The sequence below is a fragment of the Rhea pennata genome, chromosome 1 (assembly GCF_028389875.1).
Source record: "Rhea pennata isolate bPtePen1 chromosome 1, bPtePen1.pri, whole genome shotgun sequence".
Taxonomy (NCBI): Eukaryota; Metazoa; Chordata; class Aves; order Rheiformes; family Rheidae; genus Rhea; species Rhea pennata.
Window position 1 is genome coordinate 66,754,559 of NC_084663.1, and position 950,222 is coordinate 67,704,780.

A 950,222-nucleotide genomic window follows, 5' to 3' on the forward strand; every position below is an offset into this window, starting at 1 on the left:
ATCAGAAACAATTCCTCACAACATACCTAAACAGAACATAATGCTATTTGAATAGCAAATATCAGTTTTTGAGTGCACACAGGGAACACTGTGATTGATACATAGCATTAAAAACAGTACACAAGTAAAAAAAAATGGGCAAACCTCTTCAAATGGTGAATGCATATGAAGAAATTCAGATCTGCTCATGCATATTCAACTCGGGGAAAAGGGTAAATCCATTACATAAATTACCTGTTGCAGATTTTTCACTCAGTTCTACTCCTTTGCGGTGGGAGGCACAGTTAGAAAGATTCGCTGCAGAATGAAGTGGAGAGGAGATATTAGACCTGATGGAAATCGAAAACAAATTAATAGCCAGCAGTAGTATCTCACTTGTTTCGTAGCCTGCAGGAGAGTGCAATGCTTGCCCTGTGATGTTTTAATGATGGCACTGATAAGACCCATCATTATGGAGAGCGTAAGGCCACAAGGCCTCAGAGTTAAGAACCAGGCTAAGAGCTAGTCAAACTCCCTGTAAGGGAAATAGGTTATAAGGAATGTAAAATCCTGGCAAAAATTCAAAGCAGACAAAAAAAGAGATCTAGCAGAGTCTGAGCAAGGAGCATATGTGTGGGTGTCAGGACCTGTCAGAAACAAAATAGGGAAGCGGATGTAAGAAGCAACAATCCGATCTATTCTGATTCATTTTTATTTATATACTGCTGACGGAAAGCCTTTCAACTGCATTGTGAAAAATTCAAGTCAATCCATTCGTAAAATTCAAGATAAAGCAAGAGGTGATGGCAGGCTGAGGCAGCCCCCTCCTTCCATGTCCCTTTCCCACCCATCCTGAGGAAGAGGAAACAGCAGGTTTTGCAAAAGCGAACAGTAGGAGGCAAAAGGAGAGCTAACAGAACTGGACAGAGAAAAGAAAAGTAGTGAATCTTAGGCTGAGGAGGTAGAGAGATAATAAAGCAGAAGAGCAGCAGGGAGGAAATGAGTCCAGCATAAGAAGTGGTAGCAGGATAGCAGCATACCAGAAGCTGGTATGAAGGAAAAATCAGTAAGACCATGGTAGCAGATGAGACGTTGTAAGTCATAGTGAGCTCCTGTGTAACCTCATCATATATCACATATCTTTCCTGTGCAGGCAAAGCCTAACCAGTTGAGAACAAGAAGGTGTTAACAACAGCACACAGAAGGAATCTGGAGGCAAAGTAGGAAAGCAGCTGCTTTACACAGCACAGGCAAGCTGGAAGCACTAGTCTGACTGACAGCACATCTCAGCCCACACAATTGGCTGGTGGAGGCTGAGCGACACCATACCCAGCCAGTGAAATAATGAACATATTTTCTTCTCTCTTTAATACAATGATTACTGGCTATATTTCATAACATTTTGCTGGGTAATTTTCAGCGGTCCTGAGAACAGGATCCTGTTACATAAGCTAGTGCTGCACTCAGGGAGCTGCCTGACACCCACAGTCAGCTAACTCTCTTTCCTGGTACAAGTCGCAGTAAACAAAAATAAAATGAGGCACAATGCTTTTCTCCACTAACGAAAAGGAACACTATTGCCCATTATTGCCCACGTAGGGGAAGATTTATGTCCTTCTTCCCATACAGTCAATAGGACATTATTTTTTAGAGGGTGCGAAGAGAAAGGCCTAGTAGCGTGCCAAGTCACACGTGACAGCCTGTCCGCTGGTTAGGAAAACACCTGGTTTTCCCAGAGCCATTGCCCAAGTTGATACCAAGGGGAGACACTAGTCCCAGGAGCTGCAAAGAGCCCCTGTCCATGGACTATGGCAATGCCACTCTTGGTCCCTTTGTCTTGCAGTGGGGACTCAGACCCTCTCACTCTCAGTGAGGTTGCTTGAAGTCAGGATGGGCTATGGAATATGCCCTTGGCCTGTGGAATAAATGACACCAGATGTTTCCACCAGTTCTTCTGGCTGGCTGTGCAGAGACTTTGCGTGCTTTGCGTTGCTGTCAATCACAGGCAGGGTCCTCACTCTGAACAAGCGACTGATCCAGAGCAGCTCAGGGGACTTCAAATTTTCCATGTTTTTACATGCCATTCTCTGTCTAACTGTTTACAGTGTTCATACTGTCTGCCTGCTTTTCCATCACAGCAGTATTCAAGCACTTCCACTATGTCCAGGACTTCTGCACAAAGACATTTTTTCCTGTAGGCTAGACTCACTCACTGCAATTATCTATACACAGACTGATAACTCATCTATTCTTCTGTCACAGCCACAAATTCCTGTGTAAGTCTTTTAGACTCACCTTGCATTTGTACTTGTTTTCACTTTCTGAAAGTGCACTTTTCCACCAGAGTGCTTTTTCTTAAGCAAAAAAAAAAAAAAAAAAAAAAAAAAAAAAAAAAAAAAAAACCCACCTTCAAAACATTAAATTAATTTGCTCTTTCTCTTGCTGCAATATCTTTTACTGAGCAAAGTCACCTTGGGCAAGTAATTAGTGCCTCATTTTCCTCACTAGAAAAATGGAAACAATAATATTTTTCTACCTTTGATATCTTTAGGATGGAAAATGCTGCTACTTATTATAATGTTTTACACCAAAATTTAATAACATAAACCTCAGAACCTGAAGGGAAAAAGGAAAAAGGGAAAGTGAGCAGAATACAGAATGATGCTTTGATTGTGTGTTTTGAAGACACTGGAAATTTCTTGTAGTCCATTGAATAGCGTTTGTCAGACATTCAAGCAGGACTGGCTGAGTCTCTTTCACACAAGGTCAGGAGAAGGCCAGAAAACAGATCAGATCTTACGCCAGACTTCCCTGTAGTTTTGCAGTCTTTCAGATCTGAGGAATGGTTTGCTATTGCATTTGGGACAGAGAACTGAACTCGCCTAACATTTGGAAGTGTCTGGACTTCAGGTTTTGCTTCAGGCCTGACTTTTATGTTTTGCTTTCAGGATTGCCTTGGAGGAATACGTAGGATACTTCTTGGACATCTGTCCCTTATTCTGTGTCTGGTAACAACCAGCTCCCCTTCTTAGTGCAGGATAATGGGATGTTGAAACTGCACATTAGTAAACAAAGTTTTCTCAGTTTGGAAACAAAGTAATGTGCTAAGTACTACCATTTTTTTCTGGAACTTTAGATACTCTCAATATAACATTCAATATTCCTGTTACCTCTGAGGCAGTGTTACTGCAGGTGCTTACATCTGATTCAGATTTGAGGAACCCATACAGGTGGTTCCCCAACATATGGCATCCCTCTTTCCCTAGTCATGAGGCTTTGGGATAAGGTACAGCAGAGTGGAGAAAACCAGAGCCTACAGTTGACAGAAGCACCAGACCTCTCTCCCTTTTCCTCTTTCTCCTCCTTGCTTGTCGTAGTCCTCTCCTTAGCCCCTTCTGCTTCTACTTCACTTTCTTCCCGATCATCCAGCCTCCTCCTCACCCCCCGAGCTCACAACTTTAAATACTACTTGCCAGAATCACACTGCTTCTTCTTCATAGGTGCCTGAGTGCTTCCGACACCCATGTCTGCACCATCCATTAGGCTGTAAGTCCTCAGGGCACAGACTGCCACAGTGTCTGGCATAGGGCTCCGGCAGTGGGTGGTTCTCAGGCAGTAGTCAGGAACATATTTAACAACAATAATGCAACTTCTGTAATGCATGTGTGAGAATCAAATGATTGTATATTACTGTCTGAGGACAAAAATTTTTCCTGAGGAAAAATTGGTATCTTTGTGTACAACTACACAGATATGCCATTTCAGATGCAGTGTTGCACCTTGAATGGTCTGTAAGGGCAGGGTGGGTTGCAAACAGTGTCCATCTAGGATGTCACTGGGCAGACGCTTAGCCGTGAATTCCAAAAGACCATGGTTAGTGTTGCATGGACAGTTTTGCATACTCACAGTAATTGCCTGTATTCATTGAAAAGAAAAAAAAGACGCACATTTATGAAATAGTTGTATATGTGAGAAAAGCAATGTAACCAAAACTAAGCAATAACAGAGGGAAAAAGCAGAAGCTCCCTAGAGTGAAGTGTAAACAAGGAAGGAGTTTCACACACATTTTTTTTGTTATTTTGTGGTTCCTTTCCATACCCCCACTGCACTCCCCAACCATATGAGTCCTAAGCAGGATTGACCTTGCTTAACCCTTGAGATCTAACAAGAGCACAGTCCACAGCAGTATGGCTGCAGGCTAATGCTTTTATTTTTGTAACCATAAATTCCTAAGAGCATGATAACAGCAGTTAGGGATCAAACCCGTGCATCTTGCATAACAGAACAGAGTATTCCCATTAGGCTACCTGGCAAGACATCAAACATCCCGTACCAGGCTTTTAAAAATAACTTATTTAACAGAAAAGAGAGAAATACTGAGAACAGCTATGGCCAATGCAAAAGCAACAAGTATTCTGAGGTAGTCATTTAGCCATGCTGCCAACAGGCACAAACTACATATTTTATAAGTCAACACATACAAGACTTAAGGAACCTACACTTCCAAATATCCAGCTATTGGTCATACAGTCACAATTACCATTGCATATGCAAACCAAAAACTAGCTATCCAAGCCTTTTCTGCTTTATTTCAGATACAAAGTCTTTCCAATCCAGGCTTACCAAATACTGATTGTGACTACCAGGCCCTGGCAGAGCCATTCTTTCATCACTACAATGAAGTTACCAGTCATCGTGAACTAACTAATCCCCTTCTGCCACAAAAACAGGATTTTAACCCAAGAGTTATGGTCAGTTACAACTCACTATGTTAGCAAGACATTTAACATCATTCTTTTGATGCTGACCATCTCTGTTAAGTTCCTTTAGAGCTACATGGCTGCTAAATATTAGACCTTGTTTCAGAAAAATTGGAATTTATTTTTTTTTTGCCATCCTGAGACTGAAATAAATGTCAGCATTCTGATGAAAATTCACTGCACTTCTTACTCAGCTTTAGACCAGCTTTTTTTTTTTTTTTTTTTTTTTTTTCTTCTTTGTCTTCTGGCTTAATTCCTGAGGAAAAAAGATTAGATGGAATTTTCAAGAACATTTCTTCCTATTTTTTAAATAGGTCTTTAAAAGATTCATGTATTACAAAACACATATATTTAAACCAGGAACTTTTAATAGTATTTTCTCATTTTTTTACATTAGCTTCAGTGTTTTTCAATGTACGTATTAATGCTTCAAGACAAAAGTCATTGTTGGATGCAAATTAGGGAATTTCTGAATATATCTGGAAAGTTAGTAAATAGAGAAGCATGAAAAGAGATGCAAGTCCCTTCATTAAAGATTAGAGTTAAATATAGCTGGAGAAAGCTGTAATAATAAAAGCTTACTCAAAATATTAAGAATCTATGGACATATGTTTGTCCAAATAGTAACAGCAGGACACTTGATAGATTTTAGGGCAGTCTGTTTCCAAACAAAATAATTAGGGGGCAAAACATAAAGAGAAGCTTTGATGAAGCAATTCATTTTAATTATGGACAGCATCAGTTAGGGTCCTGCACCATATAATTGTACTTTTGACATTGTCTAATAGGAGCATATTTTAGAAAAGGCACTAACATAGTAAAAAACTTTGCTCCAAAAAAAAAATCCTTTCATTAAAGCTTGCTCCTGCAGAGTTAGTTTCAAGCCAAAAACAATTTTTCATCTTTTCAAATATAAAAACTAACAAAAAGAATTCAATATTCTGCGGGAATGAGCCTTGCCCCTGGGAAAAGAAGTTGATCCAAACTCTTTGTTGTCAATAGTAAGCTCCTATTTTAGGATTTAAGTGGGTGTTCACATCGCTGGGTGATGTGAATAATTGATTATTTGATTCCATTGTTAAACCAAAACATTAAGCTCTATTTTTCCCCAAGTTCAATTATTTGTGGTGTATTTGGTAAACTGAAACAAATTAAACCACATAATTTTGTGGTAAATTATTTGCTATTTGTTTGATCTGGTCCAGCATTAATACTGCCATTTTTTTTCCAGGTATATGCAATAAAATCAAAGGACTAGATTCAGAGAAGAACATAGACATTGCATTCAGAGACATTTTTGCCTTTTCTACCCAAACTGGAAATGCAGTAAAAACCTGAAATTCTTATATGAATTATTGCTTCTCTGAATGAACAGTGAAATACATGTTAAACCTTTCCAGTGATGTTATTACTCTTGCATTTCAATCTTTCAAATGCTTTCTATTGCTGTTAAGTATTTACATGAAATTATTTTATTTCAAAGCTTATATTTGGCTGTTATAATTCCTATATCCTGCAGGCCTGGTGGTCCTTAAAATTATGCCATATTAATTGCATTGTAATAACTGTATACTAAGGGGTCATGTTAATTTCAAACATTTTTTTTCTGTAGAAACATGAATTTATTTTGCATCTGCTTGATAACATTTGGTACCTATTTAATTCTGTTCTAAGACCTACAGACATAATATTCATTTTCATTTATAAATAAGTAGAATATATATTTCCCACTTCAGTCTTTAATTCTCCTCTCCAATTTAGAGAAATGTCAGTAGGCAAAACAATATTGTGTGCAACACAACATCCATTTTAAAAGTGACTATCCTTGTCATTTTCCCATAATAAAGACAATGCATTTATTTGATAAGTATACCTAATAGTACTTCTAAGTGCTAGCAAAACTATATTGCTTATTCTTAAAAAAAAAAAAAAAAAAAAAAAAAAAAAAAAAAGTTGTGTCAATAAATAACTGTTCCAGGTTCCCCTGTTCTTGGGAGAAGGCAAAAAAGTCAGGAAAAAAAGCTCAGACTTTACAAATGTGTTACAAATATGGGAAATTTCATACAACCTGAAGCATATGAAGGAGACTCACCTTATGCCCCAATGTTAAGACCTCTTTCCTGAGAAATGGGATGCGTTCAGGTACATGTGCAGGTTGTGACTCAGTTCTCTCGTTGTTCCTCTAAGCATCCTGAACAGGAGCTACTGAACAGAAGGACTGTAGCTGGTTGATGGCGTGGGGCTCCCCTCTCTCCCTACCACCTTATGAATTCATCTCAGAAATCCAAACAATTTGTTTAAAAACATACAGGAAAGAAATATTTCAACATTCCTCTAATGCTCATTGTTTTAAATGTCCAAAATCTTCAGTGGGTACCTTTCAAATCCACAAAAAAAATTTGCATTGACTAAATTTGTTTTGGCAAAGAAACAATTTATGAGAAACAATTCACTACTAATACATCAATTTCAACACGGCCTTCTGTAGGAGGTGAATACATCCATTGAAATGAGCCCAGGAACCAAATATTTGCAGCAGGAAGTTCGAACCAGAGCCAAGATGCAAACCTCTCAGCTCAGGCTCATCTTCAGTCAGCAACAAAAGATGTGATCTCAAACCTATACAGACCACGGATATTTCCTTGAAATGTTTGTTGGGTGGAGAGAATCAAGGCTGTGCCCAGAAATACAATTGGTTTGTTTGAGGAGGTCTCTCCGTCCAGTTTGGTCACGAGTATTTTGCTGCCAGGCAGAGGTGCGGAGCTGGAGTCCTAAGGACAAGGTGCACCCTGCTCTGAACGAGAAGACAGCACTGGTTTGCTCTTCCTGCAGATGCCTGGTGGCATTCTGCCTTTGCAGCGGGTAGTAAAGGATGTGTCACTGCGTTGAGGGGGACCTAGAGACTTGCCCTTTCCAGCAGACAGAGAAGTTGGCTAGGCACAGAGATGGCCATGACAGGCAAGTCACACAGCATTAGGAGCAAGAATCTGGATTGCAAGAAAGGGAGTCAGAGAAGTCAGCTGCTTCACAAGGCAGCTTCTGGGACTGGGAAGAAATACCTGAAAGGAAGAGGAGGGATTGTTGTGGGTAGTTCAAAATGTGTAACTAGGACTTACGAGAAGGCAAATGAAAATATAAACCAGCTACAAAAATATTTCTTAAAATTCAGACTGATCTGGCAGTGATGCTGTTGGCTCCAGTGGGGAGTAGGAGTGATCTCTATCTTTTTTTACATTGACTAGTATTTACAGCTGACGGCTCTTTGTTTTATTCTGTGTTTTACACCCTATTGCTATGCAAACTGTGGCATATTATCCCACCTTGTCTCTATTACTACAAACTATTTCATATTCACTGCTGCTCCTGGACCATAGGAAAACAATGTAGATGTCAGGTAGGGTAAAATCTTGGCTCCCACTGAAGTCAATGAAAGTTTTTCTCTCCGACTTTAAAAGCATGTAGTGAACTACTGTCCTTAGCTCTACTTTTTCCATAAAAGAGTTTTTTTTTGTTTTTTTTTTTTTTGTTTTTTTTTCATTTTTCAGGAGCCCATTGAACAAATGATCTAATGGCTATAGTACAGCTGTTTAAGCAGGGACAAGTTCCCATCAGCACTAATGACCAGTGCAGCTGAAACAGCAGTGACACCAGTGGAAGTGCCAGCAAGGATAAGGAGGGATAATTATCACGGTGGTAAAAATGCCAGCAGTTGCCAGAACATCACCTCAACTTGGGCACTCACCACCGTAACTCTGGGTTTAGCTGAGCTAACCGTTGCAATGATGAGATAGCTTTTGCTCCTGTTCCTCTTTGGAGACCCCACCAGGACAGGCAGATTGTAACATTACGAGTGCCTCCTTTCCCTCTTTGAACATGTGTGCACTGAGCCAGCAGCAACTTGGCCTTGAGTGTGCACCATTATCTTCACAGAAGGGAAGGAAATACAACAAATTAATGCCAAAACAACATTATTTCAGTCACACAGAGGATTTTTTTAGGTCTGTTTCATTCCGTCTGGTATAATACTGTTTATGTCCTGAAATCTGTGCTATGAAATGTACAGAATGTACATTATGGGAGAATTCCCACTGCTGCTACAACCTCAACCTTTCAATTTCCAGATGCTTGGGACTGTACATCCACCACCTGCACACTGTGTTAGTGCCAGGTTTGCATTAAGAAACAAGTGGCTCTATTTCACTACTCTTGAAATCTGATTTTAAATTGACTGGCCTTATCCTGCACCAACCAGAGTCAAAGAATACCATGTCCCATTTTTTAATGACAGCAAAAGCCATCCACATCAACAAAATGTATCTGCATCTGAAAGACTGGTGAATGCAGGTAAATAGTAAATGCAGGCAGATGCTCCAGCTAGACAGATTTCTGTGCTTGGACAGAACCCACTGATTTCAAATGAGGTCTCATGCACCTGCTTGTCTGGAGCAGCTTATAGGATTGGGGTCAGAGTTTCAGCTAGCAGGAGAAGCCTTCCTTTCACCCCTGCCTCCATTTTTTTCTTATGCTCATCATGTTTATATCATCTTAAATAGCACTAATGCAGCCTGATCCCTCTAAACTATGTCATACTGACAAAAGGAGAAAAAAATGCCTGTCTGTGCTCTCCTGCTTTCTACTTTCCTTTTCTTAATTTGCTAGGCATGATGACCTCTGTGAGAGTGCTGCATTCATTTTGGCAGATTTGGCTGCTAATTCATATATACTAGAATTGAAAGGCATGAGCTGAATTTCAAGTGTTTCTCCATTAATAATCTGTTTGTTATCTTAATAAATATTTGTGATTTTTAATCTGACATAGGTGACATGTTTATTATTACAATTATGCTTATTGTTCATGATTTACATTGGTCTCTATTATTTTGGACTGTTTTCATTTATCTGTAAACAGTTCATGCTGTTTTATATATTCTGTCACAGTTGTGTTTTGCCTTTTTGTGCTGATCTCTGTAAAAAACACAGCACATAAGAAATTAAAAAACAAAGAGAATATTTCCAAAATCATCAGTACCACATCCATCCAGCAGTAATTTAAATGTGTATGAAAGAGAATACAAAGCTAAACAGATGGGGAGCTTTTAAAGAAATCATTACTTAAGGCATCAGCATATAACTCTGGCTACTTTTTAGTATCCAGACCTGAAACTAAAGCAGAGTCAATGGAACGACTGGCACTGCCTTTTCACCAAGCTCCAGGTACATAGGGACTCTTGCACAGGTAGGTCTTTGGAGAGAGGATTGTGTCTGCGCATATGGCCTTGATCCCACATTCTGATATGTGGTGCTGTCTTTATTCCTCATTACTCCACGGTTACAGTATTAGGTACCACTGGAGCAAAGTTGTGCCACAAAGTTGTGCTACAAGATGCTGCGAATGCTAAAAATTCAGGCAGGTTCAAGGGGAGACCAGCTAAGTTGGCAGAAGAGAAACCTACTGAGGGTCACTTAATACAAGGCTATAACCTCTGGCTCTGGAAGTCAGGCTGAAGGACAACTTGGGGGAGGTATCACTTCGTGCTGGTCCCGTTCTAAGTCTCTTTCCTAGGCATCTGACTTTGGCCCTTTTGTTTATTTATATGTTTTGAAAGTCTTACATTGTGGTTTTCATACACACTTTGGAGTTTTGAGTCTTCCTTTCAGCCACACTCAGCATGTCTCTGTCATACCTATTCAGCCATTCTGCCCTGTTTGCTGAGGCGCTCCAAGTGCCTCCTCCCCTCACACCTCCTGCCTCCCCTGCCATTCCTGTTTCTTTACAACTTCCACATCTGCCCCATCTGCAGACCACATACTAGCCCTCCTCCCCTGCCTCAGTTCTGCTCACCCTGGTTACTAATGGCCATGCTCAGTCCCCTGTACCTTATCTACTCTGCACCACTCTCCCTCTGTGTCATGCTTCTCAATTCACATCAGTTTTCTCTCCTCCTTATCCACCCACTCACTGTTACTACTTCAAGCTCCTAAGCCCTCCCTCCAGGTTGAAACTCCTCATCCTTCTCTGTTTCTCTCTCCCCTTTGCCAAGATGAGCACTGCAGAGATGCAAGGAATAACTAAGCTGTCATCTATGCATGGCATGGAAAGGAGGAGCAGAGCTGCTGTGAGCTTTGGGGATTTATTGCTTCTTCCCCTCCTTTAAAAATGGGTGTTGTGTTTGAGAAGATACTTCTGTCTGTTATCTGCAAAGGCCTGAAAGATTGCTTTTACACAGAGACATGGGTAAATATAGCAGCCAGCAAATCAGAGGGGAACTTCTCTCTGGCCAAGCTAAAATGTTGAAAGAAGGTTTCAGCTGCTTGCCTGGTCACTAGATTGGCTTCAGCCATTGCCAAAATCCCATCATTTGTGAAAAAACCGGCAAGGCAGAGTCGCTTGCACCCACAGCCTGTGTGTAATCACCACACAGTTCTGCTGTTAAGCTGATGTGCACAACGCAAGAACTAGAGCTGGGGTATGCTGCTGTCTGACCCATCTCCTGCTCTCTCCATCTGGGCCTCCTGAAAGAGAGCGTGGCCTTTGGTGTCCTGTGCAGGAAAAGATCCTATTGTACAGACATGGTTGCAGGAATATGGAAGATGGTAGCTGTCAGAGCAATTCCACTAATTTCCTCAAAGAAAAATTAGGAGCAAGTTCTGATTTTGAGTCACAGGATCATTTTTGCCTATTCATTTTCCCCTTATTTTTTTTTAGACACTAAAATAAAACCCAGAATTTTCTATCAGAAATCAAACATGTCTCAGATAATCCTGTTTATAAGCAGACTTGAAAGCAAAGTTTAACTGGAGCAGAAGCTTAACCCCATAAATAATGGGCATCAAGAGACAGGAACACATTTGAGCAGTGACCTCTTCAGCATACACACATTTGGCCTGCCTCTAGTAGGACCACACCATGCATCAGCAAGTCTGAAGGATCACCTCAAAGCAAAAGCCAAAAAAATGACTCAAGTTTTGAAAAAATGGCATCATTTAAAGAGTTCAGTCTGTTTAGTTTGCTAAAAATATCATCAGGTGATCTGATCAGTCACCTTCAGGGAGGGAAAAGCTTTAGGACTAAAGAGCTCTTTAGCCTAGTGGAGAATAGCATAAATACTCCTGACTGGAAAGTAAAAAGTGATAAATTCAAATGAGAAAAATACTCCAACTTGTCAACAATTACAGGAATTAATTGTTGGTACAAAATATCAAGGAAAAGGATGAATTCTCCATCTTTTATTATCTTCATAGGGGCACAAGAGGCATTTATGGAGATAATGCTGTTCTTTTAATACAAGTTCCTGTTTCAGTAGCTCTGTGCGATTATATGGTATGTAGCATGTCAGGCCAGGTGCTTTATGGGTTTGTCCTGTCCCTGATTTCCCTGAAGAGCCAGCATCTGCATGTACCTGTTATGTAAACAGGCATGAAGACCAAACAAGCCACTTTTCCAAGGTTAAATAGGAGGCCATCGAGAGTCTGCAATCAGAAAGCATTGAAGTAGATGACATTGCTCCTCCACTTCACACAGGGATTGAATAAAGGCAGGAGGAGTCCTCTGGCATCCTTCTTCTCAGTACTTCACTGCAAAGGCAGGCAGTATAGTCCGCAACCTTACCTATGTTCTTTAAACCCAGACCTGCAACAAGGTGAACTCACTCCTGTTGGGTCTGTTGAACTGTTAATTCATACTGATACCTCAAAATCAGGAGCAAAGGGAAAATATCTTGTTCTATAAATCAAACATAAAGAGCTGAGATGTGGTAAGGACAAATACTTCAGTTTCTTTCATTGCTTTTTTTTCCTTCTGTTCAGTGAAGCACAGCTAAGCTGAGATAAATATTTTAAACAGCTCCTCATCAGAAAACTGGTATATTGTGGCCTCAGCTGAGATGTATACACTTCATGCATGTTTTTTGTTTTCTTGACGGTATTTGATCTCTGCCACTGTGGAAAAAGCTTCTAGATGTAGTGTTAGTTTAGACTTAATATTATTCCATTTCTTCATGTATTTATTTTCTCTGTATCTTATGCAAGCACAGATCACACAAACTTGTCCTATCTGAAAATCCGCTTGTATTTCACTGGGGCTGGTCAGATAAGATTTGGAGAATCAAGCTCACATTCCATTTTTTCATTTTACTGCAGTATTTACAAAAGACTGAACAACTGTCAGTTCAAACAAAAACCTGACTTGCCTGAAAAAATGTCTCTGCCTAGCTTTTGCTCACTAGAATTAATCAATTAAGTGGGCAAAGCTTCATTTCATAGAAAAGACTGGAGATAATGTAACATTCAGTGACATTAAAAAGGAAGGTGCATTCTAAAGAGAAACCTTGATCTTTTTTAACTTGCTGTAAATACTGCAAAGTTGCAATAGCACAGCAGAAATATAGGCAAGACTTTCAAATGTGTGAAAAGTACACATCTCAGCTAAGGCTACAATACAGAATTTGTACCTTTTTACTGATGAGCAGCTGTTCTAAAATATTTTTATCAGCTTAGATGTGCTTTGCCAAACAGAAGAAAAGAAGCAATGAAAGAAACTGAAGTATTTGTCCTTACCACATCTCAGCTCTTTATGTTTGATTTATAGAACAAGATATTTTCCCTTTGCTCCTGATTTTGTGGTATCAGTATGAATTAATAATTCAACAGACCCAACAGGAGTGAGTTCACCTTGTTGCAGGTCTGGGTTTAAAGAACATAGGTAAGGTTGCAGACTATACTGCCTGCCTTTGCAGTGAAGTACTGAGAAGAAGGATGCCAGAGGACTCCTCCTGCCTTTATTCAATCCCTGTGTGAAGTGGAGGAGCAATGTTGTCTACTTCAATGCTTTCTGATTGCAGACCCTCAGCAGCCTCCTGTGTGATCCTGGACCACGCACTTTATTTGGTCTTAACTTCAGTTTATCCATCTACTTAACAGGAGTAAGCAGATACTGACTTTGCTGAGATTCAAGATGGTAAAACAACTCCCAGTGATCTGAACGGTTTTGGAAGTGGCCTTAAGCGAAGAAGTCTGAGTGAAAGAAGCATTCAGGAGATGCAAATTTTTTTCCTATCCATGAATTATGCATGAGTACATTGTGATTGTCTTGAGTCTATCTTCTATTTTGAAATTATTCATCTAATTCCTGCATAAAATTTTTGGTTTGTAGGCTGTTTGAAAGCAGTTTTTGAGAATCTCTGCTCAAACAGCTGCTAACTTCCAGAATTAGGCGAAAAAGCCTCAGCTTCCCACAGAAATCAGAATGGAGGTGTACACCAGTCAGCGATCTTTTCTTCTCTTCTCTCTCTGCTATTACTCTGTCTTTTTAATATGATTTATATTACACTCCCTCGTGCATCCATCTTATGAACTGAATGAGACTGGATCCAGTGTGAAACTCTGGATGCAGTGATTTCACTAGAATTCACCATGGTTTTAAGAGGACAGGAAGAAGAGGAGAAAATGTCAGGTTAATTAAAGTTGATTGGACAACATTACATCTGCCATACTTATGCTCTAAGAATTTGGCTGTTGTCAAGTAATAATAATAAATGGATTGTTGTATTTAGGTGTGTTTGTACATGATTCTCATTCTCCTAAAAAACCCACTTGTCTCATAAAATGTAATAAACCCTTATTAAAACCTCGTAAGGTTATAATAAGATCATAAAATGAGTGATGGGAACCTAAGCTATATGCCCTTCTTCTTAAACTGGAAGCTTTTTAGGTATTGAGCTAGTAGTTGAAGGTTATTACCTTGAAAGGCCAGGAGCAGCAATGGGGAGGAGTGCTGGATCATCACAAGGGATGGAGAGGAGCCCGCCTGGATTTCTTCAGTTGTGAGGAGCTCTCCTCCAAGAGAAGGAGATGGAATGCAACTGAGAGGAAGGAAATTCCTTGGAATAGAATTCCAAAGGAAAAACATAGGAAATCTCTACTTGTCAAAAGGCTACAGAGATTTGTTGCCATCAAGTTTCAGTAAGTTGCTGCCAATTTAAAAGAGGATAGGACCTCTCAAAAAGAGATTCAAGCTCATTCTGCAGTAAAATTGTTCTGCAAATGAAATACGTGAAGATGTAACTACCTCCCTGATAGTGTATGCTTATTAATATAGGTTTATTTATGGATTCTTTCTACATTGATGGAAGGAAATAGCTAAATAAATATAAAATTCAATCATGTAGTATCAGACCTTTTTGTTAAATCCTGGGGCTTGATTCATTTGCATTTTGTTTTTTTATAATGCATACTCATTTTAATTACTACTGCTGCACTTTAATTCTAATTGTCTGTGCAATGCCCAAGCACCTTGCTAAGTGGATAAGGGAAGCACTTTATTCCATAATAACATCATTAATCCATTATTATTCATTAATATTTCTCAGGAATGGACTGAAAAGAATCAGGACTTTGAAAAATACAATACCAACAAATTATCTATGGCAAAAATAATTTCAACAGAATTCATACTTTCATCATCTTCACCATTGTTTTGCTCTAGACATCATCCCTCCTAAAGAGGGAAGCAGCAGCATTTAATGACCTGAAGATTGGGCTAAATGCCAAAGATGCTTGAAATGAGAGATCTGCCCTCTTCTACCTCTCCTTACCTCCCTCCCACCCCCCGCACCCTGCATGGCCTTCGACATATCATTTAACCATTCTGTATCCCTGTTTCCCTGTTTCTTTGGCTAGAAGAGATGTAGGATGGTTACAATCCTGACATTCACCTTCTGCAGAACAGTAAAGCTTACTTCACTAATATGCAGAGCTTTGCAAATGATATATGCTAGGTATTGTGGCAGTGTAATCAAAGGGACACAATGATGGCTGGATAAAAGAAGAGGCGTTTCCTAGCTATGCAGGATTCTTTCTTATCCAGCTAAAGAAGACATTCAATTTCTTCTGATATCCTTTCAGATTCCTCTTGAATGAATACCCTATCTTCATTGAATTTTCTTATTACTGAGGATTATACACCTCTCTTACCTCTTGAAATTTTTTAAGTAGATCCCTGCATATTCTTTTTATGCTGTGTTTTCCTTTGGTACATGCTCTCTGTAGAAACCTGGAAGGTCAGGGGATGATCTTAGCATTTTTGGCCACCAGTCACCATACTTGTATAGAAAATTGGCTGGTTTCTTTCTGATTCTTGCAGCCTGTTTGTCACCAGTCAATGGCCGTAGGTCCCTGTCTGTTTAATTTATGACAAAGATTCTACAGAAGAAACTAGGCTAACGAGACTAGTGAAGCAAATGAAAGGTGCAACAAAAGTGAATAAATACATTGGGTCCATTCTGCATGGTAAAATTCCTACATTTCAGTGGGCATTCAAGCATTACAACACAGGACTTCCAAGCTGTTTTGCCTCATCCCCAAACATCCAAAACAGGATGATTTTTCACTTTAGTTAGCATTTCCTTAAGAATACAGGCCACAGCCTGTCTTACTATTTCTAGATAGGCCAGCACAATGTTTATGACTCTTATTTCTCCATTATTTTTGTCCAGCTGAGCTGTAAAGGAACGTTATGTCCACTCTGCACAGGGCTAGCCTGAACAGTTAAAACAGTCTGGTCTATTCTGCAAGAGAAGCAATCCCTACCTTAAGTCTCTCCTAACAAGGATAAGGTAGCTCTTTTCTATAGATACATGTAAGTGTGTGTGTGTGTGTGTGTACACAAGTGTACCCACAGCTATCCCTGGTCCCTTCCTAGCATGTACTAATGCCAAATTTACATTATTTCCATTGGTCTCCCTGGATTCCATTCCTCTTAGAGCAAAATGCTGCTGCTCAGTAATGTCTCTGAAACGAGACGGCATACCAGCAGTTTCCCAAATGATCATTTCCACTCTTCCCCCCAAATATATTAGATGCTTAAGCATCTCCCCTGTTTCTGTGTGCCTTTTTTTCACATTCTCCTATAACCATTTTTCTCACTTTACTAAACAACACTTGCTTCTACTTAGTTAGTCCCCCATCACAAGGCACTAATGCCACACTAGAGAATGAGATGGTGGAAGGTCTCCTTTACAATTTTCTGAGTAAAATCATTAGTGTGTGAGACTTGAAGGCTTTTATTCCTTGGAGTTCACTCTAAGGTCTTCCCCCAACTCACAGGAGACATACAGCAATGTTTCACGATCCCCCAAAGCCATCTCTAAGTGCTTGCAAGAGAACTGTGAAAAGCAGCTCTTTTTTGGAAGAAATCTGTGAAGAGTTTCTAATCCTGGTGATCCTGTTTGCATCAGTTTACATTTCTAAGGCTATCTGTGAACAGAAAAGGCTAGAAATACACCTTTCAGCTCATCTGAAACAGAGATTCTCTTTCACATTTCTCAGTGCTTCACTTCAGGAAATCATAGAATCAGAATCATAGAATCAGTAAGGTTGGAAGGGACCTCTGGAGATCATCTAGTCCAACCTCCCTGCTCAGCAGGGTCACCTAGAGCATGTTAGACAGGGCTGAATACAGACGGGCCTTGAATATCTCCACAGAAGGATAGTGGTGCAGGTTTAGCTGATCTGAAAAGGCAAACCCTCAAAATCACCTGCTTAAAAACTTTTCATTCTGTAGACTCGCACTTTTTGTGGGGGCAGTTAAATCTACTGACATGCATGCCTGAAACCAAGCCTGACTGCTTGTTACTCCTCCCGGTTCTTCAGGGCCAACAGTGATTGGAAAGGAAGCTTTTCTTCCCTTTTCAGAAATCACCGGACTTGTTTATGGATCCATGCAGGACTTCTTGCAAGTAAGTTTATTACTCTTAGCTACGGTAATTTTTTAAATGAATATTACAGAAAGCATACACATTTCTCAGGTGGTTTCTAAGTTTGTGAGCTTTCAAAGCTGTGGATGAGTGAAAGGTATTTCTTCAGAAATGAACGTAATCTGCGTGGAACCTAAGACCAAAGGCCCTGCCTGTCTTTTCTGTGGTATTTTTCCCATAGTATTCTCCCTTCCTTTTCCCGTGTGAGGAATGCCACAGTAACTCGTTTTCTTCCTACGAAGCTGAAGGAGACCGAAGACTCAAAGAAGAGGCTTTACACAGCTTGTGGGGAAGCAGCACATTCCTCTAACACCCATTTTCCTTGGAAACTCTTTCCCTGGGGTGCATATTTAGTTCTATCTTTTGCATGTTAACAGGGTGAGCAAAACATAGGAGTGTTACCTAGACAGCAGACGAAACCAGCCAAAACTATTACAGTCACTTACAAAACAAAAAACAAAACAAAAAAAATAAGTCATCCTAGGGGAAAAGGGAGGGAAAAGGGGGGGGGAATGGTAACGTCTAGAAATACCGTTCAGAGAGGACAGGAGAAAGCGTGCGGAGGGGGCTGCAACGAGCCCTGGCGGGGGCACGGCCGGGGCGCCTGAGGCGGCGCCCGCTGCCGCCTCTCGCCGCCGCTTCCTCCCCGCCTATGCCCCGGCCGGCCGCAGCGGCGCCACCGCCTGCCCCTGAGAGGCCGCGGACAGTTTCTCTCCCAAAAGCCCCACGAGCAGCCCCGTCCCGAGTGGGGCCCAGCCACGCTCCTGCCGCAGCACCCCCGCGAGCCGCCCCTTCCCCCAGCCCCGCCCTGTGCGCCTGCGCGGCACGAGGGGGCGGGGCCTCCGCCGTAACCCCCTCCCCCCCCGCCCGGCCTCGCGCGGGGGCAGGGGCAGGCGCGCGAGTGCGTGAGTGACTGCGCGGGCGAGCGCGCGGCCGTTGGGCACGCGCGCGGCCGTTGGGAGCGCGCGCGCGCGGCCGTTGGGAGCGCGCGCGCGCGGCCGTTGGGAGCGCGCGCGCGCGCGCGTGTGTGTGCGTGCGTGCACGGGGCGGTGAGGCGCCTCCCCGCAGCCCGCGCCGCTCTCGCCGGAGCGCCGGCGGCCGGGCAGGGGGCCCCGGGCCGGGAGCCGGGGCATGGAGAGCCTGCTGGAGAACCCGGTGCGCGCCGTGCTCTACCTGAAGGAGCTCACCGCCATCGTGCAGAACCAGCAGAGCCTCATCCACACCCAGCGCCAGCGCATCGACGAGCTGGAGCGGCGCCTGGACGAGCTGAGCACCGAGAACCGCAGCCTCCGCGGGCAGCAGCCGCCCCCCGCCGAGCCCGCGGCGGCCCCCGCGCCGCCCCAGGGCCCCCCGCCCGAGCTGCCCCCGCCGGCGCCGCCGGGCCAGCCCGACCCGCTCCAGCACCACCAACAGCTCCCGGCGCAGCAGCAGCAGCAGCAGCCGCAGCCGCAGCAGCAGCAGCAGCAGCCCCCGGGCAAGCAGGCAGCGGCGGGCCCCGGCGGCGGCCGGGCGCCCGCGCACCAGCACCCCCCGCTCCAGCCCCACCAGCACCCCGCGGAGAAGGACGGCAGGGAGAAGGGCTGCTGCGCCGCGCTGCTCCAGCACAAGCCCCCCCCGGCCATCGGCAAAGGCGTCCTGAGCAGGAGACCGGAGTAAGTGAGAAGGGGGAAGGAGGCGGGCTGGGGGCGGTGGTGGGGAGAAGCAATAACGGGCTCTTTCCTGGCCACAGTCCGCGGGAGAAGGGGGTTATAACCCCCTGCAGCCTGGCACGGAGTGAGGCAGTGTGTGGGTGGGTGGGGAATCCCTCCCTCGATGCATTCTCACGGAGAGCAGGCAGAGTGCAAAGAGGAGCCAGGATGCTGCTTCCAAGAGGTATCTGCCTCCTAGTTTACCGCTTTTATTTTAATGTGCAAGTTTGAACCCACTCGGGCTGCTCACCCACGGTGCCTACACACAGCATCATGCCCTGCTTGTTTATCATAAATAAGTCTTCGATCAAAGATGAGTGTGATATAGCCCAGACAGGGAGAAGAAGCTTTACAAAGGACAGTGGCATTGTGGCAGTTGCTGTTTGCCTTAAATTGCTGGTATCTGTCAAAAAAAAAAAAAAAAAAAAAAAAAAAAAAAAAAAGTCTTCCCTAAAAGGAGCTGGGATTTTCTTACCCTTACTCATGTAAAGGTGTAGCATATGCACTATATTGCATATGATGTATGCATTTTCGTTTCATACAGATACAGATGCCACAGAGACGTTTGACATTTAGGATGCATATTGTACTTTTGTATTGGTTGTCTTTTTTTTTTCTTTTTTTCTTTTCCTTCTTTTTTTGTGAGTGGGACCTGACAATGATCTAGCTCTTAAAAGGACAAAGTATTTTTTGCTCTCCCTTCCTCTTTAGTGCAGAAAGCATGCCTACTAGTACTGGATACTGATAATGCTCTATGTGCATGTATGTATAGTAAACAACGACTAGCATTCCAGTGCTATAGGAAGTGGAAGAGGCTACTACAGAAGAGTCACATTTTCTTGGATAACTTGCCCTGTATGTGCCATCAGTACACCAGTTGGTAAATACAACTGCACTCAGTATTGTATTTGCCTTTGCTTAGACACTCTGAAAGTAAGGGAATGTTTTGTGGTTGAAAGCCAGGGTTAGTGAACTTAGGAAGGCAGGGAGCATAGTTTCTGGTCTGATCTCTTTTGTGTAAGAACAAAGCTCATATAAGTAGTAAAGCTAGATCTGAATTTCTTTCCTAGAATGAACTCTGGTTTTTTGGCTGTGGTAATGTCAAAACAAATGAAGAAGGCAGCACACACTGTATCCCAGGACATGTTCTTTGTCTGACACTTTAGATAAAAGGATCCCTTCTCTCTTATGTTTGTTTTGAATGCGGAAGCGTAGCTAGAACATAGAGCTAGATTTTCAGCTGGTGTAAGTAGAGTTATGCCACTTCGTATCAGCTAAGCATCTATCATGTGATTCTATGAAAATCAGTGGAGAAATTACTGTTGAAAGAAATACTATTAAAGGAATATGTACAGTCCAAGGCATGCTTGAATCTCAAAAGACAGATCCAAACTCCTAAAATACTGCACTGCAATGACTTAATTTTGCGAGTACAACTTAGAGGAACTGAGTGGGCTACTCAGAGTGTTAATTCAAGTAGTAAGCATTTGAAAGATTCATCATGCGATAGATGAAGTTTTAAAAAGACATAGGGCCTGATCCTGAACTCAAACCCATTGTTTTAAATCCAGAATAGGTTAGGTTAGGTCACTCAGGTCAAAACAGTAAGAAACCCATATAGAAACATATAATCAACCTCTCTGCTTTCTAAATAGTGAGTCGCTGCAGCGAAGGCACTGTTAAAAACATTGTGTCAGCAAGGGCTTTCCTGTCATCTGAACAGAGTTTCTAACATACGTCATTACAAGGATTGAAGAATCAATTTCTATGCACAAATCTAAATACCGCCTTCTTATCTGAGCCTTTTTGCAGTGAGGTTTGATTGGGGGAACAAATTTGTAGATTTTTGCTTTGTATCAAAATGCTCAAGGAGAACTGTATTAAGAACACAGCTGATATCTGATATAACATTAATCTATATATATCAGATAGATAGATAAATATATGTAGCCTTTTTGTGGAAAGTCAGGGCTGCTGCCGGGGATAACAGAGCAATCCCTGCAGTGCTCTTCACTCAGGAAGATTAAAATAGACTGCTTCTGTTTCCTTCTATAGCTTAGGCAAACCGAAATCTTTGTATAGAAAAGGAAATATGAGAAATGCAAAGCAGTCTACATTTCTCACTCCTGCAGGTTCCTGTTTTTTTCCCCATTGATTGTATATACTGGGTTTCATCCTCTCTCATGTCTGACTGTTAGAAGGAAATCAAAGAGACTATAAAATCTAACTTAAAGGCAACTTGGATGTGAAGGATATTTCACCTCCTTTTGACAGCTTGCCCAGTATCTGTTATCATCCAGCTGGCCAACCTGAGAGTTATCTTTGGCATTTCTGTGACAGCAAGGGACATATGCTTTAATACGCAGAATAGGTATCTGCACTCCCTTCCTCCCTCCTCACATCTATACTCATATTTGACACTGCCTTATAAACCCTGAAATTCAACTCTGATTTTTTTACCTCTTAGCAAAGAACTTAGGAACTGACTAGTAATCACTACAGAAAATGGCCACTCTAAGAAGAACAGAAATGAAATTTCAGCATGTCAGGATGCGGAGGCTGAAAGCAGGGGTTAAAGCAGCACCCACGCAGCACCTGGCTGTCACTGCCCAGCAATGGAATTTCCTCCATTTCTCAGAAAACAAGGGGTTCTACACAGTGTTTTTAAATGTACGTGTGATACCCTCTCTCACCTCAGACATAGCCCAGTGATTTTGTTCATTTTGAGCCAGAATTGAGGGTTTTTTTGCAGCCCAGCTCACCTCAAGCCCTGGATAGAAGTGAGGAGCTGAGCCCTTGGACACATACGACTATTCATGTCAGCTGGGGCAGTCTTCTGTAGGCAGCTTGCAGGGAAAAGCAACAAAAGTCCATTTTTAAAAGAAAAAAAAGTTTAGTCTTACTTTCTTTTATAGTTTTCATAAAACTGCTAAGTTTTTTTTTTAAGCCTACATTTTTTAAAGAGAACAAAAAAACATATCCCTAGGTTATAAGTTCTCCTCTAAAGAGGGAGGAATTCCGACATTATGCAGAGGCCCACTAATTGTTGCTACATGCCGTTGTGTGAGAAAGGTAGCACTAAGCTTACGTATGAGAGGAAAGATAGGGAAAAAGGGTATTTGAATAGATCCTCAGCAAGAATTAGGCTGATTGTTATTCCATGGCATCTGTCTCTTTCTACCTTAGGAATCTATTGCATAAGTGCCTCACAGCTTTAAAAACAAAAAATAAGGTCATTCGTCATGGAATGTTTTGCTTCAAGAATACAGGTTGCCAAATTAGCATAGCTTAGATCACCCTTATTAGGCAGCCTCTTGTCTTAGGGGACCACCCCAAAGTATCGTCAAATGCTGTGAGTATAAATTTTCCTTCCTTTCATTATCAGAAAACTACCTTCTTTGCCAATCCTCAGTACCCTTAACTGAGTATCAGAGAAATGTCACAGGGTTGAATTTAGCAGATTAAGTCCAAATGGCCAAATCCTGTGGTCATTTTATCAGTGAAATTCTTTAAATGGGAGCTCTGCCTATGGAAGATTTTCAACCGTGCATTAGCTGGAAAACTCACTTTGATAAATACAGTTAGAATAACAACTAAATTCATTGTAGTTCCTTCCATCAAAAGACATGGGTGCAATTTACCAACACTGTATGTGGTAGTAAAGTCTTTTTTCAACCATGTCACCAACAGTGAAAAAAGCATAGAAACTTTATTTATCTAGCATGACATAAAGAATCTAAGTATTTCTTTTAAATTATTACTCTGTGTTTGTTATTACAAGATCATCTCCTGCTGCAAGAACAAACTCTTAAAACTCTTGGAAGCAATTTTCTAAAATCACATTTTCCCAGAGGTCTTAAAGCTCATTTGTGTTTGCACTCGGCTGAGACCTGTTTTATTTTATTTTGTATTGGTTCTGGATAATATTTTTTGTCTTAGTAAAGAAGACATAGTTTAAAAGACTTGATGTTAGAGTCACTTAGTCTCTGTAGTGGTCTGAAGCTGTTTGGTATTTTTTGTTTAATTTCAAAAGCTCAATTACGTAACTTTAAAATGAAGATACTGCATATGCAGAGGTGCTGTTTTCCATAATTTTTCTTTTTAACTATGCATTAATGTTCTATTCTATGGATTATCTCCAGGGTAAAGGCATTAGACAAAATCCTACTGATTTCAATGGGTACTAACAATTACTGTAAATATTATGGCTTACTATTAACATATTTTGCTATATTTGCGCATTGCACCAGCATCAAAAAAAAAAAAAAAAAGAAAAAGAAAAAAGAAAGAAAAAAGAGAGACCAGAACAATTGTGAATTGTTTGTGAACCCCCAAATAACCACTTTTACTTTAGATGCACAAGGAACACTACATTTGCCCTCTGCTTTCATTCTTTTGGATTCAAAATTCCCCAAACCTATTTCAAGATTTACCTCCCTTGAGCTTTCACATACCAGGAACAGTTGCATTGGTGCTGCCCTGGGTGCTGCAAATCCCTGCTAGCAATGTACATTCAGCATTAAAAGTTATATAGAGTGCTGTAAGCTGACTTCAAATGACTGAGGTTTGCATTGGCATAGCTATACAGATGCTAAAACCCTTCTTAGATCAGATTGAAATAAAAGGCGTAAGAAAAGGAAAAAAGAAAGTAGACTGTGACAACCTCTCATTTTAAGTTATATCCATCTATACTGGTTCCATTCACATTGTATTTTGCTGAAGATATATATTGTGACATGAACACACCTGCGTCATATCTGCATTAAGGCCTGTAAAATCCCAGGCAAAGGACTATGGAATTAATGATTCATAACGATATCGTAAGAAATACCAGATGAAGCAGAGAAGGAAAAAGCCTCAGTGTAGGAAGAATTCAGGATGAAATTCTTGCTACAAAAAGACTTATAAAGCTGCCTATTAAAGATGAAACGAGGAATCCCACCTGCAGGGAGAGCACCTCAACATGATACTGTATAAAATCCTGACTAGAGCAACACAGAGTCAGCGTCTAAAAGTGGTATTGTGGGAAATCTCACTGGCTGGATGAGAACCTCAAGAAGTAATAACAAGGAAGGAGTCTATATGAAATACTGCCTAACTCTGCTTTGGACAGCTGCCATAGGGTTCTGTGTCCTGACTTCAGTTAGAGCAATACCTGTAGCAACAAAGACTCATACTAATCTTTTAAGAAGAGAAGCCAAGGCTGAAAGCAACAGCAAAAAAGGTGAAAATTTTAACATTTAAATGAAGAGGGATGCAAATAAATTGTTTTGTTTTTCTCACAAGATAGTGCAGTTCTTGTTTTTATGTCACTCAGCTGTGTGATCTGTTACAGCTAGGCTGTTCGTTGGTGGCAAGGATTCATTTCTTGCGTGTGCTTGGATTAGCCTGTTTGGTGTCACTTCCCAGGTAGATCTGAAGTTAAGGTGCACGTGCGATGACTTTAAGAGCAATGGGCTCACATGACAACACTGTTAGCAACCAAATGCATGGTTATTTGGAAATGGTAGCAAAGGAAAATGGCCCCAAATGAATGGGTATTAACACCACTTTTGCCAGTTCTTGCCAGGGACTCACTACCTCACTGTCAGGGTAAGACAGAGAAATCTAACCTTGGGATGTAGTTCTAGTCCTCGGATGATGCCAGACCAGAGCCTGCTAGCAAGCAGTTTGGTCACTTATTAATTTTGGCTTCTGTGTACTCATTCAGAAAAGCATCTGCATGATAAAATGAAGTATAGTCTTGCAAGGTGACCCTTAGGCCAGCTGTCCTGTTCTTTGCAGCATGTACAATGTGGGAGGATACCCACTGTTCTGAGATTGCAACAAGTGGCTGATACTTAAATGTCCTTCATAAAACCACATGTACACAGGAATATACAGTTTAGGCACATACACCTCAGTTTATGCATGCAGCCAGTTGCTATTTAATATGAAACAGACTGTGCATGTTCCCACCACACAATACATGATATTATTTACACTTTTGGTCAGGGTAAGACAGAGAAATCTAGCCTTGGGATGTAGTTCTAGTCCTCAGATGATGCCAGACCAGAGCCTGCTAGCAAGCAGTTTGGTCACCTATTAATTTTGGCTTCTACGTACTCATTCAAAAAAGCATCTGCATGATAAAATGAAGTACACTCTTGCAAGCACAAATATTTGTAGACACATAGATATGTTGGATTGCACTGATTTCCCTGTCTTGGCCTTTTAATAGCTTCCCTTCTCTCTTGGAATCCAAGTAGAAGGAATAAAGAAGAGCTACTCTCTCTCTGTCTTAATGTTTCTGAACCTTCAGGTTATTTGTCCTCTGCTTTTCCTGTTATTTTTCCTGTAAGTGCCTGGTTATGTTGCTTTTTCCCCCCCTTTCTTTCTTAGTTCAGCAATGGTTTATTTCCTTCTTTTTAAAATCTCTAGTATGAAACCTTCTTTTGTTTCTCCCTTGGGAAAACATTATAGAAAGACAGAAATATTCCTTTGTGCAACAGATGGAAAATACTTCATTTGTTATAAAATTACCTGTAGCCTGTGATCATTACTTAGTCTACAACCATGGAACAACGTAAGAGCAGATCAGCAAAAGAGGAAAGAGACATTTATGAAGTCAGAGCCTGAAATAGGACTTTTTAAAAATTTTTGATGCAAAATTTTAAAACTATATGTATATTCCCCCCCAAAAAAAAAGGTGCGTCCTGACACAAACTAATTTAACAATATTCTATTATTCATCTGTTTTGGAGTTTGTTATTTCAGTTAGCTAAACCCTAGATGAGAAAATGAAAGTCTCGACTATTGGATTTGTTTTGTGCAGTGACTGTGTTAAGAGGCAGTAAGATCTCTCAGCTAGAGCATTAGACTGCAGGTCTTAAGATCAAAGTTCAGTTCTCCCTAAATGTAATTTTAACAGACTTTTGATGCTGGACAGTCCCTTTTTACTCTGTGTATTTTAGGATCTATAACAAAGCAGTTGAAGATATTGTTACAGATAAGAGTGGGCAGACAGACCATGAACTATTCTTTTTATAAATTTAAACATAAGAAGCAGCATAGTGCCCCTGTCATTACTCTCAATGTGTACTACAAGACAATATGTATATTTACACATAGAAGAGAGAATGTATATGCATGTACATATGTCCACAATGCATGTCAAAGAGAAAAGTGAAACAGCACCTAGTTTCTGCACTTTTTATGTACAGAAAAGCACATCTTCAGCTTGGAAGTGTATCTTTACTGACGTCAATACAACCAAGGCAATTTACATCACCTGAGGATCTGTACCAGATTTTGTGCATCTGTCCTCACACACAAATACACAAACATCCACTGGTGTAAATGAGTGTTGACAATAGCAAAGAATAGCAGCTCATTGCAGAAATAAGAGCAATGAGAAAACCATCAAGCAACATTTTGATTCTTTGTGTTTTAGTGTTTTCTTTCAGTATTTTACTTAAGGTTGTAGGAATTTTTTTTCTGTAGGATTATAAAGATATATTTATTCTGTTTGAAAATGCTTTTCTGTTCTCTATCTTGAGCATCCACTCTTAGTCTGCTTTTTGCGTAGGTATTATTTTTATAGCTTTTCCAATCTAAGAAGCAATATTTTGGCTAAACTGAACTGATTTTGAGTATGAAATGAAAGACGGTAAATCTCCTCATCTTGCCTGCCCTCTTTAATTGAAAACAAAGGGCCCTGTGAGCTGCAGAACTAACAAAGCTTGGCTTCCGGAAGATTTGTGTTGTGGCTACATTTTCCGATGTCAGAACAAGATATGAGTTCTAATCTAAGCTTTTTCTGATATTGAGGCTTTTATAACATCTATCTCCAGTGTGGAGACTTCTGTGTGGAGTAATGGTTCAGTTCACTCTGTAGCCTTTCCCTCAGGGGAGACTCTACGAAGATCTCTCTGTTCTACCTAGCCACCTATTTCATGGAACTTATGAGAAATTAATGTATCTGAGATCACTGTTACTCTGTTAAGCTTTGTTGAAACTACACATTGGGATCCATAGTTAGAAAGTAGGAACTGACATATAGACACACACGCACACACACACATACACAGAGAAAAACAGACACATGCACATAGAAGGAAACAGAGAAATATATGGTTACAGAAAACACATTTTTCTTAGGAAATCAGGCAAAAAGATCAAACCTCAGATATGTTTTAAAATTAGCTCACCTGTACTCCACTCCTCTTCGGATATGGGAATGTTTCATAGAGTTGGCTTTCTGTGTGTAATCATCTCTTAAAAGTCTTGGAATATTAAAGTTACAAAGAGCTGGGAAATGACAGTAGGAATTCAGTGGGCAGCCAGGTAAGAGTTTAGCAGTGACAAGTGGAGTCTCTTGCTCTTCCTGGCTTTGCATATGAATTTGGTGGATCATCTTAACCCACATGCTAACAATTGCATAGGCATGAGCTGCTACTGAGTCAGTTACTACAGGAGAGGTTAATTTATATTTACACTAAAACATTATGTCATTCTTAAGAGTAGCAGAAACCTGACACTGACAATATTACAGAGGCCTGGGGTTTTCTTCAGCTTTTGCTGCATTCAGATGTTTGTTCAAATTCTGAGCTTTCTATTAAAAATCAAGACCTTCCTATCAATCTCTTTGTCTCTCTGACATACATTTCCAGGCAGTCCTGCAAAGTGGTTCACACTGCTCTAATGGGAAGGTTGCTCTCACAGGACCTTTTTCAGTGTCCAGCATCTTGGTGTCACTGTGCCCAAGTGAGGTCCTGTTCCTGAGGAACATTCTTGGATCTGTTGCTCTCACAGGACCTTTTTCAGTGTCCAGCATCTTGGTGTCACTGTGCCCAAGTGAGGTCCTGTTCCTGAGGAACATTCTTGGATCCACCTCTGGGAGAGACGTGGTTGTGGCCCTGAAATCCTTAGTCTTCTCTACACAAGATAGTATTTACTGAAAGGGAGGGTACCTGTCCAGATTTATAGAGATTATTATCTTTCTTTGTAGGTCGCTTATGGAATCAAACTCAGCCCTTGCTTTTGCCCCTCCATGAAGAATGCTGTTTCTGTCTTTGTTGGGCTGTTCCAGGAAAAGTTTTGGCTCTGCAGTCCATTCCGAATACTCACAAATGTCCTTGTCTTCCATTTGCTCATTTTTAATTTGCAAATCCATTCCCAGTAGGACCCTAGTAGATTGCCTGTGTCTGTCTTAGCACACATATGGCCCCCTTCACCATGGTAACTGAGTATCTGGATTTGTCTTAAGTATCCAAGCTGATTTCCATGTACAGTAGACCACTGACCTTCATCTGAACTTACAAAGGATCTGAGGAATCTCCTCTCTTTTCTCTGAACACTCTGAACTCCCATGCCAAAGACTTCCCTTTAAGTGGTTTTCTTCACAGTGTTCTATCACAATGTTTTGTGATAATAAATCTATATCCAGTCAAACTCCTCACGTTCATAGACTACATGGACCAGCAATATGCACTTGTTTACAGTCTATGCAGGTCTAAGAGACAGATTCTGTTATCACTTAACAGCAGATCTGAGCAACTGAATTACCATAGTTAAGTGGCTTCACATTTGAAGAGATGTGAAAATACACTTGTATACAACATCTGATGTTATGGATCTTCTTGAGCTAACTTCTATCCCACCACCGAAGCTAGTTAGTTTGAGTTAGTTATTAGTCTGTCAGATTTCCTGCATACTTGCCATGGCAGTCATTTGGGATGGCAGAGCCAATTGCTGTAATGTTTCCCTCAAGAATTCTTTATTACCCATTTGGGAAAAGACTGAGCTCCTTGGTAGCTGCAGTGACATCCACTGCTGGTTCCTCATTTCTGCCAAGAAAGGACTGAGATTCTCATCTTTGTCAAACTGAATACATAAATACTTACTTCACTAGACATATTCTGACTGGAACAATTATTCTACCTTTATCCTCTCATTTACTGTGGCTCTTACACAGCCAAGAAGAGGAGAATCCAGGAGCAGATTGTATCCTTGATGAGTGAAAAGAGTTGGCAAAGAATTCTGGTCTCAGACATTTAAAGGTATGTAGCTTCCTGAAGGTGAAAGAATGAATTCTTTCCCTTTTAAGGGGTGATTAGATTTGAGTGCTATTTGAGTGTTTTTTTTTTTTCCCTACTAAACTCCATTTGATTTCAACAAGTTATTTTACAGGCAGGCAAGAGACAGGAAATAACTAGTGATAGGGTAGGGAAGAAGAGGATGAGAGGCATCTACAGTGTCTCTCCACTTTCTGCTCATAGCAGCCTTCAGGCTGGTCTTAGTTCTGTGTTAACCTGATCTTCAGACCCCAAGCCTGAAAGCATGGCTGTAGTATTGCTTCAGGACTACATCCCAGGGGTGTGTACAACTGCATGCTCTCCCAAGCCTGTGCAGCAGTGGTAAAATAGAGTATACCATACTTCTGGGTTCTGCAGGGGTTACCTGTGCAGGGAGATACAAGTTGGTAGAGAAGTGGACTGCAGTGGGGAGGAGTTAAAAGGGGATAGTGAAAAGACCCACTGAAAGCTGAAGAATACAAGAATGCCAGGAGTCCTCGTAACCTCATCCTGCAGAAGCTGTGAAGTGCTTGAATACCTGGTTCATTTATGTATGCTACTGTAATGATATTTTAATGTAGCTGGGAGAAGGGAGGGAAGGAATGATAAGGGGCTATGTTCTATTTTTATGAGCCTTCCTACTCAGGCAAAATTACTAATAAACACTACACCCTCAACATTGCCCTTAACAGGTACTGAGTAGTTGAAGCCACCTCTCCGGTCAGCAGCTCTTGTGCTTAAGGAAGGAGCTCATTACTGCAAGCCCAGAGTGTATGTGACTAGCTCTCATCACACCAGGATGGGAGCTTATCAAATCTCTAAAGCAAATGTAATTTGGCCTGGTCAGACAGTTTGGGAGATCTTCAAGAAATACCTAGAGTGCTGGGAGAGGACACCGGGTAGGTCTGCAGATAGTATCCCTTTCAAGACGTCCCAGCCTAGCATTAGCACCTGTTTTTCAGATTACATGTCAGAGACTTAAAACACCTGTGTCCCTTCCCAGAATACACACGTAGAAAGCAAGGACATTATCCCTGTTCACATGCCTGCCTGAATTTGTTGTCATGTTGCTCTCACTGTTTGCCTAGGTCCCATTCTCTATAGCCTTCCCCTTGTCAAGTTATTTTCCCTTGTGTGACATGGGTTTGAGATGCTAGAAATTTGTCACTGAGCATTCATGTCTTGCTACCTCAAGCACAAATGATAATATGACTTACAAAACAGTAAGGAATCAGGCCCTTTCTTCTGCTGTAGTTTTATACAAGGCTTCCTTGCAGACTGCTCTGGGCAGCTGTTGTATCTAACCCCAGGAATGTCTGCATTTCAGAGATATACAAGTAATGTTACATTTTCTAAAGTGCTTTGGGGAATAATGCACTTATTCACAAGTGGGATATTTGCAGAGTACGTCTCACCAATATCTAAAAGTGCAGGCAAGTAGCAAGTATGTACACTTTTCTTTTAGCATACTTCTCACCATTGCAAGATCTTGCTGCAACATGGATGATAGGAAAAACATATAAGAAAAAATGCTATTACCACTCTCTCTTCTACATTACTGTTTGTCAGCAGACCCTTCAGTGCTTTACAAAGGAGGTCCTATGGAAGGGGATAAGAAATGAAAAATGTTCTGCTTGAGTTCATTCAACAAACCACAGCTGAGAAAAGAACCTGTGGCCCAGGGCACTTATCTGTCAAGTAAGCTACAGTGCCTCAAAAGAAGAGGACAAACAGAACAAGAAGCGTTAAATGTTACAAGGTCAACTTCTATGGCATAAATAACATTGCTCTAACTCCTAAAATCTGATTCTCTCCCTGGACGGCTTGATGTTAGGAAAAGTTTTGCCCAAATAAAGATGCTAGAACTTGCTCAAAAATCGATAATATCTGTTCATGATTAGGGTCAGTCAGATACACTAGAAAGAAGGAGTAGTAGAGGCTGGAGGTAAAGTTGAATCTTGAATTTGAGAGGGAATTGAAACACGTGGTCTCAGATAGACAGGGCCATGAATATGTGTTGCACGTAAGTCCAGCAAGGTTCACAAAGGCAGCCAGCCATTGTACTAACGAGCAGGAAAATATCACCAAATCCAAGAGTTGTCCAAGTTGATATAGCCTGTTTTGTTTCTTGCAGCAGTGAACCAATTATAGGTTGCAGAGAATGATGTGGGGAGGGAGTAGCGAGAGGAGGTAGGTTAAGAATCTACTGCCTCTGCTGTTTTGGTCTGATTTGATGAGAGTGAGCTCAACAAGCACATAGGAGGCACGAAAATCATTCCTCTTGTGGGAGCAAAAGGAAGGACCTTCCACAGATGTAGGCACTGCATGTGAGCTAGGGAAGCAGAAATTAATTATCACAGTTGTCCATATGAATAAGTTGACAGAGAGCCTTCTTCAGAAGCCATGACCTAGCAAGATGTAGTCCCTTCTTTCCACAGCTATATTATCGCTTCCCCTTCCTCCTGTCAAATATGGAGTCTGCTGCCTCCATCCCCTTCTACCCCCAACACAAACACCCTGGTACATGCAAACACTAAGGTATGCGTACAGTTTGCAGATCTTGCTCTGTGACATCCTTCCTGCCTTGGCCAAGGAGAGCTCTTGCTTGACTGGTATGCATGGCTTAATGGATTCTGAATTGAGGTTTACTTTTCCACAAAAAGAAGAGCATTCACCCTGTTCCCTCATCCTTCTTGTTTGTTGAATAGTTCCTGATGCTATGCATTTCATTAGCTAAGTCTGACTTGTTGTTATTGACCCTTTGGACAGGGACTTGTCTTGTAACCTGGCACTTTGATAGGGATCCTCCATCTTGCCCATTTTTTTCATTAAGTGTTGGGCAGATCCCACTGTTCTGCATACCTGAATCGTGCTCTTTGGCACATGGTCTCTCATGCAAGCCTGAGAGGGGGACACATTATGGGAACTCCTCTGCAATTGGAATCCATTTCGCACAGTCAAGGGGCGCATTCAATATAGACCTAGCCTGCTTTTGATAATGACAAAGATGATAAGGGAGATATGAAGCAAAGGCAAGAATGCCTTCAAGATGTGAAATGTGCCTTGGATTTTTCTCAACTTCCTTTCTCTGAGCAGGAAGGAACTATTTATGTTGGTTACTTATTCCTCTCAGCTTGTTCTCTGGGTAAATACTGATTGACCTCAAATGAAAATGACTCAGCACCTCAGAGGATCGGGACCTCACTCATCTCTCCATCTCTCAGCAGCATTTTTTATTTCTCCATTTTATTTGCTGCTGTTTTGAATTCCTTGGGGTAAAGAGTAACTGGAGACACAATTAGCTCTTCCCTTGGGATGTACTGCAGCACCAGCTGGAGATACGTTAAAAAAAAAAAAAACTAAAATATTTTTCATGACAATTTCCTGTTATTACTCCTTTTGTTAAAGTCATGAACCTGTGTAGCTCCTGAAAGCAATGGCACCATTTGCAGATACTGACCAAAATGAAATTGGCCTAAAGGAAGGGCATTTAGATCTTCTTTCCAGACTTCACTGTCTCCTTCCAGCCCTTGTTCCTTTTTCTGACTGGTAGTTGCACCCTCCTTTTCCCCTGCAACCATCATTCTACAGCTCTGCTGCCCAGACACTAGTGGTGCAGATGCAGCTGCATCATGAAGGCAGCATAGAAATACAACACTACTTAGAACAAGGCTTTGATGAAGGTTTGTGCTGCCAGATTCCACAATAGCTGTTGGTTGGTAGTAGAGCTGAGAACATGGCATGAAGAGCGAACAGGAAGGGAGAAGAGGGGTGTGAATGATTCCCCTGTATCCTCAAGAGAATACATCTCCCTTACGTACATTCCTTTGACATACATTTGTGTACAAATAGGTGAGGTCAGCTAGGAAGGAGGGGTATAAAAGTATATAAACATATATACTCACTCACTTCTGGCTAGATGAGCAGTCTAAGGGAGATATGTTTCATGTCACATATATCCAGTTTTTATACTTGATGACCTGTATAGGCTTCAGGAACCCCGTGAATTAACAAAATCAACGGTAAGGAAACACTAAAGGGGAGAGTTACCCAGTAACTTTTAAAAGAACTTATATTTAATTGTGTTGTTTAGTGATGTGGTGACAATTATAGAAAGATCAGCTCCTTTGACCTGTGGTTTGTGTTCCAAAGAATAAATGACCACATTCTGAAACGGAGACTTAGAAAGCTCCAGAGACAACTTTAGAAGAAGCTCTGAGTAAGCAGAAAGGAAGTCATACTGCCAAAAGGAGAGAACTAAGTAGAGGCTTCAAGCAAGAGGAAGTTAAGCTTGCAAAAACACAGGTGGAAGTGCTCAGGAGGTGAGCAAAATGCTGACTTGTGCACCTGTAACCCAGTTCCTGCTAGTACATGGAAACAAACAAGCAAAGGTACGTATCACAGAACTGAGACTGCTGAAATCAGGTGTAGGCTTTCTGATCTTAGTTTCAACTGTCAGACCACAAGCCATGAAGCAAAAGGATTCTATCAACATCCCTTGTCACTCCATTTCTGAGTAGCTGTAGCAAGCAGTGTGGCAGGTGCTGTGAGATCTTCAGCAGTCACAGTTTTGTTTCAATACACACTCTAGAGGTGTGTTTATGGGAATTAACACCATAGCAGGGCATGCGCCTATCTAAATGGAAACAGTACATTTTGTCTGCAAGAGGCACCATGCTATTACCACTACCCTCTGCTAGATGGGGAGAGGCTTTGGAGGCAGCAAGTTCACACCTACAAGCTGTCTTGGATCTGCCTTAAGTTGAACAGTAGTGAGTTTAGTGACTTCTGTCTACCCCTTGTGTGGGTATTTCCCCAGATGAAAATCTCAACTTTGCTTACTAGAGCCACTGTGCAAGTCCAGAACTGGATTTGCAAGGTAGGAGTTGCTGGGCAGAACTGAAATGATCACAAGAGGTCTGTATTTAGAGGAGAAGACACTGTGAAATAGAGGAAGAGATGCCATAGAATTCAAATGCAGGAGCAGTGCTATGCAAAGGACTAGGAGATGCTGCATGACCAGCAATGCTGTAAGATAGGTGAAGGATCAATACTGGTATAGCATGAGAAAGCATAAGCCAGGATTCTAATGCATCATCAGAGCTGCATAGATGGTCCACACCAGAATAGCAAGGCAGCTTTGCATCAGCACCAGAGCTGCATGAATGAATAGGTCTGGTCTAGGAAGACTCTGGTGCACTGGCAGCCGCACAGCTGCTCGGGACGAGGCTAGCAGAGGAGTTGCAGGTGAGGAGAAGCCACAGAGCTGCACAAAGGAAGTCTGCTTATGTTCTGCTTGGCACCAAGCAGTAGCTATTAATCTTTCACTTCCCCAAGCACTGATATTCATATAAATTATGAAAAAAAAGTTCCTCAAATGCAGCAGAAAAGGCTCTTTAGCTTTCATATTTATGAACTTAGACAAAAGAGAACTTGATATGAATCTGGAAAAGTGACATCTCAATTTTATCTTGCCTATCATTATGATGAGTGTGAGTGTGATCTGATTACTTGCTACTGACCCCTCCCTTTCCCTCTTCCTTGTAAAGTGCAGGCTGTGCTTTGTCATCTTAGCCTAATGATTTCCGGTAGCACCAGGCCAGAAATTGCCTCATTTACTAGCAGATATTCTAGTTAATAATACCAACTCCATCCATCCACTGAGGATATTTCTAGCCAGTTTTGCGAGATGGGAATGCTGCTTTAATGGCACAATGCTGGCACGCAAGTGGGATTGCTGGTGCCTATTTGTGTAACAGTATATTGACACACAGTCCACACAGTCCACACAGTCACCATGAGAACTTCTGATGCTCCACATGGCTCACTGAATCATGATTACCAGAGTGGAGAAGCATAGCTATTCCATAGGTAGCTGAAAATCAGGTAGATTTCTACCTGAGTAGAAAGACTTGATGCCTTTCCATAACACAGGAATTCTGAGATTGCATTCATTGACTGTCTGGGGATTAGACTTTGAAGAATCCAAATCAGTTTTCTTGATCAGGCTTTTGTTGTTAGTGTTTTAATTATTAACTACACACGAATAGGTATTCAAGAAAAAATAGATCAGATCAAGCCACCTCCCAAGCAGCATTCAAACCAGTCTCCAAAACAGATTTTCTGCAGAACTAACTAACCATAGATGCAAACATAAGTACTATTCACATATTCTGTCTGTTCCCAATGTCTTCTAGACAGTTAGTGCATAATTCCTCTTTTGTTCACCTCGGGGAACATTGAGAATAACCATTCAAGGCAATGAAACCAATCCAATGGAAGCCCGTAGCCATGAAGACGCATAAGTGAGGAGAGAACAGAGAGAACAAAGTCCCTTGGAATTCTAATGAGTCCACAGGTAACAGAGGCAGATTTAATTAAACCTTTAGTAGCTGGTTGAGCAGTTAATAGGGAAGGCTGTTTCAGCCTTAGTAGAGATATAAGCTGCACTGTTAACTAAAAAATACCTTAAATAAGCAAATAAGGAGAAGGGTAGCACTGTGGTCATCAGTGCTTGTTGTCTGTTAGAGAACAATTGGCTGTAGTGATGGATTCTATTCTTGTACTTCCATCATCCTCTGTTCCTTTTGTTTTTCTCCTGGCTCCTTGCAGGTTTTTCTTGTTATGAATCTGCCATCAGTCAAAAAGAACAGGTCGTCAGAAAGACAGAGGATTTTTATTTCAACTGAGGTCAAACAATAAATGTAAGTGCCTTTCCCTTGCTATTTGTGAGATGCTGAGGCTGCCATGGTCTTCCTGAGCCATCACAAGCAAGAGATAGGCTGAGGAAAGCGAATGAGTGCAGACGCCTCCTAATTTCATCCTGACACTTTAAGCTCTCAATACCAGCTGTTGCAAAAACATATAAACCAATAGGCTGGAAGGACCAGCTGAGTCACTGATTCTAGTTCCTTGCAAAATCAAGCAATTATGCATTAGATATCTTACAACAAAAATCCACCAAACTTTTATTCTATAAGCATTGCAAGCTGCAAAATACTTTCCAACAGACTTGGCAGCCACTAGCAAAAGACTGAAAGCCATGACTAGAAAATGTAACAGAAAGAAATCAAAGGAAATCAAGAATATCACAGAAGTATTACTGCAGAAGTATGATATGATAAATAAAACTCAATGATCCTAGAAAGCATGCCATGTTGTCCACTGGAGAGAGGGATGACTAGAGAATAATGAGAGACAGAAGAATGGAATGAAAGAATATGGCTAATGTCTTGGGTTTAGAATCTCCAAAAAAGAGAAAGTGATACAGACATACTTACACATAATTAAACTCCTTCTTCTCCAACCACAACACCTCAGGGTCCCTAAGATTCCATTAAGGATCCTGTCTGTACCTAGGTATTCATACAGTTCTGCTCAGAAAGCCTGGCACATAGAAAGACCAAGCTATTGAGTGGGACTAAGCTGGCATGCATCTGCCCTGTCTGCATAGAGACAACCAAACTATGGGTATTATATGGAAAAAAAAAAAAAAAAAAAAAAAAACCAAAAAACTACAGTGATTCAAAACACCATCTCTCCTTCTCTGGTTGCAAGTGTCTCACTAGCACCTCTTGCCCTCAGCTGCATTTTAAATTCCAAAAGCTGAGAAAGAACTAGTCCAGTTACAGAAATATTTCCAGAGGTTTAGGAGTTTGGCTCTGGATTATGGAGAGGACAGTAGTAGGGAAGGAGCCAAATTATTTGTCTTTCTCACTTTAAAGATCATGAAAGAAAATGTAAGCCTATGACAGAGAACTGTTGAGTAAGGAATATAGAGGAATATCCTGCCAAGATCTAATATCTCACCCATTCCAGCTAGCTACTGTAGGATTTCCATATTTCCAGAGTCAGTGATGTAATGTGCAGCTGTGCACACCTGTGAAAGCTTAGCTCATTCCTTAGTCTCTTTGCTATGTAATTTTTCTAAGGAATGTCTGGCATGCAGTTCCCTTGTGTGCATGGCCCTTAGCAGTGCCTAGCCTTGGAGATCTTACACAGATCAGCATCCCTTTGACATAACCATGAGGTACCTCCCATTCCTTAGCCAAAGTAGTCAAGAAATTCTCTCCTTCTGTCCACATCCTTAATAAGGCTTTTCAGGAACATTTTTCCCCTTAGACAGAAGACAGTGAATTAAAAAGTTCAGAGGATAAGTAATTGGAAACAGTTTCATCAAATAATAGTCATAGACATGGAATTTCCTTCTTGCCCTGAGGGACACTCCACTTCATTTCCAAGTCAAAAGCATATTAATTTACGTTTAAAGAACCCTTTTTTATCCTGAGCACTTACACTGATCCATTACTTGCCACTGAGGCGCAGTTGCCTATGATCAGCTTTGCCATTTCTCGCACAAAACCTGTTGGGTAGGTGTTAGGCTAGACCAACTGATACAAGGTCATTAGTTGGTGCATATGAGCATAGTGATTTCCATTAACCAAATGCAATTTGACAGAAGACTCCAGCTTTAGACATGAAAGCACAAAACAAGGGAAAAATCCTTTTTGCTTTACTAGGAGTTCAAGTGGTCAGGACTTCAGCATTACATCTTCCTGGGGGCCCTGGAAGTTGTAGCACCATGCCACAGCACTGGTCCAGTGGTGACTCAGGTGAAAGAATATCACCTTCTCTTCAGCAGCACCCCCTTCAGTTTTTGTTTGAAGTCTCCAAATCAACTGCAGGCCTAGACTGACCCACTTAGCTTATAATAGTTGACATGAGTGCAGCCTGAGGAAGCATAGCTGCAGGCCACAGCGTTGCTAAACAGACTCTCTTTCAATTCAGTGAAGAAAGTCTAGCTACTGCAATGAAAACCTGTCACAGCCTGTTTGCTTTTGAATCACCCTGAATCCAACTTTACCATGAATTTTATCCTCTTAAATACAAGGATCTCACTCCAATTCTTTTTAAAGGAGAGACGTTCACCCTCGCAAGTGGCAAGAATACAACACAGGCAATGCCTAGTTTTATTCCCAAAACATTTCCACCTGCCAGTCTTGAACCAAATAAGCCTAAACGTCTACCTGTTCTCAGTATTTTCCCCATTTTTCTTCTATAAAGGATTCTCTTGCTCCAAGTCCCTGCTGGTGACAGGAAACTAAGGTATCAAAAACAAGTGAAGGAGGAATTTCCCTCAGTGTAACCAGATCGACTTCAACAACTTAGTCTGAAGTGGAAAAAAAATGGTGGAAAGGGATAAAGAATCAAATAGAATCCTACAGAGGTAAGAAGCTAAAAGCAACAGAATGACATACTTTTCTGGGAACTCAAATAATACCAAATAATATGGCCTGTACACTTGTTCTGGGACAACAGAATTAGCTTAAAGAAATCAGTCATGTTTCCAGGAATATTGATTGCTGAAGACCTGCCACCATCATTTGTGGGACTTTCAGCATACCTGCAATTCACAGTTGAGCAGGACAGCTCTTCAGTTCCTACCCCAAATGGACTACTGATCTGAGCACTTTACTTCAAACCTGATCCAGGAGAATGGCGTTCAGTTTTAAGGCAAAGGAAACTAACTTCTCAGGAGCTCACTCTGGAGTAGCAAAGCTCTGGTTTGACATCTGAAGGGCAGTGTTCCCATCTGCTCTGAATGAAAGTGTATTAATGTAAAGACTCAGGACCTCTAAAGTTGCCAAAGATTTCACATGCTTAGTTTCTATTAACACTCATGGAAAAGAATCCTCCTAGGCAGGCTTGAAGTCCTAGATAATCTTCTAGTACGTTTTGCAAGAATAAGGGTTTGTTTATATATTCCTGGCTTAGCACTCCTCCTTACACAGCTGTGCAGCACACTGATTGCCAAATCCCACCTAAGAAATGCCTAAACATCAATGTCTCTCTCCTTTTCACACACAGACCCCCTTATGAAGTACTTAAGGGATTAACAGGAGCATTAAGAAAGTTGCTTATTGTTCCTATTCCAAGCAGCTGTTCTGCTTTAGTTGTACAAAAAATATCAGTAGTTCCATGCATGGCAAAGCATCTTCATTGTCTTCCTTGCCCAGCTATGCTCCTTACACAGACTGAGGAACCAAGATATGAGTTTAGCAGCAAGATATTAGTTTTTCTCTCTCCAACCCATTTCCAGCAATCAAATTTGTAACATTCCCTCCCCCCCAAGACAAATACAATCACATATGTATCCATGGTCACCACTGCTGCATGAGAAAGAGCATGTGACATATCCCAGATCAATGAATAGCATTGCAGTATCTTCTTCACAGTTACAGCATGAAAACAGAAATCATGTCAGCTCACAGCATGGGTGGGGGTTGTTTTCACAGATAATATTGAACTGTATTAACATCATTTTGCAGAGAGATCATTATCTTGGATGAAGTTCAGTCACCCTAAGCTGAGCTGGATCACATTACTAAATGTGGAAGGAAATACTGCATTTGGTCCATTATGATTGAATTATACTACCAAAATAATACCATCCAGTTGCTAACCTCAAAGAGGATACCTTTTCCATGTTAAGAAGTAACACAGCTTGGTTAGGATTCAAAAGCCTTTTTCATTGAGCATGAGCATAAGGAGTTCTTGTAATCCCTCTTTTGCACCATTTAAGGATATTTATGAACACTGAAACTGGCTAAGAAACCACTCACACATTTTCAGTATGAGATAAAGTCTCATGAGACTATTTTTCAATAAAATGTAACACTTAAGAATCAGCAAACAGTCTTTGGTTCCTATTTTTCCATTGAAAATGGTTTTTAAAAAGTTGATCAGCATGAAAAATCTGGAAGTTTTCCTTCTGGCCAGAAAAGCACTTGTTGTCAGGAGAATGTCTGGACTCTAACATCTGACCAGTTGTCATCTGATGAATTGTCATTCAGACAAAAACTCGATTTCTTGTGCTTCAACCGGAATTGATGTTGGTCATGGCATCTTTGGAGCAAGCTGTCAGAAAAAGACTCAGCAATTCTTACTCTAATTGTACCCATTTAGAGACTGAGGAAACTTCCTACTCATTATTCCAAGAATAGCAACAATGCATTTTGAAAGGGGATTAGCTGAAATTTCAAGTGTGCCAATCCTCCTCAGCACTGAAAGCTCTTCCATTGATGCCAAGCAACAAGATTAGAGCACAGGAGGAGGGAGTCTGCATAGCAGTGGAGTAGTATAGTGCCCACAAGATTTTCAGGATTGGTGACATTAGTGGCAGTGTGCTGAAAGCTCCTAGCTTTTCAATAGGAACAGACACAGCTATAGGAAGATGGCCTAACTACGGGTAGGCTTGGTAGAGGAACCTGTGCCTGTGGGATCTGCAATGGTTAACAACCTTCTCAAACCTAATACCAAAGCAGAGGCACAATGTTAGAACAATACAGAAGGGGGGAAAATGATTGCTTTTCCATCCTGCATGCATTATATGGCTGGTGCCTCTCATGCACTTTCCTTTAACAGGAAAATAGGCTGGGATCAGTCACAGAAAGGGATAAATCACATTATGTGGGAGCTGTGTTTTGTCTGTATTGTTTGATTAGGAGAGAATGTCTCAAATGCTTGTATGAAGCTTTGTAGATATTTGTTTCTGTTCACTGGCTGAGGCTTCCATTTTGCTGGGCCTCCATTTTATTTTTTCCTTTGCATACAGTGGCTGTTAGTGACAATCAATTAGTAAAAGAGATAATATTATTGCCTGTTAGGGCATGTTGCAACTCTTCAATCTGATTATTTTATTCTTTGTAAAATCAAACCAAATTAAATATCTTGCTTATGCTGTACTTCCCACCTCATGACATATCTTCCGCCTGAATGGAAACAACAAGATGTGAGAACCTAACTAAATTGTTAATGTGTGCCTTGGGGAAAGATGCAGTTACTATTTTTAATGATCCCATGAAATAGACCCAAGTTCTAGGCATGTCCTTTGTATTTAGTTTTCTTCTTATATATAAATGCCATCTGAAAAACAAATCTGAGCACATTCCTTCTTTGCAGTTTGGTAGGAGAGATGGAGAATGATTGGTTTAAGGAGGCCTAGAGACTGAAGGAAATAATTCCAGCAATGCTTATGCCTTCTCATGGAGATCCTTTTTCAGCTCAGGAAGGAGAGGGTTATTTTTCCAGAGGAAGACAATGGGGTCTCCAGTTCTCTATTCCCTCATACAAGCAGGTGTTTAGCCAGGTGCTGGTGTGTCCATTTGCACGCTGCTGCAAGACTTTTATAAGCTTTAGTAGTAATTTCAACAGAAAGGTGTTGCTGATTTGCTGTGTTGACAGATAACTGGAGGTTGTCGCTGTATTAGCGAGAATAGATGTTTGCATTTGAAAAGGAGGAGACTGGGTGGGATACCTGTAAAGTTAGTCTGTTAGTAATGACTGAACAGTGCAGGTCATGTTGATTACTGTTCCTTTGGTTTATCAGTGACATGAGACATTTCATTCCAGTCCATTTTGTGTTGCTTTCACTATTTGTAACTAATGGCTTGTTTTGCTCAGCCTGGAAGGGTCAGGTTTATACCACTCAGGTTCAAGGCCCCCTTTTCGGTTTTGTGAGCTCATTTGCCATTCCAATGACACATTACACAGCATCTGCAGCCCTGGTAGAGCAAAGATATTGTACTCAGTTCAGACAGACAGAGCATACTGTTTCTGAGACAGACATACTCTTTGTGACCATAGTTTAGGCTATGTAGAAGAGCAGGATTCAGGTGCCATTCTTTCCAAGGAAGAGTATTTGCTTCTGTTCCTTAGGGCTGCTATCCAATAAAGGAATTTGCAATGACTTTTGGGGGAACATCTGGCCAGGTGAGCTACTTGGCAGAAGTGAATTGCACTATGTTTTCTAGAAAATTTTGCCCTCATTTAAAGAGGTTTTTTGCTTTGCAAATTAGCACACATCAGAGGGGGAAGCAGCACAGAGGTTGGAACACCTGCGAGAGGTTGTTTCCATCTTTTAATCAGTACACACATTCCCTCCCTCTCCCCCCACACATTTGTTGAATTTGTTGTACTTGTTCCTTCCTCCCCAATGAAATTAATCCTTTTGGCTCCTGCTCAATATGGTATCAAGTGCCTACTTCACAGCACTGTCTTTGCAGCTTTTTGAGCTGGTGAGTGCAGAGGAAGCTTAGAAACCAGGACTGAGGCATAGAAAAGTAGGACCTTCTTTCTACAGACTTGCTTGCTGTGTGACATCGGGCAAATTGCCTTGCTTTACCTCCGCTTCCCCCTAAGTGAGCAGAGAAGTGTTACTCACCTCTCTCGCAGGGGGTAGCACAAGGTGTCTGCTAATGGGGTTTATAAAGAGCTTTGAGACTGCTGCCTTTGAAAGATGAGGGGTTTTGCTACAGCAAGAGCTGGATGACTGGACATGTTTGACAGCGCTTTGTGGAGCAAAGAAGTGAGTGGGACAAAGAGGGGAGAGTTTCACAGACAGCTTTTGAAGTTGAATTCTATACATCATTTTAATGCAGGAATATATTTCAATTTAGACACATAGAAGACACTACAACTTCAAAAACTAGAGCAGAAGCTGAATCAGGCAGTTGTGCTGGAACGTTCTTGAATAACTGTGACTGCCCCAGAGCCAACATTGCGTTTTGGGTCTTGAAAGCCTCTAACCGAAAGAGCCATGTGCTGTGCCTAACAATCCCTTTTCCCCTTCCAGTCAGGTTAGATGGAGTAGTTCGAGATGTAAACACTGTTTGGTGAGAGAGCTCTTGGGATGGTAGTTTTAAATTGATTAGCTACTTTCCTGTCTTTCTAGCACCTTGAAGCAAACATTGTGATTGAGGCATATAGGTAACAACACAACTTCATACCCAAACAAGTGTTCTGTTGTAGGTTAAACAAAGATCTTGAATTGAATTGCCTTGGAAAGCTCAAGGAAAACAAAAACAGAAAGAGTATTCTGCTAGTCTCTTATGGAGAAATAATAGAATTCCCAGTATATAAATATATTTTGATGATTAAATCTGTAGCTGGGTAAGATATTCCAAATGCAATAGGACAATTTTCCAGTGATAATACTAAGAAAGAAAATTGGAAGCTGAAATTCAGAGCCAGCCTAGCATTTCTGCAGGTAATTTTTTTGTATTCAGAGCTCATTTGGGAAGGGAGAGAGGTTCAAGTCTCTGCAGATTCAGATCAAAGGCTTTTCTCTCCAGACACTCTAAATTACATAGAACAGGAACACAACTCTGAGTACTCAGTCTCCCACATGCCCTATCAACAACTGGAAAAGTGTGTTTTGCAGGTCAGTCAAGACAATCAGAGGTCTCCTTTTGGCTTTCTGGCACACTCATGAGAGGGCAATGTAAGACAAGAGATGAGATAGCTAAACAGAGAGATTATTCCTGCTGCTCTTTTCCCTTCAAAGCAAATTTAGTCCTAGTGAGAAATTCAGAGTTGACATTGCTGAAGTCTGAGGTTTTCTGTTTACCTCAGAAAAGAAGTATAGCATAGTCTGTGGTAGCTCAGACTTCCACAGAATGCCTCAACAAATCATCTTCAGCCTTCACCCGAAGGGAGCGTACCTCAGGAGTATGGGGATAGTATCCTTGTAGCATGTTACCACTTTGTTCTTTCAAAGTATCTTCAGCCCAAAAATCTCAAAAGGCTTTACAAATTTCCTAAAATCATGTGCTTAGCGTCTTGAGAAGGTTCACTGGTCTCAGTGAACACATACAGGAGAGCTCTGAACTACCGCTTTTTTTCTGTAAGAGAAACACCTCTACTGAGTGCTGGGCCTGTTCGTAGCATCAGCTTAAAGGGATATAGTATGTCATATAGCAATTTGTAATACTGGCACCCAGACTCCATAGAGATAAGAGGGACAGTTCAGACCTCTCTTGCTATTACTTCAATATTTTTGTGGCTCTTGCTGGTCATACGTTGAGGATTATCTCTGAGCCACAGATTTTTCAGAACTGCATGCCTACATATGTAATCTCTCTATAGGTGCATACTCAAGTAGTATTCAACACAGAACCATCACAGCCTCTGAAAATCAGGCCATTGATTCTGCTACCTGTAGGAAAATGCTTCCATTTCACAAAATCACAGGATGGTTGAGGTTGGAAGCGACCCCTAGAGATCATCTAGTCCAACCCACCTGCTCAAGCAGGATCACCTAAAGCACATTGCACAGGATCACATCCATGCAGGTTTTGACTATCTCCAGAGAGGGAGACGCCACAACCTCTCTGGGCAACCTTTTCCAGTGCTCTGTCACTCTCACAATAAAGAAGCTTTTTCTCATATTCAGATGGAACTTCCTGTGTTTCAGTTTGTGCCCATTGCCTCTTGTCTTGTTGCTGGACAGCACTAAGAAGAGTCTGGTCCCATCCTCTTGACACCCTCCATAAAGATACTTGTATACATTGATAAGATTCCCTCTCAGTCTTCTCTTCTCCAGGCTAAACAGGCCCAGCTCTTGCAGCCTTTCCTCATAGGGGAGATGCTCCAGCCCTCTGCCCACCTTCATAGCCCTACGCTGGACTGTCTCCAGTAGGTACATGTCTCTCCTGTACTGGGGAGCCCAGAATTGGACATACGTAGTACTGGAGATGAGGCCTTGCCAGGGCTGAGTAGAGCGGCAGGATCGCTCAACCCTTGACCTGCTGATGATGTTCTTCTTAATGCAACACAGGATTCCATTGGTCTTCTTGGCCACAAGGGCATATTGCACATAGTTAACTTATTTTCCACCAGAACTCCCAGTTCCTTCTCCACAGAGCTGCTTTCCAGTAGATCAGCCCCCAGCCTATACTGGTGTTTGGGGTTATTCCTCCCTAGGTGCAGGACGCTGAAAGTGTTTAGGAACAAATGTAAAAAGATATGAGAGAGGAGACAACACAGGCATTAATAGGGGAGTTAGCTATTTGAGAAGCCATACTGTTTACTGATTTTCCTGCTTGAAATGGCAATAAGTGACATTTCTCATTCAATAGACAAGAATAAGAAGGAAGAGCCTTCCTTTGAATGTGGATAGTTAACATTTGAGTCAAGACATCCCTTGAGAGCTGAACTGGCTAAGATTCACTTCATGAGAGTTGAAATCAGATCCTATACGAAATCAGTGGAAAGACTGTTTAGCAGGAATTGGAGGAGATCCCAGCTGAATAACAGTCAGATTCCATTTCAGCCCTTACTCTTGGGCAGTTGCTTTTTTTGTATTAGCTGGGAAAGATTAAAAAGTTTAGAAACAATATTCAGGTGGCATCTTACCCCAGTTTGGGGGCATTTTCTGGCTCTGTACTAGAAGTGCTAACAGACAGTTTAAAAAGATTCAGGTTTGGGGATTTTCAAGAGTCTAATTGTGGAGAACTGCATATAGCCAGCCAAGGAGCAGTCTATTTTAATCAAACTCATTCTGCCTTGAGAAAATTTCAGCAACAAAGGATGATTAGATGTGGAATTGAGGTGTATAAGGAAGTAGGTGGTCGAAGGCATTACAAGCCTTTTTCTAGCTAGAATATTGATAAGAGTTGTGACATGTTTCTTCTGAAAAAAAGTAAGAACTATATAGATGGCTGTCTACTCTTCTGTTATATTCTAACTCTGTAAAGGTAAAGGTAAAGGTAAAGAGGTCTACCTGAGCATCATTGTATAGCTTTGGGTCTTCCAGAATCCTTCCAAGCTTTTTATTGATGGGGAATCTTCTAGAGTCATTATGTATTATGTTATTATGTATTGCTTATGTTTGACTTCTATGGAGTCTTCTAATGTGGCTACGCCCCACTGAAATCTCTCATCCTTTCTCAGAACCAAGCATATGCACATAAATAAGGAAATGCCTATGGAACAACATTATGTGGAAAATTATCATGCCCTTTTGGGAAAACAACACACTGTGATACTTGTACACTAATGCATACAGCATGGGAACCAAGCAGGAGGAATTAGAAGTCTTTGTGCAGCTACAGGGCTATAATCTAATTGGGATCATGGAGACATGGTGAGATAGTTTACACAGCTGGAGTACTGCGATGGATGGATACAGGCTCTTCAGGAAGGACAAGCCAGCATGGCAAGGAGAGAGAGTTCCCCTTTATGTGAGAAAACAGTTGGAATGCATGGAGGTTTGCCAAGGGGTAGGTGAGGAGGCAGCTGAAAGCTTATGGGTCAGATGTTGTAGTGGGCTCTGCTATAGAGCCCTGATCAGGAAGAAGAAATAGATGAGGCCTTCTTTAGACAACTGGAAGAAGGTCCCATGTTCACAGGCCCTTGTCCTTGTGGGAGGCTTTAACCACCCCAATATCTGCTGGAGGGATAACACAGCAGGGCACAAGCAATCCAGAAGGTTCTTGGAGTGCATTGATGTCAGCTTCCTAATAGAAGTGATCAAGGAGCTGACATGGAGAAGCGCTCTGCCTGACCTCATTTTTACAAATAAGGAAGAACTTGTCAGGCTTGTGAAGGCTAGGGGCAACCTTGGCTGCAGTGACCAGGAAACAGTGGAGTTCAGGATCCTGTGCGGAGGAAACAAGGCAAAAAGCAGGATCACACCCCTGAGGTTCAGGAGACTTGGCCTGTTCAGGGATCTGCTTGGAAGAATTCCACAGGATACAGCCGTATAAGGAAGAGAGTCCCAGAGAGCTGGTTGCTATTCAAGAATCACTTCTTTCAAGTTCCAGAATGGCCCATCCCAACAAGCAGGAAATCAAACAAAGACAGCAGGAGGTCTGCATGGATGAACAAGGAGATTCTGACTAAACTCAAACATAAAAAGGAAGTGTTCAAGAGGTAGAAGCAGGGGCAGGTGATCTAGGGGGAATATAGATACAGTGTCCAAGCATTCCAGGATGGAGTTAGGAAAGCTAAATCCCATATGGAGTTTCATCTAGTGAGGTAAGTGAAGGACAAGAACAAGGGCTTCTGAAAGTACATAAGCAGCAAAAGGAAGGCTACATAAAATGTGGGCCTGCTGCTAAATGGGGCAGGGGTCCTGGTGACAAAGGATACAGAAAAGGCTGAGCTACTGAATGCCTTTTTCACCTCAGTATTTTCTAGTAAGACTGGCCTTCAAAAATCCCAGGCCCCTGAGACCAGAAGGCAAGTCTGGAGCCAGGAAGACTTACCCTTGGTGGAGGAGGATCAGGTTAGGGGACATTTAAATGAACTAGACATACACAAATCCATGGGATGCATAAGTGCTGAGGGAGCTGGCCAATGTCATTGTGAAGTCACTATCTATCAATCACCTTTGAAAGGTCACAACTGGGAGAGGTGCCTGAGGACTGGAAGAGAGCAAATATCACTTCAAGGATCATCTTCAAGGAGGGCAAGAAGGAGAATCTGGGGAACTGTAGGCTGGCCAGCCTCACCTTGATCCCTGGGAAAATGATGGAGCAACTAATCCTGGAAAACAATTCCAGACATAGGATGGGCAAGAAGATGACTGGGAGCAATAATCATGGATTTATGAAGGGGATATTGTGTTTAACCAACCTGAAAGCCTTCTACAATGGCTCAGTGAATGAGGGGAGAGCAGTGGATGTTGTTTATCTTCACTTCAGCGAGGCTTTTGACATGGTCTCCCGTAACATCCTCATAGACAAGCTGATGAAGTATGGGCTAGATAGTGGATGATGAGGTGGATTGAGAACTAGCTCAGCTCCCACGCTCAGAGGGTTGTGATCAGCTGTACAAAGTCCAGCTGGGAGCCAGACACTAGTGGTGTCTCCCAGGGGTCAATACTGGATCCAAAACTGTTGAACATCTTCCTTAATGAATGACCTGGATGATGGGATCAAATGCAGCCTCAGCAAATGGATGGCTAATCCAAAGCTGGGAGGATTCTTGTATCTGGCTGATACACCAGAGGGCTGTGTGCCATTCAGAGTGACTTCAACAGGCTGCAGAAGTGGGCAGAGAGGAACCTCATGAAGTTCAATAAAGGGAAATGGAAACTCCTGCAGCTGGGATAGAATAACCCCATGTAGGAATATAGGCTGGGAGATGACCATCTGGAAAGCAGCATTGCTGAGAAGGACCTGAGGGTGCTGGTGGACATCAGGTTGACCATGAGCCAGCAACATGCCCTTGTAACAAAGAAAGCTAATGATATCCTGGGCTGCAATAGGAAGAACGTTAACAGCAGGTCTGGAGACAAGTCCTGCAATGAGTTGTGAAGATGATTAAGGGACTGGAGTGTCTGTCACACAAGAAGAGGTAGAAGGAGCTGGGACTGTTGTGCCAAGAGAAAAGAAGGCTAAGAAGGGATCTTACCAATGTGTATAAATATCTGAAGGGAGGCTATAAAGAGCCAGACACTTCTTAGTGGTGCCCAGTAACAGGACACAGAATGGTTGAGGTTGAAGGGGACCTATGGAGTTCATCTAGTCCAACTTCCCTTCTCAAGCAGGGTCACCTAGCACAGGTTGCCCAGGACTCTGTCCAAACAGCAGGACATGAGTCAATGGGTACAAATTTAAACACATGAAATTCCATGTGAACATAAGAAAAAACTCTTTCACTGTGAGAGTGATCAAATCCTCAAACAGGTTGCCAGAGAGACTGCAGAGGTTCCATACTTGGAGATATTCAAAGCCTACTCTAGCTGACCTTACTTGAGTAGAGGACTGGACTAGATGACCTCCAGAGGTCCCTTTCAACCTCAATAATTCTGTAACTGTTGATTAGTGGACTGCATGGAAACATTACCATGGCACCTAGAAAGTTTTCTAATAAATCTGGACAAACTGATTCTAGAAAAAAAATGCTGCAAAGTTCATCGAATACATTATTCATTGATTTTCATTTTTTTCAGCTACAGAGTGAACAAGAGCAAATTATAAAATGATTCAATTAATGTTTTTTGCCTAGCTACTAAATAAGAACAGAATCCTGCTTCTCTGAATATCAAAAGTTGACCTTCCCTTTAACGTGATTGATTAGATAGGAACTGCAAGTCTCCAAGCCAGATCCACCTGTGCATAAGCTGTGCAAATGCCATTGATGCCAATAAATTTACAGTAGGTTTGTATTTTGCCCTGAGTGTCCTTTTAGGTGTCTTTTCTCCACAAAATCCAGTGTCTCTTTGATATTTTGATTTCACAGTAACACAAATTCACCCCAGGTTTTACTATTGATTTTTTAAAATAGCTTTTTATCTTGAAAGCACATGAGCCAACTATTTTTATGTGTGTTAGATTGTTTATTCTAATAGGCATTTACAGCCATGTAAACAATGAAAGCTACATAACATCTACATATTCTATATAACATCTTTACAGAGGCACTTAAATCATGTAATTTGAGTCATTGCATGCAGTACCATCCAGTGGCTGAAGCAGCAAATGCCCCTACTTTTCACCCTTGGTGCCTACTATGCAATTCAGCACTGTTTTGCACAAGCTTAAGTTGTCGTATGACAAAATGTCAATGAATGCCAAAAGAGAATGGTCTATTCCAAGTGCAACCTAGCCATCAGACTCCAATCTATAATGCAGCCTGTTTTTTCAAGATAGGAAATTCTGTGTCCATTCAGCTAAGAAGGGGTCACTGCCTGGAAAATCTTATTAGTGAAGTGCAACTGTAGCAAATGGGAATGGAATCCAATCTTATTAGTGAAGTGCAACTGTAGCAAATGGGAATGGAATCCAAGTCCTACCATTAAAAAACTTGAAGAAAAAGACAGCCTCTTACATTGAAGTTATTTGAAAAGTATTACTTTGGCAAGAAATGAAAAATTATTGCTATTCTAAGACCTTGCACGTTCCAAAATAACATCTCTCTAGAGTTTTCCAACATGCTGTTCCAGTTAGCCTTTTCTGTGTTGGGTCAAAACTTTGACAATTTGATCTTCATTGAGTATTATACAATGCAGAAACAGTTGGTATACAAGGAAGACAATTGTTAATGCAGTGGTTATTCCTAGAGATTTAGAGCTCCTACTGAGTACATAGAAATAGCATTTGAGATGTCTTAGGCATTCCAGTTACTGTATTCATTTATTTTGGAAAAGAGAGATGGTGATGAGCATCTTCAATATGTCTAAAAGGATGGATGAATTCAGTTGTTCTGCACAGGCATGCAAAAACCAAACAAACACACCTTCTGACCCGCAATAACATCGGTTACAATGAGCTTGGTATTTGGAAGGTGTGCTTCAAATAATGGAGCAGAGAGAAGAGAGAAAAAATCAGACAGTGGCATATATTACCGTGTCCTTTACAGATAGACAGTCATGGAGTGAAGTAGCAAAGCAGTCCCTCCACCAGTTACTAGAAACTAATGTTACAAGGGGATGAAAAAGGTATTAGAATCTGCCCTTTTCTTTGAAGAGAAAAACCTGAAGCTTTCTATATACTTGTTGACCCCAGTTCCCCTTCCCTCCTATGCTTCCTTGAACAAGGGAGCCTGGCACCAGCAGAAGGAATTCCACAGCAGCACAATTTTAAAAATGCTATCAGTGAGAGAAGTTTATGACTTGCAAGAATCAATTTAATTTCTTTTCATCATTCAGGTTTATTCAAAGTGCTAATATCTCAGGACTCTAATGAACTGGTCCCTTCTCCCACATACAGATACACACTAGTATTTTAATAATATCTCTTTGGTCATTTCGTAAATAGTACGTAATATATCTTTACTTGCAAAAGCAAAGCCCCTCCTGGTAGAAACCACCTGCCAGAGTACGCATATTCTGAAGTGACCATTGTTAAAGTTGATCTCTTCCCAAGGTATCTTGTGCTTATGATGATTCAGATCCCAGCAAAATCCATTATATATTGAACCCTATCCCAGTTGTGGATGCCCCCACTGTGGGCATAACTGCTGCCACACAGACTAGAGAGAGAAATCTATTACCTTCAAGCTTAATTTGAAAACATGGTGAGTAGAAGGAGAAATGAGCAAATCAACTAAGTATGAGTTTATATAGTTTGAGTAAGTACAAACTAGAGTGCTTGTTGAAGCAATCAATATTCAGCTGAGAAAGTATATAAGCTGTTATGAAAGGTAAAACAAGAAGGAAAATAAAGTGCTGCACCAAGTAAGTTTAGTTTGAGCAGAGAGGTCTGTTACATGATGGAGAGGTCAGCTGAGGAACACAGAGCTATTGACAGAACCATTCTAATCTAGCTTGGACATGCTATTGGCAAGTATGTTGAAGTAGTCGAGACCAGGGAGGAGAGAGAGATGAGGAGAGTGTTGAGGAGATGCTTTTCTAGTTAAAACAGAAAGTAAGTAAGTGTATAAAAAGTGGGTTTGTTTCTCAAGTTTCTCAAGTTTGTTTTTCAAGTTTATTTACTTGTTGGGTTTGCAAGCAAGGCAGAACAACTTTTGTCTCAGATGGAAAGATGATGCCTCTTCCACACTCCATTCAGAAGTTTTTGTCAATTTATTGTGAGACTGGAGATTATTCAGTATTCTTGCCTTGCAAAATGAATCACTGCTGATGGTTTTTATCAGGTGCTTGCTGACTGTCTACCAAGAATTTCACTTTATAAATGTTCCCTGGATCTCTGTTCAAAATGGCCGTGGAGGCCCCAGCCTACTGAGATTATATAGTAGAAAGCAGCTGCAGCCCAGATTCTACCTTTCTCAAGGGCACACAGGGAGCAGCCCAGGACAGCACTGCTGCTTCTTTGTACATTTCAAGAACATTTTCGTTGTGTGAACGTGCTGGTCTCTGCCAACTATGTAGGCAATCAGGTACTAACCTTTTAGAATAATAAACAGAAGCTGTTGGAAGACAGGAATTCTGGGATTTCAGAGTTAAGACACCAGGCATGAAGGATCTTATTTCTCTGTAGGGTAAGACTGGAGTGGAGCAGTGCAGCAGCATGTAAATAGGATAGAACTAGATGACCCTGGAGACAAAGTACCCTTCCTAGCACAGGAGAAAAGGTATATAGTCTCCATGGCACATTAAACAAGTTCTGTTTCATCTCCATGAAGGAAATCCAGTAACTAATGAATCCCTGTCACAATTTGTTTGCTCTAGAGTCACCCTAAGAATGCTATGATGTGTAGCTACTCCCTGGATGTTTCAACTTTAAGTCAAAACTGACCCCTGTAGCCTGGGAGGTGTGATAATTGCTTTTCCATCTTCATACCTGTGCTTAGGGAATGGGAAGATGCCTGTCTTTTCCAATCCAGAATTCTACTTGTGTTCTTCTCCATGTTTGACACTTGTTTGACTAAAGTTTTATTTGTACTAGGCTGCTTTTCTTTTGAAAGGCTGAAGTGTCTCCTCCTGTCACCTCTTCTACAGCTCTGGGATTTCTACATTCACTATACCCCTGTTATACAGAATAACAGCTACCAAAAGTGGAATTTCCCCCACCACACAACTTCTGAGGCTAAACTAGATTCTAGGCAGAATGCATTCATAACAAGAATCAAGATTTTAACATCTCCTAGTGTTAAAGTAACTACAGATACAGATACTGTGGATAGTGCGTGCACTGCTGTTGCCTCCTCCAAAGATGGAAAAAGTATCGTCACATTCCAGCATATAGGGTCTGGAACCACCACTAATGTAGCTTCACAGCTGAAGTGTGAAAGCAGAAATAGCACTGCCAGCTTATGCTGAGCCACATGGTGTCAGCTTATGCTAAAGCCCTGTTGGCACCAGGGTACTGAAGCATACTTATTAAATCTCGGTTGTTAGAGGAGATTGCCCAGCTGTAGTACCACAAGGTTCAGATCTGCATCAGCCATCTTATTTCAGGAGCAGGAGCATAATCAGTCCCACAGTTCATGACTCTGCCAGTAATTATGGTTGCAGCTTCCCTGAAATATCTCAACAGACCTCAGGCTCCAGTAGTATAGAAAACTTCCTTATGTTTATACTTCCAGAACCCCTCCTTATCTATTTTTTTCCAAAAAGAAGAAAAGAAATAAGAGCTAAAGCACACTGATGAGAAGCTCAAAGCTTTGTTAAATAGAAAGCAATAGTGGATTTGTAAGTCAGATGCTTTAGCAAGCTAAGAATCCCCATAAGGCAGAAATTAGCTGCAATAAGGCACTACAGAACAGTCATCAGTATAGAAAGACATGAGCAACTCATTTAATTCAAGAGTAGCTCTACAGTTGGTTGTAAATACAGGCTGTAGGCTCCTTTGGTCATTACTGACTGAGGCACTGGTTTTTTGGCCAGGAATATGAGTGCAGACTGTCATTTGTATCCCAGTACTAAGATATGGATGAATAATGGATGGATGAATAATTAATGTAGGTAGAGCATCAACTTAAGAAGTGACGTCTTCTCAGTTATTGCAGTGATTTTTTTTTCTCAAAGCAACTTCATCGGACATGGAGTATAATATAGCCCAATTCCTGAGATTGAGAGCAACCTAAACTATCTGTTGTGATCTTGATAAATTTGCAGAGGGTATTGACTTGACAGTACCTTGTATGTTTCTATGATTTTAAATCTCAGGAATTATTCAGCAGTTTAGATGAAGAAAGAGAACAATTTCCATAGCTTTTCCAAATCTTAGACATCTTACTAATCCCACCTGCACTCCTGCTACCCTATGAAGGCCAGGAGTATATGAAGCCTCAAGATAATGAAGTCTTCTTTTACGCAAAACTGTGTATCCATGATGTTCAAATGTTGAACTACAGCTTTCAAATTCCATCTACAATTTCAAATTCCCCACCTGAAAGGAAGCTTTTTAGGTACAGTTCATTAATGCCAAAGGCACTAATGCTTTTCCAGGGCAACAACAGACACAAATTCAGCTGCTGTCCATCTCAGCAGGCTGCTGACAACAAGCAGTCTTGAATTCTGCATGCTTTACATATGCCAAAGCCATAGTGCAAACACATGGGTATGCATGGCATGGAAAAGAGGAAAGTAGCTTTCCCCTGAAGCAGTGGTCACTATTCCCTTCTTTTCTATCTGTCACCTGAAGCAGAAGAACTAGCTCTGGAGCTGGTTCAGCTTTTTCCTCTACTTCTCTTCCCACAGCAGAAGCAGCTCAGCTCTGATGCATCATCTGCAGAACAGCACAATTCATTTTTGCCTATGCCACAAAGCAGCCTATGTCCAATTCTATTTCTAATTCCCCTTGTCATGCTTCCCAGTTAGGCAGCCATTCCACCTTCAGCTGTAGGTGTCATTGGTGTGACATGGACAACAATACTCTCGTTGCAGAAGCTGGTAGCAATGGGGTTTCTATAGCCAAGGTTCCAGACAAAGGGACTGAAGCAGCCTTCTGCAAACCAAGCCAAATCAAGCCAAACCAGGTTAAAGTCTTTCTGACTGTACTCAGCTACACTTCTCTCTTGTTCTTTTGTTTTGTTTTTTGTCAGGCCTCAATATACAGTACAGTTCTGAGCAGCTGAATACTAGGCAGCAGGACCCCACGGAATGATCTTGATAGTCTTTGGTGGTTAGTATGCAGAATAAAACCAGTGTTTAAACATAGTATGTAAGCCCAATAGGGTAGTAATAAGCTTTTAAACACTGCATTGCTGGTGCAGTTCACTGTTGTGTTAGTCTGGTGTCGGGCAATAAAGACAGAGCTGCCTCTAAGGGCTCAGAATTGCAGCTAGAGAAGCAGAAAATCGGGCCATGCATTTCCGTACAGGCACAAATCTACAGAAGGCAGTGGTGCTAATGCACATAAAGAGTTCAGTTGTGAGCCATTTCTATATAAGTAGTTAATGTGCATTTTTATGGGATTCTGCAATATTGAACAGCACTCCTTTGTACAGCTTTGTGTCATTTTCCAGTGCTGAAGTACAGTTTGATTTCAACCTCTAGAAAGTTCCATGGCTTTCTTCCAGTGCTAAAGGGTTAAACATGAGCCACATTACTGAGCAGCCAGTAAAAAGTCTAAACCTGATTAAAAGCAGACTTAAATCAAAACAAAAATCCTAAGTCAAATTCTGACACTGATTCAAAATGTAAAAATAATTTATTCTTACTGAGGAGGATACTTATATCTCTCAGTCCCAGTAATTATGAAAAAGGTTGCCAATTCCACTAACATGAAACTTAGCTTTCTTATAGCATTAATACATATTAGTTCAAAATGGAAGAGAAAAAAAGATGTTTACCCTGCTAGCGGAGTATCCAGGCAGAGTGCTAGTGCTAGATCTCTTAGGAGGGCCACATACTCACTGGTATTAGGCTGACAAACTATAATTAATATATGAAGAACTGGAGGGGATTTGGAGAATGTTCATCAGTGTAATTAAAAGTGAGCTTTTGCCAGTTACTTTCATTCTACATAGTTATAAATCTATTATTTGAACAGAGAAGAAAGGGTCTTTATATAGGACAAAACAACAGAGATGTGAAAAGATATTTCAGTGCTACAGAAGGGCATTATCTGTATGCATTTGCAGACATGCAATTATTCCTTTACATATATAACCTTTAAAAGAAATGATGATATTGAAGACAGCGAAAGTTGAGGGAAGGAAGTACTTGTACACAAGATCAGATATTGTCTTGGAAAAGTATCATTGTATGTATATACCATCTTTTCATTAAGAAATTGATCAATACAACTTCTGTTTATGGCAGTTATTCATTGAAAGAATTTAGGAATTTACATACCAAAACCCCACTTTACATTTATAGAATAGCTTCCTATTTGTGATATTTGAAATATACACCTCCTTAACTGCCTCCTCACTGCCAGTGAGTGTTTCATGTATCACTATAGGAGCGATCCTTGTGATTGATTGGCTGTACCTCTACATATAGAATTATCAGATTGCTCATTAATACAGCAGCTGCTCATCCTGTACACTGCTGCTGACTCCAATAGCAAGGCAGAGCAAGTGGTATTGTGGCTTGTCTATCACAGCAGATCATCAACTGTGTCCACCATTGACAGAGGATCTAAACAAGACTGATGGTGCACATTGGGCTATTGCTTAGTCTCACAAACAGCATTTCCTCCCATCATGGCTGCTTTGCCTTCAACCTCTTAGTGCTAAGAAGGCACCAGTCCAGCTAGCAGGCAGCTAGGCTCTTTGTGGCCGGTGTTCCTCTGGAAGAGAGAAATCCAATTTAAATGGAGTGAATGGACTCCCCATTGACATTTGATTCAAAAACATCTGTGATGAGGCAGCCCTCCAAGCCCTATTGATGATGCTTTCATAGTCACTCCGGTTCTTTCTCCCGTCCCCACTTCTGTTCCTTTACCTCCCTTGTTTTCTTATTTCTTGCTCCTTTTACACTGCTACATTCTGTCTTCTCCTCAGAGCCCCTGGACTCTTAACTCATAGTTACAACATGCCTTCCTGTTACCAAGAATTCAAGTCATCTAGCAGCTGGTGACAGACTCTTCCACTGAGCAGGCTTATTTATGGGAACTGCAATTATTTCCCTCATTTCTGTTCCTACTATGCCTTAAGAAAGAAAATAATGGCAAAAAGAGAAGCTTCAGAGTGAATCACTGCTGCTGGGCAAATGTGAGAGCATGAGAAGCATCTCCCATAAACCTAAAAAGTATTTCCTCAGCTAGTAACTCCACAAGAGACAACAACATAGCTACCTCAGAGATACAAGTGCCCTCACTCTACAGGAGAGCTTTCAGCAATGCAAGCTTCTCTCAGGCCATCCACATGTCCCAAACCTGACAGTTTTGTTCAGTCCAATTTAAATGCTTTCTCCAAGTTTGTTCAAGCTATTGTCTTTTATTAAGACACTGCATGTATATGCAATCCATTATATTTGCTGCCTTAAGGATCAGATTTTTCGTACAGTAGACACATCATCTTAAACTTCCTCCTGTGGACAATCTAGGCTTAAGTCCAGTTATGATGAAATTAGCCTACAGATAATTGGGGTCAGTGGATCATCCTTAAGTGAGTTATTTCATTTCACTGTAGCCAAAACAGCAAGAGTCACAAAACTTGACTCCATGGCAGAGGAGAAGACTCCACTGAGCTAGAACACCAGAGACCACAGTTCGTATGTGTTATCTCTTGGGCACATTGCTGGCTCTAACCTTGAGCCTATGGATGCCAGATCCTTCCGTAGTACACATCCACACACATCAGTCCATCAGTCATGTTCTTCGTACTGATGCTGGTACAAAACCTCCCTACTTTTTTTCTCAGATCAACTTATCTGCCACCAATGCTCACCTTTGTCACCAAGAGCTTCTTCAAAGTATGAATAAGGTTGTACAGGAGGAATGTCTGCTGTAGATATGGATGAAAGTGAGCTGTTCAGCAACTGTTCAGGAAGATATGGCATTAATATCTCTATCCCTAGAAGCAGATGGTGATAAGTGAATGGCACATTTGACATATTTGTTATATTCATCCAACTGGTTAACCAAAAAAAGATCAGATCACATCAGCATTGGCTCATATTTTCTTCCTCCAACACAGGAAATTCCATTTCCTCAACACGGATGCTTTGTGCTTATCCTTCCAAGCTGTGCTGTTCTGAAGAACCCACAATAGCTGAAAGACACACATTTGCGTCAGCATGTCATATTGAATTTTCACTTTCCAAATAATAGTGTGTGCATATGGTATTTTACACTACTGAGGTGAATCTGTCTTAAGATAGTTTATAGAGCCCGTATAATCAATATACTCTGGTGCAAAGCTGGAAACGCTCTGTCAGTGGACCTCCCCTCTTCATCCCATCCTCTAGCCCCAGAAAAGTAGATTTACAGTAATGCTAGAGAAGAATAACAACACAGAATGTACTAACTTAAACTAAATTTGTACCAAGAAACAATATGATGATTAAGCAGGTGTTAAATATTTTTTTAGAAAATGAGCTCTGATCTTTTGATCTTTGAATTGCCAAAGAAACATCATGGAAGAAGACATTCTCTCCAAGAATCACAAGGCATTCAAGGCAGGCCAAGTCCCAGACAACAAAACGTATTTGATTGTTCATTTTTCAGCAAAGCAGAAAGGATAAGTGTTCCTTGTGAGCTCCACCCTCCCCCTCCCTCCTGGCTTGACTTTAAGGGAGGTGGTAGAGGAGCTGAGGAGGAAGAGCAGCTTTGAAAATGATAAAGAAAGAGTCATAGAACAGTAAGCCCACAAGTGGACTGAAAGAAGAGCTACCATGCCCCCTAGCAAGGCTGGGCGTGTATGTGCATGTTATACATTCATCCATCATGCTGAAGCACTTAGGGGATTTCATCAGCAATTTGTTGTAGACACTAGTTGCATGCTGGCATCTAGACATTACTAAGGTCCATCCTTATCTCTCTATACAATTTCTCAGATATGTAATCCTTTGAAGGATTGCAGAATTAGACAATCCTCAGACTGAAATACACAAGTTAAGAAAATCCTACATTGAGATGATATAGCTGGCACTCAGTACATAGACACATTATGAGCATCTGCCCCTGGGTGCACAGACCTGAAAGCCAATGACCAGGATGTGGAACAGGTATGAAGTGGTTTTGCATAGACTGTGTTGGTATCTGCAAGCCCTTTACAAACAAATATAGCACTGACCTTCCAGATTGCTGAGGGGCTAAGGGTGGTCACTGCCACTTGAGAGGCTGCCTCTGATGAGAGTGGAGGCAGTGATGACTTGAGGAGCAAAGGAAATCACCAGTCATGAAGAAAAATAGATATTAAGTGGAGTATTAGATGAGGCAGAGGCTAAGAATTTAGGGAAGGGAAAATACAACTGAAGTAGCCCAGAAGCGTCAGTAGGAGCTTGAATACTCAAACACAAATTCCAAATCATCTTCCTATTATCCTTTACTCAGTTCTTCCCCCTGCTTCATTCTTTGTAGTTTTATCCTCAGCCACCTACCACGTGAATCTGACTCCAAACTGCTGTAGTTTTGTTCTGCTGTTCTGGGGATTAATATTGGAAGATTTTTGGACTGACTCCAAGGGCTTTTGGCAATTTAGAGAAGAATACTAAATCAGTCCATTCCCAAGATGTATCCCTGGGACTGTTAGGTTGGGACTGCTCTTGTTACCAGGAATGTAAAACAAAGCAATGATTTCAGCTATCTTTTGTTGCACTCCCACAGTGCAAGAGCCACTGTCCATTTAGCTTCTTTGACAGCAGATTAAATCAAATACTTTTCAGAGGCAGGAGTTAAGACAAAATCTCCAAGATCGTTAATACCTTGGCTGCTAATCCCCTTGCCCTCTAACACAGGATTTCTTAGACAGTCTGATTCAGTCTGGTCTGTGTAGCTGTCTTCCAGAGATGGCCACTATCAGATGCTCAAGAGGAAGAGTAAGATGAGTAACAGTAAAGTGCCATGGGATACCCATAAAAGCCTTCTGTTAATGCTGAAAAGTTTGAGTCCTAAACATTGACTTTGGGAAGGATATAAAAACTCATCTGCACTATCTGTTTGGATAGGATAGTCTTATCATTCGTTTAAGGGTCCAGACCCTCTCTGAATCTTTCCAAACTTTTTACCATCAATAGTATCACATAACAATGAGGAGGTCATAAGACTTAAAAGGAGCTGAAGAATTTGAAGTCCAGAAATTAACTAGCATTTATTTTTAATGATACTGGTTTCTCCATAAAATAAACTCGGTCTATACTCAACCCCCCCCAAAACATCAGTCTAATGACCTATGGTTGAAACCAATAATTAGAACGGCTAGAAAGTTTTAGCCAGGGTGTTTCAGAGAAAAGAGTGAAAGGTGGTAGAGCAAAACAGCTAGTTATTTAAAGGTACTCTTCTTTTTAAAACACTGCCTCCTTCAAATCTCACCTGTGCTGTTCTAGGCAGATTGCAGTCAGAAATAGATCTAACACAGGAGGGAGATGCTAAAATGAGTAAGCCCTATAGCTAATCTTAGCTAGGTTGTATTGCAGCTCTGGTGGTAGTGGTAGCATTGAGCTGTACATTTTGGGGGAGTAAGATATAAGACTGTGCAATCACATTTTCATAAACTTTGTACTACTAAATAGATCCTGTTTGCAGTTCTCCAGCTGCCATCTTAGGAAAGATAACAGCCAGTAAAACCTAATCTAAGATGAATTCAGTTCTCCTTCCATTCTTTCTGCCTTTGTTCTTCCATTTCTAGACCATACTTCTTTGTGACTGCATTTGTTCTCATGGCAGTCATCTGAAAAAATGCAAGATAAAAACAACTAGCAAAAGGCTCTAGGAAAGCTGAGATATCCAGCACTACAGACAATGAGTTTTGGTCAAAATCTCTAGCATTTCTCCAAAAAGTGTAGCTTTTAAGAGAAACCAGAAAGATTATGAGGGCTGGCCTAGTTATTTACTAATAGAACATTGCTTGAAGAAGGAGCATTTGCCTGTCAGCATTGTCTGATTTCTAAGAATTGATGTGTGTTTGGACAAAGGGCAAAGCTACTGAGCAAGCAGGCTGGTACGGACAAGGTACCAGGCTACAGAGTTTAGTCAAGTAGTTGTATTTGGGGAATTCAGTGATCTTCACTGTCCTCCTTGCAGTGAGGGCCATTACAGCTATGCTGCATAAATAAGTGGTCAGGACCCAAATAACAGGGCAAGGCAGGGTGATGCAGCATGATAGAGAGAAGCATGATCTGTACACTAGCAGTGAGACTAATTTTCATTCTATCTTGATTTGGCATTTCTTGTAATCTAAAATCATTCAGGCAGAAAAACACAGAGCTGCTCTTTGTCTATGGGAACAGGTCATCCTGGGTATTTGTTTAATTAAAGCTGACTGCTGGAGAGCAGGGAGCATGACAGTTTTCCATATGCTGATTAGGTTGGGGGGTTGTTTTGTTTCGAGGGAGGGAGAAAAAGAAGGGGTCAGAACACATGAGCTATTTACCTCAATCCAGCTTTTAGCAGACAGGCATCTCTATTTTAGGACAGCTATGATCAGCACCAAATTTACGGACACTGATGCCCTGGAGGAACAACAACACTAAATGAACACAAAACTCCAGGTGCTTATCTTAATGAGAGATGCAGCATTAAGATAACATTAGGAAAGTCTGCACTCTTTAGGAGCTGTAGTGTGCAATTTAGATTGCTAGAGACACTAGGTTTTTGGAGCTCAAATCGCATACCTTCTACAACACCATTTTCAAGAGAAAAGATGCTCAGCGCTTTGGGATCTATAGCTGTAAAGACCAAGATAATAGTGGCAGAGGGCACTATTGCAGCCCAATCTAACTTTCTAAAAAGCCAGAAAGGTCTAAGAAGCTTTGATGCTAAATCCTAAGCCAACTAGACAGCTCATGCTAGCCACAAGGTTCAGCACAGGCCTCTCTAAAGTTCCTCACAGAACAGGAATTGGTATGGCCAAATGATTCATTCACTGATACCCCCACCGAGCCTGCAGGCAGCTGCCTTGAGGGTACCTCTTGTCAGGAGCAATGTTAAAGACAGCTGAATAGAAGTCAGTCATTTTTGCTCAGAGGAGAAGAGGCTAACATTTCAATTGACAACAGAGGTTGCTACTGGGCCAAGCACAGCTTTCCCTGCATTTAAGATAGGTCTGGACTTTCAAATCCTCACCTCTGGAGCATGCATCCCAGCTGGACAGAGCAGGGCACTGACAGGCTCAGGCTGTTTGTGGTCCTCCTTTTGGATCTGTGCTTACCCTTGTCCTCTGCTGCTCACCCAGACACAACTATCACACTGTTGGCAGCATGTACCTCAAAAGACCCTTCACCATGCTTCCTCTCTGCCTGTGAGTGTCTTCCTCATTTGTACCACCTACTTGTTCACCTCACCAAAACATCTTCTCTTCTGGCTTATTTTTTTCTTCTAGGCTTCAGTCAGGGCACATCCCAAGAGAAAACCATTTGTTTATTTTTAAAGCAGCTAATTTGAAACAGAACAGTTCAACAATATCCTGACAGACGGGAGAACTCCTCTCTCTTCCTGATTGCCTGCCTGCCCTGCCCACAACAGTGTTTGTTCAGCTGTTCTCTCCGAAACAGTTGCAAGACTGGCAAAGGCAAGCTAGAGGCAATAGAGGAAAAGACAGAAAGGCAAAAAGACAAGCCATTGACCTATCCTTTTAAGAAACCTTTACTACCCACATGAATTATTAAGAAAAAAAAAATAATCACACAACAGCACCCTAAAGTGATGAGTCTGAATTTGCCAGATTGAAAGCACCCTGCCTTCCTCCCTATTTTTCAAAGGCAAAACAAGCCTTGTGCTTTCTGATGTTTAACTCCTCAGAGGCTGCACATTCAAACTTAATGCAGCCTTTCTGACTTAAGAAGTAAGATTTATGTAAAAACAAAATAAAAAGAAAGCACAGAGAGGAAAAAAGACATCAAAAGTTTTACACTGACTTCAGAACAGACAATAAATATCCAAAGATTCTCTCCAGAGTTGCAAGGGTTGACAAACCAATACAGAAATGTAATCCAGGTAGCTATCAGCCATTACCACGCTGCCAGACTCAGCAACAAAAATAACATCTTACCTGAAAGACTCCATGCAGTTAAAAAGATAGCTGCTTTCCTAGACTATTTACTCTAGGGTCCAAAGTGGCACTACAGCCTCTTCAGGAAAGTCTGCCCTGGTTAACCCCTGTCATAGCTCTTGTCTGGTCTATGCATACCATGCTGCAAAGACCAGGGCCTTACTTTCCTATAGGTTTACAAAACATCAGACATATGAGGGATAAGGGATTGGAAAGAGAGAGGAAAATTAATAGGGATAGTCTCCAAGATGGAACCCGCTCCCTGTGGTGTATGTCTGGGAGGGACAAATGAGAAGATGTAAGTTTTAAAAGAAACAGGTAAATTGACAAAGAACTCCAAATGCGTTTAGGTATCTGGGGAACTCAGAGATATCATAGGATTTTCCCCAGTCATGGGAAGAGCTTTTGGTACAGTCTTGGAATACTCATTTACACTATATACACTTCCCTCCATCAGGCAGTGCGTGCTCCCTACCATCTCTTTGGTGACTTCTCACTGGGAATCATGGCGCTGGACTCGAGGTTCCCAAAAATTCTGGAGGCAAATTTCTGCCTGTGGACATGATCAACATCTGGTAGTGGTATGTAGGGTACACAACTGTTCTAGAGATCTTGGGCTTTCAGAGGTTCAAGAGGCACGAGCCTTTTCATACATATGCAGGCTTCCATTTCTTATTTTTTTTATCTGTTCTTGTACTCCTCTTTTTTTCTATGTGGCCCTTTCTTGTTTTTTTGACTCTATTCTTTTCAAGTGTAATTAGCATTCTTATGTGACTGGTGCATTTAATATTAGAAAAAGGCTAAAGAACAGTGGAGTTCGTGTGGGGAAGTATTGAGATTAGAACTAGCTGAAATTTGGAGGTTCCATTTTTTGGAAGATTCTTATCTGGAACTAGGTCCTTCTTTTTCCAGAAGTTCTTGGGGACAAAGAATTCTGAAAGGCCTTCAGTAGAAAATGCTAGCATATAATTCTACTGAAACAAGATATGTGCCTCAGAAAAAACATTGGCTGTAACTGGAGAAACTGAGAGCCTTCTGCATTTCCATACTGCAGCTGGCAATTTCTGATACTCCAGGGCAGCCTTGCAGAGCCACAGCCTTGGCACAGGTGCTCCACACCTCTTGATCTAGCCAGCACATAGAACTGCTTCTTCAAGTGTTGGGCAGAACAAAATCTTGGGTGAATGGAGAGACTGAAAATCCTATAGTCCCTATCAAGGCATTGTTTTATGGTATGGCTGCACTAGAGATTTGGGGTCTGGAAGCCTGGCCTTCCAGTAGCCTGGCAGGAAATTCAGATAAAACTTGGAATTGAAGAAAGTTTGTCAACACCAAGATGTTTTTGCCACACAGTTTCAGTCTGATGAATCAGCGTTTTCTGCGAAAACAAAATTTTGTCAGAAAACCCTTGATGGATTCTGTCTGGAAGCAGAATGACAAGATGTAGGAGCTTGAGTATTTGTGTGAGCCTCCTGGAATGTAGGCTCAAATGTGATCCTACCACTTGCTTTAGTAAGAAGACAGAACAGGTAAATTATGGACACACCAGACTGACAGGTACTTGCTATCAAATAAGCTTAAATTACAAACAGCATAGTGAGAACAAGCAATAATGAGGCTGGCAGGAGAGAAGGGGTGTGAGCTGGGTAGTTACCAAAATGGAAGACCAGGAGAAGAATTTGCACAAACGTGCCCCCTCTTTTCCAGTAAATTGCATGTCATGAGCAGGAACAAAGGATATGGGCAGAGGTCAGTGAGTTAAAGCTAGTGCTTTCTTTTATCCCTTTCTCTCTTGCTCCTGCTAATACTGTTGCTTCTAAGCAAAGGTTCATTTTGAGAATATGTTGGTAGCACAGGAAGCAGAAACACTAAGCAGTTTGTTAAGTTAAGCTAGCAGGGAAGGCTGAAAGAAGGTGGCCAGGAACAGGACCATTGTTGTTTGTAATTTAAATAGCTCTGTGACCATGTCTGTTAGATTTTGAGAAGGAAAAAGGGGATAAGCTTCACATTTTCAGAGTGATAGAAAGTATGGCAAGGCGTTTGGAAGAATCTGAGACCCTATGCTAAGCCAAGAGACACAGCTTTGCTGCTATCACTTGGTTAGAAGCTACAAAATATTTTTAAGAGGAGATGACCTCATTTGAGACCTGGGTCTCAGCAGTAGCACTGAGAACAGAGCTCTAAGTACTCTTCTACTGATCTGAAGACAGGGTGATTTGTGCCATCTGAGGATTCAACTTACTTTTTCTCCCTTGTTTTTTTTCCTCTTTTCTATTTTCTTTTCCATTCCCCTATTTTTTCCCTGCCCCTGTGTCTCTTTTTAGTTATTCCTTTTCATTGACAAAAGTGAATGTGTTCAAAATTGGCCATTGATTTGTGCTGCCTCTAACACCGTGAGGGCTCACATAGAAGAATTTTAAAATATCTCATTTCCAGAAGTGCAGAGCAGTTCTAACTGAGCACCAGTAGTATGATAAATGTACAACCTCCCTGATCACCAGGCTCCTTGCAAATGTTTCTAAGCAAGGCCCCCAAGAGTCAGTCACTCAAGATTAGTGAGAAGTTTTGGAAAGCTCAGCGCTGGCTTTCTTCTTCTGGATGAATTCTTTCACCTTTCACGTCTAGAAAACACCTTTTTGTCAGTTGTTTACCTGAAGTTTGTTACTTCATATGTTTTTGCCTTTTTTTGCTGTGATCATTTATTCTGTTTTCTTCTTCACCTCAGCACCTCCACTTGTGCTTTCCTCTTAGTTTTTCACTAATACTTCTGATAATACCCAGTGCTGATATACAGAGGTCATTTCTGCTCTTTCTTCAGGAAAAAGTCAGTGAAATTTATTCAGCCATTGTCATGACAAAAAGAAATCAACTTCTTTGCATTATAGTGTATAGGAGATCATATATAAGTAGATGTTACTGTCACAAACTCTATAAAAGTTAGAGACAGGCAAAACTGTTTTTTGTAAGAGGTATGGGGTCACGAGGCAGATGCTGACGAGAGAAAACTTTTCATTTCTCTCCTTTGCCTTGTTCTCTATAGCTTGGTATGGGTGATGGGGCAGGTGAGGGAGGGAGAGAACATTGCAAGCTCCCTTCTTTCCTGTTTCCCACCATCTCAGACTGCAAAGCATTCATGTAGTAATCAGATTTCTCTTTCGGCATCACTGGAGAGCCACTGTCCCCTTGTAACAGTCTTGGAAAGTGCAGCCTCCCCTGAGTTTTCTGCTGAGTGAGCTGAACACTAATCTGCTACTGTTTGTTTTTTTCTTACAGGAATGAAACTGTTTTACACCAGTTCTGTTGCCCAGCAGCTGATGCAGAGCAGAAGCCTTCCTCTCCAGACTCCTCACCAAGGTGGGAAACTGCTGCCAGCAAGGCTTTTTATTTCCCATCTTCTCCTGTTCTCTCATCACCCGCTACTGATCTTCCTACCCCAAACAAAACTCATGCATTATATTCCTCTGTCTTCCTCCATTCTCCTTTGTGTCCCATATCCCCAGTATTGCTGTCCCTCCCTTTTCTCTTGCAGAGATGTTACCCCTTCAGTGTTATTGCTCACAACCCCCCATTGGCATCCACTCACACACACTCCTGAGACTCTGAACACATCCTTTCAGCCTCTTTTCAAACATCTGCTTCCAACTCACATCCACACTTGTACCTTTTCTTACTCTTCCGTATCACTTTGAGACCGATATGTACATACTTTACTCTTCTTCTTCAAATTACTTACTCCATGTTATAGTGATGCCCGTAACCTTTAAGCTACAGCAAAAATCACCAAAGAAGCTCAAGGTTCTTCTTTCACATCAGTGTGCACACAATATCCATTTCCTCTCTCTGTTCTACAGACACCCAGGCCAAAGTGACCTCTCAGAAACTAATAGGGGTGGGGCAGCCTATGCATGTGTATTGGGGGGACACTTTAACATAACACACAACTGATCTGAGCTTAACACTGAAGGGCAATTACAGACTGGTACTATTAACTGTTACTAATGTGCATCCAATGCATTCCAGCTTGGGCACATCAGCAACAGACAGAGCTCCCCCTCATCAGTAAATGACATCAATGCCAAAGACAGGGGGTCTAAGGAGCCTCAGAAATACCTGAGTTACACGTACTGGATACAGCTCCTGTGTTCTGCCTTATCTCGCTCTTTCCCATTCTTGCCATCTCCTTCTCACTTACTGCCACTTATACCTCTGCTCCTTTTTCTCATGCCTTATCATACTGCTGTCAGCAGCAAACAGGTACCTTTGTAAAGATTTCCCTCATCACACTTCTAGACTTTTACATCTCAACTTTGCCATCAATATAAGAAGCTTGAGTTACTGGGGAGGGCTCTGAACAGGATCAAGCAGCTGAATTGCAATAATGAGGATAGACCATTTTTGAAATGCTTTTTCTCTTGTTTGTTCTGCTCACTTGAACAGTTTCTGGTTTCTGATGTCCCTGCAAGGAAAAGGAAAAGTGTGAGTGCTGGACATCTGTGAAAAGAATAGATATGTGTGCGTGCGCGCGTATGTGTGCGTGTTCAGAAGTGGAATTCAGCTGCACTTGAAGACAGGAATGGAGCAAGACCCTTCCTGCCTATTTGTGTATGAAGATGGAAGGGTTAACTCTGTGGGGTGTCAGTGCTGAAGGCTCTGAAGAATTGCTATGGTTTGTGTGATGGCCCTATAGAGTGTCCATGACTGCATCTTAGTGGTGGATGGGAAGATGCTGTCAGGAAGAGGAGGAGGCAGCAGAGGTTTCTGCAGTAGGGACAATGGCCTTTCCCTTGCATTTCTAGAGAGAGAGAGTGTAAATTCATGTGCTCTGTTTAGTCTTCACCGAAGCTCTGTTTAGCCATAGCCTTCAATCTCTGCACTCTGATCCTTGGCCCTGCCCCATTCTTGTCCCAGCCTCCATTTTATTTCTGAGAGTTTCCTTCCCTTACCTTCCAGCATTTTCTCATCCTAAAAGATTCAATCATTCACAGTATGTCTTAAAGTGTAGGATAGTATGTATCACCCTCATGCTACCGGCCTTCATTTTAGCACAGTGACTCCAAAAGGCCCTGCCCATCCCTCAAACCTGAGTGTGCCTGTACTCCTTTTAGTGGGAATGGCCAAGTTCATCATCTGGGATTTGGCAGGTAAACAGAGGGGAAAGCAGTCACTCATTCCAAAAATTTAACAACTTGGCAAGTTTTTTCCAAAGATGAGCCCGAGTCAGGAAAGTCAGAAGTGGAGATGAATGACCCTTACAGCATGTTGCATCTGGGTTTCCAATTAACGACCATCCATACTGATCTCTGCCTGTCAGTTTAATGTTACCTAGCCTGTCTTTTGTAGTTTATCCCACCATGCAGGCCACCTGCTTTCCATACTTTCTTTCCAAGACTTTCTCTTTACCTCTTCATTTCCAATCTCCCCTACCCCTCTCCAAATAGCAGTTCTAAATCTGTCTCTGTGAGACCCAATATTCTGTGAAGAGACAGAGATGGTTGAAGCCATGCTGGCTATCTGAAGGCTAGAAACAGGTACATAAACTTGCTTTTTGAAACAGAGCAGTCTTTAAATGTGTCTCAGATGAGAAGAGAATCCTTACTTCCTATACAATGCCTACAAGTCCTATACAAGGACTATTAATCTCACTGATCAGCTTTATGCTGACCAGAAAGCACTTTCCACTCTGTTCCAAGTTCTGCAGCCAATAGTGGGCATCCTTTTGTTCCTGAAGTGGCATATCCAGTGCAATGAGGAGGGCAAGCAGAATAACAGAGAGGGAAAACAACAGGGTCACCATGGGGCTGAAATCCATACCTGATAGCTGTGCTGCTCTGGAATGTCTTGATATGCTGCTGGGAGAAGTTCATCAGATCATTATGGAGCCTGCCATCCCACTCAAATCCTTATTAGGGTCCCCGTTGAACCAGTGCAGTACAAAAGCTAAGTCAACCAGGACTGAAGTACGTGGGTCAGACATCCTGAATAGGCAATTAGCTTCTGGGTGAGCCGGGCACATGACTAAACACTAAACAAGCTCATCAGGGCTCCTGGTGGAGCAGCCGGGAACATAGGGGGTCCTTGTGCAGCTCTCCTGAGTCCTGCTGAGAGGCCAGCTAGTTACAAGCAGTGCTGTAGTGAATTTGATAAACTAGCTTGGGTTTATTCTTTCTTTTCCCCCTCCATGATCAGGCATTTCCCTAAATGAGATAAATCCTGTCAGAACTGATGCCGCTAATAACTGTCAGCCGTCTAGTTTTAATTAGAGTTTGCTTCATTAATACCCCAACTCCTCTCTGTGCAGCAGATTAAATAATGTACTTGCAGCTAATTTACACAAACCCCCAAACTGCAGGGCTGAGCTGCAATCCTTTAATTAAACAGCCTGGCTGATCCCTACCACTGCCTCGGCTCATCAGTCTAAGCCGATTAAAGAGAATAGGGACTAATAAAGAGCATAAACAAGGAAGTGACTCTCATCTCTTCAAGGGACTTTGAGACTCCAGTGGCAATTGGCTGATGGCTCCTTCTCTGCCAGGAACTTTATGTCAGCCCACATCACCTCCTTGTGTGACCTGGAACAATAATTCTGCTCCCCAGAAATCCAGCCTCAATTTGTGTGAGGGGGGAAAAAAAAGACTCACCTTTGGCGACAGAGGAAACATGGGCAGCAAGGAAGGTGAAGGTAAAGAGGAGTATGCAACACGAGGAAGTCAGAACAGTGGTGCATGGGAAGACTAGTAAGAGCAGCCATGTACCTCTAGTGTGGGACAGAAGAACAAAGACACACAGAGTATAACAGTGGGAGTCTGGTAACAAGGCTCAGTCTGGGGCAAAATTTGTCTCTGCTTGTGTTTTGCAGTGGTCACTGTACATTGTCCTTGTGTGGCCTCCCCTACTCTATCTATGTCCCCTACATCCCCCTACATCTATTCTGAAAGATTTCTGGCTCCTTTCTTTGTTGCCTATCCAGCTGAAAAGGCTTCAGGTCAGTGGGTATTGATTAGGTGCGTATCAGTGTCTAACCATTAAATAGAAGCCAATTCAGTGAAGCAGTTGCGATAATTTCCACTCATCTCATTCTCACTTGCTTCAGTGACTGCAACAAACAGAGCTAACGCCCTGTCTTCTGTCTCCCTTCTCTCCTCTACCATGTGAATTCCTGAGGGATTAGAGTGTCATAAATTTAGCAATGCAAATTGCCCACCTGGCTGCCCCACTGGGGTTGTGCTAGGGATCAGCAAGACTGGTGCCACAGGGCATGAACATTAGGAGACATATAGACATATCTGTTCCCAGAGTCTTCACCTAAAAAGTCCAGAGCCAAAGTACAGTGCAAGGTGATGGCAGCAATAGGCAAATTCCTGTCATTGGGCTCTGCTTAGGGTTTCCCCATCTCAAACTACAGTGCATCATTTTCCGCATTGGACCTGTACAGCACCTGGCACAAGGGGAGGCTTACTGCATGACCATCCCCACCAGGGATGCCAAAGATCAGGTTGAGGGGAATGAGGAGGCTCCATGATGGTGGTAGTAGGAACTAACCCTGCTCTTTCATTGAGGTACTGATTAGACTCTGATTTAGCCAAACCTTGTAATTTCATATAGGAACTGCTCTTTTTCTTGCTGGCTTCTGCCTGTTAACAGCAGGGTTTCATTCTGGGAATTTGAATAGCCTAGTAATTGCATTTTCCATTTCTCCCAGTCTCACACAGTGGAGACTGGCATCCCAGAACAATGTCCTTAAAATGTGTCCAGCAGTAACCCAACTCCAACAGGATTACATACCATTTGCCTTTGTGTGAAGTAATGGGATTGAGATGAAAAAGATTTGCTTCTATTAGAGTAATGAGAGGAAATGATGGAGTCATAATCTAAGGGAACAGTATATTCATTCAATTGCCTTTCATAGGCTTTTTGGAGCCTGCCTCTGTCTTGCCTGCAGTGCTGAATAAGAAATTGGTAGAAAAATCACCTCTAGTCCAGCGTTGGGAAAAGTTCTACAAAAATTATTAAAAGCTTGGGGCAGGTCTGCTTTGGGGATGGGCATGGGGATAACACTCAAGGGCTGAGGGATCACATCATGGAGGAGACTGGATAAGATTTAGCTATCTTTGTGTAAGGGGCAGGATCAGATCCCAGACAGCAGTTTGGAAAGGGAGCATGTTCCAACTGTGTTTGTGGGAGAAAGAAGGTCCTTCCGATCTGGAAGAAGTGCAAATGAGACCTGACCTGCTTTGAGCACAAAAGAGAGTCTTCCCAGGAAGAGGAGAGGTCAGGGTTCTAAACAGCATTGCCTGGAAGGGCTTGGATATGTACTGAGTAGAAAGACTGTATTTTGAAAGGTTTAAGGAAAAGATAGGCAAGCTCTGTTCATGATATTTATACGTAATATGTCCTCATGAGGTTTAACTTTCCAGTATGTAGAATGCTTCTTAGATCCGGATTGAAACACGATCAATGCAACTGGCAAGTGTTTACTTCATGATTATAGGCCAATTAAATTGTAACTCAATATAGTTTAGACTTCAAACAGCTGTGTACTTGTTTCTAAGGCACCTTCTGGATTAGTCACTGTCACAGACTGGTTACTGCCTGGCATTACTGCACCAAATACTGGAAAAGAGACTTCTAATTTATCCTCTTACCCATTGGTTACATTTCTAAGCCAGCCTTCTCTGCTCTTCTGTTGAAATTCCCTCTTGCCCTGCTTCTGACTTATTAAATCAGTCAGATGGAATTATGTATCCTTGCTGGAAGTGGTCTTTTGTGCTTGTTACCTCATTGCTGCATGTGGGATGGTGAAAAGTGAGTGGACAGATTTTGGATAATTCTTTGAAATCAAACCATCAGTCAGTAGAAACACATTTTTCTTCATAGCTCCCTGAGCTGGATGAGAGCATGCTACACCATAAACAGCACATTGTTAAAAAAAATCTGATTTCCTTTAGTTCTGGAGGTCTTTTGTCTCTGACTCTTTGTGTGTCTTTACCTGAACAAGTTGTTTCCATTGCACATGTACTAGCTGTGTTCCCTGTGAAGTCATGCTGAAAGGCACTGGCAAGAGAGCCATGGATATTACCCACATTACCCACTGCACAGTCACAACATCATGTCCCTCTTTGGCTGTCCACTGCTGTATCCCAGGAGCACCTCTCCTCACAGTGCAGCTCTCACCTTGCCCCTAGATCATCCTAGGTCCTCCACCAGTCAGATCCTCCTGAAAGGTCTTCAAGATTTTGACTTGCTAATGCAATACTCCCTAAGGCTGGAGCCCATGAGGTTGATGGGAACTGATTCACTCTCCAAATTAATCCTTCTTTTAGCTACCACCAAAGCATTTTAACAAAAAATTTTGAGTCAGGTAGGGATTGATGATTTTTCCACCAGTATCCATCACTGTTTCAGCATTACTGAAGACAACCGAGCTACCCAACATTATGTCTGAACTTGTGAAGGTTGACCCTGCCTGACAGAAAGCAGCGTGAGTCCAATTCATGAAATGAGAAATTAGCCTTTCTAACTTAGGATTGTTGTCAGGATATTGAGTCTGTAACCTGGAGGTCATTGGTTCCTCTCAGTTTAGAGGTACTCAATGGCTCTTGGTCCAGGTGTGAAACACAATAATAATTCTAGCCTGTATCAAATCAGATGTATGACCTACCACACAAAACAGCATAGCAGCTTTGACTAATTGGCACCCAGCTGGCAGTATCAAGTGCAAGCTCCAAGAACAGGTGGACCATGAATGCTGAATTCTCCTGTGATTCTTCATTGAGAACTGTCCATGTCAGAGTTACAGCAACTGGTCATGCTAATTTAAAGGAAGTCTCCATGCCCACAGTCTATGCTTGTATAGACTGAGAACAAATGACTTTATGTACAGAGCTCTCCAGTCTGACTTCTTTCATTCTCACTAATGTCCTCCACAACACTGTTTTGGAAAAGGCACAGGAGAAGTCTCAGCAACATTTCTGCTTTGCTAGCACATACTGTTTGTGCTTCTTTTCTCATTTCTTTTCCTTATTGAGGTCACAGACGTGAAGAGAGGATTTTTTTCTGCATCTTAACAGCTCATCTGCTTCTTATTCTTTCCTCCCTGTAGATTTAATAATCCTTTGTTCAGAATATTACAATTGGAGGTTGTGGGGATGCTACAAAGAGACAGGGATGGATCAAAAAAGTTCATCTAGCTATTCTCCAGAGTCAGAGTTGTCAGAACTTTAATTTGAGTCTAACACAGAGATGTGGGCCAGGAGTAACATCTGGACCTGGATTTCAACTATTTCTAAACTTGGAGGTGAGTAGATCCTCTCCTTTTAAAGGTGTTTTCTATAGACAGGAATAGCAGCTTTAATTATTTTGCAGGAGCTTAGGTTTAGAGTCTCAAAGGTATTTTGTGCATGTAAATTTAGGGGAAGCAAGGAAGCACATGTAATTATAAGTAAAAATTAGTCTATGGTTTTAGAGAACATCCTTAACATCCTAGATGTCTGGCAACATCTAGCACTGGGAAATGGGCACAGAAGGTTGATAAGGTAATAGCAGACAGACTTCAGTGGAACTGACACCATTCACTGATCATTACTGATGTCATTGGACCATCTGAACTGCATCAGTGAATATCATCTGCAGACCCCTCCCCGCAAATTTGACCACTCCAGATTTTTTCTGCAGTAAGATGTATTCTGTTGAACTCACCAGATGGTCACAATGGACTCTCTGTCCACACGTGTTCATAGTTTCCAGGGCAGAGAGACAGAGCAAGTATGTACTGAGAAATTGGCAAAGAAGTGGAAAAAGAGTCATTGAGAAAGTGAGAAGTGGATGATTTCAGCCCAAGAAAGAAGGAAGTGCTACTGTAAGGGAAAAGGCCATCAAAAATACTATAGAGAGAAGGAGAGTGATGGGAGAGAAGGGAACAGAAAAAGTAGGAAGTTAAAGAGTAACATAAAAGAAATAAGAGATTGGAGAGAAGAACATGTAAACAAGGGTAAGTGAGCAGGTCCCTTGGCCAGAATATTCCTGTTTGTGCCAGCATACATTGGCAGTAATAGAAATGAGACTCTAGCCTATTATTATAAATTTTCCTGCAATGAGATATCAATAAAAAGGTCTTTTATCTTTTCTGTGCTCTGCAATGCCTGCTCATGCCTGTTCACATGGGAAGGTTTATCTGCAGGACCATTTTCCAGCCATTCCCATGGGGCAGGTTCTGTGTTCAAGTGCAATAAGCACTCCTTTTGGAAAATCGTGGCTATGTTTCAGAGTCACTTTCCCTGTGTGGGACACTGCTAGGCTTTCAGCTCCTCCAGGAAGAGCAGTTGAAGAGAAGCATGCTGTACAAATGCTATGAGGCCACTCTCATTGGGCTCTGCAAACAGGTGGTTAGCTGAGAAAAAGAGGATGAAAAATGTGTTGGAGACGTCACCCTGCTTGTTCAAAGATCATAGGAAAGCTGGGGACTGCTTTATCTTCTGTGAGGAAAGAGCCTTTTGAAGAAGAGCATCGAGATATAAACAGGAGCTAAGATTCAGTTAGCTATGGGTGCCTGATTCCCTCAGGCTCCATTCAGAGTCTGCAGCTGCACTTGCTGGATGAGGTCCCAAAGGTGAACTGCAGTACAAGGATGCTGCTATTGAGAAGGGTGGAATGGAGGATGTGATAAACATGGCAGCAGAAGGCAGAAAGCCCTCTCTGTGGGCAGAGAGGGATTTCTCATTTCCTGCCAGTACGTGCCCTAAAATGGAACATTTTGCAGAAATATCCATTTCCTAAAGCCCTTTTCTTGCTGCTGTACACAGTGACTTGTTATTGTAGTGGCTAGATGGAAAGTTAGTGCAGTGGGGAGACAAAGAAGAGTCACATAAACAATGGTCGTCTACCTGGCTGCAATGACAAGAGATGGAATATGTTTCTGAGACCAGAAACAAAATGTATTTTGGTTACATAAAGTTCTTCCTGAGACATGGCTCGCTCACTGCCTTCAGCAATCAGTTACACTGCTCCCTCAGGAAGGAGCCCAGAGCTGCAGTCCAACCCAGGGTCTATCACAGCATGCTGGGGAAAAAAAAAAAAAAAAAAAAGAGAGAGAGAGAAGACCACAGAAGTCGTTGCCTAGGTCTGTAAATTCCAAGAGCTGTGTCCCTGACTCAGCTCACAGGTAGCCGGAATAGGAAAGCATGAGTTCTGTTGGAGAGGGCTGAGGGAAAATACAAGGCTTCTTCCCATTGTGGAGGCTTTGCTGCCTCCCAGCCCTGAATTCATCTCATTTTAGCAGTGAAATTCTATCTTCTGCATGATTGCACCGGCAGGCTTTTGTCAGCGAATTCGGTGATGTTCAAACCTGCCTCGGGGATCAGGAGCCAAGAGATCTGAGTTGAAGTGGCAGAAAGACTGCTGCTGAGAAGCCAAGTTTCTCTTTCCTGGGGTGCTGAGCAGGCAGTTACACTAATGCAGGATGCCATCTGTTTTTTCCTCCTCTAAAAGGTCGTGTTTACCAAACATTGCAAAGGCAAGAGGGGTCTGGGGTTAAAGTAAAAGCAATTAAACCCTGCAGAACAGAGGCCTCCTGCCCCTTCCCTGTACACTCAGTCCTTCTAACACCTCGATGGTAAGTGCAGGTGCACTCTTTGATGCAGCCATATGTAACACCCTTTGCAGTGGTAGGCTATGGGACCTCCTCCTGGTTTAACCCAAAGAGACAGCACACCAACCACAGCCTGGGGCATCCAGCGCTGAGGTGCGGTGGGCAGCTGAGAAAAGGGCTGTGCTTCCTAGGCTAAGCCCTGTGCTTCTACAGCTGGTCAAATAGAAGGCATGGCTAGGAAGGAAGGAGATAAGAATATGCCTGAGAGGTGACCTGAGTGTCATCCTGAGGTATCATCCAGGCAGACGTAAGAACTATAAAAAAATCTGTCTGAAAACCATACCACCTGACACTCCCAACCTTGCACCATAGATACCACTTCTCATTCAGTGGGAGCTGCCTTTGCTATTCCAAGTCATTCTCTAGAGGAGCCTGTCTCTTTCTGTGGAAAAGTAGAGATCCTAGTCCTCAAGCGACTGAAGTCAGTCTAGGTCAACCTGTTCCTCAGACAGGCAGCCAGCCCAAACTGACATCTGGACAATCATCTTTGCACCATGAGGGCCTGGAATACATCAGAAAAGCTTAGCTCTCATGGAATGGTTCTGTAGCAGGAGAAATAATGGTGTAGCGATGTGGGAATTAAAGCAGTTCGTGGGGATTGTATTTAAACTCTGGTTCTGAAGTAGAGCCCCTGACTTTGGCATGTTGGACCCTGTGGCACCTGATGCACTTGTTATTATATTGCATACTCCATCTGCTTAATACACATCTCACCAAGACCACTTTAAGCAATGTTGAAAGATGTTGCCTGGTTCAGTCTGTTCTTAAAGGATGTTAAATTGAATTGATTTTCAGTATATTTACTGTACTGTACTGTACTGTCAAATCTATTGTACAGGTGCATGCACCAGCCTTTTTTATGAAACAAGTAATGTATGCTGGGGTGGGTAGCGAGCTTGGTTAATTATCCTTAATTCCCCTTGGGTAAAACTAGTGTGAAAAGATGGCTTGGTGCCATTGCTTTGCAAGGTGTTACGTGAATGTAGACAAAATCAGAATCTTGTTCCTATTTTTGCACATGTTGGGGGAAACTGTCTGGGAAAGCTGCAGCTCAGTTGTCAGGGCATGATTTGCCAAGATCAAGTTCCAAATTCTCTGCTTCTCTGGCAAGAGGGATTTTTGCCTGCTATCATTTTCTGCATGCTCCCAGAGAGTCATGCCTCCAAATCACTCTAAACCTCAAACTTTAAAGCAAATCAGTAACTATTCTTTTGAGCTCAGACCTCGAGCATGTCAGAAATCTCTGGACCTTGAAAGATCCTGTAGTATACTACCAAGTCTGCCCCAGCCATTTTTCATTGAATTCTGATAAATCCATTCACCGTATGTTATCAGTATCCTCACTAAACTGTCACTAAAATGAAGTAAACTGAAAAGGCACTGTGGACCCTGCTAAGTCTGCTTTTTTTTCTTCCTTTCTTTTTTGTTTTTATTTTTGTTTTGTTTGAGCAAAGAGAGAGAGGACGGGGGATGCTGAAATGTCTTAAGACAGATGGAGGACATGTTCTTGCATACTTGGAGTCTGGACTCCATATTCTTGGCTCTTGCTAGTGACCTCTTTTTCTAATTCTCCAACTGGTACTTTCTAAGGGATTTTATTCTGACCTCAGTAAAGCTTTGAAGTCTCATATGACTCTCAGAACGTGGTAATGCTAATTTCTTACAGCACTTTAGAACAGCATATAGACAATAACCAACTGATCCTTGTAAGAGGCTCTGTGAAACAGATTCATAAATTATTGTGATCCTTCACAGCTAGTCCATGTATTGCCTCAGTTAGAGGGCACCACCCTTCATCACTGTCTTCTGGAGTGACACAAAGAGGTAGTGAGCTCAGCTTGCATAGTGCTTTTATAACACCTCACACCCATAGCTTCCTCCTGTCCAATTAGCTGGATCTTTGCATTACCAGTGCACCTGCCAACAGGGTATCTGAGCCCCTTCTTCTTGAGTGACTGGTTGCTTACACCTCTACTCAAGTCCAGAGGAGTCATTACTGTTTTTGTTAGTCTGTTATTATTCTTATTTATTTGCATTATTTTTTCTTGTTGCAGGAGAACAGGGGCAAAGATACATATTTTGTACTACATGGGAGCTATGTAACTATGGAATTGTCAATGAGAAAGCTCATTTTTCATTTCTCATAGGTCTAATGTTTATTGTGAAGACCTTCTTGTCTCTGAGAAGAGTAGCTCTCCTGGCCTTAGAACCCAATTTAGTCACTCAGCCATCCTGTAAACATCTCTTCAAGAGCTCTGAAAATTACTGCTCAGAGAATGAACTGATTCTAGTATTTGACTGTGAGGGCAATGGAATGTAATGTCTGGAGCATCCAAGTTCTGTACTCCTGCCTATGGATCTAGCTTGAAATTGCTTTGAAACATTTGGGGATGGGATTGCATGCTCTTTCTCAAGCCATTCGGCATAGGAATATTCACATCTTCCAGTCAGGATCCTATAAATAACCATGGTCCAGCTCCATAGCTGGTAGTTGGAAGCAAGATACTTGCCTAGCTGCAAATGCGTGTTTCCAATAGGAAGGAAGTGGGAAGGAGGATGCTAGGCAGTATGCCATCCCAGTGGTGTGAGAACTGAGAAACAGTCAAATCTCTCCCAGGACAGAGGATGACACAACAGCTCTGTACAGATACAAGAAGCTGATGCTAGCAGAAATGGGCTGATGGGCATGGAAATCAGGTCTCACCGATTTGTATTTTAGGTTTCCAAAGTACCAGCAGGGGAGAAAAAAAAAGGAAGTCTGAAAAAAACCTCTCCACAATAACATGTTTCTTCCTTCTCTCCCTATATCCTTCCCTCGTTTTTCTCCTTATACAAAGTCTTCTTGATAAATCTGCACATAGAAGCTAAATCCTGGAAGTCTGAATAACCTGTGCTCAACATCATTGACAAAAATATGTATTGGTGCCCAGACGAATAGTCTCAGTGAGAGCTTTCTTAACATTGTGCTTTTTGGAAACAGACACTAAGATTTAAACCAGAATTCTGATATCCCTGTTTTGAAATATGCTTCATGCTAGATTAGCTGTAGTGTTTCATTTAAGCCCTGAGCCAGATTGTCTCTTGCTACCATCTTTGTTAAAAAAACCTGTTTCCTGTCTACATACAGGCATACAGGCATATAAGAGTTAACAGTGTGCAAGTAGCAGGAGGTATCTGAAACATTAGACAGATGTGTTTTCTACAGCAGATGAAATCCACTTGTAATAACAACTAATCTAGTTGCTATGGGTCATAAAAGTCATGTAGGAACATCTAGAAAAAATGAAACAGCTGAATTTGTAGTCTTCATCTTTTATCTGATTGCAAGTGATTTACATTAACACTGCAACTTTCAATCAAACAGAATTCAAAGCACATTGCCAACCTTCCCTACCTGATTGCACAACCAGCAGAAAATTGCTTCATTTATCATGCAAAGGAAGCTGTAAAAAATGTGAAAGACAGTGGCATATGATACTTTAGGACAGCAAGCAAAGAATTCTGATTACAGTTGAAACTGCAGGGGTGATGCTGGGATATAGAACTAAATTAACCTAGTTGGAGTTTGGCCAGGACATTGAGATTCTCACCTTAGACTCTGCGTGGGATTTTTAATTATTACAAATGTCTGGAAAATTTTTCTCATCCAAGAAACAGAACATGCAATATCTCCATGCTGCTTCTTCTACCAGTGGTGAGGAGATTTGATTGTACATTGGGAAGAGAATAGCAACAGTATCCACATAATTTACTTTTAACAACATCCTGAAGCACTTCAGATTTTGCCACAGAGATCTTACACGTTGTAGTTCCTATCTTGCCCTACCTATTTTTCTTCTTTTTTATTATTATTATTACCATGGTTACAATAGTCCTCAAGACTATAACTTATTAACAAAAATTTTGCTCTACCATTACAGATCAACTGTGTCACTGAGGGCAGAGGGAAAGGATCATGATGATTAATGTTTTAGCTTGTATTTCACTGCAGTATCAATTTAGATCTTTAGCAATGTGCTGGGTCTTCCATATAGGAGTTTGATCCATTACTGCTATTGGAGAACAGAGAACAGGCCTCCCTAGAAAGCTTCTTTGGAAACAGATTTAAGATGGGAGTGAACTTGGGAGGAAGAAAACACTTGTTGCTAGAACCACAAGATTGCAATGCTAACATTCAGTCTGCTAAGCAAACTCTGTTTTACTCCTTTTTCTGTTGCTTATAATTCATTGAAGTTTCCCATATCAAGCTGAAATTTCCTGGGTTCTGTCTCTGGCCCAAAGGTGAAGTAAGTTTGTTTTGTTTTGGGTCCCTTCCCCCCCCCCCCCAGTAAAAATGATTTAGCCATAAAAAAGGATGGAGATAATATTCCCACTTTAGCAAGAATATTTGTATTTCTTTCTGAACAGCTCAACAGCCAAACCAGCAGAGGGTTAAAAAGTTTATTTTTAGCATAGAAACATCTAGCTGAAAAATGCCTTTGAGTGCTTCAGTGAAATCTGATTTTGATTTGACCGAGTTTTAACCCTCAGAAAATTCCATGCTGCATAAGCATAATACAGTCTGTATGGGTGTTTTCACTGGCTCAGAAAGATGGAGGAGGAAGGCAAGGTTATATATGTATGTGTGGTTAGCTGACGTCCTTATCCTAGCAAAGTATCTTTGGTTAGCTGATGTCCTTATCCTATATCCCCTATGTCGTTAGGGGCTTCAGTTATTCAATGTGAACAGAGGCACTGAGGTTAATGGTTCTTTTCAGACATACATAACTGAAGGTGTTCACTTAGTTCTTGCAGTCTCAGGGCCTTCCTGGGAGAATATCCTGAATGTCTAATGAGGTTAAAGAGGGCTTCTGAGCATTTGGGGTTTGTTAAAGGTTCGCTTACAGAACATAGAGTTCAGGGAGCAAAGGATAAGGTCCTTCATAAGGTTGGAAGGAGGGGCTTCAAAACTGTTGTGCTTCAAATGATGCAAATTCTTAGAGAGATCTTTCTCCTCTGGATTCCTTGAAAGGAGACAGAGATGAAAGGCCAGCCATGGGAGCTCTCTGTGTACAGGGGCACTTACAGGACTGGCATCCAGTTTTCATTTTGCAGGTCATCTGAGCCCACGCTACTTACAGATCTGGTGTGCCCTCACAGTAAACTGTGACAAAGCACATCCTGGGAGGGCCTCAGGGCCATGCAAGGGAGGATGCTAGGTTGTCATTTCTACATGATGCTGTAACTGCAAGAGCAAATGGAATCTGGGAGGATGTGCAGAAAATGGGGCTTTGCTCACACTGCGGGTAAGTGTGTACTGGAGGGTGCTCTCTGTGCACTGCCTGCACATGAAGTGTCTACTGAAACACTGGAGTGCAGAACTAGGGTGGGGTTTGATGGATAAATGTGCACACACTTCATGTTCTATCATGAGCACTCTATCTGCAGTTAGTGGAGGCCCTCAGAATAGTATAGCTAAGGACGTGTGTGAGTGTTTAGAGGGCCATCATGTCAAGGAACATTATCTGGCATTTACAGTCCTTTCATGCTCTCGGGAAGTCAACTAGCTCTCTAGTCCACTGCCTCAGGTCCTGACTTGCCCTAAAGAAAATCCACACAGCATGCTATGCGTTGTAGCCTTGACTCAGCTAAGCAGTTTGGGATATGCTGAAGTGGCTTGCTGAATCAGAGTTTGAGTCCAGCTGAAATTGCTTCGTAGGGCACAGTCTATTTCCCTAATAGTTGTGAGGTTTTTGGTATGCACTTCAATGAGAACATGATCAAACCTATGTTCACCTGGTCATCCCTTTAGCTGAACATGAAAATTACTGCACTGCTGGTTAAAATGAGAATGAACAGAACAGAGGCTTCCAATAAAAGTGTTATGGTGTGAACTGTAAGGGGAAAGTCTGTTATTAATGTTGCCTGGGATGTGGATGGACATAGACCGAAAGGAGTTAAAAATGGTTTGCATGTGCATCTTTTGGTTTAGAAAAAATAGTGTACAGAACTAGAGAGGTTTTATAAGGTGTACAACATAAAACATAGTTTTATGCCTCATATTAAAGGGAGTATTTTCTGATTTGTGAGTATGCAGTTAGGTCATTTTCATATACTTTTGACAAGTTATTTATGTAGCATTTTTGCAAGAGACTAGTTTCTTCTGTGAATTTGTTTTTCTAACTCTAACTGGTGACTACATGAGTGTGTATAAAAGTAGAAGCTTTCTACCTTTAAATACCTACCTCATTCGACCCCCTTCTTTCTTATTCCTGAAGTTGGGATTTTGAGTTTGGCTTGTCAAAGTGTTCTTTCAGAAAGAATATTTATAATTTTGATTTTTAAACCTTTGAAAGGAAGAAGAAGAGCTGCCATTGGAAAGAACAAACTTCATTTTAAAGTACTAATAAATTTTCAAAGTGCTCTGAGCCTTAGGAGGTAAAGTCTATTTACAGCTATAAGACTTGGACTTTTATGTGCCTACAACACTTTTGAAGATGAAATTTAAATGCTTCCAAGTGATTTGGGCACTACTGAAAATTGTATCTAATTCCCCTGATTTTGCTCTGATACCAATACTAATTGTGAAATGGCTTTGCTATCTAAGTGACAGCAAACTGATCCTATATGGAGAAAATCCAAGAGGAAAAAATGAAATTCAGAAGTGAAGAATTAAATAATTTAACGATGCTTAAATATAGAAGGCAATACATAGCCATGGTTTCAAACGAACTAAATGCATTGATTCTGCAGTAATTATTTCTGAATCAGCTGCTACTTTCAGCTAAGCATCAAATCCCTGGCAACCAGTGGGGTATCTGATTTATGGTGTGCAGGAGAACCCAGAGTCCAGTCTGGCTGGTGTGTACACTCTCAGAAATCACAAATCTTTCCTCTGTAGCCACCATAAGGAGATGTAACATGAGAGGAAAAAACAAAAGAATGGACCAATAGGTCAGACAGTACCCCAGAATACCAAAGTCATTGAAATTGGATGATTTCACAAAGCATTTGGCAAGAGAGGTTAACAAAAGAATTCCTCACCTCTTCAGTACATCAGACATATGCTAATCATGACAGCTCTCTTAGAGTGCACTGCTAGACACTAGTTTCATGCAATTACTCCTGTGGCTGTAAGGAGGAAAAGGTACTTTCCTTTCTCCATGAGATTTCAGTGGCACACCAATCATCTGCCCTGTTGGTGAGGAAGAAATAGCTTATTTGATAGAAGCTTTTTCAGCCTGCTATGACTCCGTTGCAGACATGATTTAAAGAGTTAAGATTTCAGGGCAGTCTGGATGCTTCTGTTGCGTCTTTATTCTTGGTACTCCAAGAGTTTCTCTAGAACCTTTGCAACATTCAGCTGCCCTTGTACCATATCCCTCATGCCCTTAGAAACTGCAGGGGAAAACTGGATTGTTGGGGTCCAGGCTCCATGCCAGATGGGATCCCAGGACACACAGGGGGTTGGCAAGTGAGGCACAGAGGTGACTGCCAGCTGCCAGCTGCTTCAGGGAGCAGGGCAGAGATCCTTAGGCCATGACATCTTCTTTGGTCTCTCACCTTCTACTGCAGCACCTTAAGTGGAGGCAACTATGCGGCTCAGAGAGTTGCAAAACCAGTTAATGCAGTATGTGTAGCACAGGTGCCTGCTCTTTGCGGGGGAGGGATCAGATCTCTGACTGCATCAACGTACAGTCTTGATTCTTCTCTGAGAGAGACCCTTCCCAGCCCCAGGCTCCCTAAACATTTAAAATGCAGATCAGTGAATGAGTATAGCAAACAATAATAATCATAAATAATACAAATAATAAAAGCAAATAAAAAAGCAAAAACATTGCATTTTGTTCACAGTGATGATCCCTGCGGTTCCACAAGCAAGAGAGCCGGGTGTGAAACGGAGGATCCGAAGGAGACCAGCAGACACAGTGGCCAGGAAGGCAGGTCCGACACCCTGACGCTAAAAGCCCAGCATGCGGAGCTCCAAGAAGAGCAGGCAGCGGGGTGTTCCCCTCTGGTGCAGAAGGCGAGCCTCCACCACACGGGCTCCCCAGTGAGAGTGCAGCGCAGCAAAGGGACGGCCTCGTGTTCCCATGCGGCTGCCTCCGATTATGAGCTCTCCCTTGACCTAAAGAATAAACAGGTACAGAGGCTTCCTACTCAGGCTGTGGGAGAAGGGGATGGGGTGGGTGGGACTGCATTCACGCTGTGGTGGACCATATCTCTGCAAGTACTATAGCCTCCCATTCACCTGAAGCATTTGCCCCACCTGGACAGGCCTGATCCTTTGACTGTGTGGGGCTGATGGAGAAAATAACTTTCCCACCTCTGACTGCCACAGTCCTTCACCCAAGCCCACTGGGCCTTGCTTCTCATTGCCTGTGTTCTGTGGTCTGAAATGGACCCAGTTACTCAGGTATGATTGTAGATTTAGAGATGGGTTGTGGGCAGCCAGATGCATGGTGCCTGTAGGGCACCTGGTAACAGACTGTCTCAGGTCAGAGATCTCCTGTCTGCTCTGAGTCACTCTGGGCAGGCCCCATGCGCTCTTCCACATTAGTCTCTTCAAATCATGAACTTTCTGGGGAAGCAGGGTGTACTGCACAGCATCTACTGTGGTGTCAGTGTATCTCTATCATCACCTCCTTCAACCCATCAATGGATACTTGAGAGACAGGCAGGTTCACCAGGCTGAGAGAAAATGATTCAGTCCTTTGTACTACAAGCCCTTCCTCCTATGCCTGAGGCTGCAGTCTGGCTCTAGAGCACCATCTGCCCATCTCTAGCTGGGTCTCCTGATACAGCTTTTGTCAGGGGGATAGTTGGACTGGGGCTAATGGTAGCTGGCCTCCTCACTCAAAGGCAGTGATGGAACATGCCCCCCTATTCTGCATCTCTGCAGATTACAGCCTAGAAGAACGATTCTGCAAAGAAAAACATAAAGAATTGATTCTGACTTTTCCCCGGAATGGCAGCTCAACCAAAGAGTAATATAATACTAATATACAGGCCTTGAAGAATGGGAGAAGGAGAGTACAAACAAGTGGTAGTAACAGTATCCAGATTGTGTTCAGTGGGAGAATTCAGAAGGAGTTGTGCTATTGCAGATGAAGATGAAGAAACAATGGTCTCAGCTAACAAGGTTCCCAAAGAAGTAACTGCGATTCCTGGGAGATCTCTGCACCATTTCCCTCAAGGTATTACTGCTGTCCCAAAACAGACATGTCAGTCAGATCAACAGTCCGCTAAATTCCTGAGCAGCAAAAAGGTCTTAGTACTTTAACTCTATTTTTCTCAAGTACAACATACCCAACTTGACTTGAACAGAATTTTTGCTTCACATTAGTGAAACAAACAAGAGAGATTAATTAATTGACTTCACAATCTAATGTAACATATCCTCTGGGTGGACCAGATCTTGGCTAGTATATACAGGCTTAGTCTTCTTGATGCCCTAGAGCTGTACTGATTTGTCCTGGGGAGTGTCTGCCCTGTGATATTTTAAGGTCATGTTGTCCTATGACTGTTCTTGCAGCAGAGGCCAGACCTGCCCTGGATGCATATGAGACAGAGAGACATGTTAGCTATTTGTTCATTATATTTTGGTGCCCTGCAGTACTGTCCTTGTAGGGACCTTGCCTATCTCATAGGTTGAACTGTTTTTACAGTATGTGTGCTCCTCCAGCCTGATGGATAGCCTTAGTGAATTGCCTCCTGCTCTGGAAGGGAGGATTTTCAGGTAGGGAAGAGTATTAATTCTTCCATTTTTACACTCTATTGTATCTGCTTTCATAGATGTTCCTATTGACTTACTTGTCAAATAGGTTGTCTTGAAAGGGAACAAAGGTGGGAGGATCCTCACAGCACTGTCTCGGTATCTACTTAGTCACAGTACAAATTTACTACTTCTTGTAAGAACTATTAGTGTGTTACAAACAGGTGGAAGGAGAATTTTTAGTCTTGCAGTGCAGCTGAGTCATATTTAGCTTTGGGGGAGGGTTGAGTGCTGGTAAGAAAGGAGGGCGGCATACAGGTTCCTCTGCAGTCCTTGGGGATACAAATCACTTACCTGCCATTGCTTCTCAGTACAACACTAGAAGGCTAGTGAGTGAGTGAGGTCATGATTCTTCTTGCTGTGCATCTCATGAGACAGAGCAAGCTGACTATGCTCAGAGCAGAAGCACACCATGCTGGGAAGCTAGAAGGGTAACTCAGGTCCTGAAGGCTGTTTTCCCTGAGTTTATGTTCTGCTAGAGAGCTGGGAGAGTGGAGAGGACCACAGGATAGAGCAGCACACTTTGTACATGATCCGCACTAATGCTTGTGCTGAAAGGCTGGCAGATGTCCCTTGTATGAAGGAAAATATCCCATTAACACATGTTCATTATAATAACGTACTTCCATTGTGAGAGATTGGTGGGAGGGAGAGGAGTTAAGAAGAGGTGATAGAGTAGATGTATCTCTGTATTTTTTTTAACAGTGCATACATTGCCTTGAGCAACTCGGATTCTGTCACTGAGCCTTATTCTCCTCAGCTAACACTGAGGCATGCAGCCTCACTCACTAACAGCCTGTGCGGACAACTAGTGCTAACTTAAAGTAAGGTCAGGCCCACTGTCTCCTGGAAGACTTGTGGCTGTTCTGTGCTTATGGGCAAAAAAGTCATGGGATGTGCACCTTAGACTTATGGCCACATGCAGGTCTGGCACTTGGGCTTGCCTTGGGCTGGACTTGTTAAAAGTTCTCTCCATTTAGAAACCCTTACAACAATGGGTATTTCCCAATCATTTCTAATTCAGCCACAGGGCCTGAATTGCTTAGACTGAGTATATTTGTTGAGGCCCAGAAACTTATTAACCCCCATATTTCCCCCTCTGCTTTTCCTTTCCTTTGGCTCTGGCTGTTGGATCATTCCCTGGAGAAGAGTAGTTTTAAGTAGGCAATTACTTGTGATTCATAGGGTTTATTAGGAATAAGAGAGGGCCAATCATGTCTGGCCTTTTTCACCTCTCAGTTGGGAAGAGAAGGTTCCTTCAGCAAGTCAGACATGCATCTCCATTACCTGTGATTGCTGTGGTGTGTTAATGGGTGCCCTTCCCCCTCTTGAGAGGAGAGAAACAGGCCAACAACTGCATTAATTCCTTAATTTCTCTGAGGTGTCAGTTAGCATAGCCTGGTAGCAAATGTGAATATCTCAGGCTTCAGTAAACATTATAAATGTCTGAGCTATGCTAAGGGGAGAGAGACAGAGACCTGTTCCTGCCGAGCAAGGGTAAGGAGGGCACAGGGCTTTGGGGGTGCTGCTCCTTACTTTGCTAGTCATCTCAAACATCCTTTTGGCCAGCCTCCAAGTCCTTCCTTATCCCAGCTGCAAGACACTGTAAGACTGCCCCTGCTTTGGACAGGGCCGGATGGGAGCACACTGCGTATCAGCTGCAGAATAGACTAGGTTGAGAGTCCTCTCACTTTACATCTTGTTATGCTGCTTAATGTCTTAGCCCTTTGAGAGGACTGAGATAATGGACTGCAACAAGCTGGTGATCATACTGACAGCTTGCATCATTCCTTTAGATTCTTAAAAGAGCCTTTTCTCTTAGTAATTATTAAAGTCTGCCTTTTTGAGAACTGTCCTTGCAGGAGAGAAACTGTCCTTTTACTTCAGATCAGCAATGACATCTTGTCCTGGGCTCTAATAAGATCAAAGCATATGAATTTAAAATTTCCAGAATGGCTGTCACCTCCTTGGAAACCTCAGATAATTATAAGGCTGTTGCTTCTGCTTTATTTCGTATCTTACTATTATTCCATCCCTCGGATAGCTGTGTCTGTCCCTCCCATTTGTTCCTCTTTCCCTTCCAACACAATTAGCTCTACATTTCGATTAATCATACTGTTATATTAAGTGTGCATGGTCAGTTGCCAGTAATAACTGTCTGGATTGGATCTGTGGAGGTTATTGGCTTAATTTGCATGAATCTACATGAGCTTTTCTCCTGGAGGGAAGGGCCAAAAGGTAACTCAGATTCTTTCCAAGGAGGCTACCTTTGGAGATATGTGGCAGGAATGCTGGTTTTATGGTGGGATTTAAGATGGTCATTTTGGAAGGAAAGACAAAGAACCCGGACAAAACTCATGTGCTAGCTACCCAGAATCTCTTCCTGTCCCTGTATTCCTGCTCCTCTTTCCTGCCACATGAAACAAACAAACTGGGGACACACAGACACTTTGTTTATCCAAAAAGCCTGCTGATGAGTCTTGCAATAAATGAAGCTGAATCCACAGTCCTTGTGTGGGTGATTTCTAGCAGCAGTTTTGCAGGCCCTTTCTGGAAGGGCAAATATTAGATCAATATTTTCCAAGTCAGGAGTAAACAGGGCTCTGAGCCAGCTGCCTTTACCAGTGTAGTGATTGTCCACATTGCTAAGCAAATTACTAGTATTTGTCAGTGCTAGGCTTTGATGTTTGCTTTATATAGATATGAATTCAAGAACAAGGCAAAACGAAAATTGTACGTTATGGCTGAGTACAAGGTAAAGGGTCTCTGTTTCATTCCCAGAAGGGGAAGCACTAAAGTATGTGCTCCCCCTATGCCTTCCAAGAAATAGCAGCTTCCCGCCAAGTGCAGCAGGACCCCTGCACCTACTGCTACCTGGGAAGATGGAGCAGTAGAGGTCAAGGCTTTCAGTACCTACTCCAGCAGCTGGGATACCTGTGCAGGAGCAGAAGGACTGGGCTCATACCACTCCTCTTCTCCTGCCATCTCCCAAGGTAAATCAGCTTTCCTTACTTCTAGAGCAGTTAATATTAGAAGGATAACCGGGGTGACTTGCACAACTCTTAGCTGTCATTCTAGGCCTTCACCTGTAGCTAGATCACTTGCTGATGGTTTTCTCTGCAATTTACATATTGTTACAAAAAAGGGAAAGAAGAGGGGAGCAGATGAAAAGACATGACTCTGTGAGCTGGGGCTCATGCCTCAGTCTGGCTTTGACTATACCAAAAAATTCATATTTAACCTCAGATCTTCTGTGAGCTCACTCTTTCACTTCATCAATATTGTGCTAGCAAGGCATGGTATGAGGGGCAGGGGTATATATTTGGCAATGAGAATGCCTCAAGTAGTCAGTAAAATACATCCTTGCTTTAGATCTGCTGATTAGTTCAGACTCCCTGCATGAATGATGTTGTGATTCTTCTGTTAATTAGGCACTGAATTTCCCAGCTCTCCCTGTCTTCTACTTTATCTTTTCCGAGTTTCTACATGCAGGTATAGACCACAGTCTGTCTGCCCCTGTGCTCTGCAGCATGAGATCCAGATAATGGAGAGTGTAGCCAATTGTTCTGCCAAAATCTCAATGAAGATAATTTGAGTTTATCCTTTTTTTCCCCCTCAAACTCTCCATTCATCAATGTCCTCACACCATCTCCCTTGTCCTCTGTCAATCAGTCACTGAAGTATTAAACATCCTCTTGTAGCATGTTAGTGAAGTCCCAGTTGCACAAAGAAAACAAGGAGGTTACTAGAAAGTGTATGTATTAGACTGTGGAATAAATACCTAGTTTGCTGAAGCCCGTTAAGATATCACTTAGCTCTGTGTGTGTGTATTTGCATGTGTGTGTTGGTAGCAGCTTAGGAAGGAGTAAATCCTGCTGCCACTTTTCTTGTTATCTTCTCTCAACCTTTAAAATCAGAATGTCTTACATTTCGGAACTGAAGGTCTTTTTCTTCTTGAATTGTTTTCATTTCATTGCTGGCTAATACCTGAAAAACTTAGAGATCAGAAGTTACTTTGAAGAAGGAAAACACTTCAAATTTTAGAGTCCTTTTTAAAGGATACTGAACAAATCCAACCCACATTGGCTTCTATGGAAGTTGATATTTCTCACTAACTACTATGACCAAGCCAGCATTTTCTATGTTTGGATATTTTTTACTTACTTCTTTTGTCTTCTCCTTTCCCCTGAGAGTATTTCCTAAGGTGACTAAGAAAGGGAGGAGCATTAGTAATACTCTGGGATAACAATTCATGCTTGACATTGCCACAGCACTGCTAAGCAAGAATATATGTTACCAGAGTATTGTATTGGCAGTCATGAGGGGTGCTTTCTGTCAAAATCAAGGGCATGGCAGTGCAGCAGAAGGCTAATTCAGTGTTAGAAGTTCCTCTGACAGTCATTACAGACTAATCAGTGTAGGAACTGGGGGTCATAGAAAGCTATCAGAAGTCAATTAAGAAAAAATAAGCCTATTTGTTTGTATGTCTTTCAGATTGAAATGCTAGAGCACAAATACGGAGGTCACCTGGTGTCTCGCAGAGCAGCCTGCACCATCCAGACTGCTTTCCGGCAGTACCAACTCAGCAAGAATTTTGAGAAGATCCGCAACTCACTGCTAGAGAGCCGCATGCCACGCCGCATCTCTCTGAGAAAAGTCCGGGTCCAGAACTCAGAGAGCTTCTCTGCTGAGAAAGCCCTAGTAGAGGGATACAACTTTGTGGGCATTCCTTTGGTGAGGTCCCCATCTTTGCCAGCCACCATCAGTGGGGCACTGACGGAGCTGGAGGACTCCTTCACAGAACAAGTTCAGTCTCTGGCCAAGTCCATTGATGATGCCCTCAGCACTTGGAGCCTGAAGACAATGTGTTCTCTGCAAGATGGGAGCTCATACCAGATCAGAGAGACCTTCAGTGCCAGCTCAATGCAGCCAAGCCAAGACTTAGAAGCTGAGCTGCAGGAGAAGGAGAAGGAGGAAGGGATCCTGTCAGACACCCTGCCCAAGAGCAGCAGTACTCTCATGATGGCCTTCCGGGATGTCACTGTCCAGATCGACAACAAGAACATCTCTGTCTCATCATCTACCTCGGTGTCCATGGCAAACTGCCTCAGCAGCAATGGCCAGGCTGGGCTTTCTCAAGCCTCCAAGACTGAAGAACCCCCAGAAGAAGGGGAGGGAGAAGCCAGTGAGCCACAGACTGCCCCAGAGAGTTTACCTGAGTCCAGAGCTCTCCAGAACAGCCACACTTTCACTGAGGTGAACGTCAGCACTAATGGAATGGAGGACAGTAGTGCTGAGCCTGGACAGATGGTAGTACAGAAGCTCCAGTTTGATGCTAACAACGAGGTGGGGCAAAGCAAAGGCTCTGAGTCTGAGAATGTGGACAACTCAGAGCAGCTGAGTAGCAGCAGCACTTCCACTTCAGCCAAGTCAGCCTCTGAGGTTTCCTCAAAGGAAGCACTGCAGGCAATGATCCTCAGCCTTCCACGATACCACTGCGAGAACCCAGCTAGTTGCAAGTCCCCCACACTTTCCACAGACACCATGAGGAAGCGCCTCTACCGCATTGGGCTGAACCTCTTTAATATGTAAGTGTCTCTTTCATCTTCTGTTTTTTCCCAGACTACTTCATGCCTCACAGGAACAGGTGATGGAAGGCTCTTGGCCTAGATCCATCTCTGGGGAAATCCTTTCATATTCAGAGGTGTGACCCTCTGGGTTTGCAACACAGACTACAGGCTGGCTGTGCACAGGCTTTGCCACTAAGGTCCCCAAAGTGCTGTCTTGATCTTCTATCACAACAGAGGAACAAATCAGTGGCTCATCATCCCCTGAGTCCTGAACCTTCAATCCCAGTTGCTGTCCACTTGGCATCTACCAGCTGAGCTTGGGATATAGGCCCCCCTCCACTCTCTTGTAAAGGCACAAACATAGCTGGGCATTTTCTCCAAGGAGAAAGAGAAAGAAGGGTAGAGGTGAGCTTAGCTAGCTCAGTATGAGTGCTCTGGCTGCCATTTTCCTTTCATTATTTAGGTGGATTTTTTTTTCACCTGACAGACCAGGTTTAGTCATCTTAGTCTCTCACACATCTGAAGCTGATATTGTATGAAAATGCTGGAGGTGTAAAAGCAAAAGAAGAGCAGCCCAGAGATTACAGTCAGAAAAGGTTAGCTCAAGGGGTCACACACATTTTATTTTGAACTTGTTCAAAGCTGCTGAGCTCCTATAAGGAGCTTTAGATTTGCTCATTGCCTTTAGATGAGACTTTCCTGATCAAAGTGAGCCATGAGCAATACTGTTCCTTGCCCCATCATCACACTCTCATCTCATGCTGTTAAGTTTTCCATTTGAGTCCCCTGATGAGGATGCTGCGGTTGTGATGCTCCCATACTAGCAGAATGTTTTGCCTCATGTTTGTGTGGGCCTTTTGGCCATAGCGAGGACTGAAGATTACACAGTCCCAGATAGCAGTTTTGCACAGACAAAGTAGCAATGTGCATGACTTACGTATGTTTAGTATGGAGGCTGTAGGCTCAAGAAGGGAGGAACCTGGATAAGAGGTTTGTAGAGCTGGGCTCAGAGCACATCCAGAACTGAAATATAGTTTTAGCAGACAGATTTGTGAGTCATACAGAACTGGAAAAAACATTTTACTAGGTTTGAGATCAGGTCATGAATGAGTGGGTCCATGTCTATATACCAAAATTAGGCTGTGATTGTGCACAGATTTGCCTGATGAACACCCCCAGTTTGGAACTGAGAGGAGGTAAGTATCAGGCACAGATGGGGAGTGATTATGATAAAGATAGTTCCAGGTCCACACACAGATGTTCTGGTGTTTGTGTTGGGATAGGTATCCTTCTGGAGAGGGACATTGGGCTCACATCTTTGCAAGCGAGGTGTTTCACTATTCTCAGCCATGCTTGGCAGGAGTCTCTACACCCAAAGTGCTGTCCTTTGGTTCCCGTGGAGTTGAGACAAGCACTGATGTGGTGATAAAGCAGGAGTGAAAATGCTTTTTCACAGCCTTTCCTTCTCCCACAGTCCACCTGGCACACATTCATATGACAAATTAGTGATGCCAAGTCTGGTTTCGGGAAGCAACTTTGTTGACTTCCTTCATTCAGTAACCCAGGTTCACTGCATCTTGCAGGTCCCTGTGGAAGTGAAGTCTCGATGATGCTGCAGAACTCAGAAACATGACTTCCTGGCCAGGCCTCCCCTGCAACTAACTGCTGAAATAATGTGCCAGTAACATGCAAGCCTTAGTTTTCTTAACAGAACATTGAGGGACAGAAAGAGATCTGGCTTGTTAGCTCTAGGGAGTGAAACCTCTTTATTCGCTGAACAGGAGCTAAGGGCCACATAGCTCCCCTGTGACAGTGTAGTGCATCCCTATCCCAGAGGCTGTAGTTCAACCATTCATCTTTTTACAATTATTTGGTTGCTGGCATTCCTGCCAATTTCCAACAAGGAGCCAGTTTACCATTGTAGGGTTTGTGATGTGAGCACCAAACTGTAGGGCATGGAGCTGAGACATGGAGCTGTGTGTGTGCTTGTGCACATCTTTTTTGCTGACTGCTCCCCTGGGCCAAGAGATTAAATCCTCCAGTTGCTAGCACCGTCTGCCATAATCTGTCTTGCTGTGCACTGTGTTTTCAGGAAGCAGTGCTCTGATTTGGAGCAGGCCCCTGGAACATATTGATCCTACACTGCTGTGGCACTTTCCCCATTCCCACTCCACAGTGAGGAGGAGGAGGAATCCCTGGAACAGAGATTGCTCCATTATACAGTGCTGCTCTAATAACTCAGCATGTGTGGGGGAAGCTGGCTGCGTGGGCAGAGGGAAAGCCAGCAGGACACGAGGAATCCCGCAGCATTTGCTAGCCATTTTGAACACCTCTGCAACACTAAGAAAATAACAGGGATCAGGCTCAGAAAAAATTGAAGTGGAGTTGTGCTGCACACCTGGGTAAAAGCCACATACTGCAGTACCTGAGATATCTGCAGGTGTTCAGTAGCAGAGGTGCTGTGTCACTCTCAGGATTTTGTGGAGAACAACTGAATCCTGCGAAAAGCTGATGAAAGGCTGCTGTTAGTGAAAGAATACTGTGTGCACATATATTTGAATTTTAGTCCAGGCAGTGCAGAAGAGCTGTCAGAGATAGGCTGTTTTATCCTACATTGTCTTACTTTGTGTGTCATCCCACCTGAAATCCATATACCTATGCCAATGTGTGAGCTGCATTCTCCCCTGGAATGAATCCAAATTTAATCCAGGGGTCTTAGAGTCCTACTAGTGTAGCAGAGATCATCATCTGGCCTTGAGCACCACCCTGTCACTTGCAGGACACCAAAATATGCTCATGGAAGTGCATTTTATGAATCTCTTTATGCTGAGCTTGACTTCAGCCCAAGTGTTTGACTAGTGCCCTTGGCAGAGAAGTTTGCCTGTGCTCTTCAAAGGTGAGCCAGATTTGTGCAAGAAAACAGAAGTGCATTGTGACCCTGTTGCTTTTTCTCAAAGAAGATCTCACTAGGTTAAGTAGTCCTGTTTTTCAACAGTAGATCTTGTTGCTCTCCTGTTCATAAATTTAATGGGCTGGCTTGCTCTCCCTGTTACTCTCCCCAGGGGTACCCCATTACTCAGTATATTTTTTGTGTCATTAGAAAGTAAGCATAACTTTTCTGGCCCATTTATTTTTGGCATGTTGACAGGGGCCCCTGTACAGAGCAGGCCATTGTCCTGAACACTGATCCCCTTACAGCTAGACGTATGTTGCTCACCCATGTCCTTCACCACCTGACAGTGTTTCAATCTCTGCCCATGCATATCATGCATTTTCATGCTCTGAGATCTTGTGCTATCCTTCTCCCCCTCAGGGAACCATCTAAGCAAACTCACTCCTTGGACATTAACAAAGATCTCTGAATTCAGCTTAAGGGTGGCATCCCTTCCATTGCTCTCATTAGGAAGAGAAAGGTTCCCCAGCCAACAGAATTTGGAAATCTTCCTGGCATGCATTAGTTCACCTCAGCAAGAGGGCATCACAGCTGACACCTTTCAGTGGGGCAGACTGAGACATAGGAAGAAAGTGTCCTGCACAGCATGCACATACGTGCTCACTCCTGTATGTACCTGGAGGGACAGGGACCCACATAGACTCACAGCCACTTCTAGATACATAGAAATGTGCTTACACAAAGAGACTTGGGAAGAAAGGCAAAATGTGCACAAAGGCAGCTGCTCTTAGGAATGTGTATGGTCCGAGAAAAATCTGCATATGTGGAGGGGACACACACACACAAGAATGTGTGCACTTGTAGGCACCTCCATTACCCTCAGAGAGCTGCATACACAGGTATGTACACAGGTACACTAATGAGCAAAAAAACATTCCCAGCATCACTCAACACCAGACCTGTTTTCAGAGAGGCCCTCACAGCCATGGAGGGAGAAACACCTTCTGTCTCAGAGCCTTACGCAGTTCTGCTATGGCATCCTCCAGGTGCATTTCTCATCTGCCTGCACACAGAGATTTCTGCCTGAGGGGGTAAATCAATAGAGAAAGGAGTAACAGCATGGCTAAGGGAGGAAGAAATGCACAAATCTGAGCAGGGGATTTCTATTCAAGCAGTCAGCACCTGGCTTGAGTAAGAAAGGTAAGAAGTGGCACTCAACACTGAGCAGTAAAATGTAAGAAAAAGAGGATACTTTTTTTATAGAAAAAGGGTCCCACCTTTGGTTACCTCGCTGTCTGTCTTGATATTTATTTGGCTGTGGTCATACAGTAGAAATGCCTCCTCAGTCTCTTTTGTACCTTTGCCTTTTGTCTGCCCTACACAAAATGCATCTCAGCTTCCCCAAGACAGCTGCAAAGTGCCCAGCTCTCATCCCTGGTCCTTGTGGATGGCTCTCTGTGGGGTGCATATGGAGCAGTTGACCCTACTGATGTTGCCTGTGTTATCTCTGGGAGACACCACAACAATGGCCAGCAATGCCTTTCTTGGTGTTATGTTCTCACAGGAGCCCTAAACAAACCAAACTGGGAGATACAAGAGAATCAACCCTGCAGCAGAGGCCTAACAGAGGAGTCACTTTATGAGGCCTGAACTGTGTGGCAGGGTCCTTTGTGGCAATGGAAGCAGCAGGTGCTGCAGGTGACACAGCAGGTCCTATGGCATCCCTTTGTCCTGAAGTCAGTGGCACCTGGAGAGGAGTCCTCAAAGTCACTTATCCCTGGCCTCACCAGTCCTATTCCTGCCACACACAGGTGCATAGGAGCCCATGTATATACCAAAGGCTGCATTGCTGGAAGCCATAAGATGAGCCAGAGGCAGCAACACCTCAGAGAGATCATCCAAACTCACCATGTTTCTATCCTTTCAGCAACCCAGACAAAGGGATCCAGTTCCTGATCTCCCGAGGCTTCATCCCAGACACCCCCATTGGGGTGGCACACTTCCTGCTCCAGCGGAAGGGCCTCAGTCGCCAGATGATTGGGGAGTTCCTGGGCAACAGCAAGAAACAGTTCAACAGGGATGTCTTGGAGTAAGTATGGAAACCTCTTTTTCCTCTCCCTGCCCTATGAAGGAGCCACCAGCCCTACCTCCTCCTAGTTGTGCCAGCAAGCACCCCCTCCTCCCTGCCCCTCCATCTTCTACTCTGCAGAAGCTTCATCATTGCTCACCTCAGTCTGGCACCTTTCATTGCATTTCCCAGCAGTGTATTTGCTCCTTCGTATCAGCAACCTGTTCATTTTGGCTTCTTCCTCCTAAAGTGCCTGCAGGAGCTCAGGCAGGGGGTAGAACTAGTGATGCTGAGAGGTTTGTGGCTGTGTGGCTCCGTGGCTGATGAGCACAAGAAACAAGTCTTACCACTCATCCAGGTAAAGCACCTGTGACACTTTCTGGGAAGTACTAAGACAGACAAAGGGAAGAACTTGCTGTAATACAAGCAGGGAACAGAGAATGCTGGCTGCTCATTTGGCTCCCTCAGTGCTCAGTTCTGACATGGGTGGCCTTTTCAGTTTGTCTGGCTGTATTATGGGTATAATAAGAAGGGAGCTGGTCCTGTTGGTGCTAATGAAGTGGTCTGCTGGAAGCATGCTACTAATGGTTTACTACCTCTGTAATGCCAGAGCATTGATGAACATTCCCACTCCAAAAACTCCTATGGGCTGAGCTGTCCCTTGTCTGAACAAAGCCCAGGTTTCCTCCCCAGTTATGTTCAGTGGCTGCCCTTGTTGGATTGTTCTCTTCAGTACACTCACTGTGACCTTCTCCTGGTCCCACAAACCTCACCATCATCTCTCACTCTATATCTCTCTCCTCTATACCTCTTTCAGCCTTGCAGTTTTGGCTGCAAAATCCTGGGAACACCTGAGACCTGTACATCCTACCTCAGCATCTGCCTGTAATTCTGCTTTCCACAAAATAACTATTGCTAACCTGTCAGCATCCAACTATGGGCATTACAGGAGCAGAGCTGAGCTGCTGGGAAGAAAAGCATCTTACCTGTTCTTCTACCCATTGTCCAAGATGACGTGCTTTCTGCAAAGAGTGGCCTGGGGAACTGAGATGAGCTTTCGTTTCCTGCTTATTCTTGATCATCTGCTTGCTATTCAGATGAGAGAAAAGGAGAAGGCACAGCACTGTGTGTGATAAAAAGGGGATATCAGAGAGAGGAAACACTGCCTCTCCCACCTTGAGAAATTCCCACAGTAAAAGCAGAGGAAGTTTGTGCTGGGTTGTGAACGTGACTGCTGCCCTACATGGGCAGTAGGATCAGCAGTGTTGCTTGTGCCTCTCTGCTCACAGAGCCCTTGTGTAGTGATGTGACGTGTGGAGCTGGGGGCAACAAGAGCCCAGTTTTTGGAAATGATAAGCACTTAGCTGGGCCTTTCCTTTATTAGGCAGCAACACAGCTCTTGGTCCATGCTGCCTTTCCACTAGGATCCATTTCTACTGGATCCACTGTTATTTTCGGAGATGGGACTCATCCTCCCAAATGTTAATTTCATCTCCCTTGAATTTCACGCTGACTTCTATTGAACTGAGCAAAACTGAAACCCTAAATCCAACACACTCCCCCATTCTACTTCAGGGAAAGCGTGGAAGATGCCAGTGCAAAAGCCCAATCTAGACCCAGATTTTAAAATCCATTCCTGCTGCAATTGTTTCTGTTTATTGCTGCAGGTACCTAGCCGTCGATCCAGTCCTATTTTTAATGCACTATATGGATGTTGATCTGGCCAGCAATGAGACACATGTTCTCTCCAATCTCTTCATGCTGAGAGCTACAATTAAAAGTAATTGCTCCTTCTGCAGCAAGCGATGTGTGGGCTGCTTCTCCTGACAGATACTTTGATGAAGTCCAAACCCAGCCTCTACACAAAGAGATATTATTGCAATAGCAATAGTCTGGTACTTCCTTATCGTCCTAAATTCAGCATCATACCTAGAAATGACCATGTTCTTCTGCCTCATGCATCACTACAAACTGTGTCAGCAGCTCCTGGGAATAGTCCCTGTTGCAGAGCTTGGTTTCTGCCTCTCAGCCTCAAATCACAGGAGCTGCTGGGTCGTAACTGGCCTCTGCATGTTGCAGGAGGGCTGTTAAAGCAGGTCGCTCGATCCCATTGTTCCCATTACTCTTAATTTGCACCTCTAGTGGTAGCGCTCCAAGTATTTGATGAAAGAGTGATTCTGCCATCCTGTTTACAGATGAAGTAAGCAAGGATCAGAGATACGAAGTGATCTGTTGAGGCTGTGTCTACATGCTACAGCCTTTAAACGATGGAGTTTGAACTCAGAGCTCAAACTTGTGTCTGATTCCTCCAGGCAACAGATGAAGTTCTTGCACAAACAATCCATGCTGCCATTCCCTCTTCACAATAAATTGCTGACTCATCTTCCTTAAAGGCAAAAATAAAAGTAGACATAAAATATACATAGATGTTCCAAAACAGCAAGGGAGAAAAGACAGAAAGATTGCCAAACACACATTCAGCTGATTACAGCTCTGCTCTTTGCAGGTACTTTTGCTCTCTTCCTGTGTCAGTTTTGACTCAGGCGATAGCAATCATTGGTGTTTTTTGCAAGCAGTTTTTCATTGGCTACTTGTGAGAATTGTCTGGGCAATGGCTGCACACCCAGCGATGTGACATTTGTGGAAACAAAGCATTACTAGGAAAAGTACTGGCCCAGGATTGCCATCCTGGCTATTTTTCCCATCCATGCAGTAACACACAGAGGGTTGACAGCGAAATTTGATGTGCTGGTATTTCCAGTGTGTGTGTGACAAGGACTATTCACAGCTTCTGAGCTGTTTGTGAGCATGAGGCAGCTCAAGGATGTTTTGTCATTTTAGAGCTGGCTAAGACCTAGGCTGGTTCTTGTTCCCCATCCCTTGGTGTTTATAAGGAGAAACTCCCATGAAATTAGCAGAGGAATAGTGGCACAGTTTGGGAGAATGGGGTCTGCAAGGACTGTCCTGCAGACTGCACATCTATGCACACCTAACAAGCTAGCATTACAGTATGTTGTATTCCCCAGAGAGCATGTAGCAGTCAGGATCGCTCCTACAATAGCTTCTGCCCAGCCTGCCAGTGCCACACTCCTCATTTTTGTAACCCAAGTGGCCCTTCCTCTACCTCTCTGGTTAGCAGGAGAGCAGGGACTGCTGGTCTTGACAGACTCAAAACTGCCAGACAGAGTGGCCATGGCCATTGGGCAGGCACTGACTACGTGCAGTGAGGAGGCTGGTGTGAAGGGGGAACGCGTGCTCTTTTACATCCCAGACTAGGCCTTGGAGCCTTCCCAATCTACCCTCTCCCTTCTGAAAACAATTTCAATTATTAATGCCACTTGCTTTGTTAGTTTAGCTTTCACTCAATGTGAAAACTTGTGTTAGAAATGTGTACTGTAAGCATTGTTTTTCTCGCAGCAAGATTGAATTAACCAAACTACATGAATAAATAATAGGACAGCTTTTAAAACATCTGCAAAAGTCTCAGTCTCCACGCTTGTGCATTTAGACGTTGGGCAGAGCTTCCCAGGTTACAAACTTCAGGTTCAGCCCTAAGTCTATGCTCTGCAAACTTCTGCTGGCTTCCATGGCTGTTCACGCAGTTAGAGGGCTCTTGCCTGGAGCTGTGGTGGCTGACAAGCAAGTCGAACACTTCTCATGCCTGGAGGCAGGGAACAGAGCTTAGGAGTGCACAATGGTATTTGGCATTGTGAAGATCATCTCTCTTTACTGCTCATTTGTTGAATGCAAAACTCCAGAGTCATGACATGCTGGTTGCAAAGCCTCTGATGTGCATGGTGGACCATGAATAAGGCTAAGCACAGGATGAGGCTTGAGTACTTTGATATGCTATTTTGCCTTCCCGTACTGGAATTTCTAACTCCTAAAAGCCCTGAACTTATATTCTTCTTTCCACTTTCATCCTCTGTCTTTCAGTCTTTAACCGATTTTCTTGGAAACCAAAAATGATACCTGATTAACACACAAGCAATTATACATACTGGTCAGAAGAACAAGGAAGTATCAGGCTCAAAGTATTAACATTTATTTTTATTATGATGCATGTTGTCATTTTTAACATTCTTTCTTACCTCCTTTCTTTTGTATTAAAAACTCAGAGGTATTTATTATTTCTGTTTGTGCGCTCTTCATTCTGTGTTTAGTTTTTGCTGTTGTTCTTCTTTATTCATCCTTCCCTTCACTGTAGTTTTTTCTTCCCCTCCACCCGTTTCTGACTCAAGAATTGCTTCCATTTATAGTTCATTCATGAGCAAAATAATGTGAGTGATGCTGTGAATGAAGTCAACTGTGCTGCTAGTGTCAGATGGTTTGTGCTCAGGTCATGGGACTCTGGGAAGGGCAGAAGTGGGTGTCCTTACACATCTGCTGTGAGAGGAGAAAGGGGCAAGGATTCAAGCAGAGGTGACATTATGCAGGGTGGGGGGCTGGTTGCTGTTAGACTGTAAGTGCTGCTGTAGTTCTGACACACTCTCCATGTGAGTGAGCAGCTATCCCATCTGTCAAACATGTACTGTGTTCTTTTTCTCCAGTGGGTAGTCAGGAAGAGAAAAGCTGCTCCTGAGAGTGTAAATGCAGAGCTGGACACCCAGAAAAAAGGCTGTATCTCAAAGAAGCATTAGATTCCATTCGCTCGACAGAGCGAACTTGACAGACTAGTCCAAACTGTCCTCCCTTCCCCTTCTCACTAAGAACATTACAGAGAATCGTTAGGGAACTTGCATTGCAGGAGTGTTTGAGCAGTGCAGTGCTGCAGCTCTTGCTGTGGAGCAATAGAAAAGATGAGAAGGAGGTGAAGGAGACAGAGCAGAATGTGTTGCACAACTCTGACCTCTTGTTGGTTGGGACTCTCTGTGCCACAACCTCCCTTTACAAAGCTGAGCTGCACACAGCTCAGCCTTGTGAACTAGAGCAGCCTTACCATGCCAGGCTTGCAAGGACTCCTAATGGCTCTGGAGGAGGAAATGAAAGCTGGGCAGAACTTCTCCTGCATGGCCAACCTAATTGGAGTGGGAACAACTCTCCACCTTGTGAGACAACTCTGGCCCAAAGTATGACATTCCAAGCAATTTTTCACTTGTGAAGGAGTGGATGCCCAAGCAAGTTTCCATGTGAGCTACCAGCAAGCTTGGGAGGGCTTGTAGGCATAATTCAGCCCTAGAGAAAAACAGGCTATATATGCAGTGCACCATTCCCCAGAAGATGAGACTGGTATATGCTGTGATCTTTACTATGGAGGCTACCTTGGCAGATAGAGGGTAAAGAGAGGTACTATATGAAGTTCAGGATCGGGATGCATGGCTGTACTTGCTGGTGCAAGTGAGCCCTGCTTACTCTTCATACCATAAGCTTCAGTTCACATATGCAGGGCAGCTTCCTGTCAGGGAAATTAACCCTTCTGTAGCCCACCTTGAGCTCAGTTCTTGTGAGAGAGTGTAGGGGTAGGGATGTTGAGAAGAAGGATGTTTTTTATTAATATCTTTGTACCTTATGGTTTTAAACTTTCCACCTGGCTGCCTCCCCCCTTACCCCTCCTTAAGCATGAACTGCAGGTTCATTACAGATGCTTTTAGTTGGAGCCCAGTTTCTGCTGCATTGTCACCTGAGTGGAAAAGCTGGAAAATAGGTCATTATGCTTGGGCGAGCAGATCTCAGCCCCACACGATACAGCTGCTTCCTGCCTTCTCCAAATCCTTCTGCCACAAGGCTCTTTTGCCATACTTAGTCCTGTGCAGAATCTTTGCAGCTCTGATGCTCCAGTGTCCACTCCCTTTTTGGCAGACCCATGCCCTACAGCCCAGGAAGTAGCATGGCCACAACATACATAACTGTTGGGCAAATTGATCCAATTAGGCACCCACCCTCTAGGTCACATCACCTGGCACCTGGAGTCCAATTCATAGCAGTTGTGAGGTGTGTATCTGATAAGTGCCTCAGGACAGATCCAGCTCCCTGTGCATTCAGCTGCCACAGGAGCCTTTAAAACGCACCACTTTTTGTTTATGAAGCAAAGTGCCCGCACCTTTCCTGTTCACTTCAGCAACGTGTACCAAGCATCCAAAGTCCTGTCCCTGCAGACACTGGGCTAACTGCATGTCTGCATGTTCTGTGAGCTCAATTTACTAGACTCATAGCAAGTCCTTGGGAAGAAAGGGGCTAAAACAGGAGATTTTATAGGGCAATTACTCTGCCCCATCCTTCCTTATCCTTCAGGCCTCCTGGTGATCCTGATGCAGGCTTCTCACAGGCATGCTGCTGTTAGTGGAAAAATAAACTCACCACTAGTTTTAGCACATACCCATAAGCTGTTGACTTATTGCTTGAATGCAGAGCCATCCGCTCTCAGCTTGACCTTGATCTCTCACATCCAGTTCTGGGGAGAGAGAGCCTCCTTATGCACACTAGTATACTGTCTTTTATGTTGCAGCTCTGAAGGCTGATGAGGTGAATGTGCTCTTTGCAGTATGTTTGCCACAATATCCTATATCAGCTTCTGGAGTCACTACCTGTTTTGGAAAGAAAAGACCTCCCTGCTCTTGTTTCACAAAGAAAAGTTGCACTGAGCTCCAGGGAAGTTCTGATGTGTGCACCACAGTGTACACTTCAGAAACTTAATGGGATACTGTACAAAGCCTGACCTGATCTGAGGCCAGACAAGTCAGGAAAATTTGTAGACGTCTAGAATAGGAGTAGGAACATGGCAGCCCCATGGCACAAAGCTGGTTGCCTATTTGAAGGTACTTTGCTGTGTCAGATTTACTCACAAAAATTATCAGATAACTGTGACCCAGCATTCTTTCTACTTGTTTGCAGTCCCCTAGCAGCCTATCTGAGGACTGCTCTAGGAGCTATTCCTCAGGCCTTTGGTTCAGGTTTTGCTGGAGAGATCAAATGCAAGCTCAGGATGACTTTGCTTGAGTCAAAATTTCTGCCTAACTTGTCATTTTGCGTAGTCATCTTTTCTTGGGAAGAGGGCCACCCTTGTTTTGGCTGAGGGACAACTGGAGGGGATTTATAGGAGTTTCAGCTTGGAATTTACTAAATAAACCTGTAGTTTTAAAAGATACCGAACAGTCTACAGACATGTGAGTTAAAGAGCCAGAGCTATTGGTAAAACACTCTGCGGGTCTCACAGCCAGTTAAGCAAGGTTACCTCACCTCTTGGCTCAGTAGGGGAATGCAAGAATAGAGAGAACCCTTGAGCATATGAACCAAGTTCCTCCCTCATCTGAGATACCATAGAATAGATTTTTGTTCTAGCAGAGCTGCATGTGGTGTTCCAAATACTTCCCAACAGCCTGCGGTGAACTACAAAATTATAAAGATGACCAACAGTCACATCTCTAGTGTGTCACAGGAAGGAAGCAGGAGAAACTGATGGCAGCACATCCCTTTATTAGTAGAGGTTTATTTTATAAAGTTTCCAGATGAGCCTAGGAGATGGAAAGGTCTAGAAGAGAGGTAATCCCTTCTCCCTTTATTTTCCCTTTGCTATTCCCCATAAGGTCCTTGACAACCTATCTTGGGAAAAATTTCCTCCTAACCTTAAATTTGAGATCAGTTTGTCTTTACAACATGAAAAAGGCAAACCGATCACAATACAGAGAAAGAGAAAAAGGGAGGAAAAAATAAAACCAGCATCCAAAGAATGTAAAAACAGAAAATATGGAGTCATTGGATTTTTAATACACTTGTAATGTCCAGGTGGTGGCATGTGACAGAAGATTAGCAAACTAGTACTTTGTATTCAAGAAAGGCTTAAAGAAATCAGGATTTTGGTAACTGTGGATTTCATGGTGTGTCAGACAATATGTCAGATTTAAAAATTTATTTTAGGGGAAAGAATAACGGCAGACATGAAGGTAAGTGGTATGTACTGAAGGTCATGGAGAGTAGATTAATTCAGTGGATTTCTTTGATAAAACAACTGATTTTCTGGACAAGGGACATGCAGAAGATAATTCTGGACATCAGCAAAGCACTTGACATGGGAAATTGCCAGTTGAGACTGGAAGAGGGAGAAATTAGCAGAGGAATCATAAATGTGGAGGAGAATTGGCTAATGCAGACATTAATGCTAACCTGCTGTGCTGAAATGGGAAGTATTTGGCTTAAGGGAGGTTATAAGTAAAGTTTTCTGAGTCTGCATTTAATTAATGTTTGCAGTAATGGCCTGGGCACAAATGGTGGGAATATGCTAACAAAATGTGTTGAAGCCACAATAGGAAGGAGTTGTCATTAGAAGTGAAGACCAAACTATCATGCAGTAAGAACTAGACAATTTGACCAATACAGACAGGAAGAACTGTCACAGCAGATTTTGGAGAGTAACAGTAGGACTTTTATAAGCTGAAAATACTTTAGTGGGGGACAAAAGAGGAGGAAAAAATGTGGGGTGTATTAGAAGAGCTAAGGTGGCTGTCAACTACCAGTGTGCAATATATTACCTTAAAAAGAAAATAAATATAAATATGTCAGATGGAGGATTTCCAGTAGACAGCAGGGAAGCATGGTACTAAAATATGGTAGAAATTGAAAGGATAGTGTGGAATGGTAGAAACATACAAAATGAATAAAGATTGGGATGGAATGAATTGTTGGAGACTCCTCATATTTAAGTGTGTGGGAAGAGTTTTACCCAGTCTTGCCTTGATGTTACAATGGCATTCCTGTACAACAACTTCAATTTCCTATTTTCTTTGAGTCGACTGTGATCTCCAAAGACATAGTAAGCATTGCTGCTGCAGTGGTTGGATGTGAGTGAAGAGGGGTGAAGAAGCTGTGGCTTGTGAATGGGGATAGATACCTGACTGAATGGAGGATGGGGAGAGGATAGTACAAGAACAACTGGGTAAATTCAGATAAAAGAAGGATAGACAAGTAGTAGTGAATAAGTGCATGTGCTGGAAGGGAGGAAGGATGGACAGCGTGTGAAGGATTACCAGATGATAGGAAAGGCAGAAATAGATGTACGTTTATATCTGTACCTATATAGATATATAAAGAGATGTCTAGATATCTGTATCTGTATAGATATAAATATACATCAATACAGATATATACCATATCTATATGTAAATGCATATATGGTTAGGCATAAGAATTGCTCACCTGCTATAGAGTCCAGGAATGGGTTTTTTGAAATCATATATACTATATATATATGTAAATGTGTATATGGTTAGGCGTAAGAATTGCTCATCTGCTGTAGAGTCCAGGAATGGGTTTTTTGAAATCACTGCCCTATTGCTGTCCCATCTGGATGGCTGTAACAATATCTCAAGGCCTCTCCCATGGTAATTCCCATGGGGACTTGGCTTTGGCACTGCAGTAAAGGAGCCTGCCTGGCCTTGTCTCTGGGAGGACTACCAACAGAGGCTGTGTCCCTCTCCTACAGCTGTGTGGTGGACGAGATGGACTTCTCGGGCATGGAGCTGGACGAAGCGCTGCGGAAATTCCAGGCCCACATCCGCGTGCAGGGGGAGGCACAGAAGGTTGAGCGGCTAATTGAGGCCTTCAGGTAAGAGAGCAACCCCTACTGCCACCCTTTTTCCACTCTGCTGCAATGGGATGGGAACAAGGAGCATGCTCAAGGCAGAAAACATGCAGTAGCAGTGGATTGAATGGCGGAGGACCTCCCTTCCAAAGAGCTAAATAAGGGGGAGCAAGTGAAGCATGGAGTCGCCTATCCCACTGCTGCTGCAGAGCACGTCCTTGTTGGATGTTCAGTGACCTGAAGGGCACAAGATCCAGGCCTGCATAACTTCACAGGGCAGGGCCTGCGAGGGACTTCCTTTTCACTGATGACTCACAGGAGAAGCAGTACTGGGGCTTGTAAGGGGTCCTCGGTCTGCTCCCTTTGTGTTTTGTCCTTAACAAGGCAGTCTGGAGGAGACACCGCTTACATTAGCCTTGCGTAATGTACTACCCAGTGTAGCCTCTCTGATCTCATTTGTTCCTTTGGTTCCTGAAGACAAGAAGGCTGAAGTTTCAATGGCCTACTTCAGCCATTGGTGGGTAAATTGACCTTCAGAGAGCAGTCTGCTCCATCTCATTTTTGTGAGAGATGGAGAGATCCACTTGTGATGAAGCCATTGCCCTTCTGGAGCAGACTGGACTCCAAGGTCTCCATATTAAGTGTGTGCATCTCTCCTGCTGCAGCCAGAGATACTGCATGTGTAACCCAGATGTGGTCCAGCAGTTTCACAATCCAGACACCATCTTCATCTTGGCCTTTGCAATCATACTTCTCAATACGGACATGTACAGCCCCAACATCAAGCCTGACAGGAAGATGATGCTGGAGGACTTCATTCGCAATCTGAGAGGTGAGGGTCCCACTTTGCTTTGTTTCCTCTCTTGCTACTCTAAAACCCACATAGGTGAAAGCTGCAACCAGAAGCTAGTGGAAATGCCTTTTTCCAGGGCCCCTCTGCTCTCTGTGAGCCAGAAATGGAGGCAGGCACTTTCAGGTCTCCTCTATCTTGACAGCCAGGGCTGAGGAAGAGGGAAATCTCAGCTTTGTCCTCTGCAGAAAGCTGTCCAGCAGTCTCAGAAACAGCTCAAAATGTTAGAATTGCATTATTTTCCTTGAGAGATGGTTTCATCTTTTGATAGATCTCACTGTTTGGAAGCAGTCCATCATATTAATTTTTTCTATTTCTCAGCTCTGTTCCTCCTATACCCTGTTGGATTGCACTAAACAAGCTCTTTCCTTCCTTGCTGCTTCAAAAATATGAGCACATTTTCCTTCAATTCAGGCTAATTTTTCCCTTTCTTAATTGCTCATAATTACTTTTAGTAACTAGTGCTCTGACTGAGTTTATGCATACATTACCTCTTAGCAATTTCTGATACATCAGTTCCCCAAATCAATTTTCTTCTCTTTTCAAAGTCCTTCCCATCTTGGTAACAGTTTGCTAAAAGCACTCTTTTAGATGTAGTCATGACGTACCTATATGTAAAGCCACTGCTTCCTCCTTGTTCTCAAATCTACTACTGCAGCTTAGTATTGTTTGGCCTTTTGACATCATGTCTAGACAAATTCTGTCTAAGTTGCCAGCTATGCTCAGTCCTAGGTCAGTCATCCTCCAAATGTTTCTTATTGCACATTTGTGATTCAGATTAAGTTCCTTCAAAGTTTTCCCATTGTGAACCCCAGTCTGGATTTTAAATTTCTGTAGGTTCCTTTGTCTTGTTTCTTTGTGCTCATGGTTATTTAGACAGTATCATCTCTGCCTCCTACACATCCTCCAATCTACAGTAAACTTCAGATTGGAATAATGTGCTGCTGAGGCCCTCTTTGTGGAGATATTAAATGGTACTGATATCTGCCATCATTATCTTTGTTATTGCAGTAGATAGCCCAAACTCAAAAGCTGTTTTTTTATTTTTTTGTTAACTTGCAACCTTGCATTTAAGAGTTGCTCAAAAAACTTTCGATTCACATCACAATGAATTCAGCCACCATGAGTATCACTCACCTGCAGTTTGTAACACATCACACCTCATTAAAGGTAGGCCCCTTTATACACAAAGGGATACAGTTCATCCCAAACTTACTTTCAGCCCAAGGCCCAGGTCAAGGCTTACCTGGCCTGTGTTATAAAAATCTGAGAATAATCAGGTTACATTTGCAAGGACGTAAATCAGGAAGCCAGGAAATGACAATGCTTCTTTGTTCCTCAGCATTTCTTTACCTGCAGAACAACACAGTACGTCTCAGACTGGGGAGCTGGAAGGAAAGCACAGAAAATCAATATAAAATGATTCAAAGAATTCAGTTCAGGAGGAAAGACTAGCAGTTTAAATTTTGATGTTTGTCTAAGGGAAGGGTGAAGGAGAACTTTTCTGCCAGGCTCTGCAAGGACTGGACAGCAAAATCTGAAAAATTATCTAAGGAGACATAAAAGAAGGACAGGACAGATCCAAGACAGAGACATCATAGATAGTGTAACATGGAGATATCAGGCCAGGGAGACATCACAGAAGGAAAATGATGGAGGCCATCAAGCAAACAGGAGAGCTGAGGCTTGCATTGGCAAGCAGAGCAGCTAGATTCCAACATAGATCTCCTCCACCTTTAGCAATTATGATAATATGAGATCAGTGCTGGGGTTGTTTTTGAGTAGCCCAAGATATATGAATATGAAATCGTGGCTATAAAACTTAGGGAACATATGGAAAGGAGCCACCATGCAGAGCAATGGAATAATGAAATCTTCTTCATTTCTGCATTGGCATTAGAGGTGTCAGTCTCTCCTGGTGTATCAGCTATGTTAGAACAAGAGGGAAGATAGCCTGAAAGAAAAAAAAAAAAAGGATTGGTACAGTGCAGCTACTGCCTGTAGATGGTATCTGTCAGGGATCACCAACTCTTCCCTTTCCTTCTATCCTTGTCTAGTCTGCCCTGTATTTTCTGTGTTTGGCAGGGGTGGATGATGGTGCTGACATCCCACGGGAACTGGTGGTGGGGATCTATGAGAGGATCCAGCAAAAAGAACTAAAATCCAATGAGGACCACGTGACTTATGTCACTAAAGTGGAGAAATCCATAGTTGGAATGAAAACGGTGAGCATCCATACCCCTACTGCCACCTACTCACTTCTCTCATCTCTGCCTCCCTCACTGGGCCCTCTTTTCTGCCTTTTTCCTCTATACTTCTTCTCTTCCTCTTCCATAAAATCTTCCTTGTCTGCCATGATTCATCTAGTCCTTTTTCTCCAAACACCTTCTTCCTTGCTGTCTCTTTCTTTCTTAATTCTTGGGGTTCTCCTTGAAGACAGTTTGTCCTAGCTGGTGCATTAATTGTTTGTCCAGAATCTGCTGCTTGCTGATGCCTCAGTGATAGCCCTGTAGTGCTCCAGATTTTTCAGGTCTTGTGAGATGTAGGAAGCAGAAGGGAAAGTGAGAGAAAACAATTTCACGCATCTCTCTAATGAATTCCCCAAGACCTGCTGGGGTTAAGAGAGCTCCAAAAGCAGAGACACTTTCTTTAACAGCAATCAAAGTGTAATGCAAAAACATACTAAATACCCAAACTGAGCTGAATAATCTTTCGGGAGTCAGGAACTTCACAGTTGTCCAGAGGGTGAGAGGATGAGCATTCACCTAGCCACTGAAAGCCAGAGGTATATGAAGATGGGATCTGTGATCAGTAAGGTCGCCTAGAGCACGCTCCACTCTGATTTCTCAAAGTCACAAAAGCATCGGTCTCTCTCTGCTATTGGATCAGCAGGAAAACTGATCATGAGGAAACGATATGAGTGAGCAGAGCTGGTTTTTGCCACTGCCACTGGGCAGGTTTGTGAGGGAGATGGTGGAGACCCTCACTGTATCCTGCCCTCAACACATGCTCTTGTGTGCCTTTTGTAGGTTCTCTCTGTGCCCCATCGCCGACTGGTCTGCTGCAGCCGCTTGTATGAGGTGACTGATGTGAACAAAGTGCAGAAGCAGGCAGCTCACCAGAGGGAAGTTTTTCTCTTCAATGATCTGCTGGTGGTGAGTGTGTTCTGATGGTTGGGCACCACAATGATAAAACTAGCCCCACTATCTTTAAAGAAGTCTGAAACATATACACATCTCCCCTCTTTCCTAAGAATAGGCCATCTCTTGACCCATCAACACTGCAAGACAAGGCTCTAGATCCTTTGCTGTTAAAACAAGCCAAACCTAAAATTTCTCTGATCTTAGGAAAAAAAAAAAAAAAACAGATCCACATCCCACAGCTATCCAAGCAGCATCACTGCTCTCTCTCATCTCTTTGCAACCTGGGGAGTTTCATCTCTTTCACTGTTTATACCATGGTAGACAGAGCTGTCCCATGCACTTCAGATCTTTCCTGCTAGACACTTTAAAGCCACTCCTTTCTATCAATGTGAAGGTAATAGCTACTCTCTGTGGGAGAATAGATACTACTTACTGGAGCCAAGAATTTGTATAGCACTTTAAAAGTGTGCTTTCCAAGGGACCTTGTGATTGAGTTCAGACAAGTACAAGGGAGGGCACAGGCAGACTGGGACTGGGAGCGGGCAAAAAAAGGGGGAAAGTTCTGTATTAAGCACTCAGCGAAAAGTCCTGAGTGTTATGGCAAAAGAAGACTGTGGATTTTGCAAGTATCTCGCCAAAGCTAATCCCTTGTGTATGAGCAGTGGACAAGAGAGCTTTCCCCATCTCTTCCTCTGCACCCATTTATAGGTGTGAGCATGGGAAGATGGTCTGCTCCTTGCTACTAGTCTAGCGCATGGGGTAAATCATATTTGTGCTGGTTCTCAGCTCTAAGAGGCTATTCTAACAGGCTTCCCTTAGCCTTCCAATCTGGCCCTTGGTGAACAGAATGATCCTTGCAAAGTCAGAAATATGAGCATCAAAAAGCCAATGTCCCTAAGACAGAGAGATGAGTGGGCCCCAGGGCTGTGCAGGCAGAATTTCAGAAGTGTTGTTACAAGTGCAGCATGCCAGGCATTTATCTAGGGAAAGAGCTTCTCAGTCACCAAGTGTTACTCCCATATTACAGTAACAAACCCTACAAATAAGCTTTTTGCTTTGTGTTTTGAATAGTTTGCATTGTTCTTGCCTCCTGTTCCCCAGCGCTTGCCCAATGATACATCTCTCCCTTGAACAGATCCTGAAGCTTTGCCCCAAAAAGAAAAGTTCCTCGACCTACACATTTTGCAAGTCAGTTGGCCTGCTGGGGATGCAGTTCCATCTCTTTGAGAATGAATGTAAGTCTGTCACTCCATGCCAGCCTGGAGAGGTTTGTCAGGGAAAAAGAAAAGGAGGGAGGGGGCTGTGTCACCCAGTGTGATTTTGCACCAGACAAAGTATTCCATCAGGGTTAAAAGGGGAGGCAAGAAAAATTCATGTGGAGGAGATAGCTATGCAGGTACACTGCAATGAGAAGAGGCTCCTGGTTCCTCTCTTTAGGCCTGAACATCCACAGAAGTGGTGAACTTGAGTGGACCGACTTCTCATGGTGGCAGAAAGAGTGCCAGTGGGGAGGAATGATGGAATCAATCCCCAAATATATCTCACTTAGCTCTCAGGAACAAATTGTATGTGGACAACCTTGTTGACAAAACTGCTGCTGCTGACTTTAACCTCTCTTCCCTTGTGCCACAAGTCACAACCCCCACTTCTAACTTTGAATTAGATAAAGGCTGAAATGCTGCAGCCACTTCCTCTCACTATGCCATGCCATGCTGTGCTGAAAGCTTTCTGAAACAGATGTAGAGCCCTTGGAACAGCACCCACCAAAGCATGGCAAGAGGCCAGCCCTAGTTAGCCTGACCTTGATGGTCTGGGAATAGAGCCATGATGTATCATGGCTGAGGCTGGTTGTGTGGTAGAGGAGTGCCAGAAACATGTGGGCTCCCTGCTGGCACAAGCAGAGGCACTGCATGGCCAGTGTGGTTAATACCTGCTGGGGTTTTTGTGAGCACCTGCAAAATATACTGCAGAGAAGGGACTGTAGCAGTACTGTACCCATATTGACCTCTCACATCCTTTCTCTATCCCACTGACAACGTAAGTCATCCTCTGAACCCCACTACCTCCCACAGCAAGCAATAGGTTTCACACCCCTCTATGTATAAAAGAGGCAGTCAAAGCTGAGCATCCAACAGGCACTGTCAGAACTGAGATCACCTTTCATGGTATTGTGACTGTCTGGGGAGTTCTGAAGGAGCTACTGTCAAAGACATCCCATTCTGTATCCCCTGCACAGCTAGAAAAACAGAGGTCCCAAAGAGCTTGTGATCTGAACAAATGAGACAGATATGGTCAACACTTACCTTTCAACACTGTCTCCGATAATATCCTCATAGGTAAGCTCAGGAAGTGTGGGATACATGAGTGGATACTGAGGTGAACTGAGAACTGGCTGAAAAGCAGAGCTCAAAGGGTTGTCATCAGTTGCGGAGAATCTAGTTGGAGACCTGTAGCTAGTGGAGTTCTCCAGGACTCACTACTGGGTCCCATCCTGTTTAACTTCTTCATCAGTGACCTGGATGAGGGGACAGAGTGCCTCCTCAGCAAGTTTGCTGATGATACCAAGCTGGGAGGAGTGGCTGACACATCAGAGGGCTGTGTTGACATTCAGAGAGATCTGGAGAGACTGGAGAGTTGGATGGAGAGCAGCTTCATGAAGTTCAACAAGGGCAAGTCCTAGGGAGGAATAACCCCATGCATCAGTACATGCATGGAATGGACTGGGGGATGGCCTGCTGGATAGCAGTTCGGCAGAGAAGGAACTGGGAGTCCTGATGGACAATAAGTTGACCATGAGCCAGCAGTGTGCCCGTGTGGCCAATGGTCTTCTGGGGTGCATTGGGAAGAGTGTTGCCAGCAGGTTGAGGGAGGTGATCCTGCCCCTCTACTCAGCCCTGAGGAGGCCTCATCTCATGTCCTGTGCCCAATTCTGGGCTCCTCAGTATAAGAGAGACATGGAGCTACTGAAGAGAGTCCAGCATAGGGTTACGAAGACAATCAGAGGGCTGGAGCATCTGCCCTATGAGGAACGGCTGTGAGAGCCAGGCCTGTTTAGCCTGGGGAAGAGAAGACTGAGGGGGGATCTTATCAATGTATACAAATACCTTGGGGAGGTACCAAGGGGATGGGGCTGAACTGTTTTCAGTGGTGCCATGCAAAAGGACAAGAGGCAATGGGCACAAACTGAACCACAGGAAGTTCTGCCTGAATATGAGGGGGAATTTCTTCCCTGTGAGAGTGACAGAGCACTGGCACAGGTTGCCCAGAGAGGCTGTGGAGTCTCCTTCTCCAGAGATAGTCAAGGCCCACCTGGATGCAACCCTGTCTAACATGCTGTAGGTGACCCTGCTTGAGCAGGGAGGTTGGGCTAGATGATCTCCAGAGGTCCTTTCCAACCTCAACCATTCTGTGATTCTGTGTTTGGTGGGAGAAGGGCCCTGGGATTTAAACAGAAGGAACTGTGGGCTGGCTGCAGAGAGCAAGTTTGTCCTCTAACTTGTTTGGAAAAGACTGCTTGAGGAAGGCAGACAGTTACAGGAGAAGGAGAAAAGAAAACAAGACAGGTGAAGAAAGAAATTAAATGTAGACAAAGGTGAAGGGGGAAAAGAGTTGAAACTTCTGGCCAATAAGCAAAAGATAGAGAAAGTCCAGTCACAACTGTAGCAAGTTCTCTGCACACCCAAAAGCCTCTGGTTTTCCTGCTTCTGTTAACTGGATCTCCAGCTACCTCCTCCCTGTACCCAACCTAATCTTTAAAACACAAGACCTTTTGCTGTGATATTTTCACTGCCTGGGCGTACTCTTCCGTTTGCATTCCTACAATACCTTTTGCCTGTTGGGGAATACTGAGCATAGACCTACAAACCCACATACTTCTTACCATGTTCTCTGTACAGCACAGTGAGCTTCCCACCCATGTTGTGCTAACACCGCTGCCATGCTCCCTGCTGGTGAAAGTGGAGACCAAGGAGAGGTCCTGCCTCTGTGGATGTTAATGGCTGTTCTGTCTTTGCAGAAGCCAGCCTCTCCTGTTCCATTTCCCACAGCAGAAAAAGCTTTGCTGGCCTCTTACATATACCGTTTACTCCTCCAGATTCAGGAGGACTTTATAGTCCCATCCCTGTGCTCAGGTTCTCTGAGCCAGTGTTATACTAAGTGTAACTAAGCACAAGAGTTTTCTGGTCATGGCACTATTGTGCCTGCCCAGAGCAGAAAAGATGCAGTTTCTTGGTGGTAATGGTACTTGCCTTGCCGCTGCAACTTGGCTGCTATGTTTGCTCAACACAATGCTGCAGGTTCCCACAGTTTTCAGTGTGACAAGTTGAAGTGCATTATTCCTCTGGACTTGTGTTAGAAATTTTCTGTCCTGGAGTGGTGCCAAAGCCAGCCAGCTTCTCAAGCAAGAATGCCTAATGTCTTTTTGTTGTGTTAACACATCTTCTTTCCAGATTACCCCCATGGCATCACACTGGTGACTCCAGTTTCGGGTTCAGAGAAGAAGCAGGTACTACACTTCTGTGCTCTGGGTGCTGACGAAATGCAGAAATTTGTGGAAGATCTGAAAGAGTCAATAGCAGAGGTGACGGAGCTGGAACAGATACGAATTGAATGTAAGGGCCTCTAGTATGATTCAGACTGCAATGAAATCACACTTCATATATCTTCAGGGGGAGAAAGGGCAAACAAGGTGGATTCCTCAGGAACAGGATTAAGGAGGATGAGTAGTAGAAGTCTGCATATGATTGTCCTTGTGTTCATCAGTAGAAAAAGCATTTAGGGTCTATGACCACTCATCAGTGGGAAAACTGGAGGAATGTAGCTACTTATGATGCTATGAAACAGAGCCTACAGTACCGTGTCTTGAAACAGTGAAGCCTGAACTGGCTGACTCTTCTCCGTTCTATACTCCTTTCACTATACAAATATAATCTGCAGTAGCTGGAAAGTACAAGAAAGGTCTGATAGTTTTAGCAGAGCTGTCCTCTGCATGAGTGAGAGGACACTCATGGATGGTGATAATGTCTGGGGGACAGGCAGTCTGTATTGTGCCCCTCTCTGGAGAACATATTAGATTAGCCCCTGATGGCCTTCCCATGTATGAATTGATGAGCCGAAGTAGCTCAGCATTAATGGTCCCCTCCTGTGCAGCAATAACCTATCCTGTATGAATGGAGTTCATACACACAAATGTATGGAGATATTTAAGTGCCTTCACAAGTCAAGTCCTCTCCAGTTTCTGCTTCTTTCTTAACTGATCCTCTCTTCCTCCTTTTTTATCACTCTGTCATTGTTTTCTTGCGTTAATTCTCCTTACTGACTTCACACACTGCTCCTTCAGTATGCCTTTCCCTCCATCCCTCTCCTTATTCACTTCTACACTTCTTCCTTGCAGGGGAGTTGGAGAAACAGCAAGGGACAAAGGCTCTCTCATTAAGGACCAACGGAGCCCAGATGGAACTACAATCTAAGCAAGGATCTCCAACAAGTAAGGGGACATCCACCTACTCTTGGCCTAGTTGTGCTACTTTTCCAAATGTGTTCTCATTGATCCCTGTGGGAATAACTGCTAAAAGAAGTGATCAATTTTGCATCCTTTGGCCTTGGGTGAATAGTGGAAATATGAGAACAGTGCACATTCTTCAGATAGACTAGAAAAGCCATTAAAATCTCATTACCTATTCTGTAGCTGTAACATCCAGCAAAGAGGGATTGCTGATGGAGCAAAATGCTATGTGATAACTCCTAGAGAACTGGGCCTACTTTTTCTTCCCTAAACTGGTGCCACACAGTAACTGCACTGTTATCTGCCTTCTTAGTCTTCATCAACACTTTTGAAGGAACATCTTCTGTGTAGCTTCTGTTGTGTGTTCTGTGGCTTTGTGTCCATTCATGCCTTAGTTTGTATACCAGCAAAAGTCATGAGCAGTTGTTAGTGGCTACCAACTCACTAGAATGGCACTAAGATCAGGACCTAAAGATAAGGCTCCAAAAGGATTTCCCCCTACACCTCTAAGGAGCTATCAGGTTACAAGAGGGCCTGAATTTGATCCTTCAACTGAGAGTCCTGTTGGGTCCTACACCTCTGCTTTGAGCTTTCCAGTCCACAGTATGAGGGCCAGCCGTTAACTTGAGGTATGGATCTCGTAAGTGAGATGTTTTCTTTTATTTCAAAGGCAAGAAGGATTTGGGAGAGAATGTCTCGGACAGCACAGTGGAGGTAAGTAGAGTGCAGAGCAGCTGAGGTAAGTAATTCCCTCTCACTTCAGCTCTTCTCACATTCTCTGTTGTTTCTTTTCTCAGGTTTTAATCAATGCCTCCCCAGCCAGACTGACAATTTTACCAATTTCCAGAGATACAATAAAAAGTTACTGCTAGGACGGGTAATACAACTTTCAAATCCAAACTAAACTTCAAAGCATTTTCAATCCGTTTTTATAACTGTAACATCCCTCATGGACCAAGCTCCCAAACGCTGTAGACTAACCCACCCTACTGCTTACAGGGAGACTGAGAATCCCACTAAAAACTTCCCTGACATGCTAACTCCATGCAGCATCACATGCAAACTCCTCTGCAGCCCAGGTTCCCTGCACAGTCTCTGCAGTTCTATCTCTCCATCCCCGCCTTGAAGGGGATTAAGCATGGTCTTTGTATATCAGAGACTTGCCCTAGAGCTTCACCTTCCTAGGTAGGGAGCTTGGCTGTCCTGTGTGCATCTATTTTTGCAGGGATGTCTCACATCCACTGGGTTGCCTGTTTCTTCACAGGCACTCCTACTGCCTGTGAGGAAACAGGAAAGTGAATCTTTACACAGAAAAATCTTGTCTCCTACTTCCTACTCTTTCTTTGTCTGGAATACCCCCATTGCCCCAAATGTGCCATTTTCCATGGTAGTTCTTTCCCCGCTTGTCACAGTATATTTACTTGAAGAGTTCAGCTTCTTTGTGGGAAGTGGGTGCTTCCGATTTTCCATTTTGAGCACTCCATTTTCCTGCACACTCACCCTTTCTGGGGCAGGTGTCTCTCCCAGCCAGCTTCCAATTCCTGCTGGGATGACTGTCTCCTTTTGGGGAATTACTTCTATGTAAAGTCATTAGCGCTTTGTGGCCCAGCAGTCAGTTTTTCCCAGTGGTGATCCACTGCCTGAACAAATATTGACACAGCATTAGGCCTTGCTGTGCAGTGAGCCTGAGCAAATTCTATGCTTGAGTAGGTACAAACAGCTCATCCTTTTCCCACCCTTGTGGGAAGTTTGGCCAGTCCACAACTGCTCTTTTCCACTGACACTGCCACTCTTCCCAGTCACTGGCTCCACTGCCCAATGCATACTCTATCAGGGCACCCACAATTGTCCCATGTACGCCTGCCCAGCTGGAAGTGCCCTGCCAGCCTGCAAACACTTGTTTCTCATGTCAGATTTGTCACTTGACTGGCATTCTGTTTTGAGCCAGCAATCTTGCTCTGCTTTGCGGTCTCTGTCAGCTCATGTCCTTGACAGGAGAAACTATGACTTCATCCACCATTTTCCTGCTGCATATGCTCCCTGGGGACTGCCAGTCCAGGCCATCTCCCCTTTCACAAGCCAAACTCAGTGAGCTCCCTTATTTGGATGACTCCATTATGGCATCTCTTTGCAGGGACCCTGATGACCTGCTCCTTCCCTTCCCCCTTCCAGTTGCCCAAGTAATACTCCGCCAGCAGAAAAGCATTTCCATTTCTTTGATATTATCTAATCTGCTACCATTTCATCATTAATTTCTTTTATCATTGTATGAGCTAGATGGGCTTTTTTTCTTTTTTCTTTTTTGAAAATCATTTCCTTTCACTGACAAACCATCAAATGGATCAGAGGGAGTTGCCTTTTGCTAGAGTATGTCAGATTTCTGCCTTTTCCTGTGTAAACAGATTAGCTAGTCATGTGGTGTACCTTCCTACTCAGAAAGGCAGGAAGCTGGGAAGGGTTTGAGTCTCTCTGTCTTTCTCTATCTCAGATTCAGCTACCATCATTTTGCTGAAATGTACAGCCTCAAATATCTGAAACCTTGCTCTCCAGTTCCCTCTCCTTTCTGCTGCTGGGGACAAGGGCGTGACCTTTGAGGTCTGTTCATTAATATGAGAATTCACTCCTCCACTTGCAGATCTGATACGTGTTCCCTGTTCTGTTTGGATAATCGAAGTTGCATTGCATTTGGGACTGATGGCCTTGCTGCCTTTGATGTGATGGAAAGGACAGGGGTACTTAGGCCTGGATGGGGATGGGGGATGGTGGGGCTATTGGAAAGGGAGAGCCAGCAGGGGCTGTACCTTTTTTCCTTTTTTCTTTTTTTCTTTTTTTTCTTTTTTTTTTTTTTTTTTTTTTGAGGAGGGAGGGTTTAGTGCATATGAGGTTTACTGGTGGGAAGGGTTCAGGGCAGCCAGCAGCAGCAGATGGGAAAAATGTCTTGTAACATTTAATGCTTCTTTGACTGTTTCTAAACTAGGTGTCAATTCACAACAGGCTTCAAACGTACCAGCACAACTCCGCCCTGGGGCCCGAGAGTGGAATGCAGCCCAGCATGCGTCTTAATACGCCACGGGAACGGCTGGAGACAGCACTGGTGGCCTCGCACCCCGCCTCAGCGGGGACACTTGTACAGTGCCAGCAGATTGTCAAAGTCATTGTCTTGGACAAGCCGTGCCTCGCTCGAATGGAGCCGGCCCTCAACCAGACTCTGACACGCTATGTCACCTCCGATTCCTGCAGCTCCACCCCCTGGCGCAGCACAGGCAGTGGGCTCCCTGGGACCTCCATGAAGCTAGTCCATCAGCCTCCCCTCCCACCTCCACCTCCTCCTTACAATCACCCACACCAGTATTGCCCCCCCAGCTCCCTGCTTCAGAGGCGCAGGTACTCCAGTGGCTCACGCAGCCTTGTGTAGCCACACCACCAGCACCAAAACAGCACAGACTTCCCCCCTTTCCTTACCCACTACCTCCCTGGAACCCCTTCTACCTACAGAGATCTAGTTTGTGATTTATTTTTTAGTAAAAGAAGAGGAAAAGAAAAAAAAATGTTGATTGACCTAACTCTTACCCTGTATCCCCTCGAGATGATGCTAATTGTGAGGAGCCATTTGTAGAAACTGCTTACCTACATTCTCACACATCCTCATACCCTGCCAGCCCAACTGGCCTCCTGTGCTCATGCCATCCCCATGTAACATTTTGTTGCCCTGTTCCTGAGAGGCTTGATGACCTGCTGCTTTCTAGACACTGTGTCTTCCATTTGCTACTCCTCGACCCCTTTCCCCTGCCTTGCATTTACCTGGCCATAGGTTTGTATCTACCCCAAAACTTCAGCAGCCTCGGAAAGGGACAAACTCATCCATGCCAAGGCCCAATCTTGGGTCACTTCTGGGGCCGGAGTTCCCCCTGCCACTGCTGCTGCTGCCTGCTAAGCTGGAGCTGAGAATTTGTACCAATTGCCATGCTTTCTCTTCATCGTTCTTCGATATTATCTCCTTCCTGCAGCAGATGGTTCGGAGCGAGGGAGTGCACTGAGAGCATGAGAAGAGGAGAGACTATCCTAAGCTGCAGTACAACACAAGGAAGGCCTCACTCTGAACACCAAAACTGTTTCTGTTGTTATGTTGGAGCAATGTACCAAGAGATCTCTGCTGAGACCTAGCAGACCTCATCACATGTAAATACACCTATATGGTAGAGTATGTATGGAGCATGCTTACTAAAGGAAACACCAAGCAGTTCTGAGGGAGTAGAAGAAAGACATTAAACCTAGGGACCTTCCTGGAATGGATGGGCACTTTTCCAAAGAGATGGCACCAAGAGGTGTCCACCCACCTAAACACACACACACATACACACATACACACACACACAAGGATGTCTTCTCTAGCGTGAGAGACGCCCACCTCTGCTTTCCACCTTGTAGCTGGTTTGTGTTTCCTTCCCACTTGATTTTTTATCTTCTCAAAGAAAAGAGAAGTGTTATGTTCACCTTGTGGGATGGGTGATCCCTTCCCTTAGCCTCTTCCTCCTGTGTTAGAGAGAAGGGGCTTTTTGGACACCAATCACATGAGGTCCCAGCTGTATCCCCTACCTAGCTATATACCTTCACCCCATCAACCCTTCCTGTAGGAAAGCTCCACACACACTAGGCACCAAGGCCTCTCCTCCTCCTTCCCTCCATATTGCAGCTTCAAAGTGAGGGGAGGGGAAGATCCTAAGACAGAGATGACAGCTCCACTGCTTTATTGGGAACATTGATGTGCAGGAAGAAGGCATTAAAAATGGGCTATGGCTGTATTTTTAGAGAAAAAACTCTGAGAAATAGGGAGGGGAAGATATTAATTAGCTTAAAGGCTTTGGTCTCGCTCACTTGCTCTATCTCCCTTCAAGGCTTAAGAAGATCAACTTCAGGATTTTAAAATAGGACAGACTGCCTTTTATAGCCTTTATTCTTATTTTAGAGGGAAAGAAATAAATGCTGTTCCTTCCCATGTGAGGTTGAGACATGGGCACCAGGTGCTGATGACACAGTTGTTGGGTGAGGAGAGATAAGTTTTGCTGGCAGTGGTATGGATGTGCAAAATGTCAGGGAAAGGAGGGCAGTGAAAGATGCAGGAAAGATTTTTTTGACCTTATGGGGTAAAAGAAAGCAGCATTTTTCTTAACCAGTGCTCCACCATGCTCATCTCTGGGGCTATTACCGGTGGCCAAACCCACAGTGCATCAGGGCCTGGCCTGCCTCAGTGCTGTTCGGATGCCATCTGGCTCTGCTGAAACATTCAAAGGAAAGCTTATATATTTGTCCTGGGCCCAAGCCCAGCTGGAGTTAGGAGAGCGGAGAGGGGGTGGAGTGAAGTGTCTCCTAAGCTTGGCTAGTCCTTCAGGGCAGAAAGCTTACCTCCAGCTCCTCTTACTTCTGAGCTTGACCCATATACCCAGATGTGCCAACAGATTTGTCTTAACTGTTTGCTTACCTGTGTGGCGCAGGACATTAGGCTGCTGCTGTCATATGTAATAGCAGATGTATTGATCAGGAACCAACAAGCACAGACCCAGCGAGTGCTATGGAAGCAGGAGACTGAAAACTTGTAAAAAAGCCTTGAACAAAAGCCCAGTTTCCCTCCATACCAAAAAAACTTTCTTCTGCCAAGCCCCGAGGGCACTGAGGACATCCCACACTCAGAGCCAGACCCACAGAGAGGTCCTCACCCTCTCTGCAGCACATGGCCCTGGCCAGGGCTCAGACCCTCATCCTCCAGCTAGCTGAGAAATGTGACTCATCTGATTTGCCACTTGTTCTGTCTAAAGTGGCGATCTACCACACTTGTAGTAGCTGGGATCTCATCTGACTTGCCTATAGCTTCCTGGAAAAGCTTATGTGTGGCATCCACTGTTGTCCAGTCTGCCATTTTATTTTTACTCACTGCTGAGGTAAACGTGATGGTATCCAAGGAACATTGGCACTGCACTTCCTTCTCAGCAGTTACTTCACTCACAGCAATGAGAATAGCAGTGCTCATTTGCTTCTTTTTTCCCACAGTACAGTGAGCCATGGAAAGGGTGTATATGTGTGTGTGTGTGTATTTGTTAAAATAAATAAATTAGATTTTACTTGACATTTAACACAAAGAGACAACAACAAAAACCTTAAGATACTTGATAAAATAATTTTTTAGATAAAATATTTATAACAATATCTAAGAAGTTCCTGCAAGAGAGATGTGATGCTTTAATAAATAATTGGGAAAGCTACAAGAATGTAAGAAAGAAATGAGGAAGCTTCATTGAGATTCCTGTCTTAATGCTGGATGGAAGATGGCGACGCATTAACTAAAGTGCCAAGATACCTGAGGCACAACAGTTTCTCAGGGCAAGTTGGCTCCCTTTCCCTGACTTTGCAAAGGCTAATTTTGGCCTTGAGCTTTGGACAGAGAAGCAACCATAGCTAACCCTTGCTGTCTTCTATTCTGCTGGACATAGCATCTTCTGTCAGGGTCAGCTGGAGAGATACCAAATCATTTTATTCCAGGTTCTAGTGAAACAGTTTGCTCTAAAATCTCTTGTGTAGCTGAACCCTTCAGACTTCACTTCAAAATAAGGATTTTTTTTCCTTTGAAGGTTGGTCTAGAAGGATAACAAGCACTTTAAAGCATGTCTACACCTCATCTGATCTTTTGTATTGTCTACTCCCACAGCCCTCCCACATATACCTGTAGTGCTGTGAAGACACCCTTGCACACAAATTAATCATTGACAAGGGTGCAGGCTAGAATGAATATGTTAGTGAGAGCGTAATGAAGGGCAAAATGTACGCAGCAACTCACCATGAGCGATCAGCCCAAAGGAAAATCATCAACCATTGGCAGCAGTGATTCTGATCATGAGCTTAGCATAATTTTTCAGGTTGTGGGATCAGGTAAGAAGCTGCTGCAAAGATAAGATCAACCAGAATCAACCAGTGGCTTTTTCTTGCTGAATTCATATCCTTTTATATTAAAAAAAAGGAGAGAGAGGGAAAGAAAAGAGAAGATCAATAAAGAGAATTCTGCAGTAGGTGTCCAATACCCAGTGGCCGAATGAAAAGGTGACTCTGCTGGAAGATGGAAAAGAGCAAAGTGCTATTGAGATCTAGACAGCTATGTCACGCAAATCTTCATACTTTGTCCTTATTCTCTCTTGCTCATGCTAGTGCAAGTCCAGTGAAATTAATTTATTTACTCCAATAGCAAAGAGATGAAAAAATCTGACAGGCACATCAAGCTTAGCACTAACAAGTTGGGTTTAATGCAGTATTTGGCTGCTGCTGTAGTACTTACAATGCTGTAGTTTGGGCCACTGCTGTAGCAACATTGAGTACTTCCTGTAAGACCTTCAAAACATCCCGCCATGTATGTTTTCTCTCCTCCCTGTAGATAGAAGGTGTGGGTACGGTCTGAAAGCAGTATTTCATCAGCACTCACACTTTCTAATGGAAAAGTACCACCAGATTTGGAAGAATTTGAGAGCCTCTGAACTATAGGAGTTTGAGTTTTGCTTTGTGTTTTTCAGAAGGCTCAATCTGCAGTCATCTGAACATGTTTGTGAGGTTTCCAAAACAAATCTGAGCCCTAGATCGAGGAAGCTGCTGCTTGGGAGAGTCTCTGCTTTGAAACGGGAGTTGCTGTCTCACTCTGCTGAGTGGGCTCCCCTGCTTCCCGCTCCACCAGCCACCCACTGTGCTAGTGTAAGCTCCAGGGACTGCCGGCAGTGTTTTGTGAGCTAGAGCTGTCCTTGTCCTGCCCGCTCTTTCACAGCCATGCCTGGGACAGCATCTTTGAAATCACCCAGCTCTTCAACACTAGTCACAACCCCATCTGAATGTGTCTTTTTAAAAAGCAAAACTAACAAGTGTTACCTGTGTGTAGGCTTTTGAAAGCACTTGTCTGTCTGTCTGTACCTGTTTCCTGCTGTAAATATTACCAAGAAAAGCTTCCTCTGGGAAAAGTGGTGTGGTCACACCTAGCAAAGAATCCAAATGGCTAATATTTTGTAACAAAATAACAAAAATAGATCAGAGGTATTTTATCTGTTCAATTAATAGAGTTTTAGAAATTATATTGAGATATGTCACTTGTGCGCTAATGTCTTCTTTGCCTCAGCCCTTCTCCCTGTATCCCTGGGCTCCGTCAGTGTGTGCAGGTACACCGGGCATGCATGGAAGGGGCTCCCGAGGAATGCCAAGCGGCTTCACTTCCTGCTGGCTTCAAGGCAGCCCTCAGCAGCTACTGCTGGTTTTTCGCCAGTGCAGCAGGAGCTGACTCAGTGCTCAGGCTCTCTGAGGATCACACCCAGGGAAAAGCAGGAAGAAACAGTCTTGTGCAAGAGAAGGCAATGCAGTATAAAAGTCACACCTGCAGAGAGGAAAACAGGGGGAAGGCAAAGCCCTTCCATGCTGCAGCTGCTTCCTTTCTACCCTGCTGGCATGTGGCAAAGCCAGCCCCAAGCCCTCTGCTCATGCTTGTGTGCTCTGCACCTCTGGGGAAGGAGGTCCATGCATACATGCAAACTTCATGCTGCCCCATGTGTGCGTGCTGTGACTTCAAGAGCAACCTCACATCCTGCATGTGCCAATGCATGTGTTGTACACCAGCTGGCTGCTGAGAAACTCAGGCACCCAGAGACATTGGCACATATTGTGTGTGAATACACACACCATCTGCCAGCCTTCAATATGTAAGGCTATATGGCAGATAACATGTAGGCACCTCTACTATCCATGTGGACAAACATGCCATACAAAAATATCAGGCATATGCAGCCATACACTGCCGTAGCAGGACAGCTGTGCTGGCTACAGTTATAATCAAAGCACATCTCACAGGCTAAGCAGGCTTATGCTTGATGGGAGATGGATGGGAGACACACAAGGAAAATGACATTTCCCATGCAAATCAGAGACATGCATATTTATACAAAGCAGAACCCCACGGTTAGTGAAACTGACCTTTGCAAAATTCTGCATAGGGATGAGAGATGTGACCACAATCACATGCACACAAAGCAAGCTCTCCTCTTCAACAGATGGGCAAAAGCAACCTACTGTTTTGCAGCCAAGACTTGAACAAATGCTAGGGTGAAACTGCATCTGCTGAAAAGGCTGTGTATAGGTTGCAAATTCTTTGCTGACTTCAAAGAATCGCTTAGATGCCCAGGCCCAGTGAAAGACTTAGGAGGGCAGAAACCCCTTTGAGACACAGACAGGAATTTTCCCAGTACTGTGAAGCTTCCATCTATGTTTTTGTGTGCCACGGATATATTATAAATCAGCCCATCCCAAACACATTTATTTTCTAAGATGGTTTGAAGCAGGAGATTATCTCAACAAGTTTCTGCCTGATGTTTAGATCACACACCTGGCTGTAAAGATGAAAGCAATAAAAACAGATTGTCTATATGTGGTATACTCCTACCTTGCTCCAATGTGCATATAGTGATCGTTGCTAATGAGAAGATGGCATGTCCCTTTGTGACAGACATTATGCAGGCAGAGATAGGCAGTGCCTGTACAAAGACTTTACAGACCACAAAGCATATGCTATGCCTCTCGCACTGCATCTCTATACTGCTTTCTTTAAATAGTATAAATAATAAATAATAACATATACATAATACATTCAGAGCTGATCAAAATATGCCACTCCTTTCGGCAGAGAATTTCTAGGTACAATATTTTCTGAAACTTTAAAGATGGGCGCTAAATTCAGCACATCCCTAAAGTGACTTGCTAAACCTGGGTTCCAAGCAAGCAACCAAGCAAGATGCACAGATGTTGCTGCTAAATTCTAGGTAACCTGTTGTCTCCTGCTCTGCACAGGCATTTTCCTTAAGTCTAAACACTCTTCCCAAGGCCAACACAAACAATGCTACCCTCAGGGAGAAGCATGGTGGCAATAGGATTACCACAAACCCAAAGCTGTCATGTCATGGTCCCACATCAGGAACCACAAGGGGATAGTGCCTGCACTGTCACTATTGTGTGCAGGGTACTATGACTCGATTTCCATGTCACTTGGGGAAATCTAGAAAGGTCCTGCTGGTGCCTCAAGGATCTGCGGGGGACATCTGAAGGCAGAATCAGGCTCCATGTATTCCTTCAGGTCCAAGTTTCCCATCATCATCTGCTAATGGGGGGGAGAAATGTCCCTCAAGAAAGTCTCTGCCCAATCCTGATTAGAGCAACCAGGAGTCATACATTTACTCCTGCCTGATATGAGCAAGGTGACTGAAAATAGGTAGGTGCCTCAAGGACAAAGACAACTTGGTGAGTAGGGCTGTAGGATTTAATCAGTTTGAGAGCTCAGTCACACTTGGGAGGACATGGAGCATCTTTGCAAATGAGTGCAAATGAGGTCAAATGCTGACTGTAGAGCTGTGTTTTTTTGCCTAAATCTATACAATCCATGAGCTGGGATAGTTCCCAGCCATGTAGTGTAGGATGTCATTTTTATGCAACAGCCATACTCCAGCCTCAGGGTCTGACAGCATGGTGCAGTCAGTAGCGACTTCTTGAAAACAAGAGTCCTGGTTTCCTAAGCCTTTCTGCTCATGAAGGGTAGATGTTCCTGAACAATATCAAGTTCACATTAAAAAAAAAAAAAAAAAAAAAAAAAAAGAAGGTGGCAAAAGAGAGAGGGAAAGATCTTCCCTCCACAGGACTGTTGGGCTGAGAACGTAGAGACAAAAAGACAAGTGCCTGATAAAATGCCCGTGCTGATACTCTATATACACCTTGCTATTCCCTGATATCATAGAAGGCTTGATTTTTTTTTAAAGTACATTTCAGCACTTCATCTCAGATGTTCAGAAGCTTCACACTGAGTACTCAGAGGCTTGCTAATTAAACAGGCTTCACACAGTGCCAGCAATAGGAGAAATCATCCCTCTCATCCACCTGCCCAGCTATGTACCCACTGTACAAGGATTTCCCTGGGCTTGCTGACCACTCTCTGCTAATAACATATGTTTCCTCCTGCTAACTCAGAGAGAGTAGGGCAGCCCTTCTCCCACATCCCACTGCAAACAGGTATCCACATGTGGGGTGTTAAAGCTCTCTGTGTCTTCACAGTGCTGTCCTGTGCCATTTCCACAGATCACTTGGAAAGGGCTGGTTCAGTCTGGAGGGACGTGGACCGACAGACGACTGTGGGGCTCAGTGCTGCCAGCAGCCGCAGACGTGCTGATGCTCCTTTGCACAAAATGCAGCCTGAGGACAGTAGGAGGGATGCACTCTCCTCCCACAAAAATAGGCTCATTAATGCTATGCCTCACACAGCCTTACTTCAATTTGCTGATTGCTCTCGCAGCTGCCTCCAAACACCTCTGGGTTTCACTGCTGCCTGGGATGGGGAAAGGCTCTTTCCCCTTCCACCCCTCATCAGACTTTTGGAAAGAGCTGTTATTGCTTTTTTTTTTGCAAAAAACTTGGAGCAAAGTTACTGGGAAGTGTAGGAGAAGAAGGACAGTATGTTCCCTTGTGTGGAAATATAGATCAATGTATTCTGAACAGACAGACATCTCTCTGCTGGCTCCAGCTGAGCCCAAAGCTTGAAAAGCAACCAGGACCCAGTCCCCAGTGCTGGCCACGTTAACACAAGGGTGCAGCATGAGGTGGCAGCCAGAGGCGCTCCAACAACAGCTAGCATGACGCCAGATCTCCTGGGACACTACGAGCAGGGCTCTTTCCCTGGCCAGGACAAGAAGCTTTGGTAGCAATCGAGCAGCTGATGTTAGGGCAGTTGTAGCTATCTGAGTGAGAGATGAGACATGCTACCAAAATTCTCTTTAGCTGTCAAGGCAGGGGGAAATCGAGACTGGAGAAAACAAAACAGAGCTCTGCTGAGTGTAGATAGGATTCACTGCAATAACTTCCCAACAGCCTTCTGCAGATTCTGAGATCTTGATGGCTATTTTTTTTCCCTTTACAGAATAGCCTCTGCTGTTTCCCTTCCCCTGCAGCTAGCAGGACTGTGCTTTGCAGGGAGATGCAGCCTGCTTTGCAGCAGCCCCTGCCACGCTGGGAACCAGCCCTGTGCTGCCTCCAATGCTTGCAAAGACAGACATAGCCAAATAACTCAGGGCTAGTGCTACCAAGTCCCCAAGCTATTTGGGTTTGAAAATCCTTTAGGAGAACCAAGTGCAGAAAAAAAATCTGTGAAAGGCATAGCAAAAATGCAAGGAAAAATAGTCACTGAAGTGAGTAAGGCAGTGTCAGGGCCTGATGCTTCTGTTGCCTGGCATCTCAGTTGATGTATTGCCACAAGAGAGTTGGTGCCCAAACCCTCCTACTGGTCTCTGGCCTTCACTCACGGGCAAAGGGAAGCTCTCCATAGAGCTTGTCTTTCTTATCACAGCTCCTGGAGCAGGTCCAGAAGTAACTGCATCCTTGGGCATCGCCTTCAGATCCTGGCAGTCAGCAACAGGCGGCAACAACCCCAGCCTGAGCTTTCCAAAACAAAACTTTGTGCATCAGTAGGGGGCCAGGGCCCTGTGCAAGGAGCCGCAGAGGCAGGAGGGTACGGTGAGCCCTTCCTGTATGCCTGTGACCCTGGTGTCAGCCGCTCACCCTAATCAGCTCTCCAGCACTGAAGAGTATGGACAACGGTGTCCACCCATACTGAATCAGTGTGGGTACCATTATGGCCATCACAGCTTCAGGTTTCAGCTACGTGGCTTGCAGGGATGATGGCCCAGACAGACCAGCAAATGTCTCATGCTGCTCCACAGGGAAGTCTCATTCACTGGCTGGCCAATCTCCGCCACCATGGACTCTCCCTGTTTGCCCAGTCCCAGCCTGGCTGACCCTCTGCCTAGGAAGCCCTGTAGCATCCACTGTTTGACACAGTCCTTCTCACCTCCATATGGATCTGGTTCCCCATCACATCATTTTGTGGGGGAGGAGGGCGAGTGTTACTCAATATGGACCATATGTCTCTGAGTAGAATTATCCTCCCTTCCAAAAGAGAAACCAAAGCCCTCATCCATTTGGATCTGACCTCGGCCTTCAGCCTCCTCTTACGTCTTCCAGCCTGCCCTGAGAAAAGGACAACTCATCCAGCAGCTCAGGACATGTGGCCAGGAAAGAAATGTGCAAGGGAAAAGCAGGAGCCCTTATTAAATAGCTTGTTCAAAGGTAGAACCTGGGCCATCTGTCGAGTCGCCACTGCGCAGGCACCACTATCATAATTAGCTGAGGGAAAGGGGACAGAGATGCCGGTGGAGGAACAGCACTTCTCTACCATTTCATATCAGTCTGCAATGAACACAGAGGAAGAAAGGAGTGAGGGGAAAAAAATCCAAGGAAAGAAAGACCATGTTGTCCTGCAAGGGCAGAGGCAGCTGGCAGTTCAGGGCAGAAGCCCTTCAGGTGTTCAGGAGGCTGCAGGACACTCTGACCTGGTACAGTTTGTTGCTCACTGTCTCAGAACAGCTCCCACCGCGGGGACTGATGCTGGTGCTGCAGGTATGGGTGCTCTGCTCCTCAGTGGAGATCAGCCCAGGCTCTTGGCCCGGCAGCAGCAGCAAAAGGTAAAGCTACTCCCTCAAGAAAAGGCGATCCTTCAGCCTGAGTCGTGTTTTACGTCCAAGCCGTCCCTGGTGTCCGTGGGCTGTGGTGCCACAGGACCAGGGCAGCCTGGGGCTGGCTGTACGTGGTGCCCAGTGGTGGTTGTGGTGGCAGTGACCCAGCCACATCAACGATGCTATGGCCGACTTCTCATGGTGGCTCAGCAGCATTTAAACCGTGATCCTTAATACAAACTCTCCCTCTGTTGCCCAAGGAAAAAGCCCTTTCTTTTCAAAGCCCAAAGCATCTATGAACCCTAGAAAAGCCACCTCATGCCCTCTTCATTGCAGATTGAAGGAGAGTTTGTGCCTTTACCCGTTAGCTAACCCACCATGGAGGGAGCTTGCAGCAGACCCCCCCACCCAGGACCGTGGGATGCCCCATGGGATGTGGCTGTGGAGCTGCAGCTGCTGCCTGCATGTCGTTGGGATGCGCTCGGCGGTGCCGGAGATACCCCCACCCCAGGTGGCAGGGCCTCCCTCTGCCGACACCTTTCTCATGCTGAAATATCACTCAGAGCAGCTGCTTTCAGAGCCCGGGGAGCGCTGCTAAGCCGCGGCTGTCACTGCTGAGCACCTGCAACGGAGCGTGGTGGGAGCTATTGCAGCCGCGCCGTCGCCGTGCTCCCCGAAGACCGTCGTGCTGAAGCTTCCTGCGCAGAGCTCAAAAGCCGCTTTAAAACGTGAATCTTGGACTGTAATTCCTAATCTCCTCATTTATGGTAATACGTTGGCTTTCCTCTGGCTCCTGCCAGAACAAAATGCACTTCAAAAGCTCACCAAACTCTGTGGCAGGGACCCCCTTTCCTGCCGAGGGGTCTGGGCACCGCGGCCAGGACGGCCAGGGGTGCTCGAGAGGCCGTGCCACATGGGTGCAGACCAGCAGATGGCCGTGCCTCCCTGTGCGGGAGAGCCCAGCGCCGGTGCTGGAGGAGGGCACCTGGCCGTGGAGAAGCCAAGCTGTCACCTCTTGCAAACCGCCTCCATCCTGCCACCTGCGCAGGGATGGGCAGCCCTCCCCATAGCCTGGGTGAACTGCGGCGGGAACCGGGAACGGCACCCTGGCTCCCCGGGGATGGGCAGCAGGAGCCGGGACGGGATGGGGCCAGCACCGTGGGGGAGACATGGGCTGGGGGAGGAAGGGGACACAGGAAGGGGATGCGGGAGCACCGCTCAAGCGAACGCTGCAGTGGGGCACAGGGACCTGCCTACCTAGACCTTCTGGGCTGGCAGGCAGATGGTTACACCTGCATTTACTTTGGAGATCGTGTGTGTGACTTTTCAGCCATGGAGCAAACCAAAGTGAGGCCTCATCTGGCTGAATGCAAAGGCTGTGTTTGCATTTGAAGAGCTGTATGTATATATATATGTATATACAAAAAATAAGAGGCAGGTTTCAGCTGGAACCACGTCAGCCCAGAAGCGTCAATACAAAACATTATAGTGTTTTTCTTTACAGGGTTATTGGAGAAAGAGTGTTGTGTTTTCCCAGCCAACATGGACAAGAGTTTTCTTTGACTCAGATGCACTTCGAAGAAAGAAAAATACTCAGCCAAAAGCTGGTGCAATGCTCTTGCTGCAGCTCCTGGCCTGGCGCAGCCCTGGGCTCATGATGCAAGCAGCCACCTGTGCTGTCCCAGCCCTGTTCCAGCCCCACTGGTAGGGCTCCCCATGGGGCATCACTGCTGGGGGCCCTCTGAGACTGCCTGCCACCCCGCTGTCATTGCACCAGTGACACGGGACAGGTCCCTTCCCACTCTGTTTGCTTTGTAGACAGAAACATCAACACTCATCCTCAGGAGAGAAGTGTGCAAACAGGCACCAGGAGTAAACCTGCTCCAACATTTTGGGCCAAATCCACTTTACAACCTTTGCCCACCTGGCTGCAGCACGGCGATTTGCGCTAGCCCAGCCCCACGAGGAGCGGCAGGTTTGCACCTCCGCCTTGCTTGGTCCTCGACCCAGCCGGCCCTCAGGAGCCACGGCCAAAGGCTGGGACCGTTTTCCTTGCGGAGTGGTGCTGTCAGGCTGCATCTCCGTCAGCGTCACGGCTGTCAGGCGTCAGTGCGGGGAGCGCTAACCTCTTCTGAGCCTCACCAGATATGGATGTGTCTCAGCTCACAGCACCACGGAGCCGGTGGCGGGCACTGGGCACCCACCCTCACTGCTTGCTGCAGGTCAGGTGCTGTGACACAGAAGCAGGACCACTGTGGCCGGTCCGAGGCTGCATCCTCAGCACCCCGCGCGCTTCTGTACGGCCGGTAACCTTTTTGGCCCGATGGTGCAACATGTAACCCCTTGGCCAGCAAGTCAGCAGCAACATGCAGGGCTGAGCCTGGTGCAGCCAGCGCCACTCGGGATGTAGCAAAAACAAGCTTTAGAGCCATGGAAAAACTCAGTGCAGCCCTTCCCGAGGCATAAGCAGCATCACACAAGGACGTGGAAAAGGGTCATGCAAGTGCTGCATTCAAGATGATAGCACTCGACCTGATAGGCTGTGGAAAGAGGAAGGCGTCTGGGGGGTTACTCCTGATGGGATAAATAGACCTTGAGAGCCCAGGGTGTTATGTGACCCTGCCACTGTGTGGCATGGAGCAGCACACAGCTTTGACATAAACATTGCAGCCCACTCAGACCTCTAAGCACAAGCACCGCTTCAACGTATTATTAAAGATACAGCAAATGAAGGAAAAAAATGGTTAAAATGTTTGGAGTGCAAAGCACCATGGCTTTCACATTAATGACAGCACTCATTTCCCTTCTTCTGGCTATGGAGAGCTTTCCATAAGGGAGAAGAATCTGAGAGCCTTTGGCAACAAAACAGTATTAACTTCCCATGCGGGACGAAATACCGTTAGCAGAGGTGATCTGACAGTGCTGGCAGGAGTCGAGCCCTGCTCCCCGGGAAAGCAAGCAGCACAGGCACATGCAGAGGGAGAGGTTGGAGGAGCAGAGAGACAGGTCCCTGCCTCCACTCAGAGCCTTTCCTGGCTATCCTGGAAATGGATAATGACAAGTTGGTCATTTCACGAGCTGCTGATTTTAAGCTTGTTCCTCACTGAGGTCAGAAACTGGAATACAAGTCTTCCCATTTCCGCAGAGGACCACACTCCTCTCCCTCCGTGCCCCGCTCCTCTAGAGCAATGACGTTAATTGGGGCTATTGGTGCGGTGAGCGGGCTGCCCTGGTGCCTGCTGTGCTAGACGGGATGGGGGACCCCACCACCGATTTCCTCATGCATGTGGTGTCCCTGCACTGCCTGGCAGGGCCAGTGGATGGGGGGACTGCGTGCTGTACCCCTTTCCACCCCTTTCCCCGAGGCACAGCATGAATGCACCTGACACATCATTTAATAGAGAAGCCGAGAGACTACAAACTATGCAGAGGCCCACTAGCCAAAGCCTTGCAGAGCCACACCACGTCTGTATCATGTTGCAAACATTACAGGCATTTTTGTACAACTGGTTGCCAGCTGTTGGAGCACATCTGGGAGAGCAGCTGGAGGAACAGTGCCCCCCTCCCACGCATATCTCACGAGGAAGTGGCATTTGAGCAGCAAGAAACAGCTCTGCTTTTCACCTCTTCCCCTGCCCCCTGCTTCCCACCCTGCTCATGGGGTGGGGACGACAGCATTTATTTTATTTTTCACAGCCCTCAGGAAAAAGAGGATTTCAGAGGGATTTGAGCCCAGCTCCCTAAATAGCTCCTTAGAATTAAGTGATTTCATGGAGGATTATTTTGGCTAGCTTTGGGGAAGGGAGATGCTGTCAGGTGCTGGGGAGCTATGAGGGCGGTGGAAACTCAGCAGTGCTGTAGATGATGAGTGTAGCAAGGGCCAGGGCAGTGGGATCTTGTTCTCAGCCATGGTATGGAGGTAGAGGGGAGAAATCCCACCTAGCTAGCCATAGAAACACCTTCTCTACTGTGGGGCCAACAAAATTTGGGAGTGGAGGTGCAGTCACAAGAAATAAGCAAGAGTGGGAACTGCACTTCAGCCAAAAGCAGCTCTTCCAAAGGATTTAGTGCCACCTAATGCGGCATGTGCTCTTTGGCTGGTATCTGATGACTGAAGTTAAAAAGGTGATAAGCAGGTGTGTCTGCCTAGCTGCACTTGCACGTAAGTGGCATTTCTGAGGCATTTGTGGGGGGGGGGGGAGGACAAAAGGGGTCATCCTCATCCCTACCTGAATACTACACAGGAAATGGAGTGTGATGGAGGTGGGAAGCACTGTTCAGCATTTAGGATTAGACAAATACAAAATGCTGGAGAACGATATAAGTCAATAAGGCAGAACTCAGCTAAGAGCAAATGCCTCCCTGAAATACTATAAATGCCAGATTCCACAGATACAAACATTCATGGTTAAAAAAAAAAGAAAAAGAAAAAGAGAAAAAAAAAGAAAAAAAAAAGTACAAACCCAGGGAAGGCCACAAAATCTTTCAGAACATGCAGAGCTATATAAAAGCTGACGGAATATGGTACCTCTTTTACCAGTATCAAGAAATAGTGTTGCTTGGCACAACTCATTCTGGTGCAAAGAGGAAGAGCAGACAGCAGGAAATTCATTTTAGGTTTGATCATGGGACAGATATCAGTTCTTAGGAACCAGAGCCTGCAAAAAGCTGAGCTCCTCCATGGGGTCCTGAGCTCCTCCAGCTTCCTGTGGGCAGAAGGGCTGACCACTGTCACAGCTGGTGGCTGAGCCACAAGCAATCACAATAAGAAATAAGACTGGGAAGACAGCAGGTGAATGAAGCAGAGAAATGAAGCTGGTAATAAAATATAGAGAGAGAAATGGGGAAAGAATAGAAGGGAAAAGCATGATAAGGAGAAGGAGATAAGGAAGGAGAGCATGATAATTTGACAGTAAGGGGAGAAAAAAGGCAGGAAGAAGCTAGCTGAGGGAGATAATTTCCACTGGATGAATAATAGTGGGGCAAAAGTGAGGCAACAGAAGGAAGAGGAAGTAGGAAAAAAAGAGAGAAAGGCTGGATGGAGGAAAATGAGCAAGTGGTTGTATCTCATTGAGTATTATCACCTTGGGGAGGCCACGTGCAGGGTAGGCCCCTGCTGCCACACCTGGAGTGATGTTCCACGTGGACCAAAAGCACAAGCCAGAGAAATGCTGAGACTAAAAGCTTGGCAAAAAAGAAGTGAACACTTACGGATTTCCTTAGCCATCAGGCTTTGGTTTATGATCAGTTCACAGGCTGGAGAGTTGGGTGGAAAGAAACCTCATGAGGTTCAACAAGGGCAAGTGCAGAGTCCTGCACTTAGGGAGGAATAACCCCATGCATCAGTACAGGCTGGGGGCTGACCTACTGGAGAGCCCTTCTCCTCTGTGGAGAAGGACCTGGGAGTCCTGGTGGACAACAAGTTGACCATGAGCCAGCAATGTGTCCTTGTGGCCAAGAAGGCCAATGGTCTCCTGGGGCGCATTGGGAAGAGTGCTGCCAGCAGGTTGAGGGAGGTGATCCTGCCCCTCTACTCAGCCCTGGTGAGACCACATCTGGAGTACTGCTCCCAGTTCTGGGCTCCCCAGTAAAAGAGAGATATGGAGCTACTGGAGAGAGTCCAGCGTAGGGCTACGAAGATGATCAGAGAGCTGCAGCATCTGCCCTATGAGGAACGGCTGCGAGAGCTGGGCCTCTTCAGCCTGGGGAAGAGAAGACTGAGGGGGGGATCTTATCAATGTGTATAAGTACCTGAAGGGAGGGTATCAAGGGGATGGGGACAAACTCTTTACAGTAGTCTCATGTGAAAGAACTAGAGGCAATGGGCAGAAATTGAAGCACAGGAAGTTCTGCCTGAATATAAGGAGGAATTTCTTCACTGTGAGAGTGCCAGAGCACTGGACCAGGTTGCCCAGAGAGGTTGAATATCTCCTACTCTGGAGATACTCAAAACCCGCCTGGATGCAACCCTGTCTAACATGCTCTAGGTGACCCTGCTTGAGCAGGGAGGTTGGACTATATGATCTCCAGAGGTCCCTTCCAACCTTACCAATTCTGTGATTTTCCTCCCTCTATGGAGGAGCAACCCAGATGCTACAACTCCTTGAACACAGCTATCTCAGCATGTACCCTCTTCTGCAAAGAGTTTCAAAAATTGCTAGTGACGCTGGGTGGTTCTACCTCAGTCTTGAGCTGCCCCAAGAAAAATAGAAAAATCAGTTTTCTATTGTTTTAAGGTCTCATGTGAGAATTGAGACCTTTCCCCAACACCTACCTACAAAATAGCATAATGTAAGGGGAGGGAGGTTATGTGACCTAGGCACACAATAGAAGTCATTAATGCAAAGATCAGAGAGTAACATCTGTTTGCAATATGGATATCCCTCTCAAAGGGTACAGATATAGATATATAAGGAGTGGCTTCCTTTATTATATATTTTATCAAAACAGGTGAAAGTGGAATAGAAAATTTCAGATATACTCGTGCTTGAAATTTTAGGGTAAGGAAAGATGACATTCCTGTAACCAGCTAAGATCTAACTGTGGTGAACTGTGATTCCAGATCTCAGTGTCTGGCTTTTGGCTTTACAGGACTGAGCCTGCAAATTCAGTTTCATTGTTGCTGTTTAACACCCGTGATTCTTTGATGCAATTATACTAACAGTTGGATGTGGGATAGGGCCTGATTTCAGCTTGTATTTTTGGACCCTGCAGAAATGGCCCTTACAAGGGCCTCTGTGCTTCAGAGTGCTATTCACGTGGCCTTCCCCAGGGAGCCAGGGGCCTCCTTCTGAGGGTCACAGTATCACAGAGGCAGTGAAGGGGCTTTCAGCCATGAGCACATGTGCAACACATACATATGTAAATCACTTACACATTTAAAGGAAAATTTATCAAGATGCATTGGTGAGATGGCAGGGAAGCCACACCAAAGGTGACTGACTTCAGCTTTAATCACCAGATGACTCCTTTCCTCATTACACTACTGAGCCTTAGGCTAGAAGATCAGTGGCAGCATAGGCTGGTGCTGTGCAGTATGAGGCCAGTCTGCCTCACTGGTTTCCTTTCATAGCTCCTAACTGAGCACAGGGTATTTGCGTGAAAGTTCATCGTTCGACCGTTGCCTGCCTCAGTGCACATAACGGGGCCCTGAGGGGGCTTCAGCAGGTCACACACCAGACCAGACCCCTTGGAGGAACGAGTGTATGGCCACGTATCTTTCCCTGGACACTTATTTATTAACTAAGTGATTCAGAGCCAAACCTGGGTATGTGAGTCGGCAGGAACACTGGCTGGGGAAGCCTTGCAGTGCTTCAGAGTGCCAAGGGAGGGAAGAGACAGCCCTAATTTGCCCAGAGTTACACAGTGTGTCCACACATACAGTGGGTACTCATCAAACACTCTGAGTACAGAGATATCTCCTCATGGGGTCCTTCGGGGGCTGTCACAAACAAGAACATTACTCTCACACCTGACTGAGAGCCTTAGCTATCAGACGAGCACTTTGGAAAATTAAGGTGGGTAAAAGAGCTGTGCAATGGTGCTATTACAAGCCATATCCTTTTTCAAGGTTTCATAAACAAGAAATATACTGCTGCTTTAGGACTGCTCTGAAGTATGCTCTTGCCTCCTCCGAGATGTTATACACACCTCCAGCACCATTTACAACAACTCAGTGTCCCTGTACTGCATGCTGGAAGTCAGGACATGTCAGCATCAGGGACTGTCTACACAAGGCTTCGTAAGGGAAATCAGTGCTGGCTCACAAGGGCAAGTTTAAGCATGGTAGGTAAGTCCTACCAGCACCTCCAGGAACTCCTGCCTTCCACAGGCTGGGATTTAGGTATGGCCACTTCCTCCAAAAGGTATAAGCTAAACCACTCTCGGGCACTACCCTGCATCTTACCATTTCCTATGTAGGGACTTAGCCAAGGAAGCTGTTCAGCAAAAGTTGTTTTATTCCAGTTTGAGGGGAGCTTTGTACCATGCTGGAAAGGCTTTCAGCAACACAGCAGACCTTTTGCCTGAGCACAAAGCTGATTGCCGCAAAGCATGGTCAGAGACAGAGACAGATTAAGCCTCCAGCAAAGAGCCCTCCACTTACCCTTATAATTGCATTTTAGGGTCAGGGATTGGCTACTGCACAAAGCTACAAAGGACAAATCACTCCAGCAGAAAAGGCTGCCTCACGTGTTTGGCTCTGGCTCATAGTGGCAGCCCCAATGGATGTGATAATGGCTGGAGACTGAGCAGAGCTGAACTATGTAAGCAGCACATTACTGCCCTGGTGCCCTTCTCCAGTTTTCAGGGGCTGTGTTCTGCAGCTACCAGCCTACTGGACTCCTCACTGGAATCACTCATTGTGCCACATCCCCTCCAGTTACGCATTTACTAGTAGTGTTTTATGCTAGATCAGTTGATAACAATCTGGAGTTTGAACCTTGGTGTCAGCTGGCTTTATAAGGGACAACATGGCCGTGGGCTACAGGATACTCTGTAGAGTTTCATATGAAAAGGAAGATGAAGAGCAAAGAAATGGTCAGTAAGAAGTCTAAGCTGTCTAGGAAATATCACCTCTTGTCAGGAGAAGGAAGACTTGGGTATGGACTGTTCCTTTCTGTGAGCCCAAACCAGGATGTTGCATGATGAAGGTGGTCACCACACAATGTCTTAGTGGCAGCTCGTGCAGAGCCTTGATAAGCTGGGCTGGGAGAAAGAGGCATGGGATTGCCTCTTCCACCAGGTTCACCGAGTGAACACCACAGGGACACACGAGCCACGCCAGACGAGGTCGAGGGACAATGTGGCATGAGGAGCTACAGGACAGAGTGAGGAGGTCCAGCTCTCCTAGACAGCAGCATCTGAGGGTCTCCCATTCAACGACGTCTTTGGCTGGAGGCCATTGTTCTGCATGCTTGCGTCTGGCTTGGGCTGTGTCATCTGCTGGAAACGCTGCCCGGGAAGAAAACAAGAGTGCACGTAAGCTGCTGGGGGGGGCTTCATGAAGAAAACAGCAGTGAGACATCTGGAACATGACAGCAGCAGAGGGGTGAGACTCTTCTCCCCAGGCCTCAAAGATGGCTCTAGTTACAGCAAGAGGTGATGGAGCATACTACTAAAATTACTCCTCCAGCACCATTCAGCAATTCAATGCGAGTCTGCAAGACACCTTTACTTTGGTACTGCTCCCAACACTGCAGCTTCTCCTTTTATCTGAAATACAGCTATCACCATTAAAACATGGACAAACTGTTACCAGGCAATATCAGCAACAAACAGGAACAAGAGAGAGCTGCAATGTCACACACTTTGCAACAGACCACTCTCCCAGTTTCCATATTTTTTTTCAGCTGGAGTTATCAAACTAACTACAGCATGCTGGCAAGGTTACAGTTTTTGTCCTCTGACACAGGTCAGACCAGTCTACCTATACCGACTTTTGCACCAGCAATGATGCCTGGCTATGCTGCCCCGAAGGGATCAAACAAAAAACACAGAGCTAAGTAAAATGAAGAAGTAATCCATGAAAATACGGAGGGGCAAGTCATAACTGGAGATGTGTGGACTGAGCATCAGGAGTGATGAAGAAGGAATCACTTTAACCTGTCAGAAGGGGACTGATGCTTTTAGGTTGCAAAAGAGAAGGCAGAGGAGGATTGAGTATAACCTGAACAGACATCACGAAGTCAGGAAGAAGCATGTTCCAGCAGAGAAACAAGTTCCCACTCTCCAGCACAGCTGAAGTGGCTGTTGCTGGGTGAAGTTCCTGAAATGTTCACTGAGTTTCTTCTGCCATTTATACTTTTTTTCCCCTCACATTCACACTCAGTAGGATCAAAATGACTTATAATCTTTCCTGTCTGTCAAAACCACTTTATTCTGCATTGGCATCTAATTTCTTTCCAGCTTCAGCTCTATTACAGACTAATCCCGGATCTGTGTGTATGAGGCCAAAAATTCTCCATCTCTCTCTCTCTCTCTCTATCGCACACGTGTGCATACACACACACACAGAGGCATACTTTCTTCCTGCTGCCATCTGCTGCTCATTTCTGGATGTATGGACCATAAGGAAAAGGTCTGGGTGCCCTAAAAAAAGTGACTTGCCCAGGGTATGGAGCATGTTGAAGGGAGAGAGGGAAGAGGATGGTACACACAAGCCACTCGTGCCGTTGACTGACGCGGCCGATTTGCCCTAGATGCTGATGCATGCCCTGATCTCTAGGGTGGTGTGGAAGATCCCAGTGGAGCCACGCACTCAGCTTCTGCCACTTTTGATGTCCCGGGATTATTGTACATATTATTAGTGCAAGTGCTTTCATTCAAAGTAGGGGAATCAATCCTGGGAGGCCTCAGGCCTGCTCAGGTTAGCTCCCACGAAGGTGTGCTGTTACTGTCCTTATTGGGAACAGGATTAAGACCAAGCAAAGGGTTGAATTTACATCTCTATTTGCAGACTTTCCTTTTCCCCCCTTCCCAGCTCATATTATGAATTACATATTTATATATACATATGCATACACACACACACACACATACACACATATACACATATATTTATTTATTTATTTATAAAATCTATCACTGGAATTGCAGTTGGCCCTCAATCCAGAATCACCAAAGTGGCTTGACACAGTGCTCTGATTTGAATCTTGCAGAAACCTCTATGATGATCTCAACCTCAATGGCAAAAAATGGTAAAAACCCCAAACTGACCTAGAACTTCAGACCAGAAGTGCAAAGCAGACATGAAATATCAAACCAGTCTAGTTCCAACAGCAGAACTCCTCCAAATAGATAACTGGGAGGAAAGAAAGTCAATCCCACCTGGAACCTGAACCCAGGAGCCTGAAGCTAACCTTAGCCCAGCAAATTCAGCCAAAATATTTCTGAATAAACATCATTCAAAATAAGGCATCCATGAAGCAAACACGTGGGATTTAGATGGAGTCTATGGTAGATGCAACAAATCAGCACCCCAGTAGTAGCTTATTATGTCCATAGCTTGAAGATGATGTCATCAGGTCAAGGACATTACACACAGCATTCTCAAGATTGAATGTCAACCTTATAAATAAGATCTTAACAGTAATTACTAGGTATGATATACAGAGAAGCATGCTTCACTGCTCCATAAAGCCCTGTTTGAATCAAGGAAAAAAAAAAGAATTTAAACAAGAACAGAGAGTTGTGGATACTGAGTCCTGCAGAAAACTCTGCCTTGCTTCCTAACCCTCTCATTCATTGAGTTCCCTTTGCAAAGCACATGACAAACGGCTACTGTACATGTTTGATTCATCACTAGGTCTCAGCGCTGAGTTATTGCAAACTTCATGCTCAGCGGATGCTGATTTCTCTGCCGAGAACTGCCAGGTAACCATGCTTGTATTCAGAGCTGGCTGGAAACTGGGATGTCTTGGGGTCAAGAAATCTCAAGGATTTCTTCTCAAACAGCCACTGAGGACCTCTTTTAAGGCTCCAGTCCCCTGCATCTCGCTAGGTAAGCTACCCAGGTGAAAGGGGCTTGCTTTCTGTGATGATGACAACACAAAGTTTGATGAGGGATCACAGTGGAAGACACCAGCATCAATCTCACTCATCAAGAGTCTACCTGAAGGTCTATCTACATGGCCAGATACAGCCAGTTACACACTACCTTGTGCTGGGATAGATTTATATTCTCCTGGAGGAGAGGATACGCACAGCTGCTGCAGGTCCAACCTGACTTACGCTGACAAAATAGACTTTGTCAGAGGAGTGTAGCGCAGAGTCTGCTTGAATTTAATTTAGTTCAGCGGGAAGTTTATAGTAAGAAGAAAGCAGAAAAGGAGTGACCAAGTCAGTCATACCTGCCGAAGAGTCCCTTTTGAGGTGAAGAAGCTGAATAGCATGTATCCTGGGATCAGTACCATGGATGATAGAGCCATGAGCCAACCAATGCCTTGTCCCCACGCAGGATAGACATATTTTCCCAGTGTCAAAGGGGTCATTTCCACCACGCTGAAGAAGAATACACCCTGGGAAAAGAACCAATCATCACAAATAAAGATGTGAAGAATCAGGCACCATCCATTCACTCTTTACTTCATCATCCTCCTAGTTATCAAGAGTTTAGTAGTTTAGTACAATTTAGTAGCTCCTTAAACTAGTCTTGGATATTCTCAGCCCACCAAATGTTAATTTTATACAGTTTCTCCCCCTGAATTTCCCGTGTGGAAAGCTAGAATTGGAATATCCCAATTTACTTCTTCACCAGACTACTCAGACAAGCAGTACCCCTCACATCAGGTCCTAAGCCTGTTAACAGCTTCCGTATGGACAGTGTCAGGAGCCTTGAACTTCATATGATTGTCCTTCTTGCAGCATTCCCAGAATAACTTTTGTTAAGAGTGTGGGAACCAACAAAGGTGAAATTGCTCCAGAGTCAGCTATATCGTATTTGCTAATGTCTCTTGCTTTGACAAGCCTAGCAGCAGCTGAGGCTGGAGCTGGAGCAGCTGAGTGCCTTCTTCAGCACCAATAATGGCTTTTTAAAGTCAGTAAATTATTTGTTTACCTTTTGGCATCTCAGAAAGAAGAATAAATAACAGATAGCATCATCCAAGCTGAAACAACCATTCTGTAGCTTTCTTTTGGGTAATTTCCAGCAGACAGAGTGAAACAGAATTTTAGTGTTACTTTACCCATCTCAGGTCTGCCTAAAATCATCTTGGACAGACCTATTCTGGACTGAAAACATGGTGTTTCCGCCACATCTCATCCAAGCTAAGAAGCCCTCTGGGGATCCACTTCTGCAAATAGGATCCCCCTATTCTTACCAAGCAGACAAGAGGTGTGAAGAAGGCCCAGCAGATCTTCCACCACATGCAAGGTTTGTAGCCAATCATTTCTTCAATATTCCTGTAAAATCTGTTCACGCCTACAAGAAAAAATAAGCATTGAAAAAGACATCCCTTCTCAGCACCATGCTTGTCATCTCTTCTCATGACACAGAACAGGCCAGCCACAGCAAGAGGATGATAACGCTGTGGCACAGAGAAGTATTATCTGGGTGGGGGGAGAGGGGAGACACCAGCAGATTCATGCTAGCCGTTTCCATGTTCCTGTTGTCCTCTTGAGAAATCAGAGGAGAGGCTCCTAGATATCTGCCATTTTGTACAGAGGTCTCTGCATGTGTCCTCTGACTGGCAGCCTGCAGAAGTGAGAGGACAGCCTCCTGCTCCTGATTTTATGAAGTTATTAGCCTAAAATATTTCCAATTGCAAAGCTTTCATTGGCTTCACTGTGGGAGGCTTTTGAAAATCCCGTCATACCCACAGAGATAATGAGGGAACTGGGTCTTTTGTGCTTACCGTAACACCAAGAAATTGAGATGGTCTCAAAGAAGACAAGAAAGAGAAGACACATGCCACTGGCTGAATAATAATCAAACAGCTTGAAGACATAAATGCCACCCTGAGGAGACAAACCAGGTTCAAGGAGTTTAGTTACCGATCATTGTAGACAGTATCAGCCAGCTGTTTGAATTGGTACTATCTATGTCTGCTGGCTTTAATATTAATTTTCTTGGACAGTGGAGTTAGCATTTCAATGTTTTTACTGCAGTCTCATTCCTAGAATCAAAACTGGCGTGTCCCTGCAGACAATTAGCCAGCCTGTTTAGGCATGGCTGACAGTGAGGGGAAAAGTAGGCCTTCCTCTGTATTTCTTACTTTTCTCTGTTTTAAATGGAGTCACTTAAATTAGTCTGCTCTGCCCCTTCTTAGAGATTTGCTGCCTTACCTCCTCATTGACCTATGGTCACAAATGGTCTCCATGCCACTCAGCCCTCACCTCCACACATTAGCTTCAGCCTCATGAGCTCAGGCCCCCAAAAGACCTGTTTTCTTAGGGTTATTATTTTCTTAGGGTATTTCTAAGGGTTATTACAACCCTTTCCACCGAACAGTATATCAGTTTGGGTTTTGTTGGCCTGAGCCCTTGTTGCAAAAAACATGAGAAAATGAGAACAGGACAGACTGACTACAGCATGGTGGGGACAGTTACAAAGGAGTCTTAGGACACTTAAGACACAGTAATGATGAGCAAACCCACTTGTCCAGTCTTAGGATGGCTCCTAGGGACACTGTCACTTCGCCAAAAGCTTCCAGTACTGCTGTGATATGCAAAGGTGAATAGAAAGGTGCCACAAATGGAGGTATAAGCATGGCTAGCTGTACCTGGGTAATATTGGAGAATCCAATGATGTAAGAGATCAAACAGACTATTGCAATGAAAGTCTTCTTCCTGGCTCTCAGAAGATGAGGATACTCATCCATCAGGGCTGTAATGAATCCTTCCACTGTGCAGAACTGCAAGAAAATGTATACCTCGAGAATGTATACCTCAAGAACATATATCAGCAGCCTAGCCTGATTCCCCCCCCCAACCTAAGTTTAACTGCTGTGCTGGGAAGGTCATTATTTTAAGTGCACCCCGTAAATAGTAGAAGAGAAGAAAGCACCTCTGCACAAAGTTAGCCTGAACGATCTGCAAATGCCTCTTTCCCTCCACCGAATACAGGGGAAAAGAAAAGCTCTGAGTTTAAATGGCTAAAATTAGTGGAGATAAATCTCCACCTTCTGCCTTCCTGTGGGAAGTTTCCTCTTTTTTCTCCCAAATATCTGGGCCTCCCCACCACTCTGCTCCACACACTCACACTAGGAAAAGCACTGCCAGGCTCTCTGTCACAGCAATGTGTCTGTCTGCTGCTGGAACACGTGCAAGACCTTGCTTGCTCTTCCTTTCCCATATGTGCTCCTCTCAGTATATTACAATAGTGCTTGTCTTGTTCAATGATCTGAACATTTATTAAAGAAAGAGTTACAGTACCCAGAGTCCTGTCTCACACACATGTGAATAGCAAAATCATCACTGTCTGCCAAGTCCTTGATTTTATCTTATATTTTCAAGCACACTCCATTAGGTACACATAGCACATTAGAAGTCCATTCTCACAGCATGTGGCCTTTCTAGTGTTAAAATCACCTGGCTGGCTTGTGCAGTCTTATACCAAGCACAGTAAGTTAATGCTGTCTTCCACTATAAAGTATAAAAACATCCCCATGGATGTTACCCTCAATCAGTTTTCTTACTAGTTTTGCCCTATGGCCTGAGGACAGTTTGACTTTTTATATGTGAAGTGCATCCTTCCCTCATGTTTCTTGTTACATTGTGAGATTCACTTTTATATCTCATTCCCAGAAACCACTGGTAACACACAGCTCTCAGAGAGCACATCATGCCTCCAGCAAATATACTGAGAAGTATATCAGGGCAGCAAGATCCTAGTTTCCCTGGTCACTCTCAGCAAATGTACAAGCCAGTGCACTGAAAATGAAAGACACGCTGCTCTTGGATGTCAGGGACCTCTGTGTCCCTGGAGAGAGCACTCCAGAAGAGAATTGTACGGGCATTTCTAGATTCTGCTTTGAACAAGGAGGCAAGAATAAAAAAACCCAGAAAACTATCTGTAGAGGTGCAAGTAGAGATAGGCAGACTACAAAGAGCAGCAGAGCATTGGAAAAAACCTATATTCGCAAAGGTACACACAGTTGGTGTCTGGAGCTGACTTTCATGTAGGCATGGAGTGAGTCAGAGTGGTATTTCTGCCCAAGGTTTTCTATCCATATGATGCAGTTTGGAAAGCTGGTATTCCCAAAGAGCCAAAGGTTAATTGCTTGAACTTGAATTTTTAATGAACTAAGTCTTTCATGTTGGATACAAGTGCTATGAAAGCATCTTTTTGGCATTCGAGCATGGATTAAGCTGCCTCCATACTCATTGCCAGCAAGCTCTTCACCCCATCCCACCTGGCTTATTGCCAGGGAGAGCCAGGCCTGAAAGGTGCAGCCAGTGCCGGAGTGATAAAGAGTGAGCATGACAAAAAAAAAAAAAAAAAAAAAAAGACTTGTCACTATCTATTCCTTTCACATGGATGCAAGAGTCACTGCAGAGACAGCCAGGCACTGCAGGAATGACAGCAAGGCTGAGCTGGGTGCGCTGAACCACAGGTGTCAAGGCAGAGGACAGGAGGAGTACGGGACATGGTGGGAGAGACGGGCAGCTACAAGGATGGCATGGGCCAGGTCGCAGCAGCAAGGCAGAGAGGGAAAATGGTCATGGGTAGAGGGTATGTGTGGTGTCTTCTCCCAGCCAAGAGGAAGCAAATGAAAAGACATCTCAGATTAAGGGAGGGAGGTGACAGCCCTTTGATGTAGGAAGAGGGACAGGAAATCAAAGTGAGGGAAGCCACAAAGGAAAAGATAAGGAGAGAGGCAATGAGGAAAGGATGGTTAGAACAGTGATACAAACTGAATTCAAATCTCTTTGCCTCCCATCAAACCTAGGATGGTGCATTTAATGCAATAGGGAACGAAATGGTGGGACACTGCATTTCCTAATCATAAAACAGGCAAGGACCATCATACCAATTGCTGAAAATTGCTTGATGTCAGCTTCAAACTTTGGCACTGATGCAACCCTGAGGGGGAGGTTCACTCCCCTCACCCTGGGAACAATGATTTCTTAGGTGCTCTGGGGTCCAAATTTCCCAGTCTGCATACATAAGCTTAGACACACAGAGATATGTAGGCATTTTAAAAAATGCAGGCTGGTTTTCAGGAGTGAGGAGCACCTGGTCATTGCAATGCTCCCTGCTCTTCTCTCCTTCTCCCTATGTGTGCACTTGAGCACTGTACGGATGCACACACACATGTGTGCATGTACACTTCAGTTGGCTTTCCAAAAAGCTCCATTTTTCTCACCAACTGTCCATAGCCACAATTTTTAGCATACATTCCTTACTTCCTCCTGCCTCACCCCATGATCCTGTTTTTTCTCCTAAAGATTGTATTTCCATTCCAGTTTCTCTTCCACTCTTTTTGCCCTTTAGAGACTTAATCATTAGATGAGCTGCTTAGGTCAGATAGTCTGGGCTTGGGAACTTTTATCTAGATGGCACTTCACCCTGAATGTCTGGCAAGAGAAAGTCTTTCTCCCACTGTTTTTCAGTGCCAGGCCGTGCTGTCCTGCCCGGCCCATGCAGGCCAGAAAGAGCACCCTGGCCAGGACCACAGGGCCCAAAGGGAGTTTGACCACAGCACACAGATGTGTGGTAGAGAGCTGCAAGAGCAGGCTTTGTCACTCAGCCGAGCGCTGAGCCACCAGTCAGAAACTCTCACACATAACCTGTGTGAGGCAGCCTGACATGGGACAGATACAGGCTTGCAATCACAAGGCTTGCTGGCTCCTCTGGGGAGAAAAATCATCTGACCTGGAAACTGGTAGGTTAAAAGAAAGCATTAGCATATTATGCAAGAGGATCCAGACACAAGAGAGCTAAACCTGGTAGATCTGAGGCCGAGCGAACAGAGAGGTACATGAGTGACAAGTCGGGGCAGCAGGGAGGTGCATGCCTATCAATATAGGTCATTTATCCAGTTCAAGGAACTGCACATGCAATGAGTGGCAAATTGGGATACCTCTCCTGGTAGGAGCAGGTGGATGTAGCAGTGCCAGGTCTGCAAAAGACTCTTTATCAAAGCTAAGGGACATGGATGGACCTACTCCTACCACAATGGGGTCTCCACTTTGCCCAGGAACCTGTCCTCACCTGCTGCAATCAGCAGCACGGGATCAGCTGCTCCCTGCCACAGCCCACAGTTGTGTGGTTTGGGAGAGAAACCCTGTAGCTCCATCATGCTGCAGGACTGGGGTGCTGAATCAAATGGAAAAATAGCTTCTTCCCCCTCCAACCAATAAATACCACAGACGATATTTAGTCAGTACATGGCTAAACCGTCTTTTTAAAAGCTGGATGCTTCAAAATGCATGAACAATTTCAGCTGTTGTTAGAGCCTAAGCATGATATTTCTTTTGTATGCATAAGCTGCTATGCTCTAAATCATGTATTTGATTGAATCAGAGCTCCAGCAGGCAGACAGAAAGCCTCTTCACATGTGTTTATCTGCACTTTTTTAAAAGCTTGTTTTGCGCTTGATGCTTCATTCCCGCACTGGACTTCCTCCTCCTCCTCCTCTCCCTCCTCTTCCTCTGCCCTCTGTGATTATCATAGGGGACATGGAGAATTTTAAGCGGTATTTTAGAAGCAAATGCAGCAAATAAATAAATTCCACACAGTACTTAAGGACTTATTGTCATGTCTCAAACGATTTACCAGAGCTGAGTGAATAATCCAGGGAGAGTTTTTTTGGTTCTATTATTTTTTTTTCTGTAAATGCAGCTTCTTTTGGAGCATTTAATCATTATTTGAAATTTACTAAATAATGTCTCCAACAATGCAGACATGAGCTTCACAATCTGTTCATGGGAATGTTCCACAATTGAAAAACAGGTTTGGTTGATTAGATTTTCTTGGACACCAGGTGTGACATTTCAGGAATATGTCTGCCTCTGATTATGAATTAGACCTGGGTTTATGAACGCTGTGTGTAATCTGGGAGAGCATCCATTTTGTACTCATATTTTGAGCTCTAAGGAAAGACTATTTGTACACAGGAGAGGATGTGACAGACCAGTCGCACACTTTTGAGGGAGCCTTTGATTTTGATACACATTCCAATCAAAAGGAAGGCTTACCCTAATCAACAGCTTCACTTCCGTGCTGAATTATCAGAAAAATATCCTGCTATAGGAAAATGGTGGTTATCTTACAAGGCTGACTTGTTCTGCTGGTCCACTGGAATCTGATTATTATCTTTAATTTTAATTGGTAACAGACAGTGACTAGAACATTAGGTAGTGATCAGATTCTGTCACGCTTGCAATAGATGCCTACAGTAGGAAAAGAGAGCAGAACAGGTGACCACACAGAAAGACGTATATAGCTGGGTCTCACAGTTGAAAGCAAGAAATGACTCTGCTTAGCACTATCTCCAAAAGAGATAGTAGAAGGGGAAGGCACCAACACATTTAAAAATATGCTTGTTTCTTACCCGGCTTTGTGTCTAGGTTTTCTCACCTGACTATCCAGACCTAACATCATTAACATAGAGAAGAAGAGAATCGACCAGAGCGGGGACAAGGGCAGCTGTGTGACGACCTGCGGATAGGCAAGGAAAGCCAGTCCAGGGCCTGCAGTAACAAAAATAGAGAAAAATCTGTGTTTATAAAGCATTTGATGGGAAATCTGAACTAAGTGCAACAGTCAGAGAGAGTTAAGAATTGCAAATATTCAGTATAAGCTCTACAAAAACCTGACTTTTCACCCGTGACACACCAACTCTCTAGGGGATGCATAGAGGTTGAACAGAGAGAGAGGAATAACTGGAGAAACTCCTTGCTTTTTCTCTTCTTGCAAGTAAGAAAGTCGCGAAATTGCTGTACCCAAATGGAGCTGGAGCACTTTGCTAGAAAAACAGACTGATAGTCAGAGCTGGTTATAACTTTCCTGATTGCTTTTTTTTCCATCACAAAATGCTATTTCTTGAGATAAAAGCTTTCTCTGGAAAGACAACAATTTCAAAATACACCATTGTATAAAAAAACTCAGTTTCATCTAGGTTAAAAAATTATTCTGAAATTACAATTTCAAAATTTCCCATAGATAAGAGACTCCAAGTTTTGATCAAGTCTGCCAAAAATATATCTGGTATCTGAAGACCTACTCTCCACAGAAAGGTTTTAGAAAGCAAATAGTCTAAAGACTCCTCTTCAGCAAAAACACATGAAACTAGCACTGAAACAAGGCAACATTAAAAGCAGGCAGAGATTCCCCTAGCGGAAGGAACTGGAGTATAATGAGCATCAGTTCCAAGTACCAGAGACCCATCTCCATGGGAGGGCCTGCTCTGCTCCACAGGGGCAGCTCTGTACCGCTGCTGAGATGAGGCTATACACTTGGGTCCCATTCACAAAAGGCCTGGGAGCAGCCCACGCTCTCTGACAAATTACTCTTAAAGGCGGCTGTTGCTCTTGAACTTGGGTTTCCTATTTTAGGTACTTTGTGGTAACCTCCTGGGGAAGATCTTCAGCTGTGTGAAGTGGTACCGCTACATCACTGTGAGAAAAAAGCTCTGGCCCTCTGCATGTGCATAATGTATAAAGGTTTCCTAGGAAATATTAGATCTGATTCTTCTCCGTTTTAACACAGGAACAACCCCTAAGCAACAAAGGAGAGAGATACAAGTACAAAGAGCGGATGTCACAGAGTCAGGGTTGGGAATGAAGACTGCATCTGATTTACAGAGCTGTTCTGAATGCAACATCTGCGGCACCTGCTTACCTGAAGAGGCCAGCTCTGAGACTGACTTCTTTGTGATGTGAGACATGAAGCCAACAATAGAGAAAATAACAAATCCAGCAAATACACTTGTGGTGGAGTTTATACAGCAGACAATGATAGAGTCTCTGGAATAGAGAAAGAGAAAAGAAACCATCTGCAGGATGACCCCCACCAAAGAACTAAGAGTGTAGTAAACAAAAAATAAGGTCTTAGGAGAGTGGTTTCTAGGCTTTGGAGGGGGTCAGGAGTAGAGTGGGCAACTTGTTCAATATGCTGCAAGTCATAGGTTGCTCTGATAGAAAGACCAAAATGCATCCCATAGATTGAATGTTGACAGGATGGGAACAGCCAAAGATCATGCACTACCAACACGCCATGACCTGCACCAGTGAGCAGTCACCCACAGGACTTGTCTGAGCAATGGCAAATCAGAACTTCAGCGGCCAAGGCAATGGTGCTCACAGCACAAGGCCTTTCCTGTTCCTACCAAGAGGAGGGTTGGAAGAACTCAACAGACCTATAGACGTTGTTGTGGAAAGTGTTGTAGCTTCCTAGTGCAATTAGGGATCCCAGTCCCAGTCCGTAAGAGAAGAAGATCTGTGTGGCCGCATCCATCCAGACCTGTGGAGAAGGAACTAGTTTTGAGTCTATGGCACTGTTCAGCCAACTCGGTGGCTTCAGCCCACCAAGCATGACTGCCATCTCTCCTTTGAGCAATAGCTTGGCATGGAGGGGAGGGATGAGACCCTTTCTATACAGTGAAAAATATTTATTGTTTATACTACCTATCAGAGAAAGTGTTGCAGCTGCTCTAGCCAAAAGCTTGGTTGCTTTTCTTTGCAGAATTAGTGAACATTTAAGGCTGGCACACTCTGCAGATAAATACCAAACTCTGAATAAAGTAGCCCATCACTCCCTTCAGGTTTTGCAAAACTTTTGCCTGGGCTGAGCAGGGTGAGGAGTGCCCGCTGCAACAAGGACTTCATGTGGCACATGTATCACCTGCAATGGCTCCAGTGACAGAGTCAATGCTAGCAAGGGGTCTGGATCCAGCCACAGTGCTCCAGATTTTAACATCCAATGTACTGAGGCTGTCTGGACCCAAGGGTACTCTGTTGCTAGGGCTTGTTAACCCAAGCTAATGGGAAATGCTTGGGCCAGTGGTTTGAAGTCTCACAGGAACTGCCTTGAATCCTGTAACTGTTACTGCTAACAGGCCTGGGCACACTTGAACAGATTTTTTTTTTCTCTTTTCCCATATTTCAGAACATCTCTTTCCAGGGTAAAATAGGACTCAGAGAGGATGGCACAGGAAGAGAGGAAAGTAAAGGAGACTGTGGCTTCCTTTTGCCTTCAGGATGGCAATGACCTGTGTTTGCATAGCACAGATGTCAGCGGAGCACATAAAGGTGCTTGAACAAACAGTACATCCTACTGCTCTGCTGGGATCAGCAAGGTGTCTGCCTCTCTCTGCATGGGAAGAAGAAGCCAGCAAGGCTGGAAAGGGTGTTTAACACAGGGCACTGGGCTAGGGATATGACACTTGCCTCTCCTACCTGCAGTGTCACAAAAGAGAGCAAGACCTGTGCTCCACAGAGGAATGGGAGGAGAATGATGTCTGCCTCTTTCCCAAGTGGCAAATGCAGCAAGAATGATACATTGCCCAGCTCCAAACATACACACCCAAACCTCCCAAAAACCCAGCATGAGGGTGGTTCCAAAAACAGAGGTGGAGAAAGCACTGTGAGCTAGGTGTCCTGGGCTGCGTCCCTCAGCACCCAGTTAAGGTCAGAAAGGCTTTGTTGAATGTCTGAATCTGTGCATTTCTCACAGCTCCCCCCTCAGCAGTGGTGCTTGCCTTGGAGCAAATCCCGCATCCTGCTATGCACCCCTTCCATTAGTTTTTCATTAGTGTGCCTTTGATTTTTCAACACCAAGTTTCCTGTGCAAACAACTGCAGAGGACAGCTTGAAAAGCTGGTCCCAGGGTACCTCAAGGGTTTAAAGCCTAGAAGGCACATGAAAAAATTGCAAACTGTTCATTTCTTAATTTCGTAATATTTAAACTACTCTTACAGTTTAGAAAGCCCTATTTCCTGCTTCAGCACTGACACAGCTGGCTATATGGTTAGGGTGAGTTTCCTGCAGGAGAGATCACTGGTGCCTCACAGGAGGTTGTGGCTGTTCGGTTGCTCCTGCTCACATGTGACTGGTGACCTTCAGAGCCGCAGGAGCACAGCTGCTGGGAAAGGTAGAGACTATGTTGCCTGAGAAACTTCTCCTTTACGAGCATCCTTGCTTCTCCTAGGTTGCCTCTGTGCTTCAACTGATCAAAGCAACATTACTGGCCATCACTTCTCATTTAAGTTCTTCTAAAAAACGCTGCTGTGTGTATTGTTGAGCTTGCACTACTTCTGAGCTACCCACACCAGCGCTACTGCATCGTCCTTTCTCTGGGACTGCCAGATCTAGGCCAAATAGCCAGCCTTAAAATAATCAGTGCAATGAGGCCATCCCAACCCAGAGGGAAGGTTTCTTTGTTGGTGTAATTTCTCACCCACTCCATGGATAATAATTCTTGATTAAAACAGAGTTGCATGAATTTCTACCCACCAAGGGCCTGTCCTTCAATTTGGTCTCAAACTGTGAAGGTTGTGACTACTCAAATGGAGAACTATTTCATTTTATTTTTAATATTCTCTTCTTAAAATATTCAAGGAAAGTGTCTGGGGAACACTAATGCAGCGATAACAGAGATGTAAAAGCTTTCCTTATTAGGCTACAAACCTCAGACTCAGAGAGTTTTTTGAAGTCTGGTGTGAGGTAAAAGAGGATTCCCTCCTTGGCTCCTGGTAGAGTGACTCCACGGAAGAAAAGAATAAATAACATGAAGTAAGGGTAGGTGGCTGAGAAATACACTACCTGTGAAAGAGACAGGGAGAGAAGCCGTTAGTTGCTCGGTGCCTGGCATGCTGGGACACAGCTGTGACTGCATTTTCCTGACTTAATGATATTGCTTCCAAATTGTCCTAATGTGAGATGGGGAAACGGGCTCCAAGCACACTGCTGCTTTCTGTCGAGCCTGGCAATCAGGGAAGCAGATTAACTCCGCAGCCCTCTCACCAAGGGCTCACAAGTTAGGCAAGAGTGCTGACATCTTCCTTGTGTTTTCTGTCTTCTGTTCCTATGCAAGTAACATTTCTGACTGTTTGAAGTTTCTCTCTGCCAATGACACTAAAGGACTCACTAATTACAAAAATAGCAGGCTAAATTCTGGGTTAGTTGCCCAAAGACAAGGGAAGTGCACAGGGATAAATTTAGTCTACAGAAGTAATCCCTTCAAGTCATCACATCCTTATTTTGCAATGCAAAAGCTAGTCTTTCTCCAGTCAAATGCATTAAGCAACATTAGTTGTATTGGCTCCAGCACTCTTTTCAAAATAGTTTCCGGGAATCACAAGTACTATCATCCCACAACAGTGAATTCTTGCTAGTCAGCACTTGTTTGACTTCAGCTGTTGTAATGGCAGTCACCAGACCTGTACCACGGTCGTGTAGAAAAAAGGTAGTAGTCAGCACCACTAGGCAAGTTAATAATTTAAACGACTGACCCATGAAACACTTCTTTTTAATCTTTCCTCTAGATGATTTCTTTCATAATGATGTCACACTACCCCAATTTGTGCTCTAAATAACACATCAGCATCATTGTTTCACTAAACTAAGCAATTACTTTTCCATTGTGCTAGTCTGAAATGCTACATAGTGCATAATAATGTGCTTCTGATCCCACCAATACCTAAAGGGCAATAGAAAGGTTTTCAAAAGAGATGGTAAGTTTGTTTTTTCAGCCAGCAGCATTTTAAGAGAACCTGATTTTCAAAAGGGGAAGCTCAAAATAGGCCTCACACTCCTAAGGAACTGTCTTGAGGTAGGTATGATAAGTAATTTCTGAAAATCTCTTCCTAAATCATTCCAAAAGATAGAGCATCCAGCCCATGACTTTACGGTGAAAAGTTATTTTCTATGCGTAGAATGAAAATTACTGCAAACATGGTAGCAATTTTTACAACTGTGAAAAGTAAATGTCAAGAATTTAATAGCATCCACTGCAATTCTGCCTTGAAACACCATAACCTTAATTATAGGCACTCAAGTAAAATTGAGTCTGGAGGACATTTCAACAGCCACAATCTGCATACAGCAATAGAGCAATACTGAAATACTCGATCGTTGCTAAATACCTTCCCAGTCCACTCCACGCCTTTCCAGATGGAGAAATAGACCAGAACCCAGGCCAAGGCCAGGGTGCCAGCAAGGGGCCAGCGGACATTGCCTGGTTCCCCCAGGCCTCCAGAGAGCTGATGCATGTTCCTCCTACAGAGGGGAGAGGTTTTGTCACCAGAAAGTCTGATCCTAGGGGCAGAGTGACCGGAGTTCCTGAGGGTGGCCAGAAGGACAAAGGGCAAAGTGGGCATAGACATGCACAGGAGCCCACAAAACCTTGAGGGACCTGAGACTCAGCACAAGGGGCTAAAGGAAGATGAAATGATGGAGAGGTGGTTATCCCCTCTTTGCCCAGCATGCTACTACACAACACACCCCACAGCGGGAGAGCCCCACTGGGTGCCTGTTGGCATGAGCTGATGAACCTTCCCAGCGCCCTTCTGAGGGCTTTTTGAGGTGGTGCTTGGATGGGTATAGAAATGTTCCCGGTGAGGAGGGAGAGGGCCCCAGCAAGGGGGAAAAACCTGACGTTGCTTGCGGACGTACTCCCAGAACTCGGTGACAGCGCTGGTGAGGTTGGCAGTGTCACGCAGGGAGTAGTTGGAGAAGCAGCGCTCGGTATTCCAGGCGTTCCCACAGCTCTGCCACGGCAGGTCCTGCCAGGAGCAGCAGAGCATCAAGTCACAACGAAAAGTCCAGTCCCACCACAATTGCATCCTTTGCATACCCTCACTTGTTAACCATGGGGTTTTTTTCCTCCTTCCTGTGGCATCTCACAGGCAGAGGATATTCTGCAGGGAGCAGGGAGGAAATGCCAGGACATCCCAGGAAAGCGAGGAGGGGGATCCAGGGAGATCTCAGGGAAAGGCTGTTTGACAGGGAGGGCCTGTAGGTCAAATAACAACCAAAATGTGAGGTTCCCAGGGAGGGGAGCAGAGAAATAGGAGGAGCTCTGGCGCCATGAAGACAGGTCAGGAACCTCCCGAAGAAGTGCAAGATGTGCCGTGAGCAAGGAGAGATTGCTGCAAGGTAACAGTATAGCAGCCCAGGGAAAGTGGTGTGAAGGCCCTACAGGATGTGAGAAAAGCAGGGAAATGGCATGGCTTTCCGGGAAATTCCAGGGAATATCTAGATAGGAGTGGGGGAGATCTGCTCAGGCTGAAGCTGCAAACCCAGAAAGTATAACAGACTGGTGAAGGAAGAGAATGGGAAGTGACTGATTTTGCACTGTGGGCCAAGTCTAACCCAGACTCAGAAATTGGTGATTTTATTCTCAGCTCGTCCAGGAGCCTCTTGTGTAACTGTGAGCAAGGGTACGGTAATTTTTAGTGTAAAATATCTGATTTTACGTGATTTTACAATGTGAATTGTAAAATGCAATTTGTAAAATTTGTAAAATTTTACAATGAGAGGTGATTTGTTTTTTCTTTTAAACTGAAATCCAAATTTTTGCCAAGAGGGCAAAGGACAAGAAACCTGGATGGCTCATCCTGAGGGCCCAACAGCCAAAAGCATCCAATAATTGTTCAAAATAACAAAAAAAATGTGACACAGCTTATCCAAGAAATAATATCAAGACATGATTAGGGCAATACCATAACCTTAATATAATGATAGCAATTGCTCAGATAACCATTTCCAGATACCTGCTGGTAATTAATAGCTACTAAATACAATGGTTCTTCTCATTCTTAGATCTCACAGGTTCATTACCTGGGAGATACTGTGTTTTGGCTAGTTTCACTTAATAAGTGGTTGGAATTTACTGCACAGAGAATAAAGACTAACTTTTTAATTATCTATCACTTATATCAAACTTCAATCTTTTAAAAGCCATGTGGCATTGGGAACTAATGGTTTGTCTATATGGATAAACTATTGTGACATAAGGTCGGGCTAAATTTAAAGTGTAGTAGCTATTTCATGCTGTGCCCTCTCCCGATTATAAGCAGTGCAAAGAGATCCCCAGGGTATGCTTATGTGGCGGGTAGCAGTGTGATGGCAGCACATTGCTATAGATTTAATCCAGTCAGCTCGGGTGCTACGAGCAGTGAATTCACAGCACCACGGGCTGTACCAGCACCCAGGGTTGCTATCCCATGCCAGGTAGTGCCATGGCTGAGGCCACCAGAGAGAGTAGCTCAGAGACACCTGCACAAGCAGCAAACTCATTGCCCGAGTGCAGTGTAGACATGTCCACAGTATGCAGAATAATGCTATTCTGGATGATTTTCCTTTGCAGATAAGACTTAAGGCTCCAGTTCAATAAAGCCTGCAAAAGCATGTTTGTGTTCATTCCTATTTCTCTAAGAACACAGACTCCTTCAGAAATATTATTCGCGTTTTATGGCATCAGTGCCTCTAAAGGCAGCCTGCATCTCCCACCTGAATCAGGTCACTGCAGCAGATGCATGCTAAGGAAGAAGTTGGCCCGGCAGGATGGGGACAACTCGGTGGCTTCCCAGGCTGTTTCTATCCACCTAGTGATTTCACCATGAACTTGCTAAATGCGCTGAAGCGAATGTAACAGCTCATCACAGCAGCTCTTTGGCAAAGAGGTTTGCACGTCAGAGACAGCAGCTCTGATGGGAGGGGAGAGCGCTGGGTCGTTTTGTTGCTGCTCCAGTTCCTCTGAATTTCAGAGGACTGAAACTGCAGAACACAAGCCAGGTTCCCTATTCAGGTTCAAAACCCTGCTAATTCAAATTTAGTGGAGACTGGGGAAGGACATTTACCTAGCCCTTGGATCTGTGTGTGGGCTCCTTTCAGGAGCCATCCACGGAGACGCTGTCACTGTCATGCATCAGATCTGTGATACCTGAATGTTTAAATGACTTTGAATGAACTCCCAAAGCCTCACCTGAAGATGCACCTAGCACAGGAATGGGTTACTTTGGGGTAGACTTTTGTTTATTTGAGAATCCCCTGCAGATGTAGCTAATCCTCTACTACTGACAATTTTATCCTGCACCTAAGAGCCTGCAGTTTATATTGCTGATACAAGCAGAGCTGAGACAGAATATTTTCACAAAATATTGAAATATTTTGAACAAACAAAAAGTGAAACTGGGCTATAAATTATTTTTTGTGCTGTAACAGCACTTCAGGGTTATACCAAAATATTTAAAAAATCCCATTAGAACCATGTCATTGATATCTGTAAGGCTGTAGGTTGTTCAGAGAGTTAAGGAGCTGTTCTCAGCCACTGGTCTGACATAAGTCATTCAGCTACTGCAGAATTATTTTGGGGTGTGATTCTAATCTTGCATGGTAAAAAAACCTGCTAAGGGAAAGGAACCTACTATAAACCCCAACACCAAAGCATACACTAAGGGACAAAAATAAAGGGCACTCACAAACAGGTGTTTAAATGCTTTCTGAATCATGCCCCCAGCAGAAAAAAATTGCACTGGATTTCATTTACCGAAGCAGTGTAAATGAGAGCTAATTAAGGTCAGAAGTAAATCCTGAGTAATGAGAACATGTTGTGACAAATGTGCAGCTCTTAGACTCACATAGCTCTAGAAATACAATAGAGATACAGATGAGTTTAAAAGTTTTATGTGAAGCAGGGAATAATTCTAAGTGAAGAGAAGGACCATCCTCTCCAGAAAGGAACATCTATACCAGGCAACTCTGAACAGTTGGCTCTGGAGCTGAGGAACCTCCAAGGAGAGGACTCAACATAGTGCTGACCAAGATTCTCTGCACAAACTGCATGCCATTATTGTATGTTTCATGGCAAAAACATTTTTCCCCAGAAAAAAAGGGAGTAGGGACCTGTTACAGCCAGTGCCACACCATAGAAACATCTGACACTCACCGCAGTGAACGAGTTGAAGAGATAGTAGAGCGCCCAGGCGATGATAACAATGTAATAGATGTTCAGCCAGAAGGAGAGAACCACAGCAGCCAGCCCCACACCTGCGAAAGGGTGCAGAGAGCAGCATCAATCCAGCTCTTCCCAGACACCACTCTCTTGCAATGGGCTTTGTGGCAGGGCTAGAACAAGTGACAACCCAGCTCTTAGATGCAGCACGTTGCACAGCAATGCTGTGCCCTCGAGCTTGCTGGCCAGCAAGGGAGGTTTATTCCACCACATTTCCCATCCACCCATCTCCATGGGATGGACAGTGCTATTTTTCAGTATCCTCAGACTTGATGGACAGAACTCCATGAAAACAGGATCCAATCATTTCCCTGGCAGAAGTGCGCTTTCCTAAACACCAAGGTAGTATATACTAGCACCACTAATTTCTAGACTGCTGTTACTTCAGACACAGCAACAGGTTCACATCTTCCTTTTACAGCTTTCCTACGCAGTTTAACGGAGCCCACGTAGAGGGACTTGGGACAGGTCTTCTGCAATTAGAGCCTCTCCATCAGGTCTCTGCTGTTCATAAGGTGTTTTGTCACCATGCAAGACACTTGGACAGAGAACAATATGCTACTGTTTCCTAGCAGAAGGGTGAAAGAAAATCTCATAAATACCAAAGAGAAAATCAGATACAACTTGGTCACTGACCTACCACCCCATCCCAGTCCTCAGGGACTTATTTCCTAAACCATTTTATTTTTGTCTGAAGTTAATTATGTGCCATCAGCTTCACAAACTTACAGTACAGTACCTTTAAACATGGGTGCTAATTTCCAGACTCCTAGTCCACCTACAGAGGTATACTGGCCAAGAGCAGTTTCTAGCAGGAAGAGAGGAATCCCAGCAAACACCAGCGTCAGGAAATAGGGAATGAGGAAGGCCCCTGAAAGAAGGTGCATTGTTATCAGGGAGCCCCAGGATACATTCCTCCCCATTTTACCAACAAGTAAATGCTTCCAGCTTAGATTTCTCAACTCTCTGGTATCTACTGGATCATGACTCCCATGGACACTGGAGTTAATACGTTTATTCAGTCTCCAGCTAAGATCCCCACTGTCCTCCCCTCATGTGTTCATATCACTATGAGACATATATATGTAATCACTAGGCATATGATTTCCGCCTCAGTTAGATATTTTGGCAAAGCTAAATCCAACCTAAGAACAAACCCCAAAACCCCAAACTGACATCAGATCTCACTGGCGTTTTCTCTCTTACCCACAGCAGCACTCATTTCTTCATCTACAGGAAAAAGGATATAGGTGTATGTGGCATTAGCCATTACTTTTTTTTTCCACAGCCATTTCAATATTTTAAGGAAGCTATGGCTAAGACTGTGCATGCTTACGTAACAATCTTTTATTTAATCCCATCATCCCTCCCTTCTCCCAGGTTTATGCTTAGAAATCCCAAGAAAAGCATTGTTCTTCTGTGTGGACCACTATGGAATCCATCTCGCTGCTAGAAGTGAGGTAGAGATGTCATCCAGTACAGACATTGCTTGCACTCCATCACTATATGAAAAATATGGCACGTGAGCCTGGCTGTGTGATTTGAAGGCCATGCATGTTGATGTCATCCTGACTTCTATGACTTGGGACCGAGCTCATTTTCCAGATATCTAGGGTATATTCTGGAGCATGCCATCATCCCTGAGGAGGACAAACTGTAGTAGAAGATATTGGCTGAGTAGAGAGTGGGAACTTTCAGCTTGCTCAGCTGTCAACGTCCTGGACGGCACTGATCTCTGCATTAGCTGGAGGGGGTGGTCTGTCAGTTCGAGTTGTCTTTTTCAGGTATTAATGGGAAAGCAAGCATCAAGCCAGCAAACAAAGTGACCCAGCAGAGCTCCAGCTTGGCTCATGGCCCAGCAGGGCTGGGCTTCCCCAGCTGACCTCTGCAGCGGGAAAGCAGAGAGGTGCAGCCGGGGCCGACAGCTCGGGGGCACCCAGCTGAGTACGCCTGCATGCCAACTGGGCAGCTGAGCCCGGGTGGGAGAGGCTGGCACCCGCCAGTGGCACAGGAGTCCTCGGCAGGCACCGTGCGACAAGAGCTGGCAGCAGGCAGCAGGGAGAAAACATGCTCTAGGCCGGCAGCCTGATGACCGTGAGCCTGAATTGCAAGCTGGCATAAAAACACAGGCTCTCAGCTTCAACAGCAGCCTTGCAAGGAGGAGCAAGCAGCTTCAAGGTACGCTGCGGGAAAAAGCGCTGCCCACTCCGTGTCTATCACAGCACTCTTGCCAACAACAGCAGTCTGCAAGGCAAAGATGAGGTCCAGTGCCTCAGAATATGTTGCAGGGAGCCAGAGCCAGCTCCAGATCTCCAGGCCACGGAAACTATCGTGTTACCAATTTACCTTGTTGCCGAGTTTGGAAACTGAGCTCATGAGTGATCATAGTGCTCAGCTTGTTTCTGTGCTAGCAGCTGATGAAGACTGACCACTGTCCTGACAATCCTGCTTTTTTTTTTTTTTTTTTTTTTTTTTTTTTTTGTCTACAGCAGGCCAGGAAAGTTTGCAGGTGAAAAGTTATATTGGACTATTGAGGAAAGAAAACAAAAAAACAAACAAAAAAACCCCAAACCTTTGGACCCAGGTCATTCATCCTGGCTTGACAAAGATCCTGTAGAATAAGGGAAAAACTGCAAACCAAACCACAGCCTTGAACTCTTGCCAATGCCAAGCCACTCTAGTGGGCCAAGTCCCCGAATAGGCAGCAATAACATGCTCAGCTGCTGAACAGCAAGAGTTGAAAATAGCCTGGGAATTTGTACATAAAATTAGTATGCTAGATCTGTTTCAGTTCCTGGCCCGGTCACAAATGGTATTGTTTTTGACCTTGTTTCAGTCCAAACCGCTGTGCAAATGCCATGTGTCAAACAGATAATAGCACTTGTCCCGTCTTGTCTGCTCAGAGCACAGACTCCTGGAAGCAGGGAAAGATCATACAGCTCCTAGCAGTCGCTGTGCAGCCCCAAATCGATCTGGAGTGTCCAGCTCCTAATGCTATACAACAAGGAATAGTAATTAATCCTCGGAACAGCAAGCACTGCTCACAGATTAGAAATTGAGCATTATAGGCAGTTAGGTGTCTTTGGTCAGAGCCTCCGAGTGTAAGCATGAAGTGCATGCTGCGAAATGTTCCTCTTTCAAGCTATTCCATTTCCAGAACTCATATGCAATTTTTAGCACCTACTGAACCAATTTAGAGCCCTGTAAAATCCTGTTACCATCAAAAGGCTTGCAGGAGGTTAGAAATCTGCGTAGAGGCTGGAGCGTTAGTCATAGCCGGGCCCGTTCGGCCCCGTGCAGAGCCCCGGCGTCACTTCTGGGTAAAGCCTGCTCCGGGCAGCACGCAGCCCTCGTGCGGGGCCGCGGTACCCGGGGCGAATATCCCCTAATTGCGTGCCCACGTACAACGCAGAGCAAGTCAGCCGCGAGCTGATACGGCGTGACAGCGGTAAGCGAAACGACAATATTTCCATTCAGTTCAATTCGCCTGTGCGTAATGGAAGCAGCCCCCGCCGCGGCGCTCCGAGCCGCGCGCCGGCAGGGCGCTATAATTAGCGTCCCACCCACAGTCTGCTCCGCTCCGGAGGCGGCTCCGTCGGGGGCAGCGCCAGGACTGCGTCCACTGAATTGCGAATCGGATGCCGCCCGGTCCTTCGGATCGGCGCGGAGTGACGCTTTCGTGCGTCAGCGGCTCCCGCCCGCCGCAGACGGCAGCAGCCTCCGCTCGCGGCTCGGCATCGCGGCCGGGGCGGATGGGGGCTGGAGGAGCACGCAGACCCGCCGCGCCGTGCAGCGCAGGGCGTCTGAGCGCAGCCAGGCACAAACCCCCTTTCCTCGCCCGCCCAGTGTTTTCGCTAACAGCCCGCTGATCCCCCTACGCGCCTGCAGCGGCCAGGTCAGAGATCGCCCTGTGTTGCGTGGCTAATGCTTATAATAGCCCTCCGCACGGCTACAGCACACCCACCTTGGGATCTCGGCTAGCTTTGCAAATAGGATTTATTTTAGCTTCAAAACAGCCTTTATCTAATTATAGGTATCATCATCTCCACCTCTGTATGTGAAGAGATTGAGCTGTGAACAGAGCTGATAACGGTTTGCTTGAGATCGCACAGCAATCACAGAGCAAAGTCTACACTAAGAACTAAGCCTCTCACGCACTAGTGTTGTGACTTAGCCGTGGGGCTAGTTTGTACGAGGAGGAATGCCTCAGTGAAGGGCCACAACGTGACTCGATAGAAGCAGCAAAGCAGCGCTGGCCCCATCGCTAGCGCGGCCGGGTCCCCTACAGGACTCTGGCCGATTCCCCCAGACCTCGCTGGGCTCAGCTGCATGCTCACACCTCTGTACGAAGTGACCCACCGAAATAGAAACTGTCTTGTTAAAATAAGGATGACCGGTTAGCCTACATATTGTCCTGCCTCCAGCTGGGACTAGCTCTGCATGCTCCAATGAAGGGGCAAGATTCCCTTAAATGCCATGGAGTCACATGGACAGACAGTTGCGTAGGAGCTAGACCTGTCTCCTCCTTTCCAAGGGGGGACAAGAACAGTGAACCTACACAACCTACAGCACAGACTGCAGACAGTGGGCTGTGCATGAGGAGAAGTCATGGGAGCAGGGGATGAAGGGGTACTGAAAGAAAGACAGAAAAGGTGTCAAGGGGATGAGTGAACAGAGGCCCTATGAGCAGCGTGAATGAATGTGACCCTGGGGACAGGGACTCTGAGCAACCTGTTAGCAAGAGCTAAGAGGAAGCAAAGAGCAACACAGGAAGATTCATAGACACCACTAAAATTATATATGTAGCCTTAAAGGTGAGGAGGAGGAGTCTGGGCTCAGCGTGGGAAGTTTGAGAAACGGTCCAAGGAGATGAGCAGCATTTCATGCGGAGAGAGAAGGTCATATTAGCAACAGAGGCAAAACCAGTGAGACAGGTGGGCATGGAGGAGAAGAGAGGGCTCTCTTCCCTACTGACATGAAAGCAGGCATATGTTCCCCTTCACAAAAGCACCTCCTTGCCAAGAATGAAGAAATAGCCTACTCTACAGAGGGTAGCTGAGACACAAGGGTACATTTTTTGACCTGATCCAAGTCAGACAGACAGTCTGTAGCTGGGCAGGGAACTGATCTCCAAGATCTCTTGATTTCTAGCCCAGCACTATTTCCATCTGTTTGCCTTTCTCTAGCCTTGCAGGAGACTGGCAAGAAGTTAGCTGAAGACTGGCAAAGAAGAGATGTAGTGGGACAAAAAAGGGTCAGAAATGCTGCTACTTGTGGTACACAGAGAAGGGCACTGTTACCAATTGCATCATATAGTTACCAAAATCCTTCACCAAGTGCTTTCTCCCTCATGGCCTCAGTTTTCTAGTCTGGGACCCTTCTCACAGCACTGTAGTAAGGCAAAGCTCATTTCTGTCCCTAGGACTCGTTTAAAGTCCTCCTACGGTAAAACTATTGCTGCCCAGAAATACAAAACATTGCTACTATTTCTTCCTATCCTCATCCGGGAACCACCTCACACTAATTGTGTGTCTGACAAGAGAGTATGGATATACAGGGAGCACAGTCCAACCTCTATTATGACAGTGGAGAAAGTTAGCTACAGCTCTGCACAAAGACTGTTAATGCAGATGATGACCCTCATATATGTGTGTGTGCATTCATGATGTATGTATTTCTACATGGCCCTGCTACGGTCTATGTGAAGCTTCTAATCAGATATCCTCAAAAATACAAACTAAACTCAAAGGCAAAAGTGGTTACCGTTTGAGAACATGGTATACTGAAGAGAAATCCACTATTAGCACATATGACCTGTTTTCCTTGGGAACTTACCGGCATCCAGCAGAGCGCATATATACCTGCATATACCCTCCTTGTAAAACATGAGGTCCATAGACACTCTTTTTTGTAGCCTTGCACATTTAGATAGCAGAAGCTTTACAAAACTCAAACTTCTTTTTATATTTCTTTGTGTTGTTTCTTTCCAATCTGCACTTGCCAGTAAAGCCACAGACTAGGGGAATTAGTCTCCGCATAACTTAACTCACATCACAAGAGACCTCTCAGCCAGGAAACCAGCCACTTAGACTCACAAAGCAAACCAAAGCCCATTCAAGTGACAAGGCTGCTCAAAGGGAAAGCGAGCACAAGCATTGCACTCTCACCTCCTCCATTCTTGCCACAGAGATACGGAAAGCGCCAGACATTGCCCAGCCCAATGGCATAGCCCACGCAGGACAACAAGAAGTCAAATTTCCCCTTCCAGGAACCTCTGTCTGGGATCTCCTTCTTCTTCTTGGTGCTCACAGCCTCTGGGATGACGGACTCCGACTCCTCCAGGGCCGCTTGCTTCACTTCAGAGGGAGAGTTCAGCTCCACAGAAGTATTGTCCATCTTGCCCATCGTGACTCCTGTGCACAACTGCTCTTACTTAGAGGCCAGAGATGCAGAAATGGCAGCCTCAGTCAAGCTCAGATGAAATGGGAAGGGCTGGGCAAAGCTCCTGACAAAAAAAGTAAAGAGAGAAGTTATCCTCCATTAGTGTACTGGGTTTAGGATAGGACCTCACTGGGGATGAGGTGGACTCATCAGTTAGTCTTACGCATGTTAGGGCAGCCTCTCTGATCCCCGCTGGTTTCTCCAGGGATGAAAAGAGGATAATTTTGCTCCTTTTGAACAAGCAGCCTTCTTCACACAAAGTGCTAACAGTAGTTTCAAGCTTGATTATTACCAATGTATAGCACACCCTTCACCTCTTATCTTATTTCCCCCTTATCCCAACACCTCCTATGTAAGAAAAGCTGTAGGACAAGTATGCACACAAGGAAGTCATAGCAGTGAACTGCCTGCAGGGGAGCACCACAGGGGCACACTATATCTAGCATGTCTGAGTGACAGTTGAGAAGGGGGTGCCCAAGGTGTCACATCGCTCAGGTCCAGGGCCCAAAACAGACTGCACAGAGCATGGGCCTGCCAGAGAGACTGTGTGGCACCAGCAAGTCTATGCCTGGCTGGGGCAGCATAACTTTGCAATGGACACATCCCAGATTGGAATTCCTTGCCCTAAAAAGAGTCATTCCTGTGAGCGCTTCATGGAAATACTCCTGAGGGCAGCAGAGGTGGAGCCATCGGGGCCACACAGTGCTCTGCAAGGGGTGGGCATAGCACAACATAGGAACTGCTCTTCGGTGTGAGGAAACCTCTCATCTGCTCCATGCCTCCTTTTACACCAGGCCATGTATGATATGGTAATCACCACATGATATTCAGGTGATACTCATTACCGAATAGCCTGTGGACCACTGAAATCCCAATAAGTCAGGATCAAAGTTTTGATGATTAAGCAGAAGAATTTGACTCAAAATACAAGGAATTTTCCCTTGACTTTAGGCTGAGAAGTATATAACCAGTGCACCAAAACTGTTCAGTAAGAGAGAGATAACAGACTGCATAACCAGTTTATGCATATTGCACTCACATCTCAAAAACTATGTGCAATTCTCCCTTCCCCTCACGAAAGTTATTGGAAAGCTAGAAAAGGCACAGAGGAGAGTTAAAAGGATGCTCAAAAGTGTGGAATTTCTCCTATATGAAGAATGACTAAGGCTCAGATGCATTGTCCTGTAGAAGAGATGACTGACAGAGGTTTATAAATGTATCGGTGTCATAGAAAATGTGTTCACTGTTTCTGACATGAGAACTAGAGGGAATTAATATAGCAGATGGCAGGTACAAAAACAGCAAAAGATGATATTCCACATAATGCATAGCTATACAGTGAAGCTCCCCACCTCTGAATGTTTTGGATCCTGAGAGTTTACATGGCTTAAAAAAGAACATAATGGGAAAAAATAATGTAAAAAAAATCCATCATGGGCTATCTTTAGGAGGTATCCTTGCTTCAGGAAATCTCTGAGTTCCAAGTTGCTGGAGGTTGAGAGAATATTCTAGGGAAGTCTCACTCCATACTTTTCCTGGTTTTATTCTCTTCCCTCACTACTTGCTTTTCACCAGGGCTGAAGACAGGATTTGGGGCTGGAATGGCCTTTGATCTCACCTAGTTCTCAGCTCATTTTATGCAATGGTGAATTTAAGCCTCATTCAAGAGCTTATAATGGTGACCAGAATAACTATCTTCCAGAAAAGTCTATTAATGAAAACATTTTCATATGGATGCATATCCAAAGCATATCGTGAAATAAAACAATGCTATGAAGAAGTAGCATACTCAAGGAGTTAAAGGTAGACTTGAGTTACCTGCTCTTGTCAGTCTCATCTCATAAGCAAATAGTACCTATTTGTCCCATGAGAAGCTTGCAAGTATTCATTAACTAACTTTTCTAAAGTGTTCTGAACAGAGATGGATCTCCTAAGCTCAGGCTGAACGAGTTGATTCTTACTATAACTGACACTCTATAATTTACAACAGATGGATTTTCTTCCTCAGCAGAATTGTCACTGAGATGAGAGAAATTGTATCAACTGTAAAGAGAATGGCTGAACTAGAAAATAAGTATAATTTATTCTGATATGCCAGTGGAGATGCCACAAAACATCTTGCTGCAGGGTAAAAGCTGTAACCAAAGCCCTTACGTTCACAAAGGCAGCCCTAAGCCACACTACTCCTTTATAGCTGAAAGATGGTTACAAGTAAACCCAGAAGTGACAGTACACAGAAGACCTCAAGCAAGAAGAGCTAGTTGCAAATAGCCTACCACAGAGGTGCCAGGAAGAAAGCATTTCTGAATGCCTCAAACAAAGGCTTTAGTTAATGGATTCTCTTTCTATCCTGCAGTCTCTGAGAGCACTGTCACACCAATTCCTGCCTCTTCAGTAAGGCACATAGCAAAAAGAATGTGTAGGAGGAAAATAAAATAAAGACAATTTATAAATCAAAACAGAAGAAATAGCCCCAAAACCCCTGGGAAGAATTCAGAGCTGGGCTAAGTTAGGATAATTAGCTATGCCTGGAGACAAATTAGGCTCAGCAGAAGCCATTTTGACTCATTTTTTCTGAAGCAAAAAACAGTAGGTAAGTTGCTATCTTCAACAGAAAAAAAAATCCTGCTTTTCTTTTGCTCTTTCTTTCTTGCCTTCACAGTTCTCTAGCAATGTTGCAATGAAAGGCCATAGTCCATAATTTGGGCACTTGGGGTTCAGAGGACAGAGGAGCAGCAGATCATACTGGCAGTTTCTTCTTACTTGAGAAGAAGGTCTTTCCTTCATCTCCAGCTCTGGAAGAATATACTCTATTTTAGTGCCAAACACTAACTAGGTTTACAGAAATTTCTCCACTACCAAGAGACATAACAGAAAAACAGTGAAATGGACCCACTGATGGTCCTTCCTACCTACAGTCCTTATCTCTGACAGTGGCAGAGGGTTAGGTGGTGTTTCTCTTAGCATACTCAGCTTCCTGAGCTACAGATTGCACCTACATTTTGAGGTTTAGTAGTAGGTGGACTGGTTCCCTTTGACCAAGAACTGTGAGAATCATAGAATCAGTAAGGTTGGAAGGGACCTCTGGAGATCATCTAGTCCAACCTCCCCACTCAGCAGGGTCACCTAGAGCATGTTAGACAGGTTTGCATCCAGGCGGGTTTTGGATATCTCCAGAGGAGGAGACTCCACAGCCTCTCTGGGCAGCCTGGTCCAGTGCTCCGTCAAACAAACATTAAGCCCTGGGCATGTCCTCCTTTGCCCTTCCCTTTCCAGCACAGAGCGAGGTGATCCTTACTGAGGTGCAGAGGGACAGGAATTGTGATGCACTTTGAGAAAGAGCTGAAAAACTGCCAGACTGTGGAAGACCACCATCTCGCCATTTAGTATACATCTTCTTCCAGGTGTCTCAGTAGCTCACTAAGTACCAGCACCCAAGAGCAGACAACTTAAAATTTGACCTCAATTAGGATAGAGGATGCTGTGAAGAGCAATCAGATGGGGCTGCTCCTAGGGAGCTCCCAGGCTACTCCCTGCCCTTCGGGGAGCCCCACAGCACTCAGCATCCCTGAGAGCTGCCAAACAGCCACAGCAGCAGGGCCCATGCATATCCTCAGCTTCACTAGGACCCTACCCATTCCCTAGACACACAGGAAAAATACCAGGAAAAAGAACGGGTTTTGGTTGCTCCCAGGCTTCGTGTTTGACTCTTGTATTTAGAAATGAACACAGACACCAGATAAGTATTCCTACTGGGACAAAATGCAACAACCCTCTGCCTAGCCACATGGGTCTCCTTGAATACAAATATGGGGCTCTGCTCGGTGCTGACAGCCTAGAGAAAGTAGAGTCTATTCAACAGCTCTCTGTCATGTCACATTTGTTCTGAAAAGCACACAGCACTTCAGGCACAGCAAAAAGCCCAGAGGATTAAAAATGATAATCAATAAGAACAGAGTTACAAGCTGGAGGTGGGCTGTGTTCTGCAAGGTCCTGAAAACAAGGTCAAAGAGTTTAAACATGACACTGCAGGAGGTTTCTAATTGCAACTTCTTCCAAATACATCATAAATTGAAGCTAAAATTTTCAAAGTAATTGCCGAAAGCTAGGGGCATAAATCCATGACAGTAAAACAGTGACTTGAGTTTCAGGGAGTCATTTAGAAGGCCTGATCGTCTGCCATTTAACACCATAAAAACAATTGCACAGTTCCCAGAACTAGACTGAAACAGAGTCTGGAAAAAAAAAAAATCCTTTGCCTCCTTTTTTGAGGAACTTCACTTAAAATAAGAAAATAGCCCTGAAAATGTATTACCTCCATTTGAGATAGTGCAGACTGAAACTGTTAACAACAGTGACCTTTTTGCTTTCTTCTACTTTAGTGTGGAATATTAACAGTCTCCTCAAATTTGACAGAAACCAAAATTTCAAGGGCGTAAAATTGCCTGAAACGAAACAGCAAAATTACATGTGGAAATGCGTGTGAAAAATACTTTCACACCTCTGCACCTTTTATTTGTCAGTGCTCTAACAACCACACAAATCGCTTCTGACCCAGGCAGGTAGAGCCACAATTAGTTTAATTACATGGTGCAGACTGTTGTTCAGTCAATTAGACTTTTCCTCCCATCCACACCATTTTAATGACAGCCAAATAGCCCCGAGGCCCTTGCTTCTTGTTTAGAGCCATGACCAGCTGATCAGGCCACAACAGGCTCTACGCTGATTTTCTGCTCATGGCAGAAGCAGCATATGTTGGAGCTTCCTGCGTCTGTGAAACCCTTGACATTGCTGAGCCGTTCTCAAGACAAGCAGAGCCTTCGAAACGCAGCAGTGTGTGCGCCATAGACCAGATATGGCTCATCTGAGTGTTTTTCTGTGTTTTACGTGAGGGAAAGAAGAGTGAGCCAAACACTAGCCTGTGGCTGATAATTGTGAAGCAGCAGCGCAGGGAAGGTGCAGGTAGGTCTGGCTGAAGTATTTCTGGCAAGACTTTTACCAGGATGCTGGTGTTTTTGAATAAACGTCTTTTGTATAGAAAATATCTGCTTTCTTTAGAATAGGAAAAAAGAATACTGAATTGGGGGGAGGCAGGCGTGTGTAAATCTTAAAAACTTTGATCATACATTTTTAAAGGATTTTTTTTTTCTGAACCTGTGGGTTCATCTGTCATCCATAAAACACATTTGACAGGAAGGAGAAGAGGCAATCTCATTCAGAGGATATCCAAAAACGTCTGGGGAAAAGCCCCCTCCAGACCCAGACTTTCCCTAAGAGTACAAGCAAGGCACATACAGGACACATCTGACCATGCTCTTCAAAGTACACCCCCCTCCCCTCCATCTACCCATCTCCTTACTTGGGCAATGCCTGACACTTCTCAGGAAGATTAAAAACAGACCCAGAAGCAGACTACATCATAGGGAAAACTCCCTCTTCAGTCTCACAAGCTGCCGGCCAAACATTCGCAGCAAGGGGAAGCATTCTCAGTGTGCAGCCATGCCTCCTGCCAAAGGTCACCAAGGAGGACCACAACAGCTCCTCAGCCCATGCATGGCATCAGAGCTGGTGCTAGGGCTCAGTGCTCCTCATCCTCCTCCCAACAACAGCAGCAGCAGGGAGGGAGCTTCCTCCATGATGGGAGCTCTCCTATGAGCAACATGGGCTGCTGCCCTCAGCAGAGTCTCCATTCCCAGCTGAGTCAAACCGACAGATCTTGCATTTCACAAAGCACTCCACACACTGAGGGAGAGGCTTAGACCCACAGCTGCTTTGGTTTGATTTGGCTGCTTGGTTATAAGAGAAATTAATACTAATAAAGCACATGAGAGGAAAATAGGCTGCCTCTAAGATGAGATGCAGCTGTTGGGCTGCCTTCCACCTCCACCCTCTTTTTCCACCCTCCTGCAGGGCATTTGGATTGCTGAGGTCCCCATCTGACCCTTGGCTGTTGCCCAGCTTCCCTCCTTTGCCAGCAGCCCTGCACATCCTGAGTCTCTCCAGATAGTGCTGCAGGTTAGCTCTGGCTGACATCACACCAAAATGCCCTCCAGCTAAGGCGGGAAAGGCACAATGCAGAGATGGGCAGTGTTTTATAACTCCTTAGGCAAATGAGATGTTGAAGTGAGGCCAGAATACATCTAGAGCCAACTGGAAACCTCCCGGCTGTGAGACTCACTGGTGCTGCAGCACTCAGCCAGAAGCATCACCCTGCAACACCTGCGAGGGCTGCCATTGCTCCTCATGGCTCAGGGAAAACAGAGGAGAAAACCTGTGAGCTTTTGCTTCTGGTAACTTTGTCAAGTGACACATTAATTCCTGCATTACATAAACAGAAAGAATTGGGTCAGCTATCGCAATGTCCTCTGTAGCTTTGGAGGCCCATTTAAATCTCGTCTAGCTCTTCTTCCTGCAAGGGAAAAATCCTTCTCTCCATCGCAGCAGGGGGAAGGTAGCTCTCTTTGAAACTTGGAAAATGCAACTGGAAGCAGCTACAATGCAGGTCGGGCCCTGCTCTCTCATGTGTGAGCAGAACTAATGGCTCTCACAGACTTGAGAGAGCTGTTTGGAAACTACTATATCTGGAAGTGAAGTAAAATACTAGAGAAGACGTTGGTTCACCTGCCACTGTTACTCCCGCCTTGGGTGGCTGGTTCTGTCTCACGCTTCTGAGGAAAGCAGTGCTTTTTTTTGTGTCTTTTTTTTTTTAATCTGTAGCTGAATGACACAAATAATATAGCCTCTCTGCTTTTCCTCAGAAGCATTAAACTGTTTCAATGCCTGTATTTAAAGATCATCTTGCAGCTGTGAATGCCAAAGATGAGCAGCGTGCATGTGCCAAAGACCTTAACCTTACTGAAACTCTAATCTCCAACAGCCTTGGACAGAAAAGGCTGTGAGCAGCTCTAGGTGGGCATAGGAAGGATTTCTCAGAAAGCGGAGAGTGGGCAGAGCCCTTCATCAGCTCTTGCAGACCACCCAACCCTACTAAGCCAGCTACACCAGCACACGGCCAAACAGCAGGCCACAGGTCACATCAGCCTCCAAGCAAACCATAAGTAGCTACTAGATCCTCTGCTGGCTTCAAGACTGGAAAAGACAGACCAGTGGCTTAAAGGCATTCCTGTCTCTGTCCTCCCCTGTGAAAGGACCATGTTAGAAAGAGTAAAAAGACCTGTTTCTGACCATTTAAAAAGTGCTGATTAAATTAAGAAGCATTTCCCTTTTCATGTATAGTGCAAGCTGGCACATTGGGATGCCAGTTTCACTGTACTAGTTTCCATGCTTTTATGTATTCTCTTGCTCCACCTGAAGTAATCCTGCCATTCTTAGGGTGGTTTTCTTATCCAAAGTATCTATCCATCTGTCTCTTCCCAACCCTAGGAGCTCTTTGAGCTCATTGGCCAATTCCAGTCGTATTTGAGAAACGAGCATAGGTCTCAAAGATACAAAGTATCTTGAGAATGAGGGGCTGGAGAGAGGAGAGAGACTCAAATGAGTGCTGCTGCCCTAAAAAGACTGTGGGATGAGCCCAACAGCCCCCATGTCCATCATGTGCATGGCGACCAGGCAGCAAGTCGGCACGTGGCTGGTTGGGAAGCAGGCTGCTCCCAAGAGGGCAGCTCAGAGACATTGAGGGCCAAGCAGGAGCACTGAGGGTATGGTGGTTGGAGGGATTTGGGGGAACGAGAGAGGAAGTGAGCACTGTCATAAGGGATAGGTAATGAGAAATGGAGTGACATGAAAAACTATGAAGAGAAAAATAGGTATCTTTAGTTCTGCTGAGAAAAAAAAAATTATTATTTCTCCTTTAGGATAGCTACTGTTGTTTTGCCCATGTTTCTTCCATTTTCTTTTTTTTTTTTTTTTTTTTTTTTTTTTTTTTTTTGGCACAGCCCAGGAATAATGCTTATTGGCCTCCTCTGCCTGTCTTATTCCTTGGTGAGGGACAATCATTCTCCAGGGATGCTAATGGAAAAAACTTCCAGTGACTTCAGTGAGAACAGCACCAGGACATGAATGTCTAAAAACGAACATTAAGTGCAAATTCAACTGACTGTGACACTCAATTTTTGCACTTGCCTTATATCCTCTGTTCTATTCTTATTGCAGCCAAACATCCCGTTCAGTTGCTGCCACCACCATCTGGGCCAGCAGCCTCGCTGAGCCGCAGCGATTCCTCAGTTCTTCCCCACAAAGAAGCTGCAGGGTGGCAATTCAGCTATATATGAGGCAGTGTGATTTACAGCTCTCACTGGCCTTTTCCTTAGCCTATTCAGGGCCCCTGAGCTGAGATTTTTAGCTCAACCACTGGGCTTCAGCAATAGCCTCGGCAGGATCTGGCACTCACAGAGATGAGTTTCCCTATCAGCTGGGAATTAGAAGTGCTGTACATAAGGCACGGCTGTGCTATGAGGGAGGGAGAAGTAGTAGTTTTATTTATATGTAGAGCTAGATTTGATGCATCTCCAGAGGCATTTCAGTGGTTATTTGCTAGGTTGCTTTTTTTTTAATGAAGTCTCAGAACAGAGATCTAGGCAAAATTGGCCTTGCAAAGGAAAATGATATCCTTCACCCAAGAAAGTTACCTTGGACTTTTTGCCACGTGTTATTAATGAAAAAGTGAATAAAGGAAAAAAAAATGACAAGGAACAAAAATGGAAACAGGTGTGAGAATGATCCAGAAACTGAAGTTTTCCACGTGCCAGGGAATTGGTCTCTCCTCACCTTTCTTAGCAGAGGACTAGCCACGGCGTGCGTCCCCTGTGGCCTGGGAGCGTAGAGCTGGGGTTGGCTTTGCCCGCTACTGAGCAGAGGAAGCTGCTGAGCATCTGCCAGGGCACGGCCCGGTTGCAGAGCACAGGCAAGTCGAGACTGCTCCACGCCGGCCCTGGTATCCACTGCTGCTCAAGTGAGAGGAGCAGGTGAAATTCTTGCACTGGTTCAAAAATCTCTGCTCCTGTAGTCACCTGAAATCACAAAGAGACAAACAGGCAAAAGAGGAAGGAGGAAAAAAAAAAAAAAAAAAAAGAAGAAGTCCTTCCGGCTGCCCCTCCTAGACAAGGTTATAGCAGCCACTGAATGCATCAAGTCTCAGGGTGTCTTCAACTATCTCAGTCTAGACCAGGTGCTCTTTGAGAAGACAGCGCCTCTGAAGCTGCCTGGCATCACTCGAGCACACATATTCAGCTCCAAGAAAGACCAGAGTCTCACTGCAAAGAGGACAGCAAGGTTTTCCTGCTGTAGCACAGGCAAGGCAGAAAGAAAATGTGTCCCACTTTCAGATTCTAAACTCTTTGTTCTCCTTCTCTGTGCAAATGGAGACTTAATGACACCCCAGGGCCTTGAGGGTGCTGTGAGGCTCCATTTGTTCATGAGGGCTTTTTGGGGGTGAAAAATACAATATGCCAGAGCCAGCAACTCTGCAGGAACTACGCACAAGCGTTGTTATCTGGCAGCCCCTTGGCTCAGATGTCCCTGGAAATATTCCAGGAAATGTGCTTATTACTTAGTTAGGACAACTTCCCCCGCTGTCTAGGATCAGCCTGCAACTAACCAGGTATTATCTTTTCTACTGCTTTAGCACCTTGAGCTTCCTTCTCCTCCCCCTACTGATACTGTGATAAGTGCTATACAGTGGCACTGAAGGACGAGCTCTTCCCTCAGGGCTTGTGATATCGGTAGACAAGGCAGGCGACAGAAACACTCTTGTCTCCATGTCTCAGCTGGGGAGCTGAGCCACAATGACCTGGCGTTGAGCTGCGGGGGGTTACCAGGGCCCAGCACTGCTCCTCCTGCATGAGCATCACTGGGCTGCACAAAGCACTGCAGTGCCCCATTTGTGGACCCTATGGACACAGCTGTCACCTGTAGCCTGGGATGCTGTTTCCCCCATGAGTGGGACCCAGCACCATGATCCGTCCTAAGTACAAGAATGTCAGTCATTTGTTCCTTGTTGCCATTAAGTTGTCCAAGAAGAAAACACATTTGCAGCTAAATACCTTAGGTCTGATTCTTGTTCTCCCTGCCACACAATCCCAAATTGTAGCAGAATATCTCTTGGAAGGGGAAAGTGGAAAAGAGAAAGAGAAATAATGAAATTAAAACATACCTGAGAGCTCCACCAGACACCAGCAGAATCACAGCAAGGATTGTGACCAGCAAGATTTCCACGTTTAGGTGCATCAATACCATTTGTTGGTGCTGCTCCAGAGCCTCTCTCCTCTCCCTCTCCCTGCCTGGCAATATTGGCTTCCTGCAGGGAGCAGAAGTGGCTGCAGCACACAGGAGGGCAGGGAGCAGGGACCTTCTCAGCCACCCCTGGTGCACCAGGCACAATGTGGTGGATTGAGCCCTTTGGACTTTGAGTGACCTTGAGCCCCTCTGACTGAATGAACCCGGGGATTAGTCCTGAGCTCCTCAGGGGCTTTCTGACAGACCAGAAGGTAACAAAGGCCTTAGTAGGTTTGCTACAACCGAAACAGAGCTGAGGAAAGGCCTGCACAACTCAATAAGAAATTTAGCCTTCTCTCAGCATCTCCCCAAATCCTTTTCCCTTTCGGTCCAGCCGCACTCCTGCTGCCCAGGCTCTTCACTATGTCTTAGCCACATGTTTGCCAATGGTATAGGTTCTCCACCATGAGAGACAGCGATCCTCACCAGCCCAGGCTACTGCTTAATGTGAGGGGCATTTTGAATCAGAGGTTGATGGTTGCAGCATCCCGTTTTACACCAAGAGGCATCAAGCTTACTCTGTACAGCAGTATCAGCCCAGACAGACCCTGCCTTCTCAGATGACTGGCAAAACTTGCTCCTATGCTGGGTAACATGCCTGCTTCATATCACCCAAACCAATCACCAGGCTGGCAAGTCTGCCCACTTGATCACTCACTTCTACAACACCCGTTGAGAAGCAAAAAGTCATCCTCCTTTCTTCCTTGTCTTCTGAGGTGCTGAGTCCTACATCTCATTCAACAAGGATGGAGGAGGGCACAGGACCTATTAGCAATGGGCCCTTTCTTGTTCTGCCCCAGAGCTTCTCATGGGGGCAGGTAGCTCTTCCCCCCTCCTCATGCTCCCTTTTCCAGCCACTCGCCCAGCACTCAGGTCTCCATGGCAGGCCACCACTGCCACCAGGACCACTCACTCCCGGAGGACGCACATACCTCCTAGTGCCCGTCAAGGTCTTCCTGGTGCGTGGAGCTTCTCAAGGGGCTGCCAGCCCAGGGAGGCACACACTGAAAGGCTCCTGCGCCCAGAGGAGGTATGAGCCCCTCCTGCCACAGTCCCTGCTCCCTGCACCTCACCCCACGCAGCTCCTCATTGCCCTTATCGATGAGGCCTTAATGAGCTTTGAGCTCATGTCCAGTCAAATCAACCCTCTGCATGTTGAGGGGGATATGTGTGTGTTGGGGGTGGGGGGGTAGGTTTCCACAGCCACTGGAAAAATATGCTGCCTGTACAGGTTACTGGGAGGAAAAAAAGACTTCAAGGGCACAGAGGGAGGGCAGGAATTGAGGGCTCAGGGCCTGGCACTGCGTCATGTGGGGAGGAGGCTGCAGGTGAGCAGGCTGCAAGGGGCCGCAGCAGTGCTGCTGCAGCAGTGCCTGCAGGGCCAACTGCAGCCGAATATGAGGGGCTCTGCTAAAAGTGCTGTGCGCTCCTGCCCTCTGCATTTGCAGCTAGGCAGTGGTTTCCCTCTCCTCCGCACCCAGAGTTGGTCATATTCTCACAGAGGATGAAGAGGTCTAGTGCACCGTGCACTGGGGCAGGACAGGTCTCTGTCCACGTGCCTTTGCTGCTCTCAGACATCAGCCCTTTCTCACACAGCAATTAGACAGGCCCAGGCTTGAGACAGCTCAGCCCTGCTAAGGGCAAACCGTCTTCGGAGAACTCATCCTGAAGGACACTGTGGCGTCCCAGTCAGATGCATTATTGGCTATAGCTCAGGCTTTTGGGGTGAGAGGGGGAAGGCAGAGGCAGAGGCATATGTTTTGTTTGAAGTGCCAGGTCTTGGCCATTAGCCAAAGAAAGGAGTCAAATGTGAAAAAGCAGATATCTAATATGTAAATCCTATTCCTGGCTCTAAAAGGGGTTGTCTGGAATCTTTATTTTGCTTTTCCTGTCTTTCCAGGGCTCAGGACAATCTGCATCCACTGGGAGCTCTAAGAAGTCTTTCTCAAAGCAAGTGCAAGGAAACTGACTACTCTGCAAACACCTCCTCGTTAGCAGCAGTATTTTCAGAGGTACTAGGGAAGGAGCACAAGAGAATTAAAGAATAATTCTGCTGAGAGATCACCTGCAAAAATGACACCTTCTCACTTAACAGCTTCTCTCTTTGTGTGAATGCAGAGTTAGGTATGCCTAAATTAGTGACAAAAATACATTTGGCGGCCTTCAACGCTGCAGAGACAATACAACCAGTGACCTGGATTTTCTTCATCCACCTGCCCCCCTCAGAGAAGTGTTTACTTGCACTTGCACCAGCTCTCAGGGTGCTCAGGTGGGCTGGAAGGCACCATAGCACTCCCACACTTTTTATTACTCACAAGGGAAGACGACCTTGGGGGGAGGGTTAGCTCTGACTTGTACGTACCCCGGCAGAGATGAAAAACATGCCTGTCCTTCTTGCCTGTCCTTCTCACTGCCACAGGTTGCCACTGCCGAAGCAGTCACCGACAGGAAGGGTTGCCTCTTCCTCAACCACATCACACAGCCCCCAGGGAATGAGCAAAATGCACCCTCTTTAATGGATCCCACATGCCCCCTCGGAGCAGAGAATCACACATCGTAACCCATCACAGTTAAATCTACCACAGCTCATCTGTAGAAGCCCTTAAACCATCTGGATGGGAAGGAGAATATCCTAGCTTAAATATTTGCAGAGTTGGGCTGCTGTGCATATTCCCATCTTTCCTTGTGCTAGTATCTTTCCAATGAACTATGTTTAAAAATCATGTTTCAGGCTAAGCAGGCAATAGAGGAGTATGGATAAGAGAGTAAACCCTCATAAGATATTTTGGCCATCAGACAAAGGAAGAAGATGTTGGTGCCAGAAGGGCAAGCAAGGCTGGAGAGAGGAAGAACAGAGAGAAAAAATTCCTTCTGCCAGGTAAATTTAGGAGGGACTGAATGCAGAAAAGGAGGACCACAAACAGGCTGCAGGCATCCTGATAAGAAGGCATCTGCTCTGAGTTGGAACAAACACTGTAGGTGAGAGTCTCTTCTGAGAGCAAGCTGTGGACACTGTCAGAGACTCCCTGATCCTCTACCAGAGAACTCTGTGATCTCGAGTACCTTTTATTTAGCACTTAGTAAAGCTAAAAGAGAGTTAAACTGCATTTGTCTCAAAAATCTTTCCTTTAGACTCACGTCTGGGCTAGAAAACAGCCAGTGAGGATGCTGCACTGTCCCTGCTCCCTGCAAAAACCTATCCTGCATTTAAGTGAGTGCAGCCAGCCCCGGACAGGCCTGCGAGCACATGGAGGAGGTAGCACGGAACAGGAAAACAATTATCACCCGTCACAGCGATGGATCACTGCTGGAATTACTCCCAGCTGAGTCTCACAGAAGTGAGATTAAGTCTTTGCCCTGTGATTCAAGACTCGCAGCATTTCAGAGAGCTTCTTGACAAATCTAGGGGAAAGCAAGACTTGTGGTGGTGTGGTTGTCCCATTTCCCAGGGAATGCAAGGGTACAGCACTGAGATGTCCTAGACTTTTTAGGCAGCTTAGCTGTCTCTGCGCTGGCAGGCTTGCTTAGTAGCAGTCATGCAGGCCCCGGGCTGGAAGAGGCTTTCTTGAGTGTAACACAGTGTTACTAATTCAGATTTATTTCATCCAAACAAACCAAATTAGAAAATAACTATTTACAAACGGTAGTTTGGTATGGAGCTATAGAAAAGCCTCTGGCTTCCATTTGCAGAAAGCAATGAAAATCCAGCTATGGACATTTCACAGCTTACTGCTTTCTGACCACTTCACATTTGGTACTGGTTCATCGCTGTTCCCCCTTGGTATTTAGGTCTCTCATCAAGCCCTGTTGCTGTTGTGATACCTACTTAAAAAAAAAAAAAAAAAAAAAAAAAAAGGTGAGAGACTTGAGAGACTGTAGCAGTTTGCTTCCAGAGCAGGTGAGCCTTTAGACCCATGACTTGTCCTTCTGAAATCTGGGCAACTGGTTATACATAAACACTTAAGTTTCTTGGAGAAATCAGATTTGAAATAATAGTCAAGAACTAGCCTTTTATATGCATTTTTATAGTGCCTCACACAGTCTTAACTGAGGGAAGAACTGCAGTACTTCAAATGGAAACACCAGGCTCATTAGGCAAAGTCATCCAGTCCTTTCTTTGGAAACATCACAGAACACCTCCCTACCTCATACCCTGCTGCCCTGGACAGAGAGTAGGTCACAAGAGAGCAATTTCCACTTGAAGGAGTAAAAAAATGAGTTTAAGAGCAACAGATGTTCTTTGTAAAACACTTCTGTGAGTTAGAAACAGAACTATGCAGTGGGTACTGAAGGCACAGGGGAACAAGGATTCCTCTCAGCATTGCTCTGACACAACCCTTCACTTTTCCAGAAGAAAGAATCCAGAGAAGAACCAAGAAAAGAAGAGAGGATGGCAATGTTTCATGCTTGGCTAGAGCTAGATATGGATCAGTAAACCCAAATGAATTTGGCAATGTGCCTTAGAAGAGAAGCAGAATTTGTTTGAAAAGGTATGATTTGGAACTGTTCTGTTGGTTGTTGTCCGTAAACATTCATGAGACTGAATTTTGATTCACTGGAGTGTTCACAGAAAATGGGAGCTTGGCAGATATTCAGACAAATACATATTGGCTTGAGTATTTGCATTTGAAGCATTTGAGCTGCCACCTCCAAAGCTTTCAGTGGTTCGGGAAGTCTCCAGCAAAAGAGCCCAACCCCACCATATAATCTGGGTGAGTAAACACAAGTGCAAAGACTGTTTTCTGAATAGCAGATACTGGATGTGATGGCAGCAGAAAAAGCAGAGAAATAATCAGACTAGCCATCTCTTGGTTTAAAATTCATTTGCAAAAATCATTAGCACAATCACTGTAAAATAGGCAAATGACTCAAGGGTCATTTGCAAAGAGTAAGAGGGCTGTAGTCACTGAAAAGAGCTGCTACCGCCTCTTAGGCTGCCTGGCTCTGACTAAGATTCCCACCAGCTCCAAAGCGAAGCTAAGCTGGCTGGTGCTGTAGGTCTGGCAGGCACTGCTTTGTTGAGCTAGCGCTAAAGCATGGTCTTAGGCAACCACAGCAATCCTGCCAACCTGCCCTGTGGGCCAAGCTCACTTCCTTCCCTCCTCCCTGACTGGCTGAGCTCAGGGCTATGTCTGGTCTGAGAGGCAAAGTCAAGCCACCCAAGATACCCTCACTAAAACAGTGCTGAGTAGAGTAAATTTAGGGAGAACCTGTAAGAAAAGGGTAGGTAAAGTATGACAGTTCCTATGCTGAATCCTCCAAGCTTCAGCCCACAAGCGCAATAGAGAATTGCCAACTTAGAAGGCATAGTTAAACTCCCTTGGGGGACTGTGTCCTGCAGTTGTTTTGTCAGTAGCAGTCAGGCTGCTAATATTCAGTAAAATAATAGTCTCCCAGCCCTTGCTGACCTCTTCTCCCCATGAAAGCTACCAAGGCTCCCAGGGCACTGAGCTTCAAAACATCGCTCCTCTGGAAATCTAGCCAGTAAGTTCCACAACCAGCAGTTTGTTTACAGCTGCCTTCACCCATTGCTCTTAAAACTACATTTATGCCACTTGCCCCTGCAGCTGCTACGAGCCCTTGGGGAACAATTTCATTTGAAGTTTACTTGTTTCAAAGACTGAATGTTTTTCAAGCACTTCATTGCCAGCAACAAAAACAAAGCAGAACATGGTGGAGGAAGTAAAAACACAAAGAAATATACCAAGAACAAAACTGAAAATAAAAACAAGAAAAGAAAAGGAATTTCCTTTGTGGTAGAGATTAAATGTGACCTGCAAAAAAAAAAAAAAATAAATAAAAAAAAAAAAAATAAATAAATAAATCTGGTTGGAACACTTTCATTCAGGACTTTCCTGTTCAGTTTTTCCCCTAGAGACATGGAGAACAAGTAAGATAATGTCGCTGGAGATACGGTAAGTAAGACTTCACCAGCTGAGAAAAACAACCAAGTTTTCTGAAGCTCAGCTTTTTTTCTGCTGTTTCTCCTGTGTACATCAGCTTAACTCATGTGACTGAGAAATGTTTAGGAGAAAAGCTATATCTCTGCTAACAATTCATTATCATCATGCTCTCAGTTACCAGGTAAGACCTTTCATGGTCCATGCTGGAAGGACTAAGCACTCCAGCACAAAATAAAGATCAATCTGACAAGTCATGAGATGTGTTATGGGAGAAGGGGAGATACTAGGGATTAGAGAAAAAAAGTCCACTGAAAGAAAACACATTTATTCAAAAGTCACAATAGCACTTTTCCTACCCTTTCTCTAAATGAAGAGCCTTCACCCCTAGTTTGTTTCAGTGGGGTAATTCTAGGTATGTGATCAAATTTTGCGTGCAGTAGAAATAAACAGGAATATAAATATGGATGTTTCTGAGAAGAGAAAAACATACTGCTTCACATAGAGTAGCATACCTGTGGCTTTTGTTAGCTGGTAAGGAACACTGAAAGCTCAGACTGCTATACCATCATAATGTTCCCTTCTTCAATTGCAATAATGCTGGCAGTGGTATGTGAAGATGATTGGTGCACGTGGGTGACCCGACATATTTGTCTGGTCATGATAATAATGAAGAAGTGAGAGTTATCACAGACACCAGCCTCATGATTTTGCAGGGAAAGAGGCTTCTAACAGGCGCTGACCCAAGGGCTATGGTACCTATCTACTGACAGAAAGTGCAGGGAGCTCTGTTAGGTCTTGTCTTGCGCGCACAGAAGCCACCCACGTAGTCCATCTAAAACAGAATCAGTTAGTCTAGATTAAACCAGAACCGCCCACTTTGTAAGCCTGCTTGCCGCAGTATAAAGACCATCTAAAGTAATAGGTGGACGCTGTCACATATAGGCAAGAACTCCTGTGGTTAAAGTTTGTTTCATTAAGTGTACTTAAAAAATGGAACATCTTTCTATCAGTGAAACTGCTTCCACCAAGGAATGATGATTTAGCTCTTTTGCTTCTAATCCATCCAGAAACTGTGTGAAAAGTAGCACTGTGTTCAACTTAGCTTAAACTTGATCCTGATGGACTTAACATAAATAGAAATTAGTGTAAAAGGAACATAAATAGAAGTGTCCACGCATACTTTGGAAGATTTAACTGAAATCACATACTCAGTAAACCATCCAAACTTTAAATATAAATGTGCCCTTAGGTCTAGCCACATCATTAGTATAGCTCTGCCAGGAGAGAGTATGACTTTTTTCCCTCTTTACTAAGAGGCTTATGTAGATAAAAGCTCAAAGGTAGATGATTTAAATCAGCTGAAATTCAGTTATACTGGTATAGCTTAAGTCAATTCCCAGTACAATCACATGCCAACACCTTCCCACAGGGAGAGAAAACCGTATTGCAAAGCACTTGTGCTGCTGTGCTCAGTGCTATGCATCTCCAAAGCCCACAGGTGTGGGAAAAAAAGATGCCATAGGTATGGGGAGATACCTACCAAGCCAGGAAACAAAGTAGATGTTAACAACAGATGGTATAATCACTGTCCACTTCAGGAATCACATTCACCAGGGCAAGTGCAAAGACTTGGAGAGAAGAGGAAGAGGGGAGATGGCAGAGGATGAAGATCCATAGCCACTTCAGGATCTCAGACACAGGTCTCCCCTCTGAGGGGACAACAGGCAAGGTCTTGACCACATCAAGAAGCAGAGGACGAACGTTACAGGTATTGTGGGAGCCCTGTAGATCATCACTGGAACATTTTGATGTTAATGGATCATAAATGACTTGCAAACAAGTTGATCATCCAGAAAACAACATTTTAAAAGAAGGATGAAGAAAGGAGAAGTTTTTGTTTCAAGGCTACAGGATTGGACCTTCCAGGACTGGTTCTTTGAGCAAATTGCGAATGAATAAGCAGAGGAGAAAAGGCTAGGAATACCCCAAGCCAAAGCAAAGGCTTGAACCCTCTGCAAAGTCCCATGCAGAGAGAATCCAATTTACATCAGTGGAGTACCTAGAAAGAGACTGTGCATGCACCTCTATGCATGGGTATGGCTGCATGGGCACAAATGGGAGAAGTGGCAAAATGGGGCCTGGGTGAGAGAAAACATCTCCAGCCTGGAGCCTTGCTGCTGTTGCTCATGTGATGCACAGAAGCAAAATGAGCTCTTGTGTTCAGTAATCATACTTCATCCCCCAGGGAAGACGTGTTTCCATCAATAGAATTGGACAGTGGGAAATTGCTTTGCCGTCGCTCGATGGTCCATACGTCACCCTGTTGGTGGGACTTGGGCCAGAACAACCCAAAGTTGCTGCTGACACCTCAGCCCAGGGAGAATAAAATGCCCTTCGCTATCTTCTAGAGAGGGAAGAAATTTCAGAAAGGTTTACCAAGATTACAAAGCACCTCTATTTATAGTTGGGGTCTACAGGCTCACAAACTTAAAACACCATCAGAGATATATTTACTTACCAGGGCTCTGTCACAGTGTGTACATCAGTTTGGTGCAATTAAGACGCAGAAAATACCAAAGCAAAATTCCCCGTCAGATACCCTAACATGCATGCACGCACAGAGAGATATGCAGCTTCTCAAATCAATATCTTAAACTTTCTGAAAGGAATCCCATTTCAGCTTTTCTGTCATTACAGGAGACAGGCTCCTGTGGGAGCCCAAGGACAGACAAGCAAACATTTTGCTACTGTCTGCCACTAATTATAGGCTGTGACAGCTGGCTTGAAGAAACACCACAGAAGTAACTGAGCAGCTGCTATCAGCACCAACAGAATAGAGGTATATTCAAGTTTCCCTTCGGGAAAAGCAGCATACATCCCCAGCCACCAACCATAAAGTTTACAGCTTAGGGTCCAGTCACAGAGCATGCTGGTCTATAGGACATTCTTGTTTGGCACTGTCCCCCACTTCTAGGTTACTGTCATCCCTCTTGAGGCAGGATTAGTTGCACATAACAGGGCAACCTGGCTTACACTTAGGACTCAGATTTAAAAATATTTGAGTGACTTGGGAGATGAATGGGAGAAGGGAGGTGTTCGGAGGAGCCACCCTCGTTATTAATAAAGCCCAACTCCAACTGCCTGGAGGCCGGGAAAGCTGGAAAGTGGTCCTGAGTTCTCCCACCCCAAATACAATGGAAATGCTACTCCTGTCTTGAACTGCAGAGGAGGCCAGGGTGGAGGTCCTTTGTTTTATATAGAAAATTATGTTATGTAAAACTTTAGAAACTTTAGGCACCAAATATCTTTAAAAAGCTGGTTCTTTTAGCCACTGGTAAGGCAGCTAACTCATCAAAAAGTGAAAAAGAAAATTTAATTCTAATCTGCCATTTCCCATCTTGCTGCTGCAAAACCAACATGTTCTCAAAGTGTGAATATCTTCCACCCACAGACTCTGAAAGGAAATTGAATAGGCCTGACCTGTACTGATCTCCCAAATATAGAAACACATTCCCATTCTTGGGCTCCAGGAAGGGAAAGTTTATGAGATGGGATAACTAAAGCTGTCCATGAGCTCCAAGTTTACTTAGCCAGCAGTTTATTTTTTAGTTAAGCATCAGGTTTAAATCTGAGCTCTACAAAAGCAGCCAGGAACTGGAAAGCCCAGTGCTGGCAACAGGACAGATACTTGTGCCTGGTACTCATTGCTTTGGCACAACTAGTGAGACAGTATTGCATGAGGGGATAGGCAGGGAGGGCTCTGTGGCCATTCCCTGTTATGTAACTGACAAAACACTGCAAATAAGAGCTATAGTCCCCTTGGTCCCTCTTGAGAAAGCATACCTCATACAAAAGAGTAACCCAGAAAATAGGAATGTCTGGACACTTTTCCCTTAAGTTATGGTATTAAACCCCAGCACTGGGCCACTTCCAGTTGACAGTCTGCCTGCTGACTCTCACCGGAGAGGCTAACCCACAGTTCCCAGTTTAAGGCACTTTGCATTGCCACTGAGTGGGATTTGTGTTTAGCAGCTTTAGGAGGCAAATGTGAGTTGCTGGCAGTGTCCCAGTGCACAGCACTCCAGATCTCTGGGAGACTTGCCAAGAAACACCAGTCTCATGCTTAATGTAATTAGCTCATCCGCATTCAAAATCTAGAGATATCTGTACACAGGGAGGGAACACTCACTTTGGAAGACACAGTGTTGGTTGTTCTCCAGGATGTAGGGAAATGACGGATTGTTTCTTGATTGAGGGGGTGAGAGTGAGTTTATTTCTCCATGAGAAAAAGAACTACTGATGAAATATGAGCTTGAGAAAGCCACCAGATTGCCTCTAATCAGTCAGGCCTTTCCAATAGACCATCATCTACTCCACAGCACAACACAAACCTCACACTTGATAAATTATATTTTGGAAAAGTCTAGTGGCCACTGGCAGAGAAAGAACAAGCGTGACTACTCTTCTGATCCAGAACAGCCATCCCTGTCCTGATAAAGCTCCTTGTCCTGGCCATAACCCGAACTGGGCAGGAAAGTATTATACAGCCTGTAGAAAGCGAAGAAAACAATTGAGAGACTGCATTTTACACCATAGTCTTGGCATGTCACCAAAAGCAAGACCAATAATCATCTTTCCACAGCCTCTGAAAGCAGAGAATCCCTGAGAATCCCTTTCCTTTCTACATGACTTTCCAAACCCAGCCTTGACAAAATTGGAACAGACAGTTCTGAAAATATATGTCCTCCTTTGCAGACAGATCACTGGTCACAGATTTAAAACAGATCCAGACATATTCCAAGAGCATTCAACTCGGGTCAGGCGATTGTGAGATAAAAACAAAACAAAACAAAAACAACAAAAAACAAAAAAACACAAACCAAACCAAACCAAAAAGAGCAAGCATTGTTAGAACAGTTTCTTCTCTACCCCAGCAACAGATTCGATAATAAAGACTTTGATGCCTCATCCCTTTTCTAAAGCCTGTGGAGGGAACTGAATGTTAGTGTATACACATCTCTTCAGCCCCTCAGGTCTCAAATCCTAATCTTCAGCATCCTGTCTAGTCATCTGCATTTAGCCTCCAGAACATCCTTCTCACCCTTCCCTCCATCCTTGGTACCAATGTGGACCACAATGACCAGGTCCTCCCCTATACCTGCAAGCAACCTAAAGCTCAGCTGCCCAGCCCTACTTTGATGCCCAGAAGGCAGGTTACCACAGAGTCCCCTTGGACAGCAAAACCCAGCTATCTATATATCCAATAGCAGAATCAACTACCATCTTCCTGCCCTTGGAGATGACCTTTGCTGCAGGAGTATCCTCAGCACAAGGGGACAGTCGGATGTCAGCTGGCTGATGGCTCTTACCAAAGCCCTCCTCCCAAGCAGGACTCTTTCTCGGCTGGGGGCCCTCAGTGGGACATGGGCTGCCATGGTGGAGACTGGCAGCTCCAAAGCAGCTCCCACGGCACTCACCTATGAACACCCCCAGTCCTCTCAGTTGCTCCATTTCAGCCACTCTATTAGAGCAAACCGATTTGCTGCTTGCTCTGCGTGTACACACGCAGAGCCTATGCCCTCAGTGAGCACAGGCAACCTTTCACACTACAACCTGTTCAAAAAACTCGGAAGCTCCTGCGCTACTGTGCACCATCCTGAGTCCAGCACTTAATGATTTTTACTTTTTGCATTATTTTATCTTCTCCTTTGATTAATATTCGTCTCCTCCTACTCTGTTCAATCCCTTCTAAGCTAAGTAGTTAGAGGTGAACTATACTTAAATGCATGTAAACTACTAAAACAAAGAACAAGATGACCCAAACCTCTCGACACCTTCACGAATGCAGATTGCCCTGTTTGCTGACCCTTGGTGCACACTCAAGTCATTTGACTACTGTCTCTTATTGCTACTGGGACAAGGCCCAGCTCATTTCAAAACCAAATGCTCCTTTCACATATCTAGAATAGCAAACACTAGTGGCAGCCCCAACAAACTCCCAAACTCAAACACAAACCACACAGTGGCTGCAGACAGAGCGCTTGTAACTCACACAGCATAAACACAAGCCGAGATCACTGGCATTTGAGGGATCCTGCTCTCCCATAGGTTTTCCACAAACAAAAATGCCCCATTTACTCCAGCTCAGTCCCTACTGTCCTTTGCCCTCTGCTAGCCCTCTGCAAGGTGCAATACATTCACAGAAACAATGGAAAATCAAGAGCTTTAACCAAGACAGACCTACAGCTCCAACCCTTTGGTAACTAAGAAAAGTAACTATCCACTGTGCTATGGCTATATAGGACACAGTTTCTGTTCACCCAGAAAACCAAGAGGAGCTGAGGCTGGAGTAGGGCATAGCTGCATCCTTAGCTCACTGGGAGCTGCAGCAGGTCACTGTCCTCTGCCTTCAGGCTACAACGGTCATTAGAGGCAGGGGCAGGGATCAAGAGCTGAGCCCTTTCCATAATCATACACCAATGCATGTCTCTTCCACCCAAAAAACTGTATTGAGGGCTGAAGTCATGAAGATAACCTGCAAATGAGAACAAATATGTATTATTTTGTGCTGGGCAAAGGTAGAAATACAAGAATTTCTATAAAAACTACGAAAAATCCCCACACTGTAGACACCAGGTCTGGCTTGTAGCACCTTTGCTGGCTAATATGACCCAGCCTTGGCACCTGGCCCAAAGAGCTGAACAGGATCTCCTTCTCCAGTCAGGAAAGAAAAGGGCTTTGTTTGGTCCTCCAGGGCCTGGAGGCAGCCCTCCATGGCCTGCACAGGACAAGGAGGCTCCCCAGGAGGATCCTGGGCCAGCTCAGCCCCGGGGGTGCCTGAGGGATGCCACAACTTCTCTTTTCCTTGCCCAAGAGCAGGAGAGACTAGTCTGGCCAGGACCATGAACCACCTTAATTTTGAAAGGTTTTAAACCCTACTGATAATTAGGTGCTTGGAGAATTTCTGTCCTTTCTACTCTGGACAGTGGCTTTTGTCTGACCACCAGGAACAGCAGAGAACAGCTACCTCATAATTTCCCTTCTACTTCAGCTTTAAATGCTTTACTTTTTGGCCTGGTATCAATAATTAGAAAAATTCTCTCTGTCTTCTTTCAATACCATTGCTTCTAATAGCGCATTTGCAAGTTGGAGGTGTGTAGAAAAGAAGCACTTTCTCTTCAGATAGATTTGGAGAGCTCTAGCAATGCCCACAGAGATATTTATGCGAGTTTAGTAAACTATTATTTGGTCTCTATCTATGCCTACATGCTAGGGGTTTTGTATGAAAAAAAAATGGCCATTACTGATTTCTTTTTTTCTCTGCTCCCCAAGCTGGATGTGCTTGGTCACTGAGCTTCTCAAACTTCTCATGATTCTGTCGACCCCATCCAGAGGGGCTGGATGAATTTCCTTACCCTGGGAACTTTGTAATTGCTTTCAATGAGGACAGTAGTGCCCCTTCTGGCTTCATTCAAACAAGCTGCTTTCTAGCAGGGGTAGGACACCATTGTCAAGTTATATATATAAGCAATAGAGGAACCAGTTCATACAGTAGTTATTTTCAACAATACAACCACACATTTGCATCAAAAAGTGTGAAATGGTTTACTTTTATCTAGGATTTTCACAGTGCTATGAGATTACCTCAGAAAAAGGACTGCACACGTCTCCCCACTCACGCTGGGAGTATGGCACTACCATATACCTTAAAGGCATGGTAACAGGATCAAAGGGGTTAAATGTCCTGCTAAGAGTCGTACAGGAAATCCATGTGAAGGTCTAAGACTGACACCGGACACCAAGTCCTTATCCTGCTCCTTAACTTCTCTTTCTTGCGTGAAAAATAGAAGAGTTTTTGTTTCTCAAAACCAGCACCCTTCCTGGCCCCAGCTTTGGCAGCTACTGGCTTCTGTTCTGGCTGCGTGAGGAGCCACTCCACAGGGAGTTGCTCAGCCCACCAAATCGTGGGCAACCTCATCAAATACCCAACAGAGCAAAGCCTCTAGGAGGAAGACAGGAAAAAAAAAAAAAAACACAAAATACTTACCATGAGGCCTGACTGCAAGCCCTTGGATTTTAAGCTCTTCCTATGACTTTTGCTGAAACATGATATTTAGCTCTTTAAAAAATAAAATAAATAGTGTCTTATGTGATGCTGCAGTCCTTTGCAGGGAATTAAGAATGAGGTTTGCCAGCTATCTCTATCTTTATTGTAAATAATCTCCAATAAAATTACAACATCCCAGAGAGGTATGAACTTTGATACTTGCCTTTCAGTGTTCATTTCATCAGCAATTTTTAATTTTAATTTTTAAGGAAAAAGAAATTAAAAGTGGGAAAATTGCCCTATGTTAATTCATGAGTTAAATGCACATAAAATTTCAAAAGATAAGGTTCCCATAGCAATTGGAAAAGGTACTGCATTGCACAGAGGAGGTCTGAATTTCCCACTTATATTCAGCACTGGTGGTTTATCTCCACATAGCACAGGGACAAGTAATTACTTGGAACAAGGAACAAGGTAAAGGACAGGAACCTGTGGCATCTGTGATTCTTTTTAATGGCAATTCTCCTGCATGGTTTGATACACCATTTTTGCAACATAGCCTTCCACCGGCATGTGTTCCACAGACCACGTTAATGCTCCTGAGGAGATCCTACCATTGGCTTTTCCTGTGATTTTAACTGTGAAATTCTGATATGTGCTCAGATAGGCTTTGGCACTGCATTTTACAGCTGTGCTGTGTAAAGTCCCAGTCTCCACAGGTCGATGTTGTATAAAACTGTACCAAATGCTGCATTCAAGTGAAATACCTCCCAGCCATTGCGTCATGTTCATGACTACCCTAGCAACTAGAGACCTTTAATTTGACACAATCTGTTTCCAGTGAACCCATCTTACCTATTAATTATCCCTTTATCTTTCCTGAGCTTATGATCATTGTGCTCGATTATCTGTCTTCCTTATCCCTGGAGCAGTCAGCTGCAGCAAAGCCACGGGAGAACAATCCTTCTCCCACCCTTGTCCTAAAGCTACTCTACAGCATGAATCAGGCCCATCAACTCCTGTATTAATTCCTCTATAAAATGCCCTGGCAGTGCAGTTAAATTTGTGGGTGTGCAGTCCCTGGGGTTTCATTTCTCCCTTCTGTGCGGCAGTTCATTTTTAACTGACTGGTCTGGGACTTTTCCTGCACTCCATGATTTTTCCGAAAGAACGGTCAAAGGTTCAGCTATTTCATTCTTGGATGCATTTTCACTGGACCATGTAGATTTGAATAAAGCAAGTCACCTAGATACTTGTTCTTCATCCCTTTCCGTTCTGAGATTGTCTTGAGATCCTTCATCAATAACTATGATTACATTAAGCACTGTCACTCTCTTCCTTTTTAGTGACAACCAAAGCCGTAACTACTAATGCTGCAGTCTCCTTTTATCATTGCCTATGATATGTTCCAGGCTCCCTCTCCCTTGTATGTAGGTGACCTAGCAATGCACTTTCCTTTGTCCTCCTCCAGCTTCTTATGTACTTCTGAACCAACTCACTTATTTCCTGTGCTAACGCCCCATCGTTTTGTGCCACTGCATCCCTGACTTTACTCCTGCATACCTTTATGCTCTGCTCTTTCTTACCACTATGGTTTCCTTTCCTCCCTCCTAGCATTACCACATTTTTTTTCTTTTTGGTTAACATGCTGCTTTTTTGCTTTTCTCTTTTTCCTCAATGTGAGTGCTGGAGGACGCCTCTGACAAAATCATTTTGCTCTCTTCCCAGGGGCTGACAGGGAGATCCATCCCCAAAGTGCCAAAAGAAATGCTGACCCAGTCCATGCCACCAACCAGCCAGAAGGAAAGGGTGTCCCAGATGCTTATGTCTCTGATGTGAAGGAGAGAAGGTAAGAGTCCAGGAGAGAAAGGAAACCACTTCAGGAAGAAGAGAGAGAATCAATCCAGAATATGAAGGAGACATCCCTGGTGCTTTACAAGTGGGTTTCTCCCTCTGTGGTGCCAAGTACCTCCTTGACGGGAGGGGACAGTGCTCTGTGCTCTGCCTGAGAGCCATCCCAGGGCTCGGACTCTCCAGCCACATGCTGCTTCTTCGGCTGGGGCAGATCCTCCGCAGGGGAAATGAGCTGCTTTAGCCGCTGCAGAGATGCAGGCAGATAGAGGAAGTCTCTGTTAATTAAGCTGATAAACAAAGTGACACCCAATAGCAATCCACAACAATTGCTGGGGGCAAAGGCATCTGGAGAGCTAATGCTCCCAAATTCCTGCTCCTTTCCCACTGAATAGCTGTACCAGAGAGCAGGCTTGCTTTCCTACCTTTAGGTTTTCTCAGTAGCAATTATTTCACCTCTAGGCTCAAACTCACACCATGGACTGATGACCATTTTACAGCTGTGCTGTGTGATGACCAAACACACACGGCTTCTCACAGACATGTTTCTGGGAGGAAGGATGCTACTGGTTATGTAACATGGCCTCTAGTCCCCTGATTTCACCATAGACATTTTCTGTGGTTGTGGAAAAAGTCTGTGTAAATCCCAATTTGTTTTCTTATGCTAAGCAGTAGTGCTTCCCACTGCTTTGATGGAACTGTGGAACTTTCAAAATGGTCTGGCCCATACAAAGACCTGGATCCACTGCTCTGGCTGGAAGCAATAGAAAAGTCAAGATCTCAAACAACTCTCCCCTTCATTTCAGTTCCCATAAAACAGGTCGTATGGTGATACCTGCCTCAGCAGCCCTCCCCTGGTACAGCATTGGCTTCCCAACAGTGAGGAGCTCCTGCGCCATGACATCGGCTCAGCTCCCCTCTGACAGCCCAACAAACCATAGTGGGGCGGCCACGGCTCAGTGGCAGCCACCCATGCTTCGCTGGGGCCATCACAGAGCTCAACCCCTCACCACCTCTCCCCAGGAGGAAAAAGGATCACAGATGTTATTCTGGTGGGTTACCCACTTGTCCTGCCCCACACCGGCTCCCACCATGCCTCCTGGGCAAGGTTACATTGGACAAGGTGTTCAGAGTTGTCTCTGTCCTCTGCAATGCTGTCCTTGCTGCAGAGGGGTGCCCTGAAGGTATCCCCTAGTGTTGTCCCAGCTTTCGGGCCTTTGGGGCAGTTTATTGTTAAAAAAAAGTGCAAAAAACTTGGAGTTGTTTGGGTGAAATGTGTTAAGTTACCTTTCTCAACCAGCAGCTGTGATTTCCTGACCTTTCTGATTGTGTTTTTGAAGCCCCTTTGTTACCACAAATCTTCCCAAGATCCTGAGCTCCTTGCCACAACCCAGTAACCTGATGTGTCCTGCAGCCACCTGCCCAGCTTCATGGAAGGCATATCATTTCCCTGATAAATACTGACTTTTGCAGTTACTAATTTTTCCCTTCACAGCCTGTTAAAGCCAGTGTATTCTCCTCACTTACAGAGCACACCACAAGCAGAGCAGGCTATTCATCCCTGACTCATTTGATTACTTTCAAATACTTCCACTAATTGCAAAACACCTGCCAGAATTCAGGATTTCTCTCATTTATTCTGAAGTATTTACCTCATAATTTCTGAAATCAGTCTTGGCCTAAAGCTTCTCTGTGAGCAGTTCATTGCATGTTTTGCTCTTGAGCTGTCTTAATCAGACACATTAAGAAACAACATTTGTGTTTCTTGGTCAGCCAAGTGTAACAAGAGGAATCAGTTTGTTGCAGTGACTGATCATAACTACCAATTACAATCTTGCTTTCAGTGAATGGTTTGCAATATTCAGTTGAAATGCACTGTACCTGGAAGCACTTGTGTCAGCAAATTAACTTATTATATTTGTGAGGCATAACTGGAAAAAAGCAACAGGTAAATTTTGAGAAAAACAGTTTTCAGAACTGGAGTAAATACTCCAAAACACATTGTGTGGTTTACTTTGATTCTCCTCTGAATCAGCCCAGGTTTCTTTCTTAAAGTATGTCCATGTAAGTTTCTTAATAATAATGTAACTGAGAAATCCCTGGAAGTTACATCTAATTTCATCTAAACCAGGAAAAATAGAAAAAAATCCCAAACTGAAATTGGCCAAATCAGTCCCTTGGATATGCCATAAAATAAGCATTCACAGTAGTATTTCACTCCAAGGACTCAAAGCAATTTGCCATAGATTAAACACATTGCTTGGTTAACAGGTGGGACACTAGGACCATTACTTCACTGACAGCTCTGAGCCCTCATGAAATCTCTGAGCTGCAGAGAGTCCAACATGTTACCCACTGCATGGTCAAACTCTTCAAACTGACCATGGGAAAGGTAAGATGCATTACCACTAAATGGTCTTGAGCACAGGAGAGGGCTATAAGAGACAGGACTCTCTTTTTTTGGAGCAAATTGTATCACAGAACACAGGCAAAAAATTCACCCAGACTTTCTCATATTAGAAGGTTACATTTCCAAATTGAAAGAATCATAGAAGCAGAGGTACTTAGATTTCCTTAAAGCTATGTTCAATTGCCAAAGGAATTGTAATTTATTTTCTGGGGTGCCAATACCTTAGCACAGTCTAACACTAAGCCCTTTTTTCAAGGGATTCAATATCTCTATACGTCTTCTGCCAAAGACCCTTTTTGGCTAACACTGCTTTGTACTTGTTTGTACACCAAAGTTACTATTCCAGGGTCCTTTTAAAGTCCCATTCTGAGCTGAAATGAGTTGGTCCAAAACCTACAGCAGGCTGTAAGATCCTCTCTGTCAGCATTAAGCTAATTCAAGTGTTAGGGTGCCTTTGCTATCCACACCCTCATAGATGGCAAGCAAGGCCAAGCCACTAGCCAAGGAGGCCAGGAGTCACTGAGGAAGACACCACAGCAGAGCTCTGGCCACTCCGTGCTGCTCCCAGCAGAGGTGGCTGCATCACTCCTGGAGTGCATGGCTCTGGGCTCCTCTGCAAAGACCTAAGCCCATCAAAGACACCAGTGGTAACCAGGAGGCTGAATGGTCAAAAGGAGTTATGAGCCCATTTCACTGTGTTGTCTTTCTCCTCCGTACCCCTGTCTGCAACATTTATGCCTCTTTCACTACTTCTCTGAAGGCTTTTCCATCTCTTCTGCCTCTGTCTGGGCATTGCCTCATTACTTCTTCTGAATTCGAGATGGGCATTATCTTGCTTTTCCACAGAGCCTGTCACTCCTTGTTAAGTCACCGTTCTCAAACAGTAAATAAGAGCCCTCACTGGCACAGATTCAGCACTAACTTCCATGGGGAGGCAGAGCCGAAGAGGATGTCCCACATACAGCCCATTCCTGCCTGCATTAGCAGTGCAGGCTCCTCCTCTCCACATGTCTCCCAGTGGGACACCTTCACCATGTCCACAGAGACATTCCTGTTTCCCACTCACCTGCAGACCGTCACTCAGCTGCAATCAAGCTTGCAATCAGTGCAGGGGGAAGACGGAGGTAGAGGGAGAGAAACTGTGCTGAAAGTTATATGCGCTGCATGTAACTCCAGTCCTCCTCTATGGATCATGGGTTACTCCTCCATGACCCCATTTTTTCAGCCACAATTGTTCCTAGGATCTAGCCCAGAGCTCTGACAAGGCCAAGATGCCTACAGGTAAAGAGAGTCACAGGCCTTTTGAAAGGCACAGACTTTTGTAGATATGTGAGCATCTCCTCCTTAATAGCCATGTGCAATTTCTTCAGAGAAGGTAACACAGTCCTGATCCAAGATGAAAAGGGGAGCAGGGACAAAAGACAAGAGGTAAAGGTAAAACAGTACCTAGTTTTGCATCTAGTTTGCACTGGTACAAATCAGTAAAGGAAGAGGAAGCAAAGATGATGTTATGCCAGCTTTACTTGCGTGGCCAGTGAGACCAACCAGACTATAAGTCAAGACAATCAGCCTGTGGTCTCAAGCAGCCTTTTGGGGAGCTATAGCTGACTGGAGCTAGAAATGCCCAGCTCAAGCTCCAAATACTAGGACTTTCCCCACATTGGGGTGAGCTGAGCAGAGATAAACACAGCCATGACCTCTGTCAGCCACTCTGGCATTGCACACACTTAGGGGGTACTCTGCTACCCAGCAGAGTGAGCGTTAGAGATGTTCTGCATATATCTACATATTGCACCATATGTGGTGGTCTGATGTCTCCCAGAAGACACTGGATGTTTGATGATCTTCCTGGGAGCTGTGCTGAGACTCCCCAAACCTTCCAGATTACCAGCAAGAGCTACAGGGCATTCTAGGGAAGGGCTACGCCCATAATTTGCCTTCTCAAAGAAATGCATTATGTATATTTTCTCTGGAGCCCTTCTCACAAGTTATCTGGAAGAAGCTTAGTACACTGTACGAGTAACTTGCTTGCTGACAATGATCTCAGTACCTGCTTCAGGGGTCCCTTGGTTTTCAGGAGGATGAAGACGGCGTAGAGAGGAATACAGACCATGGAGGAGAGTGCCATCAGCCAGCCCACCACATAGCCCCAGGGTGGGTACACGTAGACATTGTTGTATTTCAAGGGTGTGTACTTGATCAGGGAAAACAGGAAGATTGCCTGAGGAGGAAAACACAGACATAGCCAGAGCAAAGCGGGCAAAAGGAGGCAGGTAGTCTGGCCATACTGGAAGCGCAGTCTAGATAGCAATGACTGTGTTGTCTTGCAAGAGCTAGCATGGGCCTTGCTAGCTGCAGCAGAGCAGGGAATGGCACACTGACTGCTCAAGGAGTTATCTCGGAGTCAGGCTGCGCAGCATGTACAGCATTCAGGTTTCCTATGGGATCAAACTAAACAAAGTTGGCAGCAACTCTGAGGGTCCAGCAACTCTGAGGCAGCAACTGAGTCATATCAAAGTCAGGACTTTGCATTGGCATTCTCAGAAGCTCTCCGGAAGTACCACCTGGGCACAGATATCCCACTCTTGGGGCCCTCTAACTACAGAGGTCTCAGACAATTTGGGATGGATCAGGCACTAGCTTTGAAAACTCCCCAGAGATTCAACTCCTGCTGAAGCCCATGGACAAAGGACCGGAAATCTTTTGTAAACTGTAGCCATAGATCCCATCTGTGTTCCCACTGAGGTCAGAGAAAACAACCATCCACACCAGACAGAAGAGCACAATTTGGCTCAGAGATCATGTAAAAATCAGTGGAGCAAGACTGAACATAAATTCAAAACACAGAAGAACTTGCCTGACTTAGGTGCACTTTCTTTAAATATAGTTGTCAGAAACATTTTCAAAGAGGCTTAACAATACATAAAGCAAATGGCCATAGCAAGATATTTCTGAGCCACAGCAGGTCACAGAAACATGAGTTGAAGCAAGTATTTCAGAAAAGGATAATTGTCACTGGTCTTCTATTCAGAAGTAATTTGACCAAACCTCTTCAGACTTTGAGGATACATTTTCCTTTGCCTTCAGAGTGAACAAGAGGGCTTTCAGGCTCAAATAATTTTCCAGAAAAGATAGAGCTTTACATAGGAAACAAATTGCAGCCTCAACTACAGACCAACTTCTGTTTCTCCATAGCAATTTGATAAAATTACAGCAGCACTTTGAAAACAAATCAACCTTTTCTACTGCAAATCCAGGAACCCAATATAAATATGCCATGCTGTTGTAATTGCATGTACTTACCAGGCACATGCCAGGGGTGAACACCAACCAGCATATCTTAATCAAGGGCCATGGCCGGAAACCAATCATATCCTCAATGTTGTCATAGAAGCGGTCCGCACCTTGGCCACCAACCAGCAAAGAGACAGAGATGAGCAGGTGAGATTTTCTTTGTTTTTTTCAACAACCACAAACATCAGATCCCAATGTTTATTATCCTTAATCTTTCTTCTCTGCAAAAAAAGTGACTGTTCTAACAATATGACAGCAGGTAATTGGCTTTTCTGACATTTAAATGTCTAAATACAGATGATGGTGTTTGACTTTATCCATAACTTTTCAAAAAGTTTGACATAAAAGAAATATCCTGTCCCTCAGACGACAGCAGCTGTAAGAGAGAGGATGTAGCTATTGTACCACTAACATCTGGAACTAAACCCTGGCACAAGGCAAGCAGGTACATCTGACGTACAGGTCAGTAAGGGAAATCTCTCACAGGCTGACCACATGGAAATGCATGAGTCCAAAATGTTGAAAGGAAGAAAGAAAGCAGAGGACACCAAATAAAATCTCCTCCTGTAACAAGACTGGCACAGCAGGGAATTTCAGGTCAAGTACTCCCACTGAATTAGACATTTTCCTTGTCATCGAGAGTTTAATTTCCGAAGACCATTTCACTTCCTGCCTAGTACAAAAGATCTGGCAATCCAAACACTCTTGGTAACCAAATGTTCTGTCTGCAAGTGTTCCTGTCTTGCCCAATGGAAGTTGTCTTGCAGGAATCTGATCTCCTCTTTCTCTTCCCATTAGCTTCACTCACTAGATTACATATGCTCCATCAACCTGAATCTCATAAGGCACCTAGGTGGGAAATACCTCTGAAGAGCACCTGAAAGACCTGCCGCTGACCAAACCCTATCTGTGCTAAGCACAAACTGTTCCCAACCCAAAGCATGAGCAGGAAATGCATGTAATGATACATAGAGGAGACAATGTAATGCAAATGGGCTGCAGCAGACCTTTAAGTAAGCTCTAGGATGTCCTCTAGGAATAAAAACCTAAGGCTGGCCAAAAGGAGACCTAAAATGACAAAGAATCAAAGATTCATTCATAAGATGGCAAAACATCTCCACTCTAACTAGAGCTAACCAGAGGTAAAAGAACAGATCACTGAGGCAAAATAGGGTAACAATTGACAAAAACCTGGAGCTACTGTGTCGAGAGAAAAAGTTACTAGCTAATTGCCTCTAGCATCAAATATTGGCATGTCTTTCCTATCACAGTTTTATCAGAGTACTTAACTGACAAATAAGAGCTCTGCCCTCGAGGGTGTTCCTCTGGTGTTGAACTCATGGTCTTGCCAAAGTTCCTACCTGCAAGTGTAATGAGATCCCTAACATCTGATAGCTGGGCAAAATATAGGCCCACCAGACTAGCCACACTTGCTAGTGTTTGGGGCTTGGTGGATTTTATTTTGTTTTCCTTCTTTACATCTTAGAATTAAGTCCCAGGATTATATTTCCTTTAAATGTGTGAATTCTATAAAAGCATATTATGTTTGCCTTTCTTTTTTGTAATTTTTTGCATTATTTTCTGGATCTCACATCTAACATTTTCAGAAAAGCTCTTTTAAAACCACTTTTTGATGTATTTAGGTTTGGAACGATAGATTTCTAGAATACTTCATGGTTTCTATCTTGAGCCTGTAAATGAACAAGTAGCCTCCAGGAAAATACAAGCTGTAGCACATCAAGTGAAATACAACCTTGTGAGAGAACTCAGCTTTTGCCAGAGAACAAAATCCTAAAACTACCAAGCTATAAATCCCATGAAGCCTCAGATAACATTTCTGAAAATATTGGTGATAAGGAGGGATGATATAAATTTATTTTGCCAAAAAGGCCAAAATATTCCGTGGGATAAAGGGGGGGAAAAAAAGAGAGGTATAAATGATATGACTTGTAGTTTAGAATATGAGCATTGCACAGTCTGTTATGCTGCACAGTGTTTCCAGAAAAAGACACTATGATGTTAAATACATGATGGAAAAATTCATTCACAATGCAATGCTGCTGAAGTCAAACATCACAAATTTTGGATTTAGGATCTAGTGGAAGAGATATAACAGTAAAGGAAAATACAAAGAGATCAAACAAAAAGGGGGACACAGCAGACATCCATCCTGCACCAAAAAAAAAAAAAAATACATTATTTGTTACAGTGTGCGGTAGCCTCCATCTGTCCTTATCCCTGCTTGCTGCAGTATAACCACCATGACCTGCTGTTCCCTCACCAGGGTTTTAGGCAGCAGATGATGTAGTGAAATACAATGGGACGTGACATAAATGGACTCAAAGAGTATACAAACAGGAAGTTTTTACATGTTCTGCATTTCACAGGCAGATGAAAAAGTAATCAAGCTTAAGAAGTCACCAGTTCAATCAGTCAGCATTGGCTTTTTGAGCAAATTAGAAACCAGAAGATTCATGTACTCCTTATTCCTTTCCCGCACAACATTAGAGGGATTAGATAAAGCTACCACAGGGAATGCCCTCCCCCAAAAGATTTCTATTGGAACAAATAAATAGGTTTGCTGTCATCTAGGGTATTCCCAAGATGCAAAAGTTGCTATAAGGGCAGTTATCCATGAATGCTAGTATCACCTCTCCTCTGCTGACCAATTCTGTACACTCTCAAAGATGTCATATCCTTCTCTAGTAAATCATTGAATTTTTGAACATAAACTCATGGGAAAAAATTTTGCACTAACCCAGCTAGGGATTTGCTTATGTCCTTATGTCTTGTCCTTACAGAGCCCTTCTCATTCTAGGCAGCTTATAATAACTGCAAGTGTTACACTGAAAGGGACCAAGACATTTCTTCTTCTTTTTTAATACACTGGAGGAAATATTTCTCCATATAATCTGTTTGAACTGTTATTTTGGAACCTAAAACTCTCTGCCTTTCAGATCATTCTTCCCAAGCTGCATTTATTTGCATTCATCTGTACTGAATTTCATCCACAGGATTTCAATAGGTAATGACCTTGGCTCTTTGCCTTAACGCTAAGCCTGTACCTGCTCCCTCACCTTCCCAAATACACAGCATCAACACCTGTGCCAAATCTGTGTAAAATGCTACCAGCAGAGGGATTATGGCATTGCAACAACCATGCACCCTTTGGGTACCAGGTGCACAGAATCGGCCCGTTATAATCCATAAATAAGGGTGTAAAATCACCTACAGTAGCTGCATCAGAAAGGATAATGCACACACAGCTTGGGCAAGCTTGACTGGAAGGATGCAGTTTGGAGACCACAGCTCCTAGAAGCCACTCTGCATGTGAGTATGAGAAAAAGATTTATACCAGCTCAACGTGGATTTGCCCTAGGGCCACCCACTGGTACCCACTGGCATCAGTTTTCTCCAGCTTTCTATACAGGCCTAATGACTTCAGCCTCAGCCCTCCTGCAGTGGTGGGGAAATCAGCTTCCTCACAGAACAGCTAGTCCTAATGTGCACGCTGTGACCACTTGGAAAACATCCTCCCCGCAGCACATCTTGGTAGTGTCGTGCTGCAGATCCTGGTGCTCAAAAAGAGTACCTGCTTATGTGAGGGCTGAGTCTTCCCAAGCGGAAGGGAAGAGGAGGGGGGAAAAATCAAAAACCGCCAGCACTTCCCTCTGGCAAACGTGATCAGCAGGTTTGATGCTGTGTGATCCTTTCGCAGGAGAGCAGTATGTGAGGATTTTGTGAGGAAATCCTCAGATCTTTATAACTGCAGCTGCCTAACAGGCAGAAGGAAGCTGCCAAGCAGTGGGTGTTTGCCGTATGTGCTGGGAGAGGGGAAACTCAGAACGTGTATTTGTGTTCGCAAAAGCACTGTAATTCTTCACAGTGTAAGCAAGAGACTCAGTCCTGCCAATTCTGAGGCTGGAGAAAACCCATTAGGTGGCACCAGGGATATTTTTTCCACTAAAATGCCCCTCCTTGACCTAGTGATGACATTTCAACCCAGCATCAGGTCAAAATGAATGCAAAGCAGAATGTCAAGATGGCAAAATCCCACTGTGCAGAGTGGGGCAAATGAGCTGGTGAGGCAATGACTCATTTCTCAGTCCCTAGTTGCTCCGTCCCCCTCCCAGGCTGCTAAGGCAGTTTATCCCTCTTGCTGCTAATTCTCTGCCTTTTTTTTTATCCATGATGGTCAGTGGAGAAGAAATGAGGTCTGTGCAACTGTAACAAGGGCAGGGCATGTTCTGTACATTAAACTATAATCCAGTGTGGTGCTACTGAAGCCCTGTCACAGAGGGAAGAGGATCTCCATCTCCCTAGAAATCCTGTGAAGAATGCACAGAAGGAGACTCTCAGTTTACATATGTCTGATATCACAAGCGCCCAGGGGAGCTCCTCTTCCAGGAGAAGCTCTCTTGGATACATCTCCTTACAGAGATGCTTCTGTTGCATTCCTTGGAGGTCACTCCAAAGCAGCTGCATCTGCATTTCAGTAAGAGGGAAGGCCATGTAGGCTAGCAATTGGTTCCTGATGTACATAAAGCATTTGGAGAACATGATACCTCCTTCATCAACAGCTGTGCTACAGCCATTGTACCCTCTTTAAAACTCTAAGTGGCAAGGAGTGCCTTCAGGAATTGATTGCTCAATATCTCTACTAATGCAAGACATAGGCAACACGAAATGAAATTAGCAGGGGCCAGGTTCAAGATAAGCAAAAGAAAAGTGACTATTCACATCCCCTATTAAAAAAAAAAAAAAAAAAAAAGCTGTGAAACTGCTTGCTGCAGGATTTTGTAGATGGCAAATGTTTATCTGAGTCAGTTGGACAAATTCACAGGAGAGAAATAAATACAAAGATCTTTCTTCTGGCTCTGGAAATCCCTGGGCCTCAAGTTGCTAGCAGCTGGAAGAATGTTCTGTAAATGTATCGCTGCTAACTTCCTCTACTCTTGCACTCTTCCCTGAGCAGCCGTTGCTCACGATTGAAAGATACCAAACATGGAGTTCTTGTCTGCAGTCTTTTTTTTTTAGGTTAGGATGGATAAACTGCCTGGCATAGCTAGGAGCCAGCAGGGGCTGGACTGGTGGATTGACAGTCTGATCTAATCTGGCAGCCACTAGAGTTTTGTACAGTCCTTACACATATGGAGCTCTTGTGGCTCCAGGAGGCCAGGGAGAGGGCAGCTACTCTGCATCAGGCAGGACGATACCTGGGACCTCACAGTCTTGATACATGCTTCAGTAAGATGAACAGCAGTCTCTTTGCCCAGGCACTGCTGAGCATGCCAGAGATCTCCCGGAGGATATCACAGGATATTCTTCTTACTACACTCTCTAATAAGCATTTGATTTTCTTCTGATAGTTCACAAAAGTCAGTTTGAACCCTTCTTCCGAACAGTTCAGTACTTTAGTTACAGTCTTCACCAAAAGCCAAAATCAGTTGCTCCTGTTTCTTTTAGGACTGTTCTCACAGCCTACGTGAACAGCAGTAATATGTAGCAAACCTGCATCTCAGCTTTTTGTGCTGAATGAACTGACAGGACTAAACTAAGGAAGCAATATAAAGAGATTGTAACAGATAGACTGAAGAACAGCAGTCACTTCTCCATAGCTTATTTTCTAATTAAAAGGCAGGATGGGAAGGGCAACAATGTAAGGCAATAGGAGGAAGCTTCAGAGAGGGAAAAACTATTCCGACTCTAAATGTGGAGTAGTGAAGAAACATCATGAGCAAACACATCAGAAACCAGACAAGAAGAAAGGTAAATACGTGCCCCCTCAGGGAGAGGATAGGTCTTTTCCATCCACCTCCTCTTTTCCAATCCCGATCTTTCCCTTAAAAAGGAGCAACAAGAAAAGGTCTTTGTGTCCCACTTACCATACACCCATCCTACACTGATGACTTCGAAAATGGCCAGGAAGAGCAGGCAGGTACCACTGGCAGCATAATAATCAAAGAGCTGGAAGATGTACATCCCTCCCTGTGGAAGAGTTAAAGAAGAGGGAATCATGGCAGGACTATTCCATATGGGAGAAAAATGACTAAGACAAGCAGGGGAATAGCAACAGGAAGATGGCGTTCAGAGCATGTGGGAGAAGAATAGCTTTCTCTTGGAGCTGACCACAGTAGCAGTAACCTTGTCCCAAAGGACAGTCAGAATGGTGCCAGGAGAATGTTTCAGACCCATTTTTTTTTGACACTGCTGGTATGGGCTGCTTTCCATGTCCACAGGAGCAGGAATCAGAGTGGTCTTTTTTAAAATCATGTAGCAAGTTTATAGCACTATTTCAAAATACCATGTGGCTGTGCTGATCTTTGCACCTCAAAAAATTGGGATCCCAAGGCACATGACAATCAGGATGTTGAGATACCTCCTTTTAGTCTGCATCTATCTTTGCATGCAAAGGGTCTAAGCTCTGTGGTGGTAGAGGCATGTGGCTCTCCTACTGTCTTTACCTTTGAGTTGACCCCTGTTTAATTTTAATCAGTTAGTGGTACAGCTTATTTGATTCTCATTCTCATATTTTCGTGTTTTTTTCTCTAAGGGAAAGCCTTTCAAACATAAGTCAAGCAAATACTTTCCAGTGGTACTCAACACTCTGGCAGAATAACGGAGCATTTACCCCTTCATCACACCACATGCAGATGTGATGTCCTACAGCAATGGGAATAGATGCCTCCATGCAAAGCAGCATAAAAAAGCCATGGAAACCTTTAATTTAGTTTCACACAGCCAAAGCTCTCTTCATCTCAGTGGGAACTGAAACAAATTCTTAGCCAGGATCTTGCTGGAGTATCATTCAAAACTGGCTAAGAGGTTTTGTGGGAATTAGCTGTCACCACACAGTCCATGGAGTCAACACAGAGAGGTGCTAGGAGCCCAGCCAAGGTGTGTGGTACACACACAGCACAGCACACTACCATGCACAAGGACATAGTTGGCTGCTGTAGGGAAAATTCCATGTGCATAGCAATGTACTGATGCACCTTGGCTACTTCTGCTCCCAGGGACCACAGTTCATCCCAGCCAACTTCCCTCCACTGCTTCGCGTGAACATGCGTAGAGACCTCCTTCTACTAACTCAAGCAAGGTTAGGGTGCACTCATCAGCCCTGGTCTTCCCTCCCTTAGCCCAGCCTCTTGTGGACAGTAGCCAGCAAACAATCACTGCCTTTACATGACCTTCTACACATGCAGCTCAGTTTGTTTTAACCATCAGGCTTGGTATTTGGATAAAACTGCATGTCACATGGCCTCTCACAGGTGTGAGACCATTCCTGTGGAAGGCTCAGTTATGCAGCTTGATCGCTTGCACACTAGCAAAGAAGCACTGGCTGTGAGAGACATCAGCTAATGCGTTAGAAATGAAGGATAATTAACAGCATCAAAGACAAGCTTGCTGTCTCTGAATGTTCTTCCAGGTTAGTCTTCCAGGATTTCTAGTGCTCATCTGCACCACAGCTATTCCTTCCTTACCTCAGTGACCAGCAATAAGCCCAGGAAGTAGCATACAACTGCAATGGCCAGGATCAGCAGCTCTCGACACCCCTTCTTCCGAAATACTTCCGGAAACATGTCAATAATAGCTGTCACCATGCTTTCCACACAGACAAACTACAGAAGAAATCAGGTCAGAAAACCCAGTGGTTCCTCAAATACACATTCTCTCATGGTCATTTTTTCCTTTAACCACCCAGTCCCCTTTTTTTTCATGACATGATCTGCTTGACAAAGAAGCAGCAACAAACAAGACTGAGAAAGGAGAAGCCAATACAGGAGGAGGGGCACAGCTGTATGTGCTGCTCTGCCCATGTGATTTTCTCCTTTCATCTTCCTTGTTTTCATCAAAGGGCAGTTGCAATGGCTGGGGACCCAAATGCTGCTTGGTATCAGTGAGGTCACTTCTGGAGTTGCAAGGCAGAAGTGTTAAAATACAGCCACATCTGGAGGAGAGGAGCTGTGAAATGCACGAGGAATTGCCTCAGACCCAACAGAGCATGTTGTTGCACAGCAGGAACACAGAGAGCATATGGAGGCAAGTGACTTACTGCACCTATTGATCATGGCAGGAGAGTGTCTGAGAAGGCACAAGAAACTGTTGTGACAGAGAGTAGATCGCCTACCACTGGGAAATTAAGTGGAGCCAGGTGACTGTGAGGGCACAACTCAGCCTTGAAATCAAGCACACAGCAAGACTGGCTGCAAAATATACCACAACTGTCTGTGACAACCTAAGTGCAGTGGGAGCCCTGGGAACCACTAGCAATCATGCTGGCTTTCAGCAGCTGACCATGGGGCAGGATGAAGCAAAGCATGCCTACCTGATTGCCAGTCCTTCAGCACCCAGCACCCACAAGGGTAAAACTAAGAACATCAGCAGCTACTGAGGTGGCCTTGCCAGCTTAAAGCAGAGCTGTCAGCAAGGTGAAACAAGAGGGAACCTTGACCCTTGGACCAAAAGAGAAACAGAAACCCATGGCTGGTTTTGCAGGATCAGAGGCTGAGTGCTGCAGAGCAGAGCCTGGAGCAGAGCATCCACCTGGCAGGTGTATAGGAGACCCTCCTCTGCCCTCATGCCGGTGTGCCAGGGCTGCTCCACTGGGTTTGGCTCCAGGTGTAATGGAAGTATGGGAGGGGAAGAGAAGGGCGCGCTGTCAAATGGAGCACACTGGAGATCACTCTGGGGGGACACAGCCAGTGGGGGACAGCACCACAATGCCAGGGAGCATTGCTTCCTTACTAGAAGGCCCCTGCCCTGTTACAGGTCTCACTCTCACACAGTGTGCAAGGTTTTGGTGCTGGCACTGAGGCGGGAGGTGATACAGCTGGGACACCCTCGTGGACATGTGCAGAGAAGGATGTCAAATGGAAGTGCTACCACCCTGACCCGAGGCCCAGGTTCTCAGCATCTGCACCCTGAAAGTGACATGGACAATGTGGGGAAAGTACTGGAGGTATCAGCAAAGCACATAACCACTCTCCTCATTCCCAGGGGCCTCAGAAGATGCTCAAAGAGGGAACAAGCACCTTTGAGCTAGACAGAGAAGGGGTATTTGCTGTACCTGGCTGTCCAGTCCCAAAAAGATCAACATGAGGAAGAAGAGGCAGGACCAGAGCTGAGACACAGGCATCATTGTTACTGCTGTTGGATATGCAATGAAAGCTAGGCCAGGACCTGCCAACAAATTGCAGCATGATCAAGGGCACCCCACACACCACTGCCTGCCACCCCACACCCAGCAACTCAGAGAGTGATTTAATGTCCTGCTTTAACACCTGTCTTGCCATGGCTCCTTGCCCATAAAAGCAGTGATCAGAGCACCAGAGCTGGGAGAGGTCATGACAGCAGGGAAGATGAGAATGGCTCTTCCTGAAAGCCCGGTCTGGGAGCATAGACCCTTCAAATCTGGCTGCAGGCACCTACAGCAACAGAGGATGTAGATAACATCCTGGGCTTTACTTCATAGATTGATTCATAAAAAATTCCTTCCACTTCAAGCTTTCTGTTGTGCTTTGGCCCTGAAGTCTCCTAAGAAAACCTACCTGATTCAGCCACTTCTGCAATGGGTACACCCTGCTCTCGAGCCATGAAGCCCAGCACAGAGAAAATGGCAAAGCCAGCAACAAAGCTGGTGGCACTGTTCAGGAGACACAGCATAATACAGTCCCTGGAAGGGAGTAAGATAAGAGTGAGAGCAGAATGAGCCCGGTTTTGGTCACATCTATACTCAGCTTCCTGAATCTGACAACATGGGTCAAGGAATGTCAATATTGCTCTTGAACTTCTGAAGTCAACAGCTCGAAACAGGACAGAGCCAAAAATCAGTCTACTACTTTGTATTCCAGTGTTAAAGAGCTATAGGATTATATGTGGCATGAAACAGGACAGAGACACCAATGGCTTGTGAGCAGGATGCCACAATGATTTTCACAGGGACGTGGCAACAAAAGAGCTGACAGGAGTCAAGAGAAATAGCAAAACAGCAGAGAAAAGTGAGGAAGACAGCAAATCAGAAAATAAAGAAGAATTTGCAAAAGTAAACATGATCAAGTAAGTCTATCGAGATAGGTACTAATGGTTTAACAAAAAATGTCACCTGACAAAGTCTGTGTCTACACTGCCTTTATTAACTATGCTCACGTGGAGACTTGAGAGTGCTATGGCACTTGTCTTGAAGTATTTGTGCACTGAGGCAAAAAAGGCACCAGTCTGGGCTGGCTGGGCTAGAAACCCCATGCCTTGGGCTCCTGCCTGGGCAGGCAGATGGCCAGACCCAGCTTACAGCATATGCTGCTATGGCAGTATGAACACCTAGCACATTTCGGTTGGAGCACCTGTCCAGAGCTAAGCTGGCAGTCAGAGGTGCCTAAAGTATTAGAGGAAGGCTTCAGCATAGCAGCCATTGGTGACAGATACATTTCAGGAAAGCCATGGAAAAGTATTAACTGCCTGACCAGCAGCCATGGCAGCATCTGTTTGTGAGTGGAAGAAAACGAGAGCTGACTTAACTCTGAAGCACCATTAAATGCTTCTAACCTTGCTGGAGTAATACATGAAAGAGTAACAAAGTCTTGTTCTTTGGGAGTCTGTAGAAGTTAGCAATAATAGTCCTGATGACTTACTTCACTGTCAGGCCATGGTAAAAATAGATCTGTAATTTAAGATTGCAGAGGGAAAAGAAATGCAGTCCAGACAGACTTGATTAATCTCCTTGATAGGATCAAAATATTGTTGAGGGCATGTTACTCTGATTTTAGGAAAGCATTGGGGTGCCACGCTCCCCTCACACACACAATAGCTGGTGTTACCTCCACAGTGCTGCTCTCCCATTTCCAAGCTGACTCATGCAGGAGAACATTACTAATATCATTTTCAGGAGCTCGCACGTTACCCTGGTGACCCTGCATCCCTATGATGAGTCCTCTGCAGCTTGGAAACTCTTAAGCAGGTCTATACTATACAAAACAGTGTGACCAAGGGCCTCCCTTGGAGACAGAGCCTGCCTCAGAAGTATCTCTGTGCTGTTCGCTTCTGAGCAAATTTGTGTAAAGGTGTGAAAAGTCCTAGCTCCTCTTACTTGTAACAGTTGTTCTTGTATTTGTTATAGCTGCCCAAAGCTGTCAGACATCCCTGGCAAATGGCATAAGAGAAGAAGATCTGAGTGCCTGCATCCATCCAGACCTGGAACAGAGAAGGACAATGGTTTCCAGAGCAGGCAACAAAATAAACAAATGACTGGGTCCTCTCCAGCAACCACCCCTCCATCAAAGCAGAATGAATTGCATGAGACAGAGAAGGCACAACTCCTACAGAAAGTAGGATACCTCTCTGGGAAAACCCAGGTAATTGGATGGGAGGTCCTCTAGAAAAAAGCTCCCAAAAGGACTGAATTTGCATGTCCCACTCAAAGTGATGCAGGCAGTGCTGGTCAGTTCCAGACACCACCCCACCACCCCATGTCACTGCACTCTGGGTAGAGAGAGCATCCTGATAACGTGGCTCCAGCTGAAGTTGTCACTACAAGCGGGTCTTATCCATGGTCCCTCCACAGCTCAGTGTTCAGCAAACACTCTCTTTAGTCATCCCAAACTAGGGACGGTGAGTCCTTTGCATGACAACTTTCTGCTCCCAAATCTGGTTTCCCATTAAAAAGAGCTCAGTCAGATGGCTCACATCTGCTGTAACCTCCCTTTCTCCATGGAAGAGTCTTTTTTGCACTCAGTATGTTATGGGCTAAACTTAATCACAGCTCTCATGCTCTTCCAGGGAATGCCTTTATCTGACAGTCAGCAGGCAGGAAGGAAAACAACACACCTTCTTGTTTGTTTGCTTGTTTCTTCTCACTCTCTTTTTCCTGCAAGCAGCCCTCAGCTGCAAATATCAAGGCAGCTGCAATTTGGCAGCCCTCAGAAAATCCCACCAGGCACTGCTGTTTTTAAATTCACATGGCTCTCTCACAGATATATGCGCACGTCGGAGCCCACCAAACGTGGGCGCACACACACACATCCTGTTATACAGAAAAGTCCCAAGCTTTGCCTAAACTCAGTAGAAGGACCTCTTAGTCCTGCTACGCAGGATTGCAGCATCCTGGAAAGTCCATGTCAGCTTTATCCAGGCTTCAAAGGATAGGGAGGTTTTCAGTGATTTAGCTATGACCATGAATAAAACACACTTGGCCTCAGTCACTCCCCTGTTATTTATTTTGATATTAAAATGTCATTTATGTTCAGCTGGCTCTGAGTTTTCAGCACACCACAGATTTTGTATTGACAACACATAATTGCATCTGAAAGCCATTTGGGGGGAGACAGATTGTTTGGCAGCTGGTTTGGGAGCAGTTTGGGCTTTGGCCATCTGGGAAGACACCGGAGGTAAGCTTAGACTGTGGGCAAAGCATATTGCTGGCTGCCTCCACAAAAACATTCAGCAGTGCAATAATTAGCAGCAGAGCCGTTTAAACACTCTTCCCTAGGGAGGTGGTCAGCACCAGCACCTCCCCGGGCAGAAGGAGGCAGCCTGCCCAGCACTGAGCAGGCATGGGAAAGGGAACAAACCCCACTGATAGATAAAGATGCCTGGAGCAGACTCATGCCAGGCTCCTTGGGGGTCCTGCCACCCAGGCGCTGGCTGCATGCCCTGTCCAAATTCTGGGGCCTGGGGTACACTGCATCTGTCACGCCAGGGTTTGTTTGAGGGAGCAGGAGGCATACGTGAGTGGGCAGACAAGGCTGGCACATACCTTCTGGCCAACCTCTGATCTGATGAGTGGGGACCAGCACCCAGGGAAGGGGAGGCAAAGCTGCTGGCTAGCTGCTAATGTGAAGCGCTATGCTCCCTGGGAGGGTCCCACTGGAGCCAAAAAAAGCTGTAACAGGGCCAGATAAAAAAGGAAAATTGCTAGATTATTCTCTCCTCACCTTTCCTTAATTATTTGCATTTAAGATGCAGCAAAACCATCTGTTACATGCTGAATATTTCATATAGTCTTCTGTTTTTGCTGAACCCGTAAGTGGAAATCAACTAATATGCCCATATGCTGCAAACACATCAGCAAAAAGGCTGTGCTACACAGTGGGACTAGACCCCTCCTAGCTATTTTTAGGTCTCACTAGTGTGCTCGTCCCTTGAGAGAAGCCAACTAAATCCTCTGCTAGGGACAGATCAAAGCACTCATCCATCCCTCACCCACCTGTGGGTCTGCAAGCCTGGTAATGTCTGGCTTCAGGTAGAAGAGGATGCCCTCAGTAGCGCCTGGTAGAGTGACTCCTCGCACTAGTAGGACCACCAGCATCACATAAGGGAAGGTGGCAGTGAAGTAAACAACCTGCAGATGCAGGAGAAACAAGAGGCAGGAGGTTAAGCAGGGAAGGGGATGCAGGCATTTTATCCACAGGCACCCACCCTGGACAAAAGTCCCGTGACTCTCCTGATGACTACCATTGCTACTGCTAGCACAGAAGTGGGATGGGAAAAAAATTAATCAAGGTTACATCTCACTGGTGATTTAGTTAATCTACTTTTTGTTCCTCACCCAGACTGTGCCACTGGTTGTTCTGCCTTATTGTTTGTTTCCAGTCATTGTCATTTCCCTGCTCTCAAGCTGTTCTCTTCATCTTTCTGGAGCTGCAAAAGAAACCCCAATCTCTTCCTGTCACTGAGTTTTAATGAGAAGTTATTAAAATGGTCCTGTTCGCAGCAGGAGTTTTCCAAATTAAATAGCAACTTTTGCTGCCCAATTTGAGACAGCTCTGAGGGGCCTCATTTCCAGAGGATGCTCATGCAGTCTCACATCTCTTCAGTGCCTCTGAAGCTCACAGATGAAAAAATGGGGCCACCAGGAATCTTAAGGCCCTTAAAGAAAATGTAGACCATTGTTTTTGTAAAAGCTTATTTTCATTTCTCTTATGTGTAATGTAAACTAATATTAGAGAAAATTAATCATTTCTAATCCATTGCTTAATTTAGCATTTTTTCTGTTTGCAAAATATCCATGAGCGAATTTCAACTTCCTTACATGTATTTATTATTAAAATCCATCCAAGTAATATGAATGCTTGTTTACTCTATGGATTCATGATGAGGAGTCTAAAATGAAGTTGTTACTGCTTAGTGATAATTGGTTGAATAAGTCACAGTATGTGGCATTTTTGCTGTTCCCTGACTGAATGAAAATATGAGCACTTTTGGCACCAGTACTGAAATTTACCTTCAGAAATCACTTCTGGGGAACATTTAAAGAGATCAACTGAATGCATAAGGAAAGGAAACATGGAAAAGGCACAAGAGTGGGCAAAATGAATAGAAGAAAAAGGCTTTTGAAGAAAATGAGTCTACACGGAGTAATCTGAAATTACTTTCCCAACATTACTATTGTTTCTTTACATTTAGACTGCTTAAATCACAGAAACATAAACACAAGGGTCTGAAAGGGCCATCTTAGCCTATCTGATTAGTTCAGGCTTTCAGTCAAGCACAATGTCCTGTTTACTCTGTAGCTGTTAAACACAATTATGTGCCTATTCAGAATTTCTGTGACACCTCCCTACTGTTTATCCTATCCTCAAATGTAGTCAGTAAGGAAAAAGAAGAAAGGATCTAGATTTTTTTGCCCTTGTAAATCTCAAAAAAAAAAAAATCTGCAGAGAAGACAGCTACTCTGTCTGGCATGTCTCAGGCCAGAAATGCCCACCTTGCACTGCTGCATCATGCTCATAACATCTAACTAGCAAAAAATAAGGTCTTTATCCTAAAAGCTGTGATGAAAAAAGCTTCTGTGGTCCTGGGAAAGCCATTCCAACCATTACCGGCACTCAACATTTCCCCTTACTTTCAGTCTGACTTTGCCTAACCAAATTGGCCCAGCTAGCCTGACTGAACTTTAGCCTTCTTCTATACATAGCAAATTCTCCATGGCTGGGAAGCACTGAGCAAAGGAGAGACTTGGTGGAAAGAGGACGAAGAGCTGAAGGGAAGCTGGGAAAGCTCAAATGTTTCCACGCAGGGCAAACAGCCTTTCAGAACAGAATGACCCTATTGTGAAGATGGCACTGTGGTGTTTGACTCAACCCATAGGGAGCTTCAGAGATTTCAATTTAAAATACAGAATATTCCCTCTCCCCATACATGTTGAATCTGGCTCTCCTTCCTTTTTCCCTGCAGTGTTTTCTCAATGCACTGCTGGCACTATGGTGGCAGCTCCTCCCTCTCTCCAAAATGTTATGTTCCCTCCCAGTCTGCCCCAGCCAGAGACGCATTGCTGGCAGTCTTGAATGAGAAGCAGCAGACAGCAGGTCAGTAACAGCAAGAGCCAGAGGCACCAGCAGAGACTGGTAAAACCTAGAGAGCAGAGTAAGACATTGTCTTGCTCTGTTAAAATGGCTGATCCACATGGTTTTAAGATGGGAAATTGGCTCTGACACCGAAACACAAGTTTTTCAGTATTACAGGGCACATCTACCAATATTAGAGAGAGTGATTTGGAGGAAGAGGACTATTGCAGAAGTTAGTTCATCTCTCTTCATTGTTGGTCAGATGTTCCCTGGAAGCACATGAGAGCCAATCATTGTGTTAAGAACCTGCCCTATCATCACAGCTTCAGGAAGGAAAAGGGTCCTGAGCAAGTCAAGGCCACAGCAGCTCCCCAAGACCCGCCCCAAGATGCAACACACTCATTCCGTCCAGAAGAATAACCAGCTCAAGCCACACATGTTGCTGGCTGGTTGACAAGGGCACTTGTGGAGTATCTGTCATCCTCTGTGGGCTTCTCCAAGGGAAAAGGTGACCTAAGACTCTCCCAAGTTCCCGGGTCTTTCCCTTTACTTCCCTAGCTATTTGAACTACTCTTTTGCTCTTTCTTTTTTGAGTTGAACTCACAACCAGTGTAAATCAGTATGGCCTCACTGGGGTTAAGGTTTTACTTTGGTGCTGTGTGTCTCCTGCCTCTTTACTTTATGAAGAAGGAAAAGAAATTGAGAAGGAAAACAAGAGGGCTATAAGGAGGTTTAGGGACCAGGAGGACAATCTCTGTTCCTACTTTGCCTGTGGACTTGACCCCTTTCCAGACGCAGAAGTAGCAGATGATCCATGCGAGCAGGAGACACAGAGCCAGCTCCCAGCGCACAGTGCCCAGTTTGTGAATACCATCCGTGAGCCCCAGCACTCGCTTCCTGCCGGTGTCCAGGGACAGGGAGAAAAACATTAACACCCCAGACTCCATTCATCCATACACCCCTGTCCCATATTACCCCATCCAAAGACCTAACAGACTATCCATAATACAACTGCCCAGGGCGCTCAGACACACAAATTACCCCAGCGCTTCCTACAAACTCGCTTCTCTTTCACTTTTGCTCATGCCACTCCACTGTGCCCTGTAGTCAGCCTAAGCCTTCCTGCTCTCAAAAAAACCCATGGCACTATGCACTCCAGACTTGCACAGTAAAAAATCATCACCAGCCCTACATTGCTCCCCTAACCCTGACAGCTGCCCAGCAAACCCTGTTCAATCCAAAGTAGGCCACCAATGTCATCATCACCCCACAATCACCATTCTTCTTCTGGCCCCCCATACACTATGAACACCCTATATACAGGCATAAACAGCTTTTTGTGATTCCCATGCCTTTCCTTCAGCCTCATTCCTTGGATCCTCCCATCACCCAAGGTGGGCCACACAAGAACTGAGCACTGCAGTTCACATGATCCCAGCAGCCCAAACCCATGCATACCATTGCTTTGGATCCTTCCTCCAAACTAAACTCCTCAAGGCCTCCTTGCCCTTGCAACCTGTGCAGAACCCCCACAAAACCATTTCAGAGGGATCACAGCCCTCACATACACTTTGTGTAAGGAATGGGGCAGGAGAGGGGCATCTGGCACGGTGCAGACTCATTCTGCACTAATGTGCACATCTCCTCATCTTCTGTGCCTTGCAGTGGCTATAAAGGATGAAGAACACTCATCATCAATAGAGACATTTCATTTTTCATGGATGAAAAAACTGTTGGTGAAGTCAAGCTCCCAGCATTCCCATCCTTTATGTAACCTTCCTCAGTTGAGTGTTGGGAGGAAGTGTGACCCCTCATCTATTTCAAACTCATTGGGCTGCAACCTAGAGCCCCTCTGGGACAATGTTTAGCCCAGCGCAGGATCTCTCCTTCACGGGTGTTAAATTACCCCCAGCTCCATGGCCAAACCTCCCACATGCCCTCTCAAGGATCTCACCTAGCTGTCCCAGGGGTGTTCCCCAGGCATCAGCCTCAGCAACCTGAATGATTAGATGGGCTGCTTCTCTTTTGCACAAAACAAGACAAGGTCAGAAAAAGGGAAATGGCAGTTTTGTACCTCTCTGTTTCACTGTAAAAGACTCTTCATGCTCTGCCCTGGTTATCTCACACCTGTCTGCCAACAGTAGCCTGTAATACCTAACATATATACCTTCTACTTACAACAAGTCCTCATTTGTCCTTTCTGTGACCACACTCACCCAAGCACCCGTGTGTAGATACTGCCATGCCAGAAAGGGAACATGCTTGTGAATGTGTGTACATGAGCACCCACATGTAGGCACGATGCAAGCAGTCCTTGGCATGTATCAAGTATTCATGCCCCTTAGCTGTGCTGCACAGACCTCTGGGCTCTGTGCTGATCTCCTCAGCAGTTCAGTGCATTGTGTTCCCCATGTTTGGGTCTGATACATAGCTGCTCGCTTGGTCTTACAGAGACACCCCCCCCAGGATATTCCTGTGGCTGTCGCCTTTGGATGAAAGAGGAGCCTGAACACAGGGAAAGTGATCACATACTCCCAAAACTCAATCACCGGGGAAGTGGCGTTCACAGGCACCGTCCTGTTGTCCAAGCTGGAGCTATTCAGAAAGTCCACACAGAGATCTACCAAAAGAAAAGGAAGCTGATGAGCCAGAGAAATTCTCGGAGGCCCCTCCGTGAGGGATACTCCTTCTCCTCTGTACCCTAAACCTCACTGTGGCTGCAGACAGACCCTTCACACTGTGCTGTAGAGCATCTCATCGTCATTAAGCAACTCTTGCATCTCATTAAACATCTCATTTAAACTCTTGTTCTCCCCAGCCCCAAATGAATTCCCATTCAAGAGCAGCCAGAGGATTGGCTTGGATCTTTGGGGGATAGGAGGGAGAGAAATGGGGAAGGGAGAGTGGGAGAGTGATTCCCTGTCACATAGAAACCAGATGGCTGCAAAATGTAGATTATTGTGAGATAGCCAATATGAGTCACCAGAATACAAAATCTCATTCTCAGCAATACACATCATTCCGTATCTACACATACATTCATGTATGTGTTTGCACGTCATAGTTGCCTTTATATTCCACACCCCCTTACCCAATCCTGTCACAAAGTGTGAAAATCCTAAAAATGGAGGAGATGCCTTGCATCCAAGAAATGCACCTCATCATTCATCTGGAAAGCAGAAGATGATCCACAGGAAAACAGATGAAGCCTAGCTACGGCTGGGATGCTTCTGCATGTTAACAGAATATCTGTGGCTTTCCTTGCAAACAAGTCCATGCTAGGAGAGCTAAAGGAATCAGAACCACTCTTTAAAAGGACAGTTACCTCTACTGGGATCAAGGGGCAAGGGAAGTTGTGCGTGTGCAAAATTAACATGTGATGGAATTGAATCACCTGACACAAGAGAGAAAGGGAAAAAACAAGCTGCTGCCAAAGCCCTTTCCAACCTGACTTTCCACTAAAAACAAAACCCATTCCAATACAGTAAAATAAGCTTGTCAGGACATCTGACCCATGAGGGTTATCTCTCATCAACTCCACCTTCCCAGACACTGCAGAAGTGCGCTGAATAAAACCAAAGCCATGCCTTTGCTGTTCAGCACAATTATGAAAACTGTGGGTGGAGGAGATGAGACCCCTGGCCAAGATATCAATATAGAGGCTTGTATAGGTGCAATTAGAGGAGAAAAGGGTGCCTTTTCTATAAGAAAATTCTTATATAGAAGAAAACTCTTCTATAAAGAAAACTCTTCTAACAAAGAAATAAAGAGAAACTCTTCTAATAAAGAAATAACAAAACTCTTCTATAAAGAGTTCTATACCACTTTTTTCTGCTATGGGAGACCTGTACTGGCAAAATCCTCCATTGCAGGCCTGGTCTATAGGCCTAGTCTTTCAGTTTAGCCAAAAGCTGAGTGTTCAAAGGAAAACATCTCAGTACTTGACAGCAGCTCTCTCATTAATTCTAAAGGAGTGGGATAGCAAACGGGAGTTGTGAGATAAATTATTGTTCCTGATCCAACAAAAATTTCCTGTTATGTGGAGAGGGGTTTGGATTCCCTTGCAAATTATGCCTACACAACTCCCCCACTTTGCAAAAAATGTAGAATTTTCTGTAAAGTCCCCAAATTTCTTCATTCAGAAGTAGTCTTACTCTGCCATGTGGCTAGGCATAGGTTCAGATCATATACCCTTCCTGACACTTGTCCATGGTAAATGAAGAAAGCTGCATTCACTGGAGTCCCTGGCCATAGAGCATCTCATGAGATCTACCCTTCTTGACATCACACTGTGACAACAACAGTACAACTGCAAAATTATGTTGGAAACCAAAGTTCATCTATAATCAAAACATTTTTCTATCAGTATGAAATATTCTCTACAAAACTAAAAGAATTTCTGTGAATTAGCAAAAGCGAAGAGGAATTAGTTTTGATAGAAATTTTTCTTCTCCCATTTCCACTTTCCAGGAGTGGGCCACATGAAGGTGTACCTGAGTTCCAGGGCTTACTGCAACTAGTCCATGGCAGCACGGCAGTGAAGGAGCTGAACAGGTAAAAGAATGCCCAGGCCAGGATGACAATGTAGTAAACAACCAGATAGGCCTCAATGACTTGTGATGCATATCCAATTCCTGTGAATGAAAACAATAGAGGTGAAGATAACACTGCCAACTTGTCAGGCATAGCCTCAGATGAAGTCCTAGGTCATATCCTGGGAAGAAGGGTGCAATGCCAACAACTTTACTCACTAGAGAATGGTGCAAGACTCACCTCAGGGAAAGAGAAAGGATTTCATAACTTTGTGCATGCAGACAGGAAACATGTTATTGGTATCTCTAGATGGGCCTATGGAAGAATTTCTGATCAGAGAGAGAAAACCTTTAGCTGACAGAAAAATATTTTTCTTAACAGAGCTGTGCCACTGTGTTGCACTACATCTCCTGTAGGAAAGCCAGCTGTAGCCAAAAAAAAAAAAAGAAATGAAGGTGAGTTTCATGTTTGTGAAAAGACTCAAGCAGAAAGATTTTTACTGCTGATATACACCATGATATATATTGCTGATATACATAAAGTATGGTGTTAGGGCAAAAGTACAAGCCTAGGAGTCAAGAGCTCTGGCCTCATGTCCTAGCTGGGCCCATCACTCACTGAGATGTCAGAAAGGCCACTGAAGGCCCAATTCAGTTGTTTAAAAACAGCTGTCAGTGTCCTCTGAGATGCCTTTCCTGTCCACCTTCCAGTGGGCACAGGTCTCCTGTGGGTCTTGCATGGATGTCCCGGACTCCCCAGGGCATTTTAAATGGCACTGAATGCTTGTGTTTAGGCAGATAGACCAGGCCTTTAATCTACATGAGCACAGATTTCCTTGTCTGTGGAAGGAACAGGAGAATTGTGAATGTTGAATTCATTAACATCTTAAAATCATTAAATAAGCTTTCTGCAGGAGAAAAGAAGGGCAATAGGAGTCCCAGTTCTTACCCCTATGCCTTAACCAAACACTACTTGTCTCTGAACTGTCGAACTAGTGCTTGCAGTGTGATTCCTGCTCAGCAGAGGTGGACATCAGCCTACAAATACCATGAGGACAGCACCTGGCATGGAAAGAGCTGTATAGAGTACTGCAAGCCAGCTAGCCTTCCTCATCGTCTCCTCTCCTCGATACCTGTCCTGGCCTATGTACAGGTATCTGTTTGTCAACACTTCACTCTTTCTCCTCCTGTTTGTTTACCACACTCATCTCTCTCAGACTTTGAGCACCGCAAAGCAGAGACTGTGGTTTGCACCACCCCAGTACAGCCCCAGCCAGCATGGCAAACCCTTAGTCACCCACATGGTGTCAGGCAATGCACGTCCCCCGCACATGCAACAGTGACCGGGGAAAATAATGTTGGGAGAGGGAGAAAGAATAAAAGAAAACAAACAAACAAAAAGTGCTTCCAAAAAGTCTCTGAATCAGTAATTAGAAGCTGCCACCAGTAATTCCCCTTTGACTCACCTTCGAGGATTGGGCAGATCTTCCTCCAGGCTGTCAGCCCTCCCTGGCTCGTGTACTGCCCCAGTGCAATCTCCAGGAAGAACACTGGGATCCCACAGGTGAAGAGGAAGATGAGGTAGGGGATGAGGAAAGCTCCTGTGGAGGGAGGGGAGATGCTACCTCAGAAACCTCTTTAAAACCTTATCCCTGCCACCCCTTTCCAGGTACACGGGGCTGCAGCTGGAATCAGCTACACAAACACTAACATTTCTCTGAACTAATTGTGCAGCCTGTGCAGAAGAACAGGGTTTTTAACTCTTTCTTTTCTTGGAAAAAATTGCTAGAGTGGTCTGTCCTGTGCTACTGCAGTGCTTCTGAGCCACAATCTAGAAGTAAGGAGTAGCCAAATGAAGGAAAGCAAAAGATACTACTGGAGAATTTGCCCCCATTGTCACAACCCTCACATTCAAGCTTCCAGCAGAAGTCAGGCAAAGCAAAAGATATTCTTGATTACACAATCACATTTGTTCTTCCTTTCCAGGAGCTACAACAAAAGTTGTAAAAGTCCTGCTTGCCCAGAAGATACAAATCTAGAGATTATTGACATTTCTTGGTAAATAATAAATTTGCTGTGAATTATATGCTTGAGATTTTATTTGCATACTGTATGTCAAATTTGCCAAGTAGTTTTCACCAAAGGAATGGATATAGAGGTTGAAAGGAATGGCATAAGAGTATCTTCCAGCATTTCCAAAATGAAAAAGTTTAACTTCTCTCTTCAAATTCCATTTTTTATTAAAACACAGAAGTCTTAAGAAAAGTCAAAATGAAACCAGGAGTTAAAATAATCCAAGAATGGAATAAATATTCAGCTAAATTTAAATAAAATAAAATATTTTAGATTAACCCTTGATGAAATGGAAGAGGACGGAGAAAGAAAGTGATTGTTTTCCCAGAAACAAAACAGAAAAAAAAATGCAGCAAAAGCAAAAAAAAAAAAAAAAAAAAAAAAAACTCACCAAGGTTTACACCCTGCTCAGCCAGGTTTGAATTTATTTTCCATCATTTTGGTTCTGCTACCAAACCAAAATACCCAGTTCTTTCCTTATTCTGCTCCAAACTGCTCCTGAGATCTCGATTTCATTCCTTGACTTCCTCCTATCATCTCATAATCTTTCTCCCCATCATAGACATAGGAATTTCATGCTTTCTATCCCCTCCAAACACAGACATCAAAAGCAAAGCACGCCAAGGCAACCTCCTTCCTAGCTGGAACAACTACTGTCAAGGTCTCATCATCATCTAGTGAGCTTTCGGTAATGAGCATCTTCTACCACCGGTGCCAGGAGAGCAGCTGGATGTTTGCAGTAGAGCTGTGGGCTCTTTCCCTCAGCAGAAACAAACCTTGTCCCCCAGGCCCACTTCTCTCGTGCCAATGCAGTCATCCACACTGAAATTCTTTCCCATGACAGAAAATTAACAATTAGGAACACTTTCTCTAGTCTTTAAGCCAACAATGTTACAATAACAAGCAACATGCAGATTTCCCCTAAACACAGCTGTGCCATAGCTGCAGGGGACCTGAGGCCACGGGAAGGGAGGGTGGATCACAGCGCCAGTCCAGGTTTGCAGAGCTGGGGACATGAGCTGTGTGTGTTAAGCCAGAGGCAGCTGCTCTGTTTCATGATAAAAGACTGCTTTAAGCAGTGTCCATAATAGAGCTTTATTATCCTATACATAGATGATTAACCTTTCAGAAGGTCCAAGATCCTGTTTTTTGATACTATTTGCCCCAGAGATCGACCCATTTTCACCACTGAGTAACAAGAGGCTTCGTTACGCCTTTACTGGTTTGTCTCTCTTAATGTTCCCAGAGCAGTTACCAACTCTAACTCCAGTTGTGATCTCCTCCTCAGTTTGCTGCTTCCCCTAAGGACATGAGGCCCTGAGAGGGGGCCCCAGCTATAGACCCTCTTTCCTCACAAGTCAATAACAGCTTCAGGATGCCGAGTAACTGGATTAAATTTGGAAGTGCAGCTACTGTTAAGTTTACACTCAGTTGCTTTACAGCAAGTCAGCATAACTGTCTTTACTACATCCACTTTTACAGCTTTACAACTGTCTTACTACATCTGGAGCTGCATAAAAGTGACAGTATAGCATTCTCCAGTTTGGGATTTGAGGAGCTTATATAGGTGGCAAATATCTTTTTTACAACAACTTCAAGGACTTTATCTTTTAGTGTCATGGGAAAGACAGTGCCTTGTTGGCCATTTGGTTCCCTATTGAGTTAGAGGGAGAAATGTACCTTCTGCAATAGCTGCATTCTTTCTGCAGTGGTAATGTGCAAGTTGTGAGGAGAGGACTCTCTCATCATAATCTTTGCCAAGCCTAGCCGTGCTGGCCTCTGAATACACCCTGAGATATTCCAGGATAGTTTAGTTAAAAAAATAAAAGTTATTCAATAAACATCTAAAATGAAAAAAGTCGCCTTTTCACTTGCACTAATTAGCATATAAATTGCAAAGACTACTGAACCGGATACCATAGGCATAAACTATTTAGAGATATCATCTGAGCTCAAGAAAGAATTTTCCATGCAAAACCCATGACATTTCTACCCCTCCTTTCAAAATGTCATTGCAGAATGGCCTATTAAATCAGCTACCCGGTCAGTGTTTTCCATCCTATGCAGTTCTGACTTGTATTTGTTACCTCATTGGATATCATCAAAATCTCAGAGGAAAACAAAAGGTCTGGTGAAAACCATCTCAAGCTCAAGAAAAACTCCTACCATTCTTTCTTAACTGTTCTTTTAACTGCCCCAAAGCCCATTTGGTTCAGATGTATTGACTCCAGCTTGGTTCAGATAAAGTCCATTATCACACAGGGACAGAACAGAGGACAAGAGTTTGGTGGTCCAGGGACAAATAACACTGAATCATTAATAGATGTGTAAGCTGCGCTGGGGAAAGGAAGGCCTTTGCGATATGGTCTGCAGAGAAAGGAATTTTAAAAATGGGGGAACATACACAGCCCAGAATGTTATCTCAAGGTGATCATATCAAATAAGAGCAAGAGAGCTTATTGCTTTAATACATGTAATGTATTATTCCTCCTTTTTCCTTATAAAAAGGTTAGACTTTGATTTACTAAGAAAAGCTAGTGACAATCAATTATTTCTTCATCTCTTCCACAGTTTCATTTTATTGTCATGAGAAAATTTAACTTTTAACCATATGATGATCTTGCTGCAGTTTTGTTGGGAAAAGAAATCCAGGGAGTTATGCTAGAAACAGAAGGGAAGGGAAACAGACCCTTCTGGGGCACAGATTTCCCCAAAACTGTTCCTGATGAAGCAGTAAAAATGTCCTCCTCCCTACCTCCTCCTTACCCTCCTCCAGGCAACTCCTTTCCCCACATACACTGAAAGATGGCCCTCCCATCTTATATTTTCCAATACAACAAGCACCTTGGCTCTTCAGCTTTGGGCATCTGGTCCCCATCCCCATTTCTAGAGCTGACCTCTGTTCCAAAAAGCATTTTTCCAGTTATACTGACATAATAAAATGCTGCACTTCTGCTAATAACCACAGGTCAGCCAGCCCTGTGAGGAGATTCAGTGGGAGATCAAGTTCCCTAGAAAAGGAAGCAGGCACCCAGATGTCAGGAAGTAGGTATCAGCCTTTGGCAAAGACAGTAGCACTATCAAAGCCTCTCCTCCTCTGTAGCAATGGCCAGAAAGAGGTAGGAGTGACAAGAAAGCTGGGAAAAGGGCATTAAGATTTCTGCTGGCCTTCTGACCCCTCATGGCTTTCTCATCATTTTGGAAGACCGTCTGTCTCTGTAAATGCCCAAGAGCCTTGAAGAATTACTGGAAGGGCTCTCCTCCTAAAAAGTTCATTTCATCATCCAGACTTAGGAGCTGCTTTGAGACATAGGACCTGCTGGGGAGCTAAATTCACTTCCCGGTGCTATTCCTTATGGTTTTGGCAGGAACTAACTTAATGGAAGGGAAAATAAAGGAGTATGAGAGAGAGAGACAGGGGTTGTAAGGGGTAGGAGTATTGGATCCAGGCATGAGGGTATCTTTTGTAGTGCCTACATGCCTAGGACAACTCATGCATACTGTGAACTTACCGCCTCCATTCTTGTAGCAGAGATATGGGAATCGCCACACATTTCCCAGACCAATGATCTCCCCAGCCACAGACAAGAAAAACTCCGCTTTGTTACTCCACTGGCCTCTTTCTTCCATTTCCTCCTCTTTTAGCTCTTCAGGCCCTGCCATGGCTCCACTGGGCTCTGCAGTTTTCCTCATGGCTCTGTAGGACAGAGGAAAAGCAGAGCACAGATTGTAGAAGGCTGCTGTAGGGCACTCTGGTGGAAGGAGGAGAAAAGGGGCCCAGGCCACCAGAACAAATGCATTCATAGTGTTACCATCAGGTCCCCCTCACCTTTTGGAAAACAGCTTCTTTAAAGTCAGTACAAAGCATTTTCCCCAGGATACATCCTGGGAGAATTTCTACCCCACCAAAAAATTTATTTGAAGGCACAGAAGGCACTGGTGAGATGGACCTGCCTGAATTACTCTGGATTCACTCCCTCATTCAACTTTCCTTCCCACAGCCCCCTACCTAAGCCCTCCTAGCCCATCTGCCATACCCCTAGCCCCAGTGGTCTGCCTTTTCCCAGCTGCTGATAACTAGGCTGTGACTTTGGAAACAACAATTCTGAGGAAGAGAAAAGGACTTGGAGCTAAAGTGGGGGCATAAGGACAGAAGAAATTCCTCTTCCCAGTATGTAGTCACTGTCTTTTTCTGAAATGGCTTCAGAAGGCAGGTGAAGATATTATGGATTATTAGTCTGAATAAGAATGGAAGACCTGTCATTTATTTTGAGGCACTGCTAGGGGTGCTGAATTACTATCTTTGACCTACTGGCCACCACGTTCTACTACAATACAGCACACCATCTGAGCAAAACGTGCACACACTGATTTGACCCAGGCTCCCCTTAACAACAGACAGTCATGAATAACAGGCCTCCACCTCATTGCCCAAAACTGCAAAGAAAAACAAAGCAAGGAAACAAAGCCCCTGAGATTAGCAAAAGGCCCTCCAATTTGTGAAGTGCTCAGGTGTTTCAGAGTTGGGCAAGGATTTGCTAAGAAAAGACAAGCTCAATTATTGCAGTGGAAACATTACTAGGAAAAAGCCCAGCCATGCAAACACAGAGGGAATTCACTGTCTGACAAAGCACATTGAATGTGACTGGGCCTGTAGAGTGGTACAAGGAAGACATTCTCCCTGTCTATACTAAATCCTGAATTGTGTTTAGTATCATCTTAATTAAGCAAAGTTAGAGGCCTCTTGTTACAAGATAAAATTTTCCATCATACGCAAACTCTTTTTAATTGGCTAGTCAGTTTAAATCTAGGCAAACTTTGCACAGACTAGACTAAGTGTTCTTGTTGACGTTTTCACATTGATTACAGGCATCTGAGAGGAAACTAAAATGTAAAGAGAAAGAGTTCTCTTTGACTTAGCTAAAAAATTCTCATCAAAAGATTGTTCCAGCAAGTTACTTGAGGTACAGCTGCATGTACGGAGAGCACAGACCTTACATGAGCAGTGTAGCTGGTGAACGGTACTGAGGAATTCCTAGCCATAGCCACCAACAGCATTACTGAACAGAAGTTTTGATGGTGTAATTGGCATCAGCAGGGGATACGCGTTCCCATGCAGGGACTGGGAAACTGAACCAGAACTAAACCTCTCTATAGCAAGGAGAGGTCCTCCCTCTATTCAAGGTTTTCATTTCCATCAGCTCTGAGTGCTAAGAAATCAGGAGTTTGTCCTTTAAAATTAACTTAGAGGTACAATTTCCTGGTGGTTTGTTAGGTTTTTTTAGTACCTCTCTCTGAGCCTCCTGAGGGAACGTCTCCATTTCTAGGGAGCAAACAGGGACAGGGATCTGCACCATCCACACTGCTCAACTCTGCCTCTGCCCCTGGATCTTTTCTGACCCCTTCAGTCAGCTCTCTCCCAGGCAAGGTCCCAGTAAAGGTCTGGATGGTGTCCAGTCCAGGGACTACTCCTAAAAAGCAGAAAGAGCAAGTTCTCACCACACTTGGCTTCCTCCCACTACAGGATCTCCAAACCTATCCAACAACTTTTGCATCCTCAGATAGGATGGAAACCATTCCCTCTCTCCTCATGCATATTTTCTCTCTAGTTGTGTCACTTCAGGCCAGCATTACGGTAGGAGCCAACACAGTAGGGACTATTAAGGGGCTCAGCCAACTGGGAATGAAAGTATGGTCTTAATATCAAACTGATCCCATAGCCTACGAACATCATGGCATTTCTTTTGGTGCAATGTTCAGCAGGGCAAGGAGGAAGTATGAGCAGGAGCAGGCTGGCCATGCTTGCACTTCTTAATATACGGAAGACAGTGTTGTTACCATGGCATCTCATTTGCTTCTGTAAATTGCCCAATGCAAATCAAATGATTTAATAAATCCTGACCCTCTAGATATATCAGGCCAAGGGATACAGAAAGGCACAGGCATATGAAAAGCCAACTTTTACTGAACATTCATAGTGAAGCAGACAGTGTTTGGCACAAGGCGTATTTCCTCCCTCTGTCATTAAAATAAAGAAATGAAAACAAACCTCCCAGTGTTATACATCAATTGCTCTGGAAATGCTCAAGGCAACAACAGTCTTTGTTTCCCCATTTGCTCTGGTGCTGAAGGGCCCATCATATTCCCTTTGAAATCAGCAACAGATTTCTAGGGATGCAGAGGACTGAATCCCACACAAAGCACTAACACTGCCTTCAGTAAGAGGGGCTGCAGTATGAGTGGGGGACCATAAAGCATGAAGAAGGGCAGGCAGAGGTCAGTGAAGGCTGCTCACCTCATAGATGCCTATTCAAAAATACTGCAGGAAAATTCTGGCCCCTTCTCAAATTTGAGTGGTTTTTAGAGTTACTTCTCATAAGGATTTATACATGGGCAATGCCTGTGACACAATCATCATAAGGGCCAAATAAAAATGCACCAGGACACTAAGAAAACAACCTCCCTCTCTTCCTTGCCCAGCCTTTGCCCTTTATGGCTCATATGCTGCAAGCATCAATTTACAGGCACTTTTCAGGTACCATTCACACAGCCCCAAACTCATCATACTCTATAGCATGTTTGGACCTGCACTCGAGTGTCATGCTGGATCAGTCCTCCAACAGGATCATACTCTAACCGCACATTTAGAGAAGGTGGTGTAATCCAGAACTCATGTCATGCACCTCAAATGCTGGCTGGTGCAGTCCTACCAGGGCACCAATGGCTCACTGGTGTGGTAATCCTCCTGGTCCCAGCTTTGCCCTCTCCACTTAGATCACCTGCTGGGTTGATTGGGAGATGGAAATATGGCCTCCTCCAGCCAGTCTTTTTGCAGCTCCTGAAACCCAGGATCAAGGCCCCTTTCCCCACTCTCTTTCTGCAACACAGCCTGCCAGCTAGCTAATCAGTTCATTCAGATGCTGCAGCACAGCCTCTTCATCTTTGAGAGGAGCAGAGCTCCATGCACAGTCAAATGGGAGAAAGAAAAAAAACCACATACTTAATGAAACATGTTTGATCTGTCACAGTCCTTGGCACATTCCAATTTGCTGCAGTCCAGGGCACATTATCAAGTACGATGGTGCTTAAGTCTGGGCTTATTGAGGATGTCATGAGAAGCTGACAAGAGAGGAATTAGCTAATTTCTTTACTTTTATTCTTTCAATGCAAGGTGGATACAAGAGCCAGTCTATTTCTACTAATGCTTGTGTTTTACATGTTTTTGTGCTATACCTGTTTTATACAGGGGCAGTGGAGGATCACAAACATAGAGCCAGCTCCTCTCACTTAGTCCCAGGGAAGGAATGCCCCAAGTTCCAGCCCATGGCTTCAGTCCTGTAACCTTAGAGATATCTGGGCCAGGACTTGGACTTTGCATTTATTCTCTGACCTATGTAGGTCAACAGAAAGCACAGAAGTTGGGGTACTGCACTGAAGAATAACCTTGGGACAAACTGATCTGCAGGGGAGAAACTGCATTCATGGCTTTATTTCCCTATTTTAAAACAGGAAAAAGCATTCTGCCTGTGGAACTGAGCCATCCTGACTGATACAAATGGTAGAGGTGAAACTAAGCCAGTGCCCTAAGTCTTAGCACTTTATGCCACGAGCTCCACCTTCTCCCTTCCCAGGCCAAGCGACACACAGCATTACACATCTCCAGTATTTCCCTCCACTGTTTGCCTGCTGTTTCTAAGAACAAACCTATTCACACACCTTCTGACTCTATTCCTAAACATCTAAGCTTACTGTGCCCCTGCCCTATATGTTCTCAGGCCAGATGGGGACTCAGATAACTTCTTGTTTCCAGCTAGGAACAATTTGACTCTCCCACAGCAGCTACAGCCACCCACTGTGTTACATCATTCCCAATCCTCAAAGACATTTTCTTCTCCCATTCTCCTGCTCTTTACATGTGAGTTTGAAGAAAAAGCTTTGCCCCTCATTGCCTGTCTGCACTTTTTCTGCTGTCTCTTCACCTAAGTTTGGAGAAAAAGACAGGGAGGGACCCCGCTCCTTTGACTCCTCCAGTCTCAGACATTTTTCCCCACTGATAAATCTGACATTGTCCTTCAGTCCTACCCCTTCTCCTGCTCCCATCCTTTGCAAGTATAAAAACTAGCCTGTTGTCTTGACACAGAGAAAATGAGAGCTTCTTTTCTGCCCAGTGTAACAGGCAACTCAGTGTGAAAGTAACTGAGTTGGTGTGGAATATGCTGTGTGGATCCAGTCACAATTTTTAACTCTTGATATTTAATGCTGAGAAACTAAGAATCCACACAGATTTTCGCAGCCACTAAAACATGAGCACATAACTTGCAGCCAGCCAGAAGCACTGTCTACACCAACAAGTTCTCTTCTTCAACACTTGAATGGACTAGTCAGGTCTTCCCTTGCTCATGATTTTTTGCTATGTCAGTTCAGCACCTGCCACTGAAGGATCCTTCAGGTAGGGCCGCAGAAGGCAAGGGAGACTGAGGATGCATCTAAAGCGCTTTGTGTACTCATAAGTTCAGTCTGATGTGCAGAAAGCACCGTGTAGAAATGCAGGAGAATAATATTTTATGGTTTTATTTGGGAACAGCTACCATTAAAGAGGGGAAGTAGGAACTAGAAAGAGAGGACCCTGAAGGAGAACGAAAGCATCCTTTGAAAGAGCAGTGGTATCCTCAACCCCTCCCCAAGTGAAAAGGGCTTATCCAGGGCTTATGGCTGGCTACTCAGGTGAGACAACGGACCAGAGAAAGAAGAGAAAGCAGCTGCCTGGGATTTTGGCACTGGAGAAAGAAGCCACTAGAGATTCACCTGCCGTGTTTCTTCCCGCGAGCCATCTGACTGCGCCTGCTGTCACACAAGAGCTCCTACTGCTGGGAAATTAACATCCTCCGTTTGACCTCTTCTGCTATTTTATCTCAAGATAATGAGAGGAGGACAAATCTCTGAAGCGAACAATGAGACAGCAATTGAGACATCGTTAAAAAGCACAAGGTAATGCTTATCACAGGAAACACAATTTAAAGCACCTTTGGACGCTTGTAGGTGCTGCAGGAACCACAAGGCAGGATTGCAGGTGATGCTGCAGACAGCTGAACTACGTTTATATGTTTTGTTTTATTTTAGAACAAGCAGCAGCCATGCATGTAACGTGATTTAAGGTGGGAAGGGAGGAATCAGAAGGAAAACAGGCTGTACTGTGTTACAAAAGAAGGAGCAGGAGGACATGAAAAATTCTCCAGTCCTCTCCACGCATGATATGAGCCAGCAGTTAGTCGGCAGCTGAAATCTTGCACTGCATTTTGATGGCATGAGGAGGGGCCGCTAAGGGAGGAGAAAGAGAAAATAAAGACTGTGTGAGGAACAGCAGTGCTGGAGAACAGCTTAAGGAATAAACCTAGTTAGATTAGTGCATGAGGGTTGCCTCCAGAACAGGTCATATCTGCAGGATGGACAGAAAAATATTAGCAGTAAGAATAAATACTTTTCAGCTAGTCTAAGAACAGCTAGGTGAATGGGGCTGGCTGCTTTAACCACAGCCATTTCCAAACCCAAACACTGCTAGCAGAACAGCTCACTCCAACTGCTAAAAGGAAAAGGGCAAAGAAACATGTTGCAAGAGAAAAACTGATCAGATCCTGGACAGCATTCAAAACTAAAATGCCTTTAATTTCAAACTGATGAAAGCTAGATGGTTTCTTTACACCTTCTAATTAACTTGCAAGTTGTGTGGGCTATAGGGCATTTTCAAAGCATCTGTTCAGCAAGGTTCATGGGGCACAGGAGGCTGTAAAAAAGGATCAGATCCTGCTTACATTTTCTCGAGAAGAAATAAGAGCAACACTCCTGCAGTCAGTCAGTTTACTGCTTACTGGCGCCAGAAAGAGTGAGATAAGGAGCAATTGTAAATATGGTAATGACATGTACATCTGTGATACAAGCTGCAAAGATTACAGAGCCTCATCCTTTAGAGCATACACAGCCAGCTGAGAAGGGGACCAAATGGCTCCTGTCTTTTGCTAACAAAGCAGGAGAGCCTCCCACATACCTAACGGAGGTTGGTCTTTTCTGATGGCCCGCACCAAATTACTCACTAAATGCAGTGCAGCTTATTCTCTGTGCTAGTTCAATCTCTGTCAGTGTCGATGGCTTGCCAGCCCTGCTGTAGGCTACAGAGATACAGAGGAGGTTTCTTACTTTAGCCTAGAAAAAAAAATCAAGACTAGCTAATGAGGTCTGTAAAGGGGAGGTAAATATGAACTGGCTCCCACTTCAGCCTTTGCATCAAACTAATAAGCTCAAATCTTCGCTCAGCCATATCCTGGCCATATCCACTATCACATAGCACTAGGTCCCATAGCATGCAATGGTAGCAAGATACATCCTTCTTTCAGAGCACCATGATGACAGGTCCCCTAGTACATGTCTTACAGATACAGAACTGCCAGCCCAGCCCTGGCAGGTCCCTGTTAGCCAGGACCCTGCTGAGACAAGACCGGATGGCCAGACGCATCTTGCTGAGGTCCTGTGGTTGTGTCTGGTGTGCTGAGATGCCCTGGCACCCAGCTGAAGCACGGGGGCCTGCACAGCCTCTTGCCAAAAGAGCAGAGCCAGGTGAATGACACAGAGGCTGAAAGTGACATTGCTCCAGTGACCCGCTGAACAAACAGGCACAGAAAGGGGCGAGGCTACCTCCAGTGACCCACACAGAAAAGCACGGGGGAGCAGTGACCCACTGGATGGCCCCGAGGCACCCCAGAGAAGGGGTAGAGTCCAGAGAAGAGGAAATGGTGGCCAATGGGGCTGCTACTGCATTGAGGTAGCAAAATCCCTGAATGCAGGCCAACAGGTGACAGGAGGGAGGATTCTGGCCCACATCAGCCCTGGCTCAGCTGCCTGCTGCTGACCCAGGCCAGCCTGAGCCTGGAGGCTGCAGGATGAAGGGAGCACGGAGAGCAAAGCAGCTACCCTGTGCAGGTGAACATGGGCCCAAAGGAAATCCCTAACCTCTGCAGTGCCTAAAAGCTGAATGTCACCCTCCCTTCACCAAAGCTGTCACTTTGGGGCAGGTGGGCAGAGGAGCCAGTGCTGTACAGAGCCAACGTCTCAGACCCAGAAGCTCGAGGGCAGCACAGAGGCTTTGGCTTCACACTGCTGTAGATGCTTCTAGCTAAACTCTCCCATGCAGGCATGCCCTATGTAACATCCTGAAACCACAGCCCGGAGGATGCACACAGAGAGACAAGAAGGGGAAAAGTACTCGAGTAAAAGTCTTCCAAAAAGCCCGCAAGGTAGTGGCACAAAAATGTGTCTTACTCCTCTCAGTATGGAGAGCTAAAGGAGCCATCTGCCTGTTTGGCAGAGCCCAGCACCTCTTAGCACACTTGCACATGCAGCCATCGCAGAGCAGCCTTCTTCTCCTCAAGCAGGGCTCCCTACAGCTCAGGACCATCAACCAGCAGCCCAAGCTGAGCCCACTGCCTGCCTCCAGGCTATCGTTCAGCCTGATTCAGGGTGCGTAGCACCATGGGATCCTGCTCAGTGCTCAGCTCTGCAACTACCTGTACTGCTGCTGAGCCCTGGGCAGACTCAGCCATCTCCTGCTATTGCACAGGGCAGATATGTCGTATAAGATTGGGACAGGCAGAGGCACATGCTGACTACGTGCCTAAGGGTTTTGTAAACCCCCAGTAAAAGTGCCTGCTGCAACACATGTGCAATCCCGTTCACTGCATGCAACAGGGACTGTGGGACAGCTTCACCCTCTGAGAGGAGCTGTACCTGCCCCTAGACATCGACATCAACGCTTTTTTTTTTTTTTTTCTTACAGCCCTTCCTGGGAGCACCAGCAGGGAGAGACAGGGCTCCTGAGCCTGCCCTCAGCAAGGACCTCGTCTGCCTCACCGAGCCCCAAAACTAGGCTGTTGCAAGGCTGGGAAGGTGAGGTCTAAAGTTCAGCCCCTCATATCAGCGGCTGTCAAAAAGGAGAAGCTGGGGTAATGGCATTTCCAATGAGATTGGATGAAAGCCCTGATTAGCAGTGATTACTTAAAAAGCGTTGTTGATTTAAGGAGACATGAATCAGGTGTTATGAAATCCCTACGTGACCTGCCTGGGATTGTACACAAGTAAGGCCTGCAGATCCCCAGAGGTTAGGACATGCACGAGCCACACTGTTTCCCTTCCCTTTACTTCGCTTCCCCAGGTCAGTCCTTCCTTCCTAACTGGAACAACTTTGAAGAAGCCACTAGGGCAAGATGAACAGAGAATTGACCCCGGACATATTTCACATTGCTGCAGCCCCCAAGCCCATACATCAGGGCTGAGCCAGCCCCTCCACAGATCAATACAGGGTTGGGGAGGTCACTGCCTATTGATCTCAGGGGATGAAATGCTGACAGCCTACTTCATGCCCTGTGTCTTTCCTTCTTCACATATTCTCATCTACCCAGTGCTGTTCTTTGTCTCCATCCCTACCTGATCCCCTCTTATCTCTCTTCCCAGTCTTTCTGCTTCCTAGACATTCCCTCTCTCAGCTGCTGCAACCTCCAGTACCAACTACCTATCTTTCGGGCATCCCTTTCCTCTTTAGCTTTTTGGCACTCCCCAGCTGTGTTGCTGCCTGACCTATCCAATAGGAACCATAATTGAAAAACCTCTTCCCTGGGCTGATCCAGACAGATAATTTGCTCCCCATCCTCTAGCTCACTCATCCTTTGCTTCACTTTGTGAAGCTTTTCCACTTGCAGATTTGGTGACTTGCTTCCCCAAGCACTGCAGGCAACTGACGTGCGGCAGCTGCCCAAGAGAGAGCCAGAGACACCAGCACTCCCAGCCTGACATGCACATCCAGCCAGACCTGCTCAACAAGCAAGCACCCAACTCACCTGAATCCAGCACAGGTACCCCTCAGGCAACCTTGTCCCACAAGAGTCCAGGCAGGGAATCTACTGAATGTGCAAAAGGCACGCTGAGGTGCCTCTAACCTCAGAAAGACAGTAAGAGATAGCATAAAGATTTGTGTCTCTCCTCCTCTGGTCCCTCCCCTTCCATCAGCTCTCCCTGCCAAATTATCATTCAGTTTACATCTGGGTGGTGGGACGGCAGACTGGGAGGTGCACTGGGAAGGGAGAACTTTCTCCCCAGCTCCCTTACAACATACACTTCACCAGAACTTGAACTGTGGCCATGACTGGAAGGCAAGAAAAGAAAGTTGCCACAGGTAGACAGGGCAAAAGTCCAAAGTTTGTAGAAAGCAGTGATGGCAGTCAGCAGAGAGACTCCAGATCTGCAGGAGATCCTGCCTTGCAGACCCCATGGCCCTGCCCAACCTACCAGCCACACATCCCATCAGCACTTCGATGAGATAGTGAAATATCCTAATGAGACAGTGGAATCCCTTAAAAGATTCTGGGAACCTACAGAACAAACAATCTCCAGCTCCTGGGACAGTTACACTAAACCTGCTTTAGTGGTCAAGCTCAAAGATCCCAGGTGCCATCAGGCAGACACAGTGAAAGGTAGTAAATAAGTGGTGAGGCTAAAGCTTGTCCTAGGCTCATGCTCCCCATCTGTACCATACACTGTAAATGCAAACCTGGTTCCTTCAAGAGCTCTGTCAGCCAGAAGAGACACTGTCTGAGTGTTTGTTTTGACAGGGTGGTCATATTTGCTAGAAAGAAGCATTCTTGTGCACCTTTACAGCCACCCCTCTGCCCCAGAGGCTTTGTTGGTATGCATGTGCCAGCCCCAGGTGCACTTTTCCAAGGCTGTTCACAACCAATACTAGCAACAGACATTCCAGTTCTGCTACTTTTCTCAAGACAGTTCAGCTCAGTAACTTTTTTTAAATAGCTGTTTCATCTACTGCCTTGTCTAATAATATGTTTGCCAAACTCCTAGTGACCTTTTCATGCACCCATATGGTTAAATCAAAGCAGCACACAAGATCAGAGTTAGGACATATCCCGTACATGCTCTGATCTGCTTGTCTATGTCCGAGCTCACCAGATGAGCACCTCCCGGTCTCCATAGTAGAAAACCTGTCAGGCAGAACCTGAGAGCTGACAAAAGCTTTCACCACCTTATAGGGGGAGGCAGCAGGTTCATGTGCCTGCACACTATATAGAGGTCATTTGTAATGTTGCTTCTCAGTAAAATCTTCCATAGGCACCAACAGTAAGCAAACCAGGTCATATTAGAGCATGCTAGTTTGTCCCAGGGACGAATGATGCCAGAGACATGTGGGAACACTGAGAGAGTCAACACTTACAGCTGGCACTTCCATCAGGATAAATCACTGAGGTAAGAATTTCAAGAAGTAGGAGAAAATATTATACTCTGGGGTGCATTTATTTACTACTTCAGCTAAAATTTTAAGGAGCCTGGTCTCCGAGCCTGTCTTGTTGGGAAGCCCAAAGAGCAGGCAGATCAGCTGAGGGCAAGTACTGGGTATTGCCTCCGGGGACCAGAGAGCTCTGAATGAACCAACCCCATCCCAGCAGCCTGAGTCTGGGAGCACAGCTGTAAGGGCAGCAGGACTGGGGTAACAGATCAGACAGACTATGACTCTTCCTTGGCAAGCCTCCTTATCTTGCATGGACCAGAGTCAATGTCCAAAGGATAATGTCTTTTGGCTTGGGGGCTTATCTTATATACTGAAAGACTAAATCATGAATATCACATGCTGGCTATGCACAAGTATCATACTGCTGCAGTCCCTACAGATGAAGGACAGGACTGCTGACCATCCTGCCAGGGATACCAGTATGAACCAGTGTAGTTGGTGAAAAGGTGCAATACAGGTTGTCCGCATATGAAACAAGGATTGAGATAAGACCAGGTAAACAGAGCTGACCTAAAAACTCAATTTATCTGAACTGAAGATGTGGGTACACCACAGTTTTTCAAAACTGTTGATGGGAAATGACCTGTCACGTTGAGGTAAAACAAGAAAGACCTAAATGAAATCTTTATCTCAGCAAAATATGCAAGGATCATTCTCAATCACAGAAAAAGGCTGCGATTTCTACTTTTCAGCCCGGAAGATACAAAATTCAAATTTTAGAGTTTCTTACCAGCCAATAATTTGCTATGGTTTTAATCCTGCTACAGGCATGAGGCACCTTTATCCTGCCATGGCAGCCTCCATTTTTGGAGGCACTAGTGTACCTGCCCAGATTTTAAAAAAAGAAATCATTTTCTGATCAGCTCAGCTGCAGGGATGTGAAGATCCTGTTTAGCCTAGTCCTGGGAAAGTACAAGAGAAGGGGTAATGCACTCCCTGATTACCAGTTGCCATGTTTGCTGACAGAGACAGCCCTTGGTCAGGTATTTGGGGATGTACTACTGTGCAGGTAGAGAAAAGGCCTGTTAAAGCAAGTGGCAATCTGACTTCTGCAGCAGAGATCCCCAAGGAAGACGAACACTCAGCAACAACAAGCAAGTTTTCCCGTGTCAGACTCCACCTCTGCCGTTGCGGTAGGCAAAAGCAGCTTCCCACAGTGGACAGCAGAGGAATCACCCAGTAGGACACAATTTGCAAGCAAACCTAAGAGAAGAGATATAGGCTCAGTCACAGGCAAGCCCAGAGGTCAGAATACAGGTAAGAAATAGCCCAAAGAGATCCCACATGGGGAATAAATGCAAATCTGGAGAAGGGCATCCTGAAATAAGGTTATCCAGGGAGCCTAGGGAAGATGTGGGCTGCAGCCCTGCTAGCAGCACGATTCAGGGAGGATGTGGGTAAGGCTATTCGTGAGTGCTCCAGAACCAAAATGGGAGAGCTGCTTATAACAAATTCAAGAAACATTCAAAACCCTCTCAGATCCCCTCAACCAGGCAGCAGTGGGCTCAGCTCTGATATTGCCTCCTCCATTGCTTGAGGGCTGGCAGACGAGCTCTGCTATCGCATAAGCAAGTCCTACAACATGAGGTTGCTTCCAGCAAGCTGCTGGACCCATCTTCTCCGGTTTCCTTCTCACACAAGCTGAGGGGTAGTCATCATGACAGCATCTAAATCACCCCTCTGGGCCTTCAGAGCTAGCCAGGTTGCAGTGGGCTCCCTGAAAGGGGGCAATGCAATAGCTCAGGAGGTGCTTAGGCCACCGGCTCCCATAATGGGCAGGTTCTGCCCTTGCTTTTGCAAGGTTTCCTTGGGACAAACCCTCGGTCTGCTCCTGTCCTAGGCTGGAGGAAAGCTAGGGTCATGGTCTTGCTGTCCCTCTGATGCTCTCTGCTGTTTCTGAACATGTTTCTTGAATGATAAAAAGCAAGATCCAGAGGGTTACAACAGGATATGTTAGCTATTTGAGCCATGGCTGCAGAGGCCAAGAAGCACAGTCAGATACACCGCTGGCATCTCCCATGGGCTACCCACACAAACCTGTCTCAGGTGGGAGCTGAAAGGCCCTCTAGGTACATAACTGATGCAGAGGCAGTGCCCAGCTCTGGGTAAACTCCTCCTGGTGCATCTCCAAGGGCTTTACGGATGGAGTGATTTCAGCGTTCCATTTTACAGTCAGGAAAACTGAGGGAAGAGTTGTGCCAAACCCAAGATCCAGCACAGTTCTAGCGAGTAGATCATACCAATAACCCTGTACACAGCCTCAAGGTATAGAGTATTTCCCTGCCTTGGCGTAAATAGACTCACCACATGGCAGATCCCAGCCTGCCCGGTGGCTAAAGTTTGGCTATGCTTGCCATTTTTAGCCGTATTAACCCCACTGCCCTGTGGATCAAATCTATTGGGACAGGTTTACTTGTGCCACTGAGCTCCCTGGAGGCCATCCCAAGAGATCAAAACAGAGCGAGCTGTTGCAGGACACTACTGATTCAGAGCAAACACAAGGTGCACAAGAACATGGCAGCATAACAAGTGGAAAAAAGCTGTTGTCCCCATTGCACAGAGGAATCTACTCCCTGCAGCTGCCCATCTAGAACATTTCCTACTGGTTTCCATCCTCTTCTATCAGCATGGGGGGGGGGGGGACTTCTCTCCCCCCAGAAATGATTTGCTTCAGCTTGTCAGCCCACAGTGTTGCTTGCAGCCCACTGACACAAACCCTGGCGCTGTTCAGAGATGGCTGCAGGCTGCAATTCAGCCAGATTACCCCAAGCTGCATTTGCTTTGACTGCTAACCCCGGTCTCAGAAAAGTCTTGCATCTCAGCAAAGACCTTCTCATCCCTGCTCTGTTCACTGCCCGACAGCTAGCAGTGCACCTTAACATCCTTTTCTTCCTTAATCTTTCTTCCCACATGCTTTTTCCATTACTTGGGTCTCCCCACCTTTTCCTCCCATTTGGCTGGCTCTGACATATCTTCCTAGAAGCTCTCCTGGAGTGGTCCTGATGGCTGCCTGCCACCACCAGCCCTCACCATGACTGTGCTGCCCACAGCCCCACAGATCACCCCTGGGTCACTGGTATGTCACAGGCTGTACAGTGCATCTCCCCTCTCTGATGATCAGTTCGGTGACTTTTGGGGGCTCAGCTAATAGAGCAGCACCACTTGGACTTGCAGTGTCGTCCCTCGGCTCCTGGCTGCATTTGCGCCTGGCATCTCAGCATCTCTAATAACCAAGAGGCAGTTGTTAAAAGGCATTTGGTCATATACTGTCATCACAGTCTCTGCAACAGACTCACCACTTTCCTCCACCCACGCATGCACGTGACACCCTTTCACACCTGCACTGCACTGCAGGAGCCCCGCAGTGACCACACAACCTCTCCCCAGCACTGCGAGCAACTAGGACCTTTCCTGGTCCCCCACACTCTGCTCATCATGGACAGCAGCTCCTGCTGCCCAAGCCAGGAAATGGCATGTACTCCAGGTGTTAGCTCTCCTTCAAGCTGCTTTTTGAGTTGCTAAGGGTGATGCTGAGAGAGTTCCCATGCAAATGAGAGTTTACAGGATTGGAAGGGTTGCCCTAACAATGGTGCCAGGGTATTTTGCTGCAAATATTTGTTATGGCTTGGTCTCTGCACCTCTACCCAGCTGTGTCCCTGCTGCATCCTAAAGACACCTACAGGCACCCTCTTTGGCCAGCGTCCAGGAGAAATAGGGAATGCTTTCCAGCAGCCCAGCTCCTAGTTGTGGGAGAAGCCACTGCTGTCCTCACTTATCTAGAATAATCCCATTTTTTGACACCTTTGTTAATGAAACTGGAGGAATGCTAATTCCCCTGTGGACACAGCACAGCTGCTTGCTTAATCGGGAATTTGCCTAGCCAACTGAATGCTATATTTTTAGAAGAACCAGAAGAGTTTCCCCTAGGCATTTTTATAATTTAATGTTTATAGCTAATTTCTGCTTAAGTAAGCCTGTGACTTTCTACAACAATTTCACCACAACTAATCACAAGCGAACACAACCAAAGTAACAAGTGCTAATTAGGCCATCTAGAACCTTAATCTGCTCCGACAGTCAACACCAGCCACCCGCAACTGGGGGTCAGCCGTGCCTCTTATTAGCATGGTGTTCATCACCTGCCTCTTGTTTGAGTGCAGAAGAGGAACCTGCCAAATGCTTCTACCTTCAGAAATATGTGGAGGTGAGACATCTCCTGTTCCACAGCATCTACGGACAGAAGGAGAGGGCAAGGCAATGACAAGTGGTCAGAGGTGGCAATACAAGTGGTCTACATGGAGAATTACAAATGTTGGAGGATGTCTGCTGTCTAACATCCTCTTTGAGTAAAACAGCAACACTCACTGCTGATCAGAGACCAAGACCAGCTCAGTAAAGTGGTAGAGAGAAGACATACAAGTACATACTCGCTTGCTTCCTCTTTTCCTCCCTGGGTTGCTGAGCCAGTTGCAGTAAGATGTGTGCTGTGACAGCAAACATCTATGATTCAGAACTCACAGGGATGCAAATAACAAGAGTGATCTGTGAGGACTGACAAGAACATGTTGCTGGTCAAATGATGCAACTCTGGACAGGGGAGATGGGAAAAGGATGGTACCAAGTCATTAGGTGACTTCTCTGAGGCAATTACTTTTTGAACCCTTCCTTGTGCTTCCCCACATATACTCCTCTTATCTGCACTATGTAGATCCCCATAGTGCAGACTGTTAACCACATTAACTCCAGATACCCTGTTCTGGATGATATGCTTATTTGCACTGGCTTGTAGGACAGATTATACGGGGATCTCTGCTTCATAAGATTAAATATCCCACATGTAGGATGTTAATCTTACCATGTTTTCTCCACTTATGTACATTCCCTGCCTTCTCCCCATGCATTCACTTTTCTTATCATCTCGACTTGCAATATTATTAACATGGCATGATTCTCAACAGCCTCAGAAAGATATTTCTTATTCCTTGTGGCAAGCAGATGTCATCCATTCAGAAGCTCTGGGAACGCCAGGGTTCAAGCTGCTTCCCAGTGGAGCAGATGTATCCTGGTCCATGGAATCATAGGTCCATTTCCAAGATCTGGTTCTACTAGCAACGAGGGCACCTCCCCCATGAAAGGCAAAGACAGTATCACCAGTGTCTCTTTGACTGGTCAGAGGGCTGAGACTCTTCCCCAAGCACCACTGATACAAATGCTGCAGTGTGGGAAAAACAGTATGGTTTTCATGAACAGATGGATAGAAAGGTCAGATATTCTTTCCAAGTACTAACAACCCAGGTTAGAATCTCAGGGACTTTTTATTCTCCATGTAAACTTCTCACTTTAAACAAACAAAAAAAATCCATAAAGAAAAAATCATCTCCATTTTCATCAAATTAATGGATTCACTTCTCAAGTTAAGTAGCAGATTTTGAATTCTGAAGGTAGGATATTTTCAAGAACTGCATTTCTCCTAGCTAAAGTGATGTCAGAGCCACCCCAGATGGAGAAGGTATGAGTAATAGTAAACTCCATAGACTGCAAAGAGAGCAGTATTACTGATGTTTCATGCAATGAAAATTCCTGACTCTAAACTGGTGAATGTTACTGCTGTGATCTAACCATAGGATCTTAAAAAATGCTATGAAAAAAAAAGTCATGTCTGAAAGCTTCCGATTCATTTTGAATATAGCACTTCAATATGCTCAGTGAATAACACAGAATATATTTGACTCATATTTCAAGCCAGGCATCAGAGGTCCAATACTTTGTCCTAAACTTCTATTACAAATAAGATACAGTTCTTTAAGAATGTCCTACAAAATCTTTAGTTGTCTTGCTTATCTGACTTGCCTATCCCATCTAAATTTTACAGTGAAATTAGGTCATTTAGGAGCAAGGCTTGAGAGTTTTCCTGTCTCATATATAGTCAGATCAACCGTGCAGACAACTGGACACAAAACTGTTCTGAAGTAAAGTAAGGCATAACTCCCATTTTGCCTAAAAGCAGTCCAGAGGACTTTCTACACCACCCATATTTTAGAGGTGACTGGGGACAATCACTGTTTTCCACTATATTTTAAGTACATTCTTGATGGTGATAACATCCTATAGATACTACTGGAAAATGAAAATATGGCTTTGTTTAAGATCAGAATTATATAGATAAAAATATCTGCTACTGAAACTTCTGATATGATGCACTCAAAAAGCCAACAGAAAAACTTCTGTTAAACTCCATTTGGGAAAAGTAAGAGCTGACACCACAGTGGAGAAAAGGGGCTTCACTAACCTTTCTTGAACCCTTTCTTACAGCAACTCATACCACCTACCAATCAGACTTAGATCTAAATATCTACGGATCCCAGCCCTGGCTACCCGGCAAGGCAGGAAGCGAGATGTTCAGCAATTCCCTGCGCCAAGATGCAGGGGGGCAGGTGGATGGCAGGCAGACTGGACCACCCTCACAGCTCACAAGTGCCCTGTGTCCCTCTGCCATCCAGCTGCAAATCCAAGGAAGGAATTTGCCTTGCACCTTGCTGCCGAGCTCCTAGCGGTAGGTGAATTCCTGAGGCCACCTTGTGGTTAATTGCATGGATTGTTTTAATTTCTTCTTTAATTTCCCTGTACTAGATGCTCTCAGCAGTCCCAGAAGATTGAGCCGCACACCAGCGTCCACCAGGGTCCATGTGTACTCTGAAAAGCCAAGCACCTTGGTTCAGTCAGTTAGCTCTTCCCAGATTTCAGCTTTCTCAAGGTTACCCAAGAGTTATCCAGCTTCCCAGGGTTACACGTCCTCTGGCTGCCCTCCTCAGATACTGAGGTTACATCATTGAAAGCATCAGGTCTTTGATTATTTTTGCCCAGATAGCCTGGAAACAAGGGGCCCTGTTTGTGGCTACATGAGTTGACTTGACATGCAGATCCCATTTCAACTGTGCAGCCTTCCTCCCATATGCAGAAAAAACAAAATAGCTGTCTCTAAAGCACCTAGAAGCCAGTCAGCACAAAAATGACGTAGACCTGTGGAGATGAGGGAGAGTTTCCCATCATTCTCCACTTGCATGAAGAAAATGCAAACCCACACACTTCTCTCAGACCCCAGGAATAGCCCAGTGACTCAGCAGCCACATGACTGTTGCTGGGAGTTGGCAATGGCTTCAGCAGAAGGTGGCATTACGCTCTCCACTTTACCTAAGTATCCCAGGCCTACTGCATACAGGGTGCCTCCTAATCAGTGTTCTCTGTTTTCCTTTCCACCCTAACCAAGCCTCCTCTTTTCTGGCCAGCTTCCCATACCTCTCTGTCAGTGCAAAAGAGCCCAGTATTGCTCCACTGATGCACATCCCACCTAACATATCATCAGGAACAGATGCAGGGGAGACAAAGCTGAGACAGAGAGATTCTAGAAGGGAAAAAACCAAGGATTTAATGGAATGAATTGAGAAGCTCCCAAAGTCCACATAGGAGCAACACCTCTGAGACTCTCTGACACTTTCCACTCCAAGATCAGTCCTTCCTTTCTGCCCATCGAAAGGCTGGGGATGCTCAGGAACACCAGTGCTTGATCTGCTTCTTTAGGCGGCTCTCCAAGGAGAGGATTAAGGTGCATTGCTAACTCCACAGCCTGGGAAGGACATCTCCATGGCAGCCTCTTCCTCAGCTTTTCAGATCTTCCAAGGAAGGGAGCTCAGCTCAGAAATCCCTCTCTCCTTGGTGAGTGAAGAATCCATGTGTTATCCAACAGGTGGTAAAGGCTGTATGAAAACCATCCTGGGGCAGGGGAGAGAGACACCCTCTCCCCTGGTCCTAGCAGTGAGATTCAAGCTCTGTCAGCATCAGGAGGCCATCTCTGGTGGAGGGAAGAGGCTGTCCCGTGCCTGGCCTGGAAGGTAAGTCCTCAAGTGGACAGGTGAGTTGGCGAAGCCTCTGGAAGATAAAGTCAGGCACTGAACATCATCTTACAAGGGCAAAAAGCAATCTGGGCTCTCCCCTTCTAGTCACTGGTATCACTCATCCAGATAGGCAGGGCTGTAAGTCCTGTCCTTTAAATGCCAGGGCATCCTGAAATACAGGCAGCCATCTCTTCAATGTCTGAGAACAAACAGATACTTGAACCAATTACTACAATCCCAAGATGCTCACTGAGCACATGGGAGATCTGAGACGCAGTGGGAAAACCTGTTCACCCTGGCCACATCTAGAAGGCAGTCCAAGTGAAGGTCTGTGCCAAAGTACCTCTAGGTCATCCCCTCCTTCCTTATGCACTGCAAAGGGAAACCCTATGCACACAGGTTCGGCTTAAACTGGGCCAACAAGTGCACGAGCGGGGCTTGCCCTGTGGCACGCAACATGGCCCTTGCATGCTCTTGTAGCCAGACCCATCTCTCTCTGGCCACACAAATCAGGGTCCCATTGCTGTCACAACCCATGCCCAAGTACTTGCAGGAGGCAGAGAATGGGCGAGACCCAGAGGATCATGGCCTTCTGCAAAACCTCCTCTTCCTCTCCAGTAAGCCATGGCAGAGACAGGTTGCTTGTCTAGAGGAAGGTCCACTTTGCTGGGTGACTGTTCTCTCAGAGCAAATCCACAGCAACCTCTGGGTGCAGGGCAGGCACCAGGCCACTGATGCTGCAACACAAATTCCAGGCTCCTAGTCATTCCTTCTACCCCAGCCCTTTGGGCTCAGCAGGGATGGGGGTGCTCCATGCCAGGACCCTGCCTAGAGCACTCATGAGATCTGGAGCTTCCTTGGAGCAAGTCCCCAAGTCCCAGTCAAGGGCAGCCTTCAAACTGAGTTGGAGCACTGGAGATCATCTTTATCCTCACCATTTAAGGAGCTGATTCCTGATGGTGCATGCAAAGAGGCAGGAGCAATAACTAAGTAGCACCAAGAGGCAACAGCTAGCTCTGAGTAGTCTTCCAGTCAGAACTTAATAAAGCCAACAACTTGTTATAGCAATGAATTCTTGATTAATTGAGTCAATTAATTCTAGTCTCCCTATTAATTAACATGCAACACACAAACAATTGCCATTCAGGACTGGACTTCAACACAGCAGCACGCTCATGGCTGCATCCCAGAGCACCAACCTCACCTCTTTGAGGGAGCCTTTGATGGTGGAGAGTTTGTAGATGATCCAAAGTGGGATGCACACCATTGAGGAGAGGGCCAGCAGCCACCCCAGGGTATCTCCCCACCATGGGTACACATACTTCTTGTTGTAGGTCAATGGGGTATATTTGATCAGAGAAAACAGGAAGGTTGCCTGGCATGGTGGAAGAAGCCAAGGGAAAAAGAGCAAGAGAATAAGCACCGTTAGTCAAAACAAGTCCTTCCTGGCAACTCTGCCCCTCCACATAGAATTTCAATGTATTGAAGAGCTCCCCAGGACAACAACACAGGCGATACTAGTCAAGCCAGTTTTGCTGGTTGCATGCTGTGCTCAGCAGTGGGCATGGCACCAAGGAGCTCACCCAAGCAGCAGACACCACTGTCATTGCTGAGCCAGGCCCTGCTCCCCATTGCTTTGCCTCATGCCAGGGCCCAAAGGTTAAGGACAAATGCAGAGCAGCAGGTTCCCAAAGTGCAGGTCATAAAAGCCTCTCTACATACAAACACATCTCTCTGTATGTGTGTATACATCTACACCTCAGAGGCACCCAGGTCTACCCATCTCCCTACCCCCACAGAAGCCCAGCCCCACACCCCCTCTTCGTGCAGGCTCTCACCATGCAAACTGCAGGTGTGATGAAAAGCCAGCAGTATTTGATGACCGCCCATGGCCGGTACCCAATCATGTCTTCAATATTATCATAGAAACGCTCAGCACCTGCAGAAGAGGGGAAACATGCCTCATTACTACCAAGCCCCAAAAGGGCAGCAGGATCTGTGTGTCATGGGGAGGCTAGTGAGCAGGGTTCACCCCTATCTGACCACTGGTCAGGAGCTCCCTGAAAGACCTGGCAGTAATCGCAGGACAGCTGGCAGCCCTGTTGGAAATGCAACCAGCTTCAGTCTGCATCCTAAAGTAACATCCACTCACTCTCGAACAGCACAGTAAGTAACCACAGCCAGCCTCTCAGCTGTTGTCACCCAGGCTAGGGCCTGAATTCAAGTTTTACCCATCCCTTGTGAATGACAAGGCTGGGAGAGGACTCTCAAAAATGTCTGAGGGTCTCAGGGCCCTCTGTGTGCCCAGCTCTAAACCCCAAGTAAGGAGAGGGCTCAAAAGCAGGGACATGTAGGAATATGCTAAGGATAAGGATATCTACCAAGTAGATCCCCCAGGGTGTTGCTGTGAGGAAGTCCCCACCAGCTGAGTCCATGGGCACCAAAACAAGGGTTCAGCAGGTTGCTTTGCACTGCAAAGTGACTGCCAAGAGGAGTTACGGACTAGCACTCTGAGGCTGAACCGAGCAAGAGTATGAGAGACCAGAGCTGGGGACCCCCCCACACACACTGGTTCACACTCACCATAGATCCAGGCGATGCAGAGGGTCTCGAAGATGGCCACAAAGAGCAGGCACATGCCACTGGCAGCATAGTAATCAAAGAGCTGGAAGACGTACATCCCCCCCTGGGAAGGGCCAAGCAGGGAGCAAGGCGGTGTGTGGAGGGAGAGAAGGGAAAGGAATCAGGGACAGGCAAAGAGCAGGAATCGCTCAAACTTTTCCCCTGAGCTAGAGGCACCTTCCTCCTCTCTGGTAAACAGCAATAGTAAAGGCTGCATCCCTTGTGCTCACAGATGGAGACATGCAGCAGCTCTAGAAACCTCCCTGCTCTCAGCAGTCTCTGCAGCTCTTCATTCCAGGGCAGAACAAAAGAAGTGAAATCATCATCAGAGGTCTTGGGGCTACTTCATGATAGGACAGAAAAAAAGCATGTCTTGTATTTGGAAGTGAATGTGGAGACTCCCTTAAGAGATGTAATGTGCTTGATTAAGTTCAGCCTTCTAATTTTCACAGGGGAAATCAATGTGCATGCAATTTTGCAAGCACCTATTGCTATGCCCTCACAGGCTAGCAGCTGGATGTTTCACCTGCCAACTACACAAGCTGGTCTACGAAACAGGTCCACAGCTAAGTCTAGACACAAAGCTGCAGACGCAACATCAAAGGCCACTTTTTCAATATCAAGCCCAAATGAATACATAAGATGGAAACAGGAAAAAGCATCATGGCAGCATCAATCACTCCCCCTTCTAAGATGAGTCAAAGATTTTAAAGCAGAACAGTTTTAACTCCAGGCAATTAATCGCTTTCACCAAGAGGGAACTAGATAGGAAGTCAGTGTAAAGGACACTCAGGCCCATCGAGTTTCCCTATATCTAGCTTCCATGCAGCTCCACCGAGCAGGAAAGAAAAGGACAAATGTGCTCCTCCCACCATGCAACAGGCTACAGCTGTAAAGCTTTGGCTAGCTGTAAAGTTAAATCTGAATCACAACATCACCTGCCTGGAGCTCTAGTTACTATTTTAGGCAGGAGAGGTGTCAGGGATGTGTTGGTACATATAAATAGCACAGGCAGTCAGGACTGGAAGGCAAAAATTCAAATGCCATCTGGAAAGGAAAGGATTTGTGCTGGCATAGCTCACAGCTACACAATATCCACTTTTCCAAAATATTCCTTGGACTCTTCCATGTCATGTAGTGGCCAAACACTTGTGCCCAAACCATAACAGCAGCAAAGAGCCACCAACATCATGCAACAACACTGGGGCAATGCTGAATGGGCAAGAGAGGACCGACTCCCAGGGCTGCCCACCACTCACAGCCTCCCTGGCCCTCTCCCACCAGGCACTGTGTAGCTGGACAAGCCAGATGGCTCCAGCCCACAGCCCTAGCACCCCCAAGTCCCTCCACACACACTGGAGGGGTGACCCAGTGAGTGCCCCATAGGTGCTTGGAGGAGGGCACAGCACCAGGCTCCTCACTCTCCCCTCAACCCAAAATACCTCTGTGAGCATCACCAATCCAACCAGGTAGGAGAGGACGGACACCAGCAAGATGAGGGTTTCCCGGCGGTTCTTCTTGCGGAAGATGGTAGGGTACATGTCAACAAGAGCTGTGACAAGGCTCTCCACACAGACAAACTGCAAAGAACAGAGTTCCAACCTCCATCAGCTGGTCCCACTGGGCTAATGCCGCAGGTTTCAGTCCAGCCTTTCACTCTCTGGACAGGGTCTCCTCAGCCAGGAAGAACCATTAAACTGATCTCAGCCATAGCTACTAGTGATGTCCTGTACCTCAGGATATGTGCAGGCCACATCCACAGAGAGTGGCCAGACCCACACACTGCCATGTGGAGACTATCTTAAGCCCTAGAAGCATCATCGCTGCCTGACTGAGCACAGTGCCCCACACGGGGCTAACCACCTGGAGATTAGTCCACATAAATGCCTCAGTGGAGGGCCACATTGAGGTAGTTACCCTGCTTCCAGGACCTCAGTTATTGCCTCTGCACTTCACTGTCCCGTGTAGAAAGACCTATGTCTGGCCTAGAAGTGTCCTCACCCCTTAACACGTGGCTGAAACATTCCAAGCTTCACGCCCCCCCCCTCCAACCTCTGGCCATTGACCCTCCATAGGTGCTTGGGCACAGTACTGTACTCTCAGCAAGAAAAGCTGCCACCAAGGACCTGGCTCCCCACATTCCCTCCTGCCTTCTCCATCAGCCAAGCAGAATCCATTTGCATCCAGTTTGAAGAGATGATATTTTTTGTCCTTCTGGGGAGCTCCCTATTCCTTTACCTGGCTGTCCAGTCCCAGCAAAACAACCATCAGGAAGAAGAAGCAGGCCCAGAGTGGGGAGAAGGGCAACATGACGACAGCCCGAGGGTAGGCGATGAATGCCAGGCCAGGCCCTGAGAGGAGAAGGGCATTTAAAGCAGGCAGCAGACAGCAGATCTGGAAGCTCCTGGATGCCTTGCATCCCACCCCAGCGATGGGGAAGCAGCATCACTGCCAGCAGCGGCACAGCAAGGCTGGCATGCAGCATAAGAGCCGTGTGCCCAGAGCTGCATGGTGCAGCCTCCTGGTGCAAGGCACAGCCCACGCAGCCTTTTGCTTCAGTTACATCCAACCACTGTCCAGGAGGCCCAGGCTCCTTGGCCACAGTCAAGGGGCTAGAAGAAGCACAGAGGGGTCAGCTGGGAGGAAGGGAAAGGAAGCACAGCAAGTGACGGCTGCACCGCTGCTGCGAGGGCTGGGAGCAGGAGCAAGCCTCTGAGTCCCAGGGAACACAGAGCAAGCCAGGACACATGTTTTGCAGGCCCATCACCCCACCAGCCAAGAGAGAAGCAAGTGCTATACTTGTATACATCTCATAGCTGGCACTCTTTTCTCTCTGCTTCTCAGAGGCAAGCAGCAGAGCTGCCCATGGAAAGGAGCCTGCTGCTGCAGCGTCCGTAGACCCAGGGCAGATTACCCCAGAGGGCACATCATGAGTAACCTGTGGGCATGCCCTTCCCCATTGTGGCCCTCACTCACCCGACTCAGCCACTTCAGCAATGGGCACGCCCTGCTCCCCTGCCATGAAGCCCAGGATGGAGAAGATGGCGAAGCCAGCCACAAAGCTGGTGCCGCTGTTCAGGAAGCAGAGAGCCACGCAGTCCCTGGGGGCAGAGAAGGGGAAGCATCACCTGGGGGAGCCAGGAGGCAAGGTGCAACCTCAAGCTGCAGACAGCCGTGCCAGCTGCAGCCCACTCTGCCACTCAGCACCATGCCTTCAGTGAACCTCACTCCTGACCACCCCGCAGGGGTGGCAAAGCCCCCCCCTGCCCTGGGCATCTGCTTGGCACTGAGTGCTGCAGAAGAACGAGCCCAAAGTGAGGAAGCAGGAGCTCCCCAAGGAAAGTCTCTGCTAATGACAGTGTAAGGTGCATTTTTTTTATTGAAGCTGCTTGCTTATGAGATAGACTCTCCACCCATCTAAATGCTTGATTTTTTTTTCCTTCTCTCTCTTTCTCCTGATTTCTCTGAAATCCTGTGGCAGAGAGTATCAGCAATTAGTTTTGGCTGAGAGGCGTTTTTTTCTTTAAAAGAGTTTTCAAACATTACAAATTTTTGGCTCCCAACACTACTAGACATCTCCTGGTTCTCATATTATGAGCAAAAGATAAACAGGGATATCCAATTTATTTTCTCTGATCTATCCATTTTTGTCTCTATTTCACCTCCTTCTTATCCAGCTACTCTTATCTCTTATCTATCTGTTTCCTTTTCACACTTCAGTCTCCCTAGGCCTCTCATGACTACAATCCTAGGGACAACAACATTTGCAGCATCTTTCCAAGAGATTCTGAACCAAATTGAACATGCAATTCTGGTGTTTAAAGGCCTACTCTGATTTCATTAAATGCTACTCTGTAAATCCAGTGTGATTTTCTGCATCACTCTTTAGGTAGCTAGCATTTTTTTGGCTTCATGCTCCTCTCCGCACATTAACTAGATCTATTCACTGTCTGTAACAACCATTTCTGGAGAGAGACTACAGCTCATGCAGAGCCCCTAAACTATACAAATAGTTCGAGCTATTCCTTTCAAAACTCAGCACTTTGCTTTGCCAGGACTGTACAGCACCTAACATCATTGCTCCACCTTTTCATTTGGTTACTAAGGCACGAGAGGCTGAAAGAGATCTCCAGAGTGAATTGTCCTGCCGATGCAGAGGATCATGCTCTGCCAGACTCAACTAATCCAATTGGAAGTCCACACCGGAAACTCATTTCTCCAACTGCTAGAAACCACCTACTCTTCACCAGTTTATACAAGTTCCAATTTACCTCAGATAGTTCCTCTTCCTTCCTGGTGTTTTTCCCTCTTTTCCCCCACACGAATTTATGAAAGGTTAAAACATTCTGGGAGAGGCATGAGCTGAGAGGTGCTCTCAAGTCACATAGAGCGTGGGAAGGGGATGTCCTGGTGGAGGGTAACATGGGGAATGGCCAAAGTGTAGTCCCCAGATTTTCACCAGAAAGGGAAAGCTCTGAGTCCAAGTGATTCTCCTTACCATTCCAGAGAAGGGGAAATAGTCCAAACCATTTGGTGCCATCTCAGACTACTGCCACATGAGCAACGGTCCCTCCTCCCCACATACCTTTCTTTCCCCAGGTCACTGGTGGCTACATCTAGCCCGTTGCAATTCAGTGTAGCACCACACTGTTACTCTTCTGTCCTGTTAAAAACTAGCCTTGTCTTCCTGTACAGACCGAAGCTGCAGACTATAGGATAGAACTGGGTCTGTACCTAGAAAACTGGATGGTTGGAGATGAAAACTCCGCTGGAACAAGAAACAAATTCCCTAGCATAGCCGAATAGCAGAAAGGGTTTGTGTGCAAACGGACATCTCTTTCCTTTCCATAGTATTTCCCAGTTGAAATTACAGAAGCATTTTACAACATTGGTGCTAGGCAGCCCTTGTCATCGTCTCCATGTTACACATCCAGACTGGAGATGCAGAGGGTTACGGCCCAAGGCAGGAGGCAGGTCAAAGCCAGATCTGTTATCACTTCTATTCCCACAGTTCTTTCTCTCAAAAAAGGGTTTGGGGGAAAGGCTATGAAAAGAAAGAGTAGTCTCAGTCCAGCTTCTGCTGGAGAAGCATCTTATAGCAAGAGTGAATTTCTAAGGTAAAGAGAGATAGATAAAGATACAAGGACTTTGTAACGTGATGGTCTGCCTGGATCTTCCACAGCAATGACAGCAAGTTAGAATTTAAAAGGCAGCAGAACACAGGGCCAAGAGCAGTAAGGCCAGTAAATGAATGGTGGGAAGAGAGGCAGGTTATTGGGCTTTTTGCTTCTGGAGATACAGCTCCAGATGCTGGCCACACCTACAGTGAAACAAGTTTGCTTTCACCTAACCAGTTCAATTCAACAGCCAGTTCCAATTTGGCAGCATGGTTACTCTTTGTTCAAAGGGCAGTGCCTCATGGGAAGGGTGCACAAGAGGCAGGGGTCATATTTGTAGGTTTATATGTGCCAGAGACGGCACATAGGAATAAACAATATCAATGACTGTGCAAGACACTAGGTCCAAACTAACAGGAGAATGATAAATTACGAGGTGAAAGATTCCAGGTCAGCTCTTACAGCTCTGCTTCCGCTACAGCTACTCATGCACCTCTTTCTTTAATAAGGGGAAGATTGTGGTGTGGCCTGGGATCACAGGTGAAGACTGGTGAAAAGGGATCTGAGTTTGCTGGCTGTCAGCTGGAGTGGAAGAGGGAATTTATCACTCGTGACATGGCCAGAAAGTTGCTTGCACTCCTTTTGGGTATATAGCTTGAAGAGTTGGATTTGGGCAACATGGCAACAGAAAAAAAGTTTCAGAGAAAACTTCTGGGGAGAGTTTTCTTATGCCTTGAGTAGAAAGGAAAAACAATGCACCTCACATGGCCAGTTGCCTCCAGCAGTTGCCCAGGCAGTTTACACTGATGTTCAGGGAAGGGAAGGCTCTAGGCGCCAGAGCTGCGTTCCAGTTACCTGTAACAGTTGTTATGGTATTTGTTGTAGCTACCCAAAGCTGTAAGGCATCCCAGACATATTGCATATGAGAAGAAGATCTGAGTGCCTGCATCCATCCAGACCTGCAAGGGAGATGCAAATACAGGTAAGAAGAAGATAAGGCCAACACAGAGTGCGGACAGTACACCGATGTGAAGAGAAAGAGAGACCTGGGGGCTTATGTAACCAGCAGAAAGGTCAGTCAGTGCTCAGGAGGTCAGCAAAACTCAATATTTAGATGAGCCTTTGATAGCACTAGATTATACAGTGCCAGGAATTACAGTCCACAGCAAAGCACACAGGGTGGTAAGAGCACCAAAAAAAGAGATGCACCAAGAGCCTTGCAAATCCACAATATGTATAACTTTTCATCATTATCTTTTTCCTCCTTGATCAAATCTACAGTACTCTGTGACTCTCCAGAGCCTTCCAGCAGTAACAGGCCAGACGAACTCTTTCCATGGGAGCTGAAAGAGTTGTCTGCTAGCAGGTGAGAGGCAGGACTTTATTTGGGCAGGCCTGGTGCTTCACCAGGTGGCACAGTTCCTGATGGTGGCCTTTGGCTCCAAGACCCAATTTAAGAGGTTCCAAAACTTGAAAGCCAATTAACTGGGGAGGAGTGAAATCTTAGAAATAAACTGAGCCGGTTGCAAAGGACAGCTCCTAAAAGAAAATGCAATAATGATGTAGTCCCACGAGGCCCCTTTGAACTCCACTCTTGTTGTCAAGATCATGTGCCAGTGCTCCAAGGCCAACATTTGTCAATGCCAAATTTGATCTGAAAGCCTAGCTGTGTGTAGTCACCGACGCAACCACAGCCACCGTCTTCTGCAGAGAACAGCAAAAGGAGGAATTAACAGTGAGGAAAGAAACAATGACAAAGATTATTAATTAAATCCTCTATTGTATAACATCTTTTTCCCTAAGGCTTCCTAGTGGATTTAAAACTGTTGATAAGACAATCATTCAACCAACGCTGACATGCAGCCACTTTCTAGAGATAAAAGGGAAGCTAGTTAGGAAAGAAAAGCATAAGAAAAGTATTACTGGGAAGTTCTCAATGAGAAGAGTTTGCATCTGGCTAAGAATTCTCAGGTCATACCCTTCTTCCCTTAGGTAGTAGTGTTGGTGAGTTTTCCCTAGTGCCAAGATCTCACCTGAGACAACTGAAAATCAATGGAAAGCATCCCAGCAGTGTCTATGGACCACGGCATCTCTCAGCAATTATGTGATTCAATCATCATCATTGTTTTTGTTTTTTTCTTTTTTTTTCTTTTCTTGCTCCTAGGTTGATGGGCTTTCTGGAGTCCATGCATGTGGAGCATGTACAGGCTGAGTGGACAACCCAATGCAAAGTGACGTGTTATGGGAATGCAGGACTTGTGTTAGCACACGTTCCCATCTGAAGCAAGGTAGCCTGTGACAGAACCAGTGCAAATAAAGCTACACCTGGGTTACAGATCTTATGGTCCCACTCAGTCAGCATGATTGCGAGCATCAGCTCAGGGTGAACGCGTTTTTGTTTCCCATTTTAAAAGGCTACTGCAGCTCTTGGGTCAAAGACCACGCCACCTTTCTGTCTTTCCCGATCCCCTGGCAGTTGTTGGACTCCGGCAAGACTGACACCAGGGCACTCCTGACCTCCTGTCATTTGCGGCAGAGCTAAGAGCAAGTAGCAGGTCACAGGACAGTAGGTTCAGGCAGGCTGGAAGGAACTTCAGCCGCTCTCTTGTCCAGGCTCCATCTCAAGTCACTCACAAGGACGGCTGCTTCCCACATGGCTCTGCAGCGTTTCACAGAGGACTACACTGACCACTACCATTCACCTCAGAAAAATCAAACCAAATCTTCCCTCTTCAAAATTCCTACGCTCATTTCTCTCTATTACAGTGACTCAGGAGAAATGGTTCTTTTTTTTTTTCAGTCCGAAGCCCCCCTTTTCCTCCTGCAATATTGATCATCAGCCTCTCATAATTTAAATATTTCCACTCTGTTTAAAGGTGCCTGATAGCGGTAATGGAGGGCTTGGTTTCCCCTGAAGAGTGCTGCTGTTCTCTGACCGCTGTTCCCAAAGAGGCTGGTAAAGTTCATCCTGTTGTTCAGATTTCACCAGCATGTTGGCAGCCTGGGTATTTCGATTGGATTGTTGTCTGCAGTTTTCTAGGCCATCCAGTTTATTTAATTCATAATTCAATTTCCTTGAATGTGTTGTTTGCTCCAGTTTGTAATAACCTCCTACTCTCTCTTTTTAACCAAAGCTTTCATACCTAAGCTGCAGTTATCTAAGATTGTTATGGCCTATAGGAGGACATTTTCCCTCCCTCCTTAATTTTCTCGGCACTATTTGCTTTATTATGTGTACTGGAATTTAATAACTCCCTCTACCAAAGCAGATCCTTCCTTCGGAAGCCCTCAAAGCACTTACGAATAACAGGAAAGACCATTTTAGAGCAAAACGTTATCAAACCCCAAGGTACGTAACGCATCACATGAAGGCGTCGCGCCGGGAAGTGCCGGCCCCGTCGGCGAGCGGCGGTGATCCAGCACCGCGCGGGAGGTCGTCACGCGTGGCGGTGCATCGCCCACCGCGGAGCAGCGACCGCCCGAGCTGAGCCTTCGCCGCCGGAGCGCCTTCGGACGCCGCCGCGAGAAAACAAACGCTGGCGAGGAGGAGGAGGACGACGACAACGACGACGAGGAGGAAAGCCACCAAGGTAAACACAGCTGCGCTCGCCCTCCGCGTGTTCGGAGGAGCCGCCCCGGCAGGAGCCAGCGGGACCTTCCACGCCGGCTGCCCCCCGGCACCCCGCACACCTCGCGGCCTCACCGGTCAAACTGGGAAAAAACAAATAAATAAGGGGAACAAAATAATATTTAGCAGGCCCGCAGCCAGCCTCGCCGCTCGCTGGGCAGCCTCAGCGCCTGCTGGCAGCGGAGCCGCAGCGGGAGAGGCCCCAGCCCAAGTGGGGACCGGCGGCTCTGACCCCTTCCCCAGCGTGGGCCCGGGGCCCTTGTTTAACCAAGCGGGTCACGGCCCTGGAAGACGCAAACACCTCGCCGTCCTCCCAGCGGCGGGCCGGGGTCTCGCCGCGGGGCGGCCGCCGCAGCCGAGGCTCGCTGCAGCGCATACCGCGAGCCGGTCCCCGAAAGCATCCCCTGCCGACTGCAGACGCGGCAGGCGGCTCCCCGAGGAGCCCGGGGGGCAGCGCCATCCCCTGCCCTCCCTTCCCGCCACGCCCGTGGCAAAGGAGGAGTCTGCGGGGTCCGCCGGGGGCAAATAAACGCTGCCCAGAAAAGCAAAGGCCGAGTTACTTTAAAGCGACGCAGATTTATAAAAGACTGAGCAAGAAGCAGAGGTTGGCTGGTCGGACGAAGGTGACGCCCAGCTGCACTACTCACGCACGGCAAGCGTCGGTGCCGCGGCACGGTGTCGCGCAGCGTTAGGCGTCCTGCATGACGGGAGCGACTGCCCGTGGCGTGGGCCGCCGGCAAAGCTGGGCTGCAGACCACGCGACAGACCTCTCCGGGTCGGGCGCCCTGGTTTCTCCCCTGGACCCAGCCTCCTTTCAACGTGGCTGGACTCTGAAGAAAGCAGGGTTTCATAGAAAGTGGTTTCTTCACATAAAAACTACCTAAAGGTATCTGGGATTTCTGGAAATTTCTGGAGCAAAACAAGAGTGGGAGGTTTTGAGCACGTTCTGAAAAAACATTTCTTGTTTTTCCAGAAAGGGATAGACTCATAGGGCGCTGAATTTTACTTCTCTTTCATTTTCACCCACTAAATCTACTAAAATGTAGCTAGAGTCCCTGGACTGACACCAGTGTGAAAAGAGACTATTATATTTCTTCTCTTTAGAGCAAGCCCAAAGCCCCAGCCAGCACTTTCTGCACCGAGCTCATCAGTTCTCTCTCAGAATCTGTCCATTAAAAAAGCATCTGGTCTTGGTAATAAAGCGTCAAGTGATGGAGAGGCTACCAGGGCCTGAGAAACGTTTTTCTAATGACATATTTCCCACCCTTAAGTCTTATCTCTAATCTGAATTCTTCTCATTTCTGCTTCACGCTACTGGATCACACTGCACATCTCTCCTTAATCACATCAGTAAATCCCCAGCATTATCTACTGAAACAAGCAGTTGATAAAGTTGCCATAAAGTTATTACGAAGAGTGGAATGATCAGAAGAAGAAGTGGTGAACATCTCTAAGACCCGCATGCTGTTAAAACATGAGCCACACTATGAAAAATGTAGTAACCTTGTGGTATACAGAAAATACGGTTTCGGAGGGGGAGAAATATAGTTCAAAATAAATTATCTGTTAAGTACTTTTTACCTTTACCTGTTTGAACAAAAATTAGACCTTTTTATTCAAAATTCTTTGCTCAGTAGCTTCCATGTACAGTCTGATCTACTGATATATCAAATGCATCGTATTTAACATTTTAATTCTAAGCATTTTATAGAATGGGAAAACAAAGGTGCAGGAATATTTAGGGAATCTGTAGACTTTATGGCCAGAAGAGACTATCATTAATCAGCTAGTCTGAGTTCTTTTATAAGGCAAACCACAGAATTTCAAGGTTCTGCCCAAGGTCACTCAGCAGGTGAAAAGCAATGATTTCCACATGCTAGTCTGATACTCTGATACTTAATCATATCTCAGCTGCATCTCCCTTGGTAGCATCTGCTAAATAATTCATCTCCTCCTTTCATGTAGGTTTTCATATACTTTTAACCATTTTTTTTGTCACCTGCTATATTGTTTTGCTTCATTTAAACCTCCCCTTGAGACTCATTCTCATAAGGCTCAGATTGGAGAGCCTTTTTAATTTCCAGAATCTTTTCCCAGGCACTAACAAGTCTTGCATTTTTCCAAGTAGCACTGGATTGCAGGTAAACAATTACTGCTCACCGTACTTTGAACGCAAACCAATTATAAGCGACTTGGCCCCTGATCGACTAGCAGGAGTCATGCTGTCCTTGCACAGAGAGAGAGAGGCGGCCACGGCTGGGCACACTCAGACTTGTGATGCTAACCCTTCCCTTCCCTTCACTCTTGTGGGACAATCTTAAAGAATTCAAGAAAAAAAAAAAAAAAAAAAAAAAAAAAAAAAAAGCAATCACTTCTACTTTTTCTTCTATTTCTGCTTTCTCCTGCTGAAGAGAAGCATTCATCAAAGAATGACAAATTCCTTGGTCTGCCAGGAAGGAGGTAACAGATTTTCCTCCCCAACACAGTGATAAGGGAGCCTCTTGCTCTGAAGGGTTATCCTGCAGTTCTACCAATGCATCAGCATTTTCCAGCCTGGGAGGAAGCCATGCTTCCAAAGCCCAGCCTTTATCGAGACAGTTTGCCAGTACAGATCCACTGAGGAACTAGTACCAGCAAAACCATGCCTGAAGTAGTTTAATTCAGTCCCCTGAGGAACATGGCAGCAGTAACAACAAGACTTTTTTTAATAACCAAGTCAACACCATTCCAAAAGAGCATTTCATTTCAGAAGTCACATCTAATCAAAATGGATGGAGCAACAAACATTGCAAACACAGACCTGTCCTCATTCTCCTAGACAGTTTTGAAAAATCATCGCAAGCCTTGGGGCACCTTCACAAAGACACAGCAGTAAATCTCTCCATCTCCATTTACAGTCAAAGAGGGCAAGAAAGAAGCTGATGTTGTAAAATTAGGCTTTTCAGTCACTACTCAGGCACATAGTTGACCAAAGACTGATTTCCGAAAAGCTGAGCAGGAACTTTGAGCACTTTACATGACAAAAACCAGACTGGCTTTACTTGGAAACCGGAAACTCATGTTTAGGTCTTCAAATTGGAAGCCATAAGTCAAACCAATTTGCACAAAACCATACTGAATCAGTGGTACAAGCAAAAACTGGGAATCCTACATGGCCCTTGAGATGCTTGTACCTCACATCTGCAAGGATCCAACTCTCATTGTATCAGAGAGCAGCTTCAGCTGTAGCCATTCCTCCCTCAGCATTCATGGCCCCATTTGCAAAATTAACAACAAAGGCAAGTCTGGGGCTGGAGCAGAAAGGGTTAATGGGGTTATGAAGGGTTTTGCTGGCCTATTTTCCAGGCAAGCACCCTTTAATCTCCTTTGGAAACACCTTTATACAAAGGCTGGTACAGCAGCTCAGCTGGAACTAGGATTTAACATGGAATAACTTGTCCTGAAGAGATTAAAAGTGGCAGTCAGGCACTGAACCTCCAGTCAAACGGGCAGGAATTTCTAATGACGGAAAGGGAGGTGAGGAGGGCAGCAGGGTATTGGAGAATGGAGCCAGCAGCAGAGTCACCTTCCTCCTCCTGGAAAAGCAGTAGGAGGGACCATGGTGGTCTCTCAGACTCCCATGGCAGCAGCTCTGCTGAAAAATTTGAAGTAGAGACTGTATGAAAATTGAAACTAGAGACTGTAGGTCTCTCAGAGCTCTGCACACTCTGGCTCAGAGAGGGCTGATATCTTACTGTGGTGTGCCCACAATGAAGAAAGGATGTTCCCAGCTGAACTGCACTCATCCCTTGTGAGCCAAGCAGAGAAACCATCTGATGCATACCTCTGCTCCATCCCTGTCCACAAACCCAGGTGCACTCACAAGGAAGCCAGAGCGTGCAGAGAGGAGAGGGCTCTTCCCGGCGTGCTGCCACAACACCACAGAGTTGTGCCTCATGGACACATGCCTGGCAAAGCACCTTGCTCTGCAGCACCACTGCAAAGGCAGAATCTCCCAAGAAACAGAGGTGATGGCTGGTGTCACTGTAGCTGCGAGGTTTAAAGCCCTACTGACAGCTTTTGTCACATCAGCCAATATCCCCAGACAATTCAGACCAACTCGAACCAGAAAATACAGTAATGACACTGATGAAATCTGAAGGCAAGTCAGCACTGGGACCACCAGAATACACACAAATATCAAAGCCCTGTCTTGTGTCCACAGAAGGGTGAGGAGTAGAGAAAGCAGAAGAAAAAGAATGAGAAAATAAAAAGTAGAAAAAAAGAAAAGCCACCTACATCCATCCAAGCACAGCTCAGGCAGCTCAACCATTCAGTCCCTCCTCCACCTTACCTGGGGGTCCCTGAGGCGACTGAGGTCTGGGTAAAGGTAAAACAAGATTCCTTGGGATGCCCCCGGCAGGGAGACTCCCCTGATCAGCAGAACTACCAGCATGAGATATGGGAACGTGGCCGTGAAATACACTACCTAGGAGAAGCACAAAGGAAGCATATGTGAGCAAACAGCAAGGGCAAGAGCCTGGAGTGCCAGGTGGGAGCAGGGCACCATCCCCCAGGAGGAAGTAAGAAGAGGGCCTAAAGGAGAAAGGCAGCTGGGCAGTGGCAAGGAATTGATCTAGCTGCCTTCCTCAGCATCTTGCTTTAGTCTGCAATAGAAAGAAACTCTCTTTAGCATGCACCCAAGAAACTCAACATGCCGTGGTGTGTCTAGAGCAAAAGAAAAACTTTCTAGTCCTAGCAGCAATCCAGACTGCAAACCTAGTTCAAGTCAGAGTCATTCCACTGAATTCAGTAGATTAACATCTATTTTCATCAGGTAACAATCTGCCCCCTGTGACCATCTGCACATCCTTACCCTAAGTAGAGGCCTGAGTCACACACCAAGGGTCATTTCTCCCTAGGATTTACTGGAAAGAGTGAAGGAGCATACAGATAAGGGATAGAGCCTGAAACATTACTGCTATCAAAGGATCACTGAAGACAATACTGATGCCACCCTATTCAGGACTGGCAACTGGCTTGTGCCTTCCACTTAAATGACTCACAGCCACTGTCTGACTGATCTATGTTCACGGAAATACCTAGCAAGGGCACTTCATGAAGAGCAGGGCAGCACATCTCAGACTCGTTACCAAAGACTCAGGCTCAAACACAGCTTTTTTAACCTGTATTTTCTTACTTTTTGCTCCACTGGACCCATGGATAACACAGACTTACTCAGATACGTTTGAAATCCCTTGCTCTAGCAAAGTAGTTGCATTCCTTTGATGAATGCTGTGGGCCAGTATCAGCTAATCCTTCCAGGGATTCCATGTCTGGTAAACATAACCTTCAATTTGGGGATTACTAGGGTTCTTTCAGAACTGTTCTGGCTAATTGCTATAGTAGTTCACAACAACAGCACACTGCTGTTGATGTTTCCTGCATAAAGAAACTAATGCCCAAGGGCTGATGTAGTGTCCTCAGCAATTCACTAGTGTCATTAATCCTTTTGTGTTGCTCCTGTACCTTCAAGACTTACTGACCACCTTGAAAAAAGTTGTTCAGTTTGTTGTATCACACTAGGACAAAGAAAAAAAAATAAGCCAATGTACCTTCAGGTTTTTCCTGTGTCAATGTGTTTAGTGAGGATTTACATCAGTACTCTTCATCTTCATGCTACCTTACAGCTCTTTTCTCAGTATTAGAAGTTACACAGCAAAGAGCTAAAGCTCATCTCTAGAGTAACTACAATGCATAATGACATGAAATGATCTATTTCTAATCTCTGTCCATTCATCCAGAATGACTCTTTTCAAAATTCACTTAATGCCCATCATCCCTTAGTGGTGGTCACAGGTTCTGTCACGTCTACAGCAGTTTCCCCATTAGAAGAAGTACTACCAAGAAGGAGTGCATGATTTCCCTGGACAATATGGTCACATTCTCTCTGCCTCTAGAGAATGCTTCTGATCTGAATAGTGATTCAAATAGATATTTCTTATGGATTGATCTTGTTATGCTCCACCTGAACAAAGCAACATCCAATGTACCTCACATTGGAATGCAATGCTCTAAGTCCAGATAAATGCTTTTCTGTTATTTAATTTTATCATAAAGAAGAATAGAGGGATTTGCAAGATGTTCCATCTTTGAAAATGAAAATACTAAGCTATCATCAATGTCTGCAGCTCCAAGTTCTTTATGCACTTTATGTGTCCTGACATATATCACAGCTCTCTCAGATAATGCTACAGAACTAGGTGAAGAATGACTACTTGCTGACACTCATGATCACCCGAGATGTCTATGCTAGCAGTTCCATCCCCATCCCTCTGAGTCATCATCATGTACACTGAAGGAATCTAAGGCTAGTGTCTTTCCACACGGGCAAACATCATCATTCATTTCAGTTCCTAAAGTTTCAAGTAGGCTTCAGGTTAAAGCTTTTCCACACCAGTTAATCAAATCTGCAGCTCCTGCCAGTTTAACAATCATCTCTGTACTTACTACACAACCAAATTTTTGTTTCAGGAAATTATAGTCTTATCTTTCTCAGTTCAGGAAAATATTGTAAGTTTAAAAAAAAATCTTTAAAAAAATATATATATATAGCCTTTGAACCTAAGTGCATATTCTTCTAGCATGCCAGATTGCAAATTCTCAACTGGATTCCTAAATAATACCAGTTTTAGAAATTCACAAAACAAACTAGTAGTTCTCTGGCATATAATTTGGATTCAACCAAATGAGCTTGGTAACCTCATACGTGTTTTACAGCCTGCAAGAACTAGTGTGTTAAGCTTTTTCAGTCAACAGTTGCTCATATCTGTGCTGAGACCAGAGGTCTGAATTTGGAGAATGTTTTCTTGGGTTAAGAGCGCCAAACATCCATCTAACAATATGAACATCTGGATCCAATGAGATATTACTCAATGATTGGCTTAGACCCAATCTTTTTATTTTTGGGGCATTGTTAGCACTAACTACATCACTAGGAACCTTGCCGGGATCAGTATGATCATTCTGTCACATGCTGGTCAACAACATTTAGGGTTTTATTTGAAGCTGATCCACATGCCTCAGCAAAGTGATTCCATCTGTGACAACCTTCTGCATCTGTGTGCTCCTCAGGGATAGGCAGTCCCTGTGTCAGAGGATGCAAAATGCTGCTGCTGCTATTAGTAAGGCAATTTTAGCTTGTTCTTTTTGCCCTTCCATAGGTAAATCCCCAGGACTGAGTTACCCCTTCACCAATGGGTTGTAACCCCAGAACCATCATTTTAGTTGGTATCCCTGAAGCCATCGTTTTAGCTGGATTGTCAAATACAAAGGGCTGATAAACTTACAGACTTCCCTCAAACACAGTTTCTTTACTGAAACAAGTTTTCTCTTTTCAAGGAGACAAGATCTCAGCTTCACTAGTCATTTTTGTTAAAAGTGCTTGCATTTGACACAGAATTAATATCTAAAATACATTGAATTTGTTCTCCACACTTCCCACACTTTACTGTGTCTAAACCTCATACTTGCTGTTATTATACTGCCTCTGCTTTCTTTTACCAGACTACCACAGCAAGTAGTTGATCTTTTCTTCTAGTTTTACTCCATGGAAACCAGCAAACATCAGTTTTGCAAGCTGCTTGATTTCCCCTTTGTGTTTCATAATCCCAGATCATTCTGGGAGCAGGAAAAACTGCTAACATCTATGCCATCACTTGATAGAAATAGATGCAGCTAAACTTTACACCCCATTACACACAGTGTCTTGTTCAAAGCATGCTGAGAAGACATCATTTAGATAACATACTAAACCTTTTCATTTCCATCTGTTCTTGCTGACTCCAGACACAGCTGGTTGGGAATGGGTCAGGAGGTGGTAGAAGAAACTAAGTAATGTGTTCAGTGCAAATGATAGTGGCACACTCTGTAACAGAGGGAGGAGACAGGGATGGGAAAGGATGGGATGGAAATAGACAGTCCCAAAGACCCCTCCTAGAAGCATTTACAGAAATACCTCTGTGGTGACCAGCACTGGGGGATGAGGGGGGAGGAGAAGGAAAAATTAAAAAAAAAATAGAGACTTTTGAGACTTTTACTATCGGGGAACATGAGCAACTGTAGGAGGAGACTTGACAGCCTCATTGGGACCAGCTGCAAGAAATAGGAAGATCCCCATCTTCATCTTGGAAGACTGTGTTCTGAGAAGCCTCCCACCTCTATCCCAGTGCTTCCAACATTTCCTACCTACAACACAGGGCCTGGTTCAAACCCTCTCTGAAAGCTGAGCCCTACAGGGTCCTGTCAGCTCAGAAAGGCATTCCCAGAGGACATCTAGAGTCTCTCTGAATATAAAAGGTGGGTGGGTTGAGTGCTCCAGCTGTGATTGAGGGAAGACACCTGAACTGAGCCAAGCACTCACCTTCCCTGTGGACTTGACTCCTTTCCAGATGCAGAAGTAGCAGATGATCCATGCGAGCAGTAGACACAGAGCCAGCTCCCAGCGCAGGCTGCCCAGGTGCTGGATGCCATCAGAAATTTTTAGTACTCTCCTCCTGTGTTGGGGGGAGACAAAACAGCACCTGAATGTCACTGATGTTGGCCACTAGCGTTCCAAATCCCACACTGGCTCTCACTACACCTCCACAATGCCTACAGCTTTGGGGAGAGGTGATATCCTATAAACAACACCCAGCTCTGGGCTGCAAGCCTCAGAGGAGTCAAGCAGTGGTCCTCAGTTGCTCTTCTCTTAGAAGAAAGTACTACCAGCCAAGACATTTCTTCTCCCACTTGTCCTGTTTGGGGTAAGAACTCAGTCTGCAAAAATGTGTGGAACCTTGTGCAAACAAGCAAGCCCAGGCTCAAGTGAGCCTTCTTTCACACAGATTACAAAGATCACCTATACCTTTCTTACATGCTTCAAACAAAGTAGATGATACATTTCATTAAGACACAGAATCAATCAGGCGGACACAAGAAGCAAGGCTCTCCAACCCCCTTCTCCACAGTGCCCTTCTATTGTCTTTGGGAGTGGATATATACATATATCCCTTCAGGACCCAGAGCAGCAGAGAATCCTATGCCATGACAAAGGCCAGGACAGGCCCACAGCAATCATCATAGCACAGACAGAAGAGACATCCTCTTTCAGACACTGTGGAGATAAGATCCTAAGCTTGATGGAACTTGATTCAATCCAGTTCTCACAGTCTCACCCTGAACATTCAGTAGCTTTCCATGCTGTGGTTGTGTCAAATCTTCCTCAGGACTTACAGAAGTCAGGACTCACCCCTCTCCTCCTGTGACTCCTACATCACACTGATAGACATGAGTATGAAACACTGTGATGCAATCCCGAAACCTCAAGCCTGAGACAGATGAAGAGGGACATGCACTAATTTGCAGCTCCAACAGCAATGCACAGAGCATGCCCACAAGCCCATCCTGCTGTAAAATACAGCAATTATTCTAAAATAAAGGTAGCACTGCTGGAGAACCACAGTTTGAGATGCACAGCCTCCTTTCCTGCTTCACAGTCTAGTGACGGATTGCAAGGATGAGAGTTCAGAGGAAATCACTCTGCCCTTTCAGACATTTTTCGTTATCTTGCAGTTTCCTTTCTTCTACAGACATGGACCCTGAAACAAGCGGGAAGCAGATGCTAACAGAGCATAACTAACTGAACACTGTACCACAGCCAGAAGAAACCTCGGAAGAACACCATCACGCTGCTGGCAGGTCAGCACCTCCCCAGGAAGCTGTTGCCTCCCTACGCCACAGCCCAAAGAAGCCAGGAACAGATGTTGCATAGAAAGCTGTGGAGAGTGGAAATTTTCAGTCCAGTGTGCTGATTCCCCAGTAATATTACCAGACTGTTCAAAGTGCTGAAATAAACATCTACTTTTCTAGCGGCCAGTCTCAGGGAGCGCAGCCTAAGAAAGCCCAGCATCTCCTCCTATGTGAGCAGCCATCTGAGGGAGAACACAGGCTCAGAGACCACAAGGGAGACAAAAAAAAGAAGTAGAAGCGGAAAAGACCAACTATGGGAGGAAATAATGCTATACGCTTATTAGCAAATAGCAACGTATTTATCCAGCACCTTCTACTCTAGTGATCCCTCTCTGTTCCTACATAGACATTAAAAAAACACTTTTCTCTGTGCTGAAGCAGGGATACCCCAAAAGACTATGTGATCTGACGGCATACAGCAGTGTTGTTGAGGACAGCAAAGGCAGAGCACTCCATCAGCCTAAATGCACAAGGGAAATATGTGGTGGCAGCAGGGAGTTTACTTGCACAGTCTATTACTCGGGATTTGGTGCTTAAAAAAAAAAACAGTGAAAATGGGGGAACAAATTTCACTGTGAAGTAAGCTGACCTCAGCATGTTATTTTGATTTTGGTGAGCTTTCCTCATCAGTATAGCTTGCATATTAATCACTGAAGTAAAAAATCACCTCTTTTTCTATTTTTAAGGTAAAGACCATTCCACATACAAAGGTCACCATCCACCAGGAGAGAACCTCCTGACAACATGGTGGTATCACACAGTAGCACTGATTGAATGGAAAGAGATCACTTACTGCATCATCAGCATGGCCTCCTGCAGAACACAACAGGTTTTTGAAGGTCCCCTTTTCAACAACTGAAGATGTTAAAGCTTGACAAAACTTGAGAACAAAAACCCACCACAGAGCTGCTTCTTTGTGGATCACCACACATCTCGCTCCACTCCCAGCTATAGCACTGGCTGTGTCCTGAGCATAGGATACAGCCACCAGGCGGATCAAGGCCTGCATGTGGCAGAATACCCCAAATGAAACAAAAGTAATCTATAATCCAGCAGATATACAATCTGCAATCCAATTTAATCCAATCCATGAACCTGACCCAAGGTTTCAGGAGGATTTAGACGCAGAACATACATACAGCCAATTCACCTATGTTGCAAGAGGTAACAACTGTATAAGGAAGATTATGGGTGGCAATGAAGAACACGGGAGGAGGCAGAGAGAGAAGCAAATGGAAAAAGGATGAGTACAATAGCAGGGAAGGAAAATAGAAGTAACAGAGGGAAGTACAGCAAACAGAATATCAAGGACTAGAAGAGCCAAAGCAAGAATGAGGTGCAGTCCATGCACAGAGGATCACCTGGTCATCACCGAGGTCAGTGAGACTGAGGAGCCAGAAAGGTCCAGAGGGCCAGGAATACGGTATGAGAGAAAGACAAAGTCAAACTCCTCTCTCAGGCAGGCCAGCCTGACAAATAGCTCCAGACAAACACCACCTGGCCTTGCAATGTTGTCCTCAACTGAGAATGCTGCACCTGAGATCAAGGCTCTTCACATTTGCTTTCACCTTGACTTGCCCAGTTTGCAATGTTATGGCCTGTTCTGACAAGGACAAACTATTAGGAAGCTCTGCTGTGGGGTTCACTCATTGCACAGGGAATGTATTTCTCAGAGGATGAGGGGATGACAGGCCTTTCTTGTACTTACTCCCAGAATTCAATGACAGGGGAGGTGACATTTTCGTTCGTCATGTTTAGCGTGGAGTTCGCCTTCTGGAATTCCATGCAGCTCCCTGCAGAGGAGGCCCAAGAAGAGAGGGAATACTGGAATACCAGAGGATCTGAAAAATAGCTCCCTTTCCATCTTTAATGTTAATAGTCAGCAAAAGACAAATTTTCTACAGTCCCATGGATGCATGAAAGAACTCCCCTCCAGGGTAAGGTTAGCAAGACACTTAGAACAACTAAGGAGACTGCATTTCATCTTTTCTTCCAGAGGGCATGGTGAGACATCCTGACCAGCACTGAGCCTACCAGTAATGCATGGCATGGGAAGATTGGATTTTTCATCCCTGCCACCTGTGTCAAAAAACAAGATGTCTTTTATGACTGGAGTCCAGAGGTGGAGCAGCCTGGAAAGGTATTTAGCAAATTATGTTGGCCAGACACAGCAAATGAGCACTCACACTGGGCGCTTTCTGGTAAAGACCTATGTTATCAAACAGAACTGCGACTCTTCTCTAAAAGCATCAGCAGAACTACTGCTACTGCACTTTGTCTAGCAATAACTAGGGTTTGCTCCTCCCAGAAACCACAGTCTTACGAATGTAGCACTAAGTTGCTTTCATGAGTTAGTCGGTTATCTGCAAGCAGCAAGTTTTCTTGTGCAGGAGCTGAGGGATGAGGAGTGAGAGGGGACTCCGCACCTACCTGTGTTCCACTCATGGTCACAGCTGCCCCAGGGAAGGTCTATGGTGAATGAACTGAAGAGATAAAACAAGGCCCAAGCCAGGACAATAATGTAGTAGAAGTTCAGAAGTACGACAATGACCTGTGAGGCATAGCCAATTCCTGCAGAAAGAAGGCCTTGAATGTGGATAAATATATCAAGGGGGAGGCACAGGCCTCATCTTAAGGTTGGCTCCTGCCCTCAGAATGGCCCACAACCCAAGTCTCCCATTATGCTCATATAACGCTTAATTCTTTACTTCTCATTTTGACCATGTTGCTGTCTAAATGGGAGCAGGACAACCACTGAAGCTGTCATTCCCCCTCCAGTGGTACCCAAACTCCACCATACTGCATCAGCACAGGTTTGGTGTGGCTTCTTTAAGAAGCTGACCTCCACGTAAGAAGGACAGAGGTGCTCTGATAGGCTGGCAGGCTCTTCCCTTCCCTTGTTTTTGGGTGACAAGGGAAACCCAGGTAAACCCTGAAAGATTGGAGACAGATGAGGAACAGACCACAGCTACCAGCCTGAACACTAAGTGAGACTGATGAGCAGCAGAGTCAGAGTAGTCACTTCAATCAAAATTGTATCAACTGATTACTTTGGAGAAAAGATGAGATTGGATCAATATGCGAAAGTACCGGCTGGCAGTCAATTCTAGGAGCACAGCCCTTGAGGCTCTGGGGCCTGGTACCTACTAGAAACTCAGCCCCACAGGGCAGCATAGGCTTCTGGGCATCAAGTTTCTTTTGAGTGGCTCTGCATTTGGCCCACCTGTTAGGGACCAGTGCAGGAGGTTGTGGTTGGGGGCCTACATGCTGCTCCATATAGCATCCTCCACAGCTGCCCCTGGGTGAGGAGTTCACCATGTGGGGTATTAAATCTGCCCACCAGGTCCAGGCTTCAGACAGTCTGTAGGAAACACTTGTCCATAGGAGCCAGCCCTAACAAGCAGTTAAGTGCATTCCCCAGGTGGCTTGACCTGAACAGAGAGGGTCTTGGATGAGGGAGAGGCTCTTGGTGAGGGAGCTGCCCAGAAAGCTGAGCAGTCCTGCGAGATGAGTCGCAAGGCCAGTCATTGCCCAGTAAACCCACCCTCCCATTATCTTTATTGCAGCATTTTCTAGCTAAAGAATAGGAAGAGGAAAGTGTCTGGACAGAGGATATGCAGATTACGGTTGGAAAGCAGGTAAGAGAGACACTCAAAGAGAGAGAAATATATGACAGTACTCCATCTGCTGAGTAGCATCTCTTTTACCAATTTTCACTTTTTTTATTTTGCTCACTCTTTTCTTTCCACTTTTCATTGTTTTAGAAGTTTCTAATATTCTAATATTCTCTGGAAGGTGACAGAGGAGTATCTAAAAGTTTTGGCAAATGAGGAGGAGGCAACTGAGACTTATCAGACCTAAGAAATCATAGAAGACTGGGGACTGGATGAGTGTGCTCAGGTAGTGCAAGGAGTAGATGTGACAGTTCATGATTTAGTAAGACAGCTGACACTTTTCACCACTAAATTTTTAAGCCCCCTGCAAACTCAGAAAAATGACATAGGATTGATTTTAAAAGAAGTAGTATATTTTAGGTTCCTCATAACTCTCAGAAGCATTTGCATCATTTAGATCTTGGAGGGCAATTTTATCAGGCAAAGCTCATGGCCAGAGTGCTGGGAATGATGTGGAAGGAAGCTGGGATGCAGTGTAATGAGTGGTACTGTTTAGTGAGAAAGGTAAACAATTTTCTAAGTTTTCTTTGGAATGAGGATGGTCAGTGACACTAGCTGGGCCGTCATCTGCAAGGGTCATCAGAGCACATGGTGAGGTACATAACGAAGACACAAAGCACTTCCTTTTCCCCATGCCTCACAGAGCTGGTGTCAAGGGAGCCTTCCTCCAGCCAGGCTGAAGCTCACGGTCCCAGCACTCTTTCCCGCCTCACCTTGCCCTTCTGGGCTCACTCACCTTCAAAGAGAGGGCAAATCCTCCTCCAGGCAGTCACCCCTCCCTGGCTTGTGTACTGCCCTAGTGCCGTTTCCAGGAAGAACACTGGAATCCCGCAGGTGAAGAGGAAGATGAGGTAGGGGATGAAGAAGGCACCTGGCGGATTCAAGCAGCGTACAGGAGAAATAAGTGACTGCATTTGGGCCATCCTAAACCTAGAACCATGCAACCCCCTCCAGGAGAGCCCTGAGGAGGACGGTGTGGGAGCAATGTGGGCTGCTGAGGGTGGGAAGGGCAGGGATGTGAGGTGCCAGGAGAAAGGGCTTTTCTTCAAGGTCTGACTTCCGGAACAATGTGACTACATGAGAAACTCAACATTTGGAAAAGGAGGAGAGAAAGGAAAGTTTCTAGGCCTGACTTTTGTGCAGAAAAGAGTAAAACAAGTTCTAATTAACTGTATAGAAATAAATGAGATCATTCTACTGCGAAACCATTGTGATTTTTAAGAAAGATGATGATTCCTTTTAATATGATTTTTCTGAATGCCTGTCATCGACACTACCATAGATGACAACACCAAGACATTGAAGAACACATTCAGAATAATATATTCATCCAGTTTTGAGGCTTGCTCAAGCATTCACTTGCTCAAAAAAGCAGGCACACAACTGAAAAGAAAATAGTGCACAAAAGTATTTCCCTCATACAAGCAACCAGGGCTCCTTCCTGGTCAAATCCTATCATGGAACCAGATGGGGATGAAATGGATCATGTTCATGATTATTCTGCACTAACATTAAATGCACTAATGGCTTTTCTCTGACAGAGCATAAGAGAGAGACCCACAAATGCTCCCTGCTTTGCAAATGCACTATTGAAGCTGCTGAAGCACCACCACACAGGACAGGGAGGGCAGATGTTGGAGTCGAGCTTGGCTGCCCGCAAGCACACCCTGGAGGGCCTTTCTATCCCTCTGACTGCACTGAGGATGCAAAGTAGGACATGGACTTCAGTCGGAAAGGGGCAACCCCAAGGGAACCGAGCACCAGCAAGGCAGTGGCAGGCTCTGAAGGGCACATAGAGCCCAAGGGGACATCTCAGCTAGCCAAAAGCCTTCTTTTCCCTGAGTAGTCCTTTTTCATGCTAGTGAGATGCTACCTGGCTCTCAGTCAGGTTCGTGGGGGTGTATGACGAACAATCCTGGTGTACAGTTAAATGAAATCTCTTGTTTTTCAAGTTAAGAAGCTTAGCTAGCATGCACAGTCTGGGGAGAGGGAAAGGGCACGTTGGGCCAGCAGTACCATCCCCACACTTGCTTCAGCAGGGCACACAGCCCCAACCCTCTCCTCCCTGCAAGAAAAACTCCAAGGAAATATGCAGAGAGAGCATCTCCACAGCTCCCTCCGGGAAGCACCAGCCAAAGGGCAGGATGCTGTTACCTGGCAACCACAGGGAAGGATGAATGTCTGGCCCATATGCTTTCTGTGCACTAGTAAATATAAATTACTTCGGGCAAAGGGTGAGGGGGAATATTTATATCAACACAATCCCCCCAAGTCCCATTTTGTGTGCAGTTATATTACCATAAAAGTGGTGCATTTTTCCAAGAGAGATTATTGTTGTGCAAAAGTTTGTACTGAACTAAACCACTGATGCAAGGTCTGAGGAAACATCTCCGAGCTGGTAGGTGGGGTTGTCCAACATGGGCTTTGTTTATTTGCAGTCTGCATTCTGGACCTTCCTCTTCCTCAGCAGCTCTGGTTACCTCAAGTCTGTCCATCTGCAGTGGTTTCTGAAAGACTTTACCCTTTAGGAGTCTACCTTGAGGGTCCAAATGTGGATTAGGAAATGAATTGAAATGACAGTGCGGGCACAGGAGAGATTCACAGGGATACATCTGGGTCCTGGCCAACTATCTCCTCTGCTCTCCACCTCTTCCCTCTCCTGCCATCTTGGACCTCATCTCCTACTACCATGGTGCTGAACACCTTATGGAGGGCGACCCCGACACCAGCACAGCTGCTCCCCGGAGGAGTGCAGGCTCCCAAGCCCAGCTGTGGAGCTGTCACTGCCAGGATCTTGGGGAGCTACACCAGGCTACGGGGCAGATGTCCCTGCACCACGAGGACTATCCAGGCATCCTGCCTCAAGGGCACTTCACAGGCAACAAAGCCATTGCAGGGCAGAGGACTGGCACTTGCCAGCAGAGGTGGGAAAATGTGGCAAGGGAGACTGCCTTCAGCCAGGGGCTGCAATGATGGAGGGGGAAAAAGAGAAAAGGTGCTATAGCACGGCTACCTTTCACAACCACATAGGCCTGGGGGCCCATCTGCACTGCAGCAGGGAAGGCAGCCCCTTACAGCAGGTTACGACATGGCTCCTTCCCGTAATGCAAGCTGGGCCATTAGACCGCGCATCCAAGCAGCCCCGAAGCGTGACCTGACTTTTCTCCACTCAGACTCCTCCCGTCCAGCCTCAGAGTGAAACCCCAGCAGAGATTTTCCTCGCTGAAGCCCGCAGCGCATCTGCACTGCACACATCATTCGTCTCAGCACTGACTTCCCCGGCCACTTCTCCTTTGCCCTCGCTGGGGAGGCCGCAGACACAGGACAAGTCGATGCCGATGCCGGGTGAGTGCGTGGGGCCAGGGTGCGGCCACCGCCAGACAGGCTTCCCCGGTATTTCCCAATCGGCAGGGCCAGCCTGACCCCGCCACAGGAGGTAAAAGCAAGAGTGAAAAAGAGCGAAAGAAGAACATCTTTTGCTCTTTGCTTCTCCTCCCATCACCACTTTTTTGTTTTTTTTAGTGTTTTGGTTTGGGGTTTTTTTTGCTACATAGGCCCTTGTTATCAAACACAGAGAGCACAAAATATGCGTGAGACTATTCTAGCTTTGTTATGTAGAAAGATCTCTAAAGAAAGGAAAAGTGACAAGCTGCCTCTATTTGCATAACTAAGATTTTGCAGAACCTTTTCTTTCTGTGAAGAGTCGAGGCTTATTTAGCCAAGCAAAGCAAAAGCTGAGAAGAGTTACCATCACGGCAGAAAGGCAATTGCGGAGGGGGCCACAGAGCTATTTAAGACTGAAGGTAACATTGGCGTAAGAGCAAATGGTTACAGACTGGCCAGGATTAATCTTAAGCTAGAAATTAAATAAAGGTCCCTAACCACCAGAGAAGTAAAAGTGCCAGCACCAGCCTTCCCAAAGGAGTACAGACCTCTGACAGCTTTTAAAATTAATCTCAATACATTACAGATGGGTGATTTGATATAGCACCAGCCAGGGCAGGGCTGGACTCCATCATGCAGGAGAAAGCCTGTGTAGCCTTATATCATTCCTTACCCCAAGAAAAGTTATCTGGGAAATGCCTTTCTCAAGCATCATTTTTTCTTTAGCCTCATGGGAAGGTGGCCAGAGAGGGCAGGAGGTGACAAATTTTGCCTGAGATTTTGAATTCCTCCTAGCCTCTCCCACTTCACAGCTTCGGTTCCCATTTCTTTGGAAATTTCTTGGGGAGAAAAGGGTCATCCTGAATCTCTCCTCTCTTCCCTAGCCAGCAGCATTTGGAAACAGCGGGGCACAGCCCCGCGCAATCGACCTTCGCAGGGCACAGCAGGGAGAGGGCTACAAAGACGCAGCTCCCAGGACCAGCTCCTCTCCCAGCCGGCAGTGCTCGTCCTGAGCTGGTTCCCCGCACACAGAGCGCACAGGGATGGTGCAGCGACTGCAGCAAGTGCCATGCAGCAAGCAGCCAAGAAACCTTCCAGATTAAAAAAGGAAAACAAGAAAAAAAATCCTCCCTTTCTGAAATAAAATTCCCAATCACCTGGTAGAAAGAAGCAAATGTCTGAGCAAAATCCAGTGTGAAAATAGCTAAATGGCAGCTAATCCTCTTTTATGCCACTGGGATGAAAGCAGTTTAGCGAGGCCCATGAGACTACCCCAAGCTAAAGCCAGGGGATTTCAACCCAGAGTCCCCAGCACTCGCTCCATGCCAGCTCCGTGCCAAGTGCCATTTCTCCTCTCCCCATCCCTTCCGGGGAGCCCAATTAGCAATTAATCACCGAATAGGGACCATAATTCCTTCTCCATGTGCCACGGAGAAAACAGACATGCGGCCAAACTTAGCAGAGCTTTGGGTTTTCATCTCTTAAATAATTTCTTTTCCCTTGAAAGAAAGTCACAAGCTAAACAAACCAGAAGTAAAAACTTGCAAAATCCTCCAGCAACCCCCTGCCCGCAAAAGCGAGCCCAGCTCCGCCGCGAAGTCGCGGTCCAGCCTAGCCCACGCACCCGCCTGGACCTGCTCGAAGTCGCTACTGCCCGCAGAGCCCCGCAGCGTCCACGCGCAGTACCCTGCACAGGTGATGGCAATGCCCTGCTCCGTCTTGCTCCCTCTTGCACGAAGATCCTGGCACCTCATCTCCCTGCTCAGAGGCACGTTTCACACCCCCTCCATGCGTGCACGGCTTCGTTTGATGCCAGGAGGCACCGCGGGAAGCAGAAGCAATGCTGCACATCTTCGCGGAGGTGAGGAAGAACCCCTTAGCTCTGCCTACCTCGGTGGCAGGACCCGGCACCCAGGGGTGCACCTCATTGCAGGCGCCCGGCCAGCCAAGGCCGTCATGAGGGACCAGGGATCAGTCTACTGACCCAGTTGTGGTGGGCAAGCAGGCTTCTCCCTCAGCGTTTTGTTTAATGAGTTTCCATCCCCGCGGCAGGCAGGGTCTTCCTTCACAGAGATTTAAAGAAATGCAAAATGGGAGCCAGATGGAAACCGCATCTCTGGCCCCTCGGCAAACACCTGGGCACCCTCACCTCTGTAATGGGCAAACTCCCAGTAAGTCAAGGCCACGCAGAAACATGCAGACTAGACAAATTTTGGGGCACACACTATCTCATCAACAGCAGATGTAGGGCCACTTGGGCACAACAGGCAGGACCTGCCGCAAACTGGAGCCTTGAAGCACACAGAGGCTCCAAAAGCCCCTAGAAAACACTCCAGCTTCTCATTGCAGCAGCAGCAGCAAGGACATCCGTGTCTCTGGGGCTTCCCGTACAGCCCCCCTACACACACCCCGCTGTGGCTCTGGGACACGCGGTCCTGTTTGCACAGGGGGCCTGGTGCTCCTCCAGGAAAAGATATCTGGGGTGAGTCACCCAGCTGGGAGAGCTGGAGCCCCCACCCTGCTCCTCCCTCCTCATGCACACAGCTGCTGGCCTCACCGCAGGACGGGGGCACCGCACGCCTCCAGGAAACGGGGCCCCGGCGGCCAGAAACCCTAGCAGCATGCCGCTTAGTTACCTACATCCTACCAGGTCAAAACAGATGCTGCTTCCTCTCAGCAAATTTATCACTCAGGCGTTACTGAGAAGCTGCTGTCAGCCAGACGTAAGCAGGGGGAGATGCAGATGTGCACGGAGGGACAGCAGAGGGACATAGCATCTGGGGTTGGCCGGGGCAGGGCTGCACTTACCTCCACCGTTCTTGTAGCAGAGGTAGGGGAACCGCCACACATTTCCCAAACCGATGATCTCCCCAGCCACCGACAGCACGTACTCCAGCTTGTTATTCCACTGGCCTCGTTCCAGAGTTTGATCCTCTTCCTTCTCCTTTTCCGTGCTTGGATGTGCAGGTATCGTTTCGCCATTGCTAACTGTACCAGGGACTCTGTAATCCATCCCGCCTTCAGAAGGAGTTTCCTTCATTACGGTTAGAACATGTCACGCAACAAGGCAGAAATTTAGGCTATGGGAGGCAGGGGAGGCAAGGACACACATACAAACACATACACACATACCAAAACGTTACTGTCTCATTCCTTCCAGCGATTCCTGCTGGAGGAAAGGTGCTAAGAGCGTGTGTGCGCTTCAAGCGCTTCGTCCAAAATCAGTCATTAAAACCCACTATCAGTTTCGTTATTTATAATTGACTCATTTGAAAACACATCAGTTTCTGGAAGCCCATCCTTCATATGCATCATTACTGAGAAGTTCTACTGCACGCAGCAGGCCCAAAAGCTCAGCCAGAACCAAATTCCTGTAGCAGCAGGCACTGTGGAAGAGACTTAGGGGTTGGTGGGAGAGGGAGTTTAAATCTTTAGTAATATATTTTATCAAAGTTTCTCTTCTCCTTATTGCTATTTACAAAAGTCTGGTTTTTACAGACCATGTAATGAAAGCCACTCAACACAGAGAACTGTTAGTTGTGGAAAGAGGACAATCTAAAACAGAAGGGAAAAGTTTTGGCTTTCAGTGGTGGCAACTGTTACTAGCAATCTACACGCACTTCTAGTTATCTAAAGATGTGAGAACACCTTCATATAAAAAGAGGTTTTTTCCAGTACGATGCAGTCCTCCTAACCGAAAGAAAGAACACATCCCGATGAAATGTCCACAAGGGATCTCTCTACTCCAAGGGTCTGCCCCTCAAAACTTATTCCTCTTTTTGCAGATATTCCCTATAATACCATATCTTGGGAAACTCTGGCACAGCAAGAGCTGGGAACTCCTGCAGTGGGGGTGCCTTGTTTTGCTCTTCTAGGCAATAAACTGCTCTCTGCTAACATAAGTGAAAGACAGGTACAGAGCAGCTGAGTGCTCCCCTTGCTTTCTCACCAGCCCCAAAAGCCTCCAAGAGGATGCATTTCTTCCCACAAAAGCCAGGGCTTAGGTTAAGCGACTATTTCTGCACGGTCAGTGCTTCGGAGCATGGCAAGGAGACGGGTACAGGGCGCACGGACTGCATCAGTTCTGCCGCAGGGATTTTGGAGGCTCGGGGATGTCCAAGGCTGTTCCTCAAGAGCAGGATCCCCTCCTGGCAGCAGAGTCTCGCGGTGCTGCGGGGTGCAGGGTGAGGACCGCGGCTCCCGCCAAAGCCTTGCGCCAAGGCTGGGATTGCCAGGGACAGCCTGCGCCAAGGAAGGCGCCATCCTTCGTGCGACGCCCACTGCCGGCCATCGCGCCAGCCGAAGCGGCACGTCGTTCCCCAGGCTGGTGCCTGCCCGTCATTCACACCGGCAACACCTTCGCCCCACGAGCGGGAAAACCCGTTGGCAGCTCTCTCCCCTCCACGAGGCAGAAAGAAAACAAGCACGGCGGAAAGGCAGCAGCGCTTTGGCCCGCTCCCCTCGCCCTCCCTGCGCTCCCCCCGCGCCCACGTACCCCGCCACGAAACGCTCCAGGAGGCGAAGAGGGACACGGAGGCGCGAGAAACGCTTGCAGGAGTTTGACAGGGGCCGCTCGGAGTTGGGAGGAACCTTCCAGCCTAGGAAATGATTAAACAAGCGGAGAGCGCACCATGACCTCTCATCCGTAGCGCGCGTGCGAGGGAGGCACCGGGGTGGGCGCCGAGGGGGAAGGGGGCGCGGAGAGCAGAAGCGGGGCGCGAGCAGAGCCGTTACCTTACGGAGCGAGCTGTCAGGGGCGCTCGCCCGCCGAGGGGAAGACGCGGAGGCAGGACTGAAAGGTGCTGCCTATTTAAAGCGCGCAAAGAAAACTTCTGCCGCCGCCGTGTAATCCTAGACTTCGCCCAACCCACATTCCTTCCCCCCACCCCCCCCCAGGGCTGGACAAAAACCTACACATGACCGACTTCACGGCCACGGCGAAGGGGCTCTTTCCCCCCCCCCGCCTGCGAGGAGGTCTTACTTGTCCTCCGCCAGCACGCGCGGGGCCGGCTGATGCCACGCGTCCCCATCCTGCCCGGAGTCCCTTCCGTGCCTCCCACTGCCCATCCCGCTCCCCTTCCCACAGACCTGCCCTCCTTCCTCCGCCTCCCCCACCCCCACGTGCCCATCACTCCTGCGATGCGCCTTGGGCTCTCTCCATTAACATTTTTCCCAAGGGAGCAATCAAGCAGCCAAAATTCACAAGCGCCCGCCTGCGAAGCCCGTGCAAGCAGGCGCGCGCGTCCCGAGCCCTGCCGGGGAGAGGTGAGACCCGGGCTGCGATTTAGCAGCCAGTTCTCACTGCAGACGTGGCGGTGCCTCCGTGGAGCATCGCTGGGAGCCCCAGTCTGCCGGGGCTGGCGGAGGAGCCCGGGAGCCCCGCACGGCGCCGGCTGCATCACAGTTCGCTATGGCAGGGAGCGCAGCACCGGGAGCAGGCCTCTGCTGCAGAAATAAACCCTATTAAATTCTGTTCCATTCCTCACCAGGGGTCCGAGGTGCGGTAACAACATCACCATCTTTATTCCCTCGCACGCCTCTCCTCATCGCAGGAAAATTTTGCTGCTAGTCTTTCCCAAGAGGGAGGAAGAAGTGCAGCGCTTCTGCCGTCCTGGGAAATTGCCACAGAGTTCGCAATACCGAGTGACTGGACAATAAAGTGGCAGATGAAAAACAACACCAATATGAGCACAGCAACTTGCAAGGGAAAAAAACAGCCCAAGTTCTGCATGGTCAATGCAGGGCTGTAAAATTAGCTATCGCTGCTTGAGAAGATCCTGGATTTATTGCGGCTGGTTATCTGAAGGCATTAGCTCAGAGGCCATAAAAGAGGCAAACAGAGCTGGGTATTGTTCATAGTAGACATGTGCTAGAGCTGTGATGGTCCAAGGATATAAGTGAGGTGAAGTCTTAAAAATATTTTTATTACACCAACTGAGGAGTATCTGGGGCAAGAGAGAACAAAATCAAGCTTTTGGCCTCAGAGTCCTTTTTATCAAGCCTGCAAAGCAGCAGCAGCAGCAAAACCCTGGCTGCATACAGGTAATTCTCAGAGTTATTGGGAAAAGAACAGGAACAAAACAGCAAACATTGCAGTGTCACCAAGCTAACCTCTGGTGTTCCCACATCCACACAACGCTGGGCTCTCTAGAAAGTAAAATTACAAAAGAAACAGAAAAGACAAGGACAAGCAGAGGTAAGGAGCAGATTCCAACCTGTGTTGGAGTGACGGCTAGAATAAAAAGAGAGAGATAGCAGAGATCTAGAAAACAAGGAAACAACAGAGAAGATGAGTACACCATTCACTACATCTCGCAATGCAGCAGCTAATGGCATCCAATGAAACATTCAGATTTAAAACGAAAGGAAATTTTTTTTCCCTCCCACTGTGCATAATTAATCAAGCACAGTATCCATTGCCATTGCCACAGAATATTCTTCAGAAAGGAACCAGACACGTTTCCAAAGGACTGCTCCACAGCAGCTATTAAACAGGATGGTCCAAACAAAACATCCAGCCTCAGTCCTTAAATTGATGGTCGTCGGAAATGAGGAAGCTGTTCCAGAGGCAGAGTTACGCTGGAGGATGAGCATCAGAGAATATCCCTGCAGGGTCACAAGGTGACAGTGACTAGCACAGCTGTTAAATAGTTAGGGCATGGATACAGGGATTAAAAATGCAAGAGAGAAGCCAAATAATAGTTCACCTTGTGCAACAGACGTAAGAAGAAAGGAAATCAAGCACGGAACCATTTCTGGAAATTCTCAAAACTATTGTATACATCAATGTTGCTACACGAATATCCCTGGATAACAACAATAACTACTCTGCGCCAATGGCAATATTCTTATCAGCCATTTAAGTAGAAGACGACAAGCTAATGGGCAGGCACTAACAGAGTATGAAAGGAAAGTGTGTAATCAATAGCAAAGTATTTATCTTCCGCCAGTCAGATAAGACCGCACTGAAAGCAACTATAAGTTAAAAATGAAAACAAAAGTTCAGTGTAAACATAACAAGCAGCAAGGAGAAATAGTGCATCTACCAGTGGGAAAGAAAGCTGGAAAATCCTGAGCAAAGCATATTTAAAGTAAAATAACACTTTTCATGTCTTCTGGGAAGAAACAGGAAAAGGCCCATATGGTTCTGGGAGATGTTACTTCAGAGATCTGAGAGCCTAAAAAACACATCTTTTTCTGAAGATGAGAAGAGAAGAGAAACAACAAATATCACAAAGGATCAGTTAAGACTATAGGAAAAAGACAAGTTCAATACACATTTTTAAAATTGCAGAAGGCAAGAAAGGGGCATTAATCAGCTCCTTAGAGACAGTGAAAATCTGTAGGGAAAAAATGAAAAGGATGAAATTAAATGTCTGAGATTGAGTTTACAATCATATTTAAGACAATGGAAGAGCTGGAACAATCAGAAACAAAATCTTAGGAATTAGATTAGCAGGAAATAAGTAAATAGATACAGAAGAAAGTGAATCTAAAAAAATGAGCAAGCCTAAACAACGTGCATCCTGTAGTAAGACAAGAATAATTTCACCCTCAGACCTACCAAGATGACACTATTTAAATATATATCTATGTAGACCTACCAAGATGACACTATTTAAATCTATATCTATGTATACACACACTCACACATGTGCATACACACATTTTATTTAAATGGATAAGGAGAACACCAGTGAAGGGCTTTTGCAGTAGCACTGTGCCACCCATGGTCACACAGCTGTAACCCTGCGAGCTGGCTGCAGAACATTTTCTCTCAGTGCCGCAGGAGCTGGAGAAAGACAGCCATCATGCTGCGCCTGTCCCAAATGCATCACTCCGGTGCCATCCCCGTGATGGCACCAGTGACCTGTCAAACGTGGGAAACGGAAGCCTGCCCACTTAATAATCCCCCAAAAGCTTCTGCCACAAGACTCAAGACAACGCCAGCTCATGCAGTTACACTCCTCCAAGTGCTGACCCATGCTCTTAAGCACTTCCCTGCTGTTACCTCTTTCTGCCCCGCACTGCAGTGGCAACTGAAGTGGTATCTCCCCAAGGAGGTTTTGTGGCTTCCAACTCTTCGCAAGCTGCTCACCTGCCCCATCTGGTGCCAGGGCAGAGCACTGCCAGGGTATCAGGCACACATGGGGCAGATCTGGCTTTGCTTGTGCTCCTGTTCTCGCTCCTTGTTTTGGAAAAAAGGCTACCGATTCTTCTCCTCAAATCTAGGTTACACTTCACTCATCTTTCTGTCTGCAACACTTACCAAGATTTCTCTCTTCAGTTTTATCCCATTCTTCCACGAGTAATTGAGGTCATGCTGCAGGGGAAGTACTCACTGCCAGTATACACAAGCCTAGAACAAGCCTTGCCTGGAAATAAGAAGGTACTTTGACATTTTATGGGTCAGATGTGCTTGCACAGGAGCTGGCCCCAGCCACATCCTGCACGGCCGACACATGTGAGCGCTGGTGCTGGACTTGCTCATTCTGGTAGGAAGCCACAGAAAGTACTCCCAGGTCTGCTCTTGCATCACATCTATATCAAGCTGAGCAGGGAAATAGCTTGCTTAGCTTTCTTTCCTCCAAAGCACTCATCCATCTCCAGCCACCCAGAGAAGTGGTTCAAACCCAGAAGAAGGAAAGATTCAAAGCCAGATGCTTAAAGGAGCAGTTAGGGGAAAAGAGGAAAAGACAGGCAGTTACTTGGAGAGGTGCACAGTCTTTACCACCATGCAAGTAGCAGTGACTTTCAAATGAATTTATGCTCCTAACCCACTGAAGTGCTTCTAGGGGAGTGGCTGGGGCACAACTGTGGCTGCTGCTTAGGAGTTCCCAAGGTGAGGAAGCTGCCAGCTGCATTTGACATTTGCTCCATGTGTGAATTGAACACTGAAAAGTAGTTACACCCCGAATTCCACCTCCCCCTTCGCAGCACGTGATAAACTGCTTCCATGCACTCAGGAGCTGCATAATCTTACGAGGCACCTCCCAGCTTCCAAGAACCCAATTTGCCGTTATATTATCTGTGAACCAAAGGCCAGAGCAAATACAATGCATTTCCTCTCTCTGATAACCACTGTGCTACTGGCCTTTTCAGCTTGAAAATGTCATTAAGCTTCAGCGAACATGGCTGTAGAAAGGAGAATTGTTGCAAACATGCACAGAAAGTGAATAAACAGAGGCTGATCTTAGCTGGCACAGTACAGGAACCTGGAGACCACTGAGCGGAGAAAGAAGCCATAACAAGCACAGAGGAGTGATTTCTGCTTGAAGCAGTAAGTTCACAAAGAGATACCTATATTTTGAAACTACTATGGCAGAAACCTAAAGTCATCGCAAGAACCTGCAAAGTACATAGAAATAGTTCCCTCTGACAGAAAATACTTTTACAAGCATTTTAACAGCTTTGTTCAACCAGACAATACAGCTTCCCAAGTGAATATTTGCTTTCAAATAACATGGGTGACCAAAATCCCAAGCCAAGAAAAGTCATTTCCACACTGGACAGCTGCAGACCCACGGCGGCCTCACTTCTGCACCCAGGATGTTTCATGCAAGATACGTAGGCCTGCAGATACCACGCTCTGCATGCAGAAGATAAACAGGAGCAGTTGAGGCTCCTGCAGTAGCCAGAGTTCACTTCCCAGCTTGTACGCAGGATCGTGTGCTCACAGTGAGTACCAGAGGTAGGGAACCCCCTCCTGAAGGTACCACTGCCGCACCCAGCGGCTCCTCTGCACGTGGAGGTGAGTGGTGATGCTTGCATGTTATTTGGTGCACAGGCTGACAGTGTGCTGGTGAGTCCCTCTCTATATACCTCTGATCACAGGTCAGAAGTAGTAAAATGCAGCTGTTAGGAAGGGTAGATTAGCTGAGGCCAAAAGGACTTTGGACCCAGGCTCCCTTCGTCTGCAGTATGAATTTCTAGTCGTGTTATAGAGGCGCAGCAATAGAGCTGCAGATTCCCATAATCACTATCTCAGCTATGTCCAGTCCCAGTGGTTTCCTCTACGGGAAAAGGATGGAGACAACAGCGGGTTTGGTGAGTGCGCTTGCATGTCTGAAACCAACAAACCCAAGATTAAGTCAGGAATGTGCAGGCATTTGTGTTGCACGTATGAGCACAAGCACAGGAGAAATACATAGGTAGGCATATTTGCAATACATCTTACCTGTTTGGACTACTGCTTAGTAGCTTGCCTCCATTATAAATGCTCTCGTCCTTAGCATATGTGAACAGGGAATAGGTTTTTTCTGTTCGGATTTCAAAAACATCTCCATTTTAATTATAGACAAAAATGAAACCACTTTAAAATTTCTGCAAGATTACATAGTTATAAGCATATATATAAATAAGTACTTATGATATATCATGTATCACACTAACATAATTTAAACAATGATTGAGTAGCAAGCAGTGGCGGTTTTACTGAAAACTCTCGTGTCTGGATTCTTCAAGCTTTTCAGCATCTCCTACTCTCCTTCCACCTCCAGCAGCTCCCTGTTCCTCAGGGATCTTTTCTAGTTCCACTTTGCCACAGTCTGGGAAGCCTGAACAAACACTTGCTGAACAAGTGCAAAGAGAGAGTTCTCAGCACATTTTGGAAGAGGAAAGGGTTCACAGCCCTTCTGAAGACTGGTTATCTATCTCATGATGCAAAAATAGATAGTTTGCATCAAGAAAATAAAACTTGCCCATCAGTTAGCTGTGGCAGCCAAGGAGTGAATTAGAGGGCATTTTTTTGCATTAAGAACTATATGCCATAGGAAATCTTCATTTCAGACTGGTAATGATAGCACTATTGCTCAAGTGGCCCAGAAAGGAGACTTAAGACCAGAATATTGATCATGTACAGTGTAGATGAAGGGGTAGAAAAGGAACTGTATAGCAGTCTGGAGATGCTGGTCTTTCCTTACGTTCTGCGCGTCTTGCTCCTCTCAGGCAAAGATTATAAAGCTAAAATAGACTCTGCACAGTAAGAATGAAACCAAAGCTGGGTTGAGGCTGGGATTTTAGATGTCAGTGCATCCTGTCTCTCTAGAAAAGGGATGTTCCGGGAGGAGAAAGGAAAAGCTTTTCTCAGAGATGAAACAGGCTTGCACATGCTCAACTGGCACTTCCACCACCACCACCACCCCTCCCTCCAAAAAAAAAAAAAAAAAAGAAAAAAAAGTAACCTCATTTTAAACAGACAGCTTGTTAGGCAATATCTCAGAGCATCTGTTCATATTTATTTACATGCTCGAGAAGAAAAAAAGATGCTTTTTAATTTAACAGATTTACTGGGCTAGTAACTATTCAGTATATAAAGCTTCTAATCTGGGAGGGAATCCAATAGCTAGATATCTATTTATTGACAAAATGTGACATAGTTAAAAAAAAAAAAAAAAAAAAGTTTCTCTGAAACAAATGATGCTCTAATTAGAGATGACAAAGAGAAAGACTTTGACATTTCATAAAGGTCAGCAAGAAGTGAAACATGGGTTCAAGTTTCCCAGTCTCCAAAAATCAGAAATTCATTAAATCGTTAAAAAGCTCTTCTTGCCAGGAGGCGTATCTCTTCGAAACATTCCAAGCAGCCCTAATCTCGGCATCAGGAATGCTGCGGCTGAGCTCTTAGGTCAGCGCCGCGCGCAGGCGGGAGCAGGCAAGCTGTGCTTGGAGACAGCCCCGCCGAGATCACAGAGCTGAGGTCCTAAACGACGCCCGGTCCGCTGGGCTCCGCGGGGAGCTCTGCTGTGGAGAGCATCAGCTGCCAGCTGCTGCTTGCCAGAAATGTTTCGTCTCTCTTGTTCCGATTCTGCAGCTGGCACCAGTTTGAGGCACAGCAGAAGGAAAGGAAGGAAATGGTTCCCTTTCCTTCTTACCTATGTTCTTACCCTTAGCCTTTCTGGACTGCCTACACCTTTGCCGCATACTATTATAGAGACACACAGAGCACCAGTACAAGCAGAGAAAAAAGATCTCCTCACATATACTGAACTAAGTCAGTGGTCAACGAGACTTTGAAACATAACGCAAGCAAAAGGTCCAGAGCCTTTAGACATCTCCAAAGATAGACGGGATTCTGCCCGAAGCAAGCTTCATACTCAGTGCGATCTCCTGACTACAAGTCATTCCTGTTCTGGTGGCCAGTTGCAACACATCATAGTAGTGAGTCTCTTTCTTTTGGGGTTAAACATTTTTTTTTCCTCAAAAATTTAGGTGAAGAGTCATTTACAAGTTTTGATAATTGAAGGTAATCATTTTTTTTATATATATATATTGGTGACTGTCAGACATGAAAATAACTGAGCTTCAAATGAGGCCCAGCTGATGCCTGGCAAAAAGCCTAGCCCTTCTAGTCGAGAGGAAGAACAGCCATGAAAGAGCGGGTCAGGTCCCAGGCAGTTCACAGGTATTAGTAAAGCCATGTGCGGCAGAGTAGGCAGCTCTCTGGCACAGCTTGAGAGTAGCCTTTTCCAGGAGAGGCAAGGGGGTGCCACTGATCATGCAGCTCAGACTGGCACTTCTAAATACCAAATTTTACCACGGCGAATTCATATATTGATGCCCATCTGAAAAAAAACATACAGCGGCTGCACCAAGAGGTCAGTCAGAAAAAATACACACATACCAGGATATTTCCACGACAGGTTAACTAATTTCCGTCAGCCACACAGGCTCGCAACATCACTGCACTTTTTAATGACTGGGACTTAATACCTGGCCACTGCAAGTTCAGGTACTGTTTGTCAATCATCTGGTGAGTACTAGAAATGTTTCATAAAGTCAGTCACCGACCACAGCCCACATGTGCAGTTTTCATGGTGATCAGAGAAAAAGACACAAGTACCCCTGGTGATGTGTCCAGACAGGGGGAACAGTCAAAAATAAGGAGTCAGCCAACCTTTCAGTCTTGGCATTCACTGTAACTGGGATCTAAGGGGAAAGAATTGGTCTTTTGATATTCTTATTTGCCTTACAGCTTTCTTACTGCAAAGCTCAAACTGCACACCAGTAGCAGCATACTCCCTACTGCTAAAACAGAAGCTGCAGATTTATGCCAGAGCAAATCAGGAAATAGACTGTTTTTGCTGTCCAAATCTGAACCTAGTAATGCTAACGGCAGGGATATAGCACACAGAGGTGGAACTACAAAAGCTAAAAGGACTTCAGAAGGAAAGAATAAGAGAGAAAGAGAATGAACAAGTTTTGTCCATGCAACTGCAATGAAGAACCTAAGTGATGTGCCACATGGCTTGCTGACCAAGACATCACAGTTAACAGCTCATAGCTACTCTCAAAGGTATTCAGAAGATGCACTCGTCCTTAATTCTGTTTCCACCTCAGCCCACTGCTGCTTGGAAGACTTCTCTGCAGAGCTTCTCTCTTCCCAGCAATCAGCTTACTGGGAGAAGCTGGAGACCAGCCAGGGCTGACTCTATAGCAAAAATACGCTAATTTGAATGGAGGATGCTTCCTGTGTGTAGGTAAGGAATGACAGCTTTCCCCACAGTGGGGGAAGGAAATACTGAGCTGGAAGGTAGCAAAAGCTTTACAGTGGCACTGTGTCTTTTTACACCTTCTCTGGAAGTAGGCAAACAGCCCTAGCAGTGTCTGAAGTTAGACTTCCCTTATTGGGAAGGGAAAATAATTGAGGAGTAGCAAAAAACAGAACTCTGTCATACTCTTTTTGATCTCATTTACCTTGGAGAAGGGATTTCCCAAGCCCAAGGCCTGAAAGAATTAAAATTAAAGAGCACATGAAGCAACTCTATCTCTTTGAGATCAAGGAAGTTGGGAGAGAAACAGGCACCTACAACAGTTGCTTCTTAGGACAAAACAGAGTAAAGGGACTTTCAGATCTTTTAGCAGAAACTGCAGGTGCTCTGCATGCAGTTTGCCACCACCAGTCTCTGCACACTTTTTGAACAGGAATTACACGAAGAAGTGCCCACTCGCTGCTTCAAATAGGAATCTGACAGCTTCCTACAATAGCCATCTACATAGCAATGGAAAGAGCCATACCACTTTCCAAATTGTGAACAACCTTACTGTTGTTGTGAAGTCTTCGTTACTTGTTCAATTTCATATATTCTATAATTTTCTAATACACTTGAATCCTGGGGGTTCAAGGTCTAAACAGATCCTCTCAAGCACATTTCTACTAGGGAAATTAGTGCTTGACTCTTCAATACCCTGCACATACATACACGTTCAGGAACAGCAAAGAATCCTTTTAGGGCATTGTACTATGTGTTTACTATCTAATTCATAAGCTGCCACCCATTCCTTTCTAACATGCAGTTTTCAAAAATACCAGATACACACTCAATCCACTGGCACATCACCTATTCACTAAAAGTAGCTGTTTTTGTCTAATGAGATTGTGATCATCTCAGGACCTGTGCATTTGGAGACAGCTGCTCCCCTCAGATTATTAACAGCCACAGCAGTTAGCTCTGGCACTTGGCCTTAAAGTTTTTTTTTTTTTTTTTTTTTTTTTTTTTTTTTGAGGGGGGGGGACATTCAGAGGCCATTTTTTGGCATTCTGTAAAACTTACAATTTAGAAACAATGACCCATCTAGGATTAAAATTATTCATTGCAGCAGGGCTTCTGTTTCAAAGGCATTCAGAGCATGTCTCCTTAGAAACATTTCTGTTTTCTAACATATCCTTACTACTTTCATTGCCATTAGCATGCAACTTAACATTCATTTGTACCACAACATCTCATTACAGAAGGCTCAATGCTCTAAATCTCATACTGCGCAGTTTTCAGCTGTCCTACACATTTATCACCCTTTCTAAAACAGCATGGCTAGAATTTCGATAAGGGCTGAATTTATTGCTTCTCCTTGATAACTATTGGTGCTCCAAGCAGTTCCTCTTCAGCTCAGGCAGGCTGACCAAACACATTCTTTGTGACTGCAGCTGGATAGGATTTGATAGAGCTTCCTGCTTTTCATTTTCAACTAGAGGAAGCCTCAGATCTTGCTTTTAGCAGATCAAAACTCTCAACTTCTTACAGAGGCACTAACGGTGACTTGGGCAAAAATGACTTTGGGAAATCTTTCCCATCCTTTTTAGTCTCATTTTCGATGTACATAATGATTGTCAATAAACAGAAGTTCTTTTAATCAGTTAGAATCACTATTGTTAGAGATATGCAACATGTACCTAGAATGATAGCAAGGCATCTTCTGTAAGCAGTTGATGAATCTTCAAATAGTTTTTGTTTTACTTTGTTACAAGTCTGTTATGCTCACTCTAATAATAATTAACACTTATTAGAACATCATTATCAATTGCCTATAAAGACGACAGCCATCCTTGGACAAGTGCCTAGTAAACAGCCTGTTGAATAAACAAGGTTACAGAATTTTTTGGTTCTTTCAGAACAAAGATCAGATGACTCTGCTCATACACATTTGTATTACGAATTTCTTTCAGTGGAAACAACCATGTACAAAAGGTCTATCCATCATTAACATAGACTTCAACTAGACCAACTTGGAACTGTAGCTAGATATATGGGCCTGACTTACTAGCTCACATTAAGTTTAGTACGAGCAGCACTCGAAGAAGCTTGGCTCTGCCATTTACCACTCTATATGCATCTTGCAGCAATTCTAGCTTGTTTGGGTTTTTTAAACTCTTACATGTTACAATGAGGAAAATCTCTGTACAGAAAATCATTTTCCTGATGGATTGTACTGAACTCTTCTGCGTATCATATCCATCTTCAAAATGAGAGGGAGGGAACAGGGGGAAGATTCATGGAACTATGAAGCAGATGGCCTCACCTTGAACCCTGAGAAAATTATGGACCAAACTCTTCTCACAGCAACATCCAGGCTCATGAAGAAAGTGACCAGTAACATCCAGCCACTGTGTTAGAACAAACTCGTTCCCTTCTGTGATGAGATGGTGAGCCTTACAGACAAAGGGAAAACAGTGGATACTTACCTTGACTTTTGCAAGGTGTTCAATGCAGTCTCCTATAGTATCTTTATAGTCAAAATGAGCAGTTACGGAGTGCATGGACAGTCTAAAAGGTGAGTGAAAATACTAGGCGGACTGTTCTGCTTGAACTTTAGTAGTCAATAGTTTGGAGTACAGCAGGCATCCAGCCACAGGTAGAGTACCTTGGGATGATTCTGAGGTCAATATTGCTTTGTTTTACTCAGCTAGCTGATGGGATACACAACCCAGCAACTTTGCAGGTAACACCAAACTGAATGGAAGGGGACAGAGGGAAAGAGAAAGACAAGCCAAAACACAGGACAGCAGGCTTTCCATTTAGAGTGTCCTTGATTTGCTACAGTGATAAGCTGACAGACAATTCATAAAGTTCATCAGTCTTGCCCTTGGGAAATAACCCCATGCAACAATACACACTGGGATCGCATTGGCTAAAAAGCACTTTTGCAGAAAAGGACTTGGGTGGGGCAGACACACCGACCATCAGTCAGCAGCACACCCTTAAGGCTGACCACTTATCTGCCTGCATAGTAAGAGCATAGCCAGCAGCCTAAAGGAGTCATCATTCCCCTCTATTCAATACTCGTAAGACTGCATCTGGAGTACCACGTCAGATTTTCAGCTCCTCAGTACAGTAACAGGTGTTAGCAAACCTGAAGCAAGTCCAGTAGAGGGCCACCAAGATTGTTAGAAAGCCACAGCACACGACATGTGACTTTATTCAGCCTGAAAGTTAAGGCTGCAGGACATCTGAACATCAACTACACAATGGATACTTACAGAGAAGAGGGATCTAGAGTCTTCTTGAACACAAAAGAGACAACAGAAAAGTTGCTACAAGGGAAACTGACTACACACCAGACAAAATATTTGCAGTGAACATAGTGCAGAACTGGAACAGGTGCCCAGGAAGGTTTTGAAATCTCCACTGCCAGAGATGCTCAAACCTGGATTGGACACAGTCCCAAAAAACTTGATCTACTTTCAAAGTAAGCCCTACTTGGATCAAGAGGTTGACCTAGATGACCTCCACAGGTCCCCCTACACATACACATCTGTTTTATTCTATGATTATAAATACTGAAAACACCTATGCAAGCTTCACAGTGTGGCTGATGAAGTGCACGCCTGCTTTTGTTAGCTTATCCTGTGTGACCTTATCCTCAAGCTTTCATGATGAGGTTGCATATGCATTCAGGTACACCTACTCTGCAAAAATCATAAATCCTAAAGGTAGCAGTACTAAAGTTCAGGAGTAAAGTTTATCTTTACGCAAATAATGCTACTTAATTTCAGGTACTGCTTAAGAAACACTAGAAATCACATGGTTTGGATAAAATATATAACTTAAGTCTTCGCCATTTTTTGCTCCTCAAAACAGCTCAGGTCATTTCTCTGATCTTGTGTCAGACATAAGAAGACAAACAACATGGACAGTGGTTAGTATCCTTTGTAGCATATAGCATTAAGACATATCTTTCTAGACACATAAAGGAAAACACACACACACGTGTGTGTGTGTGTGTGTATGTGTATATAAGATGAAATGTTGCATCCAAAGCACATGAGAATTTTTCCCACAGCTCTGGTAGACATTTAAGAAAATTATTCCTTAGCTTAACTTTGGTTTGCTTGTTTTCATTTGTTTTCATGAAATTTCAAAAACTTAAGATCTGGAGACAATATTGCACCTGTAACTTTGGGGTTTCAAACCACTAACTTCATTTCTACAGATTTTTCCAAAAGTTAACGTTTATTCATGTGTTTATACTACCATCTTTTGAAAGGAATTATGCTTTTAAAAAGAAATGTTTAAACAGTAAGATGTAAAGCTAATAATGGTTTTCAGTTTACGAACACCTTACCTGAAAGCAGATGGGACATCCATAACTAGAGAACGTGGGACAATGTACTTCTGAAAGTGTAACAAAGAGCCTTTCAACATGGACGCATGAAACAAGCTACTAAAACTGTGTCAAATTCCATTATTCGCACAATTCTTCATTTACCATCTTCTAAGCCTGCTACAAGCAAAATGATTGAATACTGCATCCTAGAGCTGTTTGTTTCCTTTTCATCGTGACTAGTGCTACTGGTAACATTCTCCACATCTACTCAGAAACAGGAACATTCATGCAGATTTACTAAAAGATCTCTTTCCAGTTGATGGTGCAATTACATATAACAATGACTTTATCAAGACAAAGTATGCAAGAATGGTTAAGAGGATATGCTCAATGGTTAACAGGATATGCTAACCATACTTTTTCTATTATGTCATGGATTCTAGGAGTCATGAAAGAATACAGAACATTGGGATTCTTTAAGAAATCTTTAACTAGTCTACTTCTGGAACTATTAAACATCTGTGACAGTCTATCCACTCCATACAGGGAAAACATTTCTGTAGTACCATCAATTTGAAGGAAAATAACACCTGTTTAAATCAGTTTACCAAAACTAAAAGTACATTGAGAAGAAAAAAAATATATAAACTAGAGGCAAAAAGAAGGTATGTCTAACTATAGGATAGACTCCTTCATAAATAAGTAAACAATAATACTCTTAAGTTTGCTAGGGCGCCCATTCAGCCACATGCCTAACCACAGTTTGCTTTTGCTTTTAATACCATATTAGTCTTTAAGGAGCAGGAATTAAGGGTCTGTGCCCAATTTGCACTCAGAAATTCCCAGGACCCTGTATCTTCTGCCCTCCATCTTAGCTCTTTTCGATATCTTCTTCTTCCCAGGTAGCAGGCACAAATGAAACAGACCGGTAAAGTTCATCTACCTGAGCTTCTTTTTTCTTTTTTTGGATGGATAATTCTGCCAGATAAATAAAATTCCAAAAACTAGAGAACAAGAGAAGGGACACAGAACAGTCAAGACAGAACACTTTTGTTTTTTGTCAATTTTTTTTTTAAATCCCAATCCAGCTCCTAGTAAGTCTGGACACTACTTACAACACTCCTAGAACTGCAGAAGAATGGAAACACAATGGGGAGCGAGTGGAGAGGGGGACAAGACAGCCTGGTGGCTGGCTTCAGACATTCACATACAGAAAGCCAGCACAGACTGGAGTCATTAAGGCCCAGATGCCCCACTAACAGGAACAAACCCAAACACAAAGGTAGCACATGAAATGTATTTACCTATTTAAACACAGGCAGCTGGTCAGGCTAGAATGGGGAAGGTAACTGCTAATTCCTTGTACTACAAGGAAGGAATGGAGTAAAAAACCCAAGCCCACGGGCAGGTTTTTGTTTTGTGAACCTCTGTCTGTGCTGCTGGTTAACAGTGGTAAGTATAAAAAAATCAAAGAAAAATAATCTATTTATAGAACAAGTCAGTAGTCTGAGACATTTAGAAAAAAGTAAAAACAAGTCCTTCTTTAAAAATGGATTTACTAAAACAACTGTCATCCAGGATGACCCCAAGCCCTCTGGTCCTCTGGCAAAGCCAGGGGCAACTTCAAACCAGAACTGTTGCTGATTGTATACTGGTACACATCCAGCAAAGCCAGCAGGGAGGGAATCTGCGCTGCGAACAGTATCTGCAGACTGCTTGCTGGTATCGCTTGAGGCCATGCCTGTAGCCTGGTGATACTGGAACTAGTTGTGAGTGAAACTTTTCACAGAAGCACATGTCAGTGTAACCTCTGAGGTAAGTGGGCTGTCTTCTTTCCTTCCCATCCCTGGGTACAGATCACAGAAGCTGGTGCCCCAGGTGCTGTACCTCCTTGCCAGCTCCATCCTGCGTGAGACAACTTTAATGTGCAGGAGTGCAGAACTCTAAGCAAAGCCCAGAACAGGAGAGGGCACCCCTTGAGGAAGGGAAGCACTCTGCTTTTCCCAAGCTCTCGTCTAGACAGACATCTTCATCAATATTTTCTTGCCTTCCTCAGGACAGGAAGATCAGTTGTGCCCCACTAAAATAGAATTTTTGCCTAGCGGAGTAGGTTTGGGTTTCTTTTTCTTTTTTTTTCCTTTTTTTTTTTTTTTTTTTTTCGGTAAACAGAACCTCTTCTGATTTCTGAGATCATGAGCTCCTCTGCCCTTTAGCTACAAAAGAGAAATTAAAAGAAATTCATCCACTTGCTCCCATCCTTACCATGTAGTGTTAGCTGCCTGGATGTGGAGGCAACTTAATTCTCCCAAGACACTGCCCTGCTTGCTGGGTTGGCATGGGGAGGCAAAAGAAAACTTCCAAAGTCACCTTCTTAGGGTAACCTGGAGGGCTAAAAGCTCCAATCTGCACCCACCAATTCCAGGCCAACTCCACTGCCAACATGTACTTCTAACACCTTGAAGTGTCTAATCTAACAGCCTCAGGTTTGCTCAGTCTCTGAGAGCAACAGCCATGCTCACAGATAGAAATACTCAAGTCAGAACATCGGCCGTAGCTCTCTACGAGGTGGTGTCTGCATAGATGAGTCGGTAACGCTGTGCCTTGACTTTCCCATTGTATGAAGGAAGCCAGCTGTACGGAAGGGACCAACTCTGCTGCAGGTCTGTACATCCTTGGAAGTGAAGCTTAGTGGCTACATTAGCTTCAAACCCTCTCTTTCTGTAGGGTTTCAGTGGTCCATTTCCCAACGAGTTCCAGACATCAAGTAGCTGCTAACTTGTCTCCTTAAGGTCTTCCATTGGTAGTTTGTAGCTTAGTAAGAAAGGGGGAGGTGGTGCATGAGCAGGGCTACTTGATCCCTGCATAGGTTTCTTTGCACAGTTTATACAGATGTAATCTTCATTCTCAGCCATTTCTGGAGAGACACCAACACAAACTTGATGAAACCACTCATCGCAGCCACCGTCACACTGTACCCAATCTACCTGCAGAAGATAAGATTAGCAACACACAACACATTAAAGGAAAGAGACAGACACAGTTTCTATACAGAAAATATCTTCTATTAAACCCACCTGACATACCTAGAACACAAAAGCTTTTAGGCACAAATTATATACCCCTGAGCCTACTTTAACCAGCCACTTAGGTTTAATTGAAATGTTACTCTTTCAATAAACCTTGCCCCATTCACATCTTTAGATTATCACAGCTGTAACAAACACTGCTACTAATAAGGAAGATGATGTTCTACTTTCCTCAAAAGACAGGTATGCTACCTCACATTTAAAAACAGAGTAACAGCATGCTCAAGGGTAACTACCTCAGTATAGCTGAAGTTCTACAAATTCACAACCTGACTTGGATATCCCCTTAGTTTGCACACTCAAGTGGTGGCTATTCTAATATCAAAATTACAGATAACATATGAGTCTGATTACTGTTTCTGACTACAAAACAACCACATGACCTCAGTGACCAGCTAGATATTGATAGATATCACTATATCTATCACTAGATAGCTAGCCATTGAATGCCAAAAATCCACACAAACTATAACTTCAAAATCAAACTATTTAAGCTAGAATAGTTCAGAGTTAAATTTGCTGTAGAAGTAGAGCAAGACACAAGTAAATTAAAATTTGAAAAGAAAAAAGATGAACCAGATTTATATAATCATCTGAGGTAAAGTACATGTTAATTTGATTGAGCAGGCAGAAATTGAAATCTACAGGATAATGAACAGATTTTTAATTTAAGTGGCATGGACTGGTAGAGCTACCAAATTTGTTACTGCTGTAGTTCAGATTTTGCCTTACAGGGCAACAAGAAAATGAAAATGTATTAGAAAAATAACTTCAGTGGCAATATAAAGCAAAGCAACACAATCAGCTCAAGACTAACTTGTACAAACTATTCCTGAAAAATTTAAAGTATGTGACTTGTAACGAACACCACTGACTGCAGTTTCAGTCATTATGTTCCCATGTCTTATTTTCTACTTGTATGGCAATTGTTAAATATACAAAACTATGCCCAATATTACAGAAAGATAGTCACTCCAAGAAAAGCTTTCATTATATGACTAAAAATTTCACTCAGATTCCATTATGAAAGCTTGACAAATTTAGTATAACCTTTCCAAAGTACAAACTTAAAAGGCACTCTTCTCCATCTTTTATTTCAATTCCTGTAGAAATATTATCTAATCATCCTTTTTAGAAAGAACGGTGGTACAGACAGTATCATCTTATGAGGGCTTTATCTTACAGTGAGTTTTCTAACCTGAGTTTTAGGAGTTCTAAACTCATCTTTTAACACTTATCTAAACATTGAACTCCATGTTCCAATTTTTGCAGAAAGATCTTTGATGTTTATGGTTATTTCTACTCTTGCACAAGCAAGTGCAGTATAGCACCAGTCCCACAGTTGTTATTGGGATTTAAAAAAAAATAGGAAAAAAAAATCTAAAAATGTGAAAATTCTAAAAATTGTGAAGTTTTATCCTGATCATCAGTTAATCTATGTTAAAAGGTGACAATCACAAAAGACAGTGCCACAGAGAAGCAAATGAAGTTTCTTTTACAGGAGTCCAATCAGCTCTAAAAACACTGATTATTTATCTCCCACAAGAAAAGTAAGGAACTGCAGTTCACAGATCCCTCAGTATGCAAAATCATAGTTCACAGATTTTATCCAAGAAATATGGAAGATCCATTTCATTTAAGAGCACTGAACATCCCACTGCTGCTTAGAAATAAACTGGAGTCAGGACCAATTCTTACTGAAGCACAGAACTAATCCTTTGAATCAGACAACTTATCTTCTACACAGCCAGAAAGAAAAATTATGAGGAAAATCACAGCTTGAAGAGGCTAAACTTCCCAATCAAAATACAATAACTTCTCCTAGATTCTAATCTTCTATCATCTTCTCATAGCCTAAACTAGCCAAGAGAATATGCACATTTTATAGTCCACTATTTACTTTATCTGCATACCTACTTAACTACTAACATTCTTCTCTCAAATCACATGCTTGCTTTGTTCCCCATATTGTTCAACCTAATTATTAAACTGCATTGGAGTTTTTGATTTCTCATGACATTGCTTATGACAGAACTAAGCCAAAACTCACTTTGTCCTTGCAGGGCCTTTGGCAGTTCTGCGCAGCACACACAGCGTTCTCATCATCAGACTCCTCAGCTCCTGACCAGTCGTACTTGGAAGGAATATCTAGGACCTTCTTCTCTCTTTTTTTCTCTGTACTTTCCTTCATTAGTTCCACCTTTGCCACAACCGTCTTTTCTCGCTTCTTCTTCCGCTCTTCTTCTTTGGCCAATTTCTTTGCCAACTTGTTCAGTTCTTTTGTCTTATCCATGCTCAGTTTTAGCTTCTTCTTCTTGGGTTTTTCCAGTTTCTTCAGCTCTTTAGATTTTTGCTTCATATCACCAAAGAACTGCTCTGCTCTCTCCAGCTTTCGTTTCCGTTTCCTCTCAGAAGAGTCTCTCCCTCTCATTTTCAGTGGTTTTTCATCCATGCTGTCATCCTTCATAGACAGAGTGAAAAAAAATGGTGTTTTTTTCCCCAAATACAAATTTCCATATACCATAAACCTGCAGTTTTGAGAGATGTACTTACCTCTATCATTCCCCTGGCATGGTATGAAGAAACTTATCCAACAACACATTTATGAATTCTAAATTAAAAAGAGCTTGACTTTATTATCACCATGTTAGAAAAAATATCATAAGTGATATTAACTACTTGAAAGTTTGCTGAATCAAAAATGGTTAATGGAAAAAATAAAGAACTGCAAACAGAAGGAAGCTTAATAAGCTCGTACTCCAACTCCCTTCTCACATCCCTTTTTATTAGAAGTTAAGAAGATCATCATTTGTTAGATGTCCTTGCTTCCTTCTCATTCTAGGTCACTCTTGCTTGTAATTATTTTTCAGAAAAAGCAATTGCTATTTTGGAGATTAAGAGAGAGCAACCAGTGAATTCTTAAAAATGAAGTCAAGCAAGAGAAGAAAGTAATAGATCCATTACATGAGTGGCTCCAAAGCTGACAAACGTTCCAAATATCCTAGCGTCATTAGATTCAAATCAGAAGTAGAATTTAAAATTGGCAAACTGTCACTGCAGGTAGCATTCACAAGGACAAATCATATTTATATCTGAAGCTCCTTGGTACAGCTCCTTGGTTCGAAACAGGACCGTTTCGATTTCAGTCAGTCCAGCTATATACATTAACCTTACTATTAATAGGTTAAGGACATACTGCAATCTAGTAAGGAAAATTTATTTTTATTTACTGTGTATTACCTTAAAAGGCTGCTCAGCCTAAAAACAAATCCACTGAAGTTTATTTTACAAAAGCCTACTTATTTTGCAAGTAAACAGAAATGTATTCAATCCAAAATGAGTATTTTTGGCCTAAGGGTTAACCAAAAATGTGTGTTCCCCCCGCTCCAAAAACTTATCTATTAATATAACAATGTGGCATGCTATTTTTTGAAGTGCTGTTTTTCAATGAATTCCAAGCCAAAACCATTGTATTAAGAGTGTTAACCTTATGAAGTGTAATGTGATGTACTTGATTCAAAACATGGTAATGTAGTCATTTTCTGGGGGCATGGTCCACCTTATACTACCATCCTATCCGATAGCACTTCAGTGATACCTCTTACAAATCCATCATATATAGCTGGCACCCTGAGAATGAGACTACTGATCAAAATGCTTGTCTAACTACACTGTTCAGCATGTAATCTCTATCTTATGTTACAATACACTACAAAAAAAGTCAAGAAGGAATCATCTTTGATATATTTCCAGTGCACTTCATTAGCGCTTTTAAAAATCATACACTCTATAACATGTATGGGCAAAAGTAATCCCTATCTTCAGCTGACAGATGATGAAGGATGAGTTCCAATGCTGCTCTTCATCATAACAGTTTACTTACTCTTTTAGCACACATCTCATTTGCACACATTACCTAGCCACTGCATCACTGAGGCGTAAGTGATTCAGACCGGACCTCAGAATCAGCATATAAGCCTGCTTCATTCTTTAGCAAGTCTCAGCTCAATGAAAAAAATCAGCACATATTCACAGTATACAAAAAAAAAGAAATTGTACTGTCTGTGCCACACTGAGGAAGAACAGAAATCTTGCTACCTGTATTCCCAAAACATTTTTCATTAGAAGGCAAAACACATTGTTTCCCCAGCAATAGCAAAAGTCTGGCAAAATGCAAATAGCAAATTATATATTATATAGGCTATAAACTTTCCATCCTCCTAAATATTTTTTTAACTCTTTTTCAGATCAGTCCCAACTCCAAGCTCAGTCAAGACCAACATCTCATTCCATAATATTAGCTTTTTAAAATAAAGCTTACATATGGGATTCCCTGCCTGAAAAAAAACCTGCTCTAAATACTGCTATTTGTAGAGGACAGTGCTATACTGCATGAATGATCAAGAGTTCTCTATAAAGCATCCAGCGTGGCAGAGTGCAATAAACTACAAGGCACCAATGTTCCACAGGATTTCCAAACTTAAAAAATAGTGAAACTTGTCATAGCAGCAAACTATACATCTGTTTATGTCAAGCTAAACTCAGGCATAGGAACAGAATTGAATTTTTGGATCTGTTATTCTCTGTAATCTGTTAAGCCTTGGCTAAAACACCAATATGAACTAAGCACACATCTATCCAAAAACCTCAACAAAATAATGTGTTAAAATTTAGTATTTTTTCCTGTATCAGAATATTTCTTCAAGTCCATACCTCCATGACATGAAGGAATCTGTCCTCAGAGGGAGGGTGAGTAGCCTGTAAAATGCGCCAGATGTGCTGAGTCTCATCCAGTGACACTTCTAGTAGATCTCCTACCATCATTAGATCTTCCAGCTGAGCCTTTGCTCCAGGTGACAGCTCCAATACAGGGGGCTCTAAACTGCGAGGTACCAGTGGGCTCTTCCGAGGCTGCTTCCTTGGGGTGCTAGAACCTTTCAGATAGGAGACAAGTCAGATAAGCATATAAGAGAACAACAAGAAGAAGAAATGGCATACTTTTTTACAACAACAATCTAAGGAGGGAGATAATCACAAACAGAAAACATTGATCCTGATTCTATATATTAGCCACCAGAAAATGGAACTGCTATGTGACTCTACTGTACCTTCTCAAGCAAACTGACCAGTGCCATCCCAACTTACAGAGAACATACCCTCTACAACTAACAGAAGTAACAAAGCAGTACCCTTTACTGACTGCTCATACCAGCTGTCTATTCAATCCTATTTCAAGGTAGAGAAAAGAAAGTACCTTGAGAGCAGCTTTTAGAAGCAGAAGAATATGCATGTTCAGCACAAAATGAAGGAGCAGTCCACATGTGTGTCACCACTTCCTCTGATTTAATGGGAATCTCCTCATCACAAAACAAGTTGGGCTCCAAGCTGCTAGAAGACTTCACACTAGCATTGTCCTGAAAGACGCAAAAAAATATTTAACACCTGGATCCAGAAAACATCAGCTTCAAATTAAATTCTACAAAAATCAACAAACTGTTTCTAAAACCCTACTTGGAACGATCACCTCATAGGTATCAAAACTACCTGCAGAAGGCGCAAGTTGCATCTGTACATAAACAATGGAAGAATGTAGCAACTATGGAGAGAGGTTAACAGAATTATAGCCAGTGTGAGAGAAACACTTGACAGGTTTCCTCACTTAAGTTCCTTGAATATGGTCTTCATAAATCCACAAAATGACACAGGTTCTGCTTAAAAATTTTGCCTATAAGACCCTGAAAGTTGATATCATTATTAGAGCAGAGGTATGCAGAGCATGGATACCACAGAGAGAAATGATTGAAGATCTTAAAGGGGAAGAAAAAATAGTTTTTGTTCAAGCTGAGCAACACAGTACCAGACAGATGACTAAATAATGGCAAAACAATCAAATGTTGCCCTGAGATCAGGATTTTCACATCAGTCTTTTGAACAGTTTTAATGTAGGATCAAAGACCAAAAGGAAAATGGCTGCAGTCCTTAAGACTGTTGTGAGTATTTTTGTGAGTAAAATAACGAAGGCATTGTCTTGTGTTCATTGCATATGACAGCTGCTTGACTTTTAAAATACCTTATAGAAAGACTGAAATATGAGGCATGTCTTAGATGCAAGTGGATCCATGAGAAGAGAGATTAGAAATCCCTTTACAGTGGAAGTAGTTTTGTTTTGACCTTGCACTATACTACACAGAGAATCCAGAGAAGGTACAAGTTGATTCCCTGATGCCTAATTACATTCATTTTCCCTCCTTCTTGCTTACCACAGCACAGGTAATCAATAAGGATAATTTCCTCAAAAAGCCATCTGCTTTCACAGTACTTTTTGAAACTTATTTACCCTGACAAATTTTTGATGAAACTGGCCAACAGGTTAAACATACTTAGCATGCAATGTAAGACTTTGATTTTTCAGAAAACAGTATTAAAAAGAAAGCTGGGCTACAAAAACAGAAAGGTAGTAGAGCCGTGACTGGTAATATTTAGCAGAAGCTAAATACTAGTTTTATGGGTCCAAAATGGCCAAGTTGTGAAAAAGCAACACCTCAACAATGCTATTCAGTGACATAAAAATAAGACTTTTAAGAATGGTAATCTCCTTCAGGGTTCCAGTTACATGTTAAAATAGAACTGAATATCGCAGAATGAGAAGTGGGATTTAAATTGGTCAGAAAATAAGTCAAATAAATATATTCAGGAAAAGGTCTTTCTCCCTGCATAGTAAAGGTAGTATCCTCTACAGCAGCTTGTTCTGGATATCATACTACCAGATTAAAGAAAGTTTGGGGGCAAATAGGAGAATTTTTTAAAAAAGATACCACTATTTGGTGGCTATAAGCAACAAGAGTGCAAAAGAACAAGTAAAATCTACATGAGACAAAAAAGCAGCAAATTAAAGGCCAGGAAAAGTTACAGTAAATTTGACCTGCTTATCAGTCCAAATTTTCGGAGCAAGTCTTAAAACAAGTCTAGCTATTGTGCTCATAAAAAAGTATTTTGTTGGAAATACCATGTTGATTAAAAGAAGCACAACATGATCAAATAGGTCTCTTCACATCTGTTTTTTCTACTAGTGATGTGTTTGAGATGTCCAAGACAATGGTTTTAATCCATAGTCTTTGGATTCTTAGGAATCCAAGGATTACTTCTACAGGCCCCACAAAAAGGTAAGAGCAAGCTCATAGATGACACATAGCAATTGATATACTTGTTCATTTGAACACATCACTCCAGTGGAAAATGTTTACAAATCATAAACTGGAAAAAAAAAAAACTGAAAGCCAGTAGTATAAAAATAATTAAACTCTGAGTAACTTTGCTATTTTCATTGAAGTTTGCTGCTTCTATTTTAGGCCTGAAGGAATTGGTCACCTGAAAAGTTATTTTTTCTCCAACTATGTTAGTTGAGCTAACAAAAGATGTTTATGGTTCCTATAAGCTTTGCTTGACTGGATTTTTACTTGTAAGTTTTTACAACTACATACAGTGATGGACATCCAAGTCAAAAGATTAAATAACAGATCCTGAAATCACAACAGAATACATTGAACAGAACACAATTTACACTACTGCAAAACTCTCAGATGCTGACAAGCATATGCCACCTATCTTGAAATATGGTTTCTTTCATCTCAGCCTCAGAAAATGTCACTTCTATCAGAAATGCCTCCTTAGGACTCCTGATGCAGAGAACAGTTTGGAAATACTTGATTTTTTTAATAACACTGATTTAATTAACCAACATCCAACTACAATGTACTCCTGTTGGCATTTCACATAGGTCTGTAAAACAATTGCATACAATTACATAAAGCTACTTAAAAACAAAATACTAAATATAGGAGATTGAGACAGACCGCACCTGAAATATTTGCAGTCCCTTTAGAAAACAGAAAATCTGTCTTAAGAGAATTTTCATGATCACATTGCCTTTTAAGTTAACATCTGTAATATCTTCATTCATCCAGCTCTAATTTATGAGACAGATGACACTCACAAAAAAACAAAAAACAAAGAACAAAAAACAAAAAAACCCCACTACATCGAAAACATGTCTTTGCTTTTCTCTCTATGTATACTGAATGGACATTTTAAAAGTTCTAAAATTAAATATATTACACCAAAATACATACTTGGCTAGCTCTACAATTGCCTCCTCTCATGACAACTCTTCTCTAGCTAAAATATCTTAAACTTAACAGCAGTTAAGAGTTTCTGAACTTAATCTAGATACCAATTTTACTATATGATTCACAGAATTAGTCCTGAGTATTTCTACACATCTGAAAAACAGTTGTACTTCCCGTATATGAAAGCTGAAAGAAAAGAAAGGGAGGAAAATGCAAAAGCCCAAGAACCTCCTTACAGGCCATGAAGTTTTCACAGACTAATTGTTTGTGTAGTAAAAAACTGATGAAGAGCTCCCCATACAATTATTTATATTTATGATTTGTAATATATTTAACAATTGCACAAAGATAATGTCCATCCTCCACAGTATTATAAACTACAATCAACTCTGGTTGCAAATCCCTTGAGAGAAGTGTAACTTTTTACATAGCACTAAAAAGCAACTTTTAAAACTCAATCACAGGACATTTGGGAATTCTGAATAAAAACGTTAAAAATCTTTACAGTATATCAGATCTAAGATGTTCAGATAAAACCAAAAAACACCTCTCTCACAACAGGAATCAGGCCAGAATGTATGTAGATAAGCCTTAAGATACAAAAAATATTCTGGAATAAACTGAATTAATAAGGAAACAGGCATTCTGGATTAACTCCATGAAGAAAAGCCATATTGAATTCCTTACCTTTATGTCATAGCCATATGTCTCCCTGATGTCTTCATCAGAATCTGTCTCTTCATCATCATAATCCAAGGTCTGTCGTGGTGATGAGGACACACTCCCTATCACCCTGTTAAAGGCCGATTGCTGGAAACTAGTCAAGTGTCCCTGAAAGAAAAATTGAATACAAGAATGAAAAAATAAAACCTCCAGACAAACATACATAAAAGCTAAAGTAAGAATTAGACAAAGAATACAATGCTACTTATCCTCAGGATAACTGCCTAGATAGTCACAGAAAAGTCCAGCCACAGCAAGATGTAAAGAAAAATTGGGAAATACCCAAGAAAAAGGTTATTTTGTACTTTATTTCCATGTTTTTGAGTAGCAGCAGCTAGAAAGACCTAAACACTGTTGTTCAATGCTATGAAATATACCCTGTGGCTGTATACATTTCTTCAACACAGCATTATCCAATTACTGATCTCAATCTCAGGATGAAGAGATCACCTGTAAAAGTAACAGTGATTGTCTTTAGTGCTTGGTGAAATTTATTAACAAGGCACCAAATGCCTTGAAAATGACAATCAATGAGGAATTACAGATATCGACACCTCTATTTGTCAGAGGGAAATGGAACTTGGACACCAAAGTAACCACTGCTTTGTAGCTCTTCAGGACATTAGCTAGCTCTTATATTTGAACCAGTGTTTCTTGATAGCACCTTGAACAGTTGTTTGACAAGTAACAGACCTCTGCCTGGAGAAATATGTAAAAGCAGGAAGCCAATCATGGACTAACGAGACTAAGAAGCACTGAGCTAGATAACTTTGATATGCCTGGTTCTCAAATTCTAACTGCTCTACCCTTTCCTTCAAGATTCTCCAGAAAGGTAAGGCATTTCCACACACACACTGAAGAAGGGCTACCATGGTAAAGAGCAAGATATTAACACTCCTACCTGTAAATCTGGATTAGCTGCTGCTTTCTGCAGCTCTGCACTGATTATTTTCTCCGTTTTCTCCCGCGCTGCCTGCTCCACCATTCGCTGGCTGAGCACAGAAAGCTTAGCCAAAGCAGAGGATAATTCATCAGTGGCCAAAGCCTGTCGTGCTCGGTCCTGCCAACTCATGGCACGTTCTGTCAAGCACTGCAATGCCTCCCCCTCTGGCAGCCGTACAGGCAGCTTCTGCAACGACACTAGCAGAGACAGTATTGTCTCGAGTCGCGGCCTTCGAGAACGCATGCAAAGCGGACACAGAAACTTTACTTCTTTGGCCTGCCAACTAGAGCCCTTCTTTTGAGAATTTGTTTTGGGAAGGGGCACACAGCCACTATGAAACCAGTCCTTGCACAGTTCACATTGTAGCATGAATCCACTGGCTGTCTTGCGGCAGATACAGAATTTGACTTCTTCAATACGATCCACCATAGTCATCTTGGCCAGATTAGCTGCCCTGAGAGCATGCATGGCTTCAATCTCCTTCTGTTCTCGTTCCTTGAATATAGCCACCTATCCAGCAAAGACAAAAACAGTTCATAACTTTCAAGAGTTCCTACACTGCTAATAAAATGTGAAAAGACAGACAGACATACCAGGACATCTTCCCTGTTAAACTAGCCCAAAATTTAGAAATTGTGTAATCTAGTTAAAACTTCAGTTAAAATACCTTCTTAATGCCCTGCTACCTCCCCCCAAGTCCTTCTGAAATAGCTACTACATAAAACATTTGGAAACTTTCAAATGTTATCTAAGTTTGTAACTAAAGCTGTTATAAGCCCACCAGAAGAGATTTCGATTCCAGGAAGAAAAGTCAGAATCACGTTCCACCATCCAGCTATCAAGACTATACAACAGAAATGGTTTCAAAGCATACTTTGCAGCAGGAGTTTCACATATCGTTCTTGAAGCAACTGAAATTTCCTTAGTGTCTCAATTTTAGTAACTATAATGAAGCATACTAATGTAAAATGGACTGTGTATAAACCAGATTGAGCCTGCATCCATTTTTTGTTGCCAAAGGGCACCAACACAACACTAAATTCATCCAAAAAGCTACGTCAACATCCCTCTAACAGAGAAGACTCATAACTTCCCTCCCTCTCTAAGTTTCTGTAACCAAACACTTCAAGACTACCCTCACCCATTTTTTAATGCAGAAAGATGAAATGACAATGTCTGACTGTCTGTAGTCAGAGAATTTGGAATACAATTTTAAGTTTGTTAACTTATGTCAATAAATGAGCAACTTTAACTCTTAAGAAACAGTCAATGGAACAACTGTTCCATTTACATAAATACATGGTTGCATGTATTAATCTGAAAGCATTAGAGTCTTTCACCTTGCCAGATACATACTAAGTACCAGCACTTATGCTCTGAACTGTGCTTCCCTCTACTTTCACTGCAGTTAAAGCTGAATTGTATTCCTGCATCACAAACATTATTGTGAGGTATTTGTTTCACTGAGATTCACTTGTCAGTTTTCTACAAAAATTAGTAGACAGATTTATTAAATCCATATATCAGGAGACACTACCTTTCACTGCTCCTTACCACAGCTGCAGTGTCTCTGGCCTCCTCCAGCCCATCCTCTAGTTCACTTAGGGATTCCAAGTCAAGATCTTTCTCCTTTTCCTTCTCCATCAACTCTTTTGCTCTCTTCCGTCTATTCTTACTGCTCCCATAAACACCAATATCAGTCCGAGGGCTCAGAACCTGTAACCACAAAGAAAATTCACACTGTCAGAGCCAAGGATGCCAGTCAATGGAAACAAAGACATTCTAACCTATGCTGTGATTTCAGGGACATACATGAGAACACATAATACTTGCATTACAATAATCATACAAGAGTAAAAAATTCTCAGCAATCTAGTATCTTTGATACTTACTAATTAGTGCTATGAGGAGAAGAAACAAACAGAAAGGGATAAAAGTATCTTGTATATGCAGAATTAGACAATAATCAGTCTAAAAGTGATTTGCCAGGTCAATTTGCAGGCCACTGCATGTTCATAATCAAACTATGAAATCCATGTAGATTAAATTATTAAACATACAGCCGACTGAGTAACTGTATACAGTAAGATATCAATTTTTCTTTCACTTTAGGTGCTTTTATCAACTGCAGGTCTCAAAGATCTGCCATGATTTGATACTTTCATCTGCAATTTGATGACTCAAACTAAACAAACCTAAAAAGTGTCCTATAAACCTCATAACATCAAACCATGACACGCAAGTGCTTTGAAGAACAAGCATTATATTTTAAGTAATCTTGATTAGTTGGAAGGTATGCTGAAATATGAAATCTAGTAAATGAAATTCAATATAAAAAAAGTGAAAACTGATACACTTAGGAAAACAGAGTCAAATGTAAAACCAGAATATAGTGAAATAAATAATTAGGCAAAAAAATACAACTGAAAATTTCAGACTTACAGTGCACCATAAACTGAACAGAAATTAATGTGATGTGGTTGCAAAAGTGGCAAATTTCATTTGGAAATATTAAAGAGTAGTATCCCTTTTGGGCACAGAAGTTAATTATTGGACTTTACCCAGCATTACAGAAGCCATAGTGGGAGGATTCTATCTGGTTTTGGACATCACATTGAAAGTGAACATAAACTGTAGAGACAAGGCAATTGTTTGAGAAATACAGCCTATGAGAATGAGTTGAAAGAGGTGGATTTGCTTTCTCTAGAAAAGGAAAGTCTGTCAAGAAGACATGATTGATTTTTAAATACATTAAAGATTGTTAAAACAGAGACACTGATTACATTCTTCCAAGTGAAATAAACAGTAACTGACTTGAATTCTAAGAAAATAATTACATATTTCATAAATTTCTTAAAGAAAAAGATAAGCAGCGGAACAAGCTAAGCATCCATCAGTAAGTCAGCCTCTTTTTCAGCCCTGTATTTCTAGGCTCGCACAACAAAAATGTCTTTTTCATTCCTCTCCAAAAGCATAGTTTTAATCTGCTTCTCCAAAATAACAGCTGAGGTTGTCCATGCATAGAACAGCACTACTCAAACACAGACTTTATGCCTGATTCATCTTCTCACCTTTTATTATATATAAATATTTATTGTATTATCAAAAGAAGCTGTATTCTATTGTAACTGCTATTCCCTCTAGACTGTAGAGGACCATGAAGAATAATTTCTGAAGCCTGATACAGAACTATCTGCTGCTCACCTGTAACAGACTGTAGCTTGAGTTCTTCTTCAGGAAAGTCCGTCCTGTGCGCTCTCTCCAAGCACGTGCTGCTGCTACCTGTGACTCTAGCTGTGGCAGGGCATCAAGACGCACTGGTATTGGGCGGCCTTTTGCAGACAAGCTCTCCAGTTGCTCCAGGTAGGCATAGTTGCTACCATTCTGAGGTAAAACAAAATTTGCTACGCCAAAGATTCCACCACTGTCTTTAATGGCCTGTTTAATTTCAAGCTATACACCATGTAGTCACTGACTAAAATAGAGATCCAGGGCATGAAAAGTAGGGCAGGGTTTCAATCTTACTGGTATTTGAAAAACTAGTTCTCTATCTCATACAGTTTCTATTTTAATAGCCATTCTGACTTGGCCAGCTGGCTCAGGGAATAAGACAACATTTCATCTCCAAACAGCTGTTTAAATCCATCTGGTTAACAGCAGGCTGATGTGAAATCAGCTAAGAGTCTCACTTCAGTTCCCAATAAATATGTAAGAGTAACAGTTGCAGTCCAGAGCTCAAGACCTACGAATATCACAGAAACCATGTCCCTTTCGGATCACATTTGAATTACTATTTGCATAGGGCATTCGAAGGAGGACTATGTAACTAATGATGTCATAACTTCAGTTATGTAGTACATGTAAGTACAGTACAACTGTAAGTGCAGTAACTAAGGTAAGCAAATTTAATAGTTATAGCAAGCTTTCCCTTCTGGTCACCATTATGGGCAGAGCTGGGAAGAGGGAGCATGTCTAATTAAAAGGATACAAGCAGTAAATCCCAGTCCCTGACGTAACTCCTACCTGAATGGCCTCCACTTTGGCTGTCCAGTCTCTAGCACGCTGCAGGGCTTCTTTCAGTGTCAGCACATTAGGCAGATAAGCTGGGATGTTCTTTGCTTCATTCACAATGCCCTCCAGAGCCATCATGCTTTGCCGTGGTCTAGAGTAAGAAAAACCTGATTCCAGCCTTCTCTCAAAACGTCAGTCAACTACAGCCATGAATCTGACAGGCTCGTGGTGCGATTACACTACAGTGTAGGATACCATGGCTCTGTTCTTGGAAGATGCTACTAGCTACCAGACAAGAGCAGAGGTGAGAAAGCTGATAGGCTTTTTGATAGGCACTATCAAATTCAAAGGGGCACAGCACCATAACTCCTTAACACAGAAGGTAGCATTGGTAGCATACTCAGTGTTTTCTGTTTGGGCTTTTTGTTTTAAACAATAGCAAAGACAGCGACAACACTCGTGCCCTCCTGCCACTGGCCAGCCCAACAGAGTACCAACTCTTCTGCAACTCATTAACAATTTCAAATCCAACTCTTGGGCAATCAATAGCACCAAGCTGCTGGGACGTAAAGAAACACATTAATGTTTCAAAGACCCTGCTTCTCACCGCACTCCTCAAAAGAGGCCGACACTCTCAAGAGTGTGACACACAGAAAAGTTTGCCAAGGAACACTCACCTTGCCTGCAGGCAGACCTTGGCCTTCTCCTCCCACCTCTCGGACACTGTAAGCAGCTCCTGGAGCTCAGCCATGGCCTTCTCTACAGCATGATGTGGTGCCAAGCCAACACCTGAGTCAATTAGTTTCTTCATCACATCTAAGGTGACCCTCTGGGGATCCAAGAGGGTGGACCTCACCTCATCCAGCCAACGTGCTTGCTGCAATTCTTGCTTCAGCCTTGGCAGTTCAGGAAGTTCTACATAAAGGCCAGAGCCCATGTCTATCAATTCCTGCAACTTGGAGGAGTCTGGAATCTCATCCATCATAGCTTCTTGAGCACGTTCATGAAATTCTTCTACATCATCAAGCAGATTCTAAAGTAATACACAGTACAAATCAATTAGGAGAAAAGCACATAGAATCAAAAAGGAAACTTGACTGGAGGATCAACTAGCAATGAATTTGTAAGTGATCACCCAGTAATGAGTCAGAGCTTCTACAATGCCAGCTGGTTTGTCATACACCATCATGTCTGACCTGTAAATAACAGACCATCTAAACTGAGCTGCTCCAGTATCTCAGACATAATGCATTTTAGTTGCATCAAACTGCAATGAAAATTATGCAGCTACAGCTGACTATGGATCCTAACAAAACACAGCACTACTCAGTCAACATTACTTTAAAAAGGTGGGGGAAACTTCTGCAAACAGATCATCCTTTCAAACTAGCGTCAGAGGCACTAATGATGATAATACACAATATATCTCAACTTTGAGGAGAAAGAACAAGTCAGAGTTGTACAAGGACATGAGCACCAGAAGACATTAAAAGAATGATGGCCAAGTTTAAAATTACTATCCCCTAAGGCATGCTCACCACTTAAACACATAAGGGCTTCAGCTTATGCAGGAAAGAAATGTAAATGTAAAATCATTTAACGAAGGAAAATAATTTTTATAGAAATGCAACTGCACTACTGCAGTTTTCCTTGTCCTTATGTTTTAGCATCACAAGGAAAGAAAAGAATCTAATAATGCAAATAGAAGGGAAAGAATCTCCACCAGAGATTTATTCAAAGACATTCAACCAGCATACTCAATTGATTCACACTCGAGTTTCTTACAAATAGAGATACTATTAATAGAAATGTGTCAGAAAAAATTTTGTGTTAGAAACTATTTATCATTCAACATGACATAAGTATTCTGCAATTCATTACAATGGATAATTACACTGAAATGCCATCCTAAAAGTTAGTGGGTGCTTAGGCATAAATGATCATTAGTTGACTTCATTCAATAAGCTAAGAGGTATAGTTTTAAACAGTAAAATTATGTATTTATCCATTTTACAGGTTAGTGATGATGTTGAAGCTTCAAAAACATGAACATGCATGGAGTACTTCAACAGACTAATTTCCTAAGGCTGAAGAAAATAAGAGACATTAGATGGGAGAAAAGTTTAGATAGAAATATGAATTACAACTGTTAAAAGAGTTTAGATGGCCAAAAAGCCTTAATAAGCTACCCAGCAAATGGATGTAAGAGTGAAAAAATAGCTAAACAAGAATCAAGAAACTATTAGCAAAATAGTAAAGATAAAGACGTTAAGAGATAATACATAGATGAAAGAGCTGAGGACATTAGAAGCAGGTGTTAAATGCATTAGAAACAAAAGAAATCCTAGCAATTTTATAGGTCCATTAATAAAAGATGATAAAATTTCATGAGGCAGAAAATGCTCAGTAAATATTTCTATTTTGTATCTGAAAAGAAGTGCAGTAAAATCTTCATATCATACGAGGATAATAATATACTTTCCACTCCATTAGCAGCTGGGGAACATGTTAAAGAACATCTTTGAAAGAAAGAGATTAGAGTCAACAGGCTTGAATAATCTGCATCTGGGACTCCTAGAGAGTTTTCTGAAGGTATCTGTTTTCAGCAACATGTTAATACCATAAAGACACAAAGAAAGCCCAGTATTAAGTCTCTGCTTGATATCAACAATAAATTGCCATGGAAAAGTTAATATAGAATTCATGGATGGAGGAGGACAGAACTAACACTTCTAAACATTGTTTTATGGAAAACAAGCTTCTCAAGTGCAGAAATTCTGTTATTTTTAAACTACATGTTTGGTTATATAAATGTAACTGCACATATGGTAATACGTTTAGGATGTTAGAGTTCAGTTAGGGCTGTAGAGCATTCTTAAGTTACCAGAGAACACGTGGTTTAATATGTGGTTAACAGTTTCTCTCAAGGTGAAAAAACATTAAGGATGTTTCTTGAAGGGTTTAGTAGGGTAAACAGTATTTAACATTTCATCAGTGACAGAGGCAAGTAAGATCACTGCTGAAAACACTTGCTACAATACAGATTGCCAGAGTGATAAATGAAAATAACAGTCAAAAGAATCAGTATGATCTGGATTATTTATTAGTATAGATTCGTTCAGAAAGAGGTGCAAAGTTACATATGAAGAAACAAGAAACACAGGCCACATATATAGATTAAGGGGGCTGTAAAATGGAAAACAAAGGCTGAGAAGTATCATTGATGTGGTGCTACCTTCTTCCCTAAAAAGTACATTAATGTAACCTTCAGAGGTTTACAGAGAAGAATAAAAAGAGTAGGATTTCACAGGGAAATTTATTTCTATAGGTAGCTTCAACAATGCTGTAACAGCACAATTGGTTCACCAAGATAAAACCAGGTGGCCTAAACAGTAGCAGGTGGAGGTGATCTCTTATTCTGGTTTAGATGGAGCAAGATCAACACATTTGACCATGCCCTTTATGACGGACACCTTTACATGAATATAACTTCATATACTTTTTAAGTGCTCTGTTCAGTTACCTGAATACTGAGTGTCATTTGCAATACCCCACATAATATGCTTTGGATTATCTCAAAGGGCATTAAATATCCATGCTTATACAACCAAAACTGACCCCTACTTATTGAGCTGCTATGGCTATACTAGCATAAATGTACAAACACCATCTTTGCTCACATAGAATCATGGTTGCAAGGCAGTAGAAAAATGCATGGGAATGCATGTTACCATTCTTTTATGGACAGACAGTAACAGGTGATCAGCAAAACTGCAATAACAACTGTAAGATTACTCAGTAAAGCAGAGAGATACTAAGCTAGATCTATCCAAAATACTTTATTTCCTTCCTTGGGGCCACAGATATCACTACAAAGCAGCTACTTTTCTTAATATTAGAAATCTGAAATGACACACCTCCATTCAATTCATCTCTGCCCATGCAGGACTGATTCTTAAAGAAAAATATCTTTCAGCTATTGCCACTAGGTCACGTTATCTGTTAAAAAAAATCCACACTATGTTCAAGGAACAGATGCAAACATACCTTTACTTGTCGGGCCTGGCTGATAACACAGGGCAAGCTGAATAACTGTTGGACAAATGCTTTCAGCTCCTCCATAGTTAGCTTGGTCCGTGTTCTTCCACTGTCTTGGCTCTGTCTGCTGCATGTATAAAAGGACACAGTGTTAGACAAGATCATGTAAAGAGAACAGACTGCTAACCTGGATTTACTCCCAGTGATAGAAAGCAATAAAGATTATGGAAAAGTTAAAAAAAAAAAAAAAAAAACACAAAAAAAAAAACACAACTCACTACTTCAGAACTCAAAAAATCCACAAAAATTTCGAAGTATTAAAAATTAAGTTTAACGTAATCTCACTAAGTACCTTCAAGAGAATTTATCCTACTCTTTACCGGTAGGACTGTCTAGGTGATTTTCAGCTGGGTTGGTTCTGAATAGGTAGATGAATATGCTAAAAGGCAGCATGGATAGAGTTCAGTTTCTGCAGCAGAAACATTAAACTTTGACTAGAGTGAAAATCCAAATCACTTCTTGGTAAAATACTGAGCGTAGCCTTAAATCACTACCAAGATGCACACATGGCAGGTCAGACTATCAGTGTTCCCTTCTGAAAGCCAGTGGGTCAGGCAATATAATACAGGTTGCAAAGGATACCAGAAAGAAACACTAGGAACAAACCACACGAGTAACATGCAGTTACATGAATCATATATGAAAGGCTCAAGGGCTTCCAAAAAAAAAAAAAAAATCAAGATGCTTGAAATGTGGAAAAAGAAAGAAACGTGGGAAAGATGGAGGCGGGGGAAAACCTCCAAAAAGTTAAGATGGATCAGATAACAGGAAAATCACAGGTATTTATGAAAACGGAAACCCAAAACAGGGCATCTCTGAAGACAAGATCTGTAACAGGATCTCCATATCAGAGTTTTTTCCCCCTATTTTCTCTTCTAAAACAAAACAAAACAAAAAATGCACACTCTTGAACAGAGAAGCCTATGTCAGAAATATTGACATGTAAACAGTCTCAGAGCAAGCAGACACTCCCTGTTACTGGAGATGAGTATCTTCAGAACTTGAGTTATGGACACCATTGACAGGAGATCGATCTAACTGTAAGTATGCTTTGTCAAATGATTATGACAAAAATTCACAGGAACCATGAGAGCCATCTCAGGAAGCAAAGGGCACGGAAAGCAAATTCTCAGTGGTGCTGACACCTAAATTTCAGCAAAACTTTTGTCATCGATAGAACTTTTGAGCAAGAGGCATACAGCAACGCTGACAACAGTATGGAGAAAACTACATGCATCAAAAATATAGCAACAAAGTATAACACTGACACAGCTTATCCAGGAGTTCATTGTAGAGCACATTCCCAAGGAGACAATTTCAACAAATATCCTCTCTTTCTGGTCAGCTTGAGGGAGAAAGTGGTTTCCAAGACCCATGTGGAGATCTGTATTGGCTTGCTCGAGGCAGCTTGAGGAACTAACTGCCATGACAGGCACCAACAAGAAGTCTCAGATGTGTAATAGGAACGAACTCTGAAAATAAATCTTATTTTCAAATGAGATGTACCTCTTGTAGCCAAAGCACTGAACAAACAGGCCTTGTAACCGCAAGAGATTGCTAACGACTAGGACATGTTCTGCAAAGAAGTTTCAATTAAAAATCATATGAAGCTAGCATAATAAGCCTGCTGAATGCTGTAAGACTTAGAAGCTGCACATTGCACAAATTAAACACTTGGTATAGATATCACTGGCAGGCACAACAACTTCATAAGCAGGTCAGATTTTGAACACTAAGGAGCTGTTTCCTGCTAATCAATCCACATTTTATTGCTGAGAAAATATTAAAGAAAAACAGAATTAAATCTTTCAGTCTTAAATATAATTTTAAAAGTAAAATTTAGATTAACTATTAAATACAATTATACAAGATCTAAAACTCAAAGAGGGAAAAAAAAGGAATACCAAAGGCTTTGACTTGTTACAAAGAGATTGAAAAGGAGCAGTTACTGAGTTAGACTTGCCATGCCTCCAACACTCCTGTAAGACTGAGGAGTCCACAAAACATGTCACTGCAGGCAGAGTGTCAGCCCACTCTGCAGAGGACCATCTCCTGCAACATCACTGCCAGTGTTGTGGCATCTAGTCACCTTAGGCAAATATATGCTGCCACAGTGCTAGATGTTGCACAAAACAATACAACTGTCCATACCTACAAAAACCTCACAACTTTCAACAATGGGGAAGAGACATGATTGAAATATTACACACATCTTCACAGTTTCGTATTATCAATTTCTCAGGTTTATGTGTTACCAGATACATGGGGGACAGACTTACTTTACATACTCTTGACCATGAATTTACTGCTTCATTAATCCCCACTAAGTTGCTGTGCTTACAGCCTCATTTTTAATTTCTGTTTTATACACCTATCTTCTGTGTAAATGTTATCCTTGTCAACATATTAAATACGAATATAAATGTTAAAGAAGCTGAAAGTGACCTCCACATTTAAGTTTCCCAACATCGTTCAAAGAGGATTCAAAGTCTTTAAGAAAGTTCTCACATCTCAATTCTGTAAAATATTGCTCTTCAGCATGTAACAGCCTTCAAACTACACAAGTCTTTCTTTGCCCCATGAAATTCCTTTTTCGAGGAATCTTGGAAACCCATCAAATAATCAACAAAAGAAAAGGCTGACACCTGTTTCCTTAGTTCAGAGTGGAGTGCTAAGTGGCCATACCTATATTCTAGTTGGATCCCACAAGCAAAAAAAAGCCACAAAAGGCCAAAAAGCAAACAAAATACCTTATTACGTGAGGTATTACACTTATATCTGGGATATAACAAATATTTCAATATTCAAATTCAAAATTCAAATGATAATGATGCATTGTGTCCCGTGTAGCAAAGTTGAGTACTACAATTTAAAATGTATTTTCTTTTTACTCTCTCCCTTGGAAACCCTGAAGTTATACACCAAAACTACAAAACATGGTCATAAAATCAATTCTTATGCTCAATATAGGAAATGCAAGCTCTTAAGTTATTCAGATAACCACAGCCACAAAAATTACGGTTATCTGATCAAATTTTTCTCTCTAGGGCCTTCTTTAGCACACAGAACACGTACAGGGAAAGGGAGAACATATCACCAAAGGCTCAGTGAGAGCTGAACAGGGGATGTATCCAGTATATTGCCGAGATAGGGCCAGCGGACAGAGCAATACCAAGAAGGCTACAGGCAAGGAAACCAACATGAAAAGCTAAGGGAGTCTACTACTGCCAGAAGTCATCAAGACAAGCCGTTATTTTTCAGCCACCCATCATTGCCTCTCATAGTCCCTGTCAAGAAATAAAAGTCTGTCTCAACAGCTCTGGGCTCTACTTTTGCTCTCTGCATCACTCTACTCCTCAGGCTCCCGTGCCTCAGTCAATTCTTGAAAGATACTACTTTTTCAGGTTCCAACTACTCCCTAGTAACATCCCCCACCTCCATCACACAATTTACATCTTACTTGGTAACAGCTGGAAAAATTATAAATATTTGAGAAATGCTTCACAATAAGACACAATTAAACTTGCATCACCAATGACAACTGGTATTTCCTAGCTTTCAAGTATTTGGCTTTGCAATCTGTTTTAACAGATTTTCTTTCCCAGAAGTTTTATAAATTATTTCAGCTATGTATTTAGCCTTGCTACTTAAAATATGACATTCATGTTAAGACTTACTTTCATAATGCTTTTTCTTTCAGTTGTCTTTCCCTGCAACCTTCTATACTATCAGACAAATCCCTGCTCAGCAACCAAACACAAGCTCTCTTAAATATTTCACATTTCAGGAGAGAAATCAGTTGAAAATGGTATGTTTAACGCAACCAAAGTTTGCATTTTGGCCCTGTGCGTCACAACATCTGCCCCCTATCTCTGTGCAAGTCTCAGCACTAAGGGTAAATATGGAAAAAATCAGTAGGCAGTGAGATCTCAGGGTTCTTATATCTCCAGGTCCAAACAAATAACAAGATAGACTGAAACAGTTTAAAAAATAATTATAAAAAAAAAAATCCCGTCATACCTGTGTTTCTGCTTTTTGCTCAAAAGCAGCTGTGCCACCGATGCACAAGTCTCTGCTTCTTTCACAGCATCTCTGAGCCTGCGGAAAAGATCATTCTCCGGATATTTCCTGTCTTCAGCATCCTCCAACATCACTCTCAACTCAATCACATCTGTAACAACAGTATATAAATAATCTGTATGCAGAAATAAAAGACATTTTAGACTTTTTCCAAAGCCTTCAATGAAGGTTCTGACAGCCTACTTCAACTTAAAAATGCACAATAATGTGCTGTATTATACTCTTTTGGATTAGCTCTTTTTTTTCCGCTAAGAACCACACACTGTCAGTCTCATTAAATGAGCATACAGACTAGAAGCAGGATGTTCTAGAACTCCTGTAACAAACAACAGAAGTCTGACCTTTTTTGTGGTTGAGGTTGGCAGACAGAGCCTCTGTAACTCTACTGACCCAGGTGTCATAGGACTGTGCTCTCACTTTCACTCCATATAGCAAAGAAGGAAGATCTTCTAGTGGATACCGATACCTGGAGATATGGAAGGAAAAAACGTAAGAGTATTAATGCTCATACAAAAACCAGGATTTTGCTTACATATTGAGATTCTCCAGCTAAAACAAGGCCAGAAAGACAGAACTCGCATAATGCCCTTTGCCCTGGGAGTAAGAAGCAAGGAAAATATTCCTCCTAGTCACAGGATGACAAAACTGTAGCTAATGTTGTATTTAGCTGTAGGTCTCCAGAAAAACATTTTATCTGGAAGAAATGAGAAAAAAATCTTAGGTACCTTAGACACTTCTTTTGCATTGGACATGGACATAAATCAGATGGATGGTACAGGCACACCAGACGCTCAGGATTGCAAGAACATGTAAGAGCTGACAAGAAGCATGTGGTTCTGCAAGCTGTACACTGACGCTCATCATCTGGAACCAGTTCAAACACCTCTTCTTCAGACATCAACACTCCCTAAAAAAAAAAGTTAAATACTTGATAAAAATCCAAGGAAGGAGGGGGAAGAACTTTCACTTTTCTTTTCCGAAGTGAAAAAGTTCTTTTACTACTTACCATCTGTACAACAGATTCCCTTAAGCGTGTTTCTTCCTCTATCATTAGAGTCATCTCCTTGCAGACCATGGCAGCAAGCCCTACATCCAAGCACTCTGGATCTGCAGCCATCTTGAAGATCAGCTCTTCGTGGGAGAAAACACAGTGACGCCCTAGCCTTCGGTAGTGACTTACACATTGACGTCCAATGGGAAGCTAAGGGAGGATAAAAAAAAAAAAAAAGAAAGAAAAACAATCGCAATGTCTATCATATTGGGAAAACATTCCAAGAGGAAATCTCCCACTTTTCCTCCCTTTACAAAACCTGGAGAAAAACTGAGGATTAGAAAGAGAGTACTATCTTATGCGCGAGAGTCACTTAAAATAGCCTTCAAATTATGTCACAGAAATAAAAAGATTTCCCAGGTTCAAAGAGGACATCCATGTTTGGTGGGAGTTATCTGCCATAAACTTACGTGCCTAACTTTCAGACATAAGTTTAAGAGTTGTCCTAAGTTGTTCTTACCATCAGTGGAGAGACACTGGCAGTGTAAAGACTACCTTGTTTAGAGTGAAATGCATTGCTCTCTGGATATTGCTAAACTTGGACTTAAGACATTTAACTGCAAGATGCGTAAAGTTCAGCAAAAGTAATTTCATTATTTTGTCCCTTTTAGAACTGAAATATATATATATATATATATAAAAATATATATAAATATATATATATATATATAAAAAAAAAGCTAATAGAATTGGCTACATAGATTTCTGGGTTATATTTTATATAAGCAAAGGAAATTTCACATGGCTAATGTGAGTTCTGCAGATTCCCCAGAGGCTATAAACAGATTACATAATGGGTACAGGAGAAAACAAGAACACTGACACTATGACAACCCTGCAGAAAACTTCTCTAATTAAGGACTAAAATTTTCTGCTTAAGGATTGAGGACTAGAAGTCCTACTTAAATACACTGAAACAGAAGTTAAATGGATAAAGTAAGGACGAAATTTTAACTTCCTATGTTAGCCCTGGACAACAGTAAGGCATACTTCTCTAGAGAACTTACTGATAAATCCACCTAAGTTATGCTTTGGTGTGGCATGGCTATTAAAGCAAGCACAAATATAGCTACGAGATGCACTGAGCTGAGACAAAAGGAGAATAAAACAGTTACACGCCTACCTCCAAAATTCAAAATACAACAAACAATTCAACACAGCATATTAACCTATACCAATCCAGAAAGATCCACTGCAGAAATGCTACCTAAAGGACTATGAAATACCACTTTTAGGTTAGAAGAATGCTTTTTAAAAAAAGACCACACTCAAAAGTTTTGGTTGGAAGCTGTTCAGAATTATGTGCTCATCAAAATAATTTTCTGTAAAGGAAATTCAGATCAGTTTATCTGTTGTACCTGGAACTATAAACATAAAACGTATGATCCAACATAAGAGATTCTTCTTCAGATAAACAAGTTACTAACATTCCCCTTGGAAAGATCACCTAGTAGAGACATAGCAAACATATACAAAAGAACAGACCCAGTCAGCAGTGCAGAAGTTCACAGCTTCAGCAAAGTTGTATCCCTGGTTAAATCCAGAGTGATAGGCACGAGGAAAAGTCACAACAAACTCGCCAGCACACTGATTGGTTCGGTATACCTAGTACAAGTGAATATAAAAAAAAAAAAAAAAAATGCAACAGAGGTTACAACCCATTACTACAACTACATTACTACTACACTACTATAGGTAAAGAAAATCACTTTCTTTACCTATAGAACACCACAGGTAACATAGCCACGCCAGAATTGGTAATGAGTGGTTCTGTCTTCTTAAAAATGAACCCTCAGTTTACAGCTTTACACAAAAAAGCCGAATATATAAGCCAGCAGTTGAAAATAAGGCACAGGGATTTCTCTTTAATGACTCCCCAAAGGGATGTTTCTGTATTATCAGCTAACAGATCATTTAATCCATCACACCACAATGTGCAAAAGCCTCTGAAAACACTTTAATTTGCTTTTTTGGGATATTTGCCAGAGAAGCAGTTTACCCTAACACAACAGCAAATGGTAATGACTGCTTTTTAAAGGGCCATTGTCAACATTTAAAAATGGTTTGCAAATATTCAGCTTTCTACAAAACATAAGACAAATGTTTTAGCATCAAAAGACATTAAAACCTTTCACAGGTTTTATGATACTACTTTCCAGTGGGAGCCCAAAAGCAAAAACTATCACAAAAGAAAATTTCACTTCTCTTCATATGCTAGATTAATTACCATGCTATTTTTAAAAAGTCATGTTTTTAAGTTTACCAGAATTACATACTGGTTTAGTCCTGATAAAAGAATAAATTTGTCTAATTACATATATAAACATATCCAGAGCTTTCACAATTAACAGTGACAATATTTTTGGAAATTACAGCCTTCTACATAGAATTAAAGCAACCCCCAAAATAAGACACAGGGTGAGAGATAGAGGCATATACTACACCAGCCTTGCTTCATTGGGATCTTACATCCTACCCAAAAATCATTTAACAGTAACCCAGAAGAAGAAAGAGCACTGGTGGTTAAGATGGACTTAAATCCTGCAAGTCAGTATTAACAGAAGAAGTGACTTCAACCAAAAGCTTGTGTTTTGATGTTTTTACCACTACCAAATGTTGATCTCTGGTCCTTTAAGAGCTGCTAAAAATAAAATTAAAAAAAAAAAAATCCAAAGGAAACAATTTAAAACTGTTCTGTATGATATTGTTTCATGTAAAGCTTCAGGTGGTTTGGGTTTTTTTTGTTTGTTTGTTTGTTTTTTTAAGTTTGGCACATTCACTTCTAGTATAAGGCAAGTTGAATTTCCTGGCAAGTCTTCAGTGACCACTTCTTTCTAGAGAAGGATTCTAGAAAATGACTTTTAAAAGCACCCTATAACTGATGAACTGCATCTGTAAATGTCCATCATAAAAATTCTTTAGTTACTCCAAATCATTCTTACACAATAAGAAAAAAAAACAGTCCATAATGCAAAAAATGCTTCTGTAACACTCACTGGTACACCATGCTCCATCAGTACATTGGGGTTCATGATAGTGACAAGCTGATGAAGGAGATCGGGCTGGGATTCAAATAGTTCGGGAGCCAGTTCTTTCATGACATCTTCCAATTGCTCTGCTGCATGAGAGGGCACGCCATACCACGTCTTTGGCTCTCCCCTAACAAAAACCACAGCCAGAGTAACAAACGCATTATTTCGAGGGAAGCGAAGATATCATCCCACTGTGAAGTACACCTAATAAATCTAATATCACTGCTCACTTAAGTCAAATATATTTAGCATATACTTTCCAGAACATCTTCAATCAAAAACACAATCTTCAGGATATATCATTCTAACCTAAGTCCATCACTCCACAATTCTCAACATATCTGCCAGCAGCTTTGCCCAATCAAGCCTAAGATGAAAGACAATTGTCATTTACCATGCTCTAAAGGAATAAAATGGGTAATTATTTTCCTTTAGGAAGTATTAAAACTTTATCAAGGTTTCTCTTGGCCAATCTTTCCACTCACTTAATTGGGCTTGGAAAAGTCCTATGTCTCAAATAAATGGACTAGTACACAATCCAAGAAGTGGAAAGAATAAAATACTGGTGTCATGAAGTGCAAGCAATCCTAACATACATATCCAACTACTGAAAACCCACGGTCCACCAGACTCTTAAAACAGAAAATGCCTAATGACATAAATTAGTTAAATGTGAGGGAAGAAAAGTACAACAGAGTAAAAAACAAGTAGAAAATTATTTGAGAACATACTACTCTAGTCCCTGCAGTCCCTCCCTACCAAAGAAAGCTGTAACGAAGTAGAACCTATGGTGCTGAGATTTATTTGTTTTAATTTTATTGCTTGTACATCTGAATAAAATGTCTGTTAAACTATCCAAAACAGTTTACATAACACTCGCTAACTGTAATAAACTTGTCACCAATTATCCCAAAAGCTAGACAAGGAATAGGGCAACATTTTTTTCGATTCTTGCAGGCTTCAGTGACATCTGCTGGTCGGACATAGCTAGTAAACCCTAGTAAAAAAGCAAACAAACAAAAACCAAAGAACCACACTCCTGAGCATCAGACTGGGCTGCTGGAATTCACCAGCTGACAAAACCCTCACATACTGATCCAGTTAATAGCATGCTGAGGACAACAACTGAATTCTAAACAAAACAAATCCCCCTCCTGAGCCTACAGATCAGATCTTTCTGGCAAACATGTTTCTCTGAAAATATGCAATCACTGCCTAAAGGCCATCAACTGATCCTTACCATATGTACAAACTTTACACTTTGAAGGGGTGCTTCCCATAGCTTCTCTTCTATTCCCCCTATCCCACACTGACTGAGCTTGATGCTTTGGGAAGACTGCACAGTCAGCCATTTACCTGCCAAGACTCTTACTTTTCAAACAAGAGTAAACACTAGAACATTTCTGGGTATGTTCTGAAAGTCAAAATTACTTTCAAATTTCTATTCTCTTATATCAACAGGAATATTTCTCTGTATACACAAATCTGCTGTTCAACTTTCAGCCCCAGTGCCTATATAAGCCTCTATGCAGCAGCCACTGTTTCCAGAACAAGGACATACCAACTTTGAATCACAAAGCACATATTAGGAATCAATAAACAGCAACTCAATTCAAAACCAGAAACTTCCTCAGAAAAGGTGTGAGCCCACAAAGGACAATTTTACACTGACATTGGATTTTTGACAACACAAATATTCAAATGGTATCAACTTTTTCATTAACCTAAGTGCTTAAACGGTATTTGTACTCTTTCAAGCAGTTTCAGTTAAGAATATGGGCTACTCATCTTTTTTAGTTTTCTGCTTATAAGATGTCATCAACACGTGCAGGTATTTTCAAGTAGAATGCAAATTTTCAGCAAACAAGGCTGTGCAAGATAGGTGTGCAAAAGGAAGAGGCCATACCAATGCAGGTAGTTGATGGAATAGCTCCAGTGGTCTTCAATGTGCCAACAAAATGATGAGAAGCACATCCCTACATACAGCCAAGGTACCTTCATACCAGAGATATCTGCATTGATGTGAGCAAGGACTGATTGGTCCAGAATCGGCATGTTATTCAAGTTCCAACCAGAAAGCGCATAATCCTGCCAAAGAAAAGGAGAAAATTCTGAACAAGTCAGTACACAATAAGAACACCAACTCTAGACTAAAGTGCAAAGGAGAAATCAGCCAGTTCATTTCTGTACTGGACGGTGGTCCATATTCTGCAAGAAGAATCAAAACTAGGAAATACTTCCATAAATACCTCAGTTAGCATTTGATCAGGCTAACATTTAAGGTCAGTCTCAGTAATTCATACTTTGGATCTTTGGATCAAAGTCTACATATTTAGGCTTGGATTTTTTTTCCCCCTCCTAGTTTGTAGCTTTCATGCTTTTCTGATGGAAAAAAAATGCCACTAGCAGAGGAAGAACAGAAGATAGAAGTCTTCAGCAAAACTAGATAGCTTAAGTTTCACTATATCCTTTATAATTTTATGTTATTTCAGCTTTTTAAAGGCCTACTTTACTGCACAGTTTATCTTGATAATCTTATCTGTATGTTAGAATTTTTTCTCAAGAGGAGAAATTCCCACTCCCTCATAAGCAATTCCACATTTACGTTAAATGCATTCTTTACAAAATCAGAGTTCAAACAAAATGCCCCAAAAGTTCACTACTATCTTCTCACATTAATCTACTTTTCACCTTGAAAAAAGGCTGTTAGTGTACAAATTCAGTTTAGGCATATTCCATAGCTGCTGAAGGAGTAGTCCCAACCTCAACTCAGAGGCATGCTCTTGCTGTTTCCTTTACACAGACACTAAAAACCAACACAGTGAACCAGATTAGTGATCTGTCTAGAAAAAATTTTGAATTATGATTGCCATATAGATAGATCAATAAGCGGTTCCGATTCATCAAGCAGTCAAGAATTATTGCACAGCCGACTGAAGTGCAGGCATGAGTGGAAGATGATAGTGAGGAGAACTACTTCTCCCAGTGAGGAGCATAAATTGATCTTGGCTGCGTAACCATGAAAACACACTCTTACTTTCCTTCTCAGACTGAATTTAAACAGGCCATCTTCATTTTATTTTCCATAATAAGATGGCATGTCTACATTATCTTATTTATCCACTATATATAGCCAGAGGAACAAGTTAAATCCAGTTATTTAAGAGTTTTATCTATTTTGAACCTCTTAAGGAGACTAGAATTATGTTTCAGTACGTAACCCAAAACAATCAGGACGCTCAATAAGAAAGAAAAATCTTATTAGTCTTCTTATACTTGGACATACTATAACATCTTCTACATCTTTACCAAAAGATAGCAAATTGTCTGCTAAGATTACATGATACAAAACAGGTGTTGACTACATCATGAAATAGCTATCAGAACCAGAACTCCCCTCCGAAAAAATCCGAAAATATTTGTTCAAAAGGAATGCTAAGAACATGCAAAAGCCTTAAGCAATTTCTGTATCAAAAAAAAAAAAACAAAAAAAAACACTGATTCCAAGTCCAAATGCTCAATGTGAAATCTTATGCAGAACAAAGAACAAGGTCAGTCTGCATATTCCTCACCTCCTCCTCCGGCATTAGCTTTCGTCGGCCATCCTTCACTGGAAAGCCACTTCCAAAGTCCTTGGATGAGATATCAGCTCCATATTCCACTATGACATCTTCTTCTATGCTGCTCACCAACCTCCAGAATTCTTTTTCCACTAGTTCAGTGGGAACCATCTGAAAGGGGGAAAGGTATTAGGGTATGTGCAGATAAACTGCAACCTAAAAAACTGTCATTTAAGTAATACACTGTTACTAACCCCTCATGGATTTTGAGGCACCAAGGCCATTCCCTCTCACCCCTCCACCTCTTTAAAGTCACTCAGTTTGGTTTGTATTCCTTAGCAGTGGCTGTAATACAACAGAAACAGGTTGCCACATTGTAAGTGGTGGTATGGACAAAAAAAGCAAATGGGGTTATTGGAAGTACAGCTTTATAAGAACTCTTGACAGCAAAGAATGGAGGAGGAGACAACCAGTAGAAGCTGAGCAGTTAACAGAACAAACAGCTTGCATATTCCAAACCATTTCAGAGGATAACAACCAAAAATTCTGAACAGCCATGAAATTCAGATGAAAAATTATGTTCAAGAGATTGTAGTCTTCATATAACTTATTACAGCTTCTAGTTTCATTATAAACTGGTGTGTTCACAAGGCGGAAGCATTGACAAGAACACCTACAAATTACCCAAGAAACCTGACGGGAGAAGGAGCTCAGTGCTGCATGCAGCCTAAAGGACAGTGATATCATGAAGGTGTGCCAGAACAGACATGCCAGTTCTGGAAGTGTTGCTGAGGTGCAGAACCAAAAAAACTGGTTATCAGACACACTCAGTCTATTGACCTGTCTAGAAGAAAAGACTACATGATGGCAAGTGGGGGGAATTTACCCTCTGAACAAACTAAACCAAAATAAATACCATAGAAAGGGCTGGAGAAACAATCCCTTGCCAAAAAGAACAATTACATACTCAGTTCAATTAATCAAGAGGAGCTTAAATGGAGTCTAGCACACAAATCTACACCCTAACAAGCAGTAAAGCTATCTATCTATCACAGAAAGAAGATGAAACGAAATTGAAATGAGACCAGATGCCAGAAAACTAAGTCATTTGTTTACATGTTTCAAGCTTATGGTGCCTTTTTAAACAAAACTAAGATGCCTCAGCAGAAATTTAGCATCAGCTGGTAACACTTCTCTTTTTCCCCTACAAGGAATCATAACAAATGTTGAAACTCACGTGGACGGGCATGTTGAAATAATCAGACTTGAAGTTATCAGCCATTTCACCAAAGCTCTGGAGAGTGTATTCCCTGACAGCTTGTTCAAATCCAAAGGCCTCACGGGGTTTGTTGCATTCCTGGAAGATGGAACATAAAAATATTGTTCCCTGCATCAGATAGTGACAAACAATCACTTTTTTTTTTCCCTGAAAATAAGTGTCCATCTGAGTCCTTATCAAAACACAGTAAGCTATAGGTTTGGACTGCTCTTCTCAGGTGAGGAAGCTCTACCAGAATGGAAACAGAACAGAATACAGGAAGTTAATTAACATGGTAAACCCCAGTGCTAGGTGCTTCTGCTTGCCTGTTCAAAACTAAGTTTTGTCATCTGCTCCTACAAGCAGCAGTGAGATAAAGCGCATGAAATAAGTTTAGACTGTCTTGGAGGATTTCTGAGACACGGTAGAATTGAGCACCTGCAGGAAAACTGCACAAGAGCAAATCCCACAAGAGCTTTAGTTTTAGCAAATCAGCAAGTTAAATGATTTGGCACTACAAAAGTATGAAGAAAGAGCAGGAAGTCTATTAGGACAAAACAGTATTTCCCCATGTGGTTGACTTAATAACATTAAACAGACATCATCCATTCAACAAAGAAAATCTTTAAAGGGTCTCCACTGTTTTATCCACAATTATCTCAGAGTGCAAAAAGCAATCAAATCGTATTTCTACTGTTCTTCCCACCTATTTCTTTCTAAAGTGTCTGTTTCAGCCCTTTCATAGCTGACAATTTTTATATACACAAGATAGATCTCAACACAAACTTCACAAAACTGACGATCAGCTTTTTAGTCATAGTGAAACAGGACTGGAAAGGAATTCAAGTCAGTAGTTTCTTTTTTTGCAGAGAACTATCATTAAACTATGCCCAGTATTTATCAAAGCAGTCCTTAAATGTAGTGTGCAACAGGGAATCTACATCTTCCATAAGCAACCTGTCAAAATGTTATTTTCCTTCTTGTCAAAAGTTTTCCTTCTTATCTAACTGTCCCTCTCTCAAATTTCAGCTGACAACATACCCTTGGCCCAAAATATTCAAGAATCTGTAACATTCTCAAAATAATACATGTCCTTTTTGCAACATCATCATCAACTCCTGTTCAGTTTATGTTCCGTAACAATCTGAAGATCCCTTTTTTCCTGTATTGCTCCCTAACCACTTACTCCCCATAATGTACACCTGCACTCAACACTTTCTTTCCATGCACAGCATTTACCTTTTATCTGAAACTATTTCTCAAATTTATCATAATCACTTAACTCTAATCCTGTTCAAGGCTATAGTAAGACTTTCTTGGCAACTGTCAATTTTTTTTTCTTCCCGTTTCAATCTTTAAATTTCTTGAAGACGTACTGAATTAATATTGACCTTAGACAGAATCTCCTCAATTTAATCTTCCACACTGACAATTGTATGTTAACAAATTCTTCAAACATGATTTCTCAAATGGTTGAATAATCAGCTCTATACTAATGTAATTCAGATTATTTGTATTTTTTTTTGTTTATGTGAACAGGTAAGACACTCAGCAATCGATTTAAAATGATGTTATATTTTCATTACTTTCCCCTTTCCTCAATCTTAGTAATGCCATAAAAAGAGAGTGAGTTTGGTTTGACATGATCTGTTCTTAAATTCAATCAGTGTTTATTACCACCAGATTTTTCTTTTGATGCTTTCATATTCTTTTGACTGTTCATTTCCTTAACCAATTTAATTTGAAATTAGAGCAATAACACCTCACCTTTGGCTGTAAATCCTCAAAGATAACCACTAATAGTTCAAAGACTGTTTTGACTAGCTCTAAGTACTCTTAAGTTTGTCAAATGCTTTTGACTTGAATGCATCTAAACAATCCTTATACTGTTACTCTTCTATTTTAGCCTGGTTTGGTATCCTGCTGTTAACGTTAAGTATCTGTGCAAAATTAATTTTTAAATTAAAACTGAGGCAAAAAAGTACTGCTGACTATTTCAAACTTTGTGTTCTTATTTGCTTACTCTCCCATCACATAATATACCTATGTTTTTTCCCTTCTTCTTACTTTCAATGTATTTATAAAATTTTTCTTCAAGTATTTTTTGTATCGTTTGCCAATAACAGCTTAACTTGTACCCTAACTTTCCTGATTTTGTCCTTACACATGTGATTTGCCCTTGGCAGCAATGAAACTGCATTTTTACTACTAATACTACTATTACTGACATTTCTTACGGGTCTCCACAGTTCACATTTTTATATTACCACCAATCTGGACTGGTGTAGCTTACTAATATTCCTTCAATATTCTCACCTAAGGGAAAGTTTAATGAGCAGCTACATCAACTGTAAGCTGCAGCCAAATGAGTTAGTCCCATCCTCTCCCTGGCCTGTGACTATGAACTTCCACCTCTCGCAACAGTGTTTGCGTGAGTTCATCTGACAACCTAATCTCTCTTAGCTGAGGGTTAGAGATCAGTGAGTTAATCCACCTCATTATGCGTTCATGCAACCATTCATACCACTATAAAGGAAACAACAGAAGCCCACAGTCAGGGTGTTGAGTGTAAGTACATGTGACTGCCTCTTTAAGGAAAAACAGTGTAGAAAGTTTAAGCTAGTCAGAAAATTGCAACCTTAGAAACAGCAAGCTTTTTTCCCCTCAGAATATTTGCCAATTTCTGGGGCTTGCTGAAATCTGTTTTAAGACAAGTATCAGGAAAATCAAATGATGTCCATAACTTCTAGGTTGTTGATCTCTTTCCTCTTGACATATGAGCTCCTGTTTCTCAAGTAATTAAATTCAAAAATGTCTCAAATAACAATTAGAGCAATGTCACAATTGTTTACCAATAAACAAAGCTCTTCGATTACCTCATGATTTAGAAAGTCTCATCCTTACACTGAACCACCTATTATAACCCTTACAACACCTTTTTGTTTCTCCCTCCCTCTACAGACTTTCAACAGCCCTACTGCTCACCCTAGTTTCCATTACCAGTTCATCATATTGTGCTTCAGCTCTTAGCATACAAAGGCTAAAGTTTTATGTTTCACATGGCAATATAATACATAAAGGTTATATCTAGGCTCTGAAAATGACATTTCAGTATCTTCTTTCATGTCTTCTTATGGTTCATGAGTCAAGAGTAGCTGGAAATTCACAGCTCACCTTTATCATATGCCAAACAAAACACAGCTTCTGCTTAGATGGAATGGCTGAACTGCTCTTAGTCCTGACCAAATGAACTGAACTGCTCTTTGATCCTGAAAAGGTCAGGACACAAATAAACATTCAAAGTCTGAATAGTTCTTGAAACCATACCTCAGCAACGCACTTTGGACACCTCCAGTCACCTTTGGGTACATCAGGTAAAGGAGGAATCAAGCAAAAAGTGTGATAGCTGTCATCACACCCATCACACAGTAGCAATTTGTCCTCATTGTTTCCTCTGCCACAGAATAAGCAAACATACAGATCAACCTGTCGAGAAACAAAACAAAACAAGTTGCAAAAAACTTCCTCATCCAGCACATGCCTTCTTTAAAGTAATAAGGGTATAATGCTGAAGTCTGATATATGGACTTCAAGTAATATCCTTTGGAGATTGAGAAGCACTGGTAGTTATCAATTATGCTTCTGTTTCCCAAAGCAGTAATGCATTTGAGGGCTAAAAATAAACAAAAAAAAAAAAAAAGCGGACATGTATTTTTCAAAGACACTCATGAGATTAAGTATTTTCAGGTGAAAATATTTAGTATTTAGTATAGTACTAAAGATCTGCAATGTTATCTGAATGATGAAATTGTGTATTACTTTATCACAACTAAAAATTATCCTATGTATAAGCATTTAACAACAATATAAATGTTATGAACAACACTTGTTCCAAATTTTCGCACTACTCTCACTCACTGAGCAACTCAGGCTATTTTCCTCATACACCTCAAAGATTCACTAGAAATAACAGGGCTCATTTTGGGGTGAGGAATATTTCCTCCCCTTCCCATCCCTCCATTTCTTATTTTAGTCCAACTGTCACCAAAAAGTGTATGCTTTCCAGCTGATTAGGTTCACATAGCTGTGTAAAGTACTTGAAGTCAATCCCACCTTACTTATACCAGCCTAGTCAAGTATGCAACTTCCTAGCTGTGCAGTAATATACTTCTCAAGTAGAAGATTGTTCAGTAAATTTCTCAAGAAACAATTTTCAAAATAATGCAGTTCTATTAAGAAATCCACTTAAAAAAAAAAAAAACACTCAACCTTCACGGAAGATTATGTCTATCTTAACCATTAAACTCATTATTTTTGTTGCAGGTATATAAAGGGAAGAAGATGTGGGCAGACACATTTCCAGATCCTCTTCCCAACATTAAAAGCATTACTTTGCAATAGTACTCTTACTGATAATGCCTTCTTCCCTCCAAATTCTTAAGAATATAAACAATCCTTTTCAGTCAGCCCATGTGATGATTTGTTGTGAAATAGATATTCACAACAAGTAGATCTGTGATTACAGAGAAACCACAAATAAGCCTTGCAGCTATGCAATTAAAAGCAATAAGACTAAGATGATACATAGACATACGTGTGTGTGTGTGTGTGTGTGTGTGTGTGTGTGTGTGTGTACACACACTTCAAGATATGGCGGGGATAAAAAGAAAAAGGTATACATTATTTCACAGCTACCATTTTATATAAGTTTTCCCTCATTATTTATTTTGTTTTTTAAAAAATGGAGCACACTTCTTCAGATAAAATGTGTAAGGCTAATATATCATGTGCACTTCAAAGACTACTTTCCTTTAAGGTCTCTCATCCAAGTATTAAAAAATGAGGACCTACATGGTACCAAGTCACAAAATTTCCTATGATTACAGTTATGGCCATAAAATTGTAAAGCAGCAGTTCTGTTGCAGTATTTTCATTTTCTCTTATGAATAGAGGTAAATAAAAATAGAAAACAATTACTGTTTTCTACAAAGAAACAGAGACTAGACAAAATATTTAAAAGAAGTATACTTTAAAAAACAAAAGGATCACAATACCTACACAGCCTTGGAATACCATATACTCTGAGGCAGTAACACAATTAAAAAAAAAAAAAGTCACACAAATTCCAACTTAGCTACAATAGTACAGTGATCTGTTTAAGTATCCAACTCCTCCCATATGTTTTTTTTTCCCCAGAAGGCATTTCTGCATATAAAAAATGTGATTACTTGAGACTTTTCAATGCCTTGGCCTTCTATGATCAAAATTTAAAATAACCACAAACTCTTTTAAGTGTTCTCAGGCTAACAGAAATAGTACATCCTAATTATTAGTCTTTGAAGAGCCTAAAACCTTGTTTCTTGAGACATCAAAAGCATGCCTCTTCATTCACAATTGTGTACATATGGTAAATTAAGGCAGTTTAAAAATCAAAGTCACATGAACTATGAAGTAATTAAGAACAACTATACACTGCTTTTCCAAGCTCAGTTATCACAGTGCTAAACTTTATTTTTCCCCTTAATAGGTCCTCTTAATTTTATCTAGAATGGGTTCATGAAACGGTTTAAACATAACACAGTAGTTTGAAACATGGATAGACAGAGTTGCTAAAAATCAAAATGAGGTAGTACTGGTGCATCTCAAAATACCTTTTTAAGTAATATTATAATTGTTCTATATAAAAGGGGAGCTGAAATGAACAGAAAGTGAGGTGCTAAATCTTTTGTTTAAAAAAAAAAAAAAAAAAAAAAAAAAAAAAAGTGTGCCAAAGCAAGCCCTTGAACTCATGGTCAGTAAGCACCTTCATGCTATAATACCCTTCCCGTCTGAAGGATCAAAACCAAAATCTTAACCTTAGGTATGTACCACTGTTCAATACTGTTCATTGTTCTCTCACTATCAGGATAATCTGCTGCATGGTACATACACATCTTTTTCCAAGAACAAAGAAAACTCATCCTAAATAATCTTAGTAAATAAATGAACTTTGTATTATCAGAAACCATCACAAAGGAAACAAACTTACAAAGTTGACAGAAAGGGTTCCTTTGCGTTGCCTCATCTGCATTCCAAATGCCTCTGATCTGGTTCCCTTCCGTCTTCGGGACACTTCATCTTGAAGTAAAATAAAGTTAAGTGTTGTTAACACCACAATGATGGATGCAATTTGCAAAACCAACACAGACGTCCACCCTGGCATCCTGATTTACTCATCAGAAACCATCTCACAGTTTAGAGAAAACCAAAATGCCTTGCCATACCTGGTCAATTATGCTAATCTAAAACAAACACAGTTTAGGAAAACATATTTTGTTGATCCTTATAGGTGATCCAATTGCCTCAGGAAACTGTGTAGATTGCATTCATGATTTAAGCATTTAGCCAGTATGAACAGTGTCAAAACTTTCAAATCTTGTTTTCATTTCCAGTCCCTCAGTACATGCAAAAGATGCTTAATCATTATGATTACTATATAATACATAAAGAGCTGAAACTATGCCAAGTTACATAAAGTATCCCGTAAAACTTTTTCATGAATTAAACTCTAAAACATTTAGTTTTCTCTTCCTACTTATAATGACTTGCTTACTTCTTACTGTAGTCTTTAGAGACACACAGAAATATTTAACAGTCTGTTCCAAGCTATTTTGCTCCATACTTTACAAAGTGATAAACTCAGGATTTATTTACCCTCTTTATCCTTTGCTCCCAATGCCAGTCCCATCATCTTGGGTCCAGCTCCAAAGATCTGCAGTTTCTTTAGTTCAGTATTTCTACTCATTTCTCCACCTTCCGTCTAAAAATAAGACCACATCAGCATATTTTACTCTCCCATAACACCCAACATCAGTTCATCAGAAAAAAAGAAACAAAACATGATTTTCTTCTTCCTAAAGCCAGCAAAGAAAAACGTGGGGGTAAGGGGCACGCAGGGATGGTTGTCTCTACTTCCAAAATCATTTCCCATGTAGTATTATGGAAACTACAGAAGATCGCCTAGACAGCAAACAAGAGAACTAGCCTGAAACCGAGCAGTAAGAATGCTACAGCATTGTTTTCCAGAATCACCAAGATACAGCAAAAGCGCTTCAATGTTAAGACTTACCCTGTTTCAGCAGGGGCTTCTATCTGCTTCCTTAAGTGGATACACACATACAACCTTAATGAGTTCCGATCTGTATGTTTCCTTAAGTTTGCCTGGGGTTGATGTGTGATGAAATGTTATGACTACATTTCTCTTGGATCACAGTTACTCATAATAGGTCCTTTCATCTCTAATTCTGACACTGTAAGGGCACTAGGTGACAAAACTCCACGGCCCTGCCAGCATTCAGTTGTTCTCTGAAGTATCCCATTCAATTCAACTTCTTCCTGTTTCCCATTACTGATCAGGCTCATTTTCCCACATCACTGACACTATCCTAACAGCAAAAAAACCCTCCATATCCTGTTTCATCTGCAGTGCAGTCATCTTGGTATTTTTCTTGCACTGCCTCCCCATGCTTTCAAAATCCTTTCTGAGCCAGTATAGGGGACCAGTTCTCTTCATTCACAATCCTGAAATTCAGTGATCTTAAAAAATGTCAGTAAGACTATCAATTTAGAAGGTAGGTGTTTAATTCTAAATCAAGAAACTTACTGATGATACTTCACCAGCTATTCTCTACAGATTTATGGCCTGATATACCACAATAAGCTCCCTTGTGGTGGACATTCAGTCATAGCTTTTACCAAAGCTTACGACAACCACATCTCACTGTTCTGTATATTAAAAAAAAAAAAAAACAACAACTTTCTGAAAAAAGTCTGAGAAAAACTTCAAATGTACTTGTGATAAGGCTAAGAAGAGATAATTCTCATGCATTCAGCTTAAATCGGTTGCTTTTCTTGCTACAAGAACACATTAAAAAAGATCTAATTTGCTAGTCATTATGACTTGCAGAAATATTTTAGTGATGTTTAAAGCCCTGCTCCCACTGAATTGTGTATAGCTACATTCACTATGCTACCTTGCATCTTTCCAAACTATCGACAATTTTCTAATTTTAAATATTTATGAATTTTATGCTACTATAAAATTATTTTCCATTTAGATGTGTATTACCAGTCTGATCTTTTTAAAAAGAGGTCAGCAATTGCACTCTAACTGGCTGGAACACGTTTTTTCTTATGAATTTTTCACTTTTTGGCAGATAAAACATGAGGAAACACTGACTTTTTTGTTGAACAGGAAAGCTTACAACATGGAAACTTTTAACTTCCAAATAATATAAAATGAAAAATAAACATCACTTATAAATACCCTTGAGCAACATGAGAAATTCAACTTTTCAACATCGCAGCCCTTCAGTTCCCATTTTCCTGCAGTACATCCATTCTCTCAACTAACAGAACTTGACACAATCACCCTAGATAACATTCCTCAACACAGTACAATTTTCCATCATTTCAGTAACATTAACCTCTGCAGTTTCTCCCTCCCACTATTCTGACCTAAGACAATCTTCTCAATGATATCTGAAAAATGACTATCATCTTTACTAAAACTAAATCATTTATGTGCAGCAACCTCTTCAGTTTCACAATTTTGTTTAGAAATGCATTGCCAAAATACAGTTTCATGAATCTATTACCAAGATTTATTCTGATTCCATTAAACCTCTCGGGCATCCTCTCAGGCCTGGAAAAACGTATATAGTTTTTAAAAGAGTAAGTTACATCTTGAATATTAAAAAAAAAAAAAAAAAAAGAATCAGATTCTTACAAAACTTCACAAACAGTACCCGTCGACTGAAAGTTTAAGTTTTGAACACTAAAACCATTCAGCACCCTCAAACCCACTGCTTTCCGCAGTGTCCCTCAAGACCACATTAAAAACACCAAACTCAAAGCTTCAAATGCATGCAAACATACATCTTGCCTTCCTTGCCTTTCTCACATTGCTAACAGCACAGAACTCAGCCATGCTTTTCCATTCTATTTTTACATGTAACAGAAAGGAAAATAAACTTGATTAAACTGAAATTCTATTCTCAGCTCCTCTTTTTCCTGAAGGATACAGACAGACAGACACAGATTTCTTCTACTTTGTCAACTGAAAGCAAAACCCAAAGGCTTTTCTTGTATATGAGAGAATCCAATAACATGATCCCATTAGACTGGATTCAAACACATTCTTAAGATGTCCTCTGCTCATCAACCTCAGAAGAATTGCTTGCCCACTCCCTCAACTATATGCGAGGCCAAAAGAATTACAACCAGGAATCCAATTTTTTTTTTCTAATGGGCATTTGTCAGCATCTCCCAGAGTTCTTTTGTTTTACACACGATTACTTCCACTGGAAAATAATCTCAAATCATAAAAAGGAAGTTTATTGCACTAATTCTGCTATTCCAAAACCATCAGAATTTGTAAAAAATTTCAAAGTAGATATTATTTAAATTACTTAAAATTGTTTTAGTTATTTCAGAAACATCTCTGGACCATTTTACAGTGATCACCTTTGAAAAGACAGTACAATTTCTTTCAGTACAGCACCTCTTTTCTAGAGCTGATCATGATTTATGTAACCTCATTAAACAAATCCTTGCCATTGAAAATATACCGTAATAGATTACCTGTGAAAATATTCTGTTCTTTTTAAGAAAGAACTCCCCTACTCCTAAATTTAACCTATCCTTAAAGGCTATTCTGAAATTCTAATGTGAATTCACTCTACTTTTTCTTGTCCTTTACAAGGCTTCAATATTTCAGTTGTCCTTTTCAATAGTTTTTCTCTCCCCTAATAGCTTTCTTCAGAGAAAGGGGAAAGAATACAACATTAAATTTAAGCAGACTCTCTCATCACCAAATTAACCTCTTCCTATTCCTTCCACTATTATTTAGAAATAACACAATCAACTGATGTTTAATCTTAGTATCCAAAGATTCCCAACTCTTCTTTCACATAGGAGAATTCTTGTTGCCTGTTTTCTTTCACTTTTTACTTACTCTAAAAATTAAAATTTTGCTTTTCTAAAATATGCCACCCTTCCACTTTGAGGATCTTTAATTCAGTAACTTCTGATTATTTCTGTTTTCTTATTCATCTCCCATTCTTAGGTAAGTTATCTGTAAAGAGAAGATGCAGAGCACAGTGCAGTTAGCCATGCCCATTACCCAGGCAGTAGTCTACTCAGCACACTACACATAACCACTCAGATGTTTCAGCTAGATCAGAACGCTAACTAGTTTTTGCATTACTTGCGTATTACTTGTGCTCTGAACGCTATCTAGACGTTCTCTGGTACACTTCCAGGCATATACCTCAAACAGTAAACAGAGTCCCATCTACAATAAGAAGCTGCACTGATATCTGGGACTCTTAGACCTTTTGGGGCTCTGAAGGACGAATCTCTTTTTCTGAATCCAGCTCCAGAGTTGACTTAACAGAATTATATACAACTTCCAACACAGCCAAAAAATATTCTGCCTGAGTGCAGTGAGTTTCCCTTGTATTGCAGATTTAGTTTCAGCTATTTTAATTATTGTAATGCATAAAATAAAGTGTGGCTACAGACCTTATAAAAAGCATTTTTTTAAATATATAGAATATCTTGCAGATAGGCAAGATCATCTCTCACTACTGAAAAGCAGGCCCTTTAAATAGAGCAGCTGTACCAGCTGTAGTGTGACAGGATCAAAACAATCATTTTTCTGAGGTGAAGTGATAAGTGCCATTATTCTATTGAAACCAGCAGAAAAGAAAGATCCTGCAGGATCTTAATGTAGTGACACTTCTCCACCATATACGATACCATCATACTAGAACACTGGTTCAAATCCAAAGCAGAATTCTACATAAAGAATGATTACAGCAGTTTCTGCAGCATTCTTCCCTCATTCTGGGTAGCTTAGTAATGATATGTGATTGCAGAGATCTGGTATGAACACAGCCTTCAACTGCTTCCGGACGCATTTTTATATGGTTACCATAAATAAAGTGAAGTCTGCTTCAGTAAGAAAACAACAAAGACTAGAAAGACGATTTACTCTAAATGAATCATGACACGAATCTCTGAATCAAGAGAAAAAGATGACAAGTTTATAAGAGCAGAGGGATACTCATAAAAGGTAAAAACAGAGAAATCTCAGGGACAAGAAACATGCACTTGAAAAAAAGACAATTTAACGGCATTTAAGAAAACTTCATGGTGTTTACAAGAAGTCTAGAACGGCATGAAGCAAGTAAGAGCTCGTTAAATATAAACCCAGCTTTCACTCGTGTTCCCTCGTATCCATCTTTTCTTCATAAAAAAATCTGTCCTGCATGAGATAGTCCCAAGTGCAATTTCACAATTAATACAGACTTATTCTCGTATTTGTACTTACATAACAAACAGGTGTATAAAAAAATCAAGTAAAAAAAATTGCTCAACTCTGCACAAGCAGAGGCTTCAACATCACTTTACAAATGGCTTTTACCTGTTCAGTTTTCACACGTACATTTACTGCCAAAGTATATAGCCCACTCGCAAATAAACAAAACACACTTAAAAGGTTTTAGCTAAACAGTGCAGAACCATGAGCAAAACAGGTCTCAGAGTGACATTTTTCTCTAAATTTTAAGTGAAGACTGCTTCCTCATAGTGCATTTGAGTGAACGCCAACAGTCAGACAAAGGCTGTTCACTTTCAACACTACTGTACTGGTACAATGATCCCTGTAACAATGATCCCTGTAATTGCCATGTAACATGGGTACCTGGGACTTGACACGTCTGGTTCTCTTCAGCACCACATTCATTCTTGTACCCTGCTTTGGGGAAGCCTGGGCATCAGAGCTGAGGTCCTCAGCCTCCACTTTTTCCTTAAGGTCCAGATTTGGCTTTTGGATGCCCTAAGTGGATCAGAGCACAGGACACCAGGTTGATTGATCAGAGAATCAAACTCTTTGGCCTGTGAATCGTCCTGCTTGCTAAAAAACAGGACAGTGAGTGAGGTCACACAACAGTACACACACCATACGGGTCAGCAGCAAATGAATCCATGCATGCATGCACACACACACACACGAAACAAGGAGACTGAATCTCAATTGTCAGCTAATCAAGTGAGATAAAGACACTTTTTCAATCAAGTACACCATCCTTTGCCCTGTTTCGCATCTCAATAGGTTTAAGTCCTACAGAAAAATGTCTAACAGAAAATTACACAAGGTCAAATTACAATTTCTAGTGCTATTCTGCCATGGTTAGGTATGAGGGAGTTTGTATGTTTGTTTACACAGCTGAAGCTTCTCAAAGTGCAGACCCTTATGTCATAGTTTCTTATACAATAACAAACATTGTTCTATGTGCAGATCAGGTCTCATTTCACATCCTGAAAGAGAACTGTCTCACCATAAGGCTGACCCCAGACTGGAAGAGCTCATAGGGGTATAAAATCCGTTCATAGTGAGACTTAAGTAATGATCCTGTGCCTTTTCCTGGCAGGTAGCCAAGCCGACTTGCCACTTTCGACCATTTCTTCTCTTTAGTGACCACCTCAAAGCCTCCTTTGCTGGCAACAATCTGAAACACATAAAAAAAATAAGGACTTGGAGTTGCTCCCATGATCGTGCATAAACCAAGAATTGATTAAACCAACCAAATGTTAAAAGGTTCTATTAAACGGTGACAGAATCCTGATTTCAGCTTTTGCTTCCTGAACAACTGGTACTTCAAGAGTGTATAACAACCTATCTAACAAGACAAATTTCCCAGTAAACGAATATAAGGTGTGTACTGTTTCAGACAAGAGGAGCCCAACAGTTAAGGTTTCTGACATGCTGGAAAGAATACAAACCAATCAGACAAACTGAAAAATTAACTCTGACCAGACTTGTACTCTGATGCAAAACACAAGTCTGGCCAGGAGTGAAGCCAGTTCTAAATAGATCCCACACAGAGGGGAATGTTGGAGTTCATGACTTCAGAGTTACAAAAACTCTCAGAAAATGTGAATGGAAGAGGGACTACTGTAAAATGTAGAGAAACTGAATTCACCTTCCAATCAGCTCAGTTGCTGTTACACTTAACTTGTTTAGAGCCTAATAATTCACATACAGAACTGTCATTGATTACATATGATTTATATTTACATAAAATAAAAAATAGACTAATTGCCACAAAGCAATGATAACAATACATATGAGTTGCTTCCCTTAAAAACACTGGTCACATTTCCACTGCCGACGTTTCCACTCCATATTTTCACTATCAAGTAGTCAAAACCCAATCAGATTGTAATTTCATTTATATTATTTTTAGTATTTGCACAGTAACATAGTTTTTCATTATGTTTCTTTACACATAAGGCACAGATTTCACACTTAACATTCCAGACTGTTGAAAACTTCCATGCAAAACACATTTTGTTACCGCAGTGAAATCTGTGGTTTACCTTTCAGGCTGAGGTAAATTCAGAAGTCTACTTCTGACAGTGATTAATAAATGAGTTAATTATGATTTTTTCTGTAACCCAAGACGGCTGCACTCTGGTCAAAAATAATTTTCTTAATTATTGTTTTTCTCATTGTTACTGCAAATTGTTAAAAAGGAGGACAGTATAAATGAAACTATTTCTAAATTTCAGTTTAGCTTTGACATGTGCACAAAAAACTGATTTCTAAAATTAACCTTACATGAACAGTGCCTAGGAAGCCACTAGGCAACCAAATATACTAAAACCCGTCTATCTGTAGTTAGGCAACTAAAATGTTCCAGCAGTGACACAAATATTCCCAATACCACTATGACATATTACTACACATACCTCAAACCACAGTAGATGTGAAATTTAAAAAACTCAAGTACCAAAAGATATTTTATTAGTTTTAGTGTGCATTTTATCAATGTTAGATTGCCCAAACAGGTTATGATTTCTTCTCTTAAACACAAAAATCTATTCAGGCATTTACGTTTTCATTTACCTAAGACAAAGAAGTCTAATAGAGGAATGAAAACTGATGCTCTAACCTAGAAGCATCTTAATTTCTCATCTTGCTTAAAGAGAGCTACCTTTATGGCTATAGTAACAAGCCTTCTTTAGCAGGCAAGTTAATACTGTCAGATGTACTTTGCCAGTATAATCACCAGTTCCAATATAGATTTTATTTGTACACAAATTTTGAAAAACAACACGTCGAACAACTATAGTAGCACAAACTTCTAAGCAGCCTTAGGGCATTCCGTATGCATTGGAAATTGTAATTAAAATAATTATTCTAGAAATATTATGGAATTATAAAACATTACATTATATATAGACATATATACATTTCATATATACATATACACACACACACAGGGTAACTAATCCATGCTGTATACAATCCAACCAAAGCTAAGTAATTATGCTTGATATATCTGCCATAGCCTTACAATCACATACTTGGAACATCTCTTTTTTTTCCTCCCTTCTTTCAACTAATCTTCATATTTTCTGGGCCATCCCTGTTCCTTGGCTTCTTGAGTTTGCATGAAAGACAACCTCAGGTCAGAGAAGTCCCTGGCTAACCAAGCCCTGCAATAGGCTACTCACCTTGCTCAAAGCATAGAGATCTAGTATTTTTCTCTCCACCACAGGGATTTTTAAATTGGATCCTTGGAGTTCCCAAAATTTTGCTAATTGATCCAAGAAGTCGAGCTTCACTCTGGTCATTGCCTGTAATCAATACAGAAAAACAAATGAGTATATCCCAAAACAAGCACAAAAATATCATAGAGTCCTGAGAAAACACATGTCAAATTCCTGTAATTGTTTATATTTTCAAAATACAACCTGGAAAGTGATGTTTTTCTTTGCTGTGTTTAAAAAAATAATAGAAAATAGATCTTTATAAATAGAACAGTACATATTCTTTTGCTCTCCACAGTCAAGATCCTATAAGCCAAATTCCTACCTAACAATTTCTGTTTTTGAAAACAAGACACACACTTAAGAAAATCAGCATTTTGCAGAGAAACACAAGAGTAATTATCAAAATAGACATATGAAGTTAAAAAAAGTTATAAACAGTCTTCTTGTATGCCTTAACACTGCACAAGGGTCTCCTCCCTTGAGTATTTTTAGAGTATTAAAATCACTCTCCATAGGAGACCGATTCACAAGTCAAATAATACATGATGTTTTGGTATATGAACAGAGCAAGGCTTTGGGAAATGTTATAGGGAAAGGAAAAAAAAGTCAGGATAGACTGGGACTTGAACTGTTTTCAAGAAAGCTCCTATGCTTTTTTGAAATTTAAAATTAATCAATTGTAAATAAACCTATTAAAAAAAACTTCGTTTTAAGGCTTAAGAGGCATTATCAAAGTAAATACACACAAGGTAACCAAAAGCTTAAGAACAGCTGTAAGCATTCTAGTAGAAAATATAAATACATACATATACATATATATATGTATACACACACACACACACAGTGCCTGTGGAGTTTTGAAGACTAGACACTGGCTGCTCTTACTACACAACATGGTACTTGGCATCCATTTTAGACATTTCCAGTTGAATGTGAAAAACTCTTGTGGTTATTTTGGGTAATAAAATAAAAACCATACTTTTCTCAAAGCCATGGAGAGTTATTTTACCCAAACTCTGCCAGTGCCAAGTATAAACACTGATGTGGTCTCCGGGTTTCTAAAGTCTCCCTATCCATAAACCTGCCAAGATACAAATCACGAGCAAGGAGATGGTTTGCACTGGTTTCAATGCAAATACAAAATTCCATCAACAGTGGAAAAGCTCACCTCCAGTTCATTCAGGCGCTGGATTCGTGGGGTGAAACGAAAACTTTGCACTTCACATGCAAATGGAGGCTGCCAGTCCTAAACAGAAAGACTTTTTAGTGCTTCTAGAAACCTCTGAAAAATATGCAAAGATGATGACCCTATTAACTTTCGAGCAAACAACTTTCCAACAGTTAATGAGTTTCTCAAACAATTTGCAATATGATTTTCCAATTTTACAACGTTATTAAGCTTTTAACATAGCATTCTTCCCACAATTTGAGTTAGCTGAAAGAAACCCTCATGAAATTAAAAATATGAAAGATATATGGTTTAAAGTATTTTGGTATATACTGTCTTATACTGTGTTTGAACAAAAGACGCCATGTAGGTTTCTGGTTGTTTCTTTAACAAAAACTTCTATACATCCTGCATATTGCAGGATCTCACTATCAACTGTGACAAGTATCAAACAAAACATATGATTCTGAATCTAACTTCAATCATGTTTGTCAATGATCGTATCTCAATAAAGATAGGAAAATCAGTCAGGAGTTTAACACTCTCACGTAAACAAGTCTCAAGTAACGACTTTCTTAACACAAACAGCAGTCATCCGACCATAACCACTTCTCAGCTCCATCTCTCAGAACTGCAGTATGACATCAAAACAAACATCAGTCAGTTCTTTACTACCTTTATTTAAGGCACCCTAAATTGTTGTAGATAGCCTATTTGGCAAAAAGTACAATAGAGTAAGGACACAACATTCTAGACAGACAAGGCACACTAAATATTTATTATCTGTATTGCTACAGCATGCAGAGACCTCAAACGTGATCATAAAATATTTACAGCTTATAGTACTGGAAAAGAATAATGAATCAGTAAGGTTAGTTTAAGGTGTCTGATACAGTTTTTATTGCAGATTGCAAATCAACCTGACCCCTGTGTCCTACAAAACACTGCAATAAAAACAGCTAACCAGTCATGGAGAAATACAAATGTTTGACTGCTAAGAAAGTTCTAGTTATTCTCAATGAACAGGATCTGGATCAGTTTCTTGTGGCCTCTCAATCTAAGCCATTCTGCTTATTTTAGAAAGAGCAGCCCCTCAGAGGTCAAGTTTTCACTAGGTCATTAAACCACCTAAACAAATTCCAGCAACCCAGACAGATCAGAAAGAAAGGAAGGGTCATGAAATCCAATCAGCAACTCCTGTATGCAGCATGTTCTCAGTTACAGTCCCCTTTTGAGGTTCTTTCTCCCTCAGCATTTTTAACTCTCTTACAGATGTATTTAAGGTTTATGTGGGCATTAAAGTGCTTCAAGAATGTTTTTCTAAGTTGCCTGATGATCTTATCCAAATGGTTTACCAGGCCACAGGGTCACCAAGTCATCATAAAATAATGATCAGTCAATCGGTCATTAAAAACATTAAGCTTCTACTTTCTAAGCTACTAGGTATAAACATAATTCCTGCACGGAAACAGGTTAGCAGCAGCTCTATAAATAGTTAGAAGATTACGTTTATAAATAAAGATCCAATAAAAAGGAAAATCCTTCACTCATCTCCTCCTAAGTAGTAAACCCTCGATTTCACCTGCAATGCATTTTTAGGTTTCAGAGTTACGTGGTTGTAGGTTTTTACTGTTTGTGTTTTGGTTTTTAAAGTAAGAAGAGCGTGAAAGCTAAGATATTACCACACACTAGTAGCGTCTCACCTGCCCCAAAGCAGCCTGTATGGTCAAAGACCATAGAGGTACGGTGTGTCTCCGGCACAGACACCAAGGCCTACCGAAGGCAACACACACAAACCCCAAGAAGCCCGGGGAACGGACAGGGAGCACTGAACCTTCCCTAGAAATATTCCAGGCGCCTTGAGTCTTGCGAACTCGGCCGAAAAGTGCCAGGAGCGGTGGGGGCGACCCCCGGATTCGCCTCAGGGGGCAGCGAGCTCCCGGGCCAGCTCTACCCTCCCCCGACACAGCCCGAGAGCCGCAGCGCATGGCGAGGGCGTGGGCGCGGACACCCCCGCTCCTCCCCCCACCCACCCAGGCGCACCGGGGCCCGGCGCAGCGCCCCCGCCCCGGGCGGGCGGTACCTTGGGGGGCCGGATCTTGCAGATGCCGGTTTTCTCGGCCAAGCCGCGGATGCGGCCGATGAAGCCGAGGGGGTCGCTGAACTCCTCCCAGCTAGGCTCGAACACGGGGCACTCGGGCGGCGGCACGAACTCGGCCGCGTAGCGCGACCCGCCGCCGCCCCCCGACATGGCGGCGGGGGGGGGAGCGCGCCGAGGGCCGCGGCGGGGGGGGCGGGGAGGTGGGCGACGCGGCCGGGCCGGGGCCGCTCAGGGACTGGGCCGGCGGCCGAGGCGCATCCTCCGGCGGCGAGGGCTGCCAGGCAGGCGGGCCGCGGGGCGGGCGGCGGTCGGGGCCGGCCGGCGGGGGCGGCTCCCGTGCGCCGTGTCGTGCCCCGTCCCCCGGGGCCGCCTTCCCCCTCGGAGCCGCTCTAGCTCTCGTTCCAGCTCCCCGGAAGTTACGCGCGTCGTATAAGCCCTCCCCCGGAAGCGTGGAAACCGTCGCCTTCCGAACGAGAAAGTAGTCCCGCGGCCAGTGCCGTTGAGTAGGCGCCCCACGGCGCGGGCAGGACGGCCGCCTTCCGGCCCTGCCGCTCCCGCTGCGACACCCCCGCTCAGACGGGGCAGCTGCGCTGCTCCATTCGCGCCTTCTCAGGGCTCCCTACAGCGCGGCCCCGGGAGGGGGAGGGGGTAGGGGTGGGGGACGGCGGCGGTGGGGTGGCGGCCTCATCGCCTTCCGGCGCGGAGGAATGTGCGACGAAACTCGAGCCATTCACTTCCCGTGCTGAAGGGCCATTTCCCCCATTGTCTGAGCGGGACGTCACGGGAAGCGCCGGGGGCGCCGCCCCCTGCCGCGCGGCGCCGCCCACGGCGGCCGTTGGGCCCCGCCCACGGCGGCCGTTGGGCCCCGCCCGCAGCGGCTCTCGGGCGGCTGATGCTGTCGTCGATCTGCGGAGGCCTCGAGTCACGGAAACGGGAAAGCGGCCCGCAGGTTAAACACCGGCCGTGCCACGCGAGGGCATTGCCTTCGGCAGCTCACCTCTCTTCGTTAGACAGTGTTTGTTTTATTTTGTTTTTCTGCGGGTTTTGTTTGTTTGTTCCTTCAGGAGAGAATTGCCGCCACGATTTTCATCTGGGCACTTTGGGTCAGTTGTGCGCGAGGTCTGTGCTGCTGCTGAAGCCAGAAGAGCGTTCTTGTGGGTGCTAGGCCACATTGCAGCACGTTCAGAAAGGATATATTGGGTTCTTCCGGCCAAGGGCGGAGTGTGTCTGTGACCATAAGGGCCAGTTGCTCTGATCCACCATGCTTCGGCCAGTCTTGAATTTAATCTCAACTGATTTTTGTACCGGTTAGTACATGCTGTTGACAGCCCCACCAGTTCGAGCCAGGGTCTCTGCCTTGCTCTTCATTGAAGATTTCAGAAGTGTAGTGGATAATAAATCGCATTGGTTGAAGAATTCCACAATCAACCCCCAAGTTTTGTATAACATATAAGACATTGGGCACTCTCCCATCCCAGTGGAAAAATGTCACTTTTCCAAAGTCAAGTACTCACAAGTTAGAACTCACTTGTATTAAGCGTAAGCTGCCTAACTGACCTATCCATTATGATACAGTCTTTAATAAAAAAAAACTTTAATCCTGGCCTCATTTACTGTTCACTACATTCCCCATTTCAATTTATTATTTTTAATACATAGTCCCAGAAAAAAGTAATTTCCTTCTCTTACCATGAGGCTTATAGTATCTGCTTCACAAAGACTAACACATCGATCAGCACTGTTTCCCTGCTAGATTGAAGAGGTGTTGTGTGTATTTTATATATGAGATATGGTTTAAGTGTGAATGTTTAATTTTGGCAAAAGTTACAGGCAACAGCAAATTGATCTCGTAAAGCTATTGAGCAAGTTTACACATAGTTGTTGAGTTGTTCCACTATTATATTTTTTCTGTGGATTCTTGACAAGGATACCCAGTATTTTTATGAGTGGAAAAGCATGTAGAATGCAGATGTTACCAGATATCTAGAAATTACCCTATATTGCTACATGTTCCTGCCAAATGTTTGTAGTCTTTCTCTTATGAAGAGCTATACCAGACACTTTTGACAAAATGCATGTGTGTAGAGAAACCACTCTCATTCCCAACAGCTGAATAACCAACATATCCAATTTCCAAGGTAAGCAGTGATTTAGCCAGGAATACTGGGGGGGAGGGGGAATCTACGCTGAAAAGGAAGTAATCCATGCAAAACTTTTGTTTTGAGAACCAATTTGTTGTTGATTTCCTGTAAGACTGTTCAAGGTTATTTAGTTTTTGTGTAAAGATGTTTGGGCTAGCAGGCAGTTGTGGAAGGCACTCCGTGGACAAGTGCATTTTTTTCCTGACAAGCTGAAGAACTAAAAATCCCAAATAAACTGGAAGGAAGCATTTGTTTCATTTTATCAGTTCTGCAAGATCTTTTTTTGCAAGAGAATTTTATGCTTCTCTCAGTTACCTGCTCCAGATTGGGGGTTGTTAGCCTCTGAAACATTGAACCATGCTCTGAGTTGTGTACGCCATGTTAATCTATTTTTTTCTTGGTCATCTGGAACTATTTATCACTTGCCTCCTGAGGGAGGGCTTCAGCCCCTTATACAATATTCTCAAGCTGCTTCATAGGAACTGAAGAAGAATATAATCAAGGATAATAACAGCTATTGTTCTGGACTTTGTCCAGAAAAATATCCACCCTTCGCTTTCTCTTTTCTGTGTTTATTGAGAAAATTGACTTGAAAAATAAGTTTTTATCTAAGCCTAGTGGTGTGGGGTGTTTTTTTTTTTTTTTTTTGGTAATGCAAAAAGTCCAATTTTTCAAGGAAAAGGCTAGGAAGAAAAGCAGTTTAAAAACTTACATTTTTTTCCCTGCACACTTTGTAACTACATTAGGAAACAGTGTGATAAATATTGTACATATTGAAAGAATACAAAGCACTGCTGGGTTTGGGAAGACATATGAGAGAGACAAGGTAAAAAAAATCTAGATAATCTAAAAACTACATTTGGATATTCAGCCATAATTTGAACCAAGCATTTCTTGTGGCTGCATCATAACTCCGGTGTTTTGTTTAGTTTATTTTCAAAGAAAAATGGCATATCTGTTTGTTTGTTTTGCCATTGCTTATGAGAAAAGTTCCCAGTAGAGGCTGTGTTTGTTTTACCCAGAGCCCTAAGCCTCACTAGCATGCAGATCAGTACGCTGTTTCTCTACCTAAGAAGTCTTCCAAGAGTCTATATCCTGAAGCGATATTCGCTAACTCAGACATTTCTCTGGAGAAATAACATTGGTATTGCTTGTCGACCAAAACTAAAAGCAGCGATTTCAGAAAACTAGCAGTGGATTATTTTAAAGGTCCAAGGGGCTCCCGAGGCGCCCTGCCCACCGCTCCGGTCCACGCCAGCCGCGCACGCGCAGTGGCCCCCTCTGAGCCCCCTCCCGAACTACAACTCCCAGACACGCCGGCGCGGATCGGTGCCGCCCGTGTCGCCAGCGCTGATTGGCGGAGGCCGTGGGGCGGCATGGAAGGCCGCCTGTGGTTGGAGGAGGCGGCGGGCGGCAGGCTGCCTCGCTGTTTAAGTTGCGAACGGTTGGCTGCGTCGGTTGTTTTGCCGTTGGGGCCGTTGCTCCGCGGAGGGCGGCGTGGTAGCGGCTGCCGCCACGCGTAGGCGGGCGCGGCGGCTCTCAGCCTCCCGCGGGTTGTCCCTGGCTTGTTTGGGGCCGCACTCCCGAGGGTTGCGACTGCAGCCGCGGGGACAAAGCGCGGTAGTTCGTGTTTCCTCCTGGCAGCGGCACCTCTGCCGGCTTCCCGGGAGCGACGGGCCCGGCCCGGCTCAGGGGCTGCCCCGGCCTCCTTCCTAGCCGCGGGCTCCTCGGCCCTTCCGCCGGGGCGCCATGAGCGCGACGGATCGCTCTCCAGGGGCCTCTCCTCCCTCCCGAAGGTAGTGTGGGAGCTGCGCCCTGCTCCGCTGATGCCGTAGTTACTCTGCTCCTAACCGCACTCGGGAATCCGGTCCCGCCGCCGAGCTCTGTGTAGTTGACCTCTTTCCTTTCTGTCTGGTAGGCAGGCTTAACATAAGGCTCTACTTTGTCCTGCTTTGTACTTGTTGTTGTTTTGTTTCTTTTGTCCTAATCTCCTTTCTATTTCTACTGTTCTTTGCCTTAGTCATAAAATAGTCAACTTGTGCTTATGTAACTTAAATTTCCTTTTTTGCTGTTATTTATTTTTGCAAGTATATTGTTTAAGGTAGTTTGGGACACAGCTGATGTGGAAGTTGCTGCGTGAAATAGTATTATTATTGTATATACAATACTTTCCTGCAGTGCTAGCAGATAAGAAGCTTGGAGGTGTAAGGTTTTCATGGCTGAAGCACACTGGGGTTCCTGTCTAAGCAGGTCTGATAAGCAGTCTATAAAGATAAGCACTGCCTCTCTGTCACCCGCCAGGTAGTTCTGTGATGCACGTCCTGGCACCAGGAGTCAGGTTGCGGAGTGTGTGTTTGTTTAGTAAAGATCTCCTTAGCTACCTTTAGAAAGCTTCTTTAAGTTCGTTACTGATGGTAACATAAAAGGTGTTTATCTAATCAATGTAAATAACTCAATTTTTTTCCAAAGAGAATCTTGGCTTTTGTGTGCAACGGCACATGCACATTTGGTGTTTGTTTCTGTAGATTAAATATTTGTGTGCAGTAAACATTGTTTATAATGACCATCAGATATGTAATTGTGCATACGTATTTTCAACTTGATTCATGTACTTCCATCTAATAGCATAGCATCAAATTCACAAACTTAGAAGTTTCTGTTTGTGCCTTGCTTTCAATGGTGGCCAAGCTGTGTGGGCAATGTCATGTACGCTGGAAAGGAAAGCATGTAAACTCCTAGACATACACTTAAAAAAAGCTGTGATAGCTGATTTGTTAGGTGACCTGAAACTGTTGTCTCAACAATCTACAGTCATTCTTTATAAAACTTTTGAGTGATGCCCAGCAATAGGACAAGAAGCAACAGGCACAAACTGAAACACAGAAGTTCCATCTGAATACAAGGAAAAACCTCTATTGTGAGTGACAGAGCACTAGAGCAGGTTTTTTGGATAGATTGTGGAGACTCCATCCTTAGAGATGTTCAAAAGCTGTCTGGAAATGGTTCTGTGAAACAAACTCTAGGTGACCCTGCTTGAGTAGGTCTCAGATCTTCTCCAACCTCAACTGTTCTGAGATAAAACATCTTTTCTGTGTTTCATTGTTGCATTGAGCATAAGACAGACGGTGACTCTTTGTCAGAGTTTGTTTTTTCTTGTTTATCTTGCAACGTCTGCTTCTTCCAATTGCCAGACAATTTTTTTTAATCCTCTTTGCTCTTTCCCTTTTTTTCTAGCTCCTTTGCTTTCAAGTTCACCCTCCTCAAGTAATCCAGGAGATTTTTTTTCCATAACTTTTTTTCTTCCCTGCTTTTTCAGCAGTAGGCCCTTTTTTCACAGTGTAGTAAGTCTGCAAACTGTTTTATATCAAAGCTTTTATCTCATAAATGCTGTGATTTCCGGTTAATACTTTGAGCCCAGACATACTATCTTGTGTTTAGAATTTACATTAAATAGATCTCTGTATTCTAATATTTTTAACTGATTTTTAAAAATTGTTATATTTTTACATGTCATTAGAAAATGTATTTGTCCAAGTTGGCAATTCCTCATTTCTTTCCTAGATATGCTAGATCCCCATCCCCAAGTCAGGGGGACTTTACTCCTCTTCCCTCAATCAATGAGCGCCTTGTCTTCCTCCGCCCTTCCCGGGAGCTGTTGGAATACTATCGCAAGAAGATTGCTGAATTTGATGAAGAACATGAAGATTTGATAAAAAGGCTGGAGAGATACAAAGAAACATATGATGAGCAGGTTAGGAAAGGAGTATTTGAGTGGTCATAGACTATATATGATTGCATAAACTTCATTGTCTGGTAAAGAATTAATATTGAATTTTTCAAGTAACATGGTAGATCCAAGCTAAGAAGAAATAGCTAAATCTTAGGTTTTAGTTGTGAATTATAGTTGTCTTTGTCATAAAGGCAAAGGGAAGTGCCTGATTATAGGATATGCTTCCATTTTTAAATTAGTGTAGTTGGGCTATATCTTTATACTAGGTTGTTTGTTGTTTATACTGAAATCTGAATTTAAATGTCAGACTTCTCCCTTATGTCTCACAGTGGAGAATGAGTGCTCTATTGGCCAAATTTAATAAACTTTTAGAGGTAGTTATAATTTGCATTTATTGCAATGGAATCTATGAATTTGGCCATATGCTGTTAAGCAGTAGTACTACACAGCAAGTAAGTGCAAAACAAAAAGTCCAAAACCTGAAAATCCTTACATTTTAAGAGGAAAATCTTAGTGTTTGCCTTCTTACATGCCTTACAGCTTCTGTTTAGCAGTCCTCTTTGCAATTGTGAATGACTCCGGAGAAAGAATATTTTAAAATTTTATTTATTTATTTTTGTGCCTCCTCAAGTACTTAGCATCTCTGAAGGAACCTGAAAGCCCTTAGTGTATTCAAGGCTTCCAAATGTTTTCACTGAATATTTGAGAAAAGAGGAGATGACTTCCCAAATAGTGCCTTTTGTCCTATTTGAATGCTCTTTTGAGGGCTGTGTTAGTTTTCCTGAACAGGGAGAAAACCATTAATGAAACTTCATAACTAGCATCATCAGCCAAATCTTACTACTGTGCCTTGCCAATGTATTAATATGTTATTCCATGCTTTTTTTTAGACTAAATGCTATCATAGGAGCTTTGCTAGATTTTTTTTGTTTAAGTCGGACTCCATGTACCTGTACCCTGCTGACTGATTATGCAGTGCAATGAATGGAAACTAGAGGCCCTATCATAAGTTACTCTATTTGATTGATACTGTATAGTTATAGTAGAAGCTCAATGCGCTGAGCTTCCTGTTAAAACTTTTTAAATAATTTTCCAATACTGCCCTTGTCTGATCTCTTTCTTTTTTTTTCTTTTTTTTTTTGTGGAAGTATAAAATAATGCACTTGAACTGGCAGTTGTTATAAAACTGATTATAGGCTCAGGATCTTCCTTGGCACATGCAGTCTGTTTGCTGTTGTTGCCTTGATGCTTTTTGTCACTTCAGTTGCTCCATTCTCTCTACATAGCACAAATTGCAGTGGGAAATACGTCAGCGAGAAGAAGAGATTGTGGAGTTGCAAAAGGCTTTGAGTGACATGCAAGTCTACCTCTTCCAGGAGAGGGAACATGTCCTTCGTCTTTACTCAGAGAATGACCGGCTGAAAATCAGGTGTGGTGTCTAGATGGTGGGCTGTGACATTGGCACTAGCTGAGTTACATGTGCTGTATTCTAGTTTTCCACAGACAGCTGGAGTCTTCAGGGAAGCAGTTACGCTGCATCTAATGCAGTTGGCTCCTATGAAATCATACCCATCTTTGATCTGGAATACAATCTGTTGGGCTGCCAAATATATTTCCACTTATTATTCCTCCCATTCCAGTGATAGAAAAGAGAGCAGAAGTCTAGCTGATGTGGAGAATATGTCTTCCTGTACTGGACTAGCTGCCAGTGCTTCCCAGGGTTTTCCCAACCTGTTTTGAAACATTTGTTGGTGATAATTCCAGACTCTTTGTTAGTTTCAAGAACTTGTGTCAAAATGTTTGTTGGTGTGCTTTGGTGTCTCAAGAGGGTGACTAAAATCTGACACAGCCCTTACTCTAGCCTTCTTTAAAAACAATGGACACTTGTAATCTGTTGAACAAAATATCTGCAAAGATTAAGTAGTTCATAATTTTGCTGGAATGTGAATTATTTGTATCAGCCTAAGTGGCATGTTTGAAAAGAGGGAAGTGCCAGCATAATGGATATAGTTCTCATTGTATAGGCAATATCAGTAGCATTTTTGGGGGTTGTTTTTGATAGTTTGGAAAAACTTGTGTATCTTATCAGGCAAACTAAAAGGACAGTGTATCACAGTGTCTTGAAGTATTTTGAAATAGCAATGTTCTGATCCCTTTCTATGAATTCCAGAGAATTGGAAGATCGAAAAAAAATTCAACATCTTCTGGCTTTAGTGGGAACAGAGAAGGGAGAAGTTACATATTTTCACAAGGAACCTCCACATAAGGTAAGATCACTGGGTAGTTTTCTTAGAGCTGTTCTTTGTGTTTTGCATCTGAATGCAAATTCAGATCCATACTCTGAAGGCTGACCATGGAGTAGATGAGGCCCACAATTAAAAACAAAAATTAAAAAATAATAAATGAGTGCAAAGCAGGAGGGATTTGTAGTGACATTAGTCTTTGGTGTAGCTGCTGACAAAAGTAAGAATAACTGCAGATCAGTCCTGTTAGCATCCGGTTTCCCATACTGCCAGAGCATATCCACAAATCACCTATTTAAATGTGATGCAGGAGTTTGGAGCCCTGTAGCAAGTGATCATTGAGAAGCTAGAGAGAAGGAAAAAAGGAGGTGGAAAAAATCAGAGAAGAGTGTTTCAAGATCAGCTTTGAGTACCACCCTAAACCAATAGCTGGGACCTCAGTAAAGAGTAAAGTAGTGCTGAGGTTTCCTGGGCAAGAGACTACAGAAGAGTCATCCGCTCTAGAACAACTGGACACCATTGTTGAGGTGTACCTCAAACAATTGCCAAGTGGCAGTATATGAAGAGCAATGTAGTTTGACCCATTTGTCAAGAAAGCAATGACTTGATTTAGGTATATAAGAGTATGATGAAATGTGTGGGTTTTTTTCCATGGCATAAGGTAAAAAACAAAGATCAAAATCTGCTCTATTCTTTTCTTTCCATGGTTGCTGTGCACTGTCCAAGTGGTATAAAAATCTGACAAGCTCTGAAATTCCCTGATGTAGGGTAGCTCTCAAATTAGATCAGCTGTGTAGTATCAGCTTAGAGATAAGGGTTGGAGTATAACCAAAAGTGTGAAAAGTTATTAGCTATTTGGTGTTGCCATTAAAACTGCAGCTGTGCTCTTGGGCATTATAACGTGTTCCTTCATAACCTCCTGGTTTTTGGGATTAAGTGGATTTTGCTTCAGCAGTTCTAATTCAACAACTGTATCAGTTATCTTTTATCCTGAATTTACTCAGCAGCTTTAGTGAATATACTGATAAATCAACCTTTCGTGCCTCTCTTACTAATGCAAGGAGGAGGGTGAAGAAAGGAAACAGCATAATCTTCATTACCTTCTCTCTTCTCCTTTCTGCCTCCAGAATGCACTATATCCTGCTGAGGACTCCCCCCCCCCCCCAATGAAGCCAGCAGGGGCAGAATTCATTCCCAGTTTCTTGGGGGAGGGGGGAGGAGGAATAGACACAAATGACAAAATTTGGCTGTTGCAAAGGGAAGTTTGTTTGGGGTTTTTTTGTTTTTTTTGTTTTTTTCCCTCAACACTGACATTACTTTTGTGAATGTCTGTCTTGTATTGTAGCAGCAGTAAGGTAATACTGGTCTTTCAGATCTTTCATTTTACTTTTTAAATTTTATTCTTCACCACTACAACTTTGAAGAAGTGCGGATGTTCAGCTGAGATATCTAATCTGTTTCTATAGGTCACTGTTCTGCAAAGGCCAGCTAAATCCAGGGATCCACATGAACGAAATGGTATTTCTAGAACAGGTACCAAACCAAACTGATCCAACAGCAGCTCAGCTATCAATACGTGTTTCTCTGGGTTCTATATCCCCAAATTCTTTACTGTGAAGACATCCAGTTTCTCCATTAAATTGTTTAGATGCATCCATGTATACATCTGTATGCATAAAGTACTCCTTGCTTCCTTTCAAAGCCTCTTACAGTAACATGAGCTGGCTCTCATGTTTCTGATTTGCTTGACTAATGAAGAGGTGACCAAGTACTGAACTGCACAGCCATCCTAACCCATATCCATTTCAAGAGGTGGCGTTCTACCTACTTTTAGTGTAGACAGTAGTTTGGGTCTCCACACCTACTTACTAATTTTGTTGTGAGAGCTTTGATATTTTAAGAACTGCCTTTTCCAAGCTAACTCAAATTGGCTGATGGACTCTTCAAAGCTCATTGAGGGGTTGATCAATAGGCACATAACACAGGCATAATTTCCTTAAATTGTTTTAAAAGTTTACTTTATATGCCAGGAAGATTAGGAGGGTACCTAGGCACTGCAGCATGAGGTAAAGGTACACATCACTGTAAGTTCTGAAACATTTTTCATCCAGTTAGCCCTCAAGTCCTTGTGACTGTAGCAGTTGCAGGATTCCTTTTCTTATAGGCCAGCAATACAGTATTTCCTGCTGAGAAAGTACTGCAGATCGGAGAACATTCTTCCATTTCTAATGTAGATTTTTGCAATAGGCATCAAGAGGAGCACTTCAAAATCAGCAACAAAAGCAGAGAAACCAGAAAGTCCTGAGAGATATCAGAGGGACAATCAAACACTCTTACTTCAGGTAAAAACATTTGCTAATTAAAGGGTATAATTCTTGGCCATCCAGGCAATTGATAAACATGCTATCTGTTTAAAATCAGTATGTCTGCATCTCTATCATCCCAATGTCTTGTTATGTCTCTCTTTGTTTAGCTGTTCTTTGCTGTGAACTTAGATTTAAGAACTTAAGCCTGAACCTGGAAGCTTTATATAAGCAGATGTGTTCCAGTAAAGCCAACTAGAATATTATGCCTTTAAATGTAGACTTTGTTGTTGATAACTTAATTTCATTGCTGTGGCACTCAATTTACACCAGACTTTCAGAAAAACTGAAGGACTGGATATGTTGTGGAAGTCTCTCAGAAAAGTATCAGAGATGAAGTTGTGTTGCCCCCAGTATGATGCACTGGTACAGTGAACTGTTCCCTTTGCTAGATCTAAGAGAATGACAGCAGATGCACAAAATCATGAATTGGGGAAGATACCAGAAGTCATATGTAAAGCATGAGGAAGGATGAATCAAGAAAATAAATTAATGATGAAATGATGAAATTTGTGGAATCAATAAAGATTCCCCCCCCCCTTTTTTTTTTTTAAGACACTGGTCAGTTAATTGTCATAATAACATCTATTGTGAAGCAAAAACATTGTGAAAGGTATTATAGAAAATAAACAGTCTAAAATCACACCAAGTGGTTTTAGATAATGTGCATCTGGCTATGTGAAAACAACAAACACTTCTCAATTATTAGTTTCAGTATTTGGTCCCCTGATGATGTGCCTTAGATAAACGTTCTTTGCATCTCTTGTTCATTATCATGTTCTGAATTCATGGTTTGTTCTGGTTCTGTAGTCTTCCTTCCAGAGTGAGGTATATAGACTTGCTGCCTTCCTAGAATTCGGATTCATTATCATTATTTTATTGGAAGGTCACATCTTAAGGACAGAAGTCAGTTCCACAGAATTTGTTGCATCCTGTGTACAACTTAAATCTTTTCAATATCTTGCATCTGTTGTTCTTGATTATAGATAACCTTGTCTTGCCTATAGCATGATTTCTGTTGAAAAATGTTATTAAAAATATTTAACATTAACATAAAATCAGAAATTAAAACTCTCCTAAAGCATTATGAGTTAACAGTCTTTTTGACTTAAATCCTGGAATTAAAAAGGGACTTGACAGGATTAGGACACTGTAGGAGCTTATTCTGCAACTTTGCACACCTATCCAGGTGGAGGCCCTGCAAGCTCAGATGGAAGAACAGACACGATTGTCCAAGGAACAGCTTGAGGCACTATTAGAGGACAGACGGATTCATATGGAGGAAGTCAAGGTTCAGCATCAGAGGGACCAGGACAAGATTAAAAATATAACAGATAAGTGAGTACAAGAGAATTACCATGATTTAATAATGAGATGGGCAGAGGGGAAATGATTTAAAAATCAGTCTTCTGGTTTTCATTGTTTGCTGCAGTAGGTAGAAAAGCAAATTATGCAGCCAGCTGCTGGGTATATGGAGGGAGATGGATGGAGTAATCTGCATATCACAAATCCTGTTTCACCTTGGAAGAATATCCCTTCTGACATCAGATGAGGAAAAGCTAAATATAGTAGGAGAGCACCTATCTTTCTCTACTTCTTCCAACTTGCAATGATAACTGAAGAAATTAAAGCAGCAACTAGGACAGAAGTGAGTTGACTCAATAGGGATGTCTTTTTACAGGCTTCATAAGACCCAAAATCTTTTGTATGAGAGTACTCGAGACTTTCTCCAATTGAAGTTTGATACCCGAGCCAATGAGAAAGCATGGATGGCAGAGAAGGACAGTCTGTTGAGGAAACTTGACAAAGGCCCAGATCAGCTCATCAGCAAGACGATAGAAAGAGAGAAAAAGCAGAGAGATGTCAAGAAGATTCTTCAGGAAGATTATGAAGTTTGGAAATTCCATAGTGGAGAAATAAAGGTAATTCAGTCCTAGGAAGAGGCTGTCTAATAGTCCTTGACTAGAAACTTGCAAGCGTCTGGATCTTGCCTAGATAGATAGTGATAGTTGTCTCAAAGCTGGACTGGGCTTGCTGCAGGTTACATTGTTGCCGGTGCTAAGGTAAAAACCTGCAACAAAATCCTCTTGCTTTCAAATTTCAGATAAAATGTTAAGTAATTTGGTAATGCCTAGAGCAAATAAACTGAGTTTTGCAGGCTAAGTACCTGGCTGACAGTTGTTAACCTGCTTGTTGCCTGTGCTGCCTTTTGTATAAAATCTGTCAGATTTAGAATGCAATGCCTACATCTTTGCTGTTGTCAGGGTGAACAAAATCCTTTCAATTACTATGTCCCTTATAGCTCTTCTGCAGTAGCTAGGATTTTTTCATCCTCTACTAACATGCTTCCAGAGAGAAGTTTGGAGACCTGAGGTGGGTAAACAGGAAGAGCTGTCATGCAGAACTGACTCTCTGATTAAAAGGCTTTGGTAATTGAAGTGGTTTTAGATACTTTTGGGGGTGGGGGTCCCTACCTAGTTATTTCATTAATTCTAACTCCATTTTTTTTTATTTGTGAGCCATGCTGTCAGACTACTATAGCAATTGTTCTGTTTCGTGTTAGTTCTTTCAGAAGAGGGGAAATTTTGTGAGCGTTGGCTGTTGAGTTAATTCTTGCATTTATTCCTGTGCCCTAGTCGCTGCAAGAGCAACTAATGCAGGAACAGCGCCTATCAAACATGTACCGAGAGCAGTGTGTCACCTTAGAAGGTGATCTGGCTAGAATTCGTGAGGAGGGAGATGTTGGCAGAGAGCTCTTTAAGGTAATTATTTTCTAGTCATTTACTGCTAGCTATCTTTACATTTCTGGATTGGTCATTTGAACCACTTCATGTTTTGTTTTTAAGTTTGCATCTTCCTCTATTCTGTGTAAACCACATTGAATTTTCCTATCCATAGGAACGCTCAGAAAAGATGGGAAAGCGCTTGCAGCTGATGACTCGGCGATATGAAGCCTTGGAAAAACGTCGTAATATGGAAGTAGAAGGTTTCAAGAATGACATCAAGCAGCTTCGGCAGAGGCTGAAGGATGTGGAGAAGCAGCTCTTCAAGGTAATAGATAACTGCTAAGACTGATGTGGGGCTCACCCTATAGAGGTGTATTCTCAGTATTAAATGGAGTGTTTCTCTAGGATCTGAGTTGTTAGGAAAATTGTACTTTCCTAAGTATTCCTTTAGATATTTGATAAAACTTGCCCTGTTTTATGTATATTTATGAAGCAAAAAATACTTGCCATTGTTAATCAAGGATCAAGTGGGTCCAGAAACTGTTCTGATCGTACAGTAGTTGATGTAGCTACACCCCTGAGAGGTTTCACCTGACACCTTGAGCTAATGTAACTTTCTTCAACTTGCAAGGTGGTTAAATACTTCATTACTGAAGTACATCTGGCAAAGAATGTAGTGAGTTTTTTTCTGGGAGCCGCATAGAACAGTGACTTGATTACTATGTAAACCTCACTTGAACTCTGAAAAAAATCATTGCAGAAACCAAAGGCTGGAAGTAGAATCTGTGTAACTTTGAAATAAGATGTGGTTTCCACACATGCAGGTAAACATCAGAACAGGAAAGGAAGCCCAAGCCTTGATGTTCCCTGGAGTTAATAATGTGATATTTAAGATATGCCTGAGAGGATCATCTAGGCATAGCTTTTGTCCAACTCTCTCCCTGCTATTTCAGGAGTCTAGCTGGCAGTGCCACTGAAACCTCCTGTGTTCTGTGATTCTGACACAGTTGTTTCCATAGACTAAAGCATTTTTCTCACTAAAGGTTTGGATTTTTTTTAATGTGGTATGAGAATAGAAACAAAATTGCCTACAATATTTCTACCATAGACTTGTATGATATGAAGGGAAGTTCAAGCTTTAAAATATCAGGAGTTAATGTACACAAGTTTTTCTGACTTTTCATGGATTAATTAGAACTTTGCACAAAAATGTGTATGGGTGAACTAAAGAATTACTGTTTTCTGGGGTAATATAAAGTTATTTAGATTACTGCAGATTTCCTCATCTCTAATAAAATATGCAAAGATGATGTTTAATCTAATCCTGAAAAGGTTTTGTTACTGTATGTAAGCTCTTAGTTGTATTCTTTTAATTTCTTCCCACATTTAACCACAAGAGGGCAGAGGAATAAATCATTAGAAATCTCCAGCATGATCTTTAAATCAGTCTCATCATTTGAGGTCAAAATGATGATAGATGACTAAATTTCCTGAATTGCATATTAAAATCTTCGACCAAGAATTATATTATAACAATGAGATACTCCAGTTGAGAGAAAAGAGGGCTTTAGGAGCAGCTTCCAAAGCTCTTCCCTGCAAGGCTCTTCCCTGTTGGGGATGGCATGGCATGCAATCCATTTCCAGAGTGGCAAGAAATACTACCCTTAGCAGGCCCTGTTAGCATGCTGCTAGGAATATCTAGCAGTTTCTGGCTCAGCACAGCATTACTATTAGCAGTAATTACTGTGGCATGGTCTGAAACCAGGAATTACATTTGGACAACTTTTGAATCTTGTGCAGTTCAAAAGGCAGCAGGTTGGCCGCAGCAGTTAGCAAGGGCAAGTTCTTGCTGTTCCAAAAAGCTGCCATGACTTCTAGTAGTAAAAGACAACAAAAAAACATACAAAGAGAAACTTAGAGAAATACCTAAGTTGTTAAACACCTTAACTTGCCTCCTTTGGATCTCTCTCAACAATTCAGGCAGTAAAAATGAGCTAGTAGTTCTGGGTGAGCTTTGGTTTGTTCTTATGCAAGTTTCTTCTCCTATGCCATAACCCCTTGATGTATCAAAGCCTTTGTTCTTTATTTTTTGTTCTGGAATATCTTTCTATTGGTGATACACCTAGTGACATTAGTTATAGCATCCTCTCAGCTAGCTACCAAGAAATTGGAGTCCTGTGCCTTGTATCCTCATTGTAATACTTTCCAAATCATTTTATGTACTATTTTTAATCATCTTTTTCTCTTATTTTCTCCAGGTGACTCTAAATATTGGACCAGACCAAGATCTTGCAATTCTGCATGAGGTCCGCCAAGGAAACAGACGAACCCATAAAATCCAAGGAGAATTGAAAATGTTAAAAGCAAAAATTTATACTTTAGAGAATGAACTACGGGTCTGCTAATGCTGAGGTATTAGCCAGTATCCTGTTTATCAGGAACAGGACCATTGCTAGGCAGGAATAGTCATCTTCAAGAGCAGCTCTTGCCTGTCTGCTTCCTGGCATCCAGTGACGGAAGGCTTGAGGAAATCTGCAGTGAATGTCATGATATCATATACCAGCCATTCCTAACATGTCCAACTATATTGCTGTTTCAGCTGAGAGATAAGTGATGATTAGTCATGTACTTTGTTGGTCTTATTAGGGTTTTGCTTAGAACTTCTACTTACCTTTCTATCTGTGGTAGGGGGCACTGCATGCCCCCTTCAGCTTTATTTGGAGCATAGTACAAACCACATGTGGAATTAATAATCATGAAAGAATCTAATTTTCAAGATCTGAATTGCTTGTCTGAGGTTTCTATATGTGGACAAGCAGCTTTTAAAGTGATTGAAATGATTGTGGTGCCTAGGCATTTGGAGTATAACTGGAAATTTTCTTTAGAAAAATCTTAAATAGAAAGTCAGTACTACATTTGAGTCCCATCTAACCTTGACAGTATAGCTGTTCTAAAATGGCTTCTCTTTCCTTGATTCCAACCTAACTGGGACAAACCCTGACTGATTTAATATGGTGGTTAAAGATAATCTATAATAGAACTCATGTGAGAACCAGCAATGTCATCTCCATTGATTTTTGATTGTTTTAGTAGGGGTAAAAAAAAATACTATCTCTTCAGTCATCTTCCCCTCCCTTTTCACTCAGGTTATCTTAAGGCATAGGAGCTCATAATAAAAGGCAGCTACTATCCTCCTCAACAGTAGTAGTATCTGCCTTTGCTTTAAACAATATGATAGTTACCTACCAACGCTAATTGTCAGCTTTTGCTGCTGTTACTCAACAGTAACAGGGACTAGAGTGAAGGAGCATGCTTCTACATAGTCTCTGGTTATATGACTATCTCCACACCAGACATCAGAATATTGCAAGTCTAGAAACCTTTGAGAGCATTAAAAAGCAATAGAACATGGCTTCAGCCCTCTCTATTGTTGCAGGGTATTCAACCTTTTACTGTATTGTCAGCAAATGTTATCTACCTTGTAGACTGAGAGCAGATCTGTATTGGTGCCTTAAGGTTTCTTACCATAGCTTTACCCTGTTAAATATGACAGAAGCAGAACAATGCCTTTCTGAAATATACATGTGTAGGTTCCAGAACTTCCTTCCCATTTGAAAAGTAATCAGGAGTGTGTTAAAGCAGGCGGTTTCTCTTGGATTTAGTAGTGGCCATGGAGAGCCTTATTCAGAGTTCGGGAGAGGCAGAGAGGCGAAAAAAAGATTTGGAAAAACAATTGTTTTCTACAGTACCAGCTGAAGCAATGGAGTGTTAATTCTTCTAAAATTCAAGGTCTACTTCATTTGTGTATCTTTGCAAAAGGCTTGCTGGCCCTTACAGTCTTCTAATGTGGCTTCAGCTGGGCATATGCACGAAGCCAAACACTTCACAAGCAGAGACTTTAGTGTGGGTGGCTGACCACTTGTGTGTGGGGATGCTCAAGTGCTTATTGCAGTCTCTAAATTCTACAAGTTACAAGAGACAGATTTAAAATCTGTAGTTGCTGATCTGTTTAGCTTAAAATGCTGAACTAGTCCAAAAGTTGATTCATGAATAGTTCATGTGCCCATGCAATGTGGACAAGCTGAGGAAAGTTATACTCTGAATAACAGCAGTACAGTTTTGCTATTTCCTTGTTGATTAGCACTTTATCAAATAAGCTCCCTCTAGCTAGCCACCTTTGTGGAATAATATGCTGCTAGTTTGAAGATGGGATATCAAAAATATTACCACCACTCCTGAAAGGCTACTTCTGAAAAATTATCACATAATGGAAGTATTAGATGCTGATTTTTTGTAGAATCCATCTACTACAGTTAACAGGAAGCTAGCAAATTGGTCTCTTGAAACTACTGTAGAAATTGGTTTGTCTGTTTTCAATTCCTCCAAGCTAAAGAGTAGCCTGAGAAAGTAACTTGTTCTTACCTGAAAGTCAAAAAATGTGTGTGAATAGTCTGTAGGCTTGGATGTTTAGGACTGTAAGTTTGGGACAGATATTGGCGAAACAAGGGTATAAATGTTTGTTTCCTGTCTTTGTTACCAATATTACTTATTGCTTGAAAGACTTAAGAGTGTAAATGGGCAGCATTCCTACTATATCTGCTGGTGCATCAAAATCAAAGTACAACTTGAACTTTATTTTTGGTTTGTTACTAGGCTGTGAACCCTTCCTGTGGGTGGGAGGGGAGAGGGGAAATTACACTAGTACTGATTTGTAAGTACATTTTATTTGGAAGCTTGAATAGTCTGTCCAAGGGCAATAAGTGCGAAGTACTGTACATGAATTTGTTTGTGACATCTTCATGTGACCATGTAAAATGTTGCTTTCATGTTGTTGCCAAAACAAATGGGGACCTTCAGGCCATAAGTTGCTTTAAATAACCAAGTTCTCACTACTAGACAGTTACCCTCTAATATCTGTCAGTGAAGAACTGACTCTTCTAAAGGGTTTCCCTGAAAAAAAGGGTCAAAGGCCCACATTAGTCCAAACTTACTTCCATGGTTTTGGAGTTGAATATAAAATAGTTCTCCTTTTCTTTTCTCTGAGAGAAAGAGAGCATGTACTCCAAAGATTCACTATCTTTTTTTTTTTTTTTTTTTTTCCTAATTTACCAGTTAGCAATGTGTAACTTATGTAACCTGGCATTAAGTTGTATTAAAGTGATATATGTAGGGCAAGGAATTTGCACTGTATCTCCAAAATGGCTGACCCTTAGAATGGGGAGACTGACAGGGATTAGAGGTCACAAATGGGCAAACATTTTTGTTGTGAAACTGGATGCCAAAATGTTTCTTGTGTAAATAAGGGAAAGTGTGCTGGAGGTGAAATTCTCTCATATATTCAATTCATGAGATCAGGATAGAGTGTATACGTTACAAAAGTTGAAATACTGAACAAGGCAGAACCACAGATGATTGAACAGAGGAGGAAGACTAAGAATTCAAGTTGTATTAAATTAAGACTGATTTTCCTTCAAGGTATTCATATATTAAAAGCACCTTAATCCCAACAGAGAATGGTTGAGGAAAACCTGATTGCCTGAAGGTGTAATTAAACACTGTATCTAGAAAATAAAGTATACCTTTTTAACAGGATTTAAGATTTTATATATATAAATATATATATATAATATTATATATTATATAATATTATATATTCACTGTAACAAACTGGTTCTGGAGGTGACAAGTTCTCCATCTTCAAACCAAAAATGATTGCATTTCTGGAAAAGTTAACTTATTTTATTAAGTTATTGGGTCTAACATAAACTCATGAAATGTCATTACATGTGAAATGCATGATATATCATTTAATGGTCCTTTCTGGCTCTAAATCTATTTTTTTATAGGCAATACTGATAAGATTTTTTTTTTAGCACTCATGTACTTGCTTTAATTATAAGCATGTATGCTGTATCAGCTCACTCTTCACAGCAAGGTTACACAAGGTCAAAAAAACTCTTTCTATGCCAGAACTTGCAGTAACTTTCAGTTTATTCTGTGACTGTATTTAGACAGGTAAATTAACTAACTTCAATTCTGACAGCTGTCAGAATAGTTCAATAGTAATACATACTTGTATGCAATAGTTGTACTTGACAATTGTTTACATTAATAGTATTTCTTCAGAAACATTTTAGTAGTATAATGGATTCTCTACAGGTGGCCTCATATTCTGGAATTGTAATATCTCTGTATGTAGGCTAGGAAGTAATCTTCAGACACTTCTGAGAATTGTAGGAGCAATATTCTGGTTCTCTTCATGTTCTCGGGTCTGCTCATATAGCATTCAGATTTTTAATTGCAGCATGTGAACACATTTAATTCTGCTACACCACAACGCATTTGTGCCTATTCAGTCAAAATCCTCACTATTCATGGGAACAAATGTGACATCTTTAAGTGGCATAATAGCTTATTTCTATAAAAAAGGGGTACTTCAAGATACTTTTTTAATAATTTTTTTTCCACAGTATTTTGCTTTTTTTAATTCCTGTTGTGCTTTGGCATTTTTTTTAATAAATCATGCCCTGAACTGTTATTCCTAAACTCTTATGTTTAGCTGTGGAAGTGCATAGACTTTTAATGCATGGACTGGGGTTATCTGCCAAAGTCTACACAAGTACAATATACAAGGTATGAGAGGTAAACGTTACAATGACTCCTTTTGACTTGCTATATCATAGGGTTTAGGCACAGAATAAAGTTTGTTTCAATTCTTACTGTATCAAAAAATCTTTTCTATTTGAAATAACCAATAATCATCAGAGGTAACTGAAATTTAACCCATGAGGGGGGAAACATTTCTGGTATAATATCTTAAATATTTTGGGGGATGGGATAAACTTGTGGTAGTTCCTGTTTAGCATCAAATGAACTTTTTGGAGAAGGGGTGTCTTTGAAAAACAAAGTGGCAGCCCTTCAAATGAGCTCCAGACGTAGCTGTAGAAACAGAGCCTTCAATCGAGATTTGATATTCACTTGTATTAAATTACACATTAATTATAATGCTGTACGATTGTGGACAGATTACAAATAGGTAAATAAGAGTTAACCCTCTATATTCAGAAAATATAGAGGCTTTATGTACAACAGTATTTCAATGCCAAGGCAGGAAGAAAAACAGACTACCTAAGGCATGGAGATTTTCGTTATTGAAAACAGTTTAGTTTGAATAAAGAGCTCTGAATTTACCCAGGGACTGTTTATCTAAGATGTGCTGAATTTTCCTTGCACGGAAAGGAAATTCAGGCATGGTTTTAGTCAGATTTGAAAGGAGACCATTTTCCAAAATGACCAAAGATTGAGATACATTTCTCATTAGGATAACATCTAAATCTTAAAGTCTTTTGGAAAAAAAATCATTTTAAACCATATAAGCTTATTCTGATGTGTAGAGCCAGAACAACTGCCAATGTGTGTGAAGTGCTGAGAAGCTGTTCTGAAGCCCAAAATGGAGCAGAGGCCTGGAAGCTGTTTGGGCCAACTCACAGAGCAGAACCTGCTAGAGATACTGGGAGAGATTTATATGAATCAGATTTTCTGTGTAGTGTTAACAGCTAAGGCTTCAGGAGACTTCTGAAAAGAGAAATGCATGAACGAGGCTTTCTACTCAGGTAAAAGTATAGGAGAATGATGGTGCAACCTTGATGCTGCACAGTGAAAGCCAGAGCTGGGGAAGAGTAGTTACCTGAGCAGTGGAAACATGAAGATCAAACCCAGGCTCAGGCCTGTAATATGAATATTGGTGGCATATTTGTGTTTTTTTTTTTTTTTTTTTTTTACAACCTTAGCATAACACAGCTGTGTGAGCAAAGCCCAGCATATCAATGCAAATTACCTTTTACCAGCTCAATTTGTTAATTGAGGGACCACAGTTTCCTTTGTGGTGATGTGAACTGCGGCTGTGATAGTGATTTTACTGGGGTAGCTACAGCAGTAATGCCTAGAGCACAGACCAGTCCTGAGAAACCAAAAAGGAAAATAAGTGGGAACTGTATTTTTGGAGACTGCTTTTTCCTGTTGGAAACACTTCTGCCTTTGAGCCTTTTAGATTATGTATACTGAGATGAAGTTGTTTGCAGTTGGAAGCACAACTAAGGTCAAGAGGAGATGTATGGAGTCAGCAGAGTTAGTGAAAGCAATGGACAGTTGAGTATCTTTGCTATGAAGCTGGTAAATTAGTGTTAAAATCAAAATTATGCAGAAAAAGAAAGAAGGAAAGGAGCAAAAGGCAGATAATTGAACCTTTGGGGAGTCTACAGAGAAAGGATGTTGGTGCAGACCTGCAAGCAATTCACAGAACAGAGAAGCAGTTGTTAGATAACTAGAAGCAAAAGCATAACAAAAAGAGGCAGGGCTGTACAGAGATGTAGCTAGAGAGGACAGCCAGAAGGAACAGGAGACATGTGTCATGAAATACTGCACTCATATCAAAGGCTGCTTTTTATCATCAGGAAATTTAGCCAAAATAGAAAACAAACAAACCCCAAAACAAAGCAAAAAATATTCCAGTTAGCTCATTTGGCAAATACACCCTTCAAAGGAATTGACTGTTATTTAGGCTAGGCTAGATACATCCTGAAACAAGCAGCAATCTGTGCGGCATTTGGGGATTGTCAGTCAAGGTAACAGCATCTGTTTCATGTCTGAACCATCTGAATATAACAAAGACCCTATTCCAGGAGCACCTACTGCTAGTTCACATACTGTTTCTTTCACAAATGAGGTTAACTCCAGGATACAGAATTATTGCAAGCAAAAGTACATAAGCAAGAATACAGGATTGGTGGTAGACTGAGGACAGAACGTTTATGTGAGGTATCTTAAAAACACCAAGCGATAATCCTGTTGGACATCAGTAATTTTCTGCTGAATAAGTACTCTAAAATAAGTTACTTTTAGTATAAAACTATTCTAATTTCCCAGTCCACTTCTTATTGCACATATTGAGATTAATTTTGTTCCTTAATACTTCTGCTGTAACTACAGTGTAGCAGATACACATCAAGATGTCACATTTATTTCCTTAATTTTCTTCTCCAGAGACAAGACCTTTTCTGTATCTTCATTATAGCATAGTTCTATCAGGAAAGTTTAAAAGTCAATCAGATTGGAGTTACCTTATCATAGCAGTACGTTCACAAGAGAAAAAAGTGCTTGCTTTTAATGTACAACAAAGATTTAATGAAGAATAGTGGTCATCATTTGAAACTAAAGATTATTCACTTAATAAATGCAGCCAACTTTTTGCTAATTATATATGTTTCCACTATCATTCCTAAAACAGTAAATTAAGCTTTAGGTCAGTATTTACTACACTTATTCTTCTAATATTTTCAGTATTTTTAATTTTTGAGCAAATACAGAAAAATATTTCTCTAGTGCATGCAAAAAAAAATGATGTGAACGTGATACCTTTATTTGAGCTTTCTGCCTTGCCATAATTAAACTGGTCTAGGGCTTTAAGGTTGAGTTGTACTGATGTGGATGGTGGCAGGGTGCTAGCAGCCCTTTCTGTTTGCACCTGCGTTGGCTCAGTTGCATTTTCATCCGTGCATTTGCAGCTTCTCTCAACACAGGAAATACATAAACGTTGAATCTTTTAAAGTTTCAGGATGGACTACGCAGAATATAGCGCATACGCATGACAGGTAATGGCAGCTTGGACCCTGGGAGCGCTGTGTTCAGCAAATGACCGCGGGGATAACGGAGACCGAGGGACTCTGCTCCTGCCCTGACTGGTGCGATGCTTGGGGTGCTGGCACCTGCCGAGGCAGCCCGTCCCTGCTGGGACACCCCCTCCACCCCCGTGCCCGTTCAAAGGCCGTTGGCACAACCACTGAGGCTAAGTAACAGCAAGTTTTGTTTTGCCCGGCTTCCCACTTAAGAAGGTGGCCGGGAGGGGAAGCTGAACCCTCCAAAAAGCTCCACAGCCGCTGCATGCACCAAGATAATTAACTTCAGTCGGAGAGTTCCCGTGCACGGCTGCATCCAGCACAGGGGCTGCTGGCGGTCACAAGGCAGCCCGGCGGGAGCAGAGCTGTGGAGGAAAACTGGTAGCGCAACAGTCTGCGATCCTCACGATTTGCGTACAGGGGGATCGCTATCCCCAGGGGTGGGGAGCGCGTTGCACGCATTGCAGAGGACACCTTCCAGTTTGGGTTCACCCAGGAGGAACCCCTGCTTTGCACCCTTTCAGGCTGCTCTGGAACGGGAGCTAAACCAAGAGCAGTGGGTGCTGGGGAGGACAGCTGGGAAAGTTACTTCAAAAGCAGCTGTGAGATGTGACCTGAAATGCTAAATGCATTTCAACAAATGCCCCCTTGGGTTGGTCTGAGCAGCGTAAAATCACACCCGGTGTCATGTGCCCTGTTCCTCCCGACCAAGCAAGGCATTTTCAAGTAAACCCAGCTGTTTGCACGAGGGCAAAACCGCTCCGGATCCCGCCGCTCGGAAGCGTGCGAGCTCCCCGCGGCCCTCCGCACGGAGGAGCTGCTGCCTCCCGTCCTGCCCCCGAGGCGCTCCGCAGAGGCGGCGCTCGAGAGGGGCCCGGGCGGCGCGCACGCAGCCGCCCCGCGGCTCAAGCAGCTTTTTCGGCCGCTTTCTTCACCCCGGGCCGGGGCCGGAGGCAGCTTCACCCCCAGGGAAGGCGGGGACGGGGGGGGGGGACACAGCCGCGGCCCGGAGCCGCCGGGGCACGGCACCGCCCCGCACCTGGGCCCGCCCCGCGGGGGCGGGGGCCGCCGTGCCGAGCCGTGGTCGGGTCGTGCCGAGCCGAGCAGCGCTGTGCCGAGCCGCGAGCATGCCCCGGGACGGCGGGGGTCCAGCGCCCTGAGCGGCGCCATGCGGAGCCGGCTGCTGGCGCGGCTGCGGCGGCGGCGGCTGCGGCGGCTGCTTCTGGCCTTGGGGCTGCTGGCCCTGGGGCTCTGGGCCGCCTACCTGGAGCTGGTGGCCGGCGGGGCCCCCTCGAGCCGCGGTGAGTTACCCCGTGGGGTGGGCGGCCAGCGGGAGGGGAGGGCTGGGGGGCGCCGGCCGCGCCGTCTGTGGCCGCCGCCGGCCCCCTCCGCGGCGGCGGCGGCGGCGCTGGGAGCCTCCTCGGCGCCTCCGCCGCCGCTCGCGCAGCAGCAGGTTCATCTGGCGCAGGCTTCCCGGGGTAGGGTAGGGCTGAGGGGAAGGGCAGGGAGTTCCTCGTTTTTCCCCTCCGAGCGGAGAGAAACCAGCTATTTCTGATAGCGTTCTTCAGGGTTTCATGTTTCTTCTCTTTATTTATTTTCTTTTTTTTCCCCCACTTGTCAGGATGTTTTGCACGGCCCAGGGTCTTGTTGGATTGTTGCCTCTCTGCTGTCGCAGTGTTCAACTGAAATCACCGATTAGTGCCGTTTAAAGGAACATTATCAACTTAGATTGGCCCTAATCGGTGGTTTCATTTGGGGAGGAGGAGGGGAAGGGGTTATGCCTAGGGGAAGTAGTTGGGACACTATGAAGCTAGATTGCACTACAAGTCTACTTCACACTACATCTTTCATGCGATCTAGCCAAACCGCTTACAGCACACCAGTCTGCTGATACCCCCTAAAATATTCAGAGGAAACTCTAAAGGTACATGGAGGACTTCTGAGGTGCAGGCAATGCAAAGGGAGAAAGGGGGAGAAAATCAGAAAAATAGGCAGAGAGAGGGAGGACAGAAAAGATACGTGGGGTAAGCAAGTTTTGTTATGAGTTGGGTTCTTCCCCTTTCTTTCTAGACGAGGATTATTTTTTACATCCTTGTTATAAAAATCATTTTGTTTTAAGACTGAAACTGGAAACAGTGACAACGCTACAGTCCCTACTGACTGGAACAGAAGATGAGAAAAATAATTACATTACATAAAAGTTCATTATATAGGAGTTCCAGATTCTGCCAAAGACAGCAGAAATGATGCCTACTGATTGCAGAAGGTATTTAAATGCTGCTGAAAGGGTGGCAGGGTAAAACTCAGCGACAGGCAGCTCCTTATGGGGTACGCAGTGTCACAGAGCAAGGGCAACCCGCTGCGAGCTGAGGCTCTGTGGGTGCGATGGGCACTCGGCATCCCGTTTTCCTGGCCTCGTGAGGAGGATCCTGGAAACCCCTAGCAGGAGGAAGGTTAATCTGTGATCCTCCACACCCTTCCTCTTACCTCAGTACCTACAAAAGGATGTTTTGTTTTAAGAGAAGTCAGAAGTTGGAATGAAAAACAAATAGTATTTGTTTTCTTTGGGCTGTTACGGCTAAGTAGTGTTTTCTTCTCTTGGGAGAGGGGCAGCTGTGTTGGTGGCTCTGCATCGCGAGGCCTTCCAGCGATCGCGGGGAGCCGGCCTAGCAGGGCCTCCGCTCTCAGAGCAATTAACGCTCCTTCCCCTCTCGTTTTGGCCTTGTTTTCCTTTGCCCTGTCCCCGGTGGGAACCCTGCAGTAACTCGTACCTGGGGACCAACCCTGAGCTACAGTCTCAGCTTGTCTGATGCAACAGCCTTCTCAGTTATTGTTCATAAAATAAAAAGGCCATTTACTCGGTAATTTTTCCAGGCCAAAAGCTACAAGACTCTCCATTGGGGGCAGAAAACTGTAGAGCTATTAGGCTTGGAAGGAGGCCTACAGGAGATCATTGTTTGCGTCTCTCATGTCTGTAACAGATCTCTTTCTTTTTGGCTCACTAGAAGGCTTTGTGGAGTAGCCTGTGTAGGGAAAGGCAAGTGCCTTTCCTCTTCCCAGAGCTGAGGCTGGTTCCTAGAGGATGTGCCTTAGAGCGCATCTCCGGTCACTGTGGTTCTTCCAGAACTTTATATTCTTCTTTTCCCCACCCGGTCAGCGTGTGAGGGAGGAAGCAATTGTCAAATGGCCTAAGTGGGCATTAAAGTAAGCGATGTTTAAAAATTGAGACCCTGACTGTCCTCCCCTTTATGCGTGTACAACTCTACTATTCAAGAAAGTTAAGCCTGTAAGTAAGCTTGTGTGAGGAGGATAAGGTCTTAACAGAATACATTGTAATAACTTGAACGCTGGTGGTATAAATCAGTGCCCTTAGCTTCTATGGAGTGTCACCAGCTTATGGTGGAAGGGGCTCTGGCCTTGAATGTTCATTTTAATGTAACCTTAAAGTCAAATATTGAGATGCTAGCTTGAGGTGCAGAACTTGTACTCAGAGTTTGTACTTTTTTTCTCTTTCAAACATACATGTGTGGCTGGCCTACTGCCCAATAGGCATTTATAGGAATCTTAAACAAACATATTTACAGCTGAGTGAAGAAAAACAAGCAGGCTGATGTGGGTGAAAGAAGGCTATAGCTCTCCTCACAGGAGATGTGGCTTGTTGTCATCCAAAACAAGTTGTAACAGGCAGGACACTGCCTCCCTGCCAAGAAACCTGAGGAGTCGGAGACTGTCCTTTTTACTCGCCGCTGCTGTCAGGAGCTGACCAGTTTGGAGTGGCATCTGTAGCAAAAATGCTTTTCTCATCTTTACTAGCTGTCACACAGCACAGGTCACTCCCCTGTGAGTGAATGTGGGGGAGAGGCAACTTCTTTTTTCCTCCAAGGGTGAATGAGGTGTGTTGGGGTGAAGTACTGAAAAAATCACAGAGCAGGCAGGTCTGGAGGTTGAGTCCTTTCTCTTCAGGATGCAAACTGCTAAGCTGTGCCCTGCCTTTGCTGTGTAAATGCTGCTGGCCTTGCAGAATGGCTCGGAGGGGAAGGAGACCAAGCCCAAGGAAAGCTCTTCATCAGAGAACAGCTGTCCCCAGGACACCACATCTTCACAGGAGCTCCCTTTGGATGAACAGGACAGCAGAGCAGGGACTCCTCCCGGTGCCCCTTCTTTCCTCCTCTTTGCCCAGCAGTGCTCCTTGTCGGCACCCACGCAGAAAGGTATTTTGAGGGAGCAAGGCTGGTGTCAGAGAGCTGTGCTCTTGGACGAGGAGGACGTGCCACAGCCGCGAGTGCTCCTTTTTGCTTTAACACCTTGTGTCAGCTCAGTAAAAGTAAATCCCAGACCCTGAAGAAATTTAGAGGTGAGGTCAGTTCCAGCCACTGCTGTGCAAACTCTGGAGTTTTTTTCCACTGCAAAGAGCACAGTATCTTGTAAGGCTATAAAAGCATTTGCACTAACTTCCTTGTTGCAGGTGTGAGTGACATACAGAGCAGGGTGTGCAGGATTAGATGAAACTGCTGGGAGGTGCAGCTTGGACAAGAAGAAAGGGATGCAGGGGCCCTGCTTTAACCTGCCCCTCCTGGCTGCTACAACTCACCCCTGTTCTTCCACATTTCTTTGTTGTGTGTAAATAGCACAGGGAGTATGTTACCTCCCTATCTGAGTTGGTGACAAGCTAAACAGCAAATGGGTTTTGTCCCAGTTTTAGTGTTTTGGACTGCTACTTTTCTAACTCAGTAGAGCACAATTCCACTGCCCAAAGAGGGGTGCAGAAGAAACAGTGGAGACATGCCAATAAAATGCCTTCTGAAAGGTCACACTTTCCTTGTGGCAAGGCTTCCATCTACCCATGTATGCAGCCTTTTCTTCCCCCGGAAAAAATGTCATTCTGCCACCCCGGCTTCACCCTGCCATGGTGGGCTCTCTGATCTTCAGGTCTTCAGACTACTATGAAATGGTGCGAGTTTCTTAAACCCTGACCTGAGTTTTGGTATGCATGGGCAGGTGCACACATTTATATGACAAAAAAAAAAAAAAAAAAACAACTGGCAGACAGCTGAAGTTGCTCATTTAGAGTAATGCATCAACTTCTTTCTCTAGCCGCTGTGCCCAGGCACCTTCAAAACACCTGTACTAAGTGTGAGTACACTTGTGTATGCAGGTTCATTCACATGCACAGGGCTGACTTTTGCAATCACTTGCGTGCAAGGTTACTTGCCTGTACATGCACAGTATTGCTATTTTGCGTAGGTAACTGCACAAAAGATTACTGTGCGCCCATGAGGAGAGATTCAACCATGTGGCCGTCAAACAGTGGCTGAAGTATCTCTGTTTCTGCTCTGTGGAAATTGTTGGCTCAGAGAAAAAGTTAAACTAAATAATGCTCCCAAAGTGTCTCACCTTGACTGGAGAGAAGTCTTGGTAGCAAGTGAATGTCCGTACTGTGAAGGCTGCATTTGATGTTTCTGTGCTTTAGAAGATAGTAGTGAGACATTCATTCACAGGGACTTGTGCTGAGCAACCCCATCCCCCAAAGCATACCTTGAGCTGCTGTTAAAGAAGCTGTAGAGAGAAGGATGCAGCAGGTGTCTGTAGTCACTTCAGATGGGACGGATTTTTCACTTCAAGGTCATCAGTTAATTCCCGCAGGAAGATGATCGGAAGTACCTTCACATCTTGTTCCACAGTGGTGTATGTAAAGTGGGTTGGTAATTCCAAGTCTGTATCCAGAGTGCATGAGTTACTAGCACAGTTGGTGCCCTCACTGGCACGTTTTGCTTTCAGGGGCCCTGGACTCTCTGCCATCTGGATCATGCAAGCGATTGCTCTAGCTCAGCTGTGAGATTTGCCCAGGTGGCAGCCAAGGAATGCCTGGACCTCATGGTGGCTATGCTTGTCCAGGACCACAGTACACTTCCACTGCTGCTGAGGCATGTACCACAAGTTGGTTGTAAGCCTAGCTCTTTCCCTTTCTTGACTTGAAGTCAGGTAAAGTTTTGACTCCAAAGTAGCCATGGACCTTTCTCTGGAGAGGCATTGAATGTTTGACCCCTCCTCCACACGCAGGAGCTCATGAGAATTATGTGTGTTTGTTGTTGGTGGGATCTGCCCATGCTGTGCAAAAAATTGAGGGGATCTTCTGGGGCCAGACAAATACTGCATGTGATCATTAGAAAGGGACTCTTGCTCAATCCCTTTAAGTACGTACGTTACCTATGATGGACTCGCATAGTGATGTGCCAACGCAGCATGTATTCCCGCGTCACACCACACCTTGTTGAGTCAGATTGGATCGAGATGAGTCAGGTATGATGGAGCTGTGCCCTCCTGTGCATCTCCTCCTCACTATAAGAGTAATGCTATTGTCTTGGCGATAGCAGAGTAATGCTATTGTGTTCTGAAGATTCATTCATGCACATAGCTTGCTTGCATGGAGCTATCTGAAATGGTAACATGAAGGCTCTGCCTTCCTTCATCTACAAGTTCAGGCAAATGCAAAGGTGGAGTGGCCCTGAGAGAGATGACTGACACTATCTTTCATCTAGTGATGTCTGTAATAAGGTAAATAGAAAGTTTTCCTAAAGACAGAGGCTGCCATGTAGGTTCTGGTAGTAAGGGATGAAGTGATGATAGGGTTGTTTCTCCAGCTGATATAATAATTTCCTCAAGAACTGGTGGAGTTGTGTTTTATTGTGGATTTCCGTTTTATGTTTGTTCCTGCTGTACGTCGATGTTCCCTTTTACAGCCATTTCCTGATTCAGTTGCTTTTTTTCAGACTTGCAGTAATAGCTGAGGAGGGCTTTCCAGAAAAGGAAATAAGCTTTTTTATTATTATTATTTAGATATGATGTGAGATGTAAGGAGGAATCCATGTAACTTCTTGGGTGGAAACAGGTGCAAACCTTGTCCTTAGATAGTTCTACTTTCTATGATCTTAGAAATTCATAATCCTTGTGTTTAATCAGCCAAAGCAAAATACACCTCCAGCTTCGGGTCTTTGCAGTCTAGATGAGCCTGAAATGAGCTCATCTCTTGTTACCATCCCAAACTTGTTTCTGAATGACTTCTGAGAGCCAAAAAAAAGGTGGAGGAGGGAGGAAAGGAAGGAGCATGAGCATCAGAAGTGCAGGTACATGCAACAGAATGGCAAAGGAAACTAGATCTGGCTCTGCTGGCCTTGGCTGGGATCTTGAGTGGGCCTCCTCTCTGCTTCTGTTCTCCTGAGGACTTTCCCATACCATTTGAGCACAAATACTTTGATATGTTTCAAACTGAGCAAAATATCAGCAGTGGACAACCAGTGCTACTCAGTAATGTAAAAGCACTAAACACAGATCAGAGACTTGGCTATGAGGTCTACAGTAACAGACATGCTTCATCTTTTTAACTTTCTTTTTCACTAGCCTACTGGATTGTAGGTAATGGGGACTAGCAGGAATATAAGTAAATGTGTGTTTCACTGAAATTGCTGAATTCATACCCACTGAATAGTGGTTCATTGTCAGATGTTGTTATATCCCATTTACCAGTAAGTGTATGACCTAGCCTGTAGAATTGCCTAGTAGACCTCTCTAAAATGAGAATAAGCTGTGTTAATGATATGTGTATTTTTCCCTGCTATTCTAAACAAAGCAGAAACAAAATGTTTCTGCTTTGCTTCAAGAGGCCTGTTGTTCTCGTGTCATTAACATGGGCTCTTTATTTGACTTGGCCTGTATGTTTGGTGTTGGCAGCTCTGACAGCTTCCTCGGTGCTGCTGTTCATTTGAGGCTAGTTAAGATCTCTCCAGCCCTTCTCATAAATATTTCACTTCCTGAATTAGCTTTATTTCTATTTTTTAATATTATTTTATGTAAAATTCCATCAGTCATGTCTGCATGCTATTCACCCCATCTAGGACACAGAGAAAAATTTGTAATGGGTTGAGAATATCTTGTCCAGACCATCAGGTACTGATGGGCTCAATTTCCTTCTACAGCACTCCACTAGCACTCTGCACTAGCACTGCCTGTCATAGTCCATATTTTGTCCTAAACAGGCCAGTTGAGTGTTTTATTTGTTTTCAGTCACACAGACAGTTACGTAACCTGCTGCTGGACTTTGTTCTCCTGTCACGTATGATGGAAAGTGTCCACAATCACCACCTCTCCCTTTTACCAAATTACCAGTGATCCCTCTTCCAATTTGTAAAGCAGGCTAGTATGGTAAAAACTAACCAAGGTGTGGATCACCTAGTTTAGAGTTTGTTACTGCTTATTCTCAAAACGCTAAGTCCTTCATTTCTTCTTCAGTTTTCTAGTTAAAACTCCAAACCTTGTGCCTAAAGGATGCTTTACTCCCATAGGTCATTTTTTTCTAGCATTAGTAAGTTTTCTTAAAATTCACTATTCAGGAATCTTTCTGTCCTTCCCTCTGCTATTGAGGACAGGCATCCTGGCTGAAGCCTCAACATTGCTATTTCCAACATCTTCATCATGTCAGCTTTTTTTTTTTTTTTTTTTTTTTTTGTCTGGGTAGACTATTATTTCATCTTTTTAGCTTTAATCCAGCAGGTCTCACTTTTTCAGGTGATGATTTGGTGGGATGGTTCCCTTGGAGTATCTATGTGGACCTAAGCTCATATGGCCCTAGAAGAAGCTACAGTGCCAAATGCAGCCTGCATGGCAGGTGGAGAAAACAATATTTGCCAAGTCCGTGCTTTATTTTTCGTGGTGTGTGGGCCAGCGTGTGCTGCTAATGCCTGAAGCACCAAAGATGGTTTGTTTTCAGCCATCGTTCTTGTCTCCTCTTGCAGGCAGAGGCAAAATTCTCTTTATAAAGGTGTTGGTTTTTTCAGCACCTACTACAGCAAAGGATTCTATGGGAGAAGAGAGCATGGGGCAAACTTTGCTTCACTGCCTCCTCCTCCTCTCCACCACAGGGTGCTGGGTGCCTGCCCCACCCTGGGCTGCTCTGGCCTGGTTGCTGATGCCCGGGGCAGTTACCTGTCCCAGGTGTTCTGTGGCTGCTTCTTAAAGGAAGAAGGAGTTCGAGGAACAGGTTGAGGGACAGTTGTACTGCACTTTCCTGGGAGCTTGCCTATCTTCCGATAGAGGTACTCCAGCACTGCCTCTGTTTAGGTCTCCTTCTTGGTCCCATTTGGTTTTGGTCCCATCTTCAGGAAATGGGACTCGCTTTGTAAGATCAGGGTTTGAGAAATTTTTAACCTTAGTATTTTTTTCCTCTCCCCTGCAGTTACTACTTGTAACTGATGCTGCCGTTACCCCGTTTGTCGTGCTGTGCCCTCACCCCAGCATGTGCAAGTTCTCCTAACACAATATATTTCCATGCTGTTCTTGTAGGGTTTCTCCAAACACATCTCAATGATGTGCATTTTTGCAGGGCAGAGGAGGATGCGCTCTGGCTTTGAACTCCAGCTGCCCTGTTGTCTCAGGTCTCGGTAGGAGTTTCGTTTGTCTGTGGCGTCTGATCGCCGTCTGCCTTCCATGAGAGTCAGCCTTGCTGGATGATTTCCTTTGGTTGGCAAATTGTAATTGCTTTGCCAGTTAATCCTGGGTCTTCCAGTACTATCTCTGAACTCTTTGTCCCAATACCTCTTGCTTCGCAAATGACTATTATCATCATTATTATTATTACGTAACCTTAGATTTTTTATAAACTATTTTCACCTTTTCCTTCTAACCCTGAGTTTTACTTAGATATCTTACATAGGCATACTGAGGGGAAAGAAATATTTTGGTGAGTCTTGCAGCTCATACAGAATTAAAGGCAGGAAGAAGGGTAAAGTGAAAAGTAAAGCAGGTGAGAAGAGGCAGAACTTGAGGAGAATAGAGAACAGGGATTATTTCACAAAGTAAGAAGTAGCCAAAAATCAGGCATGGCAAGACAAGTGTCGGAACAGAGTGATCAGAAATGCCAAGAGCCACCAGAAGTTGTAAGAGGGAAATGACTGAAGACTACATTAGAAGCAAATACTTGGGATTTCAGGGAAGCTGGAATCGACAATCTTGGTTGCAGAGATCAAAAAGAGAGGAGATGTTGAAAGGACTGGATGGCACAGAGTAAACCTCTGACTCACAGTTTTGAAGGGCAGGGAGGAAAATGCAGAAATGATAATTGCAGAAGATGGCAGGGACCGTAAACAGCTTCTGTCTGTGCTGCGGTGGATAACAAGGTATTTGGTGTCATAAGGATGTTTAGCACCTCAAAAATTAGTATGACAGTAGCCGTTTACTGCAGTCTATATCTGCCAAGACATCTGGTTTCTCTGCACAGCGTTGTGCTCAGTGTTGCAGCTGCTCTACTTGGCTCACAGAATGTGGTTACCTGTGTTGTCCTGGGTGTCTAGCAAATGTTCAGCGCTCTGCCGTTTGTTTCCGTAGGAAAAAAAAAGATTTGCTAATATAGTTGTGAGTTTATTTAATATCTGCCCCCCCTGCTTACAAAGACTGTAAAGTCTCTTTTCCCTGGGTATGGCAAAAATCGAACAGGAGATGGTTTACCTGTGCATCATCCTAAACCTCTCTTCAGGTAGCTTAATTCAGAAACTTCTTGGTTTTTTTGCTGAGGTTCAGGCTACCTGTGCGCCTATCATAAGTGTTAGGACTTTCTTTTGGCCTTTATGTCCATGCTTTGGGGATTTTTTTTTTTCGCCTGTTACACAGAGGGACGGGTATTGTTTGCAGGAGCCTCTGTGAATGTGCATTCAGGCACAGGGGAAAACTCGCCGTGCTCAGCTTCCACCCCCAGCACCACCAGCAGGTTGTGTTTCAAGGGCTGTCTCCCCCAGTGGAGGTGGAAGCAGTAGAACCGCCAGCCTCAGCAGTGCATCCCACTGCTGGGTAATTGTTTCCTAGTAGGCAGAAGGCATCAGCCTTTCCCTCCTGCCATTCCCTCTGTTTTGGTGCTACATGGCAGACAGCTGTTGACACAGCAAAAGCTCTAAGACCCTCAGCACCAAGCGAAGGCTTTTCAGTGCCCAGGAGGTTGTTGGTTAGAGATAAGGGAGGTGACCCTACCCTGGCACTTGTCCCTTCCTTCCTGCCACCCCCAGGGATGCCATGCGCCATGGGGCGTTTGTTTCGCATCCACGTGCAGCATGATGGAGAAGGATCAGGTAAGGGAAAGAACAGGACCAAGCACTCATTTGTGCTATATGAGCTGTGTTTGCAAGTTGTGTTTGCTTTTGACTGGTGCACTCAAGCTAGGGCATGAGCTTCTGATCTGTCTATAAAGATGTAAAATGCATGCAACCCTGTGAAGACCGTGAGAGTTTGCAGCCCAAATTACCAGTGATCCCTCTGGGCAGGCTGCAAGCACTGCTAGAGCTGCCCAGGCCTTAGGAGCAAATCCCCATTTGGAGCTGTGATTTCGCCTTTCTCTCTCTCTCTCTCTCTCTGCGTTGTGCAGGGAGGGACCTGCTTCAGCAGCACAGGCTCCCCTCTGCCTGCCACGGGTTTATATTTAGCTGGCAGTGTGTAGCCGTGTGGGCTGTTCGAAGACAGACTCTCCCAGTCATTCATTACCTCGGTGCTGCCCAGCTTTCCATAGCCTTTGAGCTGCTTGGGTGGAGAGCCGGATGCTAAAATTAGCAGAGAGCGCTTTTCTTGCCAAATGCAGCATCTGACCCAGCCGAGCTGGCAAGGCAGGCAGGGAAACGGTCTCAAATCTTTGTGTGGAGCATGCCCAGTGCCTACTGGCTTCTCGGACATCCCACCGAGAGGGGTGAGGATGCCCCGCTGGGGGGGGGGGACACGCCGGAGCTGTGGGGGGAATTGGGCACAGCCAGGGCAGTCTTGGGACATGATAGGAAATCCTGACTCCCTGAAACTCTATTTCCTTCTCTGTCTCCCTCCAGACGTCATATAAATGGGCAGGGTGGCCAATTTCTGCCCCTGGATGTCTTCAGAGCAGCAGGCGTAGGGAGCGGTTCTCCGGGCAGATGTGGGATTTGGCTGCTGCAAGAAAACTTGTGCGTGTTTGCCACTCCCAGCCCTGTAATAACAAGCTGCTGAAGGTTTCACTGCCCACAGGAGCTGCCCACCCTGAATGAGCACTTGTCTCTCTGTTAGCGAGCTAGTTCCCAGCAGCGCAGGCTGAGGGGGGAGCTGTGGTCTAGTGGTTACAACTCCAGTTGGTGGGGGGAGGATGCAGGCTGTCCCAGTTGCTCAACAGCTGAGGCCTTAAGAACAAGCCACTTCAGCAGGCTGTGGCCCAGTTAGCCTTGACTGCAGAGATGTGGATGGTGATAGTTACTCATCCTTGCGAAATGCGAAGGACAGTGAAGTGCAGAGGGAAAGAGGGTTGTTTCGTTACTGCCTATTACGCTGGACCCAGCCTGCCCTGCTGATACAGTCCTACTGGTTTGGCTGCCCCAGTGGATTTTGAGACCCACTTTTGTTAGTGGGTGTAACACAGGAGCAGAAACTTGTCTCGGGGCCCCTGAGGAGCAATTCTCACCTTTGACATTTCCCATTCACAGTGTTTGCCTGGGTCGCACAGCCTGGGGGAAGAAACGGGTGCAAAGGTGCAGCAGAGGAGGGGGCTCCCCTAAAAATCCCCTGAAACCCGTTCTCCCTTCTGCCTGTGCTCAGGACTGTGCCCTTCAGAAAGACCCCTCTGCAGTATGGACCAGGGCAGCACCATGGCAAATGGTACCCATCGCAGGGAGGCCTGCAGTAAGCTGTGTGCGCCGCTGGTGCCTTGCAGCTCAGGAGGAGACGGTCCGAGGGGCAGCAGGGGTGTGGTGGAGCGAGGCAAGCACCTCTGACAGCCTGAGGAAAGCCCAGAAGAAATGCAATCAAGGCTTGTATTGAGACTTATTCCAGCAATGGGTTGGAGTGCTGTAGGGCTGTGCCCTCAGGGTGTCAGGATGCAAGAGCTGAGGGAGAGTAGAGCCAGGTTTTAGGATGGAGATATTAGGAAATGTGTAGTTCACTTTGTGAAGGGCCTTGGCTGCAGGGGACTCTGTTTCCTGAGTGTCCAGACCCCAGAAGGGCAAGGAGCTTGGAAAGGATGCTGGCAGGCACTGCTCACAGGGAAAGCCAGGCCAGCTGTGGGAAGGAAGGGGGAAGAAGAAAAAACAAACAAACAAAAATCCTCAAATCCCCCTCAAAATAGAAAAGCATGTTCATGGTCTTCCCGATGACTGATTCTGCTGAAATGAGGGTGAAATGAGGATTCTGCTCTCCCTACAAACAACAGAGAAGCCAGGGCAGCCGCGTTAGCTGTGTTATCCATTTAATCAGCTAATCTGTAATGCATCCTCTCCAGCTGTGTTTGGAGGTGTGCACAGACCTCTGCTAGGTTGTGATTATGTTATGTGCATAGGAAGGGGAAAGCTCCAGAAACTGGAGGGGGTGCAGGATCCATCCTTGCTGACATGTCAGCTCCAGCTGCAGATGCCTCCATCCTGATAGCACCACTGTAATTTTCATTCCAGTGAACTATGGGAAACAAAACTTTCAAGTGGGTCTCTGGCTTTCCTTTGCTTTTCCCTGCTGACAGTAGAATGAGGAATGTCTACATGAGGGCAATCAAGATATTTTTAGCATGGATAAGGAAAGTCAAAATACACATGTTGGGGCAGCTGCAAGAGGAGTTGCACTCAGTGCCAAATCAACTCAGGGCTACTGGTTTTGCTGGCAAGAATTCACCCAAAAAACGGCAAGGTGAGGAATGCACCACCCAATGTCCAAGACTTGCTGGGAAACTGAGGAAGCAAAAGGTTTTGTCCTGCTCTTTCCCAGTAGCAGAAATCTAGCAAGTCCTCTGGTATAGGATTTCTTTCTCATGCTGGCAGCTCATGCTCCAGGCTCTCACATACTTGCAATGTGGGGTCCTTGCTGCAGCTTTATGGCAGCATGTCCGTTGTGGGAGATTAAGGACAGCTCTGGTTGCAGCTCTGTGCTAGCATCAGAACACACAAACACTGGGGCTGGAGTCACCCTGCAGGGCACTGCTGGGGATGGAGATTTAAGCCAGTTGTATCACTTTTGTTTGTAAAAGCCTGAGGATGGGATTGTGTTTTCCCAGTTGAATGCTGTTCCGTGATGGAAAAATGTATGTTTGTTGTTGTTGTTGTTGCTTTTTTTTCCCCTATACTTGCTGGTAACATGAGACCTCCTTACTCCTTAATTGTCTTTTTGGGGGGTGTGGGGAGGCATAGGGGGAAATTATTCTTCCATCTTCTCCGTCCCCTCAGTGAACTTTATTCTGGAGTTAACTGCTGGAGAGGAAATACTAATTTCTAACCAGACAGCCATTTGAAATCACTTGCCTTTGCTAACAGAGGCTATCCAGGAACAGTTGTTTTCCAGCTGCAGCATTGGGCTCGCTCCACTGACCCTGCCAGATAGGTTGTTGGCGTCTGTGCCTGAGGCTCCGAGGCGGCTGGGAAGCTGGTACTTGATGCACAAGTGCTTTGGCTACTGTGCAGCAGCATGGAGGTTTCCCTCTGCTGTGGTGGAGAAGGTGGAGAGAAGGGGCCGATGCTTCGCCTGAAGCCAGGACAACGTGATTTGCTAGAGCTTTGGCAGAGGAATGGAGGCTGGAGCATGAGGTGACCCCCCGCATCCCTGTGGTTTTTCCTCTGCTCTACCTACAGAAAAAGATACTTCTGAAAACAGTCTGATTAAAATCCACCATTGCAGTATTCTGCTGCCTGCTCTGTGCGGCTTTGGGCATTTGCATGCTCTGCTGAGGCCTCTGCTCCCAGGCAAGCTGCTAAAATCCACAGAGATTCGTTTCATGGACTCTGCAGATCTTAAGATTGCCTGTAATTCTTGGCTTAACCCTCAAAATTGGAGCAGATCAAGTTGGGTGACTGTTGTGGGCAAACCAGTCTTGAGTTGGGGAATTCGACTTAAATTATTGCCAGTTAACAAACTTTTAATTACTGATTCAGGTAAAAAAAGAAGATAGTTAAACAAACCCGTAGGTAAACACCTTTCCTCCCCCTTCCCCAGGCTCAGTCCAGCACTGTCCTTGTTTTTGCCGTGTGTTATGCTTTGGCCCTGCTTTGGTGCCAGGCGGTGTGAGAGGCCATGGTCTGTGCCCAGTGGTCTCCTGCTGCTGCTGCTTGATCTTTTCTTCCCCTGCTCTGTGCTTCTTGCCACACGTCTGCTCCAGCATGGGTCCCTCATGGCTGCGGACCCTCGGGAGGGATCCCTGCCCCGGCAGCTCGTTAGCAGGATGACCAGGAGCCCCAGTGTGCTGTGGTGATAGGTCTGGAGGAATCGGGGTGAGGGCAGCTGCTTACAGCTTTAGATCTCGGAAAGCTTTTGCCCAGAGGCGTGTGGCTTCTTGCCTTGCTTGGCTGGGTGGAGGTGGAGGCCCCTGGGAAGGACTGGGCTGGTTGCTCTGGGGGGACTCCCAGCCCAGGCATGTTCAAGGAAAAAAAAAACAAATGAGGGAGAGGGTGATGAGAAGAGCAGAGGAAAAAAACACCTCTCAGTGGTGATGCGTCCTTGTGTCACCACTTGGGCTGGTGACAGACAGTAAGGAAAGTCCCAGTCTGGCCCCGGCTGCGTCAGTAATTCCAGTGGAGCTGCTATGCTCCAAGGGCAAGGCAGGGGTGCACAGCACTGCTGTGGTCCGAGCCGCGCGGGTTTGGGCCATGGGTGCTCTTTAGCAGGAGTGTGCTGGATGATGTATCTGTACAGCTGCACATACGTGGATCCTGTTTCTTCTTTCACGTGTTTGTTTTCTTAACTAGATCTTACCAGCTATGTCCGTCAGTGCTTAGGTCTTGCTGTCTCAGTCTGTGACCTAAGTGAAAACGCACGAATCACTATGCGTTTCTTTGCATGCATTTGTCTGTAAATAAGCCATTTTTTTCATATTTGTGACAGTAATGTTTGAATTTGTAGCTTTGCAAAGAAATGGTTGTAACTTTAGTCTCTGCAGGTGTGTATATCTTTAGCTTCTAAAGGCATTTTCCACCTAGAGATGGTCTTCGTGTGCTCTAAGTACTACCAAATCAGCCAGGAGCACTGGAATTAGCAATTTAAGGTTTCAAGGGAAAGACTGTCTAACCTAGTGTTGCTCTGTGCGCTAAAACAGTCTCATTAAATAGCCTTTGATGTCTCCTACTCCAAATGCACCTGTGTTCTTTGGGTTTGCTGAGAGCATCCAGCCAAACCTGTTTGTTCCAGGTTAAGAGCTACTACTTCCCAGCAGAAGGATTGCAGCACCTGCACTTCACTTTGTGTCATTTCTAGCGACGAGGAAATTTGATGCTGTGCTCCATTGCATGGCAGATAGCAGGGCTCGTAGCAGGACAATTTTATATGCACCTCCTTGACCTGAGGTGACCTGTGTGGAGCTGATCTGTAATAGACATCTGTCTGTGGTTCTTCCCTCCTTCCTCTGAGCCTGAAGTGGCCGTGGTGTAAAGTGGAGGTGAGGTGAGGGGTTTTAGCAACTAAGCAGTGTGCTGCTACTCTTAAATTACCTGCTGGCAATGGATGGTGTGTTGTTTCATAGACCAGAGGCACCACTTCTGTGTCTGCCTGACTGTGTGTCTGATCTGCATAAGAAGCCTGCAAGCTGGGATGGTGTCCTCTGTATGGAGCCTGGGCACGAGGCTCTGTTTATTATATTCTACCCACTTTCTTAGGGTTAACATTAAAACCTAGGTTGGGATTTATGAGATCAGACTTAGATGCTGGGTCAAAATAGCATAATAGCAAAATAGCATACCTAGGGTGCAGTCTGCACCTGCAGTCAACTGGAGGAACAAGTGGTTTCAGTCACAGTTAAAAAGATCACCTCTAATGTTGGTTCCTTGTCGACATAAGGTCTCTGGTTACTTTCCCCTCATACATAGTGACAGGGCAAGGATTCTTCCCTCTGGGATGCTGACGCAGTGAAAGCACCAGAGGTGAGAGACTTTTTAGTAAATAATTACAGTTAATAGGTGTTGATGTCTCTTTAAGTGCCCTAAGGAATCACTGTACATACATAGGCACACCACAGATGTGTGGCACAATTTCTGTACCTGCTCCTCACCCATAGGAAGTCAGCAGCACCCAGATGATGCCAGTGTGTATCTCAGTACACGCAGCATGAGCTCACTCCCATCTGCCTTCACACTAGTTTTCCTTGCTTTCCTGCATCAGTAGGGAGGTGCATCCAAAGCCTCATGTTACTGCTGCTCCCTCTCCTCCTATTGACAGTCTCCATCTCTTCATCTTCTAGGCTGTCCATCTGCCTTGTTTCGCTGCTGCACGAGCCTCCATGTGCCTTCTGAGTATGCAGATGTGCTCCCCATGAATTCATGCCTCTCAGACATACCTGTCCACCATACCCCAGCAGGCATGTTTGCTCCCCTGTCTGTTTTTACGACCTTGAAAGCCTTGCTTTCTCCTGCCAAGCTCCAGGGACTGCACAGCTTGATATGTAGTACAGTGTTTTCCCTTCCTTGCTCCTTTAAGGTGGAGAGCAGTTATGAATGTGGTAGGTCAAATCCTGAAATAAATAAGGCATGACATGGCCATGGCACTTGCAAGTTTCCTTTCTAGGGTTGCAACTGTGCAGCTCCGTTTCAAATTCTTATGCTATCCCATGCCAGTTCCTTTGTCAGGAGGACTTTGTCACTGCCCTGAAGTGGTCAGTCACAGCTTCCCCCAGCACTGCTCTGCTGATGCATCAGAATGGAGACCAGCAGTCCCCTATATCATTTCAGACCTGCCCATCTTCCCCCTCTTCTCCTCCTCATCCTCCTCTGTCCAGGCTGCCCTCTGTAGTCCTTCCCTTTCCACCATGTATGATGCAGCCAGCTAACATGGCTACACATGTGCCTGTTTTGCATGTTGAAACATGCAAACTGTTTTTGCATGTTTCATAAAGTTATGATAAGCTAACTCATCTGAAGTAGCAGAGCTGGAAAAAGCAGCCTCTTTGCCCAAAAGGAGAACATAGCAAACTGCAGACAATGTATTTGCAATCTGCAAAGTCACTTGCTGTTTTCTTTCTCAGCTTGCTTGGTGCAGCTTGTCTGGGGCTTTTGTACAGTCCTAGTCCTGACCAGCAGCATTCTTTGCTGTTCCAGTCTTGGGGCTTTCTACACTAACTTATCAACCAGACTCCTAATAAGGAAGCAGCTGAGTGTAATGTATACACCTCTTCAGGCCTGGAACTATACCCGGAGACACATGTATATTTAGAGTCTGTAATTAATTAGAGGAGTGTACCCATATTCTTTTTAGCATCCTGTTTCTCGGTTGTTTAACAAAAGCTTTCTTAATCTCATTTTATTTAATTGAAGTTACAAGATCTTCCTGTTTCTTTCCCCAGCTGTTTCTGCAGCTTTCAAATGCTGGCAGGTATGCAAGTATCCAAAGATGTCAGGCACCTCCACAAAGGAAACTTAGAGAAACCATTATATATCAGCAGGCAGAGATCCTTGCTAAGAGAGTGAAGGGTTGTCACTTGTAGCTCACTAAGGTGACAAGAATGTAACTGTTTAAAAAAACAGTCTAAAATTCTGAGAAATCATCATTAATTTCTGACAGTCTTGTTTGTGTTCCCATAGCACTACACACAGTTAAGATAACAGATATTATTACCAGTTGCCTGGTCCCTGCAGGACGTTCTTAAAGCTTAGCTGGGCAAGGCAATATGCAAACAGCACAAAGGCATTCGACAGAGATTTCAAGATTTCAACTCTATGACAATTTTTCCCTATCCTTCTGCAGGATAACCGCAAAGCTAAACTGTGCCTTTCTGATGCATGTGAGGAGGCCAGATGCGCCTGTTCCACATCTGAAGAAAACTCATGCGGGAGTCAAACTCTCCTTGAAAGCCACATGCTCCGTGGTGTTTGCCAGATGTCCAGTCCAGGGACAGCCTGTTAGTGCCTGACTCGATAGTTTTCCTGCAGAAAGTCTTTGATTTGAAGGTGTATACCAAGAGTTAGTGTCAGGTATTGCATACTGCCTCTGTACTCTGTCTGTGGGAAGGACTGTACTGTTTCCCAAGAGTAGGGTGTCACAGAGAGTATTTCTACCATCTCCCAGCAATATCTCGTGGACTTTCTCTACCTCACTCTCAGAAATTTAGTTTTAGGAATTCAAAATAAAAAGAAACAGAGATGCTTATGAACCTGTCAAAATGTGCAATATCAAAACCTCTATGGCTTTCATTATGGTATTAGAGATGAATTAGAGTTATTGACATGCAGGCAGAGATGAGACTGACAGGTCACAGCCAAGGGAACTAGAAGTGAAGTGTATGAAACTGGCTAAGGAAAGATGCAAAATGGTGTGTAGGTGAAAGGAGAATCCAGACAGGCTCAGGATGAGTGACTTCCGTGTCTTTGGAGACCTTCTTAGATCTCCTAACGTGGCAGAAAGAAGTGCAAGTGAATGCTAGACTTTCTTCCCACTAGACCACTGTCTTCTGCTCTTAACTAGTCCCTGACTTGATTCTGCCACGTTCCCACATAGCCATTCCTGGATGGAGCTGGTTCTTGGGCCAGATGTGCATGGAGTTGAGCTACGTCTGTCATAGATGAGAATTGTGTGGGCTCCAGAGTAGTGCCACTGTTTAAGACGTTTCCTCATGGTTGTATACAAATAGTTACTTTTATCCACCTACTCAGTAGGAGGGAAAGTATCAGCTATATCAGATGTTCTGGGCTTTTTTGCCTTGGTCAGCTCTTAGAAACCTCTTGCAGCAACAGGCTGTTGGTTCCAGTGAGCAGCTGTAGCTCTGAGACCTCCTGCCATGTACCTGGCCTGAGCAAAGTATTACCTGTGCCCCCATGCTGCCAGGCAAAGATCTGCAGGCAATAATCTCAAGCACTTTGGGGACCTGGCAATGGTGAAGTAAGAAAATGAATAATCAAGAAATAATGAGTAAAGAGACGGTCTAAATTGTATAGTGCTGAGACAGCAGAAAATAGGTGTGAGGAAGGGTTACACCTGGAGTAGGAGTCACCACCAAGCATGATATTTATGCATTTCCAGGCACCTATAAATATCCATCAGCAAAATGGTATAAGCCAACTAGTTTCCTCTGGAGATCAATGGCAAAAATCCTACTGATCTAAAGTGGAGCAAGGTAGAGCTCACTGCAGCTGGTTCTTCAATGCCTTGAGGGAAGTGGAGGCAAAATGGAGCCCTTTCCTTCCCCCTGCATTCACTTGGCTGGGGCTGGTATGGACCACGAGACCTGAGAAGATCATACTTGTGCACCATGAAGGCCCGGTAGGACCATTATGGTGCTGGTTAGTTTGAAGGAGACCTCTATTCAGATGTTTCAGTCTGATGCTGTTGAAACTGTGTGATTTGGAGGGAAAGGCCATAGCAGATTACAGATTTCAAATAAAAGAATTGCCAGCAGCATTGTTAGGGAAGGCACTGAGGAAGAGGCTGCCATGCCTGGATTGTGCCTCCTAGATGGGGTGCAAAGGGAACAAGACACAGGGAGCCCTGGAATCAATTGGAAACAGCCAGAGCATGAGCTAGGATTAAGAGTATAGATAAGCATCCAAGGAAATAACTACAAAGCAGTCAGGATTAGTGGGTAATGGAAAAGACTAGGACTGGGGCAGCAGAGCTGAAATAGTTAGAGGCAACAGGTCAGCACTGTCCCCAAGGTGGATGAACTAACCCCTGGCACTCTTCTGGGATGGGAAGCTGATGAGGAACTGTCTGCAAGCATGTTTGTGCAAGTGTATTTCCTATATGAGTGTCCAAATGCCATCAGTTGCTTCCAAGAACCTCCTCCAGTTTCCAGACCATCAGCAGGCCCTTACCTCAGCCAGGCTATTTGTAGTGCACAAGGCTATGGTAACAGTTAAGCACTCCACAATGTTTGGATATCTGTATCAAAACTGCGCTAGAATTTCTATGGCAGGAAGGTGTCAGCGTTGCAGCAGCCGGCGTTTGACACTGATGTGTGCTAGAAGGACAAGAGGGTGCAGGGAGCACCTGGTAAGTCCTTTTAAGGCTCTGGACCAAACACAGCTCTGATTTAACCAGGTAGGCCTCTGTTAAGATCCTCATGTCTGAACTGAACTGAATTTGGGAGGAATAACGGCCCATGGCTGGGGCACCGCGTTGCTGCTCATTCCCAGCTCTCCTTTAGGTCCCTACTTGTCCCCAGGGACCCCAGCTTCTGCTGCTGGGTTAACCATCCACCTCACTCCCTGGTGGAACAACATCTGCCATCGAGTCCTCTGTGCTAGCATCAAGCTGGGCTCAAATATCTTGATTTCCTCAGGTGTTTGCACTGATTACGGCCAGAGCTCTCGACTCTGGACATCACTGTCTCATTTCCAAGAGCTAATATGGGAGGGGAATGTACGGTGGTGCCGTGAGGTACTGACTCCAGGGAAGTGCCCCTTTGGACAAGCACTTGCTGGTTTGGGCTCCTGGGTTTGCAAGCTGGGCCCTGGAAGTCTGATTTTACTGTGAGTTGCTTTGATGGCTTCTTGCTGATCAACCCTTAGAGGAGCACAAAAAAGGGCAGAACTTACTGTGGGGGTGAAATTCTGTTCTCAGAGCTCTACAACTCAGGAGAGTTGCTGCAGATTTACCACAGAGGCTCTGAGATCAAAACCAGGCCATAAGAACCTTATTAAAGTTAGGCTAATGTGATATTTGATATAGTCAGACCAATACATCTGTCATCAAAATAATTGAATCCCTTTACCTTACTGGAATTCTCTGGAAAGGTTACCAAGAAACCGGATACCATTTACCTGGATTTGAAAAATCCAAGCAAACCTCCTTCAAAAATTGTCATATCTGGAAAGGAGCAAGGGGAAGAAACAGCAGTTATGGCTGAGGGCGGAATAGATTTACTTGTGACAAGAGAAAGGAAGATTATTTTGCCACTAAAAGCGTAGAGTTAGAAGTTGGTGCTCCAGCAGGATTCAAAATGGCTCTAAAAATTAATCCATCTCTTGATTTTGTTCTGCCCTATAGTGTAAGGAGTTACTTCATTAAATTAAAAAGCATTGTTTATAAAATAACATCTATCATGTATGTGCAGAGTAATTTCAACATCGTTAATTCAGAGCTACAGGAGCCAATGATGCAAATGATGTGGCTGGATTTTTTTTCGCAAGCTGAGTAGTTTTATGACTAATAACAACACTAGCAACTATGCATGGTAAGAGGAGAATAATCAGATTTTGTGCTGCAGGGTATGAGCTGACTGTTTGCATAGGTCATGAGGACATTTTTTTCCTCTTCTGTGAAGTAATACAGCTAAAGGTACTTTTCAAGGTGGTTTTCTTCTGTCTTTTAAGAATTAAATATTGGCCACTGGTCAAAGCTAGATTATCTGATGGGATGAACAGTGATCTGATCTGATCTGTTAATTACTAAATTCCTGTGTAAGGTTTTAAATTTCATGCAGCAGGAGGTAGCGTGCATATGCTGTGCCTTTTCAGGGAGATCTTTTCATTCTGGCGTTAAAGCCCCAGCTCTGGTCCCTAATTGAAAACAGCAAAATACAGCAAGTTTGGACCACAACCGCATGCTGAACAGGCCTGGGCGGGCCTCTGTGGGTTTTGTTCCATGCGCGGTAACTCTATTTCTGGCAGAGGCTCTTAGAGTTGAGTGAAGAAATTGCAATAAATAATCTAATATATTATTTCACTTGTGCGTTTGTTCGTGGAACTTCTAGGATCAGATCAAAATCTCCTCAAATGTAGCTGTTGCTAAACAGCATCAACTTCATTACGTGGGCTTTGCTTGCTTTCTCCTGATTTGGCTAAGGCGAGCTAACGTGGGTTTGTTGTGAATGTTTGTACGACGTGAATTAAAAACTGGCCATCGCTGAGTAAACAAAAACATGGAGTTAAAATATGTCTTTTTCTTCCTTGCACTGCTCCTAGGGTAGTTCAATACCCCAGAAAACTAAGAGAAAGCTACTTTAAATCACTGGGAAGATGAACATTGAAAAAAAAAATCTTTTTAATGTTACTGTTTGTGGCAACTTACTTTTGCCCTGTTCCTTTAGCTCCTACAACTGTACAGCCCTATACAAATTGTATTCAGCTGTATACACAAGTAAGCAGCTGGTCAGTTTTTACCATTGGGCAAGACCTCTGAGTTTTTTTTTAGGGAGCAAAAAATAACCTGGCTTGTTTTCTCTGCCTGTGGTTTTAAGCACCATCAGTTAGAAAATTCTCTTTTGATTCAGAAGCCGAGAAAATTGGAGCAAGCAACTAAAAGAGACAAAATATGGGATACTGAGATGCTGTCCTGCATCCCCTCTTTGGCTGTAACTGTCTGTGTCTCGAGGGGTCTGGTTAAAGCTGGCACAAGAGGCTGCTGGGTCGGTGTGCTCTGCTGCAGCTGCTATCTTGCTGGCAGCAGTGAAGTTGTCAGGATTTCACTAGGGATTCAGCCTTCAAGCTCAGGTTCATAAGTGCCTCTTCCTCCCTGAATCGTGCTCCCAACCAATCTATTCCCCCGTGTCAGGCGGGGAAGAAATAAGAGCTTTTTCTGTGGTGATAAGCCTAACTGTGCACCATAGGTAGGCACATCAGCACTTAGGGTTGCCCCCTACCCTTGTACATCTCAGGGATCTGTAGGGCCTTTTGATGTCCATCGCATTCAGCCATTCCCACAGCTCTAGGAGTCCATTGCAACCATTTAACTTTTGTTTTTTGTTTTTTTTCCCCTCCCTTATCTTATATGGGAAAGCCCTGGGTGAGAAGAACATCTTATAAATTGTTCTTCTATGACACTTAGTTATCCTTTGCTTTATCATGTCAGGGTCTGCCACCTTTACTTTACCCAGTAGTGAGGTATGAGTCAGGTAATCTAATTGGCTTTTATGAGAAGAGACGAGACACCCAACAGGAAAGGACCAAGGAGCAGCTGCTGAGTTTGCACAGGGCTCTCGCACAGGGGGATGGATACCCCACCATCTCCAGATGAAACACGGCAGGACCTCAAGCTCTGGTGGTGCAAGAGGCTGCATGGGAGAAGAGCGCTGCCTGAGCCACTTCAGACAACTTGGTAGAAGTTACCTCCAGTGGACGCTCCACTAGGAGGGGAGATCTGGATGCTGTACTGGCTGTGAGTTGTTCATGTGTATGTGCATATGCGTGTGGCTTAGCTGCCTCCAGCAATGACACTGAGTGCTGCAGCCAGTGGGGAGGCTACACCCCCCTGGATTGATCCTGGAGATGGGGCAGGCAGCAAAGGTGACCGCTTGCGTTGTTCTGAAAACCACAGGCACCAAGAAGCAGGGCCATATGTGTGCAGCCAAGTCAGACCTCTCTGGTCATCTTCACCTGAGGTGCTGGCATGGGACTGGGAGTAGTCAAGGAAAGCCATGTCTTGGGTCGCTCACGAAGCTGCTTGGATGTCAACCTGGCTTGGAGTCAGCGCCAGGGCCCAGCACAGCAGTGCTGACCGGGCCTGGGCAGGCTCTTGCTCGCTGCCTCTGCAGCAGGCAGATCACTTACCCCCAGAGAAGATGAGATGAAAGGGAAAGGAAGGGCCTGGCTGTCCTTTATTAATACTATCAGGTTGCGTTTCTTTCCAGTGCCGTAAGACCAGGGCTGGACTTGCAGGCAGCTGATGAAAGAGGAGCTGGAGCTCACAGGGAAACATGAGAGGACTTGAAGGAGGAGCTTTGGGAGGGTTGTGGGGAGCTCAGGAGGTTTGGATGCTCCCTAAAAACTGTTGAAGGCTGGAAGAGTTCAAGAGTATAATGGAATGACAAGGAGAAATGAAATGAAAGAGCAAGCGTGGAGAGAGCAACTGAGAGGGGATAGGAGAGACTGGACAGTGAGCTTTTTATGGCAGAGTTAGTAGAAAATCCACTTTCTTTTTTCCTATCCTGTTACCTTCTTCACAATTGCTATAAATTTTATTATAATGTTATATCTAGTGTGTCTTTCTTGTCATTTATGGTGCTGTTTGGTAAGAGCTTACCTACAGAGTTTCTACTGCATTGTTACCGTAAGTGGACTCGGCCTTTGCGGAGAAAATCTGCAGGAATCACTAGGGTTAGCTATGGGACTTAAATTTAGAAGCACCCTAAAGAGTTCTGTAGAGTTCAATGGAAAATTTTACTCTTTTTAATGCTTATTGTAACTCTTCTTTAGCAGTCTGTAGCAGAGATGAAGTTACTAACTAAATTCTTCTATATGCAAGAGCCCAAAACAATTAGATGTGTTCATAAAGGGCATCCCTCTGCAAAGGTCGCTTACTTACAGCAGATGAACACTTCACAAACCTGATTTCACCAAATTTCTGTGACAGCTGTGAGTCCAATCTGGTTAGTGACAATCATACTTTTAACCATGTGCAAAGATGCGTAAGAATGTCATTTTGACATCTCCCAATTATACAGTGTTACAAACAGTTGAAGTTAAATTCATTGAGGCTTACTTTGCCAGCTTCAGAGCTGGAGAGATGCAGAGATTCCCAGATGAGAGAATTTTTGTCTCACTACAGTGTCTCTTGCTGCTAATGAGGATCGGAATGCCTAGGGGCCAGATTTTTCAGATATGAGCAGCAACAGTTCTATATCAAGACTGTGTGAACCTGAATGCGTAGACCCCATGAATTGGACTCATAGTGTTTTCATTTTCAGTGTTTTAGTGAGACAATCAAGCTTTCCAACACTCCTGGGAAGCACGCGTATTCTTAAATGTTGTTCTCACCACCATATGGTGACTGAAAAACAGTCAAGGAGAATAAGCCAGCATCTAGGACATGCCCAAATGTCACCGACTGCACTAAAATGCTCAAATACGTGGGCTAACGCATCTCTGTTGATGCAGTAATGGTTCATGCTCATTCTATGTTTACAGCTCATAGTGCTTGTCTGAATATTTCATATGTGTTGTATTTAGGATGAGTGAATTTTCATGCATCAGTATAGCAGCTTTTCAGACAGTGGAAGCTCCATCTTCAAGTGGTGAGATGGTGAAGTCAATGCTGAACTAACACCTAATGACTTCAGTCAGCATTGCAGAAAACATACAAAAAATCGTTAAGATCCCTAAGAGCAGTAAAAATCAGGTGCATGACATATGTTGTGTGATTGTCACTCGTGGTGTCAGCTGAACAAGTGAAGACTTACGAGCAGCTTGTTGGGCAGTTTTGAAACTGCCAAATCTGTTTCCTGCAGTAAACCAGATCTTTTCTGGCTTAGTCGTCAGCAAGATGCAGTGGACAGTAGTAGAGAAATGAACCTATCCATTTTGTTTTAACTTGCCAACTTACCTGCTAGCGTATTGCATCACAGTGGAACTTTTTTTGGATGGATGGATAAGCTCACGGACAATCGGCTGCTCAAAATCTAATTGTATCATTTTGGCACCAGTTATCTAAGTAGAGTCTAAGAGTGTGTCTAAGAGTGAATTATGAGCATTACACAATGCAATAGGCAAAGCCCTATACCGCAGCAAGCAGGATTTACGTTCTGCTCCAAGATTTTTGAATCCTGTGAAATGCAGATCTGGATATTATTCTGTGGTTACTTTATGTGAATGAAAAATCGGGATCTCATGAATATGCTAAGAACATGAAGAATAAAGATAGCTTAGGATATCTGTCACTATTCCTTCTACTATTCAATCAGTTCTCTTTTTTCCCCCATTCTTATTTTTCAATATCACAAAAATTCTTGTCTTGAGAGCAGATTTGAAATTTGCTGTGGAGAAGATGGAAGTTCTAATAGGGGAGAGGGAGTATTTGATTTCAGAAAGGTAGTGGAAGGTACAAAGTGATTTTGGAAGCTCTGAAATAGTTAACTGTATTGCCATCTTAAGATGGACTTCCGAAAGGCACTTTTGTTGACACAAATCCCAGTATTTTCCAGTCAGACTTCTGCTTTTGGAGTACTTAACTGCTTTTGAAATTTCTGCCTGTGAGCTGTAAACTTTTGGAGTTCAGTTGTCAATATATTGAGACAACCAGGTAACTTAAAACCACTCTCACAAATGCCCTTTGCTGGCATGGTGAACAGACCCAAATTAACTTGGAACAAGGCAAATAGCAGGTTCACAACCCTAGACTTCAGGAGAGCAGACCTTGGCCTTTTCAGGCATCTGCTTGGAAGAATCTCACAGGATACAGCCCTGTGGGGAAGAGGAGTCTAGGAGAACTGTTTGATTTTTCAAGGATCACCTCCTCCCAGCTCAAGAGCAATCTATCCCCATAGGCAGGAAGTCGAGCAACAGCAGCAGGCGTCCTGCATGTTTGAACAAGCAGCTCCTGACAAAACTCAGGCATAAAAAAGGAAGTGTACAAGAGGTGGAAACAGCATCAGATGATCCGAGAGCAATAGAGACCGAGTCGGAGCACGCAGGCGTGGGGTTAGCAAAGCCAATGTCTACCTCAAGTTGAATCTGGTGAGGAAAGTGAATGGTATTACCAGCTGTATATTAGCAGTGAAAGGAAGATGAGGGGAAATTTGGATCTGCTGTTGCATACAGCAGGAGACCTGGTGACGGGGACACAGTAAAGGCGAAGTACTCAATGCTGCCCTCATCTCAGTCTCTACTGGTAAGACTGGCTTTCAGGAATCCAAGTCTCCTGAGACCAGTGGGAAGGTCTGGCACAAGGAAGACTTACTCTTGATGGAGGGAGGTCAGGTTTGGGAACATTTAAACAATTTGGGCATATCAAGTTGATAGGACCTGATGGGATGCACCCTCAAGTGCTGAGGAAGCTAGCCAAAGTCACTATGAGGCCACTCTTGATTATCTTTGAAAGATTGTGACAACTGGGGAGGTTCCTGAGGACTGAAAGAAAGCAAATGTCGAATGGTATGGATTCCAGCTGGAGGCTAATGCTGTACCCCAGGAGTTGATACTGGGTCCAATACTGTTTAACATAGTCATTAATGACCTGGAGTGCACCTTAGGAAATTTGCAAATGATACAAAATGGGGAGGAGTGGCTGATACACCAGAGGCTTGTGCTGCCTTTCAGAGGGACCTCAATAGGCTGATAAATGGGCTGACAAAAGCCACATGAAATTCAACAAAGGAAAGCACTTCCCTGCTAGGAGGAATAACCCCATCCACGGATACATGCTGGAGGCTGACTGACTGAAAAGCAGCTTTGCAGAAAATGACTTGGGGATCCTGGCAGACAACAAGTTGAACGTGAGCCAGCTGTGTGCCCTTGCAAGAAAGGCAGCCAACAGCTCCCTGGGCTGTTAGGAAGAGAAGAGTTTGGGCTCACCAGTACAAGTGCTGTTGACCTATTGGAGCAAAGGCAGCGAAGGCCCGTAAAGATGACTGAGGGACAGAAGCATCTCTCATGAGGAAAGGCTGAGAGAGCTGGGATTGTTTAGCCTGAAGAAGAGATGGCTTGGGGGGGGGGGGGGATCTCATCAATGTGTGAATTCCTGAGGGGGTGAGTAAAGAAGATGGAGCCAGACTCTTCTCCATGGTGCCCAGTGACAGGACAAGAGGCAATGGGCAAAAACTACAATACAGGACATTTCATTTGAACATAAGAACCTCCCTTTCTTACTCGAAGGGTGGTCAAACAGTGTTACAAGTTGTCCAGAGAGGTTGTAGAGTTTCTGTCCTTTGAGAGAGTCAAAACCCAACTGGACACGGTCCTGGGCAAACTTCTCTAATTGACCTTGCTTTGAGCAGACAGGTCCAGAGGTCCCTTCTAACCTCAACAATTTTGTGCTTCTGTGTTAGCATGCTGAAAAAGCAGATTAAAAGAATAATCAAGAGTGGACTGCCCTGGGCTACCTGTGGAGACTGAAAAGTCACAGGCACACACAATCCTCATCTCCATCCCAAGAGACACAGCATTAAGAAATGTTCCTGTAGAACAATATGTAGCATGTGAAGTATACTGTGCTGTTTCAGGGTGCCAGAGCTGATGTCTGATACTCTCCCATCTCTCCCAGTTACACAACCTGGAGCTTTGTGAGTTAAGTAGGATCAGAAGCACACAAAGACATGGTTCTGGGTCCTTTGGCAAGATGTAGTGAAGAAGCCAGCTGCTTTCACTCACCTTCAGTTTTTGGCAGCACACATTAAAAAAGGGTGTTTTAACATAAGTACTTAAATTGTATAAGACGGTATACTCATACTGTCTTGGAAAGGGAATGAAGTCAAAGAGGATCAGCAAAGCTCAACAGGAATCATACCAAGAACCCATGGAAAAGATTAGTACAATTTAACAAAGAGACTAAAAGCAGAGTTTGGATGAAACCTCAGATCAAATGTAAATACCCAATGTCAGATGGCATTTTCACTGGATATTTATTCTGGAACTAGTACAGGAATTACTGAGTGAATTTCCTGTGCTGAATTATATGAGACATTGGACAGTCCTAATGGTTCATTTGTCCTTAAGTTCATTAGGCACTTGCTGGGCTAGTGTTGGGCAATAGGAATCCCTCCTCCCTGTCCTGTGGAAAATACCAACATGACTGAAAAAAAAAATTTTTGTGATCAGCCTTTGCAAGCCACCTTAAGCAGCTGGAAAGGCAGTTTTATTACTCGTGTAGAAAGCTGCAGTATGGTTAAACATTTCACTGAAATAGCATAGTTTTCTGATATGCAGTGGCCCAGCTCCAAGGTGACTAACTGGATCGTCTCCTCCAGGTGAAGGATCACACACACACACACACACACCCCGGAGAAACCTTCTGGTGTGCATGGTTGTAGAGAATATGGACACTTAGGCAACATTTGATAACAAGCAACATTTGACTGGCCCCTGAATTCTGGGCTCCTTGAAGTAGTCACATGCCAACTTGTGAATCACTCTAGGTTTGTTCTTACTGTCGCAAAGAGTTGTTTTTGTGAACTCCTCTTGATTTCCACTTTCTTAGTGATTTTGTTAAATGTGTTTTGCAGGCTGGGTTAAGACCTGGAGCAGGACATTACATGGAATTTAGTCCAGGACAAGGAGAAACAATATTTTAGAAGTTAGTATTTTGGAATTCTTATATCATTGAGTAAGACAGTTTACACAACCATGATTTTTCCCCATAGCAACCCACGCTATGTAAATAAAGAAATATTTGAGGCCAAGGAATAAATGTCATCTTTGTGGCCCTTCCCGTTAGACAGTTAATGTTCTCTCAGAGGCAGGATGCCTGAAGGGGGAGGATTGGCAGCTTCTCTTGTCCATGTATATTCTGATTATGCTTTCTGGATAAGCTTGAATGTGTACTTGCCCCTAAGTACTTGGAGGCTGATTAGGTTTTTAAGATAGAGTGCATAGGTGTATATAAGATTTGCCACAGCATATTAAACTAATAATCCATCTCACAAGTTTGCATGCCCTGACTAGCGGTCAGTATTTGATGATTCAGAGGAAGTAGGACAGTGATCCAAATTACACTTTTGCTAAATTCAGTAATGGTGTTATGGGGAAGGGTTCAGCTTTTTTTAAAAAGACTGATGAAGGCTGGCATTTAGGGTTTGAGGCCAAATGAAACTTCGAACTTGGATTTGGAGCTGTCATCATCTGACGAGAGATTTCAGACATACTTTAAGTATATCTTGAAATTCCTATTGCTTTTTACTGCCATTTTAGTTAATGTTTGATCAGATGTAAACCTAAACCAGAAACTGCAGTTTTAAATTTTTAAAGTTTTTAAATTTTAAAGTTTTTAAAATTGAAATTAGAATCAGGCAAGTACACCTATGCACAGGGATTGTATCCAAGTTCCTGAAATTTCTGGAGTAATTCTAGAGCTTCATCTAAAACCCATTAACATTAATGTAAGGGCTTCGACTGACTTCAGTTGACTCAAAATTCAAGCATCAGATAGTCTCTAATTTGATGTATCTAGAAAACAATACTAAAGCAGTATCCTAATCACTGCACTGTCAGTTCTTCTTTATTACTCAGAATGATTTGTGTTCTATTAATATGATTCTGTGATTCTTTATTTCAGAAAGAGTCACACTCTGCTACGTTTCTTAACCTTCTAATTGTATTCTCATTTTTTCCTGTTCCATTACTTTCCTGTAAAATTGTTCCCATTTTGTGTAATGGTATGTTTTCTGATCTGCTAGTGTTTGAGTGCTCTCCTGCTCTGGATGGTTACAAGGAGCATTCTTGAACACCAGTACCCAGTCTTTGTGCTGTAATGTTTGTAGCAGATGTCTCTGAGATGTCTCTGCACTCCATGTCGGCTGGGTCACTGGGTCCTCTTATTTTTATAAGTTTTTTTCCTACTCTTATGGGTTACACAGGTGCAGTTCTCTCCCTTTCACAGTCACAGAAAAGTGTCTGGTTTTAACTTATTGGATTATATTTCTCTGATATTCATCAGTATACCTGCTTTTGTTTCTTCCCTAGCTTAGTTGTCAGATAAGTGCTGTATTGTTTAGGTATGTCTCTGCCTTGAGAGCTTTGTTCTGTGTCAGGGTAGGGTGTCCTATGCTGAGCCCTGGCGATACCAGTTGTTTTATAACTCACAGTAATACAGACAAACGAAAATAGTTTAACTGCATCATAGAATATGTCTGGGATGGCCTTCAAGAGGGTCATTTCAATTGTTTCCTTGCCTTGAAGCAGGGTCAGCTCTACCTGCACCATTTCTGGCAGATGTTTGCCCAGCCTGTTCTTTATCTGAAATCTTCTCTTCCTTTCATCTTGCTCCTAGACCTCATCTAGTCATTACTGAAACTGATTGTGTAGGGTAATAGTTTTGTCACAGTGCTCACAGAGACCATGGAAACAATACATCTGAAAAGGAGTGAATTACCACCTTTGAGGCAAATTCAAGGAAACAAAATGGCTACAGCAGTTCTGAGCGAAATGGGAAATACAGATGGCAAGTAGAGAAATTAAAAAGTTTTATTTCATGAAAGCAATGGCTGGTGTTTTCCTACAGCAAAAAGTTACACAGATCTTAAGTGAAAATAAAGTTGCAGCAGGTACTTTGGGACAGCTGTATCTACATGAAAGCTGTAAGCGTCATTAAAATGAGTCTGCATTAAAATCCTCATCCAAGATACAAAAAATAATTGGTGGGCTGTGTTCTCTAAAGAAATAATAAATGCTGAGTTGGACGTTTCTTGTGCAGTTCATGTTCAAATTCACATCCTAGACAGCTCCTGTGTAAAAACTCTGCTGGAAAGCTCTTTGAACCATCTTAGTGTGCTGCAGCACTTGGTTTACTTGAGACAAATGCACTTATCAAAGCTTTCTGAGAGCTGCATGAATGACCTCCTTGAACTTTCTTGGGCACGGTCTTGTGGTAAAAAAAAAAACAGATGGCAAAGACTGCTGTCTTCCAAACAGCGTAAATTGCTATTCTCTATTTTTGCAGGTACCTCCCTGTACTCAGGGTAGGGAAGTCTCATACATAATTGTCTCTTATTCATTGCATTTATTCAGAAACCACGAATATCAAAAAAACAGTTCAGTTGATGGTAAAAAGCATTTACAAACACATTTCTTTTTGTAAGAAGTCATCACTGGAGTTGCTGATGATGCCATGCCTGTGAATAAAAGTGGGTAGGAAGTATCCCAATTCTGTTTGAGTGCAGTGCGTATGATTTTCTTCACTGAGTTGGTGATGTATAGAGACAAACATTAACTTTAATCAACTTGTTACTGTGGTAGAGCAGGCGTTTGTTGTCTGTCCTGCTTCTGAGGGCATAGTTTCACTGGTGCCTCCAGACAAAGGGAACAGTGCCAGGAATATCACTTTCACTGATCACAACCAGGTGGAACAGCTGCTTTTCATGCCAGTCACCTTAAGGGCCAGATAGGACATTTTTTTAATTATTATTTCTGCGAAAAAGCAGACTGTATGCAGAGCTGCAGGGTATGAGTCAGCAGTTGAGGATGTGGTCTCTGGGAATAAACTGGTAGAAACTCATGTAGATGTTCCAGGGATTAGAGGTGTTTTGTTCCAAAAATAATGTCAGATGTTAACAGTTACCAAAGAAAACAGAAAAAAGCTAGAAACTGGAGTCCGCAAAGTAGCAAGTGACTTTCTCTGATCTTAAAAACAGGCAGAAAAATCAAAACTTACGCACTTAATTTTGTGCCCTTCTGTCAACCTGCCACTTTTTCCAAGCCCAACATCTTGATCTCTCATCAGTAAATAGTTTTGATGAAAACACCACATTTTTTTTAAAAAAATGTCAGAAGTCTGGCTTAGTAAGTGCAACTTTGATATGAAATACTTGAACACCCTTCAATCTTGGTATGACTTGATGCAGGTCTTTTCAGCTCTGGCTGTGGCTGTTTTGAGAAGTCCATTGCTGCGCACAAGTAGTGTAAACAAGGGAGCGTTTTCTTTTGATGGCAGTAGTTTAGGAGCTGGCAGCTGTGGAATCAGCTCATGTGCAGTGTGACATCTCAGAGCTAAGCATGCTAACCCCAGCTAATTCCCTAAAAAAATGAAGTACTCCCCCTCTTTTTTCTTACCCTCCCCAAATTTAATCCTTCATGACTCCTTAGTATTGCAGCTGTAAAAGAGGGGTGGTAAGGAAGAAGGATTAAGTTGCTTGGTCAAAGAGGTGAGAACGTGCAGGACGGGATGTGCCTTGGTGGCCCGGAGCCGCTGTTGGACCTGTGCTGGGGGTTGGCCGCGCAGCTGAAGCTGTACCTGGTTGCTGCACCACCTGGGCCAGCGGCTGCATGTAGCTGCCCTGCAGACGGAAATGTCTTCCACGCTGGGGTCACTTCCTGAACCCCCTTCACCTTCAACTCAGAAAATACAGATAAACAGTAGTTGGAGTCAGTTTAATACACACTAAGTTGAAAACTAAGGCTTTTCCGGAGCTGATTTTGACATCAGCCTCACAATTTTGAAGGGTTATGCAGCTAGCAGTTAAAATCGTGACTGTGTCATTTGAATCCTGCATTGTATCTCAATGTGTTTTTCCTTGCTGAGCGCTTAGAAGGTAGGCAGTGTTTGCCAGATATTCTTGCAGTATGGAGGGATTTCATGATTGAACTAGGGCAATGGAGAATTCTTGTGGCAGAAGCAAGGCTTGAATTTTACCTTCCACAAAGTAGGTTAGTGGCCCAGCCACTGCTTATCAGTTCCTTCCTTCCCTTATAAACAAACAATTTTCCTATAGCTGGGGAGCAATAGCAGGAAGGTGTTACTTGTTGGGTGAGCCTGCAGGTGAGACTAGATGCATGCCGTGGTTTGTTATGACTCTTCATTTTCCTCTCTGATTCCTGAGAGAATCTTTGCCTTTTTCTCAGTCATACTTCATATACTTTTAGTTTGCCAAATAGTTTGTTAGAATTTTAATTTGTCAAAATTTGCAAACTCACAGACAGCAAAACCATGCAACTTCACAGGCAGGGAATAGACTTGTAATTTGAGGAATAATAGAGTAATTAGTATTTGCACAAACTCCCTCTAACTTGTGATTTGTGTGTGAATCAGGTCAGCCATCATATTTTCAAATTGATGCACAAACCAGAAATGGAATGATTTGCAGAATTCGCTCTGTAACAGCAGATTTCATAACTTCTTGAATCCTTTTAACTCTAGGAGTGTTGTTCTGATCTAGATCTGAGGGCAAGGAGTTCACTCTTTTCTGCCTATAGCTTTTATTGACTTAAATAAGTAACCAGACAGACTCTCTCTTGGCCCGCTTTTGCCTTTGAATGATTTGTTGATAGTGTCTGTGGCCTGCTGTCCTTGATTCATGTCCTGATCTAACCTTCACTTACTGCCTATGGCCAAAAACCATTGGATGTTCTTTTTCACTTTGTCCTCCCTCCACATCTCTATTTTTATGAGGTCAGTTTACAGTTAGTCTTTATGCTGTGTGTGCTTTATGCTTTATACCGTGTCACCCAGCTGCATGCATATGTGTTGCTTTTCCTACAGCATGATGCTAGCAATAGGAGTTTGTGGGTTTGTGCTGGTCAGGGTGCATGAAAGGTAAGATAAATTCCCTAAATACTCACTTCCTCAGTGCGTGATGCTGTCCTGCCTTGGCCAGGTGACAAGGAGATCTACCCTGTCAGGCTGCAGCCCTGAAGCTGCACCATGTAGCGAGGCTGCCTGGGACGCAGAGCACAGCATGGCAGCCTGCCCCCCGTGATCTCACTGGCCAGAAGTATTTGGTCGCTGGATCATAACCTCACTGCCCCGACACCTGAGGTCACAGAGTGGGTGAAAGCACTGCCAATGCACCACATGTGAATGGGCTATTACCTAAATTAAAGCAACTGAGGCAGGAGATAGCAATCAGGTTCTTATTCAGGGCAGGAGACTTGGTGCATATGCAGGTGAGGCTGCAAATAATAGCTCCCTGAGTTACGTTCCTGTGTCACGTTCAGTTTCAAGCAACCTTTCCCCAATCTCTTTGGATCTAGTTTGTTTTCAAGGTGCCTAACGGCAATACCTGGGGGTATTGGTTACTGCCCTTGCATGCCTCTTCAGCCAGGAATCTTACTGGGAAAGTCCTCAATCAGATTGCAGTCCCCTCAGAACTTGCAAAGAGAGCAAATTGAAGAAATTCAGCCAGGATAGAAGGGAAATAAGACCATCAAAGCGAGAGTTAAAACATTATACCGTGCTGGAGTGTCTGTAGTTGATGGAGGTAATGAAGAACAAAGTATGTCTTATATCTGCCAGCTTTTTTCTTATTCTGTCCCTACAAGAGAAGAGGAGGACTGCCTCGGATCAGAAGGAAATGCTTCCCGTGTGAACCTGCCTATGGACGCGTGGCTTCCTGAGGCTGTTGAGTGAAATCATTTAGCATGATTACAAAAGGGCTGGATACCATATGGACATTAATAGCATTTAGAGCTATGTAAGCACCAGTAACAGGAGCAGAGTAATCAAATCTCATCGTTCAGTGGGAAAGCTGATCACCAGAGGGGGTCTGGGATTTCCCTCTTACACAATTGGTCCAGGTACGTCCATGGACTAATTGAAACATCAAGTGCTGTCTATGGCCATGGGCAACACCGTGGCCTAATGGATCTAATCTCCAAACAGATAGAGCAGCTCTGGTCACGTTCCTAGAGCAGCTCTGGTCACGTTCCTCCCCTCAAGCCTGATAGCTCCCTGGGTACTATCACCTCTGGCTGTGGTGTTCCCTCCCCCGGCCCCGGCCCCCGAGCTAAGCTTCAGGTACGTTATTCTGGCTGAGTTAATAGCTGCTGGATGAATTTCCCCCACCCCCCTTTATGATTTACTGTCCCTGTTGATTCCTTAGCTGATTCTTAACCTGAAAGTAGTAAAAGAAAAACATAGCTCAGAAGAGGGGGAATTAAATCCTTGGGCTCTGACCAGCCCCAAGGCAAGAAACAGCTTTATCTTACTTCCTCTTGTTACAACTTTTGTGTCCCTTAATTTCTAAGCAGATAGCAGGCTACCAGTGTTTTTCAGTGGCATCATACCATATAAGTATCTCTCTTTTTGTATTCCTGCTTAGCTGAGCTTTTAAAGATCGGTGACAGTCAGCAATTAGGCTATGAGCTGTAGCTTCTTGGCAGGAAAGAAAAGTCTGCTGGGCAGCTACTGTCATTAACAGTGAAAAACTGGCTTTGATCTTGTAGTGGAGGCTCAGATAACCTCTGCAGCTATATGCCGGGTCATCCCGCCAACCTGGGTCTAGTTGCTGGTGGCAGCAGCTAGTCTGCAGCCTAAGGAACGGGTCCAGGGAATTTTCTTGAAGTCTCTGCCGACTCCGGACCTGGCCTGGTGCTACCCGATAGTCCTCATGCATGCCTGAAGTAACTGGGCAGGCGACAGCAACGGCCATGCTGCAGCTGGGTACTCCAGAGCACTGAGGCTGGCTGTTTACCCAGGGCTAAACAGACAACGTCATGAGCTGTTGCCCCAGCTCAAGACTCTCTCGCTGCTGTGCCCATGACACACTTATAATCTTTGACTTCAAACTTACACCAGATGGTTCTTCTGCTTTCTTAGGTGTCTGTGCCCTTCTGCCCCTTCCCAGTCTCTCCAACCACATCTCGCTCATCGGGGCCTCTCGCAGCACAAAACCATACAAATCCCCATCTGTCGTGCTGTGGCACCAGCCACGCATCGCTGGCTGGGCTGGTGAAGGGGGCAGTCTGATGTTACGCCAGTTGTGGTGCTCACTGGGTGACTGGGTGGCTCGATTTGTTGAGCTGGTCCGGTGAGAGACCATGCACGCTTCTTTCCCCGTGGGTCGGTTTCCTGGGGCTTGAACCTCCTCACCAAACAGATATGCAGAAGTGTGCAGTCTTGGAGAGCAACAGCAGACTTCAAGGGAAGGAGAGGGGATTGATGCCTGTGTTTTTCTGCCTTTATATTTTTTTGCCTTTTACAATCCTAGCCAAAGCCAACTTCATGGAGGGCCTGGAGCAAAGCTGTAATAGTTCTGGTGTTCGTGCTTAATGATACCTAAGCGTTTGCTGAGGTATTTTAATTCCTGCCTACTGTTTTTTTCCACATAGATTCTTGTCAACTTGAAATAGCCATCAATAAAATGCTCTGGACACCTGGCTAATGCACAGCACTCGCCAGTAGCTCAGAGACTGTCTAAACCTGGCACAGACTGCCTTGCTCTAACGCTCTTGAGCGGTGGACCTACCACAGGGCTCTGCTCTCTGGCTTTCACACTTTACTTCACTTGTGAAGTGAAGCCTTGATCCCGTGGCCTCTGCTGAGGAGAAAAAACTCACCGTGCCCTCAGCTAGCAGTTGGTCTCGCAAGTTTGGCTGAAGGATTCTGGAGGAGCTCGGTCCCTTCTCCTGTTTTCCATAGCTCCCTCCCTCTTACTACCAAGCAGTGTGTGTGGGGGGGGGGGGAGCCTGTTTCTTCCCCAGGAGTGCTCTATGGAAAGGCACAGGGAAAAGCCAGTTTTTCGGTGACTAACTGGAACACCAAGAATTTCTCCGAAGGAAAGAGTTCACCCTGTTATTTTCTGAAATTCTTTTCTTACCGTGTCAGGGAGCTAACCTGCCAGAGAAGTACAACTTAACAAGCACAGGATTTGCTACCTCCAGATTAGTTTCTAGCTGCTTTGTCTCTTCCTTGTTTGGCTGATAAAAGCATTAGGTAAATATTTGTACAATGCAGACAATTACACTCCTTTCTTCTCTTTTCCAAGGGTCAGCAAAATGTCAGCAATTGGCATTTGCATCCAGCCAGGCTTCTGTATTTGCTATGCAGTGGGCTGCATGCCAGTTGTGCTTAGAAACTTAAACACAGGCGAGCCCAGGAATCGCCACGGTGGACCAGACCTGCAGTCTGCGCTGGCCAACGTCCCTTTTCAGCAGAGACCAATTCTTGGAATTTCATTGCGAGTTTATTTCAAAGGAAGTTGTCTGAACTGAAGTTCTGAGTTTAAGAACAAAAACAAATAGTCTCTCACCTCTGCACAAAAATTAGTTTTCTTGGAGTCCTTTTCCCTCAGTGAATTTCAGGGAAGGAACTGACGGTTGAAATAACATCATCGTCTTCATGGATACCATCCCATAAGTTAATTTTTGTATTCCTGCTTTATTTACTCCCTCTCTAGTCTAGCCAGGCCTCCTCCTCTTGCTCTCTCCTCTGTAAAAAAGTTTGCTGCCTTTAACCACTGATAAGATGAGCCCTCAAAGTAGCACTGAATTTCAGATGAACCCAAAGGACTATTCCAGCCCCATTGCAAAGCAGACTGTATATCCAGCTGCAGGATGATAAGAAACAGTAGTCCATGCCTCATTGTCCTCAGTGAGGTGGGAATTCGCCAACTACATGTTATTTTATAGGGAGATACAGGAATCTCTTCTTCTTTCCTATAACATTTAATCCCTCAGGCGTGATCCTTGCTTAGGCTGTGTTAATCAGTAGATTACTCACCTGGAGTGAGTAAAAAAAAATCTTCTGCACGAGTTCAATATTGGTGTTGATATTTTTAGTCATAGACTAAACCCACAGCTTCAGATCAGAATCTGGAGGTGGGATGACGTAGATCAGAAATTCATCACTGAAGAGCATTTAATAGGATCTGAATCAAAACCACTCATCTAAACAGCCACTGGCCACAGGGGGAGCAGGACACCTCTGACCCTTATCTGTGACTATTTACTTTTACTTTTTCATTGTATTTCTTGCACTTTCTTTTCGTTAATCTTTGCAGTCCACAGCACCCAGATTTGGGACCGAGCCACACACAGTTTCACAACTCTGTCTGTAGGCGCAATGGGGCCCAGAGCTCAGCACAGCCGGGGAGAGGAATCTTTCAAGAGGCCATTTGTGGCTTCTAGTTCTTGGGGTTGTTTTGGGTTTGCCTTGGCCTCAGTGTAGCTCAGCAATGCTTTGGAGCTGATCTAAGTCACGCAGCTGATAAAGGCAGTTGATGGAGCATGCTTCCACTTTAGCTGAAATGCCTTTCCCGTGCTGCAGGGTTGGGATGGGGCAGGGTAAAGATGGATATGCCAGCTCCACGAGTGGATGTTTCCTCAGCCGTGGGCTCTGCTGCCTTCTCGGAGCATGTCCCTGTTCCTTGTTGCCACAAGAGCAGTGCAGAGGGCTCAGATCAGCTGTCTCAAGATTCAGACATGCCAGTTCCTGTGTGAAGAGGGAAGCTGGAAGCTGGTGGGATGTTTCCCTTTATATACTGAGGTGACAAACTCCTGTGGGCCTTGCAGAGTTCTGGGCATGAAAATGTTTCCCACAGATTTGCCATCATCCCTGGCACCTAAATTTCCATTCTTAAAGAAAATATGCAAAGAGCTCAACTTCAGTCGCTGGTACAAAGATACCTAGCAGGCCCACCACCAGCCTGGGAGAAGCAAGGGCTTGAGGACATTTTGGTACTTGAGCTCTTCACAGTTAAGCAAGCTGTCATATGATGTGGGCATGGCACTGAACTGCTGTCAGGTTGGGTAGTTGTTGACTCACTGCCAGTGTGTTTAGCAGACCTGAAAACCACATTGTTTACTAGGCTCTGTCTCACTAGCGAGGTGGACAATGTTACTGAGAGCTACAAGGCTATATTGTGCCTGCTTGTCTCTGTCCCTCATAAATCCAAGTTGGCCAAGGGAGTTGCAACAAGAAACTCAGAATAGCTCCTGAACAGAGCGGGTTGGGTAGGAACAGGGTGGGAAAGGAAGCTGCATTTGAACCTGGAAGCTGTCTTCACTTAAATACTGATGTCCTTAACTACGTTATTGCTAATAGTTTAGCTGTTTCAGCTCAGTGTCCCATCAGGCGCTGTCTTTGCAGTCATTCAGTATTTCCCTCAAGAAAGGAATACTGAAAGCTTTTATTTTGCAAATAAGTGCATATTCAGAATAACATTCTTTCAATGGTTAGACAAATTAGGAATTTGGCTATTATCTTAAGCTTTTCTCCTCCATATTATTAGTTAAAAAATTGTCTTTAGTGTAACCAGTAGCATCTTTGAAATGCACTTTATGATGAATCTATAATATAACAAACTAATAAAAGCAAAGGAAGTTTTTTTATTTGTTTGTTTTTTGGAGTATTTTTTAGGAAGGTAAAGGCCTTTTCTTTTTCTCTATCTGTGTCAGTCTGCCCACTGCAAATAAAGTAAACAGCTCCTAGTCTCTACTAGGCAATTCCAGAGCATTGAGGTCTCTCAGCCTCTCACAGGACCAAATTATTCTGGTAACTGCTGTGGCTTCTTTTTTTAGCATGTACTCTGACATCTCTTTCTGTTTCCTCTGTGCAGGATATGAGAGCTGGAGAGAACTGGCTAAGGCTCTGGCAGACAGGAATGTCCCAGCGGGGGACCCAAGCCTCCAGTATTACTATCTTCAGAAACTGGGACACCAGGTGAGGAGACTTGGGATGTCTTCTGAATGTTTGAAAGGGAAAACCTCCCTTTCTGATGTTGGGGCCCCAGGAGACAGCTCTCTCTTCACACAAAAAGAGAGCATGCCACAGCACAAATTCTGACCTGGGTCACAGCAATGTGAATGTACAATAACTCCACTGTAGTCGATGAAGCTGTGTTAGATGCAATCAGCCATAGTGGTGGTCTGAAGCTGGCTGCGTAGCACAGGACGGTAGCAAGATGGAGGCAGAAATAAAAGGTCAGGAGAAAGTTTGTAGCTTTCTAGTGAAGTACATCTCAGCACTGCTACCTGAAGGAAGTGTTGGAAGAGCTGCATCTTTTGGACCTTTTAAAATGAGGATAGACAAGAAATTGCAGAATAATCTAATTTTTAGCTCCATGCTGGCAAACTTATAAAGTGCTGTTGTCCTTTCCTCTTGGTGTGTCATCATGGAAATTTGTTGACACAAAGGCAGGGAGCATTTCTCCCATACTATATCTGGGATGGCTGGCCTCTCCTTTGAAAAGGGTCTGGGAACTTGCTGTTTTCTCACTTGTTCTTGTAACTGCATTTGTGCCCTCTTATGTAGCGTCAGTGTCCAGTCATTTATCAGGTTACTTTGACTTTCCTTTACTTGTGTTTCAGAATGAAGAGCAGCAAAGAGGTGGGAGGAATAAATCAAGTTATGCATCTGTGAACAACCCTGTACCATGGATACCAGAGGTTGGTACCTTTCTTGAACATTTCATATGAGGGAGTTGTAATTAGAGACCTGCGTGGTGAGATAAGAAGGGTGGACCTCTGCCTGGAAATTCATTTACTTCCCTAGAATCCATTCCCTAACATCCCATCCCAGCTTAATGATGCTTTCAGACCTAAGTAATCACCTAGGAAGACAGGAATGCGCAGGTTCCTGATATTTATGTTTCTTCTCCAGCTGGCAAGGCACCAAGCATCCACTCACAATTTCCAGAGAGCAGCCAGGCCACTAACCCTTAGAGGTGAAGTTTATTCAGGCTGGAAATGTGTTGGACCAAGAATTCAACAAGCAAATATGTGCTGTGGGATGTAAAAGTGTTGTGCTATGCTATTGCTCTGACATTTGCTTGTTATTCAACCCTTGTACATTGTACACAGAGGTTTCTTCACTTCAGTGGCACTTCTAATGAGTAGAGACCTCCTCTGATGACCCTTGAAAACTGGGGCAAATGCTCCCTTTGTTTTCTTCATGCTTCATTTATTCTTCCCTCCTCCGCTGTCCCCTTATCTCACTATTCCTCTTCAGATAAGGGAGCAATGCAGCCTGCTAATAATGTGAGGAACACCAGCCAGGGGGCATTTGGCTAATGGGGTCAGCTCACTAAATTCCTCGAGGTGATTAGGGACCTGCACAAACGAGAAAGGCTTTTCGGTTGCCCTAACAAGAGAGCAAGCTTTGGTCCCAGTGTTGAGGATATGAGACGGTCACTGGCTGGCAAATGGAAAGCAACTCCCCTCAGCCATCCTTTTGGGCAGTGCTGCTCCCCTTTGTGCGAGCTAAAGCATTCCAGGAAGCAGCCAGCACCAGTTACTGTCCAGTGCACAAAACCAGACTGGATGGACCATTAATCTGCTCTGATGCATCAGCTCTCAGAATTGCTGGTCCCAGCTTGAGCCTGACAGCCTCCTCCAGCTGCAGGGCCTTGCAGACAGCGTGCAGGCAGGGCTGCCTCTCAGACAAGCAGCTGCTGGCCAGGAGCCAGTGGGAAGTCACAGTCAAGGCTGCTGCTATGTGCAGGATGACACAGTGTATTTACTACTCTTCTGTCCCACGGCACTGAGTGTTTTGGGCTCTGTGTGGTATTTCCTTGGCTTGTCTAAGGCTTTTCCCATTGTCTCTGAACTACCTTGGTGATTTCTAAAAAGCATTTTAGTCTTGAAATCTGCCAGCTCTGGTGTTTCAAGAGCCTTTACCTGAGTTAGAAATATAGCTGGTGGGATACACTCTGTGGTTTGGGAGAAGTTGTGTATGCAGCGCAGGGCCGATCTGGCAAGCCCTCTGCTCTGGTGGTAGGGTGTCTTTGTGCTCCTGTGTGATGTGGTGCCGGGCAGGCCACAGAGCAAGTGCCTACTGTGCTGGTATAGCACTGCCAAGAGGGCAGCAAGCAGAGACGTGCACTGTGCTGAGCAAAGGGAAGGAAGCGGGACCTGGCGTGGGCTGTGCAGCTGGCCCTGAACATGGGCCCATGTTTAAAAAGGTGACATGTACCTTGTGCCTTGTCCTGCGCTGCTCCTTGTAGGGCAGGAGAGCTCTGCTAAGTGGCAGAACTCCTCCTTCAGATCACAGTTCAAGTGAAGCTCTTACCTCCTTCACTAGTTTTCTATTTGTCTCTTTAAGGCAAAATATCCTGCCCTTGATGTGGCACTGTGTCTGTACCCAGAGGGTCAGCAGAGTGACCCTGAGCGTGGTAGTGGATATACAAGGTCCATCGAGGAGATGGATCCAAGGGCACAGCTTTGCATGGAGCTGCTTGCTGTCCTCTTAACAACCTGCTGAAATTTCTTCTAACCTGAGGATTAAGTTTTTTCTGCTCAAATTAATTACCCAGGATCTATGATCCCATTGTCCCCTTCCTGCAGCGTCTGTAAGAATTTAATTGCAGTCTGATTCCTGTGGTGAGGGGAGGCAGTTTGTCCCCCACAGGTCATAAAGCTGGGCTTTGTTTGAACAAGGAGGTATACTCCTGACGAACATGAATAACTTAACAGGATTGCGGGGTGAGCCTGCAGCTAGCATGGCCAAAGAAGGACAGGTCTCAATTTTCCTCTTTCAGTTTAAGGAGGTGAAATTGGTGGTATAAATCTTCCATCTCAGAAAATGCTGTGGGAAAATGTGCATATGGGGTATCCCTAAAAATCCCAAACTCTCCATTTGGGGGAAAGCAGGATTCAGCCTCATTTCTGGGTTCTTCAAGTTGTGAATGGACGTAATATCTACCCGCACCAGCCCTTCCAGATATTAGGCCTTCTAGTTCACACAGTCACCCTCTGCATCCTCAAACTGGAGAGATGTCAGACATTTTGTTTCATTAATTCAGGAAGGTGCTTGGCTATCACCAGGAAAAATCATCACTGTGGCATGGTGAATGTGACTATGTTGTGCTGTATAAGGATAGGGGGAATTTTCAGAAATATTCCAGGTCGGTCTGATTTTTCTCATTTACCTCTGCAAAAGCCTCTGTTCAGCTCGAAGGGGAGAAAGGTTAGGGCAGCACTGGACAAATTTAAAAACTCAACTCTTCGTATACTCAGTCTCAGGACTTCTATTGGAAAAGTAAAAGAAGTCCTCTCTACTATCCTAAAATAAGACTGGGATGTGGCTAGCCCTATCTTGAGGAGCGCATCCCCTTGCAAGCAGCACCTGAGTAGGTGCTGCACTAAACCAGAGTGTTGATCCTGGATGTCATTGTCACCACAGACACATCCCAAACCTTCCCTAAAAGGGAGCATCCTTTCCTTACTGGGTTGAAAGATAAAGCTCTTTCTGCTCCTTGTCTCCCTGCCCAGGTCCCTTCTTGCCCACTCACCCACATCGGGTGTCAAGGCTCCAAGGGACAGGGGGTCTATGTTGCTAACTTGTCTTGATGGATACTCACAAGTGCTTGGCGCAGGAGACGCTGGAGCAAAGTCCAGCTGCTCACTGCTGTGTGTCACCCAGTCAGGGAAGCTGGTGAAGGCAAGAGGAGGGGCCACGACTGCTGTGCAGAAACAGAAGGGTCTTGTAAACTCAGCTTAAGGAGTTTCCAGTTTGCAGCACAATGTCACCATTCTTCGCTGGCTCAGACTCCTCTGTGATGAGTTTATCTTCCTCAGTGCTGCACATTCCTTGGGTTGTGTGCAGCTGATTTGCCTCTGAGATGCCAAGGCTGCCCAAAATTAAATTAGGAAAGACCTCTCTATTCCACCCTGCTCCGGTTACAATCCAGCGGGTCGTGTCACCAGGACTGCAGCCCTTCCACTGTGCTGCTTGCCATGGCACCAGCCTCAAGTGCTGCTTCACCTTTCTTCCGTGGGACTCCTTGATCCAGAGGAACCATTTGGATTGCGGTGTCACCGTATTGGGTGATTTTTTCGTGCTAGTGTCCAGACTAGGAAAAGCCTCATTTTCCTATACATTTCTATTTTCTTAGGAGAGGCCGATAACCTAAAATTCCTTGCCTGAAGCAAGTGGAAATACCAAAGTCTCTTAAAACAGGCTGAGGGATTCATACCGTTGTTAATTCAGTACATTCAACGGGAGAAGTCAGCAGCTGGGATAAGAACCCAACTGCAATCCCAAAGCCACAGACCCTGCTGAGTCCGCACTGAGGCAGGGACCTGTCGCAGCTCTCACCTCCCCGTACTTGTTAAGTTTTAGCTAGTTTTGCCTTCGCACAGTGCTGTCATTTTTTTTGCTTCATGCCTATGACATTATGTTCAGGAGGATATTGGCTGGCTCAATTGGCTTTGGGAAGAACTGCTCTTTCTGTCACCTGTGCAAGTGCTCCCGCGCGTACTCACGCTGCGCCACCTTTCCTGACAGTGCTCCTGGGACATAACCTGTGGCCCTTTTGAATCCAACTGGGTTTTTCTAGTATTTTTTTGTGCTACTTCAACAGGGCAGAAATGAAAAATCGGGTGGTAGGGTTGGTAAGGGAGTAACCTGAGGGGCAAAAGGAGCCCTTTAATAGGAAGGCAGAGACTGCAATAATACCAGCTCCTATTTAAGGCCAGCCACTTGATTCCTCTTCGTAGGTCTGGCCAGATAAGTCTATCCTAAATTTCCAAAGCAGATGTTTTTAAGGGGAGAAAGGAGAACTTAACTTGTTACTTACTAGGTTCTAATTTTCAGCACTTTTGAAAATCAGGACCAAGTAGTTCCACGCTGGGAAGTGAAACTCAGTAGGTACTTTTTACACAGTCCATTGACCTTTCTCAGGAGCTCTGTGCCTGAACTGGGAATGATGGTGCCACGCATCCATTGCTGCAATCAGCAACAAAAGCCCCAAGCAGGAGACTTTTCCTATATGTTCCAGGGGGGGCGCAAATAGCAAGCACAGGAATTTCTCAGCTCCCAGCAGTGGGGAGCTATAAATTGAGTGGGAGGTGATAGAGTTTCAAAACAGCTGCTGCGCCGATGACGCTTGGGCCCTAAAATTAAAGCCTAGCTCAGTTTTCACTTCCAGAGCAGCACTTTGGCTGCCAGCACATGTCTTTGGATAACATTCTTCTCCCCCTGCTTTAGAAGAAGCAGAAAGTAACCTGGGCTGCCATAGCTCAGAAGAAAATCTGTTGCTTTAGAAAAGACCCAAAACCACATGCAAGAAATGTTTGTTATTTACCAGCTAATTAGTTCTCACTGTTGTGAGCATAGGAAGAGCTTCTTTGTAATCTTGAGCCTTGGGAGCATCCTCTGGGTCTTTCTCTGCCATGATGTGACTGTAGTGCCAGCCTCTCCACAGCGTAGGAGTGTTGTGCTATGTTTGATACAGATGTGAGCCTGCTATCTGCCACAGGCAAACAAATCTCCAAGAAAAATAGCATTGCTTGTGGGTAGCAGAAACTGACAGCCAGAAGACTCAGTTTCTGGCAATGACTAGCTGTGGAAGCCTAACTTTTCTGTTCACATTGCATGAGAAATAGCAATTGTTACAACTTTATTTGGCTTAGAAAAGTGGTTTAAGACCCCTCAGTGTGAATCTGGATTTGGCCAAGGTGAATGGATTTGCCCAGTAATTACGTTACAGTTCCTCATTTGTCACCATTACAGTGATTTATTCATATCTTAGTTCCCTGCAGTGTCCCAAGTTTCTCTTGGCTAGATCTATTGCCCTGAACCTTCTGTGTAATTCCCCTCTAATTTTGTGCAGCATCAGTTTGGAGATTTATATCCATTTTGTTTTGCTTCCTTTCCTCTTCCCTGGTGGGGAGAATCTGGGTGAAGGGCTGTCAACAGAGGAGGAAAGAAGAGGATAGTGGGGGACAACATGGACATCCATACAAACAGTGGAGCCCCTGCCTGCAGTGCAGACTGTAGCGAGGGAGGGCTGAGGAGAGCCCACGCAAGAACAGCAGTGGTTGTAATTGTGTTTTGCCTGGCACACAGTGATGGTTTTCACGTGCATGACTAAAGCCCACAGCTCACAAGCAGTATTACTGCATAAGCTGGTACCAGGCCAAATCTGCTCCGTGTCCTTCCCTCAAGCCACAGTGTATTACAGAACAAAGCCCCAACCTGTTATCCAGGGAAAAATAACTCATGCAAATGGTTCCTCTGCCAGAAGTGCACTGAGGGGTTAGAGTGCTGTTGCAAACCTGCTGGAGAGACTCCCCAGCAAAAACTGAGAATTTGCTGCCACCTGTAGACATTTGGGTGCTGTCCCAACTCTTTCCGGAGCCCTGCTCACACAGCTTCAGCCAGGCCCCATAGTTCGTTATATAGGCATGACAGCCATGGCAAACCTCCCCAGTCCCAAGGCAATCTATTCCTTTCTTCAGCATTTCCCCGTCTAAGGTAGCTTCTGAAGTGCCTGGCTTATTTGTTCACCACTTTTGGAAGCTGGTTCTGTGAAGACAGTTTCAGTGTCTAGCTCCACTGGTTGCATGCAGAGAGCTTGGGTTTTCCTGAGAGGCAGACCAACTCTTGCTTTCTGAATAGCATATGACAAAAAGAGAAGAAAGTCTATTCCTTGAGCAGCGTTTATCTGTAAGTCCTCAGCAGCTAACACAGTTGCCCAGCAAAGCTGTACTCCAAGACTCCATGTCTCTGCTAGGCACAGAAAGCCTCTCCCTGCAGAGCCGGCTGGGCAATTGGGACAGTCATCGTTACTCTCTGCACAGCCTCCTCTACCATCTGACTTTGGGAGAGAACCCCCCACTCTCTTCAGCATTTCTGTGTCTCTACAGACGTGCTGAGGTGACACCATACACTGAACTGCCTGTGCTGCTGCTCCTCAACCTGCTGAGCCTGCATTTCCCAGATCATTTTCTTTTTCCCCACCATACTCTCTCAGTTGCACCATGTGGATAGGCTTCAAAAAGGTGATCTACCAACTCCCTTCCATAGGATGTCCCTTTCTCTCCTTTGGTCAGTAAAGTAGCCTTGAAATGATGGGGGAGCTCAAAATGCCTTCTTGGATGATATCAAACCTTACCCCCTCCAAGCTAGATTGTAGGGGACTGTTGCCATGCCACAAGGTGTCCCAGACCATGGCCTCAGAGAACAGTTTTCTGGTTAAACATCTCCTTGGTGGAGCAAAATGAAGTGATTTGTTCACCAGAAAGGTTTTCTAAGAATCCCAGCTATTTAACTGAACTCTCCCCAGCACTGTCACAGTTACCTAGTTTTCTTCAGACTGTCACCCGCCCCAACTCCAAACCCTCAGTGGATTAGACACAAGGTCCCTTGTCTCATGTAGACCCAGACCCTCATGGCAGTGGGATCTTCCTTCTCTCTCACCATCTGTTTGGTGCTGGGCACCAGAGAATGACAGGAGAGGGGAGAGATGCGGGGGAGGAATGCAGCAATTCATGCTGCTTTGCTTTTACACCCTCCAGTTCCAGGGCCAGGCCAACCTGCATGTGTTTGAGGACTGGTGCGGCAGCTCCACTGAGCAGCTCAGGAAAAACCTCCACTTCCCCCTCTACCCCCATGTAAGTAAGATCCAGATATCCCTTCTCCACAGTTCCCTTTCCTCCCTGCACCATTTCCTGGCTGGCTCACCCCTGCTCCCTTCACATCCTGTCCCCATCCCTCTCCATCACCACACCTCCTCTTTCCTCCTGGTCCTGGGGAAACAGTGCCCTCAGGAAGCTATTACAAGGGTTCAGATGAGCCATCTCTTCTGCTGTGGAGAGGAGGCTCATTTTAGTCCTGCTGGCCTGCCAGGCCTCAGACACTGGGTGAAGGAGACCTTTATTAGGTGCTCTCCCTCTAAGTGGCTAGCAAAGATAATGTCCCATTCCCAACATCCCTCCAAGATCCCCCATGCAGTTTTCCCCTCCCTTGTCAGTGCAGCACTACCTCCAATTTTTCCTCCCATCTCCCCTGCTCTTTCCCATTGCCCTCATCACACCATCCCCTCATCCTCCTCCTAGAGCATATACTTCCTTCCACCCACATGTTCCATTTTTTTGTCCCTCCCTCCCTGCCCCTTTCTCTCCCCTCTAGTTCCACATCTAATTATTTTTTCCTTTTTCCACTTCAGGCACGAACTACACTAAAGAAACTAGCTGTGTCCCCAAAATGGACCAACTACGGTCTCCGAATATTTGGCTACCTACATCCTTTTGCTGATGGTGAGGGCTCTGAGACTGCTGTGCTGCCTCTTATGTGTCTTCCCATCTGCTTCTCCCTCCCTTCTTGATACTGAAGAATAACACTCTCACCCAGGCAAGCCAAGCATGAGGCCTCTCACGTAGGCGGCCCTGCTAGCTATTGGTAACTGGCTGTTGTGTTGGCATGGATGAAACACATCTGCCTTTATTGTAGGGTGAAAAGGAATAGCACAGAATAAAACAGATTTGAATAGATAAAAATCAATGCTGTCCTGAATGCACAGCCTCATGACATGTACATGGGCAAGAGCAGAGCCTAAGCATTTCCTCTCTTTCTTGCATGCACGAGACTGCACATGACATCATTTATTTTCCTTCAGCTCCCCAAGTGCATGAATGCCATATGACATCTGTATCACCCAGTACATGCTTTTGCCCAAAGCAGCCCACTAATACTCACACCCATGTGCTGCTGATCCTCTGGCCCTTGACTGTCATCCCTGTAACACCGGCCAGAGCAGCGAGACCCAAACACCTCTATCGCCCTTCATGGTTCCACATATATATTCCTGGATACACAGCTTCTCATGCAAAACATTTGCTCTGGAAGAAAAAACTGGAACGAGGGAGACTCTGCATGGACTTCTTAGCTCTCTAGGTTAAATTTCAGATGAAGCCAATGCAGAAGGGACAGTGAACCAGTTGCATTTGTAATGTTTGGTTTTAAATCACAGTAGTTAGGGAGTTCAGACAGGATCAGAGGAAGGGGGCTAATATCCAAAAGACGGGTATGATTGCACCAGGAAAAAGGTTGACAGTAACAGAGGATCTGAATCCATTCTGTGCAATAGACACCTACCCCACAGCCCTACTTACTCCCTCAATTTCTTAACAGGGGAGTTTCAGTTTGCCATTGCTGCGGATGACAATGCTGAATTCTGGCTGAGTCCAGATGAAAAGATCTCTGGTCTCCAGCTGCTGGCCAGTGTAGGCAAGGTACAGTGCATGCTGCATGGCTTCTTCCATTAAGGCTTTAATGTTTCTCTGGGGATGGAAACTCTCTTATCTTATGTACTTCCTCAGCTGGCTAGAATTATCAAGCCTCTTTACCAGCCCAACTACAGGCACCACCACCACAGATGCAGGCCTGGTATGACATGATGTACCTTAAGCCAGTCACATACTGGCGCTGCTGTTGGGAATCCCAGGTTCATGATTAAGGGACTTAAATCTATCCTCAGCTTGTGGATCTTACAGAGAGTTTACTGAGAGGAATGGCTTAAGTTTCCCTCTTCTTTGCCCCATTCCTAGCTGCACAGTAACCAGGGAAGAAATGAATCTTAACTAAAGCATTTGCTATCTCTTCACAGACAGGGAAGGAGTGGACAGCACCAGGGGAGTTCGGGAAGTTTCACAGCCAGAGGTCAAAGATGGTGAGGTGAGTGAACAGACCTCCTCACTTCCAGCCACCTCTGCACAGGGCTAAAAAGTCAGAAAGAGAAGGAAAGCAGACGCAGACCTGTTCTGAAGGCTTGAAGTTAGAAATATAGAGAAAGAGGTTATTTTGGGGTATCACTGAAGTGAAAGTGATGCACCCATACCCATGCCAGCTGCCTTCTGAATTTGCTGCTGAATGCAACACTGAATGTTCTTCCCTTGAGGAAGCAACCATTAGCAAATCCAAACTCCTCTCTAGGAACTGTATCCAGAGTTTTCTGTCTTGGAACTGGCCAGGTTTCTCAGAGGCCAAAAGCCCAGCAGGCAAGACTAAAATGGAGTTATTCAGAATTAACCAAGAAGAGTCTGAAGCATTCTAGGTGCGCAGGAGAAGCTATCCATGCAGCCATCAGCATCTGAATTTTCTTGGCAGTCCGAACCCTGCCCACCCTGGGAATTAGGTTGTGCTTAGTGGGTGTGGAGCACCCACACCCGTTGTCTGCTGACAAGCTAAGAAATGTTCCTTAATGCTCTTAGTGACAGACACATTTTTCTTCACAGGTTGTCAGCTTCAGGCAGGTACTATTTTGAGGTGCTGCACAAGCAAGATGACAAAGGAACAGATCATGTGGAAGTAGCAGTAAGTCTATGCAAATAACCATGCTGTATATATGTCGTCTCAGAGCTTGGGAATGAAGTTTGTAATGATTTCCCTCCCTTCCCAGGCCCTAGCTCCTCTTTGCATGAGATGTGTCTAGCGCTTTCCTGAGCCCTTACATACCTCTGCATGGGACAATCCTGACTATGTTTGGACCATGTGTCTGCAGTTCTGCTCTCTCTTTAGTCTGTCTTGCTGTGCTCTGTCCTTTCCTGCTTTGGATGAGACTCAGTTCTTTCCCAATCTCTTGCTGCTATGTAGGCTCGATCATAGTAAGGAGAAAGAGGAAGCTATGAGCTCATCCGGTTAAAAAAACAACTTGTGCCTGCTCCTTTTGCTCAGGCTCAATTAAATCAATTAAAGAAAAAAAAAGTAACTCATACTTCATTTTAATTTATTTCTCTGTTCCAGTGGAGACTGAATGACCCAGAAGCAAAGTTCAAAGTCATTGACTCCCAATACCTCTCCCTTTATGCTAGTAAGTATCTTCACCATAGGTTTCCCCGAGCACTTTCCCATTATCACATGAATTGTAGTCCAGCCAGGCAAATTCCATGTGTACAAACTGTTAAAAGAAATACCTGGAGACAGCTCAGGAAAGAGACCTCTGGACAAGGGTGTGGCTCATTATTAAACATGAGAGAATTGGAAGTAGGATTGGAATGTTGTTTTAGGGAAATTTAGAGTTAGTGAGACTGTTCAGAGTCAGAGATAGGCTATGAAGAGAATCTGCAAGGGTGAAGGAAGCTGTTCCAGCTGTGAGAGTAATATAGGATTGAGGTTGCCTGCCCTTTGTGCAGAGCATGGAGCCCATAATGTGTGAACTGCAGGAGTGTGCTGGCAACTGGACACAACCAGGGAGAAAGGGCTACTGGAGCACTCCTGGGATCCACAGGACATTTTGCACCAGATGCTGGACAGAATGGGATGCATCCAGTGGTACCAGGGGATGTTGCCTTGTTCCATGCCACCCTCAAGTCCCTTCAAGTTGCTGTTGAGTCTGCCTTCCTAGATTTTGCAAGCACAACAGCCCAGTCCCTCCTGTTTTGTAAGCCCTTCTTATCACACCAAGTGACAGATTCATCAGGCAGGACCGAAATCCTGCCTTTCCTTCCTTAGTATTGGCAGCCTCACTTTCTTCTGCCGATAGTCCTCCTTCCCATACTGCAATCACCTTCCAATTTCCTTGGGCTTTTTAACGTGCCAATACTTTTCCCCATGGAAGGTTTCCTGATGTAATCCAGATAGTTGTCATCTTAGCCTCTGTCTTGGAGATCAACCTGCTGCTATATTTTCTGAATCCTACCACTTGATCAGGACTAGGCCTTGAGTTAGGTGTTCTGACCCCTTTCTTTTTCCTTCTGCTCTTTTATTCTGATTAAGTCTCTGTAGAAGGGTGACTCACAGCCCAGAAGATCCCTTCAGGGCTGGCATAGTGCTCCAGACTCATCTTTATCTGGCACCTTCTACCAGCTGCTATTCTGCCCATACAGTGTTTCCCTCTTCCATATCAGGCTTTGTCTGTATCACATTTGATCTCATTCCTTCTGGGAGTCCCATGTTCTTCAGTACCCAGAAGTTGCTAACAGTAACCCCAGTGCCCTTGGCAGCATGTTGTCTTTCCCTTCTGGATGTTCATTCAATACCCCTCATCTCAGAGCAAGATCCATGGAGACATGAAATCTTCTGAGAGCAGCAGAGGATGTAGGACCAAATACTCTCTAGTTTAAGCTTCCTTTTGCTCCTGCATTACTGTTGCTCTCCAGTCCCCTGTGGGTGCGCTAGTCTCCTAGACAAACTTAATGATTCCTGCCACCAGAGGATTTCTGCAGCATACCACTAGTGTGTGCGCTCTCACACCTCTCTCGAAGCAGCAGGTCATTTCCCTTTGTCACTCATCACTGTATTTGCTTTCAGTGATAGCCATGTTCCCACCTTGAAGCTTCTGTACTTTCACGTTTCTGAAGCAAAGACTCTCCATCCCCCAATGTCTTTGCAATGAGGCTCCTAATCAGCACCATTTAAACATGACAATGTTAGATCCAGGGATGCAATGCCATTTAGAAAGGGCTGACATTAGGGAAAGGCATCGTTAGGAGCGAGGGATGAATTAGTCCTTCTTCCCCCTTCTCTCTCTGGTTTCTAGACGAGACGCTTTTAAAAATGGATGAAGTGGGGCATATCCCGCAGACGTTGGCCAGTCACACAAGCCAACCTGCTGACAACGCAGGCAGCAAGGCACACCCAGCCGACATGTTGAAGCCTGACCCCCGGGACACTCTTTATAAAGGTAAGACTGCAAAGAAAATGAAGAGGTAGCTACTGCCTGTCACTGCACATGCAGTAGAACAGCTGAGAAAAGTTGTCCTCCTAAGCCATGTTATCAAAGTCCAAGCTTTTCTTGTTCCTTGTGCAGAAGAGAGGAGCGTCATACAATGTCGTGTAGGAGAAGAAGCATAGATTAAACTTGTTTTCTCTTCCTTGAGAGACCCACTCACATGACATCCCCAGGCATAATGTTGTAGTGTAAGTGGCAAAGAGCAGTGTAGACAGATGAACTGCACAAGATGGTTCGCTTTCTCTATCTGGTAGTATTTCAAATGGATGAATAGAAACCAGACACAGAAGCAGCTAAGCTGTTGCATCAGTTGCAGTAAGGTTTTTTCAGTAACACTTGCGCATGTGTTTCTTCTCAGTGCCTCTGCTCAGTAAGTCACGTCTGCGCCGAACCTTGCCAGACTGCCCTTACAAGCCCAGCTACCTAGTGAACGGATTTCCTCTGCAGCGCTACCAGGGACTCCAGTTTGTAAGTCTTATTCCTTGAGCAGATACTTGCTCAAGTAAACTCAAGGAGGAAGGAAGGAGGCCAGATTAATCATGGCCCTCTCCACCAAACTGAAGCTTGTGGGCAGATTTGACCATCTGCTGTTTAGGTCTGCAGTAGTCCTGTATATATCAGAGGGCAACAACAAGCAAAAGGAGTCAAATACCCTCACATGGAGCCTCTTAGTGGCTAAGGATTTTATTCTCTGTGGGGTAAACTGTAGTCCACGTGAACTAAGGCCCATGACAGGCTTAAAACTGGTCTGGAGGGAAAGCTCATGCTTGTGAGGTAGGCAGCATAGAAGAGAATAATCCTCTTCACGGCAGGGGCGCGTCTATCTGATGTCTGCCAGAGTGGCTGGGTTGGGGGAAGGTCACCAGCATGGTTTGCTCTTTGCCAGTCCAGGCTGCCCCAGGGGAGCCTCACATGTGTAATTCTAGTCACCAGCAGATTTCTCAGCCTCCAGGGTAAATGCAGTTTGTCATCTCCTTCACGCCTCTGTCGTGGAGTCCCTCAGCTCAGTTGATACAAGTCAATACAGAGCTGGCCATCCTCCTTCGGTTCTTATACCAAACGAGTCTGCACCCATCCCTCCCCATAGCATGTCAGTGCCTCTGCTAAGTCCCTCCTTGCTCTTCTCTCACCACCTTCATAAAGTTGCTGCTGCAGAGCACTCGAGGGCTTAACTCCCTCCCTGCCAGCCCAGCTCTGCTGCTGGCAGGGGTCTTCCCCAGACCCACCTGCCTGGTCCTGGGCAACCCTAGCTTCCTCTGCCTTGCCTGAAGGTCTGCCTACAGGTTTCCGGGCTCCTAAATTCCCCTACATCTCATCAGCAGGACTTACCCTGCCCTCTCCCACTTGCTTCTTACTGTGTTAAAGGGCTTAAACACACAAATACAGTGCTGGACAGGCAGATGCTGAAAGAGGAGTAAAAAGATACATTCACATATACATCCCAGCATCTCCCTTCTGTTCTCCCTTTCCAAAGCCCCTTCTCACAGTCTGCTGCTGAGTACATTTGAGAAGCAGATAGCTAGTGAACAACCCCTGCTCTCTCTCAAAAGGGCTGGTCAACTTGTGATTGTGTCTAGGGATATCTTGCATGTGTGGGGGTTTTGCTTTATTTTCCTCCCTTCTTTCCAGGTTCATTTATCCTTTGTTTACCCGAATGATTACAGCCGCCTGAGCCACATGGAAAAAGACAACAAATGCTTCTATCAGGAAAACCCTTATTACTTGGAAAGGTAAAGCTATCTTTCCAGCCATGATTGATTAAATGGCAGCCATGGCAGGATGCCGTGAGTGGAACAGCAGGAAAGGAGCAGGCAATTGTGAGGTTGGGATTAGGGTGAAATTTCATATTCACTTTTTTAGGATCCTTAATTCTTGAAGATCCCCTAAGTCCTACAAGTCGTTAAAGCATTTATAGCTTCTTTTGATAGCCAATGCACCCTTTAAATGAAAATACATTTAGGTCTCAAAGGAAAATTTCTACCTCTGCTTTTCTTGCTCTATTAACCTGAAAGCTGGGTCAGAGCAGCAGTGTATCTTTCCTCAACTACATCAGGGAATGTATTTGCCAGCAAGCTTTGCCAGCCAGCAGCTGGAGCCTCCTGATGGCTGTCACTATGGAAGCCAAACTATACTCAGAACTGAACTTCTCCCTGGGGGGAAAAAATTCACTGCATTCCTCTTCACTGGAGAGGCTGGCTCCCAGAGATCGCTCTCCGAGGAGACCGCCATGCACTTGCTCCCTCCCTCTGCCGCAGACAAACACCTCCCCTCCCCATTCAGGAAAGCTTCGTTGCAGAATAAGGAGAATCACACTTCCAGTGACTGACAGTGGCCTCCCTGTGCTTAGGATCTTCTTCCTTTCAACATACCTGTTTTCAGGTATGGAAAGACAAAACATATTGTAGGTTTGAGAGGGAGCTCCTGGGACTGGGTTTCGTAGTAGAAGATGGGTAAGTTGGAAAGTGGCACTAAAATTTATTGCTTTGGCAGTTCATTTGTATTGTAGCAGAATTTGGAGACCAGAGACCAATTTTTCTTGGTATCAGTCACACATGGAAGGAAATAGTCCTGGGAATCCTCCCAAAGCCTGAAGTGCAGGCATGTGATGGGACAGCACACGGACAGTGGTAGTATGAGAGAAAAGAGAGGGAGATCATTGCAATTATCCACATAAGCCACTTTTACAGTCTGATGACTTGGATTTGTGAGCATTATATTATAGATGAGTCCTAAGCAATTCAAAGGAAGCTAAAGGAGTGTTTCAGGATAGTTATATTGGAATTTTCTCCTGCACCTGTGGGGTGGCACTCAAGAAAATGTCTGACAGACTGGAATGATAAGGAAGGAAAGCTGACAATGCAATGTAAATCTAGTTGTCCCAAGTTCTGAAAGATGATGATGATGATAGACTTCTTGGGAAAGGAGGATCAAGACATGCTGGATAGATGTAATCAGAGTAATGGATCATCACCTCTGAAGCAGTGGTTAGGATTTATCTGAAGAAGGCAAAATACCTCTTAGGAAACTTGTGTTTTGTTATTCACTCTGCAGATTTGGATTCTACAAGTACATGAAAATTGACCAGCCAGAGAAGAGCCTGGACTCTGGAGAGAAGACAGAGCAGCCGGGTAGGGACCCTAACGTCAGAGCCTAGAGTATCTTTTTATCTGTCACTCTTTCTGTGTGGTCTTCCAGCTACTGCTGGAAGAAGTTGTTGACTTTCCATGCTAAGCAAGTCACATCCCTTCCTAGCTGTACTTAGGAGGAGAGAGAAAAGCCACTTTGCATGCCAGATTTCATAAAACTACATGATGTTTTCCCTCATTTTTATGATGTGATTTGCACACCTGCTAAAAATGTTATATGTAGCCTCAAACTTTCTCTTTTTAATAAGAAGGGAAATTCTTGCTGATGAACAGTATTGCTGAGGCCTCAAGCTGGGACAGTTCACTCTAGCTTTTTTCCACTTCTTCCGTACTCTTTCCTTCCAGACTTGGTTTCACTCTCCCTCCTGCCTGTGTCTCACTTGATTTTTGCTCTCACTTTCCCTTTTGCTAAGAGCAGGACAGGAGGCCACCTAACAGTGGGCTTTGGTGGCCATAGTGGCAATTAGGTATCGGCACACAATTTAGCTGAAGTGCAATTCCAGAAAAAATGTGGGCAGAGGTGACAAAGCCACATATGCACAGCGTGGCATTCTGTGTTTGCACCTGTGGCCAGACCGATAGCTAAAGGTTCAGCGAGACACCTCCATAGCTTTGGCAGTGCTGGTTCATAGGCGTTGGGGAGGTTAATACCAGAAATGTCACAGCTTGCATATGCAAGAGCATCCCTATCTCACTGAGAGAGAGCATCTGCCACTCACACTGCAACAGTGAGTGAGATGAGACAAGAGAGAGCTACCTCCAGCAAGGCAGATGTCTCAGGGGAAGGGTTGACAGCTGCACAGAGTGGGCAGCTCAGTGGACTGGGACAGGGAGGGTAGCAGAGAGGCTATGAGAGGTCTAACTGTGATTACTCCCATAGGTTTTCAGGAGGGGAACCTGGATGACCTGCAGTACACGGACCAGGATGTGGAGAGTACCAGCCCTCCAGGGCACCCTGGTGCACGGAGGGCAGAGCTGGCAGGAAATGCTCCCAGCGTGATGGGAGGCTACGATAATGTTTACGAGGATGATTCCCTCCGCAAGCGTCGTCGGCTCCTCTCAGTTACAGACAGCAACATAGGAGAGGCACTACAGAGCAAAGGGGCAAGGAGGTCTGGCATAAAAGCAGCCCTGTTGGCCTCCGCCAATCAAAGCCTCAGCCGAACTGGCCTGAAGAGGAACCCACTAATGAAGAAACCCTATTTAAAAGCTGGAGTCAAAGACAACACTACAAGCCCTCCACAGCATGCCAGACCTCTCCCAGAGGGAGCATCAGTCAAAAAGACACGGGGAAACCCTACTTCTCTGACGTCGTCTCTAAAGGAGCAGCCTCTTGGTGGCTCCAAGGAGTCAGCCAGCAAGATTAGCAAAGGAATGAAGCCTCTAGTAGATCTCAATGCAGCTCACAACCAGCTGCAGCCAGCAGGCACTGCACAAGCCAGGAAACGAGGTCCAGTCTCTGGCAAAGCAAGCAGAAGAGCTGTGAGTGCTGCCAGTCTTGGCAAGCAGCCTCTTCTGCAGGCGCAGTGGCTAGACCAAGTGGAATCTTACATTGCTGAGCAAAAGGCAGCTGGTGATGGGGATGTGGGTGAGGGGGAGGTGCAAGTGGCATCTCTTACAAAAAGCAAATCTGGACCTGTGGGAACAGCTGTGGAAGAGGAAGAGGTGGATGGGGAACCAGAGGAAGATGAGGATGGGTTTGATTATGTGCCAGTGTTTGACCAGGCAGTGAACTGGGAGCAGACCTTCAGCATGAGCAACCTGGACTTCCATATGCTGCGCACAGACTGGATTGACCTGAAATGCAACACATCAGGAAACCTGCTGCTAAAAGAGCAAGAGGCCATGGAAGTCACTCGTGTCTTCCTAAAGAAGCTCAGCCAGAAGAGTAAAGGGTAAGGCACAGTGTAAAGACTAAGGGGCAGTGTCTTGGAGCTGGTGTGCCACCCTGCACAGGGAACACCTGTAATGTGAGAAGCCACACTACACTAGAGAATAAGCTAGATATGGAAAATAGAACTTTAGGAAAGGAATCTGTGTAAAAAGCTGGGCTTTAAACACCACTTTGGGCTGAGAAATGTGATCTACTGGACACCAGATCATGTCTGGAGGCTGGTTATCACCCTTTAACAGCTGCCGGCAGTAAGCATGAAAGAAGAGATTTCAGTCCAGCTGGCATCACTGGCCTTTTGCTGGCTTCTTGCTTGCACAATGCAGTTATTGAGAGGACACAGGAATGTTTTGCCAAATGAAGATAAGGAAACCCTGCTGATACAAGAATAGGACTGGAGCTTCTTATGCTTGTGTGATTTGATGCCTGTCACATCCTAGTTTGTGAATCTAGCATTATTTAGGGCATAGGACCAAAAGGGACCTATTAGATAACGTGGTTCGACCCTTTGACCTCAGAAACAACCAAATACTCCAAACCCTTATCTGAACATACGCACCTTCATCTTAAAACTAGTTAGATTTCTAGACCCTGGTACTCATTCAGGAGGATATTTCAGATCCTCACTGCTCTGATGTCCCACCTGATCTTTTTCCTCCCAAGACATGTCTAATCTCTCCTCCAAGCCTCCATAAGCCAAACAATTTTACCTTCCTTACCCATTCTCATGGGTTAGCCCCTATTTCTGTGATTTTCCTATCTGTCCTTCTCCATGCTAGTTTCAATTTAGGTTAATTTTTCTGTACATAAGTGACTAATGTTCCAGATGTTTTGTAGAATGGTATTATTTGTTCCCAGCACCTACTGGAAATAGATGCTGTAGTACATCTTAAGATTACATTTGTTTTTTCAGAGCCACATCAGTCGTAGTTACAGTTTAACTATCAATACACTTGACCTTTCCTAGTGTTTTTAACTGATGAGCATCCTCTTTCAGCAGAAATTCTTGTTATTACCTCAAAGGACATGACCTGATATTTCATCCCATTTTGACTATTCTGGATCTACAGTTCATCTCAGTCTTTCCTATTTGATTGCTTAGTCCTACTCCTTATTTATAAACTGTCATCAGCCAGTTTCACTAGCCCAGTCATACTTTTTCTGCCGAGGTCATTGAAGGAGGTATTAAGTACACTCACTCTTACCAGTCCTACAGTTATTCAGATGCATTTGTTATTTTCTATGTCACCTTTATTTCATTCTCTTGACCAACTATCTTCTTTTGGCTGGCATCCGTGATCTAATTCCACATACTTGTAGGTTTAGGGAGCACGTGATAAACTTTCCAATAGGAGTTTTGAAACAATGCAGCAGAGCAGAAAAAGGCTTGTACTAGCCCAGGAGGGAAGAGCCTGGCAGAGACAAATCAGCCAAGCAGGGTGGAGGTAATAGAAGTGCTGGTGTATGGGGAAGATGTCTACCCCAGCTGTATCTCCCGCAGGCAATTGCAGCTGCAGCGTATTGTAAATGTGGAAAAACGCCAGGACCGCATGCGGGGCAGCCGCTACCTGCTGGAACTAGAGTTGCTGGAACGAGGAGAGCGACTCGTCCGCTTCTCGGAGTACATCTTTGCACGGGGATGGCAGGGCGTCAGCGGGGATGAGCAGGAGGAGCGGAACATGAGGAACCTCGCATGGGGTCGCCAGCGGCACCTGATGGCTGTGGCTGATGAGCCAGAGCTGTGCTGGCCCCAGGGCTTCACCTGGAACCACCGTGCTGTGGTTCACTTCGTTGTGCCAGGTAAGGGAGACCTGCCTTTCTGGGAAGCCTGGGATACTGGGAGAAAACAGGTCTGGGGCTTCACTTGGAGGCAGCCCACAGCAGCCCATTGGGCCAGCCTGAACCATCTCTTTAGGGTCACTATCAATTTCTTTTTTCTCTGAGTTAAATCCCTTAAGAAATATGACAGGGCAAAAACTCTCATGGCTTGTAAACTCAGGAAAAGCTTCCGTCACACTGGATTTCTGGGTACTTTAGTCCAAGTTTTCATCATCGGCCTTTTTCAGCATCCCTGCAAGGTTAGCAGGGCTTGAGAGGGGGCAAGGAGCCCTGCCTGTTTAGAAGCCATACCATCTTTGAAATCAGTTTTGCTTTGATTCTCTTCCTCTCACAATATAACTAGTGAAAAACCAGGCACGGTGGGTGCTACAGTTCATTTCTGACATGGAAGAGCTATTCAGAGTCACTAAGGATCCACACTTCAGCGTTATCATCACAGACTACAGCAGCGATGACATGGATGTGGAGAAGGCTCTGAAAAGGTCTAGCTTACACAGGTAAGAATGCTGTCTAGTCATATAAAACTACTCACATGCATATACCTGCAAATACCACAAACCCGCAAATCTGTGTATTGATCATCCAGAGCCTCCTACAGCTGGAAACCCAAAATGACATCCATCCAGACCTTGCACATATACCTGCATATAATGCTGTTATAATGTATATATAAACTGTATATAATGTTATTAGAAAGATGGAAGGCAATACCTACTGCAGTCACCCAGCCAGCCACATCTCTTTTCTCCTAGCTTTGGTTCAAGTTTGTTAAAGAGAACATAAAGCAAGTCTCATTAAGGTGGGGAAGGAGGAGGAGAGAGAAGATAAGAAAGTATTGACAATGTGACAGAAAGCATGGAGACCTTTCGGGACTGCACTTGCTGGAATAGCTGTTTGGCTTGCTGTGCACTGACCTGAGCCAGCCTTGGGTGGTCCTTTCCTTTTTGTGCTAGAAGTTCCTAGCAAAAACTCTAGTCCAAGGCCTTAGGATAGAACTGAAAAACTTAATGCTAAGGACTGCCCTATCCTTACTGTATAACTAAGAAGACTCTTATGGCACCCTGGAGCCCCATTCCACTGCACTGGAATCTGAAATAGCTCTGTGAGCTTGCATGCTCACACAGCAGGTGCTATTTTTTTTTTTTTTTTTTCCCTCCTTGCAAGTGCAGAAGTGAGCGAGTGTTTTGGGCATGAGGGCTGCCCATGTCGTAGCACCTGACGTGTATCTCCAGTAAGAGCATTTTTTGTGCTCATCACTGTGTGTGCAGTGAACTTCAACTCTTTCCTTTCTGACCAACAGCTATCGGTACTTGAAGCTGACTGGGAATTTCGAGCGTTCTGCTGGGCTGCAGGCAGGGATAGACCTTGTGAAGGTAAGCTTATGGGGCTGTGGGGTAGATAGGAAGATGTCTAGTATAATTCTTGCACTACCTTGTCTTTCATACTGAACACGTTTTTTAGGAAAGGGAATAGTTCAACAAAATAGACGACAAATAGATGTGTTTTCTATCCACTCTGACCCAAGAAGGGGCTTCACCCATTACTTTGAGGAGACTAGTCTCCACGGTCTGGCCAGTTCTTGGCCTACCTCTTTGATCTGTCAAACAGGAGGGAAATCAGTACTAGCAGCTGTGCCATACTGGCTCTGCCAGATCATAGTCATTCTTGCCTGTCATTGAGCAGCCACTGACTGATAATTCTCTTTTGCCCTGTGCAGCAGTGGGAACATGGCAACTGTAGCATCATTAAAAGCACTGCTTCAACAGAGATAACAATAGCTGGAAACTGCATAATCCGGTGTCCAGTATTAGCATGGGGCATTCAGAGGAGAGATGGAGAGGCAAGACCTGCACTCTCTCTGCTGGGGCCTGCCACAGTGCAGGAGAGCTCCATGCAACTGATTTTCATGTGATCATTTCCAGGACCCACACAGCATCATTTTCCTGTGCGATCTCCATATTCACTTTCCGGCTGGAGTCATTGATTCAATTCGGAAGCACTGTGTAGAAGGCAAGATGGCATTTGCACCCATGGTCATGAGGTTGCATTGTGGCATGTCCCCACAGTGGCCTGATGGTAAGAGTCTCAAACCTTGGGAAATGGAGGAATGAAGGAGGGTACCTAAAACCTGATTTATCATCTCAATTGGTTCTTCCATCACTAGCCAGCTTGTATCTTAAGGTACTACTAAGGCCGCTACATGACAATGCATTGTAGGATGTAGGATGGGATTTAACTGTGTCAGGTACTTGAAATTTGAGATCAAAGAGCCAGCAGAGCCATATATGTGACATTTATCTTAGTGGTCTTTTAGGGCTCTCTGTGGATATGAGTACCTTAGGAAATCCCTCCTTTCTTCCTTTTCTGCCACTTTCTCTGCTCTCACCCCAGCAACGTGGTCTCTGCTTTCCCCGACTTCTACAAGGCAGAGTAGCAAAACTCTCTGGAGCACAATCTCCGCTGTTTCTTTAACTAACCCAAAGATGATCACTCCCAGGATTGTATTGGACCTGAGGGAAAACTTTGCTGCTGAGGATGCTAGTTGAGGGCTTCTCCCTCACACTGTTTTTTAGAGGGCACAGCCTGTCCTTCTGAGAAGATCTGATAGCCCCAGGTTGAGGGAAAGCAGACCTGAGTTGGGAAAAAGAATGCAGCACAGATCATCTGAACACAGGATTTGCTTTAGACAGAGCCCTGAGCCCCTGTGGAAGAAAATTTTGTTTGCATAAATGTTTTTTGTCTAGGCAGAGATACAACCCCTTGAAGTTGGGACAGTCCAGGTAAATTGGATAGAGTGCTGCCAGACAGCAGATGTGAGAGGCTCTGCTGACAAGTTTAGAGGGCAGCCTGTACCATCAGTCTTTAAGCCTTTCTCATTTCCCAGAGCTTTAATATGATTGGCTCTACCTTGGTGCTGAGTTGTCTTTCTGGTGTAAGGATTGTTTTCATCACTTGGAGTACTAGGAGTAGCTTGAGTGTTGCTCCAGTAATTTTGTTCAAAAGTAAGGTCACTGCTAGCTGCTGCAGTAGCAGATGTGCTGCAGCTCTGCTTGAGTTGTTAATAATTCAGCATGCCAACATGCCTGTGCCTTTTTTGTGCCCTCTTCAGGCTACTGGGAGGTGAATGGGTTTGGTCTCCTTGGCATATACAAGTCTGACCTGGACAAGATTGGAGGAATGAACACAAAAGAATTTCGGGATCGCTGGGGAGGAGAGGACTGGGAACTTCTGGACAGGTAAGAGTCCATTTTCAGCTTATGATGACCATGTGCTTAGGAGAGGAGACCCATGAAATTCTGGAGTAACAATGACCAGGGGAGCAGGGATCTGAGGAGATGAAGGTGGTTCATGCCACCATAAACTTGGTCAGTGAAGGAGATTCTTTGAGTGTATCTTGATCCTCAAAACCAGTAGATGAGTGAACGCAAAATACAGCCACCGATAAAAGAAGAGAGGAGCTGTTTTCTGGTGTCTTCCAGCCACACTGTTGGCTGGCCACAGGCAGATCAGGCACAAAGGACTGTGGACATATAATACTCTTTGAGCAGTTCATAGTACAGTATGTCTAGTTTTAGTCCCTCAGCCTTCCCATACTACATGTAGTAGTTGCCCAGAAGGGCAATTCTCAGAGAGACATTAACTATATCTTATGATCATAAGATATAGTTAAAATTTCTGAGAAGTTTATGGGTGTACCTTTCCTTCATTCCCTCACATCAGATGGCTCTCTTCCTGCTGTACAAATCCTAGGCCTCAACAGCTCTAGATTTTGAGCTCTGTCTTGTATTTTCTTAGATCACTTGGGAAAGGACTTGCATCATGAGCATTCTCATGTTGCCAGCTGTCCTTCCTCCTAGCAAGTCTATCCCTACTCCTGACCAGTCCTGCTTAGCCATCCTCTATTCTGAAGGGTGTGTAAAAACTCAGCAGATGCCGTTAGATGCCTTTTTATGGATATGAGATATTCCTGAGCTATTCTAACTAACTCTTGAATTTGATTGCGGTCTCCTGACAACAGGACTGTTTAAACAAGATCTCCTGAACCCAAACACTTTGTGATCAAGATTTCCCTAAATTGACTCTTCTTCTGCTTTCCACCAGGATTTTACAGGCTGGCCTGGAAGTGGAGCGTCTCTCCCTGAGGAACTTTTTCCATTGGTATCACTCAAAGCGAGGCATGTGGAACCGACGCCAGCTGAGGACATCGTAGCCTTCAACCCCAAAGCTGCCTGTCGGAGTCATCCACCATCTCAGCCCAGCAAGCACTTTATCTAGGCATGCAGCTGAGTGCACGTGCTCTTTCTCTCTCTCCAGAGTCCTCCTGTGAAACAGCACAGCTGACGAAGGGACAGTCAGACTGGAGGAGCAGGAACTTCTCTTGGGAGCTATTGCCTCCGAGATGTGGGTTCCTTGTCTTGCTGGGGAGTTTTGTGGGGGAGCTTGAGACAAGTGAAGGACTCGTATTTCCTGCCATGCAGGCTAGTGGATGGTACAGTGAAAGAGGTGCCATATTTCCTATTGTGTCTTACATGGCACAAAACAAAAAGGAAAAAATCCCAGCTAAACACAGAATGGATTATTTAAGGTAATGCAACTTCTCTCTCAATACTTGAAGAAAGAAAATAGGCAAAAAAAGCAAAATACAGACACACACACACACACACACACACACACACACACACACACACACACACACACAGAAACAGGCTCTCAGGTATCCATGGTTTTGGCTAGGAGACCAAAATAATTTCTCTGAACTGTATTGTGTCCACACGCCCATGTAGTGACCCAACAAAGTCTGGATGAGGAGGAACTGATAGGCACTTTAGGTTGTTGACACTTAGACATTTCTCTGTGCTTTTCACTTCAACCAATACGAAAATACACACTCATATTCAGCAAGGTATCGGCTATGGATGGAGACTGAAGTTCACTTCTCTTATTAAAGCTACATTTGCCTGCAGCTGGGCGATGTGGCAGGGGCTGATGTTACAACTCCACCTGAATTATTTATCTACTGCCTGAGGCTAGTTATACAGAGTATCTAGGAGGCACCTCAGGAGGAACTTAGCAGCCTTATCTGACAAACATGTGTTTGTCCTAACAATATCAGGGAAACCTTAGCAGGGAAGAAGTGGCAATATTTTATTAGTTTAAAATTGTGATTTTGCTAGAAAAAGAGGAGACAGAATATTCTGCTTTCTAAGTCCTGTACATTTATGCAGCATCTAAAGGTTAATTTAATAAGTTATGGCTTCACAGTTACGTCCTGTCATAGCTTGACTTTTATGTAAAGAGCAGGCTTGTTTATACTGAAGAACAGGCACAGTTTCTGGAACAGTCCTAGGAGCTCTGGCCTGGTATCAAGGAGATAGTCTCAGGACTTGGCACTTGCACTGGGAGCAGAAGAGCAATGAGGACAGGAGAGGGCTGAGTGAATAAAAGGATGAGCAGACCGATGCCAGCATTGTGGAAATGCTCTGCTCACAGTTGGCCTGACTCTAGAGTGAATTCTCAGCCCCTGAAACTCCTGCCCGTGCAAGGCAAGATTTTTACTCCCAGTATCCATTTTACAGGACTGTAGAGGCACAGACATCCACAGCGCAGTCAGTGCTCTGCACTGGAGCTTCAGTTTCCCCAAACCCTCCTGAAAAGGCTGCTACTGATATCAAGAATCAGGAAGAGTATGACATAAGATGCAGCTTGCGGCTCCCAGCTCTGAGAGGAGTCATTGAAAAGCAAGTAATTAAGGTCTGTAGGATACAAGCAATGTTGACTTGATATACTAGTGTTTTTTTACTTTTACACTGATGGAGTGGATGCCAATTCAGAATAGGTTTTCATTTATTATTAATTCTGTGGTGCTTGACAAGTTCATCAAATCCCAGTATTGCTAGTAGAATACTGAACATCCAGGTTCTGGCATGCAGAGTATAAGGTTGCCGTAGTGTGAGTTCTGTGGCTGATGGAGTCAGATTTGAGGAAGCTATACTGTGCAGTGTGCAGACGTGGTGAAAAGTGCGCGAGAGACTACTGTATCTGTTAATTCATGGAGCCTTTGTCAGAATTTAGACATTGAATATCTAAGAAGAGGCAGCCATAACCTTCTGCTCAAATCGTGGCAGTCTTTTTAATGAGGGAAGGGAGTTTCCACATATAGAGACTAAGAAATGAAACGCTGCAGTTCTGGGGTGAGGGAAGAGGCTGACAACTTTTTTTTTCTTTCTGTGGTACTGAAGTTTAAGAGGAAGAGGCCTGTGATGCACTGTTGTAATAAGCTCTGTCTCTGCCTGGTGCGTGCAGTATCAGCTGCACACCGAGTGCACGTTGGAGCTTGCGCTTTGCTCACTAGCACAGGCACAACCCCACGACTAAGCAAGCAGGTCTTTCGCCAGACTCTGGCACTGCAGGTTTCACAGCTTGTCTGGACTGGCTCTATCAAACAGTTCCTGTGGGACGGGGATAGGCCGGTGGAGAGGACAAGCAGCAGGGATGCGGGGAGGTGTTAGCAGAACTCGCGGTTCTGCCCCAGGAAGCCAAGAGGAGCGTTATGCCTGTTCTGCAGATGGGCAGCTAACAGCTTCAGGAATAACCCTTGCACCATACACAGGGTTGTTCATACCATGTTCAAGAAGGGTTGTTCATACCATGTGCTTTCACATCTGGCTTAGATGTGATTTGTAGCACCTAAAGTCAGCACCCTGCATTCATCTACAGACAGTAGAGAGAATTAGGTGCTTCCAGAAGGTAATTCACAGGCTCTGCCTTGGTATGAGTACTTGGTATGAATAACTCCTCTTCTACACCAGAGAGGATAATCAGCAAAGAGGGGTCTAGAAATTAGGGTACAACCCTCTCTGCCAGCAGAATTTGAGGACTTCACCCCCATGTTTTAGCTGTCCAGGAGACTTCATGCCTTTTCACCTAGACCAATAGCAAGCAGAACTGTTTACCTCGTAAGGACTCCCTGGTGGGTATGAAAGGAGTTACTGGGTCTCAGTCCAGTTTCCCAAGGGCCAGTAACCCTGCTGTAAAAACTGCTGTCACAGTTGTTCTTCTGTTCCTAGCACAATGGGGCCCCGTTCTTAGTCAGTCTTTATACATCGGCGTTGTAAAGTTGATTAATACTAATTGGCACTAGTTGGCAGCCTCCATGGAGGAGCTTGCAGAGAGCCTGTGGGGACAGACCTTGTCTTCCCGCTCACAAGGTACCCACTCAGACTGCTGTGGGCTGTAAGATGAGAGAGGGCTACACGCTCCGTGACTTCTGGACCAGCATGAAATCTTGCAGGAGCACTGCCAGGCTTTGCCCTTGGGCTGCTGCTCCTGTTCCTAAACAACCTATATTTTTTTCCTCCCCCGAACAAAGCTATGAAGAGCAGGAGAGCAGGGAGTGCGGCAGGAACAGCAGGACCTACAGCCATGCAGTGACAGGGTGCAGCAGGGCAGGGCTGTAGCCCGGCCATCACAACCCGACAGGCAGCTTACCTCTGTTTGGCAGTTGTTTCCTGCACCACCATACGGCCGATAGCGTGGCACAGCATTTGCTACTGCTGTGAAGAAGGCTTATCTCAGGAATCTGCACAACTCCCGGAGAGCTGAAGGGAAGCTGGCTTTACCAAAGCAGGGAAGCTGACTTCCCCATAAAGTCGTTCTTGTTTCTGTCACAGGGATTTCTTAGGAAGCTTTGCCTGAGTTTGCGGTGAAGTTTGCCCTGCAGTTCTGGCCTTCATATGCATTCTAGCTGTGTCCTGGCTTGATGGGAGAAGGCAATTGGTTGCACGTGCTTTCCTGTGTATCAGACACACAGGCCAGAAGGGAGCACTCCAGCAGGTCACTGGATGGGAACAGTTGGGGGAATGATGAGGCACGCTGCAGAACAGGCGGTCCCTGCCGCCAGGAGGAGGCCAGGCAGGGGACCCTGGCCCCAGGAGTGTGGGATGCACTGAAAAGTGGCTCTGCCCACAAATGCTGACTCTGTCACCAAACTTTTTTTCATTCCTGAATGAGTCATGGGCCTGATATTTATTTGCAGTCCAGCAAAGGGAATGAAGAAGGACTGGGTTTTATTATGAAAGAAATGTATTGTGTGAAAATAATAATGTGACTTGTTTTGTCATTGTCTTTAATATTCTCCTGATATCAACATCTTGCCTTCTTCTCATGGCTTATAAATGTCTAAGTTGTTTGTTTTTTAGATACCAATGCCTTGTGTTAAAAATCTGGACTATACCTTTGAATTCTTTGCCTTAAAGTGACTCTGTGCCTTCAGGATAACTCCTGGACTACACCTCTGTTAATATCTGGGGATATACTGGTTCTCCCCCACATTTTATAAATACATTGTCTTCCTACAAGAGCTCATTTCTCTTTGTGTGTTGCTTACACACCTGCCATCCCCACAAAGCATGGATTAGGAATCAGATGTTCCCCCTCTTATCTCATCTGATTAAAGCCTCCACTTGTCTCACATAATTACAGGTGTACTCAATGCTGCAGAGATAGATCACTCTCTACCCAAGCCCAAAAGAGCTCTGCAGGTGCTGAAGTGGCAGGCAAGACAGGGAGACATAACAAGCATAGTTAGCCAGGAGGGAGACCTATGTTAGTTCCTTTAGGTGAGGTGCTGTAGAGAATGGGATGGCGACAAACAGACTTTTTTCCTATCTTCCTGGGATTTATCGTGTGGATGAGGATAGAAACGCTGGATAAACACACATCCCAGCAAAGTAGGAGTGCTGGCTGTATGATGCTGGAGAGGGACTGCAGTGAATGAAGTTGACTCTCATGAGCAGGGGCCAATTCTTGGAGCAGAGACTACAGGTTAGAGCCTGGACCTGAGCTGAGTCCTTGGTGCAGCCTACACAAGTGGGAGGTCAGGTCTTTCATGGCAATGGCTTATTTAAGTTAAAATTGGGGCCCCTTTTCCTTTCAGCCCTGTCTCCCTTGCATATGAACAGCTTAGCAGGAATGGGGGTCGGAGGCAGAGAGGCGAAAAGGCAGCCAAGGTTGCTAATGAGTCTGATTCCATTAAAATGAGAAATGATTATTAAAGGTGACAAGAGGAAAAGCACTCCAGTGCACTGCTGGTCTTCTGCTTTCCTGTGCTGGATAACGGGAAGCCCACTCAGCTCAGGCCTTACATACTGCAGTACGTCGTTTTGCAGCTCTCTGTAAGACTGATATTGGAGTTACGATTTGGTAACGAATCTCCCCTCAATGCTTCTTCCCCAGCCTAACCTATTTTTTTTTAAGTCAGTCATAATTACTGATCGCTTTGTCTCCTACTCTGTGAAGCAGAGTCACAGGACTTGGATTCTGCAAACGGGATGCATAATTTTTTATGCTTTCATAAACGCAGCTGGGTCAGTAGTGGTTGCAAGCCCCTGACTGGTGGTTTTTCCAGCGGCTGCGATTAGTTTTGTTGCCTGTACAGAGAAGCTTCATCCTGGAGGACAGCAGGATCCCAGAGGCTTCTCGGAAACATTTCCCCCGCAGTGCTGTCGGTCTGGGGAGAGGCCACGTCTTTACCTGATTCACCAAACAGACCTAGGCTGTGCTCGACTTTGCTAATTAAAATTCCAAGTGTGCGTAACCACCATTTGCCACTCCACTTTTTCTACACACCTTTCCTTCAGCTGTAGAACAGCCACTGTGGTTTGAGGGTAGGACCTGATGCAAGCCTGTCGGTCTTGCCCGTAAGCCACTATTGACAAGGTCGTTCACAAAGTCATCCAAAGTCACCACTTGCAGCTTAAAAAGAAATTTAATTCTGAGAAGTCAAATAGAGAGGAAACAAGATCTACTCATATCTGCTTTTAGCAGTGTCAGTCACTCCCATTACCTCTCGAAGAATAATATGCTATGCACATAACTTCATGATATTTCTTTCTTAGTAGCGGTAAGAGTATGCAAAAGGAAGTTATCCGTACTGAGCACTGATTCTGCCTTACTTTGAAAAATCATTTAATAATCAGAACAGCCTGTCATTACTTAAATATGCTTATAACAGGCGATTAAAAATACCCAGTTTTTCAGCTTGCTACAAAATTGCATTTTGGGATCCAAAATCTTTCCAAAGAACTTCAAAAATCCACAAATTCTAACAGTCTTTTTTTTAAAAAAAGAATTGTTCTAGTACAACAGAATTCCCAACATTGTCAATATAAAAATTACATATTTTAAAACATTTATGTTAATGATAACATCTTAAATTATAATGCTGATTTTTTTAAAAAAGTAATACACTATGTACCTGCTGTTTCTCAGTGTGGCAATTAGCCTAAGGTGTCTCATTATGTATAATGAGTTTATCTCTCTCTCTTTTTTTTTTTTAATCCTAGATATCATCAGGCTACTCAGACAGTGTTCCTGATAGGACTCTGATGATGACATCAGAACATAATATCTATTTTCTGTCATTGTTCATTTTCCTATGCTGGAAATATTTTATTGTTTTCTTAAGTGTTTCCCATTTAATTTTATTTTTAAACAGCTAGGAAAACATTTGAACTCTTTTTAGCTGCACTGACATACACACACTTTTTTAACCTCCCATGAGAACTTCTTTTTAGTTTAAAAAAATCCACTGCTATATTTGGGATATAAACTACTAGAGAGCATTGCTTTAAATATAGCAAATTATGCTTGAGACAGAAAAGCTGGACATTTTTTGTTTATTTAGCCTATAAAATAAACTGTTCGGGCTTCTCTACAAAATGGTGTAATGTTACATATGAGAAGCAGGCAGCTAAAATACGAGAAAAGATTTACAGGACTACTTTGAAATTGCCTCGCTGCTGCTGTTCCTACAGCTCTCACTAGAAATCACTCAGAGTTTGTTCTACCTTTGAAAAGCAATGCAAGTTTTCACCCCTGCAGAACTGCAAAAGCACTGAAGGGCTTGTATGAAACAAAACACGTACAGTTTTGAAAGTTTAACCGAGTTCTCTGGATTCGGTGGGATGACGGGATTTTGCTGACATCAGTAAAAACGTAGAGGAGAGCTTCACCCCATCAGTCGCGCTGCCCCTATCCTGCAGGAAAGACAAAAAGTGCCGGTGAGCGTGCAGGAGATTCGCCCGTCCTGCCCGGGCAGTGGGGAACATACAGAGCATGCCAGGAGCATCCAGCACCGCGGCCGCGGCACCAAGCGCGGGGAGCAGCGCTTCAGCTCTCTCATCCCTCTAGATCCAAAGCCAGTACTGCTTTCACAGGGGCTTTTGGCCTCTGCAGCGAATCCGAAGCACTTCCTCGCACAGCATATCATGCTTCTGTCAAGCTTTCTTGCTGGCTGTTGCCCTAGCGTATTACATTTGGACCATTTTTATTTGCGGCAGGTCACGTAAGCAAGAGATGATGACCTTGACCTAAGAGTCCTGAGGACCTAAGAACACGCCATTCCCTTGTCTGACCTGACATGTGAAGCCAAGCAGTTGGCTGAGCTGTCATTCACAAGACTCTTTTGAAAACAAGAGTTAGCATCTTAAACAGCTGCCACCAAACCATACAGGCTGTTATGAAGAGCTCTTTCGCCCACTGCCTCCCCAGCATCTTCCTTTCCTTCTGCTCAGATAACACTGTCCTCTTTGTCTGTCTCCCAGAACTCATCTTCCCCCACCCCCCCCCCCCAAAAAAAAAATTTAGCTCCCAACCACAACTGCTAAAGCGGGATGTGCCATCATCTGAAAACTACTTGCTTCTGATTAATCCCAGAAGTAGGGAGATTTGGTGATCTTGCTCTAAAGATCAACCCAGGAAATCCTCCTCCTCTGCGGAAATTTGCTCAATGGCCATGGATGCCCATGGGACAACAATACACCTCCAGAATACACCTGCTTATTTCTGTAGCAGTCTTCCACCTCTCAATATTGCAGTGACGTTGTCTGAGACTGACAGCCCTTCCAGGGACTGGCAGTGATGGGAACTCTCCCCTTTCTTACCTGACTCTCTTGCCCCATGACTTAATAAGGTCCTCTATAATTCCTGGTAGGGTAGAGGCCAGTCTTCTGCACCCCAAAGGCCGTGATGAAGATGTTGAGGATGACTGTGATGAAGATGAGAGCTGTGGCGGCATTGTTGAGGATATTTAGGCGGGGTTGCTTTGCGACATCATTCAGGTTCAAACGAGCTGGACGATACAGTGTGAAAAAAAAATGAGATTTGTACTTCAGCTCCAAATCAGAAGTATACATACTCCAAGTCAAAAGTCTCCAGACCCAGGGAGCCTTCACCAGCTGCAAACACATGTGGAGCAAGTTGCCCCTGGCCATCATAGCTGCAGAGCTGGGGAAATGCTCTCAGTATCTGTACAGACACCGCAGCTTGCCCTAGGACAGAGCAGAAGACTTTTTTTTTTTTTTTTTTTTTAATTATTATGTGTGCCTTCTTTTGCAATGTGGGTGTCAAGGCCCTCCAATGGTCTGTCTCTAAACGACTGAGTTACAGCTGCACATTAATCAGGCACATGTCACATTGCCAGCCCTCCACATGCTCTGTGGGATGCACCAAGCGAGGCTAGATGGTGCAGTAGGCAAGGTCAACGGCGCTGGACTGGTGCTGGGAGGCCAGTTCCTCCTTCAGATTTCAGATGAAATACTGACTGAGACAGATTCTTCTCCTACCTGAGCAAGAAGTTTCTGGGTATCTGAATAGGATCAGCTACAGCTGACAGGCATTGAATGGGTCAAATACAGGAACACCCCAGTTACTGGGGCTATCCAGCCAATAGGCAGTGCAAATGGCACCTTGGTGCCTCCTTTCCTTCAAACGTGGTCTCCTGACCCCTTTCTCAGCTGGCTGCGGCCACTGCTGCTGCCATAGAATCACAGAATCAGTAAGGTTGGAAGGGACCTCTGGAGATCATCTAGTCCAACCTTCCTGCTCAAGCAGGGTCACCTAGAGCATGTTAGACAGGGTTGCATCCAGGCGGGCCTTGAATATCTCCAGAGAAGGAGACTCCACAACCTCTCTGGGCAACCTGTGCCAGTGCTCCGTCACTCTCACAGGGAAGAAATTCCCCTCACGTTCAGGCAGAACTTCCTGTGCTTCAATTTCTGCCCATTGCCTCTTGTTCTGTCACATGGGACAACTGAAAAGAATTTGGCCCTGTCCCGCTCACATCCTCCCTTCAGGCACTTGTACACATTGATAAGCTCCCCCCTCAGTCTTCTCTTCCCCAGGCTGAAGAGGCCCAGCTCTTGCAGCTGTTCCTCGTAGGGCAGGTGCTCCAGCCCTCTGATCATCTTCGTAGCCCTACACTGGGCTCTCTCCAGTAGCTCCATGTCTCTCTTGTACTGGGAGGCCCAGAACTGGGCACAGTACTCTAGATGAGGCCTCCCCAGGGCTGAGTAGAGGGGCAGGATCACCTCCCTCCACCTGCTGGCAACACTCTTCCTAATGCACCCAAGGAGACCACCGGCTTTCTTGGCTACAAGGGCACATTGCTGGCTCATGGTCAATTTGTCATCCACCAGCACTCCCAGGTCCTTCTCTGCAGAGCTGCTCTCCAGCAGGTCAGCCCCCAGCCTGTACTGGTGCATGGGGTTACTCCTCCCTAGGTGCAGGACTCTGCACTTGCCCTTGTTGAACCTCAGGGGGTTCCTCTCCACCCAGCTCTCCAGCCTGTCCAGGTCTCTCTGAATGGCAGCACAGCCCTCAGGTGTGTCAGCCACTCCTCCCAGCTTGGTATCATCAGCAAACTTGCTGAGGAGGCACTCTGTCCCCTCATCCAGGTCATTGATGAAAAAGTTGAACAGGATGGGACCCAGTACTGAGCCCTGGGGAACGCCACTAGCTACAGGCCTCCAACTAGACTCCACGCCACTGATGACAACCCTCTGAGCTCTGCCTTTCAGCCAGTTCTCAATCCACCTCGTCTAACCCACCCTTCCTGAGCTTATCTAGGAGGATGTTATGGGAGACAGTGTCAAAAGCCTTGCTGAAGTCAAGGCACACAACATCCACTGCTCTCCCCTCATCTACCCAGCCAGTCATGCCATCATAGAAGCCTATCAGATTGGCATGCGGAAGGACTGTGCAGCACAGGGCATGTGAGAGACCAGGTTACAGGGTTTCTCTTAGCCGTGAATTGTATGTCCCATATAGAAAAGCATGTAGGAAACACCAGAAAAAGTAGTGCTCTGCATGTTTTTAATACAGGGATTACATTTAAGGATAAATTATAGGAAGTTCCATATTGAATAGAGAATTTGTTGAGTCTGTTGGAAACACTATAAGGCACTAGAAGTGTGTGATTCAGTAAATGTGGTATGAATATGGGGAATACCTCTGCCTGAAGTGTTCTGTCGGACCCCAGCTTGGGTGAGAGCAAAAGACATGGCTAAAGTGTGGTGCTTGCAGCAGCTGTGTGGAGGGGTACATTGCAGTGACCCTGCCTGAAAGCCAGTTTCTCTCCCTGCTACAGGGATCAGCAAGGGAGAAAAGAGACCAGTGAAGGTACTTGAGTAGTTCTCAGGGCAAATTGTGCCAAAAAAAAAAAAAAAGATATTCCCTATTTTTTAAAACAGTAATGCAGACCTCTCCATCACTACTATCATGCTATCTTAAATCCTTCCACAAACCAGGTTGCAACAAGCAGAACGGTACAGGGAAGGAGGCCACGGATTTTGCTTCTCCATCCCTCCCCCCATGACAGGCAGGCTGCTGCTGCCCCAGTCCCACAGCCAGCCACTTTGCACCCTGCAAGGGCACATGGGGGCTTGGAGGCAGCCTTACCTGAGATGATGAGGAGAATCCCAATTACCACCTGGAAGAAGAGAGAGACACTGATGAGCACGATCAGGGTGACGTAGTACTGAAAGGAGGCCCCCTGCTCCAGCACTGCTTTGAGCTGGGTGACGTTGGCCATGAAAAGCGCCACATCCAGCATGCTCTCTGCCACACTCTTCTTCGTCGCGTAATGGTTGATGTTCATCGGACCATTAATCCTGAGATGAGGATTCATGCCCTGGGGGGACAAAAGAAACAGCATTACTGGTCTCACTCCTAAGCCAAGAGGCCTGTCCTTGCAGGGCGGACTGCTGCCTCACCACGGCGGTCACCTGGAAAGCCAGGATGAGGCAAAGCTGTGTGTTTTAAAAATGCAAAAGTACCCAGTGTTCCCTCACACTTGCCTCGTTGTATTAATAGGCAGAAGAACTCTGCAAGGTTAGAAAAATACTGGGTATTTTTATGGATAACAAGCTGTCCAGAGTTACAACAGCATAGATTAACTCAAGCTAGGGATTTTACAAGGAATATTAAATTCTCTTCCTTGAGGGCACAGACAAGCCTCAAATTTAGGGGGATTAGAGAGAGATCTTCCCTTTGGGCAGGGTGTTCAAAGGACTGTCAGTGCTGGGATTTACATCCTCTCTGAACACATTTTTGATGGCTACTGTTTTAGACAAGGTACTAGAGCAGATGTTACGATCCTTATTTTCCTGTTTCTGAAAACAGGGACACTATTTCTTCAAAATGTAAGGCATTGAAAAGCATGGATCCAAAAGGTAGGATTCATCACACCTAATTTTAGCTAATCATTCAGACACATTTTTTGTCAGTAGAGAGGAATACTCTACTCCTGTCACCTGGAATTTACCAGGTGTGGGTCATCTGGCTGCTTTTAACCTAATTATAAGAGGTTGGTCATCTGGGGCTACTTTAGCCCTTTACCTTTCCTTTAACATTCCTGTTAGCTGGGTTCTTCTGCTAGTTGTCATGCCCCATATGACAAAAAAGAAGGTGGTAGGAAAGGAGGAAATTGATTTTAATTCACCCAGAGTATCATCAACCGATAAAAAACTACTGGCAAAAGGGATAATTGCAAATGATCTAGATATATCTGCAGTAAATTATGATCTTCTTTTTTCAAGTGGAAGAAAAATGTAACTCCCGTGTGGCAGACAGGCTTCATTTCTGGAAAATCAGCCTCCTGTTGGCTGTTATTCAAGATTGACAGCCTTACCATTGGTGCTGTCCTGCTGGATAACCCTTTAAATGTGGAGAAAAGGTTCAGCTGTGGGCTTGAGGTAACTTCTGCTGAGTGCTGTAAGAGATTTCTCCAGGCGTGTGCTGAAAGTAGGACCATGCCTATCTCAGATGGTGAGTCCTGTTTTTGTTCTTTTATACCAGATAAAGTACAAAGTACAATTTTTTTCTCCATGTTCTAGGCAGAGCAATAGAGCCCTTTATGGTGCTACCTCTGGCTTCTTGATGTGTCCCTGGGGGGGGACAAGGAGCTTTTTCTGAGGAGGGATGGGAAGGTGAGGACAGGCAGTGAACCTGTAAGGGTGCTGCCTGTATGTGTGACCCTGAAATAGGGGCCCTACTTCTGAAGGGGGCTCAGGCCAACCATCAGCTCATGTGAGGAAAATCATGCAGCAGAAAGAGGGTGGGAAGAACTGTAATCAGGTTGAAATATTGATGAGCTGTGATCCCTAAGAAGGGGTCAGCTCAGGGTAGGAAAGGACTTTTGGGGGATGTGTTGTTAGTTAAAAGCATGTAATTCTTGTGGTTTCTAATAGTAAAGTAACTGTGGTTAAAAGACTCCTTTGCAGAGCTTTTATTTCTTGCTATTGAAGGTAGAAGCTAGAGGATCCTGGAAGGAAATAAAAGTAGAAGTCTAGAAAGCCTGTAAGGGCTTTGAGGTAGTGTGTTCAGGACTTCTCTACTCTCTTGCCCTAGACATCAGAGTAATGCTTAAGATCTTTTGTGTCTGGGAGAAAGGAGATCAGCAAAAGGTCTGATCCTGGGAGCATGCCCTGATCTCATAGAGTTAGGTACTACTAGCTCTCAGCTGACTTAAAAGCACATGCAGCTGTTGCAACAGAGTGGTACCCATACCAAGTGGTGCAGGGTTTGATATTTGATCCCTTAAATGTGCTTTCTTCCTTATTCCTGAAGTTATCCCTCCTCACTGCAGTGGTACAGCACTGGGCACTGACAGCCTATCTGTGGGTGATGATGAGTTAGGGCTGGGAGGACAATGAAGCTGAGCTTTTTTTGTGTGTGTTTCCCACGTGTGGATGAAAGCAATGGCATGTTCCCCTGTCTGGGGCAGGACACCGCAGGCGGGGAAGGCCACTGCTGTCTGAGGCAGAGTCATGGGATCTGGGAAATCCTTGCACTGTGCAATGAAAAGCTGGGCATTCCTATTGGCTTGGTTGGGCTGCAAAGGTGGCCAAAAGGCCACCTGTATGATTAAAGCTGAGTCCTGAGCTTGTGTTTAGACAGGTAGATAATGAGCCACTCTGCAGAAGAGCTTACCATGTGGTAAGGACCCTGCAGAAGTCCTGCTGACCGCAGCTAAAGTCAGAGAAATCCAACTCCTCTGTGGATTTGGCCCTTACAAACTATTCTGTCTAGTCCAGCAGCTACAAAGATAAACCTGAAGCCTCAGATAACAAGAAACTTAAGAAAACCATCAGCCTTCAGAAACTTGGCATTTTTTGACAAATGTAAGAGGCTGGCTTTACTTGGGATGCCTGGTGCCATGGCTGTCAGCAGCTACCCACTCCATCTGTGGTGTCTGAGTCAGATGCCTGTGATGTCTTTCTCTTTTTCTTTTCTTAAAAAAAAAATGCCACAATTTACGCCCAGCTCTTCAAACTGAACCATTACTGCTCTTGCTTTGTCTTACCGTTGAGCCCTGTAAAGTGCAGCAGCTCAGAAGCTGATTCACAAGCAGCTTGGGTTTCCCTGCAGCTGGAAAGCCCGGGCGGCTGGCAGTGGGAGGAGGTTTACATGGGATTGCTGGTGAGATTAAGCGATTCCCTTTTGGCAAACAGAGCCCTGGGTTAAGTCACAGGGCGTGTTTTAAGGTTTATCAATGTGCTTTATATCAATGGGCTAAATCTGGCATCCTTCTGGTTGCTTTGAAAGCATTCCCCCTTCTGAGAGCGGGGGATCTCTGCCTTTCTTCCTCCATAGTGTATCAAAGAGGAAAATGTGATCACGCAGAGTTGGTCTCGGTGAGCGTTGTCCCAGAACTGGCATGTGTCTGCTAACAAACAGCAACTATCTATGTGCAGGAATTCCCTGAAGATGGGGAGTTATCATTACTGCCCGCTGCTCAAGGGCAGGGCGGTGAGGATGTGGAGGAGCAAAGCCTGGGCACACAACTCCCGTCAAGCGGGAGCTAGAACTTGGCTCTTGCATCCCTTTGCCCATGGTTCTTGCCTTCCCGTATCAGACAGCCTTCTTTCTGTACAAAAGCTACTAGCTTCAGTCTGACCCCAGGCAAATCCCTTCTGCACTTCGTTTTGAGTAAGCCTGGCATAGCGATGCAGTTAAAGGGGCTCCGTGATGCACTCTTTTAGGTTTTATAAGTCATAGGCTTTATTTTTACTCAAAGGGAAAAGAAAACCCTTGCAGCAGTTCCCACTTCTATTTTTATTTTTAATTTTCGCAGGAATTACTGTAGAAAAAAGGCAGAATATCACAAGTGTGAGGGTGGACTTTTTTTTAATGCGATCTCTATTTCTGCTACACAGAGCTGTCAAATTGCAGGGCCTGTGAAACCTTGCTTTGGCACCAGAGGGCATGCTGAGCTCCCCAGCTGCTGAGTGCTGCATTGCTAGCTAAAGCTACCTGAAAATTTTCCACTGAAACTACTTTTCAAGGGAAATACTTACTACTTAAACTTTTTTTTTTCTTTTTCTCTGAGAGACACCTTTCTTCTGAAGACTTTTGGAGGCAGTTCATGAAAATATTTCTTTCCAGTGCTTGCAGGCTTTTTGGTCTAAAGCTTTCTTAAAGCTGCTTGGGCAATTTCTACAAAACCTACATTTTTTCTTGTATTTTCCAAGGGGAGGGGAATTACAGAGCAGATCTAATTGCAAATCTGTGTGCTTTGTGACCATCTCCTCAGGGGAGAGCAGACTGAAAGAGACACCAGGACAGCATGAGACTCAGAAGTATGAGAATGATAATCCTCTTCATGGGAGCGCTCTGGCAGAAGGGGGATGTCTGAGGAGAAACTATATTATTTGGCGATTAGTTCTGAGGGAAATGCTGCAGAACGCCAAAGAAAACAGGCATGAATGCAGGCCGTGCACAGAGAGGGGTAGGTGCGGAGACGCGCGCCGCGGGGAGCCCAGCCGATAAACAGCCGCGCGTAGGCAAGCGCACGCAGACGCGCACACGGCGCGTCAGGCGCCAGGGGAAATCTGGGGTGTATTTTTTCCACGGTATTTGCCAGTTGGCAACTTCAGGAGTGCTTTGTAAACATCAGCTGGTGAAGGTTAAAGCACACAAACTCATCTTGCGAGGTAGGAAGGGAGCACAGTTCCCTTTCCATCAGCTGGGAGCAGAGATTAAAGGCCCTGCTTGCAGTCAGTGCTTCTACTTTAAGTGCCCACTCATTAGCTATTCTGCACTGCCCTGCAGCTCCTGACCGCTTCCTCTGCAGTGAATGGAGCTAATTTGAATATTTTGGGCCTAAATGCTGTGTCTAGGCACAGTGTCAGCAGCAGAATTGGGACCAGAACAGAGATTACCAGCTTCTACCCTTTTCCCCCTCCAAGAGGTTGTATGTCCCCTGCAGAGCTGTACCTCTCCGTCCACAGGTGAGAGAACGGGTTAAGGCAGAGCTGGGCAGTACATTTGCAAGAGGAGAGACACAAGGAGAATGCTTTGGTCAATACCCTGTTGAGTGTGAACTCCTTGAGGCAAAGTGTGTGTGTGGGGGGGGGGTTGTTTATTTGTTGGGTTTTTTTTTTTTTCCCTCTCCCTCCCTCCTCCAGTGCTGCACAACAGCAAGGATCCTGGCTGCCTTCCACAAACAGAACTAATCCTAGACCCTGCCATGGAGGCTGTGGGCAAAAGCAGAGCTGAGTGTTTGGGCCAGTCCCCCTCTTTGGCCTCTGCTGAGGCTGTCAACTAGTCCAGTTGTTGCGGTTAGGTTTTTTTAATATAGCCAGCTGTTCTGCTCACTAGGGGTCCCTTCCAGAGCCAAATGGTTGTATTGACTTCAACTTGTATTGGATAAAGCCCAGAAAACAGTTAGGCGTGTTTTCCTCCTCTCTCTGGTTCTCCCCACCTACAGGAGTGGTCCTGATCAAGGTCATTCTCTGAGATGGCCTTATGCTTCTGCAAGAAGAAAGTGGAGTGAGGTTACTGCTTAGTGTAACAGGGGGCTTGTTGACATAGCTGCTTGGAATAGAGCTTTTTAACCTAAAAGCACCTTTCAGCAGCTGAGGGTCAGTGCCTCTTCAGCAGTGGAAAGCCAGGCCACTAGCAGGCACAGGTCCTGATTTCTTGCATAGCACTGTTCACTTCTCCTTCCACTCAGCTCCTGTTCTCCACTTGCTTTATCCACCTCATGTGTCCCAACTCACTCCCACGTGCGAGCTTGGTGAGCTCTCTTGGGCAGCAATGCAAGTGCTATACCACACTGATAACAACAGCACCTGCACTTCTGAACAAGGGAGTATGCTGGGGACAGTCATAGCAATAAAGGGACAAATGTGCAGTTGGGTGAGATGCCAGCAGAGCCTCTTTGCCTAACCCAGCTGAAAGTCCAGCCTTGTATTCCTGCTGCAACTCCTCAAAATGAGGATATAGAGGAATGGGAGGTTAACAGAAGCCTAAATATCTGCTTCCAATCCTTTATCTTCACATGGTGTTCAGCTGGACAGTCTCCCAAATGTGGCTTGCAGAGGGGTCAGGAGAGCAGCCTGCGTAAGTCATGAAGTAGCACAGCTCCATGAGAACGGGAGCTGCGCTCCTCGCCCTTGCCCTCCGGCTGATGCTGCAATTGGGTTCTGCTTCGTGGCTGGCTGCAGCACTCGCAGGCTGCAGAGACCTGCTTGTCGCATCAAGCCTGTGGGCTCTGCTCTCTCCTTCTCCCTTCCTCCAAGTCCTCACATCTCTAGTGCTGCTTGCAGAGCCTCTCTGTACCCATTTGCATCCTTCTGCTCTGGTCCTGCTTTCTCCTTTCATTCTTTTCCTCTGTTCTCTCCTTCTCCACTGTTTTTCCCTCCTGTGCCTTTCACTTTGTCTTTCTTTTACACTTCCCTGCCATCAATCTGCTCTTTTCCTTTGTGCACCGCCTTTCTCTCCCCTACCCTTCTCTCCCTTTGGCACTCAGCATTGCTGTATGGTGAGCAGGTTTCTTGAATCCATTCACTCTCAGATGCCAATCATAGCATTTATGTTGCTACAGGGCAATATAAATTATGCATCTCTCAAATAACTGTCTTACCTAATCTATATTAAACTCTCTAGTTAAGTCTATTTATGATACTGAATTGAAAAGATCCAGGAATCAGCTGGCAGGCTTCAGAGCTGAGCTGGAATAGGAGATAGCTTTTCCAGGTAGCTGGAGCGAGGAAGAGGGGGTCTGGGCAGTGAAACTGGTGGGAGAGCCTTTAGCAGTAGATCAGAAGCAATAAGTGGGTTTGGGGGTTCAAGAACTACTTGGCACCAGCAATTGCAAAGTGCCGATGCATGATCTTTGATTGTTAAACAGAAGCAATTGGGTGTGTACGTGTGGCAGAGGGGGGACGACTCTTTGAATATGTGCAATTGGGAGTGCACTCCAAAGGATTAGCTGGAACAATCATCTCCAAAGTTAGGATATAGAAGCTGGAGCCTATTCAAGTCCCTTGTGTTTAGCACCCGGAGCAGATTTACCCTGGTGCTTGAAAAAAGCAAGTGGAGACTTAAAACAACTTTACAAGAGAAATTAAAAGTAGGTTAGCAGAGAAAATGAGTTTATAAAAAATAGAAGAACAGCCGGGAGGCACAACAGTAACTAGTGCATTGTGCTTACAAAGCTAAACAAGCTAAGATGAATAAATCTGCAAGCTGGATGGCTTATGGCCCAAAATATTAAGAAAACCTGGGCCCGATCTCACAGACTGCTGCCAGATCCAAAGAGCAAGTGTGTTCATATATGTTATTTTAATTCAAAACATTCCTAAAGCTAGTCTGAAATTTGAACTTCTACAGGTCTAAGGGTGTTTGAATCCATTGCTGAGAGTCAGGTTGATTTCTAAAGCCAAGACAACATAATAGCTCTATTAGGCTAGACCAAAAGTTCGGCTCCTCTCAGACTGTGGTTGGCAGCAGATATATATAGGTAAAAATATTAGAACGGGATAAGTGTACAGCAGTGGTCTCTTGTGATCTACGCACTCAGTTATCTGTGACTTAATACACAGTCACCCCAGCCCTGGACTGATGCTCATCTTCACATGAGGAGGTCTAAGGTTAGTTTGTGCATCAATCACATCTTATGTGGCTTAAGGCGTACTATTTGCTCTCCTTGCCTCTTAGTTTCCTTACCCATAACATAATAAGAATATTTGCATATGTGATGTTTAGGAAGAGATGTGGCTAAGATATACTGCAGAAGTACTCTACATGTCTGTGTTTGGTGTGTATATAACACAGCCTGAATTTATAATTCAAGCAAGCTACTAAAGTCAACAAAACATTAGGCAGATGACTTCTGTATTCTTAAGCTTTTTTCTTAAGTTTTTTTTTTTTTTTTTCTTCTTCCCTTCAATGTTTCCCTCCTCCTAAACCACTCTGGAGCTCAGGTTCAGGTGCAGATTTTGACCTGCACATCCCTCTGGTCACTCTTGAGTGCTTGGGGTCTCCAGGAAAAGGAAGCTGCAGGAGCACAGGCAGAAAGACAGGAGCCCATGGCTGTGGATCTCAGCAGAGATTATGCAGAACTGATGAAGTCACATCCCTAAACAGTGATGCTCAGGGTATTTGGTCCCTCTGTAATTTATAAGAGCTTTTATCTACAAATATTTTTTCCACCTCTAGGTGTTAACACTTGCCATGTCTTTGCCCTGTGGGTTATTGTTTCTGTCTCTGGTTCTAGCACTCACCAACATCACCATGCAGACCCTGCTGACTTAGTCTCACCTAGGCCCATCCTATTCCTTTTCCTCAAAAACTGCCAGGCTCAGCTTCCTTCTCTGCCAGTAGACTGAGTCAGTCTCTGGACCTAAAAAGGCTTTTTTTTTTTTTTTTTTTTTTTTGAGAACTGGAACATTCTGAGTTGCGTTGGTTCACAGTTGAGTTCTGGCCTAATGTCATTTAAAAAAAAAAAAAAGTGCTGTTGTCCATCTACCCTTCAATAAACCCTTGCTTCTATGTTTTATTTCAAGATTGGTCAAGCTGTGTAGTAAATATAGAAATTAGTGAGGCAGTAGCTAGATAATATGGCAAATGTGTGTAATTAGCAATGGACTTCAGGGCAGGGAAGTCTGCAGAGAAACATCTTAAGTCTATGCTAGGCTACTGGGGAATGTTCTGCAGAGAAACAATCTCTATTGTGTCTGGAAAGATTTTAAACACATTAGGAGTGTTCTAGCAAATGGCCATTGTGTTTTAACATGAGAAAATGCAAAGTGATGCATGGCCATAGCTGTTCAGATTCAATTAGTGTTAATGCACTTCCATTAAACTCTCTGGCTAGAGGCACTGCCTCTTGGCTTGGGAGCCTGCTGTGCCAAGGAACACTGCTCCTGTCTCATGAGAGCTACAGCTATGGGGAACCAGGAGAGGACAGGAGATGCCATGCTTGGGAGGAGGCTGTGTCCTCCCGTGAGTGCACGTGAGCCCCTCTGCATACCTCGGAGAATATCCATAGTGTCTTTCTGAGCCTGGCTCAAGAGTTGTCATGCTTTATTGCTCTGTGTGGAGTCAGTATCTTAGCATTTCTGCTTGTGGTTTGGTTATTGTCTAACTGAGGCTGTTACCCCTGTTCTTGGGTTGATGATGGTAAGCTCATTCAGTTCCATTTTGAAGGATTTTCATTACTGTTCTTGTTGCTAAGATGGAGAGAAATGGGATCATGCGGGGCACAGGCACTGCCAAGAGCAGGAGAGGTCTGAGCTTGGTTCTAGACTGTTGCAGCATTTGTCTTGGCTTCCTGGTAAAAATTATGGTCATACCATTTCTCTCATCATGCTAAGAGCTTTCCAGGACAATAAAGTGCTGCTTCTGTGTGTGTGTATATGATCACTAACACAGTGGGACCCTGGTCTCATTAATAACTATTAGAGATAAAAATATAATAGGCTCTTAAAAGTTCAACTGAAATCTGAGTAGAATAAATAGCTAGCTTGTGCAGAGCATCTACAAATGTAACTATTATTCATATTTTAATAGATATGCCAAAAGGTATTATTTACAGATCAGGGTTGGAGGCAGAGTACAGAACAAGACCTAGTGTCCTGCCTGAGTGTCTCGCTATGACCTCAAAGCCTCACTTGCCTCACAGTACAGTTACAGATAGCTCCTAGCAGTTAGAAACACTGTATTTTTCATGACAAAACATGAACCTAGTAACTTCTGGAAGTACCAGATACAAGATTTCTGTCTCCTCCATTTACCACATCAACTCTTCAAGGTGTGTATTCAAGCTTATTGAATGACTATAGATTCACTGGCTTAAATTCCATTTCTGCTTTGGAGGACAAAGCACAGAGCAATTGTTTGGGTGTGTATTGCTGCAAAAATGGCCAGTAGGAGGCAAGACTGGATCAAAGAAGGTACTTGAAATAAAATCCAGGGAGCTGCCATCTCACTGGGTAAAGCAGCTCTTTTCAGCCTGTATCCTGTGGAGCCTTAGGGAAGTCTGCTTCTAAGGGCTCCTCAAAAGGCAGCTAAGAAAAGTAAGCTTGCATGCAAGACAGCTCTTGAACACAGGTCCGAGTTTTAAAGCAGTGGAAAATCCTCGTTAAATACCTTAGTGAGGCCTCATCTAAGAATACTCCCTTTTAAGTATGCAAGGTCAAGCTTGTGTCCCTCCAAAGACAGTATGTATTGCATTGAAATCAATGACTCTTTGCTTCTCATCTTTTGGAAAAAATGTCCCTGTAATTCAAGTCAGAATGGAGATGTGTCAACTGCAGGAGCAGGGGACCAGTAGATAATGTTCTGCATTGACCGAGTCATGAAAGGCTGAGGGAAAGACAATTCTTTTCCCAGTTTTCCACTAGCGATCTGTGGCCCATATAACTTGCATAGGAACACATAGGCAGCCTGCAACAGAACCAGAAATGTAACCCAAAATTTGATCCAATTCTCTGAAACATGATACAGACTCCCTCCTTTCAGACTGCAGCTCATCAAGTTTTAGCCCACTGTTAGAACCAAATAAAGCCATCCTTTGTGTCTTCCTCTCTAGCTGTCCTCTCTTTCATTTGCACATTTAGTATCTTCTGTGTGCAGGGACACAGACATTGTTTTAGGGATGATATGGCAAAAGAGGTGTTCAGGCTTCTCTGCAGTCTTGCTGATGTTAGCTGAAGTTGCATGAATCTGAACCAACAGGAAAATCCAGGCAGGGCTGAGGTGGATTTTGTGCCATGACCTGTTTCTGGCCGTATGTGACAGAAACCTGGAGCAGCCAGAACCTTGAGGTGGAATGGCACATCAAAATGTGCGCCATCACATCAAAAGGCACCAAGAGTCTCTAGTCTGTAAATACTGAGATTATGAGAATAGTCTATTAAGCTTAAAAAAACCCCTCTAATTCTTTAATTAGAGAAACCTCATGATTTCTGATCTGAGTGAGACACTTTAAAACAAAATGTCTCTGCAGAGTGAGTCCATTCCTTCAGTCTTGGTTTCTCTCCCAGCATTTTCCATCACCTTGCCAGGTTTGTACATACCAGGAGTCTCCTTTAAGTCCACAGGAGAGCCTTCTCCTGTTGACTCTGGGGCTTGGCTCTGGGTCTGCTCCCCAGTGCTTGCTGACTTATTTGCCCTCTTCCCTGCCTAGCCAAAGCTTCCCCTCTGGAGCATGCTCCAGTGCTCTAGGTGCCTTTCCCTGCTCTTCCAGAGCCTGCTATGGGGCCAAGGGACCAACAGCCTGGACAAGGCAAACAGGCAGCCTCTCTGAGTGGGAAAACACAGCCTAGCCATGCCTTTACTGTAGTACGCAACATGCAGTCTCTATACAGCAAACTGGAGCAACCAGGCTAAGCAGTTATGACTTCTATCACAATTAGCTGTTTTAAAACTTTATTCCAGACAAAATTAGCCCTGCATGAGAGTCGGCTTCCTCAGCTGAACTCACGTACCAGACCACACCACCAGGCTCCTTGCAGAAAGCCGCATCAGGCTCTGCGGGTTGTTCTCATGCCCCGCGTGGTTCCCTGGAGGCTGCCTGCTTTGGCAGGCTGACCTGTGCAGTGGGAGACAGCGGCCTTGGTGGGGGAGGAGGGGTTGTAAGAGAGTAATTTTTTTTCCCTTTCATGGTGCAGATTTTCCTAAGCCACACAAAACCAGGAAGATTTCAAACAACATCACCTACAGGATCCAAGCTTTGCAATTAATCTCCCCCTGGACCCGTGGACTTGGCATTCCCAGGCAAAGCATTGACGTTAGAGGGCACTGGGGCGCAGGGACCTGGTGACATAGCTCGTGGGTTCACCATGGGAGCCCTTCACCGGTGAGGGACAAGGGAAAGCTCCAGTAAACCATCCTTACAAAATCCTGGGGTACCCACGAGGAAAATTTGAGATCAGCACATCCAGTATCCCAGTGCTTTATATGGTTTTAACAACTTTAGCTATCTGAGTTGGGAAACTTTGATCCTATCGTTCCTGTTAATAATTTCCTTATTATTAAGAAACATTAAGTTTGGCTTTCATTTGTCTTCCTGGCTCTGGATCCAGGTTGGATCATGGTTTTGTCTATGTTTTTATAAATTCTTATGTTGAGATGAGGTTATTCTTCCCTTTTCATCTTTCAGTGCAGCTTGATGGTTCTGCAAAAGCTAGCTATACTGAAGTCAGGAGTCTACTTCAATGTGCTGTAAAAATGGCCACTAGTATATCAGTAATAGTTCACATAGATTATGAATTGCAGCTGGGCAGAGATCAGAACTGAAGCAACCAGTAATATCTCCTGTTTCTGAAAAAAAAAAATGGTACAGGGACTTCCCCATTCAGCTTCCATTCCACCCTGTGGAAGTCAAACAACGATCACAATTAAACAATGATCAAATTAAATTATACTCTATTAGTGAATTTCTCTGAAAGGATTATGCAGGATTTTGTTCCCCTCTGGTGGCTGCTCCAGTGGCTCCATGTCCACCTTTCCACCACTAGCCTTCCAGTTAAGCTTAGACGCTCCAGTTTTTAATTCTCTAGGTGCCATGTTACAGCAGCCAATCCCTCTTAGATCAGTATGGGTTCCTAAAAATCACGACTTCTTTTCACTATTTATTGGGAAAAGGAGGTTGGAAGGAGAAATGGCCAAATTAGATAGGACCTGAGATAACCAGTAGGTGGTGCTCGGTAGTAAATGCAATGGGTTGCTCCACCACTGATATGGTAGGCATGATTTTGCAGCACAATCAATCGTCCTGTGCCTTGGCTAAAATGTTAGCAGTTTTTCCAGTGTGTTAAGGATTTAGATATAATGAGGACTAGAAGGGGTTAATGCTATCTGAATAGTATTCTAGATTAGAAGGTATTGCAAAAGTGAATTGTATAATTCAGCAACTTTACCGAGCAGCTGCACAAGTAGGGATTGAAGTCTAGGGGGCAAAGTGTTTGGAAAGCATACGGATCTTCTGTGCTTCAAAGATGCTTCATGTAACTCATTTAAGATATAATGCTGTAGGAATTCACACAGTAAGAGAAATATTCAACAACTATAGAACCAAATCTATCTCTCTTTTTCCTTCTCTTAATCTTGTATTTTAGAGTTCATTTGTGCTTTTCTGGTGTAATAAAATAATATACAGCTTAGCTCAGTCCTGTAACTGGAAAATTAGTGAGTAATATTTGCAACAAAGCTTGGAGGAGAGTTCTGTAAAAAGCTACTTCAGAGGCTGATCATGAATGTAAAACTGGCTCTAACTAAATGTGGGGGGAGTTAACGGTTGCTGTAGTCTTAGAATGTTTTCTTTCTAATACCAACTACGTGATACCAATTTCTCCCAATGAAATTTCTCTTCAGGTAAAACTCTCTCCTCCTTTAACAATAAATGCCTAGAGTTTCAATAGCAGCCTCCTGAAGTCTTAAATTTCTCTCCCCTGCGCCACAGAAAGGACACTGCACAAGGACTTGGAGCAGTATTGTGCTTTGGGCTCAGCTCCTGACACAGCTGCTGCTGTGGCTGTCCAGTTTCATGTAAAAGCAACAATAAAGGTCAGATTAGATAGTGTTTCAGGAGCAAAAATAAGCTTGACCTAAATCCCATGGAACCACACTTACTGACAGTGCACAGAATACAAGCAAGCATAGACTTGGTCCTGCAGTTTTAATTTTGAAAGCAATCATTCACAGCAGTCCTGCTCCAAAGGAGCATTCCCATGTGGTCTTAAAGGGTGAATGTCTACCTATCTCAGATCCAACCGGAGAAGGAACATACACCATTAGCTTCTACCCAAAGCTGGAGACAACGAAACTTGAGAGAGACAGAGGGAAAAGAAAGCAAATAGTATCTCAAAAATAGATTCAGGAGTCCCAAAGAGTGGGCTTTGGAGCTTCCAAAACTGGTGAGGGCTGTCTAGATGACTGGAGAGAGGTGAGTTAGTGAAACTAGTCTAGTGAACACTCACAGGCTAACAAGAAAGCTCACGTGGCTGAAATCGTGTCTGTGAGAGTATTCTGCAACAGCAGGTGTGTGTGTGGGGAGGAAGATCAGTTTGCTGACTCCTGCCATGCTAGTGGGGCCAGGGTGTTTGGTATAGGTTTCTCCTGTGATCACAGCAGCAAGGAACACCTGGCCTTTTTGTTACCCATCTAGTCCACCATTTGTCTCAGACTCATGGAAGCCATAACTGATTGATAATTCTTCTACTTCAAAATGAATAGTGGTCTCTCCTGAGCATTAAACTAAATGCTGCTCTTTTTAATGAGCCTAACGGGGCTGGAACTTCTGGTATAACCAGTGGGAACTTCTCACCCACAGTACTTTGCTTAGGCAGCTGTTCCAGGCAGCAGTATAGCAAAAGACTGCTTTCTGAGAATTACACTGTCTCCGGTCTTTCTAGTCAATTGAAGCAGATGGAAATAAATTCTGAGATTCATTATGCTGATATATCTAAAATGTCACAGGAAATGCTCTGCATAAGGAAAGCCAAGGCAACACTTAAGCAAATGTCTGTGGAAATGGCATTTGGGCTGCTACCAGCTTTAGCTGAAGACGTATTTGATGCATACCTGACTCAGTGGCCCACTGTGGTCTTACTGGAAGAAGTAAGAAGTGGTCTTCCTTCTTATGGGGAAGAAAGTTTCCTCTGACTTCCCTGGGGAAATAGGAGCAGGCATTTAGCGGGCAGTAGTGGGGTGGAGTTTTCTGTCCAAGGGCCCTGAGTAATAGCTCCTCTTGACTTTGGTGGAATCGGCACATAGGGAGCACTTCTGCAAGCCAGACAGGGTTTATGTGCATTTGAGGCAATCTTCTCTGGTTTAAGCAAGTAATTAAGAAGATGCATTTAATTAGGCCAGATAAATAAATTAAGAAGATGAGAACCCAATTCAGCTGAAGCTGTGATTGCCTTGATATCCAAAATGATGTCTTTGAAACAGTTTGTTGAGAATAAATCTCCTCAGTGAGACTCTGTTAAGTATCCTTGCTGACAACAAGATTGTATGATCTAGAAGAAGATCATTGCATCATCGCTCACAAAGAAATGGACTAAGATTAGTCAAATCCAGGGACTGGGTTCCAGTTCTGAACTCGCTCATGAGAGATTTGGTTAGTGGTGTCTAAGATTATAGTAGCTACTGTGGATGCTCAGAACGAAGGAAGCTTGGCATTGCTGACAAGCCAAGAGAACTCAGCAGGATGTCCAGATCTGCCATAGAGCTGTTTCATCTCTTAACATGGAAAGTGAGATGAAAAACGCAAACGCTGGTTAGGAAGAAATTCAGGAATGGTCATTGTCTCTAGGCTGTGCTGTCAGCTCCACTCCAGCTGCTGACACTGCACCTGCACTTTTGAATTTGTATTCTCTTATCACTGACGCACTCTAGGGTTTGGCAGGTGATTCACACATACTGATTCACAAAACATCCTGGGTGAAGCTTGCAGGAAAAGGCACGATCTCAGTGCCATACACACAAAAAAGAAAATCCATGACTGGATTCTCCCCTAGCACAAATTTTATTCATGGTAACTTATTCTGATTTGCTCCACTGCATGTGAAGTCGGAATCAAGGTTGTGTTCTGGCAGTTTACATATCATCAGCTCTTGCTTATCTGTGAGTGGTTTATTCAGGTTATGGATTAACCAAGCAATCATTTAACAACACCCTGCTCTCTACTGCTTGCAGCCCAAATTGGTACAGCTAAACAGTGCTATGTGGGCTGCAGAGACTTGCTGTTAGTGCTAATTTAGGAACCTTTGCAGCCTGCTAACTGCAGTGTTGCTGAACTCTTTTCTCCTTTAAACCTTCAGTACTCACTTTCGTAGCCTGGTTGCAGTAGTACCTGGTGACAGCAAAATGTCTGTTGTGACACTTATCTGGATAATCATAAACTGCATGTAACAGCAAATAGATTTTTTTAAAAAAAAAATTTTAGTGGTACTCTTACCCAGATCAGAAAGCCCCAGCACCTTCTCTCTCTTCAGACAGTTACTTTCGACTGAATTGTGGAGTGACTCCACAGAAAAAGATGATTAGCCTGACTGGCAATGCTCATTGCAGGCTAAGATCAACAACCAAACTGAGCCAAGACTCTCATCAGCTCTGAATGCCAGCACAGTCAGTGGCTTTGAAATGCCAGCAAGACTGCGACGAGGAGTCCTTGGTGCTGTCTTACAGATGCCAACAGGACAGCCACAGGCCCCTCTGAAGCAGGAGGATCCACGTACCAAGAGCACTAACGCTGGAGCTCAGATTCCTTGTGCAGATTGTCACAGAAATGGCATTATTGTCCTATTTTAAAGCCTCAGCTGCTGTGGATGTTTGGAGATCTGCCAGGAGACTCATACACGAAGGCTTGGGGCCCCAGCCAGAATCCACTAGAGTTAATGGAACATGTAATTGATTTTTGTGGGGAAGTAAAAAGATGCATCCTGCCACCTCCAGAGTAAAGAAAGCTGTACTCACTAATGAGGCAGGATTCAGATACACACAGTGCTGAGCATTTCAGAGTGATCAGCCACTTTCCTGAAGCCAACCTGGGTTACCATCCTGGATGTTAACCTTCACAGTGCAAATAAAATAGAGGTGTATTTATTGACAGGAGTAAACAAACATGCTTCTCTGAAGAAACCAGTTTGGTTAGTCAGCCTGGGTGTTGACAAGAAATGGGAGGAAATAATTTAAAAAAACTGCATAGTAGGTAGGATAATTAGCCATGTGGTTGGTACCAGACAATGGAGGCTTATGTGGAACTCGGGCAACATGGAGAGATAATTTTACCTTTCCAAGCAAGAGGGCTTGGAGCTCTGCTTCCTCGCCTGGGAAGTAGGTCAAGAGGAAGTGCACCTTTAATTCATATTCATCTCATAATTATTTCACATACTGAAGAACAGTGTTTCTGTCAAGGGGAAAGATGCCTCTATGGCCAGTCTCGTGGAAGAGCAATCCTGCACTCGCAAAGCAACAGCATGCATATTTGACTCTTTCAGCATCAATGCTCATCAGCACTGCTTTCCATGTGAACTCTCATCGCACTTCTGCTTTTAGTGCTGTCCTTGCCGAGCTTCAGAGTTGCTCCAGAAATCACCTCCAGCAGATGTGCTGCTCAGCCAACCTAGCATGAGAGTGCACCACATCACATTTGCCAGTGTGACCCAAATCAAGACCTGACCTGCTGTTTTCCCTGTTACTATAGCCAGTCATCTCTCACTGGCACTGCTGAAAAAGCAAGTGCTCCTGGCAGAAACATATGCATCAGAATGTGTGTGTTAAACAGGAAATGTCTCCTTTTCAGATCTCTTCTTTTTCATTCTTAATTGGGAAAAAGAATATATTTAACATGTTTTGCTTATTTCCATACCTAAGATAGAAAATGATTTAAGTTGGAAGGGACCTCTAGGAGTCATCTGGTCCAGCCCCTGCTCAAATGTAGTCCAATTGTGAAATTAGATCAGGTTGCTCAGGGTCATACTAGTGAAGTTTTAAATATCTCCAGTGATGGAGATACCAAAACCTTTCTGAGCAGTCTATTGCAGTGTTTGTATACTATCATAGTAATCTCCTTTCTTTATTTTTCCTAATAACTAATTAGACTTTCTTGCAGCCATGGCCTGTCCTCGTGCACCTAAGAAGAACCTGGTTCTGTCTTCTGCTTACCTTCCTGTTAGATAGCTGAAGACAGCAAAAAAGTATATGGCAATCTTTGAAGTCTTAGAAGTTCCAAAAGTTGTGTTGTAGTGGGGATAGGTGTGGGATAAGGTTAAGTAGGCATAAATCTTTTATCATTCTAGGTAGAGCAAAAGAAGTGTTGCATAGTCAGTAGCTGTTCTTATTCTTCCCTGTATACACACAATATTTCTGAAGTAGTCACTGACCTTTCCCAGTCAAAAAAGTGTCCCATGCAATTTTTCCCATGATTTAAGGGCATATGTCAAGCTACAGTGATTTTTTTCTTTTTCTTTTTTCTTTCTTTTCTTTTTTTTTTTTTTTTTTTTTTTTTTTTTTTTAAGGCCAGGGAACACTGTCTTTAGCTTTCAACTATAGAGAAGTGTAAGCATTAGGCTAAACATGGCCACTGCAATTTGATAAATCTTCTATTGTATGTTGAAAAACAAAATCTCATATAGAATATGGGATAATGATACCACTAGAAAGCTGTAGTATATAATCTCACATATGCTACTTACTAATGTTTTTTTTTTAAGAAAAAAGTGACCTAATTTTTAAGAAGAATTGCCAATAGCATGGAAAATGAACATGCTGCTGCGCCAAGCTGTGTGTTTCAGATCTTCTGTAGTAAAATATTTAGTAGGTAGTTCTGTTATTTGCCCCAATTAAATACATTTCTTTGATAAAACTTTCTTGGCTTTATCATAATTGAGGAAAAGGTTGCAATATTATTTCAACATTGTGCTCTCAAGTTTATTAACTTGAACTCTGACGGAGATGAGACACTGCAGACTTTATTTTAGAGTGGAAATTTGAGACTAATCCTTTACATTACTAGCCTTCCTAGATGGCAGAAATTAAAGTCAGAAATATCCGAGTCTCTTCTCAGCCAAGATTTTAAACTTAGAAATGAGCTAATGCAATATGCCTCTCTTAGCCTTTTTTTTTTTTTTTTAACTCAACTTTTTTATTCCCGCAAGTGGAATTACTTCGATGCAATACTGCACATAAAATACGAAACCCGCCACTTGCAGCAGCTATGTCGCCCGCCGTAGCTGTGTGACCGCAGACGTGCCTGGGAGGAGCGAGCTGGCTGTGAAGGAGGAGGAGTGTCGCGGTCCTTCTGACAGGCCACTGACCTTCGCGTGTCCGCACCTAGCTGCCCGTGCGCTGACTCCAAACCCCAAGTATGTGTATCCCCCTCCCAAATATAGGCAACTGTTCCCTGCTGACAGCCATTTATATCTGTTCCCTGCAATAGCCATTTTCCTCACATATAGCAGTGTTAAAATCAAAGAAGCAGCTATAATGTCGGAGCAAAGTTTTTATAACCTTTATTAGGACTATTTTCCCAAAGCTTTTTTGGTTTTTGTTCTTTTTGCATCTATTGCAATAGATTTGATCTAAGAAAAGAACTGAACAGCCATTTAGGAGCTGTGTACACACTGTTAGATACTCCTTTTGTTATGTATTATCATAATCTCCAACAAAAAAAGTCTACCAATAGAAGTAGCTGGGTAGAGTTGATGGGCTTTATGTTCACATCACATCTTAGCCAACTCGACTTTAAACGGTAAACATGTCTCCAGCTTATCGTTAGCCCTTTCTGAGTTTTGGTAAATTTCTATCATATCATCACAAACTTCTGGTCTTTGCTCGACAATATTTCTCAAACACCAGCATTTAACAGGAAGGAAAAGCACTGAATAGATGTAACTTCATCTGTTCTCAGGCTTGTGTGTATGCTGCGCAACTTGCTTCCTTCACCACAACATTTCAAAAAAAAAAAAAAAAAAATCTAGCAAACTAATGCCATGCCTGCCATGCCTTAGTGTTTTCCACTAGGACTCTTCAGTCCAAAACAATTCATTAAGAGCACGACACTAATCATCATTACTGTTAATAAAGGACAAGTCTTTAAAGGGCTTAATGTGGGCAAGTACTCAGTATTTTAGTGCTGCTTTGAGCTTCTAATCTTTTTGATCTTATTTTTCCAGTAGCCTCTCATTTCTCCAGTAATAGTGTCTAACACGTTCCAGGTGATTTCCAAGCTGAGTAGAGTTGGTTTAATTCCTTGAAGAGAGATTGTTAGAGCAAACCTAGCAACTCCTGCTAATAACTATGTAATTAGATTTAATCAGAACAAGAACTGAACCAACACACTCTGAAGAGATATTGAAGATGTTGGGGTTTTTTGGTTTTGTTTTGTTTTTTCCCTTTTCTCCTTGTTGGGATGTGAAATCAAGGCACTTTTCTATCGTGCTTAGTATTCTAACTTACCAAAGTTCTAGGGAAGACACAAGATCTGTTTTATGTTCCGTTTACTACATCTCCGATTTTAGTGAAATGTTTTTAGTGCTCCCACATGGCTAATTTTCCAAAGCAACAAGGAAAACAATGAGTGAATTTAGTTGGGAAGAAAAGCTTGGACAGAAGCAGAGGAACGTGAACAGAGGCAGAAAATGTGAATGAAAACTGGGAATTGTTCTTGAAGTGTTTACTAGATGACTAACAGCCACAATTTCATAATTGTTTACAAGGGCAGCTTTGATTAGAGGCATATCCTTATTAAGGGAGCAAGTGGAGGCAAGGATTAAAAATATATCAAATGGGGACGAGGAGAAGAAAGATGAAGTAGGTAGCAATCATGTAAATTAGAGACTGGGAATCTAAAGAGATGAGAAAGCATTGAGAGGGAGGGAAAGAAACCTCTACTTCGCAGCCTAAGGACAGCAAGGTGTTTTAAAGGACAGTAGGAATAAAATGATTCCTGACAATGGCATAATCTACTTGCTAGAAACTGATGGTGAAAGTGTTAAAGATACAGGAAAGGCAGAAATATTTAGTATTTCTCTTTCGTGTTTGGAAAGAGGCAGGATGATGTAATCGTGTCTAATGGGAATGCAGAAATGCTTTCCAATCCTCCCAAGCAACTAGGATGTTAAACAGCATGCATAAAGAATTAAGTATGTCACTGTGCCTAGATAGCACAAGGCATGCAAAAGAGAACGGTGTGAGATGCATAGCCCTCTGCTAACCTGTAATAAGTCTTTGGACAATAAGTCTGGAGGAGTGTTAACTCAAAGAAGGGGAAAGCAAGATAATCTGCGCAATCCTGGCCTTGCTTGTTTGCCAGTAGAGGGCAAGTAGTGGGGAAGTTTGATATGGGATTGAGCTAGCAAAGAATGAAAAGGACTATTTTCCTCAGTAGAACATGAGGTTTGTTTTCCTCACATTCTTTATTTCAGAAAATATTATTTGAAAACATCTCTTCCTTTGTATGCAGATTTACTGAAGAGCTCTTTATTAGCCCTAGTGGCATGCTCTCATGGCTGGGATTAGTTGATGCTATAGCTGGATTTGGCACAGTTGTTGAGTGTTAGGGCTGGAACCATTCCAGGTAGGACCAACCTGTTGACTATTGCTGGGAGAGTTTGGTCTTATTGTCTGTGTCCCTTACCTGAGACCGGATGTGGCTTAAAATTGATGTTTTAAATGATCCTTACTGACCTGGAGAGTAGAAAGTTTGAAAGGTAGACTGTGGTGGAAGGCATGTGGGCCATGAGGCTACACATATAGTTAAGGGAGCATCTAGGGATCAATAATTTTGTCATGAATTTAAATAAAAATTATAAATAATTATAGAGAAGGCAGGAGAGGGTATCTTAGCTCTGTGTCAAAAAGTGAAACCTGTCTCAGTTGAACCAGTGTGGGAGTTATTCAACAGGAAAGCTAGTGACTCTGAAAAGCATTTAGAGAACTTAATGGAAAAAGAATTGAAGATGAGCATGCCTTGAGACATAGCAGTGTTACAATGACGGCAGGAGCATGAACTATGTTCAGAGGACTGGTGAATTTAACATTGAATAACTTAAGAATCGGATATTGTAGCTGAGAAATCCAGAAAATATGGAGAGAGCACAGGAAAGAGCCCTATAATACTGAAAAATGCCTTCCAAGTGAAAAACTGAAAGAGATACAGCTGTCCTGTTTTTAAAAAGGCTTGATTCAGACCTAAGTAGCATAATTGTAAGAGTCTACCTGGTACTAAAAGATTTTATATTACTGCTGGAAAAAGCACAGAAAAAAAACTGTAAAAGGAAACTGAACCTACATAAATTTAAAGTAGAAATTAAGACAGCATGATAATTTGCCAAGAGAGGGGGTAAACGCTGTCTCTTGAAATCTGTAAATGAAAATCTGACACCTTTATACCCTCTAGTCAAACACCAGTAACGAAACTCACTACAGAAGAAATAAGGTGATACAGCATCAGCATCACACAGAAGGTGACTCTGAATAATTTAATGATCCCCAAGGACTCACAAATATATTATTCTTTCTGAACTTTTGAAATGTATTCTGTACACTGTTAGAAAAACTGCTACATTCACACCAAGGCTGACAGAAGCTTACAAATCTAGTACAATAAGGGTATAGCTAGACTTAATTAGTCAATTAGGTGGTTAAACCAAGTAATCTGTAACACGCTTTGCTTATAGCGCTGGGATCTGGCTATTAATGACAAGAAGCATGCATTTAAGAGATTCCAAAAGCAGATGGTATATAAAGAGTTTGCCTTGGGATGATGGTAAACTCTTTTTCTCCTGTTACTGGATGGGTGGTTGTCGTCTTCTTCTTCTTCTTCTTCTTCTTTTTTTTTTTTTTTAATAGAAATGGGAGGAGGGGAGCAGTGTTGTTTTCCCTGAAGTGACTTCTCCGCTAGCTTCCCGCCAGAGAATGGCGCACATGTTCTAAAATCTCTCCCATATATCTGTAGCACTTATTTCTTTCCTCTTTATGAATAATCCAGCATGACTTGATTTGACAATAAATCGCAGTTAGACAAACAGTGAAGGTGCTGACTCATCCAGGTCTGGTCCTGTCCTGACATTGAAGGATTTTTACTGAATTGATTTGCCCAGCTCTAATGAAATCCCAAAGATGTAGCTGGCTGGTCAGTAGGATTATGCAAGGCTTGAATAGATTTACATCCCTTGGAAAGGTTTTGGAGTTGTAGTAATGCCACTGCGGCTGCATGGAAAGATGGATGGGTTTTGAACCACCTGAAGGAAGGATCTTCCTGTTTTTTCTCTTTCTCTGTAACGGTTGCGTGAACAGAGAGCAGCTATGCAACGGCACTTGAAGGTGTTGCTGTATCCAGCTCTTGGCATCAATGTGGCATGACGTTCTGCAGCATCTTTCAAGGGTAAATAACCAAGAGCACTAGAGTGAAATTGTATTCATGGCTCCATGAGCGTAATAATTTTGTGATGATTTGTCACTATCTTTAATTTATCGAGATCTGAATATTTACTTATGAGTCCATGATATATCAGTTGTGTCACGTCTCCTTCTTTTGAAGGGCAAGCCTTAGCAGCCAGATGGATTTTGAATGCTACACTATAGTTCATCCTGACCTACCAAACTGTAGATTAGAAGCATCTACAGAGATATGAGCATATCTAGAATGTAAAAAGACAGCAATCAGAGATACGGCCAGGAGCTGAGTTAAATCCTGTGCTTCACTTTCCTACACGGAAGCTATTTGATGCAATGCATAAATAGGATAACCTTTCAAGGACTGATTACAATGAGGTTAATTCTTAGTATATGGCAGAACAGCATGAATAGGATCTCTTTTTAGCTAGAGAAAGCCTGCCTCTCAATCAAAAGTTTGTATATAACCAGTAAAAAAAATTTTTTTTGGATAACTGACTGCTTTTTGCTATTCCTCTATATTTCAAAAATCAGGAAAAGGAAACACATTTTACCCAGAAAAATCTCATTTCTGCATGCGACAGTCTCCTAAAACCTGAACTCTCCCATTTTATTAATCAGTGTATTATAAGTACAAAGCGTTCATTCAAGACTTCTTGCTACAGAAGTTGGGTTTTGCTCTGTGTTTACAAAGACCGCACACTCTGTGGGTTTTATAGCACGCAGATTACCGAATCCAGTGAGTATAGATACTGTGATAGCCTTAAGTCTCAACTAGAGAACATCCAAAGCTGAGCATGTAAGTCTCTGCAGCTTGAGGTAAAGAGCCAAGAGCTGTAACGGGTCCAGGCGCTCTGTGGCTCAGCCCCAGAGAAGAGCGCGTAATACACACTGATTACTTGGTTATGTTCAGTTTATTTTGTTCTGATCTGGAATGGCGGCTAAGTGCTTCATAATTTCCTGGGAAAGAAAATTCTAAGTTGGGTGGGGGGGGTTAAATTTAGATATCTATATTATGTTTAGTGAAAACACTTGAATCAATCTCGGCTCTATTTACATGTTTTTTAAAAAAATACCAGGACAATCAAATCAAAAAAAAAAAAAAAAAAAGAACCATTTCAAAGAGAAAAGCTGGAATGTTTCATTCGGAAACATTTAGTGGAACATTTTCACGAATTTTGATTAAATCAATAAAATTCTGAAAAGATTACTAGAACTGTCTTTTTCCAATGGAAAATGATTCCATATCAGGATTTTTTTTTTTCTGACTAATGCTGCTAGCCAAGCTTTTATGTTGCTCCAAGTAAGTGCTAATAGTACTTGTTCTATATTTCAGCATCAGCTCTTTCAGAACACTGAACTACTTGGGGAGGAAAATACATAAAAAAATAAATACAGTTTTCTGTGAAATAGGTGTATTCACTGTTGAGTCAAACCTGAAGCAGCACATATTTGGAAAGATGGAAACTTTGTTTCCAGAATATTTTTCTTCCCTTCCAAAAAACTATAAAACTTCTCCAGACTTGATTTTTAAACCTGGAGAGAAGAATAAATAACAAAATAAGCCCATTATGGCTTGCACTTTAATGACTCCAGATTGTGCATGTGTGTAGCCCCACTTGATACTGCTGATGTTCAGTGACTGAGATCATAATAAGAAAAGAAAATGGAGAATCACTATTTGAATAGCAGCCCAAGAGAATATTCACTAAGTTTAGATCACTGCTCAACAATGTGGTTCAGAAAACACAGTTCAGCAGTTGGAAGAGCATTGGAAATTGTTTAAATTTTTTCTGGTTTCTTATCTTGGCAAATATATCTCTTGAAAATAACTTCTGGCCAAGTACATAAAGACATTGAATGCTTGCCACTGATGAATAATACCATATATAGTGGACACCGATTCCAAAAGAAATCTTGATCCATTGCTCAGCTATCAACCTCTACTCTGGCGAAAGTTCAAGCGGTTAGTATCTTATACTTTGTGGTCAAATGATGTCAGCCTCTGTGGACCAGCTGGGCCTGGAGAACGAAGAATTAAGGGCTTGCTAAGAAAAATACCCTGTCCCTGTGAATAGTCAGGTCCCTGGAATGCTAGCAAAATCACCGCAGCCAGTCTGAGCTTTTCCAGCTACGGCCAGAGTAAGAGACAGCTACTACTGCAAACAGATGGTAGATACTGTTGAGCTTTTACGATTGCATTTAATTCCTCAGAGTGCATATAGAAATGGAAAGGAAACCAGAGAAAGCATGAGAAAGCACTTCTTACATCAACAGTATATCTGATAGTTAAATGAACAAGCAGCTCCATTTGGACTACCTGGTGCTTCTGGATAACTTGCAAGTCCATACAGTCTGGAATATATCCTTGAACTGACTGAGAAATCACTGCATTATGGAAATTACATCTACATATGAAAAAAACTCATTGCAGCTACCTGGAAAATGCAGAAAGGACCCTTCTGGCCATTAACTTCCTCTGGGAATTTAGAATTCCATGGAAAGAAAGTAGTTAGAGCATAATAAAATCTAATAGTATCGTCCAGTACAACTGATTTTCATTCCATTTATTTCTTCCAATTTCCAAGACTCCCAAGCTGTTCCTGTTACTACAGCATGGAGCTGTACACTGTGCATTCCTTGCAGGTGTCTTTGAAAGTAATCGAATAATGGAAGTAGAAACCAACCGTTTTCCCTGAGTACCCCTCCGTTATCCCTACATACCACTATCATCAATAGAATGAGTTTTCAGTCAGCTTGGTGTTGTGTCTTGACACTGAGGAAACAGAAAGAGCTGACCCTTCCAGTGGGATGTTCAAAGTGTGTTGAAGGTAACTCAGCTGAAACGATTAGACTATCTGCCTTCAGCATCTCTTCGTCAGAGTCAATAGAAAAAGGGTCATGTGGGTCTCTGCTGAACCCTGCATGATGAGGACATGGCTGCAGGTGTCTAATTTGCCTAATGTGTGCCTCCGGTCCTGCCCCTGCTCACACTGCACGCTGGTGCATACGCTGCAATCTGCCTCCAGGGTTATCATTCCTCCCTTCTTACTCATATCTCCACACCTTTTTCATGGAGCCGTGTATTCTTAAAAACGTCTCTCTGATTTGGTATGGCACGTGACCTGGTGCTCTTTTAATTCTGTATTTATAACATCCCAGGTTTTAGAAAGAAATTCTGCAGAATTTCTTCAGAAAGAAATTACCAAGTCTCGATACCGTAACGAAATCAACAAAAGGAAAGTGTAGGAAAAAATCAATGCTATTGATGCGACTGAAGCAATCAAAATGGACAGCAAATTTCATTATTCAAAAATACTATCGAATCCAGTATCAAAGGAATCTGGAAGATCAAAAGACTCTATGCAGTTCTGAAGTCAAACTTAATCACATTTTTTAATAATACATGATCAGGAAGAATGTTGTCTTAAGCTAAGATGAGCTACCTTCCAATGACCCCAACCAACCAGAAACGCTATCCAACTCTCCAATAAGGCTTAAGACCAAACCCCAGCATATGTGGTGGACTGATCCTTGTAATTTATCTTCTTTATAGAGCAAGAGAAGATTTATCAGGACTGATAAATAAGTAGGACTCATTGAAAGCCACTCTGGAATTCAAAAGTGAAGTAATTTTTTTCCTTTCTTTCTTACACAAGATGGAAAAAACTTTTGCTTTTTACCCCAGTCTCAGCTCATAATAAATAGAGGGGGTGTTTCTGAGGATCTTCTGGCAAACCTGAGGGAACTGAAAAGCAGGGTCCCCATTAGGTAATCCGATCAAATGCCAAGACAAGATTTCAGATGATTCCATAGGGACTGTCGATAAATGTCAACTTCACGCACATCTGGAGTACTTTTTGCTTTGTCTCCTCTACAAGTCATGGGAGGAAATAGTGAAATTCAAGCCCAAGCCCCCCCCCTGGAGTGACAGCAAAATCAGAGCCAGTTAAACAGTGAACCTGCTTTGTACCTACAGGCGAGGAGTCCCCCCCCTTTGCTGCGTAGAGCTTGGTGGCGAGAAGGTCTAGAGAGCCCCGGGGGTACGCGGAGGTGTTCAGTGCAAATCGTGCCTCTGTGGCTTTGGCTGAAGATGCTGCTGTCATTGCTGTTTCACACGTCCGATATTTATAAATGCTTCTCACACTGAAAGGAGTTTTAAATCAGCAATTTAAAAGTCTGAAAGAAGAAAGGCTAATACCCATGTTGTTCTTAATTAGCAAGCCACAGTTATTGTGTATAACTAAATCAGAGCCTGGAGTGTGAATTTTGTAGGAGTTATAAAGTGATGATTAATCCTTAAATGAGGATTCCTCCCCTGTTCTTTAAAGTCAGAGATTGTTCCCCTTGTTAGCAGAGGAAAGAACATCACTAAATTACATTTGCCGAATCTTACTGGCAAATATGCTGGCTGGTAAAGACAAAAAGTGTTGTGTTATTAATGCATCAAAATTAATTATGCCAGTATAACTAGTTATTCTTTGGCACAAGTATAGAGCTTGGGAGACCAGACATGGTGCTGCCCTATTTGTTAGTGTGGTAGGTAATTATGAAAGAAGTACAGATCTGGACTTGCATAACTTGAAAGTGGTACTGAGTAGATTGTAAATTTCCAGGTTAAGAGTAAAAGAAATATTCCTTTCTCAAAAGCTAAAATTTAGAACCTGGAAGGAATTTGACCCACTTTCAGGAAAAGAAAGAAAACAAAAGGGATTTAAAGAGCTGTGACCAATGTTGTACTGACTAACGAATTTTCACAACCCACTCTGGAAAATGCATTTGATGTGCATCTAATCTAGTGCAGGGTGGTCAGAGCATTCTAGGAGGGCTTCAGTTTTTAGCTTGGATTTGTCTGGTCATATCTTCTAATATTTGGGGCTCAATATGCGAGCAAAATGGTGAACAGTTTTTGTGAGACTGCAAAAAGCTATGCAATTTGAGTAAGTTGCTATAACTATTCACTGCTTTAGGTAACTACTTTTCTTGGAACTGGGGCTTGGTCATGCCCTGCAGTTAGCTTAGGAACTGTGATTGTTTATAAGTACTTGTGCAGGGCAAATAAACAGCATTTGGGATACAGAGATAGTTTTTCTACTTCCCAAAACAGACATGCACTTATCTTGATAGTCCTGAGGATACAAGGCTACAAAATCTTCATTAGGAAATGACAGGCAACAGTGACCAATTTTGGTACCCGTGTGCATTGGCAGCTTGCTAAGGTTTTTGTGTCTCCTGACCATAAAGAAGCTTTTTTCAAAATCGTCTGTAGACCTAAATGCAGGATGAAGCACATTTAAACAATGTGCCAAGGAGTGTGCTTTCTGTGTGTGCCAGATGTAAGCAAGCCATGATTTATGCATGCAAATGCCTCTGTGCATATGTGCACATGAGCTCAGTCGGAATTTAACTTGAGCACTTTTGAAAACTTGAACTCTGAGTTGTGCTTTCCACATCGCTGTTTGTCCTTTTGTTTTCAGAACAGGGTCTGCTTCTGAAAGGATACAGAGTGTAAATTTAAAAGAAACTCAGATAAAAGCTGTAGCTCAGTAACAAAGAGAGGTAAGTACTAGTGAGACATCTGCTAAGTTTTGAGGGCAGATGGCTGGATGAGAAACTCCTAACTATTTTTTTAACACCACAAAATCTCTCTAATCACTGACCATAATTATGGGGACATTCAAACCAGAACCTGAAAAGATGAGAACAGTAAATTTTTCAGAATTTAGCTTCCAAATAGGGCTGCCAAGACCCACTTGTAAATAGTTAACCCATGTCCTATGATAGTAACTACATGTACACACTTTCTCTCATCTTTGTGCAGAAATTGAGTGCTGAAAGGAACAAAGACGCATGCATTTGTGGAGCACTGAGGATGCTCAAGTGGAGGTGGCATTGAAGCCTCTGTAGGCATTCTCACAAGGTGCCTTCCTGATCCAGAACAGCCAGAACACAACCGAGAAAATGGACTGAATTCTGCAGTGAATCATTAAGGTTGGTGCGTGTCCGTATGCTTCAGCTTAGTGACAGAGTTTGTTTCAAGCCACGGGGAAGACATGGGTATTTCTGACAGTGAGTAAAGAATTTTGGAGCTCTTTGTAGCTATAATGTCTTGCTATCGCAGTACGTTCAACCCATAAAAGCTATTCCAGTCGTGTGTCATCACTATTAATCACCCTTCATTCTTTCACAGTATTGTATGGCAGAGCCCTAGAAGGAATCCAGGTTTATTCCCTCTCCTGAATTTCTAGCTGAATGCAACTTCTGAATTATACCAGTTATTCTGCTAACCCCATTTTCAGACTTGACCAAATTTTCTCAAAAAATAAATGTGATCATCTATATAAAAAAGTGAAACTATCAGCAAGCTAACGGTATCTTCTGCACAGCTCTGAGGGTTGCACCTTGTAGTTAAACTGATCTAATACTCACTTCTGTTCAAAGTAAATGGTCTTTGTAATCTGCCTGTGCGGCCTTGCTCTCTGGCATTCATAAAACCCAGTTCTGAGACAATTCAGCACATTAAGCCAAGCAAAAACTAACTTAAAAAAAAGTGGTCCATTTTCTCCAAGTTTAATGAGCTGAGTTGTTTTAGAGAAGGGTCTGGCAAATGCCAGCACAAGGTCAAGGTGGGATGTGTATCTGGGAGCAGGAGGTAAGAAGAGACAAGGGGTTGTAGGCTGAGGAAGAGCAGGACCTCCCTCTTTTGGGAGCAGCAGGGAGTTAGATCACCCTGGTATCTAATCTTTCTGTTGGTTAGTCATTGCTTTAGACTGAGGGTGTCATGACAGGACCTTCCTTGCTATTGTTTTTAACCTCAAGACATAGAGGAAACATGATGTGTTTCACGTAATTTCCTTCATGTAAACAGTGACTAGGAATTTTGTGTCTTTTGTGTTAGGGGCACAGATTGTATCTTCTCAACAGCTTTTGCTTTCCAAGGAGAGTGCTGAGCTGGGAAAAAAATAAGGGTGATATTGAAGGTGGAAATGACTAGAAAGAATAAGAAGTAATTCCTATGTAAAATATGCACTGAGAGACTTTGGAGAAAAGTATCACTTATCTCAGCACATGTCACTTAGATCAGGACAGTGCTACTACATTTTCCTTGTATACTTGCATCAGAAAGTCAGAAGTGATCAAATTAAGCCATCAAAGCTGTTAATGATGCAATTTGTATTTTTGGGATTATATCAGGATACCTTCTGCTTGTGATAACTAGTGAACTACACCATCCAAACACCTTCTTTGATTTGTAGAAGTTGTATTTCCACTGGAATTTTTGCCAGTATAACCATACAAACAACACCTTCAAGGTCTAGTAGATGAGGTATAGGTCTGGGATTTGTATGCAGCCCAGAGAGAGACAGCTAAGATGACGCATCTCTTTGGAGGATTTGGAAAATAGGGTGATACGCTGAATCATATCATAAAATGGACAGAAGAACAGGAGAGGAGCTGCAAGGTTCTGTGCATATCTCAGGCAGCCACACTGTTCCCCAGCAGAGACAGGCACAGCTGCGAAGTCTGGATCTGGATCCAAAATTTCTAGCAGTTCACAAGTCCATTTTAATCTTTGATTTCTAGACCCTAACTTTTCACTTATGGTTATATATATTTTTTCAAGTCCCAGATTGATTCTAGAAAACATACAGAATGGTGCAAAGCAGGAACTGCTAGCGCAGTATATGGGACTTCACGTTAGAGTCATGTAAATGTGCATGAATTCACCTAGTACTTTGTGTATCTGCACAATGTGATCTTTGGTTACTTGATCTGTGCATATGTGCGCAAATTGTGCGTGTGAAATGTCAGCAGCTGATTTACAGAAAACATTGAAAAATAGGTTACTATGTCTATGCAAGTTCACGGCAAAGAATGCTCCCAAGCTTGCCTATATGTGTTAACTCTTTTCTTTCTGTACCTTCTAACACTGTCTACATAATAGCCTATCTTCTAAATCAGTGAATCAAAGGCAACATCTACAGGCATCAATCTCATTTCCCCTTCCTCAAGCAGTTTGTTAGCCATTGCTGTTTGCAGAAACCCTTGTGACCCTTAGATGAAAGACAATTCATTCGTGTAAAATATTATTATTATTATTGTTAGTCTAGTGTTTTCAGTGAATTTTATCGGAACCTGATGTCCTGCCAAAAGTAACTCCCTGGGAATCTTTCAACAACTGTTCCTGGGTGTTCTGTGTATTATTGCTGTTTTCTCATACACTGTCCCTGGGAATTACGTTCTCAGATTAGAAAAATGTCAGTCCTCTTGTTTCCATGAAAAGAACTGCAGTTCAGGCTCTACAGCTAAAGGTTTGGCTAGTTTTTTGGTTATTTGGTTTTAATTATTCAGATGTGTTTTGTTTTCTCATTAACCTCTTTGCCAAACAGGTTCAAAATGCTAAAAAGATTGAGGTGAATAATCCTGTGGTATTATACAAACATTTTGCATAGTTATGAATGGCCATTTTAAGGAAAACTGGTGTAAAACTGGAGCGAGACTTTCAGTCAACGTCATGAAGAACTTTCAACCCTGCAAAGAAGAAGAACCTTAAAAAGCTAACTTTGTAAAACAAAGCTGTGGTACAGCATGGTAGAATTTAAGAGAAGGCCCACATCCCCTTAGTGCGAATTGTGTTTTTCAGACATTTCCTGCGTGGATTTAGCTTTAAGAGACTTTTGGGAAGTGCTGTAGCAATCAGAGCTCCTGTTTGGAACACCACAGTTACTGTTAGTTGACATCAGAGAAACAGCTCATATTGGCTTGCAGTTTTAGGTATGTGTTGAAGCATTTACATGTTCTTGCACAAAGTGGTGGAGGAGGATGTAGCATTTTCCCCATAGTTCACTCCTTTTTGATTCCCTCTTCCTTTTCAAGCTTCTGTCTCTCTCTGCTGAGTTCGCTGTCACTGGAGCACCTCAGCTTTGCTGTCGATGCATCTGTGATTCTGTAGTACCTCTGCAAAGGTGTTTTGTGGTGCTCTTCTGTACATTCACTACGGTCTGTTTCTCTGCAGAACTAGAAGATGCCAGTGTGCCCCTTTTTGCTTTCTCATGGTTTCTCACGTCCCGTTTGGGCATCCTAATACCCTAATGCTGCTGCTGAGATGATCAGAGAAAAAGGGCAAAAGAAACTACTTTCCACCAGTTAATATGATTGTTGTCACTAATAACTCTTAATCTATATTTATTTCTGCTTGCCACAAAGATAACTATATAATGAGATCTTAAAGCTGTTCTCAGCTTTTAGCCCTGACACCATATATTCTTGGATTTTGTTGGGCATTTTTAAGAGTTTTTTCTTTGTAATTCACCTTCTAAAGAAATACTTCCTCGAAGGATCTCTTCGATCTTCAATCTTGTTTGAAGGCCTTCATTCAGCTAGCTCTATTATTTTTAAATGTAGTTGCAAAGTTTTTTCACTTCTTCCCTGCCCTCCTTACCTTAGTTTCATACATCCTCCTAACACCTCCAGTCCTGAGGCATTTGAGCACAGAATGTGAATTTCCCTCTGCTCACAGGTATCAACACGTTGGCGTTGACTGTGTACGCAACAGAGGTGCCTCAGGCAAAAGGCAGACCAAATGCTTCTTGGTAACAGACAATATTCCCACAGTATGGGGCTCCAAGGACGTTATCTATAGCACAACTGGAAGGACTCACAGAGGCCTACCCTCCCTTCACAATGCACCAGGAGGAGAAGAGGGCCTTCAAAATACATAGACCTTCCCATACAAAGGTTGTGATTACTAAATCACAGCCTCCTCTTAGTCTCTATATTTTGCTAGTCCTAAAACAAACTTCCCATAAGTGTTGTTCTTATTTCTGCTGAATCTGCTTTACAAGTAACACCCACGCGGCTGATGATAACAAATGAAGAAGTGCTCCACCATGTGCAGCACATGGATACATCAGGTCTATTGAAATGGCTGATACAGCTGGAGGAATTACTCAACTAGATACTGTCCTCTTACTTCTTAGAGGGGGGAAGGAATGGAGGGCTAGACATAACGCCTTCTGATTTAAAGCCAGCAGTATGCCGTGGGATACGGCATCCTTTCACACTGTTCTAGCTAGATCTGCAACAGTATGTACCCACGATGTCTTTCAGCAGAAAATCGCGGAGCACTTGGTAAATAGACTTATCAAGTCCACGGACACACATGGGCAATTGTACAGAGCTCATGACAAAGCTGAAAATACATCTTAGTACTACTTGCTCTTGCATAACTCCCTTGAGGTTTGTTGAACTTTGCTTTTCATAAATCATTTGATAATATGTAAAACAAAAAATGTAGATGTCTAGAAAAAATGATGCTAGGCACATTAATAACAGACAGACTGGCCTCTTAGCTCAGCTGAGAAACAAGCCCTCACTAGATAGGAAAAAACAGGGAGGTGAGCAAAGGAAGAAAAAAATTGCTTTTGGATCACAAAAAAGAGAATTGTATTGTTATCATTTGCAGCCACAAAGCGATGGATCTTTTTTTTTTTTTTTTTTTTTTTTTTTAAAAAAAAAAAAACTATTCTTTGCTGTCGGTGGCTATGGAGACACCTTTCCCTACAGCTGGCCGAGCATCTGAGTCAGCTGCTCCCACAGGAGAGATAATGTCGCTGTTTGTACCTTGTGCAAATGAGGCAACAGGAAGCGCTTTAAAATGACTGGACCCATTCAGCTTAACTCCTGCCCCACCCTGGCTGCAAATACCTGAGGTCACCACCAAGCTGGCCCAAATCCTACTCCTGCGCCCGTTCCCTCACCTGGTGAGCCCAACCCATAGGAGAGCGGCCGTTTGGCCACATACTTGGCCTAGAAAGTCAGCACCGTGAGATTAGTTCAGTAACCCGGGCTTATGCTTGGAGGTTTGCGGCTAGAGGTAGGGCAAAGGGCTGGGAAATGAATCAGTGGGCTATTTAGCAATGTTGCTAACCGAAAGCTAACTTAATTAGTAGCCACCAAGAGCGGTTGACATCTGCTTTTCAGTTCCCTCTATGAGTCCAATCCCGAGTGGATGTTCAAAAAAGTACAAGTGCATAAGGATACAGATCTACCATGCGCCTGCAGCACCGTCCACATCAGAGATGGCACTAGCTATCTCTTTTTCTCATGGTCTCAGCAGAATAATTGAGCATTAGATGGGCTCAGAGATAAAACACCTCTAGCTATGCTTGTTAGTTGTGGCTAGGATGAAGTGGGGAGCTCCATCTTCCCTGACGTCTGGCACAGAGGCCTCCAGGACTTTCAATGATCTGTCTTTTCTTAGTTGTATCTGTTTCCCCTGCTGATTACCATTGATCTGTTATTTTGTGGACTCTAAGCTTTTTCTGGACTTTTACCTGTCTTGTCAGCAAGGAAATGGGCTTCTGAGTTCTTTTCTGATTTTCTTTCTTTCTTCCCATGATTCTGCTGAGTTGTGGGCTTTGCAAGGACCCTGGTCTTTCTTAAATTAGTGACATGAAAATTAAAAAATAGATCTTCAGGCACAGCTGAGGAGACTCAAGCCACCATAAACTCCAGCTTTTTCTACTTTGCTGCTAAGCATCCCCTGACTGCAGTCCCAGTGCAAGCACTGCGTTCTGGGGCTGTTTTCTTCGCTGTCTGGTAGAAGTAGAGGACAGGTCTCTAATTTTGGGAGGGTCTTAGATTCACCTTATCATTTTTTTTTTATTATTATTTTTATTCATGACTCGCTTGCTATATTTAAGGAGACAGGGTGTTTGTTTGTTTGTTTATTTTCATGGATGCTGAAGCTTCTGCCTCCTCTGAGTATGTGTCAGCCTTTTATTGTGGTAGGCCCATGCCTGCTTCCCGCAAGATGCGAGTAGCTTCCACCCCAGATAAAAGTAGTTTTCTCCCATGCACTATGTTACACCCTGGCTTCTTGACTGAGGAGGAGGGAAGAGGGGCTTTTCTTGTTCTGGTGGACTTTGCCCATGCCTTTCAGATCTGAATAGGCCAGTATTATTTCCTAAGTGCTAAATCCACTCACAATGGTTTTAAATGGTTGAGCTGCTGAGCCAGCTGAACAGCAAACACCAGACAGGAAACCACATTTCGCGAGCGCCTGAGATTCCTTCAGACTGTACGTGGAGCCATTAAGAGCAAAGTAAAAGCCCTTTGACACAGCTCCCTTGGGCAACTTTTTCATAACCACATGCCAAAAATGGGGGCTAAGGAATTGATCCAGAATCAGCTCCCAAGAATCTACCACAGGAAAATGAAGGTCGAGTTCAATTCTGTTTGTATTGGAAGGGAGGAGAACAGCAGCATATTATATTTTCTTGTGGCATATTAATCCATTGCTGGATGTCTCTCTGTTCAGTGTGAATTTCCACTCAAAGTATTGCCACAGGCAGAAGATCAGAAAAAACAGGTGCTTTGTACTATGCAAGTTGTAGTTGTATTTGTATCTGTTTTCTTTATTCTTTGCTTTTGAGTTAAGAAGAGCCCATAATGTACACCTCATGGTCTTCTGATCATCCTAGAAAAACTAGATCTTCAGCTAAGGTGATCGGCCATGAAATATGCAAGAATGAGAACAATTATCCAACTGCAATAAGATGGTTGAGGGCCTATCCAAAGGGGCTTCTGTTTCTATCTCTGTCCAGACTTGTGAAGACAGAGAACTTAATTCTTCTTTGGAAGAAGATGCAATTGCACATGTTCCCTAAACAAGCTCTTTCACAGTGATCTGGGTTAGCTTAAACACTCAGCAATGGAGGTTTCCTAGCTCAGACAGTCTTGACAGAGCGATTACTTTGAGCAGTTGCGTTGAGGAAGCAATAATAATTGGTGGTGGTAGTCAGGATGAACTTCACCCCCTTTAGTGCTTCAGCTCCAGTCAACAGAAGCTGTGTAACCGCAGCCTGAAGTCACACAAGGACATCCAGGACCATTTAATCTGAATCAGCTGAAAAAGGTGCAAACTGAAAGTAGGATAGTAAGGTTGCATCAAGAACCTGTGTGATCATCCTGAGTCAGAATTTACCTTTAATTTAATTTAAGCTTGCTTCACTTTGGCTTTGGGGTTTGCTTCCAACGCCAGCACGGTTGACCATGACTCTAACTCCACTTAGAGGTGCAAACACATCTGTGTGCCTGGACTTTTGAAAGCGCATCTGTGAAATTTGTCTTCCAACTGTTGATGATACATTCAGCAGAGATGGTATTATGTTTGGTCCCTAGTTGGCAGTTTCAACTAATGTTTTACTTTACATTGCACGAAGTAACAGAGCAGTCTCTGATGACTGAGTAAAACAATTTTAACAGTTTTCTCAAAAAATAAAAATGGTGGAAATTAGTATTACTAAGGACTTACATAGTCCCAGAGAAAGTAAAGATGAAGCCACTGGGCACCCTGCTGCTATATGGTAGTTCACCCATTCAGCTAAGAAGAGATAATCAATATTTCCTTCCTGTTTTTGTTGCTTATTACTTATGTGTCTATGGGCAATGGTAGTGGTCATTTAATTTTCTCTGCCTTGACTTAGCCATCTGTAAAATATGCAGGAAACACTCCCTTCTCCATATGGGGAATGTGAAATTAAATTAATTGATATTTACAAAGTGCTTTGAGAACCAGGGACAGCAAGATTTGGTTCACACACAAGTCCTGTGAGAGTATGGAATATTTCAATTCTGTTATTTTCTGCAAAAACCTTCCTTTCTTAGAAAAGCATAGGTTACAAGAGGATGGTTGCTTCCCCTTTGGCTCTTACCAGACTAGCGGGAGCAGCTATCTTTTTAGGATGACTGAGGTCTGTGGTGAATCTGGGACTCTTTTCTTTATCTACCAAAATGTTGTTTGGAGTTGTCTGAGTGCAAAAAGAAAAATCCTGAAGATATATATGAATATTTACCCCCCCCCAAAAAAAAAAAAAACCACAAAAACAAAGAAACAAGGGCCCAAACAACCCCAAACCAGTACAGCATCTCTTTTTCTCGTTCTCATTTCTCTAAACCAGCTGATAGGATTCCCCCCGAATTTCCAGCATTGGTTGAACTTTGACCTAAGACTCTTCATGAGAAATTTTTTCCCCCGAGGGTTATTTTTCATGGAAAGTTTTAAGATCCCAAGAATAATAGTCTTCACAACAGTAATTATAGAATCACCCAGCTGACTGATGTAATTTGACAAAGAATGATGACTTGCCCCGTTCAGAGGGGTGTGTCAAGCTATATGGCAACTGGTGATGTGAATTTCTTGCAGCATTTGCACATTTGTCTTTCTGTTATTCGGTTCAAGTGTTTCTGTTACATGGCTACATACCTGAGGTGATTCACATCATGGTAGTGTTAAGCTGCTTGGAGCTCAATGCTTGTATTCCCCTTTCTCAGAGAGAGGGGTCTAAGCACTTGACTCACAAGCCAAGGATGGGGAAATGGCTGTGAAATTGCTCACGTGGCTTTTGTAGTGGGAGAACAGTACACTTGTGTGGGGTTTGTTGTATGCATGCAGCTTTGCCCAGTTTTGGTTCTTAGAAGAGAGATCGGAAAAATGCTAGATTTTTCGAGAAGGGCTGAGAGACAGTAACCCAGGGCTGATGGTTTCCATTTTTAGTGGGTAAGTGAACTGAGATGCCCTACCTATTTGTCCGATGTGGGAAAACAGACACGCAGATGCGTGGTCCGGTTCTCGGGAATGAAGCCAGAGGAGGGAACTTTTTTACAAAACACACAGAAATTCAATTTAGCTGTGGTTTCGTATTGGAAGGCTTCAATTGCTCTCCTGGGGTAAAGCCAAAATAGAGGCTCACTCACGGGCACTGGGAGGAGGGTGGCGGGTTTGCCCCCCAGCCACTGCCGCGTCCTTCAAGCTCAGCATGGCTCCCCCTCTTCCTCACTGGTATGGTAACCCTCAGCATCCCAGGCCTGTCCCCACCCCACTTTCCCCACCTTATTTCTACAAGTTTTATAAAAGAGAGAAACCTGCTATCATTAAGGTGCTTTTGTAGCCACCAACCAGTGGAGTCCTCTCCTACCGCATGGAGCGTGAACTGCCATTGAAACCCTCCTCCCTCCCCTCACCAACGGAGACCTTGGTCTTTGCCCTCTTTAGAAGTGTCTGAATTTCTTCAGGTTGTTCTTATGCAACCAGTTTCTCCTCCTGCACAGTTTTCAGCATTTCTAGCTGTGGTCTGAGCTCCTATGTTGCTGAGGTCCTCAAATGTCCACACCATGCATTGCTCACCCCAGGACGCGGGCTGCCGTAAATCTTGTAAGGAAATGTCCCACAGCCGAGTGCTTGTGTAGCTCTAGCTCTGAACAAAACACATATTTCTAGTATTATATTATGTAGACCGAACCCTGGCTGAGTGCTATACAAACATGACAGGAAGAGGATTTGTTTATCCGTCTCATAACATACAATATAGACAGGGAATTTTTTACTTCTGGCTCCTTCCTTTGTGCCCTGTTTTTTTTTCTTGCACTGGTCATTGATGAAAGCTTTCTGAGCAAGGACCAGCACCACAGAGTACAGCGGGTCCCCAGTGTGGGCCTGAAGCAAAAGAAATATTCAAGAACTGAGGCAAAGGCTATTCTAAAAACAACTCTGATGGTTGAGTCAGTTTGAAATTCTTGCCACAACAAACTTAAAGGACTCCGTTCTCCTCCTGCAAACCTCTTCTGGCTTCAGAGGAGACATGTCAAGGATGAATTTGTCTCCCAAGAGGTCCTCTGGCCCCAGAGTGTCACTGCGGATGCACATGCAACCAGCACACAGTCTGTAAGGAGGTCCAGGGAGGTCTGCACATCCCTCTCCCTGCAAGTCCAAAGAGAAGATGCTAGCTGTGTTGCCTTCTGCGCCAGCGGGCCTGCGGTGCTAATCCTGCATGTTCAATTTCCCCTGGCAGCACGGCCTCCTTCCTACAATTTATAGCCCCCCAGAAGGCAACTTTTTAAATACACCAGAGGAAACGATTGTTCTAGGGTGGAAAATTGGCCTTTTTCTTTCTGCTTGCTGGCTTATCCTATTCCTACCCTAAGTCTAAACCCAGCAGAAGAGTCCTGTGTAACAGCAGTCTCTTCCGCTTTTCTGCGGGAAGCCTCTATTTGCCCTCGGTTTCAGTAAGAGCCGATGTACTGACCGGTCAGTGAGTCAGGCTTATTCACCGTTTGATGTGCTCCCCGTGTAACCGCAGGAGAGCCAGCAACATCCCTCTTTCTTCACTGTCTTCACCTGCCTAATCTCGCCACATACGAGTCTTGCTGGGTGCATAGTGTGGGATCAGACACCTACCCTTAGTAAGATGCTGCTGCTTTTCTTTCCACCCCTCATCAAGGTAGAGCACTAGGGGCCAGATCAGTCGCCAGCAGAAGGCCACTGATTACCCTGGGATAACTCCAGGTATATGTTTCACTCCACATGCCTCATTTCCCAAAATACCCTAAAATCTGGGTTCCACTTTTGCAGGCTGAGAGACTACCACCTTCTGTTTGGAAAAGGCTTAAATGAACTGTTTGCCCTAAACGGGAATGCTGGCAGTGTCCAGGTAGAGATGGCAGGAGGAATGTGTAGGGTAGAGGAGAAATGCCACATCTGACTAGAGAGCAAAGAAGCAATTAGTAATGGCTATAAAAAGCGTCTCCTTCTTCTCGGTGTGCTGTCATCAACGCTCACTGGCCTTCTAGTGTCAGTGTTATAGGTTTCCTGGAAACTGCACGGGTAGGGCTTGCAGACTGGTGGGTCCCTGTGACAGGGGGAAAGCGCACAGGCTCATTTTCTCCCCCAAGTACAGTATCATATTTCACACCTGTCTTCTGACTGACCAAGGCACATTGAATCTTTGCCTAGCCCTCTAGCTAGCCCTATAAAGACTTTCCTCTCAAATTTTATTCCTAAGTCTTGCAGTCTTGGGGCCTCTACTGCTGGCAACATCCACCCTTGGGCTGTGGCCTGACCTTCAGCTAATCGAGCTGAAGTGAGAGATTTTGCCACCCCCCCCACACGGTCTCCTGGCTGCACAGTCCCACCCCTCCTGGGTGCTGGTGCTGGCACTTTGATCCTCACAGGAACCAGTTCAGGGCTGCAAACCAAAGGAAAGCTGACCCTACCCAAAAGTGATTAGTTTTCACACAGTTTAGCTCTCTGAACTGGCTTTGCCAGGGCGATGGGAATGCCACAGCCAGTGGAGTGCACCACTAGGAGCGGGAGGTGGGATCCTTTTTCAGGGGCTCCAGCTCTCTCCTTTCAAGCGCCTCCAACTCTTGATGGCCGAGTTGCACACGCTGTACACGGGTGACACAAGAGTGTTTCTTTCTGAACTACTTGAGATTTTCATAATGAAAGGCTCTCTCTCAAAACAGACTGTCATTATCCAAGCACAAATTATACAAGCTATCCTGGATCCCAGGTCACACAACTGAAGCCCTCTGGGACAGAGATACTGCTTGGTTGTAACGTTAGATTACCACCGTGCTAGGAAACGGCCGAATGAGGGTAAAGGTCCAACAGCACTAGAAAGCACAAGCTGGCTGTTGCTCCAGAAGCAGACAAATATGCACCCAAGCCAAGAACTTGTAAGCACATTGCAGCCTCAAGGCACACATTAAAGCCACAAAAAAAAAAAAAAAAAAAAAAACAAAAAAAAAACCTCCAGGAAAACAGGAGTCTAACCCAGTCGTGAGCACACTCACTGCATTCCCTCATCAGGACTAGTCTGAAAGTGGGATGCGAGCGATGGAATTTACAGTGGCAAGTGGGACTTTCCATTTGCTTTGTGGGTGTTTTGGAAAAGTCCCCACTCTCAGGTCTGTAACTGCCTGTCTAAAATCTTTCCGTTGTAGACCTGGTCAAACCAAGCACTTGTTGTAAATTATTCAACGATTTATTTTTTTTTCCTTGCTAGTTCCTTGTAAACCTGTCTTGACTGCTACAGATGTACTTTGCGTTCAAAGTATTCACCAAATAACTTCCGCCAGCAAGTTTCAGTATAGGAGCTATTTTCCAGAACGATTATTTTATCTATTTACTCTTTCTGTTTTTGGTGTATGAATGAATCCCTAAACGGTGAAGTATTATTTCTGCTCCTGTCCCAGAGGATCACAGATTTTAAAGGCAAAAAGTAAACTGAAAAAAGAAAGAAGTAACGAACAACGTGTAGTATCCTTTGCAATATGAATATGGATGACATTCAGCCAGTGAAAATTCTTTAAACATAACACCCATTTATACCGAACATAACACCCATTCATGAATAGGAAAATATAGAAATACAAACCTAATAAAACCCAGGCGCCATTTCAAATCAGCCCGAATCCTTGCTCCATTTTGCAATATTCATCTAGGGCTCTGACACATATAGCTGTGGTAATGTGTGAGTGTTACTGATTTCAGCTGTCCACACACTTTCCCCTGGGTTACAGCTACTGTGGTGGGAGTGGTAGAACGGATGTTGTCTTAGTTGCTCCCATTCAAAGGCTGGTACATTAGCTTAAATCAGCAATGAAACAGGGTTGTGTTAAGATGCCAGATCGGGAACTGCAGCAGCTGAGGCACACAGTTAAACAGATTTAATGGCTCTTTTGCCACTGAAAAGAACTGTCCTGTATGGCTCCCTCCTCCTCTATCCCCCCTTGCAAATCTCCGTGGAAAGGGAGGCGGTGAGTGTCAGGGGTCATAACAGCATGAAGTAGTGCAGCTCAATCAGCCAGAGCAAGCCCACCAAAGCCATTATTCTAATCAAAGTTGAAAGCCTTTATTTCCTGAATTAAATAGGGACAGGTATCTTGTTGGGCTTTTTTTCATTTGTTTCTACCCCAAAATGTGTTTTTCCAGTCATATTTCCAGCTATCATCTCAGGATATACTCTCCTATATCTCACCATATTACTGGTCTACCTGCTTTGGTTTCTCGTCAGTGGAGATGCTTCGTAGGGGAAGGTGAAACTTTCCCTTGGAATTCATAAACACAGATGTCTGGTAAGAAAAATACATAATTCAAAGTAAACCATATTACAGTCTTATCTTTTAACAGATAAACTAATCTTCTTAGTTCAAAACTTTTTAATTCAAGTTAAAGTTTTATCTTGTCTCTTAGCACTTGGCTGACTGGTGTAGATCTGGTGAGGCTGCTCTACTGCCTTGTGGTTTTTTTTCATTTCAGCATCATTTCCTTTTAGCATCTCTCTGTGCACAGTTTGAGGTTTTCTTAGCCTTCCTAGAAGTCAGAACTGTAAAATAGAGTCCATTGAAACACATTGAGCAAGAGAATTTTTGCGAAGGAGGAAGTATATTAATGTGAGCTAGTTCTTGCTGTTAAAAAGCAGTCTCAGCTCTCACTCACGGACAATTGGCATATTATCTTTTCTGATGCAAAATATCACTTGCATTCTGATCAGTTACTGTGCTAGTGCCTGCAGCGAGCTGAAAAGGGTATTTATTTTTATCCTACCATTGGCCTATAGGATTTGAAAGTACCTCTTTTAGCTTGCATAACTGTAAATACTGTTATTGGTCATAATATTTTCCTGACCTCTTCTCAATGCTTGCTCCAATATTTGACGTTGTGACCTGCTCGAGGAGATGGTAAATTCCACAATCTGACCACATGCTGCATGAAGGAGTGGCTCCTGTTATAGAGACTTCTAACTTTGCCTAGTAAGCTCTTGTTCTCATGTTTTGGGACGAGACAAAAAATCAGGGACTGATCAATTCTCCTTAGAGCCTTCCTAAGCCTCGGCCACCTCTTTTAGCTCTTTCCTACAGCAGGCTAAAGGCTCATACCGTTTTCATTCTCTTTTCATCTGTCAAACCTGGACATGTAAAAGTTGTATAAAAAATGCTAGTAGGTGCTGCGCAACTGCTTTAGACCGGGACTCACTCCCTGTACACAAAACCTCCAGTCTGAGTATTGTAGCACACTTAATTCCCATGGCTGTTTGTGCTGCTCCGAACAGGAGCTCTTTCGGAGCAGAGCCACACGTCGCCGCCCCGGAGCGGGCAGCGCGCATTCCCGCAGGGCTGCTCATAAACCCACAGCTGGAGACGCTCAGGAAGGCACCTGCTCCATGCTCAGGGACTCGGCAGAGGCTTGCAAATGTACTTTCAACTGAGAGACTTCTTTCCCCTCCCCTTCTTTTTCTGATCGTTTCTCCCCTCATCTCACACTTCTCAGGTCATTTCACACCAGGACTCTCTGCTTGTCTCAGCAATGTGGTAGTATGTAATGCTCTTTCCCTCCCCTGCCAGCACCATATATTTCTTGGTTATAAGCATGCAGGAATCTGTGTGCGTTTGGCTATATTTTTTATTTTCTAGTGGCTTTGTGAAAGCCCTGTAAAGTGCCACAAGGAAAATCTCAGTAGGATGATTTTTCTTGTGGGAACCTGTGTAGGTAGATGGAAACACCCCACATCTTCCAGCTCTAGAAACATATACGTATGTCTCTTTAATTTTTTAATTTTAGAATTCAAGGAACTGCTGTCCTTTGGGGTTATTCACTTTTGCTGAGAATCTTAACTTTTGGCTGAAGATACTGAGGATCGTTTCTGGCTCTTCATTTATCCTCAGGAAAGAAAAAGTCTGATTGCCAAAAAATGTAAAATCCAGATTTTTTAGGAGCTTATGAGCATTTTAATCAGTGGAGTTGATTCTTTCACCCATGAAAATTGGATTACAAATCCAATGTAGACCTGAAACTTTCTATTGTGTGGGAAGGTTTAAAACATGAAGAGTTAACCTGTATTTATATTAAACATAATTTTCTTGTCTCCTCTGTCCCCCATCCCCAATTCCTGATGTACAGATTTCCATATATTTTCCCCTTTTAACTGGTTCTAGGAAAGCCTGGCTTCTCTTTTTCTCAATCCTGAATAGCAACCAACTGCCAAAGCTACCTATGTGTTTTTCTTGGTTATCCTGTCTCTTATCTGAGCACAGATTTTCCAGGGCCTAAAAAAATGTGCTACGCACCTCATATCTCAGCTGAGGTAACCCTGCCTCGTCACAGAATCACAGAATGGGTGAGGCTGGAAGAGACCTCCTCTGGAGATCAGCTAGTCCGACCTCCGTGCTCAAGCAGGTTCACCTAGAGCATGTTAACCAGGGTTGCATCCAGGCAGGCCTTGAATATCTCCAGAGAAGGAGACTCCACAACCTCTCTGAGCAACCTCTTCCAGTGCTCCATCACCCCCACAGTAAAGAAATTCCTCCTCTTTCTCCTTACAATCTGCAGGATCAGGAAGCCTAGTTCTTTCTTTCGAGCCTACTTACCCACCTCTGGGATAATTGTCCTGATTATTTCCTAGGGCACAAATCTTTCCATTTTAGTTTCTTCAAAATGGGCCAAAGAAATAAAAATGGAGACAACCCGAAATGGACTTCCCCACTTTTGCATCTGAGGACAGTTAAGACCATTACAGAGAGAAAAAAATCAGCTGCAAAGTTTGGACGGTGTTGCTGACTTTCCCAGGGCTGGAAGCTGCACCCCAGGCAATGCTTTGCCTTCTCACCTTCTCCAGAGTCGCCTGAGGTGCAGATCTGGGCTTGAACTTCTGAAGTTTGGCGGGTGCCTGTGATCTGGGGTTTGACTCCATTTCATCTCTAACAGTTTCTCTTTCCAAACCCTTGGGTAGTTGCCCTTTCCTAGAGCACATGCTGAGTGCAAGAAACACCCTTCGTAAAAACACAAACACTCAGAAGAGGAGCACAGGGAACTGAAAGAGCTTTATCGAGAAGTTTTGTTTCTCTGTAAACCCTGCATAGGAAACCCTGGCCTCTCTGCGCCCTCAGCATTTGCTCTATTTATTTCTTCTCCTCCTCCCCAGATTGGGAGTGCTTTTTGCCTAACAGAGAGGCTTTGTGAGATGAGGAATGGCTCAGATTTTTGTACCTCGTAAAGTCTGTGCTGCCTCCTTCTGAGAGCTGAACACTAACTCCTGCCCCAGCTGCCCTCCTTCTCAAAAAAAAAAAAAAAAAAAAAAAAAAAAAAAAAAAAAGCAGCTCTTCTGAGTAATCCCCCTCTTCTTACCCCATGCCATTCGGGAAAAGGCTCATAACAGCCCCTGGGCAGAACAGGACAGAGATCCTGCCACTAGCTTTTCTTCAAAGGCAAGCAGCGGAAAAAAAGCAGCACTGAGCTTTCAAGCAAAATCAGCTGCCAAAGCAGAGGCGCGAGTGGCAGCAGCGTGGCTATTTCCCCAGCCGTGGGGATCTTCCCTCCCACTTTTCCCTCCTGTGGGTATTTCCCCGAGCTGGACTCACTTGGAGGTTGATGCTCTCCCCTTCTGAGGCCATCCTTTCGCCCTCGGGTCTCTCCCTCCGCGGCCAGCGCGAGCAGCCGGGGACTCTGCGCTCCCGGAGCCGCTGCTGTCGCTGGACCGGGAAGCGCAGCTGCTGGAACAGACCCGCTATTCATCTGCCGGCTGCCGGCCGCCCGCTTGGCATCGGCCGGGGGGCGAGCGAGGGGGTGGCACGCCAATTCTCCATTGTCCGGGCCGCCCGCCGAACAAGCATCCCTCTTAGGCTTCCCATGACTGCTGTCTTCGCTACGTGTCTGCGCTACCTCGCGGCGCCCAGCTGAGCCCCATGAGCTCACTTGGGCTGGGACTGGGGTGATGCAGCCGAGGTACCAAGACGTTCCTGGCGTAGGCGGCACGGCCGTAGCGGCGAGACCCATCGCTCTTCTCTCCCCAGCACACATCAGAGCCTCCCTGTGCCCACAGATGGAAAAATAACGGTTGAAGAGATTAAGTCCAGAAAGTTATCCCTGCTAGCTGCTGCTGCTTCAGCAAAAATGTTAACGCTAAAAAAAGAAAAAAAAAAGTTTCCACTTTACTCTGTTTATAGACACCTCTTCTCATTTTTTTTCCTCAGCCAAAACACTCTCCCATCCCCAGCTCTTTTTTTAGCTTAAAATTTTTATGGCGCATCCTAGCCTGAAGCAAAGCTTGCTTTTTTGCTTAAGCTGGAAGGAACCAAAAATGACGCTCGAATGGAAATACATGCAGCCAGAATCAAGTCACAGTGTAGGAAAATAAGTTGGGTTGGAATCGTCAGGCAATAAAAATCAGGGCGACTCTCCAGATTTCAGAGAAACTCCGCTACTTTGTACCACCTGCAGATCCAGTGGGCTTGCCTGGCTTTTTGAAGAACAATTTCTGTAGTTACAGTAGCATAAAAAATTTATGCTAAGTAATATATTCTGTTTAAACAGTTTAGCCAAGTACGTGTCCTAGTACTTTGGCTTTATGAAAGGCGCTGACTCCTCCGTCAGTGGAAGATGCTGTCTCAATGCTTCCCAGCAAAAGGCCTGGTTTCGCAGTAACACCAGTGCCTAGTTCTGCAGCTTCTTTTCAAAGTGCTAATGATTTTAGCCTCCCTGCATTCCTCTCAAAGAACTAGTGTTTATTACTCCTTATGGATAGCTGAGTTGAAGCAGCAAGATATGTGTGTAGTGACTGGGCCAACATTACACAGGAAATCAGGACTAGGACACAGCTCATTTGCCCCTTAGGCTCCACAGCAGCAGAAGCCAATATTGATTAAGGATGCTGCAGTCTCCTTCCCTTAAGGAAGCCCAGTCCTTCCCTCTGGCCTCACTCCTTCCACTTGCATCAGTCACGTGGGAGCTGATCCAACCAAAAACTGACCTGGGACAAGGAAAGCAGTAGACCCACAAAGCTGCTGCTGAGAAGGGCTTCTGCTTCTGTGCACTGGCCCCTTGCCCCGTAACTTGTGTTTGCACAGTGGGTCAAACCTTCTAGCACTTGGGAGGGAATAACAGTTTCAAGAAATCCTTTCGCTCCTCTGGCCCTTGGGCCACACAGAGGTGCTGGCTGCTCAGAGACACCGTAACAAACAGGCAGCAACAACTTTTCTGATGAAAAGATACGACAGAATCATCATTTGGACCAAATCTGCCCCCTTGGCCAACAGCTAGACGTCCACGCTAAACAAACAACTTTCCTCCTAAAACAAAATAGAAGCTACACAACCTGGCTTATGTATTTTGTAATGTTTTCCTAAGGCAGACAGTTCTTAGATTTATTGTAATCTTCTGAAAGAAAACAAGACAAAAAGATTTTGGTTCTCTTAAAATATAGTCACTGCTTGCTCAAGCTTCAAGGAGGTTGATTTTATGGTTGTAATGAAAGCCACCTTTATGGCTCCTACACACTAACAAAAATTAATATCTCTGTGCCTTGTTTTCACTGAAGTGATTATTGTTTGAATCCTCGAAGGGAAAGGGAAGGCGGGCTACTCACTCCTACTCTTCCATACCTGATTTTTTTTTTCTTTTTTCCTAATGTAAGGAGAAACCAAAATGCAGCTATCTTCTGCTGTTGTTGACTATCCTGTTCCCATCCTGATGGGAATCTATATGTTAGCTAACAACTCTGTGAAAGTACCTTATTGCAAAGATGCTAATATAGATAATTACCTGTTTTAGTTTAGTTTTCTTAGTACAGTCTATAAAAAGGTGCCATGGTTCATCAGTTTATAAATAAATATTGTTTATTAATGGATAATTTATACTGGGCGAGTGTTTGCTGTGTTTGTTAAAGCCACTGTTGGGAGTTGGTGTTGTGCAGGTTCTTTGTGAACAGGTTTCCTGCAAATGACCCATGAAGTCTGGCCAAAGTTTTTCTGTCCCTAAATGTGCCATAAGCATCAAAACAAGTCCAAAATATCTTCTAGTGGTCAGATGGGAATGAAGTATCTATCATTTTATTTAGTAGATAAACAAATATTACTAGTGCAGTAATTTCACACAAGACCATGTGATATATAACAATGTTCCTTTTTAAACTAGTTTTACTTAGTACTTTATCTAAATGCTATGCAAGATTTTCTTACACTCTCCAGAGAGGCATTGCAAAGAGTACTAATCTTTCACGCTGTCCTCAGAATACCTACAGAAATCAGGCAAAACTTACAGTAACCCTTGTGTCCTTCTAGAAACTTAAATCAAACCAGACTCCAATTCCCTCTCCCAAGATAGCATGAAAGAGTCTTTCTACAAAGTGTATTAGTAGAAATGGCCGTATCAACCTCCCTTGGAGTGTCTGGAGCCAAGCACGTTAGAATGAAACAACTTCAAATGATAAAATGTCTCTTGGAGATTGTTTGTGTATGTCATTAATAGCAGAGCTCAGAACCTGGAAATGTGAGAAGAGAGGAAAGTGGGTTTATTTTAACTTGAATTGTAATAACTTCCCAAGAAAAGAAGGAATGCCTCAGTGAAGAAATTAGTAACAAAGATGTACTTACTAAATCTGATTACAAAGAAAACAGACTAATTTTTCAAACTATCTTTCCAACAATTGTTAATTATGACAGAATAAAGTGCCATTGTAATGGTCCAAAGATTAAGAAAATGCAGCACAACTTCTAAAAGAGATTGTGTGACATGAGTAGCAGCACTTGCTATTTTAAGACTCAGTGACCCCAAACCTTCTTCTAGTCTGTGTTTATAAAACATGAGAGAAGTAGGAGACCTCCAAAACTGGCTGTTTTAATGGATGTTGATTTGATTAGACATCATAAGGAGTCTTTTTAGTAATATCTAGTAAAGATGGATGAGGAAAGAGCATATGGGGAGCAGCATTTCTTGAAAGGAGGATGAGGAACATCTAGGTCATGAAAGACATCATAAAAGAAGAAAAGTATCTGATTTTCCCTTGCAAGATCAGCCTGCACCAGCTGAGTGCGGAGGAGAGGCTCTGGGGAGCAGCCGCCCTCACTTGAGAGGAGGAAGGATGGCAAAGCTGCTTATTTCCACCCCCATCCTGTACCCTCTCTTATACCAGCCAGTGCTTGTGCAGCCACCCAAGAAACCAGACAGAAGAACTAGGTCCAGCTGGAAAAAAAAGAAAAAAAAAATGCCAGGCTATTTTTCTAGCTGGGATCAGTTGCTTGACCTGCTTCTGCACATAACTGCACAAACACTTAGTCTGGCAGCAGGGAGGGCGCCAGGCGGGAAATGGAAAAAGTGGCTGGGAGTGGAGAAGGGTGGGGACAAGCCGGCTCAAGCAGCATTGCTGCTGAATGTGTAACCACAGCGTTGCAGTGCTGGTGCCACCAGTGGGGCTGGCCTCCACGAAGGGGGTGTGGGAAGGAAGGGATGAAAGCCTCGGGCCTCGGCGTGGGCCAGTAGAGACGGCCGGTAGCAGAAAGTAGGCCACGCTGTTCAAAGACTAATGGAAGAATTGCTCTTGCCCACCACTCTAAGGTATATTGTGGTGCTCTAGAGGAACCATAACCAGGACTACAAAAGTTTCTGTAGGATAACTACACTTCTAACAGGGCAAATGACAGGGCAACTTCACTTCTTAACCTTTCCCATGACTTGATTTTTGTATTACAAAAGTGGTCTTGTTTTTGGTTTGGTTTGTTTTTTTCTAAGACCCTCTTTCTCCCCTCTCTAATTCTGGGCCACCTCTTTACTATATCCAGAAGGAAAAAGTGTGTGCTTCTGATCCATTATAGGTGCATTCTCCTTATTTTCTGAGAACACATTAAAAGAGCTTGACTTACAGAATGAAACCCAAGAGGAATACTGCTGTCATCTATGCATATACGAAGCAGTATCACTAAAGAGATGGAAACATTTGTGCAAGAACTAATTAATAAACTGGCCAAGAAAAAATTCTAGGTTAGAAATAAGAAGGTTCTTGGCTGCCTGAATATTGATGTTCCAGAGGAGCCGCCAGTGAGAGTAGCAAGGACAAGGGATCGAACCAGACTTAGGATGGAGTTTGCTCAGGTTGTGAAAGGATTATCTGATATGGCAGCCTGTGACAGCCACAGACTGAACCTGCTAAGCCAGTAAGTGCTTTCCTGCCCTGAGTCCCACTTTCTGTATTCCACTGGTGGTTTTCCTTGAAGATCATAGCTCAGCAATATTATAGGGCATGCCACTGCAAAAGCAAAGGCAAGTGATTAGGTAGCCAAAGGCCCATTTTTTAAAACTTATTTAGGAGCATTAGTCTTTCATGTCTTCCAGTGAATAGTAGTATCCTAAACCCTGGTTGGCAAGAGTTGTTTCTCCTTCTATAGGAGAGAAGCACAGAGAGTGTAGTTTAGTGTTTGAAAGAGTAATAATCTTAAGGAAGACTCTGGGGATTTAGAAAACAAAGATGCAGTTGAATTGGAGCAACTGCACTTCTAAAATTCTCCCTGAGAATGATATGTGAAATGAGAATATATGAAAACTTACTTAGACAATGAATTGTCAAATTATATGAAAACAAAACTAGAAGGGATTTTAAGGGGTCACCTAGTTCTTCTCCTGCCCCTAGAGCAGTGGGTCATAGGTACCTGTCCAGGAAGCATGGATATTGCTCCAGCCTGCTCTGAAAGCATTCCAGCTGCAGGAGGTCCACTCACTTCGCAAGGAAACTTCTTTCAGGGTTTCAGTATCACCATACTTACTGTTAGAAATTGTTTTGCTAATATTTAATAAAAAGCCTTCTTCATGCAGTTTTAGCCTGTTATTCTTATCCTCTCTATGTGGGAGAGAAAGATTATTTCCTTCCTATTTGCTGCAGCCGTTTACATTTTTGAAGACTGTTATCATGTCTGTTCAGTCTTCTCTATATTTAAGAAAACAAAAATTCCTTCACTGTTTCCTCATAGATTATATTTCACAGATCTCTGCTCTTATTGCTCTCCAGACTCTTTCTAGTTGAGATATTGGAGAGTTTTGCATTCCTGGCAGCCTGTATTCACTTAGCACAGGTAAAAGTGGTCACAGGGCATGCAAGCTAATAGAGCAATAATATTCTCTGTGTTTGGACTGACAGTAGGAACCAGGGACACAGGCTGTAATTTTTGTAGGGTCTGACTCAGAGTGAATTTTCTGTCTGTCCCTGAGAGAAAATCATTGCTTGCAGCTTGAAGGCCAGGATAGATGCTAGACAAGAAAGGGATTCTTTCAGCAGTACTCAACTTTTTAAAAAGTTGTGGTAAACCACAATCAGAGAGTGGGAATGGAGGAAAAGTGGATCAGGCTGTAGGGAGCTGAAGGTCATCTCCTGAGCACCAGGTGAAGTTCATGTAACTAAGCAGCTACTGATAATTCCCAGCAATCTGAGCAGCCTGGTTTTTGCTTTGATTCTTTGCTGAAGGATTTGGAGTAGTGAAACTACATCTGACCTGGAGAGTAGCTCTTGAACATTATTTTCTAGGTGCTAGGCTGTCGGCTTTGTTCTTCCTTAGACAAGGACCTGTCACTGGAAAAGTAGATTAAGAACATTAATTAACTACAGGCCTGGCAGGAGAACATATCATTCAAAAAATAGGGAGCACAGTCAGACTACAGCCTAAATGGTACTTCCTTGAGTTCTTTGAGAAGTGGACAAAGAACTCAGCTGTAAATTTTTATCTCATACAAGGGCAGGTATGCGAGGATAAAAAAGGGTTATGTGCATTTCAGTATACACCTCCTTGTCTTTAACAGCTTAGCCATAGCCTATAGAAGCTAGAGGCTGCTTCGTCTTCTCTTTTAGTCTCCCTAGTCCAAGACAAATCATACATTTGAACCTTTTTTGAACAACAGTGTGTCAGGACATACGCACACACCCCTGTTATATGATCATTACTAATAGCATGGTCCTTTAGAGAGTCATAATAAATTCTTTCTGAGTCCTACAGTGATTACCAGAACATCTTCAATGATACTTCAGAACATAAAATTTGCTACTAAGTTTCCCTGTGGGTATCTCTACTGATTTCAGTGCTTACCAGCTTGGTCCATAACTGACTTTAGCCTCAACAGTGTTTCCTAGCGTCGCTGTGCCTGGCATTTCCAAATGTTTGGAAAACATTTTCCAGGGTAAAGTCTGGAAACTTAAAGATTCCCCTTACAAGCTTATTTACATTACTTCTGGAAGTCTCCCCTAAATCTGGCCCTTGGGAAATGGGCAAAATATAGATATCTTCTCTTTTTTATCAGTATGCCTCCCGGTGTTCCTGAGTCTCCTGGAGTCTTTCCTGAATCTAACCCTGGTAGCAGAGCTTGCCATGGACACATTTTGCATGTTGTGAATGAACTTTGCAGGGTCTCCTACATGGCAACAGCATTTCACCTGTAAGTTACCTCCTAAGAGCCTAGAATGTGAAGCTCAAACATGATCTTGGATTACTCTTACTCAGACATTCAGAATACTCAAATCACTGTCATTTGCTTCAGTAAGAGGTGAATACATGTTGCAGCAAATGAACAAATCCTCTGAAAGGAGCAGCTTCTGGATTCCCTCTCTTGTACTCTCCCTCCTTGCAGTGCCCAGGCCTCCACCCCACCCATCTCCCTACCACTCCTGTAGAGAACTGACCCAGCAGGAAGCTGAGCCGTGGATCTGGAAACAGTATGTTAATGGCATTCCCTTCCACCGCCTTTGTTTATTCCCATCTTAATGCCACACATTGGATATAAAAGAAACCTTCAGGCTCACCTACTCTCTCCCTTCCCCCACCTCTGTCACCCTGATAAAGTCCCCAAATAAACCTTGAAACACTTTATCAGTTGTAAAACCTCTAATCAATGAAAGACGCAGGAGCTAGTAATACGAAACCCTCTGCCTCAAGATCTTAGTGCTTCTTAGTGAACTTCAGTCTTTAAGGTCAGGTATTTAAGCTGCTGTTTGCCTCGATGTTCACTGAATACAGAGTCAAACAACAGCAAGCCTAAGAAGGTTATTCCTCTGTTTACAAAGCAAGCAGTATACTGATTCCTGGCAAAGTGGACTTTAAAAGGGCATCCTAAGGTAGGAAAAGTACTAGAGAAAAATAGGGAGAGACTTCGTACCTGGAATGTTGTCCTCAATGGGCTGCTTTGTCTCCAGGTGCTGATGAACTGCAGACAACTCAACAAGCAGTGACTGGGAGGTAATGAAAGATATCGTTTGCAAAGGAATATGTTAAAAGCAAAGTAAGGAGCATATGGAGGATAGCTAAGTCAGTACCTCCTACAAAGCTCCTTTAAATCCACAGAAAGTCATCTTGTTTATAGTGAGTTTTAGAGCAGCTCTGAAGGGAGACAGCAGGGGGAAGGGCAGATTCCACCACTATTCAAAACAGGAGGAGAAAGGGAGGTAAAAATATAGGCATTATGTGATGAAATTAAACAGCAGGACCTGGCAATTATACAAAATTTATTGCATTTTGGCATCATGTGTCCTGTAAGTGGAAGGCCTGTGTTTCCATGACAGTCCTAAGTTGATGTGATTTAGCCCTTGAAAGTGTGCAGCACCAACAGAAAAGAATTGATCTTACAGTGGAGGGTGGTATTAATTAGGAAACTTAATGCAGCTATTGTATATCTGTCTTCAATGTCTTTTTGCTTTTCTGCCACTGGATTCCAAGGGGAGACAGAATTTTTCAGCCTCAAGAATGACTTCAGCACAGGCATTTAGGGATACAGCATCTAGGATCTCCCAACAGCAAACAACAGGCTAAAAGGTTTTAATTTCTGGTGTCTTCAAACAGTTTTGTCAATAACCATCTGAGAACTGTTTCCTGTTTAAAGGCTGTTGTTATGACAATCTTTAAGGCCAATACTAGAAATATAAAGTGCAATGATGTACACTTTTAAGAAGGTCATGTTACTGAAGACTTTGTGTTTAGCACCTTATCCAGTCCTGCCTGAGGTCAGTAGAAAGACTTTCCCTGATTTTAAAGGGTTGAGGCTCAAGCACATACCAGTTCATTAACTAGGTGCAAAATATACATCTATTTGCTTACAAACTCCCTTTTTGTGCTGCAACTCATAAATTAAAAACTTGTGCTTAATCTGCTTTGACGGGTACCTTGCATTATGTGGTACAGACATAAGAGCTAATAAAAATGTTTTTGCTTTAGCTTTGTTATTTCCACAGCATTTGTGACATTTGTGCAAAGCCCTTTCAAGGATCTTATGCAGTAAAGTTTTCTAGTGGAATGAGAGAATTTCAGCCCTGACAGTGAGTCTCACTCGATGAAAATCACTGGTCTCTACAGTTTTGATTCTGAATCAGACACAAGTATTTCATTGGTGTGGTTCCAATGGTTTTGTTGGAATTCCTCTGATTTACACCCATATGAGATCAGCATTAGGCCCAAGTGTTTTCATTTTTCATTTGTTATTCTTGGCCCTAGTGTAGTTTTACTGCTGTTGAATGCAATGTTCCTAAAACACCAGATGTGCCTCTGAGATGAGAGAATATTGCAAAGAAATAGACTATAGTGATTTACTAAACAAAGCACAGTCTTCTTTTGTCCATAGTCTGAGCTTTTACACCAGTGTAACTATTTATTTGTATAGGACTATTTCAGATTACAGTTGGGAAGTGAGATTATAATCCTTGCTAGTATAAGTACTTTTATTATAGTAGCTCCTTATCAGGATCGTTGTGCTAAACTCAATCCTAGGTTTTATTGGTCCTTGAATACACAACTTATATATAGATCTTGTACAAATTCTGTATTTCTAATCACTTTTATATTTCAACCATGGCATTGCTTACCAGTTCCAAAGTATTACAGACCTGGTTGCTTTTCCTCTACAGGCTAAATGAGGTATAACTCAGTTTGTATGAGTTAAAACTGGTGGGAGAGCCAAATCTACACCAGCGTATCCAGAGTTTCTCTTCTGTTGTAGTAGGAGGAACGGGTTCACCTACGAAGTGCTGGCCAGCCACTCCAATCTTAAAAGCAGTAAAACATTACACAAAGTGCTGAGCTTTAGGTGCTTGAGTAGGGGGACCAAACACCCCTTCTGCTCTTCAGCTTGCTCAGCCAGGCCCTGTGTGAAGGTGGCAGCCAAGGCTGTGTGAGCTCACCTGGATTATTTTGTGCTCAAACTTGTGGCCTCACTATAGCTGGCTACTCTCAAAGCTGTCTAAATGGTCTGAGGCTCCTTCACTGAGTATAGGCGTTATCAGGAATTGTTCTTGCCTATCTTGAGGTAGGTCGCTTCACTCACTCTTGCCACTGAAGATCAGGTTGCAGGTAAAGGAAATGGAAGACTGGAAAAGCAGCCAGAAAGCATCAACATTGGTATTCTATTGTGTATTCCATCAGAAATTAGCTTTCAGTTTTTAACAGTGAGCTGCTGCTAAAGGATTGTGTCTTTAATTAGTCTTTTGGGATGAGAACTGTTTTGAAACATCTCTTAAAGCTTTGAGAATCATGCAGCCAGCAGGAGTAAGCTTAGTACTTTATAGTCACATTTTGCCCTCATTAATACTGCTGTATATTTGAAGTTGGTCACTTCATGTCCGAAATTTACCTCAAATTAGCACTGGTACAGATGATGCCACAATCTACTCCAGTGAATGTCCACTTTCTGCTGCACCCACTAAATTGCATTCAAGTGAAGCGATGGCAGCAAGATCTAGCCCTTTCCTCCCTGTGCATGAAAGCAAGTATTGGTGTTTGTGTGCAACAGCCAGCTCACCCTGTTTAAGCTGTGAAACAGGGGTCTGCCAAGACAGAAGGAAGGGGAGAAAAGGTGCTACCTTTGATACCAGGCTTCCCTTACAGGAATCCATAATTCACATTCTCTGGCAGAAAGCAGAGATCTCACAACAGACACCTACCAGTGGGTTTTTTTCAGTATCATCAGTCATTATGTCTGTTTGTTCAGACATAAAAAAAATTTAAGCGGTACTATTGTTTTCTGTACACTGAAAATGCACGTGCTGTTAGTACCCCTCACCGTAAGGAAAAATTCAGTACACAACAGGGTTGGCAGTTCACACAGCAGTACTTTCCTCTGAGCCAATTTCCACAGCGGTATTTAGCAGGCAGTGTTTTGCAGGGTGGTGGCTTTCAGCTCAGAGATAAAACCAGAGACTTAACTAAGTATGTCACTTTTTGGAAAAGTCTAAATCTGTCTTACCAGATAACATCCTGGATGGGTAATTAAAACATTTCTGTCTAAAATTCCATTTTAGTTTCACTAAGAAGTTGATATTCACTACTTTATGCCTAGGTCTCTAAAGTAATAGATGCTATCTGGCTAAAAAATTGCCTTTCATCCTAGAGGTGTCTGAATTGCAATGAGCAAAATGCTCTATGTATATATAGCAAATAATCAGCTGGTAAAGTTTGTCAGGTTCTTTGAGATTTTTGGATGAAAGATACAGCTTAAAGGCCAGCCACTCTTTGGCAGGGGCGTAAGTAGGCTGTGGATGATGGGCAAAGTGAGAATGCTGGGAGTGCTGAACATCTAATAACATAAAGGGGAGGCTTAGAAGAGCTCCTTTCTCCTCTTTTCATACTCTTTATTTTTCAATGTTAAAAAAGAGACTGCACTTAAAAGGGATTTTATATTATATAAGTAACAGGTGTCAGAGACTTCATCCAGGACCTGAAAGGGCTGCTCCAGGAGCAAGAGATGACATCGTACCTGTGCTCAGGTTTATTAAAGTCTGCGAGGGTGACGAGTCTGTGATATGGATGTTAGCGTGGCACATGTCTGAAGGTGTGTGCGCTCCACATGTTTTGAGGGCTTGATCAAAATTGACGGTAATGGAAACATTCCTAGTGACTACAATGTAGTCCCTAAAGATTTCATTCTGCTACTATGCTTGTGCAATTTAAAATGTTTGATCTTTATGCTGTAAAATCCTTTATTCCAGTAAGTTCATTATGCATCAGTAATCATTTACAAAGTGACTGGGACTCTGCTTAAGGTGGTAAAAAAAATAAAAACAAATACACTTTATTTTTCAGTCCACTAGCTCATGCTTCGTTCTAAGTGAAATTCCTGTCTTGAAAAGTGTCAGGTTGATGGCCCACTCACAGAAGTCTTCCTTTTATCTACAGACACTTATTCCAACAGCAGAACAAAGCCTCCTCCTTACCAATCCCTGACAGTACATCCTCATACTGAAGAGAGTTCAAATGGCAGGCCCTCTGAGTCCTTGATCTGTCTGCCTGCCTCCGTAACAAAGGTGCAAATTTGTGATGGTGCTTTTTATGATACGCTTCTCCAACAGAAGCTCGCCTAGGAGTCTCAGTTTGTCTCGCAGAAAACAGTGCTGCCTAATATTATTATTCATTGGTCTTCTAAAAATAGACATGATTAGATTATAATAGCTAGAAACACACAAAAATGGTTTAGAATGCTAACAGTGTGTTTTGGAATAAGCAGATTTTCTTCCAAATGACATTTATCATTATCCTAGAAAAAAAATTATTCACAAAGGAAAATGTTGTTTTGTTTTGTTTTTTTCATTTACCCATTAACAAATATGAAAGAAGTTTTTTGGACAAAAAAGCCAGGACTGTAGAAGCCAAGAAATGCGATAGCAAAAGCATTTCTCACAAACATCACTAGTCTTGGGGAAACGCTGACTGTGATACCTGATTATGTCAGGCACCTGTGACTGCCCATCGTGTAGGAGTTGCAAGGTCACCATGACCTAAACAGACAAAGAACTATAGTCTTTTCTCAATATACAGTCCATAGCAATGCTTCACGTTTGCATGTGTGTGTGTAGGGGGGAGAATTATGAGTTAAAATAATAAGATAGCTGTTTGATTATAGACCCCTGCCACAAGACTTCCAAAATCCACTATTCTCAACTATCAAATTTCATTCTGACTCACTTTTATTTTTCTCTTCATAGTAGAATTACCATTTCATGAATTCTCTTTCCTTGAAAGTTTGTTTAAAAAGTTTCCCTGTCAAGACAGCACCAGCCATCTGAGTGAACGCAGCTTCCCTGGAAACTGGTATTTTACTCTGGTTACCCGCAGACATAGGCTCTGAGCTTTCAGTATCTGCTCCCTGCTTTGAAGCACCACAGCCATATGCTTTTGGTCACCACTGAAGGCTGCTGGCAGCAGGCATTCCTCAGGCAGTAAGGAGAAAAGGGAGGGAAGAAAGTGGAATAGTCTAACAAGCAGCTTGGATGCAGTGAAGTCGATACAGATAGGTCCCTGCTCTTTACCATCACAGGCTGGTTTTGCCTCCTGACAGCTTATGATAATGAATACTATAGAATTATTCAGAATGGTACACTGATGTGTCTCAGTTTAAGCTTTTTTCCATAAGGAATCAAAGGAAAGGAACAATTCAGCTCATCAAATAAGAAAAATCCCTGTCATCCTTCAGCCCAGGCAGAAGTGCCCAGCAGATACCCTAGGGAAAGAGTTGCCTTTGTGCTAGACTAGTCTCTGCATCCATCCCTTTCTGAACTATCACATCTACTCCTCCTTATTTGCATCTTTCATCTGGGAACCATACCCTCAGGCAGATTCCCAGCACCTGTGCATTTTTCATTAGGGAGCTGGACCAGCTGTGCTGCCAGCTTCTTAGAGAGGCCAGCATGCCCTGCTATGAGCAGCACCTGGGGGAGAGGGACAATGTGTCCTTCTACTAGCCCCAGACCAAAAAAAAAGGAAGTTGCCTTTTATCTTTCAATAGCCTTGCAGCAGATATGAAGAGAGATTTACTATCCAGAAGAGAATCATGTTGCTATCAGCAGCCCTGGGAGACAGAGAAGGATTCTCCTGGCATGAGCAGCTTCCTCTATGTTGTCTCAGGTGTGAAGCAGCATGTGACAATGATTTAGCTTTTCTTCAAAAGTGATGAGGAGAAAAAAAGAAATTCCATTCACACCACAGGATTTTTGGTCTTGTTTTGTTTTTGTTCCTCCCTACCCATATCTATATATCTGAGGTGCTCCTGTATCTTAGCATGACGGAGATTCAATGGATAATAACAGCAACTAAAAATAACAAGTTGGACAAAAAGTTAACCATGATCCAGCAATGTGCCTTTGTGGCCAAGAAGGCCAATGGTCTCCTGGGGTGCATTAGGAAGAGTGTTGCCAGCAGGTCGAGGGAGGTGATCCTGCCCCTCTACTCAGCCCTGGGGAGGCCTCATCTAGAGTACTGTCCAGTTCTGGGTTCCCCAGTACAAGAGAGACATGGAGCTACTGGAGAGAGTCCAGTGTAGGGCTATGAAGATGATCAGAGGGCTGGAGCATCTGCCCTATGAGGAGCGGCTGCGAGAGCTGGGCCTCTTCAGCCTGGGGAAGAGAAGCCTGAGGGGAGATCTTATCAATGTGTACAAGTACCTGAAGGGAGGGTGTCAAGGGGACAGGGACAAACTCTTTTCAGTTGTCCCTTGTGACAGGACAAGAGGCAGTGGGCAGAAACTGAAGCACAGGAAGTTCCGCCTGACCATGAGGGGGAATTTCTTCCCTGTGAGAGTGACGGAGCACTGGACCAGGTTGCCCAGAGAGGTTGGGGAGTCTCCTTCTCTGGAGATCTTCAAGGCCCGCCTGGATGCAACCCTGTCTAACACGCTCTAGGTGACCCTGCTTGAGCACGGAGGTCGGACTAGCTGATCTCCAGAAGAGGTCCCTTCCAGCCTCACCCATTCTGTGATTCTGTGAGAATTGAACTGGAGAAAAGGAATACAAAGTTATAAAATAGAGCACATTTTTTCAAAGAAATAATCACATTTTACACATACAGATTCCCTCTTTACACTTACAGGTTTTGTCTCAAACTAAAGGTTAGCAGAAAGAAGCACTTTCAAGGAACAGAAAAAAAGAAAAAAAGAAATGCACTAACTCACTAGTACCCAGCAAGTTGTACTCTAAAGGTGAATAAATATTAGCTAACAGCACAAGGACAACCCTAACTTTCTAAGGAAACCATAATCTAGACAGATCTTCAGTTTTGAAAATAGCGTCTGTGAGTTCCTTGCACAGTGAGCTGCACAGATTTACTTCAGAAGTTACACAAGACTGGAAGCCTCTTGAGCCTGGTATGCTCTGTACCAGAGTTCTGAAAACTTCTCCTGATTGCTTCAAATATCCCTTTTGTTTGAACTTTCTAAATTTACTTTAATTCTTTTCTACCTTATAAAACCTTTGTTCTCTTCTCAGCTCAAATTAGGAATATCTCTGTAAAAGTCAATGCTGCTTGTCATAAAACCTGCCTCAGTGACAGGCTGTTTTTGTTTAAAAAAATGTTTTTCCAGCAGCATCGGCATTTCCTATTCCTCCCTACTCACCTCACCTTTTTTTCCAGTCTTCTATTCTTTTTACTATTATTTTAAGTACACCAATAACAATATTGATGTAAGTTCAGTGCAGAGTATTTAAAATAACAAAAAACTGCTGGCAAACCCTTTTGCTTCTTTTTGTACTCAGTGTGGAACTGTTAGCACAATAGTTGATAGCTGATAATGAGTAACCCTATTGAGAAGAATCCTGGAACACTAAGCTATTTTTGCAGGTTGACCCAAAGTATAAGGAAGTTAATGGATGCCTTTATACTTAACGCTCTAAGATTATGGGATGGCATCAGGTTTAAGGGGAAGTATAATAAGCTAATTGCCCATAACCCATAAATTTGCAGCTGGATGGATATAATGTAGTATTCATTCTGGAATGTTTTTATGTGCAGGAAAGCAAATTTTTAGTCTTTATAAACCCATTTACCAAGGAATTTAATATAAAAGAAAAAAGAATTTTGGAAGACTTGAATACTGTAAATGGCATATTCTGTAAATACACCTGACAGTCTGGTCCCTGATTGGAAGAGTAGTTAGAGAGTAGTACAGAGTGTATTGTGCAGTGTTGTATTCTTCCTGCAGAATTACCAGGAAAAACAAAGACAGCTATTGTTAAAATTGCACGACAAAGAGAACTTTTTCATTACAAGAAAAAGAATGAAACTCTTCTCAATCACATATCTGCTGTCCAATTGATCTCTGTAAGTTTGCATGGCTTTAGTCTACAGCAGTTATCTTTGCCTCAAAAGATCTAAAATAAGAGCAGGATGGAATAGCTGTTGACTAACAGGGAAGTTCCAGAGAAAGACCCTTATTAAAATAAGAGAAGTATCTACTGTTATGTACTTTGAAAATGTTGAATGACTGAAAATGAAAGTCAGTCAATAACTTTATGGAGAGAGGAAGCTCAGATGTTTAAATCATTGCTGAAGCTGAAATAGCAAGCCTGAGCCCTCGCACTAGCTGCAGCCCGTGCTACCCTGCAAACAGCAAAAAGGGGAGCTCCAGCTGAAAGCCTGAGTGAAAGATAGCAATCACTTGGAAAATTTGTGCCAAGAAGTATGGCTCCATTACTGCTCTCCCACTAATGCAGAGGATAATCGAATCAGAAAGATACAAGTCTGGAAGGGACCTCAGTAAGTCCTTTAATTAGTTCCCTGCCTGAAGGCAGAATCAACTACACTTATGCTATTTCTGGTAAGTGTGTGTCTAAACTGTTCTTAAAGACCTCCACTGACAGAAGCTTCGCAAGCTCAGAGGAGACGAAGGTGGCGATGACATGCAAGGTGGAGTGGCAGAACGAAAAGTCAGACAGAGGTGGATAATGCAACTAGTTAACCAGGAAGAGCTGAGCAAAAGAGCACAGGACTGTGATGAAAAGAAGCAAAAAGCGAAAAATCTCAGCCATAGCATCTGAAAGGAAAAATGAAAAAACACAGCAAAACTGTTTTCAGGACTTAGCAGAGGAAAACTGCAGTTCATTGGGGAAAGTTATATAAGAAAAGGAAAACTTGTATAGGAGGAAAGGAGAACTTGTGCTGGACTCCCTGGGCATTTTACTAATTATTTGTTTGTTTTTTAAACTGCACTTTTCTTACTGTTTGACCAACGATCACATGAACATTCATGTGATTGTTAACCTGAAGTTTCTGTAAACAAAGACAGTTTCTGTGAATTGCTGTGGTGTAGTTGTTGTCATTGAAGCTAAGTGACTTCATGAGTAAGGGTCTCATGATCAGCATTTGAATGTTTCTGTAAAAAGGTAAGACCACAATATAGTCAAGTATGGAAAAATCTAGCAAGTGGCACAAAGTTGTCTCTTGGAGACCTGCCAAATAATGGTACCACTGAGAGGCTGTTGAATCATGGGAAGAACTTCTTCCTGAGATCACAAATTTTATATGTACATTTTTACAAGCAATTCGTATCTACTGAAAACAATCCACCAGTAACAGATGAGTAGAGGAAAGGGTGAGAGCAGAGGAGAACATGGAGGCTGAGAACTGTATCTGGTTTAAATTGCTGCCTGTACTAGCTGCCTTGACAACACCTATTTAGCGATGGAGGTAAATTGCAGAAGGGTGTTCTCAGGATTTTGTTCAGATTTTGAACACCTTTACAATTCCAATGTGGTTCAAATACTTAAGGATAAGACATAGGAGTGAAAGAATAGATGCAATCCTACATCTCAGGTTAGACTGTCCAGGTATACTCTGTTGATGAGCCCTTCTGGCTTTTGTGTCCTAGAAGTGCCTAGTACTGGTTGTAACACCATTCTTCACAGCCTGTATCTGAAATGACAATCTCCTCAGATGAACAGTTATACTTTAGACACATCCTGTCCCATCTAACCGGTATATGTATAGGTATATGGCCTTTGTTAGAACAGGAGACAGATGGAGATTACGAAGAGATTAAAACTCCCTAAAAAGAGCTAAAATTACAGCACACAGTACATGGCCATTCATTACCACTGGACACATTGTTTTGACTTTGATTGCTCACAGGGATGAAAATCCATATGAGAGAGGGTAAATTAAACAGGGTCTTACTAATGTGCTTTTCAAATACACACCTCAGCAGAAATAAACAGAGAAGCTGTATTTTAGAGAAACCCCATATGTCTCTCTCAAAGGGACTGCACCATTAATCTGTAGGGGAGTCTGATACATTTACGTTAAAAATGGCCCAGGCTAGACAGTGATAAAAGAAGCTTGATAATAAGGCTTATCTTACTTCCTAGAGAACAGTACTATGCTACATCATCAGCTCTGGGCAAAATCCCAACCTATTTGATGGTGAGATGACATAATGGTTTGAGCCTGGAATGACACCGAGGAACTGCAAGTGAGAAAGGACACTGTAGTATCCCTGTGCTGGGCCTAGCTCCCCCACCAGCAAGAGACTTCCTAGAAGAGAGCAGGGCTCTGCACAGACCGAATAGCAATGGTTGTTTTGTGGCAGGCAAGCAATGCTGTAGAATGCCACCCTTTGCGTCATGTATTAGATGGTGAAGATGTCGAATTCCGCAAGCGAAACAGAATTATGTGACCACTCACAAAATCATCCCTGGAGTAAAGAGAAGCTTGTAGAGTGAGGTGGGATTTCTAACAGCTTTGATAAAACTGTGGCTTCCCTGCCTCTTCTCTGCGCATCCGTGGAATGTCATAGCACGCGGGCCAGCAGGCAGCTGCTCCACCATAGTTCAAGATGTACTGACTCTTTCTTTCCTAGAAAGTTTTAACAGTTAACCAGCTGAAAAGTAAAATGTCTTGATTTTTGTGCACTCAGCCTAGGATGAAATCAGGCAAAAGTAGACATTCTGGCCACCACAGACAAGAGGGATGTCTCTTTACATGGCTGCCCTGGGTGAACATGCAGTCCCTGCTGATGAAACCCTGCCTGGATTCCACCATCGTTACTGCACTTGTGAGACAAGCAATGGTTGCCTGTGTTGCTCAAAAGCCAAGTTTGAGGCAAGAGATTCCTTCTCTGTCTCCAGTGTTATTTTGGTGTATTTTATTTGGCCCAGAATTTGGGAAAACAAGAAGGAGGTTTTCCGTAGGGAGTGGAATGAAGAGGCAGGAAGGGCTACCATATTTCTCCAGACGGAAACTCCTACAGTGTTAGAATCCAGCACTGCTGCAAGTGTCAACAGATCAAATACGATACAGAAGGCCCTCTGCCAAGTCTTTGCTACTGCAGCAGCAAACTGAGAGTAAAGCAGAAACTAATATCCAGCACCACTGAGCTAGGTTCAGTCTCTGCTGCAGAGAGATGAGGTAGGAAGAAATCAGTAGCTGCCTTCCCCTTTCTGCTCGGAAGAGAGTATGAAATGGGCAGTATACCAGGCAGGACAGGGCTGAATCAGAGAGGGATTAGAGCCGGGGCAACAGATGTGCCACTAGCAGCCTCCACAATAGGGTTGTCGTACGTGGAGTCCTCATCCCAGCTGCAGTCTCCCAAGACTCTCTCCCCGAGAATTAATTTGCCTCCAGAGCACCATGCTGCAGACTGTGCCCCTCTGTGCCAGTGGGTGTGAATCAGCCCAGCGGCTGCTGAGGGCAACAGATTGAGCAGTTAATTAGCCGCTGTTAGTCATCCTCTTCCCAAGCACAAGCGGTACAGCGTTTGATTATTTCAACACAGTTGGATGTGGGAGGGAAGGTAGGCCTGGAAACACTTTCCTGACAGCATACTCCTCAGCTCCTCTAAAACACCTCTCCTGTTGACACTCACCACAGCATTTCACATAAAATGCTATTTCCTCTTGTAGAGTCGTGAGGAAAAAATGATGTCACAGATTTTATAACAGACATTAAGTAAGCAATAACTGTATCTGTTGTGCAATCTGGGACTCAGGTAGGAAAACAATCCGTAGGTGACTAAGAGCGAGGTACTGTATAGCTCAGCAAGCTGAACACTATGTGATTTGCTCGAGGGGCATGGAGATAGGGGATTGGGTTGACCGGGCTGGTGTGGCAATTTCACCTTGGCAAGTGTGAAGAACACAATGGTGCAGTCTGGACTGGAAGCTTCTCGGCTGACAGTGCTGACGGACACGTGGGTTACTCGCGCTCAGCTAGGCTCTTCATGCTGCTTTCTCACGACTTCATGGGAATTCTCAGCGGTCTGCCCTTGGCAATCTTCCTGCCCCTCTGACAGATATCTCCTCCACCATGCAGGGTCAAACCCGTTATTAAAATGGTGCTGTTTATTCATGCTATGAAAACCACACTGTCAAAATTGAAAACACTACAGAAGATTTGTTGAGGGTTTTAATATCTTTTTCTTTTCACCTGCTGTCTCAGTCTTTCATGCTCCCTCTGCGTTCCCAATGCTCCAAAAGCCTGAGAGCAGCCTTCCTGCTACTTTCCTCTTGGCCAGACGCATTCAAACTTCCTCCCCATCTCTTGCTATAGCACCAAGAATATTGTATCTCTTTCTGAAGGGCTTTGTGCTTGTCCTCTCAAAATCCTGTACGTACAGGAGCCACTTTGGAAGGAAGCAGCTTTTAGTACAGGACATCTACAGATCCCAAGCAAGTATAAAGTTTTCAGAAATCCACATAGAGTATATTTATGAGTGGTAAAAGAGGTTTTAGCATGGAAAGTTCCCATATTTGGTATCTTTTTATTTAATTCAGGGGGGCTTAATGGAGAATCAAAAGAAAAGTAGTTAGGCTTAAGTTAAGATTTTAGCATTCCCTATCTCACAAGTCTAGACTAAGACTACTGCCCTGCAAAAGTGCAGCCTCTGCATTGGTACCACTGGACACACCGTTTGGACTCTGATTGCTCACAGGGATGAAAATCCATATGAGAGAGGATAAATTAAACAGGGTCTTACTAATGTGCTTCTAAAATATACACCTCTGCAGAAATAAACAGAGCAGCTATATTTCAGAGAAACCCCACATCTCTCTCTCAAAGGGACTGTACCACAGTGCCATGTACCAGACTTAGATAGAAGGCGTCTGTCTAAATATGATCTTTTTTTATTTTTAAGGCAAAATATTTAATTCTTACCAAGCACACTTGAAAGAAAAGGGAATCAAAACACTGAATTAAATATACTTTCCAAAATTGCTGAGTCCAACATTTCAGGCATATCACTGTCAGCTTGCATTTTTGAAAACTCTGAACGAGCCAGCTGAGTGAGCCGAGCCAATAACAGGCAGACCAGAAATCACACCGCAGTGATGGTTACTTCTCTCTCCCATACAAAGATCTCAGCAACATTGATAAAAAGATATGAACAGCTTAACACCCTGGTGTGGCGTACAGGCATTACCAGTTTTACAGGCACTCGGAGGGTGTACGTCTTTATTTTGAAAAAGGAGGGGTGGTTGACCATGCAAGTGCCCATTTTCGGGACGTAAAAATTAAGAGATATAAACCAATTTTCAATAAAATATTTGTAGCCATACCATTTGCTGACAATGATGAACTTACTCTGTTAGTAGCTGGGTGATTGATTCTGTTTATAGCAATTGCTGTAAGTAATCAGTTCCATGTTCTAATATATATTCCCATTTTGTCTCTCATCTTACATATTTTAACGCACTAGATTTTGAGTGGTGTTTTGGGATTGTCACTGAAATGGTGTCAAGTAATGCAGTATCAGCTCCATCCTATTGGGAGATTATTCCACATTCATACATAGTCAAACTTTTCCATTTTTCCATTGCACAATTGATCCCAGTAGTCATAATGTTACTTTCCTGTATTACATTAACCCTCTCTGGAGTTTAATGTTTTAAATATTTATAGACTATTGTTAATTCCCAAATAACCACATTTCAAGTCCTGAATAATATGATAATAGTGGTAGTAAAACTTAAACAGAACTTTAGGCAGGTAAATAATGGCTCCATAAACAAGAAACTGTCACAGCACTGTCATTATTCTCTTTTTTGATGGTTTTATGTTATAATTGACTGTTAATACGTGATATACTGTGTGAGATATGTTACATAACTCCTGGAGCGATGGGTTGCAAAAGGTTCAGATTCAAGGAATAATCGTATGTCTGATATGTCTGATAACATAGCTGATGTCTGTATTTTGAGCAAAGAAACAAAGCATCAGCTAGGGATTTTTTAGAGTTTGGAGGAAAGCTCCTGTAGATGCTGAGCACTGAATTTACACAAACTCAGACACTTCTGTGATTCATGGCTCATAGTATCTTGGGCTGCTGCCAGAAGTGTTAGCTGCTCAGAGACTGTTCAACTCCCCTGAGATTATACATTCCCTGTGATTCAAGATTTTTTTAAAAAAGTAATTTACTCACTGTGATATTGGAAGTCCTAATGAGCAGATCTATATTTCCCTCTGGGATTTTTTGCTTAAAAATTCTGGCAACCCTGTAATGAATGTTGTGTAATCTCTGTCACTTAGTAATGGAGCTAATTTTAGGTACTGATGTTTGATTTCAGGATTTTTAATACTTCAGGAGAGACGAGAATGATTTGCATTTCCATGACATGCATTGTTGTGAATCTTATTTGTTGTACCTGTAACATAATCACTAAGAGCCTGACCCTTCGTACACATACTGTTGTGTGCAATGTAAAATGTCAGTGGGACCGTTCATGGGATCAAATGCTATTTGCCAACTGAAGCATTTGCAGAATCAGATCCTGACACCGCACAGTTGGTGCCAGGCTCCAGCCATGCTAGAGAGGCTACTGAGTGGGGCTGAAGGTGCTGGGAATAAACAGCTTGTGGTTTGGGTTGCAGGCACCATGAGAAGTTAAGCACCACATCCAAAAGATGGTGAGGTGAATCAGAGGAATCAGTCTGACTCATCAAAAAGCTTTAATAATTTGCCCTCTATATCTGGGTTGCTGTAGACAATCTGTCTATTTAATCTTTGTGTAGCTGAAACTTTTGAAGCCATGGCTGTATCTAAATATATCTGGTTCCTGAGGCTTTGTCCCATCTATCTAAGGCAGTCGAGGAGTTATCTGAACAGAAAGACATCCTCCTTACTGCACTTCATAGTCTGGTCTTTAGCGTGATGTTGCTTGTGTCCCCACAAGGCACAACCTTTGCTTTCCTGCTGTCAGTGGCAGTTAATAGTTTCTGGAAGGAGGCATAAGAAAGAAAGGGGAGATTGCTTTTCAGGAGAAAAGAGTATGAAACAAAAATATTTTTAGAAACAAAGGTTCCAGGATTAAAACAGCACAACGTTGAGTTGATATCAGAGTTGAGATGAATTGGACAAGGTGTTTCTGAAAGAAAGACATTAAAATACGGGTGTTGCACACACACTGAAAATACTTCTAAAACATTTTTGTCATAGCTCAAGATGTTTTGGCCTATGAATTTCAATTTTTGCTTTATTTCAGGCTATTTGATGAGTTTGTGAGTGCTTCATTACTTTGGAGAGGCTAGTGTTTTGTCATGGTGTTAGTCATTAGCAATTTGTGAGTCCTGTCAGGGCTGTCCACATCTAGGTAGTATCATGTAATAAAGACAGACAGTATCACATGGGTGCAAAGGCAACTGAGAATTTTTCAAGTTTATACCAGTTTTCAACCTACCCAGACATCTTTTCCACTGTGCTTTCTCTCCTGCAGCTTTTAGACACTTATCAGCCTCAGAAGAACTTTGATGGACATGAAGTAGGTTCCTTGGAGCATTTCACTGAGATCAAGTGCAGCAAAAGATTTAGGGCTATCTGTGAGGTAGCTACAGTTCCTTGATTTTCTTCCCAGCCTTGGACATAGATATGAGCAAGATGAGAGCTGCTTTGACCTATGGCATCTGGCAGTGGTCCCCAAGAGCTTGTTTACTTTGGATATTTTTCATTAAAATGCAATGCCCACTGAAACTACATAAGTGCAAAAACTTTGCATGTGTGCAAGAGATGACTTGTACTAGCAGAAACTCATTCAGGTAAAGAACTGTTTAAGTCACATTTCCTACCAGTGTGATCATATCATCAATAAAGACTTTCTCTGCTGACAAACCACTAGTGTAGGTGCTTCATCAGCTGTAGATTGCCAGAATGGGTTACGTTTCAGCTGTGTGCCTTCACTCCTGATCCCCACAGAGAGCAAGAGGAACTGACTGACCTAGTCAAGGGGCAAAGCTTGCGCACACAGTTTTGCAACATGCACACCATGTTGATTACTCCTCGTACAGGCTATGGCATGCGAAGTATTTTGCAAAGAGAAGAGGAGGAGGAGTCATCTGAGGAGGTCACTACAGATTTATACTGCTCTTCTCAGTCAAATACCCACATGCTACTTTTTCTGTAGGACTCCTGCCTTATTAATGGCTCGATTCTGTCAGGTGTTGAGCACCACTGTGAGGGACCGAGTGCTCTTGTTTTCCCTGCCACCAGTGGCCATGGAGAGCCCTCAGCATCCATTGGGAATGTTCAGTAACTTTCAGAAATGCTAAGCACCTTCCAGCATTGGAGCTAGGATAAATAAGGCAAAAATAGACTAAGGCTTTGCCTTTGGCCAAGGCTATGCTTTTAAAGGGCATAAGGAGGTTCTTTACGCCAGACTATGGGCCTACTCCTGCTTTGACTGAAGTGAGTAGTATTTTATTTTCGTATGTTGATGCAGATGGGAGCAGGACTGGGCCTGCTGTGAGAGCAATTGATTTTCATCAGCTTGTGACTGGTGAATGGCAAGCAAGACAGGTTGCATGCTCCACAGCATCACTAACAGATTCAGTTAGAAACCCAGCATCATCACTTTTTCACACTTTCCTCCATCCACCTTCATCAAACAGCTTCTCTTCATTAAAGCAGTGCCCCTGCTTCTGTGCTTGCTTTAGATGTGTTATGACACTGCTGTGAAGTACAGAATTCCCTAAAGCCTCTGAGGGAAAAAAATAAATGAGACATCCTAAGCAATCACTACAGGCACAGTGAAAGGGAGAAGAGAATGCTGGTTTCAGCAAAAATCCATGCTTCCATAACACTATCAGACTACCTCACAAACACGTTATATAAGGAAATGTCGCAAGAATAGATCTAAAGATGACATACAGAACAAACTGAGCAACAATCAACCTTTCTTCTCTCCTCCAACAGTGCATGGCATTGAATTTGGCCACAGTGCCCACCATTATGGCCTGCTACAGTTTGAAACAGCACATGAACAGTTACTGAGCTTTTTAAAAAATATCTTTTCATCTTGTTCTTGTTGTTTGACTTTCTCTGAAGAGATTATGCTTGGAGAGCATAAATAGATAAATAGATATGCTAATAACAGTTGACTGGATACAAACAACAGGGAGTCAGCAATGTAGCCTACAATGAGCTCCAGACTAAAGATGGTTACTAGTACGACTGAAAATTGTTTTTTGGTCATTAAAAATACAGATAGCAGACTTGCACTAGTTCTCTGAATGGTTTACTTTCATATGGCTGGGATATACTTGTTAATGTGGCTCAATGAATGGTGAGAAAGGTGAGAGAAGGGAAAGAAAAAGCGGTATACTTCCTATCCTAGTAGCTAGTATGAGGGAGGATGAAACAGCAATGTAAGCTTCAATCTGATGAAGAAGCACATGCTATATCCCAGCTTTATCAGGCAGGATTGTTGACATTTTCTCAACAAATAAAGAAGAAAAATCATATAAAATAATAACCTCTGAACTGAGTCATTCTTATACAATTTGGCTGGTGTAGCTTATCTTTCTGCAACATTTGCAGACTCAAAGCCAGGAGAGCTCAAAGAGGGACGTTTACTTTTGAGTCTAACAAGGTTTGTAGTTCCTGCTCTTTGTCAGCTCCCATGATCTCTGCTTGTGGACAGACTATCTGCTTTCAAAAGGTTTGGAAGGACTTGTTGTGTAACACTTACCGCTTCTACAAAGCCTGAAGATTTAAATCTGTTTATAGACCCTAGAGATGTCCCCAAAGTTCAGAATTAATGATTTCAGCATGTATTACCTGACTCCCAGAGCTACTTGAAAGTACAAAAACTTATTAAAGAGAAAAAAATAAAAGAACCGTAAGGTATTGGAACAAGTTTCCTACTGAATATAATTTTCAGGGGGGAAAAAAACACTAGAAAAATACTCTCATTTTTCAAACTTACAGTCAGGAAACACTTTGTCTCACTAACTTCCATCACTAAGAAACACAAATGAATACTGTAGCAGAAGTGTAGATTTGAAAAATATCAAGGAAAAAGAAGAAATTGTCATAGGAAAATTGGGTTTGTCAATATCTTCATATGGCACTGTAGGTGCAACTTTGTAATGTGCAATAAAATTAGATGAACAGTTTTATTTGAAAGGCATTTAGGTTATGGAATAAAATGACATGCATCAAAGTAATGGCATTGCCTTTTTGTATTGCATAATGTATTGCATAAGAAAAAATAGCTGTTTCACATTAATACTTTGTCACATGGGCAGTCATGAATGCCAACAGTGAATGAAATTTCACTGCAGAAAGCAAAACAGAATAAAAAGTTTCTGATTCAGTCAACTCAAAATCACACTTCATTCAGAGTTATTTTTTAAGCTATTACTGTTCCAAGCAAGATGACTCTAAATAAAAGAGGCTTGAGAGAAGGAGGATATTTTTGCAATGATTTCAAGTGTCAGCTCTTCGGATTTAATCAAAAGACCATTTAAGTCTCTTTGCCTGTAATTTTGCAAGTACAGTCAGACTCCTTATTTCTGTGGATTTCCTTACACAGCAACAGGAGAAAGAAATATTTTTAATTGGCTGAGGAACTCTGGCACTGAAGCTATTTTAATTACTTGTTTCTAAACACAGAATACACGTAGAATTTACTTTAATGCTTTATTAAATATTGTAACAATACTGAAATTTTCCATTTAGCCTGAGCATAGTTGTACAGATTAAAAGAAATCAAATTGAAGAGAAAGCAAACCCACAGTCTTTATTACATTCTTTTTTTAGAATGACAAAATTAAAGCAGCACCCACATAAAATGTAATTACTAGTATGATTCCACTTTATTTTTCAGAGCCAAAGAAGACAAAATCCATCATTCCCACCTCCAGGTCAGATGCTCCGTTTTTTCTTCTGCAGAGATGATTGCTATTTCTGTCTTTGCCCAGAAGAGGTGCTGGTGAGAAGAGTTGGGTGTGAGGGACCTCATACTTAAAATGTTGTGCTCAGATGACTAGCCCTGTTGAATTTCAAGGGCACTAAGGAACGTGCTGGATCAGACACTGGGGTGGTGCTTTTTTACATAATTACCACAATTCTTAGTAGGAGATTGCCTCAGGTCCCCTGTGGCTATGCACAGAAGAGTTTCAGGTCTTTTTTACAAAGATTTTGCTTAATTAACTAGGGGAAAATATATTTAAGAACAATGGGTGAAATTCACTTGAGTAAGAATGGCCTACACAGGAGGTCTCATCTAAACCACACGTTTAGACCACAGGGATGTGGTTGCCAGTCTGCACGCAGCCCAGGTACCTTTTGCAGTAGATCATATGGTACATGGCTAGGCACAGTCTTAGGAGCCATCTGCAAAAGATTATTGATGCTGCAAGTGGAATTCGCCTAAGTGTATAGGCTTAAACCACAAGGATTGATTTATCACTGTGTTATTTTAGGTGTATGCTCATGAAGTTACAAATGGCATCAAGCTGGAGTAAAGTTTGCTGTTTACTCCCAGGTTTGCTATTTATTTCATCCGAAAGGTTAGTAAAAATGCAGTGGGCAATGGAGGAATGCAATGGGAATGGAAGATCTGTACTTTAACGTAGATCTAGAAGACAGCAACGGCAGTGAAGGTACATCAGCACAGACCAGGCCTGGGGTAGGCAATGGGGCCTTGGTTGCCAGCACTTGCTGTAGCTCAACTACTGTGCCCCACTACTCTTACTTGTATAAAGTATGGGTATGAAAGCCGATTCGTCTGCTAATATCACAGATGAATCTCCATTGTGTTGTCTAGATAGATGCACAAAAACCTGTAGCCAAGCGTTAGATGAATCTGAACCTTGCTTGGTATTTAGGACATCGATAGTCTATTGCTGGTCTACTGACAGTGCAGTGGGGATGTGGCAGATTGAATTATGAGTTGTTCCGTTTTGATCATGTCACTCTTTGCTGCTGATCAAATTACTTCATTGAGTTCAGCACTGTCAAAGAGTGTCTCTTACTTAAGCCAACGCAGTTCAAGTAGCAGACAGAATATACTAACACAAGTTAACTTTTGCAGTGAAGGCAAGCTCTAGAAGGCTTAAAGCAGTGAAGTTTTTACACAAGAGCTGTACAGTGAAGTATGCTTCACCCCTTTTATGAAGATGGTCTCATCATTTTGTTGGTACGTAGAGAAGTACATAGATGCACAGAAAACAATGATGTTTCAATTGCTGTGTGGTATTAAACATAATATATTAAAAAGGAGTATGTGAGAATTGCTTGGGTGGTATTGTGTAGCTGAGGGTTGTAGATCTAAGAGCCATTTTTGTTCTACTGTGCAGAGTGAGTTCAGGCCCCATATCAGTAATGCAATGCACAACTTCCTCTAAACAGCTGGTTTAAAAGTAACATTTTAAAAAATATTTGAAATGACAGTGCATCTGTTAGGAACAGATTATTCACACAGGGAAATTTCTAACTTCTTTTTTTTTCACATATTTTTTTATTTGCAGTTGCCTAAAAGGCATGGTACCAAATCATTCACTCCTCCTTCAGTATCTTCCCATTGACTTCAAAATACTGCACTCGTAAGAAGGAAAGTGCTTGGTTTTGATATATTGATACAAAAGAGGAACATGATATAAATAAACTAGATGACTAGTGTGTACCAATGGTTTGCTAACCTGAAAGTTCCTGATTCGTGTCAGTGTTCATGTGGGCTCTTACTGGCCTTCTGACTGTTGAACATCCTTTATTCAGCTGCAGTAACCTAAGTCATGACTCAGATTGTGACAGGATAATGATCACTTGGGGGTAAAGTCTGTAAAGGATGTTTCTTTTAAAAAACCGAGAGCACTCATTTACACAGCAGCTATTTGCATTTTAGATTGCTTGCTCAAGTAATAGATGTTCTGATGACCTAAACTGAGACAAAAAGCCCCTATTCATAATAACCTGTTCATACAGAACACATGTACATGGAGTTACCCTTGCCCATAATTTTAAAGAAGCAAAATGAGGAGGCCAACTAAAAATATGAAGTAAATTATTTCTAAACACACTAAGTACATTTAAGATAGGTTACATGGCACACCTTGCTGTTAGCCTTTCCTATTCCCACACTTTCTTTTGCATTCTGCTGCGTCCACTTCCCGTAAACAAGAATGTGTTGTTCCACCACCTTGCATTTATTCACATTTGGTCAGTCAGCTTCATGTGCAAGGTTTACAAGCACCATTTGCCAGTGGAAATGTGAAAGGAGAACGCCACTGTAATAGCGCAGCGCTTTCTCAGGTCTACGGTTATTTTGCAGCAGCTGAAGACCCAGGCCTGTGTCCTTGCAGCCTGCAAATGCCAAACTTACTCCTCAACAGAAAGCTGCTTTCCTTTGGACTGGGGGAGCTAAGCCATGGGAACAACACATTCATTGCGTTTTGTGTCTCCTTTGGCCGTGCCTCACTAAGGCGCCCAAGCCCCTGGCCCAGGCCTCCCGCTGCGGAGGCAGGGAGGGTGGAGGAAGGGGAGCTGCGCACCCTGGGGCCTCCCCATTTTGAAGGAGCAAGAGCTGGGGGCAGCCCCGACATCGCTTAGCCTCGCTCCACTGCAGCACGCCACCCCCGGGGCCCCGCGGCCTCTGGGGTGCGGTGAGGGGCTCCTTCCCTCCGCCGCCTGCGAGCCGCGGGCCCTCGCCCGCCTCGCCGCCGCCCGGCCCGGCCCGGCCCGGCCCTGCTCGAGGGCACGGCAAGGCGCCATCCCCCCCCCCAACAACAACCCCGCCAGCCAAGGCGGGAACTACATGTCCCGTGAGGCGCCGCGCGCGCCGCGGGGCACGACGGGAGCTGCCAGCTCCCGCAGGCGGCGACGGCGAACGCGAGCGGAGCGGGGGGAGCCCCCGCCGGCTCTGCGGGTCGCGCATGCGCGCGCGGGCGCGGAAGGGGGCGTGCGCGGCGGGGCGCGCTCCCTCCCCCCCCCCTCCTTCCCCTCCCCTCCCTCCCGCCCTCCGTGTGTGTCGGTTTCGGGCTCCCGTCGCCATTTAGCGCGGAGACGTCTCCGGGCCGGCCGCGGTGGTGGCGCTTCTCGCTCCGCTCCCCTCCGGGACTCGGCTCACCTGTGGCGGCCCCCGGTGAGGAGCGGCGCTGAGCCCCGCGCGGCGGGCGGGGGGCCGCAGGAGGGTTTCCGGCTCCGTGCGAGGCAGCGGCGGCGGCCGGGGGCGGCGCGGCGCGGCGCGGCTCGGCCTGGCGCGGGCGCTGGCCGCTTAGCTCGCGGGAGAGGCGGAGGCCGCGGCCGCCATGGGCGCCGCTGCGAGGCGGGGCTGAGCCCCCCGCGGCCGCTTTCCTGCCCCCTGCCCGGGGCTCGGGCCTGCCCGGGCCTCCGGGTGACTGAGCGCGGCGGCTTCCTCCGCGCCCCCCCCCCCTCTCCACCCCCTCGGTCCTCCCGGGAGCCGGGCGGCCTCCTGCCGCCCGCCAGCCCGCCGCCGCTCCCGGTGCTCCATGTCGGCCCCGGTGCGCGGCTGCCCGCTGCAGGATGGATGCGGACGCTAGGCGGGGACCCACCCCGCCGGCCCAGCCGCCTCGCCAGCAGCAGCCGCCTCCCCGCTCCGCCGTGAGGAGCCCTCGGGACCCCGCTCCGCCGCCGCTGCCGCCGCGGCCCGGCGCGCTCGGCGCTCAGTGAGCGGCGCTTTGCCTCGCCCGCGCCGGCCCCGCCTCGCCCTCGCAGCGCCTGGCCGCGGCGCGATGTCGGGGGGCGCCGCGGAGAGCGGCCCCGCGGCCCCTCGCTTCCTGGCGCCGCCGCCGCCCAAGAACGGCTCCAGCTCGGACAGCTCCGTCGGCGAGAAGCTGGGAGCAGCCGCCGCCGCCCCCCACCACGGCGGCGCCGCGGCGGCCGGCGGCGGCGGCGCGGGCAGCGGCGGCCGCAGCGAGGAGTACCGGCGCCGCCGCCACACCATGGACAAGGACAGCCGGGGAGCGGCGGCCACCGAGCACCGCTTCTTCCGCCGGAGCGTGATCTGCGACTCCAACGCCACCGCCTTGGAGCTGCCTAGCCTGCAGCCCGCCGCGCCCTCGGCCCCCGTGTCCGGAGGCAGCGCCGCGCCGCTCGTCTCGCCGCCCGACGGTGCCAGCCGGGCCGCCGGCACCGCTGCCGGCGCCGCCCAGGCCCCCTCGCTGCAGCCGCCGCCGCCGCCCGCCCCGCTGCCCCTCGAGGGACGGGCTGCTCAGGAGCCCCCTGCCGCCAAGGATGCCGCCCCGCTGCTGCCCAAAGAGGAGGAGGAGGAGGCCACCGCGCTGCCCCCCACCAGTACCGCTGGCAGCACGTCAGCTGCCAGCCGGGAATTTGAGGAGCGGCGAACGCAGCAGGAAGACATCGAAGAGCTCGAGACCAAGGCGGTGGGCATCTCTCCGGATGGCCGCTTCCTGAAGTTCGACATCGAGATCGGAAGAGGCTCTTTCAAAACTGTCTATAAAGGACTGGATACAGAGACCACTGTGGAAGTCGCCTGGTGCGAGCTACAGGTAAACAACAACAACAATAATAATAGTAATAAAAAAATTCCAAAGCACAGGTGCTGTCCCAGGTGCAAGGCTGCGTGCTTGAAAAAGGTAAAATCCATTGATCAGAAGTCTAGTTTTATTCAGGCAGGGGACCGCAGACCTTCCCTGGGCCATTCCTTTGGAAGGAAGGTGCAGCCTCTCCTGGGAGTCTGTTTGCCTGTTAGGTCTCTTGAAGATGCTGCTCTCTGAAGAAATTTGGTAGCCTTTTGTCCTCAGGATTTGTACTACGACTCTTTCTTACGGCATCTTACGTTTTACACCTCCAAAATGTTACTTGGAAGGTTGTAAAAATACTTGTATGAGGCCTCAGGGATGCTAAGAGGAAAATGTGCCTATTGCACCTCAAGTGAATGTCAACTTGAGGTAAACCTCACTTTTCAAAATTTGTTTTAAGGTTTTTAATTATTTTTTAGAAAAAAAATGTGAATTTCACAGACATTTATGGTAGTATATTGTTGCAGGAGGTAACTTTAAAATATACACAGTCACATAGTGTGTCACATTGTTTAGTGCTGCAAATTTGTTTTTTTCATTCCAAGTTTTAGGGTTCTCACTTGATACAGGCACTAGGAAAAGAATAATTGTCTCCTTTCTGAAGCTGTAAAAAGCTGAAGTTCAGCTTTTCCAAATGATTGGTGGATTAAACTGGAATAAGGCCACTCTTCCAGTAAGTTTCTAGCCTCAGCAGAGCGGAGTTTAGTAGAGCCCTGGTCTGATGATGGCAAGAACACTCTTAGTTCTATGCGAGTTAGAGCTTGTATTACTGAGAGGCAGGTTGCTGTGCAACAAGCTTAAAAGAAGTGGGAAGAGTGTGGAGTACCAGAAACAAATACCTGGCATAGAGGTTTGCTTGCAAAGCCTCAGTGTTAAAAGGATAGTGCTTGCTTTATAGAGTTGGCTTTCAGCACAGTTCTAGAGAGGAGTTCTATAGAACAGGTTTATTATTGGGTGTGTTCCCATCCAATCTAGTATAGACAGAAGAAGAGCAGCAGATGAAAATCCCAGAGGTTTCTGAGGGGGATTTAAGCAGTTAGTTGCTCACAAATGAATGATTGCAGTAATATGTCAAAACTTTCTTCCCCTGCCAAAAATAATTTTAAACTATTCCTATCAAACTGAGAGAGGTTATTAAGAGTTCTCTCAATTTGCGTTCTTAGCTGCATTTGGATGGTTCCTCAAGCTTCCTACCAGTATCTTGGTTAGTTATATTGTTGCCATTATGCCATGCTTACTGACTGCGAAAGTAAACTTCCAGTTTACTTTGTGACGCTGAAGCATGTCCCCTTCCTCCATGCAAGCTCTGCAGCTGCTGTGGTCTTCTTCCAAACATCACTTTTCAATGAAAATGTGAAGTGATCCCGTGTTGGGCCCCACTTAAGTGTGTGCAGTCTGTACTAAGAGGAGATAAATAATCCACCAAAATGATGTGACTCTTTTTTGGAATTTTAGTCTCTGCAGTTATAGAGTTCCTTGACTTCTAACCCCTGAAGTCTGTTTTAATCTTTAGGCTGTAGTTATTGGTCAGAAACCTGTATCAGCCTGGAATCGGTCGCTTCCCACTAGCGTTACTCTGTTGAAATGTCCTAATCATCTTCAATACCATGTGAACACATTATTTGAAGAAGCACCTTCTTTGAAGTAACCTAATAAAGAAGCATATTTATAAAGAGCCTGTTGCTGAGCTTTCAGTTGATTTTAAGAAAAAATGCATAAGTAACAACAATGAGATTGCAAAAAGCATGAATGAAAATATTTTTAAGGGGGAAATGGTTGATGTTTTGCTTGGAGGTTAGTAGTATGACAGGAGTGCATTGTGGTTTAAATTACTCTGAAAACTACAGTTTTTCTGTCATAAGGAGACTGCATGTAAAATAACAATTCTGAGGCATGTATATGAACTTTATAGTTGTTACAGTGTTTGCTAAAGGAGCTAGACTGTAATTAGTAGGATATTTCAAGATTAAATCCTATTTTATTGTTTGCTTCTAGTAATAAAAGGAGGAACTTGGTAGTTGTTGGTGTGATAGGCACATCTTCCTCTTTCTCTAGGAAACTGTAAGTGTTGACAAGTTGGTGAAATTCCTTGTACTTGATTCATAACAAAATACGATCTGGATTCACCAAGACACAACTTAGATGGCATACTTTTTTTTCCCAGAATGCCATGGCTTGAGGATTGATGAACCTTCAAAGCATGCTTATTTTCCAATGAAAGTGTGAATGACTTCTGGCCATATTACACCTACCATAACTCATACTTACTTTTAATTGCCTTGAGATGCGTTCTTTGGTATAATAGAACAACTTTTCTAATCTGTAGTTCTTGCTAGGAAGTACAAGTGTCCTAGGTGTCCAATCTTTCTGGAGTCTTTTATAGTGCAACTGTAATATTCCCAGAATAAGGCTGCTCAGCACAGTTTTGCAACTTAAGTTGTTCCTCTCCTGTCTTGTTCAAAATTGATAAAGGTGTATCACAGTTCTTGATTGCAAGGCCCATAACCAAATGGGAAAGAAAACTCACACTTCAGCAGAATCCTTTGAGGTATGTTCTTATAAGGCTTTTCTAGCATACCTTAAATGCTTCAGTTTCTTTAAGATCTCTGCTCTTTGGAGGTAAATGAGAGATTAGCTTCTTTCAGTTCAGTTAAATGAGAACATTTGAATATCAGAAGAAACTCTTGTAGTAGGAATCTTGTAGATCAAGGAGTTGACATCCAGCACAGGAGAGTCTGTAATGAACTCTGGCCAAATGACTTTTAACCATGGATAATGCAACTATATTTAATTCTTATGTACATGCTGCTCAGAGATAAAGGTTAAAATCAACGAGTTTGGGTGCTTAAGTCTTGCTTATCAAATGCAATTTGGCTTCCCAGGTTGCTGAGGATACTCTGGAGGATATTGCACCATATCCTTAAGAAGGCTCTTGAACTGCATTTTAATGGCCCTTATGCTTGGTGTACTGTATTGGGGAGCAAACTGAAAGGGAATGAGATGAAATTCTGTGTGTGGTTTAATGGCATAGTTAATATCTCTGTAAGGGAGGTCCTGGACAAGACTCTAATTTTTTTGTACTTATCATTTGAGGAAGATGAAAGGACTTGATTTGAAGGAATCAAGTATTTCAAGGTTGCAGATAGATGTGTAACAAAATCCTAAGGAAGGCAAGGCTGAGAGACTATCCTAGTTTAATTTGTGGCCTGTCTGTACTAGCAAATTGTAGACAAACTAGTTTAAATACTGGATGCAAATATTTAAATTTGGAGTAGCTGCCCTACCATAAACATAGTGGAGTTGTGAAGAGCTGAGCAGCAACACCTATGGCCAGGGCTCAGCTTCTGTTGCTGCAAGGAAGTGACTAGTGTAGTCTTAGCTTTCCAATTCTTCTATTCTCATTGTATATATTCATTTCAGCTTTAGTTATTCTGAGTCAAGTGTGCCTCCTACTGTTGTCGTTAGCTCATCTCATAGATTTAGTGAGGTAGTAGTTAGGGTTACTGCTTTAATGAGATGTAAGCATGTAGAAGGTGACAAAAATACCTAGTGCCACTGTTTTCCATTTTAATTGAAAATATCTCTTTCCATACAATCATGTTACTGTGCAATCTTTTTAAATTATGTCCCAAGCTGTAAGTCTTGTCACCTGTCTGTACAGTTCAGGTAACATTGTGGCTAAAATGTGATACCTTTTCCTTTTGCATTAAATTTAACTACGCTAGGTAATACTTTTGTGTCAAAGGAAGTAAACGTCACATAGTTAGTGGATGACACGTGACCCCTTCAATTTGGCTTTTTACAGCTAAGTCCCTGTTTCAGTTTGAGTTAGTCCTTAAATTAAGACTATTACTTCAACTCTAGCTTTTAGAGTACAGGCTCGTGCAGCCACTTGCTGAACTACATAACTGTGTGCATAAAACTATGGGTTCTGTCATTCAAATTGGTAGTTCTTCAGATATGAAAGCAAGCTTGATATTATGGAAGGAAAACTGAAATCTTTGAAGTCTGTATTTGTCAGATTTGAAACTGTCGCTTTCATTTATATAGAATCTTCTATTATAGGAAACATGATTTAGAAACTGTCACTAGAAAGTTCTTTAGTTGAAGATAAGATTGCTGGTAAACTATGGACTGGAGAACTTCCATGCTTGTCTGGATATGCGCTATATCACTTCTATCCTTTGTGTTTCTTTGGAGGAAGAGGTAGGTTAGTCAGTCAGCTGAAATTCACGAATGCATCTTCCTGCTGGTATGTTATTTTGCCATTCTTACACTGGCGTCAGTGCAGCACTGGTTAGGTTATAGCGCTGAAGCGTGAGCTTCTGAAAAGGAGCAGGAGGCTGAGTGCTGTCCCTGAGCATGGCTCGAAGGCACAGCTTCTCAACATAAGAACAAGCTCCAGAAGTAAGAGTGGTATAAAAGTATGGTGGAATTATCACCATATGAAGGGAAGCTGAGTGTGAATTTGGTTACCTTTAGTTATAGTTCTTCTAGGTGATGAATTGGTCTAGGTTATAGAAGTGCAAATCTACTGTAGACTCTAAAATAAATTATAGACCAAGTGTAGTGTACAAGATGTTCCAACTTACCAGTGGGTTTTCTTTGCATAGGCAGTAGCTGTAGAAAAACAATTAAGAATAGATGCTGTATCATACCTGTGTGAACCATGAGATTCTCTAGTGCAGTCTAGTAGAAATGATAATGCAGCTGATTCTCACTTTTTACAACAGGAAGTAGTGAGGTGCTAAATAATATTTCCGTATGCAGAATTGCTCTGGCTATAGAAATGTATAAAAGGTGACTTCTTAAAACTCAAAATGCAATACAGGAAGATGTTTACACATGAGGTATATTTTATCCTTTAGTGACATTTCAAAGTAAACTGTATCTGTCTTGTCTCTTGGAGTTAAAGCTATATTTAATATTGAGATTTAGGTCACAGACAGCACTGGAATGTAGTTTTGTACTCTGCAGTATAGACTCTGCTGCAGACTCACCATGGAAGTCAAAGTATAATTCCTAAAATCTTTTTCTGAACCGAGTTGGAAATGCTTCAGAAGCTACAGGTCCAAGTTTGCAACCAAACAAGGTCTTGTGTCACATAACTGTGGCATCCTGTAGGTATATATGTATTTCTTAAAGCTTGTTGCACATTGCTCACTATGAGGCCTGATTGCAGAGATATGAGCTCTGATGCACGATCTTATAGCTGCATTAAAACGGAAAACCAAATCAAAACCTTTATGCGGTGGGAGGAAGTTGAGCAGTGTGGACCTGAAATTCATCTGTTAACTTGCTATTGGAAAAAGATTATATTCTGGCTGGTTCTGGAGGCATAGTCAACATCCTGAAATAAACGTGCCTTCTTTGTTTTAATTATGAATATACTTCTTATAAATTTTGTAAAACCCTTACTGAAATGGATCAAACTGAAGTCTGATCCATAATGGTGATTTCCCATGCCTACTTAATGTCCTGCGCTTCAGATCTGTAAATAAAATAAATTAGTCTGTGAGCAGAGCTGTATCAGATTACAACCATTGTAACAAAGGCAGTATGCATCCAGTTCACTAATTCTTCAGGATCAGATGCGTAATTGTCACAAATGCAGATTAATAAAGGGGCTATCTGTAAATATTCTTGTGAACTTCATTCTGTCCTTATCATAACTCTTTCTGATCTCCACTTCACAAATTCCACATCACTGAAAGCAAAAAAACAAACAAAACAAAAAAACCCCTGTAAACCCATAGATATGTATAGTCTGTTTATAACACTTCCAGGTTACACTGGGTTTCCAAAGGCCTTCAAGTGTGTGCAGATAGGGAGCTTGAAATCTTGGGCAAGTAAGTGTAAGTTTATTCTCCACCCCTTTTCCAGGTGGTAGGGAAGAACAAGTTACTGGTACTTACTGGCTTTACATCTCTGTGAAAACTCATCTTCTGGCTAAAGAATAAATAACAGCCATATTCCTGAGTGTTTGTGCTGTAATTGATACAGTTCACACATTGAAAAATGATATGGGAAAGGGGCCAGGCTGATTACCTGCGGAAGTATGAACAGTGGTCAGACTTGCTCAGATTTTACAAAGGTGACCCTGAAAGAGAGAAGGGAGTTTGAAAGTACATTCTGGAGTTGCAGCTGTTAGGAACCCTCTACCTAGGAAACTAATCTTACCTCAAAGGGATATTAGTTTTGGATATGGCTGTGGTTCAATTTATAACTGGCTGGTTGTGAGACAATATAAGAGAAACACTATATAAGATAGATAAAATATTCATATATAGTGCAGTATTTCTTATAAAACAAACTGCATTTTCAGGAAGTACTCATGGAAGTAAATATATTCTTGTTTATCAGTTCAGGTGGGTTGGAGAAAGCTGTAGAAATGAAATAAGTTCTATTAAGTGAGATTTGTTTTTAGCTACTGGTGGTATAAAATAAAAATTCTTAACTCCACAACTAAACTTTTGAAGACTAAAGGAAAAATATTAGGAACATCTTCTTTCTTAAAAGAAAAAGAAGATAAGGCTCCTTGGAGACACCCTGTATATTGTCCTTTGAGAGCTGTGTAGCAGAGTAATAAATAAAACAGGTAGTGATAGATCTCTGGTACTGTCTCCATGGATGCAATGCGTGGTGCAGTGTGTATTTGGCTGGTAGCTTCCCTTGGAGCTGCATTTCCTGTTGGTTTGGTTTTCGTTTCCTTAGTTTATTAAACGGTACAGCTCTAACTGTCACCCATGTTCTACATACTGGATGTGACAAATTCTGTACTAAGCAGTGAATGCCTTAGTATTTCCTGTCATGCATGTCTTCAGAAACTTTCACTTCCTGTAAAGATTGGCAGCTATCTTTTTTTTCTCTCTTCTTTTTTCTTTTTCTCCTTAGGATTACTAAATGATTCTCGAAAATCATGACCGAGTTAAAATAAGAATATTTTCCCATTTCAATCTATTTAGTTTGTACTTTCAAGCTTGTTTTAGTCTTGAGGGCTATAAACTTCTGAAAAATGGGAATGCAGATGTAATAGCCACGTTATTTGGGCTTTAAGAAAAATTCTAAATGTCGTGCAGGTTGACTGTGCTTTTGCAGTTCAGCTTAGGAAGTTAAGCTTAAGTTTTGGCAGAGCATGTGTTGAATTTAATAGCAGATGTACAAAGTTCCCATTTTTGACTCTTAAACTTTGGATAGTAACTTCATGGCTTTAATTTGATTGTGCTGTGTGTGTATACCATGTCTGGAAGAACATTCTTCCTATGTAGGTAATATGTAATCTCTATTAGCAGAATTTGTAGTGCTGCTTGCAAAACAATTTCTTGGAGTAGTTGAAGACTTTTTTTTTTTTTTTTAATCTAACCTGAGGCCTCTGAAGTTCTTCTCAAATATACTGTTAAAGTTCTTGTTCTAAGGAATGAGACTCAGCTTCTTCTATTGATATTGTAAGTATTTTTGTGGGAGCTGCTTACAGTCCTCATGACTTTCTGCTCTAGCAGCTTGTGAGGCTGGTTTAGGCTGTCCACTAATCCGTAAACAGTGTTTGAATATCTCTAGTGAAGATACTGCTGCCATCCTTATTCCGTTCTTATATCAAACTTCCTCAGCATAGTTAGAAACTCTCATGCCAACAGTTTTTAGCATGTGTTTGGTTAGCCTCAAGATATGCCTTGGGAGAGCAGGGGAGGTGTCTCACAGAAAGGGAGTTTGCTCCATTCTTGTCTGATGGGCACAACCTACAGGCCCCTCCTTAATTCCATACTGTAGAAGATAAACTTTATTTTAGTAATGTTCTGTGCTATTTGATGCCATCCTCTTAACTGAAGAGGAGATCCTTGCAACAAGATGGTCATAGATGCTTCTGAATCTTCTTTTTTTTCTATTAAACCAGAGTGGAATAGCTATGATGGGATACAGTAAACAGAGGAATCCAGATTCAGACTTGAACTTCATCCCAATTTTCATTTTTACCTGGTAATGATAGGTGTGTTGTGCATATCCAAATTATTCTAAAGCACTTCAGTATTTGCCAAGGTAATTCATAGTTGTACTACGTGTTACTTTGCTTGGATCACAGGCAACTTAATATGTTCTTAGTTCGTTCTTCAGCAAAGAAAATTGCAGCCCACTAAAAATAGATTTGTGTTGGTATTTTGTCTTTCAGAAGCTATTTAAATATGAATGTCTGCCTAAAGCAGTAAGGACTTCCTATAAGGATAACGCATTCTACAATGTTTGAGGAGACAAACTTACCAAGTTTGGATTTCTAATTCTGTTTCTAAGCAGAATCTTCAGAATTGCTCCCTACATACACATTCAGAGTTTAGAAATCCTATGAAAAATGTATTTGTACTTGATTGACATCTGGCTTGTAACTATAATATCTATGAGCTCTTAAGTGATGTGACAATGACACTGGAACCAATGTTTTGCCTAGTGCTATGTGTTTTAATGTCATGGATGCCATTTATGGCCCTGTTTAATGTGCATGAGAACCTATGGTACCAAAATCATCTAATCTATCTATTGGCAGTAATCTGGGCAGCAACGCTGTGAAGTAACTGTTCTTGGGACAAGATTGCTATGATGTTTTTCGTCTTTTTATTTCATAAGTTGTTAGCAAGACTCAATCTTCCATGTTATGAGGAAGACTGAAATGAAGAGGAAGCTTTGGTGACTCAGTTGACTTGCGATGTGGATGCTACGTTTTGAGCGATAGTCCAGGACAATGAGGATCGTATTGCTTCTGTCAATAAGTGATCATCAGTGTAAACTTTTGATAGGTATCCACTGAACTGCTATTTTTGTGCTTTAGGACAGCAGATGGAGAGGGAAAAAGTTCCATTACAGTCCTTGTGTGGGGGAGAAACTTTGTAGCTTCTGTTTAGCAGTACTATATCATCTTTTTCATCTGTTTGATTTCAGTCATTCTTAACTTCATTGCATCAGTAGCTGAAGATAACAGGTTCCAATAGCAGATTTGGGATTAGCGAAAGCAAGCAAGCAAATACAAATGGAGAAGCTCACCTAGGTGATTGAGAGTTTATTGCTGTCATTTAGAAGAACGTCAAATGCAGTCAAACCTACTTTGTATCAGTAAAAAGAATAGGAATACTATTCTGATACACAGATCTCCATGCAATTGGAATAAATCTGAAACAGATATGTTAGGATGCTAATTGGATGGTATAAAACTAATACCGACAATTAAGCACATTTTAATGTGGTTTTGGCCAGTTAGTTTTGTTTCAGGATGATGCAAGTCTATCCAATTGGTGGTCATTCTCTTTTTTGCTGGACGCTTTCTTCTCTTAAAGTAACCATGTGTAAGCATTGTTTCTGCTTTGCTGACTGTTGCTGGTGAGTTTGTGACCCCAGTATAAATGTGTTTTGATTGCAGGGAAAAGAGCTTTTATCCTGGCAAAGACTAATGACACATGAACAATAACCCACAAATATTGCTATTAAAAGCTTCAGCAATCCAGGCTGATTATCATAAGGATCTGTAAATCTGTGCATGCTTATGTAATACGCATCTGTTAATGGCATTTTCTGAACTGTTAGCAGGTTTTAGTTAAATGTTACAAAATGTTAAAATGTCTCTTCAAATCTGCTTCCTATAAGTGAGGCATTTATTCTTAGGGATATCTCCCAACATGCAACTATTACCTCTTCCTCTATTCAACTGCTTACAGTGTATCTTCATTTGGGAAATAAAGGTTGTGTTTGTATATAAGAGCGCATCAGTTAGCGTCTTGTATTTGTTTTACTATAACTGATCTGGACTTTGAGACTATGAGTTTTCCCTAAAGAGAAATTACTAAGTGAGGCTAAACTTGAATTCTAGCTATTGAGAAGCGGTCTAGTTGGGTATCCCACAGTGAGAAATCTTGACTGAAAAGAATTTGAGTTTTGTGGTTGTTGTGAATGTGACAAGAATGATCAGAGGGCCGGAGCACCTGCCCTACGAGGAACGGCTGTGAGAGCTGGGCCTCTTCAGCCTGGGGAAGAGAAGACTGAGGGGGGATCTTATCAATGTGTCTAAGTACCTGAAGGGAGAGTGTCAAGGGGACGAGGACAAACTCTTTTCAGTTGTCCCTTGTGACAGGACAAGAGGCAACAGGCAGAAATTGAAGCACAGGAAGTTCCGCCTGAAGGTGAGGGGGAATTTCTTCCCTGTGAGAGTGACGGAGCACTGGAACAGGTTGCCCAGAGAGGTGGTGGAGTCTCCTTCTCTGGAGATCTTCAAGGCCCCGCGTGGATGCAACCCTGGCTAACATACGCTCTAGGTGACCCTGCTTGAGCAGGGAGGTTGGCCTAGATGATCTCCAGAGGTCCCTTCCAACCTTACTGGTTCTGTGATTCTATGTTTGGGAGTTTGGGGATTTTTTTTTAGTATTGCGCTCCTTGGGAATATAGACCAATAGAGAGCAACAATATATAAAATGGCCTTTGAGGCATTTATCCTGTTTTGGGGGCTAAGTGAGTTAAGTTTGTCAGAAGCAGTATGCTAAAAATGGAGAAACTGCAGAAATATCTGATACAACAGTAAGACTTTTAAAGTTCACTTTTAGAATGTTTCTTCCGTGGTTTTCACTACTTCCTTTGCATGCAACTTGACATTTTGGTTTGCAGACAAGTAACTGAAGAGCTGCATGCATTTCAGGTTATCTGCATCTGTGGGGGAAAAAATTACACGTGGCACGTGAATTTGAATATCTTGCCTCTTGATGGCAACTGTGAGCCAATTCAGGTGATGATATGGTTGTTTTGCTGTTTTTGTTACACGAGCCCTAATGTATCTGAGAGGTCTAGCCTTACCCTCAGGAGTCAGAAAGTGCAGTGAAGAGGTTCTGAGTTGCTGCTGAGGTGTTAAATGCCCTGGATTGCTGCTGAAGTCTTAAGTGCCCTAGTACATTAATAGATCTGTCTATAAATAATTGTCTTGAGTCAGGTAATCCTCTAGCAAAAAGCATCTTTCTTTTGCATGCCCCTTTTGGTTTTGTAGACTACTTGCTTGAATGTTCAATGCTTTTCAGAGTCAGTGACAACTAAAAAGAAGTCTTGAGAATCCTGAGGAGGAAGAGCAGGGGATTTTGGCCCCTCAAATTGCACTGGTTATCTTGTGCTTGCAGAAAGTGAAAAGGTCCCAGGGAAGGCTGGTTTGAGTTGCACTTGTGCCAGAGGTGAATTTCGTGTGCAGAACAAATGCGAGTAGTTAACATCCAAAGCTTTAGGGATTACTCTTTTTTGTTTTTTTTTTTTTTTTTTTTCCCTGTCCATGTAGGAGAGTGAATCTTTTCAGTTGCTTTAGATTGTAATACAAATATTTAAGAATCTCCTTATAGCTTATAATTTGTGCATTCCATCTGGGCATTAGTAATGAAAATACTAATCTCTTGATTTATTCAGGAATCAGAATGGTCTTCAGGTAGTAATGCCTATAAAGCAAAATTTACTGCACTCAATCATCTGTGCTAATATAGGTTAATATTATATACTCTTCACTTCCTTTTTTTGCCTTTAAAAAAAAATCCAGTAGTTTTTTTCTTATAGTTGATATCCTCAGAGTTGCCAGAGTATCTGCATGGTTGCATCAAATAGGATACCACACTTGTCATGAAAGTCTGTCAGTTTTTTTGGAGAAGGGAGGCAAGTCAGAGGGGAGGTGCCACAACAATAGTCTAACACTAATTGTGTCATTTCAGTGCAGCTGAATATGACTTGCTGGAGGTGTAAATGTATATAGTAGCACTTTCTGCAAACAGGAAAAACAGCCCTTTTTTGTCTATATTTTGAGACTTGGGTTCAAACAAATGTTTTTCTTCCTATCCAATATGAAATTTTCTCAAATTTGAGAATCCCAGAAAGTTATGAAGAATTGATGTCTGATTTATTGATGTAGGAGATGCTTAAATCTTATTATTGTTGACTTAAGTGGTTTCTCTTAAAGAACTTTACCAGTTGAAACCACATTTAAGATGTGGATTAGCAACAACTAGATTCTTAAGTTGTATGAATTATGAACTTTAAAGTCTTAGGATCACACAACTTTGCTTCTGAAAATAGCCATTGCTATGAACTGCTTGCTCATGAAACTAGGCTTAGTATAATGAGAGTAGTCTTACTATAATGCTTATGCTGAAGTTTATGCATTTTATTGCTACTTTTTGCCAAAAATATCTCCTTTTGTTTTCTAAATTTAGTAATGCCTCCTTGAATAAGCTACCTAACCTTGATATGCCTCAGTTTGTAATATATTTTGCAGGGTTGTTGTGGATTAAATATTTATGAAACAAGCTGATCATGAAAAGCCATTCTATACATGCATTCAGACTCTGACCTATAAAATGGTAGCAGCCAGTGCTGATGAGTTGCTGCTGTTTGTTGTGAGTGGTCTTTTTATTTGTGGATTTTTAATTTTATTTTTTACTATTTTGTCACATGTTATGATGCTGTACAGCTTATGTGTAAGGTAAGACTTTGATCATAATTTTGATATTTGAAAGACTTTTTGGAGTTGGAAGTCAGTCCCAAAGCAGTATCTGTGGCCTGCTTAGTGGTGAATGACTTGCTGTTGCAGATGGCTTTCTGAGTCTGTTTTCTAATGAGAATTATCAGGTGTACAGATAAGAGCTGCAAAGTGTTAAGATGAGCGGCAGTGAGAAAAGCTTTGCATATTATTCTGCCCCAGATGTAGAGATTCGAGGAAACTTCTAATGCACCAACATTATAGATGGTTTCTGCATTTGATAGATTTGTATTGTGAAATACTGTTATTCCGTTGCAACTGGGAGAAAACATTCTTGGTTTCTAGACCATATAAGCATTAAGACTTTGAATTTGAGGTTGCTGATAAGCTGGTACAAAAGGAGCAGCAGGAACTGATTGCCTTTTTTCAGGTATGAACCCTGTGACAAGTGAAAACAGAGCAATTGGCTCAGGAATGGTGCAGCAAAGAAATGACTCAGTTGTGTGAAGAAAGTAGCTTTAGATTAGGAGAGGTGAAAAAAGGAAGTATGTCAGGACCAGCTGCACTAGAGCAGTTAGTTGTACTTTCAGCATCAGCAAAACAGATCCTAAAATTCCTTTTGTGGTAATCCCTAGTATTTAACATTATTGCCAGTTACTAGTTGGTGGACTGAATTGTCTAACTCAAGGTTTATTTCACTGAATTTCTTCGGTGGTTTTGACCTCTGTCAAAAAGCTGCCATGGCATCTAATATGGCAGCTTATATGACGGTACTAAATTTCTAAAATAGGCTTGTGTTCCCTGTGACATTACTTTCTTACTATATCCAACAGGGTATGTTTCTCACCTTCTGATCTTAGTGACTTTTTGCAAGAAACCATGAGGCTTGGGTAGACCTGTAAAATTTGAAAGAACAGGTCTGTTCTGTGTAAACATCACTGATAATTGCTAGGTAATGACTCAATTGATATGCATGTGAACTAGGGAGGTGTGGCTGGGTGCCATAAAAGAAGAAAACTATGGCTATATAGTTTGGCAGGCTATGAGGATAGTGATGCTTTAAGCATATTTTGACAATTAAAATGGATATGAAATCTGAGGAAGTTGGCACTTCCTGTGAGTAAGAATTGGTAACTGTTCCTGCTTCTTACCCTCTCTCCAAACAAACAAAACACTGTGTAAGTCATTGCCTATGTAGCTTTGTTTTTGGCCTTCCTCAATCTTCATGTGGTCCCTGTATATGCAACTTGGCAAAAAGGGTGGGTTTTTTCCTTTTCCCCTTTTTTAATTCTTTGCACTCTAGGATGAAGTGGATTTTGTGGCTGTGGCTGCGTTCACACTACTGCTCATAAAAGAATGGTGAGCAGAGTTAAAGCCTGTATCTAAATCTTGACTCCTAGAGCTGCCTTCTTCCAAACTTAGATTTTTCCATCTGGTAAATCTATCTTATGCATGGAAATGTGCTTATAGTTCTCTTGGGAATTTACCTTATACACATGCCTCCTTCTCTCCTGCTTCTCAGGCCAAATCTCTTTCCAGGAAGGGGGGGGGGGGGAATCCGTGGACTAGATTGAGCTTCAGCTGAATGGGGTGTCTCATTTCAGATATACTTTCTGCTACTTCTCAGATGACCAAAACATAAGCGATAGCTGAGTAGCCTGTTTGTGTGGGGGGTCAAGGGCAGTTCCAACTCAGCAGTTTCCCTTTCCTCTTCCCTGAGTTTTGTTTGGAAGCAGTAATGATTTGCCATTCTATATAGTCATCCCCTTGACACGAGGGCCAGATGGAAATACGTCAGTTGTTTCATGTATAAATACTCAGTTCAACAGCTGTGAATCTATCAGGAGTTGCTGGGATCACAAGTTGGTGACCGAATTGTCACTTTAGAAGGTTGTAAGCATTACTCTAATTTGAAGTAAATGAAGTCACAGGATGTTTAGGAGCAGTTCTGTACTATCAAACTACTAGAAAAAGTTTTAGAACTAGCAAAAGTCATTGAATGAAGAAGAAATTGAAACATTTAAATGTGAATTTCATTTTCAGGTGAAGTTTGTAAGTGTTTTTGGGGTATTAGAGAAGTGCTCTTAAAGTGATGATCATATATTAGCTACTGAGACGGGTTGCACTTGTGCTGTTCCAAAAGTAGCTAGGAGGATTACTCTGAAATTCTCTAGTGTCTCCTTCCCCTTAGCAATTTTATTAGATCTGAGCATTTATCCAGAGTGTTAGCCAGTGGCCTTTTGGCTGTTGGGCAATTCTCAGTGTTTTCTGATTTCTAGCAAAAACCTGGGATACCTGATGTGATCCTAGCTAACAGTGAATCAGCTGTAATGAGATTCATAATAAATCTACATGACACTGCTAATTAAGGGGGTTAATTTGACTTCACAGTTTGCAGAGTTTTTGCTGCTGTCCATGTGCAAGTGAGCCTTGATTTATCCTAATAATATTGGGGGAGGGGAGGGTGGAAGTCTGCCAATAGCCATTGGCTGTGTGGTTGCAAAATGCAATGTGTTGCATGGGCTACTGAGCATAATGTGAAACAAAGTGCCATAAAAAACTTAAGTGCTAAGTAAATGACTGAAAAAAAACACTTTAATGGGAGAGTGGGCATAGTCATTAACTTAGAATAGGTTCTCTGCAGAAAGCTTTTATAGAGTGAGATGGTAGTTCTTGGCTAGTGAAAACTGCAGTGTGCAGGACTAAAACTGAATTAGAGATTAAGGAATGAAAATTTGCAATAACAGCTACAGACTTACCCTAAAAACAGGGAAATCAGCCATGTTGTAGTTGAATTACCTACTTGTGAAGCCTTGAGAGGAGTTGTACAGTGGCTTAAAAATAAGTTCAAAGGGGTACTGAAGATAATTTTGAATGTCTATGATTAGCATTTTTATAAAATAAATTATAATGATGACTGATCACACTGTCAGTCACTCAGCTCATCAGCCTCCAATTAAAAAAAAAAGTATCTGAGTCTTTTTGTCTGCATAGACCTCACTTTTGCATATACATTCAATGCTTTAGAAATGGATTTCTTCTGGCTTGTAGAACTCATTAGTGCAGTGCCAGTACTATAGAAGCCAGTATGAAATGGATAACTTGCAGCTCTTGAAATTTTGGGGGGAGTCTAATGGGAATCAAGGAGGCTAAAGCTCTTCTGGAATCCTCTAATGAATGGAGGGGCTTTGTAGCCTTTGAATTGCCTGTGTCCTTCAGTGAAAACTTTCTGTTACTATTTGAATCTACGTGATTGGTCCAGATGATGGTGGCTGAGATGCTTTCCACTGGCACACTGGTGGTGTTTATACATACTGAATGAGTGTATTTAAATCCTGCAAGAACATTGCCTTGGAATCACAATGGTCTTCATTTCTTGCTTTCCCTTTTGTTTTTCTAAAAATTGATAAGTTATCTGGAATAGGTCAGATTTTGATGTCAGTAGTTTTTCAGCTGTGTATTGATGTGTGATATTTTTTCTCATGTAAAAGTGCAAGGCAGTCTTTGTGACCAGAACAGCATTTGAATATCCATTTTCTAGTTTAGAATCAGGTTTACAGTTTGGGAGTCTTTGAATCTTCATTCTATACTCCTGGAAATAGCAAGTATTGCTGTATGCCTGGCTTTCTTTTGTGGGTTTTGAACAGTCTGTTAGACATGATAAGATAATAAAATATCTTGAGCCTTGAATGATGACTTCTTTGTTATACATAGCACAGGAGTCAAGGGTCATGGCACTACTTCATATCTTGGAATATATTCACGAAAGATGATAAGGGTCAACTGTCTTATTAGGTAAACAGGATGGTTTTTATTTCCTTGAATAGCAGAGATACAGAGGCTATTGGTATCTGGCAGCATCCCTCATTACCTTTGAGTATCTAGTGGGACTGTAACTGGTGATTTAACTTGAGGGCTCTGAATTATAGTAGATAGCTTTGTTTTGTTCCTGCTGAAATATTTGCAATTTTTTTTTTTCAATATTTCTGCGTGACTCCCGCTGTAGTGCCTATGTAGAAGGTTTGATTGTGTGATGAGTTTCGGTTTTATGTGGTATCTTGGTTTCTGTCTGAATGTCTGATTAGCACTGATATCATATAAACTAGAAATTGGGACTGAACTGGTTATTCTGTGACAAATATATCACTTCCCCTGAAAAAAGTGCTTTAGAAGAAACTATGGACTAAAGAAAGCTTACCAGTAGGCTTGGGGATGATACTTCATTTACTTTCCATAGTTGCTATTGATGTGGGCCCATTTTAGGTTATTGTTTCTGGTAGACTGTGGAGTTTTAAGTGATTTTCGGATTTTGAAGGTCAAGCAAATGATGTGTATTGTCTAGTTTCATATCTTGTTTTCTCTTATGCTCTCCTGAAGAAGTAGACTTACACTGCTAGTTTATTTGTGGATCTAACTTGGATATTGCAGCTGTGGAGCTTTGTATAGAAAACACCTTCCCAAGTGACTAGTTATAAACAGTTTTACAAAGGACTGAGCTTCAGGTGTTATGTTAGAGTGCTATTCTCTTAGAAAGTTGTTGAGCATCAGTAGCTATTTTTATTTTTTTTTATATTATTATTCAGAAAATGATCTGTAGATGAAACAACAGTTGCTGTTTACCCTTTTCAATAACTCTGTTTCAAAGGCACCGAAGGAGGAACATGCTCTTATATGCTGAGTAATCAAGAATCTAAGCATTATAGTAGCAGTGAGATGAAGAGGCTGCAAAAGAAGAAAACTGCTTAGAAGTTCTGGGAAGTTCTTTGGATATAGTGACATGAGGAGACCTCTTACTTATTGTTGCAGCTCTCCTGGGTATTGCTGGCAAAAAATACACCCACAACAATTTCAGCATTTGGATGCTCAGAGGAAGGCTCACAATTACAGTGCCTAAAATGATGGTCAAAATGTTTAGCAAGCTCTGTATATAGCATATACACATGTAATGTGCAAGTTGGTATCCATGTTGCTGCTTCTGAAAGTATGAAAATCTGTTCAGTTGTCCTTCACCTCCATGATGAGTTGGATTTCTTCAGTAGAGCCTCTGAACTTAGTCTAGGGGACAACATGTATCTGTTTTCAGTGAGTGATGAGGATACAACTCAGCTGGAAGTTCATTGGAAATAAATTTTGTCTAATACCATGAAACTGTTTGGTTTTAACCTAGGCTCTGGTGAAATGAGGAGTCTCTGCTAGAGAGCTCAGAAGTGAAAAATCAGTTGTATTCAACTGCTGTAGTACTCAGAGTTCTTGCAATGTTGCATGTGATGCATGTGTTTAACATGAATGTCAAACATTTTTTTTTTCCTGTGGCAATATAAATACATTTCAGTCACCCAGTGTTAGGAAGTTGCTTACTGAAGTTGGTTGCTGCTTGATGAACTGCGCAGTCCAAAGACTCTAGGTTAAGAGAGGTCAGCTTTAGAGAATAAATGCATAACTTTCCTGGAGTTTGGATGTATAATGTTCTGTAGTTTTGCAAGCTGGCTTTGGAAGGTGTTGCTAACACTGTAGACTTACAGCCCGTTACTGCTGTGTTCTTCACTGGAACGCTTAGGACTGTTACATTAGGTAGCAGCACTTAAATTCGGGATCTCCTGTCCCGAGATCCTGCTTTCAGTTGCCTAGCTGGCATGCCTTAACCACCTGGGCTGCGCGTTTCCCTGCTAAGGGTCTGTCTCAAGCTTAATTGTGTAGAGCCTCAGCCAGGACAGTGCAGGCACTTCAGCGAATTGCTGACACATTGGTGCCCTTCTGGAGTGCTTGTGCTTCAGAGTTGTGGTGCAGGAACCTAAAAGCAGTGTGGAGAGAGGTGGCCTTTGCACTGAGAAGTGTTTCCATGTACTTATTCCCTGGATAATAAAGCTTTGAAAGAGGTGGTATTTTTCTAGGACAGATTTACTTAGAGCTATAGGTATTTTTTTAAACTCCAGAAACTTGACCTATGCAAGCATGTTTGTGTTGGTATCCATGTGATGCCTATGAAGGAGTTTTTCATTTATTTTTTAAAAATGTAATTATACAATGAGCGTTGGTCTTGTGTATAGCATATGCATGTCAAGCCATCAAAATGGGAAATGCAAGATAGAAGGCTATCTGTGCAGTGTAATTTGGTTGCCTTGTTTGTGGCAGCAGTTTAAGCAAATAATGTATGATATCCTCGGAAAACACGTGCTTCGTCAGTGTGTGTTAGACTTCTCTGGAGTAGTGGGAAAGTTTTCAGGTAGAAAATCTTTTGTAGAATAGCAGCCTCTACTGTTGTAGAAGCTGGAAAGCCTGCAGCTGTTTAACTCAGTGTTCAGGTGATGGAGGACTAGCTTTGCTTTTGGCAAATCTAAAAAACCTCCAACTTTTTATCATTTTTAAAGGAAATACTCCTGTCAATATGTCTGCTTTCTTGCAAGTGTGAGGCAAAGAGGTTATGGATTTTGTTTTTTTTTCTAATGGCTTGGCAATTATATTTAGGAAAGCCCTGTGCAGATTTTGTATATTTACAGTTTAACCCTTTAAATACCTTTTGGCTTTTTCACAACAAGCTAGACCCTTGATGTGCAGGGTTTAAGTGAAATAGGACCACCACCAAACACTGTTGCTATGGAGACTGCAAGATTAGGGAAAAAATGTTGTTTTTCATATAATAATTGTCATTATGATTGTGCAGAGGAAAAAAGTCCATAGAAATGCACATAGATGAAACAAGTGCAAAAAAATCCAAATAGTATAAACAATAGCTGTAATCACAGTAGTACTTGACTTTTTTTAGCTTCCTTCTAGTGTTTACAATCTAACACGTTGTTTGAGCTAATTAAAAAGGAATTTGCAGAGTCAGATGGGTGCTATGTCGGGCATTGTTTGCCCCTTCTGGGAAGTGTAGACTTAAAGGTGTTTCAGAAGGAAGCATTGCTAGGAGCTTGTGATAAGCAGAGGCACAGTTATCTATCTCTTGGATTAGTTGGGAATTGATCCCTTCCAATTTTTATGCAATTCTGGATCTAAAAGACTAACTCATAGTCTTTTCTACTGTCCTGAGATTTTTACCATGTTCTTGCTTGTGATATCGTGCTGTTCCACTATTTAGCTTTGGAAAGAAGATGAGTTTTTAGAAATAGGATGCTTTTCTCGAAACTCGTTGTTGCCAGTTGGTATTTCTGTAGAAGCCTTTATTTACATGCAAGTGTCGTGAAATGGGTTGAGACAGGAAAATTTCACATTGGCACAGAAATTTGTTTCTCTGCTACAGCCTTGTATATGTGACTAACTCTGAAATGTAGTAATTTGGCCTGAGCCAGCAATTTTGGAAGCATAGGGGAGAGTAGAACAGTGTCAGACAACTTGCAGCCTCTGTAGGCGAAGTGCTTTGGGCAGCAGCAGAGGGCTCGAACTGCAGCTCTTTGTTTGCAGCCGGTCTGGGTTTTATTACTCGCAAAGCGGAATCACGAAGGGGAGTGTCTGCTTCTGAGGAGAAAGAGGTTGCAACTAATTTTGAAGAAGCCAGTTGATAATTTTTTCCAGCCCACTAAGACCTTTGAAGATAGGACTATAGCTTTTGAGACTGATTAGTCTGTCCTACTCCTGCTTCTTGGACAGCCTCCTGGTTTTGTTCTGCCTTCATAGTTGCAGGCTGTTAAGAATCGATGGTGGTAGAGTTAATCAAAAATTTTCAGTTTTAAAACATCCTACTTCGTACTTTATTGCTGGCTATTTGGAGCTTATTGCCTTAATTTTTGCAGTGCTTTGGCAGCAGGTGCTTGTATTTGGCTCTTGGTTTTTGGTAAACAAATAAAATAGAAATTGATAGAGTACTTATTTCCCCCCCCCCCTTTTTTTTTGGTTAAAATTCAACTTTGTGGCTCAAACTAGGGAAGGATGAGAGGCGAAAAAATGTCCAGGCTACTTCCTGCTGTGATGGAAGGGATGAGAACTGTGGCACTGAGTGATGCCCCCTTCCTTTATAACAGTAACAGCAGAACTTAGAGTTGTTCCTATTTAGCCCCCAAGCCTACTTTCGTCAATCACTAATGGCTGCTGGTTTCCTACTTTTCTGGTGTTGTTTGTAAACAAATTTAAAGACGGAGTAAGAGGACTTACTCAGGGATTTCCTGTTTGTTCTCCCCTTTTATAGGTCAATGGTAATGATTAGAAACCAGCTTTTTGTAGGGCTTCTCCCTATCTTTTCTTTAACTGGCATGAAGTATTATGTAATGTGTTGAAGCTTGCAGTTTTAAGCACAGATCCTTGTGGTGGTAACAAAATGATTGTCTCCTCACAAGAATTCTTTTCAATGTTTTGAGGAAGTAAAACTATCCTATCACACTTCTACTCTTTGCTGTAGCAGAAGATGTCTGAGGATTGGACTCCTGAGAAACTGTTTCACAAAGCTGTCCATTTGAAGTACCAAAGTCTCTATTTGGATCAAAGCAATTCTGTGGAAAAGTTATTTTATATTGTACTAGTAAGTTATTTTATATTGTACTAGTATGGTTTTAAGGAGAAAGAAGAAGAAAAAAAGAAAGGAAACAAAACAAAGTAACCTGACATTCTTCAGATGGAATTGATGAGATTTTGATCAATATCTGTAGGTACTAGGCTTTCAGGCTCTGATAACTTTGGTTAGAAAGTTCATCTTGGCCTTCAGGTTATTTCTGAGTTAACTGAACACTAGGATGTGGGAGTTGCAACAGAGGATGGCAAAGGAGCTGATTCTCAGATGCTTTCAGGCTGGAAGTTGCTGCCTATGTGGATATCTTTTTCTTTTTTTTCCTATCCTATTGCCTAATAGTTAGACAGAGAAGAGTCTTATTTTGAAAATGAGTGTGGCTGCTCTGTTAGGAAGCTTGGTCCTATTTCTTTTGTAACCTCAACTGTAACTTCTCTTATCCCCACAAAACTGAAGCACACTGAAGCAAGGGTTGCAGTACTAGAATGCTTGTGCAGCTTTTCTGACAAGCCACTTCTTATATAAACTACCTCTGCTGCATCCCCTTGCATTTGCACACTTCGTGAACACACTAGAATGTCTTTTAAATGGAATCTTGATGCCAAAAAGTAATTTTCAGCTGACATTTTGCTAGATAACTTTTTTCCCAGTGTTAAACTTGAGTAGTTCAGATGTATTATAAACAAAACACCACATACTTTATGGAAAGAATATGTGACTCTTTTAACCTCTTCTTCTGGATGGTGTTCCATCTTCAGTTGTAACTGCTCTGCTCTTCAGTTTAGTTTACAAATGAAATTCATTTTGAACTGCAGATAGTTATTGAGTGTGACAAAGTAGGAGGTAAATTAAAAAGGAGGAGGTCTGTTTACAGGTCATGCTGACCCATCTCAGGTAGGTCCTTTGGACTATGACATCTTCAGATGTTGTTACTTGTCTTCAAGTAATTCCTTCAGTGTTCTTGTTCAAACGAATGAAATAAAGTGGCACTAGACCAAGGACAGTATGCGACCAAAGCACAGAATAATGAGAAACAGACTTTTTGGTTAAATTAGAAAAGTTTGACTATCTGGTTTATGGGTAATTTGTCATGAGTATCTCAGATCTTTTAGGTCACCTTTGGTCTCCTGGCAGTGCACTGTATTCCAAGTAGCTTTCTTCATAGAAAGCCTTAGTCAAACATAGAGCAGTTCTGATAATGGCAGTGCTACTATATATAGTCCCTAAATGCTAAGACAAAATTCTTCACTAAATTAATCCCAAACTTCTGTTAGCTTTTTTCCTAGCTCTCTGCTTTGACTCGCCTTAAAGATTACTTCACTGATAATTTTTCATCTCAGGTCACCTATAATAATACATTTTAGTCATCAAATTCTTTTCTTGCAGTTCAGTTCAACACCTGAGAGATTTTTTTTCTTCCTCCCAGCTTTTATAAAGATAGCCCTTTTACAACCAAGATGTGGATATTATTACCTTAATTACCCTTCTCCATGTATTGTATCCTGATTCCTTAAATAATAGGAGTTGACTGCTTCTTCCAGCTGCGTTATGCTATGTTTTAACTCATTACACAGTTATTCAGGGTTGAACTTTAAGACCAGATATACTTTTGGATACTGTGTATCCTTGATCATGCCAATATTTTTAGCTGTTCTTTCTGCCACTTGCCTAGTGTCAAATACTTGTCTTTCCTTTCTCCTGACCCAGCTTTGCTCATTTTCCTCACTCTGTGAAAGATATTGTGCATATTTTTCAACTTACATATTTTTATTATACTGGATACTGTCTTAGAAAAATTTCTGACTTTGTGGATAGCTTTTTAGACTTGTATCTTCCTTGACAAATACCATACAATGTCAGTGTTAAACATAGATGTATATATCATCTATATTATCATGACAGTCTACCATAAATGTGTAGAAGAACCTGATATCATAAACCAGCCTCTCAGGTAAGCCTAGAAGAATTATTACTGCTTCTCATTTTGAGAAACCTGAGCTAAGACACTAAGGTAGATCACAGAAGGGCTACATCACTGACACAGTGAAGCTAAGAAAAAGCTAGTAATGCTCCTCCAATGTGTAGTAGAAGGTTCATGTATGTGAACTACCAGTACTAATACTAGCAGTTATGCATTGTATTTTTTGAGACCTCATTTGAAAAATAAATTCTGGTTATCCCATAAAACTCATTCCTGAAACTCATTAGCCTTTCCCTTGAGGAGATCTCTTTTTGGTTTCTTCTGTTCCAAGAACGTACAAAACACCTGGCAAATATCTGAGGGAGTCGTGAATGATCCCTGAAGTAAGGCTGAGAGATATGTCTCAGAAAGGACTGCCGGCACTCAGATTACACTTTATAATCATTTTAACGTAACTGATAGTAATGCACAGTTTTGTGAACTGAATGAAGTTCTTTTTCAGATACATTTGCAGAAGCAGCAGCAAAGTTGGGAAGAATGACATTTTTAATGCAAATAGGCTGCATATGCAGTATGTATGTAATGTATAAACTTGCAGCTAATATGTACTGTAAACTGATGTCAGTTCATTTTACAACTGGAGGAGTACGGGGACAGTCTTGTAGGGAATTCTGCTTAAATATTGAGTAGTCATTTTAAGTTTGTTACCTCTAGTTTTTATACTAGGATTTTTAAGGTAACTAGCCAGTGGTGCGGGAGTATTCCTAATGCTTGTGCACCTCCAACTTTGGTCTTCTGTAGTTTTGATCTTTATTAGTTAATCTTTGTGGTCATCTTGACTCTTTTCCACACTTTCCAAGCAGTATTTTGATACCCACATTTCTGTGGGTAAATTATACAGATGACTCCCCTCTGCCTCTAAGTCTGTGGAGTAGATAGGATGTATTGTAGTATGGTTTTGACTTTCTAACTTGAACTGTCTTTATCAAGATTTGTTAAGGGATCTCCCTAATATTCTAGATATGTTCCTACTCATAAAGAACTCTTCTGGGCACATAGGAATATCTAAAGTGAAAACAGAATTACAGTTGCTCTTTTGGTGCAGTGAGTTAATAGATCTATCAGGTAACTTGAATGGGTTGTGAAGGAAGCTATTTTCTTGTGTTATTGTTCTCACCTAAATGGAGGATTGCATTTTCACAGTAAAGTTAAGCTGAGATGACTGAATGTACCCTCCCTCTCTGACAAGACAATCAATTCACACAAAATGAGAACTGACATGCTCTCTAAAAAAACTTTTAATGAGGCATCTGAGCCAAGTGACAAGATGGTCCAGCTGGTTAATAGCTCATCAGGAATTCAGTTCAGCTAGCACTTCAACTCTGTAATCATCCATATGTAATAAACATGTCTTATTGTGAACTTGTGTCAGATAGCAAACTTACCCATTTCTCTTCCATGGACCAAATAGCAATTTTAAGTGAAAATAAATGGATGACTTCTCTTCTCTAACACTGATTATTCTTCTATAGCATGACATTGTGATTACTGTTCCTTATGTTCAGCCTTTCAGGATGAATAAATTTAAAAAAAATTTCAGCCATCTTTTGTTCACACTTCTGTGCAAGGAAACACAAATGCTGCTTAGAACAAGCCTGGAATAGAAATGACTGAAGCCTAAACAGTTGCTTGCTGTTCTTAGACCAGATTCTTGAGGACCTGAGAGATTCCAGAGGAGGTCATGCCAAAGCCATGGGCTTCAATCGTCTGCTTTATATTTGTTTCTGTTACTAGTTTTGTAGAAAGCAAAGGAAAAAATATATAACTGATTTGATAAAAGCATGAATATTCTTTTTCATAGCTTACTATGAGGTTACTTTGTATTTTTCATAGCTGTATTCTGAAGTATGCAAGTGAAATACTTCAGATTTCCCAATGGAAATTTGTGGATTAGGCATTATACTGCTTAGTCTTAGTCATTGTTTTCTGTAGAAATGAAGTTTGTTCTTATATGGATCAGTTATTCAGCCTTCCCTGCTTTGCCTATGAGTGTTTCTGCTGATGAGAGTAGTACAGACTTGTATTAATATCTGCCCTTATGTTGTTCTAGCACAGCTTTGCAACAAGCTAATATTCCAATAGAGGATCACAGGTGAAACAATTTTGGTGATATTTGATTTTCTTGTGAAAAGCTAGCTCTGATCTGTCATGTCTGCACTTAAATTGTGGTGACCTAAGAACTCAGACGTTGCTGAAGTTTTGGAAGTCACTGAGCCGGATTATTTTAGTCCTTTGTAGATTGTATCTTCTTTGTCAGTATCTTCTCTATGCCGTTGTTCTGCATGCTTGCATCAGTCTTTCTCTGCAAGCCCTGGCCATGCGCCTACCGCCTAGTATTTGTATGTGGTATTTTATGTCCACTAGTGTAGCAGGGCAGGCATCTTTGGTATTGCAGAAAATAAGTACCCTTGATGCTACTGTAACAAAAGATAAACTTTGTGTTTTGGGATTCATGCTTCAGGATTTCTTGTGACTCTGTCCACATAAAGAGGAAGCGTTCTGATCAGCTGCTGTCCTGCGGAGAGAGAAATGTGTTTTTCTGCTGCAGCTTGCGTAATGAGTGTTACATTTTCATGTTCCTTATACTTCTGGTGCCACTTCTGCCATTAGCTTAGTGTGAGGAAGTGATGCAGAATGGCTTAATATCTTACCAAGTCAGTGGGCTTATTTCTGATGTGGTGTTAACTTCCTTTTTATGGAAGCACCTTTTGGCTTTGCATGTTCTAGTTACTCCTTACTCTCTGCTTCTTGTACAGCAATAACAGTATTAACAGTTGACTCATTCACATCCATGTGGATTATGGGACCTTAAAAGCTTGAGAAAGCCAACTTTGATTTTTCCAGCTGATTACCTGTAAGGGCTTTTAGTTGTGACTGTTTACAAGTCAGTTTTGTTTAACAGTGCTAGAACTTGGTGCAAACAAGCACAAACTTCAATTCTGATGTCTTTTCTGGTACCAAGGAGTGCCTCAGTGAGAATAATAACTCTTGTAGTACAGGTTAAACCTATGACATTGCTGCCACCAGGTGTCTTAGATGCTGCAACTACTACGACGGGCACAGATGCCACTGCATGTGTAAAAATGGAAAGCGACAGCACCAGGGAAATATAATAGTTGTTCTCCCCATCAGCTTTATAGCTTCATCAGGATTGAGCGATTGCAGGAAAAAATGAACAGTGCTGGTATCTTTCAGTCACTTATATAAGTTTCGGTTGCAGATGCTTCCCCTTTCATGTGAAGACAAAGTTGTATTATTTTCTAAGGCTTACTTGAGCATCACTTCTTTCAGGATATATGTAGCTGACTTTTTCAAGCTAAATCTTCTGAGTGACTTATTCTTATAAACTTTGTCTTCTAGTGCGGAATAAGAAACTACCAAAGCTTTCAGCAAATGTTACTCACAGAATTATCATGTGAAGCTGAGGCAAAAAGGGACATAATTTCCCCCTCCCCCTTGCCCCCCTGCAGCACCACCATCACGTCTAGTACCTTTTCCTCTTCAGTGCCTTTGCAGGAAAGGTCAGTTGTACTAGGATACGTGTACCTCCGAGGCGCGCGTGTGTGTCTCTGCTTCTGACCTGTGCGCTTCAACTTTCACCGTCTTCTGTGTGTGTGTGTGTGTGTTTTGGGAATGTTTTTGGAAAAATGAAACTGAGGAGCCCTGTGGACTTGAACCTTGAATCAGTAATCGGATCTCCCTTGTGAAATATAAGTCAACAAAGAAAGCTTAAAACTGTTCTTACTGACCTGTTTTCCCCATTGAATCACCAGGATATTTGGACTCTCAAAAGGAACTTATCAATGTTTTTACTGATTCAGGCTTCAGCTGCAGATATATCTACTTCCCCCCCCCCCACCACCACCCCTTTTTGATTATTAAAAGACAAGGTTTCATTCTCCTCTTCTTTCCCCACAGCTTATGGAAGCATCATCTCTGTCCAGATACATAGTATTTGCTGCTTTAATTATGTCCTTTGAGCAGCAGCACTAAACTTGTGCATACATTTGCTGTGGCACTTACCTTTATCAATGACAGGAGAGAGAACAAGAGTCAATTGTGGTTTTTTGATTTCTTTTAGCAAAAGAGCTGCATCTTCTACTTAATTATGTGCTGTGCTACTCAGGAGATATCTGTGCATTGGAATATTAGAAATTAAAATGCAAAAGGTACTTTTCACCAGGCAGTCATACATTTAATGTGAATGATGCCACAACCTTTCACTCAGGTTGACTACTTGTGTGCTTTCCTGGAATCTAGAGCATTTTTGAATATTCTACCTGAGCAGGAAGGAATCTTCGTAAAAATAATTACCCCTAATTAATAAGTTTAAAAGGTAATTGTTTTAAGCACACTCTTTTTTGCTGTTGTTGCTAGATATATATAGTTTAGCATTGCCTTTTTCAAAATTATTTATGTACTCCAGTAAAATTATGTATAGCTTATGTAAACCTGATTCTTTTTGTGAGGACTTCTCAAGCATCAGCATGAAATAGTTGGTACCTTCAGTAAATGTTTTAGTAAGTCCCCTCCTCATTGCCAAGACCTTTATCTTCTACCCTCAAACTAAGATGAGAGTGAGGATGGAGGAGACCGAAAATTATCGATTAGTAACATCCAGAATACATCTGAGGAATACTGATTACCTCAGATTCACTTACCTGTCAATTGTTATATCTGTATTTATGATTACCTGATTTTCTTTTTTCTTTTACGAGCCTTTATCTTGAGACTCTGCAACCTGAGATCAAGAAGAGGGTGTGCATTATATTCTTTTCTTCCAAACTATGTGACTTTGTACAGATGCAAAGATTGATCTTCCTTCACACTTACAGGATTTAGAGTAAGGAAGCAACACTAAAAATTAGCAAGATTTGCTCTTTGTTACCAGAGCTTTCCAGAAGTTTTTGTGGAGCAGTGTTTGGAATGAATTATCTGGGCTGATGGAAGAATAGGTATGGAATTTTATATTTGGGAGATATCTAGCCTTTGGAAAAGTTATGAGTGTTTTGGACATGTCAGCTTTATGACAAGAAAGTCAACTTTTTTTGTCTTTCCCTTTGATTCACAAGTAGCTTTTGTTTTTAAATAATCTTTTAGCTAATGCCTGTGTATTTTTGAGGGAAATAACATTTGGCTTATCTAAAGAACAAGCAGTGTATTCTAATGCAATTCATTTTAGTAATTACTCTATGCGTGTATGAAGTGCGGTTTGGAAGCATTGACAATAGTGTTCTGGCAATTCTTGATTTAGTGGACTTCTCATGTAGTTCTTGAGGATATCCTGTTCCACCACTCGTACTCCTCAATAGCTGCTGTTTTAGTGTGTTGCTTTTCTAAACTCTTTCTATTCAGTAGTGGCAATCTTGGCAACTGACTGTTTTCCCAAGATGTGCCAAGAGCCCTCAGGTTCTTATCATCAAGCTCAAATTTTGGAACCAACCTCTACAATGTTAAGCTGTGGAAACTTGATGTGAAAAGTAGTATTATCAGAGGTAGGATTTTTAGCAAGAAGCACACACAAAGTAGAAGTTGCTTGAAAATAAAAACTATTAGGTGTGCAGATGTGAATCCTAATTCTGTGTTTAGGTACAGGTCCATGCACCTGTATAAGCTTTATATTACACCATAAGCTTTCAAACAGGGTGCTTGTATGCAGTGAGTGTGTAGGAAACTGCATTAGGTCATATATTAAAAAAAAAAAACAAACAAAAAAACAAAAAAACCCAACACTTTCATCTGGAACAGCAGCTGTTCAGCTGTATTCATTTAATCAATTCTTTCATGTTCTATGTTTTATAGACAGATATATTAGTGTTAGGAAATATGGAGGTCCTTGATCAATTTTCAGGCCCATTGCTGTGTGGAAACACATTTTAAACTCTCTCTTCTCCCTTCCATTTTCTTTCTTCCTTTCTACCTAGCCTTTCAACATTGGAAAGTCTAAGGTGACTCAGGTGTTGACACAGAGAAGTAGATGCAGTTCTAATGCACTTAGGCTTCCATTTCTAGGTACCAGCTGCATAGTGCTCTGAATGGTTTTTAAGCTCTGTAGATTCTTTGTTCACGTTTTGTTAATCTAGCGCAGTGGTTGCTCTGCTTATTTTTCCTCTTAACTACTAGATTTTTTCAGGATGAGAACATTGGAGCCCACAAAGCCTTGGTTCCATTAACAACTCTGAATATCAGTGTGCTGTCTTGCTGGCTTCTCCTCTGATGACCCCTCATTAACCTTGCCTAAAATCCTTGGAAAGCCTTTCTCATATGCTGCAGAAGTGCACACAGAAGAACACTTGTCTTTTCCATATACTACTTCCGCTGCATAACAGGCTGGGCGCACCAGTTGTCCCCTCAAGTTTTCAGACATTTGGAAGACTTGGTACAGGGCTATTTGATGTAATCTCAGCAGAGCTAGGCATGTTATCTTTGTAATGATTCATTTTATCTGTTTTTCAACAGCGTTTTGAAGTCTGTCATTGCTCTGTGTTTGCAGAGTATATCACATAAAAATTACGCATTCCTGCTAATTTTTCCAATGTTTCACATCTCTCTTGGATAAAAGCTAGATAGTGTTGCTGCAGTGTAGATTTTAAAAAGACCAAAAAAAGTTTCTCTAACACATTGTATATAGAATTTCTGTATCTAACAGTATGATATGCCAAAAGCTAGCAAAAACCTTTTGTAATAGGTAAAGTGCTTGGTCCCTAGTTCCTTTTTTTTGTGATTATCTTCTGAATATTATAAAAGAGGGAGCAGCTCTTTAAAGTGCTTAGTAGTTCACATTTTGAACTCTTTGAAAAAATTCAGTTTAAACTGAGCCTCTGTTTCCTGTCAAGGTACTTCTTTTTTGTAGAGGTTGGAGAACCTGGGAAGATTTCTGTGTCAGATATGTTCTGATGTGCATAAAGGTACTCTTACTCTTTGGCTGTTTAATCATACTAGACATTGAGTAAGGGCAGTCAACCTGGAAGATGCATAGCACAAGGCAGAGAAGAACTAGTTGCTTCTCCTGTCATCCACATTCTTGGTCTCTCCTGCCGTGTGCTTGAGAGCAAAGTGCAGTGTGGCTCTAGTGCTTAGCTGTGTCTGTTTAATGCCAGTTGAGTGTAAGTGCCAGTTCTTTCTGTTAGTATAAAGTATCGATTATTCAGTTTTCCTAACTTGTAGAGTTTCCTTAAACAACTTCTAAAGCTTGTTCTTTAATCTGCAGTTTTGAATGTCTACTGTATTAATGCTTTAAAACTCTTTCTTTAAAATCGCTGAATTGGCGGTTTTAGTGCTTTTTGGTGTCATTAGTAAAAATGCACAGTGGAGGTGAGACCCTTACTTGAGCTTGGGCTAAACAGCTACGCTCTGTATTCAGCGTGAGCGGAGTACCACGCTTTGCTAATGTGGTTGTGCTGCTTCAGGTATCTGAGCCAGGTTGTGCAGCATTGCGATGCACCTTGCACATGCGTACAACTTCTTGTCATGGTGTTCCTGGGAGAAAACTCAGACTATGGGAAGTTAATAATGAAAACTGAAGGAAAAAAAAGTAATCTTAAGTTTCAGATGGGCTACTTATACACCATTCAGTGGGCTCTAGTCAGGTTAAGTGTCAAAGATGTGTTCCCTGTCCTCAGTTAGGTAGTCTGAATAGACATTAAGCTGTAAAAGATTCACTGTATAGATGCTTCAAGCAGATGAGCTTTGCATTTTGTAGCTTGGTACAGCAGCTAATTTCTTGTGTTTATATAAAGCACCTTGACACAAGAATAGGAGGGTGATAGTTTTGTGTGTAGGTCTTTGTTCTATGAATTAAATACAGTAATGAAAGCACAAGCCTGTACCTAGTACACCATGAATGAGCACGATCCTTGTTTTATGTTAGATAACATAAATAGCTCTTATAGCTCTTTTCTGACCAAAAGAAATTGGAGGGAAGTACACGGATAAACGCAGTCTGCCAAGAAAAGATGATTGCATGGTACTGAGCCGAACAATTGTTCCCCTTGCTGCCTGTCTCTGTTCAGGCCCCTGGCACCGCAGAGCTACTGGTCACGTGCTGGGAAGCCTTGCTGTTTGTTCTGGCTTGTCAAAACAATTTAATGTAGGTGGAAAGGCATGAATGAAATGAGCGGAGTGGGCTTGATGCATCTGTTTCAGTTCGCTCTGAGGGGGAGCCCAGTGGTTGGGATGCAACACTGGAGTCCTTGGGGGAAGCTATCTGTTCAGAAGGAACAGTGCTGTCCATTTTGTGGGACAGTTAAATCTGTCTGAGGAAGCAAACTCTACTGGAGTTTGACAGTTTGTGTATTTTTAAATATTTGGGCTGTATAGACTCAGCATGTGCTAGTTGTGATACAAGAACGTGGTTGCCTGCTGACTTCTAGACTTAGGGGTTCGTCTTGTCTGCCTGAGGTTGCATCGTTGCAGGCTTAAAAATGATCAGAGGAGGAGGGCAGTGCCTTTTATTATTATTTTTAATGTTACTAGTATGGATTCCAAAACAAACTGCTCTTTAAAGGACAGAACATCAAACTGTATACCACTAAAACTGTATCCAATTTTATAAAGAGGAGAATTTTTTTCCAGACTTGAAGCATCTCGTGTATCTTTTAGTTTCTAGCTGTTTGATTTAGAAAATAAAGAAGGAAAAAAAGTATTAAATTGGTTTTAACCAGTTCTACAGTTTTGGTACTGGAATGTTCAGTTGTGAAACCTCTGGTTTTGTTACTGGAGCAAAACAGCAAATACAGGCTGAAACGATCCATCCGTATACCTGTTTAGACCTCACAGGAAAAAGGCTTTAGGGGATAGGTCTATTTGTTTGGACCACCACTGATACAAACTGACCAAATGCAGTAGCTTATTTTGAATGATAGGCCACAAACCTTTTTTCCATCTCTTTAGAGGTGGGGTTAGAGCTGGGGCAAGAGTGGCTATTGCATTCCTGCAGGGTCCTGTTGGCATATGCAGTCTGTAGGGAATCTGAATAGTGCCCTAAGTAGCTGCACTTTGGAAATGTAGATCTGGGATTTTGACTCTCTTAGAGTATGTGCATGTAATTGAGGATCATGACAGCTTTGTCCTTCCCAAATTCTTGACAAGTGTCCTTTTCAATTCAAGTGATTACAGCTTTTCTTCTTTCTGCTAGAGCTCTCTTGTAGGAATTGTGTGGCTTTCGTGCAATAGCAAGTATTTGTTCTGCTGCTTTTTTCCCAGCTATTCCTACCTAATGTGGGGTGGTAACACCATTTTCAGTCTTACGGATTAAGTATGGCATTCTGTTTTCTTGCCTCTCTCAATGTTTTACTAGCTGCAGCTGCTTAAATGGCATGTTCGTACAAGAAAGAGCAACTCCTGCCTTTAAGACAGAAGTTGTGCTAACAACTCAAAGGATGCCAAAATGTAATATTTGACATGGGCTTTGTTCAAGTCCATCTCTACACTTACAGGAAAATCTTGCTGTAGAACTAATGGGTTGTAAGGTTTTGGAATACAAAATATTCAAGTTTTGAAAAATCTATTTGCAACTCTTTGTTTTTAAAAAAATCCTTAAGCTGTAGTAAACTATTTTCAGATTTCACTAAGCATGTAATTTGTACAAGTGTAACTGGGGGTTGTGTATGCCAGTGCATTTTGGTGATATAATTGCACATGTCATCTTAGATATCTGCACTTTTTTAAAACTGGCATTAGCCTTTCTTTAGGGAAAGGAATATTAGTAACTCAGTTATGGATGAGTTTATGGGTCAGGTAGCCAAGGAAATGAGGGTTGCAGAAGGTAGCTTGTGTTGCTAGTGGATGAAACAAGTGGCTCCTCTGCTTACAGTTCTGTTTAATGTTAGCTTTTGCTGCTGCAGTGTGTTCCTGTACGATGCAGTGTCTCCTTGGTTGCAAAAACATAGCTGTTATTCCCGAGTGAAATCTGTTGGCTTGTGTTTGTGTCCAAGCTTGTCCCAGTCGATTGGGGCACCATGACTTTCAAAGAAGTGTTGAATTACTTAGTATACTGCCATTGGTTGTGTGTGTATATGCGTGGGGGTTTTTTAATGCCGGCCTTCAGGTGTTGAGGGTCTGTTTCAAATGTCAGAGATACGTTTGCAGGAACATGATGATACCGTTGATGTGACCAGAAAGAGAAATGACTTAAAATATGCATGCCGTTAGCCTGGTTGTTGATAAGAGTGATTAGCACTTGCTAGTTTCTATTTGGAGCTAGTAGTATAGTGGTAGGGAAAACTGAATGAGGCCCTTAATGGGGATTAGATTTAGATAGTTGAAATGAGAGCTTAATGTCAAGTGTAGTCTAAAAATGGTTAGCAGTGTTTATGGGAGATGGCTTGTTAGAAAGCAGAAAATGAAGGAAAGTTGATCCCAATTTGTATCAAAATTCTAGTTTGTGGCCTAGAATGAACATGGATAGTCATAGTACCTAACTAAATCTACAAGAAATACAGAAGTAATTGTTGTAGTGATTTTTTTAGGAATTCCATGTATAATAATTGGATTTACAGCTATGCACTAGTTTTAAAATGTGGATTACATAGAGCCAGTGCAGAATCAGAGAATGGTGTGCTTCGTTTTCACTGTAAAAATGATTATTTTATTGTAATTTTGCATTCTGTTTGAAGTATTGAGAGTTTGTTTAGAAGTTTGTGTATAATAGGTTGACTGATGTACCTAGAGCAACTCATAGCTTTTCTGTATCACAGCTGCTGGTAACACTCAGTTAACTGCTCTTGAACAGAACTCGTACTGCCCTCTTTACGATAAAGAAAGGAAAGGTATTGGGTATGTAAGGCAGCTCGGGTAGAAGGGTCACTTCTACATTGAAAAAAACCTAAGCAGACGTGAATACCTAAATAAATGTGCCTGCTGAACATTTCTGAACAAAAGCCTTCCACTGAGGCTTATGTTTGTTTAAATATGCTTTTCTAAGAGTGAGAGGGAGTGGTAGTGCTAATTTCAAACTTGCAACTATTTCCCTCTGCAGAATGCTTTTGATGTCTGTAGGTTTAATTTGTGGTACTTAAGAATTCATCTTTTTTGTAAATGGAACTGTAGAAGTATGTGATTGATATTTGTAGGCACTGAAAAGCTGCTTATCCCAAAGCAAATTCAGATCTATTTGCAAACTTTCACCTGGAAATCTTTTACCATTCTGGAAACAGGGGCTTCATTTGGAAATAATCCAAGCTTGTCTGTGTCCAAAGATGCTCTGTAGACACCTTGGAAAAAGTTAATAATCTAAATGAATAGAGGATGTTTTAGACATTAGTGTGGCTGAATAGTATTGAGAAAACACATTAACTGTTAACAAAGGAAGAGGAACTGCTGCCCTGGGGGACAATAGGAGGTTATGAACAGTATAAGTAAACTCTGCTTATTTATACCACCTCCTTTTAATTGAAAAGGAAATATGCAATGAAATGACCTAAAATTCTCCTTCAGATTTAACAAAGGACTCGCTGGTTATTCATAAATAACCATGCTTGAAATGGCAATTGTAAAATCCTAGGGGTTCTTTTAGTGTATCCTGAAACTTTTTTTAATACTGCCTGTACATAAATTCAGATTATGTCAGTTGATCAGTCTGACTGGTGAGACTATGCATTGCTAAATTGAGTAATGTGCTGAAACTCTTCTTTCTTGGACTGTCAGCTGAGGCTGGCAAGAGCAGATCAGCCAGCTTTCCAATATAACTGAGACTGTGTTGCTAGATGGTATGGTAGTAAAGTCCAGGAATGTGTTTCCATGATAGGTCTCTGGCCAAAAGATTGCTGTCCGTCCCTAGTGTAATTTTCTTCTTGCTTTCCTTGATGCTGGATTACAGAAAACTTCCTCAGTTGTGAGTTTTTGCTTTTAATTAAAGAAGATCTAATCCAAATTCGCTTGTTCTCGAAATGTTATAGATGTATCCTGTGTGTTAGGGGTTTAATTCTTTTTCCCCCTGCGTGGAGAGTTAATTCAGTCTGTTACTGTGGATCTGGATGTTATATGCATAGGCATAATAAAATTTTTTACGCATATATACATATGTGTGTATGTATGTAAAAGTTTATAAATTTATACAATATATAAATATGCATTTTATACACACGGACACACAATCTGAGAAATATGTTGTAGAAATTTTTTTTGTCCAAGCCTTGAACATTTTTAATATTTTAGATTGTTACCCCCTCCCCCCCAATCCACAGTTTTATGTGAAAATCTCTTTGAGATGGAGGAGGAGGAAGCATGAGGAAGAGATACTCCACAGACTCACTGTGTTTACCTCTGAGAGCAATTGGGTTGTGAGGTGAGGGATGTCATATGAAATAAAAGGCTGTAATAGTCTCTTCCAAACAGACTCTTAAAGTGCAATTCCAAGCAAACTGATGTTTAAACGATAGTTGCGTACTATGAATGGACAAATAGGAGTTAGCAGTCTGTTTTTCAAGCTGATGCCTCTCCAACTAGAAGATAAAGCAAAGATTTCTTTCTTACTTTCCTTTCTCATTAGGATCGGAAACTGTCCAAGTCAGAACGACAAAGATTTAAAGAGGAAGCTGGGATGCTGAAAGGGCTCCAGCATCCCAATATTGTCCGGTTCTATGATTCCTGGGAGTCTACAGTCAAAGGAAAAAAATGTATTGTTCTTGTGACGGAACTCATGACATCTGGAACACTGAAAACGTAAGTAAACTCGGGTATGCCAAGGCAAATGATGATCAAGAGCGCTGCAAATAGGTCATATTTTGGGATAAATAAGGACAGAATCTTTTCACTGAGGGCTGAACTTATGCGAGGAGATTTTTTGGTCAAGAGTCTTAGTAGCACCGCAGGTTGTGGTGAAACAGCCTTTAAGTTAGCAAGCTTGTGATATTCTTGCTTGTGATCTCCTGGTAAGCACGCACAGGAAAATTTTCAGATCTTGGCTGTTCAGGAGGGCAGCGCTGTCTTTACCCATGTCTTGATCTTTTATTTTCTCTCAAGTTGCCTTCTGTTCAGAGCATAAACTACTTTAGATTGTGCTTTGAACTTCACAGTTTACCTTGTTTGGGAGGTATTGGGTGTTACAACAGTATAAATAATTTGTGAAGAGGAGAAATTTTATTTAGTTTAAACTTTAATGAAGTAGTGCCTAACAACAAATCTGAAATCATTGCTGAAATTAAGCCGATTCCTGAAATTTCAAGCTGTGAAGTGGCTGAGTGAAATTGAATCTGTCTTTAAGACAGTGTTAAGTAGACACTAGAAAATTAAACTGTAGCGAGAGCCCTCTTGTGGTACTTAAAGTTTACAAGGATTAGCACTGAAATCTTACACTTTTGCCTGCACTGTAGAAACTTGCAGAGCTGTGAGCTTGTTCGGGAACATTGCGTTACAGATAATTTTGGGGAAATAAAATTGTCAGAGCTTGCAATTCAGTGATTGTGGGTTATTTTTCTTAATTCAGTACCATTTAAGTCTTTGAGAGGCATTCAAAGCAGCCTGTAGAAGCTGGAAGGAATTTGCAATCCATTTGTTTAAAATAGCCTGAATGTCCTGTGGGTGCTGGGTTTCTATTATAATTTTTTTATGATGCTTATGGACATGCTGTAAAGTAGGAAAAAAATGTCCATTGGGATTCTGGATTGCAATTATAGGGAACTGCTTGTCTCTTGAAAATAGTGCTGGACAGCTAAAGATGCAGTAATTTTCTTTATATACATATGTTCAGGGAAGACTCTTGGATGTTAATTTTAAGATACTTATGATAAAATCATACATCTGTTGCTTCAAGTCCTGTGATCAGGAGGGTAATAAAGGTTTTACACCTCTTTATGGGTGCCTCTAGTTAAAGTTAGAATTTGTTCACTTTACCTTTCTCTATGCCAGAGTATCTGGTCTTAAATCTAGCTACTTTTTCTACCTTTACTCCTCCTTCCTTTCTCTAGCACATTTTAATGTCTGGATTATATGTTGGCATGAACAAGGTAAGGAAGGACTAGTAGACAATTATAAAGTAACTTGTTTTGTAGGAAGAAATAATTTGGACTTACTGTAAGATTATTTTACACTCTAAATTATGAAGGTGTATTTATTTTATCCAGAAAGAACTAAAATTCTTTTAAATTTGATCTTTTAAAGCTGTAGACCTTTTTTTCTCTACTACATAGCTTATGTGCTGTGTAACTGTAGTTTAGTTTATTCTTGTCTGCTTTACTTGAGAGCTGACAAGACTACATGAGAACTTCCTGATTTGCCACAATCTTAATATCACTAAGTATTTTGTGTACTTGTGCCATACTCCTAGATTAATATTGTAGCCTCATTTTTTGTTAAGAAATTTAACTAAGTATCACTTCCCTATTTTTCAGAATGTTTATCATGTTTTCTTTAATCCAAATGGTATTTTCCTCTTTTTTGAGGTATAGGATGTGGGCATTGTAGCTGTTTGATGAAGGAGGAAAAAAAAGTTATGAACACAGAAGTTTGGTGGTATCTGGAAGTAACTTTTTCTGATGCTTTATCATTTTTGTATACTTTCAAATATATACACGTAAATGATGTAAAAATTATTGTGGATTCATCCTTTTCAATTGTTTTCTGGGCAAATTTCTAATTTTGCACAAAAAAAAATACATGAACCTCTGCATAGCAATAGAAAGTTGCACAACTCCAGTATTGTAAGAATTCAATTGCTTTCTGATAATATAGACTAGAATGGAATTAAAGTATTGGAAAAACTGAATTCAGTTGTTCATTATGGTTTTACGTATACAACTGAAGGCAATGGCTTCTCTTTTATTTAAATCTCAGCCACTAGTTTTATCTCCTAAGGCCACTGTAGTGTGTGTTTCTATTCTGCTTTACACAAAGCTGGCAGTTTCCTGGTAGGACACATACCTCTGCAACTATTTCTGCTAACTTAACAGAGTTTCTCTGGCTTGCAAAGATGAAACATTACAATAGATCAGCAGCCTTTGGGTTAAGAAAGAGGTTGAAAGAGACAGCCAAATTTTGTTTTCCTGTTTTCTCCGCATTCATTGAAGCTCAAATCTAACCTCCTGATTTATTAAGAAAGCCTTATGTTCTCATCTTTTGCTTTTATTCTCTGCAAAGATCAATGCTTACTTTTTAAAATTTTTATTTATTTATTTTATTAACCACTACCTTGTTGTTCTGGTCTGTTTTGTGTCAGTTAAATGAGAGCAAGTTCAGCAGAGGGCTACCAAGATGGCCAGGGGCTGGAGCACTTACAGTGTGAGGAAGAGCTGAGGGAACCGGATTTGCTCAGTTTGCAGAAAAGGAGCTTTTGCGAGACCAGTGAGCAACCTTCCAGTATCTATGAGGAGTTCAAGATGGGTCTTAATGATGTGGGCCCATGTCCTTTAAAAGTGAGAAGCTGGCAGTAGACTGATGTATTTGAAAACAAGAATCTATTTAGGGATTCCAGATGCTGAACTGAAGTGCCCCTGCCATGTGATCTTTGGAACAAGCTCAAGAGAGATGAATGAGCATTGTGTCAATAGCAAACATTCAAGTGGTAGTTGATGGGATCCAGAACCTCCTTTGGTTTGTCTCCTTCCTTGGCTTGACTTTTTCCTTGCCTTTCTTTACTTTGGTTTGTGATTTCTGTATGGAACGGGGTCCTGATTGCTTTTACAGATCTGTTTCCACAGCAAGATAATTGCTAGCAACTTTGAACTGTCTTTGAACAGGAGAGATTAAAATAGCAGGGATTTCTAATGTGTGGAGTTCTTATGCTGGCATTAGTCCAAGTAATTTCATCAGGACTTGTTCTCAAGTAGATATGTAGTGAGTGAACCCTGCCATGGGATAACGTACCTGCCTGCTTTTACTTTAAGATTATGACTGTTTAACTTCATAGTGGTCACAGAATTTGCCACCAGTTTTGCTATATTTCAAAACTGGTCAGACTTGAACTGAGAAGTGCTAGCTGAATAAGAACGAGTCCTCCCTGTACGAAGCATACTTTTTCAACAATTCCTTTTGTAAATATACTTTAGTCCATTTTTTTTTAAAGGAAGAGAAGGAAACAGTTCTTCACTTTAAATGGATTTACCCAAAGAGAGAACATGACACGTTCATCTCCTACTGTGCTTCCAGAAAGCATTTGGATACTCTGATAGTTTCTTCACTTTCTGTCATTTCTAATCTGTTGAAGTTAATCTCATACTGTTAGGTCACAAGCACTGGAAAATGTTTTCTGGATCAGTTTTGACTCTTCTGCTATGGATTTTAAAAGGAGTAATGTTAGAGCAATTCAAGTGGGGTCATCTTCTTCCAGCAAAGAGATACTGACTTTATGTGTGAACTGTTCCACATCAGTTCTTTGGCAGAGTCTACATGAAGATCTGCTTTTCTTCTGTCTGCTTTTGTTCCCCTCCCTCCGCTCTATTTTTCTGAAGTAGTGAGTGGTATCAGGCAGATTCAAGTGATCAAACTCTGTCCTTCTCCAAGAAAGTGATCTCTGAATTTCTAACTTGCTTGACAAACTCAACAAGTAAATTTGAAGCAGGTTTCCAGTTTAGCATGGAATCCTTGGCCAAGATGCTTGTACTAGTATTGATAGCTTGGTCTCAGTTGTTTTGACTTCATAGCTCTTGCACCGTTTACAACAGCTCTTTACGTCATTGATCTTCAGCATTTTTTGCTCTTTTCTGCCTTTTCTCCTCTACCCCCTCTTTATTTAGTCAAGGAAAAGGCTCTAACTACTTGCAGCATTTTAGGGGTAATAGGTAAAGCAAACTCTTAAATGAGTAGATAATGTGATGTTGTAACGCATACATTTTTAAGTATTTGTATGCCTCTAAACTTAGCAGATCAGCTGTCTAGTTATTGTAATGACTGACCTTGGAATGTGTATAATCTACTGTTACTTTTTCCTTAGGTATTTGAAAAGATTTAAAGTGATGAAAATTAAAGTTCTACGAAGCTGGTGCCGTCAGATACTGAAAGGCTTGCAATTCCTACATACACGCACTCCACCCATTATCCACAGAGACTTAAAATGTGACAACATCTTCATTACTGGCCCCACTGGATCAGTCAAGATTGGAGACCTGGGTCTGGCAACTCTGAAACGAGCTTCTTTTGCCAAAAGTGTGATAGGTAAGCCTCTCTTGTCTTGGAGGCTGGTGAGCCAGTCCACCTACTTGAAACTTGAGTCTTAAGAAAGTTTTTAAAGGTACATGATCAAAGCCCCAAAATATGCAGGCTTTGTTTCTGGGCTATTGAGGTCATTCTGTGTTTCTAATGACATTATATGCCAAAGTTTTGTGCTTTTGGTATTTGTATATTGACATTAAGTATTTTGGAATATACATTTATTCCTCTGCCCAATGGTTTAGTGCAACACTGTTGATAAAACCACTCTTACTTCACTACATGTAAATCTGAAACATGAAAATTCTTCTCTTCAGGAAACATACAAATGTGTTTTTGGTGACAACACCTCTTTCTAACACCATTTTGATGTTTAGTCTAGCATTCATTTATACAGCCAAATTATTTGGATTGTCACCAGGCATTCATATGCAATCTGTTACACTTTAGTTTACAAGTAGGCAGAAACTAAAGTCTATCAAAGAAAGTTAATTAAAGCTTTAAATACAAAGAAGGTAATGCTGTCATCTTCAGGAAGTCCCTAGAATGTGGATTTCTGTAAGTTAGCAGGACATATTGGGGAAGCATTGCCTTATGCTTGCCTTGTTCTCTTCCTTAAACATTCACTAGTGGCCTGTGTCAGATATAGGCTATTGGGTGGATGGAACCACTGTAGTCATTCTTGTGACTCCTTTAAAGAATCGGTTTTATCAGCTTTGTTTTTATAGTTGCGTGAATAGGCCGCAGGTGTTGAAGTTGTTCTTCATACTCTTAATATTAAAAGCTTGCTAAAATGCAATATTGCTCAACAGTCCTGTATTGAATTCCTTGATGGGTTGAATGACACCTGTAAATTGTCTTGCAAACTATCACTAAAATATTTCCTGCTGCTTAACCAGGTGGAACTATTAATAGAAATGAAATGTGTACCATATCAACAAATTAAAATTTTTAAATGTATTCTTATCCTCAAACTTAAAATTGGAAAATTACCACTTATCTTGTTAACCATTAATGGTTAGCCTTTGGATAACTGACTAAAATTAGATTCTCTTTTTGGTTTAGTGTGGTGAAAAAAAAAACAACACAATGTGACTATATTGAATGATCTGTAAACTGTCTTGAATCTGGTGTCTGCAGGAAGTAACTCTGTGCTTAAATTTACAAAAAGCAAACTTGCATCTCTGGCTTAAAATTAATCTGATCATATAATGCCATCTCTTTGCTTACAGAGGGGGGTGCTCTGATGCTTCACTGGGCAATAATTTTCTGTGAACTATTTAAATGGGACTTGTTGAATCTCACGCTCTGTGCCTGTAACTCAATCTCTCTGTATTTCTAAGTATTTTTGACTGTAGGATGTTCCTCACTAATGCCTGTATCTGCAGTAGGCCTATAAATATACTGCAGGTCGGAAGGTAAGTATATGAAGAAAAGGGCTCTGGTGAGTGGCCTTTGCAGAAAATTACTTTTTCTTTCTCATGAAGATTTATATTTGTGAGAGTTTTTCATTGCAAGGCCTTTCCTGAACCATTCTACTCCAAAAAGTAAATGGCAAGCACTAGGTCAGAGACTAGCTATGGGCTCTTACCAATGCTATTTCTTTTGCAGCAGAGGGCAGTCAGGTAATTTTTGAAGCAAGGTTTAATATACCTCCTTTTTTACAGGGAGAAAAGGTAAGTGTCTTAACTCTCCTTAGTATTTGGTTTGCAGCCTATGGCTAGTCTGACTGTTTTCCCTGCTTTCTATCCCCACCCCTGTATTTGACTCCAGCTCAGTCTGATCTGTTTTGATACTTATATTGACTAACATGCATAAAGCAGGAATTACCTCAGCACTTTTGTGACATTCTTATTCCATAAAGGCCTTGCAATGTAAGACTCTCAAAGTATGTTGATGCAACAGAGTGACTAAGGGTTTCCTCCCTCTTCTTTTTGCCTCCACTTTCTCTTGTCTCACAGGTCTGCCCATCCGCTTCTTCCTGCGGTGAGTAACGCCAGCAGCCTCTGCTCGCTTTGAGACATTTAGAGTCTGAATCGTTCTTTTAATTTAAGGTACCCCAGAGTTCATGGCCCCCGAGATGTATGAGGAGAAATACGATGAATCCGTTGATGTATATGCTTTTGGGATGTGTATGCTAGAGATGGCCACGTCTGAGTATCCTTATTCTGAGTGCCAAAATGCTGCGCAGATCTACCGACGAGTGACGAGTGTAAGTTTCTCCCCACTACAGATCTTAAAGCTATTACAGCTAGCAAAGGACTACAGCTGGCTAGCATGGTACTGCGCAAGTGTGGGGAAAAAGACAAGCTGACAAGATTTGGGGGAGAGAGATGGGTTGGAAGGGAATGAAATGGTTCAACTTACCAAATAGCCAGTCAGAAGCCTGTAAAAGTGAGTGGAAATAAAACTTCATGTGTGTTGATGCTTCTTTCTCAATATATAAGAAGGTAACACATAGGGTTTAAGGGGGGGGGGGGAAGGAAAGAATTTTTTTTTTTTTTTTTTTTTTTAAGCCTCGGTGGCTTTGAAAACACTATAGGGGAAGTGTTTTGTAGATTACCTGGTACGTTTGTTCACTGAAATAAAGCCAGATAACAAATTCAGAACACTATGGCTTAGCTGCTTGCTGAGGCAGATCATAAGTTGTTATTTACAAGGATTAATAGGGTTAATAGTTTATTGAACTCCAGGTGGTCCTTAGTTACCCTATGTTAGGTGTATTTCTCATAATTAGGAATTGGAAATACTTGATAAGCAGAAGGCAGGTATTTCACACTGAAAAAAGCTGGTAAGTGTAGTGGTGGTGGTGGTGTTGCTAGTAATACCAAATAAAGGTGAGAAAAGAAGCAAGAGATTTGAACTTGTCCACCTGACTAAGCTAGGTGGAACCTATAGACCTTGAACATAATGACACAGAACTGTAATGCTAAAAAACTTCAAATGTTTGTGGCTAGACTTACTTTGTGGTCTCTAAAACAATGTCATGAAAACTACACTAATGCTGGAAATAAAAGTGAACATGTTCAACCTTCTGAGCATTCAGAAAGAATAGTGATTGAGGTGGCCACTGAAAGCAAATTCTTTTTTGATGTTGGAATTCTCAAAATAGCTGTGCACATGTGCACTGGAAAAGAAAGAACTTTTTTTGTCTGCAGATGGGAGACCAGATATTCCCGTTAGACTTTTGGTATGTATTAGCTTTGAGAAGTTGGACTTAATAATGAAAAGACTTTCTTAGCTTTGTGAAAATAAAATGCTGTTTTATTCCTGATGCCTTGCATTATAAAAGGCAGACATAATTGCTGACTACAGACATGGAAGAAGGAGGTTTTCATGTTAGAAGTAGTGAATTATGAGGGAGGGCTTGGTGAAATAAGTGAATTACTTGTTTGAAGGGGAATGTGGTAGAGGCGCAAGAAGTGGAGGAAAAAGGGAAAAAAAGCTGCTTTTCTGCCAGTGAGCAAGCTTTTTTCTTTTTTTAATCATAGCGAACTATCATCCATAATTTTGCAAACTGAGAGAAACAAGGGTAAAATCTAGCCCTTGCTCTGTTTACAGCAGAATCTAATCTGCAAGCTGCCTTGATCAGTGAAAGAAAACAAAGAAGCCTGTCAAAAATCTTAGTGATATTCTTTGGTACCTTTATATATGCATCTTAGCCAGAGCCAAAGAAACATAATTTCAGTGTGGAACTGTTGGATATGTTTTCTTGGAACAGGGTAGCATCTGAAGTTGATCTAACTGCCCTGCCCTTTCCTTAGAAAGCGCAAGAAACTGAGCTGTGAAGAGAAGAATTGGCTCATGAGGCAATCTTGGGCTTGGAAGTCCCCATGTCTTAATGAGCTGTCTTTCTGCTGGTTTGAGAAGTTGGACCTTCTCAAAGTGGAAAGTTTTGTAGTAACTGTTAGCAAACAAACTTACTGGAAACTTACCAAGGTTCAACTTACCACTTGTTTGTTATAACTTTGGCAAACTTGACCAAAAAATGATAGGAAGACATACCAACTGTTGAACTGAGTATATGAGAAGCACTGAATGGTAATGTGGTCCAGCATATTGTCCAAAGCAGGGTGAAGAGTGATTGGTCTCTGAGAAGTTTTTCTACTTTGCTCTGCTATTGGTGGTTCTTAGATTGAGTTTAGATATTGAATTCTTCAGCTTTTCACCTGCCACTTTAGAGAGAGTCATACCAAGCTTCTATGGTATCAAGTGAAGGAAATACTATTTCTCTTTGCTAGGAGAAAAGGATGGCAAGATAAAATGAAGCATATGTATGTCTGCTTCTAGGCTGGGAATAAAGACTATGTTTTGGTATATTTGGTTTGTTTATCTCCTTATAGTCGCAAAGCAGTTTCCTAGTTAAAAACAAAACCAAAAACTTGAATAGGTTTCAAGAAAGACGTTCTAGGACAAAAAGACAGTTGTCTTGAGGAATAAAGCACAAACCTGTCTTAACTGAGCTTGGAGAATTCAGGGTTTCTTCTATAACACAAAATGCAGAACCATGTTACGAAAGGGAATGTATCTTTGTATACTTTTTACCAATCCGTGAAAGCTCTGCAAACCTATACAAAGACCCCTGAAGTTTTCTATTCTTATTCTTTGTTCTTCATGAAAGAAAACAAGATTTTCCTAATGATCTTTCAAAAGAGATTTTAGGAGGTTAGACAGTATTTATAATCATGGGTGTGGGATGAATCAGTTAAGAAATTCAATACTTCAAAGTACAGTATGTGAATCATCAATGACAGAATGTAGTCAGAAAACTTCCTGTATGGATGAATCTAATGTTACTTACCAATGCATTTCCTTTTCTCCTTCCAGCATAAATTAATTTGGCTTATGGTAGCTGCTTAGCATTTCCAATTCAATTCTTCAACCTGTTGCTTTCTAAGGAATATTTAGAACTATTTTTAGATAGGAACTGTAGCCCTATAGTGCCTTAAATGAAAGGGCTGTTTTACCCAGGAGCATACACAAAGACCAGAAGGAAGGATAAGAATGATGAGCTGTCATTAACAGTGGTGAAAAAACATGTCATGTGGGAGCTAAAAACCACTGAAACCCCAAAGGCAGTAAGATCAGAATATGCGGCCTCATGGTGCAGGAGACAGAAGGAAATCAATCAATTTAAATATCTACCCCTTTTTTAATGTGCTATTAGACTTAGTAAAAAGGATACTCGCTCTGCGGTTACCTTAAATTCTAGCTATCATTTGGGATAGAAACCTGTAGAAGATGTCTCAGTGTCCAGGGCGTACTCTCAGGACTAGACTCAGTACTACAAACCTGAATTCTTATCTCGCATTTTGTCCGTGCTTTAGTCTCGCTTCTGTAATGGCCTTTGGCCACACCACACTGTGATCTTACCGCATTCGTTATTGCTCTAACTGCCCAGATAGGATGTTAACATCTGCTTGTAATATTCTGTTATGTGTTCTACCTCTCTTATTCAGGGTCTTCCCTGTAACAAGCAGTTTTCTGATTAAATAATGCAGTTAGATTTGATATCTAGAGGTTTGCTTACCTAAAGGCTGAAGTTCCTCCTTGAGTTAAGATGTTCCTTGGCCCAGCCAGTTGCTGTTGCTTCACCTCCTGAAAACAGCACTGCTGCGCGAGTCTAGGGTTTTCAGGGTGCTTGTCTCTACTATTTACATTATCTCACTGAAAAAATCCAATTTTTCTATAGCAAAGGAGTGTTGAGCCAATGTTTGTAAATTTTTCCTGGCCCAAGAAAATTACAATACTTTAAACTGGTATTCCAGCTCATTTTAAATAAAAGAATACTTTTTTTCATTAGAAGAATCTGGATAAATGCCTCACTTGAAATAGTTGCCTGTAGATTTTAGGGTTCCAGGTGTTACATTAAATTTATTTTACAATTCTGTTAGAGACTCAGCAGGCATTTGTGACAAAGTATTGACCTTTGTATTTGCACCCTCTAGTATGCTCCATCTAGACCCTTTCACTAGCAGTTTCTTTTGAATGGAAAATGATCTCTGCATGTCTTCACGCTCAAGCATAGAGGAGCCTTGGCGCCCTCTTTGTTTTAATCGAATCACGATGTTGTAATTTTGTCTCCAGAAAAACCATACTTTCTTCTCTGAAACTATACTGTACCTTAGAAATGGTTCTAAATGCAGTAGTTTGTATTTAAACAGATTACAGTCTTACAATTCCAGGGATTTTTACCTTACTGCTTTTTTTTTTTTTTTTTTTTAAAAAAAAAAACACTCCAAGATTTAAGCAATGTTCCTCTTCATCTAGGGTTGAGATTGAATATATCCAATGGGAACTTACACCTCCATAAAGAAACCTAGACCTTTAATTAACTGAAAATGATAAGCTGCACTATTACAGTAACCTTACTGTCTGCTCGTCTGCTCCCATGATTTCTCCCTCTCCTCCCAGCCTATGCGGAGACAGCTGTTTGTTTAGGTGCATTATGTACTACTGAATTCGGGAACAGGCCCTCCGCTTTTTTTGCAAGTCTGCATGATATCACAGCAATTATAGGTAGTTCCAATACAAAATGTAGTAAAGATGTTTAATTCTGTTTTTATACTTGCACAAAATGTGGCGCAAGATCTTGCTAAAATTCGGGAAGGTTTTTCTGTCTGTCTGCTGTCAGTCCTCTCTGGGGAATATTATTCCTTCGTTGACCTGTTTCATGCATGTTTATGTTAATTTGTCACAAGAAATACTTGAAATAGACTATACTGTTTATAACTTGAAACAGATGTAGTTACGGAATGGGCATCTTAAATCTAATTTCTTAATTTAGCCTGTTTGGGAAGCAGTACGTTGGAGGCACAGCTCTGCTAGCTTCAGCTGCTTTGTCTGAGACTGAGAACTATGTAATCCCTGCTGTTGCTTCAAAATTTAGCTTGACATTTTTACTTGTGTTGCCGTCACCACTCGCAGATGCAATGTAGCCTTCATTTACCTCTATATTGTATTTTCTTTGAGCTTTCTTTTCTAGCCACAGAGATCATTTTACTAAATGCATAGAGGTACTATTTTCTCAATCTCTAATACTTGGATGTGTAAGTATTTTATTTTCCAGCTGGTTTACACATCTTGCACTGGTCAAAACACAATTAACAAGGTTTATTATGCAGATTTAATTAATTATTTCATATCTACCACCGAAATAAAAATCGAAACATACTCATTCCATAAAGCTAGTAAGAATTGTCCTCAGTTTAAAATACACTGCTTATCTAAACAGAGTATGAATAGAAGACTTTTCCCCCCTCCCACTGTATAAACTTTCCTTTTAAGTACTAGTAGACTTACATATGTGTGTATATATATAGTGAATATATAAATACATACATCTATAAAGAATATATGTAGGTATGTATATCTATAAATACATACATCTATTTCTCCATACTTACTCTGACAAAGTGAAAATTTTGTCCTTGTTTCATCAAAAATACAGTCTCTTTGTAAACTTACCTTCTGAGCTGGTCTTAGGATGAGAAGAAAAAAAGCACTTTGCATTTTTTGACTTCAAAAAAGAGTTCTTCTGTACTGAAGTGTTCCACAGAATGGGCACCTCTTTTCTTCTCTGTTCTACAGAGCTTGAAAAAAGCCCTGGAGGAACAAGGTACATAATGAGTAACCTGACCAGGCAGTGTCTAGCTGGTTTTAACATCCATAATTTTCTTAGCCTGTGGGAACTGAAGCTTACTGGTTAAAGTCAAGGTCATTCTTTTGGCTGAAAACCTGTCAGTTACTGAACTTTGCAGTTTGGTCAGTTGAGATGAAATTAATCTCTTCTTAGTGACCTAAAAGTTAGACATTATATATTGTCTAATTTAGTAATCTGTATTTCCTTTACTTTCACCAGAGGAAGGTGGGCAATTCATTCCACCTGTGTGTCTCTCTCTTTCTTTCTTTCTTTTTTTTTTTTTTTTTCCTCCTGTGTGTGTGTGTTTGTGCTGAGGGGTCCTTGGCAGCAAATGTAGATGTCTGACCTTTAGACTTCCCATAAGTCTTACAGTGTCTAATGAACGTTTGTGAGCAGCATATCTAAAATGAAACAGTCTATGGAAGATCTCTTAGCTTTTCAATCATGTTCTGACAATTTTTGCTCTCTCTGGAAGAGGAGTAATTGAAGAGATCAAAAATTCCTGTTCTCCTTTTCCCTGCAGTTTTACTATCAAGCACCCTTTATAAATTAGGCTGCAAGTTACTTGCTCTTTCCTTTAATGTAAATTCCTCTTTTGCTTTCTAGAATCAATATGTGACTTGTTAGGCATTCACAAAGCTCTGTTTCTTTGCCTTGAATTTCTTGTTTTGGTTCAGATAGATGTAGAGATGCTCTTGCTAGCAAGTTTTCTAGTGGGAAGAACACTGGCAAAAATCTGTGGGGAAAAGTAGGGCGAGGGAATCTTCAAAGAGTTCAAGTGGAGTACTTAGCTTTCCATTATCTGTTTTAACAATGTGTGCTTTCAACCAAGTACAGGAAACGGGTTAATGGGAAAGGGAGAACTTTTAATTGTATTAATTGAAAAAAGAAACTTGAGACACTTTGATATCAAATGGGAAAAAAGTTACACATCAAATCCAGTTCCTCAGCATCACTCTGAGTGGATTAAAGAATACCTGCGCTTCCACCACTTATCTTCTCGCCTGTTCACCTTTTGTGTGTGTGTGTTGGGGGATTTTTGTTTTTAAACTAGTCTTATTTTCAATCATTTTAATAAGATTTGAGAAATACATAAAGGCAGCGAGGAGTCTTTCTGTGTGGAAGTTCAGTCAGTGGTTCATCAATTCAGATGCACAAGCCTTAAGAATAGAAGATGAAACAAATAAAAATTTTTTTCTAGGTTTGCCTTTTTAAAATGAAATTAATCTAGGTAAGGAACATGAAGGATCAGCTAGAACTCTGACTTGCAGCATACTGCAGTGTTTACAGAGCTAGGGCCAATTATATCTTAAGTGGGAAGGAAAAATGAATTCTCTTTCAAATGGGTTATTTGTAGACATAGATCACTTTTACAGGTTGATCTCTTAGAAGTGTTCTTATTATTCCATATCAAAGATTCCAGATTACAAAAATGGTTTCCTCAATATTAGTGTTATAAAACAAACCTGATTTGAAGCAAAATAGGATTTTTTTTCTTACTCATACTGCTCACCTCTGAGCCTGAAATGCATGTTTTCACAATTTTAAACTAGATATTATTTGACATTATCAGATTTAAATCAAATCTAATATGATTTAAAAATGATCATGTATTAAAGTAAGGGGGAGAATGTGAACTTCAGCTACTAAGATAAAATATATTTTAATGTGACACAGAACTAAATGTTCTGTGGTTTGGTGTTGATAGTTATTTTTTGAAACCTAGATGAACTAGCAGGATGCTGAGAAACAAGGGAGAAAACAAAAACAAAAAAAAAACCCTATGGTTCAGTATCTCCGGGGTCAGACCTCCTAAAACTGATGCTATGAGAAGTTTGACTGTGTTCTGTCCTGTTCTGACATCTGTTTAGCTCTTCTGTTATCTGGGGTTGAATTAATTTAACAAAAGACAGGAAGCTGACTCTTCTCTTGGGAACAGGGAGGTGGTCGATGTTTTCAAATCCCTGGCTTTGCAGTGTTATCGGAACCTTTAATGAATCACTGAAACGACAAGCTAGTCGTTACTGTGGGGAGACTGATACCTCAGTGGTGTTTATCAGCATAGTACCATTATTCAAAAATATTAATGTTAGCGGATGGGCTGGTATTTCTAGCTCTACCAATTGTATTGCTATAGTTCTGCAAGGATAGAGGTGGGATGAGTCCAGGAAAGTTTTAGTCCTACGGAAGCTCACGTGGTGTTAGTCTCAAAATAGCCTGTTTTTCACTCGTTATGTGATTCATAGGCCAGAACTCCACCAAAATTTTTCATAAGCTCTCTGTAGTTGTACCTAGGTTACTCAGAGCCTTGTTCCCAGAACAGGCATAGACATATGGATGTGTATGTCTTCTGGCATACTATGGTTTGTGCCCGTATTAAAGAGTGAAAGTTATTGAAGTTTAGTGTGATGTTTTTGCAGAAATAACTTATTCCTAAAAGTGGAAGGAAACATAAGACTAGGAAGTCTATGCAAGAAATTCTATTGCCTATAATGTAATACTTTTTTCCTAAAGGAGTTGTGACTCCTCTGTCCAGTGACGGTATTTAGAGGCTTCCTAACATTATGAGCTCGTGACTTTGTTTTAAGGTGAATTTCCCTCAGAGACGTTTCTGCTTTTTCATTTCTCCCCACCAAGTTCCCTGTGTGGCAGAGGTACTTTTTAGGACCCTTCTGAATATTTGGTACTCTAACAGAGGTCCTTCACTCCTAATAGAATAAGTTATAAAATAAAGGGGACAGTAAGTTTTGAGGGGTGTTTATGGTGCATTGTCTGAATTGTGCATTATTTTCAGAATTTGCAACATTATCCTGGTCCTGGTATAAGATACCTATTAGGTATCTTACAGGTATTAGATATCTAATAGATATGTTATAAGGGATAGTCCAGGTAGTGGAGGTGTTTGAAGCCTTTGGGTAAGATTTAATGTTGGAGAGTGTGCATATATGTATTATACATTTTAATCAGTTTCCAGCTAGTCTGTGGCTTTAGAGCTGTTATTGCTGTGTTTTTAAGATGGTGCTAGATGATGGTTTTTCTGCCAAATTGGTAGCTGTTAAAGCATGGAACGTAACTAAAAATTTATTTAGGAAGAATGTATTTTTCAGACTGAAAATAAAACATAGATATTTTTGCTTTGATTGTTTTGCCATCACACTTCCAAATTGATAGTGCCAAAATGTATATCTAGGCGTGTTTCTTTTTTTTTGAAAGCAGTTTCCAAGCTGAAGTCCTGATGAAAGAGAAGTTCAGCTAGTTCAAGATTTATATTACTGCATATTGTTGTTCAAAAAGCAAAGGCAGTTGCAACTAAATGTGAAAGTAAGAATTGTGTATGAAGATTAAACTGATCTTCTCATTCTCATGCAAGAATAAGAACTAAGTAGATTGTGCTCAGTCTGCTTGTCCAGTCAGTCTTTACCGTTGCATCAGAATTTGTATCCCTATTCTATGTATTTTTAAACAATGCCCTTTCTAAGGATTAAATGCAGCAATACTGTAATTGCTTGAAAGCTATACACTGAGGAATTGAACTCCACCTTTCAGTTACAAAATTTGCTATTCTAAAGCTGATATAATGCATGCTACTCACTAGCGAAGGGAACTGCAGTTACGGGGGTCCTGTGAATTAGTTCATCTACATCTTAACTAAAATTGTCTCTTCAGAGTCATAAGGACTCCTGATTCTGACCTTTGAAAACGAGTGATACTTTCATTTACTGGGTAATTCTGAAATACAAAGGACTTGTGTGTCTGAAGTAAAACCTTAAAATGCCAGTGTACTGCGCTAGATAAGTAGTCAAGAGGTAGTTGTAAGGCCTGGTGTATATTCAGCAGTAGTACACGATGTAGTTCACAGTTCAGTGTTATCACAAATACAGTGGTTGTTTTACTTTGTTGTTATAACCTTATGAGTGCTGGAAAATATCACAGTCAACAGGATCTAGAAGGAATTAATAGCTATTCGTGTTAAGTTTAACTGTGCAGAAACAACCTAACCCAAACAGAGCCTTTGCCCAATGCATCTGTCCTAAATTAGGTTTGCTGATGGGATGGATTTTCAAATACATGAAGTTGTAAAGCTTTTAACATTGTAAATGTTTTGGCTCTGATAAGTAAATACATAGTATTGAGGCACTGACAAAGCCACTGGATAAGCAACTAGTGTTCCACAGCTTCTGGGCTTGGAGATCAGCTGCAGAATACAAATACAGAAATGACTGACTAAGCAGTAATAGGTAGTCAAATGAAAGAAGTCTGTTTTCTTTTTTTTCTTTTTTTTTCTTCTTCTTCTTTTTTTTTTTTTTTTTTTTTTTTTTCTTACCAAAGGTGAGCCCATGCAAAGTACTAGATACTTAATTTTAAGCAATCTTACAGATTAAACTTTAGGAATAAGGAGTTAGCACAGGTGTGTTGATCATATTATAAATATGCCTTGTGCATATAATAACTTGTGTTGTACATTTGGGAGTTTTTTGTTTGTTTGATTCTACTGTTCAGTATGACTTACCTTTTGTATTTATTAACACTTAAATTGTTTGAGAGCACGTGGTAAATGGAGGAGGAGAACAGACTCTAATCAGTCAGGTTGCAGCAAGCAGGCCTGTGTAAATACTACTGCACCTCTTATATTTATAATGCTTTTGTGAAGTCTGAGCATGCACAATAATCTACTGCAAGTCTTTAAGGCTGCCAGATTGGGAAAATTCAGGAATCATTTGACTTGGGTTACTTACAGACCTGTATGACGAAAGGGTGAACTTTGTATCTCCAGCTTCTTCTGTGTGAAAATGGGCTGGTTGAGCTATTTCAATGACATAGAAGAGCTCTCTCAGATAGCTGGGAGAGGTGTTTTGGTCTGGATAATGGTAGATTACTAGGAGTCATAAGGTGTCTTAATTTGGGTTCAGAAATAATTGGCTTTTGCAAAAGCAAATATGCTTTTGATCAGAGGAGAAGAAAGCTAGGCCTGTCCTAGCTAACACAATTGTCTAAATAGTGCCTCATGAGCTAAATCTAGCCCAATGAAAGCTTTCATCTGGTCCTATTACTTGTATTGCAATAATGCTGTTTACTCTATTACAATATTGATCTTGTGCAGCCCTGATTTTGCAGGGTTAACTGATTTCATTCTTGAGAGAGTTATCAATTGTCCAGAATTAATTACTGCTGAAATGCTGACCAGAGAAGCTAGATTTTTATTTCTATTGTATGTGTTCAGTTGACTTTTTAATCTCATTACTGCAGTCTCAACTGTTATATCTTGTTTTTTAGCAAGAACAATAAAATCCAGATTTTTTTTTTAGGCTACTTAATCTCCTTTTAACTGAGTAAGTGCTAAACTGAAATCTTTTTCTTAAGAGATAAGAATGCATATATTGAATTGGACTGAGATGAGAATTATATTGTCTGGATATTTTTGTTATAGATTGAAATTTAAGGAAGGAACTAAACTGTAAACGTTGTTTCTAAAGAAGACATAGAATTAAGGTGAAGCATAGAGGTGGAGAAGGGAAGGAGTAGTTAAACCATTTAAATGGTTAAAGGTTTTGAGGGCCAGGCAAAGTAACTAATAGCAGGTGGTGATATTTAGAGGATCATGGGGTAAACCAATTTAAATGCTATATATGCTGTTGCCTAGGGGCTTTTTTGAGACTATGGGGAAGGAAGTAGGCTCACTAGCTTGTTTTCCACTGGAATTTTATGTTCTCTCTAAATTCCTGGAATTAATGGTTTGTGGCAGCCTGGATCTGGTTCAAACTAGTTGGTAACAACTTAGCAGAAAGCAAGTATAGAGATCTTAATTACTTTGTTTTTGCGATTTGACTTTGCAACTGATTCTATTAGCCTCTGAATTGCAAAGTCTGAACATTTTGTTTGAGAAGATTAATCAGTTATGGTAGAATTCCTTTCAAGCTCCGTAGCTAAAGCACTTGGGAAAAAGAGTATGAACGTGGTTAGGTAGTGGATTTAAAAAATAACACTCTCAATCTTCTGTGCAACTTGTGCAGTGCACCCCAGAAAAAGATAGCCTTAATTAAGTGGAGTAAAATATTAGATTCTGTTCCTGCAGAGTAGACTTGGATTTGTTTTGACCACGGAGTGTCAATTTGGTTTGAGTGCAACTGTAACAACAGCAACAGAAATTATAAGCAATGGCAAGCAAAATTCCAGCATGCTTTATTCAAGATACCTGTTGCACTGGTATCTTGAATTCAAGCACTTGTATTCAAACACTGTTAAAAGTGAAATGATAATCAATGGTAGTTGATGTGTAAGTGAAAACTTCTAGCTTGCAGAATGAAGGCCACTCATCCAAGCAGTGTCTTTAATGACTCTTTTTTTTCCCTTGACCCCTCTTGACTCCTTGGCTGCTTTCACTGCAGCTGACTGAGACAATTCCTAAAATATGCAGTGAAATATCAAAAAGTGTTGGTTTATAACGTTGGTACTGCACGGTATAATAACAACATTGGTATAATTGCGGTATACTTGAGGAACTAAGTAGTATGCTATAGTATGCTATCTGAGGGTTAAAAAGTAATCTTGAAAATTTAAAGATGTACTTGAATTTTGTCATAGTGTTTATCATCACTGGTTGGTCAGAATTCATTTGCACACTTCACATCTTAAATGATGCACATGAATTTCCAAACCTCCCTGCTCCCTGTGTACTTCCCCTCTCTCCAAAAAAAAAGTCCTGAAACTGTATATAACCCATTTTATTAGAGAAAAAGTTTTATAATATCTTTTTGAAACTAGATATAAGAACAGAAGATGTGAGACTTCAGGATTAGTTTTGGAGTAGAGGAAGAGGTGTTATAAATGTTAGATATGTGCACATGTGGTAGAAAGCAGGCAACAATGCTCTTTCCTACTTTTGTCCAGCAGTTTGAAAATCACCTTAAAACGCCTATTCCCTGGCATTAAGCACACAGCAAGAGAAAAGCACTTGACATTGCCAGTGGTAGCAGAATGTGGTGGTCGGGAAGGAGGGAGGTGGAATATGCTGTGTATCCTGGAGGTGGCTAAGTGAGAAGTGCTGATTTGTGTTCTATTGGGCTGGAACTGAAGCTAGTCAATTAGAGAGATATTTAGGTAGCTTCCATGGAAGGAAGAGGGGAAAAAAAAAGGGCAGCTTTTCCCCTATTTCCTTTCCCAGTCACCCCAAGTATAAAGTTAGCGCCTACAACAACTCTACTGCCAGTTTAAGTGTCCTTTTGCCAGAGCAGGAGTGCAACTGGATGGATGATGCTCTTATGTGCAGCCTTTAAACTGGCAGAAGACTGGGGTGGGGAATAGGCAGAGCAGGCAAACGGGGAGGCGGGGACACGCAGGAAGTAAAGCGTCCCCACGCTGCCTCCTCTTCCTCTGCCACTGTCTTCCTCTGCTGCCGAGGTAGCTGGGCAGGCAGAAAAGAGCAGGCTTACCTCTTGCTTCCATTTATTCTCACTATTCAGAATTTGAGAGTGGCAAAAGCAGATATTAAAATTAAATCTCTGCAGCCTCATGTACTGGACTTGGAAAAGTACAGGAGGTCTCCAACGGAAAACCATGCTCCCTTCTAGCTTTGATGTCTGCTTTCCTTCTGCTGTGCGTTAAGGCAGCAGTTTAGTAGATTCCCATTGGAAACGAGCACCCAGTTTTTTGGTGCATGTGTCTCTTTTCCTGATGGATTTCACAAAAAGAGAGATTTGTCCTGTATTTGTAATTGTTAATTCTCACTGTTGTTGCTGCACTCACAAGGACTGTGTTAAAGAGGTATGTATGAACTTCACTGTATGGTATAAGTAGCCAACGTAAAGGCTTTTGGAGGTGAATTGTAATTCTTGACCTACAGAACTGTTGAACTGGTGAGAGTTTGCGTAAACTGGGTCTTCAACTTTCAAACCTAGCTGTACTTTTTTTCCAGCAATTTTTAAAAAATGTAGATTAGAACTGCTGTTCCCTATCCAAGATGTTATTAATCTCACTTTTCTTATAGTTTAGCACTGCTAAGGGTATGTGACACTTTCTGTATCTTTTATTCTAGCTTATTTTGGTGTAAAAGTCACTCAGTGCTGATGATTTTACCTTCTTTTATGAAGCAAATAATATTTGTAGTATCTTTTACACTGGAATGAGATGATACATCACTGATCCTGATAATCTAACTAATGCAGAATATTACGTATTTCTATGAAAAAATTGTTTAGAGGTGTGCTGAGTTGCCTTTACTTTGGTGTTTAAAGTATCTTGAAAAGCTAGCACTTTTAAGAGTTCCTATGTATGTTTTTACTGGATTGATCATACAGCTGTACAAATATAGATGTTAAACTTTGAAACAAGATTTATTGTTTCATTTAAATATAAAAGAATCACAAATCTTATATGTAAGATTTGTCAAATGCAAAATCTGTGCTTAAGCATAAGAGGACTGCAAGATCAGTATTTAGTTTACTTTTTGATTGTTGCACCTTCTGGTACCTACATATATAATCCTATTCCAAAGGTATGGACATTCTTGCAAAATGTAAATGTTCAGGAGTTTTTATTTTTATGTTGGCACTGTGGTCAAAAGAAGCAGTTCTGCCCTGATTAGCTCTTGCACTCACACTTTCCTTCTGTAAGCCTGGGAGCTAGTACAACTATGCAGTGAACCACAATGGAGAACTTAATTTCACTGAAAACTGCTACAGTCTTTTTGTTCTGGGTTTGTTTTCAGTTTGATAAATATCAAGATGTGGTTCACTATGCTGCTGTATAAATGCTTGTGCTGGCAAAAGGAAGAAAATGGCATGAGCGTGGGAATGGGAGATGGAGAACAGAAGTCTGCTTTCAGTAGCAGTCTCAGTTTTGCTATCTTACACCAAAGTTCCAGGAAAATCTGATTTTTCTTGTGCATGTTATACCTGTCCTGCACTTTTTTTTTTTCCTTCTATGCAGGAGTGTTTCCTTTTATTTTGCCCTAGCAAATTCAGAAAAAAATGCTGATATGATTGAAATATTTAATTCTTTTTAAATTGCCACTGGGGAATGGGACCAGTAGATTTGAAGATTGGAGTTGTCCTCTGATTCTTCCAAATGGATTTGGGGTGCAAAGGGAAAATGGGGAAAGGCGTACAAGAACATGACTTCTTGTAGTAACATTGTGTAAAGTATTTGAAGCAGGAAATACTGAGTAGCCTGGTATGTCCTTGAGTGTCTTTGGGCTTAGCAATGAAAGTATGTTTGACTGTACAGCTCACATGAACTTTTAAGGACACAACAAGGTCACTTGAATTGTAAGGCCTCCCTTTGGTTTCTCTGTGCTGGCAAAATTAAACTGTATAGTCAGTTCTGGGCAAGAAAGTGTTCACTGCTTTCTTAGTTACTACCATTCATAACTGAATGATATGTCTTAGTGTGTAAAATAGTCTTCATCTCTGTTGTGATATGTAAAATAGTCTGAAACTTTCCCTATTACTTAAAGGTGAAAAAATCTTGATTTACTTATTCTTTAAAGCTGATGACACTTAAGTGGTCTGACTTTCAGCACAAGCAGCCTTGGCAGCACTGTAGACTAGGCTCAGACAACCTTTCCATGGACTGTGTACCAGTTTACAGCTCATCCTATATCCTGTGTTGGTTTTAGGCACCAGTTTAGGGTCATCCAGATTTTTCTAAGGAACAGTTAGGAAAATGGAAAATATGGTGGAGGGGGCTTGGGAGGGCTGTTTTTTTTTCCTCTTCTCCTGTTCTGGGATTCACAAAATAGAGTAGTGTAGGATGGAGCCCTCATGGAAGGGCCTAAAAGCTTTTGGCTTTTGAACAGGTATTTGATTTCTTTCAGGCTAGGGATATGTAGGCTAGCAAAATAGGTCACTGATTCTAAAATCTCTTCTTAGCTTCACTTTTTCACACTTCTTGACTTTTTAACCACATGCTTTGCTCTTTCAACAGAAAGCTCATGTTCTGGTTTCCTTATGTTAGTATTTTGCTGTACCAGTTGCCTTATGCTTATCTTAGCTGTTTTCTTTTTCTGAAATAAGATTGTGTCAGAGATTTGACATCTGTCTTTACTGTCACAATGTAAGTGAACACACGTGGAAGCTGTTGCTACATCTGGGGCTCTAGTTATTTAGGAACCTCAGATGTGTTGAGCTTTAGACTTACCAGACAAATTTAGGTGCAAAATTCAGATGTAATAAATAGTAAAAATAACTATTGCAGAGATTATATATTTACAGAGAGAGGAAACACTCTGTACAGAGATCTGTCTATATACATATGAACCTGAACTTCTGGGACCATTTTAAGTTTGGCCATAATAAAAGGTGATTATCACTGACTAACCTCTGCTATATAAACAGAAATGCAACAGGAATTCAATGCAAGTAGTAAATGTTAAAACAAGTTATATGAAACATCTCTTATAGTAGAGTGTAAGGCTTTTTAATGTGCTGCTGGAAAGCTGGAGATCCGTGGCATGCCTGGGTTACTGTATTTAAGCTTGCCTGCACAAACTTTGGTCTGGTGTCTTACCAGCTGAGGCATTGATCCCCTAAAGTGTTAGCTTCATTGAAGCTTTTAAAAGCATTAATTTAATGTTCATAGAAAGGCTGTGTTCCAGGGCTTATTCTTGTCACAACACACTTCAGTTCTGTGAATCTCAATTGCCAGAATTTCGTAAGAGTGTTTTTTAGTGTAAAGAAACTGATGATCCAGAATGCAATTGTAAGATAAATTTATATCAGATGAGACTTAAGTTTTTGTCCTTCACTCCCCTCCCTCCCCCCTTTTTTTTTTCAGTTCCAGATGCACACACAACACCTTTATAAAACATAACCACAAATAGTACTGTTGTTCACTGATAGACTGAACTCTTGTGGTCTCCTAGTCTTGCGTTTGCTCCTTTTGAAGTCCGATGTGCCCTCTCTTGGCCGAGTGGGGTACAGGATCCTAGGCAGTGAGCCTGTGAAGTCAATCTACTGCCCTGTCTGGCCAAGAAAAAAGTAGCATCTGAATATAAGTGGAGCTACCTATCATACTAAATACATATTAAGTAAAGGTCTGTAGCTGCAAAGGGTACATCTGGAGACTTGGCCTTTCCATTTCAGGACTGCCAATGGCAGTAGAAGAAAGATGAAGGGCTGCATATGATGTCCCTGTTTGGGAAGTTATATTGTTTTGTACAGTGAGAGAAGTACTACGTGGTCAGGGTGCAAATCATATTGCTTGTGCTGCTACTATATTTATTTATTACTGTATTTATTATTCAGGTGCTGTGATTTTCATTCTTCCTTTTCTTCTGTTCTTGTTTAGTTGTGATTTGTCAGTGATGCGGGGTCATATGTATCAAGTGTATGTGAAAATGAGTACTGTACGGTAGCCCTCGAGGCTTTTAGTTACTGAATTCAAGTAATACAGATGTCAGGTTTGTTTGATCTGAAAACTGGTGCTCTTTAAATAAGAATATTTAAACATGCTGGCTCCAACCACACTCAATCTGCTGTTCAGTCTATAGAGACTAAATTGCGTGAAGCTGAGTACCAGATTCTGCCTTTGTGCATAACTGCCCCTGAAATAGAGATTCTGCTTGTGAGGAAATGATAGTTCCAGCTCTGTGCTTTGTTCTGTAGAATTCCCAACTGGTCAGTGCTTGGGGTCTGAGCACTGGTAGTAGCAGCTGATTTTGCTCTAAGAAGGGTTTAGGTTTTGTTTCCTCTGCCCCCAGGGGAAACAAACTTTATCATGCCTTGGAGGAGGGTTTGCATTGTGTTGCTGAAGGGTTTTTGAAAAGGATTGTATTACAAAGTTCACTCTTTTGAACTCGCAGCAGCAATCATACAACAGTGTGGCCTACTAAACCTTCTGGGAAGGGCAGAGATATAGGAAAGTGCATGTGATGAGTTTTTATTGCTGTGATTTTTTTTTCTTTTTTTTTTCTTTTTTTTTTGTTTTTAAATGATCCAGTTAGATGCTATCTTCTGGCTAAGTTTGTTTCCTGTAAAATGAATCTCTGTCCAAATTACTTTGTATAATGGTATGCTGGAAACATTAGAGAAAGCAACAGAATCCTTTAAAAACTGTTGATTATGTGCAGTTGTGCATTACTATTACACTGGAAACACCTCCTTCTCTTCTCAGTCTGGTCTGTGTATACTCCTCTAACCAACAACTCCTTCCATAGGAATTTAAAGGTACTCTTGGCATAACTGCCAAAGCCTTTTCTGATGGAGGCGTAATTAAGAAATGGAAAAACTCCGCTTTAATAAACAGCTGAGTAGTAAGATTGGGGTGAGATTTCTTTATTTTGTGCTAGTAAGGAATTCAGGCCAATGATCTATCAAGTAGTAATAGTTGTTCTGTAAGTAAATTTTTGCACAATCGCAACTTAAATCAAGTGGGCCCTCCTGGTTTTCTGTTGCTGCTTGTATATTCCAGGGTGTCAAGCCAGCCAGCTTTGATAAAGTAGCAATCCCTGAGGTGAAGGAAATTATTGAGGGATGCATTCGGCAAAACAAAGGTGAAAGGTAAGTTCTTTTCAGTGCACGTTGATTCTAAAACTATGATGAACTGTTTTGACAAAAGTTAGGACATGAGTACTACTAATTCAGCAAGTTCTTTTCTTTGGTAGGTTCTTACTAGATGCTGGTGTTAAAGCGTTCTATGCAAACTGTGAGGAAAGCTGTTGTTGTTACAGTAGCCATCCTTGTCAATTTGTTCAGAAAATGCACTGTTCTAACTACAGCTTTGAGCTAGTCAGTAAAATAGTGATGGCAATCCATCCAGGTTGCCAGGTATTTGGGTTGCTTGTTGGGTTCCTCATTCTCACGTTCTTCCCTCCTCGCTTCCCTTCCCCCAACCTGTTTGATTCTCTTGGCATTTGATAGCTGATCACTTTGTGGATTCTTTGTTCTAATTTTTTTCTGTTCGTATTTATTCGCATTTTCTGTGGGGTGACTTCTGCTTGAAGTGCTTAACTTGCAGATTTTTGATAATAGTGTAACTGCTGACTACTTTGAGTTCATTTTCTGCTTTTCCACAGTTGTGACTTGCTGAAGGTTTATTTTTAGAAATGCTTCAATCTTCTGCTTTTCTCCAGCACCCCTTGCTCTCCTCTCTGGCCTTCTGTCCACAGCCTTTTTTTTTCTTTTTTCCCTCAGTTCATGAATGTTGATTCATACTCTTCTGCTAACTCTGTCCTACATTTGATGATGATGCTGTATATTTTTAATTTCTGTCCTCTTTCTCAATTATTTTAAACAATTCTGTATTTTTTTCTATCCATAAGCTAATTTTGTGGGTGCACATCACTCACTCCTGGCCATTTAGTCTCCCCATAGCAGCTAACTTTTAGACTACTGCTGTTACACGGTGCATATGTGAGCATAGATTGTCTTTTGCTGTATCAGTTAGGTAACTGGTAACCTTTACACTTGTCATATACTGGTCGTAAATCCGTACAGCTAGTATGGCTGCAAGTCAAGCTTAGTCAGCTGATATCTTAATTTTAGAGGGTGTTATTGTGTGGGAGCATAATTGAAAATAGCGCTTCTGGAGCAGCATTAAATCCTCGAACTTCTAACTGTGCCCCTAGCTAGCACTTAAAGGTGAATAATCATGAAATGAAAACTGATTCTCAATTTAACCTTTTCTACTACTTAAACTTTTCTGAAGCCTGTTATTGTCAAGCTCAGTTCCCACTGTTGGAAGAAATGTAGCATTGCAAGTTCGGGAAAAAGCTTATACTAAGCAGAATACAAGATGAAGTGATTCAAAAGTAGTACAAAATCTAAAGGGAAAGATGTAGTGCTTAGACAGTGCTGAAATAACTAGATGAGATTTTTAGATGCTATCCTAAATGTGATTTAGTCTGTTCAGATTAGTGTACTGATCTGGGGAGTAAAGGTTGTGTGTTGGATCTTAATCTTCAGCAAAATCAGATTGTTTCTTCAAAGTTTTTTTTGTTTATTATTTTAGTTAATACAGAGCCCATTCAGTTCAATTTGCTTAAAATCTCTTGACACGTCCATTGTATTGACCAGTGCATGCTTTTTGTGTATCTGTAGCATCGTTGTAGTGAATTTCTCTTATCATACTTTAAAAGAGAAATTCGAACTTTACACAATGAAATGATTAATGGGAGAAGCATGAAAAGCAGAGAAACAAATTTGGAGGATTATTTGGCAAGGATATTCCTTAATAATTTATCAAAACCTAATAACTGTATGTGCTTTCTATACTCTTTCCCAATATGCCAGATATGCTATTAAGGATCTTTTGAATCATGCTTTCTTCCAAGAAGAGACGGGAGTACGGGTAGAACTAGCAGAGGAAGATGATGGAGAAAAAATTGCTATTAAGCTCTGGCTGCGAATTGAAGACATCAAAAAACTTAAGGGCAAATACAAAGATAATGAGGCAATAGAGTTTTCTTTTGACTTGGAGAGAGATGTCCCGGAAGATGTAGCACAGGAAATGGTAAGTGGTGGTCTTACAAAGTATTGAAGGTACTGTCATTCTCTGATACTGGAATGAAGTCTATCAGCCTCTGCATTTGCTGTTTTCTTACTGTCTTGAAATAAAACCTCTTCAGAAGTTTGGGATGAGAAGTTAGTGCAAGAGAGTGATAACTTCTATTGTAGCACTACAACAGTAGCTGTGTTTGACAGTGTGAATTCTGTGAATGTATCCTCCTTCAGGTGGAATCTGGCTATGTCTGTGAAGGGGATCACAAGACAATGGCGAAAGCTATCAAGGACAGGGTGTCTTTGATTAAGCGAAAGCGAGAGCAGCGTCAGTTGGTGCGAGAAGAACAGGAGAAAAAGCTGCAGGAAGAAAGTAGTCAAAAGCAACAGCTGGAGCAACAGCAGCCATCAAGTGCTTCCCACGCAGGGTCAAAGCATCCTCAGTCTGTCACTGGTACTGCTTCTGTCCCCACTACTTCAGCCTCAGTTTCTACACAAGTGGAACCTGAAGAACCAGAAGCTGATCAACACCAACAACTGCAGTTCCAGCAACCCAGTATATCTGTTCTTTGTAAGTGTGTCGGTTGGTTTATTTTCTGTCTTTCTTATGCGCATACTATATCGCTGCTTAGGGAGACTTAAACTCTTGGGTGTAATAATAAATATCTTAAGATGTTGCTGACTTCTGAAGAACATTAGCCCACTAGAAGGCATAGCAGAATAAGATGTGTTCCTGTTCCTTAGCCAAGACAGATCATGGCACAATCGACAATGTAGTGTCTTAGTAAAAAAATTATTTTCCTGCCTTTTAAGTTAATACAGTAAACTACCTGAGGCCCCTGAAGTGTGAACAAATGTCCTAGTTTTTACTGCCATGCTGTTCAGGACAGTAAATTCTAGCCCTGTAGACAGTACTTACACCAGTGCAGTTAGAGCCACCAGAAACACTTGTTTGCTTAAATTTTTTTTTCAGGTGGAGATTAGATTGACAAAAGCAGTTCAGCTCATAATTCAATTTGTGAAAAATTGTTTCATTTCCTGTTTTGCAGACCAAATATAGCAAGCTAAATTAACATTCTTAACTTTCTCTTTTGCCAGCCCACCATTTTGTCATCAATACTTGAATAATGATAAGAACTTTCACATTAGAGTGATGAGGTTAGAAGGCGCATTACTATCTGTTTTACTGTTAATTTAGATTTCAAGTTCTAAGGGGTACACCTGCATGAGAGACATCTGCTAGTCAAGTACAACAGGCTTGTTTTATACTTCTGGGGAAAAAAATCTGAAAGATCACCTGAGGTCCATAACAATATGGAATTTAAATTTTTATTCCCACCTCAACCTTTCATAGCAATGATAGTTTGCTTTAAAGTATCATTCCAAAAACCTCCTGAAATTAATAATTTTCTATGGGTTAAGGGAAGGCATGCTAGTAAAGAATTACTATACTGAGGAAGAAAAAATTCTCATATTTTTGCACTAGCTTAAATATTGTAAGAAATAAAAGGCTGCTAACGTCAACATAGCATGACACAAATACAGTCTAGTTTGGTTGATTGCAAGATCTTTAAATTGTGAATCCAGAGTGCAGGTTTTGAAATGAGGATTTTTATCCTTAATATCTGCAGCTGATGGTACAGTTGACAGTGGCCAGGGTTCATCTGTTTATACCGAATCGTGTGTGAGCAGTCAACAGACTGTGTCCTATGGTTCCCAGCATGACCAGTCAATTTCAACAGCTGCAGTCCAGGGATACACAGCTTCAGCTGGCCAAGTGCAGTCACAGCAGCACGGAGGATATCAGCCACCTGCAGTGGTAAGCCACATTACAGTATCACAAATGTATAGAATTATTTTATTTTGTATTTCTCTGGAAAAGCGAGAGGAAGATCTGACAGTCAATCTTCTGTGTTTTGCATGCGATACAAATTCTGCACAGGAGCAGTAAATAGGATGTTTTTCCACTGGGGCTAAGGCTAGTAAAAACAGATAAGGCATATTTGATCTGGAACATGCATTGAGGCAAAACTGATGAGTTAGTAGATTTTTTGGACAGATGTTAACATTGTGAGAACAAGGTTTTTGCATGAAAATGAGCATTTAATCTCAGAAAGATGTTGTGAGCTGCTTTGTGAATATATGAAGTTATCAAGGATCAAGTCATTGGGTTGATTTGAAGAAGGAATTAGAATAATTTGAGCTGCTATACAAATACGAAACTGCTATATATGTTCTGTGAGGCTTTGATTGCAGACTCTGCAGGTAAGATTTTTAACTGTTATAGAATGCTGCATGTGAGAAGTCCGGACTGAAAAGACCCCACGTCCTTGTACCCACTTTTATTTCTAGCTTGTGTTGATTTGCTCATCAGTTGCCATGCATATTACTTTTCCCTGGAAAGTCTGCATTGGGCACAAATACCTTTCCTAGTATGTTCATTTGTGTTACCCACCCCCCCTTTTTTTTTGGTATGTTTTTTCCTTGGTATGTTTTAGAACCTAGTTTGAGAATACACAGAAATCTACTCCAAATCCAGAGTACTTCTGCTACTGTTGTATTGTCTTTAGTGGTTCCCTTGTCTTGTTTTTTAAGCAAATCTAAACCTGAGGCAGACAGGTTATTGTATAACACAGTAATACCATACTGGGAGAAGAAGCAACACTTCTAAGACTTAAGGGTCCTCGCTTTTTCCTTTTTTCTCTTTTGTACCTGTAGTTGTGAACTTTATTGCAGAATCATTGATGTTACTAGCTTTTTGAAAAACGTACTGATTTCACTCACAAGCAAAGCCTCTCCATCCTTTCCAAAGGCACTTAACCTGAAGCTTTGTGGTACTGCTACTCTTTGATCAAACGAGTTTTTAAGCCCTCTAAACAAGCTCTTGCATTGGGTATACCATATTTTGGTGTGTGGGCATATCATATCTTAGACCAGAAGCCATTTCACTGTCTTGGGATGGCTAGCTTCCAGGTTGAAAGACCGTAATCTTTGAAAGAGGATGGGAGAACAAGCACATAAGAGATGCATAGTCAAGCTGCTTAGTACACTACTAAAATGTGCTCATGTTCAATGATGATGACAACGGTTCCAGAAGGTTGACAGAATGGAGTAGAACACTACAGGAACTACTAACAGTTTTGTTGGGAAGACAGGATGACAAGTCAAAATGGTTTTGACATCTGGAGAAATGACCTTAAAGAGAAATAGAACGCAGTTCAATAAGGACAAATACAAGGTTCATGCTTAAACAGCTACATGAGTACAGGATAAACAACTTGATTAGGCAGCAGTTCTGCCCGAAAAGGTCAGGGATTACACTGGACCACAAGCTGGACATGGTCAAAAACAGGCTGTTGTGAAAAAGGCAAACATGCTATGTGAAGTAATTCTACTCTTCCTGGCCATTGGTAAGTCTATTCTTGGCCCTCTGCTTGAGGGAAAATCAGGGTGAATGGGCGAGAATTCGGAGGAGAGTGATTAAAAATCATCAGAAATCTAGAAAATACATGGTTTATGTGAGAAGACTGAAAGAATTAAGTTGAGTCTATTGAAGATAAGGAGAGAGAAAGCTTTAAGTTTGTAAAGGCCGCTGGCCTCTCCACATCTTTGTCAGAGAGGACAAGAAATACCAGCAAAAACCTATTGTTTGGGAAAGTGTTTTTTTTGGTTTTGTTTTTTTTTTTTTTTTTTTTTCCCGTCCCCTAATCAACAATAGTTAAGCACTGCACTCTCCATTTCTGGAGATGTCTCTAAACAGGCTAGACAAATTAGTCAAGAATGACATGTATAACTAGGCTTGCCTTGGGACAGGGTGAAGATGAAGGGTAACATATTTAACCTTTTGAGTTCTCTTTTTGTCTCTGTCTCCCAATATTTTGAGCAGTTTAGCGAGATTTACCAGAAGTCTTAAAAATCACTCATTTCCACTAGACTTCTGAGTTCTTTTCCTGGAGTTTTGTATTGGATTTCTATTTTGTTAAGAAATTGTGCAGAAATAAGTATCTGCAGGAAACTTCTACGTTAGAAAAGGAAATATTATAGTTGAAGACTGCCTCCATAAAACTTCATCTTTCCATTTACTTTGTTTTTAAAAGTAATTCAGATTCTTCCAGTTTGGTTGGATTTTGACCTACTGTTTTCTGGGTTGTGGCAAGATTACAAAATCTTGGTGCTTTTATTGGCCCAGCATCTGGAAAATGCTTTTCTGAAAGACTGATTTTCCAAATATTGAAGCAACTTTTTTTCCACAGCTTATGTTGTGGAATCTGTAATGTTTAAATTTTTATGTTAATGCTTTAGATGAATAAAGAACCAGCTGTATCTAGTTAGTCCAGTTAACTCAAGAAGGCCCCAAGCAGAGAGACTGGTGAGGCAATATGTATAAACATGCATCCACTTACCAAGCAAGAAGGGATGTTTGAAAGCTTGGTCAGTAAGTGTTTAGAGTTTTGTTTTTTTTTTTTTTTCATTTATCAAACTACTAAATGCTGCAAATGTCAAATCAGTAGCACCAGAGCAGATATTCTGTCCTGTCTGTTGTGCCCTCAGTATGCTTCCTATAAGGGCCCTAGGAAACCTTCCTCATTGCTCAGTAATCTGAAACAAACTTGAGTCCGCAAAGGTGCATATATCTTGTTCCCTGTATATGTTGGCATTCATTCAGCATTCTCATATCTTCTTGCACACATAGTAGTTAGTACTGGGCCTATCATTGTGTGTCTGCATTTCTTTTCTATCATTACAGTTTTGCTGGTTTTGGTTTTGGTTTTTTCTTTTTTGAAGTGTTCAATTCTTAACTTTTGTTTTCCTCCTTAGCCTCAACGTGGTCGTAGCATGTCAGTTTGTGTCCCCCACCTTCCTGCTCTTCCCTCTATGTCCTGCATCCCTCTCAGTGCTCCTTCCACCCCACCACCAGCGCTGTCTGCACCTCTTTCTCCTTTCTACCTTCGGACTGTCCCTGAAGAAACCTTTGCAGAAAAGCTTTCTAAAGCCCTGGAAAGTGTCCTGCCCATGCACTCTGCCTCTCCACGCAAGCACCGACGCTCCAGCCTGCCCTCCCTCTCTGTCAGTCCTGTATGTGTTACCATTTGCCTCCTGGCACAGTAAGATAAGTTATCATTAAATACATCCTCGGCTTTGGGCATTTTTAAAATGACAAAATAAAAAGTTGATTTGTTGTTCTGTATACTAAGCTGCTAGAACCTTGATCTTTTTTGAGAAGCAGTGCATTTAAATGGGTCAACCACTATTTGGTAATGTTTGGTCTAGCATTTTAGGCTAGTATAAACATAAATTGTTCAGCTGTACCACAGAACATTAAAGGGAAGACTAGTTCTTATCATTTCTTTATTCTCCAACTTCTGAGCAAGAACTGAATGCCAATTAGACACAAAACAAACAGCTTTTAAAGCTTAGTTGCTACAGCTGATTACTCTAAAAGCTTTGGTTAGCTATGGTTGTGGTACTAAAAATTTGTAATTTGAATACTTATGAGGGGTTTTCTGAAAGTTTTAATAGGAAATACTACTTCAGCTTCATGTGAGGAGGCCATAATTTCATGTTGCTCTTATTTCTTGTATAACTACTTGCAGGTGAGGTACAGGATGGCTAAAGGAAGGACACAAGGTGGTCCTTTTCAGTAATTGGTTTTGTTCTTCAATTTATATGAGATAAACTGAGAAATTTTTGAAGTACACAAAGCCACTTTTCAGAACACAAGAAAAGTTCATCGTCTTGTAGGACCATTTTGTTAGTGGTGTTCAATATGGAAATTTGCTGCTGCTTTTCTGGAAAGGGGTGGGAGAGAAACAGAACAATATAATGGAAACAGCAACTTGAAAAAGTTGTAAATGGCACCTGTCTTGATAGTACACTTGCTGCAGTCTTCTACAATTTTTGTTTTGTGTCCATAATATATTCTCTCAGCCTACTATAGTATATCTCAGCATACTGTAGGCAGAGATTTTTTTAAAAAGAGAGAGCAATTACAGAATTTGTGTAGTATTCTTATGCAGATCTCTTCAGTGAAACTTTCTTACAGCTCTTAACAAAAGTAAACTTAATCTGAAGTAGTACATCAGATGGAGTGGAACTGGCTAAGGACTATTAATAATCCTGTGAGTGTTTTACCATCAAGGCAAAAGTTAGAACAATATTTTGTTTCAGTTAGTGCTAACTTCCTGTGTGAAAAGCAATGGTCAAAATTGGCCAAAATTATCAAAAGGTATGATTCTTTAGGTGTGTTTTTGTTGCTTTATTGTAAGCTGAAATTGTTCAGCCTTGTCTCATAAAAGGTCTCTTGTAGCTCTCTTGATATCATACGGTACACAGGCTCCTGACAGGACGATAGCACTGTATTTTTTACATTAGATTAATGTTAAGATTTCATGTTGTTCTTGCCTTGTAAATGCAAAATAGAGACTCTGCATTATTGCTGCTAGCAAGTTCTGAATTCTTGGACTACAAGCACTGATCGTAATGGATAGCCCGTGGCAATATATCCCATTTCATTGTCAGGAGCAAAACCGGTTTCACTTTAATTGGGGTTGGACTGGAAAAGCAGCTATAACACCAGCAAATATTTCCATTTGTAGCTGTGCCTGCCATGGATGTATTTAATGGATATTTAGAACACATCTAAATTTCCTAACTACTGTATGTTTTTGACGATGAATTGAGTAGCCATTCTATAAAGTTACTTCACAGAACTGCCTAGTGAACTGTGCATGTTAATGTGCTTTCACTTTTAATGTATGAATTGCTTGTCTTGTTCATGTCAATACAGCCTCAGCATCCGCGTGGGGGAACACCAACGTTCCCAGATTCACAGATATTTTTCCCAACCGTTCATGAACGGCCGGTGTCTTTCTCACCACCACCTGTCTGCCCGCCGAAGGTGGCAGTTGCTCAGCGGCGCAAGAGCACTTCATTTTTGGAAGCCCAAACTTGCCACTTCCAGCCAGTGCTGAAGACTGGCCAGAGTTTAGTTCCACCTGGTGGTAGTCCCACCAACTGGACACCAGAGGCATTGGTTATGCTGGGCACAACAGCTCACAGAGTCACTGGAGAGCCACTGCATGTGCAAGTCAATCCTGTATTTGAGCCAGCTCCTGTACACAGTGACTGTAGATCTGGACCAACACCTCCAGAAGATGCTCACTACCGAATGCATCCAGAAGCTGTGTATTTGGTGGGCATGCACTATCCGTCACAGGAGCAGTATGACCAAGTAGCTTATAACTCTCCTGCAACTGAACAACATTTGAAGCCGGTCTCTGAGTCGAAGCACGTGCAAGGTGGTCCTCCACAAAGCTCTGTGTTCGACTATCAATCTGGGCAAACGTACCTGGCAAGACATGTCCAGAACCTGAGACTGGATTCTGGGATGAGTCCTCTTTCTCCATTGGCTAGTGTTTCAGCTCCTCTGAGTGCAGAGCCTGCTCAGATGACATTCCACCAGGTGTTTGTGCCACACTCAGCGCCAGCTGTGCTCTCGCACAGCGGGGATGGCAGAACCAGCTGTGTCTTTGAGTTCCATGTGCACACGCCAAGCTCTGCTCCAGCAGAAGGGGGCGTTTTACCCCCGCGGGTCTACAGAAGTCGCCGATGCTCTGCGGAGACAAGTCAAGAGGAAACTGCTCAAGGCATAGGGTTGCATGGTCGGCTTCAGCCTGTGACCGAGGAGCAGTGTAACTATCTTGGTTCTGAGTTAGCAGGTCCCAGAGGGGCTTCTACCAGGCAGAGCTGGCCGGAAGGAAGCCCAGAATACTCCAGTGATTCCTCACAGCTGACTTCCTCTGACACTGGCGATTTCCAGTCTCCTCCTCCTACAGGGGGGTCGTCATCTGCTTTTGGTTCAGACTTCTCATTGCCCGTTGTTCAACTGCCTCAGAGGGTATTGCAGGAGTCCCAGCTCTTCATCTGCTTCCCACAGGGAGCCTCGAGTCAGCAGGCCTTGTCCACCTCGCTTTCATCAGGACCTCCTGCACTCTATCCTCAGGTTATAGGAGCAAACCCTTCCAGATTTTCTCTGCTTTTTATAAGTCACACTTTGCACTTGCAGGGAAAGCTTGCTCATATACTCGCTCCGTGTGGTTCTAAATCTTTGCATTCATGGGAGTGTCCAAGTCAATAGTATTGTAGGACATCTTTAACTTAAAAGGCTGTAACTAAATAATGAAGCAGCAGCAACTGCTTGCTCTGTTTTCAGCCTCAAGTGAAATGTTGGTAGAGCTTTTATGTTGAGGGGAACAAATGGTCAGTGTTTCTCCTTGGGCTAGCTATCATTTTGGAAACAGGTAGCTCTAATACAAAATTGGCCTTTTAACAGTGGGTTTAGTGAAATGCATCTTCCACCTTGTTTGAATCAGTAGTGATAGAACTTATTTTGTAGGGTTTTTTTCTTGCTCTGTAGCCATTTAATGAGAATGTGTTACTTGAAGTTGAATGTTGATATGAATAATGTTTTTTTAGAAAACACTGGGGGAAAGGAAGCAGGGATAAAGAGGAATGGGGGGGGATGTATGTATGCATTCACTGATTTGGAAATGTACTTGAGGGATCATCAAAGAAACTAAACAAGCTGAGTAGTAAACTAGTGGCACAAATGGTGGTTGTTGATAGGTATTACCTCCTTATAAGCTAAGAATATGATGTCCTTTTATAAAGCAAAATTTGCAGCCTGAAACTTAGCTGGAAGTATATATTTTATGACCATATATGATATTTTCACTTGCAGTTTTCAGTGTAATATCCTTCAGTAACGTACGTGTTCATGGTGGATGTGTGAGGTGTACGTGTATACTTTGTGTCCGCAGTTGTATTCTAAAACTTTCTCACAAGGTGTTTTATTTCTTTTGTGTGAAAAGAGGGTTTAAGTGCATTTTTCTTACTTGCTTCTTTTGTTCTTGAAATTAAGGGTTCTTTGACTATTTTAGTTATTGGAGTATTAGCAAGTTGTGATTTGTTTAAAGGAAATAGAGGAGAACTTTTGCTTTTTAAAAATTTTTTTTTTTTTTTTGGTAAGATCAAGAACTAAGAATTTGGAGCTTTCTCTGTGGCATAATAAAGGTGTTTTATTTCATCTCCAGTATGTGAGCAGAGGACCAGGCAGTGGTTGTCAAACAAAGCTTTAATCACTAATCTAATAGGTATTAATTTCTGTGCTTTAGGAGAACTTGTGGAATGAAGGTGCTGTGCAGGAGACTTGAAAATTACTTGAAGATTATGTCTCCATAAACAGCCTTTGTTAACAAACTTTAGGTGACCTATGGTGGATGCAAAACAAGTCTAGAAAATATAATAAAGGGTGATGATTTTATAGGCTGTATATTTTGGGAGCTCTTCTCTAATTCATTCAGGAGCAGGATGTAGAGGCGTAAACAGAGTTAGTGTGAATATTATAGATATTACAGCAATGGGCTATAGAACGTGTTTTAATTCTACCCTCATTTTAATCCTCCTAGCAGTAGGAGCCTCAAAAAGCTTCTAAAATAAAAGACAAAAAAAATTTCTTTTCATGTCATTCTACTTTCCCTAAAGTTGTTATAATAATCAAAAAAGTCATTTTAATGAACTCTTTGCTAATGAACTTCTGCAAACTGAATAATCATAGCTTCAAGGATTTTTAGTAAATTCCTAATATACACGCAACAGGTATGTTTCTTATAAAGGCAGTTCACCGAAGTGGTGCAAGCTCAGGTCTTTTTCTGTGTTACCTGATTTTTATATAATAATGTAATACTTGCAAAAATAATACTGAAACTCTGGAGGTCTAATCACCATTCCCTTTTCTCTACATCTTCTGCATTCATTTGTAATGCCATTCACCCATTTTTTTCGTTGCTCATTTAAAATTCTATCTTAGCTTGGCCTGAGTCCCCAAACCTCTTCAATATCTGTTTTTGTTGGGCTTCCAGTGGTAGCGAGTCCGGAAATGACCTTTAGCCTGGGTTTTTGACGTGCCTCTCAAATGTTGCCCATGATACGTACATGCACTGAGTGTTTCGTTACTGGTCTAGAATTCTGTATCTCTTTGATTCTTTACAGATACAATTTCATTTCCTTCTTAGCCTACTTCTATTCCCACCTAAATGTGTTCAGAACAGATGTAAAGGTAAAATCTAATGCCTCTATTTCTGGTTATCATACGAAGGTATCTCGATCTTAAAGCATCATCACTGGAGGAAGAAGCTGGTAGGCTGATCTGTCTAATGTTGAGGGGTGTTTGGGTTACAAAGAACTGGTTGTTTTGGAAGACTTGAAACTGAGTTCAGTACTTTTCCAGATTGCTCTGCTTTGCTCTGGATTTTGTAGTGGAATTTGGCCAAAAGGACTGCTTGTCCAAAAGGACAGCCGCCTTCGGCCAAATTGTTCCAGGCAGAAACGGTTTTAACTGCCAGCTGTGGAAACTACAGATTCATTTAAGCTAATTCTTTTCATTTTTTTCCTCTAGACACCAGTGCAAGGCCAGTCAACCTCAAGCAGTGTATCAGTGCCATCTCAGCCTACCCAACACACTCAGCAGGTAAGATCATAGTCTTAAACCCAGGGCTAAAATACTTTCTGTACAGAATTTTGATTTTTTTTCAAGAACGTTCCCCTTCCCTAGTCCTCTCTTCAGCCCAATAGTTTTGGACATCAGAAAAGGAATCCTTTGGTTTCCACTAAAAGTAACATCCTATGAGACTAAATTCATTAAGGTTTTTGATGTTTATTTTATTACAGTTGTGTTCATGCTTGTTCTCATATGTCCTTTTCCCCTGACTCCTGCGTGAGTCTGCAGCAGAGGTCCCTTTGAAGGAGAGGTACATCCGGATTTGCAAATTACTGTCTAGACAGGCAGACTTCATTCTGATAATTGCTTTTGACTTGAACTACTTCAACATCCTTAATTACTTTTTCTACCATTGTAGAATTTGTGTTTTTGCAACACAGTTCTTATTTCAATTCTGAAAGCAAGATTTGGTGCTTCTTTTTTTTTTTTTTTTTTTTTTTTTTTTTTTTTTTGAGTTGTATTATGTTTGAAAAACTTTGTATTTGGGAGGAGGGGGGGAAAAAAAGCTTTTGCCTCTTTCCCTGCTACAGAATGTGCAGCAGCCAGCCTCTTCCCAACAGACTGGACAATACCAGCTGCAGCAGCCATCAGTTTCTGCTGGTGCCACTCCCACACAAACAGTCTCTCAAACTCAGACTTCACAGATTATGCCAATGCCTCAGGCACCAGCTGGGACACAGGTAAACAATATTATTTTCTAACAAAATATTTTTTTCCTCTTGACAGCTGGAAAAATCCAACATGCTGCTATTTTCACTTTTGTCGTCTTTTCTAATGGTTCCAAAGCATTCATCCAGATAGTATTCTTAGTGTACTACACTGCCAATTTTGTTGGAAACTGATATGTATTGGAAACCCTTTCTTTGACATGTGGCAGTTGTGAATGATTTAACTTGAGGGAGGAGTAGCATTTCCATGCACAAAGATCATTAAATAATCAAAAACATTGAGTATCAGTGAAGAGTACTATGAATGAATTTTCAGGATCTTGTCATTTTTCTGCTTCCCATAGAATGTACATCTTCTGCACCATTATGTGTGTAAAACATGTTCACTTACGTAGTGAGCTGTAAGGACTGCCTTCTCCATTCTGTCATCTTTCTTACTCAGCTCTTCTCCTTTACTCCCTGATCAAGAAGCTTCTGTTACTGAGTATAACTTCGTTTTGGCTCATATCTCTATCTTGAACATGTGAGCCTTGATTTTGTTTGTTGTTTTAATTATTGTTTTGTTGCTTGTTCGTCTAAACTGCCTCTCCAATTGCTTCGTTTGCTAGCTTCAGTTGATATATCCCCTGCCATTCTCTGAATGCTGGCACAGTGGCTTTTCATTCTCTATTACTTTAGTCCACATACCCAAAGTGGACAGACTTGTTGAGAGATTTGCACTTCTTCCCCGTAAGATGATAGGCTTGGTGCTGGGGACAGCGTTGAGGGGATCTGGGTTCTGTTTATGTGTCAGTCAGTGCTTCAGGGTGTTCAGACATTGCTCTTTCATCCTCTGTGGGCGTTTGTTTCAAGAGCGGGTTGGGTTCTTCAGGGGGAGTACTGCAATGTGAAGACCTTTTGGAACTCCAGCCAACTTCCCAGCCACTCTGCCAACTGTGCTCCCTACCTACTTTAACTAAGTGCTATAACTTGAATAATTCTTTCTTTGACTAATGCATAAAAATTCTGCTTTCTGCAACCCTGCTTCTTAAAAAACAAAAATCTATCTCTATTTTCTTTACCTCCCCAGCTTCCTGTTTCCCAACCAGTGTCGATCATCCAAGGCGAGCCTCAATTACCTGTTGCAGCATCTTCTCTCCCTCAGCCTTCAGTTGCCCCAGCAGTCCCTGTTGGCTCTCATTTTCTGCCCATGGGACAGCCCTTGCCAACTTCCATGCTTCCCCAGTTCTCAGTCTCTCAGTTGCCCATAGCAGCTCCTCATGTGTCAGTGGCTCAGCCGGGTTTCCAGTCGCTGCCCAATTCAATGGCAGCTGGCATGAATCAGCCACTGCTCACGTTGGCAACATCTGCTGCGGCAGCTGCTATCCCTGTAGGATCAACTGTTGTCCCTAGCCAGCTTCCCACGTTGATGCAGCCTGTGGCTCAGCTGCCCAGCCAGGTTCTCCCACAACTCCTGCAGCCAGCTGTCCAGTCCGTGGGATTGCCAGCCAGCATTGGACAAGCTGCTGAAACTTCACTTCCTGCTGGAGATGCTCTTTACCAGGTATTGTTGAAAGCCAGCAGAGCTCTTCTCCGCATTTTCACCTGTTCCACTAAGGTATCAGATCTGAGCTATGTTGCCCTGGCCAGCTCACTCCTCATAGGAGAACCACTAAGCCACAAAGATATGTTCTATTTTGTAGTAAAGGGCCTTAAAAAACCCAAGTCCTTGGACTCCCTCTTATTTTGAATTTTTTCTTAGTTGGCATTGGAATCTGTCTAAAGTGACAAATGTTGCTGCAGGACTTTGGTCAACCACTGTGTGTTGGAGGGAAGTTACATACCCAAGAGATCTGTCAACCTGGAAAAAGACAGAACTGAAACAATCTGATTAGGATTTTAAAAATGAGGGCCATCTTTTGGAAAGAGCATGTGGCAGCATATTTGGCAACCTCAGTATTTCATTCTTGGTCTGGAAGGAGGGAGGGAAGTGTGAATTTTGTAGCAAATAAGCCAGACTGCATGGATCTTGAACATGAAGTAAGTACCTGATGCTAGTCATGAAAAGTTAGACTGATGGACAAGGACTGCTTCAGCTGCCTTCTGCAGTTATGTTAAAAATGATAAGCTGAATAGGACAAAAATAGCAACTCAGCATGTGATTATTTCTTTAGAAATAAAATCATACAGGTGTAGATCTGTCTGCACTGGGATTATGCAGAGTGTTGTAAAACAAGTTCTGTGTAGGGATGTTGCTTGGTTCCTGCATCAGCTCATCACCAGAGAACAGAAAGACAAAAGGAGGGTTTTTAATAATAGTCTTAAGAATTGGCAGCAATTGTTCTGTGTAGTGGCTATTCAACTTAAATTCTTCAAACTCATTTCAAGTCTCAGATCTTAACATGTTACATCAACAGGCAACAGGGGAGAGTTGGGAGATAAAGATTCTTTTGCCAAAGACTTGAAACTTCTGAGTGGGAGTTTGCAGGTTCAAGCATGGTGACTCACAAGCTGAGCTCTGGCTATGTGAACAGTCTGCTCTGCTTCTCTGGGAAGGTGGTCTGTGAAAGTGCTTGAACACTACAGAAGGGAAGTGGTTGGAAGGTGCCCCTGGAGTTGCTACCTTTCTTTTCCACTGTTACTTTTGGTTTCTTACCTTGCACTGACATGCATTAACTTGACTGCCTCATTTCTGTTACAGGGCTTCCCATCTCGGCTGCCACCACAATACTCAGGGGACTCCAGTGTTGCACCCTCCTCTGCTGTGGCCTCTGTTTGCATTCCTTCTGCTGTGTTGTCCCCCCCCTTACCCACAGATGTAACAGCTCAGTCAGGCTACCTTGCTGCTGTCGTGCAGCCATATGTGGAGCAGAATGTTTTAGTTCCCATGGGTGGCCTAGGAGGACAGGTTCAAATGCCCCCACCTACAGTGAGTTTAGCACAACAGGCCTCGTCTGCCTCCTCCCAGCAGGCAGCTTTGGAGGTAAGTGTGATGTGTTGGAGATAGCACAACAAAATGTTTAGGATGTTTGAATTACACAACAGCGTATGTGTGGGGAACTGACCCCTTCCCTGCTTATCTTCAGATGGATGTTAATATTTCAAATGACCTTTTTCTTACAGCAGAATGTCATGCCAATGTGGGGACCTTGTTGTCACTGGCTGTTCTGTTGGGAAGTGAGTGTACCTCCTACAGGCAGAAACCTGTTAACACTTCACTTCTTGCTAGTACTGTAGATCCTTTTCTGTATAAAAGACAAACTGCAACCGATAGCCTTTGAGACTCTCTCATTATGCCCGTTCCCTGCAGCATTATTATTGTTGGGGAGAGATTTGAATTGTCTGTATTCTGCATTGGCTTGCTTCTTGCACATTCTGTTAGTAAGACTTCTGACTGCATGGCAAATTGTAGTGACACGAAGTAGTAGATAGGATGGCTGATTTCTCCTCCCCCTCCCCAGGATCATAATTTGCTTCACTGCATTTTTCTCTAGAATCTTTTATTAATTTGAGCTGCCTAAATGCCAGTTGTTTAAAGTTCTAGAGAGGTCGTGCTTTCAGCTTTACAACCAACTTGGGAAGAAACATTGAAGACTATTTGGTGACTCAGAAAGGAACAGGATTTTGGGGGGTTCTTGATGTATGTTTCTATCACAGGGTACTCAGGGAGTCTCACAGACTGCTGCTTCAGAGTCTCTACCATCAACACAGCCTGCTCAGTCTACCCCTTTGGCTTCCTCTATGGATAGGTAAACATTACTTTATTTTAACTTTATTGAATTTGACATGTTAAATTATTTTTCCCTGGATGGTCTTTTTCACTAGGCATCTTCTTTCAGTGGAGATCTTCTTGAGGTTGTGAAGAAATAAACTTCCTAGAGGAAAAATAAGCTTTTAAGAGCTGTAGAATGCTTTGTTTTATAGCAGTGAATAGAGTATAGGAGTATAGCAGTGGACAGTGTATAGGATCAGGTATAGTGATCTAGTGTAAAATCTTTTGTATTTAGTATGTCAGATGAATCATCAGAGATGTTTTTCTCTGTACGTTTGCTACCACAAAGTTCAAACCATGAATAGCTTGAAAAAATGCTCAGAAGATATTCTTACACAACTTAACTTGCAAAAGATAGGTAGCTAAATAATTACTATTGTAATTATTATTTGAGCAACCCTGTATGTTGAAAGGATTCTTCTCCCATACTCTGCCATTAATAGACATCCACTGCTACCCTGAAAAGGAGAAGGGAAGGGTAAATAGTATTGTTGTTGCTGGCATGCAAGGCATGGATACTAACTTAAAGTTGCTTTTATTTTTAGTGCACATTCTGATGTTGCTTCAGGGATGAGCGATGGCAATGAGAATGTTCCAGCTTCTAGTGGAAGGCATGAAGGGAGGACTACCAAACGTCATATGCGGAGGTCTGTCCGCAGCCGCTCTCGCCATGAGAAGACTGCTAGGCCAAAATTGAGAATTCTCAATGTGAGTATATTTTGTTTTAATGGGAGCATGGTACTGGTGATGCTGTTTTGAGCTTCAGAAGCAGCTTCCTCTTGAAGAATATTGTGCCTTCTGTGGGCTTGTTTTGTATGCTGTTGTTCTGCACCACCTCCTCTGAGCACATAAGCTGTTTCTTCTGCTTCTGGAGTCAGTGTTCCAAAAGTCACTTATTAAGAGTTTTGTAGAGTAGTACAGATAGCAAAATTAGCTGACTTAGCCACTAGTAATTCAACAGACAATTCCAGATTATTTGCCTTAGTCTTATTAATAATGGGTGAGCTAGTTTAGTTAGATAACTTCACCAATGTCTCTTGCGTTTTTTTTTACGAAATTTTGGGGCAACTTCCTTAGCATCTTGCTTCTGTAAAATTTAGAAGGGAACAAGAGATCATCTAGAGTTCTAGAGAAAAGTGTAGACAAGGGGAGCTTGAAGACTTGAGTGATCAGTAGTTGCTCAGAAGAATGGTGCAGTACATTGCAACCAGATATTAGGCTAGGAAATGAGACTATGGTGTTCTTAGAGCAATACTTTTGATTTGCCTTGATAAGCTTTAAAACACAAGTTTTGTATTCTCATGTTTTCATTTTAATTTTTTTTAAGGTTTCAAATAAAGGTGATCGGGTAGTGGAATGCCAACTAGAGACACACAATCGGAAAATGGTTACTTTCAAATTTGATTTGGATGGTGACAACCCTGAGGAAATAGCTTCAATTATGGTAAGATCATAGAATCATAGAATCACTAAGGTTGGAAGGGACCTCTGGAGACCATCTAGCCCAATGTCCCTGCTCAGCAGGGTCACTTAGAGCATGTTAGACAGGGTTGCATCCAGGCGGGCCTTGAATATCTCCAGAGAAGGAGACTCCACATACGTTTTGGAGATAAAGAACTAAATCCAACCTTAATCGCAGTAGCAATATAAATAGTCTTACCTTGTTTTCCTTTGGGGAAAGCGGGGTGTGTGTGTGTGTGTGTGTGTGTGTGTGTGTGTGTGTGGATTTTTTGTTGTTGTTGTTTTAAAGAATTGCTTCTCTGTGCTGTATGGCCTTTTTCCTCTACCTGTTCTATGAGTAGAGGGTCTAGGCACAAAGACTAGTTTTCTAAAGTTAGTATTGCATGCTCGGTTCACCTGAAGATTTATGTCTGTTTTTACCTTGGTACTTCAATTTTATCAAATAAACCTGTTTTTGTTTGTTTGCGTTATAACTTTTGGAAAAATTGCAAACGACTTTCTGGAAGCATCAGGTTAAACAGACAGTTTGGTTTTCTTTTAAGACCAAAATATTACTGAATCTTCAAAACTTGCATGTTAACTGTGAGATTCTTGCTGCTGTTCTTGACTGAAACTGTAAGATTCTGCCCTTAAAGTAAGGAATGGGAATTGCTTTCACATTTCTGAAAATAATTAATGACTGGTATTGCTTTTGACTGAACTAGCCTACGCACCACTCAAAGGAAAAAGTTCTCCTTCCAACATGTAGTGCTCAAGTATAGAAAAGGACTCATGTTGTATAGATTTGTTTGATTGTGGACAGCATGGAATAGAGTGTGAATAGCATGGAATGGAACCACCCTTTGAATTTACTTTAATTTAAGCTGATATTCCTGGATTCATACAATCTAGATGAAACTGAAATTATTTTAGTGTTACTGATGAATGATCCCCATTTCTAACAGGAGAGCAAAAAGCAGTATCTGTTCTCAATCTCATGGGCACCTCTGTGGTATTCATTATTAAGCTATCAGCGTCTAATTTCCTTAGAGAAGAGGCAGGAGCATAGGTAGTGTGTGCTGGGTTCATACCTTTGGGAAGGAACCAAACAAATGACACTGGCGAAATAATCCCTTTACCACTAGTGGCTTTTCAAGAAAGAGACGGAAGTTGGTTCCTGTCTAGGTATCTGTATTGGCAGTGTGAACAAGTCAATTGCGTGAAATTTGAAGAAATATGCAAAGAGTACACAGATGTCTTATGTCACCTCATACCTAAGGTGATCAAATGGAGGAGTAAAATGGTCTGTTTAATTAAAAGAACAGAAAGTTTAAAATGAACAAAACAAAGTAAGTGAACCTTGGTCTAAACTGCGGTTCCTGAGTTTGAAAGTCTGTAACCAGATTTAGACCAACTTAGTCTGGAATTTCATGCTCACTGATTTCTTGTTGAATATTGAAGAAACTTGACTGTAAGACTTTCTGGTAGGCTTTTTAATGAGGAGATTATTAGCCGTGTCTCATCTCGATCACAGGTATCGATTGGGCATTGCTCAGCTTAAAGCTTAGAGCACTTTAACTAGTACAGAACTCTGCACTGAAGGTGCTAATATAAGCACCTCCTTCTGAAGGTTTTTTCCTAGAAACTTCATGTAAAAACAGCATTTCAGTCATCTTTCAGGGCTCGTGTTCTCGCTCTTTCTCTTTCCCAGCAGAGGTACTCTAACTGACAACTTTACTCCCATTTCACAGTGTAAGTGCACTATTTCAGGAGACAGAATTTTCTCATGGGTTAAAGTGAGGGACTAAATATATTTTAAAAGCAAAGCACGCTTGTTAAAGCTCGTTTCCTCCAACATAAGCAGCAATATGTACTTTTATATACTGAAACAAGGTATTGAAACTAGTTCCTACAATATGCAATCTCCAAATTTTTATATTAACTATAGTCTTCCTTAAATGTGATAGTATGATGTGAGAAACTGCAGTAGAACTAAGTTGCTAATTTTCAAATTCACTATGCCAAGAGAAGATTCTGAGGTGACAGTTTGATGGAAAAAAATGAGATTGACTGTTGTTCCACACCAGAGAATAAACCAGGGCAGCCACTTCTGTTCTGGAGATAATTTAAAAACAATTATTTCTCTCCAAGAGGTCACCAGCTTTAGCTTTGTGCGTAAGAATGGTGGAGGGAAGATAAATAATAACCCTGAAAGTAAATGACAGTTACTAAATTAATATTCAGTGTATAGCTTTGAAGAGATTTGTAGAAAGTCATTGCTGCTTTGTTCTCTTTGCAGGTGCAGAATGAGTTTATTCTAGCAACTGAGCGAGACTCATTTGTAGAACAGGTACGAGAGATTATTGAGAAAGCAGATGAAATGCTGAGTGAGGATGTAAGTGTGGAGCCAGAAGGTGATCAGGGTTTGGAGAGTATGCGGACAAAAGATGATGGCTTCTTTCCAGGGTCACAGGTATGGAAAAACAAACAAACAACCCCCCCCCTCCCCCCCAAATTAGATTGCTTTAGCTATCCATATTTTTCATTTTGGATGCTATGGTTTTGTGAGTAGACCTAGCTAGAAAAGAGTTTCTTTCATGAGAAGTATCAAAGCATAAAAATGAAATGAAAAAAACAACCGGAAAATGCTTCAGATTGAAATGAAAACCTAAAATTCATCTAGGAAGCTAAATTATGTAGACCTTTGCTTTTTGACATGTTTCAACACTTCCTAAGTTGCTGAAGCTCCTGATAGTCTGCTAGGTAGGCAGTCTAAAAATTTAAGTGCTGGAGCTTCTTGGGTTTGAGCTGTCAGCTGTGTGCTGCTCACTAAATGCCTGAGAAATTGAGCTCAGACCCTCTACCCAGTGAGTTACTAAAATTGGTTTGCTAGGTTGGGAAATACAGACTTTGAAATTGATTGCTGGGAAGAAGCAGGAGTGACATTTCTGGCATTTTTGCATTATTTCAAGCCAGAACTGAAACATCCATTTTTTTTGTTGGATGATCAAGGAAATCAGCTAGACTGTCGGTTAAGAAACAGGTATGTGGGTCAATTTGAGGATTGCTAAACTGAGAAGCTACAAAATCACAGTACCAGTAAGAGCGCTGTAGTTATTTAGCTGGGCAGAATTCCACTAGTTTTATAATGGTACTTGGGTCTGTGGTACTGCCTACACTCAATGCCCCCACTGCGGTAAGCTAGCACTTTAAGCACTGTCTTGTGGGGTTGTGTTTCAGAATAGAACTTTAAAATTTAATCTTATTTTACAGAAATTAGAGTTCAAACAGCCAGATCCTACATCTTCCATGCCACAAAGAGCAGGTAAGTCTCTTGTGATTGATTTTGTTGTTGTTTTTCTCGCCTACCAGTTTTTTTTCTTTTTCAGCAGATGGGTGCAGCCACATTTTTTCTATGATGGAGTGCATGTTCCATATTGCAGACTGTGTATGTTGTTACAACCATGTATCATTAAATATCCAACTTTTTGTTTAGGGGTTCCTCCTAGCTCCTTTACCCAGGTCGTCCATTCTGCTGGAAGACGGTTTATTGTCAGCCCGGTCCCTGAGAGTCGGTTAAAAGAACAGAGCTTTTTCACCTCTGCTATTCCTGGAGGAAAAGAAACTCCAGATGTGGGTAAGTTATCTAGAACTCTTAATCTGATAGGTAATACACCTTTATCCAAACGGTGGTGATTAACTAAATTGGCAAGTTCCTGAACACTCCTTGAAGTATTTCTGGAAGTAAGGACCTGACTATGCTTTCAGGATGTGATTATAATTTGGGTGATACTATGTACGATTCTTAGTAAAGAATATCAGTGGGCTGTCTGAAAGACTCTTGAACCTCAATTCTGAATTTTTAATGTGTGCCTGAATTTATAATTATTTCATCGTGCCTAGAGTTCTTAATCTAGCAATAGGAGATATACTGTATTGAACTTACCCAGGTAGTATTTACCCAGGGCTGACATTTTTCTATTCTTTCAGTTGCTGCATCTCCATTACATGGTCCTGGAATGAATCTCTCCCACTCTGCATCATCATTGAGCTTGCAGCAAGCATTTTCTGAGATCAGACATGCTCAAATGACAGAAGGACCTAGTACAGCTCCTCCAGTGTTCAACCAAACTATACCACCATTTCCACCTGCGCTTTCTTCCATGGCAGGCAGTGGTGCACCCCCAGCATCAGTAGCTGCTTCTTCAATATCTGTTCCTTCCACCACAGGTGTGTCTATTCCAGGATCTGTTACTTTGCCTTCAGAAATTGCAACTGGTGGAGCTGCCCCAAGCACAAGTGTGCCAAGCTCTATTTCTCCACCTCCAGCCTCACAATCTGGACAGCAGTCGACTGGTGGAGTAGCTTCTAGTGTGAGCACCCCTACTTCCTTTTCCCTACCTACTACATCCCAGCCTGCTCAGTCACTGACTGGAGACATTGCCCCTAGTACCAGCACACCGGCTTCTTTGGCATTGCCATCTACCCAGATTCCTGGGGTCACTGGTCTTGGTGTCATTGCACCAGCTGTGACATCGCAGTCTACTCCTCAGATTGTAAGTAGTTTGGCAGCACCACAGACATCTATTGCCCTATCTCTTCCTCAGAATATGGCTTTGCAGCTTCCTCAACTTAGTAGTGGTGGCTCTGTCTCTAGTCTGGCAGAAACAACAGTTGTAAGTGCTCCACAGCCGCTGTCTGAAAGTGGGCAATCTGTAGATAAATCACAGCTCTGCAGTGCAGCCGGATTATCTCTTCCAATCTCTGCTCCTTTATCATCTTCAGTAGCAACAAGCATATGTGATTCAATAACTCAGCCAGTGATACATCCTTTACTCATCCCATCAGCAATTACATCAATACCTGTCCTACCCCAGATTCCAGGTGCAATGTCTACACCTGTATTGCCTCAGGTTCCCTTACCTGGTGTCTTACCACAGCCAGTTACCAACTTGCCTGCAGTACAGCAAACATTGATACACAGTCAGCCTCAGCCAGCGCCTTTACCCAACCAACCTCATACTCACTGTCTGGAGGCTGATGCTGATGCTCAGTCTAAAGCACCTGGTATTGATGATATAAAGACCCTGGAAGAGAAGCTACGATCTCTCTTCAGTGAACACAGCAACGTTGGAACAGCACATCCATCGGTATCTCTGGAGACATCCTTGGTAATGGAAACTACTGTTGTTCCCGGGATACCAACCACTGTTGTTGCACCAACTAAGCCCCTGACATCCATTAGCACTTGTATACCACCGAGTAGTTTGCCTCTTGGACCGACTGGCTTGCCTGTGCTGACACCAGTTGCCACTCCTGGGCAAGTGATCACCCCAGTCAGCTATATTTCAGCATCAAGCAGCATTGCAACAGCAGTAGTGAAACCAGGGACCTCTCCTTCAAAGCCACCTCTAAGCAGGGTGCCGGTAAGAAATGCAACATTTGTGTGAATATTTAAGTATTGTAAAAAATGAATTTGATCAGAATCCTTTTTTAAAGCAAAACATTTATTCAGGCGGAAGTGGCTTTGCTTGATACAATATTTGAAAGAATTTTCTCTTCTGAATTATTTATCCTGAGAACACTGTGTTGAAACAAATGTCCGATTTTATATTGCGTGTCTGAGATACCTCCCTAATAGCACTGTTCATTTTTCCTTCTCCTAAACTCTGAGGAGTGAAGCAAATATTTTTTTTCAAATAGAATTTTGGAAGTTTTGTTTTAAATAGCTTTTTACTTTATATATGACCACTGAAATGAGCCAAGGGTGGTTGTATGCATTTCACAAGGTAGTCATGAGAGTTTAGCTTTGTTTTCTTATCATTAGCCTGTTCCCTGAAGGCAAGGGAGAATCTAACTGTTTTTTGAAAGTCCTCTGCTTGTTAAGTGGTGCCTGGATACTCTCTTCTCCTTGAGATGAATTTGAGAGAGATCTGAATATATGAAAACTTAAACATAGCTGCTGCTGTTATTGTTTACTGAGTCATGCTTTTCAAACAACTCTTTCATAAAGTGGTGATTTGTGATATCTCAGTAACAACTGAGACATTTTGTAGAAGCTGATAATTGCTCACTATCCAGAAATGTCAGGGTGTGAAAACAGACTATCCATTTTCTTATAAATAGATTCCTTTTTTGGGGAGTACTGCCTTTCTGCATTTTAAATTATTTCTCGCCTGTTCAAAGTTTTAAGTGTGAATAAATTGAATAGGCTTCTCAGGTCCTTAACAAACCAAACACCTTAATACCCACTTCCTTATATTTTTGTAACATCTTTGGCACTGCATTGTGTTGGTTTCTCTAGCCAACCTTTCTATTAACTAGTTTCAGGTTATTCTAGTTAAGCTAATGCTCCTAGCATCCCTATTCATTAATAGTCTTATAGTTAAGCTAATGCTCCTAGCATCTCTATTCATTAATAGTCTTATTCTCTTACACTCTTACTGATACAGCTTCCCTATATCTCCTCCATGATTCTGTATGTGGTACTGGTAGAAAATTTTCTCCCTGTAATATTTGAGCCAATACTTCTTCAGGGCATGGAGATAAATGGAATTTACTCAGATTTCATCTTCTGAGTTTTAATTTTGTAGATAAAATGTTTTTCTTTTCTGTGTTTATCTGTTTTGATAAACCTCCTCTGAGAAGCACAGCCAAGTCTCTGGAGGCTTCCTGCCCAAAGTGAAAATTGTTACTGCTGTATTTTTCTACTAGAAGCAGAATCATTAATGCTTTTCCCTATGGGGAAATCTTGTATGCTCTGATCAGGACAGTAAGGTAACAAAAAATATATTTCAGGCTTCTTGCACTACCCTAAAATAAATAAATTAAATGTTCCAAGGTTGAGTTAGGGAACAGAGCTCTTCATCTGTGTACCTTGCCAATCAGACTTAAATGATTCCTTTCCCAGTCCTTTTTGCAAAAGTGAAGGTACAGATGGGAAATAAATTTGGTACCGTTCCCTTGTCGTGATGGATATGTTTGTCTGAGATAAAACCAGAGATGATAATTGCAAAAGAGTAATTTCATATGCGGTGAGCTAATCGGCTAATTAGAACAGTGTATTATTAGACCAATACATAAAATCTGTGTAAGATCTGGGGGAGTGTAACAGCTGCCAGAGCAGTAAACTTTAAGGATTTCTCCAGCCTTTGCTAAAAAGTAGGAACTAGAGATGGAGGGGTGAAAGGGAGCAGTGGATGGATGGAGCAAAGAATGTGGAGATTCTTGTCCATTTTTCTTTTCCTTCCAAGCCCTTGTAGGTGTTGTAGATAGTCTACCTTTCTGTGACTAGTGTAGATCGCATATATGTTACACTTGTCTTGAAACGTAAGTATGTAATTCACTAAGTGGCACTCTACAGTTCACTTTCTGTAATGAAAAAAAACTATAGTATTGCCCAGTGTGTGGCATTTGTTTCCTTTTCAGGTTGTACTCAAGCACCAAATAGGAAATCTCTGCCATGGAGCAGAGAGGGAACACATCCCCAGAACACTGAGAGGAGGGGGGGAAGCAAGATAAAGATGAATTCATTTATATTGAAATGAAGTTGAGAATTATAAAAAGATTTAAGAAAAAAGAAAAAAAAGTCCTGATGTGGAAACTACTGGAGCTGTTAAAAACTTGTTAACTACAAACCTGTAAATGCTTGAATTTTGTGGGGGTTGATGTCTGTTGTGGGAAAACTATCTTCTCTCTGAAGTCTTCACTTATAAATCACTGTGTCTTTTTTTATAGCTTACATTTAGGTTAATTTTTGTGTCTGTTTTTGAGATTTAACACTTAAAAAGCTTAACACTTGAGCTTTCAGACATTTAATAAATCATGGTGGGGAGGAGAGGAAGTATTTTGTTTATGGCCAGTCAGTTAATGCAGAGAGTAAATACGTTTTGACTTGTCTTACGGATTTATGTAAGCCAGATTTTGCCTCTCTTTTATAAGCTATATTATAAACTTACTACAGCTTAACAAGTCAAACTGTGTCAGGAGAACAGGTTACATTCGTGTGTGTTCCTAGTGCACAGCAAAACTGAGGTAATGCAGCTCGACTTGGTCCCTGATGAAACATGCCGAGCCCCTGATGAAACGTTCTTGGGAGAGTAGATAGTTTTGGAGGATGTCTTCCCTGGGCAGTCATTACTGCCCTTTGAACCATTAATTAAGGTGTAAGACGACAGCAAGCTAGAACGGGTTCTGCTTGATGAGGACTTGAAGACTTTAAGTCAATTACAGTATCTGACAGTGTTTGCTATCATAAAAGAGAAGTCAGCTGCCCGACGGTATAACTCATAAGGCTATCATGCAGTTTCTGAAATCTTAAAAGTCATGGTCAAGCCTCTCGGTTCCAGCTAAGAAAAAGAATTGCAAGTTGTGTAATGGGTCACTTAATTCTAAGACCTTCCCACTTTCGTAACAATTGAAATAACTAACTGGAATGTGCTCTCTGACTTTGCTGGGAGGCTGTGGTGCCTCATTCTAACCTTTCCAGTCTCTCTAACCTCTTCAATGTACCTGGATGACTTCCCCCTATCTGGTTGCATGGCGTAGTCGTCTTTCGTGGATAATCAGCACCTTTTGGCTTCAAAAAGATGATGAACCAAAGATTGGTATAAAAGGTTAAAAATAAGCTTTTCAGCAAGTGGAGTCTTCCTCAGGCGTGCCGGTTTCTGTTCTCGGGTTGTATTGCTTGGAACAGTTTGCCAGAAGCATGTAGTTTGCCACTGTTAACTGGCAGCAGGGTATTAATGTAGGTCTGTTGTAAGGAGATTGAGTAGGGTTATGAGTAGGGAGATTAAGTATCTTGGAAGCATAAGGGCTTTTTTGTGGAATTATTATAGTAGCATTTCTTGCAAACTTGAAATGGCCAAGATGCTTTGCTTCTGAACAAAGCAGCAGCTTTTAACAAAATTGTGGCCAAAGTTGTGTGTGTGTGTGTGTGTGTGTGTTTTTTTTTTTTTTTTTTTTTTTTTTTTTTTAATCTAGCTATCTTTAATTATTGAAAAAAAAATCCCTAAAGAGCCTGTGCTAACTTTCTGGGAAGGAAGTCTCTACAGAAAAACTCTTGAGGCTTCTGTGGTGTGACATGACTTAGAGTAACTTGGTATCTGATCCGTCTGTTGTTCCATATCTGATGGACTCGCGTTTCCTCTTCATTATCCTTAGGTGCTACCAGTAGGTTCTGAACTTCCAGCTGGCACTCCGTCCAGTGAGCCGCTGCCATCTTTTCCAGGACCTTCACTAACTCAGGTGCTATACAACTCAGCAGATCTTATCTGCTTCTTTTCCTTTTCCTTTCAAAGAGCATGTTTCAATTAAACTCTCCATTGCATGTTATTAATGTCTTTGTTTTTCTTTTCTTTTGGCTGAATAACCCCTTTTGTGTAATTGTAGCAGTGACCAAAGTTGCTTCAGAACTGGGGATGTAGCTTGCCCTTTGGGTCACTGGTTCCTAAAGTACAGGAACAATAAATCAGGCTTTTTTGTTTGTTTTAATTTGAACTTGAGAGCTTTTTTAAAAAACGTAATACAGGTAAGTATATGTGTAAAACTTAAACCTGTTTTCTTCCTTCAATTAAATGATATAATAGCAAAATGATAGCTTTTTTAGGAAAGCAATATATCCTGCTAAAAATACAATGCTGCTCTGAGATTTCTTGGGAGTGTCTTTTTTAACTAGACTCATTTTTATAGTCTTTCAGCATTTGCCCAAGTACTTGAAGATCCTGATTCAAAGCAGGAGTTGAAGTGTAACCTTGCTCAGTTTCTATTCCTATGTGCAGTAGTTAAAGGAGTTTTGTAATAAGAACAACTATATTGGTTTTATGGATCTTTTAAATGCTGTGCAATGAAATGTGCTGTGGGAATGCTACACTTCATTATGCAAAGAAGCTGAAAAAATAACCAAACGAAAACAGTGAGATTGTGAGGTAGAAACTTGTTGTTTCTAAAAGAAAGAATCATTTGGCAAATAAATGTGGGGATCCCAATTTTTCTATTCAGACTTGTAAAGAAGATATGATTCAAGCAGGTATCTTCAGGTACATACTTAGGCTCAGAATAATTTTGTCTTAAATCTAATGTTTCCTATGCATGTGTAACTTTAAAAAGTATCGACCTATTCCATCTGTGGTTCGGGTTCAGAGTGAGTAGCCTTAGAGCACACATTGAAAAACTATACTTGAATTGGAATCAGTTCTTTTAAGAAAGGAATTAGTGTCTTAACTGTAATTTTAAAGTAATTCCAATCAAATAGGTACAGTATGAAAATTTGTGTGATATGCATTAGCAGCTTGACCTGATTTCTTTATTTTCTTGACCACTGAAAATTTTAATGGTGATTGAACTAACCTTGACAAAGTTCTGGTTCTTGACACCCTGGTAATGGTCTCCTAGCATATCTCTTGAAATGGAGCTTTAATGTTCAAATTTCATCTATGGAAATGAATTTAAAATGTAATTGAAAGGTCTCAAGTTCTTTTGCAGATTTCCTTGTTTGCTATTCACAATGGCATGGTGTGAAGTCTTTTCTATGTGAAAACATTTAAATTGACTGTCATACAAAGGAACAATTGTAGAAGTTTGGAAATAATTTCATCTGTGCTAAAGCAGCTTTGGTTAATGAGCTGTCATGGGTCACATTATGCTACAGCTAAAACTGCAAAAACTGAGCCACATGTAATAGGGTACTAATCTTCAGAGATACCATTTGAATAGGATTTTGTTCCTCTCAAATGCGAGAAACCCCCAGACCTGGTTCCACAGACAGGGGTAGAACTGAGCAGCAGGCAATATGTGAGCTGCTTTCTTGTGTTTGTGTTGGTTATGACACTAATAGTCACTTTTAAAGCTTTCTAGATTTTTTTTTCCCCCTGTCAGCTGCAGTTAGCAGAGATGTTCTCCGTAGGAGCTCTGTATTTATTCAGCAGTTGCTCTGGTTTTCCTACTAAATGTCATTAAGAGATTCACAAAATAGACAAATTTGCATGGAGTATGTGCTCGAGGTGAGAATAGAAACACTCTAGTGGACATAAACTACAATGTGCTGAAAGTTGACCTCATCCTGTGTGCTCCTGCTCTACCACCTTCTCAGTCTTCATATGGGGAAGCAAACTCTGATGTGTCCAACCTGAATCAAGGAGTTCTTGCAGATGGCCTCCATGCCCCCCCATTTTTTTTTAATTAAAGGATGTTTGAACTTTTTGAGTGATGAAGATCAGTCCATCAGTTGCAGAAAGTATTATGCAATGTTAAAAGGCAGGGACTTGTGCTTTTTGTGTAAGAAAAAGATGAATGCGAATGCATTGCTTCTGAAACTCTCACAGAAAAGAGAATTCTGCTGTATTTGGTTTCATGTGGCTTTTTACAAACTTTTTTCTTTGCTTAGTGACCAACACCTAATGTACAGACAAACTGTGAAGTATCTCCAGATCAGTTTAGGTCAGACTGTCCCTCAGTCTTAAATAGTTGTTTTCTGTTCATTCCTTAATTTGTCTTTACAGTATATTTAGATTATTTATTTTTTTGCAAGCTTCATTTTTTGCTACCCTTCTTCCGTAAGAGAATCTTCATACCCTGACCATTCTGTCTCAGCTCCTTCATTTGTTTATTTGGATCAAATAATATCATATTCCAGGTGAAATCTTCTCTTTATTTTACATTATTATTGAATTGATTTAGTCCACGTATCTTCCAGAAATTTTGATTCCTGAACAGAGTCTTGCAGGAATCTTTTTGTAAGTTTGGAATTGATTTTTTGTTTTGTTTTGTTTTTTTGTTTTTTTTTTTTTTTGGGGGGGGGTCCTTGTTCTGTTTTAATTTTTTCATTTGTTTTGAAATCCACAATTCAGGCAGAATGTGATCCTGGCAAATCCATTGAAAGCTTTCTCTCTCTCTCTCTTTTTTTCTTGTTTTTTTTTTTTTTTTGTTTGTTTTTTTTTGTTTTTTGTTTTTTTTTTTTTGAATACCTCTAAGTGGAAGGTAGCATTTTTATGTTACCGTGCCCTATCAAGTCCTGGCCTTTTTTTATATAAAGGCCTTGGAAAGATTCATGATGCTAAAGTTTGGGTGGAAGTTTCTACTGTAGGGTATCAAAATTCCAACTTAATGACATCTACCTGCACTTGTTTTCTTTCATATTTGTCTTATGGCTGTGACCCTAATTCACAGTTTTGAGTGCATCCAAGCTTTTCTTACATCTAAGATAATTTTAGAGATCTTCCTCCCTGCAGCCTTCCCCGTCCCCTCCTCCCCTAGTAATTTGGCCAAACTTGAGTCTTTTTGAATAATAACTCAAGCAACTGGAATCTAAGTAACATCTCTATTTGAGGGAGACTCTGCCCCTATTCCCCTCTTCCTTTTAAAGTCAGTCCATCCAGATAGCATCTTTGAGGCAACTTTTGACTAACTGTTTTTTAAATTTCTGTATTATCCTCAGTCTGAAGATGATTGCTTTTTAAGTAATAAGTGTATGTTTTTGAAATAAGTATATGTTTGAAATCTTTCAAGAGCATGTTTTTCTGCTTTTGTGGGGTTTTTTAATCTCTTACTTCAAGAGTTTGCATAATCCATAACATAAACTACCTTCTCCTCCTTGTGGATCAGAAGCTGTAGAACTTGGAGGCTTGTAGTGTGTTTACCCAGTTCACCAAAGTGGAAATGCAAATATCCGACTTAAGGAATAATAAAATAATAAGGAATATTTCTTTTTTTATTTTTAATAAATGTGTTACTTAAATTGCTTCCAATCTTGTTTTGCTATACATGTTAAATTTAACCATGTGGAAACTAAAGGTGATAGAAATATTGAAGCTGTACTGTCTGCTTTAAATTTTAATATTTAATGTGGCTGAAGTTTCTGAAATAGTGTATTATTTCTTTTGGGCTAGAACAGCTGTTTACTACTTTCTTTTTCATTAGTCCCAGCAGCCGTTGGAAGATCTGGATGCTAAGCTGAGAAGAACCCTTAGTCCAGAGACTGTTCCAGTGACGTCTGCTCCTGCCTGTGTAAGTTTGCAAAGCTGGCAATTTGTAGTCTTGAATAACTTCCATGTTTTCATGAGTTTGTGCTCTTAGGTCACTGTCTTTAATACCACTGTGCCTGTCTTTAAAATCTTTAAAATAAAAATGCTCAGTGTTCTGCTCTTTGAATCGACTGTGCAAGCGCAGACTGGAGAACGACCTTTTAGTCTGTGGGATTGAGGCAACCAGGTGGGACTGAGGCCACCAGGTGTGATGCTGTCATGTAATGGGAAAAATATATAGGTTGCAATAGATTCTGTATTCCTGGCGGCTACTTTTGGTATTAGTTCTTAATGCAGCGTTTCTAGTGAAGTCATTGGATAATTCTATCAATCTAGAAGGGGAAGTAACTATGGAATGAGGGGAAAAATAATATAAAATGAGCAGTATGTCAGTCTTAATTTGGGAGAGATGTTTAAAGTGTGGATCTGAACTTTTTTTTTTTTTTAAGATTATAGTAAAAGTTCTGTAGAAGATAAGATAATGATTGACACTGATCTCCAAGTGATTACTTAGGTATTACTTCTGTAAAATGAAAGAGATGAGGTTTTGCTGGCAATCTCAGGTCATAAGGTGTACAAACTCTGTTCCTGTTGTTGCTTGCTTTGGTGATGAAAAAAATCTCTTTAGTTATTCTTATCATGGGTCATGGCTTAGTCTTGATGAAATCAAAAGATTCTGTATTATGCAATGTGATAGATATGGTTTGATCAAACTATTTTTTTTTTTTCCCCACCGTGAACTTAGTCTGCGCCCTCAGTAGCATCCACAGTGGTTACCGGGCTGGTGTCCACAGCAGCACAGTCTCCAAAAGATGGTAAAACAACTTTTTATTTCAGATGATTTCTCACCTTGGAGATATAATACCAAATTGAATAGGCTAGAAAGCTGGAAGAATATGACATTTTTTTTAGTAAGTCAAAAAATGGCAATTTTTAAAAAGTGTACTAATTTATTTAAAAACTAGACTGAAATTTTCCACTGTAGGCCAGGAGATGGGAATGATTTGTACATGTTATAGTAATTCATGTAGGATTTAAAGCCATCCAAAATGCTAAATTAAGACCTGCAAAGAATCTCAAGTACGCTGCTAAGGTACAGCTTCAGGATGTGAAGGAAGTGTTCTGTCTTGTGATATATTCTTGGCAGCAGGAGTAAGACCTTTTTGTTTTGTGTCATTATGCTGTGTCCTATATGTAGATGATCTCTTCCTAACCTAAGAGTGTTTAAAACCAATAGGAAAACAGTATAATTCCGTTTTGGCATGTTTATACTAAACTGTACCATAGAATTCATTCTCTTACGAGAACATGAGAATTTTTTGCCTGCTGGAGTTTAGATGGTAAAAGTAAACGACCAAGGAGATTGCTTAATAAACATAGCAAGTTGTCTAATGCAACTGGTTTAAAAATAGAATGTTATTTCTCAGCTTTGTAACCTTATACCACCAGTACATATAGCAATAAAATTCAGAGCTGACATCCAAGAATCCAGCTCTGAAGGCTGCTTTGAAAAAAACATAGTTTATAGTATTTCTCCACCTTAACCACTTTTCTGTTAGTATATTGCCTTCAGCATTTGTGAAATTCAGTTAATCATGGTGGGTACTGACTTAAAATAAAAAATGAAGAAAATCCCTATTACCAGTACCTTCTTGCTTAAATTTTGACTGTTTTTTGATTCTTTGACTACTTTGTTTTTTGACTTCCTACTTTGCAGGAAAACTTTATAGAAAAATACTTCATTTTAAAACTGTCGTTTTATATTCTAAATGGTAATGTTGAAAAATGAGATCAGGTTCAATGAATCCAAAGGCCTTCTAAGAGTTAAGTTTGAGCTAGATAAAAAGAAATGATTGGAATTCAAATAATTTGTTTCTAATTTTCTTCTCCATCTCATTCTCCTATTTCATAGCTTCAGCATCATGTGGTGGAGAAGGCAGTGCTATGGCTGCCACAGCAGGAACTGGTATTCTTAAGATGGGACGGTTTCAGGTAGGAAATGTTGAACTGGTCAATGATCCAGAATCCAGTTACTGCCTGTTACCACCTCAGTTTGCCTCTTGGTGCACTTTTCTATTGAAAGAAAATGTGCATGTTGATCTTGTGAATGCAGGATTTTGTTCAGACGTTGTTCTCTTTCAGAGCAGAGATTGCACTAGGTTATCCAAGTCTAGTTTGTGAAGACAGTGTTTGTGACACTTCGTGTCAGGCCTTAGCTGTGTGATTGTTGGCCTCAGTCTTTAACGTTCACTGCTTTTTGGGCTAACTTAATATTGGGTTATTCACTTTGTCCTGTCTGTGACGGAAGTCTTCTCTGAATCTTCTGTTTCTTGGAGTTGAATCATCCAGATTATCTAGGACTGTGGCATTGCAAGGAGTTACTAGTTATTTTCCCCTCTCAGATGCTTCTTTCTTTTGAAAAGTAAATCACAGCACCATGTTAAAGAACTAAAAGTCTGCTTGATTTACTTTTCTATCCTAGGTCTCAGTGGCAGTGGATGATGTGCTAAAAGAGAGTGGCAAACCGGAAACTAAGCCAGTGCAATTTGAAACCACCTCTTCTGAATCTTCATCTCTTTCTGGCAGTAGCCCAGAGAGTACACTGGTAAAGCAGGCTGGCAGTCGGAAAAGTGAGGCTGTCGCTGGCTCATCCTTGGATGTGGTAGATGGTATTCCTCACCCAGTTCCTGTGGTGCAATTGCCAGTAGATGTTGGTCGGCCTACTAAGGTTGGGCGCTTCCAGGTGACAACAACAACGGATCAAGTGGGGCGCTTCTCAGTGTCCAAGACTCAGGATGAAATCACCTGTGCAGAGAAAGAGCCAATGACTCTTCCTCTCTCTGTGGACTTGGAACAAGTTGCTGCTTCCGCTGCAGCTCCTCAGAAGGAATTGGAGGCAAGGCAGTCCCCACACATGAACGGCCCGTCCTCGGAGCTGGAGGCAGCCTTTCTGAGCGGGATGGCGAAGGAGCTGGATGATGGCTCAGGGAGCCCAGACTCCCTTCAGCCCTTGGGGTCAAAGATCAGCCTCCCTGCTCAGAGCCTTAGCAACTCATTCAACTCTTCTTACATGAGCAGCGACAATGAGTCGGATATTGAAGATGAAGACTTGAAATTGGAGCTCCGTCGGTTACGGGAGAAGTAAGACTTCTTTTCTTTTTTTCTTTTCTCGCCTTCCCTTTTGAAGGTAAAATAAGTGGTCAGGTGTGCAATATATGTAACAGACTATATGAACTTCATTTCATCTAGACTGTACTTTTTACTTAAGAAAGACTATTTTAAAAGACTAAACTTTTGCTAAATCTCAGAACTGGTTGTCAGTGTTTTGTGTGGTAAGACAGATTCTTTAGAGGTAAAGTAGTACATAGTTATCCCAAAAATGTGTATGTGCACTTGCTAAGCTTAATTTTCTAATCTGTAGTCTTGCTGCATGTCTTAACGTGTAGATTGTCACATTATGGATGAGATAAGACTGTGCAGATTCATAGTTCTTGCATATCGTTGAAAATCAGTAGCTATTGGAAATATTGATGTCTTAGTTAAAATAAACAACTCCGCATTTCTAACATGCATTTCTTGAATTTCTGATGGCTCTCCCTTTCCTCAAGAATTTCTTTTGGTTTAGAAAAAAGCTTGGAAGTCAAGGAATGTGACCTACTAATTTATCTATGTTGGAAGTCAAAATTTTTAATGGCAGCTGCCAATTTCGTATCTTGTGTATGTAACAGCTCTGAAAATTTGATAAAATAGTGACATGGATGTCTGTAAGGCCATACCTCAGAAAATGAGTAATTAGTTATTCCTCTAGCATATATGTTGAGTGATCAGACCTTCTACAATAGGTGTATATGCTTTTTTGTACTTCTGTTTATCCTGGCTTTACAATTGCAACATTAGGAACTTCGTATTGGAATTCTGGCCACAATTAGACCACAATGGAAAATAACGAGTATTCTGCCATATGTTTTTAGTGGTTATTTGTGGTCAAGATATATTTTGTCCTGTCTTGCTTGTTAGTGGGAATTTGACTGAAGAAAATCGTCATGTTAGGGGGAAGGGGAGAATTGTACGTACATGTAATTGTACATGTACAATATACATACATGTTATACAATTTATTGCACATGTATACATATAATGTTTTTAAACTAATTTTCTACTGTAACTTCTTAGGCACCTTAAAGAGATCCAGGAGCTGCAGAGCCGCCAGAAGCAGGAGATTGAATCACTATACACGAAGTTGGGAAAGATCCCACCTGCAGTAATTATCCCCCCGGCTGCACCCCTTTCGGGAAGGAGAAGACGACCAACTAAAGGAAAAAGCAGCAAGTCCAGTCGTAGCAGCTCACAGGGAAATAAGAGCCCTCAGCTATCAGGAGGTAAGAGTTTCTCCAAGTCTTTTGAGTGCCAGTATGACTTCTAAAGTAAATAGTATATTGTTGTTTCAGTCTCATACTGAGAGATCTTTACAAGATTCTGCTTTTGCAGAATGGAACTGATCTCTTTACTTACATTCAGAGATACTTCCCCCCGCCCCTCGCTTTAGTAGCACTTGAGCATAGTATGGCTAATATCCTTACACTTCAGAAGCTAAAATAGTAGCCAATAGATGTCAGAGTAGCAAATTTCTATGGAGTAGTGTTTTTATATACTTTCCAAATTGAATGAAAAAAGGATTCAATAGTGAAGGATTCTATTCTTATTAAAACTATTTTCATACTAAATAGAGTTCAAAGATAGTTCTCTGACTGTTTGAATGGCATGGCTTTCAGATCCTTGCTATGTAGGTGTAGATGTCCCTCAAATCTTCTGGCACTGAGTAAACAATACTGGAGGGTCAGCATTGTGAGCAGGAGTACTTGTTGCTGCTTTCAGCGTATTTTTAGTAAATCCACATAATGTAGCAGGGTACATATTTATCCAGTCACCCAGGGTGTTCACTTCTATTTTCTTATATTATAGAGGAGTTATATATGAGCATGTGGCAGTGAGCTGGGACAGTTGCCTTAAATAACTAAATCAGGTTAATGCTACTTCTGACAAACTTATAGTGGTTCCTTCCCTGCTGTAGTGTCTAAATTTGTTTTTGTTTTGTTTTCTTCTCGATTGACGTGCTTGACCAGAGGGTGATGTCCTTCTGGTGGCTTCCTCCCCCCTCAGCACTTTTTCCCCTGTATCTTTGGCATAATAGCCCAGATAAACATTTGAATTACTTGCTAGTCACTTCACTACTCCCTAAATGTTTAAGTCATGCTTTCCTCTATTATTTTTCCTATTCATTGGGAGCAACGGCAAAAACTTGAAAAATGATTTAGGAAAGCTGAAATATTAAATGTCTTTCATCTTGATTCTTCCTGTAGGCAATTTGTCAGCTCAGAGCGCACCATCAGTCTTGCCCCCACAGCAGACTCTTCATCCTCCTGGTAGCGGGCCAGAGACTGGACAGAACCATTTGTTACAGCCCCTCAAACCTTCACCTTCTAGTGAAAATCTCTATTCTGCCTTTACCAGTGATGGTGCCCTTTCGGTACCAAGCCTTTCTGCACCAGGCCAAGGTAAGGCTTTAGGTGGAATTAGTGTCGAATCTTGCACCAGTGTTATTTTTGAGGAATGCTCAACTTGATGAAACTTGATTCTAGTAAACATTGTAAAGCAGATTGGGGATTTGATCTATGTTTGGAGACTAATAAGAATGGCTTTTTGCAACTAGATTTCTAGGTTCTTGCATAAGTGAAGTGAGTTGAAGGTTTTGCTGAAGTGATGAATACATAACATATGAACCTCTGTCTAATGAAAGTACTAAGGAAAATACAAAAGGTGGCAGCATGATATTAGCAGTATTCTGATTTGGAAGAAAAGCATTAGCTAAAAGCTGAAAGGATGAAGAGATGGATGAGAATGGGAAGGCAAAATATGAAGTGAGATTTAAGGAAGGAGAGGAGTGGCTTTTGTGCAAACAGATGATTGAAATGGTAGGAAATTCCAGAAGACACTGAAAATCCTTTAGATGTCAAAACTGCTTTGGCTGTTTCTATCAGTGGAGGTTTTTAAGTAATCTGAGGTGAAGAAAAGACCTGTGTTTTGCCACTGTGCATTCAAGAGTTATCCTGGAAGGAAGACCTAGCATTGGGTGATAGAATGGTAGGAATAAACTGCTCATCTTACTCAAGTCATGGATTATATGTAATTTGTTATCATATTATTAAATAATTTCTCAAAGACTCATTTCTGATTTATTTGGGAGGGAAGGTCTTTTCTGCAAGTTGAGGGAATGATAGGTTGATTCCTGTACTTCTGTGAATTTAATTGTTTCAGTTTTTATCCTTTAACACTATTTTGAAAAGCTTTCCCAAAGGTTGGTTGAATGCATCAATTTTAACAAGTGGTTTTGCCAGAACTGGAGAAGTACAAGCAGAAAACAGAAAAAGGCTTTTGGGAGGAATTCTCTGTAGAGATATCTTTTATTTTATTTTATTTTTTTTAATGAACTGTTTCAAGTACATTGGAGCTACTTGTGCCTCCCTGTACTTAGAGTTGCACAGTACCTTTTCTAATTGGATACTTCTGCCAGGATTTGGCTTTCCTATGGACTGCAACCTTATGGTTGGGTTATATGCCAGAGATTAACACAGCAAACTTGGCCTAATGTCTGGATGTATTGGAAGGAGTCTGCTCCATATACTGTGTCTACATACTCCTTGGTCCACTCTTTGAGGCTTGTTCGTGTGCCACGTTAATGCATTTCATTCCTTCAACCTCGAGTTGCTAACATCTTGTAGTGGTGTTCTGTCTCTTCTCCTCTCCTTTTTCTGTTCTTCCCGTTTTTGTTTTCTCACAGGCTGTGCGAAGTTTAACTGTACATCTGAAAGAGTGACGTTCAAGCCTGGTGGCAGGAGGACCCGATTTCTGAGTACGCCCTGCTTGGCTCTTTGTGTGTAACACCTTTACTCCTTCCTTGTCTGTTTTTTGTTTTGTCTTTTTGGTTTTTTTTTCTGCTGCTTGGATCTGACTGTTTCATGCAGCCCATTCTCATCTGCCAACTTGTGTTCCCTGCCATCCCATGGCTCAGCTGAGCTGCTCTTGGCGCACCTTTAGAAGTTTGGGTTCTCATGTTAGATTTCTCTGTTAATAAACTCATAGTGACAAGCATCAACTTCTGTAAGCTTTGGAAACCTATCTGGATGGTTCAGTGAAATGGCAGAAATTGGGGAGAGGATGCAGGATTTGGGTACATGGGCCTTTACTTTTGGCCTGCCTAGTAATTATGCTTTAGCATGCATTACCGAACATGAGGGAGGCGCTTTTCTAGTGAAATAACGAGCGAGGTTTGTTTCCCAAATTATTCTTTCATTGGGGTGGTACTATAACTCATAGGGGAAAGGTTTACCTTTTCCAGCAGTAAAACTACTGTGCAAGCTGGATGTATTTTTGCATGCTGTCAGCACTAGTGCTTGACTACAGTGCAGAGCACTGATGCCACCTGTTGGCAGTTAAAACTGACTTATGTTCATTAACAGAAGCATAGTTAAGGATCAAAGTGCTGAGGGGTTTAAGCACATCTGCAAAGTATTTTCAGGAAAGCTCAAGAGATCCTTAGCTACTGATGGGCCCAGGTTTAGGCCCGTTCTTACTGTGACTAGGAGACAGACTGAATATGCCACAAATAGCAGTGAAGATGGGGAATTAAATGTCTTCAGACATCCTGTCAACCCCCACAAGTTGTCTTTCAGCCATTTTAAAAATCATTTCACTTGTACTCACATTAGGCCAGATTAAAAAGAGATCCTCAAACTTCTGATGTGATTGTCTGAAGTATTGATACGCTTGAGCTGAGGCTGCTAATGTGATGCTTTTTATTGGGAGTGCTGCTGCATCTCCCATGCTGCTTCTGCAGGCTGCACCCTTTGAATGCTCGGACATCTATTTCTTACCTTCTGAAATGACTTGGTATGAAGCTGTAAGTGCTGTAAAGAGGCCTTTGATTGCTGCACTACCTGCCAGTCCCAAACATCTGCGTGGCGTCTACCTTGCGGTGGTAGGCTGCAGCTCAGCTGAGCCAGATAAACATGTGCAGCAACTTAACCTGGTCTTCTGCAGAGACAGCTGCAATGCAACCAGCTCCATCCTCTGGGAGGGAGGGAGTTGGAGAGGGGAAGACTTCTCCTGGCAGTTGGGTTTTGCAGTCTGACTTCACTGGACTTGGGGATTTAAGTACTAATAGTATGTAAATCTTCTCTTAAAATCAAGTATCTTTAACTGGTTTTAGCTGGAAGATTAATGTGCAGATGTGCACTAATTGCCATTTGCAATTCAAAGATTTATGGCTTCTTTCTTGGAAGAAATGAAATTCTTACCAATGTTAACTTTTATCTTTAGTCTGACCTATCCTTTTTTGGTGTGGGAGTATAAAAAACAGCCATTCCATTTCTGGAATTGGCAGTGAGCTGAATGTATGAGTAACATGTACTTATAAGGCCTTGACTTGCTGCAAATTGTACATCATCTGGTTATAAAAGGAATCCTTTGGCATGTATATCTGTTGCTCAGAGGACTGGTGATAAGTGAAAAGGATTCCTTTTGAGAAGCTTGTAGCTGTCCTGTAAAAGCAGGTAATATTGGTAAAGGCATGGCACAGCTTGGCCTGGCTCTTGGCTTGTCGCAGGTTGCTTGCTTCCTGGAGTCTTGTCCTTGAGATGCTATTGCAGACTATTGCGGGGAGACAACTGGAAAAGATGCTCATTTAGAATCAGCAGCATTGAGGAAACAGTGCAGCAACTGATGCTTTTAACTGTGCAGCCAGAGAAACAGAGCGGTACAGCTTGGCAGGGAAGATCTGAACGGTTCCTGTGATTTGGAAAAACTTGGGAAAGTGGGGAACAAAAAACAAAGCACTAGACCTCTCAAATTCTCCTCATTTTGTGAAGTAATCATACTTTTAGAGCTGTTAAAGTGCTTTCCACTTCCGGACAGAGGTGGAAGATTTACTTGCTTTTTCCTTTTTTGATAACCGATTGTAAGAATAACATTTCCTAGCATTCTGCGCTGCACTTGAGAATTATGAAGAGCAAGTGCCGGGAGGCTGGGGTTTTCTTTTTCTGAAAGTCCAACTGATTAAACTGTCGGATCAGTCCTTTGGATTTTTCCTGGTATGTCCCAGTAGCAACTTGCAGGGGTGTTACTACAACAAAGGCAGAGCCCTGCTGTGCTGTGTCCTCTGTTTCTTGCCGACCTTTTCGTGCTGTTTGCTGATACTAAACACTTTTCACTGTTTCTCTTACCTTTTAACAAATTACTCTCTCTTTGTGCTTCAGGGAAGATGGTGAAAAAAGTCTGTCCTTGCAACCAGCTCTGTAGTAATTATCTTATTTCTGTTATCTCTGATTCCTGATTGTAAAGCTATTCATCAGCTTTTTCTGGTGACTGAAGCCTTACCTCCCTGACTCTGTCTCCAGCACAGCATCTGTCTGTCTCTGTTATGCCCTCTGATGCGTACTCCTTCGTTAGCGTATTTAATAGGCTGGCTACTACTCCTGCAGACAAGTGGAGGCGGGGAGCAGCTTGCCTTCGCTCTTTGCTCGTTGCTAATGGCAGTGAATTGAGCATTAGGGTCAGTTGCTCACTGTAATGTGCTAACATGGTACCTTTGAGCAGCTGCTCTGTTTCCAGATCTGACTGGGTTTGCCAGCTCCGTCACAGACCCAGTTGCAGAGACTCCTTCAACATCTTAAAAGAGTAAGAGTGAGCTGTTGGAGATCTCGGAAGATGTCTCCCAAAGCAAGAAATGCTTAGAAATGCCTGTGTGTGTTTGCAATTTAAGATGGTTTTATAGGTGTCTTTTGACTTGGCTAATGGGGGGAAAAATAAGAGGGCAGAGTGAAGGTATTACAGGTGGCAGGCTGAAGAGGGAGAAGCCTGTTTCATTTCAGATCCTTCTTGTCAGAGCAGAACTGGGGACAGTTGCTGTGACTGAGCAGGAATGCAGGGGTTGTTTCCATTGAATGCTACTAGTTGAAGCACTTCTCTTTCACGCTCTTCTGGATGGCAACCTCTGCAGGCAGCGATTACATGGGAGCTGAAACGCAAAATTCTGAGAAGTGATTTTCTAAACTGACTTTACATGGGAGCTGTGGTAATTTTATAGCTCACCTTTAACAGCGTAGGTGATCTGCCTTTGACTGTGACCTGAGATGGGAATGCTCTCAAAAAATCTCTTTGGTGGACAAAATTGCCATCGCCACCCACCTTCGCCAAATCCTGAACCAGTCCAGCCCTTTTCAAAACCACTCAAAAGCGTTCCTAAATCATGTTTCACATCTTCAGATGAATGCATTCTAGTTGGTTAATTCTCTTGATTAATTCTCTCCCTTTCGTGGCCTGAGGAAGCTTTCCAGAGTAGGTCCAGGATCCCAAGTTGTAAAGTGTATGCTTACTGATTAAAGTGGGAATGTGAAATATCAAAAGCAGATATTGGCCATCATGAAGAGGATGAGAGTGAGTGTGTCAATCCCTGCATGAATTCTGACAGTGGAATGTGATTATTACTGGTATTGACAGCTCCTCTTGAGTACATCTGTTTGCTTTTGCCTGTTCTGACTTAATTTCACTTTTAATATCATTACTCTTATTTAATAAGTGTATTATAAGCCCTTTCCACGTTTTGCATGCTTAAGTTTCTCATTATTTCATTGTAGATCTTCCTTGCCACTTTTAAAGTGTCCCTATCACTCTTCATCTGAGCTGCTGCTGCACCCCCTGGTCAGGGAACCTTTATTCCTTCCTTTTTGTGTGTGCCGTTGCATGGGTCTGCGTGCCTGTGGTGACTGCTGCCCAGCTTGCAGGCAGCTGGATGGGAGCCACTTTCATGCTTGGGTTGGAATTGGTGGGAGGGGGACGTATTCTTTCCTCTTCTGCACAACTAGAGGCAGTAACACTTTGCTTAATTGTCCTGCATAGTAAGTTTGTCACCTGCCTAACTCACTCCTTACGATGAAACATTCCCGCAGGGGTTTGGAGCCCGTTCTTTCAGAGATACAGAGCTTGCAAGGACTGTGGCTGTTAGCCAGGGGAGGTGGTACAGATGAATTAGCTGTCAGGCAAGAGACAGTGACTTTGTCGTTCGGCCTCTGCAATAGAGATGGTGATTTTACTGCTGGGCTGCTTGGTGCTCCACTTCTAACCACTTTTCTTCACAAATGTCTGCTGTACACTCAGATTTTCCTAGATTTCCCGGTTGCAGTCTTAAGCACATGTGAACAGAAATGTTTGAGTAATTTTGAGAAACAAGTAGCTGAGGGTGGTGTGTGCTTGCAAGGGTGCTGGGTTTACCGCTGCAGCAACAAGATGCTTATTTTGTTGTGTTTAATTGGTTTTGTACTAAATGGATTTGAAAAATCTCGATTTGTTCTGCCTTTACCGTGTCCTTCAAAAAAGACCTATGGGCCTAATGGTTAACCGTAACTTTAACATATGGAAATGAGAATACTGCTAGGAATTTAGGAAGCTTACTTGATAAAATACAATCTCCTCTAGTACTGATACAGTATCTGTCTTTGAAGAGCTTACATCTGAGTGCAATTGTTTGTTTACAAGTGTGAGGGGAACAATGACACTGTTGAAAAGGAAGCTTCTTCAGGATATTTTCTACAGGAAAATTTTCAGTGAGCTTTCTAACAGAAGTGAAGCCTAGTATTTATGTGAAGGCATTTTTGTGTTCTTGCAATCAGCCCAGTGAATGGAAAAACTTGTAAAGCATGTTCCAGGAACTGCTTTGATTTCTGCCTTCTTTTAAGCTGTGCTAGTTGTCTGCATCTGAAATGCTTGTTCTTCTGACATAGGAAATCTGAACATAATGGCCAAAAAATGCTTTCAGAGACAAAAAAGCAAAAATTAATGCAGTACAGACTTCCCCTGCTGATCCTGGCTGTTGGTGGAGGAAGACAGTCCCATCTGGTTATCCTCAAGAACATAAGTATGGCAGCTATTGGAAACAACAATTGCTGTTTCTCACCAGGTTTCTTTGTGTAATCTGGGTGAATTTTTTTCTTTGTTCCTGCAAAGTGGAGATAACTAGTGTTGTCCTCCAAGGTGGAACTGATCTGTGCTGATAGTGGTTGCTGCTGATTAAATGATGTAGGATGAGAGAATGACATGACTGTACTGTCATTCGGTGTTGAAATCTAATCTCCTAATCCCCCTACAAAGACCTATGGGCTGCTACTCTTCCCCTCTTAAGATGACTACTTGCAGCACCTCTGGAGAAGTAAACATATCTACAAAATACATTAATCTGAAAAAAATGACTGTAGGAATCCTTGAATTCCCTGTTCAGTGTGTCTTGAAATTGAAATGCAGGATTAAATGTGCATGGCATTTTAACTGGCTCTCTATTATTGTGCCATTACCACAGATATTAAATTTACTAGAGATTTTTTTTTAAAAAAAACAGAGTTTTGATTCTTCTTTCTTGTATTTTTAGGGACCAGCAGCACTAACACAGTTGGGGCTACAGTGAACAGCCAAGCACCCCAGCCTCAGCCTCCTGCTATTGCCTCTAGTCGAAAAGGGACTTTCACAGATGACCTGCACAAGCTGGTAGATAATTGGGCCCGAGATGCCATGAACCTGTCTGGCAAGAAAGTTGGCAAAGGGCATAGCAACTATGAGGTAAGATTTCACCCATGAACACTTACGGCAAGACACTGTTGCTCTCGTCCCTATCTGTTAGGGTACCAAATGTAGCTAGAGCAGAGTTTCCACATAGCCTGAACAACTGCTCTAGAAAGGTGCTGGCTGTATCTTTCATGTATGGGGTTATGCCACCTGCTGTCGAAGGGAATGGGATGACTAGAGAGGAAGACCATTAGATGTTCTTGTAAACATCCATTTGGTGTGGCCTGTGGGCCAAGGGGGTAGCCTGTGTTTTTTAAATACAGTTATATAACTACTTTTGGGGACTGGATTTTCTTTCAGGGCCCTGGAATGGCAAGAAAATTCTCAGCACCTGGTCAGCTCTGTATTTCTATGACATCTTCCCTGGGTGCTACGCCCATCTCTGCAGCATCAGCTACCTCTTTAGGTCCCTTCACAAAGGCTATGTGCCCTCCGCAGCAGTACGGTTATCCAGCAGCATCTTTTGCAGCTCCATGGAGTGGGACAGGTGGTCCAGCACAGCAACCACTTGGCCAGTTCCAGCCCATAGGTGCCGCATCTTTGCAAAGCTTCAACATCAGCAATTTGCAGAAATCTATCAGCAACCCCCCAGGCTCCAACCTGCGGACCACTTAGCCATGCTTGGAGACCATGCTGGCTAGACCTTGGGACAGGACATGGGGAGGGAGATGGGGCCCTGTATCATCTATTAGTGCTGCAATGAACTGGTAGCTTGCCAGACTGGGAATGAATTTCTCTTTTCCAACCATTGCTGTCAGCTCTCTGTAAAGGGAGTTTCCCCACACACTTTCAAGGGGGAGGAGGATGATCAGCATCCTTATGATGGGACAGTGCTTTTGACTGAGTGGTCCTGCTCTCGTGTGGAAGGAGAGCTGTGAAGATAAGTCATGGGGTCAGTTAATGCAGTCTTGCTGTAAAATTCCTCTGTGGTTTGAGGCTGAATCCACACATGTTGAGATGGGAGAGGTGAATCCTAGCATGAGGCTTTAGCACACTTCTCATCTCTCCCTGAAGAACCAAGACCAGGAGAAAAGCTGTCCAAGTCCCCCTCCTCTCCCTCTCCCCAAACAATCGTATTTAGCCCCAGAATGATGGGGCACAAGAATGGACTTGCAGTGCAGCCCGTGCTTGATAGGTCATTACTGCTTTAAGTAAGATATTAACAGCTTTGACTGCAGCATTAGAGCAATTTAAATTGTTTAAAAATTTTAAAAGTTCCCTGCGGACATGTACTTACCATCAGTTTTGATGTGGAAACACTGTGATATATAAATGTTGTTGGACAACAGTAGTTTAAAAATGAGTGGAATATAGAGGGTTAAAAAAGTTAAAAAGAAAAAATGGAAAAAAAGCTAGCTATATCCTTATACTTATTGGAGACACTTTAACTTTTTCCTTTGTATTTTCATTGTATTAGATAAATAAATGTGAATGTAAAATTGTATAAATTAATGTACTTGAATACTTGTCTGTTCTCCCAGTATGCTTGCTGGATATTTTAGTGCCTTGGACTTCTATTGCTTCTGCAGTTAGCATCATCTTCCCAGCAGACCCCCAGATGGACAGAGGGCAACTTCAGAGCAGGATGGATGTGTACCTAGTGATCGGGACATTAAAGAGTTAACAATTGGAGTGTTTATTTAGTGTTACTGCAACTGTCTAGAGTAGGTGTTTGGAGGGGGAAGTCACTGAGGCTGTAGGTTGGAACAAAGTTCTGAGCAGTGGGGAAACTTGTCCAAGTGCGCAGATCTCAAGTCGCTGGTGTGAGGAGGACCAGGTGGGAGCGAGATGGAGGGTGGTGGGTGAAGCTGAGGTGAAACTAACTAGTCCTGTCTAAAGAGTTAAGAGGTCTGGAGCAGAATCAGAGAGGATGGGGAGAATGTGTGTCTTGGGAAAGGTCCAACTTAAGATGTGGCTTGGACTCCACCTGTGAAGTGGTGAAAATGTTTGGTCAGGATGTGGTATGAGGGAGAGGTGTCATTGCTCATTGGTGTGGGCTTGTCTGCTGGGATTGGTTTTCTTTTTTTTTCTTTCCTTAATTCCTTAAAGCCAGGAATAGACTGTCCTGGTGCAATGTCCATTGCCGGCAATGGATGCACTTGAAACAGCCGGCATCAAGAATTTTCCTCTGTCTTATCTGGAGGATTTATGATTTTGTTCACTTAATTTCAAACTGGTACCAGGACTGTAACCAACTGTCACCTCATAGTAACTGTACTGTACTTCTGCTTTATTCATTTTCCCTTATTTAAAAATACTGGTTCCCTCTTCAAAGTAAAAATAATACCAACCAGTATTTATATAGTGCTGCAAAAAGCTGTGAAGGGTCAAAGTACTGCTTCCTGGTACTTGAGAGTAGCTCAGTCGCATCCTGGAAACTGGTGCATCAGGGAGATGTTACTTGCCTGAAATTTCTTCTGTGAGTGCTATTCCCTTGTGGAGCCTTAATAAGGAGTTTCTCTGTCTCTAGATGTTCTCTCTCTTATCTTTAAAAACAAAAGCGGAAGGTCTGTTTGTTTCATGTCACTTTTCTTTTTTTTAAACAGCAGTTTTGGCAGCAAGGGCGTGCACGAGCTAGAGATGAAGGTCTGAGGGCAAAAGTTAGGAGCAGGGTGGCTGGATTCCAACAGTTCCTCGGCTTTGGGGGTTTACCCTTTGTAACTAAGGTGAGGAGGATGAGAACTGCAGAATGAGAGAGGAGGCTCGTAGTCGCGAGAGTGATGGAAAGGCAGGAAGAAAATGGGGGTGGTGGTGGGGTCCCTGCTGCTAAAGTTGAACAGAAACCTTCTGCTTTTTGATGTGAATGGATGCAGAGAAGAGTTTCCTGAATACACCAAGTGTAGGGTGGACGCATGCTCTATGTAAAGGAGCAGTTACAAACCTGAGGCAGTAATGAAACAAGGGGAATATTTCATGACAGGGGAACTAATCAGCTCAATGCAGCACATGGTTATTTAATTTTGATCTAGTAAGTTTGAAGTCGTTTTTCACTTAATGTTATGCAAGAACTGGTTTTATTTACCATTGATTTTTTTTTTCTTCCCTCCTGTGGATGAATAACTGAAGTCTAGAGGAATAAACTAATGCTACTGAACTGTTAAATTATTTTGTTTAATATTACACTTTGAGTATCTTTTTCCACATAAAATCTGTTTCTGAATTACAAGCGTTTTCTTTACATTATTTAACAATGTACACTGTAAAAAAAAATAAAAAAATAAAAAAATAAAATGAATTCAAACTTTGGGCTTCCCTGGCCGTAGTTAGTTGTATGTTTTGCACTAAAACCAGGCATTGCGCTACTTGTATGACTGCGCTTTGTGCTGCAATTTGTTACCTTTGTAGAATACTTAATGAAATCATTCAAATAAACCAAACCTGCTTTTGTTGAGCTGTGGGTTTTCTTGTGGAGCAGCAGGTTCCAATCTCTACTTCTTATTCATGGATCAATTTTAACTGTCTGTTACCCAATTTATCAGTTTATCACAGGAAAGTACAAGAAACCCATTTTAATGATACCCTTCTCAAAAGCAGCTATCAGTAATGAGTCTTTGACCTTTTACAGTTTCTTGCTTTGGAGTATTCTATTAGAGAACAGTTCACAGAATGAATCTCCTTTATGAAAATATGAATATAAATGTTTAAGGGAGGAAGGTGAAGGATAACTTAAAACATAGTGGTATGGGGGGTTGGTATGGCTGACTTGTGAATTTACCAAATAGGCATGAAATAGGCTTAAACATGATAGTCAAAAACTTAGCAGGTCTCCCAGTTTGAAATAATAGGTATGTGTTAACTTGCAGGCATTTTGTGCTTCCTTTTGGCAATGAAGCTAGAGCAGGAAATGGTGGAAGGGGCCTGGGAAAGGCCTCTACTCCGCCTAATTCTACTTCTCCTTTGCTGTTCTGTTGATTACTGCCCTCTCCAGAGAGGATGGGAAAAGGGGTGTGCATCTGTGCTGCTGGGCAGAAGAAACTCTTCAGTATAGATCTCATGAATTCCAACCCCAAACTATACTGGTAGATAAACAGGAAGAATCAAACTACTATACAATCATTCTCAAACAGCTGTAGAGTTGCAGGAATTATTTGGTGCTTCTAAACACTAATCACTGTTGCATTTCTTTCCATTTTAAGAACAGCTTCTGCTATGACTCATGCCACTCAAGTCCTTTTATTAAAAAAAAAAAAAAAAAAAAAAAAAGCCCCAAGTGTAAGTTTTGCTGGTTTTCTTGAAAAAAAAAGGATGTATCCTGCGAGGTATATTTCAGTCAGTTCTTTTAAAGGAGGCATGTCCACGTTTGCAATGTTTCCGTTGAGCCAAGAGAGCTGTTGTTTCGAACATATGGGGGCTCTTACATTTTTCTGGCCAAAGTTTGGCAATGCTTTGTTGTTCTGCACTGTCTGCGCATTCCCTTCCTAACAGGTATCTTACCACATCTTCAAGTCATATACTGACAGATGAAGTATGTGTTTCTTCACAGAGCTGTTCTTAACTCACCACTGAGTTAAGAGAGAAACTAATCTGGTGAAATGTGAAATTATTTTCTCAGTGGCTTCTGACCATCTGATCTATTACAGATGATTATACCTTGTCCTGTCTTTACATAATAAAAATAATCCTTGTTCTTTGTCCTGTTTGGGAGGGATATGGATAGTAGGGAATCTTTGAAAAAGAAGAACTTTGAAAAAGGTTAAGTGGTAAAGGGAAAAAGTAAGGCCTTTGGGGAAGCACATGAGGAACAGAAGTAAATTCTTAATACCTCAAGCAATCTAAATGTAAATATATTTGAAGAAGCTTGACCAGATAGCCCACAGATGACAAAGCACAGGAACAAAGTTCTTTTTCAAGTCTGACATTGATTTCAGGATTGCCATAATCAGAGTTGTGTAAATAGTTTTTCTGGGTCAGCTAAGTGGATGTTGCACTGTCTTACATCCTTGTCTCCGGTACTTCAGGTCGTTCTACAATACGAGCCCCCTCCTTGAGAACAGGGCACCCCTAAGTGCCACCAGGGTGAGAGCTGCCAGCACAGGTGACAGCCTGAATCCCCTCCCTGCAGTGGTGCCAGGTGCCTGCCTGGCCCAGCAGGATCTGTAGCTGCTGCATCCCTTCACCATAGAACAGAGAGAAAGACCAGAGTTGTCCCTTGAACCTTTTTCCTAGTTGCTGCCCATATTAAAGGAAAGGCAGTGCTCGTCTTTAGCTTCCTAATTGTACCTACTCAGTATATTGATTTCTTTGACCCTGCTAAATAGGAAAACAGTTGTAATGGTTTGAACAGCACTGAGTCCTGAACAGTTTGAAATGGAATTTGTTTTTCAAGTTTCATGTTTATTTTAATAGTAAGGAAGACTGAAAGCTTATCTAAAAACTTCAAGGAACAAAACTGCACCTCCCATCCATTTTATAAAGCTCCTACGCAAACACTGTCTGAGGCTGAGATTCCATGTGCAACTCCTCAGCAGCAGTCCCAGCATGCTCCTGCCCTTGTACTGTCCTGCTGCAGCAGCGCAGCCAAATGTCCTGCTGCTCCAGAAGCCTGAGGATAGTTTTATTAGTGCGAGCAGTTCCAACCCCACTAGTGCAGCCATGTGGCGCAGCTGGGCCGCACCTGGAGGCAGATGCTGACACCAATTAGTTTTAGGTGCTCAGCCTTACTGAATGGGAGCCCACAGCTTGTACACTTTCCATCCTGTGACCTTAAACCACTTTCTCCCCCCTCTACTGAAAAATGGTTTCCTCTGTGCGGAAATGCAACACCGAGGAAGAAAGACGCAATGACTTGCGTCTCATGCCAGCAATTAATTCTGCTATCATTTCAGGCAAGTTAATTGTAACTTCAACTTGTAATACAGCCACAAATCTAGTGCTACAGAAGCACTCATGATTGCTTGTTTAAAATGTTTCAAATGCCTTTTTCTATAATGACCCCAGAGTACATTAAGGTCTTTATGGTATGTCACATTAAGCTCTCTTCTGTGTTGCACCATCAAAATATACAGGAGAATCCATTAATGCCTTATTTCTCCACATAATTTGAACAGCCAACTGCAGTCCTCTGATGTAATTCAGCGTCTAGGTAATGATACCACCAGCTGTCTTATGTAGGTTCTAGCCGCCTTTTCTTCAAGCTTTGACTTCTACATGGACTGCACTCTGCTAAACAGGGAGACAGTGAGAAATGGAAAATTCTTAAGGCTTTTCTCTGCTTCAAAAAGTGCTCTTCAACTTGATTTTTCTCTAGTGCTTCTTTTAGAGGATCATTAGATGGAGAAGGATAGTTCTCCTACTCTACTGTCACAATAGTCTGCAGACAATGTCAGAAAAAGAGGGCTGTTTCTCCTACTCCAGTTTGCTAATCTAACAGATCCTGTCAAAGCCTTGTGCCACTATAAGATAGAAATCATGTCATCGGCTTCTGTTTCTTTCATAGCACGTACCTGATGCAGGCCAGTTGGCACAGTGGCTACTGCTCATGCGATTAGTAGACGGCTGCAATTGGGCAAGCCTTGCAGAAGACTTGTGATAATTCGTTCTCTGAGGTGTTCTGTTACGAGTAGTCATTTGATGACATCCAAGGGGTCTTTCAGGTGTCTGGTGTCCAGCTGATGGGCCTGCCATTTTGTGGCTGGCTATGTTAAGATCTGTGGTCTCCAAGGAAATATCCCAAAGTTCGGGGTCATCTAGAATGAATCAAAAGATGATCAAATTAAACATGAGATTATGCAAAACAGAAGAGTTTAATATAAGCTACCATCAACAATTTAATATACTTTTGGGTCACTAAAATATTTCCAATGTCTTTTTCTATAAGCTCTCTTCCTATAATGCTGGCCAATCTAAAAGTTAAACTATAAATATCTTCTGTCAGTGCACAACAGGAAAATTATGCAAGGAAAAAAAAAAACTGCCATGTATCATGAGAACTGAGGCAGATAAGCTGGCACTCCCCCTTGCGCTCTGGAGTTAAGCAATACCAGGGTTCCACGGTGCAAGTGTGACCCAAATAGCTACAGCTGTGTTAAGAAGATTCTCCTCCCCTGAAACATTACTTCAGGAAAAGCGGTATGCCAGATAGCTATAGCAATTCTCTGCTGAAGAATGTGGTGTGAAACTCCGCCTAGTGATGGAAATCTGCTCATCTCCTACACATTTTAATATTATTTTTCTGCCACTTAAGTTACATCAGTATTGCTAAGCTAATTATATTCATGCTTCTATTATTCCAATCTGTATACAAGTGTTGCCTTCAAACACTAAAGAGATGATTTAAATGCTAAATGATATAACATTTTGTTACCATTCATCAGTTTTTGGCTGACCTGCAAAGAATTCCTCTTCTATTGCTAATTCTTGTTGTACTGTCGTTGGAGTGCTGTGCTTTACAGGAGGATCAGATGTTGCTGGACAAAGATAACACAAGAAGATTTTGATGACAGAAAGACAGAAGAACCTTTTTTCCTCCTTCTAAAGAGACTGTGGATCTGAAACAATTAGCAGCAACTGCCACCAGGTACCCTCTTTCCCCAGAGCTGATTCTTATGCATTGGCAACGGTATGTGGAATGGCAAGATGACAACTAGTAAGGACAATTGCATTACTTTAAACAGGTTTTGGCCTGTTTATCCCTCCCTCCACCTTCCTTAAGTTCCTGCTTACAACACAGCTGTCCAGACTTCCCCATGAGTAAAGAACAACCTATTAGTAGCTAATACAATGCCTATTTGGCTGTAATTGCCTCGGTTAAGTGCTGAAGCCTCAGCTGGGGGGTACAGCATGGCTGTGCTACATGATGCTTTAGGGTGGTTGGAAAGTTACAGTTTAATGATGCTGCTCTTGAGCCCACATTTCTTCCACTTTAAAAATATGGGAAACAAGTCTGATAAGCCTCCTTCCTTTGTTCTCACAGGTGTGTGATAACAGACAAGAAAAAGAACCTCATCAGACTCCTGGTAGGAAGGATAATATGTTCATTACAACTGCAAGTTCTTAATGCCAAGCCTTACCCTGTTTGCTGCCTGGATTCACTACTGGAACCTGCTGCTTGCTCTCCATCTGTTCCCGGAACTGTTGCTGTAGCTGCTTTTGTCGCAATTTCCGCTGGTAAGTAGCATCACGCTCAGTAGCTGAGGAGTCTATGTTTCTGCACTTCCCCAAATAAGCACAAAGTTGAATAGGATTTCAGCAGTTACCATTTACAGAGAAGAAATGTATAAAGAAATAACAGCAAAGAAAAATCTAATAAATCAGCATTTTGCAGCATCTTCCAAATTGGGTTCTCCGTGTGTTTTAAGAGAAGTAACTTCTAACATACCTTTTAAAATAAATTCATGGTAGTAGTTTTACCTGCAGCTATTTAGCTGTTTTTGATATTCAGCATCTGTGGGAGTCTCCATCTGCCCAGGTTTACAAGTAGATACTGTCTCACCATGCTGTCTCCATCCTGTGCTCTGCCTTTCCAAACAGCTATTGTATCTTGCTTTCTCTATTTCAGGCTCATAGTCCTGTCTTTTAGCTTTGACCAAATCCAACTCAGGTGGCATCTAGGAAAGGAATAAAGAAAACTAATTCAGAAATTTTCTTCATTAACTTACGAAACACGCAGAGTCATGTCATTCAGTTAATCACTGACTTCATACAACTCTGTGTTAGTTTAAACTGGTAGGTCAGTGCTTCAGAGCAGCTATCCCATGTTGCCTGCACTATGCTCTCTGCAGGAAAGAACAGATGCAGATGATTCAGAATTCTGCAGCTTCTCAGAGAGTCTAACGAGTCTGTCCCTGGCATTTGTTAGTTTTGCCAGTTCCATTTTCACACTTTCATTAAAGGCTATGGCAGACCCGATACTCAGTTCTGTAATCATGAGGTCACTAAGGGGTGTATATCCTTCTGTTTCTATTAAATACAGGATGGTTTGGCTCTGTGATTTTGAAACTTGTGACAATGCAATCCTGGCAAAGCATCTGTGGCATCTTTACTTGGTGAGGCCTCACTTCAGATCTGTTCCTACAATCTAATTTTGCCAGAAAGAACACTGTTACAGCTCTAGGCTGATTAGCAGAGTTTGCTAAATCCTAGTCTAAAGAAGTCCCTACAAAAGTCTATGGATCATCAATTGCAAAAAGTTTTCCTCAATGTGCAAAGCAGATTACCGCCTACAAGCCTACTGCCCCCAACTGGTACACATCAGGAGCTAAACAGATAGAGGCTGGTAAGTGTAACTGGAGTAACAGCCAGGACAAATGTAATACTATGAGGACTTCTGTGCTATGTTAAAGCATACACAGAAAGTGTGAAAACTTTGAAAGAATGGCTACACATCACTATTTATTATCTCTCTCTGGACCAGATTGCCAACAGTAAGAAGCATTTCTCCACAGTGTTGTGCTAAGTCTGACAGATCACCTCAGAAGGTTTGGTTTGATCGAATGCTTTACAGAGGGTGAAGTCACCACAGCTCTTCCCTTGCAAACTGAAACCTAAAGTAGGTAAGGAGTCTGAAAAGCAAAGCAAGAGGTAACCTGGCCCCTTACTGTTCAGTAAAGGTAGGAAGCATAGTCATGGCAAGGAAAGTAATCTTTCAAGTAAACAGCTAATTCTTTGTACATTCAAGAGTCACTATTTGCCAGTAATACAGCATCAGGTATTTAAAACAACATAGAATTGTAGCATAAGTCTTCCTAACTTTATTTCTCACTGTCTAACAGTCAAATCTAGTATATACTGCTCTCAAAATTCAATTGCTGATTTTAGTTACCAACACATTTTGAATTCAAGTAGAGGACATTTTCAGGGAGATGTACACTTCTCATGAAGCAACAAAATATACTGTTACCTGTTTTGCTTTTCTGTGGTAAGACTTTGAAGAGATTGGCAACAACTAAAAGCAGTTGCGGGATTGGTCTAAAAATCCTTGTTCCTCCATTATGTCATAAATACATCTAGTATTTTGCAATGTTCTTTTGGGAAGACTCCAAGTTGGTTAACTGAAAGTTGAAACCACCTTTTGAAATTAACTTTTCTTGAAACCTCAGTACAAACATGCTGTTACAGAATAACAAGTATAAAAAATGAACTGAGCACTGAGGGTTGAAATATGGTTACACCATAAATTCTGTTACAAGGACAATGCTGAGTGTATCTAGCTGGTGATGTGCATTAGGCCCCTGCAGAGTTTGAATACTGATTAATAAGAGGCCAAAGCAACTATCAACAGATATGGCAAAATTACTACTATACAGATTTTGCTTAACCTTAAGTGAAAGTTCTGACTACCAAAAGCAAGCAGCTTTGGTATCTGACCCACCTGGTATTGTTTCTAGGATATGCTGGGCCATGTACATTGAAAATTTCGTTTGAAGGAGGAAGTGTTTCCAGTGGAAATCTTCCTATTTTGGGCCAGAACTCTCTAAAGTCTGAAGAACAATCCTCTTTTCTGATACCCAACAGTTGACATACAAGCTATCAATTTGAGAGCCTTCAAGTCTAAATGAAATTGTCATAATTTTGCAGGAATGCACGCAGGAGCTTTACCTGCTTTAGGGTAGGATACATATGTTAACAGATAATCTCTCTGCCTATTCTTTTGCCCTGCCCACAACCTCTAGTTTTATGACCTGTTACAGATGTGGGCAATTGTGTATTGACACAATTAAAAATAGCATGCAGCTATCTTCCTTTTTTTGTTGTTTTCTGGAAAAGTCCGATATGAGGATTATGAAAATGACAAATAAGTTTGAGTTTAAAATTCAAAATAATAAACTGGATCATGCTGCCACCAACAATAACAGTAGACTAAGAGAAGAGCTATTCTGGCTTATGCCTTATACAGGATAGTAAAAACACTATTTCCTAAGGATTTCCATCTTACCTACATCATGCATATGTGCATTGGCAGTGGTATAAGTACTAATACATATTTAAAGCACAAGTGGCTGGACTAGGCTGATGAGCTCAGTTACTGCAGCTGACAGCTTAACTGGCCTTAAGAATTGTAGCACACAGAAAATGGCACCAAGAATAAACTGTTTAGTGTCTCTTGTGGTAGCACTTAACTTGTCACGAACACAGATTTAACTGAACTCTTTACTGGCAATAATACTGTCTCTTAACAGAGACACTTAGACAATATGGCAATAAATGTCATGAGATCTTGAGCTGGACACTGCTTCTTCACCTTAGTGACCTTGCCTATTGTAATGGTCCAACTTTAGAGCAACACAGTTGTAAAATATTGAAGAATTCTGTAATAGTTCATACAATCAGGCTAGCAGGCAAATTAAGCTACAGCTCTCATAGCTGGCAATATTCAGGGAGGAGACACAAAGATATCATTATTTACATTCCTTTTAACATAAAGGACTAGGAGCAATGAACATCTATTGGTCCCTGCCTCAAAAGCCCATGTACTGTACCTGACGTGGAAGCTTATTCACAGCTCGAAGGTAGTCTTTGTCTAGGATGCAGTTCCCAAGAGCATTCCCAAAGCACCTGTGAGATGAAAGTTCATTATGATTGAAAATAATACTGAACTCTCAGAACACTTCTGAAAATGTATTTCTGAAATACTTTCTGAAAAAGTATCGACCTTCACTTACTTAAGCGCCCTCTTCAGTCCATCTGTTACTGCCTCTTTTCTTGCTTTTTCTAAGGACAAGGCCTTAGATTTTAGGCCTTCACTCACTCCATAACCCACATCTTCATGATATGATCCATCCTGAAGTAGAATTTAAAACTTATTAAATGTAAGGGAGTTTCTGCATATGCAACACTTCTAGTTAAATGCTGTGCTTTCCCAAGCCAAATTACTCCCTCTAAGCTGGATGTACAATACTCTTCTGAACCACAGTCTGGCCTGTATATGAGCTTTCATTCACCACTTTAAGCAATTGCTCAACTATAGACAAAGCAAACAAAATCCACTTACCTTAAGCTGGACTTTCACAAATGCACAGACACCCACATAGAACCTGCCATTGTTGAGGTCAACAAAATCTGGGGAAAAAATAGTAACATCCAGAACACCGCAGAAGACTTCTGATCTACATCTAGACCTTGTTTTACCTTTTGAGGACATTCATACACCTGTAGCATACTTGCTGAACGTGCCAAAGATACTATTTCATCATATATAAAATGGAGCTCAACCTACTAAACATTAACTGTAGTTTGAGAACGCTGACTTACCTATATGCGCTGGGTAAAATAACATGATACCTTCTAGTAATCAGTGTACAGATTTGGCAAACACTTGCACCCTAGTGTTTGTTAGGTATATAAACTTTAACATATGAAAGAAGGAAATGTTGTAAATGTTAATCCTCATTCAGCTGCATATCCTGAATATTCATGGCATAACAACGTTTTCAGCAGAAAGGAAAGATTTAAAGTATGATTTTATAAAAACAGTAACTGAAAAGAACCTTGATTGTCTATAAAGGCAATTTCTTTCCTATCATCTACAAAAAGTCTCCTGTTTCGGAAGTTTTGCACAAACTTAGATATAAGACGACAGGGTGTCTGAATAGCTTAACACATTGCAATACATCTCTCAATCCAGAATCTTTTCTTTACCACGTTTTACATCAAGAGTAATGCTATATAATATATATCGGGCACTCTAACAGTTTTACATGTTGTTAGATAAATGTCACAAATGGCTGAAGTGAGATGCTTTCAAGTTCAGCAATTTACTCTGAGGTTTCTATGTTCTCTAAACACACCTAGTCCATTTGCTCAATTGTTTTGCCAGAGGTGCAAGCCAAGAGTTGAGGAGCAAAAATAGGACAGAATCTTCTGTCTCTGAATTGCTAAGGTACGACTTCAAGACTACAAGATAGATGTTTGAAGGATGCTAGTCCTTTCTTAATTAAAAAGGCACAAAATAGATAGAAATGCATGGAATTATTTGTTTTATGTTTAAAATCTACCAATCCAATGTAAGGAAAAAATCCTGCAGAAAAATAAAAGCAAGTGGTTCTATTTACATATGTTAGTTGAGCTACTTCAACTACCATCTTCAGTCTACGCACAGCAGACCTGCAAGCGAGGACAATGCTTCTCTAGCGGTTGTTAGTTCAGCTATCAAGATGGAGGAAACTCAAACTTCAAACATCATTTTGTAGAAGAGGTTTTCTATAGCTTTCTACCATAAAAATCTCAGAACGAGGTATTTGTTAGACGAGGAATCTCCAGGAAAAAGCTAGTATTAGAAGGCGGCTAGGGAAAAATTAACTGTGATATTTGTTTGAATATAATAACTGCAGATGAGTACAACAGTTGGCTCTGGGCTGCCAGGTGTTAGAACAAATAGTTTAACGGTCATTCCTCCTCACTGATACTTCCACAAAGATCAGAAAACTTCTTTAGAATAGCTCAAGAATAACCCTATGTTCATTTAAAATTATGACTACAATATATTCCAGTGCAATATTTAAAAAGAAAACAGAAGCTGCATCATTATTCAGTTTCTTTCATTCTTCCCAGATGCCAAGAAATCTGGAAATTCCACATGCTTCTAATCAGGTTCTGCCATTTTTAAAGTACATTAAATATATGTTCTTCCCTGTTTGGAATGTTCAAGTTCTAAGATAGGTAGCCTGGTCCTTATTTGACACTGTTCCTTTAAAGCATCATGGTGAAACAAGAGGAAAGATTTTACTCTCAAGATAGATACTTACCAACATTCTGTTGAGTGACTGAATGAGCCCAGCCATTGAAGCCAAACATTTCATTGGCCAGACTGATTACCTTGTGACCCTCAACATAACAGACCTGAAAAGAAAAGCAAATTATACATATACACACACAGGTGCACACATCTATTTCTTTTCTTTTCTTAATGAAGAAGAGAGGAAGCACATAGAGCATCTTGCAGTGCAGAAACACAGCTAAGTGGAAGACTCAGAAAAACTGAATGAAAGCAAAATGGAGCCACTTTAGGTTCCCTCCATGACAGCTGCCAGAAGAGGGAAAGAGAACAAACATAACCGAATTACAGGAAGCAGAGCTAGTGGGCACAGAACAGAGAAAAATGCAGCTAGTGTTTATATAATGTTTCATATATTCCATTCTGAAAAATTAAGCAAAACTTCTCAGTGTCCATAAGTAGATAAATAGTCTAATTCAAAAGATGCAACCGATAAGTTGCAGTATGTCTAAAGCATAAAAAGACCTGTGCCTAAGGTAAGGCCAGATTTATGCTGCTATTCTAACTTTGCTTTCACATCTGCAAATTACCCTACTAGTGGGAAATGAACTCAAAAAATATTTTTGTTTTGTTTTGATATTTTTAACAAAAGATTTGCTAAGGGTGGGGATGGGGGGAAGGGAGTTCAAACAACCATACATGTTTGTTCATACCTTCTGTCCTCCTCCAGCTTGCCGACTGCTGATATATTCTGGACCCAGTTTCTGACGCAAAGCATGCTGGATAGCTTGATATTCATTTGCTGTATATTGATACTTGAGGAAAACAAAGTAAGACAAGATTTTTCACTCCCTGTATTAGCTTTTTCTCTCCTCATAACATCAACTCTTAATCCAATTTTTCCACATACAGTTTTCTAAGCAGTACATTGTTATGATTCAGGATGTACTTGATAAGAAAGGAGTTTGGGGGGAGGGCAGAGGAGATTTGCCCCAGCAAGGTGCATTGTATTGGTTTCTGGAGAGGGGGCCTGGTGACAAGGGATACAGAGAAGGCAGAATTACTGAATGCCTTCTTTGCTTCAGTCTTCACTGCTAAGGGCAGCCTTCAAGAATCCCAGAGCCCGGATGTAAGGGAGAAAGTCTGGAGAAAGGAAGACTTCCCTTTGGTTGAGGAGGATAGGATTAGAGACCTTCTGGGCAAGCCTGACATCCACAAATCCAGGGGCCCGGGTGGGATACACCCACGGGTACTGAGGGAGCTGGCGGAGGTTGTTGCCAGGCCGCTCTCCATCATCTCTGAAAAGTCATGGAGAATTGGAGAGGTGCCTGAGGACTGGAAGAAAGCCAATGTCACTCCAGTCTTCAGAAAGGGCAAGAAGGAGGACCCAGGCAACTATAGGCCAGTCAGCCTCATCTCCATCCCTGGAAAGGTGATGGAAGAGCTCATTCTGGAGGTCATCTCCAGGCATATGGAGGAAAAGAAGGTGATCAGGAGTAGCCAGCATGGATTCACCACGGGGAAATCCTGCTTAACCAATCTGATAGCCTTCTGTGATGGCGTGACTGGCTGGGTAGATGAGGGGAGAGCAGTGGACATTATGTACCTTGACTTCAGCAAGGCTTTTGACACTGTCTCCCGTAACATCCTCCTAGATAAGCTCAGGAAGTGTGGGTTAGACAAGTGGACAGTGAGGTGGCTTGAGGACTGGCTGAAAGGCAGAGCTCAGAGAGATGTGCTCAGTGGCGTGGAGTTCAGTTGGAGGCCTGTGGCTAGTGGCGTTCCCCAGGGCTCAGTACTGGGTCCCATCCTGTTCAACTTACTCATCAGTGACCTGGATGAGGAGACAGAGTGCCTCCTCAGCAAGTTTGCTGATGCTACCAAGCTGGGAGGAGTGGCTGATAAAGCTGAGGGCTGTGCTGCCATTCAGAGACACCTGGACAGGCTGGAGAGCTGGGTGGAGAGGAACCTCCTGAGGTTCAGCAAGGGCAAGTGCAGAGTCCTGCACCTAGGGAGGAGTAACCCCATGCACCAGTACAGGCTGGGGGCTGACCTGCTGGAGAGCAGCTCTGCAGAGAAGGACCTGGGAGTGCTGGTGGATGACAAATTGACCATGAGCCAGCAATGTGCCCTTGTAGCCAAGAAAGCCGGTGGTCTCCTTGGGTGCATTGGGAAGAGTGTTGCCAGCAGGTGGAGGGAGGTGATCCTGCCCCTCTACTCAGCCCTGGGGAGGCCTCATCTCGAGTACTGTGTCCAGGTCTGGGCTCCCCAGTATAAGGGAAACATGGAGCTACTGGAGAGAGTCCAGCATAGGGTTACAAAGAAGATTAGGTGACTGGAGCATCTGCCCTATGAGGAACGGCTGCAAGAGCTGGGTCTGTTTAGCCTGGGGAAGAGAAGACTGAGGGGGGGATCTTATCAATGTACACAAATACCTGAAGGGAGGGTGTCAAGGGGATGGAGCCAAAATCTCTTCAGTGGTGCAAGTGGGACAAGAGGCAATGGGCAGAAATTGAAGCACAGGAAGTTCCGCCTGACCGTGAGGGGGAATTTCTTCCCTGTGAGAGTGACGGAGCACTGGAAGAGGTTGCCCAGAGAGGTTGTGGAGTCTCCTTCTCTGGAGATAGTCAAGACTCACCTGGATGCAACCCTGTCTAACATGCTGTAGGTGACCCTGCTTGAGCAGGGAGGTTGGACTAGATGATCTCCAGAGGTCCCTTCCAACCTTACTGATTCTATGATTCTATGATTCTTCTCTTACTCTTGAAGCCATGCATATTGCCGGCTACACAAACATTAATTATTGAGCTGTAGCACCTCTTTTCCACTTCTCATAACTATCACTTACACCAAAGAACTGAAATGAGCCAGGCCTTTTGGTATTCTATCGAAATCTTACTGTAGTCATAATCCTAAGTCAAGATTGCCAGGGACACAATTATACGCAATTTATATTTCACCTCTCAAAAATAAAATCTAGCATCTCTACCAACAAGAAAAGTGTCCTTTAAAACCCCAACAAACCCCCAATTTAACCCTGTTTTACGAATATATTGCATTAGGACAGAGAGGATTGCATGTTGGGCTAGCAGTCAGGATAGAAGTTCTTTGAAGAGCATTCAGCAAATTTCCCTAATGCAGGAAAATTTCCTTGGACAACTCTAACACCAGTTATACCAGTAGGAAGCCTAAAGCAATGTAACTGGTACTGATTGTCTTGGTAGAAATACAACTTTTAAAATCTGCAAAGGTGAGAGAGGCCTAAATATCTATTTAAGGGGTTCAAGCACCAATAAGTTTTTATTGCTATCCTCTGATATGGGATAAAGATTTCAGTGCCTAGATCGCAAGTACTGTGCATGCAGGTACTGGCTGCCCCATCATTCAGCAGAACAGAATTTAACAGAGTGTATGCCATTTAAGTTCAAAAGCCTGCCAAACCTCTCCAGTTTATATATGGTTCCATTTAAACTAAAAGGAATAACTTTGGTTCTAGAACCAGAATGCAAATCTGTAACCAAAGAGAAAAGGGAGAGTACACATACACCAGATTCAGGAGCTATGTACAAATGTGCATCATGGAGAAGAGAATTCACCATTTAATGCCAAAGATCTATTCAGACCACATATAGTTGCTTGGGTTTTTTTCTTTTTTTTTATATATAACAGCTAAGTGAAAGTAGTTGACTTTCAGAACCATTATGGGGAATATATGTAGGCAAAAGCCAAGTTAAGCCACTTGGGAACAAAAGAGAATAAAAAGGAGCCCCATTTGTAAGGAACAAAGTTAAAAACACTTTGTGAAGAATCCAGATCAATTTAGTATAACTAGAGATATGCCACGACTATTACAGAAGAATATGCAATGTAAAATTAGGTGTATGGGTGTGACTCCAGCCTTACATTACCTAGCTTTAAAATACGTAGATGATATACAAAGCTGAAGTGCAATGTAGAACCTCTGCTTTTCTTTCAGGCAAAAAGGAACTGACCTGTCCAAAGCAAGCAACAGAACTGCCAGTGCTGGAACTATTGCTGCTGCTGTGGCTTTCACTGTTTTTCCTTTGACTTTCAGGCATCCCTAAAGATAAGAGGAGACACAACACTGAACAGCAGATAACAGAACCAACATTTCATATGAAGACATGTCAAAAAGCTATAAAAGGTCACTGCCTGTGAGTATAACAATATTCTGTAATAGATGATATGTTGGATATTTTACCAATATTGTACTTCCCATTCCATGGAACTGCTGCAGTCCCAATGAAAATTTTTCTGATGTCATCACAGTCAAAAATACTTTTCTTAAACAGATGTTACACTATGTATGCAGAAATGTTTAGTTTCATGCTGGAAACAGAGGCACTGTTCTAGTCTTCCATTCATGAAAGCATCAAGTGTGAGTGAGCTGATAAAGAATCAAGAAAAGTCATAGAAAAGTGCTAAAAATAACTTCTGCTGGATTTCCCTGGATACTTGCAAATCTATAGGGCAACTCACAGAACTACTGATCTTTCTATTCATTGCTCTCCTTAGTGTCAGTTTGGGTTACTTCACTAATTTTCTACTATTTAAGTACGTGTCAAATGATAACCAGAAGAAACTGAATTTCTGCAGTGGATGAAAAGATTTTTTTAAAACAAAACAAAACTTGACTTATATGTCTTGTATGTAATTCCTGCTTTTAAGTAGAAATGTTGATAGTACACACGCTGTACTGGATTGTTCCTATTAGCGACTGTCTTTTGTTATAAGATATCTACGTTTGTCAGGAGATTAGCAAAAAATTTAATCAAGAAGGAAGACTGCTGTTGAAACTGGTCTGAATTTTCTGTTGTCTACTTCCATTTCTGGTAGCCATTACAGTAAATAAATAATCTTTTCACTCATTCCATTTAAAGAACAAATAAATTATCCCTGTCAGAAAAGAAAATTCAACTTCAGCAGCATCTGGATCCTGCATAAGATGCAGAGACTAGAACATAGTATTGAGTCATTATTCTAAAGATTAAGCTGTTAACAAATGATTTTTTTTCCTTTTAGGTACATTTGAATGTATTTATTATTATTCTAGGTAAGAAAATACAAAATAATTCTCTCTTCCAAATTCTTCAGCACTATACCCCTATATCATCTTCAATATCCATTAACACTGAGAATCTTGACAAAAAAGAAGCAACTGAGATTGTACCTGTTTATAAAATGATTAGTCACTTTTCATTTTAGTCACTTTTCATGATTAGTCACTTCATGATTAGTCACTTTTCATTTTATATTATTATTATTATTTCATTTTATATTATTATTATTCATTTTATATTATTATTATTATATTATTATTAGTCACTTTTCATTTTATATTACTCTTTTGACTGTAATTGTATTGTCTTGGGCCACAATGGTATCATATAAGCTAACTAGAGTTGAGAAATACAAAGAACTTGCAAGTATTTTAAGAAGTCATGCTGACAATTCAGTAGATGGCACCCTTCTCCAAGTCAGTATCCAACAACTGCATGTTATCACATTGCCCTTCCATGGTGCTGGTGAAGTGGTCTTCTAGCTGAGGGCTTACAGGAGTGCAAAGGAGCTGCAGTGACACACGTATATCTTTTGTTATGTTTGTACAAATGCTGAGTACAGCTGGCTCTAGTCTATCCCTAAGATTTCTGCATACAATACCAATGTAAGACAATCCAATCTTGCATGTGCAAGATGCCAGCTGCAGAAAGTATAATATCCTCAACAGATAGTGTCGTTTGACAGCCAGTAGGAGCCTGCCTAACACTATGCTTTGCTACTGTTCTCCAGGTTAAGCGCTCTTCTAGAGAAGTTGTCCCTCTAGTCTCTAAACAAGAAGCCAAAGTTTTACTGAGAACTTGGAAAACAATTTTCAGAAAAGGTATAGTAGCTGTTTCTTTGGCAGGTAGTAACAACAGTGTACTGTAGCTAAAATTCTCCTCAATTTTGGTTGGCTATAACTAGTCACCTTCTGTCCAAAGTTGTAAAACTGTACAATTTTTATGTATCTGAACATATTTTGATCAAAATTCAGCTACTATTTTTGGAAAATAAATTTGTTTCTAGAAGAAAACATACAGAAATTAGTATCATCAGGAGACACACTCATGATTTAAGCAGACTATTCTTGCTTTTAAGCAGAGTTCATTGCATCCTGAGGGAGACATCTAGAGAGCGATAATTAGTATCAGGAGTAAGTGGCAAAGCAAGTCAAAGTTTGAACAATACTACTTTTTTCTTCCTCTCTCCAAGCAACCTAAATCAGATCCTAGTAAATTATAAAGTCCGTTGGGAAAACAATGCAAGAAACGTGTACATTTCTCTATACAACCTTATTAATAGTTTGCCCCAGATTTCCACATACAGAATATGGGTGACATTTTGAAACAAAATCACTTTAACTTAAAACAGTATTATATTCCTTAAGTTTTTATATGGTGTACACCACTGTCAATCTAAATTCCTAAAGAGATACACCACTTAACGAAGTTCTGAACAAGGTATGGAAGCTGGTTTTTAAGAAGAACGAGGAAGATGTACAGAATTCTATTTAAAAATAGCAACATATAGTATTAATCCAACCAATCAACTTCCACTAGAGAAATATAGCAATATACTTTTTGTGTAATAAATATAGCTTAAACATAGAAATGGTTTGTCTTTAAATCATGAACTACTCCTACTCAAAGAAACAGTTTGCTTCAGCTGTGAACATAGTTTAAATAAAACATACAATGTATTAGAGCAATCTGGTTTTCCAATACAGTGAAATGGAGCAGAGCAAAGCCCTATGTCTAAAGCAGTTGTCAGGGCACTTTGAAGAAGCACAACTTCAACATCAAAATTATTAGAGGTGTTTGGAAGAGGGGAAAATTAATTCTGCAAATGGATTTATTAATCTACCTCAAAATCAGAACCAGGAACTAGGGAGAGCAAGAAGGCTTCCATTTCTCAAAAGAATATGGTTTCCTTACCCCCATTTTCCCCCAATATTTAACTCACATGAAACATTAACATTGATGTAGGTAATAAAAAACTATTGAATAGAGGCAAAAGAGCTCAAAAACCCTCCTCAGTTGGGAAATTTTTGAGGCTGCCTGACTCACGAACAAACATTAAAAAAGCTGTACTTTCAAGCTATCTTTAAATACTGTAAATTTAACTTCATATATGGTTGTACTGTATGTAGAATGATAAAAGCAGTTTAAATACTAAAAGGATCTAGGAATTATCATTTGTTACATTTCTGACTGTGATCTATTTTTATTATTTACAGAGAATTATTTTCAGTTTAGCTGATAATGTCCTCTGACAGTTTTCTTATCACTGAGAATAAGCCCACGCAAGACTACAATTTTCAATTGTGCTCCAAAATATTACCTTGATATACTAGATAGACAAACTACTGTTTGTTTTACTGTTACCATATTTAATGCTTTATTTTTAAAAAATGCCAGTAACACAAATTAGGTACACAAACAGAAAATGGCTGTTTTGGGAAACTGGATAACAAATACTAATTTTCTACAATATTCTAAATCTAGGCAATCATTTGTAAGGTGGTAGTGAACTGACGACCTGCTGAGAAAAAATGAGGTGATGCAAAAATTGGCCATTCAGCTAAAAAGTATTGAATGTAATGTTTTCAAGTACCACTAGTACCATAGGTGACAGCAGCAATACCTTCTAATTTTCCAAACAGACACCTCCTCATACACTTTTCTACTATACAGCCCCTAACCTATTCCAAAAAAGAGAATTTAGTTCCAAGCCACTTATTCTCCTATCATCAGATCCCCCTCCTTCTTAATAGGACATGTTTTTGAATCCTGTACTTCACCTTAATCCTGTGCTAGAAGTGTCAATTACCAATTCTCTTTGCATGTAAAGTGAAAGCAGGAGAATCTCCTTATGTAGGCAGCTTTGCATCGCTTTGAAATGGCTTGTATACCATTAGCTTTAAATATCACAACTTGGAAACCCCTGAGGTAGAATACAGCTATTTTAGGAAATTAGTTATAGCATTACATATTCCATAAACTATGACTTTAAAGACTATGCACTTTTAGAGGACCTTTTTTTCAGCATTATCCTTCTCTACATGGTAAGCTTTTTCACAGTGAAGCTATAGTTTGTTGAATAAAAGTCTATAACATTCTTTCAATAAATGTAATTCCATACAGTTCATCAAGAGAAATCAGGCTATGCACATAGGAGTGAGCGATTTAGCAAGAACTAAAGATAGTATCTCGTATTTAACCTAAAGTTCATATTGCTGTAATCAAAATAAAAAATACAAAAAAAAGTCCTTGAAGACTCTTACATTTCTATGGAGCATTCGCTCCTGAAGGAACTCTGAACTGTTTTAAGCTTGACTAACTTGTTATACAAAGCTTGCTTTATCTAACACTGAGCAGAAATGTACATCTTCAAAGTGTAATGGGCCAAATGTTCCTAATGAAGGCAGGCCCGTGCTACACAACAGTTTAAAAAGATGGGAAAACAAATTATGAAATTGCCATGAGAAATTACATTCAGTATAACTCTTCAGTTTTGACTTCTGACAGTCAAATGGTTTAGCTCAGCTGGGTAGAGCGTGCTGCCGCTAATGCCAAAGTCACGGGTTCAATCCCTGTATGGGCTATGCTGAGGGTTGGACTAGATGATCTCCAGAGGTCCCTTCCAACCTTATCATTCTATGAACATCTATGAAATATCCTTGTTGTCTTGAAAAGAGTGACTGTTGACTTAATTCTTTTGATTTCATCAAAAGAAAAAGATATTCAGTGTTTTCTATCTCATACCAGAAAAAGTGCAAGTGGGTCATGATATTGGATGTCTGTCTTGGACTAAAGATGGCCTCTGATATTCCTCATATAAATACATCTTATTGGTATTGATTCAGGCCACATTCTGTAGTAAAACCCAGAAAGAGAATGAAAAGATGTAATATAGAAAGGGTAAGCTATTTAAAGTAGTTTACATATACTTGATTTCAAGGAATATAAATACCACTTGCTATCATTTAAGGCACAGTTCAGATTTGACATACCTTCAAACATTTCCACTTATTTCAAATGAATTCATATACGTTGCTCAAAAACAAATTTAACCTTTAATTTTATCAGAAAGTACTATGTACCAATTTTCTGGCTGTTATAAACTCATGAAAAATGTATTTTGAGAGGTTGCTCCCTAACCCCATCAATACCTCAATTGCAAGTTGCTGACTCTACTTCTCCAGCAATTACTGGAAAACCTAATTCCATTCCAAATTGGTTAGTTTAACTCATTTGTTGCTGTGCTTTAAATACCTTTCCTAAACTGTGTTGGTTCTTAATAGAAACCAGTTTTAGGTATAAATTACTTCTCTCCTACATATACACTACTTTAAACTTCGGCCTCCTTTGCAGTTTTGCTTTATATTTGCTTTCATTAATTAAAAATTCAATAACAGCTTATGAAACAAATCATTCCAATCTGTTCTAAAGCAAAGAATTTGAAATATACTTACCTTCTAAGAATATAAATCCTACTTTATTTTTCACTTTATTTGCACTACTGCACAATTATGTATAGAAAATGTTTAATTAAATGGACTACCTGGTACTTTCCACAAATAATCTTTTTATGATGTTATATAAAAATCACTATCAAAACAAATAAGGAGCTAGGCTTGTGGTAAGAGGTGATCTCTCTTATAATTCTGAGTGGTGTAGCTGAAGGAAAGGAGAAACAAGTTACTGGGCACACAAGCTCTTTTTCAAGTATGAAACAATAGCACCTCAGAGCTGCAAAACCCCCCAAAAATGGACAGTTCACTCTTTTGAAAAATGAGTTTAATGTTCATAAAGAAGGAGTAAAAGAGCTTTTTCTGGAGACCAGACTGACAGAAATTCTTTGCTTCAGTCTTTACTGCTAAGGGCAGCCCTCAAGAATCCCAGAGCCTGGATGTAAGGGAGAAAGTCTGGAGAAAGGAAGACTTCCCTTTCATCGAGGAGGACTGAGTTAGAGCTCTTTTAGACAAATTTGACATCCACAAATCCATGGGCCCGGATGGGCTGCACCCATGGGTACTGAGGGAGCTGGCGGAGGTTGTTGCCAGGCCGCTCTCCATCATCTCTGAAAAGTCATGGAGAATTGGAGAGGTGCCTGAGGACTGGAAGAAAGCCAATGTCACCCCAGTCTTCAGAAAGGGCAAGAAGGAGGACCCAGGCAACTATAGGCCAGTCAGCCTCATCTCCATCCCTGGAAAGGTGATGGAAGAGCTCATTCTGGAGGTCATCTCCAGGCATATGGAGGAAAAGAAGGTGATCAGGAGTAGCCAGCATGGATTCACCACGGGGAAATCCTGCTTAACCAATCTGATAGCCTTCTGTGATGGCGTGACTGGCTGGGTAGATGAGGGGAGAGCAGTGGACATTATGTACCTTGACTTCAGCAAGGCTTTTGACACTGTCTCCCGTAACATCCTCCTAGATAAGCTCAGGAAGTGTGGGTTAGACAAGTGGACAGTGAGGTGGCTTGAGGACTGGCTGAAAGGCAGAGCTCAGAGAGATGTGCTCAGTGGCGTGGAGTCCAGTTGGAGGCCTGTGGCTAGTGGCGTCCCCCAGGGCTCAGTACTGGGTCCCATCCTGTTCAACTTACTCATCAGTGACCTGGATGAGGGGACAGAGTGCCTCCTCAGCAAGTTTGCTGATGCTACCAAGCTGGGAGGAGTGGCTGATAAAGCTGAGGGCTGTGCTGCCATTCAGAGACACCTGGACATGCTGGAGAGCTGGGTGGAGAGGAACCCCCTGAGGTTCAACAAGGGCAAGTGCAGAGTCCTGCACCTAGGGAGGAGTAACCCCATGCACCAGTACAGGCTGGGGGCTGACCTGCTGGAGAGCAGCTCTGCAGAGAAGGACCTCGGAGTGCTGGTGGGTGACAGATTGACCATGAGCCAGCAATGTGCCCTTGTAGCCAAGAAAGCCGGTGGTCTCCTTGGGTGCATTGGGAAGAGTGTTGCCAGCAGGTGGAGGTAGGTGATCCTGCCCCTCTACTCAGCCCTGGGGAGGCCTCATCTCGAGTACTGTGTCCAGGTCTGGGCTCCCCAGTATAAGGGAAACATGGAGCTACTGGAGAGAGTCCAGCATAGGGTTACAAAGAAGATTAGGTGACTGGAGCATCTGCCCTATGAGGAAAGGCTGCAAGAGCTGGGTCTGTTTAGCCTGGGGAAGAGAAAACTGAGGGGGAATCTTATCAATGTATACAAGTACCTGAAGGGAGGGTGTCAAGGGGACAGGGACAAACTCTTTTCAGTTGTCCCGTGTGACAGGACAAGAGGCAATGGACAGAAATTGAAGCACAGGAAGTTCTGCCTGAATATGAGGGGGAATTTCTTCCCTGTGAGAGTGACGGAGCACTGGAACAGGTTGCCCAGAGAGGTTGTGGAGTCTCCTTCTCTGGAGATAGTCAAGATCCACCTGGATGCAACCCTGTCTAACATGCTCTAGGTGACCTTGCTTGAGCCAGAGCTTTGGACTAGCTGATCTCCAGAGGTCCCTTCCAACCTCAAGCATTCTGTGATTCTGTGAAATACTACTCAAATATCCCAGAATAAGTTACATATGTGTGTACTATAAAAAGTCTGTAGTTTTGCCATATGCCAGTTTTAGACAAAAAAAAAATGAATCCAAGCTAGAATCTAAAACCTCTGAATTTTGTAAGAAGCTGTGGGATATCTGTCAAACTGCAGATCAAATAACACTGTGATTACAGACATAGACGACGTTTCCAGTAGAAAGACCAAATAGCTGATTTTAAACTTGCATGCTGATTAAGTAATGACCGTCTTAAGCTGTTGGGCTGTCTGTTCTGCTTGGCTCCAGTTTGACGCAGGCTTTCTTTAATGGGAAGTTATTAATATTTGAAATTGACAGAATACTCTAGGCATAAGCAAGCCTACATCTATTTTCATCCTTCTGCTTCCATGGATAGCAGTGTAAAATATGTCAGTTCTACTATGTTGCTGGTATATTATAGCAGCACCTTACGTGAACTATATTATTCTCCCCAAACATTCATTTAAAAATTCATTCCTTCTATACTTCCTACAGAGGAAAATTGAGGCTATTGAGATCTCTGTGCCTCCCCAGGGTCGGGCGCGGGGGAGAGGCCGCCAACGGCTTCCTCCGCTACTGCCTTGCACTCGCTCGGACACGTCTCACGCCAGGCGCGAGCCGCCCCAACCGCCGCTCGAGCGGCGCTAACGGCCGCCCCCACCCCGCGCGCGCCGCTTTGTGCCCCGCCACTGGGGCCGCGGAGACGGGGAGGACGTGCTCCCTGCCACCGCCAAGAGGGGAGCGTGTCCCACCCGGCCGATCCCGGCGAGGGGGGCGGCTCGGCCGCAGTACCTGGGGCCGCGGGTAACTGCCGGCCTCCGCCAGCGACGCTTCGCAATTCCCGCCCGGGCGGACGGGAGCGACAAGAGGGAGGGGCGGGGACGCGCAGAGCGGCGCTGGCGCTACGGCAAGGGAGAAGAGTCAAAATTTCCGACGCGCGTGACAGGCGCTGACGTAGCGGCCGGGCTGGGCGTGGCCACGCCCCACGCGGGCGAGGGTGGAGGGGAAGGCGCCCGGAGCAGCCCGGCGCGTGAACGCGCGCCGTGGGCGGGGCGCCGCGCGGCCGTAGGGGGGGCGGAGCCGCGGGGCGTCGCGCGGCGGCGGCGGCAGGGGCGGGGCCTGGGCGTCTCGCGCCGGGGGCGCGGGCGAGGGCGGGAGTGGAGGAGCGGGAGCACGAGCGGGGGAGGAGGAGGAGGAGGAGGAAGGGGGGAGCGGCGGGCCGGGAGCCGACCTCGCCTGGGCGCCGCCCCGCTCCACGCTGACACGCAGGTGAGGGCCGGGCCGGGGCACCGCTGGGCGCGGGGGGCCCGCGCGGGGGGGTTGAGTGGAGGGGGAGGGGCGGTATTTTACCGGCCGTAACGTGTTTTACCGGCCGCTGGGGGGAGCCAGGGCCGGGGCGTGGCCTGCGCGAGCTGGTAGCTGCGGGCAGCCGCCGGGCTGGGCAGGGGTGGCGGGGCCTGTCGACGGCGGCGGGGGAGCTGCCGGCCGCTCAGGTGGGTCTAAGGGGCGGCTGCCGCCGGGGCTGCGGCGGGGGGGACCTCGCCCGTGGCGGGGCCCCGCGCGCGCGCTGTCACGGCCGTTTGGTGCGGGGGGGGGGGGGGGAGGAGGGCGACCCCCGCTGGGCGGCCGGGCCGGGCCGGGCCGGGCCGGCGCCGCGCGTGGCCGTGCCGCCGCGGGGCTGGGCGCCGGGCTGCCCGTGGGCGCCTTGCCTGGCGCCGTGGCGGGGCTTCCATCCTTTGCCCCGCTCGATGCTTCTCGTGTCCGTCCCCGTTTGCTTAGCCTGTCCTTGGGAAGCCTGAGCTTTTGTTGCCTCAGTCGCATCATCTGAGGTGACGATGACCGGTGTCTTTCTACCTAGGCTTTGCTGTTTTTCCTCTCTCTTATTATTATTTTTCCTGTGGATGCCGAATTGCGTTTAATGTATCTTTTTGAATCCACTACGAAGTAAGCATCAGCTGGCATAATGCTTTGTTCCCTGGTCTGCAGCCATCCTGAAGCGTGGGCCAGGGATTGCTGTTTTTGCACATCTGTTTCATTTGTAATGTGAATTCTAAATTCTGGTTATGAAAATATGCATGTAATTTTACTTGGAAGTTAGAAGCTCATGTTATGGTTCATGCCAGTAGGATGAGAAATGGTTTAAATGAAACCCCAGTGGACATAAGAGAAATTCAGAGATAGGAAGCTAAGGTATAGAAACATCCATGGCAGTGGAAAAAGAAGTACAGAAGCTAACAGAATAAAAGCAACTGGGCAGAAGTAAAATTGGTCCTAAAAAACAATGTGTGTTTGATGCTTTAACCAAACTTTTTTTTTTTTTTTTTTTTTTTTTTCATTGTGGGAGCGTTTGATGGATGTTATGTGGTTGTATCTAAGTAATGTCATTTTAAATCCAACAGGTTGTAACCAAAAGAAGGTTGTCTAGTTTGACTGCAGAGTTGTGACTCTTAAACAATGGCCAATTACACTAGGATGTCTGAAGCAGTAATCTCCACCAGCTGCTTGCCCTTCTTTTCTTCCAAAGGTTACTGCATCTATAGCAGTAAATGGCTGAACATGCATCTCCTTCTGAGCTACTGCAGTTTACAGCCTGACATATTAATATGAAGTTTATTTTAGTATGTTTTACTGAAATTTGCAACAGCTTAGATGTATGCCCCAGTACAGGGTCATGTGTAAATCAGCACCCTTACAGCCATACCAAGCAAGATTAATAGGAAAAAAATCACCATCTTGCCCACACTAGTATAAGCAGAGTGAACAGTACAATAATTGAATTTTATCAATAGGGGAATATTGAGACTAAGTGACTAATTATTAAATAGCAAGGATGAGGCAACTGTACTAAATGTGTTTTAGAAGCATAGTTCCAAGCTTTACTATAGAGTAGTAGTTTACTGAATAGTTGGTTTATGACTTTACTATATATTCCAGAAATCTGGAATTGTCTGACTCCATCAAGATACAAGTGGAGTTGCAACTAGAAAAAGTTTGGGAGTTGTTGAGTAAAATATCAGTTTATCATAATGCTTGGTATAACTTGGACTTTCCCCACATTATCCAGGAAAATAGTTTAGCTCTTACCAGATCAGTGTAAGGATGTTAGCAGTTTTTCTTCAGCGTGGGTTTTGATTTTCTGGGCTTTATTAAACGTCTTATTTCTTTGATCCTGTCATAAGTTCTTATTAGATTTTACTCACGTAATTTCTCATGTCTAACATCTGATTAATGACTTGATTGGCACATGTGCACACACAAAAAGCCAACAATAGAAGAAACAGGTTTGGTATTCACGTGGCCAGCACCTTTTTGTTGAATTGCAGTTCTTGATCATGAGAGAAACGTGCTTCTGGCTGAATCTGCCACGTTCTCAGTTCCTGATAGCAGTTACCTATGGTGCTTTATGGAGAGAATGTTTCACCATGGTCTTGCAACCAGCACATCAGTTCCTTGCTGTTATCGTCTATTTTGTGTGCTAGGATACTCTCCTGCTGTTCCTGCCCTGCCCTGTGCCTTACTTTCTTGCCCCTATTTTCAAACTATTACTTTGTAAGCATATTCCTCAAAAAGCCTCTCATGGTGTGAGAGGTTTGCTACAATGCTTCCCTGGCTGAGCTACTTGAAAAACTATAGGTAATTCTGGCTTATTTTAGATCTGACTTATTTTATTGGAATATAGTATGCCCAGAACTGTGTGGGTGCGTGCAGCTGTTCAGATAATCAAATCAGTTGCTAGAACTAAGAAGCAGTAGCGTGTGTTCTTGAATGTTACTGGCTCTCTTGCAGTAAGAGCGCTTGGGGCGATTAGGATTCTACCAAACAATTGGTGTTTAAGTTAAGAGTGAAACCCTGCAGGATTCAGTGAATTGCTGTATGTCAGTAGTAGGCTATGAGAGACTAGGGAATCCAGTGTTAATAAGAACAGGGATGTTTTCTAGTATGCAGGTTGTGTCAATACGGCTAACGCAACTTTGCTGTCAGAGCAGGATTTTGATGAGAATTCTGTAAATGGAGCAGGCTTTCCTTTTAGTAGTGGTGTTACCTGTGCTGAATTTAGTGGATCCATGTCGACAACTAGTCTAGTACTTCTACTTCTGGGCTTTCAAACTGTTTTTACCACTTCTAGCATTGTGTTTCTTTGTGATTCCACTGTTGCAGTGGGAAGTTGTTGGTATTATGTCACCTAGGGAAAGAGACAAACAGCCACACATGTAGGCACACAGTATCTACTGACTGTGTAATCTTAAAAACTGAAAATCAGGCTTTAAATTTTTTAACGTTAGATTGACAGAAAATTCATGTCTACAATTCTTTAATCTTCTAGGTGATTAGAAGGGCAAGGGTTATTTCAGTTAGAGCTAATTCATCACTAGTAAGTTCATGTACATGTTCTGACTTCTGTTGCTCTTTGTGCTTTGCTATTATTTAAAAAGAAAGGAACGTAAATGTCAAATTTTGTTACTTGACTGTTGCTTACTTTAAATTTATAGTCGGCTCCAGTTCACTGCACAGCAGAAGTCCTGATTTGCCTACTGATGTCAGAGTTAAGAACATAGGACTCGGGGCGATTGTGTGGGTTGTTAGGTCCGATCCTGGGAACCCAAGTAAGAATCTGGAATTGAGAAAGGTCTATGTTATCTGCACCACGTGCCAATCACCATAGCAATTTTAATGCTGACAGTGAGTGACTTAAAGCCATAGGAGAGAACAGGTGCTTAAACAATATCCAAGGCTTCTGCCAAACCTGGGAAGCCTTTAAATGCAACTTTCAGGTATTCCTAAAAAATATGCCCCATGCAGGAGGAGGACAGAAACATTTCTAAAGGTTTCCAGCTGCCTGACAAGGGAAAGACATTGCTTTAACACCTAAATGTAGATACCAGGGTAAACCTTAGTATCCTGTGAACAGAGCCACCTTAGACTGACTGATGAGATGTGAAGGCCTTTAGAAATAACTGTGACACCTTCCTGGTGTTCTCCTCTAGTTGAGGCCAACCTCCAGAGCTCTTTTTAAAAACAAAACAAAAATCTTTATAAGCAAGTGGTGCATAACAAAGAGAATGAATATGTGTAAACAAAGATTTAGCTAAAATGTATGTATTTTTATAATAATGTATATAAGCACACAGTGCTTTGGCATCAATTCTTACACCATATATCTAGGAGTGAGAATCAATCAGAGTATGAGCATTTTAATTGTGACTATTTTTATCTTTTTTCCATCTTAATTTTCTTCACCCATTTCTCTTTCTTGCTGTCAAGGCCATGAGGATAAGAATACTTTAATATGGATAAACAACCTGAATTCTATGGACTCAGTGCCTTGTGTTCAGCACTGATTTGCTTGTAAACTTTCTTCTGTCCTTTCTCGTGTTGTAGTCAGTAATTTAACGAGTAGTAGTGAGCTCTTTTTTTCCTCCTTCCAAACCAAGTCAAACACAATCTATAGTAGAATTCTAAGACAGATTCTGCGCATTCTTTATATATAAAGTAGAAACTCTAGCTTTTGTAGTTTGTGGTGTGCACTAGAAAGCAACAGCAATTTACAACTTCTGTCTTCGTTTTGGCTCATGAACTTCTAAGTTGTTGTGGATCCCATCTGTTCTCTCATCATACCCACTCAAACAGTAAGCATCTGGCAGGTTTTTACTGGAATGTAATTTTTTCCTTTCAGAATTCCTCCACCTCTCTTTCTATCTATCTCTCTTCCCTTCCCTCCTGCCCCTTTCAGTTCCCAAATCTGGGTCCCTTGTTATAGCATAGTAATTGTCATTCTTGGTTAATATAACAGTATGAGTTATGAAAATGTGAAAGATTGCTGCCTTAGTTAATGAAGTTCAATGTGTCTGCTATGCTGTATTGTCTGATTAAGTTAGCTCTTGTAAAGGCCAACTCTTTTGTAGCTATGATAGAACTGAAATTCAAAGCTTTCCTTGTGCAAATAGGGGTCAGTGCTACAAGAAAGTTCAGTGTTCTGGAAACTGAGTGTATGACTTGCATTATGCTCATAGGAGACACCCGAAGAGTTGCTGCACTGTAGGATGTACTTTCCTGCCTATTTTGTGATGAAACTGCCTGATTCCTGACTATCACGCGCTAGCAGTGTTGCAAAGTTCACTTTGTAGATGTTGTCTTTTGGCTTATGTCAGTCACGAACAGAAACTACAGAAAAGAAATAAGGAGAAAAAGTTACTTGCTGAAGATTGCCAAGCTTGTTCTTAAATTCCCCCCCCCCCCCCTTTTTTTTTTTTTTTTTTTTTTTACAAATTAAAATGTTACAAATGTAAACAAAGATTTGTCTGTGCTTCTGTGGTGTGTTTTTCTGTATTTGGTTTGCTTACTAACTTGTATGTAATTGTTGTGGTACTACTATTCCCACTAGAGTGAGGGGAGCATGGGAGGCTTCATATGTTTATATAAAAGAACTATTCTTCAGAGCTTAACAAAACGTCATGTTAATGACACTTAGTTTTCTGTCAGGCATAGCCAAGGGTTTTTGCTCTCTGAGCTGTTGGTTCACATAAAATACTGGAAATCAGGGTTGAGCATGACAGCGTTGATAAACATACCTCACTTTGTTGGATCATCTGCCTTGAAATTGATGTTAATCTGATTCTCTCAGAATTTCTTATATTTGTAACATGCTAGAAAGAACTAACTTAATTGAAATCCAATGAATCCTTGGACAAGACTAGGAAAGCTGAAGGGAGGGGCGCGTGCGTATATGTTTTCCACTTGTCTTTTCTTCACACTACAAGAGGGAATGGTATTCCTGTCCTCCATCACTTTTTAACTGTTTTACAAATAACCTGAACAAGTTTACACAGATTTGCACTTGATTGCTCCTTCAGCATGGCAGCTTCTAAGGTATGAGTTGGCAGCTTTCATGCTATTTGAATAGTTTGATGAAAAATTTGAAAATTCTTATTGACGCGTTGATAGTTCTGGATATTGCTGTATTTAGAATAGTACCTGCTTTGCTGTATTGAAGGAAACTGAATTCTCACTGCCATTCACTGACTGTGACAAGACTATTATGGGACAGATTTTAGTTGCCTCATTTTTCCACAGTACATTTAAACATTATGAAACAATAAGCATGTTCTCACAACTCATGATGTTCATCTTGGAGTATTTTTAGACAGTTACCTGTGATTTTTTTTTTTTATTTTTTTGTTTGTTTTTTGTTTTTGTTGGTCTGTCACTTCAGCCTATTGGGAAGATATATTGATAACCTATCTCATCACTTCCATATAGAAACTGTGGTCATATCTGTTCTTATTTTAAACCTCTGTCTACAATATTGTGCAACTCTTACCATTTTTTTTAATGCTTCTGATAGCCTTTATTTTTTTTTCAAGCTTTTACAGAATCTCTGAGCATTTCCAATTAAAACACGTTTATTGTGTTTATCTGTATACCTTAAAAGTTGTTATGCCAGTTTCTAGATATCTACGCAAAGTTTTTTGCTTGGCTGAGGTTAAGTTTTTGGGATGGTTTTTGTTAGGCTTGCGGACATGATGCCCTTTGGAAGTTTCTGTTCACTTAGAAGTCCATAGCTTGTCATTGTCTAAATCCCTCAGGTGTGAAAGTATGCAGGCTACCTTGAGGGGAAAATTGTTCAGCACTAGCTTGAGCGGCTTGGTGTTTTTATACACTTTCAGTTTAGTGATGTTAGGTTAAGAGTTTCTGTATTGACAAGGAAGGACCGAAGGGTTTTGAACCTTACAAAAGTGCTTGTAAAAGAAGGGGTCAGTACATTTATGTCACAGTAGGATACTGTTCCTATGTGGTTAAGACCATCCTGTAAGGTAAAGCAGTTACTTGTCTGTGAATAAATTTAGAGTTGAGGGGGAAGCTGCGGGAGAAACACTGCTGCCTGTTTTTGGACTCAGAAAAGGTAAGAGACTACACTTCTGAGATTCCTGGTAAGATGTTAGTGTGGACCAGATCGTTGGAAGTCTTGAACAGTTTTGCCTATAGTGCCATCTGAAAGAAATCTTCCATGTAATGCTGCTTGGATTCCTGTGGGAAGCTACAGCTCTTCCTTCTTCCTGATTAATTGGTATTGTGACTGAGAAGAGGCGTTTCTGTCGCTTCCTTGACTTTTCTGTTTCCAGGATGAGGAATACGTTTCCTAGTGTGAATCGTCTTAATATCTACTTCTGCTTATGGTTTCCTATTAGCAATAAAGTGAAATGGCTGATGACAAATGTTGCTAGGAAAAGGGAAAAAAAAGCAGTTAAGCTGATTTCTTTTATAATAGACTACTCCCCACCCTGCACTATGGCAAATCTCTGCGCCAATGAAAACACTGAAACAGGCTGCATGGGTAGAAAGGTGTATTTATTTAATATGTAGAAGGATATCTTTACAACTGTGAAGTCTAAAAACTGTAACAGAAATTTTCATTTCTGAGCCCCCAAGAAAATTGTTGGGGCTTTTGGTCTTCCAGTTCCCAAAGACAGATGGTTTTATTTGTTTGTTTTAAGCTATTACTGATTTTTTGGAAAGCAAGTGCAAAGTAAAGCATGGAATTGATGTTAGAGTACTTAGCTTTCCCTAAGTTTTACATGTGCCTAGTCTTACAATTCTTTCTGTGACTCTAATCGTGTTTTAACTGGACAGCTAATTCTAGCAGCTGATATCTATTGTTTGAATAACTTGATTTTTCTGGAGTAGTGGAAGGAATAGTGCCTACATGCAAAACAAAACTTAGAATTTGATTAGCGTATAACTGTTACTTTCACATAAGGTGGAAGAAAATTAATCTGATTTTATGGTATATTAGCACATTGCTACTGTACACCAGACTATGTGGTACCAGCTGCTTTCAGCTGTGTGGGAAGTTACTTTTCTGTCAAGGACTCTAATCACTTTCACTCTTGAAAAGCTATTAATAGGTTGACAAAATGCTAGCTGAAGCAAATAGAAAGTAATTTCATGAGTTTAACTTAAATTTTTCCTTTTGGGAGAGATTGGCTCATTAGAAATGATTGAAAATCTTTTCTGTGCTTCTGACCTGTTGTTCAGCACTTACGTGCAGAGGCATCAGCTAGTGAGAGTAGTATACTTTTCACAATGTTTAAAATAATGTTTTCTGGTTTTGGGGGAAGAAAGTAATTAAAGTGTACAGAATAAATCCTTGCAAATGCTCATTCTCTTAATAGCTATAAATAAGTTTAACTCTTAACTGACAGACTAGATGTGTTTTAATGTGGTAAGTTTCTAGTAAATGGACTAAGTGCTTTGGTTTGGATTATTTTTTCCTGAGAATCACTGTGAATGCAAAGTCTGAATGTATGTAACATACATTTTAAGAAATCATATGTAGCTTGTTTCAAGTGTTCAACTGATGTCACAGCAGCATTATTAGCACTTTATTTCAAACACTGATTAGTCTGAAATAGCTTTTCTGTTTGGAAAGAATGTTTTTCCTCCAGATCTGGGGCATAATGTCTTGATAATTGAAGTCAGCCCAGCAAAACACTGTAGATCTTGTTATAGAGATTATTTCTGTACTGGCTTGAATGCAGGTGAAATAAAAGAAACTTCCTATCTCTAACTTGTATTTTAGGGAAAGGAATCTCTAGATGGTGTTTTGGTAGCTAACTTCAATTACTAATGAAACTGACTATCTATATTTTTTCCTGCTTGTTTTCTTTTACATAAACATTTAAAATATTTCATTGCAGTGTCATTGCCAGACTGAGTAGACTTTCTATCATTCTCATTTAAAACAAAGGGGAGCATTTGAACTTTTTGAGCACTGATCACAAAACACAGTATCGACTTCTACAAGCTGTGTAAAATTACTCGTGCTTTGCATGTTTTCTGAAATAGTGTATAACTGACAAAGTGCCGTTTTACTCTGATACTGTAATTTTGTTTTCCCTTTAAAAATTAAAAAAATATTTTTTGTTCCTATATTAAATACTTTTTTCTGAGGGGAGACTTTGCTTCTCTTCATTAGGCTATTTTCTCTCTCCCTCCCACCCTCATCAACCCTTCCAGTATTTTTTTGAAATAACATTTTTGATTAACACTCTACACGCAGATACTTCTACAATTCCTTTTGCAAGTGTACTTCTAAATCTAATTTTTCATCTGCTTGTCTAGTCTCTCAGACATTCATTAGCTTGGAAAACTTAGATGATTCCTGATATCTGGAAACAGATTGGACAAAAACTGATACTAAAGTAGAAGAGTTTGGGTATGTATAATGGTGCTCTTTGGACACTATTTGCTGTTCCTATGTAAAGCTGGGGGAGGTCAGACCAAGAATTATTTATGTGATTCTAGTTTTGATTTCAGTTGAGCCCAACAGTGGCTTGAAATAGTTCACACCAGCAAAATGTAAAAATACGAGAACTGTGTAGTGGAAATAGCCCTTCAGTGCAGTGTTTCAGCCACAAGAGTGGATTTAATCCTTGCTTCTTGCTACTCTGCTAGATCCTGAGTACTAACTGTAGTTTGGGCATAGTATCCCTATGTTAAAGAGGTCCTGCTTGCAGTTGCAGAACAGCATGTTGTTACAGTGCAGAAGTATAAGGAGTTTTATTGCTTGTGTTGCCAGGGTAGTACATGTGATAAGGAGAAAGTGGAGCGAAGAGGGGATTGCAACATGTTGTTGCTCTGCTGGTAGAGGTGCTTCGTTTTGAAGAGATTCCTGCTGTTGGAATGATAGTTGGATGGAATTAATCTGAGGTCATAAATGAAAAGTGTGGTTTTTTTTCATGCATTTTGGGGGAGGGGAGTAAACAAAGCTTTCAAAGTCATTTTTGAGACTTAACTCCATTTCAAGAGAAAATAAGAGACTGAAACCAGTTTTCAGCCCAGGTATAATTCTCTTTCTCCAGTTAGCCTCATAAGTTTAGTTATGTGTTTTTTGTAGTTGCTTAAATCTTTGCAGTCATTAACAATTTTGTGATTCTTACTTCACTTCTAAGTTTTGAATGGGAGTGACAACAATGGTAAAGTGACTTGCTGTTGTGGAAGGCTCTCAGAACTGTTTCACTAAATACTATGTTCACATTTGACAAATTATTTTCAATGAGGGGATTTAGAAACTTAGGGACCTGTAGAAGATAGTAGTACTTAAAGGAAAAATTACTACTGAGTAGGCTTTCAATTTTGATTCCCTCTTACTCAGAAAAGCAATAGGTAAAGGATAAGGGCTTGTTAGAAATAGGAAAAAAAATATAATGCTTTTGTAGAATTCAGTTCATGACTAACAAAATTATGACTTAAAGCCCCCCAAAGTATCCACCAATTTTTATCTCTTTTCTGTGTTAGTATACTAATATGAGAACAAGAATAAAGTCCCTTTCTGAGTTCAAATATTAGGATTTAAATAACAGATCCCTTTTTCTCAAGAGAGGTAACTGAAAGCATGATGAAGAAATGTAGTGGTAGTGAAATGTGACTTATGCTAAGTGGGACAAAATATTTTGTGATTAAACTACATATTTAATATGCTGTTTTTATTGATACAGATATGATCCTGAACATCATGAGCATGTGACTTCAAAAATGGACAACTGGATCTGTTACAAGTTGTAATTGGCCTTAAGCTGACTTAGAACCATAGAAGAACTTCACAGGATTTCTCTCATTCCTGTTTTACGCCTATCTGTTTGCCTCAAACCACCAGCTTAATCATGTACGGAAGTGCTCGGTCGGTTGGTAAGGTTGAGCCAAGCAACCAGAGTCCGGGGCGTTCACCACGGTTGCCACGATCACCACGCTTGGGCCACCGTCGAACGAATAGCACGGGGGGCAGTTCTGGAAGTAGTACTGGGGGTGGCAGTGGGAAAACCCTTTCTATGGAAAATATTCAGTCTTTAAATGCTGCCTATGCTACGTCTGGCCCTATGTACCTAAGTGACCATGAAAACGTGGGTGCAGACACCCCCAAAAGCACCATGACCTTGGGCCGATCTGGGGGGCGGCTGCCTTATGGTGTTAGGATGACTGCAATGGGTAGCAGCCCTAACATTGCCAGTAGTGGAGTTGCCAGTGATACTATTGCATTTGGAGAGCACCACCTCCCTCCAGTGAGCATGGCATCCACTGTGCCTCACTCACTGCGCCAGGCAAGGGATAACACAATAATGGATCTGCAGACACAACTCAAAGAAGTGTTGCGGGAAAATGATCTGCTTCGCAAGGATGTGGAGGTGAAAGAAAGCAAGCTGAGTTCTTCCATGAACAGTATCAAGACCTTCTGGAGTCCTGAGCTGAAAAAGGAGAGAGCCCTGAGGAAAGATGAAGCTTCAAAAATCACTGTTTGGAAAGAACAATATAGAGTTTTACAAGAAGAAAATCAGGTTTGTCATCTAATGTCACAATTGTGTTAGTTTGTACATGCATGCAATAGCGTGATTAAATGAATTTAACAAATTTGCACCTCACACTTGCAGACAAATATATTGGTGCTTTTCCCACATAACTGATACGAATGACGTGTTTTCAACTAGCAAGTCTCTCTATAAATGTCCAAATTACAAGCCATCTCTGACAGTTCACTTCTGTTGTGAACTATCTTTTCTCTGTTCTTTTATGTCATGCACTTTTAGTCTAGAGCTGATACTAACCATTGTATTTCCCTTTGAAAGTATTTTACCCTGTTTGTTATTAATATTTCTGTAGTGTTAACCACTTGAAGTGTTTTCTGTGCTGCAGAATGTACCAACTGCTGATCCGAAGTACAACTGAATTGTTGCTGAATGTTGACAGGTTGCTAGTAAAGCAAAGTTTGTATTGCACTGGTGTCATTTTAGAGCTCTGGTTGAAACCCTCAGGTTTGTGGTGGTTTTACAAACAGTTATAAATGTGGTGACACTTAAGTAACAATGTTTAATACCTGGTTATCTATTCTTTTGTCATTAGCATTAGCTGTGCACATCTTATTATACAATTATCATAAAGCACTTTACAATTGTTTGTAGCTGTCTGGCTAGTTAGTGAACATGCAGGAGAATGAGAGTCCTGGGCATCTAGCTCTTTTATCTTGTCTCTCCTGAAAGCATCCCTAGATTAAAGTAAAACAGAGGAGTTAGTTAAAAATGAGGTTTTTGTAGTCAGTGCTAGTCATTAAGAACTTTTTTTAGTTTTCCTATCTAGACCTCCTTTTTAGCTAATCCTGAAGTAACAACTTATCTTTTGTTTAGTATCCTCCTCTTTAGTTGCTTTTGGCCAAATGTGGGTTAAGAAGCTGTAAGAAATACAATCTTTTATGGAGAAGATGGGCATAGTGTCCAGTTCCTAATATTTCCCTGAAACTAAGTTGACTTTCACCATGGTAAAATTAATTTCCCTACTGAGTTTTTTAAAGTATCCAAGAAAGTTTAATGAAATAATTTCCATAATTCAAGTGCAATTGTGTTCTTGAAGCTCTGTTGGTATACTTGCTATTTTAGGCGGTGGGTTTTTGGTTTTGCTTTGGAAGATGGAAAGGAGAGGGAAAGCGCTGTAGGGAAAAATAGTGGTAGTACTTGATACGTTGTACTCTACTTTCAGGTGACCTATAATTTAAATAATAGACTTATTTTTGATTACTGGCAACTTGTTACCCTAAAGCTGACTGTCCTACTTTTTAAGGAACTTAGATGCAGCAAACAAGTTGCTTCTCCTGAGTTACTATAAAATTTAATGAACTTAACATACTATTTCGTAGTCATATTCTTGCTTTCTGGTAGTATGACAACATGAGATTTGTTAACATGTGCAGCACTTTAGTGTTCATTCTAGTATGTCTTGCTGGAATGAAAAAAAGAATCCAGTGAAAAGTCATTTTCATTATACTGGTACTGTACCTGTTTTCTTCTGGTTTTAAAGTGGTGTTTTCATATTGAGGAAAATGCCTTTGAAAGGTGAGAACACCTTTAACACGTCAGTTTTGATATTTGAGGATGCTGTGGAAATCTTGCAAGAAAAATGTAGTGAATGTATCACTTAGAATGGAATGCAGGGTTATTGAATATGTATAAATTAGAGAACACTGGTTCCTCTTTCCCAGTGTTTTTCCTATCTTTCCTTTATTCCCTAATTAAACATTTACAGATATTTCCAGGCCGCTGTTCTCTAGGCAATCACTATAATTACTACCACCCTGGTGGAACTGTATAACTTTGGTCCAAAAAAGGAAGGGTGCAATTTAAAAGTAAAAGGGTATTATTGCAGTGAGCTGTAAAAATGGAGAATGCTAATTAATAGATTATAGTTAGCTAACAGTGTGTCCTAATTAAACTGTGAATTCATTATGTCATCTATAGCCTTTTGGATTTGGTCACTTCAACCTTTATAAGGAAGATCAGTTTAATAGGATTTACTGTAATTAAACAGACTTCTCTGTTTAGACACTGAACAAGGGATTTCTCTTATCTGTGGGGAGACTAGAACAATCTGTTCATTACCCCCCTATAAAAACTATCTTAATTTGTTCCTGCTACATTATCTTCCAGCATACTTGCAAGAGCTGGTGTTTTAGATCTCAGTACCAGGGTTTCAGCACATCACTTTTAATAAAGCCATCTGGCATGGGCAGGACTTCTGCTTTGTACTGAGCTTAGCATTGGTAAAAATTACCTAGGCTCTCAGAGCCAAGATGCTGACTGACTCATGCCCTTATCTGATAGTCATCTCAGTCTCTTTGCTGTGATCTTGACTCTTTATTCTTCTAAGCACACTTGATTGTCCCTGGTTGGATTTTTATTATTGTTCTTGTCACCTTTGAATGATTGAGTTGCCCTTTAGTTTTGGAAGATATTAAAAATGCTTAAAAACTTGACCTCTGGCTGATTACCACCTCATAATCTCTTCTAAAATATGCACTGATGTCTTTGGGATTTAGGTTTTTTTAAATTATTATTATTTTGCATTTCAAAGAGAACTGTCTTTGAAAGGAAGTTTTTAGGTTCAGTAAAGATCAGAGAACTCCTTTTGAAAAACCTAATAGGAATATTGGAGACTGTCACCTGTCCTGATGCAGTTGCCTCTATTTTCTTTTAGAATGATAGGAAGCAGGGATAGCTTGCATGGCACAGGGAATGTAGCGCAGATGCATGTGTATAGGTCTCAGCTGGGTCCAGAGTGCTTAGGCCCTGCTTAGCAGTATTGTTTTGCAGACAATTTAGTTGTGAATGCAGCACAGTTCTATTTGTGGGGTATTCCTCTGAGCAAACCTTCTATCTGTGGAGTGCAGCATATGCTGAGCTTTATTTTTACCCTATCTTATTGATCTTGAAAAACCAGAAAATACCTTTCTTCTGGTAAATTAGGAATATTGTTGCCATCTCTTTTTTGAAGTGCGTAAAACTTAACATGGAAAGTGTTCCTGTTAAAGCAAGTTCTTGGAGGAAAAAAAAATACAATAATTCTCAATGCAATTTGGGTTAGTTAACCAGTTATGCTTTTATTAGAAGCCAAAGGGAGACTGCTAATGATTTCTCAAAAGTTAAAGAAGCCGTGCATATCCAAGGAGGAACGGATGGAGCCAATAAACAGGAGTTTGTTTATGGCATGGTATCACTCTCCATAGCATGCTTTAGGAGCTGTATTTCCCTTCAGATGAATAACTCACTTCTAGTCAGTATGGTTTACAGTGAGAGGTTTTAGAGGGATAGTGTAGTGGTTATCACACCTGCTTTACACGCTGAAGCTCCTGGGTTCAAGCCCCAGTGGAACCAGCACCAGGAAATCTTTGGGAGGTTGGACTAGATGATCCCCAAAAGTCCCTTTCAACATTTCTGATTGTGGGGGGGGGGGGGGGGGGGGGGTGTAGGCAGAGAAGACAGAGTGTTGAAAAGGTGCAGAAAGCACCTCTCCAGAGGACCCTTCCAACCTTACTGATTCTGTGATTATGTTTAAAGTTGCCTTGAAATCCCTTTATCACAAGCCAAAAGAAAAAAGGAAAGGCAGTGACTATTTTTGGAACTTTGATACAAGTTATTTCTCTAAAAATCCTGGACCATGATGGACTATGTGGAAATTGAGAACAAGGTACTCCTCTCAGTTGCTTATACTTCTGTGTTTGTCCCTTAGTATAACTAATGATGGAGTTTGCGTTACACTAACATCCCGCACTAAAGTTTGTCTTCCTATGCTGGCTGATCTGTTAAGATCAGAAATACATTTCTGCTGAAATAATGTGGTGCTGCTGAAAATATATTCTTACTCTGATGTCTTTATGATTAGAGGCCTTGGATGTCTGCATAAGAGCATTTAAACAAGAAAGTATTTCTGAAAAGAATTTCACCTTTCAGAGAGGCATGCGCTTGAGGATCATTGTCCCTTACTTGGTGATGGAAAAGTGTGGCTGGCATACTCCAGCAGGGTTCAGAAGAAAAATGTACTTTTTCTCTGAAAAAAATCAATCAATTCTCATTCCTCCACTGACTTTTAATTATATAAAAATAACATTTGGATTTGTTTGCCGTAGTACAGTATCATTCAGATACTAATACCATTCTCGAGTTGGTTGTTAGTAGAAAGCTAGACTGTCTTTCGTTACAGATATTTGACTGTGCAATACTCGCTTCTGTAGTCATTACTTAAAAGCATTATAGGTATCCTCCAGTGCCACGCGTAATTAGTTGATGGCATATTTTTAGCACTCTAGACTGTTGCCAGCCTTAAGGTTCTTTTTTTTTTTTTTTCTTTTCTCCCCCCAGGTGGAGCATGAAATTGAAACTTAACTTCAAAATATTCTAAAAGAGAGTTATTTCTTGAAGAGAGCTTAGTATCTGAGGCATTAGTAAGTTGAAGCACTGTCTAGTGACATCAAAAAGTTGTCATGTAATGGGCCGAGATAGGCTTTCTGTGTTCTGCCCCTTTGCATTCCTAGAAGGAAACAAAACAACAAGTTTTGTGCCTAAGTCTCTTAGTGCTTCCCTTCCCCCCCCCACCCCATTTTTTAGGGAGGAGAGGCTAATACCTTGAGTTGTTCTGAATTGCTGGATAGTCTAAACAGCTGGTCTCTGCTTGGTCCGTTAAACATATGAGGGGAATGCTACCAACTTAAGCAGCCTTTTATAAAAGGAATGGGATAAATGGTACTGTTGAACAACTTAGTAGCTTAACTCTACTTTGTGTTGTTAAGCTGTGGGAGTGTTCTGGTACTCTAAATACCAGGTCCCCCTTATAACAGACTCTGTTCTTTCACTCAGCTCGAAAGTTCTTTGGCTGACATGTATTGAGACTGTTCAGACATTGCTCCCCTATCCAGGGTTGCACTCCCCCCCCCCCCCCCCGTACCCCCCGCAACCATTTAGTATGTATATTCCTAAAGAGTCTTTTTTATGTTACTCTGCTTCTCTAGAAGCTGTATTGTCTCTCTTGGCATTATCTTAATTTGGATATTAGAGTTCTTGATTTGTTATCTTAAATGTCTTTACAAGAATGACATATGTAATTTGAAACTTTGTAAGGCTCAGGTTTGGAACAGGTCAAACTTCCTGTTGCTTATGTAGTGAACACTTAACAGTGATAGATGGTAGCAATAGCACAGAGGTACATTTCAGTAAAGAGCTCTTGGACTGATATTGTAGCTTTCTGATCTGGTATTCTCATAGGTCTTTCTTACAGTACGTGGTATTGATTTTAAGTAGAAAGGAGAGAAGCACTTACAGTGGAACTGCCAGTCCGTGGAAAAAGATTTGAAGTGATACTGGTAATGTAAACAAGCCGGTTCTTATGTATGCCTGCAAGGCCAAAAAGGGAAAATTGAACCTTTTTTTAATTGTAATTTGGCGATACCAGGAAGCCTTGTAGACTTCAAGATGATGCAGTAGAGGCTAGCTCAAGTGTTTTACAATCTCTAAGCTGTTGTTGAAAGTGATTTCCCCTCCCACCCCTCCCCCAGGAAAGTGGCTATATAAGATTCTGTTAACAGTCTGTATAACTCTTGATGCATTAGTGGGGAAAAAAACCTTCTGGTTTTAGGATGAATACAAATGTGTTTTAAGATAACATTTCCACTTCTTAACACTTGAGGTGACACTTCAAGAGTACAAAAGTGGTTAATGTATTGAATAAATTACCAAGTATATTAATACCAGCTATCTGAATTAGTAATTGAATTAGTAAGTGACTTGCAGCAATAACTTACACTAAAACAGAAAGGTTTTTTTGGCTATATCAAGAGCCTCGGGAAGCAGAAAGCAGAGAGGTGTGTGTGTGTGTGTGTGTTTTAATAACTCCATTCTAACTTAAGAGTTCCTAGTAAATCACCATAACATGATGGTGACTTAAAAAAAAAAAAAAAAAAAAAAAAAAAAAAAAAAAAAGGCATCTTTTAATTGGGCAGCTCACTTTAGTCCCTCTCTCCCTCCCTCAAGAGGAAGTACATCTCATTGTGTTATGTATGGGACTAGACATAGCATCACTCTCATGATCTAGTCTTTTCTGATGGCAACAACCTGCCTGAAGTTTACACTTAAAATCACCCCACATGATTTTGTGTGTGTTTTTTTTTTCTTTTTACTGTTGAAAAGCTTTGAGCCTCAATCGTACCCTGTATACAGTCATCTTTGTTTCCAAAGAATAGTTAAATAGTCTGTTTTCCTTCATTTATCCTAAGACAACTATTGTATATTTTATAACCTTGGAGTAGACATAGAAACTGTGTTTAAACTGACTGGGAGAATTTGGGGCGCACCAATGTACGTTTTGCAGTTGCAGATGTTTATATTCAAATGATAAAGAAGCATCATTGGAAAGCTTCATTAATAACATCTACATAAATATTTGAAGAATTTTCATGATGATTTGTATTTCTATTAACTTTATTAAGAAAGCCTTCTTATGGATTCACTCTAGAAAAAGACTTTTTATGTTTTTTGTTTTTAAATTTAGTCCCCTTATAGTATATGTGCCCATTGAAACAAACTTAATTGTAGATGCCAAAATGTTGGCAGAGAATTACTGTTAAGAGTGCTTTTAATTATTATTGTGTCAGAAACCTGAGGACTTAAGTTTATAGCAATGTATAGGAATAATTACTATTTGACTTTGCCTTTTCAGTTTAATTTTAGCAACTTCGTTTCTAAACTGGCATACTAAGTAATATATAGTCATCAGAAAACATAGTGTTTTGATATCTCTTCATTTTGTTAAAAATGTATATTCATTTATATCCAGGTTCTTGTTTTTAATCTTTGGTAGAATTTACATAGTATTTTTTGCATTTTTGTTTAAATGGCTTAAATGTGTATTTATAATCCTTGTTCAGTTTCTAATTGTTGGAATTTCAGGTTTTGCATACATCTTCAAGAGGATTTTTCTCTTGCTTTTACTGAAGAGTTACTCAGGATGGGAAAGCAGAAAACTGAAACATGTTCTTTGAGCATTTTGTTCTGCTTACATGTCACAAACAGAATGAAACTATTTCATGGTATAGCTATGAGTGCTTGGACTGGCACAGACCAAGAGGTGGTGTAGCAACAGGGATGGGCTTGTGGAAGTGAGAATGGATTGGTGGCTTCTCATGAAGGTGCTGCTTTATGGTAATTTAAGGTATATAAGAAATTGTGGCCTAAGTAGATGGCAGTACTCTGCGTAATGCAAATTCAGTGTATCTGAATTTTCTTCAGTTTCACTGGTTTCTGCAGCAGTCAACATAGCATTATATTTTATTTGGGAAAATTTCAAACTTTTAATTTCTTATGATTTTGATAAGGGCTCTTATTCCCTACTGTCAGTTCCTAAAGTATTTCTCTTGCATCTCATTTCTGGGCTATTTAGTGGCTGGTCTTCCTGTAGGTTTTAGGAAGAGAACTAGGCCAAGAAAAGCTGGAAGCGAAAAGTTTTCTCAGCCTTTCATTGGGAAGCTTGTCTGGCTGTATGGGTAGTGTTCTACTTATGTGGGTTTTTCTTTTGTCTTGCGTTCTAACCCAAGTTGGGCTCCACTTTAGCAGGTCTCTGCAAAATCTCTGAAGTACTGAAGCTGGCCAGGCAACAGAGTAGGTAGGATTGAAAGAACTGTGTGGAGGTGCAGCTTTTGTGTTTTCATTGTTTGGGGCAGGCTGGAAGAGCGCACGCGGTATTTTGTAACCTGGTGTGTCATTGCATTGATACGGGCACAAGTACAATGAGTGTACAGAGTTTCTAAGCGTGCCATTGTGTTTAGCAATGAGACTTGTACAGAAACACAAAAATAAATTTGTTTGCTCATATAGTTATTTTGCAACTCTGAATTATTTGTGGTTTAGTCAGGACCATTTCCTGCAACTTCTGAATTGTCTTTTAGAGCCTTTTCCTGATACCAGCTGGTCTCATAGCTGAACTAGTTCTTGATACTGAAGAATTCTTGCATCTTCCTATGCAAGACAGTGTTCATAAGGTTTTATTCAAGTTTGCTCTGTAAATCAGCTTTTTTGTCCTCCCGTCAGCAATAAGCTGCTTTCCCTCTTCCTTGAATAGGGACTGATGATCCAGAATCCCCTTGAAATAGACTGAGGAAAATGAATTCATCTTTGGTGTTCTATGCTGCTTGCAGTTCGTGCCTGGATTGCTTTTAAGACCTAATGACTGTAGTTACCATTTTTGCTAAATACTCTTAAGTTAGCAGGAGTGAGCAATTGTAAAGAGGCATTAAGATTTTTCCAGGATTTGACTCAAAAGGAATTTAAAGGCAATATATAGTTTACACACAGTCTCAGGCAGGTTGTTGCCAACAGAAAAGACTAGATCATGAGAGTGATGCTATGTCTAGTCCCATACATAACACAGTGAGATGTACTTCCTCTTGAGGGAGGGAGAGAGGGACTAAAGTGAGCTGCCCAATTAAAAGATTTTTTTTTTCTAAAGTGCTCCACTTAAAGAGAGGTGGGGAATATATTCAACTACATTTTAAAGTACTTTGTTAACATCTGTTGCTGTATGCCATTGCATTGTTCTGAAGTTCTGTAGTGGGTTCCTGTGCCTTTCAGTTTTTACAGTCAGTCCTTTTCCTGCTTCTTTTCTCCTCTTCTTCCTCAAATCCCTGTGTACCAGTTGGCAAGGGAGAGCAACAAAGGGACAATCTAGTTTTTTTTAAAAACAAACGAGTAAAAAAAGATAGGCCAAGAAGCCTTCTTCTGTCTAGCTTGTGTTAACACAAACTGTTATCTGTATCAAAGCTAAATGTTTACTTTTTCCTTCCGTAGTTGATTGCACCTGATGTTTTTTAAAAAAAACAATCAAACAAACAGACTGCAGAGCCTACTCTCTTCAATGCAGTGTGTTGAGGCTCTTGTATATACACCTTTTTCCCTTACAGGAGTTATGGAATCAACAGAATTAGTGTTCCTCCCCCCCCCCCCCCCCCCCCGTGGAATCTTATCCCAAATGACAAATACTTCTTGTTGCCTTTGAGTCATACTAAAGTTCTTAAGAACTTGCAAAAAGTGCTATAAATGTCAGAAGCAAGAGCTAAGAAACACTAACCTGCTAGAAAAGTAAAGCTAGAGTGAATTTATGCTTTATTATAGAAGATGCCAACCTCCCTTTGTTGCATTCATGCCTTAGACATGATCTAAAGAAACAGTGGATCCATGAGAAAGACATTGTGTTTGAGCATGGTCATACTTCTGCTGTTCAGGCTGAATTCCAAACTTTCAGTCAGCTTTGGAAGTCAGATATTAGCATTTAAAGTGACATCTCATAACTATGCAGAATGATCCCTTCTTGCTACAGTAATACAAAATGAAATGATCTTTTCTACTCTTTACGAGCCAAAAGGTGCATCTCGTGCTTCCAGATGGGAGCGGACTTTCCTTCTTTATCTTGTGGAAGGAAAAGGTCCTCTTCATTGCATGTAGATCTGAAGAGAGTGAATAAGATGCAGAGTAATCAGTTTTCTTCTTATCTTTTAAAGTGAAGGTTTACTTCATGGAAGTCTTATGAAACATAGTTATTTAACTAATGCACAAGAAATCCCATGGTTCACAGTAAGCTTAATTGTTGGCTTGGGTTATATTTCACCTAAAAATGTATATATGAAATTTCTAACAGTGTTTTTTACCCTGTATGAAAAGAGGCTTCAGTATTTCTTTGCTGACTGACAAAAGCACATCTGTGCTGAAGTGACAAAAGTTTTAGGTTGAGAATTAGATCTATTAGGTGAAAGTGTTAATCCCAGAAGAACCCTAAAAAAGGCAATAGGCTCAAAGAAAAACAAGTGATCTTACTGTACAGACTTTTTTTAAAAAAAATTGCTGTTAGGAAATGTGTTCTGCACAGACTGGTGGAGGTTTAGGAAGTAACTTTGGTTTATCTCTGTATTTTGGATAAATGTGGAGAGTCAGATTTGTTTAGTGCATAATTATTCATCCCTGCTCAGTCTAAGAATACGAATAATAGTACAGCCTCTATCAGGTAGAGTGCAGTTGCATACCAATATCTAAGCATTTTTTGGTTATGCTGCTTAGTCTCTGAGGAAGGAGAGAAGGATCTTCAAAGTATAAAGGTGAATTAAATAATTCTTCAGTCTTTTAAAGTCCTGCACCTAGGGAGGAGTAACCCCATGCACCAGTACAGGCTGGGGGCTGACCTGCTGGAGAGCAGCTCTGCAGAGAAGGACCTGGGAGTGCTGGTGGATGACAAGCTGACCACGAGCCAGCAGTGTGTCCTTGTGGCCAAGAAGGCCAGTGGTCTCCTTGGGTGCATTGGGAAGAGTGTTGCCAGCAGGTGGAGGGAGGTGATCCTGCCCCTCTACTCAGCCCTGGGGAGGCCTCATCTCGAGTACTGTGTCCAGTTCTGGGCTCCCCAGTACAAGAGAGACATGGAGCTACTGGAGAGGGTCCAGTGTAGGGCTGTGAAGATGATCAGAGGGCTGGAGCACCTGCCCTACGAGGAACGACTGCGAGAGCTGGGCCTCTTCAGCCTGGGGAAGAGAAGCCTGAGGGGGGATCTTATCAATGTATACAAGTACCTGAAGGGAGGGTGTCTAGGGAATGGGGACAAACTCTTTTCAGTTGTCCCATGTGACAGGACAAGAGGCAATGGGCAGAAATTGAAGCACAGGAAGTTCTGCCTGACCGTGTCGGGGAATTTCTTCCCTGTGAGAGTGACGGAGCACTGGACCAGGTTGCCCAGAGAGGTTGTGGAGTCTCCTTCTCTGGAGATATTAAGAACCTTCATGGACATGATCCTGTACAATGTGCTTTAGGTGACCCTGCTTGAGCAGGGGAGTTGGACTAGCTGATCTCCAGAGATCCCTTCAAACCTCAACCATTCTGTGATTGGACCAAATATGGAGTTTTTTTGTGTTTTATGTTTGCACAACAGATAACAAAACATGCATGGTTATCTGAAATCTTCATTTTGTATATATGTTAAAATTCATAGGCATAGTTGCTTCTGGAGATTAATAGTTTATCCAGTATAATTGGGCAATGGGAGCCAATAACCTAAGATTTGTTTTTGTTGAGAGTAAAGGAATTTCTCAGTCTTATTTAGCTGGTAAATCAGTTAAGTAAAATCAAGTTATTCTGTCTATGGAAGCTTTCATTTGGAAGACAACTTTTGAGGCATTCTCCTTCAGCAGGTCTCTAGCTGGTTAGATTTGGCCTTACGATTGTGAGCCTGTTAATGTGTAACCATTTTAATAGATCTGCAAGCCTAGTTACTCAGAGGAGGGACCCTTCTAAGGAAGCATTGGTGTATTTTCATATTGGAAAGTAAATACAATATGCTATATATGCAGTCGACAACACTTTTTACAAGTTAAGAAAAACTAAATACCGTAGCCATCCTCTTTGCAAAGAGCATTTGGACTTGTTTTACTAGTTCTCATCACTTCAGGGTTAAGAAGATTCCCAAAAATTGAATCATCTTTAATATTGTTTTTTTTGGGGGGGGGAAGGGAGGGAAGTCATGTTATAATTCATATTGCAATAAAATGAATTGATTCAAACTTCTGTTAACAGTGAACCTGTTTTGATTTGAATTGGCAGATCTTTTTGATAGTAAAAAGAGTTTAAATGAACAGATATTGGCTGTCTTCTATGAGAAGCTCTGTGAAATACTGGACCAAGCTCTGTGAAATACTGGACCAAACAGTTGAAGTGAATATGGGTGCTACAGTGTGTGATACATTATGTTCTGTAATACCTGAGTTCTCAGCTTTTTGAAGTTTTGTAACATGCTAATAGGATCTTATTAGTAGTTCCACTATTAACACTAAGTCATAAAAATGGAAATAGTATGCTTTCTAGTTGCTTTTATGAAACCTGTCTGAATATTTTTTTGAGCTACTTTGTTTCTAAATCATCCAAATTTGTTTAAAATTTAACTTAAATTTGGACTTTGTGCTTAACAGAACAGGTGAACAAATCTGGTTGTCTTGCTACTGTTACTTTCCCTTTTCTCCCATTCTCCTAGAAATCCAGTAATTGCTATTTAAGGAAGGTTCCAGGTGAGCATTTCTGTCAGGGAAAAGCTTTTTACTTGTTTGCTAAGGTTGGGAATGCATTCAAGACTAGCCTTTTAAAACTGTGTGCTTACTGTGGTTTTTTTGTTTGTTTGTTTGGTTTTTTTTTTTTTTTTTCCAAAGCAGAGTCAGTTTAATGTGTTCATTCAGAAATGATCAGTCTCCTTTTCAGTTAGCTAAATCAGCTCAAGACGGTATGTCTTTAAGACATTTGAGGTCTGTCTTTTTAAACTGTGAGAATTTGTCATTAATATGAATTAATCACTTAGCATTAATCTTAGCATCACTTAGTTAACTGGTTATAGTGTTTCATGTCAGACTTGTTCACTCTGAAACATTGCAAACCTGTGGAAGAAAGCATTAATTCATTTTCTTTTACAGTTAATGTGGCTGTTACAGTTTCCTTGTGAACTGCTGTATGCTAGACGATCTTTGAAGATTGATTTTAAAAAAGTACATCTGTACTTTATATGTTGTGCCTGTTAGCAGATGATATGGTGCAGTGAGGACTGATTATAGATAGAAGTAATTGGTGCTATGACCCCTTCATCTATACTGTATAGAGTTTGGGAGGTTTACTCTTGGCTAGTTATATTCAGGTCTTTTGGGCTTTTGAAATGTTCCCCCCTGCACTTGTGGTTTTTTATTTATTTATTTATTTATTTTTCCTGTCTGAAGGAGTTATCCTCTGCACACTTCTTTGTATGTCACCCTATATTTAGGGATTGGGGTTTCTTTGGGGTACAATTGGAGCAGATATTCTATTTTGGTTTCCTCTAGGTGGTATCTAGTTGATGTTCACTGGTCTGTGAAACAAACCAACCTATAGTAAGTGGGGACTACCTGAGGATCTTCCAGAACAGTGCTGCTGCTCCAAAATAAGTTTGCTGCAGAGGTAGTCACACTTGCACAACTACTAATGTTCGAGACTCAGAAAGAATTTGAATACTGATAAATTAAACATACCAACACTCTGAACGGTACATATTACTTTCCTGTCAACAAAAGCATATTGCAAAATGTTTTCAAAACAGTAAATTGAGTAAGAGGTAATATGATCACGTTAATGGCATCATTTTCAGTTGATCCTGAAGAATTTGTCCTTTGCAGTAACCGTCAAAAAGCAAAATCACCTTCTTCTATATAAGGTTACTTGATACATTAAATGCTGTGAGCTCTTCAAAGCTCATATGTTTACGAGAGCACTGTAGTGCTCTTTGTGTAGTCTTGAATCAAGCCCATACCTCATTTTTGCTACCTTTTCTTGAAGGGTGTGGAGCTTCGTTTGTCCTGCCAGTTCATGTATGTATATCTGTGCTTGAGCAGTTCAGTCGTGATTGGGTTTTTTTTAATCATGTGTGAATGAAGGTGCTAGTTTCTAATAGTATACCAGTAACAACCAAGATAGGCCAGAACACAATAATAAGGCTTCTGTGCAGCTGAAAAGGTAAGGTTTTGTTCCTGAGCAGTTTAACTTTCTGGACTTCAAATTTGATCAGGCAATGTGTATTTCATGAACAGCAGGCTTCACTAGCAAAATACAGACGTGACTTCTATTCTATAAAAATCAATTATTTTAACTGAATATTTTTATATTTTTCACTACTCTTTCATTTGAAGAAGAGATTTTTCTTTACAGCCTCTTTTGGAAATTCCTATATACAGTATTTCTGTTTCTAATACCATGTTCAGTTACATCTTTTTTTGTTGTTCTTTCAAGCTTTAGAAAATCTGTGTTTACTATTTTTGTTTCTAATGGTTATGTATAATTCCAACAATGCAAAGCAGTGAGTAACTTGCAAAGCTATTCTCCATTTATTCTCCATAAACCATTTCTCATAATCATATACATTTTCAGAGTGATCAGAGACCTGGTAAAAAGCCTCCCTTGATTTTATGGAAGTTATTTTCTTATTGGACAATAGATTTGCACACAATAGAGTAGCTAGTAAGGTGCTTCATAACTGAAAAAGCAGAACATGATTCCTTGATTTTTGGTGGCGTGTGGTCATTATTAATCCTAAGTAACTAGTTGAGGTTCTTCCAGGTATAGTTGATACTTTTCATCCCTTGTACAGTAAGTGATAAACTTGAAGATACAGATAATGAGCAACACTATATTAATATTTCAACAAGTAATAAAATTGATATTGTTGTAAACTATCAATTTTCAAAGGGAAATAGTCTGAATTAACTTCTCAATTGTTTTCAGAATTTGTCTACCACATCAGTTTTCTTCAGTGTTAAAAGGTGATGTTAAAAAGTAAAATATTAAATCAAGAGAATAGGAAACCTATATAAAGCATTAAGATATGAGAGATTTTTATGAAGTATGTGAATAGTAATTATTAACAGCATGGCCATATACAGTACTTGAGTTGATGGTTAAAACTGCTGCCTTTTCATCCAAAAGTCTTTTATATATTGATTTGTGATCTTTCTGGCTGGCTTCTTGTTCCTTACTTTTCTCCCATCAGAGTTGATAATCTTTGAGCTGGCTTTAAGGAGTTAAGTAATAACAGTTGTTCTTATGTCACTTTTGGTACTGTAATCCTTTAAATGGCATGAATTAGGTTTTATGCAACAGGTTATGCCTTAACGTGCATACACATGTTTCCAAGCTGCTTATAAAATGGCCAATATGAGGGGCAAAAAAGGGCTTGTTTTTTAATAGAATTTTTATAATGCCTGTTGTTCACACCACAGCTTATCTTGACTTCATAGTTGCAAATAATTTATACCTCTTCTCAGTGGCCAACAGTCATGTGAAGAACAGAAGAAGGTGCACATCATTGTAAAAATGGATGAAAATGCTTAACAATACCTGGCAAGGACTCTCTGAGTTGTCTTAACCATATTTTTCCATTAATCTGTTTTTTGCTCAGTCTTGATACGGCTTTAATTTCTACTGCAAAATACCAGATCCTATGTACAGTATCAGTACTTACTTTTATTACATTTTTTTCTCCCAACTAGAACTGTTTAGTCTCTGCACCAAACAAGGCAGAGTTACTGCTGTAGTAACATGAGTACATATTCAACATGAGGAGAGCTTAGCAGAATCCAGTCACTCACATGCAAAGTTCAGGACTTCCTAGTATTTATTTTTAACGTAGTTATTGGATGGAATTGATTTTTAAAAAGGCTGTAGTTCCATTACTGTTTATCTTCAGTGACTTGGCATTAATGTCCCCTTCCTTTTTTTTTCTGGTACTAGTTTTATACAACTGTAGGTGAACTGAATCTCAGAACTGATCTAGGTAAAGTAATTCATCAAAAAGGTTAACTTTTACTTCAATCTGTTTTAAAAAATAGTGCTAAGGGAAATAAGATTAAAAGATATAACCTTAAAACTGTAAAGATGTTGTTGTTGCTATAATTTCCTGCTCAGAATTGCTGTTTCAAGAACATAATTTGGATGGAAAAAGTAGATCATGATCAAATTTCTTTCAGTATTACAGATTGACTAAAGAATAGTCTTTGGTTTCTGAAAATTCCCATGCTTGGGTAAATATGAAGGAAATGAATAAAGGCAGCTTTTTTCCACTCCTACTTGTGGAACTGTGGGATATCTTCAAGAACTTTTAATGTGTAGTGTAGGCTAATGTTGATGATCTAAACAGATTACTCAGTTTCTTCAGCCTACCCACTCAGCTTCCTACATTCTCCTACAGTATGCAAATATAGAGATAACACATCTGAACAAAATGTTGCATCTTTCTGTGCTGTGCCAAGAAGATATCCCAGGCCTGCCTCTATGCTGAGAGGCAAGGCTCAAGGAGGGAGGAGAACTACCAACTGAGAATGAGGATTAAGTCAGAGTTTGAGAAAACTTGATCCAAACAAGCCTGCAAGACTACACAAGATGAGTCTGAGGATACTAAGAGAGCTGAGTGATGCCACTGCAAGGATTCTTTCTGTCACCTTAAAAGATTGTGGAGATTGAGGAGGGTCTCCAACAACTGGAGAAAGGCAAGTGGTGCCCCATCTTCAAAAGAGGTTGGAGATGAGCTGCAGAACTGCAGACTCATCATCCTTACTTCAGGCCCTGGAAATATTGTAGAGAGAATTCTGTTGGAACATGCTTCCACACACGAACAGGAATGTGGTTGGAAGCAGTCAGGCTGGGTTTACCAAGGGTAAATGGCTGAAGAATTTTTGCTGAGGTCATGCGTGACCAAACTCATTGCCTTTTATGATAAAACGACTGGATTTGTGGATGAGGGAGGAGCAGTGGATGTCATTTACATTGAGGTTAGTAAGGCTTTTATCATTGTTTTCCACAATATTCTTGTATCCAAGTTAGAATGTCATGGTCTGAATGGGTGAACAATCAGATAGATTAAAAAGCTGGTTGGATAATTGGGATCTGAGAGTAGTGATTAATGGGCCAAACTCTATCATGTTGCTGGTAAAAGTGGAGTCCTGTTTAACAACTTTATCGATGACCTGGAAGGAAGTGAACACACTTCCACATCAGCCTGGTGAAGAGAAGAGGAAGGCTTTGTGGGGACCTAAGGGTAGCCTTGCCATACAATGAGGAGGTTGTTGAGAAGATGAAGCCAGGCTCTTTGCATGGTGCATGGTGGAAAGATGAGAATCAGTGATCATTTAATTGAACTGTAAGGTTCTGAATGAGTATAGGGGAAAATCTTTTTCCTCATGAGGACACTTGAGCACTGGAACAGGTTGCTAAGATGGGCTTGTGTAGTCTCCATCCTTCAAGGTGTTCAAGATCTGACTGCACTGAGTCCTGAGCAATCCAGTGTAATCTCATAGCTGACCCTGCCTTGAGCAGGAGGTTGGACTAGATGTCCAACCTCTCCTGCTGTCCTTTACAACCTGAATTATTTTATCATAATTCTGCTTTGAAATGATGGTTGGTGTTGTGTACTATGTCAGCTTACGCTTCTAACCTAAATCATAAACAAATGTGATTCTCTGCACTCATCTTCAGAAAGATGTGGAGGGAATCATATACATACAATGTGCATCACTATCAAATAATTTAGTATACTCTTAACGATACATAATCCGGCTTTGAAAAGTCCCCATTTTGTGATTCAGTTATGTCTTAGAGTAAGCCTAGTAAAAGTCACTAGCATACTTGGGTGAAGAATGATGCAGTTTCTGCAAGTCTCTTCTGCACGAATGCAAAAGTTATGATTACTTTAGAAAGATATTTGCCTTTAACTCCTGGTGAAGGATAACCTATGGTTTATCAAGAAGTGCACATCTGCCATTCATCAGTGCTTTAGCATCTATAGCTTTACGTGCATACGATTATAGAAATGAAAAAGCCCATATAAAGCCTTTAGTGAAAGAAAGCAGAATTCTCAGTCTCTGGGGCTGTTGTTAGTGCAATCTAAGCTTTCCGGTATTTAAGTCTTAATAGTAGCTCAAGACCTTAAGGACCTTTGCTCTTCTGTAACGACTGAGGTTTCTTGTATCACTGTAGCTGAAAAAACACAGCATAAAGTGTAGTGATACTGAGTGGACTTTTAAGAAAACCAAAACACCCTAAAGCTATATTGAGCTACATATTGGTCCTGCTGAGACTGGGACTTACCTACCTTTATTACCAGTATCATCTTGCTGGGATGTACCAGACCCAAAAGAACACCAACGACCCAGTCTTACAAAATTGCTGTAGATGTGCATATCAATGATTAGACTGTTTTCTTCTGGCCTGATAGTCAATGGTATCAGTACTCACCTTGTCTGTTAAAAGTAAAATCAAAGAACATCAAGTATGCCAGTTGCTGCTGTACTGCTGCTAGCACTAATACTTTCTTTCTTCGTCAGGTTTGCAAGTTTTCCAAGGAGGAGTCTTAGTCTGAATCCATTAGATCCAGAAAGACTTCATGCCCTATGTCTGGCAGTATTCTTACAAATGCAAAGATTATCTGTAACAGTGTAATGATTATTTTTTTGCAAGTCCTAGGTTCAGGATATAGGTCATCTTGATTCATTTTGTCTCCCAGCTTCTCACTAGCTCTGATTCTGTTGCAGATTTATTTAAAAAGATTAGTTAGATTATTCACTGGAAGTATTTTTCTCAAATTTGTTAAAATTTTACTGTTAACAACCCATGTATTAAGGTTTTTCGTTTCAAAATGCTGAACAAATATTCATGACTGATCTATATTTAAATACATCTCTGAGGGAGGAAGTTATTCTTATGTTACAGGTGGTGATGATATAGACATCATATACATATATATATATATACATATATATATATGTGTGTATATATATATATGTATATATATACACATATATATATATGTGTGTATATATGTATATATATGTATATGATTAGGCCTATCTGTATGAGAGATTGTCGTAAGCCTTATGTTGTCACTCGGTCTCCTTTTTAACTTCAGGAAGATTGCACAGCTTTGTAGAAGCTCTGCCTTTGGCTCACTGTTCAATTTCAATTCAGGTCAGACTGTCTTCGTGCTAACATTTTTAGTAGTCTCACCTTCCAAGTTTCCTGAGGGTTTTCTCTAGGACTATCGTACAATCCAATTTCTTCAGCATATACTTAATCATTTTATTTTGATCTATTCCTTGTAGTTCTTCACTTGCCATCTGTTTAACCAATTTATAAAATGCTGATCTCTGATAAGATTTTCAATGTTAAAGACCTGAGCTTTTTATTAAATTTTTTAATATCTGATAAATCTGTTGTACTGAAAACAAGATTACATACTGTTAATGATCTAAAATTTAACTCAGTAGGAGTTTGTTTTATTTGAAACTGATTTGGGTGAGTTACAGTTACTTGTGCCTTCCAAGTGTTAGAAGAGAACTTCCTTCCTCTGTGCCCCTGAATGGACACAAGAAATCCAAGATGGCAACTTGGCCAGCTTCACTGTGCATAGCCTTTAGGCTTGCTCTTGTATCTGATCTAGTTTTCCCACTTACTTCCAGTGTGTTTCCTTTCCTTCTTTCTAATTTCTCAGCTGACCTGTTCTAGTCTCTGTTGTCTTCATCATGTTTTGTAGCTTCTGGGCCATACAGGAGATAGAAGCTGTTTTTGCCTTCTAGCAAATGGAATAAGCTGCAGTCCCCTTCAAATTCCAATTGCTCTTCTCATTTCATACTGGTACTATGAGAAAAAGGTTGCTGAAAGAAGCTTTTATTTCACACTTTTGTATCTTTATGAGAGAGTACTGTCACTGACTTCTGAAAATTCAGGTTCCATACACATGACTTCTGTGTTAATAGGCATTATAGATTTCAGGAATGTCTCATTAGTTTCTAGATTGTTAAAAGTATTTTGTGCTATCAGAAACACTTTCAAGATTTATGAAGTAAATGCACAACAAGTAATCCAGTTTTGCATCTTTCACCTCTATGTTGTAGTGCCCACTACTTCAGTTCCCATATGTTGGTCTTCTAAAAATGTTAGTTTGTATAAGTTTTGCATGAAAGTGATATGCTGTTCTTGGTTTTGTGTTGTAATAGACCTTTACTTGGTCATTTGACCTCCATTTATTCATATGGAAGTCTTCCTCTTCTCAGATCTAGTTTTCAATTAGACTTGAAAATTCTGGCTTTGGTTGGGAGCTGTTGTCCTGAAAACACTTCTTTTTCTTCTTTTTTTTTTTTTTTTTTTTTTTCCCTTCCTCCTTCTCCAACTTTGATGGCATTCTTCACTCCTTAACTTCCTTCACAAGTCTGACTCTCAAAATCTGTCTTTGGGGTATGTGAGGACATTCTTTTCTGTTTTTTTTTTCTATTAAATATGTTTATACAAGTGTATGTGTACATATATATAAAAGCATAGGTAAATTTATTTTAAATACTTGAAAATTGTTAATCTTTTCTCTGTTAAATCAGTTTTCTTCCATATCTGGCTCATTTCCGAGTTTTCCCTCTGTATTTGCACTGCATTTTGGTAGAATTGGTTTATGGGGAAGTAGCTTCATTTCCTTTAATCAGTTTGTTCATACAAGTTATGTTATCATTGTTTCTTGAATTTCTGGGTTCCTCTTGCATTCATACCCTTGAATTTGTTGGAGAGAGCCCACTTTTGCATTAGTCTCTGCTGTACAAACACACTGTTGCACTCTCGCTCTGTGTATCGCACATACCTGTCTGCACCGACTTAAATACTTATGTCTCTGAGTTTCTCTAAACAATTCAGCTTGGTGCTTCTGTTCAGAAGAGCCTGCTCTCCTCCATTCCCTTTAGTACTGAGATCATACAATTTATTGACACTGAGGATCTCTTTGCTGGTTTCTGCCAAGGACTTCATTTTTAATGGCAAAGATTCTAATGATAGAAATGCTCACTTTTCTGAGCTCTTTATATTAAACAGCATTGATATACCCAAAGGCCTGATTCCTTTTTGTCCTTTCCCTTGTTTTTGCAATTGTAACCCTGTTTGGAACACAGACTTTCGTTTCAACGTGGATTAGACCATTTTTCCAATGCATTTTTGTACTGGAGAGAGGGTATTTGTAAATATCTAAGTTACCGTGTAGTTTCAGAATTTTCAGTTCTCCACTTCCTTTTCTCTTCAGGGACACCTCTGAAAACATGAGTTTGGATTTGCAAGTCTTTTTCCTAGCCATTGTTTGAGAATCTGAAACTTGTTTCTTTATAACTGGTCTAGGGAAAGGGCTATTTATTGTGTTTTCAAGTTCCAGAAGGAAAATCCAAGATAGATTTTTATCCTCATTTTAAGAGGATTGAGTACCTCTCACTTAAATACCAAATTCATGATGTTAATGTTGCCAGTGGCGGTACAGTCCTTGCAGTGGAAAGATTGATTCTTCTCTCAACTTGCAGGATGTTTACTCCTGCATGCTAATCAAAGTTATACTGAGACATTATATGTAATTATTAGTTGCTCTGATTACCACTCATCAGTTCAAAGTCCCTTCAGCCTCTCTGTAGCATCATATGTCTTTTCTGGGAGTGCTGACTTGCCTACCATACCTTGAAGGGGATGCTGCTGCAGATACCTTATAGGATGATTTTTCTAAAAGGGCAACTGTTGACTGAGTACTATTTTTTTCCCTTTGTATAACCTTGCTATTTGTTTCCCAATGACCTTAGGACCATATGTCAGTAACGTGAGATCTGTAGTCTTCTGTAGAGCCCAGCATGTGTATCATTTCTGCTTGAATATTCACTCTGTGTATTCAGAGCTATCTGGTGTTAGACGTAGACACTACTGCCACCACATTTATGTTAACATATAAAATGCAGAATTCCTGTCCCCAGAGTGGGGAGAGAATCAATATTAGAACCTGTGCATCTGATATTACATTTAAGTCATCTGTCTATCTGTCAAGACTTAAGAATGTTTTATCTGGTGTGTGTTGTTCCACATGAAAGGGTCAGTACCACATAAGACTCGTACGTGCTGGTGGATAGTTTGACATCAATGCTTGTTTGCCCAGTGCAAATGTATATGTGGGCTATCATTCAAAGCAGAAGAGAGATTCACTTATCTCTAAGTGGATGTATTGTGTATGCATGTGTTGGCTTCCCTTTTATCTTACTCAGGATCCTTTAAAATTCTGGTATTTTAAATTAAGAGCTATATGGCATATCATAGCTTATATCACTTCTTAAAGACATATCCTGTTTACTTACCTCTAGCCTATCCAACTGTATTTTACCTTGCTATCACCTTTTTAGCACTTGCAAATGAATGAGGAGGATAGTGGGAACTTTCTGATAACTGGAAAAGAGCAAATGTCACGGTTTGTTTTCAAGCAAGGGGAAGAAAGAGGATACAGGGAACTATAGGTGAGTTAGCTTAATCTCAATTCCTGGAAAGGTTAGAGAACAGATCCTTCTGGAAGCTAGCTACAAGAACATGAAGGACAAGAAAGTGACTGGGAGCAGCCTGCGTGGCTTTGCCAAGGACAAATCATGCCTGACCAACCTGATTGCCTTCTGTGTTGAGACAACTGGCCCAGCAGATCAAGGGAATGCAGTGAGGGTTGTTTACCTGGATTTGAGCAAGGCTTTTGACACATTCTTCCTTAGTATTCTTATTGCCAAACTAGTGAAATGTGGATCGGATAAGTGTGCTATATGGGTGGACTGCCAGCCTCAAACGGTGCTGATGAGCAGTACAAAATCCAGCTGGTGTCTGGTTGCTAACAGAATTCTATGTTGGGCAGTGCTGGGGGTCATTACTGTTCAGTGTCTATGGTAATGATCTAGATGATAGCACAGAGTGCACTTTCAGAGTGTGCAGAGGAAACCAAACAGAGGGGGGCAGCTGGTATGCCTGAGGGCAGGAGTACTATTTGGAGGGACCTGGAAAAATGGGCTGACAGGAACCTCGTGAAGTTCAGTGAAGGCAGGTACAACATCCTGTGCATGGGATGGGAAAACTGCATCTATCCAGGCAGACTGAGGTTGACAAAATGGCTTTCCAGTAAGGGACCTGGTGGTCCAGAAAGCAAGCATGGATCAGTAGTGTGCCCTTGTGATGAAGAAGGCCAGCTGTACACTGTTTTGGATTAGCAAGAGTATAGCCATCAAAATCAAGGGGAATAAGCATTCCTTCTATTCAGCACTTCTGAGACAACATCTCGTGTACTGTGTCCAGCTTGGGGCTTTGCAGTATAGGAAGGACCTTGACGTTATGGAGTGAGTCCAACAGGCCACAAAAATGATTAGGGAACTGGAGCATATGGCATATGAAAAGAGGCTGAAAGAACCAGTTCTCTTCAGCCTGGAGAAGAGAAGGCTGTCAAGTAAATGCATTTAACCCTTGTCATAGTTAGTCTTTTCCTCTAATATGGAGGATCATCTAACGTTTAGACAATTCGTTAGGAAGTTAAAACATTTTTTGACTTGGATAGTATCTGAGATAATTAGATTATATATTGGAATTTATCTTAGAAATTCTCGTTTTCTTTATATTCACATAGCTTATTATTCTTAAAGTTCTATCTTGAGTTATGCCAGCAATAGGTGGAAATCTTTATATATTTTACCCATTTGTAAAATGAAAGATTAGTTTTCATTTTCTTTATCTTGTGTTCAGATAGGTGTTGCTGTTACTGGTTGTCATTAAGGAGCTTGTGTAAATTTCTTCTATCATCTTGTGACAATGTGTATCACAGTTTGGGTTTCATGAAACATACTAGCTAAAAAATTTACATTGTTTTCTTGTATCCTTCTAAAGCAAAGGAGTAACTCTTCCACAGAATGTGGAAGAGGGGACAGGCTACTTGGGGGGATTATAGGAATGCTGTAAGAGTATGTAGAGATGCTGCAAGGAAGGGTAAGGCCTGTTTGGAATTGAGTCTGGCAAGGGATGTTAAGGACAGCAGGAAGGGCTTCCTCAAATACATCAGTAGCAAGAGGAGGACTAGGGAAAATGTGGGCCCACTACTGAATGGGGAGGGGGCCTGGTGACAAGGGATACAGAGAAGGCAGAATTACTGAATGCCTTCTTTGCTTCAGTCTTCACTACTAAGGGCAGCCCTCAAGAATCCCAGAGCCTGGATGTGAGGGAGAAAGTCTAGAGAAAGGAAGATTTTCCTTTGGTTGAGGAGAATAGGATTAGAGACCTTCTGGGCAAGCTTGACATCCACAAATCCATGGGCCCGGATGGGATGCACCCACGGGTACTCAGGGAGCTGGTGGTTGTTGTTGCCAGGCCGCTCTCCATCATTTTTGAAAGGTCCTGGAGAACTGGAGAGGTGCTGGAGGACTGGAAGAAAGCCAATGTCACTCCAGTCTTCAGAAAGGGCAAGAAGGAGGACCCAGGCAACTATAGGCCAGTCAGCCTCACCTCCATCCCTGGAAAGGTGATGGAAGAGCTCATTCTGGAGGTCATCTCCAGGCATATGGAGGAAAAGAAGGTGACCAGGAGTAGCCAGCATGGATTCACCACAGGGAAATCCTGCTTAACCAATCTGATAGCCTTCTGTGATGGCGTGACTGGCTGGGTAGATGAGGGGAGAGCAGTGGACATTATGTACCTTGACTTCAGCAAGGCTTTTGACACTGTCTCCCGTAACATCCTTCTAGAAGTATGGGTTAGACAAGTGGACAGTGAGGTGGTTTGAGAACTGGCTGAAAGGCAGAGCTCAGAGGGTCGTCATCAGTGGCGTGGAGTCCAGTTGGAGGCCTGTGGCTAGTGGCATCCCCCAGGGCTCAGTACTGGGTCCCATCCTGTTCAACCTCTTCATCAGTGACCTGGATGAGGGGACAGAGTGCCTCCTCAGCAAGTTTGCTAATGCTACCAATCTGGGAGGAGTGGCTGATACAGCTGAGGGCTGTGCTGCCATTCAGAGAGACCTGGACAGACTGGAGAGCTGGGTGGAGAAGAACCTCTTGAGGTTCAACAAGGGCAAGTTATTTTTCCCTAGATAAAATAACCCTCGGTAGCAGTGCACCTGGGAGTGCTGGTGGATGACAAGCTGACCACGAGCCAGCAGTGTGTCCTTGTGGCCAAGAAAGCCAATGGTCTCCTTGGGTGCATTGGGAAGAGTGTTGCCAGCAGGTGGAGGGAGGTGATCCTGCCCCTCTACTCAGCCCTCATGAGGCCTCATCTCAAGTACTGTGCCCAGTTCTGGGCTCCCCAGTACAAGAGAGACATGGAGCTACTGGAGAGGGTCCAGCGTAGGGCTGTGAAGATGTTCAGAGGGCTGGAGCACCTGCCCTATGAGGAACGGCTGGGAGAGCTGGGCCTCTTCAGCCTGGGGAAGAGAAGCCTGAGGGGGAATCTTATCAATGTGTACAAGTACTTGAAGGGAGGGTGTCTAGGGAATGGGGCCAAACTCTTTTCAGTTGTCCCGTGTGACAGGACAAGAGGCAATGGGCAGAAATTGAAGCACAGGAAGTTCTGCCTGAATATGAGGGGGAATTTCTTCCCTGTGAGAGTGACAGAGCACTGGACCAGGTTGCCCAGAGAGGTTGTGGAGTCTCCTTCTCTGGAGATAGTCAAGGCCCACCTGGATGCAACCCTGTCTAACATGCTGTAGGTGACCCTGCTTGAGCAGGGAGGTTGGACTAGCTGATCTCCAGAGGTCTTTTCCAACCTTACTGATTCTGTGATTCTCTATTCACCTTTCTGATGCCATTCACGATTTTATTGAACCCATATAGAAACGGTGAAAGATTTTAGGATCAGTTGCAGAATCTAGTCAGTAAATTAATTGTAACCATCAGTAGAATGCTTACTTTGTTAGCAGCAAATAGATCAGTCTGTAGGTGAGCAAGTTTAAGCCTTTTCTATGGAATTGGAGAATAACTGGCATATCTGTAGTGAGAAACTGCTCTGCAGTACCTGGTGATGTGGATGCTATATTCTAGAATAACAGTGACCTTATTGTAGAGGAATTCCTTTCATTTTGGACAGTTTATACATGAGATGTTTTTACATTTATGTTTAGCTAGGCTGGGCAGCTTTGTGGTTTGAATTTAGAGGGACCTGTGAAATTAAAAAAAACTCTAGTAAATTCTGTCTTGAAAGTAAATAGTATGCAACAGAATATTGCTTTGGATCTTAAATTTATATTGTTGCAATATAATTTTAAAGTCTTAGATGTACAGAAAACATGAATTTCCTTGTTTAATATCCTCAGTTATGTATGAGCTCTTAAGTGATATTTTCAGATTTAGTAAACATGTTGCAGCATTCAAAATATTGTTTAAAAATTTGTAGCTGAAAAGATGCTCTCTGCTCTAATATATTTGGAATATCCTTCAAATACCTGTAAGGACATCAATCTGAGGCAATTTTGTGGATTTATATATAAAAAAATATAAATTATAAAATATTCTCAGAATTTATTCTCAAAGCTGCAGAAAAGTAAATGTGTGAGTTTTGATCTGCTACATAAGTGTTTACTAGCTAATTCACCAAGCAATAGTAAGATTTTTTTCCAACCACTATATAGTCAAAGCAGAGGTTTTTCTAAGGGTACTTGTTCATTATAGTCAAGAGAATGGTTTGATGGGGTAGACTGGCATTTAATTGAAATTAGGTGTCCTATTTCAGCAGTTGATTCCAAACTGTCAAAAAATGCTGAAGTTTTTTTATTATTATTATTATTATTTTTTTATTTAGATGTCTTTCAGAATATATATCTCTGAGGGAAATTCACTATGCTGCTTATACAGTGAAGTACATAAATTTTTATAAAAACTTAAAGCATGTGTTAAGAGATATAGATGAATCCAAGTACTCTTCAGGTCTTGATAAATAATAGCACTAGTTGATGGTGGACTCATTATGCACCCTTAGCTCATAGTGCTGGTTTCAGAGGTCTACAAGCATTATTTTCACTTCTTAGTGTTCATACGGTTACTTATTTTTACTGCTAAATACTACTGAGTAACCTAAAAGTTGCTGTTTCCTGTTGGGTCACCTTTTCTCTACTAACTAGGCAGAAAATTAGAAGAGACATGCTTGTGGACAGTAGTAAAAGGAACAGAAAAATTTAATGGACATGTAGGTAATAGGAACTGTTTATTTTTTATATAAGTGTTAATATTTACATATTTTATATGATGGATCTACATTATGAATTCTACAGATGTTAGAATAACCAGGTGGATTTAAAATAAACTATATAGTTTAATCAGTGATGTGACACTTTGCTAATGCAGATCTAAACATTAAATGAAATGTACAAAGTTTTTGGCTGTTACTCCTTTTTCTCTGTTAAGTTAAACTGATCATGTGTTAAAGATTAGTTACTAATGGGCAAGTGATTAAAAAGCCTTCCTGTGCTGACTCTTTTCTTTCTAAACTAGCTAGACAACAGAATAGAAATAGAGATGTGTTGAGTTGTATGGGTTTTGAATGAAGTCTTTAGGGCGTGTGGTCTCTGAGTTTGTGCGCTTTTGCAGTGAATGACACTTTTAATTCATGAACAAACTAATCATCTACAGTCATTTTCCTACCTGAACCTACCTGAGTGGCAGGTTCTTCAACTAGTACCTGCAATGCAAGACAGCCTCAGTAACAGGACTCTTCAGAACAAATGTATACTAAGAAACTGATAATCTCCTTTTTTGTGTTTGTAGGTGTGGAATATGCAGCTGCTGAAATCCTGGCACTAGAGTGCTGGGATTAGAATTGAAGCTGTAAGTTTAAAAGAGAAAAAAAGAAGCAAAAACTTTAGTCAGACAGGCAAGTACATAATCTTACAGAATCAGCTTGACTTCAGTCAGTAACACTAAGTCGGTTCCTATGAGTCCCAATGAAGTCATTGACGTTTCTGTTGGTGAAAACTCCATATTTCTTTAACTGCTATTTCCTCTATATAACCTATAGAAATGAAGCTTCCTGCCTCATGGATGAGATTAGGAAAAATTAAGATGTTCAATTTCTGACTGAGCTCAACAAAAAAAAAAAAAAAAAAAAAGGCTGAGATGCATCTGTCTAAGGGGGAAGGATTGGAACTTGCTTTGGAATATAATTTCCTCAGAAATAAAGATTCTCTAACAATATTGTTCATCTTTTTTTATTTTTAGTTTATTTGCATATATATGTGAATTTTGTTATATAAGCAAATAAAAACCAGATGAATATTGAAGAAATTTTACACAGGAGTTGCATAGGAAAAGCAGTAGCCAGAGTATAGAGACTGGGGCGGCAGTAACAAATACCATGTTTGTATTTAAGCTATCCTGTTACAAATTTGCGTTCATTGGATAGAATAGCTTCTGAGGGTACAAAGTGTCTCTGAACTTCAAAAAGCAGTGTTTTTGCTGTCGTGGCCATAGCAGGAGGCCATATGGGGCTCCTTCTGAGGATGGACCCGTATTTTGTATCTGTTTTTAATTTCTCATTGCTTACCAAATAACTTGTTCCATATGAGGTTTAGGCACAGAGAAAATTCACCTTTGATTAGTAAGCAGCTACCTTGAGACCACTTTCATTCCTACCAGATTTTGAAAAAGCTGGTAGTACATGAAATAGACTCTCCTATCTAGCTATTGTAAATAGCTGTGTATAGCTTATTTTGATACCTTGCCCTATGAAAGCATCTCTTGGAAAACAATTTGTGAGGAGAGGGAGAAAGTAAGGATTTAGACACATTATAGTAATGCATAATAAGAAACATAAAAATGTTATTTGAAGGAAGCAAACATCTTTTATGATTTATTTTTTAAAATAAAATATATTTAAAAAATTGATTCTCCATATTGAAGCCTCTATGACTTTCCTTTTGCACTGCCTTATTTAAGTGCACATAAATTTCTACAAATCCCAACATTACTGATCAGTATTCTAGTAAATGAATGATTTTTTGTTTTGTTTTGTTTTCTTTCAACTGTTCTGAGTTAGGTTGCTTAAACATGTCCTTTGCTGAGCTGGTTTGTTTTGCATTACATAGAGGGTGTCCGGTGTTCCAAAAAGATAAAAAGAAAGGAAATGAGGCAGCCTGAGGGAGTACAGAGACCTTTACAAAAGCAGGAGATGATGCACTGAAAGATGTGGTACTATTGATCTTTGGTGAAAAGCATAGCATTATTGTGGTCTAGAAGGCATAAATCTTTATGAACTGATTTTATTTTCCTAATATTTTTGGACTTTATAAAACCATAACAAAAGTGTTAAACTTTTTATATGTAATAACTTTGCTCCTTTTTCTTGCATTGATTTAATTTTAATCAAGATAAGTTATGAAAGTACCTAGACAGAAAAGTTACTGAATGTGAACACTCAGTATTCTAAAGTTTTACTACTTCATACTCCTTATGATCACTAAGTGTTCTTGCTTTTTTTTTCTTTTAAGATGGAGGCAGTTCTGTAATGTTACAGGCTTTTGTAACCCCAATCTGTAGGATAAAGCTTTGATTTATTGTTCTATGATGGGGTTTTCCTACTTGAGTTTATGACCTTATTAAATTATAGAAACATCGTTCTTCTGCATCCTGGGCTGAAGGAGATGGCTCTATAAGATGTGCTTAGAGTATTCATGGATCTTCTGTGGTCAGTGGTTAGTGAGCTCTAGTTACTAACAAAGTCTGTGCAGAAATGTGCCTTCTGCCCTCCTCATAGTGCTCTGAGAGATACTCTGCACGTTTACTCTAAATTGTGTCCCTTACCAGACAAGCTGACCGGGCTGGAACCAGCTTTTTCCTCTGTGGGAAATTCTTGTTTCCATATGGCCTTGAGTCGATCAGTGTTGTTAAATCCTGGCATTCATGCAAATTTTCTTTTTTCATACCTGTCCTTGAATTACTTTGTTGTGGTGGTGAAATTAGAGGGAGTTTGCTAGATGTACAAGTCTATCAGGATGATATATAATAAAAGGGATATATTGAGGGTGGAGGGGGAACCTGCTCTTCTAGCATAATCATGTGTAGGATTGTGAAATATATGAAGGCTAGCCTGTTCTTATACTTGCTTTCAGTCGGATCAACTCAAAGCACTCCTGAATGATTCCCCTGCTGAGATAGCTCCTAATATATAAACCCATACAGAAGGGTTGCTCTGTTGAGGCAGTTCTAGATGGGGCAGATATTAGTGTGCATATAGAAGCCATTCTTGTTTCCTACTTTCACTTCTTAAATGTTGAGCAGAGATCACAGTGTATCTGAATACCATTTTCTGGTGATCTTTATGCAGACTACCAGTTACAACCTAGCCACTTGCTCAGTTTGCATTTCCTCATTGGCATGTTTTGAGTGTGCTTTGAGATGCATATGACTAGTTTTGCCTCAATCTCTGTCCCCGTTCAGTAATCAGTTCTAGTCAGTCACGTGTCTGGCTGAAATGCCTTTATCTTGGATTCCTGTGTGCTGGATAGTGGGACTCACAGGTATAACATGCAGTTTCTTTCTCACCCTGCCTTTTAATGGACCTTTCCTATAAGTCCATAGAAGTTCCATGCAGCCAGAATCAGTTTATACAAAGAATACTGCAGTGCTATTTCCTTGGTGTCAAAGGAAAAGACAAGCTGGCCTTCTGCCTTGACAGATCATATTACTTGGGGTGTTTGGTCTGCTAAAGATGCTCTTCTTTCATAAATGTTCTCAAGATACAAGGAGTTTGAAAAACGTATCAGATTCCTCTCTATCGTAAGCATCATTTCCAGATGATGAGTAACGTAAGTAAAACATTTCTAGTAAACAAAGAAAATTCAAATTCTCCCTCTCATAGCACTAGTTTTTGACATATATAGAATTGGAACTAGTGGTTGGCAGTCAGGATAGCTGATGTTCCCAGCAAGCAAATTATATAGTGAGACATTTCAGTTCATTCATCATGACTAAGGCATTCAGGATGCCTTTATTGCGTGATATTTTTCCATTTTGCAAAATGGCTTAATATCAACCTCTCTGAGATCTAGGAGAGGAAGGAACATTGATTCTTCTGTTCTGCAGCAGGTCTGTTTCCGGGATCATCTCAGATTTTCTTCTGTTCTGTGTGTCTGACCAGCTAATGTATGTTTCTTCTGCAGGCCCCAAGGGTGTTGCAAAAGCAGGTTGTGGCTGATGCAATTTTAACTGTGTGGGCATGACTGAGGTACTTGTGGATTTGGGACCTTGTCTCTTCATGCATATGTCCTGACCATTGCTTTTAAGAACAGTTTTCTCTTTCACAAACTTGGAGTGCAGGAAATCTGGTCAAAAGTGGAACCTGTGCATCTTGTGGTGCAGTTACTTGAGACTGTAGCAGGGCTGCCTCAGAGTTCCACAGAGGCTCCTTCCATGCTTCCTTATGAATGATAGGAAAGCATACATGAGCTAGTGGCAAGGTGAAAGGATAAGGTTTTCTGTGGGATTCTGGGTAGATTTCTTCTTGTTAATACTCTTCTCTATGATTTTAAAATAGATCTCAAGAAGATGGACCTGTTAGCTTCATCCAAGTTCAGTAGGCAGTCCTTCTAGGATTTTCGGTAGTCTTTCATTCTTCTATAAAGATGCTTTTCATAGTTTGTGTGACCAGCTCTCAGGAAATCTCAGAGTCTACTGTAGGTGAGTTCTCCAGTACCATGCTGCAAGCTGCGGAGCCTTCCTTGTTACTACTGCTAATTGGAAGATGTTTCTTCTAGCTTTCAACCTGGTCCATTAATCTTCTGGGGGAGTACATTGTTATCATTTGGATATTCAGAGAAGTCTACTAAGGGCTGAAACACTACTTAAATCTGCTACTGTCTTGGAATGAGGAATGAGCAGCAGTTCAATCACCTAAAAGCCACCCTGCAAACTTGCTGGGTTGAAAGTAAATAAATGTTGTAAATAAACATGATGTAATACCATTAAGGTTTCTCTTCCATTTCTGTATGTTGGTCTTTTATAAGTCACTTATAATCTGTTTACACCAAAGTTGAATCTCAAAATACTTCTTCCCTACTTCTCCCTCCTGAATGTATCCAGGTAGTGTGTTGAAGACCTACCTCTGACACATGCTTTGCTGGTGTTGTATCTCTACATACCTGATGCCGCAGTTTACCTGTGCTAAAGAGAAGCTTATATTGATGTAGCATTATTTTTTATAATTTGATTGCCTTTTTGAAGTTTTCTATGCTGCCCAGATAGATACAGGACATGTGGCCAAAGCTTTTGTTTGGACTGAATGAATACAGTTGCTTTTATGTAGTAGAGAAAAGACGATGTGGCATCACCTTATTTACCCTCCTGTGGATGTGTGATGTGTTAAACTGGGAATAAGCAGGGCTCCTGAGAAACTGGTGTGCACAGAAGTGCACAAATCTCAGCCTGAGTGAAGTGCTGGTGAATCATTGCCTAGCTTCGTGTTGAGAAGCAGAGGAAGACTGATGTATCATGCCACTGGCCCATGTCGACAGTGAGTCACAGATACTTATGTTACAAGGAAAATGATGCAAATACATTTCAAGGGTTAAATTCTTTCTCAAAATAAATCATCAAATGTTCCAGTAAGGCTATCTGACTGTTTTTAGCAAAATTAAGGTATGTTTAATGTCTAGGTGCCCTTATGTCTAAGCGTGACTTAATTATGATATTATTAATATACAGCTTTGTTTCAAGGAATATTTTTTTTTTCTAGAGAACTCTGAAAGAAATCGTATATTAGTCACAGGCTTAAACTGTCATATTTACTTTTAAAATAGATGCTAAAGGGATTGTCGTAAAATTGTGCTACTGATACGTATATGTTTCAGCAGTAAAACTCTGTCCCTTTTGGGGTAGAATAAAAATATTCTGCTCTTCTGTGTTTCAATATCTTTTTTTTTTTTTTTTTTTTTTTTTTTTTTTTTTTTTTGAGGGGGAAAACGGGCAAGGAGATGTTAAGTGATTACCAAGACGACTGTAGAAAAATAGAGCTTTTTATTAGATCAACTGATGTAGCTGAGAAAAGAGCAAACTTTTGGAGTCAAAATCCCATTTTTTATGGGAGAAGAGTCAGAAGCAGTAATTCTCAGGTTATGAGCAAGTTAAGAAATGTTGCTCTGAGTAATGTCACTCAGTTTTGGTGTACGAGGTTGTGAACAGTAGCTGCAGGTAGGAAGAGGATATTATGAGGTGAGTTTATATCACTAGCTTCTGTGAGTTAAACATGTTTATGGGATAGTGAGGATTTAGCTGTGAACATGGTATGGGATAGTGAGGATTTAGCTGTGAACATGGTATGGGAAAGACTATAATATGCAGTGAAACAATGCTAAATTCTAAAAGTCATAAACTAGGTAAAAATATAGTTTTTATAGTATATAACCAAGATTGATTCAAAACACTTCTTATTTACTTGTATGTGGCTTCAAAAATGATACAAAAGCAGCAAAACTTGAAGGACTATTGTGCTGAAAGCTAGGTTTGCTTTATCAGTTAATAAGTAGAAGTTATCACTTGTCTGTACAAATTCTGTTCAGACATGTAGAGAATTATAACTGTAATGGCTTTGTGAAAGCCTATCTATTTGCATTCTTTATAGCTTTTAACTCCTTTTCTGCTGTAATAGTTTGATTCACTATTTTTATTGTGGTTGTATTTAAGGTTGCAGACCGCATTGTGCCGGTTGATTTCCAAGCCCGTAAGTTTAAATGACAGTTCCTACCTAAAGGATTGATAACCTAAGTTCAAGGAAAGTAATGGTGGTAACGTCATATCACATGATTTTTGACTAAGTAGAAATATGAGTGCATCACTTGCTTAGCAATTCCCCAGTTAGGGGGGAAGGGGAGTGGTTTTTTAATTTTTATTGATTTATTTATTTATTGATAGCTTGATTGAGGAAAGGTTACATTTGTATCATTTTATTCCTCTGTTACCTATTCTATTCTTCTGACAGTTGCTGCAGTTTGAGGTTATAAATCAGTCTTAGCTTATTCAACTATTGATTTCTTTTAATACAGATTTCCCCCGCTCCCCCCTCAATCCGTTCTGCATAATAGTCTGGAGTCATTTAGTACTGGTTATTTTTTTTTTCAAGTGTTATCACTTAAATTAGTCATTTTCTTTAGATAAAATTGATGCTGACTTTTCTTGAATCAGTCATAGTAGATTAATCAAGAGGAGCTGTTCTGTCCTTTCACTGTAAAACTAACCAAATAATGGGGTTTTATTTTGGAGTGGCATGTCATGGTTACATTTATTGAGTGTTGCATGATACAAGGGTTTATTAACTAGGTTTTTCTCAGAAGTAAAATCAAAAAACAGAATAATTGCTGACAAAAAGCATGCCTGCAGTAGAATACTGACTTTTCAAAGTGGCTTTTATTTTGTGATGTAGACTTGCAGATGAGTTATAAAGAATGATAACACTGAGTTACATAATCTATGAAGTTTGAAGTACCAACATAAAGGTGCTTTTTTGTGAATAATCAAATAAGTTGGAATCAATACTAGAAAAGTAAAATTGTAGAAATCTTTTGTGTGTTCAGCTAGAAACAGATTCTTGGAACATGATGAATTTCTACTTTACAAATAGCGTATACCTTCAGCTTTTCTAAGAATCGGATTCTGTGTGCTTCTACCTAGAAACCAAAACGCTAAGATTTTTTCAAAATCAGCACTGCCTCCTCTGAGACAGTGTTGGGCCTTGCTGCTCCAGAAACTGAGGAGCGTGATGTACTTTCTCAGGAAAGAGTCCTATCCAGCTTTGCATGTGCCTAGATATGTGAAATAGCTAGAGACTGATCAGGAAATAATCCTGTGACTATACAGGTTAGTTCACAGCTTTCCTGCGGGTTGGAGTTTGTTACTGAAGCTAACTATTATATATGTAATTTTGTTATGTATTGCAATTTTGTTGTAATTTACACAATCTATAATGTTTTGTTCTGGGGTACAAATGTAAATCAGTTAGCTTGAGGCAGAGTAAGATGACAGATCTATGTCTACTTTCAGTAACAAAAAGCAGAAAGCAAACCAAAGGGGTTTTTTGATACTTGCTCACCAAGAAGAGTGTGGTTTTATACAGAAGTTTCTAAAAAGACCAAAACAGAACAAAACCCTGTCCTCCCTTCCTGCTGAACACTGAAACCAAGTAGTCCTGAAAGCTTCAGTACGTGTCTGGTCAGTGTTCATTAGTCAGAAATATAGCTATTGGAACATACATGTATGCATTGCAGCTGCATTAATGGTACTAGTTCTCAAAACGGTGGGAATTTTTGGAAGGCATGGACTGCATCTGTGCTCTGAGGAAGTCTGAGATCTGCCCTGCAATACTAGATGGTTTGGGGATATGCTCGGGGAAGCAATGAATATGGTTTTTCAAGAGTTTAGGACACTTCATTTCAGTCTTGAAATCTGTGGATGATCTGCTGACAATCTCCACAGCAAGAGTGTCTCAAGGCACTGTTTACCAACTGAGAGCAAGTGTTTTATTGATAAGTAAAAAAATATATAAATGCTAGGTAGAATCTAAAAGGAATGCAAGGATTATGAAGCTCAGAATTATGGATTTTTTTTCTTAATAGTATGTTCAGAGTTTCTGTGTTGACTAGATGTACAGATCTTCTGTAGGGTGGATTAAAAAGAGGGAGCCCCTTCATTAATTCTTCCTAGGTCCTAGATTATACCCAGCAGATGAGACAAGTATTAAGACAAGACAGTATTAAAACTTTTCTAAAACAGAAGTCCTTTTAGCTCTCAGTCCTATTGCAGAAGTCCATTTTAGCTACTGTCTGATTCACATTCTGATCAGATATATTTCTGATGCTTACTAAGAACACAGCTTAATTGCACCTGATGGCTTGAGTGTTAGCTGACTGAGCACTACTGCCAGAGGGATTTGCCTCTTGCTTCGAAAATTCTTATATCTAGCAGAAAATTGTCTATGAGGAAGAACCACTCTTCTGAACAGAAACAAAACTCTGAGTATGAGTATTTTCATCATAATCAAAAATTCACTAAAGGTTCTCATAGTGAAAATCTCTGTGTTTCTAAGGCAGCATGTGTGCCTAGCATTAAGGTCCATCTTGCAGTAACTTTAAAGCTTCTTATTCTGGTAGATTGTGCTAGGTCTCTTCATTTCCATAGCTACCTCACTTCGTTTTCATGCATTCCCCCCCCCCCCCTTTTTTTTTTTTTTTTCCTTTTCACCACTTAAACTCCCTCAGGGGAATGTTGTGTTGCCTCTTAAGGATCGCAGAACTCCTTTAGAACTCAGTGTAATGTGATGAATTCTGTCCTGCTGGTAAAGGTCTCTCTTAGCTCCCGTCATTTCAGCAGGAGGGTAGATTCCAGAACATTAAGATCAGAGGTTTTCTATGTGTTCTTTCACAGGGGCAATGATTACTGTAGCCATATTCTAAATTTATCCTGAAATTTCAGTAACACATTGGGTCTGTCTGACTTCCCAAAACTATATTCAACAGAAGAGACTTCACATACCCAGAATAGACATTTTCAAGTACCTTTCTTTATTAGTGTAGCCAGTATTTCATGACATACAGCTGAGAGGATAAGATGTATAGTATCAAAAAGCCACAGGTTTTAAAAGGCCTGGTGAAGTCTCACATAACACTGTTTTTATTGCAAATTCTGTTGCAAATACAGAATTCTATTTTCTTTCTCCTTGCATTTCTGAAAGAATAAGGAAAATATGAAGATGGAAGGGACAGATGTCTTAACTTTTATTTGTTTGGCAAGAAGTGATACTTGTGAGGACTTCAAGTCATGATCTTGCAAAATAGCCTTACAGGGATTGCTCCATTGTGGCTGGCTGGTGTGTACCAATAACTGTAAAAAGGCTTCTACATCCCCCTTCAAAAAGGGACAGTGAATGAGTTTTTATGTATACACATACATGCACGCATACATATATGCATATACAGCAGTGCACAAATTAGTCCTTGACGGTGGCTGATGTACCTGGGCAATGTTCTTGTTTCCATGTATCACTTTAGGCATTTTGGATTTTGGGCCAGTTGAGCATGGAAGTCTGCAATTGCTCCATATTGTGGCTTAGAACAAGTAAAACACGTGCAAATGCTTTTCCAGGAAACTTGCTTTATTTTCCTCAAATTGTTGATTAGATGGCAAATGTGAGAGGATGTAATGTGTATAGTTATGTATAGGATAGAAAGCAGTTAGGGAGGCATTCTTTGTATTAGAGAGACTATGAACAAGTAAAGCAAGAATGAAAGTACTACTATGATGTAGCCAAATCAGTGCTATCTTCTTAAATGGTGGGATGATGTGTTGGGCCTAGAGATTCTTGGCACTCTTATGTCAGCTCCCTATGTTGACTTTTGCCTTGCAAGGTCACCATTTGACCAGGACAATGAAAATTAAACCCAGAGTGCATTGTCCTCTCCTGCCTGTCATACCCTATGCTTTTTCTCCCTCTCTGCTTCCCAATCCATCTTTGGCCACAAGATGAATTCCCACCAAATTGTTGTAAGCTGCTCAGCACCTGATGAGGCTTTGCCATGCTGGTCCTGGCCCACTGTACAGACTGGCAGAGCAGCTGGGAGGCAGCAGCTCCTCTTTGCTGCTGGTTCTGTCCCTGTCTTTGGTCATTGTGCAAAGCCTCCATTGACAAGAAATTTGTGTGTGTCATACTTTCAATGCAGTGTGGCCATATGCTGTTGAGGAGATCCTAAATGTCATGTTTGTTCTGTGATTTGACAGGTTCAAGACCTTCACACAGTCTGCTCACATTTCTGGCCATATCTGGTCATTCAGTATATTTCTTGGTAAACAAAGTCTCTGAAAAAAATGTATTAAATTTTAGTGTTACCAGGTTACTGCTTGTGTCTCTGTCCAGGGATCACAGTTCAGTCTGGTAGGGCTAGCAAATTTTCAGTTTCTTCAGGTGCGCAGCCAAATACTAGGTGCTCAATATTTCATCTGATCAGTGACTTAAGTCCTGGAAAGCAATGCTTTTTATTAATCTAATGTAGTTTGGGAACTCTTTGTTCTTATCATCTGGAGAAAGTGTTTCCTAAACCACCACCAATGACACAAGTTAGGAAAAAATAGTTAACTGCTATAGTCCCTGATATGCAGTCTGTAAGCAGGAGGCTGATCATGAGATCTTCCAGTGCTGTCTGTGGCCCAAAGGTGCCACTATGCTCTGTTACAGACAGACAGGAAGAACAAAATAGTGTATTTACTTGCAGTAAGCTGCCTACTATTTGTTACTGTGTTTGGGCAAGCCGAAGTTGGAAAACCTACTGTTTTGTATTCAGTGTCAGAGCCTATCTTGTTATTGTTTTTCAGTGTTCAGCAATCACCAGCTTGAAGTATTAAAAAAATTTTTTAAAGAGCAGGGCTACTCCATATTTTACATATTATGTGAGAGGAATAGGGTTTATGCATGTGGATGCCGCTATTCAAAATATTTTGATCTCATTCTTGTGGGATTCATGCATGTGTGGATTGAAATCTACATAATAATCTCCTCAAACCAGCTGGTATAAAAGAAGGCTTAAGTTGGGCAGGGGGAGGGTGATGCGGATAAAGCACTCGAGAGCTTTCTTATACATCAACTTTTTGTATATTAAACTTCCATTATCAATCGTCAGCTATCTTTTTCCTTTTGTAAGTCTAGTGTTGATGTGTGCTCATATCTTGGAAAACAGTGAACACAAGATCAAAGGTTGTTAGCAGAGCACCTTTTATCTTGGATTGATTTCTTTCGTCAGCTAATGGAAAGATATATTTGCTGAGCTCCCTAGTAGAGGTGACTAAAAAGAGAATGTTTTGCAGAAGAGATGCTAATCTATTAAAGAAGTGGATCGTGTTTCACACACATGCTATTAATTTGAAAATATTGGTCATTAAGTGCTTAAGATCCTGCTTCCCTCCAGTACCATATTAACTTCAAACTTCTTTCATGGGACAAGAGACACAAAAGCTTGATTTGGCCCTTAAATACTGTTCCATATATACAATTTAGAAGTAATCTATCCTGTGAATGAAATTGGGATCTAATGAAAAACTGTGTTGTACACACATGCAAAACAGCTAAAGATCAAGTTCTGAGAGCTCTGTATCATGGTGGTTTATATAGACCAGTCTTCTGTAAAAGAAAGTCAACACGAACATCAACCTCTTGTATGAGGATCGTTCCGTGACAAAGGAAGTTGTGTTTGCCAGATAAAGGAGACTTACTTGTAATGAATTATTTTACTGCGGTAGGTGGAAATGCATATGTGCAAGGGCTCTGTCTTTTTGTCATCTAAAGAGCTAATAATCAAGCTGGTGTGTGTGTGTGTATATATATATGTATGTATGTCTATAAAACTTGATATTTGAATAGTGTAATGCTAACCCAATATAGACAGCTTAATAGGAAATAAAGCAAGGTTAAAATCAGTGTGGAATTTGTTGATGTTGCTCATTTATATTCTGTAGATCATATTATATTGTTCCTTAGATGGACAGGTAATTCATAAGATAATGACCTCTTGTTTAAATGATATAACTTGTATATTTTTAAAGTTGGATGAATTGATTTTTTTCCTCTGCTGTGGAAACATCTGTGTACTGTCAAGATATCTTCTTGATATAGCTGCCTGAAAGAGCAGCTTGCTTCTCCTCAAGTCTTCTTCCGGGTGAAGAGCAATGCAGAGATATAAGTGTGGTTTGTTTTGTTTTTCTTTGCTGTTTTGTCACAAAGCTGGTTTCTTAGGATCAAGAAATTGCTCAGCTCCAAACGCTGGGAGAGTACACTGGAAAAGTATTACTATATATTCACCCTCTTATTCCTCTTGGCAACTTTGATTTCATCTTGCTCTGTATACTGTTTCCAGTGTGACTGGAAGTCACAGATCCAAATCATTGGTCTTAACGAGAGCAGAGAACAGAATTTGCACAAAACTAAGTTGACAAAAACAATCTTCCCCAAAAATTTATGAATGAAGTAAGATGTGCAGTGCTCTAGTCAACCAAGCATTAATCAATGAAGATGTTGCTTGCAGGAAAAAACCTAGATAACACTAAATGCATGCTCTCCACTCAGGGGCCAAGAAAACCTTTCTCATGTCCCTCTTCCTTCTCACCCCCAGATACTGCACTTTCAGCATTTTTAAGTGTATTTTGCTGGTCTATCAGCTGTCTGTGAGCACTTTTCAGCAGCTGCAGGAAAAAATATATATATATGTCAACTATTTTTTTGCTGACTCCTTATACTTCTATATGGTTTATCCCTGTGGCAACAGTGAATATGTTGGCATGTCTAGAAAGAAGTTTGAATGGAAATTTTATTAATGTTTGCATTTTATATTGGAGTGATCTTTTTCAACCAGTTCCCCACTATATAAGATTTTGTGTAAAGCTTGCATTGTATGTTTTATTGCTAGGGATAGATCAAGAACCTTGTACAATGGCTTGTCAGAATCATCATCGAGGAGTAATACCATATTTATCCATGAAATCTTTTAAGCTTTTGGGGGGACGTGTTACATCTTTATTGATGGATTGTCATAGTTTAGAAATCCCATGTTCTCAAGCTTTCATTCTACTAGGTAGATGTTGGTCACTTCTGTCACCTAAAGGGGCAGTAACTATGTTTGTGCTGTCACGAATCACTATCACTCAGTGCCAGTTCTGCAGACTAATTATGCTGAAAGAATGTATCTAGTTCCTACAGGGCAATACATAATATATTTCTGCAGAGATTGCACCTCTAATTTTGTAGTCTGATGCTGTGTAGTTGGAATACTGAGCTTCTTACAGAATTTGAGAAAAGGAGACTTCACTGAGGTTATGCTCCAACTCTGGGTGTTAATTCAGCTTTGAAGAGTGTGGCTTCAGGGCTGAACTCATCCAAAGCATAGCACAGTAATTTTTTTATCTGCCTACCCAATGAGCTATAAGCACTTGTGCACTTCTAGGGCACTTTTTCCTGTTCTGACTATCAAGCCCTCTGCAGATAGTGCTAGAATTTTGTTCTTGAATGACTCATGGTCACTCATGAATTTGAGGGGAAAGAGTTTCTGTTAGTGATCAGACATACTCCCACAAAATCATCTCTACGTATATGTTTGCCTAGTGCACTCCAGTTAAAAATACATACCCACAGAAGGAGTATGTATGTATGACATGAAGATCCTCGTGCTCCCAGGGGCAGGCATACTCCCCTGCCACCCCTCAGTTAACTGAAAGGCAGCTGCTTCTCTTTTCCTTTCCACTGTCTGTGGCTATGAGTTCTCATCACTATCTTAATATTTGCTGTTTACCACTTAAGAGTCTGTTTTAATGAGTTCCAATTACAGCTTTCTATTGGAGTTTTCACCCATCTCTGTACCATCTTATGTGGTTCATACAAAGCCTTATGATGGCCTGTATAGAAAACAGTCGCTTTGGTTTTCAGAGCTGGGCGTAGCAGGGAACGTTTCCCATGCAGATTGTCAACACAGAAGCTTTCCCCTTTTTCTTTTCCCCAGTGATTCAAGAGCCGGATTGTAACAATACAGACATTAGTCTCTAGGAAATAAAATTTACAGATTTGTCCTAAGAAGTGAGGCCTGAGTTCTCATTTATTCTCAGCCAGAATTCTAGATATTTTTAAACATAATCTTTGATATCTTTCTCCTGTTACTTCTCAGGAAAACATAGGGTTTCATGAGAAGTTCTAAAATGTGTCCTAATAATGAGATACCTGTTCTCAAGAAAGGTAAGGGGCCCTTAAAATAATTTAATTTCTGAAATTCAGAATCATACCCTGCTGAGACTCAAAGCATGTGAAATGTAGATGCTAGGAAGACTTGCATGAAAAAAAGCTCTTTGAAACATGCTAAACTACTAAGCAAGATGCACCTTTGGAAATGTAGACACATGGTAGCTGGGGCTAAATGATGACTTTGAAATTTTTTTTTCCTTTGTATATTCTTGCCACCTGCGGCAAGATATCTGCCATAGAGCTCAAATTGATTCATGCCTTAGGCAGCCAGAGAACAGTCAGAATTATATTTGTAGTTTTAAAAACTGATAACTAAACTGGTATTTTCAGAACTTCACTAGATCTGCATATGTTCAGTCAGAATTTATATTCTTATCACACAGATATTTGCACAAATTTCTTCAAAGTAAGTCATAATTCTGCAGTGCATCAGGCATTCCATAGTAACTGTTCACATACATTCTTTACTCATTGAAAATGTAGATAGCTTGCCTATTTTCTTTCCAAAATAAACTGCTTCATGTTTACCATAGGTCAAATTTTGCATATGGACCCTTGCCACTGAATAAGTAACATTCTGTATATTACCTTGCAGCCTTTTTAATGCATATACCCATACGCTTGCTATAAGGTGATTTGCATTGCAATTTTGGTTCTTTTATGGCTCTAAGTTTATTCAATTGTTTCTGATCTGCTTTACTTTTAGAATTTGAATTCATTCCTGCTGGTTTGTTTTTTTTGTAAAGGCAGAGGAGAGGAAGTTGGGCTGCTGCATACTATTCCCTTAAACCAAATGAGTTACTCTGTATGAGTCTAGTTCAGCTGACAAATGTATTACTGACAACTTAAGCTCTTTTTCTATAGCATTTTTTTATCATCTTGCACTTCTGCTGTCTCAGAGATAATACAGTGTGTGGTTGTTTTAAAATACAAGTCAATTTCTGCAGTTTTCATAAATTATATGCAATTAAAATCATAGCTGTTTTTGCAATTAAGCTAAACACAATGAAAATCACCAATTCATTTCCATTCAAGTAAGATTTTGAAGCCCCTGATCAGCCCAGAGAGCATGAAGCGTTTTTGGAATCAGCAAATTCTGTTTCGTCACGACTCTGCTGGACACCTGACATTAGCCCCTTTTTTCAGTTCCCTTGCGTGGGCTGCAGCTGAATGTCAGCAGGGACTCCCTCAGACAGCCAGGCCTTTGCTTCTACTGTGCGTTCAGCAGAATCTATCTCCCAGAAACATTGCCAAATTGTTAACTCTTTGCAACTGAGAGAGAATATTTTCCTTCCTTGTGACTTTGTTGGCCCTTAGTGACCAGCTGATATTCTAGCAGTTGGCATGTGATCGCATTTGAGATTAATGCAGTTCATCCTCTTAGAAATGTTTGAAACTTTTTTTTTTTTTCATGAAGAGCACTGAAGTAATCATCATAATGCAAAAGTCATGATTGTATATGCAGCTTCACTGGCAAGAAAAACACATTCAAGGTCCCTTGGAGATGGTCTAAGGACAAAAATAAGGCAATGTTTTTAGGAGAGATAAGTGCATCTATTTCAGATTCTTTTTTTTTTTTTTCCTCCCAACTGAAAAAGTAGCTGGCTGACTAAAACAGGTTATCTTGACATATAAGCTGTCCTCTTCAGAAATCTACTTTTTGGTCAGTTATTACATTAAATCTCAGTCTCTATCCTTTATTGCCAGATTGTATCCTGAACACTGAATACAGAAATATATGACAAATTGTAACAAATGCAAAGCTGTCCTATGTCTTTCCAAGCCCTTACCATTTTCTACACAAAGAACAGCTTGATGGCTGAACGGACTTGTAGAATACTGCCAAATAGATGTATATCATAAAGTTGTCATCCAGTACAGGATGTACTGGCATGGTGGGTTAACAGAACTCCTCAGTGTATTTTCAGTAACTAAGCTTGTCAATAATATTTTTAGGAGATACTGTTATTGAATCTACCTATTTCAGCAAAACTTTTGGCAGGAAAAAAATTTCTTCCCTCTAGACTGGAATTTATGATTAAGCCTTAGAAAAGAGTGAGATGGGCTCAATCCTTGAGCAGGAAATAGTAGGTCAGGGATGCTCACTGGAGTGTGGGAGATGCACGTGTTGCATCTGGGCTAGTTCAGCCAAGACTTTCAGCCTGTGCTGCAGCTTCTCAAGAGAATATACCAGCTACCACGCTGCTTTTCTGTAGGTATTCTATTTCATATCTTTCTGATGAAACTCCTTTGCTGAACATACAGTAGTTACTAGAGAGTGGGGCTGGCTTATGGCATTCAGATGCTTGAGATGTAGATTCAAGTCCCTAAGCCAATGAATATTCAGGTACTTAAACAGAGCAGAATATCTCTGTCTCTCCTGTAAGAATATATTGGGTGGATCTCTGGCTTTAACCTAGTGACTAAAGCCTCAGCTGGGATTTGGGAAGAGGGTGAATAGGAATTTTAAACTGGATCTCACAGACTGAAGCTCTGTTCCAGCACTCCACTAGGATTCTAGTGTGATCTCCTTTTTTTCTGCCATTCCTTTCCCTTAGCCTGTATTTTTTCTCATTAATTTGAGAGGCTTCAGTGTTCTGCCAGTGTAAGAGGAGTGTGTGCATTTTTTATTTATTTCTTTTTTTTATATAGTCTTTGAGTTTTGTGGAATGTAAAAATGCTTCCTGCCTCACTGTGACACATTTTTGCAACACTGCGTCAAGTTTAAGATCTTGTCTCTTTTTTTCCTGCCTGTTAAAAGGCATCACTTGAGTATAATGATTTTTTTTCCAAAAAAGTGATTAATTCCAAAAATTAATTTCCCTGGTTAACCTGCTTCCTAGAATTTATATCCAGGAGGAGATTAAGGAGAACTTAACTACAGAACTGCTTAAGACCTAGGTGCGTTGCCTCTGTTGCTGGAGCTACAGCACTAATTTAGGCATTTGGATTTCTGGAATAAAATATGGGAAGAGTTACATGTCTGATTAAGGTAGTTACAAAGACAGTGTCCTCAATATAAATAGCCTAAGTCAGACAATTAAAAACAGACACTTGCATGCCTATTGGAGTCTTAGCTTGGTATGGCAAGCTCTGCCTTGCAGAAATGAGCAAGTAAATCCTTTCTTTAAGAAGCACATCACAACTTAATCCTTCCCTTCAAATTCATATTGGTAGCAATGATTGCCTCCTTTTGATCTCAAATGTAGGTTAGAATACAGGTGGAGGGGGTAAGGTATCAATTAAATTCCCTTTTCTGGCTGAGTATGTTCAAATTTGTCTCCCACTTCCTATGGAATGATGCGATTACAAATATTAAATTAATTGAAAGTAAAACTGTTCAGGTCTGAACAGCACTGTTCTTCTGTTCACTACCCATTGCAACATGAAGCCATGCTCTCTTTAGAATTTCCTGTCAGACCTGCTGAATCTTTAAATATTTCATGCAAAAGGAAAAAGCTTCAACAGGGAGTTGAAAAGAGCTGCCTGTAGCAAGCTTCCCAAACTTGCCAATATAGAAATTGGTGTGTTGTATCACTCAGAGTGCAGCAACAGGACTTTTTCATGTCCCTTATTAAAGGAACTTCTGTATCACCAGTTGCATTCGTACCGTGGTTTGCGAACTCACTGTTACCGTTAACTGATCTGCCAAGGTGTGAGAAATGTGGATTTGATTCCTGTGGGGCAGAGGAGGAAATTGAACCATGTTCTGCTACTTAAAGTGTAAATTTTGTGCTGCTAGGTGAAAGGCGATGCCTGTCTCTGTGTAGAGCCCCATTAACAAACACTAAGTTGCCCTATGCAAGTAACCTGGGGAGAAGAACGCTTGATAGAGCTTGGGTCTGCACCGTGGGTCTTTTAGGATCTGCATTTGAGGTGGGCCTAGAGGAGATTGTCAAGACAGAAGTACACTGGGCATGATCAGAAGAACATTTATTAGGGAGCTTCACTCACAAACATACCTTAGTGATTTGCAGATGTAGTTTTGGTTTGTAGTGAGGCTTAAAGACCAACTTACATGACTGGAAAAAAATAGACAATCCTCCTAGAGGTCTGCAATAAGAACAAAAAGCTTCAACCAAAGTACAGATTGAGCATAATTGCTTTAATTTAACTACGTTATCTGTATTAAACTATTTAAGAGAATGGTTACTGGTATCTATAGAACAGTCTAAGAAGTTACCAAGCTTAATGGTATTATTTTTTTTTTGCTTGTCTGCTTCTAGATAAGACAATTTCAGCAGTATTTTTCAAGTTTGAGTGAGGTCTCTAGTTGAGTCCTAGAAACAGGATTAAGCATCAGTGGCTAATATCACATGAATTTGAAAAGTATATTACCTTTCTGGGATAGTTACTGATTTTAAAGTGAAGTCTAAGAAATGGCTCCAAAGATGTACTTGCTACTTAAAAATAAAATGAATGTTTTACTTGAAACAATGTGGAAGAAAAGCTGTCAGCTGAAAAATCAGTTCATTTATGATGCTAACTTTTAAAGGGCATTTTTCCATCATTCTAAAAATTGTAAAAATTACTTAGATAGCGGAGAAAAAACCCACACTTTGCAGGTCTCTTGGATATTGGAAAGGAGTGAGTGTCAGAAGCGTGGAATGACTTTTGATGGCTTATTTTCCTGCTACCTTGCACATGATGAAATTTGCTTCTTTTCAGCCGAGCGGTTTAGAGAGCAGTGATAGTAATTCATAAGCACAGTGCTACCCATTGCTCTCCCCCCACGTTTTCGTTTTTCCTGGGAACCTGAATTCAGGGCGGTTGCTGACCATTTCTGTTCAGTATTACGTAACTCCTTTGTCCTTGCTTAACAGTCTGACAGATTCCCATAAATGCTCTTTGTCACTGGTATTGAATTTTCTTCCAGGAAGAAAATTCATGCTTTCTGAATCATATAATAGTTTTTGGTTCTTTGGCCTGGAGGTTGTATGTGGTTTTTTCGTGTGGGTAATTTGGAGGGAAATAATTTCTGTGGGGCTATGAGAAATAGTGTTTTCATAAGAAACCTGAACTGGGATTTCGCTTCAGATCAAGTGGTAACCATTCCAACGCAGGAATTCAGTTGCGGTGATTTGTTCCGTTTATGTTTATAAATAACCAAAGTTTGATTTTTGGGACGACGCTAAGTACAGGAAGCCATTTCGTTTAGTCGATGGCGTGGTTGTTGAGAAGCAGCCTGGGAGAAAGGAAGCGCTGAAGTGGCAGCGTGTGGAGAGGCAGGTGGAAGCGCGTGCGAGTGTGGTGCCGGAAGAACAACGCACAGCTGGGCTGGACACAAGCGGAATTAACTCGTGTGTGGAATCGCTAAGTTATCTGTAGAGAGATTATTTATTTTTGTTTTAAGAGACTCTCTTACTGTGCTTACTGTAATGCTGCTGACTTTCTTGGTGTTGTATGAGTTGAAGTAAGGCAAACTTCTTCACCAGTGCAGCTGGTTCCAGCTTAGTCAACATACGTGATTTGAACAGATCTTAGTAGCTTTGACTGTGTATCTGCACGCTGGCGTGATTGCAGTAGTGCCTCAGTTTTACAGCGGGGAGGTTGTCTGACATTCTTACCTTGACTGTTCTTTGGAAAAATTACAATAAATGAAAATGAAAATGTTTCCAAAAAAAGAACGATAGCTAAAATCTTTTCCTGGATACAGATGGATTCTCTTGAGATACTTGTTTGCTTGTATTGCTAATGCTAACCTAAATCTATAAGCACCCCTCACTATATAATTGCAATGTATCTTTAGGAAGAAATTAATTATCCCATCATCTAATATACCTGTGCAAAGTTATCACATAGATTCTATAATCTGAATTACTGTTTTAGATTAACAGAATCAGTAACTGGCAAGTATTTTGTTATTAAAATAGATAACAAAGAATTAGAGTACTTTAAAGAGGTAGCTTCATGATAAATTTAAGCTTATCTCAGTTTATGTTGATACGGAAAAGGGTAGCTCTCCTCCTTTCTCCCCCAGAGCCCTTGGCTGCATATTGCCAACCCTCCTGTGCCAGTATTAGCATTGGTGTAGAGACACAGTCAGCTGGATCAGAAATTTGGCCGCAAAGACTTTGTTTGTTTTTGGCTGGGCTAGTTTTCAGCCAGGTGAAGCTGGCAGCTGAGCCAGCTGACAACGCCGGCCACCTAAGGAAGGGCGGAGAGGTGGACTCCTCCTTTTAGTGGCAGTGTAAACTTAGAGGAGCTGACTGCAAAGCAGCACCCTTTAGTTTTGAAAAGTGATTCTTAGGCCAGAATGCAAAAGCAAGAGAAATGCTAGGCCAGGAGTTGTGACCTTGGTGATGAAAATGGGATTGACCTACCTTTGTGCATCATTCCATACAACCAAGCTAACTTAAAATTTCCAGAACAGGTTAATGGTAGGTATTTGTAAGGTAGCAAGTACTATTTCCTGCCTGTTGCCTTCTGTGTAGGAATTCAGATGAATATAGTCTTGAAATAAGACCTCAACGCAAATCTCCTTACATGTCTTCTCTTTATGAATATTATATTGGAATTAAATACTTAGATTTATGTCAGACACATTAAATTGGCACCATCTTTAGATTATAGACCTTAACAGTGTGTCTCCTCCATCAAGCTTGATAAGAGACTGATAAAAAAAAAAAAGCCTGACTTCACTAAGGCTTCAGTCCTAGTGAATAGTGGAAGTAACTAAATTGCAGACACTGATATTTGTAATATAACGGTAGACCCCAGAGATCCCCAGAGATCAGTCTCTCTGATCTATTCACATTCTAACTAAATTCTAAGCATGTCTGTCACTCTCAAGAGGCATATAGCTCAGTGGATATGTCATCCCTGCTGATCAGATGTTTATTCGTTGTACTTATATCTTACTGTCTTCATCTTCCTGTCTTACAGAGAAGAAAATAATGTTTATCTGAATATAATGTGAGGATTTCTTTTTCCAGAAAACCTGTCCTTCTCCTATTTCATTATGCTGTATTCACAGTCATTTAGACAGGGTTTATTATCTTGCATAAGCACAAATTACTGCTGATCATTTGATTGACTGCATGTTCCTATCTATAAGGCTGTAGTTTCTGTAGTTTGGTTTTTTTACTAAGTTCCTCATGCATAAAATTGTACAGTGTGACCATTCTCCCTAATCAGAGTATATCTATTTTTCTACAGTTGTTCATCTGTTTCTTCTTAACATACTAAAATCTCTTCTCTAGGTCAACTGGAAAATCTGTACTCTGAGTAATATTAGTACTGAAGACCCCTGGAGTTCTCATGGCTGATTCCATTTTATTAGATTTTACATAAATTCTAATAGTCGTGGGTCCCTCTGCTTTATCAGGATAGTAATTTCAGTCTAGGACTTCTCATACAGCATTCTTTTACAAGATAGGCTGTTATTTGAAACACTTAAATTTTGCCTACCAGCATTTTCCTCTTTTAAATGGTGACTTACTCAGGCTAGTGAAAGTGGGAGAGTAACTTGAGTAAGGGATTTCTAATGTTAAACGAACTTTACCAGGCACAAAAGGAGAGACTTGAAATTTTTTATAGAATAACCCCATTCCTCCTCTAAAAGGAACATGAAGAAATTTTCTGCTTTCAGAAAAGAACGCTGGTCAATGTTGTGGTTCCTTTTGGTTGGTAGTCTAGGAGGGCTGAAGTGGCTCGTGTTCTCCTTTTTTCTCTAGTGCAGGGAATCATCTGATTGTATTTGCTTATTCTTTTAGCACATGCAGATGACTATTCAGGCTCTCCAAGATGAGCTTCGGATCCAGCGGGACCTGAACCAGCTGTTCCAGCAAGACAGCAGCACTAGAACCAGCGAGCCTTTTGTGGCAGAGCTCACAGAGGAAAACTTCCAACGGCTTCATGCAGAGCATGAACGCCAGGCCAAGGAACTTTTTCTGCTACGTAAAACCCTAGAGGAGATGGAATTGCGTATTGAGACGCAGAAACAGACCTTAAATGCACGTGATGAGTCCATCAAAAAGCTGCTGGAGATGCTGCAGAGTAAAGGTCTGTCAGCAAAAGCCACTGAGGAAGATCACGAGCGAACAAGACGGTTGGCTGAGGCAGAGATGCGTGTCCACCACTTGGAGAGCCTTCTGGAACAGAAGGAAAAAGAAAACAACATGCTGAGAGAGGTAAGTGATCAAGCTCTGGGTTAATCATCAGCCTTAATCTCTAGTTCTCCCTCTTGTCTCCCTCTCTGTTGCTTAATTATAAGGAAAGAATTTCCCATCCTCTCTATAAGCTGTGTTTTAAATTGCAGGCTTGCAGAGTTTGTCCCTGTGTTAAAACTTCTTTATGATCTCCTTGTGTGATGTTTTAGGGGTTTGTGTTTCAGGTCCCATTTTTCTCTTAGTCCCCACATGAAGCTCTGGAAGTGAATTATCACACTGTAAAATTCATTCCTCTGTTCTATTTTAGTTTGAGAGAAAGGAGCTACCTGTATTTAGGAGAGAGCTTAGAGAAGTCTTTGCAGGAGTAATGGATGATTGCTCTGTGGTTTCCATGGAAACAGTCATCTTGCTGTGAAGGGTATTTGATAAAAAACTATTAGCTGCCCTGGATGCACAGCCAAAAAAAAGATTACTTAAAGGGACACTACTGCAAACATAGTAACCACTCCCTCTGAAAAAAGAAAAGAAAAACTACCATTTTTTCTGTATTATGTGTTAGAGGTGTAAGATGACAAGCATTCTTCAGTATTTAGCATCCATAACTGATTATAATATACTGTACACTACACATATCCTACGAATAGTACCTGAGTATGGTAGAAAAATAAATGAAAACAAATTAGTTGCTGCATAGTCAGTGTCCTTGAATTTCTTGTCCTTGTTAAATGAGTTTTCCTCTTACAGTCAACCAGCCTTCTGAAGCACTCTAATATTTATTTCTAAAAGGCCAGTATTTCAATGTGTGTTTGGTATGTAAACAGGTCTATATGTTTATAATGTTCACTAATGATAAGGTTTTCTGTAAAGACTATTTTATATACCTCTATGGATTGAATACATTAAATTATAGCAATGCATGCATATATAGTATGTGCATGTGAATTTAGTGACTTGTTTTGTGCATTGCATGCCTATTTTGTGGTTTATATTTTTTTTTGAACACAACACGTGCAAGATGCAAATCCTCTCTCTAAGAAGGCAGGGGAGCAAGATGCACAGAATTTTTTTTTATTTATTTTTTTTTTTTTTTTGAGATGACTGTCTGCAGCAAGCTCTTAATGCAGAGTAAAGCTCTTATTTAAGTTTTCCATGGCCTGACCCACTGTATTTGTACTCTTGCAGGCATTTATATAAGAAAGCCATTGCATTTCTGAGCCAGATTTAGGCCAGATTTATTTTTTAGAGCAGTAATCTCTTGAGTGTCTGAAGCGAAGATAATACATTTTCAGAGTTCCTACACTACAGTTTTTTTTTCTTTATTTAGCAACCAGTGATAATTCTGTTCCAATTCTTATATCTATTTTGGGAAGAGCCCCAAATGGCTTCCATTTGTTTCTGCTTTAAGTCCAGCAACATGAATGAAAAACTGGCAGGAGATGTGTAATTTTTTAGGAATGAGGTTTCCTTTGCTTCTGCTACTGATGCGTAGATCTTGAGATATGAGAATTCTGGTTTCATTCACACATATGTGGATATCATCAATCATTTAAATTGTAACCTTTATAGTAAAAGATTTCCTGGAGAAACTTACTGATTTTGAAAGCACAAATGCAATTTATATAATGTATTTTAAAGCTGGTTACTGCTTGCTGCCAGCCCAGTTCTAATGCATTGAGAAGGACTTGCTGTAATTTGTAGCTCAGACCATAGATGTAGTGTGGAATCCAGTCTTGAAGCTGAGCAACCTCACAGCCTTGGGAACATGGTGCCATGTGCAGAGATGACAAATTATCTCCGTATGGAATTGGGTCACATCTAGAAGGGATTATTGGCACCAGCCTGCTGTACCTGAGCTCACTATAAACTGAGCCGCTCAGGTTTCTCTGCATCATACTCTGTCGTGTGCTGGGTTCCATGAGACAGGAGCAAATCAAGGAATATTGCTGAACCGTAACTGACTGCATTTGAGCCTAGTGTAAAGTTAGTAAACTAGAAAAGTTAAGTTTATTAGCTTGAGCTAGTAAACTTGAAGAAAGCTTGGACAACAAGTTGCTCTGCAGGAGATGGTTCAGTGTTGCTATCAGTCTCCTATTCTTAAGTTTGGTCAGTGCAAATCCTCTTAGGTGTATCTGCATTACACTCCTCAGCTCGTTTTCTGTTATATATTTATCTGTATTTCCACATTTTTAGATCATTTTAGCCTGCTGCTACCACAAATACTAACTATGCAGTTTTAGATATAGAAGAAAGCCATATACTTTCTTTATAGTTCTCTATCTAGCATTTCCAGTATCTGTAAAGGAATGCTAGACTGTTCTCTAAATACTGCTATTAAAGTAAGCACTGGCGTTTCAAAGGGATCTGCACTTGCTCAGAGATCAGCACTTATACTTCATTTTCTAACACATTAGAAAACCCGAGCAAACCTTCAGTAGCAGTTTGGACTATCTTAGCTGAAGTTCTGAAATTTCAGAATCCACTAGCACTGCCTCTGACTTAAAAGCATGTTTTTACTTTTGGTAAAAATGCTTGCAGAGAATAATATTAAATATCTACATGAGGAAGCACAAAAATATTCCTCTATTTTTCAAATTTGAAGCCTACCCGTAATTCCAACGGTGATGCTGAGAGTCAAGACCATCAGATAGTTTCTCATACTGTGCAGGTGCAGGGACCAGCAGTTTGCCCTTGAAAATTGTGTGAATTAATTGGTTTCTGAAGCTCCTGCTGTTAATGTGATTGTACTAGTTCAGGTCCCTTATTCTGATCAAGGTGGAGTTTTGCATGAAAGCTTACGCCATGCATGTCAGGAAGACATAAAGACCAACTGATAACTGCAGCCTCATTGTTCAAAACTCAAAACTCACCTGTTACAGAATTATTCGTGATGGCAGTGACAGCACATAAAAATAAAAGTTTGCTGTATCTTTTTTGACTCCCACCTCCCCCCAAAAAGGCTAAATGCATTCTGTGTAAATATGTTTTTCTCTGCTACACAGAGCAGTGCTACACACTACAGCTTATGAAGAAACATTACATGATTACATCCACATCTGCTGTTCTAGAGACTTAGAGTACAGTGGTCAAACTATATTTCACAAGCACAGTACAGCTTCACTACACTGACGTGGTTATCCTTTCTTCTTTCAACTCTTCATTAATATCTACGTTTAGTAATATTTATCTGAAGAGAGCACTAAGATCATATACTTCTAGTGTCACAATCAGTGAAGAGGTTAACAGTATCAGTAAAGAGGTAGGTAGAGGTTTCCCGTCTCTCTAAAGGAAAAGACAAAACCAAAACTATTTCTGTTGGTTTTACCCAGGGGAAACCAAAAAAGCTACTGAGTGTATGTTATCGTCAGATATATTAAACTTTCCTAGTGTTTTCCTGTTCTACTCCTCCTCCAAAGTTACAGTTTTAGTTGAATGATATTTTGAATTTTTTTACTAATTGGGCCCAGTCAAACGGTGTGCATTTTAATTCAGACAAATGCAAAACTGTGAACGGAGGAATAAGGAATGTAGTGCTTAAAGAACGCAGGGTGGTTTTTATATTTCTAGCAGTCACTGAAATGGAGCATTCATGGGGCACACATTGAAGCTGAACTTTCAGAAAAGAGGTTATGGCAGTGAAAGCAATTAATCTTTTTCATTTTCAGTATTTGTTGAAATGACAACCCCACAAATTCCCATTTATGAATTGTGTTACAGTAAAAATGCTGTTATCTAGAATGGTCTTATTACAGGACAGTAAGCTGATCTTAATTTGTAGCTGTTTGGAAGCAAAAAGTCCTCACTTTATTATAGGAAGAAATGCCAAAATTCCATAAGTGCTCATAGTTACGTCTCCACTTTGGCTATGTTTCTGTCAAAACAGGCGGCAGATTCGTTAGCCTGTAATACAGATATACTTGACCTAGCTTTAAATTAGCTAATTGATAGCATGACAATTTAACAGCAGAAGCACAGAGCTCAGTGAACCAGGTAAGATGTGCGGCGTAGACATCGGAGGACTGCTGAAGGGTGGTGTGGCTGTTATAAATTGCCCAGAAGAGAAGGGCTGTTTGCCTTATCTGAGCAGATTCTAATCAGCTGTGACAAGCTTTGCAAAGAAGTTCTGTTTCTGTGCATGTGTTAAAATTCTTACCCTTTTCTGCTCCAAGCTCAAAGAAGGATTTAGAAATTTTAATTGGAGCGATTAGAGTAACCTCAAAGAACACTTTTGTCTGATTCCAAGATCTTGCAACATGAACAAGATGGACGTTTTGAGAGAGATCTGGGTTTTCTGGAGAATATAGATCAGTTCAATAATTGGAACTGCATCAGAATAGGGAATATCTTTCTGATGAGTTAAAAAAAAAAACAAGTTCCTGCTTCATTCTGCTGCTGCTTTATTCTTTTGACCTTTTGGAAGATGATAGCAGGGAGAAGTGGTTTAAATCAAGACAATTTAAATAATTTGCATCTCTTGATTAGAATCACTTGATTTCTCTAGAAGCAGTTTGATATTTTGAAAACAAGTTGAGTCTTTGCACAATTAAATTTGAGAAATTGGGCTATTGCAGCTTTAGAGCAAAATGCATAAAAGAATAAATGATAAGTGCTTTTTTTAACTATCATTGTAGTTTAGAATGGCTTATATGAACTGTGTAAGAGAATGACAGTCAAAAATGTTTAAATATATATATAATTTTTATTTCCCTACTTCCTCACTTCAAACGTTGGTAATGAGATGGCTTTTCCTAGGAAGCTGAAAGATTGGGGTGATAGATAACATATGTCTTTCCAGACTACAAGGAAATTGGAAATAGCTTCTGATTCTTGTATAGCAAATTTCTGATTTTGATGGAGTTTATGTAGTAGTTTATTAAAACATACTGGAAATCATCTTAACATTATTAACTATAACCCATATTTCTCTAATAAATCAGTGATTGAAACAAAGCAGAACTGCTGTCATCCATGAGGCTTTTTTCCTTTGTCATGATCCCATCAGTGTCAAATAATCCTCAAGATTGCAGTGGATTTATTCATATGATTAAAGGTGTTTTCAGCATAGGGAGCTAAAATTATAAAGAGATTTTAAACTTTTATTTACTGTGATATATTAAATATTTATTTCAAACAAAAATTCTTTCAATATAAGTGAGTTACTTAGACTTCAAATTGTTTTTTCTATTCACACAAGGCAAAATTTTTAGCTAGTCCATTTTATCAGGTAGAATTTTTAAAACCATCTGAAGTAATCTAGAAGTACAGAAACCTGGCTGAGGATTACACATTTAAAAATATTTCAATTTTAATGTCTTCTGGCATTTTATTGTATTAGAAGATTTTGTTTGTCCATATATAACATGATTTTTCTTAATTTACAAGTTACAGCTTGAGATATACTCAACATTGAAGATGTTGATGTTATCCTATGTTTTTCTTTAGTACAGATGAATATTTTTAAGTGTGAAACTTTGCAGTAGAAGAAAATGTAAAAGTAGAATTTGAAAATACCATTACAATTTGCAAGCTGATTTAAGAAACAGAAAATGTATGCTTTTGCTTCTAAGGTGATAAAAGGGAAATAAGGAAGAATGAAGAACTAATAGCATGTGTATAAAGAAAGTTCTGAATGTGCAACATTTTAATTAATTTTTTCGTTAGCTTAAATTCACACTTCTCTAGTCACATTTCAACACAATTAAAAGTTACTTAAAACTAATAGTATGGATTGAATTGGTCTCACTTCTCTTTATCTTTTGCCTTTAATCTGTCACTGAAGTTTGGGGGAATTTTGATTGTTTCTTGCTGATTGGAACACCAAGATGAACTGGGAGATATGTTCTAATTTTCACTTCTGATAAAGCCTTTGTAATGAACTATTTGTGGCCCAATGTATGAGTTCCTGCTTGGATTGTGAAATCACTGACTTAACGTATTTGTAAAACTGCAAAACATAATGAGATTAATTTCTTTAGTTAGGCAATAACTGAACTTCAAAGGAATTGTCATCCTTCATATTGATTTGCCTGTAATTGTCAGCAAGTCTTTCAAAGTTATGCTCTTTATTAATGCAATAATTTATTTTTCATGGAATTATGTTGATTGTGTTCACAAATGCAAAATGAGGCAGAAAATATAGAAAAATATTGAAAATATTTTATATTTTCTTTATATTTTCCTTCTATCTTATATTTTCTTTACTTTCTTTTATTGAAAATATTGAAAATATAGAAATAATTTCTGAAGGAACTATGAGTATTAGATCCAAGCTTGTGTAACCATATATTTTTTAGTTGCAAAGCTTTAATAATGAAATGAGTTATACAAGACTTTTTTTTAACCTCAGTTTTATGATCCACTAAAACATAAGTGTAAAAAAATGGTTTTGAGCACCTCCTGAAAAATACTAGTCAAACCCTGAAACTAAGCATCTGTAACACTTTCCAGTCACCTCCTGCTCTCAGTTACTTAGTAGAGATATTTGTGTTTTATAGAATTATAGAATCATGTAGATTGAAGGGGATCTCCAGAGATCTCTGGAGGTTGTTTCATCCAGCCTCCTGCTCAAATCAGAATGATGGAGATTCCACAACATCACAACACCTCTGGGTATCTATTTCAATGTCTGACCACTCTCTTGGTAATTTTTTTCCTGACCATCAAGTCAGAATTTACTGCATGTCAGCTTTTGCCTAGTGCCTCTTATCCTTCCACTGTGCATTTCTGAGAAGAGTGTGTCTCCATTTCTTTAACAGTCTCCCATTAGGTAGGTCTAGACAGCAACAAGATTCCCCTCAGGCCTTCCTTTTTTATGGCAGAGCAAACTCAGTTCTGTCACATCTCTTACTTCGTGGCATCCAGCCCCCTGACCATCTTGGTGGCTGTCAGCTGGACTTACTCCGGCTTGTCAATGTCATCCTTGAACTGGAGAGCCCGAAATTGGACACACTACTCCAGACAGGATCTCACAAGAGCCACATAGAGGGCAATAACTGCTTCTCTTGTCCTGGTGACTACACTCTTGCTAATACAGGCCAGGATACAATTGGCCTTTTTGCAGTAAGGGCCCACTGCTCACTACCAGTTCATATCTTTCCCAAATTTCATATAATATATAAACTTCTTGGCTATCCCATCATCTAGATGGTTAATAAAGGCACTCAGAAGTGTCAGCCCCAGTATCAACATCTGTGGGACTACTGTTGTAAGGGGCTACCAGTTGGACTTTGTACTGCTGATTACCACACTTTGAGCCCAATAGTCCAGCTAATTTTGCACCCACCATATTATCCACATATACGGTCTGTGTTTCATCATTTTAGCTATATAGATACCATGTGAGACCATGTCATAGGCCTTAATAAAGTGAAGATATGTAACATCCAATATCAGCTCTACCCACTTGGCCAATCATCTCATTGCAGAAGGAAATCAGGTCTGTCAGGTACGATTTGGCCTTATACACAATTATATATCTATCTAGAACACTAAATGACTTTTAAAATTAACAGTAGTATGTTATGCTAATAGCGAACTGATGTGTGTTCATGAACTGTTCCTTTTAACACTTGCATTTTATTATAGTTAGTAGGAACTATATTGCTAAATTCCTTCACAGATTTAGGCATGAAAAGTAGACAGAAAAGCCAATTGGGAAACTGAACCCGAAATGCAAAAAGATACAACATTCACTGAGTAAGGCCTGGGCTGCATGTTAGAGGGCATAAATGAACTATCCAGTTCAGTGAATGGTGAAAATATTCTGCAAGGAGCATCGTATTTGACCATATAAAAACATGAGGAGGCCAGTTAAGATTAAAAAAAATACTAATAAAGGCAGAATTACAGCAGTCGAGTTTTCCATTGCACACCATATTGTTTTTGTCAGTTTTCTTAAAAAGGAATTCATATATGATACAGTGCCTATTTTTATTATTTTTCTCCCTCATTCTTCATGTGATGCATACTGTTTAATTATGTAGGAAATGGCAGGAACATCTTTCTTTTGCATTTGGAAAGTGCTTATCTTGTGGTGCTACTGCACTATGAGCTGATACATTTTAAGCATACAGCCTGTTCCCCTAAAAATGTCATTGCTTTAGGCCTTCACATTTATTCAAAAACCCTTGCAAAATCAGAGGTGGGATGATTCCTGAGAGAGTAACAATCAAAGATATGTTCAGGTTATTAAGGGAGAAAGGTTCTGATTAAAGTTCCTGCTTTGTTATTATGCACGTTTATAACTTAAACTGGTTTTTAGTCATTGTGCTGCTAATGCTCAGCATTGAGAATTCCTTCCATTCTAAACTATAATCTCTAGTTTTCAATTACTTGGGCATTTATTGATCAGGAAAAAAAAAACATGATTAGAAATTATCATTCTTTGGATATTTCATGGTGCATTAAAATCATTTTATCACAAGTGTATGTTGCATATTTAATGTTCTTGGTACATTTGATCAGCTGTTCTATGTAATTATGCCGAATAAAAAATTATGCTGTTGTTCTTATAGGAGAAACAGTGCTACATTGTAGACCTGCTTGGCACACATAGCATGATGAATACCATCTTTAGTTTACATCTTGCTTGGGGTAGAAATTTTTTAAAAGGAAAATAGCTATTCTTAATTAAAAATTGGCAGTGATGACGTTCGAACCCCAGTCCTGAATAAGGTAGCCACAATTTTAAAAGCTCCTGGCTTTTTCTAGCTTTCAATTTCCAGTTATTAAATTTTAATATATTTTGTTTTGATGGATGGGAAACTTTTGTTGCCTGTGAAGGTCCTTTAAAATTGTGAGCAAGATACACCATGATTTGTTTTGCTTTGTTTTTCTAAAGACAGATTGTCTTCCTAGATTCATTCTTTGACTGTCTTCTATATAGCAAAATTCTTCTCAAATTTTAGACACCCAAAGTCAAGTCAGGATTCCAGTAACAGAAGAATTACTCCAAAGCAATAATAAGGCGTCCCTCCCAGTAAAGATTTGCTTTTTTATATCAAATATTTGTGCAACTTACACAGTTTTGTAGTAATGTGGTAAGCAAAATAAAAGTTGGGCAAGAAGCTTGATAATAAAGCATTCTTCAATCTTTCAGGCAAAGTTGTGGCAATATCCAGTGGCTAGCAGTTCCCGCTAGCTAAATTGAAAAAGAAATTTGGTGCATCTTTCCAATAGTAATAATAATTAATGCTGAAAAGCATATATATTGCAGATAATTTGCAAATAAGTAGATTACTTTTTGTTTTGATTTCCATGTTCTCTTTTTAAAATAAAGGATTCATAGAACAATGTAAAGTACATTGTATTTTGATGTGTATTTTATAAAAGGACCCATTTCTTGTTAAAATAACTTAAGTTGTAGTCAAAAGTTAGAAAAAGCTAAAGTTTGCAAAAATATTATGTGACAGCATCAGTTACAGTTTACAAGTTTTTTCTACATGAAAATCGAACAAAGGAAGAAAATGCTTTATTTACCTTATCAGAATAGATAACTCGCAAGGAGTGAAGGATTAGTTTTGTATTTTCCTGATCCTGATTTCTGCGTGTTGAACTATGCTGTAATTATTGTGCAAAGCCCCAATTTGAATACAGAAATATTCCTTTTCAGTCAGCTTTGTGGTGCTTGTCCACAATAGGCTCTGAGTACCTCAAAGATGTATTTTATTAATACCTCTCCATTCTGCCAGTGATACAGGAGTGCCTGACCTGTATTGTACAATTAGGCAGGATGTCTATGCACCATGTTCCTTCAGCAGCCACACTTGAATCTTGGTGCTAGAGAGGTTCGACCGTGGCCCTGTTTTTAGACGCTTTAGAATTCCAGGCATGCTGCCAAAATTAAGCCCTTGCTACATAGTCTAGAGGTGGGAGGTGTTGTTTTTCAGCAGGTTATAACTCATGCAAATCACAGCAGAATTACTTGCAATGATAGAAGTAGGGCATTTCTTGTGCTGAAGTGCAAAGCATCACTTCAGACAATGGAGATGCAGGCATTTCTAAAGCAAAAGCTTGGAAAAGCTTTCTATTTGAGAAAATGCTGTGCAATCTAAAAAGCAGAGACTGTTGTGTCAGCATCCCTGAGTGACACACTGTTCTTATACTGTGTATTTTGCCTATTGCATTTCCATAGTAGTACTTGGGTTTATGTTCTTGGGTCAGACTGTGTCTTTGGATGATCGGAAATTAGCTAGTACATAGTTGCATTAATAAAAAATAATACATTGTTCAAAATAGATTTTTGGCATGTTCTTTTTTTGACCTTTTTAACTTTTGTTAGTTTCTAAAAGTTCACTGAAATTTAATTTCTTTTCTGATATCAAAAAAGCTTTCTTTTTTTCCTTCAAAAACAGTCCTTGGATGGTTGTGCAAGTGGTGTGACAGGAACAGCTGGGGACATCAATTTTCTCTGTTTAGTGAAAGTTCACATGATTCAAAATAGGATGCTTTTCAATCTTAGGTCTTTCTTTAAGATCAAAAAGGTGAAGAATCATCTTCAAATTATTCCCCTTTTCCACATAGATGTGCTTTGAAGTTAGGAAACCACAGCAAAAACAACTCCTTTTTAATGCTGTTTTGGAGGGATTAATGCCATCTTTTCTTGACCCATTAAACTTTTTTTTTCCAAATGGACATTAATTTGAGAGTGCCTTAAAAGATAGGAAGGGAGTTTCTTCTATTTTGGACAGTTTTTACTAGTTACCTCTCCGAAGAGTTGTGTAACCTTCCTTGAGATGCGTTGTTTATGTATAATAAATATATATGCATGTGTATGCATAGACATCCTTGCACTGGGGGACTCTTATAGCCAAGCAGTAGTTACTAAATAGTCTGGTATGAGAGCATGTAGGAAGGGTGAGGAAGAGGAGGTGGGCTGAGATTCCACGTGGCCCCCGTGCAGTCCCCAGGAGAACACTGAGTGTCCTGCCCTCTTGCCACTTGGCAATTTTACACGTTGCCAAGCTGCATAAAAATACCAGAGTCTTTCTGTGAATAAATGAGGGAAACAGAGACCGGGTTCAGGGTATGATTGCACTGGCACTGGCATTTTTTGAAGTCCTAACAAACAAGGCGCTGGCTTTGACAGCAGGAAGCACAGTAGTGAGGAGCTTTGTCTGGTGGTCTGTTACCTGTGTGGTTCTGGGCCTTTCATGTGGCTGCTTGTGAGGATCCAGGGAGTCAAGTAGAAGCAGAGCGAACTGCGCTCTATTAGGAAGGCAAACAGATAAATATACTCTAAATTAACCTGATGTAGTGTAAGAACATACAGTGAAGTGAAGGATGTTGTTGGTACACACATTAAATTAAGATGATAACCAGAATAAAGATCTGACTCAGAAGGAAAGTTTTTCTGCTCTAATGCCAAGAGAAGTGCCTTAACACCACTATGGTGGTGGTAATAAGGTAGAAAATCATTACAGCTCATGAGAAGGACTGGCAATATCTTAAAATTATGGTGCAATTCTTGTATCAACAGGTTAGAGAGAGTTGTCGAGACAATATATCACAGCTATCTTGAGGAAGGCAGTTGGTGAGATCGCTCTCTACAGTGAAGGGCCAAGGATCATGTTTTTTGGGATAGCTACTGGTGAGAGCGCTGAGGGATGGAGGGAGTATGACTGCAGGCAAAAAAAAAAAAAAAAAAAAACAGGCTGGTAACTATAGCAGAAGCCAGATGTGAAAGCTGAAGAGTCTTAGAGGCAAACGGGGTGGAAGGCTGGCGCTGAGATATGGTGGTGTTGCTACAGTTCAGCCAGCACTTGAGAACAGTGGAGAGGAATTACACTGTCCTTTCTTCGGGCATATATGTTACATGCAGACAGAGCAGATGCTGAGCCAAGAGAAAAGTCTTTGGCTAAACTGTTTGGATTGGAGTATACCCATGATGTAAACACAGGTACAGTTAAGCAGAATAATAACAGTATTGTTCCACTCTGATCCATATGCTGTCAGTGATACATGACCAGAGACTCTCAAGATGTCTACTGAGTATAAGAGAAACAAGTGGCTTCCTTAAATACATCAGCAACAGGAGGAAGACTAGGGAGAATGTAGGTTTGCTAATGAATGGGGCAGGGGCCCTGATGACAAAGGATACAAAGAAGACAGAGATACCGAATGCTGCCTTTGCTTCAGTCTTTACTGCTAAGGCCAGCTGTCAGGAACCCCAGAGCCTGGAGACCAAGAAGAAAGTCTAGAGAAAGGAGGACTTTCCCTTAGTGAAGGAAGATTGGGTTAGAGATCATTTAGGCAGATGTGACACCCACAAGTCCATGGGTCCTGATGGGATGCACCCGTGAGTGCTGAGGAAGCTGGTAGACATCATTGCTAGTCCACTCTCAAAAATCTTTAAAAGGTCATGGAGATCGAGAGATGTGCCTGAAGATTGGAAGAAAGCAAGTATCACTCTAGTCTTCAAAAAGGTCAAGAAGGAGGACCCAGGGAACTACAGGCCAGTCAACCTCACCTCCATCCCTGGAAAGGTGAAGGAGCATCCCGGACTCCTTCTCTAAGCAGGTGAAGGATAAGATGATGATCAGTAGTCAGCATGGATTCACCAAGGGAAAATCCTGCTTAACCAATCTGATAGATAGCCTTCTATGATGTGATGACTGGCTGAGTAGATGAGAGGGGAGAGCAGTGGATGTTGTTTTGCTTGATTTCAGTAAAGCATTTGACACCATTTCCCATTACATCCTCCTAGGCAAGCTCAGAAAGTGCAGGTTAGATGAGAGGGCAGTGAGGTGAATTGAGAACTGACTGAATGGCAGAGTTCAGAGGATTCTGATCAGTGGCACTAAGTCTAGTTGGAGACCTGTAGCTAGCTATGTCCCTTCAGGTCAATACTAGGTCTGGTATTGTTCAACTAATTCATCAGTGACCTAGATGAAGGGACAGAGTGTGCTCCCAGCAAGTTTGCTGTTGATATAAAACTGGGAGTAGTGGTTGGTGCACCAGAGGGCTGTGCTGCCACTCAGAGGAACCTTGACAGGCTGGAAAATTTGGCAGAGAGGAATGTCATGAAGTTCAACAAAGGCAAGTGCAGGGTCCTGCACCTAGGGAGGAATAACCCTATGCACCAGTACAGGCTGGGGGCTGACCTGCTGGAAAGCAGCTATGTGGAGAAGGACCTGAGAGTTCTGATGGACAGCAAGTTGACCATGAGCCAGCAATGTGCCTTTGTGGCCAAGAAGGCCAGTGGTCTCCTGGGGTACATTAGGAAGAGCATTGTCAGCAGGTCAGTGGAATAATCTTCTCCCTTTATTCAGTGCTGGTGAGATCGCATCTGGAGTACTGTGTCCATTTCTGAGCTCTCCAGCACAAGAGAGACATGGAGCTACTGGACAGAGTCCAATGAAGGGCTACAAAGATGATGAAGAGACTGGAGTATCTCACATACAAAGAAAGGCTGTGAGAACTGGGCCTGTTCAGCCTGGAGAAGAAAAGACGGGATTTTATCAATGTGTATAAATATCTGAAGGGAAGGTATAAAGAAGATGAGGCCAGACTCTTCTCACTGCTCGCAAGTGATAGAACGAGAGGCAATGAGAACAGGCAGAAACACAGGAAGTTCTGACTGAACATGAGGAAAATCATCTTTATTGTGAACTGGTTACGCAGAGAGGTTGTGTAGTCTCCATCCTTCGAGATATTCAAAAGCTACCTGGACAGGGTCCTGAGCAATGTACTCTAGGCCCCCTTGCTTGAGCAGGGGGATTGCACTAGATTATCTCCAGAGGTCCCTTCCAACCTCAACCATTCTGTGATATTTTGAGTGATTTTCTGATTTATTTTTCCAGGACACTGTTACTAAAAAAAAAAAAAAAAATCATCCTAAACTGCAAGCCTATCTGTAAAAAACAGATTCTCAGGAAATACACAAATATAGTTTTTAAAGACAGAAAGCCTTTTACTAGATTTTTTTGTTGTTTCCATTTTCAGACATAAACCTATGCAAATTTTGTTGCGCAAGATCTATGCGAAATTCTTGTTTGTCAAATCACTATGTGTTTCCACCTCACTCACTGCAGCAGCAGCATAGGAACACTTAACACTGACTTACAACAGGATAAGTAGTTTTCAATATTTTGAAAAGCACTACAGGCTTTTTCTCATTCAAATAATTCATGATATGGAGTAAGTTACTTTTATAAGTACCATATATAATTGTTATCTTTCTTCACTATCTCTGTGAATATACAAATTTGGAGATGGCTTTTTGGATTTGTCTTTTAGGGGCGTGGGGTGAGGGAGCAGAGAACTAAACGATACGAGTTTATTCATGTTTTTATATGCAATTTGATATTGGCACTCATTGTATAGGCACCAAAGTATTTTCATCTATTTAATAGCAGCAGTCTCACAGTATTAACATGCTCTCCTTTAATATTAGTGTATGGCATAAGTATAATATTATTTTAAGGCAAATAGTGAAAAAGTGGAGTGTCTCCTGTTTTCCCAGTTGTTGGTTTAAACCTCTAATAACTTTCTATGGTAGGACGAGCTGTTTCAGTTCTCTGCCATTTTATTTCTTAGAGAGCTCTTTGAAATATGCCAACTTTGTGAATTCACATCAACAGTGATATCACATGGGCATTTGTATCCTCCCCTTCGCACACACTGAGCTTCTAGAGCAATGCACTCTCCAGTCATATGCTTTCAGCTACCTTCTAGCCGCTGTGGGCAGAGATATTCATCATACGTAACTAAGTGTTGCTACTCTGGGGTAAAAAATTTGAAAAAGAGAATTACCAATACAGTTACATCATATGGCTTGTTAAAACAAACTACAACATTATTATTTTTGTTAAGAATCTAACCAAATAAATGAAAATATATTTGTCTTCTGTGAGAAGCTAGTAAAAATTTAGATTAGCTTGATTAGTTTATCAGGGAGATAGTAAGTTTTTTTTGTAGGTTTAACTGCCATTTCAGCAGTTTATTTTTTGTGAACAGGTGGTTAAAGATGCATTTTCTCCTGTGCCTTTGTAACTGAGTTGATGATTCTGTTGAATGAGCTTTGGTTTATCCTTTCTTTTTATGAGGAATCTTAAAACAAAATATCAGTTGACACTTATATCAGAAAACAGCTTTGAATATGCTACGTATTAGAGAACGTTGCAGTAATTTTGCTTGTAATTGATAAACAGGACAAAATGCCGTTAGGCTAACTCTTCCTTGTTTCCTACTGGTACAGGAGGTGCATCGTCGATTCGAAAACGCTCCTGACTCAGCCAAGACAAAAGCTCTGCAAACTGTTATTGAGATGAAGGTAAATGATTCCATATACTTTGGAGTGATTCTGTATTCTTTGAATATAGTTTTTTGTAAGAAAGCTGATTGTATCAAATACCATACTTGTGTCAGTCTTTTAATTTAGAATAAATCTTTTCAAGATATTTATTGATCAATGAAGATAAACTATTTCATGGTATTGTAGAAATCTACCTTCTATCTGCGTGCGGCAGCATATATGATTTCTTTCAGCTGACTAAAAGTCTGTTGTATTATTCGGATGAGAATGATGGATTAATAGGTCTTTACACTGACATGGGCTGTTTTGTTTTTGTAGTATCAACCTTTGAAATATCATTGCTCTGTATAGTGTGTGTCAACAAAGCTAGCTGTTTGCAACCTCCAAACCCACTTAAAGAGTGGGTTATATAAGCAGAGAGATGCCCATGTATCACCTTAAACCTAACTTCTGTAGATGAATTATGTATGTAATTGAATTCTTAAACCATTAGCTCAGATATTTAATGGAACAATGGCTATTTGCCAAGAACTGAATCACAAGTGGAGTGTGCAATTTATACATCTTTGAGTAATCATATTTCTCATTGTATGATCCATAAAATAGATCAAACAGGTAGGATTTAGACCAATATAGTGTAAAAACTGGAAACGATTCCCTTCTATTTCTTTCACTTTCTCCCTGCTTCTCTATCTGCCCATTTCTCTTTTCTTTTCCTTCTTTTTTCCCCTTCCAACTCTTTCTTTCCATTCCATCTTATTTTTTTCCATAGCCATTTCTGTTCTTTCTGCTCTGGATCTTCTACTGTCTTTCGTTAGTCTTTTTCATGGTCCCTAGCTGTTAAAGATAATTGATGATCTGGTAATAATAAGCTGTCTGCACTATCAAAAGAGAAACACAGGTATTTTGGGGAAATGATGAGCATGTTGAAATAAAATGCTGTTGTAAACTGCAACATTGTACTTCACCTTACTACTACTATAATTTCTTGTTGCAAAAGTCTCCTTTGCCAATTTTATCTTAAACATCAAAAATTAATCGGGGGATAAGACTAGATCTTCATAATGGTACTTTAGAACAATCTTATCTCATGAATGAAAACCTATATATGAAAATCTTTCATGCTTTATTCAACTGTACTTTGCCTAACAGAAAAAAATAAGTGTTGATGAATGATTGCTCTGTGAAGGAGTGGACGGTAGTTTCAAATACCACCTGTATTTCAGGAAAGAAAAAAAACTGTTGGAGAAACTGAGTAACTTAGTAAAACAGATGACTGCTCTAAGATTTGCATTTCCTAAATGCTTATGTATATTCACTAGTACACAGGAAACTCTATGTGCTGTAGGAAACAGTTCATGCTATTCCTAACGCATGAGGCTTCTAAAGAAACAGTAAACCAAATAGACTGAAAACCTCTGTTCATTCTGTAAAACTATGGGGAAGATGGCAGATAGATTTTCTCATTGTTCCAGGTGTAATTTTTTTATGGAAAATTTATGGAAATATTTTTAAATATTCTATGTATGAACTAGGTAATTGAGCATTCTCTGCTACTTTATTCACTCAAAACTAGATTGCTGCATTTCTTCTTTGCTTATGATTCTTTTAATGTTCTCCATTTGTGATCTCATGCAAACTCATTTTGTGCCATTCTTGCAGGCATATTCTGCTACATATTCAGGTAGAATTGCCTCTCTCTAATTTATGCTGGCCCTGATTTACAAGACAATGTTTTTTTGTATTCCCTTATTTGTATTCCCTTATATACTGTCCCTAGCTATGTTTTTTTCCAATGATAAATTCTTGCTTTCTTTAAAAGAATGGTTGGACTAGGTGATCTCCAAAGTGGATGATCTCCCAACTTCAACCACTCTGTGATTCTGTGAAAGGTATAAAAACTTGAAAAATGAGTACTTAAGCACTTAGACAGCTACTATGTAAAGAGAAATAGGCTCTTTTCCGTAGGAACATGAAGGTAAATTTCAGAGGTGGATGCATGTCTCCAAAAAACTCTTTTCATCTTGTACCTCCCATGGTGTATTAACAAGTCATTTAATTGTGTATCACTATTTGTATCTTCTGAACCTTTTCAGGATTCAAAAATTTCTTCCATGGAGCGTGGCCTCCGGGACTTGGAAGAGGAGATTCAAATGTTGAAGTCAAATGGAGCTTTGAGCACAGAAGAACGTGAAGAGGAAATGAAGCAAATGGAGGTGTACCGTAGTCATTCCAAATTCATGAAAAATAAGGTATTGAGAAAACAGCAACAGTATTAAAATAAACTGAGCCATAGTGAATGGATGTGAGAATTTTCATACCCAACTAAGGAAAATATTTAGGATCTGGATTCCTGTGCAAGTGCTAGGAAATAGCAGGGCAGTATTTGTTTTCTGCCTTGAAGTGACTAGAATAACTTTAAAATATTTAAGAGAACTTTAAACTTAAATTTCAGAGTGATGTAATGATGATTCCATAAGGTCAAGAAGAGAATTTATTTTTATGATCTGTTAAATAAACTGTACTATAACTAAAATATCTTTTTATTATCTGAAGAATGAAAAGAGCATGAACTATTGATTTAATGGCTTTCCTTTACACTCTTTTTACAATAATGGAATTAGAATATGAATAGATTCTACAGCAGTGATGGTGGCAATATGAATTTATACAGTTGGGAATATATGTGCCTCAGGACAGATATAGCTGTGAGAGGACCATGCTGGTCCTCAGGCATAAAGACGGGCACAGATTACAGGAATGTCTGTAATCAAATGTCAATTCGTGCTTTGTTTTTCCCAAAGAAATATTTCTTGATCTTAGTTAGACTCTAAAATTTTCTAATGGATTTTCTAATGGAGATGCAGATTACCTTGTCCAATAAATATAACTATATTGTCAAGAGTCTTGCTTTTCTTAGTTAGCTTTTACAAACCCTTAAAAGCAGCATGTGAATCTTTAGACCAGAGGTTGAAAATTACTCTGCTAGGTCCTGGAAAGCTATAACCCGCTGCGCTTGTCCTATTTGATATCACTTGTTTAAAAAAGAACAATGGAGAAAATATCTTGGAGAAACACAGGTATTACTTTCCCTGAAGCAGAAGTGTGTAGTAAGTGTATTTCTTCAACTTTTCTCACTCCAGCCAAGTAATTTACCTCAGGATAAGGATGTCTGTTCTTTTACACTTTGGTCCTTCATTCCACTGAATTGCTTCCAGAAACTGAAGAATACCACCTTCCAAATTAGGAAAGGAGGGAACACTTTAGCACGTCTTCCCTCCATCCTTTCTTCCCTTTTTCTTTCTTCTTTCTGTAATAGCAACTCACTTTTACTTCTCCTCCTATCCCTCTATGGGCCTGCTAGGTCTATTCAGCTATTTGATTGATTTCTGAATCTGTCTTATCTCCTGTGTCTGTTCACTTCTTTTCTGCAGCAAATTTGCTCCTTTTTGATAGCTTTTTGCTTGTGACTCATAACCAGCTCCAGTTTTCATGTCTTGCAATCCTGTCTTGTTTTGTAAATGCACAAAATTTGTTTTTTCAGTATACTACATTTCTCTCAAATTGGAAAAACATGATCTCTCTATTCTTGTCCTAATTTCCTTATTGATTCCAGTTTCAAAATTGCTGGGTAAAGGGCCCAGTTTTTGACATATATAAACATAAGCATAACTGTTTATAGAATCCATTTTTGTTTCATAATCAAATTCCTGTCTGGCAGCTCATATGAAACTACAGAGACTTTAAACTTTTGAGAAGACTTAATGAAGAACGGAGGAGAAAATGAGTGAGCAATGTTGATCTGCTGTTTAGTTCTTTGTCACTTTTAGTTACTTGAGTTGAAACATTCCGACCAGAAGATGACAAATGTTAAACATTTAAAAGAGTAACAATGTCGTGACAGGTAGAACAACTGAAGGAAGAGCTAAGTGCCAAAGAGGCTCAAGGGGAGGACCTGAAAAAAAGAGCGGCTGGTCTTCAGGCCGAGGTCTCTGCCGTAAGATTTATCTTTTGTGTGCAGTGGCCGTTCACTGGGGCTTGCTAGCTCTTTGGCTTCTCGGGTAGCCTTTACTTTTCTTCCATTACCTTTTTCACTACTTTATGTAACAGTAGAACTAACAGCCTGCTCAGTTCTGTAGCTGCCTTTGTTCACACCATTCTGGTGCGTAACATCACTCTTCAGAACGCGCAGTTACTTGGTTTTTAACAGTGTGTTCTATTTTAGCTTTAATTTATTCTTTTCTATTGAAACAGATTTTCAAAAGTATTCAGCACCCATTTTGGGGCTAGACTTTCAGAGATTCTAATAACTGTTAAAAAAGTATGTGCTGAACCCTCTTAACACTATTTCACACACAGACGCACACATGCACACACACACACATGCAGCAAAGATTGGATGCTGAACACTTAAAAACTAACAGGATGACTTTAGCAGCATGAATTTAGGGTCTTCCTTTGCTGTGGAAGTTTTGCTGAGTGATTGGAATGCCTCATAGAGCAGAGAGATGTGAGCACCTCATGCTACCTGAAATTCCTTTGCAAATTGAAGTGGTATAAACTGCATTCTGCCACAGAGCTTTAACACATTGGCGATGCAAGCTTACAGCTCTGAAACAAGGATTTTTGGAGAGAATAGTCTTACAGAGGTGCTTGGGAATTTTAATGTAGTAGAGTATGGTTGTATTCAGATGAAAACATTTCATCAGATCAGGAGTATTTAGGATAAACATCTCTTTTAAGATGGCCTGAAAGAGAATTTCTCTTTCCAAAGAAAGACCAAACTGATGAAGTTTAAAGTTTTACTGTAATTTGTGCTACCTACTAATTGAAGAAGTGTGCATCATCTGCAATTTTTAGGAAGCTTTTTTCTTTAGAGACTGCAGAAAACATAACTACTATTAAATATTTTATATTTTCTCTGTTATTCTACTGAGCCTACCAGTACAATGCAACTGGTTTTATTGGTCAGTATCTGACAGGAGAAATAATGCTACTATGTATATTTTTGTATCTTTGTAAAAGGATGGTAAAACCATAGTTGTGGTTTACTTGTGGTTGGAAGTAGAAAAAAAGCTCTCTTTCATTTAAGAGAGCAATACACTATCTAGTAGTTCTCTAAATAAAATTCTTCTTCTGTCCCATTTCTCCATTTAAAAAACAAACTTTTTTTTAAGAGAAAAATGTCCTCCTTATTCCTCTCCCCTTCTTCCTTATCTCCTCGTTTACACTATTTCACACTGGAACACAGGAGTCCTTCATGACATCTTTTGCTGCTATTTTAATACTTTTAGTGAAGTATTCTTTCTTTAATAGTCTATTATTGAAACAGTGTTGTCAGGATGGGAACACATTTGCCCAAGCCTTTTCTTCCATCTGTTCTTAATAGGATGTCAGTTTATTACAATTTAAAATGTAATTTACTCTATAGTTTATATTAGTTTATTTTTATTCTTGACACATTCCCAAAAGTGAAAGATGACCTGGACAATTTTTTTTGTTTATTCATGTTGTCCTTCAATTTCCATTTTGACACTACACATCTGGAGTTAAGGGGTTTTTATGTCACAAGCAAATTTATTCAAGATAAAAAAGAGGAAACTTTTATGTTTTTAAAGATATGTCCACTTCTACTAAATGATATGTAGAAGTAAAGCAAACTGCTATTTTATTCAATGAGAATAAAATATGAGAATATTCAAAGGCAAACCAGAAAGTTAAAAACTTGGATATAAGTCTATGTGTAGACTTTCCTGTCCTCTTTATTAAAATACATATTTTTCTTAAAGTTTGCATCAAAGTTATTCTGGATAATGATTACATTTAGAAGGTGATGTGATCTCATCTTTTAATGCTTTACTTTTAAAATTTCTTCCTAGTTGCTTATTATAATGACAATCCAACCTATATTTGTTGAAATTAATTGGAATTTCCATACTGATTTGATTTACAAATTAAATCTAAGAAATTGCTCTGAATAATGTGCAATTCCAAAAACAGTCTCTTGCACCTGCTTTAAGAAAGTTTACTAAATTAAAGAGTATTTCTTAGAAGAGCAAAATGCTAATTTTGTGAATAATGTGAAAAATAAATGTGTTTTTCAATTACATACTCTGCAAACATGCGGTTTGACTGATAAATGGAAAAGTGGGAGACAAAACCTCACTGGGTTGACATTTAAAAATAAACATCATTCTTTTAAGAGAAAATCTGTAGGTATCTCATCGTTTCTGATACTGTTGGGTAATGCATTCTCGTTACAGTTCTGCTTCACCTTCATTAAAAGCTAATTCCTACTAAGTAACTTCTTTTTGTCAGTCCTTTGAAAGATGGCTAAGAAAAGATTGACTCCATTAAAAAGAACCTTTCTTGCAAAATTAATTCTATTGCTTCCCCCTTTTTCTCCTGATATCTTCTGCTCATGACATGTTTTTTCACTAACCTTTCATTCAAGATAGCTGAAGGCTTTAAAGCTCTGTGGGATAACTTGAGGCTATCATACCTTTTCCTGGTAGTTGTGTGAAGATTTAGTTATTGTTTTAGCAAAGATATAAATTAATAATTGTTTTTTTCTTTTTTCCACTTTTCCTTTCTTGCTCAGATTGGTCAGGTGAAACAGGAGCTGTCACGCAAAGATACAGAGTTGCTCGCCTTGCAGACAAAGCTGGAGACACTCACAAATCAGTTCTCAGACAGCAAGCAGCATATTGAAGTTCTGAAAGAGTCTCTTACAGCTAAAGAGCAGAGAGCTGCCATCCTACAGACAGAGGTAAAATGGGATGTTCTGTACTTGTTGGCTTTCCATAGTTGAAGAGACAAAAAGGGTTTTTTCTTCTTGATGAGATTGTACACTTTTTCTCTCTAAGGAATTTGTGGTGCAGTGTACTCTGTCCCATAATGATTTAGTACTGCTGTTTCTGAACACATTGCTGTACATTGTTTCTCTGATAATCATTCTGGATTCTCTAGGCTACAGGACTGATGGTTTAAAAGAAAAAAAAAGGGGGGGGGCATGTGTGTGTATAGCTAAATGAGAGCAAAGAAAGAGTAATCCAGTGGTATACAGTGAGCTGTAGCTTCATTGGTACTGTCAACATGTACAGGGACTCTTGCATGTAAGCCTGTGCTTACACCTGAAATACAGAGTTTCTTGTTTTCTGGTGCACATTCCAAGCCAAAGAAAATGTATTTTTATAAATTTGAGATTTGAAAACGAATGTTTAATGAATTATCATATTACATAAGATGCAACTGTAGTTATCAAGTGAAATGGTTAATGAACATATGCATTTATTGCTTCTTGAAATTCTTGAACAATAAATATGAAATGTGTTATCACAGCATTTCAATCCAGTCATGGATGATTGTAGTGCTTGGAAAAGTCCAAAAGATGGCAGTCATGCATCAAAAGATCTTTTAAATTGTTACAGCTAAAACCATAAAATACCAAAAGAGCTAGGAAATAGGTATACAAGGGAATTTGGGGGTAACATTGGTAGAAAGATCCCATAATGCAGAGTCTGATAGAATTTGTTCAAACATTTTCTACTAATGTAGGTTTTCTTTAGCTATGTTCAGTTAATCTATGAGTAAAATTTCTTGACATGCAGAGATAAAAGTTGTATAATAAGTATCTATGGCTGTTCTAAGATAGCTTTTGTGATAATTCTCTGATTTATGTAGAGGCTGAAATTGCAGAATCTGTTCATAGTAGTGCAGATTCTGCAGTCTAGTAGTGCTGTTGCAGTGATAGCCAAAGACTGTATGTAAAGCAAATCTTACAGGAAGAGATAGTATCTTCACCAGACTTAGCTTGCATAGACAGAGAAAGAAGAGCAGACAGGGTCCATAAGTTCATCTCTAGGACCAAAATAAAGACAGAAGTTTTAAAATACTAAGTTGAGAATTATTATTCTTTGTTTAAATCTGATTATATTACTAGATAATTTGAGGTGGGTAATTAATTTGAGGTTGATGAATAGGAAGGAGGTAGCAGATGAAAAGGTACCAAGGTCCTTAGCTTTTCTGGAACAGAAAATTATTATTATTATTATTAAATTTATAAAACACAAACAAACAAAATCTTGCCTTCCTAATTATCTATTGGTATGGATTTTTTTTTGATTTTAGTTGTGATTTACTCCGTAAGCTATAAAGTTTAATTTAGATCGTCTTTTTTTATATCGATATTTGGATTATTTACTTGATGTAAGGTTCATTTTCATTGGTTGGTTTAACTATGAAAATGTGTCAGTTTACAATCACAAAAATTTTGTTAAATTTATTAATTCTTTTTTGCTACTCAAGATTGTATCCTAGATTTATTCCTGTTTATTTTAAAAAATTATTGAACAGAGATCAGAATTCACAATATTATTGGAACTAGAAATTAGGTAACTAAACGTTTTAGAAGACAAATTGCAATTTTTGATCCATTGTAATGATTGAAAATAATATAGTTATATTATTTCACTGCACAGTACTGTAACAGACCTACAAAGCTAGAGACATTCCATTTCTTGCTTTTAGAAACTAAATGCTTTTCTGCCCATGAGATGCAGTCCTTACTGCAGCTTACTTTATTAACAAGTTTTAAAGATTTTCGTAAATTTTGTAAAACTAATATCTTGGCATATATTGTCATAATTTCAACTGTTATGGTAAGTAAATGTCTTTATTGAAGAATGTGTAATTTTATTGAAGAATGTGTAATTTAGAATAGTTAGAAACAAGACATTGCTATATACTCTTGTTAGAATCGTTATTAAAAACATTTTGATTTTACTTTAGCAGAAGGCCACAGTAGTTTTGTAATGTAGTAAATTATTATAGTCTATTCTCTGACCTGCAGTATTAGTAAGTAATCATTTTCCTCTGATTTCTTCCAAATCAGATTCTCATATAGCACCAGGATGCAATACAAAACCAAAACTGACTCTTTCCCTGAAAAAATGATGATTTGTCTTTCCCCCTTCCTGTCTGTCATTCTGTCTTTGGCTTTCGCTAAGTTGTTGCTGTGGAGTAGAAGCATCAATAATACTCTTCTAGAATGATGCTTCTGCAACAGAGGTAAACGGGCTATGGATTTGTGGGCTTTTTCCTCTGGAATACGAATTCAACTCCAATCTAGCATGTTCTCCACAGTAAAATGTAGTAATCTGGTATGGATTTGAGGCATGTGAAGAGCTGTTGATTATCTTTTTCGTTGTTGCTGATGTTCTTGACAGAGAGCCCGACAATTCAGTCATCACACGGAGTAACCGTTCTGCCTTCGCGAGTCTGCTAGTCTGCTCAAACGTAAGGTTGAAACGTGCTAATGAAATACAATGCTGAGGAGACTTTTACTGTTATGTTCTGTGATGTACCTGTTTCTTAAAGGAAAAGACAGCTTTTTAGCCAAGAATTTTCACCAAGAATAGGGGTAGGAGCATGAGATTTTTGTCTCGTCCCACTTGTTAGCATCACTGGTCAGTGTTAAAATATAATAAAGTATAATAAATACCTCATGTTTACATAAACATTTTGAGGGAAAAGAGCATACCTTCATATAAACCTTTGCCTTTTAGTCTTCCATTAAGTAAAACTGAGAGTAGGTAAGAAAAAGACATCGATACAGTATCTCAAAAATTAGATTTTACACCTGCCATAGGAGAACTACAAAGAACAGTGTCCTATTTGTGGGATGTTTATCTTGAGGGCTACTGGGTGGAGAGGATATGCTGGGTAACTTGTGAAAGAACCTTTAAAAATAGTTCTAAGAGTTTACCATCTCTTTGCAAATAAAGCGAAAAATAAATCAATATTTATTTTGGAGTTAAAATTCTATCGATGTAAAGTTTGTGTTATGCCCCAGTGAGCCCTTCAGCTTAGGTCTGTGCTGGCAAGTATGTGGCTTCAAAGGGAGGTTAGTTCAATCAGTAAGAACATTCCCCTTTATTTTTACATAGTGCCCAAGGTGGCATGAATCTGTAATCAGTCTATTCCATATGGTACATTCGGATTTGTTTTCAGCAGAGAAGTAAATCCAGTTCTCCAGAAGTATATTAATCACTCTGAATGTCTTAATAGAACATAAAATTTTCTAAGAGTCTTTCCTTATTAGGGCTTGCACTGGCATTTTGAAACTATAGTTGCCTTTCCCAATATCAGAAACAGTAAGGGATAACATCACATTTAATGAGGAATGTGTGAACAAGACCTGGGTGTTTCCAACGTGGCTTGTTAGCGCTAGCTACATCACATCACAACCTGTGCTGACTGCTGCAAACAGTGACCTCAGTTCACAGGGCTGAATTCACTGTTTTTAGGTGTTAACAGCTTGTGCTAGAGATTATAGAACAATTAAACTATTTTTCTGACCCGAGCAGGCCCTGAAATAGTGCATCTGTCCAGCGCTGAATTTATAAGCTCTACAAGAACCAGATAGGCTCTGCACAAAGCTGAGTATGTGCACCCCTCTACCATGACATGGTCTCACAGTCATGTGTGAGTTGCCAGATGACTAAGAGTTGTATGTTCTCAGAGAATTCACTCTGAATTCTTCTACAGACTGTAATGGATACTGTTACAATTTGTATGGGATGGTAAAGAATCAACTCCAACACAATTTATAAGAAAAATTAATGTTGAAAATAGAGAACAAAGCCCTGTGAACCACTGCTGCATTCAAAATCAGTCAGTAAACATAGTTCTTAAATCTTAATTACTAACTATGCTACCAGGGAAACAGCTTAGCCCGTTTCTGTGTTATAACTCGTTTGAAAGATAATAATAAAATGTCACAAAACTTATCCTTTTAAAATGTAATTTTTCATTTCATGTAGTTGCGTAGTTTACCGAACAGTGTGTATAGTAGGGTAAAAGCAATGTTTCATGTCTCATACAAACTATAGTTTTACTTCTTTGGCATATTTCTTAGTTGTCTCTGAATTCTGAGTGCTGGCATTGACAGGACAGAATTACTTCAAGCTCTACCTGAAAAAGTAGCTAAGCTGTTATTAGAAATCATAGCAACTTCTGGACATATATTTCAGGATTGGTATTCTACCTGTTCCTTTTTTTATCAGTAACATACTCATGCCAATAGAAAATAAAAGGTTTGAATTTTGCCGTTAGAGAGAGACCGTGAGGCTTGATTGTACTTTCTGATCTTACTGAATAGACTGTGGCTTTGCTCACTGATGTAAATCAACAGTTCAGCCATGGTTTGGACACATGACAGTTAAGTGGGAAGAATCACTTTATCTCAGGAATAAAGTAGAGCACTGCCTTTTCTCGGTACCTACCTAAACCTATGTGGGAATCACCAATGTCATAATAATATCCTGATCACTACTATATGGTAGAGATGTTGGTAAAAATTATTTTTGAAAAATATGTTGTGAAACTCAAGCTCCTTAGTCAATTCTGAAAATGGAACATAAACTTCTATTCCACTGTGGACATTTGAAAATGATAGTGATTTCCCTAAAATACGAATTGCTAATATTCATAAAGTTATGGCTTTGATCTAATTGCAAAATCCTGGGGGGAAAAAAGAATAAATTTAAATATTGTCTCATTACCTTTTCTGGTAATTGATGGAGATACTAGTGTTCTAGTCCTAGTTTCCAGTTGAAATTCTGTGTGCTTAATGTATCAGGAACAGTGTTGCAGAGTATTATTTACTGCTACTGGAAAATTTGATGAAGAAAGATCAGTGGTTCCTAACTCCGTTTTTCCTACAGAGTTCTTCGAGTGAAGTGACTATTGTCTAGGAGAAGACTCTATTGTGTCTTTGCCTAGGAAGGCTGTTGTGTTGCAGATGCCAACTAATGTGTTCATTTTACTAAAGCACTGTGGCAAATTGGATGGTACATGCAGGCTGAGTTAGCAAGCGCTTTGTTATGTAAAGAACTAGCAGTTGCCTGAGCTGCACTTCAATATTTTATTTGCTATGCATAATTAAAGGCATGGCAGACTATTACTGTGCAAGTAGTTAGGTTAAACCTGGGTTAAGACAACACCCTCCAAGACACAGAAGTCGGGAGAAGGTGCGTCAGCACCTCGGTGGCTGTTTGCCTAGTCGTTTCCATGTGCAGAGAAAATCTTAAGCCGACTTTGTTGAAGTTGGCATCACCTGACTGCCAGAGACCTCAATTCTTGTCACTGTGGGTGGATGCTATACATAAACTGAGTTGACATGAATAAACAAGTGGAGTGTTCTGCCAGGAATAGTGTTAAGGTGATGACTGTGTGTCCTGCCAGCCTTTGAAAATATTCTTGAAAGTGTTTCTTGTGGTTTCCTAGGCAGGGACCTCACACAAATAAAAGCAGGAATGCGATTTACCCCAAACCATAAGCTAATATAGAGTTCAAAGAGAATAATCAATCAGAAAATGGAAAGCTTTCTGTGGATAAATTCTTGTTTGCAGATGTTGAACATTCACTTAATGCTTTGCTGAAGGCATCTGGAGCGTCTCAAATATTTTGCAACACAACTGTTGAGGGTATGTGGATTTTCTTGTGAGGGAGATTTTCAGTTTCTCTTCAAGAATGAATAAAAGCAACTCTTTGCTTCAGTACTGGATATATCCAGAGTAGGACATACCTGATCAATCAACACTTCTGTGATTTAAATAGAAGACAATGTCTGACCCACCTGTTAAACTTTTCATTATAAAAACTATCGATCTTATAAATCATATATGGATAATACGTGCTACTCTCGTATCAGTGCACAATACGTTCCATGCCCCACTAGCTGGGTGAGAGGTTAGGAATGTGATTTTAATAATGTATGTGTAAGTGAGAAGGCTCCAGATGTAGAGGTGGCAGCAGAATTGTAGTGCTGATTGGAAGAGCAGGGCTGCTCTCACTCTCCCACTGGCAAAAGCTTGTTGCTCCACGTAAAAGGAATCAGACAAAACAAAAAAAGGCTTTTCTAAGAGTAACATACTGTCATTGTTGAGCCTTAGAGGCAACTTTTCCATTAGCAGATTAAAATAAAGTGGAATTAGAATGACACCTTAAAACTAACTGCTGTCCAAAATAGAGTAAGCATACTGCCTGTCTTTAAATTAATTCTCTAGTGGGAGTTGTCGAAGGCTTCTTTTTGCTTCATGTCTCTGCTAGTCTGACCTGTTTAGAAGGACCAAGAAATTCAAAGATCACCCTGTTTACTTGCTTTGACTATGTCCTGTAATAGATTCAGCTAATAGGGACCAAACCTGATACTGTCAAAAAAGACTAGCAGCCAAGCTGGCAGATTTGAGTTCTGCTTGAATGCCAAGTGGATAGGGGTCAGTGGGTTTCTTTTGGTATTTCGAGCAGGTTGAGGGTGTTGGATTTTGTATTCCACAATAGTCTTTAAGATTAGTCTGTGCTCTGTGGTGACCTATTTCCTCTTGTCAAATTTATATTCAGATAGCTCTGATTCCTTCTCCCATTTTTTGTCTTGTGAGTGCTATGTTTCATTTATGCAAGAAAAACGTAGAAGGAAAAGCAGAAACTTCTCTACGTGCAGTTTTGAAGTTTAGGGATGCCACAGAATCCCCAGAGTGTGTTTCTACATTTATTGATGCCATGGGAGCTCTGAGTATCTTTATGAGTCCAAATTGCACCCACAGTATTCTGTAGTTTGTCATTTGTTCCACTTTTTCTGCATCCTGCGAAAAAAAGAATTGCATTTAAAACTATTTTGTTGTTGTTTACACCACAATACTCTTAGCCATTGTAAGGTAGTCCTCTTTCTATGTTTTAATATGCAGTAGCCACAAAGACCTTTGCTACCATTACTTGCAACCTGAGGTAATATTCTAATTAAATAACAGAATGTAAGGTTACTGTTTGGTACTAATAGTCAATATTTAAATCTCTGAATATTAGTAATGTTTCAAATAAAGGGACAGTTTTCCTGCATGTGAGAGAACTGCTGCTGCTGAGAAGAAATGCATTCTAGTGGCTTCTACTCTTGAGGAAAAAAATCCAAACCTGAATCTTATAAGACCAAGGTGTATGGTTTCAGATGTTCCTAGAAGGAGCGTTAATTATGTGTAAATTGGGAATAAAATATTTGATTATTTTCATTGTTCAGTCTTCTACCACTTGTATAACTGTTTTGTCACAACCTGATGTATGTTCAAGTCTTAAAGGAAGAGATGTTAGTTATCAGAATCTATTTGCAGTTTGACAACACTCACTTATTTGTACAAGTGCAGTTTCTTTTCTAAAATTTCTCTCCCTCCTTGCTAAACAAATCCTGTTTCTATATGTCTAAATCCAGGTGGATGCATTACGATTGCGTCTGGAGGAGAAAGAGACTATGCTAAATAAGAAGACAAAGCAGATTCAGGAGATGGCAGAAGAGAAAGGGACTCAAGCAGGAGAGATCCATGACCTCAAGGACATGTTAGATGTGAAGGAACGCAAAGTTAACGTTCTTCAGAAGAAGGTAAGATTGTAGGTGTCAAAATAGAATATATGTCCAACATGTCCTCCTTCCAAAGGCTGTCAAAAAGTCTGAACAAGGATTTCCATTTTGAAGGTTAATGATTCAGTCTGTTCATGTAATGGGAGGACAGTGAATGATACATTTCAGTTTAGTCAGAGCTTTGAAGAAAGCAAAGCAGAAAACTTTCAAAGCAAATGTTGTTGCTTTTCAGTGCTTGCATATGCTGCTTCTGCTTCCACTTCACTATTAAGTGACTGAAGTATTTGTAGGGGGGCAGATCCGGTGGAAAATCAATCCTTTCGCACCCACCAATTTAACAAAGCCGCATTGATTTGAAGCATAGGTCACTGGAGGGACTCTGGCATCACCATATGAATAAATGAATGAAGGATTATATCAATAGAAGTAATTAGTGTGATACCTCTGTAACTTACTGAGAAAACTTCAGGAAGAAGTTAGCATTTATAACTTTCATTAGAAATGCTGTTTTATCATACTTAAATTTTTTGGGAGGTAATAGAACAGGATAATTAGGTTTCAGATCGTCCTGCATATCTTTCTGGATAAGAAAATGTATACTTGTAACAGAAATAAAGGAGGTTTCCCAAAGGGCAATGAATCCTAGGGCAAACCAAGTCATTATGGATGATCGTAGTCACATTGCACACAGTATTCCCCAGGCAGTTGCTACACTAGGTAAAAAGAGAGAAATGCATGTATCACAATAAATCTTAGTTTGCAGTATATTTTTTTTCTTCTATGTTTTTGGAAGAGCTGCTTTTGGGACTTGTGTTCAAGATATTTGACTTGCGAATTTTTTTTTTTTCCTAGACCCTTGAACAATTTCACGGAATTCTTGTGATTTTAATTTTCAGAATACTGATTCGTTTCTCATGCCTGCTCAGTGACTTCTGTTCTAGTATATATTTGTCAGTCATGAGGATTTAGGACAGGTAAAGTTCCATTTGAGCAGACTTCATACAAAAATGAAAGATTAGGTATGGAGTTCAGCTGTAAATAAGTGCTAATTCTAGAATTTCAGAGCTCTATTCCCACTCTTCATAGTCTCCTTTTTTTGACTGTTCATCTTTTTAGGAGCACTCCTAGGTCTGTAATTTTTGTAGAATTGGCTCTCTGTGCTGTCTCTTTGTGTTCAAAATGGGTCACTCCAAATACTGAGATGCCAGCTGAATGCTTGACCAGGAATTGGAGACTCTGACATTCATGCAAATGTTAAATGTCAGTGAGCTTGTGTTGTTTTCATTTCACGTATTCTCTCATTTGGTTTACTTAACTCTTTAAAATGCTCTTTCATTGGTTAATTTGTAAGCAGTGCTGAAGGTCCTGGTTTTGCTCACTTTTAGTACTTGTTTTCTTCATACCACTGCAATCTGCATTATCACAGTTTCATCTTTGTCATGAGGTTTATTTGCTGCTGCCTTCAAGTAAAAGCACCTGGTCGCTTCAGGTCAGAAAATAAGGACCTAAGCTTGTAGATGTAAAGGTTTTGATGGAATTTGCTTTAACTTTCAAGTTGTTGGAACCGTTCCTTTAACACGAACAGTTAAACTGTGAGGTTTTTAAATCCAAAGATCTTTTTGTTCAGCTTCTATAATTAGCAAAACTAGAATGTTTTTGCACAGGATCCAGCTGACAATTTTTGTATAGGAGGTTATGTGATGTGATGTGGAATTTCTTTTTATTTTTGTATAGCCTAAGATGAATGTACACAACTTCAGTCTTTTAAAGTTTTAAGATTGATATCTTTGTCTTAACTTTTTATTGTTTTTTCAAACCTGGAATCTGAGACCTAGTTTGGGATTTGCTATAGACTGAACTTTGCATTTTCTTCTTGTTTAAGTTTTCTCATCAGTTTTTTTCCACAGAAAAATGAAACTTGGGAAAATATATGAGGGACAGATCTGGTTTTCTTTATGTATTCTTGAAGTCATGAGAACTTACATTAAATCTCTTTCATGTGCTAGAGAAAACTATGAGATTTTCTCTCATTTTGTCATGGCTGTCCTTCTTTGACTGTAAAGATAGCTGTTTCTGCCCTCTGTCTGGAACTTGAGGAGCCTATAGTTCCTCTCATATCAATGTTTTTCTCTTGAAACTTCATATTGTACTGATTTATTTTTTCTTTTTGCATTCCTTATTATATTAAGTTTATGCTCTTATTAAAGTACACAGCCTGTTTTCTAATTTATTCAAGTGCTATCTTTTGGAGCTTCCAATGACAGTTCAGAGATTTATTTCATATAAAAGGGACAGCCTTTAAACTTTTCTTGCATGCACAATAGTCCTTTTATTCCTCTCTGTGATTAAAAACTGCTATTTTCAGGCATATCAGGTGTTAAATCTGTATATTCTAATTGAAGGTCTAGATGAATCTGGTACAGTTGAAAGTATCTTCAGAAGCCATATGTAGTAGTATCTTTTTTTTTTTTTTTTTTTTACTGGCTCAGTTATCCAATATTAAGTGGTATTTAGGCACTTTAATTATATACAGTGAAATACTATGAAAGAGGTATGACATAATAATAGCTTTTGCTTTTGTATAGTGTTAAGAGATTTTTGTTTTTCTTTAACTTTTTGGAAATATCACCAGCGTATATAACTGCTGCTTGTAGTTATGAAGAGATATGGGGCACAGGTGTTGTCAAGAGTTTAACTGAATTAAGTTTCAGATTAGTGGATACAATTCAGTCTTTTTTACCAAATGATTTTCCTGCAGCATATGTTTAAATTTGAGGAAATTTTGCAATGGGCACTCTCTTGAACAAAATTTTGAACACTAGGATATTCTTAATGCTAAGTAAAAAGACAATTTATAACAAATTCTAAAATCATAAATTCAAATAGAAAGCAGTTATTGAAAAGTTAACTTGCATATCTTATCCATTTAGAAAATGTTGTTTGCTTTGTTTTAAAATTTAGAAAGGTCACCTCTTCTAGAAATAGAACCAAGCCATATATGGCTATGTGGGCATTTGGACTAGTCAAAAAATCCTTTTGTTCATAACTTTTTTTCAGTGATTGTTTCAGATATGTAATCACTTATTCTTATCGTATTGAAAAGAAAATGATTCATGTGGTGCCCCAAACTGTTTTGGTACTAAATCCATGCAATTTCTGTCACTGAAGCAAAAATTACTTGAAATGCACTCTTTCTTTGGGCTAGTGGGTCTCTGTTTGATTTATTAGCACAGGTTAACTGCGTAGTTTGTTTTATGTACCATTAATAACATTGCTATATTGATAAATAAAGATGGTAAAGTATGCTTTTTGATCATTCTGAAATTCAGAAGAGGAAAGTAATGAATGCTTGCTGACTGATTAAAGATCAAATAAAGGAAGCAGTTAAAAGAAGATTATGAGTAAAAAAAGATTAGGAAAATTAACATGACAATTGACATCACTACTGATAATAAGTAAGCACTAAAATATTGTTGTTACTGAGAAAACCATGTGCATTCAGATTTTAAACTCTGGAATCTCTCCAGTTTTAAGTTTTTAGAGTTAAGCTGCTTGATAGCACCTTTATTTGAGAAAACAGAAATTGAGCAAATGTAAGAAATCTGGAGACTGCAAAAATGATTTTTACTATCTTTGTGTCTGAAATTTCATTCAAAAACTTAGTTTTGCATTGTTTGGGGATTTTTTTTTTTTTCATTTCATTGAAAATAAATGTAGAGTAAAATCTCATTTTGGGTTGTTAGAGTCCCAGATAGGAGGAGAATGTTGGAAAATAGAATAGGGAGTACATTGGGCAAATCTGAATCTGAAAAACATCTGTTTATCTATGCTGGTAGACTAGGTTGCAAAGGAATAGGGGAAGAAATCAATACCCTGTAATCAAAGCGGTTTACAGAAATAGCTTTGGGGACAAAAGATAACAGGTACTATGAAAGAGAGAAAAAAAACCAGTAGCTCTGTCACTTGTTGCTTTGCGGGAAGGTCACGTTTTGTCTTGGCAGGAAGGGGTAATGTTCCCGTCACTGTGTAATATCGCTGCAGTCAAACACAATATAAGTTTCAGTGTCTGAACATACAGGGTTTTTTTGGCAGCTCCCCATGCACCATATGATAGCTGACCTGTGATAAAGTAGAAGAAGAGCAGAAATTCATTGTGGCTATGCTGATGTTATTTGTTTAGCTAGTATTTGGAAAGATGTAGTCATTTCGCTCTTTTGATTAAGAGGCAATACCTTTCTCAGAGGAAGTAAATGCTCTCTACTTTTCAAAAATCTCAGAAATCAAATGTCTTAAGTTTAATGATGGGAAATACTGTGTGGCAGGAGAGAGGGACTGCAAACTGAACTTGTAACTCAGTTGTTTAAAATCAACGATGGTCATAGTTACTACAACAGCAATGTTGATGTCACAGTGTTTATTCTTTAATTTTCACTCTATTCCCTCATCCTTTTGCTGTTGGACAGATTCTACTCTCAATAGGCACCAGATGTCAGCATTGACTGTTCTTAATACCAAGAGGCTTTGATGGCTATTTATTTCAAGATGTATCACTGTGGAATGATACCTGTCGATATCAGTCCCTTATTGGTAGGCATTGGTACCTCTCCATCTTGACAGGCATCTGTCACTTTCACTCTCGGATAGATTTTTCTCTTGGTAGGCTTTGATGAATATTGTTATCAATGCCTCTCAATGCAGTGAAAATACCAAATAAATCTGGGAAGTCCTCATTCTGTGAGTTCAGCATAATTATTCTGGGTTTTTTTTCTTTCTTTTTTTTGATTTCTACCATTCAGAAAGGAGATTAGTTTTTTCATTTCCAAATAGGAAATGATACTAGAGAATTGATCTTCAGTTTAAAGTAAACTATGACTACTTGAACGGATGGCGATCCTATTTTCAATTTTAACTTTCCACTTCTCTGAGAATCTGAGAATCCGTTAAGAGGTTTTTTTTTAGAGCAATTTCAGCCCAGGTAAAAAGGAATGTCATGTCATTTTTTCCCTAGATGTACAGCTAATAAAAATATTGGATAGGGGGATATCTCATTTTTTTCATGCCACCTTTTAAATCTTTAGTATTTTAGGTTTAAAGGTGACTGATTACTATCCAGATCTTAGAGTCCGTGAGAGCAACTTTTGTTTCAGTGCCAGCAAAATCTTTTCCTTCCTAGGGGAGGCTTTAGACCAGGAGATTTGATCTTAACATTTCTGAGCCACATAGCAACATACATCTTTCTGATTTAGAATATCAATCCTAAAAGGTCTGCAAGCTTAGCTTCAGATAGTCTTCTCAACAACAGATTTGCCTTAATTACAAGTGCTGATAGAGGTGACAGTGTATTCTCTAGGAACTGATCCAAGAAATGTTCTTTTGATCTTACCTAATCCAGATCCATCGTAACAGATGCCTTGTTGTAAACTGAGGTGCACTCCAGTATTCTTATTTTACAGGGCTCTTGGTTTCCAAGGGAGCAGATATTTCACAGCTCTAAGTTAGTAATTTATATGGCCTTCACTGGTGAATTTATAGTCAATAGTAATAGGTATCTTGTTTAGGTTATAAAATAAACAATACATGCCCACTTGTATTAATGTATATGCTGAAATTCCCTTTTGTTTGTTGGGAATTTCAAACTTGGTTATTGACAACAATAAATCATCTCCTGGGCATTCTTGGCACTGTAGTGTTGAATTGGAATTGTTTTATGTCATTAAGCCAGAAGAAGGAGACTCAGTACGCTTGACCTAAGCACAGACTTCTACTATTCAGAACATCCCAAGGAGTGTTTTTATTGAGCATCAATGAGAAGTACCAGGCTTTCTATTCCTGAGGGTCTTTGCTGGATGGATTTGTAGTTTCTTGGCAAACTTTTTATGCCTTTTCTCTGACATATCTTGTTCTAAGAATTTTGATCAGGAAAAGTGTTAATGATAAGAGCATGACTTGGTTCTAGTGGGAGAATTCTTTTAGTATACCATTGTCAAGCCCAGCTATTTGATTCCTCTTTCCAGCCACAGAAAAACTTTCAGCATTCTCTTATACCTTGCTGTGTTCCATTTCCTGGCATCAATGCTAGTAGCTTTGTCATCAAACATGCTTCCTTGTTGTAAAAGAGAGGAGTTCTTCCTACCAACAGGATGGCACAAGGTACATTGACAGGCTAGGTGAATTGAGGTTCATACCCTAATGTTTCCACAGATCAACCTCTCCCACCTTGCCTTTTACATTCTGGACTGTCTCCTGGAGATAGTAGTCTGCACTCTGCAGAATGTATCTGCTTCTGCTAGAATTCCTTGACATGTCCTTTTTCTCCTTGGGAGATAGCTTTCATCTCTGGGACTCTCTTGAATTCCATCTTTGAGACACTAACATCCAGTTTCTTTTTTTGTCAGTATATAGATCATGATTATATCATGCAGGAGAGTAGGAGAAATCTAGAGCCTACACGGTGTTCTCTTTTAATATTGTCTCTTTAGGTTCATTAGAAGTCATTCTGAAGACGGTTTCTGAGCTCTACGTGTGTTAACTTTATTTGCCTTCTTGCCTTCCCATCAACCAGAATGAAGCACTCTTGAATGCTACTACATACTAGAAGTACTATCTTTTTATTTAGATACCAAAGAATTGGTCAGGAGCACCTAGGCTTCTTGCAGATGTTCTTGAACAATTAAAGAGCTATTTATATTTACATAAAATTATACAAATGGCTCCCTCATATTTAGCATGTGAACTGAGTTCATACATTTACTACTCTTTTCCTCTTACTGACTTATATGCATATAAATATATGCATGTTACTTGCTTATTAAGTGCAAATAATGAATATGGCCAGTCATTCTTAAAAAGTATTAAGAATGGCAACCAGAATGTTTGCTATACTGTGGGTCATGTAGATTCCACGATCTGCTCTCATTTTTCTGCTGTATTATGGAATCATTCAGGAAAGAAGTATTACTGTAATCTAAGTAATTCTCATTGCTAGTCACCTAAAATAAGATGCATAGAGAACCTCATATAAGTACTGCATGGACTTGGAAAATAACAACTCCAAACCTGATTCTTAAATTCATGGTTTAAAAATAAACCTCAGGGTTGTGTTCTATTAAACTTCAATGCGGTGAAGTCTGTTTGTGAGTGAATTAATTCATGCTAACATGCACCTAAAGGTTTTTTAGTAAATTATGTGAGATTTTTTAATTGCTGGAGGAGGCAAAAGTTGAAATTTGAAAAACTAATTTTTAGCAAGCAAAAAATTTTGTATCTTATTACAGTGATTTTCAATGTATAGCATGGTTACCAATGCAGCATCCATGTTAGAGGAAGCTACTGGATTTGAAATAAATGGCTATTTAGTATTAAGATTTAATGAGTTTTATGAGTGGGCATGTTAAAAGTTGTAATTTATATATGCAGAATATGCTGCTTTGTTTTTATACAAGCTGCTCTTTTACTGGGAGTTTTGTATGATGCCACAACAAAAATAAAAATGTCTGGACCATGTGCAGCATATATACCTGTATTTCCAGATAAATGATAATATTCTTTAAAAAAACAAGTGTTGTTTTGATGCATGTGAGATGTCAAGACAATTTCTTATCCTAAGATCTAGTAAGATAAAGAAAATTCTCTCAGTTTATGTTGATGTTATTAAAGAAAGAATCTTGCCTATTGCCTTTAGTAACTGAAGTACTTGATTTTTATCTGTTGAAGTAATGAATATCCAGTCCACCTTTTAGATAAGTAGTTTCAAACTACGAAGCAAGGCCGGACTGTGAGGTTAATGGTGTTTGTTGTGTAGTTCAGCTGTTGTAGCTGGCTAATATAGGTCTTTAAATTGATATGTGTTGTTGTAGTAGTGTTATAGAAGATGGATAGCAATAGCAAAGTTACAAGAACTTCATAGAGTTCCTGGAATTATCTGTGTTCTAATGTTCCAAAAACTGAAACCGCAATCTAGCAGATCTATCATATATGGAAGGAATCTTTTTTTGAATATCCCTCAAAGAGCAGCAGTCATTTTAATATTATGTCCTCCTTGTGCTTTGAGATAACCTCTTGATTAGCAACACAGAACATTACTCATAGGTAGTGGGGCTGACAAATACTGGTTTCTTGAAGGGATCTGGGAAAACAGCCAACTTTGGGGCCCTTTGGCTTCATGATAAATTAAATGTGTAGTTTTTTTGGCAAGATAAAGCTAATAAGCTTTGTTGGTGTATTCACTGTCATACTAGACAAATACAAAGCCCTCGGTGATTGAGGAGGCAGGAAAAGCAAGGGCGTGTGCCATTTCTGAGGTTGCTTACATCAGTCTTCCTCGCATGGCTTTTCATTGCTCTCTGGGTTGCAAGACTTTGCAATTTCCGACGCTTTGGTCACCGCTGAGTTGCTATTTCTGCCCCTCGAGGGATTGTCTGAGCTGTGTCTGGAGCAGCCGTTACTGACTGGGTTAGCCAGCTCAGTGAACTGCACTAGAACAAGGAAGGAGTCATTTTTCAGTGCAGATCTATGTTTTGCTTGATTGAAGTGTGGTTTTGAACCAATTAGGTTATAAAACGTTCTATGGCGAGTTTTGACTCAATATTTATTCAGTCATTAGAACTATCACAAGGCACAAGTATATGAATGACTTTCAAGCTTGTGATTTCACCTATCCAAGGGATGAAAAAACTATTCCAGTCCGTACTCAAGATGGAACAGTGTCATCAGGAGAGACGAGGATTACCATTTCCCAGAATAACATGTAGGCTTGACAGTTGTGATGCCCTCCCTGCTGAAGCACTCCAGAACCTGCAGCTGATGATGGTGGTGGAGTGTTTTAAGGAGAACTTCTGGATGAAGAGGACCACACTCTTTTCCTCCCAGCCATTATTTTTAGTAGAGATTGGAGTGTTGATTTGTCTAAAGCAGTCTCTGGCATAAAGTGGGAAAAGAGTGTGATCAGATAATGGGAGTAATTTAATGTATGTGGCTTCTTAAATTCACACATTTTTGGAACATGGACCTTGAGTGAATTTTATTTTGAAGTCTGATTTCTCTGTTGCCTATCCCTGTGTTCCAAAGTAACTCTGTAACAGCAGTGATAACAAAATACTCAACAAAAAATATTTACTCTTGTGTTTAGTATTTACAATAATACCTTTCTTCTCCCTTTGTATTCATTAGTCTTTCCTTTCAGGGAGAATAAAATGGGAGTGGCAGCTAGTTGCCCATATTTTACATTGGAATTGGAAGCATCCTTCCTTTCTGGAGCTCTCTCCTCTAGCTAGGGATATTTCTTTAATCATTTTATTAAATCATTGATTTTTGAGAATGTAATTCAGTGTTTGAATCAAGTCTCATTTAAAATCTGTGTTGAAATTGTACAGCCTTCTGCTTGAATGATCTTGAATGATAATGCAGATGAAATTTAGTTTACTGTCAAGATTTCCTTTACAATCTGCATTAAATCCCATCTTCTCATCCCGCCCGTCTGTCTGTCTCAGTGTTTGGTCATCTTCTCTGCTCCCTGATTTCCATTTTTAGGTATTGTAGTGCTGTGATGATTTAAGCCTTTCTTTGTGCCTCTTCTCATCATCACCTTCTCTGTAAGGAGAGTATGATATGCAGTGTGTACTGTGAAAGTATCTAAGCGCAGGTATTTCAGCAGGTGTGGTATCTTTACTCTCTGTAGAACCAAATCAAAATTTAAAGGAAAGTAGGAAAATAGCAATATCATTCCCAAGTACATGAGATCAAGTTGTCATGGAATGAAGGGTATTTGACAATAGCAAGCAATGAATCACTGTACTTGCGGTTTATCCAAATGAAAAATTTTAGTTAATAATTCAATAACCTTTTTCCTAATACATTTTAAACATGATATATAACCTTGTAAAGCTCAAGCTACTCCAAAACCAGTGTTTGACCATCTCAGTTTTATTCTGTTTCTTGCAAAATGGAATATCAAATCTAAGTTAATACATGCTGGTTCTAAACTTTTCCTTTTTTTTTAATCAGTCTTTTATAAGAAAGGGAGAGGGTCTGCCTTGGTGAAGTAGTTTCAGTCTTTCTTATTTTGAACATCTGGGAACCACCATTCTGAGAATACTCTGAATTACAGTATTTGTATTTTTTCTGTAATGTTAATTGTACCTAAATCAAATCTATGTACATATATCAGCAAAGTCCTTTCTGGGACTTGCTACAGGAAGGACTAACTGTTCCCAGAATAGTTGGGTTTTTAGTCTGTTCATATTTGGTATGTCTTAGGAATAAAACTTTAGAAAGCATAGTCAAAAGAGATTGCTTGATAATGTCAGGACACAGCTGAAAGAAGAATTAGCATGATACTATTCTGCATGATTAGGCCAGGATTTGGACAAAATGGATGTTATCCATAATTAGATTGTGAAATAAATTACCACATGTTTTCAAATATGATTCTCAATATAAGCAGCACTAACATGTACGAAAGAAATTGAAACTAATTTTACAAACTTAATGTTTCATTGAAGGAAAAGAAGAAAAGCAGAGTCTATATGAATTTGTTTTGCTCTTTATGATGGCAGGGTTCTGTTAAAAATTACTTGAGTGAATAAGAGTATTGCCCTGAGGTTGAAGCCAGCAAATTGTCTTGATAAACAACCCAGTTTGAAATTTTGCTGTGGGTGGATAATGGATACTGTCTCTCTTTTAATGGATCAATAGTGTCAAAAATAAGGAGTTACTAAGTGAAGCTTTAAGACAAAACAGTGAGTTTTTTTTAATGGATTATGCAATTTATCTCTTACGGTTAGCTTTTATACTTTTGTTTGAAAACTTGTGTTTTACATAAAGCATTGTGCATTCCTGTTAAACCTGTAAGCTTTGTGACATAACCAGTGTCTATAGATTAGAAAGCATGCCTCCTTCAGCACCCCTCGCTTCAAAAACCTCTTTTATATTGGCCAGTGTGTCAAAGATAGGAGTTTGCAAAGACTCTGCTTTTGACTAGGTTGGGCTATTGATATTATTGAATCTCCTCAGAATGAAGTAATTTCTTAACTAAATTTAACTGTTTCACAGCTGTGACTCATTTTTTCTAAGCAAAAGCTGTGGAACTGAAATGATGCTTAGGAACATGTAAATTGGCGCCCCTGAAAATTTGTATTTCTGTTCATGTACAAAGTCAAAAAAATCATTTTCCAGTCTTGATGTTCTTTTTTTAAAACAAAACAAACAAACAAAAACAAACAAACAAACAAAAAAAAAGAACTACGCCAGGGTCTCCTTAGAGGTGTGTAAAGAACTCAACCTCTCAATACCAGTTTTCAGAAACTGAAAACTTTAGTGACAGATTGTGTGTAAAGGTTTTAAATATGATGGCAGCTGTTTACTAGCAAGATAGAATGATCGCAAACCTAATATTCTGAGAATGTGGTTTTAAGCATCTCCTTTTTCAATGCTGTTTGGCGTAGGTAGTATGACAATACAGTAGAAATTCTTTACTATTCAGAAGATAATATAATTACAGTTTGGTTTATGGTGGCTGTTCTTCTTAGGTCTACTTTGTAAGTCAGCAAAGTGGTATTACCAAAAGGTGGTAAGTATGCAAAGAAAAAGAGGACAAAATAAAAGAAAGAAATGGAAACTTCCCTAGAAATGATTTCTGTAAACATAAGTGAACTGTTTCTCTGGTTGATGTAAATCTACTTGCAAAGCATCTTTGTGTGAAAAAGCACTGAAAAGAGAATAGTCTTTTGGATCAGTGCCAGTAGTGTGTGGCTCCTTCACCAAAGGTGTATAATATTTAATTGTCCATAAAAGTTATTAAGTCAAGCTTTGTTATAGCAGAAATTATTTCTCCATACTGTTCCTTCCTCAAGCCAGTCTTGTTGCATAAGCTTGAATGCAAAGTGCATGAGTTGCATTAGGCATTCTGTAATTCCTAGATTTTTTTTTAATCTTCCTCTTCAGTCTGTGCGCATTTTTTTCTTCTTGCAAGAGTAGCAGTGTGTCTGTTTGTGGCCTGGTCATCTTGACAGGTACATGTTTTAGGACGGAAAACAAAATAATAATCTTTTTATGGTTTTTAAGCTGTATAGCTACAGAATGCTTTATTTGTAAAATGAAAGATTGTAGAATTTTGCGTTAATTTCAAAGGACTTTTAGCAGATTGGAGATCACAGAAGTCAGAATCAATAAAGACTTTATCTTCTGAAAAAGCAAGCAACACTTGAAAGCTTTGGAAGCTATTCTGAATTTTATCTGGTCCTGAGTATCAGCAGATAGGAATATATTATGTATAGTATACCACTGTGTTGGACTTTCCCTGTTTCAAATTCTCTTTTTTGTCCTGTTCTCCTCCATGTTCTCCATGCTCACTTTAGCCTTGTTCTCTTTTCTGAACCTTTACAGTTCAAGATGTCATAGAATCCTGTTATACTAGGCTTAGCAACATCAGGGCATTTCCAAAGTACAGTGGTAGAAGAGAGAGACATTTCCAGTGCAGTAATATGAAAAATATTCCAGATATGCACTGAAGTAGAGGAGTGGAAAAAAGAAAAAAACGTATTTGTGAGATAAAATAAAAATTAGTCATGCCTTCACTGGGTAATCAATGGATATAAAATGAACAAACATTGTCAGTGGATACCACTTAATTGAAGAGTTAATCTACTTTGAAGAGTTAATCTGGACTCTGGAATTAGAAATTTGAAAGAGAGAGAGATGACCACTAGTAATTTCGTAGTGTCTTTAATTTACTTTGTGCTTCACAAGCTTTACAAAACAACTGATACACAAACTATTGAGGAATAATTTTCTGTTATGCTTCAAGAGCAAGAATCTCTGAATATAACTTGGCAACAGTTCAACCATATCTTCATAAATGGTTTGGGTCATAAACTAAAAAGAGCACACTGAATGCAGTCAAACTTTGGAAGGACATCTGCTGTGGGAATACCTAGCAGTGAGCCTTGTCCTTCCACACTGAGTAGATATTGTGACTTCCTGCCCTCAAGCCCGTGGATTTCTTCTCACAGAAACTTCAGGGCAGAGAGCAGTGCAGGCTGCGATACAGCCAGGTCTTGTCTTTAAAAGGAGTTATGACAGAGATGAGTTGCCTATCTGGAGAAATAGCTTGGAGGTACCCCAAGATATTCATCTGGACATGACTAGTGTTTGCCAAAACAATAGTGAAAGTAAACAGAAGAAAAATGACTTAGGTCTATTCTAAATTTTAAAACTGCTTAAGAATCTCACATTCACAAGAAGACATGATATGTCTGAAACTTCAGCTCTGCATCGTTTGCTAGTCTTAAGAATTTAGCTATGAAAATTAATAGCAAGAACCTTACCTTCAGTCTAGCTAATACAATGACAAGTTGACCATGAGCCAGCAATGTGACCTTGTGGCCAAGAAAGCCAATGGTCTCCTGGGGTGCATTGGGAAGAGTGTTGCCAGCAGGTCGAGGGAGGTGATCCTGCCCCTCTGCTCAGCCCTGGGGAGGCCTCATCTCGAGTACTGTGCCCAGTTCTGGGCTCCCCAGTACAAGAGAGACATGGAGCTACTGGAGAGAGTCTAGCGTAGGACTGCGAAGATGATCAGAGGGCTGGAGCATCTGCCCTATGAAGAATGGCTGCGAGAGCTGGGCCTCTTCAGCCTCTTCTGACTGAGGGAGGATCTTATCAATGTGTACAAGTACCTGAAGGGAGGGTGTCAAGGGGACAGGGACAACCTCTTTTCAGTTGTCCCATGTGACAGGACAAGAGGCAATGGGCAGAAGTTGAAGCACAGGAAGTTCCGCCTGACCGTGAGGGGGAATTTCTTCCCTGTGAGAGTGACGGAGCACTGGCACAGGTTGCCCAGAGAGGTTGTGGAGTCTCCTTCTCTGGAGATAGTCAAGGCCCGCCTGGATGCAATCCTGTCTAACACGCTCTAGGTGACCCTGCTTGAGCAGGGAGGTTGGACTAGATGATCTCCAGAGGTCCCTTCCAACCTTACTGATTCTATGATATGAATGACATCCGCTCATGTGACAGATCTTGTTTCACTGGAGACATTAAAGGTCACGAGCAACACCTTATATTTGAGGTTCAAATGGAGCCAACATACATAAAGAAGATCAAATTTTGTGTTTCCGTATTTTTCCTTTCATTCATGCAGTGGTGAATTATATTCTTTTTTCCTAGAATTTATATTAGCACTGAACTAAATGCAGATTTTTGCAAGTTATGAAGAACTGTCATACTGATGATTTTACAAGATCTGCAGTACAAAGATAGGCTTAATGATGGCTTTTGCAGTGTGACTTTTGTGAAACTGGAGCCTAATCTTATCAAATTGACCAATAGTATTTGATTATAGGCTTTTATTATGTAAAGTCAGCTTCCAGAAAAACAGTATTATTTACAAAGTCACTAGTATAATTTTCTTAAACATTCTTCAGGGCTTAAGATGAGCACTCGTTACTATATTTTAGGAACAAAATTTCTTGAATTCCATCAATTTTCCAATATAAATGTCTTACCCTTTCTTCAGAAGCAACTATTTTTTTCTTATGTCAGATACAGAAATGTGATCTTATATGTGGGAAATGTTATATTTTCATCCTGATTCAGATGCAACTCCACTTTTCCCAGCTTTTCAAATATCACCAGATTGTAGCAGAATGAAGTATGACTAGAGGCTATCAACTTTTCATCGTGATATCAGTATTCTTGCATGCAGGGAGTGACATCTATCTAGAAAAAATTGTAACTGATTTATCATCACATACCTACTTACTAGACAACTTTCTCTCCCACACAAGCTCTTTTTCTCCACCACATGAATATTTCTGACATGGACAGAATCACCTCAGAATCTGGCTGGTGAGATTCTGTCATCTGTAGTTACTAACCCTCCAGCTGATGTTGCCAGCACACCACCATGGAAGACTTGTATTGAAAGGTCACAACTTACATAAAGCTTTTACTTATCTGGACAGCTATGCCATAGAAATAGATGACAAAACATCCCAACCCAGCTGGTTATTTAGATAGCATTTTATAGTACTGCATGTAGTGGATGAAAGCAAGAATTGGAAAAGTCTAAGGATTAGCAGTCCCCTGAGATTTTCTTTTATACATCTGCTCTTGAAAACACAATCAAGGAATATTATCTGGTGTTACACTGATTGTCCCTTGAATATTATGATGAAGATGCCAAACTATTCACCCCAGCTGGACTGGGGTAGTGCAGAGTATAATAAGTAAAGACATTTTCACATGTTTATACAAAAAGTACAGTGAAAGATTTGTCTGCTGGTAAGTAATTATAGCTGTCTACTAGAAATTGGAGATACACACAAATGGTGGAAAACATAATGAACGTTCTCAAGAATGAAAAAGATTTTGCATTGAAAAAGGACATTTTGTATTCTTAAAATATTTTCCAGACATTCTTGGATCTTAATTTTTTGAGGATTGTTTCACTTCTTTCTTATTGCTGCAGAATGCAAAAGAATGAACTAAGCTAAAGGGTTGTTACCACTTTTAATTTCTTTTTCCTTTAACCACTTCGCTCTTTTTAGAAGTCAAACAGAGTAGCAAAAAGAAAACTGGAAAAAAAAAATGGAAATGGAAAAAAAAGTGTAGTTAATTTTGTTACATCTTGGGTGTTGGAAAAAAGTTTTAATTGTAAAATATCTATCTTTGATTAAAAACTATTTTTAAAAAAAGGGAAAAAAAACTTTTACAAAAACCGAAAGAAAAAAAAATGATCAGTTCAGACCTATTTGTTCTAATGGAGTTAAGTCATCAGTGCAAGAGAAATCAGTTTCTCAGCAATCAATTTGCACATACCCAAAGGCTAAGGGTGGTTCTACGAGAAGATTTCTTGGCTGAAGCACACTGCAGAGGATCTACTGATAATGTAGAACTAGAGGATTGGGGGTTAAGAGTCTTTAATTAGATGCATTCCCCTGAATTCATAGGCTGATTTTCCTTTTTTCGTATTTGTACCGAGTTTTCAGTGAGACTGGTGTTTGCAAAAAGTACATATGCCTCCTTTTCTGTAGAATAGGATGCCAAAGAAAAAACCTTCTTGCACTTAATCCTGTGCTTCAGGGCTGAAAGGCAAAATAATTAGTTCCACACAACTAGGAATAAATCACCCAGGCTGAAACAAAATAATGCCTGACAACTGATAATGTTGGTAAAAAACAAAACAAAACAAAACAAACAAAACCACCTCACTCCTGCCAAAAAGGCAGATTTCAGTGAAAATGCAGATTTAAGTAAATCTTTATTGTTGAAGGAATTGGTTTGCAGAGCAGAAGATTCCAGTGAATGTATACCTTTACAGTAACCTTAGTGTTTCTAACTTATCCATAGATCCCTGCAAAATAAGGATACATAGCAAGAATAAAGATTCTTAATAACTTAAGGGTAATATTTTTAAAAATTTTTCCAGTTTAGAAAGTTTGAACAGTAATACATATTCTTTAGGTTTGGAGATCATTTCAAAGGAAACTTGTCATCTTCAGAGTGTTTAAGCAGTGCTGGCTTAAGCCTTATCCCTTTCTGTCCCCCAGAGAATATTGGAGATTCTGTTGTGCTTTATTTCATCTTTTGTAGGAGACAAAAGATACACCAAATTTGGTCACCTATTTTATTTCTATTGATTATTTCATGATTTGTTCAGAATTACTTGGGGGGGGTCAGTTCTTTAAGAAAAGAGAATGATAAAACCAGTATCTTTACATGACATATGTTATGTATTCTGTTGAAAAGGAGTATCAAACTTGATTGCAAAGACATAATAGCATTCTCCATTAACTAGCTATATAGACAAAGCATAGAGTATTTTCCTTCACTTTTTTGTTCAGCTTATATAATGCTGGGGAATCCATAGTTTAGCTGTTTGCTAATAGCTATTTGCCTGACTTGAAACATTTCAGTGTACCTGCAGTTCCCTGGAGACTAAAGAAAATACGATTTCTTACTCCAGACATAACGAAGCATGCGTGAAAGCAGAGACAGACAGATCTACACTTTGTACACATTACGTTCTCTTGCTATATAGGATGGTGCACTTGTAATGAAAAAATAGAGTAGTCATATATAATACTGTTATACAGCTGACATTTTACTCTGGTCACGTTAAAGAGTGTGTTATTGAAACATGTAAATGCGTGTGCCCCATTTAGTTTTGTGCTGCATGCCTTGGCGAGCAGCTTAACATATGCTGCTGATGAATTATTTAGCTGTGTCTCTTGTGTGCAGTTTGCTCACAGCAGAAAGTCACTCTGCGCTATCCCCTGTTCAGCCAGTTGGAGCCTTTGCTAGAACCTTTCGCCTCCAGAAGTAAACACGAGTCTAAGAATAGCTCGCACTTCTTTGTAGTGTATTTTCATGGTTGGCTATCTAAACAGCCAGTCTGTCTAGACAGCTGACGACACTCTGAAAGCTTATAAGGTCAAGAGCAGCCATGTAGGCTACTCTTGGGGATGTTACCTAGCTCAGTTTCTGCATGTGTCGGCACCGCAAGGACTTCTCATTCAGAACGATTAGTGTTCTCTCAGAGGCTGGTAACTTTTAGCTCCATGTGCTGCAAGCGTATGCTAGCAAGGCGTTAAATAATAGATAGGAGTGTATAAAGAAATAGGGGTTTTCAGTGTTAGGATACACCTCTATCTGGGTCACATCAGATGACACTTGTAATGCTTTTGCATTTACAGTTTTATAGTGTCATTTGTGTTGTGCTTAAATTTAAACTTTAATCATAGCTCAGAAGCCTAATACTTTTTTTTTAAGATAAATTAATGAAGAAGATAAGCCAAAGCCAATTTCAGCACATACCTAAAAAAGGAAAAAACTGTATGTAGTTCTTGTGCTGTCACTAATATATAGATTGTGTACAAAGCTGGATCATAAGTTCACACATACTTGCATAATAGAAATAAATAAAATGATACAGAGAAAAATATAGGAGGCTCCTTCAGTGGCCATGGTTTACAAAGGAGCTTTAGCAAGGGTGTCCTGGAATTAGGGCCTTCTTGCTGTCTTTTCCTGGCTTCCACTTGTAACAAATCTAACCAGCTTTTGTGGTTAAACATTGGACCTCCTGCACAGGCTTTTAAGTTTATCATTGTTGATGTAGACCTTTTTCTAAAACCACCGTCCAGGAGTGGTTTTAGTACAGGTGGCAACATGGTAGTTGATGGCTGTAAGTAGCCATTTGCTCTGTGTTCCCAGCAGCTCCGTTCTTCCAGGGCTGGAGAGTAAAAAGTGGGGAGTGGTTGCTGTATTTCCACTAAGCAAGGAGCTGCTAATTGCTGTTAAGGGCTGGTAGCAGCTCATTTTCACTTGTCTGAGTGCCGTAAGTGCAAACACTTGCACTCAGCCATTTACAGGAGTTGCTTAGTTTTCTTACATGGAGAAATTGAGCTGTGTATGATTCATGAGCTCGCAGAAAGACTGGTGAGCCAAAAGGGCAGACTAGTAATGCTTACATTTAATTTACTGAATGCTGGACTATATAGCCTTTGGGGTTGTCACGTTAGATAAATTTCTTTGAAAGATGTTGCTACAAGTGTTTTGGAGATGGAGATGGGCACCTTACACACCACGTGGCTTTCTGCTGTGTCTGATGTACATTTGCTGACGTGAAAAGAAATTGTCAGCAACAACAGCAAAAGGGAGGCAGCTCAGAAATCTGTACTCAGTCTAATCCTTCACTGAAAATTTTGGATTTGAGGGGTTATGGTAGAGTTAATGTGCCAATGTGTGTTTGCTTCTTGTGGTGTATGTGCATGCATAAAATGGCCTTAGCTTTGCTATTGGGTTTTCTCATTTGAAGAAAAAATTTTTGGTCTGTCAAGAGATATATTCAGAACTCATAAATTATTAGAATTCTAAATCTGCAGAAGAATAAGGCCAAGATATTTTCTGCCTGAGGAATGATGTTTTGTTCTCGTTCACTGCTTAGCAAACCATCATACAAGACAAAAAGCAACATACAAATACAGTGAAGAATGTGACAGTATCTAAGAAGAAACTTAGTCTTTTCCACAACTTCTTAATTATCAAGTGCGTCTTTTATCTAAGTAATGTTTTCTCAGATTTTTGCCATCGTATTGTTATTACATCAACAGTTTTTCCTTAATTTCAAAGCTAATTATTTCCTTTAATCACCCAGTACACAACATCCTGAGAAATTATGTGTAATACCCAGTTTATATTGTTTGTGTAAACATTATTTAGAGTTTCTTGCTCTGAAGTCTTTCCTAATTTTTGAAAAGGTTGCTGATGCTTCTTAATAATCAGTATTTTTGGTTGCGTTGCTTATTGTTTTGATATAGGCTTATGGAACTAAGCCCTTGCTTAGTTTCCTCGCTTTAAGAACATTTTGAAGTGTGTATTCCTGAGTTTAGTATACTGCTAAGCCGCTTTCGTAATTTTTTTCTTAAAATTCACCTGTCTTTAAGATTGAAAATCTTCAAGAACAGTTAAGAGACAAGGAGAAGCAGATGAGCAGTTTGAAGGATCGAGTGAAATCCCTGCAAGCTGACACCACAAACACAGACACTGCCTTGACCACGCTGGAAGAAGCCCTTGCAGAAAAAGTGAGTACGAAAAGTAGAAAGTTCCTTACTTCTAAAGGTCCTTCTATTTATAGCCTCCCTAAAGTCAGCTTATCCATATGTTTCTTGAACTCTGCATAAAAAAAATTCTCTCAGGCGATGTGGCAGTGATACTGCTTGTGTCTGCCAGGTGAGGAGAGCCTGTTGCTGAGGGAGCTGAGCCCTCGCTAGAGGGCAGTGGAGGATATTCTGAGTGGCGACTTGTGTTCCCATCCCATGTAATCAGCCGGCGGTGCAGTTTAAAGTAAGGCGAGAGGTAGAGCTGAGCCCCAAGCTAATGCTCTTGTCGTTAGCGACGTCCCATAATTTTGCAGGGGAGATGATAATGCTCCTTGTTACATTCGTATTCTTGGAGTCCTGCTCACACTGCTGTCTCTTTGTGTGATGCATTTTTCGTACTGCTGTGGGGTGCAGGATGTTTCAGCTGTGCATTCTTCTGCATTTTTTCTTAAAAAAAAAAAAAAAAAGGACCAATGTCTCATTTCAGTTTAATCTTTTTTCCTCAGTTATTTTAATGATGAATTTATTTTTAAAGTTTTTTTATTTCAAATTAGGTTTTAGTTCCCAATACTGAATCAACATAAACAGCCTGATGCAGCTGTATTCAGTCTCAGGATACAGACTTACCTGGACATTTTGCAAAAAGCTTAAAAAACTTAAAGCTTAAATAAGTAAAGAAGCAATGTGTATTGTATACTGGTCTAGGATTTTTAAGTGAATTTTGATTGCCAGAACTGGAAAAATTACATTACACTGCGGCAGCACTGTGAACATTCCAACATAAGATGACTGTGGTAACGAACAGACTGATACATCTTAGCAATGAAACCATAGGTTTTTTTTCAAGACAGTTCTCCTCCTCCTTGAGAAGCTGCTGTACAACAGTAAAGAAAACAAAATGGTCATATCTTGCACTCATCCTCTACTGTGTGTAACAAGTGATACTCAAAAGCTGAACTAACTGGGGAGAATTTTTTTACAGAATATTTTCTTTTGTCAGGAAAGGACCATTGAGCGTCTGAAGGAGCAACGAGACAGAGATGAACGAGAAAAACAGGAAGAGATCGACAACTACAAAAAAGATATTAAGGACTTGAAAGAGAAAGTCAGCATTTTACAAGGAGATCTCACAGAGAAAGAGGTTAAGAGCAACAGAATGAGTCTGTTGTATTAGAATTGTTTGCTATATATATATATATATATATATATTTATATATAAATATTTCAGATGAAGCAAATTGTTCCTTCATGGTAACGGTCCTTCAGCAAGTTTATCTAGTGAAATACACTGTTTGGGGATTTTTCACACATAAATGTTTCAGAACCATTTTTTCATGGATAGCACAGAGTCCTATTATTTGCTTCAGTTTAATCATACTAGTGAATGATCAGTCATCAACAATAGCATTTACTGGAGCAATGCGTATATCCAACTGAAGGTAAAGAACAAGCCTGTTCCTTTGTGAATATAAGGAGGAAAGGACAGAGGTAGAGCAAAGCTGCAGGCACAGAAAATGCACAGATAATGTTTCTTCCTTTATGCAAACAGTATTACTACCTCTTTTGACTCTGAAGAGTCAAAATTTAAGTGCCTACCGACTAGATAAATTAACCTAATTTTATCACAGAAATATAAATGTTCTGTGTTCCCCTCTTGGAATTATTAAATTCAAATTAACAATCTTATTTCAAAACTCAATCAATTTAAAGCAATATGAGAAAATTGCACCTAGCAACTGCTAAGATTTTTTTCTTACGTGGAAGTCAACATCTGGCAGGAAAGAATCTTAACACAAAAATGCTTTGTGAAACAAGAAGCTGAGAAGACTATTGGTGATAGATCGTATGAATCACTTTCACTCCATAGCAACTGTATACAGAAAAACTTTGAATACTCACAGTTTTAGATACAGTGGCCAAATCTGCTAAATACATATAATTAAAATAATTTTATTTAAACATGACTGACTATACTGAAGCACCATTTTACAGAATCTTTCATGTTTAAAAATGATTTTAAAGTGGACTTAGACAAAGTTCTGTTTTAATCCTTAAATCTGAGTTAAATCAAGCTGTCTTAAGTCAGCTCCATGAACATCTGGTGAACATTCCAACAAAGTACCTTGTTTTAATGTGAAGGGATGGGAGAAAACAGACAAAAATGAAACCGGCTACTGCATGTAAAGAATATTTTCTTGTAACAGTTATTTTATGTCTTTTGTTTCAGACATCACTACTGGATCTGAAGGAACACGCCTCAACTCTAGCTTCATCAGGACTGAAGAAAGATTCAAGACTTAAGACACTGGAAATTGCATTAGAGCAGAAAAAGGAAGAATGTTTGAAAATGGAAACTCAACTGAAAAAGGTAATCTTTCTTCATAATTACATGTGTAGTGTAAGTAAGCAGTGTTAGACAAACTGGATATGTTTATGCACAAGACTGTAGTTCTGGAGCTTGAGTTCTGTAAATTGCGTATTAGCAAAGTACTCTGAAGTTTTTCCATTCAAAACTTTCTATAACCTAATCCTGTCAGAAAGCAACTTTCTGATACTGGTGCTAGTTTTGAATTTTGTTCACATACAATGCCAGTGGTACTGACTACGTTTTTTCTTAATAGGTGATAAGAACTACAGACTTAGTCTGCTTCAGTACTATACCCAGCAATAAATGTGCCATTGAACTGGTATACAAGCCAAAAATTTATTAGCTAAACATTTCACAAGCATCAGTTGTCAATGCATGTAGGTGTTAATGTGATAAATTTAGATGCATAATTGGCACAAGGAAATGCATAAAAACAAATGTAGCTCACTGATGAACTATGTAGTCTTTTGTTTTACTCTTGCTGCCAATCACAGCTAACACGTTTTATTTGAGTTTGAATATAGCAGAATAATACGTTATTTACAGGCAAGCTAATTTATTTGAACTGAAGCTTTATTTATTTTAGATGTGAGTAGTCCTTATATTGCACTGTTTAGAGGAGTACAAATTTTATTTTAACTTAAAATACCAAGTAGTAGAGAAGCACCAAAATAGTGATGACAATTTTACTTATAAAAAATGTAAAATGCAGTACACAATATTTAGAGAAATTTAACTTTTTGTTTATGGAGTCCTAGCTATTTCTTTACATTTAGCCATGAAAAGGAGGAGTGCCTGTGTTCCAGTCTGGAACTCTCCTAGTACCTCAGTTGAATTTGAGAATAAATCAAGGCAATAATAATGAGGCAATAATTAAGAGCTTTTTAGCATTTTTATTGTGTGGGTGCAAAGTGGATGTTAAGGCACTTGAGAATTCTATGTGAGTGAAACTCCATATGCTCTAGACCCATGTTTGGCATTCTTTTGGTTCTATTATACCAAATAAAACAAACACCATTTTGTTATCCAGCAAAATGCATAGTGGAAGAATAGAGAGTTGTACACTTTTAACGGGCTGTTTTCAGTGTACCACAGAGTGGGTGAGTATTTCAGAAGTCCTGAAGGACCTTTTCATTTTGAATTCTAGGTGTCATGAATTGCAGTTTCACCCTTTGACAGTGTATTTTTGATAATGATTTGAGGAATAAGTCATAGCTAAGATTTGCCAGTGATTATTGTAACAATTGGATAATAGTATAAATTTTGTAGACACAGATGCAATGGAGACCTTTACTACTTTTACAAAAACAGTACTGACTAGGAGAGCACATATCAAAGTTCAGATATGAAATCACAGTTATGGAAATTACATTATTTAGGGAATGATTAATGATTATACATTTAATGGTTGTGAATATACTGCTTGTCACTGCATCCCCGGAGATGACTGTTTCACTATATCCAGTGAGCATTTCAACAGTATGAAAGAATGTAGAGGTTGACCAAAATCTGGTGAAGCACTGCTAGTTAGAAGATGAAGATGCGGTTGATTTGCACTGTAATGACAGCTCTTCATAATAATTCCTTTAGGCCTACCTATGCTCATTCCGTTTTAGAGAGGATTGTTCTTAATTGCTGATATGCAGGAACATAAGGAACCTGAGCCACTTCGTAAGACTATATGTTTTTATAGTTTATTCTCTTTGTTTCAGGATGTAATTAAGACAACTAATTATTCTCCTGTGATCCTTTTCCTGAGGCTTAAAATAGGAAAACAGCTAAATGTAAAGTACATTCTTAACTATTCACAACAGCTATTGCACAAATAACTGTATTCTTGATTTGGAAATAGAAATTCATTGTATTGTAAAGACAAATACATTCTTATCTTCACATCCAAAGAAACCATCTAATCTCTTTCAGTTAGGATGGTTTCAGTTCTACAAGCAAAGAAAATTGATAATCTACTATTGCCTGTGTACAGCCCTTCAGTGATATGCTGGATTTCTCCTCATCTTCCTCCTCGGCTTCAGGCATTATTACATACTAGAACATTTGGGCAGTTGTTTCCTGTGTGGATACTCTAATCTACTCTCTCAAATCATAGTGACACCAAATCACCTATAACTTACTCCTTTTTTAAAAATCCTATGATGTTGGGCTACTGCATTCTTTCCATTCAAGGGAAAGATTTTTTTGGTATTAGTAAGTCAGTCCAGAATGATGTTAGAAAGTTTAGAAGGGAATTCGAACTGCAGGACTGAGATATACTTTCTCGTAGTTAGCTGGGACTTTCTTTCCACAGCTGTTCAGAAGAGCCCACTTGTATCACTGATCCTCCTTGATTTCTAGAACCACATCACAGTCACTCCTAGGTACTGAAGAAAATATCACTAACAACCACTTGAATATGTTTTAACTCACAAATATGCTTGGATATTTCTTTAAAAGCCTCTTTCCAGTTTATTTTTTAATTTGCCAGTGTAGTTCATTGTTTATGGAAAAGTAGGGAAGTGTATTTTTTAGAGAGTTTTGCTCTTTCAATGCATTGCAGATAGCTGTTCAAGCAATTTGACATTTTCAAGGTGGATGAGTTTCTTCTGTCATTTTTTAGACAATTATATATGATAGGTAATCGAGCTCCTATTTATATCTTCTAAACACCATTTCACACATCTGCATCACTAATTCTTGCAAATAACTATCATAGCTGTATTATAGTTTATATAGTTTTTTATTTTAAGTTTTATTGCTTTAGCTTAGTGCTGTTTTGCATGAGGTACTTATGTGAAGGAAGGACTCTTTTGTGAAACTCTTAGCAACAAATTACAAGAAGTTTTCCTTTCAGGTTATTGCCCTTGCAGTTTGAATAGAGGTGTGCCTAACATCCATTGTGTTTTCCTTTCCTCTGTTTCCACTGAACAATTTGAGTACTTTCAGTTAAATCTAAACACCAGAGTCATTAAGATCCTGACACAAGAAGCTGAATCAGAGTACTGTTAAACTATTAGATAAGAAAGATTTGGGCAGTCCTTGGAAAATCCCTTTGCTAATCTTGAAACATTGAGCCTTTGAGAACTCACGAGCACTGCACCTCTCCACTGCTTCTGTAAAAAGTATTAGCCAAGTGGAGTGCAGTGATACTGAGATGATGATGATGATGATATTTTTCTTTCCATGTCTTCAGTCTCCAATATCTGATTCTAGATGTCCAGTTCTCTTGGTTACTGTTCCTTTTCTTACTAATAAATATTTTATGGTGATCTGTGTGTGGATTTGATCCATATTTAGCTAATAAAAGTGCATTTTTTGTATTTATTGGTATTTTTTCTGTTTTATTTGTTTTTTAATAATGATATACGGCAAACCTATGTTTTTAATGTTCAACTTGTTCCACTATCCTGTACTCTGTGCTTAATTGTCAGCACACTGTGAGAGAAGGTACTACAGGAGATTCAGAATCCAAGAAGAAAGCCATGAATCCCTGCTGAGTTTACATGGTCTGTTGTGCTGCCTCACACAACCTGCCTTTTTGCTGAGATGGAATCACTAAAGTTTCAAAATGTACAGTCAAGCACAGGGAGTTCTCTCCAAAGACTTCTCTTAGGATTATTTTTCTGTGATTTTTTTTCTTTTTTAAGGAAACTTTTTTTTCAAACTTTTATGTTAACACAACATTTTTCTAGTGATAATGTTTTACTTCTCATTCTTTCTTCTCCAGGATGTTCTATTCCTAGCTTTTTCTGCCTCTTGTCTTTCCCAGTCAATGTATTTTTGTTTTTTTAATATGGGCAAGACCTAGTAATAACAGAATACATTCCAGCAAAGATGAGCAGATTTTTTTTTCTTTGTTTCCAGTGTATATTTTTCTCCCTATATCTATTTTGCTTATTTTAAAGGGATCAAGGTTAGAGAAAAGAAAAAATCCAAGACAGTATTTTAACAGATTTCCACTTGATGCAGTTCTGGGGACTTTCTAGCAGAGAATGTTAACAGTGATTTGCCGCCAGGAATATACCTCTAGATTCAATAGACTCCCTCATAGGCTTTTCTTGTGCTGTGGTGTTGTTCCTTCAAGTTAAGGAGGGTAACATCTTTCAAGGGACAAGAAGAAGTGCGTGAATGAAGTGTTGATTCAAATTGTATGTTTCCTAGGATTTGTCTCAGTTTCTCTAGTACAGGCTCTGCTGCTTTTGTTTTTGTTAACATGAATGTCTATTAAAAATAAAAGTAAAAATCCAGCAACGGTATTCAATATTATGTCAATTTTTCAGATAGTTTCCTAAACCATTTAGCTGTCTTGTAATTGATGTAAGTGAAGCACTAGAAGTAAGAGTTCTACTCATCATGTTTGTCCTCTGTAAACCTGAACACAGAACTATATTATGTGAGGCCTGGACAAAAACTGTTATTATAAGAAATCAAGATTAAGTTTAGAATTTGCCCTACGGTAACTCTCCACACTTTTCTTGTTTCAAAAGCTTTTCGTAATAAGTCCTAAAAAACCCACAAACTAAGGTTCTGTCATCTTAGTAACTTACTGTTGCAGCTATTTTTAAATTTTGTTGTTACATCTTTTCTTTTCTCTCTCACACTGTTCCTATCCCCAATTCTCCCCTTCTTTTCCTATCTTTTTTCTCCCTTTAGCACCCTGAAGTTTTATTGAGCCATTCATCCAAGCTAGTAAGTTCTCTGGTAAACTGAGAGGCTATTGCCAACCCCATGTAATTACGTGTGTTGCATGTGTGTTCACCTGTGCTTTTTATGTACTTGGGCTAACACAGATTATGTTAGTGAATTACTTCTGTAGTGGGTATGGATGGTAAAGGTACAAAGTGCTATAGTATACATCTGATCTGTCCTGCTGAAAAAAAAAACCTTCTGAGATGCTTTTACTTTTTGGTTGTGTTAGACTAACTTCATTTTTATTTGGACAGCTTAACACTGTGCCTGTGTTTTTGTTTCCCTTTGCCACAGTTGCTCAGGACATCCTGCAGCTTGTCTTTCACCTCCATTGCCCATGTATTGGCAGAGCAAGACTGCAGTAGACTTTCCACGCCAATCTGGCTTCTTGTGTGAAAGCACTCTGTAGCACTATGTGCAGCAGCACATTAGAAATAATAATAAAGTTAGAGCAAGTAAAAGATTGCTTAACAACTTGTATATCCGTTGAGATCATTGGTACAATGTCAGTTTAATTTTGGATTCTGTGACCAGCCTTCTGCTCGATGTCAAAGAGCACTCCTTTCAAAGAGTGTTTGTGTTAGGATATCTTGACATAATGAATTTCATAATCTAAGATGTTTTACATCCGAGATTTCTTTTGTGACTGCATGTATACAAAACTGTGTTGCAGAACTTTCAGAAGGCTGGTATCTGTGTCATTTTTAACAATGTTTAGGGTAAAAGTAGCTGTCTAGCTTCACAATAATTGTTAGGAGGTCAGAGAATTCCTGGTGCTTTTATTAGTTTCAGTTTTCGTGACATCCTATATTTAAAATTATTTTAATGGAGCAGATGATAAAAAGCTGTTGCGTGACTGGATTTGGGAAAAGAAGGGTGTGTGTATGTGCGTGCCATAGGGAAAAGTATTTAGGAAGGACTGTTGGGAATAAAAATTGTTAATTTGTATGTAAAAACTCCTACACTGCATGTCAGAAATGTTTGTTATATGTTAAAAACTGTCATTAATAAATTACTAAATATTGTAAGGTATTTGGAGCACAAAGATTAGAAAATGAATAAAAAAACTTTCTTAAAGGATGTAAGATTAGTGGATAAGGCATTTGAAAGATTCCCTTATTTAGTATTTCATGACAGAATATTTTTTTCCCCCGAAGTATTGTTTGTTCAGGTGTGAAAAGCAGATGCTCAAGACTTTTACAGAAAATTAATAAATCTCCTTAAATAAATTGTCAGCTTCCTGTCCCATTGGTTAAGCTACTAGTACAATCTATTATTAAAGTTGTTTAGTGTATCCTATTAAATAGCTTCTTTTATCAATTGTTTATGGTTTTGCAAAACCTTTTAACCTTTTTAATTGAAATTACACATGGTGTTTGCTTCAAGCTGAGATTTTGTTTGGTTTTGTGTCTTTTTGAACTTTTTCTGAGCCGCAGTTTTTGAGAATGAAGTATGAAAAAATGTTTTTTTCCTTTTTTCACAATGGTAATGTTTTATAAAAAAAAATGGTCCTTGTACCAGAGACTTTTGATGTCCTTGTTTAACTCTTCCTAAACTGGCTAACCGTTAAGCACTTTTTTACATGTGCTCAGCAGAGATATCGTAGATTTAGCAGTGACATTTCCCAGTGATTCCACCTGCACTGCAGGAATGCACAGTCACTATTCACCAAACACCAGGCTGGTTCCAAGCAGCTGCTTGATACAAATACAGCAGAAGCAAGATTTAGCATCTCAGTGTGCAGAATAAATTAGGACAAATAATTTGTTAGGATTGGAAGCCGGTACTGAAAGTTAGGCATTTGGAAGAGAAAAACAGGTTGGATATTGGTGGGAGAATGAGTAGATAGGATTACCATGAAAACTGTAGTGAACTGGGACTCTGGAAGGACATGGTATGAGTTGGGGGTGCCATATAGACGAAAGGTGTAGGGCCAGAGGTGTTGGTGAATAGAACTGACTACACACACACACACAAAAAGGAAAGTACCCCAAACCTGAGCTAAAGCTGTAGGAAAAGGATGTGGAATCTTCTTGGATAAAATCTTGGCTAAAAATTTCAAGCTGGCTGAATAACATTGATAAATTTAGATTGAAGGAGTGGGACAGGTATCGCACAAAAGGATTGTACTTGGTGCAAGTAGGCAGAAGAATCTGTGCCCAGGAGAGCATATTGTCTGCACAATTTATAGTGAACTCAAATTTCTGAGTCTCAGCATTATTCTGAGCTCAGAAAATATAAATTCTGGGAAGGAGGTGTATGGTTTTTTCAGCAGTATGGTATAGCCACCGTAGAGCATGATATGCAAGTACTGCATGCTGTTAGCTGTCTGGGCAGAGGCTGTGTGGTGGCTCTAAAAGTTCCAGTCCTGGTGATGGTCCATGACAGTGTCAACAGCATCTTATGTAATGGGAAGTCTGGGTGGTTTTTTTCTCCTAAATGCTGTTTTCTTATTCCTAGAAAATGCTACATAACAACTCTACCCCTCCCATAAGCCTTAAGGTAACATTCATTTTGTTACCCTAAGGTAACATTCCTACCAAAAGGCAGGAAATGGCAAAATGGAAGTTACGTATGCTACATCACATGGCCTCGCTCATTTTCATGTTGTGAGGTGATCATTATAGTATTTCATAGCTAAGTTACTATCTGCAAGACTCTTGCAATTTTGCATATTGTGTGAAAAATGATCCAAGAAGGAGCAAGAAGTATTTAAGGCAGAAGATTATTGTCTGGAGAAATTCAGCCATGTTTAATTAATAAATCATTTTTTCTAAGAGTTGGAAAGTATTGAGTAAGGCAAGTAATGTCATAGCGTGATCTTTTGGCATCTCAGTTTGTCACCTGCACAATAAGATAATGTATCATCATTTCCCACTGATGATGTTATGAAATGAAATTAACTATTGTTTGCAAAGAAATAGCTTACAATAATAGTCAGCGTGGTAGGAAAGATCATAGGAAAAAAAATGTTTTTCAGAGCAGAGTTTGTATAGTTTAGAGTAAATAAGGCACAGAGCTTTATGCTGAATACAAAAAATCAGTATTGACTGCCTCTTAATTACTTGAGTAAATTCCTTCTGTGCATTGAATAGAGCACAGTTTCTGTAAAATTAAAATAAAATTTTAAAAAGCAGTATGTGGTTACATTGACTACAGACTGACTGAGAAGAGGCAGAAGGGTGCTGAAGCTCACTTGCAAAAACAACCCTAATGTGGACATTTCCTGCCTGTCTTTGTATACTTTTTATATTGCAAATTACTAATGTTTAAACATGAGTATTTTTCTTAACAGATCATTTTTTGCTGTAGTGGGTTCTCCTGAGATATTTTCCTCTCATTTTGACTTTTCTTAAATGATTCCAACCAAATTCTTGCTTGTTCAGTACCAAAAATTTGCAATCAAGTTAACAAAAACTATACATTTCCTGGAAGGGATTTAGAAGGTTTTGTTAAGTATAAGATAATGAACAACTCTGTGACAGATTTAAGTTTTTTTCTGGTACGTAGTGTGTCTGAGAACCCACTGAGACTCTTACATTCCAATGCAGACTTCTTGAAAGGATGTTACAAGACATATTGTTTAGAGCATTGGAACTGAAAGAGGAGCGAGTCTGGTTGTTTATAACCAGACTTATACTATACAGACTTAAAAATTTATATTTTTGTTGAATCTAACAAAGATAAGGTATAAGACAATGCAAATGTTTTATCATTTGAATAAATGATAAAATAGTCAAATGTGTTTGTGTCTTGGAATAAAAAACACAAATATATTTTTGTATTTATGTGTGCATTTGCTAGTTTTAGGAGCTGTGAGGCGCAGGGTAGGATAGGGGTAGGATGGATTAAAAAGGGATTTTGTATTCTTGGGAACTTCTACTTCATGGCCAAAAGTTCTTGGCAGCATTTGTATGTGAAATGTTAAACTGAATTAGTGTCTCAATTCGTAGGTAAAAGTAGAAAGTGTTTACCATGCATTATTTGCTGTTTGATTTAGTTAACTTTTTAGGAATGTTGATTTGGAATCCTAGTCTTAATATTTGGGATTTTTATTCACATTTTAGATACTGTTTTTTAATTAGATTTGTGCTATTTTACTCTTCCCCACCTCTGACACACTTAAAGCTGTGTAAGATCACCTTTCCTCTTTGTAAAGAGCTTTTTTGGCACAAGAAATATCAAATTGCGAAATTCTTTTTAATGTCTTCCCCTATTCTCCATCTGTAAATAGAACCTATTTCTGTGAAACCTTGGTTATCTTTGTTGTAGTTGTAGACATTGGCTTTGTCAGCTGATTTTGTGTGGAAGCAACAGAAGCCGTAGTGCATTTATTTGATGAACAATCACTTTCTTTTATTCTTCAGATACCTGAAGCACTCACCCAATCACTTACCACATGCCAGATGGGAAATGGTGGCTAAGGGCAGAAAAGCAGAAAGCTGTTAAACCAGCTCTTAGTTAATAATCATAGTGAGGACTTTGAAAGCAAATCCAGAGTAGTAACCCTAAATTATTCTCAGTCCTGAACCACTTTGAATTTAGAATTAAATTTATACTGGAAAACAGTAATAGTGGTCAGATGAGCTTTAATGAGAAGAAGCTGCTGTCTTCTAGCTGAAACACGTACATTTCTTATGCATTTCAATGTAGATTCAAACCTGTAAGTTCAAAACACTCTTGAAAGTAGCTTAAATTCACCTATTTGACTCCATACTGAAACAGACATGAGGAGGTAATAGCAGGGCTAGTAATAGTTACATTGTTTAAAGTATCTTCTAATTGAGTAACCTCAGTGGCCTGTGTAGACATACCATCTCTTATTTACATCTTCTGTGAAACTAGAGAAGAAGGTCCAGTGTTTTTTTTCCACTCTAAGCAAGTTGCTTTTTCTAACATATTTGGTTTTTATCATAAATTTCCCTATTTGCTTATAAATGTTTTAAGAGGTTGCAGATTTAGGAGTACTATCTCAGTCAGGCTTGATATCTAGGCCTATCAAAATGTACTTCTTATGGTTTCTTAGTACAGCCAAAAAAACCTACCTTTAGTGCATTTGTCACTTTATATGTCCATTCTGTCTTGAAAATGAAATTACTTGCTCCTTTTGGAATTTGTCTACCTTTATTTGGGGGAGTGGAGGATGGAGAGAATTGTGTGCGCTTTACATATAAGAATTCATTGTTTGTGTTTAACCCTTTTTCCTGAAAAAAAAAAAAAAAAAAAAGAAAATGCTGAGTTATTTCTCACAGTTACATTGTGAAAGTAGCCAATTTCATTTGTTCCAAATCTTCATGAGAGTTTGTGGGAAACCTCCAAATGCACTGGTTTTCTCTCCTATAGAACAAATGAATCAAGTAAGGTTTTAGATATGGTCATGTAACACATATTTTATACATAACCCACAAAATGGACCAAAGTCACTCAGTCAGTAATTCACAGCTCAGGAAGTGGTCTCCAGTTTGCACCATATCATGCAACATTTTCTTTGTGTTAGGTAAAAGTATCCATACTTATGTGCGTTTTATACAAATAACATGTGTTATGTGTCTTAACTAATAGTTTATGTCACATAAATAGGCCTTTCGTTCTATAAGAACCAGACGCACTGACTTGCTGGCTAATTTTCTAAAAAAGAAAATTGATTTCCTCCTCTCAGTAGTGTCTCTTGGGTTGTTGTGGAGATGCTTTTATTAGCACAGGGCAATATAAATCAGGACTGTCTTGACAGTAGAATTGCATTGGATTTTATAACTTACTTAGAATTAGAGAGCTCAGTAATCCAAGCTAACAGCCTAGCTTTACATTTTTTAAAAAAGTTTCTTGATTATCTGATTATGTATTTTGGATGACTTTAAAGTGTCTGGAGGAGTATTTGTTAAAACAATTTGAAATGTTTCAAACATTTCAGTACAGGAGAAGTCAGAAGAATTCAGGCTGTGCCTCTGGTGAAAACGAAACTTAACTGTCCACCCTGTCTCTTAAGAGATGTTACTTATAGATGAAGCTGCCCCCCCCAAAATGGCATTTCCAGTTCCAGCAAAACAGCATTTGGGAGAGCAGGGTGGAGTTTTTGTTTGAAGTTTAGGTATGGTTGAAAAGGAAATGAAATGAAATACTTTAAATTTCCTGCAGACTGGAAATTCCAGTATTTTGGGAACACCCAGCAACACTCTTTCCAAAGCAAAATATGTTCCCAGATCCCTACAGCTGCTCAGTGGACCTGACACGCTTGTCAGTCTCTTTGCTGCTATGGCCTCCCAGAATCTGCATCATCTTGGTCGCACGTTCTGGGGATTCCTGCTTGCCTTACCTTTTCCAAAGCACTTACAATTCAAAGTGCTTGTGGTGCAGTCAAGACCCTCCCTGACTCCAAATGGGTTCTCAGAGTTTCCAGGCTCACCGGGGCAGCACTTGGAACTGAATCTTGGTTACAGACTGAGAAGCAGGATTTTCACAGTTAGTGCTCAGTGACAGTGGACCTGGGAGATCTGACATGAAAGTTGCTTACAAGTGGAGATTCTTTCAAGACCCCCTAAACCCCGTGCTTCAGGTCCTGTTCTTCTAGGATGTGTAGCTGTTGAGCACACCTGCTAAATATACTGCCTGGGAGACGTGCTGTTGTCTGGCGTTTCATTCTAGGATAAACTACTGTGCAGGCTGTACAGGTTTCAGGAACTCCTGTTTCCAAAAAAACAGAACAATTTAGGATAGATCCTTGGACAGGCTATGGCAGGACCAGGGTCCTAAAATTTGAAGCATTCCAGCCTTGAGGCAGCCCAGGTGAATCCTAATGCCATCAACCAAGTAAAAAAAGGGGATCCTTCCATCCGAAAATATTCTGCTTAGAGTTATATAGGATTTCACTAGAATATGGCCTTGATTTTAATGGAGTTAAATAAAGTCAAGAGGTTTTAAGGTAAAAAGTTTGGGTCAATGAACTTGTACTTTCCTCCAGTCTCATTTTGCTGAAAACCTAAGCAGCTTTCTCCAAGTGTATTTTTGCTATTATTGGGATTTTTGGCAGCAGCAAGCTATATCCCTGAGGTTTATGCTACTACCCTTCTGCCTGATTACCTTAACAGTAACAGAATTCTAAACGACTGGATTTAGACTTACTGTGCTTTGGAGCTGAATATTGGCAGCTTGTGAAAGAACCTTCCACAGATGCACAAAGGGGAAAAAATCAATGGCTTTATATTCTGTCCTAGGTTTGTTCCAGAGAAGAGAAAGACCTTGAGATCACAGGCAGTCTTGGTTGACAGAATAGCTCCCCTAAATCTGCCATTCACTGAAGCAAATTTGAGCAGTTTCAAAACTGCTTTAACTAATATCAAAGATTAGTTCAAGACGCAAGAGTAGAAGGGTGAAGTGAAAATACCCCATGAAGGTGACATTTGTCCATTTCCCCTCTTAAAAACTGAGAACTTATTTGGGATCCTGAAAAGCTAATCCACTGTCTATTGGTTTAAACTCCAGCATAAGTATCACCTTCTCTTTGTCTTTGCTATGCTTAGGAACTCTTTAATTCATTTTACTAATAAATAAGTGATTTTTACAACAAAACAGATCATTTGAAAATAAAAACTGGCTATTCACTGGAGTCATTTTATCCTCAGTCCTGGGATGCTTCTTGTCCCCCTAACCTGATTTTCACAGACGTGATGGCAGGGCAAAGATGATTTCAGTAGATAGCCGTACTCATATTAGCTATAATCTAAATACTTTAGATAACTAGTACAGATTTCAATGCATAAGCGCATTCTGTACAATTATGACAGTGTACAGATTTAGTTACTGAAGGTTACTAAACTCTGATTCATTTTTCTAGATTATCTAGGTTAAAAATGTCACGGATAACTAACTACATATTCTCCAGTTTCATCTCTGATTGCATTAGAGGTTTGTTTTAGGAACTTTCACATCCACCTCACACTTTGCCTTTGTTTTAAGAAGTTTAATTTATTTGATATTCTAGGACCTCTTCTGTTTCAGATCAAAAAGTCACTTTCAGGTTTTTTGTTTTTTTTTTTTTTTTTGTTTGTTTGTTTTTTTTTTTTTTTTAAGTGATTTTTTTTTAATCTGCTTCTGAATTTTCCTTTTTCTAGAAAGTATTCACCCATACTTAAAGGTAGCTTGTACACAGTATGTTTATTTCTGTTTAATAATTAATTTTGCCATTTTGAAATAGAATTTAGGTAGACAGTGTTTCATAGTATCCGTAAAATATGTATATGTGAATGGAGTGTTTTTCTTGAACTTTTTTCTTTACAGGCTCATGAGGCAGCACTGGAGGCTAGGGCCAGCCCAGAGCTGAGCGATCGTATGCAACAGCTGGAAAGTGAGGTAGCTCGATACCGGGAAGAATCTAGCAAGGCTCAAGCTGAAGTGGATCGTCTTTTAGAAATCTTGAAAGAGATGGAAAATGAGAAGAATGATAAGGATAAGAAGATAGCAGAACTAGAGAGGTGAGAATGTTGTATATTTACTAGAGGAGCAAAATAGCTGACCAAAGTTAAAGATAAATTATTCCAGTTTTCTTCTCTCAGAAACCTTGGAGTGGCTATTTTTGGAAAATCTGTTTAGAGTTTTTCTACTTCAGTCCTTTTATTTTGTATTTATAAGTGTAAAGATGCTGTACTATGTGCTTTCTTTACCTGGCTGCCCAAAAACAGGGCTGATGTGAATAGAGCTAGATGGGTAGAAGGAGCTGTAAGGGAATGGAGATGGTAGGAAAAGTTGCCAGCACTGTTAGTATGTTTGGAAAACAATTTGGTTGTTCAATTTAATACACTCCTGACATATGATTCTCCAAAAACCAAGCAGAGAAAATGACTTTTAAAAGCTTGGAATATTGGTTAAACAGGTTCCTCTGAAAAATGGCATTGAAACTCTTTGTGCTTGTAGAGACACAGGTAAACTTCAGCTTGTTTAAAGCTGAATAAATAGATTTGCTTTCATGCAAACCAAATGATTCAGTACTTTTTAACATTTTCTATTAGCTTTCTGTTGGAGCCAAGATGCTCTGATACGCTTTTTAGGCATTAATTTCATGAACAAAAATGATAGTTTATTATGATTCTACATCATATGTATCACAGTCCTAACAGATCTTGGGAAAGCCTTGAAACAGATTTTGTGTTCTGTCATTTTCCAACCTTGCTATGTGCCAGAGGGGAGTTTCTAGGTAGAATTACTTGCAGATTTTTGTGTTTGTGGTACCATTCACTAAATAGAATCACTGGCTTGGAACAACAAAATAGAAATGTGGTAATTTCCATTTGCCTTCTGCCAGAATAGTCTTTCTAATTTTTAGCCTATCACTGTTTAACTGCATTGCATTTTAGTGTTTGGAAAATTATGGGAGTAAAGGACATTTCAGGTTCTTCATGATGGCAGTGGTAACTGTTCATTGGCTTGATGATAATCAAATTATGGGCTGCTCTGAATGATTTGAAATATATTTTTCCGAAAAGTTTTGCTAATACTGAGTCTACCCTTAGGAATCTGCCTTTCTGTTTTTACTATGTTCAGAGAAAGAATTAACTGGAATGGTCAGGTACCTCTTCTTATTCCTTTCTTCTGCCTCTGCTGTATGCCTTCACATTTCTCTTCCTTCATCCTGTGCAAGGACAGCCTAATGATAAATCCTCTGAGAAGAAGAGTCTGAATGTGCTAACTAAAATCAGAGCAATTAATTATACTGTGATGAGCCCACTGGATTAAATGACTTTACCCAGTCATATCATTTGGTAGGATGCATTCTTGTTTCCTTGAAGGTGACACTGCTCTGGAACAGTTCAACATGTCAGCTAAGTTTTTTTTCTCCTTGTGATTGTAAACAGCATCCTGTCAATTTTCTTTATTGTTCTACTTAACCAAAATTCTCTACATCTATGATACAAACTTGAACATCTGAAACTGAGGATATGTCATTTTTATCTGTGTTCTCAATTTTCTAAATGATAAAACTTTCAGTCCTTTAATACATTCTGTATTCAGCAGAGCAACTAAACAATAGGTTGATAGACTAGATACATTTAAGTTTAGACATGAGGAAAGTAAATAGCTATTCCAGAAAACATATTTTTCAGCGTGTTTTTACAGATTGCATATAGGTGCCCATCTCAGGCATAGAGTTCACTCTGTAACCATGCTAAGGCATGCAAGCTGACTAGGGCTCAGGGAATAAGATGAAAACTTCTAATAGAAATACTGTGTGAGGAGGAAATATGTTCTTAGTGCTTTGTTTTTTTGTTTTTTTGTTTTTTTTTTTTTTTATGTGCAAGAGTAATTACCTGTTTAGGAAAAGCAAGTTGGAAATAGTCATTTTTCTTCACAACCTAATCCCTAGAGGAGGTTGGAATGACAGGAAGAAAATTTTATTTTATGCAGATTTTTGCTACTAGTCTGATTTTTTATTACATTAGCCTTCTTAATCAAGTTTGGGACCTGCAGCGTCAAGCACTGAATGAACACACATAGAAACCTATAATCAAAAGAGTTTATAGTTTACAAAACAAAAATAAAAAAGAAGAGAAATGAGGCTGGGCCTTCATCTCTCTTAGAGATAAAAGCGTTGGCACCTAGCCTTCAAGGACTTATATAGCAACTTTCTTTACTTTGAAAAGATGCAATTCCAGAGACATACGAAGCAATTACTAAGTTTTTCGTGTTACAGTGGTAGTTTCTTGCTATTTAACAGTCACAGATCACATTCTTGCTATGTCAATGAAAGCATAAAACCCAGAAATGACTGGAGATAGTTCCATAACAATTTCTTGGAATGCTTTAGCTATTCACTGCTACCCATTCCTTCTTTCCATCTGATCTTTGCTCTTATGAAAAAAAAAATAAGTGACACACTTCTCTTTTTAGCTTGCTCTCTTTTCTGCCAGTATTGAGATTGAATAGAGTATTTCTTCTTTTATTCCTAGTAATTTGAATAGATGGAATTCTAGTATACTAGCTTTCTATATTGTTTCAGCTATGTCAAAGAAAAGATTACTTTTGTGATCGTGTGACTGCCTGCAGCCATGTAAAACAAGGAATGAAGATCTAAGAACATTCACATTCTCTAAGCCCTGTAAACAGGGATGGAAAAGATCTTATAGGGCTAGGGATCTAAAATGAACAGCATGAGTGTCATGAATTAGAAAAGTATCAATTCCTGACATGGTTTTTCAGGTGGAACTGTAACATAATCACAACACTGAAAAAAAAAGATTTTAAGACCAGATACTCTAAGGTGAGATTTTGACTAATAACTTCTGATTTTCTGAATAGTTACTGAACTTTCGATTTGGTCTTAGTTGTTTTCGACTGCTCCCATACCCTCCCGTTCTTTGAAAGCTTTTGTCTTCTTCATGAGTTTTTATACACGAGCAGAGGTTTTAAAATGCCTATGAAACATATAGATTGGTTCTGGTTTTGTCTACTGTGCTTGATTATACAACATTCTTTCATCCTGAACTGATATATCTAGAAATGTTACATATGGACATTCTAGCGCTACAGTCAGGTTTCCTGAAAAGATTGGATAGTTTTACCTTTTAAAAGCCCTTCCTAAACTGTGGTCCATGTAGGGTGAGCTGGAAATTATCCTACCCTCTGGTGCTTCTACAGCTGATCAAACTCCTTTGTACAGAAAAGAAACTTGGTGCTTGCAGAACCATTTGTAAACAAGAGTGAATATAGCTGCGTCTGTTACAGACTTATTCTAACATGTAGAGCAAGATGAGAAAAAAAATAAGTCACATTCGGAGGTGAAATGTGTTAATGAAAAAGGGAAAAGAGAAAGAATCTCCACTTGGAGTTTTTCCTCATACTAGTTTTAAATGACAAGTAGACCGTATGTCATGAGGAGAAGAGAAATAATAACATGGCTTCATCCATAGAAGAGAAGAAATGAGCCACGTTTTGGGGAATTATGTACAGGTAAATAGAGAAGGTGAAAGGATGGGAGGAGAACATGAAAAGCAGAAGATTACTGTCTGAGACCTTTTCAAAGATGGCAAAACTGCCTTCGGTTCTGATTAAAATAAAGAGGGAAATGCTTTCGCTCTTTAGTAACTATTGCAATTTTCTAGTTGAGGGGGGTTGTTCTTCAACTGTGAATGGGAGGAAAGATATCCAAAAGTCACGTATTAAATACAGTGCATGCTATGCAAAAATTTGAAAAATGCTCTAGAGTGAATATCAAATTTAAGGCACCAGCCCATGAATTTATATTCTCTGTGGGTAGGATTTTGCTTTTTCTTATGGGGAGATGGGCTCTAAATCCACACTTCCTCTATGGGTGAACAGATCGACCAGTTTTGTTTCTGTCTCCTGATTGTAGTGTTGTAGAGGGTGTTGTAATGTCTGACTATTCACTTTCTTCTAACTAACTGTTTGCTTTTTGTACTGGCCTTCCACAACCTCCTCTGTGTCTGTAACTTCTCATGCTGTCTTTCGTTTCCTTCCTCACTTTTTCTCTCTGTTTTTGTTGTCCTGTTTTGCATCCATGAGTTCTGTTTTGTTTGGTACATATGGGTGTTTGGTCTTTTTGGTTTTGGTTTGTTTGTTTGTTTGTTTGACTGTGCCTTTTCTCAGAAAGCACGCCTCCTGCAAACTGCACCCTCCCTGCCAGGTGTCTGTCCCTGCACCGCAACACGTAGGGGGGTTTGTGTGGGACTTCCTGGGAAAGTGAGTGTTAAATAAGGCTACTGTTTCGTACCGGCATGGAATGTCACTGCTGGCTGCCCGGCTGCTGCTGCTTGGGTCTGCTGCAATTATGCCTTTTTTTAAAAAAAAAAAAAAAAAAAAAGATTAAACAGAATCTAGTTATGTCAAGTACGGCTTTAACTGTCTGTGTATTCAAACCTATCACACTGGTTAAGACCACAGTCCCAAGCAGGCTTGCTGCTATTTTCTGTGATTTAAACTTTGCAGAAGCTGATGGGTTTTTTTCCGATTTTCTGCTGTGTTTTGGTTTTAATTGCTACTATCGATTCTGCCTGAACCATCTAAAACTGAATGAAACATCTAAAATGTATCATTGACAGAGGTCAGCATTGCCTCATTCTTACATCTCATTGTGATTATTATCCTGTACTGAGGAAAAAAATAGAAGAGAAAAAAATGAAGGATGATGCTGAGTGTCTGGCATATAACCATCACAGTCTTCATATAAGTAGCTGAGACACAGATGTATTTGTATGTGTATACTCTTTCTCCAAATAAGTAAGTGACCCTATATACTTGAGAGGTGGTGGTAAATAGATATGCATGTGTTGTTTCAGAAGTAAGCACTGAAGGCATATACGTGTGTGGAAGCTCCGGTACCTGTTACAGACTTGAAATGGGATTTAGTTGAGTATGCTCACTATATATGATAGGTATTTTTCCTAAGGAGATAGGGCACCAGCTTTTTTTTGCTGAAGGTAAACTGATTTTGTTTCATTTGGGAACAAAGGAAGTGTCCAGCTTTGGAATATCATCAGTCCCATAAAGGACAGACAGATTTTGATGAGTTTTCCTTAAAAAGTAATTAAGAATGTCCCGTTCAAGGTGAAACCTTCAAATTTTTGATACATAACAGCCAAAAGATACTTACTATCTTAAATATTTGTGAATTAAATATTCTCCATGGTAAATAAATGTTTCAAAAACACAGGGTGATCTAGAGAGAATGGTGAAAAATGAGAACAGTAGAAGGGAGTATCTTGTTCTGTATGTCTGTAAGACAGTGATGTGTTTGTGTAGTGATCTGTGAAGGGCAGAGGGAGAGAACAATTAACTGCATGTTCCAGCAGCTTTATGGTTTTTTCTAGAACAGAATACTAGTAAATTATGCCCTTTGCTCTTCTTACATCAACAACTGAAAGCTGAAATACTTATTTTCAAACAACTACTTATCTCTTATAATTCTCTTTGGTTTTCCACTTGGGTGTTAGTTAAAAATTTTTAATAATTTAAAAACAGAATTCCTAAGCAAGAACCACATCCGTGCATGTAATTAATTTAAATTGAAAAGGATTTTATTAAATTAAGAAAAAAACATGTAACAATCATCACAGTTAAAGTTCACCTTAAGAGGTGGTATAATTCCATATTATCATATGGGAAGGCCCTCCAAAAATAAATCCAACTCTACTTTGGACAAAGGAAAATCTAAAATAATTAATCATGACATTAAAAATACCTCTTTAAAACACTTCAGTCTATTTTGTTTCACTCAAAACTTAAAACATTCCAGAATTAAGATCACTGTGTAATATTAACTCACGTCTCATTTCAGCATAGACTGTTATAAAGTCTTTAGCTCTGTGACAGGTTTTTTTTTCCCACAAGAAAACTGCCTCTTTGTGTAAAGAATGTAGCAGAAATTGTCCTTCAAAAAATAGGCTGAAGGTGACACCTGTCGTGGAAGATTTCAGCACAGTTTGTTAATATTTGGCAGAATGACAAGCAGCTGAGAACAAGGTCTTGTAATGAAAATAAGTGGTCACACCTGCAGTTAGTACATCCAGCTCCATCTGTGAGCTCACAAATCTATTATATATTAAGATATTCATCATTTTCAAGCTAAGAAGGGAAGACATCATTTCTTTCTTTTTGGTCTTGCTTTAGCTTCATACAAACTGAATATTAAGTCTGAAGTCCCCCTTATAGTTTCATCAAGGAAAAAGTAATACATTTTGTGTCAGCATAGCTGCTCTAAACTGCCAAAAATAAGACATATATTTAGAAAAAGATTGCTGTTACTTGGGCCTCTTTTCTCACAGGTGTTTGACTTTAGACATTTGGAAGTATTCTGATTTTCACAAGGCAGAGGTTTGCCTTGGATTTGGTTAAAGTGCCTTAAGATCAACACCTAAACTCACTAAATGCTTTTGAAATATCTGTCTTGTAAAGAGAAGAAAGAGAAAGATTGCCAGTAATTACAAATTCATTTCGAAAGACTGCCAGATTAAATGCTATCATAGTGATTTTATGGTGACTTCTCAATCTATCCTCACCTTTTTCGTATAATAGGATATCTTTTTTTCCATTTTGTCTTTAGCTGTTATTTATTTCCCATTCTTTCTGTATTCTTGTGTTAGTGGGGGAGCTGAAACCCTGTGTTACTGCAAAAACAACTATTTTTAAAAAATAAAGTCAGAGAACCCTGATTAGTCCAACCCTTCACATATCAGGAGGTCAGGGCTGATGCAGGCACTGGCTGAAAGCACTCGTTGTGGTACTCCATCGTTGAACCTCAGTCTAAATACCTGCCCCAAGATTATTTTCATACTCAACAAGGCAGGACTGACACTTCTAAACCGAGTGATTTTTCTCTGCTTGACTGCATACAGACAGTGTCCTTCTTCAGCAAGGGGCTGAAAGCAATTGTTGATCTGCTCTTCTGCATACTGAGGACCTGATCTTGGACCCTCCAAGAAGCACCTTGAATGAGAGAGATGCTTACGAGTAGAGAGATGCGTTGGTTGTGTGCTTTTATAAAGGCTTCTTTAATGCCACAGGAAATTTGGTAGGATAAGTTCTGTTTTCTGTTATCATTAAGTCAAGGTTGTTATCAGGTATTCTCTTGCAGGCCTGTTATCCATAATGAATACAGGAGCTGTCATCTCAAGTCATCACTAGTACCTTGCCTGCGTTGGAATAGTGAGGAGTTATTTTACTTACCAAGCATCTCCCAGTACAACTGTTAGATCACTAGAGTGTAAGGGCTGTGATAAAATTAAGATAATTATAAAATCAGAAAGAAAATTATATAAATAATGCAGCCAAGTTATTTGCGTACCGGAGTTTCATTGTTATCTCTTGAATACATCACACCAAAAGCTTTCTTGTAACTTTATTTCAGTCAACATCTTTAAGCTATATGAGTGTATCTGTTACTCACAAACTAGTAAAAAAAAGAAAAATCCACCTTTTTTGCATTATTTATACAGTAAAAATAAAAGAGACAGGTCTCTATACAGTCTGTGGAGTACAGCAATAACGAAAAGGAAAATCCGGGAATAGCCCGGATGCAAGTGAAGTGGTGTTCCCCAACCAGCTGTAGTCACGTTTGTGCTCGTGGATACGTGTGTGCCTGTGGGCATGCAGGCACACGCACATCCTCTTTCTCTCTCTTTCCCCCGTCCCTTTCAGAATCTGCTAAAATGAAAGGAAAAGACCAGCCATCCTTCTTTTCACTACTAAAAGGTGTCAAAAGTGGTAAACATAACTAATCTTTCAAGACTGGCGTAAGGAAGATCAAGTATGCATTCCTCCCTGTCTAACAACTTGAATACAAAAAAGTATTAAATGTACACAGTCACTCACTGTCAGGCAAGTGGAGTTCGAAGGTTGGCTAGGAATCCTTCCATAAATTTTTCCCTAAAAACACCTGAAATTAATGTAAGAGACTCACTTCACTCCCTACAGTCCTCAAGCATGAGGAAAACATAGCTGGAATAATCAACAGATTTGAAGTATATATTTTTCTTATTTGAAATACTGAAAGGTAGACGTCTCACCAAATTTTTTGACCTGCACCCAGATCGGATTCGAATTCACTATATCTTTAAAGTAAACGAGGTAGAATTTGAAAAGCGAGCGGATTTCTGCGAGACGACCGTTTGCTGTTAGGTCTGCCTTGTCCGCCTGCGTGACCGGTGCGTCGGAGCACGCGGTTGCTGGGGCCGGGCAGAAGAGCTGCGGCTGGATCTCGTGAGGAGGGCTGCGAGCGGGTGCCCTTGCTCGAAGGGAAACAGCGCGGAGTGGAAACGGGTGCCGTGCTCTGTAACGAACCTGCCTCCCTGCGTGTCTGACGCTGCTTGCTGGGGCCTGCTGTGTGGGGCAGACGCTTGCTGCGCTCCTCTGCTCAATTTCACTGATGCAGCCTCCGTGTCTGGAGGCCTCGCCGCCGCGTGCGGAGCCGATCCGCCCTGCCCGCTCCGGAGAGCGGGCAGTTTTGGGTGCCTGGCGCATTTTTAGTTTTGAAGCAACAGCCAGTTTCCCGATTTTCTGTCGATTTTAGTGTACTTCCAAAGGCATCTGACATGTTCTTCATTTCTCTTTGGATAAGTGACAAGATCATCCTGAGATCCTAGTTACCATTTTGCTCTATTTCACACCTTTATAAAGAACATGGAAAAGCAGTTAGCAATTACACAAAATGATTTTTTTTTTCAGTAAGAGAGAATTTAGCCTGTAACAGAACAAAGATGCAGCAGTAATTGCTCTCCATACAAACATGGTGCAGCTGGCTAAAAAACATTTTTGTAGTGTAGAGAAAATTGCAAATGACCTCAGCATAGCTTTTCTGACCCTGTTTTGCCTTCATCTTGTGCCAGCAAAAGAGGCTACCTTCAGTGCCAGTTGAAAGGGGAGAGCGGTTCACTGGAATTCTGCGTGGCTGTCCTGCATTCTAAGCTGTACCTTTTATTCCCACTGTTACACTGAAGGAAAAAATGCTGCAATATCATCACGATGCGAATAGTAACTACAAAGGGTCCCTGAAACACAACATGTGAATTCTAAGCCTGCATGATCTGGATTCAGTAAAAAAAGACAAAACTCACTTTTTTCCTACCTTATTTAGTCCCATATTCCGCCAAGCAATCCCCCTCCTTTTTTTTTCCTTTGCTAAATTTATCTGACCAGTTATAGTTTTGCAGTTCAGTTTAGGAAACTATGCTTTGATTTCTGTCAGGATTGTTACAGTTACATAGTTTTCCATAAGAAATAACTGAGGCTTTTGAAACATGAAGACTTGCTCATACAGTGAGTATGTGGTAACTCCCCAGATAACACAGCCTCTATAAGCAACTATCCTTTAAAAAGTTGATTTGAAGAATATTAGTTTAAAAGACAAAGAAAATTGTCTTCACGCTGGTTTATCTTTTATATACCAACAGTACACTTCTCAGCTGTACCTCGTTTTAAAAATGCTGCTTATACAAATTTCATATATTGACATTGTTGTTCATAAAATACATGCCAGGAATAAGGCCTTTAAATTTTATTTACATATTTAATTAAACCAAAAGTAATAAACTGTATAGTAGCTAAGCCAGTATATAGAAATATTTTTCTCCACATCATATTCTTCCTGTAGGCTTTAGTGGTGAAATCTTCCCATGGGAGATGTTAACTTACATTGTCAAAGCCAAATTGACAATTTTAGCAGGAACAGAACATTTTCTTTTCCTCTCTCCTGTTTACTGAAAAAGAATAAGTTTTAAAATCAGATGAAAAAGATCTGTATTTTACAACTGTTTGTTGACTTATATTGCTGTTATCAGTGAAATTGACAGCAGATGCCTATGAAAAGATACTGGGGATACATGAAAAAAGCAATAATGAACCTACGGGGCCTCCTGTTATACAGGAAACTCCAGCATTTTGTCCTGGTCAATCCTGCTGTTGAACAATGTTGGAGAGAACTGTCAAAGATATGCCTGTTTGGTCATTATTGATTTTAGATTGCACCTTATATGGGAGAATGAAAACAGCATCAATATATCAATGTAGGCAGAAGGGGCAGATGCTTTTTTTTTTTTCTTTGGGAAAGGTGACTTCAGCGTCAAAACTAGGAAAGATGAACTTTAGTTTTGACAAGATGATCTAAGACTTGAAGACTTACTCCGTGGTTTTTATTCCTTCTATTCACTTCCAATAAGTCTGGGTCTTCAACAGTGTAAGTGACAAAATAGCTTTCTTACTCACGGAGAGAAAAGTAAGCCCCTGGAAGATGGCCTAAAGGAGCACATCAGAATTCTTGTTTCATCTCAGCCTCCACATTTTCAAAAACTTTGGTAGGATTCTTGAAGAAGGATACCTACTGCTGTTGTGATATAAATCCAAAGTTTTCTAAAGCTGATTTATTCCCCTTTTCAAGAACTGTTATGTATTAGAGATTATTTTCTGTGCAGAAAGCTGCCTCTAAGTGAAATGGTGTAATCTAATTTAAATGCCCTTTTTCTTTTTTTATTAGATGTCTGTAAAACATGCAGCTCATTGTGTTTGTGAAGAGTTATGTGTCTGTGTGGCATTACGTAATTTAGATCTGCTTGTTTTGTTCTGTATTCTTGAACTCTGTTATCTCTGGACACTGTTTTCACAAACTTTAACTCTTTCTCTTTCGCATCTCCTTCCTGGATTTGCTGCTTCCTTCAGCTTCACCTCAAGGTCAGTATCCACTTTTAATAAGGGTATTTATCAGACTATTGTGTGTTAAGCTAAAATTGAGATCTTACAGAAGATTGTGCATTAAGTTACATGATCCATAAAATAAAAGATCAGATATTTGGTCCATTTTATGTAGGAGGGTGGGTTGGATAAGGTACACAGAAGGAACTTGGACTTGAAGGAAAGAATTTGTATCAAAACCACATAAATCAAAGTTGTAGCACCCTGGTGAAGGAGGGGAAAGACTTGCTAATGAAGCTTTGCAGGAAGCTGAAGCAATAGAGTTTAAATATTCTTAGTTTTATCTGTTACTTCCAGAAGAAAAAAGATTGAACTTAATCATATTCTCTGATACATGCTATTGAGCGCAAAAGTAGTTGTTTTAAAGACTAGTCATCCATACTTTGTTAAATATTGAATTTTTATCATTACATCTGTATCTGAAACCTTGTATGATATTACAGACCTAATTTTGGTGCACTTTGAGCTTGTTGTGCAGGAAGTGTTCAGTCTCTAACTGAGAAAGGATCTAGGATTAGAAGTTAAGGATAAGTATATTAGCAAGAAGATAAATTTGTTGAAGGTATGAAATGATTAACTACTGGAAAAAAGAAAAGGAAGCCAAGGGTTGAGATGTTTGGAAATCTTTAAACAGTGGTTTCCCTTTCCCCCCTGCTTTTCCCCCCTCCCTTTTCCCCCCTCCCTTTCCCCCCTCCTCTTTCCTCTTTCTCCTTTCCCCTCCTCCCCTTCCCCCCCCCTTTTCGTAGCTTTTAAACAAGGATTTTTGGATTTCAGTAAAGGAGTAGAATTTCTGTGGCCTGTATAGCTCAAGAGGTCAGAGTACTCGATCTAGTCACCGCAGTTACCTTTAAAACACTTTGAAACCTTTTTGAATTCTTGTCTTTGCTGCTAAGTCTGGTAGGTGCTATCTCTGACTTCTGATGAGGGAATGATTATAATTGTTGTAGGCAGCGTCTTTGCCCAGAAAGCCACCACTTAATGACTAAAGTTCTGACTTATTGACCAACGTCTGGCTTTTCTATTCCTGATTAACACTGTGAAAAATGTAGTGGTAAATAGAATCCCATGATGTTGTGATGCTGCTGACGCCTTTAAATTGTGTCAGCGTTCTGACCTTGGTTTGGCACAGGAGTTGCACTTGTGGCATTGGCTGGGTATTTTTCTTCCTCCCACAAACTGGAAAAAGATTGGAAGTTAATCGTGTTGTTGATCCATCAATACGTTTGGCATTCAGTCTATTATATTGGCGTACTTGTACTTGGGCTATCCTTGAATGACCCTCTTTTTTTAAGATCTCAGAGAACAGAACTACCAGGAAACTTTTCATTCTCATATGAAATACGTGTAGTTTCTTATCTTGCATGAAAAGTAGCTATATTGTGTAGTCTGTGCTAGTTGCCACTATGGGTTGACTTTAATGTGCTTTGTTTGGCCAATAAAGTCATAAAACTCTACCTGTCAGGGATGCTTCTGCTTCAATCCATACGGCTGTAAGGTTTTGTCAATACATGCACCTATGCTGACCATGATGGATAAGAGAAGAAACTGTTTCGGGAGTACAGGGGGGTTTCTGAGAACTGCCATGGTTTCTCTTTCCCCCATCAAACTGTCTATAATTTTTATTTCTGTCATTTAGAGCATGTTGTAAAATGTGGCTAGAGAAGATACAACTGGGGTTGAGTGATTCTGTGTTTCTGTGAGGGGCCAAGTGTTACAATTTTTGGAGAGTTTTCTGATTGATAAGATATAAAAGAAATTGTTCTGACTTCACAATCTCATGATAGATTTATTGATTTTTAGGATAGCTAGGTGGTGAGATTTTCGTAAATTTGTTGAAATAAGTGAAAAGTGCAAGGGCATAGATGGTGTCACTGCTTTTGGAACTACAAATGCTCTGCTGGCCAGAAAGATGCCTCATCTCATAAGGACAAACAGGAAAATTGCAGGGGTTGTAGTACAGCTCGTTTTCCTTCTATACGTTTTATTGTTTGCCTGATTACTGTTAGCTTCAGCATATGAAGAAGTACCTATGCCCTGAAGTTATGTTTTAGGTTAGAAGCTACTATGGGAGCCGTAACTTTATTTTTCTCTTAATCGTGTAATGGTAGTTATTTTATTTTTCAGACATCAAAGTCCCTTCCTGAAAAAGAACTGAATTTATGAAAAAAGTATTTAGGTAGGTCTGTATTCCAGAGAAAGGAAGAAATAATCTGAATTATATCCATTCTCATCAAGAATGGCTTTGCTTACTGTAAGCGGAGCAAAACTTTTAAAATTTTGAGATCTGTCTGTTACGCCTCTCTTGCTGCTAAAGTTGGTGAACTAGAACATTATTGTGTTACCTGCATCATTGTTACTGTTATGACAGGTACTTACTGTTTAGAATGTTAAGTGCCTAGATGAATTTCTTAATGGAAACAATCTCAGAAGGTATGGGGATTAAATCCATTTTCTTTGAGGAGTTTGTGTTAAGCATTTCTATTGATGATAGCTTTACATGAAGAACTATCTAATGCTGAACTTGAGAGTAACAAAAAACAAGAAGTGTTATGGTGTCATTACCTGCAAAAGCAGAAAAACTAGAAAAATGCCATAAAGTTATATGCTACAGTTCTTCAATACATCACAAAAGTTGAGAAAATTGGCAGGGATATTACTACTATAAAACAGAAAAAGGTAATGAGCTATAGAGATTCAGGTCGACAAAATCAAGTGCTGCAGTGAGCAACAGTATTTCAATGAGCTGTATCAATACAGCAAAAGCAAGATTTCTAAATTCAAATTGGATATAAAACAGCTTTTTCTTTATTTTTTAACATTTAACTTTAATTTATCACATTGTTGTACCTTGTCTATTGAATAATGTTGAACATAATATTTGTCAACAATTTAATCTTCGTAATATAGCACTGGAATGGAAAACCAGCTGAACTGAAGTTACTTCCAGGAATAAGAACAGGATGCCTCCAACAGAAGGCTTGTCTTTTAGCACCCTGCTTTCTACTGCTCAGGTTTTCTAATAACTTACATCATATTGTTAGCTGTACTATCATATTTTGAAGGAAATAATTCACACATTGAAAGAAAGACATTTTCTGGACTCTGCTTTACCAAAGAGAACATAGATGCAATAGGAAGCAATAAAAAAAATAAAAAAAAAAAATAATTAAAAAAAAAGCTGTAGACCTTATTTCCTAAGTGCAAAGTGGCTTGGTGATTAGATGAGAGCAGGCTGGTGGCATGTGTCCAAATAAAAGCCTATTAGGAATGTCCATGTAAAATAAAATGTCAGTATAGCAACTCCAGGATATTATAACCAAATCAAAGTAAAAACACAGTACTATATCTGAGAGAAGTATTCTTGCGCTCCTTTTTCCAGATTCCTAAGTTTCTTCTAAACAGAACACATCTGACCACTAAAGAAATATTTAAAACATAGAACCTTGCACTAAGAAAATGATGGATAATATTACATAAAAAGTTTAATAGAAAAAAAAAGAATAGTTACTTACAGACACAAAATTGAACAGATGTCTGTGCTACTGTGGGGTTTTCATCATGATGGGAATACCTTTATACTGTGTGACATACACTACATCTGCAGGAAGGTATGTATCTGAATACTGAAAAAGACTCCAGGCATTCTGGACAAATTGCATGGGAAATGTGGCTTGCTCTTTTATTTCATACCTTCAGAGGGCTGTCATCTTCATTCAGTTTCTGTACTCGTCTTTAGCCACATCAGGCAGTGATCAGAATTCCTAGCATACTGAGTCAGCAATGGTTAGTTTTAGTTCAATAGAACCAGATACATTGTGTTCAAAGGAATTTCCAAATAGATTTCCTTAGTCATCTCTAAAAAGTAATGACCCCATAATAGTTATATGTAGCGTGTCTTTGCTTTTATTTTACTTAGAGTAAAAATGGCTTTATGGAATTCTTTACATGAAGAGTATATTCTACTTGTAAAAATGGTCCACTCCTTATGAGTAGGGAGGAGAATTAAGGCATCCGCAAGTGGGGAGAGGAAGAAATGAAGAAATTTGGCTCCTTGGCTGCTAGGGCTGTGCTGCGATGACTGTAATGCAAAATACAACTGCAATTTTCTTTAAAATAGATCACTGGCTTAGTCTTTAAGATTTGCTTTAGGTGATCATCAGAGCTTTTTTCCTTGATTTGAAACGGAACTTTCAATTTTTCTGCCACAGGTCATTTTGTTTTTCTGCCTTATTTCAGTACATCTTAACAAAGCAAAATCATTCACAGATGTATATCCTGTCAGAATTCTCCCTTTTCTTCAGTCTTCTATTATCTGATTTTTTTCCTTTTACCTGCTGAAATTAATTTTATTATATAAGACAACTGATGAGTTGTTTTTCCTTTTTTTTATTGTTGTTTTTAACACGTTAAAACTTGCAGTTTTCCTGTGGGAATTAGGGTTGAGGCAGCAGCATTAGAAAGACACATGATGGGATATGGCTCTAGGGGGATATGTGTATGTCAACAACACTCTGTGAATTCTGAAGAGCTCCAAGTGAAATGCTCTGAGGGGTCAGAGGAAGCCATCACAATTTTCTTTTTTGGATATAACAGAATATCATACTGTTACCATACTATTTCACACATTAAAATACAGCATTATTTAGAATTAATTTTAAAATATATCCTTATTTTAATATATCCCAAAGTTAACAAATTATCTAGAGCCATCATCAGAAGATTAATTGAAAATATCATTCAAACGTCATGCAGCATTAAAAATTTTGAGTAATCCTTTCTGTGTCAGATCACACTTAGTCAAAATAATAAAAATTGAAGATTATATTTCTTCTTAATAGGTAAATTATGTGCAAAAAATTATTCAAAAATAGATAGATTTTTATTTCTATCAAAACTATAAAGCTGGGTAGGTTGAATTTTAGTTGCCAGAAATAATTTTTTGTAACTCATCTATTGCAGTAAGAACAAACAGTCTGTCTCTTCCTATGTGGACAAAGTGTAAATTAACATTTTAAATTATTTTTTGTATGAACATTTGCATAAATGACGCTACTAAAGGTTTTAACAGACCTTGGACTCAGCAATGATACCATAGTTATAGCGAACTCAGTTGGGCAGGAGACCTTCTTAAAAGGTCTAGGAAGGTATGAGGAGTTCAATACATTCTCTCCTCACATTTTTACTGATAAGGACTGCTTTCAGGTCATCCAGCTCCCTGAGCCTACTGGGTAGAGTCTGAGGGAGAGAAGCAATAACCTCAGAAATGGAAGACCAAGTTAAGGGACCGTTTAAGAAAATTGGAAATATGCAGGTTCATGAGGTCAAATCAAGTACATCCAAAGTTACTGAGGTAGCCAGTTAATGTCATTGTGAGGGCTTTTTCTATCACCTTCAAAAGCGCATGGTTGTCAAAGTGGTTCCTAATGACTGGAGGAGGGTAAACAGCATACCCATCTTTCAGGTATGAGAAGCAGGATGCAAGGAATCTGGATCCTTGGATCTGGAAGGCTAGTCAGCTGAAGTTCAGTCCCTGGGAAGGTTGTGGAGCAGATCCTTCTGAAAGCTGTGTCCGAACACATCATGGACAAGGAAGTCCAGGGAAAAGCCAGTATGGATTTACAAGGGTAAATGATGCCTGACTAAGTCTCCAGCGATGAGAAGTCTGACTCAAATGAAAAAGAATTGTTTATTTTGGCTGCAGCAAGGCTTTTGACCTTGCAGATGAGACGATGTCTCATCTACTCTTAGCCAAATTGTCAAGGTGGGTTTGAACAGGATGACTATAAGGTGAGTGGAAAATTGGCTCAAAGACCTGTGATCGGGAGTACCAAGGTTCTTCAAGTAGCAATGGGTTATTAGCATCAGTTCTCTGTGGTTGATACTGGAATCTGCACTGTTTAATGTCTTTTTAATGATTTGGATGAAGAGATGCAACGCATCCTCAGGAGGCTCATGGGTGGTAATAAAATGAGGAGAGTGGTCATGGGGAGTATACACTGAAGGTCAGAGCTGCTATTTAGTGTGACCTTTGGAGAATGGAGAAATGGACTGACAGAAACCTCACGAAGTTCAATAAAGGCAAGTGAAAATCCTGCACTTGGTATAAAATAATCCCCTGTATCAGTGTGGGTTAGGGGCTGACTGGGTAGAAGGCTGAGTTGCAGAAACTCTACCTGGGAGTGATAGAGGACAAGTTCACCATAAGTCAACAGGTCACATTGCTTCAGAGAAGACAAACTGTATGCCAGGCTATATTAGCACAAGCATAGCCAGCAGGTCAAAGGAAGTGATTATTTCCCTCTACTTGGCACTTGTGGAGCTGCATCTGGAATACTATATCAAGTTTCGAGTCTCCTAGTACAAGAAAGACATTGGGAAACTGGAGTGAGTCCAGTGGTAGGACAGGGAGATGTTTGTGGGCTGGAGCACATGACATACAAGGAGAGCCAGAGAAAATGGGATATGTTCAGGCCTAAAAAGAGGAGGCTTGGAAAGACTGTGCTGTGGTCTTCAAGTACCTAACGAGAAGGTACAGAGAAGGCAGAGCCAGATTCTTCTCAGAGGTGTTCAGTGAAAGGACAAGAGGCAACAGGCACAAATGGCAACCTGGGAAGTTCTGATTAGGTGTTAGAGAAACACTTTCCTCCCCATCCCCAAACATAAAAGCTGTCAAACCTTATTGTTTATAGAATCACAGAAGATAAAATAATCGCTATGTTTCCCCTGGTTTTTATCTGCTCTCTGTAAGCATCCACCTCTGGCAATGGACTAGAATAAGGCAAGAATGACCTTAGATCTGTCAGTGTGGAGGCTTCCTGATCTGTGTCTGCAGTTACCAGGAATGCTGTTATATGTGTTACTCAGATTGAAAGGACTGTTTTCCATTTGCAGTACTCTCATCCTTTGTCCTGCTCAAATTATGGGCAAATAAAATGGAGCATACCTGACACAGTTCTTTTCCACTGCTCTGTTGAGGCAGCCTGTTTTTCTGCTGTGAGATTTTTGGCTGGTTAGGAAGTTATTCCTCGTGTCTGTGTCTGTGACTAAAAATGTTACCTGTTGTTTTTGTGCTAATTGTGAGGATCAACTTTCATTTTTGACCTGTGCACAAGGTAACTTTACTACCTCAGATGAGTGTTTCAGATATTCCTCTCAATATTTTACTCTTTGATTAGGAGTATTTCTTGTTATCACTGGTCATTTGTCAGTGGCAAATACTTTTCATCCTGACTCTTCTGAAACTGGGTTTCCACCTGCATAACATGAACTTCAGTTGCAAACAATAGCGAGCCTCTTTCTTGGTTGAATATTTTAGCTTTTATAGCTAGTCTTCGTGTTGAAGTACTCCGGGTAGTCTGCATAGACTTAATTAGAAATTTACTTCATTTTCTTCTAGTCCAGGAGATGGTCCAGCCATTCTTAATCTAAATAAATGTTGTTTCATTCTCTTGAAGTAAAAAATGCTTCCAGTTTTCACTTTCGGTGCTTGACTGTCTAATAACTTCTTGGTCTCACGATTAAAGTTCTCCCCCACCCCTATCCCTTTGGTGACCCAGAATACCCAGTTGAAAGCATTTTTAATATGGAATATTATTCTGTATCACTTTATTTATAGCAGTGAATAGATTTGATACAGAGACCAAATGTGATTGTAGTTTTAGAATGACAGTGGTGTTGAATTTGTTCATTTCCAGTGTCCTGCTTTTAAGCATTCTGTAACAAACTCAATCCTTTGAAGTTATCTCCTTTTTTAAAACCAGGAGTGGTAAAGAGATAGAAATTTGAGTGCAAAATACTCTGCTTAGGAAGACCAGAAGAGCCTCATCTAATCCTAGAATCTGCAGCTGCCAACAACTGGCTGTTGAAAAGCTGGAGTATCATCGTTGACAAAAAAGGCGAAAGGCTCCAATCCAACAGAAAATCGACATGGGGTCACTTTCTTAGTAGTTTCTACTCACCTGTGCTGCTCAACTTCTTCTCGGCATGTAAACTTATGACTTTGCAAAGCCATGGATTTACTGTGACTCACCAGATGGTAATAGTTCTAAAAGCATATGTTGTTTTCCTTAACTTCAGCATTGGTCCAACTTTTAGCTTTATCAGTCCCACTGGCACTAGTAGCACTGACCAGATTGTTTCCATTCTGGATGCCAGCAAAACACAGATTGTGTGCAAAGTTCTCATTGCTCTTTTAATACCTTGGGGGGTTTGTACCATGTTTTGTGAAGTCATATAAAGCTAGAAAGTGAAAGAGAGGTGACATTTTTGTGAGGGTGATGGAGCAGTGGAACAGGTTACCCAGAGAGGTTGGGGAGTCTCCATTCTTGGAGATACTCAAAAGCCGTCTGGACAGGGTCCTGGGCAACATGCTCTTGGTGACCCTGTCTGGGCAGGGAGGTTGGACTAGATGATCTCCAGAGGTGTCTTCCAACCTCCTCCTTACACCTTGCACAGAAAATCTTGCTTTTACTTTGAGACAATCCTGTATGAGAAAAGCTGGGAGAGAGCATTAAATGAAGTTGCTAGTAATTGTGTTATTAAGCTGCTGCAAAATGACAGAGTAGCAGAGTAGCTGTTGACTTAGAATGTGAAAAAAATGACCGTTTTTCTTGTGTGTTTAGTATACACCACTTACATAGTAATTGCCATATATTATAACTTCTTCTTAAAAGAATTATGTCATGACCACATCTCTTAATTGAGAGGAATCTTCACTGCATTATAAGTAATAGGTGTACTTTTTGTTAAGACTGTACTGTTGAATTATATCAAATTTGTCAATGAGATGCAAATAATTCATGTTTTCACTTAATTTAACCCACGCCTTTTTCCCTTTCACATATCTCTTCCTTTCAGCCCAGACTTTACTTTATAATATGGAATATGCAGATGTATTTGCTCAAAGAGATGAGTTATAGCATAGAGTATTTGACAGTTTGTTTCCTTTGAATGCTTATTTCCCTATTCTTTTGGAGTATACCTGGATCGTATAAACAAATGACAGCTGAAAGGTAGTTAAAGGAGACTGGTTTGTATTTTAAATGCTTAAAGCTTAAACATTACTATAGCTTGAGCAAAAAAACCTTATAGTCTGAACAAAAGCCTAACATTTGGAAAAATGTTTTAAAATATTACACTAGTGGTTATTCTTAAATGAAAGAGTACAAGTACATGCTATTCCCAATTTATTCTAATTTTTCTCCTAAAGTAGGAGATGTGAGACTTCTGATACCATTGCCTTTGATGGTCAAATCTCCCATACAATACTTGAAGATATGTTTAGAAGCAAGGACTTGCAACTTAGTTTCAATTTTTCAGCTTTGCTTGATTTGGATGTTAGCACCTGATGTGCATATTTCAGTAGATGTAATATTATTATTAAACAAAACAATAGAGGATTGTAAAATGATTCTTCTTAGAACTGTTTAGAAAAGTCTTGTCTAAGGAAATGAGATGCAGCAGCACGTTCTCTCCTTACTGCCTCTACCACAGTTACATTCTTTTGCTAGGATATTGGCAGTGATTTTTGTTGTACAGTACAATGTACAGCATTGCTGCATCCGTTGCTGTCCAGATATTCTTGACTGCTAATAAACATCTTAAAACAAAAACAGCCTTCTTTTGTTCATGCAAGCTGATCTGTGGTTTTCCAGTTATTTTGTTGTTAATCATAGCACTATTAGAGTTGCTGGGCTGCTTCCCTGATATTATTTACAGGCTATTTTGAATGATGGTAGATGCTGTAACAAGTTTAAAAAAAAAAAAAAAAAAAAAAAAAAAAAAAAAAAAAAGAATTAGTTACCTTCTAGAGATTAATGGAGTTGTTGAGGACCTAATCATGTTTAACATAGTATACCAGTTCATAATATATAATTCTAGTGCTTGTTCAACAAATAAGAAAGCACCCTTAATTTTACATTACACTTAGTTTCTTTCAGCATTCAATCAGACTGTTTTGGAATGCATTTAGAGTTTTTTAAAAAATCACTTCCAGAGTGTGTCTGTAAAGAAACAGCAGATCACTGAGCTCAGAACCATTCTCACTGTCAAATTCAAGTTTATTCTCCTTAGAATAAAAACCTACTGAGGAAGAAAAATTGATCTTACAGTATTTGTGTTTCGGGTCCCATCAAATACAGATTGCTGCCATCCCTCAGTCTCTATATGCACCCTTTTCACAACCATAGTTCTAGAGGCACTAAGAAAATCTGAAATTTAACATTATCAGTGAAGTCTTCTTGATGTTCTCGTGCTCTTGTTTTGGGAAGCCTGGAAGAAGCCTCGGGTTTCAGAAAAAGTGAAGAAGTATCACAGTTCATGCAGCTTATGGACCTCAATAGTGCATCTTGCGCATAGTTCATAGTTCACATACACATTACCAAAACTATCACAGAAACCTCTGGTGAAGAGATACTCGAAGTGTTCCTTTCCACACACAGTCTGTACTCGCTATGTTATCCATGAACCCTGTGGCATTCATTCGATGTGCAAAGTATTCCTATCTGTACTCTGGAGACCTATAGCTAACAGACTGATAAGACAGTATTACAGCTATATCAGAGAAGCAAGAACTAGGCCATCTGCCCTGTTTAAGTAGGTTGTTCATAATAAGTATACATGATATATTTATTACATGGTATATTTATTTAAATATACATAATATATTTTTTATGAATAATGCAGCTGTCCCCCATTTTCCAGACAGTCAAAAGTCTGTAGCAAATCATCTCATTAGTAGGACTCCTCATAGTGCTCATATCACCTGAGGTGAGCTATGCTACAGAGCATATTTCATAAGAAGAAATACATCTTAATAAATCTGTTTGCTAGGCACCAGAAAGAAATATGGCAATATTCTGTTTGGAAAGACATTTTAGTCTGTGTTCCTTACCAGAAGTAGGTCTCACTGAATAAATGCCAGAATAGAGCTGTACATATCTCAGATTCCCATGATAGTGAAGATGCTGGAGCAAGGTACAGTTTCATGGTCATGATGACATTGCTTTTCAGTCATCACCATCATTTTGCATACTTTTCCCAGTATAGTCTCTGGCAATGATCAAGGTTAGTCCTGTCAAAAGGGTCAGATTTGGCACTGCTTCTTCATAGCTAACAGCATGAAGAGTTATCCATTCATCTCTAGAGAGAATCTGTTTGGAAGATTCTTCTTGAAAGCAAGCTTGTCTTTAAGAAAATAAGCTAAATTAAGTGGTTTTTCATTTGAGCATCCCAACAACTTTAAAAATATCAGGCTTTTAGCCCCAAAACAGACTGTTTCATACTTTTTCAGAATGGTCTTGCTAGCATCACTGTCTTCACATCATTTTCTTAGAGCTCCTTTGTACTTTTTTTTCCCAGTCGAGGCAAGATTGTGCATGTTCTCATAAGCATATTTTTCATTCATATCAGAATTTCTCTTCTTCTGAGTTCCTTTCTTTTTTGTCCTTAGTAACTTTTGTTAAAGACTGCATTTTCAGTAGCTGTCAGCTTTAAAGGATTAGGGGATATATGTTGATTCTTTAGCATATAGTTTTTCAAAATGACAGGATTATATGCAGCCTATGCACCCAAATTCGGGAAGTCTTTTTGGAAGACTCTTTTTTAGAAGAGCACTTTTCTCTATTGATAGTATGATCAATATATACTGTATGAGAAATATAAGCTATTCTAGCAGAGGTTTTTTTAATGCTTTGCTTTTAAAATTTTATTCTCCTTATGTTAATTTTTGTTTTGTTTCAATGGCTGATTTTTACATTTCTTTTTTTTTTAATCAACAATTGTATCAAGTATTATTCTAGAGCGAGTGGAAAGATTGAATACCCTCATGAAAGAAACCAATGGCTAGTTTTTGTGTTTTTTTTTTTTTTTTTTTTTTTTTCTGGTTACTGGGACAGCAGCTAAAAGAGACACGTGTGATCTTAGATCACAAAAATACCCTCTGCAACCGCAATAAAATGTCATTCATAAAGAAGATTTTATTACTGTTTAGAAAATACTTTTTTCAGCCAAAGCATGCAGGTCTCTGAAACAGTGAGTAACTGGCTGTGTGTGATCCGTTCACAGGCTAGTTGGCTCATGCACTGGCGTTAAAGGTAGAAAGAACAGCACCTTTGGGAGTTCTGCCCACACCGTTAGGGCCAAATTCAACTAACTCAGCATGTTGCTGGGAGAAGGAATCCACGCTGAGGCCTAGTCAACCATTTCACTAAAGTCATTTTTGGCTTTGCAGCTGTTTACTCAATGAACAAAAGCAGAAGAAAAAATACAACAAAACAAACTTATTTGTTGAACTACTGAATGTTGTTACTAAGGTCCATAAATTCTTACTATTTTTCTTAATAAAGGAACAGCCATATTGCTATCTTACAGCTTTATTTCAGGGTTCACCTTGAGTTTATATTTTTAACATTCTTAGCTTCAAAAAAGCTTAAAATTACAAGGTTTAAGGTTAAATATTTCTTTTTTAGTTGAGTTGCCATCAGCTTTCAAAATAATTATAGAACTTGATGTATAATTAGTTTGATATTTAATCTATGAAACCTGATTCTGAATTACATGTCAGTTATGAAATTTGGTAATTTTTCATTATTTTCATCACAAAACTTGTTTCCTGCTAAGTAGATGCTGAGCATTTAAACAGTTGGGAATCTGCACATTAATTTTGAAGTATAATAACAGGGTGCATGGATAGATGCAGGGGATTATATCTACAAAGCTGGAATTATAGATTAATCAAAACATGTGGTGCTGTAAAGCTTTAACTGAAGCTTTTAGAGTGTTTTGTTTTAGCATGTTGTATCTGGCCTTATCTAAAAGTGAATCTTTGATTTGCTTAGTTTGACATGGACTTATTGTGCTAGAACAAAGAATCTCTGTATGTTCCTGCTGCTAATCCCTCAATTTTAGCCACTTTGTTAAGGCACTTTTTTCTTTTTCCCCCAATTATTTTGAAACTACTAAGATAACATTTGACTTCACCAGTATTTGTGTGTAATATGGGAACTGCTTCATGACTGGAGAATAGCCTGTTTTATTTTTTGTTTTCATTTGATTGGGGGACTGAAGAATGTCTGTTATTCCTGAAATAGATTAGTTTGATAGTGCTTTAGAATATACATGAGACATATAAGCTTCCCATCTTTAGTAAAGCTTCTCTTCGTGTTGGTATATTTATAAGGTACCTTGCGCTAAATACAGCTGATGCTGTGTCTCACTTCACTTCATCAGGAGGAAGATTTTCTCCATAGATGTGTGTTCCCTACTGATCACTTTACAGTTTATCAGATCATTCCAAGTAATCGTATTTCACAGGGGAAGCAGCTGTAGCATTCACATTTGATATTTGTAGTTTTGATAACATTTCTAGGTCTTCTACTGGACTGTACAAGTCAGAGTTTAATACAAGAAGATGAAAAAAATGCCCCAAACCAATTATATTATCTTTGTTTAGGTATTGTGTGGCTGAATATGGGATGATATTTGACTGTTGACACCCGTTTTACCTCAAAAAATCTTGGACCTGAGTTTGCATGCATTTAGTTACTCCTAATAAATTTATGTTTCAGGATAGTATGTTAGTACAGATTGTATGTATTGCAGGGTGGTTTGTTTTACTGGGTAGGAATTGGTAATATCCTCTCATAAAACATATCACGTAGCATTAATAACTTTCCCACATCAGTACTTGAAATGTATTATCTATAAACTTTAGGCTTTGTAAAGATGTCAGGTGATGGGTTTCTTTCTAAGGAAGTTTTAAATTATAGGAATTTTTAGGCTACATTTCTGTTTGTATTAGTTTCTAAATTGTATCTGATTCATTTGTCATGTGCTCCACTTTCTCTAATTCCCATTAGATGGTTGTGGAAGAAAAAAAAGACCAGAGTGAAGTTGTGATCTACTTCTAGTTTTTGGCTTCTGCACCTGCTGATTCAGACATTGTTAAGCTACTATTCCTAAAATTTGAGGCAGGCTGGTTTTCCCCTAGCCTTTCTAATGTTCATCGCTTGCTACTTCCAGTGCTGCTCTGAACAGACACTTTGTTTTAAAAGTCTGAGTTTCCTAGGCTTCAGGAAATGAAGTCCACTCTCCCCATCTCTGAAAGCCCCTCTGGGACTTCTTGACTCACATGCAGGAGGCCAGTTAAATTTTCAGGATCTGTTAATGTTTTCATTGGCATAGGTTACCTTGTCATAGAAATGTTGCAGAACAGTGACAAACAGTGTAACAAAATGATGATAGGTTGTGGGAGGAGAGACTCATGAGGAGAAGTGCTAATTGAATGCTTGAGTTTGCCAGCTGTCCATCTCAACAAAAGCAGCTCATTGAAAGAGTTTTGACTGTTTGTTAGCTCAGGCACAAAGTGGAATGGACATTATGAGGTTAGACTAAGTGATTTGAAAAGCATTATGAAATTATTGTTTCTTTTAGTAGGTCACTTAAACCATGTGCCGTTTTTTAATCTTCTTGAAATGTTAAAGGATAGTGTAAAACTACTGAAGATGCTGAGATGGCCAGGCAGACAGAGCCCAGGGAAAAAAAGAAAAAAAAAAAAAAAAAAAAAAAAAAGTTAATATCCAGAGTGACTGTTCCTGGATGGACAAATGGGCAAAAGGCTAGGAAAATCCCATGGCCGCCTTTTCTGTTGGCTTTTTATTCCTGAAATGATTGATGCTTCTGAAGTTTTGTCTTCTATTCGCAGTGGAGGAATGAAAGCATCAGCCATACAAATTCCTTATAGATCCTTAGCAATAAACTGTTTCACTGATCCTAGTTTTTCAGTGAGTGAGGCAGGGAACTTGGTCTATGCAGCCTTTGGTGACTTTGCTTTGACTATCAATATGATGCCCAGTTGTCGTGATAGGACCGTGTTATGTGGCCAGTCCTAGGAAGCAGGACCAACTACATCACTAATTTAGCTTTCTTTCCTCACTCTCTTCTTTCTTGAGATTAAACAATTAGGCTTTCAAATGCTGCCATTATTCTCAGTGGCTGGGTGATTAGCCACTGTTAAGGCAAAGCAAGTTTTGAACTAGAAGCTAGAGCAAAACCTTTTCAAAAAGGATTTTCCTTTATTTTGAATATTAAGGAGCATATATTGGAAACGATTCCTCTTTGGCTTCTTTCTGTTATGCTTTTCAAAATGTAAATGTTTTCTTTGGTATACCAACAATACAAAAATTAAAATCTCAACAGTGTCACTGTGCTTTTGATCTTTATAATTCATGAGTTAAGGTAAAGATTACGGCCAGCTAAAATATTTGGTGGTGGAGACCTAAAAAAATGAGCAGGTGGTGGTGATGATTCAGTAAGTTTGATATTTTCCTCCAGGATGGTTTTAAATCAATCCAGCTCAGATTCCTTGCATCCTATTGTGCCAGTGTTGATTTTTCACAGGAATAAGGTGATATAACTTCATTTTTTTTAACTCATCTAATAGTTAATGAGCAAGACTACTAATAAAACACTGGGCAACTTAGTTCAGTGTTTTCTGCCTACCAGCATTTCCTTCTAGATTTTTTTCTGTTTATGGTGTGTTTTGTTCTCTGACCTGAACTGTTCTTAGTGTTATACGCTTTCAGATGGCTGCTCTATTTCATTCCACAAGTGAATAAATGTATTTCTCTGTGTCTCTCAGGACTACAAAGTGCTTTGAGGTCTTGCTGGATGATGCAGTGTATTATAAAATCTAGCATCGCATAATGCAATGCGGATTTGCAATTTGAAACTAAGGTAACAATTCACTGCTTCGTTGCATACGATTTTCTTTGCAGTTTTTGCAGTAGTGTTTCATGAACTGTATATGTATTGCGTCAATTTAACTTACGCTGAGGAGCAAAGTATGCTTTAAAGCAAATGCTTTAAAGCAAACGTAGTTCCATCTGTCCTCGAGGCTTAGTAGCTGCAGCAGCGGCGGGTTGTCCTGTGGGTGGTGGTAATGCTACACCAGTGAAGGCTCTAGCTGCACACCAGCCCTCTGACATGGCTGACTGGCACTGTGTCTACTTTTTAACACATGATTATTTTCCAAGGGCCTAAGTCGGATGAATAAAACAAGCTCTTTTTACTGCAGTGCACAAGATCTGTGTATATTTTTCTGGTGCATGTATTCCTTAGTGAAATATAGTATATGTGTATATATTTTATCGTGGAGGAGAGCTTCTCATGGTGGCTGGACTGTTGTATTTTGCAATGAATGTGTTGTAGATGTATACCTCTGCCTGGGGTATTATAAAAATATTCTTGTGGTTTAGGCACATAACTGTGAAAAAAAAGCATATTAAAATATAATTATAAAATTCAAATTAAATTCTGCGTATTTTCAGTTGACATTTTATCACCTTTTATTTTACAAGAGCATTCTAATTTAAATTACCTCAGAAAAGATAGCCAGGGGAGGATAATAGCTTATGTCACTTTAACATGAAAATTCACATAAGGAAAAAATTAACAGCTAAATATGGTGATACGCATTACAGTAAAATATAATGAGATTAATATTAAAATGCAAAAAATATTCTCTTTAGCACTGAATAAATTAATTCCTTTTAAACCTTAATAAGTAATAGGGACTATAAAGCAAATAATCTTAATAGGGAGGAAAAATCTTCCAAAGGGCTTGCAGGTAATAAAGTGAATTAGATCAATTCCCTTTCTATTTCTTTTAAGAACACTTGATGGTCTGTTGATTTCTATTGTTTGGATTCTTCTTCCCTTATTAGAATTATTTAAAAATCTGAAGCCCTGTCATTTGAAAGCTTTTCTTGCTTACTGTGATTATCTTAATTTAGTCTCCATCGTGTTCAGCTATACCTCATCCCTGGAAATTCAAGAATTTGATAGAGGAGTGGAAAGGTTTCTTTAAGCGATGTAATTGTATCTTTCATTGAAATAAAAAGGCTAATGTCATAAAAGTTAATAGTCATCTTTAGTATCTAGTTTCTTCTTTAATTAGAAACTTGATTTTGATTCTACTTGATTTTCTCTGATGTATTCCATTCTACCAGTACATGTCATGACATATTGCTAAACGGAGAAAGATTATAAACACTGAAAAGATTTTTCACTCTTGAATGCCTAATTTTTTTAGGAGTTGTATCTCAAAGATGTCATGTTCTGAAAATTTGGTCTAGCAATGGAAGCCATTTTGCTATTAAAAAAATAAAATAATTTTTTCCAAAAAGACTGGTATTTTTCCCTGAAATACAAGATAGTAAACATTCTCTTTAGATTTTGCTTTTTTATATTTGACTAGAAAATTTTTTATGTTTTGATTTGAGGGTGGCTCTGAAAACTAATGTCTTCTGTGATGAAGTAATTTTGTTGGTGGTGGTTTTGTTATTATTTCTGTTGGTTCCTGTGACTTCTTGCTTTAAATAATTGCCTCATTGAAAATGAACTGGCTTTCAGGTGTATGTTAGAATCATAAGCATTATTTTCTCTTTGTAGTCCAATATAAAAATGTTTTAGTAGGAATATCTAGTAATAATTAATGCTCTGTATTTCTCAGAGAAATACACATGGTCATTATTTTATAACGATCATTCTACTTGCACACTGCAAGTTTGTTTTTATTCAGTACATACTACCAATAATGATTATTAGAAAATATTCAAAAACCTCTAAGCAGTTACCATCAATGTAATTAATTTTTTTTTGTTATTTTTAATCTTGTGCGATTATTTCAGTTCTAATAAAACTACAGGATTTCTTTAGGGTTTCTTTAAAACCTAACTGTCTCTTTGACAAAGTTATGTGCTATATATGCACAGCTGTATTCAAAAACAGTAAAACAACATTGTTAAGGTTACAAGATCAAACTCTCAAACTGAGGAAATTCCAGAGGTTTTTTTGTTTGTTTGTTTGTTTGTTTGTTTGTTTTTGCAATCTTAATTAGCTTTCCTGTGCACATATATTATGACATATCTGTATTTTTCTCTTGACCGTCTCCTTGTAAGATATATCAGTTGTAATGTGCTCAGTTAAGAAGCGTGCATTCTATATTTTATATTATTTTCCCAGTTCAGTGTTTGCTCTCATTCTGGATACTGTTTCGTGGTGAAGATGAAATCATTCTATGACATTCATCACTGGAGTATCTGAATGTTCACAATTATCAGCAGATTTGTCCTGTTAAGTAGTGATTTGGGTGATTCCTGTTAATCAAGCTTTTAAGATCTGTTGGTATTAAAAAAGTTATGTATACGTGTATATGCATATATGTATGTGTATATGCACACACATGTGCACACATGCATACACACACACACAAGCATGATTTTCCAACTCTGGCTTTGAAACTCATCTGACAGGGCAGAAAGACGATTCTATAAACATTGGTTTTCACAAAACTTTCATGATGCAAAAGTTCAAAGGTTGAAGGCTTGTATGTGCTAAAGGTTTACATGTGATTATATGTTTGAAATATTGTAAAAGTAAGATTCATCATGTGGTACTGTGGGCAGTGGGATAAACTGGAATGTGTTTTCATGTGTCAAATGACTGCAAGCCTTTTAGATTTAGATTTAGCCTTTATGGACATCAAGATTCACATGAGCTTTTCAGTTTATATGATATTTAAGCATCAGAACAAATGTAGGTAATGCTGTAGATACAAATCATTTGAAATGTTTATTATCCAACTTCTTTTGCTTTTCAGCATCAAAGATACAGACTAGTCATTGTATACTGCACAAGAATTCAGGTTTCCTAACTGTATGAGAATTGTAAACATTGATCTGAGTATTATAAGCACTAGGTAATTCTTAGAGTTCCGTCTTTTAAATTTCTTTAGGAAAGCATGACTTTATCTCCAAATATTTAGCTAATATATTAAAAAAAACATTTATCTTGGTTCAGAGCATAGGAGGTAGACATTGTAGCACAAATCCTTATAACCTCTCCTTTCTCCAAATTACACATTTTATTTGAAGAAATTTCAGACCATAAAGAAGATGATCTACTTTATATTTTGGTCAAAGTTGTGGCTTTATTAATATTGTTGTCTCTAATCTAAGCAATGAATTATAGTAACACGGATTAATTTGCCAGCTGGTAAATCTAGGTTTGCAAGTTCATCAAAATTAATTCATTTCCCTAATTTTCATTTAGAAGTAGAACCGGAATGCTCGTGGGGAACTGAATGTGTTGAACTTATATATTTTCATTTTCTGCATTAACGTAGGTGTGCTTTCTATGTTTGTTTTATAGTACAGGTAGAACGGTGTATTGTACAAGTTGAGCTAACACCAACATGTTTCAAATATGTTGTTTAATCACTGAGCAAGTCTGCTTTCAAACTGGGCAATGCGCCCATTACCAATATGCAGCGTGGGGTTAGAACAACTTAACAATTACACTAGTTATGTCGAAAAAGCATCCTGAATCAAATCAGCTGTAACTCTTGGAAAAGGTAGTTAAATACGCCAGTAATTTTTTGACACCATGAGAAAAGGACATTCCTTTATATAGAAATATAGAAGAGAGCCTCTGGAGGTCATCAACACTTCTTCTCAGTAATAGAGTTTGTGCAGCACCAAGGAAAAACTGTTATCTTTGCAATTTTCCCAGCTCCAGTTGGCTTATATTGCAAAAACCAGACTACTTGAGCATATATCTTGCAATGAGATATGTTCTTGATAACATTTTTATTACGAGTTTTGAAGAAAATTTTAAAGCAATCAGAGTTGTTTGTGATCTCTTCTAAAAGTGTTTCTGAAAGACAGAAGGAACATTCTTCCATCTCTGTGTGGATAACATACCAGATAGGAAGCTGGTATATCATTCTGCCTTCTCAACAGTAAATTAAAGAGCTGTCTCTACTACGTGCATGATGTTTGAGGGAAATCTTGCAACCAAAGAATCTGTCTTTTATTCCAAAGTCCAAACTCCAGGTATAATTATGGAGAAAAGGGCTGAGGAAGCAAGGCTAGCCTGTTTTGTTTTGATTGGACTAAAAGTTTAGACTTAAGTTCTCTGTGGTCAGGAGGTTGAGATTAAAGGGTCTGTAATTAGATTCAATACTCCGTGTGTCTTAATGCCCAGAAAGGCCAAACCCTGTCTGTAGGCGATGTTAGTTGCCAGGATCATCAAAAATAATTTGTAGATGCAAGTGAAAAGGAAATTATGCACACTTTCTGAAATAGTTTGTTCTTACTTGTTCTGTCCTGCTTGTTTCTATAGAAGGAAAGTGTAGGAAATCCCTCAAAATATCTAGTAAATAAGTAGTATTTGAGGATGCAAAGAGCTATTTTACTTCTGTAAACAGATTACCTAGATCTTTTAGATAGTCCTGTACATTCAAGATGTGTTTGATTATTTTTATTTTTAATCCTCCTACATGCCTTACATTACATTGGGTAATATTCAAAGCAAAATAGCCTATTACATATTTTTTTTTGTATGTGCATATGTGTATGAACAGAGAAAAGATTTCTATGTAACGCATACCACCTAGTTGCAAGAGAGCAGGTGTGTCCTTTGATTATCAGTTTATACTAAATAATCATTTTTAAGGATGTTGCTGTAGAAATTTCCATATGTAGATTGCTAGTGATAAGCAAAATGAAGTATTCTTGATGTTGTATTGACAATTGAGGATAACATTTACGTTTGGCCTGTCTGTGGACTACTGCAAGAAAGTCCAGATCCCAAACCCTGGCATTGATTGGAGGTATCCCTTGCACTGCAGTCTGAGTTTTCGTTTCTTTTACAGGCAAGTTAAAGATCAAAATAAGAAAGTAGCAAATCTGAAGCACAAAGAGCAAGTGGAGAAAAAGAAGAGTGCACAGATGCTGGAGGAGGCCAGGAGAAGAGAGGATAATCTCAATGACAGCTCCCAACAGCTTCAGGTAACATGAGAACCAAGTTAAAGGGATATGGTCAATCAGTCAGTTTTGGCTGCCTCACTCTCTGGAGTACCTCCTGATTTATTTTTGTAGCTGTTACATACGATTTGGTACTGTTTGTTTAAAAGGTGAATGCTTCAAGGATAGTGGCCCCTCAGTTTCCTTTGTAGTTTGCTCCATTTTTGTAATAAGAAAAAATGAATCATTGAGATAATTTTATCATATAGTCATTGAGATTAGCATGGCATTTTTTTCACTGCTATTCTAACAGCCTTTTTCTTTAGCTGTTTTGTGTATTTTCCCAGCTGGTTTTACCTTATATCACTACCTTTTCTTCAGTAAATGAAAGATAATCAAGCCTATATCAGTAAGTATTCTTATAGTACATTGAAATGATTATGGGGTAACTGGAGGATCATAGATTTTCTGTGTTTACTCACCATTGTTTGACAATAAAACCCCACTCTGCCTCATGAGTTCTGGGTATTCTCACTATTCCCTTATATATTTTGCTTTATTTTTGAAAACATAATATGTTGCTGCCCCACAGAGTTAACTTATTCCCTCATATTTATGTAGGTAAATGAAAAACACCAGTTTTAAACCAAGTGAAATATTTCTGTTTATGAGATGTAGATGTTTTATCAAGCGGTAAGTTATCAAGTGCTGTCATAGTTATGTTAAAATACAGCCATGACATAAAGCAAAGATATCATGATGCTAAGAGACAAGACAAAGGATATTTTGCCTGTGATTTCTTTATTTTACAAAAAAAAAAAAAAAAAAAAAAAAAAAACTTTCTTTTTAACTAGTGAAAACGAACATGGAGGTCTTCTAAAATTATTTTTTGAAATCTTAACAGAACAAACATTTCCATAGGTATTTTCTTTTACTATCCTAGCTTAAATCCTGGTTCCGGTTACTAGCTATGTTTGATACTACAACTACAGTAATGACGTAGAAAAAATCCTAATAGTTCGCTAGAAAAGACAAATCCCCTTCTTAATTTAAATAGATACTTCCTTACCCTATTCTGTAGAATTCCAGTGGGAGAGTTTCAGCCCTTTTAAGAACTTTCAAAAGGACCACAGAAACATGTGTCCATGTGGAATGCTCACAGATGCACTGTTTTGTGGTTTCCCCCCTCAGTTCCAGTCTTATATATACAGTGCACTGAAATGGTTAAGTTGTAAGTGTACAAAATGATTTCATAGCTATAGATCTTTATAAAATACTGGGATGTGGGAGTTCTACATCTGCTCATGGGTTTTGTGGCTGTAATGCTACAACAATCCGCAAGATTCTAGTTATGTGGCACCTCAAGTTCAAATAACACAATACTCCTTGTATTAATGAAACTTCTTTTAAAATTTCTAAAATTTATAATCTGTGTTTGTAGAAATATGACTTTTAAGTTGGAAAAAAAAGCAGTAATTGACATCTGACATGCAATTTTGTACATGCTATATTTATCAAATGATATCATTGTACAAGATCATCTTTTTCTCCTTTTTTTAGATTTTAAAAGGTATAGTTTTCTTTACTTGCTTTTTTTTCCCACCGTTCCTCTTTCCCTCTTCAGTTTTCCTTTCTCTTATGCAAACAGAATGTATTGGAGGAAGTCTGAAATTTGTTCTCTCTCAGATCCTATTAGCATATTAAAATTGCTCATTTATTTTTTTAGAAACAGTAAGTTAGGTAATATATTTGCACAGTTGCACGTAGTAACAGACAATAATATTCTGGTTACTGATAGCTTTAAGTCCTATTATAACTGTTGAAGTTTGGAAGCTGATTCTTGTAAAGATTCACACACCAGTTTCTGATATTTCAACAACTGTACAAAAGTAGTGGCAGTAGTGAGGTATCTGTTGCTCAGTGACAGGTTAAGGAATAGTGCTGCTTTATGTCAGAGTTGTTTAAAAATGTGTAGCTGTCCTTAAAACATACTATCAAATTCTTTATTACCAAGTATTTGGACTTTTGAGATATCACAGATATAAAACTATGAATAGCATAGTTACCATAGTTTTCCTGTAAATATTTTTAGTTTTTTAATTTCATTCTAAAAAAAAAGCCAACTTTTATCTAGAAACTAGAAGAAATAACTGATTTTCTCTTCTGAAGAAGCCAAATTAATTGAATATGTTTTTCTACAATGTTATTTTATTGTAGATTGGCAGTCTAATAGGGAAACTAAAATTGAGAACGGAGGTGTCAAAGTATACATTTTTTTTGTCATTACCTCTTGTCATTCAGTTTCTCCAGTTAGAGACAAACGTACATTTTTGTACAATATTATGTGGTTTTTTTCTACTTGTGTTGTATTCTGCACTGTTTTCTTCAGTTGGAGTGTTACTTTCAATATAATTTTACACAAGTATTTATGAGATAAAAACAGACATTAACAAATGTCTAAGAATTTAAGAATTTAAGATTGAAGTGGCATGTAACACTCAGCGTTGAAATGTAGAAGTTATCACAATATTAATATTACTTGATTTTCCCTAGTGCCTTTCCTGCTTTTGTGAACATAATTATCCCATTTGGGTGGGCTCATTTTTAGAGAGTCTTTCCCCATATACAGCACAAGGCTGAAGGGAATGCTTTCATTCACAGATGAAAAGGGTCTTTAGGCTCTAATGAAAATATCAGGCTAAGGTAAAATATGGAGTGTTTAATGACAAGTGACAGGTTCAATAAAAGCTCCTTCCTTTAGAAGAGCTCTCTGCTTACAGCCTCCCTCTTTCAAGGACTTCAACATTTTGGTTTCCTGGAAGTAAAATTTACCCAGTACCACATTTCAATTTGTTAGCTATGGAGACCTGTCTTCTCCATAGACTCTAAAGAGCACTGCCTTCTAATTGATTAAAAAAAATAAATAAACCTGAGAGGAAAACAGATTTTTTTATACAACCATTGTTGGGTTTGGGGTCAGGACACACAAGCACCAATTTCAGATAATTTTGGTCTTGGTGGTTTTGGCTGGAATTAATAATAAGACATTATGAAATGCTTAAAAATATATGATCTGCATGTTCCTCGGTTGACCGTCTGCAATCCAGTCAAATAAACACGCTCCCAAGCACATATTCCACTCCTCCTCTCTGTGTCCCTAACAGGCATGTGGTTTCTTTCTTCCTGCATCCAGTAACAAAATGTTCGTTTATTCAGAGAGCTGTGATGATGGAAGTTTGGTATTTTGGGGAGTGGGGGAAGAATGCAAACCATAATGTCTCAATTCTAGTGAGCTGGATAAATGGGTTTCCAAATTTGTCTTTTCCTCCTGGGTTCCCTTAAAACCACAATTCTCCAGAGATTTGAGAAGTTAACGAGTGTCTGGTCTATAAACAGGACAAAAAAAAAAAAAAAAAAAAAAAAAAAAAAAAAACAGGCTGTGGGACTGGAATAGAACATTTTTGCTTCAAGTAAGTGAAACTTGGCTTTTGCAAAAAGGAAGTGATATTCTGTCTTGTCCTAGAAAGGTAACATTCATTAAAGAATTTAAATGTATTTTACACAGCTTCTGGATAAACAGTTTGTCAGCAGCAATTAGAGATTGCTGGATAGCTGTTGCAGTATGAATACAGTGGTAGACAACTCCATGTCACAAGATATTCTCAGAATTCCTTCCAAAAACTCTGGAAGATGCTGGAATGTTAGGTAAGAAAATATGCATACAACCTTCCATATGCCTGTTCCAAGTACCCACTCAAATTTCTTGAAATTTCAGTCAATTTATGCAGAAAATGTGTCAGTGAAAGAAATTTTGGAATACAGAATAAAACTCCAAAACTACTATCAGTAAACAAAATCAGTTAGATTGAGAGTTCAAGAGGTTGGCAATGAGAATGTGGAGAAGAAAAGTTCTCTCAGTAGTAGAGGACCTTTTTTGTTAGGGAAGTCCTGTGGTCTAGCAAAGGCTTCTGTCCAAACCATAAGAATGATAGTTGTGAAAGCTTGAGTGAAAAAAGAAAAAGAAAGGCAGTAGTAGGCATAGGGCTACTCAGCTTGGTCTGATACACTTTACACTTCCCTCTCAATTTGAGGGTTTAAAGAAAATGAACTTTTTCAGTGGAAAAGATAGCTGAAGATGAGATGAATCAAGATTTCAGCAAAATGATCTTTTGTAATTGCTGTGAGACAGAAGAAAAATTCATAGTCATGTAAAGTGTAAATGCAGTACTGAAATGCTTCTGATATCATAAAGTGACTTAATAAAAAGAGAGAAAATCAGTATAGTTTGATTATATAACATAGATAAGTCCTTTCTTGCGATAGATAACCCTTCTTTAAAAGTTCAGGTATGTGAACATTTTCTCTGGTAACAAAGCCAATTTAAGAATTAAAAACCTCTTCTGTTTGCAGGCACTTAGTCCCAATATCATGCTATAGTTTATCTCCCCTTATAATTGTGCTGATATAAGTGTTTGAAGAGCTGCACTATAAATCAGATTGCTTAAATTTCCTGGCTTAAAAACTTACTCTCTTTTCTTAATCTATATTCATTCAGAGATCATATGTGTAGTGCAATTCAGGTAATAATTGGATTGACGCTAGCAAGAAAACATTACTATTTCAAGCATCTTCATTTTCAGAGAAAATATACTCTATTCCCAGTAGCAGTGCTTGTTGCATAATACATAGTTTAGTGTGAGAAATTACTTCTCTTTAGAAACTTAAGTGTAATAAATGTTCGGTACTATAGAGTTTTAATTTTAAATATCCAAAAATTGTGAAATGATAGTAATACCAGTGAATATTTTGGGCAGACTGTTATAGAATATTTTCTTTACTGTTTTTTTATTCTCTTTAATTCTTTACTGTTTTTTATTCCCTTTAACTCTCTCGGAATTTCTGCAATCTGAAAATTGATATGCATAATTAAAGTCTCAAAATGAATACCTCAAGCTATTCTTTTATGATAAACCTTAAAATATATAACCTTGTTGACTAAAAAATCCTAACTTCTTGACTGTTAAAATAGAAATCTGTTTTTTGGCATGAAAATGTGTTGTGTACTTAAGATGCAGTGGAATTTTGAAAAACTTAGCTTTAAGCTAATTTTGGGAATCTTTAAGGAAAAACTGTCCCGACTTAAATTTCAAGATTTCCTTCCCAACTTACTAGGCATCATCAGCCCAGCAAAGGCTGAAGCACACTGCTTGTGCTAGTTAAATGGTGTTACATGCTTTTCCGGGATAAGTGAATTTCAGGTGCTGAATTGCTGGCTAATTTCTCTCCTGTGTAGACCACTGCTGTATCACATCCCAGCTTTGCCTGTAAGTGAAGGGCCCTTGGATAGTCCAGCTCAGCATGTTAAGGCACATACAACTGTCAGATGCTCAAATGCAGCCTGGTAGAGATCTATTTTTTATGCTGCCTTGTATGTACAGGTTTTATTCCAGAAAATAATCTGACATTTAAGACTTACGATTTCTCTTTGAGTTCAGATCCATCTTTGGGAATTATTCAGATCGAAATGTTCTTTCTCTCTCCCTTCCTCTCCCAGTACATGTTAGACATTGATTACGTCAGGAAGAGGTTTTGGCCTTCTTGATATTGGGCAGTTCTCTGTGCTGTCTGGCCTTGGAGGTTGTATTGTTCCTTGGGTCTCACTAGGTGCCATTGTCACCCACTCAGGTGGCTGGGACTCATTAAAGGGGATGTCCAGGTCTAGGTCCCCCAGGACCTGAGGACAGAACCCCATGACATAAAGCACTGAGGTGGCATGAATTCATTTTGCAGTTCTGTTTTTGAGAAACTTGTTAGCACTGTTTGAAGAGGTAACTTTGTCCTGTCAGTCATCAAATCGTTCCATAGCTCCGCATAAAGGTTGGAACTAACATTGTTATGTTCTTGGTAATCTAGCAAAAATGTGATTCTAAGTTCACACATGATGTGAATTAGAGTTGTACTGTCTGTACCCCCAGATTACACAGAACTTTTATTAATGAACATGTGTGAGCATATACAAGGTTTAAATGACAATCATACCTCATGCAAATAAATCTAAGTGGAATAAATGTATGCCAAGCCTTCCTCCTTTTTGCTTTAGATTGGACACAGTGGTAGCTAGTCAGTCGTTTGGGCATCAACTGACTCTCCAAACCTCTCTCTCAGAGATACTGTGACAGCTGGCTGTGCTGCAGAAAACACGGGGTTTGTTAAGAGATGGAGCGTTCTAGTAGCCATTTTAATTTCCATCAGCTTTTACAGTATGTTACAGAAAATAGTGGTCCACGAATGTTACAGTCTATACTTCCTTGGTGAGCTGTAATTTTCAGCACAGTGTGAGCATTTACTTTAGATACAAGCACAGGTTTAGCCCTGGCATATGCCTGGAGAAAAATTAGCTCTTGTGAAGGCATAACTCTGCCTGCCAAGGGAGCTCTTCCTAACTTTTCTGGGTACCTGGGAGATGTTCAGAAAATGATGGCCTTTTAACGCAGCTTTTTCAGTTTATAGTGAGGCAAGGTTTCTTTCATGTGGTTACTTTGAATTTTACTCCCTTTTTAAGGAATTAAAAGTGCCAAGTTAAGCATTCCTGGATGCATCTGTTTATATAAAGTAGACAGACATTGTTTGGGTTATGAATAGACAGCCCCACTTTGTGTCCATGTTTTGTAATATATGTGTGTAGTAATACAACAGTTAAGAACAGTTTTCAGATATCTGCATTTGCAGTATTTTCTAATGAAAAAAACTTAAATTTTAATTTAATTTTTTTAATTTAACATCACAGAAATAGGATTGAAAAGAAATGGTAGTCCATTGAACAATGGAGAAATATTGCATAGTACTAAAAATGAATGTATAATATGAACTAACAATATTACATAATTTTGTTTTCATGTGAAAACTACGCTATTGGATTTTGATCTCAGCAAGACAGTTGTGCACACTGACAACGTTAACAAAAAATGAGCTTCTAAATAAAAGTTAAAGCTTCTTCCATTTTCTCTGTTGAAATCATAAAGTGCAAATTTATTCCAAAGAATATCATGAAGAATTACTAACAGATTACCAGAAAATAAACTCAGTAAGATAGGAAAAATGTCTGAACAGACAAGAAGGAATAAAATCTAACCTTGAGTAGCACATCTTCTCAGAGGAGGTCCTGTTTTTAGGAATATTAGTTCTCTTCATCTCTTATCCTCTTAAAAGTGGATCTGCTGGACTTTGCAAAACAGTAGATTCTCCATTTATTAGAAGGACGCTCCTCAAGACAAACTTGTGTGCTTATCAAGCCTTAACAATGTTTACCTGGGTGTCTCTCTACCATCTTTCCTAGTTGTCCATACTATCTACATCTCTTCAGACATCTGCGTACAGATAGCTTGTATAGTAGTTTGGGTTCGCTCTAAGGAAGTGCAAATTTACCTTCGTATTTCTTCATTTTCTAATACTTGTGAAAGTCTGTCTACTTTTTTTAACATTTTTGCAAAGTCAGACAGGAGAAAAATGTGGTGACAGTCCTATTTCTAGTTTTAAGAAAGACTTTTTTTCTGATGAATATTTACAAGGTCTTAAACTTTATTGTTGCTCATGTGTGCAGGGTTGCATGCTAAAGCAACAACAAAAATAATGTACTTTTGAATGGAAAATGACTTGTCTCAGGGATTTCTCTGTAGCTTGTATCAATTTTTGGTTGTGTTATTATAGAAGGGAGATCCACATTTTTTCTCTTTCAGAAACATAACGTGTATATTTGAATAGCAGCATATATGGCCTTGCTGTTTGATTTGGTATGACAGTTCTTACAGAGACAGAATCTGTCATTGCTAAGTAATCAGTGTTTGTGACATTGAATACATTGTTACAGAATTACCACCTTCTTTCTGCGACCAGAAGAGAGCACTCCTCACAGAATACTTGTTACTGTAACATTTACAGAAACTAAGCCTGAGAACAGACTTGGCGTTTAGAATGGATAAGTATCTCCCTTGATAGACACTTAGCCATCTGCTCTATTTATTTTCTCTTTATAGTTTAGTTTACTATACATTCATTATGTTCAGGTTTGACCTAGTCACTGCCTACACAGATGAACTGTTTAACTCTGTTATCTTACATAATGTAAAAATACTCTGCAATTTTGAAAAGATAACTGGAAAAAATTCCTAAAACTAGCTATTTACAACTGGAATTAGGCAGTCTCCCAATTATCCCAATATTTCTTTAACTGCAAATTGAGATTTGTAGTGAGCGAAAGCCATTTTAATAGAGGAAAGAGGACTCCTTACATCCTAACATTCCTCTGTGACCCATCAGGAATATTATTCTGCAGCCACACTTTCTCCCAGCCTTTCCTATAGAAACATTAGGTGTCAGCGGAAGATGAAATCTGCTATTTGTACTCATTTGCCTGTTTGGCAAAGAGGAGCATTGGTGCCCTTCATGATATGCCAGAAACTTAAGTGCTGTGAAGACTGAACAGCTGAATGTGCGCCAGCAACCTTAACCGCTAGATGTTTTTCACAAGGGTTTTTTTTTTTTTTTTGAAGATTAGTATCTGACTTCAAACTCCTTTCCTAAAAACTGTCAGAGAGATTAATTTAACTGTTGACAACATAGTGTGGTTCCTGTGAGAAGGTCTCTCTTGAGAGTAAAAAACATTGAGGGCTAGATTTAAGCAAAACAATGGGAGTACATTCAAGGGGAAAAACAGCTTTCTCCTCATTTTGGTGTTTTATTTCTTGATCTTGAGAAATGGCAATAAATTTGCATTTTTCCTTCTTCTGGCTTTCTCTCTTAACTTTTTTTTTTTTTTTTTTTTAACTTGCTGTGTTGAAAATTGTTTCTAACTCATATCTTCTCAAGAATAAAAATGTCCAGCCTGCTGCATTGCACTTCTTACTCTCATTGCTTGATAAAGTTGATACTCCAGTATATTCTTGTTTTGGCCTATAGGTGAGGAAAGGTAATGGGTTGTTGCTGTGGATTTAAAGATAGAAACACACACACACACACACACACACACACACACACACACACATGTGGATTTTTTTTTTTTAGTTCATTGCTATGGTAACAAATGCTTTAGTATTGCCTTTAATTTTTTTATATAATTGATCTTGCAGTAATAACAAAACTAATTCACTTCATTCTAATTCAGTATTATTCCCTTATCTTACTTAGCAAGCTGCCCAAATTGCTATCACCTTTAAATTACTCTTTTTTTTTTAACAGAAACAAGCCTATTCTGACTTTTATTATAATTTCCTCTATTAAATTTTCCTCTTACTCTTGGAATATATTACAACAATTATTCTTGCTGTGATGTGCACACATTAATTGGCATTGAGGCATGGGCTAAAAACTATTTATTTGTAAGTTGTGACTGAAAGAAGGTTGTAAAATACTAAAAGTCAACATCAGTCTTTCAGCTGTTGAATTTTGTTTGAGATATGCTCAGATCTGAATATAAGTGGCAGAAAAAACTGACTGGGTCTTGGTATCACTTAATGTTTTTCTGGTGATTAGATTCAGGGTTCTCTTCTGAAGAAATATAAAATGCCCCAGGCTATGGCTTTTTAGCTTACGTTGTGCAATTGCTGCTTTATGTTAAGGTAATGTGTCTCGTCAAAAAGGTAAATGTGATATTTTCTGTAAATGAGACTAAATTTCTTAATTATATTCATTTATTCAGGATATTAAAATAAAAGATAACTTATGTAGCGCAAGAAGTATATGACAACTCCAACTCAATAAAATGGCAAATGAAATTCAGTATGAGTACATATTCATATATGTCAGCAAAAATCAATCTTAAATATATGTGCACAGTGACAGGTTCTGATCTAGATATTACCATATGACAAAAACCTTAAAACTGTAATAAAAATTTTCATGAAAATATCAGTGGCTAGCAGAAGTATTCAAAAAATTTAACAAAATGTTGAGAAATGTTAAAGGACAAAACAGAGAATATCAGTATGCCACTGTATAAATCAGCAGTACATTTACCTCTTGAATAATATACAATGGTGAGGGCCTTCCATCTCAGAACAGATATGGCAAAACTAGAGAAGTTAAAGGAAAGAAAGAAAATATGCATATGGACTAGCTTCCATACAGATAGTAATTAAATAAATTTAAACTATTGAACATAGAAAAGGAATGAGTCAAGAAAGACCTGAAAAAGATCTATAAAATCATATCTGGAAAAGGCGATTAAGAAGCAATTTTTCTCATAGTATAACAACTAATGCATGAAGTGAAATTATTAGGCATCAGGATCACAACAAACAAACAAATATATTCTATGCACTGCATATTTAAACCATGCAGATCACTGGTTCAGAAGTTGTGAATGCATAAAGTCTGCATTGTTTCAAAAAGTGGTTGGACACGTTTTGGGGAAAAAAGTCTTTTAGGAGCTATTAAAATGAAGGAAGCAGACACTAGTAGAGAGAGTGTCAAAACTGGTGACTGTTGAACTGGGTGAAATATCACTGTGCACTTGTTCAGTTCTTAATTTTTTCCTAAGTGTTTGTTACTGGTCACTGTTGGTGTATCTCACTAGATGGACTTTTGGTCTGACCATTTAGAGTTCTGATTTTCATTTGAAAAACATAGTTAAAAAAATGGTCAGTGATATTTTTTTCTAATAAAATTGAAATCATTATGTGTATACATGGTTATACTGTATTTTTGGAGTTAAGGATGTTAATTGGTTTTCTGTGAATGGAAATGTTCCAGTCTGTAAACTGTACATTTGAACTTGAAGTAGTTTCCTTGGCTTTAGTAGCTGATGTTGGTGATCAAAGAGTTTCAAAGATATCAACAGCCTTAAGGAAGGAGTTTTCCTTTACTGTCCATATTTTCAGTCAGTTGATAGTTCCAAAGGCCATTTATAAACTTTCAAGTCTCCCCAGCACACAATCATCTTGCTGGTTTCCCTCCATTTTATCTTTCAGAGGAATGAGCAGGTTTTGGAAGTCAAGTTTAGGATATGCTGTGTAACAGGCTAAGAGGTGCTCATGGAGCTGCTACCCAGCTGCCCGGGCAGAGAAGAGAAAGCCTGGGAAGATCGTAGATACCATCAACTTTATCTAGAAGAAAATATTTTAGCAATCAGAAGTTTGGGAACCAACGGTGCAACTGAGTCTAAAATTTCCACAGACAGAGATTCACAGCCTCTCTAGAACTGTGGTACAGTAAACATGATGACCGCTCCGTCTGCTTCCTCCCCTCCCATGCCACTGCAGTAGAAGCCCCATCTGTCCTTGTTCTGGACTCGGACGCTGAAGAAGTGCCTCTTCATCTTGTGCTCCCAAGATGGAGATGTTTGGAGAATCAGTTGAAGAAGTCTCAAGAATTTCTCCAAACTAATCTCTCCAAACTTATATGGAAAAAAAAAAAAAAAAGTTCTCAAACTACTACTGGCCATTTTATTCTTTAGGAGCCAGTTACCAGCTTCACAGGCTCAAAACAACAGTTAATCATTTTGGAATATTTAGGACTAAAGAAAAAATAATAACCATTTTTATCTTTCTTCTGGACTGCTTCAGGCTTTTATAGAAATAATTGAAATGCTATACAAAAAAGGAGACTCTCTCAGAATGTGAGGAGTTTCAACTCACTCGTCCTTTTGTTTGTTATGCCAGTGAATTTGAATAGTAATTTTTTCTGAATGTTATGATAGTGTTTGTTGAAATAATACTATCAATATAACACTGAAAATATACTGACAAGAAACTTTTCTTTTCAAATATTCATGTCAATATTTTTGATGATTTTCTCATGATGTGGCTATCTAAAAATCTACTTTTTACCTTTTTCTTTTCAGTATTGTGTTCTTATCAGTTTAGCATTCCATGTAAGCACTGAGTTGACTGATTCATTCCATTCTTCCTGAAACACTATTACTGAATATTTTAAAGCTTCTATTACTGTACCCAAGTCAGAAAGCATCACTGAATAGGAGACATTTTAAATTCCATGTTGAGCTGATGTCATACATAAACTTACAGTGAAGGTTATAGGCCGAGTGTCATTCTCTGAATGAGTTCAGGTTACTAGTATGATTCGCATTGTTTCACGTAAGCTTTGACTGGCATGTGGGAAGTGCAAATCTTAGCTAAAAACCATTAACATGCTTTCTATTTTCTGACCAAATAATGTAACAGATTTGCATCTTATTGCCCTGTTATATTTTTATCTTTCTTTTCCATAATTGTTTCAAAGATTTTTAAAAAACATGGTTTTTTTGGACAGTATTAATCATGATTATTGAGCTCTTAATTGCTTGATAACAGGTTATGTAATAAATGGTTATTTAATTTAACAGGTAAGGTATTTGACAGGGATTTTTTTTTATCTATAAATATGTTGATTCCTGTTTTCAAATGTATCCTTCCTTAGATATTCAGATCTGGCATCATTACTGCATTGGATCAGATGTGGTAAAACTGATCAGTGCAGTTACTGGAAAAGTTACTGGGATGAAGAACAGAAAATGGTTTTTAATATTTAAAGCAGAACATTTCCCTAAAACCTGTATAGGTATATTTGGTTAGTAGCTGAATCCTGTGTGTACCAAGACAGATCTTTTCTTCGAAATTAACTTCACTTGATGCATCTGGCTTCCCAGGGTGGGGAAAGAAGGGAAGGGATGGGGGGGGGTTAGAGTCCTTGCATATTAAGTAAAGTGAGTAGTGGTTAGCATTAGCATCTCGATAGAATATTAGTCCTATCCAGCAACTTACGGCTGCCTCAAAGGAAGCAGCTCTTCAGTCCTCCTACGAATGCTTTAGCTACTCTACTATGATGAGAATCAAAAAAAGGGGCATCAGAGACTGGCATGTGTGAGACAGAAGGTAACTTGCAGGAATTCTCTTCCGTATTTAGAAAGTGAGATTCCACAAAATCCTCAGTTTCACTGCTGTATAAGCAGTTCCTCACTGGTGTTGTGTCACCAGCAACTTTTGCCATACATTCAGCTATGAAAAAGAGGGAAGACAGGAGAAGTGAACTTTTATAGATGGTTATGCACGCATGCAGCTTCTGCTGTTCTTTTTGGCTGAATGATTGGGTTGAAAGTGGACAAAAAAGGCACATCTTACAGCTGTTGTGATGTATTAGTATAGTGATGATGACAGGACTGATGTCGGGAAGGAGAGTTCAGAGGAATGGGGTGTATCAAGGGAATCAGTTATGGATTCAAACCTCTCATTAATAGTGCAGTTAGTTATAACTGTCACTGTTTTGCTGAAATCTCAGATGAATTTAGGAGTCTTGAGTCATACTGTTGATCTGTGTGTGAAGAAGAAATCTTTTTACAGTAGCCTTTCCCCCATTAGCCTCTCACAAAAGCAGAGTTACAGAAATCTCTTGGTTTTGCTCACTTTGGAAGTTTCACAGTGGTATTGTCAGCCTTGGGTCTCATTCCAATAGTCAGTGCAGTGATCCACTATGGTTACATGGAAACATAGCCCCTGTTGGTTTTAAAAAAATACAAAAGTGGTAATTTGCAACAGCTGAAATAAAATGTTAAAGCCGTTGGCACCCTGTGTGAGCTGCTAAATGGTAAACCTGGCTGTTAGTATTGGCCAGGTACTTCTGTCTGCCTAGGTTGCTACTAGTGAAATATGCCTATACAAAATCTGCCTACCTGTCTAATTCCTGTATTTGGGACGAGAAGCTTAGATTAGCGGGAAAGGAATGTCAAAAGCATGGCAGCTATCAGTAAGAGAAGTTGCCAGTTTCTCAAAGATTTAACCTGTTCTTCCTTTTCCTTCTAAGGCTGCCTGTGTAATACTATCTATAACTACCTGTCGTTTTTTTTCTTTTCTCACTTTCTATCCTCTTTCAAGAAATGTATAAATAGCTAGGTTGCAATGCACTTCATTTTAAGAGAAGGAAATGGGAAGTGCAGAGCATTATGATCAAAATAATTCAGTTAGTATCAATTAGGATCCTTCTCTGGTGTTACCTGCAATTTCTGTATGTTTCAGGTGTATTCAGATTGCTGCTGCTGTTGAACACAGCTGCTATATATTTTTGAAATCCTTTCTGAAAATATCACACCTGCGAGTACTGACACATAAAATACCTTGGAACAAAAATTCTGAGCAACTAAAGCTGTTTACATATTATTGTAGACACATTGTGTAGTGTTCTGAAACATATTTGTACCAGTTTTCAGGCAAGAGTAGGAATATGAACAAATTTTGGTAAGGATTTTGGGTGCATTCAAGAAATAGACAATGTGGAAAATTGTTTTTCTTCTGTGAGTTTTCCCCTTTCATTTCCATTTTGTTTAAATTGGACCCATTAATCATAATATATCTATACTGGGCACTATCTGTTGCAGTTTGACTTTTTTTTTTCTTTTTTCTTTTCTTCCATGTATATACGTTTTAGGGACAAACACAAATGTGTTTTGCCCTTATGTTTTGCCCATGTGTACATTATTATGCACTATTGAATTATGTGCAATACATATTGATTTGCCTCAAAATAATTCTTTTCAATGATAGTGCATAATTTCATTTAGTGCATAATGCCATTGTAAAGCATTGTTTTGTGTGTATTTTTGCTGCTTCTTTGTGGTCTATATCTTTAAGAACAAAAACGAGTTCATAAAACTTCTGATAATTATGTGAATTAGTTGTGTCTGTATTTTCTTAGCATGGACAGAAATTCTTTTTTTAGAGCCGTTTGTACTTGTCATGATTTTTAACAGACTTATTTTACTCTATGGGGGCTTTTTTCCTTCTTCAGTGAGGTAGGTAGTCATAGGATTTTGTGCAGGGTAGAGCAACTGCCTAGTTGTTTTTGCGCTTCTGCATTTTGTTAACTTTTGCGACTGAGCACCTTTTATGATTTTCTTTGAAGTGATTGCCCATACATAAAACATTTAAAATGTGCACCCATCCCATGTATAGAAGAGCAGGTATTTTTGTCAACAATATCATTTGCAGATCTACTGCTCTACTGCACTATAAAGTGTCCTCCTGCTCTGCAGCAATGATATCCAAAGGGCCACGCTGTCCAAAAACCATTCCATTTTTTTACTGTCTTTCTCCTTCGATCATAGAAACTCAGCAGCCATTCCTCATGAACTGTTGGCTTCCTTGTGTGTGTCCACCATGCTAATTTTACTGCACTGGTTTAGTTATAATTATCATGTATCTGTTGGAAATAATTTTTATCAAATTTCTATTTCTGCTATAAATAAATTTCTTGTTTTTTCTGCAGCTGATGATCCACAAGTGCATGTGTACATGCATACTCTGGAAGTATACGTCTTCTGTATTTTCCTTGTGGTACTCCACATTTCTGCTGTCCCTCGTATTTGCAATATGGCATACATAGCGCTGTGGCCAGCTTCATCTCACTTCCCTTTTAACCCCTAGTACAACTGAACTTTTCTACGATGATTTTTCTCTTTTTTTCTCCTAAAGTTATTTTTCTGCAGTTATGCAACTTGCAAGCCTTGAATTTCAATCCATACGCCTTGTTTGGCAGAGACAATTTAACAGATGTTGTCATATGTTGTCCTAATGAGACAGTCATCATGCATCTCAATCTCTGATCTCTCCAAAGATATGGAAACACTGGTGGAAGATCTCCCACTTGGCAGTTCCTGTCTATTCAACTCTCAGAGGGTGGAAGTTCTCTCATGCATGAACTCATGCTAAGTATGTAGGCTGTTGCTGTACTTAGGAAGAAGCCCCTTTTGGTTCATTCTGTGAGAAGCAGAGACTTCATATAACCCTAATACTTAACTGTACTCAGCTTCAAATAGAGAGGCAGAGGTTTTGCCATCACAGGTAACCCCTATGTTTTAGTTCTTATATAATTTGAGGGCATCAAGGCAACAATATTCAACACTGATGATTCTTGCACTAGCATTTACTATCTACTCCACTATCTAGAATAAGATTTTTGACTAAGGCTATGACTACTACTGGAGCACTGGATGAATCAGTATTGGTAGTTATCATTCTATCAGCTTTGCTATTCTTTCTTATCCGCCAATATATAGTCCTATTACACAGTATTTTGCCTCCCTGTTCCTTTATTATCATTCTCTGAGTCTTTAATACTGGATCTGAGTTTATTTGTGGTTCACACTACATCATGGAATCAAGCTATGCACTGCGACCTTGAAGTAGTTGCTCTTCAGTCATTTACAATGTCTTCTTTTATTTGACTCTTTGAGACTGAATGCTTCCTTTTTATTGTCATCTTCAGCAAGTGATAATGGAGAAAGAGGCAATTTGCCATGGACTCCTCCTGCTTTGAATGAGTTACACAGGGGCTGTAAACACTGTTCTTGAGCTAGATTCTATTGTAAGTACCATTCTAGACATGTGCAGTGGTGTTCTGTCATTTGGCATTTACCTTATGTGTATCCTTCAAAACCCAGTAAGTCAAAATATTATCTCCTCTGTATAAGATATTTTCACTCATAAAGGGAGAAATTATTGATGCTTTTTTTTTTTCAGAGAGCTTACTTAAGTAGCTGATCAGCATGAAGAACTAAATGAAGTAGATCTGCCATGTTCTGCTGCACTGTGATTGTTTACGTCTCAAAACAAATGAGACCGTAGTAGCATTCGTCACATTGTATCTTAGCTTAAAGCTTCAGGATCTTCTTAAAAGGCCTGCAGATACTGTACAAATACTTTTCAGAGAAAAGAAAAGTAGTGATTCATTAGAAAATTGGGTTCTTCTGGAGAGCAGTCTTCCCATTTTGTTATAACATATTTGCTTCTACCTTCAGTGGTGCAGTAATGCAGCCAACACTGCAAAAACCCACCTTCTGTGAGAATCTCAATATGATTTTAATTTGTGAAAGACATGTATGTTACTCAACCAGCCTGTAGTTTAGAATTGCAGATTACCAAGACCTCATATTTTTGAACTGTGAATAATTCTTAACATTTGTAGGTGGGCTGCTTCCAAATATTTGTGAAGAATTTTCTTTATCCATAACTAAATGACAGTTTGTATCCAGGATGAAGCTTAAGGCTGTATTGAGGCAGCTGACAGTCTAGAGTTCCCAGGTTTCACTTATGTAGGGGAAAGTCAGTTTACAAAATGGGGGATTTTTCTTCCTAAGGCAAGTTTTATGGATGGAGTTAATTATCATTAGATTCCTTATATAGGGGGCTACTTGAGGAAATATATGATAAGGAAGAGGAGTAGTTCACAAGGATAAGTGCTTGTGTATTTCTGCAATGCAATAATTTCACCATTTCCTTAGCTAGGAATACTTCCTGTGCTGTGTTCTTCCCTTCAGGTCTGTGAAAGGACAAAGGCAAAGGACGCTATTGTTAATTAAGGGATTACATCAAAATGGTCTTTTGATCCCTGGGTGATTGGCTAGTCCTAGAAATATTTTTAGCAGGTAGGAGAAGCAGTTCATTGCATTATGAAGCTGTTAGCTAATCTTTTCCAATAGTTAACTAGAGAAATCCACATTAATTCCAATTCAAAGGGTAAAATTAGGTCATAAAGACCGTTTTGAGTCTAATTCAAGACGTAGTTATGAATTAATATGCCAGGTTATCTGAGATTTAATTGAACCTAAACTCCTTGGTGAAAACAAAGATCCTATTTCATGCACTTTCATAAAACTTCATGGCAAATTACACATTACATGAATGCAGGACAGATTAAATTGATGTATGCTGTTAACATATATCACTATTCTACCACTGATTTCTTTCCTGAAGTGATAGGAAAAACTCCAAAATTTGTCATTCACATCTTCCTTTCTTTTAAGGCTTTAAGTAATACAGGTTTAAATATTGGGGAGAGGGTTTGTGTAGAAATCAACTTTAGGATCACAATATTTGTAGCAAAAATTTATGAATTTATATTGTGCTTGAACTCAGCACTTACACAGTGTCTGTTGGGTTTTTCATTTTCTCTGTCCTATCACCAATAAGCATAAAGGCCAAGCCATCTCCTGTATCCCAGTTTAGTCCCATCTCTGCCATGGAATCTCGCATGTGTGCAACTTGGGAACAGAGGAGGATGAGGGAGGTTATGGGAGATACATAAGTAGGCAATACATCTTGAAGAGCCCAATTACTGTATGGATTTCTTTTTCTTTCTGAATAGTCATCTATATAAGCTTCATGGAAGGAGACTGCCACAGTCTATCATTCTGCAATTTTATCAAAATATAAGATTATGAATTTGCCCTCAAAGTCACACTCTAAAGTATTTATGAAGCAACTCGAATTCTACTCTACTTCACTTTTGCAGAGGATCAATCTTTTCAGCTGTCAGGGGTTACTTATTTTATCAGCATATGACAAATCATACGACGACAATTTTATTTTTCCTGCAGTGAGTCTAGTGCCTGTATTATCGCAGCCTCTTCAGCTGGAAAAGGCATATTTGTTTTCTGTTTACATTGAAAGGTTTCAAATCTCTGTTCCCTTCTAGAACTCCTGTTTTGAGCCTAGTTGGTAGAAAATTTTTGAGTTTTCCAGAACAATTTGTAATAGGAAACTTCTAAAATAACTTAGTGAGTAAAGGTAATTATAATTAACACAGTTCTTTCTTCAAAGGTTAGTGCTTATCACAATAATGTAAATAAAAAGAGGAAAACAGCAGTAGCACAGGTTCAGCATGAGCTTGTTATGTTAGAGTTTAGAGCCGAACAATGAGAAAAACATGATGGTTTGTTAAAAGAAAAATTCTAGTTTGCTTTTATTTACTTTTTCTCTATTAATATATTTTCTGTGAAACTGTAGCTTATACTAGAAAATATCAAGTACTGATCTACTAATCATGAAACAAAAAGCTAGAAACAAAACAATTGTCCTTAAATCTTTTGAAGCTATTCTGCACTGTGGAGTGCTGGTGCTATCTGGCTATTCAACGATTTGCTACGCCTTCCGGCATTGATGTCAGGACTGAGTGGGTAGATTTATTGTGCTGCTATTAGGAACACAAGTAAACTGTCATGGCTCTTTTAAGTATGTCTGTCTGAAAAAAAAATCCTAAGTAAACTCTCCTAAATCGGTAGGTTATTAGTAGTTCATAGACTAAATTTAAAAATGGTTAAAAATTCATTGGCAGTTGTTTTCAAGTCAGCGCTAGACTTTTCTTTTTCAACTTGCAACTCTGTAACATATATGTAAAATTCTGCATGTTAGGGGAAAAATAATTGCATTATGTATGAATGCAGCTTTTTCAAAAGCAAATAATGTGGCACTGTCTTGGTCCATTTTGGTACCATCATGAGAATTCAGTTGTCCCTTAGAGTTCAACTGTCTGAATTGTATACTGTCTGAACTCTCAGCTGTCTGAATGTATTTTCTGAATGTAAATTCATAACTGCTTGCCTGTGATAAAGAGCACAGAAGAGTATACACAGAGAACTCAGAATGTTTAATTCTGCTTCCTTCTTTTAAACCAGTGTACATTTTACATGCAGCTGTTCAAATGAAGTATTCCCTGTTCTATTGATTGAAATGAAGGAATACACTTCCTATCCAGGAATAATAACCCGAGGGGAGTTGATATTTTTCATGTAATGCAGATAGGCAAGTAAGTATTTTTCATGTCTGGCACTGTTAGTATTCTGTGCTGAATTTTTGGGGAACTTACCCTTCATCTTATTGAAGAATCTCTGGTTAAGCTAATTTAACTGTGAAATAATTTTGGAAGCTTTTCTCAGTGTTTCAGAAGGATTCAAAAGGTAGAAGACCATACTCTGCAACCCATGTTTTTGAAATGAAAGTATCTCCATTTGTTTTTTGTTTTGAGGGTTTTTTTTTTAATAAACTGACAATTACTTGCTCTGCGAATCCACCTTGAAAAGTACAGTTCTGAAAGCTCTTCTGACTGCAAAGCCTAAAAAATACTGTTGCCTGCGCTAGTAGTTGAATGCTACTGTTTCTCTACTTAAGGGCATTGGTGCCAGAGGTCTTGCACTGGTCTGGTACCAAGTTTTGCATGTCTGCTGAAACACTCGAGTTGAAAGTGGCAGTCCTGAGACTGCCAGAAATGGTATTCATGTGTCAGTATCCTTGCTGATGTATTTCAAGTTCTGGAAAGCAGGAATTAAGGAGTAAGTCAGGATCTTTCTTTAAACTCAAATGAATAATTTTATCATTATGAAGTCTGCAAAGTCAAGTTTCTTCCAAGTCAGTCATCTTTTTCCTTATTCTTTAAGGAAACAGTGGAAAATTTCAGTCCTAAGTAAAGCAGGACAGAAGACAAAGGTGTAAATCTGACACAAATTCCAATGCAAAGACAAAAACGTGTTTGATTCTTCCACTGCTGCTGAGATGGCTAAAAAGCCCTTGTGGTAACTTAAGCATGTTCATTAAACATCTGATCTTAAACATATTATCTAAACCAATCTGCAGGACAAGAAATATATAAATATTACTTCATCCTGTTCTTTTCTGGTGGATGTGTTAAGCTGTTGTGCTCCGAGACATTCGTACATACTTATCAGCCTCCTTTGCAGTCTTTTGACCAAGCCACTACAGCAGAGGCAGGAGATACACATTATTTTCTTAGAAATATTCAGATAAGCATGTTCTCTCATACAAGCAAGAACACCATTTGTTTTGTATAACTTTTTTCTAAACTGCATTGTTTGTATAAACCTATCAAATAGTATGTTTTCTGAGGAGCGATACAGTTTTCTTCAGTGGCCTTTGAATGTAGGTGGGACATCTAAACTTGCAGCTGTGAAGATGCACTCAATCAAAGAATAAATTTTCAGGGAATATTGATACATTGTATGTCTAAGATTCAGACTGCCCAGATGGACATTTCATAATTCCAAGAGAGTTATTGATGAAAGACTTCCTTAAAGACTTATCTGAAAATAGAAAACTCTGCTGTGTTAATGCTTGCTTTTTTGCCCCTTAACCTGGAAATGGCAAATTGCAAAACTGCATTGCTGTGTTTCCCTTTTTACCTCGCCTGCTGGTGAATGTGTGAGCAAACGAGCAAATCTGAACGCCTGCTACCTTCCCACCAATTCTGGCTACTATGCTTCTTTGGAACTGCACACTAATCTTTATTTACAAACAACAACTGCTTATCTATGCTGCATAATCAGGAAAGACTGTGATATGTCAGGCACTGAGGGCAAACACATCTCTCTTGCTTTGCTAGCTTTTTCCTTCACTTTACTAAATGCTTCTTCCTTCTCTTGCATCACTTCATCTTTCTTTCCTTTGTGTGAAGATATTTTGCCTGGAGTTGCATCCTGGGAGGGAGAAACACATTTTGGTTGGCATAGAACTTGGTTGATTAAAAGGCTTCAAAAAAGTCTTCTTCACCTGGTCTCCCATCATTTTCCAGGACAATCTACGTAAAAAGGATGATCGGATTGAAGAATTGGAAGAGGCACTCAGAGAAAGTGTTCAGATAACTGCAGAACGGGAAATGGTGCTAGCACAAGAGGAGTCAGCCAGGATCAATGCTGAGAAACAGGTCTGCAATCTTATAAAGTCACTGGTAATCCTCTTAGGAAAGTAACTGGCAGTAAAGTAGTATTTTCCCTGCTTTCCTGCAAAACACAGCTGCTTTTGTTTGATCATTCTAAATTTCTATTCAAACATTAGGTAACAGAGCCAAAAAAGCCAGGAAAGCTTTCATGAGAATGTGTTTTTTCTAAGTAATGTTTTTGTGAATCTAAAAAACAAATGTATGATATCTTGTGCTTTAAAATATTATTTTATGTAAAAATTCCTCTGCCCTGTCTTGCCCATCGATTGGATGGATTACACATGGATTCATTCTGTATCAATAATCAAAAATGCTGAAGAATCATATGTGTCTCTGATTTTGATTCCTGTAAGTAATCATCAAGAAAGCATACTATATTTGGTGAGTAAACTTCCCTGAGGTTTTGGTTGCACTTTTGAAGTAGAAGAAGCGGAACCTGACATTCTTAATATGCTTTTCTGAGCCTCTTCTCTGTTTTTCCACAGTTACACTGTTCCTTGTTTCACCTTAATTAGCAAATAGGAGCATTTGGTCAGCTAAGTCGCAATGGCATTTTCTCTTTCCGTTTGTTATTTAAATGAAAGAAATTCTGACTAACTGCAATTTAAAACATTTGGCAAGGTTTTTTAAAAATGTACTCTTACATAGCATGCTCTGCCTGAGATATCTATGTCTTTTCAGTTAGTAATCTATGCTTTTAGAAAGAAAGCTGCTGTTTCTGTCTTTATCATAAAGTCATGCTCAACCATTTGCTGGTAGACCTATTCCAAGGACAATTCTAGTTGCTGTACCCTAAGATGTTATAAAGATAACGTTATGGAATTCACACAGCAGGATGTCTTCTTTCTAATCTTTTGTAGGCTTAAAAAAGATTGTAAAAAAATGTTAAATAGGTAGTGAGTATGGCATCAAAGCATAGATTTCCTTGTCAGAAAAATGTTTATCTCACAAAGGAACAGATTTTATGCTGAGATGCAAAATTAATCAAAATAGTAAGTGATATGATGCCTAAGTTGTCATAGAATTTTAATTTCTTTGTTACAAGACAGAGAGACTATTACTCATTATTTTCTTTTAGCACATAGAAGCCCATAGGAGACCACTTTTATGGTAGCTATGCTAGAGATACAAAACAAGATGCAGAAGGTTCAACAAATTTTTTGAGAGATGGTTTTGAAGAAGGGTACTGTGTTTTAATTTTATAGCTATTAATGTATCTGAAGTTATGAAATTAAGCACAAAGGTGAATATTTGAAAAATTATGCACACGTAATATAGGCTAGTATTAAGGGTTGATCACAGTGAGCTGGTCATCTCAGTGTTGAAAGAAGTGAAAAGTGAGTTGAGTACCTCCTGCAAAGGATGATAGCTTGTATTTGATTCACTAGCAAAAAGGAGAGCTAATAGGATTAACATGATCAAAGCTGCAGACAAGGAGATTACTACACAAGTGGGCACAACCTGCACAAGAAAGATTTTTTTCAAAGATTCAGACAATAAACTAATCCTATGAAAGAACTGTAGCTATATAGATGCAATTGGAAAGAGCCTATATGAAAGATATTAGAAGAAATTCTGCACATTTTTAAATATAACTTTTATTCAAGGACTAGAAAGAGGCATGAGTCAAAGATGACATCAGGATTAACAAAAACATGAAAGTTCTGTCCTAGACAAAAAAGAAAGGGAGTAGTGAGGAAGATTTTAGTCACAGGATGGGAAGGAGGACTCTTATTTTAGCCTGTTGAGCGTAAACTATTCAAGAATGTCTATTTTTATCATGAGCTGTTGGTAACAGATTTATTATGGACAAGAGAAGACATGAGTCTAGATTAGTAAAATAGGGAACTGTTGTTACAGAAATAAAAGTGTAAGGCCCTAAAGCTAAGATGTGCAAAAAGAACAGTGCTTATGGAGTACATACACATTTTTGGTTTGATAATAAGAGAACTGAAAAGCGTCCTGAATGACATGTTGCATTTAGCATCAAACAGGATTTTGCTTCAGTATCAATTAAATACACTCAGGTAACAGAAGGATGACAAGTAGCTGTTTCTACAAAGTGAGGAGGGGTCTTCCTTTTCAAATGCTTTTCATTTCACATTCCTTCAATTACTTAAAAGAATGTCCTCTTTGTTTCATGTTCAGTGGAGATTTTGTGTAGAATTATGAAAGTCTCCTGCAAATAACGTAAGAGTTTACAAATACAGAGCTGTTTTCTTTTATATAGGAAATTGGTGGCAAATCCTATGATCTTTTACAAACTATGATAATAGGTTAGGGTCATTCTCAGACCAAGTATGAATGTTGTGGGTGGATTTTAAAAGTTTAATGTTATCCAAACTGATTTTGCTTTTAATTGCATGCTTTTTCTTTCCTCTCTTCTGTTTATCTTTTCTTCCATTCTACCACATCACTGCTGTCTGAAGCTGTTTTATGAATCAGTGCATGAGGTCAACCATTTTGGCTTTAAGTGGTTCAAGGTATGAGGACATCTCATGTGTGCATTTCTGCCCCAACCTTTAATGTTGGTTTTGTAGCCTGTGTTGTGTAGTGCTATCCTCAATCATCTCATGAGGTTTGATTTTCTATTTTACAGTCTTCAAATTCAAATTATTATGTCCATGAAGCTACTCAGGATTTCCTGGTTCTCTGATTTACATTTCAGATTAAAATCTTGCTCTCTTTAGTTCAGAGTTCGAAAATACTCTGGCAACTTGTGTTAACTGTGGCGGTGTGTTAACTGTGTTAACACACAATCCATATACTGCAAATTTCTCCATCTGATAAAAGCTTTTTGTTTATTTCATGGTCTTGGACTTGTGCTTTCTTTCCTTTGTCTACCAAAAAAATAAAATCAGGCATTTCCTGCTAGGAGCAACTCGTCCCTTGGATTGAGCCACGTTTTGTTTACCTTACTGTTCTATATAACAGAAAGCCTACCGTACAAGAACAGATGAGAGAGACTTATACAAAGATTTGGAAGTTCTTCAACAAATTTTTTTATTTCCAATATATTCAGCTGGTTTTGTTGGTCCACTTGTGGAATCCTGTATGTAAATATTATTGTAAATTCCTTAAGGCTACAGGGTTATGTACTGCTATGGTTGATCCCATTAGTTCAACCCATTAGGTTAAAGGTCTGAAAGTATACAGAGACCTCTTTTTGAGTACTCTCAAAAAGCACAAGGTAGGATTTCTAGGATAAACACTTCTAACATGCAGATCTTTCTTGTCCATTAGAGATGGCAAAGATAAATGTGGATCCAGGCATTTTTTCTGATTTAATCAAATCTGAGTTTGCTTCAGTAAAGCTATCCTAACATTTCTTAGGAAAAAAAGAATTACACCTGAATTTTCCCCAGTCACAAATACAGTGGTAATGTTACTTTCCAAGGAAAAAATCCTGGAGATCTGTGACAAAAGGCCCTGTCTTGATCAGAAACTTCATTTTCACTGTTTTATTTCATCTTACCATTTCTCCTCCTGCAGTAAAAAGCAGGAATTTGTCTTATATATCAACATAACCATGATCAGCACCGTTCTCAGAACAATGCTGGAAATACATTTTAATCTTCATGAAAAAATAAGGTCCTTTTTATGGAAGAAAGTTCCTTATGGAACAAGTTCAGATGTGGTTTTATGAACATACATATCGAACTGTGGTTTCCATGTGACCATTCATGCTAGGACATTCCTAATTCTTCATGAAGGGTGGAAACAATCCCTGTGTCAGGATGCTTGTATGTCTTGGTGATAAAGAGAGCCTACACAACCAACGTAGAACAGATGGCTAACTTATAGCTGGCTGAAATTATAAGGCTTACATAAGGCTTATAACTATGTCATTAACTTACCAAGCTTTTCTTTTTTCTTTTTTTTTAAAAAACATTTAACCAGTCAATGAAAATACAAGGAAGGTATTCTAAGATAGCCCTTAAAACAAATGTTTTGTCCCAAGGATGCTGAGGATAAACATTCAAAATTAATCAGGGTTTTCAAAATTAGGACTTTGTCACAGTATAGTTTGATTGAGACTACCAGGATCGAAAACTTGCCTATGTAGTAGTAACAGGAAGCTGAAGACAAATACATATGTGTATTCAAAAGATCTATATTCTTTGGTACAAAATTCTATTTTCTTATACTTTAGCTGTACCACAATCACAGAGCTCTTAGGTCTACCCATTCTGTAATTCAGTGTCAATCAGTAATGAGTTGTGTCAGGTCCCTGGTTCAAGGAGGACAGCATTAGAATTCCTTGCAGTTTGAGCTTTGCTTACTGGAGGACATAGTTCACAAATACAGGAAAATAGCAACCATACTGACTTAGAATATTACGCCCTCCCCTTTTTTTTCTCACTTTCATCTCTATATTTCAGTGCATCCCTTCAGTTTCACCAGCCTGAATCTTTCTGAGGCTATGCTGTGAAGTGAAATAGTGACCTAATACAAAATAAAGATTATCAAGGAATTTTTTCAGGTGGACCAATTCACTGATCTAGTTCACAGTCCCGCATAGAACTGTAAGAGCACGTCTGAGGAGGCATTGAACGGTGGGGGCAAGACTGAGAAATGGAGACAAATTTTTTAATTATTACCAAAATATTTTTACTAAAAGCTGTTGTCGTGGCTTTTACAATAGGCTGCTATTTCTGTGCAAGTGAGATGAGGTACGCCTACCGTTAACATACGTTACCTCCTTTTGTTTCCTTCAAATTCTAAAGGCAGTAGAACAGCTCTGGTGACGGTAGCCTAGTTCTGTTCTCTAGTGGATGTCAACTCCTGCTTAAATTCATTCCTTCTCTCTACAGTATCAGCTAACAGCAGGATTTAATATTCTTTCAGACTCTACTGCCTAAATAAAAACAAGTCTTGTTATCAAGACTCGTTAGATTTTGTATCATCTGTGCCCACTTCAGAATTCGTATCTGTTTGTTAAGAAAAAAATATGAAATCAGTTAATAATGAACCAGAACCTCTTACAAGTTTTCTCGTTTTACCCCATCTCCTGTTCCCCAGGATTTTCCTTTTGCAAGTACAAGATCTGCAAGGTTTGAAGTTTAAAAAAAAAAAAAAAAAAAAAAAAAAAAAAGCAACCTCCAAGAGATCAGCCTTTCCTTATCTAGAAGTCACTATACAGAAGCTACAGACAAGTTTCGAATGATACCTGCCATCAGGCCACTATTCTGACGCTGTTGAAACTTCCTCATACATGTTATTATTGACTATCTTTTCTTTTTGTAAGAAGAGAAAATACATTTACAAAGAAGTTATTATAAACTGGACCTTGTTCTTCCACAGTGATTTTAATCAAGTGTATGTTAAGAACAGAAAATAAATTTAAACATATCCTCCTTTTGCTGAGCATTCTGTAACTGAAATATATCTAAAATTTTGTGTGTGTGTTGAGCATTGGGATTATTTTATAGCATAAATTCTTGCACGTTAAGTTGATTCCAGTAGGTCTTTGTGGAAGTGGAATTCCCATGAACCAATTACCTACAGCTGTTTGCTGAGGTATCAGAGACTATACACTCTAGAAATGTCAGAATTCTGACTCGTCTGTAACAGATGCTGGATAGTTTGCTTTTAATGAGTGGTTTTGGCTGTTCTTGTATTATCTCCTGCTGAGAAGTTTGATAAACCAAGTGATTGGAGATCAAGGCAGTAATCCAAGCTATGGCTTGAGGGTGAAGCTGCTGGAGCCTGATTGCTTCCCACTGATTTTTTTTCTAAGCAGTTTGCATTCTCTTAGGCTGAGCTGCACTTGAATACTTTCTACATCCGTCTTTCTATAAAAGTCTGCTCAACTTTATCTGTTTTTTACACAAGTACTATGTACATTTAATTCATATTAAGTAAAGAATCGCCGCTAAAAAACTTAGATTTGAATTTCTTTTGGTAAAAGAAATTACCAATATAAATTATTTAAAAAGTTTTTTCACTCAGTTGTTAGCCTTAAGTATAGTCTTGCAGTTGCTTTTCAGGAGCCAGAAATCTTACATTCTTTTGTCCGGTCCTTTTCCTTCGGTTAGCAGAAGTATTTTGCCTAAAGTTACTATGCACTGTTTCTTCAATTAATGTTGGCAGTCATTTTTAGAAGCTCTGCTTCTCCCCAGAGTATTTCAATTGATTGTGTAGTCTCTTCATTTAAATGTATTCAGATTTATATTGAGTCACACTCCTTACAGGGAGAGAGAGAGTCAGGATGTCAAGGATAACATGTAATTCCTTCTGTATTCAATAGCATAGCTTTTAAGAGGCAACAGAGTTGAATTTATATTCTTTTCTGTCCTATCTGTGTTCAGTTCTATCTAGTTGGGGTCATGGGGATTTTTTGCCTTCAGTGGAGAACAATGAATAAAACATCTTTTAAAATGATACCCCAAGAAAATTCTAGGACAGAGACCTTTTTCTAACATTATAGGAGAAAAACACTTCTAAAGAACCCATAATTGGTTTAAATCTTTGCATTTGTTCAGAGTTGCAGAAATGGGCAAAATTTCGCGACTTTTAGGAGAGGTCTTTACACTGAAATGAGGATCAATATATATTCAAAATACACATTGTGCATTTCTCCATTTAAATCACCTTTTCCTTTTGATGAAATGAAAAATACTGATGAAAGCTGTCATACAGAAATTTTGTGCCACTGCTGATTTTCAGGTTATTTTGTTTGTTTGGGTTGTTATCTCTTTTTATTTTTAATAGATAAATAGGGATTTCAAATTATCCTTTTTATGATAGTCAGGCCTTATAGAGAGAACTCCATCTCAACACTTTTCTGCCTTTTGTATTATTTTTTTCAAGCACTTGCCTCTAGATTGTATTTGAATTTGTTGTCATTGAAGAAGGAGTCAAAATCTGAGTTGTCTTCCAGGCTGATTTGGTTATTGAAGGATAAGGTCTTGCATATTTGGTTTTTTTAGGAATGCTTGGAACTGTAAAGATCCAAGCCAATACTTACTATAATATTTGCTTAAAGCTACTGTTGTGCTTTTTCCATTTGGAATTTCTTTTCTGTTTTCAAATTATGATTTTAAACTGTGATCTTAGAAGTAATTGTGATAATATTAAATTTACATTAGCACATTAGAAAACTTCATTAGATTTCTGCATTAGATTCATAATCCAGAAAAATATGCGTTCTTTTTTCTGACATGATCGATTTTTTCCTTCACATCCATGAAGTGTAAGAAAGGAAATTGTATTGCTTTCCAGATCGTTCTCCTGTTCAGAAAAGAATGGAGAAGTGACAAATTTCAGGTTCATTGTATTGAGGATGCCTCCTCTTTCTGAAACAATTTCTACTCACACAAAAGCTTCCAGGCTTTGCTGGACTGATGATCATCATCCTTCAAACCCTTAACTAAATTCCAGTCTGAGTTCAGCTGGCTCAATGCAGTGAGATTGCTTTTTAGTTATTGTAGCTAGATTCTGTTATTTGCTTTCTGTTAACTCCAGTGCTAAAGGTTGGTTTTGACAAGTTTAGTACAATAGAAAACTTCCCTGAACTTGCCAGTGAGATTCTGCTTCTTCACTTGAACTTAGCCGCAAGTTCAATCTTCCTCTCCATGTATGTGCTTTATCGTAATGATTATATTTTTGTATATTTATGTTTGTGATCCTTACTGTCTTTTGGGAAAAGAATGTTAAGGTGTATATGGAATTAGCATGACATTTTTTCAGTGCTTGTAGTAAGTTATTTTGTTTCTATGACATGTATTTCTTTGGAGACTCAATATATACACTTAATATTTGTCAATCCATACTGTATATCACAGCATTACATATTTACTTTGAATATCATTAGGTTATGTCTAAACTTCAGTCTACCATGCTGACATATCCTAGTTAAACTGTCTAAAAAGCAGCAAAACGGAGATCAGGTTGTACTAGAGAATGCTTGTGAAAAACTGCTTAAATCCTTGGGTAACTAGTGTGAGCCAAAAGGCTTCTTGTGACCTAATTGAAATGCTACCTTAGCAGCATCATAGAGTACCATAAGAAAGGTCAAAAGTTATTTTGAAGGTGTACAGTTGTGTACAGTTGCAACTGGAGTATCATGAGTTAACTTGTTTTAAAAATGTTGTTTCGATTTAACAAATCATGCTAAATGTGCTTAATTCTAGTCTCTCTGCCTCTGTAGGGATTTTTAAATGCTGATTAAAGTCTAGTTTTTTGCAACATTTTTAGTTATCCTTAAAAGTAGCAATCACTGCCTAGTTCTCACAGGTTGGAGAGGTTCATTCTTAGTCACAAGAGACAAACATAGGACAGTTTCCTTTGACTGTAGATCTACATAAACCGTATTAAACATATCTACATATTAAAACATAAAAAATGTTCTTTCTATGTGTTTGCAAGGGTTAAAAAGCGTAACATGACTACTTCATTTGATAAAGGTTCCAACTGAGGGAAATGCAAAAATAAAATTCTAACTTTTTATAGTCTTAGATACCAGAACTATAACAGGTTTCCATCCTCCATAGAAATCAGGTGTTCAGATTTTCACTTATTTTCCCTGGCCTGACTCAAAATTTTTTTATGTGTTAAGCAGAGACAATTACTGCTTCTTTCTCAAGAGTTCTTGTCCTGTCTGCAGACCATTGCTTATTTATATGGCTTACGGCTCTCATTTAGGAGATACATCTGTCACAGCTACCTCTAAACAGCCTAACAGGACCCAGCTGTCAGTTCTTCAGTCCTCAAGTCTGTCAGCTCAGGAAGCTTGTCTTTTCCAAACATCCATGAATTTTGATTTTTCCTGCTTTATACAAATGCATAATACATAACTCAGTGCTCCTGGAGCAAAAAACCACTTCTGATGATTTTCAAGTTATGTACTCTTGACAAAAACTCCTGTGTTTCTATTTCTGTGGGTTCTGTAGGAGTAACACTGTAATGTCAGATATCATCTGGTCAGTCTACTCCTAGTGCTCTTCATTGCCTAAAGCCATCAGTGGAGACCGAAGGGAGCAGTACAGAGCATTAACTCTTCCTCATTATCAGATACTCTTTCATAATAAAAGTTTTGTTGGGAACTAGCTCATAGATAAGGAAGAGAGTTGGAGTCTCCTATTTCCAATTTCTCATTTTCTCAACGATAAGAAAATTTGCACTCAACTACAGTATCCTGCAGCTTTTTAGACCACAGTCTTTTGTTCTCTCTGTTTATCTTCTTTCTACTTCTTTTCCTTCCCAATTAATAATGTAAGAATGGGAGAGTGGCTCCAGTTCTATTAAGCCACCAAAACAGTGCATTTTCTCAGGGGTGTTGAAGGTGCAGAATCCTAGCAACCTAAAAACCAAAGGTACGAAGACTTAAGAAAGTTACTCACCAAGTTCAGAAACATACACTTCATCTCTAAAATAGCTGTTGTATGCTACAGATAACCAGAAGATCCTGCTTTGTCTCTGAAGGAACGATAATCTACCAGGCATGTTCATGTCTTTGACACTAACTCCATCTTTATTGTGAACGAAACAGAACTTCTCCATGTGCACAGTCTGCCACAGTCCTCTAATGCTGTAAACAGTTGACCTTGGCCGAAATGGTGTTGGAAATCTGGCACCAATTCTGGGATGGAGCTGTATTTTTTTTACTCGTGTATTTCGAGCAGTATTTTACAGTTGTACTCCAATGAGTTTTGTCTCTGTGGCTGGGAGAAACAGAATGTATATGCTGTTGACAGCATCAGCTGAAAAATGTGATAGAAAAATCTTCTTCGTTGCACAATATTCTGCTGTTTTTATTTCCCAGTTTCTTTAGATAGGATCTTCAACTAAGTAATTCCAACTTTCAAAAAAATAGTTTTTCGCTTGTCTGCGAAGGACCTTAGGTCAACATTAATTAACAGCAACCACATGGAACAAGTGAAGTAGCTTTATGTGGAGATATATATAGTGTAGGGAGGAAGACTCTCTTTAGGCACTGAACATCTGTTTACTTTGGGATATTTTTATGGTGCCTACAGTTGCAGAATAAAAATGAAGGTAAAGGATCTTAATGCTTTTTCTATCTGCCTCACAAGTGTTAGTAGTGGTCATGTTGTCATGACTGAGAACCAATTAACCATGAACCCTTCTTCTGTCTACCTATACACATATGAATACTCCTGATGTAATTCAATACTGGTATTGAATTACAGGGGCTTGATGGAGAGCCAAAGCTCCTACCTGTATTAGAGGGGCAGAGCCATTCTGCTTTTTACCATTCTACTGCCAGTGTGGCCGAGCTTTCAACAGTTCTTTTAGCTGAGGGCTTTCCTTACCTTGCAGACTAGAAATTGCATTTTAATTTTATTAAAAAATAAAACTTTTTTTTATTATTGATTACTTATTTCTCCATTTTTCTCTGATATTTTTAGCTCTCAAGAAGCTGTACTTAATGACTTTCTCAATATTTCTAAAAATTTAAAAGTTGTCCCTTATTTCAGAATAGCCAACTATTTAGCTGTGTCTTGGATGTAGTCTTCAAGAGTACATAAAGCTACCCTACTGCTTTAACAAAAATGGGACTATGATGAAACCATAATTCATTTCCTTCTTATTTTGTGTAAAGGTTTATTAACTTGTGATTTAAGCAAACCATCTGGTCCTGCTGGCAATCCAAGTTATGTCAGACTCAGTGCTTTCTGCCTGTAATATGTTACTTGGGGCAGTTAAATTACATACTTAAGTCCCAACTCTGGCCCATGCTTTTCCCATGTCTTAACATCTGTTCTGGGAAAAATTTCTGAGACCGAAACAAGTTTTCATGGAGTCAGAATCCTCATCTTTGTCTTTCTTATCATGTCTATTTTTTTCTCTTTTCTCTGTCTGTTCTTGCAGTGTAATCAGTCCAACTCAGTAAAAGCTAATGCAGAAATCCGTAGGCTTTTATCATTTCGGTAAGGTATACAATGAAATGAAAAACTGCTTAAAAACTTACGATTTAAAAATAGTAGGAGAGAGTCTTCTGAGAGAATGAGTGGTACTTTATAAGGATTTTTACTTTTTTTTTTTTTTTTTTTTTTTTTTTTTTTTTGCCTTTGTAGAATTCTTATTTCTGACTTGTAATTTCGAGACCTTTTGTTTTGGTAGCGTTTGTTGTTTTGGTCAAAGTATACATTTCTAGTACATTTTGCATCGTGTATACTGTGATGCCAATATATGGTTTACACAAGGAAGGTCTATGCTCAAAATAATCAATAATTTTAAATATACAGGTTAGCCTGGTGAGATGGTTTTGAAAATAGGATCTCTTGTGATTGACTTATACAATGCTAGTGGAAAGAGACCTGTAATGTTGTACTTGTGTCTTTACTCTGTAAAATTCCATCTTTTTGTAGTCTTCCTGGAATTTGTAAGACACACAGTGAATATAAACAGCTATCACATAACTGATCGTGTCTGTATTTAGGAAAGAAATTGATTTTCTTTCCTTAAACCGACAACAAAAAAAAGTCTATTTTTAGGCTTGTAAATTAACATGAACTTGGAAATTCTGTATATATCACTGCATCTGAAGAACTGTATCTGCAGTAGAAGAGTATATATGATTCTTAGTGTAATATTCGAGTTGCTTTGCCATGCCCTTTCAGACTTTTAATTATAGACTGATGTACAGTCTTGTTTTGCTTGACCAGAAAATTATTCAAATTCTTGATCAAAGGGGAAAAAAATGAGGAAAGAAGACTAAAATCTACCTTGGGCCACCTGGACAATTGAAACTGCAGCTTGATCAGTAAGGAAATAAATAACTGAGAGAAATGCAATCTCTTCTGCAAAGAGGGATTTGTTAATCTACAGGTGGGGAAAAGTCCTATCATCTAACATTAACATAGAACACAGTTTTGTATGGTGTACTGGTCAAAGTCTGAATATCGACTATCCTTAATAAATATTATTTGAACTAGTTTACATATACATTTGAACTATGGATGCATTCATGTCCTGTCACTTGAGACTGGAAAATTTTCCTTTGCAGTCTGTGTGGGAAGCATGTATTTAGCTTTTTGCTCTACCCTTCTGGCCCATAGCATACAAAAGTGGATTGCCTGGGTCACTGAGTTATTCTCAGCTACTCTGATGAGATAGAGTCTTCTGCCACTGTAAATGTTTTTCAAGGGCATAGCATTTTTCTCCCTGTGTTGCTATATTGATGACTTTGTTCATGTCCACTTTATATTTGCATAGTTGTAGTGAATTGCGTTGTGTTTCTTGCATACACGATGTCTTTGTTGCTTGGATGAGGGCCATGTGTACAAAATTACTCTGCTTCTCTGACAGGGCATGAACATAAAATTAAGCTCCGCAACTGTGTTCCTGAGAGGGCTATGAAGACCCTTTTAAATTTGCTATGAAGTAGAAAAGTTCTCTTCAGATGATTCTTCATCACTGAAGAAGAATTTTACACTGGGAAACAAAAGGAATATGCTACCACGTTGCAATTTGAACACACTGTGAAGCATATGGGGCTCCTGAGGCTGCTTTAGTTAGCCTGGCTGGCTGGATTGACCTTGGGTATAGCACCGTTTAGGTTGCTGCCTTCAAGAGACAACCACATCAGTTGAAGTGACCTTCTCCCTGGCATAAAGTATCCACCCAGTCTCAGAAATCTTTAGTAGTGTTTTAATCCTCATCTCATACAAGGTGGAATTTTGATCTTGCCTATAACAGCAGAACTATAACAGAGTCGTAGGGTCTGCAACCTCGTTCATATTTTGCAAATCCATCGTCTTTTTTCAGATTTACTCTTTATCATTAAGAATTTCTTGGAGCTGAACCAAGCTCTTTGGAAGTCTTTGGCTTCACGTCACCCAGTATCCAGAACAGCTGAACAGAAGTACCACATACTTAGAGATAATGTGGTATTTGTATGTCAACTCAACTGTCTGTTTTCTGATCATGATGGTTGCATAAGAGGAACTTAAGTCAGAGTATGTAGAAGCAGGGAGATTGCAAGGTGAGAAAGTCTTCTGAAAAAGGCTTGTTTTTTTGTGTTAGATGGTTTCTTTTATGTCTTGACAGGCTGCTGTTAACATGGTATTTAAAGCCTCCTGTTCTACTGCCTTGGCTATCCACCTTGTTTTCATGATAGCAATGCACTGGCCTTTCTAAGGAGATGAGATACTATGCATGAAATTTATCTCATGTTGATGGTTGCCTTTTCAGTTACAGAGGGATAGTGTAGTGGTTATCACAACTGCTTTACATGCTGAAGGTCCTGGGTTCAAGCCCCAGTGGAACCAGCACCAGGGAGTCTTTGGGAGGTTGGACTAGATGACCTCCAGAGGTCCCTTCCAACCTTACTAATTCTGTGATACAGCAGTAACCCCTATCCTGGGTTACTGATCTCCAGTGCTCACGGTCATGTTTCACGTAGTTTGTTCAACTCTAGTCTCTCAGGAACCCTTTCCTCTAATGGAAATTTTCTTCAACTTCATGTTCTTCCTTAAAGACAGCCTGTTACCTGGTCAGGCCTCTTAGGCCCAAAAACCCATGAAAAAATAGTATTCTCTTAAATTCCTTGCAAATCCATCCTGCTTAGAATGCATACAAGACCTTTCAGCCCTGTTTATAGGGAGCTGAGTCATGGATAAGTGATGACGAACAGCTTGTCCTTAACATGCTACATAAACAGTCAGGGAGGTCCTTGGTCTTCCCTGCGTGGCCAGGGATCAGCCAAATTCAGGATTTAGGTGATAGCTAGCAATACTTCTTCCGTGATTATACCTTTATCAGCTTCATCCAACTTTCTGGCAGGCAGTATGAGCTTCCGGATCTTCTGGGGTTAGGAAGAACCCAGTGTTTTTGTCCATGTTCTAAGAATTCCCGTAGGTTTCATCTGAGCTTAGATGAGTTAAGAACAATACATTTCATACCATGCATGCTGAATATTTCTCTTCTCTGTAAACTCTTCCTCTCCTTCAGGGAAAACTATTCTACAGGATATCTTGAAAAAAATCTCCAGTACATTTTTCCATATGTATTAGGGTTTTTATTTGATACACTCAACCAATGTCTGTCTGTCGTCTGTGCCTAGTGTCTCTGCTCACTTGTCAATCAGCATCCTCTATTTTTTTGTATGTTCAAAACTTTCTTAGCAGTTAAAGCATATCCTCCTGTTAACATCCTGTTTCTGAATTGGATAGGAACTGCCAGGTCCTGATCAGTGGTATGAAGTCCAACAAGTGGCCTGTTACTAGCATTGTCCTCAGCAGCTGATGATGGAGTATGATGAGACACAGTGCACCTCCACAGTGTTGCAGATAACACCAGACTGGAGGGAATGGCCAAAATCCTGGAAAGCAGAACTGCTATTCAGAGGCAGAGTTGTTATGGACTAGAGCACGTGACATACAAGGAGAGGCAGAGAGAACAGGGTATGTTCAAGCCCAAGAGGAGGAGGCTCAGAACAACTGTACTGTGGTCTTCCAGTACCTAATGAGAGAAGACAGAGACAGATTCTTCTCAGAGGTGTTCGGTGAAAGGACAAGAGACAACAGGCACAAACTGCAACCTGGAAAGCTCTAATTAGACATTAAGGGGAGAAAAAATCACAGTGAGAGAAGTCAGGTATTGGAGCAGATGCTCAGCAAGACAGGGGAGTCTCTGTTCTTGGAGATACACCAAAAGTCAACTGTGCAAGGCTCTGAGCAACCTACTCTGAGTTAATCTTGCTTTGAGCAGAGGATTGGACCAAATGACCTGCAGAGATCCCTCCAACCTAAATTACTCCATTATTCTTTTTTCATTCTGCTGATTCTGATGAATTCTCTGTTTAAGTCACCCATTTCTTTCTAGCTTTCTCCTTTATTCCAGAAGGGGACTTTCTTGGTGGACATTGCTGTGCTAGGAGTGTGGGGAGAATTATTGTCCTTGTGACTGGTCTCCCTTAGATACTTTTCTTTAAGAATACAGTACCTCTTTAGACAGATGAGTATACTTTCTAAGGGACTATCAAAGTTCCTTCTCTGTTGAATTAGCCTTCTGGTTTCTTTCCTAAACCTCACATTTCTGGGATTAGACCTATTATTTATATCACTGATGTCAGAAAAATCATTTTTCCTACCTTTGCAAATATAAATTCTTCTAGAATTCTGGCAATTTGTTAGTGCATATTACTGGAAGTCTAAGGGTTCTACTATTTTTATGCTGTGATTGCCAGAAGGAGCAGTGGCTACATCCCCACCTGGAGTCCCGTGACTGATGTTAGGACTGAGTAATACCTCATTTCTGTATACCTGCTGTACGGCTGTTTGAAGCTTCATCCATAACTTCCTCAAAAACTCTTCTACCTCTGAGATTTTTAAGAGCTGATACAGTACTTATTGGAGTGATTTTCTCAATGTTTGAGTGAAAGACAGTGCTGTCCTTCACCAACTAATACAGTGATTGGGGTAATTGAGAGGTCTGTGGTAAGAGGTATTGAAGCAATGGAAGATGCATTCTGCCTTCTATGCTATCAGCTGACTAAGGGGAGAAGAACAAGAGTACAGTTTTTATGCCAGTGGAAACATAACTGACAGGGCACAAGCTTACCTACAGTTAAAATATACTTGTCAACAATCTGTCTCAAAAAACTCTGGTTCTTGGCAAGTAATTTTTTCTTTGTTATATAATTAGCTACTCTCAGGGTGAAGCAATCAAGGGTACATTTAAAGCTATTTTTGAATAGGAAAGTTAGATGTGTGTTGTAAGCAAGTTGCTTCTAGAGAGTATTGGTATGTTATTTCTTCCAGGACGGCTTGCTGGGGCATATAGAGACAGGTCTGCACTAAGATGATTAAGTCACTACATAAAATATTTTATCTTAAGTTTAGTTGAAATGCTCCCAAAGGAATGTCTATAATTTGATGACTCTGAAAACTGAAGTCTTTATTATAAATGCAGTCATCAGTATTTTGGTGAATTTTGTCTTTAATCAATAGCATGGCAATGGTACTTTCTAGAGAGAATGGAAGGTAATGATGGTTCAGTGAACTAAGTTGCTGGCACAGTTTAAAAGCCACTTGCATTCTATCCATCCCCGATACATGATTAGAAAAATTTTCTGTTAGCCTTCAAAAATACAGAACAAAACCCTAGAATTAAAATTACCAAATGGAACAATTAGAAAGAGATTAAGTAGCTGCAATGATCAGTACTTAAAGAATATAATCCTTTCCTGCAGAGTTAGGTCTTGCCACCTAGCACTAACAGCCTCAGCCTAGATATCTGCCAGTATCATCATTGTGTGCTGTTAACAGCCCACCGTTGTTAGGCTTCAGATCTGCATCAAGCCAGTCCTTCGGTGTTAGTATTGCAAATTTTGATTGTGACTGGGAATGGAATGACGCATGTCGAAAAACTTCCAACTTTATTGTGGAAAAGTTTGTTGCTCCAAAGATTATTTTATTTTGGCAAGTGACAGACTGACACAAATTACTTTGATTGTTGCAGTTGGCTGGAGACATGTTTAGTTGTGGTTGTTTTTTGTTATAAGCAGAGGGTTTTGTAGTTGACATGCCCCCTTTTCCTCAATTAAAAGGAAAATGTTTATATAGATCATTCTGATCCATCCAACAGAAGTAAAAGCTGATACACTAGTATGCCTTTGCTTCCCCTGCATGTTGCTGTTTTTCTTTTTATAGAAATTCTCATCTGTTTTCTTACTAGTTGTGTTTTTGCCTGTCAGTAGTGATGCAGTTTTTCTTTATATTCTTTCCTGACATATTTCTCTATTTCATTCTATGGAATTTTCTCTTTATTTGCAAAATTGACAGAGTTTTTGATCTGGTTTTGTCTACAAAATAACTATTATTAGTCCAGAAAAGTTTGATTGTTTTAAGTATGCTAGCCAGTTTGGACTATGTTTCACAGAAATTCTCCTTCACAGAATCACAGAATGGTTGAGGTTGGAAGGGACCTCTGGAGATCAGCTAGTCCAAATCCCCTGCTCAAGCAGAGTCACCTAGAGCGTGTTGCCCAGGACCCTCTCCAGAGAGATTTTGAATATCTCCAAGGAAGAGACTCCTCAACCTCTCTGAGCAACCTGTTCATAGTGAAGAAGATTTTCCTCATACACAGTCACACAGAAATTCCTGTGTTTCAGTTTGTGCCCATTGCCTCTGATCCTATCGCTGGGCACCACTGAGAAGAGATTGGCCCCATCTTCTCTGCACCCTCCCTTCAGATATTTACACACCTTGATAAGATTCTCCATCAGTCTTCTCTTCTCCAAGCTGAACAGACCCAGCTCTCTTAGCCTTTCCTCATATGTGAGATGCTTCAGTCCCTTCATCATGTTAGTGACCCTCTGTTGGACTCACTCTAGTAGCTCCATCTTTCTCTTGTATTGGGGAGCCCAGAACTGGCACAGCACTTCAGGTGTGGCCTCAGCAGCACTGAGTAGAGGGGAAGGATTACCTCCCTCCACCTGCTGGAAGTGCTCTTCCTAGTGCATCCCAGGACCATTGGCCTTCTTGGCCACGGGGGCACATTGCTGGCTCATAGTCAACTTGGTGTCCACCAGGACCCCCAGGTCCTTCTCCACCACAGAGGTGCTTTCCAGCAAGTCAGCCCTCAGCCTGCACTGGTACATGGGGTTATTCCTCCCTAGGAGCAGAACCTTGCACTTGCCTTTGTTGACCTTCATGACATTCCTCTTTGCCTCTCTCTCCAGCCTGTCAAGGTGCCTCTGAATAGCAGTGCAGCCCTGTAGTGTACCAGCTACTCCTCCCAGTTTTGTATCATCAGTAAACTTGCTGAGGAGGCACTCTGTCGCTTCATCCACGTCACTGATGAATAAGTTGAATGAGACTAGACCCAGTATTGACCCCAAGGGCACAGTGCTAGCTGCAGGCCTCCAGCTAGATTCTGCGCTGCTGATCACAACCCTCAGAGCTCTGCCTTTCAGCCAGTTCTCAGTTCACCTCGCTGTCCTCTCATCTGACCTGCACTTCCTGAGCTTGGCTGTGAGGATGTTAAGGGAGACAATGTCAAAAGCCTTACTGAAGTCAAGGTAGACAACATCCACTGCTCTCACATCATCTACCCAGCCAGTCAAGCCATCATAGAAGGCTCTCAGGCTGTTAAGCAGTATTTCCACTTCATGAATTCATGCTGGCTCCTTCTCATCACCTTCTTATCCATCCATCCAGGATGAGTTACTCCATCACCTTTCCAGGGATGGAGGGGGGGCTGACTGGCCTGTAGTTTACTGGGTCCTCTTTCTTGCCATTTTTAAAGACTAGAGTGACATTGGCTTTCTTCTAGTCCTCAGGCACCCCTCCTGTTCTCCACAACCTTTCAAAGATGATGGAGAGCAGCCTAGCAATGACATCCGCCAGCTTCCTTAGCACTCATAGGTGCATCCCACTAGGGCCCATGGACTTGTGAATGTTATAATCTCTAACCCGATCTTTCTGTACCATGGGAAAGTCCTCCTTTCTCCAGACTTTCTGGTCAGCAGGGTCTGGGGTTCCTGAGGGCTGGCCTTAGCAGTAAAGACTGAAGCAAAGGCAGCATTCAGTATCTCTGCCTTCTTTGTGTCCTTCGTCATCAGGGTTCCTGCCCCATTCAGTAGCAGACTCACATTTTTCCTAATCTACCTTTCTTTAAAGAAGCCCTTCTTGCTGTCCATGACTTCTCTTGCCAAATTATTAATAACAGTTAGAGTTCTGACCAATTTCACATGATTACTGGAGGAACTATTAGCTGTACGCTTTGAATAATTTTTGATAACTACATTTTTAAAAATTTTCTTAGTTTGTTGGATATGGGAAGAATTCCTGTCAGCTGCATTTGAGTGGAAGTACATATGCGTTCTGCAGTAAGCACTACACAATGTCTATGCTACATTTTATAATCATAATAATTCTGAGTTCCAATATTTCTTGCTCTATCACTGTTTGAGGATAAAAAACAATTTTGTCATCTGTGTTTGTCCTGAGCTAATGACTCTACCTTTAGGAGTATGAAATTTATTAGAGCAAATAGTGATATGTTCCATACCTGGCATCTTCCAGCACCTGTATAGTGAATGACATACCCACTCTCTTTGTAAAAACATATTTAGTATAACTTGAGCTTAATATAATTATTGTGCTCTATTCTGACAGTGAATTACTAAAAGTTCAAGTTTATTTATATAAATAAGTCTATTTTAGGCAGGGATGTAAATGCAATGCAGTGTTATAATGTCATACTAAATTTATACCAGTATTTGACTAACTTCAGTAATAACTTCTGAGTTTCTCTCATTTAAGAACATTTGATTTGATTTGATAAAAAGAGAAAATCTATATGGAACAAGTTCATGAAAGTAGACTGTGTGATAATTAACATTATTATAAGATTATTGAAAGAATATCCAGAGGTATTTTTATGCTAGATAGAGCTATACTTGCATGTTTATTGTGTTTTTAGCATATTAATTAAAGTGATAAATTCTAACCAACACAGAACTCACTACCACTGCAGAATAAAATATGACTAGGTACATCTGTGTGATAACTGTGCTAGAATTTACAATTATGTCAATTCTGAACTTTCCCATTTGGTAACTGTCTAAGGTATGAGCATTGTTCTTTCATACCTGTCTTTCATCAGCCACTCTTTGAACATCTTTTATGTTGCTAAATCACGAAGTGTAGCAATAAGCATTTTTCGACAGATATTTTGAGGGAAGTTGACTATTTACATCTTTCTGGAGACTCAGTCCTATCCCTGTTTCAGAAGGCACTTGTAACTTTGTTTTCAAAGCTCATATGCAGTTTTTTAGAGATTATTTACAGATAAGATTTTTTATACTTTTGGTATATCACAATACATGTTATAGATGTATTCCATTTAGTACCTACTGATCTAGTTTTAAGATACATAGACATCCATTTATCCTTGTGGTACATTTTCTAAAACAGAAATGATCTAGGAGTTGAAGGTTTGTAATGTGATGTTATAATAGTTTCTAGTGACAAGATCAGATTCATTATTTCACAGACTATATTATTTTTTTCGTTCATATGTAGTTGTACTTTACACAGCACTAGATGGTTCTTCTAGTCTACAAAAGCATCATGCAGTGCACTAGCATTGATAACCTTTGGACACCATTTTAGTTGTGGCATTTACTAAGTTCCTATTGATCATCTTATACTATTTCTCTCTGTTGCCTACCCCAAAAATGTTTTAGGTGGAAGAGCTGATGATGGCCATGGAAAAGGTTAAGCAGGAACTGGAGTCAATGAAAGCAAAACTGTCCTCCACGCAGCAGTCGTTGGCTGAGAAGGAAACCCATTTGACCAACCTACGAGCAGAGAGAAGGAAACATTTGGAAGAGGTTCTAGAGATGAAGTGAGTGTTTCCTTCCATTATTTATAGCTATGTTTTCTTGATATCTCTGAGACAATCACTGTATGAATATTTCTCTGTAGATATGCAGTTATCTGTGTAATCAGTCAAGCCTTCAGAAGTGACCTCTGACCAGGGACTGTGTACATTGCTTTCATTGCATTCATTACTTTCATTGGTTTCAAAAACATTTCTTCCTTACAGTCATCCATTTGCTTGTAGTAGACATGTATTTCTTACACAGTAGCATCTTAAAAGATTCTAAATAATTATGGGCATCTCATTATTTTGTGTGTTTTATGAATGTACTATCTTATCTGGAGTAATCTACAGTCTACTTTAAGGCAAGGCACAAGTGACTGTAACAAATGATAAAAGCAAGGGGGGGAAAGATGAGCATAATGCCAGATAAGTGTAATCGCTGAAATCAGACTGCAGATGTCTGCTTGGTCTGTTAAGGTATTTTTAAAACTCTTGTGAATGATTCACTGGAACTGAGTGTGAACTTCTCTACCAGACTTCTCTTGTCATCTTTGTATAAGGAGAGCTAAATAAAACCAAGCTTTGAGGAGGTGGGGAAAAGTGAGGAATTAGACTTCTAAGGTTTAAATACTTCCTGATTTCTGACTGTGCATTGTAGATAAATAGTTATCCTTAGTTTAGGGAGATATGAATCCATTTAGTGCAATGATTTATAGTGCTGCCAGCAGTTCATTAGAAACACTTTCAGTTGTTTAGCCAGCCCTAAAGAGAAGGAACATTTTTATTGGCAGGGCCAGCAGTAGTTCCTCCACTGTGGTTTTGTGAGCCATTATTTATTTATTTAACTTTTCTACATTACCTCTTTCCTTTTTTTTTCTTAATGAAAGGGTAGAAAAACAGCTGTTACAAAATGGAAAGAGAGGTGGCTTAGGTCTTGAAACTCTAACTTAGAAGTGCTGTGTAAAGTGGGCCAAGCCTCCTCAGCTTCATATTCAGCTACTACAGTCTGATCTAGACCTGGCATAAAGACTTTGGAAGACTGTAGTACTTAAAAACCACACTTTTTATTTTTAATAAAAGTTTTTATTGAGCTATAAATTTGACTGCCTTGAGAGTTGGTATACTGGGGGATGGGAGGAATAGCTCTTAAGGTGATGTGGGACTTCAGAGGAACTGGAGATATATCCATATCCAATCACTTGGCAGCCCTTTCTTCAGCCAGACTGCTCTGCCAAACCTTTCCGTTAAAATGTACACATATTGTACAGTATATCCTGAAATGTATTTGGAGTTGTGTAGCTCTAGAGCTTTTATACAACTACTCACGTATTTTAAATGATGACCTCTCTTAGTTTACTAAGTCACTGTTGGAAAGTTATTGTACTGAAAATTTAGTATCAGGCACTACATAAACTGGTAGATCCATTGTACCTCAGAAGGAAGAAGAACACTGGAGAGAACAGTAATGCTGTCAGCACATGGACAGAAAGATGGAAAAAACATTAAATTTGTGTAGTTAACTAGCTGAACATGTTTTAGACATAGATGGTCTGTCTTAAAATTCTATAAAGCTGCTAAAGGCATCCAAACTTCAAAAACTCACCCTGACCCTGAAGCTCTGTTGCAGAAAGAACTCTACTGATTACTCCCAGGCAGTTAAATATCTTAATATGCAGAACCCCAGTATATTCTTTGCTACTCTACCATCCTAATCCATGCTTTTTGAAAAGCACTCTTCTCTGCTATTGTGTACTTTTTCAGAGATTTCTATGTTGTTAAAATGTTTTCTACTATTTCAACTCAAAAAAGACAATAATTGAATGAGCAGTCAATTTTGTGAAACAATTCAGCTGTTTTTGGTATCCCTATCTGAAAGCAATTGTTGTAGTACGGCTATTGTTCAAAGATTCAGTAAAGTAATCTTGCCCATCATATTTTAGGGCATCTTTCACTGGGAAAAGCTTAAGGTAATCAGAAGCAGCAATGGTTAAATTCTATAACTGAAAGAGATGCAGGTTTAAGAACATGACACTACAGTCAGATAACGGGGTGGAGGGAAGTGAAGGAAGCATACAAGAAAAATAGCTTAGGAGATGCTGCTTTGAGAGATTCTATGCATGGATGGACACAGTTTTAAGTTAGCAAGAGGACTCCAGAAAGCTAGTTCTTTGTGTAATAGGAAGTTGTTAGATACTAGTTAGTGATAATATATATGTAAAATATTGCTGCTTGGAGTAGAACTTCCGCTTACTGCTGACTCTGTAACCCTGCGAAAGTCATTTAACACTCTTTAGGGAATCCTATGTCACTAGAAAGAATACCAGAAATGTGAACTATTCCAAGGAATGTATTTCAGTACTTAAAATTATACTATGTATTTTAAACCCCTGTTTCTTTAAATCTAACATTTTTATTTTCTTAAACAAAAGACACTTTTGTTGTAAATAATTATGAGAAAGGGAGATAATGTTCTCTATGTTTATATTACCAAATGTGATTTTCTGTAGGAAAAAAAATAGTGAACTGCAAGGATTTTTGTTTTGTTTTGTTTCCTTTAAGAAGTTCTAATGTTTCCATCATTCACAGCAAACCTTTTAAATTAGGCAGGAATAAAGTACTGTCTATAGAGAAATCTCTGTTCTTTGTCCCATAAAAACCTGCTTAGGCTGAGCTGAGTTATAAACTGTTGAAAATCACCAGTTTTCCTTTCCCTTTTTTTCCTCCTGGTGTTGTCAGCAAATTTTGGCAGTGTGTGAAAATAACTGAACACAAACATTCTAATCTAGGGCCGAGTTCAGGCAATTGCCAAATCTGTAGCAGCGGACACTGCACTTACAGAGAAGGGGAACAGACACTGTGTCTGCTTGTAGAGAAGGGATTTTTTTTTCTTTTCTTTTTTTTGGCGGGGGCGCTAGGCAGGCCCTTTGGTTATGGTCAGAAGGACCACAAGATTCTCCCTAGTCATCTGCTGCAGGGTTGAAAAGTCCAAGTGGGAGCATTTTTCAATCTGTTCTTGCAGGCTGGAAAGCTGTCTAACATGCCATTCACCTTTTCTGAACTGGTTGCCATTGCTGCTAGCTCTGTAAGTGATGCAGACTTGTGTAGTGCAGTGAGCATTTCTGAGTTGAATTCTTGGTCCAAGTGGTCCAAGAGAAACTGATTAATTGGCATAGAGTTTATTTACCAGAAAAGTAATTTTGGTTGATCTGAAATGGTGTGTGAAGTCATTTCAGATGCAGCAGTTTCTCCAAATGAAAATATTTCATGTTATGTGCATCCATGATGAACAGAACCACCACCACCAGCAGCAAAATACTATCAATGTCCATCTGGAAATACCTTGTCAGTTGATCAGAAAATGTATTCATGAAAATTAAAGAAATTTTTGAGTCATTACAGAAATAGTGTTTTATGTGCATGATTTAGCAACCTTTCTCCAGAGGACTAGAGTGATTCCTAGCTGCAAAAGAAGTATGCATATGTTCTACAAAGATAAACAATTGTCTCTCTAGTTTGATGTCTGCTCACACTTGTCTTCTGTGCTGTGAAGTAATGATATCTTAACCTTAACATCTACAGGGTATAGTGTCCCACACCCAGCAAAAACACTTCATCATATTGAACTGGGTTGTAAGTTATACGGGCCATTTGGTATCAGGTCATCAGGCAATCGCAGCAGTGGTACCAACACACCTCCTGTAATTACTTTGTGTGGTTTTAAATAACCTAAATTCCCACAGGGGGCACTTCGTGTCTACACAATTTACTGCTTGGGGCAAAGCCAAACAAGTGCATCTGCATCAGTCCCTTTCCCACCTATATATAGTGTCACCCTGTTAAATTTTGACATTTTTAAACTGTAAAAAGTTCAGTTGCAATAACCTGAAATGTGAAAAGTTACCCCTTTCCAAATACTGGAAAATACAGAAAATAAGATTAAGTCATTAGAAATAAACTGATCTTGTAAGTGCTGTTAATCTCAAAATGAATCATACAAAGTCTAACAGAAAAGCTGAAACACCGTGTGTTTATATTATTTGTCTTCTAGGAATAATTGTCATTGAAAGGCCAAAAAATGTATTTTGCATTTTTTAACTCCACAGTTGTCCTTGCTGTAATGAACATCAGGCTTTCCATAAATGTACATATTTCTTACCTTCAAATTTGGTCAGTTCTCTATTATTTAATTCAGCTGAAAGTTTGAGAGAAAACATCATGTCTTTCATGTGTTACCTCTTTTGGCAAATACAGGTTGAAGTCTGTTATCCTTTCTGTTCTCCAGCACTGTCAAAGAGCCTAAGATATTCAGTATAGAGACAACGTTAGAGACAATCTACCACTTTGTTTTCAGTGAAATTGACACTAAAATATCTTGAATCATGGGACCACACAGAAAATTTAATCTATTTATGGGAAGCAGTACAAAACTCTTTGGTTGTATGATTCTCTTAAGTCAAAGAATTATTAAATTTGGATCTCAAAATTTCACAGACAGAGCAAACTGCAAAGCAAAATAGTGGACCCTTTCGTGAAGCCTGTGTAAATCAGGTGCCCCATAGGAGCACACACAGAAAGAGATTGTTGTGGGTCACTGTGTTTCTTTAACTACCAGAAAGTTATGCGTATGTTTTGTAAGTGGTTTATTTTTACTCTTCGCCTTCCTTAAACTTTTTCGTCTGTGGATTCCTCGCATACTGAAATCTTGGCGCGATATGTCCCAGTCCCATTCTGTCTTATGATAAAACCTCCATCTCCCATTTTATCTTGAACTCTGTGGTCCTCAAGTACAGCTTTGCAGAGAGAAAGCACTGTACTATCTTAATGAGCCATGACAGGCCTGGAAGCAGGACCAACTGCTGAAAAGTGCACCAGGTGGTGTTAAAGGGGTTTGTTCCACTCAGGAATTGCTGAGACTATTAATGTTGTTGGGAGGAGCTGGGAAAAGGAGGTGCAGTCATTAACTTCCTGAGAGTATAGTTACACTGTGCTCTTGTTTCCCTGCCTTTCCACTGGAGATATTTTCTTCTTCTGGATATGTTTTCTGGGGACTGGGTTTAGTGTAAGTGATCCCGTCAGTAGTTCTTGGAATGTAATTTCTAGACAGTGCAATGAAATTAGACCTCTTTCAAGTCAGAATGTGCAAAAACATAGCATATAACCTCAGTGTTAAGAATGCACAGTTCGGTCATATTTTTCTTTTCTATTAATAGATTACAACATTCTTACAGAAATTACCATGAAAAATCTCATCAGTAGAAGAGCTTTCATATACATACACAGAGCACTAAACTACATAATTTTTTTAGGCTTACACAGACCTAACACCGGTGAATGAATACCCCTCTTGTCTTTTCTCGCTTTGCTAATGAATTAGTGCGAGCGAACTTAGGGCAGGTGCAGCACAAGGTAATTTCCTGGAACTCATTAGTGCCCCATGCTCTTTGCTGCCCAAAGGGCGTTGCTTTAGGGAAAGTTGGTCTTTGCCATAACCTGCGTATTGTGCAGATCATCTCACCTAGAGAAGAGCAAGAATAGTGCTTTTTTCTAGAGATAATTATTCAAGTTATCTAATGTTAGATTGGTGAAGGAAAGGAGAGACAGTTTTATTCTGATTAACGTATAAAATAGATTGCTTGTTAGATAGCTCTGAGAGAGCCGGTAATGCTACTTTCTCCTTTTCATTTCTGCATTCTTTTTCCAGTACAAAACTCTGTTATTTTACTATGTTCTCACATGCACTTTCTGTAATTAAATACATTCAGTAGTTCTGTTAGAAGGAAAGGTTTATTTGTTCAAGAGAATCTGTAATTTTTCTTGGGAATATGAATCCTCCGCTCCAATTATTTCTGGAACAAGACTGCTAAAAGCGGACTTCTAGGTCTTCAGCGTGACATTTTTATTGTCTCTGCATGTACACATTCACAACAACCATAAATATGCCTATGATTTTTGTTTTTAGATGAAAATATGCAAAAATATTTTGGCTCAATATTGGTAGTAATAGTGCATTTTCCTATGCTAGCTGTTCCAGTTGCATCAGTTATTCCTGTAGCCATACTTAATCCAGTTATAAGATTCTAGGTCTTCCAGGGGTGTTACTGAGCTAAACCAAATCAGGTACTTTTTACTTTTTGCTAAAGTCAAAAGAATCTTGAGTTCCTTAGGGTGCTTTTTTCTCTTTTATAAATGTGCACTGTAAATAGTGGTGCATATAAATCAACTCCATGAGCACTGCATATTTCATTAAATACAGCCAAGTTGTGGGTTAATAGAAGTTCCAAGTGAAAATATTATGGTATCTCATTGCGTATATTGTAAATTTAATGTAGTGTGAACAATAGTAGCTTTGAGCCATTGTAAATCCCATCCGGACATCGTCAACATAGTTCAAAATACAACAAGAGAAATCTCAGAGGTTAGGTGGGCTCATAGGGCCACTGTGCATATGTAAGTCATTCTTTTGGGTTTTTTAAATAGCAGTGTTGTTTTGTGGGATGTAAATGAGGCAGAGCCTAACTTCATACAATATTCTGGAGTTTCCTTTTCCAAGAGGAGTAGAGTTAATTTGCTTTAATTAAGAAATAACCTCCAAACCAAGTAATTGGCTCTCTACAGTTGTGGAGGACAAACTAACAACAAGTGGGAGTTACATAAGAAAAACTGGATAAAAGATTCACAATGCTACAATATTTGGCCTTATTCTGTATGGGAATTCTCAGTATATCTTTTTGTTTTTCTCCTTTCCCAAAAGAAACTTTCAAGTCCTTTAGACAAAATAAAAAACATCATCTGCAAGGCTATACAACTGCTGATAAAGCTTGGAAAGTGTTTTATTTCTATCTGTAGTGAAAGGTTTTGGTAGGTGGCTAGTTTGTCTGGTGGTGTCTTATGTGCAGTGCAAGCGCATACAAATACAGGAGCTAACAACATGAAAATTGACCAGAACTGTTTATTTAGAAATCTTAAGAGTATGCACTAAGCGTCCTTGAAGTGTCTTTTCTTAAGGTTTACTTTACTTTTTACTGTTTATTTTAGTATTACTGCTTTTGAGTCACTTCTCCCCCAATCCAATGTGTAGCGTTATAGTTTATGCAGATTACAGGATAGAGAGAGCTATCTTTTGTAGTAGTCACTGGTACATATAGGATTGTGGAGAAGACTGAAACACGATTTGACATGTCATCTTTGATAGATTTAAATAGGTATGGCTATAGCTATCTGTAAATAAATAATTCCTTTTCAGTCCACTAGCACTTCACAGCTTTATTCTCTTTAAAATTGATGTTAGGAAAGCATTACAGTTTGATTTAAACAAAACTGATACAAATTTTTGAGACATCCTGTTTCCACTATGTAATCAAGGAATCGAGTTTTATACATGAGGTTAAACTAAATGATCAAACGAGTATCCACTATTTAATCTAGTTTGATCATTTAGTTTAACATCATGTATAAGCTTTAAAGCCAATGATACTCTTCCCAGTCCCTCTTCTTTTATTTCATTCTTTTTTAAGTTGCCTAACTGTGAAAAGATGACTGGTCCATGTACCTTTGAGCAGCCAAGTATTTCATCAGCCTACTTTCAGTTCCTAGAAAGCTGTTTGAGTAAATAATCAAAAATACTATTTGTAAGTGCTCAGAAAATAGTTAAGTGTTAAGAAACAGGTAACCTGAATTTGTTGAGACTACATTTGTTGAGACATTACAAATAAACTATGTGATCCCATATTCCAAGTAATAGTTGTGGTAAAGCAGTAGATATGATATGTTTTGATCTCAAGAGGATTCACGTCATTGTCTTACAGAACTGTCTCATCATCAAACTAGGGATTATATTCCTGTATGAACTACTATAAAGTGAATAAGTGGGTATTTAGAAAAGAATAGTTAGCAGTTGATTGTCAAAATGGAAAACTGTATTACATGGTTTCCTTAGAGGTCTCTTGCAAGTCTACTGTTGAAAATTTCTATTTACAGTGTGGCTAATGAGCCAAAGGATATGCATTACCAGAGAATATCAAGGTGGGTATTCATACACTTTGAAGAACAAGATGAGAATTCAAACTTATCTTAGTAAAGTGAAAAGAGAGTCTGATGAGCCTGTACAATACTGTTCTCTGGAGGCTTTTATAAACAAATTACATCTACATACCAGGAAGAGCTTAGATATAGTTGGACATGCTAGAGAGAGCTTAGATATAGGAGACGATGAAATTGAGGATAGAGGGTGTTATCTTGCAGTTCTTGTGATTCTTTAGCAGGGATTGTGTACTTCCCTGAATTAATGTCTGTAAGAACAAAAAAAAGTATCTTGAAAAAATATATATATTATACATGTGTGCTTATTTTATGTATTATTTCTTGAGCTTGGTTCTCTCTTTAACACAGACTTTGGCTTGTAGATTCATTTTCCAAAGAGAAATTTCACTCATATCTGTCCCATTTTGTGTATTCTTTATGCTGATACTTGGAGAAAGCCTTTACAGCCTCAACTAGCCACATTTTCTTTGAAACAACATTATTAATGCAACTAGTAATAATATTTTGCTGTTGAATTGTTTTAATTTAAGGATCTTCAATATCAAAGTCTTCCATTTTATAAAAACAGAGAAATATTATCATTGATCTACAAATGAGTAAACTGAAACCAAAAACAGTGATTTGTTCACCCATGGTACAGAATTTCAGATTAAAATCTTAAGTTAGTGGGTTTGTGGGGAGTCTATATTAAGAGACAAATGCATAATAGAAAATACTGTGCAAGTAAGAGTCATACATCTTCATTTTTTTTCTTCTGACTTGTTCCTATACAGACACTTTCTACATCTTCATCTTTCTCTGTACTAAACGTCTATACATAAAATTGCATATGCTTATCTTACCATTTCAGTGCTGTATTTGGAGAGAGGCAGTGTGTTCTCTTTTGCTAAGCTGATTTCTGATTTGTCTTGCTTGCTAGATTGTCATTGTCAGTGAGGGCTTTGGTTTGGAGTTTGAAAAATTAGATAAATTTAGCAAGATGTTAATTTGAAACAAAAAAAATCCATTTTTGTCATGCCTTGAAAAATGTAGAGCTGACTTTTGACTACAATTTCGTGGGTTTTGTGACAAATGAGGCATGAAACAAATTGGCATACCTGCAATGTCCAAAGTACAGTGGTACAGTGTGCTTTCCAATTCCCAGCCCTCAAGATTTCGGGAAAGGTCGCAAATTAAACAAAGTCAAGATTAATTAAGTTTACAATCAAAATACAATCGTTAAGGCTTTCTTTCACTACAAAGAGGCAGTTGTGAGAGAGGCACTGGAGCAAGTTCTTTTGTGCAGTAAGGGAAAATCAACAGCAAGGTGTCAAACAGAAAAATGAAACCATCCAGGTGAAGCTGTCTTTGAAGCCAAAAGAAACCAGCACTTACACAGAAATGCAAGTAAACTGTTGGAGAATGAAAAGAGTGTCTGGTGCTGAGCTGCAGAATGTGTCAGCATTATATTTGGCCTAAACAGAAGGAGCCTGTGGACTGCAGTCAGTGTTAATCGAGTAGCTAGGTAGTCGTACACAGCCACTTCAAGCAACCTCCCACCAAGGCTTCACTCCAGTAGTCTCAGCTGCTGTAACTTTTGCCTCCTTAACAACACGAAGTGTGGGAGTTGCACTTACTCCACGTGCAAAGTTGAGAAGTGTAGTCAGTGATGCCTAGAAAGACCCTAGCTTCTAGGGTCTTAGAATCCTTCTAAGATTAAGATTATTTCTAGGAGACGAATGCAATGTAATTTCTTTCATACCTCTGTTTAAGAAGCATTTTACAGTCAGACTTTTACTGAATATGTGTACCATAGATGCAGTTTGGGGCAGGGGAGTACTCATTCTGAGATTCTACGAATTTTCTTTTCAATAGTCTTTTTATTAAGTGCCAGGTTTGCAAGAAAATTACAAAATAGAATCAGGTTGTCATATAATTTGGACACAGAGACATCTTTTATTTTCTGTAGATAATACAGCACACACAGTATTGCCAGTTGTCATACAAGAACTTGATTTGGAGAGCACAGCTGTACTCAACTGTTGGCAGTGAGCCACCGACATTTTTAAAAAACTCTACTGCTTAGCAATTTTTGGTGCCCTTTCTTCTTATTCTCCTTCTTAATACCCAACCCATTCTACACCTCAGATTTTTTCTCTCTTGTGAAGCATGTGCCATCACAGTTAGAAGACAGCAGTAGATAAAATACTTCAAGTTCAGCCTAATTGTGTAAAATTCTTACCTAATTCTGTTCACCGGAAAGTTTCACTTACTTACACAATTCTGCTGTCTCTCTGCGCTAAGTCAATTTCTGTAGCACAAAAAAAAGAGTAATTTTTTTTTTACTTGTTTAACAGACTGGTTAAGTAGGTGTTCAGATTACAAAATTGTCCTTTTTTTTGGGGGGGAGGGGGTGGCACTAGGGGTGGACCCATGGATTGGTCTTGCCCGGCCGGAGCTACGTGAGAAGCTGGCTTTGTGGGTTGAGAACGTAGGGAAAGCCCCATTAAAGCCATTTCAGAAGGGACCTACAGGTCCCAGATACTAGTGCTACTAGTAAAATCAATAATGTACTTATTATATAATTATGTTCCTCCTACTTGCAATCAAAAAATTTGACCTCACCATTGGAGATCTTAGTATCTAACAACAAATGATAGCATTTTTCAAGTGGTGTCAACTATTAATGGAATCTGTTTCAGATCTGCCCTACTTTTGTGTGATCATTTCAACTCTAAAAGTGTTAGAGCTTTTAAAAATATTAACTGAAGAAACAACAAAAACAATCACGTTCCTCTTTTGCAATTCATGAACTGCATTTGCACATTTTTCTAGTTTATGTTGTGTGTTTTGCTTTGAGGTAAAAATTAGGAGAGTCTAATGGAACTATTTCATTACCAGCGTCTCAGTTCTTCCAGCTGAACCCAAGGGTAGTCTACTGTGACACGAAAATACATGCCTACACCTTTAGTGAGCAAGATGAGTTTGCCAGCCCAAATGGGGCATGATAACTTCTCTCCTCATGACCATAAAATAGTTCTAGGAATAGAGTATTTTTTTATTAATTATGTGGCCTTTTATAATTTTCAGTTATGCATTCAATTCTGCTTATACTTCACATTATATAGCACTTTCCATCTGAGAATCTTAAAGCCTTTGGAAACACTGTATTAATTCTCAGAATACCCCTCTGAAAAAATAGGTATTATTTATAAATAAGGAAAACTCAACACAGAAAAATTAAATGACTTATGAAAAATCATTTGGGTTGCTTGTGGTGGAGTGGTTTCCAGACTGCATTCAAGACACCAAACTACCGAAAGGTGATTTGCACTTCAATAATAGATTTCATTTGCAAGGAAGTAAGATTTATTTTGCCACAAATCCAGTTTATATTCTACTGCAAATGCATAAAGAGCAATACTGAAGTATTTTTAAAGAGCAATATTAAAATTAGTTTTCTTGTTCTTGATAAAAAAAATTGTTCTGACAGAGACCAAGAGGTACATATTTAGGTTATTCCCCATCTTTTCTATTCCTCAAGTCTTCACTTTCTCTTCTTTCTTTGGTTGGCCTTCAAAACACAAGGATTCAATTGTCTGAGCGCAGGAGTCTATTGCCATTTCAGATGCACTGGGATACCCCACTGGACCTCTAGATGCCACTTCAGAAAGGCATGGATCTTCCATGTATTCAGTGTCACATGGCTGGTCTCTTGAATGTTTCACTTATCCTAGGACAGCTCATATGGCATTCGATACCTTCTTTTAGGTAACTGAATCCCAAAATGTGCACCAGGAACACTTGAATCATCCCCATAAACATCAGTTAGAGAGACTAGACTGCGCTCTCATCAGACAGCTTCTCAGTAATAACAGAGGTCATCTTGGAGTGCCAGTAGATGCACTGACTTCCCAAATTTGACATAATCATATTCAATGCTGCAGGATCTCAGAGTTTCAGCTGAACTTCCTTCATCTCTTTTGGTATCTCTAAAGAGGTAGGTTCTCAGTTAGGGTCTTCCATTTGTTATTCAGAAACATAGTGCTCATGGAAAGCAGTTGTTGTTCTCGTAGCAATTCAGATCATATAATTTCCTAAAAGCTTTGGAGTGATTGTTTCCAAAACACTTGTAGTCAAGCCACTTCTATACCATAGGTTAACCATAATCACTGAGATTAAATGAGTCTTTTAATCGAGTTTTTTGCCATGGAGTTGTGGAAGAGTAATTTGTTTCTGAAACATTGCTTGTAACTGACTAACTTTCACCTCGCACTTTGAGGATGATTCGACAATATATTTGATAACTCTTTCAATGATTTAACTAAATATTACCTTTTTAAATATTATTTTATTATATGCAATTTAAGTCTATTATTTTGGGCAAAGAACATTAGACCCTGATTTCATCATAATAACTTTACATACTTGCTAGATATTCTTGTTCTGTCTTCTTTTCAAAATTAAAATTCAACATTAACAAGATTTTTGTTGTTTATGACAGTGTATCCATGTACTTCACAGAATTATAACATTAAAAATGTTAAATAAATTAAATTATAACATTAAAAACTATTTCATAGTTAGAAAAAACTTGTCTTTGTTTCAACAATTGGCCAAGGAAACTAGAGCTCAGTCCCAGACTACCATTAAGGATATCACAAAGCTTGATAACTACAGAAGAACTCATTCAAAATTAATGTTTTCTTAAACATGATTACGGTAACAATCAAAAAGACAAAAAACAAAGAGAAATCTTTCTCTTCCTAATGCAAGGCTGACTGTTCCACTATTCTAGAAGAATGTTGTAATCCTGGAAATCTTTGTTAGTGCTATGGAAGACTTTTAAATATAAAGAGCAAAATTTTGAATTTTATCAAATGATATGTAGAAGGCCAGTTTTAGGAATGAAGATGTGCCCTAAGCACATTGCATTAGCAAATACCTTGAGTGTTAGGATTTATGCTCTTCTAACAACTATACAAGTTATGATTATATAGTTAAAATCAAAAACTTACAGTGATTTATTCTAGAAGTCAGGAATATGTGGCTAATGATTGAAAAAAATCCAAATTCAAAGAGAGGGGCACAATTTCCTTATCAAAGATACAGGGACAGAATGGTGTTCATATTCTTTAATTAAGACTAGTATCTCCAGAAGTGCTGGAATTCATTTTTGTATTTTAAAGCTTCCTTTTCCATATCGTGTTCATCAACCTCTCCTGAATTCAGGAAACTAGTTTCAGTTAGACCCTTAGATAAACAGGAAATAGTATTGTTCATATCTAATACTTACATGATACCGGGCAAGATGCTGACTGACTCTTCTCCTTTATTATCTTGTTTCTCACATCATGATTTCGTGTACATGTTGAAAAAGTACAGAAGTATCACAGGTAAGACTTCTGAAGTTAAAAAGCAGCCTGATCTGCAGGAGGATAACTAAGCCGTGTTGTTATACTAAGTTATGCCCTGCTCTTACCTGTATTCAGAGCTGTCAGATAGAGCTGACCTAGCACATCTCTGCTCAGCTGTATCAAATGCTGCATGTCTATCAATCGGTAAAGATATGGCCTGGTCCCTGGCCAAACTTAATTCTATTTTTTTCTGGGAAGTAGACTTTGGTTTTACAAATACATTATTATTTTGTTACTGCTCTTTGAACTAGTTCCTTATTGTCCTTTCTTATTTTTCGTAAATAAGATGTTCCAGAATGCCATGATTGACATACAATTTGACCATAGCCAAATCAGTTAACAGTTTCTGAGCTGAAGATAATACTACCATGTCTCATATGAATTCTGTGAAAATTTTCTTTAAGTCTTTATTGTATGTAGAAGTCTTCGAGGTGCCCTAGTATTATAATACTGTTTCTTTATTAATGCCTTCTGTATTAGGTCAAGGAAAATAAAATCATACAGAGAATCTTTTTAAAAATAAAATCCCTCTCTCTCAAAGTTTTAGAGTTTGCCATGCTCTCCCCACATAGTTGTTCAGGCCTTGTTGAAGTATATGAAAATAAATAGAACTATTCTTCTTGATGTTATGATTCAGTAAAACCTCCTTTTAGACGCATTTTAAATTTTACGTATGATTTCTCACCACACCTTACTGTGTCAGTGAAGCTGTGCTCTCCGGTATACAGGCAAAGACTAAAAGTGCATTCTGGGGCACATCAGGAATTGTGTGCAGGGTGAGGAGCAGTTTGAGTTGGTCCCACTGCTGACCCATCTGGTCCTTTTCCCCGCTTGTCATTCCTCCCTTAAACAGAACTAGTTCAGATCATTAACCTAGCGAAAAAGTGTCCACATTTTTGTAACATCAGCTTTCTGCTGGTATAGTGCACTGAAATGGCAATCCATGGTCAGATAAGCCCCAGACAACACGAGGCAAATTTGGAAACTTATGTCTTTTGGCCTAGGGAAAGAAAAGACTGCGAGCGTAAGCTGTTAGATTGGCTTGAACTGCAACTTCACTTGCAAAACACGAAAGCCCTTGCTTTGAGTAAACACCTTCTGGTCTTCATTCATAGCTCATACAATGATTTTGTGTAATGAGACCTTAAAGTTTAATAATCTTCCTATTCTTATAATCCCTTCCTCTAGTGCTTTCTCCTCTTCACGAGCAGGTCCTTTTGCCTTACCTAATGGGCCTGGTGCCATTGGCTAGCTGTCTCCCATAGCAATACTATGATGGAAATAAAATGTTGTTTTCTGTTCTGGATCTGAGTTGCAACAATTCAGTCCCTCAGACATCCTGCAGCTGTCAGTCATTCCTCGTTCTGAGTTGAGTGACTTGATGAAACTAGGTGATTGGAGTGAGAGGGTTAAATAGTGTCCATCTGTTCCGAATTTACTGCTGTGTCAGTGGAGGCAGAAAGGCCAGGAATTAGTGAGTGGCTTAGTCTTTTCTCGCTGTTGGCAGCTGACAGGAACACTGATGAGGTGATAATGAACTAAAAAGTCTGCCCTGTTGGCTAGGTGGGAAAGGGACCCAGACAGTGGGCAAGTCTCACCTCAGATCCTGCCAAGATTTGCACTTTTTAATGGAAGCCATCTAAAGCAAAATTAACAGGTATACTTTCCTGGATGATTTTCCGTAATGTAACTTATCAAAAGCGGATACTAAAGAAATATATATCATGTTACTTGCAGTATGGCAGCTCTGTAGGGTTCAGGCACCAGACAGGCCAATCAAATAGAAGCAATGGTGGAATAGGGGCTGGAATGCTTTATCAAATGAAAAATAAGACATAGTTTCTTTTACAGTACCACATAAGGTTCTGCTGAAGAGAACTCTTCCATTTTATTTTTGACCAAGTGGCATGTACTAGCATTTCTTAATATTTAATCTCTAAAGTATTTAAATCAGGATTTGTAAATACATCTTAAAGGCATCATTTTGTGTTTTCCCTCATTACTTTAGGTGCTACAAAGTGTTACTATTTCTACTTCTTCTTTAAACCTCTATCACCCATCAGAGTATATTCCAGCAGCCTCATGATACTTCAGTTTTGATGCAAGTCCAGCTGATATTAAGCATGAGCATTCATAACATGTATTCACTAGCATGGTATGAATAAACTAGTATATCAGGTTGTAAGAAGCACTGTAAGCCAGTGGGATAGCTGAGGAATAGCATGTATACACCCAATGGACTTCTAAAGTTAACATGTGGTGTTCTTCTCAACTTCCTTGTTGCTGACAGACTTAATAAAGACTCAAGATTTTACTGGTCCTTAATTTGTAAGGAGTCCACAGAAAATATGAGTATGAAATCTCATAGTATGCTACATCAGGATTTGTGTATGTCTTAGAAAACAATGCTACGAGTTTTGCAAGCTGGCACAGAAACTGTTTATTCCATAGTCAGAGTGTTTGGAAGGCAAATACATTCTTTGAGGGTAAACCTCTTTGACCTGTATACAGAAGATTGAGGGGGTTGAGCACGGGGAAGATCATGACCCCAGAGTCTCCGGTGGCTGTTGATTGAAACCTTGTGTTTCGAGAAATGAATGTTTAAGAACATTTCCTTATAAGACCAGGGCTGAATGCACAGATATTTTTACAGCACTTTAACTATTGTGGTTAAGGGTGTTTCTTACCCTACCCCCGCTTTCTTACCCCCAACAGAAAGGGCTAACTTAATGCAATTATTAGTATAGCCCTTTAGCTAAATGCAATCTTGTTGTTATAGACATCATTTACATTGATGTAGCTTCTTTTCCTAAATCCGTAGGCTTGAGCTACCTTTGTGTAAACATTTCTGTGTGACCATGACAATGTCTGCACTCATGGGATTGCACATTTGAATTACACTAACACATGTAGCATTTTGTAGGTACAAACCAGTCCAAAAAATAAAAATAAGTAACTCCAACCTTGAAAACAGACAATAATTCTAATGGATGGATTTGTGATGTGGGAGTGTGCTGTCACTGAAAGGAAACATTAAAAGGCCTTAAAAACATCTATTTGATATCTTTCTGATAGCAGACAGATTAAAACAAATATTGTAATGCAATTCATCTGTTTTCTCTATATGCGACTCCAGTCAAAGGAGGAAATTCAGGAATTTCAAAAATGCTTACTTTATCAGCCTTGTTTATAGAGAACTTTACCAATGTTAGCGAAAGTATGGATCAAAATAGTCTTGCTTATACAATTGAACAAATGAATTTCTTTGAGATTAGACGTGTCTTTTCTTAATTGGTGAGCTATTCTGTTGTGTTAGCTGTACCAATGTTCTCGTATGAATTATGGTCAATGCTCTAACAATGTTCATCACTAGCAAAGTAATCCTTCTTTTCATGATGCCTTATTTGTAACTTGAATGTTGTGAATCAGAAGAGGAAGAAATGATCTTTCAACTGATATATTTGGAGGAAGGTAGCAGAGCACTAATATAATGAATTGGGATTTATGACTAGGTAAAACAGTCTTTGCAAGTGATGACTGTGTTTCGGAGTTTTCAAACAAATTTAAATAATAATGATTGCATCTGTTATATCATTCTATTGATTCTAGGTTTCTTTTCATGTTTAAAAGCTCCCCCATGTAGGATAGAACGAGATCTTGTTGACAGTTGCCCACAAATGAATCCTAAAATGTAGTCTGCCCACTTGCAACTCTTTCTCAAGAGACTCCTTCAAGGTAATACCAACAGTGCTGATGGTAGAGTTGCTAATAGTTTTTGGCTAGACTGTTTCGTTAATCATTTTTTTCTTCTAAAAGAATGATTAAAACATTATCCAATGACACTCCTGAATTTGTCACAGAAAATGACTTTTAAAATTAATCAATGTTGTCAAAATTTTCCCCCAAATGATTAATAGCACCATGATCATTTGGTGATATTGAGAATCAAATGATTCTCATTTGAACAGAACTACAATTTTCTCACCTGTTCCATAATTAAATAGAAAGGACATATAATTTGATATAAAACAGCACTAATGATTCTTCACTCATTCATGCTTTGTGCCTGTTATTTATGCCTAAAACATAAACAGTTTTGATGTATAGAACACAATAGAAATGTTTGTTTTAAGAAAATGATTCCCTGCGTGAACTTCAGAATGACACTGGTGTCCTCTTGGTCATGTCATCTATATGAGCTTTATCTTCTCCTTCCTCTCTCCTTATTGAAGGTCTATGGGGAAACAAATGCAGGAAACTGGAGACACTGCATAGAAAAGTCAAAATTTGTCTCCAGATTCCTTCTGTGCAGGACTTAGACACAGAGGCAAGCAGCTTTGTCTCCCATTTCATCTCTTGTTCTCTTTTCAGTGTTTTGGGGTTTATAGCACACAGGTAAGGTCTTCTAACTCAAGAGAGTTAGGAGAGCTACATATTGTAATAAAAAAATAAATAGAAAAGGAAATCTTGATTAAAAGTATTTCTTAGTGCTGTAGGTAGGAGTTTATATTGATGAATATTGCCAGACTTTCACAGCCCCTTTCACATTAAGCTTTTCATGACATCTCTCCAGGCAGGCAGAGTGCGCTGTTTTTAAACTTGATTATGGGTTAGAAAATGCCAAGTAATTATCTGCCCAGAAATCGTTTTTCACTCACCCTTTTTATTTCCTTTTTCCCCTTTTTGTTAACTATACTCATGAGGAAAGGTTGGTCAGAATTGCTGATCTTCCCCGGTAACAATTCCAATGTGCCGTAGTTTTTTAATGTTACTTAATGATTGTTTTTTTCTCTCTGGAAGATTGTCCTCAGAAGCCAAGGTGGTTGTTGTCCACAGAAAGTATATGAATAGTGTGGGAATTTCAAGCAATTGTGTGTGACTGTAACAGTAGAGCTAAAGAGAAGCACATCAGTATAGGGAACATTTCCTTTTGAATAAGTCTGGACATAAACTTCCTTGGCTTCTTCAAGGACTTTGCTGACATTGCTGCCATCGAGATTAAGTTTCTTGGTATCACTGATTATAATAATGGCATAAAGCCAAAATCACTGTTGCTTTTGGCTGAGTGGCAAGTAGGAAAAAGAAGACTGTATGAAAAGTTTTTTGGCAAAAAGAGGAATACTATTGAGACTTAAAAGTTGATTGTTCTATCTTTTGTATCATATTAGAAATGAAGCTAATTTTTTTACACTGTTATTTTTGGTATATTTTGTGGTAAGGTGCTGGGTGAAGGTGTTTTTAAAGAAAGAATAATGTTTCCTTACTGAATACTTACAGTGCATATAGAAAGTAAACTTACTGAATGCTCTGTGGCTTATGGCGTCAAGGAAGTTTCATTCTGGGGAGAGCAAGTGCCCCTGTTCTTTTCTACTGGCTCAATTAAATTTTGCTTGATCCAATGCAGTTTTCTTTCTGTAGTGTGGTGCATCGTGAGATTTGTTTCTTTAGTTCTTATTTCATGATATCCATGAATGCAATCAAAGCCTTTTCGTAAAAGCTGTTCTTTTTCTCCTCCAGCCTGAAGAGTTAAGGAAATCTACTTTTTAGCCCAGATTCATCACTAAAAATTTGTTTACGGTTTTAAAAACCACCTTTAGAATATGAATGTGCGCTTTTACTTCCAATGAGACTTTGCCTTCTCTGATTAAAAAATATGCAAGTAAGCGTGCTTTTGAGCACATGAATATGTCAAACGATTTTTTTTAAGGGAGGATTTATAGGGGAAGTTATGAAGGCATAACAGTGCTTATTAATGAAGTAGTGAACCACCTGCTGAAGAAAAAAGAATGTGTTCTTGCTGCAGAGGGGTGGAAATTTGTTTATAACCTTGGACACTGATTTTTGCATAGGTGTTGAAAACTTGTATAGGAGGACAGGGCTACTGTAAGGAGGCTGTGCGCGTTTGCTAAATGGAGGGCTGAGGTGAAGATGAGCTTTTTACATTTTCAGCTGAAATGATCTTTCCTGTGCGATGACCATCCATTTCATGCTGTATTTCGCATTGTTCAGTAGCATGAAGTGACAAAAAGATCATGTTCATGGTACGCATCAAAGTTTTATTAGGATGCTGTCAGTAGGAAGAGCTACTTCAGATTAACCTATGTTATTTTAGCAATTAGATTCTATAGCTGATCTTTTTATGCAGTCAGACATACAGCTGTTAAACTTGACTAAATGAAAATTAAGGGTATGTGTGTAATACATATGTAATATATATGTAATGGATATGTATGGATAAAGGAGAACTTTTTAAATTATAGGATAGATGTGTGTCTCATTTCAAGGACTTCAGCCTTTTTTACCTCTGTCTTTGCTATGATAATTCCAGACTGAGTTTAATCCTAATTCTTAAGGGTTTTTTTTAATTCTTTTGTTTGTCCTTTATCTTTCTGAATGAGTGAAGCCTATAGTATATTTGTATTGTATTTAGCTAGTCATCATATTGTGCATAGGTATATAGCCAAGGTTACATACATTTCAGTGATATTACAGAGTAAACGAAATTTTGTTCTCTCTTCCTTCTGGAAGCTAGCAGTTAGAGGAAAGAGCTGTTTTCCAGCTATTTCTCCTTCCAGAAGCCACAGGAATTAATTCTGTTATGAGGAATTGTCTTCTTTCAATAAAGCAATTAAAATTATATAAAAATATTTTTCAACTACTAATTAAGTTACTGAGATGGAGAAGGTGCACATCATCTCTGTATTATTTGTAGGAAAATCAAGGGTAAAGATAGTGGGATTCAATAACATTACTGCTATGTCTCAGGTCTATGGCTGATCTGCAAACAGTATCTCAGTGATCTGCTCAAAAACAAGAACATACTTAATCAAGAATGTGAAGAATATACGTACTGAAAAACAAGGTTATCAAGCACAAGACAGAGGTGTCATTTTGCTGCTGTATAAAACCTTGGGGCAACCTCATTTTCAGTATTGTCGCACTTCCGGTCTCCCCATGGATGAGAGGATGCAATGCAAAGGGAAGATATAGGGAAGATAACTAAAACGATCAAGGGAATAGTGACGTTACATTATGAGCCGAGACTACAGAGGCTGTGACTCTTCGGTTTTGAGACAAAAAGGCCTGGTGAGAGGGAAATAGGATCAATGTTTACAGGCTCATGGAAGCTGTCAGTAAGCTCACTGCAGAACAATTAGTAACCAAATCTTGCAATAAAAGTGGACATCACTCAGTGAATCTAAAGACTGGTTAAAACACCTAATAGAGAGCACTTTGTGGTGTGGCAGGTTGTGAGCTTTTGGAACTTGCGGCTACAGAATACTGTAGAGATGGACACTGTCAGCAGGTTTAAGAAAGGTTTAGACAGGTTCATGGACAGTAGATCCATAAGTGCATACTAGAAAAACTAGACACGGTTATACCCTGTAATAACCTTAATTCTGGGTGCTGGCAAAGTATGAAGGAAATAAACCACAGTGTGCTCTGTAAACAGTATTTCTTATTGCTACTGTCAGAGGGAGGATAACACGCTAGATGGACCACTGGTCTCACCCAGCACAGTGTTTCTTATGTTTGTATGTTCTCATATGTGGGATGTGTTAATATTTTGTAAATTAGTAGCAGTAGAATCTGGACCTAAAATACAGAATGTACTAGGAACAAAAAGTTAGAAGTACCAAATCAGATATTTGGATTGTGATAGTAGTAGCGATAGTAACAGTAGATAACTACTACTGTCCCGTAGAAAGATGAAAGCCAACATTAAAGCTTCAGTCCAAAGCTATAAAGTACCACAGTCAGATGTGTGCATATGCTGTATGCTACATGTGCATATGCTGTATGCTACAAGGTGGATCGCTTTAAAATGGAAAAAGTGCAACTAAGAAAGAAGTAACTCTGAAAGGCTGCAGTTGCAAAAAAAATATATTCTGAAGGACACTGAGGGGTTTTAGAAGATTATGTAAAAAAATCATCATAAAACTTTATTATTTCAATTTTTGGTACCCAACTTAATTAATGTCAGTGTAAAGAAAGCCAGAAAAGTTAAAAGAGGAATACAACAAATGAGGAAAAGAACCTGAGATACAGGCAGTGAGAGAATATGTAGTGAAGTAGGCAAAGATAAGACTGTTTAAAGGAGCAGGAACTGAGTAGTAGTCACGGCAACAGAAGGTGAAATAAAAGTTCATGCTACATAATGTGAAGTTAAGAAATAGAGACTGAGTTCCTGGGAAAAGTGGAGTAAACTCATGGAGGTATTGAAGTTAGAAAGACAAAGACAACTTTGAACCAAAATCCATTTGGAATGAATGGCGTGGTTCAAGGAGGAAGTTTGAGGCAATCATATTTTTCTATGTGAAGAGATAAGCAGCAGAATTCTGTTTCTTCTGGAGTGCAATATCGTTACAGATGATTGAAAGATTTTTGTTGTATTGCTTTAATCCTGTCTCTCTTAAGAATGCCTCGTTATACAATGCTACTGTATATCATCAAGTGTCAAAGTGGATCAGATTAAGTGGTTAGTTGGAGTTGAAATCACTTCAATTACACTGGCTGTTAATGAAAACTTAGCAAGAATTGATTAGAGGAAGCAGATTTGGAGCTTCTTCAGAAGTGGATACAGATAATTTTTAAGTGGTTTGATCACACAGTGATTCTTTCCAACCTGAAAGTGGTATTTGCTTTAGGTTTCCTGACAGTGGAAATATCCATCTGATTCCTGTTTGCTACAACTATAATCATTGATTGCATTCTTCCTTATTGTAACTTTATCTTACTTTACCTCAGATTTTTCCATTAATTTCAGGAAATAAGAGCCTGACATAGTTAATACTTATGAGTGAAGTCTAGTCCTTGGCATCCTGATGTTTGAACTTTATGGATTAGGATTGTTGACTCAAAGCAATCAAATTCATTCTTGTTGTGTCTGATAGGGAATAGAGAAGGCAAAGCCAAAACCAGAGCCCCCAGAGTAAGGGTATTAGTCCTGTATTTTCCAAAGTGAATGGTTTCCCTTCTAAACGGATTCTGGAAAAAAGCTTAGTTATTCCCTAGGGAGGCAAGTTATAAAATTTGAGATGGAGATACTTAAATCCTATGAGCCAGCCAGCAGTAGTGGAATTGGCCATCAGAACTTATAAAAGTCTCAACCAATCTCTTTTATTGTCTTATAGCTGCAGCAATGAGACATCTCAAGCTTTTTCTTGTAGGGTGAACTTTCCCCATCGTATCCTGTTTGCTACTGTTTATCTGTATGCAAAAAAGCAAATGTGAGCTGTATTTAAAAGAATTTGCCACCTTTTTAGGGTGGCAAAGATTATCACAGATGTCCTTTTGTCTGCTGAGACATGAGAATGATTTACATATGTGATTCTAGAACAGCTATGGAAATGATTGGGGCTCAATCCTGGATCCATTCAGTTTTAGTGTTTAAAATTGTCATCGCTGCAAACAGTAGTTAAGATTCTTATATACAGTATTTTGAGCTATGTAACCTTCGCTGGAAATTATGAAACATATATAGGAACTGCCATTTACAGACCAGTTAAGATTTCTGGATTATATGGGAAATTTTACCTCTCTATTGTTTATGAATCTAGACTATTCAAGGAAGTTCATAAGAAAAATTCTCTTCCCTGCTGTTCCCCTCTTTATATATGAAGCTACCATAACTAGCAGTATAATGTGACCTTGACTAGAAGCAAACTTCCTAATTGTAAACTGAAACTCAAGAAGAGCATTTCTGAATTGTAAATGTGTCCATCTTTAGCATCAAGCTTCAGAAAATCTTTTCTCATTGAAGCTCTGGGCCACAAATTGGTTCTAGGTATAATTCTGTTATCTGACACATCAGACCAGTGACGTTTCTGGACAGTGTCCTGATCACTATAGTGGGTTGAAGAGTGAGCTGAATAGCCTTTAAAATGATTATATGGTATAGTTGTCTGTGGTGACAAGAGATTGAACTTCATGACCTTACTAAAACAGGAATAGACAGAAAAATCTGTGAGTTGCATCCGTTTAGATGATAAGACAATTTGATCATTCTTATGGTGCTTTTTTGAATGGGTCTTCATGCACTAACCTGTATTTTTGACAAAGAATGTCTGTATAGAGCCTTATTATGTGTCCGCTCTTTGTTTCTTTTGAGTGAAGCACAGATCGTGAATACTGTAGTTTCTTAGCACGTAATATGAGTTCTTGATCTGATTAACATTTTCTCTGTGCTATATTGCTGTATTTCATGCTGGACCATTGCTATGTTAAAGCTGACTCCTCTGGTCCTGTACCAGTTCAGTCATCGGCTGTAGACTTTAAATTGTAGACATGTCAGTATTATCACCAATTATGCAACTGCAAATAATAACACACTGGTATGTTTGATTGATTATGGAACTTTATATAAAAGGCATAAGAAGTGATGCATTTTCATTGGTGTGGCTGGGCCTTGATTCAAAGCCCAGAGTATTTGTGTGTGAGATAGCTGGAAGGAAAACAAATACTAGAATGGAAATTAGCCTGTTAGTCGGTTAGGCTGGCTGATAAATTGACTACCATTCAGTCTTCCATTTTTTTAGTGGTATTGGCTCCAGCTTTTATCAGTACTTGGTTTGCTAGATCAGAGCATTCCAAACCCATGTACGTGCTATTTCAGAGGCCATTTGTGACCCTTCTGGAGCAGGGTGGAACAGTTCTTGCCATGCAGTTGTGGCCACTATGGTTTGAAGCAGAATGGGGAAGCTGAAGGCTTAATTGTTAAGAATTAGTCAATAAATCAAAGTTTGATCTAGAAAATAACCCTGAAGATCAGAAGATTTCCAGATCTGATGTGTTTCTTTTCAGAGTACAGAGGGCTAACTTTCAAACTTCACCTTTGCCTGGATGTGCAACAAGACTTTGCAGAATTTCTGCAGAATCCACCTGATCTTTTACTGTTCTTTAATACAAGGCTCCCTTCTACACTTTATAAAGAGAATATTCTGTTTGCCTGGTATACAGCAAGAACATAAAGTTCATATGTGCACCATCAAATTAATGAAAAGTAAAATACCATTTGCAGTAGCTTAATATGAAATGAGGAATCTGATTGAGTGTTGCCAGTAGGGATTTCCTCCTGAACAGGATATGAAAAAAGGGTCACATGTAGACTACTTTGTAGCCTAGTGACTCAGGCACATGTCTTAGTTTGTAGATTTGAATTGTCTCAAACTAAGGAGGGACTTCAACTAGATTTCACAGTTCCTGTTCAGTTTATTCAAAAAAAATTTTTTTTGCTGTAAATGGAATCATCACTTCTTTGTCCTTCCTTCCTCATCATTCTGTTCTGCTATACATGCTGTAAAAGAAGGTGACCCAGTCAGTTGTACAGAAATGTTTATTTTGGATGCGCATCCTAAGGAGCAGTTATAGGCTGCGGATCATACTTTTACAGATAGGTCCTCTCATGGCAATAGTTTTAGTTCCTAAAGCCAGAAATGAAACAAGTCCTACATCTCTCTCCAGTCGATTAGTTAAAGTGTTCCTCCATTTGCTGCCTATCATTAATTCCACCCTGAGGAGCCTGACTTTACTCATTCATTACGTAGGGAACTTGTGCACCTACTTCCAGGTGGTGAATTCTGGATTCTGCAGCGTTGCAGTGCTGAGAGTGATAACATAAGCAAATGTATTTCTAAGTGGGCCAGAGAGCTTTCTGAAAGTCTTTGGCATGATGTCTGCTTCACAGGCTCATTCACTGAGTGCTGTATACTGGCGATTAGCTTGAAAAAGTCTAGTAATAATATTAGCCTAGTATTTCTCAGGGTAGATGATAGAGGAGGTAAGCATTTTTCCCACAGTAATCTATTTACAAGAGCACCAGCGCAGGAACTGGCAAGTCTAGGTTGGCTTCCCTCATCAGCATGAGAAATATTAGACTTCTTGGATGGATTTTTATTTGCTGGCTCAAGGATTTGATTTAGGCATAAGCTATGATGAGAAACTTTAAAGAGATCAATAAGAGAGTGGTATTAAAATCTGATGTTTTCTCTGTATGTATTATTTGGCCGTACTTTTACAGTTTACAGTTTGTTAATGGAAAATTAAGAGAAATTTCCCATTGCTGCAACTTGTGCTAGGATACACTTGTTCTGTGCATTAATCTCCAAACTTTTTAATCCAGTTCATTTTGCAGGTGTTTTATTAATTTTTAAGAATTGATAACAAAGTAACCACAACTGGTAAGGAAAGAAACTGAAGGAAAGAGCTGAGAATTTTGTTTGTCCTTTAAACCAATAAGGACAGAGACGAAATAAAATATTAATGCTAAATGAGTTCACTGCATTATTTCAATTTTTATTAAAATGACTGCAATGTTTAAGGAGTAAATATTTAAGCAGCTAATGTTTTAGTTACCTCTTTAGTATTTTTTTAAATAGCCATAAAATGTTATCACTTATTCTGCATATCATTTGGTCTACCCTTGCGATTAACCACTGTCATGCCCTCTGCAGTAATTAGCTGTATCAGGTAGTACCAAAGTAAGGAGGTGCACTCTAGTAGGAACCTATGCTACCCTGGATTTAACAAAAGGTTTGCTTTTAATTAAAAAATTTAATGTGTGCTTTGAGACTCCACAATTAACCTCTGTCAAATACAATAATAATTGAAGAAGCTCCTCATTTGATAAAAGCAAAAAAAAAAATCTTAAATGTCTGCAGGTTATTTATAAAAATTCCTGTATGAAACTGCCTGAGAAATGAGGAAGGGCTGAGCCCTCGCTTGCCACATTTCAGCCTGGAGTGAATTTTTCTGGCAGTGTTCCAACGCCTAAAGCCGTGGGACATCGAGGAAGCATTGACATTAATGTAACCTGAGCAGTTCGAATGAGGTTGCTTTAATACTGGGGATGCTCAGGAGCAAGGATTTCTGATGGAAAACACAGCCGTGCAGATAATATGCAGGAAGGGCCGTTAGAAACTTGCTTCACCAAGCGCTTCCTGAAGAGGGCCGCAAGAAGCTGCCACGGTCGCAGATGAATTCCATCTGCGTTGCCTTTCCTAACCGGGCTCCGCAGCTAGGAAGTTGTAAGTCACGGCCTAAACACGCAGCTAATGCCTTCTGCCACTTTAAGGGTCTGTAAAGAGTTTCTGTAATTGCAAACGATGGCTGAAGTCTTGCTCGGTTACGTGCTCCTCATTTCCTTCGCTCTTCCCTTGTGCCAACACCACCCACGATCCCCCTCTCCCAGGCCCGACGTTTCGGCATGAGGCTTCGTGCGAGGAGAGTTTGTTATGGCGTTCGCATACGCAGGTGCCTGGAGCCCGCGCAGGCTCGGCCCGTTCGAAGCCCCGCGCGGCACCTCGCTGGGTGGTTTGAATAGGCTCTGCGCGGTCAGCGCGGCTGCCAGCACCTGAGGGAACCAGGCCTGGCTCTCCGCGTTACGAGCGCCTTACAGGCTGGGCTCAAAATAAGTTTCGGGTGAAGCTGGAGGTTCTCAACGCTGTCGCACGTGGGGAAAAGTCTCAGGAACGCCACAGGAGAGAGATTTTTGTAACAGCGAATGCAGCGGGCACCGAGAGAGAGCCGTCCTCTCTGCACAGCGGGAACGCTTACGCTGCTTGAGCGCTTCGCTCCAGGAGCAGCTGAGCCGTTTTCTTCGCCTTTCAGCTCGTTTGCGTCTTGAACTGATTCACGCTTCTTACATCAGGACCTTGAATGTTGTGGGTAACGATTCTTTCCGGTCGCCCGGTGCACTTTCCTGCGAAGGACAGGTTTTCTCTTTCGAGTGAGAAATGAAACCCTCCCTGCAGTGTTTTAATGAAATCCAAGTTTGGTCTCCAAGTCATCAGTTTGACTCTGTCCCTCGATCGTCATCCTTATGCTCCTCCCCAGAAACCCCCAAACTAATCAACTTAGCATTGGGCATTCTGAAATGTTTGCTAAGAAAACAGCTCTGTTTTGACAGACAGCAATTATAGCACCTGGGCTATGGGCAGACTTTACAGCTCTTCTGGGGATCTCTTATGAATAGTCACCGTGAGGCCAGCACAGCCCTGTGCAAACAAGCTTTGTAACCAAATTGCACTGAAAAACCCCCTTCTTCTCTACCCGTGCCCTCGCGTCCCAAAATTACTGAGTAGCACAGGCGTTTCTGCTTTACCTATTCCGATTCTGAACAAGTCCCCAGACTTCCTAAGGAAATGCTGTTTAGAATTATAGAGAGTTACTACCTTACTCAGCTGTGCTTCTTTGAAGCCCCATGTATGCGCGGGTGTGCGTCGTACACACACATGTGATTTGGATCAGCTCATTTTATGGTGCCGGATTTGACCGTTATTTCATGCTTGTGAGAACTCCGTAGGATATGGGAGGATTCTTAGTGATTCCGCTGCCTGGAAAATTAAAGAGAGGATGTCAATTAGTATAAACACAGCTTTTCTCCCTGTCCTTCAGGGAGGCAAATTGTCTGATCTTGTTTGTGATGATTGAACTGTTCATTAGTCATAAATCACTTGTTGTTGTTGTTGTTTTGGAGAAGAAATGACTGTCTGGGATCCCTTGGTCCTCTGCTACCCATTCCAGCCTTTTTTTGAGAGCGTGGCCTCTCCTCTCAGCTCTCATTTTCTTCATTCACTCCGGTTGCTTGTATATTACTTTAAATTATTACATTAATAAAGGCTAAAGAATCTCCTTTAGATAGTATTCTTTGCCTGCTTTTTCAGCAGTCTGTGCTAGAGGAAAAGGAAAAGAAAATGTCTACAGTAAAGTAGCCAACTCAAGGTATTGAAAATTATTAAATGCTGATTTAAAGAAAATAATATTGACCGGCCATATCTACCATTACCCTGAGTCTTGTAAAATTGGTGTAGTGTGGTAGCCTTCTTGCTCTAAAACATACTTTCTCCCAGAGTTTTTTGGGCTCTTTTACTCTTTGCCATATTTTCTGATAGGCAGAAAGAGGTTATATTTAGCATGTGTATTTTATTTCTGCTTCAAGAAATAATTCTGCTTCCCTGCTCTATTTTTAAATGAGCTACTTCAAACCCTTTTGCAGTGAGGTGTACACAACAGCAAACGTGAATGACTGACTTCTGTGTGAAGAAGGTGTCTGTTCCAGTCAGGTTGTTATTGCTTTGCTCCCCTCAGCGTGACCTCCACCATGAGCCTGCGCTGGCCTCTCTGGCAGCGTCCTGATGGGGAAGAGGGGCTTTCATACACCTCTGAACACACTGCTCTCTTTGCAGCGAGACGAAAAGGCATCGAGCTCTCTGAGGAGTGTAGTAACGGCTCTGGAACCACATGAAAGTTAGCGGCGTTAATCCCCTTGCTATGGTTTGCGGTAAACTGTAGTTACCATATTACACCAAGGGTAAAGCTTTCATAGGACACACTCATCTGGAGGGAAAAAAAAAAAAAGAAAAAAAAAAGTCCACTTGGTATTTGGTGTAACCTTAAATATATAAAAAATAGCACCTGGAAAAAGCTAGTGAAGTTAGAGTGTTACTGCGCTTTCCCTGGCGTCTCTGGCACCCTCGCCAGCGTTTCACAGCCGAGCGCTCAGGTCTAAGCTCCGAGGGTGAACGTCTTGACTGAAACAGATCTGATGTTATTATTTCGGAATAGACAATTGTTATGTACAGCCATAACATGGAGAGAGCGGAGGAGGTATTTCTCATTTCTCCAAACTGCTCTGCCTAGTTACCATTATCTTCCCTTTGCCTCTCTCAGACCAATAAGTAAAAAAAACAAGGGAAGTGAGCAATTAAAAAAAAAAAAAAAGTATAGATTATATTTTTATTAGTTTTCTGCTTTCTTACGCATTCAAATCTTGCTAGTTTCAAAATATTACCCATTCGAGTGTTTGAAAACAGGACTGGGCATTATACATTCTAAATAAAACCTAAAAATCCAATCTCGCATTTTCGCTTTACACTTGATGCCATTCTGCCTGTCACAGTTTAAGACTTTGTTGCAGATGATTAGCTGGAAAATTATTAGGGATCTGCCAGTGCTAATTTTGCTTCATCTGACAATATTTTTTTAAACAACTTTAGGTGCTCTTTGGCCATAATCATTGAATATATTACTATTATGGGAAAATAAGGTTTTCAAGCTGAAATGACATATAGGTCCTTTGTCAAACCTGTATATTTTCACCTAATAAAAAAGGTTCTATGAAGCATACCCACAAGTAGACAGTGTCAGGATTACATTTCTTAACCCTTGCAAATTTCATTTTGCAACCTTACAGTGTTTTTTAAAAGCACGACATATGTGTATTTTTAAATAAATGGAATGCTGATCTATTTTTCAGTAATACCTAATGAAAATTTAAAGCCATGAGGAAGGCAGAGGGAATTCTTTCCCTTAATACAGCTATTACTCTATGGGAAGTCAATGGGAATTTTGTCTTTGGTTTCAGTGAGAACACCATTCATATTTGCTATGGTGACAATATGACTGTCGTTTTTCTAATGCCAGCATTCTAATTATACAAACTTGTTTAATTATAAAACTTTACTTTTTTTCTGTTAGTAGTAAAATTGCCAGCATAATAAAAATTATTGGACAAACAAAGTTAGCAAGATCACTTATTCCTTTTTTTCCTTCAATTCATTAAGCCTTTTAAGGTATTTGCAATATGCATAAATTAGCATTTTGGTATTTTTGACATCCTTTTTTATTAGTGAGGATGATACATGAATTGAACAAGAATGTTCTTGCTTCTTTTCTTAGAAAGGCACTACAGCATTCCATAGCTCTTTATTTATAGTATAAGAAACTGTTGAAGATGTTATACATATGTTAGGGATGGCAGGCCAAGATTTCTTGTGTCTAAGAACCCTGAAGGAATTGGCTGAAGAGAATTTTGGCTTCTTGAAAGTTTAATAAATATTGGAATTCTGGTGAAATTCTAGAAGTTTTGGAAATGCTACGGTTGTAGGAGTATTGCAGAATAGCAGCAAGGATGACTTGCATAACTATGGGTTGATTAGCTGTTACAGTCTGAATAAAATAATGGATAAGCTGATAAAGGATTTTGAGTATGATAAGAACTAAAGAATAAAAGTTTAATTAATAACAGTCAACTTGGTTTGTGTAAGTTATGTCTTTTCAAGCAAAAATGATAATATTCCTTGATTATCTCACAAGTTTGATAAAAATAACTTGTTTGAATGATGAAAATACCTTTTTGGCTGAAATATAATTAGACTTCTGTAAAGGACCAACAGATAGTGTTGTTATACTAATATTGTGTAGACGAAAAGCTTTAAATGAGCAAAGTTGTCAGCATTTATCAGTTACAGTTAAAATTGAACCGAGATATTTGTTTGAGCTTCATAAATTTTGGTACTAGACTCCATGTTAATATCCATATTATTGATGATCTGAAAGTAAGTATAAAATGACTGTCAACAGAACCGTCAGATAATAAAGGCAACAGCATAGTGTTGCCTGATGGTGAGGACAGTCCTGTAGCGCAACTTAAATTGCCTCTTAATGTGAACTCATTTACACAAAGTGCATCTGAACACTAGAAATGTGAATGACAATGATATGGAAATGTAGGCTGTTTTGAAGAATGTGATGTGTGATGTGGGGACAGGAAGGACTTTGACTAAATAGAAAAAAAAATTGATGACTTGGAATCAAGTGAGCGTTTTACTTCTGTTTTACAGTATAGCTGATACTGTTATTACAATATTCTATGTAGGTCTAATATCTAGAGAAGGAAATAATAGTGACATTAAAACACTTTACTCCAGCAGAGAAAATCAAAAGAAAAGATCATTATCTGGAAACCGAGGCTGGAAAAATTAGAGATAGAAATAGACTTGACTTCTTGACGGTGAAAATGACTAACCACTGGAATGAGCTAACAGGAGTAACAGTTAATTCATACCTTTCAATTTCAAGTAGATGCCTTTCTGAGATATTCTTACATTCTAGGACAAGTTACTCATTCAGTGGGAGTGACCATATGCAATGTAGGCATTTGGTTATACAGGAGATCAGGCAGGATAAAATCTAGGAATAAGCCTTGATTCTGCATACTGTGAGCTCCAAAAGACCCACAAAAGTGGAAGAGAATGTTTTAGTAGAATGAAACAAAATAAAATAAGCAGGTAGTGGAAGTAGTTTTCCACGTAGCTGTTTTTGCTTGCAGAAAGAAAACTAATCATGGAACAAGATTTAGTATCAGTATGACCATAGCAAGGTCATGCCTTTTGCCATGAAGTGCTTGAAGGGAAGCTTCCTTACCTTTTCTTGCTCATCCTGCTCATTATTAAGTGATACATATTCAACAAATGTACCTAAATGAATTCTCGGTGATATTTATGAACTATTATGATTTTGAATGAAGCAAAGCAAGTTTTTCTTCTGTCCAGCTTTATTACTTTGTGTGGGCACAGAAAGCCTTGAAATGTTTCCTGTTGTTTTCACAGAGAATGGCAAAAATACAATCAGTGCATGTCATCTGAGGGACTGCTAAAATACAAGGCAGGTCATGATCAGTTGTTCTGCTACAGCCCAGAAGGTCTGTGCAATAAAGTGCTTAGAGACCGGGCTCCCTCAGAATATTTGCAACAGAAAATGCTTTGTTTCTTGTCTTAAATCGAGTTTACCGTTACTCTTTTTCCTGAAAACTTAATCAGTAGCTTAAGAGCAACACTACTCTTAGCTGATTCAGGAGTCTTGCGATACTGTACTCTTTGTCACCACTTGTATTTCTTTTAGGGTGCCAAAAACAAAAGTCAAAACAATGCACTTGCTCATACTGAGAACATCCAAATTACAACCCAGATTACACGAGAGGTTCTTCAGTTTGCAGAATACTTTAGGTGAAGGCTCTGTTCACTAACAGAAAAACCAATGAGTTGTCTTTTAGTTCCTTTGATGTCTTAACATTTAGGTCAAATTCTTATAATGCAGAAAAGACCTAAAAAATAAAAAGAAAAGTAACGTGGAGACTATTTATTTCTTGCGTGGGGAGCTATGCCTGAAGAACAGGATTGTGTCAGTAAGTTTATTCCTCAGTCTTGTCACCACAGTAATCTGTTGCAGAAGGAGGTCATTTCTAAAGCTGGTATTTAATATGAAATGCAACAGGCCTCCAGCAAGTGCAGGCCAGCAACAAGAGGCAGTGGTGGGGCTGAGACCTATTGTTTCTTTAAGTGGTTCTAGGGCTGTCCAGGTGTCCTGATTTAAAGGCTGCTCCTTGAGACAGGAAATTGTATCTTGTTCTGAGGTTTACTGTAATAAAGTACATAGTCCTAGGGGAATGTGCTGCTGGGTCCATGAATCACTTTATGGGTTGGCTGTTCTGACCTCAGCCCTGTGATTTATTCATGCCATACCGCAGCAGGAATGGCAAAAATGTAGCCAGCACATGGTCTTCCCAGCGCCCCCCTTCCAACCCAGATGGGCCTTTAGCTAGGAGTCTGCCATAAATCCATAACGCAAGTTTGTTCAGAGCTGGCAGTTTCACTTGTCTTTCCCAAGAGGTCTTTGCTATGTATCTGTTAGGGATTTGGTGATAGCGGAATCCTCATGCTTCTCAGGTGTTTCGTTACTTCTTTGTAGCTTTGTGGCCTTGGGTAGCTCCTTGAATTTCTTCTGTGAAAAAGTGAAAATCTCTGTGCAATCATACTATTCTCAGCAAAGATCAAGGAGCTTTAAGTGTGCAAGGTTTTGGTAATGCACTACTTCCTTTAAGTTAATAGTGGAACCTGAATCCTGACTGTTTTCAACTCAGGACATCAGTGTTTTATGGAGGTTACCAAGTGTACTGTTACAATTCTTTGGTAAAGTATATATTAGTATAGGTGATTACAGAGGTAACTGAATGATGTGCTCTTGGTCAAGCCAGAAGTAATAGGCATGAAGAGTGGATCCTGACTCTCAGCTTTATTTCTGTTTTAAATACTAAGCCATGTTTCCATTTCAATCTTACTATATTTGTTTATGTGTTTTGGAGTTAGCAGTTCTTAATTTTAAAAATCTAGCACCTTTCTGTGTTAGTGGTCTTTCCTTCTCAGGTTTTTTTATAGATTTATTCTGTGTTGTGCAAAGTCCCCATTTCTTCAGGGTAATTTCAGAATTAAAAGTTGTTGTCTGATTCACTCATGTTCTTCCTGTCTCAGTTGTTTTCTGCCTTTGTCACCTGTGACTGTCCATACAACTAGGTGTAAATCTGTTACATGTGCTTTATCTGTTTTAATCTAATCATTTTTAGATGTTTAGACATTATAGAGAACTGACAGCAGAGCCATTTTTCCCCTACTAGTTTATAAATAGTACGGTTAGAATGAAGACACTGTTACCTGTAAAACAGTCTTCTTCCGTGCAACATTCTCAAGTGTCTGCCTTCACCTTCTCAGCCTGAAGTCAACCTGGGAAAATAGGCACCCTATAGAAGATAGAGTTAAAAATTTGAAATTTAGTCATTGCAAGAAATTAGCCTAGCCACAAGACTCAATACCTTAGCAGATGCCAAATTATACTTCTTAGCAATACTTCAACTAACTAAAGGGTAACGAACTATATCAAAATAGGTAAGAACTTCCTTTAGTGGAAGTTCTCATTCCTTCTTGTATCTATAGCGTAGACAAGATTTCTTGAGAGCCAGTCTCTCGGTGTGATAGCAAGCTGGGTTAAATTTGTTTCAAGGTAATAATACTATTTTCTATTTCACAGGCTTTCACAGCCTTGGAATTTGAGGTTTTTTACTTTTTGTAATATATTAGATTTATATCTGTAAATTTACATGTGCTAAAGTTTCCTCAGTGAGGCGATTTTTATGGAAGTTGTATGTAACTTTAAACTAGAGGATAAAGACAGCTTCAAATTGGTCTAATAGAAATGTTGTTGGTAGCTGGAGAACGTGCTAAAAATGTGAGGAGGTTTTCTGAGACTCCCTCATGTACAAATGAGTTGTTCTCTCACTTTCCACACGTTGCTTAAGTTTCGTGTGCTTGTTTCTCATTATAAAACAAGCCTGCTTTGCAAGATTGTTGAGCTTCCTTAAGTGTTTATAAAACACTTAAAAACTTGTGCGTGAACAAAAGCTTTGTAGAACAGAGTGTGTCACATTATGATTAGCAGGGATCCGATAAAAGAGGGTTGTCAGGAGTCTTATTCTATGGGTTAGCTCAGGCTTGCTGTGCTTGTTCTGGAACAGAGCGTCCGTGCTCTATCTCTGTCTTTATAGCATGCAGCTGCAGTTTCTTCTAGCTCTTCCTGTGAAGAGCAGGGACTGGGTAGATACTAAAAGAGAAAAGACAGTATGCCTCCTATTTAGTACAAAAAGCAAATTGCTTATTAACTAGGCATCTGGAAGGTTGTGTATCTTCAGAGCCCATCAGAACATACTGTAGTGCCAATTCAAACAAATCTCCTGCACTAAGAGACTGCAAGTAACTACACCTGCATCTGAAAACGGAAAGGAAATTAGACTTCTTGGGCCTCTTCCACTGCAATTATGGAAGTAAATATACCCACATTTTATCCATAGCCACTGACACCTGCTCCATTCCTATCCTCACCCCTTGTGACCTCTTCTCTCTGCTTAAGGAACGCTTTTTTGGGCACTGCTTAAGCAGCTACCAGGAGCAGGAGGCAAAGTGATGCCTCAGGGCTGCTTACATCATCTTTTTTCTTCTGCTGCTGCAATTTCTAGCCCTACGCAGACCCTTGGCATTTCTAGCGCTCCGTATCAATCCATCTCCTGGGGAGCAGCAGTAACCAGAAAAGACTGAAAAACAGGTAGTAAGTGCAACTATTGGGATGGAACAGATGTCACCATGAGTGGTCCTGCTGTCACTACCACCAAACGCTAAGAAATCTTTTGCAGAGTTAATACAGACAGTCCCATATGCTGTGGCTGACCTTATAGAAAATGCACCTTTTCAGAAATCAAACAAAGTGGTTCTGGAAGAAAGGTGTACACAATCTTAGCAAAACGACTCTAAGAGAATGGAGGAGAGGAAGTTAGAGTTAGGAGAGGCATCAGATTGGTCTTAGTATCTGGAAATCGAACTAATGAGATGATGGAGGAGTAAAGGAATACAGAGGAATAAAGGAGCAGTAGAATGAGCAACCAAGAGAGAAATGGTGACTACACTGATGAGAAGTAGTCAAATAGACAAGAGGTAATGAAAAGAATGTGTAATTCTAACAAGAAAATTAGTAGAAAATCAGAGGAAAATTGAGTTGTTTGTATACTAGTGTAAGAACAACAAAACAAAGTAGCTCTACCTGCTGGTATATAATGTGAAATCAGATGTTTTAGAGATGATGGCAAATAATGACTAATGGAATAACATCTGCAACTAGAATGGGGAATACAAGATGTTCAGAAAAACTACAAATGAAAGTGAAGGTGACGTATATTAATAATACAGGAGTTTTGTAGAAATAATAATAAAAAAATGCCTTAGCATTAATGAAATAGCATTAGTTTGGGTCTAAATAACTTAAGGATCGTATAGGAGTTTTACAAAATGAATGTTTGGTAGCCTGTTATGGACTTCAGGTGTGGAGTTGTGGTGGAAATAAGTAACAATTCAAAAAGTTTCTTTTATGGGAGACATTAGTTTATTAAATACAAATCAGAGAAACTGTTAGACTTCTTAACATTTACTGAATCACCAAGAATAATGCTGTTTTAGACTTCAAGATTCTAATAAATATCAATAATACTAATGAAGTCATCACCAAAAAAAAAAAAAAAAAAAAAAAAAAAAAAAAAAAAAAGACTGACCACAAATTGAGTAGACTTAAATTTTACTTAAAAAAAAAAAAGCCAAAAATGAAAACTAACTGAAGTTTTCAATTTCAGGAAGGTAAGCCTTGAAAAATTAAGGATGTTGATTAGCAAGTAAATTAAGCAAAGGACATAGAGGAATCGCGGAATTTTTTTAAATGAAGAGTGCAAAACAATGATGTATTTACATCCTAACAAAGGGAGAAAAGTGGAGGGAAGACATAAAAAGTCTGTCTTTAAAAGAGTGTCTGTATAGCTTCATCCAAAAGGAAATTATGAGAAAGTAGCAGCTTGTACATCATCTTAAAAAACAGTCAAGAAACAGAGCTGTTTCTGGGAGGCTAAAAATTACAGGATTAAAATGAGATTTATCAAATATCATGCTGAATTAGACCTTCCAAAGGAAATTGAAACAAATAGTAAAACATGCTGTAGCCACAAAAATAAAAAGATCAGGAAAAGAAGTGGAACCACAATGCACTGAGGAGAGGTCTAGGATTAGTGATAGTATGCATATGGTCTTGAAATTGAGTGAGTCATTTTGCCTTAGTTTTCGATAATGAGAACAATAAAATGTAGTGGAAGGAGGAATGGGGACCTACCAAAATGAGTATATTGTTATGGAAATAAGAAATAGGCAAAAAGAAGAGAAGTAAGGTGTGCCAACTAGGAATAACAGTCATGATAGGTGTTTGGTAAAGAGGTGGAATCACCATCGGTTTACATCTTTGATTCAGGTCTAAAGATTGAACAGTTTTCTAAAAATGACTATGTTATGAGCCATGATTGAGCCTTTTTACATGATCAGGAACCACACTAAGGCTGCAGTATTGCAGTCATTATTTGCCTGATACAGCTGAAATGTTTTTCTACCAGCTTTCACCTGGAGCCTGATTCACACTGGCACAATTAAAGATCAATTGCTTTCACTCTCATTAACTGTGGTTCTTTGATAAGTAATAATCAATGTGAATTTCACAATCTGCTTTCTGTTCCTATATTTTGGCAGCATTGGCTTTGGCAACTAAGCGTTTGGTGCTGTAGCAATGTCCTGAAGAACCACAGTTATTCCAGGGGTAAGGGACTTCTGGTGAGATTTGGGCTTCTGTTTTTTCAGGGCTAGGTTTTAACTGGATCAAGAAGCTGCAGGGATACACAATCTCTAGTGCTAACGGCAGGGAGGGGGCAGGAACCTGATCAAGGGAGGGCAGAGGCATCTCTTTCAGCAGGAGCCCTGTCTTATGTCAGTTTGGGCTGATTGTGAAACCGCATGCTAAGCTAAAGCTCAACCTGTACCTGACTGTGTCACAGGAAAAGAAACAAGAGCTGCTTTTCTTATAAGGTCATTTTTCAAAATCTGGTGGACATATTCTGGTGGTCTGTATTGCCTGGATGAAAATTATACCTAAAGTTTGTGCTCTGTTTGCACTGCTGTTAGACTGCAGATGAAGAAAGACAGCAAAAGTTTCAGGAATTCCTTCTTAGAAAAGCCAACTCTGGGGAATGCAAGAATTGCGTGAGTACTTCTGTCTCTCATCCAGTTTCTACACTGAAGGCTAGTAAAACACGAAAAGCTGTCTTTAAAAAGTTACTACCCTTTCTAGGGACAAATGACCAAGAGCATCAGGTGCCAGGATTGTAGCTTCTTTCCAGAATGGGCTATCTTTGAGAACTCTCACTCTTCAGGGGCAATTAGGTAAGGCTCATAAAGTGTCAGTGCAGCAATTTCTTTTTCATAGGAGGAATACCATCTTTGGTAAATTATTAGTGGATTGGAAAGTCCTTCTGTGAAAGCTTTAGATTGTTTTCTGGGGCTGTTTACAGACATAGTCTGCAGCTATACTGAAATTCTGAGTGCTCAGAACTGAGACATGAACAGGACTCAGAATCATAAATCTGGGCTTCAGCTACCAATATGTTAAGATTAAGATGAAAAGCTTTAAGGAAAAAAAGAGCTGAAATGGTGAAAAAGGTAGTATAAAATGCTTATAGGATTACCTACAACTATGTTGAACCCATTGAGGGAAAGGACTTTGAAAAGCATCTGCTGTGTATCCATCCTAGTAAGGAATAACGCTTCTATGATTCTAGCTGTTTAGGATGTTAAAGAAAATATATGTAGGAAAGTCCAAATATATTATTAATATCTTTCTTTGAGCAAGGACAGCACAAGTGGTTATGTTTCCTGTATCTAAATTAACAGTCATCATTATCACACCATTCATGCTTCATTTGCATGATTAAAGGGGTTCTCTTTTGTGACCACACTACTTTTTCACAAAGAATTTACATTTTTTATCAATTGTTTTCAAGTTGTGTTCACTTGTGTGAGTAAGGACTTTGAAAATAACAGTGCAGAGGTGTAAAATAAGGAGGCTTCAATTTTCTCAGGTCAAACAACTCTCTATATTCATCTCACTTAATTTGCTTGAATATGCAGGACTATCTTTATGGCAGCTGTGAGAGTTTAGATCATAGGTGAGAAAGATTGCTGAAATTCCATCCAGACCAGACAAAGGTTTCTTGTTGATTCAGGAAACAAGAAAAGGAATGGGAGGAGTAGCATTATCCCTTTTGATTGAGGATGTAAGTCTGCATTTGGAAAATTAATTTGCAGTCTGAGGTTTGATTATTCCCAGCTGTAATTAAAAGAGCAGGTAATACATATTGCCAAGTTACTTTTTTTTTCCCCCCAGCTCCTTGCAGCAAGAGGTTGCTACTGTTTCTTTTGGATAAACCTTTTACTCACTTCGGGATTATGGTGATACTTTGTGCTTTTCTTATGGCTGCATCTTGAATACTGCAGAAATTGTAGCTGGTGCAAAATTTGGCAACTTGTGTATCAAGTAAGATACTGGTTTATTAGCGTATTAAACCTATGTTCTGTGGTCTGACTGCCTCTGTTTTTCAAAGTAACTTTAAGAAGGGGATTCTAGTATCTAGAACTCTGCATGGCCTTTCTCTTTTCTCATGAGATAGTTTAGTTTCAGTAAACAGAGGTACAGGCTGATTGCTCTTAATGGCTGGGATTGTGGAGTGCTGGAATTTTGAAATTTACTTCCTACGTGATTCAGAGCATTTGGCATCTCTTATTAACTTTATGAAAATACTCCATAGCCAGCAAAAAATTGGAAAAATGTTGCATTTGGAAGTCCTATTGTAAATGTGCTAGCACAGTTCGTTATTAAAAGGATGATGTTAGTGCAGGATAACCCTCTTATTGGATCAACTGTTGGGTGTGTTATATTACTAATTACTTTAGGAGTTTAGCAAATGTGACTCAAGAGATCTATATCGTGGTACTAAACATATGAAATCAATGAATGCTGTGTCCTAGCACTCTTGTGTTCTAAGCTGTCATCTAAATGTCTATCTAGCTATCCTAATACTGCAAATTTTATCAGAATTTCTTTGTCGAATAGTTCTGTATATTTTTGTCATTTCATTAGAGTTTTTTATTTATATGCAAATATAAATATCAAATTTATATTATATTTTGATCAATATAATTTGCATGGTTAGTAAGAGGAATGGATAAGAAATAAAATGTGTTAGATACTGCAAGAACTGAATTGCACTGCAAATGAAAAAAATTAATGTCCTTTATCAGATTGTCCTTTAGCAACAATAAATAACACATGTCTTATTGTAATAATGATTTGCTGTTGTACAAATGTCTTTAATAGAAAAGTACTAAAAACCTGTTGAGGATTTTCTGTAGGCTTTGAGTAAAATGCAGTGGACTAAAATGAGGCAGCTGAAGCAAGTACTGCCCAGCTATCAGCTCTGCCCTTCTCTAAAGATTGATACCCTTGAAGCTGGAGCAACTAAATGTTTTAAGAAACAGCAGAACCTTTCTGGTTTCAAGCCTTGTGTATTAAGACATACCAGCTGAAATTAGAGTTTATCTTAGAACACGACATTGAAAACTCTTGGCAGGTCAGTCATCCCTCACGGAAGAACAAGTCTCTGTTGAAGGGATCGATTGGGCAGCTAGGAGCACTGGCTACTTCAGTTGTCCAAATTTAGACTATGCCGCTAAATGGTGTCATTTAATGCCACCTAGCAAGAAAATGGATTTCATCCCAATAATGAAACTAGACCTGCTGGAACTTTCTCAGTTCTTCAGTGATATTAAAATCAAAGCTGCTGCCGATCTCAATATTGCTTTTATATTATCTCATCCGCATTTTCAGAGCTATTCCACTTTGGAAGAAATTTGAAATAAAATAATCTATAACAATGTATATATAACATTTCTATATGGCATTTGTGTTCTCCCTGACATATGTAAGCATATTATTTTAATTAATATGTATAGCATTCATGATTTGAAGCATCATTAATTCAGCACTGATTGCAGTCTGTTACTAATCTTTCTAATTATACAGCTGATAAATATTCCAGCACTGTAGTCCTGAGAACTGGGCTGTGAAGTATAAAACATCTTTTTAAAATTCATTTTGTATTTGTTTTTTGCTAAAAGGATTCCTCCTCTTTACTAAGAGGGAGCTGTGAAGGAATTTATATAGTCTGAATGCTGTAGAGAGCCGTTTAAAGACATCTTTATTTTATTAATATTTGTGTGTCAGAGGACAAGCTTGGCTGCTTCAGTAGTTAAAGTATTCAAAATGTTGTGGATGGACCTTTTTTATTACTTCTTATTGGACTGACTGTGCTACAGCTCATTAGCCATGAATACAGCATATTAGTCCTGCCGTGCTGAGGGTTCCTGAGTAGTTAGAAAGTCTCATGTCTCCATTTGCAGAAATATGCTGTGGTTCACCAAAGAGGAAAAAGGGGAATGAAAGAAGAATGGTGTCTGCAATGCTCTGAGGAGTAGTGCTATGGTTTTGACTACACAGCAGTCAGTGCATTCATATCTAGCACCCTGGGGGGCTTTGGTGCTAATGGTACTTGGTAACTGAACCTGTGTGAGCTGTAGTTCATTCTTTTCCAGGCTCATTCAAATACTTGGTCACTCAAACTACCAAATCACTTATTTATCACCATGCAAACCCATAAAAGAAATATCACCTGTGCTGGATATGCCTTTTTCAAGGGTCTCTGTAAACAAGCTTTTGGTATGCTAGCACCTACAATTTATATTAACATCACTGCAGCTGCTAAACTATCCTCTAAGAACAATAATGTTCAGTGTCTGAAGGATTATGCAGTGTAACTCCCATGACTTTAAGCTCTGTCGTCTATGCTACAGAGAGAATTAGAAGACAAATTTAGCAAAGCAATGTTTTCTATTTCCATAGTTTCCAATATTAGAAATAATTAATTGTATAATAGTGTATAGTTAATTCTAACCTTTAATTCAAAATGAAAAGTATCTCTGTGGTTGAGCTTCTTAAGGTTTTTCCTTGATTCAAAGTTTGTAGTGGAAACCAAGCTACAATTTAAACTGTTGCCATCTTCACCAGTTATCTTCCCAAAGCTAGCCATTTGCATTGACAGTTTGAAGGAGAAGTGCGTTCACACAAAATCCCATTTTGTTTGTTCACAGGAGTATTAGGATAGCCTGCAAAGGCTACCAAACAACCTCATCAGGCAACCTCCAAAAGCTCAGAATGTTTGGCATCAGCAGAATTCAGTTACGGCAGCGTTCAGTGACTTCTCAGCTCTGACATTAGCACTGTCCTCTAAACCTGTATCTCAGGGTCGGAGCCATTCCTTTTTGCTTTGTCTTTGGCATCACTATTAGAACTCTCAGTCCCAGCTGAAATGGATCTGAAATAAAGACAGTGGATGAATAAAAAAAGTATCCCAAAGGTCTGGTAATGCTGCTATATAATTATTTTGCAGTGATGTGGGTTTATATTTGTTTTTTAAAAAAGGAGGCAAAACCAGAGTTCTTCAGTTTGTTTTGCCTTTTTTTTTAACAGCAGAAAGAACAAATAATAACACTGATCTTAATATGTACACTACTGTCTCTTAAGAATTGATACCATTCCAGTCAGTAGTGATCATGATCCACATTCACTGAAAAGCTTCAGCATATCTATGGAAAAAAATATCCTCTACTCGTGCACTTTTTACTATCCAAGTTAGAGTTAATCCTAATCCTCTTTTCACTGGATTTTCTACACTATTGTCATTTCAGGTTTCTCTTGGTAACATCTGGGCTCTTTTAAAGTCTCATCACCTGTTGTGAGCTGCTCTACAGCTCAGCACAGGCTAGAAAACATGCCCAAATGGAGAGATAAATAGGCAATTTCCCTCTGCTGAGTTGATGTTGCCACAGTGACACTGCTAGCACTATCTGAAATACCTAAACTAACTTGTATGTGCTGTGTTTATATGACCTGCAGTGCCTGTGGTGTTAGATATTTTAAAAGATCAGCCAAATTGGTTTGTCCAACAAGTACGTGTTTTTCCTATCTCTTAGGATAATTTAAGACCTCTGGTGATGTTAGCTGGCGAGACAAGCTTTGGTGAAGAAGCTAAGCCTGTACCACAGGCTCCAGTACTCCTGAGAGATTTGCTCTGATGCTACCAGCACCCTTCTTATAGCGGCTCATTTTCTCCATCTGTCAATCTCACCAGTCTTACAGTGTGTTCTTCCAGGCAACCTGGGAATAACTGCTGTCGAGGAGGGAAACAAAGTCAGTTTTGTAGGGCTCTTGAAACACATATGCCCTGTCTTTTACTTTGTAATACTTACTCTTTCCTGTCTTGTAAAACTTTCCTTCTGTTGTGCACCATTACAGATGTGTTCCCTCTCAGCAGAGGTGATAGTGACACCTACACTTCTCCTGTGTTATACATTGTTCATTTAGCTTGTAGAATTGAAAAGAACATATAGATTATACCTATCACATGACAGGATACTTTTCTTCTTTTGGTTCTTGTTTCAGTAAGGCAGAAAAGCAGAAGACCACAACTCCTTTCACCCCGTTACTTGACCAGCACCCCAGTCTCACACACAGTACAGCACTGAAGTGTTGGACAGAAGGATGTGGGTTTTCTAAGGCATTGTGGTGAAGATTACGCAGCCATAAATTAGTAATGGATTGCTAGCCATATCTCATTGTCCTGGTCCTGGAGTTTTCACTTAAGAAGTAGAGGTGGGCAACAAAGGATTTGGTTGCAGAAGGTATTCTCTACGTGCTATTGAGGCACCTCAAATTTCCATACCAGAGTAATGGCTACATAGATAATGTTACAGAGAGATTCTTGGCTCTGGTCCTGAATCATCAGCCAGATTGTGGATTTACTATTAAAAGAATAAGTGTTTCTTTAGAATCAAAATAGATTACTCTACAGAAACTGAAAATGACCAGAACTCCAATCCAGTGTGTCTTTCCCAGGATACTGATAGCTAGAAAAAGCAGAGAACATGTATCATATTCTGTCACTTCATTCTCTTTTCTTTCTTTTTTCTTTTTTTTTTTTTTTCATATTTCAGGCAGACATCCAAAGCTGGATACTTTTCCATAAAGCAAAGCAACAAAAATAAAGTTGCAATAATAATACAGCCATTGTCAGTTTTCCCCACACCTACAATCTTGACATTGCAATTAGGAATTTGATGTTCAGCTCTTCCTTTCATCTCCTTTTTTTGATTTTGTTTAATTGTCAGAATGTCTGTATTTTTTTCTTAAAATAAATATATTTAGAGTAGCTTTCAGTTTATCTGAAAGTGTCCACAAAACACTTAACTTTTCACATCTTGAAAGACGAGGGAAAATTTAAGGTACTAGTTTTGCTAGATAAGAGAGTAAGGCAAGAGCCAGGTACTCTCTGAACTGGATCTGTCAAAGTTGATATGTTAGTAGTCTACTTAGAAGAAGTTTACTCTATTAGCATGTGCAAGAAACACTTGTATAAATCCAGAGATGAATTCCACCTACAGCAAGTCCTTTATGTAAGTCCATTCTGCTGCCAGAGTGTGAAATTTGGTTTGTTGAAAGACACACTTTCCATTCTTGAACAAAGAACATGGTTCTTTCATGTTTTTTGATACGCAATACATGGCTTCAACTGAGATTGTTTGGATAGCAAATTTCTGTATATGGGTAGCTCCAGCAAAACTCTAGTAGTCATTGGAGGGACTGAGGAGAAGAATGGAGATCATATCTTAGCCGTGTTCTTTTGTGCCCTACTTTCTTCCACCTGTGCTGTGATAGCAGTCTCCAGCCTTAACTGACATAAACATTTGTAGAAGCTCAGTCACAGACTAGAAGCAGAAGAAGTCAGGTCATACATTATCCTCTCTTCTCGCTTAAATCCGTAAGGTCTAAAAAAAAAAAGCTTTTCTTCCATCTCCATCTATCATTCTTCTGAAATTAGTCATGCGCTTTCTCGTCAGTAAATCAGTTTTCACCCAATGTCATACCAATACTTTACACCTTTCAAGGGAATGCAGTGTATTTTTCACATGTAAAAACAATGGGGGCTCTTTACTTATGATATTTCATCAATATGACTGTCTTTCAAAGAGAAACTACTTCAGAACCTTTTGTCTTCTGATCCAGGACTGTGGAGTTAGCATGCTTTCCACCAGTTAGCTCTGGTCAAAAGTGCTTTTCTGGCTACTGCTGAGCTGGGTTAAAAGGCTGTAACCCTGAGCTGCTTCTCAGAAGCTACTGTCTTCTCAGATCTGTCAACATAACTGGGCATGTAGTTGTTTTCTGGTCCCTTTCTACTAAATTTTTTTTTTTTTTTTTTTTTTTTTTTTTTTTTTTTTTTTTTGAGAGAGAGAGAGAGAGAAATTATTGCTCAGATCTTTTAGGAGAATGAGGTCAAGAAGCAGATATATAGGCAGTTATTCTGAAGAACTGCAGGGGGGCAATAGCAAATATCTAGGACAGTAAATTCTTCATCCAACTCAGCTATGGCCAAAGCAAGCTATCTGACAGCATCCTATATATCTAAATGTTCATATCCCTATACCATTGACTTAAGCACTGAAGTACCGTATGGAGTATTTCCACTCCCCATTCTCAGAAATGTTGCAATAATTAAATGCATCTTTTAGTGCTCACCAAGGTCGAAAAAATGTAAAATTTTCAGCATGTAACAACTAAAAGTTTTCGTACTTCATTAGTACCAGTCCCCTACCTTTTCAAGCTCTTGATTTAAAAGTCTAGTGAGTTGGATGAGTATGAGTATGTTTAAATATGTCAATTTTAAATGAAAGCATTGTCCATTGCTTTTCAAATTTTTTTTAATCATATCTTCTTTCATATTGAGCTAAATGAGTACTTTTTTGCAGCAAGTATGTATTTTGTTTTATCCACAGTTAAAAATTCCTGACTAGGAATGTCAAGATAAAGAAAAAGGATGAGGAAGTTAAATCAGTAAAATGCCTTGCACCATTTCTACAAAGCTACAAATGGTTTGTAGTGAGGGCAGGCCTACTTCGGTTTTAGTTTCTCAGGACTTTTATCTGCCAGGCTCACTACTGTCTTGATTATGCGCAAGAAAAGTCAGAGTAGCTTGAACGTCCTTGAGGGCATCTGTTTGTTGTCTCCTCATTAACTCCTGTCCTGTGCCTTCTGTCACAGAGTATTTCAACATGTAGTACGGAAGTGTCTGTGTCATCGTTTGCTTCTGGAAATGTTTAGAGCGTTGTAAAGAAACAAAACATTCAGACAAAGTAATAGTAGTAGGTACTATAAATTGAGAACATGGGTACAGAATAAGAAGTTCTATTATGTGTTATCCTTTAAGCGGTAACCTGGTAGTCAGCACAACAGGTTTTGGGGAGCCAGGAATGAGAGAAGATCGACTTCCTGCACAACTGGCAGGCTGTGAAAATCACATTTTTTTCTGCTTAGCGGAGTTTCACACTGGTATAGCATTTGTTGTATGCTCAGCTCTTTGTAGATGCCTCCTTTAAGTTTTGAGAGACGATCACACATTTTTATGTGTTTTTCAGACAAGAAGCCCTTCTTGCTGCCATTAGTGAAAAAGATGCCAATATTGCTCTGCTAGAACTTTCATCCTCTAAGAAGAAGACCCAAGATGAAGTGGCTGCACTGAAACGAGAGAAAGACCGCCTAGTGCAACAGCTCAAGCAGCAGGTAGGTAGAGGAGGGTAGGAGGAAAAACAGTTAATAATCTAGTGTTGTGAGATTATGGTCTTGATTTACAGAACTGTATAAATTAATGACGAATAATTCCTTTGCATGTTGGGACAAAAAGTACATAAATACTGATTTCAAACTGATTACTGATTTTGAAACCTGTGAAACACTGTGGGAAAGAAACAGTCTTAATGTTGAGGGAAGTTTTTTCATGTTACTGCCTGGGTAGTAAATGTATGATAGAATGCATAGGAAACAGTCTATGAAAAAGGAAGTAATTTTTATCTTCTAGAGACACAAATAACCACAGATTCAGGGAAATATAGTGGTACATCTTTCAGTATTTTGTATTTGCCTTGTCAGAGAGGAATCATACAAGAAAGGAAATTCTCCTTCCTATAAAGGTCGAATTCAGATATATTATACCCCTCAATCTCTATTGTGGTTTCTGATTTGTGACACGAGCCCCATAAGGTGATGCCAGCTAACTGAGTGGAATTTGGGAGGTCTCATGCCAGTGAGGAGATCGGTCTCCTCTTATTTCTCTTTTTAGTTCCTCTCTCAATTAAAAAAGACTTGCAAAATTGTAAAATACATTTCTATGATTTTTTTTATGTTGGGATAATGAGAAAAAGTATATTTCTATTCAAACATTTAATATTGTATTTCTGTATTAAATGTAAAGTGAAAAATATTGCTAATAAAACGCTGAGGAAGCAAAAAGCATCTTGGGCAGTTAAAGATTTATGATCTGAAAAATCTGCATAGATTTTTCACTTCAGCACTTCTGGTGGATCCTTTGAGTTATTCCCGTGCCACTTTCCCCATAATAGCACATATGCCACTGCCAGTCCAGTGTCAGCTTCTTCGGTACCCTGATTTCATCTTACAAAGTTTTATGTACAACATTTTATCAGCCAGATTATTTCTGCTTTCTGATAAAGGATTTCTTCGCTTATTCCTTAGGAAGCAGCAATATGTTGCTGCCTATACAATTTTTAGGTAACACTTATTTAAGGTTTAATTTTAGAACAGTAATTTTGATAGTTACACCAACATTAAAATAATTTAGAAGTGTAGTATACAGTCTCATATTACTTAGTTTTCAGCCACAGTTGTAATTACTCTCACTTGTCAGCAAGATGGCCTCCTTCCAGAAGAGGATTTAGAAGTGTTCATAGCAATGTGAAGTACTTTTCTTCTTCATGTAATTGTCTGTATGTGTAGCATTCTTAATATGTATTACCGCTTATTCCAAGAGAAATTGGAAATTTTTTTTACTAGCAGTTCTTGTTGGCTTGAGTTTAAATTCTAACTCCTTCATCCCCTTTGCCCTTCTTGGATTGTTTCTGGCTCTGCTTGGGTGGTGGATAGAACGATCTTTAGCAATTGTTTTCTACCAAAAATTGTATGTATTTAACTCATACATCATCACTGTGATTATCTTTAGTGACTTAGGTTTCAGCTAGGTGGTTTTTGGTATTGGTACCATTGTCATTAGTTTTCAATGTTGTTAAAAAGTTTCTTAATTGCATATATTGTCCCTAAAATGACATAGCCTTTTCCTTTAAGATGCCCATCCTTAATGATGCTTTTGTGTTTAGGTGTGGTGTACTTCAGTTTCCCAAATGAACTTAAAATACAAGGATGATTCACTTGAAATTGTTCTTGCTGTAAAGTGAGACCAGTTTCAAATTTGGACTCACACCCCATTTCTGAACAGCAGTTCTTTTTCAAAAAGTTTACTGAAATGTCAAGGTGCTTTTGAAACTTTTATTTCCAAAACCATCATTATCTATGAAAACTTGTCTTTGTTCCTCCTCTTAAAAAGAACTTCCATAAAGAAAACAAACAGTGATCTCCTCAAGAGGTCTCTGGTATGAGCGATTTGTGTATAAATATAAAATCATAGATAAAGGGGCTGCAATGTACCCAGTGGATCCTCGTACCCCAAGGCAAGATATATATTTTTATATAAACAATATAAATTATATTTAAATGATTCATGAGAGAAACTTGTTTGACCTGACAGAGATTCCACATATCCTCCCTAAAACCTATGCTAGATCTTGAGGATGTAAAAGTCATCTTTTATCCTTTTTGGTGTATACCTTTCAATACTGCTGAAAGAAGAGCTGTTCAAAGTTACTTATTATGAAATGGTAATATTATTGGTAGAAAACTTAGCACCTTTGTAGGTTTCAGGAGATCTACCACCACATTTACTTTTTTGATGCCAATAACGTCAATATGTGTTTTCTCCACATTGATGTCACCAGTTCAAATCATTCCAACTTTGACAGCTTCAGAAACAGGAGATGGGAGGGAAGAGATGGCTGTGAGATTTTCCAAGATCCTCATTGCTAGAGTAGTCAAAGGGAATCTTACTTTTTCACATGAATTTCGAGTAACATGTATACTTGGGTCCTTGTGGTCATCTTAAGTTATTATATTTCACTCAGGTCAACAGCCTCATATTTTCCATCAGAAGCATTGTATTTCTTAAAAAGAGCAGTTTCATCAGCCTGAGCTTTCTCTACACGTATCATTCGCTATACTTGAAGAAAATGAAGCTCCATCTGTATTAGTAGCTAGAAGGAACTATATAGCATTTCAAGGACTTCCTAAAAGTCTAACTGTTACTGTTAAATTTCAGGTAGAAATTGTGTTTAATACATCTGCAAGTTTGTAAGATCTTTCATTCATAACTGTTCCAGAAAGACAGATGACTGATGCTAGTTAATCAAGATCATCTGGAAGACTTTGAAAAACCATTCTGGAACTTAAAAAGTTCATTCAACCCTTCAGATTCAGAATTGGGATCCTGACCTCAGCAATTCCTTCCTTGTGTCTTTGTTTCAGAACTGCTAAGCTCTCTGATAAGCATTTCATATTTCAGTCATCTCACTTCTAGGAAATGCTTGCAGTTTGTGTCAGGAAGGCAGCTCTTTTAGTTGGCTGACAGACACTATTGACTGAAAGGTTCCAGTTTTCATGTACATGGAATGCAAAGATGCTGAGCAATATTGGAATGAGGTGTTTTTTATGAAGACTTATGTATGCTGTGGTAAGTATCATAGGCCTGATTTCTGAATCTCATTGCAAACTGGAAAGAGCATCTGACAGAGATATCTCTTCAGAAGTTTTCTGTCTGCATTGCAGTAGTGAGTGTGAATGGATCTAATTGTCTGTGTAGAATTCAGGCTATGCCTTTCTTTCGCTTGTGCTAAACATCAATCAATTGCTATAATAGTTACTGCTGTTAGTGGACTGCCTTACTGTTGATTAACTGGTCTTAGAGCATTTAAAGATAAAACTCTTTCCTAAAACAAGAACTCAGTCTGATGATGAGCCTCGATTTACATCCTAAAAGATAATTTCCGAGTTCTTCAACCCTGCAATTTAGCATGATTTTCATGTATTTAAGAAATATCAGTGAAGACACAAGGAAATGATCAATCTGGAGGATTCTGTAGAGATTCTTTTCTCCATCTGTCCTTTGTCCTGTCCCAACACTATGTCATGTTCCAAGTGATTCACATTGGAAGTGTATTACTGTGAAAGAGAAGGAAGGAGTCCTGCCAAAGACATATTGGTTCTTTAATTTCTTTAAGTGTGTATATTAAAGTTTGGATGAAGAGAGTCATTTTGGAAAGAGGATATGGCATCAATGTTGTTTTAATTTAGAGTTTCTAGGCTCTGAACTGCAGGAATGTGCCTCAATATAGAGACCATTTCCTAATGAGGCAGTCAGAATTGACCAGGCTTTCCAGTAAATGAAGCTGCCTGTTTCATATTGGTTGTCAGTCTCTATGAGGGATTTCCTCTATCATCAGAAAGGGAGGCCAATTGCAGGGCGAGGGTCACCAGCTAATGTGGTCCCAATTTACTTCCTCCCAAAGTACTTTGTCTCCCTGACTAGTTCATGGTGAAACAGTGGTTGGGAGGCTGCTTCACAAGAGGGGGCCAGGGCTGATGCAAGAAAACAGAGCTGGAGGGTGTCTAACAAAGTCCAGATGTACTGTGGTGAGCGCCAGCCAGCGTGTTCAGATTATAAGGCATACAGAAGCCCCTGCAATGTGTGTCACGCCAGAACTGGGACCCAAGGAATGTTGGCCTGTCTTATGGCCGCCCAGCCACTGCTCATCTGTTAGAGAATAGCCTATCTGCTGTTTATTAATTTCTTTGCAAGCTAAGTTTTAACAATGAGCATACATTTATTGCAACAGTGTGAAGCTGAGTTGTAAATGGAAGGCGTATATGAATGGGCTGAGGTTTTCCAGTCTGTGGGCTTTGAAACATAAACATTTGGGGTTTTCTACAAGTTATTTGGAGAAAAGATTGTCATTTTCTGTGTTTGTACAGTGTCTAGCTCAGTGGGGGCCCAACTTGACCAGCATCTCTAGGCACTAGTATGCTATAAATGTTTAGTAATGGTGATGAAATTGTTGGGAGGCTCTGAACTGTATCAGTGTTTGAGAGCTTGGAGTGTTATTCAGTTGAATTGTTTGTAAATCACTGTATTCACTTGCATTATAATGTAAACTTTTTCATAGTTATTCTCAATTCCTTTTTAATATGCTCTGGCAGAAGTTATCAGGAACTAGTTGATTCAGTGTTATGGATGATGATATCTCAAAATTTTCACCTTTAAGTATTGTGACTCCAGATTAGGTTAATGCTGGGAGCATTTGTACTGTACAGCCTTTTATTAAGTAAGAGTAAAAATAATTTTCAAATCTATTTTTCAGTCTTTCCAGAACATTTTGAGCTGTGATCCTGTTCTTCAGCAGGCTTGCAAAACCACCCAACTAAGTTTGTTTTTAGTCTATCACACAGGTTGTTAATATAAAATATTGAATAGTACTGAATATGGCATAAAGCTCTGTATAACCTACTAGATTCATTCATCTATTTTGTTAGTTAATGATTGATAGCTAGTATGGAGTATAATTTCCCAAACAGTTTTGTACCCACATTTTTGTAGCTGAATCACAGAAAACTCATCTCACTTCAAAGCAGAACCAATTATATCTATAATCTGTTCTTAAAGACTACTAGTGAAGGAGTCTTTGAGTTCTTGGACTATTTTTTGTATTGCTCAGCTCTCCTTATCATTATAATGTCATTGCTCATGTATAATCTCCCTTATTGCAGATTAAGCTCATTACTACTTATTCTGTTATGAGCATAGAAAATAGATTATTTCTTTTCTTTTTAGCAGCCCTTTAGGTTTATGATGAATGTTGTGGTTACCTCCTCTGTGCTTTTTCTCTAAACTGAACAGTCCTGGTTCTTTCGGTTTTCATATGTCTTATTTTCTAGATATCTGATCATTCTTGTTGTTCTCTCTTGGATTTTTCTCTGATTCTTTCTCTGTTTCTTTCTCTCAGTGTGGTATCCATAACTGGACACAAAACTCAAAATGAGGCCTCTCCTTAACTGAACTTGTTGGTTTGTTTGTAAAACAGTGTTGGAAGTCTTCACCTATTCGTGCAAGTCTCAAAACTATTTTCTTGGTGCTGTGTTGTGCTTCCTCCCCACAAAGATTTTCGCTGTCTTTCCTTATGAAGCCAAGGTGCTGCAAAGATTTGTTTCTCAAGTAGAAGCATCTCACTGGGTCATGAGGAAAAGGAAGGCATTTTGAATTCTAGAATAGCCTCTCCCCCCAAAAAATATTAGTTTTCCACTGTTACTTGTTTCCCTGGAAACCCAGCGCACTGACACCTGACACTACTCTCCTATGAGCTTTTCCAAAGTGAAGTTCCACTGGTTAAAGTTATTTCTCTTTGTAAAAGGAGAATGTAAAATTGGGTCCAGGGAGACTGACAGGCAAGCATTTTCCCCTGACTACCACAGAGCCATATCAGAATTACCACACTTCTGCCAGTTCCTATTACCACCCTGCCTGATGAAGTAATACAGATTCTCTAAGCGTGGCACTTAGTCTCTGCTTTGCCTTAGCTGCCCTGATTTGAAACTGTGTCTGATGAGAGTGATTATCCTGTCAGCAAACGAATTTCTTCTTCACGTGTCATGGAGGCAATCACTGCAAGTAATTGCTAAAAGTACTACTGTTTCATGACAAAACTACTGTTTTTCTCCAAGAGCGTCTAAGAGTTCCTGGCGGTGGAATGGTGCCGACTGAAGTATAAATGAGTGGAGGTACCTTTTAAATCACGGCACTATCAAAGGGACTGTAGGAAGTCAAAGGAGAAGTATTCAATTTGTTTGACTGGTGTTGTGATCGTCCTCATAGTTGAAAAAATATGTTAAAAATAAATGTTTAAAATGCAAGTGATGTGATTCAGGGACCTTGGATTGTTACAGTCCCTGCATACTTAGGCTAGCAAGTGTGCAAATAGATGCAAAACAGGGAAAAGAAAACATATGTGATAAGAAAGTTAAGAGCAGATCGTAGAGTTTTAGGGGGCACTTACATTTCAGAGGTTCCAGCATATGTTGAACAGAATAGAAGGCATTCGGTAACCTCCGAATGCCACATTAACCCATTCACAGCAGCAACGTATGCCTGGGCACATTAACACTCTTTGCTAGGAAATTTTCAAGAAGTAGTGAAGCATTTGGAGAACTATTCTCACAGTAGTAGACCAGTTGCCCAAATATTACAGTCGCAATCTTATGTACATCCTTCTCTGGGTATGTGGTTAGTGTAGTGATCTCTCTTCAGGACCACTAGGACCAGTTTCTTTAGGGTTAAATAGCACTTAAAAAAAAATGTGAGTGTACCATCTTTAATATACACAAAGATACCAGAATACGTAGTTTTTATAGTACGTTTTTAGCTGTTCTGACAGTGTAGCTATCATACATGTGAGCAGAGAGAAGTGAGGGAAAGCACTCTGTACACTTCCCATTCAGGCAGCTATTGGACTAGGAACAGAAGAAAGTTCTGGCTGAAGTGAATATATATCCACTAATTGCCTCTCATCAGGCATTGCCAGCTGTCAGATTCAAGTATCATGGCTTTTGTCGAAGGCCTGTAATTCACCCAGATTATCAATCACAGCGCTGCTTGTTTTGCCAGTCTTTGCTCCTCAGTAATTGTTTCTGTCAAGCAGGGAGTTGTGCCAGGAACAGACCCGAGGAACCTGACGGCAGCCGAGCAGGCACGGAGAGAGAGAGTGTTGTGCCCTTGAGCACAGCTTCCTGAAGCACAGCATAAGAAGCACTTACAGATTAAAAGAAACTACCCTCCCTGCCATGTGTTCCAGACTTTTTTCCCATCATTTTTAATCATTAGTTACCACAGTAACAGCATTCAGTGCAGTGTCAGCACTCTTTTCTGTGGCAGCATTTCACCTTCCTATGGTATTACATATGCTCTCGTTCCCCTTTCCTTCCTCCCTTTACCTTTACCCTTTTCTTTTTGCTTTACTGAATAGTAATTATATATGTTCAGGTTAGTTCCTTACTGTAGCTAGCCTCATGCTGCTGGAGAAATAAACTGTCTGTTGCCCTTGCTCTAAACAGTCACGCATGTTTTCTGTTTGTACCTTGAAGAGTGTTTCGATCGGTAATTTTTGGGGCTCAAAAACAGCTGTTTAGAAGAGCTCACGATTGCCCTGCTTATTCCTTCTTAATTCAAGGGGTAAAATTACGAGTGCATCTTCTTTTGCTTAACTTCCACAGTTTGTGTGGTACGGTTGGGAGGGAGCCGTGCACAACGACTTCCTGTTTGTTGGCCATTCCCAGGATGTGCCTCAGGGATAAAATAGCTGAAGCTTTCCCGCAATCAGTTCTTGTGGTTGGGTTGGTTTGGCATCACCAGTTTAGTATTTGAATTTATGATGCTTGAGCACTGACCGGAAAATACATTGAGTTTATGATTAGATTTAAAACTTTTCATTCAGACAAATAGTTCGTTGAACTCCGAAGTTTTGGTGACAGAGAGGATTCTACTTAAATTTGTAAAGAATCTCAGTGAAATAAACCCATGAGTATATTTTGTGTAAAATAACAGGAATTTCACACTGAAATTTCAGTTTTCGTACAGCAAGGTTTGTATCACTTGTTTGAACTTGGTTCAGTGATTTTTCTAAGATAAGTGTGTAAATGACCTTCCTAAATATTTCGTTGTTTGGGTGGCATCTTTTTCTAAACAATTCCTCTTACTTTAAGCTAATCAGTTTTTCCTGGCATTGGCAATTGTCTAGAAGACGTGTCCTGATAATTCATCACCAATTAAGATTTGCTAACTTGGTAGGTTATGATCATTTGTTCATGCATTTACTATGCTTATGCAATAGGGAACACACAACACCTTGAACAGTTTCACAGTAAAGCTATAAAACAAGACACCATGTTGCAGTTACATCTCTGTGGATGAAAGGTTCGACAAACTGGCTGCTGAGCTCATCTACAAGCTTTAAAATTGGTTTTAATTTGTATTGGGTCTGTTACTGGTGAAATGATAGATGGTACAATGTGTGTTCCAAAAATGTGTAAGGAAAAGGCAAAGTAAAAGATATGAGGTGATTACTTGCTTTTAAAGAGATAAGCGAAAGATAAACAAGGTTTCAAGTGCATTGTAGATTAACACATACAACTTAACATGTAAAAAGTGTTTCCTTTACTTGATGGAAGAATGGTGGAAAGATTGAGGCACCTAGAAATATTTAATGAAATTAGTGATCTGTAAGATAGCATATGTTGCATATTCTGTTTTTTTATTTTTGATGGAATAACATTGTAAATCAATGATTCTTCTGTTTGAGAAAGGAAAAACACATGACTGTAATAGGGAATTAATCCAGAGGATTGTCCACTCTTAAGAATTGATTATGATGTTCTGAATGAACTTCATTTTCAGTTAACAGTGACCTCTTATTTGATCTCAGGTATTTTCAGCTTCTGCCCTGAAATATTTGTCAGCCTACAGGTTCTTCCTCATTCACTGTATTTAGCTCCTTCCAATTTAGAGAATAATTCCTCTTTTTGAATCAATGTAATAAAGTCTGATCCAATACACCACACTGCAGGCTAGTGCATAAATGATAATGCAGGGGAGAAAAAATGTCATATTGGAGTTGAAAAACTGAGATATAAGCTGGAAATTAGGGCTAGTTTCTTGATAGTAAATCTTTATTGCTTTACATGTGGAATTGTGGGAATTGATAGGATAGTGTATCAGATTTATCCAAAGGAGTCATAGGTTTATGAAATTAAATGCCAATTACTTATGTTTACCGAAAATAGACTGCTGCTCATGGCTCCAGCCTCCTCCCAGTTCTCTTGAATTCATGGTATTATGTTCTAAAGAATCCTAGTCTTTAAAAATTAGTTAATTATTATTCATGATCTGAATAAAGTTGGGTAATTTCCTCTTTAATAAGTAAATTCTGTTCTCTCCACCCTGTTCTTCTAAGAGGCAAAAATGTGCAGGGCTAGAGAAAAGATGTGTATTTTTTCCCTAGAGGTAATGTTTTTGACACTTGACACTTGCAAATGTGTGTACGGAGAGGACGGAGATTTTTCTGCTCATTTCTAAGTCAGGAAGCTCTGACGACTCTGTTAACAGCTGCCAACTCTGAAAGATAAGGATGTGAAAGTTGATACTGGTGGTGATTTTGCTTCTAGTCCATCCTTCGAATGGACTTCTGTAGACAGTGCTGTCAAATGCAAGGCAGTGATTTTGACAGATCATCTTCACAGCAGTTGTGTTCTGCTGTCCCGGAGTGGACCTTTACTGAATACAAAATAAAGGAATGGTTTCTCTCTGCCCCTCTCTGCCTTAAATGTGGCACCAGAGGTTTGAGTTTTTTCAATAAGAAGAAAGGGCTTTATGTATTAGTCCAAGATTGTGCTTAAGGACAAAACAGGTCTCAAACTCAGTTATCAAAAGATTGCTGTCTAATTTTACTTGGCATGATCAAACGTTTAGCATATGGACAAAAGATCAGTGATGAGGTCAAGCATACTCAGTTCCAAGGATGAATAAAATGACCTGTGCATTAACATCTTGCACAATTTTAAACTGCTGATAGCATGGCTGAATATTAATATCTCAACTTCTGTAAAGGTTTTGTCTCCAAATGTGTATTAAACTGCAATCACAGTACTTGTGTGAGAGGAAGAAATGGTCTTTTGTCTTGAATACAGCCCGGTTAAGGGATAGCCATTTTGTTAGGGTTATTGTTCTCTCTGCCGGACCTCAACTTTACAATAATAGAACTTAGTCTTTTGTTCTCTTTCTTTCTGTTTACCACCAATTCCTGTCTTCCTAGTGTGAATACAAATATTTCCTGTAATTGTGTAAACAAAAAGTAAATGGAACTCTCACAGCTGAGCCTGGCCAAGTTCTTCCCAAGATCTAAATAGCCTAGGTATCTCTTGTTTTTACAGTGGGATTTTTATTTGCATTGGGAACTTAAATTTTTAAACACTCAATTTCACCATTGTACCCCACTTAATCTTTTTAACAGTTTAAAAAACAAATCTTTATGCGTTTTTTTTTTTTTTTTTTAGCCTGAAACTTAACTATAATTTCTGACACCAAGCCAGGGTACCCTCCATCTCCAAAATACTAATAGATAAAACTTTGGCTTTGCCTCCCTTATTTGAACTAGCATGCCAAACTTCTGCCAACTGCTGACTTAATGGTGTTGAAAAAATAATGGAAACGATATAATGATCCTTAAGAAAACATACATATATAAGTTGTTTAAAACTTGGAAGACTGCAGAGGTTTATTTGCTCTGTGGAAGTAGTAAGTACTGTACCTTCTTGTTCTGGGTTGTTTTGTTTTTTGTTTTCTGGGATTTCTTCTTTTTTCTTTGTTTCTTTTTTTTTTTTTTTAGGAGAACTATATTAATTTATACACACAAATCTCTGTTTTGCACACCTTACAGGTCTGTTCCATCTCTCACTAAGAGAGAGGTAAGTCTGAAGTGGGTTCTACTTGACTGGGAAAAAGAAGGATCCAAACTGAGATGTGGAGAAATATAGGATAAGACTAATTCTTTACTGTCTATCTCTCCTTTTCATCAATACTAGATGATCAAAAGATTTCTCGATTCATTTTCCTCTATTACTAAAATAAGCCAGTCCTACATTGTGAGTCAGCAGTCTTTTTATGGTACAAAAAGGACTTTAAAAATATAAAGGCTTCCTGGTTTCCTCCTAGGTCTTCTAATTGCAAATAAATCAGTTTAGGTCGCCCCTTGTCCTTTTGTTCATTCATCTCTACTACTTCCTTGGCTTTGTCAGGGCTGTTTAATATGTTACATCACCTGTCTAAGTTTATTGACATTGCACTGATAAGATATTTAAGGATAAAACAGAAGAGGTATGACCGTTCAGTTTTTCATCTTGCCCACCCCATACCTTTTTTTGTTGGCAGTTCTGTAAGAGAGATGGAAAATATTTTTTAAAGATTTTACAGTGCTCTTTTTGGTGCCCAGTGGCACCATAGCTGATATAAAATGGCATAATTTAATATAATTTACAGTAAAACAACAAATTACCGATAGGGAAGGTAATGACAGAGATGCTGCCTGAAATGCAGACACCCAGGAGAAATTCGTCTGAACAAACGGGCATATCTCTATCCATTGTATGCCATGAATTTTATAGAAAGGAAGAGAACTTCCTTCCTTGGTAAGAATAATTTTGAAGTAAGTACAGTAAAAAAACTGAATATTTCTCTAGTCTTTCCAGTTAGTACTATTATCTAAGCTCTGATGCAGATTTAATAAGAAAAATAGACCTCTGCAGAAAAAAAATGTTGGTTTATTGTGATTTCCTTTGCTTGTGTACAGCATGCAAGAACAGAGCAGATGGACAGGACTCATCTGTCCAACTCTGTGTATCGCACATGTGCTGCTGTGTGCCTGGGCAGGAATTCTGCCTCTCTGGACCAAACACAGGGACAGTGTAGATGGACAGGCATCCTGAGTCTGCAGACCACACGCACAGATGGTGTGGACAGACAGGAATGTGATGTCTGTGTCTGTGCATGAAACTCATGAGGCAGTGCCATTCTGCTTGGATATTAACTCTAATAATTGGCTGTAAAAAGTAAATTCTTAACATTAACTTAGTTTAGGGTAGCAAAGCTCCATTGGTTGGCCACAGAAACGCCCTTTGTTTTCTTCCTTCCACCAAGGAAGATTTTGGCCAAATTGAAAGATGAAATTGAAATGGAAAAAGAATAGGATTGCTCTTCTATCTTTTTTTACACATGTTCTTCTATCTTTTTTACACAATAGCTTTTAAAATTAATTTCAGAACACATATAAGTAGTCTTGAGGTTTTGTTTTTCTGTTTTTTTCAAATGTTGCTATCAACACTGTTTGTATCGTGCAGACACAGACACATTCATGTATACACCCAGAGCCTAGGTTCTGGACAGCTGTGTCCAGACAGTCTGTGTTGAGATGATACTGAGCAGTTCACGTCGCTTTAGAATCTAGGAATTTGTATCTGTACATAATTACTTTTTTTTTTTTAATGCTAAGAACAGCCTGCATAGAGGGGGTTTGCTATTAAGGACTCTTTGAAGCTGCAGGCAAAGGCAGTTCAAGTGGTGAGTCATATAACAACAAAAGTATGCAAGGCTAAGAGCCATGGTGAAAACACTGCTGTGCACCTTCCATAAAAGCAAAATACCTGGACAAAGGAATACTTTTACTGTTGTTTGTTATAAAGTCATAGTTGTAAGAGGCAGAGATTTGAAATCTTTCTAATAGTATCAGCTAGTAAAGGTGTGTGTATATATCCGTGAGCAGATGGTCTGCAACTGGTTTTTGTCAAAGCAGGTGATCATGACTAGCTTTTAAGATTTACAGTAGGCTGAAACTTGCTGTACAAACTCCTAGATGAGATTTTTGCCAGTCAGTTATCATAGATATCCCTGGACTGAGAAATTTTCTGAAAGCAGACTAGGAGAAAGAATGTAACACCAAAGCAAAGTGAATGAGGCAGTTGTATCTGACAAACAGCTTTGTTTCTTTGAGCATAAGCTAGTGGGTTTACTTTAGAAAGGAAAGCCAAATGGAAAGAATAATGTAGGAAAGAGGGACAGGGTAAGGTAGAAGAGAGCAAGAAGAGCAGGGTGTGGAGTGAAGCAGAAGTGAAAAGGGATGGAGAAATTTCAAGTAAATAGTCATAAAAACTAGAAAGGCTTCAATCCACTGTGTCAGCTAGAAATTTTTATTTAATAAAAATATATGCCTATGAGCATATATTGTATCTATAGGGTACAATGTAGGTAATTTAGGGCTTTTTGCTTCAGATATGTAAGCATTTTGTAAGATTAACATTGTCTGTAGTGCTTACCCTTAGTTCTTAAATTGCACAATTTTAAACTAATCACAACATTCCTATTGTGTCGGTATGCATTTCCAACTTTAGCATAACCTTAGACATTTTCTTCCAGGAGCTTACAGTTTGTTTTGTAAAATAACATGTATCACCAACCTAAGAAAGTTCTTAGGAGTATTTTTTTTTCCCAAACTCTGCTTCAGCTCAGAAAACCTCTGTTTTCTTGTCTGTATTTTTCTCTCAAATGATGAAACATGTAATGAATTTTTTAGCGTGCAACCAGAGACATACCATGAGAGGAAAAAAAATGAGTAGGGAAGAAGTAGAATCAGAAATTTGCACCAATTTGAGTAATGAGGACCTTGACAAAGACGTTTTTCCCCCTTTTACATGATTATAGAAATAGCATTTCCCTTTTTTCAAATGAATTGTCCTTCTTGGCGTATATAAAAGTTGGTTAAAGAAACTGAATGAACTGCATATATTAAACATTCACCAGACATATGAGGTGAGCATGAGAGGCTGTCTGCTGTTCAGCTGAAAAGTTGTAGCAATTTGGTCTCTTAGAATCTTAGAAAGGCATGGAGTAACATACTAGAGAACTCCACTTCTAGGGTTTGCAGCATTTAATGCAAGGATTTATTTGGGCGAGGCATTTATCCTAACATTATCCAAGGCAGAGTTTAAATGACAGCGCGATCCATCTGCTTATCTGAGTTTTACCCCTTAGCAAGTATCTTTTAAGTCTGTTAACCAATTTCAATGAAATTTGTCAGAGGGAAAGAAACCTCAAAGATCTTGAATCTTATAGGAACTTACTTAACCTCCACAGCTGGGTAGAGGAGAAAATAAAAACCCAAAGTAGTGGTCCCATGCAGGAAAAGGCAAGAAGAATTGAGCAATGATGTATTTTGCTTAGCTATAGTATATGCATATGGCTGGTCATTCAGAACATACGACCACTCTCACCCTGGTCCCAGCTGGCTCTTGCCTGGAGGCACTATGGGGAAGAAAGGCAGGAGAAAGACATTATTATAAAGGTGGAAGACCAGGCTTAGAAAACGTAGGATACAAATCTGAAGCACACAGATTTCATCAGCCAGTATAAAATGGGTAGTAAAGTGGACTCCTATAGTCTTCATTGGTAGCTATGCAGTCAGCAAAAGAAATCAGTTCTTAACTGATAAAAACAGTAGTGAAGAGGACACAACAGTTGGAAAATGGAAACAGTAGCGTGATTTAACAAAAAACAGTTAATGTTAAGCTAATTTAAATGAATGAGTTTTTTTTTTTTTTTTTCTTTCTTTTTACTTTCGGAACATGGATACTACCAATGTTGTATTCTTTAGCAGGAAGTTTTATAGTAAAGCCTTTGTTTCCTGCGTTTGCATCAAATAGGGATCAGACTTGCCCTCACCAACTGTACCATTGGGCAGGCTCTTAAAACAAAGAATATTTATCTGCATACTTCAAACCTAGATTATAAAAGTTTCATTAGCTCACTGTTGGAAGGTAAATATAACTAGTTTTCTTATTTCATCCTAAGAATTAAGCAAGCAGTCTATTTTGCTCGCTGTTGCTGTCTTCAGATCAATTTCAATAAATAAATTTTACGGCTTGGTTTCGTGCAAAGGATCCAGGATTCTTTCAGGGTGTTGTCATAGGATACCATTTGTTCTTTGATCTTGCATAGGCCACCCAGTCAGTATAAATCAGTGATACAATACTAAATCCTTTTAGACTTCAGCCCTTGTTCAGATATATTCTAGACACAGGAGAACACACCTTAACTATCTTTCTGCCTAGGACCCATACAAGTTGTGGAAAGGTGCCAAGGAACTAACGTATTTGTTTTTCCCCTGAGTAGTTAGTTAGACATGAGAGAAGACGGAAATCTTTTTTTTCAATTAATTACATTAAAGCACAATTTTTACTCTTGTAGGTCTTTGACTGGACAGATTCCAGGTCTTATGAAAGAAATGAGGGAAAGGCAGTTCTATTGCCACCATTCCGTTAAACACGGCTTGACTCTAAAGTGAGTAGAAGAGAACGAAAAGAGCATACAGTATAGTGTTCATACAGATATACCACAAGAAGGAATCCCAAACACATGATCTGATTTGGGTTGTCTTTTGTACCACTGCTTTTCTCTATATAGGATGCAGAACAATGGATTTCATTAAATTTGTCAGTAGGCAATCCTGTAGTTAGTTATTTGTTCATCTCCTAAGGAACTAATAACACTCCAAGAGACACATTCCTGTACAGGGAAGACTTCAGTTCAAAGTTTGCTTTTTTTTTTTTTTAAATCTGTCCACATGTGTCTACATGTGTGAGGCTTCAAGACAACTCTATATCTAAATGATCTGCTTCCTTTAGTTTAATTTAAAGGTTTTTGAATGTGCACTCTCCAGAGTGAAGTTTCTCTGTAATTGTCACACGTGGGGAGGTGAACAGAAAAAATGAAAGAATGAAGTACAAAATTAACTGGGTTGATAAATTCTTTCATTTTATAATATAACATTGTTGTAACATTGCCAATAGTTGGTGCAGAAGCCTATATCTCAGGTAGAATCTGTGTTAAATCTTGCAGGTTTTGAAAATCCTAGCAGCTGCATGCTGCACATACTCTTTGGGATTACAAAAACACAGAATCCAGAATGTACAATGTCTGTAGTTAATGAGAAGATTTTGCATTTGTTATCAGCTGAACTCCATGTTCATTTGCTGTGAATAGAAGAATCTTTCATTTGCTAATGTTAAGCATCGCTAAAAGGAGGACAAACCTTACTAATGATTGCAGAATCATGGAAAGATCGAGGTTGGAAAGGCCCTTTGGAGATCGTCTAGTCCAACCCCCCTGCTCAAGCAGGGTCACCTGGAGCAGGCTGCCCAGGATGATGTCCAGACAGCTTTGGAATATCTCCATATTCCAGTCCCAGTGCCACCGTGATATCTTTAAAACCTTATAAACTAAAGCGACAGCTCAGCATGTAACGTTTGTAACATGTAACATTACAAATTTTAAAAATGTCTCGTGGATCATTAAGTACCATGAATTTGAAGGATGCATAGTTCCAAATAGTTTATACAATCTTTTGGACATCTGTGTTCAAGGTAAGTATATATTCAGGGTAGTTATGGAGGTAGTTATCATATTCTAATAACAGGTGAGGCTTATTCTCTCCCTGTTTCTGACAGCAAGATGTCAGTAGGTCAATGGATGTGTATTTAGAGAGCATATGGCTAGCTGCATATTTTCAGAAAATAAAACAAGGACTAGCTGAAAGTCTTTACAAGAATGTAATTTTCAAAGATAATGAATTCTGCTCAGGACTTGGAGGAAAAAAAATTGCTTCAGTTTCTCCCTTAATTTTCACATTTTTAATGGGCAAAACTTTTCTAGAATGTTGCATTTGCATGTTTTCAGTGAAACATGTAATGCTTTGACTGGGAGAAATAGGATAACTTTTTTTAACTCACTGATACACTGTTTCCACCACATATCCGTTTGTCACCAGTACAGTCATTCTATTAATGTTTACTTAATGTGGGCTTTTTTAAACTCCACATTAAAGGATTAATAAAGTTTGTTTAGACTAGTTAGCAAAGCCAGAAATTACACAACTCAAATATTTTACAAAAAAATGAGAAAGTAGCCTCTGATGTCATGGTTTCCACTGTGTTCCATGGTGGAGAAACAGATTTGATGAGAACTGGTTGAGTAAGCTACACTAATGTCAGTATGAACCAGGCTAGATTAATGAAGTGAATGCATAGCTCATTAGCTAGTATCTGCTTTTTATTAGAGATCTTATCTAGCAACACAGAAATGTGTTATACCTACAAATGAAATTTGGTTTCAAAAACTTGCCAGGGTATTGGTGGTAACACTAGCTATCTTGAAGAAATGCTTGAGAAAGTTATGCATTCTCATTATAACATCTAACTTAGTGCAAGCTTTCAAATAAAACTATTCTCTAAAATATATTGTAAACAATGTATATGCAGTTAAATCTGTGGTTTTCAGATTTATATGTGGAATACCATATAAAGGGCTTGTTAGTCCTGGGCAGGACTGCTATAGACCGTTTTACTAGCTATGTTCCACCATATGTCTCTTACTTTCTCTCTACGCTCCATGGATCAGCTTCAGTTCATTTTTTTTCTCATCTAATAATTCAACTTTGATAAAATCTAGAATTTGGTCTTTAGGGTGTGAGTGCACAAACAAGCTACCACTGTAGCCTGCAGTGAACATAAGACAACTTACTGTTAGGTACCTCCAGGTGAGACTACACTTTGAAGTAATACATCCATGAAGTAGGATTTTAGTGATTCTCAAATGAAATTCTCCATGGCTACAGTTTTGGCAGCTAAAATGTTATTCAAGTGCTGTTTGGAATGAAATCTTTCAGGTGCTCCACTCCGTGGCAATTTCCTTGTTTACCCAGACATCTAAAGAATACAAAATACAAGCAGAAGTAAACTGTACAATAACTAGAAAAAGTATGGAGAAAATATAGTTACAGTAAATGTGAAATCCCTGCAGGCATACAAAACAGCAAAAGAGAAGGGAGCATGTCTAATAGAAGTGATGGTGCTGAGAACTCATAAACTACATTTATTCATAAAACAAGTTTATCTCATATTATCTCCTGGTGCCTTTTCTTTCAAAATAACCACCTGCTGCAGCAAGGGAAACAGAGGCTGGTGCTAAGTAGTGACAAAAAGCAGGAAGGGAATTAGGGGAATGTGTAGAAAGGTGAGAGCGAGATTGCAGAAGATTTTTTAAAAAAACAGAGAGGGAGAGGGAAAAAAAGAGGCAAGATCTATTCAGTGTACTGGCACAATCATACAAGTGGAGGAAACCTTTTTTTTTTCTTTTTTTTAGATACAATACCCATTCAGATGTTGTGCTTTAGATCTGTGGTTCACTCTGTTCTGCAGATGGCTTGTGGCAAACTATCCCCAGTCATTCCTGGCTTTCAGTAAGAAGCTTGAAAAGGATGTGCAATGGTTCTTCCCTGATTTTGAGGGTTGACGCTAGTCTAAAAGGCTTAAGGACTGTTCCTCAGTGTAGTGGTTATTGGGAGACTAAAGTTTGAAAGGCTTGAAATGCACCCAAGTGAATGACAATATTATACTTGGCAATCTCTATTTAAAATGTGGAGGTAGGTGACTTTATTTAACTTTGTTACGTAAAGATATATCTTATTGCTTTCTGGATTTTTAGTGATTGGAGGGCAAGAAACAAATTTAGGACATTTGTTCTGTCCAAGGAGAGGGAAAAAAAGCTCCAGGAGAAAAAAAAATACTCTGGGAAAATCCATAAACCTACAGAGTTATGGAGTTCTGTCCCCTTTTTTTCCATCTGGCGTTTTATCGGTACGTGCATAAAGAAGGTCCCGGTCACAGCGGATCTGATATCCAGTTGTTATCATCAGCGGTTTCGATAACAAGCTCTGTAGGTTTTAGACAGGGGTGCTGCTCGCGCAGCCCGTTGGTCTGCGTTGCTCATTTCTTTTCACACGGAACGCAGTGGTCAGACCACTGTGGTGTTCGGAGTTTTCACAGCGATGGAGAAATGTTTGCCCTAGGATCCGCGCCATAACCTCATCAGGTGGGAGCAGATTGTGTAACAGCACAACGACAAAGCAGTTTAGGACTGCAGGATGTTGGAGTGGTTCCCTGCAGTAAAGTAAACTGTTTGTTTTTAAATCATTCCAACAGCCATATGGCAGCATTCTAGAAATTTCCATCCTTTCAAAAAAAAATTTTTTTTTAGAAGGGGAGCAGTAGGAGAAACACTGGGTTCTTATATTTCCAGTTGTCTTGAAAATCTCCCAACTAGAAATTGCTCAGTTAGCATTCGAGTCTAAAGAAGCAGCTTTTTACTTCCATATTTGATAGGAGGAGGATTAGAAAAATGTTCTTTGTTCTGCAACAGTGCTTGGAACTTTTATGTTGGAAAATAATTTTTAGTGGTATCTATCAGTAAGTAAGCCTCTTTGCTTTCCCCTCTTGATTTTTGCCTAATTCCAACGATCTATGTGTAGTAGTTCCTGTTGCAAAATCACAATGACATTTTCCTGCAGGACTTACACATGGCAAACATGCACTCTTAGATTACCAGCAGAAGCAGTGGGAAGGTCAGGCTGGGTTGAAGGGGAGCACAGAAAAGGACCTTCTAGGTGAACTGGTCCTGGGTGTTCGTCGTCACTGGGATGTTGCAGGGATCCATTTGGATTAGATTTTTCAGCGGGTTGTTGTGGAGCTAAACTGTAGTTGTGCAACCAAATGGAATTTTGCAACTTAATTTCCTTTTCTTTTGGAAATGCCAGCCTTGATATTTATAAAATCATCTGAAGATGAGAAGCCAAAATAATTAGAATTACAGAATAATTTAGGTTGGATTTGGTCATCTAGTGCTGCTCTAAGGACCTGCTCTAAGTATGTGCAACTAGATCAAATTGCTCCAAATCATCTCCAGTCAGTTTTTGAGCACCTCCAAAGATCTCTGGGTACCTGTTCTAGTGTTTGATCATCCTCATTGTAATAAGATTTTTCCTCATATCTGCTTGGAATTTTCTGTGTTCCAACTTATTCTCGTTGCCTCTTGCCCTATCACCGTGTACCTCCAAGAAGCATGTGGCTCCATATTCTGTTTCCTCCTTTAACATAATTAAAGATGCCTTTTCTTCTTCAGGCTAAACCAGCCCAGTTCTCTCAGCCTCATATGTCCTGCTAAGTATTAATAGCAGGATAATCTACCTGAAGTTCAATAACTGATGTATGCAATCTCTTCAATTCCACTTTAGAAGGTTCTTTGAGAGATACTGTGCTTCAAGGCTTTAGGTCCGTATATTCTTCTGTTCCTGTAATGGTGCTAAGATAGTTTTTTTCACATGCAATATCATAAAATGTGTTGCCCTTCTCTGGGAAGAACTTTACAGAGCTAGTTTTTCTCTTAGAAAAGTCAATGCACTATAGTAACGCTGTACTAGCCTGATGTTTTTTCTACTTTTTAATAGATTCTTTCACACATGCTTTGGAAGTCATGTAGCAAGCTGTTTATTATGAGGAACAAAAATTTCCGAAGAAATGTAAAATAATTTGGAAGTTCTAGATCTCATTGCAAAGAAGTTATTAAAGAAAACAGTCTTAAATATAATAAAATAATAAACATTGAGAAGGCGTCTTGAGAATAAACTGGTTATCCAAGTATTAATATTGTGTGTTTCAATCAGTGACTTATCAATGATAAGAGTCAGACTTGGAATTCAAAACTTATCTGCAAAACTGAGCAAACAATATAAAGATTTTGTATGGTTACATTGCTTTCCTCAAGCACAGTTTTAATATTAACTTTTTTTAAATTAATCCAAAATAAAATCAAATCCAGATTCAAACCCTGGACCTTTTTGATAATGGCCTGAATACAGTCAAATAGAATCTGCATTCTCTAGCCTCGAGGCACTCATTAGAATTATAGTTTTCAGTAAGAAACCATTAAATTATGAAGGGAATGAAACAATAACTGGCGTTTTTACAGAAAGTTTTGAACTTTCATTAAGTCATTTAATTTTAGTGAATCTTTGGTGATTTAATGTGTCTAGCTCTAGCTAATTTACTACGTATCGTATCTAATATAAGTCTGTCTACGCTTTTATTTTTTATAATACAAGGATTTCACAAAGCTCAAGATGGGGCTTTGTCTGCCGTACAAGGAGCGAGGAGAAATGCCACCTTTCCCTTGTGAGTCTGCTCCAGGTGGGAGTGCCCAGTGACAGTGGCACCCAGATACGGCCAGGGAAGCAGCTAACACGTGCACAGGGACAGACATTCACTTTGCCAGATTTTGGACCCTCTACGCTGCTGCTGCTGCTATTATTATTATTACTTATTGTACTGTTACTGCTGTCTGAATGTGCCTTGTCAGCCCTGCTGCATAGGGATAGCATTTGGTCTAGGTACACTTGTTCCCTTGTGTGTGTGTGTGTATATTTGTAAGCACATGGGGACCTCATTTTAGGGTAGTATATTTTAACACGGCTTTATGTCAGTAACTCTTTCCTTTGCAGTCACAATTATGTGGTATAATTTAATAGTTAATGAAATTGCTTAGATTAAATTGTAATGTTCAGGTAGTATTCTGTTTATTGATACCTTGCATAACCAGAAGGTTCCCTTGAGTTTACATTTGTATTTTAAACTTACTAAAAATTCACTTTGAACATATCTGGTAGTCAAGAATTCCACGTGTATTTTATATTTTGTATTTCTAAAAAATTATATATCCTTGGAATGTGGTTATTTCCTAAGAAGTTGAAGAAAAGTTGAGAACAAGTTAAGAAACCTACTTCCTGTTTTGATAATTTTCGATTTGATTGTGTACAGTTTGTAATTTTACACGTATCAATTACATTGCTGTATTATTCTCTTTTTAATCTCCTTACATGAAGGCTTTTCTATTATTTAGATTTTTCTTACCGATCTGAGGACTTTTTTCCTGTTCCATCCTATATCCATTGAAAACTGATTTGAATAGTTATACTGAATGGACTTTTCTTATGTAATAAGTCATATTCAACATTTTTAGTACTATCAGGCTTTTTAACTCTTTTTTTCATCATTTGTTTTATTTTCAACTAACTCTGCACATTTAATAGATGTCTTCAGTGAATTGTTTTACAGACTGATGCTTGAACCTTAATCCTAAGATTCTTTTTAAAGAATTGAGTTTCTTTGTACACACATGACAGGACAAGGCTTAGTAGGTACAATTCAGATGAGTCAGTTGATTGCAAAACTAACTTAGACTCAGAGTGAAGTGGTTTGTAGGTGTCTACCAGTTTTTGCTAATTCTCTGTAGTAACATGTACTAACATTTTGTGTACATATCTATTTTTTCCATATATAGATTTTGGATATATGGGATAACATAAATATCCTATTCCCCTTAGTCCCTATGGTTATATTAGAAGGTAGACTGAGATTCTTCTTTTTCTTGAATAGACTCAAAACCGCATGAAGCTGATGGCTGACAACTATGAGGATGATCACCTCAAATCCTCATCCCATTCCAACCAAACCAACCATAAGCCCTCCCCAGACCAGGTAATGTATCTCTCGTTTTCTCTTTTAAGCTAATTTTTACTATGGGGTCTGATTATTTTGAGTTGTATGTAATTTTCCCTGACATGCTTGCAGTACCTTGGAACACAAATAACGTTCTGCGCTGGAGTTATAAAACAGAAATTGATGCTGCTGTTGTATTGGCTTCCCTGAAAACTCCTGAAACATGAACAAGCCGTTCCCAGTCCAGGCTGTTATTAAGTGGGTGGAGATGATGGAGCAGACAATGAAAGGGAAGAAAGAAATGTTACTGTCTTAAAATGCAGAATTGGACTCTTCTCTGGCATATTTGGATTTTAGAAACTCAAGTTTACTGCTTGAGTATGCAGACCATCCAGGACTGTTTCTTGTCTTGAGAAGCAGGAAATCATGCTCAGGATCAGCTTTCCGATCTATGGATTGCATGTGAGCAGTTCCTTCATTTCCCAGGAGGGAGTCCTGGCCTCTGTGCTAGATGAGCACAGACTGCTCCCTCTCGAACTCAATGGGACATGAACCAAAGGAAAATCAATTTACCATCTCCAAAGTAGTGTACAGCCTCCTGTGTCGTTTACAGCTGTGTAAGCGCAGCCGTGTGTTTGATAGCTATCAGAGAGATTACCTATCCCTGGGGTAGCACAGAAAATGCCAACATAAATCCATACCGTGTTGTACTCTCTTCCAGTGCAGTTTAATTAAAATATTAGCAATCATTAATCACTGTCTTGACCAAGTGAAGGAGTGTTTGTCACTCCTCTTTGCCCCCTGGCTGATCTAGAACTTGTTGAGGTCTGAAGAAAGCATCTCACTCTAGACCTTTAAGCACCAGCTCAGTGAAATACAGAAACTATGAGAAAGGTATGAGAGGAAAATGGCAAACAAACATGTATCTACCTTCCAAAAATAGGTATTTAAAAATCTCTTTTCTTGTCTGTATCAGAAAACAATATGGAGTATAAAAAGAGGAATAAGAAATTTTTTCATTTTCAAATCACCTTTCCTTTACATCTTGCTTTAATATGCTCCTCTAGATTATAAGTAAAGATCTATAAATTGAATGGCTTGAATTTTCTAGAATATTTTTGGAAAATGTTGGCCATACCTTCTTTGGGAGAGCAGAATTGTTAATAGTGCAGATTAAATTGATTTCCTAATCCTAATTTGGAGGAATTTGTAGCATATCTATTGCTTATACATGGCAAGTCTGTAGTGAGCTCAAGTCATTTTCCTAACATACCTGTAGTACGTGCCTAGAAGCGAATACAGGTAGCATTCACAGACGTAATGAGAAGATAAAAAATTAAATGCTTGAGGAAGTTATTACAGGGACGTCATGGGGAGGGGAGTGGGGGGTCTAATTGCACTTGCCCTGTGCATAGAGACATCTTAAAAGCTAACAAAGCTTCCAAGAGAGCAAAGCAAGCTGTGTCCCCAGGTGGCTCCAAATATTGCTCCCGGATTTAAAAGAACGCTTGTTACTACTATTTGTGCTTACGTTATGTGCTTTGAATACTAACCAAGTCTTTGTTTCATTCCCACGCTGCCCGGGGGCTTTCCTCCCCTTGCCGTCTCCGCGCCGCTAGGATGAGGAGGAGGGTATTTGGGCATAACCAGTCAGATGCTCTTAGTGCAGCCATTTTGTTCAGAACGGTGAGAATCCCCTTCTCTTACCAGCAAAAAAAAAAAAAAAAAAAAACCCAGTCGCTCTCGCCTCTTGCTTCCATGTGCCGTGCAAAACCCCGGCGTGCTCCTTTTCCCTTGCTCGTGTCGTCTCTGCATGCGGGTATTCCTCGTGTATTTGTTCGTAGGCTGGAGTTTTTGGTCTCCTGCTAATGGAGCCCTTGCTTCGTGCTGCGGCGGGGAGAACTTTCCAGGGCGTGTAATTGAGTTTATGCGCAAAGCAAGCTGCTAACGCCTCGGAGAGAGCAGGAAATGTCTCCCATATAACTTGTCCTTCACTTCACGGAGGAAATGTTTTCAGTGAGGGTTTTTTTCAAAGCAGTTTGCACTGCAGCCAACTCTCTGTATGTTTTCTCAATTCTGGTTAGTAATGAATTTGCTCAGAGATAATGTTCCTCCAGGAGACTATTGGTTTTAAGCATGTTGAGATGTGCCGCTGGGATTGCTGCCACATAAGCTGACCTAAATAGTCACAGATATTTATCTGCTCAGAATAGATGATTCTTGATAATGACGAGGAATATAATTTTATATAAACTTTGAAGGCAGAAAAGAACATCTCCTTAACCTGCCTCTCTTCCCATCTCCATCATTCTCTGAAAAAAAAGGGCAAAAATTCCTACCTATTTGTCATTTAAACTCAATTTGTTTCTTTATATCTGTCCCCATAATTCATTTTTTCTGCTATCAAATTGTCTCCACAACAATCCCTATATCCAGAAGAGAAGGCAATGCCCAAGAAAAAGTCTTGTTCTCACTCTTGTTCTCTAGTGAAAAAGATAATGCCCTTTACTGACCAGGTTACAGAGAACAAATATGAATTATAAGGCTAAAATACATAAGATTCATTTTTGTGTCCTAGAAGTGGTTGAAAAGGAAATTGCATTTGTTTGAAATACTTAAAGGAAGGATTTTGAGAGATTGAGATATAATAACATTTTAAAATTTATATAAAACGTTTTCACTTATCCATGTAACAAAAAACATTTCACGTGATTTTTTTTATAGAATTTGAATTTTTATTTTCATTATTTGAAATATTTTTTCTGAAAACTTTCATGGAATTTTGGACCCTTGCATTTCTGAAAATCATTATTTTATATGAGTTTTTTTAAAAATAAAAAAATAAGATACACTCTTATTTCTTCACACCTGCTCAGTTAACTGCAGAGTTACATATCTGGCTGACTGCTTACATCAGATCCCTCTTTTCAAGTCAGCTATCTGAAAAATGTAATCCAGCTGTGGCAGCATCAAACTTGAATTTCATGCCTTGGGGTTTGAACTGAGAGAATCTCTTCTGTGGAAAAATCAATAATGTGCTTCATTAATTTACACTCACTGTTGATTTCACATTCTGTTTTGAGTCACTGCTCTTGCAAGGGTTGTGTGTTAGTATGTGATGTTAGAAGCTTTAGAGACTTACAATGCTTGTGAAGATTTTCTGAAGCATGTCAGTTAAACACGAAGGACCTGGTAAGTAAGTGACGAAAAGGAAGAGCACGCTTACTTTGAAGGTAGGAATGATTTTGATTTTTATCTAGAGCAAAAATGAAGGTTGTGTAGCAAACACTTCTCTTTTCCTCCCCCAGCTGCTGAACTTTTATGAATGCAACTGTGCAAAAGTATGGTTTCTCTTCATTTAACTATATAAATATAGAGATAGTTCACATACCAAGTAAACGCAGTGTACCCTCCACTTTCTACTTGACATCTTTTCCTCAGCTTCCACTCTATGGCAGGAAAGCAAGGCAAGTGTGCTACAGTATATCCCAATCAGAGTAATGAGGCAGCCAGCCTTTTCTCCATATGTGTGTCCCATCTGAGAAACATGTCAGCTTCAGGTCTCTGTTGCATGCAATCAACAGGGAAAAGCATAAAGTTGCAGTTATTCCTAACAAAGCAGATGTTTCTAACACAATATTGCATGTCCTTTCTAAGAAAAAGTCCTTCTCTTCCCCTTTGTGAAAAGAGAAGATACTATAAGCCATGTAGTCCATAACCTGCAAGTGTTAAATTAAATGTACATATACAACAATGTATATATTACAGTGGTGAAGAAGAGACTAATAGAATAAGGCTTTGAGCTAACCTTGTTTTTTAACATTCCTTTAGATTTGAGGAGGTAGCCACCTCTGGTCAGAACTGAAGATAAAGTGGAGATCACTGAAATATGTAGAATAACAAACTGCATTAATTTATTTGTATGCTTTGGCATTTTCATTTTTTTTCTCTGTTGCATTCTGGAATTGGCTCAAAGTGTTAATCTTTAATTATATCAATTCGGTACATGACCATACTATTGTATGTAGCTCCCCTGAATAAACATATGTGCACTTCCTATAGTTTCAGAGTATGGTACTTTACATTTCAGTTCAATGTAAATACCATTTTTCATTCTGAAATGTTAAAGTAGTCTTTCCTGGCCTTTTTCTCCAACTTCATTCCCTTACTGTCTGAATCTCTTATGACTTCTGTTTTTATTCCCCAGATGGAGCTCTGAGCTTCTCTATATTCAAGCATATTCATATGAGCTTTCTTATGAGGATGCTCTTTTGTATTTCTCAAAGGCTAAAATAGTCTGGCCAATAATGGCGGCTTAATTAATTATTATTCATTGTTATCAAAAATAATAGTAGTTTAATGATGTTATGATATCTAATATATATATTATATGATAAAAGTGCATGTATGTATATACATGTACATGTGTATTATGTCTGGGCTGTATACAGTGTAGAGGAAACAGCTTCCATACATAAACTTCTCAAGCCGCTCAATCTATCTAGTTTTCTTAGTATGTCTGGGCTCTCTGCTATATTAGAAAGTGTGGGCATGGTTCATAAATCTTCTCATATTACCTCCGTCCATAAAAATGAGAAGAAGTGGTTTTGTTGGATAGATGTAGTGAGCATAGGGTCACAGCAAACTGTTGTAAACATGAAAGACAAAGGACACAGGGAGAAAGTGAGAAAAGAGTGAAAGTGCTAAAGGCAGGAACAGAAGAGAAGCAAAATTGAAACACTGAGAACTGATTTATCCCAGGATGTAATTCCTACATATTCTGTGTGTGTTGTTAACTGTGCACGCTGTGGTATAGCAGTCTCCTTCCCATGGTTCCTGGCTTGCAGGAGGAATTGGAATCTGGTAGATGCCCTCACCATACAAGCTTTTTGGACCTCAGTCCGTGGAAGCATTTTGTATTAACGGTTGCCAAAAATCTCTGACACGGATATGCCTCTTAAGGAGCAAAACATTTGGTTTTGCTGTGCTCGAATTCCAGGAACCAAAATCTGAAAACAAATGTTATGCTTATTAGAGAACAGTGGAATGGTCAAAGAGCTAGCATTTGTAGGAATGTACAGAAATGTTTTTTTTCAAGATGATGAAAATATTGGCAAGTTCCTATTACTTACTTACTCTTACATTTGACATTTTTCTTTAGTATTTGTATTTTACAAATTTTTCATACAAAAACACTAAGTATAATCCATTGACTGCTGAATACACCAGCATAATTTAGCAAGTCTCCAAAGATTTCAGAGGTGATGTCTGTGGTGGAAAGAGGAGTTAAGTCACAATGGTAAAATATTTGAATAATTTTTTAAGAAGGAGGAAACGGTCAATTCCAGTAAGATTCATGGATTTCATGTAAAAAATACTATCAATAATAATTTACAGATATACACACATATACACTGTGCATCAAAGGCTATATTTTTAATGTTGTTGTAATTTGACTTTAAGTTTTCCAGTAGACAAGAGTCTTTGAAACCTAAGAACTGAAATAAAGGGAAGATCATCACTATGAAGCATGTTTCTTATCTGAGGAACTCAAATTGAGTTTTCTAACTCTAGTTTTTAATCGAGAAGTTAAAATATTCTGAAGGATATCTTTAGTGAAAAATTTTTTTCTGAGAACAGTCTCCTTCTAAAGAACCACTCATGATTATTAAAGGGTAATGGAGCTTGAATGGCATTTCTACATGCCATTTATTTGGACAGTTTGATAGAATACAAATAAAGAATGAGATAAACGGTTAAATCTCACAGAGAATTTGATCCTAGTAGACTTATGCAAAAACCAGCTGAATGCTCTAGTTCGTAAACCATGTGTTTCTAACTGATTTCTGTAGAGCAATATTATCTGGCCCCTAGGAATGCCCAAAATAAACATTCACAATTTGCTTCTCGTGTGTTTGGGAGGTGGTGTTTACTTCCTTTGGGTTGTCAGATGGAAATAAGTACCCAACGAATTGACACCTAGTCAGTCAGCGCGCCTGGCTGTTCAAACAGGTGGAGAGGAAAGTGGCAGAAGCAGGCGACAAGTGAACGTAGTCTGATGAGCTGTGACTACTGTGATGGCCAGGTGAGAGGGACAGCAATAACGACATTGAGGCAGGTAGGACAGGATGTCTCAAGACTTAATTTGACCTTTGCCACAGCTGTCACACACATGAACTTTTTTTTTTGATATCACTGCACAAGTAAAAGTGTCTACAGTTTGGGAAGTTTGAGAGGAATACTTTTTTTTTTTTTCCTACATTATTAGATGCTTGAATTAATACAGTAATTTCTTTCAGTGAAGTACATATGTTATGAATAATGAGTTCCATTTTCAAGTGATTACACAGGCATTCGTACAGTGGATAAATGTGATCTATCTCTCAACATGAGAGACATTATATCTTTGCAGTGTATGGAGAGCTGTTTGTCCTACTTGTCCCACTTCTGCTTAGGTTTTCAGCATTGTCACTTATTATATTTTGACCTCATCAGCTTCTCTATGAATGCTTTTTAAACAAATTTATTTTCAAGATGTTCTTTTTAATTGTTAGGTCAAAAAAACACCAAGCTTTCATGCCTGACTTGTATTACAATATAATTTATTGGACAGAGTACTATACCACGATTCAGAAGATAAATTCTTTCCTGGCGTTGTCTGTAACCACTCACTTGTTCTCCTTCTCTCTCTGTCTCAAATTCTCTATTTGTAAAATGAGCTGAACTTTTTGTAAAGTGTTACTGCTGCTTGGGAAAAGTGCTACAGAAGAGCTAGGTAATATTATTACACAATATTTTAAAATGGTGTTGTTACAGTGATATGATGGTGATTCTAATACCTCATTTTGAATTTGTTCCCAAAATTGTGTTAGATTTGTATTTGATTCAATTTATTAATATTTCTTATTTTTCTTTCCAAGACCTTATCCTTTCCAAAAGAAGAAAAAAAAAACCTTCTGTTAAACATTTCAAGGAGCTGTCATTCTAACATACTGAACAAAGCTCTTTAGACTGCTGCCTCTTCTTTCTCATTGTCATCTTTTGTCCTCTGAGGGATCACTTCTTCCTCTCAAAGAATTTACAAATTAATTATTTAGTGGATATGTCTGTTATAATATGTCTGTTATAGTTCTTTTTTCCTATGTGTAAAATTACTGTGAAAGAAATGTATCTTCAGTTTGCCTTAAAGATTTGTCATATCCAAAATTTGAAAGCAGCTAGATAAAATAATCTTTTTTTTTTGGGGGGGGGGGGGGAACATCGTCACTTGGCCTGACTGAGACATAAGATGCCAGATTTGTTTTGTCAGTACTGATGACAGTCCAGACTCCTCACTCCCACTTCCCAGATGGGCAAAACTTGTACTAAGATCCATAATGCGATGCTCTCAAATGTGATGATATAAGATAATTAAGTAATCATTACAAGGGTAGCGCTTTGAGTGCTGCTGTCCTGGTTAATCACATGGCCGGCCTTCCCTCCCTTCTTCTGGAGCCTTGCTTATCTGGGCACCAAAATTATTTATGCAGCTGAAAGACATCCATGCCTTTAAGCCCAGGTATGGAGACACCGAGAGAGTGCGTGGTCTGACAATTACTGCTTTCAAGAAGTATACGGTTAGAGCAAGATGCATACAATTCAAAATCCTGACTTACTATCATACAACTATCTGTTCTTTTCAAGCCTTTTCCAGGTTTTTCTTTCTTCAGAGAATAGCCTTTTCTTCTCTGACCACAATGCCTCTGAGTAATGGAAAGCCTTTCCTATGTAGTGACTTCCTTACTGTAGTGTAAGTAACAATCTCATTATAATGAAGTGACCAACTTAACTGATGCTGATATCAAACTAAATGGTATTTTGTTTACAATTAGTCTTCTACCTTTCTGATCTGGAGACAGCTCCTTTGCACCTTCTCTCTTATTCTGTATCCACACTGCCATATAATCCTGTACGCAGTAAGGACTGTTGTCAGATTGCCAGCCTAGAGAAGCACGCTCTCCTTAAAATGTTGCTGACTTCTGCTCCCAGTCCTTTCTGTGTCTCTAGGAACAATGCTTTTGTTAGCTTGTTTTTTTAACTCTACTATTTTGCTATCTACATGACTATTTTATGTTTGAAGAATATATTCTCTGTCCAAGAATGCTTTATCTACCACCACAGAAGAGCTGATCTTGATACATAGTTAGTCTTCGTTCTGATCCCAGAATGATAAGACTGAGATTTCCAGATGGAGTTCTGTAATCTTCACTTCTGGGATGAATTAAGTGATCACAAGAGGTGTAACTGGATTGTATCACTGTCTTTCTATTATTCTTATAGATCAAAGAGGAACACAAATAGATACTTATATTCTAAAACATTCAAAACAGATGGCTGGTTTATTTTTCTAAAGAATTCGGCTTTTCAGCAAAACAATTGCAAAAAGGCTGTCATTCATTTCTACCAAATGAGATTATTTCAGGTCTGTATCTTATTTTCTTCCTTGATTTACAGCTGAGTATCTTCTTCTTTCACTACTGGCTTGGTCTTTGATGCAACTAGGAATTCTGTATTCAGGCATTTTCGTTTGTACCTGGCTGCTTCCATGAGAGATGTTGCTTACAGACTGCGTGATTGTGTCTGTACTATCTTCCAATTACTCTGCCATTGAGGTCTCTTGTAGCCCTCATCCGCATGCCAGAATGCAATCATGCAAAGCAAGAAGTTTCTGTGAACTATTGTTCATTGAACAGTGTTGGTAGCATAAAGGAGAGTGGACTTGAGCTCTGACACTCACTGAAAAAAATAAAATCATACTGGGAATAGCTGCAGCCAGGCTGGTTGATGTCATTGCCGGTACCTTTTCATTGCAAGTTAGGAGGAGAGGAAATTATACGGGAAGTGGTAGGGAGATCAACAGTATTAGAATAGGGAAAGAATCAAGCCCAAACCCGCTTTCCAATGCATTAACTATGAAAATAAGCTTGAGAGAAATATGACTAAAATAAAAAGTGATAAGGGCACGTAGCCAATCCAGACGCTATATTTTCCTGGCTGGTAAAGTTTATAATTACTGAAAGATGCCAGAATTTATAGTTCCAGCTCATAGTAGGCTCACCGCAGGCAATCCAGCTACATCTGTTTGTTTAATGCAATACGTAGATGAGGAATATTATTTATATCCATATAAATGCATGTATTTGTTCATGGGATTTATGCATTTGAGTGTGGAGCAAACAACCTTAGAAAAAAATCCTGAAGAAGGGTGAGCCAGACATCCCGTGACTTCATGCGACTTCGCTTTGAAAGTGTCATGTCGCAGGTAGAGACCAAGAGAGACAGTCTGAGGACTCGGTGGTTGAGAGGGACGAGACAAAGATTCGTATCACCTGTGGACAGGGAGGTTATAGTTTGTCTGAGTAGAAGAGCACTGATTGCGTGCTCTGGTAGAGCACTTAAGAAATACTTTCTGGTTTCCCTTAGCAATGGAACAGACAGTAGTGAGACAAAAGAATGCAGTCGCTGAGATATGTGTTCACAGGCGGATTGTCCCGGTGCACGGGATACAATTCTGCTTTCAGACACAAGCGTATGAGCCACTGGTTCTTTTTGTCCCCTGTAATAGGCAGATGTATAAAACGAAATGCAAAACAACAAGGAAGAGATGTACTTTCTTGTTCACTCTTATTTAGAGAAGTGGTAAAAAGTTTGAATGGATTAAACAGTTAAACAGGTTGATATTCTTACTTATTCTCAAACTACCATGTTCTTGTTTAAAAAAAATGCAACATCAAATCTAATTGTTTCTGTGCAATTGAAACTTTCATTTGATTAATTATTCCTGCAAAAGTTCCATCAGGATAATACTATTTAAATCTGAAGCTTCATTGTACAATCTGCAACATTTGTTGCATCATTTTCATTTGCTAAGGGAATACCTTTTTTTTCTTACAGATATTCTAGTTCTCAGCATCTCATAAATTTGATTACCTAGTTTCACAGCTTTGTATAACTGAATTGATTATCGAAAATTTTAACTTGATAACTGTCATAACTTATGGAAATGATGTTCTCAATTGAAGGAGATTTTAACACATGTAACAGCAGAGTAAAATTTCAGAATCTCTGTAGATCTCATCCCACTTTGTCTGACCTGTTTTTTTTCTGGAAGGAAGCTTCTGAGTTGCTGGATTCCTGAGAATTTTGAAAACAAAAAAGAACTTTAACAAATAAAAATAGCATTTGAACTTTTACGTCCTGATCTTATCTTGCCATTAAGTCACAAATTTCTCTCCTTTGGTCAGGTAGGAATGAGACGTTCCCTTAACAGTATGGACAGTTGCAGAAGAAGGGGATGAGTGGCCCCACGCGTTGTGTGCACAGTGCAATTTGATGTGTTTAGGGGTGAGGGGTCTTGCAAACGCTCTTGCTCTTGAAAGTAAGGAATTGTGAAAATGGGTAAAATTCAGGCAGTATTAGCTGTATCAGCTCTGCCAAAGTGCCTCATTCCTCAACATTAGCATTTTCCAGTGATCCAGTCATAAGCGTCACACAGGCCTGCCAGTGCATTTCGTCTCTGACATACGCTAGTCCCTACTATTTCGTACATGGCTCCCCACAAAATTTTGCTCCATAGCCATGTAAGCAAAAATTGCTAGTGTCTGAATTTGTTTTGTTGAAAAATATTTGTGAACTGCTTTTTCAGTACTTTAGGAATCGCACCAACCCGTTGCAATTCTTTGACTTTTACTTACATTATGGGGAAAAGCTTTAATCTGAATGGAGGGAAATAATGAAAAAACTACTCTCCCTGTTTTGTGTTTTCTCTTTTCTTTTCTTCTGGTCTAGATTTTTCCCAAGGTGAAGAGGGTGAACTCTGGAAATCATTAATCCATGGGATTTGTTCATGGTGTTTAAAAATTTCAAAAAGAATTTGCTTTATAAAAATGATTTCCCAATTGATCTTGTCAGGAATGAACTCAGAAAGAAACGGCTCTGTCAAAATAGCCACAGTCTCTTTCAGCTCCTCACGCATGTTGTTTTGTTTGGTTTTATGAAGACAAAATGATGAAGGGTAGATTTAAATCCAGTTTTGTCTTTAAAACAAATCTAAGGAAAACTGAGCCTGTCCTTGAGCTTTTCTCTTGTGGTCTTCTGAAGAAACCACGTATCTCTATGCAGCAATGAACTGAGCTGAACTGAACTGAGGTCAGGCAGTGTCTTTTGAGAACTTTCTTCTGTTTCCATTTAAAATAACGAAGGGAAGGCATCAGTGATAAATTGTTCTGAATTCAGGAAAGCTTTGCACTTTCTAAGCCAAATTCATGCCTCATAAAACTCCACTTCATTCAATGGTTACATGTTGTTTGTATTTGAACCCTTGCATTTGTTGCCAAACAAACACAAATGGCCTGAGCCAGAGAGAAGGTGAAATCCTATGCAAATATTTCCAGACAATATCATTTTGTTTCTTAGCTTATTTCCATAACTTACAATATGGGAAATTTTGCACAATAGGCAAAATTTTCTTTTCTCATAATATCTATAATAAAAACAAGCTACAGGGGAGTTGGTGGGGTTTGGTGCTTTTTTTCCCTCTGTTTCTTTTTGACATCTGAGGAGCCACTATGATCCATTCCATCTACACTTTTCAGATCCTCCTTGGAATAATTTCTTTTTAACAAGTATCTATATTTACCCAGACTTTCAGTCCATCTTCTCTCATGCAATGGTAGTTCGGGAAGCAGCAGCAAATTGGCATCTGTATGCAACAATGTTTGAAAACTGGAGCTGAAAATAATTTCCCATCTTAATGTGAGGATATGCCTGACGGGTGGTATAAAGGGCTAGCTCAGTTTAACTTGATTTTTTTGCAAAATATATTTGCTATGTCCAGTTTGAAGTTTGGGAGAATTTTTCAGAATTCCACCATGTACAAAACTTTTAAAAATCAGGGATCAGTCAAGCTCCGTAGGCCAAGCTAGCAAGCCAGAGCATTTCTCAATTCAGTTCATTTCTTGGAAATTCTCCGATTCCTTTTGTGTATACTTTTTTCTAATACATTAGGTACAAAACCAGTTATATCTTCACTTCATTTACTTTGACTCCCAGAATATGTCTCAATTCCATTTTATTCCCTTTTTGATAACTCTGTTCTTTCTGGAGTTTTTCCAGATATTTAATGATTTATTGGTAAGTTGAGAAGAACGTAATTATTTGGTTGCAAGATGAAAGCCAGTTATCTGCATTTCTTTGCCTCTTAGCATTTTGTGGTGAATGTGTACCCACAAGATACATGCAAGCAAGATAGTCAAGCTGCTAGGAGAGTATGGAAACAGTCCTGCCAGTGCAAAGTGTACATATAGCAAACACAGTTGCTATGTCAAGAAGGTACTATTTTCTCCTTTTTTTTTTAATTCTTGCCTAGAGGAAGCATCTGCAAGCGCTTGTAAGAAAGACTGCTGCATTTGATCCACATGCATGATTCTGATGAGGAAGGCAAGTTTTGTAAGGAGATAATTTTTACTATATCAGCTGATGTAGCTAGAAAAAACAGACAAGACTTTCTTCAGTTCCAAAATGGGAGCTGCAGATTTATAGCTAAGCAGAAGTTTAGGACATTTTCTCTGAAGTAGCTAAATAATGTTAATAGTGTAGTTCTGAGAAAGAAAATAGTGGTTGCTTAGTTCATAGAAGAAGGGGATGTTAGCAGGGAGAAAGGTGACTAGGTCATTAGCCCTTCTGCATGGAGAACTAGTAATTTAAAGCTGGTGGTTGTGGTGAGTGAGTCCTATTACATGTTGATTAAAACCATACTTTACCCTGCAGACATTTATGGATAGTCAATATCGCATTTGTCTCAGATCAGTGCTGTTACAGTTATACCACTCATTCACTGGTTTTCTTTTTCATATAACCACCTACATGTTTTTGCGTATTTACATTAGACACCATTCGGACAAACTGTAAGACACCACAGTCTCTGTGTCTGAGGTATATTCATCTCTCACAGTAAAAGTGACCAAACATTTAGATAGGTCTCTCCAACCACATTCAGCACAAGTACCTTTTCTTATCTGTGCTGAACATGCGTGAGTTTGAATACAGATAAACAAATCATAAATACAGTTATTCATATTTAAGCTGGCCATTTTACAGTAACAGCAGGACTACAGTTGAAGAAGCAGTAGTCATTTCATTCTAAAGCTTATTTTTGCCCCTGATAACTTGCAAAACTTCAATTAGATTCACATTTTTCATGCTCCAAGTTAAAACTTTCTGTGAAACCTCAAAAAGATTGCTGTTTCTGAGTTGAATTTGTTTTGAAATACATTCCCAAATGCCTTTATCAGTTGGTAGAAATGGTTTGTTTTTATATTGGAGATCCGTCAGGCATTTCAAGTTTCTACTTCACCGTTATAGCGATTGCCTTCTTTAGTAAAATCCATTTTCAGACTTAACTGGCCATTAACACTGCTCTGAGCTTGAGGATACATTCTGCAGGCATCGTTCTGCGCTTTGATGAGGATGGATGAGTGTATCGCTACAATTAATGAAGGCTGGCTGCTTTCGAAGATAATCCTGGGTTTGGAGGGAAGTCTGTTCGGCCGTTGTTTTCCTAGAAAGCTCTGCAGCTTTGAGCTGATCATGAGAACATGATCTGCTTTATGAATCCAGTGCCGCTCTGCCTTCCCACTTAGCGAGTGCTCTTACACCCTCTTGAGATAAGGCACTGGCAGCCCTGCTGTGTGGGAAGCACAGCACCTTTTGCTAAGTGGCTAGTTCAAATTAGATATGGCAGGAACACAGATATAAGGGCATTTCCTGCTTGACTGCCAGGGTTTAATGGATCCCAAGCGAGAGGAATGATTGCTCTCTGAACAGCTTTGGGAGCACTGCTAGTTAAGAGCTTTCACACGCCTCGCTTGGCTTATTGCCAGAGAGAGAGGAACATGCTTCTCGAGGCAAGGGGGAGAGGGTGGAGAAAGAGGGAACTCGTCCCTGAGTTATCAAATTCAACTGTTGTACTAAAATCTTCCATAACTTTTGCTACACAGTTCTGCTTGTCCCTTTGCCAGAGACAGGTTCCATTTACAGAGGGCAGTGGGGAAGGTTAGCGATTCTGAAATCTGCACAGCTGGCAGATATTCAGTAGACTATTATCTGTAAGAGAATACAGGATAGCTAGTGCATTGATTGGACAGCTAGGTATTAGACATTAACTGCTTAATTTTTACATTTTTATAAAACACTGTTTTCTCAAGGTGTGAGAAAACAGTCTGTCATTTTCCTCTTAGTGGGCGGGTGGAATAGCCAGAAAGACAGAAAAGATGTCAGGGAAATGAGAAGCCCTATGTGTTTTTGCACTTATTAAGGCAGTGCACTTTCAGGTCCTACTACGTGTGATTCAGATTATCAGGAATGGGGATAGGTACTGCATACTCACCAAACAACCAAAGCTGATGGATATAATCAGTTTAAGACAGTTGTACTTGGTGGTGAAAGAGAAATGGGAGTAACAGTGTTAATGCCATTAAAATAACACTTCCTACTGCCCTGTGCAAGAAAGTATTCTGCCACGCTGCAGTCTACAGTCTTGCTATACTTTCTTATGTGTAGGTATCTTCAAACAAGTGTTGCCCCAAAGCTGCACATAGCTGAAGGATTTAAAGTAGAGCCTATGAGCTTATTCTCTCTGCAAGCTTCTTGACTATCCTCTGTGCCCCTGTTGCCTTGTCACTGGGGCTTTTTTTCAGCTGCTGCCAACCTGATGTTGTGGTGTAGGCTCCTGAGTGCTGCCAGCTCTCTGGAGGACGAGGAGTTTGACGTTAGTTAGCTGCTTAGCCATTGCTCTCAGGTCCTTTCACCCTATGGAAATTAATCCATGTAGAACAGTGTTAAAAACAAACTAAGTGAGCCCTGACGGCCTTGTCAGAAGGGTCTGAAGCCAGAGTCTTTGTTGAAAGTAATGCCAGCACCCTGTTTCTGTTGACTCAGAGATTATCTCGCTCCTCATTCATTAGCAGGGTCAGAGGTGCTGTACTGAAAAGATATCACAAGCCCACTAGCAAACAGCAGGTGCAGCCCATGCCGGGAGCACGATGATGCTTGCCAGTGTGATGGCAAGGTTTTGGGGCTCTTGTAGCTGGTGCCTGTAGCTTCAATACCTCCTTTCATGGAGCGGAGGTACGGCACCTGGCTGCTCCTCAACTTTGATCAGCAACAAGCCTTAGAGCCAGTGTTCTTTATACTGCAATTTTGAATATATGCCCATGAACACCTAGAACAGTATTCTTGTCGAGGCATAATGAAGGACTCCCAAGTCTGTATATATGCACTTGAACTCTACTTTTTGGTAAAACAGGTGAAAAATGGTTCTTCAGATACTTTTTGCAGGGACTGGATGATTCCAGGGATTTGAATGAGGAGCGTGGATTAGATTCAGATCAGGCAGGATGAAAAGAAATACAATAGCTCTTACTAGAGTTCTTTGATTTTAGGTTTTTAATCTTAGCATACAGAATCTGGCCTGCATAATAAATAGAAATCTTTGCCTTTTCAGGACTATGAAAGACTTTGATTAAGGTATCTCTTCATCCAGTGTCTGCAATAGAGATGTGTTCATTTTAGAAACCAGCATCTTGACATCATTAGAAACTACAGTCTGCAGAACATGTTTAGTGAATACATATTTTACAATTAAATATTTGTTTGTAAAACAAGGTAGAATCTACATTGCTATTGCCTTTGTTGTGAACAGACACCTTTCATCAGAAGATTCAATGTTCATTAAAGCAAGGAGTTGCGATAGCTGATTGAAGCAATGCTGGACAATCAATAGACTTAACCCATTCAATTAGTATTGTTTCATTTTTCTCCCTATTTCATCATTATTTTATTTATTAATAAGCCAGCTATTATCACCACATCCCCTTGCCCAAGTGTGCTTGATTTCTTTCTGCTTCCATGCTGGATGGTTGTTGGGACACTGGAATATTGTGGGGTAGGAATATTGTGTGTTCAGGTTTCTTCCAATATAAAGATTGTAACTTAGTGGTTGATCTCTACCTTCCTTGTTGCTTGGGTCTTGGGCTGTTCCTCACTATTCCTGTTCTCTTATTTCAGATAATTCAGCCCCTCTTAGAACTTGATCAGAATCGCAGCAAGTTGAAGTTGTACATTGGACATCTGACAGCCCTCTGCCATGACCGTGACCCTCTGATTCTGCGTGGACTCACCCCACCTGCTTCCTACCACCTGGATGATGACCGGGCAGCTTGGGAGAAAGAGCTGCAGAAGATGACTCAGGAGCAGGTGAGTTTGTGGTCTGAAGCTCTGAATGAAAGCTGGAAGTGTTGGCATAGATCTTACTGACGTGCCACACACAGATGCTGTGAAATCATTCTGTAAGTCGTGAATACAGAGAGCAAGGATCCATTCTTCAGCTGGTGGAGGAATACAACACCTTCTCGAATCATTGCCATTTAGCATTTATTATGAAATTTTATGTATTTGAGGGCATGCATATGCACACGCACTGGGAATCTAACTGCAATATACCAGCTTTATCATGTTTTATCTGTTAACAGATTTTAGCTGCTTAACGTAGAACTTGATGTAGTCAGTAGCTTAGTGTGAGCTAGGGATCTTAAATTTTTAACTAATGATTAATGATACTCATCATTGAAATTATAATTGGTATATTTTATGAGTCAGATACTTTGTGTAAATGTATGGAATGTTCTTATATTTTGTAACAGTATGCTTTACTACTGATTTTCTGTTTTTTATACTGCTACCTTGCCTGCATACCTAAGCAGAGATTTGGACTCATTGCACTACATACAACACACATGCGCACATGCATACGCATGCGCTCACACACCCTGCCTTCTAATACAAACTTCAAAAGTCTTAAGAGTGTACTTTCAGGATTTTTGGAATACAGACCTGAGAGGAATGGTTCAGTAATGGCTTGTCCAGTTATGGCTCTATGGAGACTGTCCAGTGTAGTTATAATTCAGCTGCTGAAATAATCTTCCTTTCTCCCAACTATGACGATGTCATGCCTTCCTTAATCCCTTCAATGACAGTTTTTATCTGCTTTTTTTTTACTGTAATTCATGATTCCACACAACCCTTTTTTCTCACTCCTTCCTGTTTGTCTTCTCAACTCCTTATTTTGTAGTTTTGCTGCTATAGTATAAAATGCATAAACTTTTTTAACTAAACTAGTTTAAGGAATTTATACCAGAAGTAAATTTGACTAATTTTGTCTTTTTGACTCTTTGGATTATAATGCCAATTCTTTCACTAAATTATTTGCTTTCATGTCTATATACATGTATGTATGTACGTATGTATACAGAACTATATTGAGTATGTACACAAATCAATATAAGACCTATGTAGTTACAAGTGGTTTTGTGGGTCAGCGAACGCTACCTGGATTCTAGCCTGAACACTTGGTTTTCTTCTTTTGAGATGTTTTTGCTCATTTCCTTGCACTTTCAGCTCAAGGCTGAATTGTGATCCAAAAATTTGGGATGGCAGCTCAGAAGCCAAATTACAGGAAGCTAACAGAAGCGTGTCTAACAATTCTGAAAGAAGAGCAGACCTCTGAAGATAAATATGTCTGTAATGGGACCTAGATGGTATGGGGCAGTTGGTCTCTATCTTTGAACCTGTCTTCTTCACACACCTATTTGAATGACTATAGGCTGTGCGCCTCCGTCTATATCCACGTTTGTCTCTGCAGACCTGACGTTCTGTTTTCCTGCGGCACCTGCTAGCCCCTGCGCCCAGTGAGTCAGCGTCATAGTTGTGCCTCGTAGAGCCTGTAATCACTGATCTGAGGTTAAAAGTTTTTCGCTATAGCACATGCTGTCCGTACACAGTAAAGAGGCACAGCTCCTACACTACACGTTAAAATATGAAGCATGCCATTTCGAACCACCTTAGCTTTCAGACTGGGATGAAGCATTGCATGCCAAATCCTGTAGCATGTATGGTAGGCATCTCTGAAAGTAAAAATAAGGTGAAGTCTGGATATCCCTAAAGTAGGCAGACTAGTCTTTTGTACCTGTGATGGTCTCTGAATATGTTTAGGGTCTATAGGAATAGGTGATATCTTCTATTAGATCAAGAGATGTAGGTGAAGAAAACAGAAAAGATTGTCTTTGGCAAATAGTCCTGAATAGACAGTATGCCCAAAACATCATGTTTTTCCCAGGTGTGTACTGGTCTAATAAAGTATATTATTTCTCTTTCAAACTTTGTTAGTCTATTAGCAACATTCATTTGTTAAATAGCAAAGAAATCAAGTGCAAATTGTCAAGGAAAAAAATTATCTAAATTGTCTTGGAGATGAGAAAGAGATATTTTTCCATCCTCTCTCATTACTTTCTTAATTCTGCTTGTTGTCCCCACAGTTGTTTAAAATTACTACTCCATTTGTGATTCCTGTGTATAACTAACTTATCCTCTAAGTAGTTTTCCCCACACTCACTCTAGATCTTTTTTACTGAATGTAAGTTGAAAAATGGTAACTAATGATATATTTAGATTTACAGAGCTTGTTATTTATTTAGATCTTAGAGCATTCCTCCTTCTAACTGCAGAATTTCCTTTGTGTTTAAAATATTCCCATGGGAGGGGAAGGGGTTAGTTCTCCAGATTTGCGGCAGCCCATGATAGAATACCTATTTTGGAACTTTGGAATTTTAATGAGTTTTGTAAATTACTTCAAATCTAGTGCACTAAATTCACTCCTGTCCCTTCTAATATGATCTTCTGTAGATAATGCTTCTCCAGCCTCAGTGGGAAAAAAATAATCCTCTTGAATGTTAAGTAGTGCTAATATGATTAGGGAGGATACATTAAATTGAAAACCTATAGTATTTAGGAATGATGCAAACATACCCACTTCTTACCATAAGTTGGATTCTTTTTTTAAAAATAAAGAGTTCAGAATTCGTTTTCATACGTCTGCTTTTAGAGTTGTGATTTCTCATTGCAGCAACTATTATTGGCAAAGGTTGGTCCTGCTGTGTTTCATCATAACCAATACTCTGTAGGTCTTTCATATTTGCTGGGGAAGGTTCAGCTAGGAGGTTTTTGTGGCGTCTTCTGATAGGTAAAAACTAGTATATGAAGTAGATATAAGCTCTTTACTCCTCCAGCACATCACCACAGCGATCCATGGAATCTCATATACAAGTGGTTATTGGGATAGTGTCTGCCAGCATCAACACCATAGTTCTATGGGGAATTTATTGCCACGTAAATAATTTTGTGGACTCTCGAAGTTTGATTGATAATTGGTACCTTTCAGGTATAATACTTTCTTTATGCTACTATGGAATTCAACTGCATTCCTTAGTGACTTCAGTTGATTTTAATCAAAATATGCGGCCAACATTCTATATAATTCTTTGAATTAACTTTGTTGGCATTTTATCAAACAGATTTTGTAAAGCTGAGTTACTATCGTAAAATTTTGGTCCATGTTATAATGAAGGCCTAAAGCTAGTGCTTTACGAATACATGGTATCTCAGAAATTAATCTAAACTGGGTACACTGGACTGAGTTGTGGACAATAAAGAATCTGTCATGCTTGGGAACCATGTTATTAAGTTATGCGTTTGGTGGAAAATATTCCTTTGAGTCAGTTCTGACCCAGTGTCCTCAAATGTGTTAATCAGCACAGTTCCTGGATCTGTCCTCTTTTGACCAGTTCATGTCTTGTTCATGATTTTTTATTAAAAAATTGAAGTTACCAGAAAAGAGAAAGAATGTTCCAAGTCTTGACACTGGGAAATAAACATTCCTTTCATTCATTATAAATAATTGCATTATCCTAGCAATTTCTATTGAATACAATATTTTCTTTCACTTCGTCCTAAACATATCATTATGTTAATATTGATTCACATTTGAGGGCTGCCTTTAAGTGAGAGATTTTATTCCTGTATGAAGGGCAATGACATTAAGAAGAAAATAAGGTATTCCACATTTTACTTACAGTTCAGTTTTTATTTTTCTCTTATTATCACAAAAGAAAAAAAATTACAGAAGAAAAAGGAACTCGCTGAAAACCAACATTTAAATATGTTGCTGTTGCTGTGCTGTACTGTGGTAGGAAGGTAGCGGTCTGAGAAAGTTAAAAGACGGAGACAACGAAATAGATGCAGAATTCACAACTGTGTGTGTTCTATTAGTAGCTTAACCAGTATTAAAAATGTTTCTCATCATTTCAAATCCAACTGTGAAAAAGCATGGAACCTTGTATTTTGGAGAGCTTTTTATTTTTAATAGGTCCTAAAATGAAGGTGATTCTTCAGAAATATTTCCCCTAATAGATGAGGATTAAAATAATTTTCTTGACTGAAGGAGTAGTAGTGGGAGATATTTTGCCCGCTGTACAGAGCCATCGCTGTCCTCTCCATCCCCTTTGCTCCATTCATCTGGCTCCTGTTGGCCACGGCTCTTGCTGGCCACATCAGCAGGTCCTGGCCGTGTCCAGGCTGCTGGGCGTCCTGGCTGTTTCTGGCAGCGCCTGGGCACCATTTTCTTCCCGTCCCGCACAACCTACTTCCTTTTTTCCCCAGCATTTGTGTTGTGACCTGGGCATCGAGGGCAACCCGTAGCACGTTGGCAGGTTTATTTCCGTGAGATGCTCTCTCGGTGGACACCTGTGGCGGGTGCTTGTCTCACACCACTGCTGCTGTGGTTTTGCCCCTGTGGCGCCCCGGGCTGAGGGTTTTGGTGAGAGGGTCCTTTGAAAATCTTCCCTGTCCTAAAAAGAGCCTTTGTAGTGCAGAAGGCTCCTCTTCCCTCTCCCTGTAGAGCAGCTTCAGGAAAAGCACAGATGGTCTTGGCGTTCCTGGCTGTTACTCTTCTCCTAAGAAATCAGTAATTTCTTTTCTGTTCTGCTGCTCAAAAGCAGAGGAAGTAAAAGGTGATAATGTCACACAACCTACAGTGCTGGCTAACTGGGGGTGGCCTATTTCCAAGAAGCCTAATTTACGTTTCGTCTGAATTTCACCATCAGCAAAGTTTGTTGTAACAGCATCCGTTGTTAAGTTTGTCGTATGAAAGGACCCCAGACCACATAGATCTAGCTTTAAAATACAGTTTTTAAATTGCATGTGTCCCTACTGAATTTGGAGGTGTTAAACATGCATTTTGATTTGCTATACAAGCCATATTGTAAGCAGGATAAACTTGACTCTAAATTATAAATAACTATTTTATAAACTTCCATTCTGCTTTTTTGCTCAGATTCCTCTTGTGTTCTTACTCCTGTGTCATCTATGATAAGTTGCTGAACTTACTTAGTTTCTATAAAGAAATTACTCTGCTGTGTTTTGTATTTATCCTTTCTAAATATATTGCGCCATCTAACTTCTCTGACCTCTCTTCTATTAATTTGTCTTGTATTAATTGTTTAATTAATTAATTGTATCAATTAATCTTCCCACCTGATTTATATCATTTGTTTTTAATTTATAATCTTTTGGGAATGCATAATGTATTTTAAAGTTAAGCAGCCCACTTCTGGACTCCATTAGAAATTATAAGTAATAATTACAATTTATTTACTGCTTTGTGTACAAATGTATTTCCTACATTTGTACATTTCTCCAAATGGAGAAAATGGATATAGGAACTCTCTAAAGTGTGTACATTTTATAGCATTTTACATTTTCGTATTAATTGGCATTATGGGTGAGAATGAGAACCTGGGATCAGTGTGATAGTTCTTAAGTATTAATAGAAGTCATAATCATTAGCCGTGAGTTGACTTGACCATTGCAGTATCCTTTCTTATCTGTCCTTAGAATTACTATTATTAATTTTAAATAAAATATCAATCAGCATTAATAATGTAATAATAAACTATCAATCAATAACATTAATTGTTCTTAGCTTGAAGGGGCCAGTATGAAAAGCAAAACAGTGCTGTCCGGATAGAGTCAAGCGCTCTGTGTGTGCAGGCGTGCGTGCATGCATGTGTGGTGTGCCTACAATTTACCGTAGTGCCGTTTCAAGCAGCTCCTGCAAGCGGAAGGTATAGCAACCTGAGCTGGTGCCTGACTTTTTGGAGGGCCTCTCACCTCTCCACATGCTTTGTTATTAGTGAGAAGCATCCGTTACCCTGGGCTTTGCTCAGATACTGTGGTACTCATGGAAGTTTGGGGGGAAGCTGGTGGAAGTGTGAGATACCCCTGTGACTGCGGCCGGCTGGGCAGAGGGACCGCGTGGGAGGCTCCGCGGGCATCCTGCGCCTGCAAAAGGAGCCACAGGCAGGGGCAGCTGCCTCCTCTGTTTGCTTGGCTTCGGCTCGCTGGGTTGTGTGAAACCAAAATATTCCACTGAAATTTCCTTCTTGGAATATCTATCAAAAATTTTTGACCTAAAAAGATTGTTCATCACTTTGTAGCAAACAAATTGCTGGCCTCTGTACTTTCTCTTAAAGAGAAACAAACAGCATAGAAAGAGGTGGAAGGGCTGAAGTTCTGCTCCTGACATAAACGGATGCATATAACACAAAGTTATTATCGTGCATAGTAATTTCATTTAAATAGTTCCTGCTTTGCTCTTTCTTATGTGTTTTGCCTTATACAGATGGAAAATTTCAGCTGAGCCTATACCCTCTTCTCTTCTTACCTTTAAAAGAGTCTTCTCCAAAACTCATAAATTAGGACTTCTAAGAGAGTTTTTCAGATTTGTTTTGCAGATAGGCAAGTTCTCCTTGACATGTGAGATTTCACTGCTACCTAAAATAACTATGTATAATTCCTATGGAAACAGACCTAATTCACCAATAGAGAAACGAAGCAGCAAGTTATGTGCTGACTATAAATTACAGTATAATTGCAGTGTCTACTAATCTGACATCAAGGAAGTAACTTGACATACCAGGTAATGTACGAAAACTGAAATTAGTGTAAGTAGTTGCTTAACCTCTTTTCTCACGATCCCTTTAATATGCAAAATTGTGAGGTTTTAGGGATTAGGATTGCTCATATTACTTACACTTAATTCAAAGGGAGGACATCCTAGCAGATAGCCCTGTGAAGCAGGCAGTGCTGATTACTTATTTTGCTTATCCACTGAATAATACATGTACATGCTGTACATCATAGCAGCATTTATTTTCAATGCGTAACGTGCACCAGAATTGACGTGAACACAAAATTGTCCTCTGACTATGAAATGACTGCTGTTGTTGACAGAGAGTGGCTATATTACTTGGAAGTGCAGCATTCACAAACTTTCCTAATCAAATACCTGTGACTTACAGGTATTTATTTCATTCCTTCTTTGCATTTTTGCAATCTATTAATTACCACAGAAATAATAATATTTCTGCTATTGGCAAGACTTAGAGATGCACAGGGATGCAGAATAAATCCCATGTATAAAATTATTTAAAATATATTCCACAATAGCCCACAACAAATTTTTGGTGATGTATTTCTCAACATCAGTTGTGAATTCTATTCAGATGTGTTAAAAATTTTTGATAAAAAAGTTACATATATTTTTTAAATGTACATTATTTTAAAAAGACAAGTCAAAATGTTTACTTTGAATTTTTGTTTTATTTTTTTTAATACAAGTGTTTTAAATATTTTTAAAGAGCTAAGAAAAAGAAATTTCAAAGTAGAACAAAAGCATTTAAGGGACTGTGTGGAAAAAAAAAATCTTTTTACATTTAAAAAAAAGTTTGGCGTTACCATATCCCTGACCATTTTTTTGGCCTTATTATATGTCTAATAAGTTGACGAGGGAAAAGGATTGTATGTAATTGGCTCACATTATTTCATACGTACCTATTTACATAAGTTGGTTTGGGGAGATAGGCAAAACATCAACAACTTTTCCAAGATGCAGTATAGTTTGACTTACATATATTTTGGTTTAAAAAAAAGGTCAAGATCAAATTAGCTGAATTTCTGTTTTTTCTGTGATTTTAAGCTCTAGACATATTTTTCCAATTAATCATACTTTAACACAAAAATACCTAAACTTTGGGGGAAACCTAGTTTCAGATCCCTATATTGTAGCCTTACAGAAGTCCTGTAGTAAACTTTCCTTTTTTGCTCCCTTACAAGTACTCCATGTCCTACATGGAGTTTTATTGCCTGTAGCCTCAAACTCTTCTATATGAGATAAAACTTTATTCCTCTTTGCCATTTTTAATCAGTGTTTGCTCAGAATTATTAATAGAAGGAAATAACACTTTGAGGAGGGAACCTTCATATAAGGAAACTTGAAAGGTTCTTAGCTTAAGTTGTTAATGCATTAGGGAGAAGTGAATGTCAGTTAGGTTCTACGAAGCAGCACCACAATTCACCTAATGCATGTAAGAAATAGGATGCTGTGATTTTATACCTTTATTTTCCCTCTGAATGTCCATCAGTCTTTCAGTCTTTAAATAGTGTCTGAAATATCTTGGAGCAGAGAAGAACAATGTAAGCTAAATTTGTGGTGATTTTTTTCCCCCAATGCAGCGAAGCTATAAATGGTGAGGTATTCTTATTATGACTTGTGCTAAATCCAGGAAGGCAGCAGTGGGGCAAACTGTCTGAATCTGTTGTTGATAACCTGAAAGCTTATATTCCCCTGAGACACTGAAGGTACTTCTTGTTCTTCTATCTGTAGATAAAGTGTAAATACTGTGAAGCTTCTCCTGGGGTCCTTTCTAGCCCTATCTTTCTGAGTTGTGTCTTTTACCTGTCATCAGCTAGACATATGTACCTGGCCATTTCTTCTCTTTTCTCATGTCTTTGATTTCTTTTCTCATTTCCATGGGGGAAGTTATGAATCTCATCATATCCTGAGCTGAAAAAGCCAACAAAATGACTGAGTGTTAACACTTTTTTATTTTCGTAGAAAAGGGGTCTGGAGAGGATAACACCACTTTTATTTGCATTCACAACAAGATGATCTGGGAAATTAGGAAACTAGCAGAATTGATAATAATAATTTTAGGGAAAGTTCCCTAACGTTTGGGGCTGCAAACTGAATCAAATTATACTATGGAGAACTGGATGTTCTCCATTAAGAAGCTTGTCTGAATGAGAAGTGACATATTTTGGTCTCAGCTGTTTCTAAAATGAACGATATAAATGGAGATTATATGGATGACAGAGAACTGCTATGACCAGCCATGCAGTTAATTCTTATAGCTTTGTTTAATAAAGGTCACGTTATTAAGCTTAGATATTCTGAAGCTAGCAATCTCAATGCTGTCTTCTTCAAAAATGTTTCATCGCAGGCACATGCAAGGCAGTGTATGTTAATTTGCAGAGCGTTATTCGGTGTTCAGAACAGTCTCCTTTTGGACTCTTGATCCTCCAGAACCTAATTCTTAGAAGCATTTTCTTCATCTGGTTATGTTTGTTACTTTTGGTGGATTTGATTTATTCTAGCTCCAGCGTGGGCACATTTTATTGTGCTTATCTTGATTTTGTAAGCAATCTTGGTATTACCCATACATTTGCACATATGATAAATAATACAGCAAGAAACCGAGGAATCACTGACTTTGCAGTGTTACTCCGCAGAAGATAACCTGTAGGATCCTTTCGCGTCCACCAACCTCCTTTCAGTTTCGCAGATGAGGCCCTCTGAGGTGTTTTGATTAGTGTCCGTTGATTACTGAAGTCCTGGGATTTCACCTGAGAGATGTGGCTGAGCTGTCTGGAGGACACATCCGTGCTCCATGGAATGCCATCACGCTTTCCCTGCTAACACTGCCCTCTCCTGGATCTGCTCTCTCAAACCGAGAGCTGAGGAGGGACTCCCGCGAGGGGACAGAGGAGGCGAAGGAGAAACACGTCCTTTGCTTCTTCTGCCATTACTTCCTCTCTGCCCTAGCCTCCATGTGCTTACACCTTTCTGATTAATATCACCACGCAATCTTTTGCTGCGGCCTGAGGAGCCAAGGCAGCCGTGCCTCATACTTCAATACTAAAATCAATCGTGAGAATTTGCCGGCAGTAGGTGGTTTGCAGGCTGCTACAGCCAGGGCCACGTGAGCTCTTGGAGTTACACTAGACTGAGCAACCTGAGACTCAGAACATAGCTCCTGACACCAAGCCTCCTGGCTTTTAACAGTCAGCCTTGCTCCTAGCTGGCTGTGTCGACCCTTTCAATCCTGTTTGCTGATGGGATCTCTCCTAGGCTTATCCATCCATTGCAAGTTCCCGACTAATAATTCTGCCAGGCTGTTGGAACCGAGCTAATCACATATCCACAGCATGCTGTTTCTGAGCCTTTGTGGGTTACTTCTGAATCCCCTCCCTCCTCCCTTTCCCCCCGAGAGCTCTTACAGAGCCCAGAGTACTCCCCTCCCTCTCGTTTTCCCCACTTCCCTAGCTCATGTCACTCTGAGAAGCAGGATCAGGTTGCTCTTGCATTGTGATTCTTGGCATAAGCCCCTCTCAGATTCATATAGCTGTTCTGTGAGTACAGCAGCCAGTAGGAACAAAGCACATAAGAACGCTTTAAACTAACATTCTGCATGAAAAGCCCAAATAATTTACTATACACTACTCTGCCTAGTAAAGGGACTAGTGCAGCCGGCTTACCATTTTAATTTCCTTTCTCTCACTTTTGTCTGTAGAAGTCTATACTATAGCTTCCTTAAAATGCTTGTCTGTTTATTCTGTAGCCATTCTTAGGTTCTTTGTTTATATGCAGCAGTTCTTGCAGTAACCCTGTTAATCCCATAACCGTCTCCTATGCCTTGCTTGATCCCATCACTAAATAGAGACATTCTGTTGTATGTGATTAAAAGTTTAATTGTAGAACTATAACCTTTCCCACTGCGTTGTACTCTTATTATGGCAAACACAAAACTCTGTTGTCCTGATGCCTGACAGGTCTCTCTGTTTATCTAATGAACAATGTTACAGAACTACAAAATATAAATCAAGAAATTCATATACCAATGACCAACTATCCCTTCATGGATGAAAAATTCCGATTTGACATTCTTTCCATGTTACGTATGGACACTGTGCAGTTCCAGTAAAAATGTATTGCAACAGTAGAAATAGCATATTAATAACTTAAGGATAAAATATGTTGCAGAATGGTCACGTAATACTAGAAACAGTAAAACTTAAAAATGCAACTTCAAAAATAAATAAACTAATTGTTACAGCTGCTCAAAATAGCGAAAAACTTTGAATGCAAAAGCTTACTATAAACTTCAGATTCCACCTAAGAATTGTACGCACTTACAAAAATGCTTGTCATATATTCACAGGGAGTATATTTTATTAGAACCAAATATATAACTGGAAAAGCAGATGATTTTTTTTTGTTTTGAATATATAGTGTATGAAAGAGGTGTATGCTTGAAAACTTGTCCAGTTTATCTGACTGCATCATCTGGTCTAGTAAGAGATGCTGCTTCTCCTTGTTCTGTTAGCTCCTTATGCCCTTGTGACTACCGAAATCCCTGAAATGCCTGCACAAATTACAGCCTTACTTGGGATTCTGCACAGTTCACAGACTAGCATGGATTTTTATCAATTTCTGGTCAGATAAATAGGCTACTAAAGGCTGACATTTCCTGCTCTTCCTTAAGATTCTGTGGACCCCTAATTATTGCAGTATTATTACACTCAGAGCTAGACACTATTCACATATACTCCAACATGTGTGGCAGGTTTGTAATACCACTTGCTGGAAAAACACTGTTTATAGACTATACAAAGGATGAATAAGACAAAGTTTTAAAGTTCCATGTCTCATTTTGAGCCAAATTCTGACTGGAATTGTAGTAATCTGAACAAAGAATAACCAAATAGGAAGCTTATAGTTAGTAAACAAAAAATCTGTGTGCTCCACCACAATTCCAGATGGTATGTTTATGAGGCAGTTCGAAAGTATAGTCTCTGAGCAAAGTGAGTATTTCCATAGAAAACTTAAAGTTCTGGTTGACAGTGACTATAGCATTTTTATTGATTTCGTATAGGAAGCAATTCTAAAGTAATATCCTGTGAAACATCTTGTTATTCTTGAGTAAAAGTCACATTGTTTAAAATAATTAATATACTAGCAAAATGCCATGTTTCTTCCAGAATTCAGTTGCTTTCAGCAGAGTATTCTACAGAGGAAGCTTTTCTAGATAGTTATCATAAAACAATTTATTCTGGAACAGTTAAGCCACTTAGTTTCCCCATGTTGACATGACCTTAACTGGGAAGGTCACAAGCCCGGTCCCTGTAGAGTGAAAATGTGAAACAAAGAGGGGGGACTTGGCCGGTTTCTGTAGGCTGATGAGAGAGTCACCAAGGAAAGCCGTCAATCCTGTTAAGTGCCCAGCATGTTATACCTCTGCTAGCTCCCTTTCTAAAAATATTGTTTCAGTTTAACACTGAGCCTTCTGGGCAGGACTTGTGATACGACGAGCATGTTTAATACCAGCAAATAAAAGAGGTTGTGTTTGTTTCTTGCAGCTTCACGACGAGTTAGAAAAGGGTGAGAAGGAGAGTGCGGAGCTGCAGGAGTTTGCTAATGCCATCTTACAGCAAATAGCTGATCACTGCCCTGACATCCTGGAGCAAGTCGTCAATGCACTCGAGGAGTCGTCATGACCTCGGCCGCCAGCCCCACTGGAGCAGCACACCCCGTGGCCAAGCCCAGTCAGTCCAAGGAGTCATGAGAATGGAGAGGAATGAAAGACAGAAAACAGAATAGAAACTTCTGGTGCACCTTTTGCAAAGAAAACAAAAGCAAAAAAAACCCTCTAAAAACTACGTGCTCCCTAGGTTCTTCCAATCTATGATTAATCAGTCGTGATTGCATTCGTCTTCTCACTGCCTTTCTACTTTATAATCCACTTCCATGTCAATTTTGTTGTTGGTATTGTGACTTTTGGATACAGTTAAGCAGAACTCTTCCAAGTCTATTAAGCAAAGAAGAAGGGAGCCACTGAATCCAAGTAGCTCTAGTTGAGGTTGTGGAAGGGTAGCCTTTGCCTTTTATTCCTTTATTGCATCTTTTTTTTTTTTTTTTTTTTCCATAAAAGCTGAAAGCCTGAATTTCATAGTGCTAAAACCTAAAACCGAGTGTGCTGTGATTATGGCTCATGATTGGCCAGCATTAGCTAGCTAGCTCAGGTCTCGCTGCCTGTCTCAGTGTTTCTTATGTTCACAAATAAGAGAGAGAGGAAAGGAAAGTTTCCCTATTTGGTCCTGTAACCTACTTCATCTAGCAGCTGGGGAAGAAGGTAGGCATATTGGTACTTTCTGTTTACTTTGATTTTTATTTTTCATTGATCAGACTCTGAAGTGCTAAGTGTGGCATATTTTCAGATAATAGTTTCCGTCTATTGGCTTCTTGAGTTTTTTAGCTGAGCTTTCCCATCATGGGTTACATCCCCTGCATCTCTTAAGTTCTTATTTTATAGAGAGCTGTCTTCAATCAAGCAGGTGTGGTCAATAGGTCACACACACACACGCCCCAGACTTACATAGTTTGCCCTCAGAGATAATTTTTCAGGCAATCGCTTTGTGAACATTAGCTGCCATCAGAATAGTCTTAGGCATTTCCTCCAAGAGAGAATTGCATCATTTAGCTTAAATGTATGATTTTAACACTAATTTAGGTAAGCTGGTAAATAGTTCTTGCTATAATTATAATTTAATTTATAAATTGTTGGTTTAGCTTAGGTTGACAAGGAGTCAGTTTGAGTTCAGAGCAATTATTTATGCTATTTATGCTATTCATAAAAAGAGCAGCATCTCTGCTGGAGTTGGCATCCAGCTGAATACATAGATATAACATCACAGCTTTAGTTAAACCAACACAGTTCTTAATATATATGAGGCCTTGGTCTTGCTCCCATCAGTCTTTGACTCTTTTTAAAGCCCCTGCTGACAGGTAACATGACCTCCAACAGCAGACCGGTTTGTCATTGGGGTAACAAATTGGAATCCCATTTTATGAGTAGGATGTGGGTGTTCATTCTGGGACTCTGCATTAATGGGAGGGATGTGTGCTTTCCTGGCCACTAACAGTTGTATGTGTCTGGGGGCACCTGCAGGACAGAACCCTTTAACGTCTCCCCAGATGCTCCTTAAAGGAATTATTCTCCTTTAGCTTTCTCATATTACTAAAGAGAACAAGAGGAGGAGGAAAGGAGAGCCACCATGGACACAGCCGTGGGAGGAATCTTGGCTTGCTAGTCTCTTTTTTCCTAATTATGAATCCCCTGAGTCCTGCAGCCGTTGCTGTAGCTCTAACTGGTTTTACAAATTCTAGAAATATCAGCTGATCACAGTGTCCATAGTCCATCTCTCCGTAAACCTCCCATTCAGAGCCTGCAGTTTAATTTCATATAACTTACTATGTTTTGAGCTTGATCACTAAACTGTTATGCTAAGTAAAATGTTTCAGTCACTTTCAGGAAAATGTCATTTCTTTGTCTTTTAAATGCACAGCACAGCTCCCCGTATGTCTTTGTTTTATTTTTATCTTTAGAAATGACTAATTTCTTCTAATGGAAAGAAGATCAGCAAAAGTTTGAGTAAGTTAAATACACCCCGTTTTTCTCAAACCAGCCCTGAAAATTGAGCAAGATTGACAGATCCTTTCTATGCCTATATAGACTATACTGAAAACTAATTGATTTAAAACAAATCACATCCAAATTCATTCTACTTTAATGATTATCAAAGAATATAGTGGGTCATCAAAACTCTGCAGTAAACAACACCATCGGTAAAATCTTTTCTGGCTAGGGTAGCCAAGAGAACATTTTCACCTGCGGTCCTCTTCAGAAGAATAAGCTAAGTCTCTAAAACAGAGGTGATTCACACCTTTGGCATATTTTGAACTGCCAGTGCTTTGCAAATCATGAAACATAACTTTAGTTCTAGCTGCAGTATAGCCCCTGTCTGCAGCTTTTTTGTTGTTGTTGTTGTCATGGAACAGGAGAGTAGTGGGAACCTGACCGTTTGCGAGAGGGAACTACCGGAAGGCAAGTAGACAGTGACTGTACATACCAGCAAGCCGTGCCTCATACCAGAGCCACCCCCTTGGCCCTCTTATTTGAGTCAGCACGTTTTGATAGGAGCCGTTGTTTTGAAATCTTCCCTCTTGCTTTTTCTTCATCGCCCCTAATTACTCACGCAAGGAATTTAATGCTGCCTGTAAAACCATCACAGCCATCAGCCTAACATCATCGCACCACCACCGCCAATCCTGGCTATCTCATTAACTTATATGGTCAAATCTCCAGCTGCCCTGGTTCCCTGCTGTAAAACAATCCCTCCTCTCTGAGAAGCTGTGGAATTTCCCTTATCGATGGTTCAAATGACTCCTGCTTGTAAACCTCTTACTGAGATGGTCCTCGATAGTGTTTCTGCTGTAGGGGAAGGGGGAGGGGAAGCGGTGGTCATTTCTGGCTGTTACTTCAGTTCTGCTTGTTTACTGCTTTGCCCAGGCATCACAGGAAAAGTTGGGTTTTCAGTGCTGGTTCTTCTGGGTCTTTAACTCGGCTGCCAGCCTGTGGCTACGTTTCTAGAATTGAAAGTGCCTCAGCAAAGGGCATGTTGCTGGCTTGACAGCGCATGCAGGACCTGCGCAGTTGAAACCACGTGAATCGCACTGTTTACATGTCTCCCAGCCTCTTCCTTGAAAGGATTTGTCAAGCCTGGCTAGTTTTCACGCTGGCCATTTGGTCTTTATCTCCGAGCTGCACACCTGCTGTTCCTCCCATCTGGCATATTGGGCCTTTGCAATTTTCCTCATTAACTACTGTTGCCTTCTAGGGCTCCTAGACTTAGCCATCTTAAGCATTGATCTTAGACCTCAGTAAAGGGCTTTCGGGGAAAAAGCATCTGGCAACAGACTTGATCTAACTTGATCTCCATTGAAATATTTCAGATAAACTTTCGATCCTGCTTAGATAGAGATCTTGTCATGTTGAATAGCTTGAGGAACTATGTGGTTTGGGAGATGCTTCTGGCCATGATTTAATGCTGAGTATGACCAGTGATGGTTTTTCTTTTCACATATATGGAATACCACACCATTGGCCTTAGGTTAGGTGATGGATTTTGTTCTCATAATCCATCAAGATGTGGCATATCAGGCACATGACAGAAGGGGCACGTGGCACATACTGGAATGGTCATCCAATTGCCCAGTCCGCTACAACTCTTTCAAAGACTTAGATGTCAGCAGCCAGGAAGACCCATACAGTTTCTTAGAGCAACAGCCATACAATGCAGTAATAATTCTAGGAAATTCAGGTGCCTTTCCTGCTTCCTGACCCCAGAGTCCAGTTCCCAGGGAATCTGTGAAAACTTGCTTTTTCTCCTCCTGTTTAATGAAGTTAGAGTTGCTAAGGGAGTTATGAAAGTTTTAATTGTTTTAATTTTTTTCGTTTCAAACTGTTATTTGTAGAGAACCTGAGAGATGTAGGGACTTGAGGAGCTCTCTGTAGAAGATTTCAAGTAAGTTATTTTAGCTGGGTTTTAGCTAAAAAATAACTCAAGCCAGAAGCCCATGTACAATGTAAAAGCTGACTCTCCAGCTATGCTTGTTCGTGATCTCCAGGAGTCCAAGGTCATATTTTCCTCTGAATCAAACCTCATTTGGAAACACTAAAAGGACTTTACAACACTAGAATTGCAGCGTGAGAACATTAGCACTGTTTTGTGATTGGAAGAAGAATTGCCTGGAGTGCGTCCCAAACGAAACTCTAAGCTTCTGGTATTATCTCTCATTTTGACTGCCTTTAACCAGCTTTCCCGCTAGGAAATGCCAAACCCTCCTTGGATTATCCATTTTTTGCCAAGTCCAGGGGATGGAAGGTGACGGTCCCGTGATGCACGAAGCTGTACGTGCCGTTTCTGATCGTACTGCCGGAATATACCTTCTCTGTCAGATAGTCTGGTACTCTGGGGCTCTCGGCACTTTGCACAAAGGAGCGTTAATGTCAAAGATCCTGTACACATAGCCCTACTTGCTGAGCCAAGGGGCTTCTCTTTCCTTTTGCCCCTGTAATTCCCACCTGTTCTGCTGCTAATGCTCAATTTGTTGGGAAATTTCCGCGTCTGCTAAAGGGTTGACAGGGCTGCGTCCCCACTCCTGTGGCCGCTGAGGGGTTCTTTGCAAAGGGTGCAGAGAGCCAGCGTGCCGATACCCTGGTAAAGTAAAAGTTTCGCTAGGTCGGTGATGCACATCATATTCCTCCAAGACTGATGAAATGAAAAGGGAAATAGTACAGTCAAGGCATCCGATAGTGAAAGAAGCCTCTGCTCAGCTCCCCATCTGCACTGACAACGGGGAACAAGGGAGAGGAACGGGAGGGTTACGGATAACTAACACTGCCCCAGCGAAGCCAGCGGGGTGGGAGGGTCAGGCCAAGAGCGCCCTGGGCTGCCGCGGCTGGCAAGAGCGGCTCTCGGCCAAGCTCCCAGTCCTGGCAGGGCGGCAAGGAATACGAGTGCCGGGGTGTTTTTTTTTTTTTTTTAACCGAGCAATGTTTTTTAATTGTTTTTTCCACATAAATGGAAGGAACCTTACACAACAAGCAAAATCCTTCTGAACAAAATGGCTGTGTCTGCTGACTATTTTTTAAAAAAAAAACTGTTTCAAAACTTTTTAGTGTCAAAAGCGTAAACACAAAAATCCTGACTTTTTCCAGTGTGTGTGGTGAGTGCTGTAACCCTGTCATCAGTACCTCTCCTGACTTTTTCAGGGGTGTTTTTTTCCTGTTTTGTTTTCTGCTTGTTGATATTGTCTGTGTGGTCCTAAGGCTGGGGCAGTTACCAACAATGTGTGTCTGTTGTCGGATTAAAAAAGATAGTAGTAGAACCGAAAAAAAAAATGTGTTTTAAAAATATATAAAAATAAATTTCATCAAAAGGAATTCAAGTAAAGAACAACAAAGCCATGACTCCTCCTCTCGGGATTGTACGGCAAAGGATTTGTGGGCTTATAATTATAACCAGTTGCCTTTAACAGGCTTTTGAGGTCCAAGACAGCTTGGCCTTTTAGAAAATGCTACGAACTCTGTAGTTTAAAGTCTTGCTTTCCCAGTTTTATGCTGTACGTGCTACACATGTAATACAGAAATGGGGAAAACGAAATGGTATTTCAGAAACTGGTGTTTCCCTGTAACAGTTATCCACGCTGGTTGTCCCCTATGCTCTGAAAGTTTGATGAAAATGGCCAAATATTTTTGGCCAGATTTTCACTGTTTTCTGCATTACATCTGTAAATGCCAGGGACACGTGCAAGCATAGATTGCGTAGTACAGTTTTTAGCTGCATGCAGTCCTTTTTTAAAATGGTATCTCTTGGTGTCCCATATTGGTCACATCTCCACGGTTGACTGTGTAACATGAAAGGACAAGCAGCTGCCTCTGCTGCCATCACATCAAAGATTGCACTGCTTAACAGGAGCAATGTGAGGATAAGCCGTCATGCACCGTAAACAAAAAACCCACACAAGTCACTTTACCTGTGATGCTAGGTAAAGAATTTCATTAAATGCATGTATTTTTTTATATTGGATTTATTTATCACGCATGCTATTTGCCTGCGTTTTGCACTTTTAGTTTGGCTCTTGAAAATCAAGTGGATCAGTTTTGCTTTTAAACTTCTTGCATTTCCACTTTAAGTTCTGAATGCTGTAGTGGGTTTTTGTTCAAAACATGGGGGCTTTTTTTCATTCGGAAACTGAAAAAAAAAAGGATCTCTTTATCACCTGTGTGCAATCTCATACATTGTAAACCGTGATCATCTGATTTGGAGCCAGTCTCGAGTAGACATTTCTCCCGTAACCTACCCAATCTTCCCAGCTCTCCGTGGACGCGGCTAAGTCTGTGGGACCGCTCCTTGCATTTCGCTGAGCAAAATGTGGGAGGATGCCTGTCCCCCACGCCTGCTCGGAGGCAGCTGCATTTGGCCCTTACTGAAACGCTTGTTACGGTGTAGCTGGGAACGCTGTATTGGCAAACGCTGTCATCTGTGCAGATTCTGAGGGACAATGAATCCAATGGGACCATGAACAGGGGGATAATTTCTGTGCTTGTCTAACATGCTGCTCCAAGCCCACTGAAATAGTATATTGCTGTTTCCCTCCAAGTCAATGAATGACGAGGGCCACACACCAGGTTCTGGTTTACAAATTGTTTATGGGGGCAATCTAGGGGATTGCCCTAAGGAGTGAAAAAAGAAAGAAATCTGTGGGGTGCTGCATCCACTCTACAGACGTGGATCCTTCATTTGCTTTGGAAGAGACGCGTTGCACTTTAGTGGAGGGGGAGCCGGGCTTTGGATGTGGGATCTCGTGTACTTGAATTCCTTTTCGAAATAACAGCAGCGGGAGACATTGGTGTCCGTGATGCAAGTGCGCACGCTGCCTTCAACTTGTATGTGTTTTATTGCTGGAGTCATGTTACTGACAGGATAATGAAATTGCAAAGAAAATGTGTTATATTCAACTTTGCCTTGATAATATAAACACTTTGTTCATTTTTTCTTCTTTTTTTATTCACAGACTAAGTTCATCAGGAAATTATAAAATTATTTAAAAACTCTGTGCTGCGTCTTCCTTTCGGTGAATTTCAGTGTGCCTCGCTCAGCGTCCGCTCCCTGCCTGGGCAGGATCGGAGGCGCTGAGGAGCCCTGGGTGGCCTGGCCGGTGGCACTTCCCTGAGTCCAGACTTGAGGTCCCATTCGTTGCCCATCTGCGGACCGCCAGGGTGTCCCTGGGAGGACCCTGCCGGGGGTCTCAGCCACACCATGCGCCCAGCAATGTGGTTAGGCTTCAGTTTTGGCCTCCTGCAAGGTGAAGGTGAGCAAGTGTCAAGTCACAGGAGTGTCTCAGCTACTCCTGAGGCCTTGCAGGTAGGTAAGCGTAGATACAGCAAGGCTGTTTAGAGTGAGCTGTTTCCGTTGTGTCTCCCTCTTGCTTATTTTCAAAATAAATGCAATGTAGAGGTTGCTAAAGAGTGACTGAATCCCAGATGTGCCTCCAGCGTTGAGTCAGTTTTGGGATCGCGTCTCATGGAGTAATGTGTTTGGAAAGACTCGCTGTGCAAAGGCCAGCAAGCCTAGCCTATAGCATGTGCCACGCGAAACCAGAATGCAAGTCCTGCTCCCAAGGCATCGGCCGCCGTAAAAATAGGAGAGTTACAGCTTTGTCACATCAGATGACCCATGCCCTGCTGCAACACTGAAGGAAATGTATTCCACCCAGTGTCCAGTTCCCAGCTGCATTCTGAGGACACAGGAAATTGCCTGAGTAATGTCACTATAAAATCTCATTTTTCTGGCATTTTTAACTGTTCTAAAGAGAATAGCATTGCAACACTGGGTCTCGGTGGTAGAACAATGTCCATTTTAAACACAGTCCACCAGATTCTCCCCAGATAGCCCTGAACCCTGAGAGAGCAGGCTACTCTAAGCCAGAACACTTGCTTTCTAATGATTTTCTCTTTCAAAGCCCCCCTGTTTCTTTCTCCTTTTGTCTATCTATGCAGCAGCTTTTTCCCTGGAATTTGCTGGCCATGTCCTTTCTGCTTTCTATAGATCTATCATTTCAAGGGACTCTTAAGATACTTACTGTTTCTGTAACGGTGACTTCCCATGCGACAGGAAAAGGCATCCTGATCTGAGTGCCTGGAAGCCCCACTCCCTCCGCTAATTGGATTTCAATCACTTGGTCTTCAATCAAACACATAAAGCAGTGTGTGGAAAAAGGATACATGGGGATTAGGGGGTCTCAGGAGCTTTGAAAGGAAGAGTCCATTGGCCTTTTGGTTCCTAGTCTGTTTTATGTTCATTTTAGCGTCTTTGGCTGAGAAGAGAATTCATGAGTTCAGTCAGGCCGGGGTGTGCCTGGCTTTTACAGTGGAGTCCAGATCGGCTGAATGAAACCACATGCCACATAAATCTAACCAATTACTGTGCAAGGGGATCTCTGTCAGTTTGAAGGCAATCGAAGTGCCACTACCGAACGGTTCGTCCTTTCAAAATGCGAGGACAAGGGAAAGGCATCGGTGGGAGAGCACATCCGAGCAGAGCAGCGCCGTAAACTCTGCAGCACAGACTGGCTCACGCTACTTGGTACGTTGCACCGCTGCTTCCCTGCAGGCTGACTCATATTTTGGACGGCCCGTGGCAATAACACTGTTCAGGCTACAAAGCGAAGATGCCAAATCCCTTTTGTGTATTATCTGGTTACATTTTATGTATCGTGTGTAAAACACAACAACGCATCTGAACAAAATTGTCCATGTTGACTGCTGTTACTGTGACAAAAAGCAGGCGAGGCTGCAGTGCAAACCAAAAATACTCAGCCCTGTGATCGAACACACACGAGTTTAAACATTTTCCTTCCCAGTCTTTGTCCTGCGTTGCAAAGACAGGTTACGGCGGGAGGTTGCTCTCTTTGCTGGCTGGCCTTTCACGCCCCACCTGCAGGTTTCGTTGCAGCGTGCGACGCGCGCGCCCGTTCCCTGCCGCCTTTGCTCCGCTCCGTTGCGTTGGCGCAGGCCACCTGCAGCCACCGAGCGAGCAGGCGCTGCCCCTGCAGGCGGTGGGAACCGCGCTGTAGCGAACTGCGAACGCGAGCTAACGCGCGCTGCCCCAAGCAGCGCCGACGCAGGGCTCCGCGCTCAGTGGGACGACCGGGTTTTCAGAGCCGTGTGCGCGTGTACGTTGGAGCCTCTGTGTTACCCACAATCCTAATTAAACATGTTTCTCGGCATTCTAGTGAGTACAATTTTGTAAATCCTCTTTTATACTAGATAAAAACCTTCTCTAGTGTAAAATCGAGATGTAGGTCTAAATTGCACCACTCTGGGAAACCGTGCTGAAGCTGTGTCAGTGACCCACGGGGAACGGTGACATGTTTAGGCTCCCGTTTCCAACAGCCTCTGCTACATCTGTGCTGCCTAGACACCGCTTGCTTACACAGGCTGATGCTATAGGGTTGCATAAGATCTCCTGTGCATGCGTAAGATTACCAAAAGCAGATATTACAAACTAATTGTCTGCACTAATGAGGTGATCTGCGTGTGCCTGGTGACCTTGAGACTGAGCCTGAGATATCAAGTAGCCACTCTTCTCACGGGCTTCAGGACATTTAGAAATCTTGGGCAAATGGCCAAAGTCCTCTTTTCTTTTCCTGTCTTCAAAACCCCTCAGTCTGAAGAAAGGGAACATGCCCTGTCAGACTAAATATATTGTATTATTTGTGGACATATATACCAAAAAGAATCACGAACAAAATTTTCTTACCAAGCACACAGAGCCAAATCTTGCGTTGTTGATGGTATTTCTGAGTGTGCTTATGATCTATTATAATTTATAAGAAGTGGAATGGTTGGGACCAACTTAGATACAGTGGCAGGGTTATAGCTATTGATCCTGTTGGTAGGGGCCGTAAGCCTGGGTACGTTAAAGTACCTGATCAGTCACTTTTAGCAAAGAGTTACAATCACAAAAATTCGTCACTAAGTAGATGAAACATTTAGTTCGCCACTATGCAGCCAGTTTGCATGAATGTGTCACTTATTTCAGTGGGAATGGTGCTGCTGGAATGCCTACAGAAAAAAACCTTGTGACAGGTCAAGTTAAAAACATTTCATTTCTTCATGAATTTAGAAAAAGGATGGGTTGCTGCTCTAACTCAAAACCCCTCCTAAACGGATTTTCTTTCGGTTTGAGTAAACCTTTCATTTTCTGTAACGGTGGACAATTTTGGAGAACCACAAGTCTTTGAATTTACATGAACGCTCTTAAACTCTATTATATAATGCTTAGAAACTGTTTTTAGCTTTGAACAGTGTATCATCTTGTAGGCCAACGTATTGAAGTGCGTGCATGTATATATATATATATATATGCATCTGTATATAGCTGTGCGATAATATCTATATGCAGCTGCATACTAAAAAATATGTTTAAAGAATACGAAGTTTGCAAATTCAAAGATCTGGAAATCAGAAAATCTACATGACTTCATGCATAATAGGCCCATGATGCAATTTTCAGTGATGTATTTACATAACTATTTTCTGTTTGACCTTTCCTTCATTAAGTGTGCAAGATGAAACGATTTCTTCAGATCAGTAATTACGCAGATCCTAGTACTGCTGTCATCCATGCCTTTCCCAAGACCACTGGTTTTCTGTTGCAAGCCTCTCGTTACTTTGATTCTATAAATTGTCCCTCACATTAGTGACCTCTTAGAAATCAAGGGACTCGCTCCAGTAACAAAGAAATAGCCCTGAAGTCTTTCCATATTTTCACAAAACATGAGCTCATATCTCCTTTAACTTGTTTCTAAAATGAACCAGATCCTGACATTTAGGAAGACCCAGACTTCAAATTCCACCGTTTCCAAGTGCCTGTAGCAGGGGATTTGGTCTGGCACAACATATATGTGTATCGTCCAGATGCAGAGCTAAATTTTAGTTCACTTCTTCTGTCTGTACATGTGTTTAAGTTGACAAGAGCAATTTTTTTTACTCTTGGGAGATGTGCATCAAGCACCTATTTGGGTAGTTGGCTCAATTTATTTTTCCAAGTGTAAGAATGCAATTTAATTCCCTCCAGCCATACACTCGCACTTGCCCAAGCCTTCAGTTTGCTTATGTGCTCGTCTCCTCCTCCTGACAGAGGTATCTGACCCTTCTGCACAAAACATCTGTCAACGATGCTTAAGGCCACGAAGGACTTGCAAGGTAACAGTGCTCGGGAGCCCACCTCCGCTTCTGCCGTCACACTTTCGCTGAACGCAGACCAGCATCAACACGGCAGCGGCTTCTGCGGCAGCTCTCAGGCTATGCAAGCACTTCCCCCGTGCAATGAATCTTTGAACTTCGATTGCCTCCATTTATTTCTAATGGCTTTGATAATCGAAATCCTCACATAGCAAAAAGGAGTCTTGTCTCCTCACATGGCTGAACATTAACTACCATCAGACACCGCACCCGGCGTCCAGTGAAGATTGCCTGAGGCTTCCTAGGGAGTCAAAGACATAGAAGGAGATTGAGTAGCAATGTTCTTCCTCCAGTCTTCCTTATTGTCCACAAAATGCATTGCCTGGTCGTTCCTGGCAGCAGAACAAGTCTCCTACAAAGAAGTTCTGTATAAACTTTTTGAGACTTTATCCTGATAGGTAAAAAGTGACTGAAATATTACAGAAGGGGCAAGTATCTGTATCCGCTTGTAGAATGCAATTAGTAACGTCTGCACGATGCTATCATCTCAGATATTTAACAACTTACTTATAGGACATGTGAGATACATGCACGTGTAATGAAAAGGCTGGATGCAAAGTGTAGAAATGGGTACGTTTGATTTCAGCACCTCATTATTTTGGTCACCACGTGACTTCAGTCACCAGTTCATACCATTCCTGGTAGAACTAGTGTTTAGCGTTAATACTTAGTGTTAGTACTTCTGTGGTGCTAGTCATTAAAGTCTGAGAAAGCAAACGGTGAGGCTATTAAGGATATTTTGAACAGTTGCTACTTTTGAGATTAGGCGTGTGCTGGGTCGATATCCTTCATTGCTGTATTGTGTTTTGGCTTTAGCTATATTCTCCCAATTCAAGTGGCAGCTCTGTAAGTTTATTTTCACAGGGGAGCTCTGCAGGCCCGCGGCACCCCCAGAGCCAAGGTAAGCTCAGCATTTCCTAGAGAAGGCCCTCTGTACATCACTTACTGTGGATAAGATCAAACATGCAAGTACAAAAAAAACTGTCTATCGCTTCGCCTGGTCCAGACAGCTTGCAACCTAAGCATTATCAGCAGCTGCTTGATGTTAAATGTTAAACCTTCTTGGCAACACTTTCAGCAGAAGCTGAAAACACCAGGATTTTTACCAGGCACCATAAAAACTGCTCCTACTTTCTCCTCTTAGATAATGTAGCTTTGTGTTAGATGGGGATCTGTGTAAAATTATGACCAAAGAGGGTAGTTTTTAACTGGCTTTGCCTGTACTGTACACTGAATACCCAAAGCAGATTGGTTTTATTGATGGTTAGTGTTCAACAGAAGATAGGAGTTAGATCTCTTAGGTTTCCTTTTGCAATATTAAAAATGGATGTCTTCATTACTGCTTTCTCACCTGATGTGATGTGGAGGAAAAGCCCAGCAGTATTAAATGGCTTTTCCCCCGTATAATTTTGATTCTAATATGTTTTTGGGGGGTGGGGGGGGCAGTTAATCTCTTAGCCATAAATCCAGGAGAAATCTGCATGTACAGGATATCCTCTTTCCTCATTTTTGGGGTGAAATATGTTTTAGCAGAATGCAGATGAAGTGATAAGAAAGACATTAACTGGTCTGTGCGGAGAATTTGGCTTCGTTCCTCTGACGGTCTGTTTACTGCACCTAGCGTGACTGGTTCATATTCATCTTTTTACAGCTGCTTAGGGTTCCAAAGCTGTAAAATGAACCAGGAAGTCATCCCATGCATGGCAAGTCATGCAGTTATCTTGATTCTCTACCTAAAAGCAGGTCCTACAACAGAAGCTTTTGAGGAAAAATAAAAGGTCTCCACTGCAGGTGATATGTGACCATGGTGAGGTCTTTCTGTTGCTCAGTGAGAGAGGAGAGGACAACGTTAGTTGGCAGCCACTACTTAAGCTGACATGCTTGACTTTTAGACTTGCACTGGGCTAAGCGCGCGCATAGCTGCCAATTACTAAAGCTTAGCTAATGTGCAGCAATTTGTTAAGCAGTAGTAAAACTCAACTGCTTGCACTGTCTGTTCAGATGGCATACTGGCAAAATGCTTTAAGGCAGTAGCTTCCAATTTCTCAGTAATGTCAACTTGCAGTGTGTCTCAGAAAGCAGCACCCATTTTTATCACCTTCTTTAAGGTCAAAACCATTGAACATGAGGGGTTTGCTGGTTACTTTTGATGGCCTGCAGGGTTACCAGTTGGGTGTGACAAATGAAGGAACCACCTCCCTAGAACAAATGGTGATGCTGGTCCCTGAGGAGGAGCTAGTGAGAACCGGATTAAATTGCTCAGTCCACTCCAGCTTCCGCAAACTTTGTCATGACTATTTCTAATCACACAATCGTGTAAAGTCCCCATTTCTCCTGCCCCAGACATGAGAAGCGCAGATAATCAATGAGCACAGATAAAAGAAACTATTATTTTCCCTTTGGTGCGTTTAGGTCAGCATTCAAAATCCTCGAGCCCAAGGATGACATTATGCCCCACAAATTGCACTTTCTACCCATGCCTTCTGAAGAGGGTCATCGCCTGCTGGTTTGGCAGAGACATGACACCTTGAACCCAGACCAGAGCCGCTGCTGGA

General features: G+C 41.1%; 11 protein-coding genes and 2 long non-coding RNA genes across 22 annotated transcripts; 7 read left to right on the top strand and 6 right to left on the bottom strand.

The window, feature by feature from the left end:
- The first annotated feature begins 18,622 nt into the window (after nucleotides 1–18,622).
- IQSEC3 (IQ motif and Sec7 domain ArfGEF 3) lies at nucleotides 18,623–117,881 on the top strand. The gene is made up of 16 exons (XM_062570137.1): nucleotides 18,623–19,143; nucleotides 65,802–65,845; nucleotides 71,230–71,266; nucleotides 77,648–77,695; nucleotides 83,080–83,293; nucleotides 89,420–90,513; nucleotides 95,316–95,477; nucleotides 104,872–104,994; nucleotides 105,636–105,802; nucleotides 107,906–108,045; nucleotides 108,850–108,975; nucleotides 110,099–110,198; nucleotides 113,412–113,573; nucleotides 114,356–114,448; nucleotides 115,137–115,180; nucleotides 117,444–117,881. The coding sequence occupies exons 1-16, from the start codon at nucleotides 18,623–18,625 to the stop codon at nucleotides 117,879–117,881; spliced, it is 3,513 nt and encodes a 1,170-aa protein (XP_062426121.1).
- An 18,991-nt stretch (nucleotides 117,882–136,872) lies between these two features.
- LOC134137323 (sodium- and chloride-dependent GABA transporter 1-like) lies at nucleotides 136,873–162,829 on the bottom strand. The gene is made up of 14 exons (XM_062570150.1): nucleotides 162,592–162,829; nucleotides 157,164–157,295; nucleotides 156,359–156,459; nucleotides 153,082–153,191; nucleotides 152,553–152,685; nucleotides 151,096–151,230; nucleotides 148,827–148,930; nucleotides 148,310–148,434; nucleotides 147,047–147,159; nucleotides 142,245–142,376; nucleotides 141,378–141,480; nucleotides 140,844–140,944; nucleotides 139,875–140,042; nucleotides 136,873–136,977 (listed from the first exon to the last, which is right to left on the bottom strand). Exons 1-14 carry the CDS (start codon nucleotides 162,827–162,829, stop codon nucleotides 136,873–136,875), a joined length of 1,800 nt encoding a protein of 599 aa, XP_062426134.1.
- A 26,152-nt stretch (nucleotides 162,830–188,981) lies between these two features.
- On the bottom strand, nucleotides 188,982–220,524 carry LOC134135560 (sodium- and chloride-dependent betaine transporter-like). The gene is made up of 15 exons (XM_062567102.1): nucleotides 220,499–220,524; nucleotides 220,002–220,186; nucleotides 215,883–216,017; nucleotides 214,378–214,518; nucleotides 212,417–212,504; nucleotides 210,649–210,781; nucleotides 207,805–207,939; nucleotides 205,690–205,793; nucleotides 204,155–204,279; nucleotides 203,674–203,786; nucleotides 202,088–202,225; nucleotides 200,489–200,591; nucleotides 194,613–194,713; nucleotides 193,360–193,530; nucleotides 188,982–189,146 (listed from the first exon to the last, which is right to left on the bottom strand). Exons 1-15 carry the CDS (start codon nucleotides 220,522–220,524, stop codon nucleotides 188,982–188,984), a joined length of 1,863 nt encoding a protein of 620 aa, XP_062423086.1.
- An 18,112-nt stretch (nucleotides 220,525–238,636) lies between these two features.
- LOC134137327 (sodium- and chloride-dependent GABA transporter 2) lies at nucleotides 238,637–269,931 on the bottom strand. Of its 2 annotated transcripts, XM_062570174.1 has the most exons (14): nucleotides 269,724–269,931; nucleotides 264,268–264,402; nucleotides 262,288–262,428; nucleotides 261,566–261,650; nucleotides 258,491–258,623; nucleotides 254,423–254,557; nucleotides 247,317–247,420; nucleotides 244,321–244,445; nucleotides 243,583–243,695; nucleotides 242,787–242,924; nucleotides 241,306–241,408; nucleotides 240,561–240,661; nucleotides 239,927–240,097; nucleotides 238,637–238,756 (listed from the first exon to the last, which is right to left on the bottom strand). In XM_062570174.1, exons 1-14 carry the CDS (start codon nucleotides 269,926–269,928, stop codon nucleotides 238,637–238,639), a joined length of 1,809 nt encoding a protein of 602 aa, XP_062426158.1. In that variant the 5' UTR covers nucleotides 269,929–269,931. The 2 variants fall into 2 exon arrangements, with proteins under 2 accessions (XP_062426158.1, XP_062426149.1); XM_062570165.1 differs by lacking the exons at nucleotides 262,288–262,428; nucleotides 264,268–264,402 and having other exon boundaries at nucleotides 261,566–261,646; nucleotides 269,720–269,928.
- A 15,011-nt stretch (nucleotides 269,932–284,942) lies between these two features.
- On the bottom strand, nucleotides 284,943–336,726 carry KDM5A (lysine demethylase 5A). 4 transcript variants are annotated; one of them, XR_009960209.1, is made up of 29 exons: nucleotides 336,559–336,726; nucleotides 334,476–334,553; nucleotides 333,269–333,391; nucleotides 331,087–331,257; nucleotides 330,450–330,584; nucleotides 325,397–325,502; nucleotides 324,732–324,820; nucleotides 322,031–322,189; nucleotides 318,683–318,802; nucleotides 317,458–317,616; nucleotides 315,792–315,973; nucleotides 313,850–314,012; nucleotides 312,339–312,458; nucleotides 310,809–311,003; nucleotides 310,528–310,709; nucleotides 310,144–310,268; nucleotides 309,743–309,893; nucleotides 305,672–305,789; nucleotides 302,302–302,657; nucleotides 301,637–301,775; nucleotides 300,818–300,997; nucleotides 299,168–299,329; nucleotides 297,572–298,123; nucleotides 296,635–296,778; nucleotides 293,076–293,235; nucleotides 292,535–292,755; nucleotides 289,872–290,282; nucleotides 286,998–287,719; nucleotides 284,943–285,739 (listed from the first exon to the last, which is right to left on the bottom strand). XR_009960209.1 is itself a non-coding variant. In XM_062590481.1 (29 exons), the coding sequence occupies exons 1-29, from the start codon at nucleotides 336,724–336,726 to the stop codon at nucleotides 287,507–287,509; spliced, it is 5,001 nt and encodes a 1,666-aa protein (XP_062446465.1). In that variant the 3' UTR covers nucleotides 284,943–287,506. The 4 variants fall into 4 exon arrangements, 3 of the variants coding, with proteins under 3 accessions (XP_062446465.1, XP_062446452.1, XP_062446475.1); XM_062590481.1 differs by having other exon boundaries at nucleotides 284,943–287,719; nucleotides 297,572–297,799; nucleotides 297,881–298,123; XM_062590468.1 differs by having other exon boundaries at nucleotides 284,943–287,719.
- Nucleotides 336,727–340,466: 3,740 nt separating this feature from the next.
- CCDC77 (coiled-coil domain containing 77) lies at nucleotides 340,467–355,362 on the top strand. The gene is made up of 12 exons (XM_062567239.1): nucleotides 340,467–340,513; nucleotides 341,952–341,981; nucleotides 342,279–342,468; nucleotides 343,734–343,876; nucleotides 344,618–344,714; nucleotides 346,157–346,223; nucleotides 346,938–347,032; nucleotides 348,243–348,391; nucleotides 348,735–348,975; nucleotides 349,690–349,815; nucleotides 349,952–350,104; nucleotides 352,038–355,362. The coding sequence occupies exons 1-12, from the start codon at nucleotides 340,467–340,469 to the stop codon at nucleotides 352,182–352,184; spliced, it is 1,485 nt and encodes a 494-aa protein (XP_062423223.1). The 3' UTR covers nucleotides 352,185–355,362.
- A 5,259-nt stretch (nucleotides 355,363–360,621) lies between these two features.
- B4GALNT3 (beta-1,4-N-acetyl-galactosaminyltransferase 3) lies at nucleotides 360,622–428,098 on the top strand. Its single transcript, XM_062567376.1, has 20 exons — nucleotides 360,622–360,754; nucleotides 400,030–400,133; nucleotides 400,781–400,858; nucleotides 407,711–407,806; nucleotides 408,361–408,451; nucleotides 409,326–409,426; nucleotides 409,801–409,868; nucleotides 410,429–410,507; nucleotides 410,937–411,003; nucleotides 412,672–412,815; nucleotides 413,222–413,331; nucleotides 414,493–414,593; nucleotides 415,915–415,991; nucleotides 416,890–417,904; nucleotides 419,402–419,700; nucleotides 420,083–420,236; nucleotides 421,040–421,112; nucleotides 421,662–421,815; nucleotides 422,849–422,975; nucleotides 423,841–428,098. Exons 1-20 carry the CDS (start codon nucleotides 360,622–360,624, stop codon nucleotides 423,947–423,949), a joined length of 3,180 nt encoding a protein of 1,059 aa, XP_062423360.1. The 3' UTR covers nucleotides 423,950–428,098.
- A 1,797-nt stretch (nucleotides 428,099–429,895) lies between these two features.
- On the bottom strand, nucleotides 429,896–479,486 carry NINJ2 (ninjurin 2). Of its 2 annotated transcripts, none has more exons than XM_062570187.1 (4): nucleotides 479,413–479,486; nucleotides 434,476–434,707; nucleotides 431,682–431,869; nucleotides 429,896–430,775 (listed from the first exon to the last, which is right to left on the bottom strand). In XM_062570187.1, exons 1-3 carry the CDS (start codon nucleotides 479,443–479,445, stop codon nucleotides 431,703–431,705), a joined length of 432 nt encoding a protein of 143 aa, XP_062426171.1. In that variant the 5' UTR covers nucleotides 479,446–479,486; the 3' UTR covers nucleotides 429,896–430,775; nucleotides 431,682–431,702. The 2 variants fall into 2 exon arrangements, with proteins under 2 accessions (XP_062426171.1, XP_062426180.1); XM_062570196.1 differs by lacking the exon at nucleotides 479,413–479,486 and adding an exon at nucleotides 448,891–448,976.
- LOC134137345 (uncharacterized) lies at nucleotides 453,090–506,870 on the top strand. Its single transcript, XR_009957670.1, has 5 exons — nucleotides 453,090–453,176; nucleotides 463,031–463,200; nucleotides 505,641–505,745; nucleotides 506,239–506,300; nucleotides 506,850–506,870. It is a non-coding gene; the product is annotated as an uncharacterized LOC134137345 (long non-coding RNA).
- Nucleotides 506,871–509,491: 2,621 nt separating this feature from the next.
- Nucleotides 509,492–617,857, top strand: WNK1 (WNK lysine deficient protein kinase 1). The gene is given in 34 exon segments (XM_062590504.1): nucleotides 509,492–510,282; nucleotides 545,696–545,868; nucleotides 550,073–550,293; nucleotides 552,342–552,499; nucleotides 570,335–570,423; nucleotides 572,155–572,374; nucleotides 572,596–572,932; nucleotides 573,993–574,180; nucleotides 577,180–577,212; nucleotides 577,214–577,261; nucleotides 577,263–577,319; nucleotides 577,321–577,437; nucleotides 579,149–580,363; nucleotides 582,818–582,889; nucleotides 583,450–583,599; nucleotides 584,657–585,130; nucleotides 586,268–586,549; nucleotides 586,690–586,743; nucleotides 587,224–587,315; nucleotides 587,884–588,046; nucleotides 588,666–588,782; nucleotides 591,078–591,251; nucleotides 592,052–592,103; nucleotides 592,275–592,415; nucleotides 592,769–594,204; nucleotides 597,941–598,024; nucleotides 601,694–601,780; nucleotides 602,543–602,612; nucleotides 603,710–603,789; nucleotides 604,280–604,938; nucleotides 605,971–606,176; nucleotides 607,158–607,352; nucleotides 614,273–614,460; nucleotides 614,767–617,857. Coding segments are annotated over 34 exon segments (8,724 nt in total). The 5' UTR covers nucleotides 509,492–509,505; the 3' UTR covers nucleotides 615,082–617,857.
- A 1,922-nt stretch (nucleotides 617,858–619,779) lies between these two features.
- RAD52 (RAD52 homolog, DNA repair protein) lies at nucleotides 619,780–640,580 on the bottom strand. Its single transcript, XM_062570217.1, has 12 exons — nucleotides 640,534–640,580; nucleotides 632,110–632,198; nucleotides 628,831–628,932; nucleotides 628,149–628,242; nucleotides 626,396–626,463; nucleotides 626,067–626,185; nucleotides 625,884–625,959; nucleotides 622,816–623,012; nucleotides 622,476–622,612; nucleotides 621,792–621,872; nucleotides 620,910–621,152; nucleotides 619,780–620,628 (listed from the first exon to the last, which is right to left on the bottom strand). Exons 2-12 carry the CDS (start codon nucleotides 632,194–632,196, stop codon nucleotides 620,570–620,572), a joined length of 1,263 nt encoding a protein of 420 aa, XP_062426201.1. The 5' UTR covers nucleotides 632,197–632,198; nucleotides 640,534–640,580; the 3' UTR covers nucleotides 619,780–620,569.
- Nucleotides 621,846–623,463, top strand: LOC134137358 (uncharacterized). The gene is made up of 3 exons (XR_009957674.1): nucleotides 621,846–621,982; nucleotides 622,379–622,572; nucleotides 623,378–623,463. It is a non-coding gene; the product is annotated as an uncharacterized LOC134137358 (long non-coding RNA).
- A 563-nt stretch (nucleotides 640,581–641,143) lies between the features above and the next one.
- On the top strand, nucleotides 641,144–943,473 carry ERC1 (ELKS/RAB6-interacting/CAST family member 1). 5 transcript variants are annotated; one of them, XR_009960212.1, is made up of 21 exons: nucleotides 641,144–641,234; nucleotides 651,237–652,070; nucleotides 700,880–701,296; nucleotides 716,469–716,543; nucleotides 718,622–718,777; nucleotides 720,430–720,513; nucleotides 723,127–723,294; nucleotides 730,789–730,956; nucleotides 750,372–750,509; nucleotides 751,528–751,668; nucleotides 752,755–752,895; nucleotides 757,543–757,578; nucleotides 765,853–766,046; nucleotides 797,477–797,612; nucleotides 818,910–819,041; nucleotides 839,221–839,381; nucleotides 885,397–885,541; nucleotides 907,847–907,948; nucleotides 924,014–924,202; nucleotides 936,374–937,146; nucleotides 938,400–943,473. XR_009960212.1 is itself a non-coding variant. In XM_062590517.1 (20 exons), exons 2-20 carry the CDS (start codon nucleotides 651,402–651,404, stop codon nucleotides 936,509–936,511), a joined length of 3,390 nt encoding a protein of 1,129 aa, XP_062446501.1. In that variant the 5' UTR covers nucleotides 641,144–641,234; nucleotides 651,237–651,401; the 3' UTR covers nucleotides 936,512–943,473. The 5 variants fall into 5 exon arrangements, 4 of the variants coding, with proteins under 4 accessions (XP_062446501.1, XP_062446517.1, XP_062446526.1 ...); XM_062590517.1 differs by having other exon boundaries at nucleotides 936,374–943,473; XM_062590533.1 differs by lacking the exon at nucleotides 757,543–757,578 and having other exon boundaries at nucleotides 936,374–943,473.
- Nucleotides 943,474–950,222: the final 6,749 nt, after the last annotated feature.

Coding starts and splice junctions, on each gene's coding strand:
- IQSEC3 (XM_062570137.1), top strand. CDS start 18,623: ATGGAGAGCCTGCTGGAGAACCCGGTGCGCGCCGTGCTCTACCTGAAG. Junction 108,976..110,098: donor TCTTCAATGATCTGCTGGTG/GTGAGTGTGTTC, acceptor TCCCTTGAACAG/ATCCTGAAGCTTTGCCCCAA. Junction 110,199..113,411: donor CCATCTCTTTGAGAATGAAT/GTAAGTCTGTCA, acceptor TCTTCTTTCCAG/ATTACCCCCATGGCATCACA.
- LOC134135560 (XM_062567102.1), bottom strand. CDS start 220,524: ATGGCAGATGGGCTAGGAGGGCTTAG. Junction 200,592..202,087: donor GCTTATTGCTGGTCACTGAG/GTAAGGAAGGAA, acceptor ACTCTTCCACAG/GGAGGGATGTACATCTTCCA. Junction 189,147..193,359: donor CCAAGGGACCCCTGAAGCAG/GTACTGAGATCA, acceptor GCATCTCTGCAG/CGGCTAAAGCAGCTCATTTC.
- LOC134137323 (XM_062570150.1), bottom strand. CDS start 162,829: ATGGGCAAGATGGACAATACTTCTGTGGAGCTGAACTCTCCCTCTGAA. Junction 156,460..157,163: donor ATTAGCACCCATGTTTAAAG/GTACTGTACTGT, acceptor ACCCTTTCGCAG/GTGTGGGGCTGGCTGCTGTG. Junction 142,377..147,046: donor TGTTAGGTCTGGATAGTCAG/GTGAGAAAACCT, acceptor ATTTTCTTGCAG/TTCTGCACAGTGGAAGGATT.
- RAD52 (XM_062570217.1), bottom strand. CDS start 632,196: ATGCCTGAAAGTCAAAGGAAAAACAGTGAAAGCCACAGCAGCAGCAAT. Junction 623,013..625,883: donor TGAATAAGCTTCCACGTCAG/GTACAGTACATG, acceptor TTCCTTTCCTAG/ATGCCACCTGAGTTGGATTT. Junction 621,873..622,475: donor GAATCCAGGCAGCAAACAGG/GTAAGGCTTGGC, acceptor ATCTTTGTCCAG/CAACATCTGATCCTCCTGTA.
- B4GALNT3 (XM_062567376.1), top strand. CDS start 360,622: ATGCGGAGCCGGCTGCTGGCGCGGCTGCGGCGGCGGCGGCTGCGGCGG. Junction 412,816..413,221: donor CCGGGACACTCTTTATAAAG/GTAAGACTGCAA, acceptor GTTTCTTCTCAG/TGCCTCTGCTCAGTAAGTCA. Junction 417,905..419,401: donor CTCAGCCAGAAGAGTAAAGG/GTAAGGCACAGT, acceptor TATCTCCCGCAG/GCAATTGCAGCTGCAGCGTA.
- NINJ2 (XM_062570187.1), bottom strand. CDS start 479,445: ATGGCCTCAGAAGGGGAGAGCATCAACCTCCAA. Junction 434,708..479,412: donor GGGAGAGCATCAACCTCCAA/GTGAGTCCAGCT, acceptor TTGTCCCCCCAG/GGCATGAATCCTCATCTCAG. Junction 431,870..434,475: donor GATTCTCCTCATCATCTCAG/GTAAGGCTGCCT, acceptor TGTATCGTCCAG/CTCGTTTGAACCTGAATGAT.
- CCDC77 (XM_062567239.1), top strand. CDS start 340,467: ATGAGCGCGACGGATCGCTCTCCAGGGGCCTCTCCTCCCTCCCGAAG. Junction 341,982..342,278: donor TTCAAGTTCACCCTCCTCAA/GTAATCCAGGAG, acceptor TTTCTTTCCTAG/ATATGCTAGATCCCCATCCC. Junction 349,816..349,951: donor TTGGCAGAGAGCTCTTTAAG/GTAATTATTTTC, acceptor TCCTATCCATAG/GAACGCTCAGAAAAGATGGG.
- KDM5A (XM_062590468.1), bottom strand. CDS start 336,726: ATGTCGGGGGGCGGCGGCGGGTCGCGCTACGCGGCCGAGTTCGTGCCG. Junction 331,258..333,268: donor ATCTCTATGCTTTGAGCAAG/GTGAGTAGCCTA, acceptor TATGTGTTTCAG/ATTGTTGCCAGCAAAGGAGG. Junction 330,585..331,086: donor AGTCTGGGGTCAGCCTTATG/GTGAGACAGTTC, acceptor TGATCCACTTAG/GGCATCCAAAAGCCAAATCT.
- LOC134137327 (XM_062570174.1), bottom strand. CDS start 269,928: ATGGATTACAGAGTCCCTGGTACAGTTAGCAATGGCGAAACGATACCT. Junction 264,403..269,723: donor CTGCTACAAGAACGGTGGAG/GTAAGTGCAGCC, acceptor TGAATCCGCCAG/GTGCCTTCTTCATCCCCTAC. Junction 244,446..247,316: donor TACCATAACAACTGTTACAG/GTAACTGGAACG, acceptor CTCTGCCCCCAG/GGACTGCGTGGCTCTCTGCT.
- ERC1 (XM_062590517.1), top strand. CDS start 651,402: ATGTACGGAAGTGCTCGGTCGGTTGGTAAGGTTGAGCCAAGCAACCAG. Junction 730,957..750,371: donor TTAACGTTCTTCAGAAGAAG/GTAAGATTGTAG, acceptor CCTGTCTTTAAG/ATTGAAAATCTTCAAGAACA. Junction 757,579..765,852: donor TGAGCCATTCATCCAAGCTA/GTAAGTTCTCTG, acceptor TTTTCTTTACAG/GCTCATGAGGCAGCACTGGA.